At 33.0% G+C, this 1153433-nt stretch overlaps 1 protein-coding gene and 1 pseudogene across 2 annotated transcripts; one reads left to right on the plus strand and one right to left on the minus strand.

Annotated features, from left to right (window-relative positions):
• Positions 1–7162: 7162 nt before the first annotated feature.
• PLXDC2 (plexin domain containing 2) lies at positions 7163–486961 on the minus strand. 2 transcript variants are annotated; one of them, XM_003771887.3, is made up of 14 exons: positions 486818–486961; positions 316371–316582; positions 256549–256695; positions 237559–237628; positions 166582–166704; positions 152901–153019; positions 120821–120920; positions 105644–105739; positions 105327–105408; positions 66572–66632; positions 65163–65313; positions 63009–63047; positions 34859–35019; positions 7163–17574 (listed from the first exon to the last, which is right to left on the minus strand). In XM_003771887.3, exons 1-14 carry the CDS (start codon positions 486927–486929, stop codon positions 17458–17460), a joined length of 1590 nt encoding a protein of 529 aa, XP_003771935.1. In that variant the 5' UTR covers positions 486930–486961; the 3' UTR covers positions 7163–17457. The 2 variants fall into 2 exon arrangements, with proteins under 2 accessions (XP_003771935.1, XP_031795752.1); XM_031939892.1 differs by lacking the exon at positions 63009–63047.
• A 244663-nt stretch (positions 486962–731624) lies between these two features.
• LOC100923366 lies at positions 731625–733476 on the plus strand (annotated as a pseudogene).
• The last annotated feature ends 419957 nt before the right edge of the window (positions 733477–1153433 follow it).

The raw sequence follows: 1153433 nt of genomic DNA on the forward strand, positions 1-1153433 counted from the left end.
ACATTTGGGAAGTTCTCTTTGATGATTTCCTGTAAAATAGTGTCTAGGCTCTTTTTTTCATCATAATTTTCAAGAAGTCCAATAATACTCAGATTATCTCTCCTAGATCTATTTTCCAGGTCTGCTATTTTTCCAAATATATATTTAACTTTTTTTTATATTTTTTGGTTTTGCTTGATTGCTTCTTGATGTCTCAATGAATCGTTCATTTCTTTTTGTTCAGTTCTGATTTTAATGAGTTATTTTCTTCAATAGCTTTTTTTTTAATTTCCTTTTTTATATGTCCAATTGAGTTTTAAATGAGTTGTTTTGTTCTATGGAATTTTTTTCCCATTTCACTAATTTTTTTTTACTGAGTTATTTTCTTTTTCCAATTCACAAATCCTACTTTCCTGCGAGGTCTTTATCTTTTCCAGTTCACAAATTCTGTTTCCCTGGGACTTCTTTACCTTTTCCAATTCACGTTTCAGGAAATTGTTTTCTTTTTCCACTTTATCAAATTTTTCTTTTAGTGAGTTATATGCCTTTTCCATATGCTCTTACAGAGCTTCTCTTTCCTTTCCCCATTTTTCTTCTAGTTCTCTTTTAAGATTTTTTTATAGTTTCTTCTAGGAGAGCTTTGTGTGATGGGGACCAGGTTACATCCCCCTTTGGGGTTTTGTCTGGAATTGTTTGCTATTAGTCTCCTCAGGTTTGAAAACCTGCTCTCTTTTTGTATAGAAGCTATCAATAATTACAGTTCTCTTGGGTTTTTTACTAATTTTTAAAAAGCCCTTAAGGTCTGCCTTCAGGGCAAGGAGGTTCTTAGCTTCCTCTATAGACAGGGATAGATGGGCACTAGCCACCCTGCCAATGGGATGCAAAGAGTGGCTGAGTTGCGGAACTGTCCTGGTAAGAGTCCTGCAGTGGAAGTGTCTCTACCCTGGGAAGGATGGCACTGCTGTGGAAGTTCCACTGCCCCAGGGAAGGGCCCCTTCCTGTGCAAAAGTGTGGCTGCACCTGGCAGAGCCTTTCCCCCCTCCCAATACCCCACTGTGCATATATGGCTGCCCCAGGCAAAAGCCCCACACTGCAGAATGAAGCTGCTCAGCTGTGCTATAGTAATGCTGAGTCACTTCTAGTGCTGGGTGGGTGTATTTAGGTCCTGTTAAATTCTGGTGTTTAGGGGGGTACACTCTACCTTTGGCCTTTTTGTAACTTCTCTGCTTCTCTACTGCTTTGCAACCAAAGCAGAGCAGCCAACCTGTGGTAGAGTACTCCCTGCAAATTCCGACCTCCCCACGCCCTGTCTACTCAGTGTGCTACCCTCCATGTTCTGCCTCCCTGCCTGTGCTGGCCTACTCCTCCTGATCAGGACAAATTTATGGTCAATCTGGTGATCTTCCAGGTTATTTTTGGCTGGTAATTTGTTGTAATCCCAATATTCGTGGATTTTACCAAACATTATTTCTGAGGCTGAATTTGGTAATCAGTAGTGAGGGTGGAAGGGGACCTTAGAATGACACGTGTCTTCTCTGCCATCTTGGCTCTGCCCCCATATTGACTTAGTTTTAAAATGCAAGGCCAATATGCTTTATTATATATTTTGCTCCTGTTTGACTGTACTTACATTTGAGAGTATTAAACGTCATGGACACATGTTTGACACTTCTGTCTTACTTGACTAATATGGTGCAAAGAATTCATTATAATAAACCCAAACCTAGATCCTTTGACTTAAAATTCCATACTCTTTATTGGCCAACACAATTTATCTCTTCCTTCCTTTTCTGACAGTATTGGTGTTCTGTCTTCTGATGAGAACTATGGGTTCTCTATATGATTCTTTGAATCTTAACACAATGGTACTCCCTCCAGCAGAGCCTTCACCCTTTATGGATGAGTTTCAGATCTATTATAAAGCTCACCAGTCTCTGTGGTTATTTGTCTTATTTTGCTTCCCTGGTTTACATTCATTTACTTTTAAGGTCCTAAAACTTGTTAGAAATTTCTTCTGCCTTATCATAAATTTTCAGCCTTTGGAGGGTCTACCATTTTTTCAAGCAATACTTTGGTATCCTTCATAACAAAGACATTAAAGAGGACTTTCTGATCTCATATATTTATCTTTAATCCAAAGATCAACATAGTTTTGGGTTTGGGTTGGGAAATATGTGCTAATTGACCTAGCAAAAAAAATATCCACATAATAAATTTTCTGTTGGTCAGAATAAAATTCTTTTTGTGCTTTACATTGGCTAGAGTGAAAATGCTCAGTTTATTGGACTTCAAGCTCTTTGAGATGTTTAATTGCTTTTGAACTTATTTAATTCATTATATGTTGATGATTACTACTGTATAATACAGTTTTCAAATTGTAATACTACACAGTCTAATGTCTGCTTCAATTTTTTTTTCCTTGATAATACCTTTTGATCTTGTTGATAATATTTGTTACTATTTTGTCTGACTGTACAAAGTAAATCCATGATAGTTTGAATGGTATCATACTAAACTACAAATTAATGTGATATCAATTTGTAATATCACCATGGGCAAATCATGATAATCAGTGTCTCTTCATTCTTGTATTGATATACACACAACACATATACACAATATACATTACAAATATATTTCCCCACAGAGAGAATTTTTCAGTTTTGTATTTAAATTCTGAATTTAAGTTGGTTGACTTCAATTTATTTTATATATTTTTGTAGCTATTTTGACTCGAATTCATTTTTTTGTCAAAAGGCTTACTTTTGCCAGTGATATTGAGCAAATCTGTTGATAATATTAGGAGTATGGGAGGATTAAGCCTTGCTACTTTGAAGATATAAATTTCTTTGATTAAGTAAAACATTCTATCATCTGCAAAGAGAGAATTTTTGTCTCAGCTTTGTCTATAGTTCTTTAATTTATTTTTATTCTCTTATTGTTATAGCTAGAATTTGCAGAATATCAGTTGAATAAGGTCACACATACCATTTCACATCTCGCATTTCAAGGATCCATTATTTTTTTTAATAGGAGTATTCTTTTTACTTATCTCAGCTCTTAAATATTAATTAGTAAACTGATCATAATAAGTGGTCACTGGCTTTGTATGACTGAAAAATTCATCAATGTGTAATCAAAATGATGTTCCCTTCTAAACTGAGAAAGGCCAAACCTCAGTTGACAAGTGCATTGTTGGGACCAGAGGTAGAACACTTTCATCAGGCTGGGGTCTGCCAAAGCTTAGACAGCAGTGGTGTAGTTTTCAAGGAGCCAATGTTACTGCCAAGTCGTGAGAAGTCATTAAAATACTTTAATAGAGTTCAAATATCTACTGTTATGGTCCAGAACTCTGAACTTGAAACAAAGGATTCTTACAAGGTACTAAGTCAGTGGAATTGATAGAGAAATTGTTGTCTAATTTAGCATGGTTCAGTATGATTGATTTAATCCTATAAGAAGATGTTATGGGCCAGAACTTGAAACAAGGTACTAAGTGGAATTGAGGAAACAATGGTTAAATGTAGTTTAGCACCAATTTAATCCTACAACATATAATAATTTCTTAGTGATATAATGATTGGTTGGTACTCAGTGTATAGCATCTAAACTAGAAGCTCTTAGGGCCAGAAAGGACAAGTGCACTAGAAGCTCTCGGAGCCTCAGCCAGGAGTCAGTCAAAGAGATTCAGAAGCCAGAGAAGGCAGGTGGGTGCTCAAACTCTCGGGAACCAAGACTACAGAAAGCCTCTAAGAAAGCTAACCAGGCCACAGGAAAGTAGAGAAGACTTGGAAAGAGACAATAAAGATTTAGACTTTAATACCTGGCTACATTTGGGGTGATTATGGAACTGAAATGAAGGCTGAAGGCTGCTTCCAGAGACCCCAAGGAAACCCCAACAAGAGAAGATTACATATTAGAGAGAATATTACAATCTACCATTATAAAAAAATTCAGAAATCCAATATATTTGTATTGTCTTAAAGTTTTTTAAAACTCGTTTTAAACTGAATGCTATTCTTTGGGGGGAAAAAAGATCAACACAGATTATCTGCTCAAGATACTTGGATTTAGGCTTTTCATAGAAGATAAAGCTAGATTTCTAACTAACTGTAACAAAGTTGATGATTCAGAGTAGTTAGTCATAAGGACAAAGTTCCATTATTCAAATTCCAGTTCTGTCACTCTTGAGGTAGTGTACTTTGCAAAACTCACTTAAATTTTATTAGTTTTTGTTTCTTCATCTGCAAAATGGGTATGTTGTTGTGAGAATCAAATGATTAGTATACCTAATTGAAATGATCTGGGATATTTTTTTGGTCAGCATGACTGGCATAAAATTGCTTGTGATAGCATAGGGGTCATAAACTTGGGGTTCATGATGCGTGGGTAGATTTCAGATGGTCTATGAAGTTCAATGGGAAAATGATATATCTTTTTTTTCATTAATCTATAATTGAAATTTGGTGCATCTTGCTTATCTTACATCTTACATCCATCTTACAATGGATAGAGTCCTTGTCTTAGAATCAGGAAGACGCCTTTTCCTGAGTTCAAATCTGGTCTGAGACATGTATAAACAACGTGACTCCAGGCAAGTCATCTAATCCTATTTGTCTCAATTTTCTCATCTATAAAACAAGCTGGAAAAAATGGCAACCAACTCCACTATCTTTGCCAAGAAATTCACAAGTAGGGTCAGGAAGGTTTGGGCAGAATTAAGAATAACTCAACAGTAACAACTGAAAAGGCATTTTTGCCAAGTATTTAAAAATTTTATCTTGAGAAGGGGTTCATAGGCTTTTCTTGTTTGCCAAAGTCTGTTCATTACACATAATGAAGAACTCTCAGTAGATTAGTCCCAAAATGTTTGCTGAGGCACATGGAGGCTAATTGACATGATCAGACTCAAAAAAATCATAAATGACTGGGAAAGAATTTGAAGCCATGCATTTTGGGTAATTTTATATCACATTGCCTTTGTTGTATTGAAAGTGCCATATAAATTTCATCTGATTTTGACTACTATATCTCATTTATAGAATGAGATACAGAGGCTCAGGAAAAAGACAGGGAAAAATAGCATAACTAGGAGAAAAATGAAGCTTAGCTGAAATATTAAAGTAATAAAGGGACAGTTCCAGAGGAAAAAGCTTTGTATTACTAGGTTTTATGTGACTTTAAAAAAACATATTCTTGGAGCAGTTAGGTGACTCAGTGGATAGAACACCCACCTTGAAATCAAGAGAATCTGAGTTCAAATCTTGCCTTAGACACTTAATACTTCCTTGCTGTGTGACAATGGGCAACGATATATTCTTTACTTTCATAGATGAATCTTTTGCTTCCAATTTAATAAGAAGACTGGTCATTGTCAGTTTTCTTTTGCACTCAAGCAAATTCCAGACAATACTCTGGATAATTTCCAATATAGTAGGTCAAACAATATTAGGTAACTATTATTTTTAATCATCTAGTCTTAAGTTTTTTTTCTTTGGATTTTTGTGTGAAGGTGGGAGGAAAATACAATTTTTATTGTTTTTCACCTTTTATTATATGAAGAAAATCCGCACAATTAAAAACAATCACTATGATTTATTGTGAAAAATCAAGGTAAATGGGTACATTGCAAACAACTGATAGTTAGGATAAAAGATCAAAATCAGATTGCCCAGGATACTAAATAAAAGTACTTGGTTAGTTGACTGGTATTCCCAAGAGTTTCATGTTCTGCACTCAAAAATTGCCATTTGTTCATTTTTGCCATTTGTGTATGTAGCGTGTACATGTGCGTGTGCATATGTGAAGTAGCATTGAAGTGGTGATGGATTTTTCAAGGAGGAAGAACAATTGGAATCCAAAACAACTGGTTTCCTGAGGGATTTACACAGTATAGAGATATTAGCATATTGGTGCTTTCAAGACATCCTGTGAGGTAAACTCTTATAATCCTTATCTTTTATTAAAAGGGATGGAAGTGTGGAGGAGCCATAGAGAGCTGTTATTGATCTCTGTCTTTTCAACCAAACAGCTCAACTTAGACAATCTGATGGCTTGAACTTCCTTACAACATTGTCACACAAATATCAATAGAAAAAACTTACAAACAACTCCCTATAAAGTTTGTTGTTCCTTTTGAGCTCAAAAATTAAAAAAAAAATCACCATCAAACTGAATTTGAGCAAGGGGGACATCAAATGAAAACAAATTGCATCTCAATTCACTGTGTAGTGTTGTGTCTTATTCTTTGGCTGTAGCTTCTGCCATTCCATGTTCACTTGACCTTAGTGCTAGCAAGTGATTCCTACTTAACCAGCATTGTTCTCTAAAAGAGATGGAATGATTGTTTAAGAAAAGAACAAGTATACAAAGGCACATAAATAGTTTGAAAAGTAGTGACTTCTTCAGAGGAGCAATGATGAGAGGATTATTTTTCTAAACAAATACATCAAAGTGGAGAGACAAGAGTACTTATGATCAGATAGACTCGGTTTGAAATCTCATTTCTAACACTATTTGTCTGAGGGGTCCTTGGCAAGTCATTTAACCTTTCTCCCCTTCAATTTTGACACCTAAAAATGGTTTAGAATAATGGAAGCATTTTAATATGGTGAAATGAGCATTGATTTTACAGCCAAGTGACTGGATTCAAAATCTGTTTCTAATGTTGGCTACCTCAATGGTCTTAGGCAAATTATTTCACATTCCTGGGCTTCTGTTTCCTCAAGTGTAAAATGAGGGACTAGATTCATAAGAACAACAATACTGCACATTTGTAGCACTTAGGATGTGCCAAGAAGTAAATATATTTTAAATGTTATCTCACTTGATCATCACGATGACTTTCTAAGATAGGTACTTTTATTATCCCCATTTTATAGTTGAGGTAACTGAAGCAAATAGAGGTAAAATGTTTTGCACAATTTGTAAGTGGCTGAGATTGGATATGAATTCAATGCTTCTTCCTCCAAACCAAGTTTACTGTTCACTGCCTGATGTTGCATGGGATCTCTTATACAGTGTAGATTTAATGATGGTGTGATTTAACTAGATTGACTTAAGGTATAAATTAAATGATAAAAATGATATTGTATGATGGTATTTGATGATATTTTGCAATCATTCAAGTGCTGTATAAATGTCAGTTGTTTTATTCCTAAATAAAAGTTCTGACAGACATGGCTAAAGGTGTTTAAAAAATTAAAACAAAACCACTTTTATTGTTTAATATGTAGTCAAACTTGACAGTAGTGTTACAGAAATTGCTCCCTTCTCCCCTTCTAAAATCCCAAATTTGTTGACATCAGCTGAAAGTGAAGAACGAAATTAATTGTGAAAATAGCAATCAACAAAGAAAATAAGAGAAATATTTGATCATCACTAGTTTCTAGGCCTCTGAATATGAATTCTGCCTCCTTCCCAATCAATATGCTGGCTTTCTTATATATTTGCTACCAAGAAATGATTCTCAACATATTGTCAGAATAACCAAAATTAAAAATGCAAAGAAAGTCAGGTCCAAAAAGCTGTATGGGGAAAGAATATAATGAATTATTGCAACAATATGGAAATTCCCAGGGGCGAAAAAAGTGGCAAGTCAATATCTTGTAATGGAATACATTCAAACTTAGATTCATGAAATCTTATAGTTAAAAACAATCAGGAGTTTATAGAAAAAAAAATGTGATATCTGCATATATTCTTGTATTTAAGCAGAGGGGTCCTGTATGTCACACCTCTTTTGCAATCAAACATCATTAGTGCAAATTCAGACACAATGGTTTTACATTTGCAGGCTCAGGTAATTCAAGAATAGCAAAATCAACAATTATATCTGTTACTGAAGAATGTAACCCTAGAATGAAACATTTCCATTTCCAGGACAGGGAAAATGGGAATGATGTCCAAAGTACTGGTACAAGTTCAAATTGTTCATTTCGGCAAGTTTTGTTCTAGAAAGTTTTGAAACCCTTCATTCCCCTGAAAGACAAGGTCCTTGAGATGAGACACAGTGCCTTTGGAAACAGTGAAAAACTCGATGGCCGTGTTTCCATCATCCCCTCTCTGGGTTTCTTCATTTTGATAAACTTTTGACTCAGATTTCCTCTCCCATCCTATTCTCTTTTAGAAGCCATGTCTTGAGTTTATTGTTGTATTTGGCCCATAGGTGCTTTGTTGAACATTAGGTAACCCACTGACTTTCTGATCCAGACAAAAGTAGCACTTATACTTAGAAATACAGTAGGAATATATTCTACCCCAGGACAACTGATATGCAATGACAGGAGTGTTGGAGTTTTATTCCTTTGCACTTAATATTCAAATGCCTACAAACAGAATTACCAGAAACAGTTGTAAATTCCTGGCAGTAAAATTTCCCATGATTCCAATTGGCAAACTAGAAAGTCTGTCTTTTTTTCCCCTCCTCTCTTTTGCCTTGAAAATAGTAGTTTTCCAAGGTGCTAGCCAAGTACTCCCCTCAATTTAGACAAGTGAGAGAGAGTGCTCTGTTTTTCCCCCTTAGAAGTCAGTGAAAAAACTTCTCTCTCTTTAACCAGGCCCCTAGTGCACATGTTCCAGTATACACAAAATGACTGTTAGAAGAGATTCCATTATACTCCCTTGATTGATGGGAATGTATTTTAGCAAGGAAGACCTAATTTCACCTTTTGTCATTTTCAGTGCTGTCAAATAAAAGTACCTGAGAAGACTTGATTTTGAGCTAAAAATATATTAAATTGGATTTTCCCCTATCATTCTCTATGTAAAGATTGCTGCACTATATACTATGTGATCCCCACAAAGACATTTCTGAAGAAAGTCAAAGCCTATAAAATGTGAGTCTTTCCCAGAGTTGCACTCCCCAGAGTAGCATCTCTCCCTTCAGGAAAATTCTTTCTGGCTTACACTCTCCTGTGACATGAAATGAAAGAAAAAAAATCTGTCCTTATTAAATAATAAGCAGTGACAGAGAGGGAGTCCATTCTTGGTTAGCTATCAGACTCAAATAAACTTAATTACATAGTTTGATAGACTTGGGGAATCATCTATATGGGGCCCATGCTGGAGGCCAATCCCTCTGGCTACTCTCTTATTTTGTGGAGACATGGATAAGCTGATATCCTCTGGTCCACACAATTTATGCTTCAGCTTCTCCTAAATTTCCCATACTTTAATGTGGTTCCATCTGCCCCTTTGTCCATTGTACTGAAGTTGGGAAGACTAATGGATAGGGCTTTAGGAGCTTTGTTAATTATTATTAAGATACTGTTACTCACTTACATTTCCCTTTCCTCACATAGAAGGAACAATGATATAGGGTTTATAATGGAACTTAATGGACTAGATAGGAGGTAATTTAGCTGAAATATTAATATAGTAATAAATTAATATCTATCATATAATAAAGTGTTAGAATTTGAGTCAGGAACACCTTAGATCTCACTACTAAATTTTCTTTTTGTGTTTATTTGGGACTTTTATGTCCTCATCTGGAGAATGGGAATAATGATAGCACCTACTTCATAGAATTGTGGGGATCAAAAGAGCCATATAAAGCACTTTGCAGACCTCCAAATCCTATAGAAATATAAAATACTATTATAAATATGGGCTGCATAATTCTTTATTGACACTTCACTCATGGAAAGCTATTGTTTTGCATTCCCAACATATTGCACAGTACATGACACATAGTAGGCACTTAACAAATGCTTCTTGATTTATTCATTAGTTATAAGTACAGTCATTAAAAAGAAGACACCATTTTTTTTTAAATCACTGCTCCAAAGGAATGGTGGGGATCACTGAGGTATTTTTATGTAAGCCAAAATTGGCAAAAATGAATAGATATGATTTTAAAGTCAGAAATTCTTAATGCATTACTCCATTGATTTTTAAAGCCATTGTCCATTGAATAATTCTAGATATTTGAGGAAAGGTAAAGGTAAAGTTTCTAAATGAAAATCAGATAATTTCTTTTTCTTTTGTTTTTATTTTTTTTTGGGCAACTGAGGTTGAAAGATAGTAGGATGAAATGTCTCTGTGTAGAGTTATGTAATGCTACAATCACATGTAGGTAGTTATTTGTCCTTTCACATATTGAATTTTTTATTTCAGAAAATTTCCAAAAGTCCATCATGACATATTTAATAGATTTTCTTTCATTCCCATGTTAGTTGATAATCATCATACTTAATGATAGTAAAAATAGAGAGAGTTGTTGAATGGAGTAGGGGAAAAATCAAACCAAACCATGGATAGTACAGTACACAAATGAAATAAGTATCAATAACACAATGGCCTGCTTAAGCATTCTACACACTGACTGAGGGTCAGTGTTCTTGCTTAAATGATCAAGGCAATTGAAAACACTTCTGGAAAAGGTCAATGTCAAATTACAGTAAACTCCATCTATTCTGACTATCTATCTGCAGAATAATTAACCCAGGGCATTTCTTTCATTAAAAAAGAAGAAAAGCTATAAAGGAACATTTTGAGGGAGAGGTCTGCAATGATTTTTTTCCCTTTGTTCTACTGCTGAATAAAGCCAAACTGGAGTCAACAAGGCTAATCCTAATTTCATACAGATTACAAAATCAGAGGCTAAGGACCAAGTGGAACAATTGATGATGGATATTGAGGAAATCTTCAATGGATATAATGTACAATTGCCCATGAGAAAGGATATGTAAAAATAAGGTCTCTATCAAGGAGAGCAAATCTATATGATGAGAAGTGTTTATGTCTTGATTCAGCCATTACATCAGCAACAACAGACTGCCCTATGGCTTTATCTACTTCAATCTCTGATTTAGCAAGGCAAATCAAGCGCTAGAAAAGTACCTTTAAAGGAAGATCTCCATACCTTTTCAAAAAGGTAACAGTAAAAGCCAGAAGGACATTCCTTCTAAAGCTGTAAGTAAAGAAAAGGTCATGTAGGATCCTACCAGTTTGGATGGGAGGATATAGTAATAATAAAGTGACATATAATAGATAAAGTGTTAAAATCTGAGTCACTATTTTGGAAAGGCAGCATTGGCTGCAATGGTACCTTGAACACCAATAACTTGACTCTATAAAATCTACTAATAAAGGGCCTAGGTTAAAAGTACAAACAGAAATTAGGGAGCGAGTACCTGTGAACCTAAAAGTTTTATTCTTTAGCTACTAGTTCTTTTATTGATCTTCAGAGTATAATTCACATTCCTAAAAAACTACCAAAACTGCTTTATTTCTGGAATTTTTAAAGAAACCTAAAGCTAATAAAATTTGAGAAGCCATGAGAGGAACATTGATGGAAAAAAATGAAAAATGTTCTTTCTCAAAAGACCAAGATTCAAATAAACAGCTATCTAAAACTTCTCTGGCAATTGTGAAAAAACATCAGAAATTAAAAGGAAAATGTGTGTGGAGTGACAAAAAGGTCACTGGAATTAAAGGAAGAATTAAATATTTATTCTGTGACCTCAGTTTTCTTGCTCAAACTAAAGTTGTTGTATTTAATCTTTAAAGTTCCTGCCAGTTCCATATCTCATGATGCTACACTAGTTACAATTAAAATTGACATAGAAAATGTGGTTATTCTATCAGTGGAAATAAAGATGAAATGACAGCCAATCTATGACATTGTATTTTTCATTAAAAATATCCAAATTTATGTTGCAAAATAAACAATAAGTTGCTTAGAGTTGGAAAAAAATTGAGCAACATGTTTGACATTTGGTCAAAGAAGATTGCTTATAATTAAAAGTTGCATACAATTTAAAAGCCTGGCAAAGGATTGTGATTAGAAACAAGGTAAGTAATAAACTACTTGCACCAAGCAGACTAGATTTTTAGAATTCTTTTCAGCAACAGCTGAACAAAACATTTAATAAACTGGACATCATTTGGGCACCAAGAAGTAATTACAATCCAATAACTTGCACCATTGAAAAGAAGAACCCAATGAAGGCTTGAAGTCACTTGGTTGCCACTAATTATAATTATAGATAGAATTAAGTTGAAGGAGAACAATGAGAATTATCTTTATAATGAGAATAAAAATATTGTCATCTCCTCATATATGTGCTACACATTGTTATTCACAGGAAATTTTCATATGCCTTATCCAATTTGAGCTTTATAACAACTCTAGCATTATAAGAATAGAATTGGAAGAGAACTTAGAGTCTTCCAATCAACCAACAAGGAAAAGGAAGCCCAGTTAGGTTGTGCAATTTGCCAAAGGTTATATAGGTAGTACGCAGAAGCAGATTTTGACCTTGGGCCCTCTAACTCCAGACTCTTTGCTCTTTTTTTTCCTACATCACAAACTATTGAGGTAGGAAGATTTTTATAGTCTCCACTGTATAGATGAGGAAACTAAGTTTCCAAGAACTAAGTAATGCCTTGGATCACAGATTTAGTCATTGACCAAGTGAGGTTTAGAAAATAAACTCTGTAGTCATTGCTCTTTCCACGACAGAATTGTTTCTTTACCAAAATAAGCTTATCACAGTGTTTAATACGAGACTCTTATAAATGCAAAGTCCAATCAAGTCATTTTTAGAATCATCTCTGAATAACTTGCATCATTTCCATCAAAGACTACTCTTAGATGTGTAAGTAAAACTATGCTTCAGAAAAGTACAAAGAAATGTTTTGAAGCAGATTATTTCGCCAGATACTTTTAATACTCAGATCTCTAAATGCTTAAATATTGTAGGCAAGGAGGCTCTCTATTATTCCTTTTAAGAGAATTCTTAGGGAGTTAGACAAATCTGTTGGGTATTTCCTCCAAAGTTGTTGAGTACATACCTTTTCAACCTGTGTAGGTCCTGTCTTTGTCCTGTCATATATTTTTGCATAATAGTTACCCATCACATGTCATAGATACCATAAAGGCAATTGGACTGTCTAATTGTTTTTCTTGCACCTTACTTGACAGACTCACTTCCTTTTCTGGACATAACATATTTTCATTATCTTTTATGCTCACTGTCTTAGAATTTTCCAATAGTGATATATTGCATTACCTTCCTTTAAGACTATTATTAGATGTCTAAGTAAAACCAGGCTGCAGAGAAAGTATAAAGTAAAGTGTTTTATAGCAAATTATTTCACCAGATAGCACTATTTTCAATACTCAAATCACTAAATACTCACATATTCTAGGCTAGGAGGCTGTCCATTACTCCTTTTTTTAGAGAATTCTTAGGGAGTTAAATCAATCTGTTAGACATTTCCTCCAAAGTTGTTGATCACAATTGGTTAATATCTTTTTATCCTTTGTAGTTCCTATCTGTGTCCTGCCCTATATTTTTGCATAGGGATCAACTCCTCTCATGTTATAGATACGATAGAAGCAATAGGAGAGTCTAATTGTTTACCTTCTACCTTACTTGACAGACTCACTTCCTTTTATGGACGTACTTATTTCCATTATCTTTTATGCTCATTCCCATGGAATTTTCCATTAGAGATATATTGCTGTCTATCAGAACCATTATGAATTCTACTGTTGCTCACTGAATGATCCATAAGATGACTCCTTCAGGAAATGAGAGATTTCATGACTCATAAGTATATAAGGTATATATCATGACCATAAAAATATCAATGTTAAAATAGATGGATTTTTTTTTCAAATTAAAGCTTCAAGTCACTAAAAACACCTCGAAATTTCCCACATGCAATGCAACTAATTATTCTACTTAAAAAAAAAATTGTGAGTCTAGTTCACCATCCAATGGCAATTCCTGTTCATGATATATGCATGGTTGGGATAGAGGTCAAAGTGAACAAGAACAAAAAGAAAAAAGATGGCAAAAAATTGAGAGTGAATAAAGGGCCTAATATCAAGATAGATTATCACCACTTCCTAAAGAAATTTTTTAAAGTCATTTTCCAAAATGAAGAGATCAAAAAAGCTAAGAAACTACATTAGGCAATATCTGATTATCTTATCAAATAGACAAAAAAAGAATTCATTTGTAAAAATACCATAGAGTAATTGTTGCAAGAGAGTTGTTGCATGATACAATAGAGAATACAATGAAACAAATGCAGTATATTTTGAGATGAATTGTCTGCCTAATGAAATTGGTTTGAGCTTAGCTACTTCAGTACTACTTGGTAGATGGTGAAATGTAATTAAAATGACCAGAACTGGACATCAGAATGCCTGAGTTCTATGCCTTCCTCTATGCCATAGCTAAATATGGGAAAATATTTTTTTTTCTTTTCTGGGCCTTCTCTGTTTCAGTTATAACATGAGGGAACTAGATTGGATAATGAAGAAGAAATCTTAGGTTATACAGAATAGTACAGCATTTTATGTCAATATTTCTGTAAAAATAATGCAAGTAAATTAAAGATTTTATGGAATATGGAAGTTAGTCCTGTTTGATTCCTACTCAGAACATCTATAGAACATCTACAAATTTTTACAAGTCTTAAATTGTAATAATTCACTGATTCAAATGAAAAAGGGGCTGAGAAAGTGTTATATAAGTATTTTTCATCTTATCCACATTTATCTTTTTTATCTATTTTAATAATAAAAAAATGTCAGGTTCTCCATATTCCTTAGGAGGAATCTAATTCCAAAGGAATTAGATAATTAACTTATGGCTTTATAGCAATCCAGAAGCAATTGCTCAGCTTTCACTTGAAAAGTCCTGATGTCAATGGTCAAAGTAATATGCCAGGCTCAGTAGCCCTTAGTTTGAGATCCACAGCATCAACTCTTACTATACCCTATGGTAATACAGTATAGTGAAGTAACATTTCAACTTAATTTTCTTTATTGGTGATTTTTTCTTGATGTTCTTTTCTTTTAATCTACTGTAATTTGCATGGCTATTACATATGTAAGTCAAAATACATATCAAGTTATTAATTCATATTATTTAAACAGTTACACTCTCTAGATAGAAAGCCTAACTTTCATTTTATATTCTAAAACACTAGAGAGTTTTCCTTTGGTTGTATAAGGGAATACAAGTACAGAGTAGGGATACAGAATAGAAAGCAAATTGCATGAAAAAGGAAAGATGTCAGGTAAGGTTGACATAAGAAATCTTCAATCTGACCTGAGAGAAATTCTTCCCCATAGCCTCCTTCAAATTCTGATGTGTTTGTAATCTAAGGTTGCCTTGAATATTTCATATTTAGTCAAACTGAGTAATTCAGATTACAGTTGTGAACATTTTTCATAGAATTATCAATTCTCACAATGCATCCAAAGGATGGTATCTTCTATTTCCTCCACTAACATATGGGAAATTATACTTATATACAGGCATAACAGAATTATTTGTCAATTACTGCCATTGGAAGACAAATTTTACTGTAAAAACCAACCAGAGCACAGCATCTCATCCCAGAAGGAGGTTGTCTACATGATAATTAAATATTCTTAGTGTACCAGTTGCACCAGTTAAATGGCAAGTCATTTGGTTATTGCTACATAACTAAATCTACCCACAAGGCATGTGTTGGAACAGTTCATATAAAATGAGAAGGCATATGGCTGTAAGATGGTCATCTTAACCTTCATTTTAACTTGCTTCTCAATTCTTTAAGGAGACTGTTACATAACTTATGGGGGGAAAAAAGGTTAAATGCCATGTTGGATAACTTTAAAAAAAAAAAAAAAAGCAAAATGTGCTATACAAAAAACAGTACTGGTTTACTTCATGAAGACAGTTATTAAAGAGAATCATCATTTATTAGTGGATTGAAGTCACTGAATTCAGACATTAGAGTCTCTATACATTCTAAAATGTTAGTAAGGTACTACTTACTATATATATATATATATATATATATATATATATATATATATATGCATGCTACTTGAGACCTGAACCTGCAAATGTTGAACACCGTACCTTAACAGGAATCACTTTGTACAGAATGTAAAGGGTTCATAAGTCAAGATGGCAATGGAATTATACACATAGGATTTAAATTTCAACTTTAGAAGTTCAGTGTATATTAACCTTTTCCTCCTCAAAGAATGTTTAAAATTCCTTTTCTAGTGGGGATGTTCACAATCTGGATTGTGGTTAGTCCAACCAGGCCAGCATAACTGGTGACCCCATTTAAAGAGTTTTTAATGTCTTCTTAACCTAATTTGGGAAGGAAAGGGTTGGTGTGAGTGGAAGAGTGGCTCATGTAGGCAGGAAAACGTATGGCACTGCAACTGAATGAACCACTTTCCCCATGGGACATAAAAATATTCTAATATTAAGGATTATTTTACAACTCAATGGAATTATGCAATAATGCAATCCATTTTCTTTGTCCAGATGACAAAATGCAGTCTTAACAGTCACAAGAGCCTGCCTTGTGTTAGCTATAAACAAAAATATATTTATATATATATATATTTATATTTATGCAACTACTATGTGCTTTAAACAAAATTACTGTATGAATCAGCAGGGTTCTGAAACATTTTCCTTTTTTTTTTAATTTCTGGGGATATGTGCTGGAAATTGAATGGCTTCTTAGGCAAGAATCAACAATGAAACAGGCCATTAGTACTGACCTGGCAAAAAAAATTAAATTTAAATCCACACATTTGTTTGAAATCCCTCAATAATTTTGCTTCACAAAATGCCTGAGAAACTCTTCCTGTTTCTTTCTCCTCTTAGTCACGAACATCTTTTGCCTTCATTTCATTTCAAAGGTAGACCATGCAGGCAACATTTTTCAAAAAAAGAAATCCAAATTTGACATTCTGAAATAAAAGTTATTGCCAAAGACACCAAGAAGCAAAGCTTCTGTGCCAAAGGTTAACCTAAAACTGGTGCTGCCTTTATAACCTACAACTCCTAAAAAGTGGGAGACACAGTTTAATCTTTTTGAGAAAATGTTTTACACTTTAGAATAATGAACTTGTTTGAACACTTGAAAGTAGACCTTGAAAACCAAAAGTCTATTGCCATTTTTCATTTTTGAAGATTAGAAATTGCTTATTTTACATGTAATTTTGCCTGCATGAATTGGTTTTGTCCTACCATCTTAAAATATTATTGTCTTTTCCTTAAAAAAACAAAACAAAACAAAGCATTGTCAATTTGCAAAAACTATCACCTTTGAGACCCCAGAATATATATGAACCAAAGGGGATAGAACCCTTGTGAACTAAAGCTTTATTTCTTCCCTTGATTCTTATGCAACCCCACACCTAAGCCAACAGCATGATGCCATGTCAGAGTTGTGACCAGTCCGCTGGGGATGTTCTAAGTGAACTGTATGTCATTTCATTAAAGAAAACTACTGCACAGCATAATCTGGTGTTTTTGCAAATTCCTTTCCCCCAGCTTTCTTGGGCAAGGCTGATCCAGAATCATTCCTTGTTTAGGCTACAGCAGCTTAGGGCGCCTTTATTTTTTTCATTGTTTTTTAATTTTTTTTTAAAGATATAGGCAAAGTTAAAGTCTTACACCTGTAAGCCAGTACTGGTGCTCTGTCCTAGAAATTTTAACACTGCTCTGATACAATAAAACCTTCTTTTTCTCCAACAGGTTCAACTTCAGCATATGCAGGATGTCCAGAGCCTCTTCGAAACTTCATAGCTGGCCATCGACTGGGACGCCGCTGAGGAGAAAAAAAAAAGAACAAAACAACAAAATAAATATAAAGAGTAAGTTCAGATAATCTGAATGTCATGAAGGGGAAAAATCTTCAATTAATTTGTTTTAAATTAATTTACAATAACATTTAATCAACTACTATCTCTTTGAGATAAACAATAAGGTATAAGCATTAGAGACCATGAAAATACAACTGGCCTTGGAGTCAGCTTGAAATGGATTCAAGCCCTTCCTTTGTCTTGATATGCAAAATGACTTACAGCCTCTCAAGCTGCAAAATAGTTTGCAAATCTGCATCAGGTAAAGGGAGTTTGATCTCTCAAACTTCCCAACATTAATAAATTACAACTCAGGACAAAACAAAACAGAAAAATAAAACAAACAAACAAAAATCCACCAACATTATTTTTCAGTCTCCCAGACCTTCTCCCCAGTTTCTTTCACTAAATAGATGACAATTCATTGTAATCTCCTTAATATATCATCTGTTCTACTCGCAAACATAGCAATTTATTATAGGTAGAAAAGGGTAAACAAGAATGTTATGTACTGTGAATACAGAATCAAAAGACCTGATTTTGAATATCAGTTTTATTTAGTATGGGATAACTATATCTTTATTCATAACTAAACATGATTTTAACATTTTGATTCTTTAAAATCTTCATTTAAAATTCTCAGGAAAGACAGTTTGATTTTCAAATAGATATATGTACTCATTTGTAAGCTATGTAAGACATAGGGAAATAAAATGGGGGAAAATAGAGTTTGATATGAAATAGGTATATAAAATCAAACTTTTTTAATATTAAATTTTATTTTTAAATAAACCAACATTTGCCTTTTTTTACCTCCTAACATGTCTTAATAGCCATCTCCTATCTTCTCATTAAAAAAACAAAGGAAATTTTGATATATTTTACTTGAGCAGTATGATAAATATGGAAATATGATTAGAAGCATTGCACATGTTTAAGCTATATCTGATTACTTGCTGTCAAAGGGAAACAGGAAGAAGGAACATCGAGAAAATTTTAGCATACAAGGCTTTGGAAAAGTGAATTGTGAAAACTATCTTTGGATGCATTTGGGGGAAAAGGAGAAATTCATGTGACAAATATATAGAGAATTAAGAGAACATGTTTTGTAAGATGGGGAAAAAAAAGTCTCTTCTCTCAAAAGCCTCATATGCTAATATAGCTCACCTGCATTGATAATTCTGAAAACTCTTATTGTTCAGGCTAAATCTTGAATCAGAAAGGAAAAATGACCTCTTATACTTAGATCAAAATTTCTTTGATAAGCCAGTGTTAAGATGCATCATTTTAATTGTTTCTGCAACTCAAGTAGGTTGTAAAAACTTACTAATACATAAGAAGACTTTTTATACTTAGATTTAAGGTTACAATGTGGTTTTATTTTATTAAAAAAAAACCTTTTTAGCCTAGAAATTGTAGTTATGACAAGGTCTTCCCTGAAATTAGTAAACAATGGGGGCCAGCAAATAGCTATATTATGCATTTCTTAACATTTATCCTCAGAGGATTCTCAAATGATGTTAGCTCTGTGGTTTCCTGACTCAGGGACTTTTTAAAAAATAATTTACCATCTTCAGAGAAGAAAGCTTGTTGAAAGAAAATTCAATATAATTATATATTAAGAGCCTGTTGTTATTTAATCATTTCTGTCATGTCTGATTCTTCAGGACACCATTTTGGGGTTTTCTTGGCAAAGATAATGGACTGATTTGTCATTTCCTTTTTCATCTCATTTAATAGATGAGGAAACTTAGATCACACAACTAGTAAGTGTTGAAGGCTGGATTTGAACTCATGAAGACTGCCTTCCCTTCAGGGGCAGCACTTTATGCACTACAGCACCACTAGCTACCCCATTAAGAGCCTACTATGCATAAAATACGCTGCTTTAGTCCCTGGTGATTAAAAGATAGTTCCAGTGTATCAAATGTTTCTTTTATAAACTGACAAGAGAGCCAGCATAGAAGCATGCAAGCATTCCAGGAGAGAAGCAGTGCCTCATTTTGGGCATCTCTCTTTTATTGGTACATATTTTGGCTTCTTCAGGGGAGGAATGTTGATCTTTAAAATTTCCAGTCTTAACCTCTTTGCCCCACATAATGTGGAAAATGAAGCATGATTTAATCACTGATGATTCTTTCATCTCTAATTGCTAGCTCCTTTATGATAGCATGAATTTCAGATTTATTTATTTATTTATTTGTGAGGTAACTGTCTTTATGCAATTCATAACTTAAATGATCTTTAACACTTTATGATTTTTTAAAGTCTTCTATTACTTAAAATTCTCATGAAAGTTTGATTTTCAAATCAATAGATGCACTCATCTATAAAATGAAGACATTGGGAGATAAAATGGGGGAGAGCTCCTTGCTGATAGTATGCAGTGGGCATTTTATAATTGCAAGTGGGATTGCACTTAACTGGAATTGAATTGGAACATAATATAGAAGTATGTCAAGACAAGGAACTTCATGAGGGGCAGTGGAATTGGAAGTTGTTGTTTGTTCTTCATTTTTAATAGCTTTTTATTTACAAGTTATATGCATGGGTGATTTTACAGCATTGACAATTGCTAAACCATTTGTTCCAATTTTTCCCCTCCTTTCCCCCACCCCCTCCCTTAGATGGCAGGATGACCAGTAGATGTTAAATATCTTAAAGTATAAAGTTTGTCCTTCATTTTTGAAGATGACAGCGAATCAGGGAAGTGATACCATGACATCTGAATGAATTGGATTTAAGTGAGGGAGGGCTATGCAAAATCACCAGCCTCAATTTCTCCCCTGAGCCATCTGGACCCAGTGGCCAGATCTAGATCAGAATGGCTGGAGACAGCTCTGGATGCAATAGATCTTGGCCTTTTTAAGCTAAGGTCTTTACCAAGTGTCTGTTTGACTGAGGCAATTGTGCATTCATTAATTAAGAGTAGGTAAGAAAGGGAATTGGAGGTAGGACTAGCTTTAAGTAGCCACTTTGAAAAATGAACAAAAGATCACAAAATATACTTCCATAATAAAAATGGTATTTTGTCAACTGTATAGGTCAGACATTTCTGTAAGGATCCTGGTAACTAACTTTGACTTTAGTAATGTTAAAACTCAACACTATCCTAAATAATTCTTTTGTCACAGGGAACTCATTTCCCTATGGTAGTTCACTCTGTATTAGGCCCAAAGCCCTTGAGTGATTTGTCTACTTTTCCAAAGTTTGCAAATGTCAGAGAGCCAGGGGATAGAGAATTTGGGTCCGTGCATTTTGGGGTGTAGGGTAGTAGTTTCAAAATTAAATACAAATAGGCCAGGCATTGAACTACATAAAAATACTGGTAGGCCATATATTGACTTAGAAGGCTTCAAGCTACCCAACCTACCCAGTCATCCATCTTAATACTTTAATGTATTAAATCAGATAGAAACTACATTGTCATCTTGTGCAAGCCACACTCAGAAGTGTTATAGTCTCCATGTATCCTGTGGGCCATGTATTTGACACATCTGGAACATAGAAATTTGAAATCTTTCTCCACCATTGAAGCTCAGCACCTTTTCCACTACTTATAGTCTTAGTGAATTGCTAAAATCCCTGACTTGCTCAGGGTTATCTAGACAGACTGTGTCAGAGATGGAATTTTAAACTCTTTTCTTCCTGACTCAAAACAAAGGAGTCGAACTACACTATGCTGTCTATATTCTGTACAATTTTAGGATTTGTGAAAAACAAAAGGGATTTTTGAATTGCTGCTGATTTTTTTTAATAAAATCTGAAAAATGCCAAATAAGTATTTTTCTTTTAAATCTATTTGTCCTATATAGATCACATGTTCTTCCTCTGTTGCTGATTATGAGCCTTGGAAATGATGAGCAAGTATAAATAGCTTTCTTTGCAAAAAAAAAAAATCTGTTTTGCTGTAAGCATCAGGAGAATGTATAAACCAGACATGCATACATTGTTATAAATGACTATATGTAGGCATATATAAACACGTTATATATTTTGTATAGATAGCTACACATATTTATATACACATATTTATAGGTATATATGTGAATATATATATATATATATATATATATATATATACATTATACATTTTATTTTCCTTGTTGTTGTTCTTATTTTTTGTATTGTATCAATTTTTCATATTTAGATTACTGTGTTGTGTCAAGGGGAAAATATGTTAATTATTTGTAACTTGAATCATTTTTCTGTTCCTATTTTGCAGTTGCTTTTTCCTGAACAAAATAGTTTCCTTTTATTCCTTATAAATCAAATTAATGGGGCATTCAGTGCATCTATTAGAATGACTGAATTCCTTGTTTCTCAAAGAAAAGTATGTAGTGGCCATGACCAATTGCACATATCAGTGAAAGGGAGCTTTGACAAGAGGTATTAGAAGAATAAAGAAGACTTCAGCTCACCTTCATCATTTTACTTTTATCATCAGACCTCAAAGAAGCTATTTAGTTTATCTGAACTTCCATTTCCTTAATGGTCAATTGAGCATAATGATATATGCAATGTGCTATTTTCATAGGTGTAAATTACTATATGTGTGAATACCATAGTTATGAGCATAAATCTATCCATATCTATACACAGATATGTACACCCACATTGGATCATATTGCAAAAGTTCTAGTGCATATTTAATGAATTGTTTTTCAGTCATTTTAGTCATGTCTAACTCTCCATGATTCTATTTGGGGTTTTCTTGGCAAAGATACTGAAGTAGTTTGCTTTTTTCTTTTCCAGTTCACTTTATAAATGAGGAACTGAGGCAAGCAGATTAACTAGTCTGTCCAGAATCACACACTCAGTAAGTATTTAAGGCCAGATTTAAATTTAGGAAGGTAAGTCCTACTGATTTCAGGCCAGGCACTCTGCTACCTACTTCCCCTTTAACCTGTTAAAGGACTATTATTTATTGTTACTTTGATCAAAGGAAATAATATATTTAAAACATTTTGAAGTTTATAAAAGGATTATAATAAATTTGGTAGACATAGAACTCTGTGGTATCCAAAACCATTTATATACAGTAAGCTTTTCAATGCAGCCTCCAGAGTGACTTTCCCTATCAGCTCCAGCACCTTAGTCTCTTGATTGATGATTGACAGTTGATGATTGATGATTGAATGATGAGTGACAAAAATGTCTTAGGTCTACATCCTTACAGTAATCTAATCATCACTGTTATCCCTAGAAAGTTTAACCCCCTTGGTAGCCTTCCAGAGAAGAACATCTTTCCTAGGCAGTGGCTCCTTATATAGTTTATTTTCCCAAATTAGAATGCAAGCTTCGAGGGGCAAAAGTAGTTTACTTCTGTATCTGTATTCCAGGGTACAATAAAATGCTTAATATATGCTCATTTGTTCATTTGCAGATAATATAGGGAGTTATTACCTATGTTTTACAGATTAGAAATCTGAGACTCACCAAAAGCAAATGGTTTGCCTATGATCACATGGCTGCTAAATGGCAGGACTTTGATGTAAATTATAATTATTATCATTACCCACTTTGACATAAGTTTTTTTGCTTGTTTTATTATTTACCTTCTAAATTTAGATAGATTGGTGAACATATATGGGATGATTAGAAAGTAAGAATAGTTACCTTCTTCAGTTATTGCCTTGGGACACTGAGAAGGTAAGTGATTTGGTCTGGTCACTCATTAGTATATGTCAAGAGCAAGATTTGAAAGCCATCAGCTTTTTACTTCTGTGGCTGGCTTACTATACCATTCAAGGCTTACTATATCTTAAAGCCTTGTTCCTTACAGAAGCTGAAAGTAATAGAATTAAGAATTTGTAGTGTTAATATTGCAATTTATTAAAATCATTATGTATTTATATCTGATTTCTCCTATTATATTATAAGGTTCTTTATGACAGAGGCGATGTATCATTTTTTTTGTTCCCCATGACAATCTACTATATTTTTATTGTTCATTTTTCATTCTTGAAAAGGACTATGATATCAGGAAAGTGATTCCATGACATGCAAGTGAATTGGATTTTAGTGAGGGAGGGCTATTCAAGATCACCTGCCTTACTTTCCCCTACAGAGCCATCTGGGTCCAGTGACCAGATATAGATCAGGAGGAGTGGAGATGGCTCTGGATGGAATGGAAAACTTGGCCTTTTTAATCTAAGGTCTATATCAGGTCTCAGTTTAACTGTGGCTATACCCAATCAGTGATTAAAGTTAGGTAGTAATGGAGGCAAAGAATCTCCTCTTTTACCTGCCCCCAAAATCTAAATAAATAAATTTGGGAGGGGAAGACCCTCTGGGTTTCTGGCCAAAGCAAAAAATATGGCTATTTACATTCAATCTGAGTCAATCAGGATCTAACAATGACCAAATAAAGTTTGACCAGGAATCTATTAGGGACCAATCACTGAGAATTGGAGTGCTTTTGTTTCAGGCATGGTCCTTAGGACAGAAATCTAAATAGTAAAATCCAAGATATCTTGGGAGGATTCAAAGATTCAAAAGGAAAAAAAAAGGTTTCAAGAGCATCTGTAGATAAGGGAGAAGGGGAAGAAGAGAGAGAGAGAGTTTTCCAACAGACCAGTTTCAGTTTATGGCCCAGCTCTACTCTACACCAATTTATTTAGATTTTTTAAAATTAGGTGAAGGAGGAAATTTTTTGCCTCAATTGCTACATTGCCTTAATTACCTACAATATAGTTACTTGAACATTATCAGTATTACTTCAGAGCTAATTGATTTCTCTTTAGGTATACTTTAATGACATCATCTTTCTTTGGTCTTATGACTTGTTTCAAGTCTTGTACTGATATGGAAAATCATCCATGATCTTCTTAACCAGAACACCAACTTTGACTTACTTTCTGCTAAAGGAATTATAATCTGCTTATTTGTCTAACAAATGTAGGCATCCAGCACCTATTACAGTAATCATCCCACTTTTAAAATGAGGTTTATAAGCCTCTCTGTAAATGAGCCAATTCACTGTTGCATAGTGATGTGGTTAAAATAATAAGGGAAGGATGCCTTGAGTTGTGAATATTCCAGTAAATGTCTAATGTGAGTTAGAGCTGCCTGGAAATGCAATAAACCTGGCTGAATTCCTCATAAGGGGGGGATTCCTATAAAACTGGTACTGTTGAGTACACCAGCACTTCTGAATTAAGGCAAAGGAAAGTTTCTTCTGAAGATAGAAAACAGCTAACTCTTCCAACTGCTCTGACATTTGGAGCAAGAGATTTGTGTATGTGGAAATATTTACTGTCACAATAGCAGGGTGTTTTCTTTAGCATGTAATTACAGAAAAATTAAAAATATAAATTAAAGTGACCTGGGTCTCTTCCAATTCTAAAAAGTGATTTTAATTCAATTGTGGGATGAAGATAATGTCAGCAAAGGTTTATAGATAGCCACAGATCTAAAACTGATTCCCGACTAGAAGGCCAGTTCATTTTTCATCAATTAGATGCACACATAGACACTTATTTTTTGGTTATTACTTTAAAAAAAGGTACCAAATCTAAGTCAAAATAGCCTCTCTCCATCTTCCTCTTAAAGCACATTTAATTATAAAAAATAGGCATTTATAAAATTACTAGTTACTTGATATATTAATTTTGGCCATACACTGTTCTTTGTCGTTGTGACCAAGTTTTGAAAATTGCTAGGAAAAGCAATGATCTGTGAAGAGGGAAGGGAGGAGGCAAAACATCACTGCATTTGTTAGACAAAATAAGTGATGGAGAAGATTGATTACACAAACTCCAAGCAGATGCACTCACCATCATCTCTACAACAGCCTTTAATTGGTTAGTATCAGCCTTTAATCATTTCTTTTTCCAGACACTTCAAAAGTGAACTGCACATTGTGATCTTTTACAAAGATTCGTGTAATTTCTATGAAAGCTAGGGCCATAATGCCATAAATTTCTTCTGTGATAGGAAAGCACTGATGGCCATTACAAGTGTCACTATATAAGCCATCATTCCTATACAAGTACACTTGGAGCTAATATCCCAGGAAATGACTTTTACAAGAGGAGCATCACAAAAGTAGTCAGTGGTTTTTAGTATGGTTGTTAGTTCCGATGCAAAAAGTTGGTTTCATTGTGTGATCAGCTCCATGATATCCTTGGCCTGGTCGCTGGTGCAGGGATTACTCAGATTTCTTACTTTGCCCCCTTTTGACTTTTTAGCTGCCTCTTCTCATTAATGGTCTTTGACAGTGGTCTAGAAGAAAACAGCTGAAGCTCTCTAGTCATTTCTGCATCCTATAAAATTTACTATGAAAATAGTTTTTATGTTGTGTGATTTTTGTTTATGATCGTGTCTATCCCTGTTCCCATTAGCGGAGAGAGAAATATAGCCTGAAGAGAAAGGAATTTGATTTGAAAAAAAAATAGGAGTTTACTTGCTGAGATTTGATACATATCTTTTGTAAAACTCTCTAACTTAGAAGAATCCATACTTGTGCTTATTCAATCATTTAATAATCCTTATGGGACAGAACTAATATTAATGTCCATAGTTTCAGTCTTGGAGGACCCATGATTTCATAAATGTTTGTACCTTTTTTACTAATGTAATGTAGAAAGCCTTGTGGTTTCATGAGCAATATTGGCATCTGATAGCCAATACTGTAAAATAAACCTTTCAAATTCTACCTAAACCTGTTCACAGGTGGCAGAGCTATATTCCACATCTGTAGGTTCGAAACTATTTTGATTCAGTAAGAATAGAATGGTTTGGGGACTATGGCAAAAGACTTGGAATCTAGAAGAGCTGGATTCAAATTCCACCTCAGACATTCAGTAGCTATTCAACTATGGTTTATTCAGATTTCTCCAATGAAAAATGAGGGTGCTCTCACTCTGAATCTATAATTCTATAACCTAATAAGGCTTGTGTTCTAGGAGAGATTTTGTTTGTACATAGTTGTTTGGAAATTGTCTTCCTCCATTAAATTGGAAGCTTTGCAACGGCAATAACAGTTTTTAGTTTTTTTTTTTTTTTGAATGTCTAGCACAGAGTAGGCAATGGATGAGTTGACTGAGTTATTGCTAAGTTACTTTCTATAAACAAATTTTATCCCTTTCCATTTAATTTAATCTCATTCTCTTAACAGTGTTGTGAAATCTACATTTAGATCTGTCACTATCTATATGTTTCTAACCCAAGCTTTCACTTAATTTATTTTTAATCGGTGTTCTAAATATTTTTCTAGTTCTAGTTATTGAGTTCATTTGCTTCTATCGTTTTCATGTACAAGAGAATTTGCTGCAATTTTCATTTTTTAACTTAAAAACCAATCAAAAAGGGCAGTTTTCTGGATCAAAAAGCAATCCAATATTTTATTTTACATTATTGTTATAAACTTACCGTGTGGCTTTGTATCCACTAGATGGTGACTATTTCCTATACTAATAGCTTCATTTTGAAATTTAGAGTTCTTTCCTCTTATTTTATGAGCAAAACAACATCATGGTTACTATAAAACCTTAGTCAATCAGCCATTTAATTTGAATGCAAAGCTGAGTAGAAATACTTTAGTAGCAGATCCAACCTTTCACAGGGAAAGAGGAAAAAGTGGATGTGATTAGTGTGCAGGGAACAATTCAAAACCTAAAGAAGTAATAGGTCATTTCTATTCAAGAAAGAAGGTGGATACAATTCTTCTCCTTTTGATTCCAGAGGGAAGGATGATCAGAAAACAATGCTATTTAATGAATAGAGACATGTAGGGAGAAGAATAGACTAGCTGTTGCTTTCCTTTTAGCTCCTTCAGGTCACGACTGATAAATCTCCCTCCTGAGGCTAATGGAAGGAAACAAGTGCTTTCTGTGTCTTGGATGTGACTCAGCTACTTTCCTATCCAGCTCACATGTTTTAGCATGTAAGAAACTGTGTTGACTCTGGTTGGAGTAGGGGAGGAAGATGTATTTTCTCTCTTAGCCCTCCCTATAGTGGAAAGTATATTAATGGTCAAAGATTCAGATGAAATTAGGAATAGAAAAAATGTTAGATCAGATTTTAAGATAAACTTGTTTAAAATGCAGATCTCTAAATGTCTGTGACGCTTATGAAAGAAATGGATTTTTTAGTACCAAAGGTATGAATGTAGTATACCAAATGCCTTAATAGTAATCTTAGAAAAATGAGCCTTAGGAAGGGAACACTTGCTGGTTAAGGAAATGAATATTTGGCTAAGATTGATAAAAAAGCAAGTTGAGTCCACACATGTTTAGTAATACAATATCATGTGCAAGACACAAAATATGGGTGTCATAAAGAAGGAAAGCATTACAGGTATGAGGAACAGTCAATGAAAAATTTAAAGAAATAAATAATACCGATTTTTTGTATTTTGGTGGGAGTAAGAAGAGCACTAATATCATAAGAAGGGATACATATTTCAAGGTAGAAAGGACCTTGGAGACTTTATAGGTAAAAACTGGACCACTACAAAGTGATCATTGATTTGTCTGAAGTCATGGAGGTAGATGGCTGAGCCAATAATGAATATTCATATTCATTAAACTTCAAATCTCAAATATTTTCTACAGCATCATCACTGAGGTCACGATTGGTCTTGGCCAATTGTACAATTCATTAACTGTGTGACTTGAGGCAAGATTGGTTTTTTGTTGTTGTTGTTGTTGTTTTTTCCCCCATACTTCTCTGGAATCTGTTTCCTTCTCTGTAAAATGAGTGGTGTTAGATTAGATTAAAGGTGTCAAACCCTGCAAAATCCCAGAATGCAGCCCAAACCCAATTAAAACAAAACTGAAAAGTGTTTAGCAAAATTACATATATTTATGTCTGTATATCTAGATGTAGACATCTAGATATATCTCTGTCACCTTTCAGATAAGTGGCAATAGAGTTCTTGAGCAATCTCTCAAATCCCTTACTTCTTGCTTTTGAATCACTGAAGCTTGACAGGCCTCCCAAGGTTGCTTCAAATCTGCAGAAACTCTGATTTCTGGTCAATGTTACTTTGTAATTTTAAAATTATTCCCTTATTAAGATAGAATTGCTTGTGAACTTTCTTGTTTTCTGAAGGCTATATGCTAGTATAGCAAAATATGTCAGTGTCCATCTAGATATATTTGAAGGAGCCAATCCCCAGAAGATAACCAGGTACTAAATTTTCTTTGTGCAATAACTCATATCAGTCATTGTTGGTGGTATGACCTACATGGCAAAGGACAGTGTTCCCATGTGCAAAACTTTGAGGATACAAAACTTGCCTAGTAAATTATTATTCTTTTCTGACAGGTTTTCCACACCTACTTGTACAGAATTATATGAGTGTGATGTGGCCTGTCAAGCTTCAGTGATTCAAAAGCAAGAAGTAAGGGATTTGAGAGATTGCTCAAGAACTCTATTGCCACTTAGCTGATTCTAATGTGAATTTTGATGTGAAAAGATTAAGATCTGCTCTGAGGTAGATGGGATAAGTAGATTTGAACAACATTATCATCACTTCAAAGAGTCAGGAAAAAAAACACATCTATGTACTTAGATGATCCATGCCTCCCATTCTCCAAAATGTTCAAATTTACCTAAAATTATAGTTATGAAATTTAGCAAATTTCCATTTTGAAAGCAACATTGTATAGGAAGTGGATGAGGAGATTTGGTATCAGGAAAACCTGGTGAAATACTTACATATTGTGAAAGGTTTTAACCAAGTCAATTAACTTCTTAGCTTCAGATTCCTCATCTATAAGATTAGGGTAATACAACCTTCTGCCTTACAGATCTCAAATGAGATTAAATGAAATATGTAAAGCATGTTGCTATTATGTTAATATTTTTAATAGTTGTCATATCTACAAATTGGGACAGTTTCTCAAGGCAGGAGAAATCATCAATTCTTATGTTTCATTGTCATTTTTAAAGCATCTTATTAGTAATATATCTATGCAGTGGTCACTACTAGTAAAAACTGAACTATCATCCATGCCCTGAATTCACTCCCTGATCATATCATGTTCAGCGCTATGAAAAATAAATTTTGTCTAGATAAACCTCATATCCTAACTTTTCTCATTACTAACTACATCAAAGCTTTCTAAACTATGAATTGGTACTTTATTTGGAGTCCGGTAACTGAATGTGGGTGTTGCAGAATTGATTTATTATCAGTAAATGTTTGTTTATCAATTTTATGCACCTATATATCCAAAGTTGTGAGTGGAAAAAGTTTAAGAAATCCTTAACTAGATAAACCATATTAAAATTCTATCAGCTGATAGTTATGAGGATCATATCCCAATAACAGTCAAAACTAGTCCTCCAAAAATAGATGTTTTAACAAGCACCAACCAAAAGTTGGTTACCATGTAAATTGGCAACAGGGCCATAGCTCTTCAAATATACCGGGTGTTAAACTATCCAAAATACAAGCTGGCATAAAGCATCTCACTGAGGGTATTAGTAATTAAATGGAGTAAGTCATTTAGTTTTCCCCTTTTTGAATCTCATTGTTATTTCCCCCAAGCCATATAGTCCTTAGTTTTGAACCATCTGAAAACAAACTTCATGTAAGTATTTGGGAAGGAAATAGAACAAAGAACTTAGCAAAATAAAAGGCTTGCTATTTGTAATGCTTCCACTAAATGGGAGAAAAATATTTCTTTTAATTGGGGAAATCATTTTGACAATGCTCATTTTGAAGTTTTTCTATAAAAATATGATTACTTTGGAGATTCAATATATATTGGGGTTGATAGCACATTCACCAAACTGCCTGAGCAAGTTTAGAGACCCCAATAAGACAGTACTGGAAATAGTTCATGTATAAGCTACAAAAAATCTCATTTCAGTCTAATTCCCCATGTTTCTGTTTTTATTTCTACAAAGATGTACTCTAATAATGTAGTTCAAGGGGATGAAGCTGACTCCTAGTTACAGTTCTGATCTATTTCCCTCTCTTAGAGTAATTTATTGCTTGCTACTGGTTCCTCCTTTTGCTTCCCTTTAAAAAATGAAAAAATAATCAGGATTCATTTTCCCCTGAACTTTCTAAAACAATGATATGGCTAAGGTAAAAAAGAGGGATTCCTTTATTTATTTAGATTTTTTTGGGGGAAAGAGCAGGTTCTTTGCCTCTGTTTCTACCTAGTTATATCCCTGAATGGATGGTTGCCTCCGTTAAACTGAGACCTGTTGAACACTGTAGTTTAAAGAGGTCACTATCTCCCATCTCCAGTCATCTTGATTTATATCTTGTCACTGGATCTAGACAGGCTCTGGAGGGGAAATGAGGCAGGTGACCTTTCCCAGACTTCCCTCATTTAAATATAATTTGCTCATGTCATGGCATCCTCTCCCCAAAGTCATGATCCTCTTTGAGAAAGAAGGAAAAACACCAAAGGTAATATCCATATACACATGTTTCTGTACACACCTCTCCCTTATAGTCCCTCAAAGAAGTCAAAATAGCTGAAAAAAAATAAAAGACCAAGCTCTAATCATGTTTATCCCCCCAAACCCAACAGCTGTATTTAGGTATGTGGTTCTCCATCTGGATATCCTTTGTCTCCAGCTGCTAGGAAAACTCAAAAGAGCACAACTGCCCCAGGCTCATTTTTCATGGTCCTAGTTAGCAACAGTCACATTTAGTCCAATTAGGGAGGGGAAATACCTTCATATATATGACAAACTAGCCAAACAAAAATCTATTTTAATGACTCAAAGTGCTGGATGCCACCTCTAGAGCCTAAAATATTAAGATCTTATAAATAAAAAAAGCATCAGAACTCAGTCATGATGATCGGAGAAGTACTATATCATCAAGCATCCTGGGGAAATTCAGGATCCACATTTTTAGAAATTAAGAACTACTCCTTTTCCTTTTATAGTATATAGGCTTCATAGTGTTCTAGAGCTCAAAGGGATTTCTAGTTCAATCCCCTGATTTTTTAGGTAAGGAAACTGAGTCCACTAAAATAACATTTGAACCCAGGTTCTCTGTTTACCGAGAAAGTACTTTTATCAGTGAATTTTTCAATTGAAGAGACAAAAGCTTTTTTTGTTTTGTTTTTCTGTCATGGAAGATATGCTGTATTTTCTTTGCTAAGATGTTCAAGGTTAAATTGAAATTCATTGCAAAGTGATTGAAATAGAAGCTTATTGCCCTATTGACTCAAAAGATATTACTTTTTCTTAAATACCAAGAGATCACCTTGGACAAGTCAGTAAACTTCACTGGGCTTCAATTTCATCGTTTGTAAATGAAGGGGGTAACATCAGAAGGCTTCTGAAGTCCTTTCTAGTTCTATGGCATTAAGCTGACTATATATCATTATTTTACTTTTCATCTAGATGAAAAAAAATAGGAGGTGGCATTTTCCAAAACAGCGCTAATGCTCTGGTCTTTGGCCATGAGTTGCCCCCCTCCTTTGCTGGAATGCTTGTCCTCATCTCTCAGTGCCTTGGATCTGATCCCTTCCTTAATCTTGAAAAATCATGAAAGATTTTTCTCCATTTGTGCTTTCCCCACTGTGTCTTACCATTCTCTTCTTACTTGTTTCTTCCCTTTTGCTTTTTGGCATGAATACAGGTATTCCCCTTATTAATTTTTTATCTTGTGCCTATTTCCAAGAAAGATTTGGAATGTATATGATCTAATGTTAGAGTCTTTGATTGCATTTTCTCAGCATGCATTATCTGTTGAGTCCCTTACTAATTCTCCTCTTCATAGTCAACAGATTGACTTGTACTTTATCTAAAGCAGAAGAGATAGAAGAAAATAAGAGCGAACTAATAGCTTAGTACTTTCATCATCATGACTGAAAAGGTTCTCTTTATTGTTTCATACACTAAAATCTTATACAGGACAGAAGACTCTCTGTCCTGTGTGGGTATATGCACTCATACATGACACGTTTTTCTGCATATTAATGATTTAAGGAAAATAATAATCATAATACTATGGGGAAACTACAATACTTTTAAGAGAGGCAAAAGACACATATATAATCTATCTATCTATGTATGTATAAATAATTGTATTCTTTCAATTCCTTGTTTGTTTCTTTGAGGAAATACAATAATAATTAGTATTTTTTCAATTTTTTGTAATAAACACCCATAACTTATTCAGCAATTCTCTACATTAATGTTCTTGTCCTTTACTGGAAATTTTCCCATTTTCCCACACCCTTTCTAAAATAAATGACCAAACTAGAACAGGACATAGGCTGCTTATTTCTAAAGGGCTATACTTACTATTAGTTTATATTAGAGATTTTATACTAGGGATTATCACCAACATCAAAGGTATAACTATGCACCTCATGATCAAGTGTGGAATGAACCATTTGCATTCCAAAATTTTGCATTTTTCAAGGGCAATTTTAAGTGAGAGAATAATTACTAATGCTAATTATGTGACTAGTCAAAAGCATTAGACTCTAGTGGAATTACATGACTATTTCAAAGCCAAAGGCTCCTGGACAATCTTCATCCTTGGGGGTTGTGAGTGAGAAAGTAGAGGACAATTGCTTTCATCACAGTTGGGATTAACTTGGGGCCAAGACTTATTAAATCATGATTTACAGTAAATGGGATCTTTAGTTTTCTTTCTGAAATATCAATTCTAACAATTAGCACAAAAGCTTTTATTCTGATAAAAGAAAAAAAAAGGAGTTAAGTGGGGTTTTGGTCCTAATTTGTCTTAGCAGTTCAACATACCATCCTTGATATGGACTCTTCTAATAATTTTACAAAGCTAAACCAACTATTAACCATTGCAATTGGTTAATGTGAGAGATTTCAATTATTTTATTAGGTTAGGAAGCTGTCAGTATGATATCAGAAAGTGCTGGACCATAAAAAGGGTTATAGTACTGACAGCAATGAGACATCTGGCTAATCTCTGACTCTGCTATATGTTAGCTTTTTATAGAATGCATAAATGACCTTGGTAAACATATAAGTTTTCTACTTCCACCCATGAAAAAAAAAAGCACATTAACAAAATTAATAACAGCTTGCCAAACAAATTTCTCAATTATCATCACATTTTCTAAGAACACTACTTATGGAAATACCTAACTAGAATGTTTATGATATTTGGGAACATGTTTCTTCTGGTCCTTATGAAGTTTTTTTTTTTTTTACCACAATGCACACAATTGGCAGAACAAAGTAATTTTCTAATGGCTAGCATATTATTATATTTTAAAGTTATGATTTGTATAACACAAACCCCAAACCCCTATTTCTAATAGAACAAAATGTCAAAAGACCACGATAGGCTTTTTTAGTTCAACTTCCTAAGAAGAAATTTTGAACATATGACAATATCATATAATTATAAAGACTTTTAGATAAAGTTGTTGCTTATTTTGTAAATTAGTTAATTGTATTTATTCATTGTTATATCCAGTGCTAAGCACTTAAACATGCTTGATGATAGACTTTCATACCATACTTTCTAATCTATGTGGGAGAATCATCACTCGAATGGTTATGGGATGATGAATTTTTCAGCCAAATTAACTTAAAGTCATAGAATGGTTGTAGAAATTTTCCCATAGGAAAGTCTCCATATGAAAGAAAATATCAATTCTTGAAAATATGGAAGAATGATATGTTCCAAATGAATAATATAGGCAATAAAACATTGAAGAAGTCTTTCCTGACAATCTTCATATGTATGTATTTTTATTTTACCTACCATCTGTCTAATCTATACATATAGATAAATTAAAAATGTCATAAATACTACAGATGCAGTTAATATATAACCTTATTTACATGTTATTTTGATATACACACATTATATATATATATATATATGTATATGTATGCATTTTCTTCAGATCATATTCTTTAAAGATAGGGATCATATTTTATGCCTTATTATTCTCCCCTTTTTACCCTCCTTACACAGCTTCTAATAAATTGGTTTGCCCATAGAAGGCAGAGATAGGAATTGATATCTTCTATATCCCTTATGTTGAGGTTTTTTTTTTTTTTTACTCATTTCAACTTTAGAGATGGAGAACAGATGGTTACTGTGTATTGTAGAACAGGAAAGACAAATATGGTCTCAATTTTCCTTAGGCCTATGAAGGAAGGGGTAGTTTGAAGATTAAAGGCAATTTATCACCCATTTCCTATGAATTCTGACTACTCTGAGATGTAAAATGTTTACTCAGTAAAATCAAGACAGATGGTAAGATCAGCCACTGGGGTTAAGTCAAAGAACTAACATTATATCCATGGCCCTCTACTCACCTCAATGAAGAATATGCTGGCTGCTGATGTTGGATGGTTATACATGTAGACTGTCACAAGGATGGCTGTTGCTATGATGAGGACAAGGATGAGGATCCCTACAATTAGACCAGCATGAAGAGCTCCATCTTTTTTCTCTGCTGCACTGTCATCAGTAGAGGCTACAAGAACAGCAGACTTATTAGTAGAATGTTCCTAAATTTGTGTTTCATTTGGGGAATTTAAAACTTTTTGTGAACAGTAATATATTTCATTCTGTTTTTCTAAATATCATTTCCCATAACATATTTTCAGCGATACTGACTCTAGAATGAGATCAGATCTTCTTTGTTCATGCAACTGAACATTTTTACTGTTAAAGAGGTTTCTTGGTGTTTTATTATTTTTAGTTCACTAAAATTAATTTATTGCAAATGTAATTTGGATCTTAAATATTCTTGAGTATATAATGAATCTACCTTTAATTTCTTCAAGGAACTACTAGAATTGTGTTATGAACAAATTACTGAATAAATATATTTCAAAAACCTGGCTGATATTTTTTAAAAATTAAACTATGGCATAAATCTTTCTAGGACATGTATGTAAAAGCTAATCTACTATTTTTCCAAATTCTCATCTAATTCAATTGGTTGAAATTATTTTTTAAAAGTGTAACAGTTGGATGCCAAATGACCCACAAATAGTTTCATCAGAGTTCAAAGATTATGTTTAGCCAAGTGGAAATATTCCATTGTGCTGTTATTGACATGTTTTACTAACACACTTTCAGAGAGTGCAACATTAAATTATCTAATAATTTTAACCCAAAAATCAATCAGAAGAAAATTATAAATACATTATAAATTATAAATAAAGAAGAAAATTTAAATTCATAAAATACTAAAGTGTGAAGAGGTAGCAATGGAGTGATCATTGCACCGCTTCATGGAGAGTTAATATTTTGCTTTTTGTATACTTATTAAAAATCCACAGAGGGTTGAGAGCTTCCAAGTTCAAACCAAACTCACCTATTTTTGCTTATGGTAGAAGAAGAAAGGAAAGAGAGATATTTGAGAGACTCTAGAGCAAAATAATCAGGCAACTGCACATTAGCATATGACCCATCAAGTACAAAAGATGTCCTTCAGGAGGTGTTGGAGGATTTTAAATTATTACCAGGTACTTAAAAGTTAGTTTTAATCTTCTCAAAATATTTCTTCTATAAAAAATTAAATAATCTATAATATTATGTAATCATCTACTTCATGCTATTCTTTAAATCAAAACTCTGCAATTGCCTACAGAATTGAAAGTTAACTTTACACATCAATATTGCCAACATCTCCAATCTGATTTCACTCACTTTTTTTCACTCTTTCCTAAATGGTACCTGCTGGTTCAGTTAGGTTGTGTTCTTAATTCTCCTTGAAGCATATCACACTCAATTCTTTAATCTATCATATTAGACCCTGGAATGTTGGGCCCTTCTTTGGGCATTCAAATCCTATTGAACATTTTAATTGGATTTCCTGTCCCATATTCTTTAGGAATTGTTATAATATAATATCATTGTGTCCTTCTCAACATCTGGAATTACTGGTCTTCCTTACTCTACATACCATAGTTTTACTCATCCAAAATTTAACAGTGATCAGGTTTATACAAACAAGAAACATTTTTAATTTATTATAGTGGAAAGAGAAATGGACTTGGTGCGAACAGATCTCAAAAGACAATGCAAATTATTAATGATAACTCAAAAATGCTTAACTTCACTAATAAAGAGATGTGAATTAAAACCATTTTTACAAACACCAAATTGGTTAAAAAAAAATCTAGTACTATGAAACGCATTGGTGCGGTTGGGGAGAAACATATGGACTAATTCACTGCTGATAAAATTGCAAACTTATAGTTGGAGATCAATATGCCAGAACACTTAAAAAGTTACTAAAATAATCGTACCTTTTTACCTGTTAGTTGAATTTCACTGGGCATAGTATTACTTGAAAATGTTCTTGTGAAGAATTAGGTAGCCATTCAAAGATTGGGTCTTTGGGCCCAGGATCACAAGAAATTGAAAAAAAAAAAAAAACCCAAAGCTCTCAACTGTTTAAATAAATTTTAGTGTACTAACAGAATACTATGATGCTATTTAAATCTGAGAAATATAAATAAATCTGAGAAGAGACTTCTAAAATCATGCAAAGCATAAATTGTGTCCAATTATGACTATATAAAATTGAATGGACAAAGAATCATCAGAGATTTAGAGGGAATAAAAAAGTTGCATTTTACACTTTGAAACTTTTGTAAAAGTAAATCAATTTAATTATATTCAATATCATATTTTAAATGAGCCATTCAGCAATAATTAAAAGATGACTTGGAAACCAACATTTAATAGCGCTGTAATCATGTATAAGTCACAGAATCTCTATAACTGTTTCTTATCTGCAAAATGGGCATAATATGTGATCTATTAAAATGTGAAAATGAATATTATTTTTGTCATGAACATGTAAAAATAGTCAGTTGTTTTATTATTTAGAAGCCCAATCATTAGTTGGATGAATATAGTATTAAAAGTAGAAGAAAGAGAATGATCAACACTAATTTTCTAATTTCATCATACTTTATCATACTGATAGATGAAAAAGTACATTTCTAATAGAAATCAAGGTGAGTCTCTGTTGCTAAAGAGAACAGAGATTTTTATCCTTATCTCTATGTACAGTGATCTCTTCCTGTTCAAGGGCATGGTAATTAGCTAAACTAATGTTATCAGACAGTGATTGCTAGTGGGGGGAAATGTAGGATAAAAGAAAAAAAATTTTCATTTTAAATATGAATCTTATGGTAGTATAAAGTTAGTAAATATTAACTTCAAAATGCTAAATTTCTATGCATTATCATGTATTTTCTGGTAAAATGAATTATATCCTGATGTGAATTGAGTTAGGAAAATAGAGTACTGGGATTTCTGGTAGCATATTTTTACTTTTCTTCTCATTTGTAATTTGTTTTGGATATAGTCATTACTATTACAGACACTGAGCAACAATGCTACTATTTTAAAGGTCATGATGAAACAAATTTACATACGCAAAACTTATGTTACTTTCTTTTTTGTAAAATAGAACTCTTTTCTATAGGAAGAGCCCAATGGGAAATTATACACATAAATATGTATGTGTATACATATATATATATACATATGTATATATATATACACATATGTATATACACATGCATATATGTATACACACACAGAGTTAGGTCCCTGAAGTTTTACAACAAAAATAGTTATGGTTAGAGGGGCTATGGGAAGATGGCACACTAAGCATTCTTGATAAAGCAGTATCAATTGGTCTAAATATTCTGGAAAGCAATTAGGAATAATAAAAGAAAGTTATATTTTTTGAAATATTTAGCAAAGCCCTTTTTAATTAGCAAAAAAAAAAAAACAAACAAAATTAGAAACACTTGAGTAGTTCTTCAAATCTTCCACACTTGGGATTTCTTGTGAGCACTCACAAGGTGGTTAGCAAAAGTGATACAAGGACACTTTCAAACTATGTTTTAAGAATTGTAGAATTTTTTATATGGGAGACACAGGACCACCCAGCATGGCGGGCTCTCATCAGAGAAGATGTTGTGCTCTAAGAGCAGAAATTAATATAAAAACACAAAATAAGAGAAGCTACCCCAAATGTTCATATGGACTATTTGTATCCAACCTATGGCAGAGTATTCAAGCTCATGTTGGTCTGATCAGCTATAATCAGCCACACTGTAATTACTGTCATTTTGGGTCTTTGTCATACTCTTACACATACATGAATTCTGTAGGTCAAAGTGGAGAGTATCCTATGTGCCTTAAAATAATGTTATAAACTGAATTAAGGAAAACTCAATGGCTTCAAAAATATAAATGTGACTGAACAACCACTACACAACCAAGTTGAATTTTTAAAATTATAAACAAGATGTTTGGCCCCAAAGAAGAGATATAGGAACACAGTTCTTCCTGCTCCTTTACAGAGGCTGGCATTGTCATATAAGGAACAGTACATGTTAAATAAGACTTTATTTTGCTTTGATTGATCTTAAGGAATTTTTGTTTTATATTCCTCTTTTTTTGGATTAAATTCTCTTAGAAGGGACAGCTCCCTGGGAATGGGTAAAGGAAGTAATTGGGGAAAATGTAAGATATATAAAATCTATTAAAGTCTATCAAAATAAATCATAAACACTTCAAATAGTATATTAAAATATAAAATCATTTCCTGCCTAATTTTTAGAAGTGTAACAAATGTAAATAACTATAAATTTCTACAGTAGAAATTTAGTTTGTTGACCCTGAGGCAAGAGGAGTCATAATAAATTAATTTAATTCAGTTTTCAGAAGCAACAAATAAATTTGCCAACATTGGCAATAACTTTTACTGACGCTACAGGAATTTAGATGGTTTAGTTTAGAGGGTTGAAAGAGACCTCTGAACAGCTTTCAGGTTGAAAATCATGATTACACTCAATATATCATGATAACAGTTTTGAGAAAGTTCAAAATAACTAGGGAGTTGTGTCATGACCAATCACTTCTTTTTGGAGAATCTTTAGATGTTCACTTTTTTTCTAATTGCTTTAGCAACTACTCAAACCAAATTATTATTTTTTATTCTTTATTCCTAATCTTTCCCATACTCCATCAAGGTAGGAGAGTCTACATGTCCAGCTTTTTGCTTCTCATTAATGATTGATAAGAAATTTCTAGTCATATGAAAAGATGCTCCAAGTCATTATTAATCAGAGAAATGCAAATTAAGACAACTCTAAGATACCACTACACACCTGTCAGATTGGCTAAGATGACAGGAAAAAATAATGATGATTGTTGGAGGGGATGTGGGAAAACTGGGACATTGATGCATTGTTGGTGGAGTTGTGAACGAATCCAACCATTTTGGAGAGTAGTTTGGAACTATGCTCAAAAAGTTATCAAACTGTGTGTACCCTTTGATCCCGCAGTGTTACTACTGGGCTTATATCCCAAAGAGATTATAAAGAAGGGAAAGGGACCTGTATGTGCATGAATGTTTGTGGCAGCTCTTTTTGTAGTGGCTAGAAACTGGAAACTGAATGGATGTCCATCAGTTGGAGAATGGCTGAATAAATTGTGGTATATGAATATTATGGAATATTACTGTTCTGTAAGAAATGACCAACAGGATGATTTCAGAAAGGCCTGGAGAGACTTACACGAACTGATGCTGAGTGAAATGAGCAGGACCAGGAGATCATTATATACTTCAACAACAATACTATATGATGACCAGTTCTGATGGACCTGGCCATCCTCAGCAACGAGATCAACCAAATCATTTCCAGTGGAGCAGTAATGACTGAACCAGCTACGCCCGGAGAAAGAACTCTGGGAGATGACTAAAAACCATTACATTGAATTCCCAATCCCTATATTTATGCCCACCTGCATTTTTTATTTCCTTCACAAGCTAATTGTACAATATTTCAGAGTCTGATTCTTTTTGTACAGCAAAATAACGTTTTGGTCATGTATACTTATTGTGTATCTAATTTATATTTTAATGTATTTAACATCTACTAGTCATCCTGCCATCTAGGGGAGGGGGTGGGGGGTAAGACGTGAAAAATTGGAACAAGAGGTTTGGCAAGTGTTAATGCTGTAAAGTTACCCATGCATATAACCTGTAAATAAAAGGCTATTAAATAAAAAAAAAGATTGATAGGAAATAAAATATAGGCAACTTTACATTCAGGAATAAAAGGAGCTTTCCTTATTAAAACACACATATATGTGCACACATCTATACTTCATATATGACAAATATCTCCTTTGCCTCTACAATTTTCAGAACATTTAAAAATATACAAAGCATCAAGGATGATCATTGGTATATTACAGTGACCTATGCATGTTCTTTGATTTTTTTTAACTATTGTGAAACATAAAGTGATACTTAAATGCAGAGAAGGCATCAAGGGCCATCAAATCAATGATATATGTATATGTATGTATATATATATATATATATATATATATATACACACACACACACACACACACACACACACATATATATATATATATATATATATATATTAATAAATCTTCCTTGGCACCACACTACCAGAGATTGACTAGATGGGAAAGTCTGACAAAGAGAGGAATCATTCAGGATCTTATGGATATAGTTCATTGACTACTTTTATAACAATACATGTCCACAAAGAAACCAAAGAATTGTTTGCATTCTGTTTTTTTTTTCCTGGAAAATCATTTTGTTTTAAAGCCATCTAGCTTTTTCTTTAATCACATTTAGCTACTTTTATCACATAACGAGATTTTTAGGTTTCTATGTATTTTGTATTGATAGCTAAAATTTAGAGTCAGCATCCAGCACTATAATGTGCTAAAATGTTTTAAAGGCACTAGAAAAATCTGTTCTTTATTTAGTTTAATTCTGCTATGTCACAGAGATGAGCTAAGGCTGCCATTAAATAACTGCTATAATTAAATACAAGGAAAGAAACATAGCTATCATAAAAGAAGTAGTCTTCACCTGAAACCTAAATTTCCCATTAGCCTAACTCTGTCCAGGGACAGAAAACTGAGGATCTGTAAAGATGAAGGACAATATAAAAACTGGCAGAAATTGTTCCAAATTTATAAATCTTGGAGAGTCAATGCTGAAATGTTTTCTTCCAATAAAGAAATAAGCATGTACTTAGGGAAGATTAAAGATTAGTTTTCCAACTTATGACTATAAAAATGTAAGGAAAAAAGATCCCTTTGGAATCTTATCTGAAACATTTATGGATTTTGAGCCAAGTACATGGTTTTATGAAGACTGACAGAATGTCAACTTAGTTTCCTGTGCAAATTTTCCCATGTGCATCAATAGATTTCATTCTTTAGCACCTCTTTTCAATTAGTAAGAGTCCTAACCTTCCGTGTTTCCTCAATTAAACCTCTACTGAATGACCATTTTAAAAATCACTCTTTCCATTCATTCTTTTGGAGAATGATTATATTACTCTTTTTTTCCATCTCTTCAAGTATATTAATGACATTCTCATAGGATACCTACAAATTTTTACGGAAAACAGTCATGTCATCTATAAATATATACCACAGTGTAAATACATTAATGGTTCATACTGTAATATTATCGTAGAAGATATTGGGATAAATGCAGGGAACAGACATCGACAATGGCAGGCAAAACCATGCTAAGTTCATTAAGCATGGCAGAAGTGTCTCTGTCATGGACTTGCCTGTCAATATAGCTCCATGGTTACAGGCTGTGCTCTTAAAGGGGAAAATTGATGTTTAAAGACTATAGAAAATATTCTTGCCAAAGAAAACTTTGTATATGACAATGCTTTTTTAAAAATTATAATCCTTTCATTTCCTAAAACAGAGGAGAAATAAAACTTGTCAAATAATGAAGAGAAGCTTAATTCTATAATAACCAGAATGTTTACAAAAGAATCATCACCTCATCTGCTTCTAATCATGCTCTGTGATTTAGCAGCATAGCATAACATGATATAATATAATATATATGATATGATATGATATAACAATATAATATAGTATAGTAATATTTATGTGTGTATATATATATATATTCCAGATAGCATCCTGCAGTGTTGTAGGGTTCCACAAGGTAAAAAGCAATAAAATCCTCAAATCTATGTAATAGCACATTCTCTTTTCCTCTCATCTTATGCCCCACTGGCAATTGTCTATGATTTTGAACATATAATTTCTGTACATTTTTCAGGATATGAGTTGTAAGTATATATTTTTAAAAATCTTCCTTTCAGGGATAGTTATTTATTTGTTGCTTGATTTTTTTTTAAGATCAAAGACTGAGACCTTTTCCAGCTATCTGGAAATCCCCCATCACTTAATAAATAAGGATACATACAGTGAGAAGAGAGAGGATTCAAAAGTTCCATAGATAGTAATTGGCAGAATTAGGACTCAAAGCCAGATCTTTCATGGCAGATCTAGTAAAATGTTCTCTCTACTGTATCATGCTAGTCACATTTCATATACTACTCAAGTAATAAATAATATTCCCCTAAAACATTACCTATTTTTCAATCTAAAAATAAATTAAATTAATATATTCTCTATAGATGAGGTATTTTTCCTTTAGTCAGTGTCAAACTAAGGCATACTAACTAATATAAAGATCTGAAGGACAGGGATGCTAATACACTGATGATCTAACTTTGAATGAAACCAATTGTTCTACATACCAGTTGGAGGTATGATTTAAATAAAATAGCTCCAATGTTTACAGCATTTGACCCATAGATCCCACTCCTAAACATATACTCTGAGAACAACAAGGATAGAAAAAATGATCCAATGTGAACCACAACATTTAGAATAGCACCATAGATGGCATGAATTAGAGATAACACATATACACATATTATATATACCCACAGATGTAGGTGTATACATGCATATATGTATATAATATATGTCAGCACTTTTTTATCATCAAAGAACTCAACAAAATAGGCATTTGAATATAATGGAAAACTTTTATCTATTTCATAAGGAGGAAAAAGGAACTAAGGAAACATTAAATAACTTGTACAAAAAAAGGTGCCAAATAAAGAAATCAGAAATGAGGAAATGATACACAAAATAGTTATAATAAAGAAAGTGAAATAAATAAAGAAATAGCAGCAACAGCAAAAGGGTGTGTTGTTAAATGCTGTATGATTATAATGACCAAATGTGGTCCTAAAGAAAAAAAAAAAAAAAAAGAGAGAAAATCCATCACTTTCTCTTTCACTGGAGAGAGAGGGGTCTGTAAATGTGGAATATTGGATATACTGTCAGACTCAATAAATGAGAGCATTAGTCTTGTGGAAATGGGGTTTAAGAAAAAACAACAACAATAATTTTATTACAAGGTAATATTAATTACAGGAAAATGGAGGGTAATATTTGTAAACAAAGGTAATATATAAAGATATCAATATATTTTTCTGGTTATAAAAAGTTTTTAAAAGCATAAAAATAGTTAAACTTTTTTTTTAGAAAATAACATTCATTCACATGACTATATTCAAGGGAAGAAGGAAAGATTTCTATTTCAAGCACTACAGGGAATAAATAATGGAAGTATTCTCCTCTGGTTCCACTGTTTATTCTATCATGGAGCATAAGGAGGAAAAAGTAAAAGACCATCAAGGTTTCTTAATTGTCTAGACTTGCTGGGAAAGGAGATAGCTTATATTTATTTCCAAAAACATGAATAAGCACAGATAGAATGGACAGGTCTCTATATAGTACAATTTGAGGAACTTCAAAAGAAATATGATTACCAAATTAGCTTTCCCTTCTTACTTCCATGCTATCCAAAGTACCTAATGTTCCCACAGTTGGAAATAATATTTTAGATAATGGATTAAAGATTCTTGTTCATGTATGTTCCTCATGTTATGAGGAAATGATAGTAATTACTACACTATTAGAAAAAATTTATCCGTCAGTAATAATCTTTTAATATGAATTAATGTTATCGAAGTGATTACTTTTTAACAAAGAATTGATTTCCTTTTATCAATAAAGACAACAAAGTGAAATTTCAATATTTATGCAAACTAAAAAAAATATAGATGGGTACCATCAATCAACAAATATTTTTAAGCACTTACCATGGACTTGGAACTGTTGATACAAACAGAACAAAACAAAAACAAACAAAAACCCAGCCTCAGCTCTCAAGAAGATTACACATCATTATACAAATCACTAAATACACACTATTAAACAGAGTGGCTAGTTGGAAGATTGATGATGTGTGGAAGTGGGGGGGGGGAATGTTGGGCTACCATTTAGGATAGCTAGGTTATTGGATTAATTTTCTATGATATATCAGAAAAAGTTTACTTGGGCAACAGGGTGTAGTTTATTGGTTTTTATGCAATTTTTACAATGAAATCTGAAAATATTTGGAACATGTGGCATTGTCCAAAGATTTTAAGTTCTAGGCAAACTTTAAAAGAAATGAAAGCCTCAACCATCTAGAAACCATGACAAAAAATGAGAGTTTTCCAAAAGACATTAGAAGAATCCTCAAGTCAATCACATCTTCTTCCTAATTTATCCTTGTAGTGACAGTCATGGAAACTTCAGTCATCTCAGTTGTGCTATTTGAGCAATATCTGAGCATTTATTTTCCAAATGGTTCATAGAATTGATGTGTGATTCTCCCACTCTATGTAAATGCATGCTGAGAAGATAAAGGGTTCTCAGTGGGGAAGGAAGTAAGCACTAATTGGACTCACAATATAGAAAATAATACTTGGCTAATATTTACTAAGGTCACTAATTCCATTTAAGATAAGAATCAAACTGTATAAAACTCTACCAGATAGTCACAGTCAGATATGAATGGTAAATTGGTCTCTTTAGACGGGACAATTTAACCTTCAAAGCAAAGTTTCAAATCCTTAAAAAAGAATGAATTCTTCCTTAGATTGATACAATCAACCACCCAATCAGTCAGAAGGCAATTATTAAATAGCTACCAAAAACTAGCCCTGTACTAAATACTAGGAATATAAAGATGACAACATGAGCATTTCTATACTTAAATACCATATATTCTCTGGTAGAGATAGAATATGAATTTGTAAGCATATGGAGAATGAATGCAAAATAAATAAAGTAGTTCTATTAGGGTATTAGCAGTTGGGGATGTGATAGTTCTATAAGCATAAAATGAAAAGATTGTTAAGGAAAGGAAGGGCACATTTATTAAGTTTCAGTAACATTCTTGAAATGTAATGATCACATTTTGGTGATACCATTATATGGCATTTATTAAAAGTGACCATCTTAAATGATGTTATCTCAGTCCCATTCCCATGGACTTTGGTATCAGATGTAAGATTTGTGAAGATTAATGAGAGTCTTTTACGCTTCTACCTTAAATAGCCTATTTACGATTACATGTATGTATATGCCCATGGGAAATGGTCTTTATTTAGACCCTGGAAACAAAACCAACCTATATCAGCCTAAGCACTGAGACATCCTTTTTATTCCTGGAACTTCATGCAAACGATAACATTTCTTAGATATTTTCTTCTAGTGGAATTGATGTTACAACCCCACAAGAAGGTGAGGAAGAAGGACTCCATGGCTATACAGTGCATCTTAATGATATAGTCATGATAGTGATATTTTAAATAAACCAGGTTCTGAAACTTAAATATGAATTTGGTTACAGAGGAAGATAAAAGGCACACCATACATCAATATCACAAATGAAAAATGAAAGCATGGAGAGCCAATTGTGCAAAGATATCAAATTTTCATGGCTTAAAAGAAATGGTAGCAAATTGTGGTTGGATATAATATCTCAGGAGGACAGAAAGAAGGAAGCTGAATAAGAAAGCATGGCTACCAGGTAGAATTGACTGTGGAACCTGTTATGGAACTTATCACAGGCTTTTATATACTCTACCTCAATGATGGCACAAGGATTTAGAAACCTAAATCTCTCTAGAGTAAAAGACTAATATAACATGGTAAACAAAGATAAGACAGTCCTTTCCCTCTATATCTGCACTAGAAAGTATTTCATAATATTTGCTATTTGAATAATCAACATGTGAGTCCTATGATAATAGTATCTAAATCGATAGTTATTTGATGAATTACTTCTTTCCTAAAGGGTAAGTAGATTATCCTAAATTCCCCTTTGATTGATTCTATAATTTTATATAAAGCCAGTATTTGGTTGTACTGGTCTAATTTTCAATGGTGGGTGGGTGGGTGTTGTGGGGGGGAAGGGATAGCAGTGAAGCAAGGGTTTGTGTGGGGGTGAAGAAGGAGAATGAATGAGAATATGAGTTGAATGTTCTCAAGAAATATTTAGATGACTACCTTGGGAGTATTTTTAATAAGGAATTCCTCTTCAGGTATGGGGATGCATGAAGTTCGGAAGTTCCTTCTAAATAGGAAAACCAGTAATTCTAATTGTATTACTTGCTTTGTCATTTTAATCTTTCCAATGGTTTTACTTAACTGGTGAGTATATTAACTTGTAAGGATTATAAATAAAATAAGATTTAAAGAACTTTATTTTATATATAATCCTTAGAAGTTAATATACTAAAGTTAATGTTAAAGAAGTACAAAGTAATGACCACCCTCTTTCTCCTTTCCCTTCTTTCCTTCTGGCCCTAAATTCAATTTTTGAAGGTTAAATGATAAAACCAAAATTACTTTGAAATTTAAGGGGAAAAAACAGTCTCAACATGCATGTTATAGAAGAGACATGAGTTAATTATTCTTTTGCTGAAAAATTTTGTGGTTGGTTTTGATCCAACAAGTAATTAGGATCAGTGGAATAACATTCTGCCACATTAGCATACAGCCATGTTTCTAGTCAGTAGTTATTCTTTGACACCATTGTAATTAACTCCTGTCTTTATGGGTCAGGACACTTTCAATATCTCATATAATTTTATATGAACATTGAAGAGTGCGAACTGAATTAAAATTTAGTACAAGTATGACATGATGCTATCTAGAGCAGACCTACAAGACTTAAAAGAGGCTAATTTCATATGAAGTCTGAGAAAGTATTTGAACTCAGATCTTTCTGACTCATGTTCAATGCTCTCTCCACTAGTACCAGCTAATATAATCAGAGAGGAGGCAATGGTTTGTAATAGAACTCAGGAGCATGAAAGGGATAAAAAATGTTAGTAGAAAAAGAATCTCAGAACTGAACATCAGCAAAAGCTGTCCTCAAGACTAAGAATGGCAAACAGTAGGAGCATATGTAAACAGAGGGCACGAGTATTTGAATATAAAGGAATAATATTTTTAAATGATGAAATTTAAGAGGTAAGAGAGGAATATACTGGGAGAAAGAGAAAGGGAGAAGTAAAATGGTACAAATTATCTGCCATAAAAAAGAGGTAAGAAAAAGCTTTTACATTGCAGAAGAAGGGGGAGAAGAGAGACAGTGAGTAAACCTAATTCTCATCAGAATTGGATCAAATAGGAAATGGCATACATACTCAGTAGGGGAATAGAAATCTATCTTATGCTGCAGGAAAAAAAGGAGGGGAATGGAATATGGGAAAGGGGGAGGATGATAAAATAGCATATTGGGGAAGGGAGTGGTCAGTAGCAAAATACTTTTGAGAAGAGATAGGGTGAAAGGATAGAGAGAATAAATGGAGGGGGGATACAATTAGCAATAGTAATTGTAAAAAAAAAATCAAAGCAAGTTTCTCTGATGGAATATTATTGTTCTCTAGAAAATGATAAACAGGAAATTTTCAGGAAAAAAATTGTAGAAACTCTTCCATGGACAAAGTGAAATATATTGTATACAAAGTAATATCACTGTTCTAGGTTGACTACTTGTTAATGACTGTGTTACTCTCAGTAGTAGAATCATGAACACCTACTCTGAAGATCTTATGATGAAAAATCCTATCTGTATCCAGATAGGAACCGATCAAGTCTGAATATAGATCAAAACATTCTCTATAACAATCTATCTTTCTCTTTATTTTTAATTTATTTTTTCTTGAAAGTTTTTATTTTCCTTAGAGTAGGAGATCTATGGAAATGTTTTGCATCAACTTCACATGTGATTTCTTAATTGTGAGTCAGAAACTCAAAAATCTTAAAAAAAAATGTAAAAAAAAAAAAAGGTTTGAATGTAACTGGGGAAAATATTAAATAATTTTTTATGTTCAGAGATATTTTATGATGTTCCCTGTGTCTTTATTTATTTTATCACAAATATAAGCAACTGATATTTTATTTTTTAATGATCAGATTGGAATTTGATGTATTATCTTGATTTACTCTGGAAATAAACAAAGGAAAAACATATATATTTAAAAAAAAAACAATCTTTTCTCTCTAATGATTCCACCTTATTCACACTATCAAAACACAAGTTATTTAATTCATTGTCACTGGAAATACAGAGCTATCTACAATCAAAAGAAAGTATGCTTTCAATGCATTCATTCTGGCACATATATTTGAAATGAGTTAATAAATCATATCACTGGGGTGGCCAGTGTATAAAGTATTAGACCTGCAGTTAGGAAGATCTGAGTTAAAATCCTACCTCAGAAACTTACTAGTTGTGTGATTCTGGGCAAGTCACATGAACTGTCTAAATCTTAGCTTTCTCAGCTATAAAATGATGAGAATGCTATCATGAGTATCAAGTAAGATAAAATATATAAGCCACTTTGATAATTTTAAAGTTAAATAAATGTTATCAATAATGATTTAAAATATTTTTAAATTCAGTACTAATAGACAGTCTGTGACACAAAACCTCTCATTCTTGCTTTATAATTCAATTTTCTATTCTAAAACTTTGGAAAAGTAGATAATTCATTTGCCTTTGGAAATCATAATATACAGATTGTGTCTTTGGAATCACCCATTTAATATCTATACACACACACACACACCAACTACTTTGTGAACACAGGCAGAAAAAAATAGAAAAAATTCTAGAATGGGTAGAGAAAGGGGGTCTTTTTTTTTCCTTCCCATTTCAGATGGAAAAATGTGTCCTCAACATCATTTGAATCATTTGTTTTCAGTGCATTTTTCTCCCCCATATCCAAGCTTGGGCTTCTGTGAAAACTAGCCAGATAAAGCATAAGATCAAATTTAACTCTGACAATTTTTACAATTCCGTGAACTGAAAGTGATAGATGTTTAACAACCTGTCAAAAAAGAAGTTATGAGTCTATGATCTAAGGAAAGACAAGATAAAAAGTCCAGGGGAGGTAGAAAAAATGCCAAAAGATATATTACTTTGATGATATATATTTGAAAGGAAAAATAATAATTTGACTGAATGATATATGTAACCTTAAGACACTTGATCTGTCACTATAGACAACAAGGCAATAAAAATAAACCTTAGAATTATGCCCCTGAAAAAGTCCAAGTAATGCTCTCATATTTTATAACTGGATAAAAAGTTTGATATGAACAGAAGAAATTTGGAGCATAACCTTAGAAAATCTGAATTAGCCCAGTTATTCTCAAGGGCTTATTAAAAGTGCACCTACATTAGAATGTTGAAATGAATCACTTTGTAGAGTGTGTCTTTGAATTAACTTTTCCCCTCATCTATGTTACACTAGTTTGACCAATAAATTCTGTAAAATTCCTCAACAAAAGTTTTATTCAGGCATCTCAACATAACATGAAGGTTATTCTCGGTTCTCAAGGTTTGTGGAATCAGATTTAATGTCTAGCAGTGTCTGACAAGTTGAAAAAGACCTTGAATATGAGTTCTGGTAGCAAATCCTCTATAATTCATGGAACAAACATTATGAAGTATGAAAAGACTATTAACTGGACTATATTTTCTATTGTTCATGAAACAAATATTATGAACTATGAAAAGCCTATTAACTAGATTATATAAATATGATCCAAAGATGCTTCCAGACTTAAAAAAAAGATAAAATGCATTTCATTCTTCAGTTTTCAATTGCTGTCAATCCAATTAAATAACTCAAACTAATATCAAATAGTTAAGGCATGTAATATGTCACATGAGAAGATAAAAATACCAAAATAATCGCTTTGAATTTCATGCTGATAAAAGTAAGTTTTAAAAAAAAACAGGCAGCAGGACATAATCAAAAGATTAATTTTAGACTTCCTACTATTTATTTGTAGTACCCTTATTAAACAATCTATATCCAACAACCATTCATCTTAACAGTCAGTGAAATAGATCAATTAACATATCTCCTTAGAAAGATAAATAAAGGAATCAATTTGATCGTGTACTCAAAAACAATAGAAAATATAATTTAAAATGATGCTTGGTCATACTTGTAGGATTTGGTAAGCTTAGAAGCAAAGTGACTACCCTGAGTTATTTGGAGATGCTGAAATACTGTCAGTTATAAAAGTAACTGGCAAGAGTATCCAACTTAACCTATACCTTGATTCTTGCTTGGTATTCATAAATACAAAAGCTAAAGGCCTGTTTTTCTTCCTGCAACACAATGTTTTCTCCAAGAAGAGAGTTAGAAGTACTGGATTAAGAACCAAAAATCATCCAATTTTCTAGGATAAATAAGGACTAATTCCAGTAAATCAGAATGAGCTGTATAAGTAACCAGAATGTGAACAAGATTAGAGCAAAAGTCAAATTTAATATCAAATTCAAAGAAAGAACAAGTAGTAGAAGATAGTCCAAAACTTAACTTCAAGCAGTTCAAAAAGTAACTATTTAACTGTTTAATACAAAAAATCATAAGTGGAAAAAAAATCAAGAAATTAAATATAGCCCTATGTTTAGAGGAGTCTATTATAAAACATGTTTCAAATGGAGACCAAGAGTTTCCAGAAAAAGAGCAGTAACAAGAGCTAGCATTTATTTTGCATTTTAACATCTGCAAATCACTTTACCTCAATTATTGCATTATCTCTTCAAAATAACATTATGAGCTAAGTATTAATATTCTTCTCCTTTTACAGATATGGAAACTGAGGCTAGTTTAAGTGACTAGTCCAGGGTCACAGAGTTAAGTGAATGTCTGAAGAAGTATTTGATCTCAACTTTCCATCTCCAAGTCTAGTGTTCTCTTCACTTGGCCAAAATGAAGCCTCTAACAGTCTCAGGAAGTACCTCAATCAGCAAAGGCTACATTTATCGGTCAAAAAGAGACATGAGAGCTTCTACAAAAGTTTATAGTAAAAGATAGTTTGTAAAACATTATGGAAGAGTTATAGAAAATTACAAAAAATATTACAGTGTTACAGGGGTCCTCAAACTATGGCCTGCAGGCCAGATGCAGTAGCTGAGGACGATTATTCCCCTCACCCAGGGCTATGAAGTTTCTTTATTTAAAGGCCCACAAAACAAAGTTTTTGTTTTTATAGTCCGACCCTCCAACAGTCTGAGGGACAGTGAACTGGCCCCCCTATTTAAAAAGTTTGAGGACCCCTGAATTGTATAACATCAAAAATATTTGAAAAAAAAAAGGAAAAAAAAGTCCTATGTACAAGACAAGGGAAATTGTCTAAAGAGATAATACATACACACAGGAATAAATCAGTAAGAGTCCTAGCCTACTAGGTAGGACACAATATCTGAAACTCTGAATCATTTGACCATTCAGAAAAGCAATTCTGAATAATGCTAAAAAAAAATGGGGCAAATGCTAAGACATCCAGATTCTTTGATCTAGGGAGCCTAGTATAAAGCAAATACAGGAAAAAGATCAAATATAAGAAAGAAAATACTTCCATACACAAAAATTCATAACAACACTTTTAGGTCACAAAATCCCAAAGAAAAGAGATATGTGCTTATTGAGAAGAAAATGAATAAATATACTATGGTTTATTAATGTAATAGAATGTTACTATGTCATAACAAATATAATTAATTCATAAGATGTTAAATCTCATATGAACTAACAATGTGAAGAAAGGCAAACCATGAAAAGACTATATATAGTGATTAAAATATTTTAAAAAATGAAAGAATAATATCTCTCCCCCAACAATAACAAAATGTGATTGCTCTTTAATTACAGTTACAAAACTGGACCCTGGAGAAGAAAAAAATATATTTCTCTTCTCTATTTACAGAAAAAAGGGACAATAAGTGCAAACATTTTACATACTGTCAGAAATTACTGATGTGCTGGCTAGTTTTGTTCAACTGCCACTTTTTTTCTTTCTTTTAAAAAAAGTATTTATTACAAAGATGAATGGGAAGAAGAATGATAAAGCATTTATTAAGTATTTATTATTTGTTAAAGCTTGCTGGTAAGAGAAATGAGGGATAAACATCTTCAAAAATGAATGTGACAGATAATAACAGTATAATAATTAACCATTAATTTTTAAAGGTATGTAAAGAAGATTGAAATTATACAATTAATGGAGTTTGAACATGGAAAAAATGACACAAACCTTAAAAAGAATGTCAGGGGCATTAAAGGTTAAAATGAGCTGAGAATAGTAAGGAAAGCTAAAGGCAAAAACATGAAATTATTTAACCATATGGGCAAAAGAGGAAGATAAAAGAAGGGATGGAATGGAACCTCTGTTTGAGGAAGACGAGTTAATTCTGTTCAATTCAATTGCTTATTGTGTGTCTAAAGACAAAAAAAGAGCAATTTCTTTCCTCAGGGAGCTTACTTTGTATTGGGTGATGTTAGAAAATATATAGGAAAAAAAAAGATGGTCAACTGTTATTTTGCTGTTTTTATCTTTGCTTGAGAGAATGCTTGGCCTAGAAATAAGAGATCAAAAATAGAAAATATTGCCAACAAAATCTAAGGATACAGGAAAAGAACCTTGATGGATTTAAAAGAACAAATCTTAATGAATTGCATTATAGGGTCCTGACTGTATTGACAAATATGATTGCTAAAATAATATCAGCACTATCATTGAAAGATCTGAAAAATGCCAGCTTGAGAAGGGCAAACATGCTGATAAAAAAATAGATTGAAAATACAGTCTGTATTCTATTAGGCAGATGACTATCGGACACCTAAAATAATAATGAGAAAAAGTCCCCCAAACCTTCATTCAAAAGAAGTCAGGAAAAACTAAAATCATTTCTTTTTATTCCCCTTTCAGGATATGAGGCAGGTAGATGAGAGGAATGCAATATATGTACTCTACCAAAATTTTAGCCAAGTGTTTGATAATCTCTCATGCTTAAAATTTGTAGATGCTAACAAAATGATAATTTTGTTGGAAGGATTTGGAAATGATTGAATGACGAAATACAACAAAATAGTCATTAATGATAAAATGTTAACTTAAAAGTTACTTTCTCATGGAGGCTCCTATGCTTAGTCTGTTCTGTTTAACAGTTTTAGCAACAATTTTAGTTTTATCTAGATAAAAGCAATGATGGTATGTATGCTTCTCCAAATTGCAGATTTCAGGAAGGAGATAAGAATTTTTATAGCAACTAATATGTGCCAGGCATTGTATTGAGCACTTTACAAATATTATTTTATAATATCCAAATTTTATAAAATCTAAAAATAATTTTTACAATGAAAGTGTTATTAAGTATCTTGATTACATAATTGAGGCAAACTATGGTTAAATAACTTGTCCAAGACCACACAATTAGGAAATTTAAACTCAGTTCTTCCTAACTCCAAGCTCACTTTCCATCTACTATTCTACCTAGCTGCCTCTAATTATAGCTAACACAGTTATCGGAGTTAAAATATTGCATGACAGAATAAGATTCTGGGAGGTCCAGACAGACTAGAACATTGGGGAAAATATTATATGACAGAAATTTAATAGGCAGAAATGTGAAATCTTGCCCTTATACTAAAAAAAATCAATCTAAATAACTAGATAGCAGATTGTCTGAAAAAGATTTAGGAAAGAGAGGCTATGGGTTACAGCTTAATATGTAACAACAGCCAAAAAGTATAATTAAATTTTAGGTTATATTAAGAGGATTACTTATAGGACTAGGAAGGGAATTTTCCTCTTGCACTCTGGTTTAGTGAGCTCTCATCTGGAATTTTGGAATACTCTGTTCACCTCTGAGCACTTACTGTAGGCTGTTGCTTGCTGTTCAGTTGTGGCCAATACTTTGTGGCCTCATTTGGGGTTTTCTTGGCAAAATTCTTGGAGTGATTTGCCATTTCTATCTCCAGCTCATTTTTTAAATGAGGAAACTGAGGCAAGCAGGGTTAAGTGATTTTTCCCAGAGTCACATAGCTAATAAGTATCTGTGGCCAGAAGTGAACTCAGGAAAAAGAGTTTTTCTGACACTGGGCCCAACACTCTATCTACTGCATCACTTAGTTGCCCCATATTTTAGATGGGTCATAAATGAACTGGAGAGTATCCAGAATAGCAAGATTTTTATGTCATTTATAGAAATCCAACTGTCATTTAATTACATGAATATAAATAGTATCTTAGAAAGTTAGATTTTAAAGCATTCTGAGACATAAGGTATAAATCCTTTCACTTCTCAATTGAAAACAATTGACCTACTAATTCAATTTATACTTTTTTTCAACTTCCAAAAATATTATTATAAATCATTTACAAAATACACAAAGTTCAGGGACCTAGTTAAGTTGTTGTAAAATCATTAATTTTATTCTTTTTAAATATAAAATTTTAATGCTGGAAAATAATCAAGACAACCACTAAGACAGAAAATGTAATATTGATACCAGCTACAAAACCATAAAATCAAGTCCTCACTTAAAGGTTGAACATGGTATTGATTTAGGGCAGAAAAGAGACCAACCCTTCATTTTGCTGAGGAAATGGGTCCAAGGATATGAAGTCATAAGAATTTGAGCTCATCTTCTGGCTAAAAATCTAATTTTTTTAAAAAATCAACTGTACCATACAGTACAGTTTTTATTTTTCTTAAGAAAATGGGCATAATCTTATGAAAAGGAAAAATCATAAATACCTTATAATGGCCATCATTAAAATGTAAATGGTAACATTTATTAAGCACTTATTAAATATCATATAATGGTTAAATTAATCCCACATTTCTGGAAAGTGTAAAAATTTAAAGAAACTTTAATTAGAAATCTTGAATATAATCTTGATTTGGCTAGTTCTTATAAACTGCTTTTACGATGTAAAAAAGAAATCATTACTTTTGACAACACTCAGTGGTATTGCATAAATTTTACAGTTATATATTCATATTATACCATTAAAAGACTCACATAAGAATATTTAGCATAGGGCACATAAGATCATAGATTTGGAGCTGAAAAGGGTATTAAATGTCTTATAATCCAATCCACTCATTTTATAACTGAAGAAACTGAAGCTAAATGTCCTTTCCAAGGTCATAAAAGTGAATGGCAGAACCATATTCAAACTTAGATCTTCTGACTCAAAAGTCAGCCCTTGACACATTTACCAGTATAATTATTTTTTCTTCAAAAGAAAACTGAAAGCAGAGGAATAATTTGCTTTGTAGATATAACATCATTTTGAATTTTAATTTACCTAAAATTAATTCAGCAAGCAATTAACTTTCATAGTTCCAGATGGCAAAAAATTCAGAATTTATATAGAATTCTTTTATTATAACTTCACAAAATTTTGATTGCCCCATCTTGCAATGTACCACAGAGATGAACACCTGCCTCACTTTTTTTTTTACATTACAAGTTATTTTAAATTACAATTCTGTAGGTTCTTACTTTTAAAGATTAAGACTTCTTAAGGACCACGAAGATCTATCTAAATCTTTGAATTAAAGATTAGACCTGTAGCTTCAGAGATATTTTCTGTACTTAATCAAAGAATTATCATAAAATCTAATGCATGATCAGAACTTTGTCGAAAGTGGCTAAGGAGATACCCAAGACTGAATGAGAACATATTGTGTAACTTTGCTGCTTTGGAACTTTGTGCTTCATGTCAATCATACATTAAAAGCTCTGGGCAAGTGAATCAGTAATCACATCAGTCACTGGTTCTGTAACTGAATTCAAATGCCTTTGTTTATGGAAAATATCCCTAATTGCTTATCTTTCCTCTTAAATCCACTGAAGTGGCAAAGTCTGCAAAAGTAAAATATAAGTTCCCACTCCTGACATGAAAAATACTTTGCTGATTTTTAAATTGAGTCTTCTTTACTCTTACTACTTTCTATGCATTTCGAATATTTGTAAAAATAACACATCCTTTTTTTCAATATATTAGGGTTAGGGTTAGGGTTCGCACTTCCTTTTAAATCATGGGTCAATAGGGGGGGGTCTAAATGAAGCATTGGTACTTTCAATCAACCAGTAATTCTTTATAAAGCACTTAATGTGTGCTAAGTGCTTTGTGAGATCCTGGAGATACAAATATAGAGAATGTAATAATCTTTACCTTTCTCTTCTCTGACTTCATCTGGAACATGTGTGACTGTAAGCTTTTTGAGAACAGGTAGCATCCTTTCCTCTCTTTGTATCCTTCATGTTTAACACAATGCTCCAAACATAGGAAGTCAGTGATAAGTGCTAATTAACTTGATTGTATTTTCCCAATGTTGATTTTTAAGATACTTCCTTCTTTCTTGAGCTCTTTTCCATTTGAGCATTCCTAATCAATTAATTCTAACTTTCATCTCAAAATATTGAAATCTGCTTTTCTAAAGTCTACTGTAAATGTATGCCTATTCCAAGAATTTTTCCTTTGTTTATATTTCATTTGAATTCTCTTCAATGTAAAAACAAGTGTGTTAAGTGATTATTAAATATGAGACAATCCAAAGAATATGGACAATTCTCAGACGAAGAAATTGAAACTATTTCTAGCCATATGAAAAGATGCTCCAAGTCATTATTAATCAGAGAAATGCAAATTAAGACAACTCTGAGATACCACTACACACCTGTCAGATTGGCTAGATTGACAGGGAAAGATAATGCGGAATGTTGGAGGGGATGTGGGAAAACAGGGACACTAATACATTGTTGGTGGAATTGTGAATCCATCCAGCCATTCTGGAGAGCAATTTGGAACTATGCTCAAAAAGTTATCAAACTGTGCATACCCTTTAATTCATTAGTGTTTCTACTGGACTTATGTCCCAAAGAGATGCTAAAGAAAGGAAAGGAACCCGTATGTGCAAGAATGTTTCTGGCAGGTCTCTTTGTAATGGCCAGAAACTGGAAAGTGAGGAATTGGAGAATGGCTGAATAAATTGTGGTATATGAATATTATGGAATATTATTGTTCAGTAAGAAATGACCAGCAGGATGCTTTCAGAAAGGCCTGAGAAACTTACATGAACTGATGTTGAGTGAAATGAGCAGGACCAGGACATCATCATATACTTCAACAACAATACTATATGATGATCAATTCTGATGGACGTGGCCAAATATGAGATGAACCAAATCAGTTCCAATAGAGCAGTAATGAATCAAACCAGCTACAACCAGCGAAAGAACTCTGGGAGATGACTATGAATCATTACATAGAATTCCCAATCCCTATATTTTTGTCCACCTGCATTTTTTATTTCCTTCACAGGCTAATAGTACACTATTTCAAAGTATTTGTACAGCAAAATAGCTGTTTGCACATGTATATTTATATTATATTTAATTTATACTTTAACATATTTAACATGTATTGGTCAACCTGCCATCTGGGGGAGAAGATGGGAGGAAGGAAGGGAAAATTGGAATAAAAGGTTTGGCAATTGTCAATGATGTAAAATTACCCATGCATACAACTTGTAAATAAAAAGCTATAAAAAAAATGAGACAATCGACAAACAACTATTAATCATCTATTATTGACACACCTGGGACTACACTTGCCATTAAAGATGCAAATATAAAAATGAAATACACTTTGTCAAGAATTTCATATTTTATTAGGAAAGACTATGTTATATGCTCAGGATATACCATATTTTATTTTCTGCTTTCAATAACTTTCCATACTTCAGGGTTTTAGTTGTATATTTCAATGAATAAAATATAATATAAATCTCAACTTATCCTCATCCAACTCTATGTAAATGGTTGTTTACATAATTTATTGTGTTTATAGTAAGGCCACAACTTCCGCCACAAACAGGAACAAGTAAGATCTTGTTTGCTATATTGGTACTTTTTTATTTTTAAAGACATATTCTTTAAAATCCCCAAATGAAATTTATTCATATGTTTTTGTTTTGCCCTTTCTGGCTTAATTTTCTGTTGTTCATTTAATGCTTTTTCTTATTTATCATACATGATATTAGTGCTGTTAATTTAAATACACAGGGTTGTCACTGTCAATATATGAGAGTAGATCACTACAGAAATGCTGCCAATATGTATAAGATTGACCATTAGATTTGCTCCTTGAGAATAGGAACTACTTTTTTTTCTTTATCCCCAGTATTCAGATCAGTACCTCTACACAGTAAGCAGTTAAGTGTTTGTTGACCTCTTCATTTAATTTTGTGTGTTTTCTTCTCTGAAGATGTATCTAAAAATGTTCTTGTAATAATTTGAGTAAGCCATGTTAGGCTTCCTCTAGTTCTGCTTGTTGCTTCTTCTATTATATATTTTTTTCTGTTTTATACATAGATTATCATTTCTCTCATATATTGCAGGTAAACCCATCCTCTAAACTACTATTTCCTTTGGCTGACATCTTGACTTCATGAGCTGTTTTGTTCACTAAGGCAACTTCTTGGTTGTTTAAGTTTTTTCATTGGGGTAACTATAACATGAGTTAAATTTCCCTAAGAAATGGTGTTAATTACTTATTGCTTTTCCTTTTATCCACTTCCTATTGTTCAATATAAATATCTTTTTAAATAGATTAGACAGGCACTATTGTGTATATAATATGTTTTGATATTTAGCCTTATCCCCAAATTTTGGAATTAGTTTTGATACATTATCTAATTAGTCTACAACTTGTCTTACACACTGACAACTTATTTTTATATCATACTTCCTTTGATAGCTTGAGTTTCTACACAAATTGCATTTATCAATACATCCCTACCATTTCCATTTTCAGGGAGTTCTCTTCGATGAAAAAAATGATTTCAATAAAACTAATGAACATACTAATTCCATTTCCAACTTTATGTTCAATTTTGAGATAACTAGTCTCCATTTGCAAAAAAGTGAGAGAGATAGTTTTGGGTCTAGCTTTGGACATAATACATTTGTATTGTCTAATCTAAATAATTTGTTAGTGTTTTTCTGTATATGTTATCATAGTCAAGATGCATACTGCTTTCTTGCATTTATTATAGATTTACTTCTTATGACGTAATATTAATACATGATATTCTTATATCAAAATTTGCTTAAACAATCCTTAGTCATTAAACATCTACTACATTTCTAGTTATTTGATGCTTTTAAAAATTGGCAATTTATTTTGATAATTTATACATCAGTATCTCCTTGTTTGTTTTCTATCATTTAAAATTAAGTCAATTTCAATTTTTAATCATGTTATTTGATATTCATCAGGACAGCAGATAGAGCACTGGGGTTACAGAGAGGATTTGAATTCAAATCTGACCTCAAATATTTACTGCGTGGCTCCTAAGAAAGTTACTTAACCCTATTGTCTCAGTGTCCTCATCTATAAAATGAGCTAGAGAAGGAAATGGCAACCACTCCACTATTTTTGCCAAGACAACTCCCAAATAGAATCAGAGAGTTGAATATGACTGAAACAACTCAGCAATAACAGATTATCCTTTACCTTGGGCCTTTTCTTAAAGTAATAGCCTATTGCATCTAAGTAGGATGGTACTGAGTAAAGTTTCTGGTATCATTTATTTTTAATTATCAAACATACACCTGTGTGTATACATGCATACATACATATACTCTATATATGTATGTATGAATGTGTGTATGTGTGTGTGTGTGTATATATATATATATATATATATATATATATATATATATATATATATCCCACAAGCAGATATTGTTCCCTAAAGCTGCAGTTTGTTGTTTTCTTATACTCATTATAATCACTTAAGACGAAGTGATCAGTATTTCCATCAAGTTCATTATTTGCTCCTTTGAGGAGAATACTTATGTGATGTGGTTTGATCCTTTTGGCGATATATCAATTCATTGGTGAAGAATAAATGTTCCATTCGGACAGTCTGAAACTATACTTCCCAAAATCTTTTTTGCCCTCTTTTCCATTATTACTATTCTTCTAGCCTTAGAGAAGTGGATAAAGTCTGTAAAAACTGAAGGGCCATACTACTACCATTTATTCTTTAAATAGAGCAGTTTGTTTTCAGTCAACATAGTATATTTCCAGACCTATCACAGAAACATTTTTCTTATGGAATCCTGTAAACAATCCAATGGGGTCTGAAAAACTAAAGTATTTAATTTACAAAAATGATCAATTTGTTAACAATGAAAATTAAAATGATTATGAACATAACAATGGCTCATGAAGCTGTTTCTATAATTTCATGGAGTAAAATTTAATTTAGGATGCATTAAAAGTGAATAGCTGAGAGTATTTCATCATTAGCCAATCAATTTTTGTTTACACATACTTTTATTAAATAAACTTCCTTTTGAATTTGAATTTCAACCTAATATGCTAGCTAGAAAATTAAAATGTAATATATAGATTTATATACATACATACATATATATATATATATATATGAGTTGACTTACATTTTGAAATTCTTTGCTACTGTCTTACATTTAAATTTTAATGTAGAGCCTTTTGTTTGTTTGTAACTTAGGTAAGATAAAAATTTTAATTCAACATGAATGTGAAATCTGATTTATGGGGAATATATATAATACAATATAACATATATTTTTAAAGTTCTGGAATACAATTTGAAAGCGTATGTGGGATCAAGCAAAGTAGGATAAAATAAATACAACATGTAGGATATACTTCTTGCTGAGGAAAATAGAAAAATCCTAATGGAAGCTGTGACACTTGAGCTTTAACATCAAGGAAAGGAAGGAGTTTTAGAAAAGGTGGAGTTATATTATGTGTACACTTGGGGCTGGAAGTGATGGGGAGAGATAGACAGTATGTAGAATTCTTTAGCAATATAAGTGGCTGCTAAAAATGGGAGTAGATATAATATAGCCATGGGTTAATTTCCAGAGGAACTAGTAAGACAAGCATAAACACAACGATTGGATATGATGCATGAGGAATAGGAAAGATCAGTCTGATATTTATGAAAGCTAAAATGATATTTTTACCCTTCCTAAACGTTTACATTATTTTTACGTCACTAAGCAATATTCCTTATTGATGAGTATTCAATCAAGATCATCTTTTTAAAAATCTTGTGCAAGATACAGTTGAAATGGAAAAAGTGCTTTGTAAAAGATACATATATATATATATATATATATATATATATATATAAACAAAATTGAATCTCTAAGGATAGAGATCAGGATAGATCAGGAGATAAGGATAGAATCAAATCTATGATTCTATTTTTCTCTAAACAGAATTTTACCCATTATCACCATGCACAAAATTATATATCATCTGTTTGTACAAAAATCTGTAATAAATGAATCGATAAATTATATGTCATAAGCCTTTTCCATACAAACTAATATAAATATAAAAATAGAAGAAAACAATAGAGATTTCATTAACCTGTCTTTTATGGTCCAACAAAGAATTACTGTATATAAAAATTTCCCATTATTGGTGGCAAGTTTCTCTTTCAGTATTTCTACTAATTTACACACACACACACACAGAGAAAGAGAGAGACAGTGAGAATTTCTGTCTGAATAGGAATTCAAGTAGCTGGGACTACAAAAATAAAACCTTGTCTAGATTAATGGCACAGCATGATCCTATTTATACAACAGATAATGGTGTAATGAAAAAACCTTGTCCTGAGTTATATAAACAATAGTGTCTATATAAATTATTTTATGAGGATCCATCACACTTACAAAGTTACATGCAGATTATCTTTGAAATAATATTGCATCAAATATAAAGTATATATCTAAAAAATAAACATTTTTACATAAAAATTCCTTCACACTTTGTCTTATATAAAACGGAATTTTTCTCAAATTGCAAGTTCTGACATAAATAGTACTAAAATATGTAATGGAAAATGTTTCATGGTTGCAATTAATTAAAAATTCTTCAATCTTTTTTTTTTTTATCTTTTGGACCCCTCCCTCCAAAGAAATGAGTAACTGGGACTTTAAAAAACTATATTCTAGATAACTTTATACTTAAGAGAAAATTTATTTAACATAATTATTTATGGAAGTATAAACCTTGACAAATCTACATAATTATTGGGATTGAATATTGGAATATTCAATTTAATTGTGCATTTTTGGTCATAGGGCACAGTACAAAAATTCATCTACCTTGATAGAACACCTTACCCTTGCTGTCTATTGCCATATGGCTCTGAAGCAAAGTTGTAGAGCATAAAAGCAAACACTATGATCTGCATTTTGTAAATCCTGTTCAATTTCTTGATTAGAATGAATGAAATTGATTAGTATATATTTAAGTAACCTATTAACATTGCTTATGAAGAAAAGTATTAGTTCCTACCTCCATTATCTCTTAAATGTAGAGCTATCTTGGTATCATCTGGAAAAGAAATTCAAAGTTATTACAACAGGAAGCTTCCCTTAATAATATCATAAATCTCATTAGCAGGATTATTCTACTATCTGTCTTAGCTATAACATAATTATGATTCACAATTTATTGAGAAGTCACTTTCCAAATCAATAAGATTGTCCCTAACTGGGGACAAGATGATGTGATGGACATTTTTAAGATTGTGCCTTATAGTTAACTATAAGAAATAGCATTCTGAGTAAGAATTTCAAGACAAAGATTTTAGTGCACATAATGTATAATGAAGTACATAGAACATTGCATGGAGGGAATGTTAAAAGAACAGCATACTGAGAGTTAGAGTAGGGTTATTGTTGTTGTTGCTATTACTTTGTTATGTCAGCTGTGCCCCAGTTTAACTGTGTGTTATTGACTAAGACACTTCATTTCTTCCAGATTTAGTTTACTAAGTTGTAAGACACAAAAATGTTGGAATAAATGACCTTCAAGGTTCCTTTCAGATAAAAAAGTTCAGTGACTTTATACAAATTATATATATATATATATATATATATATATATATATATATATATATATATATCCTCTAAGCCTAATAAGGCCTGTCATCACTGATAACCTGTATCGGCTATAATGATCTTGCAGTCATGGCAATTAGAGTTGGAATATGCCTTAGAAGTCATATATTTCAACATTTTCATTTTTTAAATAAGAAAACACCTCACAGAGGGGAAAGGAATTGTCCAAAACTGCACACATATGTATATGGGAAAGCCAGCATTCCATTTATTTTTAATTTATATTCATAAATTTATAAATATTAAATTTATAAATTTATTAATATTAAATGCTACTAAGGAAAAGCAGAATTTGAATCCAAGTTCAATTTCAAATCCAGTGATCTTTCCACTATCGCCTAATCAATTGTTACATATATTTTCTTCAGATTCTCTACAATTAATAACTGTGGTGACATTTTACTATTCAAGTATAGCTTTGTTTTTTCTTAAAATCTTGACAGAAAAGTTATCAACTTAATTTAGATAATAAGTTTGACCTTAGTGACAGATTTATATTAAACCATTGAACACTGGGATGTATAACATAGTGACTCTTACTAAGGTATCCCTGACCTTTTTCTTTCTTACAGAATCAGACAGGATATTTTGCTATCAGTAACAGCTAACTTAGTAATCTATTGATTCTTTTTTTTTTTTTTAACACTGATATGAGTAGCTGCGTCAATTTAGATTCTCCATGCTGTCAATATACAAAAACCAACATGTAACTTGATCTTAGAAAAAAAGCATATACATAATTCATAATTGTGAATCAATTCTCTTTGTTCTAATTATTTTCATGCCCAGTTGAAGCTCTATGCAGGGAAATAAGATAGAATCTTAATACCATCTTCAAATAAGAACATATCAATTACTCTAAAGGTAAGAGTACAAAGGAAAGAAATTCTTAACTTTCTTATAATCATTGTATTTTGTCTTCCACTTTATCACTCAAGTATAAATTTTCTAATCTAATTGCAGTAAACAAGGAAATTCACAAGTGGATAATATTGTATGTACCCCATTTATTTCCATGCTCTTAATTTTCATTAAGGTCATTTTGTCTTCTTTAGAGCAGAATCTATATCTTTCATGAATTTTGTGACCCACACAAAGCATCATATATGATACTAAGTGTGAGATAAGGTAATTAATCCTTTTGACTGACGGACAATAGAATAATTATCTCAACTATTAGATTTAGGTTCTTTTAGATTATAATTTTTTTTTTGTTTTCAAAATACAAATTTATTGGATATTTAACAGATATAGGGTCGTTTTATCATATAACAACAAAATCCTGTCCTAGCCCTAGAGACTCAAGGAAAACATTAATTTTGTAATTCATTTTTAGAAAAGACAATTAGCTGTTGTGTAATGGAGAAATGAATGGTCCAACTAGCTGAAGATATATTAAAGGAACCCAAAAGACATGTCATTCTTTTGATATTATTTTTGTATTCCAAAGAAACACTAGAAAACATGATTTACCAAGAACTCTCCCTTTAAAATTATACTTCAACAATTATTACTGGGATAAGAAAAAAAATCAGATGTTTACCACCTTCTGTGGGGAGGCTGGTTGGTAATTGTGGTGAAGTTATTCTTCTGGTGGTGGTTAAAACTTTGAATTGTGTAGTTGTTGATTGCACAGTTGTGGTTGTCTGGGAAGATGTTTCACCTGACTCTATGCTGTCACACATCTTCTCTTTGGACTGATGACAAAGACAAAAAATAAAATCAGAATTAATAGAGAACACATTTTTTAAATCAGGTAAAATGATTTCATTATAAAAATAATATGAATCAAGAACCTAAGAAAATAGATCTAAGAACAAGATTCTAAGGCCAAATTATGAAGAATATAATTTTGGAATGGACTACATTTATACATTATATTAACTAAAACTATAAAAAAATTAGGGTAAAAAGAAATGCCATATCAGTCTCATAGATGATACTGCATTTGCCATGCTATAACTGAGATGGATATATATGCATTTATATATGTATACACACACAAATAGATGTCAGAAAATGATTTGTTTGAATATTTTTATTTGTTGTAGTTAGCTCAGTATATGACATATATAGGCATTTAACAAATATTTGTTTAATTGAATTTACTATTACAATCAAGCATCCATTTAGAATAATGCTATAGTTTTATTGTTATTTATTTCTATGCCTTTACTGTTATTATTTTAATTTATCCCTGTGCTATCTTCATTGATAGGAACAATGCAGAGGAAAGAATAATTTTTTTTACCTCTTCCACCAGTTGATCTTTTGGCACATTTTTTTTTGGATAGTTGTCAATGGTAAATAAAAGAATCTAGGACTCTTCAAATGACAGTCACCACTTTTGTTTACCAACTCTTCTTTAAAATTTGATGGAAAATGTGAAAACATGGAATTATTTTCTTCATGTCACAGCAGGATATCTACAAGATCATTGGATACTGGATGGAGAGTAGAGTCCATTCTTAGAATGCTCTACTCAGCTCTATCTAATGACTTCCCTAAAGGAATCCTAAAGGAAATGATTTATTCCTTTAAATCCTAACTAAAATCCTAGCTTTTCCAGAAATCTTTTCCCAATCTCTTTTAATTCTAATACCTTCCATCTGTCAAATATTTTCTATGTATCCTGTATACATTTGTTTGCACATTGTCTCCCCAATTATATTTTCAGTTCTTTGAGGGCAAAGATGATCTATTGTCTGGAACATAATGGGTGCTGAAAAGATGTTTATTAATTAGTCCTCTTCAAAAATGGAGGCAGAGAATTTCTTCCTAGAATCTATGAACAATAATCTTTATATGACATAGGTAAAAGTAAGGATTGGCATTATTTTTACTTTAATTTTATGAACTAAAGATTAAAAGGAAAATGTTAGTTTTAGTGGTTATCTAGAATAAAGTTCACTATGCAACAACATATGAGCTTGTGATATTAAGGGATTTACATACCTCTTCAGGGCAACCACTGTCTACCCAGTCTTGCCGATGTCGATCAAATCCACTAGAGCATCTTGATATAAAAGTCAAATTATAGTCCATCGAAGAAAGATACAAAACACAGAAGAGAACAAGAGGGAGAAAGGAGAAAGAGAAATGGTAAATCATCTATTTTAAAATTTTCCCACTTCAGCATATTAGATTTGTTCTAGAGAATATGCAATTAAAAAAGTCTAGAATTGTTTAAGTTTTTCAGAGTGGTTGGTCACTCTCTTGATGGATCCATTATAATTAACACTCATCAGTAAATTCTTGGTCTAAATAACACTACCATGCTTTAAGTCTGATTTCTAATACTTATTTAAATTCCATTTATGGTAAATAAGATGTGATATTCTCCTATTTACATACTAAGTTTCCCTGTCCCTTGAAATGAATATAGGCATATTTCCACTAAATAATCCATACTATGATGATCTCATTTTTGGGATTTAGATCTGTATTAAATGAAATGCATCCATTTCACAGATTAAAAACATTCTTACTGATACAGGAATTAATTTTTTTGGGTCAATACTTTGGCATATTAGCCATTTAAAATATGATCTATGTGTTTTAGTTGCTCTCCTGGTGGGCTTCTCTGATACTTCATTATGGTGTGAAAGTGATCCTAGGTTCTTAAAATCTATATGCTGGCAGAAAACAAAAGTCTTACAGGTCCTGTCTAACCAAAAGACCTAGAAACATTAGTTATCAAACATATCCTAACTATTCTCAGAGACACTGGTCATCAAGAGACTAATCAGCCCCTGAGTAAAGATCTTTGATTTTGGCCACAAAAATTCTTAAAATCTACCCTAAGAGATATCAAATGTTTTTTTTATTTTTTTTACATGTAATCTGGGTGGAAAGAATGCTTTCATCAATGAACAAGAAGACTTTTCAAGTTATTATTCATCAAAGAACTCAATTTGTTTAATTTGAAGCCTTTTTCTTTTCAATTGTTTTTTCCTTCTCATCATCCTTCTAGTACTTAAGCACAGTGCTTGGCACACAGCATGCATTTAAGAAATATGTATTTAATGACTCACTTTCTCCTTAGGGAAAAGTACTTTTGAATAATAGGAAGGTGGCAATTGTCCAGGAAAATGTATCTTGGGGGGAAAGTGATGGCAGCTATTTTTACAAAGCACCTAAGCTTTACTTTCTGAACTCTTGAAGCATGCCAATTTAGTGGAGAAGGTGATTTTCTGTTTCACCTTTTAACAAGATACTTCAAATCTGGAATGGTATAAAGGGCCTAATTTAGTGATCTAGTGGCAATGATTGACCATGACATGAGGAGCAGTTAATGAGTTTTTAAAATGTATCAGTGGTACTTAACAAAGAAATCTACTTAGAAGAGCATAAATTCCCAATCTGATACTATCAGGAATTTTGAAAGACAGTATAGTGGAAAATCATAGGCTTTGGAAATACAGGAAAAAGGTTCATGGTTCATCCACAGATGCTTAAAATTTATGTGGCCTTGGCAAGTCATTTAAACTTCCTGGCCCTTGTTTCCTCATCAAGGGAAAAAAAATAAGGTAATTAGATTTACTAGATCAAGGGGTTCATGAACTCTGGCTTCATGAACATTTAAAATTATATTTTGATAACTGCATTTTATTATAATTTTTTTTGCAGTCTTTTGTATTTGACTTTATACATTTAAAGCCATGCTAAAAAGAGTTCCATAGGATTTCTCAGGCTACCAGAGGTGTCCAAGACATGACAAAAGTAAAGACTATCTGTAGTATATGGACGCAAAAATTACTTTTCCAGATTTAGACCTAGGATTCTATATAACTTCAAAGAGAAGAGAAGATAAACAGAATAACTGTTTCTCTGTAAAGTAACTGTAAAGTTACTGTAAAGTAACTGTAAAGTAAGGTTAAGACAGTCATCACCAAAAAAGCTGCTATTCTAACCATATATTGTTGATCAAAAGATTTATAATTAGAATACCAAACCATTCCAGTTTTATGCCAAGAAAAACCCAATGGAATCACAAAAAGTGGGGCATGACAGAACCAACTGAATAAATTGTTATAATGAGAGTCTGATTTATAATTCAAAGTTAAAAAACAGGTAGGATGCCTGTTATTTTGTTTGTATGAAATCAGAAGTATAAGAGCATTATGGCAGTGTGATGATGCTAAAGTCAGACAGGTGACTATAAACCTATCAGGTTCTCCCTTAGTCAGATGCATAAGGCAACTAGTGACAGTGAACTCTAGGAAGGAAATGTAAGAATAATAATAAAAAAAAGAAATATTCTCTGTATCTCCAACGTATCCTCTTAAAGCATCATACAGCAGGGAAAGCAGGTTTCCATCCATCAACAAATAGATTGGCAGAATAAAATTTTATCCTAGATAGGTTAGTCTGTTAATAGTTTGAAAGATTTTTCTGGGCAAATTGCAGAAGTTTGCACCAAGCTCTGGTATTATCACAATTTTAATTGTGCCCCAGGCCAACTGGTGTAAGGTAACTTCAATTGTTCAGTTTAAACACTTGTAAAACATAGATTCATCTGGTTAGTGTGCCCTAAAAGTCTGTTGAGGGGCAACTAGGTAATGCAGTGGATGGAGTGCTGGGCCTCAATCCACTTCATGAGCTCAAATTTGAATTCAGACCCTTCTAGCTTTGTGAACATGGGTTAAAAATTTAATCTTGTTTTCCTCAGTTTCCTCATTTGTGAAATGAGTTGGAGAAGGAAATAACAAATCACTCAAGTATCTTTGCCAAAAAAAACAAAAATAAAAACAAACAAAACCACCCAAATCTTGTCAGAAAGAGTTGGACACATTTGAAAATAAATGAACAATAAAAAACCAAACTTTAGACTCCATCTTGACCATTCAGCAGTTTTTGAGGACATACTACTGAATTAATATATGATTTGAAAGCATCTCTAAGAGAAAGTTGTTTGATTCTAAGCAAATCGATCTAGAAAACACATAGGAGATATACAGAAATACAAAGACACATTGACTTAGAGAGGACATGTCTATTTCAATTAATGAAGGTGAATCTTTAAGTTATTGCCTTCAGGGATTTACTTGGGTTTCAGACTCAGCCTTTACTATGACTTTCATGAATAATTCTTCTATAACATGAGAATGATAAAACAGTCTTATTTGATTAAATCTTGTAATAAATGAGAACATAACACAAAGTGCCATTCCCAACTGGAATTCAAAGTTGGACGCCATAAGAGATAATTGAAATTACTTAACCTGCAGGTGGGATGCCGGCTTTGTGTAGAACTCATGGGGAAAAACTAATAACGCACACACACACACACATATATATATATATATATATATATATATATATATATATATACATATATATATACACATACATATATATGTATATATGTAATAGTAAAATCTATGTCTATATGTCTCTAGCTATAATTTTATAATAGGTTGATTCCTAATTTTAGGTTCCAGAATGGATTTTTTTATACGTAAAAATGTATACCTCATATATAGTACAGAGTCTTAAATGAGCTGTATCCTTCTCCACTCTAAGACCACATTAAGTTATTACCATTATATTTTGTTAATATACCATAATCTATTGGATGACATGCTCAAAAGAAAATTCAGCACCTTTTCCACAACTTCAACTGACCCTCCTTTAAATATTCTTGTTTCTATCAAGGATATCAGCCCTATCTTAGTCACCCAGTTTCTTAGGGTTATATTTGACCCTTCATTCTTTCTCATACCTTATATCCAATATGAAACTATATCTTAACCATTTCACCTCCACAGGATCATAATTATCTTCCTGTATATTTACTCCTTTACTCTTCCTCTTATATCAGGCCCATACCAACTCTAACCTGGACTAGTTTTATTATGGATTTCCAATATTCCAGTCTACTTTTTATCCAAATCATTTCACACAGAGCTGCCAAAATAATCATCCTAACACACATGTAAAAATCTTCAGTGGCTTCCTGTTACTGCTAAGATAAAATACAGACTCCTCACACTAGCATTTAATATCACCCACAATCCAATCTAGCTGTAACCTACCTTCCAGACATTTCATATTGACTCCTCCCTTGCTTTTATGTATTCTACATCCCAGCCAAACTGGACCGACTTCTAGACATTCTCCAAACTCAGCATTTCATATCGTACCTCCATGATTTTGAACAAGTTATTTCCCAGTCCTGGAATGTATACTTTCTTAATCTGTAAGTCTAAGTGCTCATTCTCTTATAAATTTCAGCCCAGGTGCTGCCGTCAGTATAAACCTTTCCCTTATCCAACCATCTAGATGGTACAAAGGGATAGAATACTAGAAATAGAGAGAGTTGAAAACATCTAAATTCAAAACTAGGTTCAGGCACTTGCTAGTTGTGTGAACCTGGACACTAAACTTCTGTTGGTTTCAATTTTCCTATAAATAATATAAAAAGACTTCTCATGATTATTGTAAGGATCAAATGAGATATTAATAAAATATTTAGCAAATCTTAAGATTCTATATAAATTTGTTATTATAATTGTTAATCTTTTATCTCTTGTCAAATAATTTTATATTTATTGTTCAGTTCATAGATTGTATTCCTACTAGTCCTTCAATCTTGACAATGTCAGCTCCTGGAGAACAGGGAGACCATAATACAGGGCTTTTTGTTAACATCAGGTCTTTAATAAGCACATGAGTTGAATTGATTGATGTTATTGGATGGATATTTAAAAAAAAAAACTTCAGAAACAGTTCTATTTATCAAAGAAAATGTGATTTACAAGGGGAATTCAGAAATTATACCTTCTTCTCTCTTTCAATCTCTTTCTCCTCTTGCTTTTCCATTTTTCCTCCCCCTGCCTCTCTCTGTCTCTTTTTCTTTCTCTCTGTCTCTCTTATTGGTACATGTTTATATATGCACACATATTTATACTTATATATGTATATAAATTTATCTGCCTTTTAATGGAAATGTAGAAGTCCAGGGAAGGAAAATCTTCCTACCAAAGCTGATGTATGGATGAGCAGCTATTGTACATCTTTGTCTTAGAGAGTTTCCTAGAGCCCTGAATTGATAAGAGATTTGTTCAGAATCACACAGTAATATTGTGTGACAGGGATAACTCTTGAATCCAAATCTTCCTAATTTTTAGGTGCCTTTTCTACTCATGCCTCTTTACAACAATCCCTCTCATGAAGAAATTAACATGGATAAAAAGGATAAATCTTATTTTCCTTAGTTTAAAATGAGTTAACATATGTTAATGAAACTTATGAGTAAATACTATTACTATGTCTTTAAAAAAAACCCACATAGACACAGATGTACAGACATATACAAAAACTTCACAGTTGTAGAGAACCAGTTCAAGAATGCTTTTCTGAATTACTATCTAAAGTTAATGATCTGCAAAATTCCAAAAACTCAAGACAAATATCTTAGCAGATGATCTGATGGTTGATGTTGCCCAAATAGTCACATGGGGAATTTGTACATGTATTATGACATCTTTATGGAGGAAAAAACAATTACATATTGGGTATAAAATATTCTTGAAGTAGTATAAAATGAAAGGGGAAAAATGTGTTTCCAGCAGGTATGAAATGGAAAATGGCTTAGAAAACTGACTATATTTTATACCAGAATTTATAAAAAAGAGGTGAAGATATATAGAGCAGATATAGTATAAAATAGTATGGATTCTTATATAGCACATGCACAGAACCAACAAGGAAATTATTCTTGTTTAACATCTACAAGGATATTAAATCTTAAAAATTAAAAAAAAGTAAAACAATTAGTTAAGAATTCCTTTTTAAATGGCCTCTGGAATTAGTATAGAGTCTGGTTACCTTGAGGAAGTCACGTTAGGTTAGTCTTTTCTCTACTAAAATAGATTTAATTGCTACAAATAACCTGAATTTTCATGAAGATGAGATTGGCAGATTTCTGGAGGTGGAGCCAAGCAAAGAGTAGAGAAAGCAGTCAGTACTTCCCTCCAACTTCAAAATAAGGCCTCAAACCAAATTCTGGAGGGGCAGAGCCAACAAAAGTTCAGAGTGAGATGCTCTTACAGAACAATTTAGTAGGTTGGAAAGTGAGAACAGTGACAGAGTGAACGATAGCAGAGAGCCTACCTGGACGAAAAAATGGCATTGGGAAAACAAAAGAAGTAGCAATTTTGGATGCTTTTAAGTCAGAGATGTTGAGAGGACCTGGAAACTTGTCAGAAAAAAAGGGTACCTCTTCTGCTAGCAATGGATGCAGAACATGAAGCTGTTTGGCAATTCATTGCCTACTTTCACTTCTGGGTCATAATTCAAAGACACAGATTAATTAATGCTTTTGAGAAAGATGGAGTAGGAGCCCTGAGATTAAATATTGGGCAGTTTCATTGCCTATATCTACTTCTGGATCACAGCTCAAAAGTGGAGAGAAATACATTCAGTGAGGGAGTGGATAACTTTACGGGAAGTATCTGACCCCAAGGGATCACTTCTGACCTCTTGAATAACAACATTATTACCTCTCCTAAAGGCAAAGTAGTCTTGAAAAACAGTATCAATTGCAATTCTGAAATATCAAATAATTACAATTCTGTAGTATCAAAGACTCTTCCTCAGTAAGGAGCAGAGTACAGTGCATCTCTCCCTATATCACACCAAATGTGAAGCACCAAAAGTTTTTAAATACCAAGAACTAACTTTGAAAATATTAGTACAAAAAAGTGTGAAGCTTAAAATAATAGCCACCATTCCACTGCCATGTTGAAAAAAGAGCCCAATATGAACATAAAATCTGTAAATCAAGAAATGAGTTAAAAAAAAAAAAACGAACAGTTAAAAAAAAAAATCCTGACCATAAAAATCTACTATGATATCAAGATATATACTCAGAAGAAAACAAGGAAGTGAAAACAACTACAAAAGTCAAAAAAAAAAAAAAAGAGGCAGTTCAACAACTAGAAAAAGAACAACAAAAACCAAGATAGAAATCATGAATATTAGAGAAATTAATGAAATTTATAGTAAATTTTAAAAAAACTAATAAATAAAACTAAGATGATTTTATGAAAGAATAATATATATATTAACTATTAATTTGATTTTTAAAAAAGAAAGAAGAAAAGCAAATTATTGGTATAAAAAATGAAGGCAACATGAATGAAGATGAAAATTGAACAAATAATTTTGAATTATTTTGCCCAAATATATGCTGACAATCTAAATGAAAGGAATGAATCTCTCTCTCATTCTCTCTCTCTCTCTCTCTCTCTCTCTCTCTCTCTCTCCATACACACACACACACACACACACACACACACACACACACACACACATATATATACACATGCAACATATACATATACACACACACAATCCAGATTAATAGAAGAGAAAGACTACTGAAATAACTCTATCTTAGAAAAAGAATTTGAACAAGACATCAATGAAATGCCTAAAAAAATTTCTCCAGTTACAGATGGATTTATAAGTGAATTCTACCAAACTTTTATTTTTTGTTAAAAGCTTTTTATTAAAGCTTTTTTATTTTCAAAACAGATGCATAGTTTTCAACATTCACCCTTGCAAAACCTTGTGTTAATTTTTTCCTCCCTTTCTCCCCAGCCCTTCTTCTAAATGGCAAATAGTTCATTACATATTAAACATATAAAATTCTTAATTCCAATATTAAAAAAAAACTATTTTGAGACAATAAGTAAAGAAAAAATCCAATGAAATTCATTTTATGATACAAATATAGTTTTGATACATCAACCAGGGACAGCTAAATAGAAAAAAAAAACCTAGAGCCCAATTTTATTAATGAATATTATTTTAAAATTTTGAAATAAAAATTCAAATAAAATACCATGCAAGGAAATTATAGAAATATATCACAAATATCATACATAATCATTCGAGATTTATAACATGAATATGGTTCTGCTTCCATACAGTAAAATTATCAGCATAATTGACAATATCAACAACAAAATTTAAAGCAATAAAAAGAGCATGATTGTGTAAATTGATGCAGAAAAGTAATTTGACAAAATTCCTATTAAAAACTCAATAAAACAAAAGAATTAATGAAATTTTTCTTAAAATTATAATATCAATCAAAAACCAAGACCAAACATTATCTGTAATGTAGGGAACAATTAGGAGTGAATAATATTAGGAGTGAAGCAAGATCCATCATCATCACTATTTTTCAATCACTATTATCATCAACTTGAAATTCTAGCTATAGCAAAAAGATAAGAAAAAGAAATTGATATTAAACTTACATAAATCATTAGTATTTTTATATACTACCAACAAAACACATCAAGAGAATAAGAAATTCCACTTAAAGTAATGATAGACAATACAAAATATTTGGGAGGATACAAGCCAAAACAAATCCAGAGAATAAAGACAAATCTAAAAAATTAAATCCATTGCTCATAGATAGCCTAAGTCAATATAATTTTTAGAAAAGGATAATCCTGCCTAAGTTACCTTACTTACTTAATGCCATACCAATCAAGCCACCAAAGAATTATTTTATAGAACTAGAAAAAATAGTAATACAATTAATTTGGAAGAACAAAAGACTGAGAATATAAAAGGAAATATTGAAAAAAATTCAAAGAATGCAGCCTGAGTCCAGCATTCAAAATATTTTATTAAGTGATAATCACCCAAACAATCTGATATTGCCTAAGAAATAGAGTGAATTTATTTCAGTAAATCAGTGGTAGAGTTCAGGTAAACAGTATACAATAGTAAATGACCATTGCAATATTGTACTTAATAACCCTAAAGATACAAGCTTTTGGAGTAAGAATTTACCATTTGATAAAAATTTCTGGAAAATGGAAAAGCAAATTGACAGAAATGAGGAAGAGACACATTTCTAACTCCATTTACCAAGATGAAGTCCAAATGTATAAATGAATTCTAAAGTGTAATAATATAAGTAAATTAGGAGCATATACCTGTCACATCCATGGAAAAGGGAAGAGTTTGTGCAAACAAGAGATAGAGATCATTACAGCATAAAAAATGAAGAATTTTAGTTACATGAAAGTTTAAAAAAAATTACACAAATGAAATGCATGTGGATAAAATTACAAGGAAAGCAAGAAACTATGTAAATAATAATTTGGTTTCAACTTGTTTTTTCAGGTTTTGTTTAGTAATAATAAGTTGCAGAATCGATGAATATTCAAAGATGAAATTAAGATAGTATAACATAAATTAAGATAATACAACTAAACTATCACCATCATCAAGTGAGTTGGTTTCTACAACACATCATACACAAAGAATTTTTAACCTTCTCCAAGGAAATTAAAAAAAACAAACCAAAAAAGTATTTGTACAAAAATATTTATAGGAGCTTTTTGGTGGTGGCAAAGAATTTAAAATCGAGGGAATGATCATCAATTGGGAATGACTGAACAAGCTGTGATATATTATTTTGATGAAATATAATTAAGGTATGAGAAATGACAAGCAGAACAGTTTCAGAAAAACCTGAGAAGATTTAAGTGAAGAGATGCAAAGTGAAGTGATTGGAACCAGAAGAATATTATCCACATTAATAATAGCAATATTGCAAGGATAATCAACTGTGAAAGAATGCTACTGTGATTGAGGGAATGATTCAAGACAATTAAAAAATCCACAATAAAAAATTCACATTCAAAGAGAATTGATGAACTTTATGTTTTATCATTTTGCATTTTCTCCTGCAACTTGGCTAATGGAAATATGTTTTGTTAGCTTCACATGTATAATCTCTATTATATAAACTTGTTTGCCTTCTCAAGGAGGGAGAAAGAAATGAATTTGGAATATAATATGTTTTAAAATGATTATTAAAAAGCTTACTTTTAAGTAGAAAATTAAAAAAAATTAAGATTGACTTGCAATTTGATACACATGATGTTTGTAAAACAAGCACCTTTCAAAGCAAACAACAGGTTGCTGAATCTTTCTATAAAAGGATGGAAAGATACAGATGGTATCTTGCCCAATAATAATAATACTTGCTTTCAACTTGTTTTTTCAGGTTTTGTTTAGTAATAATAAGTTAAAGAAACAATGAATATCGGGAAAACTGGGACATTGATGCATTGTTGGTGGAGTTGTGAACGAATCCAACCATTCTGGAGAGTAGTTTGGAACTATGCTCAAAAAGTTATCAAACTGTGCATACCCTTTGATCCAGCAGTGTTACTACTGGGCTTCTATCCCAAAGAGATCATAAGAAGGGAAAGAGACCTGTATGTGCACAAATGTTTATGGCAGCCCTCTTTGTAGTGGCTAGAAACTGGAAACTGAGTGGATGCCCATCAGTTGGAGAATGGCTGAATAAATTGTGGTATATGAATATTATGGAATATTACTGTTCTGTAAGAAATGACCAACAGGATGATTTCAGAAAGGCCTGGAGAGACTTACACGAACTGATGCTGAGTGAAATGAGCAGGACCAGGAGATCATTATATACTTCAACAACAATATTATATGATGACCAGTTCTGATGGACCTGGCCATCCTCAGCAAGGAGATCAACCAAATCATTTCCAATGGACCAGTAATGAACTGAACCAGCTACACCCAGAGAAAGAACTCTGGGAGATGACTAAAAACCATTACATTGAATTCCCAATCCCTATATTTATGCCCACCTGCATTTTTTATTTCCTTCACAAGCTAATTGTACAATATTTCAGAGTCTGATTCTTTTTGTACAGCAAAATAACGGTTTGGTCATATATACTTATTGTGTATCTAATTTATATTTTAATATATTTAACATCTACTGGTCATCCTGCCATCTGGGGGAGGGGGTGGGGGGTAAGAGGTGAAAAATTGGAACAAGAGGTTTGGCAATTGTTAATGCTGTAAAGTTACCCACACATATAACCTGTAAATAAAAGGCTATTTTAAAAAAAGAATCAATGAATATTCAAGAGATGAGATTAAGATAATATAACATACCCTTATAACATACCATCATCAAGTGGGTTGGTTTTTACAACACATCATAAATAAAGAATTTTTAACTTTCAATGATCAAATTTTGTTATAATTCTTGTATTGTTATTTTCATATTTTATTTTATCTTTATTGTGAACTTAGATATTATTAGTAAATACAAACATCAAAATGAAAAAGATGATTTTAAAAAAGAAAATATTAATTTCTATTATATATCTACATTTATAAACCTATATATGTTTTAAGGTGTATTTATCTATATATTATTAATAATAATGATATGGACAAGAATTTACACAGTGCTACTCTGTTTGCAAAGTACCATAGAGATATTATCTCATTTTATCCTTCCAACAACCCTGAGAAATAAGTAATATCACTACTTTAATTTTATATATGAAGAATCTGATACAAAGAGAGATTAAATGACTTATCTAGGATCACATATATAGATAAATATTTTCTTAGGTCATATTTGAACTTATATCTTACTGACTCCAGGTCCAGCACTCTACTTACAGTGCCACTTAACTGCTTAGATATAAAACACATCAATATCTCTATTATGTATATATATCTAGTAATAAAAATAAAATTTAAGAAAACAAGAAATTTAACAAAGCACTTCTAAATCTTTATTATTCCTTTCTTTTCATTGCTTGCTATCCTCTTCTAAATTTTTGCAATTTATTTTTCAGACAATGTTTGGCCTTCTTCTTCCTGGGGAGGTTTCTTCTGAAACCTTGTTTTTTTTTCATTTGAAAATTCTATTATTGGAAATAGTAAAAATAGAAAGATTTATACTAAACTTATTGAATGCATTTTTCAATGTCTGGCTCAGATATTTTCTGAGCACTGGCAAGATATTTTTAAAGCATGTATTTTTATGAGCAAAGTGACAAACAACACTTAAAAATACTCAAATTGATTGTAGAAATACATTTTTAGATTAATATAGAGCTAATGAATGAAAAAAAAAAAGAAGAAAACATAAGACTGAGAATTATCCTCCTGCCATACATTTCCACATAAGTTTAGAGTAAAACTTTAGTCAAGCAAATGCTAATGATCCTACTTTTCCAAGTTAACCTGATGAAAATTTTAACCTGTGTGATGGTAAATGTCCCTGGCATGTTAGAGTAGACCTTAGCTCAGCATATAATTTACACCTACATAAAAATTTCTTAAAAAAATATTTGAAAAGAAGCCCAAGAAGTGTTGATCAGATATTCTGAAGTTTGAAAAGACCATTTGACTCACAAGAGTTGCCTCCTTTGGTTTATGTAATTATATCTTTAAGAGCAAGCCAATTTCATGGAGACATGAAGGTTCAATAATGAAATTCTTATTTTGGGATAATTTGCTAAATAATCTGACTCCTCATATAACTAGCTTTGGAAATTTCTGTGGTTTAGGATTTTAAAAAAAAAACAGTATTCTTCATTCAATACTTTCTATATATTTTAAATTTGTATTTAAATTTTATTTGTGGAATAAAACAAGAATTTTCATAACATAGTATAATAAAAAGATTACATGCCAAAATGTAAACCTCTTACATACAACATGCTATTCATTTTAAATATTTAATAAATTTATCATGTAAATTTCTTTTTTTGTCCATTTTCTCCTTCTTTCCCCCATTCTAGAAATGGTTACCATCATAAACAAATATTTTGTACATATGTTTATATATACATATACATAAACATATGTACATATATAAATATATGTGTATATGTAAAATCATTCTTTACATTCTTTCTCTGGATGCCATAGCATTTTTCTTCATAAGTCCTTTATATTGTATTTACTAGTAGTGTACTAGTCACCCAAATCAAATAACCACAGTTTTCACTAAAATAGAATCTCCATGAATGAACTAGTATCTGTGAATCTCTAGGTTTTGTCACCTGTGTTTAGCAAAATTGGAAAGTTGCTTTGGGAAAATAGTGATACTCTGTAAGAATCCAATTTCTACTGTGAAAATTTTGGATTTTCATGCTTGATTAAACCTATTTGATTACTTCCTTTAAGCCAGTAAAGTTTGAGTTTTGTATTCCTTCTATTGTTTTGGCATTTTATTTTCATTAGATAGTTGTGAAATCATTTGGTGCCAAACACTTTTTTTTTTGTCTTTTCTAGTCCTTTAAGAAACTTTCATAACTGATGTGTTTCCTGCCATAAGTCAAAGGGAAAGAGGCAAAGGTCTAAATGCTATTCTACATACTATATGTGTGTGTGTGTGTGTGTGTGTGTGTGTGTGTGTGTGTGTGCGTGTATTAATCAGTTGCTCTGCTAGTAACACTCAGATCATTGTATCAAACCTGAAATGGATCTGTGATGTCACTGAATGACGCAACTATTCCCTCCAAAGATGTCTATGCTGGCAGCTCTCATCTATGTCTTCCACTAAATTCACACTATTTTGGTCTACTCAACATGCTGGCTCAGTTAATTGCACTCTCCTAAAATCTCAAAATTTACAAAAGAAGCTTATGAGTTATCTACCAGCTTGCTCTTGTTTTGGTACAGGAGTGATCCCAATTTTTTTTTCAATCATAATTTTTTTTGATGATAGATTTTTATACAACTTATCCATATTCCTTTTAGTGTTATTATTATTGGAGCTATGGTCACAATCAATAAATTTTCATGGTTTCAGTTGCCTCTAAGACCAAATAAACTGTTTTTGATATTTAAAACTCTTTATGACCTTTCTCTTTTTACCTTTTTAGTCTCCTATTTATTCCCTTTATGCACTTTAACCCTATTGGTCAATTACATTCACCCACATATATAACATTTCATCTCTACCCTCTGAAGCTTTGCACTGGCTTCAAGAATTGGCTTAAACAAAATTTTCTATATGAAATCTTTTTTTTGTTTTGTTTTAACTCCTTTCCCAGAACCTCCTCAGCAACTAGGTGAAATGTCCCAAAGTACCATATTAATTTGATATACTGTTTATACTCTTATATGTATATTTTTCATCTCCATTAGAATGCCAGCTCTTACTTGTACAAACTTATGCAGAGAAAAATCTCTCTGTTTCTATACATAACACTGTAAAGATAAGTACCTTTGACAGATTTAAGAACTCTGATCAATGTGGAGATCAAACATGATTTTAGAAGTTTGGTAATAAAGCACATTACCTACCTCATGACAGAGAAATAAGGTACAATATTTAGACAAGATCAGAGCAAGAATTTATTTTGTTTTACAATGCATATCAAATATCAATGAAGGAATAATAACACTAAACAAATATATACCAAATGGCATAGAATCTAAATTTTTAAAGAAAAAGTTAAATGAATTATAGGAAGAAATAGTAAAACCATAAAAGTGGGGGACCACAATTTTCCTCTCTCAGATCTAGGTAAATTTAATTATAAAAAGAATAAGAAAGAAGTTAAGAAAATGAATAAAATCTTAGAAAAGTTAGATGTAGTAGATTTGGGGATAGGGGGACTAAATGGGAATAGAAAAAAAAAGTAGCTTTTTTCTCATATTTATAGGACACTTTCACAAAAATTGACCATGCATGATGGATAAAAATCTCATAACCAAATGCATTAAGGCAGAAATATTAAATTTGCCTCTTTTAGACTGTAATGTAATAAAATTATATTTAAGAAGGGCTATGGAAGCATATATTGAAAATTAATTGGAACTAATCTAACCATAAAGAATGAATGGGTCAAAGAACACATAATAGAAACAATAACTTCAATAAATAGAATGACAACCATAAGAAAACATTTCAAAATTAGTGGGGCATAACCAAAGAAGTACTTAGAGGAAAATATATATCTCTAAATGTATACATCAATAAAAGAAAAAAAAAAAGATCAATGAATTGGGTATATATATATATATATATATATATATATATATATATATTTCTTTAAAGTATAAAAAAATTAAAACCCTCAATTAAACATCAAAGTGGAAATCCTGAAAACCAAAGGATTAAAAAATTTAAAAGAAAAACCACTACACTAGCACTACTTGTAGCTGGTTTTATGGGGAAAAAATAAATAAAACAGATGAATGGATAGTTAATGTTATATAAAAATGTAGTAAAAGTAAGAATGGTGATACAACTTTTTTTAAAGAACCTAGCATTTCTGGTGGATTTCTGGTTTAATATGAGCCAATAATATGATATGGTACATAAAAGGACTAATGTGATGTTAGGTTGTGTTAATAGAAAAATGGTGATTTAAGGATAAGGAGGTGATATGTCTATCCATTCCCTGCTCATATCCCATGTTAGGAAAACATTTAAGGAAAAGTGATAGAATTCAGAAGAGGAAAATGAGGATTGCTAAGGTTTGTTTTTTTTTAATTTATTCTATATGTAGATTTGTTGGAGCAACTGGGGATGTTTAGCTTGGAGAAGCCTTGAGTGGGGGACATGGATATTTAGCTTGAAGAAGAGAAGTCCTGAGTGGAAGGAATTGTATTGTTAAGTTTTTAAAGATTACCAAGAGAAACCCCTGACCATCAGTTTATTGGTGATTGGCTTACCTATTCATTATAAATTACCAAAAAGCTATCTCTTACATTTTTCATTCATTAAACTGGGAAAGCAATTCTACCAATAAATGTCTGCATCTGCTCTAAATTTTAGTCATTGAAAGTTGCCTGAATATTGGGAAATGAAATGACTTGGACGAAGTCATGAGTCAGTGTACATCAGGAGGTTGAACTTCATCTCAATATACATAGGTGTATATATTCACTTATTTGTATATTTTTATAGGTTTAGTAGTTACAGATTTGTATTCATCTAAGCCTACTGTTTTCATCTCTGATATTATTGATAATATTATTAGAAGCAGCTTAGAATAGGTGATTGAAAATAAAGTTCATATATGTAAATAATCATCAGGCTTCAAATTTTCTCAATAACAAAATTCTTATAATCTAAAATAAAACAACACCCACTTTATAATCAGCCCAGTTTATCCACTGCAGAATTGCCTGGAGTTAATGGTTTCAGAGTTCTATCCCCTCCATGATATTTTTCCAAATCTCTTTCCAGATTATTATGCTGAATGATTGTTCAATTTGTGACATATTTACTGGAATGGCTCCTTGTTCCAGAATTAATTCTGTATTTTCAAATTGAGCTGCATTTGCTGACCCATTCACCCAAGAAAATCAAAACATTTTGAAAATATCTATATACTTTCCTGACTTGGTTTGTCTTTATTTTTAGCATCTTAGAACAATAACTTTGCTAAACTGTATTTTTATTTCCTTTATTGAATGGGATTTTATTTGACATAGAGACAACAAAATCATTAGACAGTTCAAGGTGAGGACAAATGACAGGAATTTAATATTCCTATTTGAAAAGCATGAACACAAGTAATCATATTATAATCATTATAGTATCTAGAAGACTGGTTAAAATCTTAGATAAAGTCAAATATGGCAATATCCTAGACAAACTCATTTTTAGCATTTTTATGAGGTGAAAATAATTTTAGTAATTGATTTCAATATAAATTTTGCTCAATTTTATCCATACATGAATTTGTCAAAACATTACACACACAAACATCAAATATATGCATGTGTAGGTATGATATTGATCACCTACGGTTGTTCATCATCTAATTTTTTTAGCATTCATTTTCCCTATCTTAGAGAAATGTTATTTTTGAAAGACCTGCTTCCTAACAAAAGTAATTATTAGTTTTCAGATGAATTATTGCCACAAGATAGAATACTGCATTGAATGCTTGACCTGAAGATATAATCATTCAAGTTCAAAAGATAACTTAGATAATTAGAACTATTTAGTCTATGCAAGTAACAGTCTCTTAAAGTGTTGCCTCATTTTAAAAATGGGAATAAAAATAGCATATACTTCACAAAATTATTTTGAGAATCAAATGTGATCTCATATATAATGTGCTTTGGAAACCTTAAAGTGCTATATAAATGCTAACTCCTGTTATTTTTTTAAAAAATTTGTTGAGATTCTAAAGCAACTCCAACTTCAATTATTTAGACAATTTTTGGTATATCTGATACTGCATGTTTGTAAACTTCATGGATTGTAAAATTAAATGATTTTAAGTGTCATCAAAGCATAAAAATATTGATGGGCACAAATTTATTAGATCTGAAAACTCTTTGGAGTATTAGAAAGTGTAATTAATTAGAAGGGTGGAGCCAAGATGGCAGACACAATACACATGAATCTCTGACCTTCTCTATAACCCTCAAAATAATTACAAAATCCAGCCTCTGAATTAGCTCTGGACCAGCAGAACCCACATGTATTGGGACTGCAACAAATTATCAGCAGAAGATAATTTCAAAGATTTCCATAAAATGTCTATTTAAATTGGAAATGGGAGGATAGTTTAAGCAAGTTAAGTGGAAGCAGGCTGAGCACAGATGCCAGTTCAGTCAGTTCAGAGCTCAGGGGCAGTGCAATCTCAGGGTGGCAGTGCAGACTCTGAGGAAACAGACCAGAAAAGGTCTGTTTCAATCAGAAATGGGAGGGAAGCAGCTAACACAAATACCTGACCACAAATGCCAGTGCAAGCAATGCAGAGTTCTGGGGCATTGCTGTCTCCCCTGGCATTGCAGATATCATGTGGCAGAGTATCTATGAGGAGGAATCCACAGGAATCTACAGCAGTGTTGGCCACTCTGCCCTGGTTGCAAGCTAGTAGATCAGCAGAGATGTTATAAAGCACCCAACACAAACACAAAAAATCAATAGTGAACCCCAAAACATCAGAATCTCAGGGGACCTGGACACCTACCCAGAACCAGGAATGAATCAGCACCAACCCAGCACAGCTACAGTTACTTGGAAAATTTTCCCTGACTTAATGGCAGATCTTAACTTTAAAAAAAAATGAGTAAAAGAGTAAAGAGGATTCTAATAATTGACAGCTTTTATGGTGAAAGAGAACAGATTTCAAACCTTGAGGATACTAAAGGCAGATTGTCTCCAGATGAAGCCCCAAAAGGCAATATAACCTGATCCCCATCACACAAAGCTCTCCTAGAAGAAATTAAAAAGAATCTTAAAAGACAGCTAGAAGAAAAATGGGGAAAGGAAATGAAAAATTTGCAAGAGGATTTGGAAAAGGCAACACAGAAACTATCTGAAGAAAAAAAAAAATTTACACAGTTGTAATAAGAGCCAGGATTTGGGAACTGAGAGATTTTCAAAGAGACAGCCCAACTGACACATTGTGTGGCTCCTCCACTAAGGCCAATATACCATTATAATTTTTAGAATAAGCAAGTTTTACCTTCTCAAACAAGGGGAATCTTTCTTTTAGAGAGAGATGTCTTTTCTCAATTAAAGCTTTCACCCAGTGAAATGAGGTGGGGATTCATGATTAAAGTGGAATCCAAGGAAAGCAGAACTCAGAAACTGAAATCTCAATTAATTTATCAAGTTAAGAGTGTGATGAACCAAAAAAGGTGGAAACATCCAAAGATTGATGATGTTCAGAAAACAGCAGTAACATTGGCTTAAAAGCTAGGGGGAAGAATTATGTTTCTTATCTGTATTTTTCCTAGTGCAAAATGAAATCAATACAGCTGAATCATAAATTGGTTAAACAAGTAAGCAGTGTCACAGCACAGAAGAATTAGGGGACAATTAACACTCATGAGGAGCCTCATTATACATATGCACAGTTATAATGATTGTGATTTGGAAAATAAAATCTAAACATATAATTATTGCCTTGACAATTCTAACCAAAAATTAGAAACACAGGTGAATTTTTCTTAGTAAGATGAGATATGGAAGATATCAATTAAGCTGTAAAGTGCAATTTTCCAAGGTGTACCTAAAATCCCATTTATTAGCTATAAATTTCCCTTTGAGGCTCACAAAGTACTTCCATACTGACAGCAATGTGAGGTAAATAGTGTTCTGGAAATCTAATTATTTCATTTGATAGAACTGAGTCTCAAAGAGATTGGGTAAGTAGTAGAGCACAGATCTGGTGCCATGTGTTTGAGGAGTGTTGACTAAACCACATTTTGGCGTGAGCTGAAATTGTGATTGGTGTTTAATGAGATGGAATAGTCAATAAGTGTTTCTTGGCCTCCAAAATCATCAGACAATACAATGGATATTTAATTTAAAAACTAGTGATTATTCATTTCTCACTGATCCCTCAAGTTAGAAGTTGTCTGTCCTTTATCCTTACATAAGATTTTCTCCTGCTCTTATTAAATTCTATTCTGAACTGTAGTTATTGGATATGTATCAAATAATCCCATGTGTCTAAAAAAATGTATTGTTATACAACTGAAGGGAAGAGGCAGGGAGAGAAGGAGAGAGAAAGAGAAGGGGGGGGGGTCACGTAAAACAGAGAAAGGAGTAAGAAGATGGAGAGAGAAAGGGAGAATATGTGAAAGAGAAGGTTGTAAGGAGAAAATTTTTCTGTTGGTGGGGAGTAAGGATATTTCTTGTGGTCCAGAAGCTAAGGAAAAGGAAGTGGCTAAATTTTAAAGAATAGATATGAGAGAGCTTATATGTTGGAATACCTTATTTTTAAGTAAAGTAAAAATAGCAAGTTAACTCCTGAAAATATGGATCATGGGAGTGGCTTGAGAGGGAGTGAAGAGGAGAGTTGATGTAACTGGGAAGGAAATAGTCAAGTAAGATTAAAGAATTCCAAAGTACCAGACAAGATGGGTAGGGTAACTCTGAGACAAGAGAATCAAAAGTATGGCTAATATAAGGGTATTGAGTACAGTAAGGATATTGAGAAATTGGGATGATAGAATATGAATTCTGAAGGCCTTGAGGATGAAGGCAAGGAATAGGATAGAAAAGAGCACAATTAGTCAGGTGCCAAACCAACTAGGAATTGTGGAAGTGACAACTTTTGGCATAGAGCAGTGATGACATAAAAGCATTGTTCTAGTCTACTTGTAAGGAACTCAAATGGAAAGGTCAATAAGCAAAGATAAAAATGGTGAACTCCAAACTTCTTGCTCTTTGAGTGTAATGAGAGAGAGAGAGATGTGGACATCATTAGAATGGGCTAAATGAACATAGAATCTTCAAGGACGAACTAATTTTCATTTAGATAAACCAAATAGAAGGCATTTCATTTTTTTTAAAATAAGAATTTAGGAAAACTTTTTAATAAGGTGATTTTAGAAGTAATATAGTAGAATGCTCAAAAAGGAAATGGATGAGTGTTTGGAGGGTAATGGGAATCATTAGAATGAAGATTCATATTGGAGAAGAGATAGTGAGTATCACTGTGATTCACCTACTATGCTGAAAGTATACATATTCATTATATTTTTAATTTCTGCCAGTGACAAAGAAAGCTATTTGCATAAAGTCAGTGTTTAATAAATTGTAAAATAAATGAGTGAATTCCTGGATTGCTCTTGAAGATCTCACATATGGGGAAGCACAGGACCTGAGAATTAAGATTATAGTCAGAGGAGGTGGCTTCACAGTCCTAGGAAAAAATAAGACTATGGAAAACTGACCTTATCAATCCCCTACTCCATTCCCCTTTGACTTTTTTCTCTAATTTTTATCTTAATTTATCTCACTTTTTTTCTCTTCTTCTAACTCTCATCCAAGGCTATTCAATTTCACCTTATCTTCTTCCTCGGACTCTACAGATTTTACCTTTATGAAAAGTACTCTCTGCTCTCAAAATACCTCTTCCCCTTCCTGCCTCATAATCAAATCTACTCCTTTAGTAAATATGAATAAGGCCTTGATCTTAAGCCAGTGGCAGGTAGGGCTAAAACTGACTCACGTTTGTCATCCCTCATACTGGATCACTGATACATTTGAGCCAAGAGCTACACTTTCAATTTAAGTATTTGAGTCAAAGGGTCATGATTTAATCTACTTTATATCTTTCACAGTACCTAGAATTTGACCAATAATAACAATGACTGATCATTACCTTGTATTTCAAAATTTGCATTGTACTTTTACAAACATTATCTTATTTGTACTTCCCAAATACTCTGCAGGATATTTTCAGTAGGTATTATTCTTTTCATTTTATAGATAAAGATTCAGGTAAAAATAAAAAGTTATATGACTTGCCCAGGATCATACAACTGTTATCACATGCAGAATTTGAACAAACTTTTCTTTGTTCTTTTTAGTCCAGCCCTTTAGCCACTCTATGACTAGAAGCATTATTCAAAAAGCAGGCTAAATAAATTCTAAAACTAATTAACTTTGAACATTATCCAAATCAATGGACATAGACCCTTTCAACTTCTGCAGGTATAAAAAATGGGATCACAAAATAGAAAGCTGACATTAACTTTGATAAGATTTTTTTTTTCTTTCATGAAACACAGTTTCCTTGCCAGCAGTCAGTTTTGCTATAATAACAGAGCATAGAAGAGATTGGTTCACCTGAGTGTTGGAGGGACAGGAAGGAGTGAAGCAAAAGAAAATCTCTCTGATATCTCTCAATCATGAGTTATAGACCTGGCACTCCAGAATTAGGAAACCACTGGCCCACAAAACTGTAACAAAGGCTGGCAGCTCTACCTTTGGACATGGTAAAGAAAAATTATGCATATACAGATATATGTATATGTGTAGACATATAAACATATATTTATAGATATATTTTATTTATTGTTTATTTACTTATTTGAATTTCCACAAAGTGCCATAATGCAAGGTGCCTCCAAAGCTCATGGGAAGTGAAGAAGGAATGGAATGCTACGTTTTGGTTTTCTTTGAAATAAGAAGGATGAAGCTATGTGTCAGTAGGTGTGCTGTATAAGTACAAGAGACTGTTGGGTCTGCTATGACTTATTTTTTTTCCCCTCCAGAGTACCTACTTTAATGGCTCATGGCCAATGTTAGAGTTTTATCTTCCCAGAAGAATCAACAATACGTGAATCAGGTCTCACCTATGTTCTTGTCAGATTGCAATGTTGACTGCTGGCAGAGAAATTACAGATCCTGAAAAAAAAAAAACCTGGCTCTTCAAAGAGAGGCATTATGAGAATTTATTCTATTATCATTCACGATTCTTAGAAACATGCTGTGTGAGTAAGGAGCATTGCAGAAGATGCAAATATCATAAAGAAAGGATTTCCCATTTCTCAGAGAGCCAGAAGAGAGACAATTTCTAGAAGAAAATATAATAGAGGACATTTTTATCATTCTTTTTTTTACATAAACATTTTTTATTCAAAATTAAATGTAATTGAAACCAAAATTTATGTGCAGAGTTAAGTATTATTTTGCCTCTTTACCTATTGAGGCCTATGCCTTAAGCAGCCAACACAATTGATATTTTTAAAAAAATTATTTAAGATAAAAAATGATAGTACCAACTCTGTTATAGTCTAACTTTTGTCAAGAAAAGATGCAAAAACAAACAAAAAACATAACAAAAAAAACAACCCTCAGATAATTTGAAGAAGTCAAGATTGGAAGGACTAAATTAAGTAGAGAGCTTAGATGCAACAGGACAAGGAAATTTGTCACTAAATCACAATTTTCAAAATAAAGTTGACCAATAATGCTTTTAGGTAGAAAACGTATTAATTGAAGTAATACGTGCAACACTCCAAGGTTAATAACAAAGCTGTTTGGACAGGGGAAAGAAGCAGTCATAACTGCAAGAGTCAAAGTTGACAAATGGGAAAGAAGTCAGGTGTTGCTGAAATCAAAGTAGTAGCTATGAGAAAAATTCCTTTTTCAAAAGAACACTGGTTTCATCAGCAAAGGAGCCTTGGACAAAGGAATTTCTATTATGTACAAAGGAGCTTGGGCTTCTAGTATAAATCACCACTTCTGAAATTAATTTTGTCATTTGTCTTGAGACACTGAGAGTCAAATAACTTACACATATCCCTGTGTACTCAAATTAGAACTTGAACCCAAATCTTTTGGCAACTAGAATATCCTTAACCATTAAATCACATAGTCTCAACATGCTAAAAGGCTTAGTTATACATAAGTAATTTTCTCTTTTATAAGGAAGGGTACAATAGGGAATAAGGTAGGGATTAAGGGGAAATGATTGTGTTGAAAAAACCAAAGATACCATATAAAAACTTAAATTAAAAAAACCCCAAAATGATAAAGTACAACACCAATGGACTCATAGAGCATGGGCTAGCCCATTATAGTGTTCATGCAACTATCAAGATGGTGTAAACTTTTGTAAAATATTTTAACAAAAACTACTGAGTTAACGAAGCTCCTTATACCCACTGACTCTGAGCTCATTACTGAAATTAAATCAAAAGGATTTTACTAAAAAGGGAAAAATGTTCCTTTTTGTACAAAAATTTATAGTTGCTTTACTTGCACTAGTAAAAAATTGGCAAGAACCCACATATGTCTAAAGTATGGGAGAATATTTGCATTTTTTCACATTGAAAAAGAAAAAAAAACTAAATTCATAACATGGAGGTCAGAGGTGAAGAATTCTAACATTTGCTTTAAAATTTGGGGAAAGGGTGACTCTTTCTAGATAGCTTTTTAGAATGAAATCTTTACAAGAATAATTGATATTTATGTAATGCCTTCATGATTGGAAAAGCATTATAAAGAATGCTGTTGTAAAATGCCACACTAAATCTGCTGTATGTTTGAATCCTGTCTTTAGTTTGTGTTTGCTTCTATGTTGCAATTATATTTTCAGTCAATCTTATTAAATTTGTTTGCACACTTGATCAGTGAACAATCCAATGTGATCAATGTGACTTATTGAACAGAACAGTGGATTTAGAGTCATGATGACCTGACTAAGATGTTTGTTGTATGATCTGGGCAACTTTAGCCTCATTGAGCCTCAATTTTTTCATCTGTAAAATGAAGGGATTGGGGCCTTTTACTTCCATGTTCTCTTCTAGCTCTAAATCTACAATCCTATAATCCTATAATATGAATTATCCTCTTCTATGTAAATTAGTTATTCACTTTTTTGGGGGGGTCTAAAAGACAAAACTTATTTTATATAGTAAGTATATAAAGGAAAAGTATTATATTATTCTTAAGGTCTTATATCTTTATATTAACAGATCTTTGGTTGATGGTGTTTAAACTCCATATCAGGCACTCTCCTAAGAAATATTTTATTTAATCCTTACAAGAATCACTGAAGGAGGTAAGTACTATATTGTTCTGAGTTTATAATTGAGGAAACTGAGAAAGACAAAGCTTAGTGGCTTGGCCAGAATCATACAGCTACTCAGTGTTGAAGGGTTGATTTGCAATCACAGTGCTCTACTCATTGTGCCACTTAGTTAATATTTAATGTTTTCCTTAAGGTATATAACACACTATAATCTTTCATCTTACAACAATACTCTGAAGTATATACTTCAGGTCTTGTCATCTGGAGTATATCAAATGACTTTAACATGGTCATGATTTTACTCCAAACATGAAGATACTTCTCTGATCACTAAGCTTCACTTCTTTGCTATTCTTCCATGATCCTGTACTACAGGTTTGTTGGGCAGCCAGACCCATCAATTACCAAATGTTGATTCTCTTAGAGTTTTATGTAATTGGTGTGTTCAAACTGTCTATGTTTTGTGAAATTTGACCCAGAAAAGGTTTTAAAAAGTTTAAGAAGAATTTAAGAAGGTTTAAGAAGTTTTAAGAAATTATGAAGCAATTTTCTGCTCTACAAGATTGAACTAATATTTCATATTACCAACAGCTCATGCATGTATGCTATTTTTTCCCTTCTTGACAAATTTGGAATTTATTTGGATTGGCTGACTGAGTCTACTTCAATCCTGAGAGAAAAAGCCATTTAATTCAAAAGTTGTGTTCACAGAAACAACTTAAATGAAAGTCTCTATTCTGCTCCTCTCTTCACTTTTATCCTCCTGATCCTTTATAAAACTTGTTTTTTTTAAGGTTGTCACTATTTTACTATCCTCTTCCATCTAAAGCCATTTTATTTTCTAGATCTCTTTACCTAAAATGGCTGGGCTTTCCCAGGATCCCACAATCCTGATTTGGAGGCTGCAAAGGATATCCAAAATTATCTGGCCCTCAAAAACTGAAGAGTAGAGTAACAATATGTCCTGGATCCCATATATATGGCAAAACCAGAATTTGGACTACAAAGTCTGCATTCTTTCTACTACATTTTTTAAAATACATAGTTCCTGTTATTCTTAGAACTTCAATAAATTTTACCATCATATACTCTGCCCTTTTCTCAAACATTTTTTCATCATAATTCTCTCATTAATCTTAGTTCCATTTACTTTGATATATTCTCCTTCTTAAAATCAGTTTTATTTTTTCTAAAAGATTTGTGTTAAAAAACAAAAAATCAATCATATTTTTCTACTAATTAAGCCATTTGTCCTCTATTTGTTACTTTTGCAAAGAAATCAAAACCAGCAAATAACTAGATATTGACCTAGAGAAGCTAACTTTATTCTACCCCAAGAATAACGAAAAATACTTTCTTCTTCTTGGATAAAGAAGTCTAGATAAGTTTAGAGAGTATTAACAAATCAGCTGAAAATAAAGTCATAACCCAAAGTCTGGAAAGAATAACCTATATGTATTTAAAAGAGAATACTCTTTCTACAAGTCAACAGATCAAGACTGGTTATTGCCATATTGGCTTTTTTGCTGGTTTATCAGTTAGATAGGATGTATCTGTGGAGCAGGTCTGGAGAGTGTTCTACTCTCTTATTCTTCCTAAACTCTGCATCACCCTTAGCTCTCTGGTTACCAGAACAAATATGTGATATATGCAATTTACAGAGAAAAATATATTGGTCACTACATGGGAACTATGAGAAGAACTAGTTCATTCCTTCATTATACCCAGATCTACAGGAAAATAAACAGCATATAGATGATGAGAAAAGAAAGAAAATGGTATGAAACGGAAGTCAATTTTATCTTCAGTTAAGCCAAAATCAATTAATAATATGATAAATTATTGTGAATTTACCTCTGTATATGTTAATTCCCTCAATAAATTTTAAGCTGCTGGGGGACACATATGGTTTAAGTTCTGTTTGTGTGTCCACAATGCTTCTCACACAGAATATACTCATAAAATTGAATTATACATTCACAAACTTCCAATCTTTTATTGTCTTATCCCGGAAGAAAACAATAAAACTCCAAATTTAGCTTTAGCAATTAATCTTTTTTTTTCTTTTGGAATGTATTTATTTCTCTCATTTTATGTCAGAATTCTCTATTTGTTTTTTCTGTTTTTTTCCCTCCAATGACTTTGATGGAAACACCTCCATATCCCAGGCCTTTGAGAGTCATTTGAGATTCAATTGAGATTCCTTTCTTGAAGCCAAGTTGATGGCAATACCTAACCATATCTGTAGTGGTCTCTGAATATCTGATACACGCAATCTATTACCAAGCTTTTAATCAAATGTTTTTCATCCTTGTGGATATGTCATTATGAAATATAACTATGTCTTTAGTGGATTGTTGTATATCTAAAAGTTTTAGTGACTATGAATATTCTTTTCCTGGTTTCCAGTATTCTCCAACTGTGATACAAGTAAATGATCTATGTGATTGCGATATTATTGAAAATTTGAATATGACAGTTATTTTATTATTATATTATTGTAGTCTAAGTAGTACTTTGATGAACATTTGGATCGATAATGGACCTATGACTTCACTGGCATGGGAACTACTAGTTAAAGTAACCCCCTAACCAAGAAAGACTGGATTCTTCTCTGTAAAATATAATCTTAAAAGTTTTTTCTGGAGACCAAGTCACTCAATGACTTCCCTACCCTCAAACAGCCAGTATGTCAGAGGTATTTGAACCCAGGTCTTCCTCAATACGAAGCAATTGCTTCAGTGTGTTTGTAGGGACTTTGGTAACCTTTGTAGGTCAAATAATTGTCAGCAGAATACTCACTGAGTGGATATTCTATGGAAGATTTATGAAAAGCTTTTTTAAAAAAAATTGCTCAGGAAGGGAAGATGTACAGAAGTAGTTATCTATCCAGTGGAAAGAAATGTTATGGCAGTGAGATCCCAGAGCCACTAAATAATTCACCTCCATTTAAATCCCATTCTGAGACTGCCCCATGTCATGGAGACAACTCTGGGTGCTCCAAAGCTATGCAGACAGAGGATATAGATTAATAATTCTTGAAGACTATCTAATATGTCATAAAGAGATCATCATTTGCTTCAGTGAAGGGAACATAAACACTGAAAAAAATCAAAGGGATTTTGAAATATTGAATGGATATTAATAATTATATTACAGCTAATGTCTCAAATTCCAGATGCTGTTGTCTGGAGTTTTTTACTTGTAAATATTCTCTATAGCAGTGACAGACATAATAAGAAAGCAATCTCTTTGGCTGGATGTTGACATGTAAAACCACAGTTCAAAATTATCTTTGTTGTATTGTATTTTTAATTATTTTGGTAAATATTCCCAATTACTTATTGTTTAGGCCACTCTAGGGATTTTGCAGGCAGTTGGTGGCCCTCTGGCCTGGACTTTGACATCTCTAACTACAGCATTGCTTCCCATGACATCTTTTGCCAGATTATCTTAATAGGAAGGGTATATTTAAAAATCAAACACCCTGAAAGAAAAATTGGGATGTTCATGTCAAATATTATGGAGCACTGTAACCCTTTCCCTTTTTTAATTCATAGGAACAGGTATTATCGCAATTATGAAAAACAGAGAATATTTTAATGATGCTTTATTGCACAAACTTTGAAAGTACTGTTCCTGTCAGGAAAACATTTTTCATTACTTCCTCATTTTGAAGGCTGAATACCTATAACTAAAACCTGCTCTTCCTTCTATCATATGTTCTCCTTTTACAACTTCTTATTATATAGTCTATATATTATTTGAATGTTACTCAAAAAAATCAACATTATAATCACATTGATTGTAAGTCTAGACTGTCCTAATATGCCCCACACAAGTTAAAATTTCCAGTGCCCGAGCAGACAGCAAATTTTGTTTTTATGCAATTTTTGTTCCCTTGCCATTTCCACACCATATTTCCCATGCTAATTTAATGCCTACTGTTCTTAAATTGAACAAATGCAATTTCATTCTTGGGCAATTAACTCTTAATTATTTTCAGGAGAACTCATTATTTTATTAGTGCAAACAAGTAGAGGGAATGGATCATGCAATCTACCACCAAAATCGCACTTTTAATTTTTCCCCTCCAACTTCCTAAAACATAGCAATCTAAAGAAAGGGTATCACATCTGGATAATGAATAAAGAAACTTTCAGAATCACTTGGATAACCTGAAAGAGAGGACATAAACAGATGTGATGTTAATTAATTCTTGTGATTTTTTCAAGTAAGTTTGCCAAATGATGTACGGATTTAAAACAAACATGATTTTCTGGCTCAAAAATCAAAGAAAACTTGAAGGAAAATCTCAATATTTCAGGTGGGAACTGCTGCCATCATTACCCAGAGACTATGTCCAAATATATTTAACATTCAGAAAATAATAACCAGGCTTCTAAATTCCATTTATGTCTATCTTCAAAACTGGCCCATTGCCAAGAAACCAATTGATTACAACACTTAGGGAAGCTAACACCCAAAAAAGAAAAATAATAAATAGAAATATGCTCTTCAACTGTTATTTGGAATGGAAGAATTATATTCTTATAGGATATATGGAACCAGAAAGCCAAATTACATCCTTCCAGAGAAATAAATGGAGCCTAGAAGTTTAGCAATGATTATTTTCCGCTCCTAAGAAACCTTTTAAACTTCTATATTTTTTCTCTTTAGTAATACTGAATCCATCCTCAACAGCCAGCCCTAATGATAGTCTTTTGAAACCCTACTTCTGGTAATAGGAAAAGTGACATCAGGTATTGTTGTACCACAATAAATATCTATATCATAAAAGGACTGTTGTATATTTCATGCAAACTTATTATTTTCCCTTCGTTTACAAAATCCTGGTCCTAAGCAAATACACCATGATGTCAACTAGCATTCCACAAAGAGGAGCCTTCTTAATCCCAAAGCACTTTGAGTACCAAATCAAGGGCTACCCCTTCTATGAGGAGCTGGGGTTCATCCCAAAGAATAGTCAGTGTGCTTTCAGAGTACTGCAAAAGACTTTTTCTTAATTTTGTATAAGTTTCATATTTACCAATATTTTAAATTCAAATCCTAGAATAATCTTTACTAAATCTATGACTTCACATATGTCACTACTCTACCTTATGTTTCTCATTTGTAAAACGGGTATCATCATAACACTTACTTTCCAGCGGGGTTGTGGGGTTCAAATAAGATATTTGTGAAGCTTTATCAAACCCTTAAAGAAATATATACATATAAGTTATTGTTAATATTAACATAATACTCTCTATTTTAATCACCCAAAAGAATGCAATTTTCTTGAAGCAGAGACTAGAACAATTTCAGTTTTGTCTTTGTTTCTAGCATTTTGTATGTTGTGTAGCAATAGTAGGCAATTAACAAATGTTTAAGAAATTGAACTGTATTGTATAATATGATGATCATTGAAAACAGTCAAGCTATACATTATTTAAAATTAATTTCCAATTTTTAAGTAATATACATCTGCCTTTTTTTTCTGACTTCTTACCCCAACTCAATAGGAAAAATATAAAAGAAGGATATATATGTGTGTGTGTGTGTGTGTGTGTGTGTGTGTGTGTGTGTGTGCATTTATGGGTATATATATATACACATCTATCAAAACATGTATGTGTATATAAAATACATATATATCATATGTATATATGTAGACATAGATATAACTACATATATATATTTGTATTTTTCAATCTGAACTGAATCTTTTATTTATCTTATGATAAGATAGATAGCATGTTACCATGAATCCTTATAGTTGCTTCTTGTATTGATCAGATTGGTTGTCTTTAAAATAGAGTTGCTATTATATGCTTTATTTTCCTGGCTCTGTTCACTTTACTCTGTTTCAGCTCATCTAAGTCTTCTCGAGTATCTCTAAAACCATGTTTCTTTTTTCACAATTTTTTATGTTACAATAGAACTATAATAGTACAATCACTTTTGTATACTATAACTTGTCTGGTTAGTCCTATACAAAGGATACCCTCAATTTCTAATTTTTTTGTTATCACACAAAAAGGTTGCATAAATGTTTGGTAATATGGGTCCTTTAATAGTATTGCTGGGTCAAAGGTTAAACACTTTAATAATTTTTAATAATATTTAACAGTTCCAAACTGTTTCCCAGAATTGTTGGACCTCTTTATAGTTCCACTAACACTAGAATTTACTTGTTTTCTCACAGTCTACCCCAAATTGATCATTTTTGGTCAATTTTATGAATCTAATAGGTCTGAGGTAAATTCTCAAAATGATTTTAATTTGTATTTCTCCATTTATTAATTACTTGGAGCATTTTTCTCATATATCTATAGACAGCTTAGATTTATTTTACTGAAAAAAATGCATTTCTATCATTTAACTATTATCCCTTGAGGAATTTGAAGACCATTTAGCACTTGAAGAATATGCTTTTCAGTTTGAGTCAGTTGCTTATATATCTTAGAAATGAGACATCAAGAAATGTACTGCAAAGTTTTTTTCCCATTTACCTCACTCATTATATTTTAAAAAAGACTACTTCTAAAGTTATGTGCAGTAAAACAAACATCATATGATACAAATTCAAATATAGAATTTTTACATAAAAAGTTACTTAAAAGCATTGTTCTTCTGAAAACTCCCCAAATCATTGATATTATTTGGATAATATTGAAACAAACAGATTATATGAAACTTCAAAATTAAATAATTTTTATAACTTGATATAGCTACCACATCTCCAAAATTGTATGATTTTATTTTTTAACTTAGGGAAGATAAATTGAGGAAATGAATTACTTTGTTATCACTTTATAATCCATAATCTTCTATTCTGACAACAACCTATTTGCATTTTTAGGAACATACTTTTTTTATAATAATTTGATACATCAAATGGAGATAAAGTTTTAAATAAAGTTTTAGTGTATAAATGAAATAGGAGTAGTCTTGAAATGATATTGAAACACAAATCACCAAGGGGTTCCTAGACACTTAATTTTTGTGTTTGTGATTATGACATTTTCAGAACCACCCAAGTTTTTGATACTCTTCTGCAAGGATTTGTCACCTAATTGTAATACTTGACACTTACAATTCATAGGTTATGTATATAATTTTGTTTTACTATCAATCTAATGAAAAGGCAGATATTACAATTATTATAATCATCTATATTTTTACAGATGAAAAAAACCAAGAGGTAAAAATCATAGACAGAATCGAAAAGGATCTTAAAAAATATTTAACATACTTCCTTCATTTTAGAGATAGGAATCTTAGGATTCCTAAGAGAGATAGGAAGAGGAAAAACAATTGGCAAAATGTCACATGTAATGAACTTTATGCCAGTTAGTTGCTACTAAGTGGAAAAAATGGAAAGGAGGGATGCCATTAGAGAGGGTGGAGAAGTGGCTTACTTAAGAACTTTTTCATAATTGACAATGATTTTTGAAGTCTGCTCTGTTTTCTCACTTATGCTGACTAAAAAAAAAACAAAACTAAAAATTGTATTTGTTTGCTATTAAAAAGTAGCATCAGCTGTTTTTTCTCACTTTGTCCCTCATAACTGGGCACTGCAATGCTAAAGTATTCCAAATCATCACATCAAATAAAATATATCTATATTTTTGTGGGCTTGATCTTGAAGGAATGGCATAAAATCTAATTTTTTGTTAAGGACATAAGTTCACATTTTTAAGATTCATAACTCATCTGAACTTTATAATTTGGTCTTTCCAATGCAAAGGGTCATTAATGACCTTATTTATCTATTAGATAACCTCTATTCATAGCCCTACCCTATCACTCTGTCTTGCCAATATTTAATTTTTCCCATCTGATTGTTTCCTATAAATGCATGTATATTTCTCTCATCCTAAAAAAATAAAAAAAACAAAAACAATAATCCCTTTAATTTTATCATCACCTTTAGCTGTCGTCCTCTATCTTTCCTTTTCCCAGCTAAATTCCTTGAGAAAGCCCCCTATACTTGGTGCCTCCATTTCTTCTCACATTGGATTTTAAATCTTCTGAACAAATGAAAATTCAATCTAATATTACAAATGATTTTTTATTGTGAAATCTGATGGGAGAGTATGTAACAGACTTTTGGGGGAAGAGAAGATTGTATTAGTTATTATTACCATGCCACTTTAGTAAATACACTCTATTAAATTCTAAGTCTGCTTCATTAATTGATTTCAACTGATAATCATGGAGAAAAGCACAAAAATGTGAATTCATGAGAAACAACATTAGAGAAAGCAACTCCTACCTCCCTTCAGGGTCCCTCAGAATTGTGGGGGGGAGGGGGGGAATAATGTAGCGTTTGCACTCTGGGGACCCACCAGTGTAAGTGTAACTTAGAAGAATAGTTCCAAAGTCTGAAATATATCAAAAAAAAAAAAAAAAAAACTCTCCCTTCTGGATCCTATTATTCCCTCAAACTATTGTCATATATCTTATCTCCTCAGCCAAATTTCTTGAAAAACCTAATCCCATTCACTGATTGAACTGTTTTTTTTTTTTTTTTTTTTTGCTCCTCAATCCTTATTATGAAACTAGTTAACTTGCCCATTGTTTAACAGCTCAATCCATTTCAATTCTCCTTTGCTTTATTTATATCATTATTTACATTTTATTTAGATTTTATACAATACCTCCTAACTATGGGTCATAACACAGATTCTTTTTTAGGACCCTCTTCTCTTCTCCATCTCTTTTTCTCTTTGATAATCACATCACTTGCTGGACAGTTAATTAACACCTCCGTGTTAATGACTACAATTCCAAATCTCTATTTGTCTATTGATCACATAAATCAGATGTTTTAGAAACATCTTAATATCTACATATTCAAATATGAATTCTTGTCTTTTCCCCATAAAACTTCCTCTCAATTCTAAGGCTCCAGTCAAGTCTATACAATGCTAGTAAATAAATGTTCCTTAAGCACAGGTCAAATGGCTTCTCTACTCAATTAACTATAGTACTCTATTGCCTCTAGAATATTCTTTTCAACTTCTAAATCCCTACTAAATTAGCAAACAATCTCCCTTGTATACTGCTTCCCCTCTAATATTCTGTCTAGTAAAATTGGCATTTTCTCTGTTCTTCACATGTTCCACTCTATCTCCTCTGCCTGTAAGTTAATATTGGCTATCTTATACACCTGGGAAAGCAATGTACTTCCTCTTTGAGTCCATCTCAAACCATTCATCTCTTCCTTTAAGATTCTGCCTAAACACCATCTTCTGCTTGAATAGTTCTAGATACTCTAACTACTCCTGTTCTTTTTTCCAAACTACTTTGTATTAACTACTTTGTATATTTTTGTATTTTACCTTAATATTAATGCTGCATATATTTACATATGTACTTGTCTCATCATTACAACATAAGTTCCTAGAAAATTTGGGTTGTTTTATTCTTTGTATATTTGTTTCTCATGTCTAGAACAGTTGCTGACATAGTAGGTGCTTAGTAAGCACTTGTTTATGGATTCATTCAACACATAATAGATAGTCTGAACAGTTTTCTATTTGTAAGAAAGGGACTAATTCTTTGAAAATCAGACTGCTCTAGGAAATTTAGAATATATGACTATCATATTTAATAATGAAAGTAGGATAAGAAATCCAAGTTTTTCTTTTATTTTTTCAAATTTAGTTTGGATGTAACATCTGCAAAATTGATCATATCTACCTAAGAAGCAATATTTTCTCTAGGGATATTTCAAATGCTGTTTTATATCACTTGTATGTTATATAATCATTTACTATATCTTTGACATAGTTTGAAAGGTTTTTACTAATCAAAGCAACATCAGATGAACTATATTAATGAAAAGGGACATTAAAATCCCCAAAATGAATTATCTGGTAGGCCAGACAATAGAGAAAAATGAACAAAAATAAGTTAGAAAGTATGATAAAGCAGACATGCTAAAGGGGATTTTGACTTTTGAACCATTACAACTTTTTTAAAAAGCAATTTTTTGATGTTAGTAAGGTTATCACATATATTTACTGCTATCATAGATGTTTCAATTATGGAATTTTCTATATTTTGAATATTTAATTATTGTCATCATTTAATATTTATTAGACCAAATTATGAAAATATGCAAAAACTGTCCCCACTAATGTCTAGGATATACATAAACATAGTTATAGAATACATATACCATATAAAGCTGCTAAATGGTACAGTATATAGATCATCCAGCTTGGAATCAAGAAGACCCAAGTTCTAACCTAGCCATGGATGCTCACTAGCTTGTTAACCCTGGGGAGGTTATTTAACTCAGTTTCCTCATCTCAGTTTCATCAAAATGAACTGGAGAAGGAAATAGCAAAAAAACAAAACAAAACACTCCAATATCTTTGCTAGGAAACCCCCAAGTGAGGTCACAAAGAGTTGGATACCACTGAACCAACAATAAAAACATCCTTACATATCCACCATATATATCATATACATAGATACACATATCCTCATACATATATACATATACAAACATAATTCAATGGTACTTTTCAATCTCTATTTCCTATACATAATAGTGTCATTTACATGGGTAAACTCTAGAGGGATGCTAAGAAATTATGCAGTGAATGAAAAAAAAAAATATAATGGGTAATTTAGCCCTTCCTTTTTGGGTGATTGTTGTTTTACTTTGTTTTGTTTCTCTCAATTATTTGCATAACTGCTTCATTTTCCCATTTTACTTTGTTTATACACAGACAGAATATATTATCAGTCTCATCAGTATGAACATTTCTAAAGATATAGACTTCAGAAGGAGAGAAAAAAGTTAAACTTTTCTTTATTGGTGGAGCTGTCAATGAAGAAAGAATACATTTTTTCCATCTTGTAGAAAGTGTGCATTGGAAAAATAAGTATTTTTCTTTAGAAAAAATAAATGTTTTATAAATTATAAATATAAACTATAGGAAAATGTTTATTTCATGTTTCTATATTCTTAGTTCATTTCAAAGCATGATTTCATTAATGCAGGGAATTCTAAGTGTGAAAATACCTTCCAACAATGTAGATCACTACAAATCCTCCTTGATTTTTAGAATGTTGCCTTAAATTTGACATGTGAAGTGAATTCTCCAGAATCCTGTAGCTAGGGAATATGACAGAAACAGAATGCATTGCCAGGTATTTCTGGCTCTCAAATCTGGCAATTTGCCTCTCATGCTCACGGTTATTTGCATTTTTTCCATTTAATCTTTACTAATTTTACCAAGCATGACTCATTTTTACTTTTAAGATAATTTTGAAAATACAATGAAAATGGAACATCCTTAAAGGGAACTTCAATTTATCACTAAAAAAAATAAAAGGAATATCATAATTTAGAGAATTGTGTCTAGTGTTTTAAGCCTAGTTTTAAAATGAATTCAGGTATTTTAGTTTTAAATCACTAAAAGTTCTTATTATGAGTTTGTGTGGGTAGAGCTCTATACAAGCAGAATACAATTATTTTCTTTTCCCTGATAACTGATCAAAATGCCTTTTCTCCCAGAGAACGTAACTTCACCTTATGATAATCACCACTAACTGATCTTCATCCACAGAAAAACACAGGAAAAGAAGAAACTTCCAAAAAGAAGAATGTGAGGACACAAAATTTGAACCACTTAGGCTAATACGTCTTTCATTTTATTGATTTTTCTAAGAAATATATTAAATTCATGGAAATGCTTTTTGGCATTAAACAATTCTTTAAGCCCCAAGTCTAAGAAGAAATTAATAAAATGCAGTAGGAAATTAAGAAGAACAAAAGTGCAATGAGCCACAGATAAACCAATTAATTAACACGATTCAATACATATGTAATTAGCCTCCTAAAGATTTCTATTTTTTCTAGTTGAACTTTTAATTTTGTATTTGTATCTTCATAAGATTTCATGTGACAAAATACTGAAAAATCATGTTAAAAATTACTAATGAAATTTAATTCCTTCCATCACTACTTCCTATTACTTGAGAAAATAATTTCTGAAAAATATAGCTTCCTTAAATTCTAGTTCTTCATTTTATACAATAATTTCATGATAATTATAAAGCCAGTAGAGCTTGATATTTTTCTCTAGGATCATGTATTAAAATACTTTTATTTAAGAATGAATAGAAAATGCAAAATATTGAGCTTCTTTTTCTTATAACACGTGTGCGTCATTTCTTTTTCTTGCCTGAGAAAACATATTTCCAAAAACAAAACAATCGAAAAATACTGTACACAGAATCATTCAGAAAGTTTGTGAAATTAGTTTGTCACACAAGTGTTATATTTAACCATTAATGCTTATAAGTCCATTGTGCTATTTTAAGCTGAATATTTAGGGCACCATTCATATTATGAAAAATTACTTCCTAAAAGATATTCTGTGGTGCTACATCTTAACATAGAAGTAACAATAAGCTTTCAAAGGCTTGGCTGACAGCAGTCCTGATAGTTTCCAAGAACAAGGTTAACTATATGTGGAGACTTATCATGCTAAAATTATCCATTAAAGAAGATTTTTGGAGAGCTTTTGGCATAGCGACCCACAAAACATCATTACAACACAGATATTAAGGTAATGCAATATTTAGCTCTCTTTGGTAATCAAATAAATGAATGAAGTTAGTTTGTAATGAACTAGAAAATTAAGGAAAATCAGGAGGCAATTCAAGAAAATAAAAATATAAATAATCCCAAAACCTTAATTTCATACTAGCTCCCCAAACTATTTGTCAAACATAGTTAAACTATATTAAATCAAACTGCACTTTTAAAAAGGCTAATGAGCTATTATTTCAGAATTGTTTCCAAAAACAAAATTACTGATCATAATCTAAAGGACAGAAAATATAATTGTAGTTTGAATTGTGGTCAATACAGTTTTGCTCAGAATGTTACACTGGGCCAGGAAATGAAGAATGCTTCATAAATCTTGGAGAGCACAGCTGTCGCTGCATTAGCTGATGAACTGGACTTGCCTTCATTCCCCATTTGTCCTTGCTGCAAATGCAGCAGCAAAATCATATTGAACTCACAATGATCATAATGGAAAAATCCAAAGTCTCCTTAATTAGCTGCTTAATGTATCTGCCCTATTCCTCTTTGGAGGATAAGCAGATTTTATAGTTCCTTCTCTTTTCATTCATTGCTGACAGTGAAATTCTCTCTGACACGAGTGAGTTGTATAATTTAAGTCTCAGCCCTGTAGGTCAGTTGTGTAGAACATGGAGTCAATGAGGCCAATATTTGATTCCTAACTGGGTCAGTAGCTTTCAGTCTGCTACAGAGAGCCCCTCTAACCCTGGACAGTCATTTCTCTAATATGTCACAAAGCAATGAAAGTTAAAAAAAATGTCAAGTGAAATATCTCAAGCCAATTTTTTTTTACAGAAAAGGAAGTGAAAATATTAACAGACCATAATAATAATATCCAGTAATAACAATAACTAGCATTTGAATGGCACCTTAATATTTGCAAAGCATTTCACAAATATGATCTTATTTTCACAACATGTCCTGGGTTTTAAGTGTGATTATTATTCTTAATGTACATAGGGGAAACTGAGTCAGCAGACATTAAATGACTTTCCTAGAATCACATAGCTAGTGTCTGATGTTAGATTTGAATAAGTACTTCCTTATTACAAGTCCAGCACTGTCTCTATTGTGGCAGTCCGATAAAGGATAATAACAATTATTATTGTTGTTGTTGTTATAATTATTATTGTTCTTAGTAATTAAAATTTATCATAATTGTAATTTTAAAATAGATTTTTCTTTTCTGTGTTGTTTGAAAAAAAAAAGTCTAGTAACAGAAGCCAATAAATATGTGAAAGTCACACTGGTATAAACAAAAATGATGAACTTCTTTAATTTCTACAAAAAGGAAAAAAAAATAACCCCAACAAACTGAAACCTTATTCGACAAATTCTTGGATGTCATCCACAAATTCATTCAACAAGGAAAAATCTTACTGTTAATATAGTTCTCTTTAGAATGCTACATGATTCTACAAGGTCAGCAGGTGAAAAATCCTTTGTAAAGAGCACAGTTGCCATGTTCCTCTTTACACATGGGAAGCTCTTGAACTGTTCATGGACAGTTCCTTTGAGGACAGTAGCAAATTCCTGAATTGTGTTCTCTCTTTCCAGAGTGTTCTTTTTTTTAATTTAATGAATACAACATATATTTTATGAATATTTTAGCTTCAAATTTAACAAAAGAGAACCAACTTTTCTGTAGTTTAATGATAGCAATAAAAATTGGCTTATTTCAGCTGTATCTTAAGAAGATGCTTAGGTAACTCTCTAAGACTATAAGTTTAAGAGTAGGTGGTAATCAACATTGGTAAGGGGGGGGATTTCCACAGGGTATTCACTATACTAATATACTTTTCTTAGATGACTCCAGAGGTAGGAAAGTAATTAGTTAAATTGTTTGTTAATTTAAATTGCAGATTTTTCTTTCCTCACTATATTTGGTCTTTCAACATAGTGTTTTACCATATGTACAAATGCTTAAACATAAAATTCAGTGCTGTAACATACATTTAAATTCTCACAGGAATGCAGAAACCAGATTTGTTTATTTTGTTACCTTTGGAGTTTGCTACACCAGCTACAGTTGAACCCAATCTGAGAAGAAACACAAGGTCCACAGCTATTAAACTGGAGGCAAGCTAAAAATAAAATACAAGAGGGGAAATTGTCAAAAACACATTTGTGTATTTTAATAACAACTACTTCTTATAGGAAAAAATACCACTTGAATATATTCAATAGGTCAAAATATCTCTGGAACTCTGGTATAGGATTAGAAGGTGTTAATTTGATTTCTCAAAGAATCCTGAGAAATGTCAGAACTTTATATTTAACAATCTTTGCACCATTCATTCCCTTATTTAGGCAACTTACTGGGTAGTGGGGTCATCTCCACAGCTGAAATATTAGTAATCTTCCCCATTTGGAGTTCTACCCGGTGGTATTCATAAATTGTTCTCCTTCGAACATCTACCACAAAAAAAAAAAAAAAAAAAATACAGGGAATTGTGAAAAGGAAAACAAAACAAAATATACAAATGTTTTTTCTAAGCAAATTATGTCTCACAAAAGTCAAGGAATATAGAAATTGCACTAATTTCCATCTGTTATACATTTAAGTCAAATTCTTTATCTATTTGGTCTCTTAAAGATTATTTTAGGAGCCTTTTTCCAGTAAGAAATTTGTGAAAATTCTGATCAGACTCTCCAGTAGCTCACTAATTTATTTAGATAGAATACTAATAGTTTATTTTCCTCAATCATATCATATATCAGATGCTTCCTTTCCTATATTTGTCTCCTGAAGATTTTGACAACTAAAGCTAAAATATAATGGCAATAGTTCTTCCAAGCTACAGTGATTCTTCTTTTTAATGTTTTTTTTTCCTAAATTTCATTTAAAGACAAATTTTTAGATTAGTTTAAAATTTTTGAGTTCCAAATTTTCCTCCCTCTCTCATTCTTTTCCTAAGATGGTAAGCAATTTGATATAGATTATATAAGTGGAACCATGCAAAACATATTTCCACATAAGTTGTGTTGTGGGAAAAAACAGAACAAAAAAGCTCACAAAAATAAAGAAAATGAAAATGGTATGATTCAATCTATATATTCAGATTTCAAATGTTCTTTGTGAATAGAAATTTTCTTTCAATATTGTTTTGGACCACTGTATAGCTGAGAATTTCTGTCATTAATAGTGGATCATCATACAATGTTGCCATTAGTATGTACAATATTCTCCTGGTTCTGCTCACTTCACTCTGCATCAGTTCATGTAAACCTTGCCAAATTTTCTATATACCTACTCATCTTTCTAGCAGTATTCCATTATATTCAAATACCATAACTTAATCATTCCTGAGTTCCTAAATTTTCAGTTCATTGCCACCACAAAAAGAGCTGCTATAAATATTTTTGTACAAGAATCACTTTTCCTAAAGTGTTGATGGTGATTATAAACATTTATATAATTTTAAGGCTAACAAAGCACTTTATATATATTATCACATTTGAGTCCCAACATATCCCATGAGGTAGGTGCTGCTATTATACCCATTTTGCAGATAAGGAAGCAACCTGATAAATGTTAAATAACCTCTTCATAGTCACACAAGCGAGTAAGTGCCCAAGGCAGGATTTGAATCTAAGCTTTCCCAGTATCAGTTCTAGCAATGAATTCATTATTTCATTTAGCTGCCCCCACTATGGGGAAATCAAGACTTTTCCCCCCGCTTAAAGTTTGAACAAACTTGGGGTTAGGTTAAATAGCATGACATTTGCTTCAAAGTATTACTATAATAAATAATTATAATTGTATTATCATAATTTATCTAAGTATATAATAAATGCAATACAACAAAATAATATAATTATAAATACACATTATATTTGCTATAGTTATAATTTATATTATTTATTCATATTATTATGTATTGTTATACTATTTTATATATTATATTTATTATATTATATAATTTAAATATAAATAACATAATAGAAAACTTTAAAAAGTTTAATTTCTCTATGGAACATATGATTTTTTAAAATAAAATAATAATAATAATAATAAATTAGGGAAGGCAAGTAGCATAGTAGGAATAACACTATCTTTACAATCTCAGAACTTGAATGTGGATCTAGGTACACAAAATATTCACCCAGTCAGCAGGTATTAAAAATATTGAGTGAAACTGGGTAAGTTTTTTATCCTATCTAAGAGTTAGTTTCCTCATATGTTAAATTATAGGGTTATATTAAATCACCTTTAAAACTCCCTTCAGGTCTAAGTAGATGATTTTAGGAATTCACCATTGAAATTCATTCTCTTAGACCAAACTCAAGTTATTGGTGACAGCATGCAAACTACCTTAGCAGACTACTTATTCTTTTGGCCCCAGATTTCAGAAGATCTTTCAAATCCTAATCTAGGTAGTCTCCTAGGCTATACCAACTTCCTACCACATCTGAACTTTTACTTCCCACTTGAATCAATTGTATGTGAGATAACTTCCATCCATAGATGTCCCAGAAAGTATACCCTGCTTTCTGAGAGGGTGAATCCAATTTGAACTTCCAATTCTAGAGCCCAAGTCAGTTAATTAGTGAATAAATATATGCAAACTAATGTACTTCTCTCACTTTATCGCCTAGCCCTAGATATTAGATATTTGAATTTCATATTGCATCCATGGACGTCATACTTCCAGACTATTGACATATTCCACTCATTTTCTACTTTCTCAGAACAAAATTCCCTGTCATGATTACTTCTGTTCTATAAGTGTTGTTTTCCCATATTAGAAAGGAGACTCCTTGAAGGGAAGGGATATCTCAGGAAGAGATACCTTTATTTTATTTTGTTTAAAAACACTTATACTCCACTCTTAGGAAATTTCCTGGAACATAGTAAGTGTTAATAAATACTGAACATAGTAAGTGTTAATAAATACTTTTCTGTTTATTGATTCAAAAGATTTATAGATGATCATACTTACACAATTACTTTTGTGCAAATGCATTCACCACAATTTGTAAATTAATTTAAACAATAGCTCCAATGAAGAAGACAAACTGTTACAAAGCAATAGAAAGTATTGGAAAGAGAAAAACTAAACTTGAAATTTTATATTTTATCTGAATTACTAATATTAATTTCTTACAAAGAAGTTAACATTCTTAAAAAGATGCTGATAGTAATGAGAAGTTAATTGCTTTGCTGAGAGTCATCCTGTTAGTTCAATAGGAAAATCTGAACTTTGGTATATACCTCACTATAACTTTAGACTCAAATAAATATTTTCACTCTGGCCATGTTACTAGATGTATACCAACCACTATTACAAGAAATATGATAACCTTCTTTCAAGAGACTTTCAATCTAGTTGGGGAGATGATTATATCAAATGTAGAAAGGACTCTGTAAGTGATAAATTCTTCTTTAAATGTCAGCTGTAGCTATATATAAAATAACTTAACATTCCCACACATGGTACAAATGTGGTTTATATAGAGACTGTTCCAAAAGTCTTAATGAAGTGTTAAGCACTCAAAGCAGTTAAGGAAAGATTCTAATCTCAGACACTTAGCCCATGGGCAACTGAGTTTTTGATAACACCTCCAATTGCCATCCTTAGTGACATGTCCAGTTCACCAGGAGAAGGAACTCCCATTTAGAGGAATTCCCTCTAGTAAAGCTGATTACAAAATATTCTACAATTTTCAATTTTTAAAAAAGTTTCCCAGATTATTCAGGAGTTATGGGATTGAAAGCTGTGACCTATGGCCATACAACCATTATGTGTCAGAAGTCAGTTCAGCTTGTCTCCAAGGAGAGTTTTATCTCAATTAAGTCGAATTCAAATTCTGAAGAAGATCATTGGAGTCAGTGGTAAATGGTAGGAAGAGGAGAGTATAACTGTAGTCTGGAGGCCTGAGTTAAAAGTCTTAGCTGTATAACTTTGAGTAAATCAGTTTATTCATTTAGTTCTCAGTTTAAATATCTGCAAAATGATTTCCAATAATCTATGAATACATACTTTAAAAAAACTCCATTCAGACACTAATATTTTTGAAGGGCATATTCAGCTGAATAAAATAGAAGAGACATGAGTACACTTGTACTTGGTATACATAAAATTTAGACATATGTATCAGAAAATCTATTTTTCTTTTTAAGCATTTGTCTTGAGAGAAAAAGACAAAAATTGATTAGCATCATTAGATTTCTCAGCTCAATAAATTCCTACATGTTGCTTCTCCATTTCTTTTGATAAACAAGAAAATTAGATGTTAGAAATTAATAGACTGTATGGATCTATAATGGGGATCATATAATGATGAATTTAAAGAATTTAATCTCTGACCACCAAAAATTAATTAATAATTATAGTGAATAATATGAAGGCTGTTTGTGTTAGGATCAGTGAATGGAATGAAACATGTCTTTTCCTTTTTTAGATATGATACTTGTTAGTTATTTCTAGAATGGTGGCAGCCTGGGTGAAGGGACAGTATTTGCACAAAGCAAAATTAACATAATGAGTTTTTGCTTAGCTAGAGAATCCAAATGGTAAATTCTGTTATATTTCAAATATGTATCTGCCAACTAATAGTTATTAATAGTGAGAAAACTCTAAGCCAAAATAGTAAACTTTCATTTATTTATGCACACATACATATATACATATGTATATGATGAATGCATATATATATATATATACATATAGAAATATATTTTGCTTAAAATTAGACTCAACTAATTTAAAACCAGAAAAGCTTTGGCTCTAGTACTTCAAATGAACCCAGCTAAAGTACTGTTTTCTTTCTTGTCAGAGGTTATAGTATTTGGACTGTTTTTGTAGCACCTCATTGAATCAGGACATGCTCCAATACCTAGCAATTAGGGATCTGTTCAAAAGCAAAATTTCCTTGTAACACAATCAAACATATAAAATCTAATTAATTAACCAAAAAATCCTAAAGCTATGTGCTACAAAATGCTAATTTTAAATCACAGATTTGTGACCAGCATATATTACTGAATCAATTATAAGGTATAATTAACAAATTCAGGAGATACTGTCAATAGCAATCATTTTCTATGTGCTCATATGGGAATACATGCAATCCAATTTAAGCAATATACCCTATCCCTTATAATTATTCTTTGCAATAACATGTAAAATAATACTTAAATGAGAATTATTAGCATTTACTCCAGTTCTTTTGGCTACTATGATTTCACTGGCTTGGTTATTTCTTCTATGGACTCAGATTGTAATCTCTCCATAATATGTTCTTTAACAGTTCCCATGGTCAACATCATATCACCTTGAAGCTATAGTAGTGATGAACCTTCCAAAGGAGATTCTCAGGCAACAGTCCTTTACCAGTTCCACCTTTTGAATTTGCAGGAGAGACAGACAGGCCAGAAATTGTCCTCCATTGCTTTCAAGAACTCATAGTCACTTTCCTATCAATGATGAGGCAACACAATAGGATTTTCCTGGCAGTGACTTATCAGTATTAATAAATATTTAAATCACATTGCTACATGATAATCCATATATCATTCCGTCCACACCATTCTTCACCTACCTGGGAGGCTAATATCTAAATATGCGCTTATTTATTCAGATCATTTTTTCCCTCTTGTTCTCCAAACTTTGATACTAGCTTGGGAATGCATAAACATATAGTAATGTTCTGTGACTGAGGTAGTGCTGAGCAGTGAAATAAATTACTTGCTAATAATTCTTTATTTACATAATTCCTCTTGCTTAATGATGAACTCCAAATGGTCACCACATTTTTCCGGTTCATTCTTCAACAGTATTTACAGAGTACTTATCATGTAAAAAGAATCATATCATGCAACCACACAATCCACCTAATTTTCAAATATGAAAAGAAATTTCTCTTAAGAGTATTCCATAGTACATCTTGATCTTCCAAAAATATAGTCCAAGTTTCCCAAAAGACTTTTGAAATAGCTCTTTTGCGAAAGAAAACAAAGTATCAGTAAAGAAAAAGCCCAAGGTACTGGTCTGATTGAAATGCTTTCTCCCCAGAGCATAGAACTATGTCTGGCATGTCTTAAGTGCTTAATAAAAGCCTATCAATTGCTTGATTTTCTATATAACACTCAGAGGTGAGAGAGAGTTTCTCCCTTCCTCCAAGTTTTCTTCTTAAAGCAAGGAACTAGATAAATCTGAGGTCTTATTTTAACAATTTACAAGGAAGATCCAACCAGAGATTCATTTTTTTTCTTCCTGCATATCTTATGAAATTAATATACTGCTCTATCCCTCGATTTATGTAAACTTTCTCTTTCCTTCAACATAGAAAAAATATGGTTAAATGAACCAACACCCAATTGCCCCAGTATACTATCTAGAACAACCACAGAATATTCTTTATAAAGTCCTTTAAACATTTATCAGTATCAAAATACTAAAAGTTCAATTTGGGCAAAATGCTATCTACCTCTGAAGTGTTTTATGATATGTCAAGGGAACATATTTTATGGAATAACTTTATAATCTCCATTTATTTGTCCTTATAGACAGCCTTCAGTGGTTAATGAGGTCTCTAAGAGCCTTAGTGACCAAAGGAATTCTGCTGGTGCCCTGAATTAAATGTAGAGCTTCATTTTTCATTTCATTGGTCCTTGATCCTCTTATTTATTTCAATTTATTCACTTTGATTTAAAAACTAGAACTGCTCTATCTCCAAAACATCAAAACAAAAACTATTGTGATTATCTTCTCTTCTGTGAGTCACAATTTAACAGATTTTTATTCTTAACATACTTAGCAATGATAAAGGACTAAGAAATATAAATCATAACTTCTAATATTCAATCAATTCAATAAATTTAATTTAATCTGGAAACAACACTACCATAAAAGTCTTCTAAACAGCTTTTTTTTTCAAGGTGGGAAATGAGCTTTAAAATTGCAAATTACAAAATCTCTTGCAGAATTTTCAGGTCTAATTAAACATGACAAAATTGCAGAGAACTAGCATCTTTTGGCATAAAATTAAGTAAATTTCTTTTGGCAGTGACTGACATGAATCACATTAAATATCAAATCTAAGTTTTAAAAAATCCTTCCAAAATTTGAGAACAGCTCTTAAAAATTTTCACTTATGATGAAGTTATTTTGCTAAATCTACTAAGTAGCTTTAATTAAAAAAAAATACCTCTAATTCCATATCAGGTTTTGTTGGGATATTTTCAATGAAATGAAACTAGTTGATTTAGGACATGCAGTCACTTTTTTATCATCTTGAAAAAACAAAAGCAGTTTGAAGATCCTAAAATGCTATGTAAATGTGAGCACTTACACATACATTTTGGAAGTATTCATTTTAAATTTAAAGCTATTTCACCCAAACTAATCTTTTCCACTGTGTAATAATATAATGTATTTCTGTTATGGATATGAATGATGAAATTATTTGATTTTGTCCATTACAAAAAAAAATATGAACATGCTTTTGGTTTAGGCTGCCAATTAATGTGTTAATAATAACACTACAATATAAATTGACAGTTACGTAGCCAGCCTTAGAGTGGTCAAGGAGGTCAAGGTTGGAAATCTTTGTTCTACAAAATTTTTTAAACTTTATTTTTAAAAGGCCAAATTTTTGTATTCATTTGTCAATCATAATGTTGCACATCAAATCACATTGCCTCATGAAGGATGGATTATCATGTATTGGTTAATATATATCTACCAGTAAGTAGTCTCCAGTTCTCAAAATGCTTGTGAATTCATGGATAAAAGATAACAATTTAAGGAAGTGTTAAACTTAAATGAATGTCACCTGGGTTAAAATGCAGTGAATTCTGGCATTATTTTTGAATGATTTTGTTAGAATGACTTTTGTCTCAATGTTTTGAAATCTTAAAACTAGCAACTTAACATGAATTTGTCACATCTTGCTGTGTAGTGGAGGACTAGTATTAGAGGGACTTCCAAGCCTCAGTTTGTTATGATATATTTTGAGATAGGTGTTATCTAAAGAAATGAATCAAGGTAAGTCCCTTGACTTTATCTCCTATCCATAGGCTTATTTTACACTTTTTTCCTAAATAATGCCTATATTCTGACATTTGTTCATTTCTCACTGCTATTCTTACATTTCTTCTTGTCCCCTTCCCACTTTGGTGTATTAACATATAATATGATCTAAGGAATGGAGCAGATTCTTTCTACACCTTTGCCTCCTGGAATTCTTCATACCTTTCAAGCTTTCTACTATACAAGTTTACTCTAAATCTCTAAGATTAGTCTGGGATCTCCTACATGTTCATTCCTATAATTATTTGCATTTGAGTTGTTTAATAAATTTTATTCTCTCCTCTGGTTTCTCTGGCTGCCATAAACAAATACACACACATACACACACACACACACATACACACACACACACTCACTCACATGACAATATATTCTGTGAGAGTAGAGATGTGGTTTTTTCTCCTTGTATCACATGTTAGGTATTAAATAAATGTATGCAGATAGCTATAAGTACAATTTTGGTACTTGTATAAGGAAGTCTTTGAGTGAGTAAATCATATAATTTAAAACTCTTTTATCCAATCAATATTTCAATCAATTTGGCTTTCTTGCTATTCCTCACATATGACATGGCATCTTCTGTTTTTGTCTTTGTACAGATGTTTTGTCTTTTATCCCTGGAATATACTTATTCTGCAACTCTGCCTCCTCAAATTCCTAGCTTTCCAGTTCACATAACAACTTCTCCATTAGGCCTTTCCTGAGAACCTGTTTTTTCCAACTGTTAACTGCTTTCTCATTTTCTGCAATGAATTTTTATAGACACTGTACAAGTTTTGTGTATAACTATAAATGCACATATTGTTTGCCAATGGCCTACTAGGAGGAAGTAAATTCCTTATGAGAAGGGACTGTTCTATCTTTATATTTTCATTCCCAGTACCTAGGACAGCATCTTTATGTTTAATACAGAGACTTCCTTAGACCTTGTTTATTTTGGTTTCTTCCTTCTGAGACTATTCTGTTTATCCTCTATATATCTTATTTGTATAATAGTTATTGTATATTGTCTCTCTATTAAATCACGAGTTCCTTGAGAACAATGACTGTTTTTGCCTTTCTCTGCACCATAAGTGCTTAGCTTAGGACATGAAGAATAAGGAGAAGTTAATAAATACTTATTAACTGATTGCCATATAATACTAACACATAAATGATTGTTAATTTATTGATTAATGCTATTTTTCTACTAATAAGTCACAAATTATATTTTCTCTATGATAATGTTATTATATAAGAACCATAACAAATGGATCTTGACAGGTTCCAGGTAAAGTAGACCTGACGTATTTTAGATAAGACTTTGGTTCCACTAATGTGCACTTGGAAATTTCTGAAAACAAAATGTTTTCTGGAATTATGAGAAATGCTACATTAATTAATCCCAGGGATAGAGATTTTCAAAAGTGTAATGGAGGAATGTAAGTCTACTAAAGAATAATAATGAAATTGAAAATGATAAATTGGAGAGTAAGATTAATGGAATGAGCACTTATATAAATGAGCATCTTATATTTATTGAGGAAAAAACAATGCATTAAATAAAAATAAATCCCATAGGGAATGATCTGAAAAGTAAAATGCTAAGTAAGCTAGTTAATGTTTTCTTAAAAGCAACAATGATGTTAAGATGCAAAAATGAAATAATGGAATGTAGGAATAAACATCTTCCCTCACAAGAAGTATCTAAATCCAAATTCCTGTCCTGTCTTTTGCCATTTGTAAGACATTGGACATGTCATTTAACTTTTGTGAATCTTAGTTACTTCATTTAAAAATGAGGAAATTAGCTTAGATGCCTCAAAGGCCCCTTCTGCAATAAATTTATTACTACCTTATTGATTAATTTGAAATGTGATAAAGAGTAACATTTTTGGGAAGTGATAGCAGGACAAAGACTAAGAAATAAACTGAGTATCAACTCAGGTGTAATTTGAAAGAGAAAAAAGTGGGGTAAAATACAGGAAATTAATTAATGACCATCTACCTTTCTCTACACACTTTATCTTGATGATGAGTACCCATGTAGTCATCTATAAAGTCTATGGAGAAGGCATCAAAAAGCAAGCCATTCATCTCTCTCCTAAGATGTAGTCCCATATTTCCAATTGCCAGCTAGAATTATCCATCTAGAAGAATCATCATAAATATTTATTACCTTTCTGCCTAACTTCACCCTTCATCCTAAATACCTATTATTGTCGAGGTCAGAGTCAGCTTTCTAGCCAGTCAGCTATGTTGGAGTCTTCCTCAACTCTTCACTCTAATTTTGTCCTACATATTCAATCAATCATCAAATCCTAATTGTGGTGTTCTCTTCTTTGAAATAATAATGGTTCTCTCTGGGAGAAGGTTTTTTGGGGAGGTTTTCTGGAGGCAGCCTTAGTTTCAGTTAAAAGTAATAATCATCTCAAAACGCAACCAGATGATAAAAGTTCAGATCTTTTATTGCTTCCTCTAAAATAGCCCAGTTAGTTTTCTTGGTGGCCTATCTCTCTCTGCTTGGTTCCAAGAGCTCCCTCTGAATGTCTCCAAATCCAAAGGTTTATCCTTCAGCCTCCAGCCAGAACAAAGGTGAAAATTGGAATGGATCTGACTCCTCTAGCTCAACTCCAAATGTCTCCAGCCAGCACCAGGGTGAAAGTTGGAATGAATCTGTCTTGCCTCTGAGAGAGGGCTTCTGGCTCTCCCAGAGTGCTCTGTGTCTGTCCCAGAGTGCTCTCTGGCCCTGAGAGTTTCTTGCTTATATGAGCTCTCTAAAGGTGTGAACACAAGCATTGTTTCTATCATTTCTACTTAGTACCTTGTTTCAAGTTCTGGCCCGTAACATCTCCTTGTAAGATCAGATCAATCATACTGAACCATGCTAAATTAGATAATTATTGTCTCTATCAACTCTAATGAGTTAACACTTTGTAAGGATTCCAACACTAATGATGCCATTTCTTTACCATTTCTCTCATCATTTTCTTTTTCTCTACTCACAACTATCACTATGCTAAACCAGGCCCTTAGAATTTGGATTATTGCAATAGCTTCCTAATTGATCTTTTCCCATGTGTTCTCTTTCTTCACTAATCTTTTTTTTCCCACAACTAACAAATTATTCCTATAGAATCAGTATAACCATTTTCTTCCACTGGCTCTGGAAATTTATATGACTTTCCATTGACTTTAGGATATATGTCAACCTATCTTCCTAGACTGATTGTACGTTACAATTCTTCATATAACAACCTTGTTTACTTGCTCATTCTTTGTAGACCATATTTTCTTTCTTTTGTCATAGTCTATATTTCAATCCAAATGCTGTCTCTTTCTTTACCTCTGCCCCTTGAACTTCCTAAAACCCTATGAGGCTCAATTCAAATATCACTTCGTTCATGAGGCCCTAACTTTTGTAATCTTAACAATCCCTCAGCAAATCATCATTTTGACTTTGTACACAAAAATAGAGGAGTCCTCAATGATTAATAAAAATGATTATTTTGGAGTGTTAAAAATAATTTAGAAATTTTTGTTCTTGTGTGTTTGGGTTGAGAGAGAAGCAGGGAGAGAAACATAAATTTACAAATGTTAGCTACTTTAAAGATCATCTATGCTAATCTTCCTATTTTTCAGATGAGATTGGAGAAGCTATATAGTGATGGAACTTGTAGAGGGCTGAAACTCTGAATCAGACAAAAGAGCACTTAAGGCTACCTATTTGATGTGAGACAATGGCTCCATTAATATATATTTGGATGACGGCTCTCTTCACCATTGTTGCTTGCTGAATGTTTGGTAGTAAGATAATCGAAGAAAGGATTGGAGGGTGGAGGGAGAAGAGTCAGAGTCATTTGGCGACAGGACAAGGAGGCTGGAGACTCCAGATTCCAGAATCCAGGAAGAGATCTTTGGCAAGCTGTGGGGCAGCTTGCCTGCTTCCTTCACTTCTCTCCCTAAAGACCAAGGACTTTGATTTATCCTGACTCTGGCCCCCAGGGAGCTAGCCCCTACTTTACAGGAACCTCTGTTTTTATGTATATTTTCATATCAAAAGTAAAACAGTATTCACCATTCTTCAATTGTTTCAATAAATCTTTGGCAGCTTGATTTTGAATAGCATATAAGTTTCATGACATCAAGAAAATAAATTTTTCTCTACACTGTATTTGATATCTTTATATGTGGTGGGCCAGATTAACATGAGAGTATTCTTGGATTTATCACCAATCTGCTTATGTCTAACCCCCATAATGAATATTAATAAGAACCGAAAGAAGGTCTCACTAATAGGATAAAAAAAAAGTTGTATAATAGACCTTATGGGAGATGGTTAAGAAACAAGAATAATGTGCCCCCCACAAAGAGAATTATTTGAGCAGGGCAAGGACAGAGGAAGGCTTAGACAATTAGGTGATATAATGGAGAGTATGTTAATTTGAGTGGTAGTGAGACCTTCAGGATTCAGACCCTTCTTCAGACATTGTCTAGCTATGGGTCCAAGAGCAATTGATTTATCTATCTGAGCCTAATTTTCTTCACATATTAAATGAGGACGTTTGGCTTAATGAATGGCATTTAAATTTCTTCCATTGTTAAATCTATGGTCCTGTGATCTTTAAATGCAGTTTTCCCTCTTGTATTTCATTCAGTTGGCTACAATGGAAGCAAAAGAGAGCATAAACTTTGATTTGATAGAGAGATGGATTTCCTAATGATAGTCAGTGCTATACATTGGAAAGGAAGGAAACCATGAAACTCCTGCCCATGGACAATTGAACACAGGATACATTCAAATTTCTTAGGGCTGATCAAATGTATTGCCAGCTAAATACAAGGGGACAAACTAGAGGATTTCTCAGAATCCCTTCAAAATTCACAATCCTACAATTTCAGTAGTCCACCAATCACAAAAGCAGCTGAAACACTTGGTCAAATATTGAGGCTGACATCATGAAGACATATAAGATGCAGGAGAATTCTTCCCCATTTATACATTCATCACAAGGTAAATTGTGTTCTTTGATTAATACAGAAAACTAAAGTATACATCTAAGTTATTATGTATGCGGATGTGACAGAGATAGACAGAAAGAGGGAGAATGAATATAAAATGACTGACTGGCATGATTAAATCTGCATGCAAATTCATATACATCCTATCAACAAATATAATCAAAATTGATCCTTTAGAATGAGATTTTTTTTCTTCCCTAACATAACTTATATACCTCTAAAGCTCTTTTAAAAACACAAATTATACACAGAAATACAAATAGACAGAAGAGGATTAGAAAATAGGGACCAAAAGATAGAATGATAGATAATAGACAATGAAACATAGAGATGCAGAGACAGCAAACCAGTTATGATCTGTATACAAATCCATTATGAGGCATAAAATAAAAATGACACTGGTATTAGAAAATATATCTGTATTTCTTTTCAGTTTGCAACAAAATGAGTCAAAACAACAAAAGACTCACTAAAGCTCATCTTTTATAAAATAAATGCAACAGATAATTGTCTTCTTGAAAAAGACTTATAAAGAGCTAAATTTATTCCAAAGGCTCATCAGTTCTCTTAAAAATGACTAGACACAAATTTATAATCTAGCTATCAGATCTTTGAGGTGCCTTCTTAGAAGACAAAGCAAGTTGCAATTGAAATTCTTTCTGTGTCTTAAAGAACCAACAAATAAACTGAAACAACTAGTCTTTCATTTCACTTTTGCTGTAATTGACTGAAGCCATGGTTGATTTAACACCCCGAAAGACAAGAATGGAAGAACATGCATATTGAAAAGGAAGCTAACATTGGCTCTCCATGGGCTAACATTATTTAACAGCTCTGTCAGGATGCTATTATATTTCCTACACATACTAATATATTCCTGCTTTGTTGAAAGGACAATTTAGTTTCTCGAGAATCCGCCTCAATTTAGCAATTCCCTTGAATAATATTACCTCCCACAAATTGTGAGCTAACAAGGAGAAAACCCTTTGAGGATTCCCACCCTATACCAAATAGAGCTCTGTCTAGTGTAGATATTGAATCCTGAAAGAGTACAGTAAGGAGTTACATGAGGCTAGCCACTCTAAAGACTGCAATGCTTCTATTGCTTGGGAAATCTCTAAATAATTTCCACTCCATTTACCTGCCACATTCCGGAGATGACATAATGAGGCAGAATAAGCTTCAGACAGGACCACACAGCCTATGCTTGTGACAAATTATACCTACCATTAAGAAGAAAAAGTCAGAAAAAAAGGATGTGCATGGTTGAAAGGAAAGAAATGTTTTAATCATGAGTTGAGTTTCATCACTATCATTTATTGCTCAAATCAAAGGCATCAAGGGAGAAAAGGACTCAGTGAATGTTCTCAAAAAAGAATAGGTTTAAGGAATTCCATCATCTATAGGATAGTTGCCTATATTATTATATCTAGTGTACAATATAGGTGCACAAAAAATTCAGTTATGTCTGCATGGTACAACAGATATTGTCAAACGGACTGATAAACTCCACCAAGTTTGAGAAGCAGTACCACCACTTAGTTCTGACCATACAAGACATTTACTTTCTCTAAAAGTAGACTGCCTTGCCTCTTCCATTTTCCAAATCTTTACTGAATGATTCATTAAGAAACCATACATTAGGTATGAGGAACAATCATATTAAAATAAATCACTGTCCATGTTACCCCCTACCAACATATACACACTCAATAAACTCAAGTAAGCTCCCTATTGACTTGAAATAGGGAATGCTCTGTTTGGTATTTCTTTGTAACCTAGCCTCCTTCTGCCTTTCCATTTTTCTTACATTTTGCATCCTGAAACGTACTCTTCTATCCAGTGATACTTGTATGACTCTTCCATGAAAAAGATATTCCACTTCTCTGTCTCAGTCCTAGACAGTTTCCTCAGCTCTCTCTCATGTTTGGAACATTCTTCCTCCTCTTTTTTGACTTTTCTGGCTTCCCTTAAGTCCCAGCCAAAGTCTTCTCCAACCCTTCTAAATTCCAGTGCCTTCTTCCTGTTCATTATTTCATGTATATTATATATATATATATATATGTGTGTGTGTGTGTGTGTGTGTGTATCCCCAGTTCTAAGCACAATGTCTAACACAAAGGAGGTGCTTATTCAATGTTTGTTGATTGATTATTTTAGCAGTTTAAAAAATACCCAGAAAATCAAGATGGACTATCATGTAAAGTAATATATATGTTGACTTGTCTGCTCTGCTTAATTTCAACTTTACCTAAATTATTAGTTCAAGAGAAACAATGAGATGGAAAATCACAATGGGAGTTATAAACCAAATACAATTACTTTTTAATTAACAAGCTCAAATTAGCTAAGTGATTTGTTGTTCAAACAGCTAAAGCAGTCTTGAGTTAATTTACTTGTTCCAAACACCCCTACAAAAGATCCGAACTACGTTATTACTTTTCTCCAACATACATACTGGGAATCTGTTGGATCCTGTGGACAACTACAAATGCATCAGACAATCCCACTTTCACTGGATGGTTTGTTGTACTTATCTGGGTCACCAACACAGGAATCTAGAAGGAAAAAAAAAGATAAAAAGAAAAGCAAATAGATTTTAGTTTTAAACATGTTCTCAAAGGAAAAAAAAACATAACAAAATAACCAAATGTGATCCATGCTGATTATATGTTTGATGACTGAATTCAAGTAATTGAGAGGGAATGAAAAGTATTGAAAACTAAAGATACAAGGATAAGAATAGGACTGAAACTGTGATTTCACTGGTGTTTAAACTCACAGTAAAGAATTACCATATGGAAGATTAACACCATTACTGAGACATCATCTTACAGAGTTCCTAATAGCAATTATAGAATAATTTGCCCAGGATCACATACAGTATGTTAAAATGGGTGGGGGATTAGAACACAGGTGTTTTTTGGTTTTTAGCTTCACTCTAATTTTGTCATAATTGATATAAATTATATCTTCTGTGATGAAATTAATATATGTTTATGTAATACATATGTAATAGGTATATAAACACACACAACAATACATATATGATGTAATACATATTAATAAATGTACACATGTATACACATATAATCCATATACATACAAGACAAAACATGCCTTATTAAAAATTTTGTAATTGAAAATGAAGGTCTCTATAAGAGTCTTTCAGTTTAGATTTGTTTGAAATATTGAGAAGCAACATGTTTTAGTGGAAAGAGCTCCAGATGCATAAGAAGAGGACCTATCTCAGACACTCACTAGCTACATGGCTTTAAACAGGTCAAAATCTCTCATTCCCAGTTTTCTCATCTGTAAAATGCTTTTGACATTTCTGTCAGCTAAGTCACAGAGCTGTTGTGTGCAAAGCACATTAAAACCTTAAAGTACAATATACAAGGAAGCTGTTATCAAGAATGAAATGAAAACATAAAAGCAGCTTCTTGACCTGTTGAGGGTTAGCATTTACAGAGATGGAACTTCAAGGTTCATCAAGTGAACTTTATCTCATTTGTTAAACACATATATTTGATAATAAAGTTCTTAATAAGAACCAGGAAAATTGAACCTGTGTTGTTCAGTTGACAAATAGCTCTATATACACATATGGACACTATAAATGTTTGCTGATGCTAGCCAATTAAAATATACATTTTAAAAAAAAAAACTTTTTTCTTGGAAACTGAGTGGATGCCCATCAGTTGGAGAATGGCTGAATAAATTATGGTATATGAATATTATGGAATATTATTGTTCTGTAAGAAATGACCAATAGGATGATTTCAGAAAGACCTGGAGAGACTTACACGAGCTGATGCTGAGTTAAATAAGCAGGGCCAAGAGATCATTATATACTTCAACAATAATACTAGATGATGACCAATTCTGATGGACTTGGCCATCCTCAGCAATGAGATCAACCAAATCATTTCCAATGGAGCAGTAATGAACTGAACCAGCTACGCCCAGGGAAGGAACTCTGGGAGATGACTAAAAACCATTACATTGAATTCCCAATCCCGATAATTTTGCCCATCTGCATTTTTTATTTCCTTCACAGGCTAATTGTACAATATTTCAGAGTCTGATTCTTTTTGTACAGCAAAATAACGGTTTGGTCATGTATACTTATTGTGTATCTAATTTATATTTTAATATATTTAACATCCACTGGTCATCCTGCCATCTGGGGGAGAGGGTGGGTGGAAAGAGGGGAAAAATTGAAACAAGAGGTTTGGCAATTGTCAATGCTGTAAAGTTACCCATACATATAACCTGTAAACAAAAGGCTATTAAATAAAAAGAAAAGAAAAAGAAAAAATAAATAAATAAATAACTTTTTTCTGAGTCTGGAATCTAAACATATTTAGATTTTAATTCAAATGAGAACACAGAAGAAACATATGAAACAATTTTATTAAGAGGAAAGTGCTATATAAGTTAGTATTATCAACTTTTGTGGGAGGGAGAAAGGGGCAGTTTCTAGGTTTTTGAGTTCACTGATGTAGGAAACTTACTCTACCAGTGTAGGCTAGCACATTTAAAATTTTTAAACCATTTGTTTGTTCATCTGGTTGTCTACCAATTTATCTTTTTAGGGCAAATTATAGTCTTAGATAGTTACCCAAAATCTATGGTTATACACATGTGTCTAGGGAAGAATTTTCACTCAAGTCTTTCTGACTTTAAGGTTGTTCCTTAATTCATTCCATATTGTTGTCTTTCACTGACTTATTATGTTATAATGGATGATTCTTTGAAGGTCTGTTGATGTAGAGCAAGCTATTTGCGTCCCTTTTCAATTTATATGTCATCACTGTAAGCTGTCACTGGAAAAGTTATCCTAACTAAAAGTTAAGTATTCCTTTTCCCTCTTCTATGCTACCTTTCATAATTACTTGTAAAAAGAGAGAATTGAATTAAATGCCTTTTAAGATCTTATTCACTTTTAAATCTGTGATCCTTATGTTATTATAATCATCATCATCATTACTTTTTATTCTTTTTCTTATGATCTTTATTTTAGAGAAAACTCTTAAGAATGACAGATAATGCTACTAGTGAACAAACATTTACCCAGTAGCCTGAAACAACCCCAAAGATTTTTGCTTTCTATCTGGGTAGATTTAACAATTTAAAAGTGGCAACATTTCTCAGAATACATTGCAACAAGCCTACATGTTGAACTTTAAAATTCTTGACTGAAACTTCCACCAAACACCATGAAGATTGACATCCCAAGAGCATATTTTGTTTTCTCTTTTCAATTCCAAATTTTAAAAAAAAATTGCATCTTGGAACATCTAATGCTTTTAAAAACATATCTGGGAAAACTTGGGAATACATGAACAAAGAATGTATTATTATAGGAAAGGCATAAAAAGGCCAACTGCTGAAACCAAACTGACTTAGTTTGGGAAAGACTCAGTGGGAGGTATAATTACTTTAATACAAATAAAAATAGAAAATAGTCTTTCTCCAAGAGATACAAGGACAAGAAATAAAAAAAAGGTTTAACTTTGAGGAAAAATGTCTTGTGGAAAGGTAATCACATTATAGGAGAAAAGATTCACTACTATATTAAAGAGCATTGGCTTTTCCTTCCCTCAGATTTTCCATTCAATTAAAAAAAAGGTTATTTTATTAATATTGATAGATAAGGAGAAATCAAACCAGGCTTCAAGCATCATTATTCATCACACAAAAGAGAGCCTGAAACATTTCCTATAGATGGGTTCCTTTAACAAATGCATTTTAAATTGGATGGCCAGTCAATAAGCATTTATTAAGCAAAATGTATGTCTAAATGATAGAGATACAAAGAAGCAAAAACCATTCTTGATTTAAAGAAACTCATTCCAGTGGGGGTGAAAACATAAATAATCACAGAAACAAAAGGCTTGTAAAACATTTATTAAGTACTTATTATGTGTTGGGTATTGTGCTAAGTTCTTGACATGCAAATATCATCAATTAACATAGACTTGTCATCAAGAAACTGAGAAAATTAAATTGATTCTGTATCATTTTTACAAATCCTATATACACTCAACTGATTTTGTCCAATAATGGCTTAAGTCACGGTTCTTTGTTTTTGAACTCAGTTCGTAATTTAGTTTTTTGTTTTTTTTTTTTTTTTAAGAAATCCAGTTATTCAGCTAATCACTATTATATTCTTTCTCAGGGAAATCTGTCATTATTGGAGGATGTAAGTAATGTAGGGGGATACTATGGAGTCTAGTCTAATAACTTTAAATCACCAAGCTATCCTCTGGGATGTCTGGTTTATTGTCCAAATAAATCTCTTTCACTATCTCTAACCTTGCAGATAGATTCAAACAGAGAACATTTCTTAGTCAAAGATGAAAGGAAGGATATTGTTACTAGCCCACCTTTTCCAAACTCCAAAAAATCATATTGTCCTTCATGCATCAGCCATGAAACCAATAATGTATATGTCAATCCCATGATGTCACCAACTTTACACCAATTGTATTATTTCCTCTCCTACCCTGTTGTGCTTCTTGTTCTTGCTTATGAGAAGGTCTCCATCTCCATCTCAGAGTCTTTGGTTTAAACCAAAGCAGTCATCAACCTGTTCTATTTTTAGAGTGAGGCCTTATTAACAAAATGTTATATTTCTTGGAGAAAACATGCCTTAGTCTATCTTTGTTGAATTTCATTGATAATACAACTTAAATTACAGGGTAATTTATACATGAAGGGGAACTGGAAAAAAAAAAAAAGATGGTACATAACATCATTATGTAAAGATGTTGGGAAAGTGGCCAGAACACCTGGTTAAAGACAATCAAAGGCAAAGCTCACACCAGAAAGACTAGTTTCCAAGGGTCAAAAAAACTACTGAAACTCAAATGACTTTAAGGCTGCTACACACAAATAATCAACAATGATAGACTTAGCTCTTCTCAGAAATACACTCATTCAAGATAATTCCAATAGACTTTGGATGGAAAATATTATCTGCATCCAGAGAAAGAACTATGGTGATTGAATGTGGATCAAAGCATACTATTTTCACTTTTTTTGCTGTTCTTTTCTTGTGGTTTTCCCCTTTTATTCTGATTTTTCTTTCCCAACATGACTCATGGAAATGTGTTAAAATTGATTACACATGTATAATCTATATTAGTTTGGATGCTGTTCTTGGCAGAGAGATTGTTAAAGAGGAAAACTGACGATCAATATCTTACAAAATTAATGTTGAAAGCCAGTTTTACTTGTAATTGGAAAAATAATATGCTGGTATGATAAAAAGATAAAGAAAAAAAGACTGATCCATACATAGCTGTCAGAAATTTAAAAATAAAAAATCTGAAAAAGTAAAGGAAATAAAATTTCAAAAATAAAAAATAAATGAGGTAAATTCATGACAAAAAATGAAATAGGAAATAGAAATAATTTTGCTAAATTATAGGTTGAGAGTTCTAAGAATTCAAAGCAATTGAATGCCTTTGTAAATAGAATATGCTCCCAACTAACAGAAATAAAGATTTTAATTTAATCTCAGAAACAAACTGACCAGACCATAAATGAAGTGTCAAAGGTAAGTGAGGAGAAAATAATGATCTAAATTTACAAGCAAAATCTGTCATTTAAAAGCCACAAAAATGATTCCTAGAAATATTCATATACTTTATGACACAAATGTGATCCTACTATAAGGAGGGCCAAACAAAAAGAACTATAGAAAAATATTACTAAAGGATAGTAGTACAAACATTTTTCATAATTTCTATGTGATGAGACCTCAGCATTATTCCAGTAAATAATCCAGTAAATTTATAGAAGATTGTAAAAATGGTTCAACATTAGGAAAATTACCATTATTAATTATATGATCAATCAATTACAAAATAATTTCAATAGATCTGAGGAAAAGTTTTTGATAAAACATGAAACTCATTTATGATTAAAAAAAATTAAAAAAAATAGGTAAGATTGAGCTCTTTTTTGTTCTGATGAAAAGTATATTTCTAAAACCTAGATATATTGCCGTTTACAATGGAGAAACACTAAATTCTTTCTAAGTACCAAAAAAATAGGTTAAGCAAGGACATCATGTATTCTCACTGTTATTTAACATCTTTAGAAATTTTAATTATTGTAACAATAGAGAAAAATTAGAAGCATCAATGTCTGCAAAGAAGAAACAAAATTATCCATCCTTTGCACTTGACAAGACAGTATATTTAGCTGTCAAAACACTCCATTTGTACTTCACTTAAGAAGGGGAGAATTATTACTGTAGCCCTCTGCCTTTTACTTAATTCACTATCTATAATGTCTAATCCAAGATATATGGACTAAAGAGCTGGTAAAATGGGTTGGTTATGGAACTGAATTTCATAATATGCATGATAAACATCCTTTAGCCCCTTCATTATATTTTTGTGAACTATTTTGACTGACTATAGTTCTCACTTGGAGACTCTGTAACATTATGGAATTTGACAATAGAACAATTTCACAACAGAAACATCTGGAGAAACTCACTGTCCATAAAGAAGGAATTTTTCATGTGTTCTCAATAATACAACTCCTCTTTTAGAGAAATGGGAAGCACCTTTTGTAAATTCCTCTTCCTTTTATATGTCTTATTTGATATGAATAATCCAACAAAGTTATTTCATGTTATATTTATCAAAGAATATGGCCTAAGACACTTGTTGTAGGCAAGTCTTTCAGAATGCATTTGCTTCTTTAAATTGTAAGGATTTCCAAAAAAAAAAACAAAACAAAAAAAAAAACCATTTCTCTACAGCTTTAAGTCGGTAATGTGCCTGAGCTGAAGTGGTCTACAGAACATTATTTGTGAAATTCTGTCCCCTTATCAGATTTTTATTAACAGTATGCAATATAATAATCCATCACATTAAAGAGCATTGTAAGAATCAGTTTGTTTTGAAATAGCACTGGTTTTGTCAGAGGACTTTAGTATAAATCTGTGTGCGTGTGTGTGTGCATGTGTGTGTAAGTAAAAGCATAAGGATGTGTAAGTAAAAGCATAAGGATCTGGGTCTTTAGTTATGTCATTGATTATCTTTTTAAAGTAGAAATAACTTTTGCAATTCCTTCTTCAATAATTCAAATTCTTTATTTCTTTGAACATATCATAGAAAAGAATCTTAATAATCTCAAAATTGTGACACTTCCTACACAGACTTCCTGTATATATATGTAATTTACTCCAGCTGTCATTCTCATCTTTGTCTTCTTTGGTACTTTCACCACTTCCTCCTTTAGCACAGCATGGTCTCTACCATTGAAGTCCAAATGTGGTAGTTGTATTATCATTGATGACGAAAATCATCATAGGAAAGTCAACATGACTTTGCATTTTTGTCTTGTTTGTTGTTGTTTGTTTCATTTGTTTGAGGACATTGGTGAAATTCTTGATCTATATTTGTCTTATGCTTGGACAAACAAGTTCTCACATAAAACTTCCCAGGGAAACATTTTTTCCTTCTGAAGTGTGTATTTCTTCTGTCACAAACAGGATGGATGGAGTCTAAAATTTTATGCAAAAATTTTAGAGAACTCTTAAGAAACTCCTTAAGTATCCATCAGTACTGGAGTAGTCATGATTCCATGAATTATAGTGTTAAATCTTCAGTTTTCTGAAGCAGAAATTGTTAAAAAATAAGGTCATCACAATAAACTTTCCTTGTCTATAAAAACAATTTCTTATTATATAAGCTAAAGGTGTAAGGTCCAGGCTAGCTTCCTGGAGGCCTCAGGATCAGTCAAAGTCAGGATAAACAAAAGTCTTTGGTCTTTAGAGGGAGAAGTGAAGTTAGATGGACAAAACTGCCAGGAGTTTTGGCAAGGATCCCTCCTTGATTCTAGAGTTTAGAATTTCCACACTTTTCTCCTCCTCATCCTGTGACCAAGTGAAGTTCTCTGGCCTTTCTCACCCCATCCTCTAATCCTTACCTACAATTCTCTTAACCCCAAACATTGAGCCAGCCTTAACTGTGAGAAGAGCAATTCCAATATATGCTAATAGTCATTGTTGAACAGCTAATTGGGCTTAAGTGCTCTGTAATCTGATTCAAGAGCACCTATTCAAAGTTTCAGCTCTTTACATAAAGGAGTCTAGAGAATAATTTCTCAATCTTATCCTATATTCAGCTACTATTGTTCAAGCAATTAGATAACCCCACATGAATAAAAGGTAAACCCTCCCTCATTTCTTTCACTTGAAATCTTTCTAAGAAGTTATATCCTCCACAAAATCCTTTTTGATTCCTCAAGATGATATCACTTCTTCCTCTTCACATTTTCTTGGAGAATTCCCTGTTTGGATTTCTTTAACCATATCATATTCTACCTTTAATAGGATTAATTATAATGATGATAAGTCTTTGGAGGACCATGCATCTTAAAGGCCAAGACCATGTTCTTTCTGTCTTTTTTATACCCAGTATTTATCATTGTAGTTTTCAGAGATAGTTAATAAAATAAAATTGAATTGATATAAATGTATCTTTTCACACTCAGTTAGTTTGTCCTAAGATGAATTTCCTTTACCAACCAAACTCCCTCATTTCCAAATATAGTGTACCTAATGTACATTTCTGTCTGTATTTATTTGTTTGTTTATTACCTTGGTAGGACATACACCAGCTTTGGATAATCAGATATAAGCCTTAACAAAATAGAGTTTGTTTCCAAACTAGGTTGAGAGATTTCAGAAGAATTTTTAATCAATGTTCCCTCAGGAAGCATTTATAAATTTAGCATGAACTGTGCCAGGCACTTGGCAAACAAAATAAAAAACAATAATTCTTGTTCTCAAGGAGCTTGTATTTTATCAGAAAATGTTTATTTTTGAGTATATATAAAATGCAAATAAATAAAAGAGAAAGAAGTATAAAATAAATAGTAGGAAGCAATGTACTAGCAGCAAGTGAAAAACTGAAGTGATTAAGACAGCAAGTGTTAATTGTGGGAACTGAGTGAACCACACTAATTCCATTTTGTGACTCATTTCTGGAGGTAGCTCAGCTCCCTTTCTATTCAGTTGTGAGTTTGTTTCAATGTCTGTCTTGTATGAAAACTTTATTCAATTGTGGGAATTGGTAAAAAAAAAAAAAATGTATTATATTGTTTGAATGTCTCCCTAAGTGATTGGGAAGCTGGACCATCTCCACCTGCTGTTTAGAGACTCTTCACTAAAGACCCAATCTGAACCTATTATTGATGCAAGTAGTTTACCCATAACTGTTGGAATCCTTACAAAGTGTTAGCTCATTAGAATGGATAGAGACAATAATTATCTAATTTAGCATGGTTCAGTATGATTGATCTGATCTTACAAGGAGATGTTATGGGCCAGAACTTGAAACAAGGTACTAAGTGGAACTGATAGAAACAATGCTTGTGTTCACACCTTTAGAGAGCTCATATAAGCAAGAAGCTCTTAGGGCCAGAGGCACTCTGGGACAGACACAGAGGCACTCTGGGAAGAAGCCCACAAGCCCACTCTCAGAGGTGGAGTCAGATTCATTCACTTCATCTCACACCACTGTGGTGGCTGGCCTCCTGCACTTCCCCCACTGAGACCAAGGCTGGTCTGAAACCCTAACCCTAAATTCGTCCAGCCCCAGGCAAGGAGACAAGAGATTCATTCCAACTTTCATCTTGGTGCTGACTGGAAATATTTGGAAGAAGAGAAGCCAAAGCTGGCAGAGGCAAAAGATTAGTGGCAAGAGCTCTTGGAACCAAGGAGAGATAGGCCTCTAAGAAAGCTAACCGAGCCCCAGGAAGAAGATTCAGAAACTGGAGATAGTAAAGGATTTGAACTTTCAACACCTGGCTGTATTTGAAATGATTATTACTTTGAACTGAAACTAAGGCTGCCTCCAGAAACCTCCCCAAGAAACCTGCTCCCAGAGAGAACCATTATATTTTAAAGTTTATGTTCTTTGGTTGGAGGAAGGTGAAACATAACTACATCTCAAGAAACAAAATAACTTTTCTGAAAACTTGCTCTACACTGATCAACCAGTCCCTTATTGTTTCTATGCTCCCTTCCTGTACACAGGGAGAGGAAGACACCTCTTTTTCTAATTTCAAGAAATTGCAACTGTTTTATCCTCCAACTTCCAACTTGGACAGTGCCTAATTTTTCTTCCAATTAGAAATCAAATTACTTAATATTGTATCCTGCTGTTTTCTTTTAATTAATAATTAACTACTTCAAATCTATAAAAATCTGTCTCCCCTTGTAGTCAGGATCACGTCCTAAGATGAGGAAGGAGCGTGGTCTGGCACGTATTGCTGAATAAATAAAAATGCTCAGAAGCTTGAACTTTTTTCCTCAGCTGTTTCTTCTTTCACTTACCACAAAAAGGAAAACATTTATTCAGAAACAGGTGCTTGAAGGTTTGCTTGAATTATCAGAGACATTATCTTACTCAAAGTTAAGGAGGGAATATATTCTGGTACCAATTTATAATGATGGATAATGATTGAGGTGTGTGTGTATGTGTATATGTATGTGTGTGTGTGTGTGTGTTTGCATTGGTGTGTACATGTACAACAAAGAAATGGGCAGTCTAGCTAGATCACAGAATATGAGAAGAGGAATGATTAACATAATAAAACTAGGAAGACAGGTGAAGGACTAATTATGAAGGGCTTAAAAAGGGAAATGGAAGAAATTACATTTCATCTGAGAGGCACAGGAATTTATCAAGCAAGGAAGTGACATGATTAGATCTAAGCTTAAGAAAATCCACTTTGGTAACACTATGGAGGATGCACTGGTATGGTGAAAGATTTTAGGTAGGATGAACAATTACAAGACCCCAAAATCATATTTTCTAACTATGAACTAAATTAAAATAAAGATAGGCAAATATCCTAATAAATAATATCAAATGGATAATAAAAAGTAATGAGACTATAACAACAATTTAGCAAAGATCCTGCCTTAAATTCATCTTTACTGTTCACTTCTTGACATGGTGAATTTTTTTTGCATTTTAGCACATAGGTACACACACATATATATATATATATATATAGATAGATAGATAGATAGATAGATATAGATATATATAGATATAGATATAGATATATATAGATATAGATATATAGATAGATATAGATATAGATATAGATAGATAGATATAGATAGATATACATATATACACATTTGAGTACATGCTATACCAAAATATAAGAAATATGATGTATATGTATATACCTACACATATGTATGTTTGTGTGTATATAGTATATGCATAGATAGATGTAGATATACATAACCACAAACATATATATGTATACATATATATATAAACATATATGTAATTATACATCTAGGGTATTCCCTTTGAACCAAAATAAATGAGAATATTTTTGAATAGAAGCAGAAAGACTCAGATAACTAGAAGAGATAATCAAATCAACACAGAGAGATGATCAAAAGAAAGAGAGAAAAATATATATATGACATTTTCTGATGATGCAAATTCAAGGTCACAACAAATATTTCCCCCCCCCTTTTTTTTTACTTCAGCTGAAGCATAATAAATTATTTTCTAGCTTTTTACCTTTACTCTGTATGTATTTTTCTATGTTTCTTGTAAACAACTATGGTGGGATTCTGTTTTTTAATCTACTCTGCTATTTGCTTCCATTTTATGGGAAAATTCATTCCATTCACATTCAAAGTTATGATTACCAGCTCTGTATTTCTCTCCAACCTGTTTTCTCTCTTAGATATATTTTTGTTCTCTTTCCAACCTATCCTTTGAATTTTTTTTTTGTATCCACTCCACTCATCATTTTATCTCCTATCACCCTTACCCCTTCTCTAGTATTATTTTTTCTAACCCATTTCACCCACTACTTTATCTTCTATCACCCTTTCATCTTCTGGTACTTTTTCCCTTAGTGTTTCTGCCCTCCATTTTAGCCCCTCCCTTTTCTTTCCTCTTTCTTCTCCTACTTCTTTATAAGGTTAGCTAAATTTCTACAGCCATCTGAATGATTACATTATTTCTTCTTAAAACTAAAACCATTGAAATTAAGCTTCAGACAATGCTTATTCCCCTCTCTTTTCTCCCACATTATAATAGTCTCTTGCACTATAATTGAACCATTATATATTGTACCTTTCCTCTTTTTCATGTACTGACCTTTTCCCACCCCTTAATGTATTTTTCTTTGATGTCATCACATCAGACTCTTTTCAAAATCACTCCCTCCCACTGTTCATGTGGTGCCCCTCTCTGTCTACTTCAGTGACAGTTTTCTAGAGTTACAGATATCATTTTTCCATCTAGGGATATAAAGAGTTTAACCTTTAAATAATATATATTTTTCTTGTTTACCTTTCTATGCTTCTCTTGATGCCTATGTTTGGAGATTTTTGTTTAGTTCTGATTTTTTCAATAGAAATTATTGAAAATCTCTTACTTCATTAAAGCTATATCATTTCCCTGAAATATGACACTGAATTTCACTGGGTAGTTAGTTCTTGGTTGTAACCCTAGGTCTTGGCCTCCAGGAATATGGTATTCCAAGCCCTCCAATCATTATTGTAGAAGCTGTCAGATCCTGGGTAATCTTGACTGTTTCTCCTTGATATTTGAATTACTTTTTTTTTCTGGCAGCTCATGCATTTTTTCCTTGAGGTTTTAGTTCTGGAGTTTTGCAACAACGTTCCTTGGGGTTATCCTTGTGGAATCTTTTTTTGAAAGTGATTGATGCATTCTTTTGATGAGTATTTACCCTTCTGTTTTTTTTTTTTTTTTTTTTTACTTTTGGGGCAGTTTTCCTGAAACATCTCTTGAAGAATGTTATCCAGGTGATTTTTTTGGTCATGGTCTTCAGATAGGCCAATAATTTAAAATTGTCTCTTATACATCTATTTTCCAGGTTGGCCAATGAGTTATTTTACATTTTCTTCCATTTTTTCATTCTTTTTAGTTTGTTTGACTGATTCTTGCTGTTTCACAAAGTCATTATTTTTCATCCCCTGTTCTGTTTTTTTTAATTTATTATTTTCTTCAGTTCGTCTTGTGTCTCTTTTTCCATTTGATTATTTCTACTTTTTAAGGACTTGTTTTCTTCAGAAAAGTTTTTCTTTCTTTTTCCAAGCTGTTGATTCCCTCGTGCATATCTCTTGTTTCCTTCTCATTGTTTTCCTCTCTCTCTTATTTGCCTTTTAAGTTTTTTATGACCACTTGCAAGAAGCCTCTTTGGCTTTGAGAACAATTCATATCACTCTGAGATTTTTTCTATGCATATTTTGTCCTCAGATATCTGAGTTTGTTTTTTGGTCTTCCTTGTCACAATAGTAGCTTTCTTTGGTCAAGTTTCTTTTCTGTTTCTTGTTCATTTTCTTTCCTTTTCTTTGGGTATTTCTTCTTCTTCTTCTTCTTTTTAACTTTTTTACTTTTATGATTGAGCTTTGCTTCTGGGCAAAGGGAATGTTGTCCCAAGCTTCTTGTGTAGCTCTGAGCCTTGGCTTTAAGGGACTCCTGAGTGTTTGCAGGGGATAGCTTTGCCTGCCCTTTTCAGGAAATAGCCCATTTTCCCAGAGTTTTCCTTCTGAGCTGGAGATGGAACCTGCCCCACTCCTACTGAGCCAGGATTGAGAGTCTTATTTGCTGCTTTGCTGTGATTAACATCCTCTCACTGGCTTTCCCTGAGTCTATCTGAGCTCAGCAACCTTTTCACCTCAATGGGACTGACTTTTCTTGAAATTTCCCCACTCTATCTTAAACTGGAGAGTGGTTTTCTTCCATTAGCCTCTGTTTAGAGGCTTGGTTTCATGTGATTTTCAAGGGAAACTGGGAGATCCCAAACAGCTCCCCAGAAAAAACTTCATTCAATTCTACTTTTGAAGGAATGTTTTTCTTCGGTTGGTTTTTTGTCCATTTTTGGCCAATTCTACTCTTTAAGAAGGTTTTGTTTTTTTGGCAAATTGTTTGCCCCTTTTTCCATTTGGTTAATTCGGCTTTGTAAGCACTGTTTTTTCATACTTCTTTTACCATTTGGCCTATTCTTTTTTTCAGTATTTTTTGAGTATCTTCTATACCAAGCTGTTGAAATTTCCCCCGCCCCCCCACAGTTCCTTACATTGATCTAATTTCTCTTTTGAATTTTTCTTCTCTCTCTTACTTCATTTTCAAAATCTTTTTTGAGTCCTTCTATGACCCAAAAACAATTCATATTTTTATTGGAAACTTTGGATCTATATCAAAAGCTCTTATAAGCTTTGACTTTGGCATCTTCTGAATGTGTTTTGATGTTTCCTGTTACTATGATAACTTTCTATGGTCAGAACATTTTTCTGTTTTTTTTTTATATAGTTTCCCAGTCTATTACTTGAGTTTTAACTCTTTGTTAAAGTAGGACTTTACTTCCAAGGTGTAGTGTGAACTGTGCCAAACTTCAGGATTTTTGTGCAGCTATTTTCAGAGATTCATCTAGGAAGTGAATTTGTTTAGAATCACTATTCAAGGACTTTGGAGAGGATTACAGGAGAGCTTGGGCAAGTTCCTACCTTACTCCACCATTTTGGCTCTGCTTTCCTGACAAAAACTTTTTATACAAATAAATCCATATTTAAACTCCAATATAATGAAAATGACAATTCATGCATTCCCTTCGATTTAGCAGTGTCACTCCTGAGTCTACATTCCAAAAAGATCATAAAAGAGAAAAAAGAATGTATGCCAAAAAAAAAAAATTACAGCAACTTTTTTTGTAGTAGCAAAAATTTGGAAACTGAATGGATTCCCATCAATTGGGGAGTGGCTGAATAAGTTATAATATGTGAAAGTAATGGAATATTATTGTTTTATAAGAAATAATGAGTAGGCTGATTTAGAAACACTTGGAAAGACTTAGATGAAGTGATGCTAAATGAAGTGAACAGAACCCAGAGGACATTGTACACAGCAATAGCAAAATTATGTGAGGATCAACTATGATAGATTTAGTTGTTCTCAGAAATGTGGTGATCCAAAACAATTCTAATAAACTTAGGATGGAACATTTCATTTGCATGTAGAGGGAAAAGTATGGAGACTGGATTAAAGCACAGTATTTACAACATTTTTGTTTGTTTTTCCTTCACATGGATTTTCCCTGTTTGCTCTGTTTTTCTTTTTGTTTTAAGATTTTTATTTTCACATTCTGGAGAGTAGTTTGGAACTATGCTCAAAAAGTTATCAAACTGTGCATACCCTTTGATTCAGCAGTATTACTACTGGACTTATATCCCAAAGAGATCATAAAGAAGGGAAAGGGACCTGTATGTGCACGAATGTTTGTGGCAGCCCTCTTTGTAGTGTCTAGAAACTGGAAACTGAGTGGATGCCCATCAGTTGGAGAATGGCTGAATAAATTGTGGTATATGAATACTATGGAATAGTATTGTTCTGTAAGAAATGACCAACAGGAAGATTTCAGAAAGGCCTGGAGAGACTTACACGAACTGATGCTGAGTGAAATGAGCAGGGCCAGGAGATCATTATATACTTCAAGAAAATTCTATATGATGACCAGTTCTGATGGACCTGGCCATCCTCAGCAAGGAGATCAACAAAATCATTTCCAATGGAGCAGTAATGAACTGAACCAGCTACGTCCAGAGAAAGAACTCTGGGAGATGACTAAAAACCATTACATTGAATTCCCAATCCCTATATTCATTCCCACCTGCATTTTTGATTTCCTTCACAAGCTAATTGTACAATATTTCAGAGTCTGATTATTTTTGTACAGCAAAACAACAGTTTGGTCATGTATACTTATTGTGTATCTAATTTATATTTTAATATATTTAACATCTACTGGTCATCCTGCCATCTGGGGGAGGGGGGGGTAAGAGGTGAAAAATTGGAACAAGAGGTTTGGCAATTGTTAATGCTGTAAAGTTACCCATACATATAACCTGTAAATAAAAAGCTATTAAATAAAAAAAAAAAGAAAAAAGAAAAAAAAAAGATTTTTATTTTCAAAATATATATATGGATAATTTTTCAACATTGAGCCTTGCATAGCGTTGTGCTTCAGATTTTCCCCTCCCCTATTTGGGAAGCAATCCAATATATGCTATCGCATGGTAAATATATGTAAAAATCTAATAGTGTAAACATATTTATGCAATTCTCTTGTTGCCCAAGAAAAATCAGATCAAAAGAGAAAGAAAATGAGTAAGAAAACAAAATGCAAGCAAAAAAAGTGAGAATGCTATGCTCTGATCCACACTCAGTTCCCACAGTCCTCTCTTCTGGGTGTAGATGGCTTTCTTCATCGCAAGATCATGGGAACAGGCATCATTCACCTTATTGTTAGAAAGAGTCACGTTCATCAGAGTTGATCATCATATAATCAATATGATGTTGCCATGTACAATGATCTCCTGGTTTGCTCATTTCATTACATAAGTAAGTGTCTCCAGACCTCTCTCAAATAATCCTCCTGATCATTTCTTATAGAATAGTAATATTCCATAACACTCATATACCATAACTTATTCAGCCATTCTCCAACTGATGGGCTTCCTCTCAGTTTCCAGTTTCTTACCACTGCAAAAAGGACTCCCCAAATATTTTTGCACATGTGGGTCCCTTTCCCTCCTTTAAGATCTCTTTGGGATATAAGCCCAGTAGAAACACTGATGGATCAAAGGGTATCCAAAGTTTGATAACTTTTCATTCTGTTATTTTTGTACAACATGACGAATATGGAAATATTTTTAAAAGGATTGTATATGTATAATCTATATCAGATTGCTTATTCTCTTGGTGAGGGGAAAGATAAGAAGAAAAGATATGGAACAAAAAAATCTTGCAAAAATGATTGTTGAAAATTACCCTTATATGTATTTGAGAAAATAATATACTATAGAGGAAAAAAAAATCACAAAACAAAAACAAAAATGACAAATCTACCTAAATCAATTTATTTGAATATATTCAGTGCTGTATCAATCAAATTATCAAAAATTACTTTATATAGCTAGAAAAACAATAAAATTCCTCTGGAAAAACAAAAGTCAATAATATCAAAGGAATTAATGAAAAAGTGTGAAGGAGAATAATCTGTTTCAAACTACATCTTGTTGTTAATTAGTCATTTTTCAATTGTGTCTAGTTTTTTTGGCCCCATTCAAAGTTTTCTTAGCAAAGATTTAGGAGTGATTTGCCAATTATTTCTCCATCTAATTATACAAGCCAAAAACTGAGTAAAATGAGGTAAAGCAAATTGTTTAGGATCACATAGATAGTAATTATCTGAGGCTAGATTTAAACTCATAGAGATAAATTCCAGGCTCAGAATTCTCTGCAGGCTATCCCAGTCTAATATATAAACTTTTCAGGGATAATTTTAATCTCAGTCAAGTTAGAAGGACATATTCTGAGATGAAAGGGAAAGGGAAATGAGTTGTAGTTTTAGATAGGGAAGATAAAGTTAAAAACAATTTTGTAAGGAATGAAGATGAGCTAATGAAAGAGATTCAATGATATCATTACATGGATAACACAAATTTCTAGTCGACAAAGGCATCATTATTTCTGTGATTATTTCTAGGAACATAATCACTTGAAAGGAAGAAGCAGCTCATAAAATTTACTCACAACTGAGGGCTGACAGGTAGTAATTTTGGAAGAGTCAGAAGTAAATGGGATAAGATTTCATTATTTCGGTGGTCAAGACTGGATACGGAAATGTGACTATGAGAGAGTTATCAATATATGTGAAGAATAGTTTAAAAAAATAAAAGCTCAAAGGTCAAAATAAGGGAAAATAATGGGTACTGAGTTATTCAGGCAGCAAGAGAGATAGAAGAATATAATATTTACTTCAATGAATGGAATGTCAGAGTTCAGGATCTTGTATGCAAAAGTGATTTGAGTGATAGTGAGTAACAATCTGAGTGATTTAAGAGATGGTAAAAGAGCATGGGTAGCTAAGTGGCACAGCAGATTGAGTGCTGGACTTAAAGTCACCTTCTTCAGTTCAAATCTGGCTTCAGACATTTTCCAGCTATGTGACAATGAACAAGTGACTTTACCCTATTTGCTTCAGTTTTCTCATCAATAAAATTAGCAGGAAATGGAAATGGTAAATAAAACACTACGATGTCTTTGCTAAGAAAATCTAATGGGGTCATGAAAAGATGGGCATGACTGAAAAATACTGAACAATGATGAAATATATGATACAATCATCTTGATTAAAAAAAATAGTGTCTGTATCTCTGGATACATATTCAAAGAGTAAAATGTTGGAATGGAACAATGTGATATAGAACAGAAATTGATAGTGTGTATATATCTATCTATCCATTCATCCATCTATCTGTGTCTCTGTGTGTAGTGATATGGTATAGAAAGAGTAATAGAGAGAAAGCAAGAGGATCAGTGTTTAATTCTTTTCTCTGGCACTTACTATTTTAGGGACCTCAGGCCAATGAGTCATTCTGGGTTTCATTTTCTTCATTGTAACAAGAGAGGAATGGATTTATTGTCCTTTAAGTACCTTTCATCTCTAAATCCATATGTCTATGACTGAAAGTAAAATAGATTGACAAATGGATGAATATATAGGTATGCTATATATATACACACACTAACAAACTTCGGACAATATTTATCACTACAGATGAATAACAAGAATAATCCACATATGGACAGATACAGAAACAGAAAGATACAGACATATACACTTAGGCATGTGTGTATATATGTATGTGTATGTGTATGTATATATGTGTATATATACATACATATATGTATGTATATATACACATACATACATATGTATTATTAAGTTATCTCAATGTAATTTAGGATACATGCATATATCTATGTATATGTAACAGATACGCAAAGCTTCTCTAAACACTTAGTTTGATAGCTGGTTGTGATGTGGACATCACTGTGGTTCTTTCATGGAATACACAGTAGAGTGCAAGCTCTGGATAGTTCTTCCAAATTGGCCACACTTCAGTATCACTTGGTACCAGAGGACATCTCACTAACTAGAATCAGCATAGCTAAACACAAATCAGCTCATCATAAGATCTACAATAGATTATATTGGCCATAGTAAGACATGGAGATCAAATGTTGCAGGTAAAACTGAAGGATGTGCTCTGTGTTTGTAGTCTGTGGATCATATTGTCCAAAGGCCTTTCTTGTCAAAGATACTAGTCTGCCATTTTTTTCCAGTAACAAATAGAAGTTATATTGTGTATCTAATTTATATTTTAATATATTTAACATCTACTGGTCATCCTGCCATCTGGGGGAGGGGGTGGGGGGTAAGAGGTGAAAAATTGGAACAAGAGGTTTGGCGATTGTAAATGCTGTAAAGTTACCCATGCATATAACCTGTAAATAAAAGGCTATTAAATAAAAAAAAAAAAACAAAACAAAACAACCACAAAAAAAAAAAAACAAATAGAAGTTAGATGAGTTAGAAATGCTGACATAGCTGGAAAGTGTCTGAAATCAAATTTGAACTCAGGTCTTTCTGACTCTAGTTAGGCTCAGTGCTCTATCCCCTGAGGCACCTAGCTACCTAAGGCTAATTACATCAATAAAATCATGCAACTTCACTAAAGAAGACCTATTTAAAACATTTAAAGACAACCGTTAAGTCTTTTTTTTTTTGTATCTTTTAATTGCACTTTCCTTATGAAAACTCTGTTGGCTAAGATATTCTGAGGTTTGTACATGTCTGATTTTATAATACTTTCTGGACGATTACATGAGATAAAGGGTCATTATAATATGATAAAGAGAAAGTGTCATCAAGTCAATGAAACTTTAAAAAAAGTCCAAATCAATTAAAGATATTATAGATAACTAGAGTTATTTGGCAAAGATCATTTATTAATTATGTATTCTTCAACAGATACTGCATGTTAGATTAAGGAACATTAGGCTTAAGTACTAAATAGTAAAAGAGATTAAAAAGCAATTTTCTTTAACAAATCACAACATTTTTTCAATATGACCTCCTTAAAGATTTGGCATTGAAATAGATAGTATCCATTATGAGAAAAAATAGAGACTAACTCCCTTTGCAATGAAAGAAGTTGATAACCTTTTTTCTATTACTTTTCCCTGTTGATCACAGAGTAACATCATACAATTTTTCTGTATCTTTTTAATTTTATCAGCTTCATCTTTCCAAATAATCCATGAATTAGAAAGGAAAGGCAGGCTAATGATGATTATAGAGTAAGAACTAACTCTTTCCCTTTAAAAAAAAAAAAAAGATAAATCTTTAGGAGAAGGGAGAAGAGTTATAATTACAGTGCTATTGGATTTTTTTTTATTATAGCTTTTTATTTACAAGATATATGCATGGGTAATTTTTCAGCAATGACAATTGCAAAACCTTTTGTTCCAACTTTTCCCCTCCTTCCCCCCATTCCCTCCCCCAATGGGAGGTTGACTAATATACGTTACATATGTTAAAGTATAAATTAAATACAATATAAGCATACATGTCCTAACAGTTATTTTGCTGTACAAAAAGAATTGGACTTTGAAATAATGTACAATTAGCTTGTGAAGGAAATCAAAAATGCTAGCATGTAAAAATATAGGGATTGGGAATTCTATGTAGTGGTTCGTACTCATCTCCCAGAGTTCTTTTGCTGGGTGTAGCTGGTTCAATTACTGCTCCATTGGAACATCAATAAAATCATGCAACTTCACTAAAGAAGACCTATTAAAAACATCTAAAGACAATCTTTAAGTCTTTTTTTTGTATCTTTTAACTGTACTTTCCTTATGAAAACTCTGTTGGCTAAGATATTCTGAGGTTTGTACATGTCTGACTTTTATTTGGTTCATCTCATTGTTGAAGAGGGCCAGGTCCATCAGAATTGATCATCATATAGTATTGTTGTTGAAGTATATAATGATCTCCTGGTCCTGCTCATTTCATTCAGCATCAGTTCATGTAAGTCTCTCCAGGCCTTTCTGAAATCACCCTGTTGGTCATTTCTTACAGAGCAATAATATTCCATAATATCCATATTTATTCAGCCATTCTCCAATTGATGGGCATCTACTCAGTTTCCAGTTTCTAGCCACTACAAACAGGGCTGCCACAAACATTCCTGCACATGCAGGTCCCTTTCCCTTCTTTAAGATCTCTTTGGGATATAGGCCCAGTAGTAACACTGCTGGATCAAAGGGTATGCACAGTTTGATACCTTTTTGAGCATAGTTCCAAAACGTTCTCCAGAATGGATGGATGTATTCACAATTCCACCAACAATATATCAGTGTCCCAGTTTTCCCACATCCCCTCCAACATTCCACATTATCTTTCCCGGACAAGTGTATAGTAGTATCTCAGAATTGTTTTAATTTGTAATTTTCTGATTAATAATGACTTGGAGCATCTTTTCATATGGTTAGAAATAGTTTCAATTTCTTCATCTGAGGATTTTTTGTTCATATCCTTTGACCATTTATCAATTGGAGAATGACTTGATTTCTTATAAATTAGAGTCAATTCTCTATATATTTTGGAAATGAGTCCTTTATCAGAACGTTTGATTGTAAAAAATAATTTCCCAGTTTAATGCTTCCCTTCTAATCTTGTCTGCATTAGTTTTGTCTGTACAAAAGTTTTTCCAATTTGATATAATCAAATTTTTCTATTTTGTGATCAATAATGATCTCTAGTTCTTCTTTGGTTATAAATTCCTTCCTCTTCCACAGGTCTGAGAGGTAAACTATTCTATGTTCTTCTAATTTATTTATAATCTCATTCTTTATGTCTAGGTCATGAACCCATTTTGACCTTATCTTGGTGTACGGTATTAAGTATGTGTCAATGCCTAGTTTCTGCCATACTAATTTCCAATTTTCCCAGCAATTTTTGTCAAACAGTGAGTTCTTATCCCCAAAGCTGGGGTCTTTGGGTTTGACAAACACTAGATTATTAAAGTTATTGACTGTTTTGTCCTTTGAACCTAACCTATTCCACTGATCAACTAATCAATATATTTCTTAGCCAATACCAAATGGTTTTGGTAACCGCTGCTTTATAATTTTAGATCTGATACAGCTAGGCCGCCTTCCTTTGATTTTTTTTTCATTAATTCCCTTGAAATTCTTGACCTTTATTTTTTCTATATGAACTGCTATTGAATTTCTATTAGAATATTTATATAAAGATTTAAGAGAGAAGTGGGGATTACAAATAAAAAGTAGTTTTACAAAGGGAAAACACTCCACAAATTCCATTTTAGTACTCTAACTTGGTTTAGGAATACAGACAACTCCAGAAATACTCAATGCCATACTCGATGCCTTCTCATTGCAGAAAAGGATCAAAACCATCTCTGGACCTACTTTTTAGAATTCCAGTTATTTTGCTGAAGCATGGGACCTGCAAGAAATATTTAATATATCTATTTCAGTTTTCTCATTTGCAAATGAATAAAACTCAAGAATTACAGAGATTCCATGACTCATCATAAGCTCATACAAACTTGATAGCTTAAGTTAAGTATCCACTTTCCTCAGACACTCAGGTACCATGTTCTTTGTATCTTCTTATAATATCAGCATCCAAGATGAATACAGAAAACAGCAACAACCACTTTTTCTTTTTATTATACTTTACAACTATGAAATTCAAATATAGACATTTGAATGTACATGAAACTCCCTATATTTTCACATTAAATTGTAAGCTCTTTAAGGGCAAGGCACAGTGCCTGGAAAATAATAGTTGCTTAATACTTATTTATTGGTTGATTAGTTTAGGGTTCATCCCATAAAGACAGTTAAGAGAACCTGACTGTGAGGGGAAGCATATTTGACAAAGGAATCTGCTTGAATGGTTTCAGTTAACTCAAGAAACACATGGCCCACATAAACCACACCATACTATTTTTTATACATAAGCAAAAAAGTGTCTAAAATCTACTGTTCAAGTACCAGACACCAGATAGCAATGAATATTTACTTCATTATCATAATTATAGTAATCCCATGTCACTTGAAGCAAAGGTGAACATAGAGATTAGAAGTTTTATTCCCAAAGCAGCAATCCTTTCCTTGATATTAAATGTTTTATTCTCCTTTTGTCTCTTCTGAATGTATATACTTCAATCTCTCTTATTTCTTTTAACTTTCTAGTTGTCTTTTTTGTTTCTTCGCAAATCAAATTTAAACAACCACTTATTAAGCACCACCTACTTTTGTAGAGGCAAGATACATCCTCTGACTTCATGGAGCTTACATTCTATCAAAAGAAGGTCAGTAAGTCATTTATTAAGCAAAAATGTTACATGCTTACTATGTGTCAAGCACTATGTCAAGCATGAGGGAATACAAAAATGTCAAACAAAAAAAAAATAGTGTCTACTTTCAAGGAGCTCACGTTGAATAAGAAAGACAACATGTAAATGATCAGTTATAAACAAAGTATATGCTGGACACATTGGAGAAAATCAAGAGAGGAAGACATGAGGATTAAGAGAGAATGGGAACTGCTTCCTATAGATGGTCAGGTTAGGCATGGTCAAAGTTATGACATACATGAGAAATGAAATACAAAGTGATACATAATAATTGAATCACAGGTACAAGTTAAGGGCGATAAGATGTCCCAAAGAGCTAAGCTCTTTACTAATTCAGAGGAGTAAGGAAGGATTCATAACAAAGTGGCACTGGAATTTGACTATAAAGGGTGGTAGGAATTCAAAATAAAGAAGGGCAAAGGAAGCCATTGTAGGCACTAAAAAAATCCCCATATAAAAGAAAACCAGAATGTTAAGGATACAACAAATAGTAGTCTGACTAAGGCACATCATATATGATAGAGTCCCCTGTATGTGTTCAAGCTTATTCTGGGTAGCACCAGCTTTGCGGCTGGTCCTGAATACAAAGTTAAGGATCCTGAAAAGTCTCATAGTTTCTTCTTTCTTAGATCCTTTCTTGTAACCCAAGGCCATCAAATTCTGGGGTGCCTAAATATGTCAAAATGCAAAGTAGCTGTGTGAAATGGCCATGGCAATTACCTACATTTGCTAAGGCTTATAAATCTTTCTTTGTCCTTACCTTAAAAATCAGTTGGTCTAAATGAAAAGATGGAGATCTTAAAATCAAGAAACCCTACCTTCAAGTCCCATCTCTGACAAATTGACAACCCCCTTAAATTTTTAGTGTTCTCCCTCCACATACAAGTTTTTTAGTCATGTTCCTATCCACATTGCTGGAAGGAAATTCCTTGTACTAAGAAGAACACAGTAGATTGATAGCTGACAAAGATTTTATCTCTCCATACTTGGGTTATTCATCACTTGATTTGAGGGAATATTCTTATCAGCCTAGAGCTAACATTGTTCTTCAAAATTACCTGACCAGAGAGCAATAGGCTTGCGCCTAAAAAGTGCTATGTATTTACAGTTGTCAATATGATCTATTCTTTTATACATACATATATATTTTTTGGAAGAGCTAGTCATGATAAAGTCCAAGATGCAGACACTTCCTCCATTACTGTAAATCCTCAAGCAAAGAACAGATGATGGTATTAGAAAATTGCCTGTGGCATTGATTGCCTATAATCAAACTGATCTGTTCTTCCCTTGACAAGGACTTTTATCTACTAAGGCATATTTGTTTATTATAGCCACTCCAGATCAATAATCTGCGACATGGAGATTGTGATTTACAATCTAAGGCCACATAGGTTTTAAGTTATGTGGTCAGGAATTAAACCCAAATCTTCTCATTATGATGCCTATATTGTCCACATAATGTACACACTTGAATCTTCAGATATAAAAACTTTCTACACTCAAATGAAATCATTACAGATAACTGAATTTTCCTCTTCAAAAATGTACTATCATTAATTTTTCATCTTTGAGATTCCTTTTAAATAACATCAGTCTATACATCAAATATTAAATGAACATGCCAGAAACTGCATATAGTAAATGAATGAATTGAAGTTTATAGATAAGCCTCAATTTAGATCAATTGTCTAAGACTACTTTGCTATTTTCTTTCTGACAAAATAAATCAGCACAGTAATGGCTGACAAAGCTTCATATGCTCTAAGTAATCAGGATGGAAAGAACAATAACAGCAGTTCTGGAAGGAAGTCCCTGGTTTTCCCATCTAGGACCTGGTAGGATACAGCCCATCATAAGTAAAGGAAGTGGGTGGAAACATGTATCAGCAATAGAGCATGAGAGTCTTGGTGACACTGAGAAACCAACATGCAAAATGGTAAAAACATACTGTAGCCTGCTGAAGTAAACCACATAAAATTTTAAAAAAACAAACAAATTTGCATTAATAAATAAAATTTTGTCTAATTATCTGTGACTTGGTCTGGGTCTCTCCAGATTAATGTTCCATTCAATTTCAAAATTCAATAATCTTTCATTATTAATTTATCATTATTATTATAATTACCACCAGCAAACTGGTTAATATTGTTCTAAAGCAGAACATTTTTTCTTACTAATGTTCTGATGCAAAGAACTCTTAGTTAAGTAGCCAGAAAAAGAAAATATTTTCTTCACAATGATACTCTAAAATAGGGAACAACTATGATCACTAGCCTATTTTATGGTTGAAGAAACTGAGACTTAAAGTCAAGGGCTTGCCCAAAGTTTCACAAAGAATTTGTGTCAGACCTGAGATCGGAAGACAGACCTGATGCTGAAATTATCATTTTAACCATCACACCATGGTACTCTTTTTTTCATGTGCTTTCTTAAATTCATACTGAGAAAGAAATGAGAGGTATAAAGACAAAAAAAATGGGATTGCTTTGTAGGCATGAGTTCATTTTCCAAAAGAACTTAAATATCCTCCAAAACCCAATGGAAGACATTAATATGTAAAATTGTAATAAAATACACAGAATACTCGGATCAGAGTGGTATGAGAGACTTGAAGAAGGAAATAATTTCTGACTGAGGCTATCAGAGAAAGCTTCATGAAAAAGGTTGAACATTAACATTCTTGAAGGAAGAAAAAGTCTTAATAGGGGAAAAGGAGAGATTATAGGTCAAGTGAATCATAAATTTGGATCTAGTGAGGACTATAGAGGCCATCATTCCCAACTCCTCATTTTGAAGAAGTGAAAATTAAGACATATGAAAAATTGATAATGGATTGTATATCAACATCCTCAAAGAAAAGAATGAGAAAGGTAATATTAGAGAATAGAGTTTAAAGATTTACATCAATGGAAGAAGTGTCTCCTTTCTGAACTAATCAGAAGTCATTCAATCTAACTTTACTTGAAGCAGCAATGTCCTCCACATTATGTTTACATTGCAAGTCATCTAGTCTCTAGAGATGCTTTACTTCTCAAGGAAGCCTATTGCATTTAGGAATAATTAAAATTATTAAGATCTTTTTATAGAAAATTTTTATCCCTCTTGTTTTCTTTCTGCCCTCCGAAAGCAACTAAAATGATTCTAAATCCTTTCATTTTATGATATATTTTCACATATTTGAAGAGGCTATGATGTACTTTTTGTAAGTGAGACTTTTTCTAATGTAAACACCCCTATTTCTTATAGGAACTGTCTTCTCATAGTCCTTATCATTCTGGTTCCCCTATTCTTGATATGCTTGCAAATATCTCTCTTAAATAAAACAACTACAATCACACTCTATGAGTAGTCTGACCAGATCTCAAACATATCAAGACATGATATTAACAATAATATACCCAGAAATCACACTAGCTTTAGAGGTACTCATAATCTGGTAACTCAACTTGAGTCTACGGTCTACTACTAGGTATACAAAGTCCTTTTTTTTTTTTTTTTTTTTTTTAACAGATGTGAGTTACATATGAAAGTATTCCAGATCACTACTGAACAGAGAAATGCAAATTCAGACAACTCTGAGATACCACTACACACCTGTCAGATTGGCTAAGATGACAGGGAAAAAACAATGATGAATGTTGGAGGGGATGCGGGAAAACTGGGATACCGATGCATTGTTTGTGGAATTGTGAACAAATCCAACCATTCTGAAGAGCAATCTGGAATTATGCCCCAAAAGTTATCAAACTGTGCATACCCTTTGATCTAGCAGTGCTACTACTGGGCTAATACCCCAAAGAGATACTAAAGAAGGGAAAGGGACCTGTATGTGCACAAATGTTTGTGGCAGCCCTCTTTGTAGTGGCCAGAAACTGGAAACTGAGTGGATGCCCATCAATTGGAGAATGGTTGGGTAAATTGTGATATATGAATGTTATGGAATATGTTCTGTAAGAAATATGTTCTGTAAGAAATGGCCAGCAAGATGAATAGAGAGCCTTGGAGAGACTTACATGAACTGATGCTGAGTGAAATGAGCAGAACCAGGAGATCATTATTTACTTCAACAACAATACTGTATGAGGATGTATTCTGAAGGAAGTGGATTTTTTCGGCAAAGAAAAGATCTAACTTAGTTTCAATTGATCAATGATGGACAGAAGCAGCTACACCCAAAGAAAGAACACTGGGAAATGAATGTAAACTGTTTGCATTTTTGTTTTTCTTCCCGGCTTATTTTTACCTTCTGAATCCAATTCTTCCTGTGAAACAAGAGAACTGTTTGGTTCTGCACACATATATTGTATCTAGGATATACTGCGACATATTTAACATGTATAGGACTGCTTGCCATCTGTGGGAGGGGATGAAGGAAGGGAGGGGAAAAATAAGAACAGAAGTGAATGCAAGGTATAATGTTGTAAAAAATTACCCAGGCATGGGCTCTGTCAAAAAAAAAAAGTTATAATTATCTTAAAAAAATAAAATAAAATAAAAGATGTGAGTTACAATTTAACCTAGTCTCTTCTAGTACTGTTGTCTATTAAAATTTACCTTATTTAGTTCATCATTCTAGTCTATCCATATTAGATGCATGAATGAAACTTGGCTTGAAAAAAAACTTTGATATCATATTTTCCCAAATCTTTTGTAAAGTCAACAATAAGCAAAGTGAAATTTTGCACACTCCACTGATATCCTGCAAATCCAAACTAAATAACTCCATCATGCTTTCCATTTATCCTCCTCTCACTAAAAATCTTTACCTAACAAAACATTTAATTCTTCATTCATTTTATCTGATTTATTGGTACTTGGGTATCTTTCCTTGGCAAGACTATAAGCTTCATGAGACAAGAGACCATGTTTTAACTAACTTTTAGGGTTGCCAAAATCTAGAACAATGTTCTACAAACCAAATATTCTTAGTAAAGTTTGAGGAATCCACAAAATTGATGAGTTCAGATATATCTCTATCAAAATCACTGAAGGACTTGTTGGGTAAAGCAGGGCAAAGTACAGGCATCTCTGGCATACCACTGAAGAACTTCCTCCAGGTTAAACACAATTACTTTTGGCATTTTTTCATTCAAGTTTCTTTTTAATCCTAATGAACTTCATATTGATTTTTAAGATTATATTATTTAGGATGAAAAGTGAAAATAGATATAGGCAAAGTTGTTCATGCATTTACCTCTCTTATTTGAGGGGACTGAAAGATGGTCAAGGAGAGAAATAGTAACAAATTCTGATCCACATAGGGGCCCCAGCAAGCATACTCACCATGATAATTGCATTTACACTTTATTTAACACAATTATTTAGTCACAACAATAATTATGATTGCAGAGCTTCTCCAGGTCGAAACTATGCCTGAGTACTATATCCTCCAGCTCATTCATCTTTACCCTGTACATAGGTCATAATGAAAGATTTCACCAAAAAAACATGTTTAATTCAGGATATAATATATTTTACAACGCTGTGGTGCAGTAATTAGCAGGCTGGGATGATAAGTTATTCAAAAAAAGGAAATCATGTTACTCTTTTAAACCTTTTTTAATGAATATATTTTGGCCCCAAATAATAAAGTTTGTTTTTAACAATTCAATCTGATGGGTGCAAAGTAAAGAATACTTTGATCTTATCTTTATCTTGCTACCATATTTCTCCTTTACTCACCAAATTAAGAGCAATAATTGTGTCTACATATCCAAAATCATCAAACTTCTTTAGTAGCCAGAGTTCCAAATATAAACTTATCTTCCCCCCCAAAAAAAAAAGTATCTATGTAGAATTTTCAAATAAAAGGAAATCATTAATCCCTGGTAACAACACATAGATCAACTGAAGATGAAACATTCTTTTTGTTCAAATTAAGTTAAGGCATATGAGATGAAAGACATAATCAAATTACTTCTGTAGGGACTTTGAGTGCAAAGGGGAGATATACAGTAAGACAAGAGAGAGAAAAAAAACCTCAAGAAAATAGCCTCTCTGCACATTCACTTAATACCATATGACAAAATACAGGAAAACCACAATGGAAAATTGCTTTTGATAAAAGCAGACTAGCATTTTACTTGGAGAATGTCATACCCACAACAAAGGGCAAACAGAAATACTAAACTATTAATCTGCCATGAGAAAAGCTTATTGGGAACAGAGTAAATAAACCTGACAATATTTTGATAACAGAAATCAGAGGAAGGCAATAGTTATAATATGAAACTACCTTTTTTTACAAAGCTTGAAGTTATGTTTTAAAACTTTAGACCATGTTGACCCTGGATGAAGATGCCAAGAGTCTTACCACTGAAGTTAAAAACTAAAGAAAAATAATAGTATACATTTCAAATTGATCCTGTCATTTTCTAGTCTCTCTATGAAAAAAATAGTAGATTGTTTTCAAATGCTGATAGATGAATTGACTCTGCTGATATTCCATTTGCATTCTAGTTTTTTATTTCATCTTTTGCAAGAGATGCCATTTTGAATTAATATAAGGAACTTAAATTGTCAAAACTGCTTAAACCAATACAGAAGAGCAACATGTTTATAATTTCCAGTCTTAGTTGACTGGGACACTGAAGGGATACCTAACTTGTCTGTGGTCACAGGGATAGTATATGTAAGAGGCAGAATTTACCCTACATTTTATTGGCTCCAAAACAGATACTTTTTTCACAATGTCACACTTCCTCCCATCCCAAACGAAGATGGGAAAGATCTTAAGAAATAATTATTACTTAAGCATTACTATGTGTTATGCACTATGTCAGGTATTCTGCCAATATTGTTTCATGTGTTCCTTACACCTTCCAAGTAAATACCCCATTTTACTCCCATTTTACAGTTGAAGCAACTAAGGCAATCAGAGGTTTGCCCAGAGTTATACAATTAGCAAGTATCTGAGACCAAAACTGAAAAAAGTCTTCTTGACTATGCTGTCTACTGTGCTACTTAACTAACTAAGATAATCCCTAAGCTAATTATATGTTTGGATGAAAATGAGATTGAAGTTATATTCCCTTTATAAAATAAAAGATTACAGGATCAAAGATTTAGACTGGGAAAGAAGCTCAGATATGATCATGCTTAATTCTCTATATTACAGATGAGGAATCTGAGTCCCAGAGATGTGGCTTTCCTGAAATTGTTAATAGCTAGCAAAACCAACCAACCAAACAAACAAACAAAAAACAAAACAAACACACAGCAAAAAACACAAAAAACAAAACTATGATGAAATTTGACCTCAGGTCTCTTTGATTAAGCAGTGTTTTCTTTTTCTATTGTAATATCCCCCACTTGTTAGATGAGTAATGTGCCATATATATTTAAAAGTTACAAAATGGATTTTGCCATGGAAATAACTCAGTCCTATATTTGACATTTTCAAAGCATGGAAGATGGCTCCTACAAATTATAAATCTCTCCAAAATTTATCATTTTCAACTTAAAATATTTCTCTTCTTTTATCCACTATATGCAGTCTAGACAAATTGGTCTGTAATTAAATTTTGTTGTCTCACTGAGTATAGAATTTTAGAATTTTCAGGGACAGAAGAAATCATGGATTCTCCTTACAGAATTCACAAAAAGTAATCACTTAAGGAATTCAAATGACAAGGGACTTCCTCTCAGCTCAGACACAGCACTTTACTTTATAGTTTCTGATTTTTCTTTATGTTTAGCTCATATTTTCACACCTGCAATTTCCAATTACTAGACAAGTTTTTCCCACCTAATGCCAAATAAAATGACTCTCCCATATAGGAATCTTTCCAAAATGAAATTAGAGAAAGCATTCCATTGCCCAGGGGTCCTCAAACTACAGGCCCACAGGCCAGATGCAGCAGCTGAGGATAATTATCCCCCTCACCCAAGGCTATGAAGTTTCTTTATTTAAAGGCCCACAAAATAAAGTTTTTGTTTTTACCATAGTCCGGCCCTCCAGCAGTCTGAGGGACAATGAACTGGCCCCCCCATTTAAAAAGTTTGAGGACCTCTGCCATAGAGGGTGAATAATTTTTTGTCAGATTGAGTTGAAAATTTTGGGCAAGGAAAATTTTGGAAAGCAGTCACTATAGTAGGATGATGATGGTTATCCTGTACTAGTAATATTCTTCCACCTGAGTTTTGTGGTCCTGGAATTTAATTCTCTGTTATTATTATTTCCAATTTCTATTGGAGATCATTCATAGTATGGGACAAAATTGACATTGCTATGTCATAGTCAAGTTACAGTGTGTCTGACTATGGTTGATCAGACCAGTATGATGTTGGAAAACTCTACCACAGGTTGGACACAAATAGTCTATATGAACATTTGGGGTAACTTCTCTTATTTTGTGCAACTCATATTGCCTTTGGGCTAATTTAGTTCTGCTTTACTAAATTCAGGGTCATTTCTATTGGCCTAGGATAAGAAATAGTCAATTCTGTAGTTGTTTGTTTTATTAACGAATCAAGTCTAATCTATTATTGTGAAGGATGGACTTATGATAGCCAATATTCTGTTTCCTATCTCATCACATAGTCTCATCTATTACCTCTTCTTAACACAGAGACATCTAAAAATGCACATATTAAATGTTTTTCCTTAAGTTTAATTAAAACAGTCAATGAAGGCTTGTACACATGACTACTATAAAGTTTATGACCATAAACTTTCTTTTGTACTTTGAGGACAGAATTTCATAAGAACTCAGTACAAAAAAAAAAAATTGACCTTTTGGTAATGAAAAAACAAAATGACAAACATATTCCTGTGTTAAATATTTCAATCAGCAATGTGGACAAGGATAAGTCAGTAACCCCTTTTCTTTTACAGGAAATTGATGAAATACTGACAGTCATTAAAGACCAGTTAAGTTCATGAGATATAACCAAAGAGCTAGTAAGTGATTTCTACATCATAGTTTCCAAAGCTATCATACAAAAAACAGGTATTTCATTATTTATCATAATATAGAAAAGAAAAAAAAAGCATAGTTTGTATTTAGTGTCAGAAAGCTTTAATTTTATGGACTTTAAGGAAGGAAAAATAGCCAAAAGAAAGCTAGGAAAAATTCTGAAACACAATTGTTTTCATATATGTATCGATATCCAGAGATATATCTATATTTACATATAGACATTGATATAATTTGATGAGGGGAAGAAGGAGAAGGATTCTTTTTATTCCACTTACTTCTTTGTATCCGAAAATGATCCGCCCATCACTGAGGAGAGTAGCCTGGAAAGTGAAACTGCCTAGGTTGTAATTATCTTGAAGATGTACATGGTCCCACTGGACGACGAGGGCTGTGCCTACAAACCCCAAAGAAGGAATGATATAAGAACAACATACTAACCAATGATCTGGGAAGAATTCATTCATTTGAAAAAAAATAGCTCTCCTTCAAGCTATTTGATTTTATTCAGTTAATTGGCATGCTAGTGTTGAAAAAGAAAATTTGACTTTCTTTTAAAGAAAAGGATTCACTATTATCTATTTAACTATTCAGCAAAACCATATCTTCAGAAAGAGATTAATATTGAGCCCAAAGTGAGAAAGTTTGCCTTAGGAGCCCATTAATGTTAATAGATGCTGCCTCTCTAAATTTCCCAGAGCCACTTTCATAATACAGTCCAAGTGCATTGGAGGGACTTCAAATACATCTGACAAATGCAGAAAGAACAAGAAACACATTAAATGGCTAAAACCATTCAAGAAAAAGAAAAATGAAAACTAAAACATTCTTTTACATTTAGCTTTATGCTATGCCATTATGCAGATATTACTTTACTACTAATGAGAATTATATATTTTGATTCCCAATGTCTGAATTTTTGTGTTTATTGCAGTGCTTGGAGGCTGCTAGAAGGTGGCTCAAAGGGCCTCTGGACTGAGATTTCAATGGCATCCTTGAAGTGTACCAATATAAGCCTTCAGCATCAAACCTTAGATTTTGAGATACTGGCAGCGTTTACTAGACAACTATAAACATACAAATCTGAGTTGGGAAATATTTTAATGAGTCCATATAGTCACTAAGAATTTTATACTCTCATTTTAACTAATATTATGCACATTTTATAAAAAAAAAGGTAGATGAGAGATTTCCCCCTTAAAGTTGCATTCTTATAGTTATAAAAGACAATTTTCAAGGAACTTAAAAAGTCATGCCAAAAATGTAGCTTACAAAAGCCTTAAAAGAGCAAAACACATTCTTGCATTCAGGAAAAATGTGATACAAAAAACAAATTAGTGTAATTCTTTTAAAGTTCCCATTTTCTTCTATTAGTAAAAGTTCTCTGAAGCAAATTTAGATTTTGAAGTATAATGACAGTTTAGACATTCTAGATGCCTGACACTCCTAAAGAGTGTGAAATCTTAGAAATATTTCTTATTAACATATGTCAAAGCAATACTTTCTTGGTTACTCTCTCTATGCATGTATCGTAGCATCTCTGAACTGGAAAAAACCACAGGAGCCATTTTGTCCAACCCACACTTGTATAAACATCCTCTCTATGAAATATCCAACTAATGGACATCAAATTTTGCTTAGAGATCTTTAGAAAGAATGAAATTATAACTTGTAACATAAGATAGCAAGGTGGAATATTTTACTGTTGGATAATTATAATTGTCAGGAAATTCCTATATATTTGCTTTTTCTTACATCTTCCTCCTATTATCATAAATCACATCCTACTTGAAACCATCAGGTTCCCAATATGTCTGCCCTTCTCTAGGATAAAAATCCCCAATTCCTTTAGCTGCATCTCTCACTCTAATTAATATAGGTTCCCTCACTCTTCTGGTTGTTCTCGGGATATTTTGCAATTGATCAATGTCTTAACCTAAACTGAAACCAATCCTAGTACCTCTGCCAAGAAAACTTCATGAACATTATGGTCCTTGGGATCACTAAGAGTAGAACATAACTGAATGACTCAACAAAAAATGTATGTATGCACACACACAAAAAGAGAGAAAATATATAAATAAATATCTATTTTTATATATATGTATATTTTTATACATATATATCTGTGTGTATAGTATATGTGTGTATAGACTGAATCTATCTATCTATATATATATATATACACATATGTACACACATATTTGTTTATTCAAGCTTCTCTTACAGAAAGAAAAGTTAAATAAAAAGATTTTATCTTCAATGAGATGTTTCTCTTCATTTTAGTTGCAATGACTTTATATATATATACATACACATATATATTTGCATATGTGAATATTTATACATATATACATATATGGCTCTGAATTTGACTCAGTTCTCTATATGTTTGCTGTAAAAAAAAAATCCCTAGTTTGGCTTTTCTTCTAATCTTGGTTGCATTGGTTTTGTTTATGCAACTCTTTTTAAATTTAATATTATCAAAGTTATCTATTTTATATTTTGTAAGGCTATCCTTTATTTGGTTGTTAATTCTCCCTTTGTTCCTATATACAACACATACATTCTTCATGTTCTCCTAATTAACTTATCGTAGTAAGCTTAATGATTTCTGACAGATTATTTTTCAATTTATTCAGTAGTTGCTGTTAAATAGTGAATCCTTATCCTAGCTTGGTTTTAATAATTTCAATGCTTTTCAGTTATTTTGGTTCTGAGTTTTGTTTTCTTAAGTTTTTTTACTATTTAAACTTATATATATTAACTACACCAAATAGTTATTGTTCTTATGATGGTGATGATGATGATGAGGAGGAGGAGGAGGAAGAGGAGGAGGAGGAAGATGAGGAGGATGATGATGTCAGAGTATGGTTTAAGACCAGGCACTACAATGTCTCTTTCCCTACCATTTTTAAACAATTTTTATTTTGCAAACCTTGACCTTTTGTTTCCCCCACTTTAGATTATACCTCTAAGTGGACATATATTTATACATAATGTATATATGTAAATAATCAAGTCTTTGATAATTTGATATGATAAGTAAATTAATTTCATTAGCATTGTCATTTTATAATAATGTTCCAATAGCAAAGAATTAATAAGTATTATTCCTATAAAGAGCATTTTGGAGTTAGATTCATAGAGTTCTTCTGGACGTTTTCAAACATAGATTTCAAAATATTTTACATATTCTATAGCTATTTTCTGTAAAATGTATTCTTTCTATCCTTTATAATATACAGAAATCTAAAAGGTGTAGGTTAATTTTATATTCTGCTTTGTTAATGATAGAACTTAATAAAATTATTAGTTAGAAATTATTATAATTGAATATTTAATGTTCTTTAATTTTATTAGCTACAAAAATCAATATTTTAGTTTCCATCTTAACTTCCGCATCTCCTTATATTTTTTCTTTTCAATTCTATGGCCAAAATTTCCAAAATTCTGAAAAAAAATATGCCAATAATGGAAATACCTAACTCCTTATTTTATTATAGCTTTTTATTTACAAGATATATGCATGGGTAATTTATCAGCATTAACAATTGCAAAACCTTTTGTTCCAATTTTTCCCCTCCTTCTCCCTCTCCCCTCCCCCAGATGGAAGGTAGACCAATACATGTTAAATATGTTAAAGTATATGTTAAATACAATATATGTATACATATCCATACAGTTATTAAAGAATCGGACTTTGAAATAATGTACAATTAACCTGTGAAGGAAATAAAAAATGCAGGCAGACAAAAACAGAGAGATTGGAAATGCTATGTAGTGGTTCACACTCATTTCCCAGAGTTCTTTTGCTGGGTATAGCAGGTACTATCGATTATTGAACAAATGGAATTGATTTGGTTCATCTCATTGTTGAAGAAAGCCATGCCCACCAGAATTAATCATCATATATTATTCTTGTTGAAGTATATAATGATCTCCTGTCTTGCTCATTTCATTCAGCTTCAGTTCATGTAAGTCTCTACAGGCTTACTCCTTATTTTATTGGAAACATCTCTAATATTTCTCTAAAACAGATATCACTGCTTTCAGTTTTGGATACTCACTATAATATTAAGGAGAGACCTATTTCTGTTTTTAATTTTTATTTTTTTGCTAAAAAAAGATGTTTTGTTAAATGCTTTTCTTCCATAATGCATGGATACAAGCTTGTGATTTTTTGTTTTTGTTGATAAGATGGTCTCTTGTGTTTAATACTTTCTTAATATAAACCACTCTACTATTTTTCATATAAATATAACATTCTTGTTTATTAAATTTGATAACATTACATTCCCCTCAATATTTTAGCCTTTCAAAATATTTAAATTTAGACTGATTCATTGTGCAACTTTTTTGTTATCCTTCAAACTGATGAGAATGTCATACATATTTTATGTCACTGAGAAAAGTGCTAATTAGCCTACAGTTAAATATAGATTTATATGCCACTCTGCTATGAACACTATTCTATATTTTCATTGAATCATGTCTGAGTAGTCAATCTAGATTAATTTTAAGAATTTTTATTTTCTACATAGAAAATTGACTCAAATTTATAAAAATATAAGCTATTCTCCAATTGATAAATTATCAAAGAACAGACAAAACAAAAACAATTTTCAGATGAGGAAATTAAAACTATTTTTAATCTTATGAAAAAAATGCTCTAAATCACTGTTGATCAGAAAAATGCAAATAAAGACAACTATACACCTCTCAAATTGGCTAATATGTCAGGAAAAGATAATGATAAATGTTGGAGGGAATTTGGAAAAAACTAGGACACTAAAATATTGTTGGTGGAGTTGTGAAGTGATCCAACCATTCTGGATAGCAATTCAAAACTATGCCCAAAGGGCTATCAAAATGTACATACCCTTTGATCTTGCAGTGTCTCTACTGGGATTCATATCCCAAAGAGACCATAAAAGAGAAAAAAGGACTCATGTGTGCAAAAATGTTTTTAGCAGCCTTTTTTGTGGTAGCAAGGAATTTTAAACTGAGTGGATGCCCATCAGCGGAATAGTTGAATAAATTATGGAATATGAATGTTATGGAATATTATTTTTCTTTAAGAAACAATCATCAGAACAAGTTCAGGAAGGGCTGGAGAGATTTGTGTGAACTGATGTTTAATGAAGTGAGTAGAAGCTTGTACAGGGCAACAAGAATATGTGATGATCAATTCTGATGAACATGGCTCTTTTCAACAATGAAGTGATTTAGACTAATTCCATTGGACTTGTGATGAAGAAAGCCATTTGCACCCAGAGAAAAGACTGTAGTGACTGAATGTGGATCACAATATAGAATTTTCACCATTTTGTTGTTATTTGCTTGCTTTTTATTTTCTTTCTCATTTTTCCCTTTTTGATTTGATTTTTCTTTTGTAGCATGATAATTGGAATTGCACATGTTTAATATATATTAGATTACTTGCCATCTAGGGAGGGGGTGGGGGGAAAAGAGGTAGAAAAAATTTGGAATATAAGGTTTAGCAAGGTGAATGCTGAAAATTACCTTTGCAAATATTTTGAAAATTAAAAAGCTATTGAAAAAATTGAAAATTTTTATTATTGAAAAAATATTTTTTATTTTCTTCTTGGCACAGATATTGGTTATTTTTTTCTTACTTGTTCTAACAATTATAGCAGGAGCTGAAGATGAAGCAAATAAAATTTGCAATGGAACATTTTCTGGTGTAACAGGGTCAATAAGTCCCAAAAAATCCTGTATCTCTTTTCCCTCACTTTCATACTCACCTGTAAAAATTGAACCATTTTAAAAATTCTTATATACAAATTTCTATTATATGCTGTACTGAATTTATAATTTTACTAAATATACTGTTAAATTTCAAGAGGGAAATGAGCAAATACACTCTGTATACACTATTTCTCCAAAGAGTATTTTTATACACCCTTAGAAGCAATATAATATACTAATTCACTAGAAGTCAAATTCTAATACAATGTCTTTTTATGATGTGTATGTGCTACTGACTGTTACTATGTCTGAGAAATTAAACATCTATAAAAATGAGCTCTATGAAATTGAAAAAGGCTTCTAGTATACTTTTCTTGCCTATCATCAAGGAATCAGCTTAGGGAGTTTGGAGACACTCATTTCTAGAACAGATAAAAATGATTAGCCACAAGAATGCATAAATATTGTTTATTAAAAAAATCAAGGATTCATTTTCTGAATATATGGATAGATCACTCATAATAGTAACGGTGGCCCCTGGGAATGTATAAACATGGTATATATTTATTATCCATAAATAAATAATAAGAATGACAGAAGCACAAAATCATGAAATATTAAATTAATCTAAAATTTTTGATGTTAATATGGCAGGGATTATTTAATGGCATTCCATGTTAATTGACCTTCATTAAAATTCCAAAACTTTTTATTTTAGCTCTCTTGACTCATGTGCCTCCCCAGAGGAAATAAGATGACTGAAACATGGCATACACAATCATTTGGCTATTTGGTTCACTTATTGATTGGTTTTCCTTTTTAATTTTTTTTCTAATTTTTTTCTTTATTCTTTCTTATTCTTTATTGTAAGGGATAGTCTTTTAGATAGAGGAGCAAGAATGATGTACAAGAATGAGACAGTGACATAAAAACAAGTTATTTCATTAAAAATTAAAAAAATAATTCAATATACCATGGAAACTCCTCAGAAGCTCATTTTTAAATATTATTAGCTATTTCTTTCCTGAATATAAGAATTAAGTATGGAATAGTTTGTCCTACCCAATCACACCACTGGTTTTTCTACCATTTAAGGAGCACATATGGTTACACCAAAACTGTCAATGAATTATGCCAAAGTTTTATTGAGTGCTCAATATTTAAAAGAAGGGTTGTAGCAGATACTGAAATATTTTATAATATAGCCTTATCTTGTGAAGATATATGCTTTACACATACACACACACTCCTAGAATCACATGAATGCAGAATATTTAAAACATTTAAGTGTTATCTTAGCAATTACAATTTTTTTTCCCTTGCCCCTTTACCTTCTCCCTCCCTAAGATAGCAAACAACATGATATAAATATATGCAATCCTTTTAAACATATTTTTCATGTTGGGAAAAAACAGACACACACATACACATACATATGTATCTTTCTTTCCTATGGCAGGGTTATGTTGTGTTCTGTGTTTTAATCTCATCCCTTTCTTCTTCCTTTACAAACATGCCCATGGTTTTGTCAAACACAAATAACCTTTTTCAAAATTCTCTTAGATTCAACTGCTAAATATACCAAATGTTCTCCACCATGTCAATTAGTCAAAGACTAAGACATAGTGTGGACAGAAGAGAGTCACCTGTTCAATATTCTACCACATATTTGCATATAAACACATGATCTTATATATAGGTTTTTTTGTTGTAATGTTGTAACATTAATTTTGTCCCAAAGCCTGGTCTACTTTATTTTTTTTTCTTAATCTTGAATATACTTTTATTACAGTATTAAAATCTCATATTCTATTCCATTTAGACTTACATAGATAAGTATCCTGAATTTTTTTCTTTATATTAAAAACTCCTTTGCTTAAGCAAGTTGGAGCTGCCCCACTTGACAGATGAAATTGGTGGCATGATACATAGGTCTTGCTCTCTTTTAAGCCTTTCCACTGTTTTCAAAAATCTACCTACATATTAAATTAATTTGATATAAATAAATCATATGGGTCCATCAAAGTCAATGTAAGAGTTTTTAATATGTCCTAGTAATCAATCTTAATACAAGTTGAAGTCCCAAATGCTACTATATTTTGCTTGAGTGACATTGCTGAAAAATCATATTAGGAAACCATTCTATAGTATTTTTGCATTTGTGCAGGTCATAGTCTATCAACCCACAATATTACATCTTTTTTCCTGTTTTTAGCTCTATCTAAAAATTCTGTTATTTTTTTCTCATGAGACTTAAATTTTTTTAAATAGAGGTTAAACAATATATATATATATACACATGTGTATATACATATGTGTAGAAATTTACTCATGTTTATATATATGTACATTTATATGCATAAGGATTCAGAAAGAGATGTGTGTATGATATATGCATGGGGGGGGGTATGATGCATCCAAAAATTGCATCTTCTAAGAGCATTAACTGGGAAAGTCTATTGAGGCCCTCATGCTAAAATTTAAATAAAACTTTTTATCTCAATTCCTTTACCTTGTTATGTAAGACAAAGGAGTCAATGCCATTCTGGATATTTTCCCCCCATAGGAATCTTAATGTATGCCTTCTCTGTAATAGAGATTTTTTAGTTGTCCTTTTGGTCCTCTTCTCTATATAATTTTAAAATTTTAAATGTGAATGCCCTTCCCCATTATGATTTAAATCTAATGTTTTTTCAATTACCTTAGTCTCCTGTCCAGTATACTTTTTCTTATTTTCATAGACATGCTTTCTCTTTTTTTGCTAAAATCTTGGTATTCTATTATCAGATGATTGAGAAAACAAAATGATGTTCTTTAGTACCACTCAGGAACTATAATTTTTAACTTATTATACCATGTTTTTGTCATAAGCTGTATCTCCGAATTGAAGTCAGAGATGAAAACTTTACCTGTACTACCAATTATTTCAATTCTCTATTCATGACTTCATCATCCCTAGAGTTACATTTGACTTCTATTCAATTCTATTTCTACTTTAGCAAAAAAGAAAAATGATGTTAATTTGTTTGATGATTCCTGTAATGTTCTCTTATACATGCTGAATATTCAATTAAATATAATCCAATGAAGATGTATTAGGCAACCAACCATGGACATTGTGCTAGACACTGGGGGTATTTAAACTTTTCAAATTAAGTTTCTGTCCTCAGATTAATAACATTCTTATGAAATCAACAAAAATGAGCATAACACATTTAGGATATATTTTCATATGAGAAATAAAAGAGATGAGAGAATGATTTTGGAAGAGAATAATCACTTATAATTTGGAAAGATTGGGAAAAGTATCAGATAAAGTAAAATAAGAAATTAGCTTTGAAATAAAAGAGCAATTTTGATAGAAAAAGTTTACTTCATATTGAGATGCATTCATGTAGGGAAAAGTAGGATGAAAGGGTTGAATATATAATACAGTTTTGCTGAGATATGGAATGCATGCATGAGAAGTATAAAATCAAGCTGAAAAAGTAGGTTTGGGACAAGACTGCAGAGAATCCTGAAAGCTAAAATAAGATGTTTACATTTTGTTTTCCAGGATATAGAGCATCAGTGAAGAGTGCTGAGAAGAGTCAAAGTATTCACATGCCATCATGTATGTATAACTCTATAAACAGGAACATAAAATATAAATGTTAACTGTGACATGGACAGCAGAGAGGAGACTAGATTGGAAAAGAAAGGAACTAGACAACAATGCAACCTTCTGGATTTCAAGCCTGAATAACTGGGAAAATGTTAGTATGTCAACATAAATAAGGAATTCAAGAATATTTCCAATTTTCCCTGGGAATATTTATTTTAATATGTTAAATAATTGTTTAAGCATATTGACTTTGAAACATGAAAGTTATGTAGTGGTAGATGTTAAACAACCAACAGTTGAAAATGTAAGACAAGATCTTGGGGACAAGTTGGTGTTAGAAATAGAGGATTGGAATTCATCTGCATAGATATGATCAATGAAATGCTGAAAGTAAGGAAAAAAATTCTTCTAATGAAAAGGACAATTACACTTAGAGAGAGGAAGAAAAGGAACATGTAAGGGCAGTGAAAAAGTGGCATTCATATTTTGTAAGCTAAAGATGTAGATAACAGGAAAACGCAATTGAAAAGCAAGTTCAAATAGCATAAGAATGTCATGGAATAAAGACTAAGAAAAATTGAATTTGGCAATTATGTCACTAAGGACTTTGGAAATAGCAGTCCTAGTAGAGATCTAAATACAAAGGATTGAGCAGGGATGGAGTGATAAAGTGTGAGCAATGAGTAAAGCTGATTCCTAATAAATGTTTCATAGAAAAGGAGAACAACTATGTGAACCAAAGTAGTGAGTGAATGTGTGCATGTGTGTGTGTGTGAATATACATGTAATTTTATTTTGTGAGGTAGGAAAAATTGGAAAATTTTTTCAAAGGAGATGGAAAGAGGTCAATAGAAAAAGCGAGACAGAAAGAGCAGGAAAGAAGTAGAATGACCTACAAATCAAGATTCTAGAGAGCTATAATTCTGGAGAAGCATACTTGAAACAAGGTGTTAACTCAGGAATTGATAAGACAATGGTTATCTAGTTTAGCATGGTGATTAATAGCTCTCCTATGATGATGTAATAATAATAGAGTATTTAAGAGCCAACAAGGACTGGACAAATGATATTCCATTTTTGATCAGGTTCCTGATGATTCTCCTTCATTTCTCCACTGAAGGCCCTCCAGAAAGCTAGCCAGACCCCAAGTGAAGGAGACAGACTGTGAAGGAGATAATAAAGAATTTGGCCTTTATCCCTGGCTATTCTCATGGTAATTACTTAGCTGAAATGAAGGCTGGTCCAAAGACCTCCAGAAAGCTAACCAGAACATTACACAAGATGATGAAAAAGACAAGAAGGGAATGTCATGAACTACCTAAGCAACAGAAAGTTTGACTTTGACAAGAAAGTAAACTAACCTTTCCTTTGAAACTTGAAGGGCAGCTAGATAGCACAATGGATAGAGTATCAATCCTATAGTCAGGAGGACCTGAGTTCAAATCTGCTCTCAGATACTTAACATGTCTTGGCTGTGTGACCCTAGACAAGTCACTTAACCCCAATTGCATCAACAAAAAGAAAAAAAAAAAGGAAAAAAAATAAGCTTGGAAAAAAATTGGAGAAGATTCCGACAAGTTTTAAGCTATAATATCCAATAGGCAAATAAGTTCATTTTGAATGACCTTATTCTCTCTCTCCCTTCTCCTTACCCTGCTCCCAAAAAAAAGGTAGAAAGTAAGCTCCTCTTCTGAGAATGAATATGGTATGAGATAAGGAAGAGAATTATAAGAATAGTCAATATGGGGAATACAAATGAGATTAATAAGTGGTGAATAAAAGACTGCTAGACAGCCATAAGGGGCCAGTTAAAGTAAAGCTTGAATGTGTCTTTTACTTAAATCTCAATATCCAACTTCCTTCATTAACTTGGGAAGGAGAATAGAAAAGGAAGAGACTAAGCTGTTATGTGGAATTCCCAAGAAATGCCAGGTTTGTGGATTAGTAGAACAGAAGTAGCAGAAGTCAAAAGGGCCAATGGATTGATCATAAGATTATGGGTGTTAGGCTGGAAAAGACCACAGAGAACTTCTAATTCAACTCAGACATTTTATAGATGAAGAAACCAAGGTCCATAAAGTTTAAATGACTCACTGAATTGTTAAGTAGCAGAAGCAGGGTGCTGTTATTGTCATAATCATCAAGATTGCACTATGCTGCCTCTTTGAGATTAAAATACGGTAGAAAGTACAGCATTGGAACATTAGAATAACTAACACCAAAGTCAGAATTGGCTACCATCTGGAAGTAATGAGTGCTTCCAAGTAGACTCTTCAAGGACAAGTTGGGTTATCTTTTATTGCACAAACTATGATTATCAGTCAGATTGATGGCATAATGAAGAGAATTACAGATTAGGAGATAAGGAGACCTGAGTGCAAATAGTTCTTTAGATATTTATTATTGGTGTGACCATAGTTAAGTTACTTAAGTTTTCGTTATTAATTTCTCTCAGCCCAGATTTCCTTATTGTTAATGGGGGGAAATATATAGTCTTACAGGGTTCTTGTAAGAATAAAATTTAAAAAAAAATATGCAATTGGGAAGAAATAAAATAGTATTTCAAAAAGTAAATAGAATAGGATAAACATATAAAGGGGTTAAATAAAACTTTATCAAACTGCAATATAGATGCTAGATGAAATTAGCATCATTGATTTTTTAAAATGAGCATGGGGCTAAAATGAGCTTCTGAAATCCCTTCTAGTTCTTAGTTTTTTTTTTTCTTCTACATTTTTTAACTCAATTAAAAAATGCTTAGTAAGGGCTTGCCATATCTCAAATACAATGCTAGGCAACAGGAACATAATTTAGAAATTAGAAAAAAATTTTTCCTCAGAAAGTTTATTTTATCAGAATGATGATTTGAAAGTATCAGGAAGGCTCCAGAAGAATACCGATTCCTGCTCTGTTTTTTTTTTTTTTTTTTAAAGGAAGGAACTATCAAGGAAGGGATAGCCATATGAGAAAGAGCTCTGAAAATGAAATCAGGGACACAAGTTCAAATCTTTCCTCAGATACTTTCTAGTTTTGTGACCCTGGGTCAGTCAGTTAACCTCTGTCACTTTCAGTGTCCTCAGCTATAACACAGTGCTAATAATAATATCTACCACCAAGGATTATGGTGAAGATAAAAGTAGATATTTGTGAAATACTTTGCAAACCTTTAAAGTGTTATGTAAATGCTAATTATTATAATAATTATTTTATTATTATAGCTATTATTGCTACTACTAATTATTTTTAGTATTATTTCTTCAGAAGGAAATCATCTCTGAACTTATCAATGTGAGGTAGAGAAGAATAAAAAGAACAAAAATACAAAAGGCACCTTATTCAATCTAGAGCATAGATTCTAAATTCTCTAGCTGGTGGCAGGACAGGTAAAATTGACAAATGGACATGACTAAATAGGAAGGAGAAGGTGAGAAGAGGTATATGAAAAAGAAGCATGTGCCTTGTTAAATAAGGATACCAAATGGCAGACATCAAGGGGCAAATTGGCAAGATATACTGGTCATGGTGGAAAGGAATACTGCAAAGATAGAACTTTAGCAAAAGAACTGGGGTGGGGATTGGTCCTGGGATTCTATGGGTATAATGAAATCTGATATGAGGAAACTCTCCGGTTTGATCCATCTGTGCCATTTATATTCTTATAGGATTGACCAGAGCTCAGAGATGTTAAGGGTTTTATCTTAAAGCACACAAGCCAATAAATGTCAGAAGTGGAACTTGATAATACTTAGCTCTTAAGTGAATTGTCTGTGAATCACCATGTAACCTTTCAGGAAGAAGCTCACAGGATTATAGCCAATAAGGTTCAAATTAGAATTTCAGGGTGATAGGGTTTTCACAAAATCATGCATAGCAATTATAGGAGGGCTTTTTGTTTTTAGAAATTTTTTACCAATTGGAGTGCTCTTGGTTCTATGGGTGAATATGTAAGCACATGGATATATAGATCTATATGGGATATAGATGGAGAAACAGATAAATATTCTCTCCATATATTCACACACATATGTATATGTAGGTGTGTGTATAAATATATATGCACACATACACATGAATGTTTGTATATGTGTATATACAGACACACACACACATACACACACATACCCACATATAATGTGTGTATATTTCATATGGAGGTTTTCTATACTTAACAGAGATTTTCCATACCCTGTCTTGAATTGGGAGTCAGTTAACTCAAAATAACATTATTTACCTTCAATTTCCTATTGAGGCTTATTACAAATGCTGAAGCTTTATTGAATTTCTCTTTGCTATACAATTTTATGTATCATACAACATGGAGCTCATTCTAAACTCCATTAAAAGAGGATGTTCTCTATAATTTCCCATAGAGATGAAAATGGCATTCAACATCTATAGGGTACTCAATAATGTTACTATTGATGAGCAAAATAAAAAACAAAAACAAGCAAAATACCCAAACAATATTATGTTCTTCAGTGTGAGATTTAAGAACTTCAAATGCTGAACATACAGCATATATGCTTTCTATGAAATCTTTATTATAGATACAATAACAAAAATATTTTCAGATTAGTCCAATGTTTGGGTAAATTTGTTGTTCAAATTCACCAAATAAGTGATAAAATTAAGATGATACATACCATTATCAAAGTATCTGATGGTTGAATTTCTGGACACACTAGGGTCAAAATTTGCCATTAAAGGAGCTATGTACTGTGTGGCTGTTAGCATTCGGTGTACAATTTCCCCTGTATATATAAAACCTGCAAGAATAAAAATAGAAACAGAGGTAAATAATTCTGTAGACCTATAGGCATCACAACTAAGAAGAGTCATTTCTGGAAAATAAATTATATCAAAGGACTGGAAATAAGTGAAGACTTGCTTGACTATATTATATTGGAGTTAATACATCAAATTAGAGGCCAAAGATTGAATTTGATTTATTATTATTTTATTATCATACTACATATGGTATAATAATGCAATTAGATTTTATAGAATATATGCAAATATACTGATATAAGATGAATATGTTTACATATAATCATATACAATATAATTATTTTCATAAATTTTATGTAATATATTAATTATTGATGCCATTAATTATTAATTAAAATACATATGGAATTTATGTTTATTGATTGTTAATATTCATACATATTATTAATATTATTAAGTAAACATACTCAAAATTTAAAATAAACAATACAAATAGGAAACAAAGTTTTTAGAGAGGTGGTAGTATGATTTTCCTAAAAAATTTACTTGATTGATGCTTACATAGTGCTAAAACCAATTATGGGCTATATTTTTATTGTAAACATTGGAATTATTGACCATATTTCATTATTATTCATATTACTTTATTAGTAAGATCAATAATTAATATGTTATACATTTGTTAATATTAATATCAAACAGCACTCAATACATCTATTCATTTAAGGTACATCATGAACTATATAGCTACAGCTATATAGTTTATACAAACAATTTATAATTCACAATTAAAAAGTTTGAAAGAACAGTACTTGAGCCTAACTAGTACTTTCCTCAAATTACTTAAACATCATTAGCACTAAGATATATCTGTAGATAAGATTAAAAAATCACTTCTAGGTCACATAAGCAAGTAGACTTGACTTTCTATTTCCAAACATCCTATACTACTCCAAAACAAAATTTTAACATGAAAAATAAAGCAACATCAATTGTTTCTAAAATCTAGGACACCTAGAATCCAAAAGAAAGTAGTAGTAGTAATAATAACAATAATAATAATAATAATCCCCTAAATACTGGAACTGATACTTAGCTAAAGGCAATGAGGCCATGCTAGCAAACCCAAACACAGGGCTACAAAACCTATCTTAGGATCCCGTTGCCTTCTCACTCTTTCCTGTACTTTAGAGACCCTGGCTCCAGGATACAAAAGTTTGCTTGAGCCTCAACAGCCAGATTGGCCAAGACCCTTCAGAAACAGATCCAGGAAAACATTAATAGCAGAATGAAATATGGTTTCTAGATTCAGCAAATGAGTCCAAGTCTCTGTGAATAAATACTGTAAAATAAAAGCAAATGACAACACCTGAGTCAAAAGGTCCTCTGAAAATTGAAAAGAAGCTGGAAAGGAATTTGGACCTATACAAATAAGGTGACTATATTTCCCATATATACTTTGAACCAGAGACTCCATTACTGAATATAATCCCAAGGAAGCCGTTGATAAAGATAGAGTGCTCATATATTTTAAAATATCTAAACTCATTTTTGTGAGGGTTAAAAATGGAAAACAAAGTAAATATCCACCAACTGAGGGATGGTTGAACAAATTAAGATACTTGAAAGCAACCAAATATCACTGTGCTATAAGAAATGATATGGGACAAATATATGAATATATATAACATGGAAACAAATACAAAGTGACGTAATCAGAAGCAAGAAAACAATATACTCCATAGCAAATCTAACAAAATTATCAAGACCACATCAGGCGCAAAAGAAGAGATTTGAGAAGATACCACCAACATATCCCTTCATGAAGGTAGGAAATCTACAGGTATTACACAGACATTTTCAGATATTTTTTCAATGCATTCATTAGCTTTTTTTGACATTTTTCTAAAACATTATTTGTCAAACAGGATGGTCCATATGTAAAAGATACTGTGGCAATGCAAGAAATAGGAAATAATAAGAAATTTTATTTTTAAAATGTAATATATATATATATATATATATATATATATATATGTATGTATGTATATATGTTCTGGTTAAAAAATTAGCAGTGCTTCCCTAATCTGGATAAATGTGAGCTTAATGAAGATTAACTTGCCTATAAAGTATTTTGAGCATCTTTTCCATAGAAATTCCAGCCAACAATCAATTATTCACTTTGTGGATTACCTGTAACAAATGTTTAATTTAAAATTGGCTTTTTGCCATCATCTTTTGGGTTACCTATAACAAAATTTGCTGAGTTATCAGTCTAAACTCTAATTAGGAAGCCTATGTATTATTATTGTCTACATGTATGTCTTTAATATATGTAATGTATATATATCTATAAACATAACTGCAATTTAACTACATGTACACACATAGATATTGAACTTTTAATTGAACATTTAATTTTCAGCTTAGATCTTCGATTTCAAACTGTGTTGAAAGCATATTCCCTTCATTGACATGGATCAGTAACTTGTCAATAATTTGTCTTCACAATGTCAGACTTTAGCCCAGGTTTCATGAATTCAAAACTGGTTCTCTATACACAAATCCATTTTGCCTCAGTGTAATGTAAATGGGTGTTAATTCTCTGAGTGCACAAAATACACATTTCAGATTTCATAATAATCAACTCACCTCTTTTACCTACATTATTGCTACTGATGATTAAAATATTTGTAGAATGTACTGACCTACTTTATTAGATGATCAGTTCCTCATAACTATGCATATTTAAATAGAGATTAGATAACCATATTTCAGGGATCTTACATAGAAGAACTGATATTTTCAGAATGGATAAAACCAGATGATTTTAGAGGATTTTCTCCAATGTGGTGATTCTGTATTTTTTTTTTTTTAATGAAAATAGGTTCTTACATCTGGAGGGTATTTAAAAGTTATATAACTTGACATCTGTTATTTTATTTTGCTCTTCTAAACAAAATCATGGCCTGTAATCTGATTTTTATGTATGTATATCACAGACTTCAAGGTGAGTTATTTTTGAATAAATTACTTCAAAAGTAGATTATATTTTGTTCATTTCTTAGTTCCTTTTCCATTTGTGGCAAAATCTTTTTCCTTAATTTCTATTAAGAATTATTTTCCTAATAATTAATAAAGAGGCAATCTAAGGCAATGTTTTTGAATCCATGATATGAGCAATTAGTATGAATTTTAAAGATATTTTAATTTTTTTTCTCCCTTAACATCTTTAGAAGGAAGAATTTTGGGGGCTTACATTGAATTTCTGTATATTTACTATTACGTATGCATGATTGCTTTGAAAGTTCTTTCATGGCAGAAGCATCTTTGCTTTTTTAATATCTCCCTAGAGGCTTATATTTCCAGAGTCACACCCCAAATGTTCAAAGAACAGAATCAAATCTTCAAAATGACATTCATGAAAAATAACTACCCTGAGTATCTCTGGGTCATGAATTTTCCTCCTGTTAATAGCATGCATTTTTAATTTCACATGAAAATGAATGCTACTGAAAGCTAGATATCACATTTATAGATGGGAAGTTTAGAATGAAACTTAGTTCCATTCTAAATAATCCGAGGTAGTTACCTAGCCTAATGTGAATTTCTAATTGGCTGTCAAATTAATTTTTGCAAAAGGTATGAAGCTTAATTGATGGGAACTTCATCAGAAATAGGGATTGAATGAATTTTCTCCCTTCCCCCCTCAGTGGAAATAATTCATGCTTCTAAATTATGTGATACAAACACAAAATCATCTTACAGCATCCCTGCTTTGAAGAAGCATGGCCATTGCTGAGTCCAGATATTTAATTATCAGTGCTAATATTTAAAAATAAATGGTAAGAGCAAAATTAACTTCTCCTTGAATTGCTTTCTGTATAAATTTGGCAAGACGGGACTCACTACTGTCTGTGACCTACTTTCTGGATTGTAGTCATCATTTATTGCTGTGTCCTTTCGCCAGGCAAGAATTTTCCAGACATACAATTTCCTGAACTACTTATTCCTTCCTTAGTGGGAGGGGTCTGGAAAATTTTCCAAAGTCAGGAAAGAAAGATTCAATGAAATGTAATAATGCCTGTTATGCTGGGTTTTGTCCCTTTGTTTATTGTTGGGTATAAATAAGCTTTAAATTATGTCTTACCAATAATTTTGTTGTTATTGTTTTTTGTTTCTAAGAGTCCAAGATAAAAAAAAAAGTACAAAATCCCATGATGACTTTAATGTTATTTTCACAAGACATCAATTTTTTTCTTTTATCCTTGCTTATAAAAAAGAAAACATACCTATCAAAAATCAGGTGAATTTTTAATGGCTGAAAAGTAAAAGCTTTATTGAGGCACTGAACACTTTAACCTAATTGGACTTATATTTCAATTTAAAAACAAAAAAGGCAGAGGAGAAAACTTAAATGCAGTAGTTAAGCCCTGCTTAATCTGATGAATCAGATCCACTTAGAGAATTGGAAGCAGCCCTGGGAACAATGAAAAAATTTTCAAGCTTCAGAGATCCTTGGAGACATTAATAGCCCATTCAAATGTTTACCACTTTCATATAGGTATGCTGGGCAAATATACTTTTGCTGAAATACCAGGACTTTTCCAGAGTTACATAATTTCAACTAATTTAAATATGAAATTTATTTTTTCAAATTTTTAGGCAGAATCCAAAACTTTATCAGACACATATATCAACAAACTTCTTGGTAATTTCTTCTAAGTATCTTGAGCTTTTATTCATAATAAATTGAATTATGCAATAGAAATAATACTGGATTTACAGTGTTAATACCTGGGTTCTAATTCTCATTCTGTCACCAAGTTTCTGTGATTTTGGGCAAGATGTTTTACTTTTTAAAGACCCAGGTTGCTTATCCATAAAAAGAGACTGCAGGAGATGATCTGTTAGTGGTTTTTCAGCTGTATAATTATTTAAACAACAACAGGCCGTCTCTTATCTAAGAAAAAAATGTACATTTTTAAAAAGACATGATTATTCAGGAATGTTTCAACAGGAAGTTACCAGAAAATTAAGGTAAAAGTGTTTATTCTTTTTTGTTCACAAATTGTTCAATATAAGATTTTTTACTTAGTGTTTGAAAAAACCAAGTTGTCAGTAAATTTAGAAACACATTCAGGACCTATCAATAACTATTAGTTGATTTTAGGCAATTGATAATTGATGAAAAGATAATTAGTCATATATTCTTAGCTAGAGTTTTGTGAATTTATTCTATACAATTCATTTGTATAGAATACAATAGAATGTATAGAATACAAGTAAAAAACAATTCTATGTTTTTTATTTTCTACATTTAAAAGTTTTCATCTGAGCTGTCCACAAGCTTCACCAGACTGGGTCTATTATACCAAAAAAAAAAAAAAAATTACAAATCCTTATTGGTATATCTTTGACCTTATACAGGTGCCCACTAAGGGCTATGCCCATGGCTGAGTGTGTGAACCCAAAGATTGATATATAAGCATTTATTAAGTACCTCCTACATACTAAACATTGTATTAGGTTTTCACAAAGTGAAACAGACCCCTTGAAAACTATATAATAAGGGGCAGCTAGCTAGATAGAGCATCAATCTGGGGGAAGGGAGGGAGGAAGGAGGCGGGAGGAAAGCAGGATTTCATTTATAACAGTTTCTCTCTTGCCTCTATAGACTATTAAATTTTGTTTCCTGAATCATATAGACCTCTAAGCCTTATTGTTTTTTTTTTTTTTTTTTTGCCAGATACTGGCATCATACCTGTGACCTCCCATTTTTAACACTTGAACCTGGCAGCCATGTTTGACCCTAAACAAAAATGTTGTGATGGTTGTTAATCTATTCCAAAGGAGATATATCACACTTCTGCTTGCATCTCATCTTGATTTCTGCTGCTAATGACAACTGTTAAGGCTTGGCAATTAGCCAAACAACCAATACAACTCACAGGGAAACTTCCTTTCCATCTGTTCTGCCAAAGTACCTATACTTGGAATTCTTGATTTAATAAAACCCTCCTCACTAGTTTGAGAGAATAATGAGTTTATAAAACATCATCCTCTGTTTATTACAAACAGTTGCTTCATTTTATAGCAAGTGTCATGCTGTAAAGGGTAAGCATGTAGAGCCTGTAATTGGCTGTGAACTATCCTGTGAAGTTTTAATGTTGAAGTTGCTAAAAAAAAATATGCACTGAATCATCTTTCACTTAAGGTTCTGACCCAGGAGGAAAGAGGGAAGAGCTGACCAATTTTACTGGCATGATGTTAAATGCTGAAAACCAGATGAAGTGCCTGTGTTGTAAAGCACAAGAAAATATCTCATTTTTTATTTCTTTATATCTATGAACCCTGAAACAAACGTCATAGATCTGCAAAGGTGTCTTCTTCTACCTACCACAATTTAGGGGAAAAAATATCTTCCTCATCTTGTTGTTGGGTCTACTGTTGATTAGATGTGAGAATGAGAAAATGTTTCACTTATAAGGAAAGGAAGCATTTTATGGATTTTAAATCCTTTCTTCAAAATTAGTGGCAGAAAAACTTCAGGGATCTTACAGATAAGACTTTTTTGTCTTGCTGTATTTTACACAGATACAATTTCAGGAAGCAATTAAGATCAGGAACAAACACACACATACATGCACACACACACATACACACACACACACACACACACACACATACACACACATACACACAGTGCAAACTATGAGCCAAATGCTTACTGTTTATAATTTAGTCAGTCTGCTAAGCAAAACCATATGTTGCAATGATTGCTAATTTGAAAATTAAAATGCTTTGGTAAGTTGTCTGGCAAAGTAACTGTCTGCCAGTAGCGACTATACAATGAGAGGTTTCACATAACAGAGGTTTCCACTGGGCAGAGTTTTGTTGTCAGTGGAATGCACAGCTCATTGGGAAATTCGCTGGATGTATTGTAATATATAAACTGTTAGTTTAAAACACACACACACACACACACACACACACACACACACATACACAGAAAGGGTTTCTGAAGCCAATAAGACCAAGACAGGGACTGTATTTTTGTGGGGAAAGGAAGAGGAGAACTATTGATGGTAATGGTGGTGGTGATGGAAATTCAATACAATTTCATTAACTATATTTGTTGGCCTTCATATTTCAAATGTACAAATAAATACAAATACTGTATAGGAATATATAAATTCCTATACAGTATTATAGGAATTATATTTGTGAAAAACCCCACCTGGAATTCATTTAATTAATATCTTCGTTGTGCATAGATGACCAAAATTAAATCAACAATATTAAGAAGATATTATTTACTATTTTAAGAGGATGGCTTTTCCCCTTAAACTCCTAACTTTCTTCTAGGAATGATAGAGGAGTTAATTTTCAGATATGATCTATAAAATACATAGTATTACTTTTTTCAGAAAGATAAATAGAAAAGTTCTCCCCTTCTTATGCAGGAGTACCCTTATAATGTACTTAAAGAATTTGACATGCAGAATTTCATTCTACTGAATTCAATTCACTCTACCCTTATTCCAGTTTAGGTTCCCATCCTTTTGCAGGAGTTCAGAACTCATGTATATTCTCCCCTTCTTTCCATTAGTGTATTGAAAATCCTGGATAAGATTTATATTCAGCCACATATCCCCAACTATTTTCTGTGGGTCTTGTATACATCTAATAAATGCACCATAATCTCCCTTGACAGATTATAAGATTCTTTGATAGCATGCTTAATGAGGTATCCTCAACACTTAACACAGAGCTTAGAATATAATAGGTATTTTAAAGTGTTTACTTCTTAACAGGGAAGAAATACAAATCATACCTATAATTTTCTAATAATCAATCAGCATTTATTAAATACTAACTCTGGGTCACTGTACTACCTGCTGGGAATAAAACCAAAAAGAAACCTTCTTCAACAGGTATAGCTGGTAGACATACATATATACACACACACTATCTGTATATATATACACATAAATAAATTTATTTTCTTTGTATGTGTAGGTATATTCATATGCACATAGATGTATATATGCATTTATATGCACATGCATACTTATACATATATACAGACACACATATAGAATAAATACAAAGTATTTTGTTAGGGAGAGACAGTAGCACCTTAATTAATGAGAAAAAGTTATATGTCATACAGATAAATTCAACTTTCAAGGAAACAGGATTGCAAAAGAAAAGAAGAAAAGAAAGAGACCAGACATATAAAAAGATTAGGAAAAGGCAAAAAAGTGGGAAACTCAGAGGCACATATGCTGAACAGTAAAAATAGTTTGGCTAGAATGAAGACTCCACAAAAATTAATAATCAGGTAAGAGAGATAGATTAAATCCAGGGATAATGGGTTTTAAAAGATAAAAAAAAAAGTTTAGATATAATCAGAGAAGTAATAGAGAATGGAATTTATTGAGGAGAGAGTTATGTCTAAAGCATTTTAGCAACTAAGTGAGAGGTGGATCAGATAGAGGAGAAACTTGAGAAAGGAAGAATAATGAGAAGGCTATTCCAGTTGCTTAGATGAAAGGGGTGAAATCTTAATATAAGTTGGCAGCCACATGAACAAGATAGAAACAGGTACCAGAAACTTTGTGATAAGATTAAGCAACACATTAGATGTATGGGATGAAGAAAGTAGAAGTCAAGGACAACTCCAAAGTTGCCTACATGATGACTGGAGAGATGATGTTGACTTTAACAAAGATAAGAAATTAGAAGTTAAGAGAATGTCAGGCAAAACATTGAGTTCTAACTCACCAACATGAACAGAGTACAGATCCATTGAATAGTTGCTTATTATTATAAGGAAAACCCAAAAAGGGATAAAGTGTAGAATGATCTGAAATAAATGAGTAAAGTTTGTATCCTTTGTGATTATATAAGAGATGGCACTTATTGGGTATGACAGAATAACATATGGGGAAAGACAGAATTATTCAATTCCTTTTTTTTTTCTTTGCAGGGAGGGTAAAGAATAGAGAGACTGGAGAGGAGAGAATAAAAGTGACTAGGGAAGAGTTGTAAATCTTTTTTAGTATAGAGATTAAAGGGAAGACTTGGATATATTTAATCAAAGTTACCAGTTCTATATGTATATGTATCACTTCTTCAGGTACTGAATGCACTAGCAGATTGAATGGATGAGTAATCTGTCAAAGATCTTTAAAAGATCAGAGACTGGAGATATATAGCAGGATTACAGAAAAACAGGCAAATATTCAAAGTTTCACAAAAAGGAAAATATTGGAATCTACGACTCAAAAGCCATTAAGCTTGAATTAAATTCTTGCCAAAATTCTAGACCATACCATTAAAGTTATGGTTAATGAACATTTATTTAGAAAGGAAAATTGTCATCAGTAAGATTGACAGGGCTATAAAAATGTAGATCAGGGAAATATAGTACATATTTTCTGCTTAGTTTTAACAACAGATTGAATAAAGTCAATCAATCTATTCTTATGGGGGGGACGAGAATGTTGAGCTATGGATAGCATCTTAGCAACTATAAATAGTTCCTGGAGGCAGCAGTACAGTGATGCAGAGATGAAATCTATTGAATAGCTAGTTTAAAGAGGAGTCATTAATGACTCATTGTCAGCTTTTGTGGAAGTGTCTAGTAAAGCACATCAGGGACTTAGGCTTCAAGTTGTGATTTTTAGCATTTTTTTTCAATGACTTGGGTAAAAGTATAGTTGACACGTCAAGTCATGTATTTATTTTTTTACTTTATAATATTAATTTTTAAATATCATATATATGTCATATATTATAATATAAATTTTGTGATATTACATTTAAAATATTATTAATAATTATTATTGCAAAAAAAAAAGGAAAGAAAAGAAACTCTACTGGATAAATGAGCAAATGGCCCAAAAAAAAGCCCAGAACCTACATTTAGTCACCTTTCCAGAATAAGCAAGGATAATATGTTGAATACAAACTCATTAACAAAATATAAAAGAAAGATATTAGAGAAGATTGTTATTAATTTCATTCTTCCAAATTAATAATAAAAAAAAACAGTCAATGGGGAAAAAGAAATCTGAAGATAGTTTGGTAGAAGACTAAATCAAGTCAGATTATCTCTTATCCAAAGGCATTGAAAGATTAAATGGAAGTACAGGAAAACAGTAACAACAACAATTCACAAGGAAATGGAATAGATCTTCCTGTACATTTGTAATTATCTAGTTTCTTCACTGGTAATCACAGAACTACCACTTTTAGACACCTAAGAAATGACAGCAAAAAAGAAGAAAAATCAACAACACCTGGACAAAGTATCTGGACCTGACTAAATCCATATCTAGAAATTGTAGGCTTGGAAAGCATTCAGAGAATTATTTTTAAGATATCTGAAAGAAGCTGATATTTCAAAAGTTTAAAAAAGTGAAACTGTATTAATATTAAAAAAAGGGTGAACAAGATAGTATTTATAGCTACCCACCCACAGACCAAATTTCTCATTTCTATAAAATCTGCAAGAGAAAGATCTTTGAATGTAATGAGTTTATCCTTTACACAAATATGAGAGAAACTAGTTGACATTTCACATTTTTTTCTCTTAGCAAACCCTATCTTCATATGAACAAAACTGAAGAGCTATAAAGTAGATAGAAAAGATTATGTTTTGCTTATATTGGTTGATTAATAAACAGCCAACGACGTTTGATTCAAGAGAAGAAAATTGAGCCCTAAAAAGCTTTTTCTCTGGCTCGGTGTTTCCCATGTACATAGTTAGATCATGTAGATTCTTTGATGAATAAAACTACAATAATAATAATTTTGTTCAATGATTCTCTACCAATATTAAATGGGGCAAAAAATAGGGAGATAACTGCTTTCCAAATGTGATTGTCACTGTCATGGAGGATTGCCTAAGCAGATTTCAAGTGGAAGAAAGATTTCCCATAGAAAACAAACTCCTCAGATGCTATAAATTATGAGTAGTATTTTATTTTCTGTTTAAAAAAGGACTCTAAGGGACCTCTTCATTGAGATTTGTTGCAATATGTCAGATATATTTTGCAATTCTCATAGGAAAAACTCAAGGCATAATTCATATTGCCATACAGTTGAATGGAATGACTGAGTATATCAACATATCACCTTTGGACAGATATTAGAGACAGAAAATGAGCTGAGACCAGATTCAAATACTAGGAGAATAGTTGAGATCATATTTAAGAAATAATCTCAGCTTTCAATACTGCCTTGCTTAAATTTGAAGCTTGCTTCAGTTTTATAGTGACAAAGAATTAGAAATCGAGGGGAATGCCTCTTCATTGGGAAATGACCAAATTGTGGTATCTGAATATAATGGAATAATTTTGCTCCAAAAACATGATAAGCAGACAGATTTGTATTGTATTAATACTACATTATATAAAAAAAAAAAAGTTGGAAAGACTTAGATGAACTGATGATAAGAGAAGTGCATAGAACCAAAAGAATATTGTACCCAGTATGAACAACATTGTGCGATGATCAACTTTGATAGATTCTTCTCAGTCACACAATAATCTAAGACAATTCCAAATATGATGGAAAATGCTATACATATCCAGAGAAAGAATTATGGAATCTGAATGCAGATCAAAGCATACTATTTTCACATTTTTTGTCTAATATAGAAATATGTTTAATATGATTGCACATTGTGAAAAAGAAACCCCAACTTTTTCCTTTCCACCAAAGACTACTGTGTGGATGCATATCTTTTCCCAAAAATATACATCAGTGAAAGAAATCATTAAGTCTATCCTTTATATTTAAAATAAGTTTCTTCCTTCTCAATTTTCATTCATTGAATATTTATTAATTAACTATGTGATATAAATAGGACTAAGGAAATTGACAGCAATGTGTAAAATCTTAATATTCTTCAGCAAAGATTTTTTTTAAATTGACAAATGATTTGAAATTGAACAGCTTTAAGTTGTGATTTGTTCATTTCACCATTGAAATTTCATTATCTCAAATGAATAGGGCTGTTGTAAACTAGAAATACATGAATGTGAATATTAATTTAACTCTTTATCCTCTTGTAATAAACAGATTCATCTATTATAATTTTTTCCCTTTATGAGATGTTTGACATTGTATTCCCTTGATTTTGAAAGATGCTTTAATTAAACAAATATTCAACAAGATCACTTTATGATATACATAATACGGTATTATTTTGAAAATATTATACATAGTTATATCTATTTTTCATCCTTTGTATGGTCAGATTTTAATATTATCATAACTACATAAATTTCTTTTCAGGTTTTATGGCTTTAATGTCTTTCTTTCCCTAAGGAAAAAGTATATTTCTTTCCTGTTCAAAATATGAACATGATTTACAAAAGGACATGATGTTAGAGATTTATGGAAAAGGATTGTAGGTAGATAAATAGGTAGATATATAAATAGGTATTTCTACCATTTTAAATCCCTAATTTTCTATAAAGCACAAGCATTACTTTTCCTTCACCTCCAATTTAATTTTTATACATCTAGTAAATACACATTGTTTGCAATGTGGTTCTCTTATTAGATTTTGAGTTCCCTGAGAGCAACTGATTTTTGTTTGTTTTATTTGTTGTTATTTTTTTGTTTGTTTTTGCTTTGTTTTGTTCCTCATTTGTTTTGCCTTTATTCTTATGCTTAGCACAAAGCATAGTACCTGGTATCTAGTAACTACTTAATAAGTGGCTGTAAACAGGATTACTGCTTACCTTCCTGACCCCTCAAATGGTTATGACTGATTTTACCCTTAAGAACAAAGCCAAACCAAACCTGTGTAAGTTTTATGTGCATTTTTGTTTTATATATGTGTGTGTAATTTTTTTCAGTCCTGACTCTTGTGTTGTGTTGTAACTATTGTGCATAGTTTATTATGTGTAGAGTTTAATAATCTACCCAATTACTCTCCTCTAGACTTTTGTTTGTAATTTTATTTGATTCTTTGTGGCCTCATTTGACATTATCTTGGCAAAGATATTGGACTAGTTTGCCATTTGCTTCTTCAGGTCATTTTATAGATGAGAAAAGTGAGGTAAACAGAGTTAAATGCCCAGGTCATAAAGCCAGTAAGTATCTGATGCCAGATTTGAACTTAGGAAGATGAGTCTTCTTGATTACAGGTCTGATATTGTATTCACTTGACCATCTTGTTGCCCTGCCCTTTTATATGCAGATAGGTATACATATATATATACACATGTACATGTAAATAGGTATCTGTCTAACCACATATACATTTTATTTCCTGATTTCAGACAAATTCTGTCAGGCTAGTTGCTATTTAATTTCTGCCTTTTTTATCCCCAGACACTAGCACAATGCCAGCCATACAGTAGGAGCTTAATAAATACTATTTAAAAAAATATTGATCTGAAAAAGAATCAATATGGCAGGTGCTCCAAAAGACAATGTAGAGAAGAGTTCTAAGAATAGATTTAAATGTATTGATCAGTGGATCACAACTCATTATGTAAGGACTCTTCCCTTTGTATACATGACCAGGAAAGGATATGAGTTAGTAATATAATAAGAATGAGGGAGAGTAGTCACAATATTAGCCATTGAATACTAAGATACCAATAAGAAGGACTTTGGCAAGTTATAAATATTTTGTCTTGAGGACATGGATGAGAATAATAAAGATATAGGTTGTTATTTGCTCTAGGGAAGGGGAGAACATATTCCCAAAGAATATCAGGGATCATCTAAGTGCTGAATTAAATACCACCATGGTGAAAATATGATACTTTGGAGGTAAAGGGTCAGATCATTATTCCCAACTTTGCTCCTTATTCTGCTTTTGAAGATGATCAAGTTATTTAACCCTTAACAACCTTAGTTTCCTTAACAATAAAAATGGGTTTTGGATTTATGTGATGCCTAATATTCCTTTTGACTTTGAATTTTAGGTTATTTATGCCCATTTTTCTTAAAACAAAAAAAAAACTGTTTCAAAGTGATTTCTTTTTATTTATTTAGAGAAGATTTAGGTAGCATATAAATGCTTCTATCATTGTTAGTAAATAGGATTGAATATACTTATTTTGGGCATCGACAGTGAGGCAGAGAAATAGAGGAGTATTTGACTAGCATTTAATTAGATTAAATTTCAAACATTTCATGTTGGATGTTGACCAGGGCTTCTTAAAACATATTCCACTAACAAATCCCTTTTTGCCAAGAAATTTTTACATGACCCCGGATAAATAGGTATATAAATCAAATATTAACTGATAACATAATGTCATGACCCTCACATTTACTTATGGGATGATAAATACATAGTTACATATGGGGTGATGAAGCTTTGTCATAGACTATACTCTTATATGGTATAAAATACTGAACAAAGCTTTTCAGACTAATAAAACACTGGGGCAATGTCTATTACCATAAAGTAACTTGAATTGGACATTAGTGGAGAAACTATCAACTTAAATTTGAATCCTATTCCTAAAAAATGTTGTCTTTCTCTATGCAGAAACACATGTATTTAAGGTAGGTGTTGTGCCTGGTTTTAATTTAAAATATATATATACACATACAAAATCAACAAACATGCTTTGCTTCTCCATAAACACGTTTGAGAAAACATTTAAATGTATAAAATTTGAATGAAAAACTGAATGGTGCAGACACTCTAACAGGAATTATTATGGAATAATTTGTTTCATGAATTAGAGCTAGGAGGGATTTTGGAAATTATCCAGTCCAGTCCTCTGATGTTGGAGATGAGGAAACTGAGACCAAGAATAATTAAGTTACTTGCCCAGGTGATGAAGTTAGGAAGTGAGAGAGCTAGTATTTTTAACTTCAAATCTAGAAATTCATTAGTTTCATTAAGCTTGGTGGGACTGAGGAGAAGATAGATGGTTTACAGATAGTACAGAAAAGGTCTTTACATTAGAGGTTATAGAATAAGCAATCAAAAGACCACACACACATTCATTCATTCATTCTCTCTCTCTCTCTCTCTCTCTCTCTCTCTCTCTCTCTCTCTCTCTCTCTCTCTCTCTCTTTCACATACACACACACACACACACACACACACTCATTCTCTAACTCTCTCCCTCTCTAGATCTCTCTCTTTCTCTGACTCACTCTCTTGCTTACTCGCTGGCTCACTCACTCTCTCTTCTTTCTCTAAAACAAAATTCCATACAACTATAAAGATGGAGGAAGAATAGCACAGCAGCAATGTTAGGTGACATCCTAGAATTTAGTCTCATATTCTCTCTTAAAAGAAGCTTGATTTTTCCACTGCCTCAGGTTTTTAGCTCCAATTAAATCTTGAATACTTTACCAGCTCACCAAAACAAAATAATTAGGGAAACAAAAATAAAACAAAAAATTTTCCTCACTAGAATGACTCATTTTGCAGCTCAATGAGATGTGCATTTGGCCTAGTTCCAAAACCATTCAGTTGCAAGGGGAAAAAAAGCATGTAAAAAAACAACAAAAAGGTAGTATAATAATTCCATGTGCCCAAGACAACCAGATGGAGCTGAAAGGATCATTAATTTAAGCCTTCTTTTTTATTTAGAGAAGAAATGAATCATAGGGCTACCTTGCATTATCTTCTTTAGAATCCAAATTTTTAAGTAGCAAGAGAATTTACAGATTACCTAATTCAACTTACTTATGTGGCAGAAGAAAACGAGGTCCACATAGGCTATAGAATATTTAAATTTAGAATACTGAAATTAAAAGTTTATAAGTAAATAAGAAAAGAACATATTTTTCCTACAATGATTTCTGTTGTCTTCTAAAAAAAACATGAAGTTACCAAGTCTTTTACAAAAATGTGTATAAATGTCAGAGTTTTAAGGTAAATTTTCTTTTATTTTTAAAGTAACACAAAAAAAGGCAGTACCAAAATCTATTTAAAGCTCTAGTTAGTCAAGTATGATGGCCTTTGGATGGATACCTTATACAGAAGTTTGGCACAATGCCAAGTTTTGCATATTGGCCTTTTATGGGAAAGAAGAGTTTATCTATGTATTGCCTTGTCAAGACAGGAGAATGAAATTCTCAACTTAACTGAAAAGAATTTTTCCCATAAATGTGAACCATGATCCTCCCCAAAATCAAGTCAATAAGAGTTTACTGATCTCATACTAATAGCCAAGGACTAAGAGGGTGAAGAAAGGCAGAAATGGTTTCTCTTTGGGAGGAGCAAACATAAGAATTGCATGTGCGCATAATAAAGCATGGAGGATAGAGCACTGAGGCTGGAGTCAGAAAGACCGATGTTCAAATCCTGCTTCAAATATTTGCCAGTTGTGTGAATTAGGGCAAGACAATCTTTGCTTATCTCAGTTTCTCCAACTGTAATATGAAAGTAATTATAATGCTTAGCTCCCAGGATCAAATTAGGTAATATTGTCAAATACCTGGCACATAGTAAGGGCTATAGAAATGCTATTATTAGCATACATGTATACATACATATATAGATAATGGTAGCTAAATACAGAAATATATATACACATATTGACACTGCACACACATAATGACACATCATACACAAATATGTGTGTGCGCATGTGTATAATCTCATATGTAAGGCACAAGAAAAAGCAATACTAGGGTAATCATTAAAAGATTTTTATGGGTAATCTTCAACATAAAAAAACTAATGTGCCCAAAGTCCCTTGCCTAAAAAAGTGAATTTTTTTAGGCAAGGAAAAATATCAATTAATAATTAGAATAACAATACATAGTATACAACTGTCTCTCCTCATTGCTTTTATAATCCTATTTTTTTATAAAAAATTATTGAATTCATTCATCATCCCTTTCCAAACTTTGGGGTAGGTGTAAGGGCAAGACCTATATTAAGCAAAATGGTGAAATAAGAAAAACATATCCTGGGACCCAAATTATCATTCTCATTTCTCCTCATCTCACCTGCCCCCAACTAAACTTTGAAATTCATGTATTTAAAAATATAAAATACAAGGACTCTAAATAAAAATTATACTTTCCCATCAGAATGATAAGATTTTCCTTTCTCCTCCATTTAAAATAGTTAAAGGATATTATCTAAGAAGGGATTTTGTTTTGTTTTGATTACAATCCCACAGCAAAGTATGAAGAATAGTTGCAAAAAAGTTAAGATATTGTGCTCCAAGCCCTTTTTCATTATGTCAGAGGGGAGTCTACATCCCTGGGGGCCTTGCTTTATTAAACTTTAAGGACTTTAAGGGAGTAGAGTCTTGGAAGTATTCTGAGGAAATGAATCTCAAGAGGGAGGCTAGAAGGTAGGAGGCTATTTCTCTACCCTTTTCATTCTCTCTTCCTCTATCAGGTATGGCATCTTGTTGTGACTTCTTTAAAGAAAATATCTCTTTAATTAGTTCAATGAAATAATCTGTTCAAGTGTTTCAAGTCAAAACAGAGGGAGCAGACACACATTTCAAATAAATAAAAATCTAAAAAAGACCGTTAAGGGAAGAAGTAACTTGAGGGAATTGCAAGTCTAACAGTACAGAACCGAACCAACCATAGACTCTACTAAAAGCTAGACCTAGTAATCAAGAGGAGGAGAAATAGACTCAAAAAGAGACCCTTCAGAGGCACTAGACCAAGTAGAAACTCTTAGGCCTCTATAAAGAGAGAAAAGAAATTTAGCTACTGAAGTATCAAGAACTTTTAGTTGTCTTGCCTTTAAATAAATGCTCTATATGTATCTCATTGTCATTGTGCACTCTCTTATATATATATATATATATATATATATGCTCCGTCTTCCCATACATGCTGTTTTATTTATTTATTTATTTTAGTAGACTACATTTTGTTTTTTTGGGTTTTTTTAGTGGAGAAGAGAATGAAGGAAGTTTGCTATGTGGTTACTTTTTTAAATTTGCCAACTTAGGAAATGCCTTTAGTAAAAGCTAATTGTGTTTATTAGCTAATTGTTAACAAGAAGCACATTGGCAAAATCTCAAGGGCTGTAGTGCCAGGAACAGCACTCCAGAGATACTCTTAGAATCTAAGAATAGTAGCCACTTACTGGAAAGCTTTACCAGACAAAGTAATACACACTCAAATAATCAGTCTCTTTACTCTCCACACAAATAAAACAATAACAATAACAATGAGGAAAAGGAAAAGGAAGAGAAGAAAGAAATGATAAGGAAATTAACAGTTGTAATTTAGTTGCATGCCTAATTGACAGGATATACCTGGAGTCAGTAATAAATTCATTTATACAATCAGTCACAAATCATATAGGTATGACATAAACAACATCCCTTATGAATATGAAATGGAAGTGAAATATAGATTTAAGAAATGAGATCTCGATACAGTGTCTGAAGAACTATGAACATTTCTAATATTGTATAAGTGACAACAGTAGCAACAGCAGCAACAACGAAACAATCAATCTAAAGAAACAGAAGAGCAAGAAAGCAAAATTATTATCTGATGACATTTTACAAATAGCTGAGGAAAGAAGGAAAGTGAAAGATATAAGATAAGGGAAGAGATATACCTAAATGAATGAGAATTCCAGAGAAGAGCAAGCAGAAATAATTTATTTAATGAGGAATGTGAAGAAATAGAAGAAAACAGAATAGGAAAGAAAAGAAATCTTTTCAAGAAAATTAAGATATATGAAGGGAATATTTCATACAAAAATAAATATTTTTATTGTATGCAAAAGACAAGAAAACATTAGGTATTTAACTCAAAGAAAAGAGATTAGGAATATGCAGAACAGTACAAGAAAAATCATAAAATCAGTGCAAATCAGAATGGTATTGGCTGCTGATAAAAGACCAGACATCCTGGAGAATGAAATAAAATGACCTTAGGAAGTATTGATAATAATAAGGTTAGCAGAAATTATGGAACTCCCGCTGATCTGGAATTTAAAACTCTAAAAAGATTATGCTGTTAAAGTGCTATACTCTTATGTACCAGCAAACTTGGAAAACTCCAGTGGCTGTACTGGGAAAGATAAGCTTAAGTCTCAATTCTATAGAAGGTTAATAGTAGGAATATCCAAATTACTGAACAATTATGGTCATTTAACTTCCCAAGAAGTTTATACTTCAGATTCTGAAGCTAGGCATCAGCAATATATGAATTGAGAATTAGCAGAAAGGTTTTCAAAGAGCAGAGGAGCTATAGACCAAATTGTCAACATTCACTAGATTTTGGAGAAAGTAAGGGAGTTCCAGAAAATAAAACAAAAACATCCAATTCTTCATTGACTTCACTAATGCCTTTGAGTGGATCACAACAAGATGTAACAAGTAGGAGGAGTTCCAGAGGTTGAGCCAAGAGGGAAGAATAACATCAGGAAGCTGCTTGAGCTCTCCCATTATCCTTGAAAACCACATGAAACTATTATGCCACAGTTCCCTTTTATTGTCCTGACCCAGTTTCCCTAATTGTCCTACCTCAGTCATTCTGCCTCAGGCTATAATCATTCCCTCTTAATCATTAGAATGTTTGATAGGATAAATGTTTTATATCTTAGACATCATTAGAAAATTAAAAAATCTTCCCATTATGTCATCGCTTTTGTTACCCTATAAAAGAATCTTTGTATCTGACGTTCACTGCTGGATTCTTGGAGATGATAGTCTCATTCAGCCTTAGGACCAAACTGTAGATCCACTTGGTCCCAGTAAATCTCTCCCATTCAAATAAATTATTAAAAACTCTCTAATCTCTATCTTGCCTCAGTTTCTCCAGCATTACAAAACCAAGCCTCTGAACAGTCTGATGGAAGGAAGCCACTCTCCAGCTCAAGAAAGACTGAAAAAACTTCAAGATCAGTCTCATTGGGGTAAAAGAGTGTTCATCCCAGATCAGATAGATTCTGGGAAAGGTAGGGGCTTAATTACAACAAATCAGCAACTAAGACCCTCAGTCCTGACTCAGCAGAGGAATAAATCAGTGGGGCAGCTTCCAGGCCAGCTCAGAAAGCAAACTCTGAGAAACCAAGCTATTTCCTGATAAGAGCAAGCAAAGCTATCTCCTGCAAACACAGGGGGCCCTGTGCTCAAAGCCAAAGCTTAAAACTACCCAGGAAGCTTGGGACAGTGCCCCCATTACTATAGAAGCAGAGCTCTATCTTAAAAGTTAAAAAATTTTAAAAAGAGCAAATACCAAAAGAAAAGGAAAGAAAATGAGCAAGAAACAGAAAAGAACCTTGACAATAGAAAACTACTGTGGTGACAGGGCAGACAAAATGTCTACAGAAGAAATCTCCAAGAGTATGATAAATTGGTCTTAAGCCCAAAGAGGCTTCTTGGAAGTGCTCATAAAAGTCTTTAAAAGGCAAATAAGAGAGGTAGAATCAAAAATGAGAAAAGAAATGAGAGGTAGGCATGAGAGAGTCAACAGGTTGGAAAAGGAAGGGAAAAAATTTCAGAAGAAAAATATTCCTTAAACAGTAGAATAAACCAAATGGAAAAAGAGATACAAAAGATAAACGAAGAAAATCATACATTAAAAACTAGAACAGGACAAATATCTTTGTGAGACAGCAGGAATCAGTCAAACTAAAAAATAAATAAATAGAGGACAATGTGAAATACCTCTTTGGCAAATAGCCTACCTGGAAAATAGATCCAGAAGAGACAATTTCAAAATTATTGATCTACCTGAAAGCCATGATCAGTAAAAAAGGTAGGATAGTATTCTTCAAGAGATCATTAAGAAAACTGCCCCAATATTCTAGAAAAAGAGAGGGGAATGCTGATCAAAAGAATTCAATCATCACCATCAAAAAGTAATCCCATAAGGAAAACCTCAAGGAACACTGTTAAACTCCCAAACTAAAATCTCAAGGAAAAAAAAAATACTGCAACTAATAGACAAAAACAACTCAAATATTAAGGAACAACAATCAGGATTACCCAGAATCTGGCAGCTTCTATAATAAAGGGTCAGAGGGCCTAGAATACCATATTCCAGAAATCAAAGTGTTATGCCATAGTTCCCTTTAATGTCCTGATGCAGTTTCTCCAATTGTCCTATTTAGTTACTCTGCCTCAGGTTATAACCTTTCCCTCTTAATGATTGATGAGATAAAAGTTTTACATGTTTAAGCTATAATTATTCCTTCTTAATGTTTGACAAGATAAAGGTTTATCCATTTTAGATGTCATTAGAATATCAGTAACCTCTTCAGTACCTCCCTCCATTGTGTCATCCCAGGTGCCTCCCCCCATTAGGTTATCCCTATCCAGGTACCTTCCCCATTATGTCATTTATTCTTCTTATCCTATAAAAATTTTGCTATCCTGATACTCAGGGCTGGATTCTTTGAAACAATAGTCTCCTTCAGCTCTGGGACCAACCATGGATCCATTTGGTCCCAGTAAATCTCTCCATTTAATAAACTATTAAATTGTTCTCTTATCTCTGCCTTGCTCAGTTTCTCCGACATTACAAAAGGATCTGAGTTTACAACCAAGAATTTACTACCTAGAGAGATTCAGTATTATCTTTCAGTGGAGGAGATGGAGCTTCAATGAAGTAAGAGACTTAATTTCTATTGAGAAAAAAAAAAAATAAAAAAAAAAGACCTAAACAGAAAATTGAAGCTATAAACACAGGATGCAAAAGAAACATAAAAAGTTAACCAGGGAGGAAATATATATTTAAAGGTTAAACTGTTTACATCCCTAGATAGGAAAACAATATATATAATGATTGAGAACTGAATCTGTCACTGGGACAAACAGGGGAACATCACATGGTCTGAGGATGTAGTTATCAAAGATCCTTGATGTGTTGTCATCAAAGAAAAAGACATTGGGGGGTAGGGGGAAAGGTCTGTACTGAAAAAAGAGGAAGGGGGAGTTATAATGGGACAATTTGTTCATTTTAAGAGATGTAAAAGACCTATTACAACCAGAAGGGAGGGGGATGAGCATTGTCTGAAGTTTGATCTCATCAGTTTTGGTTTTAAAAGGGAATAATTTAATCAATCAGTTGAATATAGAAATGTATCTAACCCTATAAAGAAGTGGGAGGAGAAAGAGGAAAAGGAAAAGGAGTGACAGGATAGAAGGGAGGGCAGAAACACCAAAGATAAGGTCAGAAAGGTTGATAAAAGATAGGTGGAGTGGGTTAAAAAAAAATATTATTAAGAGGAGGGGGAGGAGTAATAAAAGATAAGAAAGAGTAGGTGGGGTGAGTGAAAAATCCTAGTAGATAAAGGGGGAGGAGGGGATAGGAAATAAAGTAGTGGGTGGGGTGGGTAAAACAACAACAACACAAGACAAAAGAGGGGATGGAAAGAGAGGGACAAAATATATTTAAGGGAGAAAATAAGATGAGGGGAAATAAAGAGTTGGTAATCATAACTGTTAATGTGAAGGGGATGAACTCTCCTATAGAATAGAAGCGAATAGCAGAGTGGATTAAAAAACAGAATCCTACAATATGATGCTTAAAAAAAAAAAATGCATTTGACACAGAAAGACACATACAGGGTAAAAGTAAAAGCCTGAAACAGAATTTATTATGCTTCAGCTGAAGTAAAAAAAAAAAAAAAAAAAAAAAAAAAAAGGGGGGGGGGAGTTGACAATTCTTATCTATCTCAGATAAAGCAAAAGTAAAAAATAGATCTCATTAAAAAGATAAGAAGAGAAAGTACATCTTGATAAAGGGTACAATAAATAAATAAAGGGTTAGTAACAATACTAAATGTGTATGCACCAAGGTAGAGCATGCAAATTACTAGAAAACATTTTTAAGTCAGTTACAGGAAGAAATAGATACCAAAACTATTCTAGTGGGGGATCTCAACTTTACTCTCGCAGATTCTGACAAATCTAACCCCAAAATAAACAAGAAAGAAGTTAGGGAGGCTAATAGAATCCTAGAAAAGCAATATAGGACAGACCTCTGGAGAAAACTGAATAGAGACAGAAAGGAATATACCCTTTTCTCAGCATTATATGACATCTGCACGAAAATTGACCATGTATTAGGGCATAAAAACCTTAAAATCAAATGCAAAAAGGCAGAAATAGTAAATGTTTCCTTTTCAAACCAATGCAATAAAAATTATATTCATTAAAGGGTCAGTGAAAGATAGACTAAAAACTATTTGAAAATTGAATAATCTAATTCTAAAGAATGAGTGGGTTAAACAAAAAAATCTCAGAAACAATCCATAATTTCATCCAAGAAAATGACAATAATGAGACAACATACCAAAACCTATGGGATGCAGTCAAAGCAATTCTTAGGGGAAATTTTATATCTCTAAATAGCGACATAAATAAAAGAAAAAGATCAATGAATTAGGTATGCAACTAAAAAAAAAAAAAAACAGAAAAAGAACAAATTAAAAACCCTCAATTAAAAACTAAATTAGAAATTTTGAAACTCAAAGGAGAGGTTAGTAAAAAAAAGAAACTAATAAAACTATTGGACTAATAAACAAAACTAAGAGTTGGTTTTATGAAAAAAATTAACAAAATAGATAAATCTTTGATTAATTTGATCAGAAAAAGGAAGGGAAAAAAAACAAATCACCACTATCAAAAATGAAATGAGTGAACTTACCACTAATGAAAAAGAAATTAAAGCAATAATTAGGAGCTATTTTGCCCAATTATGTGACAACAAGTCTGACAATCTAACTGAAATGGACAAATATTTTTTAAAAAATTTAAATTGTCCAGGTTAACAGAAGAGGAAATAAAATATTTAAATTGTCCTATATTAAAAAAAGAAATTGAATAAGCTATTAATGAACTCCCTATGGGGAAAAGTCTCCATGGCCAGATGGATTCACAAGTGAAGTCTATCAAACGTTGAAAGAACAACTAATTTCAATTCTATGTGAACTATTTGGGAAAATAAACAAAGAAGGAGTATTACCAAATTCCTTTTATGACACAAATGTGGCACTGATACCTAAATCAGGAAGAGCCAAAACAGAGAAAGAAAATTACAGACCAATCTCCCCAATGAATATGGATGCAAAAACTTTTTAAATAAAATATTAGCAAAGAGAGTACAGCAACATATTGACAGGAAAATACAATATGACCAAGTGGAATTTATACCAAGAATGCAGGGTTTGTTCAATATCAGGAAAACTATTACCAATATTGACCATATCAATAACAAAACCAACAGAAATCATATGATAATCTCAAGAGATGCAACAAAAGCTTTTAACAAAATACAGCACCCACTCCTAATAAAAACACTAGAGAGCACAGGAATAAAGAGGATCTTTCCTTTAAATAATAAGCAGTATCTAAAACCTATAGCAAGCATTATTTGTAATGGAGAGAAGCTGGATGCATTCCCACAAAGATTGGGGAGAAACATGGATGCCCATTATCACCACTATTATTCACCATTGTACTAAAAATGTTGGCTTTAGCAATTAAAAAAAAAAAAAAAGAAATTAAAGGAATTAGAATAGGTAATGAGGAAATAAAACTATCATTCTTTGCAGATGATATGATATACTTAGAGAATCCTAGAAAATCATCCAAAAATATTTTCAAAACAATTAACAGCTTTAGAAAAGTTTCAGAATACAAAATAAACCCACACAAATCATTAGCACTTGTATGTATTACTGACAAAGCCCATCAGCAAGAGATAGAGAAATTCCATTTAAAATTATTGTAGACAAAATAAAACACTTGGGGGTCTGCCTGCCAAGACAAACCCAAGAACTATATGAACACAATTACAAAACACTTCTCACAAAAAAGAGAATTTTTTTTTTCCACTCGATAGAGGTTCTTAAATCCAACCACACTAATAATAGTCATTTGTACACTGTACAGAATTATTCAATAAGAGGAAAAAATTATAGATTTGCAATCCAAAGATCTGCTGCACGATATTTGCTGCACGACCTGAAGAAGACATTTATGCTCTCTTATCTTCTATTTTTGATATATATGATAGAATAACATTTTAGTATTTTTTTTTCAATTTTAGTATTGATATGACAGAGATAACACTTAATTAATTGGAAGGAATTGATTTGTATTAACGGTAACTGTGAAGACTGAGTTAGCACCCTGGATACCTTAGAATCAGCCGGAGTCAGGATAAGCAAAAGTCCTTGGTCTTTATTCTTAGTCTTTAAGGATAGAAGTGAATTGAATGAATGCAGGCTCTCCATGACCTCTTCTCTTTGTCTCCAGCCCAAAAGTAACCCTGGCTAGTCTTACTCCACCCCCTGGTCCCTTCTACAATTCTCTGTATACACCAATTATCGAACCAGCACAGAATAGTAGGAAAGGCCATTTTCCAAGCATATGCTTATAGAGTATTGTCCAATTGGTAATTAGCCTTAAGTGCTGGGTTGTCCAACCTCAGTGCATCAACTCAAGAGTTTCAGCCCTTTATAGGTAACAATTAAGACCTCTCCTTTAATTTAGTCTCATAGGTCAGAAGGACTCAAGGGTTGACAGTGGGAAGATATCAAAGTTAGATTACCAAATGACTATCAAACTGTGCACATTCTTTGATCTAGCAGTGTCTCTTATATCCCAAAGAGATCACAAAGGAGGGAAAGGACCCACATGTGCAAATATGTTTGTGGCAGCCCTTTTTGTGATGGCAAGAAACTGGAAACTGAGTAGATGCCCATCAGTTGGAGAATGGCTGAATCAGTTATGGCAGTAGTCCTCAAAATATAGTCCAAAGAATTGTTGGGGTCTCTGAAAGCCTTTCAGAGGGTCTACAAATTCAAAATTATTTTTTATTTCTAATATAGTAAATAGCTATAAATATAACCCATGTGAACAAAAACTCTTTGAACAGATCCTCAATAGTTTTTTGACAACATGCAGATACCGAAAACAAAAGTATGAGAACCACTGAATTTGGTATATGAATATTATGGAATATTATTGTACTTACATGAACTGATGCTAAGTGAAATGAGCAGAACTAGAGACCATTGTACATGGCAACAACAAGATTAAGTGATGATCGATTCTGATGGAAGTGGGCTCTTTTCAACAGTGAGGTGATTCAGGCCAGTTCTAATGGTTTTGTGATGAAAAGAGCTATCTGCTTGGCTAAGATGACAGGAAAAAATAATGATGATTGTTGGAGGGGATGCGGGAAAACTGGGACATTGATGTATTATTGGTGGAATTGTGAACGAATCCAACAATTCTGGAGAGCAATTTGGAACTATGCTCAAAAAGTTATCAAACTGTGCATACCCTTTGATCCAGCAGTGTTACTACTGGGCTTATATCCCAAAGAGATCATAAAGAAGGGAAAGGGACCTGTATGTGCACGAATGTTTGTGGCAGCCCTTTTTGTAGTGGCTAGAAACTGGAAACTGAATGGATGTCCATCAGTTGGAGAATTGCTGAATAAATTGTGGTATATGAATATTATGGAATATTACTGTTCTGTAAGAAATGACCAACAGGATGATTTCAGAAAGGCCTGGAGAGACTTACATGAACTGATGTTGAGTGAAATGAGCTGGACCAGGAGATCATTATATACTTCAACAATACTATATGATGACCAGTTCTAATAGACCTGGCCATCCTCAGCAATGAGATCAACCAAATCATTTCCAATGGAACAGTAATGAACTGAACCAGCTACGCCCAGAGAAAGAACTCTTGGTGATGACTAAAAACCATTACATTGAATTCCCAATCCCTATATTTATGCACACCTGCATTTTTGATTTCCTTCACAAGCTAATTGTACAATATTTCAGAGTCTGATTCTTTTTGTACAGCAAAATAACGGTTTGGTCATGTATACTTATTGTGTATCTAATTTATATTTTAATATATTTAACATCTACTGGTCATCCTGCCATCTGGGGGAGGGGGTGGGAGGGTAAGAGGTGAAAAATTGGAACAAGAGGTTTGGCAATTGTTAATGCTGTAAAGTTACCCATACATATAACCTGCAAATAAAAGGCTATTAAAAAGAAAAGAAAAGAAAAGAAAAGAGTTATTTGCACCCAGAGAGAGGACTGTGGGAACTGAGTGTAGATCACAATGTAGCATTTTCACTATTTTTGTTGTTGTTTGCTTGTATTTTATTTTCTTTCATTTTTTTATCTGATTTTTTTCTTTTGCAGCATGATAAATGTGGAAATATATTGAGAAGAATTGCACATGTTTAACATATATTGGATTACTTGCCATCTAGGGGAGGAGGCAAGGAGAAAGGAGGGAAAAAACTTGGAATACAAGATTTTGCAAGGGTGAATGTTGAAAATTATCTGTGCATATGTTTTTGAAAATAAAAATGCTTTCATTAAAAAAAGATATCAAAGTTAGGCAATTTCATTCACATTGTAACTTATTCTGTCACTATACATAGCCACATGTTCTAATAAATCCTAATAAATGAAATTCAAGAATTGCTACCAATAGAAGGAAAAAAAAAAACTAATCAGAAAATGGCCATACATTAATCTTTGTATGCTTGGATAAGTTGAATCTCAACAATGAAGAAATATGTCTATGCTTCTCCTTGAAGGCTTTGAAACTTGGATGGATTTGCCAGAAATTCATCCTTGCTTCCCCAATCTTTCAGAGATTAGGTTCCCTAAAATGAGATATATGAAAAGATCTTAAGGAAGTGTCTACTATGAGTTTAAGAGCAAGAAAATGGCTTATTAACACTACCTTCAGAGCAAAATAGAACAAAGGAGATGCAAACTATACGACTTTAGCAGAATGATAGAATAACTAAACTCTGATTTTTGCTTTAGAACCCTCTAAAGCTTTTCAAGGAAAATGATCTTTCCACTCTAAATGATAAAAACAAAACATCTAAGAGGAATTGAAGGTCAATATGATGAGATGATATGACAAGAAAATTCATTTTGCTTCCAGTGAATACCACTTGGACTACATGAATTACCACCATGGTACCAATACAAAAAACAAACAAACCAACCTCAACAGATATTTATTGTTGCATTATTTTTTAGCATTAAGGACCTGAAAGTAGGTTGGGATGGGAAATCAGAGGAGTACAGGCACAAGTCTTCATGTTTAAAACTCAAGAAAAATGATAGATTCCCAAACCACAAGAAAGCAAAACTGATTTTGATACTAGGCAAATTTATAGAAAAGATTTAAAATAGGTAGAAATGAAGAGGTATATAGGTAAATATCTGTTTTAAATTTTATTTTAAAATGTTTTTAAAAAAAGCAACAGTAGAGAATGTGCCCCTTCTAATTATATGGGACTTTTTATGATTTCATATATTGGTTGGAGAAGATTTTAAAAATGATCTAATTATTTGAAATTCTATGGTTATTTACTTTGGTATTTTGTCCTAATTATAGACATGACTATTAGAAAAATAACTTGGAAAAATATAGCAATATGGGAGAGACTTGGGGTTTTGATTGACTTTATATCTAGTATCATTCAAGAGAAAGAATTAAAAACTGCAGAGGGCAAAAGCTAGCTATATTATGGTGACAGGAGGGATTCTTAATGTTATTTTGCATCAGGGACCCCCTCAGTTTTGTGGTGGATCCTATATATCCTTTCTCAGAATTTTTTTTAACATAAAACAAAATATATGGAATTAAAATGGAAACTGGTTATATTGAAATGCAATTATAAAAACATGAGCAACAACAATAACAAAACAATCTATGTTCACGGGCATCAGGTTAAGAAGTCCTGTAGTGTAGAGATAAAATAAAGAGAAATCGAGCATCTAGATGGTGCAGTAGATACAGCACCAGCCCTAAAGTCAGGAGGACCTGAGTTCAAATCTGACATTTAATGCTTCCTAGCTGTGTGACCCTAGGCAAGTTACTTAACCCCAATTGCCTCAGCAAAAAATAAATAAATAATAAAATAAAATAAGAGAGCTCTATGACCCACAAATGGGTTACATTTTAAATGTCAGTCAGTAAGATTTTATTAAGTACTTATTATATATCACTATTATGCGAAGCACTGGAAATGGAAGTAGAAGCAGTATCCACCCTTAAGAAGTTTATACTCTAGTGGGCAACTAGGAGGTTCAGTGGATGAAGACAGGATGACTTGACTTCAAATCCAAACTCAGATATCTACTAGCTGTGTAATCTTGATCATGTCATATAACTTCTGCCCACTTAAGTTTACTTATCTTTTAAAAGGGGATAACAGAGTATCTACCTTGAAGGGTTGTTATGAAAATCTGTTGAGATGGTAATTTTAATGCACTTAATACAGTGACTGGCACATAATAGGTGCTATATAAATGATAATTATTTTTATGTTATTTATTATGGGGGGAATAATATAAAAAAGAGAATGGAAAAGAGAGAATAGAAGCATGTATGGAGAAGGTAAAAAAAAAAAAAAAATTCATGTGAAGATTACTGAGCAATGCAACCTTGAGAGAGATGAAAACATCTGTAGCCTGGTCCTCTAAGAAAGAAGTAGTGAAACAGAAAGTGAAGCATGAGAAATGTTCCAGTACTGGCAAGATGACCACCATTAGGAAGGCTGTTAAGAAAGTTTTTGCATCTGGATGGAGTTAGATGAGATGACCTCAAAATCCCCCTTCAAATCTATGATTCTAATTCAATGATTCACTGGCATATTCTCGACTCGGTCATATTTGGTATATCCTAGTTGAAATCCTTCACTGAATAAATACAATTGCATGGAATTTTAGTACCCAAGGGATTCTGTGCTAAAGAAAGCATGAAACTAGATTTTTTATCTCTGCACTTTGGTGAGAGAAGGCCACATTGGGGGAAAAAAAAATTGTTAAACAACTCAGTGGGGTACCCTGCTGCTCTGAGCAATCTAGAACTAATATAGATCACCCAAATAAAAGAAATGCAAAAGACTTATAACATGAAAGCATCACAAGGAAAATCATTGACTAAAAGAAGATGAGAGAGGAAATGGAGGAAAATATGAATTTGTATATTTATGTAGAAATATGCACATACACACATATGTATACATGTATATAGTATAGGATCCCATAAAGCAATGCATCAAGAATAAATGTGAAGATTTAGTGATATCAGAAGAAAAGAATAAAGAGGAAGAAATAATGGGAGAAATGAAATATCTCTGTTAATATTTTAAAAAATCAAGAAATATATTGGCATCTTTGTGAAATTTGTTTCAAAAATCATTTATTAAGCAGATACTATATACAAGGTATTATAAAGGTACTAGGGATATAATAATGAAAAAAATTATAATGTCTCTGATATTAAGAAGAAAGAAAACAAGTGAACAGGATTTAAGGAACTACTAAATGCTAGATACTGTGCTAAACACTGAGCATACAAAAGCAATAAGAAAATAGTCTGTATCCTCAAGAACCATACATTTCAATATTGTAGACTATATATGTATATATAGAACACTGGTACCAGAAAATGAAGTTTTAAATCACAAACAGTAAGTGCAACAGTAAGGCAGTCAATGACATATCCTTCTCAGGACCATTTTGCATTGTTTTGACTACAATAATAAATTTGGAAAGGAGGGATAAGGCAACTATGGAAGGAAATGTTCAGAGTAAAGATTAGAATGCACTGAGCAAGAGAAGACAAGAAAAGAAAGTTGCATGGAAGTTGGGAACCGCTACTGCTTTAAAATGAAAAGATTGCAATGCTCTCATTTAAAAACTTTCTATGAGTCAGAGTACAGGGAGGCAATAATAGGTCAAATCACGAAACTTCCTGGATTTTGAGTTAAGATGCTTGGGTTCAAGTTCTGAGTGGATACTTTCTAACTTCTGAATTTAACAAAGACATTCTGACTACTCAAGTCCTCAGTATTCTTACCTGCAGGCTAAATGATTTAGCTTTCATCTGATTCTAAAACTTCTATGAATTAAAATACTAATTCAAGGAAGCCTACAGATAGAGATAAAGGGCTGGCCTCGGACCCAGGAAAACCTGAGTTCTAATCCTGCCTCTTGTATGCTGTGTAATTCTTGGCAAGTCACCATCTTGGAAATTCTTTAAAGCTATGATGGAAGCTGATGATTTTGTTTGGAGAAGGTGTTTGCTAATCCTGGAATTCCCTGTACCATGGAAATCACAGGTCTAGTCATCATTCTTTTTATTTTACTTTATTTTACCATTTAACTTTGCAATTTAAAGGGAGGTATTATCATGTAAAGAAAGAATCTTATAAGTAGTATCCCCAATCATGTGTATTCAGTTCCTGCTTTTATCAATTACAATATGTGAAACCCAGAATATGTCTCAACCTTACTGAGCTGGTTTTCTCAACTGTAAAATGGGTATGAAAATCTTGCAGCCAGTACCTACTTATAAGATTTTTAAAAAGATTAAGTGAGATCATTTATAGGAAGCATTTTGTAAAACATAAGAAGTAAAATAAATCAGTAATTACTATCACTGGAACAGTTAGGTGGTAGAGTGGATAGAATGACAATTCTGGATTAAGGATAACGAGTTCAAATTTAGACCCAGATACTTATTGACTATATGAGCCTAGGCAAGTCATTTAACCTTGCTTGCATCAGCTTCTCATTTGTAAAACTATTGGAGAAGGACATGACAAACTACTCCAGTGTCTTTGCCAAGAAAGTCCTAAATTAGATCACGGAAAGTTAGACACAATAAAAATGCCTCAACAATAGCAATCATTATTACTATGATTGATCATTTTTTCCTTTTTTATTTTCAAAACATATGCATAATTTTCAACATTTACTCTTGCAAAACCTTGTGTTCTAATTTTTCCCCTCTTCCTCCCACCCCGTTCCCTAGACAGCAAGTAATCCAATATATGTTAAACATGTGCAATTCTTCTATATATATTTCCACAATTATCATGTTGTACAAGAAAAGTCAAACAAGGAAAAAAAAAGAGAAAGAAAACAAAATGCAAGCAATCAGAATTGATCATCATATAATCTTCTTGTTACTGTGGACAATGTTCTTCTAGTTTTACTCATTTCACATTCAAGTCTCTCTAGATCTTTCTGAAATATGATTCATCTTTGATGTATTTATTTCATGGAATAGAGGCAACAAAGGGTTAAGTTGATGTTCTACACTAAGAATGTGACAAATATGCTAAATTTTCTCAAGCTCCAAATAACTTTGAAAAGATTTCAAAGGTTTGGTCCTGAGGGCATTCTTGGATTACAATGTTTATTATAAGCAGCAGGAGTTTTGAGTGGCAGAAGAATAATATTTAAGATGACTGCAGTGATTCCTTATTGAAAATAATAATGTATTGCAAAGAAAGCAGAGCATTCACTAATTCATTAATAAGGAATTTTAACTATATGAATAAGTTGCTAGGACTATAAGATGTTTTCAGCCAAGTATTTCCAAATGAATTAGATATTGTATGGGACACCAGTGGTAAAGTTAGAAAGGAGGAGGACAATAAAAACAAGATTAAGTAATAGAAACATAGTTATGCAGGATTTTGTTGCACAATGAAATGAAGGAAATCAGAAACATAATAAGTTCCCTGAGCCATAAATTTTTATTTTAATGGCTCTGTGCCTTTGGGAATAGAATGTTGTTGTTGTTGGTTTCCTAACAAATATAAACTTCAAGACATATCCATCTGGGGTGTGTTATTTGTCAATTCCTACATTGGTATGACTCACCTTCCTCAGGCCCTCCAGTCCTCATTCTTATAAAAGTCAAACCAGACTTTCAAATTATAGAACGTTTGTAGTTAACTTTAATAGGAAAAACTGTTTTTCCACAAAAGATATAGAATGTCTTAGACATAGATAGTGGGCTATGTGCTCAAATTTCTTCAGCTTTGGTATTCCAGGAACTTGTTCTTTTTAGTTTGTATAGGACCATTTTGAACTGAACAAGAGTTCTTCTAATTCCATTTTCTTTGGTCCTTTTATTTCTCTAGTTCTATCTTAGCACCAAGTGGCCATTTTTCTATGTCAGGAAACAAGAATAATGTTTACACCATTCTTTGAAATAAAGGACACTTTTGTTATTATTCTTACAAATTGAGTATTTCTATTGATGGGGGTGGGGGAGGAAAGATATTCTTTGATAATTAGTTAAGCAAATTCTAAGTAAAATCTAATCTATCTCAGATTTTTTTTTTTCCTTCAAGAATGCCCAAGAAAAGACCGCAATACTTGTTCTGCCTCTTACTCCACTGATCAAATAGAAAGTAAAATCTTGGATAATTTAAACAGTTTATATTACTAGTACCTAGCATAATATCTTGTGCTAAAATATCCTTATGAGGGAGTTGATAACTTAGTTGCTGTTGTTACCCCATTTATTTTATTCTATAAGCAAAAAGAAATAATAATAAGATTGAAAAGATTGGAAACCTCCATGTTCCATTCAATCTTGGAAATCTCACTGGAGGAATGTAGCACCAGCCCAATTAAATTCTTTATGAAGAGTAGGGTTTGAAAGAATCTTGGGGAAAGAGTTGCTATGAATATGGTAATTCAGTTGATCATTGGATTTAGGAGGTAGACAAAGTAGGTTAAAAACACTTGCAAAGGATCTTACCAGCGATACTAACATGATGATGGTATTCTGCTAAAGTTGACTGCAAGAAGAAAAAGTAATTGCCTTTAACTCTATATTTAGGCAAATTTTGTTGCTTTGGGGAATTTTTCTGTTATGAATAATGTACCCAGGTAAAATCTATATATAAAGGAGAAATGCAAATATGATCGTCTGGGTAATCTGGGTTTTTTCTTGTCTCTTCTGTCATATGTGTTTTGCTGGTATCCTAATCTACAAGGAAGGTAAGCTGAGAAACAACCATCCTATTTCTTTGGTTCTTATTCTCTTCATATATCTCCTGCACTGTTGCTGTGCTTGTATTATGACATTTATGTCATGGTCAACAATACCACAATGGTGAATCTCATAAAAAATGCTATTCAGCAAGCTGATTAAAAAAGTACTTTTAGACTCCACTTTTCCTGGAAAGGGAACCAAATAGAACTTCAGATTATCAATGGTACCACCACCATGGAAATCACACTTTTTTTTTCTCTGTTACCATTGAGGACTGAAGACTGATCATTCAAAGACTCCGGGGAGTCATTTGAAGAGTTCGTTTCCAATAAAGTCAATTAGTGGAAATAATATAGTTTTGGGAGTTACATGGCCTTAGAGTCTAAGCTTTCCTTTTCTGATAAATTTTGATTAAATGCTACTCTAATATATATCCAGCGGCCTCTATCACCATAGGAAAAGAGACAAAGAGATACAGAAACAGAGAGATATCTGATGTCTCCAGTAAAGGAATGAGGATAAATGCATTCTTTATGGTCCATAAACCTTTTCCTATTCCACTATCCAGTGGCTGGAAAGGGATATATATATATATATATATATATATATATGTAAGTAGGAACCCTTTCTTTTCTTTCTTTAAGAACCTTTCTTTAAGAACCAGCTGAGGGATTCAGTCAACTATAAATGAACCAGAATAAATCACCTACGGAAATGAAACAATGTTATTAAGTAGTCAAAGCAAGATGTTGATTGGGAAATCTAGTCACATATGACTTGTACTTATCCTGCCAGTTTTCTGACCCTGAGAGAAATCCTAATTTATTTAAAAGTTCAGATGAACAGTTTCTATTGGAATAAGGGAATATTAGAATATCATTAAAATGTGCAAGTGAAGTTAAAGAGACCACTGAGTGACTGTTTTGTTCCAATTAAATTTAAAATACCACAAGCCTGGCCTGAGGCAGGCCCAACCCAGAAAAAAGGTAAAATAGAATTCACCCAGAAGAAAGGAAATGAACAGGACAATGACTGAGATCTGAAGGTGGAAAGAGTTTTTCAAGAAATGAGTAGTCATGATTACTTGGTACCATATATCAAAATTAAAGACAATGAATGTCAAAAAAAAAAAAAATGACCACTATATATAATAAGGTGATCATTGATATTTAAGGATCTAATTGTGGCAGAGTAGTAATGATAGAAATCAGATTGCAGAGGTTGAATCTGAGACTTTGTAGTGAGAAAATGGAGATTTCAGTTAGAGAATACTCATTGAGAAGTTAGAATGTGATAAAAATGGTAGTGATGAGGTCTTCAGTTTTAGGTATGGTTGGCAGAGGCACTGATCCCTGAGACAGGAAGGGAGAAGGCTCTGATAGAAATCAGTTTGATTCATGGTCCCACTCTCTAGGCAGGTATACCAGTCTGAAATCCAAGTTGTGTCAAACACCTGAAACCCACCTGAAACCTCTGTAGAGATCTTGGCAGTCTCACCTTGCCATGTCCTGTCAGAAACCCTGACATATCTCTGAGGTTAAATTTTCCCTATAAGATCTACTTATGGGCCTTTCCATGACAGCTGTCTTCCTCTGAGTCAGTTCACCATGGCAGATACTCTGCCTCATGGTGTCTTTTCCCTTCCCCAATGCCATCTCCCTTATCTTTACCATGCTTTTCAACTCCTTTTCTTTTCCTTACAGCTATTTTAGGGTGCTAAGTCTCTTTTAGGATTTAAATTGTCTGCCAGCTAAGGACATTCCCTTACCTCATGGGATGCTCCCTTTCTCCAGGGTAATTGAGAGTCCAACTGAGGAACTTGTCTTTTATATGTTTTCCCACTCTGTTTCATATTTACATTCCTGGTGATATTGTATCCCTTCATTTTGTCTGTAAACTTTTTGCTAAATAAATCTATCTTTTGCCAAAGAGAATGGCCATTGTGAATTTGTTAATGACTGAACCCCCAACTTTTGGTTCCAAATACCACATCATTTTTTTTTTAATGATAGCTTTTTATTTACAAGTTATATGCAAGGGTAATTTTACAGCATTGACAACTTTTGTTCCAATTTTTCCCCTCCTTCCCTCCATCCCCTCTCCCAGATGGCAGTTGACCAATACATGTTAAATATTTTAAAGTATAAGTTAAATACAATACAAGTATACATGTCCAAACAGTTATTTTGCTATACAAAAAGAATCAGACTTTGAAAAAGGGTACTATTAGCTTGTGAAGGAAATCAAAAATGCAGGCAAACAAAAATATAGGGATTGGGAATTCTATGTAATGATTCATAGTCATCTCCCAGAGTTCTTTCACTGAGTGTAGCTGGTTCAATTCATTACTGCTCTATTGGAACTGATTTGGTTCATTGCTGGAGATGGCCACGTCCCTCAGAATTGATCATCATATAGTGTTGTTCAAACACCACATCTTTAACAGAAAATAAAATAATGAGTAAAGTTACTCATTAATGGAAGAGAATAGAACATTTTTGAAACCATAAGACAAGGCAGCAATGGAGAGCAAGAGAATAAAAGAGTGCTTAAGTGTGGATTGGTATTTAGGTCCTTTTGGAGAGGAAAGCAGGAGCAGAAAGAATAGAAAAGAAAAAGTGGAGAAAGAGGGCAGAGAAAAGGAGAGGATCTAAGAGAGGGAAGGAAAGGGCAGAGAAAAGAAGAGAGGGAAAAGGAACAAATTGAGCTACGATTAGACTTATGTGTGTTTGTGTGTCTTTTTAATTTAACACTAATCTTTTGATAAGGGCATTAAGCTGAAACTAGGACTAGATATATGTGTTTAGAATAGATACCAAGTGAGGTTGGATCCAAGCTTCTGGTGCTTCTGCCATCTTTTCATGTAAATTGATGCTCACCAAGAAAAGAAAGTCTTCTCTGGGAGAGTCACTTTCCTTAATAATAAACTGACATTAATGTGTTCCTACCTCAGAAAGTCTACACATTCTGACACATGCTCCAATTTGGTGCCTGTCACTGTATCAGAGAAAGAAAGAGAGATCTGGCAATTAATGTCAGTTGCCAAGTGACAATCTCAAATCTTGATGATAACAAAGTTCAGTAGAATGACTGAGCTGGCAGGTATATAAGCAATCTAGAAGCAAATACAGTTCTAGATCTGGCTGCTGACATGCATTTTTTGAAAAGACTTCATACTTGTTAAGATGATTTTCTCTTGCAGTGCAGATAGAGGAACAAAGCACACCCTTCTGTGTCTCTGTCCAGGTAAGCACTCAGTAAAATCTACCTTTTTGAGATGAATACTTTTTTTTTTTTTAAATCAACCTGATTTCCTACAGAGCCCAAATACACAAAGGATCACATCATTAGTACATCAGCAAAACTGTTTAAAGAACCAAACCATCATGCTGTGCACACAAGATCCACCCCCTCTTCATTTTTGTCACCTGGAAGCCTAAGCCCTTATCAATTATTCTACAGGCTAAGGCAATTTCAATCTTAAATTATATGCTGAGGGAAAAAGAAGGGATGTCCTGCCCCTCCTGAGCCATAGGCATCCATGAATTAAATTAAGTGGCTGCTGAATTACACAAACTGTCTGCACTTTGCTGATAACTATACATTTTTTATGCTCATTCCAAACTTTACCAGGAGGTGGGATTGGGGTGGGGGGAGAAGAGAAGAGAAACTGTTTATATCACTTTGCTTCTGTTATCGAGTTTCTGTTATGTTGCTATGGTAACTCACCAGCAATCTTTTTCTACCCCCAAACCTAGCCCTCACATAGGATTCAAAGCCAACACTGCATTACAAACTTAATACACACTGCAATATAAACTCATGCATGCAGCCTGAACATTCTGCTGGCTGATATCAAGGGAAGAAAAAACAGTTCTGCTCACATCGAAAGTGTTTTTGTATTAATGAGTCAGCTAACTAGGATTGATACCCAGGGTCCTATTTAGTGTTTCCCTTTCTTGTTATTTAATAGCTTTTCATTTTCAGGGAGATTTCTATGGATCTCCATTAGCTTATATAATAGAATTTTTCTCTATTTGATGTATCCCCAAAGGTCTTCTCTAGTGCACAACAATAAGACATTCTTTTGTTTCTGCTTTCAGTCTATTACCTGAAAATCACCATTCTCAAGTCTTTCTCTAAGTCTTTATAACTCAAAATTAGGTCCAGACCTTGAGTTTTCAAAGAGTTACTGGACTTCCAGTTGAAAGTAAGATGACGATATCTTCATCGCTTTTGTTTTGACCAAGACATACATTAAAACATGTCAAGTTTGGGTGGATTTGGGGGTGGAACTAGTGGCCTTTGGAATCACTACTATGTTGAGTGTTGAAAATATTCCACTTTAACATTAATGTTTTATAAGGAAGGATAAGCAGATAGATTTGAGAAAACCTGGAAAGATTTACATGAATCGATCCTAAGTAAAGTGAGCAGGACCAGAAGAAAAATGTACACAATAAGAATCATGTTGTGCAGTGAGCAACTATAATACTTAATTCTTTTCAGCAATACAGTGGTCCAAGACAATTCCATAACCTTTGACCCAGAGGTATCTCTACTGGGTCTGTATCCTAAAGAAATCATAAAAGATGGAAAAAGACCCACATGTGCTAAAATGTATGTAGCAGTTCTTTTTATGATAGCAAAGAATTTTAAAATGAGTAGACGTCAATCAACTGAGGAATGATTGGATAATTATGATATATGAAAATAATGGAATATTATTGTTCTTTAAAAATGATAAACAAGCTTATTTTAGAAAGGCCTGGAAAGATTTATATAAACTGAAGCTGAGCAAAACAAGCAGAAGGAATACATTGCACAGTAACAGCAAGATTTTGGAATGATCAACTATCAAAAACTTGGTCCTTCTTAGTGCTTTAATGTTCCAAGGCAATCCCAATAAACTTTAAATAAAAAACACCATCTGCATCCAGAAAGACAACTATGGAGATTGAATGTAAATCAACACACGCTATGTGCACATTTTTTTCTTTTTTTTTTTCCCTTCTGCTTTTCCCTTTTTGTTCTGATTTTTCTCTCCCAATATGATTCATAAAGAAATGTGTATTTAAAAAGCTAATATACATGTATATCCAGAAAAAATGAATATATTTAATAATATAAATATCTAGTCTTGAATGGTTGAGAAGCTAAGCCATCTCTACCTGTTGTTTCAAGACCATTAACTAAAGATCTAGGTTATGCTGATCAGAACCTCAGTTTGAGCAAAGATTGATGCAAGGAATTTTCTTACAATTGTATATCTGAAGCAATATGTGTCTTATGTGTCATATAGGTCACTGGAAAAGTTCCAGTATACTGGCCAGGTACTGTTCCCATTTCTCTTTGATTGTATACAGAGAAGGGAAATTGGATGTCTCATTTTGATTTCAGGAAACTTCAATTCTTTTTTTTTTTTGTTGTTGTTGTTCCTATTCTTTCTTAAAGGAACAGAATTTACTACCTTCTCTAGAGCCAAATGTAAAAGGATTGAGGATGAGAGAGACTCAAATTCATCTTCTCATCTCAAAAAGAGTTTATGATATAAAAAGGCAAGAATAACAAAGGGAACAGTTTAGCCATCACTTCATCCCAGCCTTCCTGTCAGCCTAATATCAGAACAGAATAGCTCATTTCCAGAGAAATAGCATGACTATCATAAAATAAAAACAAACAAATCATCAAAAACTTATGCCTGTTTTTTTCCTCTTCTGGGCTTCATAGCATAGTGTCAAAGTGTCAAAGAATACTTTAAATCTCCATTAGTTAGAGAAGCCTTGTGCCTTGCTCTTTACAGGGACCGTAAAGATTGTACGACTAGAAATATTATTATAATAATTATGACAATATCTTCTCTTCCTTTTTCTTCTTTATCATCTCTTGTGTCTACCATTCTTATTTTTAGGTAAAGGAGTACTGATCAAAAGTATAAATATTTGAAGGCTTAAAAATCAGAATGGTAGGTCATCATAAGTCTGGGAGTCAGTGTCTGTTCCAGATGTTGCATGTAGCTCAGTCCAATGGCAAGGCCATAAATAAAGACTTGAAAGAAATAAACTAGTAAATTCAGGAAATCATTCAAGTGCTAAGGAACATTTGGGAGGGAATGTCATGGGGCCATGTTGCTTTAAGCTTGAGTCCACTCTCCCAAGGGAGAGCTGGGGTATAAGGGAAGAATGAGATCCCAGGTATTGCGGGAATGTTTATATTTTTATTCTCGTTATGTCTTTGCTGAAAATATCTCTTTGTAATTGTTTATAAAGCTCCCAAAGATAACTTCCCAACATTCTGTTGCCTTTGATTCAGGATTTCCCTTTTAAATATGACCTCAAAATTGGTTAGAGCAATCAGAAGTAAAAATAAATAAATCAGTTTTTGAGCCTCAAAGCATAATTGTAGCCATTTAAAGGAATAAATCACAGAACTGGGAAAAAAAAAAAAAAAAAAAAAAAACTGGCTTTCAAACTTCCTTGAGAAACAAGTTTAAAATAAGTCTTTCTAATCTTCCATAGCAAATAAATGAGGGATGACAGAACATCAGTAACCACTTCAAAGTAAGTTATTAAATATTACTTTTTCCCCCTCCAGAACTCAACTTGACAGTGCTTTTTTCTAGCCTAAGACCGCTTTCATCAAAGTCAATAAGTGGTTGCTGTGAAGCCCACCTGTTCCATATAATTATGCCAAGTACACACACTTCATCATCTGACACAAAATATAAACATACTTCTCAGTAAAACAGTCTTCTTGACTCTTTTTATTTCTTTTTTTTTTCCTTTTTCTTATGTAAAACATACTCAATCCTAAATTACTTGTTTAAAGGAGACATGTTTCCAATGATCAATATAAGGCAACAGCCTACCATTCTCTCATATTTCTACAACTAAGATATTATAATTTATAAAACAAACAAATAAGATAAAACAAAGAGAAACACACGAAGATATGAACAACAGACATGAACAACCTACTACTAAGGATCACACCTATAAAAATTCACATAAATTGTTCCTCACCTAAAATGCCCTCCCAGGCAAACAAATGTCTAAGTTAAAAGGAAAAATGGAATATGATGTGGCCTTGGTGATTCTGGGAATGGGATAAGGAGGCAATCTCACTGACACTGGCAGCTGCAAAGTGGAAGCCTAGCCTGGAATTTCTACTCTGGACTACCTTTCCCTTCTCATGATTTCTCCTTTTTCTCACACACATATTCCAAAGTCTGTTGTTATGCTTTTGTGTGGGCTTTCTCCTGATTTTTAAAAGGCCACCCTTTTTCTCTCCACATCTTAGGATGCCTGATTTCCTTAAGGATTCCATTTAAGCACCACTTTTTACTTGAAATACTTCCCGATCCATCTATTGTCTCAATCTCAGGATTTAATCAATCTTCCAGTTTCAAAGTCCAGTTCTCTATCTACAACTCCACCTTCCTAATTGTATTTACTAAGCTGATGATCATAAATCTACTTTTAGGAAAAGCTTTACTTTTAGAATTCTCACTATGGTCTTTAGTCACAAAATAAAATTAAGGTAAGTAATTGACCAACACAGAATTCAAAATAGGTATGTTCTCTAGTACTATATTGCAATTGTTGAACTAATCAACTGCAGGCTAATTACTATATGGAACCTTGTGGGAGTACAAAGAAAGATCAGAAATGAACTTTGCTCTCACAGACTTTGTAGACTGAAAGAGAGCAAACATTTCCCCAAAGTGAAAAAACTATCAGGAAATTTGATTAGAATGTAGATGATTCTTTTTTATTTCTTTTGAAAAATAATCAAATATACTTGTCCCATAGGATTTTAAATCTCCAAGTTGTGTACTTCTTTTCAGTGCGTGATGCCTTCAACTTCAAATGTTGTAGCAGTTCCTTCTGGGACAGTAGTATAAGGGAATAATCAATATCCATCTTTCTGCATACATTTTGATATTACACTATTCCTTTAATTTGGTCAATTTCAATACTTATTCGCTTTCCCCTTGTTCCAACAATACCAATGACCCCATATTTTGACAATGGCCAACAAAAACTGTGCAATATTGACAGACTGTTGAAAAATTTTACTCTCCATTTTCCCCTATATTTTCTTATGTTAAACCACTTTGAGTGCATAGTCCTTAATAAAAAGGTCTTAAAGACTAAGGATTAGTCAGAAAATTAAGCACTTATAATTTCAGTTTTATTCTTTCTCCTTAAGCAAATGACTAGGCCTCTGTTCCTCAGGATATGATAGTGTTAAGAAATATTTTTGAATAGTTTAGAGTAAGGTGATTGGTGATTGATGAAGCATCAAAATAGGATTTAATTTATAGTACAGTTACTAAAGCATAAAAATAGAATTCTAAGTATTTTAAAATGACACATCTAAAAACACTGAAAGATAGAAACATATTAAAATAATTTAAGTGAGACTGATTTTGATTATTAGTTATGCTAATCTCTAGAAAATTCTACTCTCCATTATTTTAACTCTATAGAAACTTTTCCTGTCCAGACAAAAGGTACGTCAAAATGACAAAGATTTTTTTCTTATTTCTGTTCAGTTCATTTTTTAATAGAATTTTCTTCCTCGTATAGTTTGCCATTTCAGAGGAGAGGGAGTAAGGGATTTGCCCAGGATCACATAGTAAGTGTCTGAAGCTGGATTTGAACTCAGGTCTTCTTGATTTCCTGACAATAAGCCATCTAGCAAACAGCCCATGATGAGGGCAAGTAGGATTTAGGAAATTTTTTTCTCAATAATTAATATATAACTTGGGGATACATCTTCCTTTTTACTGATCTCTTCTTACCCTGTTATATTTTTTCCTCTCTACAAGACTCAATTCCTTGTGTCTTTGTTACTGTGGAATCTCACATAGGGCTGTTCTACACTGATTTGCCCCATACCTGCATTTCTGCTTCCTTTCTCTTTGTCATTATCAAAATTTACTGTCCATTTCCTAAAAATACTCATTTCTGTTGGATGAAGTCTAGGTAATCTGAGAAACATATTTTCTAATGGTTTAATATGCTACTGTTGAAGAATAGTAATTTTATCTAAGTCTACTGGGAATACTCTATTAACTTCAGATAAGGATTATCATAGTGGAAATCCTAGTTTGATGGGGGAGATAATTTTGAACAGACAAGTCAATGATGCAAATATAAATGATATACCACTGAGTCATGATTACAGGATGGGGAAGTGGAGTTGGGAAAGTTGACCCATGTCTAAGGATAAGAGACAGAGGGACAGACAGAGACAGTGAGACACAGAGATACAAAAAGACAGAGACACAGAGTCACAGAGATATAGATACAGAGATCCAGAGGCACAAAGAAAAAGAAAAAGAAAAGAAAAAGAATCCCAAAACCCATATGCACTCTGCATTGATTGCAGTCTAATACTAAATATCAGACAGGACTGTGGGTAAACAAGCCACCATAAGAGTACTTAATAAGGACCAGGAATAACAGTGTGTCAGAGAGAGGGCAGGCAGAAGGCACTGGAAGAACAGAAAAGTAAGGGAGTAAGGAAGATGTGAAGTCAACAGTCAGGATCAAGGAACTGTGGCAGGTATTAAGATTTTTGATCTAAAGATTTTAATTATTTGAAAGAAGAAAGGAAAGAAGGAAAGAGGTATTAAATACCTATCACATGTCAGGCATTATACTATGTACTTTACAAATGTTATCACAATTGATCCTTGGGAAATATGTTATTATTATCTATCACCATTTTACACATGAAAAAACTAAGGCAGGCAGAAGTTAATTGATTTGCCCAAAGTTTCACAGCTAACATAAATATTTGAAGTTGAGTTTGAACACAGGCCCAAAGCTCTAACCATTGCACCATTTAACTGCATTTACCTGATACTACATAAGACTTCACATTTTTATAATGTTTTGATAAAGGATGATGTTCTTTCTTCATAATACCCCAGGGAGGAAAAGGCGTAGGTATGGCATCAATCAATAAAGGTTTTATCAATTGACTACTGTTTGCCAGGCATTGTGCTAGCTGATGGGGACTTGAAAAGAGGCAAAACATAGTCTATGTCCTCAAGGAGCTAACAATCTAGTGGATCATTCATATTATTATGCCCATTTTACAGATGGTGAAGGATAAGGTTAATACCTGCTCATAATCACACAACTAATGAATGCTGGAGTCACATTCCAAATCTTTTAATTTCATATTGTGCCCCTCCCTTAAAAAGTATGAAGAGGAAGGAGAATTAACAGTGTTGGAACTCTAAAAGGGAAATGGAAGGGAATTAATGAATTGAGTTTCCTGCTTCATTTTACCCAGAGTTTATCCTTTTGAAAGGAAATATCTTCAATATATTTCACAACTATTCTCATTTCTTCTATCAGACAATTACCTGATATAAAGGAGAGAAGGAAGAAATAGTGACATATCCATTATCTTAATACACTTCCAGAAATAAAGCCCCCCCCCCCCCACACACACACACATATTAGGTAACCACCTGCTCTCCCAGCTATATTTATGTTTTAATAACACAGGACAACAAACTAATGTCCATTATGGAGAAACACAAAATTGTTAACACATGGGCATTAAACTCAAGGCTTTGATCATTTCTTTTTTTAAAAAAAAACCTGTGTGGTTCTCCCAGTCATCAATTACTTAGTGATGCTTTTGAAGAATTAGATTGAAAAAATAGTCTAAGCAATAATATGCTTCCAAGGCTTCCCAACAGTACCTCATCTTTGAACTTTAATGACAGTACATCTATTCTATACAAAGCACTCATCCAGGCACATGGGGAGAGGTAGTTTACATAAGACATGATCTCTCTCCTAAAGAAGATCCTAGTTCCATTTTTTACTGATGTTTATGGGAGTCTTTTAATCCTTATAATCATCCATTTATCTATTATGGATAATTATATCCATTTTATAAATGAAAAAGAAGAATGAGGTTCAAAGAGATATTTGACAAAGAGCGTCAGACATAGATTTGGGAGCCCAAGTTCAAAGTCATTTAGCCTGTTCTTCACTTTCTCATACCCCTGCACTTTACCATTGGTACTGACTTTTAAAATTTTAACCCTGACACTAAAAACTCAGCCTTTCATTCACACGTTCCTGAGTCTCTATAGAGCATGGATTTGTATCTCAAAGTCACCCTAGTCATTTAAAAAAGGCTCATAGGAGTTTCTTTCAAATTATGCAGATGTTCCCTGCTTAGCTTCAGAAAATATAAGTGGGGTAAATAAAATGGTTGCCACATGGTTTCAAGGTTAGGCATAAATTTGGCCATGATACTGGAAAATCTCAGTGAGAGAAGTGGCCATTAAAATTAAAATTTAGATTTTTTCAAATACAAGGAGTATGGAACAATGGGTGGAGACCTGACTTTGGAGACAGGACAATTTGGATTCAAATCCCACTTCTAACACATCCCCCTTCTATGAAATCCTAGGGAAGTCACAACCTCTGAGTGCTCCAAGTAATTCTATGCTATGAAAAGTCACAGAATAGGTACATATTTCTATTAGTTCAAAATGAAAGGAAGAATCCCAAACCTATAACCAATTGCAAAATTTAACCCAAGCAGCATCATTAAACACCTAAAAGAAATGCAAGATATTGTGTTAGATGTTGGTAATACAAGGACAAAAAAAGAAAACAGTCACCATAGTTGAGAGACTGAGAGACTTACATTCCACTGAGATGAGGAGTGTGATATAATCCAAAAATAGAAAATAATATAGATTATTGCAAAGTACTGGCAACTAAAGGAATTTGCAAAGACTTCTTGAAGGAGATGGCATATCTAGACAAAAGTCAGAAATCGTAAGGAGATGAGATAAGAATGAATTTCATCCCAAGTATAGGGCTAGCCAGCAAGAAATCAAAGAGGTTTCTAATTTGGGCAACAGAACATAAGTTAATATAGTTTCAATTTTGATATTTAGAGGTACATAATGTTTAATAAGCCTGAAAATTTTTCCTGGAGGCAGATTTTGAAAGGCTTTATATACCAAGCTATAAAATTGTATATTTTTTCTTAAAGGCAAAAGGAAATCACTGAAATGTATTGAGCAGGGAACTGATATCATATATTTGCACTTTAGGAAGATTATATTTGGAGATCTGTGAAGAATAAATTGAAGGAGATAAGATCATCATATGATTTCAGATATGTAACATGAATTTATAATAATGACAAACAAAATATATTTCCATTTTTCTATTTTCCCCTCACAAGTACTTTTTAAAAACCTTTTTGTATTTTAAATCTGTATTTAATTCTTCGTCTATGTATTATAAAAATAAGTTTAAAATGGCTTAGATATATTGATTTTACCATATAGTCCAAATTTTAAGTCAGTCTAGTATTCTATTATGTTATAATGGGCATGCTCCCTAATTACTTAGACATCTGTTTATTTGTTGTTTATGTTGGTTCATGTGGTCCACTGATTTCACCAAGTTAGAGAACTCTTGATTACTAATATTGTCAGAGATGTATTGCCTGTCCAATAGAACAAAACAACACAGAACAAAAAAAATTAATATCTATAAGGAATTTAGTACTTATAGGCAAAATCTCTATCCTTTTAAAAAATTTCCCTATTATTTGTCTCAGTAAGCTCTCATGTATTTATAATTTCTAAATTTTAATTTTATATTCTTTGACATGTCTTCACATTAAATGAGAGGAGAAGTTACATAATTATCTGATTAATATATATTGCAATCGAAGCAAAAAGAAAGTAAAATTCAAATATTTTTATACTCTCCTTCAGAGTACGGGGAGATAATCCATCTCTATAAACATCTTCTCCTCCTCTTCTTCAAATGTCCCAGGAGGACAGAGCTATGATAGTAGAATAAAGTTGCCATTTTTGACCCGCTCTACCAACTTTTTCCCTCTTTAGTAACATTTAAAAAAAAATACACCAACTGAATTGTGAGCAGAAAAGCCAACAAAAAAGTAACATCGAGTCATTTTTACAGTCTACAGAAACTTAGAAAGATATAAAAAAAAGTTCTACAGATCTGGGGGTGAGTTCATTGAACTCACAGTGATGGCAATACCTGGTTTGGCAGTGGCAGCCACAGCCAGAAACAAGCCATCTCCCAGGCCATTAAGAGATATGAACACATGGACAAAAAGAGGTCCCTGGGGACAGTGCTGGCACAACACTGGGTGCCACTGAACAGCTCTTTACCTATTATTGAGTTCTGGGTAACAGTTATAAGGCAGGGAGGAATGGTCATAGTCACAAGGCAGCTGAGGCTCCACTTATCTAAGAATCAGAAAATGGAACAGGAGAATGAATACATAGACCTATTCCCAAATCACATCATGTTAGAAGCACCAAAAATTTAAAAGCACTCTGTGAACTGAGAAAACAGTAGAAGAATACTAAAGACAGAAGCTCAGATTATACATTCCCAAAGACCCTAAGAGAGAGCAGTACCCAACTCTAACAAAATCCAAAGTCAAAAAATAAGCTAGAAAAAATGAGCAAACAGGAAAAAAAGAGCCTGACCATTAAAAACAAACAAACAAACAAAAAACTCAAGACACAAACTCAAAAGAAGGCAATGATGTGAAAATATCTACAAAGCCTCAAAGAAAATGCAGATTTTACACAAGCACCCACAAATTCCCAAGAGATAAAGGAAGCCGTCTTAAAAAGAAGAAAAGATGATATTTAAATGAAAAGTAGAAAAAATTGGGAAAATAAATAAAAGCTAAGCATGAAAACTATAAAGATAATTAAGTTGGGTCAAAGATGCACAAAAAAATACTATAGAAAATAACTCCTTAAACTAATAATTCAGCAAAGGTAGTGTCAGTGATATGTGTTATTTGGAAAGTTGACTCTCTATAAAAGTTCAAATTTTATTAGCAAAGAACAATATAACTACATGTCTGAGCTTCCCTTATTGAAAAGCACAGATTGCTTCTTGTTCAAGAGAATGATGGTTATCACTTAAAAAAAGTCAAATGCCCATAATCTTTTCATGGCATTCATGTCTGCTTCCCATTTCCTTAACTCACAGTTCTGCCACAGAATGGCAAAGGATCAAGATGTTAACCACTATGCCCTTATGTGGGAATGCCAGATCCTGCATTTACGTCCACTGGTTTACCAGATGGCAAAGGATCAATCCCATTTGTGGTGAGCCAATTTCACAGCAGGTCAGCTCTGCCTTGGCAAAGTCTGCCAGCACTACAAGCATTATGCCATTTGAGCTTTACAACACGCAAATGAGGCAGGTACAAGGAGATAGCATTATCTCCCTTTTAAAGATAAGTATGTAGAGATTCAAAGTGTTTAAGTCATTGCCTGTGGCTAAAGAGCTAATAAGTGACAAAGGTGGGATTTGAATCCAGCTTGTTTCACTCCAAGTCTATCATCTTTCCATGTATCAAATTATTATCTATGGAGAGGAGTGGGAAGCCAGAAGAAAAACAAAAGAAATTATGGATTCATCCTAAAACTGTTGTGACTCTTAGAAAATATTTATTGAGAACTACTTGGCCTTTGAATGCAAGAACTTATTCTTCAGTCATTTTCAATCATATTTGACTCTGTGACCCCATTTGGGACTTTCATGGCAAAAACACAGGTGTAGTTTGCCATTTCCTTCTCCAGCTATTTTACAAATGAGGAAACTTAAATGACTTGCCCAGGATCACACAGTTAGTTTGTGTCTGAAGCCAGAGTTGAATTCAAGAAGATGAGTTTTCTTGACTCCAGGTCTGGAATCCTAGCCACTGTGCTATCTCTCTGCACTGAGTATAAAAAAACCATTCTCCTGGGATAAAGCAGCTTTAAAACTAACAGACTACTTGGGCTCCCTGTGTTTTGGGCTGTTCTTAGCATATCTAAATAGGAATCATATGCAAATGTTTGCTCAATATGGAAATGTCCTATGTCTTTAATACCATTTTTGAAATAAGGATGTTTTTCTTTGACATAACATTTCAATAAAATTAAGTTAAATCTGTAGCAACTTTTGAGTAACATTATTATGGGATTTAAATGGAATTATATGTGTGTATGTATATATCTATATCTATCTACATATAATCTACATCTCTATATATCTATACATATGCATTATGTGTGTGTGTGTGTGTGTGTGTGTGTGTGTGTGTGTATGGGGGCACTGTTCAATTAGGCCAAGGCTGGGCCCTCATGGGCCACTTACCATTCCTTATTACATAAAAGAAGAATTTTGTAAATTCTAAAGCATTCTATATTATTATCATTATAGAGAAGGATCTGAGATCACAGATAGGAGAAAATAGTCATGGATGTCAAGAGGGAGATAACTAAGGAAACAGAAATAATTAATCATATTGGATGGTACTAAAAGGATGAGAAGAAGGAGATGGGAGACTAGTCCTTTGATTCAATCATCAGTAGAGTCATTCCCTATGCTCATCTGAAAGGAGTAAAGAATTCAATGGGATTATAGGAAGTGGCTACAATGGGTATCTTTTATTCTTTCTAGGCATTCAGTGGTGAATAACAGGAGATGTCTATGTTATGAATAGTAGAGTAAATTTTAAAAAAAAGGTCAGTTTTTTTTGGTTTGTTTGTTTGTTTTTAGGAATATATTCCAGACATGGGAAATGGCCAGTATTAAATGCAGAGAGATGGGGAAGTACAAACTGAGTTCAAGGAAAAGCTTAAAGCTTAGTTTGGCTGGAATGTAAATGGAGTGAACGATAGCAACTAGAAGACCTTAAATGTCCCTGTGTATTTGATGCTATATGCAACAGAAATCATTGGGAATTTCTAAGAAGCAGAATGACATACTGCAATCTGAGTTGTAGGAAGATTATTTTGGCAGCTGTATAAGAGATGATGTGCAAGGATAAAGGCAAAAGGCAAGAAAACAAGTTAAGGATATTTTTAGAGAGTTCAACAGAGAGAAAATTAAAGATCTGAACCACAGTGGATGTAAGCATGGCAAGGAGTGAACAGATATAGGAAAAAATAACAATGAGATATAAGATATAAGAAAATCTGATTTGGTAACAGATTGTATTTAGAAGGGGAGTTAGAGCAAAATGTCATTGATAATTCTTGACATGTAAAGACAGGATTCTAAAAGGATGGTAAAATAAAATCTATAGGAGGAATAGATTTAGAGGAAAAAGATGGTAAGTTCAAGGTCAGTTATTTTCAGTACTGACTTTGTGATCCTATTTGGGAAAAGATATTGGAGTAGCTTGCCAGTTCCTATTCCAGCTCATTTGACAGATGAGGAAACAGGGTTAAGTGACTTGCTCAAAATCACACCGCTAATTAGTACCTGAAGCCAAACCTGAATTCAGAACACGATCTACTGTGCCACCTAGTTGCCCTATGAAAAAGACTACCAGTAGATATATCTTCTTTTGCTTTATTTGCTCATATACTACTAGCTAATAATATTCAGTTGGCAACTAGGAAAATGAAATCATTAAAAATAAAAAATAAGATTTTGAAAAGGATTGTTTGATTTTTGTTCACTTTAGTTAGCATGAACATATATTTGTTAATTATCTTCACTATCAGAATGAAAGCTTCTCAGTACCTAGCAATTGTTTCATTCTTTATATGTCTAGCATTGAACACAGTAACTAGCACATAATAGGTACTTTTTAGAAATTCTTGTTGAATGATTTGTATCACCAGCACAATGGCTAAAATAAACACTGAGGAAATGTTTATTGCAACATATATTTTGGCCAGCAAAATAAATGAGAATTGACCAAAGGTGTCTTACATCCTAAATGTCTTATTTGGGGAAAATGAGTTCCCTAGACAAAGTCTATTCTCCATAAATGACAAATGATACAAAAAGCTTTGAATATCATAAGGTCCCTTTTAGTTCTTGAAGTCTATGGATCAATGAAACATGCTAATCACTGCTAAATTGAGAACTGAAGAACTTCAGAATACAGACAATCAATTTTTCTTTCTTTTATTATTGGATATATTTAATGAATATGGAAATACATTTTATATGAATAAGTGTGCATGTGTCTATGTTTTGTTTTTCTTGCCTTGTCATGAGTAGGGAAGGGAATATGAAAATTAAAATAAAAAAGAATTAAGAGAAATCTTTTGTTTTAAAAATTAAAATAAAGTCTATGAGTCTAAATCTAAAGTAATGATAACTCCTCCACAATGTATCCAAAGGATACAGATGCATTTTGAGGTGGACTCTGTAAATGTTCAGAGCAGAGAATCAAACTGCCTTGAAGGAAAGCATTTGCAGAGCTTCCACTATATAAATCTATCACTGCATCTGTTCACCATCATTTCTAACTGTTTTGTTATTAGATTAAATTGCTTTATGCCCCTTGAAGGTGTTGTAAAGAGACAACTAAAAATGGACGCATCTGTTTCTTGCTTGATCACAAACAGAAAAACAAAGTGTCCATAGTAGAAATTGACAAAATGCTGAATTCCAATTCCTGAGTAGTTCAGGATACATTAGCCATTGAGATCTAAGAGGCGACAGTCACAAGGAGAAGGTCTCTCTAGCAGCACATTTAGTGGACAATATTTCAGACTAACAGTTTCTTGTCAATACTTTGAGCTACAAGAATTCTGTGCTAACTACTAGCTGTCATTTACTTACCACACCTATTTTCCTTCCCAAGCACAAGACTACAAGTTCTCCCCAGTCTGGGGACACTGTGGTGAAAAATCAATTTTAGATACTTTGGAGGGCTTTCTCTGCAAGTACTATAAATCAGTGTTGGCACAAAAGCATTGGTATTTAGGAAAAAAAATTAAGCCTCCACTTTCAGGGCTATACATCAGAATTATAGATGAGGGGAAACAAACAAACTAAAACAACAACAACAACAAACCCTTAAATCCCCCGAGTTCCCAGCATAAAAAAAAATCAAAAACAAAACCAAACAAAAAAAAAAATCTTTCCAAATTTTCCCAAAATTTCCATTTAATAATGGAATCAGGGGCTAGAAAGTTTTTGCCCTGAGAATCTATATATTATATGTGCCTATTCTATACAAGCATTTTATTACAAGTATTTCCAGAGGAAATACATAATTATTAGTAAAATAATTAGTAAAATAACTCTTATGAGATAATGCATAGAGAGAGAATATGAGAAATATCATTAGATGAACACATTTTATGCTTCTTTATGCTTTTATTTTTTTATTCAATTTCAGATTAATTTCTGGTTCTGAGGAGAGGCCACATAGTATAGTAGGTTGTGAATTCAAATCTTGTTTCTGATACTAGGTGATAAGGGCCAATCCAGAGCTTCAGTTTCCTCACTTGTAATATTACGTAGTAGTATGTATGCCATAAAAGTAGTGTGATGCTCGACTGAGATAGTTTATATAAATGTTTAAACAAATGTCAATTATTATTATGGGAAAAGAACACAGTATTCAGATCTTTGTTCAAATATTAGCTTTACCACTTATTATCACATTAATCAAGTTCTTTTACCTAGCTGAGCCTATTTCTTCAATTTAAAATTTCAACAATTGCTCAATTTAAAAAAAAAATCATTAAATGTCTATGCACTAGGTACTATGCTGAAATGACACAAAAATAGTAGGCTATCATTGTGTGTAGGGAGACAATATTTGTGTTTCTCCTTGTGTATGTGTGTGTGTGTGTATGTGTGTGTGTATACAAACACAATAAATATGAGGCAAGATTTCTGGGGGCAAGGAAGGAGAAAAGGAATAAATATTTATATAGCACTTACTACCTACCAAATAGTGCATATGTAAAATGCATATCATTTGAATCTTACAACTCTGTCAAGAGATGCTCTTATTTTCCCCATTTTACAGTAGAAGAAACTGAGACAAACACAAGTTAAGTGATTTGCCCAAGATTACACAGGTAAGTATATGAGGTATATGAGTTATGACCAGTAGTTGAGGGAATTAGGAAAGTTCTGTAGAAAATGACAAATAAACTGTGTTTTCAAGGAAATAAGCAAAACTAAGAGATAAAGATGATGGGAAGAGATAGAGAGATGAGATGAGATGCCTTCCAAGATTAAACAAAGGTAAAGAATATCCTGTATGAGGAGTAACAAGAAAGCAAGTTTTGCTCAACTGATATGTGTATAGCAAGGAGTAATATATAATAAAACTAGGAAGACATATCAGCCCCAGATTGGAAAGTGTTTGAAATGCCATACATAGAAGTTTGCATTTGATCTTAAGAACATTTTTGGGGGGATAGTAATATCTGTATGTCCTAGCTGATGAAATTGGTGAGTTTCAAATGAGAGACAAAATTGTCTATAAATGTCAATTCTTTAAAATTACCCAATTCATTAGGAGAGACAATTGCTTTAAATAAATGATACTCATATAGGAAGGGTGAATTCATTTGCCATATTTTCTAAAAAGGTAAAGTTCAAAATGCATGATAACCTATAGAAGGAAAAAAAAAAAAAAGCTAAGACTAGATGTTTCTCCTGAGATTATAAAGGTTTCTCATTATGGAAGCAGTTTACAATTGAACTTATAAACAAATTCAGAGCATACATAACCTATCCCAACAAATAAATCACAGAAAATCAACAAAATTCAGCCCATGAAATAGTCTACAAGTATTCAATATATAGCCCTAAAATGGATGGAATTAATCTATGGGGATATCAACTATATTATTTTAAAAAACTTAGTTGAAGTTTGCTTTTTGCTTTTCACAATACAAATATTTCAATTCCAAACTCTCAGGCTATTAGTTTAGTGTTAACAAATTCCTTTAAATGAAACGGAGTATCAGAGACCAAGTATTTGGCATATTTCCTTTTTTATGAGAAGTTGTGCTGGAGATCAAAAGGTCATCAGATCACAAGATAAGAAAAGAAAGCAACATCAAAGGCTATCTAGTCCAACCTGTTCATTTTATAGATGAGAAACCAAGGTCTAGAGAGGTACATTTAGATTTAGAGTTATTCCTCCAAGGTCAGCAGTTCCTAAGGGACAAAGCAAGGATTTACCCTCTAATCCTTTGATAACTTGTTCAGTTCATTTCTACTGCATCACACTACTTTTGTTAACCATTGATTATTTGTGAGTGTGAAGGTCATGTTTTATTCTTTTCTTTTGGATTTTGCCTAAATTTCAAAGAGGCTATGATCTGTAGTCATCATTATGGTTGTCAGTTGTCATGGAACATGCTGCCATGATATAAAGTATGGCTACTGGTGCATTATCATTATAGATAAACCATAGTATATTCATAATAAATTCCTGTCCAAAAGAGGATAATCAATTGAGGATAGATATCATGGAAAGTCCATATGTTGAAAAGCAGAATGATTCTGGTTCAGCTTAATACATCTTAACCAAATAACCTATTATTCTAATTATCAAAATAAATGAATCAAAGGATAGAGAATATTTGAGCTGGTGATAGACCACCTATTTTTATTCACTTAGTGTTTAGGCAGAATATCTTTGACGATACAAAATGTTTCCATTTTGGTTTTTAATTCTGCCTTAGGGGCAGCTGGGTTCAGGATAATAGTCAATATGTATGTATTTATTTATTTTTTTTTTTACTTATTTATGATTTCTTTTTTTTTTTTTAATTTAATAGCCTTTTATTTACAGGATATATGCATGGGTAACTTTACAGCATTAACAATTTCCAAACCTCTTTTTCCAATTTTTTACCTCTTACCCCCCCACCCCCTCCCCTAGATGGCAGGAACCAGTAGATGTTAAATACATTAAAATATAAATTAGATACACAATAAGTATACATGACCAAAACGTTATTTTGCTGTACAAAAAGAATCAGACTCTGAACTATTTAAATTATGGAAAAATCAAAAATGCAGGTGTGCTAAATATGGGATTGAATTCAATTAATAGTTTTGTCATCTCCCAAGGGTTCTTTTCTGGGCATAGCTTTATTCACTTCTGAACCATTGGAAATGTTCCTTCTCCATTGAAAGATTTGGTTGATCTGGTTGCTGAGGTGGCCGTCCATGGGAACTGTCATCATATAGTATTTTGTTGAATATAATGATCTCCCTGGTCCTCTCATTTCCTCGCATCATTATTAAGTCTCTCCAGGCCTTTCTGAAATCATCCTTTGGTCATTTCTTACAGAAACAGTATATTATAATATTCATATACCACAATTTTTAGCCATTCTCAATATGGACTCCATTCAGTTTCAGTTTTAACCCTACAAAAGGGTTGCCACAAACATTCATTGCAATAGGTCCCTTTCCCTTCTTTATAATCTCTTTGGGATATAATCCCAGTAGTAACTGCTGGATCAAAAGGGTATCAGTTTGATAACTTTTTGAGCATGTTCAAACTATCTCCAAAATGGTTGGATTGTTACAACTCCACCAACAATTCATCAATGCCCATTTTCCGCATCCCCTCCAACAATCATCATTAATTTTCCTGTATCTTGCAAATCCAGGTGTGGTATATCTTAGGTTTTTAATTTTTTGATTAATAATGACTTGGGCATCTTTATATGACGAAATGTTTCCATTTCTTCATCTGAAATTTCTTTCAACACCATTTTCAATTGGAAATCGATTTTAAAATTAGAGTTAATTCTTATATATTTTGGAAATGGGGCCTTTATAGAACTTTGACTGTAAAATATTTTCCCAGTTTATTGCTTCCCTTCTAATCTTGTCCATTAGTTTGTTTGTAAAAAAACTTTTCAGTTTAGTATAATCGAAATTTTCTATTTTTGATAATGATCCTGTTCTTTTGGTCATAAAAGACCTTCCCCTTACAGGTCTGAGGGGTAAACTATCCTGTGTTCCTTTAATTTATTAATAATTTCATTCTTTATCCTAGGTCATGAACCCATTTTGACCTTATCTTGGGTATCAATTTAAGTATGGATCAATGCCTAGTTTCTATATTGCTTCAATTTTCCCAGCAATTTTTCGGTAAGTTCTTTCCCAAAATGGGATCTTTGGGGTTTAATCAAAATTAGTTTTCTTATTTGTTGCTTTTTATCCCTTGAAATAATCTATTCCACTGATCAACTTCTATTCCCTTGTCTGTTTTTAACTGCTGCTCTATAATATAATTTTAGATCTGGTACAGCTAACCACCTTCATTTGATTTTTTTTCATTAATTCCTTGGGAACTTGACCTTTTGTTTTCCATTGAACTTTTTTTTTTTCTGGTCATTAAAATAGTTTTTGGGACTCTGTTTTTGGCTTAAATGGATTAGTTTTGGGAAATTGTCTTTTTTTATTTGCTCTTTTCCAAAAGGCTTTAATATTTTCGATTGGTTAGATCAGACTTAATTTGTGTGAAAAGTGGTCTTAATTTTGTATAAAGTTCTGTTTTCCCTTGGCAGATGATTCCTAAATATTTTATATTATCAGTAGTTACTTTAAATGGAATTTCTCTTTTAACTCTGACTGTTGGGTTTTTTAGTGATTATAAAATTGATGACTTATGTGGGTTTATTTTTAAACAACTTTCAAAGTTGTGGATTTTTCAATAACTTTTTAGTAGAATCTGGGATCTCTAAGTATACCATCATGTCTCCAAATGAAATTTGGTTTTCCTCATTGCCTATTCTTATCCCTTTAATCTTTTCCCATCATTCTTGGCGTTTCTAATACAATTTAAATTTTTTGTGTGGGAACCTTGTTTCCTCCAGATCTTTTAGGGAATTTGTTTTGTCTTTACATTATCTTTATGGTTTTAAATGTCTGGTTATTTTAAGGAAAGTCCATTTCATTCCTAATAGGTTTTTTAATGGAATGGATTTGGATTTTATCAAATGCTTTTTCATCTATTGAGGATGATCTATGGTTTTTTAAATTTGGTTATTAAAGAATTTATTGATCGTTTTCCTAATATTGACCACCCTGCATTCTGGTATAAATCCTCTTGATCATGGTTATTATCTTGGAGATTTTTTGTCTTTTTGCTAATATCTTAAGATTTTTAGCATCAATATTATTAGGAATTATCTTTTTTCTTTCTCTGTTTTCAAATACCTGGTTTAAATCAATTAATGACTGTGTCATAGAAGAATTTTGGACTCCTTCATTCCCTATTTTATCAAATAATTTATATGCATTGGCCCATTTTCTTTAAATGTTTGGTAAAATTCACATTAAATCCATCTGGTCCTGGGGATTTTTCTTAGGGAGTTGTTTAATTGCCTTTCATTTCTTTTTTTAAATGGGACTTTTAAACAATTTACTTCCTCCTCTTTGTCTGGAAGTCTATATTTTTGGGTGTCATCCATTTCCTAGGTTATCAAATTTATTGGCATAAGGGACAAAATAACATTATTTCTCAATTTCCCTTATTGGTGGAAAGTTCTCCCTTTTCATTTTAAGACTACTAATTTCATTTTCCTCCCTCCTTTTTTTTGGTTTCCAAAGGCTTATTATTTTTGGCTTTTTCTTGAACCAACTCTTAGTTTTTTAATTGTTAATGGTTTTTTACTTTCAATTTTTAATTTCTCCTTTTTTTTAAATTTCAATTTAGTATTTGATTGGGGGTTTTTTAATTTTTTTTGTTTTTTGTTTAAAAATTCATTTCTTTTCTTTCTCTGTTTTTTCAAATAAGCCTCTAAGGATTAAAATTCCCCTCTTATTGCTTTGGCTGCATCAAAATTTTGGTATGATGTCTCATCATTTTGTCATTATCAGGTTATTTTGTTGTATAATTTGCCTTCACCCAAATATTTCTTTAAAGATGGATTTTTAGTTTCCAATTACTTTTTGGTCTATTTCCCCTAACTTTTTTGAATTAGTTTTTTATTGCATCATATCTGAAAAAAGCATTTCTTTCTGTTTTGCATTTTAATTTAAAGTCTTTATGTCCTAATGTAGGTAAAGTTTTAAATAGGTTCATGACTGCTGGGAAGAAACTATTTCCTTTCTATCTCCATTAGTTTTCCCAAGATAACAACCTAATTTTTTCCCTAATATTCCATTTATTTTTAATTTCTTTCTTATTTGTTTTGTGGTTTATTTGTCTAATTCAGGGTGAAGGTTGAGATCTCCCTTTCAGTTTTGTTTTTTTCTTCTTAAAGGCTCCTTAACCTCCTTTAGGAAGTTGGATGCCCTACACTTGGTGCATATATGTTTAATTTATTTTTGATTGTTTATTCCCTTTGGGATGGTTTCCTTCCTTATCCTTTTGTCAATTTTGCTTTTATGATCTGAGATAAGGATGGCCCCTCTTCTTTGCCACCTGAAGCATAATGTTTTGCTCCACCTTTTACCTTTACTCTTATGTTCTCCCTGCTTTTGTGTTTCTTGTAAACAACATATTGTAGGGTTCTGACTTTACCAGTCTATTCCTCCTCTTTTGGGGGAGTTCATCCCATTCCATTCGGTTAGAATTCTTCTGTATTTCCTGCCATCTTAACCCCAGTTTGCCATTCTTGCCTCCCCAACCCTCTTTCCCCAAACTTATGTCCCTCTTGTATCATGATGCTTACCCTCTTTATAATCCTCCCTCCCCCCTTTGGGTCTTTCCCCTTCCCTTTTCTCTTTTCTTTTCCCTTTTCCTCTCCCTGTTTTTTAATGGGAGGAATTTTTCTCAAAAAAATTCAATTATTTTTTCTTTGGGCCAACTCTGATGAGGTAAAGTCCTAATTTCCTCCCCCTCTAAATTCCCTCAGATGGATAAGTTTCCTTTTCTTTTTTGGGATGTGGTTTCCCTCTTTTTTGTCCCTCCTTCCCACCTTATTCTGCCATCATCCCTTTTCCATATCTCTTCCCTTTTTTGTTTATGTCAATCAAATTAACCCTGTATTCTTTTTTGTATATCCACAATGAAATCAGTTCTCAAGGTTTTTTACCTTTTCATCTCTTGGGTTCTTGCTTGGATCAAATTTTTTGTTTAGTTCTGGTTTTTTCTTCAGAAACAAAGGAATTTTTGTTTTAAATCCATCTTCTTCCTGGAAGAAAATGCTCACAAGCTGGGTAGTTTATTCTTGGCCATCCCAAGTTCTTGGCTTTTCAGATTCATTTCAGGCCTTCTTTCCTTTAATGCAGGGCAGGATCTTGGGTGATCCTTTTGTGGCCCTGGTATTTAAATGGTGTTTTTTTTTTGCTGTTTAAAAATTTTTTCCCCTTAATCGTAGTTTTGAAATTTTGCCACAATTTCCGGGGTTTTTATTTTAGGGTTTCTTTCCAGAAGGTGTTAGGGTTTCTTTCCAATCCTATTTTCTTCATTCCTAACATCTGGCAGTTTCTTTGATGATTTCTTGAAAATGTATCTGGTCTTTTTTTTTATCATAGTTTTGGAAAGTCAATAATCCTCAGATTATCTCTCCTAGATCTATTTTCCAAGTCTTTGTTTTAAGTAGATAATTCATGGTTTTCAGTTTGTCATTTTTGTTTTGCTTGACATTCTTCTGTCTCAATGAATCATTAGTTTCTATTTGTTCAGTTCTAATTTTTAAAAATTATTTTTCTTTTAGCTTTTCTTCTTTTTATATGTCCAATTGGTTTTAAATGTATTTTTTGGTCTGTGGAATTTTTCCATTTCACTAATTTTTTTTTTTTTTTTTGTAATTATTTTCTTTTTCAATTGATCCTACTTTCTTCGAGTTCTTTGTCTTTTCAATTCCAAATCCTACCTTGCAGTTCTTTATTTTTCAATTCACCAATTTTGTTTTCTACTTCCCGAATTTTTCTTTTTCAATTATTTCAATTTTGCTCTCTTTAGGCTTCTCTTTCCCCCATTTATCTTTTAACCTCTTTTAGGCTTTTTTGGTCTCTTCTTTAAAGGGCTCATTAAAAGGAGGACAGTCGTGCATTTTTGCTGTTTGGGTCTCTTGGTTTGTGCCTGCTCTTTTTCTCTGAAGCGTCGTTTTCTTTTTCATCTTTTATTCATGTTTAAAAAGCCTTTAGGGTGGGTTCCCTAGGCAAGGGGTTACCAGCTTCCTCTGCAGGCAGGGAGGATGTAAAACCAATTTCCCTCTGGGGTATGGGGTGCTCTGGTGAGGTCTTCCCTTCCCCAACAGGGGTGGATTCAGCCTGGCCGGGAGCTATCCGGGTGCCCAGTTGGGCTTGTGGGTTAGCGAGCCCTAGCTAAGTAAGGGGTGAAAGTGTCCTGCCCAGGCGGAGCCCTCTTGTGGGACTTCAGGGAAGCGGCGCGGACCGGACCGCCTGGACTCTGCCCCCAGCGTCTCTCCGTCCGTCGGCCCTGGAAAAGCTCTATGGAAGCCGGGCTCCCCACTGGGCGAGGGCTAACCGCTCCGTCCTCCTGCTGTGGGAACCACTCCCAAGGAGAATCCCGTACTGGGTTGGGGCTTGGCGTGCTGGATCTTGCCTTCACCCTGGGTTTGGTCTCCTGGACCTAATTTCTCTCCCTGTCTCGCCAATCCCCCCTGGCCCCAGACCAAACCTTTTTGGGGAATGCGATTTTTCTTGACGGTGGTTGTTCCCTTATCTTCTAAATTGTGATCAAGACTATTTTGGGCTCGTATAATATTGATAAAGAGGTAAGAAAGGCTTAGAAAGTGTGTGTGTGTCTTCTCCATCTTGGCTCCCCCCCCTAATAGTCTTTTTGACTTCTTTATTTTTACCTTTCCCCCCAAAGCCCCAAAAGTTTAACACATTATCTCATTTGATGAAGTTATACAAGGGAAGATGATTTTTTTTTAATTAGATGTCAAAGCTACAAAAATAATTCATCATGTTTTAAGGGCCCAAGCAATTGTCTTAAGAGAAGATTAATTCTGAGCATGTAAAGTGTGTTGAGGTTAGTCAGGATCTCTAGTAAAGAAGTTACATTCTCTGAAATTCATATCACTTCCCTGAAATTCACCTAAGCATATGATGGACTTGAATTTGACGGAGTTACTATAAATGTTATTCAGGAGTAGTTTCCTTGATGGAGATGGTCGCGACAGATACTGTCTCATTTAATCCAGCTTTCTAAAATATCTCTTTCTTCCTTCCTTCTTTCTGTGAACTTCTCCAGCTAGCACATAATTAAGAGTGTCAGCTGAAAAAGGTCTAGTATTCAACATTTTGGTCACTCTTTTAAATTAAAAAAGCTGACAGAAGAAGGCCAACAAAAGCACTTAGCTGTGGGAAAGCTGATAAGAGTAGGCAGAATTGTCTTTCTTCTTTAAAGAAAGAGTAGAGAATAGAAATTCAGAATAAAGGAAAAATATAAATAAAAAGGATGGTTATAGGAAATAAAGCAAATGATGGAACTAAGTTTTTAAAGACTGATGGATTATACAAAATAGACTTTGTGTTGGACTCTATAATACAGTTTCATTTTTTCCATAAAAAAAGATTAACAATTTGCTTTTATTAAAAGAAAAGTAAAGGGATAGAGAAACAGAATGTAATCTTTATAAAATTTTTCAAGATTTTAACTATATATTTGGAATGGCCCTTAAAGGCCATTGAGTCTGATCTCCTTCATTCTATGGATGAAGAACCTGAGCCTTAGAAATATTAAATAACTTAGCCAGAATTTCAAGTTTAATAATATGTGGCTACACTCAATTTTGAGTTTGGGTGTTCAGATCAAATTTTATATAAAGTTTTTTAAAGTCAGTTTTACCCTATAGAGATCTGAATTCATGCTTGTAGTGAAGATATGAATATTTTCAAAGTTATTCCATTACCTAGAATGAAAACTGAAAAAAAAATGTCCACTGTTTTAGAATCCTCATGGCATAGACAATCTAGGTGTGCAGTAGACAAAGAGGTAGGCCTGGAAATGAGATAAATTGAGATCAAATCCACCTTGAGACACTTCCTAGATGTGTGACTATAGGAAAGAGACTTAGTTTCTGTTTGCACATTTTTGTTTCTGTAAAATGGGGATCATGATAGCAATCATTGTTGTTTTGGGGTTGAAATGATATAATGGTAAAGTCCATAGCATAGTGCCTGGCACAGTTTAATGTGACACAGTTTATGTGTCAGCTATAATAATCAGAACTATTACTCTCCTATAGCAGGAAAATATTTTAGAACAGCTCTCATGTTTAGAGAATAAAGATTGAAGATTTTCCCTTAACCTGAATTCCTGACTCCGGCTGATTTTAAAATACGCGGCATCACTATACTTCTTCTCTGGAAGGCTAAAAATGGCCACAAATGGAAGGCTTAAAAAATTTAAATGAATTTTCCAGATCCACAATATGGAAGGGATAACCAGGGGGCAGGGAAGAAATATATATGCCTGTGTGGACATATATATATATATATATATATATATATATATATATATATATATATAATATTGATGTCAATTATTGATGACAAATTATACAAATTTAATACATATATTCACATATTTATTGGTACTTTTAATATTGTGTGTGTGTGGAGAGGGGAACAGACAGAGAGAGACAGAGAAAAACAGAGAGAGAGAGAGAGAGAGAGAGAAAGGGAGGGAGAGAGAGAAAAATGAAGGGAGAGAAGGAGGTAGGAAGAGAACATTAACTTTTTCAATAGTTTGGGAAGATTCTATAAGCTTAATATGAACTTTCTTGTTCTTTGGTATTCTTTATTGGTTTTCATAATAATGAAATGCAAGTTAAGCCAACTTGACAAACCCCAAAACTCCAGATCAGCAATGAGAAAACGAACTAATCTACTTAGGAATAATGCCTGGGCACATGCGTGTGTGCAGTTGTGTGCGCACATACATACACTAATTTTTAAAATTTCCGAGTTTTAAAAAAATATTAAATTGGTAAAAATAGTAAATCACTTAATGTGTTCCCTCTTTTAGAGGACAAAGATCTTTGACATCAACTGGGTCAATTACAAAATGACAAAACTCTTTTTATTAATTTCTATTTGCCTTTGGTCTGCAGAGAATTTCCTGGGGCACAAAATTTGTCTGAAAAAGTTTGAATTTAAACCTAGGAGAATGGTTTTCTGCTACTATTTCTCACTGACTTTCATTAATTAATAATTCTTCACCTTAAGAAGGTGAAGTAACCTGCTGAAAAAAACCTGAAGTAAATATATCTCTAGCTCCAACATCATCCTTTTTTTTTTTTTTTTTTTTTTTTTAATTTTCAATTCTCTTGGCCATAGGTAAGGATGTTTTCTTGTTTTATCTTATTTTTTTTCTAAGAGGCTGTGGAAATTGATAATAACCTAATTTAAAAGACAAGGCTCCTCAAACCACTTTGCCACTAGCAAAAATGGCAAATTTGAATAATCACTGTAATAGATTAAGCCAAAGCTTCATTGTGGCCTTCAGGCTATATCAGACCCACAGACTAATCAGGGCTTACCATAACCTCATTAGAGTCTAGCAAACAAAATAATTAAGCCCATCACATAATTGCTGAATTTACTTTCCCTAAGATGCTTTGTTACAGTACCAAATGTTCCTTCATGATTAAAACTGAAAATGTGGTTTTCTTAAACTTTGAAATAATAGAGAAATAAGGAAAGACTCCGGAAAAAAACTATAGCTTGGAATAACAGGTATACTTGAGAAGGTAACTCACTATCGTCTTCCAATTCAAACTAAGACATCATATAAAAAAATGAAATCAAAAGTATATAGCATGGAATTCATTGGAAAAGGAAATAAGCAAGCATATATTTATACTGGAAGCCAAGAGCTATATATACTCCATCTTTTAGTGGACAGGTAACATATATAAATGAATCTGGGATGAATAGAAAGGCAATCCAGATCTCCCAACAATAGCAACAACAAAATATTCTTAATCCATGATATAACTATGCATTTCAAAGGCGTAGCCTTATGGTTCTATTTATTTCACAAAAACTAAAACTTATGATAATGCCTTATATGTTCTGATAGATATAGTAATGACAGTTTCCTAGCTGTGCCATGGGCTACTGCAAAGAGAAAAAAACAACAACAAAAAAAAAAAAACAAAAATAAAAACTTAATGGATCAACCCTGCTACATGAGTAACCTCAGATTATTTAAAAAATGGGAAGTCTTCCAGACATTTGGACTTAAGTTTGGAAAGACAGTCAAAATCAGCAAATGAAGAAATCCCAAATTACAGATATCCATCTCATGATAAATAGAACATGACTTATCATGTTAATAATTATTTTTATCATAAGCTCTAAGCCATACCCAAAATATACATCAGCAGTCATTTTTTAAGAGAATGTATACATATCAAAATTCCAATTTATCTTTATTTCCTGCTTCACAAATTCAGACAAATGTGCAACAAATCATTTAATGGGAGGAAGTCAAGTTCTTAAACAAATGAATAGACAGGAATCTTTACAAATAAAAAGTTTTGACAAAGTAGGGAAAAAGAAACGAAAATCCTATTCTAGAAAGAAAGAAAATGAACATTTATTAAGATTAGAGAACAGGGAACTATTCAGTTGCCTCTGATCACCTTCTTCCTGTTTAAGCCTTTCTATGTAAAAAACACATTACTATATTGCAGATTTACACACACACACACACACACACACATACACCTTTTAGAAAGAAGTAATGGAAGGCACAGGTTAAAAAATCTTGGTGAGAAAAGTTTATATAGGGGGAATTGTAGCACTCAGAATGGGAGGACTGAATATTTTCAGGATGAAAACTGAGTGGAAATTCAGATGGGCAGTAGATAATTATCAATAAATCATAAATATCCTTACATTGATTATAATTCCCATTGCCAGTATTTCAGTACTGCAGAAGAGGAAAATAGTTAGAATATGGTTCTGACAAAGACTTGGGTAATCTGCACTGACGTTTGACATACATTTTTCCTGCTCCCAACACATGGGGTTTTATTTTTATTTATTTATTTATTTTTCATTTTGGCACTGAAATCTTTTTGTTTCACTTTTGTCTCTGCATGAATTCCTGCTAAGGCTTTTGTGTTTGTTTTAGAGATGAAACTTTTAGAAGTCTTTCACTTTTACCCCTTAAGGGCATTCTCCCCACAGAAGCTTTTCTCATAGCTGGAAGCCATTCACTTTCATGCCCTGAGGATGTGAATCATATTTACTATTTATCTAAGAGGTGAGTTGTTTAAGGAACCAGCTCTGAGGTGAGATAGAACTAAATTTTCCCGTTTTCTTCTTTCCACCTTCTTGGCCCAGTGATTATCTAGCTTTTAATGAACAAAGAATATGGCCAAGTTGATAAACAGAACTGAGTTTAAATAATTCTAGAAGAATTTCTTTTTCTTTTGAAATTTCAAGTTAGTCAATTGACTATCACAGAGAGAGGAAATGATTTCAAGAAAAGGGCCAACAATGGCATAGTCCTAGAATATAGGAAGGGTTATGTCTAGAGATATCTAATTTAGATCCCTCGTTGGTCATGAATATTATACTCCAAACAAAGCACTTACTTTCTTCTCCATTTGTATTATATATTCTAAGTACATATGCAGGGGCAAAAATCATTCCTTCTCATGATATTATTAGTGAAATATTCCCTTATAGGAAGCTTCCTGATGTTCCTTTTTGTCCTATATTCTATCAACATCTCAGATTTGGAAGAATCAGTAATTACAGAAAGCACATTTATAAGAGAACAAACAAGTTATCATCATAAACATTTACTGAAGTCTGTCAATGAGCAGGAACTCAGAACAACTGAAAGCAGACCAGTAACTTGTTTTCTTGTAAAGTGCTCATTTCAGGAAGGAATTCTTTGCTTAAAATCAAGTTTCCATTTGTCTTTTTCTCAATTTTATCCCACTGATCCTAAACTGATCCTCTGAGGACAAACAGTATAGAACTAATTCCTTCTATGAGAAAAATAGCTATCACATTCTTTGAATCTTTTCTGTTCTAAGATCAATAAGTCCTTAAACTAATTTTGCTATGTCATCAAGTTAATGTCCTTTCACATTCTGTATGTCTTCCCTGGATGTTCTTGGGAAAATATAGCACCCTAAACTGATTATAATGCCAGATGTGGCTTGAAAATGGCTAAGTATCACATGGTCTCCATTCCTGGAGATCACGAATCTCCATAAAATACACTAAGATTTAGGTTATTTCCTTACCCACTAGACTAGAGAAATTATTCATTTTGATTTTAAAAAATCACTAAAACAACAGATCTTTTTCAAGCAAATTATACATAGATTTCTCACCTACATATAATGGCTAGAATGCATTTTCCTCATCTCCTCCCACTCCATCATTGCTTTAATGAGGTCATTTTTAAGGGTTATACTCTCCTAGGAGCTCAAAAAGTACTTTGATCATTCCTTTGTGCTTAATACATATTTACTGAATGAATCAATCATTAGTTGCTACACAAAATTAGGCATCAACAAACTCTGTGGAAAATTAAACCATTGAAGATTTGTAATGATCCTTGATGCTATCATGACAGATTTAACAAATGCCTAAGATCTTTATTTAACCTCCTTATTTTGAACAATAATAACAAAAGTTTTAGAGTGAACCAGTTACATAATGAACACGGTAAATGTGAAAAAGAAATAATCTAGGCAATTTGAGTCCCATACACATTTTGCTTGAATTATCTGATTATCTCAAGGATCTTTTCATCTTCTCTTTTTCTCACATGCATGTAGAAAAAATTAAGTGTTTTCCACACTTCAACTCATTACTACAATTGGTGGAAGAGATGAACCATATTCAAATAGTCTTCTAAGAATTTCATAATGCTTTAACATCTCTAATACAGATTTAATGCTTAGCCTGTATTATTAGAAGACTTAAAATGCTGTATTTTTGAAGGCTTCTACAGGCAGTTTACAGGCACTGTGGATAGAACAGCAGGCCTGGAGTTGGGAAGGCTCATCTTCCCAACTTTTAATCTGACCTCAGACACTATTAACTGTGTGACCCTGGACAAATCACTTAAATCTGTTTGCCTTAGTTCTCCATGAGTTGGAAAATGAAATGGCAACCCACTCCATTAAGTAAATCCTAAATGAGTTCATAAAGAGTTGAACATAGTTTTAAATTTCTGAACAATAACAACAATAAGATCATAATAAAATCATTTTGAAGTAGAGGTGAAGATATATTTTTTTAATGAGGAAAATTAAGGTTAGTCATTATTTTAACTATAAAAAGTTACAACAAATGTAGTTCTTTATGTAAAATTAACATCTTCTTGAGCTACCTTTCTTTATATTAATACATAGAAATTATATTTATGGGAGGCTCAGAAGAATCTTTGGTTTGTTTTTTTAATATATGAAAAAAGGATTTATTTTTCTTTTTAAAAAAACAAATGAATACTTCCATATTCTACTATCAGTGGACCAGAAAATGAGATGGTGAATATTTACAATTCATTTTGCACATAATTTATGTGGAATGAAGATTGTGAATACTATAATGCCTAACAAGTAAGTATTCATTTTGAAAGTCTATAAATAACTGACCTGACATTTATCTTTGATTTCATACTTTTAACTAGACTTGGACTTAACTGTTAAAGAAAGACACTCTTTTAGAAAAATGTTACTGAATGAATGAATCTGAAATTCAAATAAACTATCATTAAATGACATGATTTTATAATTTTAACTGTCACCTTTCATATGAAGATGAGATTCAGTGGCAATAAATCATTGCACTTTTGTAATTTATATATAACTTTAAATTATTGTGTTAAAAATAGACAAAGTAGACATGTGAAATAAATGAAAGATTAGTAGGTATAAAAAAACCTTTCTACTGATGTTGAGGAATAGGAGAAGAAGACTGGGATGTAAATTTTCCAAAATGCTCATCAACATAGCCCATATTCATCAGAGAATTATTTTCAATTTCCATTTGACCTATATATTATTCAAAAAGAATATATGAATAAAGTATGGAAATAATTCTAATCCCATAAGATTCTTCCACTCTTTTTTGTTAGTTGCCCCAGGAACCTACAGATTGGTGCGAGAACAAAAATTTCCCTGCTTCTTTCCTCACAAGGCTCTGTTCTGAACTCTGAACTGATTTCTCCAATGTGATCCAAGGAAGTTACCTTCCTCCTCCACCACTATCTTTTTACTTCCCTTTAATATATGTTATGTTCTTCCTCAACTAAAAGGTAACTTTCCTGAGGGGAGAAATAATCTATCTTTTTGCTTGCATTTAAATTCCTGACACTTAATCTCACATTTGGCTCCCAGTAAAAACTTTAATAAAGTAATTTTCTGGAGGTTCCAGCCACAAGGGAAATAATTCATATTGAATGCAAAGTCAGAAGCTATCAAACTGTTACATTCCAAGAGAGCCGTCCTAATACCATTACATTGCCCAACCCCTTCTGCAAAGGCTTCCTAACCAACAGTTAATGAGGGTGATTTTATGTTTCTCCCAGAAAGACTAAGCTACTTAGGACATGTAGTACACAAAATAAGCACCAGATTTGGAGTCAGGGGACCTCCATTCAAATAATGACTGAGTTACATGTGACCTGTATAATTGTGTTTTTTTTTTTTTTTCAGGAGTTTTATGAGTCAATTGGGGTTAATTAAGTGACTTAACCAGGGTGGCACAACTAGTGAATATGAAGTGTCTGAGGACAGATTTGAACTAAGGTCCTCCTGACCACAAGGCAAGTGCTTTATCCACTGTAAATCTAGCTACTTATCCCTTTGTAAACTTTATAAAGCACCTAACTTCTCTATAAAAGGAAGGGCTAGACTAGACAACTTTAGAGAGATTTCTTCTGGTTCTAAATTTATGGTTTGATGATCAATTGGTTTATTCATATTTGAAGATACTTTCAAGAGAGAATAGTTATTTAAAACAATGACATTGTTGTCAAGATTAATTTGAAACAGTTCTACCATAGAAATTTAGGGGCAACTATCTTCTTTGGGAGAAGACTTTTAATTTCATATAAATTGCATAAAGAACAGGAAGGGCTTCAAAGGGCTAATACCCATATTTACTCTAAAGGACATATGGAGAAAAATACCATCTGCATCCTCAGAAAGAATTGATAAATAGAAGTATGTATGGAATAATTTTGCACACAAACACACGTTTATTTGTATCTAATTGTAGCCATTTCTAGGGCAGGAGAGAAGGGAGGGAAGAAAAAAAAAGAACTTTACATAATTTTGATGTGCATTTGAAAGAAATACTAAGTTGTACAGAGTAGATATACAATTACATGTACAATCATCATTTTATTGTACTATTATGGGAATGCTTGATATTTTGTTCCATAAATTACAAATAAAATTTCAAAAATTATTGCTTTTATGTATAATAATAATTAGTGATAATAATAAAATATTATTTTAAAAATTCTTAGCTCTTAGGACTTAGCACAGTACCTGGAAAATAATAGACATTATTTAAATATTTACTTCCCTCCTTTCCCTTTAAGAATAACAACAACAACACAGAACTAGTTGATAGAATATAGTGTGACTAATCTTTGGAGAAAAAGTAAAGTAGAGACCACACAATTACACAGACATTATTTTCCCATTTATAGATTAAAGAATGAGGACTCAGTAAAATTAGGTGGCTTTTCTGAGGTCATATTCTGACTCAGTGAGAGTAAAGTCCGGTCTTGCACTCAAGCTTTCTGACTATTATTCTATGCCTCCCTTTACTAAACTCTGTTGCTTCCTATTATGTTTAGCTTGTACTAGAAAGGGTCTTTCCTTTTTGTTTCTTCCTTATTTGGTTCATGAGCAAAAGAACATTGAATACATGACTTCCAAATTTTTGAATGATGATGTGAGGGATAAAGCCAATGGTACAGGCAAATCATATTAACTTCAGATTTTTAAAGATGGATAATGTAAGATGTCTTGTCTGTTTGTTTGTTTTTTTGAAGTGAGGAAGATGGAATATTTCTTCATCTCTATGTGTATATACACACATATATGTATGTATATAAAGACATACATGTATACACACATATACACATATGTTAATTCATGTGACCATAAGATATAAGGCAATAGATTTTCTGTTTTTGTAGCCCTAACCAATTATAAGCCAAAGTTCAGAGTCCCAGATTCATACAATTCCAGAATATGAGGGGAATTAGAAGGGACTTCAGTAACCAACTATTTCAACTCATATCAGATAGAAATCTCTACTAATACATTACTAATAAGTGGTCATTGTTTTATAGTGTATTCCTTTTAGTTTTTGGAAGAAGATCTAAGAGATGAAACCTACAGCCTCTTCAAGTAGTCCATTACACGTTTAGACAGATCTAATTGTTAGTTGTTTTTTTTTTTTTTATCATAAGCCTAAATTTCTCTCTTCATGATTTTTATCCATTGTTCCAAAGTCCTATGAATGTTCACATTAAGATGTACCAAAAATGAACAAAATGAGTCTGACAAGATGGCGAGCTCACCTTCTGAAAAGGGAAACTATTCAAAATAATGGCTATTTAGAATATAATACTTGTTCTTGTGACAAAAAGAAAAAATAGTGCTCTTGTTAATATCCTATCATTAACTAAATTCTAATTTCATTTTATTTCCTTCCCATTTTCCCTTATTTTTATTTTTCTCTTCTTTTCTTTTTTCATCTTTTTTTTCCTCTCTGACTTACCAGTAGCAATTCATGGGCATTTTGTTTAGCTCTCCTAGTAATACTCAGGAATGAAAAGAATGTTGGCTTCTTGGCCAATTCATAGGAAATGATAATTGCCTTGGCATGGTTCTTTCAAGTTTTATACTGGTCTCCAAGTTTGGGAAAGTGTATAATTAGGGAAGCTGACTCCAATCTTTTAGGTTTACTTTCAAGTGAACATCACAACTGAGTTGTCGGCCAGCATATGGGCATTCAAAGTGGAAGAGTGGAGGGAATTTTTAAAAGATCAACACATTTATACAGGGAATGAACTCAAAAAGTATAATGTCACCAGCTTCCTCAGACTATTTTACTTAATGGTTTCATTCCAATTTCCATCAATCAGGAAGTCTTACTATTCTAGCCAGAAAAGGAATTAAAACTTGGAAGGAAAGAAAGAAAAGACTGAACTGAAAATTATTAATGCTGTCACTTTTTTCTATTACAAAGTTTTTCTTGTAGTTCAATCTTCTTCTGCATTAATTTGTCCTTGCCTTTATAATAGAAAACATAGGATTTTTTTTCAACAAGTACTATACTTTTTCTTTTTAAATTACTGTAGTAAGATTTGGGAGAGTGGTTCAAAGCAAATGGGCAGAAATCTACTTACCCCCAGTTGCCACAGTGATTTCACGTAGAAAATGGCCATAAAATGGAAAATCGAAGGACAGATTCACTCTCTGCAAGGAACAACACCAGAAAAGAAAAAATCAATAATCTGCAGAATAGCAAATATAAGGTGAAAAGCTTTTAGAAATGTGATGTTCCAAAAGAGTTGAGAAAATGGACCTCTATCTTTCTTGTGGAGGTAGGACAATAAGGATGCAGAATAATGCATATGTTGTTGGATATGAATGATGTGATGGTTGGTTCTATTGAACTCCTACCATACACACACTTTTTTTATTTTTCATTATTTATTATAGGGGATGATCAGAGAGTAGTGTAGAAGAGAGGGATATATTTGGTAATGAAGGTGACATACATTTATATATATATATATATATATGTATATATATATGTGTGTGTACGAATATACACATATATATATGTACACACACACATACACACATACACACACACACACACACACACACTCCATTTTATTTCCTTTAAATGATGTCTTCTTCATTGGTGTTTGAAAAGTGGAATACTCCTTGCTAAAGTACAAAGTGGGCTTAGAAGTGGCTTATTTTTTCTCATAGATAGGCAAAGCAATCACAAAGTTTCAAGTCCTGTTCTTTACCAGTATCCCTACTGTTGTGTAAACTTCTGCTTATATATGCATATTCAGGGCCATCAGTTACTTGATGGAGGATAATGAGGGAAAAAAGTAGTTTTAAAAAAAAATTATTTTTACAGCTTCAACCATCAATAGATGGGTTTTCTAGATATTTAATTAAAGGCAATTAGAGTTTATAGTGCCTTATTTTCTTTCTCTGCATCTTGTGATGAAAAACAGGCTTTTTGTCAAGGTATCTCAAAGGATAAGGCAAGTGGAACAGACCAGTCCTAGACCTATGTGTGAATAGTGTTGATCCCTTTTTTGTAATCCAATGGCTATACCCCTTTTGCTATCTTTGTAAAACAAATGTGCTTTCAGTATGGTAGACTGATTGTGATAGAATAATATCATTTCTAAAGAAACTGAAAATCACTTTTGAATCAACAGAAAAGCATATGACAAGTATGAACAAGTTACAATCCATTACAAACAACTATCTAGGAGAAATTATGTAAAGGATATTAAAATCTATATGAACCAAAAAAGAAGATGAATTAGTCACAAAGCAAAAATGAAGGATAAGTGGGGTTGGACAGCCTGTGGGAAACATGCATCCTCTTAATGTCACAGGAAAACAACATTAGCATATTGTACATTCCCTCTGTTCAATCCTGACCAGGGAGAATTGGGGAAGGATTTGGAGAAGAGTCACACTAATTGGGGTGGTGACATTTAAATTGTTGAAAGAGCCATGTAAGCTTTCTCCATGAGCTTGCGATTCATTTGAATTAAGAATGGTAACCCCGGTGACACTCCTAAAGAAGAAGTTTTTTTAAAAAAAAAGCATGTCCACTTTAAGGAAAGTTCTCTATCAGAATTATGCAATTCTTAACAATTCAATGCACCAAATATTCACTGAAACATCTATTATTTGCAAGACCCAATCCTTATAAAATGATACTGTCCAAGTAAGTGAAAATATGGAAGGCCGGAGGATGAAATCTCAGCTTCTGTATCTTGAAAGAATTATTAAAAGAACAATCTTCTTTTTCCCCAAAGAGAAGACTGAGCCCCATGGATATCTATATTTACATTATCTAGTTTGAAAAATCTAGTTAAATTAGTTGCATTTTAAAAGAAATGGCCTAGTTAAAACCCAGGATATTTCTTGCTATTAATGGAGAAAGAAAGTAAGAGAAAGGAGTAAGTAAAGTAAGAAAGGAGAAAGAAAGGGCCTCATGTTGAATAACATATGACTTTTTAAGTGGAAGGCTTCATAGAATATATGTGGTTATTCAGATTTATAAATAAGTAGTGATTACAACCTGTCCACCAAAAGCAGCAGTAATATGAAAATCAATGGCTACTAAAGCTTTCATATTGTGCGTGTGTATGTGTGTGTGTGTGTATGCATAAAATAACAAAAAAATGGAAAGGACAAGTTTTTAGATTGAATCTAGCCTTTTAAGTATTCAATCAATGATTGGTTTCTACAGCCATTTGAGTTTTTTAATGACTTATTTGGCATGAAATAGATCATTTATGAATTACGGCAACTTTCAATTAGGTTTTCTTTCCTACATAATGAAAGCTCCACTTTGTACAAGAATTTATTACCCTTTTTTAGTTTTCTAATGAAACAAAAAAACCCTACATTTTCCACTATGCTCTCTAAAAAGAATATATTTTTTAAAACCAATTAAAAAATAAAATTACATCTAAGTCAGCGAGGTGAAACAGAAAGAATATTGTCCTCGGAATCAGGAAGACCTGAAATCAAAGTCCATACCAAGACATTTAGTAGTTATGTGTCTCTTAAAATGTATCAGCTTCAGGTCCATCATTTATGTGATGGAGAAAATAACTTTACCTATCTACTATGGTTGTTGTGAGAATCATATGTTAAAACTTATACAGAATGTGCTACAAATATTAAAACAATGTGAAGATGTTGGGTATTGTTATTAGAGCATATAACTGAAATTGAATTAAATAATTTTATAAAAGTTTTAGATGCAGTATAAAGATATTAGATTCTGGATTCCTAAAGGCTATATAAAAAGATTTCACATTTTGGTATCTTTACTAAGCTGCAAAGAATTAAAGGCCCAGCAAAAAAATGTATTAATTGTGCAAGGATCCACTGCTGCCTCATCAAGAAAATCCATTTCTTCCAAGACTTGGCCATGAGATGTTTGTTGTCTTTTGTCTTTCCTAAGGCAACATATAAAATTGATAAAAATAGAAAATAGTCTTACTAATTTGTGCTTTACTTTTTGCTTCTTCAAATGAAGATGCACTAGCAGAAAAAAACAGAAGATGCTAAGAATTACATGATTTTAGTTAAGCTATTTAAAAAATTCATTTGGTGTACTTAAGGTACCATCTTTGTCCAAAGACCAATAATGGAATTACAATGAAATAGATCAAGTCATTAGTGTTGTGAAGGTATTCTCTAACAAATAAGACAAAAGAGAAATGGAACAACCATGTTCAAAGAAGAAACAACAAAAGAAAAAGAGCCCAAGTTCCACGATAGTATCCCCATGTTTTTAAAATAATGACAGGAAGATCATTTAACATATTAAAGAAATACTCATATGGGGAGATTTATGGAAAGCAATATGAAATAAACATTCAAGGATAAAAGCCTAGACTTTTATGTGGGGGGACTTTAATTTTGTTCCAATGGGAGAAATCATACCTCTGTCAAAGTATGAGAAATTTCCTCCTAAATACAAAGTTTTAACAGTGCAATTCTAAATATGACAAATAGTGCCATGTAAGATTACAAAGATATCTTTATGGGCATTATACAAGTGTAAAAGTAGGAAAAGTACTTGTTGACCATGTAGTAGGATGCTTTTATTGATTCTTTTTAATAATTTTACAGATAAGACAATTAAAGCTCAGAATTGTTAAAAAGTTGCTAAAGTTCATCACTTTCTGAAATTTTTTCCTCCAACGATCATTATGTCAATTAATAAGTTTCCTTGTTTGTTTTATCTTGATTGGTAATTTTCAATTAAAGTTTTGATATCTGAAAACAGAGAAAGAAAATTATAGACCAATCTCCCTAATGAATATTGATGCTAAAATCTTAAATAAGATATTAGCAAAAAGACTACAGAAAATCATCTCCAAGATAATACACTATGATCAAGTAGGATTTATACCAGGAATGCAGGGCTGGTTCAATATTAGGAAAACGATCAATATAATTGGCCATGTTAATAACCAAATTAACAAAAACCATATGATCATCTCAATAGATGCAGAAAAAGCATTTGATAAAATCCAACATCCATTCCTATTAAAAACACTTGAGAGTATAGGAATAAATGGACTTTTCCTTAAAATAATCAGCAGCATCTATTTAAAACCATCAGTAAGCATCATATGTAATGGAGACAAACTGCAACCATTCCCAATAAGATCTGGAGTGAAACAAGGTTGCCCACTATCACCGTTACTATTTAATATTGTATTAGAAACGGTAGCTATAGCAATAAGAGCTGAGAAAGAGATTAAAGGGAATAAGAATAGGCAATGAGGAAGCCAAATTATCACTCTTTGCCGATGACATGATGGTATACTTAGAGAACCCCAGAGATTCTGCTAAAAAGTTATTAGAAATAATCCACAACTTTAGCAAAGTTGCTGGTTATAAAATAAACCCACATAAGTCATCAGCATTCTTATATATCACTAACAAAATCCAACAGTCAGAGTTACAAAGAGAAATTCCATTTAAAGTAACTACTGATAATATAAAATATTTAGGAATCTATCTGCCAAGGGAAAATCAGAAACTTTATGAGCAAAATTACAGACCACTTTTCACACAAATTAAGTCTGATCTAACCAATTGGAAAAATATTAAATGCTCTTGGATAGGGCGAGCAAATATAATAAAGATGACAATATTACCTAAACTAATCTATTTATTTAGCGCTATACCAATCAGACTCCCAAAAAACTATTTTAATGACCTAGAAAAAATAACAACAAAGTTCATATGGAAAAACAAAAGGTCAAGAATTTCAAGGGAATTAATGAAAAAAAAATCAAATGATGGTGGCTTAGCTGTACCAGATCTAAAATTATATTATAGAGCAGCAGTTACCAAAACTATTTGGTATTGGCTAAGGAATAGATTAGTTGATCAGTGGAATAGATTAGGTTCAAGGGATAAAACAGTCAACAAATATAGCAACCTAGTCTTTGACAAACCCAAAGATCCCAGCTTTTGGGATAAGAACTTACTGTTTGATAAAAATTGCTGGGAAAATTGGAAACTAATATGGCAGAAACTAGGCATTGATCCATACTTAACGCCGTACACCAAGATAAGGTCAAAATGGGTTCATGACCTAGGCATAAAGAATGAAATTATTAATAAATTAGAGGAACATAGGATAGTTTACCTCTCAGACCTGTGGAAGGGGAAGGTCTTTATGACCAAAGCAGAACTAGAGATCATTACTGATCACAAAATAGAAAATTTCGATTATACCAAACTGAAAAGTTTTTGTACAAACAAAACTAATGCAGACAAGATTAGAAGGGAAGCAATAAACTGGGAAAATATTTTTACAGTCAAAGGTTCTGATAAAGGCCTCATTTCCAAAATATATAGAGAATTAACTCTAATTTATAAAAAATCAAGCCATTCTCCAATTGAAAAATGGTCAAAGGATATGAACAGACAATTCTCAGATGAAGAAATTGAAACTATTTCTAGTCATATGAAAAGATGCTCCAAGTCATTATTAATCAGAGAAATGCAAATTAAGACAACTCTAAGATACCACTACACACCTGTCAGATTGGCTAAGATGACAGGAAAAAATAATGATGATTGTTGGAGGGGATGTGGGAAAACTGGGACATTGATTCATTGTTGGTGGAGTTGTGAACGAATCCAACCATTTTGGAGAGTAGTTTGGAACTATGCTCAAAAAGTTATCAAACTGTGCATACCCTTTGATCCAGCAGTGTTACTACTGGGATTATATCCCAAAGAGATTATAAAGAAGGGAAAGGGACCTGTATGTGCACGAATGTTTGTGGCAGCCCTTTTTGTAGTGGCTAGAAACTGGAAACTGAATGGATGTCCATCAGTTGGAGAATGGCTGAATAAATTGTGGTATATGAATATTATGGAATATTACTGTTCTGTAAGAAATGACCAACAGGATGATTTCAGAAAGGCCTGGAGAGACTTACACGAACTGATGCTGAGTGAAATGAGCAGGACCAGGAGATCATTATATACTTCAACAACAATACTATATGATGACCAGTTCTGATGGACCAGGCCATCCTCAGCAACGAGATCAACCAAATCATTTCTAATGGAGCAGTAATGAACTGAACTAGCTATGCCCAGAAAAAGAACTCTGGGAGATGACTAAAAACCATTACATTGAATTCCCAATCCCTATATTTATGCACACCTGCATTTTTGATTTCCTTCACAAGCTAATTGTACAATATTTCAGAGTCTGATTCTTTTTGTACAGCAAAATAACGTTTTGGTCATGTATACTTATTGTGTATCTAATTTATATTTTAATATATTTAACATCTACTGGTCATCCTGCCATCTAGGGGAGGGGGTGGGGGGGTAAGAGGTGAAAAATTGGAACAAGAGGTTTGGCAATTGTTAATGCTGTAAAGTTACCCATGTATATATCCTGTAAATAAAAGGCTATTAAATAAAAAAAAAAGTAAAGTTTTGATATCAAAGTTAAATGAGATATAATTGTATTTTTACAAAAACTTTTTATCTGAATTCTTTCTTGATAATCCTAAGCACATGTGCCCTTCTCAAATAAATTTCCAGTTAATTATTGTGTCTTTCTGGCTGCTCTCCTCATTTTTGATATATTAATATAACATATTTATCAGTATCTATTTCCATGTTAGTTATGTATCTAAGATTATTCATGGGCAGCATGTAAAGTAGAAAATAGGCTTCATATTTCCTGATCTATTATATTTTAATATCTTACTGTACCTTAATGTCATCAATGATGGCTAGAATTTTTATAATTAGCTATGTTTACAGTGATTTAAGTTTGCACAGTACTTCATGTTATTTTATTTAATCATTGTGAGCATTAGTCATAAGTAAATCCTGTGAGCATTAGTCATAAATCTGAGCAGAGTCAGTTGTTACTATTCTCTTTCATAGACTTTTTTCTTTGTTATTGTATACATATAAAAGAGAAATTGTATTGTTCATTACAATGGTTTCCCCAGGATTTTGGGGGGGGGTGTTTTACTCAATAAATGGAGTGGTAGCCCTTAGAGTGGACCTTATGGTATCTCTGCTGGTATCTCAATCAAGACTGAATCATTATAAATTTTCATAGCAAAACAATCTCCAGAATTTAAATAAGAAAATTTGCTACACACTGGGCTACTATACTTCTAACACAGACACTTGAGTAAATTTCGTGAAGAAACCAATGGCAATTTATTTTCTATCTTATAGGGTACACAATTGGATTCTTTTTAAAAAAAAAAAAACAAAAAAAAACTTTTGTTCTCATTAAGATGAAACTCACTTAAAAATAATCTATTTGACAAAAGTCATTTTTCCAAGAGGAATCACATGATTCATTCATTGGAATTGAGAAACTATGTAGATCTATAAAGGGAAAAATCCTTTGGCAAGGTTGTATATCAAAGAATCTTAAAATAAATAAATAAAATCATGGGATTTAGGTTTATTAATAAATTGTTCTTAAACAAAGCTAAGATACTTAACCTTTCATGTCAATGACAGAAAAGAGCATAATCCTCCCTGGAACAGTTACATTTTCTGTACACTACAGAATGTTCGACAATTGCAGCTATTTAACTTTGTCAATCTTTTATAACTAATCAATATGATCTACTTTAATTCCTTTAAATACTTCTTAATTCTATGTTCTCTGTTTTATTTCAAATTCTGTGTCAATTTCTATTAACATAAAGTAATTAACTCATAAAATCTTAATTTGTAAAAGCTCTAACAGCTAAATATTTGAATGTAGCAATTTTCTAATCCAGATTTTTTTTCTTCTTAATCACATCCTATTAGTCTAAAACAGCCTTCTATTTTTAGAGATATGGTTAGATCCCCTGAGGTCTCCTTCTTTGATCTTTTTATCACATTTTCTACTGAAGGCAGTCTAGTCACATAATTATGTTCACCTTTTCTAACCTTTAAAATGTTGCTTAATCATACTTCTTTGTGTATAAAAGAAAACCATAGGAAGACCTGAAGAGCATTTAGTATAACTTTGGCTGTGATACATTATCCTTAATCACCAAGGACCTGGTGTATATGTTAATATTTTACTGATGTAGTTTCAAGGGTTGACACTGACCCTGCCCCCAACTTCTGGGAGTCAGGAAGGCCTGGCTTAAAACATGGCCTCAGAAATCTATTCTGCTATGTGGCTCTGGGCAAATCCTAATCTCTTAATGCCAAAGTCAAATATATTTTTTCTTTTCTACTTTAATTTTTATGTCTTATAATCAAAGATTTTTTTTTAATATGAGGAAGGTCTTTGAGAATACAGAGTTAGATTCCCTCATTGTGCAGGTGAAAATATTAAACACTACACTGCTGACTCATTTTCATAGGAATTTATTTTGCCATAGAAATCTCTTCACTCCCAGAAGATCACTCAATCCCTGGATTACTTCTTACTTTGGAAATTCTTCCTTAGCCAACAAGGCAGAGTAGATAGAGTGCCAAGTTTGGAGTCTGAAAAACTCATCTTCCTGAGTTCAAATCTGACAGCAGAGACTTAACTAGATATGTAATTCTGGGTAAGTCACTTAACTTTTTGCCTCAGTTTCCTCATTTGTAAAATTAAGCTGGAGAAGAAAATGGCAAACCACTCAAAGATCTTTGCCAAAGAAAATCTTTAATGGGGTCAGGATGAATCGGATATGACTGGAGTGACTCAACAACAATGAAACCTCAACTTCAGATTGTTTAGTTCCTCTTAGAATCTCCAATTTAAGGAAGAAGCCCAGGTCAACCATTTCTTATTCTTTTCTAGGCTGAATGGCTTATTCATTCTTATAGGTCAATCTCTACCATACCCTTCTCCAATTAAGACTCCTTCACTTTTTTCAGATTCTTGTCATATCTTCCTCAATTAGAAGAGTAGAATTAACTCAATAGAACCAGAAATTGTTTCTTTCTACTTGTATTTGTATTTCTAGTACTCAGCACAGTAGCTGGCAAATAATTTGTGCTTAATACATGTCTAATAATTGGCCTAGAGTAGTGAAGAGGCATTCCCCAGTTTGCACAAGTCATAAATGGCAATATGAAGATTGAAAATATAGTTCTCTGATTCCAAACCTAGATTTTTTTCCATTATATATGCATTGACTAGCACAGGCAGATAAAAAAGAATTGCAGTCTTCACTGCTGGATATACCTCTTCCCCTTTATAATTATTTTGCATGTTTTGTATATGATAGATAGCCTTTTTCTGCTTTAATCAAGAGAAAGTTTCCTATAAAGAAATGGAGACCAGTCAGAATAAACCAGGACACTGTCCTCTATCTCTCAGTATCTAATTTGTCGGTTATGAGGATTTAAGAAATATTTAGAACTGACTTGTACTTATGAAATAATTGCCTTTTGCTTAATTGTGACTTGACTCAGAGGATTTTTGATTGATGACCTAAAGATAAGTCATTTCCTACGACATATCTCACCTCAGTTAAAAGCAGACTTTCAGGTGAGTCAGAAAAGACTTCTGAGATTTATTTGAAAAGACTTCTCAAAGATGAAATGAGGAGAGATCTCTGTAGAGAACAGACCTCTTTAGATAATCTTTGCTGCCACGTGCTACTTGAGAGAATCTGAACTCTGCCTTTCCTCCCAGTATAGCCGCTTATTGGTTAGAGTTAGAATCCTCTCAGAGTCCTGCCAAGGGATCACACCTGATGAAGCTAAGAGTTTTTGGCTTTGACACAGACAGATGCACAATATTATAGGATACTAGGCCTAAAGTCAGGAAAACCCGAGTTCAATCTGGCCCCAGATACTTACTAGCAAAATGACTGAGCAAATCTACCTCAGCTTCTTCATTTATAAAATGGGAGTGATTTTGACACTTCACAAGGTTGTTGTTAGAATCAAATGACATATTTATATAATGTTTGGCTTATGCTAGGCACTCAGTCAATATTTTCTTTTGACTAAAAGACTGCAAGATTGCCTCACACTCAAGTCAAAATTTGAATTTGGGTCATAATCAAATCATTGCCCTTCTCTTTGGCTTCATTTTCATAGTAAAAAACCAAGTGCCTACTGGATAATCTCTAACGTTACTTCCATCTCTAAAATGATGCTTTGAGGTTTGATTTCTTTTTTTGAGGAAAGGAGAAAAAGGTGGTTTTAATCCAGGTTTCAGCCTCGTCCCCCAAAGCATTTTTTGTTGTAAGGATTATCACTCTACTCCCATCAATCAGTAATCAGGATTTTTGTTTGCCAAAAGAAAACAATTGACCTTATGACCCAGTTATCGAGAAAAATTAGTTTAAGTAGGAAATTACCTATTGCCTGGGGAGCAGGGAATGACAGTAGTGGTCAGTCTTTTCATCAAAGACAGCACTGTACTCTAGGTTTCTCTGTGTCTCTCTGAAAGGATGGTACCTATCCAGACCTAACACAAATGAAAGCACTTTTCATACCACTTGTTCTAGGCACATTGCAGAGCTTATTCCAGGTGCAAAAATGCCTACTGACAGCTGTCAGTGATCTAAATTCTATCATTTCTTATCTCCAAAAGGAGATTTCTGAGGTACTATCTAAACTTTTATAGGACTTAACAATATAAAAATATGAAATTTTAATTGTTCAATCAGTTAATTACATCTGTGGATAAAACTATTGGTAAGCAAAGTGAGTGAGGAAACATGTATTAAAGCCAAAACAAAATGCCCAAGGAAAGTATCAGGAAGGGAGAAAACAAATCTTTAGAAAATAAATGCAAAATTCAAGTTTGTTTGTTTTTTTTAAAGAAGTCTTGCATTGTAAATGTATCAGAAGAGGAAATGTGAGATAACATTGGTATAGAATGTGTAAAATATGTCCCAGAAATGAGATAATAAGAATGTGTCTGGGTGATTTTTTTTTTTTTTTTCTGCATACTATATCCAAAAAATGTCATGTTATTCCCTTTAGCTAAATTTTTACTCTCTGGGAGGAGTTCAACAAGACAGAAGTCATTAATTCAGTGGTTCAAAACAGTGGAAACCTAATTAGAAGATCAAAATGTTTAGGGTAGGGGGATAATCAATATGCAATTTTGTTGTTGGGGATTTATCACTCTTTTCAGATAAAAGTAGTGTTCATTGAATTGTTTCCTGAGAAATCCCAGCCTTTTCAGCATTCATTCCTGACTGCATGTAGTATTAATTAAGTCTATATGATCACTAGATGATGCTTTTGACAGGAATAATAATGAAAAAGAGTAATTTTGACAATTGTATGAAACTTGGAGAGTGTGTGAAATAATATATATTTAATACATATCTAATCAACATTTTATCTGGAGTACTATCTAAATAATTGCTATTTCCTCTAAACTTGCAAATGAGGAATAATGGCTAAATGTGCTTTACCTTTAGTGCTATTTATCTTTTAACAGATGAAGATAGTAGTGCTTTAACTCAAAATAACAAACCTTTCATGGTAGATTTCCATGAAATCTATTTTTTTTAAATTCTATTTTATTCTATTCTATTTTTTTTAAAGATGGAAGCTATTTTAAAAATATATTTTATACATTATTCATTAATCTACCTGTGGTGAGCTTGTTTCTTCTGAGTCTATCAATGAAAAAATGTGAAAAATTTTTAAAAAACCTAATAACTAGAATTTCATAGTACTTAAATCTTTTAAGGCACTTTACATGTCATCTCATTTGGTGCTTATAACAATTCTAGGAGGTAGAAACCATTTGTCTAGGAGTAAATTAAGAGGGATTCAGCGAATTGCTCAGGAAAACATAGCTAATAAGTTTTTTATTCTAAATTTGAACTCATCTTTGTGACTCTAGGACTAGTACTATTCTATTCATTACACCACTTGTGCATATAAAAAACTCAAATATATTAACATATTAACTTATCTCAATACATCTGAATCTCAACTAAAAAATAGAAAACAACTCAACCTTTATGACGCAAAACTTTGAACAAGAACATACCATGTTCTTTCTCTGTTATATCAGTTATTCAGAAAATATTTTTTCACAAAAATAACACGATTTTTATTTTGTGAAATTCTGTTAGAAATTTTTCCCCTGCAAAATATTCATGTAAAATTGATATCATTTAATAACTTCCAGATGAGAACACTTCTCACAGACATGTTATCTAAAATTAGATTTGTTACAAATCCTGATCGGCCCACAGAGAGGACTCAGAGGAGAAGAATGAAAATAGGTTTGAAAATAGCATGGACTATCAGAGGCTGGAGTAACTGTCATTACCTAGACCACCAAGGAGAAGGCGGAGGGGTCACTTATTAACAGTCTTTAAAAAGATGAAAGGTTATCAGAAAAATTGTAACACATTACTAAAGAGATTTAGAAAATTTTCTCTGGTATTTTTCACAATAAAGCTGGATAATCATCTACCTGGCTTGTTTTGCAGTCAGCCCAGGAAGTAGGAGGTTCACCACCTATTGTGGCCTCTTCTACCTACTATATAACCTCTATATAATCATAGTATAGTCATCATCTCTGCACTCAGGGCTCAATAAAAGGGAATAAGTTTAAATGATATCTACAGCAGTAGGGTGATGGGGTTTGATTTAACTTTAAGGAAGAAGGTAAACATTCTTGCTTCTGAGGTTAACTCTCAAATAGATTACTTTGGGGACATCTTCCCTGGAAACCTTTGAGCCTTGCCCCAGACCCAATTTCTTCATTTTTAGATGAAGCCAAATAGCTCAAATTTTCTTCAGTGTTCTTGTTATCCACATAATAGTTTAACTACAATCATTTTTATGAGGTTTCATGACTCCAGAGAAGATAGAATATTCTCTATATGACCTCTTCAAGAACTCTTCAACTAACTTTTTCCTCCCTCTTTCCCTCTCTCTTCTTTCTTTCCTCCTTTCTTCCTTCCTTCCCTCTCTCTTTCTGACCCCCTTCTCATCATCAAATGTTCTGAGGTAGAGCATAAGACCACAACACTGTATATAGTCCCTCTATTTTCTATAATTTAATGACCGAAAGGGAAAAATCAAGTTATTGATAAGTAATTTGATGTTTTACCTAGGTTGAGAAGGATAATTAAAACATGTGCTAGAATCTTTATAGCTCCCATTTAAGAAGAATTGACTGTTTTTTATTTCATTGTATGTGCTAGAGTGATTCTCAAATGTGGATCAAGGACCTTTTAATAATAGACCATTGAGCCTATCTCAATAAATGATTTAAGATGATAAATAAGCAAGTAGTGGTTGAGCAACTGATATTCCTGAAGCATGGCTGAGACTACATCTATTCTTTGCTCAAAAAGCTTCAGTATCAATTATGATGGATTTGGTTAAAAATAGAAACATTAATAGATGACCATTGTTATGAAAACAAACTGGGGGTTGCAGGGGGACTGCAAGTTCAATATGAGTCAGTAATATGATATGGTAGTGAAAAAAAGCTGCTTTAAGAGGGGTACATTGCTTTGTTTTGTTTTTTTTTTCCCAGTTGTTTCATTGATAACTAACTCTTTGCAACTCTATTTTTTTTTTCTTGGTAGAGATTCTATAGTGGTTTGTCACTCAAGGTTGCTTTGCAGATGAGGGAAATGAGGTAAATGGGAATTAAATAACTTGCCAAGGGTCACAAGGTTTTAAGCCCAATTTGAACTCAGGAAGATGAGTTTTCTTGCCTCCAATCCTCCACCTCTATCTACCCTGCCACCTAGTTGAATTATTGCCATGTAATGCTGGTGATGGGAAACTTTTAAAAAGATATTAATAAATAGCATTTATTATTAGTAGTATTAGCTAAATGAAAATGAAAAGTGAAAATAAAAATATCCTTAATTCTCACAGGCTTTCTCTGATTTCAGATAATGTTGGGTTTTTGAAAGCAATCCCAGTGGCTAGGGTGCTATGACAGTGGCTAAGGAGTTGAAAACATTAGCTGTTGACCCTTTAAGGGCTGGTGTATTTCTTGCCATAGAGGCAGCATAACTAGATTTGGTGACTGCTAGATTATTTTAGGAGCAGTAGTAAATAGGAGGAAGAGGAAGAGTAGTTGAAGTAGGAAGAATGATGATACTAGCAATGATAGTATGGTGGTGGTAGCAGTAGTAGTAGCATTAACACAGGAACTTTGAGTAGATAGGTTGTTAGCAATGTAAGCACCAATATCACATATCTTTCAAATATGGAAGTAACTAGTTAATAATAATTTCTCTTAAAGGACCAGAAAATGAATTGAAAATCTCAGATATGGTTAGCACAATCCCTGGATTCAAATCTTTGACCATTTATGACAGATAATAATCAAGCAGGACAGGTAGAAGCTTCCAAACTGAGGAAATGTAGATTTTATATAAAATCAAGAAAATCATGGGGCTTATTTTATACGCCTTTATATATTATATATATAAATTTTAATAACAATTTGTAATTTGATGTTTTATTCATTTAATATTCATTTAATAAGCCATTTAAAACTACCTACTAAATATAAATCCCTATGTTAGTTTCTAGGGTTACGAGGACAGTTTGTTTTTAAGTCCCTGTCTTCCAGGAGCTTATATTCTTTCATTTTCCATAGTGATTTTTTAATTGGAGAGACTACATCTGAATTGTTTTAATATTGGTATTATTTTTAATTCAAGTCTTTGCAGTTTAATTCAATTCATGAGTTTTTTTCTTCTTGCAGAAAGCATAACATTCCTCCTCATGTTATGCTTGAGGAACATAAAAATAATACTTTATTTATGGAGAGAAAAACAGGGTTTCTCTGCCCATATTATTTTATTTCACTGAAGACAGTCATTACTTGATTGATCATCATGCTTATATATAATGGTTCGGAGTATACACACATATTTTCATGTGATATGTACGTGAGAGAGAGAAAGGGGGAGAAAGAGGGAGAAGAGTAGAGAAGGGGAGAGGGAGTGAGAGAATGTGTGTGTATGTCTATGTGTCCTGGTTGTAATCATCTTTATAGAAGGTCACAGTGATGTTGGAGAGCATGTCCTAAATACACACAAATTAAAATCCCTTCCTGCCTCATGTTCCTTCTCTTATTTTAAGACCATTTTTAGTGTCCTAAAGACAATGTGAATTGAAATGACATAGTCACATTCCACATCAGCATGACATCTGTGCCATGCTCTTTGGCCTTTTGAAAAGAAATAGGAAAACTAAATACAAAAAGCCTTCCACATCTGTATAAACCAGATGTTCTGCTTCTAAAAGTCTTCCCTAATAAAAATTAAGAGTATGACATTTCATATTAACTTGATTTTCTTTCTTGATCAAAACTCCTTTTAATTTCCTTACTATTTTACCTTTTTTTTTTTAAAGAAATGGATAGAAAGAAGTACAAAAGACTCATTTCACAGAGCTATGAAGCATAATTAATAGCAATTATTATAAACTACTTCGGGAAATATTAAGTGACATGTAAATAATGACAATAATGATTATCTATGTAGAAAGTGTTCTGACACTACTTGTAGAAATTGCTTCTTTGTGATGTTTTCTTCCTAGTCCACTAGGGCTTTATTTGCTTCCTAATAAACAGTGAGCTATGGAACAGTAAGTCCAGTTGGTGAATGGTGGAATAGGCTTAGATTTTTCAGTCACATTTTCATTTTCAAGTAACAATGCAATCAAAAAATGGAAAAATATCTAAAGTGAACTTGGAACAAAATTAAATTCATGTTTTCATACAAAACAATGATTACTTTTTGGAAAGTCATTAGTACCTTAATCACTGAACCAGTGAAATTGTGGGATGTCTGTTTTCAATGTAACGGACTTATCTTTGTTTAAGAAACTGAAAGTTACTGCCAACTAGTGTCAATTAAACATATTATCAGGATTTTTAAGGATTATTTTTTAATGTCTTAAAAATGTTTCTAAAGCATTTAAAAATATAAGAATTCAATGTTCTCCAGGGAATGTATGATTTACTCTTTGTATATAGATAATGTACATGCAAAATGGCCTCCATTTATCACAGGCAGATATTTAAAATTAAAAGTTGCTGCTCTTTGAATAAAAATCCTATTCCTTAGACTGGTTAGGAAAACCTGAAATAATTCCAAAGGTAACATTCGCAGTTTAACATTGTAGAATCTGTTTCCAGCCCATAGTCTGTGATTTCCCACAAAGCAGCTTAAGTAGGTGCCTATTTATGCTAACTGCCTTTCCAGATCACCCTCCAAGGACAGTTCATATGTTATTTGCATGAAATTAAAAGTGGTAAATGTAGACACATGGTATGGGTATCTATCTCTCTGCTAAGTAGTTATCATAATGCATGCTGAAGGCATCTTCCAGTAGACATGGCAACATAGGCCACAGGTTTCCCCAGGGTAGCTAAAAATAAATAAATAAAATAAAAAGGAATAATTTCAATAGCTAGTTAAATATAAGAATAATGTTCTATTGCTGTTTACTATGGTGAATATCCCTATCATTTAATCTGTCATTTACAGCTCAGAGGTCTTCTTTGGAGTTTCCTGGAGGAGCTACAAGAAGAAGAAATAAACCCTTTCATAACATTTATTCATATCTGGGAATGGCCCTGAAAGTTCCTGTCCAAATACTCATCACATATCAAAAGCTAGTGTTTCTATGAAGTTTTGCCTCTGATTATAAACATCCAATGGGTATTGTTGCTCTGGACTGAAACATTCTCTAACAAAGGCCAGTCTGTAACAGGATTTTCTAGAATCCTCACACCTCCATTCACTCATCTACTCTCAAGCTGGCTTGTTTTTTGCTCTTGGGATCTGGGAAATAGCTGCAAGCTGTGAGAACACCTGCTGGACATCAGTCTAATCTACAGATTTTCTTCCTTTCTCTCTCTTTTTGAGAATCTGACCAAAATTCCACAGTAAAATATTTTAGAACTTGTCATCTTGTGATGGGTTTATTGTCCCTAGAGAGGAAAAAAAAAAAAAAAAAAAAAACTGGAGCCTATCGGAGAGGAGATACCTTACTTAGTTTTCCATTCAGCTTTAGAAAATACTGTTGATATTTAATATCTAACAATTGCTCAAGGATTTTTAACTTTTTAAAAAATCTGTTACAACCTAGGTTCATAGACATCCATACTTATATATATAAATGAACAATGAATACATAATTGATATATACAAATAATGCTTAGTATTAGATATATAACTAGTGCTTCTTAAATGAGATTTTAAAAAGATATAGTCCCATTGTTTTCTTTTTTTTTTTTAGATTAAAGCTAGGAATAATAATGGAAAGTCAATAAAGAATGAGTTTTGCTATTTTAAGAGTGTGAACCATTATTAATCATCATGGCCTATGCAATGCCTAGAATATTCCTACTATCTATTATATAGGTGGTATTCAAGCAATTGGGATTTTTAAAATATAAATATGTGTTTCTGATCTAACCATTCTGGAGAGTAATAAGCAGCTATGTATGCCCAAAGGTCTATAAAATTGTGCAAACCCTTTGATCTAGCAATCTCACTACTGGGTTTGTATCTCAAAAAGAGCATAAAAAAATGGGAAAGAACTCACATGTACAAAAAATTTTGTAGTAGTTCTTTTGTGGTGGCAAGAAATTGGAAAATGAGTTTTCCCCATCAACTGGGGAATGGTTAAATAATTTGTGGTATCTCAATATAATGGAATAATATTGTTCCATGACAAATGACCGGCAGGCTGATTTCAGAAAAGCCTGGAAAGACATACATGAACTGATACTGAGTGAATTGAGCAGGATCGAAATATTATACACAGTAAGAGTAAAATATATATGATCAAGTACGATATACTTGTAATACATTGGTCAAAAACAATACTAATAGACTTGGGGTGGAAAAACATCATCTGCATCTAGCGAGAAAACTTTGGAGACTAAATGTAGATCAAAGTATAGTATTTTCATCTTTTGGGGTTTATTTTTCTTTCTCATGATTTTCCCTTTTATTCTGCTGGTTTTTTTCACAAATGACTAATATATGGGAACATATTAAAATGATTGTACATTTATAATTTATATCAGATTGCTTGCTTCTTTGAAGAAAGAGAAGGGAGGAAGAAAAACATATAGAACTCAAAATCTTACAAAAATGAATGTTGAAAGATATCTATATATGACATTTAAAAAATAAAATATTACTGAATTAAAAAATAAACATGTTTCTTATAATTTAGTAATCATTGTATCAAAGGGTATTTGATATAAATACCAAGTATTTCCAGAAGAAAACTGATGTATAATACAGTGCTTTAAACATAATAAGCATTCATTAAATATGCCATATAAAAGAAGAAACAGATGTATTGAGGGATATGTAATCAGCTACTCTATATGTTTCAATTCATCTCATACATTATATCTTCTTTTACCTTTCAATTCAGAGTTCTAACTTTGTCCTTAGAATCAACTGGTTTGAAGTAATTTTTTCCCATGTTGATTGAGAAATCAGAGAACCTGGGTTCTAAATTTGGCTCTTTACCTTATTATTTTTGTGAACTGGGACACTTTCCTAATTTGCATAACTGAAGGACAGGGCAACATGGCCTTTAAAAATTCTTTCTATCCCAATTCCATGTTCCCAACAAGGACTCATAGGATTCTCTTTTATGAAAGTGACTCCAAATATAGGTATCTGCCAAATAAAAGATAAACAATATGACTATAGGGAAAAGGGAATTGATTGTGGGAAGTACCTATATACAAACAGAAGAATATCCCAACTGATTCAATTTTATTCCATGGTTATGAATTAACAACATATACACATGGAAATGGTAGAATTGATGACTTCTATGGATTCAAGTTGGTCATAACTGAAGAAAACAGAGTTTTAAAATGTTTCTGTGGAATAGGACTGTGAGCTAAAGAGATTCTCAAAAACATTTAAAATACATCGCAAAGTTAAAATATTCTGTTCTTTCTGTAGCATCTCATGAGAGGAAAATTGCTAAACAAATGCAGGTTATCTTAAATAACTTCATTTCTTTATTTTCCATAAAAGCCTTCAGACAATTTTAAAGTTGACTTTCCCTGAGTAGTTTTCTCAATAAATGTTACAATTATAGCAATTAAAATAATAGCTTTTCAGGGGAAAAAAATGAGTATATGTCAAATCTCTTACTGCAGCTTGCCGATGGGTATTGGACAAAATCCCATGAATCTTCACTTTATCTTTTTCCTTTTGGTCCATATTCACCCACAAATCCCGGCTGGCAGAGTCAAATGGCCCATATATCCTGGAAATATAGTAATTATGATCTGTATCCTCCTGTAACAATATAGAAAGAGAGAAAAAACAACACAAATGTATTATAAACAGAAACAATTCCCAGACAATTAGTTCAAATGCCTTTGAGTTTAGAAGGCTTGTTATACTACAATGGGGATTCATTTATTTCAAAGGCAAGTGAACTAAGATGAACAATATATAAACTAGAAATCCTTTATGGGAAATATTTGAAAATGAACAATAAATGGATGCAAATATGTTCTCTGTGTCCAAAAAAACTTTAAACAAATATTGTGTACCATCATTGACTCTCTAAACATAAGAATAGTTCTTGGGGAAAGTGGTGAAATCCGAACACAATTAGTGTTAACTTCCAGGTGAGTGAAAATCAGAGGATGCTTAATGGCAGCTTCTCTGCTTTAATAATAGCAATATGTAGTCAGCTCTTAGCTAATGGGTTTGGTAATGAAGGGATTCTCAAGATTTCTTGTCTCTCATTTTGTTTATTAAGTATAATTTTTTTTCTGAATGTACTTTAGCAATAGTTATGGCATCCAGCATCATGTTTGGCAAGGAATTCCTCCATTGTATACAAACTACTTAATGCAAAGCTCTGAATATTAAAAGAAATATCTCTGCTGAGAAGCAGTTTGTCAGTATTATAGGAGTTAACTAATTTCCTTGTCAATTATTCTGCAAATTTTAAATTTCTTTTTTAAATGCAATTTTAAAAATCATGTATTAAATATTTACTATAATCTAGGTATATAGGTACCTATACACTAAAAATACAAAGAGAAAAATGAAAAAGTTCCTGTTTTAAAGGAAATGATTCAGGATGAGACATGGGAGAGGGCACTATCTCCTCTACATCTTGTCATCATCTTTGCCAGAATATCTATAATCTAAAACATATATATATATATATATATACACACACAGAGGGGGGGGTCTAAACTTTAAATATATATATATATATATATATATATATATATATATATATATATATATATATATATATATATATATTCAATTACATACATAGTCAAAAAAAAAAATATATATATATATAGTCTAACCAGGGGTCCTCAAACTTCCGCCCATGGGCCAGATGTGGCAGCTGAGGACGTTTATCCCCTTCACCCAGGGCTATGAAGTTTTTTTATTTAAAGGCCCACAAAACAAAGTTTTTGTTTTTACTATAGTCTGGCCCTCCAACAGTCTGAGGGACAGTGAGCTGGCCCCCTATTTAAAAAGTTTTAGATTCTAAATTATATATATAGAGAGAGTTAAATATATATATACATACGGAGAGAGAGAGAGCGCAAGAGAGCAAGCGTGTGTGTGCTTGTGTGTGTGTGTGTGTGTGTGTGTCTAAACCTTAGGAACCAGATTCACATATATAATGTTGGCATTTAAAACTATCCCCAATCTTTATCCATTCTTTCCCCAGCTTTATTAAACATTATTCTCCTTCATTTGTTTTTATATTAGAGTCAACTGGCCTTATTTTTCCTTATATGACAGACACTATTCCCCAATGGCTTTGTGATGCCTATCCCCAATATCTAGAATGCACCACCACATCACCTGTTCCTCTTAAAAATCCTAGTTTATTTCAAGACAGTTGTGTGGTAAAAGACAACTGGAGATAGCAGATGGAAGCAGATCAGAGCAGCATGATATTTTCCCCATTCCCCCTATATCTTCTAGGTACTTATCCTGTTAATGGGGCTTCAAAAAGTTTTCTTTTGCATTTTAATCTTATAAAGACCCATTCATTCTAAACTCATAGATTTATTAAAATAAAATTTTCATTAAGAACTTCACTTTTACAGCAAGAAATTCTGGCTATTTGATGGTATGAAAATCAGAATAATGGTAGAAAAGGACACCAAAGTCAATTAACATTAATTGATATTTATTAATAAGAGACATTCACATAATGTATGAAGCATATTATGTAGTCTGTTATTTCCTTTATAACGTTATTAATGACTGGCACATCATTGATGTTTAATAATTGATTATTTCTTGATTGAGATCTGATTGATCAGAAATCATAGCAACAAATCTCATACCTCCATATTATCTTCCATAAATTTCCAAAATAATTTTACATAAAAGGCTGATTAAGTTTCAAATGCCTCTCTATTTTCTTTAGGATAAATTTCAAGTACTTTAGTATAATAATTAGAATTTTTATAGTCTGGAACTTATCCAAATTTATTCAGAGAATTCTCATTCATGTTCTCTTTATTTTATCCATTATGTACTGTTCATCTTCTACTTCTATGTATTTTCAACAACAATCCCCTCTCCCTGGTATGCATTTCCTTTTCCTTACTGTTTTGTAGAATACTCAGATATCTCCAAGGATCTTAATATAATTTTGTTAACTCATAATCTTCTCTATCTTCTCAAATAATTCTTTATCTATTTCTATGCATGTTATATCCATTCTACACTCACATCTCAGTAGAACTTAAGCTTCATGAGTTTAGGTATAGCTTAGTTTTTTTTTTTTTTCCCTACAGTGTCTTGCAGTGTCAATTCAATTGGTTTTTAATAAATGTTAGTGAATTCTGATGAGCCATTGACTGTATAGTTGTTCTGCATGGAAATTTCAACTGCTAAATGTTGCTTATCTAGTGAATTTTGTACCTCTTTAAAATAGACTTTGAAATTTCAGCATTTCAATTAAATAATTAGAAATATAATGGTTACTATTGCTCACAAACACCTTTCATTTAGATTTGAGAGTCATGTTTTCTTATAGAAGTTTACTAAGATAGGATTTCAGTACTTCCAACCACAGACTTCTTTCATGTCCTCCTTCATATGGGAACCTAAGAGAACATTTTTATCTTTGAAAAAATGAAATTATAGATGAGAAATGCATTTTCCTCCTCTATATAATTATATACATTATTATATAATAATTGACCCTGAAAATGAAGGTCATCTTAAATTAAAAAAAAAAAAAAACACAGAAAAGATCCTCCTATTGGATACCTATCATTTAATCTTAATTATTAGCCAGTCAGTCAAGTGCAAATGAGAGCCTGGTTGAGTCAAATCTCATTGAGTATTTTAAACTTCTCAAATCATTCTTGCTGAATAAATACAAACAAAAAGATTCAGTTAATTTAGTAGATAATAAAATTTGAACAGTTGAACCAGAAGAGTTTTCAAGTTACTGTTGTACAACTAAACTGAATAAAATTTTTAAAAATTTTACATAGATGTTTTGGCTATTATGCTCAAGGAATGCTGATGATAACATATTTTAGAGACCTTCATTGATATTATCTGTGATTTTCATTCTCAGATATCTATCAGTGCACTGAGCATACTTATTTATTTTAATATATATATATATATATATATATATATATATATATATATGACAGGTATTCCTTTTAAAACTCAAAACTTACTTCAACATTGCATTTATTATAACAGTTTAATCCAACCTTTCTGGAAGTTTACTGAATACTTCCATACACTGAAAACCTTGAGACTACACACAACATAAATGATAGCTCATCTTCACAGTTACATATTTCCCCCAGTGTTACTAATAAAAACAATTAAAATACTCAAACATTTAAATGAAGTTTACCTCATTCATGTGTGTATCTCATCTATCTTCAAAGACTAAAATTCACATTTATGTTGTATAATTCTTGATCACAATCATTTGCAGATCCTCTGGGATCTATCCAGGGTGCTGATTTATATTTTGTTCTCATTCTATTACCTACTCATGCAATAATATGGATACTCTACTTCCTTTTCTAATTACATATCTTCTTAGTGATATGCTTCATAACAATTCTTGAATATAGGCCATTTTCAAAAATATTCTGCAGTCATGTGTATTTGAATTGTGTTTTAGATCATCCACCATTTTTCTTGGTCCAAAGATTGTAGAATTTCATCATATTCATCAATGAAAACATAATCAAAGAAAAATTATTATTGCTGTTTAAAAAAATTCTCTCATTGTCAGTCTCTCTCATTTCCACCCCTCCCCCTCCCCATCATCATTAAATTTTGGCCCAATTCATTATCTTCATGTATTGTGTCTCATTTCACAGTAGTAATCAGAAGATATTTAACAATGTTAATAAATACATTTCTATTTATCAAACAATCTCTTAAAATCTATTATATATGTGTGTGTATGTGTGTGTTTAACTCAAGAAGGTCTTATAAGGGGAAAAGCCTTTAAGGATGTGTTTCATCAAGTGTCAAATGCATTTTTGAGACAGAAATATTTTTCTTAAAAATTATTTGTATTTTTCACTTAAATGAGTGACTATAAGGATATAAACTACCATAGAAAGTGATTTTCTGAACTCTTCCTCTTTTGTTCTTCTAATATTCTCAAAGATTTTATCAAAAGAAAATAATAAAACAAAAATGGTGGTCTAATATACAGAAATCTTTCTTTGCAAGGAAGATATGAATTCATGTCAAATTTCTGTCATATTCTAGCCACATAGTATGTGGATGACCATGGCAAAGCCCGTTACTTTCTCTATCTCCAATCCATTTAACTTTAAGTCTTTGAGTTGCCTATATGCATGTGCTGTCCTTAATATGAAACTTTGGAGAACATTTCCACAAGGAGGCATAAATGTCAATAATTTAGCTTCAAGAACCCAATGCTACTAGAGTGCTACTCTCTGGAAAACTAATTGTTTGTGGGCATTTATAGGAATAAAATTTTGTTTCCCTTCTACCCACAATCTAAATACTTTAGATATTTAGTTGGGAGAAAATAATTTTGAGGTTGAAGAAACTTACATGTATCAAAATATAAATATTGCTTTGTATTTTGTTTTACTTTTACTCAAGAGGAATTAGAAGAAATTACTGGTTCTATGTAATATGCTAAAGGCCAGAAGTAGTCTTTAATTTACATAAGTGCAGCCTTTGAATGTTCATTCTAAACCAGGTGGATTTTTTAAAACCATATTCCTTCCTTGGGCCACATTTTGTTAAATAGAAAAATAACAGAGACTTAAAAGAGGACTATGAAAAAACATTCAAAGCAGAGAGATTTCAAAAGTTGAAACATCTCTAACATAATCAATGAAAAAAATAGCACAATTGTGATGCATCTATTTCAGTTAGAAATCCAAGTATGTATATATATATATATATATATGTTGGCTAAAAATCCATTTTGTTCAAGCATGCTGAGAAATGTTATGTAGTTGTGGTCACGCTAAAAGGATAAGATTACACAGATTAAAGCAGGGAAGTAAGGTAATGGTTCTTCTCTTATCACATTGAATATCCCCTCGATGACTAAGCTATAGTATGTTGAGTATTGTATACAATGTTAAAATTAATTGATGTTAAGTTTCTTTAGTTCTAGACTGCTCAGGCTTTCCTTGATATTCCTCTCTTTCCATTACAACTCTTAATAATTTCATTCACCTGCCTTTTAAAATTAATTTTTATGAAATATTTTGTCTTACATCATCTTCATTTCTTAATAAATCTCTCTCCATCTCTCAACCACAGAAGTATCCCCCTCAATAACAAATAATAGACAAAGAAAATACAGTTTAGCTAAATTTAAAATATTTGAAACCACTACAACAATGATGAATGATGATGATGATATTTTTCTAATGCCTGTTATGTATCTGAAATTGTGCATACTGGATAGGTACTACTATTATGCCACTTTTACAAATGAAAAAACTGAGACAAACAAAAAGGTTAAAGGCCTCTTTTAAACACAGACAGTTGGTAAGTCTCTGGAGTTGGATCCAAACTCTGTTTTTTATGACTCCAAGCTTGGCATTTTATTCCTAATTTATGTTCTGTTAAAATCCATAGTAACATAGCTCCTCAAAAACATAGAAATGTATTTTTATACCCTTATCTATCCTTTAAAGTTCACATGGAATTTTTCTTTCTCCATGAGGTTTTACAACATATGGTCAATAACTTTCTATCTCCTTTTGTACACCATGAAATTCCTGATTTTGTAATTCATGAGAGACCATTTTATATTTTATTATGATACTGATATATAGATGGATGAATAAACTGATAGATTTCACATACCATTTTTAGATCTATGCTTCATGAAATCTCTCTATATTCCCTAAATGATCAGTCTATATCCCTCATCTCCTAGAATAATGCTCTGTACATAATAGTTACATATTTATGGATATTTGCTGAATTTTCTTTAAAATTCCACTAGACAGCAATACAATCATGGATATAGGATATTATCATCAATGGTTTCTTAAAACTATTAAAAAAATAAATACTTATATTAAACTATTGCTAAGTAATTATAAAAAAATCAAATAATGTTTAATGGCAACCATTTAAAATTTTTGAAGTACATTTTAAGTTTTGTTTGGACACTGTTTGCTACTTTCAAAAGGGAGAAAAATAGATATGAAGAAAAGACTAGCAATTTAAACAATAGAAATAGTTGAATCACAAAAATAGATGGGCTTTGTAATGCAATGTTTGTTAAACTGAAGGACATAAATCTTTTGAGAAAAACTCTGTATTTGACAAGAATTGCTAAGAAAAATAGAAAACAATCTAGCAAACCACCATTCATATGATTATGTCATAGTTATCTAATAAATGACCATAAATTGAAAATTGTTATGTGACTTAAATAGTAAGGTCATCATTAAAAAAGATTATAGCTCAGTTCCTTGCACAGTTATATTAGAGAGAGAATATTACAGTAGTAATAATGGTTACCATTTAAGAGAAAAGAGATTGATGACATGAAATTGAAAATTTTCACTAAAATTTACACAACAAAACTTTAATATAATTTAATAAAATAAAAACCAAAGATGTTTATTGAGAAAAAAATCTTTGAATAAAATATCTCTAATAAGGGTAAGAAATTCAAGATCTAGAGGAAACATATATATACAAGACTTTGAAAAGTAAGCCTTCCAATACATATGATGAAAGGCTATAAATACCATGCTATCAAATCAAGAATTTCAAATTAAACTACATGAAAAATGCTCCAAATCCCTACTAATAATGCAATCCCCGACAAAGTTTCATATAAGTTTTTACTTAACACTCAGCAAGTTGAAAAAAATAAGATAAAATATAGAAATGGTTGATTTTGGATTTGGGTTGTAATTTTTGCAATGTTGATTAATAAGAAAATAAACTCTAAACATGCAGTGCAGAATGCATTTTTTTCTTGCTAACTTTACTTATTTCTCAAAGGAACTTGTAGGGGATAAAAAAATGAATATATAACAGGTTAATAAGAGAATATATGTCTAGATCTTTGGAGGTATATATCTTCCTGTTATTTCATTTCCATATGTTAGCTTAGAGTTTGGAATCTTTAAACATGATGAAAACCTACTTCTGATAAGTGTTCTGATGTATATCAGTAGTTTCTTTGGTGAATTATGAATACCATTGCAATGGTTATATTGTTAATATGGGCAGGCATATGTTATATGTTTAAAAGAACTCTTGTCCAGTGAAAAATAACGTACCAAAAAACCCATTCTGAAGAAAAAAATATATATACATTATGTGGTTCATTTTATATATTGATTTTTTTTACCAGTAAAGTATCAAGTATTCATATTTTATAAAAATTGAGAACAAAGTAATAAGAGTAACATATTCCTAAAATTCCTGCCATTACTGTATGAATCAGGGCTCAGGCCCATAATGGTAAATTCATTTGACTTTTTTATGGCACTGTTTTTACTAGTACCTTGATCGTTACGTAATAAAATGCTTTTTACTTCCCATAAATCAAACCCTTTCAATATAGCTTTGAGTTTATTTGCATTAAAGTGCATAGAATACCTGTTATATGAAATCTTATTAAAATTTTCTTTATAATATTATTTTAGTGATTCTTTAAAGTCCAGTTAGCCCTCCAATCTATTTATTTTACTTTTATTGTAAAAGAAACTTACATTAATAGAAAATTTTGGATATGAATATTGATTAAAATATTTTCATGAGAGAAAATTTGGTCTGGGAAATTTGATGTGGGTGAGTTCCCTGGGACTGAAAATGTTTTTTGTTTAGCGACACAGACAACATGCATCAAAGACTCCTTCTGACTCTTAAGTTGACCCTATATACATTGCACCATTATCTCTCATTAATTGTTAATACTTAGAATTTATAAAACTCATCAAACTTCAGAAATCATTCAAGTGAATCCATATATGTGCAGAAATTCTTTCTATGCCATTCCTGACAAGAGGTAATTTTCATGTCAATAAATTAAAAAGGTTTTCCACAAAATCAATGCAGCTAATTTTAGAAAGAAAGCAGGAAACTGGAAAGTGGGGATTTATAACAAGTTTGTCTGATAGAGTTCTCATTTCTCAAAAATATAGATGACTGAGTCAAATTTATAAAAATACTAGTCATTAACCAAATGATAAGTTATCAAAGGAAAGGAACAGGAAGTTTTCAAAAGAAGAAATCAAGGCTATCTCTAGTCATATAAAAATACTCTAAACCAGTGTTGTTTGGAGAAATACAAATTAAAACAATTCTGAAAGAACATCCCAAACATATTGAATTGGCTTATATTACAGAAAAAAATGACAAATTTTGGAAGGCTGTAGAAAAAAATTAAGACATTAATGCAATGTTTGTGGAGTTGAGAACTGATCACATCATTCTGTAAAGCAATTTGGAACTATTATCAAAGGTTATAAAATTGTGCTTGACCTTTTTACCCAGTAATATCACTACTAGGTCTTTATCCCAAAGAAATAAAAAAGAAAAGGATCCTTATGTACAAACAATAGTAGCTCTTTTTGTTGTGGCAAATTAGAAACTGAAGAGATACCCACCAATTAGTGTAGGCTGAACAAGATATAGTTAGTTTACGATAGACTACAATTGTACTATAAGAAATGATGTGCAGGATAGTTTCAAAATTATCTAGAAATTCATATATGAACTGATACATACTGAATTGAGCAGAATCAGGAGAAAATTGTACACAGTAACAACAATATTGAATGACAATCAACTGTAAATGATAGCTATTCTCAGCAATACAATAATTAAATACGGTTCTGAAGGACTAATGATGGAATTACTATACATCTCCATAGAAAAAAAAGTTAAGAGTCTGAGTGCAGAGACAAGTACACATTTTAGGCCTAACGTTTTATTTTAAAAAATGAAGCATATTTTACTTTTGTGTGTGTGTGTCCAGGGTAAAGTCTGTATTTTCTTTTCTAAGATGTCTAATATAGAAATGTTTTTGCATGAGTTCACTTGTATAATCTATATCAGATTACTTGCTTTCTCAAGAGACAGTGGAGGATGAAGAGAAAAAAATTGGAAATCAAAATTTTAAAAATGTTAAAAATTTACAAGTAATTGAGACAAATAAAATAGAAACAACATATAATAAGACATAATGTCTTGTAACCATATAACTTGTATGGGTTTTATGTGTTAAAGTAGAAGAAAAAGGGAAGCATGTGTATTATAATAATAAAAATTAGAGATTGACACCAAAGGAGATATCCAAACAGATCTTCAGGTATATTTTACACCTCCATTTATGTTTGAAGAATTCAGAGAACTCTCAAAATCTAATTTTAACAAATATATGTTGTTAAATATATCATTAAGTGAAGAACTGAATATTTAAGAAAAGAATAAAAAAAGATGATTAGAAAAACAGCTATAAAAAACTTGATTGACTTTGTCATTTTAAAAAATGCAGAAACATTTTTAATCAATCTCTGTTCCCAGTTACTCTCCAGAGCAAGATGAAAATTTTAAACTTACAATATTCTTAATCTAGGAACATTTATTAGAGCATAAATTCTCTGATGTCAGGAGAGTGTTTCTCATGAATCACAATTAGCAAACGATCCAATGCACTGAAGACTGAAAAATTGGGAAACGCTTTTCATAAATAAGTATCATGCTGAAAACCATAAAGTTATCCTTACATTGCATCCAATGGGGAAAAATTTCCTTTCTTTTAATAAATATATGGATGCCTTATTGGACTTTTCCAAACCCTAACAGGTGAAAAGAAAAAGAAAATAGAACAATTCCTGATGCATCTTTACCCATTAATAATAGATTTCATTTTCTCCTAGTAAATACTGTATTCAAAATACCTTTTTGCATACTTTATAACTTCATAGAAATACTGTTTATTGAAGAATAAAAACAGATTTCAATTGTCTTTGTTAATTAACTAAAGTTATCGTTGATTTTTTTCTGCAATGAAAAGCCATTTGTGTGAGTGAATGGCCAAATGGAACTACACAATAAGCAGAATACATGAAAGAAGAACAGTATTATTACCGGTAGGGGGAAAATGTCCTCTAATAGATAAGAAATCTAAATGTCAATTGATGGATTAAAAATCTATCAATATTTTTTCAAAATCTCACTTTAAATATCATCCTTTATCCCAAAATTTATCTTGAGGTCAAACCAATACAACTATGGGATGGGTTAAGTATCTCAAGTGTAAGATCATGGTTTGGGTAACTCTTCAGTATCCACAGAATTTATGAAGTTGGAGATAATATATAGAATGTAGACAGTACAGAAAATACCCTATGATCAAAGATAAATCATATATTTTCAATATTTCAATGTATATATATTAAATGAATATATAGGCAATAGAAAAAAATAGCTACCTTTATGTCATACTTTACAAATATCTCATTTGATCCTCACAACAACCCCAAGAGATCTTTGTTGTGGATGAAGGAACAGAGACAAAAGGAAGTTAAATGACTTGAACAGGGTCACACAGTTAGTAAACGTCTGAGGTTGGATATAAACTCAGTTTTTTTCTGATCCTAAAACCAGTATACAATCCATACTTTCACCTAAATCTTGATGCAACACCATATATGTAAAACATCATTTTTTTTCAAGTCAAGTGGGAAATAAAAAGGGATAAACACAATTTTCTCTCAATATCCATATACCATATATAGTTGGAATACTCAGATTGAAAAGGAAACCTTTTGTATTCCATCCTACTTTCAAGAATTGTTTTACTCAGACAAAAATTTAACATAAGATGATGAACTGACATAAGACTATGATTTAGAAGGCCACTCAATTCAAGTAAAAGAAAGGAACCTCAGAGGCAATACTTACTTGGAATACTTAAAAAATGTAGAGAGGAGTTTCTTAAAGGATAGACATATCCTTTCTGCTATTCAATTCACTATGTAAATAACAATTACAATAATATAGTACTAACAGACAGAATTTGTAGATCAATTGAAATTTTTTAAAGCACTTAATATGTTTCTCATTTAAGACCTTGTGTTAGGTGTCATTATTGTCCCCATTTTGCAGAAAAGGAAACTGAGATTGAGACAGATTATTGTCTTTGTTAATTAATTAAAGCTATCATTAATTTTCTCTGCAATGAAACTTTCTTGAGGTCACATACTTATTTAGTGCCCAATGTGGAATTAGAACTTGGGTCTTCTTGATACTTAAGTCTAGCTCTATCTAAAATATATTATAATTGAGGTTTGGAAAAAATAGAATAAAATCCTTGCAGTCAGTGAGATTTCTGAATCATCTGAGGATTTCTTTGTGCTTTTAAAATAAAGTAAGATTCACTTCTGATGATAAATCTTTTTTCCACCTTTTCCTGGGAACTCAGTTTAGAGATAAGAAAAACTTTTCTAGCCACTTTCTTTGAGAGATCAGGCAGAGAAGTTAGAATTAGAGGGAGTCAGTGGAAAACAGGCTTAACAATTTCATGAATCAATGACAAACAAGTGAATGGAAAGTGGAAAATTGAAGTGGTTTTCTTTTTAAATGAGCAAAGTTTTTTGGGTAACATTCTTTTGTTGATGTTACTGGACACAGTTCTTAAAATTTATAAAGCTGCTATTTATGTTTCAAAATAAAATCACAAACAGATTAATAGTATAATTTTACTTCAGTTCTAGCTAAAAAGTACATTTTATTTCTTTCCTTTTTTTTTTAGTTGTGCTGATAATAGTGGCTCTGCATGGCAATCTTGTAAATAAGGATGATTGGTTCTTAATTTTTCAGAAGGAAGAACTGAGGTATTTAAGTAAAATTGAAGTGTTTAAAATGCCTGGTGAAAAGTCAGGGTATTCAAAGATTGGGGCAGCCAGGTGATACAGTGGTTAGAGCACAAAAGACCAGACCTAAGACACTTCCTAACTATGTGATCTTGGGTAAGTCACTTAACCTGTACCTGTATAAAACTGGAGAAAGAAATGGCAAACTACTTTTCTATATTTGTTAAGAAAACCCTATGATCTACAAGACCATGAAGAGTTGGATATGACTAAGTGACTGGATATTATTTAAGATTAATTTGAGAGGACTTTATAGAAATAATTTTATTTTTTACCATTTATTTTTTTCAGAGACATTCTAATCATCCATTCATTCATTCAATAATTAATCTGAAAAACAAATTTAAGTTCAGACCTTTGTATAAAAATTGTTCAAGAGCTAGGTGAGATGAGATACATAAATCCTATGTCATACTCTTTTAGAGCCTTCAAGTCTAATAGAAAAATTGCAAAGTCTTTGCAACACAAATGAGAAGAGGACAATACCATCCTAGGATACAAATGTAAAGTAAGCCACTCTCTAACCTTCAAAGCCAACATTCTGCTACAAAAATACAATAGGTTCATAGAAAAGTCAATAGATAGAATAGAAAACAGATGCAAAATAATGAGGGAGAATAAGAAACTGGGGGAAATAGTATATAGGAAGGTGAAATGTTAACTGAAACTTGAAGTCAGGGTATTCAAAGATTGGGGCAGCCAGGTGATACAGTGGTTAGAGCACAAAAAGACCAGACCTAAGACACTTCCTAACTATGTGATCTTGGGTAAGTACGGGGGTAAGTCCCCCCGTACCTGTATAAAACTGGACAAAGAAATGGCAAACTACTTTTCTATATTTGTTAAGAAAACCCTATGATCTACAAGACCATGAAGAGTTGGATATGACTAAGTGACTGGACATTATTTAAGATTAATTTGAGAGGGCTTTATAGAAATAATTTTATTTTTTACCATTTATTTTTTTCAGAGATACATTCTAATCATCCATTCATTCATTCAATAATTAATCTGAAAAACAAATTTAAGTTCAGACCTTTGTATAAAAATTGTTCAAGAGCTAGGTGAGATGAGATACATAAATCCTATGTCATACTCTTTTAGAGCCTTCAAGTCTAATAGAAAAATTGCAAAATCTTTGCAACACAAATGAGAAGAGGACAATACCATCCTAGGATACAAATGTAAAGTAAGCCACTCTCTAACCTTCAAAGCCAACATTCTGCTACAAAAATACAATAGGTTCATAGAAAAGTCAATAGATAGAATAGAAAACAGATGTAAAATAATGAGGGAGAATAAGAAACTGGGGGAAATAGTATATAGGAAGGTGAAATGTTAACTGAAACTTGAAGTCAGGGTATTCAAAGATTGGGGCAGCCAGGTGATACAGTGGTTAGAGCACAAAAAGACCAGACCTAAGACACTTCCTAACTATGTGATCTTGGGTAAGTACGGGGGTAAGTCCCCCCGTACCTGTATAAAACTGGAGAAAGAAATGGCAAACTACTTTTCTATATTTGTTAAGAAAACCCTATGATCTACAAGACCATGAAGAGTTGGATATGACTAAGTGACTGGACATTATTTAAGATTAATTTGAGAGGGCTTTATAGAAATAATTTTATTTTTTACCATTTATTTTTTTCAGAGATACATTCTAATCATCCATTCATTCATTCAATAATTAATCTGAAAAACAAATTTAAGTTCAGACCTTTGTATAAAAATTGTTCAAGAGCTAGGTGAGATGAGATACATAAATCCTATGTCATACTCTTTTAGAGCCTTCTAATCTAATAGAAAAATTGCAAAGTCTTTGCAACACAAAAGAGAAGAGGACACCATGATCCTAGGATACAAATGTAAAATAAGCCAACTCTCTAACCTTCAAAGCCAATATTCTGCTACAAAAATACAATAGGTTCATGGAAAAGTCAATAGATGGAATAGAAAACAGATGCAAAATAATGAGGGAGAATAAGAAACTGGGGGAAATAGTATATAGGAAGGTGAAATGTTAACTGAAACTTGAATGATGCTAAAGATCATGAAGTAGAGGAGAGGACAGATGGAATTTTAAGAAGGGGAAAAAAAGACATGAGCTGGTATGCTTGGAAATAACAAGAAGGCCATAGGGATCCTCAAACTTTTTAAATAGGGGGACAGTTCACTGTCCCTCAGACTGTTGGAGGGCCACACTACAGTAAAAACAAAAACTGTTTTGTGGGCCTTTAAATAAAAAAACTTCATAGCCCTGGGTGAGGGGGATAATTGTCCTCAGCTGCCGCATCTGGCCCGCTGGCTGTTGTTTGATGACCTCTGCATAGAGTATATGAAGGGGAGTCTAGGAAGGCAGACAGGAGTCAGCCTGTGAGTCAAATCCTTTGAGTATTGGTAACCAAGATTATCATTATGCCATTAACATAAATAGGGACATAAAGAGGAGTAGCTAGAATAGGTTACTATCATTGGTCACCAATGTTTGACATTTCAAAATAAAAAAGTAGCATATATGCCAAGAATAGTGTAATAGAAGATAAGACCCTTACTACTATATCCAAATATTTCAAATGCATAGAGATTCAGTATTGGGAACATCCAGAATTTCTTCAAAAGAATTCTGAGTTGTAAATACTGATTCTAATTATTCCTTTTTTGTTATTACAATTATCTCTTCCACATTATAACTTTTCCCATCAAGTTTTGATATATCATAAATCAGTATAAGAAATCACATGAAAATTTGGGAGTTTTGTGGAAGCTCAGACATGAAGGTCTGCAAATGTCACAGAAAAAGTTTAGAAATTCAGAAATGCTATATGTACACATGTGTACATATACATTATATATATACATATACACATGCACAGATATATATGTATGCATATATATGTATGTATATGTTGTATATTATTATATAACTTAAAGATAATTTATCTTTCAATACAATGGTAATTTAAACTTCTCTGGTTTGAAGGGAAGACCAAAACTGGATTTTCCAGATTGTGGGGGTAATTTACCCCTTACTCGCATTACATGGAAGGGATAACTGTGCTGTTTTATTTATTTAAAAAGAAGTAAAAATGAGACATTTTCATAAACTGTTAAAGGATCCTGATTTGTACAAGATCACACAGTTATTAGAATCAAAGATGTGATTTTTATCTAAGCTCTGCATACAAAGCTCATGTTTTCTTATTCTATATCATGTTCTTTCCTCAAAACATCATTCTTTATTTTCTCATATAGGGCACATTCTGCCAATTAGCTGAGACTTGCATACTGGCTTGGAACATTCTAGTATATTCTTTATTTTATAAAAGGTGAAGTTCATATAATGTCTTCAATAATCTGCATTTAAGTATTCCATTCCATTGTCATCCTGTGGCAGATGCTTAAAGCCCTTTTTTGAGGAACTGAGCTTATTCAATTTGGAACCTAGATGTAATGAGTTTTTTCAAAGAATAGTTTCATTTAAGGCAAAGACAGTACTCCATAAAGGTAAAATATAGCAATCCCTTAAACTGAAAGTCTTCATTTATCTTTGGAATGACTACTTTGAAACGTCTAAGTGTCAGGAAATATACCTCAGAAGAAAATAATATAATCATATTTAGGCTTTCTTTTTTGAGGTTCTAATTTTTTTTACTTTCATAATAGCTTTTTATTTTAAAAATATATGGAAAGATATTGCTCAAAATTCACCCCCACAAAACTTTGTGTTCCACATCCTTTTCCATCCCTTCCTTTCACCACCCCCCTCCTAAGAGCAAGCAATCCAATATGGGTTAAAGATGTTCAATTCTTCTAAACATATTTCCACATTTATTATACTGCACAAGAAAAATATGAACAATAAGAGAAAAAAAAAAAAAAACAAGAGAAAAAAAGCAAACAACAACCAAAAAAGTGAAAATGCCATGTTGTGATCCATATTCAGTCCCTATAGTTCTCTCTAGACATAGATGGCTCCCTCCATCACAAGCCTATTGGAACTGACCTGAATCATCTCATTGTTGAAAAGAGCCACATCTATCTGAATTGATCATCATATAATTATGCTGCTGCCATGTGCAATGTTCTCCTTGTTCTACTCACTTCACTTAGCATTAGTTCATGTCAGTCTCTCCAGGCCTTTCTGAAATTATCCTGCTCAGATATAGGCTTTCTTAATACTGGGATTTATTTAAAGGACTAATGTACAGGCACACAATTTCACCAACATTTCATCCATACTTAACATAAATGATATAAAGCTTGTAGCACAATCTCCAATGTCTTCACTTTTTATCCCCCACACAATCTAATATTATTTAGAAACAACACCAACATTTCATCAAAATGTCAGGATGTTAGTGACTTCAAAAGCTCCATGAATAGGTTGTTGTTAAGGGGCAGGTCAGTTCTCCAAGATCCTCCACAGATGTGGAGTTGCAAGGCAGCCTCTGCTGACACAGGTGTTGCGGACTGGAAACAAGATAAATTGGAGACAGAGGGAAGAGGAGAGAGGTCAGACAAAGGGCAATGGCCTTCAGAGAACAGCAACTGCCTCTTAGTCTCCTCATATCATTCTCTCACAAGAGGAGATTCATTCTGCAGGTCTAGGTTGGATCTCCGGCACCCACTGTCAGGTGGCTCTTGCATATTCCAACAGGCTGAATAATTTTCAGACAGAAAATTTTAAAGCTCATTACATAGTGTATGAGCATGATCATTATTCTTTTCATAAACATGCAGGGAAGAACATTAAATGGAAGGAAATTATTTTCTGTTCTGTGACTAATAAAAAATTGTATTTCTTGTAAATGAGCAAGATAAAGCTTTGAGAAGTCTGACTCTTGATCCTGCTAAACACAGGCTTAATCTACTTAAGCCTAAATTTCCAATGATTTTGAAGGAATTGCTGAATCAGGAGGACTTCCGGCCAAGATGGCGGCAAGGAGGCACACAGCTGTGTAAGCTCCGCATTTTCTCTCAGAATCCATCTCATTACAAGCCTCTGAATTAATGCCTGACTGAGAAAAAAAAAAAAAAAAAAACCCTCAAACAGTTACCAAGAGAAGACATCCTTGAGATTCGCCAGGAAAGGTCTGTTTTTGCTCGAGGGCAGGACGGTTTTAGATCCGGTGCAGGCTGAGGGCAGGCAGCGGCAGCAGAACCTCAGCAGGCAGCTCACAGCCGAGCAAGACCGGAGGGGGTTGGGTTGTGATCTCAGCCGTCTCTGCAGGAGCTTCACTACAGGATTGGATACTTTGCCCTGACAGCAAGTCAGTAGTCCAGCAGAGAAGCTAAAAACACCGGGAGTGAAGAATACAACCCCAAACAGCTGGAGTTCCTTGGACCGCCACCCCTCCCCACAGCGCCTCAACACCTCTCAGAACTCTCAGAGCAGCGAGAACAGTCCTGCTAGTGCCTCACTGCTGCCCCTCATCTGTAGAGAGTCAGTATCGCCACTCCAGCCCCTCCCCAAAAAAAGCAGTTCCATTTGTTTTTTTTTTCCTTTTTCTTTGCTAGTTTGTTCTGATTCTTCTCTGACAAAATGAGCAAAAAGTTAAAAAGGACTTTAACGATTGACACTTTTATACAGAGAACAGACTCTAAACCCTGAGGAGACTAAAACAGATTATCTTCAGGTGAAGCCCCAAGGAGGAGATTCTGTTCCTCACACAGATGAATCTCAGAAGAAATTAAAAGGCTCTTAAAGCGAGAGAAAAAAAATGGGAAAAGGAGAGGAAGCTTGCAAGAGAGACTGAGAAGTCATTCCACCATTTAAAAGACAGAGTGATAAAGAAAACAAATCCTTGAAAAATAGGATTAGTGAACTGAAACAGAAAAGCTCGCTAAAGAAAAATGGGAAATGGAAAAACATTCCATAGAACAAATTGGACAATTAAAAAAGATATTAAAAAGTGAGTGAAGAAAACACTTCATTGAAAATAAGAATAGAACAAATGGAACTGAAGACTTGAGGAACAAGAAAATCAGTAAGCAAGACCAAAAAAACCAAATAATGGAGAAAATGGAAATTCCTTCTGGGAAAACAAGAACCTGAAACAGGTCTAGAGAGACAATCTTAGAATCATGGACCCCAGAAAAATACAAAAAGAGCCTGGACACTATTTTCCGAAAATTATCAAAGAGAACTGCTCAATCATAGAAACAGAGGTAAAATAGACATTGAAAGGATTCACCGATCACCACTGAAGAGATCCTAAAAATCAAAACACCAAAAATATATGGCAAATGCCAGAACCCTCAAACAAAGGAAAAATACCCAAGTGCAGAAAACCCAATTCAAATATAAAGGAGCCACAAAAGGATCACCAAGATCTAGACATCCACATTAAAAGATCAAGGCCTGAATATGATATTCAAAAGGCTAAGACCTAAGGTATGCAATCAAAATAACTTACCTGAACCAGAATGAGCATCTTTTTCCAGAAGAAGATGGTCATTCAACAAATAAGTAATTTACTATTTTTGGTGAAAAACCAGAACAACAAGAAGTTTGATCTGCAAATAAGAACTCAAGAAAAACCTAAAAGGTAAAAGAAATCTTGGGACTATATTTATGCTCTAAAGATGTATAAAAAACATGTATACCTTGTTCAGAAATCAGAGGTGGAAAAGGACATGGTATCAGAAAAGGGTAAATGGGTACTATATCTCACAAAGAGCAAAGGAAACCTATTATATCTAGAGAAAAATGGAGGGGATGAATATACTGGTATTTACTCCATAAAATTGACTTAAGAGAAAAAATTTTAGACACATTCAATATTCGTGAAACTTCTCCATCCTCATTGAAAAGTGAGAGGAAAAGTGAAAGGAAAATAAGCAGAAGGAATACAGAAACCAGAGGAAAGAATAAATAGGAGGAGGAACTCAAGGTGGAGGAGGGATACTAAAGGGAGGCTGTGAGAAGCAAGGTGCTCAAGTTTAATAGGAAGGGGGGAAAGAAGGGAGAAAAGCAAAATAGGGGTAACAAGATGGCAAGTAATACAGATGGGTAATTTAACCATAAATGTGAATGGGTAAACTCCCATAAAAAGGAAGGATTAGGAATGGATTAAAAGCCAGAATCCTACAATATGTTGTTTACAGGAAACAACATGAAGCAGGAGATACATGCAGAATAAAGGTAAAATGATGGAGCAAAATCTACTATGCTTCAGGTGAAGTCAAAAAGCAGGGGTAGATCTGATCTCAGATCAAGCAAGAACAAAAATTGATCTAATTAAAGAGATAAGGAAGGGCACATATCTTGCTAAAAGACACCATAAATAATGAAGCAATATCAATATTAAACATATATGCACCAAGTGGTGTAATCTAAATTCAAAAAGAAATTAAAGAATCCAAAAAGAAATAGCAAAACTATTTTGGGAATCTCAACTTTATCTCAAATTAGTAAATCAAAAAAATAAAGAAAGAATAAAATAAATAGAATACTAGAAAAGAATGATAGAACCTGGAAAAGAAATGGAAAAAGAAAGGGTATTTTCTTTTCGCAGTTCAGGAACCTATACAAAAATAGACCCATATTTGGGACAAAAACCTCAAACTAAATCGTAACAGAAATAGGAATCATCCTTTTTCAACCCGTGCAAAAAACCACACTCAACAAAAAGCCAGGAAAGTAGACCAAAAAATAATTGGAAACTAAATAATCTATACTAAAGAAGATTGGGTGAAACAAAATCCTGACATAATTAATAATTTCACCAAGAAAATGACAATAAGGAGCATCATATCAAAATGTTGGGATGCAGCCAAAGGGGAAAAGGGGTTTAATCTCTAGGATTACTTGCATAAAAGAGAAAGAAAGGTCAACGTTGGGCTTACAACTAAAATGCTGAAAAGGAACAAATTAAAAGCCCCAGTCAAACACTAAACGAAATTTAAAAATAAAAAGGGATATCAATAAAATTGAAAGTAAAAAAAAACTATTGAATTAATTAATAAAATTAAAGTTTTTGGTTCTGTGAAAAAAAAACAAAACAAAATAAAAAAACCCCACTAATAAAAAATTAAAAAATTAGATTTTCCAACTTTAGGCAATAAATTACAACAAATGAAATAAGCCCAAAATATAAACGAATTAAAGGAAGAAGTAAAAATCCAAAAGTCCATCTTGAAAAAGAAATGAACAATATTAAAACTCCCCTAAAAAAAATCCCCAGGACCAGATGATTTTTGAATTCTACCAAACATTTAAAGAACAAAATTAACTAATGCTATAAACTTTTGAAAAAATAGGGACTGAAGGGTCTCCAAACTCCTTTTTACACAAGACATGGTCGATACCTAAACCAGGTAGGTTGAAACAAGAAAGAAAAGTATAGAAATCTCCCTTTAATGAATTTGATCTAAAATCTTAAATAAATATTAGAAAAAAGTTGAAAATCATCCACAGGATAAACATATGTCAATAGGATTTAGGGAATGAGGGCGGTTCAATTGGGAAAAACTTTGCAAATTGATATATCAAAACAAAATAACAAAAATAGTCATCTCATTGCAGAATAAGCATTGATAAAATCCCAACATCCATTCTTTAAAAAACAATTAAAGTATGGAATAAATGGTTTTTCAAATAGTCAGGCATATATTTAAAACCAGGGCATCATATGCAAGGGGAAAAACTGGAATCTTTCCCAGTAAGATCTGGGGGAAGCAAGGGCCCACTGTCACCATTATTATTCAATATTTTATTTGAAACCACTAGCCCGGAAAGAGTTGAAAAGGAATTAAAAACAGAATGGCGTGAGGAAACCAAACTATCCTTTTGCAGATGATATGATGGTAATTTGAGAACCCTAAGTTCTAAAAAACTAAAGAAATAATCCATAATTTACAAGTTGGGTTATAAAATAAATCCCATAAACCTCACATTTTTATAATCCCAACAAAATCCAAAGCAAGAGATAAAGAAATTCCATTCAGAATAACTGTTGACAGTATAAAATATTTGGAATCTATCTAAAGGAAAGTCGGAATTATTGAGCTAAATTACAAAAAACTTTCCACAAAATAAAGTCAGACTTAAACAATTGGAAAAATATAATGCTCCTGGATAGGTTTGACAAATATAATAAAGATGAAATACTCCTAAACAATCTATTTAAATGCTATACCAATCAGATTCAAGAAAAATATTTTAATGATCTAGAAAAATAACAACAAAATTTATGGAATAATAAAAGGTCAAGAATCTAAAAAGAAAATGAAAAAAATCAAATGGGTGGCCTATGTACCTGATCTAAAACATATTTAAAGGCAGTCACCAAACCATTTGGTATTTTAAAAGAAATGAATTGATCATGAACAGGTTGGGTTCACAAGACAGAATAGTCAATGTGGCAATTTAGTGTTTGACAAACCCAAAGATACCATTTTTGGGATAAAATTATTTTGACAAAACTGCTGGATAATGGAAATTTATGGCAGAAATTGGGCATGGAAAACTTCCAGTCCAAATAAATCAAAATTCCAAATTTAGACATAAAAGAATGAGATTATAAACAAATTGGAGGAACATAGGAAGTTATCTCTCAGACTTGGGAGGAAGAAATTTGTGACTAAAACAAACAAGACCAATTTGATCACAAAATGAAAATTTTGATTCATCAAATTAAAAGCTCTTAAAACAAACTAATTAAAAAGGGAAGAAAAAACTGGGAAAACTCTTCACGTTAAGATTCTGATAAAGGCCTCATTTCAAAATATTAAAGAACGATTAATTTTAAAAAACCAAGCCATTCTCAATTGATAAATGGTCAAAGGATATGAACCAAACAATTTTCAGATAGGTAAATCTTACCAACCAATGAAAAATGTTCCAAATCATTATTCATCAGAGAAATGAAATTAAGACAACTCTGAGATAACCACACCTGTCAATTTAATGACAGGAAAAATAATGATAGTGTTGGAGGGATGTGGAAAACTGGGACACTGATACATTGTTGGTGGAGCTGCAAACAATCCAACCATTCGGAGGCAATCTGGAATTGCCAAAAAGTTATCAAACTGTGCATACCCTTTGATCCAGCAGTGTTTCTCTGGGCTTACCCCAGGAATATAAAGAAGGGAAAGGTATAGTAGTTAATATATTTGTGGCAGCCCTGTCGTAGTGGCTGAAGCTGGAAACTGGGGATGCCCACTTGAGAATGGTTGGGTTTGTGGAATGGTTTGGAATTTATTGTTCAAAAACCAAAGATGAATAAAGAAGCTTGGAAAAAGAACATTAAGTAAATAGCAGAACCAAGGATCATTATTTTCAAAACAATCGTTGAAGTGTCGATGGGTGTTTCTTCAACAAAGAACCTAATTCAGTTTCAAATCAAAATTGGAAAAACCCCAAGGAAAAAAAAAACACTGGGAAATTGGGAAATGGTTTTGTTTTTCTTCCGGTTACTACCTTCAATCTTCCCTTGCAAAAAAAACTTTTTGGATCCATTTATCAGGTATTGGGACATATTCAACAAATAGGACTGTTGCCATCTAGGGGAGGGTGGAGGGTGGGAGGGAAAATCGGAACAGAAGTGAGTACAAGGGAAATGGTTTAAAAAAAAAAAAAAAAAAATACCCTGGTTCTTAATAAAAAGCTATAATAAAAAAAAAACAAAAAACAAAAAAAAAAAAAAAAAAAAAGGAATTGCTGAATCAGTAAAATAGATTCACTTGAATATTTTCACATTAGGTCAATTAAATCATCTTAATTTGGCAGGGTGTGTATATGGTTTCAAAGTAAGCTATGAGCTTCTTCAATTTGCCTGGAAGCTAAGTTTCCCTTAATACTATGACTACCTGATTGCATAAATATTTCTTTTCATTGCTATGATTTTTTTTCCCTTCCCTCTTTTTTCTTTTTTGATTTTTCTCCCAACGGATTCAAAAGAACTATTTTTAAAGTTAAAACATGTATAAAAAAATTTTTGAAAACCCAAAATGAAGATTTTCTTTATTAATGTCATAATTTGTCTAATGATATAATATGGCTAAGAATTTCTTCAGAGAAATGAAGCTGAAAATCTTTTAAAGAACAATGGGAGGAGTTGGTAAGAATAGATTTTACATAGAAATATATTTTTGGAAAGGATATAATTCAATAAATTTCATTTAAATTTTTTAAAGGTGCTTCAAAAAATTAAAGAGGTACAAATTCTTGGAAATAATTAAAGGAAACCTGCCTTCCCTTTTAAATAAACTTTAAAAATGGGTATTAGTTTTTTTTTTGCCTTTAAAATAATAAAAAGTCTTCCCACCTATTTCATTATACCAATTAAAGGTTGGAGTTTAGGTTGAGCTTTTAGTTCTTTTTTTGTCTTTAAAATGAAGATTGCAACAGCTACCTGAGTCACCTATATCAAATAAACTATCATTTAATTTTAGTGGTAGTGGTGGTGGTGAGGGCAATGGCATTAGTGATAATGGGTACTGATACAGTTTCACTGGTATATAGAAACTGAGGAGTTTCCTATAATTAAAATTAATACTACTTTGCATCTTCCAGTATGAGGGAATAGTTTTGGGGACAATGATAAGTTAAGTAACTTGCCCAAGCCCATATGTATGTTTCAAAATCCTTTCCCAACAGCATTGTTCATTCTGTTTACACAATTCATGAAAAATCTTAGAAATTGATTTAGGTCCACAGCAGAAAACACCAGCAGTTTTCCCTCTGCTATATTTGGCCATTTCAGCAAATAGAAGTTTCCATTGAGGTCTTCTGATAAAGTCCAGAATTCAGTACCTTTTACCAATTATTTTCTATATTCCATGTGCTTGACTGAAGCAGGATTTTCATTGAAGTCTTCCTGAATCTGAGATCAGCTCTCTAGCCACTTCTCAATTCTGCCAATCTGAATTATTGCAGAATTTGGAGTCATCTTAAGTAGTCTCATTGTTTACAGTGTCTTCTGCTACACTTTAAGGGCTGACATCAGCTCGTGTATAGGGAAAATTTATACTAAAGTACAAAGCTTTTCAAAGCACAAAGCTATGAAGTCAACAGGATAATGGGGAATTAGGAAAAAATCTAAGGGACACAAGTACAACACAGTGAGAGTCCTTTGTAAATTTTATATAATTAAGAGTTCAATGAAGGCCCTAGTCAATTACAATTAGTCAGCTTGATAGATAAGATAATTTCCCCCCAAAATATAATTCATATTTCCCAGTGCTTTATTCAAGCACAGTTCTGTAATTTTTAGGTTATGAATAATACTGAAAATTGTTAAGGTGATGTGAATAAATACTATGTCTTTTTCTAAGTCATGTGAAAAATCCCATTTAGTCACCTGAATGAAAGTCATGTGAAAAAAAATCTCACCCACAATACTTTATATAGTCACTATACTCTGCATTTCCCTATATTATTTTGCTACTGATTATTTCATTTTAATTTGGCATGTAAAAAAATTGTTCAAGTCCACACATTGAAAAAATATTTCTTGTCATTGATACATTTTATACAAGGATTAAAAAAACCCAACTCGGCTTGCAAACTATATATATAAGGACCATAATCACTAACTGTGTAGCTAAGTGTCACAGTGCATATGGCACCAGGTTAGAAGTCAGAAAGATTTAATTTCAAATATGACTTAAGACATTTACTCGCCATGTGAACCTGAGCAAAATCACTTAGCCTTGTTTGCCTTAGTTTCTTCATATATAAATGAGCTAGAGAAAGAAATGGCAACTCATTCCTGTATTTTTGCCAAGAAAATTCAAATGTGATCACAAAGAGTCAGAAATAAAAGTCAGAGGACCTTGAAAAGTGTCCTCCTTTCAGGATACAGAGGAGAGTTTGCAGAGAAAAAATGAAGATCATACAGAAACACATATATCGCCATCCTACTATATCCTACAATTATATTAAAAAAAAATAGAGCTATCTATTTCCACTCATACCATTTGTTTAACCATTATATATGGAAATAATGAGATTCATATTGTATAGAATTTATATTGATAAACATATCAATGAAAAAACTTATCATCTCCTTCCAGAAACAAGAGAAATAACAATACTCCACACAGTAGCTTTTAAAAATCCTGAAATTCTAAGGGTTTATCATCAAACTACCAAGGTGATAAGAAGGCATATTTCCCCAAATAATTCTTACTGAAGCAGGATGTGATAAAAAAAAAAAAAAAAGAACTCAGATTCATACAATAGATAGAATTGCTGACTTGAAGGAAGATTCAATTTCAAATTTAGCCACTGACTATTACTAGCTAGATGGCTCTGGGTAATTAAAAAAAGAAAATCAATCTGTCAGTTTCTTTCTGTCTAAAATACATAATTAAGTTCTCTTTCCCATGTAGTGGAGATATAATGAGACATGTAAAGTGTTTTGCAAGCATTAAAGCACTATGTTTATACCAGTTATTATTATTATTATTTTATAGGGTTTAATTAATTCTTGAAGTTTTTCTGTGATCTTTAAGTATCACAATCATCTTGTTGAGCCAATTAAATGGATATCTGATGCCTTTAACCAAATTTAAGATCACTCAGAAATGAGGCTGCAATTCAGGAAGAGTGCCCATGATACAAAATCCCACTCTATCTTCAATCAAAAGAAGGAAAAAAAAAAAAAGGCTTGGATGTACATATGTGTCCAACTGACCAAAAATCATCATATCTTAATACCACAAGTTTACATTTTTCATTGAGATTTCTGCAATATTGCCTAATAAAAACCATCTTAGAGAAAACAATTCTTAAAAAGGTTTAACCTTCAAGAAGAATATTGATAAACAAAAAAAAATTCCATGGATTAATTGTAACAACATTCATAAAAAATTGTTTAATTTATAGAATTAAATCTACACACACACCCCCATTCTGAGGAAGAATTATATGAAATTCCTATGCTGTCCTCTCTACTAAATTCGTCTGCTTCTTCATTTTCTCTGCTTTTAAAGTATGTTTAATCTTTATTGTAAGCTCCCAATAAGAAAGACCATCAACAGATTAGTTTTTCTAGCCTCAGGTCAGCATTAATCTACATGATTTTTTGCATACAAAAGCAATATAATTCAGTTGTTTAAAAAGAAAAAAAAAAGGGAGAAAAGGCATAAAAATGTGTACTGTGAAATTAACTATGTATCAAAGACAATTTTACTTTTTTAGAGAATAATTTATTTAATGGCATCATTATAAATGGTTGATACAGAGATACTATTGAAAAATACAGTAGGATTCTGAGTTGATCACCTATCAGGTAATCAACAAACATTTCATACAATCTTCCAAGTGTCAGACATTAAGCTAAGTGCTGGAAATACAAATACTAGTAGAACTAAGCTCCTTTTCAATGGAAAAGATAACACAAAAGGAAGCTGAAAACAATGGCCTTGAGATTAAGGAATAGATCAGAAAAAAAAAAGGGGGGGGGGGGAAGAAATGTATCAGGAGTGGGAAGGTAGAGGGAAACTGTAGGGAGCAGCTTCAAAAGGAATGAAATCTGGCTGGCTGGGGCACCCCACTTAAGGGGGCATGTTCTGGGAAGCAACATCCTTTCAGAAGGAGAGGCTGCAGGGATGAAGGATCCTTTCAGTGTATGAATTCCAGTGCTGAGTGAAATAAAACAGTTGACTATCAGTTGACTATAGAAGTTTAGTAAATTTGACTTTCTTTTTCTCTTGGTCCAAATCTCTGAAGCATTCATAAAATCATGGCAGCAATCTGAAAGAGACTATGAGGTTTCCATATAATTTCATAGAAGATGACAGAAAAAGATGCAGGAAAACAAGTATTTGTATGGGTAGCTTCATCCCACACTTTCAGGGACAAGTATATAGGTACTAGAATGAAACCAATATGAAAGAACCCTAAAATCAGGATTTAGACAAATTTAAACTCAATGAAAAAAAAAATACCCAAATTTGGACAATTAACTATAGTTCCCAAGTCAAATATGTTCTAGAATCCCAAACCACTAATTAATGAAACACACACACACACACACACACATACACACAAAATCAAACCCAAAAAACAAACAACAATAAAAAAGCAGACTTTTAGACTATAACTAATATGGAGGTTTTGTGCTGTCCTTTTGAACCTATGCTATTGTATTATTGGGTACCTCCCCATTCTAAATATTCTTTCACTTCTAAGAACTGCTGGACATGGAACCTTGGGAAAAGGAAGCCGCAAGCACAGTTTAAAAAAAAAAAAAAAAAAACATGTCACATGAGGACTAGTCTTGTATTGAAGCAATTGATTGTGATTAACTAACCTTGAAAAATGAACAACAAAGAAAATTAGGTAAACAAGGTGATTAGCAAAAAAAAAAAAAAAAAAAAAAAAGATTCAGTATTGAAGAAAATATACTTATTTTGTTTAGAAGAAAACAGCTGTAAAGGCCAAAAGTCAGTCTAATGTAGGGAAGAATTTTCTAAGATGAAATGTTCCAAAATGGACATGTAATGGAAAGTATCAATCTTCTCATTCCCAGCATTATTCAGAGACCACCTGAAATTGCTATAAGTATTACTCTGTTGTGGGGATCCTTACACCGAGTATACAATAAGCTTAGATGATATCTTCTTCCCTTATTATTTCTTGTTCCTTTAAGAACAGAGAAAGAGACCAAGAACTACTACACATCAGAGTCTAGCTTCACAACAGTAGTTGTTACCAGTGGCATTCAGGTTTTTTTCAAGTTTCCTTATTCAAGGCCACTCAGGAACTCCCGTCTCTTGTTAATTCTTGATATGACACTATTTTATGAAGGAGAAGAACAAATTCACATACTAAGGCATGTAGGTAGAAGAATTCCAGGAGCTAGAAAAGGTGAATTTGTTATTCAAGTGTTTCTACTCTAAATAAAAAGCATAAAATGTTGGCCCAAGAATCAGGAAATCTTGGGTTTGAATCTTATCACCAAAACTTATTAGATGTGTGTCAGTGGGGGGAAGTTACTTAACCTCTTTAAAGGATGAAAAATACAAAAGTACTAGATTTGGAACAAAAGCAAATCCAAGGATTTGGGTTCAAATACTGGATGCTATTTATTACCTGTATAATTTTAAAACAAATCACAGATGCCTCACTTATTCAATGCTAACATGAGAGGATTAGATTAATATTGTGGGACTCTAAATCCAAGACTCTAATCACTTTCTTTTCCCTGAGAAATATATATAGAAAATAAAATTATACTGGATTTTAGACAAAAAATACTTTGTGTTGTTTCAAATGTACCAACACAATCTTATTTTCCAGGAAATCTAAAATTACTCAATATTTGAGAGCTAAAAATGACTTGGAGAAATGTCATTGTTTATATTATGAAGTTCCCATGTCATTAACACATCCTGTGAAAATATCACCCATCATTTCTGTAAACATTTTCCTTATCTTGACAGAATGGATTTGATTATGGTGAAATCTTACATAGCTATAACTGGAAATGTAGAAATATTCAAAAAGAAAAAAAATCACTGAAGAGTTTACAAAATGTTAATTAAAATAAAAACTTTTATAGCCATTTTCTGCTTTTATATTTTATATGATCTGTTTATTTTCTTTTTTTATTTCTATATTTTTCCATCATTAATTTTTCTCTTATGACTATGATTAATGATAGATCAATTCTCTAATTTTAAGTAATTTTGAATATGAATATGAATGAAAAATGAATTTTGAACTTTATAAGTAATTAAGGCCTTAAAGATAAAATGAATGGATATTAAGATCAATGAATTATTGCTTTCTCTTGTGTAAAGACTCTTTTAATTGACCTTTTGTGGCTATTATGTTCAGTAATAAGTATTCATATTAAGTCAACAAAATTCAATTCAATAACCATGTCATGTGCTTATTCTATTAAAAGACAGCATTAGGCAAAAAGTATATAAAGAAAAACAACTAGTCCTGACCTCTGATTTCAATGAGTTTAAATTCTGTTGGGAAAATATAGCACATATCAAAATGAATAATCAAATAATCATTTGAAAATGGAGGAACTTCTAACAAATGGCATCAGGAAAGGCTTCACAAAGGAAGTAGAATCTGAGATGGGCTTTAACATAAGAAAGAATGCCATGAAATAAAGCAACAAGAGAGAATCCCAGACATGAAAAAGCTGGGGAGGGAATGATTTGAATGTTTCAATATTGAAGTGGTACTGTTGAGTATCTAGGATAGCTAGATTTTTGTTGAGTTCTCAAGAATTATAATTTATTTTTATTACATATATAAAAATAGAATAATTAAAATCAAATCAAATTAGGTTTGTCTCTGGATCAATCATCCTGGACAACATTAGTTACTTATCATTATACAAAAGAGCTATTATTTTTCCCACTTAACATTAGCAGCAATTATTTTTAAAAGATATGGTATAATACTGGAGCAAGATAGAGATTAGAGAACAATTTAATAGTTTATTTAAAAGGCAGAGATTTACTAGGACCAAATGGATCCATGGTTTGGTCCCAGGACTGAATGAGACTATTCTCAAAAAATCCAGCATAGACTGTGGGATACAAGATTCTTTTATAGGGTAACAAGAACAATGACATAATAGGGGAGGTATCTGGATGGGGATGACCTAATGGGAGGAGGCACCTAGGATGACATAGTGGGAGATACTGGAGAGGCTCCTGATATTCTAATGATGTCTAAAATGGATAAAGACCTTTATCCCATTAAACATTAAGAGGGAATAAGTATAGCCTAAGGTCTAAGTTATAAGACTTTTATCCTATCAAACATTAAGAAGGAATGGTTATAACCTGAGGCAGAGTTACTAAATAGCACAATTAGGGAAACTGGGTCAGGACATTAAAAGAGAACTGTGGCACAACAATGGTAATATGATATAGTGGTTAGAAGAAATTGGGTATTCAGACCTACATTTTGTTACAACTTTGGTCATTAATTTGATTTTAATGAACACTTTTAGGTTACATTACAATCGTATTGCTATAATAATAGCATCCATCTTTTTACTGACTCATGAGGATTTTGGGTAGATTAAGATATAATATATAAAATGATATGACTTCTTCAGTGACAGATGATATAGCAAGGATGTCATCATATTCAATTAGCAAAAAGACCACCAGAATAACCTAAAGGTCATAATAGGTCTTTAGCAAAACTGGTTTCACATCCATAGTTAGTTTCCAGGCTTACAAATATGAAAGAGATACTGTGATAAGTCTAAGAAATAAAGGCAGAAACATTTTAAGTCACAAATTCTTTCCTTTTAATTTGAGTTAGTCATTTTGTCCTAGAAATTCACCAAGCTTGCCTTGAAAAAGAATGAACTTGATTTCTTCATATTTTGAAGGGCATACAAATTCAAGTATATGGAATTATATGCAGTACAAGCAAAATTCAAAGCCCCTGGGCACCTACACTAAAAGTGACTTACTTCTCCTGACATTTACTCTAAATTTCATCATATGTACTGCAGTGTGTTCATAAGTCCATAAGGGTAATAGTCAACATTTGTTATAACTTTAGTACCATCTGAAAAATTTATTTGCAAGTATGTGCAAAGGTGCTTTGAATTCACTCACTGTCAAGTGTAATGGGGTTAAGCCATTATTATGTATAGTAAACTTTTGATTAATTCTGTAGAATATAGTGACTTACTTAAATCCCCAATACTTTCAAAGCATTTACTGCCCTCCAAAATTTGAAAAGACACGAATTCATATCATAACTATCACCCTACATTTTCATTTCACTTTAGTGTTTAATATTTCTGAGTACAAAAATCATTAACCTATTGCTGTCTTAGCCTTGTAAGTCTTCATGGGAACTGTCTCCTTCCCAGGTGCTGTCACCTTTCTCAGTGATCTTTTGGTAGCATAACCCCATGATTATAGGAGAGGGAGAAAGAAGAGTTCGTTTTGGGGGGCAACAAAATCAATCAAAAAAGGCAGGGACACATAGAAATGACTATATAATAAAACACATCACGAAACCAAGAAGCAGAGTAGTCATCTGTGAGTCAAAGGTATAAATTCTAAGATATTAACAAAGCTATCTAAAAGAATGTATCCAGAATCATTTGGAAGATCAATTTGCTGTGTTCATTTAGTTGAGAGTGTCTTCAGACTTTTAGGTCAGGTAAGTAGAGCTAGTTCCCTGATGGATCACTATTAAGGACAGTAACTGCTTTACAAAACCTTGGAAATGGGACGTTACTTAGTCATTAATGTTTGAGGGGTGAGGGGCTAGGGACTAGACCATACAAGACCCTACTGATTAAGAAGTAGTACTATTATTAAAGTTTAAATATCTTTTCTCCCAATGCTAAAACTATTACTTTTATGCTACATAGAGATCAAAGAAAAAGGAAAAAGACTAATATATACATATATATATATATATATATATATATACACACGTGCATATATATAAAATTCACACACATATATACATACTTATATATAAGCATATGTACATAACATATATATATTTATATATTATATATATACATGTGTGTATATACACATATACATTTATATTTAATTCATGGATATGTATGAATACACACTCATTTTTGAAACAGCAAGAAATTGAAAATTAAACGAGTATAATCAAATGAGAAATGACTAAACATATAATGCTTTGAAAAGGATAATTGAATATCATGTCGTATGAAATGATGAAAGAGACAGTTTCAGAGAAACCTGTGGAGAATTGTGTGAACTAACAAAATGAATTGGAAATATTATTGGCCATATATTATCTTCTATAAATCTCAAAACAACCTTATGAGATAGGTGCTGCTAGCTTTATGGATGATGAAACTAAGGAAGGTCAAATAACTTGCTCAGTTACACATTTAGCAAGTGAATGAGACAAGATTTTTACTGAAGTTTCTCAAATAACAATTCCAGTACTCAAACTTTCTGGTCTACGTTAATATTAATATCTGGAATAAAAAAAGGAAGAGAGGAAAGAAAAAAAATGATTGGGAATAGGACTATGACAATCTCCTCTGAACCTTCCAAATATTTGAAATTATGATAGTAATGATATTCTAGAGAATTGCAGTACTATTAGAAATCATAAAGAGGTATAACAGGTGCTGCTGCAAATAACAAAATGGGTCATGGTATTCCACAATTTTTTGTGTAATAATAGTTCAAATGATATAATTTTATTTCATTTTTGGAATGAATTATCCATCAACTGATAAAAGTCCACCATGAAGCAATCTATTCTAGTTGGAAAGATGGTTTAAAAAAAAAAAACACACACACATTTGTATGTATTATGTCATATAGTTAGGGGCAGCTCTTCACTTCAGATATAATTTCTGTCATGTTGTACATCTATTCCTAAAGAAATTTTGTTACTCCAACATTTATTTATGATTTTGATTGGTTTCATAGGCCTCCATACTGAGTGCTACACAAAAATTTTAACCCAAACCATTTCTTTAAAGGGTCTAACAATCTCATCTGTGATGATCCACTGATATACCTTTACAGTACTATTTCCTTGAAGCCTATCTGACAATTCTCCTAATAACCCCACCCTCGACCTTCAGATTATATCAAAAGTTTTTCTATGAACTTGTATATAGGCTGATAAGCGAGAAGGGGTGAGGTATATAGGGGTTTATTGATTATAGAACAGGCTCCTCTAGGAGGGTCTAGGGCACCGCCAAGTCCTTTGAGTTTTAAGCAGTGGCTAGTAGTTCTCTGGCGAGTAATTTTTGTTATTTAATTACCTCGGTTTACGGCTAAGCCTTTTAAATATATGGGGAATCCTTTTGCTAGGAATATGTTAAATGTTACACAAGCAATAGATATTTACATTTTTCAAATGTTCAATCAAATTTCATGTGAAAGCTATTTCTGTTCCTTAATTACCATTCTTAAATATCATATAGTTTCCTTGTACTTATTTTTTAGCAACATGTTCCAGAATTATAGAATTTACACCCAATAATAAAGTAGGAATCCCTCCTTTTCAGTTCTTGAAAATATACTGTGATGTTTGGAGTTGAAAGAGGAAAAATTCCCTCTTCTCTCCTTGTCTCACACACACACACACACATATGTGTATACATGTACACTATTAAAGATATACTGTAAACTTCAATGGAAAAATGAATAGCTACAATATTGCATTCTGTTCTGGGTTCCACAGTTTAACTTGGGATATTACAGAGTGTTGTATCTGATCAAGATGGTAAAAGGTTTTTAATGAGGAATAATTGAAAGAACTGGCAATATTGAGACTAGAGAATAGAAAACTTAAGCATAACCTGATAGCTGTCTTCATATACATCAAGAGATTTCATTTGAAAGAAGAATAATACTTTTTTCTATTCTTTATAACTCCAAAGAATAGGATCAGCATGATAAAACAGAACCAATGTGATATGAGGAGTGAGAAGACTTAAATTTCATCAATGGTTCTACCATTAATATGTGCTGTGCCTGAATTTGAAAAATAAAAAAGTGGTGAAAATAAATATGAATGGAAAGGAGGGAGACATAGCCAAAATTAACAGCGAAAAAGACCACTTTATCATCATGTCTCAATTATTATTTCCTTATAAGGCTGATATTAACATTTATATCTGGGGAACACACACATATAAATAAATATATTTTACTATCACATTTAATATCCTGGAAAACTGATGTCCAATGACCTTTCCCATAATCACACCATTGGCTAATTATTAGAACTTTTAGCTAACATTACCTAATATTTGGATCAGATCTAGGATTTGGAACAAAATCTCAGTCCAATATTCTTAATTTAATTTTATTTGTTTGGTCTGAACAAGTGATTCCACTGGAGTGGACAGATCTATGTGAGGTGATACACCTAGGCCGAAGATCAGAATGTTTTATGCAGTTTTCTATTACATGGCTAGATTTACCATGTAGCAATTCAGGTCAGTTGCTAAGATGGCAGAACAAAGGAGATTGATATCAACTGATATCATCATGGTTATATACTCTGAAAGCAATACAGACAGAGACATTATATCTTTACATAACTCTCTTCAATTTTGAATTTCAGATCAATTACTTTTTATGTAATAGATTTTTCCCTTTCATTTCCCAAATTCCAGCCCAAGAAATTGTCACATATTTCCAAATCAACCATAGAAAAATACATTGCATTAATGTCTTTCATTCCACTTTCACTACTATTACACTATTCCAGGAAACCTAGACTAAGGTAATAACTTTTCATCCACTTGCCTCCAGTCATCAAGTCTGCAGTTTTGTTTACACAGAATGGATCCAGATTTGAGTTAAGGTGGTTCTGAATATGTTAGTTCTCTCTCCATTATGTAGCAATATCATATTGTTATGATATGGGAAATAAATATTATTACATTCCCTTTTATAGTAAACTGAGGAAACGAGAGATGAAATAAATTGTTTAGCATGCTATAATCAGGGATTTTTAAAATTTATTCTGCTTACAACTCCTTTTCACTGGAGAAATTTTTACATGATCCTGGCTATACAGGTATATAAAATAAACAAATAAAACTGTTATTGATATTAAATCAAAATGTCATACTCATATGAGAGTATAAACCACAGATTAAGAAAATCACACACACACACACACACACACACACACACACACACACATATTGAAGCCATTGAAGGATGTAGACCTTTCTTCTCCAAATCCAAATCTTTTGATATGGCTATAGTAACAATGCCATAATGTGCGAACTTCTTCCACTTTACTTTCTACCAGATGCCCTGCTATCATTTAGCCAACCCAACTAAAGCTGCTGTATTACTGGCCATTTTCAAGTAGCTTAGCACTTATCAATATTAAACAGGAAGTGAAAACTAGGTAGGGACAGGATGGAACCCATTCTCATCAAGATAGACAGGATTCAGGACTATGGTACCTGATTTCTCTGTTCCTTTCCTTGCTCTCAGTTGTTGAATTAACTTTAGTTTTGCAAAGTCATGGGCATTTCCAAAGTTCAGAAATGGAAAAAAGAGAGAGCAGAGTGGGTATAACCAACAACAGCTTTGGTGTTAGGGAGAGCCAAGTTGAGGTAACAGCAACAGAGGAAGTAGCCTGCTGGAGCCAAAGGGTACTTTTTTTTTTTTTTTTTTTTTTTTTAGGTCACCCTGGCTTTTGCAAACTGTTTCTGGCCTCTCATAGAATGGTTGTTTTTTGTTCTGAGTCTGAATTTAAGCAGCTTCAAAGCCTATCATTTGGCCAAAAAATAAATCTAGTTTATTTAAGATATAAAAGGAGACTGAAAGGATGGAAAAAAACATCAAGTACTGCAATTGGGGTAGTTGCAAATGTTATACAAATAAACACATAGGTCAGAGTATCATTTAAAAAGTTGATCAGTAGGAGAGAATCTTGCTTCAGCTACAACTTAAGGCATTGACATTTTCCCCTCTAAAGATGGTACTTTGGGAGTCATGACCATTTTGTGTAAATCTATTTTTGTTCAATAAGATCTACTGTCATTGGGATTCAGTTTTCTCATCTGCACAATGAAGAAGCTAGATAAATGTTTTCTAAGGTATCTTCCAGCTCTAATATAGTCACTCTAGAGAGGATTTTGTGTTGTCCCAACTTTCATTCTTTCACCATTTGCCATAGAATTCATTAAATCCTGACATTGGGAGATATTCAATGTAGCCTACCTACATGTTTCCTCATCTCTCCTGACCATCTTCCTTTAAGGAAGGACACTGAGATATGTAAGAATTCCTTTGTCATTGTACTGCTGCTCATTTACACCAAAAAGAAGAATTGATTAGGAAAGTCATTTCCAAAGTAAGTAGAATCTCCATCCTTGAGCCTACTCTGAACACATCCCTTAAGGGACTATCAAAAACAGGTAGAGTGGTATTCTTAATCATTTTGTGTCCTGGACACCTTTGAAAGGTTTGTGAAGCCTTTCTGAGAATTATGGTTTTAAACACATAAGATCAAATACATAAAGTTATCAAAGAAACCAATTTTGTTGAAATAATTATACACACACACACACACACACACACACACACAAAACATGTTTATCCATTCAAAGCCCCATCAGCTGTGAATGCCAGGCAATTAGAATTATGAGAACAAATGAGAATTATGTAAAACATTTTAAAGCTTTGCAGCAAAATGAAAATTTGAGTTTATATGTATATATGTATATGTGTGTGTATATGTGGTGTATATATATATACACCCACACATATATAATTGCATGATAAAATTTGAGATAAAATTTATTGAGAGACAACTTGTTATAGTTGTGTAGTGAGGCTATGTATCAGAAAGTCCTGATTTCAAGTATTACCAAAAGCATATTCTGGCTTTGAGAACTTAAGCAGATCACTGAAGCTCTCAGTGCCCTACCACTATATGAGATCTTAAGTTAGAGAGAATATATTATTGGTAGATGAGGAGTCCCCTCCATCAATGAAGTTGTAATGGGCTGAGGCTTGAGTTGATGCACTAAGGTCCCAAGCAAATGAGGCTAAATAGTAATTGGACTATTCTCTATTAATATACATGATTGGATAAAGAATGGTCCCTACCCACTCTCTGTGCAAGTCCTAATGTGTTGTATAGGAAATGACGATTTTGGTGGGCGGAGGCTGGGAGACAGGAAGAGAAGCTGGTAGAGATTGGGCCTGGGTTCCATGCTTGTAGCTGCTGGTCGTGTGGCTGTTGGTCTAGCTAGCTTCTTGACTCACTTGTACACATTGCTATCGCCGATTCTCTTCCACCTCCGAAGTTTCTTCACTGAGAATAAAGACTGACGATTTTCCCCTAACCTGAATTCCTGACTCCGGCTGATTTTAAAATACACAGTCTTCACATGAAGTCACAAATCCAGACCAAAAAATATTGTTATAATGCAGTAGCATGATATTAACAAGACTTAAAATAGTTCTACCTAAAATATATTACTTCTTTTTTTAATTTACCATCTTGCAACTGCAGCACAATGGAGAAACATGATATATAAATGTGCTGGCTAGTAGGCAGACATGAGATCACTGGTGGAAAACTCTGTTGGACTAAAACAGGAACACAAGTGTGAAAATTAATATTTATCCCAGATTCTGATGTTATAATGTCATCTTATAAAGGATAAAACAGCAGTAAATGAACTGAAGGAATGATGTTTAGGAGACTTTTTTTAGAGCTAGACCTCATTCCTTCAGTTCATTTACTGCTATTTTATCCTTTATAATTAGGCCATAAAAGAAAATCAATAAAGATCTGTAAAGAAGAGTCATTTGCTAGAATTTGAATTCATTGGTGATAATCATCTAAAAAAATCAGCACCCTATTGAAAAAGGTTTTTAATACTTTCCTTAAAATGATAAGGAAAATGATATTTTTATCAATTGCCAGATTCATATGAAAGGATTTTGATTTGTACAAAATGCATTACATCTCAGGTTTAATAAAGTAAGACGTATGATATCAAATTTGAATCAAAGTTCTTTGAACATTCATCATTGTTTCTTAGTAAAACTGTTTCAACAACAAGAACAAAAAATGTTCAATTCATGTCTAGTCTTTTGGGGATATAATAGGGAAGCTGTTTGTTCAAAAAATACTGCTCTTTTTGCTATTCAATTTTGTCTTAGAAATTGTGTCAGACTGATTTTGGTTTTCAGTCAAGCTCTTTATCAACCAATTAGTATCTTAGGTCACTTGATAATTCCTTGAAAGAAAAAGTTTTTAGTTAATGAGCAGGAACTAAAAATGGAATTGGATCAATAGAAAAAGAAAGATGCCAAGAAAGAACTGTATAAGAAGCAATTTTTTGGTGTTTTTCTCCAGTTTTTTTGTTGGAGAAATGTAACCTATTCAAATAATGCCTTACAACTTCAGAAACAATTTACAAACATTACTATATTTGAAGAATCTTGAAAAACAGAATAATAATCAGGCAAAACCTCTTCCCTTCATCAGAACTTGGATGCTTTTTTTTTTTTTTTTTTTTTTTGGATCAATGTATAGATGCCTAGTGAATCAATTTCTAATGAGATTTTGTAAGTTCCGGCATATTTGGGCAAATAATTGTGCATTGAATGTATTCAGCTAAATTTTTGTATCAATATCACTACTCTGCAGCTAATGAAAGAGTGTTCAAATAAAGCAAGGGAAGCATCCCAGTTCTACTAACTAATTTTTCCATGATTTTCTTCTTTGTGATGTTATTAACTGTTAATAAAAAGCCAATGATGTTACATTGATTAAAGTGCACTGTTCTTGAGAACAGAATCTGTCTTGTTTTTATATTTATATGGATGATGTTTGGCACAAAACAGGGACTTAATAGATGCTTTTTAAAATTCATTCATTTATTTTTCCCTTGTCTTCTCCAAGCAAGAGAGATGAATTAAGATACAGAAAAACATTATGTGGGACCACTAAGTAAGTGAATCTGTAATTGTTTTCAAAACATGAATTTTGATTCACATAAATATAATACTGGAAAAAGAAAACACTGGGATTAAGGTCTAGACTCCTTCCTTCACTGTTGTCCTCCACCAGTGTCTGCTCTGATTCTTCTTTTATCTTTTCTCTGGGAATTAAGTCAAAGAGTTTCAGACAAAGTTAGAAAGATTTTAAGTATAAACCTGAATAGGAATCAATCAGAAGGACACAAATCTTGAGCTGGAAGAGACCCCTCCTGTTACAAATTCTACTTAATCTCACCTTCCTCATTTTATAAATGAAGAAATTAAATATCAGTGAGTTAAAGTGTGTAATGGAGAGCCACACAGATAGTGGTGGACATAGAATTTAAACCCAGATCCATTCCCTCTGGAATAAAGGGAGTCTAGTTGATAGGGTACTGGTCTACAGTCAGGAAGACCGATCCTGAGTTCAAATCTGGTTTCAGATACTTTATTAGCTATGTGACCCTAGGCAAGTCATTTAACCCTGTTAGCCTCATCTGTAAAGTATGTTGTAGAAAGAAATGGCAAACTACTCTCATATCTTTGCCAAAAAAATCCCAATCACAAAGGGTCAGACATGTCTGAAATTATTGAATAACAAGAACCATTCACTCTAGAACTAGTATTCTTTTCTTTCTACTAAACTGTCTTATAGCTTTCCTCCAATGACAATTTAAGTTAAATTCAGAAAGACTTCTTCGTGGATAATTGGCATTATGAGGCTAAATCATTTTACTATTATAGTTATTGTTATTTTAGCCACTCTAACATCCCACTCTAACAACCATTCTAAAAGTAAAGACTATTCTGCTGAGTTATAGAGGGACTCTGAACCTCACTGTAAAGTTCTTCAGAAATATAGATAACTTACAAATTATTATTACTCTTAATAAATGTACAAAAATATAGTTTAACATAAGTTATTTGTAAAGGCATCAAATGTCATAAAACTCACAAAACAACCTAAATTTTCATATTATAAAGTAGGAAATTCCATTAAGCTAAACTGCAACTTCAATAAAAACAAAATTTAGCTTCAGGATCAAATATTTTAGGGTTAGAAAAGAATTAAGAATACTCACTTAATAAAAATGCAATTTAAAAAGATTTTCTTCACCTAGTTATAGAACACCATCTTCCTCTCAACTTCAAAGATTTTTTTTTTTGTTATAGTGGGGGATGGTTACTGGGGATGGTTGTATTTTCCTTGAACAACTTCTATAGCAGAACACTAATCCCAGCTACTTTTAATTCATTCATTTAGTTCAGCACATTGCAATCCAAAGCATTATTTCTATTTAGTTTTCTAGCCTTGGAACAGTGCGTAGCAAAGTGTATTCTAAAGCTCATTGCTTCTAGTTCCCAATGATTGTTCCCAAATCCCAAGGGCTGCAAAGTTCAATCCTTTTCTCGTGGTTACCAGACAGATCCAGACATCCAAACATCAGTGACTGACTGGGGCAAGAAAATGAAAAAAAAAAAAAAAAAAAAGAAATAAAGTAATATAAAAAGCTTTCTTTCAGGGATAAACTAGACAAAAAGAAAATTAAGGCAATCTGTTTCTTTTGTGAATGTCACTACAAATTCCCATTAAGACCTGGCAATTTTCTGTCTCCCTTTTCATCTGATAGAGCTGTACTTCAGCCAAACTTGTAACCAACCTATGCAAAAGTAAAGAACTAGAAAAATAAGCATGAATCTTTCTGGGTCGGAAAGATTCATCTTGGAAGAAGGACAGTAATTTACAAGCAAAAGTTCTTTCTTCTTATAGAAGTAGTACAGTAATCTTACATTTAGGTATAACTCTTTTCTATACAGATTCAAATAAGATTCTATACAGTCAAATATCCACACTGAAATTGGACCTTATACTTATAAATTGAAAAAATGTTTTAATCATCATGTTTACTATATGTAACAATGCAATATAAGTTATTTTTCTCAGAAGTGTAAAAATTGGTTGAAGGAACTCAAGCCACATTGAACCCCATACTCAAAAATAAAAGTAGACTTTGTTAATTTTTCTTAATTCTAGTTCTTTCCCTTTATTGATTATTCCCAAGTTATTCTGTATATATGCATATATTTATGTTTATATTAGGTTGCATGCAATCAGCTGTTTACATTTTGTCTATATCAATGAACTGTGAGGTCCTAGTGAACAGGAACTTTCACCCTTTGTATGCTCAGCACTCAATACAATGCCTCACACTTAGGAAGCATGTAATAAATATTTGTTGATTGACAGGAACTGAGGATATTTTTTGTTAGGGAGAGATGTGCCAACTATTTTATAATATATGAAGGACTCATATGAAAAAGAGATTAGATTTGTTCTACTTTGTCTCAGTTGGGAGAGATAGGAACAATGGAGAGGAGTTGCAAAGAAGTTGATTTGAACCCTTGATGTAGGGAGGAAATCCTAATATTTAGGGTTTTTCAGAAGTAGAGCATTCTTGTTCAGAAAGTAGTGATCTTCATCTGTACCCGCATGAGAAGCCTTGCAGCAGAGGCTGGCTGTGTTCACATGTTAAAGATGAGAAAGAAAGGAAGATTTTTCAGGTAAAGGTTGAACTTAATTCAATCAAAGGATCCTTCCAATGCTGAGATTCTACAATTTTGTGATTTTAGACTTAGACCTGTCCACATTATTAGCTTGCCACAGCATTGAAGAAGACCAGATTATTTTATTTTATAGTGAGCAGATGCTAAACTGTAGAAAGTCCACAAGCAACCTGGAATAGGAGATTCCATTGGCTATAAATGTTGCTAGTGATTTATTAGGTCCAAAAGACAATTGTGTTACTGAAAATTAAATTATCTCCTATCTTATGGGTTCCCTGATTTATCATATTATAAATTACAGTAGGAAAAAATCACACATGAATCCTAATGTGCTTCTCATATGCAGTCATAAAAATCAGTAAAAAAAATAATTAAGCTATGTAACCTGACCACTGATTATATCTGAGCTATAGGCATTTCATTATCCAGCTTCTGATTGTGGAAATTACTGACAAGCACAAGCTCTTTTATACAAAGCTTAGATGCATTCTCAATTCCTAAATGAATTTAGAATGGTTTATGATACTTGGTAATGGCTAAACAGCAATAACAATTGATGGCTGGTTTAAAAAAAAATCAAAATAAAGCCAACATAAAATGGCTGCAAGACCAAACAAACCAAATCAACCCCCAAAACCTTTTATTAATCGCCAATAGTAGACTATAAAATGAGAGTTTGTGGCACAGAATATAAAGAGCTTGGCTTCAAGTCAATAAAGATCTAGCCTAAAGTCTTAGTTTTAATGGATGCTGGATGAACTAAGGTAGGCAATATGGGTGCTGATCTTCAATGGTAGTTTGCTTACAAATGAAATTCTCCCTCTCAGTGAAATCACAGGTCCAAGATATGTCTGTGGGGAGGGGAATATCCACTCCCCAAAGTACAAAACATAATTGTCTAAAAAAAAAAGAAAAATAATTCTCGGTCTTTGGTAGAGTAGGCAAAAAAGAGAGAACAGAGAGACAGACAGACAGACACATACAGAGAAACAGACAGTGAGACAGATAGATGGATAATTAGATAGATAGACTCAACATATATCAATTAAGTAGTTATTATATTCCAAGAATTATATTAGAGAAGGACAATAATAATACAAGCAACCATCTCCTGCCCTCAAGAAACATATACTATTTTACTTTTTCTATCAACTGCCATAACATCTGAATCTTTCCAAAGAGTATCTGTGTAAGAACACATTTTAATGTCCATTTGGAAATTAGTTCTTTGTAAAAACGTGAAAAAAATGTGTACTGGAAAATTAGATTTTTCTGAGACCCCCCCAAAAAAAACCCTCAATTGGAAGCAAATCTTCATTACTAATCAATACAATGGTAAGCAGAGATGATACTAATGAATACCGAATTGTTTTGTAGCTAAGAAATGGGGAAAAAAGAAAAAATTGTAAAATCATTTTACAAAAATTTAAAGGCGCTGGCCAGGGAAGTACAAAAGATTTTTATTACATTTAGGATTTCACTTTTATGAACAAAATAAGAGAATATGCCTTTTAATTACAATCTGAAAACAAATTATGCTGCCATCCTTTTCAATATTAATAATCTGTATGCCTCATCCAGGGGGGTGGGGGGAAACAAAACATACCTCTCTCATTATTTTAAGTAAAATCAATGAATTAAGAGAAATGTAGAACTATGGAGAAAATTCACTTCTTCTTTTTAGGTCTCTTTGAAGGACACTTATACTTCTGTCCCGATTTTCTAGTCAATGAGGAGCTGATCTGCCAAGCTAAGAATAATCTCTAATTGAGTAAGTAATGTGACATTCTATTTTTCACCCTCATTATCTTTTTAAAGGATGAACAATAATTGCAGCTATAACTTCTGCCTGATTTACTGCTTCTGCTCCATTTTATTTATTTTTTTATTTTTTGAAAATTAAAAACTACTACTGTCTGATTTTCTGAGAAGAAGTAAATAGGGTTAACCAAGAGCACAGAACCATGAAATTTTTCCGAATAAGCAAAATAGCAAGATTAGAAATAGAATCTGTAGTCTATTGATGAATAAATTTGAATGATGCAGGACTAAGGAAGATTTCCCACTTCTGCTTAATTATCAACAGTAGGAGGAAAGATGGGATCAAAACCAAATAATATAGATGCAAAAACATTGGCTCCTGTTCAGGAATGAATCCTGCAAAGATCAGCAGCAGGTTTTGGTTCTCTTCAACATTCTAATTATAAACATTATTAAGTACCTATAGCAAATAAACAAACATAATTCTATAAATGAAAGACAATGTAAGAAATCAAACATCATTTTGATGAAGAAATTGAGACATAAAAAATGACATTACTTTCCTTATGTCACTTGGTTAATACTAAGGCTATAAAGCTATATTCTTTGACCCTTAGTTTAGTTTTCTCTCTACACATCCATGCTGTTATAAAACTTAAAGGCCTTGAGCTGGAAATTTGATCCTCCCCATGTGACCCTGGATGATAATAGCTCTCAGACAAAAAGAAATGTGTGTGTGTATGTGCATATGTAAATAGCTATGCTTTTTCATGTGTGTATGTAAGTCTGTGTATACACATATGTGTCTAAGTGTATATGTATACATATGTATATATGAAATCTCTTTATTTCACAAAAAAATTGTGACCTAGGTGATGTTATTATTCCTTTCAAATAGATGGGGAAACTGAGTTTCAAGGAAGAATGACCACAAGTCCAGTATCACAAGTCTAATAATTTCTAGGATAAGATTCAAACCCACTTTCCAACTTTCTGCCTTCAATCCCAAGGCTTGATTCTGTAGGCCTTAATGACAAATCTTTTAATCATCTCAACTTTAGTTACCTCATCTATAAAACAGTCTAATTATAAGCTCTTAAACCCTCAAGCCTAAGATAAGTGTTGTATAAACACATACCATCATATGACCTTTGTACTCACAGGCAATAATGATCATTCAGGAGGAGAAAGAACTGAGGCAAAACCACAAAAGAAGGGACCAAAGGAAACTATTCACCCTAAATTTTATTCATTCTTGTGCTAAATCAATCAATGATTTAGAGGAGGAAAAGTGATGGGAAAGGGAATATGATACAAAATTCTGTATTTTAGTTTGTAATTAAAATTTCTTATAGGCCCTTGGTCTCTTCTATTTTTTAAATGAGTGGTTTCCCAACATTTTCCCCTTCTTTCTATGTGTCTCCAGCCTCAATGAAGTAACTTAGAACAGAAGCATATGTTGTTTTGGTTTGGAGAACATGAGTTGTTTTAATAATTCCTTTAATTCATTAACCTCTGAAGCAGATGTTTGTGTCTAAACAGCAAACTTCATGGTGAAATGCAATGGGTTGTGAATGAACTCAGCAAGAACACTACAAACCAATTATTTTCCCCCATTTTATTCCCATAAAATGGTGATCTTCCTTTCTTTGGGTACACAATAAAGCCTTTTCCATCAATTCCTATGCTTTTTAAGGAAAGTCTGTGAACCACTGTTATATGAAGCTACGAATTCATCTTGTTTTATAGCTAAGTATATTACAAAAATGGTATTATTGATAGTTTCAGTGCTTAGAGTATACTAATATGTTGGATACTGCACAAACAGCTTATATTTTAAGTGAAGACAATTAAATTTCTTGTGAAAGAATGCCAAAAATTATAGTAATCTTAGTAATTTTTACTAATCTCTGCTACTATATATATATATATATATATATATATATATATATACACACACATATATATTTATATATACCTACATATTTACACGTATGTATGTATGTATGTACATGTGTGCATAACTACCATGGTGGAAGTGAAGGTTGGCTTTACCAAAAGGAGGACCATTTTTTTCTTTGCTTCTTGCATTTTGGTTATATCACTTAGCTATCTGTGTACAGTAAGAACATCAACTATTTAGAGCAAAGGTCATAAGCAATGCTCTTTTGGAAAGAATAAAAGCAATGTATAATTGCAAGAACTGTCAATACCCCTTTTCAAAGAAAAATAGCTAAGAGACTGAGCATAATTTTCACTATTTCATTCAAAAGTTTAACTAGAAAAAAAGTAGCACAAGGATTAGGCCCACAAAAATTTTCCACAACATTTTACTTCCTGGCCAAACAGGATAATGCCAGTTTTGAATAAATATTAATTTTAAAATAGTTCATAGGGGAACATCACATCAAAAAATAGTAAAAATTGTATAATAAAGAGACAGAGATGAGGATGAGTATAGAAACAGCTTGGTATAAGACCCACAGAGTCAGATCATCGCAAGTACAATCATGAATAAAACTGGCAGGAAGACAACAAAAAGACATCCAAAAAGAAGGAACAGATTTGTTAGTATTTACATAGAACATTACTTCCATGATCAGTGACAATGGAATTAACTTATCTGGACTCTAATGTTTTAATCCCTAAAATATGAAAGTAAAAATGACATTTGAGAAGACATAGTAAAGTGATCTGACCCTGTCCACAATAAAAAAAAAAAAAAAATCCATGCTAGAAATAAAACAATCTTAAGAACACAGGATCATAGGATTATAGACTGAGAGCCAGCAGGGACTTAATGTCTAGTATCTAGTATCAGTTTATGAAAACTGAACACCCTCCCGCAGGAGGTTGCTATTTGCATGAAGTTACACAGGAGCTAGCAGCAGAATTATATGAAACCAGTCCTCTGGTCCAGACTTCATGATCTTTCTGGTATCGTAAGCTTCGTAAACTTTAACATTAAACATTTTAAGAAAATTTTAAAATAACATAAAAAAAATGAACAAGCATGAAGTGATGCTAAATGAAGTCAACAGAACCAGAATACCAATTTTTAAAATAATAAGTATATTATCAAGACCAGGAAAATTTGAAAAACTCATGAACTCTGATCAACACAATAAGCATAAAATTCTAGAAGACAATATAAAGCAAGCTACCTGTTTTTGAAGAACTCAGGAAGAAATATAAAACAAGATATTGAATTTGAATAGTGTAGAAATATATTTTATTTGACTACCCACATTTGTTACAAGGATATTTTTCTCTAATAAAAAAGTTGTGGGAGAGAAGATAAATTTTATTTATTAAAAATAATTATAAAAATACAAATTACATAAAGAATTGGAAAATATCAAAGGAAGTAAAAAAAAAAAATACCACTACTCCCCAAAATAATCAGGAAAACATGAACAATCCCTATAGGCAAAAAAACTCAATTATGATCTCTACTAATGGAGAAAACATCTTAATTCCACTGGGAGTGGCATCAATAACCCTTTTATAATTCTAAACTCCCAGAACCTCATGAAATCTAATCTCATTCTTAAGCTTGGAAAAATGCTCTTGTCTGGGGCCTTACATATATTACACCTAAACCTATGGATTCTTAGTTCTAGACCTGTAAAGGACCTCAAGGGAAATCCAATCCAATCTTTTAATTGGATGCAATATATGCATATTGGATGCAATCTTGTTATGTGATTTACATTTTATAGGTCTTAGTCATGGATTTTGCATCCAGTTCCTCTAAATCCAAAGTCAGTTTATCCCTTCCATTACACCACATTATGTGTCAGGCACTTTGCTAGATGTTGGGGATGAAAGATGAAAGCAAATATTTCATGTCTTCAAGAATCTGTTCTGATTGGGGAAAGCAACATGTACATGAAAACTTAAAGTTTTATACAAACACACATGAATAATTTTATTTGTAAAGGGAATTCTCCCCATGCTAGTAAGCACCTACCTGAAATTTATTATCTCAGAAATTCAAGAGATTAAATGACTTGCCTCAGGTCCTATACCTTAATATGTATCAAAGGCACAGCTGGAAACCTGATCTTTCTGATAATGAAGCTACATTTCCTTCTACTATACTATATTGTCTTTTCATGAAGTAAAAAATGTAAATAGTCAATGTTTTCAAAAAGTGCAATTATAAAATTTTACATAGAATATATATAAATATACATATATATAATTATACATAGAATATATACAGAGTGATTTAAAGAGAAATGGCATATTAAATGAAGGGAAAAAAGTTAAAAAGAGAACTCAGATTCTAGACACAACTAAAGATTAGAGTAGTATGCAAAGAACAGGGATGTCTTGTATAGTCACCAGGGAAAGAACTGCTAACTAGGCAGCCCCAAACTCAGAATCTCTGATGTAAGGGAAGCTAAAATGTAGTAGAATGAAAGTCCTTGAAAAATAAACAGTGTTAATGGTAATTCAATTATTAATGCAAGAACAATATATGGGATGAGGCAAAAGATAAGTCAGTGGTCTTGCTTAGAATTCAAAGTGTGGGTAGTTAGAGTTATGGGACCTTTTACTCTTGGACTGGTGACCAGTGTAGGTATTATTGAACAACTGAGAAAAGTTACCTAACTACCAAATAACACATACCAATATGTGCTTGTGTTTTTCAATGATGGAAACATGAAAACCAAATTGTTTTTACTTATATATTAACCAAGCTTGACCATGCGTATCTTAAGGCACAGCCAGGGTAATTTACCTAGAAAAATGACTGAATTACTATTTTGCATATAAGCAGAATTTATTTTAGAAATTATTTATTTTTCACATCTGCATAGACAAATATACTTGCCCGCATGTCTTATTCATGAGTAACAGAAACATTGTACTCCAATTTTCTGAAATAAATATTAAGGGAAAGTTACATCTTTTACATCTTTTGAGAGAAGTGATAGAGCCAGCAGGAAGACTCTTTCCAACCTGTTCATCTGAAAAACACAGAATGTGCTTACTTTTTAAAAAAATAGGCAGAAAGGAAAGACAGTTTTAGGGCTTTCTGCACAAACTACACTGGAGTTTAGACAGTTCTTTAAATAATTTGACCAAAACAGATACCCAAACAAACCCATCTATACTTTGATATTTACAATATATGTGACTTTGGACAAGTAAATAACCTTAATTCAAATGCCTCAGTTTTCCCATTTGTAAAATGAGGGAGATAGATTAGATGGTCATTTTGTTTTCTTTCAAATCTGTGAAATTCTTCCTCTTCTCATCCCCATGTTATACTTAAATGCTTCCTCTTCAATAGCCCAATTTCCTGGGTGGTAATAGAGAAAGATATTTAAATAGCTACTATTATTGTATAGCATGTGTGAGAGTAATTTTCTCCCTGCTTCCTCAGTGACTCTCCAAGTGTCCTTGCTATGCTTGTGTCTGCTTCTAAAAGCTCAGCTCTCCTCTACCCCTATAACTGTTTGCAGCTTTTAATTTTTTCTGAACTAAAAAGCCAGATATCCCAACTTATGAAAAACTGAATATTAACTAAGCATTGCCAGTGCTATGATTTAGAACTGACAATACTGGAGGGGAAAGGAGAGAAGAGAAGACAGAGCTTGAGTGTAGGGACTGTCATAGCTATGCTCAAAGGACTTTTTCTTAATTATGTTCCATTCAGAGTATTGCTCTGAAGGTGAGAGGTTGCTGGAAATTTCCACACAAATTTGGCTATTACCATAATTCAGGCACTCTGAGGTGATATTTTCCCCTTTCCTTTGTTTTAAATTACCCAGTGTGGATACTGACTTTGATCAAATTAACAGGATAATTGCTCAATCCCCACTTTACTTTGTTTTGTACAAACAGAATCTTGGGCTAAAAGCCCAGGCTAAATGCATTATAGACTTGATTTGGCTTTTCTCTAGAGGAACTCTTTTGAAATGCTGAGGTTTTTAGGACTCTACCAGCAGAGATTTCATATCCGTATTTCACAAGTATTCATTTGAGAGTATGTGGGAATGGGAGTGGTAATGGAGGAGAAATTTAGAATGAATTAAATAAACCATGTTGCTTGTCAAATCTACTGGCCACTCATTCTATCCATTTTACCACTTAACTCTGAGCCTTACTCAGAGACTTCCCAGGACGTCTAAAGAATAGCATGTTACCTACAAATAATATCTGAAGTGTGAAGAAGTGTCAAGAATCAAGTATACAGTAATATGATTTATATGAGTATTATAATAACACTTTCTAGCATCCTTCACCAGACAAAAAGGGTTAGTGGTAGCTTTCCAAGACAAACAAAACAAATTAAAAAAAAATTCCTGAAAGTGACTTTTACCGAGAAGTAGGATCTACTTATTCTCATTATATATTGTCAGATTCATGGATCAACACAAAATAGAGAATTGACCCTCTTATCTGAAATAATACAGTTATGAAGAGCAAGGTAAAGCTATATAGACAGCTCATACCCCAGAATTCTCCACACAGGAAGTACTGAGCTCAAATAAGACTTTCATTTTTGTATCTCTACAATCTTGCCTACAAAAGATATTTATGAACATCTGTATGATTAAACTGGATATGATTTCTTTGTCACAAAACATAGAAACAAGGGCAACAAACCTAAAGATCCCTGTGGGTGCCTCTTAGAATTATAACATTGACATTATCTATGTTTCATTTTTTTTTTTTTTTTTATTTAATAGCCTTTAATTTACAGGATATATACATGGGTAACTTTACAGCATTAACAATTGCCACACCTCTTATTCCAATTTTTCACCTCTTACCCCCCCCCCCCCCTCCCCTAAATGGCAGGATGACCAGTAGATGTTAAATATATTAAAATATAACTTAGATACACAATAAGTATACATGACCAAAACATTATTTTGCTGTACAAAAAGAATCAGACTCTGAACTATTGTACAATTAGCTTGTGAAGGAAATCAAAGATGCAGGTGTGCATAAATATAGGGACTGGAATTCAATGTAATGGTTTTTAGTCATCTCCCAGAGTTCTTTTCTGGGTATAGCTAGTTCAGTTCATTACTGCTCCATTAGAAATGATTTGGTTGATCTAAGTTGCTGAGGATGGCCTGATCCATCAGGACTGGTCATCATCTAGTATTGTTGTTGAAGTATATAATGATCTCCTGGTCCTGCTCATTTCACTTAGCATCCAGTTCGTGTAAGTCTCTCCAGGCCTTTCTGAAATCATGCTGTTGGTCATTTCTTACAGAACAGTAATATTCCATAATTTTCATATACCACAATTTATTCAGCCATTCTCCAACTGATGGACATCCATTCAGTTTCAGTTTCTAGCCACTACAAAAGGGCTGCCACAAACATTCGTGCACATACAGGTCCCTTTCCCTTCTTTATAATCTCTTTGGGATATAATCCCAGTAGTAACACTGCTGGATCAAAGGTATGCACAGTTTGATAACTTTTGAGCATAGTTCCAAACTACTCTCCAAAATGGTTGGATTAGTTCACAACTCCACCAACAATGAATCAATGTCCCAGTTTTCCCACATCCCTCCAACAATCATCATTATTTTTCCCTGTCATCTTAGCCAATCGACAGGTGTGTAGTGAGTATCTTAGAGTTGTCTTAATTTGCATTTCTTGATTAATAATGACTTGGAGCATCTTTTCATATGACTAGAAATAGTTTCAATTTCTTCATCTGAGAATGTCTGTTCATATCCTTTGACCATTTTTCAATTGGAGAATGGCTTGATTTTTTATAAATTAGGTTAATTCTCTATATATTTTGGAAATGAGGCCTTTATCAGAACCTTTGACTGTAAAATATTTTCCCAGTTTATTGCTTCCCTTCTAATCTTGTCTGCATTAGTTTTGTTTGTACAAAAACTTTTCAGTTTAGTATAATCGAAATTTTCTATTTTGTGATCAGTAATGATCTCTAGTTCTGCTTTGGTCATAAAACCTTCCCCTTCCACAGGTCTGAGGTAAACTATCCTATGTTCCTCTAATTTATTAATAATTTCATTCTTTATGCCTAGGTCATGAACCCATTTTGACCTTATCTTGGTGTCGGGCGTTAAGTATGGATCAATGCTAGTTTCTGCCATATTAGTTTCAATTTTCCTGAGCAATTTTATCAAACAGTAAGTTCTTATCCCAAAAGCTGGGATCTTTGGGTTTAATCAAAGACTAGGTTGCTATATTTGTTGACTGTTTTATCCCTTGACCTAATCTATTCCACTGATCAACTAATCTATTCCTTAGCCAATACAAATAGTTTTGGTAACTGCTACTCTATAGTATAGTTTTAGATCTGGTACAGCTAAGCCACCATCATTTGATTTTTTTTATTAATTCCTTGAAATTCTTGACCTTTGTTTTCCATATGAACTTTGTTGTTATTTTTCTAGGTCATTAAAATAGTTTTTGGGAGTCTGATTGGTATAGCGCTAAATAAATAGATTAGTTTAGGTAATATGTCATCTTTATTATATTTGCTAGCCCTATCCAAGAGCATTTAATATTTTCAATTGGTTAGATCAGACTTAATTTGTGTGAAAAGTGGTCTGTAATTTTGCTCATAAAGTTTCTGATTTTCCCTTCAGATAGATTCCTAAATATTTTATATTATCAGTAGTTACTTTAAATGGAATTTCTCTTTGTAACTCTGACTGTTGGATTTTGTTAGTGATATATAAGAATGCTTGATGACTTATGTGGGTTTATTTTATAACCAGCAACTTTGCTAAAGTTGTGGATTATTTCTAATAACTTTTAGCAGAATCTCTAGGGTTCTCTAGTATACCATCATGTCATCGAAAGAGTGATAATTTGGCTTCCTCATTACCTATTCTTATTCCTTTAATCTCTTTCTCAGCTCTTATTGCTATAGCTAGCGTTTCTAATACAATATTAAATAGTACTGGTGATTAGTGGGCAACCTTGTTTCCTCAGATCTTATTAGGAATGGTTGCAGTTTGTCTCCATTACATATGATGCTTACTGATGGTTTTAAATAGATGCTGCTGATTATTTTAAGGAAAAGTCCATTTATTCCTATATTCTCAAGTGTTTTTAATAGGAATGGATGTTGGATTTTATCAAATGCTTTTTCTGCATCTATTGAGATGATCATATGGTTTTGTTAATTTGGTTATTGACATAGCCAATTATATTGATAGTTTTCCTAATATTGAACCAGCCCGATTTCCTGGTATAAATCCTACTTGATCATAGTGTATTATCTTGGAGATGATTTTCTGTAGTCTTTTGCTAATATCTTATTTAAGATTTTAGCATCAATATTCATCAGGGAGATTGGTCTATAATTTTCTTTCTCTGTTTTCAGCCTACCTGGTTTAGGTAGCAGTACCATGTCTGTCATAGAAGGAATTTGGTAGGACTCCTTCATTCCCTATTTTATCAAATAATTTATATAGCATTGAGGCAATTGTTCTTAAATGTTTGGTAAAATTCACATGTATATCCATCTGGTCCTGGGGATTTTTCTTAGGGAGTTGTTTAATTGCCTGTTCTATTTCTTTTTCTGAAATGGGACTATTCAAACAATTACTTCTTCCTCTGTTAGTCTGGAAGTCTGTATTTTTGGAGGTAGTCATCCATTTCATTAGGTTATCAAATTTATTGGCATAAGTTGAGCAAAATAACTCCTTATTATTTCTCTAATTTCCTCTTCATTGGTGGAAAGTTCTCCTTTTCATTTTAAGACTACTAATTTCATTTTCCTCCCTCCTTTTTCTAATCAGATTTACCAAGGCTTATCTATTTTATTGGCTTTTCATAGAACCAACTCTTAGTTTTATTAATTAGTTCAATAGTTTTTTTACTTTCAATATTTTAATTTCTCCTTTAATTTTAAATTTCAATTTAGTATTTGATTAGGGGTTTTAATTTGGTCTTTTTTAGTTTTTAGTTGCAAGCCAATTCATTAATCTTTTCTTTCTCTGTTTTATTCAAGTAAGCCTCTAAGGATATAAATTCCTCTTATTACCGCTTTGGCTGCATCCCACAAATTTTGGTATGATGTCTCATCATTGTCATTATCTTGAGTGAAATTATTAATTGTATCTATAATTTGCTGCTTCACCCAATCATTCTTTAAGATGAGATTGTTTAGTTTCCAATTACTTTTGGTCTATTTCCCCTAACTTTTTGTTGAATGTAGTTTTATTGCATCATGATCTGAAAGAAAGCATTTACTATTTCTGCTTTCTTGCATTTAATTTGAGGTCTTTATGTCCTAATATATGGTCAATTTTGAATAGGTTCCATGAACTGCTGGAGAGAAAGTATATTCCTTCTATCTCCATTCAATTTTCTCCAAAGATCCAACATACCTAATTTTTCTAATATTATATTTACTTCTTTAATTTCTTTCTTATTTGTTTTGTGGTTTGATTTGTCTAATTCTGAGAGTGCAAGGTTGAGATCTCCTACTATTACAGTGTTGTTGTTTATTTCTTCTTGCAACTCTCTTAACTTCTCCTTTAGGAAGTTGAGTGCCATACCACTTGGTGCATATATGTTTAATATTGATATGCTTACGTTGTTTATGCTACCTTTAGCAGGATGTAGTTACCTTCCTTATCTCTTTTAATTAGATCAATTATTACTTTTGCTTGATCTGAGATAAGGATGGCTACCCCTGCTTTTTTGACTTCACCTGAAGCATAATAGATTTTGCTCCAGCCTTTTACTTTTACTCTATATGCATCCCCCTGCTTTAAATGTGTTTCTTGTAAACAACATATTGTAGGGTTCTGACTTTGATCCAGTCTGCTATCTGCCTCCTCTTTATGGGGAGTTCATCCCATTTACATTTACAGGTTAGAATTACTAAATCTGTGTTCCTGCCATCCTAATAACCCCAGATTGTGCTTTACTTATTCTTGCCTCCCCAACCCTCTTTCCCCTTTTAAGCTTATTACCCCTCTTGTATCACGATACTTATCCTCTTTATAATCCCTCCCTCCCCCCCTTTGAGTCTTTCCCCCTTCCTTCCCTTATTACTCTTTTTCTTTTCCCTTTTCCTCTCCCGTTTTAATGAGGCGAGAGAGAATTTTCTCTAAAACAAATGTCAATTATTTTTCTTTGGCTAACTCTGATGAGAGTAAGATTCACACAATGTTCCTCCCTCTCTAAATTCCCTCAGATATGATAAGTTTCCTTAGCCTCTTTGTGGGATGTGGTTTCCCTCTTTTATCCCTCCTTCCCACCTTGTTCTGCCATCATCCCTTTCCATATCTACTTCCCTTTTTATGTTATATCAGTACAATCAAATTATACATGTATTCTTTTGTATATCCACAACAAAATACAATTCTCAAGAGATTTTTTACCTTTTCTGCATCTCTTGAGTTCTATTCTTGGAGATCAAATTTTTTGTTTAGTTCTGGTTTTCTTCAGAAACAAATGGAATTCATTTGTTTCATTAAATTCCATCTTCTTCCTGGAAGAAAATGCTCAACTTAGCTGGTAGTTTATTCTTAGCTGCATCTCAAGTTCTTGTGCCTTCGAGATATCATATTCCAGGCCCTCTTCCTTTAATGTAGAGGCAGCCAGATCTTGGGTGATCCTTATTGTGGCACTCGGTGTTTAAATGGTTTTTGGCTGCTTGTAAAATTTTTTCCTTAATCTTATAGTTCTGAAATTTTGCCACAATATTCCTTGGGTTTTATTTTAGGGTTTCTTTCAGAAGGTGTTCGATGAATTCTTTCAATGCCTATTTACCTTCTGATTCTATTACATCTGGCAGTTCTCTTTGATGATTTCTTGTAAAATAGTATCTAGGCTCTTTTTTTTTCATCATAGTTTTCAGAAAGTCCAATAATCCTCAGATTATCTCTCCTAGATCTATTTTCCAAGTCTGTCGTTTTGCAAGTAGATAATTGTGGTTTTTCAGTTTGTCATTTTTGTTTTGTTGACTGATTCTTGCTGTCTCAATGAATCATTAGTTTCAATTTGTTCAGTTCTAATTTTTAAAGAATTATTTTCTTCAATAGCTTTTTTTACTTCTTTCTGTATATGTCCAATTGAGTTTTTGAATGTATTGTTTTGGTCTGTGGAATTTTTCCATTTCACTAATTTTTTTTAGTGAATTATTTTTCTTTCAATTCACAGATCCTACTTTCTTGCAGTGTTCTTTGTCTTTTCAATTCACGGATCCTACTTTCTTAGAGTTCTTTATTTTTTCCAATTCACAATTTTGTTTCCCTGCACTTCCTGAGAATTTTTAACTTTTCACAGTATTTCAGGAAGTTGTTTGCTCTTGTAAGGCTTTCTTTCCTTTCCCCATTTATCTTCTAACCTCTTTTGAGACTTTTAATGGTCTCTTCTATGAGAGCATTATGTAAAGAGGACAGTCTGATGCATTTTTGCTGTTTGAGGTCTCTTCAGGTTTGCTGACCTGTCTTTTCTGCATAGAAGCTGTCGATTGTTCTTTTCATCTTTTATTCATGTTTGAAAGCCTTTAGGGTAGGTCTCCTAACAGGGGTTACCAGCTTCCTCTGCAGAGCAGGGAAAGATGAAACCGATTTCCGCTCAGTTGAGTGCTCTGGTGAGAGTTTTCCTTCCCCAACAGGAAGTGGATTCAGCACTGGCCGAGCTATCAAACTGCTTAGTAGGGCTGAGTGGATTATCAATTGCCCTTGGCTAGAGACTAAGTGGTGAAAGTGTCACTGCCCAGGCTGGAGCCTCTTGTGGGACTGTGATTATTAGCAGACCGCTGCAAACTCTGCCCAGTGTCTCTGCCTGATGCAAATCGGCCCTGGAAAAGCTCTATGGCCCCAAGCCGAGCTCCCCACTGGGCAGATTGGAGGCTAACCGGGCTGAGTCCTCCTGCCGTGCAGGATCACAACTGCCCCAAGGAAAAGCCCCTTACTGCGGGTTGGGGCTGCGCGCTTGTGCTGAGATCTGTGCCTTCACCCTGGGTTTGAGACTCTCCTCGGAACCTAATTTCTCTCCCAGTCTGCGCCGATCTCCCCCCTGGCCCCGGAACCAACCTTTTTTGGCGAGACTGCAGATTTTTTTCGGCTGGTGAGTTGTTCTACTTCTTATCTTTACTATTGTAGCAGTCAAGACTATTTTTGAGGCTCGATATAATATTGATAAAGAGGGTAAGAGAAGAGCTTAGAAAGACGCGTGTGTCTTCTCCGCCATCTTGGCTCCGCCCCCATCTATGTTTCATTTTTATTCAATGTTGTATCTTTATATATTTTGTTATGTTTCCACATTACATTTTCATCTGGTCCTCACCACATTAATATTACTACCACATATTCCCAAGTTTGGAAACTCCCAAGTTCTGCAAATTCTAGTTCCAGGTAGTTCTAATTTATACTCATAAGAGACAGCAGCATCATTTTTAATGACAAGACTTAGAGGATAAGATAAAATAATTGTCCTTAAAGTCAAGAAAGCCCAGATTAGAGGCTAAGACTCAAACTTGGGCATTCTTGAATTTAAGGACAATTATTTTTCTTGTTTTGGTATAAATTGTTCTGGTTCTGCTCACTTCACTCCACATCAGTATTTACTATTCTTCATAGGCTGACATGATTTTTTTTAAATAACTAATCAGAAGGTAGCTTGCTTCCCTTTCTTATTGAGTAGTCACACAAAAATGCAAATAGATGGAGCACAAGAAACAGCATACCATAAATCAACATTCAGGTCAAGAGTGATATTTGCCAACTGCTAGTTTCTTGTTTATTCAACAGAAAATACAATTAGCTTTAAATTTAAAAAGACACCAAAAATGTTATCTTTGATGACAGAAGGGAGGGGGAATCCATCTGTTCTGTTATTTAGCTGAATCCTTCTTATTTGGACAAAAGGCTTTAAAAATCCTCCATTATCTGGGGTTATGTAGCATCATAGAGATGCACTGCTCTGAAAGGAAGAAAAATAATAGCCTCATTTGAGCCAGAATTACTTCCTGCCAAAGTGGGAAGCATCTTTTCCATTGACCCCTTGCTGTTGTTGTTTAGTGGACATGGGCTATGAAGTCTAGATTGTGGTAGAATCAGGGAGAATATACATTTGAATATTATTCTGGCCTAGACCTCATAACTAGATAAATGAGTCTGAATGTAAGGCAGTCCACATTCTTAGACTAAGTAATTCCCATTCTTATCATTAGCAGTGGAAGCATTTGGAGGAGAGAACACATGGAATCTAGGATACCCACTGTTTCTATTAAGCCCCTGCAATCAAAATGCACATCCATTTCTTTCCACTTGTGAAGTCAAATCAGGCAGAAAGAAATGTGTACAACAAAAGAGGCAGCTCTCTTCAAAGAGAGACAGTAAGATAGAAGCAGGTGACAAATATACTCTATCAAACCCTTCCATAGGACAACATTTTTTACTTCTTGCCAAAAAAAATCACAAAATGCATGTGTTGTTATTTTTTTCAAAATTTATACCATCACATGGTTTATCACTGACAACAGGATGAAAAGAAAAATCTAATCATATGAATCATACCATGGATTTAGCAGTGATTAAATTTTAGCTAGTTATCCTATTTCCTAAGGCAATGGAGTCAACTATTTTCAAATTTGTGTAAATCTACCCCACTCTACAATGGTGAATTCCAAGCTATAATGGGTTCTATATTTCCCCTTTACTGTTAGCAGGATCGTAGTGAAGAGAAACTATACTTTTAGATTTGCGAAACTATATTTTAGGTATTTGCTCAGAGTAGAGTTTTGCTATTTACTTGATATAACAATATTCTACACAGCAGATGGGAGAAGAACTGCCTACATGCTCTTGGCTCTTTCCCCAATGCTTCCTTTTTTTTTTCAATTTACAATTCAACAAACATGTATTAAAGCATTAGGGGCACAACAAAAAAAGAAATAAAACTAATCTATAACTAATGGAAAAGTTTCTCAGAGAATGTGGTCCATGAGCTAAATCTTAAATGAAACTAGAGATTCTAAGAAGAATAAATGAAGTGTGTGTGGGTCATTCTAGGCATATGAAGCATCCCAGGAAATGGTACAGTGGCCGGAGATAGCATCCTAAATACAGCAGTGGAGCTAGAAGGCAGCTTGTAAAAAGGAGTAATATGAAATAATCCTAGAAAATTAGGCTGCAGTTAGATTCAAAAGGAAGAAAGAGGAAGAAAAGAATGGAGAAATGGAGGAGAAAGGGAGAGAGAGTGATATAGAAAGAGGGAGAAAGAAAAAAAAAGAAAAGAGAGGAAAAAAGACAGGGGGGAGGGAAAGATTGAGAGAGAGAAAGAATGAGAGGAAGAGGGAGACAGTCAGTAAAAGGGAAAAAATGAGGTAGAAAGAGATAGGGAAAGAGAGGAAGAAAGAGAGATGGAGACTGGGCAGAGAGACAGAGACAAAGAGAGAGACAAAGACAAAGAGGCAAGAGACAGACACACAGAGAGACACAGAGGCACACGTAGAGAAACAGAGACAGAATAACTGAGAGTGGAAAATAAAAACAATGAAGTGGTGTTAGCAACACTTATGAGAGATAGAAAGGAAAATATGAAAGGCAAGAAGAAAACAATGTCTGATATACCCATAGTTAGCAGGTATGACAGATAAGCAAACAAGGATACAGAGACTTGGTCAGACAGGTAAGAAAGTCAGGAGAGAGCAGTGTGAAGAAAAAAGGACAGAGTATCCAGGAAGACAGAGTAATCAATAGAGAAAGTTAAGAAGGATGAGGATTAAGAAAAAGCCATTAGATCTGGCAAACTTTTTAAGCAGAGAAATGCACGTTATCCTAGAGTCAATAGGAAGCTACCAAATATTTTCAAATAAGGAAAACAAATAGTCAGTCTGGCACCTATGGAAGATTATCTTGGCAGCTATGTTTAGGATGACCAGTTTCTGGCCTCTGTTCAATTAGAAGGGTGCGGACATGGGGCTAGCACTAGGGGAGATGAAGAGTGTGTATAACCAAGGACCAGCTGATAAACCCAAGTGAGTTGCACAAGGATTTGGGAAAATCCACCAACCGATTTTCCTTACAAGAATTCCCAATTCTTCTGTCTGGGGGAAAAAGCGAGATGGAAGGTTTTACCAATCGACAGAGGAAAACAAAGTTGCAGAGCTCTTTGCAGTATTTGTATTTTATCTGCTTCCTGCTACAGAAACCCTTTGCCAACAAAAACAGTATCACAGACATAATAGGTCACACATGAGAAAAGGCTGACATTTCTCTAAAATTTAGAAGCCTTTCCCATAGCCATACAGGCAGAATGAATAAACTAATCTTCAAATTCATGAGGCAGATAATTTAGTTATTTGTTCCATTTCTGAGGCCTGCTGAGTTTTACAAAATGAAGGGATTGGACAGCAAAGTATAACAAAGAAAACTTGGTTTTTAGCCTTACCTCAGCTCAGAACTAGCCATGTGTCATAGAAAGTCATTTATCCTCTCTGGATAAAATGACAGGTTGGAGCTACATTAAATATTCTCTAAGGTTTATTTTAGCTCAATGATCCCTTGATTAATCTTGAAAATAAATAAGCTAATCCATTCCTTCTAAGTGATTAAGGTGTAATATAGGTATTTTGTTTGAGGGACAAAAGCTGAATGTCCTGATGAATATCTTGTAAGTTCATTAAAATAGGAACTTTGGCATGTCAATACTCTCCAATGCTAATTGGACAAGAGACAGACACATAGAGGTACACATAGAGAAACAGAGACAGAATAACTGAGGTAGCAATGATTCCCAACACCCAATAGATGACCAACTATTACTTGTTTAGTTAGAATGGCATAGACTGAATTTCAAATACTAAAAATATCGTTCTACCTCAATCTGTGTGTTGTTGTCATGTCCATCATCAAGGAGCAGATCTGTGAAGCCTCTGGGTTCTGATGAATCTTGACCCATACTTGCTCGATTGCTGTCGATTGACTTGAGTGGCTCAGAGTTCCTTTTCCACCTGTGGCTGTGCACATTTGAGTCTATATCTACTTCCTCTTCTCCATGAGAAAAGCCATGGCCAACTTCATAAAGCACATCTGTTTGAGGGAAAAACAGAATTTTTTTTTCCAGTGACAAAGAATTCATAATAGTTGTATGGGAGAAATCAATCAAAATAACCATTCAGGTATTATGTGGTAGTCATTAGCCCAAGAGAGTATATAATTCTCTAAATGAAGTGGCTTCATTTTGCTAGTCATGAAAAAAAAAATGGCAACCCATCTTCTAACAATGAAAAACAAATGTATAAAGATCATTTTTGTACTTGTGCATTGCTATATCTATGTGAAATAATAATAACACTACTAATAATAGTTTAAAATATCAACAAGTAATATTTATATAGCACAATATATTCCAGGTTTTTAAAAATTATCTTATTTGTTCTTTACAACAATCCTGAGGGGTAGGTGCTATTATTATCCCCATTTCTATATAAGAAGAAAATGAATAAACAGATATTAAGCAGAATGCTTAAGGGCCTACAACTAGTAAGTGAATTTGAAATCAAATCCTATTCATTCCATTTCTAGTATTCCCCCAGTGAACCACCTAGCTATGATGTATATAGAAGTCATGGATCTCAAATATATCATTGACTAGAGAGTCCCCCAAACAGTTTGCATCCATAAAGCAATATATAGTCCCCTTCTTCCAAAACTTGGTAAATAAGTGTCCTGTTCTATTGATCCCAACTCATAAAAACAGAAACATTCAACTAAGTTGTATTTGATTCAGTGGAAAACAGAATCCTTATAAAATTCACTTATATGTCCCATTTGATGTCTTTGAATTGTAATAAGTGAACAAGGATTTTTTAAAAGATGCATTTGGAAGAAATTACACGTATTATCACTAGCATTGATTTACAAATTTATCTTGTAAATTCTGATTCCCTACCTGCTAAAATTAGTGAAACACTTCTGAGATGCCCCAGAAATGTGCACGCTCTCCCTTTTTGTTATATCACTTAGAATTACTATCAGAACAGTTAAGTATGACAGTGATGGGCATCTATATAGAAATGGACAGGAAGGCAAGAAGATCAATCAATACGGTATTTCAAAGCCATCAACAGGGACTAGCCCTGCTGACCTGGTTCATCTTGTACTGAAGATGGGAAAATTAGATTCAATTGCTGCTCCCAGTCTTTCATTTCAATAGGTCAGGGTATGCACTTTCTTATAGAGAGGGACAAGCTCACTCTCCCCAGTGATGTCCTCTTCACCTTTCCAAAATATGATTTGATAGGCTTTACAACTGGTAGGTTGTAGGATCAAAAAGGGCTAAGAGAAAAGTGATTTAATTACATCTGCTATTTTCCCCTAAGGCAAAAACATTCTCAGAGATCAAAATGTGTTTAATACAGCCTATAATATCATTAGAATTGCTGTTTGAAGCCCCATTAATCAATCTAAGCCTACATTCATGGTCACAGGCTTAATGGATCTCATTTTCTCCTTTGGAGAGAGGAAAGTATTAATGCTGTTCCTCCTTTTGCCTGAAGAGCCGATATTCTCTTATACCCTAGGAAATCAAATGGAATTTCATTTGATTGCTGAGTGTTCTGGTGACCACAGTCAGAGGAAAAAAAGCATCCTAGCCAAGCAATTCTAGCTATATCATTGACATGACCTAGGCCACATGATTGGTGAAAGACCCATTTGAAGCTGCTTGTTTGTACATCTATCAATTAAATGGTTATTTATTTGGTGAGTCTTTACCTAGCCAGGTAGACCATTAGTGCTAGGTGGGAAGTCCTATCTGCATTAGACTATACAGAGAATACAACGATAACAACAAATAATCAAGGCCATCTATAAACTTTTAATGTCATTAGGGAGGCAAATGGGGCAGCTAGAGTACTGGGGATGTAGTATGGGGTTCTAGAGTCAGAAGGATCTGAGTTCAAATCTAACTTCAGGCCCTTCTTAGATGTGTGACTCTAGGCAAATCATTTAATCCTCATTGCCTCAATTTTCTCATCTGTAAAATGAGTTGGAGAAAGAAATGGCAAACTCTATTCTACTCCAGTATCTTTACTAAGCAAATCTCAAATGAAGAGTCAGAAAGGATTGAACAAATACAAAATATTCATAGAAAACCTCTGGGGGTCAAAGGTAAGAGCATTACAAAGTAATTCAAAGGGCAAAGGTACAACTGGCATCGGATAAATGGAGTTTTGATCCAAGACACTTGCATTTCAGGTAGGATGGGTCAAGTTCCTTTTTGGGGGTAACTAACATTTCTAGATGTCACCATCTAGACCCTACACCATCATTATTACAATCATTTCTTGGGTCACCACCTCTAGGATTTCTTTGTCATGACAACCTTGTCCAGACCCTGCTTCCTCCCTGCCTCTCTTTTGTAAAATGGAATTGAAAGAGGAAGGGGAAATATACCCTATGAGACCAGTCACCATGGAGAAGAACATATAACCTGTATCTCAGTAATGAAAGACAGCCGCATTGCTGCACATTGTTCATCCTCTGTGTCCTGACTCATAAAAGCACCTGAATTCAACTTTTCCAAGTAACTAGCTGTCAGAGACAGCTCTGCCAGTGAAAGAGCACTTGCTCTTAATCCCTTCTCTGACTTAGTAGTAAATCTGTAAAATACTCTCTTCTACATAAGCTTGTGAGACAGTTACAATTAAAAGGAAATGTTGCCTTCCAGAAAACAGACAAGTATGGCACTGCTAATAGATCAGATATCTGGTGTGTTTGCCACATGTAGCAAAGATCTTTCAAATTTACATCAAACACTAGAGGATCCATTCTTTTTTTTAAAATTTGATAAAGACTAGGGCAACTGCCAGAGATTTTCAAAACATATTGCTCCTTTCCATATTTTTAGTGACTATGTATATATATACACACATATAATTTATAATCAGTTACCAATATATAAATGCATACATATATGTATGTTGACACATTCATAAGTACAGTTCTATATCTGTATGTGTATACAGATGTATGTGTGTGTATATATATATGTATATACATAAGATTATAAATATATCTGCATGCAGACACAAAGTCATGTATCTGATATCTATATCTGATACCTACCTATGAATATCTGAATATAGCAATATATATCCATTTATTTATGAGTAAACAATTATATATATATATATATTATGCACATACATATATGTGAATATATATGTAGATAAGTCTATAGTATAGATATATGTACGCTAAATATCTATATGTAGCTATTGAGATTTATAAATAGCTATAATAATGCTATACATGGATATAGATGCACAAATACACATGCAGGCAGCTAGGTGGTGTGGTGGGCAGAATCCTAGACTTGAAGTCTAGAAGATCTGAGTTCAAATCCAGCATCAGACATTTACTGTGTATGCGTGTCACAACCTCTGTGTACTTTAATTGCTTATGTAAAATGGACATAATGATTCCACCTACTTGCCACAGTTGTTATGCGAATAAAAGTAAATAAATTAGGGTTTTTTTTGGAAATTGCTAATATGCAAACTGGCATGAATTCATGTGTATAACAAATTGCTTCAAGAAGGGAGATAGAAGGGAGGGAGATAATTTGGATCTCAAATGGAATGTAGATTAGATAAATATAAATATATAATTGCCTGCATCTATATAACATATAAATAATTTTATAGTATTTTAAAATGAATAAAGTGCTTTATACATAGTGTTTCACTTGAACCATTTCACAACCCTATATGGTAGTTACATTGTTATCCCAATTATAAGAAAGAGGAAATGGAGGTTCCAAGTGATTATGGATAAAACAGTGAGTGTCTGAGCAGGGATTTCAGACCCAGGCCTTCTTAACTCCAAGCCTGCCACCTTGAGACACATTTGGTTTGTCCCCAGTATTTTTTTAAGCAGATAAGGAAAACAAAAGCTGCATTTAAAGAGTTGTAAGCTTGGAGCAGAATGAACATAATTACATTATGCACATAATTTGGGGAAAAGAAAATTTAAGATATTCTCTGCCTTTATAGTCACAATTCATGCTTTTTAGAAAAAAGAATCTCGATGACATGTTTGGAGATGTTGAAAGCTGATAATTCAAGTCCCTTCCTTGTCAACATTCCTCCTTGAATTTTGAATTCAGATCCAAAAAATCATTTTGACAAATGCTCTAATATTATAGGAGAAAGCAGAAGCTCAGAGTGTTAAAGCCTGAGGTTACCAAACTGGCTTCTGACAGAAACCAGATTTGAAATGAGTTCTATTGCCATTTTTTTCAACTAAACCCTGATTTTCTTCTAAGCGAGGTTTGAAAAAAAATGCTTATTGGACTCTTCTATCATGTATTCCATGGTTTTTAATAGTTATAGATATTAAATAAATTTACACTGAATGAGCTAACATCAGAAAGTGGCAATTAATGCTTAGCCAATTAGATGATGAAAGGACCTCCACCTCCTCTTTGTTGAATGTAAATGTGAAATAAAACATTAGTCCTTTGCTTGGATTATGGACAAATTAATATTTAGTGGAAATCTTACAGAAAAAAAAATCTGTATTAAGCCTACAATAAATTCTCTGATTCTCTGAACATATCCTTCTGGAATGTGGGGTTGTCCAGTGAGAAGTAAAAGAAAGATGATAATAAAAATAAGTGAAAGAGACAGAGAGAGGCAGAGACAAGAGAGAGAAAGATGTGGAGAGGCAGAGACAGAGAGAGAGAAAGACAAAAAGAGACACACAGAAAGTTAAAAATATATGCATATATACACACACAGACACAAATACTGACACAAAATGGAGAGTGACTGTGTCTTAGAAATTTGGAGTCTTTTACTTTGCTTTTACACTATATTTATCATAGCATTCTTGCCGATGCAAAATTTGATAAAAAGCTGGGAGACCTAGAAAGCAGTTGATAGAAATTAGACATAAATGGGCGTTTCATACCATACACCAAAAGAATGTCAAAATGGATAAATGATTTAGACATGAAAGATGATATCATAAATAAAACTGAAATGGAGAAAAAATGTACCTGTCAGATCTATGGAGAAGGCAAGTGTTCATGACCAAACAAGAGTCAGAAAAAATGAAGGAAATAAAATAGATAAGTTTGGGATTACATGAAATAAAAAAAAGTTTTATACAAACAAAGCTAATAACTTTTTACATATAATTGAAAATGTTTAATTAAATATATTAAATATTTGTTATAAGAGAAGACTATCTAGGACAGAGAGGGGGAGAATACAGGAGAAATTAAGGTAATATAAAACAAAAGATAATAATTGTATTGGAGAAAAGCTTTATGTGAGAAACATGAAGAATCTCCTTATATTTAAAAGCACTCACTCAAAGGCCTGTTCTGATGTCTTTTTAGTTGTGTTTGTTGTATATGTTTTATATGTGAATTATGTTTCCTGTTGGTGAGTATGCTAGACAACTGACTTCTAGATAAAAAAAAAAGTTGTTACTATTATGGTAAGTTTTTTTTGGGGGGGGGATTGCTTATTTTGGGTGAGGGAATTGGGGTTGAGTGACTTGACATGGGTCACACAACTAGGAAGTGTTGTGTCTGAAGCAGGATTTGAACTGAGGTCCTCCTGACTCCAGGGCCAGTGCTCTATCCACTGTACTACCTTGTTGCCCCAGTTGTTACTATTCTGTCCACATGATGCCAGTTGGCTGGTCATCAATATGAAGACAGGTGTCATATTATTAGACATGGATAATGCCAAATTTTACAACATGAACTCAACCTTTTTTCATGTATCATGGACCCTCTGCATGAACTCCTTCACAAGTATGTTTTTCAATGCATAAAATATATTACTACTATTATAGGATTATAAAGAAAACTGATTGCATTGAAATATAGTTATCAAAATATTTGTAATTCTATGGACTTCATATTAAAGCCCCTATTAAATTTTGAGAGATTATGTGCAAATGTGAGATTAAAAACCTAGCCTAGAAAAATGTGACAGAACATCTCAACATCCCTGCACTCACGTTATTATGCTGTGATCTTAGAACTTCATTTTTTAAAAAATCAAACTGCATTTAAAAAATGACCACCAAACATTATACTTTGGAAAAAGAAAGAACGATCATGTACAGAATTAATGATCATATCCTGACATTCAGCTGTGGCACAAACAAAAGCCACCCCATCCTTTCCTTTTACCAGACTAATTGAACAAATAATTTGTTTGTTTTCTATCTACTGTAATTAAATCCATGATGGAATGTTCCGATTAGTTTCATGATAATTTCCTCCAATTTATTTTGATGTAGTCTGGTTAATCAAAAAGCCCAGAGAAAAGCATCAGTCACATCTGAATTACTGATAGTAGCAAAGAAGTCTTTAAAAGTTGATACCAAAATTTTTTTTTTTTTTCCTGCTCTTATCACATTGTTCAGTTTATATCCATTTAACATAGTTCCTTCAGTTAAAATGTCAGTGGAGCTGTTATTGAAGCAGGTTCTAATTTATTCCATATGACAAAATGAGAATTAAACTTCCAATTCCCAGTCTCCCAGCCAGTCTGAGATTAGAAAAAGACTTGGTATTCTTCCTCAAAGATTTTGTAATTGTCACTGGGTCAAACTTGCAAGTGCTTCCAAAGTATAAGGAAGTAAATTAAAAAGAAGGACAATCTCTACTATTCAGGATCTCTCTATACAAAAAAGAAGCTACCACTATCACCATTATCACCACAATCTTCAACAACATCATTATAATCATTAAGAAACTACCATTTATCTGGTGCTTACTACATACCCGGCAGCATTGTGCTTAAATTTCTTATAATTATCTCATTTGATCTTAACAATTCTGGGACATAGGTGCTTTTATTATAATCTTTTTTCAGATAAGAAACTGAAGCAACAAGAGATTAAGTAACTGCAAATAGATAAAAGATAAAATAGAGATATTGAACAACAATCAAGTTGTATAGGAAATTGAGTCCTATAAAAGGTAGGATTTTAGCAAGAACTAGAAAGAAACTAGGCAAACCAGGAAATAAAAATGAGTAAGGAGAGGATTTCAAAGCCAGTGACAATTCTAGAACCAAGTGGTAAAGTATCTTCTGTGGGGATAGCAAAGTGACCAGCATCACAAGACTTCCATAGATTAGGGTATGGGTGAGGGAGTTGTAAGAGGATTGGACAGGATTCAATAATGAAGGAAGTGTGTAGAGAGTGTTATGAAGGTCTGTGAATACCAAATAGAGGATATAATATCTTATACTCAAGGTAATAGGAAAATATTAAAATATATTGAGGGTGTGTATGTGTGATATGATCACAGCTACTCTGTAAAAATACCACTTTGGCAGCAGAGAAGAACATGGAATAGAGAGAGATGTATGTTAAAAAAAAAGTTTTAAAAAGAAATACAGAAGGAAGATTTATGGTAGATATGATTAAATGTCTTGCCTAAATTATTTCATTTTTAAACTCTACAGAGGAATTAATGGATCTGGGTTTTCTTTTTCTGTTTTATGTGAGTTAATGATCAAAAATAAAAATAACAATAATCTCAAGTATCAAAAATATCAACTAATTACACACGAAACATATGCTATATGAAAATAACATTATGTAGTATATGGCACCACCACACCAAGGACAAGGATTGCAGGCTACATGATATAAATAATAGAAATTTCAAATAATACTATTAATTTATTCCCAAACAAAAATGAGACTACTTGTTGAAATGTTGGTGACTAAACAAGGCCCTTGGGTACTTTGGTGAAAATGAGATGGACGGACAGTACCAAACACAGTTCACATTTTTATAGAATCTGAGAAAAAATGCTTATAAAATTTATCATCTTCTCCCTATATCCCCTCTGTCATCCATCGAGAAAACAAGAAACACAATATTCGTCATACATATAGGATCATACAAAACAGATTCTCACATTAATCATTCTGCAAGAATTTAGTAAGCATTTACTATTAAACCAAATTGTTCACATGACCACGAGGATATAGAAATAAAATTGAAATAGATGTTGCTTTCAAGTCTCTTACCCTTTTTTGTTTGAGTCTCAATATACTGATTGGTAAAATGAGAGGCTCCAAAATGAATGGGTTCTAAGAACAATTTCAGATCTACTTTCATGCCTTCACTTCCAATAAGCTATAGTTGTAATTAAATTGGGTTTATTCTTGTCCCTCATATTTATGGCATTTAATCTCCTATCTCCTTATATTTGAATTGGTCCTTCCCCATACATGCCCTCCCTATTGACACAACAGAAACTTTACTTTCTTAAAGAAAATAGTTCTTAAGCACTACCTTCTACATAATACTTTCCTTGAACTTCCTTATCCTCCCCACCTGACTGCTTTGTACTGGTAACACTGTCCTCTAAATTCCCTTTGATTTTTGTTCTATATATCAATATATGAAAATGACTCCATATATTTATACATAATATATATATATATGTATATATATATATATATACTTACATGCTCCATATATTGATATATGAAAATTATTCCATTCACACACATGCACATATACATATATATTCCATATATTTATATATAAAAATACATTTTCAAATATATTTTTGAGAGCAAAAACTTTCCATTTTTATCAAATACCTACCATAGTAACTTGTTAGATAATAGACCCTTGATAAATAACTGTTTTTTGACTGATAAGATTTTAAGTGATCTAGCTATGTCACTATACGGACATTATAACTCATAGGTTTTAAATTGGTCTGTCTTGCTTTGGCATTGAAGCAGCCATCTTTACTCCTTAATATTTTAATCATACTTCTGGGTACTGGGGGAAAGTGAGTTGAAAAAAGGAAGGAGCAAGGCCAGCAACAGCATGACAAATCTACATTTTTTTTTTAATCCATTCTTCCAAGATGAGCTGGACTCAATAAATAGTTCATACTCCAACAGTTCAGGAACATTTATAGCTGTAGTTGATTATCACTGCTCACTTCACTCAATGAAATCATGAAGAAACACTATAAGTGGGATCAAAAAATTAAATGCCCCAAACAGCCAAATTGTTGAAATATGAAGTAAAATATTTTAAGTTAAAAATAGAAAATAAGGAGAATGACTATCAGAGTCTGTGCCTCTGTAGAATACAGTGTATCTGAAGCAATTATGTTAAGAGTACCCTATACAAATCAGCAGGCCTAATCTTAGTGGTGAGGGAGGAATATAGCCCCTTCACTCACATTTCTATTACAAAAGCTCTTTCAGAAGATTAAAATAGAATGAATAGAGGTCATCTCAGGTACTTCTGCAGGTCCTCTACTAGTCTCTTCTCTCCTCTTGCCTCCTATATTTACGCAAATAATCTTCTACTGGACATCCCTCCAAGCATATAGAAATATCCAAAAAGTCTCTATCTTTAAAATTTTATAATTTAGTTTAATTTAATGGTTTATAATAATAAATGGTTTCTAATAATAAAAATAATATTTCAGCTTTAAACTTTAAGATCATGCATATATGCATATATGTTATTATACACACGCATATATATATATATATATATGTATGTACACAAATATTTCTCTTTCCTTATGGTTTTTGCCATCTGTGGAGATCTATTTACCTTAAGGTCATTCAAGTTTAGTAAATCATTATGCTTTCTAGTCCTATCTTTTAGGAAATCACTGGTCCAATACATATGGTAAGGTATTTTTTTCCCTTAAGTCAAGGTACTATGAAAGCACTTTTTTTTTTTTGAAGAGAGGGAAAGCATTTTAGCCAGAGGTTAAGACTTTGAACTAAAGTCTTAAATTATGCATTGCAATCCCATATGAAGCCTGGTATGTAAATATGGTAGTTACAAATTATGATTTATTATCAGTAAATGTTCATTTGTATACCTATTTTATATACCAATATGCCCAGGTTACATGAAAATTTCTCAAGCAAATAGAGGTTACAAGTGGAAAAAATTTAAGAAGCCCTGTTCCAGTCTAACTTCATTTGCTCATAAGGAAATGAAGTCTAAGAAGATGAAGTCAGAAACCAGAATTCTAGATTTACAGCTGGAATGGATTTTATGGACTCCCACATCCTAATTTCACAGATGAAAAAAAATGGAGGCTCAAAGGAGGTTAAGGAACTTGTTCAGAATCACACAGGCAAAATTCAGATGAAGGTTTTCCTGACTGATCCATTTATCCATTATTCTACCTAGATATTAAGTCAGTTGTACCACTTCTTACTAAACTGTAATCGTTCTTGTTTTCTTAAGTATGTTTTTGCAAGTGGACTTCTGTTGGAGAAATATACATACTTTTTAATTAAAGCAAAATAAAATCACTAGACATTTATAAGAATATATCAAATAATAAGATACCAGGATGGTTTTCTGTTTCCTTCTCCAATCCATTTTACAGATGAGGAAACTGAGGAAAATAGGGTTAAATGATTTGCTCAGGGTCACTTAGTTAATTAGTGTCTAAGTCCAAATTTAAACTTGACTACAGGCCCACTGTCCAACCGACTATGCCATCAAGCTGCCCACACAACACAAAATAATGGGAAGAATAATTGGTTACCTTTAGATACTGTCATCAACAGACATTATGAAATATGTTATGAATGTAAACATGTCCTAGATTATAGGGAAGGATATTTTAGGTGAAAAATAAGTTTGCAATATAAGACAAGCCCAGTGATCAACAGAGTGAACTCTGCTAGTCTGGGATACACAGGAATTACCAAAGGGAAATGCCTAGCATGGAAAATATTTTGCCTTGAGAAAATATGATGCTGTTAGCCACAGTTTTTACCAGAAGTTCTAAATTCTTGGTAGTGTGGTATCAAAGAGAATCTCAAAAATTTTGCAGACTCTAAAGCAGTCAGAACTTATAATAAATTAAACTTGTTCTAGGTATCACATATGCAAGAATGTCTTCAGTATTTGTGACTCATCTACTTATCAACTGCACCATACTGTAGTATTATCCCTTGTTCAAACCTAATCAGGCATGACCTGCATGATACTGTTTTTTTTTTTTTTTCATTATTTCAATAGTATTTTATTTTTCCAAATCCATGTAAAGATAGTTTTTGGCATTCATTTTTGTAAAACTTTTTTATTACAAAATTTTCTCCCACCTTCCCTTATCTTCACCTCCCCAAGACAGCAAGCAATCTGATATAGATTAAATATGTGCAATTCTTTTTTACAGAGGCAATTGGTATTAAACGACTTGCCTAGAGTCACACAGGTAGGAAGTGTTAAGTATCTGAGGTCAGATTTAAACTCAGATCTTCCTGACTTCAGGACTAGTGCTCCATCTACTGCAGCAACTAGCTGCCCCATGTGCAATTCTTTTTTTTTTTTTTTTTAATAACTTTTTATTGACAGTACATTTGCATGGGTAATTTTTTATAAGATTATCACTTGCACTCATTCTGTTCCAACTTTTCCCTTCTCTCCCTCCACCCCCTTCCCTAGATGGCAGGCAGTCTTATACATATTACATATGTTTTAGTACATCTTAGATACAATATATGTGTATAGAACTGAACAGTTCTCTTATTGCACAGGAAGAATTGGATTCAGAAGGTAAAAATAACCTGGGGGAAAAAATAAGAATGCAAACAGTTAACACTCATTTCCCAGTGTTCCTTTTCTGGGTGTAGCTGATTCTATCCATCATTGATCAAATGGAACTGAATTAGATCTTCTCTTTGTTGAAGAAATCCACTTCCATCAGAATATATCCTCATACAATATTGTTGTTGAGGTATATAATGATCTGGTTCTGCTCATTTCACTCAGCATTAGTTCATGTAAGTCTTTCCAGGCTTTTCTGAAATCACCCTGCTCATCATTTCTTATGAAACAGTAATATTTTACCTGTAACATAACTTAGTCAGCCATTCTCCAACTGATGGGCATCCATCCAGTTTCTAGTTTCTTGCCACTACAAAGAGGGTTGCCACAAACATCTTTGAATATGTGGGTCCCTTTCCTCCTCTATAATCTCTTTGGGATACAAGCCTAGTAGAGATACAACTGGATCGAAAGGTATGCACAGTTTGATAGCCCTTTGGGCAAAGTTCCAAACTGCTCTCCAGATTGGCTGGATCACATCACAACTCCACCAATGCATTAATATCCCAGTTTTCCCACATCCCCTCCAATATATATCATTATCTTTTCTTATCATTTTGGCCATTCTGAGTTGTGGGGTAGTAACTCAGAGTTGTCTTAACTTATATTTCTCTAATAAATAGTGATTTGTAGCAGTTTTTTTTTTTTATATGAGCAAAAATATATGGTACTCATTCTTACAAATCCAATCTCAAGTTTTATTTTCCAATTTATAAATGAATATCAACATTAATTAAAATTTTATTAAAATTTTCTAGGGTCAGAAAACATCTATAATATTGCACATATTAGAAAGGATAGTGAAAAGTCAGAACAGTTCCAAAAGAGAAAAAATTTATAAGATGAAATATCTTAAAACCACACTGAAGTAACTAATCCTCTCAGTTGCTCCTAATGTGGCTATTTGACCAGGCAAAGGCTTGAAGTTACATATGAAACAATCATTCTCTAAGAACAAGATGGGAACTAATTTTGTTTTTTAGTATTTTATTAGAGAACCAAAAATGGCATCCCTCTAATATAAGAGTCAAAGTTTGTTCGCCTGTAACCGTGATTAGACCAATAAGCTTTGATTACTCTGACACAGGTTGGGCACAATATCCATGGGGGGTCACATTTGGTATGAATTCTCTAATTTTATGTATTATACATTTCTTTTGAGCTACTTCAATTCTGCTTTGCTCATAGGGCACAGCACCTTCCCTAATGAAGGCATGCCATGATGGGTGGTCCTATGTCAGTGTCTCCCATGTCAAATAATCAATTCCAAAGTACTTTAAAAAGAATTGCATGTCCTTGTATCCCTTTTTCTGACCATCACTGAGTGCTTGCTCTATGTGAGTTCTCCATCAAACCTTTTGGCAAGTATACATTTGGCATTTGAATAATGGGGCCAGTCCAATGGAATTGTACTCTCTGCAGCAGAGTTGTAATGCTTAGCAGTTTATTTTTGAAAGGACCTCAGTGTCTGCTATCTTATCCTGCTAGATGATCTTCAGAATCTTCCTAAGACTACTCAAATGGAAGCAATTCAGTTTCCTGCTACAGTACTAGTATACTGTCCAGATTTCACGAACATACAACAATGAGGTTAGCACAAGGGCTCTGTAGATCTTCGGTACAACAGTCAGTCAAATACCTTTCTTCAATGTTTTTCTTTGGAATCTTCCAAACACCGAACTAGCTCTGGCAATGCACATATCAACCTCGTTATCATTGTGAACATCTCTGAAAAGTATGCTGCCAAAATAAAAGGACAGCCACAACATTCATAGCTTTTTCCTTTGCCATAATTGATGATTCCACATATGGATGCTGCCGTATCAGCTAATGTTGACCTGAAATCAAGAGACTTTCTTTGTTAATTACTATATCATCCCCTTCATTTACATAATGTAATTCTCAATACAATACAATACAAATACAATATATAAAACTTGTAGTAGATGAGGAGGAGGCATTATTTCTAGCATGTACTATACTAAATCTATAAAATGAATATTATTTTAAACTTTCTGAAGGCCTTTTTCAGACACAAGAAGTAATTTTAAGCTATTCAATTTCTTAATTTTTCAAGAGAAATTAAGTAAATTCTTTTAAGAACCTGAGAATTACCAAGTAATATAGCAACATGCTTCATTCCAATTTCCTACTGCATAATTTGAGATAGGCTATAATCAGATAATCAGAGGCTAAGATTACTGTTAATGAATACTGAGGCCAACTGAGGAGCAAGGATGCCAAAAAATATTACAAGATGCAGAATAGGATGACAATCTCCACACTGTGATTCAATAAACTGTCTTTTATATAATTCACTCTCAAGAAAAGAAAAAAAATAAATTTTGCAGTAGTACTATAAAGTGTGCATCCATCCATCCAAAGTTTCTTAGCCTAAGAGTTAACTACAATGAGGAGAGAAAATTATATTCAATTCACTGTGATCTCCTTCTTGCTCTCAAATCCGCTCTTCGCAAAATGATTGAATTCCTACCATGTGCAACACACTGTGTTAAGCACAGGGGAATACAAAGTCAAAAAGGAAATAGTTCCTGTCTTCAGGGACCAAATTCCTACTTGGGAGACATGAAACAGAAATAAATAAATAAATAAATAGAAGGTAATTTGTGAGAGAAACTGAGAAGCTATTTCAGAAGGGATCACACATTAATGAAAATTATGGTTTCATTTTGTCATATGTAATTAATCTTACAGCTCTAGTATTGTTTGGCCATCATCTGAGTTAATTTAGGAATGTAAACTTGCATAACATCTTTCATAAGATTCCTTCCTACAAATCTATAAACTCATCAGCCTTTATATGATGATAGAATCCAAGAGTTAGAGTTCCAAGTCATTCTTCCTATGAAGAATAGGTGCTTCTTTTTATGAAGTTAAGAAATAATGTGTTTGTCTTTGATGGTATTAAGGGGAAAACAAAAGAAGAAAAAGAGAAACATTTCTTGTGACAATTGGTTTTGCTATTCTGTCATAAAGCAACATTCTTACAAAAACTCTATGAAAATTCATGAGGAAATTAGAAGTTTTCAGAAAGGGCTTTCCTGTGATGACTAAAAAGAGGAACAACAAAAATATTGAATATAAGTATTTCCTTAGAAATTTTTAAGTTTTATTTTGATGTGAAATGAGAAAAAGTTTCTTAAGAGACCTTAATCTAAGGATTCTTTAAATGAAGGACATAAATTATTTTCACAAATATCTTTTGCTAAATTAATTTCAATATAACTAATTTCCTTTATAATCATTATTTTCATTTATTTTGTCATAAAAATTTAAAGGATTTATTATATTGAAATGTGAGTATTATTGGGGAAGAAAGTTTTTCATTTACTAAATAAATAATACTAAATTTACTGTGATAAGGGTTTGAGCTAACTTAATATTTTAGGTAAAATTAATTAGCAAGACAATACCAGAAATATGCATAGGTAATCCAAGAGCACAGAAGGGCAAAATAAAAAGTAGATATGAAGCAAGGAGTAATTTGCAAATGCATGTAGTCTACCCTATCACTCTAGTTATATTTCAGAAAATTGAAAGATAAAATTAGCATTTTAGTTTTCTGGAGCTTCTTTTTAGATTCTAGACATCGAATTTCGTCACTTTGAAATGGACAAGAATGCCATTTTCTTAAAGTGGAAAGAAATGTCTTATTAAATTTAAACATTAGTATTAAATATAGATACATCTACATAACTAGAGTCTTAAGTGAAGTTGACTAAAGAATTTCAAATGTTATGTAATATCTGAATTCTAGTTTTACTCTCCTAGGCAGCATTCTTTAATTAAATTGCATGATTGCATATATTTAAGCTGATTACATAATTTGACTAACTTTGTAAATAAACCACAATCAACAAAATTACTTTAAAAAACCCAACACACATACAAGAAAATTAAGACTCTAAAAACTTACCAAAATTAGTTTTCGTTTCCTGAATGTATTACCCAAATCACATGACTTCAGCAATGTAATAAGTAATCTCTGGATTACAAAACCAGCATGATTTGGAATTTTAAGTGATTTTCTAGCTTTTGAACATGTTTAAAAATTGAAAATTACTTTTATTCTTAGGATACCATTTTGTGAGTTTTTTTTCTTTTTTATTCTTTCTATGAAATAATCCCCATGTTAATATATCAGTTCATGAACTCAGCATATTCTGACATTAACAAGTGACTGATAATAATGATGAGAAGGTTAGCTAACATTTATATAGTACTCTAATGTTTGCAACAACCTTAACCACCCCGGGAGGTAAGTGCTATTATCTCCATTTTACAGACAGAAAGACAAAAGTAAAGAGGGCCTAAGTCACTTGCTCATTTTAAGACAACTAGTAATTGTCTGAAGGAAGATTTGAATTCACATCTTACTCCAAACCCAGAGTTCTAATCATTGTATTACCTAATTGTCTCACACTTTAGGGTTTGTCTCACTTTTAGGTAGAAATACAAACATATACATATCACTGAGTAAAGAATAGAATCCAAGAAAAGAGCTGACAAAAAAAGAAGAAAGAAAGAAAGAAAGAAAGAAAGAAAGAAAGAAAGAAAGAAAGAAAGAAAGAAAGAAAGAAAGAAAGAAAGAAAGAAGAAAGAATAGATGGGCTAGCTTTGAGAAAGAATGGGGTAGAGTCAAAGAAAAAATTGTTGGGTACATTGAGGAAAACTTTGGGACAGGAGTCTGACAGAATGGATAAATATGGAGAAGATATAATCCACAGCACTGATAGAGGAACAAACATGGAAATAGTATCACAAAAACTTTGCAGCCTCTGATTATAACCATTTGAATTTAAGTTCCAACCCACCAAAAGGTAGGTGAGTGTTTTTTTGTTTATCCTTAATTCTTGAAGATGACCATGACATGGGGGAGGTGATGTTATAACATGCAAGTGAAGTGGATTTAAGTGAGGGAGGATATTCAGAAGACATCAGGCATTTGATTTCATAGATGACATTGGGGATGATGTTCATTTATGTGGAATCTCGATGCATCTTGTTTATGAAAATGCACTCAAAGAGATATCATCTTCCAGGTTCTGGTTGGCAATCTCCCTATATGAAGTTCTTTAAGATAAAGTCTGGGCTGACAGACTCATCTGCCTGGCTGTGGAATAGCAAACAAATGGACAATAAAAATGCTCTTTAGGAGAACCTACATGTCTTATACATTCCATTGCCTTGTTCTGATGATGCTATCTCTGGAGAATCTCTTAACTCTGTCAGACTACTCTCTAATCTCCCTCCTTGGGCTCAAGTGGCTGCCCCTCAAGTAGAACTGATTTCAACCCCTTACCTCTAGCTGGGAAATTTCTTACATAAAACCAACAACTTGAACTAACTGCAGAATTGGATTGTCACATACCTCTATATATTAGAAGATGACAAGTGTATAACATTCTAAAAAACAATTTCTTTGACAATACCTAGAAATAGTTGCTGTCATTAGGAAAAAAAAAAGACCCATAGGAATTGTCATGATATAGGTCAACCGTTTTTTTTTTTTAGTTTTATAACAAAGATTAAATTGCTTTGGCGAATCTCCATGTTTTGTGGAAAAAATATAAACCTACATTTATTTGTTAGGTGTGATGGTGTATATCTTATCTCTTGTTACTGAGCAAGCTGAAATTAAAAAAACACAAGCTCAGGAGTTTGGAACTGCAACATTTCTCATTTATGATCCGATGGTTGCATCATGTTTGGCTCCTGGAAGAGTGAGAGAGATAGGGAGGAAGAAAGGCAAGGGAAGGCAGAGAGACAGAGAGAGACAGACAGACAGAGAGAAAAAGGAGGGAAGGAGGAGAAAGAGAGACAGAGACAGAGAAAGACAGAGATAGAGATATGGCAAAAGGAAGGCCGGGGGAGGGAGAGAGAGGAAGAAAGAGAAGAAAAAAGAGAGCAAATCAGAGACAAAGTCACACCCACACACACAGAGAAAGAAAGAGAGACAGAGACACAGAGCCAGAGATAGACAGAGAACAAGTCAAATAATTTCTCATTTATGATCCGATGGTTGCATCATGTTTGGCTCCTGGGAGAATGAGAGAGATAGGGAGGAAGAAAGGCAAGGGAAGGCAGAGAGACAGAGAGAGACAGACAAAGAGAAAAAGGAGGGAAGGAGGAGAAAGAGAGACAGAAAGAGACAGAAACAGAGAAAGACCGAGATAGAGATATGCCAAAAGGAAGGCAGGGGAGGGAGAGAGTGAGGAAGAAAGAGAAGAAAAAAGAGAGCAAAACAGAGACAAAGTCACACACCCACACCGAGAGAAAGAAAAAGAGACAGACAGAGACACAGAGCCAGAGACAGACAGAGAACAAGTCAAATAACAGAAAAAAATAAAAAGGTTTCATGCCAATCAGTAATATGATCCGGCCTATGAGTGTTCACTCTCCTTCCAACTTGGAAAAGCAGCTTAACAAATATAATAAATACAACTTTAATTTAACTTTTTTTTACAACCTTAAAATTTCCTACCAGTCTGATGGTATTTCATTAAGTCATAATTCTTGTTCAGACAAAATTGGCTTTCTATATTGCCAAACATCTCTACTTTCAATGCCACACTTGGGAGAGAGAGGACAGAGTTCTACATCTATGACTTCATCACTGTAGGCATTTCTCTAGTGGAAAAAAACTACCTTTTATAAATGTAGCTCACCAGCCATTTCATAATTTAAAAGTTTTAATGTCTTGCCTATGCCCTAAAAGGCTAAGTGACTTAGGATAACAGAGGATCACATCAGTGGTTTATATGATACCCTGCAACTTTGTACCCTGTCTCACTGCTCTCCAAATATAGTTTTCTGAAAATAACACTAATTTTGACATTTGCCAAAAATAATTCGACCTTTGCTGTAACACTTAAAAGTGTTGCTTTACATCATGGCAATTCAAGCAGGTCTTTTGTGTTTTGCTAATGATAGCAAATATTCAAATGTATTACCAAACCGTGAGTTGAATTTGTTTATTTTGTACTTCTCTCTTAATATACTATGGATTGTAAACTATGTTAAGCATATCATGTTATGCATTCACTTCAAATATAGTCACTTTAAAATCCACTGACAACTAGATATTTATAATAGCAAGTTCAGGCAAAATTCCTAGCCAAGAGTCTTCCTCATCACTTATAGCTGTGGTTCATGGTGCATATATAATGATGGATTATCTCTAGGGACTTTCCATCCAACAAAGGATTTTTCATAAACTCATTTTTTTCCTGTATAAATTGTTAGTCTGATAACTTTTAGTTCTCAATAGTCTCTATAGGTATCCATGTATATTTCATACCTAAAAAAATAATTTAACAATTGAGTGGCTATATAGTGTATAGATATACTAACACACATTTAAACACTATACTGCAGCCTCTCCTTCTTCCCAGTAACAGTTTATTATGTTTGAAAAGCAAAGGATCACAGACGCAGAGCTGGTTATCTAGTCCAATGCTCTACTCTCCAATACTCTGATATTCTCTAGTCCAATTTTACAGATGAGTAAAAGTGAGGTCCATAGACTTGAAAAGGCTTTGCCCAAGGTCACCCAGATGATTAATAAATGACATCTCAGGATTTAAACCCTGATAATCCAGTTATTATTCTTTTTTTGGTACCATAATATCATGTTGAGAAAGGAGAGATTTTCCCTAGCTGGAAAAGGATTGCAGAAAGATGATCCTGCTCAACAAACTACAGAGACTTTTTTCAATATATCAAGTATTTTAGCTTTCTCAGATAATCACATGGAAAATAATATCAAACAAATAAAATCAGATCTACACAATTGGAAAAATATCAATTGTTCATGACTAGGCCAAACTAATATAATAAAATGACAATTCTGCCTAAATTGATCTACTTGTTCAGTGTCATATCAAACTGCCAAAACATTATTTTATAGAACTAGAAAAAAATAATAATATAAAATTCATCTAGAAGAACAAAAGGTCAAGAATATCAAGGGAATTAGTGAAAAAAATATAAAAGATGGTTAACAGCTCCAACCCTAAAACTACATTATAAAGCAGCAGTAATCAAAACCATTTGGTACTGGCAAAGAAAGACTGGTAGATCAATAGAAGAGATTAGAAACATACAACATAAAAATCAAGATCTATAGAAATCTATATTTTGATAAAGCCCCCAACTCCAACTTCTGAATAAGAACTCACTATTTGATGAAAACTACTGGGAAAACAACATGTCAGAAATTCGGAATGGATCTACACCTTATATCCCATACCAAAAAAGAGGTCAAAATGGACACATGATTTGGGTCTAAAGGATGATGCAATAAACAAATTAGGAGAACAAGGAATGATTTACCTATCAGATTTTTGAAGAAGGAAGGAATTAATGACCAAAGAAAAACTAGAGAACATTATGAAAGGCACAATGGACACCTTTGATAACATTAACTTTTAAAAAATTGCACCAACAAAACTTACAGAATCAAGATTAAAAGGGGAATACAAAGCTGGGAAAAAAAAATCTTTACAGTCATTATTTCTGATAAAGGTCACATCTCTAAAATATATAAAGAACTGTGTCAAACTTATAAGAATACAAGTTATTCTCCAGTTTATAAATGGTGAAAAGATATGAACAGACAATTTTCAGATGATGGAATTAAAGCCATTTATAGTTACATGAAAATATGCTCTAAATCAATTTTGATAAGAGAAATGCAATTAAAACAAATATGAGGTACCACCTCACACCTCTCAGATTGGCTAAGATGACAGGAAAAGATAGTGATGAATGTTGGAGGGGTTGTGGGAAACTTGGGATATTAATACATTGTTGGTGGAGTTGTGAAATGATCCAACCATTCTAGAGGGAAATTTGGAACTATATCAAAAGGGCTATAAAATTGTACATACCCTTTGACCTAGAATTGCCATTACTGGGTCTGTATCCCAAGGAAATCATAAAGAAGAGAAAATGTTGGTAGCAGCTCTTTCTGTGGTAACAAAGGACTAGAAAATGAGTAGATGTCCATCAAGTGGAGAATGGCTGAACAAGTTGTTGTACATGGAAAATTAAAGTTCTATAAAAAATGATAAGCTGATTATAGAAAAGCCTGGAAATATTTACAAGAACTGATGCTGAGTGAAACACACAGAACCAGAAATTGTACAAAATAACAGCAAAAATGTGTGATGATCAACTATGAAAGATTTGTTTCTTCTCAGTGGTTCAGTAATCCAAAGCAATCCCAATAGGCTTTGGATAGAAAATGGCATCTGCATCCAAAAGAAGAACCAAGTAAACTAAATGTAAATCAACACATACTATGTTCACTTTTTTTTTCTATTTTTTTAAATCTCTCCCATGGTTTTTCCTTTTTGCTGTGATTTTTCTCTCCCAACATGATTTATAAAGCAATGTGTATTAAAATACATAATTTACTACAATAAAAAGAAATTAATCTGAAAAAATAATATCAATATCTTATTTCTAGAAAAACAATTTCTAATCATTGAGGTGACAGAAGAATTATATATACAATGCAGTAGTACACAGCCAGGGTCATTGTTGATGGGATAAAGGTATGGTGACTGGAAATTATGGCAGCCACCATCTATAGAACTGAAAAGTTCTATCACTGTCTTCAAAGTCCTCCAAGAAAGGAAATATGATTAGGATTGTCTAATCTCACTCACAGGTGGAGAGTTTCCCTTTCAAGCTGGAGTGACTACTCTACTTCCCATCATATTCTTATTTTTGCAGCAAAATTCTAAAAAAATCCGTATTCCCCAGCTGACATAGTCATCCTAATCCTGGATATAGTGATATATGCCAGCTGACAGCCTATAAAGGCTTCTTTGTTAACCATTAGAAGACAAACTTCTTTTCCCCTTCATTGGATTTGAGCCTGAATAGAAGGACTGGGGGCAAAGAGACTCTCACTCCTTGCTTCACTGTTAATAAGAACATTTCTGATGCCCTGTAGATTAAAAAATCAAAATTAAATTTCCTGTTTTCTTTTACTCCTCCCCATTTCCCTTTAAAATGTATCACCATAAAAACAATGTTCAACTCAGTCAACCCAACCTAGTATATAAAGGACTTAAGAAAAATGCCTTAATTTGTTTCAGTCAATTACACATTGTTTATTGAAGTTATGTTTAGTGATGTCTGGAAATGTAGAACCTGATTATGATGATTTCATTTGATCATAAATTCCTTTTCTGAGTTTTCTTTTTTATTTTTCCTACCAGAAGAACATCACCCCTTAGAGATACAAATAGTTAGTCTGTGTGACTCTGGGCTTTGAATACTGTGTCAGACAGTTGTGTTATTGCAGCAAGAAAATTTCAGCCTATTGAGATGCTGCTGCTGGACAGATATTTTTTTATATTTAGCACAAAAAGTAAAATTGAGGATTATTGTTATCTCCAGCAAGCAGTTAAATGCCTGACACATAATAGCTACCCAGCATCATGTTTGGCACCTGGTAAGTCCTTAGTAAATGCTTGTTGATTTATTAACAAATGTTTGTCAATTTAATCAGGTCCAGTAAGAAATATAGCATGTCATCAGCATGTTATTAAAAGGATAAAATTGAGATTAAGATACATCAGAGCTAAAGTTTGAACACAGGCCCAAGTCTCTAATTCAGTGTCTTACTGACTCAGTCATATTACAGAAACTCATATTATATCTATTCTACTCCTATCATATCACTCCTGTGATAAAACAAAGTATCTTAGAAATACGTTGCTAAAAAGGTTAATCATCAAGGTTCAATGTTTACAAGGAAATAAATTATTAGTTATCTGGAAAATGATCATTCAGAATACTGAATAACACAAAATTCTTGGAAAATTGAGATTTTGTTGAATAAGTCTAACTAAAATCAACTAGAGTTACACAGAAACTAATGACAATACCAAGATAAAGGTGTTTTTTTGTATTTCACATTAATGCAAAACTCTATATCACATTGTGATTGTTTAAGGATAAATGAAAAAGACTTTATCTTTTAAAAATTCTTATAATGTAAACTGTTCTCAACTTCTTCTATGCATTGGGATGTTTATTCAATGAGCCTCCAAATTAGTAAATGATGTTACCACTCAATGCACAATTTGCCTTTACAGGAAGGAACTTTCAAATATTATTTTATTCTCAATAATAAATATTCCATAAAATACATTTCCCCATCCTACAACAAATGCTGTGGGCTATTCCTGTGAAAAAAAAGTATTGAAAAGCAGATAAGATAATGGAAAGATAATTCAACTCAAATATATGACACATCAATACTTGTACTGGCTCTGCTAGATGTTTACCCCTTTGACCATAGACAATTGATTTATCTTTCCTGGCCATTTGTTTATTTATTTGCAGAATGAAAACTGGAATAAATGATCTCTAAGTGCCATTCTATTTAGAAAATACCAAGTGTCTATTATCTATAATACTAAAGATCTCTAATGTCCCTTAAAATCTTAAATTCATAATCCTACATACAAAACAAAGTTTGCCACCTTTTGCCTTAAATCTAACATGATTTTTTTTTTCTATTTATAACACAATATGTGTGTTAGCTGGTTAAATATCTTAAATATCTGACTGTCAATCTGAAAATTCAATATAAATAGTTTTTCCACTTTTGACTTCATGCTTTCTACAGTTTTAATAGAATTTATACTCTAGAGTAGTGAAGGTTTTAGAGATCAAGTTCAACCCTCCCTACTACACAAATAAGTAAGTCCTGATTCAACACTTAATATAATGCCTGATACATAGTAAGTCCTTAATAAATTTTTATTGAATTGAATTTTAAAAGTAAGGTGACTTACTTATATTCAATATTCTTTTTTTCCCAAAATGTAACAAATCAAAGGATAAGGAAAAATTCCCTGAATTGGAATATTCACATGGGGAACTTCATGTAGAAAGGCCAGAACAGGGCTTAGAGATAAGAAAAAGTTGACAGACAGTGGAATATATGGTATATTGCTACAAAAATGTGGAAATACTGACCTCCATTTCCTAGAACTCCAGCACTTTTCACATACAATCACATAATTTTTATCTTTTCATTTTTTTTTCCAGAAACACTCATGCTAAGCTCAAGAAAGAAACTGCAAGAATTTCCAGAACAGAGTATAAAGACTGCAGATTTCCACTATTTTCCAGACAACTGAGAACTCACAAGAGATAATTTGATTATTTACTTGATACTCCTTCAGTTTCAGGGGTCTCTATCCTTAGGGTTCAAACCTACTAGACATTTGCTTATAATCTTTCCAGGTTAACCTGGTCACCCTCTCCTACAGATAGACCAAACCAAGGTCATATTTGTGCCTAGTTTAGCTTTCAGAGAAACCATCTTGCTTTAAAAGCTTACCTTGTATAGAACCAAGTAACAGAATATTTAAAGACAGAAAAAAAAAAAAAAAAAAGATGAGACAAAACATAAGTCCAAATTGCCACTTTTCTCCCAGGAAAGCATTTGTCCCAAGTGGATCCCATGTTCATAGAGTACAACCACCATTTAAATCATATTTGATTTCCCATAATCTCAGCACTCAGGATCTGCCCTAGAATATGATTAGCATATATTAACATTTCTAAAGTCTACAGAGATCATTTTCTTATGCACTTCCCCAGTGGTCTAGCAAAATTCTCAGATATAATCCAAACACCCTTCCAAGTGTATCACTTATGAAGAATAATATTTGAATAGAAGAAAAGAAAATACACTAGTGATGTTCTCATTTTAATTTTATGTAATGTCTTGCTCTTCTATACACAGCCCTCCAGATTGAGGGAAATGTCTTAAACCTATCTTTTGTTATGAATTAGGCAGGCACTACCATAACAGACAACAGCCAAACTTTTTTTAAAGTCCATCAATACACTCCAACATTATTTTGAATCCAAAAGATGTCCCTTCCTTCTTTTGGATCTATCAATCAAGCCCTTCATAAAGTTTAATTAAAATTAAGTCAAAAAGACTTGCCCTGTGTGCTTGTCTAAACCTGAAGATTTTTGTATATGTCACAAAAGATTCATTTTTTCCCTCATAAAAAAGACTTGCTAAGAAAAAAAATTAGATGGATACTCTATTTATATGCAAATTCTCAGTTCTGCATGGATTCAGTTTTTTCATGAGAGTGCTAATACTAACTTTATCTTATTTGAACTCATTGTAGATACATTAAGAAAGATCTTTCTCTCCACAGATATTGGATTATGCTACATCTAACAAGACCAGAAACTACCATTTAATTGTGCTCTCCACAAAATGGCCACACCAGGGCTTCCAAAGTAATATTGCTTTATTTTTCCCCCTATCGATGATCATAAAACTAAAATGCTCACCCAAGAAGAGGTCAATCTACTCTCAGTTTTGAATTAACATAACTGTGGGCTCAAAGAAGAAAATTCAGCACTTCATTAATACCTGATGCTTCAGTGTTTATGATTAGAGTATTAATGCTACATTCATTCAGGCAACAAAACAAAGGGGGAAGTGACAGTTTTCCACATGACATTGGGCATTATGTTTTTCATCACAGAATGAGGACTTTCAGTAAAACCTGTCAGTGACATATACTTTTTTGTATCAATGTAAGAGTTAAAAGTGGCAAAAGAAAATCCATTCTTAACCACATCTTGTAAAGCAGTTTCATTCCATTCTTCTCTCCATTAAACTAAATCAGCAATTTCTTGAGAGAAAATTGAAAGCTAAAAGAGTTTCAAATATACAAATTGCTAAAGAAGATAGCCATGAGATTTGTTATCTTGATTTTTACATATATAGAGATTTCTGGTGCATAAGATTATACATATGCAGTATATGTGTGTGTAAATAGGTATATAAATGCAGCTATCTGCATATATGTATTATAATACACGGATAAGTATGCATATATATGTACATTTTACGCACACACACACACACACATATACATATATATATATATATATATATATATATATATATATATACACAGATTGATACTTTGTTTAAAAAAAAAAAAAGGAATGGGAAGGCAATAAAATGGAGAAGGAAAGGGAAAAAATATTTTTTTGTTATCCTAAGTTAAATAGAAAGACTTCTTTTTTAAGGCTGTTTAGTTTAAACAATGAAATGAAATCCAGCAATTACCCCACTGCCTGCTTAAGTGCTATTGAACCAGCTACTAATGGTTTTAAGTATCTGTTGATTCAATTCAATGAAAAGAAAAAGGTTTAGAACTTGAAGAGATTTTCATTATTTATCTGGCAAGCTGTTATCTGAAGAGTCATACTGTCAAATCAAGATTAATATCTTCATGTCAGAGTCACATCCCAAAATGTGAGAAAAATATAGTGGGATTTTTTTATGTAGCTGCATACAACATGATTAAGTTACCAACAAATGGATAGCCAAAGATGTTCCATTACTATTAATATTGCATGTTATCATAGAAAACATGGCTGTTTTCCATTACAGGTACTAAAATTCATTTTGATCACTTATTTGAAAAGTGGTTAAGAGTGGCAATAAATTAGCTCTCAGACACTGTTTTCTTTATCCTTGAAGTAGCAGCTGCTTACTACTCTTTCATTTTTCCCTCAGAAATTTAAATCACCAACTTTATGTAATGAAGAATACTTAGTCTGCACCCTTACAATCTATATGTGATCTTCTACAATTCAAAACAATGAAATTGATTGTGTCAGCAAATTTGATCAGTGAACATGAGTCTACTAGAGACTGAATGGACAGATGATAAGTGAAAGTCCTCAAAGATTTCAACAAGTGACTGAACTTTCTATCTATCTTTCTAGCTATTCTTCAGATGACCAACTACCAGAGAAAAACAGATTTCAAACCCTGAGGAGACTAAAAGCAGATCATCTCCAGATGAAGCCTCCAAAGGTGGCATAATCTAGTCCCCATCACACAAGGCTCTCTTAGAAGAAATTAAAAAGGATCTTAAAAAGGAGCTAGAAGAAAAATAGAGAAAGGAAATGAAAAATTTACAAGATGGTTTGGAAAAGGTATATAACTCACTGAAAGATAGATTTTATAAAATGGGAAAGAAAGCAACTCCCAGAAAATCAGAATTGGTGAAAAAGAAAATAATTCCTTAAAAAATAAAACTTGTAAAATGGAAAAAAAATTCCACAGAACAAAACAATTCATTTAAAAATTCAATTGGTGTGGTATATGAATATTATGGGATATTATTGTTCGATAAGAAAGGACCAACAGGATGATTTCAGAAAGGCTTGGAGAGATTTACGTGAACTGATGCTGAGTGAAATGAGCAGGACCAGGAGATCATTATATACTTCAACAACAATACTATATGATGACCAATTCTGATGGACCTGGCCATCCTCAGCAATGAGATCAACCAAATCAGTTCCAATAGAGCAGTAATGAACTGAACCAACTATGCCCAGTGAAAGGACTCTGGGAGATGACTAAAAACCATTACATTGAATTCCCAATCCCTATATTTTTGCCCACCTGCATTTTGGATTTCCTTCACAGGCCAATTGTACAATATTTCAAAGTCCGATTCTTTTTGTACAGCAAAATAACGTTTGGTCATGTATACTTATTGTGTATCTAATTTACATTTTAATATAGTTAACATCTACTGGTCATCCTGCCATCTGGGGGAGAGGAAGGGGGGAAGGAGGAGGAAAATTGGAGCAAGAGGTTTGGCAATTGTCAGTGCTGTAAAGTTAGCCATAATATAACCTGTAAATAAAAGGCTATTAAAATAAAATTAAAAAATAAAAATAAATAAATAAAAATTCAATTGGACAAATACAAAAAGAGGTTAAAAAGTAAATGAAGAAAATAATTTATTAAAATTCAGAAATGAACATATGGAAATGAATGACTCAATGAGACAACAAGAATCAGTCAAGCAAAACCAAAAAAAATTTAAAAATTTAAAAATGTAAAATACCTAATTGGGAAAACAACCGACTTGGAAAATAGATTGAAGAGAGACAGTCTAAGGATTATTGGACTCCCTGAAATCCATGATAAAAAAAAAAAAAAACAGCCTAGACATTATTTTTCAGAAAATTATCAAAGAAAACTGCCCAGATGTTACAGAATCAGAAGGTAAAATGACCATTGAAAGAATTCACTGAATGCCTCCTGAAAAAGACCCCAAAATTAAAACCCCAACCAACAGTTTGTCTAAATTCTAGAACTATCGGACCAAGGAAAAATATTACAAGCAGCCAGAAAGAAACAATTCAAATACTAAGGAACCACAATAAGGATTACTGAGGACCTAGCTGCTTCCACTTTAAAGAATAGAAAGGCCTGGAATCTGGTATTTCAGAAAGATGAAAGAATTTGGAATGCAGCCAAGAATAATGTACCCTGCTAAACTGAGCATTTTCTTTCAGAGAAGAAGATGAATATTTAATGAAACTGGTGAATTCTATTAATTTTGATGAAAAGACCAGGGGTAACAAAAAATTTCACCTGTGAACTCAATAGAAGTATAAAAAGGTAAAAAGAAAAAAAAAACTCTTAAGAACTATTTTTGTTATGGGTATACATAGAGAATACATGTATAATTTGATTTTACAGTTATAATATAAAAAAGAAACCAGAGGTGGAAAGGGGATCGTAACAGAAAAAAGGGAAAGTGGAGGTAAAATGAGGAAAATTACATCTCATGAAGAGGCAATGGAAACCTATTATAATTGAGGAAAGAAGGGAGGGTGACAAATATTGTGTGAATCTTACTCTCATCAGATTTGGCTCAAAAAAGAATATTAGATATATTTGGTTTGACTGAGAAACTTCTTTGGCAATTGTCAATGGTTTAAAGTTAGCCATACATATAACCTGTAAATAAAGGGGGGAATAATAGGAGAGAAAACAGAAATAGTAGGGAAACGGGTATAAAAAAAGGGGGGAGGACTTCTTGAAGCAAGTAGTGCTAATAAGTAAAATATTGGGGAGGAGGGAAAGGGGAAAAGTAAAGAGAAAAGTACAATTTGGGATTAATAAAATAGCAGGAAATACAGAATTAGTAGTTTTAACTGTAAATGCGAATGGGATGAACTCTCCCATAAAAGCAGAGGTGGATAGAAGACTGGATCAAAAGCCAGAATCCTACAATATATTGTTTGCAGGAAACACATATAAAGCAGAATGATCCATATAGAATAAAGGTAAAATGCTAGAGCAGAATCTATTATGATTCAGGTAAAGGCAAAAAAGCAGTGGTAGCCATCCTTATCTCAGATCAAGCAAAAGTAAAAATTGATCAAATTAAAAGAGATAAGGAAGGAAACTATATCTTGCTAAAGGGTAGCATAGACAATGAAGCAATATCAGTATTAAACATATATGCACCAAATGGGTTGCATCTAAATTTCTAAAGGAGAAGCTAAGAAAGTTGCAAGAAGAAAAAGATAGCAAAACTATAATAATGGAAGAGCTCAAGATTGCTTTCTCAGAACTAGATAAATCAAACCACAAAATAAATAGGAAAGAAGTTAAATAGGTAAACAGAATACTAGAAAAGCTAGATATGATACATCTTTGGAGAAAATTTAATGGAGAAAAAAAGGAGTACACTTTCGGCAGTTTATGGAACCTATACAAAAATTGACCATATATTAGAACATAAAGACCTCTAAATCAAATGCAGAAAGACAGAAATAATAAATGCATTTTTTTCAGATCATGATGCAATAAAAATTACATTCAATAAAAGGCCAGGGGAAAATAGATCGAAAAGTAATTAGAAACTAAATAATCTTGCCCTAAAGAATGAATGGGTGAAACAACAAGTTATAGACACAATCAGTAATTTCATCTAAGAGAATGACAATAATGAGACAACATACCAACATTTGGGGGATGAAGCCAAAGTAGTAATAAGGGGAAATTTTATATCTCCAGATGCTTACTTGTATAAAATAGAGAAAGAGAAGATCAATGAATTGGACTGGCACCTAAAAAAGCTGGAAAAAGAACAAATTAAAAATCTCCAATCAAATACCAAACTTGAAATTTTAAAAATAAAAGGAGAGATCAATAAAATTGAAACTAAAAAAAAAACTATTGAATTAATAAATAAAACTAAGAGTTGGTTTTATGAAAAAAACCAACAAAATAAACCATTAGTTTATTTGATTAGAAAAAGGAAAGATGAAAATGAAATTGATAGTCTCAAAAATGAAAAGGGAGAACTATCCACCAATGAAGAGGAAATTAGAGCAATTATTAAGTTATATTGCACAATTTTATGCCAATAAATTTGACAACCTAAGTGAAATGGAGGAATAGCTACAAAAATATAGATTGTCCAGATTAACAAAAGAGTAATTAAATTACTTAAATAGTCCCATTTTAGAGAAATAATTAGAACAAGCCATTAATTAAGTCCCTTAAAAAAATACCTAGGACCAGATGGGTTACATGTGAATTCTACCAAACATTTAAAGAGCAATTAACTCCAATATTATATAAACTATTTGAAAAAATAGGGAATGCAGGAACTCCTACTAAATTCTTTTTATAACAGACATGATAAAAATACCTAAACAGATAGGATGAAAACAAAGAAAAAAATTATAGATAATTCCCTGATGAATATTGATGCAAAAATTTTAAACAAAATATTAGCAAAGAGATTTCAGAAAATCATCCCCTGGATAATATACCACAACCAAGTAGGATTTATACCAGGAATGCAGGGCTGGTTCAATATTAGGAAAACTATTAGCATAATTGATTATATCAATAACCAAATTAATGTCTGCATCTCAATAGATGCAGAAAAAGCATTTGATAAAATTCAACACCCATTCCTAATAAAAACACTAGAGAGTATAGGAATAAATGGACTTTTCCTTAAAACAGTCAGTACCATCTATTTAAAACTATTAGCAAGCATCATATGTAACTGGAACCATTCCCAATAAGATCAGGGATGAACAAAAGTTGCCCACTATCACCATTACTATTCAATATTGTATTTAAAATGATAGCTTTGGCAATAAGAGAAGAAAAAGAGATTAAAGGAATTAGAGGTAATGAGGAAACCAAATTATCACTCTTTGCAGATGATATGATGAAATACTTAGAGAACCCTTGAGAATCAACTAAAAAACTATTAGAAATAATCCACAGCTTTAGCAAAGTTGCAGGATACCAAATAAATCCACATAAATCATTAGGATTTTTATATATTACTAACAAAATCCAACAGCAAGAGATACAAAAATTCCATTTAAAGTAAATAGCTGGCAATAGTATAAAATATTTGGGAACCTTTCTGCCAAGAGAAAATCAGGAACTATATGAGCAAAACTACAAGACACGTTCCATACAAATAAAGTCAGATCTAAGCAATTGGAAAAATATCAAATGCTTTTGAATTGGTTGGGAGAAAATAAGAAAGATGACAATACTTCCTAAACTAATCTATTTGTTTAGTGTTATACCAATCAAATTCACAAGAAACTATTTTAGTGATCTAGAAAAAATAACAACAAAATTCATCTGGAAGAACAAAAGGTCAAGAATTTCAAAGGAATTAATAAAGAGAAAAGCAAATGAAGGTGGCCTAGCTGTCCCAGATCTAAAACTATATTATAAAGCAGTGGTCATCAATACCATTTGGTACTGGCTAAGAAATAGAGAAACTGGTCAGTGGAATAGGTTAGGTTCACAGAACAAAATAGCTGACTATAGCAATGACTATATCAATCTAGTATTTGACAAGCCTAAAGGCTCCAGATTTTGGGATAAGAATTCACTATTTGACAAAAACTTCTGGGAAAATTGGAAACTAGTATGGCAGAAAGTAGGTATAGACTCACACCTAACACCATATACTAAGACAAGGTTGAAATGGGTTCATGAACTAGACATAAAGAATGATCTTATAAACAAATTAGAAGAACATAGTATAGTTTACCTTTCAGATTTGTGGATGAGGAAGGAATTTGTGACCAGAGAAGTAGAGATCATTATTGATCATAAAATAGATAAGTTTGATTGTATTAATTTAAAAACTTTGGTACAAACAAAACTAATGCAGACAAGATTAGAAGGAAATCAATGAAGTGGAAAACATTTATATTCAAAGGTTCTGATAAAGGCTTCATTTCTAAAATATATAGAGAATTAACTCAAATTTATAAGAAATCAAGTCATTCTTCAATGATAAATGGTCAAAAAAAATGAACAGACACTTTTCATTTGTGAAACCATTTGTAGTCATATGAAAAGGTGCCCCAAACCACTATTGATCAGAGAAATAAAAATTAAGACAACTCTGAGATGCCACTATACACCTCTCAGATTGGCTAAGATGACAGGAAAAGATAATGCCAAATGTGGGTGGGGATGTGGGAAAACTGGGACACTGATGCATTGTTGGTAGAACTGTGAAAGGATCCAACCATTCTGGAGAGCAGTTTGGAACTATGCTCAAAAAGTTATCAAACTGTGCAAAGCTTTGATCCAGAAGTGTTTCTGGGAGTACTAGGAGTACGTCCCAAAAAGATACTAAAGGAAGGAAAGGGTCCCACATTTACAAAAATGTTTGTGGCAGCTCTTTATAGAGGCAAGAAACTGGAAACTGAGTGGATGCCCATCAATTGGATAATGGTTGAATAAATTGTGGTATATGAATGTTATAAAGTATTATTGTTCTGTAAGAAATTATCAAAACGATGATTTCAGAAAGGCTTGGAGAGACTTACATGAACTGATGCTGAGTGAAATGACCAGAACCAGGAGATCATTATACATGGCAACAAGAAGAGTATATGATAATCAATTCTGATGGACAAGATCCTCTTCAACAATAAGAGGATTCAAACTAGTTGCACTTGTTCAGTGACAAAGAGAACCATCTACACCCAGAGAGAGAACTGTGGAAACAGAGTGTGGAATACAACATAATACTCTCACTCTCTGTGTTATTATTTGCTTGAATATTTTTTCTCAGTTTTTCTTTTCCTTCCTTTTTGATCTGATTTTTCTGGTGCAGGAAGACAATTATATGAATATGTATACATATATTCGATTTAACATGTATTAGACTACCTGCTAGGGGAGAGGTCTGGGGGAAGGAAGGGAAAATTTGGAACAAAAAGTTTTACAAGGGTCAATATTGGAAAAATAACTCATGCATATGCTTTGTAAATAAAAAAAAAATTTAAAGTATAAAAAAAGGAACCTAAATACAAGTAATGACAGTCCAAGACACTTTTGGTCAATTTCATATTCTCTCATCCATTAACTGCATTACAAAAATTAGTCCAGAATTCAAGTAGTGTGATTATGATTTTCAAGTAGTAAATGCCATTGGAAATATTAAAAAGAGTGTAAGAAAAAAGTGACACAAGTGGGACACAATGGAATAAATATAGAGAGAATGTGCTATATAACATATCCACCATTAATCAGACTGAGACCCCTCAGACTCCCCACTTAAGATTTGGATCTCACACCTGTTAGTTACAATTGTCTAGTAAATGAGGAGGAAAGACATTTCAGTTCTAGTCCCACTTTTAATCTCAGAATAATGACAAAGAGAATCACTGATAAGGATCATATCATCTCTGGGGAATTTTAGTAATGAAGACATTTTGACAGGTGCATAAAGTGTATTGCATCTCTTGGGGAGAATAATCCTTTCAGTGAAAAATTGGGGAGGAAAAATTATTCTATATTGGAATTAGGTAAGTAATGGGACATGATGAAAAATGTTCGTGTGGCCTCAAAGTAGGGCAATAAAATTGTATAATTGATCTTAAAAATAAGTTTGGATGAAAGATGCCTTCTTTCATTCCTTGCAATTCAACATTAATCACTATCAAAACATTTTTATTGAATAGCTCCATGTGACATATAGATATCTGCCAATAAGTTTACTAAATACTAGGCACAGTGATAAGTAATTGAACTCCTTACCTCATTTTGTAGAAAACATCCTTGTCTTCAGTGAAGTATCTTTTTAATAGAAAGGCTACTATACTTGTTATTATTATTATTATTTGTCATCTAGGAACTAGCAACAGAAGATGCAATGAGACAAGCTACCTCATGTACTTTTTATCACAAGTATAGCAAATACTTTTATGCAAGTTACTTAAGTGTCAGTTTGCCTTGCTTTCCCCTCAACTGTAAAGTGGGAATAATAGAATCTAGTAGAATTTTTGTGAGGATGAAATGATAAAATATTTGTAAATTGCTCAGCATAATGCTTGACACATAGCAGACACTATTTAAGTAACCACTAGGCATATAAACAAAAGTGGTAAAATGAATGAGCATGGGATTGGAAGAGATGCAGGGGAACAAAAATATTAATAAAGATATATCTTTTAAAATAATGAGGAAATATTAACGTACTGAGTACTATGTTAGGCGCTCCAAGGACTAAAAAGGATTGTTTCCACCCTGCTCAGAAGTTCTTTGCTTAATCAGAACACAACACAGTAGAATGCTACAATTAACCGGGTTTTTTCTCCTTGAATTTTCCCTTAAGAACAAAAAGAGCAAAAAACCCATGCATGCTAGCTAGATCCTACAAACAAAAAACTTTGCAGTGTATTTAGCTTGGTGCACATACAATCAACTCTTCTATACCCCGAATGGCTTGAATATAGCACAAACATAATTGATATTCATAATAACGACCTTGAAGCACTGAACAATTCTTAATCATTTGAGAAAGATTAAATTATGCTCACTATACTTTGTATGTCAGGAAAGGAAATTAATACATTTTAGAAAGATTTTCAACTAACCAATAGTTCAAATAAAATAAAAATGAATTAACTTAGAACTTCTCATTTTCAAAACAAGAGTTCGCTAAAGTTTAATTATATTTCTATTATGAATAAATAAAAGGGGTAAGTGCAATTTCTGTGTATGGTTTATAACAAAGGGAGTCTAGCATCCATTACTCTCAGAGAATGTATATAGTTTGTTGTGGAAGAAGATAGAGTAAGGTAAGCTGTCCAAGTGATTATTTTAATAAGTGAGACAAAGTCAGAGTTGGAAAAGACTTCAGAATAAATTTAGTCCAGGAGTTTTAATTTTTTTTTCCCCAAAGATCTGTCTTCTTTCCTTCCCCAGTGTCCCTGCTATAAAGAAAAACAAAATCCTCTCTTACAAGTGAGTATAGTGAAGCAAAATAAATTTCAGCAATGCTCATGTATGAAAAAATAAATCTATCCCAAAATGTACTGTGAGTCTATCACTTCTCAGTCACATTAGTTAACAATTTCTTTTTTCCCCTGAGGCAATTGGGGTTAAGTGACTTGCCCAGGGTCACACAGGTAGGAAGTGTTAAATGTCTGAGGCCAGATTTGAACTCAGGCCCTCCTAATATTAGGGTTGGTGCTCTATCCATTGCACCATCCAGCTGACTAATTAAGAAATTGGTCAATAATTTCTTAACCAATGGACTCCAAACTTCCAAGAGATCTACTTATGAACTGCAGAAGTCTCTAAGCTTGCATGAGGAAAAAAAAAAAAAAAAAAGCTGCATCTTTATTAAGCACAGTTGGCTTTCTTTGTACTTCTATGTAGTCTATTTCTTTTTTTATTTAAAAGTACTCAAAAAGTTATCCATAAGCTTTACCAGACCCAAAATATTCCAGAACACAAAACATGGCTAAAAACCCCTTTAATATTGCAACTCAATTTGGAAAAAACTTAACATTTCTGAAACAAAGTTGAAAGATTTTTTTAAGGACTTTCAGTTAAGAGAAATTATGGAAGTAGAAAAAAGTACAATTCACTTTAAACTTTATATTAGCACCTAAATTTGGTGATCTGATTCTCCTTAATAATCATTACAATTAAGAAAGTCACAGAGGGTCAGGTAGATGACACAGTAGATAGAGCACCAGCCCTGGACTCAGAGGGACCTGTATTCAAATCTGACCTCAGATACTTAACAATTGTGTGACCTTGGGCAAGTCACTTAATCTCAATTGCCTCATAAAAGGAAAAAAAATGAAGCAACAAAAGAAAGTCACAGACCTTTTCCCCTCAGTCACTTGTAAATGTACAATGTCAAGGTAAATTATTTTTATTTGAGTTCACAAAAAATCCATTTTAACTGATTTTAAAATAAGTCTTTTACTTTTTTCACCTCTAGGTTCTATTTTTTTTTCTTTTTATAATTTTAACAAATTTGCATAAATGCAACTATTTTATCAACACTTGTCACCAGTAGCTTTCTTTTTGCCTTTAACATCAATGGAAATATAGGAGTAACTATCACACAAAACATGCTGGTTCTTTATGCTACTCTATCCTTCTATGGGAACAGTACCCTTATGCCAAGTTGTCAAGCCATAGACTGGCTGACAGCCCACCCAGAGCCACAGAAACCACAGACTGGTTTTCAAACAAATATTTTACAGCTTGCGGTACAATCCAGAACCAATAATAATCTGATTTTGTTGAGGACTGTGGAATTTGGATGAGATATTGGTTACTTACCTATTTCCTGAAAGGAATGTGACACTGGAAATTATATGTAAAGGGAAATCCTTATAATGTGTACATTTTGAACTATTTCCTTTGCTTTTAGGAACAAACTACATAAACCAAAATTACTTATTTCCTCGATCATTTTTGATTTGTTCTTTTGCCAACTTTTAAAAATTTACTATTATAAAATGATGACTGATTTTTACATTTATAAAATGAATCAAATATATTTTAAGTTAGTACATGGAATCAACTATATCAGTACCTACACTTAGTTCTATCCATTAAATTATACTAACAAGGGATTAGATGGTATATAGTGTATGTGTGGTTAAGTACATAAAAAATTCTCAATCTATAAGTACTTAAATCTTCATCATTTTGAAACATTTTCTTATTCCCACATTCTTTTTCCTACTGAAAGCAATATGCTTTTTATTGAGGGTAGTTTTCATAACATTTTTTTCCCCCAGAGAGTTCAGCCTTCTTAATAATAGGTGTTTTAACAAACAGCATAACTTTTCTTTGGGTACTGGGGTTAGTGGACTTCCATGCTCTCATCATTTTTATTAGGCTGTTGAGCCATTAAGAGAAGGAGAAATTCCATTATCATAACTCTGTCCTTTATAATGGAAAACTTTTGTTTCTCTAAAGGTAAAGCGGTGCCATTGACCTATATAGTTATATATTAACAAAGTTCTCGTTATCTGCTTATTTTAAAATCTTTATAAAATAAAATCATATCATCATTTAGTGAAGCTAAGATAACCTCCCAAGAAAATATAGGCATTATTTACCCTCTGCCTCTTTTCATAAATAACTATTAAAAGGCAATAAAAACATTCCCTTTAAGTTCCATAGACAAAGAATATAAAAGATCACTAGCAAAATTGCTTCCACAGGACAAAAATGTTTCTTTGGAAAGATAAGTTATTTTGCATGATCAGAAGCTTAACAATGACATTTTCTGAAATACATATTTCAAATATTCAATTATGAGATGAAGAAGAATAAGGAAAATATACAACTTGCCAAATGGATAATACTTTTGGACCAATCACAAATTTAATTAAATAATTTAGCCTTGATAAACTTTTTTTAAATACAAATTAATGATGCTAAATGACATAAAAAGAACCAAGAGAACATTGTATATAGTAACAGCAACACTGTGTGATGATCAACTATGATGCAAGATGAGTTTAAAAGTTTCATGATGGAAAATACTAACCACATTCATAGAAAGAATTAATAAGAGACAATGCAGATTAAAGAACAGATTTTCTCTTCCTATGTTTTCCCATAATTTTTTCCTTTTGTTCTGATTTTCTTTCAAAATATGACTAATGGGGAAATATGTTTAACATGATTGCCCATATATAATCTATATCAGATTACCTATCATTTTGTGAAGGAGAAGGAGAACGGTAGAAAATTTTGAACTCAAAATCTTATATAAAATGATGCTGAAAACTATCTTCATATGTAAAGACATAAAAAAGACACTACTTACAAAATTACAGAAAATATTATTTACATAAAAATAAAGTGGGAAAATAACTTTCAAAATTCACCAATGTTTAAAAAAGTTTAAAATGAGGGAGGAAATTCCATTGATTTAGAGAGATGTCAATATTTTAAAATTCAGTTATGATAGTATTTTCAATGTGTGATTACCTGCAAACCTACTGGTACTTTGACACAAGTTCAAAACCAGATTTCTCACTGGAAAGCTGTGGTTATAGTCTCTAGCTTTACACCTAGGACAGATCCCACAGTCCTTTTTTTTGTTTTAGATGAAACTATTCAATACTATCACTAGAGCAAAACAACTTAACTCTAACATATCACTTAATTTGTGAAGCTGATGTAACTTACAAGATGCTCTTCAACATAGCTTTGGGCTTTACGCCCAAGTGTTCCTTCATCAAAAGCCCAGAAGAATCCTTGGGACCTCTTAAACCAACAGGATTCAAAAAACTCTCTGGAAATCTCAAATTGACAGGATCTCAAATAGTCGATTAAAAATATGATTGCCTGATACAAAATCATTGGATATTTCCCTATCTACCTTTGCTCTCTTTCTATAAGAAACCATCCAAAAAGTCAGGCTATAAACCATAAATTTGAGAAAGCCTCTACTCCCAGTTCTCTGGGTAGCAGTTTTGATGACATCTGGTATTTATCCATTATAATTCAATTCTGCATTCATGACAAACTGAAGCCACAAGCTCTCACTACAATTTTGAGCAAAACAAGTATAAATTCAACTCTCAGGCTTTTGTTCCATTTTCCTCATATGGGTCCATTATCTATGTTGAAGATGTTAGCCCAACTCAGACAGCTTGTTTTTAAATTAAAAAAAAAAAAAAATTCAGCCCCTATCCCCAACCTCCTTTGGCTTCTGCTACCAGTGGAAGAGCCCAGCTAATTAAAGTACTGGAGCCAGCTTTTTCTCAAACAACTAATCTGTCATAGCCTGAAGAAACAATTAACATAAAAGGCAGTTGATTGACCAAAACCAACAACATATAGTGTGTCTTTCTATTTGGAATAATACTCCAGTGCTCATTGAAAAAAAAAATTGCTGATCAAGATGTGAAGGGGAAAAAAATAAGTTTTGTGGCTAGTACTTAATAATATTAACCAGATTAGAACTCTGTTCTTGTATTTGACTTTAGATACAATAATTCATCCACTCTGATCTTTTGAAATTCAAGAAAGACAGTGATGACTCATGTATGTATACTTAGGGTTCCTCATTGCTTTATATCATTATTTTCACAATCTAGTTAGATTTCTGCATTTTGTTATTCTCTCCTGTATTATAATTGTGTTTTGGGGCAGCTAGGTGGTGCAGTAGATAGAGCACCAATCCTGAAATCAGGAGGACCTGAATTCACATGTGACCTCAGTCAATTAACAAGTCCTAGTTGTGTGACCTTGGGCAAGTCACTTAACCCCGATTGCCTCTGGAGAAAAAAATAATAATGATTGTGTTTTGTGATCAATTTCAGTTTTTGAAAGCACAGATATTTTCTGTTTTGAAACACCAAATGCTTTTCTTATAAAAATATCCAAATAAAATCAGAGGGGAAATGATATTAACTAACAGCATCTTTAAGTTCACCAGAATTCTCCTATGGTATATGTTTGCAAAGGACTTGGAGTTACACTCTGTTTTTCAAATTGAACTACTAGTCTTTTCTTTCTACTCAATTCTAGTTTTCTTTAAAGATGTTTTGAGGTCTTAGAGGCAAAACTAGGAAGTGTCAACTGGGGACAACATTATTTTTATCCAATCCCCTATTGAGAAATTTCTCCATTAAGAAAATTCTAAGCCTTTTCCATATTCCCAATGAAAACAGAAAGATAAGGTCAGGAAGGCTAGTACCATACTTAAAAGATGAGCAATGTTTAGCTCAAAACCACTGTTTGGTTTTGTGGCATTTAATTTCCACTGGGAAGAAACCAAATACATATGTGTTTGATTTCTTTTTAAGGGTTGGTTATGGATGAATAGGAAAAACTAAAGAAAGTACAACAGAGAGACAGTAGGTCTGTAGAAATGGACAGAGAGATTTTCTTCTAGCAGATTTCTACAATCTTTGGAAAGTTATTTCACTAAAATAAATCATTATGTCACAATACACACTAACAAAGTAGAAGAATATCAAGCATTGTCAAAGGTCATGATCTATATCTAAATTGTATATTACAATTTTAATTAAATACAACTGTATATACCTTTAAAAATTAAAATTGTCATCAGCAATGAAGCTAATTTGTATTTTGACCAGGGTTTTTACAGTAAGTGATTACTTACAGATGCCAAGTACTCAAATGAAATTTTTACAACCTGTTTTCAATTTGTGGATTGGCAGCCTCTCTCTGACAAAGCTTACTGGTCAAACATCGGACAATGCCATCTGCTATTTTAATGTCGGGACTTTATCAATATCATTAGCAGCATGGCAGCTAGATTACTGCAATGGTTCAATGACTTCTCTCTATCACTTCTAAAACTTGTAATAATTCTTAAGATGTATCTTGCACAATCCTATGAGCTTCACTCTTAAGGAACTAAGACTAAATCTCTACATGGCAGATCAACTATGTCAAAATGAAATTACAATGAAAAAGTGATTAGCAGAATCCCTGGTCCTTTTAATTAAATATGATTTAAATGATGGTTGTTACTACTACCATGGCCATCACCAACATCCCTTCTCCTTCACATCTATATAAAATACAACAAAATAAAGTCTAAATCACCCTTTTCATCACAAAAATAATAGAATTAATAACAATGAGTTACGTCTAAAGATCCACATAAAAAATTCCATTGAGTAATCATACTGTCACCAAAGACTGGTTAAAGATAAAACCTTCTTCCCTTTAAGTTCCATAAGCAATTATCCCAAGTTTAAAGACAGAATAGTATTTGTAGGAACAAACTAATTCATTTGAAAGAAATATTAATAATAATAACAGAATTTATATACCAATCTAATTTTAAAACTAAGTTACCACATTAGAGCCTTAACATATATTATCTCATTTTATCCTCACAACAATTTACAGATGAGGAATGTGAATCTGAAAGCATTTAAATGAATTTCTTCTGGTCATACAGTTAATAAATGTTCAAAAATAATTTAAATTCAAGTCTTACAATTCCAAGTTCAGTTTGCTAACCACCATGCTACCTAGCTGCTTATTTACATAAAGCAATTGTACTTTATGCATTATTTTGCAGATTTAATATAATGGCCTCAATTCATTTTATACAAACTTCTTTATACAAATTGACTTTAAGAACAGCACCAGCACTATTAAAGAAGACTTTTTATGAGTCATATGTCAATAATGACAAAGATAGATTTTGATTTGTCCCAGAACAGGCTGTTCCAAAGTGGTGATTACCATGATTATTGATTACCCCCACAATATCCAAACTACATGTCTTCTTTGTTCCCTTTTCCCTCCAGTTTCCTCATTTCAATCATTATGTGGTAACGATAGCAAAGAAAATAACTAAAGAAAATTATGTTGTCAATCCTTGCTGTTCTAGGGATCCCATGGAGTATTTTACCTTCTGAATTCTGGATGAAACCAAACTAAAAGTCAAAGCCTTTTTCTGAAAGTAGAATGAATTAAGCCTATGAAAGTTATCTGTATTTTCAAAAACATCATTTTATAACCTGAAGCAATTCACTTAGGGGATTAGAGTTAGGGTATATTTCAATTTCAAGGGGTTAAGTACATATGTGTCTGAAAAGAGGTCAGATTCCAAATTTGGTTACCCCATCCCTAAAAGGGAAAGTTTACTTTGCAAGCAAGTACTGACCATGTGTTGTTAGGGTGTAAATATACAAGGACGATCTTCCTCAAAATGCATCTTCTTCAATTCACATCAAACAGACATTTTCTTAGAGAGGAAATAACTAACTCTCGGTCAGTTGTCAGCAGATAGCTTGGTTCAAATTCTGACTTTTTCAGTAGGTATATGAATATGACAGATTGCTTTCCCACCATTTTCCTCATCTGTGAAATGAGGGTGGAAAATAAAAGCTGTGGCACTGATTTCAAAAGGCTCTTGAATGAGGATCAAAGGAAATCACTTATATAATATACTTTTCAACTTTTCATGTCAAATAAATGCTAATTACTTCCTTGATTAAATATTAAATAACAATGTGTAAATCTTATATGATTCTGATATTGCATGAGATTTGGAGAGAACATACAAAAGACTGGGGCTTTTATTCTTTGTTTCCCATATTTGTCACAATATTGCCCACAATATAATCATCAGTTAACCTCCTGCACTATGTATTGTAATATCATCCTAGATAAGAAATCTATTGCAGATGGGGCAACTTTGAAAATGACCCAGTATGGACAATAACATCTAGGTTGGTTACCTTTGGAAAACCACCAGGTTAGTTGAGGAGGGAATAGTATTACTATTATTTTCTCTCTAGAAATTCATCAGATCATCTATTAAATTGCTGAGCGGTTATAATTTATCCTATCCAAGGAGTTGGTTCAGAGGATACTCAAATAAGGGGAATCATATATTCTTTAAGTTAAAAATTAGTTGTTCATCTACTGAATTTGCTAAGTTTACTATAAAGCTGCCTAAAACGAAAACTAACAACATTCCATTATCATAGACCTATGCCTCAATTAAAACAATCAGCTCATTGAAGTGGTATCTTACATTGTCAACTGGATTTAGGACTTGTACAGGCTGAAACTCTGAAAAGGTGTACTTGAATCAAACAGCAGAGCACTTAAAGCTAATTATCTATTCGATGTGAGATAAAGGTTCTATATACATATATTTAGATGATATGGTAATGTGATGGCTCTCCTCCCTATTGGTGCTTTGCTGAATGTGTGGTGGTGAGGTAATTGTAAGCAAGAATTGTAGGGCTGACAAAGAGGGTCAGACTTGCTGTGTGGCTGGACGAAGAAGAGAGAGGTTTCAGACTCCAGACTCCAGAGTCTAGGATTAATCTTTGGCAAGCCTCGTGGCAGCTTGCCTGCCTCCTTTACTCCTCCTCCTAAAGACCTTTGACTGATCCTGAGTCTGACCGATCCTGAGGCCCTCCGGAGACTTAGCCCTGACATTAAAGAGTAAGCCCGGACATTATAAGAACTCACATATCCAAGTTCTTCTGTGACCTAGAAGAAGTCACTCATTCTTAATTTCTCCATGTGTAAAAAAATAAAGGCATTCAAGTAGATAACTTTTTAGGTTTCTTCCTATTCTAAATTTATGAATATTATTATAGAAAGTACCATTATAAATTTCTTAATCACCAGGTTCCACTTATTTAACCCTATAATATATCATTCAGTTTTCCAAAAGACATATATTTTAGGGCAGCTAGATGGTACAGTGGCTAGCACACTGGGCCTGGAGTCAGGAAGATTCATCTTCATGAGTTCAAATCTAGTCTCAGACCCTTACTAGCTATATAACCCTGGCCAATTCACTTAACCTTGTTTGTGTCAGTTTCCTCATGGGTAAACTGATCTGGAGAAGGAAATGGCAAACTACTCTGACATCCCTGCACAGGAAACCCCAAATGGGGTCACAAAGATTCAGAAATGACTGAAAAAATATGCTTTTAGTATTATCTTTATTTAACTCTAATGTGAATCAACCACTTTCTCTCTCTCTCAAACACACACACACACACACACACACACACACACACACACACAAATTACTATCTGCAGCATTTGAAACTTTTGGTTATTTCCCAGAGAAACTGCTTTTCTGACTTAAGCCATGCCCTAGAAGTTGAGACAAGCTATAATTATAAGAACTCTTCAGGCATTTCCCATTATAGTTCTCACAATGACACAATTGCAAGTCTCATTTCCTTGAAAAGATTTTATTAGAATTGTCATATTTCAGATGTCACATAAGAAAACAACAGAAATAAAAAGTGATAATATCCATTCGGGTTCATCTGAATTTGCATCTCCTCCTTCACAATAATCAGTTATGCATAGGCTTGAGAAATTTGTTTCTGGGGGGTGGAATGCCTCACAAAATTAGAGAGTATTGGGGGTGAAGAGAGGAAGAAAGATATATATTCATAAACCATGTACAAAGAATGGGGGCTGAAGTGAAAAGAGAGATAGATGGAGAACATTTTTTCTATTGATTCCTATACTTACTCCCCCCTATTACTATAGCTGGTACTTTCTTCTCTGAAATTACCTTTTATTTATTCTCTCGGTATATTATTATTTATTAACTTGTAGTCTCCTTAATTTTAACATGAGATCTTTGAAAACAGTGTTGATTTTTGTTAGTTGTCAAGTGATAAAGCATTTTTAAATGTCAATTAGGTGCCAGGCTCTTTTGTCAACCTCCTAGTGCTTAGAACATTGCCTATCACACAGTTAGTATCTAAGAAATGCTTGACCCATTCACTGACATCTATCAAGGAGCATGTATAAAGTGATTACAAGTTGTGAGGCATCATGACCAGAAATGGGATATAAAGATAGGAAAAAACAAAATCAAAACCATTTTTCCTTTATTCTTTAATATTACAGTGTGATCATTAAGAAACTATAAACAGTGAAGGAGGTTATAACTATTACATGTTTCTTTTCTATACTCCATAAAAAATGCTAAAGGTGAAGCTTCTATGAAATAGTAAAGCTATGGCTATTATTATTATCACTAATCCTCACTATATGTAAATTGAAGACAGGTAGAATTAACTCTACTCAAGAATTAAAATAATACTTTGTGTCTTCTGAGAAATCAATGTGTAATATATTAAATGGATATGGTTCAACTTAGCTTTCTTCCTATATCACTCTCCCTTTCTAGCAGGCTTAAGATTACTATCCATTTAAGATAAATAATGTCATTGGGAGCACTATTCCAAAAACACATCCTTAAAATACACATGTGGAAGGAAAATAAAGATTTTTAGTCTAAATTTGGAAGATCTATATTATAGACATCTTAGTAATCAAATATAAGACAAGTGTAAATATGGAGAATGAGGAAAGCTGAGAGAATATGGGCAAAAGGATGAGAATGTATCTGTGTTTCATCAACATAGGCAGGTCCTTGCCACTGAAGACTTGGTGAATAGATGATAGGAGGAGATTAAGGAATTTGTCCTTGTAGAATTAGAAAAAAAGAAATTTCAGAGTAATCCACAAATAAGGTTGACAAAAAGGGAAAAGATTATTATCTATAATTTATGATTTTGGGACTTGTGCAATATTAATATGTATATGCCATTTGCATTCCTGTTCACTATTTCATGAGTATGAGCAGTTTCATTATCCATTTATGGAATGAAATCATCAAAGAGTAGGGTATTCTGTGCTAATTTTTTTCTGGCTGTGCCTCTGGGTGTGTGCAAATAAAGTGTGCAAATAAGATAGTATAATACACCATGTGTCATGGATTCATGAAGACCATCCAGCCCTATGGCCAGTATCTGCTACTTTTGTGACCATAGTCAAGACATTCACTTTCAGTGCTTCTGGCAATTTTCCAAGAACACCAGTTATTGTGATACTTTTTTGATCTGCATGGGGAAGAGAATTTGTAAGCCAGGAAATTCCCTCACTCCAACAAAATTGATCTCATCCCCACAAAAACTGGCATACTGACAGCTTATATGGCTTCTGATATTTGATACAAGTGCTAACTGGAAAAATCATGTAAATTGAGTTGTTAAAAGTTATAAAACACTATTCATCAATAGTTCATCAGTGCATGGCCCAAATAAATGCTATCTGTAAATTGAATAAGATCTCATATTTATATTTTGTTTTATACAAGAGGAATGTTTCTGAAGGCTGTTAGTAGAGGGTACATAATTGAATTTTGATTCAATGAATCATATTTTAAACTCACAGAAAGGATTCACTTTTAAATGGAACCTTGCAGAGACTTGCAGAGACTACTTCCATCAAGTACAGACCCCTTTGTAAAAATCAAAGATCACCTATTAACATGCCAGCTTTGGTAGTTCAAGTTTTAAAAGAGAATCAATAAAATTAAATAAAATATAACTTCAAGCCAGCTTATCTGAAAGGAAATGTTCAAAAGGTCACCACATGCTCTGTAAAATCAAGAATAAGGATGGGGACCATGCATGAATTCTATGTGGTTATTGCTGAGAGAGAAAGAAAATAAGCTGAAAACTACAAAAGTATCACTGGGCATGGGGCATTTTTTGTCTTTAAAAATTTTTTTTAAATGACTGTCATATTCAAATAGAGCACTTGAAAAATAAAGTTGACTTATTTCCAACCTACTATTTCTGGAAAGTTATGATTTGTTTCACCTACTTCTCCCAAAATTTTCTTGTTTCCTCCCTTTTCTCTCACAATAGAGACCCCAAATGCTTAAAAGGAAAAATACCAGATTCCTGCTTTCAGAACACTTAAAGAATAAAAATCAACCCCTTTCAAACTCATAGACTTTTCCTACTGAGATAGTTTCAATCAGCAACATAAATATATTTGCAGAAGGAAAAAAGAAAGAATCAAGAATCTTACTTTACAAATGCTGCTTATATGTATGTATACATGTGTGTGCATATATGTATATATGTATATAAACATAAGTTATCCCATACACATGAGAGGTGTTAGGAGCACAGCATCTCTGTGCTCTGGAATATCTACATAGTTTTTTTTTTTTGGCTTGCCCTTTGTACCAGAAAAGAAATGTGAATTATCATGATTTTAAAATACAAAATATGTTGATATTATATAATATGGTATCTATATTTTATATATTTTTGTGTTTCTAAAATTTCTGTGTCCTCTACTGGCCTTGACAAATTATCTATGGCTTCTGCAATACTCCCAGAAATTCCAATTTAATTTCATATGCCAATCTGCAATATATAGTAACAACAATGGAGAAAGTCATGATGTAGAAGGGATAACTTTTTTCATAGAAAGCAAAAGTTCAATCTATTGAAATATTTGAGGATTAATGATATGAAACAAAAGATCATATAAGATGATCTTCTCATTTTATAGATGACATGAATTAATATGAATTAAAATGTATTTGCAAATGTTAAAATTTCATATAAATGCCAAATACTCTTATCTTAGTAGTAGTAGTCATTGTAGTCATAACAGTTCCAAGAGTACCAAATGGGATAATATAAAAAAAAAAAAAAGGCACAATCCCTGACACATCATAAGTACTTTATAAATGCTTATTCCCTTCCCTTTCCTTTGCTTCCCCTAGAATACATGAGGAAAGTCGTAAGAACGGGTTATGAATCCTTATCCCTAACTTAAGAGAAAATGTTCTTTCAAATAGAGCTACAAAGTTGTTTTATATTTTAGTTGATAGATTTTAGCACTATTTTATTCTAAAATAACAAAAAAAATTATACTAGACTAAAGATTTTGTAACTCATTTTAACGAGTAGCACACAATAACAGTCCATCAACCAAAAATTTTAATGAAGATAAAAGAAAAATCCAAGACCAAAGAAGTGATAAAGAGAATTATAGAAAGTAAATTTGATAACTTTGATTAAAAATTCTTTTTAATCTGCACAAACAAAACCAATGAATTTAAAATTATAGAAGAAGTAGTTAATTTGGGGGGAAATTTAAAAAAAATTCTATGTCCAAGATATGTTAGGAATTAATCCAATTTTTTTTCTTCTTTTTTATTTTTATTTTTTATAATTATAACTTTTTATTAACAGAACCCATGCCTGGGTAATTTTTTACATTATCCCTTGCCCTCACTTCTGTTCTGACTTTTCCCCTCCCTTCCTCCACCCTCTCCCCCAGATGGCAAGCAGTACTATACATGTTACAAACATCACAGTATGTCCTAGATACAATATATGTGTGCAGAACCAAACAGTTCTCTTGTTGCACAGGAAGAATTGGATTCAGAAGGTAAAAATAACCCAGGAAGAAAAACAAAAATACAAACAGTTTACACCCATTTCCCAGTGTTCCTTCTCTGGATGTATATAGCTGCTTCTGTCCATCTATCTATCATCTATGAATTCTACAAACTTTTGCATCTTTCCCTGACCTTCACTACCTCTCTACCTCCTATATTTTATTGAGTGATCATATCATAAGCATGTGATAGGATCTTGAACAGCTGGGAGCAAACCTGTAGAAACTACAAAAGACAGACCAAAATACTTACTAAGACTTAGAAACCAGACTCATAAGTGATCGGCTTACAATCCTCTAACAACAGAGTAAATTGGGGAATAATCAAGATATTTTACTAGTTTCTATACAGATGAAAATGAATCCCTTGTGACTGGGATAGCCAAATCTTGTCAAATTAGGCTTTTACTTCCTGACAATTAATTAGATCCTTCACTCTGCAAAGTAGAGAATCACTGAGCTCTTCCTTACTGATATATTAATAACAACAAGATTATATGAGTTCTAAACAAAGTGCTACAGGAGAATTTCCTCCTCTAGTGGAATCACCTCTTTTATCTATAGATCAATGACTTCTACTAGCACATTTACTTACCTGGGACTGGAGTTACATGTAGGACCTTGGGGACTCAATTTTTACTTAGATTTTCAAATAAGGGAAGCACCAACACTTGTACCAGATATAAAAATGGAAACCAATATCAATTTTCTTATTTATTCAGTTTTCAGGGACCAAAAAGGAATCTCCTTGAACACACAAAGACATACCTCCCTAGCTCTCCATCAAACAAAGATATGAAGAGGGAATTCTTGCCAAAACTAGAAAACTTTTTGCAAGATCATTCTTTTCTCTTGGTAGAAGAAGAGATTGGTTGATGAAAAGGAGAAATGTAGTTTGGGAAGTAAGATTTGTAAAGTTTCCAGGTTGCTTTTTAGTGGCTAAACACCACTTTTGAAAATAACCTAACCAGCTCTATTCTGCTTAAAAAATAAGGTGTAAGTTGACCTAATATGGGTGGTGGTAGTAAGGTTTATCCCCCAGCTTCTTAAACTGTAGTCCACGAGGTCTTATAACTAGGGTTATGAAAATTATGATTTATTCTCAAAGAATGTTTGATTTGTATACCTATCTTACATACCTTACTTAGTCATATAAAAATTTTTCAGACAAAAAAGGATGATGAGTGAGAAATATTTATGAAGCCCTGATTTGTACCACATGTGGCAAAAGCTTCAGCTATTCATTGGCACTTATCCTTGAGAAGATATCCTAAATATTAGGACAAATATATTTCCTACATAAATAAAATAAAATAAAGACTTTAAAAGTAGGAACCTTAATTCTTAGAATAGCTAGACACTTTGGGTACTTCATTGAGGTGTCACAGGTCAAACAGATTCTCTCAGTTCTCAACCACACTTTTGTTATTACCACATAAGCACCATAGGGAAATCTTAGGGATATAAACAAAAAGCAAAACAAACAAAACATATCGCCCTTGAGAAGTTTATATTCTAAAGAAGGAGACAGGATTCCATAAATTGGGGCATAAAAGCTTTTTAAATAAGGAATATATTGCTCCTTGTCAAAGCAAAAATTTTAGGAAGTTTTTATGTTATCGTAAAGAGAATCCCTCAGTCAATAGCAACAATTTTGAATTCCTTATTATTATCATTCCTCATTCACTCAACAAAGGAACTGCTCTTAGGGAGTATATCCTATTTAAGTTCTCCAATACTCACCCTACACAGAATAATAAGAAAAGGGCCTAAGCTCCTGTGGGGATAGAATTAGAAATCATGATCTAAATAATAAAAACTGCAGCTTATAAACAGTAGCTTTTTGTCTCTGAACTTAAGCCTATGAGGTGAAAATACAAGATTACTGATCTCATCAACTCTTCTCAACAAGAAATATTAGCCACATACAATAGTAGCAGCAGATTCCATTTAAGAAAAACTAGGTATTGTCCAACAATGTGAAATTAATTCTTGGTGAAAACCAGCTAAGGACTCTAGTTCTATTTTCAGTTCACATAACATTTCTATTGTCTCTCCCTAAAAACCTGTCTTTACTGACAACTTTCCAATGTCTGTTGTTGGTACCACCATACATTAAAAATTAGCCTTGACTCTTCCCTCTCCCTTATATAGACATCTAAATAATTGAAAAGCTCTGTTGATTCTATCTTCACAATATATCCCTCCATTTAGGTCACCTTATTTCATGAATTCATCTCCTTAACTATACTATTTTTATAAGTTTTTCATTCAGCTCTCTTTTTCAGTCCATCTTTCACAGAGTAAGGATCTCTTTTCACGTCATCTAAGTTGTTCTACCTTCTTCAGGAGGCAATCAATACCTTTTACCTGGTCTGCTGTGCTCTCCTGCCAGCTAGCTTTCCAAAGTACTCATGTGTCCCTGAATGAACTCGCTCTTGAAGCACCTAAGGAGGCACAAGTCTAGCTATATCACTTACCTGCAAAACATCAATAGTTTCATATTATCTATAACAGTGCTTTCCAAAGTGGAACCCACTTACAAGGGGAAGAGATGGGTTATCACTCTCCCTGAAATAACCAGAGGAATTGTCTCCAACACAATCGCACTCCCTCTTCCTTGCCAGACTATCCTACACTAGCCTATGCTATGCAGACCTTCAACATATTCTCAACCTTTAAGCAAATGTTGACTTCTAAAATCAGTTATAATCTAAATATTTATTCCTCGGCACCCAGGAAGAAATGTCATTCACCAAATTGTGTCCAATCGCTCATACGCAATTCATATTCCCAAGATCAGAGATGTCAAATATATAGTCCACAATCTTCCTCAACATACTCAAAACAAATTAAAGTATAACGAGGAAATATTTAATAAAATTTTAATTTTATTTATGTATTTAATCAAATAAAACACAATAGAATATAGATAGATGTGATTTTTGAAGACTATATGTGACCCAGAGGGATCCTTATTTATGATGTAATGGCCCAATTTCTATTTGAATTTGACTACATTTGTTTTGGAAGTTACTTCTCAAAGAACAGACTACATTTCACAGTACTAAACTAGAGTACAAGTGCACTTAGCCTTTTTTGTTTCAGATGGGAATGAGTAACTCACTTGAGAAAATGAGATATAGATTGGTTGTGTTCTACATCAAAGATAAACATCGCACAAATTTCCTCTGGGAGAAAAAAGACAATAACTCTTCTGTACTTCCATTTCTGTTGAAGGCTACACCATTCTTTCCATCATCAAGGCTCACAACTCAGGAGTCATCTTCCATTTCTCATTCTCACTTTTCCCTGCATATCTAGTCACTTGCCAAATATATATTTTTTATTCCCACAACTTTGCGATATGTCCTTGTGACTCTACTCATACAGCCTGAACTTTTAGTTCAGGCCTTCCTTACCTTTCCACTGGACTGCTGTAATAGAATTTCAGTTGTTGCTCTTGCCAAAGTGTTTTCCCCCTAAAGTATAAATCTGATTATGGCATATTTGCTGATTCATAAACTATAGTGGCCTCATCCCTGGATCAATATTATTATTATTTTTATCTTATCACTTTTAATTTATTTTTTTCATTGTATACAATAAGCATTAATACAGCTGCAAATATATATGATTAATAAATAAATACTCATTGAGAGTATGCTAATTTTTATTTTTATGGATTGGAGTAATGATCCAAAGTATACTTACTCTTCTAGGCCAGGGATCTGGAACTCCTCAACCTAAAATTTGTAATCAATCCACTGTTACAGTCTTATTTCAGTTTGCTCTGCTTAACACACTATAGACATCTTTTCTAGCCGGAATTAGCTCTCCTCTCTTATCCTTCATTCTCCTGATCTACACAACTCATTTCCATGTCTAAAAGGTTCTTCTTTCTTAGATACTTTTCTTCCTTTAAGGTTCAGGCCAGCTGACATTTATTCCATTGAGAGCTTTCAGCTTCACTACCAATTGCCAGAAGTAATTGTCTCAGTGTCTCTGTGTGTATGTATGTGTGTATCTGTCTGTCTCTGTCTCTGCCTCTCTCCCACCCTCTGCCTTTCCATCTCTCTCTCTCTCTCTCTCTCTCTCTCTCTCTCTCTCTCTCTCTCTAATTTCCCTATAAATTGCTTTGGCTCTCTCCTTTATCTCTTATTACGTTTTAGCATTTATTAAAACTTTATGCTCATCTGTGTATGTCCTATCACTCAGTAAAATAGTAATTCCCTTCCATATTTGTAAATAAATATAGAAATATATGCTTACATACTCATACCTAAGTGTGTATATATATATATATATATATATATGTGTGTGTGTGTGTGTGTGTGTGTATATATAAAGGTGTGTATCATGTTATGTGCATCTGTGTCATATTTATATGTAATATTATATACTATATCAAGAGAGGAGATTGATTTCGTAAGTATTAAATACAGTGCCTTGCATAAAGTAGAGACTAAATAAGTAGAATTCATTGTCTGAAATGGTAATGTCTCTCTGAAGGTTGAAAACCTTTTATGGTTTGTTTTTGTTGTTATTCAGTTGTGTCTGACACTATGTAAGTTGGGTTTTCTTGGCAAAGATATTGAAATGGTTTGCCATTTTCTTCTTCAGTGGATTAAGGCAAACAGAGGTTTTATGACATTTCCCAGACTTAGAGCCAATGAGGTCTGAGGCAGGGTGAAAACTTGGGTCTCTCTGATTTCAGATCCAGCACTCTATGAACCAAAAGCCAATTCCATATCTCAATAAATGGCTCATATTTTACTCCATTATTTTTGCAAAGAAACCCCCAATATAAGGTCACTGAAATTTGAACATGATTGAACATCGTTTACAACAAATTTCCAACTAAATACTCTTCAAGCTCTTTAGTTTTGAAGGCAAATTGGGAAACTTAGAAAAATATTGGGGTTCACACCTCCCCTATTTTAATCTTGCTATGTTGCCACATATATGTTGGTCTGTCTGAAACAGTTATAGTTATAAGATAGGGATAACAATATTTGTAATATTTATCTTACATAAATGTTATTGCAAGACATTTCTTGTAGATCACTTCAACCACTAAAATGATATGTAAATGTCAAATATATTTATTATTCAAGGTCCCTAAAAATTAGAGCCTTATCTCTGAATATTTTTACTTCATATGACTGACACTCCAGATAAATGGTATTACTGTTCCTCAAAGAGGCCTTAGGTTTTTCTAATTCCATACCACTGTACATGCCATTGCCTATGTTTTGCATGTTCCCCCTCTACCTTAGTCTCTAAGACTATATCCATTCTTCATGACCTAACTCAAATGCCCCCTCTTTTATGAATCCTTGCCTGTGACCACCAATCAGAAAAATGTTTTCCTTCATTACAATTCCCCAAGAATCTCTAGGATAACCATCACTCTATTTTAATGCAGTTCAGCTGCATTAAAGGGAAAGCTAAGGCTCAGGGGACTGATCTTGCCTAAGGTCACACAGGATATGATCTTTAAAAGTGGGAAGCCAGTTCCTTTAATTCCACTGATATGTGGGAGTGATAAGGAGGGAAAGCTTGGAAAATACAGCAATAATACAAACTACTTGACAGCAAGCACCATATTTTAAACTTACTCTCCCAATTTCGGGAAATTGAGATGCCTCCTGAAGAACTTGGGAAAATAATGCAAATCAGGAAGACACTCTGAATTACAGACAAGATTGGATTAAACCATCTGGATGGTTTATTAGATAACATGTCAGATCTTGAGTCCAGAAGACTTTAGTACAAATTCACCCTCAGAGATTTATTAGTTGTGTAATCTTGGTAGAGACATTTAACTCCATTCTTTCTATTTGTACTTCACTGATTCCTCTTTTAAAACACTAATGATATAAATATAAAGGTCTAATATTATTCCATCATAATTATATTTATATTAATATAATTATGCTATTGAACATTATAGAAATTTTAACAAATATAAAATCATCCAATTAGGAATATGATCATTTAGTCATTTCTTAATGCTTAGAATTGTGCTAAGTTCTGAATGTTTCAAAGGAAAATAAAATCATAGTTCCTACCCTCAAATTGTTCATCTTTTCATGAAGAATACAGCATGCCCAATAACTACATATAAATGTGCCATATTAACTGCAGGAATTAAACATTTCCTTCAAATGTTTTATAACATTACTCTGAGAAGGGGAGAGAGAGAGAGAGAGAGAGAGAGAGAGAGAGAGAGAGAGAGAATGAACAAATTCCTAACTATGTTTTTATGGAATTCTAGTCTTTTACTCCTGTACATTTCATTAACTTCCTCCATAGTTACAAGGAAAAAGAATCTAGTCTGATGTGAACATGTGCTAATACACCAAATTCTATTAACTTTCACCTTTAGTTCTATCACTTCAATAAAAGTTTGAAGTAAAACATCAAGCTTGAGATGTATAAAGGAAACAATAAAAATAAAGTAGGAGTGTTATGCAGGGAAATGCAGCAATGCTACAAACTACTTGGCACCAAGCATCCCATTTAAGATTCGCTCTCCCAATTCTAAGAAACTGAGATGCCCCCTGAAGAGTTCAGGAAAATAACACATCAGGAAAAGATGCTGAATTACAGATGAAATTGAATTAAGCCAGCTGGATGGCTTAATGGATAGCATGACAGATTTCAAGGAAGACCTTAGTACAAACTCTTCCTCAGAGATTTACTAGTTCTATGACTGTGGTTGAGACATTTACCCTCCAGCAGTCTCAGGTTCTTGATGGATATATGCAACAATAATTGCACCTAAGTTAGATTATTGTCATGAGAATCAAATGAAATGGTATACATGAAATATTTTGGAAACCTTAAAGTACTAATTAAAATGTTAGCTTTAATATAAACACTTAAATTGATTCTTCATATTTAATGCTTAAATCCAAATAAGTCACAGAAATTGTTCCCTTAAGATTAAGATATGTTACATCCATAACAATAACCACAAAAATAAAAATAAGAGAAACAAAGAGTTGTTTGGGGTTTTCTTTTTTCAACTTTTTTAAAAAAAATAAAAAAAAAAACTTTGAGTTCCAAATTCTAATCCTCTTTCCCCTCCTTCCTCCTTGAGATTTGGTAAGCATTCAGATATGTTACACATGTGCAGTTATGTAAAACATTTTCATATTAGTCATTTTGTAAAAGAAGACAAACAAAAGAAAAACATTTTTTAAAAGAAAGTAAAAATTGCATGCTTCAGTCTGTACTCAAATAACATCAGGTCTTTCTCTAAATGCAGATAGTATGCTGCATTATTAATCCTTTGGAACTGTCTTTGAATCATTTGTATTGCTGATAACGAATAAGTCATTCATAGTTCAATCGAACAATATTGGGGTTATTGTGTACAATGTTCTCCTGATTCTGTTCACTTCATTATGCATCATCACATAAGTCTTTCCAAGTTTTTCTGAGAGTATGCTTCTCATTTCTTACAGCACAATGATATATCATCACAATCATATACCACAGGCATCTTTTCAATTTCCAATTCTTGGCCACCACAAAAAGAGCTGTTATAAATATTTTTGTGCAAAAATGTCCTTTTATGTTTGGGGCTTTCAAATTTTCAAAACACATATATACACATTTGATCCAAAAGAAGTCTACTGCCTTTAAGAAACATATACATACACACACATATATTTGTGCATCTGTATATACACATATGTATGTATAACAAACTAATGAAATTGAATATAGTTTAGAAGAGCTATTTTAAGGTCACAACATAATAGAGCAAGAGAACAAAAGAATCTCAGAAGCCAAGTAATACAGTATCTTCCCATTTTATGCAGATGATAAAACTGAGGCTGAGGTAAATTAATTTGTTACAAATTATACAGTTCAAAACAACCAAAGGCAGCATTTGAACCCAAGTTCTCTGACTCCAGAACTATGCCTTTTCCCATTCTATCACAAGGGTCATATCTGAAAACCTACTTTTTTTGCAGAAAAGAACACATTGAAGTTTAATATTCATTGACTGATTAATTATATTATCTCTCTATATTAATGAATACATACAATTATATATAATTGTCATATATAACATAGTTGCTATATAATAGCATTGATTCAAAAGAGCAAACTAGACAAAGAGAGAATTAGACTTATGTAATCGAGTCAGAGGAGCAAGTTAGGACCATTCAGAGATATTCCAGTCATTCATTTTGAACCTTAGTTTGAGTAAATAAGAATAACAGACCCTCCTCAATTCAAAAGTAATTTCCCTGACCTTTGTTGGCTTTAATGGTTCCTTAAATTTAGATTTAAGTCTAAATTATTAATGTAATTTTCTTCACTCTGAGCATCCAGCCCACATCATTGATAAAGTACACCTCCATTGTAAAACCTATTTCTTTCCCTCCCACTTCATGTCCTCATTTATTATTTTCCTAATTCTAAGGGGCATTGTGTATAGAATGAATATAAGATAAACATACCCAAATCTATGTGGATCTGTTTTAACTACTTACAGCCTTTTATACCTTACTTCTCATACTACCTTCTCTATATTAGCCATACTCTTCTCATCTTGACTTCTTGGTGAACCAACTCAACTCTATATCATCCCTCCTTTCTTGAATCCCTAAGACCCCTTATCATGTCACTGATTAAACCCAGCCAAGCCTCTGCCTAAGGTCACTCCAATATAAATATGTATGTATATGCATGTATACATACATATAACTGAAGGAAATATATATATATATATATATATATGTATATATACACACAATATAATTCATCAATTAATTAATGCCATTATATAGCATTATATAGTAACTATATTATATGGAAATTATATGTACTCATACATATATTCACATTATATATACACACACAATTAATGAATGCTTATTAACCTTCTACATTCTCATACTGAGGATGCAAAAAGAGATAAAAGAGTTCCTGTTGTCAAAGAATTTATAGTCTATTGTGAGACAACATGCAAACTAGATAAATCTATATAGCATATAATTTTATATATTTTATATATATAATGCATGTATAGGCAGGGAACATTTATGTCTATATCTATAGATGTGTATCATGTTACATATTATGGATAGATAGATGATAGATAAGCTATAGATATACATATATACACACATAGAATAAATAGGATATAATTAACAGAGAGAAGGCATTGGAAATATGAGTGCTTGAAGAAGAATATTTATTAAATAGGCATCATGCACCAGGAATATAACTTAGTTTGGCGGTTTAAAAAAATAGTCCTTTTCCCTAGAGGAGTATACATTCTAATAGAAGGAGACATTTAATGGGAGCTGTATGGCTGTATTTGAAGAATTATGCAGAAGGCGGGTTGTTCTATAAGACAGTTCATTGACATACTCTAAGCATTGTTTCTTTCATAGGAGGGTCATTCATTAATAAACCAATATATAGGTGTATATATGTGCACTGAAAAATACCTATATGTGTACATATATACACATGTTCATGTATATAAATGTGTAGATGTATGTAAATATATACATATATACACAGTAGACTGAAGGAAAACATAAATTATATGGACATGGATGTCTACTAAAATCCATTTTGAAATATCTGAAAAAGTTGGATGTGCAAAATCGTGTTTCTTTGTATGCATGCATATATGTGTTATATGTCTGTATGTATATATATATATATACATTTATATGTTTGTATACATATAAATTAGATTCAACACAAAGACTAAATTATTAAATTCTAAAACTATAGTGAATGTTCTGTGTTGGAGGGAATGGAAAACAAAACTATGTGGTTTTAGTCAGCAAGTTGGTCAGATAAAATGGTCATTTTGTGATTCATCAAATCTATTCATCAAAAAGCCACAAAAAATATATCCCTTAAAAGAAGAACAAAAAAAAATGCAACAAAGAATTCTCTTCAAGAAGAAGTTATTCATAAGATATTTCAAATGGGAATGGATTATGTATCCATTCTTAAAAGTACCAGAAATGAGCAAATCTCAAAACATTTTAAATGCATATTGCTATGCATAAAAGTGATGAAATATGGAACTAATGGAGAGAATAACAATGTAATCATCTCATATTTTAAAATTACCTATAATTGTAGAGAAATAAAAATGAAACAAGAAAAAAGAAACATATATATGTATATGTATATATATATATATATGGTGAATAATCTTTATATATTATTTAGATACTTTGCTAGCATGGTGAACAAAATGGTAGATCTGAAATCAGGAAGATATGCCTCTAAATCTGTTCTTTAACACTTATTGACTATGAAAACTAATTTTCATCAATCTCTTAATTTCTCTGCTTCAGTTTATTCACCTATAAAAGGGCATACTGATAGCAACTATCTTCCAGAGTTGTGAGGACAAAATGAGATATTTGTATAAAAATTAGCAAACTTTAAAGAGTAGTATAAATCTTAGTTATTATAATTAACTACTGTACTAACTATTCCTCAAGAGACATTGTGACTTTAGAGGTTATCATTTATTCTTTCTCTCTTACTAACCCAGCAAAATTAACATATGGAAACTATGTGCATGATAGTTGTGCAGTTGTTTTTCAATCACATCCAACTTTTTGTGACCCGCCTTGGTGTTTTCTTGGCAAAGGTAATTTTCCTTCTTGAGGTCATTTTGCAAATGAGGAAACTGAGAGTTACCTGAGGTAAAATGACTTGCCCAGCATCACACAACTAGTAAGTGAATTAGGCCAGATTTGAGCTCAGAAAAATGAGTCTGATTCCATGTAGAACTCTATCCACTGTACTTAGTTGCTGGTATACATGACAACACAGTCTAACTTATGATCTATAATTCAAGTGAAAATACTTTTTATGTTTGTGTACATACAAGTACATATCAAATACCCATATGTATACAAATCAACAACCTTCTGATGTCTATTAACAATAAACAAGTTAGTATAATGTCACATTATTATAATCCTTTTGTTTTAAGATGATCACCCCTTACAATGATTATATCAAGGGCATTTTAAATAAACTTTAAAAGTGCCACAAAAATGTGACTAATTATTCTTATTACTATTTCATAATTTATTCAAAGGGTTAAATGGGCTTATTGACTCTTTAATGAATGAATTCCTAGTTTCCAGTCCTATCTCTGATACCTAAGAACTGTGTGAACATAAGTAGATTAATTTTTCTGAATCTTAAAAGATCAGTCTCAGACTTATAGGAAAAAAATAAATCATTGTAAGACAAAAGAGTTCCCAAGAATTTCACAGATCCTCTATCCGTGAGATTTCCTCCATTGATTTATTTGAAAGATCTCTTAGATGGAAGCTATTATCACATTTAAATAGTACTTCTGGAATCAATTAAAGTAATAAATTATGTCAGGATTTACTTTTGTTCCCAAAGGACTTTCATTTTCATTGGTTTACTTTAAGGTAAATTATCATAATAGCCATATTTAAGAAGTAATGAGGTCAACTTAACAGTAGACATTTGGGTTTTAATTAGATATCATGTTTTTTGAGAATGCTAAGTAATGGCAGAACTATATAAAAGGAAAATATTCAAAATCAATATTTATGTAATTCCTTGATCCTATCAGGTTAGAAATCTGAAAATTATAAACCTTCATTAATAAGATTCCAATACCATAGTTTCCTGAAATATATTTTTATTATGCTTTATTAGTAAATTCAAAAGTAAAATGTTAGGTAAGAAAGATGCCTGTAGAATTAAATGCCTATGAATTGGAGAATAATTGAATAAGTTATATGATATATGAATATAATGGAATACTATTGTTTTATAAAAACTGACAAGCAGGATGATTTCAGAAAAGCCTGGATTTACATGAATTGATGTTGAGTAAAGCAAACAGAACCAAGAGAAAATTGTACACAGTAATATACAGGAGTCCTCAAACTATGGCCCACAGGCCAGATGCAGCAGCTGAGGACATTTATCCCCCTCACCCAGGGCTGTGAAGTTTCTTTATTTAAAGGCCCACAAAACAAAGTTTTTTGTTTTTACTATAGTCCGGCCCTCCAACAGTCTGAGGGATAGTGAACTGGCCTCCTATTTAAAAAGTTTGAGGACCCCGGACTAGGCTCTTCTGAACAATAAGGTGATTCAAATCAATTCCATTAGACTTGGAATGGAAAATGCCATTCTCATGCCAAGAGAGAAAGATGGAGACCAAATATGGATAGAAACATAGAAATAAACCAAAAAAAGGCAAAATTATTATCATGGTTTTTTTTTTCTTTTTTGGTGTGATTTTTTCTTGTATAACATGAAAATTTGAAAATATGTTTAAACAAATTGCACATAGTTAACCTATATCAGATTACTTGCTGTGCTAGGGAGGGGGGTTAAGGAAAGAAGGGAGAAAAAATTAGAACACAAAGTTTTACAAAAACAAACATTGAAAACTATTTTTATATCTACTTGGGAAAATAAAATATTATTGAAAATTTAGAAAGAAAAAAGAAGATTCCTGTTGTTAAATTTCTGAAATACTCTATCAGATTTGTGATCTTATCAATATGGACACAGTCATATGATTAAGGAAAAATAATGAATTCCATGAAATGGTCTCATCATTCAAACTTAAAATCATATTTCTACTGAATTTGAACCAATTACCCAGTTTTAAACACTTTAAACTTCAAATAGTAACAATTCATATAATTGCAAACTCTTCATAGGGATTACTATTGGCACTAATTGAGACCTTGCAATATTCACTCTAAAAATGTATAGACAGTCTTTATAATACCTATCCCATCCTGTGAAACACTTTCCTAGGTCCTGTGATAAATCTAACATAGGGGGTTACCACACTAACAGAGGGGTGGGGTACCACTACCATTTTCATTTACTTCATTCGGTATCTACTGAATGCCAACAAAGCACCGATTGATTATCAGCATTCCTTGCCCACAGTTGTTAATCTGTTAAAAGAAAACTAAATATTGGATTTTACACAAATATACAAAAGCAGATGATCAAGAAAGTTCACCAATTTTTAGAATACACTATGAACATCTTTTTCATTTCTACTAATAAAAATTATTATAAAATATTTTTTAAAAAATCAATTGCTTCCACTACCTTAAGCCTATGGTGAACAGTTATTCTTAATTTTCATCAATTATAATTCAGCCCAAATTTATATCTCTATAAATTGCTAAAGATTTGTAACATAATCAGATGACTGAAATACATTTTTCAAATATCTGTTCCACTAATCATTCCTCCCCCCACTAAAGAATAAAAGAAAAAATTATCAGCTCTCACTTTTTTTCATGGTTTCTTTTACATTAGAACATGATCAGAGCAGCTTTGAGGAAGATTGTTTCATCTGAAAGAGAGTGTATTTGATGTCACATTTAAAAGAAAATATAATAGCCAATTTTCCTTTTACTGTACTTCAAAGATGATTCATAATAAAAGACAGGAAATCACTCTCATTGATCACTTATATTATGATGATTATGAACTACCTTAAGGGGGAGTAGGGTATACATAAGAAACACAGTGGATTTATAACCTTGAGGACAGATGCCTTCTTATTATCCTAGAAATTTTTAAGCTAGCTTGTTCATTCCAATCTTTGCACATTGAATTATAATAAGTACCCAAAAATTGTGTTTTGTGACTAACTGCCCTCAGTTTTTTCAATGTTGGAAGGTTTTTATTTTTACTATAAATAAGATTATGTGTATATATATATATATATATATATATATATTTACCATTTATATATTCTTCTTTTGCTTATTCTGAATTCTGATTAAAATCAAGCCCTGGTAATCTATGTCAAGTATGTCTAATTTATCCGTTTGAAGTAGTTTTCTGCATACTTTATAGATTAACAAAATTCATAGCATTTGAAATTTGTTGTATTTAAAATTATTTTTGGAATATATGTAATTTTCAATTTTTAAAAAAAAGGTCATGGTTGGGCTGCAAATTGGAAGACACAAAGCAAATGAAATTTCATCTTCTGGGAAAGGCTAATTACCTGGACTTAACACATATGGCTTTGCTAGACAGACAAAGGTTAAATACTTCCAATTTGTTTTTTGTTGCTTAAATTCTTATATATAATACTGATCAATTTCTGGGGACTAATTTGGGGTTTGCATACCTTTAAAAAGTTATATTCTTTCTCTTTCATTTATAATGAATGACTTTATTTGATTTGCCAAAATTACTAATATCTGGATAATTAAAAATTGGGATCAATCCCAGAATGCAAATTTTATATCAAATTAAAATAAGTGCACCTCATTTTTACTGTTTAGAGAATCATTATCATAGATAAATGAAAAATTATAACAAACATTATAGGAATGTTTGAATCTTGAAAAGATGAAGCATGTAAAGTTTAGGTATCTAAATGTAAGCCCCTTTCCTACAAAAAAGAAAAACAGAGGTCTCCCACAGTTTATAACTGAGTTACACCAAGAAATGGCATTGTAATAAAAATTTCAAAACCTGTTCTTTGTACTTGAGTCTTAGACTCAGTATTTAATTCCTAACCCAGATTACTGGTATTAAGAACTGGAATCAGTCATATGACTATCAAAAAAAAAATAAAAAAGAATAAAACATTCATTTGGTTTCCAATGTATCTAAGTTGAGTGATTAAAAAATAATAATATTGAGGCTTAGAATTGGCACACCTACATTATCAGAACAGATGCCTTTTACAAAGCCAAAATAAAGCATAAAGATTGAGAATTTTAGCAAAGAGAATAGTATAACTGTTGAGGTTAGGAACCAAATGGTGAGGTGTAGACCACATGTTGAGGTCTACATTTGGGGTACCTAAATGAAATTAGGGTTTAGTTAAGGTCTAGTGGCAGGTTTGGGATACAGGGAGTCAAACAGAGTTCCCCTGCAACCCCCTTAGATTTGGCGCAAGGATACGGCTGTATATGAGGTCTAGTAGCGGCGCGGATTCCCAATAAAAGCATTTATTGGCCCAGAGAGCTAGATTAATAAAAGAGGTTTATTATTGAGTTTAGAAGTAGGAGATAGGTGAAGGTAGAGATAAGGAGGGCACTGGACAGAGGGTCCAGTGGACAGAGGGTCCTCACATGGCGACCATGTTTGGGATCTCTGCAAAGCGGGGTTCCCAGTGTGGTCCTTTTAAGTCGGAGACTTAGCTCGAGGGGCTTTGGGGTGTAGCCCCAGAGTTGGCTCAGATCCGGGTGGGGCTGGGATAGGTCCAGATCTTCTATTGGAATTCAAAGGGACCAGGATTTGTGAGTCAAAGGATAATTTACATTAGCTAGGGGGGTTGGGAATCAAAGATTGGAATCTTTCCCGCATCATAACTACACTTAACAGTATAACTCCTCTAGCACTTTCATTGAGAAGCCATACAACTTCTCTCCAATACCTAATATTTTCTGAAATATAATTTTCTTTTCTGAAAAAAGATATTTTTCTATAAAGTCACAAATCTAATCAAAAGATTCACAAGATAAAAAGAAAAAAAAAACCTTCAACTACTAGAATATGGATGTATGCTAGCATATTTGCCCAGATTGTAGCTCTGTGGCCCCAGAGGATTGATTGCTGTGCCTGTGGTCAGAAAAATCTAAACACAAAGCCAGCCTCAAACACTTACTAGCTTCAGGACTCTGGTTAAGACACTTAATTTGTCTGGCCAGTTCCCTCAACTTTAAAAAGAGGGAAATTATAGCATCTACATCACAAAGTAGGTGTATTTATAATATGTATAAAGTGCCTAAGTAGGCAGTTAATAAATGCTTATTTGTTCCCTCTCTATTGAATTAGCCAACACTGAGTAAGAGCCTTTATCTGTATAGACTAAGAGCATTGACACAATTATCTCCCACATTTTTCTTCTAAAGTATAAAGTAATAATATTTTTCTGTTATTTGTTGCTGAAATCCCCATAGTATTTAGGGAGTATTTCATAGTTTCTACTTCATTACACCTTACAAAATTGTTATTTATTCCAATGCCATGGTACTAGCTTACAAAAATTGCCAAGGACCATATCTTATTTATATTTTTCTCCACAATAGGAACTAAAACAATGTCTGGAAAATAAAAGTATAATTGGAGGAGATAAAATATAGTATGAATATAAAGAGGCAACAAGCACATGTGTTAATGAATTGAAAGGAAAGAAAGAAAAGTATTAGATAAGGACAAATACACTAGAGTACAAACTATAACTTGTACTTTCTGTGTTTGAATTCTCAGAACCTGGAACAATGCCCTATCCATTTTTCTTTTCTTTTCATCTTGGATCTGTTTTCTCCTCCCCACTGGCACAAGATAATTTTTTATTCAAATTAAAAGAGAAACAAATTGTCTGTCATTTAGATTCCTAGAGGGTTGGTTGGACTCGTGATAGGTTAAGTTACTTGCCAAGGCTTACAAAACCCATCCATGCAATTATTGGCCATGAAGTTGAAACCATGCATCAAGTTACTTTTAATGTAGTAGATAGGTAATTAATAAATATTAAATTCACTTAATTAAATTTGTCAAGGTTTTATTTTTATTTGTTGTTTTGTTGCCATCTATTGTTTTACTGTTTTACTTTTATTAACAAATGAAAGAATAAGCTACAGAAATGTAGAAAGATTGTATCAGAAGAATTCAATTGTATATTTCCCAAGGTTTATTTAGACCTTCTGGTTAGTGATCTGTATTAGAAAATTCAAAGCATATGTCCTCCTATCAAAAAAAAAAAAAAAAAAAAAAAAAAAAAAAAAAAAAAAAAAAAGGAAAAAACTATAATTTCCTCTTCAACTACCAAATCAGAACATTTTATGAAAAGAATACGATTTTTATATCCTGATAAAAACAATCAGACCCATTTTAGTCTTCTGAAATGTTAATTTCATTCACTCCATTTCAGTTGGGGTTAAAGGTACATCTTGGATTTAACCCTCCCCACTGTTCTTCTTAACTGTTTTAGTTTTGTAACCCCATGTACTCCCAGAAGATATTGAGAAATGCCTACTGTGACAAAGACTAAAAATGTGTTTAAAAGCTATTAATTCTGCCATTTCTGTTCAAAAAGAATTTTTTCTCTAAATTTGACTATTGAAAATAATTTTTCCTTTGAAAAATAAATGTTACTAATTTATTTTAATTTTTTTTTAATTTCGAGTTCAAAATTAGCTCTTTTACTTTCTTTTCTCCCCCACCTGCTGAGAAAGTGAGCAGATAATATATTGTTATATTTATGAAATCATGAAAAACTTTTCCATGTTTGTTATTGTTGTTATTCAGTTATTTTTCAATTATGTCCAACTCTTGATGAACCCATTTGGGGTCTTCTTGGCAAATATACTATTAGTATTTCCTTCTCCATCTTATAGTTGAAGAAATGAAGCAAAAGGGTTAAGTGATTTGCTTAGACTCACACAACTAGTACATGTTTGAGGCCACATTTGAACACAGGAATATGAGTAATCCTGACTTCAGGCCCAACACTCTATCCACTAGAGATCTCAAATGACCTTTTTTGCTATTAATGACTTCAAAAGGAAGCAAGCAATAATACAAAATAAGAAAATTATACTTCATTTTATAGTTCATTTGGTTCTCTCTCTGCAGGTGACTAGCATTTGTTCATCATGGATCTTTTGAAAATGCCTTAGATCATTATATTAATCAGAGTAGCCAAGTCTTTCATAGTTGATCACCATTAAAATATTGCTTTTACTATGCACAGTGATCTAGTTTGTCTTCATTTACTTTTCTTTAGTTCATATAATTCTTGCCATGTTTGTTTATTTTTTTCTGAAACTACCTCTTTGTCATTGCTTATGGCATGATGGTACTTCATCCTAATCACATACTAGAACTTGTTCATTCATTTCCTAATTGATGAACATGCCCCATGTCCAATTTTTACACCATGAAAAGATAATGTTTCAGCTATAACTTTATCTTGGTTTCATTTCAATTTGCTACTCTACACAGGGTAACTATTAGAAGGAACCCAGAATTAACCAATGTCAGATACCATTTACTTATCAGCCATAAGTAGAGCTCAGAGAACAGAGAAATATAATTCCCATAAATCCTGTGGAAGTAAATAAGTTGGGCCCAATTCTTCAAAGATGAAAAATAACTCTAAAATATTTTTTCAATTAATTTGAGAAGTTTTTTTTTGGAATTTTTTGTCTTTTCTGTTCTAGGAACTGAAATAACAAGATACCTTGGATCTCAAACCTAGTGAAATAAAAGCAAGTTTTTTTCTGTTCCTTTCCTTTTGTCACCTACAGGCCTGAGAAAAATATGTTGAGTGGTTTCATTCTTTACCTCACAACACAAGGCAACTAGATGCTGCTTTAGAATTTATATTCATTAGCTTTGAATTCTGCTTCCTGGAGCCAACCAAAAAAAAACAATTTCTCCTACAGATGATACCACTTTAAGTACCTGAACACAGACATCATGATGTCTCTAAATGTCCTTGACTCCAGTATCCTTCTGCCCAGTTCCTTTATCCATCATGAACTCAAGCTCTTCACCACTTCAGGTTCTCCTACTCTGGACATTGCAGCTTTTCCCACAGTGATATGAAAGTACTGAACTAAATGGCCTTCAAGGTTCCTTCTCGCTCCAGTTTTTCAGTCATAGGAATTGAAGTTCTGGTTAGAAACAGAGCAGACCTATTCAGTAAGGACTAACTGATTTACAAAAATGAAAAGGGAGTTCTATCAGGGAAAGATTATGGTTGCCTCCAAAAGAGCTGGTGACAATTTGAGTCACAGATTACTCTGCAGAGAGCGAGTGATTGTCACCATTAACACAGTGACAAAAGTAATCAATAAATTTGATTTATCTAGAATAGTGTAAAATGGATTATATATCCCCAAAGAAAAATCAAATGGAAAATAGCACTTTCTCGGACAAACTGATAGATGGATTATATTGTAGAGTAGTCATCATTTCTATTCTCCTGGGTAATTACAAGACAAAATCACGCCAAGTCAAAGGTTTGGAAAAACATTTCATCAGTATCACACATAAACCATATTAAAAGTAAAGTAGAAAGACAAAATGCCCAAAATTAAAACAGGCACTATATATTCTAGAGATGATCATGGAAAATTTTCCTTGGAACACAGTTTTCTACCTGTAGATAAAGTATATCAGTAGTTTTATGATACCAGCTTGTTCAGCTGAATTGAGGTGATTTTAAAAGCAAGGTACATGGGGAGGTATGGAGAGCATGCTAATGCACAGTACCAAATGAGGCAACATAAACGCAGAGCATTTGGAAACAACATGAAGGCACAGTTGAGTCTGGCAGGCACCAATCAGAAACATGCTCTCTCTTTTTGATAACAAGAATCAGAGAAAGAGAAATAAACTTTCCAAATGTTTGCCTTCTAGTGCATATATGCACATGTACGTATGTGTGTATGTATATGTAAGCACATGTGTTTTATATCAAAGGACAGAAATTAGAAAACATTCTGTGGTCCTGACTTCCATCTGCTAACCATCCTTCCAACTGCAGATACAAGGGCCAGATGGTATATGAGGGTAACTTAACAGGATTACATTGCAAATTTCTCTAGTCCATAAGGGATGTTTATTGTCACCAAGCAAAAGGAAAATTCTGAGTTTGTATTTTGGCTTTCCCTAATGCCTTGCTGAGGTACACATGAAACTATGTTCAATTTTATTGGAATCTTTTTGGTTGGTTATCATAGAGCTTGAGACTTCAAGTCCCTATCAAATTTATTATACAGTCTGCCTTTGGGTTTCCTCAATAGAATAGCTACTAGTAGGTGGAAAATAGCTGGAAAGCTTCTAAAGAAAGTGATAACAGTTAATAGGCAGCTACTATAAAGGTGCAAAGGCTTAGTTTCATCAAAGGCTGTAAATGATTATGGCAATGAGAAGTTCATAACAAAAATTTCTCTTTTCCACAAGCACAAATTACCTATATTACCACCTGATCCTTCAAGTACACAAGTCACTGAAATAACCTTTTTTTTTTTAAAGTATAAACTAGTTAGTTTTAACACATCAAAAAAGGCAGGCATTTTGTTTTTATTGTTGGTTTTGGGGATTTTTTTTGCTTTAGAGAATTTCTTCAGTTGCTAGGGAAATGAAGGGGGAAAAACAAAAGATCAATTAGACCTATGTTCTAGTTAATTATCACTTCAGCAAAGCAAATGACATAAACCAACAATTCATTTGACTGGCTTAATCTTTTAGTTGATCATATATATTTAACAGTTCTTTACTAGCAAACTAAAACTATGCCAATAGTTGGTTTTCTAAAGACATAGGTAAATAACGGACATTTGAAAGGCATGGTGGATAGAATGCCAGTCCTAAAGTTAGAAAGACTCATCTTCTTGAATTCAAGTATGGCTCAGATACTTATTAGCTGTATGACCCTGGACAAGACATTTAACATTGCTTGCCTCAGCTTACTCATCTATAAAATGAGTGGAGAAGGAAATGGCAAGTCACTCCAGTATCCTTACCAAGAAAAACCCCAAATCAGTTCATGAAAAGTTGCACAAGTCTGAAAAAATTGAACAGCAACAATACCACAAATAACTGTGTTAGTGATAGATGACTGGTGGATTGATCAATAAAGAATGAATAGACATTGTTATTCACTTCTAGATGTTAAATATAATGTATGAATAAATATATTCATATCAATTCAGAGCTTTATGAGAAGCACTGTGCTTCAAAATGAGAGTAAGAAAAACTTGACTACTTGACCTTGCATAAGTCCCTGAATATCTCAGTGTTCTAAGCAGCTGTCAAAGACTGGTTCAGAGAATGGGTAAACTGATTTGGTGGCAGGAGTGTACTCTCCAGAAGTTTCCTTGATCACTTAAATCCTAAAGCCTGTTGGTATTTGAATATATCTATCTATATGATATGGAGGCATATATATGTACAGATACATGTATATGTGTGTACATTTGCATATACAGGTAGCTATGTATGTACCCATATGTATGTATGTGCATATATAACAAGAATATTTGTATTTTACATTTAGCACATGTGTTCTTTATAGAATACATGTGTGTATAACTAGAAGTAGATATAAGTATATGTGCATATCAATATCTATGTATATTATCTCCTCAGCACATAATTCTGGAACATTATAATCTGTGTTTAAATTTTCTACCAAAAAAGGGGGGAGAGGTAAAAAGTTAGCATAGATATTCTTCTTAAAGGAATTTTCTATATTTCCATTTTTTTTTTTTGGAGATGGGTTGGGGGGCTACATAGAAGCTTCATAGAAAGGTAATCTCTTTGACAGAGATGATCAAGGGTACAAATTCCTTGCAAAGCATGATCTCATCTATACAGCTAAATCCCAAAGTAACTTAGACAGTGAATAAAAGTTATTTTCCCATTTAGGACCCCAGGAGCAAGATTTAATGTGAGAAGTCTTAAGGCTATAAACTACTTACAGGCAAAAAAAGTAGAACCAGTTACACAAGAAGAATGGATCATTTAATAAATAAAGAATAAAGCCTGTTCTTCCCAACTCATTTTTTTCTCAATGGCTCAGAGCCCAATTTTGGATCATTCATAAGATGATTAGACAATTTACGATTATCCATTCCCTCTTCTTCTCTTTTGGACTACTAATCTCTGGGTTATCCCCTTGCTCTTTAAACATTCTTAAAATAGAATCAACATTGGCAGAAAAAGGAAAGGATGCTCAATGAGTAAATTATTTTATATAGCACTAATTTTCTGATAATAGTTTTGGCGAAAAATGAGTGATACCATTAACAAAAGGTCTGAACTCTGAAAAGGGAGAAAGTTGATGAAATTTCAATTTGTATCATGTGATATGTATTAGATATCTAAATGTAGGTAGATGACTATAGAGACAATTGTTTTAGAAGGGAATAACGTTCAGGTGTAGAATGTTGATTCAAAAAGTATCTGTATGGGCATGGTAATTCTGGAAATGAAAAAAGGAACAAACTTTGGAAAACAACTACATAAAGAAATTTTGAAGAGAAACAGGGTCTTGCAAAGAATACAGAGGACTAGTTAGAAAAGTAAAAATAAGATAAGATAATAACACGATTAAATGAAGAAAGAGTATTGAAGCCAAAGAAAATGGGGTAAATAATGCTGGGATTTAGTGATTGGTGACCTCTAAGATATCAGATTTAGGACAGAAGGCACATAACTTGAAAGAAAAAGAAAGCATATGGTAAAGTTAAAACACCACATGTTAATATCTTCTTGAAGAATTTTTATCAATGAAAAGGTACTGAAACAGACATCAACATTTAATGTTTTTCACTGTGTCTAGTCCACAGTAGCCTTGATGAGTTTATTGATCGATTATTGATCTCATGTAAGTATTTTGGGGAAAACCAGCAGCTCTATAAGCATATTTTCAGCAAGTTCAAATGAGTCAATACAAAGGGATAGACTGAAGGTCCATAAGAAAGAGGGAATTTATTTCTGGAAGATAAGAAAATAGGATCAAGGACAAAGTTTGATTACCAGGATGAATCGTGAAAAAATCAAATCTATATTGTCTGGAAAAAAGCATATGGAATATTCTTGAATTTGATTGTTTTGTCTGGCTTCAAAATCATTTTCATTCCCAAGTATATCTTTACTCACCTCCTCTGCCTTTCAAATTTTCCTTTGGTGGAAAAATAACAATAGTCAAGCCAAAATAATGATCTTTTAAACTGTATTCAATAGTATAGGCAACATCCAATGACCAAGAAGGAAGAAGAATATGTTATGTTTCTCTGAGGCCAAACTTGTTTCTCAAAACTACACAAAATTAATTTTCCTTGTATCATTCTTTGATTTTTTTGTTAAACTTAAAACTTTAATTGTTGAAATTTACAAGGACTTCATTTTCTTTTTTTCTACATACTTCATTATGTATTTATTCATAGATATTACCCATGTTCCCCTAATTTCCCAAGTCTTACTTTTTTAAAGAAGCAAAAATATTTCTTTATATTTTGCACCATAATTTGAGCCATTTTCCACCTTATGGGAAGGCCCTTGATTGATGCATTACTCCCACAAATAAAAGGAAACTCTGAAAACCTTATTGCATATAGGAGGCTTTTTATGTTTTGCTCACCTTTGAACATTTTGTTCAGCAATTCAGTCTCTGGGTAAAAGAATATTAAAGTTTTAGTCACTTCATTTTGAACTCTGAACTTTCTCCTATACCACATTAATTCTAGAACATCATTTCACATCCCCCCCAAACATCTTTGTGGCCAAGTGGACTGGAACTATCCACCATGGATGTGTACTCTAATAATAAGCAGTTTGATTCCTTTCATTGATTTAACTTAAATAACTAGTTAGGCAGACCACAATGTCACCTCCTCCCTTCAAATTTGTTCCTTATTTGACTTGATTATTTAACTTTCTAATTGGTTTATGTCGGAAATATATTAAACTAAAAGCAACACATATTTTTGTGAGGCCATGTCTACCTTTCAAACATACTTATTGTAATGAAATTTCTGTTTCCTATCTAGCTGAAACTCTACATACCTGTCAAACTTGATTGAAATCTTCCTTCACTGTCAGAAGCTTTAGGGGGAGAAACAATAAGCTATTACTTTATTTCTCCAGTAAAGCAGGCTTGAAAACATAATAAAACAAACAGTATAAAAGACTTTTATTAAGTGAAATGTCCTTGGGGTCAGAAAATGTGAAAAGTGAGATCCATTAAACAAATTAAAAAGCTGAAAACTTGATTAATTACAGAAAATTAATTCAAGTGGAAAATAGAGGGAAAGTAGAAACTCGATGCTACCTACAGAGATCCTTTCCAAGAGTGGAATTTAAAGTCCTCTGTAATTATGATGATAAGAAAACACTTCTTTTTCCTTAGGTAAAACTTGACAAAAATAAGTGACAAATTGATTTGCCTCAAATCAACTCAATTTGGTTCAAACATTTATTTAAAAAATACTACGTAAAGAACATTTCTAGGGAATGGGGTTGTTTTAAATATTTCATTAAATACACTTTTATAACAGACACATGCTCCAGAACAGGGTTTTGTAACCTAGGAAACCCTGAGGGAGTCTGTGAATGGATTCCAAGGGGACCATGAACTTAGATGGGGGAAAACAGACATGTATATCAATTTTAGTATTATCCTATATTTGAGTGTAGTTAACAAACATCATTCTAAGGAGGAGTCTAGAGTCTTCATGAGACTGTCAAAGATACCTGACATAAAAAAAAAAAAATGAAGATCCTTCCAGCAGGTGACACAGAGGAACATCACAATACTCTATTGACTTAATGGATAAATTCTGGAAACTTGCCTGACATACATAGTTTCAGTACATAATTTTCAGTAAGTTTCAACAATATCTAATAAGCCAAGTAACTTCTACATAACCATAAATTATATACTATATATCCTATCAGACTTTATTCTTCATGCTTATAAAGTATAACAAAGTATCACATAAAGTATCAAAGAAGGACAAGGATACTATAAAGCTACCATCTGCAACAGTTCTTCTTATGGAAGTTAAGAACCTGGTACAAATTCTGTTTCAGTTCTAGAATTTTATGAGCTTTGAGATAAATTACTTAGAGTTCCATTGCTCTTAGTGAATAGGGACCCTGTGAGTTGCTTCTTGCAAAGTTCTTTTTGCTGTGTGTATTTCTTTGAACTTTTTTGCTCTGCCTGGTAGAGCGCCTATCTTGCATTGTAGGATGCAAACTAAAGCTTTTCTCCACCTGTGTGCAAAGCTGTTGTACAATGTTGAAGCCAAAGAAAGTACAGCTTAATTTTGTATTCATTCCACATCAAAGGGCGGAAAACTTTCATGGAGGATTATGAGAAAGACCCTAATATTCAATCATATGATTTTTCTTTACTGGATTGTCAAACATACAACATATATAATTATGTTTCAAAAAGTTGAATATATAAATATATATATTACATGTATATAACTATATGTTGTATGTCTATAGATACACATGCATAGACATATATAATATACATGTATGTTTATGCATTATATACTTGTATGGTTATATACTTGAACATGTGTGCATATGAACATGAAATGTGTGTCCCACACACATTTCCAAACTCTCAAGCTTTTTTCTATTAAAAACACACCTTTCTATTTATTTTTAAACTTACCTTTCCCCAAAAGTGGTTTAGTAGACAAAGCTTTAGGTATTATGGTCTAAGTGAAAATACATGCATTCACTACATATATATATATATATATATATATATATATATATATATATATATATATATATATATATTGAAATATATATATATTGCCATCCAGAACTCGCTTCTTTCCACACCATGATACTGTCCCTCCCTTTCCGATGTGATGGTCAGGTTATAAAGGCAAAGATAACTGAGCATAGGAAGGTCCTATTTGGGGCTATTCTGGCCATATTTCAAATTAATCACTGAGAGACTAATAAATATAGTGATTAGTTCTTGAAGGAAAAGTTAAAAATTGTTAATTTTAAGTTGTCTGAATAGATTAGGCAAAGCAGGATATTAAATAAAGATACTTTCTCCCTGCCTCCACCCCCAAAAGATTCTACAGGCAAGAAAAAATTGTTGAAATATTGGAGATAAGACCTGGAAATGTATTTAAAGCTTAACTAAAGGACTCCCAGTCAATTGTGTTTTGGCCAGAAAAGCCTTGGCCATCCACTATTTGGCTTCCACAAGTTGACTAAAACCCAAAATTATGTCTTTTCTCTCAAGCATTGTTACTGGGTCACAGATTGTCGGGCCAGCACATGGCTGGGCAACTGACCAAACCACAGAGAAGATGACAGAGAAGAATATGACAATAACAGTTAGCTTTCCTTCTCTTCCTTTTCCACTTTCCATCCTTACTCCTTCCCTCCTTTCTTTTCTTTTCTCTTTTCCATTTCCTTTCTTTCTCTTTTTAAAGATAGCTTCAACAGATACTAAGTGTTTAATATTAAAGCCCTTTATATTCACTAATACTTTTATTAATGAATATAAAATACAACTACATTTTTAATCCAAAAAATGTGTATGAAATAACGTAAAGTAAAAAAAAATAATTGAAGGAATGAGGCAAATAGTAACTAATACTATGTAAGAAGAAAACAACAAATGAATAGACAAATAATTCTGAGGGGCACATAGAAAAATGATTCAAGTTGTTAAACTATACTATATTTTGAAGTTAACTGATTTTAATATAGTTGTTGAATGTGTTTAATTCATCCAAAATCAACTCTAATTTTTAAATAGCATAATTAATTATTCAAATCAATTTATATCCTTGGTAAGGTAACACACCTGCAATTCGATGCCAAAGATTCTCAAACTGGTGGATCATGAGTTCAGGAGTTCTGAATTACAATGAGTTTTGAACCCAATGATTCAATCAATTGGATATCTACATTTAGTTCTACAGTATCCTGATGAACACTACTGGCAAATAAGAGCCACCAGTTTACCTAAGGAAGAATTAAGAAGCCAAGGTAAGAAAAAATGGATGTTAAACTCCCAGACATGCAGGAGTGGGAATAAATCCTGTGAATGCCCTCTGCACTTCCTGGACTAGAGAGTCACAATCTCTTTTCTCACATTCCACAAAAACATCTATAATAAAAACTAAGTTCATATTCACTTGTTTTTGGCAGGAAAACAGCACATTATTTTATGCTATTCTAGGCATTGATTCACAGCAAAACAATCCAAAAAAGCTAGTTTTCCATTTTCAGAGAATCGTATTCCATTGTCCTCCACAATGTTTCCATGGATGTAAAGGGAAGGTATGATACCAAATCAGCTTTTGCACAGAGAGAAAAGTGTCAGACAATGAACAGAATTCAGAGAGTCCCAGGCTACTACTGAATCAGTATAACTCCAATGGCAAACACACTCTGAACCTGAAGAAGTCCAAAGTCCTAAAGATCTACAATTTCAGGGACAAAGAAAAGCCTAAGAACAAATCCTTCAAAAGCAGAACAGACTTGTCAAAAATCCTGCTGGTTTTATCAATGAACAAATGAAAGAAAATTATTAGTACAAACACGTATTGTATTTTTCAAGTCATAAAATGTGTGTCATAATAAATGACAATCTAATATTATTATTAATAATAATTATGTTGACATCCACTTCAAGATCTAATATTAATAACAATAATAATAGCCCTATCCACCTTTAAAAACCAGGCAATCTAAAGTGCAGACCCCCCAAACTTCCTTTACTTTGTTTTAAGAACATGAGTTCCAAGGTGCTACTGTGAGATATCACTTCCAGAGGTAAATTTACAACCTCTGTTTGTCAATAATGAAAACATCCTTTTTTATCAAAGCAAAAGCAGGAGGACATTGTGTCTTCCAGCAGATTAAAGCAGGATGATGTGCCCGCCTCCTCATTCCTCAGTTACAGTAAGAAGCCATTTCTGTCATGAAGCTAATGTATATGTAGCTTGCCAATGCTTCCCCTCTGAGGCTTTGTACTAGTATTCTTAGCATCTTTACTACCCTAGCAGATTTGTCATGGTCAGAGCCAATTCTGAATCCATTTTTGAAGCTGCTTTTCTCAATATTAATGCCTTTGGAATTCCATTGTAGTTCTTCGTTTCTCAGTTCTATGCACTTGCTTGAGGATGGAGGCTTTTTATTGACATTCTGACATTAGGAACAGAGCTTAAAATTGATGACAGTCAGACTAGTTCTAGCATAGGGACTTGACAGAGAAAGAATTGCTTTTCTTAGCACTGAGCATCGGTTGCAGCAGTCCAGCTGTGCCCTTTGTAGGTGTAAGTAGTCCATAGTGATACTGCATTATTCTGCAGTAATAAAAGAAAAGATCCTAGCTCCTCACCTCCCATGGCATAAATTCACTTTTCAGCTGATATATAAAGAGCCACCGCTTGATAGCGATCTAGACTTCTTCCTGAATACTGTATGTGGGGTGACAGACTGGCTCTTGCCCAGAGCCAGAGAGGAAACTCTTTCAGCTCTTCCAGCTGAACCACCTGTCAGCTGTCAGGCCTGCGCATTATCCTGGCTCTGGTAGCTGGCTAGCTTGTCAACTAATGGGCGATGCAATGAACCATACAGACAGATACTGGTCAAGTGGTTGGCAAGACAGTTGGCCCTGTCAAAGGACATTAGCCTGCCAGTGTCAGTAGTTGATCACCCATTGACTCAAAGAGCTTTGCCAACAGAGAGGGTAGAGAGCAACAACAATGGACAGTCGACAGTTTCCTCAAAAATGAATTCTCTAATTATCTATTGAAACTTTTCAAGTGGTTGAATTTGCCATTTTGTGGCAAAGAGGAAAAAGTCTGCTGCCTCACAAGGAACTAAAGTCACATAGATCACAGTATCAAAATATTTTTAATTCATCCAGTCAATAAACTTTCTATGTTCTCCCTTAAACATTTATTAGAACACATTTTGACTGAGAGACTAAGATATTCTGAATTGCCTTTATAAGTGAATCACAAAAGCTTAAAAAAAATAAGTGAATCACAAAAGGTTCAGAATGAACTTAGATTTAGATAAAACCCTCAAATCACAAAAACGTAAGTGGCTACTTTCTAAAATGAAGATGTCTTGAGTTCAAGATCTGTCAAGTTTTCTGGTGGCTTGGATAGAAAAAAAAATTAATGTTGCTGAAGCAACACATTCTGATTACTTGGGATTTTCAATTTGTTTTTTCTTTTTTCTAATGATAGATAAGTAGGGAAGAGATAGGATAAGAGGAAATTGTATTCCTCACCCCCTTTTTCTAACAAGACAAAATAAAATAAAACAAAGAAAACAATGGAGACTGTTCAACTGATACAATCAAACAGGGAAGACTTGGATCTTGGGGAAATATGGCAGAGTTTGGGGTGATTTGAAATGAATAGTATCATGGATGTTTAAATAGCCAAGGAAGTTAATACAATTGGACTGTATTAGGCAGCCATGACATGATACTCAGAGCTTGTTTTGAAATCAGGAACACCTCATATTTATATGATCTCAACAAGTAATGTAACCATTTGTTATTCTGTGTGATTTTCTAAAACTAAAAGTTTCAGAACTATGTTAGTAGAAGAAATTTTTCTATTTGTGATGTCCCAAATAAGTGTAATCACAAACCCAGTCCATACCTCTATTTTGCAGTAAAAATAATATTAACAAATAACCTTAATGAATTTCTCTATTTTTGAAGAAAAAGCTCTGGGTGTTATTAATTCGATTTCCATCACTGTAGTCAGAGGTCGCCAAGTGCTGTCCATTTTGATGAATCAACTATGTTGGAGTTAAAAGTATTTTTTGCCTGGAGGTGGGGGAGAGGAGGGGAAGAAATGTGGAAAACAATGAAGAGGCTTCGTGACTGCTCTTGTCCTGACTTCTTCCCAAACGCTTTTAACTTCAGCTTTCTGTCAGATGGCCACAAGGTTAATGGAGAATTAGTAGAGATCAGAAAAGAGTTACACAGCTTCCCTAGGGAATATCTGGCTAAAAATACAGACTTATCCTATTTTAATACAAGATGGATAAAATTTTAAATTAACCAAACTGATAAAACTACTCCTAGTTTTGGCAGTTACATGCATGACTAAAGGGTTCTTCTCTTTTACAAAAGTATTTCTTTATATGACAAGTTCCCTGGAGGTGCTTACTATGAAATTTTCATAAATATGATTTCCATTGAACTTTTAACATAACTGTTGTCTGAAATGGGATTTGCTTTAAAATGGTTCAACTTGGGATGAACCTTATGAATTTTCATAAAAACCTGTTTGGGTTTGGGATTATCAACTCCTACTAATATTATGGCATGATGGGAAAGATAAGGAATTCAGAAGGTAAAAGGAGGGGGAAAATGAAAAGAAAAATAGGAAATCTAAGATCTTTCAGGATCTTCTTGCCCTTCCTAAAATTTCATGTATCATGTTGAACAGATTCATTTCCCTTTCTACACTCCATTCCTGATCACTTGATGCCCACAGTAGCACTAGTGTACAGGAGAAAGAATCCTGGTTGTAGAATCTGAGGACCTCAATTTTAAACTTGATTCTAACCTGTGTGATCATGGGAAAGCCACTAAATCTTTCTGAGCTGCAGATCCTCACTTCCAAAATGAAAGCTAGACTAAAAGAATTAGTAGGTCCCTTCTAGGTGTCAATACTATGATCTTATGAACTATAAGTTTTCCTGACACAGTAACCCCAAAGTATAGGCTTGACTTAATTCCAAACATCCAGTAATTAGAGTAATGCTAATATTATCCCATAATTTCTTTGGGGGGAAAAAAAGGAAACTCATTTTGATTCCATAGTATCACTTTTTAAAATTATCATATACTTTGATTTAACCATACAACATTAAAAAAGGCAATTCTCTAACTCCTAGAATTATCTGGTGGGCATGAAAAACCACAAACATCAGTCTTATTACATTTCACTAATACCAGTCACCACAGCCTTTAAGTTAGCAAATATTCCTCTTGACAACCATGAATTACGCTGTTGCTCACAGTGCTAAAGACCTGATTAGAGGTTTGCAGAGAGCTGAAGTGGAAAAAAAAAATCCCAGCTGTTTTCCAAGGAGAAGTTCCCATCCCTCCATAAATCAGCAAATGTTTGCTACCAATTCTTTTCTGATTTCCAACTGAGTTATATCAACCTAATCATAAAAGTAATTTCACTTTGCCTCCTAATGAGGCAATCTACTGAAAGAGAGATTTGGAAGATAAGCTTAGAGAATAGCCTAATACCTTGGGTTTACAAGGCATTAAGGGTATTTTAGCAAGTTAAAATACTCACAGAGGAGCACACACACACAGACACACACTCTATAAAAAGGAAGTTTTCTGAGGTGAAGGGGAAAATGGAAATCAGTCCTTTTCTTTGTGCACAGATGGTCCTGTTTCTGGAAAATAGAGGAGAAATCATTCCCCCCTTCAAAAATCTGCCAAGTCTCCAGAAGGTTCCCTTACTCAGAGTGAGCAAAACATTTTCATCTTCATGCTCACATATGAGAATGTAATACTCAGCTATTCTTTAGGATTGAAAATAGCCTGAAGGTATTCTCAGTAAAAATACTTCTTATCTTCTTCTCAACCAAGGGAAGAAATTAGAGCAACTCTACTAAGACTTAAGGCAAGTCCCTCTTCTCACCATAATAGCACTGAATTAGCTGCTACACATCACTTAAAAATTTTCAGCTATTAAGTTTTTTTTTTTTTGGATCATGTTAAAAATAAATGGAAGAGGAGAGGAATGCATTTGAATTCATTGAGCTTTGGGTCTTGACTTATTTCTATTTTATAAGTTAGTCTGACTTTTCACGGACCACAGCATGCTAATACTGTGCATCGGGTTTTCTTGGGCAAAGCTATTGTTGTGATTTGCCACTTCCTTCTTCTGTGGATTAAGGCAACCAGTGGTTAAGTGACTTGCTCAACAGACAACAGTATCTAAGGATGAGCTGAACTTGGATCTTCCTGATTCCAGATTGAGAGCACTAGCCACTGAGATATCTAGCCATCTCTTATAGATTAGCTACAATCCATAAAATTGCCAAATATTTTGGGGGAAGAATCTATACAAATATATTCCAAAATCCACTTGTACAAATGTTCTAATTACTATTGGATTGGGGAATGCATTGTTTATCTGAAAAACTTTACAAAGTATAAATCAACATTGAAATTTCTTTCAGATCAAAAAGGAAGAAATGCTATAATTTTCCAAAGTGAATTCTTAGAGAGGATGATGGCTAGTCATGAACTTACCCAGAAGAATAAAACACTGAAAGATATAGCATTACTCCAAAGTTAACCATCCTCAGTTCAGTTTTCATCTTAAAGTAATAATTTAGAAAAAAACTAAAAAAACAATTTCGGCAATAGGAAATTCTACATGAAACTATAATTTTCTTAAATGCATACATACACACAAACCCACATACACATCTTATGTAACTATATGTCCTAATGTAATCTTTCTTCCTCCCCTTCTCAGAGAATATTAGTCTTTATAAGCATAAAAAATTAGGGGGAGCAATTTAGCAAAATTAATCAACTTACTGGAAAATGGAATAATATATGCCATATTCTACATTCACAATCCGCTACATTTTTAAAGAGGGAAGCAAGATGTTAATTTTTATGTCTTCTTTGGGGACAAATTTCATTATTATAATGTCACAACCTTAAATTTTAGTGTTTTGTTCTTTCCTTTTATATTTTTATAGTCATTATACATAATCATTCTATAAGGAGTTCAACATATTTCTATTATCTGGATGGCCAATGTTTTGATTAACACTCCAAAGTTCAAGTCCTTTACATGCATTAATTCATGGAAGTCTCATTACAACATAGGTATGTATGCTCAGCTACCTCAGCTTAGAAATTAGAAATGACATTTATTTGGTATTTTTTAAGGATTACAAAAGACCTTTACAAATGTTACTTCATTTACTTCTCTCAGTTACCTTAAGATATGTGTTATTATTGTCTTGTTTTCTGCAGAAAAGGAAACCAAGCCTTTGGGAGAACTGGGCTGAAATAGGTAAAATGTATGTTTTAGTTTCAAAAATGCCTTTCTGGTAGTGGAGGTTTACTGAGATTATACCTGATTGAAATTTTAACCAAAGTTGTATTTTTCCTGGAATATGGTCAATGGAAAAATCCATTCCTATAAAATATCTTCACCCTCAGTCACCAAGGTCAAGGAAGTGTTTTAACAACATGAATTCTCTTCAGTGCTAAAACTGTTTGACTTTCTGATTCAAAGAAAAGGCATATTAAGTAACATATACTCCTCAAAAGATTTCTTGGAGATCAATCATTCCTAGCCAAATTGCTTCAGAATGTGTTAAACGTAAATAAATCTAAAATAACTAAACAGATTCATTCTGAAACAAATTTCAAAACTGAGGGGAAATATGCTTAGAATTTCAGATCAATGAAAAGATATTTTGAGGGAGCAAAATGTTGGGTGTTTGTTCATCTTTAAATATTTCTTTTTAGACCATCATGAAAAGATCATCACATATAAGGGATCTTTTTTTTTTTTTATGTTCCCTTTCTGTTGCCAAACACAAATAAGAGTTCATAACATTATAAAGCGTTTTTAAATTAACTTTTAAGAAGGCTTTTTTAAATTTTTGAATCACTAAACTTCATTTTGTCAACACTAAACAAAGCATTCAAATTAGTGGGCAAAGCTTCTCTCTCAAATTCATATGTATGGTGTGTTTGTTCTTTACTTCAATTATTAGGTTAGCCCCTGTTGGAATCCTAGTGTCAACTCAACTTGAAACAAGGTGAAAACTCAAGGGCTCAAGGGTGATGTCAGAATCCTGGTGTTAACTCAATAGAATTGATACAGTGCTTATTGGTTCACACCTTAGAGTGAATAATTACAAGGTGATAAGTTGCTAATACTGATGGAAACAATGCTTGTGTTCACACCTTTAGAGAGCTCTAAGAACTCAATGGAGTTCACAGTTTGGGAGATTCAGGGTCTAGAAAGAGATATCTGAATTCACACCTTCCTTAGGACCAGAGAGCACTCTGGGAGATAACCCAGCATCCCTCTCCCTCCAGAAGGTGGAGTTAACCTTTGGGAGATGATATATATGGAGGGAGCTCTTGGAGCTAGGAAGAATTTCTCTGGAACATCGACAGGGCTCTGAGACAGAACACTCTGGAAGAAAAGCCTACAAGCCCTATCTTCGAGGCAAGAGAGATCCATCGTATCTTCTACCTGGGTGCTGGCTGGAGGCTGAAGAAAGCAGAGGCAGAAGCCAAGGACAAAGCTGCAAGATCTCTTGGAGCCAGGCAGAGAGATAGACCTCAACTAGCCGGGCTAATTTGTAAGGAGGAATAAAAGCTTGCATTTTTACCAGCTGGCTGTGATTTTGGAGTAATTATTTATTTCAACTGAGACTAAGGCTGCCTCCAAGAAAACCACCACAAGCCTGCATGGATTAAAACTATAAACCAGATATAGCAGACTCTAACCACTACTCTCTCTTACAAAGACATAAAACCATTAGCACCTAATCACTTTCCAGGGAAAATAGTTTACCCTTAGACTCAATTCCAGTTGGGGCTACTACAGGATGAAATTGGAAAAAAAAAAAAAAAAAAAAAAAAAAAAACTTGTACCCACTTCATTAACCTCATAAATAATTGCCACTTGATATTTTCCCTAAGAAAACATTTATCCCTCCTTTTGAAACACTGTCCTTTTTCTGAATACCTCTTCCCATCACACACAAGTCTCACACTTTCATGTCATACTTTTTTCTATCAATCACTTCTTTCCATGATACTTCAGTGAGGTCTAGATTATAACCATCTTCTGTGTCCTCTCTCTCCACTTCCTCCCTCAAAAGTTTATGCTCTACCATTCTATTGTGGATAATGCTGCTTTTTTATCTGAAGAGAAAAAAAAAATTCATTGAGACATGAACTCATATATTTAACCCTTCCTGTTCCTGACCTAAACACTAGAAAGGGATGTATCCAAAAGATACTGATAGATAACAACACTATCAAAAGGAACTTCTTGTGTAGGGAAGGTAAGCATTTTTGGACAGGCTGACACTTCAGTATCTTGCAAATCACATCATGCAGATAAATATATAGCTATAATCTTTCCCAGACCCTTAAAACTCAAAGTGTGACTGAAGAGGAGGAGAAAGGGTAGAAACACTGCAGAGAGAAATGGAGCCAGCCATAAAATGAGACAACACATTACACTATGCATCTGGTGCCAAAGATGTGATACTAGTTTACATGAGCTTAGGTACAGTTGATATCTCAAAATGAAATCTCTATAAATGAAACATATTTTTTTTTTTGCAGGGAGTGGGATAGAGAATACATAACAATATTTGGAGTGAATTTAGTGCATCAAGGTTTGCAGATTTCTTTGCACAAATGATAACATCTAATTCTCTTTAGTATCATTCTCTATAGATTAGATACTACAAGTGTCATAATCATGGGATAATTCATCTAGAACTGGAAGAGATTTGGGGTATCATTTTACAATTAAAAAAATACTCAGAGCAATAAATGTATTTCCCTTGGTTACGTGGCTAAGAAGCATCGGAAGCAAGTGTTGAACCTATTATTCCTATTAATTTCCAAGTCAAACACATATTCTACCATATTTCCTACCATATCATACCACCACTCATTTCCCCCTGCAATCATATGCCTATAGGAGGGTTTCTAAAAATTATCAAATAAAAAAATAAAACAATTGAACCATATTTTTATTCTTCTGAAAACTGCATTTATTTGAAAGAAACTTTTGATGCTTTGTGAGTGCAAGATGATAATCTTAAAGATAGTAAACAAAGAAAAAGATGATTTTCTAAAAATCCTGCCCAACCTTCAATAGTCTTCATATAACTAGAGCCTACAAAATTCCTTCAATATTGTACAATTATGTAAGCAAAAGAAAAAGAGATGGGGGGGGGCTGTCTAAACACAGTGAAAAAAAGCAAATATGGCACTTTTTAATCAATTGGAATCATAGGATCTTACAGATGTGAGAGATTTTCTTAAAGCTAATTTAGTAAAATATCCCATAATATATATAGCAGCAATCCAGCTCTTTCCTGATCAGATATGTTATCAGAAACTTTGAATAGTTAAGTGGAAATCTACTAGCTTATAAATTTCATTTTGATAAGAAATCAATTCTCTGGAGCTCTGAATAAGAAATTCATTTGCTCTTTTCTGTAAAGCCCCAAATGTGGCATAGCATCATAGATTTAGAATAAGAAGAGTCTTCAAAAGTTATTTTTTGCCCTAAAAAAGGAATAGATTCAGAAGAGAGCGGCTTATTCAAGGTTAGACAAGTAATGATAGAATTAAAATTTGAACTCAGATCTTCTGACTCCAAACATTACTTGTTACTATGAGCTTTCCTTGTTCTGGCTGCTCTCTTCTGGAGGGCCTCCAGTTTGTCAACATATTCCTTAAAACATGATGCACAGGATTAAACACTAGTTGTGGCCACAGGTACATGGCTGAGGTACAGGTATAAATCCCAGAAGACAGAAAAAAAGGGAACAAACTAGTTCTGATGCTCCAAATCAGCAATGAAATATAACCAGCAGCCCACTTCTAGACCAGCATGGATACTAGAAAGAAAATTATTTCAAGCAGAGACAACAGAGAAAGTAATGAATGTGTTTAGCTTCCCTGCTCTGAACACTTAATATTTCTCGTTTATTTAAATGGGCACTTTAAAATTGTTTGTTAAATTTTATTTAAAACAATTAACACTAATTATTTTCACTGCTATTCACTTTTTCCCTTTCTTCCAAGCTGCAGACATGTTTACTGAAGACACCCAATCAGATATATGGCTTAGAATATTCTCTGTTAACATTTTTTCCTTTAAGTTAAGTGTCTACATGCAAATAAAGTTCTTTTAAATACATTTTTTTTCTTTTGCAAATGTACATAAGTACAGTACTATGAATGCACATGCAAAGCAAATTAAAGCTGAAATGTCCCTTAGGTGACCTTTTAGTTCCACTTTGGAGGCAAGCATCCCAAATATATAAATATTTCATATTTTCCTATAATTATGACTTATACCAATTTCCCCCTTGTCCATCTTCCCACTTCATTGAGATATAATTACCCCAATAAGTAATTTGTTCTTTATTTCTATACAAGGTGCTCCGCTTACCCATAAAGCTCTGTGAAAGAGGGACTCTGTTTCAGATTTCCAAATTTTCTATCAAATGCTAGATGTATATGTGTGTGTATATAAATACATACATATATATATATATATATATATATATATATATAGAGAGAGAGAGAGAGAGAGAGAGAGAGAGAGAGAGAGAGAGAGAGAGAGAGAGAGAGGGAGAGAGAGAGAAAGAGAAAGAAATGATTTTCTTAAGGACAGGGATGCTTGGTAAATCACTGAATTGAATCAATTCTTGAAAGTCCTGAAGAGTGCTTTTCAATCCATCAACAATTATTAAATGCCTACACTAGTTCAGGTACTATGAGGATATATATTAGATATTTAATATATTTTTGTTGAATTTTACTTAGAAGACTATATTGTAGCTGTAACAACTTAAGTCCCTGAACATCAGAACCTGAATTCAACCCTTTGATATACTCCCTCCTCATTTTTTCTCTTCCACAGTTCAGCCTTTATGTTACTTTCAAGCCATTCCCAAGCCATATTGTCTCATATGGCCTTTTCTAATTCCTCTTTTATGTTTTGTCTTTCCCCGTTAGAAAATGTTTTAAGGATGGAGCTTGACTTGACTATTCCAATTTGAATCATTCTTGCTTAACATTGGGTCTAAAACAAAACGCACACTTAATAAATGCTTTTTGATTCATTCAGTCCAATTTCTTTTATTTTCTTTTTATTATGACTCTCGTACTTTAGAACTAAGGACTTCCTTTTCTGGCCATATATGCCATTGAAGACATTAGTTGCATTGACCTTAGTCTAAGTTGTTTATCATAAACTCCCTCTCTATCCCTTATACACCATATCCTCCGGAGTCTTTCTGATTATTATGGTCTTGACCTAAAATGCCTTCCACTTATATATCTTACTCATTCTCAAGATTCTTTTGTTCCATTTCCTCAATAAATCTTCCTATTATTATGACTTTTACTAGTTTCTCTTCATGTTCCCACTGTTCTGAGATATGATTATTCCATTTAATAACTTGTTCTTTATTTCTGTCCAAAGTGTTAGTTTTGTCCCAATGGCCTGATTATATATATAAGCTCTATAAAAGAGGAATCCTGTTTCATATTTCCAAATTTTCCACCAAGTGCTAAGTATTTATTTTGCTCTCAATATACATCCATTAATTAGCTAATTGAAATGGAGGGAATTAATGACTTGTGAAAATATTGAAGTTCAGAACAGAAAGAACTCCAATTCAAAAGGCAGAATCTCTGAGTTGTATTAATTTACTGAGTTACTTTGGACAAGACATATACTCTCTCTGAGCCTAGTTTCCTCATCTGTAAAATTCTCATTCTAAAGGACTAAATTTCTCTTTAATGTCTCTTTTAGCTATAAAAATTCAACTTTGTTGTTGTTGAACAACAAAAGGAATGAAAAAAATATTAGTTCTTGAAACAGGGAACTGAGATAGGCTGGATAGGCTGAACTTATTCAGTAATTTGTCCTTCATCATTTCCCTTATATACATTTTAATATAATTTAATTTAATTCATTTAATTTTAATTTAACAAGAAGTTTGCTCAATAAATTTCCTTCTTTACCTCCTAACACCCAATTTATTTTTTTCTTACTTTGAGACAATAATCTTTCTCCTTTTCAATTTTGAGGTGTGCTCACTATCTACTTGCAGCATCTATCTAAAATATATGCTGATTATTAGTGGTCTAAATTCATGGTCTGTTCGTATTCCTACATGTTATCAATCTGAGCAATATACTTTCTCACTACAACCCAGGAAGAATCAAAATGACAAATTACACACAGGCCAATTGGGAAGAACTTGGTGATATAAAAAGTGCAAAATATCTTCAATGCCATATATGGTTAAAAAATGAAATAGATAATAGATGCACAATGTAATAACATTGAACTTCCACCCACAGAATCTTAAAACAGACCAAGCAAGACCTCACTGGAAAATAGAAGTACAGGTTTAGAGTTAGAAGGAATAAGGCAATCAAGTCCAACTTTTAAGAGGAAACTGAAGCACAGAATAGTAAAAATGACTTGGTCATAGTTGCTTTTGCCCCTATTCAATAACTGTTGTCCATGTTTAATAACGTCTCTATGGAAGATTTGTAAAAGAATACAGAAAATATTTTAACAGCACTAAAATGCATGGAAGGATTCCAATATTTTCTAGTGAAGAGATGGTTTGCATACAAATGAGATAAAAACATCCATTTATTCAAAGCTACCACTGACTGTTAATCAAAATCTCAAGGTGTAGTAATAGGTGATAAATGCAATAGAGAGAAATACCAGAATGGGGAAGTACAGTTTACTATCATCAGGAATAAATCATGGAATACTTCACAGATGAAATCAGACTAGAAATGGGCTCTAAACGATGGGTACGAATTAAAAAGAAAAAACAGTAGATTCTGAGATTATAGCCACAGAAAAATAACTTTAAGAATTCATATAAGGAAGAAAGAACAGATGTTTGGATGACAGCATACTGCAAATTGACTAGAATAAGAAGTTTATAATAAGAGAAAATCATAAGAGCAGTCTTCAAAATTATACATTACAGACTTTGTATGCCTTGTAAAGAATTCCAATTTTACTCAATAGGTAATAGGAAGCCACTGAGTATTTTTTTATGAGCAGTGAAATCATAAACAGATCTGTACATAAGAAAAGTTGGCCAGGTAGTGGAATGAAGAATCAATCATAGCATAAATTTGAAGTTGTTGAGTTTATGAAGTAATTTCCTCACAACCAAGATTTGAAGAACTAAGAGATAATTGCATCTTGGGGTGAAAGGACTGGAAGCTGATGTGATTTTTCTGATTTAGGGAACTACTCCAAAACATAAAAATAGCTTTCTCTGAACCTTCTACCTTAGAATGATTGTCTAAAGGGGCAATAAAAGTTACTGGAGAAGTTTAAGTTTGTATGTCAAAGGTGAGACAAACGCGTATCAATGTGGTTCTAATTATCTCTTTATCCATTGTACTTCATTTTATGCATGAGGAAATCAAGACTCAGAAAGGTTAATTTATTTGGTTGAGGTCACAACTAATTATTACATGTAGTTTTGAACCTAAGGGTTTCCAAGGCTCTAGGTTAAGTAAGTTTTCCTGGAAACCACAATAGATTATACAGAAAATAATATGGAGGCAGAATGAGCCATTAGGAATCCATTGCCTTGAACTGGCAAAGTCTGCAGATTTTTGAGAGTAGTGACATTTTTCTACTGGTCATAGATGATCAATCATATTGATCATTCACATATGTTGTGGTATGGGAGCCACCAGCCAGTGACTGTTGGAGATCTAACTCAGACCTGTAGAATGGTCTTGTGTTTCTTATGCCCCACATTGGGTGCCAACATTCACTGCTGATATACCTGAAATTGATTGTGGAAATGCAAAAGGAAGTCAGGGCTGCCATCATTTCTCGTCTCATGCATTGGATGAAATGGGGCCTAAGCTCACAGATAAAGGAAATTCTGATACATAACTAACAGATTTAAGTTATTTTCACGTGATTAGCATGCAAGAGGTAGTTGGCACAATGGATAGAGCCCTGGATTTGGAAAAAGGAAGACTCATCTTCATGAGTTCAAATCCAGCCCCAGACACTTACTAACTATGTCACTTAATTCTGTTTCCCTCAATTTCTTCATTTATAAAATGAGCTAGAAAGAGGGATGGAAAGCTACTTCAGTATCTCTACAAATAAAATCCCAAATGGGATCATGAAAATTTGGACATGAAACAACAACAATAATAATAATAATTAGTGTTTAATAAATACTTGCTGACTAAATGACTCTTACTCATGCATAAACACAAATGGATATGAGTTAAGTTGCCTTTTCAGTGGTTAACTGCATGAGGCATCATTCAATGAAGACAGAAGTGGTAGATTTCAATTGTCTTTACCTCTCATTGGGTTGTGCCTCTAGGGGAAGTCACTTTATGTTATTTTTAAAATCTAAATGAGAATCTTAATGATGAAATAAAGTACAGTTGGCCAGGGATCAGACACTTACATAATTTCTGTGCTCATTCCCTGGTTTAGAATAAAAATATTCTAGAACTGAGAAAGGGAAAGAGCAAAGTAGATAAATATAGTGATATTATTACAATTTAATATTTCACGAAAGCTTGCAAAAGAGATGAAAATATCATGCAGGGCATCTCATTTTGTTTCTTCAGTCTTGATGTTTTATGCTATTTCCTGTAAGGATTTCTTTTAGCATTTTGTTATCTAGACTTTTTTTTTTTTTTTTTTGGGGAGCAGTGGTATAAACAATTGCCATCTCCAGTCTAGGGAAATTTTTTTCATCCGCTTCCTTTAAAAAAATAAACATCTCAAAATTTTACCTTAAATATATTTTCCATATATTATCTAACACTTAAATTTCACAACTGGATGGTAAAGAAAAAAAAAATGATTACCTCCAATTTAGTGATTCTTCTTATATTTTTTTCAAAATTTAAAAGTAAAATTGAAAAAATATATTTTCTAGTAGGTAGAACCCAAGAAAATATTCATTTTACCAACAAAGAATCAAAACATGAAAAAGAAAAATATAAAGAATAAGCTTAAGCATGAACAACCTATATAACAGGGAGTAGCATTTAAATGTAGCTTTTAAGATTGGCAAAGTACTTTATATGTGTTATCTCAATTCATCCTCCCAATAATGTTGTGGATATATAGTTGCTATTATTATTTCCATTTTACAAATACAGAGATTGAGTCTTAGAGATGTTGAAAGAAACTCAGCAGAAAACATAAATGATATAATTGGAAGTACCATAAGCCTTTTCTAGAATTAAAATAAAAATCATTCAACAACAAGTATGAAGTTCTGTGCTCTTTTTTTCTTTCTTTCCCGAAAGGAAATATAATTGGAAACAATTTTTGAAATCTATGCTAAGCAGTCACTTCTTTCAGAAACATTAAAAAAATAGATACTTAAAAGATCTTGGTTACCAGAGCCTAAAATTAAAATGTCATGTTATCTTAATATAAAACTTAAGGAACTCAGCATTTGAAAATGAATTTTAGTATATTATTTTACAAAAGTTTCTTAATCATATAATTCTATATTACTAAATATATAGAAGAAATCCAGCCATGAAAAGATCTGGGAAAAGCATACTGCATACCTCAAGAAGACAAGGAGAAGAGACATTGATTCTGGCCCTAAATAACTGCCTCATTCATTTTATTTTTCCATGTGTCATTCATTTGATATTCCCAACTTTCAGAAAAGATCAGAAATGGATTAAATATTTAAACTATGCAAAATAGCATAATTAAAGACAAAATAAAACATGGGCAAAGGTCATTTTAATGAAGTAGAGTATGTAGACACAGGCAGTTGAGATGGCCCAAACAGTGTGGCTCTGAGGACCCTAGCAAATATCCAAAGAATAGAAACTCTCTTCAAGACAGATGCTACTTCACCCTTGGTGAATTTCTTGAGGTCCAGAGCTTAAAGGATTTACTCAGTGTCATACAAATATAATAAAGATCAGGAGCTGGATTTGAACATCCTTTTCTGACCCCAAGACCACCATTTTATTCAATATAATGGTTTCTATCCCAAGTATCTTGATATGTCAATTTTACCATTTAACTGAAGGAAAACTATGACCTCATTTGCCTAGATAAATATTTTCTTAGAATTAATTTCAAAAAGAAATACATGATGCTATTTAGCGATGAGGTAGATTAGGTAAAATTGTAGCCATCACTCTACAAAATACATGAAAATGACCAAGTTAAACTTTAAAAGCTGAAGGAATAAAATTAAATTTACTTAGAGAAGGTATTTTCCTGAATAAGATAATATAACTCAAGTACTTTGGTTTTTGGTGATGTAACAATACATGGTCAGAGCTTACAGAGTCTTGAATAATAGTTAATTTATCTATTCGATTGTTTTCTGTCATCAATATAAATATATCAAGTCAATTCAACCAAATATTATTAAATGTCTACTATGTTTTGGGCTATACCCTGGTGAATATGGGAGACAAGAAGACAATAAATCCACAGACTTTTAGAAAGAAGCATAAACCTAATGAATAAAATGTACAAAAAATAAATGAGCACAAAATAATTTGAGGAAGGAATGAACATTGATAATTAAAAGAATCATTGGAGCTTACTATAGAAGTTTCACAAGTTTCACCCAGGCTGAGCATTGCAACAAGCTCGGAACTCTGAAAACTGGCAGGGGGAAGGAATGTGGTCCAAGCAAGTGGGGCAGTCTTTGGCCAGTGAAGAATCATTGAAGTCACAGAGAACTTCAGCCAAAATGTCTCATTATACAAATTAGGAAACTCAAGTATAGAGAAGTGAAGTGTTTGTCAAAGGTCACAGGAGTAATAAGTAACAAACCCAAGGTCTCTGGCTCTAAATCTGCTATAATTTCTCACAAATGCCTGGAGGGAAGTTTTTCTCTTGGTTCCAGTGAGAAGAGCATGGTTTTGATATAAGACCTAAAAGAAGCAGGACAACATTCTTCCTTTCAACTCTGAAAATATGCCTTTTAAAAATCCCTGTCTCTCTGGGGGTGGAGTTGGAGTGGGGAAGAACCAACCCACCTCAGCACAGGTGTCCCTAAGGAGTGTAGATAATATTCACAAGATGTGGGGTTGGGGTTAGGTGGAGAGGAGGATCCTTCTGAAATACTTATATCAAAACATGATGAAAATTTCAGTTCTACAATACGACATATAGAAAACTCTTTGTCTCTACCACATAGTAGGCATTTAATAAATGTTTATTCCCTTCCCATCCCTTCCACAATATGGCATATAAAGGTTTCTGATATGTGTACAATTTACTTTCCATATTACCAATGTATTATGTACTTCTGTGAAATATAATATTCTGACTCTTTATATCCATATATATTTATCAATGTAGAAAAAAGAAAGAAGTTAAAAATCTAGATTTTGAATACAGCAGGTCTAATTTCCAACAAAATACTCTTTCCATCCGTCACACCACCTCCTACAGGTCAAACAAGGAATACATTTGTAACACATAAAATACTACAGAAATAAAAATAGTTTAGTTATAGGGTAAACTGCTTCTCACCTAATCCCACAAACATTTATATCATTATTGTCTTATTACACAAAACAGACCCCTAAAGATGTAAAGATTTAACCCAATGAATGGTGGTATTGCAGATTGTTCATACAAAATTTTGCTTATTTTTAAGACCCCATCTTTATCTTAAGTAACAATAATAATTGACGTTAATTAATTAATAGAAAATTCCACTTTCTTCATGTCCAGCTCTCTAGATAGGTAGTATACATATTATTATATGCTTTTAAAATATGGCTTTAAAATATGACTAATGATATGTCTTATAAATGGACTTTTAAAAATCCAGTGGCACGTAATTCCATGACTCACACAAAGTCGCCAGATAATAAGTGTCAGTGATGGTCACTATCCAATATCAGACTTCTAAATTTAGAATATATAACTCAAAATATGTCTAATGCCCTTTATTGCTATATTATATATTTCTCACAGTGCCTCTAGTTGATGCCACATACAGTGCCATTGTCAATTATTTATTTAAATAAAATCTACTTTAAAAGTATAATTGTAGATCAGATGTTCTTAACATGGGTCTATGAACTTTTGAAGTATATATTTATGGACATATACATATATATATATATGAAAACACATATGAATGTAGATAAACAATTACAATTCAATGTAATTAATTTCCTTCATAACCCCATATATTTTATGTTACCTTTTTGAAAAACATTATTTTGAGAAGGGGTCCATAGACTTTTCCAAGCTGCTAAAGAGGTTCTGACCTTACTATGACATAAAACAAGCCAATGACACCTGCTTTATGTTCTCTAAACTTCTCAAATATAAGCAACCCTATATTTGTGTTTGATACATGACTCCATTAGGTAAAACAGGGCCTAAAAGCCCTGTTGCTTAGTAAATAAATCCAAGAAATTCACTTGAGGCAGAGAGAGATTAAGTGAATTATATCCCTATCTTCTAGATTTCAAGCACTGCTGTCTAACCATCATACCACATTGCCTTCTTAGCATTTCAACATGAATACTTGCTGCACCTCAGCTAGCCTGAGTTGATTTCTGCCCACTGCCTTTCAAATTTGGCCTTTGAGAATCCCAAGTTTTTGCCTTTCTGAGAAAGCATTTATCTAAATCGACTCACGGGCAGAAATGGAGAACCTAAGGTAGGAAATTCTCATATCAAAGAGCTGACATTGACCAGTGAATCTGACTGCTGCAGAGAAAATCCCTGCAGACTACCGAATAGGAAAACTGCTAGAGAGGCATTCATCCAAATTCTGGAGGTGCTCTGATGTGAAACCAGTTTGAAAAATAAACTAAGTTGAGACATAATGGTATGAGTAATAAACGAAGACACTGGAGACTTTGGAAAAGTGAGAAGTGAATTTTAGTGACAGGTGTGATTTACATAGTACTATTATAGACATTCTTACATGTTCTCTATATAATTATACATGCTTATCTAAAATAATTATTAATAATAGTTATGGAATCTTAGTTTCAGAAGGGACCACAGATAATTCCTAGTTCATCCCTTAACTAAATAAGCATCCTTATTGCAAAAAATTGTCATCCAACATTTCTTGAGAATTTCATTTAAAATGGAACCTAATACATACATCTGGAGATGAATTACTTTATGTAGTTCTTTTTGTCCTTTGCCAAGAAAACCCCAAACGGGGTCACAAAGAATCAGACATGACTGAAATAGGTAACAATAATTGTTGAGATTTGTCCACACATCAAACTGAAATATGCATCTCTGCAATTTCTACCAATTACCTGGATTTCTACCCACTGATGCTGATTAGTACAAAGATAACTTCTTATTCATGTGACAGGCAGAGATATTTAAGGACAGCTACCATGTCTTTGAAAATCCCAGTCCTATCTTCAATATTTCATTGATCTCAACATAAACTCACTTATCAATGATGCCCTTAGGAGCCCATCCATGTTTTCTTACCTATGAGATCCCTTTCCAATGTTCTCCCCTAGATTCCCCAGAGAGAGTCTACTCAATATGAAGGACTTCCAATATGTCTTAATATTATATGGGTAGAAGTGCAGCAGCTGGGCAACACAGATGTTATGCCAGGTTTTTACTACTTGACCCACCTTCTCTAGCAATATCTCTCTTTAATGATATCATTTACTATGCCTCTAGTGCTCAATTCATTTTTGTTATCCCATAGCCTATTTATGTCCACCACATGTCTCTCTGTGCCCTTTAGATGATCCATTTTTCTTGTACCTTCTTAATTAACATAGTAGTGAGTACCTATACTTGTTCAAAAAGAAAAGTGGCCTTGAATTCCTTTAAAAAAGGGAAAATTCAGATTTGAAAGTCTAGAAAGCTTAGTTGATAGAAAATCAAACGTTTAATGAAGGGCCTACAGTTCAAGTCCTTATTTAGGGATAGTTTGGGATAGTTTTATGTAACAGCAGTCTATATGTAACTAAAAATGTATTATGACATTTTATTTTTAATATACTTTATTCTTTAATATAGGAGAATTAATGATAGGAGTCACTATGTATAATGAACTTCCTACAATGATATATGATAACAGAAAGTCTGAGGGTAGAATCCAGAAGACCTGTTTTTTTAGTTCCAAATCACTTACTGTGTTATTATGGGCTCTTTATTATTCATTGCAGCTTTAGGGTTTCACTCCAATTAACTGTTTAAAATGGGAAAGATAGGCTGATCATTTCAAGATCACCTATAATTTTAACTTTCTAAGATTCTAGAATATCCCAAGGCCATAGGTGTTCACATGTTCTAATCCTGAAATTGTCTGCTGCCAAAAACTAGTCCTCCCTTTCTCAGATTAATGTGAATGTAGAACAAAAGAAAGGAATTTTTGAAAGGGAAAAAAAGCATGAAACTTGAAAACCACAAATTATTTTAAATTATTAAAAACTATTTCTCTTGAAATTATGCCAGAAGAAAAAAATTCAAGAGATAAAAAGATACCTACTTGGAGTTGAAGAATCAGAGAGAAATGTATTCACATCAATTGTTTTATTAATAATCAATAACATATATATTATGGATTTTGATGAATGAAGAATTCATCACCAAGTGGCCAGCCCCTTGTTAAAATCCTCTCTAAACTTAAAAGGCAAGTCCTTGGAATGCAAGAACAATTTGCTAATAGGGAACTACAAAAATCTTGTATCATATCTCCTTCCAATAATCCAAGGTTTAGTATCCCATCATTAAACTCTATTAGCGTGAATTTGCATGTTCCCCCAACTCATTCTGCAAGTATCAGACTCATGTTCTTGTGTCCCAATTATTCATGGCACCATTCTGATGAAATAATGCCATACTCAGCTAATGGAATCCTCTACTTACATCAAGCACTATTGTGGTCATATGGACATATTATTTGTCTATTTCCAAATTGATGCCATTTTTGATCCAAGAATCTTAGGAGATAGGACATTTTTCAATGGTGTTTTCTAATTTCTTGTTATTAATTCATGACTGGTTCTATAATGCTAAAATATGAGTAAACAGGTTAGAATAATATAATTCATAAATCTTAGAGTTCTGGCTTGGGTGAAAGAAGTATATGCCTCAATATCAGAAAATTAGTTTGATTTAGGTTAACAAAGTAACTATTGGGTATGTTGTATTTTTTAAGAAAATGGAATTTTTTACAAAAGCATTTTTGCAACATATTAATCACACACATACTCCAAATAAAGCCTTTGACACCAGCTATGACACCTTGACTAAATCATTTAATCTCTGTTTGCCTCATTTTCCTCATCTCTAAAGTGGGGATAATAATAGCACTGATTTGTCAGAATTGCTGTGAGGATTTAATGGGATATTTGTAAAGAAATAAAGAATTTAAAGAATTGTTACCAATTATTATTTAATGGATTGAGGTTAAGTGACTTGCCAAGAGTTAAATAGCTTGTATGCTTTAAAGGGATGATGATCTTGGTGATGATGAAGATGATATTTGCAGAAATGTTTTAGCTAATATCTAATAATGCCCCTATTCCTGTGGTTTTCATTTTTCTAGTGAAACCCTGGTTGTTGAAGTCTCTTTAATAATTATAGTATTAAATTTCTAACTTTTAAAACATTTTCAAAGTTCAGTTACCAGAGTGAACCTGACCCTTATGACAAGGAGGAAGGAAATTCTCTTAAAGTTGAATAGAAAAGGAAAAAAGATAGGAAGAAAGGAAATGAAGCAGTACTGAAAGACAATCACAGTGATAATGAAAAGCAATGGGAATAAATAAAATTTTAAGCTTCCTTATGGTTTGTAAACTTATAAATTATCATTTTTGCTAAGACCCTACTAAGAACAGTAATAGTAACAAAAGTAAGCATTAGATATCAGTCTGGTATTATTAATGATATCAATAGTGTTATCAATTATGTAATGTATGATAATTATCTGTTATTAATTAATAATAATATTCACACTAACAACAGGCTGATATAAAAATGTATAATATTAATAATGGGAGATTTATATCACAATTTGTTATTTATATATGACAGCTCATGAGTTTTAGAATTATGTCACACACTCCAAACCATTTCAAGTTATAGCTGAAGAAACTAAAGCCCCCAAAGTGACTTGTCCAAAATAATCCAGGTAATAATAATCAAAGAAATCTAGGTATAAGGAGTAAAAGTAGGATTTTAACCAAGAGTCTTTTTTCACTTGATAATATATTATGTCCCTCGACTGGCATTTTGGGTCAGTTACTTATCATTTTTGAATGATGTTTCTTAATTTGTATGAGTTTCTCTCTATCTCTATCTATATACATATACACACACAGACAAATATGCTATACATATATACACAGAGAGTAATAATATAGTGTAACAAAATAATAAATAGGGACAAGAATATCTGAATGATACAGAATTGTGAGAATCAAAAATGAGCTAATGTGTATAACACACTTTGTAAACCTTAAGGCATTATGTAAATTCAGTTATCATCATCAAAGATGCAATATTCCTTTTATACTGACTTTCTACACATCCTACTTGGGTCAACTTTTTCAGATATAATTTTCAATAATTAGGGAATAAGAAGCCACAGAGAAAATTTTCCATTCTCCAGTTGTATTTGATAATATATATATATATATATATATATATATATATATATATATATACACACACACACACACACACACACACAGGCCTTATCTCACTGTTAAAATTAAGCAGTGACAATTTCACTGTAGAAGAGTAGTTTCCTTAAATTGTACTTTTCAACTTCCTGGAGCAAACATCACATTATCAGACTTTTCTAATGAACAGTCTTGAAAGTGCACAGTAGGTTTATACATTAAAGGGAACAGCTTTTGTTCACAGGAATCACACGAAAATTTAAATCATAATAACAACAGGCTTCTTGGGAAATAAGTACTAGACACAGGCATTGTTTTTTGGTGATTTGACACCAAATAAATTCTTCATACCCAATATATCCTCATAACCCTGAATAAACAGGGTTAATGAGATTTAATTGTATTGATCAGGCATGACAGAGAAAGGATTATTACCTTTAAATCAATTCAATTAATCGATGAACAAGCATTTATTAAACACCTTTGTGTGACAGGCATTGTATATACAAATATGAAGAATAAAACAATCTCCACTCTCAAAAAGTCACAAAGATGGTCTCCAATTTTGACTAGTGTCACCAACATGATTTAACATGAGTAATTTCATACTAAATTGTATTTTAACATAAATATAGCCAAGATGAGATTTATCAGTTATATTTCGTTACTGTAGAAGCAGACTGTCTTTCTGCTGCTATATGAGATGATAATTATTAGGGAGTAAGTTACAAAGGAAAAAAGAGGAAGGATAAATCAAAGAATGATGGAAATATTTTTGTGGTATTTAATCTTGTGCAAATTTAATGGAGTCTACTTTTCTTTGAAACAAAATACCCTTATTTAGAACCATAGTAGTTTTCTTAGGAATTGTATGGGATAGGAAACATGACAGGTACCCTGTGGCTACAAAAACAGTTTACTCCTTGATCTCTAAATATAGTTTCTATAAACCTTGCCCCAGATTATACAGGTGACCTCATTCTAAAACTGAATCCAATCTTACTGGAATTATTCACAAATTACCATTATTTGGCAGTTAATTTCTTGGTCAGGCCATAGAGCAGAAAGGGAAGCCTAACTTTAAGTACAACCTGACAAGTTCCTTTTTAAAAATTACTCCGGAATAGCTTCTGAAATCCTAAAACTCTTTGTTATGCATTTATGGAAAGCCAGATTCAGATTTCAATGAATGTTTTATGTTCAAAAAACTGGTGAGACAAGCAAATTCTCTAAGAGCAACCATCAAGCATACGTGAGATCTACTATTTTTTTCCCTTGTTTTCAAAGACGTCCCTTAATGTAGTGTGAGAAAATGAAGATTCAGTTCTTTAAATCAAAGAAACAATTTCAAATATAATAAATATTACTTGGTATTGAGTTTGTTCAGCAGGTGTTAGACCTTGAATGTGAAAATAATTCTTTGACGTATTGGATATGTTTTACTTGATAACTGAATGGAAATAGTTTAGGGACAAAAATCAGTGTACTTAATCAAATCTAGTTTTATCCTCATTCAGTAAGCTATTGAAATTCCAAGAGAGTGGGCCTGAAATTATACTTTTTTTAATTAGGACTGACCTTGGGAAGCAGAAAAACTTCAGGAGAAGAAAAACAAACTACTTTTGCCCTTAGTGTAATTGGTCTGGCATTTGGGGCTTATGGAAGAATAAATTATAGTCCATAAACCAATAAAATGCACTCCCTCCTACTCCCAGTGCTACCTTAATCACATAAGAATCTATTTGTTGAAGAGCTAAAAAATTAGGTTGATAAGGGTGGTCAGGTGTATAAACATGAAAGAACAAAAAAATTGGAAAGGGAGATGGGATGAGAAAAGGAGTTTATTAGTATAGCATAAAAATAGAATCACCATAGTGATTTTATATAAATATATTGGTTGTGTAGAAATATGGTGTTAGGGGACTTGGGTCCAAGTCTTAGCATATGCTATCTGTAGAGTTAATTGAATACAAATTCAGAAAAATAAATTTATGAGGGATACTATAGGAGAATATATAGTAATGTATTACACACTTTAGTATCTAGATTCTTAAAGTGTAGTTTGTGACCAATTGTGAGGTCTCATAAATGAAGGTAAATAAGAGTCACAAAATTATGAGGTTTTTATTGTTGTTGTTGTTGTTTTCCCTGAGGCAACTGGAGTCAAGTGACTTGCCCAGGATCACACAGACAGCAAGTGTTAAGTGTCTGAGATCAGATTTGAACTAAGGTCCTCCTGACTTCAGGGCTGGTGCTCTATCTATTGCACCATCTAGCTGTCCTGCAATCATCTTTTTATTAGAGTGTTATAAAAAAAAACTTATTTTATTCTAAAAATTAAAAATTAGATAAAATTAAAATTTTTAAAATTTTACTCCATCAAGTTAACCTTGCATTTTCAAGGACTATGTCAGAAGACCAGAAGTCCTGTTAATTTCTACCAAATTTGAAAGGATTCACATATAGGCCTAGGAACAGATTATGTCTGTCATCCTAGGACTGGCAATGCTGATTTAGCTGATAGTAATCATTTGAAAACAGACTATCAGATAATAATTTTTTTTTTCATAGCACCTCATTAAAACTGAGATCTGGAAGGACTGCAATCGTTCTTGGTGAAAGGACTCTTTACACCATAGAAATCATGGGTCTTTTGAAATACTGAGTATTACAAAGGTATTTTAATATAAATTTCCCCAAGGGATTTCCCTTACGTAATCTCATTTATGATCACAACTCTGAAGAAAGACCAAAAGAAAAGAAAATGTTTCCCTAATTTTATAAATGAGAAAAAAGGAGTTTATTTTATTTATATATAAAATTACTAAATGGAGACTGGTAAAGGTTTTGTTGTTGTTGTTGTTTTGGGGGGAAGGGGAATTAGTACAAAATGATGCCCTTTGCTTATAATGTAGTTCCTCATCCTTAAGATAGATATGGCTTGAAGTGAAATACCACTAAGTCCCTTTTTTATAATTTTCAGGCTAACTGAGCAAGAAATGAAATATCTAAGAGAAGTCATCCCCTGATATCAGCAGCAAACCACTAAAAATATTTTTAAGAGGTATGTGTTTTGGAAAAAAAAAAAAAACAGATTACTCAAATGACAGGTTACTAAGATGTATCTCTTCCATGCTTTCAATATGCCAGGATCAAATAGGCTAAATAGTAAATTCTGAATATGAAGTACCTTTAATACATGTAAAGGATTTGACATTGTAAGTTTTCTGCCCAAATCTTTGGGGGAATGACACAACATCCTTAATTAGCAATAACTTTTTAAAATTTCTATGAAAATCATGCAGGAGAAGGTGGAAATAAGAAAGGAAGTAGGTTCACTGATATAGGGTCCACTTTGATAAAGAACTTCACTCCCCCAATATAAGTTGGCATTTTCTCCAAAATTTATAAATTTTATAAATATTTTTAAATATTAAATAGATTATGTTATATTGTATTAATTAAATTAAAATTAAATATATTAAATAAATGTAAATATTTATAAATTTTAGAGTTTTCTGGGTTCAATGAGAGGCTAAGTGACTTGTTCAGTAACATTAAAGAGAATATTCAAACTCAGGTTTTCCTAGTGTAAAAGCCAATACTCTCTTCACTATGCAAAACTAATTAGGAGAAGCAAGGGTGGAGGGGAAGAGAAAATCAATCCACTTTATTTCCAAAAAAAAGTATTTGTCAAAGTCTCATACATGCAGTCATATACTGAATTTTCTAGTGCTTGGTGGTACATTTTCCACGTTATTGGGACCTATCAAGTGGTACTATAGCAGCAGTATATCAACTGAAACTTTGTGCTTTCAAAATAATGATTTTTTAGTTAGCAGATTTTGGTTCAGTACAGTCAGATGAGCTTCAAAGTCCAAATGAGGTAATATGTTTTCCTGAGTACCATGGAGTGACAAAGGCGGAACAAATTAAGAGATTGTATTTGATTTTTATGATAAAAGACAAGGAAAAACTAGTCTTTAATGGCAAACAGGAGCATTATATGTCCTTCAAATCCAGAACAATCCCTGGAAAATAAGAGATAGTTTAAAAATACTTGTTGTGACATAGACATGTGTATATGTATGTACACATATATGCATTGTGTATGTATGTACTTATCCATATATGTGTATATATATATATATTTATGATTTAAAAAATCCTCAGATTTGAGGAAAGAGAATCTATCCCCTACAACTCTTTTTCAAATTGACAACTTAGAGTGCTAAAACTACTGGTTTTAGTCCCAATGTCAGAAATGAACAACAACAACAAAAAAGATCAAAAGAGATGATTGTCTCCTTTTTGGTGAGCATATGAACGAGTTCTGAATAAGTGGCAAAATCCAGTGAGCACCAAATTTGATTATGCTATTTAGGCCAGAATAATGTCAAATTTCTTCTAGGTGTCTACAAAACTTACTATAATAAAGCAATTCAACTTCAGAGAATGTGGGGGCCATGTTTTCTTCTTTCTTTCAGCTGGCTCAGATATAATGTCATCTCTGAATGATTTATACCATGCTGACAGTGACTAAGTGAGATTATAAAAAGCTGTCTTGCCCATTGTACATAATTGTTTCATTTTCTTTCATGTTTACACCGAGTGCTATGGAATATTTCCATTATTAACCCTTTTACTTAAAAGACTTAAAAGAAAAGATACTTGAGAATTTTTGAGGTCTCTGTTATGAAATTTTTCCATTAGAAAACAGGAGAAAACTTGGAAAAGAAAAAGCAAAAACTTAATACACAATTTTATCAGAGAATTTTGGAACTGGGAGAGGGGCATGAAATCACTTGATTCAAATTTTGGCTCTAGTACTTAGAAGTTGTATGAACTGGGCAAGTTATATAACTTCTTAGCTTTAATTTCCACATCTCATAATTGGGAATAATGATAACCGCATTGTATGTATTTAGATTTAAAACTGAAATGGAGGTAATGTACAAATCATAAAGAATTATAGAAATGTGTGAGAAAATAAAGCAGAAAAGGATATTGATTAAAGAGAAAGTTCAAATTTAGTATGCTTATGAATTTGGGGAGTTAGAGTGGGAAAAGTGGTATTATGGGCATTTTGGATGCCAAAGAAATGTTATTTAAAATGTTACCAAGTAACATACTCAAGAACAAAATAAAAGCTGAACTTAATACCTTCAGTTTTTTTTATTCAATTCATAGATATGATTGTGATAAATAAAAACATGAGAACAGGGTTCATGATATATGCCCACGTGGTATGTACAGAATGGTTCTTGATAAATATCTATTAAATAAATAAATGAAGATAATGGCAAAAAAAAAAATAGAATCCAGGAGACAGAAATTATTATGTTGGCCTAATTGAAAAGGGAGGAAGAATACTCTCCATATCCCAGATCCATCTAAGCCTTATCACCTGGAGATGCCTTTCTTGGGGTCCTCTCTGCTGATTGGTGAGTTTCTGCCTGAGGCTATCAATTCATCAGCTCCTCAGATCATGCTTACTTCACTCCTGTCACTAGTTATTTTCAAGAAATTTTGATTTGCAACTCTGATGGCCTTGATTCCTTTTAACAACATGGTGATTCAAGGTAATTCCAATAGACTTGGGATGGAAAATGTCATCCACATCCAGAGAGAGAACTATGGAGACTGGATATGATCAAAGCATAATAATGTTTTTTGTTTCATGTTTTTTTTTTTTTTTTTCCACTTGGCCTGATTTTTCTTACACAACATGACAAATATGGAAATATGCTTAAAAGAATTGCACATTTAACCTATATCAAATTACTTGTTGTCTTAGGAAGAGAGAAGGTAAGGAAAGGAGGGAAAAAATTTGGAACACAAAATCTTACAAAAATGAATATTAACCTGAATTCAAACCTACCTTCAGACACTTAATACTTACTAGATATGTGATCCTGGGCAAGCCACTTAATCCCCATGGCCTCATAAAAAAAGAATGTTAAAAAATGTCTTTACATGTATTTGGAAAAACACTATTGAAATTTTTTTTAAAAAATTAAAAAAAGAATTTTGATCTCCTCTCCATCAGCTCTATCACTGTAGATGAAACACATAATTTTCATAGCCCTTTTCTATGGTATCTTTCTGCCATTAGAATGTAATCTCATTCAGGATAGGAACTGTCTATTGTTCTTATATTTACATTCCTAGTGAACAATACAATACCTTAAGGATTCATATTCTCTTTCTCTGGGGAAGTAAAATACATAACACTTGGGGGGGAAAAAAAAAACTTGCTTTTAGAGGGATTTGGGATGGCAGGAGAGGGACAGGCTTAAGTGATTAGGATAATGGTAATACATTAATACAAAGAGATAACTTGAAAAGAGCTCAGGTTTATATAGGTATGAACATTAAGTATTCTCAAAACTACAATACATGTCATTTGGTGGCAAAGGGAAAGATTTGAAGATACCTTAAACTTAATATGGATCAAACTAAAATAACTCATTCTCCCAAATTCTGCTTCTGACAAAGCACTGAAATTCTGTGTGAGGATCAAAGATACAGCATGTACCTGGAAAATCAAACCATCATCACCACAGTGACTACCATCTCCCCTCAGATCCTAATAGTGTTAGCCAAGGATGCTGAATCCAACACCTTTAGGTATAGCAGTGCCAATCTGCCAACATAGCAGATATCGTTGAATACAAACATTCATATATACATATATATATATATATATACATATATGTATATATATACACGTATATATGTATATATATACACACACATACCATATAGACAGACACACTACACACACATACATATGTATAGACACATAGACATAAATACATATGTGTATGTGCATATATACATGTGTGTTATGTATCTGTGTCTAATGGTAGCCATTTGTGAGAGGAAAAGAAGAAAAAAATAAATTTAAATGATAATTTTGTTAGTTATTTGAATGGAATAACAAGTTTTGCATAGGGAATTTGCAGTTTTATGTACAATCATGTTTTTATTGTGGCATATTATAGAGATGCTTGTCTTATTTCATGAATTAAAAATAATTTTTTAAATGAGGGGCACCAGATTAATAATAGAGATTTTTAAACCAAGATGACATCAGGGCATTTGTTTTTCTGACCATGGAAGCTCATAATTAGCATGGCAAAATTGTGTCAATTACAAAATGCTTAAGGCCAGATATGACATTAACACAGTATTAAGGATTTAAGTCCCTGGATCATGTTTTATATAACAACTTAAGGTGTGTTCCTCCCTGCTGTAGAATAAGATCTATCATGAAAGAAACATATGAGTCAGTAAACAGGCCTACTCAGCACTACCCAACCAACTCTCTGTGTTCCTTTTTTCTTTTATAGTTTATTTATCATTGTGATTCATTAGATATTTCACATCACCCTTGCAGCCATGGACTAGAAAAAGAAAAGATATTTCATTGATCCAAATGTGCAATGCACAAAATAAAACCTTTACTTCAAATGAGAAAATATTATAGACATCTCTATTATCTGAAGTACACAGAGACCTTAATTATCAATTTTGTGAACTTACTCCTCTATCTCATCCACATGGAAATCAATTTTTTTTTGGGTAAATCCTCTCCCTTTTACTCTGCAATCCATTTCTACCCATAGATGGTTATTCAGGAAGGAATAATTTCTCTATCATCGGCTATTAATTGCCTGCTAAAAATTATTTTTTTGACTTTGGCCCCAATGGAGTATATTTTTGCCTTGATAATTATGCTTTTTCTTAAAATGTACATTTCTTTGAATTATATCTATCCATTCTCCAGCTTTTTTAATGCTAACATGAGCACCCTGTTAATAGCCAATGAGGTCATGCTGGGTCTGTCACCCTTATCATTGTTTTCTTGTTTTGCTTATATAATAGTTGGTTAAATTCTTGATTCTCCCAAATCCCCACTTTAGAATGATGGATAAGAATAGATCACTATAAAAAATTATGGCAAACTGAACAAAAAATAAAATGTAATATTTTCTCAAAAAAAGAAAGAAAGCAACACAAATCATGGCAGGTTTTAGGCTATAAAGTAATAAAAAAAAATTCAGTATTAACTAGTAACCTATTGTTATCCATGAAGGAAAGAAGAAAGAGAGAGAAGAAGGAAAGAAGAGAGAGAGGAAGGAAGGGATGATGAAAGGGAGAAAGAAGGGAGGAAGGGAGGAAAAAAGGAAGAAACGGAAAAAGAGAGGGAGGGAGAGGGAGGAAAGGAAGGAGAGAGAGTTTGGGAAGGAGAAGGAAAGGAAAAAGGAAGAGAGGGAAACAAGGAGGAAAGGAGGGAGGGAAAAGAGAGGGAGGAAAGAAAGAAAGAAAAGAAGGAAAAATGAGCAAAAGAGGAAAAGAAAAAAATCTATTTCATCTGATCAGTCAACTATTCATAGAATCCTAGCATCAGAGGCTTAGAACTGTTAGAGATTCTAGAGATCAAATACTACAACCCACTCCTTTTACAGATAAAAAAACAAAGACCCAGAAACATAAAATCACTTGAAGACAAGTCAGGTTTTAAACTCAGACTTTCACATATCCAAATTCATTATTCTTTCCATTATACTATATAATTTAAAGCATGTTAAAATATATTAAAATAAGTTATCCAAAAATTATAGAAGCAAACTGAACCAAATAGCTTGAAGAAGCAGCTGAAAAACTGAACAGATAGAAGTAGATATTTCTACATTATTGTTCTTGTTTCAGTCCAATCATATGGACATTACTGGGGATTTGTAGAGTGCTACTACTTATATATGGAAGCTATGTAATATTAAAATGCATGAAATATGATACAGTAATCTAAAATTGTCTATAAGTCACAAAGCATTTTAGAAGGAACTAGAGAAGCAATCTTATCTCCAGATTTATAAGATGTAGCATCAGTTGAGAGATATGCATAATTTAATAAACTACTGTTAATAACTATTTTAAAAAAAGCTTTCACCCCTTTTATGAGTCTGAATAATGGATCTTTCAAGTGATTCTCATTTGTACTTCTGCTTTTATAGTAAAGTACTTTAGCAGATTCATTTACAGGTATCTTCCTGAATATCAAAGCGACCTGCAGGAAAAGTGAAATTTACTTTTCTCATTGAGCATTGTGCTGTCTAAAAAAGGTCATTTAAATCTAACTAGTTGTTTTGCTGATTTTTCTATTGATTTGTTTTTGCTGAAACTAATTAAACTAGGTTGAGTGTTGTAGAAATAGCCTATAACATCCAAAGTCTGATGAATTCTAAGCAAGTGTAGGTCAGCCAGAGGAGGTAGAAAAGGAGCAAATCTAAAAGCATTTATTAAGCAGCCACTGAATGCCAGATATGCCAATATGTTGGGGATACAAAGAAAAGAGAAAAAAAGGGAACCTGGTCTAAAAGAACCCAAAGTCTAATAAGGAAGGCAACATGCAACAATCTGAATAAACATAATATAAATAAGATAAAATGGACCTAATCAACTGATGTAAGGCACTGTCATTAAGAGGAATTAGGAAAGACTTTTTGGAGATGGTGGAATTTTAACTAGTATGGGAATGAAGTGAGAAAATTCTAGACATGGTAGTAATCAGTTAAAACTCAAGACAATCGAGAGAGAGCACTGTATTCAAGAGAAAAATTCAGTATATTTAAAAAATGAATAGAAAGAAGATAAAAACAAAGAAGAGGAATGGAAATAAAAGCATAGGAAGTCACTTCAGGAATAGACAGTTTCTGGTAAGAAGGCTAATTCATCAGAGAAAGAAATAATCTAAAGCAAGGGTTCTTCATCTTTTTATGTGTGTCATGAACCCCCACTCTGATGAAATCGATGGAACCCTTCTCAGAATAATATTTTTAAATACATAAAATATGCAAGATTATAAACAAACCAGAAGGAGAGTAAAAATGTATTTTAATTTTTCCTCATTCAATTTCAAAGATATCCCCTACCTTCTATTCATGGATCCTAATTTTAAAACTTGACATTCTAGAAATCTGTACTAAAACCAGCTAAAACAAGGCTCAGTTATATTTCTGGTTCTGATTTCCAAGCAGTAAATGATTAATTAGCTTTATTTTTAGAGGGGAATTATTTCACTTTATCCTCTTTGACTATTCCCATATTTCAGCATACATCCCACAATAATTAGTGGGTTCTCTACTAGCAACACATATTTACAACAGAGTGAGTAAAAACCAGATCATCTATGCAATATCATTAAACCTCTAACCTAATTTGAGACAAGTTGCAGATGCTGTAAGGAATATCAGTAACTTTAATGTCATCTTTAAGACTTAAGACATGGAAATAAACATAAAAATAGTCCACATAATGTAGGAATCAAGTATTTTACTTTTGTATTCATTCAACAAATAATAGGAAAACTTGATTATTTTTAAAAGAAATTATAAACTTTATCTTCCAAACAAGGAAAAATGAAAGACATTATATCCAGTTTAATGAATAAAGCCTTTCAAAAGACTGACCACCTCCAACTAAAAAAAAAAAGGGGGGGGGGAAGTAACTACTTTTCTTCAATGCTTTTGGTATCATCCAGTCTTTAAAAGGCCCTAAACAGAAGGTGGAATGATGAAAGTTAGAGGACAACCATTGAAATGGAATATCTTGAATATTCAAAAGTGGTCAGTGTCAACAAATTAAGGCCCCATAAACAAAACCTCAAGCTGGTTTAGTCATGGCCCACTCCATTTAATAGTATCCCAGAGAAACTCACTAAACCATTACTATGTCTACATATAATGAAACATCTGAATGACAATTAGGGTAAAAATTGCCAAGCTCTATGAAAATGGTTGAAAAAACACTGGCTTCGGAATCAGACAACCATTTCTTTTTGAAACTTTTTCTGGCTAATTTTTTTTAACTTTGCCAGGTCACCTTCCTTCCATGGGCCACAGCTTCCTAAGCTTTAAAATGAGGGCATCGGACTCAATGCTTTCTGGTGCCCTTCCCAGAGGGAGTTCTATGTTCCTAGGATCTAGATATTCAGAAGTATTTGAATGGTTGGAGATACAAATTCAGAGTATTCATGCAATAAAGATTTTCTGAATGAATGAGAGACTGTGGTATAAGTGAACAGCAATGAATTTGAGTAAGCTTGATCTTTTTTGTATGACTTTGGACAAGTTAACCTCAATATCTTTCAGTGTCCTTCTTGAAAAAAATGGGGTCAGACTACCTGATTCTAAAGTGTCTTTCAGTCTAGTCTTTGGTGCTGCTACTTAGTATGAGCAGAGAGTTAAAAGAGACTTCTGTCTTTGTGGTTGTTCAGTTGTTTTACTCATGTCCAACTCTTCCTGACCCCATTTGTGCTTTTCTTTGCAAAGGTACTGACTGGGATAGCTTGCCATTTCCTTCTCCAACTCATTTTACAGATGACGAATAAATGCAAACAGAGTTAAAAATGAGTCTTCAATTATTTTATTCTTTTTGTCATCAAATAAAACCATAGATAAATTATGTCAGATGAATAAAATATTCTATCAAGGATGCAGCATGATAAAAATGTCTTGAGTGTTGCTTTTAGAATCCAAAGAACTGAATGTAAATCCTGCCTTGGATATGTACCTCCTGTGACCATAGGAAAAGACATTTTATCTTCCTGACCCTCAATTTCCTCAATTAAAGGGGTTTGACTTTCTGGCTTCCAGAGTCCCTTCCCACTTTAGATTCATGATCTTAAATATTTAATGAGCTGGATCACATATATAACTCTGTATTATGAACAATTAACCTTACAAGAATTGTCTCCTTTAAAACTGCTTATGAAAACAGCATCTAGGAAGCCCTTAAAATTCACTAAGTCAAGAGAAGCAAATTTTTTATGGGTGGGGATGAGAACTTCTCATCCTTAAGAATCAAAGTTTAGTGCCCTAATGCTATCTAGCTATGCCATACTGGGCACTCCCATTTTAATGATATTCAAAAAGTTTGCCATTCTTAGCTTTTCAATCAGCTATTCCCCAGCACTTTTAAATTTTACCCTACTGAAAGTATTTCGACATTGTCTCACCATAGCTGGTCAAAATATTTGAAAGCACAGTGATTTTGAAGTAATTTACTTGTGAATTATAAGGGCAATAACTTGCTCCAATCAAGTGGCCTCTTTTCAAGTTGACAAACTGAGCCTGGGGCCAGAGGTTCAATGAAAACTGAGTAGACAGCAGATTATCTATGAAGATAAAAAGAAAATGAAAAACATTCCATATGGGTGTGGAGGTGACTCTCCTGATCCGGAGAACTTGTTTTCAAATTTCATAACTCCTGTAGACAGTCAGCTGAGAGGAAGTAGCAGCTGTAATCAGTTGTTTCAAAAATAATCCTTCAGAAGGAGAAGGGGGCTTATTTAGATAGAGAAAATTAACTGTGGAGAGAACTGACTCAGCAATTGAGAGGAAGAAATTGGTTTTGCAGTAAAGAGCAACGAAAGAATTATTTTGGCCAAAGAAGTAAATTATCTTTTAAACAATTACATTAACATGCAAGAGTTAGAAATACTTTAATTTCATTAGCTATTTGCAGTAAGACATTTCTTCTCGTTGGGTGAACTCTTCAATTACTGCCAAAGGTATATTTGTCCAAAAAAAAATCTGACTTGTTAGAGGTAGAAAAAGTTAAATTCTTTAACTGTCTTATTCTAACCTTAACACTACTCCCACTGAATCACCAAGCAAAAGCATTATTCTAACGGGAAAGGGGAGATGTTTCCTGGAACAACAGTAGCAATAATTCCCATTTATATACAGCTTTAAGTTTACAAAGAACTTTACAGATTTTATATCATTGGGAGGTCTCAGAAAAGCCAAGTAACTGACACTATTATCTCCATTTTACAGATGAAGAACTTGAAACTAAGACAGAGTAATTGACTTGTCCAGGTCTCTCATTAGAGACTTGTTAGCAAGTACTTGGGTTGAATTCAAACTCAGTTCTTTCTATCTCCAAGTCCCAAATTTTATCCACTGTACCATGAAACTGCATTTAGAAAGAATAATGAACTGAGAATCATCAATCATAAGTTATGAAGTGGAATCCTTTGGTCTGCACTTCCTTAATGAATTTGCTCACTCTAGGCTTGGACTTCCCACATTAGAAGTCCCTTTTGCCCTTATGGCTCAAGCCTCTTTTAGACTGCTGGTTTCTCTCAGAACCTGCATTTTTTAAACCTTTCTTTGAATCCCCAGAACTTAGAACAGTAGGTATTTAATAAATGTCTTACTTGATTTGATTATTAAAAGCAATCAACTCAAGACAATAGTCCTTAAATGTCCTTTTGTCACTCTTTTGTCAATTCTGATCGATAAATACACATTATGGAATTCATTCTTTCCTGGATGCTAAACATAAGAAGGTCAAGTAAAGGACAACATGTCAATAAACTCAGAGAATAGGAATAAACTATAGGAATTGGGTCAGTACAAATCACTAACTACCACTTGATATTAAGGTTATTTTAGACATTTAAGTTCCCTACAAAGTCTGAAAGGACATTAAAAGGGTATATATCCCAATCTCTTAACCTTTTATAGATGAGAAAACTGAGGAATAAAGAAATCATATGACTTGCTAATGTTGAATCAGATTATTAGTGGAAGAGACAGGAAAAAAAAAAAAAAAAAAAAAAAACTCAGATCTTCTGATTACGGACCCAAATCTCTTTGTATTGAATCATGATAGTTTCCTCTTTTCTCGACATTCTTGCAATCTGTTGTGGAATTTGGAATAAAAGAGCCCGGTCTGTTCTTTTGGATTCTTTGCAATCTGTGGAGTTCTTGTGACAAATAAGAAGAGAACAAATCATGTCTTTGTATTTGTATGGCCCAGGTTTCAATATTTGTCTTCAAGGAAGTGAATGCTAATGAATGAAACATCTGAACAGCAGATCTAAAAATTCTAAGGTTCCCTAACACAGAGAAAAAGGGAACTTGATGACAGCTCTCCATCCACAGTGGATAATGCTGCCACCTGTCTACTGTCAGACAATCCTAAAAATGGAAAAAATCGGGATATTTAATTAAAAGGAAAAACAACCAGAGCTCATGTTTTATGCCTCTTTAAAGTTTCCAAAATACATTTCTTACATTATATTATTTCATTTGACTCTTATTGCAGTCTTGTAAGGTAGGAACTGTATTTTCATCCCTATTTAACAGCTTTAAAGAATAAGGTTCAGTGATTATCCATGGTCCCATCATTACTCAATATTAGAAGTAGATTGGGGAGGCCAGATTTTCCTGATTCTAATTATAACTACTAGGGTGTGGTTAATATTTGAGACTGCTAAGAATTTCACAAATTCAAAGTAGTTTGGGAATTTCAATTTAAAATGTGTTCCTACATTAGTTAGAATAAGCTGTTTTGTTTATTTGCTGCACTGCTCAGTTTCAACTCTGCAAAACAAGACACCCCCATGACTATGTGGTGTTCCCTCGTTTGCCTCCTATTGCAAATAATATCCCTACTCTACCCCCCATTAGATTATAAATATAGTGAGAGCAGGATCTTTCTTTTTCTTAATTTTATGTCCAGGGTATAACTCAGTGTCTGTCACACAGTAGGCATTTTATTGAAGTACTGTACTTTTTAAATTTTATTATGATTGCATTATATATTTTATGTGTAACATATGTATGCATGCATTTGTGTATTTACATATACACATATTTATAAATATATCTATAGAAACATATATATGTATATATATTATATATAGTGTTAATACACACACATACACACACAGTTGATGACCTCTTTGGAAAATAGAAAGCAAAACAGTCATAATTGAAAAAAAAAATTCCAAAGCCTTTTACTCACAATTGAGTTAAACAGAGCTTCCTTTCTTCCTCCCTTTTTCCCTCTCTTCCTCCCTCAGTCAAAATTTTATGGAACTGAAAATATAGATGTGCATCAGTTTTTTTTAAATAGATAAATGATGGCACATAGATATGTGAACAAGTCTGTGCTTTAAAAAATGTGAATATAATGAATACAGAGAATCATGGAGAAAATTAGAGGAAATGATAATAGAGAAAAGTAAATAAAGCCAAAAAGTATACAATACCTCCAACAATAGCAATGGAGAAAACAAGCACAAAACAATTGAAAATGAATACTGCAAATTTACAGAGTACAAACATTTTCCCCAAGAAGAGTTAGGAGAAAATGCCTCCCCCCAATTCCTATGCAGACTTCAAGTAAACAGATGTGCAACAATGAGTATATTTTCAGATTTTTCAAATGTATTTATTTTTGCTCCATTTTTCTATTTTCTCTTTTCTTTCTTTAAATTTGTTTTTTTTGTTATATAGGATGGCTCTTTGGGAAAAAAAAACATAAGAAAAAGTGTGGGGAAAATGTAGATAATGTTCAAACAAAAAACACTGAGGGAGCAGTTTGATGGCCCAATGGATAGAGTACTGGCCCTGAGGTTAGGAGGAACTGCGTTCAAATCTGAATTCAGACACTTAATACTAGTTGTATGACCCTGGACAACTCACTTAATCCCAATGGACTAAAAAACAAAACAAAGAAAAACAAAAAACATGTATAATTTTTTATAAAATTATATTTCATTGATTATAATGAATTTTATTCTTTAAAAGAAACAAATCATAATTTTTAAAAGTATTATTGAATCACTTACAATTCCCTATCTAAGAAATGTATTAGTAATCACATGTTCTTGAATGTATGTTATTACAAAGCCAACAAAGAAAATGTATAGTTAAGCAGGCTTTATATTATGTGCTAACAAATATTTAATAGGGTCAAATCCTAAATTCTAAATATTAAAATTCAATGAATAGTTAAACTGGACTAATGTAAATGCTTACTGAATTATTCTTTAAAATGTTGTCATACATGCAGGCTAGAGAATGAAGAAAAATGTCCCCAATATTCAAACCCAACAAATGTATTAAATTGGATATAATACAAGAAGAAGAAGAATTCAAATACATATAATTTGTTGTTGTTGTAGCATCTACTAAATAAATATTAGATTCCTTTCTAGTCTCTAAGGATATAAGGGGAAACAAAACATTCTGAGGTAACATTTTGCTACAGTGTGGAACAAATGGCATGTATGTTTGGAAATACATATAAAATAAAAACAAGTAATATTGTTTGAGGAGTAAACATTTACTGAGGACTGTAGTAAAGTACTCTGGTGGACAGTTTAACACAATTTGTTCTATGAAGGAAGCAAGAGATTTTACAAGGTATAGGTGATGCAGGAAGGCATTCTAGGCATAAGATATAACTGGGCAAAGCTCTAGAGGTGAGAGATAGAATGTCATATATGGGGTGTAGCAAAGGGGGATGATTTTACTAGAACAAGCAGAATATGAAAAGAAATTATGTCAAATCAGTGATAAATGTAGATTGGGACCTAAACTGCATGGCTTTAAATGTCAAATGGGTCAGTTTGTATTTTATCATAGCAAAAATGGAAAGTCACTAAAGCTTTGTGAGCAGAGGCATATGGATTTTAGGAACATCAATTTTAGAGAAGAGAGATACTGGAGATGGAGATCAATTAGGAATATAAATCATCACAGTTTTATAATTGTCTTAAATATATAGAAGTAAGATGCTACTTAGAATGCTATTGGAAAATGAAAAGACACATAACCCTTTTAGTTGTAGTTATTCTGATTTAAAATGGAAATGTTAAAAAAAAATAGAATCTGAACTGGCTCAAAAAGGAGAAAATGGTTGTTTATATTAAAAGTATATAGAATTCTGATTTCCTATAATATATAGTAAAATATCACCTCTTTCCCTTTATTTTATTAAAATAAATAAATAATATTTAAATTAATTAAATTTGTAGTTAATCATGCTATTATAATTCTAGAAAACCATCTGGTTTCTATATATCAAATATATTATCAATATAAAAGTGGAATTCTAATAATGTTGTAAGGAAAACTGGAAAACAAAATATTCATTCCTCCCTCCACATATTATAACAAATGTTATATTTTCCATTGATTCAATAGAAAAAAAAAAGGAAAATTATACTTATCCAAATTCTTGAAGGGACACAATTCTTTTCCATTGAACAAAAGGGACAAACTTATTGCTAAAAATACTTGACATTTATTATATTTTAAATTTTTTATGGTAAAAATTAGAACTAAAACTAAAAAGAAAAGCAAAAGATTGGGGGAAATTCTGTTTGAATGTCAGATGAGAATGTAACAGTTAATATTTATAATGGATTAAGACATTTACAATAGCAATGTGATATCATACACATATATAGACATAGATATAAACATAGCCATACATGCATATGTGTGTATCTGAGTGAAGGAGAGGGACAAGAAATTCATTAAAGAATAAACACAACTTGTATGTAAACACTTGGAAAGTATTCAACCTCATTGAAAATAATCCAAACAGTTATTACTAATAATAATAGCCAGCACTTATTTAGCATTTTAAGGTTTGCAAATGGCTTTACATTCACTATCTTATTTTATGCTCAAAAAATCCGATGAAAAACTGATTTTTACAGATGAGGAAACTGAGTCACAAAGATTCAGTGATTTGTTTGCTCAAGATCACACAGCTAATACATATGAGGCAGGATTCCAATTCATGTCTCACATTCTTATCCACTGTACCAATGATAAAGTAAAGAATGCAACTTAAAACTGTAAGGTACCATCTCAATCCTATATAATTCGCAAAAAATAAATAAAAACAATCAAAACTGGTAAAACTATAGGGAACCAGATTCCTTTATGCTTTTCTGCCATCAACTCAAATGAGCACAAATTAAAAACTACAGATTATTAGCAAAAATGTGATATTTCTTTTAATCTTGTCACTATTTCCACCAGATTTTTATCTACTTACCATTAGTTCTATGAATATCCTTTCAATGAATAAACAAATTCATTGTCTCTCCTATTTGTCTCTCCTATTTGATTTTTATATTAGGAAATTATTGCTGACATATAGAGAAAACAACAACAAATAAACATGTTTGAAGTTCATTTACAACGTGATAATTAAAATTCCAGTACTTACTATGGTCTGACACGGGATCACTTTGGAGAGCTGACTTGAGGAGAAGATATTTGTCTTTTCTATATTTATTTACTTCAAAAAGATTCCTGTGATATTTTTTCCGCTTATTCTTTATTACCTACAGAATTGCTAAAATGTTCTATTCTATTTATATCCCTCTTGCTAGGGCTTTGAAATTAGTAAACAGAGACATACATATATAAATACATTGGGATAGATATATTTATATAAATATATATTATATATATGTACATATATCATAATGAAAATGAAGGACAAGACATTGAGAAATTGAAAGAAAAGACATTGTAAGTTAGAGAAGAGACTTTGATTCTTTGAAGCTTCGATTGCTGGTGTATTATAAATCATGATTACCTCAATAGTTTTAGGAGAGTAGAGCTGAATCAGGTCATAGAAATGAAGGGATTCATGAAACTGGAAGAACTGGGCAATAAGGAAGATAAAGCACTAATATTTCTGGCAGTATCACATAGCTCAGCAGCATGTCATATCCCTTCTATGCTAAATAAAATGAACTATCAAAATATCTCTTAATTCAACTTTTATTAAATTTAATTGATTTACATTTAATTAATTTGAATTTAATAATAGAAGCAACAGGTATTTGTTATTTATTCTGCACTACTGTAATGATGGATATAACAAGATAGATATAACAGAAGTCTTTCTCTCAAGAAAAGGCACTTCCATAAATTACTATGAAAGAAGAAATATTAAATTAAGTATAAAGGAGAGTTCTGGATAAAATACTATTAGAAGAGCGAGATAGAAGAGATTAGTTTCAATTGTAGGGCAGAAAAGGAATTAGATGGACTAAAAACAAAATTTCTGCATTAGACCTTTGAGAAAGGGAGAGATGAAAATCATGGATCAGTGTTAGTAAATGATCCATAAATTCATTCCAGAAAGTGAAGTGAGCAAAACTATAGGCACAAAAAGGCAGAGTAAAAAGGAGGGTAGTCTGTTTGGATTAAAAAAACAAAGTGAGTGAATGGAAGTAATATGAAATGAAGCTTTAAAAAGACATCTGGGGTCAGGGTACAGAGGCTCAAGAAAAACAAAAACAGTTGATAAAACAAGTGAAATAGAAATATGGAACTCCCAAAGCATTGACCAATTGCTAACACTTAGGTATAACGCATACACACACACACACACACACACACACACACACACACACACACATGCATACATAATGCAACAAGGTGATCTCAAAACTTGACATTTTTGAAATGAGTTTTATTTGGAAATGTAAATTAATTACAAAATAAATGGAGACAGGTATATTCTCTTTTCTCCCAAATTAAAATTATCACATAAATATCCAATATTAATCAAAGAGCAGGCATGAATTAAATACATTATCATAAATGCAGGACAGGAAAAAAAATTTTTTAAATCGATGCAGAACAGATTTGACTGTTGAGGAATTTTCAGGACAGATCATTTTGGAGGTCAATAGACTACTTTGTCAAGCTCCATTTTCAAGAACATGACAGTATTTTTACTAAAAAAGCCTGAAGACATTCTCAGTGAAACATTATTGTCTTAGTTTTCAAAAAGGATATCTTAATAGAATTTTTCTGATTCTGCATCTAAATACTCCTATCTGTCCTGAGCAGCCTTGAAGGTAATTCAGGACCTTTAGATGTCAATCTTCTTTTACTCATAAAAATGTTGATTGAATTTTTTGTGGATGTCTTTTGTTTTTTACTTTCCATCCACTTCCAAATGTAACTCTGCCTAACCAAGAAAGCTTTTTCCTGGTTGCAAAGGTGTAAAAAGAAAAACGAAAAGTACTTTAGCAAAAGTAATATGATGACTGCATATGACAATATATGCCACATTAAAAATAATTTGAATTGATTACTTTTGTTTTTATATCACATATATTTCTAGAAATATACCTCACCTCTACTTCCAGATACAAATATTAACTTTTAAGAATGAGACTTCAACATCCAGGCAGGCAGTTGGCCATATTTTAAACCTATATTCACTCTTTCATTTATTGAATTTTAAAAGCAATTCATTACCATTCTACTAGGGTATATGTCCTTGATCATAACCTCCCCTGTGTACTCTGTACCTCTTCATTTTCAGAGGATTTTCCCCAGGTAGCTTTGAAACATGAACACAATAGGTTTTGTAATTCATCTTTTCTTCTGGAGTAGCCCAGCTGTAACAGTCACTTTAACACACATCATTATTCTCTCACACTCTAGCATTTTCCTGGCAAAGGGAGATTGTGATCTCTACACCCAATGTCATTCAGGCAGTTTCCCTCAATTCTTTGGATCTTAATCAATCTAAAGATCTCAGAAACTACAAAGCCAAGGAAAGCAGATTGTTAGATTTGGCTGCTTTTAGTGGCTCCTTCGCTGAACTTTAGGAAGTAAGCAAAGGAAAATGAAGAGAAGGCTCCAAGTGAATCTCATGATTAGAAACAGTCTCTGTCTGACTGAAATCACAGTAACTATGAGGCCTGTAAGAGATGTGAGATACCTATTAGAAGAGCAGGAAAAACTTGAAAGCATCAAAATGCAACAAGAAATTCAAGCTGTGTTGCCCTGGAGAAAAAACTTCCAGAATCCTGCTAAATAACTGTGTGATTGGAGGATGGGAGTAAAAAAAATGAGGGAGGAGGTTGTTTTCTGCTTACTGTGGTCATCAGTATTTATCTTCTCAAAAAAAAAAAAAAAAACTTCCATTGCAAAATATCAATCCTCTGCAGAATTTGCTAAGATGCTGTAAAAACTCCTGTTCCAATTTCTGTAGAGATGTGCAAGAATATAGTAGAAATAACAGAACTCTCTCTTTCTTTTTAAACTCTCCATTTTAATCTAGGATGGTAAGTAGCAAAGGATTGTTAAAGTAATAAAGAAATCAGGATATAAGAATGTCCTTAAAATCATGGAACCAAAGAGCATGCTTTTCAGTGGAAAGATTCAAAAGTTACTAATCTTTTAAGAGCACACCCCCCACATCTGGTTGCTAAATATTCAAAATGAAATAAAATTAAACATTAAATTTTCTCCTATGCATTCGAAAATATGAATCCTTAAAGTGGAGGCAATATTAAAGCTTTAGCTCCTATGCTGAGGAAATGGTAGAATTCGGTCTTTGCTAGGAGACATTGCCTTGGCTATACAGTGTTTAGTTGAAGGTACATCATGGGGAGGGGGTGTGTCAGCAAAAGCTTTGCCATTAGATCCAGATGAATCAAATATCCCAGAAAAGGCTAACATCTTCTCTCCCTTTAGCATTCCCAGGCCCTTTGCCAAGGTTGAGTATTTTTACTACCTACTTTCACACTCCCCTATTTCACTTCAAAATATTAGAGAAAAAATGTCAAATTTCCTACTTGCCTTTATCATCTAAATTTTACTATTGGAAATTTTTAAAAAATGTTTAGTTGTGTTCTATATAAAGACAAAAGGATAAAAGGTAGTGACCAAAAAAGTGACAGAAGGTCGTAACAAAATCTGCTCATGAGAAAGAATGGATCTGAAGGGAAACAAAACCAGAGACAAGAAGATGAGGTAGAAGGATATTGTAGAAGCAGAATAACACATATGATTAATGGTTTTCAGAAAAACATGAAAAGACATGGACTCATGATGGAAAATGCTATCCACAACCACAGAAAGAACCATAGAGTCTGAACACAGATCAAAACATACAAATTTCACTTTATTTTTCCATATTTTCCCCTTTTGTTCTATTTTTCTTTCACAACATGACTAAGATGAAAATGTTTTATATTATTGAACATATGTAGCCTATGTTATATTCTCCCTTTTTCTCTCTCCCTTCTTCCCTCTCTCTTGCTCTCTCTCCCTCCCCCCTCTCTCTCTCACAAGAGATGGTTAAAAAGTACCCATAATATTAGTCAGATGATAAAAACTTACTTCATTTTTCCCTTTATTATCCACCACCCATATTTTTCTTGAATATTTTATTATTTTCTTTATTGGAGGGAATTTAACAGGAAAAATTCTATCATGAGTTTTTCTCCCAATAATATTATTCCCTAAGACTAAAAAGTTGGTGTCAACTGGTACCACTCACTTTTGGTGGCTGTTTGAGTGTCATACTCTTTTTAAAGCACTGAGATGAATCTAGATAAAGATATTGGTTGGTGATAAACCAACAAGGATGTGATAATATATTGGTTATCCTCTATGGCCATCTTAAACTATACACAAAAGTCCATATGGCCATTTATAACTCCTGCTTGAATTATTTTTTAATGCAACACCCAGAAAGAAGGCAATCATTTAATATTAAAATAATGAAAATGTATATGAATGAACTATTTTTTCCTCAATGTGCATTAATATAAGGCAAAGATTTTTTTTTAAACCAGCACTTAGCTAAGTACAGACAATCCAGTTTGACACCAACATTTATGGACAGCTATAGAATGAAAGCTTTTTGCTACTGATTTTTACCTAAGCTTGCGCTGGAGGCACTTTGTCTATTATCAGAGAATGAATAAAATCAAGGGAGATCAGCAAGACACTTCTCCTTTCATTTAAACAGTTGAACAGGAATGGCCAGTTTATAACTTAAGTGGAGCATTCCTTCCCAAAGCAATTCATGTATTAGGTAATCTTCCCTAGTGAATGAAAATGAAGAGTTCATTACTCATAAGTAATTAGTATTTATAGGCCAGATTCTCATCATATACAGTGTGTTTTCCCACAGTTATATGAGATAACTCTCCAGCCTAAAATTCTTTCTGGATTTTTTTTAAAGGCAAATACACTATTTCAGTATTCTCTTAAAATAACATCACAGTTTCACTTTTGCTCTCATGCAAAACAGCTGTCATCTTAGCAGAAAATGAAAACCTTTATTAGGGAACTCAATTGCAATGTCTATGAAAACTTATTGTTCTCTGTATCCATTAAGTGAAACTGATGAAGTGCTGCTGTTTGTCCTTCATTCTAGAAGATGACCATGAAATCAGGAGGGGAGGCCATGACATGCAAGGAAATTTGATTGAAATGAGCAAGGGCTGGGCAGGGTCACCTGCCTCATTTTCCCTTCTAGAGTCATCTGGGTCCAGTGGCAAGTTAGATCCAGATGATTAGATGAAATGTATTGAAGACCAATTGCCACACATAACAAGTCTGTGGTATTCTGAAAAAGCATGCTGGATTTTGAATCAGGCATTGATTCCAATTCTGACTCTGTCATTTAAGACTCATATAATCTTTTTTTTTTTAAATTAAATAACTTTTTATTGACAGAACCCATGCCAGGGTAATTTTTTACAACATTATTCCTTGTACTCACTTCTGTTCCGATTTTTCCCCTCCCTCCCTCCCCCCTCTCCCCAAAGATGGAAAGCAGTCCTATACATGTTAAATAGATTACAGTAGATCTTGGATACAATATATGTGTGCAGAACCGAACAGTTTTCTTGTTGCTCAGGGAGAATTGGATTTAGAAGGTATAAATAACCTGGGAAGAAGAACAAAAATTCAAGCAGTTTATATTCATTTCCTAGTGTTCTTTCTTTGGGGGTAGCTGCTTCTGTCCATCCTTGATCAATTGAAACTAAGTTAGATCTTGTCTTTGTTGAAGAAATCCACTTCCATCAGAATACATCCTCATACAGTATTGCTGTTGAAGTATATAATGATTTCCTGGTTCTGCTCATTTCACTCAGCATCAGTTCATGTAAGTCTCTCCAATCCTCTCTGTATTCGTCCTGCTGGTCATTTCTTACAGAACAATAATATTCCATAACATTCATATACCACAATTTACTCAACCATTCTCCAATTGATGGGCATCCATTCATTTTCCAGCTTCTGCCCACTACAAACAGGGCTGCCACAAACATTTTGGCACATACAGGGCCCTTTCCCTTGTTTAGTATCTCTTTGGGGTATAAGCCCAGTAGAGACACTGCTGGATGAAAGGGTATTCACAGTTTGATAACTTTTTGGGCATAGTTCCAAATTGCTCTCCAGAGTGGCTGGATGTATTCACAATTCCACCAACAATGTATCAGTGTCCCTGTTTTCCCACATCCCCTCCAACATTCTGCATTATTTTTCCCTGTCATTCTGGCCAATCTGACAAGTGTATAGTGGTATCTCAGAGTTGTCTTAATTTGCATTTCTCTGATCAATAGTGATTTGGAACACTCTTTCATATGAGTAGTAATAGTTTTAATTTCATCATCTGAAAATTGTCTTTTCATATCCTTTGACCATTTATCAATTGGAGAATAGCTTGATTTCTTATAAATTAGAGTCAATTCTCCAAATATTTTGGAAATGAGTCCTTTATCAGAACCTTTGACTGTAAAACGTTTTCCCAGTTTATTGTTTCCCTTCTAATCTTGCCTGCATTAGTTTTGTTTGTACAAAAACTTTTCAATTTGATATAATCAAAATTTTCAATTTTGTAGTCAATAGTGATCTCTAGTTCTTCTTTGGTCATAAATTCCTTCCTTTTCCACAGGTCTGAGAGGTAAACTATCCTATGCTTTTCCAATTTATTTGTGATCTCATTCTTTATGCCAAGATCATGAACCCATTTTGACCTTATCTTGGTGTACGGTGTTAAGTGTGGGTCAATGCGTAGTTTCTGCCATACTAATTTCCAATTTTCCCAGCAATTTTTGTCAAATAATGCATTCTTATCCCAAAAACTGGGGTCTTTGGGTTTGTCAAACACTAGATAATTAAGGTTATTGGCTGTTTTGTCCTTTGAATCTAACCTATTCCACTGATCAACTAGTCTATTTCTTAGCCAATACCAGATAGTTTTAGTAACCGCTACCTTATAATATAATTTTAGATCTGGTACAGCTAAGCCACCTTCATTTGATTTTTTTTTTTCATTAATTCCCTTGAAATTCTTGACCTTTTGTTTTTCCATATGAACTTTGTTGTTATTTTTTCTAGGTCATTAAAATAGTTTTTGGGAAGTCTGATTGGTATAGCGCTAAATAAATAGATTACTTTAGGTAGTATTGTCATCTTTATTATATCTGCTCGCCCAATCCAAGAGCATTTAATATTTTTCCAGTTAGTTAGATCAGACTTAATTTGTGTGGAAAGTGTTTTGTAGTTTTGCTCATAAAGTTTCTGATTTTCCCTTGGCAGATAGATTCTTAAATATTTTATACTATCAGTAGTAACTTTAAATGGGATTTCTCTTTGTAACTCTGACTGTTGGATTTTGTTAGTGATATATAAGAATGCTGATGACTTATGTGGGTTTATTTTATAACCAGCAACTTCGCTAAAATTGTGGATTATTTATAATAACTTTTTAATAGAATCTCTGGGGTTTTCTAAGTATACCATCATATCATCAGCAAAGAGTGATAATTTGATTTCCTCATTGCCTATTCTTATTCCTTTAATATCTTTCTCAGCTCTTATTGCCATAGCTAGCATTTCTAATGCAATATTAAATAGTAGCGTGATGTGGAGCAACCTTGTTTCACTCCTGATCTTATTGGGAATGGTTGCAGTTTGTCCCCATTACATATGATGCTTACTGCTGGTTTTAAATAGATGCTACTGATTATTTTAAGGAAAAGTCCATTTATTCCTATACTCTCAAGTGTTTTTAATAGGAATGGATGTTGGATTTTGTCAAATGCTTTTTCTGCATCTATTGAGATCATCATATGGTTTTTGTTAATTTGGTTATTAATATGGCCAATTATATTGATCGTTTTCCTAATATTGAACCAGCCCTGCATTCCTGGTATAAATCCTACTTGATCATAGTTTATTATCCTGGGGATGATTTTCTGTAGTCTTTTTGCTAATATCTTATTTTAGATTTTAGCATCAATATTCATTAGTGAGACTGGTCTATAATTTTCTTTCTCTGTTTTCAGCCTACCTGGTTTAGGTATCAGTACCATGTCTATGTCATATAAGGAATTTGGTAGGACTCCTTCATTCCCTATTTTATCAAATAATTTATATAGCATTGGGGCCAATTGTTCTTTAAATGTTTGGTAGAATTCACATGTAAATCCATCTGGTCCTGGGATTTTTTCTTAGGAGTTTTTAATTGACTGTTCTATTTCTTTTTTCTGAAATGGGACTATTCAAACAATTTACTTCCTCCTCTGTTAGTCTGGAAGTCTATATTTTTTGGAGGTAGTCATCCATTTCACTTAGGTTATCAAATTTATTGGCATAAAGTTGAGCAAAATAACTCATTATTTCTCTAATTTCCTCTTCATTGGTGGAAAGTTCTCCCTTTTCCATTTTTAAGACTACTAATTTCATTTTCCTCCCTCCTTTTTCTAATCAGATTTACTAAAGGTTTATCAATTTTATTGGTTTTTTCATAAAACCAACTCTTAGTTTTATTTATTAGTTCAATAGTTTTTTTTTAGTTTCAATATTATTAATTTCTCCTTTTAATTTTAGAATTTCAAGCATAGTAATTGATTGGGGGTTTTTAATTTGGTCTTTTTCTAGCTTTTTAAGTTGCAAGCCCAATTCACTGACCTTCTCTTTCTCTATTTTGTTCAAGTAAGCCTCTAAGGATATAAAGTTTCCCCTTATTACCGCTTTGGCTGCATCCCACAAATTTTGGTATGATGTCTCACCGTTGTCATTATCTTGAGTGAAGTTATTAATTGTGTCTATAATTTGCTGTTTCACCCAATCATTCTTTAAGATGAGATTATTTAGTTTCCAAATACTTTTGATTTATTTACACCTAACTTTTTGTTGAATGTAGTTTTTCTTGCATTGTGATCTGAAAAGAAAGCATTTATTATTTTTGCCTTCCTGCATTTAATTTTGAGGTCTTTATATCCTAATATATGGTCAATTTTTGTTAAGGTTCCATGAGCTGCTGAGAAGAAAGTATACTCTTTTCTATCACCATTCAGTTTTCTCCAGAGATCTATCATACCTAGTCTTTCTAATATTCTATTTACCTCTTTAATTTCTTTCTTATTTGTTTTGTGATTTGGTTTATCTAAATCTGAGAGCGCAAGATTGAGGTCTCCCACTATTATAGTTTTGCTGTCTATTTCTTCTTGTAACTCTCTTAACTTCTCCTTTAGGAAGTTAGATGCTATACCACTTGGTGCATATATGTTTAATACTGATATTGCTTCAGTGTCTATAATACCTTTTAGCAAGATATAGTTTCCTTCCTTATCTCTTTTAATTATATAAATTTTTGCTTTTACTTGATCTGAGATAAGGATGGCTACCTACTTTTGACTTCACTGAACATAATAGATTCTGCTCCAGCCTTTTACCTTTACTCTGTATATATCTCCCTGTTTTAAATGTGTTTCTTGTAAACAACATATTGTAGGGTTCTGACTTTTGATCCAGTCTGCTATCCACCTCCTCTTTATGGGGGAGTTCATCCCATTCACATTTATGGTTAAGATTACTAATTTTGTATTTCCTGCCATCCTAATATCCCCAGATTATGCTTTTTTTTTCTTGCCCTCCTTCCCCACTTCCTTAGTATTAAACTTATTGGTCCCACTTGCGTCACCCAGCTCTCCCTCTTTAGTATCCCTCTCTCCTCCCTTTGAATCCCTTCCCCCTTCTTGTACCCTTCCCTTATTACTCTTTTTCCTTTTCCCTTTTCCTCTCCCACTTTTTAATGAGGTGAAAGAAGATTCTCTGTAAAACTAATGTGTCAATTATTTCCTTTTTGAGCCAACTCTGATGAGAGTAAGATTCACACAATGTTCCTCCCCCTCTCTAAGTTCCCTCAGATATGATAGGTTTCCTTTGCCTCATCGACACATGAAGTTTCCCTCTTTTTGTCTCCCCTTTCCTCTTTTTCTGATACTATCCCCTTTCCATTTCTACTTCCCTTTTTTATGCTATATCAGTAAAATCAAATTATACATGTGATTTTTATATATATCCACAACAGAAATATAGTTCTCAAGAGTTCCTTTTACTTTTTTCTACTTAAGACCCATATAATCTTGGACAAATAACTTAACCTCAATTTTCTCATCTTTAATATGAGGAATTGAATCAGATAATCTAGCTTGAAATGTATAGTCTTAAAATCTAAAGAAACCAAATATACACTTTACTCTAGTGAATGGATGAATTGTTAACTCATTCATACTCTTGAGGCACATGATTTATTTTTCTTTTTGTTTTTTTTAGTATTAAAATGGTTCATTTATTTTAAGCATACCATGATTTCATTTAGCTACATTACTAGGTAATTTTCCTACATGAATAATAAGCACATAATTTATTTTTCATCAATAACTCCTACTTTGGGTTACAATTCACAATGTTGTCATATCACATTAAGGTAACTTTTTATTCCATATAGGACACACTGAAAATTGGTTCAGATGAGGTAGTAATGTTTAATCTGCATTCTAGCATACCTAGTATGTTATTTTGCTCCCCATGATATTAAATTTATTTTTTTAAGCAAAATAATGTTTGTGTAGAATTGTCAATATAATTTGTGCAAAAATACAATCCATAAAAACAGGGATTCCTGAACATAGGACCTGACTCTGACCTTATATGATAATGTCAATGACTAAAATATTATGAGGCTTTCAGAAGAAATCAAAAAGATGGTTAACTTTTTTTTTTCCCTGAGGCAACTGGGGCTAGGTGATTTTCCCGGGGTCACACATCTAGGAAGTGTTAAATGTCTAAGGTCAGATTTGAACTTGGGTCTTCCTGACTTCGGGGCTGCTGTTCTAGCCACTGTACCATCTAGCCTGTACCACCAGATGGTTAACTTCTTAAAAAAATTATTTATAAATTCTTCTTTTAAAGAAAATTATCAGTTTTCTTCTGTACTAAAAAATTTGAAAACAAGAATCCCATTTATTCCTTTGTTCACAGCAAAGGAAGAAGAGATTGAGCACTAGATACCACTTGAAGGGGTTTTCTGAAGTTACTACAGAAATCTGATTGAAGTTGCCCTAATCCACATGTGTAACTCACACTGTTTTTTTGTCATTTTTCAAGACAGGTTTAGAAAGTTTTGGATCTCACCATGCCTTAAGTCTATATATCCTTGATGCTACAGTATTGAGGTCATAGCCAAAGGGAAGAGAGTCAAGAGAAATACAAAGCAAAATGAAATTATTAATTCAATATAAAGAACCAATATTTATACTTAGCTGTAAAAATTAATTTCTCCCAAACACAACATGAGGAAAGTTTGATTAGACAGCAGTTTGTTTGAAAAAGGTTTGAGAGGTTTAGCAGATGGCATAGGATTCATTAGGGATGGCCAAAAAAAAAAAAAAAAAAAAAAAAAAAAACAAGCTAATGCAATTTGAGGCTTCATTAACTGAATTATGGTTTCCAAGAATAAAGCAGTCTCAGTCCCATTGGCAGATATCAGCGAGCTGCTAAATGTCCAGAAAATGGCAACCAGTATGTTGAAGAGCCTTGGGTCCATGTCATAAAAGGAGGTGCAATAACAGAAGTTAACAAATGCTCAAATGTGTGGTACTATAATGTATAGGAGGGATTCACATTGTTCTGTGTGAATTTCAGATGGCAGAACGGGGGACAGTGTGTAGAAGGTGCAGAGAGGAAAACTGAAGTTTGAATTCAGGGGAAAAAGCAAAATAGGGCAACCAACAAAGTAAAACAACTCTCTCAGTATTAAAGCTATCCCAGAGTAGGATGGGCAAATACAGTGATTCAATATGACTTGTCTTCAATATGTTTCACACACATGATACTCCATCTCCCATGTCTAGGCAGTTATACTAGTTATTATACAGGTTTGGAATTCATTCACTTTCATCTTTTAAGACTCAATTCAAATATATTTTTCATAAAGTCTTTCCTAATTCCTCTCAATTGTTGGTGCTCTCCTTTCCAAAGTACATCATACTGTCCTGAACTATTTCATACAAGAATTCCGAAAAGACTTAGTTCAAATTTAAAATATTAAATCCTAAAACAATTCTGAGGCTTTTGAGAATATATATATACACATATAAATATATATGCACACATATATGCATGTAAATATAAATATATGTGAGTGTATACATACATGTATATTATAAGCAATGTGTGCAAGTGTAGGCTGTACACATGCATATATGCATGCTGGCATTTATATACATTCAATACATATATGAATATGCATACATTTTTATTTTAATTTATTTTGTTCTGAACTTAAGAAATAAAACAAGCATTTCCATAATACGAAAAAGATGACTACATAGGAAAACTGAAAATTTGCTATCCCTTTAAAAGACATAATAATGTTAACATCTAACTTTATTTTTTCTTCCTTCCCCCACCCACTATATGTATATATTTGTATTTATTAACTTTATATATGTGTGCTATATATGACCTATGTATATGTAGATATAAAATGTATGCTTTTAAAATGTATATAAAATGTCACCTCCCCCATTAAGTGGAAAATCCTCATGAGAAGCAATTATTTCATTCTTGTGCTTTTATCCCTAGAAAATATCACAGTGGCTGCTTAATTAATATTTGCTTATAGATTAATTGATCTTCCTCTCCTCTGATACCCTCTAAGTCTTTTTTCATCAGAACTATATAGAGAGCCACTCTTGTTCTAGATTTGTGAGTATGATTATGAACTCAAATGTAAGACTTACTTTATATTTATTCTTTATAAATCTTATGGCTTGGTAAATAGAGTCAATTTCTAATTCAAAAAAACATAGGTTTAATTTCTTCCTCTTCACATACTAGCTATGTTATATTGGGAATAATACTTAATCATTGACCAAGGAATGCTCTGCTGTTTCAAATAATAGGATGGTTTACAATCTGTACAAGTAAATAGAGTTAGCTCACTGAGATTTCTCTGCGAAAACAGAAACCATTTCCCTGAACAGTTCAAACCCTTCAATAACTCATCTTATTAAATTTAGTACAGTATGTTAAAATGATTTTAGAATCTGGGTCTATCATACAGTGAGTTTAGATATCCCTCTCACTGCTGAATACTGTGCAAATTTGATAAAGGCATTTTCTATAGCTTTGTCAAAACTATCATTGAACTTCAGAGGGCCAAAGACAGATATCAAGGACAAATTAGTTCAATCTTGCTTCCAGGTCAACATTCTAGGAGCATTCATATAACCCTTTTCAAATGCACCTTCATTATTTTGATCCTGCCCATGTCTCATCTATTCCACAAAGATATCATGAGCTAATTTGTCTGTAATTACTGTATTCTCCTGATCTCATTTATGACAGCAAAATGTTAGCCTATTACACCAAGGGTTTGTGATTCCATCAGCATATAGAGATCCCAATGTGATGATTCTCTGCTGGGGAGATGTTGGAAGCACATAATGTTTAAATGACTTGCTCAGAGTCACATAATAAGTTTCAGGAACAAAATATGAACTCGGGTGAATTGAAGCAAGTTCAGGTGTTATAGTAGAAAGTTTATTGAATTTGGACTCACAGCACCAGAGGTCACAACCTAGCTCTGCTATTTATTATGTGTGACCTTGAACCAGTCATTTAAACTTTCTGTTTTTCCATTCCATCACTTGTAAAATACAGGTGTTGGACCTTTCCACTCTAGTTCCAGTTCACAGGATCTTTCCATCTAATGCATTCTCTTGCCTTGATGCTCAGTAGTTAAAGGATTAAAAATTCAATTCAGCACACCCACTTGAAAAGTCCCCACATCATTCATATCTATGATCTGATTATCATATAGGACTCACATAGGAGAAAAAATCTTTCCTCTAACCCCTTTTCCCTTAACATTCACCCACCTCTTCCATTACAATCACTCTAGCTGTCAACCATTAGTCTTTCCATATTATTTACTGTGGCACAACACATGGCCATTTCATGTAATTTTTGACTGTTATAACATTTTATTTATGAGACTGATAATGTCAATTATAAATTAGATATATCTTTAATCTGTAGAAAACTTTTCAACTTAATGGGCTTTCACTTTAATATATATGCAACATTAAACACACTGACTTCTGAAATTAGAAAAGGGGCTGTTTTTCAATACCACCGTCCCCATGACTCACACCTCTTAGGGATGACTTAAAGTGAAAGGCACCAGTCAGCTTCAATGAACCTCCGCTCCAATTTCCTGAAGTCAAGCCAGGCCTGTCATTATGCTAAAAGCCTTGCCACAGTGAGTTACCCTAAAGACAAGTTGTTATTTGCAACAGCATTCAACATTTTCCTTGTCCTAATAGTTAAGAGAAATGGATCAGCACTTCTTTAAGTCAAATTAATTCCACAGATTGACCACTTGAAGCAGCCCAGGATGAATAAAGTAAAGGACATCAGAAGGGAGATTCACTGATTCTAGAAGTTTTCAGCATGGGCCTGCCCAGCAGCCATCAGTTAGTATTCAAATAAAATAGCATATTGAGTAATAGTGATTGGTTAATAGGTTATTGCATTTAGCTATGACACTGTTACTGTTTCAGAGAAAAAGTTGAATTTGTCTTTTCTTTTATACTTTATCACAAATATGAGATAATGTTGCAATTTTTTTAAATGGAGTCCCTCAATGGAATGGGTGAAGAAGGTATACATAGTAGATTACTCTTTGTTGGATATTTCCTCACAAAATCAGGATATATTCAATAGAGTTTGGATTTAAAAATATAAAAGGGGGGGTAGCAGATAAAGGTTAAAGACAACCTGATTTCCCTGTATCTCTGTCTCTCTCTCCTTTGCACACACATGCATGCAAACCCCACTTACAGTTATACCACATTCTTTCACTTGCATGAAGAAAACACACGTACCTTTCAATCTTAAAATTCACAATGCTTATTGTCAGAAATCATTGCACAGCAAGAGAAATGAGAAATGGAGTTTGCATTATTTGGGAAATTTCTTCATGGGTTTGTATCATTCTTATTGGTTTTCCTGTTAAACATATATTTTGAAGACTGAATCACAATAGAAAACTTTTTCCAAGTTATTATAACTTGGGCTTGACAAAGTGATCTGAAAGTGAAGCAGGTCATACATTCCTTTATAGATTTTTTTCTGTTTAATATGACAAATAAAAGATCAAATTTGGTAAGCCGATGTATGCTCAAAATTAACTTTCTAGTATTACTGTCATATGGCTCATTAATTTTGAGATGAAGAACAAGGTACATGTATATCAGTAAGGGGAAACAATTATAAATATGCAAAAATGATTTCCAATGAACAACACAGACACACACACACACTCCTGACTTGGCCATGGCTATGGATGTCAGCTTACTATACTATTCTAACTCAATGAAGTTATTTCCTGATCTTTTCATTCTTTTATCTTTATGACTCTACAGATATGCAACTTGTGGCATTTCTAACAATCATAACTTACTAAAGGATAGCAATTTCTGACTTTTTATAGGATTTCTGACCATTTGTAGGACATGAATGGGAATGAAACAAAGTGACCAGGTTTGTTAATTTCCTCTAGGAATAACATCCCCTGTGGTGTTGTGTCATAAAGCAATAATATTTTTGTAAATGTATTTCACTGAATTATCTTTAATGATAAGAGCCATTATGTTGAAATATAATTTTAAATTGCATTTGGATTATATTTTGCACATATCAGATATTGCTTTATAGTTTAATAGCTTGTTTGTATAGAACTTTTTAGGAGAGCAAAGTGATTTACAAAAATTATCATATTTTAATCCCCATAATAATCATGAAATGTAGGTTATTATTAACCTCATTTTACAGATAAGGAAACTAAGCTACAGAGTAATTAAATTGATTTACTCAAGGTTACAAAGCTAGCATACCAGATTCAAATGAAATCTATCTGACTAAGTTCTATCTGACTGTACTGTTTCCATATTCTGGTAATAAACCAAAATCTCCTTCAGTTCAGGAACTTCATCTTACAACTTTGTACCTCATTTAGTGGTTGCACACATTAAGAACTTAATGTTTTGGACTATTTGTATACCTTAAAGTTATAATAGTAAAACAAATATCACTATAATCCTAAAACTAAAACTCTTCCTCAATTCTACTCCCTATGATCAGAAAAAAAGGCAATACACTAGTGGGAGAGGGCAGTGAGGAGAAGGAAGGAATCGTTTGAAATGTCATATTGAATTGTCAACACTGTAGAAGAAACAGGGAAGGAGAAATATTAAACATACACTGAGACTCAGACAAAATTCTCCTCTGAGATCTCTATGAATAGCAAAAGGGCAGAAAGTGAAAAATTTTGTTGTCAAATCTGTCAATTAATTCATAACCCTACAGTATGGATTTAAGCTACTAGCTTTAGACTTAAAAGATGGACTTTTGAAATCAGATTCTTAATTGTTTTTATTTTCCTTCAATCAAATCACTTCTAATATCATCTCCAACCTGTCAATTCCACAACTTGATTATTTTTTCATTGATTTGAATTAGCTGATGATATTTTGCTCTTTTACAGCCATCCTGTTTCAGGGTCACCCCCCTTATTTTTTAAAAGATGCTTTTATTTTTACTAAATCAATCTATGACAGGTAACATTTTAAAATCTCTTGCAATATATTTAGTATTTTTAAATACAAAGAACTCATTTGTTAAGTTTTTTAAGTATAGTGAGAGTGAGTTCTTCAATTTGAATATTTCAATGAAATAAGGAAAGTAGGTCACTAGCATTATTGCTACTGCTGAAATATGGCATATAACTTTAGAACAAAAGTAATGCACTAATCAGCCAAAGAGTTGATGTTTCAGCTAATGAAAAAGTCTACATTTCATCCTTTGCCCATTCTACCTTTGTAGATGCTTTGGCAAATTATATAGATTCAGACTACTTGTGTCATTATTCTTTCATAGAATAAACGCAAGTATGCAACAGAACTAATTAGCTACAGTAATCCATTGAAGGGACCTTTTACACTATTATGAGTCTTTATCTGCATGCTTTTTTGCTCAAAATGAAAACTGATAAATTAGCCATTGAAAGAACAAATCTAAGTTAGATAGTTTGCTCAAAGTAGTTAAATTAATGGCCTTCTTGAATAACATCCAAGACTGAAATTATTCTGATTAGTTCACTTTTTATGAAATTAATGAAATGTATTTTTGCTGCCGATCTTGTAACTCTTGCTTTACACTGAAGTATTGTGGAAAGGGAACAAGATGGGAAGAAGCCAGGGTGCTGAATGTCCATACAAATCTTGTAACTAATGAGCCCCAGTTACATAGGGCAAACCATATGGCCCATTAATCTTAGTTTATTAATTTGAAAAAGGAAGGATGCCGGACTTCTGTGGTCCCTTTGAACACTAACATTTTTTGCAGGACATTAGAGACAAGCAGATATTAAGTTTACAGGCAGATATTGAATTCACAGTATAAATGTCTGGAGCTGTGGGAACTCGGGTATCTGCATATTGAGGGAGAAAGATCCTTCTCTTTATCTTATATGGAAGGTGAGCAGAAACTTCAGGAGACAGAGAGGTAAGCAAGCCTGAGTTCACTGAGGTTGGAAGACATACACAGAGAAAGATAGAAGCAGGCAGATAGACAGAAAATGGGAGGAAAAAGTAAGGGGAAGCAGATAAGAGGAGAAAAAGGGAGGAGGAGGAAAGAGGGGAGGGGGAGAGAGACAGACAGACGACAGACAAAGAGAGAATGAGAGAGGGAGAATGAGAGAAAAGGTAAGAAAGGTAGGAAAAGAGAGAGGGAAAGCCAGCAGCTTAAAAAAATAGCAGTTGCTATTTTTTTAAATAATATTTTCCCCAATTATCTGTCAAGAAAATTTTTAGCATTTCTTTTTATAAATTTTTGAGTACCATATTTTTCTCCTCCTTTCCCTTTCCTATTTTCCTAAAATGGTAGGTGATTTAATATAGGCTATCATGTAAAACATTTTAATATTAGTCACTGTTGTGAAACAAGAAACATCAAAAGGGGGAAAACATAAGAATCTACATTCTGAGTTCACAAGTTTTTACCTGGTTATGGATAACATTTTCTTTCCTGAGTCCTTTGTACTTATCTTAGATCACTGTATTGCTGAAAAGAGCCAAGTAATTCACAGCTGATCATCACACTACTGTATATAATGTTTTCCTGATGCTGCTCATTTCACTTTGCATCAGTTCATACAAATCTTTTCCTAAAATCTGCTTATTCATTATTTCTTAATTACATAATAGTATTTCATTATATTCATATATAAGATCTTATTCACTCATTCCCCAATTGAAGGGCATCCCCTCAATTTCCAGTGTTTTACCAGCACAAAAATGACTTCTAGATATATATTTGTACAGGAGTATCCCCCTTTTATGATTTTTTGGGGGGATACAAATCTAGGGATGGTATTGTTGGATCAAATGGTATTCCTAGTTTGGTTATCCTTTGGACATAATTCCAAATAGCTCTCCAAAATGGCTGTCAATTTACGACTGCAACAATAAAGCATTAGTGTGCTAATTTATCCCATTCTCCAAAATTTATCATTTTCCTTTTCTGTCATATTAGCCAGTATCTTTCTCTGTTTTAACTTTTCTTAGTTCAGGTATCAGCACCATATTTGTGTTATTAAAGGAGTTTGATGGGACTACTTCTTCATCTAGTTTTCCAAATCATTTATATAGTGTTGGGATTAATTATTCTTTGAGAGTTTAGTATAATTCACTTGTCAACCCAGCTGAGGCTACAGATTTTTTTTCTTAAGGAGTTCATTAATGACTTGTTCAATTTCTTTTTCCAAGATCTAGTGCTATATAAACTGGAACATTTAGATATTTCTGGAGATATGGGGTGTTTACTCATCTGGGAATTCTGCATGCATAAATTATATATTTATATATACATATGTGCATACATGCATGCATATATGCATACATACACACAAATATGGGCACACACTTATTTCCATGTAGTAAAAGCTGAATCCCCAACATTAAACTTCAACCTTTTCTTACATTATTACCAAAATCATGGCAATAGATTTAAATTATTTTATTTGAAGGCTCTTTCATTAAGCAATAATACTAACCAGGCTCATTTTCTGGTCTGCTATCTCCTAAATAAAGACCCTACAGGCAAGTAATCACATACTTAAAAAAAAAAAAAAAAAAAAAAAAAACAGGCTCAGCTTGAACATGGATTTTAAGAGAGAAAAGAAGATTATGGATATTGGAATTAAAGGAGCAGCATGTGCAAAGGCAGAGCTATGAGACTGAACTGTGAGCATAATGGGAGAGCCCAAGGAGAGGGGCTCTGGGTACAGTAGAAAGAGTGTTGGTTTGGCTAGTTGGAAATCATTATTTCAAATTCCAGATATGCAGTCTGCTCTCATTTTGACTTAGAGAAAGACACTTAACTTCTCAGTTAAGTTAAGCCTTCTTCATGAAAACATTGGAAAATTATTTTCAGTAAGAACAGAGATATTCAGAAATTCAAATTAAAAACAATAAAAGGCCAAATGCCTTCTTTCAGATTGGATTCTTGCTCTCTCTCTCCTTTTAAGTCAGCCTTCAAAAATTAGTCTTCTTACACTATAAATGGATTTTTTAAAATATATTCACTTGCTTTAACAATCATTAATTGAGTTGAATATTTGAATTTCTACTGTTTTTTCCTTTATCCCTTCAATGGATTACTGTAGCTAATTAGTTCTGTTGCATACTTGCGTTTATTCTATGAAAGAATAATGACACAAGTAGTCTGAATCTATATAATTTGCCAAAGCATCTACAAAGGTAGAGTATTGTTTGGTCCCAAATGTTTTTTTAACCTTTCATCTATATGACTTATAGAGTGCTATACAGTAGAAAGAATTAATTTCAGATCTAAAGTCTAAGAGCTAAGGTTAAATCTTAGCTGTGCATCCAAGTAACCATGTAACAAGCTTGGGTAAATCATTTAATGTTGCTAAATCTTTCTTTTGTGGACAGAATACTGTACTTGGAATTAAGGAAGATCTGTATTTGAGCCTGTAATCCTTTCTAGCAATGGGATCATAGGTAAGACACTCAAACTCCATGAGCCTCATTTTTTAATTTGTAAAATGTAAAATATTACAGAATATAAGACATAATGTTGATAACATATAATTAATTATAATGAAGTTAGATTAGAATTCTTGGAATCAACAAATATATGTTAACAGAGTTGCTGACCAAATCAAATGAATTTAAACATACTGGAAGTCAATGCCCATAAAGTATGTTTGGGGCCTTAGATCTTAACATTTGTATACATACACACGAGTGAGAGGAAATATAAAGTAGTCATAAAAAGCTTAAAGTCAGGAAAACCTGGGTTCCAATCCTAAATTAAACATTTATGAGCTTATGTGACACAATAGAAATTACTTATACATTCTGGATCAGTTTCCTCATCTGTAAAATGAGGGTATTAGACTTCCTGCCAAAATAGTGGTCTAAAAGGAAAGCAGACTGAATATCTCCCCTCACAAGTGCTCTGGCAAAGCCCTGACGTTCATATCAGATTGAAAACTGGTCAGGCAAATCCATAAGAAACTACAGTAATTATCACCTTTTATTCTAAATCTGTACAAAAAGTCACCTAGAAGCCCATGGGTGATAGGAAAGAGGACCACTATTGCTAAGTTGTGTGAGGGGGTTCAATTGTAGTAACTTTATTTATTTAAATTAAAACACATTGTTTTATTAATCATATTGGGAGAGAAAAATCAAAGCAAAAGGGAAAACCATGGAAAGATAAAAGAACAGAAAAAAGAAGAGAACATAGCATTATACTGATTTGCATTCAGTCTCTTTATATCTTTTCCTAGAAGAAGATGGCATTTTCTGTCCAAAGTCTAATGAGATTGCTTTGGATCACTGAACCACTGAGAAGAACCAAGTGTTGCATAGTTGATCATCACAAATTTTTGCTGTTATTGTATACAATGTATTCCTGGTTCTGCTTGTTTCATTCAGCATCAGTTCATATAAATTTTTCTAGGTCTTTCTATAATCAACTTATTCATCATTTTTTATAGAACAATAATATTACACTACATTCATGTACCATAACTTGTTCAATCATTCCTCAACTGATGAGCATTCACTCCTTTTCTAATTCTTTGCTACTACAAAAAGGGCTACCACAAACATTTTTGTACATGTGGGTCCTTTTCCTTGTTTTATGATCTCTTTGGGATACAAGCCCAGTAGAGACACCGCTGGATCAAGGGTTATGCCGAGTTTGATAACCTTTTAGTCATAGTTCCACATTGCCCTCCAGGATAGTTGGATCATTTCACAATTCCACCAACAATGTTTTAGTGTCCAGTTTTCTCACATCTCCTTCAACATTTATCATTATCTTTTCCTGTCATTTTAGTCTGAGAGGTGTGAGGGGGCACCTCAGAGTTGTTTTAATTTGCATTTCTCTAATCAATAATGATTTAGACCATTTTTTTCCTATAATCATAAATGGCTTTAATTTCATCATCTGAAAATTGCAAATTCATGTCCTTTGATCATTCCTATTCCCAAAGTTAACTACTTTTTGTTCTTTGACCTATTAATCATCTCTTCTGAACAGGTCCCATATTTACAAACATGTCTGTGGCAGCCCTTTCTGTAGTGGCAAGAAACTAGAAACTGAGTGGATGTCCGTCAGCTGGAGAATTGCTGAATAAGTTATGGTATATGAATGTTATGTAATGTTATTGTTCTATAAGAAACAACCAACAGGATGATTTCAGAGAGGCCTGGAGAGACTCACATGAACTGATGCTGAGTGAAACGAGCAGAACCAGGAGATCATTGTACACAGCAACAGCAAGATTATATGATGATCAATTTTGATGGACATGGTTCTTTTCAACAGTAATGTGATTCAGGCTGGTGCCAAAGATCTTGTGATAAAGAGAGTCATCTGCACCCAGAGAGAGGACTGCAAGGACTGAGGGTGGATCACAATATAACATTTTCCCTTTTTTTGTTATTTGTTTACATTTTGTTTTCTTTCTCATTTTTCCCTTTTTTGATCTGATTTTTCTTGGGCAGCAAGAGAATTGTATAATTGTATAATATATATATATATATATATATATATATATACATATATTAGATTTAACATATATTTTAATATGTTTAACACATATTGGATTGCTTGCCATCTAGGGGAAGGTATAAGGGAGGGGAAAATGTGGAACACAAGATTTTGCATGGTCAGTGCAAAATTATCCATGGGTGTGTTTTGAAAATAAAAAGCTGTATTAAAAAAGTCATCTCCCTTATCTCTTTACTTTTAAACAAGCTTGTAATAGACTCTACCTCCATCCTTATCTCCACCAACTGACAAACTTCTTTTCTTTTGAGAATGAACTTAGCTTTGATTTCCTCCATAAAGCATTACCTAATCCAACTAGAAGTGATCCTTTCTTTCCTGAAACTTTCAACCACCTCTTCACCTTCTATGGCCTCAATCATTTATAATTTGTAAGGAGTCTAGACCTGTGATTCTATTAATGTGGGATGTTACTGGATCAAAACTGCCTCCACCAATGCAGAAGAGCAATTTCACAGCTTCTGTTCTGTCTGGAGCACTGAAAGAATGAGGAACTTGTCCAGGGTTCTAAAGATAGGATATGTTACAGTAGTTATTAGATAAGTTGCTTAAGCTTTGCCTCCCTTTGATTACTCCCCTGTAAAATGGGGATAATAGAAAAACACCCACCTTTCTGATTCCTGGCTGGCTTGTTATTTGTGTACAAGTCTCAATTTTCCTTATTAGATTGTAACTTATCTGAGGATAGAGATTGATTTAGTTGTTATTATATCCCTGCACATATCATAGTTTTTATTTATTTTATTTTAAATCAAACTTGTGCTTTCATTGCTATAGGGAATTGTGAATGAAGAAATTCCCTTTATCTCTGAAGACCACTCTGCAGTCTGTAACTTGAGAAAACTGTCATAGTCAGTATATGTCAAAGGTTGGATTTGAAGGCAGGTCTTCCAGATTCTGAAGGAGGCTCTCAATTTATTCTGCCTCACATATAGCAAGTATATCTAAAAAAAAATTTTCCTCCAACTGAACCATGGCTATCCAAAAAATAAAATGTCTGATCTATAATTCAAATAAGTAAAAAAAAAATCATGATATTGCATTATAACTCCTCTGCCTTACTTACCTATACTTTCTCAGCTCACTATCCTTTCACTAGGAAGACTTTAAAACTAATGAAACAAAAACAATAGCAAGAAAATCCCCAGATCCAGATATTCTACTGACAGGTGTAGAACTATGAGGTGAGCATATTTTGGTAATAGTGGTCAGAAAATTTACACTAAGGTCTTTACCTTTTGAATAGGGTGAGTTCTCAGTAGAAATATTGAATCTTTACAAATCAAGAATAGATGTGATCTGTTTCTCAGGGGGAGAGAGATGATTAATATGATTTAGGAGAAACCCATTTCTTCACTAGATTTTGTATGACATGTTTTGACTTCACAAAATCACAAACTCTCAGAATAGAAAGGCATCTCAGAAGTGATCTAGTCTAATCAGAAATTAATCAGAAATTGTCCCTATACCATCTAAAAGAATTTCCCAGCCCACATATTCTTGGAAACCTGTAGTGAAGGTGCCTCTATTCTATTTCTAGGTACACCAATCTATTTTAGACACACTTCATTTTTAGAAAAAAAAATTAATGCTATCCACTTCCAGAGAAAGAACAGATCAAGTACAAATGCAAACCAAAGCATATTATCTTTCACTGTATTGTTTTCCATAAGTTTTTTGTTTATGTTTTTTCTACAACGTGACTAATGTAGAAATATGTTTTAGCATGATTGTGCATGTAAGACATCTATGAAATCACTATTGCAGAGGGAAGGGAAGTGAGAAAGGGAAAGGGAGAATCCAGAACTCCAAATTTTTAAAAACAAATGTTAAAAGTTATTTTTACATGAAATTGAGAAAAAATAAAACATTACTCTAATTTTTTTTTCCTTATGTTGGACTGAAAAATGTTACCAAGCACATTCTATTCATATCGCCTTAGTTCCCAAGGAAATAAGGAATACAAAGCTAATCAGTCTTTCCAACTAAGAGCCACTGGAGTATGTAAATTGCACTACCACCAGGAACAGCTTCCTGTTGACTTGGAAAACCATATATTAATATTTTGTATATTTTATTGTATTTTTATTTTGTTAAACATTTCCTTTTCACATTTTAGTCTGTTTAAGTAGTACTCTGAAGGATACATTAAAAAAAACTTTATAGGAAGATCTATTATTTCTAGCTATATCTGATTTTTTGTTGATAAATCTTGATAGATCAAAATAGGATAACCTAAGTCTGGATCAACATGATCACAGTTCTTTAAATGTCACTCTATGAGTAATTCAGGACTGACTAACTTTTTAAAAGATATAAAATAATGTGTACATTGATCTTTACAAAGAGCTATGCATGCCACTCACTGTCACCTCTCCTTACCAAAATTGATCATTTACAATCAACCAAAATACCAAACTAAACATTAACTCCTCTTAACTAATATGTATAAGCTAAAAAATAATTTCCCATAGTGACCATATTCAATAAGGAATAATAATGACTTTTGAGCATGAAATACCATGCTGAAAGATGAGAAATACCATAGTCTCTTTGAACAATCTCCTCAAAAAATCTGTTTCAATATATATATTTAATCATTTGTACCAGAGATTCAATGCAGACATTATTTAGGGATGACATCCTGGATGTTTCAAGTCTACAAATGCTGGTAGATACAGACGTGGCATCAGAGAGGATAGCCATCTAACAATCTCAGAGTAACAAATAATAGTTCAGAACTGATATCTGAAGCACATTTGTGATTATTCTGGAAAGTATTTTAAATCATATTGATGAGCTGATCACAAGTAGGAAATTCTTCAATGATTTTCTTCTACTGTAAAGGGTACTTTTTTTTCTTGCATCCAAGTAAACTGTTATGTCCCATATTTTAGGGTCACACAACTTCAGAGAGCACTCTGGAGAATATGATGACAACTTCTTGTTATCAGGTTATTCTAATAGATTTTGTATACTGGTTTCTAGTGGCATAAGGAAGATGGAGGGTACATTTGAAATACTTTCCAACAATACGATTTTCACAGTTAGAAAATTTCAAAAAACACATAATGCCCCCAGTACCTCCAACAATAGATCTATTCTAAAAAAAAAGAATAAAGATATTGCTATGCCATACTCACAGTCAACTGTCTTTTATAGCTTTAAAATCTAATGATACTATTAATATTATTGCTGAAAATATGGTAATCCAAAGCATCCTGTCTACAATTGACCCTTTGGATACAGGACGATTAGTAGTAAGGGTTACTATTACATGAAGAATTAATGTTATATAATGAAAAGTGATAGGAATTGTTGATAGTTCCCGGAGGGTAGAGGAAAAGACCGAATGAGTTTCAAAAGGCATTTTCTCTTAAGATGGATCTTCTTGCTAAATCTGTACATCATATCACTTAATTATAATTTTGCCTATGCAATCCTCTGAAGATTTAGTAAAGATCTTAAGTGATTTTCAGATAGCATAGACATGATTTCCTATATTTTGCTAACTCCATTAAAATTATTTTTCTACCTGCATTTGGCAGAAAGGAGCTGAATTAGGAGTTGGCCATTTAATTTCTGTGACATTCAGTGATGGAATCTTGCTGGAAATGGTTTTATCTAAATTCATTACAAATGCCAAATTTCAATTTATTTAAAAGGAGCTATTGATGGGTGCATGAACTCCAACCATATATTTCTGTAATATGTGATGGAAGATGTCCCTTAAATTGCAATGCCAAGGAAGATAGCAGAACTGTGTGATACAAGCAGCAATGCCCTCACTAGACTGTTGGGTCTGTTAGTAAAATTTAAATCTCTGAACAATGCCAGTGACTGACAGTGTTGGAGAGAAACTGAGTTTCACCAGTCCCAGAAGTTCCTCAAATGCTTGAAGCTTAGGTGAAAGAGAGTTGGTGAGACTTCTCAATATGACATATGTTAAGCCTCTGAAGACTATAAGGAGCACAGAATGTTTTCTTTCAGGACCATCAATGTTGGTTGCTTGGAAATAAAAGAATTATAGTCTACAGAAAATTCCCAGGACACACTTGCTGACTGATAGCAGACTGCTAAATATTCCATAAAGCAATTATTTAAAATAAAAATATCTGTTTATATTCCAGTTAGCTTGTTTGAGAATAAATAGCATATACAGTCAAACAAACTCAATATTTCATATACATATACATGTATACATATATATACATTAGATAGATGAATTAATCTATAAGATTGTGTACATAGCCTACCAAAAAAGTTCACTCTCCCTCCTTGCTCTCTCACCTCCTTCCTAATTTGGCCATCTAGCCTAAGATCATATCTTTATTGTGATGGAATGGATTTCCTTAAAACAAACTCAAAATATGTATGAATATGTATGTGGGACCACATATATTATATGAAATTTCTTCTTTTATTTTTTTCTGAGGCAATTGGAGTCAAGTGATTTTCCCAGGGGACACAGCTAGGAACTGTGAAGTGTTAAGTGTCTGAGCTCATATTTGAATTCAGGTCCTTTTGACTTCAGGGCTGATACTCTATCCATTATGCCACCTATTATATGAAATTTCTTAACTGCATTCAGCCTAATTATGAGGAAACAAGTGTTCCTACAGCAAACAAGCTTTTACATTAATATCACCATGGTTTAAATACCTAAAAACTAAGAACCTAACCTTTGGTCCTCAGTTCATTAAACGTCTCATCAAGGCCAATATTTATTTTAATGAAGGTGATGCAAATTCAGCAACTTCTCCTATGCATAAATATTTTATTTGACAGTTATTATACTATTAAAGCAAAAAAGCTCTTTTTTATTTATCTTCTGCTTTCAAAACAAATGGGTGTTTTATACATGTTATATTTATCTTTATACACACTTATGGATATGGTCTCCCTCCCAATATCCTCCCATAATTTCTTCCCAAAGTAAATTAATGCAAAATCTACAGAGGATAAAGTAAGAAGTGGTAATTATTTAATCCAAAACTAAAATAAAATGCATTTTCCTCAATTACACACATCAAAAGATAATTGCAGATGGAATTTCTTCACAATGAAAATGAAGGGAAAGTTCAGCCTTGCTACAGCATGCTAACATCCTTTGGTAAATCTTCTAACTATATTATTATATGCATCATTTTAGGGTTTTTACAGGCACTACTGTAGTCACTCTAGAAGCATTACTATCTACATTATGGGAATAATGATGAAAATGACAAAGAATCACTACTTCAGACATTTCTAAGATTAGTATTACATAAGAACAGTATGTAGGATGCAGATCATGCATTTAACATTATTGCAGCTATAAACTCATTGGAATGAGGGTGGGGTTGGAAATGGAGCAGGCTGCCAATAAGTTGCAAATAAGATTTTTTGATAGTAGCAGGAGACACTTTTCATTTTTTCTCTTTCTCTTTTTTTCTCTGCTTTCCCCCCTTTTCTTCTCCTATTCCAATTCTTTTCTATATCCTTACATGTAATCACAGAACTTTAGAGTTAGAAAGGACTCAGCAATTATATGGCCCAACCTTTGGCCCCAAATTAATCCCTATACTATATTTCTGACAAGTCATCATTCAGCTTCGGCTCAAAGGCTTCCACTGGGACAATTACTAAAATATCTCCCAAAATAACCCATGCTCCTTTTTGATAGCTCTACTTATTAGAATCTTTTGCTGATACCAATCATTAGTTTGCCTTTCGGCAATTTTCACTTCTGCCTTCTGAGATGGAAATAGATCAAAGCTTCTTAAAACTATGAATTGTGATCTCATATGAAGTTGTGTAAATGAATGTGTGGGTCAGGAAGTAATGATTTATTATCAGTAAATGTTTGATTTTATGCCCATTTTATATACCTATACACTAGTGTTACATAACAATTTCTTGGATGAAAAGGCGTCACAATTGGAAAAAAGTTTAAGAAGCCCTGATCTAGATCACATAAACATGCATATATATATATATATATATATATATATATATATATGTATATATATGTAGACATATACACTAATAAACCTGCTTTAATAAACCTGAAGACAAATATCATGACCTCTCCCTTTCCCCAATTCTTTTCTTCTCCAGATTAAACACACCTATCATTCCAACTCATCCTTATATAGTACAGACTCAAACACACCACCTCCTTTAATCACTCTGTAGTTTATCAATATATTTATCTACAACCACAATTTCTAGCACTTCCCAGACTGGGTATGATTAGCGGGACTGTCATGTCCTTATTACTGAAAATCCTGCCTCACTTCAATAAGTTCTGTTATTGTTTGTTTGCTTTATTCTGTTTTTTTTTTTTTTAATGTTTTGGCTATCACAGCATACCACTGATTCATATTTAGTTTGCAGCAGACTACTAAAACTCTGCTCTCTAACCCTGTCTCTTCTATCTTGTATAACTCAGCATACATACAATTTAACAAGGATCCCTACTAATCTTCAGCTTCTTAAATTCAAACCAATACTGTGATTTGTCATCATTGTTTTAGATCCTTAATCTGTTATTCAGGGAGATAGTTATGTGTATCAGCAGGGTCACTGGTAAATTTGACAAATGTGTTGTCTGTCCCTTTATCTAAGTAACTGACAAAAATGTAAAATTGAACAAGCCAAGAACTCCTTAGCCAACTCCAACTTCTCATCAAATTGATATATATTCATTTAAAATTTCTATTTAAGATTGGCCATTTATTTTTTCATCTAACGTGAGATCATCCAACCTACATGAATCTATTTCTCCACCCACAAAAACAGCATGAGGCTTTTAAATCAAATGCTTCTTAAATAATAAGTAAGCCATATATTAACCCTGTTTTTAAAAATAAAATAAACTAAGTGACACTTTGTTCTTTTTTTCTTATTCTCTTACTGTTTCCTTCTTCTTGGACCAGTGCATTCAATATAAAAACGTTGCCCAATGTTGCCACAGACAATTTGACTGGTGCTACAAAGGGTTCAGTCAATATATTTTTGTGTTTCTTATTGTATTTTATCTTATTTATACATATATTAACTTTTTAAATACATATTTCTTCATGAATCATGTTGGGAGAGAAAAATCAGAACAAAAGAGAAAACCACGGGAGAGAAAAAAAAAAAAAGAAGTGAAAATAGTGTGTTGATTTACCTTCAATCTCCATAGTTCTTTTTCTTGATGCAGATGGCATTTTCTATCCAAAATTTATTGGGATTTCCTTGGATCAATCAATATATTTTGCAAATAATGTGTTTTTTATTACTTCAAGGATCCATGATTTATTAATATAAATCCTCCCTCAATCAAGACAGATTACAGCCTCTCCATAACTCAAGGTAGTCTTCAGGAAATGCGGTCCAAAATTTGATTACTCTGTGGCTAAAATGGCAATGAATTAGTAAATGTGACTCTCAGACAACAGACATAGACTCTCTCACCAGATTCATTCATGTTTATTTAAATTGAAATGGTCTTCCCAGCTATATGAACTTGGAAGAAGTGGTGAGCTTCTCCAAGTCTCAATTTCCTCACCTAGAAAAATGAGAATCATTAGGCTGCATTATTCCTATTCCTCTAAAATCAAATGGAAAATTCAGTGACACTGGCCTACTTGCTGTTCCACAACAAACCCCCCTATCTCTTGGCTCTGGGCATTTTTTCTGGCTGTCTTCCATGATTAAAATAGTCTCCTTCTTTATCTCAATCTACTAGCTTCCCTGCATTCCTTTAAGTCTCCACTTAAATCCTATTTTTAAAATAGAAGCCTTCATCAGTTCTCTTAATTCTAAGATCTTCTCTCCATTAGTTAATTTCTACATATTCTATATATAGTTTGCTTCATATATATTTATTTGTACACTCCATCTTTAAATTTTACACTTTTTGAGGACAGGGATGATTTTTTTTTTTTTTTGCTTCATTTTGTATCCCCAGCACTTAACACACTGACTTTCACAAAAAAAGAGTCTAAAAATTGGGTTGATGGATTGACTGATTGCCTCAGATCTTTTCTAGCTCTAATAATCTACCATTCCATATTAATATGTAAAATTCACATATTTGTGCTTCTCAATATGTGGTAAACAAAATAATATTGCAGCTACACTATGTTTACTATGTGAAAATTATGTCAACAGGAAATGATCTTTAATACACAAAATACAAAAATTTCAATTAAAAATTCACTTCCAACTTCCATTTTCAACATGTCAGTAACAAGAATGATTTATTAAGTTTCTGTATAAATAAACTACTCTTCCTCATGATATATTTCTACCATATTTGCAAGGTAGTGGTGGTGATGATGGTGATGATATATTAAACTATTATTGAGAAGCAACACCTTTAAACAATTTTATTTAGAGGGAAAATATACGCCACCAATGTATAGTCTTTTTTATACAAACATACAGTTTTCCCCTGAACTTCAAAGTTTATTTAACAAAGTTCTATTGGGGTCATAAACTTGATGTTCAAATCTGAAGGTACTATGGAAGTCAGTGGAATGCATTAAAACTCAAGTTTTTTTTTTTTTTTTAACAAGTCCTTAGGTGCCTGAAATTTAATATTAAGAAGCAGGAAGATGATAATATTTAATGTAACATACACAATGTTTAGAGGACTCATTAATGAACTGCAAACAGGTAAAAGGGAAGACTAAAATTCATTAAAGATGAATCTGTGGAAAATTCAGGGAATTCAGGTACATGCAGAGAAAATATTTAGAAATTTAAGGAGGGCAAATGAAAGGGGTAAATAGATTTTCATTCATTTTTTCTCTCAGGGAAATATAATTTCTGGAAGTTTAAGGATTTCTTCTGGTGGGTAAATGTAGATTATTTCTACATTTAGAAATGGTTTTACCTGGTTTTACCTCTACCTCTCAAGTTGAATCCAAGCCTCTTTAGACACTTAGAGGCTGTATCTTTGTTTCAGACTCTGGGACATCTTTTCTGTACTTTTGACTTATTTCCTTCAAATGCACAAGGGAAAGAAACATACCTCTTTTTTTCTTTTTATTGGAATAATTTTTTTCCTGTTTTCATTTTCTTCCCCCAAATGGATTGACAATAATGGATTTGTAACTAAAATTTTATATGCAAAAATAGTCCCTCTATATAGAAAGGAGATAAATGCTGTTGGAGATTGAAAAAAGAAACTATACCAATAATTAATTGGTATTAAAGGGATCATCAGAAAAAAAAACTAGGAAAAATGATATATAAAATAATAATTGAGATTATTAATAATGTTGAGGATCTATATATGGTTGCTACAAAGATAAAGGTTTAAGACAAGGGCAATATAAGTTCTGAACTGGTTAAAAGATGCAAATTAGAATCAGAATAATATATCAATAAAAAAAGGCAGTATTACACATTAGAGAGAGAGGGCAAATTTTGGAGTGAATGAAATCTAGACTTATGTATTGATGTGCCACCTCTGACACTACTAATTGGGTATACACAGACAATTCATTTGAGCTTTCAGTTTCCAAGGAAACTCTAAGAATATTAATTCATTGGTATGCTGTGAATAAGTCTTGGTAGAGGGTTTACCGCACTAGGAGTTTCCCACAATGATGAAATCACATGCTACTGTTCAGAAGACTTTAAGAAATCTTGCCAAGCAGTAACATCAGGTGGAATTGTGCAGGCTGTGCCCAAACCAAGGCTTTAAAAAGAGGAAATCTAAATTACAGAGATAAAGTTCAGATCACTCTGCAAAACTATGTGAGAACTTCCTCTAATAGAATAAAGTTCTGTAGTTGTTGTTGTTGTTTTTTTTTTTTTTTTTTTTTTTTTTTTTTCCACAAGAGCCAGAAATGGAAACTACATAAGAATTCTAACTGGAAGAGAGATCCTCAGACTTTCTGCACAGTATTTCATATACTATGAAATTTCTTTATTTATATCATTTCCTTATATCAATTTCCTATATATTTCCTTATTATATCAGTTTTTTCTTCAGAAGAATATTGGCTGGGTTAAACATAAAACAATGAATGGGATTTAAATTGCAGGAAAAACATAAAATTTATCAGATAATCGAATTCTGTATTCTGTAATATAATGCAAAATAGTATTAAATATTATTTTATATTAGCATAGATATACTGTTAAGTATAGTCAGTCAAACACCAGTTCAGAAACACAAGACTTAAAAACTTGTATTTTTTAGTTAAATACTAAATAGGGATAACATTAAATTACTTGGGAAATGATTCTCATGTTAGATATAAAATACTCTGGTCAATATTGTTATCTCTCTTATTAGGAATAATATTTAGCAATATGTATGCATGTATGTACCCTAAGTTTAAAAAAAAAGAATGAAATGAATAATCAATATTTTAAAAGACTAATTAAGGAATCATAAGATTATTTTTTCTTCTCAGATATTTTTACAGGATTCTAGGATTAAATTGGTGGCTGCATTTAAATCATTATTAGTTTATTGGCTTTCTGACATCTGTTATCCTGTCATAATTAGTTCTTAGGTGATAGTAATGACATGAACAGGTTATAACTAATCAGAAGCATGCAGTATTCTGACAACAAAAGAAATTATATTTTTGAAATACCTAAATTATTATATATAATAAACCTTTCATTTAATTTTCTATATTTGATTTGATATTGCTTAAATATTATCTCTAGGGGAGAAAGACATTACAGAAAATTTTAAAAAGATCTATATATATATATATATATATATATATATATATATTCTTATCCATACAATATATTTTATATCTAATTAAATAGATATCATATATTAACTACAACAAGGATAAGGGAGCATTATAGAAATAAAAAATTATATACCTATAACAAAATACATTACATATGTAATATATATCCATATATCTTTGAATTTTTAATGCTTCTTCTTCCTTGTTATTATAAAGACAATATCTTAGCAACAGCAATTCATATGCATCACATGTATGAGTATATGTGCTTAAAACAAGCTCATATGCAGAATCATAAAGCCCAAATAGTGGACTGGGAGGGTTCCCATGATCATTCCTATTATATATGCACATATACATAAAGACTTATTAATGTCCAATTTTTTTTTAAATTGGCTCATGTACAAACTTTCTGTTTACAATTCTGTTGCCAAAGCTAGTTATTTAAATAACATAATCTGACCCTTTTAACATGAAAACATAACAAGTCCTTTCTAAAATTCACTCCTCATATGAAATTCTAGCTGTGAAATGCAAATGCACATTCTTTTATTAATCTTATTATAGTAGTCTCCTATATATAATTAGTTTTTCCAATTCAAAGTATAATTGAACATAATTCACTGATTTGTCATGTGTGCTTCCTGTCTATGAATAGAAATTAGCTGGAGTTTAGGATTTAAATTTTGGTATATAAAAATTACAAACCTACAGGTTTGAAGATTACTTGCAGGGAAGCCTAAAAAAAATAAAATAATGATGAGAATTTTGGTGAAAATCATTTGACAGAAGAAAAATAACAAGAGTCTTTAAGACTACCAACCAAATCAAAGCTGCATAGGGTAGCAATCTGTGAGAATATATATATGTGTGTATATATATATATGTGTGTGTGTGTGTGTGTGTGTGTGTGTGTGTGTGTATATATATATATATATATATATATATATATATATGAGATATATTCTAATTTATTCTGAATTTGAGAGGTAAAATGACCTTATTAAAAGACTGAGCTCCAAAACCTAGGATCTCAACTTCTGGTCTTTTCTGCCTTGCTTAATCTCTCTAACTCAAGAGTTTATTCAACTCTGACATAAAGGGATATCTAATGTACTTTCCAAATTTAAGTCTAAAATTTTATGAAAAGTATGCTTATTTAGCCATAGAGCAATTTAATTCCACAATAGTTCTTTTCTAACCTCTTGTATCCAAATCCACCATTTTTTTTCCACCAAAGTTGCAATAAATTACATGACTTCCACCCCTTTTAAAGTGAGACAGACATTATGCTGGTGAAAGCTTCAGATTTTGGAACTATTTACAGACAGAAGCCATCACCCCAATAAAGTTTTCTACACCAAGAGATCTCTCAAGACAAGGAAAATGTTCTACAGGGAACTGAGAGTGTCAGGAGGATGAAAAGCATGCCCTAAGCAAATATTTCCTGGGCTTAACTACATGATTATGCAGTACTTCAGTTTACAGAGCAAGGGACAACCTAGTTTTGTTTTAGGATTTGATTAATCTATACCAAGTGACTTTCAATAAAGTAATTCTCCTAGTTAACTCAGATTCCTAAAGCTTTTAAGGGCCTAAATTATCCCTTCTCTGATAAAGAAAGGCAAGTTAGAAAAAAGAAACCATTCAGATTTTGCTGTGTCATAAAACTTAAGAACTTTTCAGGCCACTAAGGTAATTTCTGCATTGTGGAAGTTCTAATATATGACCTATTTCTAATTTATCTTTCTACCTCTAAGATTATAAGACAAGTGAATAAGATTCTTTTTTTTTAATACAGTAAATAAAATAATAAAGACAATCCCAATGGAAAAGGTCAGAGAACTTTTAAGAATAAAATATTAAGCCTGAGCATCTACTAACAACTTTGGATTCGGAAGCATGTGGGTGCAAAGCACCAATGAAGCAAATAGTAGATCTACAATTCAAGGTCTAGGTTATTTTTCCTTTTCTTCAAGGAATGAACTAAGGAAGTCCTTATACACCAACCTGCCCCATTTAAGCAGTAATAATTAGCTATGTGAATTTTTCTAGTTCTTTTTACATTAAAAAAAAAAATGACCAAAAATCAAATCAAATCCATGTTAACAAATGGTCAAAAAAAAAAAAAAAAAAGAAAAAAAGAAAGAAAGAAAAAAGAGAAAAAGAAAGAAAGAAAAAGAAATCTAATTTTTGCTTCCCTTTTCTTCTTTCACTGTAAGCCCCATCCAAGACCAAAGTTGAATTATGCAGAGTCCCATTCCTGCTACTAGCAAACTGTGTAAGACAGGGCAGGCCACTTAACTCTTCTGACCTTGGGTCCCTCATTTGTAAACTGAGGGAGTCCACTGAAATGAACTCAGAACCCATTACACTATAGTTCTATTTATGAGCTAAGGTTTGCAATTTTGTTTTAAAAGATTATCTACTTGATAATACTCCAGTTTAAACTCCTTAGAGCAGAGGGCAGCACCCACAAACTAATTAAGATCCACTCTCAGCTTAAACTTGACAGCACAGGTTTCCAACAGCATGCATACTGTTGGGGTCAGGAGATGCTGTTAAAAACAGAAAATCATCAGGATATGTACAAAGAGATCTCAGGGCAACCCATTAAAAACAATTCCAATTTTAACTTGAACTCGAGTCTGAAGGAGCCTGTTTTCAGTGGCCAAAAAGTCTCCTCATCTCCAAACCCCAGGAACACTAGAATCAGTCTCACATAAAATTCCAAAACTTTAAATCAATGTTTTTTAGGACACTGGGAAGATACAGTTGGATGAAGTATTTTGTCCTTCCCTGACATTCATCTGTTCTTTACAATCCTGACCAGATATAAAAGGGAATCAATGCTATTTCAAGGAGGACACTAAACTTATCAAGGAAAGTACATTATAGGCGATAGAGAATTCTTTTCATCTGTTGATTTATACTGAACACCATGCCCAAGACAATTGGTGTCATTGTCAAAGAATTCTCAGCTGATGACCTAATTAAAGCTCTTCATCAGTTAGCTATTCTTCAGACCCCAAATATCCAAGACCATGCATTTAATTTATAGAAGGCCTTAAAGTAAATGATACAAGCCATTAATTTCACACTGAAAATGATCTATAAATTAAACAGGAATGTTAGATAGTATATAAGTACACAAGAAAATTAAAAACTTACTGATGGCTGTTATTGTCATTGATTCTCCAGAAGTAATTCTTCCGTAATTTAGCATCACTTTATCACAGTAGTTTCAATACATAAATTATTAAAGCACAAGTCATTTCTTAAATTGTTAAATATTTATTCTGTATTTATTGATCATCCACATCACATCAGATATTGTACAAAACACAAAGTGGGAAGACTCGACTCTATCTTACCTTAGAGGCAATAAATTACAAACAGGTACTACAATATATAATATGTATGTCTCCACCAAAGTTTTCCTGTGTCTCACCCTGGCTTTTAAGTTTTTGAAAGTGAACAAAAAGTCCATAAGAGCCTGCCAAATTGAGAAGCCTTCAAATAGATTTCAATATTATGTGATAAACATATATGTATAGTATACCTACAGTATGGTCATCTGAGAATCAGTCCAGTTGAGTTCCAAGAGACATCTCATTTCATTAGCTGCTGAATAATCAAAATTTTGGCCATAGTAGTTCTGCAAATCCATCTGCTAAGTGCAAATCATTTGTGATGAGGAAATTGGGTGAGACAAGCCTAGGGTCCTAAGTTTGGAATCAGGAATATTTGAATTCCAATCCAGCCCCATACTTTTACTAATTGTTGAACCTAGATAAATGATTTGTTCTATTTCTGGCTCAATTTCCCCATTTGTAAAATGTGAGGATAATACAGTACTTACCTCTAGCATTGCTGTAAGGGTCAAAATGAAATAATATATGTAAAGTGCTTGCAAACTTTCCCATGCTATATACATCCTTCATCTGAGTAGCTGGAGTATGCTTACTAATAAAGCATAGCTATTTTCATTTTTGAAATATATTATCAATACAGTATGGCAGCTGGATGGTATAGTGGACAGATCACTGGTGCTGAAATCAGGAAGACCTGAGTTCAACTTTTATTTCAGACACTTACTAGCAATGTGAGCTTGGCCAAGTCACTTAACTTTGTTTGCCTCAGCTTCCTCATCTATAAAATAATTTGGAGAAGAAAATGGCAAACATTCCAGTATCTTTGCCAAGAAAAACCCAAATGGGGTCATGAAGAGTCAGACAGGATTGAATAACAAAAATATTTGTAAAAACTCTGGAAACCCTAAAGTTTAAATATCAGCATCAGTACCATTATTCACATGGATTATAGATCCATAACTAAAAGTTAAATGTAAAGAAAACAATAAGACTAAGGAAGTTTAAGTGAGCTACGCAAAGTGACACAACTAACTTCAGACATGCAATTTTACCCAGATCCTTGGACTCCAGAGTTAGTGGGTTTTTATTATACATAATAATCATTCATTCTTGCATCTTTTTCAGTGCTATTTTTTAATTAGCTTACAGGATTTGATATATAAGAAATGTTGCTCAACAAGAGATTTGGGTTAGAGCCTGAGGTGAAGGTTTTACAAAGCAATTTAACCTTTATTGTTAATCAAAATGTCAATTCAATCTAACTGACATTTATCAAGTACCTACCATATGTAAATCCTTACACTAGAAGTCCAGGGAAATAATGATGGCAAACAAACAGTCCCAATCATCAAGTAGCTTCCATTCTACTAGATATAAAAAATAAAATTAGAAACTAATATTTTCAATTCCCTTATTCCTCTTAAACAAAGTTCAATTTAACTTGATGTTAGAATCTCCATAAATCATTGGTAATATGGAAATACAGTATATTCTTGGAAAACTGAAATTACAGAAGACCCTATTATGGAAGTGAAATAATTCAATTCTCCATTGACCTATAATCAAAGCAGTTCTCATTAAGTGACAAGAAATTCCTTAGAAAATCATTTTTTAAAGGATCACTATTTTCAAGCATTCCATGACATTAGGCTATTTTTGGTGGTCAAACCTACATGCCTGACAAAGTGGAATGAAGGATTATCTGTCTTTTATAGACAAGATCTGAAACTACTTAAATCTGGAAAGATATAATAGAAGCTTATGATATTTTGCAACTGAGTATCCTGGCTTTAAAACTTTCTTTGATGACAATCAAAAATACTAAAACAAAGAAATGGTCACTTACTGCTGTTAAGTCCTTCCCTACATTACAGACATTTTAATCTATGCAATAAATAAGAAGAACGAAATAATCATATCTTTTATATCAAAAAAACATTATTGCTCACTATCAGCTGTTTGCTAAATTTGATCAGTGCCGCTTCCCTACTCAAAATCCTTCAATTACTCCCTATTTCTTACTTAATGAAGTTCAGATTCCTCTGATTGGCAATTAAAAACCATCGGCAATCTTGGGTTACCCTACTTCTCCAATTTCATTTTTATTACTCCCCAAATTGCTCTCTCCCCTAAATATGGACTATACTTTCATAGCTCTATGCATTTGCTCTTATTGTACAATGCTTAGGATTCTCTCTCCTAATCTGTGTCTGTTGAATTCCAGCCCATTGTTTAAAGGTCAATGTAAATACTACTTCCCAGAAGAAAGGTCCTTAACCTTTTCATGTGTCATCAACCTTTTAGGAAGCTTATGAACACCATCTCATCATAATATTTTTAAAAGAAGTATAATATCTCTCCTCTCATATAGACAGAGATAGATAAATATACACACATAAACATATTTTATATATGTGTGTGTGTATGTGTGTGTATGTATACACACATGTATATATAAGGGACAGTTAGGTAGTACAATGGATAGAATGGTGGACCTCAAGTTAGGAAAACTCATCTCCCTGAATTCAAGTCTGGCCTAAGACACTTACTACCTAGATGACCATGGCCAACTTACTTAATGCGCAGTTTGCTTCAGTTTCCTCACTTGTAAAATAAGTTGGAGAAAAAGATGGCAAATTGCTCCAGTGTCTTTGCCAAGAAAAGCCCAAATGTGATCACTAAGAGTTGGACAAAACTGAAAAACTACTGAATGGTAACAATGCACAGACACACACCTCTTTCTTGCAGGAAGTCTTTTTTGAATCCCAACACAGTAATAACCCTCTCCCTCAAGCAGAAATAGTGTTTTACTTTTTCTCTGTCTGAAGAATCTATATAATGTGCAGCTAAATAGTGCACCGGATAGAGTACTGGCCCTAAAGTCAGGAGGACTCAAGTTCAAATAAATATATATATATATATATATATATATATATATATATATATATATATAAAATTTAATAAAATTATATTATTATATAATATATATTATATATATATTTTATATATTATATATAATATAATAATATATATTATTATATTATATATATATATATTATATGTAATATATATTATATAATAATAAAATTATATAAATAAAATTTAATAAAATATATAATTTAATAAAATATATATATATATATATATATATATATATAATTTTTCATTACCAAAGTCCAAGTTGCCATTATCTCTTTACTTAACTACGAGCTCTTTGAGGAGAGAGAAGGTTTTGCCAGCATCCAGAACAAATCTAAGCACTTAATATAAGCATTTCCTTGTTCTTACTTAGGCTATTGTTACACTGCATTGTGGATACCTGAATGTGGGCTCTTTAGAAAACTAATCCGAGTAATTCCAATAAAAATACTATAATTGAAAGTTATATAAAATAAATCATAGCTTTTATGCAATATGAATGCTTTTATAAATACTTAGGACTTCATTCTTCCCTCTCCTTTCCTGTTCATATAAGCATATAGAAAATCTACCTAAAATAGAAAATGGTGCTTTTGTTTCCTAGAATCCTGTTTTCATGTTTCATCTTAGTCTGACATTGACCCTAGATTTTTCATAATTATTAGTGGAGCTCAAGCTCTGTGAGATGCTTTCCCAATAGATAAGCTTAAAAATCCCAGCTAGGAACTGACCAGAGAAGATTATTACCAAAAAAAGTCATTCATTAGGTTCATATTTTTCTTTTTTTAATTTAATTTAATTTTTTGGTTAGAAAAAACTCTTGAGATCATGTACTAAGGTATGAAGAGTCACATGCTTCACTGATACAGCAATCATAAGATCACAGATCTAAAGGTAAAAGGGAATTCAGAGATAATCTAGTCTAACCTCCTCATTTTCTGGATTAGAAAACTAAGATCTAGTGATTTTATGTAAATTAAAGGAGGTCACAGGCTTTAAAAAGAAAAACAAGTATTTAAATCTAGATCTTCTGACTACAAATTTAGAACTCAATCTACCATGAAGGGAAAAAAAATTATTCACCATGACAAAACCATGGTCTTTAGGCAAAAGCATTGTAATTATGTTTTAACCTGTCTTATATCCCTATAAGTTATATATAATGTATGTTATATCCTATAACATAAAAGAGGGAGCTGGGGGGTAGTAGATAGAACACTGGCCTTAGAATCAGGAAGACTCATCTTTATGAGTTCAAATCCAACCTCAAATACTTACTATCTGTGCAACCCTTAATCCTATTTATCTCAGTTTCCTCATCTGTTAAAAGAGTTGGAAATGGCAAAGAATGCCAGTAGCTTTGCCAACTAACCCCAAAAATGGATTCAAGAAAAGTCAACAACAACAAAGGATTGTAAAAATTTTAAGGGCAAACACTTTGACTCATTTCTTTCTACAAAGATCAGATTTGTACATTTTGGAGAAGGAAGAAAGAAGAGGAAGAGGAGGAAGGAGACTAATATTTATATAACAATGAAAGTTTTATAAAAGGCTATATATCTTATCTCCATTTCTCTTCACGATAACCCTGTGAAGTTTCTCCATTTTACAGGAAAGGAAATTAAAGGTGAGAAATTAAATGACTTGCATAGGGTGACTCTTAGTAAGTGGTTGAGGAAGAAATTTCAACATCAGTTTTACTTCCGATATTTTTACCTAATGTACCATCTAGTTTCTAAGAACAATGGGAAGAAGGTACAAAGAATTTGATTCAGGTATGATGTAAGGAAAAGCATTCATAATGTTGTGATCTCTCTAATAAACCTTTAAACAAAAGCTTAGAGCATTTATCAGTTAGGTTGAAGGAGAAATTCTTAATTCAATATGGATTAGACTGGATAGCCTTTAAGGTTATAACCCAACTCCGAAATTTTGTGTTTCTATAACTTGTACTTCTTAAATCAACTAGTTTACAACAATAACAACAAAATGTGGATTAGAGTTATTTTATTATATTCTGTAAATCTACAAATCATGGGATGACTATAAAAATATGGTCTAATATAGCACAATTATTGTGAGAACCTTGATATTACTGTGGAAAGCATTACAGAGTTGGAATTTGTCAATAAATCTTAAACATTCACTCAATTGTAGACTTGCCAAAGTTTATAGAAAAAATGAATTTCTACAGGGAAGCCATGAAAAGTCACTTTAGTTATGATAAAGGGATTTTTCAGATCCCTTTTTGAAGTACATAATAGCATGTTTGCTTGATACACTAGTTTTGACATAATTCCTCTACTAAAATTCACCATTTCGGGTGTGTTTCCAAATTATTCTTTTTAATTTTATCATATTTAAAAGAAGTCCTGAGTTTATCTATGCTCTAAAGAGATAAAGAACAAGGAATAGGACTAATATGTACAAAAATATTTATAGCAGCTCTTTTCATGTTGGGAAAGAATTAGAAACTGAAAGAGTCCATCAATGGCTAAGCAAATTATGGTATAAAAAGTTGATACAATACTATTTTTCCCATAAGAAATGATAAATGGGATTATTTCAGAAAACCTTATAATATTTATATGAACTGATGCAAATCAAAGAGAGAAGAATCAAGAAAATATACAATGACAATAATGCTGTAAAGATAAACAACTCTGAGAAAGATTTAGGAATAAAACTGTCAAAATAATGACCAACCACTTGCTAGAGGACTCATGCATGATTAACCTACTATTCACTTTCAAATGGAAAGCTGATGGACCTAGAGTGAAAACTAAAGCATATTTTCTTCTCTCTCTTTTTCTGGTATGATTAATAAGATAATTTGTTTTGTTTGACTATATATGCATCTATATTTATAAAAAGTTTTGTTTTTCTTGCCTTTTCAATATGAGGGAGAAGGAAGATGAAAGGGAGAGAATTCAGAATAGATGAAATAAAATTGAATTATAAAATTTACAATGATAGAGAAGGCCATTATCATCAAATTATTGATATTTATGTTCTTCCTAAGGTATAAATTTGGAAAATCCTTTCTGGAAAGAAAGAGAAAGGTGAGGCAGATCAGGATCAAAAATTATTTTAAAATAAAATTAAAACTTTGAGATATTGAACAAAACACTAAAAGAAGTTCATTAAAATAATGGTTGTTTTTTCATCACTGGATGTGATTATTCTTTGTATTCTTTCTTTCTTTCTTTTTTTTTAAAGTTGAGACAAATTTGTTTCACTGATTTTTCTGCTAATATCCCTGGAGGTTAAATATTAAATGTCTTACTAGAATAAGAAATAAGTTAAACATCCATAAATGAAAGACCATGCTTGAACATTCCTGTGAAAGCATGTGGCAAAGTCATTTACATAGACAAACAATGATAAATGACCCAAGCAGTTCAGTCACAATTGGAACAACTTCAGATGGATGCACATTTATTGGATTCATTAAAATTTCAACATGTTTTATAAAAACAAATGCATTCATTTTGAATGTTGTTGTATTGGTTTTTGCAACAAATTATAGAGCTAAAAGTGCAAAAGAATAGTTTATCAAAATACAGAGTAAGCCACTATCCTGCATTACACTAGTCAGTATTTTAAAATTACCATATACCCAAAAAAGTTGGCCCAAATTAATTCATTGTTCTTTCTCTCAAAGAAGCCCCTCTACATAGTCTCAGGCACACAATACTCTCACAGGAGAACACACACACACACACACACACACACACACACACACACATACACAATGTATAACACCATGTACTAGGGACTGAAAGAAGTCAAATTCACTTTTCAATTATTATTTCAATCCTGGCTGAAACAGATGCTAAGTATTTTTTTAAATCCACTTACTCAGGAATATTTTACATTAGAAGGCAACCTGACACAAGTGCTCACAATCAGTCATTTCAATCCTCTTCACAATTTCACAAAACAATCATTGATAGAAACTGTGAATTACCTGGCAGGCAGCAAGCACAGGTAGAGATGAAATAAAGCCTTCTTTGCCAGCTCACAGTTTCCATACTAAAAAAGGAAATTCCAGTGTTCCTTAAAAACTCTGAGGAGGGGAATTTAATCATTCTTTCTTTGAATTCCTATTATTTCTACTATTGAGGAATGTTTTACTACTGTTTTTACAAAGAAAAGTCTGAGTATTTTACAAGCTCATCATAAATCAATGATCATCTCATTTATAGCGTATTTTGAGCTTACCATATTTCATTATAGATTTTTCCAAAACCACGAGAAGGGCAGTATTAGAAAATCCAGTAGCATGGTAGAGGTGCCACCAACATAATACTAGGAAGTCTCCACAGCATTTGATATTACAGATGTGAGAGAAGTCCCCAGGGGACAGATCAATTTAGCATAATCAAGCTTTGCAAAATATGAAAACTACTGTTCAATAACTCTATGTTAAATGCTAAAAAATGCTTTCTCTTAAAAATATTTGTATCAGAAGAACAGAAGAAAGCCGAATGATGTAGAGAATAGTGAACAGGCCTCAGAGTCAAGAAGGCCTGGGGTGACATGAGATCCTGGATATTTAGTCTCTATTCTCGGCAGTTCTCACAGAGAAGGTGCTGACATGTATTGACAGAGAGATTTTCCTCACTGGGGAGTTTCTTCTACCAATAAAAGGTAGAATTCCTATATGTTCAGGTGACTACAGAAAAGAAAAATACCTTAATTCATTTCTCATATAGGGTCTACTTTGAATTCAATAAAAAACTAGGGAATACATCAACATCCTTCTTCTCCCAAAATGCAATAACTTTGGTTGTGAAATGTTAATTTGTGAAACTGGTCAAAATACTTTTAAATATCCTTTTCCTCTAAACTTTAGAGTCTAAGGTGTCTATTGTTTCTTGCTTGAGTAGCATTCCAATGCAAACAAATTCCATCTAAATCTAACCTAGTACCTTCTCCATCTTAGGGTTAGATCCTCTACTGGTATAACTCTATGAATTGTCATTCTTCAGACTAACCTAAGGTTGAAAAAGGTACCATTTAAAAGCTCAGGCATTTAGTTAGATACCACAAGGGCTTCCATGCACATAGCAAAATAAAATCTACCTCCCCCTTAAAAAATTTAAGTTACTTTGGGGATCTACTAGATCTACCTTTCCAGAGTCAAATAATTCAATCAACCTAGCTTTTTTTCATTTTTAGCATATAATTGCCCACAAAATGCTGGGGAATAATATTAACTACTCTTCCCATTTTTTCAGGGAACTAAGTCTAAATGCTGCCCCCCCCAATAAAAGTATTGCATTTTCAATCAGAATCCCCTCACTCAGGAAGGTCAGATGTGACCAATCATTATCATTTAAGGACTTCAATTTTCTTATGTACAGAATGAGGGCTTTAGACATCATAGTGAAAGAGCTAAAAGAAACCCAAAGATCATTTAGTTCTCTCCCCTCATTTTGCACATGAGGAAACTGAGACCCTCAGAGGTTAAATGGCTTTTCCAGTGAGCATTGGCAATGGAATCCAGGTATTCTGAGTTCAAATGTAATGTTCTTCACTGAAACAAGTCTTCCAACTCCTTAAGATTCTTTTTAGCTCTAAAATTTACATACTGTATCCTCTTTCCTTTAACACTTCTTTCTGCCACCTGAAATATAGACATATACTGGCAGACAGCATCCTAGAAGCCTTTGCTCTCCAAGAAGTACTTCAGTGCTAGATCTCCTAGCCCAGTGGTTCTCAAAGTATGGTCTAGAGAATCCTGGGGATCTCTGAAACTCTTTTAGAGGGTCTACAAATTCAAAAATAGTTTTTATTTCCAATATGGTAAATGTCTATAAATATAATCCAGATAAACAAAAAACGCTTTGGAGAGATCCTCAATAATTTTTAATAGGATAAAGATACTGAAAACAAAAGTTTGAGAACCACTGTACCTAGCCTCTCCTCTCCACTTATCGGCCAGATTCCGTTACTGATGATGGAAGTTACTGGGTTTCCCTTTTCTGACCCAAAGTACTTTACCCCTCCTTTCAGAGGGTCACAATACCCAAGTAAGAACATATTCTAAAATATTTTTGATTTTTCCTCTTTATCTGATTCTTAGTTTATATATCTCTCTGTCTCTGTGTATGTATATATATATATAGCTACTGGCCTGCCTATCTATCTATATGTATGTGTATTATGTATGTGTGTGTGTGTGTGTGTGTGTGTGTGTGTATAGCTACTGACCTATACTAGATAAAATGGGATATTCGTATTGTCCCATTTCTAAAGTAGATCAACTAGAGAGATCTGTGTACCATTACTTAATAAAACTCATTACCTAGAAAAAATTACTTGGTATAGAGTAGATGATAAAGTGGTTCATTCACCTGGGATTATCAGGTCAATGGGTCATTCTCCTACTTACATCAACTTTGGATAGTAACACAGAATGAAATTTTGGATCCCCAGCCAATAGCAAGGAGAGAAAAGTGTTTCAAGGAGATTCTTTTCCTTTGGAGAACATGAGCTGCTTAATAATACAGTCACTTAGGGCTTGTAAAAATATACATTTTATTGGTCCAAAGAAAAGATTGCTATTGGCTATGGTCTTGCTGATTGAAGTGGAAGATTTCTGGAAGGGGAAAATGCTTTGCATTCCAACATGAAAGAGCATAAGTCAGAACTTGTTGGTGATGCTGCCCAAACAGATTAAGTGAGAGTAATTTAGTGTTTAAATGGAAGGGAAGAGCTATTCTTCTCTTTAAATTGATAAAGCAATGGAGGCATTTAGGCAGCACAGTGGACAGAGTGCCAGGATTAGATTTTAAAACTCAAGTGCATATGTGGACTCAGGCACTAGGGAGGTCACTTGATCTCTGTTTACTTAGTTTCCTTATCTGTAAAAATGATCTGAGAAGGAAATGGCAAACCATTCTAAATATTTTTGCCAAGAAAACCCCAAATGGGCTCAGGAAGAGGGGAACATTACTGCAAATTACTCAACAACAACAACAACAACAAAAGGAAGAAATCCATACATGTCACAACAGGCAAGAGTATATTAATGATATCTAGCCAAACTTTTGCCACCTTAGTTTTTCCAATTAATTCCTTTTTTTTTTTTTCTCTTGCTAGTTGAACACTAGCATTTTCTCTAGAGAAATCAATTTAATGAATGGTCTTATTATTATCAGACAATACTACTTATTGGATTATAAATCACTGTGTAGAATTAAATCTATTTTTTTGTTTTATGCCCTTTGAAATATTATTCTAATTTACAGAACTCCAAAAATAAAAGTGAGAGCACATTTTTCCCCACTGGTTTTATAAAGTTAGTTAGTTATAACTAAACTAAACTAAAGTTATAAATAAAGTTAGTCTTTATTTTTGAGGGTTTTTTTTTTTATTTGTCACCGGAAACTTCCCATTCTTGACATCTTACAAGTTTACATTAAACCCAAGCCCTTTAGAGAGTTGGCAATCTCCCACATCTCCCATCTCTAATATGATTATACTGTTAAGTGATCAAGATTTAATGCAAAAGAAGACTCTAGAGTATGTATGAGTTCATGGAATGAACAAAGAAACTGGATCAATAGAGTAGAGGAAATAATGGGTCTATCCTAAATTCCATATTTTTCTTTTAGTGGGGCAAATCCATTTCTGTAACCTTATCAAAACAGCAATACAGTAAGATTTAAGATGGAACTACATAGTGTAGTTAACAAATGTGGTTCCTTTATTTTACAAATCTCTGAAATAAAAGCATTCCTGCAAACCAATGATTGAGCTAATCTTGCCATCTTCTTGTAAGTGACTGCTCTCTCTAGAAAATGATGCACAATGACTGTAGAATCATTTTTGTTTTTTTGCTAAATGTTAGGAATTAGCAACAGATGTTTAAAAGATAATGATTGCTAGATAACAAAGATTAAGAAAGAAAACAGACTGAGTTTATTTTATATGAACGATACACAGGTTAGATCAGCACATAAGTAAGAGTTGAATATGTAGAAATCAGTCATAAATTGTGTTAATATTGAGGTCAATAGGGACTTTGAAATAAACTACATTTTAAGCCACCAGGAGAAAAAATGCATAAATCTTTCTCTTTTAAGGGACTAGACTCTGTAAAGATAAGTACATTTTGAAAAAATCAGCTTTCCTTCTTGAAGTTGATAGTAATTATCTAAGTAGCAAACCTTAATGAGAATCCTAAATCCAGGAGGCTTAACTCTGTCCCCAGCAACCCAAAGCTGTTCTTAGAACATGTTTTTAATGAGGCCAAATGACATTTTCTGTTTGTCTTTTAAATTAAGTTTCACCAGGGACTACTACTACTAGGTGAAGTACAACTACACATTTATTACGAACCGGAAGACACAGACAAAACATATCATCACATTTACAAGACTTTTACTCTTCCTCATCTGTGGGCATTCCTAATATGTTTTAAAATAATATTAGAATGACATCCCTTTGTATCCTTCATTTTTAGCCAGCAGTCACTAATATTTCTAAGGTCACCTTCTCCCATTAGAATGTAAGCTCCTTCTATTTGCTTGTATTTGTCTCTCCAGAGCTTTGCATTGTGTCTGGCAAAGAATAAGCACTTAAGAATTGCTTGTGACCTTCCTCGATTTATCCCCTGGACAGAACAGAACAATAAATTCTAAGTTAGTAGTTTTCATAGTACATCATTCTTTTGGAAGGGCCAATTCAGAATTATCATTTTCAAAAAACACATCCAGCACCTGAGTCTGTAATCCAAGTCTTGAATCATGTAGACAAAAAAAAAAAAAAAAAAAAAAAAGACATTCTCAGGTCACCAGCTCCTTACATTTTAATGAGGGAGATAAGATAAACATTGACATACACATCACTATTAAAGACCAACTATTAGCAAATGTCAACAGCAGAATATATTGCTGCTTCTCAACATGACCTCTCATATTAGTGAAGCATATCAGAATTTCTGCTTGTGGTTACTGTATTTAATATCATTACAATCAAGCTAAGCAGCAATAAATGTAAAGTATATTTAGTAAATATTTAGCTAAATAAGAAACAAAACACTCTAAGTATCTGAAATATAAATTTGAAGTACGACAGAATCAAAACAGATAGATACAAATCTAGATCTAGGATCTTGCCATTATACAATATTCCAGTATAAGTAATAAAATACAAAACAAAATCTTTCACAATCCATGATATAATAAAACAGGGTGAATTTTAAGAATTTTTAAAGACATTGGATTGGAATGCAATAATAGAATGCCTCTGTTATCTAACCTTACCTCCGACTGTGCTCATAGAGATCGGGAGTTGTCAAATGTGTCCAAGTTGACAATGTTCATTAAAGTTTATTAGGTAACAAGATCAATTTAAACAAAAGGGCAACTGACAAAGTAGAAACATCTAGGGCTAGGAGAACCTCAGTGAATACATTGAGATAATGACTGATTTTAGAGTGAGAGGACCTGGATTTGAGTCCCAGTTATGCTATTTATTAACTTTATGACCTTGGGGGAAAATGGTTTAATAATTCTTGGCTTTGATAAGTTAACTTCTTTATGTTGTCTTCCTTTCCCTTATTCTCATTCCCTTTTTGCCTCTCCCCCCCCCCCCTCCTTTCTCTTTGGCTCTTTTTTCTGTTTCTGTGTCTTTGTATCTGTCTCTCTGTCTCTGTCTCTCTCTCTCTCTCTCTTTCTCTCTACCTCTATCTCTGTCTCTCTCTCAGTTCCTTACCTCCTCTTTTACCCTTCCTTCCTCCCTCTTCCTCCCCTTCATCCTCTTCTTCCCTCCATCCTGCCACTTTCTCTCTCTACACTCTCCCTTCTTCCCCCAACAGTCCTTTCAACGAAGTCTTAGAAAAGTCTTAGGAAATCATACCCCAGAGGTTAGAACAAAACATTTCAAGTTAAGATGTTAACATTGAACCAACTGGGGGATTTTAATTTGGCAATCTAATTTCATTGACATAGGGAACTACCAATGCCATTGACACAGTCAGAGTCAGAGGAGGACCCTCAGGACAACTGAAGGGAGGTCTTCTTGTTTCTAACAGAGGTTCTCTACCCACTGTGCAAAGCACCCTTTCATTAGGAAATTTAGTTTTGTAAATTAGTAACTTTATAAATTAGTAAATAAATTTAAATATTTGATGACCCTGTCTTTGTAACTCAGGGACAAAGAATGGCTAAATTACAATGGTATACTTTTAAAGGATGCCAACTTTCTCCCAAAAGTACTAATGAACCAGAGCCAGTATAGGGACAAATATGGTCATTATAAGAGGAGATTGCAGATCAGTGTGAACATGAAGTCAAGTGAAAGAATACCTCCTTTATAATCCCTCCCCCATGTGTCAAGGGGAGAGCAGGACATCCACACCTAGGATTTCATCAGTCTAAGAAACTGCATTGGAGAAAAGACTCTCTGAAGATCAGCAACTGTTCTGCAAGTGAAGATCCCTGAAGGTACTGAAAAAGTAAATGACTTGTCCAGAATTCTAGTAACAGAACATGTAAGAGATGATATTTGCACTGAGGCTGGCTGTCTTTCCAGTTCAAGTTGCCTTTCTTGGTGAAGTTTATATGCTTAAATCTTAGTTTATAAAATTATCCAATCAGTGAAGCATGGAACAAGGTATGCAATCATATCTCCTTAGTATTAGTGGACAAGTACCAATGAAGTGTCAGATATGAGACTAGCACTCCAATCTTTTCACTATAAATCCAGTAGGCTATATTTTGTTGTTGTTGTTTTGTTTTGTTTGCTTGTTTTGTTTTCTTTAGGGGCAAAATATTCTGGACAAAATAACAAAAAGCCTATAATTAAGCAATATAGTTGCCTGTTTTTGGCTAAAAAATAAAACAAAACAACAAAACAAAAACTTTTGTTATGCTTCTAAGTACGATCCCAAATACAGCTTTGGAACACAGGAACTCAACTACTTTGAAAGTCATCAGTCTAATCCCTAGGAAAAGAAAGTAAGAATATTCGAGATAAAAAGAGAGATTATCAAAAGGAAAGATGTGAAGAGAAAGAGGGGGAGAGAGAAAAAAGGAGGAAGGGAGGGAAAGAAGGAGGGAGGGAGAGAGAAAGAGAGAGTAAGAGGGGGGAGAGAGGGAGGGAGAAGAAAGAGAATATATCCTTTGCCCCCCCCCCCGAAAATATTCTTCTGCTCTTATTAAATAAAAACAAATGATACAAGACGACCAAAGGGAAAAATCTTCTATATAAAAGTACCACTCCTTAGTATAACTATCATTTTTATACTGACGGCTTCATTCACACAAAATCTCCACTGTGGAGCCTGAGAGATTCCTCCTCTTGGGAAATTCCAAAGGAAGTAAAGATTCACCTCTAATGCAATTCAGCATACATTTATTTAGCACTCCCTATGTTCAATGCATTGCTAGGCACTTAGGGATACAAAAACATAAATCAAAGTTCTTGTCCTTGGGGATCTTAAGTTCTATTGGTATCATACAATCTTCCTATGGAAAATTGAGCCAAAAGAGACCTAAAGGCTTGCAAAAGGCTATCTATAAAGAAATAGTAATGTATTCAGATTAGTCAGAGGCCTGGAGATAAACATATTAATAATACTCAGGTATTTTAGAGGAATTTAACACAGAGATAGTATTTTCCCTGGAAATAAAACAGGAGAATATAAGGCCAAGTTTCATTTCGAATAATGACACACTTCCTGGCAATAAACACCAGAACAAGGAATGTATTCTCAGGGGTTCTCCATAACAAGCTGTATATCCATTTGTCTGGAATGGTAACCACAACTAGTTACTTAATTTAGTTTTCTAGATGACTTCTGTAGCCTTCTTATTTTGGGTTTTAAAGCACTTGGGACTATTTATTCCTAAACTATTCCCTGCTTTAAAAAATAGTCTATGACGTAACTTTTTAGATGAAAACTTAATATCATATAGTATACACTATTGTATGTTATTCAAAATGTTTTCACATATATTATCACATTTGAAAATAGATAAAAATAACATCAAGTAAATCACTTAAGGTAACATTAAGAGCAGGGCAGGAATTAGATTCTATGCCCACAAATCGTAATTTTTTTACTTAAGAAACTTGTCACCTCTAAAAAGTGAAACACTTTTTGTGCAGAGTAAATATTTTAAGCTCTAAATTTAATTTTTTAAAAATTTAAACCTGTAGAAAATTAAAATTTTTTAATCCTGTTATAAGGCCAATTTCCCCAAAGCAAAATATCTCTCCCTTCTGCATTCTCCTTACCTAATTAATTGGGTATTTTCCCTTCTTATGCTGCATACAAACATGCTTCACCCTGTCAGAATTTCTGAAGATAAAACTTAACAGAAATGTAGTTTTCCTTAAAAACATTTAGTTTCTAATCTAGCCTCACATAAGCTCCAACCTAATTTTATCTCTTCCTTAAATAAAATAAGATCCTTTATCTCTGAGTCTCAAATCAGTAAGAAGATCTTTATGTGTTGCTATGTCACAAATCATTTAAATTAATTAACCTGTCATTCAATAACTAACAATCATGAATTTAGCCATTAATTCACTAGATATTCTTTTTATATCACCTTTCCTCCCCCCAAAAAACATCCCTCAAAGCCTTTCTCCAGGTCTTGGTACATAAGGAGTTAAAAGTTTGTAACACTTTTAGCATGTGTCAGCTGGGGTGCTCTCAAAACAAATACTCCACCAGTGAGGAATCTTTCAAACCACATATTTACTTCAAATGAAAATAGAAATAAAAGAGCAAGGGGGAGGGGGAAGGAAGAACAGAATTGACTTAAGAGAAATGGGGATCAGAGCAGTACAAATAAGCATGAATGCTTTGCTGATGAAGGTTGCTAGGTACAGCACTTAAAACCAGAAGATGGCCTTGATGTGAAGTTTTCTATTACCATGGCCTCTGATCCCTCATCAGTTTTGTTGTCAGTATTTTTGATGGGACTGAAATATACTGCTCATAGCAAAATGTACAATGAATAGCAAATATTTGACAAGCTATTCAGTATTCTTATTATATCTCACTTCTGCATTTAATATAAGGCTTCCTCTGAGTTATCAAATCATGCCTTTATACTTAATAAGATCACTTTAAGCTTCACATAGACATGCCTCCTTATCAGTTCAAGTAGTAGCCACCAGGCAGAAATAAGAGCGATCCATCTATAAGGTAAAAACTTAAATAAGCATTCAGAGTGGAAATTAATCTGACTCCTTTCTGTAAATATCAGCATTCAGGAATTGTTTTGATTCTGAGACATACAAAAATAATTTTAGATTTGTATGCATATACTTTACAAATACTCAGCCCAAGAAAAATTTGTACAATAAGTCTCTAAATAACAATGTGATTTTATAAAGGAATGTTTTAAGATATATTATTCAAGTGATGCAATTAATAAACCTCCTTGGCCACCAGAGAACTTTAATTGTCCTATTAGCTGCTGAGGAAGAAATTATTTTAGTTTACTCAGTGTATTTCACACATTTTTAGTCAAATGATTAATATATAAAATTCTGAAAAATGGATAACTCCTCCTCCCATTCATAGATATTCTTTTATAGGTGGCAAGAAATCCATACAACTAAATGCAGAGAAAACATTGTAGGATAATGAATCTGGAAGATTTTGAAAAGAACAAGGTTCTCGTATCACAGAAATTAAAAACTTCTCTGCCCTCTAGTGGCTACAAAACTGAATACAATAATAAGTATGTGTTAAAATGTCTATATAAGAAACCAGGTATTCTCCCCGCCTCCCCTTATCAAAAATAAATTAAAAAAAAAAAAAGATTATCTCTTTGTTCTTCATAAAATGTCCAAAAGTATTGGACAAATAGCTGTCATTTCCAAAACTAAACTTTGAAATGAGTGAATTTCTAAATTTGGCCTAAACTTTTTAAAAATCCTAGTTCCTCTTGCTCTGTGTATGTGTGTGTTTTTCTGGGGATGGGAGTGGGTATACTAATTTTACTGAGTAAAAATCTGTTTCCTTTCATTTGAGATACCATTAAATATATTGTACTATAGCATTATTTAATATACTATTCGAATTGCCATACATGTGATGAATATGCATTATTTAATGAATTACTTCAAAGATTTCCTTGAATTAACAGAAGGGATGACAAGGGAATAGCAAAGATGCCTTTGTATACAACAGAACATTCCGGTAGTTCTTATATCTTAATTTTAAGAAACAGGCTGGGCAAATCTAGCTTTATTTTTTCAAAGCACCCTCACTTTAATCTACATTCTTGGAAGTTATTGAGACTCTCACTCACCCCACCCCCAATTAAACTTGGAGGTCTTCTTCTGGCAGCTATATATTCTTTATATTCTCAAAAGGAACATTCTTCTAATTTGTTCTCTGCCCAGACAAGATGGAATGAATTGTACCCTCAGTTTGGAACTTAGACTAAATATTTTCAAATTGCATCATACACATGATTTTCAGAAGCAAAATATTTGTGAAAATAAGAATTATCAACAAGGGGAAAAAAAACTAAATAGCTGCTGTCATATTTTCTATTTCGACTTATTTATTTATTAACTTCTAAGTGTTTTTCTTCATCTAAGGCTAAGGAAATTCTTAAAGTTAAGCAACTCAGAAAATATTACTTTATCTGTAAAGGATGAATCTTACTACAAGTGCTTTAGCATTGGATAAATTATTTCCTTAAGTGTTAAATACACACATAATACATTCTTGAACTACTTTAACCAAAATGGAAATCATTATAGAATTGTGAACTGTTATCTTAGAAACGATCCCACCTTACCTCCTTACTTTTACTAATGAGGAAAGTGAGATCAAAGAAGTGACACACAGTGGCAAAGGCAAAAATTAAACCCATGCCCAAGGTCACACCCAATGGCAGAGTTCCCTCAACTCCTAGTCCACTGTTCTTTCCATTATTCTACTCTTTTTCCAATTTACCATGAGTAGATACCAAGTTTATTGAAATGATTAATTTCTTACCAGGGAATTATGGATCAGCAGCGGAGAAGTGTTTAAAAATTTAACGTATAAGTCAAGAAACAACCACCTGTGTGTTTGGAAAGTACAGATCTATAATATAGTGAACTATCTACTCCATAGAATAAAGGCCCACTTTAAAGTGTCCATCAATAAACATTTATTAAATGTCTTCTAAGAACAGACATGGTACCCAGAAATGTCCTTTTTAATTTTCAGCAAAATGATGAAGTCAAATGATATGAGAGGGGTCCCAGGTCAAGATCTGCACATCCGTTTTAAAATTAAAGTGATAGAAATAGACATAATTTACTATAAAGGTGCAGGTGACTAACAAAGCTTTCAGAAATCTTTCAGGGTGCAACTGGCATCTGCCATGGAACAGACTCTCTATTAGGCAGCCATAGCTCTTCCACGCCTCACCAAACCAAATCACCCTCAAATAGGCATTTTAATTCCTCAAGATGTGAAACAACAAGAAGGAGAACTGAGAGTTCTTCAACATGCACCAACTTCCCCCCTGTGATTCCAGGCAGCAATATTGTCACGGCATGCTGTTCTGAGGCAGTTTCTTGTTGCTTTGCTCTACTGCACTTCTCAGATGATCTTGGCTTCACAAATACCGACACATCCTTTAACCAAGAGATCCCTTTTCCCCTGTGTGACCAGAAGGCACCATTTTTCTGAAATCTGGTTGGGTACCCGTGTTCCTAAGCAACTGCTCAGTGACTGAGGACCTAGATTCCAGTCTACCCTAAAAATCACAGGTGCCCGGAGTAGTCTAGAACAGCTAACAGTGTCAGGAAGGAACCAAGTCAGGCTGGTCCAGTTTGATCTGGTGGATCAGCTGGTGGTACAGGTTTGCCTTAGCTGGCAGGAGGTCACCCTCTGAAAGCTTTGCCAGTAAGAAAAGTAGCATCAGGAGGAGGAAGGTGTAGAAACACCTAAGAGATAAGGGTAGGGATGGCAGGTGGAGTTAATCAGTCAGTCACGGAGCCAATCTGGAGGCACGGGAGGAAACCTCAACAAGTTCGTGCTCGCAGGTAAATTAATCAGGGCTGGACAAGAGGTTAAAGAGGTTTGTCTCTCCAGACACAATCGCCCTCTACCTCTTCCCGGCCCAGACTTTCATCCTGGGCAGGGTGCGACAGACCAGAGGAGAGCCAGGGAGGATAAAATGCCAGACCTGACAAGACCAGTGGGACCTGTTTCTTTTTGAAAATCTCCGAGTGGAGATCTACACATCCTGCCTTCCCACCCCCGCTCAAAGTCTCTCAGGTGGTAGTAAGAAAACGAGGCTGGCGTCCGTGGTAGTAGTAAACGTTAGGGAGAGAGCAGAGAAAGAAAGGGGCCCGACCCATTTGCCCCGAGCTCCTGCGAATTGTTCCCCACCCTCACCCCCAGGTATAGTCTCCGTGGCATTTCCAAAAACAGTCAGCCCGGCCCCCTCCCCATCTACCCTTTCCCAACTACTCCCCCTTTCAGTCTGGAGCTGAAGTTTGCCCCCAGAAGCTTGAACCTCAACTTTCCTACTAGGAAAAAAAGAGAGAAAAAAAAAAAAAAAAAAAAAAGAGGTCCGCATCCCACATGCACAATGGAGAAGTAAAAACGCAGCTTACCATTGGTTTGATTTACGGTCTCCCCTTCCGCATACCGAAACCGGTCCATTAAAAAGTGGCAAAGTAATACAACTCCAGCTGTGGCCAGCTCGGCTTTCCTTAACCTCGCCATAGCGCGGACACCTCCCCCTTCGCCCTCCCCCCGAATTTATTCTTCCAGAGCTTCTTCCTTCGGGCTGCAGGACTGACTGAGGAAGGAGAGCTAGGAAGAAGGGGGGGCAAGAAAGGAGAAGTGCTGCAGACCACAATCACAGCGGAATTAAGTCGCCTTTTTATTTGGATCTGATTTCATGTACCGGGGAAAGAAGAGGAAGATGGGGGGAGGAGGAGAAATGGGAGGAGATGGGGAGGGGGCAGCGCAGTGTTCCCAGTATCGGTCCGGAGCTCTTCCTTGGCTGCCGGGCCAAGCAGATCTTAGTCCAAAACCAAGGCAAAACTGGAAAGAATCAAATCGCTTGCACCTCGAGCTGCAAAGTGCGTTGCAAAGTCCTGAGCTCCTGGTCAAATTGTGAAGGGCTCGGGGGGCACGGGGGTCTTCTTCGCTGTTAGGTAGAGCCCCCTCCGGAGACTTGCTGATGGTGATTTCCCAGCGCGTAGGGACCCCTCTCCTAGCAGGATTCAAAACAATTCCCACTTCCGAGTGAGCAAAACCACTGCACCTCCTCCAAACCCGAGACAACAACAGTAGGAGGAACTTTTCCCTCCCCGACCTTGTTATTGCCACCGCTGTGAAGAGGCAGCCCCCACTAGGTGCCCGAGGTCTCCGGAGACCGGATGGAGGGGGTCTCTGGCCGCCGATACTGCAAGTTTCTCTTCTTCCCTTTGCCCAGAACACGACCCCTGGCTGCCAATGCTCCCTGCTGCCAAGCAGACGGCAGCCCCCACACCGACAGTCGAGCTGTTTGCAAGATTCAGGCTGCAGCAGAATCAGAGATCCGACGCCAGGAGGCAAAAGGAGCGGGGGAGGGGAGGGGAGGAGAGAGAAAAAAAGTCAGGTTGGAACCTATCCGGAGACAGTTTCTATTTGCTCAAGAGGAAAGCGAGCAGAAATCCGATGGTAGCAAGGGACGGAATAGTTTGGTGACTGCCAGAGAGCCCGCCAGCCGCGGCTCCCTGCCTCTCCGACACTTTGGGGAGTGAAGGCAGCGCTAGCAATTTGCTAGAGCTAATGGAGCTGCCCTCCTCCTTCCCTCCCTCTCTCCTTCCCTCCCTCCGCCTTTCTGCTCCAGGCTTCTCCCACCTTCCTCCTCTCTAACAGGCTGCCGGAAGCGACCTGGCCAATGGCAGCGCTTTCCCCCTGGGGTCTGTGAGGAGTCGGAAGGAGTTGAAGGCTGAAGGAGAAAGAAAGGGAGAGCTTGGAGACTGACTGGAAAGAGGACGGCGGCGGGGGCCTGAGAAAAGGAAGCAGGACCGGAATGCGGCTCGGAGCCTGCTGGATGGAGCGGGCTCAGCCCCGGGCTCTTTTCCCGGCTGGATGCTTCGCACCCGCTTCTAGAAGCGGCGGGGACACCGCTGGCACCAGGTACCTGGACTCTCGGCAAGGCGCGGGAGGCTGGAGATTCCCGAGAGGAGCACGCGGCCGCCACGAAAGGATAATGGACAGTTCTTACCCCGTGAATACCCCACCTCCCCAGGCGGGCTAACTGGGATCATCTCTGTGACCGGGACTTGAAGATATAATGGGGTATTTGGGTGGCGGAGCGGGCGACAGTGCCTTTGGAGAAGCCCGGACACAATTCGATTTCTCCTGGTATTTGCTCTGGGGTACAGCTACTGCCGCTGCTGCGGCGGCGGCTACTGCTTTGTAAAGTCTCCGGGAAGAGCGAAGCGTGAGTTTAAAAGAGCAACACCCCCCCCCCCTCACCCCCACCCCGATCCTCTTCGTTACTGTGGATCGAAAATACCGTCATTTCTACAAGCCGCAGATCCCTTCTCTCGCCACCTCCCAGCCTTCGCCTTCACAAGAGTTGGAGCTACCCATCATCAACCTGTGCAGCTTTGAATAGACTTAGCACATATTCATAAGTCAATCGCCAAACGGAATTTCACTCCTATATCTGATTCCATTTAGCATCCCTTGTGGATGTGGGAACTGAAGTCTCCCCAATACTCCAAAATGTTGAGTCTGAGTGCAACTATTCTGCCAAACTGTCTTCCCAACAAATACACACACACACAGTCCTTAATGATGTTCTCAGTGGTTCATTCTTTTCTCTCTGCCATCCTCCTGCCCACCCCCTTCTCTCCCCCCCCCCACCAATCCCTTCTTTTCTTCCTGTTTCTCCTTTCTCTTTCCCAGCTGTCACTATAGGTAAAAGAATGGGCATGCTCAGTACCCAAGGCAGGACTCTATAGGGAGCTGGAAGCTTTCACTGCACAGCACAGCGAGCTACCTGGACAGCAGCCTCTGAACAGCTGCAAGTTGCAAAACTCCAATGCGGGATGAGATCAAATCTTGACTTAGCTTGTTGACTTAGCTTCCTAGGGAAGCTTCACACTGAAGAGAGGATAAGCTATTCCTGCCTCCTCTCCAGTCTCTCGTTTTTTTTTCCCTCTTCCTATCCCATCCCACTCTCTCTCTTTCTCTGGCTGTCTCCCTTCTTTTTCTCCTCTTTTTTCTCCCTCTTCGTCTCCTCCTCTCCAGTCCTGTCCAATCCCATCCTCTTCATCCTATCCCCCCTTTCTCTCTATTCCTGTCTGTCTGTGCCTGTCTGCTCTCTGTTCTCTGTCTCTGTCTGGGTTTCTCTATCTCTTTCGGTCTCTGTCTCTTTCATTCTTCTCTCTGTCCCCTTCCTTCTCTCCCTCCCTTCCTCTCTCCCTACTTTCTTATCCCTTTGCTTCTATCTCTCACCAAACTTGTCTCGCTCTCTCCCACTGCTTTCTCTCTCCTTGTCTCTCATCCCTCTCTGTCTATCTCACTTTCTTCTCTCTCTTATTGCATCAGCTTTTAAAAGTTACAAAATTCTGGGGGTCAGTTAACATGATACAAAGAATAGAACAGAATTATAAAGGTTTTCTTTCTCATTTCCAAAAGTCTAATGAAATTATAGATTTTAGTTATCATAAAAGTTAGCAATGTACCTCCTAAACAATACTAAGCAGTTATAATGTGAAATGGACATATTTAGCAAGTGGAACTTTTACTTTGAAGTTTCAAGGCTGACAATGTAATTTAAATTATATTGTAATCTATGTAAATTATGACAATATAACAGGGACAAAGCAATTTCCAGGTATGATTTTTAGTCATTCTTCTATTTCAATATCTTGATTCGGCATTAAAAATTGTTTTTTTTTCTGTTGTTATTATGTTAATATCAGTCTTCTTTTTTATTAGGAAAAAAAAAGTCAATGATATTAAAAGTTGCAAAATAAACCAGAATGGAAGACAACAGACAGGTACCTATAAACTAGATCAATGCCCAGTAGTAAGTGTGAAGACCTCACCCCTTCACTTCTCATTTACTTTGGGTTATTCTGACAAAAGTTACTCTTAGCACAACTGTGATAAATTATTTAACCATTGTCACAGGGGAACATAGCACACAACACAGGAGAACAGAACAACTACCAATTGAGATGGAGACAGAGGTTACATAAATAATGCAGGAAAATGGCAACATCAACAAAATCTCAAATTACTGTTGTAATTTTCTTTGATTGTTAAATTACTTTTTACTGATGGAGACAGACTAACTATAAGTAATAATGTCTCTTGAATAGCAAAAAAGTCTTATCTTTCATCAGTGACAACAGTGGCTAGAACTGCAAGGGTTGACTCACTGATTCCTGCTAAATACATGGATACAGGACAAGGTTAACTCAACTAGGTCTGGTACTCTTCCAGCTTTCCAGGTACTATACTCATAAAATTTACAGTTGTATAGTGAAAAGAGCAATGGGCATGAGTATTGTCTTTGACATTCCTCAGAGTAAGTGAGTCATATCTCTCTGGGTTTGTTTACTAACTGATTTTATCTAACTCACAGAAGAGGAAGTTGTCTTTAAAGTTTAAAACCCTATGAGTTATTGAAATTGGGGAACTTTTGAGAGAATCTGAGTTGCAGTATTATCTATATAATAGTCTTCATCCAGTGTTTTTTACTTCTATCTCTAAGTACCTAGCTTGAGACTTTGCTGACAGATCATAGCAAGCTCAAAAGAAATCCACTTCTAATGTAAAACAATGCAAAATATTCCATGGAAAAAAACATCTGTGTAGAATGAGATGCCATTTTGTCTCTAGAAATGTTTCTAAAACCTCTGAGCTACTTCTTAATCCTTAAATTGTTTCTAGCTCATCCCCTACCTTCTAAGTCAACAAACATTTCTTTCCTTTCCTCAGATGTCCAGGTTAATTCTTTGATTTTGGTTTACAATGACAAGTTTCATGTGATCAACCTGGAAAATTATATTTTTAAATTCTGGAGAGATTTTATATTTGTCACAATAAAAATCTGTGAATAAGGGAAATTTGGGCAAAAAGCTCCCAATATGATCAACCTCGTAGCAAGGCTTAGCAAGTGCCAATAAATGAGGTTAGTGACTCCTCTGCAGTCAGAAACCCAGAACAAAGTTTATAGAGAGGTATAGAGAGAAACTTATTGGTTGGAGTATTTTGAGACTTTCCATTGTTTTCATGTAAAACTATCCTGTATCAAGAATAGGGAACTTCCACAGGCATGGGGAACTTTGACAGGTAAACAACATTCATAGGATGGAGATTTTCCAGTCCCAAATGACCCATAGTCATTATGATATGTAAGGTACAGCTTTGTTTTTAATAGAAATGAAGACTTAGCTGAGCCCTGCTGTAGTTCATCCATGCAAAAAATAGGGAGGTTAGCTAACAGACAGGCTGACTGGAGCCAGTGTCCTGCCAACCTCCACAGAATCTCATATACACTTCTTAACCTACTATGATTTATGAGGACTAAAGCAGATATGTAATTAAAAAAACATAATTAAAATGGATAATCAAAAATTGATTAATATTTTACATATTTTGTACATAATGATTTATAAATCACCTTTTTGTTATTTTTTATACCACAGACCTTGGTGGAAAATGATATTTAAAACCTACCCATCTACAATGAATTAAAAAGAAAGTATGTCACAATTATTGTCATATCTAACACTATTCTTCTGACAAATAATAACCTAGTTTAATAGCTACCATTCTCTTGGATACTCCTCTACAAAAAAAGTACTGGAAAAAAACTTGATCTTGATTCCTATCAGTTCTATTGTTAGTATGACCTAGGCCAAGGCCCTTAATCTTAAAAGCCCTCATTTAAAAAAAAAAATGGATTGGTCTAAAAATGATCTTTTATAGGGCTAGGTCTATGGTCCTAAGATATAATAATGACATTTCACATATTTATAATGAAAAAATGAATAGGAGAGAGCCAGTATGTTGTCCTAGAGAGAAACCTAGTCTAGACTCCCAGAAAATAGTAGTATGATTTCTGTCTCTGATACTTATTAGTTATTGATGAATAAGTCATTTAATGATCTTGGACTTCAGTTTAAATATCTATTTAATGGGTATAATAATAGGTGCTCTGCATACTTAACAGAAAGTCAAAGAGGCAATAAGTATTCCAAAGGTTGTAGACTTTAAAAGGGACTTCAGAGATCATCTGGTCCAGTTCTGAAATTTTACAGATAAAGGTGTAGAGATGTCAAGATTTTCCCAAGTTTCAAAGTTACTAATCAGTAGAAGAATGGTCTAAACCTACATCTTCTGCCTCTAAAACCAGAGCCTTTTCTCAGAATGGGAAGTACTTTATATTCATATGTAAAGCACTCTTATTATTAATGAAATAGTGAAATTTACCTTTTTTTTGGAGGGGAACAACAAAAGCTAAGTATAAAATGTGGCTCAGTAAGAAAATAAGAATATATCAAACTAAAATACAAACTTTAAAGGATTTCTGCCAGCTTTACATTTCTTTTATAATCAACCTCATTGATGAAATCAATATTAGACAGCAAGTAGGATTTTCTCATTTCAAAGCTGGAAGTAAACTTAGTGATCAGGCTGATCAATTATTTCCATTTGCCAATATGCTGAAATGTTCATGGAATTAATGATTTAAATATGTTGAAATAATAGACTAATGTGTATAACAGTATTGAGCACAGTATTGAATGCACAGCAGGACTCAGAGAGTTTATTAAATATAATATGTGTATGTCTTAGTGCCACTTTAGTTTCTGATTAAGTGGCTAATAAAATTAGGAGCCAGTCTACTTAAATGTGTCACATGCATGGACAATCTCTATGATATAGAAATGATTGCATATCTAATTCTGTTACAACAATGAAAGTGTTTTAATTAACTGGATACAAAATTCAGGTGAGCAGAATCAGTAATGAAACAAAATTGTTATAATCTGCTTATATAAAGAAGCACTGGTATACATGATTTCAAAGCTGAATTATCTTTATGAAAAATCTTTTACCCTAATTTCTTAAAATCATGCATCCATCATAACCTCATATCTTTCACTGGCAACTTGGTTCATTGGAAAAATTTTATAATTTGGAATTGGAACTTTGATTCTTGTAATGTTTGGGCTACTTTGTGGAGATCCAATGGAAGGGCCTTGGTCTCATCGGGATAGACACCACGAGAATGGACGAGAATAGAGTCCAAAGTCTTTTTTGTCTCTTACACAGTCTCTGTCTGCCACAGTCTGACCCAGTCTCAGTCTGACATCTGTCAGTCTCAACCAGTCTCCCCTGAGTCTGACTTTGTCCCTAATTTACCCTATCACAATCACATCATTACAGCATATTGAATATGTGTGAGAACCATTACACATCACCAGGCTAAGTACTAAGTATATGTGATCTAAAGAATCATCATCTCATCAATTCCACTGAGTTAGCACTTTATTGTAAGAATCTTTGTTTCAAGTATACTTGGCCTACTACAGGTTCTAATCTCACCGCTCTCCCTTACTTCCTGTGTGACTATAGGTAATCCATTTACATTCTTCCAGTTTCCACAGTGGCAAAATAAGGGAATTAAACTCGATGTGGTGTAATATTTCTATTAGATTTAAAGCTCTGATCTTATGAACTTCAAGCATTTCCTTTACCTATAACTTTTATATCATGCTTATGAATAGTGCAGAATAAGCATGATCATTTGGCTACTTATTCAGCTACCACTCACGTTTAATGGGATGTTCATTCAAATAATTAATAAACTTTAATCTAGACAACAAAGAAAAGCCACAGGAATGAAATCCAACTGCTTTCAGAGAAATTTTTATTGATAATTCAAAAGATGCCAGCAATTTTATTTCTACCATCGTGGGTTGCTTTTGTTGGTTACTCTCAAAGTGGCTCCAGAAGTATAATTAAATAAGATATCATTAATCAGTCTAATTACTATGTGTAAATATGAGAAAATAGCATGCTGTGGCCTGTTGAACTTTCCCTTTATACAAGAAATAGAATTGTTTTGAAAGGCATTTCTTCCAGATTGTTGAGTAATTGAAATGTTCAATAAAATACCAAAGTATATAAGAAAGTAAATAGTTCAAGACTAGATAACCCTGACTTTAGCACCCACCTACTTTTCTTTATGTTATGTGCCATTGGAATGTGATTTCACCTTAGTATAAAAAAGCCCTAATCACATAGTACATAAGCCTCCCAGAAGTTGATGTTAAAGATCTTATGGCCTCTCAAGAGGAAGAACAGAACAATGCTACGAATTATGTAAATTTGCCTACATAAGAATCAATTTGAACAAAGAAAAATAGCATTTCTTTTTTTTTTAATTTATTTGAAAAAAAACAGAAAAGAAATACAAAACAAAAAAACATTGTCATGTGCCTAGCAGAATATCAGCGAGGATTCTAAATACAGATATATATGCATATATATATATATGTTAGTAGAATAAATTATATTCATGAATATCAATTCTTTCTTCCTTGTAAATTGATTTTTGGTTCCCTACTGCACACCTTATTTACGTTATTGTTTTTCCCTTTCATCTCCTCCCTACCCACAGACAAGCTGCCATTAAATATAAAGATATATTTATGTGTATATATGTATATATACAAGTGTATGTATATTTACATACAAACATACACACACACACCACATACACATCCTTGCTGACGCTAATTAAATTCTGCTCCATAACTTGCCTTGCTGTTATTTAATCTCCCTCCACCCAAGGATCCCTCCCTTGTCTTCTTCTCTTATCCTTTGCTTCCCCATCCATCCATACTTCCCCTCGTTTTTTTTCATAGATTTTGGAAGTGCTATACCCTTCATGGTATATATGTAGTGTTACCAATTGAACCCATTCCTGAAAGGAAAGCCCTCCTTTCCCCTCTAATGCCTCTATGTTGATTCTTCCTCTCTACCTTATTTATGTATTACTATTTTTACCTTAATTCTGCCAATCTTTCTTTTGAACAGATATAGATACTAAACTTATATATTTCCCGTGTAAAAAAATAAAAAAAAATTGTCCATGTTTAAATAGTTTGTCCATGTTGAGTTCCTTAAAATTGATTTTTGATATTGGTTTTTATATTTTAAATTTTCTGTTAAGTTCAGGTTTGATTGATAGAAAGTATTGAAAATCCAGGAGTTCATTGAAGATTCATTTTTTCTCCTTAAAATTATAGATAATTGTGTTAGATATGATATTTTAATTCTTTTAAATTTTGGTAGATATGATTTTAGGACCTGCATTCTTTTATAATAGTTGCTAATAAGTCTTGTATAATTCTAATTGTAGTTCCAGCATATTTAAATTTTTTTTCCTATTTCTTGCAAAATTTGCTCTTTAATCTGGGGGTTTCAAAATTTGGCAACAATAATCCTCTGTGTTTTCCACAAAGGATTTCTTTGAGGTGGTAATTGGTGGATTTTTTCTATTTCTACTACTTTCCCATTATGTTCTATCATTCCAAGATAGTTTTCTTGATTATTTCTTGCATTATTGTGTCAAAATTCTCTTTTTGATCACAACTTTCTGACATTCTAAATATTTTTATATTTTCTTTTCTCGATCTGTTCTCCAGATCAGTCATTTTTCTTATTCTTTATGTTCTGTTCTATTTTCTCATTCTTTATAATTTATTTTGTTATTTCTTGGTCTCTCATAGCTTCACTGGCTTCCCCTTGCCCAAATTTAATTTTCAAAGAATTAGTTTCATCTTTGAGTCTCTGTACCTCCTTTTCTAGTTGATTAACTCTTTTTTCTTAATCTTCTTGTTTTTCTTTGATGTTTGTTTGTTTGTTTTTAGTTTTCCTTCAATATCTATCACTTAATTATTAAATTATTTTTTGAGTTCTATAAATTCTCCCTGTACAAGGAGCCATTTCCCATTAGTCTTTGGGATAGAAACTTTCTTTTTTTAATACTAAAATGCCCTCCTTTGAAGATGAACCTGAGTCTTTTCTGCTCCCATAATGCATTTCAATAGTGGGGTTCTTCCTTGTTGGTTCTTTTTTTCAAATGAGAGGTATTAGTGTAAATGGCACCAATTAAGGGATTGGGAGATGGCCCTTCAAACATCCCTTTAGCTCTCCACTCTCACCAGGAACTCCAAACCAAGAGCTCCCCACTCTTGCAAGTGCCCACAGTCAGCAGTTTCCCTGCCCATTGCCTCTGCCATTACAAGGTGCTGGTCCTTTTTGCCCAAGGAATAAGGAATATCATGAGTAAGGAGCAGCAAGTGGGCCATGAGAAGACAGGATGTTTTAAGGAAAGGAATATAAAATATAAAATTGGATCACCGACATTGTGGTAGATCAATAAAACTATGAGCTATGGCATGCAAGGTAACCCCAAATGGGAAGGTCAGGGTGAAGATTCTGAAAAAGATGATCGACTGGAGAAGGAAATTGCAAATCACTTCAGTATCTTTGCCAAAAAAAAAAACAAAAAAACAAAAAAACAAAACAAAACAAAACAAAAAAAAACATATAATAGTGAAGGGCAGAAGGTCCTGGCATGCTATGATCCATGGGATCAGGAAGTGAGAACAAGTGAACAACAATATGAAGTCTGGAAGGCAAACTGAAAGTGGCTATAAATACCAAATAGTATATAGCTATCAATTTGCTGTCAGAAGAAACTTTAGAGGTCAAAAAGTACAATTTCCTCACTTTACAGGTGAGATAACTGAGGTCCAGAGAACTTAAATGACAAAACAAACAAAAAAACAGAAGTAGAGATCCTGACCTCAGATCAAACAAAAGCAAAAATAGATCTATTTAAAAGAGATAAAGAAGGAAACTACATTTTGCTAAAGATTACCACAAATAATGAAGCAATATCAATACTAACTATATATGCACCAAGTGGTGTAGCATCCATATTTCTAGAGGAGAAGTTAAGAGAGCTGCAAGAAGAATTAGACAGCAAAACCATACTAGTGGGGGATCTCAATCTTGCTCTCTCAGAACTAGATAAATTGAACCACAAAAAAAATAAGAAAGAAATTAAACAGGTAAGTAGAAAAGTTAGGTATGATATATCTTTGGAAAAATTTGAATGGAGACAGAAAGGAATACACTCTTTTTTCTCAGCAGCACATGAAACCTATAAAAAATTAACCCATGTATTAGGGCATAAAAACCTCAAAATCAAATATAGAAAGGCAGAAATAGTAAATGTATTTTTTTCAGATCATGATACAATAACAATTACATGCCATAAAAGTCCAGGGTAAAAAAAGACCAAAAATTTAATCCTAAAGAATGACAACAACAAATCATAGACACAATCGATAATTTTATCAAAGAGAATTACAATAATGAGACAACATACCAAAATATATGGGATGCAGCCAAAGCAGTTCCTAGGGGAAGTTTCATATCTCTAGGTGCTTACTTGCATAAAATAGAGAAAGAGAAGATCCACGAATCAGGCATGCAACTAAAAAAGCTAGGAAAAGAACAAATTAAAAACCCCAAGTAAATATCACATTTGAAATTCTGAAAATAAAAGGGGAGATTAATAAAATGAAAGCAAAAAAATACTATTGAACTAATAAACAAAACTAAAACCTGGTTTTATGAAAAACCAACACAATAGATAAAACTTATGTTAATTTGATCAGAAAAAGGAAAGAAGAAAATCAAATTGTTAGTATCAAAACTGAAAAGGGTAAACTTTCCACCAATGAAGAGGAAAATGGAACAATAATTAGGAGGTATTTTGCTCAACTGTATGCCAATAAATATGATAATCTAAGTGAAATGAATGAATATTTACAAAAATATAGACTGCCCAGATTAGCAGAGGAGGAAAGGAAGAAATAAATTATTTAAATAGTCCCATTTTAGAAAAATAAATTGAAGAAGCTATTAATCAACTCCCTAAGAAGAAATCTCCAGGGCTAGATGGATTTACATTTGAATTCGACCAAACATTTAAATAACAATTCATTCCAATATTATGCAAACTATTTGGAAAATGGGGAAAAAAGGAATCCTACCAAATTCTTTTTATGACACAGACATGTTGCTGATACCTAAAAACAGGTACGGTCAAAAAAAATTATAGATCAATTTCCCTAATGAATATTGATACAAAAATCTTAAATAAAATATTATCAAAGAAACTACAGCAAGTTATGACCAAGTAGCATTTATACCAGGAATGCAGGGCTGGTTCAATATTAGGAAAATGATTAGTATAATTGGCTATATCAATATCCAAACTAACAAAAATCATGTGATTATCTCAATAGATGCAGAAAAAACATTTGATAAAATGCAACACCCATTCCTATTAAAAATACTAGAGAGTATAAGAATAAATGGAGTTTTCCTTAAAATGATCACTAGCATCCATTTAAAAACATAGCAAGCATCATATGTAATGGGGACAAACTAGAACCATTCCCAATAAGATCAGGGGTGAACAAGGGTGCCTATTATCACCATTACTGTTTAATAAAGTATTAAAAATATTAGCTTTGGCAATAAGAGAAGAAAAAGAGTAGGTAATGAGGAAACCAAATTATCACTCTTTGCAAATGATATAGCGGTATACTTAGAGAATCTTAGACAACCATCTAAAAAAAACTACTAGAAACAATTCACAACTTTAGCAAAGTTGCAGGATACAAAATAAATCCACATAAATCATTAGCATTTTTATATATGACCAACTAAGTCCAGCAGCAAGAGATGCAAATAGAAATTCCATTTAAAATCACTGTAGATAATATAAAATATTTGGGAGTCTACCTGCCAAGGCAAAATCAGGAACTTTATGAACAAAATTACAAAATACTTTCCACATAAATATAGTAAGATCTATTCAACTGGAAAAATATCAAGTACTCATGGGTAGGCTGAGCTAATATACTAAAAATGACAATACTACCTAAATTAATTTAATTATTCAATTAAATAATTACAGTATCTAGTGTCTGACAAACCCAAATGCCCCAGCTTTTGTGATAAAAATATATAAAATAAAATATTTATATTTATTATATTAAAAAATTAATATTATTAAATTATTATATACTTAAATATAATTAAATATATATTAATGTAATATGGGGCATTTGGGGCCCCATTCAATTCTTGTTCATATCAAAAACAAATTTACTTTACTTCTCATAGAAATTTGAATTAGACCTATATATTTTTTAAATATTCTTAAATGTTAGAAGTATAATGCTATTCTTCTTCCTCTATAAAATTTTGAAAGACATGTAACTTACTAAAATAAATAGTTTTTCTCAACCAAGGAACAATCTTCAATTAGCTTTTTGAACATATGTGAAAGATATATTTGTCAGAACATTAAGGAATGAGAACAGATATATATATATTTGTGGTATAAAAGTATGTATTCATTTATACATATTCACATACACACACATACCTATCCCTTCTCCTGTGGATTAAAACAGAGGTTAAATGACTTAGTTAGGGTCACAAAGCCAGTAAGTGTATGAGACTAGATTTAAACAGATACTCCTTGCTCCAGGCCTAGCACTCTATCCACTGAGTAGGTATCCATAGAGTCACATATGTGCACATTTCATTGTACATGTGTGCATACATATTCATGGACTATATATCTATATCTAGATATAGATATAGATAAACACATGTGTAATGGTAAATTAAGGTATATAGGAAAATACCTATATATACATACATATATATATATATATATATATATACACACACACATATATCAATGTGATATATATATATATATATATATATAAACATAGATATATAGATACAGATATACTTCTTGGCAGTGTTTAGAAGTGAACTGCTATTTAAATCCACATAAATATCATTCCCTTGGGTACTATAAATTTAGTCGGTATTAGAGCATTTATTATAACATTCATTGAACAGAAAAAGATCCACCAGTATCGATTATTCTATTTATTGATTTATTCTTTGCCTGATCATCAATATTGTTCACATAAAAGTTTAGAATTACTGTTACTCCAGGATGATGCTCATTTCATTCAACCATTCATTAATCCATGATATGTGTGTGTTTACAATGTTCAAAGCAAAGAGGTGCTATGAAAGTTACAATGATGACTGAAAAAAGGGCCCCTAACTTAAGGAACCCATTTTACTCTGGGATGAAAAGGAAGGGAGTGATATAACTTAACAAGTAACAATAGCAGCAAAAATAATATTGGAATTGTATTTTATGAGGGTTCAAAGAAAATTGAGATTATAACTATTTGAGATCAAGGAAGGCTTTATAAAATATGCTACATGTAGGTTGGACTTGAAGAATGTAGTATTCCAATAATACAAAGAAGTATACAAAGGAGGCAAAGAAGTGGGGACAGAGTGAATATTACAAATAGTTGAAATAACAGTGATAGCAGAAGGACTGGAAATCATAAGGCCTATATGAAGAATACTGAGTTATCCATATTGGCTAAAATAAAGGGCCTGTGCAATTCAGTAATGAGAGTTATGAATGGCAATGCAGGAGGAAAATAAAGAGGGCTGCCAAAATAAGAATTAAAAAGAAAAACTAAATTCCGCAAGCAATGTGTAGTCTGAGCAATTTGATCTGACCTATTGGAAAGAGAGATCAATCTGGCAGTGATTAGTAAAATGAAATTACAGTGATGAAGAGAAAATAGGTAGGGACTTCAGGTAGGAGGCTATTGAAGTAGTTCAGCTTAAAGGTAATGAGTTTCTGTATCAGAGAGGCAGTAATAAGAATAAAAAAAGGAGTAGATAGTTAAGAGAAATTTTAAAGAGGTAGAATTCATTGTCCTAATAACCACTGAGAGCTTAAAAGAGTCTTAAACACTTGAAAAATGAAAGAATAAAACCCTATGGGATAAATTATCAATTTACAAATGGATAGTGATGGGGTGGGAATTGGAGAGGGTACAATAGGTTTCTGTTCATTCAAATAAATTTAAGTAATGTGTGTCTAACGAGGGCCTCAGGGACAAAATAAAATAAAATAAAATAAAAAGAATCTTCTTTCCATTACAGGGAGAAAACAAAAGATGCTGACTCAAAAAGTTGTTATCTAAGAAGGATGTTTGGAATTCTCAACATATTTCTTCATAGAAATGTTGCAAATGATAGATTATTTCCTATAATAGGCTATAAAATGGTATTTTATACCAAATGTGGTTGAAATAATGCTATATTTCAGAAGATTAGGACCCAGGCATCACATAGGCCTTCTTGATGTATGTTTTTGTGTGCATGCGCACACACCTACAGTAACTAATGCTAGTTCCTTATCATTTTTACCAGCTTCTAAAGTAATTTTCATAGGATAGCAAAAGAAAAAATATTTCAGTAAAATTCACAGGAAAATATATTTTGATTAATAGTGCTAAGAATAAAATAATCTAGAGGCAACAAAAGGCACTTTCAGTCATAAATTATTGGCCATTTAGTGCTTTCCCACTGGGTTCTCCTGCTGTGCTTGTCATGGCTAGGTACTTGTGACAGAGCCAAATTTTCCCACTTTTGTGCTTTTTTTGCACTTAAATATTATTTAAATGTGCCTGATTAATTGAGCTACCACAAAAGATGAAGGGGTACTGTTTAAGCCCAGATGCTACGATCTATTTAAGATGACAGAGATTCATATCTCACCATTATTTGTGAATTAAAAAAAGGCAAATAAAAGCTTAAATTCTATTAGAAATTCCCAATAAAAAAATTTAAGCAACATCAATGTAACACACTATTTTTAAAATGTCTTTTAAAGAACTGAAAGCCATAGTTTATGAAGTGTTTGGTTTTTATACTTTAAATTTTTTACTTGGTTTTTTAAAAGATCCATTCTCTCAATACTGTCTTTTTAACTTTATACTTTTCCTAATTCCTGTCCTACATCAAATATTTTACTAGCTGGATATGTTCTTTCTGTTCTAATTCTAGGATTTCTGATTAAATTAGCAATCATTTGGTGCCAGATTTTTTTTCCTTATGTATTTGGAGGTGATGGGTTCATCAATGTTAGACCACCCCACTTTCAATTATTTTCTACTTCCTCTTCCTGTTATGCCAAATTTCTATTTTTCAGCCAAAATTTTATTGGCTAAAGTTTCTAACTCCAGTTCAGTTTTCGGTTCATTGTTTTATTTCTCTTCTTTGGAAATTATCTTTTTCCTCTGTATTGTACTGAAAACCTAGTAACTTATAGATCCTAAATAATGCACTTACTAAAAAAATGTTCATAACAAATACTACTTTCAAAAAGTAGCAAAAAAGCAGATAAATAGGAACCATTCCAGTGATAAAATAGAGCTCATTATTACTTTGTAGTTTTAAAGAACTGCAAATAACATAGATGTCCATCTACTTTAGGAAATGTAAGAAGCTATGATACATGAATATAATGGAATATTACAGCACTGTAAGAAATAATTAATATAGAGAATGAGGAATATAGAGAAAAAAGTAAAGATATATAAGATTAGAAACAGTAACATAAGTAGTACTAGAAAACAGTAAGCACAACAATTTAAATGATATGAATGAAAAAGCAACTAAAAAAAATCTAAACTAAATTTTATGGCATTATTGTAATGTGATGTCTGGCTTCTTACTCTTTGGAAAAGGAGAGATCTGTATTTCAGGGTGGGGAGAAAGAAAGGAAGAAAGAAAGAAAGAAGGATCTGAGGGTGGGAAGGAAAAAAGGAAGGAAGGAAGGAAGGAAGGAAGGAAGGAAGGAAGGAAGGAAGGAAGGAAGGAAGGAAGAAAGGAAAGAGGGAAGGAAGGAGGGAAGAAGGGAAGGAGGGAAGAAAGGAAGGAGGGAAGAAAGGAAGGAGGGAAGGAGGGAGGGAAGGAGGGAAGGAGGGAAAGAGGAAAAGGAGGAAGGAAGAAGGGAAGGAAGGAAAGGAAAGAAGGGAAGGAAGGAAAGGAGGGAAGGGAAGGAAGGAAAGCAGGGAAGGAAAGGAGGGAAGGAGCAAAAGAGGGAAGAAGGAAGGGAGGGAAGGAGGGAAGAAAGGAAGAAACAGAAACATCAAAAATCTAATAAAATTATTTTTAAAATAGAGAACTTACATTCCCTTTCTAAAATCTTCAAAAATTCTGTGCAGAAGATAATTGGATTTATCGTCTATTAGAATCTTTTTGTTGCTAAGGTCTACTAGGCAAAATGCTATCTATGGTAATCTAAAAACCCTTTCTCCAAAATCATTGTTCTCTGCCTCTTGGCATTGTGGAATTCACCAGAAACACTCTAAGTCTCCAAATTTTCAGTATATTTAGCCTTCAGCCAAGATTCACCGCCTAAGTTGGATGATGGAACTTGCCTTTTAGTTGCAAATTTTAACTAACAGTAAACTCAGTTCAAGATGATTAAGCACCCACTATGAAGAAGTATAATATATAAGAAACTTTTTTGTGATTCCTGGAGACTGGTGAATGTTTTACTATGATAATTTTTGCTGTGCTTAATGAATACCAATTACTAATTATTAAACTTCATTCTTTTTTATTCAAACCTCTTAAAAAAAAACAAATCTTTTTAAAGACAGACCCTGCTATTTATAAGTAGTATAGATCTCAACTCGTTTGGTCTCCCCATCTAAGAAATTAGGAGGTTGAACTAGTTGGTACAAGGAAAGAATAAGCACTTATATAATACCTACTATGTGCCAAGCAGCATGCTAAGTGCTTTCACAAATGATATTTCATTTAATCCTCACAACAATCCTGCTAGATACATACTATTATTATTATCATCCCCATTTTATAGATGAGGAAACAGCCCAGGATAGGTTAACGGATTTGCCTTGTTCATCCTGGCACCAGGGTCAGCACTTTGTCCACTGAGCCATTGGCTAACGAGGTGATTTCTAAGGTCTCTTCTAGTTCTACATCTATGATCCCATGACCTGTGTTTAAGGATTTTTTTTTGCCAATATTTGTAGAATATTCTGAATTACTATTATGAAAGTTAATATTCTGGAAACTGAAAATGGAAACTTTCTAGATATTATTTAACAATATGCAAGTTCTCTATCATTTTCCTGTTGCACTAGCTACACATTTCTGGCAGTTCTCTACCCTATGGTACTGGATTTCTAGTTAGGGCAAAGGAATAGAGATTTAGAGTTGTAGAACCATTTAGAGGTCAATTTATTTAGAGGTCATTTTAAATATGAGTAAATTGGCACAAAGAGATTAAGTGACTTGCTAAAGGGGATAAAGGTTATTGTTATTTAGTTGTTTTTAGTGGTTTCCAACCCCTTATTTGGGGTTTTCTTGGCAAAGATACTAAAGTGGTTTGCCATTTCCTTTTTCAGCTCATTTTACAGATAAGGAAACTGAGGCAAGCAGGATTAAGTACTTGGTCCACTTCCCATAGGTAATAAGTGTCTGAGGTTAGATTTGAACTCAGAAAGACTCATCTTCCTGATTCTAGATCTCATATTTCAGGTAGCTACTAGCTACCCTGAAAGGGATACCATATTGGTAAATGAAGTCCTGCACACTAAATGCTTTGTACTGCATTACTGTACATCTCTAATAAGGATTTTTGCTATTTACAAAAGAGGGATGGATACATCAGGAAGTAAAGAGACATATACAAATGACCAAGTGCCTAAACTGAATTCACAGGGAATTTTGTATATTTATCAATGGTTAAAAATATTCTTGGTCCGGTTCTACCAAAGCCTGGGGGCATGGAAGTGATTAAGAACAGAATGGGCACATAGCAGGAATTTGATGATAGAAAAAAAATTAATGGATGGGCAGAAGTCATGAGGTTGATAATTTCAAAGACAATTAGAATATTTGAAGAGTATAGAAACAGAGCTTAGTAATTATTGAGCAGTTTGGCTGATAGGAAGATTTTCATTCTTAATCTATAAGTCTATGGTCAACTTTGCACAATAAGGACACGTTATGCAATTCCAAATTTAGATTTGCTGAGCTGAGCAAGACACGTATATAAGGAAGAACAGTGGTATTAAATAGCAATGGTACATAAACTTAATTGTACATAAGAATCTTGATGGCTGTATATTGACTTAAGAAATCAAATATTAATATTATCTATGTTTTATTGTATTTGTATTTACTTTGTTAAATATTTTACAATTTCATATTAATCTGGTGTGGGCAGGACCTAGGAGTTTTTGACTCCTCTGTTTTAGAGGCTTGAAAAATGAAGATAAAGAATGGTACAGTTTGAAGATACGGTCAAAATAAGTCATTTAATTTGCAAGCAGAAGATAATGAGAAAGTGGCAGAACTATGAGGGCAAAACCATACTTTAGGGAGTAAGAATGAGAGAAGGAAAATGATTTGTAAAGTCAGTCTTCAAAAACACAAAGAGATAATTGCAGGTAGCTACTAGCAAGCTCATTGGGTGAAGTAGCTCAGAGAATAATATGCATAAATAATGAAAATGTAAATGTGAGAAGCAAAATATACTAAAAGAAACATAGCAGAAACTCCTGAAGGAGCTCTCAGAAGAATTCTCACAGATCCTAAGAGAGATGAAGGGTAGGAAAGTCCTGAAAACAGACAGCAGGGTACCACTTAATTATCTCTTTCTTTGTACTAAGAAATATCCCAGAGGGAGGGAATAATTAGCTCACCTCATGAACTGTGTATCCAACCTTTTGAACTATACAAGCATGTCCAAAGTCAACATCAGTGACCTGAATTAAAAGTCAAATTTCCATTCTAAGCATAATAGTAAAAAATAAAAAAGAAAATGCAAAATTCTATTGATATGCCCTGTATTATAAGGCAATAAGCACTTAGCTAGGTATTACTACACATGTAAAATCAGCATTTTAAGTAGTTTTCATATGTCTTAGCATTTTATCAGCAATGAGGCTAATTTAGTGATCTTTGGTGGCCCATAATTATATTCCATCTGTATGTTTGATATACTAATAGTATATCATCATTCAGCAATTCAAGTAAAAGTTTAAAGATATCACAAAACATATTATGCTTATTCTTTACGTGGAAGGAAACACAATAAACTGCTTCACACTTCCCCCTCTCATAAAGCACTCTATAGCTAATTGATATTTTGGAAAATATTTATAAATATCTAAAGCTCTTAAATTTAGAATGTAAAAGGATCTTAGAACTAAATTCCTAAGAACTATCCTAAATACCTATTTCCATGTTTTCTGTTATCACTAAAGTCATGCTTATACATGTGAATTATTCTTGATCACTCCTTCCCATTATAAGAAGTAAGAACAGAAGGATAATTAATGTACATTTTTAAATATCTTTAGCTATTACATTTTAAAAGTTAAATCCAGCTGAAATATAAAATTTTAAAAATGTGTGTTTCTGTGGTAGTTAAAAAAAACAACTATAAACAAGTAGATGCCCATTGATTGGACAATGCCAAAAATAAATTGTGGGAAAATGTTTGTTTCACTTCTTAAGTTCAGAATAAAATAAATTTAAAACAAATTGTGATTCATAATTGCAACAGAATATTACCATGTTGTAAAAATTTGAATGTATATGAAGAATCAAAAGATCTAGGGGAAAACTTAATGACGTAAAAAGAAGCAGGAAAACAATATATTTTTTATTTGTCACAGATCCTTTTAGCAGTTTGATAAAGTTTATCTATCTCTTCTCAAAACAATGTTTGTAAATAATTGAAGGAAATAGTAAATTCAATTAGAAGTTAGTGAAAATAAAAATGTGGGTTTTTGGGTTTTTTTTATCCATTTGAGTTCATGATTCTGATAAAATCTATTTATGAACACAGTGGGAGACAGTCTGTGGACTCTAGGTTAAGAATCGCTAATATAAATAATCACTACAGGACTGTAAATGGAAAGAAAAAACAAACAAAATACTTATACCATGTAATTATAGTGATCCAGCTTGCTTTGGGAAAGAGAGAGAGAGAGAGAGAGAGAGAGAGAGAGAGAGAGAGAGAGAGAGAGAGAGAGAGAGAAAATATGCCTTCTCTTTGTTTGCCTAAATGTGGGGAAGGAGCTAGGAGATTTTAGATAGCATCAGACTTGTTTTTATTTGTTAATGACAGTTTGTTTAAACTGTCCCACCCCTTTCTCTTATATGCTTTGTTACTGTTCCAAGGGGTGACTCATTGTGTATAGAATGGGGGGAAGGATAAATTTCAAAATTCAAGGGATATGAAAACAAAGTACATCAATAAAATAACAAAACTTAAAAAAAAAAGTTAAATGCAAAGCAAATATTCCTAGGACTATAATTTGCTTGCACCATCAAGACAAAAATAAACAAACGCTGCAATGACAAAGCAAAGGACCATGGATGTTTTATTAGATAGTATTTCATTAATTAGTGTACAATCTACCAGTTGAAATTTAAACATTAGTTTCCAAAATGGTAGCTTCATTTGCAGAATTTTGTTTGTTTGTTTGTTTAATTCTTCTCTTCTGTCTCTGTCTGTGTCTCTCTGCGGCCTTGTAGTATTAAGGTGGAAAAAGGTTAGTACAATAGATAGGAAGAAACATATGTTTATATCTATATCTATATCTCTCTATATATACATATAGATATGTTTATATCTATATGTAATATTTATAGATTGTAATAGTCACAAATAAACATATATAGACATATGTTTGTGTCTATAGTACTAACCTTTGTACATGTATTGATATTTTAGGATACTCTTCATTATAAGGCAGACATTATTATTGATGGAATCATATATGTTTAGAGTTGGAAATGGCCATGGAAACTATAAATTGCATTTTAGAGAGGAAGAACCTGAGTACAAGAGATAGTCTACATCATTATATGTTTATCCCACAGTCATCTCAAACTCAACATGCACAAAACAGAACTCATTATCTCTCCCCCCAAATCCTCACCTTTTAAGTTTCTCATTTTTGTTCAGGACATGGCACAATCATCCTAGTTACATGAGTTTATGACCCTTTTCATCCTCCCTTTCATCCCTGGTTTGCAAACTAGCTGATTATCATTTTACAACACTTTTCAGATCCATCCTTTCCTCTCTGATAGTATTCTAGTTCAGAGCTTCTATCACCTCTTGCCTGAATTATCTGGTCTCCCCACTTCAAGTCTCTTCCAACTCTAATTCCTCCTCCATATACCTGCCAAAAGAATATTCCCCAAGCCCAGGTTATTACCTTGTACAAAAAGTCAGCAGTGGCTCTGTATTGCCTCTGGGATAAAATACAAACTCCTGGTAGCTATCTTTCCTTAGCTTTCTGTGTTTATTTCCTTGTTTTCATCTATCTTCAAACTCTATAATCCATCCAAATGGGTCCACATAACATGTTATGCACAGAAAATCAGATCGAAAGTGAAAAAAAAAAAGGAGAAAGAAAAAAAAAAAACAAGCAAATAAACAACAAAGGGAAAATACTCTGCTTTTATCCACATTCAGTCTCTATAGTTCTCTCTCTGGATGCAAATGGCACTTTCCATCTCAAGTCTATTGGAATTGTTTTGGATCACCTATTGTTGAAAAGAGCCAAGTGTGGATCATATTTCTTAGGGGGTTTCTTGCAAAAAATACTAAAGTGGTTTGACATTTCCTTCTCCTCCAGATTAAGGCAAAGAGAGGTGAAGTGAGACTTGCCCAGAATCACATAGATGGTAAATGTGTAAAGCTAGGTTTGAACCAGGTCTTTTTGCTTCTAGGTTTAGTGCTCTATTGAAGCACCTAACTGCCTCACACATGGAATACAGAAGGAACTAAGCAAATGTTCCTAAGAGGCTGAATGAATAAACATATGAATAACTTGACCAAGGTCTCAAAAACAGAGAAGGAGCTAGAATCAAACTCGAAATTGTCCTCTTTCTATTATATCACACTGTCTCATACCTTTCATCATTTTGAAGAATAATTATTTCCACGTAAGAAATAAAATTAATTCCCAATTTCTGATACAATCATTTCTTATTTATGAAGTGGAACATTTTCCTCCATTTAGCGTAAGGTTTATTATTTATAACTTTTGTCAAAGTTTGAAGCCAACAGAGCTCACAGTATGAGTAAAACATTGTCTTTGCACTGAATTTAACACAAATTACACTTGTGTTTGGAGCAGCAGTTCCCAGCATGGGGGTTGTGCCCCCCTGTGGAGCTCCAGGCTTATTTTAAAGTATCCTTGAACTGATATGTGCAGCAAAGACTCATTTTGATTCTTGTTTACCACCAACAATTCAGTGTAACAGGTAAGCAAGCGTACTGTATATCTTTGGAGGATTGAATAGTCACATCTCCCTATGTATTTTAAGTTTTAATTATATTTAGATGTAATGAATAATCAGCACATTAATAGCATTATTAATTTCTAGTAGGTTTTTGTTTTTTATTTTTTCAATTAATGAATACTAACAACAAAGTCACTATCATGCCACTATTGTAAAATATTTTGCTAAAAAGCATCTTTACACTTAGGAACTTCAGTAACAAACTACTCTACTCTACAGTATCATTTACTATAAATTTTGAATTAATTCAATGCCTTTCCCATTCTATTTTTCTCTGCATTTAGCACAAAAGTATATAAAAAAAGAACTTGATTTTAAATTAACTTCAAAGGATTACATATCAAGTTAATTCTTATAAATGCATAAGGAATAAAGGAAAAATTTGTCTATTCTGGAAATTTAAGTTAATCTTTCTCAACATTTTGAAAAACATTTTAAATATTTATTTTATAAATATAAATGCCAAGTGAATAAAATTAAAATAACTTGCTAAAAACCTATATATTTTTCTCTATAAAAAAGGAATTTTGAAAATATTCAGACTAAGCAGTATTTTACATCAGACTAATTCATCCATAAATTCTGTATACTGCTTTTGTAATGAATCCTTTTAAAGAGAGATAGCACCATATTCACATTTTTAAAAGTTAATTTATATAGTTCCAAAATAAATCCTAATTTTAATTCCAGACACTTACATATTTGACATATCATTAAAAAAATCTAAACCTAGTTTTGTTTTATTCTACAAAAGGGAAACATCCCTACTCTCATATCCAAAACAGCTTCAAATCAAATGGAACTCTTACTCAGAATCTGATAATGATGGAGCTTGATAAAGGAACCTATTCTTAAGTTGAGTTGCTAAGTCATTCTGCTGCTACTCTGACAAAACAGTAGAGTTACAGTATGGGAAACAATATCCTTTTTATTGCCATTACTTCACAGGACAGAGCAATGAATACACTGATGCCAGATTGGCAGATTTGAGAACTGTGATCACATTAGTTATGCATCTTAAATTAATAGTTGGGACATTATATACATTTTAATTGCATCATTTAATTCCTGGGGGAGGGGGATTCTCAATATAGAGAGGTTTCAACCCTAGCGTTTTTCTTTTCTTCATTCTACTTTTCTTCTTTTCTAAAAAATGAAAAACCTAGCTCTTTAAAGCCAGAATAACTTGTTTCCAACAAGAATCTCTGGGTTAAGAAGTGAGTGTAAGTGATAATGTTGTAAAAAATTACACATGCATATGTTCTGTCAATAAAAAGTTATAATAATTTTTCTAAAGAATCTCTGATTTAAAATCCTGTCAATATTTTTAACAGAAAGTATTTTTGAATTTTACAGAAGCATCAGTCTAATATATTACAAATTGTTGAAAACTGAACATATATTATATATTTTTAGATTTGTAATCTACATTGATATTTAAAAATAAATATCCTTAGTAAATTGGTCAATCAACAAACTTTGGTTAAGTTCTCACTCTGTACCAAGTGTGATGGTAGGGTCTAGGGATATAAAATTTGTTGGGAGAAAAAAGTAATTCCTGCTCTCAGAGTTCTTGTAGTCTGTTGGGCAAATTAGCATGTCTACACAAAGTAAATGTAAATAATATATGAAGAAAATAAGAACCTGTTTGGGAAGTATCAGGAGTTACCATAAGCTAAGGAATTAAGAAATTTCTTTTGTAGGAGATGGGTTTTAGAGCTGAACTCAGAGGGTAACTAGGAATTTTATGGGACAAAAATACCTGCTGACCTTTTGGAATAGCCAATGACAAAACAAACGAATCAACATGAGGATGGGAATTGGAATTGCGTATATGAGAAACTGGAAGCAGGTCAGTTTAGGTGAACAGTAGTGTATGGATGTAAACACAATAATATACAATTAATCTTGAAAGATAGGGGAAATTCAGAGAGCAGAGAGCTTTATATAATAACAGAATCAATTTCATCTTGGAAGCTATAGGGAGCCACTTGAACTTTTGTAGAAGATGAATAACATGATCATATCTATGCCTTTGGAATACACTTAAGCACTATGTATATGGAGGATGGATTTGAGGAGAGAAAGTTTTGAGAGAATGAGGCTAATTTATGTGGTCATTATACATCTGGTGCTGGTAGGAACTTCAGAGATCATACATTGCTTTTTTTTCATTATAGTTAAACATACTGAACTCATCTAAAGGACTAAGGTCACACAAGTGAAAGAAAAGATCAACACATTCAATGTTTATTTTCTCTTATAATTATAATCCTTAATTTGCATTAAGACAACAAGGGAAATGGTTATTATTTACTCCTCTTGAATAAAAAATAGTAATGAAATTTCAATGAAATTTTCATATGACAACCAATATCTCAGAATAAGGGATGGTCCTAAATAAAGGCATGAATCAGGAAATGTGTGTTTGTGCTTTCCTCCTTGCCTTTAGGTAATACGCCCTGATTCCTCAATGCTTCACACTCCTTGGCTCCACCTAAGCTTGCTTTAAAAAATTAAGTAGAATAGCAGATGTAATTGGAGGAAAAATATCTGCTGAACAAAAATGTCAACTCCTCCACTCATCATTACCTCATTACAGCTACTTTTTTTTTTCTTGATGTTGCTTCTGTGTTCATAGAATTTCACAATCTCCAAGTGAAAAGGATTTCAGAAGTCTATTCTACTCTTCATCTGAAGAAGAGTCTTTTTCTATGGCAGCCCAGAAAAGAGTTCAAACAGAAGGCTGATTGTCTCTCTATTCTGAATATGTCTGTATTGAGTCTTCTGGCTTGCAGACTCAAAATTTCCAGTTGGTTCAACTGATAATGATATAGAATGGTATGGACCTATGCCTGACACTGATAGCTCTGGAATGTCCCTCACAAGGTGCTTTTCCATAAATGTCATCTTTAAAAGCTAAATGAACACAAGAATGGGACCCAGACATACAGTTCAAAAAAAGAATATTAAAATATCAATAATCATATAAAAGATTGTTTAATTGACTATTAATAAGGGAATACAAAACAATGTTTTTTCAACTCACATTCATACAATTGGCAAAAGAGATGAAAATGTTTAATGTTGGCTCAAAGAAAACAAGTACACTAATAAATTATTGGTGGAACTGTGAATTTGTCCAATACCTTTGGAAAGCAATTTAGAATTATATGATAAAAGTCATATTGTTCATACTCTTTAATATAGTAATACTTTAAGAAAGTCAAAGACAAAAGAAAAAGTCCACATGTTTGCAAACAGACGTGAAAGTATTTTCAATTAGCAAAAATAAAGAAATACATTGGGTGCCCATTCATTGGGAAATGATTAAACAGACAGCAATATATAAATGTAATTAGAATATGACTGTACTTTAAGCAATGGCAAAATAAAAGAACTCAGGGAAACTTTGTAAGACTTCATAAACTAAAACAAAATGAAATAAACAGAATTGAGAGAAAGGTATCTACAATTATGATAATATCATAGATTAAAATAACACTAACATGAAGGAGAACTCAACAATAATTACCAATGTTCAACATGGAAAAAAAAAAACATAATGAACTGTACTTCTTCCCTTTGAGAACAGACATATATGTATGTGTGTGTATTGGAAGAAGGGATAGTGGGAGCAAGATAAATATTCTGAAATATTAAAATAAAAGACACCAATACAACATTTTTAAAAAGGAGGCACAAAAAGAAATCACTATCCAGTCAGAGGTAGGGAAGTTAAACTTGTAGTTGGGGGGGACAAAGGATAACTATACTTATTCTTTCTTTCCTTCCATTCTTCCTTCCTTCCTTCCTTTCTTTTTTTTCTTTTCTTCTTTCCTCTTTCCCACCTTCCTTCCTTCTCACCCTCCCTCCCTTACTTCCTTCTTTTCTTCCTCCCTCCCTTTTTTTTCTTTCTTGACAAGTAAAAAGAATCATAAGTTTATTTGTACTTTAGTACTATGAAAAGAAGCAATTAGAAACAGATTTAGTCTTTATAGGCAGAAAAATGATGAAAGTTTGCTTGCATGTTAGTTTATATATATTTCCCTTTCAGTGTTACATAATTGTTATTCCCTCCTTCCCAACAATATATAAATCTCTTGAATCTGATTTTTTTCAAAATTCTGATCTCTAACAGTCTAAAACCTAGTCATTGTGTGATCCAGCCCCTATCTGAAGGTTAATGGGCACTTTTTCTCAACTCAAAGGCTTGATCCCAGTTCTGTAAGTTCTAGGCACTATTCCTATTTCACTAGTTCCAGTTGGCCTACTTTCCTTTTGGCCTTCCCAGAATCTGTGCAACTCCAGAAGGGTGTAACTGTCAGTAGATTTGAATGAGAAAGTGAGCAGCAGAACAGAAATATAGTAATATGCCTTGATTCTTTGCTTTTCATCTCCACCCTTACCACTCCTATGCATTTGCATCAATTACTGGGTGTTTACCTGAGTTTGGGGACACAATACTTGGCTGGGTGTAGTTAGTTGTCACTAGGGTGATGTATAGGAAAGAAAGATGATTTACTCAAAAGTTATGTAGTCAGTGAGTCAATAGGAAATTCAGAATGTGGAACTTTCCATTCTTGGGTGGACCTCTTCATTAATGTGTTCTAGCAGAGTTTGCAAAAACACAAAATGGCCTATAATAAACTCAATTTTTCCCCATTGGCTATCATTTTAAAACAGGATATGTTGGACTTGTAAACTTGGGACAGGTTACAGATCATTGTAACTCAGAATGAGTACCTACATTCTCTATTAAAGTTCTTGCTGCCCTGTACCTGATCTAATCAGCTTTCTCCTTCCCCAGTGGGGGGCATAAATAGACTTATATGTTATCCAGCCAGGTGAGTTTTAAATAGATTGCCTGTTTTAGCAATTCTATAGTCATGCAATTCATTATAACAGGTGCCGCCATATACTAGAAGAAGCATAACCAGAGTGCTATTTGCAGTCATCTAGTGCCTTGAATTTGCAAGGCTAACACTTCAGGAGCTGTGGGTTTCCTCCTAGTTGCTTGAGTGGGAGGAAGAGAACACATTAAATTGTTCTTGGGAAGATGCACAATGCTTTCAATGATCCCAGACTACTTCTAGCTACAAAAATCTATCACTTTGACCTTGATAATCTCTTGGAGATGCAATATAGCTGCAAATTCCAGAATTCCACATTTCTCAAAAACAAACAAACAAAAACCAAATCAAAAATTATTAGAACTGAAAGGCTAGTGAAAAGAAGCAAAATGAGGACAAAAACAAACTGCAATATTGTGTCAATGGATGCAAAAGGTAGAACAAAAAGACAATGAGAAAAAGGTGTTATGCCATTTAAATGATCATACATCTAATGCCCAAAAGGATCCCCTTCATAAGCTATCCAATTCAGCTATCCCTTTTTACAGAAGAATAAACTGAGGCTAACAGAGATTAAGAGACCAAGGTTACATAGACAATGATTTGAACCCAGGTCCTCTTACTCCAAAGCAAGGATTGTTTCTACTGTCCCTTCCTTCAGGAAATAATCTTGATGGATAGATAAATGGAATGGTAAATTGATGCCATTCTGATATTATAAGATCAAGAGGAAGGCTCCCAGTGTTTTAGATAAATCTTCTAATTGGGATTTATGGAAGACAGATATATCAGGCATGACAGCACACATCTGTAATCTCTACTGTTCTTTAGGGGGAGGCTAGCAAATCACTTGAAGTGAGAGGGCGATCAGAGCTAAAGTAAGCTGAGACAATTGTGCGTCTATTATAAATTTGGCTATTATATGGTAAGAACTGGGACCTGTAAGGGTGATATCAGCAGGTTGCCAAAGAGGGTGAACTGGTCCATGTCAAAAAAAAAAAGAGGATGAAAGCATCCATGCTGATCAGTAGTAGGATTTGGCCCATGTAGGAAGAGAGACAGAGAGGGCTAGAGATTGAGAAAGAGGATCACAGAGTATGAGAAGATATGGACCCATTGTGATCTCTATCAATGAAGGAGTGACAAGACCGATGGAAATACACTTCCAACAAATTCAAAGTTCAATTTCCTTAAATTAAGATGTGTTTCCACCATGTAGGTACTGCTACCTTGGTTATGTTTTTGATAGTTTAATTGGTTGGCTTCCTATAGATATAATTAGGAGAGAGAGAGAGAGAGAAAGAGAGAGAGAGAGAAAGAGAGAGAGGAGAGAGAGAGAGAGAGAGAGAGAGAGAGAGAGAGAGAGAGAGAGAGAGAGACAGTGTTTAGGGAAATTTTCCATTTAAAATTTTTTAATGGAAATAAATATATGCTACTAAACAAAATTTAAAGAACACCATGTTGAAAAGATATATACATAGAGCACAATTTTTTAAAAAATCAATTCTTGCTCACCATTAGCTAAATTTCCTTATAGAGAGAGAGCTTCCCTATAGCATTTATTTTCTCTCTAGAGACTTCTAAAATACATCAGTCTCAGTTTTCCTTTATTTTCACTCACTGAAGTTACTTAGGTATCATAAAGAGACATATGAGCAAATGTACTATTTTTTCCGCATCAGGAAATGATTCCAACTTCCACAATTAGATAATACTTGTTCTGTGTAAAACAACTTGAAACTGTAAAATCTTTGTTACACCTGAAATGAAATACTTCAATGGGCCTAGGATTTCACATATATAAGTTTTCCCTCTAGATATTCAGATCTCTAATCATCTAAGTTTACATGCCCTATGCATCATCCACCTACCACAGGACAGCTATCAACATTGGCAGAAGCTGAATGGATACTGAAAGGATACAGTGAAGCACTTAAATAAACCTTTTTTCTTGGTCAGACATTTCTCTGATGACATCCTTTATGTCATCACACACGAACATCATTTTTTAAATCCATTTAAAACAGAATAGAGAGGTAATTTCTCTGTGGAGGCAGACCACAAAATCATTCTGTTTGATTGTGGATGTTCCACATGTGTAATGAAATGGAAGATTTGATACACAGAGGACAGTGATTATTTTGCTTACAATTAAAATTATTATTTTTCTCAATTGAGAGAATTTTATTGAAATGCTTTTTAGGTTTCAGCTACATAATTTTTGCTCTCCCTATCATGTCACCATCCATTTTTATTCAGTCTTTGTTTCTAGTTTATTGAAACATTTCTTTGCATCCCTAATTCACCAATACAGTTTGAAATCTGTACCATTCTTTTGTACAGTTTTATCAGCTAATTCATTCCTGTCATTCCCATCAACTGGAAAAACCAACAATAATTTGATTCTATCTGCTTAAATGCAAAACCAAGATTCTCATTTTACAAAGTAAAGTGTAATCTAGGTTTTGATTTGATAGTCTTTAAATATGCTTAAAGGATAAACTAGAAATGCCAACTTATTAGATTTTATATCATTTGACCATCTGTTAATAATGTAGTGATTAACTTTTAGTTTTTAAATACTGACTGAACAGAGAATTTGACATATTATATAATGGAATGGATGATTAAGGATAGTTCAGGTAAAAAGAAAATACCAACAAAACAAACTGGAAATTCCTAGTTGAAAAAGATATCATCTAATTAAGTAAAATATTTTGTTTTCTCCCTCACTTTCTCCATTTTGAGTTAAAATTCATTCAAATCATTTCTTCTTGAATCTACTTTGTCCTATCATTTCTGGATCTAAATTCTAAACAAAACAATAATAGCATTAAAAACAGGATGTTTATATTCTGTCTCTGACTTTCTCTGTCTGATAAGAGGTAGCATGAGACAGAGTTCTAGAATTAGAATCAGGAAGATGTTGATTCACATCCTGCCTCCACTTCTCTTCTGTGTGAACATCATAAAATTACTTAACCTCTCTGAAACTGTTTTCTCAGTTTAAAATACTAAAAGCCAAAAACTATATAGCATTTTAAAATGGGCAAAGTACTTAAATGTATTAACTCATATGAAGCTCTGATTATGAAGCAAGAAGGTAAACGTACCTTAGGGTAGGGGTCTTAAACTGGTGTATTTGAACTTCTGCTTTTAAATATTTTGATAAGCACACTTCAAAATAATTTATTTCATTCATAATTTAGAGCATTTTAGCTTAGATGTTTCAAAACATATTTCTCAGATAAACATAAATTTCAACAGAGGAGCTAGAGGATCCATCTCACACACACTCATATATACTTTAGGAAGCCCTATCTTATAACTACAAGCAACACTTACTCTGTGTATCTTTCTGTCTCTTCCCAAACACGTACATAACACATACATATGCATTTATATACACACATGCATGTTGCATGTATATAGTATAAATATATATGTATAGAACATATATACATATACATACATGAATGTTTGAAGGAAAAGGAAAAAAAATTATTAAGCACATCCCAAACATATTAGTGTCTCTCCTGATCACATATAAACTCCCTGAGAGAAACTGTTCTCTTTGTCTTTACATCCTCATTGCATGGTAAAAATTTAATCAATTCTTGGTGATTGATAAACCTATGTGTTGTCCATATACACAGTGTCCCTAAATTTTAATAATTAATACTGTACTTAGGCTTTTGACACACCCTTTAGATAGATAGATAGATACACACATATACATAGATGTGGATTTGTAATTACTCATAATTTGGTTAATTCTATTTCAATTAAATCACATATATAATATAACATTTAGGTTTATCTTCTCTTGTTTTCTCTTTCAGATATCATTATAAAACAAATAAAGTCTATACAGGGGTGATGGCATCAGAGAAAGTATTTGAAAATGTCAAGGAGGAGCAAGGATTAGGCTGACTCTTCTTCCAGGAACAGGGCCATTTCATTTTTATCTTAATGTATTCAGTGTCTCTCCCACAGTACACACAAGAAATGCTTGTTCTACTGTTGTGGAATTCAGTGCTTGTGAGATTCAGCATTGGAAATGGTGATAGGAGTTGCAGAGGCTTAGAGAGAAAGCTGGGTTTGAATGTAGAGGGAAGCAAGGTAGAGGGAAGTATTCAATATGGAAGTTGAATAAAATCCAGAAAACGCAATGGAAGAAATGGAGAAAGAAAACTGAGGAGTCATAGTGAGGTGGGTGGCGCTGTTGTTTAGTCAATCCAGTTGTGTCTGATTCTTCATGATCCTATTTGGAGTTTTTTTGGCAGAGATACTGCAGTAGTTGCCATTTCCTTCTCCAGCTCATTTTACATGTGAGGAAACGGAGGCAGATGGGATTGAGTGACTTGCCTAGGGAGATACAGCTGTTTAGTGTCTATGGCAAGTTTTGAGCTCAGGAAGATGAGCTACAAAAAGAAAACAGGGTTGTGCTGGAAGTGCCTTTAAATGGCAGAGGTTTAGAATAGTACATTAAGAAATAAAATGGAATGATTTTCTAGCTCTATGGCAGAAAAATATTGAATAGCCAGAACTTTGCAGAAGAGAACCATCTAAAACACAAATATTAAATCAATCATCTTAAGGACCTGTAATAATAGTTTCATAATACCTTCAGGTTTATACAACTTGATTATCCCCATTGTACAGAACACACCATGAGAAAATTCATCATAGGGCAGAAATAACTGGACTCTCAATATTTGGGCCAGGTGAGTAAGAATTGAGAGACCTTACCAAACTAAGGGTAGTTGAGTATGGGCTTGGTGATGGACTGACTGCTGTCTGTTACCTGAGGACCAGCTTAGCTCAGCCTAGAAAACTCTTCAGTGGGTTGAAGAAAGAAGTGATGTGGTATTGTTGTTTTTGTTTGTTTGTTTGTTTTGCCATGCTTTTGTCAACCATAGCAACTCTCCAAAATGATATATTAAATTGTGGATAAATTATGATCCATCCTGGCACACATGCACATCAAATGAAACAAAAAAATACAGATGAGGACAAGTTCAGAGTTGACATGATTAAGTTGACATTATTAAACCAGGACGAAAGAGCTAGTAAATTGAGAAACTGAGAACCAAACCCAACACCTTCTTGCTTTCACAAGACTATCAATACATATTTATTAAACGACTTGTTGGAAAACAGCATGCCTTCTTTCAATGGAAAAAGTATTGGAATTCCAAGTCAGAAAATCTTGGACCAATTCTTGAATCTTTTACTTATTTGTGTGACTTTAGGTAAGTCACTTTAGGTTTCATGGCCTCAGTTCCTCCTCTGTGAAATGAGGAGATATGACTACATGACCTCTATGATACTTTAATTTTAAAAACTTGATCCTCTTATTCCTAAACATCATCTTCTTCAGAAGGAATAATTCAAAAGTCTTTGACTATCTTCTTTGTTTTTTTGTTTGTTTGCTTTTTGTTTTTTTCTAGAGGGGTGACTATTTTTGTTCTTTGCAAATACCTTCTCCAAGTTCTTCATAAATAATTAATTGTTTAACCAAGAGTCACTCCAGGTATTTCAGAACTATTAGAATATTTAGAGATCATTGAATTGAACTCATTTTACAAGTGGAGAAAATGCCAAAGAAAGAGAGAATAATATGGTGGAGGATGTAAGGACTAAGGAGAGAGTAGAAGGATGCAAGGAAATGAAAGTACAGTGACAATCTATAGAGGATGATTAGTAATGAAAAAGCAAAATGACTTTTCTAAATTAAATCCAGTACTCATCCTCCCATAATTCCCATGTATCCGCCTACCCTAGCAGCCACCACCAATAGAAATTCCTTGTATGTAGGGTCAGTCTGTGCTTCATAGCAGTTTCTAATGATGGATACTTAGAAAGAACCAAACATTCAGCACTGTTTAAATAAATGCATTTGGGGATTAGAGTTAAATGCTTAGTTTTGCCTTCCCAGGAGTTAGTGGTGTTTGTTTTACTAATTCAGTATAATGAGAGTGGCCATGAGTCATGATTCTTTGACATCTTTGTGCTTTAAGTAATCCCAATGAAAGTCATGTGGTATGTGTTGATGAGCATAATGATGATTTAACACTACTGTGAGATTATTAGATTATTCATTAGCTTGATTATCTACCTCTTCCACAATACTTCCTGCTGCTTTTTTCTTTTTTGGGGGAGGTGGGGGAGGCTATTTCAGGGATTATTCATATGTTTATAAGTGAATGAAAAGAAATAGGGCAAAGAATGAAACAAATCACTCATGCTGGTGGTTCTTTGGGAGAAAAGGTAAAATGAGGAATAAGATTTACACTAACTTGAAAACAGGCTGTTCAGTTATCTATTGGTTCATTGAACTATAGCTATAATTTTTAAACCACATTCCCAGCACCTCATCATTCTGGAAAACAGCTATAATATTTTCTGGGGGAAAAAATATAATCATTATTGACATCCGTGTCCATTTCATATCCTTTAGGCTTTGTTCCAGTCTGGTACCAATGAATCAGTCCAATATAAAAGTTATTGTATAAAGCTTTAAGAAGAAAAATACCAAAAGAAAAAGAGTCTCTGCTTTTGTAGAGCTTACATTCTACTATCCTTTTTGGAATATTGATATTCTGATTGATATTCTGTGCTGCTAGCACCATGACTTGCCTATTATGTCCTGAATCTATACTGATCCTTTTAGTCTTGCTCTGTCCCTCTTCCTTCCTTTCATTCTACCTCTTCTATATCTTCTCTGTTCATCTCCCTGCCTGGTTTTTCTCCCCCTCCCCTCCATCCCTTTCCCCTCTCTCTCCTTCTCATTCCTTTTCTCCTACCTTGCCCCTTTCTTTCCCTTTCTCTCCCTCCCTCTCCTTCCCTTCTATCTCCTTTTCTCTCTCTTCTCCCCCTCTTCTTCTCTTTCCTTCCCCAAACCTGGTTAACTGCCAGCACTTATCCATAAGCCTGTTATGTGAAAAAGGCATATATACATATACACATATGCATATAAATATTTAATACATACACATATGTACATATGATTTTTGTGTGTTTATAGATGTACATATAACACATTATATATACATATATTTGTATATGTGCATGTATATAATATACATATATATACATATATACATATAATATACATATATATATATATATACAATATACAGTATTATATACATATACTTGTTGAATATCTAATATGTGATTATCATTTTCCTTGATAAGCTCTGAGAAGATATGATAAGCAATGCAAATGGTCTCTGTCTTCATTGAGCTCATATTCTAGTCACAATTTAAACCATGAAATATACATACGTGTTGGCTCCAATACTAATTGTGTGATCTTGGCAAATTACTTACCTCCTTTTATAAAACCTCAGAGTTTCTGTAAATTATGTAAAATAAAGTTATAACCACAAAGATGTCATTCAGTCATAAATCTTTGAGTATCATGGCAAACCTTGAGCACTCTTACGAGGTATCAAGGATCATAGAAGTGATTAATTCACAACAAATAGATTTAGAGAAACATTTGAATACTACTTGATTTAAGTCATATTCTGCATGTATCATGGCAGCATGAAGTAGAGAAAATAGTGCTGGATCTGAGATCATTTTCTTCATGCCTAAAATGAAAAAGCTTAATTAGTTCATCTGGATAGTCCCTTTTAGCTTCTAATCAATGATCCTTTGTAAAATGAGGCTTAAGTAGCCAATCACATATTGTGTAGATTCTACTTGAATCATTTAAGATAAATTTTAGGTAAATATGTTAAATGCCCACTTTCTTTTTTTCTTTTTTTTTTTTTTTTTCATACATCCAGTTCATCTTTAATGTTTTTGGAGTCTTCCACTTGTTCTTCTTTAGGTTTTCTTTTTAGGTTTTCTACTAAAAGTTGCTTTTCCCTGGAGCTGTTATTCACCAAATCAGATTAATCAGCATACGTTATGCTTGGTAGGTACATTCCCTGGAGCAAAGGAAAAGCACCATTGGTTTAGTCCAGGCAATGGAAAAGTATTTTCCAAATACTTTGGCTGCAGCAGCCTACACAGTTGGATAATTCCCACCAGGATTTTTGTTTAGGAGAGAAAGAGAAAGAAAAATGTAAAACAGCCATCAGCCTCCAAGAAAGATGATACTTTAAATAGTTTTGATTAGTGTAGTCACAATAAAGATAAAGATTTCCTATATTATGGAAAGAAGCAAAATAGAACCAACTTTTATATTTCATTTCTGACATTTTGCATATTGTCTGCACAACTAAACATGTCTCTGTTCTCAATATATAATCAATAAAGTCAGCAAAGAAAATCTACATACATACTACTGGTATAGTAATACATACCAGAATTATAAGTATGATTGTGCAGTTTTTTTCCATAAAGTGCCGGACTTAAATAGTGCTAATGGCACTTTTAATTCTTCAGTAGCATAGAAATAACAGAAATTAATTCTCCATTTACAATAATGAATATTTGACCTTACTAACCCAGGCTATTCATTCTCTCTGAGAAAGTATAGAGTGTTAAATCACCATAGCTACTCTAAGCTAGACTTACTTAATCCTCTCCTGATTATACTGTCGCATAATATTTCCCCTTAGAGATAACAATTCAGGCATTATTCCTCAGTAAATTAAAAAAAATCTGAGCTATCATCTGCTATTAAAGGTTAAAAAAAAAACTTTTCTAATTCTTATACCTCAACAATAATCTCAAAAATAAAGTATAAAGCATCTCAACTGCTTATATATGAATCCTTATTTAAATAACCTCAATTCAATCAGTTTTTGTTGGTTTTTTGTTATTTGGTCATTTCAGTTGTGTCAGTTTGGGCTTTTCTGGGCAAAGATACTGGAAAGAAACTTTGCCATTTCCTTCTCTGGTTCATTTTCTAGATGAGGAAACTCAGGCAAACAGGGTTAAGTGATTGGTCCAGGGTGAACACAGTTAATAAGTGTCTGAGGCCAGATTTGAACTCGCATAGGTAACTCTTCCTAACTCCTGCTCCAGTGTGCAATTTAGTTTTTTTATGTTGTATGTCTTTACTTTCAGTATTTACAGGGCTTGTTTGAACAGAGTGATTTGTACCTTTTCTCTCAACTGGACCCATTTGAGATTCTCTCAATGTGGAAGTGATTTTAACTACTTTCCCCATCTCAGGCTCTATGGTGAATGACCATTACCAAATTTTTCAAGCCCAGATAAATCTGTGCCACATTCCAGTGCCCAGATTCACTCCCTTTTTGATACCTAGCTATGGCACAGGTCTTCTATCCCATTCATCCTTTCCTATGTCTCTTGCATAATATATTGAAAAGTGTTCTGAATTTGAAGTCAGATGTCATATGGCCTTAGGTAAACCCCTGAAACTCTCTTATTTTCTTTAAGTTCCTAATTTATAAATGGGGATAACTGATGATGATGGTCACAATGATGATGATGAGAAAGAGGAGACAAAAAAAGAGGAAGACTAGCATTTACAAGTGCTTTGAGTTTTGCAAAGCACTTAATAAATTGTCTTATTTAAGGCTCACAATCCTGTGAAGTAGATGCTTTCATTATCCCCATTTTACAGTGGAAGAAACTAAAGCTTCAAAAAAAGTAAAATCCCTTGACCAGCGTCCCATAGCTGGGAATTACCTCAGATTAGTTAACAATCAGTCTTCCTGACTCCAAGTCTAGCATTCTATCCACTATATCACATAGTAAAGATAATTTCTCTGTCCACTTGGATGCATTGTCCATTGTGCCTCCTCTTTCAAAATGTTGTAAGCAAAGAAGAGCCTAAAAGATAAAATGCTCCTTAACCAGACGCAGATATGGAAGTAGAGGTGGATACCCTTCATGCAGAGCCCTATGTCTTTTATGACATGATCTGTTCTTAATTCTTAATTAAGTTCTGACTCTATTTGGACTTCTACTTATGTTCTCATTGGGTTCTAAGCTCATCAAGTTCGTTGCTTTTAAAGAAACACTAATTGGCTTGCATATATACTCATAGAATTTTTCTCTCTGAAACGGACTTTAGATTATACCTAATCTAAATTCATCCTGTGATCGATGACAAGCTGGTCAGATCCATGGAGAAATTCACTTAATGTAAATTAAATTAATTAATGTAAATTAAACAATTACAAGTACAAAAAGATTTAATACAAGTAAAATTCAATGAAATAATTTCACCTACCAGTGAGGACAGAATTCATCAATTTAATGACAGGATCAAGGACAGAGACTGAGATTTCACTGATTTATGGAATTCCTAAGTGAAGAAATTATCTCTACCAATGAAATTTAAGAAGTAGCTCAAAATGAAATTATCAGTAGAGAGATCATCATTTCATTACTAATAATTTATTAATTCTTGTCAACAAATTTTGGCCATCTATTCATATAATATTTATTTTCTTCCTTATGTGAAAGTGTCAATTATTACTGAATGATGCTTTTTACTTCCTAGAAGACAGGGTGTGTGTGTGTGTATACATGTGTGAATCCATATAGATACACATACACATTTGTGTATGTGTATCTATATGGATTCACACATGTATATACACATGTGTATATACATATATTGCATATGAATTCATAATGCATACATAATATAGATACACATATGTATACACAGACTGTGTATGTGTGTGTATATATATATATATATATATATATATAATTTTTTCAACTTAAACATTCGTTACACTTGTGGGATGCAAAGTTTTTTGGAATGCTAATGACTATAAAATATGATTTTATATTTTATATTATGGTACCCTGAGCACCAAGATAATAATTGACACAAAGTCCAGGTATACTTTTCCCCCATTAAAAAGGAATGGAGCCAACATTATGTACAGAGCCTGTGGACTTAGCATTTTTTTTAAACACAAATATTTTGTTATCACTAACAATCTTCTATTCTGCCCAGGATAATAAATGTCAAAAAAGACCTCTTAGAAAAGGAAAATAGAAACAAAATTCATCTAGAAAATAAGGAGAATGTGAGTTGTTTTTGTGTTTGATCACCTAGAACTTTACATTTCAGTAGTCTCTGAGGTCATGACCCTGTATAACAGTCATTATATGTGAGGATCCTAAATTATCATGAAAAGATTAAACTACGATCTGTATATTGTGTTCATTAAGGCCAGGACATTTATAATACACTTTAGGAAGACTTTATAAGAATAAGAGATGAGATCAAGAAGGAACCCTATGGGTCATGGAATAAAAAACAAAAACAAAAACATTTTATATATGAGTAAACTGAGTAAAGAGATTACATTGCCTTAAAAAAGTTATTTTTTTTTCTTAAAGTTAAAGTGCTTAAAGACATTAACTTCAAATTTCCTCAGATTATACTTCTTTAGAATCCTTTATCCCCTTTAGGTGGCAGATAAATGAAGTGTTACTATAATTCTTTTTGAGTAACGTTTACTTATCTATGTGCACTTAGGTTACTAAATGACGCTTATGATAAAAAAGCAAAATGACTTAGTATTAAATTCTAGAAATTTAATGCTGCAATGTTAGACAATAGGAAAAAGTCAACTCCTTAGAAATGGGGGAGAATGAGAAAGATAGAAACACACAACAGAAAGGTTAATTAATTTCACTGAAAAATTGTTGCATTAAGATTTTCAACTTCACAATGAAAACAAATTGTATGTTTCAGAATCTTAAAACAACATATGGAAATGCTAAATTCTTTCATTTGTTGTATGTCTCTAGAAAAATTTGAACTTTGCTCTAATAATCACTAAACATAAAAAAGAAACCACACTAGAACATTTCAAAGTTGATGAAATATTAAAACATGAAAGTACAGCACAGCAAGAAAAGTTTTCTAATAGTGTACTTTCTGCAGTGTGAAGGAAGGGGAATGATGTTCAAAGGGAAAAGGCAAAGGAATTTTGTGTTTTTATTCTCCCTTTCTCTATAATTAAATTTCATGTTCTGTACTGTCAGGGGGGAAATGGATTCCCTTCTGAGTTGTAAGATTGTAGGAGAAATACATTTTCTCATACTTACTTTCTACTTTCAAGTCAGCAAAAATCATAGTAACTTTCTCTTAAAACTCATCTTTAAAATACTGACTAATAAGTATAATTGAGAAATACCACAAGAGTGGGACTCCTAACCCTTACTAACCTAATCATACAAAGGTGTCATTATTCATGATGGACCTATCAAGAGAACGGGGTGATTTAATACAGAACATATATCTACCACAAGACAAACAAAAAACATGAATATAACTTAATACTAAAATGTAAAATGACCTGAAGAAGAAAATGGCAGATCACTTCATTATCTTTACCAAGAAAACCCCAATGGGATCATAAGGAGTCAGATATGGCTGTAAACAGCTAAATAACAGCTTGTAAGAGAGGGAGACAAGAGAAACAGACACACAGAGAAAAAAAGAGAGACTAATTAATATTTTAATCTTATTGGGACATGAACAGTTTCTGCAAGATTTTTAATTGTCCAGTTCCTATCTCCTCTATACTGAGCATGAGCACACTGTACTCAAAGGCCTAATATGATACAAATTTGACACTATAACCCAAACTAATGGTATGTCTCTGTATGAATATATGTGTATATATGCATGTATATGTTTTTTTCTAGGTATGAAGATTCAGCTTATAAATTCTCTCTATTTTTATGTATATCTCTCCTTGTTCACCATCTCAGGCTAGCTGAGAGAATAGTTGTCAGAAATCGCACCAGGTTTAGGAGTTATTGAGAAGATCTTAATGTTCCACAATTTCTCTGCCTGGTACCTGCCTCCATAATATGGCCAGCATGAGTCTATTGAATTATTTTAGGCTCTGTGTGGTTACCAATTATTATAGCTCACCTAATAGAACAGAAATGATGGGCAGTGGTCTTGCTCATATTATATGTCACCAGAGTAAACAATGGCAAAGGAATCGGCAGAAACTTCAGGAATGTTACTAGGGGTCTGAGTTGACTGGGTATCTCCAGATACTACCAGAGAGTTAACTGTTTCTGCTCAAAGAAAATTTAGGGCAGCCATCTTCATCCTGACTCATATTCATGGGAGGGGAACGTTGCATTCATGCTAACAGAGGTCATCTCACCTAACCTGATCTTTGAGGCTGAGGTCATAATCATTTTTGTCTCACTTCAGTTAATAGAAGTGGCCCGCTTAATGTAGTAAAAGCTGTTTCTTTCTGATTAGAGATTAGAGAAACACAAATTAGATGCTAACTACTTGACTCTACAAAGTCTGTGGCCCTCTGGACTGGTTTTGACTTGTCAGTCCCATGATAGATTGGGTTTAACCTCAGAATGAAATAAGGTATTCTTAGATCATTGAATATTTAATAAAAAGAAGATTTATGTAATGGAAGGAGGCAGATAATCGATAAGGATATGCAGTGAGGTACGCTTTAAGTTGATTTAGCTACCTGAAGATCTTTTGACTGAGATGCCCATTGTCATCTCCCAGCCAAGAATCAAAGAATACCTAGAATTTCTTGTGACAGTTTCTGGTCTCTTGATACCAGGAAATGATGTCAACAATTTGTGCCTGTAGTCCCCTAAAATAATCTAATCTGAAGCATAGCTTCCATCCTTTTTAAGTAAAAAAGTCAAATGAATAGTCTATCTTACACAGGGGCAGGGATTTTAGGATTGTCATACCCGGGTTGGGCTTTCCTCATTCTTCATCAAATATGTCACTCAAAAAACTCTGAGATGATCCCCAAGTCTTCACAAAATTCATAAGCAGAGGAGGTGATTTAATTCTGGAAACACATCTGAATTTCTATAACTGTCCAGATGCATGGTTAGATTGTTACTAAACATGTAGGTCTACAAAGGGTTCTTTTCACAACTCCTCTGTGAGATAGGTAACACAAGTAATTAGTATGTCTTCCTACATGGTGAGAATTTGCAAGCTCAGAAAGATATGGCCACTTTGTTGTAGTCACACAGCTAGTAGGAGCAAAGACTAATATTTGACCATAGGTTTCTTCTAGTTCTAGGGCCATTGCTCTTTATGTTATACCACATTGTCTCCCCCACTAAGGTAGCTTCCCACCATGAAGCAGGTACAGGGATTGAGCCAACATCCAAGCTCCAGGCAAAACAGGAGTGGTACTTTCTAAGCTCTTGAAACTTAGATATTCCCAGTAAGTTCATGCATTTTGACCATCATGAAAGTCAATTCAACAAATAGATTCCCTTCCTATCATGTATGTGGGATAGTTTCCCATCATACCCATCTTACTTTAATAGTGGCTACTTATGGCCAGCCTTCAATTTACAGAAGCATGTCTTATTTTACTTAGGACTAGGGCAATATAATTCCTCAAGGATACAGAATCATTCAGAGCTTATGTATGTCTGATCTGCTTGGCAAGCACTCCTAAATTATAACTCTGGAACTCTTTCTCTGTCTCTGCTAGATTTTTTTCCTTCCACCTCCCAATCCTTTGTGATTGTACAACTGGCAACTTAGAACCTCTATTTTTTATGACAAACTGAATTGAAAATATTTGATTAAGCATTCATTAGGTGCCAAGCAATGTAACACAAATAGAAAAAGCTAGAAAGAAACACTAATTATGAATACAATAGGAGAAATAAGAGAGGAGAAAAAAAAAGAAAATTTAGTTGTAAAACAGATGCAAACATCTAGACGTTTTAAGAGTACAGTAAAGAGAAAAATCAAAAGGCCATGAGGGCCGTATATTCCTTCAAGTGGTTCAGCTGACTGTTCTTGATTCATCAGGGCAGAGACACTGAGCAGATGTTAAGGGTTAGTGTAGTGATGTCAAACTCAAATATAAATGGATCCTTAGCTCCATATTGACTTAGAAAAACAGATAATAACATTACTTAAGTTGTATAGGATTTTTTGTTTATTTTGCTAAACACTTCTCTGTTATATTTTAATCTGGTTTGGGAGAGGGGGATTCAGAAATTTAGCTAGTAATACAAAGCTAGAGAGTGTCTGAGGTCAAACGTGAATTCAGGTATCCCTGATTCCTGGCCTAGGATTCTATCCACAACACCAGCTAGCTACTTGTGCAGAGAAATGCTATAGACATCTCTCCAGAGAAGAGAGAGACAGTGTAGATTGGGCTCATCCAGAGACAGCTTCATGGAAAAGATTGGTCTTGATTTCACTTTAAAACATGGTTGGGATTTAAGTTGAGAGAGGAAAAGATGGTAGGTCATTTGAAGCTGGAGAAGTTGGTAACTAAAAGGAGAGATGAAGCAGTAAGCCAGGCCTATTCATGGGTTTAAGGGATAGGAGTTGTTTCTAGCAATTGAGAAGTAAAGGCTCGGCAAGTTGTAAAGATAGGCTAAGTCTGTGCTGTAGAGATATGAAAAAATATGATTGATCTTCATTGAAGATTCTCTGTGTGTCAAAACCCCAGTGAAGTTCCATTATAAATATTTCTTTATGAAGAATCATAATATACTTTTACAAGAGCATTTATTATAAAGATATTCCGCACTAGGGAAATCTCAACTGTCAGTTTCCAGGATTACTGCTCAAAATTATCATCAGTAAAAGACCTACTATGTGCTTAGTAAATGATATTTCATTCATTTTCATATATTCATTTATTTGCTCTCCTGATTGATTTCTGTGCTCATGAGAACAAAACAATTTTTATCAGCTTGCCTTCAAGTTAATTATATAATTCAGAACTGTCAATAAACAAAATATTTTCTTCTAAAGATATAAGAATATGTGGATTCATGCACTCATACACATGTATACATACATACACACACACACACACACACACACACAACTTTTTAGTTTATGGCTTAAAGCAGAGCACTAATAAACCTGAAAGTTATGAGGGTTTTGAGTTTTACTTTTAAATTAACAATAAGCTTTATTAATGTTTTATTCAATGTTGATTCAGTTTGGTGATTCAATTCACTCTTTGCTCTTTTAATCTCTTGTCAGTTGGCTTTTGTATTTAATTATTTTATTTATCTACCTATATAGATATATATCATCTATCCATAAACATTGCCCATTATAATATCATGGGTTTTTTCTTTTTTTTTTTTTTTTTTCTTTTCCTTATAATAAGTAACAGGCAAGATTTAGTTACAGAGCAATCATTTTCCTTAGGGATTTTAAATATATATATATATCATTTCATTTTAATGTGTATGACTTCAGAAGCTCTTCATTGTCTTTGGTAAAGCATATTAGAATTCCCAGAGCCAAGCTGCTTTATCTGCCTTAAGATTCCAGATGCACAGTATCAAAGTGTTCCTGGATAATTTAAGGGATTAGATTTATCTCTTTTCTACTGCTATCAGGTTCAAGTTCCCATTGGGTATATTCTCACCCAATCCCAACCCCACCCCCTGTTGTCAGGGCCCAGGAATTAATGACAATTCCATTTTATTACTTAACATTAGTTGCCTTTTACAAAGGGATATTTATTTCAAGATTTAATGAGACAAAACATAAAACACATGCTGTTTAGGAGCATGCTTCTTTCTACGAAACCTTGGTTTCTGAAAATGGAAGAGGAGAAAGAATAAGTAGACTCAACTTAGCTAAGTTCCTATATACCAAGGGTCCCACCATTGTTGCTGGATGAGTCCTCCTCTCTGGCCATCACTGAGATGGGATCCTGCTGATGTTGTTCCCTGCTCTTCAGGTCATAAGTAATGCACTTACTTTGGAACCCAGACTCTGGAATCCAGAATTCTGGAGCTCCTTTGGACTTTTCAAACTCATAAAGTGACATTACTCCAACTTTCTTCATCCAGAAGGGAAAATAATAAACTCAGTGATCAAGAAACAAGGGCTTTTCCATGGGAACACACAGCTACAGAAGGAAGAAGACCCTGTGGCCCCTTCTTTTACAGTATTAGACACCGTGAATGATGGGCTCACCAAATAAAGAAAAGAAGTTAGGATCCCCATTAGGTATTTGGTATGTGGAGCCACTAATGCTAATTCCATTTTTTTGTTTGTTTGTTTGTTTAGCACCTACCATTACTTGCCTATTATTAGTTGCCTAAAGGGATATTTACTTCGAATTTAGTGAGATAAAAAATACTAATGCTTCCCCCAATACTTCAGGAGCATTTTTCTTCCTATATAATCTTGTTCTCTGAATGGGGAAAGAGAATAGACTCAATTCAGTTAAATTCTTATATACCATTGATTCCACCAAATTCACTGCAAAAATGGCAATGTTGTTTTAATAAGTGTTATTCATTTAACAAAAATTATATGAAATGTGAAGGGAACAATTTGCATTATTTGGATTAATTCTTTGATCATTATGTAGTGAAGCAATTCCCAACCTACTTTTGGAGAATATTGTTACCTTACCACAGGAAATACAGGAGTGCCGATATCCTTTACCTGCTTCTGGTTATGAATGACTCATTGTCAGGTTTAGTCTTCTGCCACCATCTACCAAATAGGTATTGAACAAGAGCTTCCTGGATAGATGAAAAACCTTCACCATGTACTGTTTTTTATATGCATATTGTCCTACATACATTTAATTCTGTTTTATTTTATTATATATATCTTTTTTATTTATTTGTTATTTATCAGATAAATTTTTTATTATATGTTTTATTTATTTTTTTAAATAAAATGTTTTATTTATTATATATCGGATAAATGTATATCTTTTAAAAATTAATATGAGTGTTCATTGCACAGCTATTGCTTGGAAGGAAGTCAAGCTTGGGGTCCTCCTTTCCTCAGGGCAGTAAAGTGGTACAATAGAGTGCGGGGCTTGGATATGGAAGATTCATCTTCCTGAGTTTAAATATGGCTGCAGACATTTACTAGCCATGTGACCCTAGGCAAGTCACTTAATCCCATTTGCTCAGTTTCCTCATCTGTAAAATGAATTGAAGAAGAAAATGACAAACTGCTTCAAAATCTCTGCCAAGAAGACCCCAAAAGAAATCATAAAAAAATTATGAAACAAATGTAAAACAACAAGAAAACCTCTTTTCCTCATTAAAAAACAAAACAAAACAATTATCTTGAACCTGAAAAACACATCATCTAGTTTGGGATTCAATAGATATAATTTTTATTTAATACTCGCTCCCTCTGAGGAGAGCAGAGTGGAAAAGCTTCTGGACCCATTTACCTGCTTTACCTCCTGGCAAAAATTAAAGACTCACTTGGAGAAAGGTGGGAGGAGGAGAAGCTAGAGCAATCTCTTCTGCCTCCCTTCAAGCTGCATAAGAGTCATCCCCCTCCATGCTAGATGTGAGGGACAGCTTCTTTACATTCTTTCCCAGCTTTGAATTATGATGATTATTTGGAAACGTGTCTGAAGCAAGGATAGTAGAAGGATTAGCAGAATACTGATCTGTTACCAGCCCCACTGAACACATCTTACTCAAGCAAAAGTCTGTCTGGTATGGCATAACTATTTTGTTTGTTTGCTTCTGTAACTGGGTGACTAAGCCACATCCTCAAGATAGATGAGGCCAGGTGACCTCATGAATTTTAAAAGGTCATGAGTTTCCCTTAAAGAATATCAATGCAAAATGTTAAATAAAAAGCTAGCAAGGAGATTACACCAATGTTTATTCTGTGTACCTGTGATCAAGTGCGTTTTATATCAAGAATTCAGAGTTGGTTTAATATTAAGAAAATTGCCAGCATAATTGATCATGTAAAAAAACCAAAAAGCAAAAATCATATGATTATGTCAATAGATGCTAGAAAAAGCTTTTGACAAAATATGTGCTCATTTTGATTAAAAACACTAGAAAGCATAGGAATAAAGTAAGCTTTTCTTAAAATGATAAGTAGTAGCTATCTAAAACCAAAAAGGATTATCTGTAACAGGGTTAAACTTGAAGTCTCTCAAAAAAGATCAGGAATGAAACAATCATGTCCTTTATCTCTACTATTATTCAATATTGTATGGGAAATACTAGTTATAATAATAAAACAAGAAAAAGAAATTAAATGAGCAAAAAAGGCTAAAAAGATATAAAACTATCTCTCTTTCTAGTTGATATGATAGTACACTGATAGACCCTAAAGAATCAACTAAATAGTTGAAACAATTAACACCTTTAGCAAAGTTGCAGTCTATCTATTATGAAAAAAAGCCCAGGAGGAAGAGATTGAAAAAGAAATTTCATGTAAAATAATTGTAGACAGTATAAAATACTTGGGTGTCTGTCTGCCAAGACAAACCCAGAAATTATATGAACACAATTAGAAAATACTCTTCACACAAATAAAGACAGATCTAAATAAATAGAGAAATAATAATTGCATGTGGGTAGGCCAGACTATTATATTAAAAATTACAATTATTCCTAAGTTAATTTATTTAGTGTCATTACAGACTATAAAAGAATCATTTTATAGAGCTAGGAAAATAATAACAAAATTCATCTGGAAGAACAAAAGGTCAAGAATATCAAGGACATCAATGAAGAAAATTGTGAACAAAGACAGTCTAGCAGTTACAAATTACAAGGTATGATACAAAGTTGTAATCATGAAAACAATCTGATATTGGCTAAGAAATACAGTGACACATCAGTGAAATAAAGTATATAACACAGAAATAAATGACTATAATATTCTAGTGTTTGATAAACTCAAAGATACAAGCTTTTGGAGTAAGAAGTCACTATTTCACAAAATAGCTGGGAATATTGAAAAACAGCTTGGGGAAAAAAACAAAAACTAGACATAGAAGAATATCCCATACTGTATACCAAGATAAGGTGAAAATGGATACATGATTTCATTAAAAAGTATGATAGATTAAGTAAATTAGAGGAATATGGAAACATTTACCTGTTAGGATAAGGGAATATATGTATAAAGGAAATGATTATGATTAAACAAAAGATAAAAAGGATCATGGAAAGTAAAAGAGACAATTTTGATTTAAAAAATTAAAAAGCTTTTGTGTGAAAATGGATAATTTTAATTATATTAAATTAAAAAGTGTACAAACAAAACCAATGCAGAAAACACGAGAAGGGAAGCAGTAAACTGGGGGAAGGGGGCGGGAATCTATACATCCAAGGGTTCAAATAAAGGCCTCATTTCTAAAATATATAGAGAATTGACTCAAATTTATAAAAATAAAAGCTATTCATTCTCCACTTGATAAATGGTCAAAGAATATGAACAGGCAATTTTCATATGAATTTAAAACGATTTCTAGTCATATGAAAAGGTGCTCCAAATCACTATTGATCAGACAACTCAATTTAAGACAACTCTGAGGTACCACTACATACCTTTCAGATTGATTGATGACAGGAAAAGATGATGATGAATGTGGGAGGAAATGTGGGAAAACTAGGACAAAATTAAGACAACTCATGGAGTTGTGAACTGATCCACACATTCTAGAGAGTAATAGGGAACTCTGCCCAAAGAGCTATCAAACTGCATATCCTTTGATGCAGCAGTGTCTTTACTGGGCCTGTGTCCCAAAGACATTTTAAAGGAGGGAAAGGGATCCACATGTGCAAAAATATTTGTAACTCTTTTCAACAATGAGATAATTCAGACCAGTTCCAATGGTCTTGTGATGGAGAAAGCCATCTACATCCAAAGAGAGAACTGTGGGGACTGAGTGTGGATCATTACATCATATGTTTTACTTTTTTTTGTTCCCTTGTATTTTGCTTCGTTTCTCATTTTTTTCTTTTTGACATAATTTTTCTTGTGCAGCAAAACACTTTTGGAAATATGTGTAGAAGAATTGCATATGTCTAACATATATTGGATTACTTGCCATCTGGGGGGGGTAGGGAGTAGGCAAGAAAAAGAATTTGGAACATAAGATTTTGCAAGGGTGAATGTTAAAAACTATGCATGTGTTTTGAAAATTTAAAAGCTCTATAAAAATAAATTAATTAATTAAAAAAGTTTTGCACAAATAAAACACAGGTAGCCAAAATTAGAAGGAAAAGAATGAATTAGGGGAAAGATTTTATAGGCAGCTTTTTAAAGAATGTCTTCATTTCTCAAATATATAGAGAACTGAACCAGATTTATAAGAATAAAAATCATTCCCCAGTTGATAAATTCTCAAAATATATGAACAGGGAACTTTAAGAGAAAGAAATCAAAGTTATTAATAGTCACATGAAAAAATGCTCTAAATCACTATTGATTAAAGCCATGCACATTGAAACAACTTTAAGATTCCAGCTCAAACCTCTTATGTTGACTAAACGCACAGAAAGTGAAAATGACATATGCTTAAGTGGATGTGAAAAAAATTGGAGCACAAATGCTTTGTTGGTAGATTAGAGCTTGTGAACTAGTCCAATCATTTTTGAAAATAATTTGAAACTATGTCCAAAGGGCTATCAAACTACTTTTCCTTTGAACCAGAAATACCACTACTAAGTCTGTATCCTGAAGAGATTAAAAAAAAAAAATGAGAAAAAGATCTATTTGTACAAAAAGTATGTGTAGATATTCTTTTTGTGTTGGTAAAGATTTAGAAATTGAGGGGATGCCTATCAACTGGGGAATGCCCAAAGAAGATGTGGTATGCCATTGTGATGGAATATTATTATGTTATATGGAATAATGAATAGGATGCAATCAGAAAATGTTGGGAATACTCATATTAACTCATGCAAAGTGAAGTGAACAGAATTAGAAAAACATTGTACAGAATAATAGCAATGTTGCAAAGATCATCACCTGTGAAAAACTTAGCTCTTTTGATCAAAATAAGGATCCAAAACAGTTGCAAAGGACCCATGATGAAAAATGTTTTCTGCATCCAGAGAGAACTGATGAACTCTAAATGTAGATTGAACCACATTTATTTTTACTTTCTTGTTTTGTTTGTGTGTATACACGTTTGTGTGTGTGTGTGTGTGTGTGTGTGTGTGTGTGTGTATTTTCTTTTCCAACATGGCTATTATGGAGATGTGTTTTGTATCATTTCATATATTCTTTGCCTTCTCAATGGGTATTGGGAGGCATGAGGGGAAAAGAGAACTTGGAGCACAAAAATCTCAAAAGTAAATGTTAAATTTTTAGATGTAATTGGGAAATATTAAAAGAAATAATTTAAAAAAGTAAAGAAAAGAAAAAGGTCACAAGATCTTGGGAAGCCAGAAAAGAAAGATTACAATGTCTAAAGAAGCAGTCAATCACGATTATTGCAGCATTAAAAGTAGGCTGATGCCAAAGGATAAGTTTCATGGAGAAAGATGTTCACCATAAAATAAGATAACCCTTGAGTTTTGTTCAACCATTAAAAATGAAATGTGAACTGGTTACTAAATATCTATGAAAACCCTGTTTATGCCCCCCCCCAATAATTCCTGAATATTAACCTCCCAACTAATAGTGATAACTTATTGGTTTCTGTTCTAATTATTTGATGATTTTTTTGTTATGTTCTCCCTCCCTCCTTATCTTCTCCTGCAAATAAAGGTTTTTCTTTTTAATATTTCTACAGATATTGTACTATGGGAGCAAAACCTGAAATATAGTATTTCTGTAGAATTAAATATGAATAACACAGAGAGAATAACAAAGAAATATGGAAAGTATGAGAAAGTTGTAACCCATAGTACATGAATAAGTAAGAAGATGAGCACAAATAAAAGATATCATAATAAGAAAGAAATATGGTCTTGTCAAATATCAAGAGAGAACAACGATGGTTGGGCAACCAGAGCACTTCTTGGTACTTAGTACTACTTGGTACATAGCAGGGAAAAAAAAAAAAAAAGAGCAAGGCTTTCAGCATACTGGTAGATAGCCCTGTGGGGAATGCATTGAAAGGCATGGGTTAACTGGAGGAATACAGATTCTTACAATATGTGAATTTGTATGGGATTTTCAGAGTACTGAGATTCTGCATCCGTTTGAGTATTGAAATTTACCATCAATCTATGACTGATTAGTTTTGTGAAGTAGCTATAAGAAAAGAGGTAACTTTTCAGTTTTAATGATGAGGGAAAATGTACCATTAAATTCTAGATAAACCACATAGAAATGAATGTTACCAATTTTATAGACCTGACACTATGAGATCTCAATTTGTTTTTGTGTTATAAGCCTATAGGATATTTCTCCAAATGATGTATTTAAGTTAATGAAATAAAATACATAGCCACACAAATAAAAACAATTGTTTTCAGATATGTATAAAAACATTTAAATAAAATCTTATAGACTTTAGGTTAAGAACCCTTGTGTATAAGTAGAACTAGAGCTTTGAGCAGAAGCTAAAAGGAGACAAATTTAGCATTGGTATAAAGAATTGTCTCCTAAGAATCAGAATTACTAGAAAATGGAAGTTGCTGTCTTGGGAGGTCATGTGTTTCTCTTCTGAGTAGATGCTGAATGTTTACTTCTCAGGCATATTATAAGGATATGAGGAATACGGATGGGGTAAGGATTTTTGTTTTTATATCTGTTTGGTCCACATAGATCCTGGGATCTCTTCAAATTCTGAGATTCTGGGATCCTATGACCTGCTTAGTTAAATTCCAAGAAGTTTATCACAAAGTGTAGAAGACCAAGTATTGACTTTTTAGTTTTACAACTAATGAATGGAAAGATTTAGGGTACAGAAGATATTTTGTATTCCTGTGCAGGAGACACCTTTTCCAAATATATCCCAGATTGTTTGAATTGTGTAGTAATCAAATGGTGATTCCATTTGCAATAGATATGACTGCAAAAATAATCAAATTAATGGGAGAGGGAAGCTGAAACCTTTCAAATGAATAAAAAAAAGCTTCATAATCAACAACATATCTATGCTTTATTGAGTATCATTTTAAATATAGACCAACTTGTCATTTTGTCACACTGCTTAGGATTTACCTCTAAATGATAGACTGATGTGTCTTAGTGGAAGAAATTTCCACATCAGAAATTGCTTATGCTAAAAAAATCACACCTTCTGCACACATTTGCATATGAATGAAAAATATTGGCTAATGAAGTAAAACTAATCTAGTTTGATCAATATCATGGAGTAGGTGAATATGGGAGAATACCAGGAATGAAAATATTGTGAGAGCTTTTACTCTTTATAGGGCCAAAGGAAAATGTAATTGTATATTCTCCTCTTTCCTCCTCCAAAGAAAAGAGCCCTAATAACTGTTTTCTTTTCCATCATTTACTTTCAATTATATTTCTTGGAACACATAAAGAAATAAGTGTTTGTTGATAGATTGATGATGATTTGAGAAAGCGTGATGGAGATCATAGAATCATAAGATTTAAACACAAAGTTACTTTAGACTTTGGAAATCATCTTGTACGGAGGAGGAGCTAGATAGAGCCGTAGTACATATGTACTATATATATAGTACATATGTACACATAGTGCCAAATCCAGAGTCAGGAAAAGAGACTTCCTGAATTCAAATCTGGTCTCAAATATTTATTAGTTGTGTGACCCTGGGAAAGTCATTAATGCAGCTTGCCTCAGTTTGTTCATCTATAAAAATGGGCTAGAGAAGGAAATGACAAACCACTCTAGTATCTTTGCCAAGAAAAACCCAAATGGGGTCATGAACAGTCAGACAAAAGTAAATAACAACAATGAGACCAGAATGTGCCATTAATTCCCTTTAGAATGGATGCTTCCTAAGAGTAAGACCTTTTTCATTTCTCATATTTGTAATTCTGGTGCTTATTATTGTGCCTGGAAGATACTTAAAAGTACTCTTTGATCATTTGAAATAGGACATATTTATTTTGGTAGGTATGGGAAACACTAATATGTCTACATTATCATAAACTTTTGCTTATTTTTCTTTGAATTCTGGAATGTTAGATGAATGGTGTTATTTCTGGCAAGCTAAGAGTAAAATACTGAAGATTCTAATGGGTTTCCTCCCATCTAAATCAATTCAGTAGCAACAGCCTGCTCCATATTTTATTCAGTTTCCAGAAAGCCCCAACCAATCTGTGTTCCTCTAATAGAAGGGTCCATCTGCTTCTTTGCTTATAGAAAATGCCTCATGCTCATTTTTCCTAACCATGCTTATATGTGTCCATTCTTGATTGATCACCACCGTGATTCAGAGGTAGAACATAAACTGGGTCATTGACCATGGGATTATTTCTTCTAGATGGCTATGGAATTTATTGCTGTTACTTTCTATGGCATTAGCAGGTAGTGCACCTGAGAAGAATTCCCTCCCCATAACCAGTGTCCCAGAAATTACCTAAGATGTACAAGTAACAGGGAAAATTAATTAAAATTAATCTCCTTTGTGAATTGCATTATGCAAAGATAACTTGAAATGCTTGGATGAAAGAAAAGGCAGAAATGCTTATTTTGGCAATCAAGAATGAAAACCTCCTATTTTACAGATGTTAAAAATGAGGCATTCCAATCACAGAGAAATTAATAATTGGAAATGTGATTTAATAAGTATTTATTAGATGCTACTACATGTCACCCTGTAAGTACTTACAGAGTAAGGCTGTTGACTTTGCATAGCCCTACCTCACTTTAATCCAATTCATTTGCAAGTCAAGACATCAACTTCATGATGTCCTTGGTCCTTGTCAAGAACAGAAGAGGAACAACAAAAAAGAGCTAAAGGAAATGATTCTCATTAACCTTCTGTTCCCCACCCACATGAAACATTTACTATCCTTTTTTTTTCTTTGTTTTCTTTCTCATGTTTATTTTTCTTTTTGTTCTGATTTTTCTTTCCAATTCCAAGAAAATTCCATAACAAATATAGAAAAATACTTAAAATTATTGTACACGTGTAACCTAAATCAGATTGCTTACTGTCTTGGAGGAGGGTGAAGGGAAGGGAAGGGGGACGTTTGGAACTTAAAATCTTTTTTTTTTTCTTCTTTGCTTTTTTTTTTTTTTTTTTCCTGAGGCAATTGGGGTCGGAGTGACTTGCCCAGACTCACACAGCTAGGGAGTGTTGTGTCTGAGGTCAGATTTGAACTCAGATTCTCTTGACTTCAAGATTGGTGGTCTATCCATTGTGCCACCCAGCTGCCCCATGGAACTTAAAATCTTACAAAAAAGAGTGCTAAAACCTATCTTTATATATAATTAGAAAAATAAAATACTAATGAGAAAAATAGGTGAGTATATTGATATTTATTTAAAACAGAAAAATTAGTTGGTATTTATATAAATTGGAAAATGTTTAAATTTATAGGAAAAGTGGAAAGTGAAAAAATATATGTATAAGAAATATATCTTGAGAACTGAAGAACAAAGGTAGATATTAAATAGAATCTTACATTACATAATATTGAATATATCATATATTATAGACCTAAATAATCATACAGAAATCATTTTATATGGTAGATTCCATCAGTTTTAAGTAACTAAATTGAACTTTCTTGGTTGTGCTATGAAAATATTTTAGAAAATTAGGAAATATATTATCAAAGGAAAGCAAAACTTATCAAGGAAGCCTTCATACAACTTAAAAATAAGCATTCTGGTTTCCATTGGTTATGCTAAAGTTAGACTGTAACTCATGGTGGAAAATGCTGTCCACATCCAAAGAAAAAACTGATGGAATCTGAATACAGATCAAAGCAAACTATTTTCACTTTCTTTTTCTTTTTTTTTAAATGTGTGGCTTTTTTTTTCCCTTTTATTCTGTTTCTTCTTTCACAACATGACTAATGTGGAAACATGTTTTCCATGATTGCGCATGTTTAACCTATATCAGATTGCTTACCATCTTGGGGAAGTGGCAAAAGGAGAGAGGGAGGGAGAAACATTTGAAACTCAAAATCTTATAAAATAAGGAATTTTGAAAATTATCTTTACATGTAATTGAAAAAAATAGTACTTAAAAATTTAGTCTTCAGTTGCAGTATTTTTATCTGGGGTATTCTGTTTCAATGTTTTATTTTTAAGTTCGCTTTTTATCCTGATTCAATACTGTCCATCATCAGGAAAGATAGTGTGATATAAATGGAGAGATCTAACTTCAGATTGAGGAAAACCTGGTTTCAAGTCGTGCCTCTTACAATTATTGGCTGTTTGAACCCAAATTGCAACTTCTTTGTCCTGGTAAACTCTTTAAGACTTTAAAGGACAGAGAAGAATTCTGCATATTGAGGAAACCACAAATCCTATACCTCTATCTCCCATTATGAAGATACAGAGCAGAACTGTTTTTGTTCTTATATGTAAAGTTACCATGGAATCCTCTGGCTTGCATTTACTCATTTTGGCATGGAAACTATTTAGACTTACATGCAAAGTCAATCATCACTCCTCAGGCAAGTATAGTTCAGAAATACTAAGGACATTCAAAAAGCTTCTTCCACACAAAGCACATATTATCAACAGATATTTTAATGGGGGTCCAAATCCACTTCTATATTAACCTTAAAAAATAAGGATTTAATAAGTTTAACATTAAACATCAAAGTAGACCTTTACATATTTAAATTAATTTGAATGAATACCTTAAGATTTTTTCAGTGCCTCCCTCTAAGTTCTCTTTCACCTTTCCCTTCTGATTTTAAAAACTAAGAAGCTCCTTTGATGTTTTCTTCAGTCTTGGTAGAGAATTTTAAAAGTGGGGAATGAATAAGCATTTATTTTTAAGTTTTGCTTCTTGTGTATGTGTTTCTGTATTTGAAGGATACTGGAAATTGACAAATAACCAAAATGATTTCTCTGTACCTCAGCAAAGACATATTCTCTTTGGTGTCAGTGTCTGCACTGCCTGTTTTCCATTTTTGGACTGCACTAGTTACTTAACCAGTTCTCAGAGAATCCCTCTTTCCCTTCACAACCTTAGCTCATGAAGTATTTTTTACTGAGAAGCTTTTTTCCTGGATTGCCCAACAGCTACTTCTCTTCCATCCAGTCTATTTTGCATTGAATTATCTTGTATTTATTGTCTTTTAAGTCATTCAGTATATACCAATATATCTTTATCTCCCCTGATAGAATATAAGTTTTTTAATAGTAGAGATTGTTTTATTTATACTTTTTTCTCACAGCATCTGACATAGTGCCTATTATTGTCCAATTGTTTCAGTCATTTCCAGCTTTTCATAACCTCATTTGAGGTTTTCTCGGGAGGAAATTTGGAAGAGCTTCAATGAGTCCCTAACCTTTTCTCTGTCATCTTGGATTCATGCCTCAATTTAGGGTTTTCTTGACAAAGATATTAGTTTGCCATTTCCTTCTCCAGCTCATTTTACAGATGAAAAAAAAAAAAAAAAAAAAAAAAAAAACTTAGGCATACAGGATTAAGTATCTTGTCCAGGATCAAATAGTTAACACCTGTGGAAGGCTAGGTTTGAACTCAAGAAAATGAATCTATCTGGAGCATTTTATCTTTGGCTTGAAGATATTTTGATGTAATAAATGGGAGTGATCCTCATCTAGACTAACTTCCTGAAATGAGGTCTGCCCTTCTTTCCTTTCCCTTCTTCCCTTTCTTTGTTTCTTCTCCTGTCTTTTCTTGATGGTTTTCACTCTAGATATTGCAGAAGGATGAAAGCCTCTGGATGGGAGCTGCTCCCAGGAGCTCACTGATTTTCATGTCATGGTGTGATACGCGGTGACGATGAGGAAAAGGAATGTTGAGAAAAGCTACAATACTATCCATTATACATCTGTCATTGCAAGGCTGGGTGAATTGTATGCAATTGGTTTCTGCCTGGAGTGGAAAACTGACTATGGTACATCAAATGAAAATTATCAACATTTGCAGAAGGACTGACACTCTTACTTGCTTGTCCTTTTTTTTTCCCCAGTGTGGAAAAAAAAGGGGGGTTAATTTAAGATACATCAAAGCAGTGAGTGATTCAATACCCATGAAATGGTTCTAATTACTGTGGCAACATAATACGACCAGTCTTTGAAATATAAAATGGTGACCAAAAAATGCTTCTTTTGAATTAGAAATCATCTATTTTTGTATTATCTGCCTTCCAAACACCTTGAATTGGACACAGTCCAATCAGCCCTTAGGGATATGCCAAACAGGTACATGTCAAGAGCGAGCTTCCTTGTGCTCATTTAGATTTCTGCAATTTGTTTTCTCCCAAAACATTAGTTTGTTCCACTCTTTTTAGGCTTACATCAATTTTGTCTCTACTTTGTACCTGGCTGACAGGTTGTTTTCCACTTAATATGTGCCACTGACAGATTGGTAGGCTGTTAAAGTGATTTGCAGAAATACTATCTGAGGTGAATGTTACTTAGTTATTTTGGAGACTAAAGAGAAGGTCATGGGTTATAGCGTTTTATCCCTGACTTTTCAGTCAATTATCCTTCCAAAGAAAAGCTTCCAAGATACATGTTGATGAATGCTTTTTGTGGAAAGCTATTTTGGATTTGTGAAAAGTCAGCCAGTCAATAAGTATTTTTAAGCACTATTTGCTAAGCACAGGATATTCAAAGAAAGCAAAAGCATTATCCTTGTTGTACATAATAGCCAAAATTATGCTGGTAAATATTTAACAATCAGGTGTCTGAAAAAGAAGTATATGTGTGATATGCTTTTAAATTTAATCATCATTGCATTGTTGGTGGAGTTGTGAACAAATCCAACCATTCTGGAGAGTAATCTGGAATTATGCCCCAAAAGTTATCAAACTGTGCATATCCTTTGATCCAGCAGTGGTACTACTGGGGTTATATCCCAAAGAAATACTAAAGAAAGGAAAGGAACCTGTATGTGACAAAATGTTTGTGGAGGCCCTGTTTGTAGTGGCTAGAAACTGGAAAATGAATGGATGCCCATTAAATGGAGAATGGCTGGGTAAATTGTGGTATATGAATGTTATGGAATATTATTATTCTGTAAGAAATGACCAACAGAATGAATACAGAAAGGCCTGGAGAGACTTACATGAACTGATGCTGAGTGAAATGAGCAGAACCAGGAGATCATTATACACTTCAACAATGATACTGTATGAGGATGTATTCTGACAGAAGTGGATTTCTTTGACAAAGAGAAGATCTAATTCAATTCCAGTTGATCAATGATGGACAGAAAAGAAAGAATACTGGGAAATGAATGAAACTGTTTGCATTTTTGTTTTTCTTCCTGGGTTATTTTTAACTTTCTGAATCCAATTCTTCCTGTGCAACAAGAGAACTGTTCGGTTCTGCACACATATATTGTACCTAGGATATACTATAACATATTTAAGTTAAGATGTATAAGACTTCTTTCCATCTAGGGGAGGGGGTGGAGGGAGGGAAGGGAAAAGATGGAACAGAAGTGAATGCAAGGGATGTTATAAAATGTTACCCAGGCATATGTTCTGTCAATAAAAAGTTACAATAAAAAAATTTAATTATCATTAATGACATTTTCTTCATCCCTTCATTAACTCTAGAAATCAATAAAATAGTAAATCAGGCCCCGATATATAGTTCTAAATTCTAAAGGCTCATACTGACAATTTATGACCAGTTCTTCTGAATTTTTATTAGCTGGCCTTAGCACACCACTCATTGATAACCAGATATTTTGTGGGAACTTCTACTTTATTTGTTACATTCTAGATACAGCAGGTGAGCCCCTAGCATCATTTGAGTAATGCTACTTCACTGGCCTAAAAATATTCTTTGAGTCCCAAGAGTGATGACTGGGGAGAAACTAGAGAACTTTTATATGTCTTAAACAAAGGGAATTATTTACTCATTTGTTAGATACCACACCCAGGTATCTGAGGGATTGTTGGGAGCCATGAATAATTGAAAGAGGAAGCAGGTACTGAGAACTGAGGCTGCCTGTGACTGTGGGGAACTCCATGGAGATTCCTTGGAGGATTTGAGGTTCATAGATCTCAAGCTAGAAGGGACCTTAGAAACCATCAAGGCAAATCCTCTCATTTTTACAACTGAGCAAATTAATGTCTGGGGAAGTAAATGAAATGCCCAGGATCACAGAGAAGGTATCTGAGTCAAGATTTGACTCTAGACCTCCCTCAGTCCAAGCTGGACCTCGATGTGTGGTTTCTCCTTTTCTGTTTTCCTTTCTCTTTTCTACCTCCCTTAATCTTTATCTTTTTTTTTTAAAGATAGCATAACTAATTAAAAAGCACAGCATAATATATGAAAAAAGATTAACCTCCATTTATATTTGAGTTTAGTCTCCCATGAGTTACCATACCATCACTAATGGTGGGAGTGGGGAGAGTCACACTTCAGAAACATGTATGTACATGATCAACCCTGGAGGACCATACATGAAGATAGGAAGGAGGAACAATTTAGACATCTTGGACTTTCAAAACTATAAAGCCACATTTTCTAGTGATGCTATCCAAGAATTCTTAGCTTTTTTATTTGGGTGTGTCCACATTCCACTGGGCATTTAAACTTGGCTGCTACTGCACTCTGCTGGTTTTCTGTTACATTGGCTTTTTGCCCAAGAAGGGGTATTTTCTTTTTTTTGTTCTTTTGAAAATGTTTTAAATATTTTTTTTTTTATTTTATGTTTTAAGTTCCAAAAGCTATATCCCTCCTATTTCCTTACTGTCCTCCCCGCTCCCTGAAACAATAAGCGATCCATTTTCAGAGTTCTGTTATGTCTTTTATTTTTAGTTTGTTTTTTAGATAAAATATCATTTAATAACAATATGAACTGCATGCCTTTAAGTGGGGAGTTGGTATCAGCATGTTATGGAAAAAAGAAACCATGTATGGTATTTTTTCCCTATGGTACTGTGGGTTTGGGGGTTGTGTAACAATACAGCTAGAAAATATTATAAAGTATGTCTTGAACATAATCCAAAGAGGTAAAAGACAGAGGGAAAGGCCCCCTCTGTGAAAATCTGCATATATATAATAAATAAGAATGTCATAACAAAAATAAGAATTAAAAAATACAAATAAGCTATTATAGGAACACTTGTAATTAAAAAAAACAACAGGAAAAAAGTGAATGTCTTTCATTTAGAGAATGGCTGAACACAATCTGCTATATAAATGGAGTGGAATATTATTGTATCTAAAATAAATATTGAGAACTCAGTAAATCTCATAAGACTTTTGTCAAATTATAAAGAATGAAATGAGCAGGCCTAGGAAAAGAAATTGCATGAGTACAGTAATAAATATAAAGGAAAACTACTCTGGAAGACTTCTGAAATCTGATCAATGCAATGACCAGTCCTCATTTCTGAAGACTAATGATGACATATTTACTTACGTATTGACAAGGAAATGAGAGACTAGAGCTACAGAACCAAATGGACATTTTCAGATGTGGCCAATGACATGCTGTCTTTTGATTAACTAGACTTATTTGTACAAGGGAGGTCTTCTACTTAGGTAATTTGATGTGTAGTGATAGAAGTGGGAAAATGAAAAAAAGAAAAGGGCATCAAGAAAATATTCAAATTACAATGAAGAAAAAAATCATAAGGAAACACAAAAAGGCAATTTTTGAAATGTTAAATGCATTTTATAAATTATTTATTCCAAAAATTGGTTTCATATATTTTGAAAGATCGTGTTTGAGTATGAATAATTTCACAATAAAAAATATAAATATGCCTGAGTATTTCAATCATGAGAAATTTTCTGACATGGGGATCAGTCCCATTTCTGTCAGCTAGGTAGCCAAAAAGTATTTTGTTAAACTCCTACTAGATATCAGTCCATCTTCTACATTTGTTTTTAAAATTTTGAGTTTCAGATTTTCCCTTTCTCCCTCATCAAGAAGACCCAGGTGAAATTGTGCAAAACATTTCCATGAAAGGCATATTACAAAATAAAACATAGATTATCCTCCCAAAAAAAAAAAAAAAAAAAAAAAAACTCAAGTAATAAAAAAAGAAAGTTAAAAAAAAAAAGTTTGTTTCAGTCAATCAGTCTATCTCCTGAAGATGGGGAAAGAAAGATTAAGAACCAGATGGTTTCCTGATCTATGAATATCACCATAATTTCTCCCCTAAGCCTGTCATGTATCATCAATTGTGTTTAGGATATGATGAACAAAATAGATGTCCTAGAGGTAACTCAAGCTTACAATATTCCAAGAGGAAAAAAGAATTTATCTTTACTGCTAAAGTGTCTTTTCTGCTGAACTTTCCATTTTTAGAGCATTCTCTAAGTTAGTTAGACTCCTAACTTTCCTTTCACTCTACCTAGCTAAACTATGTCCAAATCTTAGAGTTTCTAGCTTCACAACATGTTGAGAATGTATTTCCTTCTCTTTATCCATATGGCCACCACCCTGGTTTAGACCCTTATCATCTCTTGCTAGGACTCTTGCAAAAGACTGTCTGGTGGCCCTATGCCAAATCTTCTCACCTCAATTCATCTTCCATTTACCTGCTAAGATGATTTTTCTAAAGGGTACTTTTGCCCCATATTACCCACATTCTTCAGTGAGTTCCAACGATTCCCTCCTTATAACTTCTAGGATCATTTATAAAATCCACTGCTAGGTATATAAAGCTCTTCCCATAATAACCCTTTTCTTTGTTTCTACTCATATACTTTACTCCTCATTGTGTGCTCTATGATTCAGCTATCATGGCTATTTCTCATTTACAATATTTCATCTTTTATCTCTATCACTTTGAACTGGTTGTTTTCCTTGGCATATAGTCCCTCGTCACCTTAACCTCCCAGTTTCCTTGGTTTGCAGTAAGACTTACTCAAATCTCATCTTTTATTAGATGAGCCAGCTCTTGCCTTTACCTCTGTGATTACCTTCTACCAACTTTGTATATAACTCATACTTACCTAATTTTTAAAATATTTTCTCTCCCTTTGGAATGTAATTTCATTGAGAGTACAGAATATTTTTGTCTTTTTTTTTAATTATTTCTCAGCACTTAGCCGAGTATCTGGCACACAGTAGTCCTTAATGTTTACTGTTTGCCTGTTTGATGGTTCACAAAGGAAAGAACTTAGTAAACTTTCAATCATTATAGAAATATGATTCATTGTTAGTGGCAGCAATATATTATATCTAAAGAGATTCTGAGTTTCCCATCTAAGTTGACCCATCTAAATTAAAGAGTTCCTGGAAATTCTAAAATTTAAAAAGTTATATTTATACAGTATCTAAAAATGTTGTTCTTCCTTTATTTTTGAAGTGGACCAATGACATCACAGATGATATCTTGATTCGTGCATGAATTGGATTTAAATGAGGCAAATTGAATAAAGTCATCAATCTCACTCTTTCTACCTAGAGCTTGTTAAGACATAGAAGATGTCAAAATCTAAAAATGATCTTTTTAGGCAATAGCAAACTCTATAATATTTACTCTGTCCCTGAGATTAAAGTTCTTAATACTTTCTTATATATTAAGGCAAATCCTATATATGGTTTCAGGGTTATACTTGGCTATGAGTTTGCTGTGTCCCTCCTTGGGAAGAATGTCACTAAATGTCATTTAAGTGAACACATTTCCTTTTTTTAATCCTATCTAGAAAAATTATTACTAATTAATAGGCAGTCTGATAAATTCTGAGAAATTATAACATTAAGAGTTATCATGTTCAATTCTATAATGTTTTATTTTAATTTGTGAGTAAATGCCTTCAATTTATTGAAAATTATTGTTTTTCACATTTTACTAGTTTTGAAGTCCTTGTTTTTATTTTTTCCTAGCCTTGAAGATCTTCCTTTTGTTCTCCATTTTAACCACAGCAAAATAATACAGTTCTGGGTCTTTACTTCTTAGGAACATAAGATAATAATACAGAGGCTTCATCAGAACAGTATTGTTGAGTAATCCCAGGTAAAGCAGAAATTGCCTTGAAAACAAGATTGTATTCTGTAGAGGAGTAATTACTTGGTACATTTAAAGGTTTTTTTCACCAGAATTCTACTTACTCCAACATTTAAAATATCAAAAAAAAAAAAAAAAAAAAAAAAAAAAAACTATCAACCCACTGTGATTTACTCATTTTGTTTTCTAAATTTCCATAACATTGCTAATTGGGTACTCATTAGAGATACATGAGGCTTGTTACGGACATGAAGTGAAGCTTAATACTTCACCCAACATTCATCTATCTGGTACTGATCTGCTTCCTATTCAGTTCTCTCATGGTTCTCTGCCGTCTGAACACTTAGGAGAGACTATCAATGCCTTCATGTGCTATAGTACCTCTTTTCCTCCCTCAACTTATATTCCTTTGATAATAAATACATACAAAGTAATTTAAGTGTAAGGCACAGGGGTAAGCTGGAAAGTGAGAGAATTAGGAATTAATTAATGTAGGAAGTATTCCTGGAAGTGAGCCTTGAAGAAAGGCAGATGTTCTAAGAGGCAGAGGTGAAGAAGCAGTACAATCTAGGCAATGGGGTACATCATTTGCTGGTATTATCAAAACCCTGTGGGGACAGAATGGTTCTTTGCACAGATTGAGAGTGCATTCCTTCACTTCTGAGTTTAGTCTCTAAATTCTTTTAAATTTCAGGTCAACGGCCATCCACTATAGGAAGACTTTCCTGCTCAGTTGTTAGATGTTCTCTTCCCTTGGGTTTTGATGGCTCAGAGTGAATGTAAATAACAATTATTTCAGTTCTGGCCAGAAATCCTGAGGGTCTTCCCCTCCCAGATTGATTCCTTTGTGAAAGCAAACTAGATCGTTTTTGATGATCTTTGCCTAACTTTGCCTCACTTCTTACCCAATTTTTAATAAACTGAATGAGTGTTGTTTCAGACAAACTGACATTCCTAGGAAAGACCTTGGCTTAAAAGGCCCAGATCTCCCACTGCATCCAGGGCCATCTTCAGTCATCCTGATCTATATCTTGCCATTAGACCCAGGTGTCTCCTGAAGAGAAAATGAGCCTAATGACTTTATAAATATCTGCCTCACTAAGTTTTTTGATTTAAATCCTTTTGCAAGTAAAGACATCACCCTCCTGATATCATGTACTTGCTATACAAAGAGGATGCAGATTTCTTGAGAGGAGGTACTTTTTTGTTTGTTGCTTGTTTTTGTGCCACCACAATCCAAGACAATAACTTCTGGTAAGTACTTAATAAATATTTGTTGAAATTGAATTTGAATGGACAATTAGTAGTCATCATTTTCTATTTCTATTTTCATTTGTATAGATTATTTTGTACTCATGAATTTTGTGATAATAGTAGGAATGGTGTTTCCTCTGCCAATGCATAGAACTACTTTCCTATACTCTAGTAGGTAGGAAGGAGAGTGTGTGTGTGTGTGTGTGTGTGTGTGTGTGTATGTGTGTGTGTGTGATGTTAATTTCTGTTATTTAAACAAAACAAAATTATCAATAGCCAGTAACTAAATTTTTGGTGTGAGTCCCTGCACCATCATCCTCCAAAGACAGATGCACAATCTATTGCTAAGACTGCACTCAAAATTTTTCTAGCCAGGCATATAGTACTAGAGTTTGATATCTATCCACTGGATCAATCTTTTAAAATGCTAAGTTACCTTTGAAACAAGATGAGGAACTAGATTAGTCCTTTTGTGGAGTCTTATTAATTATACATTCATACATTCTTTCCATTTTTGTTGTTATTATTCAGTCATGTCCAGCTCTTTGTAATGTGGTTAGGGGTTTTCTTGGCAAAAATACTGAAGTTGTTTGACATTTCCTTTTCTAGATCATTTTACAGATGAGGAAATTGAGGAAAACAGAGTTAAGTGAAGTGCCCATGGAAAAAACAATAAGTGTCTGAGATCAGCTTGGAGCTCAGGAAGATCTATCCACTAGATACCATATATATATATATATTTTTTTTTTTTGCAATAGCACAATGAAATCTGTAAGTATGACTTTTCCAGCAAGAGCCATCAGGCTGTGTAAGTCAAATCTCCACCAAATAGATTGCCTCACAGAATTGTAAAAAGGAAGCAGGAAAAAAAAAACCTCTCCTTTTACTGAAACCAGGTAGAAGAATTCCGCTAGAACCTTTAAGCCATGAATGAGATGTAGATGGGCATGAGAAATGGATGGGCATTTGCATTCATCAGTGAGTCAGTGAAGTTCTTGGCATATCATGTTTCTTACAAAGGGGAAGTATGCAATCAGAATTCAATAAGATTTTATACTATAATGTTGTTCAATTATGTCCATCTCTTTGGGATCACATGGACTAAAGCTTGTCCATGCTGTTCATGTCGTTTTCTTGGCAAAGATACTGGAATGATTTGCCATTTTGTTCTCCAGTGTTTTAAGGCAAACAGATGTTAAATGGCTTGTGCAGGGTTATATAAACTAGTCAGAGTCTGAGGCTGAATTTGAACTTGTCTTCCTGACTCCAGTCTGGCACTCTAATTATTGGGCCAGCTAACTGCCTCTCTTATAATATAACATCTCCATTCCAAACATGAAAATTCAAGGCTCTCTATGTGTTTATATACGCTTAGGATCCCATCTATTAATCAGGAAGTCTCATTATTTTTGGCAAATTTTTTTCTTCACTTCAATAAAGCAGCATGTATTAACTGCTTCCTCCAGCATGTATTAGATATTGGATACACTCAAAATACTTAAATGGATCCTTGATTCCTTTGATCTGAATGTTCCCTTCAATAGTACAGCTCTTACCCTGAATAGGTCAGCAAATCCTATGTGGAATCCTGCAGGTTTCCTTTTATAAATTTGCCACAGGGTCACTCTAATGGGCTTGGGTGCTTCCCCATTTTCTAGTAACATAACAAAGACAGCAATGGAGCACCATCACAGACTTTCTTTTTTTTCAGCTGCACATCTCCAATAAGTCTTTCACTCTTGTTTTTTCCAAGTTCCTCTTTTGTACTTTTTTCGGGAGCAGCCTCTTCACACCCGCCTTTCAGTTTTTCCATTTCTCCTTGTTTCATACTAATTTTCAGTGTTTTGGAGATTGTTATAATCTGTGTCTCATATATACTAAACATTACTGTTAGACTATAGGTTTTTATTTCTTCTAGAAGTCTGGAATTATTAAAAGAGTTTTCCAAATCCCCTAAAGGCAATGGAGCCATTACCCCTTCTATTTAACTCCAGGACAAACTGTATCATTTGAAATGTCTATCTGAGATTCACATAAATATATACACACATAACAGATGCACACACAATACAAATAGACATACAATAAATATATGTAAATATATAACATGTAACAAATTTGAGCATATTTTTTGTAACACATTGCATTAAACTTCAAAATACACATAGATGTGTTGAATAAACTGCAAATGTAACTATATCATGTAAATAATAATCAAGGCTATGGTGATAAATGAAACTAGTTTCAAAAATGCGTGACAGACTTCAAGGTTTAATTAGCATTATTAATGATTTCTCCAACTCTTAAGCCTAGACAATCAACAAAGCAGTAAATTAAATCTTGATTTGTAGTACTTACCAATTTCTGAACTGAAAATGTTCATGCCAAAAATTTAGCAATTGGCTGTCATAAACTGGTAGAAAGTAGCTCCAACATTGGCACTATGGCAAATGCCATAGATATACAAAGATAAATATATACAAATGGAAAGGTTCTATTCATTGTTTGTACAACTACATATCATAATCTAGGCAATGATATTTTTCATTCCCTTTGTGTGTGTGTGTGTGTGGATCAGGCAAAAAATTTTTGAGTGGTTCTGGATCTCTTCCAGGAGACAGTTCCATGTTCTAAGAGATAAAGCAATCAACAAAACCTCATCAAAAGAAGGAGATTGTAGAGGTCTTTCCCCTCCAAAAGGAATTCCCCTTAAACTTAAACTCTAAGCCAGATTCTTTTCATAATAGTAGCATGTACTTCTATTATCCATACAGCGTACCTCTGCATTTATGCCTTGTGTAATGTTTATTATCAGAGGATTATTAGTCACTATTATCTTTTCAACAAGTTTGATTGATTGCAATCTTTAGATGGAAATAACTTGTTAGAAGACAGCCCGTAAAATAGATTCATAATTTGGGAATAACAGCTATGGGATTCTATGAACTTGGATGTGAAAAACAACAAAAAATTGCATATTTTTGCTAATGTCTAAATGAAATTAAGGATTTCCTTCAAATATTTAAAAACATTATTTTGAGGTGTCCTTTTTACTCTTTACAATGGCGAAGGGGGTTTATGATATGCAAAAGAGGTTGAGAATGTCTGATGTTGGATCTAGCTAATCAGATACACATTCATAACTAACAAACAGACATAATTGAATCTTGCTTTCTCTTCATCTTAACCTACATCAGTTATAGGATGACAATGAAATGATCCATTCTGGAATTTTGCTAGCAAACACGTATCTATTTTTTACTGATACCATCATCAAAGATATTCTCAATGTATCCAAGGATGATTTTTATATTTAAAAATGCAAATATGGATTTTTAAATATGTGAGTTGGCAGCTTCAATTTCTTGGTTGTATTTATTTTTAAACTAATAAAACTGAAATGTTCCCCATGCTTTGATATCTTCTCCTTTTTCAGATAATCTTGTAACTCACACTATCAATGATATCACAACTATGCTGTTTCTAATGTTCTACTGAATACTTTAATCTCATTTGTTCCCCTTAGTGCAATTACTATCTCTTATACAATCAAGTAAAGGACAGAAGTTCATTCTACTAATTCTGATCATCAATTGCTTTCTTACTTAAGGATTTAGAAAATTACTTGGAGCACCAAGAATTCATGGCACAAAAACACTGAGTTCCTATATAACAGAGGGAAGATTTGAATCCAAATCTTCCTGATTCCAAGACCATCACCCTATCTACTATATCGCCCTGCTTTGCACAGTGTTTTATAGAAGTTTGAAAATAAAGACTATTAGTAGGACTGAACCAATGTGTTCTCAAAGGAAGAATTCATATACACGCAAATAAACATATATTCATAATTCTCATGTATGTCCATGCACATATCTATATCTATATATGCTTATATATGTGTATCTACTATATATGTGCATATATGTATATATGTGTATCTATATCTATATCTATACATACACACGCCTAATTTGTGCTTCAAAATGACATTGTAGTCTTCTAGTTGGAAATCATCTTGGGCTGAATACAGTAGCAGATCTGTCCACAAAGCCTGACCAGTCATGTTGTGCCCAGCAAAAAGCAGCTATCATTTATGGGATATAAATGAATCTTTTGTTCATGATGCAACTAATGTGAAAAATGATGGAAGGTCAAGGAGATGAAAAGGCAAAAACCAGCTTTTACATATTCCTTTAAAATACCATCTAAAAGTAAAAAAGGTATTTGTAATGAAGATGTCAACTACAGTTGAAAGAAATAGCCAGAGAGAAGGAAGTATAACTTATTTTATGTGACAAGAAAGCATTATTAAAACGATTCTCTGAACTTTGAATTACTTCTAGCTTATTTACAAGTAAGACTATATTCTTTCAAATTTGTATGCTAAGCTAAAATTGGCTGACTCTTGTAAACAAACCATAATGGGAAAGGATTTTTGAGGTTAATTTCTTACAGATTTACATATAGTTACTCTAGTATTTATAGCAGTGAAATTTTGGAAGGTATTATTTATAGGCTTACATCATGTGGAGCATTACTATATTCTATAACTTAAATGCATTTGAAGAATTAGGAGGTTAATTGCATAATTACATATTAACCCTATAACAGAGTTTAAGAAATTAGTCTTCAAGTGATAAAAACACTTGCTTTTCAAAATAAAGCTGATCCTGGAAATTCAGAATAATTAGTCGTTGCTTACCCATCTTCCTAGCATTTCCATCTTGTTCTATTTACAACTTCACTATTGCTTGTAAAGAGAATTCTATGCTCAATGGAAAATTTACAAAGGAAAAATTGAGCCAAAGTTGTGTTCCAGAATATCCATATGAACTTGCTTCTTTTTATGTCCCCTTCTCATTTTTGCTTAATGTATTTTGTTTAATATAAATAGTAATCTATCTTTAATTCATTGCTTAGTAGGATAATCTTAGGCTTAGAGAAGTCAAGCAACTTCATAATCTTATAGATAATAAAGAGACCTGCATTCAAATCCTACTGTGTTTGGACACTGTCTGACACTGTGTTTGGACAAATCGCTTCATTTTTCTGAGCCTCAGTTTCATTATTATATGAAAGTATCTGACTAGAAGGCCTATAAGGCTCCTTCTAGTTATAGGTCTATGATCCATTGTGCCTTAATAATTAGGCTTAAATAATAATAATAATAAATATTATGTGATATATAGCATTATATAATAATAATAATAATAATTCTGAAGTAGCATAAGGAATAGAATACTGAGCCTAGAGGCAGGAAGACCTGAGTTCAATTTTAACTTCTAACATTTGCTAGTTGTATCCTGGGCAAGTCACTTATGCTCTGTCAATTTCAGTTTCCTGTTCTGTAAAAAAAGATAATAATAGCACCTACCTCCCAGGATTTTAGGGAGTAAAAAATGAAAAAACATTTATAAATTACTTTGAAAACCTTAAATTAGTTGTCATATAACTATCATATTACATCATATAATCATCTCTATACCATATAAATTATTATTGTCATAATATAAAATAATTATTATAGTTTTTATTATTCCCATAGCTAACAATATTCATCACAGAAAACACAGAGATAATTGTTCACCTTCAGGAGTACTTTACACTTTCCAAGGAGGAAGGAACAGCAGATTTATGATTACTAGGGCTAAATTGTGTCACTCTGAAGATAGAATTGTTTCATTTTATTTCACTATATCTATTTGTTATAAGAAGAAGGTCCTTTGATTTGGTAGGCAAGAAGGTAATAAACATTTATTAATTGCCTACTATGCATCAGACATTGTGTTATGTGTTTTGCATACATAATATCATTTGATCTTCATAGTAACCATGTGTGATAAGTGCTTTTAACAGCTCCATTTTACAAACGAGCAAACTGAGACAAACAGAAATTTAATGATTTGTTAAGATTCACACAGGTAGTAAATATCTGAGGTCAGATTTGAATTCATCTCCTCCTAACTCTAGGCCAATCATCATGCTATATCATGCAGCAGTATAAGAAAAGGGAAGAGCATCAAAAAGACATTTTTTTAATAATAAAATAAAATGTGTTCCACAATTTGAAAGTTAATTTGATTTTAAAATTTTGTGAAGCATGAGGTAAATTTAAATTTTAAGGAGAAATTTAAATGAATACTGAATTGTTGCCTAATTCTCACTTTTTGCTGATCATTTTCAATTATCACTTCAAGGGATTTCATAATGAGAAAGTATATGCCTCATAGATCACCCAAATTCCTGCAAAGGAAACAGGACCGGTATCAATGAGCTAAGCAGTCTTTTCTCTATTGTAAAACACTTTTGTATATCCCCTTCAAATTGTTTCAAGGTGATTTATTAATTTCTTTGAGGAAACCACTTCCAAATCAGAATAAAAGCAACTTTTAAAGATACACAGGATCTACAAGACTGAAGTCTAAGTTATGAGAGAGGTCAATCCATTCAAATATTAGTATAATAAAAGCTAGTTATGCTATTTCTTCCCCCATCCCCATTTCTACTCTACCACCTGCTTATTTTCTTTACATGAAAATTTCTCCAAGATCAGAAGTTTTGGATATGATGGATAGCAACCAGCTGGGAGAAACATATCTAGAATTTTTGTCAAATTTATGCATTAACTTTTCTGTCTTTAAGAAGGTAAGCACAGAATATTAACTCACTCCATCCGTGTCCAATATGCAATTCCAAAAACACTTTTAATTTCCCCTTAAAATTTCTCTGATCTGGTTGGTTTTGCTTATTCGGATGCTTTGTCAGTTCATCCTTTGCTTCTGATCTTTTAAACATCAAATAAGCATTTTAAAATCTCTGTATAGCTCAGGGTTTGAAAAGATTTAAGTTCTCATTTTTTTAAATGATAGCAACAAAGTCAAAATGCCAGGAAAATGAGAAAGATGGCTTTTATTAAGTGAAATATTTTTATTAATACACTGGAATGTATGCTGTTTGCATAATGAAAATATAGTTACCCATCTGACCCTACACTGGCATGAAGATCAGAACAATAGTTTTAGAAAATGTGATTCTCAATAAAAAGATTTTTAACACTGCAGCTCACATGAGCAATCTTATTCATTTTTGCTCATTACCGTTATATGCAATATCATTTCTACTAGATTTCAGAAAGTGGGATTTTCTATCAACTTGAACAACTGAATTAATTGTGCTTTATTTGACTATTGAAAATGATTAGAAATATTCTACTAGTTTCTTGAAGTAATGCCATACAAAGAATTGGCAAAGGAATATATAGAGTTCTAAAGGGAGAAAAAAATACACTTAAAGAGTTAGAATTTCAAGCAGTAAAAACAAGCCCCATCTCGAAGATTCAAGCCAGAATGTAACTGGCTTCCTAAGAGATTTTACTTTGGGAAAATAACGTGTGGCCCAAGCAAAATATCTTTTGGGCTTAAAGGAATCTTACAGAGAAAGATGAGCCTTACGGATAAGGGTCAAACAAAGGCACTGTGATCTATATGAGATGTGTTAAGTAACCGAGCTAAAATTACTCTAATGAAGTTCACAACAGTCCTCACAGCTGTATCCTAGTCAGTGGGCTTATTGTGTTGCTCTGTTTGTGAAAGGGAGAGGAAGTGGATAAGGGGATTGGAGAGGGGGAAGGAGGTGGAGGAAGTCGGGAAGAAGGAAGGAATTAGCAGAAAGCAGTTGGCAATGAATAATTTCTATTCTTAAAAAGAGATTGCACTGGAAGCACCTACAGTGTCTGCCATCCATTTGGATACGGAGGAAGTTGTGTATAGAGAAAGCAAACAACTTCAGACATTCCTGTGAAGTTAGGTGCTGTTAACTTTGATGTGCAGATAGGGGAGCTGAGGTGCTGGGAAATGAGGAGCAGTACACAGACAAAACTTTTGTTGTCACTTTCCAGTTCGAATCATTAGGATATCTTTGCAAAATGGCCCAGTATATATTAATCCTGTATGATGGGAGAACCTAGTTTTCTCTCTAGAGTACTAGTTCTCAAACTTTTGTTCTCTATATTTTTATACTATTTAAAAACTATTGAGGATCTGTTCAAAAAAAAATTTATGTGGATTATATTTATAGATATTTACCACATTAGGAATAAAAACTAATTTTGAATTTGTCATACCTCAGAAAGAATTTCAGAGATCTGAGGGTTGTTCTGGAACATACTTTGAGAACCACTGGTAGAGCCCAGCTTCTTAAACTGTGGAATTTTATAACTGAATGGGGGTATTTTGAAATTATGATTTATTATTAGTGTTTTGTTTGTATACCTATTTTATATACCTATATGCCCAGAGTCACATAAAAATTTCTTGGACAAAAAGGGGTTGTGAATGGAAAAAGTTTAAAAAGTCTGGTGTAGAGAACTGCTTATTCCTGCTTATATGCTCCCAGGTCATCACTGAAACAAGTCCATATTCCCTGCTGTGGACTTATTTTTTTTTCCTTCTACAGCTTGCTGGCAGTTACATAGAGTAAAGACCCAAAGAAGATGAATGAGAATCACTTTTTTTTTTTCCCTGAGGCTCACAGATGACCCTTTCTGAATGAATATATTTATTTGCCCACATGATGTTTAGGTCAGGTACATTAGTGGAACTGGGAAGGTTTGAGTTAATTGCTATATTCCCATACAACTGATTCTGGTTGGTGTGAGCCCAAGTAATGAATTGGACTTGCAGTTTTAGTTAATTTTACCTGGGTCTCAGCTATAGGTCCTTTGGGCAAGGAAGAAGCTGTAGAACTCTAAGGGACATTCTTGAAAGTCTTGTTTTCATCTGCTTTTATCTCTAAATCAATTATGATACTTGGAGAATGATGAATTTGTTTTTATAAAGAAAGTCCATATCTTAACCTTCCAGCTTTGAGTGATTCATGATAGGAACTGACAGTAACTCATGAGGAATATCAAGAGTATAGACATTCATTGCAATTTTTTATATATTAAATGAGGGATTTGTTTTTATAAGCATGAAAATGAAATTCCATTACCATTTACAACACAAAAAGTAAATTTGAAGGAAGTCTTTTCTGAATTAATGTGATGGAAAAAGATGGGGATGTTAAGACCTATGGTTTCATTCTATCCTCTTATCTATAATTTATACTTAATGAGTAGCCTAGGATAGATAAAATTAAGTGGCTTGTCTGGGGGCAAAAAGCCATTTTGTATCAGAGATAGCATTGGATTTTAGAGAGAACAGCTTGGAATCTAGAACACCTGAGTTTGCATTCTATCTCATGGAGTTACTAGCTATGTGAACCTGTGTGATATCATTAATCTCATCATGCTACAATTTATTAAAATGAAGGGGCCAGATTTTACAGCTACTAAAAATCCCTTCTAGCTTGAAATCAATAACCCTAGATTTTCTTTGTTTTAAGATAAGGATTCTTATCACCCCATGATATTGGACATGATATCAACCAGTTAATTCAATATGCAGGTGAAGAGTAAGTAGCCTTAGTTTTTAAATTATATAACAACAACATTTTCTTTTGTTATTTTAAGCTAATAAGACTTTCATTAAAAAATATACATTGAAGTAGTCATTTTTTTCCTGTCTTAGGGACACAAAGGGAAAGAAATGAGGAAATGTGTTCTTTCTTCTAAAAACCAAAACATAATAGATCCAGATCCATACAAAATGCAAGAAAGCAAATTATTTGATGACAGGTAGAATTATCTTGTTTCAATTAATACAAATTATTTTTTAATGATGCAATTTAATCTAGAAACAAAATTCAGGGAGACAGAGATAGGAACTCTTGCCATTTTTAAGGAAAGGAATGAGGGCAATGGAAGATAGTTGGAATTCTTTTAGCTGGCCAGGAAAGTAAAATAAATTGTGTCTGCTCTTCCTTTCACAGTCTTTAAATAGACTGCTGTGTGTACACATTAGGATAGCATCTTGAAAAGCATTCTTGGTACATATCTTTGCGTGTTCTTGCCAAGGAAAGACACTGATTTGTACCCTTGGGAAGACAGCACTCCTTATAGCCTATAAAAAATGAGCATCAGCATAACCTCCACATTTTTAACCAGGGACTACTTTTTAGATATTATCTCAGAGAACACAATACCAGCTAAGAAAGACCCTGATTGGATTCAACATAACATTTGTACTTTTCAGATGGTGAAAGTTAAGCCAATCTAAAGATGAAATACTATTAAATTTTCTCCTTTTTCCTCAATCAGGATAAAAATGCTAATACTAGATCTCTCAGCTCAATAATGAAAGTACATCCAAGTTAGTTTCTAAAATATTTATCTTTTGTTTTTCATCTCTAGGCTGGGGATCCACTTACAGTTTTACCATATGTCCTGATTGGCAGCATGAATCACCCAAAGTTAATTTACTTCATGCTCTGGGAAATATCTTACCCTTTGTTTTCACTTCTACAAAAAGAATTATTGAAAGCTATAGCATCTCCTTCTTGAAAGGAGCAAAGGCGAAAAAAAAAATCGGGACTTGCTCTGGATTTCAATAGCAGTGCCTAAGGCTCTGCAAACTGCCTAGAAAAAAAAAAAAAAGCCTAATCCATCACATTTCTTCTTAATTTCAATCTCTCTATATAAGCAAAGAGTATAAGGATTTACTATTCCTGAAATGGACAGCTAGGTGGTGCATCAGATAAAGCACGCACTGAGCTTGAGTTCAAATCCAGCCTCAGACACTTATTAGTTGTGTGACCCTAAGCAGGTCAATTTACTCTTTTTGCCTCAGTTCCTCATCTATAAAATAAGTGAAGAAGGCGATGGCAAGCCACTCCAGAATCTTTGACAAGAAAACCGCAGATGGGGTTATGAAGAATGAGACATGACTGAAAAATAAGTCAAAATCCCCCCAACAAACCCACCCAAATATACACAAGGCCTATCAACCTGAGAAAAATGGATACAAATTCATACTTCGGTTTTCTAAAGGCCCCAGTTTGTAAGAGAAGGAAGCTGATCTAGTGTCTAAAATCGTATGTGAAGAAACTTTTTATGGAAAGTAAGTGATGTGTCACAGCTAATCCTATTTAATGCTCAAGTGGAATCTCAAATTAATTGCTTGAGGAAGGGATAAGAAATTTTCTTTGCCATTGCTTTCTCTCCTAATTCTTATCACACTGATAAGACATAAGACATAGCCTCAAATGAGACTAGGTAGATATTACACACTTTAATTTCCTTTTCTACCCCTTCAGAGCTATCTCTGTAATAGACCCCTTCTATATAGTTGAACTTTTAGGAGAGTGGAATATCTGTTGAACACATTTCCCCCCTTTATTACTGTGGGGGATAGGGAAAAAACTGGAGGAAACCCAATGGACATTTGCTGTGAATAGCTGACTAATACTCTGTGGCTTAAACTGATATTTTCCAGATTTGTCAGCACTGTTTGAATTTGAACAGTAACCACAGAGAGTCATTTAACACTGAGCTGACTTTACTAGTATATTGAGAATATACTTGAGCCAAAAAAATGTCCCATTGGGAATTCAGAGAAATTGAAATCTTCATTTTCCTTATTCAAATAATTTCACAAAAGAACTTTGTTTATTTGTGATGTGAAAAGGTATAAGAACAATATTGTGGTTTTAGATTTTCCAGCACTGAAACAAGGCAGGTCTCATGGCCACCTACCTCTGTTTTCTCTGAAGGATTCCCATTTTTATGCATAGGATTGGCAAATTCACAAGCTGTTTCTTCAGGTTTCCTTTAAAACACAGTGTCACATAGAATGGTAGGAATTAAAAGAGGCTTTTAAGTATATTTTCGACTTACATATTGTAGAAAACACGGAGAGAGACACCTTGTCTAGCCAACAAGTGCTTACTTTTAATGAATATATTACTATAAGTAAAAATGATTCAAAGATTCCAAAAGTAACCACATTCCTGAAGACAAATGTAATTTGAACTCTGAACCCTAACTTCCAAATAACTTCTTGAGTTAAAATGAGAAAAGTATATTTTTAAAAAATCTCCAAGTGTATGCATGTGATTTTAAGATCTGTGTTTTTTTAACCAAAGAGAATTCAGAGGAATCATTTACCAATCTGTGAACTCACAGTGTCCAGGGCAAAGTTTAACTATGAAAGGTTCTTACTTCGTAGAAGCAATAAATAAAAAGCTGGGCTACTACCCTTTTTCCTCATTCCATTGTTTTTCTTATCTCCTTTTTCTTCTACATTTTCTTTTTTCATAATCTCAACTGTCTCTTTCTTCTATTTTTCTTATTTTCTTCTTTTTCTCCCTTTTCTCTTCCATCTCTTCTTGTCTCTTTTGCTTTTCTTACTTCCACTCTCTACCCTTTCCCTTTATTCTCTTCTCTATGTCCTGCTCCTCCCATTTTAGTCTCCTTTCTGTGTCTTTACTGGTCCTTGATAAGACAAGTTACCTATTGGTCTACCATATAGTTTTGGTTGGGAAGAATACCTGTTAAAAGGGACTGACTTACTAAGATCTAGCCTCATGGCAAGGACCTTTCAGAAAGATTACATCAAATAAGTATCTCATGTTTTCTTAGGAGTTCTGAAGTATCATTAAAAACTTTAATGGTGTTTTAAAGACTTTTCTTTGAATCTCATCTTCCATCCGCATTGAAACCTATCATCAACATATTTATTTCTGAATCTCAAATAATTACGTATCAGTATTTTAGGTGTCAGAAGAAAATGTATTAATTGGCAGAAAGCAGCCCCATTATTAGCCCCAATTTATAGTAGATAAAATTGAATCAGAATGTGTTAAATGTTTTGACCAACTGCTTACAACTGCTAAATGCCTGAAGCCTAATTTGAACTTAAATTTTCCTGAATCATAAACTAACATTGTCACCTACTTCTACCAGTTCTCTACCAATCCTAGGTGATCTGACTTAAAACACAGTTCTTATTCCAGAAATTAGGGCTATAACTCCAGTATTTTCATGATGTCAAGTCTTTGGATATTTCTCCAACACTTATGGCAACTAGAGAAATTCTGTGGTTCCTCTATTATTTAAATTCTTTAGGAACCATGAAGCAAACAAGATCTTGATCTATTATCGATACATTGAGAACAATGGAGGAACTGAGATGGTAAAACAGAAAAAAAAAATCATGATGTTTTACTTTGGATAGAATGCTCCAAATTTTCTTCACTCAGTGAGATTGTGCTTAGTGGACATTAAATTATCCATATGGATTAAATGGTTATAATCAGTTCTCTTGCTTCTAAATCTCTATGGTTTTAAGGTAATTTTCTATATAAACAGATACACAATTTTATCTTAAACAGGACTGAATTCTATGATTATAGGTCCCTATTTAGCTCTTTAATCATATTCAAGGAACTCTGCTGGCCTTTTTATGATTTTGAACTTACTTCTGCTGCAAAAGAGTTTGATTTTATCACAAATAATCTCACTGTGATACACTACAGGTACAAATTACAAAATGCAAAGAACAGATAATGGATGAATTAATACTGCAGATAACCAAAAGGCATATGGAAAAATACATGGTGACTATAAAGCTAATGGCACTAGTAATGGGGAAGTACTTGAAGAGGAGAAGTATTGAAATATTATCTTCAAGTACATATATGAATGGAAAGGGAAACAAAATAACCCTATTTAATAATAAGAGGTAGGGACAAGAGATATCGTACAAGTTGTGCTGGCATTGCCCAAATGCTAAAAAAAGAGAAACAGCTATATTATTTTGGATAGATCTTCTATAGGATCTATGGAAGAACAGGAACATGGATGATCTCAATTAAAAAAAGACATGGAGAGACTGAAGGAAGCATTAAAACTGGCTGGGTTATAGATTTTTTAAAGCATTTATAATAGTGAAAACTAATAGTCTAAAATATAATAGTTGTTGATAATAATTATGAGATCCAGCCTAGAGTCGCCATAGGTTGATATTTCCATTTTATGAAATGAGTTATTGCTCTGATTCAAACCAGTTTAACCAAACTAAGACAGCTAATGAGTAAGAAGACCCATCTTCTTCATTTCAGGTACTCATTTCTCCATTTTCCAGTCCTAGCCTTTTGTTTGTCCCAAAACCCATCTAGTTTATTGACTGCTAATATGTCTTGGTTATTTGTGTTTGTCCTTTGTTGGAGAAGACCAGGACGTCAGGGAGGGGAAGCTATGACTTACAAATGAATTGGATTTTAGTAAGGGAGGGCTGGACAAGGTCACCTGCTCTCACTTTCTCTTCTAGAACTGGCTGTGTCCAATGGCTAAATATAGATAAGGATCATTGGAGATGGTTAAATATAGATAAGGATCATTGGAGATGGTCTTGGATGTAACTGGAGGCCTTGGTCTTTTTAAGGTAAGGTCTTCAATAGGTCTCAGTTTGACTGAGGCAACACCTATTTAGTGATTAAGGCTGGATGAAATGGAATTTACCAACCCATCTTCATCCAGTGAGATGGAAGACCACTGCATTTTAAAATCTGGCTACAGGTCTTATGATCTTCCCTGCTTCTACATTCTCTTTCATTTCCCAGATTCAACCATTCTCTCCCCTAATCCCTGTCTGCTACCACCTGTGTTATAACTATAAATAGGATTTTTTTTTCCCCTCTTAGGCAATTGGGGATAAATATTTTGCCCAGGATCACATAGCTAGGAAGTATTAAGTGTCTGAGGGCAGATTTGAACTCAAGTCCTCCTGGCTACAGGGCTGGTGATCTATCCACTGCACCACCAAGCTGCCCTATAAATAGGATTTTGAAATCATAGGTTCTTCTGCCCTATAGCTGTACTTGCTCTTGTGTTCATTCCCCCAATAAGAACATGAGCTCTTTGAAAACATGGGCTGTTTAGCTTTTTTTCAATTTACAGTTTTTGCCATATAGTAATCACTTAAATGGTTTTTTATTCCCTCATCCTTTTAATTCAAGATATTTTTGTCGAAAACTTAATATAACCAATATAAGAATCCAAAATTAGAAGATAAAACATGAACCATTTGGAGAACTTAAAATTTCACAGAGAGGGGTAATTGAAGTGGAAGATAGAATGTGGTAAGCATAAAAGAGAAGTCTAGGAAGTGTGGGTATTGTATTTTGAACCCCATATTTCCAAGGAAAAATAATTACTTACATATTATGCATAAGTGGTTTGAATTTTTTTTTGTAAATTTTGCTAAATAATGATGAGCTAAACAAGATGATATCTACAAATTCTACTGATTTGAAAACTTTTGACTCTACCCAAATTTGTATTAAATGTGAAATATTGCACTATATGTGTAACACTATGAACATATTGGGCTTTTATATATTGTCACCTTTTGGAATATATGAGTGGGTGGTTGAAGCAGAGGAAAAGTAATTTTGATGGTGACTGGAAAGAGATAAATCAGCTTTTACCAAGCCTGTGAGAGAAACATCAATATTGATAGAGTGATGGTAATTCTGACCTGGATGTGCCAATTTTAATTTGGAGGGAGCATGTGTACCCCTAAAGTAATTCACTTAAAGGGAAAACTAAGAAAATCATTTCAATCTTATTGGGTATAGCTAACAGGAAGAGGGATACTGCTACTAAAGAATATTGCAAGATGGATCTGAGAGGAAAATGACATTAGTTTCAAGAAGGACAACTTTGAAGTAAAGGCTGATTCAAGAAGGAGGGGGAGAGATGGAAAGTATCTCTGGCATAGTTAAGCTAGGAATACCAAGTGAAAAATAAGAATTTATTTCAGAAATAATTGAGTAATATCAGCATAGACAACTGTGGTTCAGCATGTGATGTAAGTAAAAGGGATAATAGGTTCCTAGTAAGGTTTAAATGGCAGCAGAGCATCATCAAACATAAGTAATTCTCTATAACTTATTAAAACCATCTCAAACACAAAATAAAAAAGAGTTATAATGACAAAGCATGTGAAACTAACAAAGTAGGCATAGATAACAATAATTATAAACCAGTGTTAATATTATTTTTCTGGGCTACCCTCAGTATTGCAGCAACAAAACTATGGACTATTATGCTAATATAATTTGATAATTAGTGCCAATTTAGAAATAAATTTATTAACTTTTGTTTTTAAAATTGTACTTTTATGTTAGTTTTATACATTTAATTCAGAAATAGAAATGGTTAGGCTATTTACTTACAGCTACCAAAGCATCCACAAGCTTCTTATAATTAGGGAATTATACAAGCATCTTACCAGTCATAAAAGTGAAATCAAATGGTCTTCAAAAAATGGCCACTGACATATCTATATGTATCCACATGTGTAAATTGTGCTAATTATTCTTGTACCCATTCATTTGAAAGTGTGTAGAATCACTTAGGGACATTCAGGAAATATCAACATATTTTGAAAACAGATGATCAGAATCCAAATGGCTGGTAAACTTGCATTTGAATTAATTAATTTAGTAGGAAGAAATTATGAGAATTATGAGGTTATAAAAACTTTTGTAATGATTCAATGTTAGGATTCTTACAAGGTGCTAAGTAAGTAGAATTGAGGAGACAGTGGTTAAATCTAGTTTAGCATTGATTTAATCCTACAACAAATAATGGTTCCCTAGTGATATAATGACTGGTGTGTACTCAATGTACACCATATAAGCAAGAAGCTCTCAGGGCCAGACACAGAAGCCCACTAGAAGCTCTCAGATCCCTCAGCCAGGATTCATTCGAGGAAACTCACAAGCCAGAAAAGGCACCTTAAGCTCTTGAAACAAAGACTACAGATAGGCCTCTAAGAAAAACTTAGCTGGGCCCCACGTGAAGGAGATAAGACTGAAGGAGACAATAAAGAATTTGGACTTTAACTCCTGGCTGCATTTGGGGTGATACTCTGAACTGAAAAGAAACCTGCTACCAGAGAATATTATATTTTAGAGAAGAATATTATATTTTGGTGCCCAACATGGGGCCAAGAATCTTCATCTGTGACCGAGAAATTAGGGTGAGTACAAGAAGGAAACTTTGTTAAGGGCTAAAATAGTATTTCAGCTAAAATGGGACAGATGTTTAGAAAACAGCCTTCTTTTCCAATTCAAGGAAAATGTGTAGAGAACGTTGTCAGACTTATGAAAAGACAAAGTTTGATTATAATTTGGGAGCAGATCACTAAACTTTTAGAAACCGTACAGTACACATCTCCTTGGTTCTTTATGGGGAAAAAATTGGATCTAGAAAAATGGAAATTAGTAGGAGAGCAACTATGTCAATTCTACAATGAAAATGGACCTGACTCAATTTCCAAAGACACACTTAATACATATAATTGAATACAACTGGATTTAGGAAATTATATAAGTTATAAGAAGAAAGAGCAGGAGGGGGAGCAGCCAAATAAACTAGGTGAAAAGGATGAAGAATCAGATAACAATGGAGTTAAGTACAATTCTGAGTATGGTGCTTCACAGCAAGAGACATTATTTGATTCCTCATCCCCTGACCTACTTCCCTCAATTAACCCTTCATAGGTAGAGGGAGAAGGAGGAGGGAGAGAGGCAGTAATACATTCAGCACCACTATGAACAAGATTACAAAAAACACTGGTTAAGGCAAAAATTGAAGGACAGGATATACTTGATTTAAAAATAAATGCATACCCTGTGATTGAAGAGCTTGACTCTTCAGTCAAAAAAGGAGAAGATACAGTCGTTTTGATCTGGAAAAAATTAAGGATTTGAAAAAAGATTGCACTCTTTATGGGGCTACATCATCTTGTGTTAAAATGTTACGAGATAATTTGGCTTATGAAATCCTAACCCCTAGTGATTGGAAATCCATAGCAAGGACATGTTTAGAACCTGGGCAAAACTTATCATGAATTATGTAGGATTCAAGCCCAATGCAATAGGCAAACAGGAGTTAATATATAGCAGTGGTTCTCAAACTTTTGTTTTCAATATCTTTATCCTATTAAAAATTATTGAGGATCTCTCCAAAGCGTGTTTGTTTATCTGGATTATATTTATAGACATTTACCATATTGGAAATAAAAACTATTTTTGTATTTGTAGACTCCCTAAAAAGGTTTCAGAGATCTTCAGGATTCTCTAGACCATACTTTGAGAACCACTGATATACAGTCACCTTTGACCAACTAGCAGGTGAAAGTCAATATGCAGAGAATTCAGCACAGATTAATAATCCCATAACAGTGTATTAGCAAATTGCTACTGCAGCAATAAAAGCTTGGGATTCCCTCCCAGGGAAAGATGAAGGTAAAGCCTTCACAAAAATAGAGCAAGGTGCCAATGAACCCTTTGCAGATTTTGTGGGACGTTTGCAAACAGCTGTCACAAGAACCGTTGGAGAAAATGCAGCTACAAGAATTATGATAAGACAACAGGCTAAGGAAAATGTCAATGAGGTTTGCAAAAGAATTATATGGGGACTATGCAAAGATGCTCCTTTAGAGGAGATCATAAGATGTGCCACAGTGGGCACAAATGCTTATTATACCCAGACTATGATGAACATGGGAAGACAGGGTCCCTCTTGGCAAGGGACTTCGAGAGAAACTCATTGATGTTTTCAGTGTGGAAAAATAGGACATCTAAAAGCTTAGTGTAGGCAAAGAGATAAAGTGAGAGGACAGGGTGAGAGAATAAAACCCAAAACCCCATGTCCAAAATGCCACAAGGGCTTCCACTGGGCCTCAGAATGTAGATTGACCCAGGGAAATGAGAGGTGGGGCCCAGCTCCAAGATATCATACAAAAGACAGGTGGGGCATGATGGCAGAAAGGGATTAGATGATCAATCATCAGAAAAGCAATCAAATAGCAGAAAGGGATTACAATTGGGGAAAATACAGGCTTTTTAACCCAACAGAAAGGCAGTGTCCAGTGCAAGCAACTTCAATGTAATTGCCAGGTGATGAGAAGAGATTTAGAAAGTGGTAAACAGAAGGGACTAGATAGGTTAACTGCTTGGGAGAAAGGGTTTGCTTGTATTTCTACAGATGGAGAAAGAATCAGATGGGTGCCAACAAGCCGTATTTGCCTTGTCCATTGGAGAGAGACAGAAAAAGAGAAAAACCTCAAAACAAAGGAGAAGACTTAAGAACAAAACCAGCAGGAATCATTGGACTCCTTGAGATGAAAAATTGCTGATGAGAGTATTGCATGAGTTCAAAACTTGTAGGAATTATTGGATTCCTGGCACATGAACTAATTGACAACAGATTGATTTTGGACTATTTCTAGGACTTATGGACATGTATAATTCCTCATGTTGATTCATGTTATTTGTTACATCACTTCTAGCCTGTGTTACTATGTGTTTATGTAATTTATGTAATTATGTGTAATACCTCCAATATTGATGGATTTATGTACACCTGTTTAAAGTGAGCCCCTTCAGGAACCCACTAATCTGATTCGATTTCCCATTTCCTTTGCTGTTTTCATCTTCCTTCCTGAGATGTCAGGATGGGCATGATCACCTCCTTTTTATGGTGTTTTCACTCCTTTTTTGAGCAGTCAAGGAGGTCATGATACCTATGTTCAAAAAACAAAAGAAAACAGATGTTAGGATTCTTACAAAGTGCTAAGTAGGTGGAATTGAGGAGACAGTGGTTAAATCTAGTTTAGCATTGATTTACTCCTACAACAAATAATGGTTCGCTAGTGATATAATGATTGTTGTACACCATATAAGCAAGAAGCTCTCAGGGCCAGACACAGAAGCCCACTAGAAGCTCTCGGAGCCTCAGCCAGGATTCAATCGAGTTGATTCACTAGCCAGAGAAGGCAGCTTAAGTTCTCTAAACAAAGACTAAAAAAGACCTCTAAGAAAAACTAGCTGGGCCCCAAGTGAAGGAGATAAAACTTTTGAAGGAGACAATAAAGAATTTGGACTTTAACTCCTGGCTGCATTTGGGGTGATTACTCTGAACTGAAAAGAAACCTGCTCCCAGAGAACATTATATTTTAGAGAAGAATATTACAATTCTATCAATTGGAAACTCCTAGATCAGATATAGATTTTTAGCTGGGAGGGAGAGATCTTCCAGGCCATCTAATGAAACTCCTATTTCACTTTTATTTTACTGATGAGCAAGTTGAAGAATGAAGTGACTGATTGGTTTAGCATGATTCAGATATCAGATTTGGAACTTGAATGAGTGTCCTTTGAATCCAAATCCAGATCTCTTTTTACTGTAGCATACTACATCTTGCTTATAAGAAATGCTGAATATCCTAAATCATTAGACATAAAAGTTCCCTAACCCCAAACTTTCAACAAAGCAGACAACTCACTCTGGATGTTTAATAACTTATCAAAGATGTTTTTAAAATGCAGCATTCAGAACTAAACAAAATCCAGTTATCTGTGCATTTATGGAGTAGCATTCAGTGACTAGGACTATCAGTTCCTTTTTCAAGGACAGTATAACTCTCTTAATGGAGCCTGACACTGTTCCGATTTTGGGGATTGCAATACCATGCTGTTGACTCATATTAACCTTATACAATTAAAAATAAAAAAAGTTGTGCCCTGCCCAAAATACAATAGACAGTGAGTAATTGAATTCAGAATTATTTCTCTTTTCATTTTAGCAGATTTGTGTTTCTGGAAAACTTTTAAATCTTTTTTTGAAACTCTGGAGAAGTATACTTGAAACAAGGATACTTACAACAAGGTATTAACTCTGAAATTTATGAGGTGATGCTTCACTCGTTCACATATACAGTTAGTACTTAGTATGGTGATATAATGGGTCTCTAATTCACATATATTTAGTGTGCTGTAATGATGTAATAATACTGAGGTATTTAAGGGCTGAGAAAACTGGAATGAAACATTTCATCTTTGATCATCCTCCTGGTGGCTCTCCTGCCTCCTGCATTTCTCCACTAAGATCAAGGCTGATCCCAAGGGACTCCAGAAAGCTAGCTTGGACATTTCAGTCTCATATTCTAAAACTGAAGATTTTTTTTCCCTTAATCTCTTCCCTTCCTTTTTCTATATTTCTTTTAAAATTTCTCTTTTCCCTTTACTTGTCACCTCAAGTTTTTGTGTGTTTTTAATGTATTTCTATAGTGCACACATGTCCATTCAACTTTTCCTTTTTTGGTTCAGATAAGTGGATGAGATGCTTGTTTTCCCTCTCATGTATTGTATTTATGCAAAATCATAAGTTTTTTCCATTTATTCCTTCTTTGTTGGGCACTGCATTTTTTTTAACTCTCCTTACTTTATTAAAACTAACAAAAGTAAACAAAATCAAGACCAATCCTTGGCCTTTCAACACCACTGTGATCCTGGAAGACAATGTAATTCGAAAGAGAAATTTGTCTTTTTTTTCCTATTGGAAATATAATGATTTCAATATGATATAGTCTCTTTCAAATGCTTAAATGTTATAACTTTTCTAGTTTTTTCTTCTGTGCTTACCCTTTAAAGATGATATACAGGTCTTTCATTTCCATCCGGAGTACTTAAAAGTCCTTATTCTAAAACATTCTAAAACTGTGGTTCACACCCCCAAATGGAATTGCAAAACTGAATGGAGAGTTGTGAAATTATAATTTATTTTTCAGCAAATGTTTGATTCATATACACATTTTTATATACTTATATATGTGGGACTTCATAAAAATTTCTTGGGTGAAAAAGGATTATGAGTAGAAAATAGTTTAAGTCCTGCTCTATTCTACCAATGGTATGTGTGTGTATGTGTATGTGTGTGTGTGTATGCATATATATATATATATATATATATATATATATATATACCTATAGAATTACACTCACTCCTTAAGGGTAAATTATTTGTGATTATAAGCCTTTATATTTTGGGCTCCCAAGATTTTCTTTTCTTTATAGTAGTATGATTCTGATTGACTTTCCTTTGTATTTGAACTGCTTTTTGGCTACTTGCAATATTTAGATTTTAGCTTGAATATTCCTGATTGTTTTCAATTGGGGGAGGGGTTGGGAAAATTTTATTTTTTAAATTCTACTTTGCCATGAATTTCTTTTCTTTTTTTTTACTATAGTAACTTTTTATTGACAGAACCAATGCCAGGGTAATTTTTTTTTTTACAGCATTATCCCTTGCACTCACTTCTGTTCCGATTTTTCCCTCCCACCCTCCACCCCCTCCCCTAGATAGCAAGCAGTCCTATATATGTTGAATATGTCTTAGTATATCCTAGATACAATGTATGTGTGCAGATCCAAACAGTTTTCTTCTTGCACAGGGAGAATTGGATTCCGAAGGTAAAAATAACCCGCTTTGCCATGAATTTCTAAAAGTTCTAGACACTTTAATATGTTATCCAGGCTTTTTGTTTGGTCTTAGTTTTCAGGGATTCTTGATTTATCTTTACCCAATCCCTGTAGGGGATCTGATTTCCAGATCAGTTGCTTACAAAATCAAGTACCTTGCATAGTCATTTATCTTTTGTTCTTTCTGTAGAATCATTTAGTTTTTATTTCTAGCCATATGACAAGATGCTCCAAGTCATCATTAATCAGAGAAATGCAAATTAAAACAACTCTGAGATACCACTACACACCTGTCAGATTGGCTAGAATGACAGGGAAAGATAATGCGGAATGTTGGAGGGGATGTGGGAAAACAGGGACACTAATACATTGTTGGTGGAATTGTGAATACATCCAACCATTCTGGAGAGCAATTTGGAACTATGCTCAAAAAATTATCAAACTGTGCATACCCTTTGATCCAGCAGTGCTACTACTGGGCTTATATCCCAAAGAGATCATAAAGAAGGGAAAGGGTCCTGTATGTGCATGAATGTTTGTGGCAGCCCTCTTTGTAGTGGCCAGAAACTGGAAACTGAGTGGATGTCCATCAATTGGAGAATGGCTGAATAAATTATGGTATATGAATATTATGGAATATTATTGTATCATTATATATCTTCTATATATATTATATATAACTTCAACAACAATACTATATGATGATCAATTCTGATGGACCTGGCCATCTTCAGCAATGAGATGAATTAAATCAATTCCAATGGAGCAGTAATGAACTGAACCAGCTACACCCAGCGAAAGAACTCTGGGAGATGACTAAGAACCATTACATAGAATTCCAAATCTCTATATTTTTGCCTGCCTGAATTTTTGATTTCCTTCACAGGCTAATTGTATAATATTTCAGAGTCTGATTCTCTTTGTACAGCAAAATAACGGCTTGGACATGTATACTTATTTTGTATTTAATTTATACTTTAACACATTTAACATGTATTGGTCATCCTGCCATCTAGGGGAGGGAGTGGGGGGAAGGAGGGGAAAAATTGGAACAAAAGGTTTGGTAATTGTCAATGCTATAAAATTACCCATGCATATAACTTGTAAATAAAAAGCTATTAAAATTAAAAAAAAATCATTGAGTTTTACTCAGTTTTATCTTCATGAGGTCTACTTCTTGGGTAAGGTTTTCAGCTTTCCGTTCTAAGCTATCTAATTACCTTTCCTTCCCTCCTTCTAATTTCATTGTTTAATCTCTTTCTTAGTCATTTTGGCAGGGATGTCTGGGAGCATATCTTATCCTCTATCGGATCTCTGATTTCTTTTATCTCTCCTGCTAACTCAATTCAGAGATTGACCTCTGTCCTTTTCTTCTTTAGCCTTCTCCCCATTTCCTCTTCTCTTTCTATAATACTCAACTAGAACTCTAGATATTCAAAGGCTATAGCAATGGAGTAAAAATTCTACAATCCTCCAGGATATTTTGCACATATTCCTAATGAAATACAATGACTACTATGTGAGTAGTATCCACCTCACTAGAAACATCCTGGCCATAGTAATGAATTTGTTTGTTAAGTTGACCCATGAAAGAGATCCCTCAATCTCTAATGGCTATCTTCTACCTACTTCTTCAATTATAGTGATACAGGGACAGAAAATGGGAGTGGGACAAAGGGATCTATGAATCATTCAGTTCTCATGCCTTCTATCAACATTTAACTGTTCCCTTGCTAATCAGCTCATTAGTACTTGTGGGACTGATAGGATTGCTTTATTTATTCAGCTTAATTCAAGTGATAAATGACTGAACATTTTCATTAGATTCTTCCTTATTTCAGATGCATCCAAAGGATAATGAAACATCATGCCTGGTGTTGGTCTAGGATGCCTGATGATTTAGTTTGAATGCTCAGGACAGGCATAAGCAAAATGACCACTGTGAATATAATTATAGCTCAGATAACCACAGCTGGCAGAGAGGATAAAGAGGTAGAGAAATTGCATGAAAAACTTGATAAGATCCGTCAAACCAGGTAAATAGACCACTTGATGATATATGTTGTAGTATAGGGGAACAGCTTGGTGAAAAATTCAGCACTGGTAGGTAAGAATAGAGAAATAACCATGAAGTTATGAATTGTCACCATGTTTGAGAAAGATTTATAAATATATTCATACCTTTTGATTCAATTATTTCTTTATTTGGAACAATATTCCAACACTATCAGTGGATAAGTAGTACAGATTTATTTTTGTTTTTGTTGTTATTGTTTGTTTGAAATAATGAGAATATAGTTGAACAGTCAAGGATTATAAACAATCTATATGTCTGATGATCAGGACAGAGTAAATTAAGTCATGGCAAATGAATGCAATAGAACATTATGAGCACTAATGATAAATATCAAGTATAAAGTAAATACAAAGTATTACAGAATGAAAAAAAAGTAGAATCAAATAGAATTGATGCTATGAAGCCTTTCCACATTAAATATATTCAGAGACATATTAAGTATCCAGAGCCAGAGCCAGAGACAAAGAGACAGAGATAGAGTGACAGAGACAGAGAGAAATAAGACACACACACACACACACACACACAGAGTTAGGCAAGTTACAATTAGGCTTGAGTGAAACATGACTATGAACTTTGCTGTTGCTGCTACTAGTCCTACTGGTGTTAAAAGCCAACTTAACAAAGAAGCAAAACAAACAAAACAAGTCTAAACAAGTATAGTTCCAGAAATGAAGACCCAATTAAGGAGGAGAAATTCTAAGGATAAAACTGGGCCGTTCCAAATACTTAAGAAACCAGATGAACCATATGTTTGGGTGAAACCGATTCAGATAATTGGGTTTTCTAATATAACAACAACAACAACAAAAAATACCACAGAGAGGAAAGGAAAGGATTAATCATTCAGGGTCACAAAGCCAGATCACATGGATAACCAGTTAGTTTTGCTAAATTCATTCACATGATGCAGAATTGCTCCAGGAGTTTCCCACTTTCACCCTTGCCAAATGGCCCCCCTAATCCTCTCCCATAGGAGAAAGAATAACATCATTAACCACAAAACCAGGCAACATTAAAGGGAATAGCTATTTATATTACCTTTTTTTTCAGGGGGGAGGGGAGGCCAGCAATGCATGAATATGGTTGTAATTAATGTAGATGGCAGGAAATGAGGTTCTTGTAATGTAATCTTAAGACAAAACCAAATGTTATCCAATTTATCCAGTTTGCTCTGACAAAGAGATGTTATCACTCTGTATGGGGGAAAATAGCTTGGCTAGCTCCGATATTTAAGTCATGACAGACTAAGGCCTAGAAGTTACAATGAATTAGTAAGATCAATTTGACCTTTGAAATAAGTAATTTTCGAAATTCTGAATCCAGATTTCAAAAGAAACCGAAATATTTTCTCCAATACTATTTATTGTTCTACAAATCATTTTTAAAAGGGGAGGGGCTACCTTTAAAGCACTTCTAACTTCTTTCTAAATTCTTTTCTCCAATCTACATATCTCTTTTATAGCTCACTTCTTCCCCATACTATTGAAAAAGCTGCTTATTATGCTTTCCATTTCCAGTAACCATTGACTCCAAACTACCCTTCCTGTAGATGTAAAGTTCATATCCCTAAACTACTATTAGGTCTCTCCCTTATTCATTTCCTATTTCTTCAAGAATAAAATTCTTTCAAGGATAGTCTGGCATTTTAAAAACTTCACAATCTGTTTTCAATTTACCTTCCTGAGCTGATTTCATCTTCTATTCTCTCTATTTTTGCCACATGGTATATTAGCTATTTCTGGAATTCAAGATGTCATCATCTGCATATATATATATATATATATATATTTAAATAAGCTGTCCCCTATGTCTTCACAACCTTCAGTCTTAATATTAGTCTCCTATCTTAGGATATTTTTAAAGTTTCCTGAGTCCATAGTAATTCTGCCATTGGAAGTAAAGTTATGAAATACCTTTTGATTAAATTGTAGTAAGGGAAGGAGAGAGATTTCCTCATTTTGTGCTAGAAAAAGGTTCCCAGAGCTGTTCCTTGTGATCATGGGAACATAAGGCCAACATCAAATATAGGTATTTTGAGAAGTACAATTAGATGCACCAATTGTGATTTTTAAACATTGTTGAAATTTTTATAATTAAAAGTTTCTCTCCATTTCCCACAGTTGAAGAGAAGACAAGGATTGGACCAAAGACAACCATTTCCTTTTGGCTGGTTTTCTTTCAGGACTCTAGCTATTACAAAGCAAACAGCGGTGTTTAAAAACACAAAAATCACTTTGCTTGTTGTTTTACAGATCACCTTTCATGATTTGCCACTGAGACTTGGAATATATGAAGGGTACTACCAGCCCCTTGTTGTGGGGCTGCTCAATGTTGGGGCATTCCTTCTTCTCCACTTCTTGTTCCCATATGGGGGAAAAGCCCAGCCTCCATTTCTGATATCACATTGTCTTTCCTTCTTCCCAAGGTGAGAAAAAAATACAAGGTCTTTAATCCTGTCCCTAACTCTTGCTTAAAGCTTCCTTCACCTACAAACCCTCCTTATTCCTTAGAATTCCTAACTCTGAGACCTTTCCTAAACTTTCTAATTATTACTGCTCTCAATTTCCTGAAATTACTTTATATTTAGTTCTCTATCCCCATTACATGCCTCTAGTTGAACATAAGCTACTTGAGGATTGGGAATATTTGCTTTTTATTCTTATATTCCCAATGACTTGGATATAGAAAGCCTTAATAAATTCTTATTAAATTAAATATGTTTGCTCAATGTAAATAAATATTAAACAAACTTAACAGAAAAATTTTCTAATGCCTTTTCAAATGAACTAATAATGGTATGCTAGAACAATTAATTATTTTTTCCTTCTTAACTGTTGTCATTGTTATCCTGGTGCTTGAAGATAAAGATGGAAAGAAAGCTCCATTTCTTCAATTATTTGCCTTATTTTTTTTTTCCTTTTCACAAAAGTCCTCCTAGCAATTTGTCTTCTTATCCTTTGCCCTTTAGGTTTGTTTGGTTTGAAAGACTTTTCATTTTATGTATTAGTTAAAAGATTTTTTTTCTTTTTTTTTCAGTTATCAGTAAAGATCAACTGTTAAGAAAGAAGGAAAAGCTGCAAAATCTTGGATCTTTTTCAACTTCTTTTTTCTAACTTCCTTTTAAAATTTCTTTTTTTTCTTCAAAAGAAAATCATACAATCTCTGATGGAAAATATAAAAAGATAAGTTCTATTCTTCTCTCATAACAAAGATGTATTTTTTTCTAGGCAGCTTGATCTTTGGGATAACCCATTTTGACTCTTTTAAACTTTCTTCTCATTGGATTCACTTTTTAGACATACCTTTTATTATGATTAAATTTAAAAAAAACATTATTTTATTGTGACCTTTATTTTTACAACACTTTCATTTCCAAATATGTTTTTGGATTTTTCCTATGTGAGTCTTACTTTGTACAATTTAAAAAAAAAAGATGAAAAAGAAAGATTTAGAAAGAGGCAAGAAAAAAGCACAGCAACAAAAGCCATCGACCTATCAACAATCTTTGCAATATTCTATGTCACAATCCCCAAATTAGGTTTAAAAAAATAATGGAAGGACCATATAACATACAATTTCTTTGAGAAACTTAAGGATGGGGAGGATTCTGGGAAGACGGTGAGAGTAGATCATAAAATTTCAAGCAATATAGACTTCCACCACAAATAGAACAAATTTGGGCCTCAGCATGAACATAGATTGGTGAAAAATAAAAATTTGAGGCAGAACAGGAATTCTCCTGGAATAACATAAGACTAGAAGAAAGACTCCAGGATGGGAATTAACCAATGTTAATCTTTACAGCTTTACAGAAATGGCAAGTCCTGAGGAAAGCTGGTGAGGCTAGAACCTTGGCTGCAACCACAGGAACTCACACTTTCAGTGTAGGGAATGGGGGATGGGGGGGTCTAAATCCAGGCAGATTGAGGTAACTTCTGTGATTAGGAATACCATACACAGTTGTGCTACTGAAACAGATCTGAGCAAAAAGAAATCAGAACACCTGAGGAGTACAGAAGTAGTGGGGCAGGGAGTGGACACCTGCAGGAGAGTGGAGCTTTTGGTTTGGAGTTCAGAAGGGAGAGCTGAAGTGAAGCTAGAGGCAACATCCTCCCTCTCTCCAATGTAGAGATGTTTACACTCATTGTTCTCATTTTAAAAAATGGAAAAAAAGAACAAGCAAAGAGGGAGGAACCCAAATACAGAAACATAGTATGGGAATAGTGAAGACCAGGGTTCATCTTCAGTGGACAATGAAGTAAAAAAAAAAAAAAACCTCTTTTACTCCAAAGATTAATATTAAATGGCTATCTACCCAGAAAGAATTTAGAGAAATCAAAAAAGAATTTTAAAATAAAATAAAGGACACTGAGGAAAAGCAAGCAAAAAAACAAAAAGGATCTCTTTGAGGAGGTGATTAATAATTTTTTTGGTTTTTTTTGTTTTTACTTTACCTTGTATTCTATCACTCCAGAACATCTTTCTTTGATTATTTCTTTCATTATTGAATCAATGTTCTTTTTTTTGGTCACAACTTTCAGGTGGTCCAATTATTCTTATATATTCTATTTTTTATCTGTTCTTTAGATCTGTAGTTATGTTTCACATATTGTTCTATTTTTTCATTAGTTATATTTTCTTTTATTATTTCTTGGTCTCTTATAGTTTCACTGACTTCCCCTTGCACAGTTCTAATTTTCAAAGAATTAGTTTCTTTTTAAAGACTCTATACTTTCTTTTCTAGTTGGTTAACTTTCCCACCCATAATTTTCTGTTTATTGGATGGTTCTTTTTTGCTTGCTTTAAAAAAAGGGAGAATGGAAATAATTTTTACCAATTAGCTCAGTTCTGGGAATTTAGTTGGAATTTACTAACTTATTAAATACTTGTTGAGTTCTCTAAATTGAAGTTGTCATTATAATTATAAAATAAAAGAATTCCCCTTTTTAACTGTCTTTTTGATTGTTATTTTTTTTCCATTTACATTATTGTAGTCAATGTATATATTGTTTTCCTTGGTCTGCTTACTTTAGTTTACAATGGTTTATCCATCTTTCCATGATTCTCTAATTATTTTATCTTTTTGCTGTTGCTGCTGTTGTTTTGCAAGGCAATCAGAGTTAAATGACTTGCAGGGTAACATAGCTTGTGTCAACTAAAGTGTTTGAATATAAGTCCTGATTCTATCAACTCTAACTACTGAAAAATCTAGCTACCCATAATCATTATTTCTTACAAAACAACAATATACAAATACATTTTGTCAGCTAGTTAATAAGCATTTATTAAGTGCTAATTATGTGCCAAACATTGTGCTAATTGATAGGAATACAAGGCCAGGAAAGATATTAGTGATATAATCTATATTAATCTATCTGGAATATCTCTGGAAATATATTTAATTCTAAATCTACTGTATTGGAAAGTGTGTTTTTTGAGTGAATGATGAAATTACCAGTTACATTATAAAAGCTTTTAGAAGAGAGGAGGAGGAAAGAAAACAGAAATATCTATTAGAAATAGCTTCTCAAGTATTTTAGCCAAAGTCATCTCTAGAGAGAGAATTGATGAACTCTGAGAGCATATTATTTTTCATTTTATTTTTATTTATTTAATTTTGGCAACATGGCTAATATGGAAATGTTTTGTATGATTTTATATGTATAAGATATTAATGATATAATCCATATTTGTATGTATATCTAGCTATACATCTAATTTATATTTATATTTCTGTGTGCTCTTTTCCCTTGTCCTTTTCTTTTTCTTTTCCTTTCTATCCTCCTTTCCTCTCCCCTTTTTTCCTTCTCCTCCCCTTTCTTCCCTTTTCCTCACCTTCCCACTCTTTTCTCCTCTCCTCTCTTCACCTCTCCTTTTCTCTTCTCTCTTCTATTCTCCTTTCCTTTTCTTTCTCCTCTCCTCCCCCCTTTTCTCTCTCCTCCCTCTCCTTTCCTTTCCTCCCTTCCCCTTTCTTCTCCTCTCTTCTCTCTACTCCTCTCCTCCTGTCTCTCTTCTCTTCTTTTTTCCATTTCTTTCCTCTTTCTTCTTTCTCTCTCTCTCCATGTGATACACACACATATGTATATGTTATTTATGTGTCTATATTAAATATTTACATAGTGATGATAATTAAGCCTAAGACAATTTATCATATTATCAGATAGACAATTTAGACAAAGAAAAGAACTCAGGACAGAGTCTTTGGCGACATGCAATCACCAAAAATCTAGCTTTAGAGATAATAGCTACTTTTATTTTTTAAAACTTTTCCAAAACATATGCATAGTTTTCAACATTCACCCTTGCAAAACGTGGTATTCCAATTTTTTTCTCCCTCCCTTTCCCTACCCCCTCTCCTAGATAACAAATATATGTTGAACACATATGATTTTCTATACACATTTCTACAATTATCATGTTGCACAATAACACTCAGATCAAAAAGGAAAAAATGAGAAAGAAAACAAAATGCAAGTAAACAACAACAAAAAATTTAAGAATACTATGTTGGGATCCACACTCAGTCCTCACAGTCCTCTGACAGGATACAAATGGCTCTCTCAATCAGAAGACGACTGCTACTGCCCTTAATCACTAAAATCTACCATTAGAGAGAGAATTGGTAAACTCTGAGTGAAATTGAAGAAAATTATTTTTCATTTTATTTTATTTTTGGCAACATCGCTAATGTGGAATTGTTTTGCAAGGCTTTACATGTATAATGAATACTGTACTGCTTGCCTTCTTAAAGGAGGGGAGGATTGGAGGAAGAAAAAGAATATGAAACTCAAAATTTTAAAAAAGAATGATTATTAAAAAGAAAATATATAAAATGAAATAAATAAAAAATAATTTTTTTTATTTTTTTATTGTATAATTAGCTTGTGAAGGAAATCAAAAATGCATGTGTGCATAAATATAGGGATTGGGAATTCAATGTAATGGTTTTTAGTCATCACCCAGAGTTCTTTTTCTGGGCATAGCTGGTTCAGTTCATTACTGCTCCATTGGAAATGATTTGGTTGATCTCGTTGCTGAGGATGGCCTGGTCCATCAGAACTGGTCATCATATAGTATTGTTGTTGAAGTATATAATGATCTCCTGGTCCTGCTCATTTCACTCAGCATCAGTTCGTGTAAGTCTCTCCAGGCCTTTCTGAAATCATCCTGTTGGTCATTTCTTACAGAACAGTAATATTCTATAATATTCATATACCACAATTTATTCAGCCATTCTCCAACTGATGGACATCCATTCAGTTTCCAGTAAAAAATAAAAATTAGGAACAAAACAAAACAAAAAATCTTCTCCAAGGAGAGGTTGAGAAAGAAAGGTAGTAGAGTTTGTTTTTTTTTTTTAATGGAGATGACATAGCAGAGAAAGAAAGAGATAAGGAGAGATTGAATAGAGAGAATGTGGTAGAAGGGAAACATGTGCTGGATAAGATGAGAGGGGATGGAATCAAGGGCAAATATAGAAGACAGTAACTGTTTTTATTATTGTCTATTACTTTTCACTTTATTTTTACTTATTTAATTTTGTCATTAGTCCTCTCTGAAAGTGTAAATTTGGATTCCAGTGGGATAGAGTTGCCCAAAATCATCAGTCTCATTCTCTCTTCCAGTTTCATCCCAATCTAGTGACAAGACAAAACTCACAATGATTGCTGATGACTTGGGATGCAATGGATGTCCTTGAGATCTTTATGTATGACCAAGCTCTAAGTTTTCCACAAAATAGTCATCAGCCACCTTCATGGACATTGGAACAAAATGTTCTCATCAGCTCATTCCAATGGTGACATCTTCCTATACTTGGGGAAGATATACTCCTCTCCAACTCACCAACAGTTTGAGGTCCTTAAATTTTTTCCCCCAGTTATCCTCTTAACTATCTGACAATTTCTTGTGAGTTTTCTTTGCTTTTGTTTTTTATTTTTTGTTTTTTTTTTTTTTTTTTTTTTTTTTTTTTTTTTTTTTTTTTTTTTTTTACTGTGGGGTGTTCCCCAAAGATCTGACCTGAGTGGGTTTTTTTTTTTTTTTCTCCTTATAAACTACTATCACTTTCTTTGGTTTCAATTATCCTCTCTGTGCTGATGATTCTCAGAACTTCTTTCTCTTCTTTCCTCTAATACAGACACCACTCTCATGCAAGTTTTAGCACTTTATTCTGAAACTATTTTCACAGTTTACTAATTAGGCCCTCCACCTAGAACTTTTCTATACCCTAGACTAAAGCTTCTTAACTGTGATTCACAGATTCTATATTGGGGAGGATCACAAAACTGAATGTGAAAGTCATGAAATTAGGATTTATTATGAATAAACGTTTGATTTGTATACCTGTTGGATATAGGCAGGGTTATGTAAAAAATTCTAGGGTGAAAAAGGGTCAAGAGTAGAAAAAGATTAAGAAGTCCCTTGTGGCGTTCTCTTCTTTTGTATAATGTATGATCGTTCTTTCTGGGAGCAGGTTTCTTGGGGAGGTTTTCTGGAGGCAGCCTTAGTTTCAGCTCAGAGCAATAATTACTTCAAATGCAGCCAGCTGATAAAATCCAAACGTTTATTTTCTCCTTCCAAGTCTTTTCTCTTTCCTTGGGCCCAGTTAGCTTTTCCGACTCCTGGCAATCATTTGAACTGACTCTCACTCTGTCAGTCTTCCAAAGTGACTTCTGGCTCTAGCTCAACTCCGACTAGTGGCTTCTTCTGTACTGAATCCCCTCCCTCTGAATCTTTTCAACTGAACTCTGCTGACTGAGCTCAGCTGTTTTTATGCTCTCTCAAAGGTTGACTCCTCCTCCAAGAGGGGGATTATGGGAGGTGTGCATTCACAAAGTTACGAAGTTAACTTTGTGAATCTCCTATACTTCTGGACTCCAATGTATGAGCTAATCTGTGAATTCTTAAAAGTGCAAACACAAACATTGTTTCTATAAATATTAGTGATTTAACATCTTGTAAGGATTTGCTCTAATGCGTGAACCAATAAGCATTGTATCAATTCCATTGAGTTAACACTGGATTTTAACATCTCCCTTTAGTTATAACCTTGTTTCAAATTCTGGCTCATAACAGTCCCTCTTTAGACTATTCCCCATTGTGTTGTCCTTCCTAAAGTCTGTATCTGGCCAGTTCATTACCCTAATTCAATAAACTCTAGGAACTCCTAATTCCCTCTTAGCTTATTAGGACTTCCCAAATCTGACCCACTGATCTTTTCATCTAGCATTCTTATCTCTTGACTCAGGACATTTTTAAGGGTTCTTCCATAGGTTTGAAATTTTCTCCATCTTAGCTTTCTTGGTTTCTTTCTGATCTCAGCTAAAGTCTGATACTCTATCATAAACCGTTTTCTCGTTCTATTTAATCTTAACGCCTTCCCTATGATATGGTCCACAATTTACCCTGTATATAATCTGTTTCTACATAGTTATTTTCATGTTGTTTTCTTCCAAAGACTGGGAGCATCATGAATAAGGGGACTGTTTTTCATGTTGTTTTTCCCTTTTTTTTTTTTTTTATATATTCCATTGTCTTAGCACAGTATTCAGAGTATGGATAGCATTAAGTTGATAACTTATTTATGGACTAAATAGTCCCACAAACAATCCCAACAAAAATAATCTTCATTGAGAGGAATCTCTTTTAAAGTTGTTCTTTGCTATAAGAAGTACTGTTATGAATAGTTTGATGAATATAGGACTTTTATTTTTATCTTTTTCCTCCGAGTATATGCTGACAAAAGGTATGGAAATTTTATGTGTTTTTTTTAATGAGTCCAGATTGTTTTTCAGAATTGTTGAGACAATTCACAATTATAAATTATGTTTATACAATTATAATGAATTATATTGTACAATTCAATTATAAATATTAGTCTGCCTATATTTCCACAGGCCCTTCAATGTTAACCATATCTATCTTTTGTCTTTGCCAATTTTCTAGATATAAGGTGAAACCTCAGAGTTTTTTTAATTTAGATGTCTCTTTCCTATTAATAATTTGGAACAATCTTTCATATGATCATTCGAAATTTGCCATTCTTTTTTGTTTACATTTATTTAGCTTTATCTACATAGTATAATGATTGATGATGATGCTTCCATTGTTGATTTCTCTTTGGAGGCCTTTAACAAAAGGATTTATCATAAATGACTTCAGAAAGTTTATGTGACTAGAAAGTAATCATATGTCTTATAACAGACCAGAACATTTTATACCTCAGATTAAAAGAAAGCATGTATAATTATAATTCCCATATAACTCTAATTCCCCTTAAATTAAACCCATACTGCAGATCTAAACATTGGGTAAAAACTTTCTTGAATGTATATTTTCAACCTGTGCCAACAGTTGGGAAAATAAATTCCATTAGTGCTATTTCTGACAATTCCTTTTATGTAGTCTGAACTTTTTTATTTTCAAATTTAGCATAAAAGAATTAACATTTCTTTTATTTCTTTTTATTTTTAAGAAATAGACTGTTCCCATTACTACATTTATTACTGTGGTTATGTGATTATATGAATCCCCCTCAATCTCTTAGGTCTTAAGTGATTTCTCTGAAAAATAAGAATAACAATAAGAATAATATCAATAACATTAAATACACAGTTTTGTTATCAAGATTACATAAATCTAAAATCCTTCATAAAACTTAATATGCTATGTAATCTATTTGACTTTTACTATGAAAATATTATTCACTGAATACACATGAATAGAATGTTGGAACACAATTTTTTAGAATTTTTTTGGGGGGTGAGAAAATTGGAATTAAGTGAATTATTCAGGGTCACATAGTTAGTGTCAAGTACCTGGGACTGGATCTAAACTCAGAGATTCCTGACTCTAGGGTTATTTCTTTATCCACTGTGGCACCACCTATGTGCCCTTCAAATTTATTTATTAAGGGGTAGAAGAACAAGCTAATTTTTAGGAGTGAATTCTATTTTATGCCTTTTCATTAATGAGTTTGAAATTCTATGACAACAAATAGTTGTACAAGTTACAAATGTAGCCCTAAGGAATGTTTTAAGATAAAAATGATATGAAAGTAAATTTTAATGTAAAAAAGAGTATATCAGGATGATAACAAAATAATTCCAGAAAAACAGAATCAAGAAGCAATCCTTTGCCCCCACTCTATACACACATACACATACACTCACTACCTTCCTCTAGTTACAACCACTTAAAATGATGACTCCTTAGTAGAAAATAAATTGTGGCCTTTTTTGTGGAAGTACTGTCATCTACCAATAATCTGTATCTTGTCTTTCTTTGGGAGTTTCTATTCTTCTTTACTGCAGATATAATTGCTACATCCCAGGGTTTCTCTATCTCTCTTCTGGTTCTCTCCCCCCAGAATTTCTTTTCTTTCTTTTGATTATCTGGGGATAAGGAAGACAACATAATCCAGCAATATTACTGAATGCTGCCTTCCATTCAGTAAACACTTCATAATAAACCTAGGGGAAGAAGACTAAGAAAAATAAATATCAGGAAGTTAACAATTTTAAATACCAATTTGTTAGACTAGAAAAAATGAAACAGAATTGAATATGATGATAATTGTGTATATTAAGAGAGGCAGTAAAATAGATTTCATATTTTTCAATTAAAATTTATTTCCTTAGAAGAAATTTATTTCCTTAATGAATCTGTCCAATGGTCATACAAATTAGAAAGGCAATATGACATGGTAAGGAAAAGGAAAAGTGAGTGGGATAATAGACCTATGTTCAAAATCTTGACTTTTCCTTTATTATATAACTTTGAGTAAACATTTTAACTGTGTTAGACTCTTCAGTAAAATGAGGATAATTCTGGCAGCTTGACAGCTATGTTATGAGGAAAGAACTTTATCAATCTTAAAGCACCAAGTGAATATATTATATTATTATTTATATTTGTGGGCATCTTGTCTTACTACTCTTGTCAATAAATATGTTTTTCAAAATTTGTGCATGAATTCTTGCCATTAAAATCATGCTTTAAACTGTATGGGTAAAATGGTGGTTAAGGTAAAACTAGGAAAATCCCATAAATAATGTGTGCTTCTCTCTCTCTCTCTCTCTCTCTCTCTCTCTCTCTCTCTCTATATATATATATATATATATATATATATATATATATAAATTTACAATTCACATACACATATAAGCCTACAGGAAAGATGAATGAGGCATAAACACACACATTAGTATTAGGAAACCTGGTTCAAGCAACATTTAAGAAAGATTGAAAAGGGGCCAAAGTGTAAAAGGTTGCACTTTTCAGCAATGGCACTGGAGGACATAGAACACAATATTTCTATTTCTATATTAGAGTATTTCTTTCTTTTTTTTTTTTTTGTTTGGAAAGTTCTATTTAATTGGGTTTTATTTTTTTTATTTAATAGCCTTTTATTTACACGATATATGCATGGGTAACTTTACAGCATTAACAATTGCCAAACCTCTTGTTCCAATTTTTCACCTCTTACCCCTCACCCCCTCCCCCAGATGGCAGGATGACCAGTAGATGTTAAGTACATTAAAATATAAATTAGATACACAATAAGTATACGTGACCAAAATGTTATTTTGCTGTACAAAAAGAATCAGACTCTGAAATATTGTACAATTAGCTTGTGAAGGAAATCAAAAATGCATGTGTGCATAAATATAGGATTGAATTCAATGTAATGGTTTTTAGTCATCTCCCAGAGTTCTTTCTCTGGGCATAGCTGGTTTAGTTCATTACTGCTCCATTGGAAATGATTTGGTTGATCTCATTGCTGAGGATGGCCAGGTCCATCAGAACTGGTCATCATACAGTATTGTTGTTGAAGTATATAATGATCTCTTGGTCCTGCTCATTTCACTCAGCATCAGTTATTAAGTCTCTCCAAGCCTTTCTGAAATCATCCTGTTGGTCATTTTTCTTATAGAACAGTAATATTCCATATATTCATATACCACAATTTATTCAGCCATTCTCCAACTGATGGGCATCCATTCAGTTTCAGTTTCTAGCCACTACAAAAGGGCTGCCACAAACATTCATGCACATAGAGGTCCCTTTCCCTTCTTTATAATCCTTTGGGATATAATCCAGTAGTAACACTGCTGGATCAAAGGTATGCACAGTTTGATAACTTTTGAGCTTAGTTCCAAACTACCTCCAAAATGGTTTGGATTGTTCACAACTCCACCAACTGCATCAATGTCCCAGTTTTCCCGCATCCCTCCAACAATCATCATTATTTTTCCTGTCATCTTAGCCAATCTGACAGATGTGTAGTGATATCTTAGAGTTGTCTTAATTTGCATTTCTGATTAATACTTGGAGCATCTTTTCAATGACTAGAAATAGTTTCAATTTCTTCATCTGAAATTGTCTGTTCATATCCTTTGACCATTTTTCAATTGGAGAATGGCGATTTTTATAAATTAGAGTTAATTCTCTATATTTTTGGAAATGAGGCCTTTATCAGAACCTTTGACTGTAAAAATATTTTCCCAGTTTATTGCTTCCCTTCTAATCTTGTCTGCATTAGTTTGTTTGTACAAAACTTTTCAGTTTATTATAATCGAAATTTTCTATTTTGTGATCAGTAATGATCTCTAGTTCTCTTTGGTCATAAAGACCTTCCCCTTCCACAGGTCTGAGAGGTAAACTATCCTGTGTTTCTAATTTATTAATAATTTCATTCTTTTATGCTAGGTCATGAACCCATTTTTGACCTTATCTTGGTGTACGGTGTTAAGTATGGATAAATGCCTAGTTTCTGCCATATTAGTTTCCAATTTTCCCAGCAATTTTTATCAAACAGTAAGTTCTTATCCCAAAAGCTGTGGTCTTTGGGTTTGTCAAAGACTAGGTTGCTGTATTTGTTGACTGTTTTATCCCTTGAACCTAACCTATTCCACTGATCAACTAATCTATTCCTTAGCCAAATAGTTTTGGTAACTGCTGCTCTATAATATAATTTTAGATCTGGTACAGCTAAGCCACCTTCATTTGATTTTTTTTTTCATTAATTCCCTTGAAATTCTTGACCTTTTGTTTTTCCATGTGAATTTTGTTGTTATTTTTTCTAGGTCATTAAAATAGCTTTTTGGGAGTCTGATTGGTATAGCGCTAAATAAATAGATTAGTTTAGGTAATATTGTTATCTTTATTATATTTGCTCGCCCTATCCAAGAGCATTTAATATTTTTCCAATTGGTTAGATCAGACTTAATTTGTGGAAAAGTGGTCTGTAATTTTTCTCATAAAGTTTCTGATTTTCCCTTGGCAGATAGATTCCTAAATATTTTATATTATCAGTAGTTACTTTAAATGGAATTTCTCTTTGTAACTCTGACTGTTGGATTTTGTTAGTGATATATAAGAATGCTGATGACTTGTGTGGGTTTATTTTATAACCATTAACTTTGCTAAAGTTGTGGATTATTTCTAATAACTTTTTAGTAGAATCTCTGGGGTTCTCTAAGTATACCATCATGTCATCGGCAAAGAGTGATAATTTGGTTATATTAGAGTATTTCTATGCCTTCAATGATGGGCAATGTGTGAATGACTGTGGCCCAAGCAATAATTTTGAAATTGTTTCATTTGGTAATAGCAATGGTCATGAATATATAGTTCAACTGATTGTATATTACTTCAAAACATGTAGATTTAAACGGATGAAACCTATTTGTTCTGGCTTCCCCATCTTTAGTCAGTCCTTTATAGTTCAGTGCATGGATTTCAAAGAAATAAGTTTCCTTGATCTTTATTGCTCACTTTTGAATTCTGTGATTTTTGAGACTGATGTAACTCCAAGAGAATATACAAAAATCATAGGTAAGGCACTGTGGCTGTATGAGCAAAGAAGAATTAAAGAATCTGCCCTAAATGTTCATAGGGACTATTTGTGTCCCACCTGTGACAGAGCATTCCGAGGTCATATTGGTCTAATCAACCAGTTGGACACATTGTAACTCAACTCTACTACAGTGTTTTCATTTTGGTCCTCTCTGGGTACAAAGGACAACAACCAAGCAACCTCATCTGCAAAATAGGAACGATAACCACCTACCTCCCAGAGTTGTTAGGATTATTAAATCAGGCAAAAGAATAGCACAGTATCTGGAACTTTGTAAGCTGACTTCGTAAAAAAAGTGAATAAACAGATTGAGTAAGCTATGATTATGTTATTACTCGTGATAGTAATGATGATGAAGCTCAATTATTCTGAAATTATGGAAAATTTTAAAAGGAGCTAGAATGCTGCAACATGACCTTGTGATGTGACATATATCATTAATAATTAGCAAATTTATTCAAGAAGCAGAGATTAAAGTGCTTCATTGGCTTGGGAATTCACATGATTTAAAAATCTATTGAAAACTTCTGGCTAATAATCTAGGCTAGACTTGGAATTATTAATCAATGGAATATTTAATATCCAGTGCAATGAAAGCATTGTTTCATGATAAGGAATTAAAAAGAATATCTGTCATAATCTTGCACACTCAAAGACAAATCATATAAAATAAGTGAGTGCACCAAAATGAAGATATAAAATATTTCTTAAGAAGTGAAAAGGTGTAAGGATTGTTATATAAAAATAAATGTTTCATTTGTCCCAAATAATTTACATTCCATATCATTAAATGTATGCAGTAAGTCCAAATTATATATATATATATGTATATGCTTTATAATTATTATATTTCATATGTATAACCATGTATTGTATATATATATCAGCACATATAATTATATACACATAATTATAAATAGTTAGATAAGCATGTATATGTGTCATAAATAAGGTCGAACATGAACATATATGTAATGTATAATATATATATATATATATATATATATATATATATATATATATGCATGTGTGTAAAACCACAGAACACTTCTAAAAAGAACACTTCCCCCAATTATCTCAAAGTCGAAAGCAGTAGATTTTGAAGACTGTATCCTCTGTAATAAACATAGTAGTACAAAAAGTGTCATTTTAGGAGGGGAAAATCTCATTTAAAAAAAAGGCAGTTAGACAAGTGTTTTGTGTTCCTGCATCCCCTCTCCCAAGCCCCCAGGATGGTGAGCAGTTTTGAATTTCTTCCAAATGCCTACAAGAATCGGAAGAGAGCCAAGTGTTTTGGCAGGTATGCCTAGTAACTACCCTTTCTGCTGTAGGAAACAGCTGAGGGAATTCTCTAATAGAAGTCTCGAGTCTAGGAGGACTTCTATCCAGAAAAATATAGTACTTTAAAATGCAAAATGTTTGTTCAACTTCAAAAAATCAATATTATCCTATAGACACCTTAAGTTTGTTTCACTGTTTCCTGATTCGTTATTAGGGTAAAATAGGAGGTCATCATCATATACCCTGGTGACTTTGCCAACTACCCTTGTATTAGTAATGACTCCAGAAACTACTATTAAACTATGTGGAAAGGACATTTTTTATGTCATTCATTCTATATGGGATCAATTAGAAGGGATGCAGAGAGACAAGAAGAGGGTAATTTGGCACAAATACGGATCTCAAATGGGCCCTCAGATTTAAAAAGCAAATTGGCCAAGAATGTTTGAATTGTTTCAATAGCCTTCATGTTAATTTTGCTATTTCAGGAAACCTTGATTCTTATCCTCTTCTAATACTCAGTGAATTTTCATAAAATAAAGGAGTAGTATAACACATTAATTAAAAAAATAAAATTATGTCTTTTCATTATTCTATTGTTTTTTTTTTCCTTTTTACCTTCCTTAGCACATGGAAGGATCTAAAAAATCTGGAAATGATCTGATTCTTTCTTGAATTATGTAAGAAATCTTAGTCATATGGTTTAGGTACATTTAGTTCACATAGTCTATAAAGTAGTTCCAATATGTAGATATACATATCTTCATATGATATATTAAGAGACTAATTAGGTGTGTGTGTGGGTATGTAAATTAGGTATTTAATTACAAGCCACAAAACATGCTAGAAAGATAATTGGAGGGGCCTCTATCTTATCTATGTTTATAGAAAGAGGACATTGCCTTTAAGATCCATTAATTTGATATTGATATTGAGATACATTCCCCTTGAACTGAAATATATGTCCTTAAGGTAAGTGCCTTCAGGGCAAAAAAATCGCTCATTTAATTTATTTATTATTTTGCAAGTAGGATACTATTTCCATTTATACTTAGCACAGTGCCTGGCACATAGAAAGCACCTAAAATATACTTATCCATCTATTTGTTCATTGGTTCATTGTACTTAAGATTGCTATAATTCCCTGAAAGAGTTAATTCATGTTCCCAAGATAGATATTTTACAAGCCATTTAAAACTAGGGAATCTGACTCAATATTCTGCAAGGAGATCTGACTCAGTACTCTATATGCATTACCATACCTGAGACCCAGAAGAGAACTTAAGAAGCTTTAGTCCAACTACTCAGGATAGTGACTGAACAAAACTCACATCACCCTTTTTGGGGACAGAACTAGGATTAAAACCAAACCCCCTATTTTCTAATCAGAGCTTTCTACATGACACAGTACTATATTCCTGATATGCTACTGAGCTATTTCAGAGATATTTAATCTCAAACATTTTGAGAAGACTCTTAGATACACTTTATTCTTTACTTATTTGCAGGTCAGGTTGTTGTTATAGTTACTAGAGTGTTAAATTTGGAGTAAAAAAAGACTCAGGTTCACATTCTGACTTAAACAGTTCTTAGCTCTGTGACTCTAGGTAAATCATTTAATCATTTTCTGCCTTAGTTTCCTCATCTGTAAAGTGGCGCTTATGGTGATATCTTCTTTCCAGAGATATTGTGAGAATCAAATGGTATATGTAAATAATTTCTTAACTAAAAGACTTTGTAATGTTAGCTTTTACACTTTTACCTTGCTGATTTTATTAATAAATGAGGACAGTTCTATTTTATAGCTGAGACAAATTGCTATATCAGTTTTGTAAAATATTGTCCATGCACTGATTGACTCATTAATCAATTAATTGATGATAGTGACTACTACTTTCTAAGAACTGAGCTGGGGGCTGGAAGGGAAATGCAAAGAATAAAACAATCTCTAAGCAAGGAACCTACAATGATCCTGTGACATGTTTTATTCTTATGACCATTTCATAGATGAAGAAACTGAGGTTTTCAGCCTTGTTTAAGACCCACACCTAATAAGTGTTAGAGAAAGAAGTCCAACTCTATTTTCCCCTGCCTCAGAGTCATGCATTCTTGACATTGTATTTGAGGGCTCAATGTTACTCAGGAGAGTGACTGAGATATTTAATTTTCCCTTTGGAAAACAGTATAGAATCTACAGTAGCAGAGGGGAAAAAGGTGTAATTGTAAAAGAAAAGTAAGAATAAGGTTTTCCCCTGTCCTTCTAGTCTTTCAATCTTTATCTCCAGGCATAGTTTTGCTTTGATAAGAAACTGCCTCATAAGCTTTGTCCAGATGATTCTACTTCATTTTTTTTTTTAAAGGAAGCCTACTTCTAGAGCTCATTTGCCCTTGGCAACATTTTAGGACAAAATCTCTTGGATTTTGAAGCATGCTTTTGAAGGACCAATTGTAAATGTTTAATTAATCCCTGGTTTCAAAGAAAGTATGAGAGAGGCTAAGAAACCCCACCCACACAAAACCCATCTCCTCCTGGAGGCCAGCACTGTCTGAGGACAATAATAGAGAATAATGGTTTGCATGGATGTTTTACTTTAAATACTGATACAAAATATTGACTCTAGAAGCTATTAAAAGATCTCTTTTGCTATACATCCTCCCTCCCTCCCAGCCACAGCCTTGCAATTTCTTTTTTTTAAATTTCCAATTTGAAGTATTTTCATAATTTAATAACATATATAGTTTTCAACATTTACTTTTACAAGATTTTGATTTTCATTTTCCCTCCCTTCCCAAGGAGGCAAGCTGTCTGATGTAGGTTATACATGTACAATCATATTAAACATATTTTCACATTAGTCATATTGTATAAGAAGAATTAGAAAAAAGAGAAAAACTATGAGGAAGGGAAAAAAAAACAAAATAAAAATAATATGCTTTGATCTGCATTCAGAGTCCATAGGTCTTTCTCTGGATATGGACAGACAGCATTTTTTATCATGAGTCTTTTGGAAATTGCCTTACTGAGAAGAGCTAAATCTATCAAAGTGGATCATCACTCAATATTGCTGTTATTGTATATAATGTTCTCCTGGTTCTGTTCGTTTCACTCAGTATCAGTTCATATAAGTGTTTCCCATGGTTTTCTTGTTTTGTTTTGTTTTGTTTTTTTCTGAAATATTTCTGATCATTTCTTATAGCACAATAGTATTCCATCACATCCCTACATGACAATTTGTTCGGCCATTCCCCAACTGATGGGCATCCCCTTAATTTCCAATTGTTGCAATTTCTATAGCATTGCCTTTGGAACCTGATTGTGTACTAGCAGATTATATTCTGGAAAACAAAAACAAAAACAAAAAAAACCTTATTTCTTAACCTTAGTTGTCAGCATTAACTTTCAAAATTTGGTATTTTTATGATATTGTTGATAATTATGAAATAATAATTATAATCATCATGAAAGAAATGGTTGCCATAAATGCTATTCTTTCCCCTTTAATGCATCATTGTTTAGTGAGAAATTCATTGAAAATCAGAGAACTTCTTGCTACTAGCTATTTCATTGAGCTAATTAACTTAGTGGACCTCAGTTTCTCTATCTATAAATCTAAAGTGTCTTCTATCTTTGGCATTCCATTTGTTCTATGATTTAGTTTTTACAGATAATTTTTCTGAAGATATTGGTAAACCATTACTTTAACCTCTAGTGGTAACTAGTGGGGATAAATAATACTAACTCCTTAGGTAGAAATGATCAGCCTAAAGAATAGAAAAAATGAAAATGAAAAAAAAAAGAAAGGAAGAAAAATAATGGAGGGGGGAAGAGGAAAAGGAAGAAGAAAAAGGTGGAGGAATGAAAAGAATATGGAGCCAAATATATGGGAAGAAATATACACACCAATTATCGAGTAACAACAAACAACTCTCAATGACTCAAGCACTAAAGATTGCCAAATCTTGTGCTAGAGAATCCATAAGGATCCAAATCTTCCTTCAAGCTCTCTCATTAGTTCTATTCCTACCACCTAGAAAATTTTGTTCAATATCACAAGCACTGACAAGTTTAATCTCTACCATTTAGGATCCAAAAACTTCTGTAATAACTTTTTCAGGTTTCATAGTTCCCAGTTTGGGGTCCATTACAGTCAGTTGGCTCTTTAATTCCAGGTTTTATTTTATGGCTTGGTATTTGAGAAGAAGGGAAGTCAAGGGAAGTTGTTATTTGAAACCAAAGAAGCTAGGCAATTATCCAATCCTTTGTGCCACAGTGGAATATTTTGTTTACCACATGATAAAGATATCACTCACTTTCTTGGCCATTTTCTGTTGAAAAACGTAACTGAACACAGCAACTTCTAGGCAAGTTGTCAGGAAAGTCACTCTGATGTTTAATGTGATCCACATACCTCTAATTCCAAATCAGTCAAACACCAATAATCAAAGTAAAAGAGACTAAGAATTTTTTTTTTTAAATCAATAGCTAAATAATTTATCTGGATTCAATGGCACCTACCATTCTGGGTAAACATGATACCTGGTGATGAAGGAAGGTTTATCTGGATGTAGCATCAATGATTTTCTCTTAATTCTTTTTCACATTTGGAAATAAGATGAAAATCATGGATGAAAGAAGTTACTGGGAACATCTTCAAATAAGGCTGTTTGAAAATCAAAAGAAAGATCCCTGTAAACACCATCTGTAAAAACAAAATACTATTCAGTTGATTTTGTAAAAGATGCTCAAAAAATGGCAACCATTTCTTTCATGATGATTATAATAATTATTTCATAATTATCAACAATATCTTATAAAAATACAAACAAAAAACAATATCAAAAGATATACTCAAATATTTCAATTTGCCCATGATTCCCCCCCCCATTGATACTATTGATTCCCCCCAGTATAGCAGAAGAGTTCAGATAAAATTAAATATAAAATAAAAATTTCAAGAAAATTTTAAAAATTATCATGTACATATCTACTATGTATCAACAATGTGCTAAGTTCTGAGTAGACACAGATAAAAAGGAAACACTTCCTGTCCTCAAGAAGCCTACATAATTTTGGGGAGATAACATGTAGCCATATTTTTATAGGGAGAGTAAATATTTGGCAATTTTTGAGAGAAGACCATTAGCAAATTGAAGGAGATGAAAAAAAAAGACTTCATGTAGAAATCAGTGCCTTAGATAAGCCTTCAAATAACGATGGTTTCTAAAAGGTAGAGATAAAGAGCAAGTGCATTCTAGGCACAGAATATAGTCACTGCAAAAGTTTGGAGATATAATATGGAATTACATGGATAAGGAATATTTATTTGATGTCACTTAATACTAATTGTTCTGCTGAGTGTGCTTCAAGTACATTGAGGATTTGAGACTTCATCTATATGGGCAATTGTAATGTTCTCTCTAAAATGTAATGTTCTCTGTTAAGGTTTCCTTGGAGTCTCTGGGAGCAGCCTTCCTTTCAGTTTAGTAATCCTCACAAGTGCAGCCAGGTGTTAAAGTCCAAACTTTTATTGTCTCCTTCAAACTCTTATCTCCTTCACTTGGGATTCGGCTAGTTTTCTGGGAGCCTTCTGGAGTCTTGGTTTCAGTGGACAAGCAAAGGAGGAGAGCCTGACACCAAGGTGGTGTGAGATGGGATTAATCTGTCTGAGTCCAAGGGTTTGTGCTCCAGTCTTCAGCCTCCAGCCTTCTGTACATTTGTCTCTGAATCTCTCTGGCTGAGGTTTCTAGCTTACATGCCCCACAGTGAGTACAAACCAATCATTCTATCACTAGGAAACCATTATTTGTTGTAGGATTAAATCAGTGCTAAACTAGATTTAATCATTGTCTCCTCAATTCCACTTAGTACCTTGTTTCAAGTTCTGGCCCATAACATCTCCTTGTAGAATTAAATCAGTCATACTGAACCATGCTAAATTAGATAACTATCGTCTCTATCAATTCCACTGACTTGGTACCTTGTAAGAATCCTTTGTTTCAAGTTCAGAGTTCTGGCTCATAACAAGCTTTATCAAGCTACATTGTAACTCCACTGTGACTTAAATGGTCTTTATGAATTTCTACAAGCACAACACAACAACAATTCACTTGGCAGACTATTTGAACTTTGCTGGTCTTGACCATCCTCAGGCCTCTACTCAAAAGTTTTTTCACTAGTGTAGTACCTACCAGAACTCATATTTTGTGGTCACAACCTTTAACAACCTTAAGTCAGTCTCCCCTTCCTACCCCCTACTCCCCTCCTCACAACATAAGAAAGTATCAGAGGAAGATTCTGTTGAATAATATTCACTATAAAATTTTATTAGTCAGTAGAAAGACAATGTTATATTTTCAAAATTAATTGTTCTTTAAATGTTTGGTAGAATTTATATGTAAATACATCAGGCCCTGGAGATTTTTTCTTAGGAAGTTGATTAATAGTTTGTTCTATTTCTTTTTCTAAGATGGGGCTATTTAAATAATTTATTTCCTCTTCTGTTAACCTGGGAAATCTATATTTTTGTAAATATTCCTCCATTTTACTTAGATTATTAAATTTATTGACGTATAGTTGGACAAAATAACTCCTAATAATTGCTCAAATTTCTTCTTCTTTGGTGAAAGTTTCTCCCTTTTCATTTTTGAGAATAACAATTTTATTTTCTTATTTCCCTTTTCTAATTAAGTTAACTAAAAGTTATCTATTTTGTTGGTTTTTTCATAAAACCAATTCTTAGTTTTATTTATTAATTCAATGGTTTTCTTATTTTCAATTTTATTAATCTCCCATTTTATTTTCAGAATTTCAAATTTGGTGACAATGTTATATTTTCATTATTACACATTACTTTGCAACATGACTGACATAAGACAATTTTCTCTATATATTTTTTCATCTTTAATTTTATCCTGAAGAGAAATGTTCTAGGTGAGTCAACTAGCTACATCCTTAAGCTCATCCTTAAACTCATATGATGAAGATTGCTACCCACTTCTTGATAGAAAGATGAGGTAAACAAGATGCATAATGAGACATTTGCTTTCCTTTCCCCCACTTACTCTCCACTCAGCAACTGTTCTTAAAGATTATCTACCAACATCCATGGGGCTCTGATCTGTATGTATTATTAAAGGGAAAGTTTACATTGAAGACGCCACAGGACTGTGTACCACTAAATTGTTATTTTTATTTTGATACAAAATCAACTAGTCCTTTATAAAAGGAGAAAATTTTGTAGTTTAAAGTTTTTTAAAGCAAAGTAACTCCAGAGACTAACATTGATATATTTAACACTCAAAATAAGTTTGGTTAGAATTCTGAATGTCATATTTTTTCCTGATCCAAATCTCTCTTATTATCATTTCCTTTTTGGCTTCTTTCTTGGTTTATTTCTGGTAGCAAAAGAAAAAAAAATGCTGCATAATGGAGTAGTGAGGAAGTTGGTTATTTCTCCTATATTTAGAATAACAGTCTTACTAACTACAAGAGGATAAGCTACTTAATCACACTAATAATTTATTTCATCCATCTGTAAAATGGAAGCAGGATAGAGTCGGGTTGGGATTGAGAAAGGCCTAGATTCAAATCCCTCCATTAACAGAATTATTTCTAAGAGACTTCATCAATAACCTACTCTAATTCATACTTAAAAGGAAGCCCCAGTATAATGAATCTAATAAATAATCATGTAGTCTATGCTTGAAAATAAGTGAAGAGATGGAATCTATTATTTCCAAAATGAGCCTCTTCCATATTTGAATGATTTTTTAAAATAAATATAGATGTTTTTCTTTGCTTGCTTTTCATGACATTAATTAATTGCATATTATCCCTTTGCAACATTGATACATTATTTTCTTGCTTCTTATTCTGGCCTCTGCAGCCAAATAAAACAAGTTTAGTCCTTTAATATTATAAACATCAAATATGTAATAATACCTGTTAAAGTCCCTCTGTGAATTTTCTTTTCTTTTAGTAAATCCTCATATATCATGGTATCAAACATCGTCACCATCCTTCTTACATTCTTCTTGATGCTCTCTAGTTTATTAATCTTCTTTTAGTCTCTACTTGCCTTAGGTGACTTTCTAGCCTATATCTGCTATGCTACATTCGATAAAGGGAGCTTCTCTTTGTTCTATAATCTATTTGGATTGTAGGTGAAATTAAAAAAAATAAATATGAAATCATTTTGCTATTCTGTGAGAACTTATATTACATCTATCTTTCAATCTATGGTCCTTAGGTTATTTTTTTAATAATAGCTTTTTACTTTGTAAAATACATGCAAAGAGTTTTCAACACTCATTCTTGCAAAACCTTGTGTTCCACATTTTTCTCTCTCCTTCTCTTTCTCCTCCCCTGGAAAGCAAATAATCCAATATAGTTTAAACATATGCAGTTTTTCTAAACATATTTCTGCATTCATCATGCTGCATAAGAAAAATCAGATAAAAAGGGGAAAAAGGGAAAAAAGCAACCAAGCAAACAATAACAATAAAAACGACAAAAAATACCCAGTGAAGATACTATATTGTGAACTCAATACTATATTGGGAACTCAATTCCCACACTCCTCTTTCAGTATGCAGATAGTTCTCTCCATCACAAATCTATTAGAATTGGCCTGAATCGTCTTATTCTTGAAAAGAGCCAAGTCCATCACAGTTAATCATCATATAATCTTGTTGTTTCTGTATCTCTAGATTATTGTACATTATTTTGTCATTTGTAAGTGGCTGCCTTATTTCTCATTCATAGACATCCAAGAACATGGACCATAATATTTGTGAGCTTGAATGAATTCTTTAAAATGAGTATATAGTCTTTTCCATTCTCAGTTTAATTGGGTCCATTTCAATTTTTAAATTGATATTTTACTAGTACTAGGTTCACAGTAATTTCAATCTTTGGTAATTTTCTTTTTACTATTATTATTCTGAAATGTCTATGCAGAAAAGTTTTGTTGAAAAGAATCTGAGAAGTATTGCTCAAGAAATACCCAATGAAAAAGAAAAAATGGAAGCAATATGAATGTGATGAATAGAATCCAGCATAAATCTAATGGAACCTCCCAAATCGAAAGCTAGTAACAAAGATAATTTTATTCAATGATCTTTGGATCAATAATATACTATTTAAATTTTATGGGAGCAACAAGGAACTATTCTCATCGAAAGGACTTTTCACAATAAGAAAGGAAGTTCAGCACAAACACCAGGGCAAAAAAGAATGCATCCCCAAGATGGTGATGTTCTCCAGATTTATCTGTTTATAGATGATATTGTACTGATTGAACATTATCAAATAACTGCAGCATCTCCACAATGAAGCCCATAAGTTCTCAAAGTTTGACTTAAATATACATATATATGTATGTATATACATACATATATATGTATATACATGAAAAAACAAATAGATGATGAAGTCCTGATACTCTAGTTATGACTAGAACACTGCACAGAACTATATTATGTAGATCAATAGATAAATAAGTATCTGTAAATATGAAAATTCTAAAACATTTGATAATTGATTGATTAGAAAAAGCAGAAGAAGATAGCATACACTTCCTAGACAAATAAGTAACAGGATCATTTCCATGAGAATTCAGAGAAAAGAAAGATAGGGTAGGCAGGGAAAGAGAAAAGAAATTCATCTATCACTGAATGAACCCAGGAGTTTCCCATTTTGAAGGAATGCTAGGAGTTTCTTTTTTTTTTCAATTTATTTGATTTTTTTTTATTATAACTTTTTATTGACAGAGCCCATGCCTGGGTAGTTTACAATATTATCCCTTGCACTCACTTCTATTCCGACTTCTTCCCTCCCTCCCTTCATCCCCTCCCCCAGATGGCAAGCAGTCCTATACAAGTTAAAGATGTCACAGTGTATCCTAGATATAATATATGTGTGCAGAACTGAACAGTTTACTTGTTGTACAGGAAGAATTGGATTCAGAAGGTAAAAAATAACCTGAAAGAAAGACAAAAATGCAAGCAGTTTACATTCATTTCCCAGTGTTCTTTCTTTGGGTGTAGCTGCTTCTGTCCATCCTTGATCAGTTGAAACTGAGTTAGATCTTCTCTTTGTTGAAGAAATTCACTTCCATCAGAATACGTCCTCATACGGTATTGTTGTTGAGGTATATAATGATCTTCTGGTTCTGCTCATTTCACTTAGTGTCAATTCATGTAAGTCTTGCCAAACCTCTCTGTATTCATCCTGCTGGTCATTTCTTACAGAACAATAATATTCCATAACATTCATATACCACAATTTACCCAACATTCTCCAATTGATGGGCATCCATTCATTTTCCAGCTTCTAGCCACTGCAAACAGGGCTGCCACAAACCTTTTGGCACATACAGGTCCCTTTCCCTTCTTTAGTATCTCTTTGGGGTATAAGCCCAATAGAAACACTGCTGGATTAAAGGGTATGCACAGTGTGATAACTTTTTGAGCATAGTTCCAAATTGCTCTCCAGAATGACTGGATGTGTTCGCAATTCCACCAACAATGTATCGGTGTCCCTGTTTTCCCACATCCCTTCCAATATTGCACATTATCTTTCCCTGTTATTCTAGCCAATCTGACAGGTGTGTAGTGGTATCTCAGAGTTGTCTTAATTTGCATTTCTCTGATTAATAATGATTTGGAATGCTAGGAGTTTCACAGAGCTGTCCAAAATTTAAACTTATGCAGATGATCAAAGGCAATGAAGTTAGTCCCAAATGCTATTTAGAAATATCACAGTTAAATCTTAGTTCTCATTAGGAAGAGTTATTCTATTGGATGCCACTGTTCTTCAATGGGTTGATATCTGCCAGCTCTGAATCACCAAGATAAGCAAAATTTGGGCTGTGTGTTAGTTCTGAATCATCACTATCTTTATGTAAATAATTCTGGAGCTTGCAAAAACAAACAGAAATTTTCTTCTAAAGTGTACTCTTTTAAAAGGTTGTATCTTTCTGATATTTGTTGTTTTTATGATTAGGTAACAATTTAGAATTGTATTTTTAATGGAAAGAAAAATATTAATAGAAATTCAGGATCATTTGTTCAACTAATTAATTGATTCAACAAATATTAAGTAAGTTCTTACTAAGTTTTAAGCACTATTTTGGGAATATAAAGTTAAAAATAGTTTTGCCCCTTAGGATATAACGTTTTACTGAGGGAGGAGTTAGGTGGAAAAGATGGAGAAAAATGGAGATAAACAAATACAAAACATATGCAAAATAAATACAAAGTATTTTGGGTGGTGTAGGACAATAACAACTTGGAAGAAATCAGGAGAGGCCCACTGAAAGAAAATACTTGATCCAAACCTTTAGGGAATAAAGGATTCCAAGAAAAAGAAGAACATTTTGATTTATATTCAGCAATCTTTAGATGGTGCATGGAGATGTGATATGGAATGTCACAAGGAAAAGCAAATAGGCCAGTTTGGGGAAACATGGTGTTTTTGAGTTCAGAAATCTCATCTGCTCCTGTTGACTGTGCCTCTTCCTCCCCTCTGGAAGTTTATTCTCCTCTCTTTTCTGTGAGTTTACCTTCTGGTCCTAGAAAGGCATCCTCCTCCATCTGCTTCTTGCCACTTGCTCTTCAGAAGTGCTCTACTATGAATTATCCTGCTCCCTAGTCCTAGCTGTCACCTTGGTGCTCCTGCTTCATAGAGGAGCTGGAAAGAGTATGGCAAAGATGTGACTAACTAAGTAATTGAATGCAGAATTGAAAAATTTAAATGTGATAGTGGCAAGACCAATCAAAATTCTAATTCAAGTTTTGACTTGTGATCTTGGGACAACCACTAAACCTCCTCCAAAGAAAACAGATTCTGCACATGTTGGTTTTGACTTATGTGATGCCTTAGATGATAGAAATGATGGATTCAATGGTGGGACCATTATAAAGATAAATATAAATATAAGAATTCAAACCCAATAAGAGAAAATATGAACTAGGACCAGAACCAGAACAATAGCAGAAACGGTTATAATTGTCAGCATAGCCAATGCCCTTGAAAGCCATTCATTGAAGCAGTTTCCAGTTATGAGTCCTAGCCACAAAAAATTTTCTTTTACCATTCAACAAGATATCAAAACAGACTATGAAAAAGGACACATCCTTGAATGTGTGAGAACTGAAGAACCTTAAGTTAAATATTCAACACTGCAAATCCAATCTGCAGAGAAACCCTCTCAAGAAACTCCAAAGATCTAAATTCATAGCAAATGCACACATGTATATTTTAAATTCTTGCAATTTTGTTTAATTTATTATTGAAGGCTGTTCTACAGCTCTATGAAATAACTGGCCTTTTGTTGGCCTAAGACTTTTTGGGGGGTGGGAAGAATTTGATTACTTATAGTGGGTTGAAAAAACTCAGAGTTAATAAAAGTGATTAGGATTGGAAAAGGGCAATTCACTGAGATCTGCTGTGAGATTACTGGTTCAGACCCTCATGGAGCAGAAGTGTTTAAAATCAAGGTGATAAAAACTCAGGGCAAGATTTATTCTACCTCCTAGGGACCACTGAATCCCTTATACTCATAGACAACAATTCTCCTAAGGAATTCGAGGACTGTGCCTCTTTCATATAGCTGGAAAATGCAAAAAAAGATAAAATTAGGAATTTAGTAGTCAGGGGTGATACAGTAATAAAATAAGGGAAAAACAGAAACTAAGCATGAGAAAAAGGATGCAAATGAATAACAAGGTCACTAAGCAGAGTTAGAAAAATCCAAATTTACTACTACATATATTTAAGGGTACATAAGCCTGGTATTTTTTTCCCCTGAAACTTTGACTGAAGAAATGCTCTTTAGTATGTATAACTTGCCCCCTTCTAAGCTTTCTCAAAGTCAGAAGTACATGCTTTTTATATTCATACTCTAGAAAAATCAGTTACAGAAAACAGTGTCTGTATTCTTAATTTTTATTTTTTTTTACTTATATTATTATCATGTGACAAGAATCTGTGACAAAAATAAAGATATTTGTCAATATGTGGAAACATATTTATATATGTAAAAGAGCATGACTGAAAACATATGTGGCTACAATACAGTTTGATATGTGGCCTAAAGGACACAGAAACCACCATGACTTTTGATCACTCCTTATTTATTTTCAGAAAAAAATGACTTTTTTTTAATTGCAAAAGAAAACGGAATACCTTGTGTAATATTGGAGTTAAAAAAAAATCAATCCTATATCCTGAGCACATATTCAAGGGGCAAGATGTAAAAAATCTTTTCTATTTGTTTATCTAGTTGGAAGAAATTTGGTGCTATCAATGGCCAAAGACCATTTGTGATTCTAGTTCCCACTGGACTTGAGACTTGGGCTAAGAGTCATTGTTTGAGTTACCTTCTTTACAAAATGTGAGATTTGACCCAATCAATAAGCATTCTTTGCCACTCAAAATCTGAGACCTACACAGAATAGGAAAAAGGTAGCTTAAAACTGAAACATCAAGAGCTATTTCAGAAGTAAAGATTAAAAAAATTATAGGACAAATAGAATTTTATTTTAATAGAATCTTTCAACTGCATTCTAGTTATGCTTGCCTGCATTGCCATATTCATAATCTCCACACAAGTCTTTACTACTCTGCTTTCCTGTAAATATTTCTAAACTAGTCTAACCACAGTACTTTCTTTTAAGAAATATGAAACTTTTTGGAACTAATTTCCTTGCTTTAATGTTGTATTAAAGAACACTACACTAATAAACACTAAGAAACAAGTTATGCAAAAACAAAAACATAGTTTTCTTGAAAGAAGGTGATATATCATCATTTTGAAAAGATGGGCTAAAGTCAGATTATGGTGGATTTCAGATGCCAAAAAAGGAATTAATATGTTATTCTAGATGAATAAAGGAGCCCCTGAAGCTCTCCATTTTAAGTTCTAAATATGTGCTTAGATCCACAATTAAAACCGAAATCCCCTGACCAAAAAGCTGAGATTCCATTTGCTATATCATACTATGTCTGGCTTCAACGACTTAGAAAGAAGACAGTTTCTCATGTAACCAACATTTTGATATAATATTGGGTTTGTGGATAACATAAGGATTGTTGAATGTTTTTAAAATGACTATCTACATTTCAATCACTGAGAAGTAAACTTTCCAGTGATGTGATGTGATGTTCCTGTTATTGAAACATAGCCTCTCAGTGTCACAAGAGACATTTAAGATAATATAGTTCCCCTTTCTTATTTTCAGTTAAGGAAACTGAAAATCAGTGATTTGCCCATGGATAGGAAGCTAATTAGTGTGAGAGTCTGGTCTGAAACTCATGTCTGTTGCCTTCAGGGATCTTTTTTACTATTATATGCTGCTTCTAGATTTGGTTTGTCTGCCCATATGTTTTTGAGAGTAGACAATAATGAGCTTCAATCTACACATGATAATTTAGTAAACATTTTTCTACTATACTTGGATAAAATATGGTCATTTTTGTTAGTCAGTCCCCTTGAAACAAGATACATGAGAATGATTTCCATTCTATTTTACTTTAATTCATCTGTCACATCACATACAATTACCAAAGAAATGCCACTATGTAGTCTCTATAGCCTGGCAGAAATAATCATTTGCTTTCTCTTACAATGTAGGGCAAATACTACGCTCATTTTTAAAGCTATTTGTTCTTCCATGAGGCCCAGTAGCTCTGACAAGTGGAAGATACAATGGAGGGTCTAGTGAGTGTAGAGCTGGTCTTTGAACTAGAAAGCTTTAGAGTCAAGTCCTGCCTTTGGAATGAACTGATTGTGTGATCATGGGCAAGAATAGTTTAATTACTCATTTCCTAAACAACTCTCTTACACTGTCAGTTGCAGAACATGATCTGATCTTTTTTTGGTAGAAAAAGTTACTCAGGTAAGGTTCAATGAAACAATGAAATTGCAGGTCTAGACAAAACGAATGAAAAAGAATCATCCATCTAGAAACTAGGGGTAAGATTTTCATTTCTCCACCACTTCTTTTGCAATGACTTGTCTCAACCTGCTAGCAGTGATTTAGGGAGCAAGGAAAAACCATTATATGTCAAGTAATCTACTCTCCCTCCTCTCCCAATAAGTCTTGGTTTTGATAATTTATAATTTGTGCCATTTAAAATTAAAGCTATAATGTCCAATCAAGACTTGAGAAGCCTCATTTCCAAAATATATAGAGAATTGACTCAAATTTATAAGAATTCAAGGCATCCTCCAATTGATAAATGGTCAAAGGACAATTTTCAGATGAAAAATTAAAACTCTTTCTAATCATATGAAAAGGTGTTCCAAATCACTATTCATCAAAGAACTGCAAATTAAGACAACTCTGAGATATCACTATATGCCTTTCAGATTGGTTAAGATGACAGGAAAAGATAATGACAAATGTCGGAGGGGATGTGGGAAAACTGGAACACTGATACATTGTTGGTGAAGTTGTGAATGAATACAACCATTCTGGAGAGCAATTTGGAACTGTGCCCAAAGAGTTATCAAACTGTACATACCCTTTGATACAGCAGTGTTACTATAAGCACTACTGGGCTTATACCCCAAAGAGATCTTAAAGAAGGGAAAGGGACCCATATGTGCAAAAATGTTTGTGGCAGCCCTTTGTGTAATGACTAGAAACTGTTGGAGAATAGCTCAATCAATTATGGTATCTGAATGTTAAGGATATTCTTGTTCTGTAAGAAATGACCAGCAAGATGATTTCAGAGAGGCCTGGAGAAACTTATATGAACTGATGCTAAGTGAAATGAGCAGAACCAGGAGATCATTATACAACAAGAATTTAGGATGATCAATTCTGTTAGACATGGCTATCTTCAACAATGAGATGATTCAGACCAATTCCAACTGTTCAGTAATGAAGAGAATCAGCTACACCCAAATGAGTGTGGACCATAACATAGCATTTCCATTTTTTCTGGTATTGTTTGCTTGCATTTTTGTTTTCCTTCTTTCTTTCTTTTTCTTTCTTTCTAGATCTGATTTTTCTTGTGCAGCAAGATAACTGTATTAATATGTGTACATATATTGGATTTAACTTATCCTTTAACATATTTAACGTGTATTGGTCTACCTGCCATCTAGGGGAGGGGATAGGGGAAAGGAGGGGAAAATTTGGAACAGAAGGTTTTGCAAGGGTCAATGTTGAAAGATTACCCATGCATATGTTTTGTAAATAAAAAGCTATAATAAAATAAAATAAAAAAGGACTTGAGAAGCCTAATGAAGAAGCATTCTTTCTACATCTCAGCTGAGAAGGGAAATTACAGAAGTAATGCATAGGTACAGATTAGATATTTTCAGATATAATTAACCTTTGTTTTGCATACCACTACTTAATTATTCTAAGGAAAGATTTTTTTGGGGGGAGGTATTATAAGGGAGTACTCTCTCTATGGGGTATTGATATGTCAGAAAAAAAGACTATTAATGAAACATTGAAATTTACATAGAAGAAAGCAGAAGAAAGTTCAGTAGACATAAACAAGCAGAGGACTACTATGTGAAATTTACTATATAATTTAAAACTCCAATATTTCATGTAGAACTTTTCTTTTTAAAGAGACATAGTCATGTTCCATTTTTGGCAATAGCATCAGAAAAGAGATTTTTTAAACTTCTTTTTTTTCCTTTTGGAAACATGACTAAAGTCTCTTGATCAAATGTCATCTGGAAGTTAAGAAAATATTCAACAAATGCTTCTTGACCACTATCTATGTTCTATTCTTACACTTCTGAAGTGAAATTGCTAAGTGATTTTTCAGGAGTCTACAGTGAGGTAGTAAACTTTGGCTTATTGACTGAATGACTATTTTCCCAGCACTGACAGGAACAAGACCAGAAGCCAAAAACCAAGATCAAATGGAGCATTTGGACTAAGGGTTTAGACCCTATCATCAGGAAGAAGAATAAAAAGTTGTGAGACAATCCTTTAATGAGTTGTTTCTTTTATTTTTCTTTCTTTCTTTCTTTCTTTCTTTCTTTCTTTCTTTCTTTCTTTCTTTCTTTCTTTCTTTCTTTCTTTCTTCCTTCCTTCCTTCCTTCCTTCCTTCCTTCCTTCTTTCCCTCCTTTCTTCCTTTCTTTCTCCTTCCTTCCTTCCTTCCTTCCTTCCTTCCTTCCTTCCTTCCTTCCTAACGTCCTCCTTTTTTCTTTCTTTCTTTCTTTCTTTCTTTCTTTCTTTCTTTCTTTCTTTCTTTCTTTCTTTCCTTCCTTCCCTCCTTTCTTCCTTTCTTTCTCCTTCCTTCCTTCCTTCCTTCCTTCCTTCCTTCCTTCCTTCCTTCCTTCCTTCCTTCCTTCCTTCCTTTTTTCCTTCCTCCTTCTTTCTTTCTTTCTTTCTTTCTTTCTTTCTTTCTTTCTTTCTTTCTTTCTTTCTTTCTTTCTTTCTTTCTTTTTTATTTTGCCATGGATCAGTTCATTTTATTTCAAGATGAGAAGTCAGGAAAAGTCATGAAATAATCCCCTGAGTTAAAAGGTTCTAAAATTCCATATTAAGTACAAGCAATTAATTTGCTTGGACTAATTGCTCCTTGACTAATTAGTAGCAGCATATTTTTCATTGTTTATAAAAGCCATGTAGAACCCATCTGAAACAGAAAGTTAACCATTCCTGCCCATTGATGCAAGGGAACCTGTTTTCTGAACACAAACAGGAAGAAGGAGAAAAAAAAGCATAATAAATTGTGACTATTTTCCATCCTACCAAAGCACATAGTCTTATTTATTCTGAATCTTAACATGTTTTCTCCTCTCAGCAGCTTAAAACTAGAGAATTAGCTGCATTATGACTCCTAATGGCTAAAGATTGGGAACATCTATTTTCAACCCATTAATATTCACAAACAGAAAAGTATAAAAGAGTATTTGATAATTTTTTTCATATATTTATGATTCATGGAGGTATGTTGGAAGGAGAACTAATCTAAGAATCAAAACAGATTAGTTTGACTTTGGAATCACGTAACCAAGATACAGCACTAGATATTATCTCCAATGATCAAAAGGTCTCAAAACTCTCCAAAATAGAATTTATTTTCAAGGAAAAAAAGCATTTTTAATCTCCATGATCTAAGACACCAAGAACCCAAACAAAAGTTTGGTATTAATGAATTTACATCAGAGAAAGCAAATTACTAGCTCACTCAGGAACTGGTTAACTACTGCCTACCAGGCTCCAATAACAGGGCTGGATAAAGTGCCCCAAAGACCTGCAACAGAAATTGACTAATCCAGGTTCCTTTTTCTGATGCTAAGGATAAACTTTCTCTGGAGATTACATTACCATAAATATTTCTGTGGATTAAAAGATAAATAAGAATTGTGAAACTGAAATTTATGACCTGAGCAAAAGAAATTATTGGAATAGAAGATACAAATAAAAAATTTTTAAAAAGTTTTGCACAAACAAAACTAATACAGACAAGATTAGAAAAGAAGCAGAAAAATGGGGGGAAAATTTAAATCCAAGGATAAAGGCCTCATTTCTAAAATGCATAGAAATTTGAGTCAAATTTATAAGAATACAAGCCATTCTCCAGTTGATAAATGATCAAAGGATATAACAGACAATTTTCAGATGAAGAAATTAAAACCTCTAGTCATATGAAAAATGCTTTAAATCACTAATGATCAGTGAAATGCAAATTAAGACAACTCTGAGGTATCCTTATACACCTCTCTGATTGCCTAAGATAACAGGAAAAGATAATAAATGTTGGAGGGGCTTAGGGAAAAGTGGGACTCTCATATATTGTTGTAGAGTTGTGACTATATCCAAAGGGCTATCAAACTGTGCATATTCTTTGATCCAGCAGTGTCTCTATAGGCCTTGTATCCCAAAGAGATAATAAAAAAGAGAAAAAGACTCACTTGTTCAAAAGTGTTGGTGGCAGCTTTTTTGTAGTAGCAAGGAACAGGAAACTAAGTGAATGCCTATCAATTGGGGAACGGCTGAATAAGGTACAGTATATGAATGTTATGGAATATTATTCTGTAAGAAATGATCAGCAGGAAGACTTTAGAGAGGTCGGGAGAGACTTACATGAACTGATGCTGAGTGAAGTGAGTAGAATTAAGAGAATGTTTGCCAGGGCAACAGCAAGATTATGTATGTAATGATCAATGAGGTGATTCAAATAAAGTTTAATAGACTTGTGGAGGAGAGGGATATCTGCCTCCAGAAAGAAGAGTATCAGGATTGACTATGGATCACAATAGAGTTATTTTCTCCTTTTTTTTTTGCTGCATTCTTGCTTTTAGTTTTTTTCTCATTTTTTACCTTTTTCATCTGGTTTTTCTTGTTTAACATGATAATGTGGAAATTAAATTTCTATATATGTTTATCTATATATGCATGTCTATATCTATATCTATATATCTACATCTCTCTCTTTATATATATACATATATATGTATATATATGAATTGCACATTTAACATATACTGGATTACTTGCTGTCTAGGGGAGGAGGTGAGGAAAAGAGTGAGAGAAAGATTTGGAACACAGTATTTTGCAAGGTGTTGAAATGTTGAAAGCTATCTTTGCATATTTTTTGAAAATAAAAAGTTATTATTTTTTGAAAATAAAAAGTTATTATTAAAAAAATGAATCCACAATTCAGGTCTCACCAAGACAGAAAAAAAGAATAACTTATTGGGAATGAAAATATATGGCAGTGAAACACATTCTGGAAGAAGAGAAATCAAAATGCAATAAAATGAAAACCTTATCTCCACAGAAATAAAACATTACTCTCAAGAAAGGATGTAAAGAAACATTCTAGGTATTTGTAGGATTCTTAGGGAAAAAAATAAAGAAAGCAAATCATGAAAAAAACATGAATAGCATAAGTAGAAAACATTACAAGAAAACCGTACAAAATAAATGACCACAGAAAACATACTGAACATTGCTTTCTGATAAAATTCTAGTAAAAACATTGTTCATAAGTATGTTTCTTTAATGCCAATGTTATGTTCAGTTCCTGTAAGCAATAATAGGTCCCTCTGAAAACAATATTGCAAGCAATATTGAAAATGGTTCAATTATATAGTTTATTCCTATATTCCTTCAGGATGTTTCAAGGTCTATCACTATAAAATAAGGATTTCTCATCTATCAGTCACAGAAGATATTAAGCTTTTAATATAAAATTCTATCCACTAGTAATATCTTGCTAAGTATTTTGTAGGCGCTAATTTTTTATAGTCATCGGTGATTCCTGATATAATTCTTATAGTTCCCTTGCAGAATTTATATAACCTTAATGGAAACCAGAAAACTTTCAATTCTACAAATATGATTTAGTAATTTGTTTGTTTCTTTGTCAATGTATTTATATGTATGTTATGTAGGGAGGGCCATTTGATTCCATTTGTAGGTTTCAGATATTTCCTATTAACTGGAGTTTAATGATTTGGGTAATGATAAAAATTCACTGGGGTGCAACTATTATTAGTTTGACTATTGATTGGTGAAATAATATCTATTTGTTCCAAAAAGTATTTCTGAATATTTTAAGAACTGTTTATCAAGCAAGCACTCTAAGAATATCTATTAATCCTCTTCCTCTATTTTGGCAAGAAAGCTCCCTTAGGACAATGGTCTTTGTTCTACCTTATGTGGGTTTTTGTAAGGATACTTCACTATAAATTATAGTCCTTTTTAGCAATCAGAAACATAAATTAAGCCTCATGTTTTATAGATTTTAGTTACTTTAAATGCTGTCTTCTCATTCAGATTTGATTTTGGGGTCCAACAAATCCCTTAATACTTTCGGTATCAACCTTCTTGTTGATATCTTGATGCTTCATTTATGTTGCCTGGAAGAAACCAAAGTACAGTTAGTAAATTGTTTTTCCCCTTCTGGTTCAATCTAACTCTTATTTTAAGCTAAAACTCTATAGGATTTATCTTTTCTTGGTAGGTATTAAAAAGTTTATACTTATCAAGTCCATATGACATGCTAATATTCAATAAATAAGTTGAAATTATTTTATCTCTTGCACATTATTCTGAGGAGTTTTTAGAGGACATGAGAATTAAAGAATTTCATATCCTCCATCTTGTTGGACACACATCTGGGAAACTGAGTAGAATTTTTAAGGAATACAAACTTATTTCTGAAACAAACATCAATGTATTTCCAGTAAGTAATAGAACATTATGACATCTGAAGACATAATATTGCTGATGAATCAAAGAACAATAGAACAATGGGGATATGGCAGACAAGAAAAGAATGAAATACAATATTAGCAAAAAATAGAGATAGGTGGGACAAGGGGAATAAGGGATATTAAAAGAAAAGCATATGTCCAGAAAAGGCAATGGGACACACATCCTCAATAAAAAATTCTCATGTCTCACTTGTGTACTGTTATAATAGCTCGAGGTTTTTATGACCTGATTTACTCCTGACACCCCACCTAACTGTTTGAGTGACCCTTCTGTTTCCTTTGTTGAATTTTCATCTAGCTCATACCCTCTGAGAATAGGTGTCCCTGGAAGAGTCTGTTCTCGAACCTTTTCTCTTCTCTCTCTACACAATGTAGTTTGATAACATTATTACCTATGGGTTTAACTCATCTTTTCCCCTGAAATATTTACTTAACTTTCTTTAAATAAAAGCTGATGGATAAGGGGCAGCTAGTTGGTGCAGTGGATAGATCACTGAAGTCAGGAGAACCTGAGTTCAAATCTGGCCTCAGATACTTAATAATTCCTAGCTGTGTGACCTTGGACAAGTCACTTACCCCTAATTGCCTCAGCAAAAAAAAAAAAAAAAAAGTGATGGGTACTGACATATCACTAGTGATATTGATTTGTTATCCTAATTCTTTACTCTTTATCTCTTAAAGTATCTAAATTAATGACAAATTTTGCCATTTTTACCCTTACAAAGTACATTGTGTACATTACATTCTTTCCATTTACAAAATCACCCACATAACTGAAGCCTATACCATCTCCTACTTACAAAATTACAATGGCCTTTCAGTTCCTTTCCTTGCCTCAAGTCTCTTTACATTTCAATATAGCCTCTATTCAACTGTCATGGTGATTTTTCTGATGTATAATTTTGAATAAACTCCCATGCCTCCAAATTTCTTCTAGGACCAAATATAAAATATATTGTTTGATATCTAAGGCTCTTTACAACCCATCTGCTTATATCTGATTATTCCAATCTTCTTATATTTGATTTACTCCAACTCAGTTGTTTCAATCATAATTCCATCTGGGGTTTTCTTGGCAAAGATACCAGGGTGATTTGCTACTTTCTTGTCCAGCACATTTTATAAACTAAGAAACTTAAAACTGTAAATAGGGTGAAGTAATTTGCCAAGGATTACATAGCTAGAAAATGCCCAAGACTGGATCTGAAATTAAATCTTCCTGACTTGAGGCTAAGTGCTTTATACATTTGTACCATCTAGTTCCTATGTACTCTATAATCTAACCACAATGACCTACTTTTTTTTCTTCACTCACAATTCTCCATTTTCCACTTCTGAACCTTTACTTTGACTTACATCCTTTCCCAAAAACACATCTACCTTTTAGTTTCCTTGACTTTTTTCAAGAATCCTCAAATTCCATTTTCTGTAGGAGACCCTTCTTGCTAGTATTAACTGCTAGTATTTTCCTCTGAGACTATTTTTCCCTTCATTCTCTATAACGTGAATGTCCCTAGTTATTTACATGCTCTCTCCCTTAGTAGAATTTGAGACCCTTGAGGGCAGAACTGTTTTTGCCTTTCTTTGTATCCATAGAACTTAGCATAATGTCTGGTACATTGGAAGTCCATAACAAATTCTCGTTGACAAACTAACAATGTGTTGTAGGAGAACATAGCAAAATATCTAGCAATATAAGGAAGAATGGATTATTATGGATAAGAATTAATCACATCAATGAAATCATATATTCATGGAGGTATATCTTTTATCTCTATCTGCAGAGCATTTGTCTACCTTATGTCATTGAATTCTCAGAGTTCCTTTAAAGTAGAGAGAAAAGGTTTCATCATTTCTGTTTTGTGGATGTAGAAATTGAGGCTGAGGTAGAAAGAGGTCAAGGTATTTCCCAAGTAGAGGAACACTGGTGCTTGCATAATATACTCCAAATTGCCAGTAAGAAGACTATCTTCCAGGAATCTCAAGGAGTCTTCTCATCAGACTTCAGGACACTTCAACTGCCCCATTCCAATGAAAGCTTATTTTCTTTTTAAAAGCATTTAGAGAGTTCCTTGGGGTTTAATTCAGGCGCCTACTGCAGTGGCAAGATATTCTTCCTCTTTTGGTCCCAAATACTTCCCACATGGTTATGTTGACTTTGAATTTATATCAGATTCCATCCTTAGTGGATGACAAATTACAGAATGAATAAATAAAATATCACTGTATGGTCTTCATTGACATTTCCATTTGAACCACTAGTTGAGCTGCATAGAATTGCAAATAAAGAAAACAAACACTTTCATAAATTATTTTTTTCATCAGAATCATTTTTTATTTAACAAGGAAAAAAGCATAAGGAAATAGAAATGAACAGATATGTTACCATGATTGAATAATCTGTGTACCTGTTTTAATGTGATAATTTTAAAAGTGTGATTTAATTTTTAAAGCTTTTTTTTTATTTTCAAAATATATGCATAGTTTTCAAGTCACTCTTGCAAAACCTTGTACTTCAATTTTTTTCTCCCTCTCAAAGACCCCAAGTAATATATGTTAATAATGTACAATTCTTCTATACATATTTCCACAAATTATCATGCTCCACAAGAAAAATTAGATCAAAAAGGAAAAAAATGTGAAAGAAAACAAAATGCAAACAAACAATAACAAAAAGAGTAAGAATGCTATGTTGTGATCTACATTCAGTTCCCACAGTCCTCTCTCTGGGTGTAGATGGCTCTCTTTATCACAAGACCATAGGAACTGGAATCAGTCATCTCATTGTTGAAAAGAGCCATGTCCATCAGAAATGATCATTGTATAATCTTGTTGCTATGTAAAATGATTTCATTGTTCTGCTCATTTTACTTAGCATCAGTTCATTTAAGTCTCTCCAGGCTTCTCTCAAATCATCCTGCTGATCATTTCTATAGAACAGCAACAATCCATTAACATTCATATACCATAACTTGTTCAGCCATTGCCCAACTGATGGGCATCCATTCAATTTCCAGTTTCTAGGGCTGCCACAAACATTTTTGCACATGGGTTCTTTTTCCCTTTTTATGATCTCTTTGGGATATAAGTCTAGTAGAGACACAGCTGGATCAAGGACTATACAGAGGTTGATAGACCTTTGGTCATAGTTCCACATTGTTCTCCAGAATGGTTGGATCAGTTCACAACTTCACCAACAATATATCAGTGTCACAGTTTTCCCACATTCCCTCCAACATTCGTTATTATCTTTTCTTGTCATCTTAGCCAATCAGAGAGGTATGTAGTGGTACCTCAGAGTTGTCTTAATTTACATTTCTCTGATCAGCAGTGATTTAGAGCATTTTTTTCATATGACAAGAAATGGTTTTAATTTCATCATCTGAAAATTGTCTGTTTATATCCTTTGACCATTTATCAACTGGAGAATGACTTGGATTTTTATAAATTTGAGCCAATTCTCTAATATATTAGAAATGAAGCCTACATCAGAACCCTTAAGTATAAAAAACATCACCAATTTTACTTCTTCCCTTGTATACTTGCATTGGTTTTTTGCATAAAAACTTAATATAATAAAAAAATTAACCATTTTGCATTCTATAATATACCTTAGTTCTTCTTTGGCCACAAATTTCTTGCTGCTCCACAGATGTGAGAGGAAGCCTATCCTTTGTTCTTCTAATTTGCTTATAGTATTACTCTTTATATCTAAATCATGACTCTATATCAACCTTTAATCTTGGTATAGTGTATTAGATCTGGGTTAATGCCTAGTTTTGACCATACAAATTCCAATTTTCCCAGCAATTTTTGTCAAATAGTGAGTTCTTGTCCCATAAGCTGGGGTTTTTGAGTTTATCAAATACTAGATTATTATAGTCATTAACTACTGTGTCTTTTGAACCTAACCTATTCCGTTGACTGACTGGTCTGTGTCTTAGTACCAAGTGGTTTTGATGACTGCTGCTTTGTAATATAGTTCTAGTTCTGGGCCTAACACTAGGCTGGGACCACATTCATTTGCATATTTTTCATTGGTTCCCTTGAAATTTTTGTTCTTTTATACTTCCAGATGAACTTTATTATTTTTTCTAGGTCTGTAAAATAATTTCTTGGGAGTTTGAGTGGTATGACACTGAATAAGTAGATTAATTTAGGTAGAATTGTCATTTTTATTACATTAGCTTGGCCTATCCATGAGCACTTGATATTCTTCCAATTGAGTAGCTCTGTGTGTAAAGTGTTTTATAATTGTATTCATATGGTTCCTGACTTTATCTTGGCAGGTAGACTTCCAAATATTTTATATTATCTACAGTTATTTGAAATGGAATTTCTCTTTGTGTTTCTTCCTGCTAGACTTGGTTGGTAACATATAGAAATGCTAATGATTTATTTTATATGGATTTATTTTGTATCCTGCAACTCTGCTAAAGTTGTAAATTGCTTCTAGTAGTTTTTTAATTGATTCTGTAGGATTCTCTAAGTATAGCATAACATCATTTGCAAAGAGCAATAAGTTGATTTCCTCATTATCTACGCATTCTTTTAATATCTTTTTCTTCCCTTATTGCTAAAGCTAATAGTTCTAGTACAATGTTGAATAGTAATGATGATAGTGGGCAACATTGTTTCACCCCTAATCTTATTGGGAAGGTTTCATTGATCTTCTCTGTATCTATTTTATTTCAGTAAGCATATAGAGATACAAAAATTGCCCTAAGAACTGTTTGGGCTGCATTCCATAAAATTTGGAGTTTATTGTTTTCTTATTTTTGCCATTCCCTTGGATGAAATTATTGATTGTGTCTATGATTGGTTGTTTCACGCACTCATCCTTTAGAACGAGATCATTTAGTTTTCAGTTAATTTTTGCTCTATTTTATCTTGGTCCTTTATTACCTGTAATTTTTATTGCATCATGATTGTAAAAAGATGCATTTACTATTTCTGCCTTTCTGCATTGGATTTTAAGGGTTTTGTACCCTAATACATGGTCAGTTTTTGTGTAGGTTCCATGTACTGCCAAGAAAAAAGTATATTCATTTCTGTCTCCATTCAAATTTCTCTAAAGGTCTTTTGTAGAGGGCTGAAACTCTTGAGTCGATGCACTGAGGTCAGGACAGCTGAGCACTTGAGGCTAACTACGGATTGAACAATACTCTATGGGCATATGCTTGGAAAATGGCCCTTCCCACTATCCTGTGCTGGCTCGATAATTGGTGTATACAGAGGATTGTAGGAGGGACTAGGGGATAGAGTCAGACTAGCCAGGGTCACTTTGGCAGTGGATGAGGAAGAAGGAGGTTGTGGAGATCCTGCTTCCATCCCCTTCACTTCTACCCCTAAAGACCAAGAATAAAGACTAAGGACTTTTGCTTATCCTGACTTCAGCTGATTCTAAGGTATTGTGGGTGTTAGTGCAGTCGTCACATTCTCTCATACCTAATTTTTTCTAAAATTCTATTTCCCTCAACTTATTTTTTATCTGTTTTGTGGTTTGAATTATCTAGTTCTGGTAAAGCAAAGTTGAGATCCCTCCCTTGTATAGGTTTACTATCTATTTCTTCTTGCAGCTCTCTTTACATTTCCTTTAGGAGTTTGGATGCTATGCCACTTGGTGCGTATGTGTTTAGAATTGATATTACTTCCTTGTCTATAGTACCTTTTAGCAAGATGTAGTTTCCTTTCTTATCTCTTTTACTTAGATCTAATTTTTGCTTTTGCTTTACCTGAGATCAGGATTGCTATACCTGTTTTTTTTTTTAATTCAGCTGAAGCATAAGAGATTTTGCACCAATGTTTTACATTTATTCTTTATGTACCACTCTACTTTATATGTGTTTATTGTAAACAATATATTGTAAAATTTTGGCTTTTAATCCAGAATGTTATCCACTTCTAGCTTTATGGGAGAGTTCATAGCATTCACATTCATAGTTAAAATTACTCACTTTGTATTTATTTCCATCTTATTTTTCCCAAGTTATACTTTATGTTTCCTTTTCCCCCCTTTACTCTCACCAATATTTTGCTTCTGACTACTACCTCCCTCAGTCTGCCCTCTTTTTTTTTACATTCTCCCATTTCTTATCCTTTTCCTTTTCTACTTCTGTTCTCCCTTGTATTACCTCCTCCTTTCCTTTCTTCTTTCTTCTTTTACTTCCCTATAGGATGAGACAAGATTGTATATTAAATTAAATATGTCTGATATTTTCTTTGGGCTAAATCTGATGAGATTAAGGTTCACACAATCCCCTTCCCTTCTTTCCCTCAACTGCAATAGGTATTTTTTGCCTCTTCATGTGATATAATTTACATCATTTTATTTCCCCATGCCTTTTCTTCCAGTAAATCCCTTTTCCACACTTGTTTCTTTTTTAGACTAACAAATTATATTTACACCCTCTAAGTATATCCCTAACAAAGACTCAGTTCCCAAGAGTTAAAAATGTCATCTTCCTGTAGAGGGATGTAAACATTTTAACATTTAAAAACATTTTCCCCTTATTTTTTAATGATTCCTTGAATTTTGTATTTGAAGATCAAATTTTATGTTCAGCTCTGGTATTTTCATAAAAAATAAATGAAAATTCCCTATTTCATTGAATGTCCATTTCTTTTTCTGAAAGATAATACTTAATTTTGCTGGACAGTTGATTCTCGGCTATCATCCAACCTTCTTTGCACTCCAGAATATCATATTCTAGGCCCTTTGATCCTTTATAGTGGAAGCTGCTAAGTCCTGGGTAATCCTAACTGTGGCTCCTAGATGTGTGAATTGTTTCTTTCTGAAATATTTTCTCCTTGATCGGATAATTCTGAAATTTAGCTATGATATTTCTTTTGGAAATTTTTGAGTTTTGATAGCTGAGACTCACATTAACGGTTAACCCCACACCTTATTCTTTAGATCCAGTAGACAAAAAGGATTCATTTCATTTTGGGTTATCTTTCAGGAGTGGTCGAATGGCTATTTTATCCTCTGGTCATAGGACATCAGATCAGTTTTCCTTGATCATTTCCTGAAAGATGTTGTCTAGATTCTTTTTTTTTTTTTTTTACATCATGGTTTTCAGGTATTACAATAATTTTTAGATTACCTCTTCTGGATCTGTTTTCTAGATGAGTTGTTTTTCTGATGAGATGTTTCACCTTTTCTTCTATTTTTTCACTTTTTTTGGTTTTGTTTGACTGATTCTTGATATGTAATTTAGTCATTTGTTTCCATTTGTTCAATTCTAATTTTTAGTAAATTATTTTCTTCAGTAAGTTTTTTTTTTATTTCCTTATACATTTGGCCAATTGAACTTTAAAATGAGTTGTTTTGTTCATTGGATTTTTTTTTTCCATTTCAAAAATTCTGTTTTTAAAGGAGTTGTTTTTTTTTCCATTTCATCAAAACTATTTTTTAAGGAAAAATTTTCTTCAGACAATTTGTTTCCTTTTCCAGAACTCTCATTTCCTTTCTCCATTTTTTTCTAATTCTCTTTTAATATCTAATTTGAATTCTTCCAAGAAAGCTTTGTGAGCTGAAGTCCAACTCCTATCACCCTTTGAGGCTTCATCTGAAGATGTTTTGCCTTTAGTGTTCTCAAGGTTTAAAGTCTCTTCTCCTCTGTCTTCATAAAAGCTATCTATGGTCAGAGCTCTTTTTGCTTTTATGCTCATTATTAAAGATTTAAGTCTGCTCTTAAGGCAAAAGGAGAGATTATCCTAAACTTCCTCTACAAGTGACAGCAGCTTCCCCCCTCCCTGGGCCTGCACTATTTGCTTCCTTCCTATGCTGGGTAGGCATGGCCAAGTCTTGAGTTATGCTGGAGTTCAGGGGCTCCCTATTTGCCTTTTGTAGTTGTATTGGAGGTCTGGCAACTAGTCTGCTGATCTACTGGCTTCTGAACCAGGATAGTTGTGCCACCTCTACTCTGTTTTCCTAAGAGCCTCCCTCTAGATTCCGGTTGTGGACCTTTCCATCCTGGGTCTCCCTGCACTGCACTGCTGCACTGTGCCAGCACAGGTCTGCAACCCCTTCTCACTGCCTGATTGAGACAGATCTTTCCTGAATTCTAAAATATCTTCTGCTAAAAATTTGTTAAACTCCAAATATTTCTGGGTGCCGTCACTCCAAAACCTGTTTAGAGGCTTGATCTAGTGTTGATCTGAAGGAAGCCAGGAAGATCTGAGATAAAGACCTATCAACTCTCTCCTCTTGGTTTCACCCCATTTCATAAATTATTAAAAACAAAACAAAACGAAAAAAAAGTCTTCTTCAGCAGAGAAAGAAGTATTTCAATTACTACAATGAAGAAACCCAATAGAAAGAATAGATTCCTTTTTGTCTACTGGATCTAAAAAATATGGTGTGGGGTTAACCGTTAATGTGAGTCTCAGGTATCAAAACTCAAGATAACATTTTACATTTTTTGTCTATCTTGACTGACTTTTGATTTAAGACAATACCTGAAGCAATATCTTCAGAAAATTGAGTCAGAACAAAAAAAAGGCAAATTGGATTATTAAATGTTGGTAATAATTTCAAAAGAACCTTTCTGATAAAAATTACCTTTTTTTTTTCCAGACGCAATTGGAGTCAAGTGATCCGCCCAGGGTCACACAGCTAGGAAGTATTAAGTGTCTGAGGCCAGATTTGAACTTAGGTCCTCCTGACTTCAGGGCTGGTCACCTACTGCACTACTTATAACACTTTAATTTGCAGAAATCACTTCATACATTATCTCATTCACAATCTATTTGTAAGGTAGATGCTGTTATATGTACTTTACAAATGAGCAAACTAAAGCTGAAAAGCTAAATGAATTGTCCTATGTGTTAAAGCAATAAGTGTCTTAGTCAAAAATTGAACCAAATGGTTTTATTAATTAATATTCATTTATTAATCTCCTTATTAGTATTTAAATCTTTTGTAAATCTTTTCCATTACGCGATGGAATATATGTTTGCTATACAAGACAGAGTTTCTGTCCACATGGAGTTTATATTCTAATGGTAGAAGACAACACTAGGAAAGTGGTATCCTTAGAAGGATGAGATCACAGGAACAGTTGAGCTACAGGGAAATAAAAGGATATACCCTTTCCAGAAAAATAGATGTAATGATTTGATTACTTTTCTAAGAGTAAGAGGTGAAAGGGATCACAGTTGCAGAGAGACTTGTGTGATTTTTTCATTGGTTAATGAAATAATTGAGTGCCTGAGGCTCATTAGATTAAAAAGAAAACAAATTAAGAAGAGACCTTCTAATGTGGTGTTAGATGCCAGTGAGAACCTGAGTTTAGGAACCTTTCTTTTACTCACAAAGAACTGAATGAAGTATTTCAACTTAAAATTATCTTGATGAATTCTGTTACCAGTGTTCCAATCCTACTCAACAGTTATATAAATTCAAGATATTTATCTCTCAGGTTGTTATTGACTCCATTATCAGAAGTCTTTCATATTATAGATAATATGGGAATAAAACAATGAGGTCATTTTGGATGGATATACTTACACTAAAGAGAAGAATATCTTTCCCAAGATAACTTTAGTTTCAATTATGTCTGAGAGGCAGTGTTGATAAATGGAGAGACTAGGAAGATGTTAGAATTAGGAAGTGCTGAAATCTAGAACTATCTCTGACACATATTAGCAGTGTAACCCTAGGTAAACCATTGGCAATTCCCTGAGTTATTAGTGGTATAATAATTAAGAATTCTGATGAATGCAAAAACAAATTATGTATCTAAAAGAGCTATGATAAAGCTTAGTATCCTGTCAGAGAGAGAATGGAAATTAAGTGTAATTCAATACATTTTCAGATTTGACAGTTGTATGGATTTGATTTGCTTGATTATAATTATTTATTAGAAAGTTTAGCCTGTTTTTTTTCCTTTAAGTTAATGGTTTGGGATAGAGGAGTTAGGAAGCAATGCCCTCCCCCCACCAAAAGAGCAACAATAAAAAAAGAGATAGCAACTGAAACATTTTCATCAGATAGAAATTCAGATGGAAATACATACGAACAGCAAAATTTATATATTATTTTTAAAAAGCACCACCATTATGAAATGGAAATTCACAGTTTCATATAGAATATTTTTGCATTATAATATCAAAATGGAAATGGTCTCTTTTTGACATTTAACTTCAGAATAAAAAAAATTAAATGGAGTGGAAAAATGATAAAGTTGAAATAGATGACATCAAAAGGTCCTGCAATTTCTACATCTCTCTTCCTACATGAAATTCAAGTTTCTTTAAAACTGTGAAAGGCATACTTCTTTAATGATAAAAGGAATGTGTGTGTGTGTGTGTGTTTGTACACAATATGTGTACATGGCATGAGCTATGTAGGAAAAACAAAAGCAAGAGAAGGAGAAAGAGGACAGGAATAAAGAGAAGAGAGCAAATAAAACCAGATTTAACTCATTCTGGCTAATGAGCCAGTGGACATGTTGAATTCTTAGGAAAACATTGCATGTACAAAATTAAATTATTATTCTTACTCTTCCAAATAATATTAAAGGTCTGTTTGTATCCTTAAAAACAAGGCTTTCTACTCACAATTCCTTTTTGCCTGAGAAGTATGTATAGAACCCTAAGTATAAGGGTATATGAAATAGGTTTACAAATCAAACATTTACTGATAATGAATCATACTTCTGTGACCCCCACATTCAGTCAGAAAATCTCATACGGGGAAAGATTCAAAGTTCACAATGCTGGGCCCTAAAAAACAATAAACTCTAAACTCCACCACATTTGTAAAAGGAAGAAGTTGAATTGAAGATCTTTAAGACCCAACTGTCCAGCTTACAAACTGTTAAATGTTGCTTCTGATCATCAGAGATTTAGTAAAATAGGAAAGGATGGATTTGACAGATTTACAAGGGGCCACAATTTCTGATCAAGTTCCAGTACCTTAAGAGCAAGTTTGACTTGCTGATATCTGATCTAATTTCTGAGCAGTCTTGCTTACCCAAACTTCTCTGAAACATAGAAAAAAGCATTGGAGTCTTTAACAAAACACTTGGGCTGAAACACTGACGCTGGCACTTACTATGTCACCATGGACCATTCACTTGAAATGTCAGAGCCTGTTTCCTTATCAATAAAATGGGGATAAAAGCAATGACATTAAGTTATTTATCATGATTATTGTGAATAAAATGTTACATACAAATAAATTAGTAGTAGTAGTATCTTCAATAATGACTTGACATATATCCACTTAGTATTAAAGATAGTACTACCTTTTATTGTTAATTATTTAGTCCCATGGCTATGTCTGGCTTTTCTTGATCTCACCAACTGTGTCCATAGACTATTTTGGGCAAATACATTAGAATGGTTAACCCTTTACTTTTCCAGTGTATCTCCATCTTACAAATGATGAACTGAGGCAAATAGGGATTAAGTAATTTGCCCATGATTACCAATTAGTAAGTGTCTCAGCCTAGATTTGAATTCAGATCTGTTCGACTACAAACCCAGTGCTCTAGCAACTATGCCATCTATTTAACCAATAGTGATAATTTAAGAATTTCATTAATCCATCATAGAAGTGCCAGTTATTTTGGAAGTTACCATCAGGGGAGGCAGGAAGGTACTGTGGAAGAGACATCGCATTAGGAGTCATACAAAATGACTTGCAATTATAAATCTTCCAAATATTAATGATGTGAACTTTGACAAGATTATTCTCCTTTCTGTACCTCAGTTTCCTTATCTGTAAAGTGAGGAGGATTGAATAGATGATCTCTATTGTCCCTTCGAATTCTTTTTTTATCCAAAAGAATATGCCAACCTGGTTAAATTATATTTAAATTTTTATTTAAATTTAAATAAAAATATTTATTTAAAAAAAACAACAGGCACAACTTTCTAATAAATAATTACAATCAAGAAAATCAAACCCATACAGCTGCCAAATCTGAAAATGTATTGAATAAACTTAATGTCCATTCTTTCTCTGACAGGAGCTAAGCTTTATCACAGCTCTTCTAGATATATAATTTGTTTCTAAATAAATAAAATCTTAAATAATTTTTTAAAATTTAAATTTAAATAAATTTTAAAAATTTATTAAAATTTAATGAGATTATAAATAAATTGGAAGAGCATAGGATAGTTTACCTCTTCGACCTGTGGAAGAGGAAGGAATTATGACCAAAGAAGAACTAGAGGTCATTATTGATTACAAAATAGAAAATTTCAATTATATCAAATTGAAAAGTTTTTGTACAAGCAAAATTAATACAGACAAGATTAGAAGGGAAGCAATAAACTGGGAAAACATTTTTACAGTTAAAGGTTCTGATGAAGGCCTCATTTCCAAAGTACATAGAGAATTGACTCTAATTTATAAGAATTCAAGCTATTCTCCAATTGATAAATGGTCAAAGGATATGAACAGACAATTCTCAGATGAAGAAATTGAAACTATTTCTAGCCATATGAAAAGATGCTTCAAGTCATATATTAATCAGAGAAATGCAAATTAAGACAACTCTAAGATACCACTACACATCTGTCAGACTGGCTAGAATGACAGAAAAAGATAATGTGGAATGTTGGAGGGGATGTGGGAAAACAGGGACACTAATACACTGTTGGTGGAATTGTGAATACATCTAGATATTATGGAGAGCAACTTGGAATTATGCTCAAAAAGTTATCAAACTGTGCATACCCTTTGATCCAGCAGTGTTTCTACTGGGCTTATACCTCAAAGAGATACTAAAGAATGGAAAGGGACCTGTATGTGCAAGAATGTTTGTGGCAGCCCTGTTTGTAGTGGCTAGAAACTGGAAAATGAATGGATGCCCATCAATTGGAGAATGGTTGGGTAAATTGTGGTATATAAATGTTATGGAATATGATTGTTCTGTGGAAATGACCAGCAGGATGAATACAGAGAGGCTTGGAGAAACTTACATGAACTGAAGCTGAGTGAAATGAGCAGAACCAGGAGATCATTATATATCTCAACAACGATACTGTATGAGAATGTATTCTGATGGAAGTGGATTTCTTCAACAAAGAGAAGATCTAACTCAGTTTCAATTGATCAATGATAGACAGAAGCAGCTACACCCAAAGAAAGAACACTGGGAAATGAATGTAAACTGTTTGAATTTTTGTCTTTCTTCCCAGGTTATTTTACCAAATAGATTGAAGAATCCAATTCTTCCTATGCAACAAGAGAACTGTTCAGTTCTTCACACATATATTGTATCTAGAATATACTGTGACATATTTAGCATGTATAGGACTGCTTGACATCTGGGGGAGGGGGTGGAAGGAGGGAGGGGAAAAGTCGGAACAGAAATGAGTGCAAGGGATAATGTTGTAAAAAATTACCCAGGCATGGGTTCTGTCAATAAAAAGTTATAATTATGAAAAAAATTTAAAAATTATTAAAATTTTAAAATACATTTTTTATTCAACTTATCAATTCTAAGCCAGCAGTTCTTGCATGTCCCTATATCAGAGTCAAATCAACAGGCCTCAATATAGCACTACTAGTAACGGTAAATGAGGATATTTATCAGTATTGATTTTCTGAGACTGCCTATTTTAATATTAATCTTATCATTTGTTGTTTTTTATAAACATAAAATCTTTAAGAGTATTAAGATAGATGACACTGCAGACATGGAAAAGTCTGTTGTCTTTATAAGCATGCAAAATAATCAACTCACATTACCAAAAGAACCTCTGGAAAGTACATTCCTGTTTAATAAGCAAACTGGGATAATAAACCAGATTTTATGGCTCTATAATCACTGTAACTAATTGGGTGCTTTCTCCTTTTTATAGGATGAAAGGGATTCATAATGTTGTCAAAATTCACTTCAACTATTAGAGTTTTGATAAAACATAATTTTATTTCTATTACTGGAATGAAAGCTAGCTATTAGTAAGAATGTAGGGTTGCACAGTATATATGTTTAGCTATTGTTTCATAGGGCTAGAAACATTTTTTATTAGTACAAAATTAGGTAAATGTATAGTATATGAGAGCATAATGTTGACATTTTCAGATAATATAATACTGTAAAAAGTATAGAGGAATCCAACTTTCTTATTTCTTATTTCAGTAATGGTATTAGCTCCTTCATGTAGCCCATTGTCAGGTCAAAATACAACCAGAAGCTGCAGACACTACAAGAAGTTCTTTCTTTCTTTTTAAATTTTAATATCTTTTTATTTACAAGTTATATGCATGTGTAATTTTACAGCATTGACAATTATCAAGCCTTTTGTACGGATTTTTCTCCTCCTTTCCCCCACTGCCTCCCCTAGATGGCAGGATGACCAACACATGTTAAATATCTTAAAGTATAAATTAAATACAAAATAAGTATACATGTCCAAACCATTATTTTGCTGTACAAAGAGAATCAGACTCTGAAATAGTGTACAATTAGCCTATGAAGGAAATAAAAAATGCAGGCAGGCAAAAATATAGGGATTGGGAATGCTATGTAATGTTTCTTTGTCATCTCCAGAGTTCTTTTGCTGGGTGTAGCTGGTTCAGTTCATTACTGCTCCACTGGAACTGATTTGATTCATCTCATTGCTGAAGATGGCCAGATCCATCAGAATTGATCATCATATAGTATTGTTGTTGAAGTATATAATGATTTCCTAGTCCTGCTCATTTCACTCAGTATCAGTTCATGTAAGTCTCTCCAGGCCTTTCTGAAATCATCCTGATGGTCATTTCTTACAGAACAATAATATTTCATAATATTCATATACTACAATTTATTCAGCCATTCTCCAATTGAAGGACATCTACTCAGTTTCCAGTTTCTGGACACTACAAAGAGGGCTGCCACAAACATTCTTGCACATACAAGTCCCTTTCCCTTCTTTAAGATCTCTTTGGGGTATAAGGCCAGTAGAAACACTGCGGGATCAAAGGGTATGCACAGTTTGATAACTTTTAGAGCATAGTTCCAAATTGCTCTCCAGAATGGCTGGATGTATTCACAATTCCATCAACAATGAATTAGTGTCCCTGTTTTCCTACATCCCCTCCAACATTCCATATTATCTTTTTCTGTCATTCTAGCCAGTCTGACAGGTGTGTAATGGTATCTCAGAGTTGTCTTAATTTGCATTTCTCTGATTAATAATGACTTGGAGCATCTTTTCATATGACTAGAAATAGTTTCAATTTCTTCATCTGAGAATTGTTTGTTCATATCCTTTGACCATTTATCAACCGGAGAAGGGCTTAATTTCTTATAAATTAGAGTCAGTTCTCTATATATTTTGGAAATGAGGCCTTCGTCAGAACCTTTGACTGTAAAAAATGTTTTCCCAGTTTATTGCTTCCCTTCTAATCTTGTCTGCATTAGTTTTGTTTGTACAAAACTTTTCAATTTGATATAACCAAAATTTTCTATTTTGTGATCAGTAATGATCTCTAATTCTTCTTTGGTCATAAAATCCTTCCTCTTCCACAGGTGTGAGAGGTAAACTATCCTGTGTTCCTCTTATTTATAATCTTATTCTTTATGCTTAGGTCATGAACCCATTTTGACCTTATCTTGGTGTATGGTGTTAAGTGTGGGTCAATGCCTAGTTTCTGCCATACTAGCTTCCAATTTTCCAAGCAATTTTTGTTAAACAGTGAGTTTTTATCCCAAAAGCTGGGGTCTTTGGGTTTTTCAAACACTAGAGTATTAAAGTTATTGACTGTTTTGTCCTTTGAACCTAACTTATTCCACTGATCAACTAATATATTTCTTAGCCAATACCAAATGGTTTTGGTAACTGCTGCTTTACAATATAATTTTAGATGGGGTATAGCTAGACCACCTTCATTTTATTTTTTTTTCATTAATTCCCTTGAAATTCTTGACCTTTTGTTTTTCCATATGAACTTTGTTGTTATTTTCTCTAGGTCATTAAACAGTTTTTTGGGAGTCTGATTGGTATAGCAAGAGGTTCTTTGTAATGAATTCAGAACAAAGGTAAGTAAAAAACCCCAAAATGTTATAAATTCAAGAATACCCCAAAGTACTTTTACAGAGAAAACTCCAAGGAGTTAATACCTTATTTTGACCTTACTAAAAATTGATAAATGGTCAAAGGATATGAACAGGCAATTTTCAGAGAAAGTAATCAAAGCTATCTATAGTCATATGGGAAAAAGGCTCTAAATCATTATTGATGAAAGAAATTCAACTCAAAACAACTTTGATCTACTATCTCATATATGTCATACTGGCTACATGATAGAAAAGCAAAATGACAAATGTTGGAGGAAATATGGGAAAATTAAAACACTAATGTACTACTGGTGAAATTGTATACCGATTCAATCATTCTGGAGAGTAATTTAAAACTATACCGAGAGAGAGAGAGAGAGAGAGAGAGAGAGAGAGAGAGAGAGAGAGAGAAATTATCTGAAAAATCTGAATAGATTTCTCAGAAATCAATGTCCCCAGAGATAAACTTTTTAGTCAAAATAGTGGAGTAGAAAAGTAGTCAGCTGAGCTCTCTCAATATTGCCTTTCTTTTTTATTGTGGTAAATTTACTTAGTTTTAATACACATTGCTTTATGAGTCATGTTGGGAGAGAAAAATCAGAGCAAAAGGGAAAAACCATGGGAGAGATTAAATAAACACAGAAAAAAGTGAACATAGCATGTGTTGAATTACATTCAGTCTCTTTAGTTCTTTTTTCCTCTGGATACATATGGCATTTTCTGTCCAAAGTTTATTGGGATTGTTTTGGATCACTGAACCACTGAGAAGTACCAAGCCTTTTATAGTTGATCATCACACATTCTTGCTGTCATTGTGTACAATGTATATTCCTGGTTCTGCTTGTTTGCTCAACATCAGTTCATGGAAATCTTTTCAGGTCTTTCTATAATTAGCATGTTCATCATTTTTTTTGTAAAATAATAATATTCCATTACCTTCATTTACCTCAACTTATGCAGCCATTCCCAATTGATGGGCACCCACTCATTCCTTTTCAAATATCTTTAAACTAATACTTCTAATCAAATTCTGGGAATGGCAGAGCCAAAACAAGGTCAGAGACATTCTTGTAGTCCAAGGCAACACAAGATGTCAAAAAGAAAAATGTGACATGAGGAGGAGACTGTACTGGGGCCCATATAAATGATCCACCACTTGTGAGGCCAAGTGGTGGTGAGAGAAGCAGCAGCAGCTTCTTAGCCAAAGATTGTAAGGTATCTTGGCAATCAGAAAAGGACTCCTGTGTGCAAAAATGTATGTAGTAGTGTTTTTTTATTTGTTTTTTGGGGTTTTTTGGGGGGGGCAGTGTTTGTTTGTTTGTTTGTTTTGATAACAAAGAATTAGAAAAGGGGATGACCATTAATTTGGGAATGACTGAAGAAGCTGCGATATATGCTGGTAATGGAATATTATTCTTCTATAAAACATGATCAACAAGCTGGTTTTAGAAAGACCTAGAAAGATTTACATGAACTGATGCTGACTGAAATAATCAAAACCAGAAATACATTGTCCATAAAAACAGTAAGAATGTGCAATAATCAACTTTGAAGGACTTGATTCTTTTCATTGGGTCAGCAATCCAAAGCAATACTAATAGACTTTGGAGAGAAAGTTCCATTTGCATGCAGAAAAAGAACTGTGGAAACTGCATGTAAATGAACATATGCTATGTTTACTTCTTTTTTCTACTTTTTTCCCCCTCTTCCATGGTTTTTGCTTTTTGCTCTGATTTTTCTCTCAATAGGATTCATAAGACAATGTGTATTAAAATAAATAAAATTTTAAAAATACAAAAAATCTCAAATCTCATATAAAAAGGTGAAAATATTACATGTATTTTTCAGATCATAATGCAATAAAAATCACATTTAACAAATGCCAGTAGAAAGATAGATAAAAAATTAATTGGAAAAGACACAATCTAATTCTAAAGAATAAGTGGGTCAAAGGCCAAATCAGAGAAACAATCAAATATTTCATTAGAGACAATGACAACCATCAGATAACATAACATTTATGGGTTTCAGCCAAAGCAATACTTGGAGAAAATTTCATTTCTTTAAAATCTTAAATCAATAAAATGGAAAAGAACAGATTAAAGAATTGAACGGGCAGCTAAAAAATTTGAAAAAGCACAAATTGAAATTCCCCAACTCAAAACCAAATAAAGACTTGAAAATCAAGGTGAGTTTAATAACATTTAAATAAAGATATATGAATAAATTTAGGAGCAGGTTTTATGGAAGAAAACATTAAGATAGATAAGTTATTGGATAATTTGATTAAGAAAAGAAAAAAGATAATCAAATATACAGTATTGAAAACAAAAAGGGTGAAATCAACACCAATGAAGAAGAAATTAAAGCAATAGTTAGGAAATATTTTGCCCAATTACAGTCACATGAATCTGGCAATTTTAGAAGTATTTCTGAATATTTACAAAATATAAATTGTTTTGATTAACAGATTAGGAAATCAAAAACCTAAATTACCTCATCTTAGGGAATGAAATTGAGCAAGTCATTAATGAACTCCCTAAGAAAAATCCCCAGATGAGTTCACCAATGAATTCTACCAAACAGTTAAAGAACAATTCATTGCAGTACTATATAGATTATTTGGAAAAATAGTGGAGTCCCATGAAGCTCCTTTTATAAAATAAATACTGTGTTAATACCTTAACTAGAAAGAGTTGAAACAGAAAAATAATATTATAGACAAATTTCCCTAATGAATATTGATGCAAAAATTTTGAACACAATAACAAGGTGACTAAAGTAATTTGTCACATGGATTATGTGCTCTGACCAGATGGGGTTCATACCAGGAATGACAAAAACTATCAACATAATTGACCATATTGATAACAAAATCAACAGAAATCTTGATTATTTTAATAAATACTGCAAAAGCTTTTGACAAAACAGTGCATTTATTCCTATTAAAAACACTAGAGGGCACAGAAATAAAAGGAGCATTCCTTAAAATGAAAAGCAGTATCTATCTAAAACCATAACTAGGATTATTTTAATGGGGTAAACTAGAAGCCTTCCTAATAAGGTTAGAGGGATGTCCATTATAACTACTATTATTCAATACTACACTAGAAGTGTTAGTTTTAGAAAAAAGAGAAAAAAGGAATTAGAATAGGCAATGAGGAAAACAAAACGTTCAATCTTGGCACATGGGATAATAATATACTTAGAAAATCATAGAGCATCAATTAACAAATAATTTACAACGTTAGAAAAATTGCAGGATGTAAGATAAATTCACATAAATCATTAGTATTTCTGCGTGTGACCAACAAAAGCTAGTAGCAAGACATAGAAGGAGAAATTTTATTTATGATAATAGTAAACAATATAAAGTACTTGGGAGTCTACCTGCCAAGAAAAAAACAGGAAATATATGAAAAAATATTTTTGTAAAAAAAAAAAAAAGAGAGAGAGGGAGAGAGAGAGAGAGAGAAAGAGGGAAAGAGAGAGAGAGAGAGAGAGAGAGAGAGAGAGAGAGAGAGATAAGCTCTTTTCTGTCCTGGAGCTGTGAGGAGTGTCCCTGCAGTACTGTAGCTCTAAGTTCTAGTGTGCTAAAGGAACAATGTCCTTCCTCAGCACTAGTAAAGACATTTCCTGTGAGCTGAGACCTCAGGAAGCTGGCTTCAGCACTACCACCCATCCCCCTGGCTTACTGGTTTTCCAAGGCCATCTCACCATGCTGGCAAACTTTTCCTGCTGAACTCCCAAGATATCTTTGTTGTTTCTGAGCTAAGAGCTCTGGGAAACTTCCAGTACTGCTACTAATTCAAAGGCCCCATGGCCCAATTCTGCTTTGTTGGCATCTGGACCAAGGCTGGGCCTGTATCAGGACTGCTTATTGGATACCCAACTGGGTGCCATAAAGCCTTCCTGCTCACCTTCTAAGTTGTCTTCATCTGGAAATTTGTTCCACTCCACCTTTTTTGCATGTTCTAATGCTCTAATTTTTTTTGAGTCTTTATTAAAGGAATTTGGAGAGGTTAGTGGAGAGCTTTATGAGTCCCTGCCTTTACTCTGCCATCTTGGCTCTGCCTCTAATGTAAAAAGTTTAACCTTTGAATAATATATTGTTTTCTTTCATGAAGGCCCATCTTTTACCTTGAAATATAATGCTCAGTTTTTTGGGTTCTTGAATGTAGTCCTCCAGGATATCATATTCCAGGCTCTCTGATGTTTTAATGTGGAAGCTGCTAAATCCTGGATAATCCTGATTGTGATTCCTCAATATTTTAATTGTTCTTTTCTGGCTGCTTGCAGTTGTTTCTCCTTATCTTGACAGTTTTGGAATTTATCTACAACATTCTTAGATTTTTCATTTTGGGGTCTCTTTCAGAATTATTTTTTCAATGACTATATTAGCCTCTGGTTATAGGTTAGCAGGATAGTTTTCCTTGATGATATCTTGAAAGATTTTTTGATCATGGCTTTCAGGTAGTCCTATAATTCTTAAATTCTCTCACCTAGATCTATTCTTCTAGGTCAATTGTTTTTTCAGTGAATTATTTTACATTTCTTTGTATTTCTTCCATTTTAAAAATTTTATTTCATTGATTCTTGATGTCTTCTCGAGTCATTCATTTCAACTTATTCAATTCTAACTTTTAGTTATTTTTTTCCTTTGGTAAGCTTTTTAAAATCTCCTTTTCCATTTGGCTACTTTTTTAAGGACTTGTTTTGTTCAGTGGATTTTTTCCCATTTAACCAATTCTATTTTTAAGGAGTTGTTTTCTTTAGTTAATTTTTGTGCTTCCTTTTCCAAGCTGCTGACTTTTCCCCTATAATTCTCCTTCATAGCTCTCATTTCTTTTCTCATTTTTTTCTGTGTTTCTTACTTGATTTTTAAAATACTTTTTGAGCTCTTCTAAAAGAACATTTTGAGCTTGAATCAGATCATATATCCCTTTGAGGCTTCACATGTAGGTATTTTCTGTCTTCTTCTGAGTTGATATTCTTATCTTCCCTGTCACCATAGTAGCTTTTAATGGTCAAGGTGCTTTTTTTGTTTTTTTACTCAATTTTTAAAAATTTCAGCTCTGTTCCCAGGACACTGGGGAAACATTCCCAAGCTTTATTAACAGGGCAACAGGAACCTCTCACTGGCTTTCCATGTGGGGGCCAGTGGTGCTGCTGGCTTTCCTACTGTGCTAAGTTGGTATGACCTAGTTCCAGCTGTTGTTCCAGAGTACAAGGAATGGTAGTTTGCTTTCTGTACTTGTGTTAGAGTTCAGCTGTTGAGCTAAGCCACTGGCCTGCTGAGTCAGGAATCAGGACTTTCAGCTGCTGATCTGTGCTGTTTGCTAAAAGACTTGCACTGGATTTCCATACACAATGTGACTATGCTGTCCCTCACTGCACTCCCCTTTTACCTAAGTGAGGCAGACCTTTCCTAAAGTCCTTCCAAGATAACTTAAACTGGAAAAGTGATTTACTCTGAATTTTTGTGGGTTCTGTCACTCCAGATTCCCTTTAGAGGCTTGGCTTTAAGATTGTTTCCAAGGGAAATTGAGGAGAGCTCAGGCAACTTCCTGGCTTTTTCTCCATCATCTTGGCTCTGTCACTCAAACTGATAGAGATTTTGAAAGCAGATTGATGCATATTCTTTTTACTGTCTTTTTCTTTTTATGCTTTCCCCCCTTTGATCTGTTCATCTTTTCACAATTGAGATTAATATGGAATATGACAACACATGTGTAACCTGTATCAAATAATCTACCATTTTTGAAAGGGGTAAGGGGAGGAAGAAAAATTTGGAACTCACAATCCTGTAAAAATGAATCCTAAAAATTGTCTTGACATGTAATTGCAGAAAAATAAAATACTATTAGAATTTTAAAAATAATAAAACAGAAAGATCGTCTGTGGTAAATTCTCTAAACAGACTTGTTACCACTCAGCCAAATAAAACATTAACAGAACAACACTTAGGAGATTTATCTTCCAAAGGAAATATTGTTTCAAGGGTGTGTTTTCTTTCTTTCTTTCTAATCCATGATTGTTATTAATGGCATGCTTCTGGATAAAATCAACTCCATAAGCTGATGGCATTCAGAGGTCAAACCAACTATTGAAGACCTACTGTTTTATCTCAATCATTGCCAACAGTGAAGTACAAAGTAAATGAGAAGAAAAAATTAGGAGACATCTTAAGCAGCATGCTAGACATATGGAAGAGAATCAGAAGTATGTGAACAATTTCTCTACTCCAGTTAGGTTTGCTGGTCCCTGAACATTCTATCTTTTTCCTTCATGGTTTTGCAGAAAGTCTTTTTCATGCTTATAATTCCTTTTTTCCTCACCTTCTCCTCTAAAGATCTTCAGGTTTCTTCTTATAAGCCCTTTTTTCCCCATCAGTAATGCTAACATCTTATTTAAATTATATTTGTTTTTGTTTTCAATGCTGCACCATCACTCCATAAAATATAAACTCCTTGAGAGGTAAAAATTTCCTTTTTTTCTTTGTATTTCTAGGAATTTCCATACTACTTTTCATAGTGGTTAATCGTTAATAAGTAGTTAATCATTTTTTTGTTTTGTTTTGTTTTGTTTTTTTTTTGCCTTGGGCTTAGTAGGCCATCTCTCTCATGGACTTGCAACATCAAATGATTTGCCCAAAGTCACAAAACTCTAACATAAGTTAGAAACCGAGACAGAATAAGAAATCAGGAAATCCAGAGCTCTTTAAATTAAATTATTATATCACATTCTTTAGATTTGGAGTTTTTAATCTAGGGTCTACTGATAGTTTTCAGGAACTCCATTGACTTGGATGAGAATAAATTTCATATTTATTTTAATATGATTGACATTCCTTGTAATCCTCCACATTTTATTTTATGAATATAAAATATTATTGTAAGAATGATCTCTGGGTTTCACATATTGCCTAAGAGGCTGGAGAGAAAGAAAGCAAACAACATGCTTATTAAGCAAATAATATGTGAAAGGCATTTTGGTAAGTCCTTTATAATTATTTTCTCAAAAGTGTCTATGACCAAAAAAAAGGTTAAGAACCTCTGACTTAGATAGATGTACATTATAAGAAAATGTAGTCCAACAAGATATTTGGACTTTAAATGAATATAATTTTTTTGACCTTTTTCAAGTTAATTCTGCCTCTTGTGCCTAAAATAGACATCATCATCATTATTATCATCCTTATCCACAAATATTTAATAAGAATCTAGTATATGCTTATGCATATATTTTATAATATGTAATAAAGTTATTTGCTGGTCTAATTTATCCTTGGCAGGTAGGTGGTACAGTAGATAAAATGCCAGTCCTGATATCAGGAGAAGCTGAATTTAAATCTGATCTTGAACACTTACCAGTTGACTTATAGGCAAGTCATTTAATTATTTCTATTTCAGTTTCTTCATTCATAAAATAAGCTGGAGAAGAAGGAAATGGCCCATTATCTTTGCCAAAAAAAGACAAACAAATAAACAACAAACATTTGAGGGGTTATGAAGAGTCAGGCATGACTGAAATAACTGAACAACAAACACAACCGATTTCCCCAATTAGAATTCTACCTAGTGGTTAATGTTAGTCTCTAAACAAGAAAAGAGGCAAAAGGGCAGCGGGGTGGAAGGGGCAGTCTTCTTTTTTACATATAGCATCTGTGTTGTCTTGGGAAAGTCATTTAATATCTTTGTATGTACTCAAATCTAGGCAAGTCTTTCTCACTGTAAATTGTGGAGAACTTTATCTGCATTTGCAAGAAAGAGCTTCCTCATTCAAATGTACTTTATGCCAATGCAGTCACCTGGTTAGTACTATCATTTCCCTTATTTTTTATGTCTAACACAGTGCTCTGTATATCATAAGCACTTATTGCTTCTTGAATTTTGAAAATATGCCATATAGTCATAAGCTACATAATAAATTAAAATTAATGTACATATAACTTCATTAGATTCAATCCCCACAAAAACTCCTTGAGATAGTACTGATTGATATGGCCATTAACCTCATTTTATATCTGAAAAAACTAACATTTCACATAGTTAGGAAAAATAACAAATTAAGGTAAAGGCTACATTTCTCTTTTGTATATCTATGTCAAGTATTTGTAGAATTCATAAAGCAGAAAATAGGCAGTAAATATTCAAAAACCCTGATACAGTACACACAGAATAGCTATACTTTATACCTTTCTTATCATTATCTTTTTTATTTCTTATTCTCCTGATAACTTTCTCAAATTCTTTTCTGTATTTGGCTATTTTTAGCTATACTTTTCCATGCTCTCCTTCCCTCCCATATATTTAGTTTTCAGTACCAACAGATGCTTCTTTCTTTTTTTTTTCTGTCCCAGTCTTTTATTGATTTAAGATATTTGAAATTTCAAGTCAATTGAAAGCCAGTCATCTACAAGAGAGAGTTTGGAGAAATGCAGAAATTGGGCCACTTGCTAGAACAGGTTGAATCAGTATCCAAAGGCATCAGAATACCAAAACCATTCTACTGGGTAAATTCTGAGGTCTCTCCTGAAAGCAGTCATTTGTCCCAGTCTAAGTTGAACTGTAGCTCTGGTTTTCTGGTCTGTTTGCTCATAAATATCTTTCAAACTTTTGAATCTGCAAAGTGGTGATAAAATTAATCAAATCTTCATTGAAACACTTGTGTTATGACCATTCTTCACTAGATGCAGGATGCCACACAACTTGTTAAGAAAAAAATACAATCACAAAAACATTCTATTACAAAATTCTCTTATTTCATAATCTTAGTTTGGCGTTTTTATTCAACAAAATGATCTACTCCCACCTGAGCCTGCCAGGAAAAGACATTACTCCTGTCAGATAGATGGCAGCACATATGGAAGATTATAAATCATTTTGTCATTCTGAGACAATCATAAATACATTGGCTCCCAAAGGAGATGACATTATATTATAAAACCTAACGTTGCTTCTTCATAATGTGTCTACTGTCAGGAAGTCGTAGTATGTATTGTTGGTAATACTTATCATTCTCATAGTACTTTATTTAAAAATTTACATTAGCAATTCTTTTTTATCATTGGAATTGCAATTAAATTGAAGTATGTTAAAACTGAAAGAACATTAGAAGTCATCCATTTATTTGTTTATTTTCTTATTCATTCATTTGTTCATTCAGTATCTAATGTGTGTCCCATGTAAAATTATAGAGAATAAAATCAACACAAATTCCGGCTCTTGAGAAGCTTATGTTCTGTGGCTTACAGTCTATACTCTTCTTCAAGGAATTTATATTCTATTAGCTAATTAATCTCTCTATTATATTGAATGAAGTTATAAGAATAATAAAGCACATTTATATCTTACTTTAAGGTTTACTTTTTCAGATTATCCTTTGGAAATGGAAAGCTAAGTTTTGTTCCTACAATATAGAGAGAAAACAGAGAATCAGAGAAGAGGATAACCCATACAGATACATGGATAGATTATTACACATTTTATATACATATACATATATATATATATATATATATATATATATATATATATATATGTGTGTGTGTGCGCGTGTATATATGTTAAGAAGCATTCCTAGGTGAAGGGGCAGGTCAGTTCTCTGAGAGCCTCCACAGCTGTGGATCATAAACTTGAAGGGGTTGCAAAGCAGCTTCTGCTGACACAGGTGTTCCTTGTGGATTGCATATAATATGCATACACATTATTTTTAAACACACACACACACATATATATCCATACATGTTATGTGTTTGTGTCTTTCTGTGTTTGTGTAAGATATGTAGGATGTGTGTAGGATGCATTAAGGGAAGACAATTAACTCTTCTGCTTTTACTAATTTTGGCTTAGCAATAAACCCCATGAAGACAGAGATTCTCCACCAATCAGCATCACATCATCCATGTGTAAAACTATCAGACAGCAAATGGAGAATTTTTGAATATTGTCGATTAGTTCACTTACCTTGGTGGTACACATGGATGGTGAGATTGACAACACTTGACCAGAATTTACAGTGTTTGGGAGGGTCCAAAGGAAAATGTGGGAGAAAAAAAAGTATTAGCCTATCAAACTAAATGTCTACAGACCTGCTGTGCCGACCTCATTGCTACATGCATATGAAATCCGGATAGCATAGAAGCCACAGCAGGAAACTGAACTGTTTCCATCTAAATTGTCTTAAGGACTTGAAAATCACCTGAAAAGATAAGGCACTAGATACCATGATCCTTTCTTGAACTAAATCACCAAGCATATTCAAACTCTACTGCAGAGATTGCAACATTGATGGGGTGACCATATTTTTCAGATGCCAAAAGTATATTTGTCTAAAAACTATTTATGGAGAATTCACACAAAGTAAGCACTCACATGTTACTCAGAATACCAAAACAAAACCCTCAAGATCGATCTGAAGAACTTTGGAATCAACTGTGTGACATGAAAGACAGTGACAAAGGACCACCCAGCTGGTTTTGCCTACATCAAATAAGGCATTCTGCTCTAAATGTAACAGAATTAACCTGGTTCAAAAGTAATTTATGGTGTGAAAATTTAGAGAGATTTTCAAACCAAATGATTTTATGGATTATTTGTGACCAAACTGTGATAGTCTTCCATCTGATCTGATCGGACTCCAATATAATGGATTTTCTTTGAGAACAAAGGGCAACAATTAACCAATATATGTATACACACATATATTAATATATAAACATGATGCATATATACACATCTATACATTTGTAAATTTACTGACATAAAATATAGTTTTTATCTAAACTTGAAGTTTAGGAAATAAAGTTTTTGATGTTTATATTTCTTTTTTCTTTTCTTTCTTTCTTTCTTTCTTTCTTTCTTTCTTTTTTTCTTTCTTTCTTTCTTTCTTTCTTTCTTTTTTTGTAGAGGCAATTGCAATTGGGGTTATGTGACTTGCCCAGGGTCACACAGCTAGGAAGTATTAAGTGTCTGAGGGAAGATTTGAACGCAGGTCTTCCTGACTTCAGGGCTGGTGCTCTGCAACACCTAGCTGCCCCAGATGTTTATATTTCAATGTAATCATTTTCCTTTCTTTTTATTATTTTTTACCAGTTCATAGATTTTGTAAGATTGTTCAAGGAGTTCATGCTACAGAAAAGTTTGAGAACTCCTGTCTAAAATTAACAACAACAACAAAAAAAAAACTTTTAGTTATAGCTTAGGTTCCTACTAAAATATCTCCTAAGGACATATTTTAGATCTAATATCTAGTCCCAGGTCTAGGACTATCATGTAATTAAACAAAGAATGTTTGCAATCTCTGAATGTAGGAGTAATCATATATTAGGGAAATTAGAGATGATTTTATTAAGTATCTAGAATCAATAAAAAATCCATAAGCATTCATTATGCAAATCCTATGGACACTTGTGTTAGATATTGAGGATTCAAAGATAAGTGCCATTTTTTTAAGGACATCTCTAACTTCTTATATTTTTTTGTATTTCCAGTGGCTTTCACTGAACATGATAAGTCACAGAATAAATAGTCACTTAATAAATAAATCTTGAACTGGAATTATTTTTAAATACCTGCTAAAGAGAATATAATTTGTAGCTTTCTACTCTTTATACTTTGAAATTTTAGTGCAAAGACTTTATTTTATCTTAGTATTTGTTATCCTTAGCTAACATTAGCATGAACATCTATGGTTTCTATTAATCATAAATGCCACAAAGGGGAGGATGATATTACTCAGAAAGAACCTCAGCCAGAAAATGCTTCATCTCCTTGCCAAGTAGAGGGACATGGTAGCCAAGGGCAACATGAGTTTGTACTCAAAACTCATTTCAAAATCATCATAGAGTAGGATTTTGGAAAATTGAGGTTTATGGTCTGGCTACTTTATTGAAGGCTTAGGAGTCTTAAGCATTTTCTAAAAATACATAATAGAAAATAAAACTAATGCAATCCTGCATATTTAAATGAGAGCTCTGGAAGTAAGATGCCAATCCATATATCCCATTCCAGGACATAATTTCACTTGTCAGCCTGACTTCAGTTACTATAGTTACCATAGTTATAAAATACAAATTATGAATTCGCTAAGACTACTTAATTCACACTACTATTACATTTGCTTTGACAGTCTCTGTCTTGTTACTATAGGAAATGTTCTGTTATTAGTTGAATACTCCATGCATATAAGTATAATCCCAGGGGCAAAAGATGCTAAGAATGAAAGCATCCCTAGGACATTTATGAACATTATTTAATAGTTGATCCTCTTAATGTGCAATCTTGGTTCAATGACCCATGAGTGGATATATTACTGAAGGAAATAAAACACATCAATATTGCCATTTTCCCTATAAATTTAAGCAGGGGAAATAAAGAAATTAAAGATAAATTAAAATATGGCTCAGATGTTCTCCTTGGAGTAGGTAGGGGGTATAAAAGGATCAGTGAAATTAGTTGCATGTTGTGACCCAAAGAAATTGAAAGCATCATTTCAAGGAAACCTTTTCATTTCTCCTTATAATGTTAATGATAAGAATAAAAAAATTATCTTGAAAACAGTAATATTTTATGCACCAATATCTATTTTATTGGTGAAGAAAAAATTTCCATGAAAAAGTAGACAGGATCCTCAAAAACTGTTGAACACATAACTTGACAAGCAATGACTTCAGTGAGAAAGTGGGTATAGAGAAGGACAAAGAAATCTATATTTGAAAACAGAGCTCAGGATCAGGAAGTGAAAGAGACCAAACTCTTGTGGATTGCTCATGAATTTAACCCCTGTAATTCGGAAATATATATTTTTTATATCATCAATCATTAGGTCAATAGTCAAAAGCAACCTCAAATTAGATAAAGAATGAAAGTAAGCAGAAGATACTGCAGGCAGTTTTAGATGACTTGTTTAAATGAAATGTCAACTATAAAATTAAATGAGAAATGGACAAAAGACAACATTTATCATAATTTCTTAGTAGAGATTTAACTGATATAAAACAGTTACCACATGAGGAGGCTGACATTATACAGAGATGATCTCAGTCAGTAAACACAATCTTCTAGCTAAGCAGAGGAACATGGTAGCCATGGGTAACAAGTGAGTGTAATTGCATATAAAAATCATTGTGGAGGAGGATCTATAAAGCTAGAGACAGTATCACTTCCCAATAAACTAATAGGCATCTGAGGGCAAACAAAATCTGTAGAGTCAGTTTAGTAAAAGACCCAAAAAAAAAACCCAGATGATCCTAAGAGAAGTAATGGAGGAAACTAGAAACATTATTACTAGATGGTAAATCCAAAGCAATTCGACAAATACTTATTAAATATTAATGACATACCAGGCATAGTGAGTGCAACATATTCTGCTGTGTATTGGTGAAACAAAAACAAAAATATCTATGAAATGAATGTGTCAACAAAAATTGCCAAAAGAATAAAAAATAAAAATGAGTAAGAAGACATTCGCAGCGACTGACCCAATATACCTACAATGCCATCCCTATAAAAATCTTTAAAAGAATGATGTGTGCTCACTGTAAGATCATTGTTGATAATATAAACAATGATTAGGAAAGTTTTTGAGATTTTCTAGAAAATGTCATATTATCCTAGTCATTTAACTACTTTCATTCTTTATCTAACTTGAAGTTACTTTTGACTATTGACATAATGATTGATGATATAAAAAAATACATTTCTGAATTACAGGGGTTAAATTCATGAGCAATCCACAAGACTTTGGTCTCTTTCACTTCCTGATTGAATTGTGCAGAGAATATAAAATGTTGTACCTAACCATTCTTGATTATTTTAAAATAATATTTGATTCAATAAAACCAAATGCATTTACAAATTCTATTCAAACTCAATGTCTTTCATACATATGTTAAAGACACAAAATATTCAAATTCTAGGTATCTAACTTAAGAAATAAAAAAGAGACAAAACAGATGACAAAATGCCTATTGTCTGGATTCTGATAGAGTTAAACCATTGTGTCAATCTATGAGAACATAGATACTGGGAAGTTTCAGAGGATAGCACATAAACTGAACCCAGAACACATTAAGAGGAAAACATCTAAACTTAACTAATGGGACTTTTGGAAAACTTCCATCCAGATTACTGAAGGGCCCACCCTTAAAACATTTCCAATTTGTTTGAACTATTCACAATTTACACTCCATTGCCATAACTTTTTGCACCCAACACTATTTTCTTTCTATGATAATACACTGTAATATCAAATAGGTGTTGATGGAAAACACACAAACATGTATGCATATGTACATACATATGTGTATAAACATATGCATTTATATGTATATAGTTGTATACACACATTACTTCTATACGTGTGTGTATATATATATATATATATATATATATATATATATACATATATATGTGTGTGTGTGTGTATGTGTATACATACAGCCAGATTGCCAAGGATTAAGAAGGGAAGAAGGAGTTAAGACAACTTTTTCAAACATTTGATGGATATATACCTTAAGAGGTAAGGTTTAATGAAGGTAATTTATTTTTTAATTTAGTAAAGCTATTTTTTATGTATGAATGCGACTTGACATGGTAAAATGCAACAGGGTAGGAACTACTGAAGATGAGTTGGGGGAAGAGGGAGGAAATGATTAAGAAAGCTATATTCTGGAGAAAATAGGATTAAGTGCACATGTAGGAGCAGCTTAGTCAAGAACAACCATCATTCTATCAGATACAGAAGAAAAGAAGTAAGTAGGAGATGATATAAAGGAATTTTGCAAAGAAGAAAATTAAATTGGATGGAGCTTACTTTGAAAGGTCACTTTTATTTTTCACTAAAAAGATTTCTAGCAGGGAGGATGGAGCATAGAAGGCATGGAAAAGCTTAAGGTAAAAAAGTGAATGTTTGGAATAGTTTCCACAGCTGTAATGACATTGATACTTAAATTGCATTCAAAAATTTCCAATTTGGTTTGCCAATGTCTTCTTTGCTCAGAAAGTACAGTTACAGTTTCTGACAAGGGCTTTTTATATAAAACTCAGTTCTTCTTTTTTTAATTTAATAGCCTTTTATTTACAGGTTATATGCATGGGTAACTTTACAGCATTAACATCAGTTCTTCTTTTAACTGTAGTCCAAACCCTCTGATTTGTTAACACTGTTTCTAAAATAAGGTTTTAGAAAATGATGTGTAATTCATTAGTCAATGCTTCTATATGTACAAAGAGTTTTTTCCCCTATTTTTGATGAGAGCCTGGGAAAGTTTTCATTATACATATGAATTCCATAGGAATAGTCCTAGATTTTGTTAGAGGTTTTAATTCAAAGTTTAAAATCCATATTTAAAAAATATGGATTTTAAATTATATTAGAATCTTGATTTCTGAGTAATGGTCAACTATTGTATGGAAAGTATATACTAGATAATCTGGAGAAACCAGTTAAGTAGATGATCCTATTTGAGATCTTAGATGACAGCTTCATGCTTGTGTTCTAGACAATAAGCCAATGGAAAAAGATATTGTCATACTTGACATTTTTTCCAGAGGATATTTCTTAAATACAAAAAAAGTCTGATTGAAAAAGAAAAATTCTTTTCAAAACATTGCTTCACTAAAATAATTCATTTGTTTATATGCGCTGTCAAACTTTTATGTACTGAGATGAGATGAAGTAAAACAAATATTGTCTTAAGAAAGAAGAAAAGAACAGATATTGCTAAGCTTATAATAGATAAGCTTTATTCTAATCCATTTCTTAGAATTTGAGTAAAGTCATCATTGTTTGGGATTTCATAGAACATGTCTAGCCTTTTAAGTATCTTTGAAAATAATTGCCTGATTACTTGACTGGGATTAGCAACAATTCATGATTTGGTCCATTCTGCGTTCTAATCAAAAGATAATTGCTCACCTGCCATATTATGCTCTCATTCAATCTCAGAGGATATACTAGCTTCATTAAATAAGGCACACAAATAAGTGCTTCATATTTAAAGCAAAGAATATCAATATAGTGACTCCTCTATCTGGTCTGAAATAATGTCTCATTCTAAGTCAAAGATGGTTAATTCAATTATTTAGGTTCAGTTCAATTTATTTCAGCAGAATTGACCATGTTCAATAAGAGATATTATGCAACGTTGGTCATAGGCTCTTGTTCAGGTATAATTTCACCCTGTAAAATAGGGTTTTTTTTTAATTTTATTTTTTTATTATAATTTTTTATTGACAGAGCCTATGCCTGGGTAGTTTTTTTTTTTTTTTTTTACAACATTATCCCTTGCACTACTGTTCCAACTTTTCGCCTCCCTTCCTTTACCCCCTCCCCCAGATGGAAAGCAGTCCTATACAAGTTAAATATGTCACAGTGTATCCTATATACAATATATGTATGCAGAACCGAACAGTACTCTTGTTGCACAGGGAGAATTGGATTCAAAAGGTAAAAATAACCCGGGAAGAAAGACAAAAATGCAAGCAGTTTACATTCATTTCCTAGTGTTCCTTCTCTGGGTGTAGCGGCTTCTGTCCATCCTTGATCAATTGAAACTGAGTTAGATCTTCTCTTTGTCGAAGAAATCCACTTCCATCAGAATATGTCTTCATACAGTATCGTTGTTGAGGTATATAATGATCTCCTGGTTCTGCTCATTTCACTTAGCATCAGCTCATGTAAGTCTCTCCAAGTCTCTCTGTATTCATCCTGCTGGTCATTTCTTACAGAACAATCATATTCCATAACATTCATATACCACAGTTTACTCAACCATTCTCCAATTGATGGGCATCCATTCATTTTCCAGTTTCTAGCCACTACAAACAGGGCTGCCACAAACATTTTGGCACATATGGGTCCCTTTCCCTTCTTTAGTATCTCTTTGGGGTATAAGCCCAGTAGTAGCACTGCTGGATCAAAGGGTATGCATAGTTGGATAACTTTTTGAGCATAGTTCCAAATTGCTCTCCAGAATGGCTGGATGTATTCACAATTCCACCAGCAATGTATCAGTGTCCCTGTTTTCCCACATCCCCTCCAACATTCTGCATTATCTTTCCCTGTCATTCTAGCCAGTCTGACAGATTTGTAGTGGTAACTCAGAGTTGTCTTAAATTGCATTTCTCTGATTAATGATGACTTGGAACATCTTGTCATATGGCTAGAAATAGTTTCAATTTCTTTGTCTGAGAATTGTCTGTTCATATACCTTGACTATTTATCAATTGGAGAATGGCTTGATTTCTTATAAATTAGAGTCAATCCTTTATATATTTTGGAAATGTAAAAATGTTTTCCTAGTTTGTAAAATAGAGGTTCTTAACCTTTTTTATTTATAGTCTGGTAAAGCTTAAAACCTTGTTTTTAGAATAATGGAGGTTTTTTTTTAACTGTATAATTTTTAAAAAGCTAAATTTCAGTGAAAGGTTAGAGACAATGAAGATGTAATTTCTCCTTCATTCTTCTTCATATATTCTCTGAAATCTATTGTTGGAGACCAATTGATTCCAGATTAAGGACTTGTATACTGGAGTGCTTTTTTAGTGTATAAGTCCATCCTCTCCTATTCAACCAGCATATAAATACTAATATTCAAATGTGAATAAACTATTACATTACTGGCTTTAATTTAAATCTGAGGACAGAATCATGTGCATGCAGCACCAGAATTTGAGACATGAGACATGAAAACCTAAATTTGAATCTTTAAGATATATACCTCGCTGTATTGAATATAGGAAAATCTATTAACAATGATGAGCCTAAGAACTGTAATATATAAAATAGTATTGATTAATGACATCCCTAGGTCAAATTAGATTTTATATATATATACATATATATATGTATATATATATATATATATATATAAAGTATTACATAAGTGACTGATATTATTATATCACGAAAATTATTTATGATATGTTCATACTTTACCCTGAGTTTGCTCTTAACAGACAATAAGTAACTGCTTACATTAAATTTGTAAGATAAAATATGCCTTTTAAAAATATCATCCTAACTGGGTGTAGCATTGAATGTCTATAGTCCCTGATACCTAGGAAGACTGAAATTGGTGGATTACTTTGATGAAGTTCTGGGTGGGTATGGTGGGCAGAGAGAAACTGAATCATTGCTAAAATTATTCCCTGGGCAGACAGAAAGAAGATTCTTATAATCAAGATCAAGGGTGAGCCCCACCTCTGTGGAGGCAATCCAGTCAGAAATCCAAGTTGTATCAAACCCCTGAGGTTAAATTTTCCCTATAAATTTGCTTATGGCCCATGCCAGATTTGATCCTCTCATTAGGGTCAGTCAGGCACTTTGCCTCTTGGCAAAGTCTTCCCTTACCCCTCTCCAATGTTGCATAGTATTGCAACTATGCAATACTTCTCCCAAATTACCTACCTTTTGCAAAAGACAATGGCCATGTGTGAATTTTTCACATGAAAAAACCTCAAACATTTGCTCCTCCTCCTAAAGCGCATCACTTGGTACCATATCGATCATTTGCTCCATCAGGCACATCAGAAGCTGTAAGCTGAAGTAAAAGAAAAGTTGATTGGGTATCTATACTAAATATAGTACCAATATGGTGAGGGCTGTGGAACAGAGGGATAACAGTGTGCCTTAGGAAAAGAAAAATATGTCCTGATAAGAAATAACAAATCAAAGTTTTACATTAATGATAAATGGAATCAGGCCAATGCCCAGCCACTCTACTTCCAACCTGAGAGAAAGGAGAGACAATCTAAGGGAGGAGAAGGAAAAAATATGTAAAAGGAGGAAAGGAAGAAAGGGAATGAAGAATTGAAAGAGGAGGGGAAAAGGAAGGAAGGAAGGAAGGAAGGAAGGAAAAAGGAAGGAAGAAAGGAAGGAAAAAGGAAGCAAGAAAGGAAGAAAGGGAGGGAGGAAGAAGGAAGGAAAGAAGGAAGGAAGGAATGAAAAAGGAGGAAGGAAGGAAGGAAGAAAGAAAAGGAGGAAGGGAGGGAAGAATAGATGTCATTTTTGTCCAATTGAGAACAAAAGCTGCAAGAAATTAAAGAAAGAAAAAATAAATTATTATTTTGATTTCCTCAGTGGACAAAGATTGGATGAATTATTGTAAATAAATAAAGGTGTGTGAATGTATGTGTGTATATTCTTCTTTTTTAGTTCTCTCAAAGGGGATCATTTTTTCTAACCCTCATGAGCAGAGATACTATTATATTGAACAAGGAAAAAAGTGCAATTAATATATGTAATACATGCAACATATAAAAATGCATAAGAATACCACTATTATTGCCTAAAAATTAACTTCAGGTAATATAATCATGTAACAAGTATTCAAGTTCTGTTGAGTTGGGAGAAAAAAATCATCAAATCTGAAAACTTATTAATATTCATATTATTTAGGTTTGCTTATCAATCATGATTAGAAACTTAAAAAAAAAAAAGAAACCTCCTAAAGATCTAGGCAGAGGTAACATCTGCAACTTCAAATCTCTGCTAATGAAATATATTCACTGTAGAAACTAATGAAAGTCTCTTGTTGCAAGTAACTTTTATTTTTCACAGGATTGCTCCAATTTCTCCTTCACTTTTAAGTTGTTTTTGGCCTGTGGAGAACTCTATTTAGCTAGAATACAGAACAAGAAAATTATGTGAAATTTAGCATTTCAGTGGATATAATCTGCAATTATTCATTGCAAAGATGAACAAAGACATGCCTCTGTCAAGGTGAATTTCTTTAGTCCTAAATCTAAGGTAAAAGACCTGCATTCATCATCAACTACCACTCCATGCCTCAGGCCTTTTGTGTATTTCATACTGAATTCTTTTTCCTTTGTGTGTTCCTTACCTCAGCTTCTATTTGCAGATCAAAGAAAAGCAATAAGAGTCCATATAATTACTGATTGATTCTTCTAAGTGTGCAATGTAGTTCTTGGTTTCTCTATTATTTATTGTATAATTCATAAAATTTCAAGTTGAAATGAGTTTTTAGATATTGCTTCCAGAAATGAAACTATTTATCATTTACTATACATTTGAGAGTAGAAAATCCCCCCAAAGAAAAACTTATAAGATTGGTTAGTCTAGTAGAAAAAATATAACTCATATGAGAGAGATGATATATTCTTAGTCTTATATGAACATTTATAAGTTTTTGTAACTGGTCTTTTAATTTTACATGTATTGTCACTTCTTGGGATAAAGACTTGGCTGTGATTTCAGTGATTTAGGAAATAGTCAGATACAGAAATTCCCATCATCAATGCATGTTAGCATATTTTCTGCAATTTCTATGTAGTCTTTGAGAGTTACATAGGGTGAGAAGTTAAATAACCAACCAAGGGTCATATAGCCAGTAAGAATCAGAGGAGACTTGAAGGCATATATTCCTGGGTCAGAAGCTAGCTCTCGTCATTATACCAGGTTCTCCAGGAACACTAATAAAATTCAGAGTTTTCAAGATAAATATATAAAAGTCTCTATTATACAAGTCATGAGGCCAGAAAAGTTTTGTTAGCTTATTTCCAGTTGGACTGTAGAAGTACAGTAAAAACAGTGTCTTTATTTTCAACAAAGAGCCCAGCAAAGCCCTAAAATTACAACTAATTCTTCTCCCAACCAAAATATTGTTGACATTGGAAGAATGGATAATTCATTGCTACTGGTTCCATGTGAATTCTTTGACAATAACAAAATGTTTAACACAGAGTAAGTCACTGAAAAAAGTCCGATATACATTTCTCATATCAGTGATGATGAAAATTGAATATTATTAAAATATATTTATCATATATTTATTTCTCTCTATTATATATCTGTCTTTATATATATATATATGTGCACACACACACACACACACACACACACACACACACATATATATATATATATTTCTAATTGGGAAAATAATTTATTTATTAAGAATGTGAAATAATCAGTGACAACCTGGGGGGTAGAATATAAAACATCATCATTATCATCTAGTAGAGTTCTTTTTCCATATTCTCCACAGTATCTGTAGCATTTTCCCTTCAAAGCTGTATGGAAAAGTCCTACATGGAAAAGTGGGGCAATGGGAAGGGAAAAGGGGTCAACTTAAAAAAAAACACATTGTTCTATGTGAGAAATTTTTTTGATTGCCAAGAAATATATATATATATATATATATATATATATGTATATATACACATACATATACATATGTATATAAAGTTAATAGACAAATACTTTTTGTTGTTTTTCTTTCAGTAGTGGCTGACTCTTCATGACCATATTTGAGGCTTTCTTGGCAAAGAAACTGGAGTAATTTGCTATTTCATTCTCCAGTTCAATTTATACTTGAAAAAATTAAGGCAAAGAGTGTTAAATGACTTGCCTACAGTCACACAACTAGTAGGTAGCTAAGGTCATATTTGAACTCAGGAAAAGGAGTCTTTTTGATTTTAGGCCTGATGCTCTATCCACTGCTTTACCTAATTGCCCCAACCTGACTTCATTTCTAGGTGAAAGGTAGAAAAAGAGAAAATAAAAAATTGTAAGTGGTATCTTTCAAGGCTTTACTCAGGCTTAATGACACTTGCTGAATTCATAGAAGTCAATCACTCTAGACTTAGTCTTATTTATTTAGACTTAAAGTAACAGTGAATAGTAACATGACTCTCTGAAGATAAAATGATTTCATATATGCCAATTTTTGTGTGTCTGTGGTGAGGGTAGGGGAGCAAAGAACTGAAAACTTTGAGGAGTGTATAAACAAATTGTAGCATATAGAGAAGGAATATCACTGTGCCCTAAAAATCATAATTGTGAGGAATGCAGAGAAGTATGGGAAGACTTATATGAAGTGAATAAAGAAAATGAAATATACAAATGTTTACAAGAAAATAATCATACTAGAATCACAAAATGAAGCTTTGACAGAAGACATCTATGTTCCTTCTTTCATTGGAATAGTGAGGTATGCACTGTGCAGCCAGAAAATTGCCTGTAGTCAAATATAACTCATCACATAGTTTAAGTAATTTCATCCTCTTTGTTTAAATGGAAAAGCTATAGAGGAAAGAACATATAAAGAAATACCTTTGATATAAAAATAAAAGGTGTCAGCTAAATACAAATAAAAATAGACAGTCTTCTTTGCTATTATAGGAAAAAGTCTATGCATATACACTAAGAATAAATTACATTAGTTTGGTATAAAGGAGAAAAATTTGGAGAAAGATATGACTACCTGATTTTACTATATTTATTTGATGTACTTTTATTATTTTGAACCAGCTAGATTGCACAATGGATGGAGCTCTATATCTATAGTCAGGAAAACCTGAGTTCTAATGCAGCCTCAGATACTTATGGCTATAATACCCTGTGTAAGTTCTTTAAATATTTCTTGTCTTAGTTTTCATCATCTGTGAAATGATGTAAATTATTTAAAATGAGGATATCACCTACATCACTGGGTTGACATAAAGATAAAATGAGACATTTTGTAAAGCACTTTGAAAACTCTGTTATATAAATTTTAGAAAATATTTATTGATATTATTATTACCACTAATTAATTTTATTATTTAGTTCTTTATGTAATGACACATAACCAATATTAGTTATTTCCTACATTAATTACATGGAGGAAGATTATCATTATCTATAGTTTAATTTTTATTTGCTTTCTGTTTCTGTTTTTAGGAAGAACAAACTCAAAGAAACTCTGACTTATTTGTCTAAGGATCCAAATGAAGAGGAATTTGGGGATTCTAGTTCATTATTTATCCATCCCACTGAGACAAGTTACATGTACTGGAAAGTTATCAGATAAATGTCTTGGCTGTCTACAGATGGTAGACAGAGCACATTAGGTCATGTTTATGTCAACCATCACTGCAAGCTGCTTGGTATGGTGGAAAGAATGTTGGTCTAGCCACTAGCATTCAAACTACCAGGGCTGAAATCCCAACTCTGCTATTTAGGAGCTTTGTGTGATCTCAGTACAAGGTAACTTATCTAATCATCACTTGCCTCATCTATCAAATGGGAACAGCAATTAGTAATAACAATACCAGACACTTAAGATATATTGATTTTTCTGGTATCAACATCAATCATTAGGAATTCTAGGATTATAAACTTAGAAGGGAATTCAGAAATTTTTTTTTACCTAAGAACAGGTTGTCTTGGTCATTTTGAAGACAGATCACAGGTAACAACAATATCATTCCTTCACTGTGTCAGTCTTGTTTTTCATTAATTATATAAACTTTATATCCAGAATAATTTTATTAATCATTGATTTCCACAGCAGAAATTTTCCTGGTTTTCACATTTAGATTTTCACAACTTCCAATATTTATTCAAAAGCTGTCAGAACAAAATGTTTTTATTTTTTTCTATTTCTCTATCCAATTTTTTTTCCTGTGATACAAAGATTTTTTCCATTACAAACAAATTATGTTCATTGTTGGCACTTCTTCTGCCTCCTTCCTGCTACCTCAGCTTTCCTTCCACCCTTGTTTCATTGCCCTTCTCAACTCTGACCTTTATGAGCAAGTTCTTCTATGCTTAGAGTTAACCTTGGATCTGGAACTTTTTTCCCCTCCCCAATTAAAGCAAATTTTGAGAACTGACTTTGCATGAGGTTTCAATAAAAACCAGACTTCCTGTTGCTCTGGTCACCCACATGGCAAAAAGGAAGTTAAACTGTTTGCTGACATGTCTCTTATGGTTTGGGCTTGGGCCTTCGTTCACAAGGCCGTTGCCAAACTCCCCGCTTCCACAGACAATACTTTGTGGGTGGTGACTTCACTGGAATCTGAGAGCTGGGCCTGAGAAATATGCTGTAGCCACTGGAGACAAACCAGCCAAGGACTGTCAGTCCACGTTCTTAAAGTGACAGCAGATGGAGTCATTGTAGGGCATTGCTAAAGAAGGAAAAAATAACAGCTCTTTTCCTATTCTTGAGTAGAATATTCTCCCTTTGGCATTAACAAAACACCAGTCCTCTAAACTCCTAGCATGGATAGATTGTCTATCTTTAATAACTCTTCCCTTTCACCCACCACATCTCATGAGTTCCCATAGAATCACAGAAATATGGACCTAGAAGGGATCTTGAAGATCATCATTTAATGTTTTATGGGAAGGAAACTGAGCCAAGAAAGTAACAGGTTTTGTTTGAAGCTTCATTTAAAATCTGTGATAGAAATAGAAACAGAGTGTAAGATAGCTTGATTAGGCAATGGATGGAGTGCTAGGCTTGGAGTCAGGAAGACCCAAGTTTAAAACCTGCCTCTCCCATTTATTAGCTACAAGGCCCTGGGCAAGTAATTTAACCTTTGCATGCCTCAGTTGCCAATTATCCTATGATTCATGCCTCTTGACTTGGTACAGGCCAAGTTCTTTCAAAAATGTATCATTCTACATCCAGCCATTCTGGAGAGCAATTTGGAACTATGCTCAAAAAGTTATCAAACTGTGCATACCCTTTGATCTAGCAGTGTTTCTACTGGGCTTATATCCCAAAGAGAAAATAAAGAAGGGAAAGGGACCTGTATGTACCAAAATGTTTGTGGCAGCCCTCTTTGTAGTGGCCAAAAACTGGAAATTGAGTGGATGCCCATCAATTGGAGAATGGTTGAGTAAACTGTGGTATATGAATGTTATGGAATATTATTGTTCTGTAAGAAATGACCAGTAGGATGATTTTAGAGAGGTCTGGAGAGACTTACATGAACTGATGCTGAGTGAAATGAGCAGAACCAGGAGATCATTATATATGTCAACAACAATACTGTATGAGGATGTATTCTGATGGAAGTGGATTTCTTCGACAAAGAGAAGATCTAACTCAGTTTCAATTGATCAAGGATGGACAAAAGCAGCTACACCCAAACAAAGAACACTGGGAAATGAATGTAAACTGTTTGCATTTGTGTTTTCTTCCCAGGTTACTTTTACCTTCTGAATCCAATTCTTCCTGTGCAACAAGAGAACTATTCGGTTCTGCACACGTATATTGTATATAGGATATACTGCGACATATTTAACTTGTATAGGATTGCTTGCCATCTGGGAGAGGGGGTGGAGGGAAGGAGGGAGGGAGAGAAAAAATTGGAACAGAAGTGAGTGCAAGGGATAATGTTGTAAAAAAATTACCCAGGCATGGGCTCTGTCAATAAAAAGTTATAATAAAAAATGTATAATTTTGTTTTTGTCACTTTTTCCCTTCACAATCACTTACCTGTCTGTGCTTTCCTATAACCCATGAGGCCATATTTAGAAATTTGGTACTATTTGGATCCTAGAAATACTTGCAGAGAGCTTAAATAATACATGGGTGAAAATGGAGCTGAGGTGGAGATGAGAATGACAGGAGTGCTTAAGAGAATAAATATATGAGGGTCCACACTAAAGGTAAGAAAAATAAAAAGGAAACCCTACTAACTATGAATATGTATACAGAGACTGCTGTGGATTCACACCAGGCTTAGCAAAAGAAGGAAGACATATTGTAGTGAATGTAGCCATAGAGCATGGGAGTTACCAGGTCATCTTTTTACTGAGGAAGTAAAAGGAACACCTCCCAAGGCTGATCCATGCTAAGTTCTTATGTCCTTATTGACAAACCCACCCTCCACATACCCTTGATACAACATGAACCTTCTGGTCCAGTAAGCAAGAAAATCCCCTCTCATCAACTTGATTTGTTGTGTGAAGTCTCATCTCTTTTTTATCAACCCTGACTCTCCACACTCACCTAGAATTCATTCCTCTTTTATTTACAACAATTAAATTTTACAAACTTAATTCAACAAGTATTTATTGAACACCTATTATATGGAAGTCAATAACCCAGATCCTGGGCAGGAAGAGATAAGGATGAAACACCTTTTAAGAAGTTTATGTTTTACTACTTATCTTTTAAATCCCACTTCAAGATCCATCTCTATGACAATGAGTTTTTAAAACAGTTTGAACCATCCTCAACTTATTACACTTAACATTCATACAGATTATTTGGTACTTAACAACATATTGCCTGCTATTTTTGTTCTCCTTTTCACTTGTGAATATTTCTCCAACTGGATTTTAGCCTCAGGTGCCATCCCCTCTGTGTAACTTTGCCTAAGCTCTCCAACCTCAAGATTTTTTCCCTCCTCAAAAATTTTAGCGTATGTGAGATCTCTGCTTGATCACTCCTTATGTTGTATTATACGTCAATCAATCATTTGAAAATCACATAGAAGGGCCTCCTAGATGTCATGTTACAATGGCATATTCACACATAAACATAGCCATAATATATACATACAAAAATGTGTATATTTATGCACATAAACATATATATTTATGTGTGTAGATATATATGGCTATACATATATACATACATGCATGTGTTTATATATAAACATGTATGTATATATGCTTATTATACTGTATCTGTATATATGTGCATATAATAATACAGTGTATGTATTTATATGTCTACACATATAGGTGTATATATATGCATGTATATGTATGTACAAACATATGTATGCATGTAAACGCATATACACATACATATGCTTATGCACATTCATTATTAAGACAGACTACGTCAGGATCAGTAAGTGTTCCTTTTACTTTTATCTTAAACAGAGAATGATTAGATGCTCTATGGCTGCATCCACTGTGTGTGTGAATATGTGTGTACACACACATGGAGGCAACTAGGTTGGTGTAGTAGATAGACTTCCTGGCTTGCTTGGAATCAAGGAGACTCATCCTCCTAAGTTTACATCCAGCCATCCTGGGCAGATCACTTCACCCTATTTACCTGTTTCCCCATCTGTAAAATGAGCTGAAGAAGGAAATTGTAAAACCACCATTGTATCTTTGACAATAAAACCCTGAAGGGGGTCACTAAGAGTAAGACATAACCGAAAAATGGTTGAACAATAACATACATACACACATATATATTCACATATGTCTGTGTACACACAGGTATATGTGCATGTAGTTATGTGTATATTTATGTGCAAACATGTGTGCATGTATAATCTATGTGTAGTATATACTTGTATATATTTATGTGCATATGTATGCACTAAAGACCTCAGCACTTAGCATAATACATGACTCCTAGAAGCTACTTCCTCAATGATTATAGAGGTTGAGCTAAGCCTTAAAATAAATGAGGGACTCTCAGAACTGGAGATGAGATGAGAGAATATTAGACACACAGTGAACAGTCAGTGCCAAAGTGCAGCTATTAGGAGATGCAACCCAAGAATACTAATCTGACTGGACCATAGAATGCATTCTCCCCAGCCCACCCATCACCAATAGAGTGGAAAGTATTTGAGGACAGTCTGTTCTTTTTAGCTTTGCATCCCCAAATTCCTTAAATATAGTGCTTTGTTAGTGTGTTTTATTGGTGTTGCACAAGATAGGTCTCAAATTTCTTATTCCCTATAGTACCGTAGGTTGATCCTGTATATATTTCATTACAAATTCAGTAGTATTTCTGTGATGAACGCGTGTTTTAAAATCAGCCGGAATTAGGAATTTAGGTTAAGGGAAAATCTTCAATCTTTATTCTCAGTAGAGGTGAAGAAGGATCGGAGGTGAAGGGGGATCAGAGCTGAAGGGAGGTTCATGATCTCAATGTGTGCAGCTGAGTCAAGAAACCAGCCAGACCAGAAGACAGCCAGCAGCGTCTCTCTGCTTCTCTTTGCCCCTCTGCCTCCACCCACCAAAATCGTCATTTCCTATACAACACATCAGTAATTGCACAGAGAGTGGGCGGGGGCCATTCTTTCTCCAAGCACATATATTAATAGAGTATGGTCCAATTACTATTTAGCCTCACGTGCTTGGGACCTCAGTGCATCAACTCGAGCTTCAGCCCACTACATATTTCCTAAATGAAAAGCTGTATTACTGAGTGCCCCCAACAAAATATATAACTATTAATGTCCTGATTACTTTTTTATAAGCAGTGCTAGTCTTTTAAAAAGAAAACATCTAAAAAGCTACTCAGTTACTTATAATACAAATATTTGCACCTCAAGAGAACTCATTTCAGTTAATTAGCCAACTATTCATATAAAAGTCAGTGTGTCCAGGACTGAAGTGATTTTACTCCCAACCACTCAATCATCCAAACCCATGCCTCCTCACCCCAGAGAAAGCTTAAAAGAAAAACATTTTTGACTGAATAACATTTCCAAACCTTATTTTCCATTGTTCCAGTCCCCAAAGTAAGCCAAACCACCCACTTTTATTCTGGCACTCTAGGCAGAAATCTGTGGTTTCCCCTTGTGAGCTAAAAGCAATAAACCCAGTTGCTAGAATAAAATAGAGAAGCATGAGATTCGAACTCTCCCCTATGCAATCGGAGAGTATGTGAAGCTCATCTCAATGTTGATATAAGGTCAGTGGTATCTATCACAAGGTAAAAATGTTCCCTCTGAAGTAGTGGAATGAGTTCACATGTTGAACCCACAAAAAAGAAAAAAGACAGAATTGGAAATTTGGCCCTACCTTTGCTATTTTTTTTAAATAAAAAAGAGAGGGTTCTCTCCTTTCAAGTTCCTCCTTCTGATTCCAGGACTGCTGGGTACTTATTTGTATGAATACTCCTATCTACCCTTTTAAGTGTTGGCTTTAGTCAAAGGTTCTCAGTTCACTTCACTAGATCCATCTGACATTTGCTGCTTGGTGATGTTGGAGAGAATCGTTTAGCTTCCTTTAAATTCTGTTTTCCCAATTATGGAATAAAGGGCTTGGATTAGATGGTCTCCAATATCTCTTCCAGATCCATATCTGTCATCTTACATATGAAAGAAACTCACTAGTCAAGTGGAAAATTTGATTTTTACAATGATTATTATTTCAAGCAAACTGATCGTTTTAACCCAGTTCCAGTTTCAAGATCCTAGTGAAACACTTCTATTTTATGCCCATATACAAGAGAGGAAGTTTTTTTTTAATTTTTTTAATGAATTATGGACAGACTGGACTGTTCTTGGATGTATTGAGCCATACCACATTAATCCAACAGTCTAGAAAACTAAAAAAAAATCTGTCTTAGAAGATAAAGAAAATGGCCATCTGTAAAGTTCACTTAAGATGGATAGCTGATTAGGGCAAAGCAGACTTTTTTCTAAAGTGCTATCAGAGGAGAAGAAAAGTCCCACAGGGGTTTTTAGAGAATTAAAATGCAGGAGTTATGTGGATCTGTCAACATTTCAATAGCAAGCAGCTGGAGTTCAAAAAGTTCTTCATTTGCTTGATGTTGCTTCTCTACAGCTGGGCATCAACCACCTAGCAACAGCACAAAGGGATTCGACTCAGAAACAGTTAAATTCATGCTGTCTGAGCAGGAAGCAAAGCAGAGCAGAGCCACTAGTTTAGGGAGGTGAAAAAATGAAGTGTCATCTATAACTTTGCCTCCATCTTCTTCCAAGTTTGAGTCATCTAAGCTACCTCAGCTCCACTGGGAATCCTTCCTCTCACCAGACACATTAAGACAGACAAAATCCTACGTTGCTGTTTGGATCAACTGCTCCATGTCCAGCATCAAAATGTTGATCCTAGAGCTGATAAATGAGGCACAGCTCTGCAAAGAGGCAAAACATTTCCTTGTCCAGTTAAGTTGGATTTAGCTCAGCCATTAGGTCTTTGAAGTTTCTAAAGATTAAATTACTGGATGCTTATCACTCTTTTAAAAAGTCTCTTAGAAGCCCTAAACAAGATATAAAATATTCTATTCCTTTTCTAGTATGATGAGAAAAGGACTCACTGTCACAGAAGATGAATGAACTCATCCTGGGCCATTTCCTTTACTTCCATAAAGAATGCCTTTCCTAGATGAGGCAATGGGATAATCATGAGGCACTTACATCAGATGGTCAGAGCAGGGCAGTTCTCAGTTGAGAAAGCAGTCTATTGGCACAAGAAACTTAAAAACAACCCAACAGCCCAGTGAACAAACGCTCCATGAACTTAACAGAAATAAGTAGTGCTAGTACAGAAATGTCCATGTAAAAGAATGGACTCTTGATCTTTTTACTTTTATGAATTCCTTTACATTTTTGGATATGAACAGAAATTCATGTTTGAGGAAAGAGTGAGGGAGGACAGCAAAAATGGAGGAATGGCCATTTGCTCCATCTTTTCCTAAGTCAAGGACAGATTTTCCTTGTTTGCTATATCTATACTAGGCCAAATGGAGGTAACATTTTTTGGCATCAGAGAAAAGGAAATTGTGGAAAGCTCATTTATCCTAAAGATATAATGTGAAAAGAAGCCAATTCATTTCATCTTGCTCCTGGAGCTGACTTTAAACTATCAATAAACAACACAACAATAATAAGGAAATGAAAAAAATCCCATGTGTCTTTTCAAGTTTAAAAAATATAATAAAATATTTGGGGGAATACCCCAATACTGATCTTCAACCATTTGAAAAGCTTTTAAGTTAGAAAAAATGTATGAGATTATATAATTTCATTTTTAGCATATGATTATTATATTTGCATGAGGAAAATAGAAGGTTCTGAGAGATTCGTGCTTCCATTTATTTTACTTTCCTCCATGACTTTAGCAATGTGAGCATTTAATAAGTACTTGTTAGATTGGGTTTGAGTGATGAAGGGGTGATTCAGTTGATTCCAGAAAAAAAAACATAATAATAAGAGCAAACATTTATGTAGAGCTTTAAATTTTGGAAAGCACTTTAGATTCCAACAACCATGGAAGGTCTTTGCTATTTCCATTTTATAGAAGAGAAAAACAAAGCTGAGAGAATTTAAATAACTTGCCCAGAGTTATAAAAGAAATGATTGTCTGAGGCAGAATTTGAACTACAATTTTCCTGACTCCAAAGTCCCAAGTTGTATCTATTGGGCAATCTATTTCTTTACTCATTATTCTTAAATAGAGGTTTTGTTTTATGGAGAGAAGGGGAAGAGGGAGAGAAGGATGGAGGGAGGGTATGAGAGTGTATTTGCATCTTACCTTTCCTTCTCTTCCCCCACAATTATTCTACATACTTTCAAAAATAGTCTGAAAATATGTTAGGTATGTTTATGTGTGTGTATGTATATGTATGCACATGCATGTATGTATATGTAGATATATGTGTAATCATTATCTTTTAGTATTTTTCACATTTTCTTATTGCCATTCTCTCTCGCCTACATTTTTAACCTTATGTTAAAAAAAAGTTATGGTTCAATAACTGTGTGTCTCATATATTCATAATATGCTATGCTCCATGCTAAACACTTATAAGACAGTACAAAAAATTGAAATAGTTCCTACCTCCAAGAAGTATATGTACTAGAAAAAAGAAGTCACTAGGGTTCATTTGAAGTATAAGGATTTGTTAGAAGATCAGAAGTGGTTATGTCAAGTTAAGAAGTAAAAATAAAGAATATCTACTTGTAAAGATAACATTAAATATGAGCAAATTCAAATATGCAAAATGGTAGATTTTATAAGCAATGAATTTGATGCTTATAGAGATGCTAACATTTGAGAAAGTGGTGCAAGTCCTCCGAAAATGGGTGACTAAAAGAACAAATAGGAACAGAAATGAACATTATTTAATAATTTATTTAATAGTACTCTGTATTCAATAACTGTTTAATAAACAGACAAAATCAATCATTGAAGGGAAGAATACATAAGAAAGTAGGGAAAAACTGACTAAATCTGTTAACCAATCATGAACTTTTACTTGATAATCATGGAAGGCCAACATTTCCATTAAGATAATAGTTTCAGAAAAAGAGGTGTTCCTCCATCATGTGCTTAAATAAAAGTTTCCATTGAAAAAAGATCTTGATCAAAAAATCTTTGAACTGACAAAACTAATAAACCTTTTCTTTAATAGAAATAATATATTTTGCACTGTAGAATTCTTATATAATTCTTAAATTGGAATTATTTATCTCGTGGAAAAGAAGTGGGGATGCTCTCATTTCACTATCTAAAACAATACAGAATGAGTAAAGGATGAGATTTCTTCTTAACATTTAAAAGGGCATTGACCAACAACAGAGTCAGCAATATTAACATGAATAAAAGAAAAAAAAATCATTTAAGTACTTACTTTGTGCCCAAGAAGTCTGCTTTTTTTTGGTGGATACAAATTAAAAAAAAAAAACAAAACAGAAGGTAGTCCTTGTATTCAAGGAAATTACATTATAATCAGGGGAAGAGAATACATAAATGAAAATGGTTACCAAAGGATATTTTGGTTTACAAAGTTAGAGGATAGCAGGTGGAGATTGACACTCTTTTTCCAGGAGGAATGACAGCACTGATTTGATTACAGTTGTATAAATGGAAAGGTGGGTGTGTGGGGGCAGCAAAATAGGGGAAAATGCAGAGTCTTAACTACTAGTAAGATAATTGGGGAATGGTGTAGGTAACTGATGTAGAGGGTAAGGTAAGGTCAACAGGTTACAGTTCTAGGAATAAAAGGCTTCACCATTTGTAAATCATTCCATAAGCATTATCTCATTTAAACTTGATAAAAGTAAATGTGGAAGCCTGTTGACTTAATATTGAATGCTATAATTAAGCAGAATTAAGTTAAAATCTCATTCCACTGTATCCTAAGTGTAAGTCCAGCAGTGGGCCTGAAGTTAGAAAAATCTGAGTTCACAAATCATTTCCAATGGAGCAGTAATGAACTAAACCAGCTACACCCAGCAAAAGAATTCTGGGAGATGACTGAAAACCATTACATTGAATTCCCAATCCCTATATTTTTGCCCACCTGCATTTTGGATTTCCTTCACAGGCTAATTGTACAATATTTCAGAGTCCGATTCTTTTTGTACAGCAAAATAACGGTTTGGTCATGTATACTTATTGTGTATCTAATTTATATTTTAATATATTTAATATCTACTGGTCATCCTGCCATCTGGGGGAGGGGGTGGGGGGAAAGAGGGGAAAAATTGGAACAAGAGGTTTGGCAATTGTCAATGCTGTAAAGTTACCCATACGTATAACCTGTAAATAAAAAGCTATTAAAAAAAAAAGAAAAAAGAAAAATCTGAGTTCAAATCTGACCTCAGACACTTATTAGTTGTATGACCAATGTAATGTAACAATGCAAGCAATGTAACTTGTTTCTGCCTCATCTTCTCCAACTGTAAATGAGGATAATATTAGCATTTATCTTCCAGGGTTATTGAAAGGATCAAATAGGATAATACAGTAAAGTAGCTAAAGATAATGTCTGGCACATTGTAGGCTCTCAGTGAATGCCTATATTCTTTCCTCTCTTTTTCTCTGATCCTTCCTCTCCTCCCCTGAGAAAAGATAAAGCCAGAGCAAACTTTAGAAAGGAGCCACTTTGTGGACTGAAACATGACTTTTTATTGGTAAGTAGGCAGTATTGATCTTCATTGGTCACAAGGACCTCTCTGAGGTTAAAATAACCTTAGAATTAAGTAAATAAGCCTCGAGGTATGGGAGCAAAAAAGAAAAGAAGCCCACACTAAATGTAATCCCTCAAGGAGGAGGTGAGAAAATAAAGAAGACAAAAAGAGTGGGGAAAAAATATTTGTCATCTAATTAATATGATCACTCAGATATGAATAAACTATGGGGTCCAGAGTCAGGAAAACCTATATTCAAATCAGGCATCTGACACTTACTAGCTCTGTGACCTTCTTAGTTAAATCATTGCTCCTCTTCTATAAAATGAGCAGAATGGGACCTACTTCCTAGAATTGTTATGAGGATCAAATAAGAAAATAATTGTAAAGGAATTACAGTGTAAATTAGTGTTAAGGTAGGACAGTATAAAGTTAGTACAAAGTAACTATTAATTTTTGATAATGATAATGATGATGATGATATTCCCTTAACCATTTAACTTAAAAGAGAGAGAGAAGGTATGGAAATTTTACTGCTTGACCCCATTGGCCTCTCACAAAATGAAATGGAAGAAACACTTGTGTTCTTTCATTATGAGATATAAAGTATTAGAAGTGTAGAGTTGGAGAAAAGGGATGGGGACACTATTTTTCAATTTTTTTTCATATATCTTCAGAGAGGAAGGATTTTACACTTCAATTAAAAAACATCACTTGATTTGTACAAAATGGGTAGCCATGAATAGATAGTCTCTGTGGGAGAAGGGAGCATACTGGCTCTCTTCAAGTATTGAAAAGAATAATATGCAGTGGGGGGCGGGGGGCATATTAAGTTTATAAGGTTTAGTTCCAGAAGACAGAATAAGAAGCATGGATAGACAGACAATATCCTGAAAAAAAAATCTGAATATTTTGATAGATTGCAATTCTAATATGTTAACAGAGTTATGTGCAGTCAAAAAAGGTTTCAGAAGGCTATGTTAAAAGAAGTATATGTTTCAGGAATTGCCAGTTGTTTCAGTCATGCCTGAAATTCCTGTGTATGGATGGATACTTAAGAAAGCCATTGATTCAAATATGTATATATTTCTAAATAAATAAGAAAACCCAAGAAACTCAATACATTTACTCAATACATGAAATTTCTGAAACTTCAAGTTCCTCTCTTAAAATTGGTACACTAGACTGAAAAAAGGAAAAGGTATCGATTCATTACTGTACTAGTTAGACAGATATCCAAACATCCTGTAAGTAGACTTATGCTAGTAAGTGTACTCTTGCAATTAACTAGACTCATGTCATAAGTGAAGATTGTTTGTAAATATGCACAATAACAGCACAAAAGGTGATAATTTAAGAGGTGGCTTATAAGCTTTAGTTTTAAAATTCTTTACTCAATGAGTCACAGACATTCATAGAGAGCTACGAAGCATCATTTTTGTTTTAAATAGTCCTAAGCTGTTAATTTTCAGTAGAAATACTTCATTTGAAGAATTCAAGTATGAAGAAGAACAAAATATACAACATGTTATGCTGAAGAAGAGATAAAATATAACTCGGAAGAATTAGCGTTATTACTCTTTTCCAATCTCCAAACACTCAAAGCTTTGATCATTCAACCTTACATCTTGAAAGACCTTGTAATACAACAAAATCTTTGGAAGAAAATACAATTCAAATTAATTTTACAAAAATGTAGTGAATGGTTGGAAAAATATTATAATGCCATTCTTGGGAAAGGGAGCTGGATTCAGAGTCAAAGGGTATCAATACCACTCCCAACTCTGCTTCTTTGCCCTAACTGACCTTGGACAAATTACTTAATCCTTTTAGACTTCACATTCTACATCTTCAAAATGGATTAGATAACTACTAATGTCCTTCTAGTTCTCCACCAGTGATTTTGCATTTTAAATTGGTTATGTGATACAATTTTTCCATTCTCTAATGACAGCATTGCATTCTACTGTTGATAGCTAGTCCAAAGACGCATTAACAGTGTAGATAGGACAAATTCCAAAAGAGACATAATTATCTGTGTAGCTGATAAATGAAGTCATTTGATGTTGAAAAGGTTACTTATCATGACAATAAAAATAATATTTAGAGGAGGAAATTTTCCCTTTAGTGGATTCCTTTCAATATTTTATCCCTATTAGTTTTCTTCTTTATGTCTTAATTCTCTTTGCCCCACCTTTAACGGAGATCAGAAAACTGGGGGCCATAACCTTTGAATGTCATTTAAGAAATTCCTATTTGAGCCCGAGAGGACACAGTCAAGAATGGTAATATATTATTAAGATTAAGTTGGATTAAGTAAACTATTTTAGTTTTCTAAAACTTTGTTGGCATAAAGCAGAAAAGTTGAAAGGGTGAAGCTAAAACTTCAATCTTGTCTCCACAAAATAAACAACTGACATTCCAGAAGAATCTACTTTAATTTCTGTCAGAAGGGTTTATAAATCAAATTTAGGTATCTTGTCAATCCATCAAGCTACATGTTGTAATAAAAATAATTTTCATGGAATATTACATAACAAAATTGTATTTTTAAACTATCATTAAGATTCTAAGAATCTTTCTATTTCAGAGAGACAGAAAATTACATAATGAATTTGAAGGAAGATTTCTTTGAAAAAAATCCATAATTTTAAGGATTTTAACTAAATCAAATCAAATGACTACCTCACATTTAATTCACACTTGAAAAAGGGTTTTAAAAGTTAATTTTGTAAATGTGTATATCATTTGAATCACATAACAACTCTGTGAAGTAGATGCTACAGAAGTTGGTGTTCCCGTTTTACAGATGAAGAAACTGCAGTTCAGAGTAATTAAAAGAATTGTCTTGGTTACACAGAGAAATATTAGAGTTTAGATTTGGTCTACTCTCCACTATGGGGCATTGCTTTTCATAATATCCAAATATAATATAAATATATTTATCTGCATGAAGTTGTGACTAGAATGCCGAAACTGAGATTTTCAAAAGACCTAGGGGTTCAAACACATCCTCTGAGAGTTATTGTGAACACAACCAAGCCACTTTATCTCTAAATCTTTGCTCTTCTGAAAAACGGGGACAAGAATAGCTACATATTGGCTTCACATAGTTGTGGACTTAAATAAGATTATATACGTGAGACATTTTGTAAACTCAAAAGACTATAAAAATGTTGGTAGTTATTCTTCTTACTGTTATGATATACTTATCTTGCTAGACTTTCTTGTTTGAAGGATAATGGCATCCTGTGAAAAATGATTAGATATTCACACAGATATGCCAGTTTCAATACTGTCAGAAGACTATGACAAATAGAACACTGTATTCTGGAAATTGTATGATTGATTTAACTGAGAAAGTTACACCAGAAGCCAATCTGCAATCGATTCTCTAATAATTGATGAATGAATTTTTTGGGAAAATCTGGTAGATTATAGTAATCACAGGAAAAAATCCTAAATATGTATTATTAGTTCATGAAACTTTTATACAATTCCCTAAAAGTTCAGAAAAAAGATGTGAAACACCTTTGCTAAGCAGTATAATTTCCAAAGAAAATCCAAGTTCTGTTTTGTTTGTTCTCTTATTGTACATGCAAATTCTCTCTATATTTGCATATTAACTTTAACTGATAATCAACAGCTATTGCACAAACAAAAATTTTTTTAATTAATTTTACCTGTTATTGACAGAAACTGGAGGTTGAAAGGTGAAGTAAAAAAAAAAAAAAAACCTTCATTCTGAATAAGAAATGGAGATTTTTGTTAAATCTTGTTTCTAAATCGTATTAACACAATATTTTTTCATGAGGATGCACATTAAAACATCATAAATAATACAAAATACAAGAAATGATAAATATTAATATACAGTTCCACTTTCTACTCGACTCTTGAAAGTTGAGGAAAAAGTAATTGATCAATAGTTGATTGTTTTAAAACATTCATATCTTATTTTGTATTCTAATCAACAGAGTACAAGTAAGAATCAACATATAGGAGGGTACTATGTATAAAGTCATATATATAGATATTCTAACTTTAGTCTACTGAAAGTAGGCAAACTCTACAATTATAAGTAAATAATTTTAAAATGATTCTTTCTGACAGATAATTCTCAATAATGCAGGTGCCACCATTTCTGCAATATCCTATTGGGCATCCCAAAAAGAAAACTCACAGAGATATAGTTAATTATAAACATTTTTAAGAACAAGAAGAAAGCATTAACATTATTCTGTATTACTGGGCTAATCCTATGATGAAAACAAGAAAAGGGCTCCCTCAAAGTGAACTATTCCTTTACAGTAAAATGTGAAAGAATTCTCCTAGGCTACCCTTTAATGTCCTGAAAAAAATTTACTCAATGGTCCCCTGCTGTCCTAGAAGAGTTCATTCACTTCATATGCCTGAATGGATAACTATAAGAGGGTAGTCTTTCTACCAGAGGATTATGTCCAAAGTGCTTATTTAGAACATGTCTATATGACATATTGGGACTCTACATTATTCTTTGGGGCAAAGCATTTCTTTTCTGCACTCTACATGGTACTGACTGTAGGAAAGCAGAGCAATGCTTATGTGGGGGTGACTCTGTCACAGAAAACTTGGCTTACTTATACACTCCTGCTCATTTAACTTCTGCTATTGTTAGAGGTTAAAGGAGCTGCTAGAAATACCTAATATAACTACACCTTTAACTATTTCAAAGGACTTTCATATTTTCTACCTAATTTTATAAGCATAATATTCTATTTAACTTTCCAAATTGAAACTTCAGCATTAGCAACCTTCTCTTATTGATCCTGTGCTTTGTTCCCAGTTTACCTCCTCCCCTAACTAGCAAAACTCTATTGGCAGCAGAGCTGGCAATTTACTTTCAGATACTGAAACAACGAATGTTGATGGCACTTGCTCTTCAGTGGAAACCACTTTATCACACAGTTTAGCACACAGCAAGAATGAAATAATAAACTGAAGCAAGAGGCTACCTCCCAAGTGAAGTGGTTAGTCTACATACTCCCAGGCCACACCCTAAGTAAATTCCTCAGCTGCTTGCTTAACTGACTTCCTTCACTCACAGACCACTCTGAGTCAGGTGAGAAAGAATATAGTGAGGAACCCACCAACCATATCTATAACTAGCAATTGCCAAAATTCTTTCTCACCTGACTAAAACATCTGTTATCTCACCAAACTCCAAAACAATCCAAAAGCTATCTCCATTGCTGTAGAAACGGACTCTGCAATCTTCCTGCCAAATTATCAGGTATGGACAATTCACTATTGATAATACATTGTTCTAAGGCCCATACATTAATTTGGATGCATGTTAACATAGTCAATGGCTCAGCACTTGATGTGCTAAGGACTTCTCCGTGAAGTTAAAGGCAAAAAATAAGTCTATCTTCAAGACTCTCACTCTCTAATAGGGGAAAGAATATGCAAACAACTATAACAAGTCTTAGTGGGAACTACAAATGGTACACAGCAAGGAAACAGAAGACATTCTAGGAGCCAAATTGAATTGTGACAGCTTCCCTCTATTTCAAAAGTTTTCTTTTCTTTTGTACAAATTTGAAATAACTATTCTCTTCCAATGTACTCCTGTTAGGTGAATCAGAATAAATTTAAAGAGGACCAGAGGGAATAAAAACAGGAGGGATTAATTGTTCAGCAGATGAAGACTAAGTCAAAGGAAATCAAATCAAAAACCTGGACATGAATGATCACATACACAATGAAGATCATTGGGAATTTTCATGAACTGGAAGCTGTTGTTTTAGTGAAAAATATCTGTATATACAAAGTACACAAAGGGTTCCTAGGCCGTATTTGTTATGTTGCTACCACTTTTCTTACTGAAACATATTATTCCTCTTTAAACAGGTGCTTAATTTTAAATGGAAACCAGCAGGATTTAGCCATACTTATCAGGCTTCCTACAACATGTGCAGGTAGCTAACTACTAACCAGATTTAGTTACAATGATAAACATCAATTTTGGCGGGGCCTTGTGTGCTTGTTTTATATATGCTTCTGTTGAAGTGCGGAATATAAAAAGTAGCATTTTCTATATTCTATATAATATTTTCCTATCTTTTTTTAGTTTTCCTAAAGAGTTCTTAACCTCTGATTTGTGAATTTTAAAAGAAGCATCTGTTGATGACTGCATTTGAAAAGAAATTGGTTTTCTTTGTAATCTTATGTATGGCATAATTTAAATTTTGTGATTTTAAAATTGTGATTTTGAGAAAATGTTTCACCAATCTATCAAGGATAGATAGAACACATACACAAATGGCTAATATCCTCTATTCTAATCCTATTCTTTTGATATCTTTTAAAAATGTCCATTGTTTTACTACCCCTTTTGACATCTGTAAAAATGAATGTTTCTATTTTTGTTTTCTGGTCCTCTTTACCTAATACTATTTGGTTGAACAGATCAAAGAAAAGTGTTTGTAACTGTGAATTCAAATTCACTGATATGGAGAATATCCCTTAAGGAAACTCCCTCTGCTGGTCCAGCTCAGCATTTTTAGGTAATTTTTAAATTGCCTGGGACACTGAAAATTTAAATATTTTGATCAACTTCACTATCCCAACCAATGTCAATTAGAGTGGTTTGAAAATCAATCCAATTGAATTCCTTGAATTCATGGGAGTAACATAATTTACTTACTTAAAGACACTTAAAGGAAACCATAATTCTAGCTGACTACAATGCAATTTAATTTTAAATAAAACCTGGTCAATGCATTGTATTTATATTTTGTTTATAAATGATGCAATCCTAAATTATATTTTACTAATACTATTCAGAAGGGGAAAACATTTAAAATATATTCAATGTGCAACATTTATTCAGTGTGCCTGTTTGATACTCCTGTTAATAGTGTAAATATAGAGGTGAAGTGAGACCAGATGTTCACCATCTGTTTTGTGACCACTGTTGCAATTGTTGGCTGCTATAAGATATAGACTCATAAAATTCATGGAAAAATGACCTTAACACTGTTTGATATTTTAAGAGGAAAGACACATTCAGTCACTTGATGTAACTTGTATTGATATATCAGCAATATTTGACAAGTTTCAAACCACTGTTCCTAATATAAGCTCTCACTTTAATGTGTCAGTCTTTTAAGTCACATTCTGCTATTTTATCTGCCACAGATAACTTGCATGATCATGTCATCTTAAAAAAAAAAGATGAAATAAAAAAGCAGAGTTCTTTGTTTTCCTCAGACTCAAAACTGGATCTAGTATTCTTTGAGAAGCAGTAATACTTTGTGGATGATGGCAAAATGAAGCAGAATTGCATTTAGGGTGACCAAAAAGCTGAATGAAGGTGAAGGTTTGAATCAAAGGAATACAAAATGAAGAAGATATTTAAGAGCACTTTTGGTTTTTCACCAATGTAGGGAAAAAAAACAGAGCTTGATATCTACTTAGCAAAATTAATTAGACAAAATGGGAAATTACTAGCTGATAAATTGGAATAAGCTCTTCCCTATCATCATGTATATCAATGGTTTTTTCCTCTGCCTCACACTTTCTGCCTCCAGTGTCTTAAATGAGACCCTCATCAACTGATGGCACTTTCTGTTCCCTTTATTCTACATTCAAATAAAACTAGTCATAGTTTTTTATCAGTACAAAATATTAAAGCTACCTGATTATATCCAGATTATCTCCTTGTGACTAATAGACAAAATCAATGACATAAAATGAAAACTGATCTTGGTTTAGAGTCAGAAGTCCTCATTTCAAGTTTCCAATCTAGTGTAGGCGGTTTGTTATTGTTGTTGTTTTTGGTTTAAAGCTTAAAACTCTGGCAGTCATGAAGTTGATACCTAAAAGCAGAGAAGAGAGGATAAAAGGGCAGTTAATTGTCCTAGACAAATTTAAGTCCCCTGAATCTGATGAACTACAATCCATAGTCCTGAAAGAACTAGAAATAATTTCTGAGTCACTTTCCTTGGCCTTTGTTAGGTCATGAAGAATGAGAGAAATGTTGCCTGATATTAAAAAATGATGACACTATTTCTACTCATATGAAAAGGTACTCCAAATCATTACTGATCAGAAAAATACAAATTAAGACAACTCTGAGATACCACTACACATATGTCAGGTTGGCTAACATGACAGGAAAAGATAATGATGAATGTTGGAGGGGATGTGGGAAAACTGGGACACTGATACATTGTTGGTGGAGTTGTGAACGAATCCAACTACTCTGGAGAGCAGTTTGGAACTATGCTCAAAAAGCTATCAAATTGTGCATACCCTTTGATCCAGCATTGTTTCTACTGGGCTTATATCCCAAAGACATATTAAAGAAGGGAAAGGGACCTGTATGTGCAAAAATGTTTGTGGCAGCCCTTTTCATAGTGGCCAGAAACTGGAAATTGAATGGATGCCCATTAATTGGAGAATTGTTGGATACATCGTGGTATAGGAGTGTTATGAAATATTATTGTTCTATAAGAAATGACCAGCAGGATGAATACAGAGAAGCTTGGAGAGACTTACATGAACTGATGCTGAGTGAAATGAGCAAAACCAGGAGATGATAGTACACGGCAACAACAATACTATATGAAGATGGATGTGAATATCTTCAGCAATGAGAGGATCCAAATCAGTTCCAATTGATCAGTGATGAACAGAACCAGCTACACCCAGTGAAAGAACACTGGGAAATGAGTGTGAACCACAACATAGCATTTGCACTCTTTGTGTTGTAGTTTGCTTGCATTTTTTTTCTTCCCAGATTATTTTTACCTTCTTTCTAAATCTGATTTTTTTTTTTGTGCAACAAGATAACTGTATAAATATGTTTACATATATTGTATTTAACATATACTTCAACATGTTTAACATGAATGGGAGTGCTTGCCATCTAGGGGAGGGGGTGGAGGGAAGGAGGGGAAAAGTTGGAACAGAAGTTTTTGCAAGGATCAATGTTGAAAAATTACCCATGCATATGTTTTGTCAATAAAAAGCTATAATAATAAAAAAGAGGAGAGAATAGTTCTTCTAAACTCAGACAGTTTTTACCTCCCTAGGAAAATATAAGCCCTTTGAAAACAGGGATCATTTTTGGCTAGCATAGTGACTTGGACATAGAAAGTTCATCACTAAACAGTGTCTAGAACATAGTGAATACATAATCAATATCTATCATCTATCTATGTATCTCTGTGTTTGTATGTATAATATTTCACTTCTGTTGTTGCCTTTAGATACATGATAACTTGAAATAAAATACTAAAATCAAGTGCCAAACTTTATAGTATATGAAAAATTTATACATATTTTTGTCCATCCAGCAATATCAGAAAGACTGGTTATGTTAACTCTTAAGTTGCTAAGATATGGCAAATATATTTTATGAAAGATGCATGGACAGTTTACTGGATTGGAATAAAATAAATTCCAGAGAATGTAATTTGTTGAATAAAACCTTAATTTAGTGATTTGTCTATTGTATTCCCCTGCATATCAAAAATATATACCCTTGGGTTAGTCACCTAAGTTTTCCACCTCACTTATTCATAAAAAGGTGAACTAAAATATATTTTAGTAATTTTTTATATTATCTTGGTTGTCTCAAACTATAGCCCCAGTTCTGTTGATGATTTGACATACACTCCACAACATAATCTAATTTGGATTATCAGGATTGTTACAGTAGACATCACATAGACCTAGAGAATAACTTCAATCACCATTTTTCACATAGAAGGAGCTCAAGCAACTGAAAAGGTCATCTCCCTTATGAAGAAAAATAGATAAGAAATGTGGCAGTTTTTATCCCTGCTATATTAGATTTTCTGTTGTAAAGTAAGGTAGCATGGTGCTATAATTGGAATGCCTCCTAGTTTGGGAGTCTGAAAGTCTTGGGAGAAAATGTCTTCTTCTATTGTTATATGTTAATTGTGTCATCATGGGGGAAATTCTACCACCACCACTCCTTCTAATTCTCAGTGTTTTGATCTGTAAAATTAAGATAAGAAAACTATAGTCCTAATTGTAAATCACTATATAAATATGGATTTGTCTTTATAATAAAGAATTTCCTTGTTACTCTTCATGTGTATTTTATTAAATAAAAGAGGATGAGCAACTTACCTGTTCTTATTTTTGTATTTAATAAATGCTGAACAGGAGTAAGATAAGTTTTTAAGTCCTATTTCTACCACCATTAACTGTATAATCTTGGGTAAGTAATTCAGTATCTCTGGGACTTATTTTCCTTAGCTTTAACATGAAGGCATTTGGAATGATTACCTTCTGAAGTCCTTTATAGTTTTAAATGTACGTGATGGCAGCAAGAAGTGCTACCTTTCCTCCTGCTACCTCCAAATTCATCATGGCAGTTCCTGTTCCACTGCAGACACACTCAAAATATCACATTTTATTTTATTTACTCTACAGATTTAATAAAAATCACTCTGGGTTTATATTGTAAATGGGTTTTTAATGAAAAGTGGAGTACCTGAGCAGTTGGATTCATTGAATTGGGAATCAGTGCAGTCAAGAAAGCCATCACTATGTTGGAATTCTGGGATGCATCTGTAGTTGATGAATATATCAGAGAGCTATCCAAGCAATGTCTACTGACTGAAAAAAGCAATGATTGTAATTATCAACATTTTTCATATTCATTGAGTTTCCACAAAGATATCCATTTAATATAGCAAAACATGGAACTTAAAGTTAAAAGAACAGTTTGAATCTGATTTGGCCAACTTTCTAGTTTGTGTGATACTGAGTGGGACACTTTTACATCGGTATTAACTAGCAATCAAACTCTCTAAGACTCAGTTTCCACACCTATAAAATGGTGATTGTTATTAATAACTTTTCTCCTACCTCTGTTTTAAAGATCAAGATGTGATATGCCATTTAAAACAATGAAGCATTACATAGGTAGCAATGATAATTATTATTATTGTGTCAATTATTATTACTGCAATAAATCTGGAATTCTAAACTAGGCACAGTGAACCTTTTTTATTATTTTGATAAGGGCATTCCAAGATGATGCTTTTCCTTTGCATTCTTCTATATTTCATTTTACACACTGAAAAACACTATTCTATGGAATGAATTCTCCCATAAAATGGAAGCGGATAGTAGACTGAATTAAAAGCCAGAATTCTACAATACATGGTTATAAAAACACATTTAAAGCAGTGATACATACGAAGGTAAAAGGCTGAAGCAAAATCTATTATGCTTCAGGTGAAATTTTAAAAAAAAGCAGCGATAGCAATCCTGATTTCAGATCAAGTAAAACAAAGATAGATCTAATTAAAAGAGATAAGGAAAGAAACCATATCTTGCTAAAGGGGACCATAGATAATGAAGCACTATCAATACTAAATATATATTTATCAAGTGGTATAGCATTCAAATTTCCTAGAGGAGAAGTTAAGAGAGATGCAAGAAGAAATAGATAGCAAAAATATACTAGTGGGGGATCTCAAGCTTGCTCTCTCAGGACTAGATAAATCAATCCACAAAATAAATAAGAAAGAGGGTAAGGAGGTAAACAGAATATTTAAAAAGTGAGGTGTGATAGATCTTTGGAGAAAATTGAATGGAGACAGAAAGAAGTTTACTTTTTTTTCTCTGCAATTTATAGAACCTACACAAAACATGACTATGTATTAGGATACAAAAACCTCAAAATCAAATGTAGAAGGGCAGAAATTGCAAATGCATTTTTTCAGATAATGATGCAATCACATGCAATATAAGGTCAGAAGAAAATAGACCCCAAATTAATTGGAAATTAAATAATCTAATCCTAAAGAATGAATGGTAAAGCAACAAATTATAAACACAATCAACAAATTCATCCAAGAAAATGATGATAATGAGACAACATATCAGAATTTGTGGGATGCAGCCAAAGCGATTCTGAGGGGAAATTTTATATTTCTTGATGCGTACTTGCATAAAATAAAGAGAAGTTCAATTAATTGGGCTTACAACTAAAAAAAAAGCTAGGAAAAGAATAAATTAAAAAACCTCAATTAAATACCAAATTTGAAATTCTGAAAATAAAGGAGGAGATTAATAAAATTGAAAGTAAGAAAACTATTGAATTACTAAATAAAACTAAAAGTTCATTTTACGAAAAAAATCAACAAAATAGGTAAACCTTTAGTTAATTTAATTAGAAAAAGGAAAGAAGAAAATCAAATTGTTAGTCTCAAAAATGAAAAGGGAGAACTTTCTACCAATGAAGAGGAAATTAGAGCAATAATTAGGGGTTATTTTGTCAATAAATTTAATAATCTAAATGAAATGGAAGAATAACTACAAAAATATAGATTGCCCAGGTTAACAGAAAAGGAAATAATTTATTTAAATAGTCTCATTTAAGAAAAAGGAATAGAACAAGCTATTAATTAACTCCCTAAGAAAAAATCTCCAGGGCCAGATGGATTTACATATGAATTCTACCAAACATTTAAAGAACAATTAACTCCAATATTATAGAAACTATTTGAAGAAAATAAGGAAAGAAAGAGTCCTATCCAATTCCTTTTATGACACAGATATGGTGCTGATACCCATTGTGACCTGCTTTCTAGAGCCTCCAAGTTAGGGTGTCAAAATGTACCGTTGCTTTCTAGAGTGCCCACACCTTTGTGATTAAAATATCCTGCTTTTGAAAATCCCCAAGTTGGGGTGACAAAACATACTATTGCTTTCTAGAGCCTTCACACCCGGATGATTAAAATATCCCTTCCTAGTGGAGAAGTGATGAGGCAGGACTCCTGAGAATGGTGGAAAAATGGAGTCTGTTTATTTCAAGAACTTTCTCCTTTATATAATTTAACAAAAACAACACTGTGCACGTGGGACCACATAAACAACTTGCTATTATACATAGTTTGCCACCTGGTATCATATCCACCTGCTATCACTCTGCTTCGATCACAACACAGGTTGTCACAGCCTTCTGACTTCTCAGGAAGGCAGAGATACCTTAGGGGAGATGGGGAGCCAAACCAGACATTGTTAGCAGGTTCCCTCTGGGCTGAAGGGTCTTATACCTCTCCCAGAGTTATTCACTGACTGTGAACCTCTACAAATACCTAAACCAGGTAGGGTGAAAACAGAGAAAGAAAATTACAGAGCAATTTCCCTAATGAATATTGATGCAAAAATCTTAAATAAAATATTAGCAAAAAGATTATAGAAAGTCATCCCCAGGATAAAAACACTATGACCAAGTATTATTTATATCAATAATGCAGGGCTGCTTCAATATTAGGAAAACTATTAGCATAACCAATATATCAATAATCAAACTAACAAACATCATAATTATCTCAAAAGATGTAGAAAAACATTTGATAAAATCTAGCACCTATTCCTATTAAAATACTATAAATATAGGATAAATGGACTTTTCTTTAAAATGATCAGTAGCATCTATTTAAAATCATTAGCAAGCATCATATGTAATGGGAACAAACTGGAACCATTCCCAGTAAAATCAGGAGTGAAACAAGACTGATCACTATCACTATTACTATTCAATATTGTATTAGAAATGTTAGCTTTGACAATAAAAGAAGAAAAAGAGCTTAAAGAAATTAGAGTAAGTCATCTGGAAACCAAATTATCACTCTGCAAATGATATGATGATATATAACCCTAGAGAATACACTAAAAACCTACTAAAAACAATTCACAACTTTAGCAAAATTGCAGGATACAAAATAAATCCACATAAATCATCAGCATTTTTATATATTACCTACAAAGTTCAGCAGCAAAAGATACAAATAGAAATTCCATTCAAAATAACTGTCAATAGTATAGATTATTTGGGAATCTATCTGCCAAGGGAAAATCAGGAACTATATGAACACAACTACAACACACTTTCCACGCAAATAAAGTCAATCTAACAACTGGAAAATTATCAAATGTTCATGGGTAGGCTGAGCTAATATAATAAAAATGACAATACTACCTAAACTAATTTACTTATTTAGGGCCATACCAATCAAACTCCCAAGAAATTATTTTACAGACCTAGGCAAAAATAGTAACAAAGTTCATCTGGAAGAACAAAAGGTCAAGAATTTCAATGAGAACTAATGAAAAAAGTGTCAATGAAGGTGGCCTAGCTATGTCAGATCTAAAACTCTATTATAAAGCAGAGGTCATCAAAACCATTTGGTCTGGCTAAGAAATAGAGTAGTCAATCAGTGGAATAGGTTAGGCTCACAGGACAAAATAGTCAATAACTATAATAATCTAGTGTTTGCCATACTCAAAGACCCTAGCTTTTAGAATAAGAACTCTCTATTTGACAAAAACTTCTGGGAAAATTGGAAACTAATATGGAAGAAACTAGACATTGACCCACACTTAACACCACATACCAACATAAGGTCAAAATGGGTTCATGATTTAGATATAAAGAGTGATATTATAAGTAAATTAGAAGAATAGGATAGTTTACCTCTCTGTTCTGTGAAGAAGAAAGGAATTTGTGTTCAAGGAGGTACTGGAACTCATAATTGAACACCAAATAGATAATTTTGATTATATTAAGTTTAAAAGTTTTTGTACAACAGAACTAATGCAGACAATAGAAGGGAAGCAATAAACTAGTAAAACATTTTTACATTCAAAGGTTCTGATAAAGACCTCGATTCTAAAATAAAAAATCGACTCAGATTTATAAGAATTCAAGACATTCTCCAATTGATAAATAGTCAAAGGATATAGAAAGACAATTTTCAGATGAAGAAATTAAAACCATATCTAATTATTTGAAAAGATGCTCTAAATCACTACTGATCAGAGAAATGAAATTAAGACAACTCTGGGATACCACTACACACCTCTCAGATTGGCTAAGACAACAGGAAGAGATGATGCCAAATGTTGGAGGAGAAGTGGGAAAACTGGGACGGTAATACATTGTTGGTGGAGTTGTGATTAGATCTAGCCATTCTGGAGAACAATTTGGAACTATGTTCAAAAATTTATCAAACTGTGCATACCCTTTGACCCAGCAATGTTTCTACTGGGCTTATATTCCAAAGAGATATTAAAGAAGGGAAAGGGACCCACATGTGCAAAAATATTTGTGGCAGCCCTTTTGCAGTGGCTAGAAACTGGAAATTGAAGGGATGCCCATCATTTGGAGAATGATTGAATAAGTTACGGTATATGGATGTTGTGTTCTTTTTTTTTTTTTAATAGCCTTTTATTTACAGGATATATGCATGGGTAACTTTACAGCATTAACAATTGCCAAACCTCTTGTTCCAATTTTTCACCTCTTACCCCCCCACCCCCTCCCCTAGATGGCAGGATGACCAGTAGATGTTAAATATATTAAAATATAAATTAGATACACAATAAGTATACATGACCAAAACGCTATTTTGCTGTACAAAAAGAATCAGACTCTGAAATATTGTACAATTAGCTTGTGAAGGAAATCAAAAATGCAGGTGGGCATAAATATAGGGATTGGTAATTCAATGTAATGGTTTTTAGTCATCTCCCAGAGTTCTTTTTCTGTGCATAGCTGGTTCAGTTCATTACTGCTCCTTTGGAAATGATTTGGTTGATCTCGTTGCTGAGGATGGCCTGGTCCATCAGAACTGGTCATCATATAGTATTGTTGTTGAAGTATATAATAATCTCCTGGTCCTGCTCATTTCACTCAGCATCAGTTTGTGTAAGTCTCTCCAGGCCTTTCTGAAATTATCCTGTTGGTCATTTCTTACAGAACAGTAATATCTCATAATATTCATATACCATAATTTATTCAGCCATTCTCCAACTGATGGACATCCATTCAGTTTCCAGTTTTTAGCCACTACAAAAAGGGCTGCCACAAGCATTCGCGCACATACAGGTCCCTTTCCCTTCTTTATAATCTCTTTGGGATATAATCCCAGTAGTAACACTGCTGGATCACAGGGTATGCACAATTTGATAACTTTTTGAGCATAGTTCCAAACTACTCTCCAAAATGGTTGGATTCGTTCACAACTCCACCAACAATGCATCAATGTCCCAGTTTTCCCGCATCCCCTCCAACAATCATCATTATTTTTTCCTGTCATCTTAGCCAATCTGACAGGTGTGTAGTGGTATCTTAGAGTTGTCTTAATTTGCATTTCTCTGATAAATAATGACTTGGAGCATCTTTTCATATGACTAGAAATAGTTTCAATTTCTTCATCTGAGAATTGTCTGTTCATATCCTTTGACCATTTTTCAATTGGAGAATGGCTTGATTTTTTATAAATTAGAGTTAATTCTCTATATATTTTAGGATGTTGTGTTCTATAAGAAATGTTCAGCAGGATGATTTCAGAGAGGCCTGGTGAGACTTACATGAACTCATGCTAAGTGAAGTGAGCAGAACCAGGAGATCCTTGTACATGATAACAAGATTATATGATGATCAATTCTGATGAACATGACTATTTTCAACAATTAGATGATTGATACCAGTTCCAGTGATCCTGTGATGAAGAGAGTTATCTACACCCAGAGAAAGAACTGTGGGAACTCAATGTGGATCATAACATAACATTCTCACTCTTTTTGTTGTTGCTTGTTTGCATTTTGTTTTCTTACTCATTTACTTTCCTTTTTTATCTGATTTTTCTTGTCCAGCAAGTGAACTGTATAAATGTTTACACATATTGGATTTAACTTATATTTTAACATGTATAACATATACTGGATTCCTTTCCATCTAGGAGTGGGGGTGAAGAGGAGGGGAAAATCTGAACACAAGGCTATGTAAGAGTTATTGTTGAACAATTATCCAAGCATATGTTTAAAAAGTAAAAAGCTTTAAAAATATTACAAAAAAAAAAAGAAAGAAAAACACTATTCCAAAAAGTTCTTCCACCAAAGAAGTCCATGACTAAAAAGAAGGTTAAAAACTCTAGGTACTGGAGGGTCTTTCTTGCGTCTTTCTTATTTATGTTTGCTTTTGTATTTGCATTTTTAATGGACTATCTTAATTATTGGGTCATAAGGAACATGGAAATTTAGTTAAATTGTAGTAAATAGAGTGAGGTGATTTTTTTCAGGATACACACTAATGTATGCTCCTCTCAGGATTTTCTAGAGGCCAGAGTCACCTTTTATATTTCTTCATATCTTAGTAAGTATATGAATTCTGCTATTATCTTAGCTGTTCTTTTATGATTCCTGCTTTTATGTGCCTCTGAATAGACAGTGAGGGAAGACTTGATCAATTATTAAATCTTCAACTTGAATTGGACCTTAAGTCATTTATGATTATAAAGTACTTACTTATAAGATTTAATTTGACAATTATTTATCATGTTGATTTTTTAAAAAAATATTTATTAAAAGGGTAGTTTGTTCACAATTATGTGCTGAGAGCCATGTTAATAATTTATTTTTGGAAAATGTTAATAACTGGACATCCAAGATGTCTTTATTTTTGTAAATTTTAATAAACCAGTTAAAAAGTTGCTGCTTCCATTTGAGTTTTTTGTGGAGATGCTTTTGTCCCCCTGCAGCATTGGTCTTCTTTTTTGTTCCTATTCTTGTTTGTCACATTGTGAGTGTCATAGTATAGCACTCCAATCTTTTTGGCTCTATTCTGGCAGTATGCTCACTTTTGTCCCTTTGATGTATTCTTTTCCCACTCATTCTCAGGCTCCTCTTCATGAGCCTTTCTCTTCTTTCCCTTCTTGGTATGTCCTTTTTCTTCTACACCATCTTGTTCTTGGGATTTGGAAAACATCTTTTCATTAAGTCCTTTGGGAATTCTGATTGTTGAAAAATTTCTGGCTTTAGCTTTGTTTAAGAACTTCTTGTATTAGGCAATTTTTTCACCCAGAGCTTTAATAACTGCTTTGCTGCTAATTTCTACATTTCCTTGGGATGCCTTGTTTAATTCTTCATGATCTTCTTTAGGCTGTTGTTATTCCTCTTCCTTCTCCTCCTCTTCTCCAAAGGAGATATCAAATTTACCATCACTATCTGAGATCTCCATAGGGAACAGATTTCCTGTAAATTGAGACGCAAGATTGATCTGGCCAAAGTTCTGTCAAACACATGCCAGGGGCTCTCTTTTCAGCATTTGTGTGACTGCTCTCTTTCTCCTCCTCTTTCCTTTCAGGCACAAGTGACATCTAGAATGGTGACACCTAAGCTATGTTTTAAAGGAGCTAGGGATTCCATGAGGTATAGGTGAATAGACATGATTCTAGACATGAAAGCCCGCTTATGCAAAAAAGATAGGGTGAAAGATGAAATGTTATGTAAGAGCCTGGGTGCAGAAAATCCCATCAGAAAAGTAGCCCCCTGGTTCCAGCTTCTGACCAAGAAGGTGTAGTAAGCAATGAATTGCTAAAATGCTCCCAGGTTCACTTCTGGGCAACCATAAAATAGCAGCAAAGACAGATCCTGGAGCAGTGAAACCAACATGGAGATGGGGTGAAACAATCTTTTAGCCCAGGAATCTTGGAGAATTATTAAGAGGGATTCTCCTCACTTGAGTAAAGGGAGGATGCGGTAAAAGACAAGACATTCCCCAGTGAACCAGCAGCAAATCTCACCTCAGCAAAACAGTGGGGGATCCTAAGCTCCAGGGGGTAGTGCAAGTGACTGTCTTCCATGTGCCTTGGCAAAACCAGCTCTAGGAATCAACACATGCTATGAGATAGCCCTGGTCAAACAGGCATCCTGCAGTGGCCAGACTTCCACATGCCTCAGCACAACCCTGGGAAATTGGTCATCTTCTCTAAACAAGACTTAAACTTGCTACAACATCTCCCCAGGCAAGCAGGAGGGATCCAGAGGACAAACTACTGTGTGCTTCAGTTTAGCCCATGGTGAATATAGAAATACCCTACCTGGTCACAGTCCACGCCAGACACAACTATTAAGACCCCAGTTCAACACCAGGTAAGCTATCAGACCTATACGCTCCAGCAGTGCCAGACATCCCTCACACCACCTCCCTAGGCAGAACCAGACAGGGAGGTCCATCATGGATCTTAAGGCAAAATCAACACAGCACCAGGTAAATCAAAAGCTTTGATTTCTTCATCTGAAAAAAAAAGTACCTTTTCATACCTTTTGACAATTTATTAATTGGGGAATGGTTTGTGTTCTCATAAATTTGACTTCTTTGATTTCTATAGCTATAATTTTAATACTATATTGAATAATTATGGTGATAATGAACATCCTTGCTTCACCCTGACTTTATCTGGAAGACTTCCAACTTATCCCCATTACAAATAATGCCTCCTGATGGTTTTAGGTAGATACTGCTTATGATTTTAAGCAATGTTATCTTCATTTATGCTCTTTAATGTTTATAATAGGATTAGAGGCTGTATGTTGTCAAAAATAAAGTCATAGAATATTTGGGATGAATGGGAAATCAATTATTATTTAACCAGCACTGAAAAGGAATTCTCTCTACATTCTGTACTAATAGTCATCTATCTTTCCTCTCTCTTTATATTCTACACCAAAGGTTATCGAGATTTGTTTAAAGATTTTCATTGATGAAAAAACATAATATTTTAAGGAAGCCCAAATTCACTTTCAGGGAGTTTTTTAATTGTTAGGATGTTTCTTTTACAAAAAGGTGAAATCTGCTTCTCTTCTAGAAATAAAAAAAGAGTCTTGTTCAGCTTCAAGGTTGATAGTACAGCACAGTGTTGTAAAATAAGGCTCAAAAAGCAAACTGGAACCAGATTGTGGAGGCTTATGAATTCAGGTTAAGATTGCATTTTGTTTAATAAACAACAGGAAACCACTGAACATTTTTGAGCAGGGGAATGAGAGGTCAAACCATTACTTTTAGAAGAACACTTTTATAGTTGTAAATGGAAAGAAGCATCAAGGTAGGAAGAGCAGTTCAGAATCAATTACAATAAATTCAACTCTATAAATCAAGGTTGGTAGCAGCAATAACAACAGTAGTACTTGACAAATGATTGGGAAGGAGGGACCTATTGGACAATGATTCTATTAGCATATGTTTGGAAAAATGGCCCTTCTCACTATTCTGTGCTGGCTCAATGTTTGGTGTATACACATAATCCTAGGAAGGATTAGAGGGTGGGGTGAGATAAGCTAGACTCACTTTTCAGCAGGACACCAGGAGGAAAAAGTTGGTGATAAGCCATTGGCAGTTTGTCTCCTTCACTTCTTCCCCTAAAGACCAAGAACTTTTACTTATCCTGACTCTGGCTGTTCTTGAGGCCTCCAGGGAGCTAGCCCAGACTTTACATACCACCTTCAAGCAGTCTATAGTTAAGAAATGAAATAAATGATATATTTATATATACAAATGTAAAGATAGATAGATAGATACACATACATACAAACACATAGACACAGACATAACTCCCTTTCACCCCTCCTCCAGTTAAGAAAAGATACATTTGTATACACAATTGGGGATAAGTACATACGCACACTCATACACACACATATCCCACATACATACATCTTTCCTATTCCTGTTAACTCTTTCATTAAATTCTGCTCCATAACGACTTACTATTTATTACTTAACCTCCCCACACCCAGGGATCCCTTCCTTGTCTTCTTCCCTTACCTTTTGCTTCCCCATCCCTTTCTCATTATTTCTTTATAGATTTTGGAAGATGCTATACCCTTCATGGTAGTGTTGCCTATCGAACCCATTTGGTTTTCAGAACTACAAGCTCCCATACCCCCTCCAAGCTATTGTGTCCATATCTTCCTCTATACTTCCTTTGTATAACATGATCACTATTTTTATCTTTATTCTTCCAATCTTTCTTGTGAGCTTACCCTATTGTTGATATAAATCTTAAACATAAATTATACATTTCCCATGTAGAAAAAAAATAATTTGTCCATGTTTAAGCAGTTTGTCCGTGTAGTGTTCCTTAAAATTGCACTTTGATATTGGCTCTTATATGTTAAATTTTCTGTTAAGTTCATTGAATGTGTAGATTGTCCATTATTTCTCATTGAAAAGTATAGATAATTTTGATATATTTAGACTCAGGCCTACTTCTTTTGCTTCTCTGTAAATATCATTCCAAGACCTGTGGTCTTTTATTGTAGCTACTGCTAAGTTTTGCACAATTCTAATTGTAACTCTAGAATATTTAAATTATTTTTTCTTGATTTTTGTAAAATTTTCTCTTTGATCTGGGAGTTTTGAAATTTGTCAATAAAATCCTGTGTGTTTTCCATAAAGTATGTGTTTGAGGTGGTGATCGATGGATTTTTTTCTATTTCTACTTTTCCCTCATATTCAGTGACAATTTTCTAGGATTATTTCCTGCTTTGTGTCAAGGTTTTCTTTTGGTCACAAATTTCTGGCAGTCCAATTATTCTTATATTTTCTCTTCTTGAACTGTTTCTCCAAATATGTTGGGGCTTTTTAATTGAGTTGTTTCACATTCTGTTCTATTTTCTCATTCTTTAAAATCTGTTTCCCCTTGACTAATTCTAATTTCCAAACAGTTATTTTCATCTTTGAGACATTGTACCTTCTTTTATAATTGGTTAACTTTTTTCATAATCTTATTTTTCTTGGATGGGTTTAATTTTTTACTTGAGTTTTTCCTCAGATTCTCTCATTTTTTTTTAATTCTTTGCATTGAATTTTTGAATTTGAATTGAACCTATAAATTCTCTCTGGTCAGGAAGCCATTTCACATTATTCTTTGGGGTAGAAGATTTTTTTTTTTTTTAACTAAAGTATCCTCCTCTGAAAATGAATCCCGTTCCCTGTTCCCATAATATGTTTCAATAATGGAGTTCTTGCTGGTTTATTTATTTTTTTTTAAATAAGAGATATTAGTATAAGCACTTCTAATTGTGGGGTAGAGAAATGGTGCTGCAAGCTTTCCTTCAACTCTCCACTCTGGCCAGAAACCCCAAACTAAGAACTTCTCCCCTTGTAAGTGACCACAGCCAGGAGTGTCCCTGTCTCTTTTTCTTTGCACTCACCAGGTTCTGGTGCCTTCTCATTTAGGCCTGAATCTCAGCAGCACAGCTGGGCCTAGCATTTCCAATCAGCTGTAATTCATCCTGTCTTCCCAGATTCAAATCCCCAGCCAACAAACAGTCCAGGGGGTGGAAATCTCTGTAATTCCTCAGCCACATCCAGCTAGCTCCAAGAGTTCCCCACTTGATATTTCTGAGGAGCTAACTCAAATGTATTTGCATTTCAGACAAATTAATCACAGCCTGGCATCTTTCTTAAGATATTCTCAGGTTGTATCAGGAGAAACTTTGTTCTGCCCCAAGTCTTCTTGGTTTTTCATCAGTATATGTTCATCTTTAGGCACAAATTTGTTCTATATGTTTGGGAAATTGGGGGAGCTTGAAATTTATCAAACTACTTCGCCATCTTCACAGAATCGTCCTTAATGATTTTAAATAACTGAAAATGGTGGAGTTTTTAAGACAAAAATGAATGAGGAGAGGTTGGTCTTGGGAAGAGATTTTGATTTTGAACATATTAAATTTAAGATGTTGTAGGCCACCACAGATGAAAACATTCTGGAAACATTCGAATAGGTAAATATTCAACTAAAGTACTTTGAATAAAGCTTTTGAAAAAGGTTGACACTAAATAAAGTTGTGGGAGTTATTTGAAAAGAGATGATAATTAATGCCTTGAAAGTCAATGAAATCACCAATCTGTGAATAAGCAATTATCAAGACTAACTTCCGGGCATTGTGCTAAAGTGGTAACAATACAAAGAATAAATGAAACAATATCTACTATCAAGATACTTCCTTTCTATACGCAATTTAACTGACAGAGAAAGTGAAGAGAGAATGGAGGGCCAAAGACAGAACCTACACTTAAAAGCCATTATTAAAAAGGAGAGCTAAAAAAGCAGATCAAAATTCAGTGGTTAAGAGAAAGAAGATCCAGAATGATTAGTTCTGTAAGTCTAAGAAACTGATAGGATCAAGATGGAGGATATAGTTAGCAGTGTCAAACAGAGCAGAAAATTCAAGAAAGATGAGGACTTGGAAAAGATTAATTAAATGTGGTGATCAAGGAGACATCAGCAACTTTAAAGAGTAGTTTCATAAGAACTGAAACCAGATTGCAGGGAGATAAGGAGCGAATAAGGCATTGAACCCATATTGAATAAGTGTCAGCGAGTATAACTCCTTCCAGAAGTTTGGCCATATGTATGGAGAGAGAAATAGAGTCATAGTTTTGGAGAGGATGGATAACAGGAACAAAGGAAACTTTTGAAGCCTGGACATGTTTATATGGACAAAGAGACATTGAACATGCATAAGAGACAAATGATACTGGTCACATAACTAAGTGTGTGAGCCAAGAGTAAAATCTAAGTGACTCTACACCCACTATATCCCATTTTTTTCAGTACAAAATGCTAGTAATGAATAATGGGATCCTTATGTACCAATGAAGATTCGTATAGGCCTCAACAGATTAAAATTATATTTCAGTAATTGCATTATATTTTATGTATAATTAATTTCATTTACAGTTTTAGCAACTGAAAAGTAGAACAGAGAAGGTGGGGATTATCTAACCTTGAGGAAATTACTTGGCTGAAGTGACTGACAGACTGTAGAGCGTAATGATAGTTCACATTTAAATGGGGCATTTTATGGTTCCACAATGCTTATATTCTCACTCTTGATGGGAGTGGGAAAAGAGCAAAATAATACTAAAGATATTATTATTGTTATTATTATACTTTTTCAACAGCAACTATAATTTTCTTGGTATAGGAAACTTCTTTTGAGGAAACTCCCTCTACCAATGTAGATCTGAAACTTCTCTGCAGCTACATTCTTAGAGATTTACTGGGGTCACTGAGGGGTACATCAGAGATTGAAAGGAATCCTAGGACTTCAGTCCTAAGGCTGGCTCTTTAACAGTTAACCAATAATGCCACTTATACATTATTTCTCTTTTTCAAGGTACATATAGGTTTAATGACCTGTCTTCTTTTACATAGTGACTGTGTTAGAGACAAGATAAAATTCCACATCTTCTTTACTCCAAGTTTAGTAATCTATCTTCTATAATATTGCCTTTTATGGTAATCAATCCATTTTTCCTCATCCTATGTAAAATATCTTGCCATAAACACTGCATTCTTAAGCTTCCTTGATGCCCTTTCTGTTTCCTGCCACATTTTTGAAGTCAGAAGTTGGGCTATTCATCTGTAATCCCTCATTCACACAACATGACTGATTAATCATCTTAAGTTATAAATGCTTTCAGTGTTGTTTATGACACTTCTCACATTGCAAGACATAATTGGAATTATGCTGCACCCTATTTAAATCCAATGTGAATCTTTTGATTGCCCTTTGGTTACTGGATATACTGATTCTTATGAAGTCACAGTGTCCTATGATTCATGGCCATATTGCATCACCAGAAGAATATCTGTGTTTGAAATCTAACAGTGATAATTGATACTTACAGGCATTTGGAAAGTTTAAAATGTGCTTTAAATATATTCAGTCACTTGAGCCACACAACCCTCTGAAATAGTATAAGTCTTGATATTCCTTTTGACAAATGAGGAAACTAAGATTCAGAAAAGTTAAATATTTTGTCTGTGTTTATATAATTTGTAGTGTCAGAAGTGGAATTTAGACCCAAGGCTTACTGAACTTTCTGTAATAGGAAGAAGTTAGAATCATTAAAAATACTGCAGAATTCTGCATATTAAATAGATTCTTGTTGCATTATAATTATTTGTGTGTCTGGCCTATGAGTAACAAGTCTTAGCTAAGCTCTATATTTTTTTCCAGAGCAGCTAAGTAGCACCATGAATAGATCCTTCAGTCTGAAGTCCAGAAGACCTGAGTTCAAATTTGACCTCAGATACTAGTTGTATGATCCTGGGCAAGTCAATTTATCCTGTTTGCCACAGTTTCCCCATCAATAAAATAAAATGCAAAAAGAAATGCCAAACCAGTCTAATATCTTTGCCAGAAAGCCCCAGATGAGGTCACAGAGACCTGGATATGACTGAAATGACTGACTTAACAACAATATTTTTCCATTGTTTAGTAGAGCGTTCTGTATATAACATGCACTTAATAAATGTTTGTTATGCTACATTCTTCTTTGCACATTATTGTTGATTTTTATTATTATTCTCAATTATCCAATCACTAGCATTTATTATGTCATATATGCTGTATTTAACTGTTGAAAACCCTTCACCTGAATACTCTCTCCCCCGAATACTCTCTCCCCTCTTGCTTTTTAAAAATGGTATTTTATTTTTTCCAAATACATGAAAATATAATTTTCAACATTCACTTTAGTAAAACTTTGTGAATGAAATTTTTTCCCTCCCTTCACTCCCTCCTCCCTTCATAAAAAGTAAGCAATAAGCAATATGATTTAGGTTCAATATGTGCAATCCTTTTAAATATATTTCCAAATTTGTCATGTTGTGTGAAAAAAATCATATCCAAGAAGGGGGGGAACAAGAAAGAAAAAACAAATAAACAAAAACGTGAAAATACTAGGCTCTATTCACATCCAGTTTCCATAGTTTTTGTGGGTATAAGTGGAATTTTCCATCCCAAGTCTATTGGAATTGTCTTGAATCATCAAAGTGTTGAGAAGAGCCAAGTTCATTACAGCATCACAATTGATCATCACATAATCTTATTGCTACTATGTTGAATATTCTCCTGGTACTGCTCTCTTCATTCAGCATCAGTTGATATAAGTCTTTCCAGGCTTTTCTGAAATCAGTCTATTCATTATTTCTTTTAGAACAATAATATTCCATTACGTTCATATGCTCAACTTATTCAGCCATTTTCTAACTGAGGAGCATCAATTCGATTTCCAATTCCTTCCCACTACAAAAAGAGCTGCTACAAATATTTTTTTGTGCAGATGGGTCCTACTCCTTTTTTTATTATGTGTTTGGAACACAGACCCAATAATGAGACTGCTGGATCAAATGGTATGCCCAGTTTTATAGCCCTTTGGCCAAAGCTCCAAATTGTTCTCCAGAATAGTTGAATCATTTCACACCTTCACCAACAATATATACTAGTGTTTTCCCTCATCCTCTCCAATATTAATCATTATCATTATCTTTTCCTGTCATATTAGTCATTCTAATAGGTATGAGGTGGTACCTTAGACTTCTCTTAATTTTCATTTCTCTTGTCAATAGTGATTTAGAGTATTTTATGATTGGAAATGGCTTTAATTTCTGAAAATTATTCATATCCTTTGATTATTTATCAATCGTCCCCTTTTGTTTATAAAATATAACTTTTTCCCTATTTGCCTCATACCTATCTGACCACTACTATTTCATTTCCTTTGCTAGATCATCATTTATTCATTCCTCTAACTCAAGAGGTTTATCCAAGTACTAGCCTAGTACTGAATCTAGGCCTTCTTCTCTATAATCTCAGTAATGATAAAGGGGGAGGGAAACTCCCCTGTTCCCTTTACTGAAACTGTATTCCCTTTTGATTTGTGATCCCTTTTGGAGTCTCAGCCCCTCCTGGGTAAGGCATATCCCCCCAGATAAATTATCTTTCGGGGATGCCAGACCCTTTGATTCAATTAGACATCCTGGTCAAAAAGCATCCCTTTGAAGTGTTGTTAATTCCAGTAGGAGATCTGGATACTGATATGCATCTAAACCTGTGAACCTTGGCTTCCTGAAGTCTCAAGACTCCTTTCAAAGGGCAGTTTCTAAACTCACTTCTTGCAGAGGCCCAAAGCAACAACATGCCATGCCAAGGAACCTTTCTTTCTCCTTGGCATAGCTGCCTGTGAGGACCCTCTGCCCTCTGAGAAGGCATTTTCTTCTTAGTGTCAACCTCCATTTCCCTAATAGGATCTTGCCACTAAAGAAGTCATTCTCTTAGCAGAACTGGCTTCCTGTCCAACAATAAACTTTCATTTTTGCCAATTAATAATTCAGGGTTTCATGAATTTTTTCATGAAAAATCTGCACTGACTAAAAAGGGATTTTAACAACTCTCTGACTGCCATTAGCTTCAATATCAACAGCTCCCAAAGGTTTATTTGTCATCATTATGTAGGTAACTCCCAGATCTCTTTGTCTATCAATCTGTCTCTGTTATTCTTTCCCTTCCTCCCTCTTTTCCTCTCTCCCCCTTTCTCCTTCCTTTCCTCCCCCTCTCCCTCTCTTTCTCCTCCTTTTCCTACTCCTTCTTCTCTTTCTCTCTCTCTTTCCTGCTCTCTGTTTCTGTCTCTCTGTCTGTCTCTGTCTCTCTGTCTCTCTCTGTCTCTGTCTCTCTCTCTCTCTTTCTCTCTCTCTGTCTCTCTCTCTCTCTCCCCCCCCCACAGACATTACCTTGTCATTATCGCCTGTAGCAAATATAATTCTAATAGTTTTTCAATTAGTCTCTCACTTTATTGTCTAACTAGTTCTTTCCATTCTACACATCACTGAAAAGTAATTTTCCTAAAACAAAGAGCTAATATATAACTCCACATTGAGCCAACTTCAGTAATTCATATTGCATATATGATTAAATATAAAGTTCTCTTTAACATCACATACAGCCTCTCCCCAACCCATCTCTCTAATCTTATTGGACATTATGCCCCTTTTCACACTTTGTGATCCAATTAGCTTTTTCTTTTCTACAAAGTGATTTCATGAACTCCTTTTTCATTGACTATCTCCAGTGTCTGAAATGCATTCTCTACTTACTCCCATATAATAGAAAACTTCTTTTCATTTAACATGCAAATTAAACAGCATCTTTTGCATGAAACTTTCCCACCTCCACCCCCCACCATGCTTTACTTCCCAAACTAATTTACTAATTCAATTAATATGTAAACACAAAAATTTTATATCTGTAAATTATAAATGCAATTATATGCAAATTACAATTACTTACATATACATATAGGTACTCTATATTTTAAATACAAATTAAATACATGCATATGTAATGCATATATTTTAATGTATATTAATGTAATCCCAAAGCTTGGATTTAATAATGCTGATGTCAGTAAATTGAAAGGTGATTTTTGAAATGATAGGTCACCTATAGATTATATACTGTATATTAAAGAACCTCAATAATTCTACTTAGGACTTTTTTTTACATCTTCAAATAGCTTTAGAACCATTAGCTAATTATTTCTCACAACACCCTTGAGCAATAGGTAAGCGATTAAGTGTTATTATCTTCCCTTCAGAGCTGAGTAAACTTAAAGATTCAGTAAAATCTAAATGACCTTACAAAGTCACTAAGAGGAGTAGAAGAAAATTCTTGTTCGAAAAATAGGTGTCCCCAATTAGCAAGTAGCCTGTAGCTGGTGACCTCAAGCACAAGTCCCTAATATGGGCTGGATTTCTAGACTAGGGCCCTTCATCTGGAGAGAGAAGAGAAAGTGACAGTAATACTAGTAAATGACCCATGAGTCCATGAGTGTTGACCCTAAAAGCAAACATTTTTAAAGATTTATCTTTATCTCACCCACTTATGATTAATATATTTGAAAGGGCCTCAGGTCTGAATAAGAACTGAGTCTTTGTTCTTATCCTAGCTTAGTGAATTTGGAAAAAGCTCTCTCTGAGTCTATAACAGAGCTAATCTCTGCCACATAATGAAATATATCTACACACGCATACATGTACACATATATGTATATACATGCATATAGACATATAGATACATATATAGCCTTATGAACTCAAACTAGAATAAGATGGAGATCTGGTGTGACAATAAAGTAAAACTCATGACTTTGTTTATGAGTTTTTTGCATGTTTAAGTGTTCTAATAAAAGTTACTATGCTCTTACTGAATGTTATGGACATTTTGGGGAAGCTAGGTGGCTCAGTGGATAGATTGTCAGGTCTGGAGTCAGGAAGACAAATTTTCTGAGTTCAGATCTAGACTCGGATACTTGCTTACTTTGTGACCCTGGGCAAGTCATTTAACCTTGTTTCTCTAAATACTTTTCACTGTACTACAAAGGGTACCAAAATCTTTTTGGGCTTAATTCATAGGTTCTTGAGTAAAGAAGATGACTGATTATCACTTTATCTGCTACTACTCTGACTACTATAATTCATTCTCAGCTCTGTATCACATTTTCATGGGCAGCCAAGGAGGCACCATGGAAATAATGCTACACATAGAGGCAGGAGTACCTAACTCAAATCCTGTCTGACACTTTTTTAACTATGTGACTTTGGGCAAATCCTTTAAACTATGCCTATTTTAATTTCTTCTTTTGAAAAATGGAAGTAAAATAACACTTTTCAGAGTTGCTGTGAGAATAAAATGAAATATAAAATGCCATGTAAATTTTAAGATACTTTACAAATGCTAGATTTTTTTCCTGTTTTACAAATTCCTTCCTTCCTTCCTTCTTTCCTTCCTTCCTTCCTTCCTTCCTTCCTTCCTTCCTTCCTTCCTTCCTTCCTTCCTTCCTTCCTTCCTTCCTTCCTTCCTTCCTTTCTTCCTTCCTTCCTTCCTTCGTTCCTTCCTTCCTTCTTTCCTTCCTTCCTTCTTTCCTTCCTTCCTTCCTTCTATGAGGGATGTAGAAGACCCTTACCGAAAATGACTACTCAGAGATCATTCAGTAAAAAAAGCAGAAAAGTTGTTTTTTGAAAACCTCCCCAGGATGAGCCATCCCATCAAGAGATAAGAAAGAGAAAGCTTGTGGTAGGAGGGCTAAAGAAGTAATAGAGATACATAGCTTTTATACAAGAGATTACATCACAAGTAAGAGAGCATTGAGAAGGGGAGAGGGAGACATCTAATTGGTTGTTGCTATTTGGAGAGATTGGAATGGCAGATTTCTGTTTCCCTGAAATCTCCTGATTTCTAGGAAACAGAAAACCAGGCCTTCAGGCTTAATCAAGTAGATAGTGGTTCAGCTAATAGACTAAATATCGATAAATGTCAGATAGTGATAAATGTCATCAGCTCAGGTTAAGTAAATATGTTTATACCTGGCCAAGGCTTAAGTAAATATGAGCCTGCACATATACAGGTAATAGGGGAAACACAGAAATAATGAAAAGAAAATACAGAAAAAGAATTCATATATTCCTGTAAATTCTTCACCTTATCTCTATTCCACACACTTCCTTCCTTCCTTCCTTCCTTCCTTCCTTCCTTCCTTCCTTCCTTCCTTCCTTCCTTCCTTCCTTCCTTCCTTCCTTCCTTCTTTCCTTCCTTTCTTTCTTCTATCCAGACCTCAGCTCAAACTTCTTCATTGAATATAAGGATATTTTCAACTTGCATAAAAAAAAAAGGGACTGGAGATATCCCAGGCCAAGTATCTATCTGCCACCCTGCTGATATTCTTTGTGCTCTGTAGGTATACTTAATTGATTTTGACCATAAGAACCACCTAAGGGGATGAATATTTATTAAAAGCATAACCTTATATCCTGAATGAATGAATTGAAAAATATTACAATTCATCATAGCTCAGGGAATGTTGCTTATAATTTATTTGAATTCTTTTTCAGAAAAACAGTGAAAATTAGCAAATGGAGTAGGAAAAAACAAACAAACATAGAAGCAATTTAATCCTAAAATGCCTTCCTCATGATAGCTCTGTTCTTATCTCCTCATGTTGGAATTTCAGAAATAAAAGAAAAATAAAATTAAAATAGAATATATTTGGAACCAATGATTTACCATTCCCTTCCTGGAAACCAACACATTTTGATTTGACAATTTCATGGAATACCAAACACTTCTGAGTATTAGCTCCCTGAGAGAAAAAACATTGGGGAGTGCTCTAATTATTCTAATTGATTGGATAGCATAAAACCAAAACAACCCTTAGGCTTGAATATGGAAATTATCTGTTTATCTCTACAATTAGGAACATAATAGTGCCATTGAGGTGTAATCAGGAGCCCATGCCCCTCTCAGATGAGTTCCCTCCTGGGAAAGCTCATATGTTTAACACATGTTCCTCTATTTGCACAAAATAATGTAGAAGGCATTTTGGTTTTCACAAAAGAGCAAAAAGGTAAGCTTTTTAAGAATTAACACTCACTAAATCCATCAATACCAAAGACACAAACACAAAAATTCTTATGCAATTCTGTATGGTTATTAAACATAGATTCGCCTCAGAGTTGGAAGGCACAAGTGAGAACATCTGGTCTTAAAGTAATCTCCTGTACAACCTCTCACAAAAGAGGTCATCTAACCTCTGTTTGAATCTGTATGATTAAAAGGAAACTTAATCAATGAAAATATATTCGGCACTTACTATATGCCAGACACTAAACTAAATGCTAAAAATATAAGTTCAAAGAATGAAAAAAAATCTCTACTTCTAGTAACATTATATACTACTAGGGGATACAAGTATATTTAAAAATATATGCAGCATAAATATAAAGTCAATCCATACATATTTCCATATTCATGTATATACAACATTGATTTGTCAATCAAAAAATCTCCTTCATTCATTTTTTTAAATCGTGATTTCATCAGTGTAAAGACACTCCAAAGGAAGAGAGGGAAGGAGGGAGAAGTGGAGGGAGGGAGGAAGGGAGAAAAGGAAGAAGAGAAGGAGGGAAGGAGGGAGGGAGGGAGAGAGGAGGAAAGAGAGGGAGAGAAAGAGAGAGAGAGAGAGAGAGAATGAGAGAGAGAATAATTATATAAAAAGTAGAATGCTCTAATATCTTGGGAGATTAGGAATTATAAATTAAAGATGGTACTTGAGGTGCAGCTTCAAGAAAGACATCCTATAACTAAACACAATAAGCTGTCTTGGGAAACAGCTGGTTCTACTTTTGAACCTATTAAGAAGATTCTCCTTATATTGAGCTAGAATCTACCTCAGATAAAATAAAATTTCTCTTTATTCCATATGGTAGTTCTTTAAAAAATTGAAATAAATAACTGTATCCCCACATTCACTTCAAATCTTCTCCTACCTTAAATCCAATTAGCTGGATTAATTCATAGATTTGATTGATTCTCCTATAAAATGCTTGGAATTCTGATACCATTGCACTCATCCTTCTTTTAGGCAGAGTATAAATGATTATTTTAAAACATGGTACCTGGAAGTAAACCCATCATTTCCGATGTCATTTGATAAGGCCTGACCATAGTAGCATATCACCTTTCTACTTCTCTTTTAATGACACCCATTTGGATTGGTTCTAAGGAATTGGTGATAGTGGCTAGAATGCCAAAAAGCTTTGGTTTCAAGACCAATCTCTAATATTTACTGGCTATGTGGTATAGGAAAAATCATCTAATCTCTCAATGTCTCTGGTAACTTATTGTTTTTCCCTTTTCCTTTTGATAAGTCCTAAGTAAATAAGTACAATTGACAGAGAGGCACTGGAGTATCGATGGAATTGCTCCCTGGGGCAGACAAGAAGTTCAATGAAGAGGATCAGTTTAACCTCATACTCCTACCTTTTGTGGAGTTTGTAGGCAGTCCCACCTTGCTATTTATGGTCAGAAATCTAACTTAGGTCCAACCTCTGAGATTATATTTCCCCAATAATTTTGCCCATGGTTTATGGCATTTTTTTTAACCCCTTTGGGCTCTACACTCTGCCTTGTGATGTTTTTCCCCTCTATCTTCCATGTTACATGGTGTCTCTCTTCTCATTCCCCCAGTATGCTTCTTTTTGATTTTTTTTCTTCTCATCACTAACTAACTTTTTCAGGAAGCTGAACTCCTCTATAGGTTTAGCCTGCTAGAGAAGGGCACTCTCCAACCTTATGAGGTGTTCTTTTTCTCCTTGCTAATTATATATTCTCCCAACTCTATTTCATATTTATCATTCTTAATTGCATCTATTCATTTTGCTGTAAACTTTTCTCCTAAATAAATTTACCTTTTGCCAAAGAGAACAGCAGTTATGAATTCTTCACATGACCAAACCCCAACATTTGGAGCCTGAACCATCATTTGTAACTAGGAATGGCTCTCCTAAACCATATTACGTTCAGTCTCAGCCCAAATCCAATCTTTATGAGAAGCTTCTCCATATCCCTCTTAATGCTACCACACAGATCATTTGTACATAGTTGTTTGCAGATTGTTTCTTCTATCAGAGTGTAGACTCCTTAAAGGGTTATCTTTTACCTTTCTTTGCAACCCCAGCCTTTACCTCAGTATTTTGTACAGAGTTATTAGCACAATAAGTATTGACTGATCTATCTGTATTGGCACATTACTTACCAAGGCAAGAAAGTTCTACTATGTGATATCTGTACGTTAATGAATTTATGATAACCTCAACCATAAGGAGAAAAAAAAGGTTAAAGTAGTTTTTAAAATATTTTGATATTTAGTTTATATATTTATTAATATTATTTTATATTTATTTTTTATATTTATATTTCCATATTTTTATAATTCATATTGCTATCACTCACTAAGACTCTTTAAAATGTTACTTGTTAAACTGTTGTCTAGCCAAATCTCCCTCGCATTTAAATCATATATTTTTTGAAACTGACATATAGGACTCCGTATTTATCTCTGTTAAATTTCATCCTATTTAATTAAGTCCATTATTCTGGCTATCAAGAGTTTTGAAAGTCTGAGATCTGTCATCCAGCATGCCAATTTCCTTTCCTAGTATCATATTGTCTACCAGTTTGATATACATGGGATTATATGCTGTTGAAGACTACAGAATAAAACAATGTATAGAAAGATGGACATGCAATCATAAAAATTTGTATAGTCCTCAGATGTTTACTGGTTGTGTTGTCCTAGAAAATCACTTAACTTCTATCTATCTCATTTTTCTCAGTTTTAGTCAATAAATATAAATTCCTTTTTTTGTTCCTTGAACACATATTTTCTTTTTATCGCCTCCTTCCTTTACCTTCTTTTTCCCTATACATGTTTATTTCATATATGATAAATTATACATCTAAATGAAAAAGGGAACTATTTCTTTTTTGTGTTTGTATGTTCAGTACCTAGCATAATTCCTCATATAGAGTAGGCATTTAATATATGTGTTCTTTGATTGACATGAGTCAAAAGTACAACACTAATTGTTGTGGAGAGGATACAAAGATGAATAAAGCACAATACCGAGACTAAAAGGTTGTTTGTTTTGTTTTTGGTGGGGAAGAGGAGGTGAGCATTAGAATGCATAAGAAAATCCAAAATAACATTTAAAATATGATTGGGTTACACAATACATCTTCTAAGCAATATATATATATATATATATATATATATATATATATATATATATATATATATATAAAATCAATTGTACAGAGCAAAATTATCTGGAATTCTTTTTTCATCCACTGAATGTTAGTTTAGTGACTTCTAACATCCTATTAATCACGAAAGAAACATCTTCATTAATCTTTCATATTTATTTGAAAAAAACAATATTACAAAAATTGTAAGCTACTTGAAGGCTATGTTACTGATTTATATCACAGACATGCAAGTTCTTCAGCAGAAAGGTCAATGTGTAAAACCTTTTGAATGGATTTTAGAGGAATTAGATAATTGTGACATTGATCCAGTAGTGAAGATTACAATTAAAGAAAATGCTTTGCAAATTAAGCTGATAACTTGGAGAAGCAGAAGCCATAAGGGACTTCCTGATAAATTAGTTTTCATTGTTATAAGTAAAATCATTTTTATTCATAAAGATCATTGCTTTTGATGAATCAAAGTTACATATTCTTTACTCAAGAGTTGTTTTTAAGGCCTTTTTCTCATAGGCCTAATCAGTATCTTTCCCCTAAATTTATTGCATATTGAGTAAAATTAAGAAGGACTTATTGAGTACATACCACATGAAAACATATAAAGAAAGTTGAGAATCAATTAGCTTTGCAGTTTAGTTTATCAGATTTTAATATTTAAATGACTAATTTCTTTACTGTCCCATTAACATACAGTGTGCTTTTCTACCTCCATGTATTTTTCCATGCCATCCCACAATGCCATATTTCTTCTTTGACTTTTCAAAGCTAGTTGATCACTTGGACATTTATTTACAAATGAGAAAATTAAGATCTTAAGAGATAAATGACTTGTCCAAGACCACACAGGTATTTGAATCCAAGCTGTCTGATTCTGAATCTTATGCTTTCATCATTATCATATACATTTAGGACAACTCATTAAATAAGTCTTGTTCATCCATTTGGGCGGGGGGAGAGGAAACAGAGAGAGAGAGAAAGAGAGAGAGAGAGGAGAAATAGGGAAGGAGAGAAGAAGAAAAAGGGAGGGAGGAAGAGAAAGAGAGGAAAGATGTCTCATTAGTCATCAATAAAGGATGGTGATAATAAGTCAAAAGCTATTGAGAAGAGGTTTTCATAACCAAGATGTCTTTATTTTGAAGAGAATGAGATTATATTTAAATCTTGAAGGCATGATAAAAATCAGAGAGGAGGGGAAGTAGTTGTTCTAATGGCATAACAAATGGGCAAAGGAAAGAAAACACAAGGTGCACTGAAAGTACAGTAAAGGCATTCTTTAGGCTAAGGGAGAACATTTTTGTAGAAACCCTTGTACTTACTACCAGGATCAGATAACTATGGACAAGCAAAGGAACTGAGCAATTATTTCAGAAATTCAAATGTTAGACTGAACTGCTGACACATAACATCCACACACAACTTGCTTTTTATTTTTTTTTATTTTTATTTTTTGGCATGTTGTACGTCTTAGCTCTGGAGGACCAAAACTCAGACTCAGAGATACTCAAGGACCAAAACATACCATATAAGCTCCAGATAACCACTCCACTAGGTATGTACACTCAAAAGGGAACACATTTCCTTTCAATAATTCTTGTTTGATTTATAAGATTGATTATTATACTTTCACTTGCCTCTTTTTTCCTGAAAATATTCCACAGAATATATTGTCTAATATGTCATCTTCTCTGATTAACTGGCCTTCAGAGGTGCTGCTTTCTTTCAGCACTAATTCTGTTTATTAAAATACTTTTGTCTCTAAATACATCCACTGCAGCATTTGTGAATCTCACAAAATATACCTGGACCAGGAAGCACAAAATAGTTATTCAAATGTTTTAAGACAAATTCAGTTAAGTGGAAGACTGGGATACAGCTGGGATCACTACTGTAATGGAGCTCATTTGGGTCTCCTTCCTGGAGGTTTTGGGGTGGGTGGGGGTGGCAGTCAATGTCAATGTGTTCTGATTTAACCAATTATTCTTGATAACTAGTTGTTAGGCTCAGATGTTTCATTGATGCTAGAATAATGTAGAAGTCATCAGCACCCTTTAAATTTTGGTTTCCTTGGCCAAAGTTCACTTGTCCTGTCTTAGCTAAAGGTCTTCTTAGTTCTAGTCCAAGCGCAAGAAGAAAATTCTGATTTTCCACTTTAATTCACAAATACAGTTGCATATTTCCACTCTAATATTCCTAGCTTTGTATTAATAGAAGATAAGATGAAAAGGTATATTGGAGTCCGGTTGTGGAGAAAGGGTAAGATATATGAGATACAAGAAATCTCATTCACTTATAACAATACTCTATTTACAAAAAGACTCAATAGTTCCAATCTATAAATCGACAGAAGAAAAACTAATTAAGTTTAAAGCTAATTAAGTCTGGAATATAATAATTACAAAACCCTTATAAAGATTTGAGGAGGCATACTGAAATAAAAGCATTCCAATACTATTTGCTTTACAGTTGATTCTATTAATTTATTTTGCTGCTACTCACCATGGTTGTTCTCTTTTCCTTTGACCTTAGTCCAATACAAGTGTACATGTTAGTTATTCTTGAGATCACTAAAAATAGTTTAAAAGGGGCATGTACTCAGCTATTTATTGGTTAAAACAATATATAAAACTACCTTATAAATATATGGCTTAACAAAAATCCAGACATTTAAATTTGACATTAGAATGCATTATTTAGTGATTCTTAAATATATATATTTATATACATTTTTTTCAATAGGTTTTCTGTAAGGCTACTATTAGCATTTGTGATCTTTACATATATTCCAAAGCATGAATGAGAAGATGGAGTGGGGAGAGGAAATGAAATGATATAAAACAGAAAGCCTAATGAATGGCACAGCAAAACCAAACTGTGATAATAAACTTATGTTTTATGTATAAATATGTATATATACACACATACATATATAACCATCACATGCACACATATGTACACAGATATACATATATATGTATGCATGTAAAAGATGTATATACATATATCTATATGTTGTGTTTATACATATACTGTATATATATACATATATACACATATAGTGAATAACAAACATTTATGAATTCTTTTTAAATAATAGTATTCAAAATAGTATTTGGAGTTATTTGAGAAAACTTAATATTAATATTATTTGACTCATTTCTGGGCATATGTCCCAGAAGATCAAAGATAAAATTTCTCCATAGATACCAAATTAATCTTAGCAATAACTTTTGTGATAGTGAAAGACTGGGAAAAAATTCATACCAATTCAACAGGGAATGGATGAATAAACTGCTGTACATGAATGCAATGGAACAGTAGTGTGGGATAAAGAAAGCATTCCTGGGAATTCAGCATAAGAAAGAAGACCTCTATTTATCCTCTACCCTCTTCATACCCTCTAAACAGATATCTCTAAGACATGGGCTTGCCCATGTTGATTTCCTGCTTGAAAATTTCCAGTGGTTCTCTCTTGCTCTGAGAAAACATATAAACTCTTATCTTTTCTTTTTAAGAGTTTCATAATCTGGCTTCCCCTTTCTAGATAAAGTTTCCTAATGGTCATCATATTATATATATATATATATATATATATGTGTGTGTGTGTGTGTGTGTGTGTGTGTGTGTGTTTGTGTGTGCGTGTGTGTATGTGTATTTATATATGTATACATACATATGTATATAGGTATGTCTGTATATTTGCATGTTATGTATATGGTACTGTATCTTCCATTCAAAAGTCTCTGCTCTGTTTGTTTCTCATGCTTAGAATTCAATTCCCTTCAACTATTTTCCCATTTCCTTTTCATATCAACTGCCACCAGACAAGAGAGGGTAAAGGGGGAAAGTTCTGTTATATCCAGGAAATGACTGTGATATAAAAATCAAAGGCATTAATTTGACTTATTTTAAAACAAAACAACTGGTTGATGCCAGGTTAACTTGACACAAAATTGACACATTTTGTCCACCTCAGACTCCTACCAGCATTGGGACAATTTAGTAGTGGGTTTGATCCAAACCTCTTGATTTTTTATAAAAAGAGCTGAGATTCTGACCTGAGAAAATTCTTTAGACATTATATTTTTGGTGAAATAAAAATATATAAGCATAATTACTTATATGTGAAGATTTTCTTAACTGACAAATCTCTATGCACAAAGTCTTTAATTTTAAAAATTAATTCTGCTTTCTCAAAGTGGTTTAGAGATCAATTTTCATACATCATCCCCCAGTGTCACTGTTGCAGGAATTTTAGAGCAGTCTGCTTGGTCTAATTTTTAAAAGATATGCTGACTCAACAGTTTCTCTTGACTGTTTATTCTATTAATTATTATTTTACATCTCTCTACTTCTCTTTAAAAATTTTTAATGTTCTTATTCTTATGTAGAATTCATTCACAAAATCTATATGTTTTATATACATCCACTTATAATAATTATTAAATATATCAATTGTCATTTTAAGTACTTTTCAAACTGTTGTTGCATCTGGAAAATCAGTAATGTCGAAATATTCATTAAATACCACTTATAAGAAAATAAAAATGAAATAAGTTATATATAATTAATTTATATCAAATAATAAAACAGGTCACTTAAATGTCATCAAGTGGCAATAGTTTTGGCAGATAATTCATATTTATTATTACAATGGGTTATCATTAAAGAATAAATTTATAAAGAAAAGAAAAATCCATAATTCCAGAGGTAAATCTCTATATGTGACATTATTTTTAATCCTTTTTTGAGTTTATGAGGAGTCTATACGTGTTTACCCACAATTCTATAGAGACTGTTAACACTGACATGTTGAGAGAAACAGAAAATAGGGAAAAAACTAGGTAATTTATTTTCTGAGAAATTCTTTTAATTCTCATCTTATAAATCAAATGAGAATTATTGAAAGGAAAACTTAATTGCTATCCTGGGAAAGATGAATGTTTGGTCTTTGTTTCCAGGATAGAAAAGTAATGAATTGGAGTGATAGTTAAAGGTGACTTTGACTGTGACCCTTCTCACAAATAATATATTATAAATAATGATTTGTCTTTTGTTTACTTTGTTACACTAGAAATTGTATATTCTGCAATCTCTCATGGTTATTTAAGCCTAGAATATTAGAGAATTGCTCTGTTTCAAGAAATATGAGTGGAAACCTTGAGAAAAGAAGTTTCTCCATTTTATTTAATAAATAATATTTAATAAACTAGGATAGGAACTCAGCCATGATGACTAATGAAGAAATATCAAAACATAACCTTTTGTGCCCTTAGAACTCAAGTTTAAAATTAAGGTTGATAATTGCCTAATGTCTCCTGAACAGTCGAAACAAATAAACAAAAAACACAATTGTCTTCAACCCTTGAGCTTTGTCTATATCTTTGCCCATGTAGATACAGCAACAGTGAGAGCTAGGGCAAGGTATAGGTATATCTTATGAAAAACTAAAATTGTTATTGTGTGTATTACTGCCTTTGTTTATCACTATCACAAGTGCAACTTGACTTCTCACAAAATAAGTAACTACATGTCAAATGGAAGCAAATGTTCTCTAATAAAACCTTGTTCATTCTTTCTTATTATGGAATCTGTTTACCACAACCTTCCTGCCTTGGTCACTTCTAGTAGCACCTCTAATAACAAATTATTTCTACACCTTAGACAAATACAATACAATTGGTAAAATTAAATAGAATTGAAGTTTTCCTACTTGGAATAGAGATTTTAAGGGCTTGCTCATAGCCTAATTATTTTTATTCTATAAACAATTTTTTAAAACTTAAAATTGTTTTAGAAAATTCTACTTATCATTTTAGGAAAACACCATTTATTCCTTAAAACTTAAGTTTTTCAACCTTCTATTTGCTACAAATGAAAAAGAAGTTATCTACTATTGTCAGGAATTCAACTAATTATAAACAATATTATTGAGAACATATCATGCACAAGACTTTGCACTAGGTTCTAGAAATATAAAATTTAAAATGTTTTCCTCTTATTCAGAATGGGACTGTCTCTATAATTCAAGCAGATCCTCATCCTTTGTTACCTGTTTCAATGAATTCCATAACTATTTTTTTTACTTCTAGTCTCTGAACTCAATCAACCCTCAACTCAATTACCCAAATGATCATCCCCCTGTGGCACTGGTGTAACCACATTGGCCCCTTGGTCAAGGGCTCCAGGTGTTCCCTATTGCCTCCAGGATCAAGTAAACTGTCTTGGCTTTTAAAGTACATCATAACATGACACCTTCCAACATTTTTAGTTTTTTTTTTTTTAATGCAGTATTCTTGTATATAAAGTCTGCAATTCCAGCTAAGCTAGTCCAATTCCTCTCAAGTTCGTTCTATCACTATGTCTTTGCACTGATTGTACGCTACTACAGGAATTCTCTAGAGTCCCTTTAACTCCATCTGTGGTTTTCTTGTCTTCCTTAAAGATTCATTTCATATTCCATTTTTTTCAGGAGACCTTTCCTAGTTTCCCTAGTTATCAGTGCCTTCTCTTTGGAAATTATTTTTCACATATTCAATATATATCCCAGTACATACCTAGTTGTTTATTTCTTGTCTCTCTACTTAGAATGCAAGAGCATGAAAGACAGAAGCTCTTTTTTTTGACTTTGTATTGCTAGAGCTGAGCATGGACAAAAAAGACGAAGTGCTAAATAAATACTTATTAACTTGATATATGTAGGAATATGCAGTGTTACATTTTTTTTAAAATCCCCTATGGGAGTTATCCAAAAAGAGTGCTATTGAAATACATTCAGGAAAGTAAAGCAAGGAAGGAAACAAGCATTGGTTTCCTACATACTATTGTACCAGGCCATAGGCTAAATATTTTATAAATGTTATCTCATTTGATCTTTCCAATAACTACAAAATAAGTGCTATTGTTATCATCATTTTGTACTTGAAGAAACTGAGAAAGATGGGAAGGGACATAGTGTCGCATAGCTAGTAAGTAAAAGTCTAAATTTGAACTCAAATCAATAACAAAACGAAGATAAATCACATAATAATCTCAATAGATGCAGAAAGAGTTTTTGATAAAATACAACACCCATTTCTATCAAAAACACTAAAGAGCATAGGGATAAAGGGAACTTTCACTACAATAATGAGCAATATCTATCTAAAACCTATAGCAAGCATTATTTGTAATGGAGAAAAGCTGGATGCATTCCCAGTAAGATCAGGGGTGAAACAAGAATGCTTTTTATTACCAATATTTGTCAACATTGTACTAGAAATGCTGGCTTTAGCAATAAGAAAAGAAAAAGAAATGAAAGGAATTACAATAGACAATGAGGAAATAACAGTATTACTATTTGAAGATGATATGATGATATACTTAGAGAAACCTAGAAAATTATGTAAACCTACTGGAAAAAGTCACAGCTTTAGCAAAGTTCAGGATATAAAATAAACACATACAAATCATCATCATTTCTATATATTACTGACAAACCAATAAGCAAGTGATAGAAAAAAAATCCATTTAAAATTACTTTAGACAAAATAAAATATTTGAGGGTTTGCCTGCCAAGACAAACCCAAGAACTATTTGGACACAATTACAAAACACTTCTTATACAAATAAAATCAGATGTAAACAATTGGAAAAATATAAATTGTTCATGGCTAGGCTGAGCTAATATAATAAAAATGACAATTCTGCCTAAATTAGTCTACTTGTTCAGTACCAGAGCAATCAAACTGCCAAAACATTATTTTATGTAACTAGAAAAAATAATAACAAAATTCATCTGGAAGAAAAAAATGTCAAGAATACCAAGGGAATTAATGGGGAAAAAATTACAAAGATGGTGGCTTAGCAATAGCAAATCTAAAACAATTTTATAAAGCAGTAGTAATCAAAACCATTTGGTATTGGCTACGAAATAGAGTGATAGATCAGTGGAATAGGTTGGGATTATAGGACAAAATAGTCAATAACTATAGCCATCTAAAATTTGATAAACCCCCCAAAACCCAGCTTCTGGAATAAGAAATCAGTATCTGACAAAAATTGCTTGGAAAAACTGGAAAATAGTATGTTAGAAACTCAGCATAGACTTATATCTTCCACCCCATATTAAAATAAGGTCATGATTTGGGCATATAGGATGATACCATAAACAAATTAGGAAAACAAGGGATAATTTACCTATCAGATTTTTGAAGAAGGGAGGAATTTATGACCAAAGAAGAACTACAGAACATTATGAAAGGCAAAATGGACAACTTTGATCCCATTAAATTAAAAAAAAGATTTTGCACAAATAAAACCAATAGAAACAAGATTAAAAGGGAAAAATAAAGTTGGCAAAAAAACAAAAAAAAAAACAACTTTGCAGCCAGTATTTCTGATAAAGGTTTCATTTCTAAAATATGTAAAAAAAACTGTATCAAATTTAGAGGAATATAAGTCATTCCCAATTGATAAATGGTAAAAAGATAATTGTTAGATGATTAAATGAAAACCATTTATAGTTATACAAAAATGCTCTAAATCACTATTGATTAGAGAAATACAGATTAAAACAATTCTGAAGCAGCACCTCATTCCTCTCAGATTGGCTAAGATCACAGGAAAGCATAATCATAAGTTTTGGACGGGATATAGGGAAACCTGGAACACTAATCCACTGTTGGTGGAGTTGTGAAATGATCCAATCATTCTGCAGAGCAATCTGGAATTATGTGCAAAGTGCTTTAAAACAGTGCATACCCTTTGACACAGCAGTGCCATTTCTATATCCCAAGGCAATCATAAAGGGGAAAGTACCCACATGTGCAAAAATGTTTATGGCAGCCCTTTTTATGGCACTAAAGAATTGGAAAAAGAGTAGATGTCCATCAAATGGGGAAGTGGCTGATCAAGCTGTGGTACATGAAGGTAATACAATTTTATTGTTCTACACAAATCCTGAACAAGCTGATTATAGAAAGACCTAAAAAGATTTACATGAACTGATGCTAAGAGTGGAGCAAGCAGAATCAGGAATGCATTATACAAAATAACACCAAGGATGTGCAATGATCAACTATGAAAGGCTTGGTTCTTCTCAGTGGTTTAGTGATCAAAGCCAATCCCAATAGACTTTGGACAAAAAATATGGCATTTGCATCCAGGAAGAGATCTAAGGAGACTGAATGTAAATCAATATAAGCTATGTTCACTTCTTTTTTTTTTTTAATCTCTCCCATGGTTTTTCCCTTTTGCTCTGATTTTTCTCTATCAACATGATTCATAAAGAAATCTGTATTAAAAATAAATAAATGTACTAAAATAAAAAAAATTGAACTCAAGACTTTCAGAGACCTATCCCTCTATTCAGTGTGCTAGCTATTTGCATTTTTGGCAACTTCAGTGTTATATAGAGCATTTCAGCTTTTCCATGACCATTTGGAAAACTCTATGTTGGTTCTTTATCTTTCATTTTCTGCATTCTAAAATTCCTTGTAATCTAAGGACCCAAAACCCAGAAACATTTTTGTTCTCCAAATCTTGCAAGAGGAAACATGTGAAGACTGTGGCTAGCCTCCTGTCTACTTCTTAGAGCATCTCAAACTTTTAAAACAAAAACTTTTGATGGGTTTTGACAGTGCTATATGATTTCCTTCAGGCATGCTATGTATTATATTTTCTATATGATGATGCTATTGATGAACCAATGGTTCATTCGCAATGAGCAGGTCCTGTATTTACTCCCTGAGTGACCATGGAAAATTCAACTTTCATTAAGCATTTACTATTTGTAACTCATTTGACTCTGTAGCCCTTAATTTCTTCATATGTAAAAGAAGACAGTTTGATCAGATGATCTCTAAGATTCTTTCCAACTTTGTATCCTATGAAATGTTTTGACTAATAAAAAAATTAGCATCCTGACCTATTTGTAAATATAAATGCTACTTACAAGCAAAATATTACTCTCTTCTAATCCTATCAATTTAATTTTTAGCTTTCTCAGTGTAAAAATACCACTAAAATAATGTGCATACCAAAATATATTTAATAAAATAACAAAAATATCATTCATGATATGTTTTATAGCTATAACAACTTTGGGTCCAAATAATGATGTCTTAAGCTATTATATATATATATATATATATATATATATATATATATATATAATAGCTTAAGACATCATTATTTGGACCCAAAGTTGTTATAGCTATAAAACATATCATGAATGATATTTTTGTTATTTTATTAAATATATTTTGGTATGCACATTATTTTAGTGGTATTTTTACACTGAGAAAGCTAAAAATTAAATTGATAGGATTAGAAGAGAGTAATATTTTGCTTGTAAGTAGCATTTATATTTACAAATAGGTCTGATATACTATCTCTTTTCCTGTCTTCTGTTTTTATTCATTATCATTTGCGTACATACTCAATGTAAAAATACAGCCAGATAAAAATGATTACCCACATTCTAAAATAGCATTCATAGATCATAGATAACAAAATATTAAAGCTAGAAGGAACTTTAGAGCCAATTTATTTTGACTCTCTCAAATAATAGTTGAACAAACTGAATCCCAGATCAATAAAAATATAACTTTTTTAAAAGTTACAGTCAGTTTATATTGAAACTAGAACCAGAAAGGAAAAGAACCTATATAATCCAAAATGTATATAGAACTTCGATCTGTGGTTGTAAAAAAAAGTAGAAATTTAAGGAATGATCATCAATTAGAGAATGGCTAAATAAGTTAGAATATTGTTGGCCCTTCATTCTTGAAAAGAACCATGACATTATATAGGTGATGCCATGATATGCAAGTGAGTTGAATTTAATTGAGGGTGGATTGTACAAAGTTATCAGCCTTTCTTTCTCCATCAGAGCCATCTGGGTTCAGTGGGAGAATGTGGATCAGGATGCCTGAATGCATTGGAAGACTTTGGTCTTTTTAAGCTAATGCCTTTAACATATCTCAGTCAATGATTAATTGGGTCAAAGAATGACCTTTTTGAAGTAGTAAAAATCAGTTTTAAGAAGCCACGGCCTTCAAGGTTTCTAGCCAATACACTAACAACTGCTATTTACTTTCACCCTGAGTTAATCAGCACCCAAATAATGACCAATTAGGATTTGGCCTGGGACTTATTATTGTTGGACAATCAGGAACAGCCAATATGATTTGGTTTTAGGGTGTGGTCCTTAAGAAAGAACTCTAACCAGTAAACCACAAGATACCCTAGGAAGTGTCAGTGATCCAAATTTTACACACACATACACACACACACACACCTCTCTCACACACACACACACATACACACACATACATGTTGTGCACAAAGAAAAGCATCAGTGTATAAATTTATGATGCATACAGATAGATGGATGTATGGACAGATAGATAGGAAATTCATTTGGGCAGAGCATTCAAAAGTAAGGATATAATATCATATATGGAAGAAAAAAGAAAGGAAGGAAGAAGGAATGAAAGAAGAAAAACGAAAAGAAAAGAGAAAATTGTGGCAATATTGTTTTAAAAACAACTTTGAGTGAATAAGGTATTTTGACCATAAAAAAACTTAAGTTACCTGTCAAGATCATATAAGGAAAAACACTATCTGCATCCAGAGAAAGAACTGATTAATAGAAATATGTCTAGAATATTTTATAAACATACATATATAAGTGGGTGTTGGATATATGTAAATATATATATATGTGTGTGTGTGTGTGTGTGTGTGTGTGTGTTTACATCTGTGTATTTGTGTTTAATGATAGTCATTTTAAGGTGGTGGTAGGGAAAGAAAAAAGGGGGAAAATGAAATTAACATGATAATTTTGCTAAATATTTGAAAGGAATAGCAAGTTTTGCATAACAGTTTTTCAGTTTCATGTGCATTCATCTTTTTTTAAAAATTATACCATGGTATGAAAATGCTTGCTTTATTATATAAATTAAAAATATTTTAAAAGAAGAACTTGTATCAGAGCAAATTGTTATGGGGGATGGAAGGGGTTGGAAGCAATAAACCAGATTTTTGAAACATAAATCTTTCCTGCCATAAACATTTTCAAATTTCAACATCAGGACCACTTTTCAATTTGGAATCAATGGATCTGAACTCTCATTTAATTTCCAACCTATGGGTGTCATCTCTTTCACTAGAGGAAAATAGGACTTGTATTTACTTATCTCTGTCACTTACAAAAATCTTGACACACAGTAAGCACTTAATGCATGCTGTTCATTGTTTCCTTATCTAGGACTCATTTCTTATATCTATAAAAAGAAAAGGGGTTGTAATAGAGAGCCCCTAAAACTCCATCCATTCAAATTATGAAGCTCTGGGGCAGGGCTAAGATGGCAGGGAGAACAGACGTTTCTTTTTGACCTTCTCCCATGATCCCCACAGTAATGACCAAATCCAGCTTCTGAATTAGCTCTGGACTGGCAGAATCCACAAATAATGGAAGTGTAAAAAATTACCAACAGGAGACAATTTCAAAGATCACCAGAAAAGGTCTGTTTCAATCCAGCATGGAGGGAGGAGGCCAGGCTCAAGCAGGCCGAGCACAGACGCCAGTGCAGATGGCCCAATCCTGGAGCAATGTGGGGTTCACACACTGGAGAATCTACAAGGAAGAATCTAGAGCAGTGTAGGCTACTCTACCCTGGATGCAATCCAGTAGATCAGCAGAAAAGTTAGAAAACATCCAATACAAACATAAAAGATAACTAGCAAACTCCAAAATGCCAGAATCTCATGGGACCTGGCCACACCCACCCAGCACCAGAAGTCAGTCAGCACTGACCCAGTGAAGCCACTGCTGCTTGTAGAAAAAGCTTGGACTAACTCCCTTGCCTTAAAAGCAGATTTCAACTTAAAAAAAAATCAAAAAGGACTCTGACCATACATAGTTTTTATGGTGAAAGAGAAGAACCGATTTCAAATTCTGAGGTCACTAAAAGCACATCATCTCCAGATAAAGCCCCAAAGGATGATATAAATTGGTTCCCATCACACTCGGCTCTTTTAGAAGACATTTTAAAAAATCTTAAAAGAGAGCTAGAAGAAAAATGGGGGGGGAATGAGAACTTTGAAAGAAGGTTTGGAAAAGGAAACATAGAAATCATTTGAAAAAATATCCTTACAAAATATATTTAGTGAAATGAAAAAAACAGCTTATAAAATAGATATGATGATTACAAATGGAAATGGCAAAAGAAAGCAACTCTCTGAAAAACAGTAATTGTGAAATGGAAAAAAATTCACAGAATAAAACAACTCATCTAAAAATTCAATTGACTAAATGCAAAAAGAAATAAAAAAGAAAATAATTCACTAAAAATCAGAATTGAACAAATGGAAATGAATGACTCAATGAGACATTGGGAATTTGTCAAGCAAAACCAAAAAAAAGAAAAAAAGAAAAAAATAGAAAAAATGTAAAACACCTACTTGGTAAAACAACTGACCTGGAAAATAGATCTAGAAGAGACAATCTAAGAATTATTGGACTTCCTGAAAACTATGATGAAAAAAAGAACTTGGGCATTAGAGACATAGAGAATTGCCTCAATATTTTAGAATCAGAAGGTAAAATAACCTTCTAGAAAGAATTCACTGCTCACCTCTTGAGAGACCCCAAAATGAAAACTCCAAGAAATATTTTGGCTAAATTTCATAACTATAGAACCAAGATAAAAATATTACAAGTAGCCAGAAGGAAACAATTCACATACCAAGGAGACACAATAAGGATTACCCAGGAACTAGTAACTTCCATCTTAAAGGATAGAAGGGCCTGAAATCTGATATTCTAAAAGGCAAAGGAACTTGAAATGAAGCCAAGAATAAAGTATCATGCTAAACTGAGCATTTTTCTTTAAGGAAGAAGATGGACATTCAAAGAAACAGATGAATTTAATTTATTTCTAATGAAAAGACAAGAGCTGAACAAAAAATTTGACTTCCAAATTCAGAATTAAAGAGAAACATAAAAAAGGTTAAAAAAAGAACTCTTGAGAACTATATCTCTGTTATAGGAATACATAGAGTACATATATAATTTGATTTTACTGTTATAATATTAAAAAAACTATAAATATAAAGGGTATTATACTGGAAAAAGGGAAAGTGGAGGTAAAATGAAGGAAATTACATTTCCTAAAGAGGCAAAGGGAGGATGAACATTGTGGAAATCTTACTCTTATCAGATTTGGCTCAAGAGAAAATATTGGACATATTTGGTTTCAAACCAATTGGGGAAAGATATAAGAAAGGAAAGGAGGTTTAAAGGGGGAGAGCTCCTTGAGGTAAGTGGAGCTCATAAGCAAAATACTGGGGAGGAGGGAAAGGAGGAAAGGAAAGAGAAAAGCATAATTTGGGGTAAATAAAATGGTGGGAAATAGAGAATTAGTAATTTTAATTTTAAATGTGAATGGAGTGAACGTTCCCATAAAATGGAAGCAGCCAGCAGACTGGATTAAAAGCCAGAGTCTTACAATTTGATGTTTACAAGAAATTCATTTAAAGTAGAATGATACTTCTAGAGTAAAGGTAAAAGGCTGGGGCAGAATTTATTATGCTTCAGCTGAAGTAAAAAAAGGCAGGGGTAGCAATCCTGATCTCAGATCAAGCAAAAGCAAAAATAGATCTGATTAAAAGAGAAAAGGAAGGAAACTACATCCTGCTTAAAGATTCCATAGGTAATGAAGAAATATCAACACTAAACATATATGCACCAAGGGTATAGCATCTAAATTCCTAAAGGAAAAGTTAAGAGAGTTGCAAAAAGAAATAAACAGCAAAACTATAATACTGGGGAATTTCAACCTTCCTCTCAGAACTAGATAAATCAAACCACAAAATAAATAAGAAAGAAGTTATGGAGATAAATTGAATACTAGAAAAGATAGGTATGATAGATCTTTAGAGAAAATTGAATAAGACAGAAAGGAGTACACTTTTTTTCTCAGCAGTTCAGCAGTCCTGTCCAAAACTTGACCAGATAGTAGGGGATAAAGACCTCAAAATAAAATGCAGAAAGGCAGAAATAGTAAATGCATTTTTTTCAGATCACGATGAAATAAAAATTACATTCAATGAAAGGCCAGGAAAATAGACCAAAGAGTAATTGGAACCTAAATAATCTCATCCTAAAGAATGAATGGGTAAAACAGCAAATTATAGACACAATCAATAATTTCATCCAAGAGAATGACAACAATAAGACAACATACCAGAATTAAAATGTTAGCAAAAAGATTACAGAAAGTCATCCCCAGGATAATATACCATGACCAAGTAGGATCTATACCAGGAATGCAGAGCTTATTCAATATTAGGAAATATATTAGCATAATTGACTATATTAATAATCAAACCAAGAAAAACCATATGATTATTTCAATTGATGCAAAAAAGGGTAAAATCCAAAACCCAGTCCTATTAAAAACATGAGAAATATAGGAATAAATGGACTTTTCCTTAAAATAATCAGTAGCATCTATTTAAAACTATCAGCATGCATCATATTTCATGGAGATAAACTAGAACCATTCCTAATAAGATCAGTGGTAAAACAATGTTGCCCATTTATCACCATTACTATTCAATATTGTATTAGAAATGTTAGCTTTGTCAATAAGACAAGAAAGATAAAAGGAATTAGAGTAGATAATGAGGAAACCAAATAAGCACTCCTTCCAAATGATATAATGGTATATGTTGAGAACCCTAAAGAATCAATGAAAAATCTACTAGAAACAATCCATATCTTTAATAACTTTGCAGGATAAAAAATAAATGCACATAAATCATTAGTATTTTTATACATCACCAACAAAATCCAACAGTAAGAGATACAAAGAGAAATTCCAGTTAAAATAACTGTCAATAGTATAAAATATTTGGGAATCTACCTACCAAGGAAAGGTCAGTAACTATATGAACACAACTATAAAACACTTTTCATACAAATAAAGTCAGATCTAAGAACTGGAAAATTATCAAATGCTCTCAGATAGGTCAAGCAAATATAACAAAAATAACAATACTACCTAAATTAATGTACTTATTTAGTGTTATACCAATCAAACTCCCAAGAAATTAATTTACAGACATAGAAAAAATAGCAAAATTCATCTGGAAGAACAAAAGGTCAAGAATTTCAAGGGAATTAATGAAAAAATTGCAAATGAAGGTGACTTAGCTATACCAGATCTAAAATTATATTATAAATCAGTGATCATCACAACTATTTGGTACTGGTTAGTGGAATAAGTTAGGTTCACAGGACAAAATAGTAAATGAGTATAGTAATTTAGTGTTTGATAAACCCAAAGACTTCAGCTGGGGGATAGGAACTCACTATTTTAGAAAAAAAACTGCTGGGAAAATTGGAAACTAGTATGGCAGAAACTAGGCATTGACCCACACCTAACACCATATACCAAGATAAGATCGAAATGGGTTCAAGATCTAGACATAAAGAATAATATCTAAACAAATTAGAAGAACATAGGATAGTTTACCTCTCAGATCTGTGGAAGAGGAAAAAAAAATTGTGACCAAAGAACTGGAGATCACTATTGATCACAACATAGATAATTTTGATTATGTTGTTAAAAATATTTTATACATACAAAACTAATGCAAACAAGATTAGAAGGGAAACCATAAAATGGGAAAACATTTTTACATTTGAGGATTCTGATAAAGACCTCATTTCTAAAATATATAAAGAATTGACCCAAATTTATAAGAATTCAAGCCATTCTCCAACTGATAAATGGTCAAAGGATATGAAGAGATAATTCTTAGAAGAAGAAATTGAAACCATCTCTAATCATATGAAAAGGTGCTCTAAATAATTATTGATGAAAGAAATGCAAATTAAGACATACCACTGAGATACCACTATGCAGCTCTCAGATTGACTAAGATGACAGGAAAAGATAATGACAAATATCTGAGAGGATGTGGAAAAACTGGGATACTGATACATTGTTGATGGAACTGTGAATAGATACAGGCATTCCGGAGAGCAATTTGGAACTACAGCCAAAGAGTTATAAAACTGTAAATACCCTTTTTTACCCAACAGTGTCTCTACTGGGCCTGTATCTCAAAGAGATCTTAAAGGAGGGAAAGGAACCCATATGTGCAAAAATGTTTGTGGCAGCCCTTTTTGTAAGCTAGATATTGGAAACTGAATGGATGCCCATCAGTTGGAGAATGGCTGAATAAATTATGGTATATGAATGCTGTAAAGGGCTAAAACTTTGAATAGGTACATTGGAATCAGACAACCGAGCAGGTAAGACTAATTACCTATTGGACAATACTCTATTAGCATATTCTTGGGAAAATGGCCCTTCTCACTATTCTGTGCTGGCTTGATCTTTTGGTGTATATAGATAATCATAGGAGGGATTAGGGGGTGGAGTGAGACAAGCCAGAGTCACTTTGGAGGAGAATAAGAAGGGAGGTTGATTGGTGGAGAGTGTGTGGCAGTTTTGTTGATCCCCTTCACTTCTCCCCCTAAAGATCAAGGACTTTTGCTTATCCTGACTCCGGCTGATTCTGAGGCTTCCAGGTAGCTAACCCAGACTTCACAGAATGCTATGGGTAACTATTTTTCTGTAAGAAAAGACCAACACAGAGAGGGCTGGAGAGATTTACATGAACTGATGCTAAATGAAATGAGTAGAACCAGTAAATCCTTGTACATGGCAACAGCAATATTATATGACGATCAATTCTGATGGACATGGTTAACTTCAACAATGAGATAATTGAAACCAGTTCCAATGGTCTTGTGATCAAAAGCCATATAAACCCAGAGAAAAGACTATGGGAATTGAGTATGGTTCACAACCTAGCTTTCTCACTCTTTTTTTGTTGTTTGCTTGCATTTTATTTTTTTCATCATTTTCTTTTCTGGTTTGATTTGATTTTTCTTGCATAGCAAGGTAATTGTATAATTATGTATGCATATGTTGTATTTAACATATATTGGACTACTTACCATCTAGGGGAGTGGGAGAAGGGGTAAAAAACTGGAACACAAGGTTTTGCAAAGACTAATATTGCAGAATTATCTATGGATATGTTTTAAAAAATAAAAACTTTAATAAAAATAAATTATGAAGCTCTGACTTTTAGGAAAAGAAGAGAACACTAGTGAAAAAAATTAGGTGACTTGGAATCAAAGACCTACACATTAGTTACTATCTTTTAATGTCTCATTCTTTCACCTATAAAAAGAAAACTGTATTAAATTATGATAATTTAAAAAAATTCCTTCCTGTTTTTAATATTTCTACAAATACTCCTCATGGTCCACTAGGAACTGTTACTTATATTTAAGGATTAGATTGGGTCTGAGTTTTTAGGAAGTCTATGTAAACTATAAAAATTTTACTGCAGAAAAAAATAAACCATATAATATGAATTCATTTTAAAGAAATGTAGGTTTATGCCATAAAGTCTAAAAGCTGAAAATTTATTTTGTGCATAATAAAAGGCTTTTAAAATATGAGGAAGGGCCTTTTTATAACTGTTATGTAACCTTGAGTTCATTCTCTGCCCTATTGGCCCCTTCCCTGATCAAGAAGAACTGCTGACTATTTTTATATATAGAAAGACAGTTACTCTCTTCACCATTTGAGGATCTTTTTGCTCTATCATTCTATATTATTAAGTGCCTATAACTGTCTTTTACACAGTGTTCCCTGTAGACAATATAGCATGACACTATTTCTCATTACTAAAATACCTCCCACCTCACCATAACAACTATGCTGAACAAGTATTTATTCTTTCTTCAGCTTATCCAGAAATTAGTCAGTTTCTATAGAATGGTTATGGTATTCATCTTGGTGTGTGACAATAATAAGTTTCCTATGCTTTATAAAGAGCCTCTGTTTTGTCCATAATATGCTATTCTTCTTGAAATGTGATTGAAATGATGCCTATCACTAGCTAAGCCAAATTCAAGTACTGGTTGGATCAGAGTAAACTTAGTGACTAGCAGATGTTTCATTCTTCCTCTCCACCAGACTGCTGCCTTTTAAAATATCTGTCTATATTAAAATATCATAAAATCTTACAAAACTAAATGTATATGGGAAAAACAAATTTATGATACATCTAAGAAGATATACTCATTCTTTTTTAAATCAATATTGTATACTGGATACCATTACTAAAGATAAAGACCTCAAGGAAACTAAGGACTCTATTTTCCTGGACAATTCTTGAGGAATTCAAGATCTTCAATTTCCATTCAGCTAACATTTATTCTTCCAATACCTCTTTCCCTATGTTCCTTGTCTTCAGGTTTCCACTCATTAGGCTCCTCAAAAGAACTAAATACACTTCTTCCATATAACAGGTATTTAATGAATGCTTATTGTTTAAATGATTGAATAATCTTACACATACTTTGTTTTGATGCACTTTATTTTATTGTTCTTTGCAGCTATTGCATTTTTACAAATGGAATGTTTGTGGCAACTTTGCAATGATTAAGATTATTGGCTCAATTTTACAAAAATTTCTGTTCACATCATGGCACTGTTTCACATTTTGAAAATTCATTAAATATTTAAAATTTTTTCATTATTATACCAATTATGATGTTCTGTGATCAGTGATCTTCAATGTAACTGTTTGGGGGCAACACAAACTGCACATGTATAATACATCACCTCTCCACTGACCTGTCAATCCTTATCTTTATCCCTCTTCTTGTGAGATGAAATAATATTGGCATTAAGTCAATTGATAACCCTAAAATGTTCTCTATGTATTCATTCAAGTGAAAGGAAGAGTCAAATAATGCAGCAAAATTGATTGTTGTCTTATCTGAAGAATTTTCCACAGCTACCCAAACCTTCAACAATCACCAACTTGATTAGTCAGCAGCCATGAACATCAAGGCAAGGCCTTCCACCAACAAAAAGATTATTATGACTCATTGAAAGTTTAGATTATGGTTAGGATGATTTTTTAAAGCAATAAATCATTTGTGAATAAAGCATGTGCATTTTTAGACAATAATATTGCACATTTAATAGACAACAGTATAGTATATAATTTTTGAATGCACTGAGAAACTTAAAAATATCATTTCACTCACTTTATTGTGGTAGTCTAGAACTGAACCTGGAAAATCTCCATTATTTTTTATTCCTTTCAATGGTTTCACGAAAATTCTTCTCATTTTAACTTCTTTGCCCTTTTGTTCTCATTATTTCATATATATGTACACACACAAACTTGTATACAAACATACATAAATTTAGTCTCATAAATATATACATATATACACATATTTATATGTATGAATACATACATACATACATATATCTCACAGGTCCTTTCTTGAACTAAACTGCCAAGCATTTTAAGTGTAATGAAGAGAGCACAACTCCACTGAGCTAGCCACATTGTTCAAATGCTAAATGTATGCTTGCCAAAAAGTTTATTTTATGGAGAACTCACACAGGACAAGTGCTCCCAAGCTGGTCAGACACTCCCAAGGTCTCTCTTAAGGATTTTAAAGTTGATTGTATGACCTAGAAGACATTGATAGAGGACCACCCAACACGGTGAGCTGTCATCACAGAAGGTGCCATGCTCTATGAGCCGAATCAGAATTGAATTAGCCCAAAGGAAATGTAAAATATACAACATTAGAGAAGCCACCCCAAATGCTCACATAGATTGTTTGTGTCCAATCTGTGGCAGAGCATTCTGAGCTCGTATTGTTCTGATCAGTCACCATCAGCATGCTGTAACTCGTTTCTAACATGGTAATGTCATTTTCATCCTCTTTGAAAATGGACAAGAATATGTATGTGTGCATGCTATAGAGATGTTATTTCATTTGATTCTCACAACAATCCAACAAGACACATACTATTATTATACATATTTTGCAACTGGGCAAATGAGGCAGATGGAGATCAAAGGCCATGCTCAGGGACACACAATTAAATTGGATTCGATTCCTAGCTTGCAAATCAAGTGCTTCAGTCTACTCTTTCTTAATCAAATTATCATGATCTTTCCTATCCTTCATTCTTTTCCCTCCATTCTAACCTACACATATATAATATTACTAAATTCCCATGAGAATATGATTTAACATGATAGTTTCTCCTTCAACCTAGCACTTTCCTAGCTTAGTGTTGAGTTATTTTATATTAAAGGTCCAGATCTTTCAACTTTTTCCATATATTCATTACTCTGTCTTTGTTCCCAAACAGGGTAACTATTGTTTATGGCCCACTGTAATTGAGGCAGAAAGCATGAAACAATTATTTCCTTAACCTATTAACCTAACTAGACAATCTGAAAATCATCACATCTGTCCACAATCTTAAAAATAAACAAAATCTCCCCAAGGGTATTTTCCCAATTTTAATAAATAAATAATGATTAGGTTTTAAGAGCCCGATAGACTTATCGAATGACAAAGGATAAAAATTCCTTAGAGTAGTTATGTATGTTATATACCCTTTCCCTAGGGAAATATAAGTGTTAATATATATGCATACACATAAATATATAAACACACATACATGTATACAATTATAAATAGACATAATACATGTATATATGTATATTGTATACATACAATTGTATATTCATATATGTGTATGTAGATGTATAGATATATATATATATATATATATATACAAGACAGGTCCATATACATGTAGATACTTGATAATTCATTCATGGAAGACCATTGGAATATTTTTCGTATTATTTCATCTGTCAATGTTTCTTTATCTTTCTGTAGTAGTGGAACAGTGGGATAGAGAAAGTGACTTAGAACAGGTAGATTCATCTTCATTAAATTGGCAGCAGGGTTCTCCATCACAAAGCAAGAAGGATGGAATGCATTCATTTACTGAACAGTTTTGAGGTTTGACAGGTTTGAGGAGGAAACCTGGTAGGACAACGTTCCTCATCAATTCCATCCATGCAATATTCATGCCCATTACCTTTTCCAAATAGCAGCACACCCTGGAGTGTGTAATGCAGTAGAACTGGTCAACCTCACAGAGTATTGGCAGTGTTGTGACAGCATCTAAGATAAAGAAGGAAAACAAAACTAACAAAGAAACATATGGCAATGATTAAGATACCTATTATTAAAACACTACAGTATATTTTTGTTCCTGCATTAATGAATGGAAACATAAAGACAGCTGTTAGGAAGACCTGGATTCAAACCCAGCTTCTGATGCATACTGACTAGATGGTCCCAAGTAAAATATTTAACCATCTAGTGCTCCAGGAAAAAAGTCTTTCTTTAAGACTATAAGTAATAAAGTGGCCAAAGCATATGAACAGGCAGTTTACAAAGGAAGGAATCAAAGCTATTTATAAGTGTATGAATAAGTGATGTAAATCAAACCTGCTTGGAAAAAATGCAAATTAAAACAATTCTAAGGTACCACCTCCCATCTTTCAGATTAACTGACAGAAAAGGAAAATGACAAATATTGAAGGGGATATGAAAAAACTGAGACACTAATGCATTGTTGGATAGAGTTGTGAATTGATTCAACCCCTCCAGAGAGCAATTTGGAAATATTTACAAAGGATTTTAAAGTTTTGCAAAATATTTTTAAAGTTTTAAAAATCTTTTGATCCAGCCTACTAGATCTCTATCTCAAACAGATAAAAAGGAAAAAGGGAAAAAATCTATGTGTAAAAAAATATTCATAGCACCTCCCTTAGCAGTTGCAAAGAATTGGATAATGAGGGGATGCCAATGAATCTGGGAATTGGGACCAAATTATGGCAAGTGATTGTGATATAATACTATTGTGCTATTATGAAAATGCAGAGCATGATGCTCTCAGAAAAAAAAAACTATAAAGACTACAGGAAGTGGTAGGGAGTGAAATGAACAGACTGGGAGAAAACTGTACCTAGAAATGACAATATTGAATGATCATAAACTGTGAATGATTTAGCTCTACTCAGCAATACCATGATCCAAGACAATCCCAAAGGATTACTGATGAAACATACTATCCACTTCCAGAGAAAGAACTGATAGTTTTAATGAAGATCAAAGCATATGTTTCTTTAATTTTTTCCTTATCTTTTTTTTTTTCTTTTGCTCAGTGTTTTTTTGTTTTAACAACATGACTAATAAGGAAATATGTTTTTCATGACTGCATATGTATAACCTATATCCAATGTTGTGACCAGCACAACACAAATGGGCTAGTGGCGACTGAAAATAAAGGGACAAGTTGCTGATAATTCAAGAGAGCTATTATTACAATAAATCATGCTGCTTATATACTTTAAAACCATGTTATTATGAAAAGCATTGTTCTGTGACCAACCCTGGTTTCTGTTTTCTATGATCTAACTCTGAATCATGTTGTTTGTTTCTGGAGACTCAATCTTATGTAAAGTTCAAAAGCCCCCTTAATTGTGCCAGTACTTTATGTTTTTTTTATGATTTCAAGCTTAAATGCATCCTTGATTAATCTTAGGAGGAGAGGAACATCTCAATTACAAAAGTTTCTAGCTTCTTGGGAGTTCTCTACATCTCTTCTTTTTTGTTTATTGAGATGCTCTCAAGTCTTGAAGTCTGAGATCCTGCCTGTGGACATTCTCTATAATTCTTTTAACTATGGTCAGAAAACAGCCTATCAGAGTAGGTCCACAGATACAGATACATATAAGTAAAATTACAGCAAATGCTGAGTATAATTTTATATGCAATGGCACTAACTATTCTTTGTGCTCTCTTAATCCAATCAGCAATTATTTGAGAAGTCTGGTCAGGTTCCAGATTTTCATGTGATTCATTATCTAACATATCAGCAATCTTTTGAAGATCTTCAATATCCAATGTAACATTTGAATTTCCCCATAATCCATTAAGGTGATTTCTAATTTTATCCCATTCCCATTCTGACTCATTATATTCCTTGTTAATCATACAGAAATTAGTGAATCTATAAGAACACACCAATCTTTGTCTGATCCTCAATATTTCTATTTCTTGTCCTATTTCAAAGAGGTAGAGAACTCCCAGGAAGCTAGATTATTTGGTAACTGGGGAACAGGAGGGGCACATCTTCCCCAGTTACTGAAGTCTCTACTTCATGAGAGTTCTCTCCAATACAATTGCTTGCCTTCTCAATGAAAGGGACAGGAGTGAGAGGAGAGAACTCTACAATTATTTTTTCATGTAACTGAGGAAAAAAGAAATTATTATATAAAATAAAAAACAATAAATTACAATATATGTATGTACATGTATATTATGCATACACACACACACTATAAGTTAGGGAATAACTGCTAAATCCACACTGACAGAGTTCCTTACTGCCATTTTTGATATCCAGTCTTATTAAGTGAGGATTTCATGTTCATTTTAAAAGGTATAAATAAGATTTTAAAATAAGCATCAATAGAGGATATTGATTCAAATCCTGATTCTACCCCATGCTTAGATGACCTTAGGTAAACCACTTAGATTCTCATCTACAAAATGATCTAGTTGTCTTCTAAGGTCCTTTCATCTCTAAAACTATTACCTTTTGAGTATTTTTGTTTGGATCAAATCTTTGATACAGGTTTTCGAAGTCTATAAAAGTACTATCCTATCTATAATCACTGCCCCCCTGGCTTCAAGGGAATGATTTGCTAAATTAGTATATCAATGTGCTAAATGAAAAGCCAATGATTTGACATGACTTGTGTAGTTCTAAAGCGTCTGATTCATTCTCCAGGAGGATTAGACTCTTAAAATTTTTGACAAGATTGGACCATTGCACTCTTGGCATGAATGTGATTTTATCAGTTTGTAAGTTACCATTGGGTTTGAATGATCTGTTACGAATTCACTCCTGTATCTCTGTACAACAGTAGTGGTGTCTGAGCTGCCTCACAACATAGTCCAATAATTACTTTTGGTCAAGCTGCCAAAGTCATTCTAGCTATGAAGCAGTAGGATTGGAATGAAGTGATCTGTTTGAAAGTCACTACTTCAATATTTTTTTTGGCTTTCAGGTTCATATGTAGACACAACCACTGATCTAATGGTACAATGGTACCATTGGTACAGGCAAGGAAGAGGTTACAGGGCAAGCCATAAAGATATCCTGGAGTGCCCTTCTATTAGTTTTATTTCAGTATTCCATTTAAAATGTAATGTAATTTTTTAAAAAAAGATGTCTAGTTCTATATCTAAGGCTCAGGAGATGTCATGTAGTTTAGAAGATTCATCTTTCTAAGTTCACATCTGGCCTCAGACACTTATTTTCTCTGGAACCTTCAAAAAATCATTTAATCCTGTTTGCCTAAGTTTTCTTATCTATAAAATATAAGCAAGAGAAGAAAATGGCAAACTACCCTAGAATCTTTGTCAGGAAAATCCTAAATTGGATTTTTAAAAATTAGACATGACTGAAATGACTAAACCACAATTAATCTCTATACCTACCTCTATAACTAAATAATTTATATTCTATACATATATTATCTGTATTTATACTATTTATACAATTATATTTGTTCACACATGTGTATCTTTATCATTTATATCTACATTTATTTGTATGTATGCATCTACACTGATATCTTAGTTCTGTGAGTTCTTGCTAGCCTCAATAGTAGTCACAAATTTTCACTAATGCATACAGACTCTTTTGTCTTACAGTAAAACCAGAGCAGAATCACAGAGTTGGAAAAACACTTCAAAATGTAGTCCAACCTATATCTGAACAAGAATTTTCCCTACAATATAAATGATTATCAAGCCTATCTTGAAAATATACAGTTAATGAAGATACACTATCACTGGAAGCATGACACTTTTGTAGAGTTCTATGCAAATATTTCTTTGCATAAAGACTAATTTTTCCTATCAATAATCACCTATTGCTCCAAGCTCTTTGCTATGGAGCTAATTGGAAAAATCTAATCCTAATTTCCCATGAGAATTCTTCAAGTTCTTGAAAAAGACCAGCATATGCTGCCACATGGTCTTTTCTCCACATTAAACATCCCTAGTTCCTTCCATCAATCCTTACATATCTAATCTCATTCTCATTGCTTTCTTATGGGTAGTCTTTTTCATGGGTGTAATAATGTTCTTCCTAAAATATGTTTCTCTAGGGGAGAACAAAATACTCCCAAGATATAAAGCAAATGTATGATGAGATCATATTACACATTTGCTGAATGTGGATAACACATAGTCAGAAAACACAGTCTAATTAGTTGGTACACTTAGAGATTGAACTCAATATCTTGGTGCCTTTACCATCATTGTACTACCAACTTGACTAATTACTATTGATAGGAAACAATATAATGTTTCTATATATAGTATTCTAGAATACATATGTATTATAAATTTAATCTTGGTAAATATATTCCACTTTTGATTTATCTCAAATGACTCTTATGAATGACCTTTGATTGACTGGCTTTAAGTTTAATTCTACCATGTTAATTGTGTATGGTGTGTGAGCATGTGCACTCATCTATATTTTAAAGTTCTCTTATGAAATTACTATCTATACTTAATAACAATAGTTAGCATTTATATTGCACGTACTATGGGCCAGTTATTATACTAAGAGCTTTACAAATATCATCTCATTTTAAGAATATAACAACAATTAAAGAGGCTTGATAGACCTTGTTCACAACATATTTTCATTTCCAGGTATAGTTGAAAATGAAAATAAAAGAATTGAATCACCTTAATACAATATGTCTATTTTGCTGGGCTTTAAAACGTTAAGATTTTGCTAACAAAGAGAATTCTCTGTGTTTCAACTAAATCTGACTACTCTTCAAAATTTTGTAAAAAACAAACAAACAAAAAAAAAACAACAAAAAAGGCCAGTTACTTTAATAATGTTCCACAACTAAAATTCCCCTTCAAGGGATTCCAGAAAAGGGAATAACCTTTGTTTATAGGGATAACTTTCATAGAATTACATCAACAAATTTCTGGAGGAGACTAGCAAAAGATCAACTATTTGTACTTAGGGAGCAGTGTGTATAAAATATATTGACATCCAAATTGAACTAAAATTTAAAAACTTCCAGAAAGATAAATGTTATTGTTTGATTTAATATTCTACATAATTCAATCATCTTTTTTGGTACAGATCTTTCTTATTTCTAACAAATGTAAGACCATTTTTCCTTGTTTGTCTCCTATCGAGTTGAAGAACAATTGGTAACTTCCTTCTACTGCTCTTTGCAAATTTGAAAACTGTTAAGTCTTTTCTTTTATATACTAAACAACATCAATTATCAAAAATAATTCACTTTCCTCAGGATTTATTTTTCATCTTTTAAATATTTTATTATTTTTTCTTGTTTTTTCCCCAGTTTTCCCACTTTTTTTAAATGAAGAAACAAGGATGATAATATTTTATTAATATCCAATTAATGAAAGTGAAGTGATCTAACTAACCACTCTCTTGTTTTTTATGTTACAGCATTCCTTGTCAAACATATTCAAATTGTAGTATACTATGAAACCCAAGTCTCTGCCTTCACATTATGTGGGATCATCCTTATCACTAATATTTACACTCTTTGTGGTCATGGATAAATTTAAGCTCCTAGGGCTCCAGGATCCTCATCTATGTAATGAGGGAATTGAAGAAGTCTCTGTTGTCCCTTACAGTCCTAAATGCATGATCCTATTAAGTCTAAAATTTGGCATCAACAGGGAAAAATCCAAGTATTTAAAACATTTATAGCCCAATATTTGGCATCATGAGGAACTGAGGAGAATGGCTTACCATCTGAAAACCTAGATGGAATGTGGAAATATCTGGGAAGAGATTTACAACTCTATAACCATTTTTTCTTCTCCTCCTCTTCCTTCTTTTCATTTCTTCTTTATTCTCCTCCTCTTCTTTCTCTTTCTTCTCCTCCCAAAGCTACATAGGTAATAATTAATGGTGCTTGGATTTAAATTTAGGTCATCTAAATCCAAATCCAGAACTCTTCTATGATTATTGGAAGTTATTTTCATTTTTCTCAATGAACACTGAGAAATATGAATAAACATTATTAAATCCTTTCATCACATGGATTTTACAAACAAGGTTCCATTTGTATAAGTTTGGGGTTTTTGCCCCTCTATTTACATACAGATCTCAAAAGGAAAGATAATTATTTCTCTAAATAGGAAGCTATCCTGGGATAATATAGAATAGGAGTTAATTAGAACTCTCGACAAACACATTATTTTAATTATCCAATATGCCAAACAACAGAGTTTTCACTATAGTTCCCACATCCCAATTTTATATTGTGCTGTGAAGATGGATACAGTGTTTCAAACGTTATATGTTTCTCTTTTTTTCCACAGAAAGTTGCATACTTTTGTTCATCTATATTTTAAGAGTATTTGGAATTACCTTACCAAAGAAATAAAAATGATTATTTCATGATGTTACCTTATAAGGGAATCCAATGAAACATTTTCATGAATTACATATAAGTTTAGACAGTGTCTAACATGCCTTAGGATGCAGTGAATGATGCATTTATCTTTATGAATAATATGTTTAATATAAACAAAACTGATCTCATTTCAAAATGGAAAAATAAACAAGAAAATTCAGGTTTGGAAAACTAAAAATTAAGATATAAATATTCAATATTGCTCTTTGTGAAAAACTGGTGAGATGATGATAGGATAACCTTTTAATTCATTCAGAAGGAGGCACATAAATAAGTCCATCTCTAGAAGATATATTCACTAAAAACACATATACAAAGCAAAAATACTGTGAATTATATAAGTGATATTCAAATTCATCAGAGAATTAACTTAGTTACAAAGAAGATTCTTTTGGATTAGCAGATTTTGAGTCAATAGCTAATCTTTTTCCTCATTTCTATTGTGGGTATCTTCATATTGAAAATCTAACATATCTTTCTCTTTAAAAAAATATCAATCATCAAGTTGGAGAGATTAATCACAAGTTTACATTATTTCATGCGATTTAGGGGATTTGTGAACCAGAGAAGCAGAGATTTGAACTAATTCAAGAGAGACTATTTGAAGATTTCTTATGGGGCAGCATAGTTAGCAGTTTGCAATGCCATCTTCTTGCCTTGTATCATTAGAGTAGCTCTTCCTAAGTGTAAAAACTATCTCTTTCACATATGATCACTTTAATTGTTGAAAAGGCCGGAAAAAATGAATTGTTTTGCAAAGAAAGTTGGGAAGAATGTAAAGGACTATCTCTTTGCAACAAGGAGAGTTTGGTTACTACAATGGACATGAAAGGAACATTTAGAATAAAAACTGATAAAACTAAATATGAGGAAACATTTTTTCCTGTAAAAATATGGGAGACATAAATAATTAGGAGGACTGAATAGAGAACTGGCTCTTAGATTAATGAGAAGACCTGCTAATTTAAAACAGAAAAAGTAATGGTCACTGTGATCCCTTAGGTAATTTGCATTTGACTGTTTTTAGAGTTTATGAATTTGAAGTTGATAAAGTGAAAAATTTTCTAATTGTTAATATAATAGGAAAATAAAACTAGGGCTATTGTCTTTATAGGTAAAAGAAAAGATTTGAGTTTTACTTCATATGAAAAAGGTACATCTTACATCTATCAAATTGGTTAAATTGACAAAAAAAGAAAAAAAAAGAAATTGATTACAGTATCTTTATGTCGACAGATCTTTATAGCAGTTCTGTTTTAATAGTAATTAAAAACAAATCTAAAGGCATGTCGAAATCTAAAGGTATGTTTAACATATTTAAACAAATTATGGAATATAAATATAATGGCATATCATTATAACATAAGAAATGATTAAATTAATAATTTCAGAGAAAAAGAACATTAATTTTATGAATTCATGAAGGGTTAAATGAACAGGACAAGGAGGACAATATATACAATACCAGTGACATTATTGCAGGGGAAACCTTGAAAGACATAAGAATTTTGAACAATGTTATTTACAAATCACTATTCCAAAGAATTGAAGATGACACATACTAGCCAACTCCTAAAAGAAAGGTCAGTGGACTCAAAGATGCAGAATGAGAGCAATGTAGAAATTTGCTTCGCTTGATGATACATATTTGTTATAAGGATTTCCTTTATCATACTTTCCTATTTTCTACCCACTCTAATTCCTTCCTTCCTTCCTTCCTTCCTTCCTTCCTTCCTTCCTTCCTTCCTTCCTTCCTTCCTTCCTTCCTTCCTCTCTCTTTTCCTTTTCCCCTTCTTTTCTACTATGAAATAAAAAAGATAAAATTTTATAAAGTAATTCCCAGTGTTGGGCTCACAAAAACATTTTATAAATGTTGCTTGAATGACAAAGAGATAACAATTCAACCAATCAATCAGTCTCACAGATGACCTGAAATCATTTAGTGTTGAGAGGAAAAAAGAGCACAATGAGTATGTGACATCAGGGGGATGGCAGGTTATTTCTTTCTAGTCATAAATATTGAAACTCCAGAAAGACTCTGGTGGATTGCAGATTAATTCCTACTTTATCATATCCAGATGGTACTCTGGTCACTGACCTCATATGTCTCTATCAGTGTGGCCTCTATCATGTGGGATTTTGGACTGGTTATGTATTTGGCCTAGTAAAATCACCATTGCTCATTGGTAGCTCTATCCAATATTAAATAGTGACCTTAGCTTACATTTAACAAATCTTAAAATGCTGAACTCCTGACTCCTATTTAATGGGCCAGTATTATTGACTAAATCTATCCTCCCAACTTACATTATTCCAACAGAAATATTTGGTGTGTCACATACTAATAAGTTCAAGAACCAGTAGTTCTTAGTTGCAATTTTTCCTAAATAAGAACAGTTTTACTCTGAGGTATGGTGAGGTGGAATATTTACCTAGGATTTTATTTAATTTTGTTTTGCTTAATGCTAACATCAATATTCAAAAATAAGAATACAGTTCAGAAATATTTACTAGTTCGTTGTGGTTTATTGTTCATTTTATGTTTTCCTGAGTGGAGAATTAATGTGAATCAGACACAATGGGAGGTACTGAAGGTTCAAAGACAAAAAACCCAAAGTATTCCCAAAATTTTCTGGTCTTATGATAAAACTGAAATAAATAAAGAAAATCAAAACAACACAACACAAAAAACCCCAACATGATCATTAAGTTTCCAATTAATTGCTGTAAGATATGAGGTATAGGACTATAAGATGAAGACATGAAAGATGCACCAGAGATGATGTAATTTAAGCTTTTTGTTTTACAGAGAAACTGACTTCTAAAGTGTTATCAAACTCAAGGTCATACAAGGTAGTATGTAGCAAAATTTAGATTTGACGTCTGGTCTTCTCTTATTCCATGTAAAGTATCCATTTCCTTCATCAAAAGTATTCATAACCATTTATGATTATTCATCTAGCAACCATCTCTGGGTGCAGCCTGTCCACCTGAACAAATAAATTAAGTTCAACAAACATACATGGTGATATAAGCTTTGCTATATGACTCTATATAAAATCTGTTTACAAATAAGTACTGTAAATATGACGTTAGAACTAGAATGGATAGGAATGAAAACACGAGACATCTTAGAGGGATTTTAGGACCATATATGGCATACTGACTCAACTTTTCATGCATGCAGAGAGGAGCCGGTTGTCTGACTTCTTTGCTTTAGGGACCCATTCCCCCAAAGACCTATTATTTTTGTAACTTTTAAGTGATTTTATATTTTTATAATGGAAATTTATTTAGGAAATTTTATAACTGATATTTATTGTAATTATAGGGAAACAGATGATGAGCTTGCCATTAAAGTATAGTACAGCACTGATCAGGAACTTCAGTTATCTGGACACCTGCTACAATATTCTGTCAAAAGTTGAGTCTATAAGAATTTGTAAAGTTATTTTAGTGATAATTTCTCCTTTAAAAGGGGAAAAAAGCAAAAAGCTATTTGGTACTAATTCTTACCTATGTTGAAGAACTAAATACTTAAGTAAGGAATAGCAGAACTTTACAAGGAAGCTAAGCATTGTTGGTGGAATTGTTAAATGATCCAACCATTCTGGTGAGCAATGTGGACCTAAGTCCAAAGGGCTATCAAATTGTTCATACCTCTTGATCCAGCAGTGCTATTATTGTCTGTATCCCAAGGAAATCATAAAGGAGGGAAAAGGAGCCACATATGCAAAAATGTTTATGGCAGCTCTTTTTGTGGTAGTAAAGAATTGGAAAAAGAGTAGATGCCTATCATGGGGATGGCTGAACAAGAGTAGTGCATGAAAATAATGGAATATTATTGCTCTATAAAAATCATGAACAAGATGATTTTAGAAGGGTCTGGAAAGATTTACATGAACTGATGATGAGTGAAACAAGCAGAACCAGGAATACATAGTACACGATAAGACAAAGAATGTGTGATGATCAACTATGAAAGGCTTGATTCTTGACAGTACAGTGATTCAAAGCCATCCCAATAGACTTTGAACAGAAAATGCTATCTGCATACAGAAAGAAAGATCTAAGGATACTGAATGTAAATTAACACATACTATGTTCACTTCTTTTTTCTGTTTATCTCTCCCAAGGTTTTTCACTTTTGCTCTGATTTTTCTCTCCCAACATGTTTCATAAAGCAATATGTATTAAAAATAAATAAATTTACTATGATGAAAAAGAAAACAAAATGATGGATCCAGGATAAGGTGGTTCCCCTTTGTTTCAAATTATATTTTACAGCTTGCATCTTTGGAAACTTATTTGATCAGTAAAATTGAAATACCATTTATAAACAAATAAAACACAGCTGACTCAGAGTGGCTGGTGATTGCTCAGAGCTCTTAACCAACTGTGCTCCAATTGCTTCCACTTAAAACATGTTGCCTTGGGAAACCTAAAGTAATTAAAGTGAGGATCTAAAAGTAATAATGCAGAAAATAAAAGAGAGAGCCTGAAGTCATGAGCCAGTCTTCTAAATAGGAAGAATATTACATGTAAATGTTAACAGAAAGTCCTGTTGTTATACAATTCCTTGATTCCCCATGGGAACTGATAGTCAAAAATATGGCTTGGAATGGGTGAATAGAGGATTCAAATCAGCTGCTTGTAATCCCCAAGTGATGAAAGAACATGAATCTGGAAGTAAGATTTCAAAGCTAGGTCTTGTTATTTTGATAATTTGTTACAACCCTCATAGTAAGTCACATGAATTCATTTTACTGCCTACATTTCTTCATGTTCCAATTGGATGAAGCAAGAACTGAATAAATAAAGTGAGTCAAGTTTACAAATCACACTTTAGTAATGAAGGCCTTTTCTATGATTTTCAAAATTTTTTACAGAAGTTGTCAAGGGGAACAAACAGTGGTTCTGGAGTCTAAAAATTTAGATTCAAATTCCACCCCTGATATTTATTTGATACATAACTTTGGACAAATCATTTAATGTCCCAGCATCTCAGGTTTATAATGTGTTAAATGGGGACAGAGAGTTCTATTATATGCCCTGTGAGATCCCTGAGTTCTAGAGCTTTATAGAGAAGGATAATAATTAATGATGATGATAAAGATAAAAATGCTTTAAAAGACTATTCAAGCTTAAAATAAAAATTTGGAGCTAGTAGAAATATAACATTCTATTGTTTTATTTTAGAGAAGAGGAAACTAAGGTAATAAAAATAGTATATTGATATATGTTGATATTATTGATATAAAATTTATATTTCTAGTTATTGGAAGAGCTGGGATGTCAATCAAATTACCTATTTTTATAAATGAGAAATTTAAAAAAAACCTACAAAAGTAAAATGACTTTTCCAAATTCACTATGGAACAAGTTACACAGCTTGATTATGAACCCTGGTACTTAGTTCCAAGTTCAATGCCTTGTCCACTTCAACATGATGCTTACTAGAAAATAACTGAACTTTGTTGCTGTTGGCATTGTAAAGGGTGATACAGTAGATGAAGTTCTTGACCTGGAGTCAGGAAGACTCATCATCCTGACTTCAAATCTGACTTCAGACATTTATTGGCTGTGTGACCCTAGGCAAGTCACTTAACTTTGTTTGCTTCAGTTTTCTCATCTCTAAAATGATCTAGAAAAGAAAATGGTAAATCTTTCCAGTATCTTTGCCAAGAAAACCTCAAATGACGTAATGAGGAGTCAAGCATGACTGAAAAATAACTGAAAAAACAATTCATTGTAGTCTGAAACCCTATGATACTTATGCTATGATACAATGATGTCTTTGGGGATAGTCTAGTCTGTATGCGTGTTTCCCTGAGATTCAAACACTGCCCCTTCTATCTTTTTTCTAGTTGTTGTGATTCCCTTTTTACTTTCAGGGTATGCCTACTGAAACTTTTTATTTGCTTTTAGGAGCTGTGAATCCTTGTAATTTAATGTCAATTTAATAAAGTCAGTCACCAAACATTAAGTGCCTCCTATTGGCTTGAAAATTACCCTTGTTAGAAGTATGTACGAATTAAGGGTATAGTCTTTGAGTTAAATCTTGGGAAACTCGAAAATACTTGGATTTGCTTTACTATATTGACTATATCAAAATCAGCTGCTTTGTTCAGAGATCAGTTTTTCCACAGATAGACAAGGTTGCTAGAAGTCTGACACACATATAAGTAGAATATATGACAGGAGACTTCAAGGTTTCAACATTTTAAGATCCAGGTTGTAGGTACTCCATCCAAAAATTGCAAACCAAAAGTCAAAAGTTGTTCTGCCCCCAAAGAATTTACTCTCTCGTGTGAAGGCAAACTGATAATGAGTCTCAATGACAGCTTAGTTAAGCTGTTCTGCAGATAAAAAAAGTTTATCCCAGAATCCATTCTCAGCTTTGTCATACAGTGAGTATATGTCATTCATGTAAAACTTTAAAATTTCCTAAGTGCGTTACTCATATGATCTCATCTAAGTCTCCTCATACTCATGTGGCAGGTTTACAAGTGACATCATCATTTTGTAGAAGAGGCTTTGTGAATAAATAAACTACTAACTACTTACTACTTAACTAATAAATGTCAGAGGTGGAATTGGATTTAGGTTTTCCTAATTCCCTTTCCAGTTCCATGTTGCCTCTTTAATAGTATGTGACAGCATCCTGAGACCTCAATAGAGGGTGTTAATTATTATCGGTAATTTCATATGCATATGCATAGATGCATAGATAATTAGATATTTATATATAAGATGCAAATAAATCTTCATCCCTATATCTACTCTGAAAAAAAGAGTCTCAGGAGCCAGAACAAGGATACCTCACCTCACACTTCTAGGGGTACCTTGGAGGAATCAAGGGTAATTTTCTAATATTCTTGTGCTTCCCCACAAAATTATCGGTTAAGAATTATTTTAGTCAATCATCCTCAAATAGTTATTGAAAGAGTTGACTCATATAGAAGTGAAAAAAAATCTGTGATAACCTCCACCCAACCGATACACAGAGTAAAGAACAAAGGGGCAATTCACAGCCCCCGGCTTGAGGATACCCACGTTTCTTGACCAGCCCACATGATCAGGTTAAGTCTGAAACTCAACTTCTCAAAAGGAGTTTTCTTACCCTGTTCTTGACTCGAAATCTATTCAGATTGATTTTGTAGTATCAGGGTCCCACTGGAGGATTTGGATGCTCCTGTATTTTAAAAAGGATGCCCCCTTCTCCCCAAAAGCAGTGGCTGGTCTCAGGGTCAAGGTTCCACGGGCCGGGCTCAAATGGAGGGTGTGAGAGGACAAAGGGATTGGAGGGGAGCAGTGAAAAGAAGGAATGTCTCACTCCGTAGCCTTGAGGGGCTCTTCTTTACCAGGATTGCTTCTTAGTCACCTGCAGGACATACCAGCTCTCTTCAGAGAGACAACTTCATAACTATATAATGTGACAATAAGGTGAGCAGAGGACATCAGGTAAGCAGAAAAGCAAGATGAATGTTTCCTGCAGGTAGCTGCGGTAGTCCCAATCCTGCTGAAGCAGGCAGAGACTTTTAAAGACCTCTGAGTAAAATAGAAAGCTTACTGAGACAAAGAGTTAACACGCTTTACAGATCAAAGTAACCAAGCTGAAACAGGAATCGATTTTAGATGCATAAAGATTGGAAGCTTGTTGTGGTGGTGGTTTTGTTTTATTTTGGTTTTGGTTCATTGTTTTGTTTTGTTTTTATTTATTTAATTTTTTCCCTAAAAAAATCAACAATTGGGAGAGTGACAGCCATTCATGACAACATTAAACTTTTGGAAGATCAATTAAAAACAGGGTTATGTGAGAGTTGCACAGTGACTGAAGAACACGTGAGGAAAAAAAAACAGGAATTTCAAAATATCTGGCAACAAAATCTTTAACTTATTACTTAACTTATGACTAACAAGAATGCTTTACAACAAAAATACTTTCAGAGCAATTACAAATGAAAATTGAAAAGAAACAGCATAAAGCTTCAGGAAAGAAGTTATCCCTGATTCTTCTACATGTACATTTCTCATTTTCTGGACTACAAAGAAAGGAGAACCTACATGGCCGATATATAGAGCAAACATACAGATTTGGAGGATGCTCTATGTGCAAATGATTAGCAAAAAATCTAGTCTTCAATTCAACTACAACAAACCCATTATGAAAATGAAATTCTTGTAGCAGATTCTTGTGATCAAACATCATCTCCTATGATCAGTATCCAAGATACCAACAGTTATCCCCTTGAGAAATCTTCCTTTAACTTAGCTGCAGTTGTACGTAGCTGAAACAGTTGGACTTGGGGATGGAGAGACTGAGTCAAGTGTTTTGAATCCCCTCGATAAAGAACTGCACTCTCAAAAGGAAGCAAAGCCAATTAAAGAATTCTTTTAGGAATCCACAAAAACAGCAAAGATGGTTTGAGATTTTCAGATTTCTCTCTAAAAACTACCAGAAGTTAACTGGGCTGTTCAGACATCTTTTCTTGTTTTGGGGGCTACATCTAATGTGAAAAATGGATTAGAATTGAATCCAAGCTTGTTCCCTTTTCTTTTAGAGGCTGGGAAAAAGTCTCATCTCAAAACAAATTCCCTCAAATTCTAATTCTAGACTCCAGAAAATTAGCTCAAAATCTGAAGATACTAGGCTTTTGTTACATGTCTTCATTTTGGTTCTCAACCAAGCACTGTCATTGATCATTCTTTCATTAAGCAAATACTTGTGAAAAAGAACATAAATAAATCAGTAAGTATATAGGTTGAGACTGATAATCCAAAAGATGAAGCTCCTGAAAATATATCTTCTTGTGCCACTGAAACCACTGAGAAGCAGAGGAACAGAAAGGAAGAACACTGAAAAAGACAGTGAACATTGCTCCAAAATTCCTGATAAAGAAACTGTTTTTTTTTCCTTTGTGAGGGCATATTCATCATTCTATCAATCGAGAGTTTCTAATAGATAAGCCCCTGGATCTATCTGATTGATTTTCAGCTATTCACTGACAAGGAAAAAAGCCAGGGAAATGAGGTTACTAGTGATGATGAGTCAATAAAAATGAAAGACTGGATAGGACATGGAGATTGTGAATTTTCCTCAGTTCTTCAGTTAAATCTCTGTAGACTAACTAAAGCACAAGCTCTACAAGATAATCAAGATAAATCATTCTTAGAAAACATCCAGTGGAATATATATCCAGCATTAGATCTTTCTCAATATAAAATGGATATTACTATAATAGATATAGAGGATGATAGTCAATCAATATTAGGAGGCAAGACTGTGAACATAGATTGCAACAGTCATGATGATATACCTGATAAAGTAAAATAAAGAGCATTTATGGAGCCTTATTTTAAAGATGATGAAAGAAAGACCACATTATAAAATTTCTCTCACATTTAGGTGGTGTGGAAAAAAGAGAGGAGAAAATTACTTAGACAACATATAAAGAATGTGAAATTTATTAGGCAGATATTCCAGAAGAAGAAAGAGAAAAGAAATTAACCTCCTGGTCAATACATTTCATTTCAGCTATATTCCTTCTAACACATCTAAAATTTCTGGGAAATAGGGTTTCCTTCAACTCAAACTTGTGTGAACAGAAGATACATTAAGGAAGATCTTGATCCTTATCCACATCCCAAAAGGCTTCTGCCATTACACTGCAATGTTTTCTCTAAAGGGCAAAGAACAGAAGACATAGATATTGAGGAAATTTGCCAGAAAAATGTCCTCTCTTTTATTTATAGTTAAAGTTGAAATAAAAATTAATTTCTTTACCTCTATCTTCTATAATCTGATTTATAGAACACCTAAATAAAGTGTATCAGGAATTATTATTTAATTAATTTTGACTACATTTGTTATGCTTATGCATTTTTCTTGATTTCACACCTTTGAAACAATGTGTTTCCATTTTTCACTGTGTAACTCAAAAGGGTAGATTTTATCCTTTTTGTGACATCTAAATATGATTAAAATTGTGATAGATTTCATTTGAAAAAAAAAAGAGGATCTCTTGAGGCTTTTTCTGAAGTTCAGTTGAATTACTTCTGAATTTTAAGAATCCTTGGAGATCATTTGGGTTGTCTATGTAGCTTGATAGTACAGTGGATAGATCACTGGGCCTGGAATTAGGAGAACCTGACTTCATATTTGTCCTCAGACACTAACACACTACTCTCTGAGAAGTAACTTTAAAAAATTGCCTTAATTTTCTCATCTGTAAAACAAGGATCATCACAATAGCACTTCACAGCATTTCAAAGTTCAAATTAGTTAATAATTGGAAATCACTCACAGCACCTGTCCGGCACATACTAAAGTCTATACAAATGTCAGCTGTAATATATTATCTATGTTTTATGTATTTTTATTTTTGTTAAATATTTCATCATTACATTTTAACCTTATTTAATCTTGAAAAGATCTGGGGCCTTATGCAAATTTGACAACCCTGTTTTGCAGCATTAAATCTGCTCTATGAGTGTGGATCTAGAGTTTATATGTGTGGGAGGAGAAAGTACCTAGCAGAAGAGGAAGAAAATGAAGGGCACCATCTCCCCTGGTCACATGGTCTGGTGTGGTCTCATCCAAGGGTGAGGGAATGATTCACAATATCCTAGACTCCTTTGGGAAGAGCTCCATTTGATATGGAAAGTACTGAAAGAACAAGGTTTTCTTCAAAAATTAAAAAAAAAAAGGCAATTTTCTTTTTCTTCTTTTTTTATTATCTTTACTTGGAGGAAAGCCATTTACGGCACCAAGACAGGCTCTAGTTAAGGACTAAGCAAGAAGCAATTTTTGCCACCCCAAAGAGAGTTGCTATAGATATTTTATAACATGTAAATTCTTTGCCTATTTTTCCAAATCCCCTTGGGAAATAGATCTAATAGTGTTATTGCTGGGTCAAAGAGTATACACACTTTGGACATAATTCCAGATTGCTCTCCAAAATGATTGAATAAGTTCGTAGTTCTATCAATAGTATATGTTGATAAATATAAATATGAATGGTATAGTTTTACATATATTTAAAATGTGTCAAAAGTTAGCCTTCCTAAAATTAAAAATGTAACAAAATTAATTTGTTTCAAACAGTAATACTTAGCAAACTTTATTAAATATTCTTTATTTGTCAAATCTTCATAACTTTATTTGGGGATAACTGTGATTTTCATGTGTACATGTGTGGCTGTATTAGATTGTGACACAAATTATTTTTGTGATTCTTTTCTGAAGGCACTGCAGAAGCAAATGGAAAGAAGATATTTGGAACCTTGGTGGACACTATGACATTAAAGACTTAGGTTCAAAACATATTAACCAATTTGTCAAGGACAGAAAATTCTTCAATAAGGGAAGAATGTAGTAAAAGTCTGGGGCTGGGGTCATGTTCTATGTGATCATTTGATGATATTGCCACACACAAGAGACCAAGGAGTCCTAGTATATGAAGACATTTTAATCTGTAGGAACAGGGGATAAGTCTGTATTTGAAGCATTTACAGAGATTCTGTAACTTATTCCAGTCAGGCAAGCAGGGGATAAAGAAATGATCCATAGCTAAGAACTGTCAGAAGTCCCTGACTGGCCAAAAGGAGAACTTATCCCTCCTCATGTCTACCTGGCTACTTGTGAATGAGAGAGGTAATGGGAGGGAGCTTCTGGGTGGGGAAGTACTTTGAGTGCTGTTTGCCTTGGGTACCATGTGACCTGTATGTTTGGTCTCTTTTCTTTGATTCTTTATATTTATTCTATCTGCATTTAGAGAAAAGAATATTGGAATTAATTTTGATCTTGCTTGCTGCTAAAGGTCAGGAGAATGGGTCCCCCAAATTCTACATGTCTTCTCCACTGAGGAATTCCTTTCATTCTTCATTACTGGCTCTCACATCTGGAATTCTCAATCTACCTTATCTCTCCCTCTTCATTCCCCTAGTTTACTTCAAGATTCAATGGAAATTTTACCTCTTATAAAATGTATTTTTTTTGGTTCCCACCTTGAACCTTCCTTCTCAGAGTAACTCCCTTCTACTGGGCACAATGGATAGAGCACTGGAATTGCAGGGAGCAAGACTCCTCTTTCTGAGTTTACATCTAACTTCAGATACTTAGTAGCTGTGTGATCTTGGGCAAGTCACATAATCCTATTTGCCTCAGTTTTCTCATCTGTAAAATGAGCTGGAAAAGGAAATAAGAAATCACTCCAGGAGTTTTGTAATGGGCCAGAACTCTGGAGAAATATATTTAAACAAGGATTCTTTAAAAGGTGTTAACCCAGTGGACTTGATAAGACAATGGTTATCTAGTTTAAGGTGGGGATTAATAGTTCCCTAGTTCAGTACATGTACTTAGTACTTAATATAGTTCTACAAGATTCACACCTACAATGATGTAATTATAATAGAGTATATTAGCTAGAACAAACTCAGCCAGAAACATTCATTCCATCTCCCATCTTTGTGGTGGCTGGAGCTTGGAGCACAAGCCCTCGGACTCAGACATTCATTCCATCTCCCAACACCTTTTGTGGCTGGCCTGTTCTCCTACTTCCTCCATTGAGTCAAGGCCAGTCTGAAGGGCCTCCAGAAAGCTAGCCAAGCCCCAGGAAAGGAGACAATAAAGAATATGGATTTTATCCCTGGCTATATCCATGGTGATTATTCTGCTGAAACAGAGGCTGGTCCAAGGACCTCCAGAAAATTAACCAGAACACTACAGAGTTTTGCAAAGAAAATCTTGAAAGAAATCATGAAGAGTGAGATATGAATAAAGAACCTCTAGATAACAACAACACTCTCTATATAGGCTTTACATTTTTACTTATTTACATGTTGTCTCCTCCATAACATGGTAAGCTCCTTGAAGGCAGGGGATCATCTTTTCATTTTTCAACATACATCAAGCACTTTACAGAATGTCTGACACAGAGTATGTGCTGAATACCTGATTTCAAAATCATAACACTGGGACAGAAATTCTAGCAATACTTAACTTTAAGATTTCTAACCCTAGAAACATGGCCACTAGGCAAGGATGATGATGATGATGATGATAATGATGGGGATGATGATGATGATGATGATGAGTATGTGAAAGAGACAGAGACAGACAGACAGACAAACAGAGAGAGACAGACAAACACAGAGAAAGGAGGTGGGACAAGAGGAGTTGGCATCTCATCAAGAGGTTATGCAGATGTGAAAGGGTTGTGATCTGCATTGTAGGAATGAGTACCAGCATTGAAAAAAACTATGGGTTCTCTGGAAATGGCATATGTGTGTGTGTGTGTGTGTGTGTGTGTATGTGTATATATATATATATATATATATATATGTGTGTGTGTGTATATATATGTATAAATATATATGTGTATGTATGTATGTATTATAAATATATGCAAAGGCACAAGTTATAATAAATGGTTATCATTTATAAGGTTCTTTAAGGATTATTGTCACAGCAACCTTCAAGGTATTTATTATCCCAAATTTTTGAAGAAGAAATTAAGGCTGAGAGAAATAAAGTTACTTGTTCAGAGTCATTCAGCTAATAAGTATCTTAGGCAGGATTTGAATTTAGGTTTTCCTGAGTTGAAATCCAGCCTAATAACCACTAATACACTAACTCCTACACCTACCACCTAACCATGTGCATACATACATACATACACACACACTCACAGAGGAAGCTCTATAGAAGACTGGAGAGTATGCTGGATCAGGATTTAAGAAATCCTAGGTTTATTCTGGAGAGTAATTTGGAAGTATGCACAAAGTATGTGTATTCCCTTTGACTCAACAGTGCCATGTCCCAAAGAAATCATAAAGGAGGGAAAAGGACCAACATGAGCAAAAATGTTTGCAGCAGCTTTTTTTGTGGTAGCAAAGAATTGGAAAAGAAGTAAATGCCCATCAATTGCAGAGTGGCTAAACAAGTTGTAGTATATGAAGGTAATGCAATATTGTCGTTCCATAAAAATGATATATAAGCTGATCATAGAAAGGCCTGGAAAGATTTATATAAACTGATGCTGAGTGAAACAAGCAGAAGCAGAAATACATTGGACACAATAATAGCAAGAATGTGCAATGATCGACAATGAAAGACTTGATTCTTCTCAGTAGAGTTCAGTGACCAAAACAATACTAATATACTTTGGACAAAAAATGCCATTTTGCATTCAGAAAAAAAGTACTATGGAGATTGAATATAAATCAACACAAGCTATGTTCATTTCTTGTTTCTGTTTTTTTCTTCTGTGTTTTTTCCCTTTTGTTCTGATTTTTCTCTCCAAATATGATTCATAAAGCAGTGTGTATTAAAATTAATAAATACATTTAAAGAAACAAAAGAAATCCTTTGTTTAAATCTAATTCTAATTTTAGACATTTACTAGTAACCCAGAGAAAGTCACTTAAACCTCTGTGTCTTCATCTGTAATATAGGGATCCCATAATACGCCTACTTCCCAGAATTATTTTGGGGAACAATGAGACAATATTTTAAAAGCACTTAGCAAACCATAAAGTACTATGTGAATGCTAACTATTATGAGAATGATGATAATGTATCCTGAAATAAAATGGAGATCCTCAATTTAGTATTTCAAATCCTACTGTTGAAACTTGCTATTTCTGTGACATTAAGAAGTCATTTAACCCATTTGAGACTCATTTTTTTTTCAAATATAAAATGAGATTGAATGAGATGTCTCTAATATACCTTACAACTTGAATCTCGTGACTGTGTGTATATATATGTATTTGTGTTTATGTGGAGATGGATATATATGCATGCAAACATACATACATATGTAAATATGCACTTACATATAAATATGGATATATGCATATATGCATATTTGTATATAGATATGTTTATATGTGCACATATACCTGCATATATGTATTTATATTTGTATGTGTGATTAGGACTATACATATAATTCTATAATAAAAGGGTCAGAGACTTAGAATTGTAAGGGACCTCAAAGGACATCCCCTTATAAACACACACACACACACACACACACACACACACACACACTCCCCTCATGAAAATATTTTTAACCAGTCATTTCTCTCCAGAACACAATGAATTATAAATCCAATAGATATACTTAGTGAAATTATACTGGTTTTTTTTCATCATGCTGCTTTTTCAAATTGAACCCACAATAAACTCTGAACTCTTTTTCAAAATATCATCTCAAATGATTTTCTTGTGGCTAGTGTACCTCAAATTATTTTCCAGTAATCAACTGGCTTCCCTATTTATTTGAATAAAATTAACCAACATATCCTCCATATTGCAACATCAATAAATTTCAACTAAAGACATGTCAGTCCATTATGAGAAAAATTTTTTTGCGTGTAAATAAGTTAATAATGGTGGAAAAGAAACTGATGATAACATGAGTAATCAACAACCCAACTGACAGCATTCTAAAATAATTTACTGACATCATTAATAGAAGTCATTTAAAAGAAACTATTTAGAAGCCCTCTGGACTTCAAAATCCTTTGAAGACAAAAAAAATCTATAATGACAAGGCAGGTCATGGTCTGATCCCCCCATTCTTACCTCTGGCTTCATCATCTCTGACAGTAGAGCCAGTTCTCTGCATTCAGTGAGAGACAACCAATTCACACATAAATTATATGTTAGAGGTATTGCCCACACATTCATATGTCTGATTTTCTTAAGAATGATAAAGATAGCTTTTCAACCTAATTTCCTCATTTTAACCTTGACTCCAGTTAGAAGGTGACAAGAGTAATTACTTTCCACTGTTCTATTGAGTGTGGAATGAGTTGGTGAACTCACTTGGGCAGCTGGGACAGAGGCTCTTAAAATAACAAGGACAAGTTAAGATAAAGTACCTTTATACAAATAACTTACCATCAATACTAAATGCCAAAACTTTTCTGTGAACAAGGGAATCTGCTGAGTAACCGAAGTCAGGGTGTTTTTATAAGAAAGAAACAACAATGCTATTATTAAAACATATATTAAAATACCAGGATAAAATATGGTATCGAGGAACAATTATAGATGTCTAAAATTTCTAGAACTCAAGAGGGTTAGAGAGGATAAATAGAAAAAGACTAAGATGCTAATTATGTTGACAAATTCGAGTTTCATAATGGAGTTGAAGTAGATACCTGATTTTTTTTTTTTTACCATTTCATTTTTCACCTTACATAAGATTCACAAAACAAAAACAAAGTGATACAAGGAATAAAGTTGGGGTTATTTTGAATGGTTAAAATGCTTTTATAGTACAGTCAACAGCAATTATTAAAAAGATGGTTAAAATTACCCATTGTCCTTTTCCAATTATAAAGAATTGATCTATTTTTGGTTCTCGTGAGAGTTTAGTGTCTTGGATTTGAAACTATCAAGAAAAAATGTAGTTATGGAAGTTGTAAGTTAAAAATATTTCCTTCTGCTTGCATGTTTCATTTTTCAATCAATATATTCCTTCTTTACAAACATTTATTTATTACATAGGCGACAACCAATTGGTTCTAAGTATGAAATGCCCAAAACAAAACTAGGTAACCTCCCGGATACCTTGAATCCTCAAATAATCACTTTTGTTGTTGTTCAATACCCCTACCCAAATATTCACTAAGACTTGCTTTACTGAAGCATATGGCCTCATGTTCCACATTTATCCTTTCTTTGTGAACTTTCCCAACAAGTCAAAATGCCTATTCTTTCAGTCAGCCATTGTAGCCAGTGAGGAAAAATTGGCCAAATAAGGTAATTCACACTATTTTAAATGAAAGCTGTACTCACTTAGGAACATTTCCCAGGAAATAGATGTTTGCCAATTAAATGAATGGATCTCTACCAGCTGTAAAACAAAATAAAGACAAAAATTTAGGCATGTGTAGTCTCATAGTATATAACATCTACTCCACCTGTGTGTGTAAATATCCTTAGCCACAAAAGGCATTAGCAGATTGTATTTACAACTCTAGAGAAAAGGAAACCAACAGCCAACATTAATAGGAAACAGGATTCATTTTAAATTATTGATCTTCAGATGTACATTCTAGGGTGAAAGAGATATCATGAAGAACAATAAAAATGGAATCTTCTCTCCCAAGATCAGCTTCAAAGACCACCTTGAAAGGGCCATTACAGGAAAGAGGGACATTTCCATATATCCATCCCCAGCTTTTGTTTCTAATCATAGACCATACTAGTATATCCATTCCAGATTCTTCTACATTGAAAGGAAAACCAGAGGAAAAATACCTCTTTGGAATCTGAGGTTTAAAGAACAATATTAGAAACTTGAGACATCTCTCTTTCTCTTTTCCTCTCCTTCTTTTATTCCTCCCCCCAAACTCTTCTCTCTCTCACATCTTCCTTTGTACTTTCATATAATCTTCCAAATAAGATTATAATCTCCTTGCATACAGGTGCTATTTTTATTTTCCTTTCTTTGTCCTCAAGCATTTAGCACTTTATGTATCCAAGAATAGGTGCTTAAAAATGCTTGTCAATTGACTGATTATTACTGACTTCATACATCCTTCTAATGCAGCTAAAAGAGAATTTGATTTGTTAACCTAAGAGCTGGGTACAAATATGGAAACATCTATATAATCTTCTGTGATTTAGTTTCTCTAATTATAAGAAATTTAAATTATAACCACAGGATCTCAATAGTCTATTCCAACTCTAACTCCTAAAAGAACCAGTGATTAGAGCTACCTCAAGAGGACTAAACTTTCTCAGTAACAAGTCAGTTCCTCATCATTGGGTGATTAAAGTAAAGGATGGATGACTAATTTTTGAGGTACTACAGGCAGGGTTTATCATATGGTAATAGTTGGACCAGATGTTTCCTGAAATCCCTATTTTTGTAGAACACATTTTTCTTTATAAATTATCTTATATGCAGAATGCAACATGTAAAATGAGGGTCTGGATTATTCAAAAGCTGAGATTAATATCAGATATACAGACCATATCATTCTGATAATAGAAAATTTAAACAAAATTAAGAAGCCTCTTGATGAAGGTGAAAAAGGAGAGTGTAAAAACTGGTTTGAAGCTTATTTTTTTAAATCTTCATTTATCTTCATTATTATCATTACAAATTATCTTCATAATGACAACTGGTCCCATAACTTCCTGGCAAATATAAGGAGGGAAAATGGAAGCTGTTTCAGATTTTATATTCTTGAACTCAAAGATCACTGCATATGGTGACTTGCAGCCATGAAATTAAAAGATGCTTACTCCTTAGAAGGAATGCTGTGGCAAATTTGGATAACATGCCAAAAAGCAAAGAAATTACCTTGCTAACAAACATCTGTACAGTCAAAACTCTGATTTTTTTTCTTGTAGTAATATATGGCAGTGAGACTCGGATATATTGGAAGCTAAATATCGCAGAATCAATACTTTCAAATAATGGTGCTGGAGAAGATTTTTGAGAGATCTTTGGTCAGCAAGGAGATTAAATCAATACTTAAAGAAATCAATTCATACTATTCATTGGAAGGACAAGTATTGAATCTGAAGCTTAAATACTTTGGCCATGTAATAAAAAGCCAGTACTCACTGGAAAAGAACTTGATATTGGGAAAGAGTGAAGATAAAAAGACAAAGGGAAAACAGAGGAAGAGATGAATCAATAATTTAACTGAAACAAGAAACATGAGCTTGGACAAACTTTGAGAGATAGGGGAGTATAGGGAAAGCTGGTGTGCTAGAATCTATGGGATCATAAGTTAGATACAACTTTAATGAATAAACAACAAGCCATTAATGGGTTATGATGTATTCTCAGAGATGTACACCATTTGAGAAAATTATTGACTCAACAAAGCTTCATAGTTTTGTCATACTAATATTAGGGGAACAAAAATGTACTCTGTCAACATTATTATCTCCACAGAATGTCAAGATACAAATAAACATGAGGCTAGAATTTCCAATGGCTAAGGATAGTATTTGATATTTGATAAGAATGTCTATAATACATATGAAAGCACATAAATTTGTTTTGTTTTATCACAATCCAAATTAGTTCACTCTAGAAATATTTAATTTAATTTTAAATAAACTATTTGACATAAATATAGTTATCAATATTCCATTTTTAAAATAAAAAGAAAAAGTATTTTGAAGTAGAGATGGATTTTAATTTGAAAACAACCTGTGAGGTTAAATGTAAGGTAAACTGATTTTCTTGGACAGTTTAGTCATGCTGTTTGAAATATAATAGAAATAAAAACAGTTCTGAGTTCTCCCAGTGTTTTTTAGGAAATCCTTGGCAAATTAAAAAATAAAGAAACTTCATATGATTTACATGCTTTGTCAGGTTTTTTTTTTTCTGTTTTTGTTAGGGTTTTCTTAGTGGGTTAAATATGAGTACAATTTTTCCCATCTTAGAGCAAAACATTTGATCATCAGATTTCTTCCTATGGTCCCACAGTCATTACTCATTCTTCAGTCAATCTTAATTCCCATACATAATAATTTCATGTGTTCCAAAACAGCAAAGGGATGATCATGATATAGCATGACATGTGAACAGTAAAGGAGCATATTTGGACATTTCAGGCCTCTTATAGAATACCAAGAATATTCCAGAAAACCAGAAATGAAATGGGCCTCCATTTTTGTGTTCCCAGTGTTTACTAGTAGAGAAATTCTATTTCCAAGTCTGAAGCTCTAAATGATTATGAGGTTTCAATAAAAATGCAAAATACTGGAAGTCAGGAAATCTTGAACTTGGATAGAATTTAATGACCTATATAATCCCAAAAATATAGAACTGTGTGTGTGAGAATAAAATCTAACTGAACATTCTAGAAGAATATATGCTATGTTTATTTCCTAAATTTCCATTGTTTTCAATGACCCCTAAGCTTATGTTTTTTTTTTCTTAAGACCAGAGCTTATCAGCTTATATTTTTAAAATAATTAGTCCAATTCTAATCAAGTAACATTTCTTATATGTCAATTATGTTCAGAGCACTAGGGAAATAACTAAGAAAAGAATATATTTAGTCCATGTTTCAACTGAGGGCACAAAACAGGGTTCACTCTTGAGTAGTGATCGATAATTAATATTCTATATAGCTCACATCTTCCCAGTTAGAATTTCCCTTGGGATCATCATGTATTGACTTTCATCAAAGTATCCATTAAAAAGAAAAAAGAATCCTTACTACTCATGCAAACACTGAGACTAAGTCATCAAATCTAGAAAAAGCCTCATTTAATCTGAAAGTAAATGCTAAAGACACCACCCCCAAACCATTACTTAATTAAACAACACTCAGTAAAGAAAACAGTCTTTTCCCTTTCTGGTGTGCTTTTACCCTGCACAGTAATATAAAGGCACAAACTCTAGATTTATAAAACTATGTTTGGGGTCAAATTCCTTCTAAAACAGGAAAGTCTTAATTAGATCCCCCAGTTAATAATAATACAGTTTAAAGCACCAATAGTCTGAAAATTATACTTTGGGATTCAAGTGTTATAGGGGATCTATAAGTGCTTAATTATCCAATTAACCAAACTAAATGAAGAAGCAATTGGGGAAGCTCAAGTCCTGTATGTCATTATACTAAAGAATGGTCAAAAAACCTTTTTCCCACCATGGAGAGCCTGAATATCAACTAACTTCCAATTTCCTAGATGTTCCTCTTCCTTTCTCCCAATTCCTGGTACTATTTAACCTAGATAGTTAAAACCCACCATATTTTAAAATCTCCTTCCATACCCAATAGCACCAAACTGTTTAGATCTCTCCTTCACGTTATATTAAAGGAACAATGAGATAGTAGCCATTCCTGGTTATAAAATTGTCTATTGTGAGCTTTCAAGAGGAGAAGATTATAGATTAAGGACAAGAAGATATCTCAGTGGCCATTTAAAACAATACATTCATTTAATGGTCAACCAAAGGCTAAGTCACAATAAGATGAAGTCCATTTGAACATGCTTAATGTTATCATATAACCATCACAGCCATAAGTATTTCACTAAAAGATCAACTCCTATGACTCTCATTCTGTAGAGAGTGATGACAATATTTTAAGTGGAAAATAAAAATTCAGAGAGAAATGTTTAAAAGGAATTCAACTTTTGTTAAACCAATCACTTATTCTATTGGCAAAAAATGAACTGAAAGTGCAATGCAATTAATTCTAATTCCCTGAGACCAGTGAAACTTTTCAAGAATTGGTCTGTTATAGAGATACCATAACTTACTTTTTTATTTCTATATTCACAATTTTAAGGCCATAGAAATACTAGAATCAAAATAGGAGCTAATACCCTAAGAATTAAAATCAATTTTAAAGTAATTCCAATGGCTATATCAGCATTTCTGAGATTGTGCACAAGGTATTTAGTTGTAAAAGCTGAGCCACAGAGTACACAAATGGTGAGTGAGCAGAGCCTGGAATTTTATTTGATCTTTGACTTCACATATATTGTTCTGTCCTCTGTCTCACTTACCTAGCTGATGGCTTGCACTGTGTTTCTATGCTCTTCTGCCTCAGTTTTCCTACTTGTAATAATAGTTTACATTTAAAAACTAGATAGTATTATCTCTAAAGCACATAACTTGTCACATTTGCCTTTCTATAATGCCAAATGTTTACAGGGATATGAGCATTCAAAAGATATTTGAAAAAGAACCATCCATAAAGACAGAATAAAGAGAAGGAAGTGAAATTATATCGACTTCCTTATTCTGTTTAACTTCTTTACTCAAAACATTTTGGTTTTTTTTTTTTTTTTCATACTAAGAAACAGTAAAATACTTGGTATTCTGTCAATGAAGCTTAGTAGGTGTCCTATTCTGGCTTGTACCACCATACACACACACAAACACACAAAAGGTGGTGAATTTGGTAGGATTCTATAGAGTTGACTTAACAAAATCTCACAATCTATTTTAAATGTGTTTTAATAACAGTGGACTATAGTCCAGAACAGAGGAAGAACTGGAAAAATTTGAGTTGTTTTTTCCCACCTTGGATCTCATGCTGACTCTAGATAATTCATATAGTTAACTTTATTTAACTCTTCCTTTATCATCATTAAAATGGACATGGTGCCAGTCACAATGAAGCCCATTCTTGGTCAGATCATGTCAAGGTTTTTCACATAACAATGTCAAGAAATAGTATTCTAAAATTATCACTGTCAATCATAGCATCTTCAGTATTAACTGGAGTTATTTGTTGTTTATAGTGAGTCAGTGAAAACCAAGAATGATCAAATCAATTAAAGTATCCAGAGAACAATGTGGAGTTGGAAGGAGCTTCAGGGATCAACTATTTTAACCTCATAAATCAGTAATACACATCTTTAGAACAAATCTAAAAATTCTCAGACCTTCAAAACCAAAAGGACTAGTTTCAGAATTAACTAAAGAGCTAGGGTAGTGGAACAGGATCTGTTGTTTGGGGTGGGCTGAGGGAATCACATAATTACTTATTTAGAGCTAGTATAAATTTTAGTGATCATCAAATTTAATTATCTTATACTACAATATGGAAACTGAGGGCACACAGGTTATATAGCTCAATCAGGGTGACCTACATAGTAAATATTTGAGATGGGATTAGATCCCAAATATTCTTGACTTCAAATCCAGGACTTTATGTACTATAGGAAGCTACCTCATAATCATCCACACTCCTGTTGCTGTTTTGTTAGCAACCTCTATACAGGGCATCATAGATTCATAGATTTAGAGCTGAAAGAAAACATAGGAATTATTGATTGTAACTTTCTCATTTTATGGATGGAGAAACTGAAGCCCAGAAAACTGAAATGACTTACAAGTCACTTAAATAATACAAGGAGAAAGAGGGAAAATTGCGATTTGAACCTAAGATTTGTCATTCCAAATCCAGTTCCCTTAGATATCAGACTGAAAATAGGATCATAAATCTAACACTTATAGATACTTTAGAGATCTTCTCCATACTCTTCTTTTATAAATGAAATAATTAAGACCTACAGAAGAAAAGTGTTTTGCCCAAGGTTATACAGGGAGGGTCTTAGTGCTGTATTTGGATATTTCAGGACATCTAAATCTACTCTAGAGAACAGGGACTTAAAATATTTTTTACCATATCTTTCAACATTGGTTTTTAAGGAAAAGTGTTGCCTCTATAACTTAATGAATACATAAAAATATCTATTCAGTACTTACTATGTGCCAAGCCAAGTGTTCTCAGTCACATCAAAATAATATTTTCTTAATTTTTCCAAGAATACAGCTACTATAACTGAAATCATACATGCTCAAACTGCTTGGCATGCAAATGGAAAATGGAGGCTATATTGAAGGGATCTACAACAACATTTTTCTGTATTGAATTTGAGAACTTGGCTTCAATACAAATGGCTTCAGTATTATCCATGAATCTATGTTTTATGGGTAAGTAGTGCAATAAACAACCTCTGGTTGTTTATCTGCTTTCAAACTAGACAGAAAGACAAAGCTTTGCTCACTTTTTTTCTCCCCAATTCATTAAATTTCTGAAATTCTCTCTCTCTCTCTCTCTCTCTCTCTTCTTTTTCTGTCTCTGTCTGTCTCTCTTGTTTCTCTCTCTCAATCTCTGTCTCTCAATATCACTATCTCTTTCAAAACGGATCTCTCTCTTTCTTGCTATCTCTGTCTCTTTGTCTTTCTGTTTTTCTTTCTCTTTTTATGTCTCTTTCTTTTAAATCCTTTAGGGATAGAAAAAAATTGACTCTTTTTCCCCCACCTACTTAGTTAAGGAACTATACCATCATATACCTATCTAATCTTCCTAAGGACAGTAACATTACTTTAAGAGAATACACTCCAGTCCCCACAATACACCAATTTTACTGTCTTTACAAAGCATATTTCGGTTCAACCAGAGGAAACATAAAGCCATTTTCAGTTTTAAAAAAGAAGTAAAGCCCTTCAGTGGCCTTGCAGTAGTTTAAACAAATACTATACTTAGGTTTTTAACTAAACTGAGAAAAGTTGTCTGGGCAATGGTACCTTATGCAATGATAGATCATTTTGCATTTTTAAAATGTTTTCACAATTTTGTCTCATTTGACTACTCAATTAAGCATTTATTAAGCAAAATCTATATTTTGCTTTGGACACAATGCTTTGGATTGAGGATATTTAAGATCCTGCCCTTCTATTTCCATCTATCCTTCCTTCTCCAGTAAAAAGTAGCATGCCCATGTAATAGTCATAGAAATCGAGAAAAAGGAAAATTAAATCACTGTGCCTTAATGACCAAGCTAGAACAAGATCCAAAGGTTTCTGTTACCTACTACAATGCTCTTCCTACTCTTCTCTCCTTTTATACTTCACTGCTTCTTTATAATTGAAAAAATATATATTTCTTTATCAATATTTTGATCTATATACAAAACATTATATATTTTTTCTTTTGCAGTACATTACAGCATGCATGATGAAAAATGATGGTTCTATGCCAGTAAACTTTGTATATATATTGTATATTTCTAACTTGAAGCTAAAACCTAATGTAAAGGAATAATTTATATTTTGACCACTTTATTTTCACCATTAATTTTCCTTGTCCTTATTACAAAATGCCTTTCTTTTGCTTTTTTCCTTTTCTTCCTTTTCCTCCCTTCCCCACCCCAAATTCCTCTTAGCAATAAGAGTCACATCTTGTTAGTCACTTTAAGATTGATGGCATGATGATGCATTGAGTATTCTGTACCTGAAGCAGGTTTGGTTCTCTTTTTTATTGTAGCTAGTGTTACTAATTTTAAAATTATATGCTATATAAGAACCTATTGTTCATTTTCCTTGGCTCCTAAACTAATTAAAACTGGAGTTTTCTGTCTTTTTTTCTTCCTTTTTTTTTTTTTGGAGGTGGGGGGGGGGGTTAAGAAGATTAGAGCACCAGTAAACATAAGAAGGGAAATGAAAAAAGATATTTTTGACAAATTGGATTTTAGGATTTCCTAGTTATTTGAAAGTCAGGATACATATCTCTTTATGCATTACCAGTAGCAATCCCAGTGCATAACTATAGTTCTTAGAACCTAAATGATTCACCTCAATGAGCAATCCAGCTCTACTGTGAACTCAAGGGCAAAAATCCCACCTCACTTTCATATTCTACTGGGTCAGCTTTTTCTGAAATTGGCTCTATTACAGGGCAATGGGCACTTAAGAACTCTATCAGAGGAAGCAGTGCCTCTTAGAAGAGTTCTCTTCACATACAGTTTAGCAAAGCAAAGCTTTTAAGGAAGAGCTTAGAAATCAGAGTGTAAAGATAAGAAAGGAATTTAGGGATTGTAGATAGTATAGCTTTTCGTTGAAAGAAAATGAGGAAACTGAGAGTCAGAGTGGGGACAAGATTTGGCTGAGGTTACAAAGAAAAATGATAACAATAAGATCTAATTCAATGCAATGGCTCTTTCCCTTTAAACCATATTCATATTGTCATTCGAAATTGAGGCGGGGGGGGGGGGTTACTTGCTCAAAAGCTTGTTATTTAAAGTTATGTTTGGGATCAGAAACTAATTCTAATTTTCATGATTAAAAATGAGCAGTCTCACCTTAGACAAACATAGTTTTTTTTTTTTTTTTTTTTTTTTTTTTTTCTGGCTTTATATGACCTCAAATTTAAAAATCAGGAAGCTCCAAAGTCGTTCTGTAATGAGATCACCTTAAGCAAATTGGAGAACAGGCGATCAGGAAAGGACTAATTCAGAACAATTAGAATTTTTAAGTCAAATTGAGCTCAACTTTTTAAGGTCAAATAGTAAGAACTTTCAGCTTCTTCTACCTCTTTTTCCACTATTAATGGAATAAAAATCAGACCAGTTTAAAATCCAGGTTCAAATCCTAGTATTGTTAGCTACTTATTAGACACAACATCTGTCTCTTAGCATGTTTTCTTATCCGTAACATAAAAGGGTTGCACCAAGATGACCTCTAACTAATGTTCATTCTATCTCACTGATTCTGTGATTCATAACTTTTTGCAAGGTAGAATGCCATGCATATAACAGACCTAATAAAAGTTGTTTAAATTGAATTAAACTGAAAGAATTTTACAGTCTGCTTCCATGCCCTTCAAAACAAAGAGTTTTTTCTATAGCTTGAGATTTCATGATAGCTTTAAGAATCTATGAAGTGTGCAAAAATTTATCAACAAACAAGGATATCTCCACTGTTTGTAAAGATGAAGCAAAATGTAGATAAATGAAGAGAAAACTTTAAAATATATATTTTTTCATTCTTTAGAGAAGGTGCGATAGGAAGGTTTGATGAGTATTGAACCTAAAATGAAGTACATTCAAATTTATGGTTCCTTTAGGCATGTCAGTGGCTGCTGATAGCAGTGGATGCTAAACATGTTAGCAATAAATTTTTTGGAACTCATTATTTTGTAAATGAAAAAGTATTTTTGAGAGAGGTGAAATAACTTGCTCAAGGTCACATAAGCAGTTTGGGAAAGATCTGGAACTAGAATTTAGGACTCTCAACTTCTTTTTTGTGAGTACCCTAACCCTTTTTGGGAGCATCAATGACAAGCCATATAAAACATGCTTCAGGATAAAGGATAGGTGGAATAGAAGTCAGTTAGGATGGTAGCGTTTGTAATTTTAAGTATTCATTCTTACTGCCTAGCACCAGACTCCAATAATTATTCTTTCAGAAGGACTTAAATGGTGCCAGTAACTTCTGAATATGGTGCTCTGGGTCAAGTTAATTGCCCCAGAATCTCAATTCAGTACTCCAATCATTTTCTTTCTTTCAACATTGACCTTTGCAAAGCCTTCTGTTCCAAATTATCCCCTCCTTTCCCCACCTCCTCCCCCAGATGACAGGTAGTCCAATAAATATCAAATATGTTAAAATGTAAGTTAAATTCATTATAGGTATACATATTTATAGTTATCTTGATACACAAGAAAAAATGGATCAAGAAGGAAGAAAAAAACTGAGAAAGAAAACAACATGCAAGAAAATTACAACATCCCACCATTTTTCTTTAGAAAAATAATTCTTAACTTGGGGTCTAGGGATTTGTTTTTAGATAATATAATAAGTATGATTCAATATAATTAGTTTCCTTTGTGCATTTAAAAATATTCTAAGATGGATTCCCTGACACAAAAGAGATTGAAGATACTTATTTTCGAACAACAAAGAGAACTATATAGCCATTCAGCATTTTGATGTAGGAAAGAACCTCTTCAAGTTCAATGTGGTAATCTCACATATACCTTATGTGAAAAGGACATGTTTAGGAACAATTACCATTCAAGCTGCAGCAAAATAGCAGAAGTCAACAATGGAAAGACTCTCATAATGTTTAATGTTTATTTGATCCTTATAAGATATTTTTTCTGAAAAAAATGGCCATAAAATAGCTAAATTAAAGTAAATCAAACTGTAAAAAACAGATAACAGTATCTGAAGCAGAATTTATATTTCATTTGCAATATTTTATAATCTTCATTTTTAAATATAAGGAATTGGAAAGGTTGTGTCAAAACCATTCCTAACTTTGAATAAGCTACATAGATTTTTTTTTAAAGCTTCCACATTTAGTCTGGTGACATAGACATACTTTTAAGAGGAACTATTTTAGTTAATGTTTGATCTTTCTTCAAGGTGCCTTTGCACCCAGTTAATTTGTAGTCAGCTGGGAGGAAGGCATTCTTGAGTAAATTCCATTTTATAAATCTTTTTATAAATTGTGACAACTGAGTTCAGATGCTCAACAGTACAACTGGACTACATGGGATCATCTTTGATTACATTTCAAGAGGAAGTCATGTATTTTTGAAGGTCAGAAGATGATCAATTGTTATTCATATCTGCATCTTTTTCCTTGTACTTTCATCTTGTACTGCTTCTGGGTTTTTGCCATTTAAGAGCAGTGATTTTTCAAGGAAACATGATTTTCTTAGCTTTTACTGACTTAGACAATACTCATGATAAAGGAGATTTTCTCTGTACCTAAAAGAATATGAGTTAAGTTTTTTCTCAGGCTGTGGTGCCAAATCATTTGTTTCCTGGTAGAACCTGTACTCTCACCTGGATAAAAAGAGTTACTGAACATCTTAACTCCCACAATACCGCCATTAGTTAGAGGCCTCAGAGGCTTTATTCTACAAGTAGATTTCAGCATTTTTGCAATGAGTTTAGGTAACACATGGTTACTAAATGTGTAGCCATGCAGGTCATAATTCTCAGGGTAATGATGCATAACTTCCTCATCCATAATAATCTTCATAGATAAAGAAAACCCTATAAGAGGAATTAAGGGCCACCAGGAGCTACTCCACAGCTCCTCCCAAAGTATTGCTAATGTATTAAACATGAATATTCTGATGAAGTACAGTTTTCAGACACATGAAAAAGAAGTGACAAAATTTGCGCAAGTGAGCAACTATTTAGAAATTGTAAAATCTTGACACCATTACTTTGCATTAAGTAATAGACTTGAAATTTTTTATAGTTTTTCAGTTCTCAGTGAAGAACTCTCTCTTATAAAGTAGGCTTGGAACCTCTATGCAAATTATAGTCTTTGATATTCAGAATTCTAAGAACTTAAGGTAATATCATAAAAATGTGATTTTGATGAAAGTATTAACTGATACCAATAGGAAAATGATATTTTAATAATAAAAATGACCCTAAAGTTCATTATTTATGAAGAATAGTACTTTTATGACTTTGAACTCAAAGGGAAACTTTTAAATGAATCCATTCAATCCAATAAACATTTGATAAGTAGGAGACTATGCTGTGCCCTAAGAGGACAGAAGTAAGGGCTGGTTGATTTCACGAGGCAAAGTCCAATCTAATAATCCATATGTGTTGACTCTTAATTGTTTGTATTTCTGTAAGGATTTGGTTTTCTTTCTGGATTACAAATCTGATTTTCTTTTCCTTTCAAATTTAGCTTATGAGTAAGCCCAGCCTAAATGTGTAAGTTTAGTATGATTGTCACTGTAGTGGGAAAGAAAGATGGTAAAGTATCCTAGTCCATCAATTAGACAATGGGCCCAATTTGTGTGTCTAACCAAACATACTTGGTGTTTTTCTGAGCCCAGAACAGAAGAGTGCCTTCATGAAAGAATAAAGTGAATCTCATTGAAGACAAAGAGCCAGTGTTGCTACCAACTGATGTAGTTGTCAGTAGTTGGGTGCAGTTGGCATAGAAAAAACTGGAGCATGGATAGAATTGTTCCCTAGGGTAGGCAGGAAAAGGCTCTAATAGATATCACATTAGCTTTGCGGTCCTACTCTGTGGAAGTCATCTCATTAGAAATCCAAGTTATGTCAAAGCCTTAAGACCAATCCTCCATGGAGGTCATAGTCAGTCCCATTTTACTGTGTTCAGCTAAGAAATATCAATCATGTCCCTGAAGTTAATTTTCCCTATAAATCTGCCTATGGCCCATATCATTTTTGTAGCACCCCTTTGGATTTATCTACCATGACATTCTGCCTCATAGTATCTTCCTTTCACCCTTCTCCCATGCCATTTGGTGTCAAATTCCATTATGTCTTACAGTGATTTTCTCTCCGAAGATAGCTAACTCTTTCAGGGTGCTAAATTCCTTTTAAGAATATTAGCTTGTTAGCTAATGTCATGCCCCAACCTCATGGAGTATTCTTTTTTTTTTCTGGATAATTATGAGTTCCACTAAGGAACTTGTCTTTTCTATCATTAATTGTTAAAACTCCTTTCCTTGTCATGTGTTCTCCCAATTTCATAGTTACCATTCCAGGTGTCTATTATATTTCTTCATTTTATTTTCTGTAACCTCTTCTCCTAAATAAACCTAACTTTTGCCAAATAGAATGGCCATTGTGAATTCTTCCTATGATTGAACCCCTACATTTGGTGCTTATAACAACCTTATCATTTGTTACATCAGCCACATCACAGTATTAAGCAAACCATTTTGTTTTTTTACCTGAAAGATGAACAAGCGATTTCCAGTCAATTCTAGGTCCCTAATCATTGTAGGGAGAATTGGCATGCTCAAGGAACTTTAAAAAGGATTAAGTTGTCTCTTTGAGACAAAGATTGAATTTTCCTTTTCTTTTGCCATTCTTTATTGTGTTTGTTTATTTTGCAGGGGGATGAGCTATTTTAGCAAATACTATAACAGGCATCAATGTATTAGAATTTTATAAAAAATGTTTGTAAAATTTTATTACCATTAATCTAGAAGTGATGAAGGTTGGAAAGGCAATTCCTGATTCAAAAGCTGAGCATGTGCAAAATCACTATGGCATTCTCTTTGCCAAAATGCAACTTTATTTACAAGAAAAGATCAGGGACAAAATCCAAAGATGATTTTGTAACATGATTTTGAAGAGGGGAATCTTTATAGCTCTGAAGCAAATGTGGGTGATAAAAGGTAGGATCTTTGCAGTGACAGGGATGTGTATTGAAATGTTGGGACTGTCTTAAAGATGCTAACAAGACAGTCTGGGAAATCCTGGGCTCCCATAAAGACTGAAGTACTAACAATAAAAAGCCAAAGGAACTCCAGCATCTCATTCTATGTAAACATAACAGTCTGGGAAACTGACCTGATCAGAGTTTACAAAGGAGCAATATGGGATACTTACAGTAGTTCACAATAAGTGAAGAAAACAATCTGGATTAATGGCTGCCATCAAAAGTGCAAGAATTTACCCACTTTATTTAAGTATAAACTGTGCCTCAGATTTTCCCTGAGCCTGTATAGAGCCCTTAGGGAGTTATTGAAAAAAAAATGGCTCTCCAAGTTATTAAAGATCTATCCAGGAATTTGGACTAAGGATTTGGCTAAGAAAACTCCAATAGATTTGCTGGGAATAACAAATATAAAAAATATTGGTACAACTTAAGAGCAAAGTAAACTATATTAATCATCTAAATTACCTCATCTCAGCAAATATTTCCTTAAACAGATAGGGAGACAGGTTAGTTGAACTAATTCAACCAAAAACATTCCATCTAAGTACAAAAAGGCTAATAAGCCAGTGGCAGTATTTCTCATATGAGTAATATAACCCCATCCATTTAGGGCTATGCTGAGAGCCCTGGCAGGGTGAAGAGCTACAATCTAAAGAATTCAATGCATCAGAGAGAGGGGACTTTAGAAAGTTATTTCCAAGTATCTATTTAACAAGAAAAATTGAAAAACAATAATCATTATACAAATGCAACATATTGGTCATGAAGAGAAGCTATGCAAAGATGACTCAAAAAAATCAAGTGATCATCAATGGAAACTTCTAAGCTCTCATATGTGAGCTCTCCAAGGTTATCCTCGAAACAGGACAGGAAAAGTATAAGCAGCTCTCAGGGGAATCAATGACCAATGTTGTAAGGATCAGAAGAATGAACCAGAGCACATACTTTCCATATATTGCTAAATTGTAAGAAGCTATGATTTATTTTGATAAATGACTTTTTCACTTTTTAATTTGGTGTTTGTTTAAAAGGGATGGTAGGGAAGTTGTACCTCAAGTCTTTACCTTCTAGGAATACATTCTACTTGGAGAATGGGGAGAGTCTGGGAGTAGGAAATGCCTTCTGTCAATAAAGTATTAAAAAGGAAGTATACACAAGTAACTAGGAAAAAGATCTGGACAAGATGTAACACATGAGCTGAGTCTTATTGTAAGCTAAGAAGTTTAAGAGATGGAGCATAGAGCCCATTCCAGGCATGGGAAGAGAGTTAAAGAGAATGGGATAGAAACCTGGGCAAAGGTACAGTAAGGAGGAAATGGAATACTGTGTTTGGCAAACAGTGAAAAGACCAAGATGGCTGGGAAACTAGGTAAATGGAAATAACATGTAATAAATCTGAAAAGGTAGAATGGAGCCTGACTGTGAAGAGTTTAAAATGTCAAACTGAGAAGTAAATGTGTCTTTTTTATGCTGTTCAATTTGGAGGCTTGCAATTTTCCTCATTTCTAGCTTTCCTTAAAATGTGTTATTATTTAAATGAACTGCTCTGCACAATAACACAGATTATTGTATGATGAACCTGATTCTTTCAGTGGCAAAATCTTCTCAGAATAGATACAATCCCTTTGAGAGGCTCACTAACACATCCAGACCTCAAGGTTATCATTTGGCAAACTAGTGCTTCAGTGTACAAAATGATAATGTGGTGGTCTGAAAAAAAAAAAAAAAAAAAAAAACAAGTATAAATCCAGACAGTTCTTTGAGTACCAAGAATTCATTTTCTCAGAAATAATGTGGATAGATGCATTTCAAAGTAAAGAAAAAAATTATTATGATACAATTGCCCAGAATGTCTATGTATGTATGTACAAATAAATATGAATTCATGTATATTGATGTTTGTGGGTGTGAGGGATGGATAGTAAAATTCAAAGTATTTTAGTTATATTATATACTTGTTATCTTCATTTCCAGTATAGCTCCTATATCAAATGCTCACCATTTACTTGTAATAAAAATTTTTAAAATGAAAACCAATAGTCTAGAAAAATTATCAATATTTTCACAGCATATCAATATATGAAAAGAATGTGCTCTAATCTCATTCTCTGCATCCCCACTCATATTGGTGAACTGAATCCCCAAAAGTGGCTGCTACTTTTCCTCTTAGGGTTTAGGAAACCCTGAAGAGCTAGGGACTATTTTTCATCCTTGAGTTGTCTCTGCATAGCCTCTCTTCAGGGTCATTGTGTTTTTTTTATATAGAAAAGTTCTGTCTGTTTAATACTATCAATTGTGGCTTTTTTTCTATTAGATTATCCACATCAGTATGTTTGTATTCTCAACATTTTATTTCCTTTTTTTGATTTTTCAGAATCTTGACATTGGGGATTCATTGCTTTGTTTTATTGTTGTTATTAATTTTTTTTTATTCTGATAATTATTTCTGATCTTAGAAGTACAGAATCTGAATATTAGAAAAGTTCACAATGGCTATCTAGTCCCATCTATACACTAAAGGAATCACTGTTCTAATGTAATTGAAAAGTCATTTTCCAATCTCTGCAGGAAAACTTCCATGGAACAGAATCCTAAGGCAATCCATTCCACTTTTAGATAGGTCTAATTTTTAAGCAAAGTTTCTTAACATCAAACTTAAATTTTATTTTTCTTAACTTGCTAGTTCTCTGAACTAGGACCTGCTAGAACAAACTTAATTCAGACTTCAAAGGACAGGTTCAAATACTTGAAATAATAGCAATCATGTTGCTATTTTCTTCTATGTTTTTCTTTTTTCTTCCTTTTCTTCTCCTTCTCTGCTTTCTCTTTTTCTTCTTCCCCTTCCTCTTCTTCTTTCTCCTCATCTTTCTCCTTTCTTGTTTTTCCTTAAAGATTAAAGATATGCAGATTCTGCAACTAATCTGTCTATGTTCTAGACTGAAGGGCTCTCCCTGTTCTGTTTTCTTTCTCCTGCGTATTAATGTTCTGGGGTACTCCAAAGTACCAGATTAGGCCTAACAAAAGTAGGTTTGTTGTTGTTGATGTAATTAGACCAGATTTCACTCAGAAAAATGAGGACTTCAGTCCAGGTCCAGAATTCTATCAACTGCTCTACTTAGCTGCTCCAAAGAAGATTATAGTAACACAATTATCACTTTCTTTTTCAAAGCTATGGTCTTCAAGGCAGCTCAAGATGTTATTAACCTTAAAGCTGCTAAATCACACTGCTAATCCATACTGAGTTGATGATTCACTAAAATCACAAAATCTTTTTTTTAGAACAAATGTAATCTATCTGTACCTACCCTGTTTTAAATACACATAAATTCATGGTGTTTTATTAATCCATTATAATTTATTATTAATCCATTATTAATTAATCTTATAGATTCTGTCCAATACTCTATACTGAAAATTCTTTTGGATGTTAACTCTGCCATCCATTATGTCAACTTTTCATCAGAGTTCAGTCTAAGAAAGATAAAACAATATTAAGCTGTAGATGTGCTTTATTTCTCTCGAGCGGATAAGCATATGGAGTTGCAAATTGAACTGAGTTCACAAAAGGGTTAGGTAAGGGGAATTATAAAGCTATAAAGCAAAGAAGTGACCTTGACTCAGGATGTCTGCCCTATTTTCAATCAATATTATAGTATCCTTAAACAAGGAAGTGTCCCTGACTCAGGATGCCTGTTCAAATTTAATCCTGTCCTATGGTTGGCGACAAAGCAGAAGATTTGAGGTTCGCTCAGAGAGGGTCTCAGAGAATCATTGGTATATCAGCTCAGATGGACTCCAATCATCTTCTCTGACTCTCAAGTCCAGGTTTTTTGGTGTTCTTCAGGGGATGAAGATGGTCCCTCAGCTTTATCATTTTCATATTTGATTAGCATAGACTCTATGTATTTGGGTATTGTTAAGAAGCACAGTACCATGTACAGATTACTGGGTACTACATTAGAGAAATCTTGCTAAACTGACAATGAACCTTTAACAATAATTCTTTAATTTTGGCCATGCAACCAACAAATTCTGCTTTCACCTAATTGCGTTATGATTTAATCTGTATCTCTCTTACTAACTGAGCTTATTAAAATTTATTCATATCTTTTCAACCTTTGAGACTGTGTCCAGTCTATTGGAGGACTTCATTAAGTTTACTTGACATTATGTGGGTACCAAAATAGTATGTTTTCTTTCCATCTGGAATCCCTTGTTGCTACTGTGTCTAGTTTGCTCTTTGTGTTGTCATATATCTCCTAAGTCATTATCTTTCAAACTTCTTTTATGCAAGCTATTCACAACTTACCGAAGTCTAGTTACTCGGATCATACAAACACTCCTCCAATGCCTTCTTGATTGGTAATTTTGATTCTTTGGAAATCATAATAATTTAATATTCACAATTCTATTGTATCTCCAGAAGACTACTAAAATTAATTTTTTGTTTCCTTAGGAAGTTTGGGGGTCATTGAAAGCACTGTACAATTTCCTCAATGGAATCCTAGTTTTTTCTACCACCTGTTTAATTCTAGACTCAGGTAATTGGGATGAGCAGCATCTCCAAGATATATGTGCAATTGTTATTTCTGTCTAAGATATCTTTGTGGAATAACCAGTTGGATTGTTCATCCTATTGAACTTAAGTACTCAGTGAATTTAACTTAAAGTTTTATCTAGTTCTTAGGAGAATTCTCTTACTCTTCATTCTTTGCATCAGAAGTTAATGCAAACACTCTAAGATTCCTTCCAGTTCTCAAAGTGTGGATCATCGCAATGACCTTTTTGATTATTCTCATTTGTTCACTAGAAAGTGAAATTGTAAAGTGTATAAGGTGTTGCAAGGACCCCACAGCCCATCCTATCCAACATTGCCTAAGCAAAATTTCCATTAACATCAATCCCACCAAATTGTCATTCAACCTATGACTCAATTTGTCTTGTTAGAGGACATCTATTACTTCTTGAGGCAACCCATTCTAATTTTAGTTAGCTCTAATTGTTAAAAAAGTGTTTGTTTTCTTTCAACCAAATGTAATTCTTTTCAATTGCCTTATTATAAATTCTATCATCTGGGGTCAAGCAGAATAAAAGTAATTCATTTTTCATAAGACAGCTCTTTAAAAATTAGAAAGCACTTTCCTTTTTCTTTTTGGTCAAGTTAAATGTGTATTTCTAATATTTGCTCATAATATATGTACATAATATATGTAACCTAAATGCATTAGCCATTCAAATGTATATCATAAAGAAGACAATACAGAGTCTTTATTTATTTGTCTTTTTTTTTCTCTTGTGTGCATTACAGGGAAATTTCTTTTGACTGGATATGCATCTTGTTGAGGAGATAGGTTCCTAAAGCACGAGGACATAAAGTAGGATTGACAGCCATTTTGTATCTTTATATTAGATAATGAGTATCCATGGTCAATGGATTTTTCACCAGTGGTCAAGGTGCTACTGCTGAGTCTCTCAGTAGTTATTAACTACTCTGATGGCAGACATAATTTTTCACTGAGAAAAAGTAGAAAACACATTTTAGAAACAAAGTTTTTAATATTATTTATTTTGGACCATACCATTAGATTTTACAATCAATGGTAAAAGTAGAAGAAAGTGTTGGACAATCACATGCCTACTTTAAAATGTTTGATTCCACATATAGGTTTTTTTCTTTTGAATTCCTTATGCTTTACAGTTATTAAAAATATCACTGTCCTTCCCCAAATTGTCTGTTTTCCTCAATATAATATTAAATGGCAAATGTCAAGAATAATCACATCTTAATTATTTTTATGATGAAGAATTGCCAAAAGGCAATGTCTAATTTCACAATAGCAGACACATTTGGTTTTGCTGGTGCATTCGTTACTTCTACAGAAAGTTGTATGGATTAATTCATTTGATGTTTTAAAAAAATATAGGAAACGTTTTTATATTTTACACAACATCATGACCATGGAAGGGATATTACATGTATGTACACACACATATTATTTTGTAGATAATACTATCTATACCACAAAATAACAATAAAAATATTATTTTAGAGATCCTCTCAATAGTCATGTTATTAAATACATATAATATTTCAATTAATTCATACTCTCATCTCATTGGAACAGACTTTAGATTTTTCATCCAGTTTTTTAAATCTGTTCTTTCTATTCTGTTTTGGGTCATCTTATCACTTATTTTGCAGCAGCTATCCAAAATATATGAACTAATAGATTCAATTAATTGACTTTCATTCAAATTCAAATCACATACTATTCAAAATAATAATATTTAATATTTATATACTTGCTATATGCCAATCAAAAGAAATTTTTATTGTTTTTTTTCTGTTGCATAGATTATTAGGCTAATTTATTGTAGCAACTATGAACCAACTAAGTATCAACATAAATATAATAGACATAGGAATTAAGTTTAGGAATTTAAATTCAAATCTTACTTTTAACATATAACAACTTTATCAATATAGGCAACCTAATTAACTTCTCAGTAGTGTAAGCATCTCTCTAAGATAATAGTCTATAGATAAATTGCTATTCTGCATCAGTGAAAACACACCCTACCTTTTGAGTATCCAGTATCTATCAAATGACAACCATAGACCAAAAAAAATCTCAGTGTTGAAGTCCTTCCGCATTCTGGGGCCTGAGGCAAATATTACAACCCTTCAAATATCTGAGGATAGACATAATGTAATACTTAACTTGTCTCTTCTCTAGTTTAAACATCTCTACTTCCTTCAAGTGCTGCATATATCATGGGTTATTTCCACTTTATCAACATCCTTTTTTAAATGTTATAAACAGAAATGAATAAAGTGAAGAGATTTTTAAAAAGTGAAATATCATTACACCAATTTCAACAGACTAGAAGAATAAAACTTACATTGGCAAAGTTGTATATGAAATATATGAGATATTGACTCAAAATGAATAGATACTAGCTTCCACATTTTACTGGTTTCTATGTGGTTATTTTGATGATAAAACAGAAATCTCCCACATTCTTTAAAAAAAAGTCTCTCCTATTTCTGCACTACTGTATTTATATTTCTTTAATTTAATTCAGGACTAGAATTGGAAAGGACTTTAGAGATTATCTAGTCCAACAATGGTTTTTTAAATTAGTTTACTTCTTTTATAGGGGCCAAAAAAATGTCCCTTTCAAAGATAGTTACTGAAAATCAAGCAGTTATGATAAGGCAAAGATCTGACTAGAATCTATATCCTTCAATTCCATAATCAGAACACGTTCAAATTTGTCATAAAAGCTCTTCTGAAAAAATAGAGCTAATTCAGCAATTAAACTATTGGACATTTCAGAACAAAAACAAAACATCCTCATCATAGATAGTTTTATAACAAGTCAATATTCACTATTTCTCTAAAAGATGGCTCATTTCCCTTGGAAACATCCCAATCCTAATCTCTATGAGATTAAGGTGAAAAATCAGTTTCACATTGATCCAGCAGAATCCACAGTCAAATGATTCAGGAGGCAGTCATAGGATAATATGATACTGTTAGATATTAAAAGGTCACCTTTTAATATCTAACAGTATCATATTATCCTATGAAAATTATTATCTTTGTACTAGAAATAATGCAACCTGTCCCTCAATTATAATCACTAAAAACTGTCACAATTTCCATTTCTAGAATACATTTCCTCATTGGTGTTCTTCATCTCTCTTCCTGTTCACAATAGTTGGTCATTAGCTAGAACCTTCTTGTGCCTAGACTGAAGAGGTTATGTAAAGCTGTAGCTTTTAAGTGAAATAATTATACCCTATGTAGGTCAGAAAGCTTCAGTCTCAGGACAACTTTGAATAGGTGTCATTAGTACTTTCTTATTTAAAAATTGTTTGCATGATTAAAATATTTTCAGAGAAATGAAAGGGCAGGAATTGTTGCATCAAATGAAGCTAATCCTCCTATCTGGTAGAAAATCTTAGTCTTCCCTGAATTTTCATTCTAGATGCTATAATCAAGAGGGCTCAGATGGAAGATACCCTCTAAATTTTGGTGCCATTTGCATGTCTTTAAATGGCATTTGTATGATTTCATGAGCATATTTTTATGTCCCCAAAATCATTTATAACTGAAAATTTCTAATCCTTTACTCTTGCCATTGTTCTGGCATTCATTTAGGTATGTCTCTTTGTGACCTCTTGGATTTTATTGTTCATGAGATTTTTTTGGCCTAGATACTGAAATGATTGGTTTGCCCTTTCCTTTTCTAGTAGATAAGGTAAACAGACATTAAATGGCTAGTCCAGGGTCACACACTATCTGAAGAACAATTTGAATTCAAGTCTTCTTGTCTAAGGTCCCATTTTTTATCTGCCGATCCACTAGCTGCCTCACTATTATTTCTCTTAGCTAATAACTGTTAACATAGCCAGTACATACTAAGGATCTACTTTCTTAAAGGGGAACTCAGAATTTAAGGGCTATTTTTTGTACTCAACATATAAAATGATTCACCTCTTGAACCAGTTTGTCCTAACTGAGATAAAGCTAGTAGGATTTATCTTGCCAGTTAATAAAATTGACTTTTTTCTATTTTGGTGGGTGTCATTTTAAACATTGATGGGCACCTTGGACTTCAGAGGTTTAAGTCATTAATCAAAGGATCATATTCACTTGTGCTCAGGGTGAAAAGGATTTGGTGTTTCATTGGTTAGTAAAACCTTTTCAAGAACAATTATATAGTTATATTCCACATGACAATACATTCTACCACCACTACTACTACTATGAACAAGAAAGCTGCTAGTCAAACATTAACCAACAAAATCCTTTTTTGCAGCATATGTCGATAAATATTTTAAGACATTCTATGTGCTTGAATCAAAGAATATTTTCAACTTCTCAAGTTGCAGGGTATTTTCGGGGGGCAATTAAAAAACAAAAATTATCTACCCTTATCAATAACATACATGGCTATGATCAAGCATTCTGCAGCAGAAAATCAACAGCAAGAGCTGTTACACAGCTAAAAATACAAAGACTTATTATCATAATAATTGTACTGAGAGGGAAAATAGATATAGGTATAAGCAGCTGCACATGCACTTTGGTTTGTCTTTTTTGCTGATAATATACATGGTTTTCTCCTTGATCATTCAATATTCCATAATTTGGAAGACATCTTTTAAAAAAAGTTCTCATTTTAAAAATTCTGTTTTTCCAAAGTAGATATTTTTACTGTGAATTTGATTTGGACCATTGTTTTTCCTAACTGGAGCTGTTTTCTCATCAGATTTGGCTCAAAGAAAGAATATCAGACATAATTACCTTCACAGAGAAACTTGTCTCACCCTATAGGGAAGTAGGAGGGGAAAGGGAAAAGGAAAGGGTGAGGATAATAGAAGGGAAAACAGAAGTAATAGGGGAAAGGTATTGAAAGGGAAAGGGATGGTAAAAGGGAAGGAATATTTGAGGGAGGTGATGATCAAAAGCAAAATACCAAGGAGGAGGGAAAGGGGGAAAGAAAACAGAAAAATATAACTTGTAGAAAATAAGAGGGCAGGAAATACAGAATCAGTCATTTTAACTGTGACCATGAATGGGATGAACTCTCCCATAACATGGAAGCAGACTGGATTAAAAGCTAGAATCCTATAATATGTTGTTTACAAGAAGCACATCTAAAGCAGAATTATGCATACAGAAAAATGGTAAAAGGCTGGAACAGAATCAATTATGCTTCTGGTGAAGTAAAAAAAAAAAAAGTAGGGGTAGCAATTCTGATCTGAGATCAAGCAAAAACAAAAATAGATTTAATTAAATGAGATAAGAAAGAAACTATATCTTGCTAAAGGTAGCATAGATTATGAGGTAATATCAATACTAAACATATATGCCCCAAGTAGTATTGCATGCAAATTCCTAAAGGAGAGTAGACAGCAAAAGTATACTAGCAGGGGATCTCAACCTTGCTCTCTTAGAACTAGATAAGTCAAACCACAAAATAAATAAGAAAGAAGTTAAGGAGGTAAATAGAAGTTTGGAAAAGTTAGGTATGATATACCTTTGGAGATAATTGAATAGGGACACAAATGAGTAAACTTGTTTCTTGGCTATTCCTGGAACCCACATAAAAATTGACTATATATTATTAGGTCACCAAAACCTGAAAATCAAATGCAGAAAGACAAAAGTCATAAATGCATTTTTTCCAGATCATGATGCAATAAAAATCACATGCAATAAAAGTCCAAGGGAAAATATGCCAAAAATTAATTGGAAATGAAATAATCTAATCCTAAAGAATGAAAGGGAAAAACAACAAATCATAGACACAATCAATAACTTCATCCAAGAGAATAACAGTAATGAGACAAAATATCAAAATGTATGGGATGCAGCCAAGGCAGGTCTTAGAGATAATTTTAAATCTCTAGATTCTTACTTGCATAAAATAAATAAAGAGAAGATCAATGAATTGGGCATGCAACTAAAAAAAAGCTAGAAAAAGAACTAAATAAAAAACCCCAAATAAATTCCAAATTTGAAATTCTGAAATAAGAGGGGAAATCAATAAAAATGAAAGAAAAAAATCTATTGCAATAATAAACAAAACTAAGAGCTGGTTTTATGAAAAAATCAACAAAATGGATAAACTTTTAGTTAATTTAATTAGAAAAAGGAAAAAAAAGAAAATCAATTTGTTAGTATCAAAAATGAAAAGGGTGAAATTTCCATCAATGAAAAGGAAATTAGAACAACAATTAGGAGCTATTTTGCCCAACTGTATGCAAATAAATTTGATCATCTAAGTGAAATGGATGAATAGTTACCAAAAATATATAGATTGCCTGGATTAACAAAGGAGGAAATAAATTACTTAAATAGTCCCACTTTAGGAAAAGAAGTTGAACCAGATATTAATCAACTCCCCAGGAAAAAAACATCTCCAGGGCCAGATGGATTTACATGTGAATTCTACTAAACATTTAAAGAAAATTAATTCCAATATTATGAAAAGTATTTGGGAAAATAGGGGAAAAACACAAATTCTTTTTATGACACAGATATGTTGCTGATAGCTAAACCAGGTATGGAGAAAACAGAGAAAGAAAACTATAGACTAAATTCCCTAATGAATATTGATGCAAAAATCTTAAATAAAACATAAGCAAAGAGATTTCCACAAGTTGTACCCAGGATCAAAACCATAGCCAAGTAGGATTTATACTAAATTCAGGACTGGTTCAATACTAGGAAAACTATTAACATAATTGACTGTATGAATAATCTAACAAAAATAATATGCTTATCTCAAGAAATGCAGAAAAAGCATTTTTTACATTGAAGGGTTTTGATAAAGGCCTCATTTCTAAAATATATAAAGAATTGACTCAAATTTAAAAGAATTCAAGGTATTCTCCAATTGATAAATGGTTAAAGATTATGAACACATACTACTGGGGTTATATCCCAAAGAGATCATAAAGAAGGGAAAGGGAACTGTATGTGCATGAATGTTTGTGGCAGCCCTCTTTGTAGTGGCCAGAAACTGGAAACTGAGTGGATGCCCATCAATTGGAGAATGGTTGAATAAATTGTGGTATATGAATATTATGGAATATTATTGTTTGTAAGAAATGACCAACAGGATGATTTCAGAAAGGCCTGGAGAGAATTACACGAAATGATGCTGAGTGAAATAAGCAGGGCCAAGAGATCATTATATACTTCAACAACAATGCTATATGATCACCAATTCTGGTGGACTTGGCCATCTTCAGCAATGAGATCACCAAATCAGTTCCAATGGAGCAGTACTGAACTGAACCAGCTATGCCCAGCGAAAGAATTCTGGGAGATGACTAAAACCTATTACATTGAATTCCCAATCCCTATATTTTTGCCCACCTGCATTTTGGATTTCCTTCACAGGCTAATTGCACAATATTTCAGAGTCCGATTCTTTTTGTACAGCAAAATAATGGTTTGGTCATTTATACTACTGGTGTATCTAATTTATATTTTAATATATTTAACATCTACTGGTCATCCTGCCATCTGGGGGAGGGGATGGGGGGAAGGAGGGGAAAAATTGGAACAAGAGGTTTGGCAGTTGTCAATGCTGGAAAGTTACCCATACATATAACCTGTAAATAAAAGGCTATTAATTTTTTTAAAAAAGATTATGAACACAGTTTTCAGATGAAAAAATAGAAACCATTTCTAATCATATAAAAAGGGCTCTAAATCGGTATTCAGAAAAATTCAAATTAAAACAACTCTGTGGTACCACTATTTACCTTTCACATTGGCTAAGATGACAGGGAAAGATAATGATGAATGTTGGAGGGGGTTCAAGAAAAGTGGCACACTTATACATGGTTGGTGGAGTTGTGAACTGATTCAACCATTCTGGAGAACAATTTGAAACTCATTCCAAGGGCTATCAAACTCTGCATACTCTTTGATCCATCAGTGTTTCTACTGGGCTTATATCCCAAAGAGATCATAAAAAAGGGAAAAGGACCCATATGTGCTAACGTGTGGCAACTCTTCTGGTAGTTCAAGAATCTGGAAACTGAGTGGATAACCATCAGATGGAGAATGGCTGAATAAGATATAGTATATGAATATTGTGGAATTTTATTGTTCTATAAGAAATGACCAGCAGGATGATTTTAGAGAGGCCTGGCAAGACTTACATGAAGTGATGCTAAATGAAAGGCGCAGACCCAGGACATGTACATGGCAACAAGATTATATGATGATCAAGTCTGATGGACATGGATCTTCTCAACAATGAAATAATTCAGGCCAGTTCCAATGATCTTGTGATGAAGAGAACCATTTGTATCCAGAGAGAGGACTGTGGGGACTGACTGTGAACCACAATGTAGTAATTTCTCTTTTTTCTTGTTGTTTGCTTGCATTTTATTTTCTTTCTCATTTTTTTTCTTTTTGATCTGATATTTCTTGTGCAGCATGATAATTGTAGAAATATGAATTGAAGAATTGCTCATGTTTAATATACAATTAATTACTTGCCATCTAGAGGAGGAGGAAAGGGGAAGGAAGGAAAAATTGGAACACAAGATTTTGCAAGGGTGAATATTGAAAATTATCCATGCATGTGTTTTTAAAATAAAAAACTTACTAAAAATACGATTTATAAACTTTATATAAAAAGTTTATAAACTTTTGTTCACTTTTTTTAAATTCTACAAGTTATTTTTATTGTATCCTCCTGTATACATTTTTGCAATTTAGTCATCAGAGGAAAAATATATATATTGATTGGCCTTTGAGGAGATCATCGCATTCTACAAAAGATTTTGATATCTATTTGTACTATTTCACATATATTTACGTAAAAAAGAAATTATCTGCATGATAAAATTTTTTGGCTTATATTCATCATGAACATGGTAACTTAAAATATCTAAGTGCCCATAAAACCAGGGGGCAGAAGATATGATATAGTGAATATAGTATTAAATTTTGAATCAGGAAGTAGCATAGTTATTTTTATCTCTGATAATTTTCTTGACCATAAACTAATTTCTTAATTTTTCTGGTCTCAGTTATCTCTTTTTAATTGTCTTACCTTCTTTGGCACTCGCCCAACAAGATTATGATAAAGCTGAAATGAGTTAATGTATGCAAAGTACTCAGACATTTAAATGTCTCTTGAGATTCTGGCTTATTTTTCTTTAATGCCAACATCTGAATTCTAAGGATAACCTGACAATTATGTTAGCATGTAGTTACAATTTTCTATTCTTTTCTGTTTTTGTTACTTTTTGGTTGTATAAAATGATAGTACCAATAGTGATATAGCTTAGCTCCTTCAATAGAAGTAATATTATTGGGTAACTGACTTCCAAGGGCCAAGTTTCTTGAAATGCTCATACAATTCATACACTTATATTCTTTGCCAGGTTCTAATGCAACTTGTGAAAACTTGGTGAGTCTATGTCTATCCTTTAGAGATTAGGAGTAATTCTGTGTGGTGGCAAGGAGTCCTCTGATCTTAGACAGAGGAGCCAATGAATCAGAAACAGATAAAAGTGAGCATGCAAACAAAATATCAGTTGCCCAGTGGCTTTCTCTCTCCCTCAAGTGTTTTCTCCAGAATTTGAAATTTTCCATTCAATTCTGGTCTTTTCATCATGAATGCTTGAAAATTCTCTATTTCATTGAATGATCATCTTTTCCTCTGAAAGATTATATTCATTTTGCTGCATAGGTGCTTCTTGATGGTAATCCTAGTTCCATTGCTTTCTGGAATATATCATACTCTGAGTTCTCCAGTCCATTAAATGTAGAACCAGTTAAATCTTGTGTTGTCTTGACTGTGGCTCCACTATATTTGAATTGTTCCTTTCTGAATATTTGGAATATTTTGTGTTGGAATTTTGGAGAAGTATACTTAAAACAAGGTGTTAACTCAGTGGAACTGATGAGATAATGTTCACATATATCTATCATGATATAATGATATAATCATTTTAGATTGGCTTATACTCAGTATATTGTAATGATGTAATTGTAATAGGGTATTTAAACTGGGGACAAAGTCAGACTCAGAGGGAGACTGGTTGAGACTGGCAGACTGGCAGACTGCTGGAGGAGACTGGGTCAGAGAGAGACTGGGTCAAACTATGACAGAAGGATAGCTCGAACATTACAATGTTGTCCTTGACCAGGAAGTTCTGGAATTTGGCTACAATATTCCTGGGAGTTTTCATTTTCAATTCTCTTTCAGGAAGTGACTGGTGGATTCTTTCCATTTCTATTTTTCCCTATGGTTCTAGATTACCCTTGATAATTCCTTGAAATATGATATCCAGTATTGTTTTTTGATTATGACTTTTATATTTACCAATAATTTCAAAATTTTCTCTCCTGAGTCTATTTTCCAGATTAGTTGTTTTTTCTTCAATGAGATATTTCACATTTTTCTTTTTTTCCCATTTTTGGCTTTGCTTTACTATATCTTAATTTCTCATAAGAGCCATTAGCTTCCATTTGCTCAATTTCTATTTTTTATGGAATTTTTTCTTCAGTGTGCTTTTGCACCTCCTTTTCCAATTGGCCAATTTTGCTTTTTAAGGCACTCTTCTCCTCACTACCTTTTTGTATTTCCTTTTGCACCATTTTCAGTTCTTTCCTATTTTTTCCTCTAACACTCTTACTTGATTTTCAAAATCCCTTTACAGCTCTTCCATAGCCTGAGTCCAATTCTTACTTTTCTTGGAGGCTTTGGATATAGGAGCTTTGGTTTGTTATCATCTGAATATATATTTTGCTGCTCTTGTCACCATAGCAACTTTCAATGGTCAGAAACATTTTTCTATTATCTGCTCATTTTCTTAGTCTATTACTTGCCTTTTAACTCTTTGTTAAAATAGAGCTGTATTCACATGATGGAAGGTGCATTGTCTCAAGATTCAAGAGTTTTCTGAAACTGTTTTCAAAGATTCTTCTAGACCTTGACTTTAAGTCCTTTGTTTTTCCCTGGAATTGTTAGGAGTGTCCCTGCTCCACTGTGATTTAGTGTGCTAAAGCAACAGATTCCTGATTTTCTGATGCTGGATGAGTGGTGGGGCTGGAGCTTCAATAGAATCATTTGAGCTGGGACCCCTTTGCCATAGACCCTCTCCACTGACCTTCCAGTCCTCCCTGGTGTCCCTGAGCTGAGAGGTCCAGAAGCCTCCAGCATTGCTGATCCAAAAGTTCTACACACTGATTCTGGGACCAGGGATGCTTGGCTGTGGTGGCCATCCTATTTGTCACCCAGCTGCCCTATGGCAAGAACACATGCTGAATCTGTTTCTCTTGTGTTTATTCTTTCTTTAACATTAGGTTAACAACTATCCAGAGATGGAATTGACCAAGTTACCTAGTGAACTACAAACAATGGAAAGAACCTACCTCTGGCCCCCAGAGTGAATAGCAGAGTTCACAGAGAATATCATAAAAATAGCAATTGGATCCATTGAGAAATTAATTCAGTAATAAAGAGATCTACCTTATTTAGCCCAGCAATGGTTGCCCCATAAGCAAAAACATCTTGTTCTGAAACGAGGCAGTCCACATGATGAAGGGAAATAGATTTCCCACCAGTGATAGCATGTACAGAAGTAAACTTGATGGCATCTTCACAAGAGCAAAAATAGAAAAGCTTCCATGGTCTTAAGTCATGAAATCTTTCTCAGGCCCACATAGTCCTTTCATATGTTCCTTATTACCTTTGCAAATTGAATTAAATTTGAGTCCCTTGTGCATGCCAGGAAAGAAAGTTATCTTACCTCTAACAGTGTGGGAGTCATTTTGTTGTTACAACAAAAGAAATCCAAATGGATGCAAAAACACTAATAAAAGCTAATCTAAAAGCTAGAACTTTCCATCATGGCCACCATCATGCTTCAGACATTAAAGAACTCTATGAGCCTGGGAAACTATACAATTTTTGCTAGTCTTTTTTTCTTTATTTGTAAAATAGAAATCATCTTAACATTTCCCTTCATAAAGATTGTAATGAGGTTCAAATGATAACTCATATGTATATATGTGAAATGCTTTGAAAACACTATATAAATGTTGAACATAAATGTTGCATAAGTATGAAGAGATTGCAGTTAATTTTTGTGAAGAGAGTATTCACATTTATAGAATTATCAAAATAAAACTAGTCTTTGTCAGCTATTCTCTAGGAGGAAAATATGGAAACTGACAATTCTTCCTTAAATATAGATAATGAAAAATCTTTTAAACTATGGGTCTAATAATGAGATTTAGGCCTAAAAATTAAAATATTCATGATTTCAGTAATTATAGGAAAAATAGAAATTACTCTTAGGGGATATCCTACTCAGAAAAATAGCCAGAAACATTAAATAAAGGAGTTGGCATTCTGATTATTAATTGTGATAATTAAATGATAAAATTGCTTAATCTGTAGATGATAAAAATCTCAATATTCTGATAATGGCTGCAAAAATGTCCTTTCCCTTTTGTTATGTTTAATATTCCAATATCACTAAGACCACTGACATAAACTATACATGCCAAGACTTCCTGGAAAGAAGTAGAAGGTAGTAATTCTTGGTATACGGTTTTTTCTGGAGCCAGATGAGTTGGCATAGAGAAAATAATGTCCATTGCTTGAAATATATAAATAAAGTGTTCTTATAGTGCATTGCAATATTTTAAATAATAATACAGTATTTCTTTATTTCATATATCATTGATAAATGTTCAGGAAATACTTCTATTCTTGCAAGAAATAACAGCTGAAAATTTGGTACTTCATCTTACCAAGCAAGAGAGAGTCACCCTGATAATGAAATCCCTTGGGAAGCTTGAATCAACTTTGCAGCTAACAAAAATATAGAAGCTTACTTCTCTATTCAACTTTCATGAGTCCAGTATTTCAATCTTTTTAAATCAACCAATTCATCATGTCCTAGACCACAGCAATATTTCAATCCAATAACATTATATCTAAGAGATTATCTTTAAAAGTTTTTTTCTCAATTTTCTGCATCCTTTCTATTCTTGGATACATAGGTTTTTAGTTATATGAGAAACTTGTACTTTAAAATCAAAATTATCAATTTTTAAGGTCTGAGACTACTGAATCTGTTTCCTTTACACCTTCTTTGAAGTTCCTGACATTTTGTTCTTCTAAATGAACTTTATTATTTTTTCTAACAATAATTTTTAGCAATTTAATTGCCATTATATAAATAATTAAGTGAAATTGTCATTTTTATTATATCGAGTTTATCTTATCTATTCAGATTTTCTAACATAATTGTAGACAATTCCTATGTGAAAATTTCCAGGAAAAAAATTAAACAGTTTGATTGAGTTAGTCATATTATTGACCAAGTAACTGACATTTGTAATTCCTGTGACAAATTTTAAACTAAAAAATATAATAATTAGCAAAAGTACCTGGATAGTGAAGAATTAAACCTCCCCACACTATTTGTTTTAAATACTTCTGTGGCTTTTTAGAAGTCTTATTCAAATAAGGAAATTAGGAAACAAAACAGAATTTAAGAATATCTTGAGGGATCAAGACCGTTTTTGTACTGATTTGCCTAATCCTTTCTAGCATTAATAAATGAAAGAAAGATGCTTGTATTAATACACAGTTGTACTCAATCTACTGAGGACACTGAATCCACGATCATAAGAAGTGACTCCTGAGGAACAAAATCACTTTCCTATGACTAACAGGTTACCTAAAAAACTTCCACCATATGCAAATTATTTTAATTATTATTTTTTTTTGGGGGGGCAAGCTTCATCTAATCTCTTTGTGGTCAATCTTGGGCCTGAAAACACACTGATTTACTTCTCATGTTTCTAAATCAACTTCTTTCTGGTAAAAAAATGGGCATCTATGAAATTAGATGGTATGTGACTATTCTGAGTTATATCGTTTTTGCTCTTTAAATGGCCAGTAAGTTGTATTAACAGTTCTAGTCCTAGTCTCCTGAACCAATAAAGTCTTAGTATCAGTCTCCCTGATTTTTAGTAAATAATCAAACAAAACCAATAACAATTCAAAACAAATAAGCAAAAAGCTTACCCTTTTCTACATGACACAATATCACTTCTGCCTCAATATTTCTTGATAGGAAGGAATTAGGAACTTAATGTTAGTTACTCTAATGTAAACAAAAATTACTGTTATCCTGGTAAATACCCAGAAGAAGATTTTACCTTATTATTTTTAAATAACATTAAAATAAAAATATGCAGATGACTTTTTAAAGGAAGTATGTAGTTCATGTGTACCATGGTCATTTATCATAAATGATTATATATACATGTTTGTTTTCCCCTTGTGATTGTTATATTTAGCACTTATCTTTCAAATCTAGTTTAAATATGGAATCCGTCTTATGAGCTCTCTTTTTGCCTCAGTGCATTTGGAAAGAAAACAAGATAATTCTAAATGCTATAACACACTAGACTTTTATTTAAACTCATACTTTTTCATTAAAGATAATAAATTTAGTAGTTGCAGATATAATATGAGGGCATATAAACTAATTGAGAGATTTTCTAAATTAATGTCAGCATGTTTATATTAAAATATTTCATGCTACAGAACCAGTAAATGAATGTGTGATATTTTAAAAAATATACCCAGTAAAATATAGTTATCCAATCTCAGTAAAATACCATAATTCTACTAAAAACATGGATCTAATTCTATGTAGCAGACTTGAGAAGCGAATGTTGGAAATGGATGGGAAAGAATTATTTGATGCTCATTGAATTTTTAAGAAAGTGCAATAAACTTTATAGAGTTTTGCATTTATGAAGAACATTATATTTGAAAATCATGTTTTAAAAATTAAACAAAGATACCTACCCAATTTAACTTCACCTATTCAGAATAAGTTATAGGCTCATATACTTGGAGATTAAGAGATTTTAAAGAACAAAATTAGGGGAATATTCAGGAAAGAAGATGAAGAAAATTGGTAAATTTCAAGCTTTTTAGATTCCTCCCACAAATAGAACACATTTGTACCTCTAGGCAAACACAGACTGGTGAAAAATCAAGAAGACTTAAGGCAGAACAGGAGTCCTACAGACATAACTCCAGAATACAGCAATTAACCCATGTGAAGGACCTCCCTACTTGGGCTAACTGGCTGTAGCTTGACCCTCATCAGGAAGCCAGAAACTTTCACCTCCTGCATTGTCTGTGGAGTTAAGATCCGAATCTAGGAAAACTGAGGGAACCTCTGCTGATTAGAACATCAGGCCTAACTGTGCTAATGCAACATGGTCCTGGGTGAAAAGGAGTCAGAACCAGGTGAGTGAAAAGACATCAGAGCACTTGCGGAAGCAGGAAGGTCTTGGTAGGAGGTTCCAGGTCATTGGGGAGAGTTGAAGTGAAGATAGAGGCACCACCCACCAACCCCATGATTAGAAGTGCTTATATTAACACCTTTTATTAAAAAAAAAAAAAAAAGCAAAGAACCCCACTATAGTAACATACTATGGGAACAGGGAAGACAGGGGTCATCTTCTGAAGAAGACACTGAAATAAAAAGAACTTCTTCTATTCCAAAGAGTATTGTAAAATGGTTCTCCATACAGAGAGAATTTATAGAACTCCAAAAAAGAATTTAAAAATGAAATGAGAGATATTGAGGATAAACTAAAAAAAAAAACACCTAAAAACCATCCTAGAAAAACAACATTATGAAAAGAAAATCAACCAACTAGAAAAGAAGATACAGAGCCTTAAAAACAGAAATAACACTTTGAAAATTAGAATTAGGCAAGAGGAAGACACTGAAGCTATGAGAGAGCAAGAAATAACAAAATATATTTGAAAGAATGAAAAAATAGAACAGAAAGTGAAACATTTTATAAAAAAAATGACAAATCTGGAGAACAGATCAAGAAGAGAAACTAGAAGAATAATTGAACTACCTGAAAATTATGAACAAAAAAAGAACCATGACACAATAATACAAGAAACAATCAAAGAAAATTGTCATGGAATGATAGAACAAACATGAGGGAAAGTAGAAACAGAAAAAAGTCCACCAATCACTATCTCAATGAGATCCTTTGTAGAAAAGACAGAGGAATATTATTGCCAAATTTCAAAAACCCTAGATAAAATTTTGTAGGAAGCAAGGAAAAAAAGATAATTCTAATATGCTAGAGCTATGATTAGAATTATAAAGGACTTATCAATAGCCATAATAAAGATCTAAAGGTCCTTAAATCATATTTACCAACAATCAAGAGAACTAGGACTACAGCCAAAAATATCATATCCAACAAAATTATCTATAACATTGAATGAGAAAAAAAATGGGCATTCAATGACCTTGCAAATTTTCAGGACTTTCTATCAATCCAACCTGAATTTATAGAAAATTTAACACATAACAGCCAATATCAAAGACCAAATTCAAGGAACTCATCACGGACAGATTATGTGTTTTGTTTGTTTGGTTGTTTTTCATAACAAAAATATATATGTTTGAGATTGATATCAACAATAGGGTATCTCAAAAGAAAGACTAGAGCAGAGTTAAAGTAAAAGTAGTAATTATATTATACAAATGAGTGCAGTGGAAGAATAGACACAGAAGCACTAGAGGGGAAGGAGGGCTCATAGTTCTGAAAACCTACTCATTGGGGATGAGTTAAATAGTCAACACTACATATATTCTATGAAGGGTATAACCCCCTCCATAATCTATGAAGAAATATGGATGGAGGAATGGGTGTATGAGGAAGCAATGGGTGAGGAAAGAAGATAAGGGAGGGATCCATGGGTGGGGGGAGGTTAAGTAATAACGAGGCAAGTTAAGGAAAAGATTTAAAGCAGATTCAACAGGTATGGGAAAGATATATGTGTGTCTATTTGGGAGAAAGGGTGTGTGTATGTATGTATATACATATATCTACATGTGTACACATAAACATAAAAAAAAATAAAAATAATGAAAAGAACAAATTCTGCCAAACCCTCTTATTTTATAAGTAAGAGAAGACCCAGAGAGGTCCAAGTTGGGCAAGGGCATTCAAGTATATATTACCACAGACACCATTTGGAACTATGGCTTTTGATTCCAAGTTTAAGGCTCTTTATACTATAACCATATAGCCTCTTTAGCAGAAAAATCTACATTTTTTGAAGTATATATGTGTGTATGTGAATGAATGTATGTGTATATGCACCTATATATTCATACATATATGTCTTTTTACATATCCATATGTACATTTATATAAGCTTTTTATTATATATGAACTGGAGAGTGGATAATTACATACACACACACACACACATATATATATATAACTTAAAAAAAATTAATTAGGGGCAGCTAGGTGTTGCAGTGGATAGAGCACCAACCCTGAGGTGAAGAGGACCCGAGTTCAAATCTAGCCTCAGACACTTAACAATTCCTAGCTGTGTGACTCTGGGCAAGTCACTTAACCCCAATAGCCTCAGGAAAACACCAACAACAACTAATTAAGGCAGATTGTGTGTATTTATGTGGATTATGTGTGTGTGCATATATATATACACATATATAATATGTATATATGTGTGTATGTGTGTGTGTGTGTGTGTGTGTAACTGAGGGAGTAATTAAGCTTTCGTAGACATGAACTGTATTCATGTATAAATATATATCTACATATCTATATGTGAAAATAATTATATGTACATATATATTTTGAAAATACTGAATATATATGAATAATGTTGTTGCCATTAAGGAATTATAACAAATGAAGCTCTAAGAAACTTTCTCTGATGAACAGATTTTAAAGGAATTATAACGAAAGTTTCAAGTGTTTGCATGTAAATAAGTTTTATGAAGTACTTGAAAATTATAATTTTATGTAATTCAAATATTGACAGTAATGCTACTCACTTTTCCAGTTTATGTGAAAGAAAATCGAGGCCAGAGGAATGTATGCTAGAGCTTCTGTTTAGAAAAGGATAATCAATCATGCTGCAATTAAAACAAAAGATGTGAGCCCTAGATCTGAAGTGACAAATCCAAGAAGGTAGCATGGGTTCTGGGAGAAGAGAAGGAATGTATGACCTGAAAACCTGGAAGCAAGAGGCATGAAGTGTAGCAATAGTATATCTGCTGTATACAGTAAATGAATTTTAATTTTTTTTTACTTTAATTGGCATAATTCAATTGAAATAACTTTTAAAATGCCTATTATTCTCAAGGGGTCAGCTAAGTTGCAGAGCAGATAGAGCATTATGTCTGAAATCTTCTACATTCTTTCTACATTCAAATGTGATGATCTCAGATACTATTGTGGGACCAAGGACAAGTCACTTAATCTTGTTTACCTCAGTTTCTTTATCTGTAAAATGAGCTGAAGAAGCAAAGAGCAAAGCACTCTAGTATTTGTCAATAAAAACCCTTAATGGGGCCATAAAAAATCAAAACCTATTGAAAAAAAAACTGCCCAAAATTATGTCTAAGGCCCAGAATATACAAAGATTAAAAACTAAGTTTTTTTTTTAATTCATGAAACTTTCAGTCTAATATGGTATTACATATAACCCCATATCTTCTCTTGTTCTATATATTTTATATGTTACACATGTATCTATATATGTATATATAAATTTATGTAAATATATATATAATATTTATATATGAGTATATATACATATGCACATGTATTTCATTCTGTAAAGTCTCTACTCTATATGTTACAGTCTATTATAAACTCTCTTGATCTTTGAAGTAAAGTTTTTTTTTACTAAATCTTTTTATTTATAAAACATACACATGGATAATTTTTTCAACATTGACTTTTGCAAAACTTTTTGTTCCAAATTTTTCTCTCCTTCCCTTACTCCTTTCCCTAGCTGACAGGTAGTCCAATACATGTCAAATATGTTAAAATACATGTTAAATCCAATATATGCATACACATTTATACAGTTATCTTGCGACACAAGAAAAATCAGACCAAGAAGGAAGATAAAGAAAAACAAAAAGAAAAGAAAACACAAGGAAACAACACAGAGAGTGAGAATGCTATGTTGTGTTCCACACTCTGTTCCCACAGTTCTTTCTCTGGGTGTGGATGATTTTCTTCATCACTGAACAAGTGGAACTGGTTTGAATCCTTTTATTGTTGAAGAGAGCCACATCCATCAGAATTGATAATTGATTAGTCTTGTTGTTGCAGTGTACAATGATGTCCTCGTTCTGCTCACTTCACTCAGCTCAGTTAACTCAGCATGAGTCTCTCCAGGCTTCTCTGAAATCATCCTGCTGCTTGTTTCTTACAGAGCAATAATATTCCATAACATTTATATACCATAATTTATTTAGCTATTCTCCAATTGATGGGTATTCACGCAGGCATCCACCTGCAAAATTGCAGGATACAAAATAAATCCACATAAATTATCAGCATTTTTATACATCACTAACAAAATCCAACAGCAATAGAGGTACAGAGAAATCCCATTTAAAATAACTTTTGAAAGGATAAAATATGTGGGAATCTATCTGCCAAGGGAGGGTCAGGAATTATGTAAACACAACTACAAAACACTTTCCACACAAATAAAATCAGATCTAATATGTTAGAAAAATATCAAGTGCTCATTGGTACATAGAGCAAATATAATAAAGATGACAATACTACCTAAACTAATCTATTTATTTAGTGCTATACCAATCAAATTCCCAAAAAAACTATTTTACTGACTTAGAAAAAATAACAACAAAATTCATTTGGAAGAACACAAGGTCAAGAATTTCAAAGGAATTAATGAAAAGAAAAGAAAATGAAGGTGGCTTAGCTGTATCAGATCTAAAACTATATTATAAAGCAGAAGTCTTCAAAACCATTTGGTACTGGCTAAGAAACAGAGAAGCTGATCAGCAGAATAGGATAGGTTCACAGAACAAAATAGTCAATGATTATAGCAATCTAGTATTCAACAAACCCAAAGACCGCAGCTTTTGGGATAAGAATTCACTATTTGGCAAAAACTGTTAGGAAAATTGGAACTAGTATGACAGAAACTAGGCACAGATCCACATCTAATACTGTATATTAAGATAAGGTCAAAATTGGTTCATGATTTAGACATAAATAATGAGATTATAAGTAAATTAGAAGAACATAGGATAGTTTACCTCTCAGATCTGTGAAGGAAGGAATTTGTGACCAAAGAGGAAGTGGAGATCATTATTGATCACAAAATAGAAAATTCTGATTATATTAAGTTAAACAGTTTTTGTACAAAAAAAAACTAATGCAGACAAGATTAGAAGGGAAGCAATAAACTGGGAAAATATTTTTATATCCAACGATTCTGATAAAGGTCTCATTTCTAAAATATATAATGAATTGACTCAAATTTATAATAGTCCAAGCCATTCTCCAATTGATAAATGGTCAAAGGATATGAATAGACATTTTTCAGATGAAGAAATTGAAACTATTTGTAGTCACATGAAAAGTTGTTCCAAATCATTATTGATCAGAGAAACGGAAATTAAGACAACTCTGAGATACCACTACACATCTCTCAGATTGGCTAAGATGACAGAAAAAGATAATGACCAATGTTGGAGGGGATGTGGGAAAACTGGGACACTGATACATTGCAGGTGGAATTGTGAATGGATGTAACCATTCTGGAGAGCAGTTTGGAACTATGCTCAAAAAAGTTATTAAACTGTATAAACCCTTTGATCCAGAAGTGTTTCTACTGGGAGTGTGTCCCAAAAAGATACTAAAGGAAGGAAAGGGACCCACATTTACAAAAATATCTGTGGCAGCTCTCTTTGTAATGGCAAGAAACTGGAAACTGAGTGGATGCCCATCAATCGAAATAAAGCATTTTGAATACATTCTTAATATCACCTCTTTTACTGAATTTTCATCAAATTAATTGTAAAAAAGGTCTATCCCTTGCATTATCACAAATACAAGTTGTTGAATTCTTAATTCTTTATACATATCAATGTATATTGATATGCACTCTCTGTATATACATATGTATATGATATATGTCTCTATGTATATTTACATGTGTATACTCTGTATATCAGTAATGCAATTAGACATGTGCAATAATATTGTAGGGAAAACTAAAGAAAAAGCTTAATTAAAAAAACAGATTTATTAATAGAGGTGAAAAGTTGTTTCATTTCAAGTAGTTTGGCAGAAATTTAATTTAGACTAATAATTATATCATATACCATTATAAACTCCCAAGTGAATAAGTAGCCTTAATATAAATATCATGTGATTTTAAAGGCCAATCTGAGGAGATTAGAAGGAAGAACATTTATTGTATCTGGTTTTTGTGAAATATATGTATATGTATATATATATATATATATATATATAAAATGAAAAGCAGAGATCGTTAAAAGAGAATAATATATATATATATATATATATATATATATATATATATATATATATATATATATATATATATATATATATATACTTGCAGGAACAAAATCTAGGACTGTTGAAAAAAATTTGTTGAGTGGAAAATATTGAATACAACTGATAATAATTTGTTATCCAAAATATATAGACAATTCAGAAATTTATTGAATAAGAAATGGCTTCTTATTAGTAAGTTCATTTCAAATCATTTCAAGAAGGTGACTCTCCATGGGAACTTAGCCTTTCCTTAACCCTATGAGACCGGGAATATGCCACATGTGTTTAGCTTCACCTTTACAATCCCAGGAACTAGCCACTCTTTGGGACACTATAGGTGTCTGGGAGGGTTGGCCCCCTCCCTGACATCTACATTTATCAAGTCATATCTTGGAAGCCCATCTGGCATTTCCTTCTCCTATACTTGCATTTCTATAGATAAGCGGGTTAGCTCTTTTTCCTATAAAATCAGTCCAGGTTTCTTCTTCATTAGGCTTCACCCATGGGGAGACTATTAATATATACGCCTGGGACTAACACTTTTCCCAATTGAGCTGCAACGGGGCCCCCAGCTGTGCTCCTAGATCGGTGATGTATACTATCTCTCTCTCTCCTATCTTAGTCATAGTTTTCCTTATTCTTTGTCTTTTATGTATTATTTGCCATATTGGTTGTTATTGTAGGCAATCTATTCCGTGTATTGTATAATTAAACTTTATGTCCACTTTAATTGAGTTATAATTTTATTTTCATTTTAATTGAATTAAAAAAGGCTATTCAAAGGAGCATTCTGAACCTATTCTTAAATTAACAGAACATTTATATAAGATAAAGATGCCTTTTATAATTGGTCTATTTAGAAGAAAACAATAATTTTCAAAAAAAATAAATCAAAACTATTAATAACAATTTAAAATGGCCCTAAATTATTAATAATAGGGCAAATAAATTGGACATATATGAAATTCAAGCTGGGAATAGAAATCTATCCCTACCAAGAAAGCTGGAGGAGAGAGGCTAATAGAAGAACAGCACACTAGGGCAGGTAATAGAAGCAAAACATCCCTTTTTTTTCTGGATGGAAAGGCTGAAAAGAGAAAGAGAATGTAATAAATAGAAATTTATCTAACCCTATAAAGAAACAAGAGGAGAAAGAAGACAAGAAAAGGGAGGGCAAGATAGAAAGGAGGGCAGACATACTAGGGGAAAGGTAACAGAAGGGGGGAAGGGTTAATTGAAGATAAGTAGTATGTGGAGTGTGTTAAAAAACATTACTAAGAAAAGAGGTAAGGGTTATGGGAAATAAGATAGTGGGTGGGGTGGGTAAAAAAAGCACCACCAATGAGAACAGGGTGGAAAGAGAGAATGTAAGTATATACAGAGGAGAGACTAGGATGGGAGAAAATACAGAGCTGGTAATCATAATTGTGAATGGGAATGGGATGAACTCTCCCACAAAACAGAAGGGAATATAAGAGCTGATTTCAAAAAAAAAAAAAGAGAATCCTACATTATATTGTTTATAAGTAACACATGTGACACAGAGAGACATATACAGATTAAAAATGACTGGAGATTTATTATTTATTATGCTTCACCTAAAGTTAAAAAAAAAAGCAGGGACAGCCATTCTGATCTCAAATAAAGCAAAAATAAAAATAGAATTTAATAAAAGAGATAAGGAGGGAAAGTTCATCTTAAATAATGAAGTAGTAATAATGAATTATGCACCAAGGGTAGACAGGCAAATTCCTAGAGAAGATTCTAAGATAATTGCAGGATGAAATAGACAGCAAAACTATTCTAGTGGGGCACCTCAAACATCCCCTCATAATCTCAGACAAATCTAACCACAAAATAAACAAGAAGGAACCTAGGGAAGTTAATAAGATCCTAGAAAACCTAGATATAACAGACTTCTGCAGAAAATTTAACAGTGACAGAAAGGAATCTAACTTCTTCTCAGCAGTATATGGTATCTACACAAAAAAACTGAAGATGTATTAGGGTACAAAAACTTCATAATCAAATGCAGAAATAGTAAATGCTTCCTTTTTAGACCACAATGCTATAAAAATTATGTTCAATAAATAGCCATTGGGAATTAAATGATCTAATTGTAAAAAATAAATGGGTCAGACAACAAATTATAGAAACAATCCATAATTTCATCGAAGAATATATCAATAATGAGACAACATACCAAAACCTTTAGGATGCAGCCAAAGCAGTTGTTAGGGAAATTTTATCTCTCTAAATAGCTACATAAATAAAATAGAGAAAGGGGAGATCAATGAATTAGGCATGCAGCTAAAAAAAGCTAGAAAAAGAACAAATTAAAAATCCAATTAAATACCAAATTAGAAAATTTTAAATTCAATGGAGAGATTATAAAAAAAGAAACTTAGAAAAGTATTGAACTAATAAATAAAACTAAGATTTGGTTTTATGAAGAAACTAACAAATAGATAAACTTCTGGTTAATTTTTATCAGAAAAAGGAAAAAAAAAAACAACAACCAACATCAAAAATGAAAGGAGTGAATTTATCGCCAATGAAACAGACATTAAAACAATAATTAGGAGCTATTTTGCTGAATTTATGGAAGTAAGTCTGAAAATGTATATGAAATGGCTGAATATTTCCAAAAATATAAATTGCCCACATTAATAGAAGAAAAAATATAATATTTAAGTAGACCCATTAAAAAAATGAACAAGTTATTAATGAACTCTCTAAGAAAAAGTCTCCAGGGCTAGATGGATTCACAAGCTGTCTACCAAACATTTAGAAAACAATTAATTCCAATCTTATGTAAACTATTTGCAAAAATAGGTAAAGAAAGAGTACTATCAAATTCCTTCTATGACACAAATATGGTACTGATATCTAAATCAAGAAGAACAAAATAGAGGAAGAAAATTATAGATCAATCTCCCTAATGAACATTGATACAAAAAAAATAGATAAAATATTAGTAAAGAGTAAAGAGTAAAAATTACAGCAATTTATCGGCAGATAATACATATGACCAAGGAGGATTATACCAGGAGTGCAGAGCTGGTTTAATATCAGGAAAATTATTGCCATAACAGACTATATCAATAACAAAACCAACAAAAATCATATGATAATCTCAATAGCTGCAAAAACAAGTTTTTGACAAAATATGGCACCCCATTCCTATTAAAAATACTAGGGAACATGGGAATAAAAGGAGCTATTCTCAAAACAATAAGTAGTTTCTATTTTAAAACCTACAGCAAGCATTATTTGTAACGAGAGAAGCTGGACACATTCCCAATAAAATAAAGAATGAAACAAGAATGGCCATTATCACCACTATTATTCAACAGTGTACTAGAAATGTTGGCTTTATCAATAAGAAAAGAAAAAGACATTAAAGGAATTAGAATAGACAATGAAGAAATAAATCTATCACTTTTTGCAAATGATATGATGATATATTCAGAGAATTCTAGCAAATCATCCAAAAATCTACTGGAAATAATTACAGCTTTAGCAAAGTTGCAGATATAAAATAAACCCACACAAAGCATCAGCATTTCTATATAATACTGAGAAAGCCCATCAGCAAGAGATAGAAAGAGAAATTCCTTTTAAAATTACTGTAGACAAAATAAAATACTTGGGCATCTACCTTCCAAGACAAACTCATGAACTATATGAACACAATTTCAAAACACTTCTCTTTTTTTTTTTTCAAAACACTTCTCACACAAATAAAATCAGATCTAAACAACTGGAAAAATATCAATTGTTCATGGCTAGATTGAGCTAACTAATACAAATAACAATTATACTTGCACTAGTCTTCTTATTTAGTTCCATACCAATCAAACTGCCAAAACATAATTCTATAGAAATAAAAAAAATAATAAAATTCATCTGGAAGAACAAAAGTTCAAGAATATCAAGGGAATTAATGAAAAAAAATATAAAGGATGGTGGCTTAGTAGTACCAAAGCTAAAACTATTTTATAAAACAGCAGTAATCAAAACCATTTGGCTAAGATACGGGCTAAGAAATAGAGTGGTGGATCAATGGAATAAATTAGATACACATGACACAATAATCAAGGCCTTTAGCAATCTAGTATTTGATAACTTCCCACACTCCAACTTGTGGAATAAAAATTCACTATTTGACAAAAATTGCTGGAAAAATGGAAAATAATATATTAGAAACTTGGCTAAGCTTATATCTCACACCACATATCAAAAAAAGGGTCAAAATAGATACATGATTTAGGCATAAAGGATGGCACCATAAACAAATTAGGAGAACAAGGGATAATTTACCTATCAGATCTCTGGAGAAGGGAGGAATTTCTGACCAAAGAAGAATTATAGAACATTATGAAAGGCAACATTGATTGCATTAAATAAAAAAGGTTTTACACAAACAAAACAAACAGAAACAATATTAAAAGGGAAGTACAAAAATGGAGAAAATCTTTACAGCCAGTATTTCTGATAAAGGTTACATTTCTAAAACATATAAAGAACTGTCTCAAATATATAAGAATACAAGTCATTCCCCAATTGATAAAAGGACAAAGGATATGAACAGACAATATACAGAGAGTTATATGAAATATGCTCTAAATCATTATTGATTAGAGAAATGCAAATTAAAACAACTTTGAGGTATCACTTCACACTTCTCAGATTAGCTAAGATGACAGAAAAAGGTAATGATAACATTTGGGGGAATGTGCAAAAACTGGCAAATTTATGCATTGTTGGTGGAGTTGTGAGATGATCCAACCATTCTGGAGAGTAATTTGGAATTGTGCCCAGAAGTCTTTAAAACTGTGCATACCCTTTGACTCAGCAGTGCCACTACTTGGTCTGTATCCTAAGGAAATCATAAAAGAGGGAAAAGGACCCACATGTGCAAAAATGTTTGTAGGAGCCCTTTTTGAGAGACAAAGAATTGGAAAAGGAGTGGATGCCCAACAATTATAAAATGGCTAAATAAGTTGTGGCATATGAGGGTAATGGAATATTATTGTTCTATAAGAAAATGATGAACAAGCTGATTATACAAATGCTTGGAAAGATTTACATAAACTGATGCTGAACAAAAAAAAAAGCAGAACTAGGAATACATTGTACATATTAACAGCTAGAATGTCTGATGATCAACTATCAAAGGCTTGGTTATTATGAATACTTCAGTGATCTAAAGTAATCCCAATAGACTTTGATCAGAAAATATCATCTCCATCCATAAAAAGAACTAAGAGACTGAATGTAAATCAACATATGCTATATTTACTTCTTTTTTCTCTTTTTTTATCTCTTCCATGATTTTTCCCTTTTGCTGTGATTTTTCTCTCCTAACATGATTTATAAAGCAATGTGTATTAAAAATAAACTTACTACAATAAAAATAAAACTGTTCTTACATGTAGATTAAGGAAAGACAAAATATTAACTAAATATACTTTTTTAAAAAAGAAAAGATTATGCTTGGTGAATTAGCAATTATGCCTTCATATACAAGCTAGGATAACTATTTTGTTCTCAGGAACTGGGTTTGGGAATAGTCAAGAATATGAAGCGAACAAGACTGGACTATCCCAAAAGAAGTCTTTTTAGTTCTCCAACAGAAGAGTTTATTCCTTTATGAAAGATTTGTCAATAAAACAAAACTAAAACAAACAAACAAACAAAAAACTGTCACAAGATAAAAGAGCAAAGAAAATGCCAGTGTAAAATCTTTCCTTAAGGAAGAAACTGAGCCAAGGATTTCAACTCAACTAAAAATTGGAGGCTACAGAGCAGCATAGAGACTAGTAGAAATAATAAAAAATAATACAGTAAGACCACTGGAAGTCTTCAGTAACTCTGAAGAACTCCCAATAATACATAATTTCTGTAGACATATCCCAGTCTTCTGCTCCATTCATATGCACCTCTCAATATGTTTATCTTTGTCAGTTATGCTTCCTTTATTTGTGACATAACTCCTCACTCTATTCCTTAGCAATGAACACATCTCCTAGATGTCTTTATTATTTCTATAGAATAGTATGTCCAAGTGAATGGATGAATTATATAATTACTACTTTTCTTGGGATGCTATTCCATTGAATGTCTTTGCTAATTTCAACTAATTTTACTTTCAACTAATTATTTCCTCTATCACAGGCCATTAAAATACACATAACTAGTAAGCTTTGGAACGATGTTTTCAAGATATAAATATTAAGAGACCACTTGAAGAAGTCCCTGCGACTTGGAAATTACACTACATTAAAAATGGAACTAGGAATTATACAATGAAGATTTTAATTTGAGGTGATAAAATAACTACCACCAAGGAGCACTAGCAATATATTTTAAAACAATTAATTTAATTCTCCACATTTTATTTAAAAGGACTTTTAAAGGCATGAACTACCATTATTCCAAATATATTTTCAGTATTTTTACAAGTTGGTGGTTTATCATATAAGTAAAAATCTTGTGTCTATCCACCATAGCAATTCAACCTTTTATATTAATTTTTGCAGCAATTGCAGCAATTATTTTATTAGATTATTTTAGATTAGATTTTTATTTAGATTAGATATCAGATTATATTAGAGTAAATTTGCTAGATTGTAAGTCCTAATGATTATTAGTTTGGGGAGCCCAGGGCAAATTTTCAAATAACATTCTACCTAGTGTCTTATGACTTACATAATCCCATTTAGGTTCATGAAATCATACACTTGAGCACAAAAATCAGTATAGTGGTTGTAATTTTCCTGAATAGAGCTGCCTTTGAGCTCAACTTTACACAAATGTGAAACTTTATGGCCTTTAAAATATGACTGAAAAATGAATCCTGATAGTTCAGAAGTGGATACTAGAAACTTGACTCTTTAGGATTCTAAATTCTAGAAAATGAGCAATACTTAGAGTTTGACTCTATTGAAGATGAGGGGGATGCTATGGCAAAGACATTCTTTTCAAAAAGAAGAGAAAGAAAGCTGAAAAGTTGCTAATAGTTAGAATTTATTTATAGCTGTATATGAATTATCCAGCATTCTATGCAGTGTAATACATAGATAGAAGACATTACATTGAGCTGGGATTTCAGAATCAACCCCTCATTCTTTATCTAGCAAATTCAGACTAGACTTATTTTCCAAGTGTTTATAAACTGTTCTTTGCTTCAGCAAGAGCTACCTATTTTTATCTGTCAGAAACCTTGAGGGAAGGTTAAGATCAATCTAGCCTGCAGGATAAAGTTCAGAATTTTTCAAACCATAGAATGCATCTCAGTAGCCTCAGCTACTACAATATATTTAGACTCACAATAGGGATTTGTCATTAAAAAGCCTCTTCTTATTCCTGGATAACTTCAGTGTTAGTTTGCAATCTGTGATTTTAGAAATACCATTAGCAATTGGCTAAGCAACTAAAACATAAGCATATGAAGTTTTCAAAGCGTTCAAGACAGAGTTTTCTGCATCTAGAGTTTGGGGTCTGTTTAATCTTTGACTTATGGATTTCAATTAAACAAACACCACTAGGCAAAACATCGTGTCTCCTTGTCTCTGTCTCTCTCTCTCTCACATACAAGTATGCATGTGTGTATGTATGCATGTATATATACATAAGTATGTGTCTGTGTATGTATATATATATATATATATATATATATATATATATATATATATAAAGAGGGAGAGTGAGAGAGAGAAGAAGAAGAAGAAGGAGGAGGAGGAGGAGGAGGAGGGGAAGAGAAAAAGTGAGAGACAGAGAGATGGAGACAGACACACAGAGACAGAGAAAGAGGGAGAGAGAGATCCATAGTTGCATATTTAGATTTATTTTTATAAAAAAAAAATCTTGTTTGGTAGTATTTAACTGGAGACTACATTTTTCTATAAGTTTATTTATGTATCAAAATGTGTGTGTGTGTGTGTGTGTGTGTGAGAGAGAGAGAGAGAGAGAGAGAGAGAGAGAGGACCTAGAGAGAGAAATAGAGAGGCAGACAGACAGATAATAGAGATTATCAGACACAGACCTTTCCTAATCTGGTCCAGATTTCAGGAAGGCAATGAAAGTTGAGCTGAACTTTGAAGCAAGGGAAGGGCTTGAAAAAATGGATAAATAAAAGATGGGGGCAATTGAGAATGGATCAGAATTCTGCCCTTAGAGGACAGAATGAGGGAGACCATGAATATGATAGATGATGGAATGTTGCTCAGGTAATTCAGTTTATTGATAGAGAAAGAGATCTGAATTAAGAGTGGAGCTAGATTATGTATCCCTAGTATATTACAGTCAAGGGCTGACATTTTGGGTGGGTGACTTGGAGTTTCTGAGTTAAGTAATGTAATTCCACTTGCATTTGAGAAATTTAGTTTGGAGAAAGACTAGAGGAGAGATTAGAGATAGGATCCATTAATGACAGGAAAAACACCTAGGAAGTTACTACCATATTCTAGGTGATATAGATAAGTTCCTTAACTAATCTTCTTATGGTAAAAGTGGAAAGCAAAGGAAGAATGTGAGAGACACTAAGAAATAGAATAAAATAAAATAAAGGACAAGACATTCCAACTATTTGAATATAGAGTGTAAGAGAGAAGATTGAGAGATGACTTCAAAATAATAGTTCTGGATAACAAAGACCATGGTAATGCCATTGAAAGAAGTAGAAAGTAGTAGCATGTTTGTGGCATTAATGTGGTATTAAGTTAGAAATATACAGCAGGTTGTTGGAAATATTCAAGTGGAACTCTAGAGAGAAGTTAAGAATAGAAATAATATAGATTTAGGAGTCATAATTAGAGATATACTAAATGAAGGATGATTTAAGGAACAAAAAGAGCACCAAGGTCAGCACCATGAGGAATGATTACATTTAATTGTTAGGAGAAGGAGACAGGCAAATCTCAAAAGGCAGGAGGAGAACCCTGGAAGAGATTGATACTAACAATGAAGTCAAGGGAAAAGAGTATTTTATGAAGTATAAAATAGAAAATATTCATATGCTTTAGGAAGGCCAAGAAAAACAGGACAAAATACTTTCAGATTTGGTGAAAAACAATATTATTGACTGTGGGGAATTTTATGTGTAAATTGGCATGATGGAAGTCAGATCTTGAAGAGCTAAGGATTAGATAATTAGGAGGAAGTAGAGATAGAAAGCTGAGACTATTCTTCCTAGTATTTTGACAAGGAAAGGAGATGTTTAATGGTGAATGTATTAAAGAACTTTTCCTCAAAGTACCTAAAATCTTACTCACATTTCAAAAATATTTGAATCTTTGCAAAAATGTGTAGATATGAAAGAAAACAGAAACTGTTGTGCTAATTATTTATAGCACATGTAATTATTTATATCAGGCCTTTATAAGGCTCAACAATAATACCAAAGATATAGTACAGTTGATCTGATTTTTTTTTACTTTAAAGTCAGACAGCTATCTTCTTTCTGCTTCCTTGCTTTAAGAAGGGTCATATTCATTTGCAGCATATTCATTTGCACTAGAGTAAAAATATAAAAGATCATTTCCCACTTGAAGTGATCTGAATTAAATTCCTACCTTTTCCTATAGAGAATTTAGTCCTTTTCTATGACCACTCATCATATAAAGACCTGATGATTTTCAAAATTCACAGCAATATTCTACTCTTCAAAAATCTTGAATGCTTCTCGAATCTGATAAGACTTATTTACTTTCTTGTACTCTAAATCTTCTGTCAGCTTTGACTGGACTTCAAGCTGAAATATGAGGTTTTTAGTGACTTTCAGTTAAAATGCCCTTGATCTTCTAATTTTGTTTTTTTTTGTTTTTGCTATTCATGTGTCTATAGTATTAAAAGGGTACAAAATATAAGTATGCAAAATTTTAAAAAAGCATCATTCTTTAAAGCTATTAAGATGATAATCAGAGATGAAACACAATGCCAAATTGAATTTTTAAAGTGCATTCCTAATCTTTTCTCCTCTTGATTTACTCCTATGATTTCATTAGTGGAGAAATCTTTATGTTCAATTTTTTCCACTTCCGTAGACAAGCAACTCATCTGAAATTTATAATATTAGTTTTCAGTGGCATAGGGAGTTTAAGTAAATTGCATATAGTCAAATAATTTTCACGAGTTAAAGACAAGAATTGAATCTACATCTATACAGCCAATTTTCATCTGTCTTCTGAGCTCTATTATGAATTGCCTATTCATGATTATGAACAATTATGAAGTTCCTATTGGGACATTTTGACCAGTATATATTAAAGGCATCTCAACCTTAATATGTTCATAATAGAACTTATCTAATTCCATCCACCTGGAACCCATCCCTCTTTTGAACCACTGCTTTCATCAAGGGCATCACTATTTTTCTAGTCATCAGGGTTTACAAGGTCTTTATTTTTACACTCTTTCACCATTTGACTAATAACATTTATTAAACCCTGTATGGCTTAAAAATACCTTTTAAACTGCACTATCCTTTGAGATACCCCATAATATTTCATTTTCTTATCATAGCAACTCTAATCAATAGATGCTATTATTCTCCATTCAATACATAATGAAATTGAAGATAGAGGCTAAGTAACTAGCCTCCTACACAGGTTTTGAGAACAGATTCAAACTCAGTTTTCCTTGACTTGTAGTCCAGCACTCAGTTCATTATATCATGCAGTTATCTCTACTCTATTTTATTCCATTGATAATTCATCCTATATATAGCTGCCAGAGTGATGACATAAGTTTGATCAAGTTGCTGTCTAACTCAATAAACTCTACTGTTTCCTTCTGGAATAAAAGATGGACCCTTTTGTGTAACATTTAATACCTTTCACAAACTGGCTCCAATCAATATTTTACAATTATTATATATTACTTCTTTTCTAGCATGCCATGATCTAGTCAAACTTGTTCTTCCTCTGTATTAGAACTCTAATCTGTCTGTACATGTGGAATTCATTCCTTTCTCACACCTCCCTCTTTAAAACCCCAGTTTCCTGTTCCATGAACCTTGAGTCATCTCCTATATGACAATTTTTTCTGATTCTCTCACATGCTGATACCTCCCGCACAAATTGCTTGGTAATTAAAATTTTTTTTTTTTATGTGAAAGACTGTCTAGAATAGTGATAATCAGTTTTTGAATCAAGAATATCTAGATTCAAGTATTTCTTCTAAAATGTATTTGATCTTAATCTAGACAATTCACCATTAAACACCCCAGGCAAATAAATCTCAGACAATAAATTGCAGAGCAAATGTTGATGTCAGTTAGATGAGGGAGGTTTTTCAAAGAGAGTTTGCAATATCAGTGAAATCCAATCCAGTCTCTCTCTATAAATCTAATGTGTACTTATTACATATGGACATGTTTCTATCTGCAGAGTATAAGTCCTTTGAAGGTAGGGACTATTTCATATATGTCTTTAGATACTAGTACCTGGCACAGAGTTTGGCACACAGTAGGCCCTTAATATGTGATGATTTACTGATGGATTGATTCTTGACTCTAACATATACTGACACAAACTGTCCACTTTGATGTAAGCTACCTCTCTTGGTAATACTATATACCTTGTATTTGATTTCAGAAGAACCACATTCAACAAGAATAAGATGCCTTATATCTGTTTGGTCTGTCTTTTCAAAGGCATAACTCCCAGATGAAACATTTCTCATTGATTGTGGCTTTGTTGTCAATAACAGCATTTGGACAGCCAAATGTTCCTCTTGAGCCCTGTGTTTGATTTGAGAGCGTGACTTTCCCAGTGTACTGCTGTGCCATGAAAACTAGGGAGCTCAAGTTGTGACATGTCACTTCAAAATAAGTTTGAGGCATTTTGTCGACTCCATTTCCTTAGCACCAAGGGCATTTCAATCACACAGAGATAGAAGAATGGGACAAGTTGTCGTGCCTTGGCAAATTTTGGCCACAGATGAAGGCTCCGACCTCCAAAGACTCTCCCTGGCTTTTAGAATGATTGACAAGAGATGCTGGAAATTCTGCACTGGTGACGTATGTATATAAGGGAGATTTATATGTCATTGTATTGTCAAACTGACAACTTATGAATAGTATTTTAGTGTAAAGGCATATGACAGGAAGAAATGAACAGGCTTTTTCACAAAATTTATATGACTCCTCTTCAAGTGGAGAATTCAAATAAAATTTGACTTTTTGGGATAACTGTTAGGAAAAATAACCTAATGAAACTGGGTTTAACTGAAAGTGAAGGTTAAAAATACCTTCATGTTTTATGAATTACAGAAATATTTTAAAATTCAGGTAGTAACATACATGTTTCTTTTGCGTGTTCTATAAATCATTGCTCTAATTAAATGTAATGACACAAGTGATCACATCTTTATATGACATTTATTTTCAGTAGATTCTTCCATTCAAAAGTCAGGGTTTTGTTTGGAAAAAAAGATAAAATGCAAAATACTTTACCAATTCTATCAAGCTATATAAATATCCATTATTATTATCCAGGAGATGGTTCAAGTCATCAAAGAATGGAAAAAATGCTGGTTTATCTAGCTCTGATTGTTGGTTTAAAAAGCTCCAGTAACAGTGGCCTCATTGCTGTTCCATGAACAAGGCACTTAATCTCTCAGTGCTGAGCATATTCTTTCATTGTCCCCATGTCTAGAACTCTCTTCCTACTCATCGCTAACTACTGGCTTTCCTGTATTTCTACCAGTCCCAGATACAATCCCACCTTCTACAGAATTTCTAATTCTCATACATATAATTTATTTGTATCTATTTGTGAGATTGTCAGTTCCCTTAGTGCAGGGACTTTTACATTTTTTATATCCCCAGTGCTTAAGAAAGAGAAGGGAAAACACATTTGCATTATACCTAATCATGCAAGGTAGATGCTACTAATATTCTTATTTGAAAGTGAATAAACTGAGGAAATCACAGGTTAAATGACTTAACCAAGATTATACAGCTAGTAAATTTATAAAACTATTCTTGAACTCAAGCCTTCCTGATGCTAGGCCTATATGCCAGCAGATTAGCATATAGTAGATGCCTCATACATGGTTTTGTTTTTTTGACTGACATAAAATAAAGTGAATTTTTTTATATCTAGTATATATTTGTCTTTCTGTTGAACTCCAGTGTTTTATTTAAAAAATTCTAAGATGGCTGTATATATATCTATTTTGTCCTTGAATTATAACCAAACTTCTTTGTCCTTTGTGATAAAAAGGAGCAGCACCAATAGAAAAAAAAATGCATACATTTCTGGAGTGCCATGAAATTCAGTTTTCAGAGGCATAATTGTAAAATCAGCTTCAGTTTGTCTGAACATATATGCTTGAAATATCAAGTAGACTATGGTTTTTGAAGAGAAATATTTCATACCAACTATTGTTCATGGAAGATTTCCTGGATGCATCAAGTTTCCCTCTTGTGAGTGCTTTGAGAAAGCATACATAGAAAATATCAAATATATCCACCAGAATTAAAGAAGATCACTTCATGATGAATCACATACTTTATGAGTCTGCCCATTGGGTACTCTGTTTTAAGTTTAAGTTAAATACTGCAGATAAATTTCATTTGTAAGAATCAGCAAATGCAGTGAGAATGAAATATTTATTTCTTGTAATTCAAATACGTTAGGAGGTTTTACTGTTTCATTCAATGAAAAAATATTGATTAAATATTTGTTATATGCAAAAAAAATTGTGTAGAGTAAGAGGTCTTATTTCAAGGACCCTGAAGAAGTAATACTTGACAAGAAGTGATCTAGCCTTCTATGGAAGACTTTTCAAGAAGTAGAACCTATTACTTCCTGAGGGAGCCCATTTCATTTTTGGATAACTGATTATAGGGCAATTTTTCTTTATAACAGAATCAATTGGCCCCTTTGAAGCTTCAGTTCACTGCTTTTAGTAACCACACATTTAGGCAAGAAGAATAAAATGGAATATATATATATATATATATATATATATATATATATATATATATATCCCCAACAGTTAACAAAAGAGAATTATTTAGACATCCTATAGAGAGGATATTTTTAACAAGGAAAGACCAAACTTAGCCTGCATGTATGTAATCCTTAGAAATGTGTATGATCAGAAGGACAGGATGTGGTAGCTGGTGATCTTGGGACATCCTAGAATTCTGAAGGGCCCCAGTTGTGTATTTGATATGAGCTTAAGGGACCAGAAACAATATTAATATGACCAAATGTTAACTAGGAATCTGATTTAAAGGAGGGAAAGACAAAATCTTAGCCTCTAGAGTCAATCAGTTCCTGTGTACAACTTTTGTCTCTTTTCAGAAAAAAAAATAGTCTATATTACTTAAGGAAAAGTTTATGATATTCCTCTTACTGGAGAACTTTTTTTTTCAAGCAGACTGATATCATTTGAGCTTTGCAAACTACCATATAATAATGTTTAGTAAAAATTGCCCAGAGGTTCAAAGTGAATTTCAAAGATGTGGGATGAAGGCTAATGCTGGGACCCAGAGAAAAAGGGTGAGATTGAGTAGGACTAACCACACATAAATATATACAATGGGGTGGAGTCTACTCCTGTCTAAACACACACAGACACACACACACACACACACACACACACACACACAAAATATAGAACTAAATCCAAACGTTATTGAGAATTATTGCAAATCTAGAGATCCTGCCAAGGGAGCAAGCAATCCCATAACAGCAAGCAGTGCCTCAAAGGGAAAAAAATGGATTGTATAAGATTTGTATTAATAGAACAAAAGAAATGTATTAATAGATTAAAAATGAAGGTGTTTTTGAGAAAATGGATTAGAAGAAACATTCATAGTTTAGAAGAGAAATGGAAACCTTTAACCAAGTTACAGACTCCATGAAAACTGGAATAGACCAAACAGAAATAAAATTTAAGAGAGCAACAAATATTAAAATGAAATCAAAAGTTAAAGGAAAATAAAAAATAAAAGATGAAAGAAAAGAAAAGAGAATATAAGTTATCCAATAACAAAACAATTGACCTGGAAAGAAGTTAAGGAGAAAAAAATCAACAATCACAGAGCCTGGGAACAATATTTTTTAAAAATTGCTAAATAAAACTCCCCAGGTATGTTAGAACTAGAGACAAAGTTAATAGAATGGATCTACTGAAGAAAAAAAAATGAAACAGTCAAAAAAAATTCTCATGCTAAGAGACAGCAAGGTTCAATAAGACTTAATTACTTCCACATATCATTTAAAGATGAAGTTGAAAATTAAGTCCTCACAAAGTTGAAATATTTCCAAATGAAGGGAGGGTATAGTGAGGAGATGAAAATTTTCAATAGAAGATAGAGGTTATCTTTTGGGATTATCAATAAGGGGAAAATTTTCATATAGACTAATGGAATAAGTTGAACAGTTTTCTTTGAAAGAGATAATTAAGAATGGCGATGGACAACTGTCTATACTAGATAAGTAACTTGCCCATCAGCCAATGAACAAGGGATTATTAGAAAGATGACATTTTAAAATCCCATTCATCTCTTCACAAAATATATTATTTGTGAAAATATTTTGAAATCAACACCATGCATATGTAAAGTGGCAATGCTTTAATAATTTAGAAGAACTTGAATTTTAATAGCAAAAATCCTACTGAGAAAATCCATTATATTTATTTTATTAGTATAGAAATTTTTCTAGATATAAGACGTGACTGATATATAAATGAAATACTTTCAAAATAGCTACCAAAATATGTAAATCTAACTAGGTTTCTGATTTAATATTGATGTTTTCCATTTTCAATGCTTTATCTAATTCATACTCTATTTTAATAACTTCTACAATTTTCCTAATACAAATCATATCAGGAAGTTTCACAGTTTTAACAAAAAGCATATTTTCTGCCATAATATTATTTGTTTCTTGGTCATCATGGTTCCATCCTGGACATCATTTGTTCCTATAAGAAATGGGTATTTTTTTTGATATTTTATAGCATAGTGGTTTCTTTTCATACTTCAAACTTCAATTTACTTTTAACATTAGAATTTCAACTCAAATAATGGAAAAAAGTCAAATATATCAAATGACAGGAACTAAAGGCCATTTCATTGAAACTCGGGGGAAATATTTTTTTTTTTATTCTACTTTTAAAATCTCTAATTTGAAGTAACACTTGATAATGAATATTGTTATAACTGTTAACCATAGATCAAACTTATATGTTTTGCTCCCATTTTTCATTCTAACACCATAGTTCATGAGAAGCTGTTTGTTTCCCAAACTATTAGAGATTGTGTGCTATCAAAAGCTCTTGAGGGGGCAGAGCCAAGATGAGAGAGAGTAGACAAGTCTTTGTCTTCCTGGCTTTTTTCAGAATCAACACCAGATCAAGCCTTTGAACAGATTTTGGACAGAACTGATGGATATTTGGAGTGTAACAAATTTCCAGCAGAAGACATTTTTGAAAGAAGTTGGGAAAGATCTGTCTTAATCAGCAGTGGCAGGAAGTGGGAGGATTGCAGGCCAGTGCAGGTACAGAACAGCAATACAGTGCAAGGAGATTCAGGGCATAAAGACTCCTGTGAGTTGGGAGAATCTAGTAGGAGGTTTGTAGCCAAAATACAGAAGCGTTTACTATTCTGTCCAGTGGATGAGCAGACTAGCTGTGAGATGTTCAATGCAACTTCAGAAGGTAAATAGGGAGCTGCTAAACCCCAGCATAATGTGGGACTTGGTCATGCCCACCCAGCACAGGAACCTTAATCTCATCATTTTTGGCTCAAAAAGAAGGTGTTAGAAATTAGTTTAATATAGAAATTTCTCTTATAAGTAGGAGGGGGAAGAGAAGAGGAGGAGTTAATAGAAGGGAAAACAGAAGTAAAAGGGGAAAAATGATAAGAAAGGGGGAGGGACTGCAAAAAGGAGAGGGCAGATTAAGGGAAGTGGTGCTCAGAAGGGAAACAGTAAAGAGTTAATAAAATAAAAATGACAGTTGTACATAAATTAATCTACTCCAGTGCCATACCAATCAAATTCCCAAGAAATTATTTTACAGGACTAGAAATAATAATAATAATAATAATAATAAAAGTTCATCTGGAAGAATAAAAGGTCAAAAATTTCAAGGGAATTAATGAAAAAATGTAAATGAAGTTTCACTAGCTATACCAGACCTAAAATTATATTATAAAGCAGTGGTCATCAAAATCATTTGGTACTAGCTAAGAAATACAGTAGTCAATCTATGGAATAGGTTAGGTTCACAAGACGCAATAGTCAATGGTTATAATAATCTAGTGTTTGATAAACACAAAGATCCCAGTTTCTAGGATAAGAATTCATTATTTGACAAAAACAGATGGGAAAATTGGAAAATTGGGTTTTTTATCTCATTATTTTCTTTTTTGCTCTGATATTTTTTCCAACATGATTCATAAAGCAATGTCATTAAAAATAAAGTTAAAACATATTTCAGCTGAAGCAAATAAAAAGCAGAGCTAACAATTCTGATCTCAAATAAAGCAAAAGTAAAAATAGATGTAATTAAAAGAAAAAAAGATGTAGTTTCCGTTCCTGTAAACAAAATAAAATATCTGGTTGTCTATTTAGAGAAATATGGGAACTATATGGACACAATTACAGAACACTTTACATAAAAATAAATTCAGATCTAAACAATTAGAAAAATATCAAATTTTCTTGGATAGGTCAAGGTAATGTGATAAAAATTACGTTTAGTGCAATATCAATCAAACTGCCAAAATCATTTTATAGAACTAGAAAAAGTAACATAATTAATTTGAAAGAACAAATGTTAAGAATATGAAAAAGTACAAAGGAGAGTGGGCTAGCAATACCAGACCTAAGACTATATTATAAAACAATAGCCATCAAAAACCATCGGTCAGATAATCAAGGACCATAGCAATCTAATATTTAATAAACCTCAAAACTCAGTCTTCCAGTATAAGAACTCTATTTCACAAAAATTGCTGGGAAAGCTGGAAAATAATGTCAGAAACTCAACATAGAACTACATCTCATACTCCTTACCAAAATAAGGTCCAAATGAGTTCATGATCTGTACATGAAGGGTGATACTATAAGCAAATTAGGAGAGTAAGGGGCAATTTACCTATCAGATCTTTGAAGAAGGAAGGAATTTATAACCAAAGAAGAACTAGAGAATATTATGAAAAGCAAAATGTACAACTTTTGTTATAGTAAATTACAAAGATTTTGCACAAACAAACCCAACACAAACAAGATGACAAGGATAGCACAAAGCTGGGAACAATTTTTTACAGCCAATGTTTCTCTTAAAAGTCTCATTTCAAACTTTATGGAGTTTGTCCTATGTCAAATTGGCTATGTCCTAACCAATTGACTATGTCAAATTTATAAGAATACAATTGTCAAAGGATAGGAATAGACATCTTTTATATGACGAAATTAAATCCACCTATAGTCATATGAAAAAAATGTTCAAAGTCACTATTGGTTAGAGGAATGAAAATTAAAACAACTGAGTTAGCACCTCACATCTCTTAGTCTGGCTAAGATGACAAGCAAACTTAATGACAAATATTGGAAGGGATGTGGGAAAATAGGGACACTAAGGCATTGTTGGTGAAGTTGAGAAATGATCCAACCATTCTGGAGAACAATCAGGAACTATGCCCAAAGGGCTGTAAAACTGTGTATACTCTTTGACCCAGCAATGCCATTAACTGGATCTGTATCCAAAGAAATCTTAAACTAGGGAAAAGGAACCACATGTACAAAAAATGTTTGGAATAGGTCTTTTTGTGTGAGCAAATAATTGGAAAATGAATTAGATGCCCATCAATTGGGGAATGGGTGAATAAGTTGTGGTATATGAAGGTGATGGAATATCATTGTTGTATAAAATAATGAATATGCTGATTTTAAAAAGCCTGGAAAGATTTACATAAACTGATGCTGAGTGAAACAAGCAGAACCAGGAATATATTCTACACAATAAGAGCAAGAATAGAAGATGGTCAGCAATGAAAGACTTTATTCTCAGTGGTTCAGTGAATAGGGAGATGGAGTGATTATCTCCAAAGTTTGTATAGACTATATGATTTATTACATATTTACAATTCCTGACATAGAGTAGGTACCTAAGCAATTCTTGAATTGAATTGAAATCTCTATGATTTGTTATTGGATTAGATGCTTTGGAAATATCAAAGAATGAATGAATGAAAATAATTTATTTTGTACTTACTATATACTATTTATTGGGGAAATAAATAGAAAAAGGTCAATAGTCCCCGATTTCAGGAAATTTTTATTATAAATGAGAAAAACATAACAAATATAAGCAGGTTCAGAGTCAGATGAGATGGCAAAACCCTGCCATTTTTATGGACAAGTGAGAGTATGACTGGCATGCCTATATGTCTAGATATTATGCCTAAATATCACAGTGTAGAACTATGTCTGGTATATGTGAAGTATGAAGCATATGATGCTTACATTTCAGGTGTCTTCCTAGGATTGGAGGAGAGTACAAAATGCCAATTAAACAAAATTAAATATAGTAGGGGAGGACTAAAGAAAAAGAAAAGCACTCTTGGGCATAATACTATTCATACTGCCCAAATGTCATTTTCATAAATGAATATGCTTAGTTAGGTATTGCATTCTCATGAAGTTGAGAGATGCGTATTTGTAGCCATTCTGCAAAACCAGAGTAATCACTTGGCAAAGCCCTGCAGAAAAATCTGTGATTGGCATTTAGAGTATTCTTCCTCAGAATCTAATTTATCATCTTTTTTTTCAGGCTAAGTGAAGGAGGTCTATAAATAAAGTTTAATTAACAACAATGTTGCAGATGTGCAAAGATGTGTCCTAAATTTATTTAATCTGCCATCCTTATAAAGAAGTTTGTTTTTCCCAAGGGGGGTCAAAATTAATTAGTATCCTTACAATTTATTTAGCAGCCCATTGTCTACAAGATGCCTAAACAAGTACATTGAGACATAGTGGTGTATCAAGAATGATATAATCAGAGCTCCTTTGAAAAGAGCAATCTATAAAATTACATTGTCTCTGACTCAACTAATGATTAAAATAGATGATAATAAGCTATTCTTTCAAACTATTTTTATTTGTCTGCAGAACTGCCTTGTTTATTATAGCAACAAGTATTACTGTATAGTGATGAAAAGATTCATTCACTTTGTCCATTTTATGGAATTTTTGCTTTTTTGATCTCAGTATTAAAGTTTAGTTTAAGTTTTAGCTTTTGAAAACATTTATTTAGGTTTGCTAAGTATTTTACATACATTATCTCCCTTGATTCTCAAAACAGACTTCTAAGGAAGGTGCTATTGTGTCTTCCTTTAGTATGCAAAGAAAAGAGATGGATTCCTTTAAAAAAGTAAGGTATTCTCAAAATTGACTCCAGAAAAGAATCACTTGAGTATGTCTATCTAAAAAATAACATATAATTAAGATCTTTTCCCCCTTAGGAGCAAAAGTCTGGAAACCTCATCAAATGGGCATTGACAAAATAAAATTGTAGAATGGGAACTTAACCATACCGTAAGATAATATATATGGGAAGAATTCAGGAAAAGGAGAATGGGAAGAATGGAATCACCTGCCACTAGTGAAGTAAAAGAATAAATGAATGAATAGAAAAATAATTTACTAAGTATTTACTGTGTGCCAAGAAATTTACTAAACCCAAGGGGTGTGTGTGTGTATGTGTGTGTGTGTGTGTGTGTGTCTATGAGTCTGTGTGTGTAACAGTAACTGCTGTAAAGAAGCTAGCACACTATGAGGGAAAAAAAAAAAAAACTTTTATAGGCTTCAGCCACATGTAAGATAAGAAAGGGCCAGTGGTCTTTAAAATATATTATTGAAGCAAATGATAGTACATTTTCTTAAAAGTCATTTCCAGTGATAAAATCATCTCTCTGATTCATTTGAAAGTGCCAGAACTTGTCAAGAGATACAAAAAGCCTTTAGCGCTGGTGTGTGTGTGTGTGTGTGTGTGTATGTGTGTGTGTGCATGTGTGTGTGTGCATGTGTAAGTGAAATTAGCTCTGAGATCTATACAGACATCAGAAGGCTGATGCTAAAGCAAGATAATGCAAGATAAAGCAAGATGATGCTCTGCAGCAAGATAATGTAATATATGTGCAGAATGAGGAAAAGAGATTCTTAAATAGCCAATGTGAGCAGCTGAATTCATTAATCAATCAACAAACACTCTTACAGCTAATTGGCTCAATAGATAAGAGGATGGGGGCTTGAAATTAAAGACCTGAAGCACAATTTATGTATCTATATAACCATAGACTAACCACACTATCCATCAGTTTCAATTTAATTGCCTAAAATATTAAAATGTTGGTCTCTAAAATAATGGCCTCAGCTCTAACTATCTGGATCTATGATCATTATGTAAACATCTCCTAAGTACCAGACAAAGTGATATAAAGTGGAGATATAAGCATAAGAATGGAATAATGAGGAATCTTCTTGGATAGGTGTAGGACAAGATGGCTACTGAGGACTCTTTCAAATCACAAATTCTGTGATTTTATGACAACCTCTGCTCTCAAACAGATTATAATGTAATTGGAAAAGACAAGATGAACACACATATGTATAGGCAAAATTAACAGAAGATGAGTTGGGGAAATGAGAAAAACCTTCACTTAAAATATGTGCATCCATTTCAAGGAAGAGTTCTTTCAAAGCAGAGATGGAAAGAAGGGAAACAAATGTGATGAGAAAACATCAGTAAAATATTTTTAAAAAGAATGAAAATTATCTCACACCTATCATCAGTTTTATTATATTTTAATTCAATAAACATCCATTAGTTATTAACTGTGTGTGAGGCACTAGATCAAACATTAGGAATACAAAAGGTACAGACAAAATTGTTCTGGAGCATGAAACTTATATTCTATATTATCTTTATCCTTTTTCCTTTTTTTTTTTTTTTTTTTTTTTGGTGAGGCTATTGGAATTAAGTGACATGCCCATGGTCACACATCTAATATTAAGTACCTGAAGCTGGATTTAAATTCAGGCCCTCCTGATTACAGGGCCAGTGCTTTACCCCCAGCATCATCTAGCTGCCCTAAAGTCCAGTTTACTTGAACTGATATTGCCATAGGTTTAATTTTTATTTGTAAATTCAGCCCTCTACATAATAGGGATCAATGCTTTAATCAATTCATATGGTTTTCCATCTGCCAAAACAAGATATATCTTCCTTATACTTTAGTAGATTTTCTTCAGAATTTGATACAGCATCTCATGCCCTGTTAATCATACATTTAGTACTGAACTTCCCTAATGGGTCAAGCAGCATGAATATCCTCTTTGTTTCTAGAAATATGTTAGAAGCTGTGTCAGTGACACAGGATTTGCCAGAGCTTGTATGAGCATCAGATTCTAGATTACTTCCATGCTGTCAAAAGGTATTGGAGAAAGACTTCATCAGTTGCTTATTCTCTGGTTAATATATATATATATATATATATATATATATATATATATATAAATGTGTATACATATATGTGAAAAGAAAGAAGAAAGGAAAAGGGGAGGTAGAAGATATATCTGTAGATATGGACATTAATATACATATGGGTAAAATATATAGCTATCAATTTATCAAGAGATAGTGAGACAGAGCAGAGAGATAGCAGGCCTTGGAGGCAAGATGTGTAAGGTTCAAGGCTCAACTCTACTATGACTTCTCTATATACTTGTGAACAAATTATTCAATCTTCTTAATGGTCATAAGTACCTGACTCAAATTTTACAAGTTGCATCAATTTAATTATCAAATGCATTAAGATACATTTGAATCTTGATAAAGGGAGTTCCTTACTGGAAACTTTCTAACCCAGCAAAATCCTAGGCTAAGTGTGGGGGAAAGAAAATGAGAAAATATAATAAGATCAAAAATGTAGAATTGAACATGAACTGAAAAGATTTTTTAGGCCAATTCCTTCATTTTACAAAAGAGGGAAACTGAGTCCAAGAGGCTAGATGATTTGTCCATGATCACGTAAGCAGGAAATGAAAGAGAAAGGATTTGTCTTTTGATTTCCAATCTGTTACTCTTTTCTCTGTACCTCAATGTCTGCTTCAATATCTCTCTCCCTTTCTCTTTATTTTTGCTGGGTACCTCAGGTTCTAAATTTGCCATTCTATCACCTGAACTTTAACACCCTCTCTGAACTACATTTTATTCATTTATCAAACATCAAATTTAACGGAAAGACTTAAAAGTCTTCTGAGAAGCCTTCCACTTCTTTCAAACAGGATGAATTTTGCCACCAGATCAGCCCAATAATGTTCAAAATGCTTTGCAAAACATATTAAGGATTACCTTAATAATATTTTTGGTAGAAGGCATTGCATAATCAAAATTTGGATAATAAGTGTTTTATAAATTGCCTTAAAGTTTGGATATAAGTTTTTATGCAAAGAGCTAGAAGTAGTTTAGGATTTATTATTATTTTTATTCCCATATAATTTCTGTAAAATATTAGCATTTTAATAGCAGAAAATTAAATTAGAGTTTAACTAAACTTTCTAATATAAAAAATGAGAAAAATGTGGCAATTTACTACAAAACCATAGTACTTATACTGGTGTTAAGGAAGAGAAAAACAAAAAGTGTTTGGGTCTCAGTCTTTTCATCTGCACAATAGTAGAGTTAGACAGTTAATCTGGTTTCTCCCTGATCAAACCATGAGGGGAAAAAATAAACATATACATTCCCTGCCAAGGAGAGAAGGTCAAATTGAGAATCATGAAATGAATTCACTTATGCAATTATGGTTTAAGCTGGCCAGTTAGCTGAGCAAAGATAACTTCAAAGTCTCCTTACCTGAAATGGGATCACAATCAAGACTTTTGTCTTTTGGAAGGAATTCCATTGCCAATGCTCCAATTTAAATTGTATCTCTAATAAAGTGACAGGGTGAGGTCCAGTTGTTGGAGCATTTTCAAAATTACAGTTTCCTGGGATTCTGATATATTGACCTAAAAGCAAAAGAATACTGAGCTGAGTCCTTTAGAGAAAATGATTTCCTGGGAGTTTTAGAGAACAGAAATATATCTGCCTCTTCACAATGGAGGAGGAGGGATCGTTAGGGTAGAACTGTCAAATATTGGATACATGGTAGATACAGTCTCTACATAAGATGGTTTTTCTTCATTCTTCATTAAAAAGAATGGGGGTATTTCTAGAAATGAATGTGATGCAAAAACATATACCTGTATATAATTACATGTAACAATACAGGTAGAAATACCTACATACACACATGTTACATATGCAGTGTGTGTGTGTGTGTGTGTGTGTGTGTGTGTGTGTGTATTGATAGATGTTTCCTACCCAGATCCTCTTCTGGATTTTATATTTTCCGGAAACTGATCAAACCCTTAGTCCTGTGAGATCTTTTTCCCCTCTTATTGAAGAGGATAATAGGTAACCTTCCATAAGTTTGTCCCAGTTCCTTCATTTGAAAAGTTTGCCCAGGATATGCTTGTCATTTTCCATCTGTCTGCAAGATTTCCTCATGCCCCTCCTTTTAAGCAGCTTGAGAACTGGCTTTTGTTTTGTTTTGTTTTTGCCTTTGTTTTACTCAGTTTTTAGTGCAGCATTTGGCATGCCAGTGGATGTTTAATTAATGTTAATTGACAGGTTCCAGAAACACAGATATATATGTATATATTACTTTGTTACTATGCAGAGAAAATGAAAAGCTAAAAGTAATATCTGAAAAAAGTATAAAATTCCAAATCATCATAAACTACAGACTTGAAAGGACTTTTATTCTTTAGTAATCATAAAGACATAATTTTACTTTCATTTTTATGTCAAGACTTCTTTTTAAAAAGTCTTACACAAGGTCTTCCAAGAATCTTTAGTAACTTTAAACTTTTGGGACATTCTATGTATATATGTGTTTTTATCTATGTGTATGTGTAAACTTCTAGGGCTTTGGATAAAATGTATTAAAACATATATTAAGAGAGACAGACACACCAATAGATAGATGATGGACATGTAGTAATTTTATCCTACATCCTTTCTGTGTATTATAGGGATGAATAAATAATAATAAAATTATATTAATTTTGACAAATGGATAAGGCACAGCTGGCTTTAACCACATAAAATCAAAACAGGACAATTATATAAGCCATTCAAACCAAAAAAATACCTTTTTTCCCCTAAAGGAATCCAGGACACTTATGCAACAATACTGATTTTTGGGACAGTGACTTGTCTAGATTAGGGCTTGTTAAACTTTTTTCCACTCATGACCCCTTTTTCTCCCAAGAAATTTTAACATGACCCTAGGTATATAGATATATAAAAAGATATTCAAATAAAATATTTACTGATAACAAATTATAAAAAAATAATTTTAAATAATTATTTTTCCAAGCGTAGAAATTCCTTTCAGGAAGTGTTCTATTTATTAAAAATGAAAGCAAATGTGCATACTATTGAGATCAGTGTGCTCATTTATTTTTATATAAAAATTAAATCTTGGCAAAATGTTTGATACCTTTTACTGCTGACAAATTTTTTATCACCCCCTGTAGAGATTCACAGATAGTGGGGAAACTCTGGATGAGGTATAAAAGATCCTTCAACCCACAAGAAATCTGCTGACTATGGCTGGTTTGACTCCCTATCAACTCTTGGGGCATCTCATCCTTTCTGAGAAGTCAAGGGGGGTGGGGTATGACCACTTGTGTTCTATTTGGAGCAAGGGATACTTAAAGAGGCATTTACATATCAATATGCTAGCCCTTATGGGATTGTGACACAGTTTAAGAGGATTTGAATTAGATAATTACTTCTAGCACTCTACACTAAATGTTTAGATATAGTCAGTAGCATACCAAAAACAATTAATTTAGGATCATGAGACAATGACAGGAACAGAACAAAATGTGAACCCTCTTAATACTCATACTAGTCATTAAGACATGACAGTAATGTCATTTCACCTCTGAAATTTAAAAAATGAAATAAAAAATAAAAAGTTGAACAATTCTCAGTACTTGGAAGAGATCATTGACAATGCAGTAGATGCATGAATATTTACAACAACAACAACAACAAACTAATAGCTTACTAGAAACTTCATGTTAACAGGCTAGTCACAAGGTAAGGGGAAAAATATTTCACCCTGATTTTAGAGTATTCATATTTCTTTAGGATACTATTTTGAGACAGCTATTATTCATGAATCCCTGCTTACTAAGTAGCTTAGACAAAATAACTTGTTTTATTAATTCATCAACATAAATCAATAGACATTACCCTTGTTTTTCCTACATTTAGAAAATATTTGATTTTGTTTGATTGCTCCCCCACACCCTCTGGACAGAAATAGAATAGAAATTTTTGCACCTTGAGCAAATCATAGCGAGGGTCTCAAAAGTATGGGTAGTATAGAGAGATTGGGACAACTCATGTTTATAGCTAAGTAGAGTTAAGAGAGTGGGACTTGGAAGCCAAGATATTCAAGGAAGGAAGTATTTGGAGAGGAAAAAATGACTGAGTTAGGCAGGGGAGGTGGAGCCAAGAAGACAGAATGAAGGATTTTTATGTGGGAGAGAAAGTTATACAGTAGTAAGAATCAAGAAAGAGTGAACATGAAAGGAGGTGAGACTTTTGCTGAGTGATGGTGCCACTATGAGAGTGAGCAAATGACTTGAGAGGTGAATTTTGACTCTACCTCTTGTCCTTCATTATGGGGGCATAAAAGAAAGGAATTTCTATCCTTGGAAAAGATTTCAAGAGACATAGCAGCATCAAGATTTTGTCAAGTTCCAGTGTCATGAGAAAGAGAAAATGTGATAAATGTATTAGAAATGCCATTAGATTTAGAAGTAGAGAACAGAGGTTTAAATTCTGTCTTTAGCTCTTAATAGATAAATAATCTTGGATCAATATATCTTAAAATACTTTGACTCTCCATCATTCCACCCAAAAAATGAGGATCTTGGATCAAAGAACCTTGAAATTCACATTTAACTCTCAGTCTCTGACTCAATGATCTCACAAGGCTGATATGGGAAAAATATTGAATCTCTTATGATTTCAATGGCCTAATCCTTTAAATGAGAGGATTAGATTCAGCTCTAAATCTAATTTTCCATAATTATGGGGCCCTGACCTTATAACTCAGAGATAGTCATAGAACCTGTCTGGATCTCAACTTCTTCATGTGTAAAATGCACACAAAGAGGGGAAAGTCCCTTATTGCCCTGAATTCATGATCATAAATTTAAAAATGGAAGATACTTTGGAGGTCATTTAATTTAACTCTAGAATTTTAAATTTGAGGAAATAGTACTCAATCTAGGTCATAAAGTTAGCAAGTGATAAACACAGGATTTCAATATATATCATCTTATATAAATCTAGATCTTTTCACTATGGTACAGTCAAGAGTTTTCTCAGAGAAGTACAAAGAAAGTAAGGGCAGAGTAGTAAGGAATGGGAAAGAACTAGGAACAGTAAGAATATTTTCTCTGAAGGGAGGGAAGGCAGAAAAGAAAGAAAAGGGGGAAGGAAGTAAAGGAGCAAAAGGAAGAAAGGAAGGAAAGAAGGAAGGAAGGAAGGAGGGTAAAAGAGGGAAGGAGGCTAGAGAAACTAAAGAAAGGAAAGAGGAAAGGAGGGAAAGAAAGGATGAAGGGAAAGAAGGAAGGAAGAAAGCAGGGAAAGAGGGAAGAAAGAAAAGAGGGAAGGAAGGAAAAAAGAAAGTAGGCAGAGTTGGAGAGAGAAAGAGGAGCGAAAGTGCAAGGGAAGAAGCAAAAAAAAAAAAAAAGAAGAAGGAAAAAAGTACTTTATACATTTATTGTGTATTTATCTCTATACTAAGTACTACGATCTGGATTTTAAAACTTGGGAACACATAGAATCAAGGGAGGGGAAGCCAATTCCAGCACGATAGGAGCAATGTCCAAAGAAAGCTGGACTGGTATGGGAATTTAGTCAGTGACAAGTTAGGGCAAGATACCAGAATAATCAATGACCAGAGCCAGAGGGTAATGAAGGGAAGTCTGCTTCCTCAGAAAATGATATCATCGGGGATACAGGTCCAGTCACTACAATCTAGGTTTAAGTCTGCAGATATTTCCTAAATACCAGTTCTGATTACCACAAGGAGATTGTCAATCACTAAGAAAAAGGAAGGTATATGAGATGTATAGAAATTTATTTCTTCACTGTTATTATTATAAAAATAAATGAAGCAGTTTCAATACCAAGATGGTAAATGAGTAACAGTATCTGAATCCACTAGAGAAACATTTTTATAAGATATGCATTTCACCTCTCAAATGGGATTTCATCTTATCTTGAAAACCTAGAAACCTTTTGGACTACATGTAAATGAATTACATTTATTCACTATGCAGGATGTAAATATCTCGCTGATTTATATACCTATTTATGGGTTTCTAAGTCTTTTTCTATGCCCGTCTATGTCAATGTTATATGATTTAGGGTGCATTTACATTAGGCCTAAACATTTGGATGAAAAGTGAAAAATTCAATCATGCAGATGTTCTGCCTCCCCATCAAACATTTAAAGGTTTCCAATCACAAGAAAGGCACCGTGACTTAAAAATATAGAAACACATTCCCACCTGCATATTTGGAAAATATTTTTATTTATTGCCTGCACTGCAGAGCTTTTAAAAGAGTAATGGGTTTGGGTTCAGAGCATCTAGTTGAGAATCCTTGTTCAGGCCAAGATCAAGATGTGTAAGTATGGAGAAAGTCTGGTGACCTCTGAGCCTCAATTCCCTGAGATGTATCTAAAAAGGTGCACTAGATATTCTTTGAAATCCCTTCCACCTATAGATTTATAATTCTATGGCTAGGGGTAACTGGATTTCTCAGCAGATAAAGCACTGGGATTGCAATCAGGAAGACTCTAGGGTTCAAATCCAGCCTCAGAAAATTATTAGCTGTGTGACCCTGGAGAAGTCATTATATCTCAGTTTCCTCATCTATAAAATGAACTGGAGAAGGAATGACAAACAATTCTAGCATATTTGCCAAAAAGACACCAAATATGGGGTTTTCAGACATGACTGAAATGTTTGAACAAGACTGAGTGATCTCTGCGTTGTTACCCAGTTCTTTTTTGTTTGTTTGTTTTTAATGAACAGTTTAGGTTTTTCTTATTATTGTTCTAAGTACATTTAATTATTTTTCTCTAACTGATCTATATAGTTAAAGAAGATTTATAATCTTCTATAATATATAACTTAAAAATATCAAAATATGAAGGTCAATATGTTAATTTATATTTTCAGGTTAAACAACCAATTTATTACAGATATTGTAAGTTGTATAATTAGATCTGTGATAACTGGAATGATAAGAATTAAATGAAAAAGTAGACATATTTTCTGATGCCTCCAAAGCTATGATAGGTATACCACAAAGGAAACATATGGAAAGGACTCCTTTCAGAGCTTATGGTGAAAACACCATTCAAAAGGGGACATATGGAAAAGCATACTTTCCAGACAGCTGTCTTTGAGAAGATTAGATGTCTCCAAAGCAACTGTATCATGTTACAATTATCTTGAAGTTAGAAAATGGCTCCTTTTATGTCAGAAGAAGAGGAAAGAAAGAGAAGGAAATAACCATTTATACAGTATCTACTATGCACCAGGCACTTCCTTTTTTACCCTAGGGGTATTAATGGTGCCTATAAGGAAACTTTTCATTTACAAGTTTTCTCTTCTGCTGTTAATATGGCATTGTGTTTATCCAGTTATTTTATTTTAACATTTTCAAAGTATCCCTATCCCCACTGCTTTATCTTCACTTCCGTCCTCTCTTCTCCTTTTGATATTTCCTTTTCCTCTACTCCCCATCAATCCTGTTCAATAATTTTTAAAATTCCATTTTAAGCCCTTTTTCAAGAGATTTCTCTCACTTTTTCATTATCCATTTTTTCCTTTTCCCTTTACTTCATTCTCAAGATTTATGAACCCTATAAATTACGGGTCTCTCTTTTTGCATTTTTCATGCAATGAAAGTTTCCAAAGCTTTGATACCTTGGTCTTGAGATTTAGGTTTTCTTTCGAGGGACTTTTTGCCACTTTCTTATAGATTTGCCTCGTCTATTTTCCTTTTCTGGTGTGCCTCACTTCCAGAACAGTATCAATTATTGTAGGTAATAGGGGATATTTTCCTATGGAAGGAAATCTCCAAGTGAGATCAACCTTGATTATGCAGTCCACCCTCTCTTCTTGATCTTTTTACCCCTATATTTTGTCTGGAAATTTCCTCCCTGTGTCAATGTTCTCTCATTCTTCCAGTTTCCATTTGTGCCCAGAGGGTTCATTTCTTAGAACAAGTAGAGTTTTTAAGCACTGAATTGCCCAGGTCTAATCCTACACCTTTCTTCACTGACCATCTCTCTTTACCCAGAAGAAGATTTATCAATGGAATCGTTTTCACTTCCAAAATGAGATCCCTTTCCTTTCAACCCCCTTTTAATCCCTTCTTTCTTCATCCACTCTGCTATAGATTTTAATCTTCCTGAGACCTCAGAAGTCACCTCCTCATTGTTTGATTTTACCTTGGCAGATCACTCTCTCCTTGCTATTCCCATGTTCTCCCCAAAAATTCATACTGTGTTCTTCAAAATGTATTGTATTTACAATATAGTTCTTCAAAAGAAGCAGTCACTTTCAGTTATGGTGCTGCCAGATTCTGTCTGTAATGCTTAGTGTCTGCCTCTTCACTATTGTAATCTCTACCAATTTTCCACCTTCATCCTGTCTCCTTTTGTCCATTTAGAAAGCAGTCTCTTCCTAGACTCTCTAATGTTGCTCTGTGGCTAACATTGCTTTTGCCTACTGCATTTATTTAACTCTTGCATTTCTGTTTGGGACATTCAAGAGGAAAATAATTTCTTCAGTTCTGTTTTGCTGCCTAGTAATCTTTCAAACTCTTCTTTATTTTTCAACATCAATCTCATGCCTTGTATCCTTAGGATTAGATTTAACCCTGGGCTATCAACTAAGCTCCATTGCTCTTTGTAACTCATCATTACTCCCCTTTTTTTCCTAGCAGGTGAAAATAATTTTACTTTATTAGAATGTCTTTTCTTTGTATTTAAAAGTGTTTCTCCTAATGGCTAAAAGAACTTGTTTCTGAAGTGAATTGTTAAATTTAACCATCAAGTGTCTTGGAGTTTGCAATCAGATATATTTTTGGAGGCAATCTGTGAATTCTTTCAATTATAATTTCATTCTCTATGTTTAGAAGTTCTGAGAATTCTCTTCTATTATTTTCTTTATTCTGGTGATCAAGTTTTATTTTTTTAACCTTTCACGTTCTTCTAAGAAAACTATAATGCCTAGGTTTTACTGGTTTCTACTTCTCTTTTACTAGGTTGTTCTTAATTTCTATTCCTTTTTTGTTTCCCTGGTGAGACTTGCCACTGAAAATTCAAGTTTTTCTATTTTGTTCAAAATTTATTTTTGATGTGAAGGTCATTAATTCTGTTCTTATAATTTCCCCTAAGAATCATTTTGACTGTAAACCATAGTATATTTTAATATTATTGTCATTCTCTTGGAGGAAATTATGAATTGTTTCTGTGATTTGTTGTTTAACCCACTCATTCATTATAATTAGATTATTTAATTTCCCATTGGTTTTTAGTCTCTCTTGCCCTGGTAGTTTATTGAATATAATTTTTATTCTATCATGATCTGAAAAGAAAGCATTTTAAATTTCTGCATTTCTGCATTTATGAGGATTGATTTTCTAATATATGGCCAGTTATTTGTGGAGGTGACATGCATTATTGAGAAAAAAAGGTGTATTTCTTTCTATCTCTATTCATTTTTTTCTCCAGAGATCTATCATATCTAAGTATTTTTTAAGATTCTATTAACCTCCCTAATTTCTTTCTTGTTTTTTATTAGATTTCTATAATTTTGGTTGAGGTACCCCACTAATATAGTTTTGATGTCTATTTCTTCCTGTAACTGGCTTAAAATCTTCTCTAGGATTTTACCTGCTTCATCACTTAGTACATACACATTTAACATCATTACTGCTTCATTATTTATTTTATACTTTATCAAGATGTACTTTTCCTCCTTATCTCTTTTAATAAGATTTATTTTTACTTTTGCATTATCTGAGATCAGAATTACTACCTCTGCTTTTTTTTTTTTTTTTCAGCTGAAGCATAATAAATAAATAACAAAGGTAAAAGCCTTTTACTCTTACTCTGTATTTATCTCTCTATTTCAAATGTGTTTCTTGTTAAGAACATAATTGTAAGATTTTGTTTTTTAATCCACTTTGATATTTGTTTCCATTTTATGGGAGATTTCATCCCATTCACATTCACAGTAATGATTACCAGCTCTGCATTTTCCTCCATTCTATTTTCTCCCTGATATGTACTTTTGTCCTCTCTGTCCATCCTGTCCTTCCTTAGTAAAATTGTGTTTCTAACCCTCCCTACTCTTTACCTATCCTACCTTCCATCCCCTTCTTTCTTTATCTTACTCATTCTCCTAGTGTTTCTGCCCTTTCTTCTATCCAACCCCTCAATTTTATTTCCCCTTTTTCCTCCTACTTCTTTATAGGGTAATATAAAATAAAAAAGTAAAAATTAAACAAACTAGTGATTATATTAGTCTCTCTTTGAGCTAAAACTTGAGATTAACCTTCAGTCAAAGCTCATCCACATTCCTTCTTTCCCTCTATTGTAATAGATCTTTTGTACCTCTTCATGTAATCTAATTTGTCCCATTACACCTTCTCTTTCCTCTTTTCTCATTTCAATCCTTTTTTCCATCCCTTAATGTGTTTTTCTTTGATATCACATCAGAGTCCATTCACAACCATACCCTCTGTCCATGTATGCCCAGTTTACTTGCCCTAATAACAGATATGGTTCTCAAGAGTTACAGAAATCATTTTCCCATCTAGGGATGTAAACAGTTTAAACTTTAAGCAGAAATATATATTTATATATATTCTCTTTTTCTACCTGTTTACCTTTCTATGCTTCTCTTGATTCCTGTTTTTTTGAAGATCAAATTTTCTGTTCAGTTCTGTTTTTTTCCAATATAATGAATTGAAAGTCTCTCACTTCAGTGAAGAGTCATCTCCTCTCATGCTCAGTTTCACTGGGTAGTTCATTCTTGGTTGTAACTCCAGAACCTTTGCCTTCCAGAATATGGTATTCCAGGCCCTATGATCCTTGTAGAAACTGTCAGATCCTAAGTAATCCTGACTGTGGCTCCTTATATTTGAATTGTTTTTGTCTGATAGCTTGCAGTATTATTTCCTTGAGATTATAGTTCAGGAGTTTTGCAACAATGTTGCTTGTATTTTTTTATGGAATCTTTTTTATGGACTTCATCAATGGATTCTTTCAACAACTATCTTCCACCTCTGGTTCTGGTATATCTTGTATATGAGAGACATTTTCTTTGATGACTTATTGAAGAATGTTATTCATGCTATTCTTTTGGTCAAGGCCTTCAGGCAGAACAATAATTTTTAAATTGTATCTCCTGGATCTATTTTCCAAGGTGACTGTTTTTCCAATTAAGTATTTTACATTCTCTTAAATTTTGTCATTCTTTTTAGTTTGTTTGACTAATTTTTGATGTCTCATAGAATCATTGGCTTCAGTTCTTATTTAGTTCTAACACTGTAATCCCTGGCATTTATTTGTCTTTCTTTTCTTTGGTCTATTTGAAGCATTTTCAATAATAGTCAAGCTGAAATTTCCTCTATTATCTTCAAGCAAGTGGCTTTATAGTTCTTTCTTCATTCTGAAATGATTTTGCCTCTAAATTGTTTTGAGGAAATGAGGGTCATTGGCTACTAATTTATTTTCCACCTTTTCCCTCTCACAGTATCTGTTCCTTATTCATAAGATAATATGATCTGATGGAATGATCCTAAATTGTCATCTGAGAGATTTCTTTTTTACCCCTTTTATTTGAATGTGATCTTCCCTTTTTCTTATCATTTTTAACCCCAATAATTTATCACTTCTATCCAGCTAACTTCTAAATACACATTTTCAATCTATTCTCTTTTGTTTCCAGAATCTACAATCAGTGAACATATGTCTTCTCTGTTCCATCTCTTTTGAATTTCTGTAGTTTGGCTTCCAACTTTCCCAAATATTCTTAAAATTTATACTACCCCATGCACTCTGCAATTCAGTAACAATAGCTTCCCTGCTTTTCCTAAAAAGACACTTCATTCCTTCTAGTTTCATCTAGAATTCCACCTTCTATGGGAAGCCTTTCTCAACCCTCCTTAATCATTTCCAATTTATCCTGGATTTGGTTGTTTAGTTATTTGATTGATTTCTGTCCCCAATTGGAACTTATGTTTTTTTTGAGAATGGGGACAGTGTTTTAAATTCTGTGGGTCCCCATGCTTAGCACAACAGCTGAAACAAAGTAGGCACTTAATAAATATTTATTGCTTGCCTGCCTAAGTATAAAAGCCTGCTAATTAATCTCCCTGTTTCCAGTCACTTCAGTTTACAAATATCTACTCTATAAATAGATGCCACTTTGACGTTGCTAAATCAAGAACTTTAGCATGGTACTCTCTTAATCAAAAAACCTTCAGATTCAAGTATATGAGAGATCAAGTGCAAAAGTTTTAGCAAATCAGTTAAGACCCTCATTAATGGGATATCAATGTGCTTTTTAAGGTTGGTCTCTCATTTTTCCAGTATATAAATTATCCATCCCTTTAATACTCCTTGAAACTTCTTGTAACAAATGATTGTACATAATATTCCTTTTTCCTGAAACATCATTTTTTATCTTTTCTCTCCTCCATTTCTTCTCGCCAAGTTAGCTCATGCTGTACTTTGTCATGATGCCTGTAGCCTTCAGGGACCTCTCCTTCAACTCATCTCAAAGCACTTATAGAATATTTATACCATGCTTTTCTAAATTAACTATGTACTGTCTCCCTGGTGGTATCTCTTATATTGAACAGTTTATATATATTTAAATGTGTGCTTAAAGTAGATAATCATTAAAGATAAAAATAGTGCTATAAATAATCTGTTGATTTACCTCCCCCCAGAGTAAAAAAAAAATACAGGCAGAGTTCCCAAGTCGGTGATTAATAAATAACTACTAAATTATGAAACTTAACATATTGGTGATTCATCTATTATATTTTTCTCTTGTTTTTTTTTTGATTGATTTTTTTGATGATATTATTACTTGATGACAACCCTCATAGTACTTATCTAGCATAAATCCTTGTTTGTAATGTGTGACAAGCCTTTTCTTATCCACCATCAATCTCTTCATAGGCCTTTGAATGATATTCACCTTCAATTACTTGGAGCCTACTCTTTGAAGATTTCATTTGGCAAGTATTCTTCCTCCTTCAGAAATTATCTTCCAGCTAAATTTGTGTTTATCTTGGTTATCTGAGGCCTTATCATAGTTTAAGCTTATGGTAAGTGTATCTGACTTCTGAACCTATTATTACTGCCTAGAAACCACTTTGTAAGGAGGATGGAATGGCAGAAATCTTGCATAAAATCTCATGAAATGCTACAGAATTTTGGTAACATAGGAATGTGAAAGATGGAACTTTTGCACTTGATCTCCCATGACTCAGCAATGGTCATAGAAAGATGACATTATGGTTAGTGTTCAAGACCTAGGGTCAGGAAGTCCTGAATTCAAATTTTCCATCATGTCACCTGGGCATGTAACTTCCTTCTCAGCTCATATATAAAACGAGGATACTTATGGCACCTATCTCATATGGTTACTGTGAAGATCAAATGAGATAGTGCATACAAAGCACATTATAAACTTTTAATATGTAATATATATTTTATATATACATCTATATTATACACACACACACACACACACAATTGTTGTTGTTGTTGTTAATTTAAAAGATAGCAGGAAAGAAAATTATCTCAACTTAGGAAAGTAGAACTATATCCCTATTCTCCATTTCTTGCATTCAATATATATTCCTCTAACACTTTCCCCTGAATGGTATGTTTCATTGATAAGAAATATCTTTGTATTTATTTATTTGTGAAATGGATAACTATTTTAAGAATTTGGCACTCTTAAGTTATCAATAATAAATATCATAATGGATAAACACAAGAAAACACAAAACTTTTGTTATAATATTTCTACTTTTTTGAAAGTGAAACATTTATATGAGATATAGGTATACGGTGTTTTATAACTTAGTTCAAACAATTTGTTTTTATTTTGTGTGACAACAATGGCTATATGTTTATGTTTCTACTATTCTATAATAACTCAACATACTTAAAATTAACCAGATGAAAGTAAACTGAGCTAATTTTCCTCCTTAAGTTAGTTCTCTGCCTGTTGAGATCTGCTTTTGTTTTCTTTTTATCAAAAACATGTTTTGTTGACACTCTTTCCTGTGTTTTCAATATAGTATTTTAATATTGTAATTTTAGAATGGTAATATTCCAAGAAAATGTTCAAAAACTGCAGCTGCAGCTTTTTTCAAAAGGACACTACTGGCCGTTAGAAATATTGTAAGGTATTGGAGTGCCTGTTGGAGCAGGGAATTCAGATATTTTAATGATCAAATGAGACCATATGAGATTAGGAACACCTAAGTGAAACAGAAAGTGTGATAAAAGATAAACAAAAGCTCCACTAAGAACCAGCAAATTTTTTGCCACAAAATAAATCAGTTGATCTTCAGAATAAAAGTAAAGAATGGCAGAGGGTTTTGTCAGGTATGATTCTCTGCAGTATGTTACAGACTTTTTGAAGTTAAAAAAATGAAATCTTTTTTTCAAGATACAACCATTTCAATTAAAAAAAAAATGCTTACCATGGCAAGACAATACAAAAATACTGAAGAATGAGACAAAATTAAATTTTCCTGAAAAGATTCACTTTTTAATTCAAATTTACTACTGAAATTATTGCCAGAAGAAGTCCAGGTAAGTCTACAGGGTCTGAGCATCTTCATTAGACCATAAGATATCCACTATCAAAAATAAAAATATGTTTAGGGCATTTTTCTACTTTCAGTAGGCCTGAAAATTTTATATCACTGATGAAATTATGATCATTGATAAAATATATTAAAATATCAAAACTTTTTGTATTTAAACTAATAAAGTTTATAATTGTACTAAAACTCTTGGAACAATTCTATATAATACACAGAAAAAATAAGGACTGTTTATGAATTAGTAAAAAAAATACCCAAATGGAGATAGAATGTGAAATATCATCTTAATCAATGCTGAACATCACAAAATGTTGAGAAATTTAGATGATACAGAGATAATACGTGTCCCATGAACTTAAATTATTTAAATCCTGTTGAAAAATTATGTGATATAATTAAGGCTAGACTTTGAAAAATAGATTTTTCTAACAAAGGCAGACTTATTCAATGAATTAAAGCTTAAAGATGTTTCAAAATATTTTGAACTTAGGCAAAATCATATAATTACCTGGCATTGGATAGAGGGCTGGGCCTGAAGTCAGGAGGACCTGAATTCAAATTCCACATTAATTGTGCGATCATGGCATGTCACTAAAATTTTGTTTGCCTCATTTTATGCATCTGTAAAATGATGATAATCATAATACCTAACTTCCAGTATTGTTGTGAGGATCATATAATATAATAACTATAAAGTGCCTGGTATACAGCAATTACTATATGCATATTAATTATTATTACTATCAATAATCACTGTCACTCCTACACATACTTATACACATGTAAATGTAAAGTTCTTACATGTAAAAAGTTGAAAGATTTATTGTCAATAAATCTATTTTATTTTGGCCCAAGTAATTTGAAAAGCACATGTTAAGTCAAACTGGTAGAGCACTTGAGGAAATACTAACATTGATGAGGTCATAGATACGGTGATATATGTTTCATGTGATAGTAGCATAATGGTATTGAAAACTTCTTCCTCAATTGGAATTCAGCTAGAGAGGAATTGATTTCAATCTGAAATGGTCAATGACTTTAGCATTGATTTTTTCAGCCATGTCAAACACCTTCAATGAGAACAATATGGCCACAACTTTGATGATAAAATTCTTCACTTCAAAAGGGTAAAGTGGAAGGAGTGTTGGTTTATGATTTTTTAAATTTGTAGATTATGTCAAATGAATGCTTGCCCAAAAGACTTTCAAGGAGAACTCACATAGGGAAAGTGTTAAGTATTTGTAAGTACAAAGTGGTAAGAAAAAGCAATACTAGCACACTCTCAATGTCTGTCATAACAACTTTAGAATTGTTTGTATGACATGGGAGCCACTGGCACAGAACCGCCTAGCATGGGTTACCTTCATCAGAAAAACTGTTTGCTCTATGAGCAAAGCAGAATTGAGTTAATTCAAAAGAAACACAATATTTACAAAGTTAGAGAAGTCATCCCAAATATCAATCCATTTGTATCTGACCTGTGATATAGCATTCTGCACTGATGATCCTTAGCTGGGCACACTAGAACGTAACTCTAACACAATGAAGTCATTTGGGTCTTTGAGAATGGACAAACAACCAACAAATCACGTAATGTGTTTTTGATGAACTTATTTCTACATTGTCCAAAGAAAACACTATCCTAAAAGGCAATTTTTTTTCTTTGTACAAAAACTAAATCTCTTACATTAATTTTTATTAAAGCTTTTTATTTTCAAAACATTTGCAAACTAAATCTCTTACATTAAGTTTTATTAAAGCTTTTTATTTTCAAAACATTTGCATGAATAAATTTTCAACATTAACCCTTGCAAAACCTTGTGTTCCAATTTCCTTCCCCTTCCCCCTTGCCTAGATGCCTCTCCTAGATGGCAAGTAGTTCAATATATGTTAAACATGGTAGAAATATATGTTAAATCCAATATATACATACATATTTATACAATTATCTTAATACACAAGAAAAATCAAATCAAACCAGAAAAAAATGAGAAAGAATGTAAAATGCATGCAAACTATAACAAAGAGTGAAAATGCTATGTTGGGAACCACACTCAGTTCCCACAGTCCTCTCTCTGCATGTATCACTGAACAACTGAAACTAGTTTGAATCATCCCAGTGTTGAAGAGAGCCATGTCCATCAGAAGTGATCATCATATAATCTTCTTGTTGCTGTGTACAATGATCTCCTGGTTCTGCACATTTCATTTAGCATCAGTACATGTGGGTCTTTCCAGGCCTCTCTGAAATCATCCTGCTGGTTGTTTCTTACAGAAAAATAATTTTCCATAAAATTCATATACTGTATCCTATTCAGCCATTCTCCAACTGATGAGCATCCACTCAGTTTCCAGTTTCTTGTCACTACAGAGAGGGCTGCCACAAACATTTTTGTAAATGTGGGTCCTTTTCCTTCCTTTAAGATCTCTTTGGGATGTAAGCCCAGTAGAAACACTGCTGGATGAAAGTGTATGTATGCACAATTTGATAACTCTTTGTGCAGAATTCCAAATTGCTGTCCAGAATGGTTGGATCTGTTCACAATTCCATCAACAATGTATCAGTATCCCAGTTTCCTGCATCCTCTCCAACATTCATGATTATCTGTTCCTGTCACCTTAGCCAATCTGAGAGGTGTGTAGTGGCACCTCAGAGTTGTCTTATTGCATTTCTCTGATCAATAGTGAATTAGAGCACCATTTCATATGACTAGAAATGGTTTCAATTTCTTCATCTGAAAATTGTGTTTATATACTTTGACTATTTATCAATTGGAGAATGACTTGAATTCTTATAAATTTGAGTCAATTCTATATATATTTTAGAAATTATGCCTTTATCAGAACCTTTGAATGTAAAATGTTTTCCCAGTTTATTGCTTCCCTTCTAATCTTCTCTGCATTAGTTTTGTTTGTACAAAAACTTTTTAACTTAATATAATCACAATTTTCTATTTGTGATCAATAATGATCTTCAATTCTTCTTTGGTCACAAGTTCTTTCCTCCTCCACAGTTCTGAGAGGCAAATTATTCTATATTCTTCTCTTTTGCTTATAATGTCACTCTTTATGTCTAAATCATGAACCCATTTCAACCTTATCTTGGTATATGGTGTTGTGTGGGTTAATGCCTAGTTTCTCTCATACTAGTTTCCAATTTTCTCAGCAGTTTTTGTCAAATAGTGAGTTTTTTATTTCAAAAACTGGGGTTTGGGGTTTGCATTACACTGGATTACTATAGTCATAGACTATTTTGTCTTATGAGCCTAACCTATTCCACTGATGGACTATTCTATTTCTTAGCCAGTACCAAATAGTTTTGATGAGCTCTAAATTAATTTTTATTAGGATTTTAATGGAATTTTAAAAAGACCTACAATGGATCCAAAATAATGCTAACCTTCCTCTTTCAAAATATTATTGTTATTGTGATCTGATTTAAGGATATGCTTTGTGAATCCCTTGGTATTTATATTTCCTTTTACTCCATTTGGATCCATCTCTTGAAAGATTTTGAGCTTTTTGGAATGAAGGGAACCATGTGTACATCTCTCCCTACACCAATATTACTAAAAATATAATATAATCTCAAAAATAAAATCTGACTCTCATGATATTCCTCCCTTTGCAAGGAAAAACTAATTTTCTTCTTTATGTCTTAAAAAGCAGACTAAATATTAAAAACTAGAGACATGAAAAAATTATTACAATACTGATTCAGACTGTTCACACATAGTACTCCCTTTAAGAACATCTGTTTTTCTTCTTAAATTAGTAAAAATAGACAGGTAAGTGAAAACCAAATCTCAAGAGAAAGTACAACTGACTTGAATTATTTTTAAAAAGATCAAAGACCAAATGAAGCAGAAATGTATCCACTATTCATGATAAATTATCTAAATGTGGAAATTCATCTTTAGTACCTTCTTAATGCATTCAGAACACTGTAAATAATAAATATTTATGATGTGCATTTGTAGAACTAATGAAATCACCTGCATGTCTACACACGCTATGCATTTCTTTTGATGTAAATAGAATCTATTTAATAGTTGTAAGGAAATTACTATTCCCTTAGTCAGCAAAAGAAACTTTCACTTTAATACTTCAAATATTATTTGATGTGGCTCACCATTTATGCTGGACACTAATCAAATCTAGTTAGATAATTTATTTTGGTTCATGAAAAGTAAAACTATTTATATTTCTCTCTCTTTTTTAACATCAGTATCTTCAGTGGCATTGGAAGGAATAACTTATGTAATAAGGAGACAATGGCCTGTATGGTTTATTCCTTAAAAGATTCATTTTTTTGCCTACTAGTTTCTGTCCCATTTTTCATGGTAGCAGGAAATGGAGACATATACACATGACTAAGAGGTGAGCATTATGTGATGATCGGCTGTTTGCTTTTAATTACTTAGAGAGTTAGAAGAACTGATGGCTTAGGTTGCTGATCCAGAAATGGTTTTGTACATAATAAAGGTGTATTTCAATTTCATTATTCTATTTTTTTCTTCTGAGGTTGTAAGAGAGGTCTATATTGTGGTCCTGAGAGGAGGGAGGTGAGCAGCTACTGGATTTGAACCCTGTCTTCCACCACACCATGCTAGCTGGTAGCACAAAATTGCTTTTGTTTCTTTGATTCTGTCCTTTTCTCATCTTAAGTTAATGTCTCTGTCTGGGATGAAAGTACCTAGATGACTTTATGAATTTGAGAGATTCAGAGCTTCTCCAAAGCCCATAGCTATAATGAAAGATTTGCGATGGTCACCAGAGAGAAAATGGAAACTGGCCTAGTCAGCAGAGAAAGCATTGAACTCAGAAGCAAGTAGGATGGCTGGCAGTGGCCCCAGTTAGTTCCAGCTAAGCAGCAGAGGGACTTGATCATTCCCTCTATGCCCCAGCATAAACTTCTTGAAGAATCCACCAGCATGCTTAAAGTTAGAGCTTACTACTTTTATTAAAGCTGAAAGTATTGGTAGGAAAGCATATTCTTGTTTTGTTTTGTTTTTGGTGATGGTGTTTTGTGCTGATTGTTTCTGATTCGATATCTTCCTAGTATATCCACTTTCTAAAAGCAAAATATCTACTGCTTGATTGTTAACAAGTACAGTGGTGAAGTACCAGGAGCAATATTACTAGGAATAACATCCCTTAGGATTACCAGTAAAACTCTAAATACTAAGAAGCAGCTGCTTTTTGGAGCAATAATTTCTGAGTTTGAATGTAATTTTGAAAGAATGAGATAGAGTACTATACTCAAAATCATGAGGCGCAGACAATTTGATAGTAAAGAATTACTGAACCAAAGGAATCAATATGTACTTTAAAAACCCCAAAAATCAATAAAATAATATCATACTTCTTATGTGTTTATTAGCATTACTTTTCTAGTAGAATATAAGTGTTCTGAGGGCAGGGATATTTTTTTAATGTTTTTTGGGGTAGCCAGTTCTTCACTTATAGTATATGTTTGATGATAATATTCAAAGTGGTACAGAATTGAAATAGTATGTAGATATACATGATTACATCATTTAATAAAATAAATATAGGCATAACGATAAGTAGCAAGTTCTTAGTGATAGTACTTCTAGGTAATACTATATTAGATATATAAATGTTCTGTCCTTCAATTTTTAAAGAAGCTCTGACTATTGGCTTCAAAAGATTAAAGTCTTTAGATCTTGTTCTAAATTGTTACAATTTTAGAAAGCAAATATACATTCTTCTTTACCTATCATTTTTCTCATATACTTAAGTATATGAGACTTAAGTACAATGGATGTCTATATTAAACCATTTTTTCATCACATCATAGAAGATTTAGAGCTAGAGGGAAAACCAAAGGCCATAGAGCTAATCTACTTCATTTTAAAGATGAGTGAAATGAGGCCCAGAAAAGTGAGATTCTAGCTGTGAATAGCCTGCAAGGATCCACATGGATTTTCTTGTCTCCTCCTTCTATAAAACCTTACTCGATGAACTCTCCAGGTCCTATAGGCTTAATGAACATTTTTATATGAATGATTCCAGATATGTATTTCCAGTCCTTATCTCTCTATTGAGTTCTACTCTGTGTCACCAACAATGTTTTAAACAGCTCAAATTAGATGTCCAAGTATCTTGACTCTGATATAGCCAGAACATCTCATCTTTCCCTAATCTCAGTCTGCCCACCAAATTTCCTAATACCACAAAGATGATGACACTCAGGATTACACTCTCTGTGTCATGTTCAACTCCTCACTCTCACTCATCCATAATATAATATCTTATCAAGTCTTGTAGATTCTACCTCTAAAACATCTCTCACATGTATCTCCTTCAGCCACTATACAAATCTGGGTAGCATATACTTATATCACTGCAGAGTAGAATAATTTCAATTACCTGGTTCTTCCCCTTGCCTTAATTTTCTTCCTACTCTATTCCAACCTCCATTAAATTGTCAAAATGATTCCTCTTTTTATTCTTTAATTTTATTTAATTTTTAATTTATTGAATGAGGCAAACATTTCCATAACATAATATGACAAAATGATTTACAGTATAATAAAAAGATTAAACTGTAAATCAATCACATTCAATTATGTGCAACTTGCTATTCCTCTTAAATATATAATAGTTATCATGTAAATCTCTTTTTTATCTTTTCCTTCCCCCATAATGCCTGCCTTAATGATGGCTACAATTAGATACATACAAACACAAAGACAAACAAAATCATTCTATATATAGTTATTGATGCAGATAGCATTTGCCTTGATAGATGTTTTACAGTTTATTTGGATATTTATAATCATAAACATGCTTTACTGTATATAAGGTTGTCTTGGTTCTGCTCGTTTTACTCATCATTATTTCATACAAGTCTTTCTATGTTTTTTTCTAAAATCACTGAGCTCATTATTTCTTTTATATTGTAGTATTCAATCATTGTCATATCCCACAGCTTGTTCAGCCAATCCCCAATTGACAGGTATTCCCTAAATTTCCAGTTGTTTTAAAGTGATTGTTTTTAAAGCACAAGTGTAATCATGTCCCTCTTCTCTTACTAAACTTAAATGGCTCCCTTATTTACCTCCATCCAATAGCAATATAAAAAAACTCAGTTTATCATTTAAAGTGCTTCAGTCCCTTCTGATCTTATTCATATTACTCTCCTCTGGTTATCTATGATCCTGCCTGCTTGTTAATCCTTGCATACAGCACCTTACCTTCAGATTCTATGACTTTTCCAATGTTGTCCCCATACCTGGATTGTTCTTCCTCCTCATTTCTGCATCATGGATTCCTTAGGTCCTGACAAGATAACGCAAATCCTACCTTTGAATAAAGTCCTTTCCAATCCTTTTCACTATAGTGATTTTCCTTTGGCCTTATTTTCCATTTCCTATATTAAATGTAAAAAGTTGTTAACTTGATATCTTACCCATTAGTCATTATGAATTTCTTGAAGTCAGGAATCATGTTTCACTTTTCTTTGCATCCTTAGTACTTTGCACAATGACTAGCATATAATAAGTACTTTTTCAGTTTATTTTTAAAAAGCTGTCTTTTCACTATACTAGCTTATCTCTTTATCTGCATGTACAAAAGCAGGATTTCATATATGTATCATGTAGCATTTATTCAAATTTGGAAATTTGGAAACTTCAATGCCATAAGGTTAGATTGAGCAGAACATTCTATCTAATGGTATGAGCACAAAGCTGAGATTCAAGTGCCTTTTGTTCTGTACTTGAGCTTGCTGTCATAACCTCATTACACCTCAATTTATAATATTAGCATAATATCACTGGTCACAGGGGAAATTATGAGGCTGCTTGGTATTTCAGCAATTAATATTTGATATCTGAGGAAAAATCAGGTAGAGAAAGTGAAGAAAAGATTAAATACCCTGGATCCAACTCCTATTTCCTCAGTACCATCAAGAATGATATGAATTTGGTTCATTATTGTCATCAACTCACTTCCAAAGAGAGAAAACAATGGTATAGGCAATTTAATTAGATGATTTTCAAGAGGAAATATACTGTAATGCATAAGAGCTTTGATTGAAAGTCAGAACAACTAGGATTCAAATTCCGCCTCTAAAACTTACTAGCTGTATGACTCTTGGCCTCAGTTTCTTGATCTGTAAAATGGGGATTATTGACCTCGCAATATTAATGTGAGGCTCAAATGAACAAATTAACATAAAGTGGTTGGAAGACATGGAAATCCTATATAACTGGTCATTGCTATGCCTCATTAGCCCTCAGTATCCTGGTCTATAAAAGGAAAGGAAGTGGGCCACATGGCCTTTGAAGTGTCTTCTAGCTCTATGATTTTATTATATTGAGGAGAGCATAATGCAGGACAACATAATTACAATTATATATTTATCAAATTTCTCAATAGCATGCTAAGGTAAAAGGGGTGCCCTATTCATAAATTCCTTTGTATAAATATGAAAATAAAATTCTCTATGATTATCTATGATAAACCTAAATATAAAATTCACCAATCTAAGCAATTGGTTTTTTTTGGTGGGGAAATGGGCTATAAAATATTAACTATAGTTAATATTCTTTACCACCTATGCTAAAAATCTTAAATTATATATGCATATACAGTTTTAATATGGACATATAATATTAATATATATGTGAATACATACATGTAGATATATTGTTAGTTTCAGATATACAGATCTGCTTGTAAATATGTGTCTACATGTCCATCTATATACACATTCATTCTTTTTCATTTATAAGTACAAAACCTAAGCAAGTATGGAGCATCATGTTGCATTCTAAGTACCTCATTTTAGAAAGGACATTGACAGATTGGAACATATTCAAGGCAAGACCAGACTGGTTAAGAGGACTGGAAGCAATGCCAAATGCAAATCATTTGAAGGAACTAGAAATTGTTTAGGCTGAATTGAAGTATTAGGGGAAACATGATATGCTGTAGAGGACTGAACTAGGAGCAATTTAAAGTAGAGTGGCAGATGGAAAATTGAAATAAGGCAAAATTTCAGATGATCTGGGCCAGAAAAAAGCAAAATTGAATGCATTGTAAAACAGTGAATTCCTCATTAGTGTTAGGCTTCAATTAGAGGCTTGATTACCACTAGTCAAGGACAGTGAGGATATCACTGGTCAGTTATTAGTTGGACTTTTGGGGTCTTTTTCAACTATAAGATAGTATAATCATTCAAATAGGACCATTTAGTTACTAAGATACTTATTTTAAATATTAAATGTATAATAATTAGATTTGTTTTTTGACAGAGACAAAAAAGATTCTTGAAAAGCAAAGGAAGAAAATTTTAAAAGATTAATAAGCTTGTTGGATCTTGAGTACAGCCATTGTCTTTAAGATATTATTGCCTAATTTGGAACTATGCCCAAAAAGGTAGCAAACTGGGCATACCCTTTGATCCAGGAGTGTTTCTACTGTGCTTATACCCCAAAGAAATACTAAAGAAGGGAAAGAGACCTGTATGTGCCAAAATGTTTGTGGCAGCCCTGTTTGTAGTGGCTAGAAGCTGGAAGATGAATGGATGCCCATCAATTGGAGAATGGTTGAGCAAATTGTGGTATATGAATGTTATGGAATATTTTTGTTCTGTAAGAAATGACCAGCAGGATGAATACAGAGAGGATTGGTGAGACTTACATGAACTGATGCTAAGTGAAATGAGCAGAACCAGGAAATCATTATATACTTCAACAATGATACTGTATGAGGATATATTCTGATGGAAGTGGATTTCTTCGACAAAGAGAAGATCTAACTCAGTTTCAGTTGATCAAGGATGGACAGAAGCAGTTACACCCAAAGAAAGAACAAAATCGGAACAGAAGTGAGGGCAAGGGATAATGTTGTAAAAAATTACCCTGGCATGGGTTCTGGCAATAAAAAGTTATTTAAAAAAAGATATTATTGCCTGAAGGATTCTGGGAAGATGACAGAGTATAATGGTAAATTTCAAGCTCTCCCAATTTCCCCCACAACTAGAAAAAAAAATGTGCCTCAGAGTGGACATAGATTGGTGAAAAAAATCAAGAAGACCTGAGGCAGAACAGGAGTCTTTCCAATACAATCCAAGAAGACCTGAAGAAAGACCTTGGACTGGGGATTAACTTGTCTGAAGTGCAAACACCTCTGTGCTGACTGCAAAGAAATATCAAGTGTGGATCCTGCACACTATCTGGTTGTGACAGGAGTTTCAGCAGAAACCATAGAGACTTTCACCTCTAGGACTGTGTCCAGTGAGGGTTTTATTCTGGGAAGACAGAGTGAACTCCCAATGATCAGTAACACCTGCTGACACGTGGCCTTCTATGGGAAAGAACCTAGTGAGTGCAAAACAGGGAGTGGGGCAAGGACTATGCAGGCTATGGGCACTTGCAGGAAGGTAAAGCTCTTGATTTGGGGTTCTGGGTTAAAAGAGAGAGTTGAAGTGAAGAAAGAGGTACCATCCACCTACTTTATGAGTAGTGGTGCTTATAATAATACCTCTTGTTAAAAAAAAAAAAGAACTAGCAAGGAAGAAATAACCCCACCATTGAAACAAATTATGGGAACAGAGAAGACCAGAGTTCATCTTTAGGGATGGACACTTTACTAAAAAATTTTTTAAAAAGCTTTTACCCTAATGAGTTACTTGAAATGGCTCTCTGGCCAGAGAGAATTTATAGAAAACTCAAAAAAAAAAATAATTCAAAAATCAAATGAGAAATATTGAGGGAAAACTAAGGAAAAAAATTAAAGCCATCTAAGAAAAACAAGATTATGAAAAAGAGTTAACCAATTATCAAGGAGGTGCAGAGTGTCAAAGGTGAAAACAACTTTCTGAAACTTAGAATTGGTCAAGGGAAAGCCAGAAGCTGTGAGAGAGTTAGAAATAGCCATTGGGGCTAATTGTTCTTTAAATGTTTGGTAGAATTCACATGTAAATCCATCTGGTCCTGGGGATTTTTTCTTAGGGAGTTAATACCTTGTTCTAATTTTTTTTTTTCTGAAATGGGACTATTTAGGCAATTTACTTCCTCCTCTGTTAATCTGGGAAGCATATATATTTTTGAAGGTCGTCATTCATTTCACTTAGGTTATCAAATTTATTGGAATAAAGTTGGGCAAAGTAACTCCTTATTATTGCTCTAATGTCCTCTTCATGGTGGAAAGTTCTCCCTTTTCATTTTTAAGACTAACAATTTGATTTTCCTCTTTGCTTTTTCTAATCAGTTATACCAATGGTTAATCTATTTTATTGGTTTTTTCATCAAACCAACTCAGTTTTATTTATTAATTCAATAGTTTTTTACTTTAAATATTATTAATTTATCCTTTTAATTTTAAAATTTCAAGTTTAGTATTTGATGGGGGGGTTAATTTGGTCTTTTTCTAGCTTTTTAAGTTGCAAGCCCAATTCACTGATCTTCTCTTTCTCTATTTTGTTCAAGTAAGCCTCCAAAGATATAAAATTTCCCCTTATTACCACTTTGGCTGAATCCCAGCCAAATTTTGGTATACTGTCTCATTGTTGTCATTATCTTGAATGAAATTATTAATTGTGTCTATAATTTGCTATTTCACCCAATCATTCATTAAGATGAGATTACTTAGTTTCCAATTACTTTTTGGTCTATTTACCCCTAACGTTTTGTTGAATGTAGTTTTTATTGCATCATGATCTGAAAAGAAAGCATTTACTATTTATGCCTTTCTGCATTTAATTTCAAGGTCTTTATGTCCTAATATACATGGTCAATTTTTGTATCGGTGCCATGAACTGCTGAGAAGAAAGTATACTCCTTTCTATCATTATTCTGTTTTCTCCAAACATGTATCACATCTAATTTTTCTAATATTCTATATACCTCTTAAATTTCTTTTTTATTTGTTTTGTGGTTTGATTTATCTAATTCTGAAAGTGCAAGGTTGAGATCTACTATTGTAGTTTTGCTGTATATTTCTTCTTGTAACTATTTAACTTCTCCTTTAGGAAGTTAGATGCTATACCACTTGGTGCATATATGTTTTGTATTGATTTTGCTTCATTGTCTATGCTACCCTTTAGCAAGATATAGTTTCCTTCCTTATCTCTTTTAATTTGATCAATTTTTGCTTTTGCTTTATCTGAGATAAGGATGGCTCCCCTTGCTTTTTTTCTGCTCCAGCCTTTTACTTTTACTATGTATGCATCTCCCTGCTTAAAATGTGTTTCCTGTAAACAACATATTGTAGGGTTCTGACTTTTGATCCAGTTTGCTATCCACCTCCTCTTTATGGGAGAGTTTATCCCATTCACATTTACGGTTAAAATTACTGATTCTGTATTTCCTGCCATCTTATTATCCCCAGATTATGCTTTTCTTTTTCCTTGCTCCCCTTACCCCCTTTCCCAGTATTAAACTTATGGGCCCCATTTGCGTCACACAGCTCTCCCTCTTTAGGATCCCTCCCTCTCCCCTTTGAATCCCTTCCCCTATTTTGTACCCTTCCCTTATTACTCTTTTCCTTTTCCCTTTTCCTCTCCCACTTTTTAGTGACATGAGATAAGTTTCTCTGAAAAACAAATGTGTCAATTATTTTCTCTTTGAGCCAACTATGATGAGAGTAAGAGTCACACAATGTGCCTCCCCCTTTCTAAATTCCCTCAGATATTATAGATTTCCTTTGCCTCTTTATGGGATATAGTTTCCCTCTTTTAATCCCCCTTTTCCCTTTTCCTGACACTCTCCCCTTTCCATTTCTACTTCCCTTTTTATGTTATATCAAGTAAAATCAAATTATACATGTAATCTTTATGTACATCCACAACAGAAATACAGTTCTCAAGGGTTCCTTTTACCTTTTTCTGCTTCTCTTGAGTCCTATGGTTGAAGTTCATTTTTTTTTTTTTTTTTGTTTAGATCTGCTTTTTGCCCTTAGTAACAAATGGAATTCATGTGTTTCATTGAATGTCTATCTTCTTCCATGGAAGAAAATTCTTGCCTGCATTCCAAGTTCTTTTGCCTTTCGGAATATCAGATCCTAGGCCCTTTGATCCTTTAATGTGGAGGCAGCCAGATCCTGAGTGATCCTTATTGTGGCACCTCAGTATTTGAATTGTTTTTTTCTGGCTGCTTGTAATATTTTTTCCTTAGTCTGGTAGTTCTGAAATTTGGCCACAATATTCCATCGAGTTTTTATTTCAGGGTCTTTTTCAGAAGGTGTTTGATGAATTTTTTCAATGCCTATTTTACCTTCTGATTCTATTATATCTGGGCAGTTCTCTTTGATGATTTCCTGTAAAATAGTATCTAAGATCTTTTTTTAATCATAGTTTTCAGGAAGTCCAATAATCCTTAGATTATCTCTCCTAGATCTATTTTCCAGCTCTGTTGTTTTTCCAAGTAGATATTTAGCATTTTTTTCTAATTTTTCATTTTTTTTGTTTTGCTTGAGTTATTCTTGATGTCTCAAACTTTCATTTCTATTTCATCAGTTCTGATTTTTAATGAGTTATTTTCTTCATTACCTTTTTTTTTTTTTACTTCTTTTTGTATATGTCCAATTTAGTTTTTAAATGAGTTGTTTTGCTCTATGGATTTTTTTTTCCATTTCACTAATTTTTTTTTTTTAGTGAGTTATTTTCTTTTTCCAATTCACAAATCCTATCTTGGGAGTCCTTATCTTTTCCAATTCACAAATCCTACTTTCCTGGGAACTCTTTACCTTTTCCAACTCACAAATTCTGTTTCCCTGCACTTCCAATTCACATTTCAGGAAGTAGTTACTCTCTTGCATAGCTTTCCTTTCCTTTCCTCATTTTTCTTCTAGCTCTCTTTTAAGATTTTTAATAGCCTCTTCTAAGAGAGATTTGTGTGATGGGGGCCAGGTTAGATCCCCCTTTGGGGTATTGTCTGGAGACTGTTTGCTATTAGTCTCCTAAGGGGTGAAAACCTGTGTTCTTTCTGTATAGAAGCTATTGATTGTCCTTATGATTTTTTTCTTCATTTTTTAAAGCTTGTAGGTTATGCCTTCAGGGCAAGGAGGTCACCAGCTTCCTCTGCAGATCAGGGATAAATATATGGACAGTAGCTATCCTGGAAACGGGCTGCAAAGAGCAGTGAGATATGGGAGTTCTCTGGGAAAGTTTTCTACCAGAAATGATTCAGGCCTGGGGTGGGGGTGGGGGTGGGGAGAGCTGCAGAAGTGCCCAGTGAAGAACCCTGCTATGGGGATTAGTGTCAACCCTGAGGCTAGAGGCTGAGCAGTGAAAGTGTCATTACCCCAAACCAAAGCCCATCATGGGGGTGTGGGTATTAGCAGCTGACCAGGAATAGCTCCACACTGACTGGAAGTGTCTCTGTCCCAGGAAGAGCAGTTGGGCTCCAGAAGTTCTATTGCCCCAGGCTGACCCCCCTCCCACTGTGCAGATTAGAGGCTGCCCCAAGCTGCACCCTCCCTGCTGTGCAGATTTGTGACTGCCCCAGTCTGTGCTACAGAATGCAGCTGCACAGCTATGTTGTGGTCTGTGCTGAGTCACTTCCAATTTTGGGTGGGTATAGCCAGTTCTTGTTAGATTCTAGCATTTCTTAGAGTACCCTCTACCTTTGGCTTTAATTTCTCTGCTGGTCTACTGCTTTTCAACCAAGGCAGAGCAGTCAGACTATGGCAGAGTCGTCTCTGTAAATTTTCTAACCACAGAGGCCACCCCCAGGTCTGCTCAATATGCTAGCCTCTGGTGCTATATCTGCCTGCACTGGTCTTTCCCACCCCTCAGGACAAACCTTTTCTGGTGAACTTCCAGGTTATCTTCAGCTGGTAACTTGTACTTCTGATCTTTGTGAATTTTACCAGTCAAGTGCTATTTTTGAGGCTGAATTTAATAATTGGTCATGAGGGTATGAGAGGAGCTTAGAAAGTTGCATGTGTCTTCTCTGCCAATTTAATTAATCTTACAATAAATAATGGTTCCCTAGTGACATAATGATTGGCTTATACTCAATATGATGAGTGGATTTAATTGTAATAGAGTATTTAAGAGGTCAGAGTCAGACCTACTGGAGGAATTGAACAAGACCTAGAGACAGCCTTTTTGAAGACAAAGGACTGGAGGCTGAAGGTGGCTGGCCTGTCCTCCTGCTTCCCCCACTGAGACCAAGGCCAATGTAAAGGCCTCCAGAAAGCTAGCTGAACCCCAGGCAAGGAGACAGACTATGAAGGAGACAATAAAGACTTTTGGACTTTAACTATTCTCCTTACTCAGCTGAAATGAAGGTTGGCCCAAAGACCTCCAGAAAGATAACCAGAACACTATAGAGAAGTACTTGTAGTTCTGAACACCTACTCACATAAAAAATGGGCTCAACTAGCAACACTACATATATGTGTGTGTGTGTGTGTGTGTGTATACATATATATATATATATATATGTATATATGTATGTATGTATATACCATGAAATATATAGCACCCTTCAAAATATATAAAAAAATAACGAGGGAGAGATAGTTGGATGGGCAAGTAAAGGGTAAAGAAAGAAGATAAGGAAGGGATCCCTGGGTGAGGAGAAGTTAAGTAATAGTAAGCCAAGTTAATGGGGCAGAATTTAATGAAAACCTCATCAGGGATAGAAAAGACACATTTGTGTATCTGGGGGCAGGTGGATCTGTGAGTGTGTGGGGATATGTATATGATTTTGGGGTGGTAGAGGGATGAAAAGGAGATGTATGTGTGTGTATTTATATCTATATATGTAGATATATATGTATATATATATATATATATATATATATATTCTTTCTTAATTATAGCCTCGTTGGAAGTGGTGTTGTGATAAAAGAGGGAAAAAATGAAGTAAAAAAGGTGTGCAACAGAGAACAAAAGAATAATTTACAAGAAAGTAAAGAAAAGATGGACACTGATGAATATAATTTCTTCTACACACATATGTGTGTGTATCTATTTTTTCTTAAATTGGTATTGGTTTTTATATATTTTGAATCCTCCTTGATGTTCTGCTGGACATATGACAATGTTCTCTTTTGTTTTTTTTTTTTACTTTTTTGTACTGCTTTTCTGTCATTATTTTCTCTTATTCTGTTTTTTTCAAATAAAATAAATTTGATTAAAAAGACATTTCTGCCCTTTTCCTTTTCCCCTTTAATATGATGTTGCCCTTTGGCAATTTTTTTTGTAACTAGTAACAGAGACCTCTTCAATATGAGGTTTAGAAATGCGAAGCTCAGTCTCCTCAATCCTCCCATTAGTCAGATATGGGATAAAGTTTACTATTTCAGTTGAAAATTATAAAAATCTCTTCTTTGACAGTGAGTGATTATTTTATTTTTAAAGAACAGTGCTATTAAATAAAAAATAGGTAAATATCATCTATGTCAAAAGTTAGTGCTTTTTAAAATTTGTTTTAAGAAAGTAATAGGTAAGCTTTTGGTTTTGTAACTTTGAAAATGAATTTACAAAGTTTATAGTAATCAAATGAATAAGAACCAAAAGCATTTTTAAATCATGGACTATTTTCATTAGCCTGAAAAAGCAGACTTTGAAAGTTAATGTATTGAGATAAGAAAATAGCTTAGAAAGGGAACTGGACAACAAATCCTTAAAGAATTCTAAGTTTTTCCTATTGTGGCTGATGATGTTGCAATATGCCCAGAAATTCTTTCTGGTTCCAATCAAATACATAGACCTTGGAAACCTATTTACAGCCACATGTGACTGAGTACCCACTATATAGTGTCACTGTATAATAGTAATACTGTGTGGTTACAAAAAAGTCTTCTATTTGGCTGAAGAATTAGAAGAATTGATGACTCAGGAGGTGCTGGGCCAGAAATGAGTACTTGTGTAATGGAGGGCTCATTTTTCATTCTCCTGTTCTGAAAGCAAATGAGGAAAGGATAGCTGTGAGCTGCTGATTAGGGGAAATAACAATTGCTTCCTGCCCCATTCAGCTCCTCTCTATTTGTTCTGTTTATTTTTTTCTTAATTGACTCAGTATTCTAAGAGGTAGTATTACTAGGAAACTTTTAATTTTGGAGAGAAATGATCAGAATAGGCAGTGATAGCTAAGATAATAAACTGGAAAAAAATCAAAGGAAGAGTGAATCATGGTAAGGAAGTCATCTGATGATGACATTGTCATCAGAGATTATAAGTCTTTATAAATGTGAGAAATATCAGCTGCAGATTCTGAAATGGAACTGATCCTTTAACCTCACACAGAAGTGAACTTCCCGAAGCTCTACAACTGAAGAAAAAAATTTCAAGAGCCCAAAATAAGAAGGTATTCCTCAGACACAAAAGTTTTCAACACCATCTGCCTCAGTTCTACAGCATTTTTTGCTTAAGTTAATTACACTTTAGTACCTTAATGGGCAAGGAAATGATTTGGGGGAACATTATTTTTTTAAAAAAAGCTCACTATAACTTTTCAAGAAATCATTCTTCTAAAGGCCAATAGAATTCAACTGGCCAAATAATCACATTTGTGGGGGCTCATGAACAACAGTAATAGAATGAGACATACCTTCGGGTTATTCCTAGATAATGGCTATTGCCTTCTAGGGACCTCAAGCAACTATTTTAAGTATGAGTTGAGCGAATGAGCCCAAAGGAGATACTAAAATAGCACCAAGATCTTGAGGGGAAAGGATTCTCGGAAAATGAGAGAATAGGTCAGAAAATTTCAAGCTCTACAAATTTCCTTCACAAACCAGACAAAATAGCATCTCAGGGAAAAAGTAGAACAGTAAAAATAAACAAGAGTTGGGGAGAAATGGTGGTATTCCTATAACAACAAGAAAAGATCCAGGAAAAGATACTAGGATAGAAGTTTACCCTCTGTGAAGTGTCGACACCTCCAGGCTAGTTCTGCTGAAAAGCAATAATGAACCTTGAAGCTAGATGGTTGGGGAGGTAGCCTCAATCCCAGCCACAGGAATTTTCATCTCAGGGCATCTGAGTAGAGGAAGTTTGAGGGAACCTTTGCTGATAAGGGATATTGGAGAACAAATGTGCTGTGGAGACGAAATCCTGGGCAAAAAACAAAAAACAAAACAAAAAAAAAAAACACTTATAGACACATAGTGAGTACAGAAGCAGTGGAACATGGATGCTGCTGGCTGAATTACTTACAGGAGAATGGATTTCTTGATTTCAGTTTCAGGCTAGAAGAAAGAATTGGAAGAGGACCTGAGACCAGAGAAACCATTTCCTACACCTCAGAAATGGATGTGATTACCCTAACAAGCTATTATATTTTTTAAATGAGCAGGCAAAGAAAAAATACAACCACAGAAAATTACTATAGGGATAGAAAAGACTAGGATTTATCTTTAGAAGAGGAGATTAAAGCAAAAAGCCTCTTGTCCGTTAGATACTAACAATTAATGATCACTTGCCCCAAAATAATTCACAGAAGAACTCAAAAAAGACTTTACAAATCCAATGATAGAAAATAAGGAGAAATTTAAAAAATAATTTAATATTAAAAAAATAATTAGGGAAAGTGTTGGAATCCTTACAAGCTGTTAAGTCATTAGAGTTGATAGAGACAATAATTATCTAATTTAGCATGGTTCAGTATGATTGATCTGATCATACGAGGAGATGTTATGAGACAGAACTTGAAACAAGGTACTAAGTAGAACTGATAGAAACAATGCTTGTGTTCACACCTTTAGAGAGCTCATATAAGTAAGAAGCTCTTAGGGCCAGAGAACACTCTGGAAGGAAGCCCATATAATCCCACTCTCGGATTCCACAAGCCCACTCTTGGAGGTGGAGTCAGATTAATTCTATCTTCCACCCTTGTGCTGACTGGAGGCTGAAGGGAGCAGAGGCAAAGGACTAGCGATGAGAGCTCTTGGAACCAAGGAGGAGAGAGGCCTCTAAGAAAATTAACCAGGCTATTTTGGAGGAAACAATAAAAGACTGTACTTTAATCCCTGGCTGCATTTGCGGTGATTATTGATCTGAATTGATACTAGGGCTACCTCCCCATGAAACCTGCTCCCAGAGAACCATTATATTAAAAAAGAAGAACACCACAGGAAAGAATATCAACCAACTAGAAAAGGAGACACAGAATCTTAAGGAAGAAAATGACTCCTTGAAACCTAGAACTGGGCAAGAGAAAGCCAGCAAAGTTATAAGCCATCAAGAAATAATGAAACAAAATATAAAAAATGAAAATATAGAAGAGAATGTGAAACATCTCAGAAGAGAAACAACTGATCTGGAGAGCACATTATTAAGAAGAAATAAAATAATAATTGGATCACCTAAAATCTAAAATTGAAAATAATAAATCACAATACAATAATGGAAGAAATAGTTAAAGACAACAAGGTGATCAACTCTGATGGATGGGGCTTGTTTAAACAATGAAGTGATTTGGCCAATTCCAATAGGTTTATGATGGAGAGAGCCATTTACATCCAGAAAGATGATTGTGGGCACTGAATATAGATTGTAACAGAGTATTTTTACTTTTTGTTGTTGTATGCTTGCTTTTTTCCCCTTTCTCATTTTCCCATTTTTGATCTAATTTTTATTGTGCAATATGATAAATATGGAAATATGTATAGAAGAATTGTACATGCTTAACACATATTGGATTACTTGTTGTCTCAGGGAAGGGGTGGTAGAAGGGAAGGAGAAAAATTTGAAACAAGGTTTTGTAAGAGTGAATGTTCCAAACTCACTTTGCATGGATTCTAAAAATTAAAAAAAAAAACATTATTTAAAAAAAAACTTTAAAAAGCCATTACAAATTTAAAAAAAAAGAAATAAAGACATTTATCCTGAGATTTTAGAACAAAAGGAGAAAGTAGAAATAGAAAATAAAATTCACAGATAATGACTTTAAATAGATCTTGAAAATAGAAAATGTGTTCAGCAAAATTAAACATAATCCTGAATGAAAAAAAGGATATTCACTGACTTGTTAAACTTTCAGAATTTTTTTGTAAAAAGATTGGCTGATAGAAAATTTGGCATGTAAGATGCAAGAGAAATATAATGTAATTGACAAAGTAATTATAAGGGACAGTAAGAACAAACTATTTTTTGTATTATATGTGTAAATGTAAACTGTATGTCTGAGGTAGTAACTGGGTAGTTCAAAGAAAGACTGGAGTAGAGTTGCATATGATGTGATTATAAAAAGCAAAATCATGTATAAAAATGTAGAAAAGAGTTATTATCTTACACAAATGAAGTGTGAGAGAAAGAATTGACACAGAGGAAGTAGATGGGGGAGAAGGATTTCTAGAATGGGCTAAAAATATGAGCTAAAAAACGGAATATGTACATATCTATAAGAGAATAAAAATCTGCTAAATCAAAAAGAAATAAGAAGATAAGGGGATTGGAGAGGAGGAGAAGATAAGGGAGGGACTTTTAGAAGAAACCCTACTCATATTAGGTCAATGTTAAAAAGTGAATCATCTCTACATTTAGAGGAGAATAAAATATAAATTCATAAAGAAACAATAGAGGGAGGGAATAGGATGAAAGAGTGCATGTGTAGATTAACAGGAATGAAGTAAGATTATGCATATTAACAGAAATAGGATAAAGAGAGGTAGGGTGACAGAACAGGATAAGGGAGGTATACTTGCCAAGATGGGTAGGTTAAGTAATAGTAAGGCAAGATAGAGAGTAGAAGTCAAGTAAAGGAATCAGTAGGAATAGAAAATAAGAGATATAAACAAACACAAAATAAAGATCAGGAGTAGAATTGCTTGGTTATAAAAGCAGGAGTAGCGATCATTAACTTAGCCAAGTTAAAGCTAAAATAAATTTAATCAAAGAGAAAAATAGGGAAATTATATTATATATATGTATGATTTCACACTATTTAAAATAACTAGAAACTATAGAGTAGGAATATTTCTATGGTATAGGAAATGATAAGTAGATAGGGTCAGAAAAATTTGGAAAGACTTGGATTTATGAAAAAAGAAGCTATCCACAGTCAGAGAAACAGGACAGAAAAACCTAATATGGTCTTATATAGATGCATATGAATGTATATGTGTACATATATACACATGATTATAGATATCTATGTATATGGAGGCATGTATATATGTAAAACATGTGCATACATATATGTCTGCATATGTATATATACATGCATTTAGTTGTAGCGTTCTTGGGTGGAGGAAGGGAAAAACAGAATAAAGCCAAAAGTACATAGCAAAAAACAAAAGAAACCTACAAAGAAGCAAAGAAAAAATGGACATCTCTGAACACAATGTTTTGTATTTATTATATAAGCTTTTTGATATAGAAACTTATTCCTTTATATTTTAAATCCTCTCATGTCTTCCTGCACACATGGCAATTTTTTTCCTTTTCCTATTTTCTATAAATTTAAATTGTATTTTTGGTACAATAAACTTTATTTTATTTTTAGCTCTTTATTTTCAAATTATATAGACATAATTTTCAACATTCATCTTTGCAAAACCTCATGTTCCAAATGTTTTCTCTCTCTTTCCCTTACCCTCTCCCTTTGACAGCAAATAATCTGTTAAACATGTGCAATTCTTCTATACATTAAATTAAATTTTTTAAAAAAAAGTTTACTCACCCTCCCATAAAAGACCTTTAGGTTACTCAGAGGCTCTCTATCCAACTCCCTTTTCCTTACATGTAAGGAGTCTAAAGTACAAGAAGATGAAGGGATGACTGAGGTCATTTAAGGAATTATATAACACAAGTCAATTTTGAGGCCAGTTCTTTAACTACAGAGCCAGTGAAGTGCATACCACAATTTCTGTAACCAGTCCTTCTCTGAAATTCTGCCTAAAGGGGAAAAAAGGTATAATGTGTATACATTATTCTTCCTAGCCTCCTTTTGAAGGAATGGGAATTTAGGTCATTACTTCTTCCAAGGTCAAAATTAGCAAATGTGATTTACTTTGCTTCTTTTTCAGTATAATATACATAAATTTTTCAGAGCTGTTTGGTCTAGACTCATGATACCATTGGTTTAAGGAATTCACAATTAGAAGACATTATCTACATCTCTATCTGATGTTTGACCATTAAAGTTGTAGAGATTTGTGTGACATCCCTAAGAGCTTAAGACACTTACCCAAGGAAACACAGCTAGTACACATCAGAGTTGGTATGAAATTTGGATCTTTCTGATTGAGGTTAGTTGTTTATCACCTGATATACTTACTCTTATAAAATGTCAGCAAAAATAAGTTTATATTACTTATGTATGTTATTCTCTCTCCTTACCTCACATAATGATTCATAAAAATCTTTGATGTTCAGTTACTAGCAAACATTATAGTGGATTTCTGGGACTGAATATCCATCCTCAATGAATTTTAAACTAATTATCAGTTATTTTAAAAATTTCAATTATTTAATCCTAATTATCTCTAAAATATGCTTCACATTGTCATATTGATTATATTAGTTAAAACATGCTCTTTATATATATATATATATATATATATATATATATATATTTGTTTTTCTAATTTTTTTGTATATACTTGTAATGGAAGAAGAAATGCCCCCAGTGATATGACTGATAAAGAAGCAAGGTGTTCCAGGAGATGTGTACTTTTTAGCAGTAAAATAGAAGAATAAATTAAAAAAGAATAATTAAAAAAGAAGAATAAACTGACAGTGATCAGTTCCTCTGAGTACTTTTCAGGCTGGTTTCTCATGACTTTTTGAATGGTAAATGGAAATCTGCTCAAATTCCACTGCTAGGCAAGTTTTCATAAATTCTCCTCAGGTTTTCACTTCTTCATTGCTGTTTGTCAAAGTGGTGCACAATATGAATTATTACCTATGTTCGTGTCTTGATAGAACTAATGTTTTTGTCATTTCCAAAATTCTGGGGAAGTCTTTTATGACCTAGTGCTAATTAAAGCTAGGTGCCAATTAATCCAAGTAATGATTCTCTCCAAGTGGTCAGATTCATATTGCATTTTCCATTGAGCTGGAATAAATTACTACATTTTAATTATAAATATATTTTAAATAAAGTAAAATTAAATAACATGACCTCTTCTTCATATTTAGCATTAACACCAATTATGATCTAGATGTAATATGTCAATTTCAGTGCTCATTGAAGAAATAGTTGTTCAAATACTACTGCATGGTAATTTTTTCTATGGTGGTAAAGTCAATGTATGTCTTCAGTATTTCTTGGGGTCCCAAGATTCTTGTAAGACTGTTCCAATGTCACCTCCTAAAAGATACTGCTCCTAATATTCCATATTCTTAGTACTCCTCTAGACATATATACACACACATGCTTGCATAATTACTTTGCATTTATTTTGTATGATTTTTTTTATATCTACCTATTTTTCAATAGTGGCTTAAATCCTCTTTCCCCTTCTGAAAATACAAGCATCTTGAAGAGAAGGACTAATTTTCCACTGCCTGGGTATCTTTAATATGTATCACAATGCTCAGCACACAGTAGGACTTAATAAGCAATTGTGTCAAATTAAATGTATAGCTGGAAGTGGAAGGACACTTTTACTCTCAAATATTGACGATGTCAGAGAACATTAAATTTTAGATTTTCCCAATTAGGTATCAAATTTTGGAATTAACAGGATGAAACCAAGGAAGAAATAGAAGCTGGAGGTAGGAGGTTGAGAAAGGAGGACAGCATACCAAGTGGTCTAAGGAAGGGAAAATAGTCCAGGGTTGATGTGGAGCTAAGCAAAGATCCTGTACCAATCAGTAGTGAGATCAAGCCATAAGTAGTCCCTGTGCTTTGAAGAAAGAGATTCACTTCCTTTTGAATTGTCTTGGGAAGATTCTGCAGATCACCTGTCAGGATAAGATACATACACTAAGGTCCTTTGTGTAAACTAAACTCTCCTGCAGAGATCACAACTCTGTTAATCTGGACATGTTGGGCAAAGTACACTTGCCAAAAAGATTATTTTATGGAGAACTTATACAGAGCAAGTACTCACAAGGTAATCTGAAAAAGAAATAAAAGGACAGTCACAAGGTCTCTCTTAAAAATTTAGAATTGAATGTATAATTTAGAAATGATTGTACGAGAGACATCATTATACTGCCCAGCATGACATGCCTTTATCAGAGAAGGTGCTGCTCTATGATCAAAGCAGAATTGAATTCAAAAGAAACAAGAAATGTGCAAAATTAGAGAATCCACCCTAAATGTTCATAGGGACGACTGCTGTCCAACCTATGGCAGAGAATCCCAAGCTCATATTGTTGATCAGCCACAGTTGGACACCTAACATGACTCTAACATAATTATGTCATTTTAGTCCTCTTTAAGAATGAAGGACAACTAAAATTAGCCTTTGTGCTTCCATATTGGATGTGATGGGGAAAAAACCAGATTTTTTTAAAAAGGATGCATAACATTTTTGTTAAAAACTTTAAATGCTCTAAGAAAACTCAAACCATTGCTTATAGATTCAAAAATTAGGAGATTAATCTGTAAAACAGGGTATATTAAATTTTTGTGTTGTAGATCTCTTTGACACTCTTAAGAAGACTGTGAAATTTTTCTAAAAATGATTTAAATGAATAAATAAAAAGAAAAATAAACAAAAGTCTAAATAAAAATTAAAAGGAAAAACAATTATATTAAAATACACTTGTTAAAATTAAAGATAAAAGTTCATGGACCTCAGGTTGAAGAACCCTACTTGAATTAAAGAATGTTAGGTTCTTTTGAAATATATTTCTCATAAGGACTGAAAATCTAGAGATAAATGGGCAATCTGTTATCACTGGTCTGAGTGAAAATAGGTCAATATGACCTGAAAGGAAGGAAGCTTTTGGGAATCATAGTATCATAGATCTAGAGTTGGAAGGGATCTAAACAGAATTCTAATCTAAACATCTCATTTAATGGAAGAAATGATTAAAGTTCAAATAGAATAAGTTGCAATCTGAAAAACTCTAAGCCTTAAAGAGCCTAAGTTATCTGAAACTAGATGCAATGCTATTTCTACTTTTTATGAATATCTAAATATGCTTTTTACTTTGTTGTTTTTTTTATTTAACTTGCTCCTTTGTGCATTAAATTAAACATGAGTTTCTAAGAAATCATTTAAGATGATGATATATTTAGTTATATTTGAGTCTTCATTACCCCATTTGGTGCTTTTTTTGGCAGAAACAATGGTGGGGTTTGCCATTTCCTTCTCTGACTTATTTTACAGATAAGGAAACTGAGGCAAACAGGCTTAAGTGACTTTCCCAGGATCATGTAGCTATTAATTGTCTGAGGCCAGATTTGCCTTAAACACAGGAAGATGAATTTTCCTACTTTAGGGTCTATCATCTATCCATTGAGATGATTTAAGTATAGTCAGCAATAAATATTATGGGATTTTAAGTAGATGTTTTTTTGACTTTCTGACAAGACATAGTAACCTATTTAATAAGACATACCAACTATCATGTCACTTAGCCAATCTCTCAAACTTCCATTCCTGTTAAAAACATTCTGTTGAGAATATATAAATATAAATAATGAAAAAAAAAGTAAAAAAAGAAAAATGTAGTGATACAGCACTTTTCAGGCTTTATTTTACTACCATAATTTAAACAGTTAAGATTTGGTAACAATCTAACACATCTAGTGTTCATTACATGGTAAATAACTGAAGGTGATACACAGGAAGGTAATGGAAAATCTTGTGTTCTAAGTCCATGAGGAAGCTACGAAATTATGTTATAGTTGTTGTCCGTCCTTTGTTCTCAGAGAGGACCAAAATGATATCATTACTTCAGTGTCAAGTTACAATGTGTCTGACAGTGGCTGAAGACCTATATAAGTTCAGAATGCTCTGCCACAGGTCAGACACAAATTGTCCCTAGGAACATTCAGGGTGAACTCTCTAACTTTGCGTATCTTGTGTTTCTTCTGAGCTAATTCAATTCTTCTTTGCTCATACAGCACAGCACCTTTTCTGATCAGGGCTTGCCATCTGTGCAGTCCTGTGCCAGGGTCTTCCATTTCATACAATCAATTATAAAGTTCTTAAGAGACCTTAAGAGTGTTCTTGCACAGCTTTTTCTGACCAACTTGTGAGCACTTTTTGGCAAGGGCACATTTGACATTCAAACACTGTGGCCAGCCTAACAGAGTTGCACCCTGTATAGAGCTGAAATGCAGTTTAGTTTGAGGAAGGACTTAAGCATCCTATACCTAATCTTGCCAGCTGATTTTCATCATGTTCCTACGACAATTCAGATGGGAGAGATTCAAATTCCTGGCATGATGCTGGTATTCTGCCCAGGTTTCACAGGGATGCAACAATGAGATCAGCACAGTGGCTCTGTAGAACTTCACTTTGGTAGTCTAATATTTCTCCTCTCCTAAGGTTTCCTTTGGAGCCACAAACACTGAGTTAGCTCTGGCAGTGAATGTGCTGATGTCATTATCCATGTGTTTATCCCTGAAAAGTGTACTTATCCACAACATTCAAAACTTCTCCATTTGTTGCAATGTTCCACATCTGGCTGATGTAAATCGTGTTTTCTAGCTGTTAATTATAAAACCAAAATTAATACAAATCCCAAAGAATCTATCGATACTTTGTTGTGTCCCTGCTTTGGAGGCTACATTGAGTGTACAATCATCTGCAAACAAAAAAAAATATCACTCACCATTACTCCCATCACTTTAGTTTTGGCTTGTAGCTTTTTCAAGTTGAAGAATTCACCACTAGTGCAGTAGTTGACTTTGACCTATTGAAGGAATTTGACATCATGGCTGACATTGCGCTCAGTGGCAGAGTGCATGCTTTGCATATATGGGGTCCCAGATTCATTCCCCAGCAACTTCAGGGCATTTGCAAGGTAATGACTATAGGAATCCCTTCATATTGTTGCTTATTATTGGGATCATATATTTCATATAAGTGATTATGTTTATCTGCAGAGAAGTATTTTCTGCAATCAGCTTCATCAGAACTATACAGTCAGATTTGTAGTCACAAACCAGAGATATTCAATACATTTTCGGTTTTGATACATGAAATCTGTAGTTTTGGGGCATGTCTCAGAATTCTCTCCCAATGAAATCAATAGGATATTCAAGTCCAGAGGATAGAGATGGAATAAGGGTATAGGGATAAAGAAAGGATTCAGGATTTCATCAGTATGTGGAAATTCTGTTTAAGTTTGAAGAACTATATTCTTTTTTGATTCAGGTATATACTTTATTATCTTAGAGCATTGTCCAAAGAAATGAGTAGTGAAGTAGTTTTCTCAAAACCATATTAACATGAGAGGGAGAGAAAGAGAGAGAGATGAAATATGTACCTCATTCTTTTTGTCTCAGAGGCCAATTCTCTATATTTGGCTGTATCTGACAATTTTTTTCTTTTTCTGAGGCAATTGGGGTTAAGTGGCTTGTCCAGGATCACACAGCTAGGAAGTATTAAGTGTGTATCTGACATTTTTTTGAAGTCAAGACTTTTTCTCATGGGATCATAGTACCATAGACAGATCTATAAGATCCATAAGCACTTATATAGTACCTACTGTGTCCCAGACAATATGCTAAGTGCTTTCTAAATATAATTTCATTTGATCTTCACTACAATCTTATGAAGTAGGTACTGTTATTATCCCCCTTTTGAAACTGAGGAAACTGAGGCAAAGAGGATACATAGTTGCTCAGGATGACAAAGCTAGTAAATGTCTAAGAGTAAATTTGAAGTCACATCTCCTTGACTCTGAGTCTACTATACTACCTAGGGATATTTGAATTCATTTAGCCTAACCCTCTCATTTACAGAGGAAACTCAAAACCCGGGAAATTTAAGTGACTATCCAAATTTAAGTGATTTATCTAGGTTAACACAGGTACAAAGGAACACAGATGGTATTCAAACCTAGGTTTTCTGACTTATTTCATTTCAACATTTTGATTTTGGTTGAATACATATTATATCCAAATACTAAAAGAAACTAACATGAGTGACAGAGGTTATTCCATCCCATTCTATTTTTCCTAATTCCTCCTTGCTACTACATTGATCGTGATCAAGCTAATATATGTTACAAATGATTTTATTACTGTCTCTATGCTTTTTACATAACTAAAAGTTACCATTATCCCTCCTTCCTGGAGAACCATCTCATATAATAAGTGGAATTTTTAAAGACAAAAGAAAGGAGGGAAAAATCCACAGAAGTAATCAATATGTTGAACAAGTTTGAAAATATGTAAAATAATCACAATCGTCACACCTTTACCAAGGGTTTGGTCAACATGTTTTCTCATATCAGTTAACATTAGTGTAAGATGACTACCACTATTCTACTTTGTCAGTCAGACAGATATGTATACTCAATCATGTAGTTAAAAACAAAGACAGAGTGCTAATCTGGGCCTTTCATACTACTACCTTTCTTCCTGAATCTCTGATAATCCACATCACACAAGCCTAATTCAATGCCATTAATGATATTTCTATTGTAGATCAAAATCTTCCTCATTATTTCATCATGACCCTATGTTTCATGGTGGAATTCTATTGGTTCTACTCATCTTTGTTCTTCTTCTATGCAGTTATGTATTGATTATATAGGGACAACAGCAATTAATAAATTATTGAGTTCTATACCATGAAAAAGAGAGGATGGTTAAAAAACACTCCAATAAAAGTTCATAGACTTGATTAACTAAAAGGGCAGGACTTTCCTGCAATCCTTATTAAAAATCATGTAGTGGATAGAGTTTTGGACTGGGTATCAAGAGGCCTGGGCTTTACTTTTAGTTCTTCAATGTCTAAAAATGGATTGATTTTTAACAAATCCCTTTACTTCTCTGAGTCTCTCCTTGCTTGTTTGCAAAAATGAAAGGTAAAATGAAAGGGGTAAACTGTGTTGGAAAAGTCAAGATCTAAAAGATCTTTAGAGGCCAGAATATCGTGCCAAATTTAATGATGTGGAAATTTAATAATAAAAAATGTATTTTTACATCTGGATCGATAAAATTGTCTTCCATGAACAAAATATAATTATTGTGCTATAGTTTACAACAAAAATATCTGAAGATTTTTAGGGAAAGTGAATACATTATGACTCAAAAGTTATGATATGACAGCCAAAATATCTAGTGTGATTGCGGGTTGCACTGAGAGAAGTAATACTTCTAAGAATAATGAATCCATAGTCCTGTTGAACTATTTAACTTATCCTGGAGAGACTGAAACCAGGATATGGTATTCAATTGTGATCACCGCATTTTAGGACAGAGATTGATAAGCTTGAGAATACCTGGAGGAAGGTGAGGAGAATGGTGGAAATCAAGGTCATGGCAAATGAAGACTAGCTTTAGAAAATGACAGTGTTCAATCTGGAGAAGAGAAGAGAAGACATAACAAGGTATGAATGAGGACTTAGCACTTGGCACAGTACCAGGAACAGAGTAAGTGACCAACACATAGTCTTCAAGGATCCTAAGAACAGCTGTAGGAAAAAAAGCATTAATTTGAATTTACCCAGAATGTAGCAATAAGTGAACATAGCAAAGGATAAAAAATTAGGCCCAATAAAATGAACAACATTATACATATACATACATATATACAAACATTATACATATAAAATATAACAATAAGAATTACTGAAAAAAGGGATGGGAAATAGTACTTTGGGAAGTGCTGGACTCTTACACTAGAGGTCTTTAAGCAAATAGTTTATGAACCATGTTGAATATAATGCAGGCAATTTTACTTATCGGGTCTAGGTCGGTCTTACAGGTCTCCGTTAAAACCTGTTGTATTTATTTGGTGATGGTGAGTATATATTTTCCAACCTCCTTCCTATCCAACATCACTAAATGGGTGTTGATTCTAAAAACCTGCAAGTCTGCTAAAGTGCCAACTTATTTAGGTCTTACTATGATTATAATGAAAATGAAATAATGTTCTCATATATATGAATACTATTGTGATGATTCCAGTGACTTGATAGTCCCCACGGATAAGAAAAAGTCTTTATGTAATAGGAATTATTACTAAAATGATTTTTCTTCTTACATAAAAACCAACTTTTTCAACAGTCTTAGGACTTAAGATATTCTGTAATAGGTATGATGAATTATCCTGAGCTATCTATCATGACACTGATATTGGTGATCCTGTTTTGAATGGTTGGCTGCTAAAATTGACTAAATGGGTTACAAATGGACCTTTTTCTTTCTAAAATAGATTTTATAATCTTTTTTTTTCTTTTTATGCTCTTTATAAAGCACAGTAATATTATCATTTCCATATTGCAGATAATGGAACTGGGTCAAAGAAAAGTAAAAGGATATGAAAGGTCATAAAGTGAAAGTAAGTCTTCTAACAAAGTACAAGCAACTCACAAAACTAACAAATACCTCATAGTTTCAAAGTGACTTCCATTTAAAATATGTGCTTTGTTAACTTCAACAAATTAATGAAGTCCAGCAATACTTCCCTCATATTAGTAATCATTATACCAAAATGGAAAGGCCTGGGGCAAAGACAGCTTTGGCCAAGTTTTCACAAGGTGCAAAGTGTTCATTTGTTAAAAGACTTGATGACTGAATGTGTATTTGCCTAAATACTGGATTCATTCCCAGGATATATTAAGGAAAACAGTCCAGTTCCCAGAAATCCCCTGCAAATAGTGTTTCATTTAAATAAGGAAGCACAAGGCATGGCAACTGAAGCGTCACCAAGAATTCAACCTGGGAGCACCATGAAAATAATGTGTTCATTTAGGATTCCTGCCATATACTTTATAATTAACACCAATGTGCAATGTGCAAGTTAATTCAGGGTAGCAAGGTGACCTTATTTTATATGAACATCTCTGTATTTGTATTTTTCTATGCTCCAGGAAGGAAAGTCACATAATTACCCTAGGGGTGGAAATTGAGGTCAATTGGATTAGTCTCTTCTAAGGCTCTTTTAAATATATCTAATGTAAAATATTTCACTATTGTTGCTCAAAGTAAATCTCTCCAGTAAATGTGGAACGAAAAGGACACGGAAAGATTTGAAAGAGCTATGATGCTAATGAACTGAAGCAAGAAATATTTTCTACTGAAAATATCTTGATAGAAAATCTTGAGTAAGGAAATGCCAAAAAAACAATTCAGGGCAGCTATCTGGTGTGGTGGATAGAGCATTATAGCCACAGGCAGGAAGACCTGAGTTCAAATTCAGATTTGGATACTTATCATCTGGGTAACACTGAGCAAGCCATTTAAGCTCTGACTGTTTCTTCCTCTTGAAAATGGGGATAATAATAGCACCTGTCCCTCAGGATTATTATGAGGATCAATGAAGTAATGTTAATGTATTGTGCACTATTCCGGTCATATAGTAGGTACCATATAAATATATGTATTATTATTTAGATCCAAATAGTTCTCTAAAGCCTGGAGTGTAAGACACACCCAGGGTTACACAGGAGATATGTGTCAAAGATAGGATTTGTCCTTAAGGTGGTCTCTATCCACTATGCTATCTTGCCTTTCCCAGTATATATGGCTCCAGGGATTTACTTTTCTAAGGCAGTCCTTTAGGATTCAGACTTCTTATCTAGACTTCAAATAAGGGTAAGGGCGGGGAATCTTTCCCCTTTCCCCACTTTTCCACAGCATCTATGCCGACTATCTATCTCCACAAGGCTACAAGTCCATCAAATACCAGTGTCTGGATTGACAAATTCTTAGGTTTTCTAATATTTCTGGTGTGTGTTTCATTCTCTGAGTAAAAATGATCAGTGTGTAAAAACATTTTTGCATTTATCAAATTTTGTATTATAGTTATTCATGTTATTTTGATTTCAAGAGAGATAGAGAAAAGCCTTCTGAAGACCAGAATGTGTAACAGAGATGGCTAAGAATGCAATCTGTAAACACTCAATCATTTTTGTCGAATAAATAGATTATTCCAGGGAGGAAATAGGGAAAGAAAAAAGCAAGAACAGTTTACAGGTCAATTATATTAGGGAAAGGCTGGAAGTAGAGCTACCAGTTCATAAATTGGTACAATAATTCAGGCAGACTCTAATTCAAACCTGGCCAATCAGGTTGGCTCAGAAAGGTAGTAGATAAATTGTCATTAGGACTTGGTAGAATTTTGTCATTTCTTGGATGTGATTCCTTTGCTACTTCCCCAAAGACATTGAACTAGGTCTGGGTCTCATCACTTTTTTTCCTGGAATATTGCAATAGTCTCCTAATTGACAACCCTGTTTCACATCCTTTCCATATAGCTGCCAAAAAGAATTTTCCCAAAGCACAAGTCAAATAATGACACTTTTCTATTCAGTGACTTTTAATGGTTCCTTAATATCTCTCAGATAAAACACAAACTCATTATTTTGTCATTTAAACCTTCCATAAATAAAAGAAAACATAAATAACCTGATTCCCAGAATTCTTACACATTTCTCTTATACATTTTGATGTTTTAATGGTTCCTTAATATCTCTCAAATAAAACATAAACTCATCATTTTGTCATTTAAAACCTTGCATAATAAGACCCAAACCCTATTTCCATCATTCTTATACATTTCTCTTACACACAAATATTTTTAACTCAGATAAAACATAAACTCATCATTTTGTCCTTCCATAGAAATATGGATCAAACCCTATTTCCAGCATCTTATACATTTCTTAAGCATTTCTCCTTTTCACTCATTCTAAGTCCAGATGACCTCCTTTCTGTAGTTCCTCAAATGTACCATTCCCTCTTTCATCTCCATGGCTTTGAACTAGCTGAGATGCTTTCTTTGCCTCCACTTATGAGTACCTCAGTATTCCTGAACTCAAGCATCACCTTCTATAAGAAACCTTTCCTGATCTACCAACTACTAGTGCTCCTTCCAAAACTTACTTATCTGATAACAGTTTCATACAAACACATTGTGATAGGACTAGGAGTCTCCTGACGTCTTTTCCTGATCCTGACACAAATTCCTCATCTCAAACACAACTTGAGTGACCTGAGCTTTCCTAATGTAGCTTCCTCCAGGTAAATGTAGACAGGATCTCTCAAATGTGGTATATTCTTGAGACTCTGTGAATGACTTTACCTTGATGACAGACTGATGAGTAAGATGAGGTTTCCAGATGAAAATCAGGGAGTCCAAGGCCAGTGAAGCTAAGTATCATTGTACATTTTTTGCATATTCTGGATGTGTTAAATCAAAGTAAAATATCTCATTTATGAATGTCCCATTTTGCCCCAACATCAAGCCTGAATTAAGAGTGTACTAAACTATACAGCCACACCTACAAAACACACTTACACAGACACACACATAAATACAGTGTATCACCTTTCTTAAATTATATTCTCTAAAAGAACAAGGATTTATTTACTTTTGTATCTATCAGAAATTTGCACAGTTCCTAGCACATAGTAGGTGCTTTAAAAATGTCTGTTGATTGACTGAATGTACAATATATAGAGTCAAACTCAAAGATTACAAATCTAGCTATCATATTCTACTCACCAGAAACCCATATTGATCTTCACTTTAGAGTTCCTCACTTAGGACAGGTGCCTCCGGTTAGCTGACTCATAAACACTAACCCAACCCAGATGATTGCTGGCTTCTGCTACTGAAAAAATTAGAAGCAGATATAAGAAGCTGTTTTAATGGCCCTCATTGTTTTGTAAGCATGGTCAAGGCTGATTCTCCATTTTTTTGTGCTTAATAGTGATTTATGGAATAAACAAAGGGAATCACCTCAAAACTGGACAGATTAAAAGTAATACCACATTTCTTGATTTCCTCTAGTTTCTCTTTGACATGAAGACTTTTCTTATCTCCTTGTCTGCTAATACCTTCCCCCATCCTTATGTACTGGTATATTTCCAGGTCAAGGGCTGTTTTGCCTTTTGATGCTTAGTACCCAAGACAATGTCTGGGGCATAGTAGGAACTTACTATAAGATTTCTGATTGGTTAATTCCCTGGTCTGTGAAGATCCACCATGGTCATTAGAATTGCTGATCCCCTAAGAGAATCCCATCTTTTAGATTATCTGATATTCCACTGCCCCTGGTTTTATTCTCCAGTACTGTGCCTGGACCTACACAGGATTTCTAATGGTTCTGTGGATCTTTTTGCCACATTGTTGATTCTGTGACTGACCCATGAATGGGCTCTTTCTTTCAGAGAAATATGATTTCTCTATTTTCTGTTCCTTCATTTCATTCCTAATCCTTGGCATTTGTCAGTTTCTTTAGTCCCCAGCTTCTTATACTTTTATTCCAGGGAGGCAGCCTGATAATGATGAAAAATATGCCTTCAAATCCAAACTCTGGAACTTCTTATATGATAATGATCATATCACTTAACATCACCCAGCCTCATTTTTCTCAACCACAAAATGGGGACAACAAAACCCTATGTACAAAACAAAGGTAAGGAATAATTAAATAAAAACCACTCTTTGTTTTAGGAAGGACTTGGATCAATTCTTGCCTCTGATTCATACAACCAATATAATTTTAGATGATCATTTAACCTTTCAGTGGCCTTCACAACTTTCTAAGATGGGAAGTTATATATAATTTAGTGACTTGCATTGGAGGGAGTTTCCATACCAGAGAGTTCCCAAATCAGATACCATTAAGGTGCATAACTCAGATCTGTGGCATCAATCTCATACAGGTGGAATTGTATAAAAAAAACAAAAATGTATATGGATACTTTTATAAACTTTAAAATGTTGTATGCATGGCAACTGCTATCCTTTTATACTTTGTATTTTGAATGAAATTTTTATAATTTGTAATTACTCATCAGAATTTGGAGATAAGAGTATTTGTAAAATTTGGTGGGAACATAGAGGAAAGGCTAGAGTTGGACTTTGGTCTTATATGATATATGTAAATAAATAAAAAAGAGTTGAATTCAAAAATTTCAGGAGGCACCAATAGCACTTGCTTAATTGCTGAATTTGGTTTATAGAGGAGAAGATGTAAAAACCTCTGATCTTTGCAACCAAGTAATTAAGATTTTTATCAATCAACAGATATTAATTAAGTACCTATACTGTGCTAGGCACTAGGGATATGAAGACAAAAAAAAAAAATGAAGCATTCCTGCTTCTTAAGGAACTTACATTTTATCTGGGGAGACCACATGTACATGTATAATAAATAGAAAAAACACATTATTTCCACTTGTATATGAGCTCAAGTATTTGGATTCAAGTGTGTCAGATAGTCATTGATAAAATAGCAATAAGACAAGATAACTTCTACATATATATAGACTCATCTTTATAATGAATATCAGTGTAATCAGAGGTTCTATTTTCTAGTCTCCAAATAATCAGTATAACTTAGAGGAACAATCTGGATTATTCTGGGCCAATGACAGAGCTAATGCCTTTCATTCCTAGTAATACATTTAATATTTTTATATACTCTTTGACAGAGTTCGCCATTCCACTGAGTTTTAGCCACTAGCTAGTATGTAGTAAGATGGAAAGTTAATAAGGCAAACTTTTTTTTATAGAAAAGTTTTTATTTTTAAAACACTTGCATAGTTTCAAATATTTATCCTTGTAAAACCTTATGTTCCACATATTATTTTCTCTCCCTTGCCCTCCTCCCTCCCCTAGCAGGCAAGTAATTCAATATGTTAAACATGTGCAATTTCTTTGGTAAATCTGATTAGAAAAAGGAGGGAGGAAAATGAAATTAGTAGTCTTAAAAATGAAAAGGGAGAACTTTCCACCAATGAAGAGGAAATTAGAGAAATAATGAGTTATTTTGCTCAACTTTATGCCAATAAATTTGATAACCTAAGTGAAATGGATGACTACCTCCAAAAATATAGTTCCCAGACTAACAGAGGAGGAAGTAAATTGCTTGAATAGTCCCATTTCAGAAAAAGAAATAGAACAGGCAATTAAACAACTCCCTAAGAAAAAATCCCCAGGACCAGATGGATTTACATGTGAATTTTACCAAACATTTAAAGAACAATTGGCCCCAATGCTATATAAATTATTTGATAAAATAGGGAATGAAGGAGTCCTACCAAATTCCTTCTATGACACAGACATGGTACTGATACCTAAACCAGGTAGGCTGAAAACAGAGAAAGAAAATTATAGACCAATCTCCCTAATGAATATTGATGCTAAAATCTTAAATAAGATATTAGCAAAAAGACTACAGAAAATCATCTCCAAGATAATACACTATGATCAAGTAGGATTTATACCAGGAATGCAGGGCTGGTTCAATATTAGGAAAACTATCAATATAATTGGCCATGTTAATAACCAAATTAACAAAAACCATATGATCATCTCAATAGATGCAGAAAAAGCATTTGATAAAATCCAACATCCATTCCTATTAAAAACACTTGAGAGTATAGGAATAAATGGACTTTTCCTTAAAATAATCAGCAGCATCTATTTAAAACCATCAGTAAGCATCATATGTAATGGAGACAAACTGCAACCATTCCCAATAAGATCTGGAGTGAAACAAGGTTGCCCACTATCACCGTTACTATTTAATATTGTATTAGAAACGCTAGCTATAGCAATAAGAGCTGAGAAAGAGATTAAAGGAATAAGAATAGGCAATGAGGAAGCCAAATTATCACTCTTTGCCGATGACATGATGGTATACTTAGAGAACCCCAGAGATTCTGCTAAAAAGTTATTAGAAATAATCCACAACTTTAGCAAAGTTGCTGGTTATAAAATAAACCCACATAAGTCATCAGCATTCTTATATATCACTAACAAAATCCAACAGTCAGAGTTACAAAGAGAAATTCCATTTAAAGTAACTACTGATAATATAAAATATTTAGGAATCTATCTGCCAAGGGAAAATCAGAAACTTTATGAGCAAAATTACAGACCACTTTTCACACAAATTAAGTCTGATCTAACCAATTGGAAAAATATTAAATGCTCTTGGATAGGGCGAGCAAATATAATAAAGATGACAATATTACCTAAACTAATCTATTTATTTAGCGCTATACCAATCAGACTCCCAAAAAACTATTTTAATGACCTAGAAAAAATAACAACAAAGTTCATATGGAAAAACAAAAGGTCAAGAATTTCAAGGGAATTAATGAAAAAAAAATCAAATGATGGTGGCTTAGCTGTACCAGATCTAAAATTATATTATAGAGCAGCAGTTACCAAAACTATTTGGTATTGGCTAAGGAATAGATTAGTTGATCAGTGGAATAGATTAGGTTCAAGGGATAAAACAGTCAACAAATATAGCAACCTAGTCTTTGACAAACCCAAAGATCCCAGCTTTTGGGATAAGAACTTACTGTTTGATAAAAATTGCTGGGAAAATTGGAAACTAATATGGCAGAAACTAGGCATTGATCCATACTTAACGCCGTACACCAAGATAAGGTCAAAATGGGTTCATGACCTAGGCATAAAGAATGAAATTATTAATAAATTAGAGGAACATAGGATAGTTTACCTCTCAGACCTGTGGAAGGGGAAGGTCTTTATGACCAAAGCAGAACTAGAGATCATTACTGATCACAAAATAGAAAATTTCGATTATACCAAACTGAAAAGTTTTTGTACAAACAAAACTAATGCAGACAAGATTAGAAGGGAAGCAATAAACTGGGAAAATATTTTTACAGTCAAAGGTTCTGATAAAGGCCTCATTTCCAAAATATATAGAGAATTAACTCTAATTTATAAAAAATCAAGCCATTCTCCAATTGAAAAATGGTCAAAGGATATGAACAGACAATTCTCAGATGAAGAAATTGAAACTATTTCTAGTCATATGAAAAGATGCTCCAAGTCATTATTAATCAGAGAAATGCAAATTAAGACAACTCTAAGATACCACTACACACCTGTCAGATTGGCTAAGATGACAGGAAAAAATAATGATGATTGTTGGAGGGGATGCGGGAAAACTGGGACATTGATGCATTGTTGGTGGAGTTGTGAACGAATCCAACCATTTTGGAGAGTAGTTTGGAACTATGCTCAAAAAGTTATCAAACTGTGCATACCCTTTGATCCAGCAGTGTTACTACTGGGATTATATCCCAAAGAGATTATAAAGAAGGGAAAGGGACCTGTATGTGCACGAATGTTTGTGGCAGCCCTTTTTGTAGTGGCTAGAAACTGGAAACTGAATGGATGTCCATCAGTTGGAGAATGGCTGAATAAATTGTGGTATATGAAAATTATGGAATATTACTGTTCTGTAAGAAATGACCAACAGGATGATTTCAGAAAGGCCTGGAGAGACTTACACGAACTGATGCTGAGTGAAATGAGCAGGACCAGGAGATCATTATATACTTCAACAACAATACTATATGATGACCAGTTCTGATGGACCAGGCCATCCTCAGCAATGAGATCAACCAAATCATTTCTAATGGAGCAGTAATGAATTGAACTAGCTATGCCCAGAAAAAGAACTCTGGGAGATGACTAAAAACCATTACATTGAATTCCCAATCCCTATATTTATGCCCACCTGCATTTTTGATTTCCTTCACAAGCTAATTGTACAATATTTCAGAGTCTGATTCTTTTTGTACAGCAAAATAACGTTTTGGTCATGTATACTTATTGTGTATCTAATTTATATTTTAATGTATTTAACATCTACTGGTCATCCTGCCATCTGGGGGAGGGGGTGGGTGGTAAGAGGTGAAAAATTGGAACAAGAGGTTTGGCAATTGTTAATGCTGTAAAGTTACCCATGCATATATCCTGTAAATAAAAGGATATTAAATAAAAAAAAATAAACATGCAATTTTTCTATACATATTTCAAAAATAATCATGATGCACAAAAAAGTCAGATCAAAAATAAAAAATGAGAAAGAAAGCAAAATGTAAGCAAACAAGAAAAATAGTGAAAATATTATGCTGTGAACCACACTCATTTCCCACAGTCTACTCTCTAGGTATAGTTGGGTGTCTCCAGCACAAGACCATTGGAAATGGCCTCAATTACTTCAACGTTGAATAGAGCCACTTCCATCAGAATAGATTATCATATAATATTTTTGTTGTGTACAGTGTTCTCTTGTTTCTACTTACTAAATCTCTCAAGGCCTTTCTGAAATTATACTGCTGATTGATTCTTATAAAAAAATAATATTCCATAATATTCATATACCATAACTTATTCAGCCATTCTCCAAATGATGGGTATCCATTCACTTTCCAGTTCCTTGCCACTACATAAAGGGCAAAGGCAAACTATTAATAGAGCACATTCAGCCTTCCTTTATCCAAAATCCATAAATGTGATCAGAGACAGTACAGAATAGTCCTTTGGAAATTAAAGGGACCACTGGGGTCATTTTGTCCAAATCCATTTTATATTTTAAGAAACTGAAACCAAGAGAAGTCAAATAATTCGAAACAGGAAAGAACTCAAAGTGCTAAGATTTGAAGCCAGGTATTGTGACTTCAATTTCTGTACTCTTCACTGTACTACACTTTTATTGACACAATGATTATCAGCACAACTACAGAAGGCAAACTGTAAGCCCCCAAATTCCAGTGTAAGAGGTGGGACTTAAGTCAGGTACACACGAACACATTGGCAAAGCCTACAGCACCACCAGCCCCCACCTAGAAAAGTCAGTTAGAAGCCCTTGTTTTCCTGCAAAAAAAAGCTGGGGCAATTATCCCTCTGCCTTAGGAGAAAAGGTCATTTTTTTTTAATGAGCACAAGAGCACAAAGAATCTTAGAATAGAAAGCTATTATGGAGACAGAGAATATAAAAACACAAACCCAGAAAAGGAGAGCAAAGGATAAATGCCTTCAGGTGAAGTCTCAAAAAGAAATATGAATTGATCTTCAACTAAAAGACTCTCTTGAAGAGTTCAAAAGGGATTTAAAAAAGAGATAGAAGAAAAATGGAGAAAAGAAATGAGAGGTAGGAAAAAGAATCATGAAAGTTTGGAGGAAAAAGCCATAAGCTGGAAAACAATTCCTTAAAAAATAAATTTGGCGAAATGCAATATATATCTGTATCTATATCTATCTTACATAGAAAAAAACTACATATATATATATATATATATATATATATATATATCAAAGGAAAAAACTTCTAAAAAATAAGTTTTTTGAAATGGAAAAAGAAAACAACTCCTTTAAAAAACAGAACTGGCAAAATGGAAAATTGGAAACAATACCTTAAACAACAGAATTGGCAAAATGGGAAGAAAATCTACTAAACAAAACAACTCCTTTAAAAATACAATTGGTCAAATGAAACGGAGGTTCAAAAAGCTAACTGAAGTAAATAATTCAATAAAAATTAGAATTGGACAAATGGAAATGAAGGACTGAATGAGATATCAAGAATCAGTCAAACAAAACCAGAAAAATGAAAAAAAATAAAAAGAAGAAAATGTAAAAAACACCTGACCTGAAAGAGATTCAACAGACACAATGTAAAATTTGTTGGACTATCTAAAAGTTATGATGATTAAAAAAAGATGATAAAAAAGACAAAATCTTTCAAGAAATCATCAAGAAAATGGACCTAATATTCTAGAAAAAGAAGGCAAAATAGTAGTTGAAGGAATCCACTGATCTCAAAAAGAAAACTTCAAGCATCATTGTTGCTAAATTTCAGAATTATCAAATCAAGGAAAAAGTATTGTGAACAGCCAGAAAGAAACAAATATTGAGGAGCCACAATCAGGACTATCCAGGACCTAGCAGCTTACACTCTAAAGGATCAAAGAGCCTGGAATATGATATTCTAGAAAGCAAAGGAAGGCAAGAATCAACTACTCAGCAAAAATAAGTTTTATCTTTCAGGAGAAAAGACGGACATTTAATGCAATAGGGATTTTCAATAATTTTTGATAAAAAAGACCAGCATTGAACAAAAAAAATTGCTCTTCAAATAAAAAACTCAAGAGAAGTATAAAAAGATAAAGTAAAAAAATTACAGGTTAAAATGTTTACAGCCCCACGTGGGGATATGATGTATGTAATTCTTGAGAATTATATCTTTGTCAAAGCAGCTAGAAGGGGTATATTTAGGGGTGTGTAAGTGTAAGATGACATAAATATGATGATATAAAAAGTAATTAAGGATGGAAAAAATACTGGACTGGGAAAAGAAGAAAGGGGAGGTAAAATGGCATAAATTATAAAACATGAAGAGGCACAACCAACCTATTATAGTTGAGGAGGAAAAGGGAGAGGATGAGCATTATTTGAACTATTATTTCATTAGATTTGGCTCAAACAAGGAATAACATGCGTACTTACTGATATACACACATACATACATACATAGTTTATAACAAAATTTATTTCACCATTTAGACTAGTAGGAAAGGAAAAGGAAAAGGACATAAAAAATAGAAGGAAAAGCAGTAGAAGAGGAAAAGGATAAGAAAGAGGGTGCTGAAAAAATGAAGGACAAATTGAGGGAGGTCGTGGTCAGAAACAAATCTCTGAAGATGATGGAAAGAGTGAAAGGAGACAAGAAAGTATAAATGGCCAGAAAAATGGGATGGCAGGTCATACACTGTTAACTGTGAATGTGAATGCAATGAACTTTCCAGTAAAGGGCCACAGTTAGTGAGGAACTCTGGGTGAGGGAAACCTTCACCCCAGAGGGAACCTGCTAACAATGTCTGGTTTGGCTCCCCATCTTCCCTAAGGGCTCTCGGCCTTCCTGAGGAGTCAGGGGGTGGGGATAACCTGTATTGTAATTAAAGCAGTGTGATACCAAGTGTCAAAGAGTCATCTACATACAATAGCAAGTTGTTTATATGGTCCCACATGTGCAGTATATAGTTAGTGCTATAGTTATATAAAGGTATTAGGATATATACAGGTTAGAAAATTTGGAATAAATGGACTCCATGTTGTTACCATCCATGGAAGTCTTGCCTCATCACTTCTCTACTAATACCAAGGACTAGGTTGGTACTGAGATCCTCTAGAGAGCAAGTCTGGAACAGTGCATTTTGGCACCCCAACTTGGGGATTCTAAAAAGCACACAACACTCTCCCATAAAATGGAAGCAGATAGCAAACTGGATTAAAAGCCATAATGCTACTATATGTTGTTTAAAAGAAACACATTTGAAGCAAAAAGATACATACAGATTAAAGGTAAAAGCTGGTGCAGAATCTATTGTGCTTCAGCTGAAATAAAATCAGGAGTAAACAATTATAGATCTAATTAAAATAAATAAAGAAGGAAAGTAATCTTGCTACAGGGTATCATAGATAATAAAGTAATATCAATACTAAATATATATGCACCAAATGGTATAGTATCCAAATTCTTAGAGAAGTTTAAATGACTTGCATGAAAAATTATATTAGTGGGGGATCTCAACCTTGTCTTTATCTGACCACAATATGAACAAAAAAGAAATTAAGGAAGTGTATAAAATTTTAGAAATGTTAGGTATGATAGACCTTTGAAGAAAATTGAATGGGGATAGAAAGGAATATATTATTTTACCTCACTGGTGCATGACCATGGCACAAAAATCTCACAATCAAATGCAGAAAGGCAAAAATTGTAAATAGACCCTTTTTAAAAATAGTGATGCAATAAAATAATGTGTAATAAAGGACCAAAGAAAAATAGACCAAAATAAATGGGAAATTAAATAATCTAATCCTAAAGAATGAGTGTGTCAAACAACAAATCATAGAAACAATCAATAATTTCATCTAAGAGAATGACAGACCAACAACTCCTGATTTCAAGGGATCCACCAATCTCAGTCTTCTTGACAGTTGAGATCACAGACTGGAACACTACTATCTTTTTTCCCTTTCCCTTTTCAATTCCTTTCCATCTTTTCTTTACCTGTTTGCAACATTATAAATTGTTGGAAGTTTCAAGTTCTCAAGATTTTACCTTAAACTCCCAGATAGTTATAATTTCTGATTTTGCTATTGTACTCCACAAATCCACAAGGGTCAGAAGGAATTCTGGGAGATAATTATCTTGAAATCTTTACAAGGCTGAACACCCATTAATATGATACCTTGCCCCTGTCATAGAGAACATGGACTTTACCACTGAAGACCACTTTCATTATCTTTTGTAATCAAAACCAATAATATGTGTGTATGTAATTCACACAAAAAAATTGAAAACCTTAACAAAGAATCCAAACAGATTTGTCTTTGTTTTCCAATCATTATTTAAAAATACATTTAGTAGCCTAGTAGAATTAATATCAACATGAGAGAAAAGGCACTTCTTTCTTTTTTCAATAACACACACATATCACTGAACCAGGAATCAATAGCCACTCTAAGTGGAGAATGAGGTAAGGCTCCAAGATAAGAGAATGACCAGATCAACAGACACCAAAAGTAATTCTATACACAGACTTTATCAATTTCACCAAGGAGATAATTTGAAATCTCATCCTAGCATAGCAGTAGTGTTTTCTACTAGACAGAACTAAAAAAGGAAGGTTCATATTGACATGTCTGAGTATAAAAGAAAAAAATAAAGAATTCTTTCTGTGCAATTTCCCCTTTTCTGTACTCTTTTCAACTACCCACCATCTGAGTGCTGCCCCTGCAAATGCAACTGAAATCATTATCACAGAAGCAAAAGATGACATATTAATTGCTAAAGCAAATAGACTTTTTAAAAATGACTAATTACAAAATGAAATTAGTAGAACCAGGAGAATGTAACTGCAATATTGTAAAATAACCAACTGTGAGTGACTTAGCTATTCTCAACAAAACAATGCACCAAGACAACTCTGAAGGACTCACAATAAATATATGATTTATCCCCAGACAAAGAATCAATAAAAGTTTAATGCAGTTTGAAGCACACTTTTTTACTTTCTTTTTCTTTTTTTTGTCTGTTTTCTTTTACATCAAGGTTAATATGGATATTTTTTGCACAATTACACATATATAGCCTATATTAAATTGCTTGCACTCTCAATGAGGGAGAGTAAAGGAGGGAGAGAATTTAGAATGTAAAATTTTTAAAATGAATATTGAAGATTGTTTTTACATATAATTGGAAAAATAGGATACTATATAAATAATATAAAGTCTCTTTCCTTATTAAAATCTAGGCACCATTTAACACTGATGATCCCCTTCCTTTTTGGGGGAAGAGAGTATCTTGTTCTCAAGTTAGCTGGATAACAAAGCAGATACAAGGCCAGATTTGGAGGCAACAATAAGAAATCCTGTTTCAAATACTTATAGGCTATGTGATCAAATACTGTTTCACTTACAGGTTAAGTGGTCTTACCTTAGGCTAAAGTCTTACCTACAGGCTGAGGTCTATTACCTTCATTTTCTCCATTAACAAAATGGGATTAACCTAATTTATAGCTTATGAGAATCAAATGAAAGAATATATGGAAATCATTGTACAAACATTAAAGTGCTATATAAGTGGGAATTATTGTGATTATTCTTATTACTAATTTCACAGATGCATTCTTCTAATTCACTAACCAATCCTTCTGTCTCTCTTTTGAAGAATCTTACTCTAATTTAGATGTTTTCATGACTTCTCTTCTACATGGTCTTCTTTGGCTATCATTCAGTCCCATGATTCAAAATATTAACTATGTCCAATTAACAACAGCAATAGTAAGCACTTATATTTTAGTAGTATATATTTGCAATACGATTTTATATTTATACAGATATTTTCATGGTACTTAAAAGATTTTATGTCATTTGGTTCTCACATAGACTTTGGAAGATAGTCTATGATTATCTCCATTGTATGGATGGGAACCTAAACAAGAGTGATTTGCCAAGGGTGACAAAACTAATAACTGTCTAAGGATACATTTGAATCCAGGTACTCCAGAATTCAGGTCTAATGCCCCTACTTCATTAAAAAATTATCTTTTTTCTGTTACCATTTTGGTGTTTCAGGACTACACCTTCACTAAAGGGAGGGAAGGAAGGATGAAAAAAGGAAAGAAGAAAGGAAGGAAGGAAGGAAGGAAGGAAGGAGGGAGGAGGAAAAGAGGGAGGGATGAAAAGAAAGAAGGAAAAAAGAGAGGGAGAAAGGCAGGAAAGGAGGGAGGAAGGGAGGGAGGAAGGAAAGGAAGGGAGAATGGAAGAAGGAAAGAAAGGAGAGAAGGAGGGAAGAAGAGAGGAAGGGAAGGAAGAAAGGAGGGAGTGAGGGAAAGAGGAAGGGAGGAGGAAAGGAAAGAAGGAAAGGTGGTAGGAAGGAGGGGAGAGAGGATGGAGAAAGTGAAGAAAGGAGGAAAGGAATACAGAGGAAGGGGCAGAGGGAAAGGAAGAGAAATGAAGAATGGATGGGGGAAGGATATTTATTACATGTTATTCCATGTCAGTAATTCATGCACATATAAAAACGAAATAGTCCTTGAGCTTTATGAAACTAAAATTTTAAGAGGAGGAAGATAACACATTCAGGTAAGTGGTAAGAAGTCATGAGTGAAACAAGAAGGCAGGATATTTATATATATTTTTTTCTAAAAATAATGACAATGCTGACATGACTGTAACTCCTAAACTAAAACTTGGAAAGCGAGAGAAGAATATCATGTTTGTGTAGTGGAAATAAGGCTAGGATTAAGAAGATTGGTCGGTTCTTGATCCAATCTGCTTTAGAGTTACAGAAGCAACAAGACTATATCCCACTAGTACCTTAAACTAAGCCTTTAAAAAAACAATTTTTTTTATCTTTTCTTCAAAATTTGCTCCTTCTTACTTTACTATTTCTGTCAATGAAGTCACTGCCTACTTAGTTTCCCAAATATGAAAGCTGGGTCATTTTAATCCTCTTCCTAATCTTACACATCCAATTAGTTTGCAAATCTTTTCTATTTCCAGAATATTAACCTTTTTTATCTCATCCTTCTGATTTTCTTGACTTTCTCTAAGTTCCAGCTAAAATCTTATCTTCTAAAAAAAGGCTTTACCAGATCTCCCTTAATGCTTGTGCATTGCTATTGATGATCATCTTCAATTTATTCTCCATGTATGTATATATCTATATCTCTATCTATCTATCTATCTATCTATATGTATATTATTGATTTTCACATTTTTCTGTCACTAGTCTCAGCTCCCCTTAAGAGTAAGGACCATCTTTTTCATTTATTTGTACCTCCCCAGCAATTTTCATAAAGCTTTAAACATACTAGGTGCTTAATAAATTCTCACTGACTGAATTTGATTCTCAAAGTTTCTTTTCATTGCATTCTCTCTTTTCAGCTCTCATTACTGTTACCCTATTAGAAATCTCCATTGCCTCTAGCCTCACCTATTTAAATAGCAGCCAAAGATTTATATTTCCATTCTTTCTCCTCTTCCTTCTTTCTTTATAACTACAAATTTATTTTCCTTACGTATGAATCCATCATCACCAAGTATATATTAAGCAACTATTATATGCTGTGCATCATGTCAGGAACTGAGAATACAGAAAAAATTAGATGCATCCTGCTTTAAAGCAGTTTATGATCTTTTTTTTTTTTTTTGGTTATCTTTTTCTTATTTTGAAAAAAAAAATTCTTTACATTATCCCTTGCACTCACTTCTGTTCCGACTTTTTCCCTCACTCCCTCCACCCCCTCCCCAGAGGGCAAGCAGTCCTATATATGTTAAATATGTCACAGTATATCCTAGATACAATATATGTGTGCAGAACTGAACAGTTCTCTTGTTGCACAGTAAGAATTGGATTCAGAAGGTAAAAATAACCCGGGAAGAAAAACAAAAATGCAAACAGTTTACATTCATTTCCCAGTGTTCTTTCTTTGGGTGTAGCTGCTTCTGTCCATCACTGATCAATTGAAACTGAGTTAGATCTTCTCTTTGCCGAAGAAATTCACTTCTGTCCGAATATATCCTCAGACAGTATCATTGTTGACATATATAATGATCTCCTGGTTCTGCTCATTTTACTTAGCATCAGTTCATGTAAGTCTCTCCAAGCCTCTCTGTATTCATCCTGCTGGTCGTTTCTTACAGAACAATAATATTCCATAACATTCATATACCACAATTTACTCAACCATTCTCCAATTGATGGACATCCATTCATTTTCCAGCTTCTAGCCACTATAAACAAGGCTGCCACAAACATTTTGGCACATACAGGTCCCTTTCCCTTCTTTAGTATCTCTTTGGGTATAAGCACAGTAGTAGCACTGCTGGATCAAAGGTTATGCACAGTTTGATAACTTTTTGGACATAATTCCAGATTGCTCTCCAGAATGGTTGGATTCATTCACAACTCCACCAACAATGTATCAGTGTCCCAGTTTTCCCACATCCCCTCCAATATTCATTATTTTTTCCTGTCATCTTAGCCAATCTGACAGGTGTGTTGTGGTATCTCAGAGTTGTCTTAATTTGCATTTCTCTGAAAAATAGTAATTTGGAGCACTCTTTCATATGAATGGAAATAGTTTCAATTTCATCATGAGAATTGTCTATTCATATCCTTTGACCATTTATCAGTTGGAGAAGGGTTTGATTTCTTATAAATTAGAGTCAGTTCTCTATATATTTTGGAAATGAGGCCTTTATCAGAACCTTTAAGTGTGAAAATGTTTTCCCAGTCAGTAAGCAGTTTATGATCTATCTAGGAAGACAAAACTTACACAAATAGCTATATATAAAATTAGTACAAGATAAGTCTGATGATGCTCACAGGACCATTCATGAAAGAAGTGGGAACAACTTTACATAGAAAGTGGCAGCTGAATTGTATGTTGAAGGAAACAGTTTCTTCATTCAGAACCTTTCATGTGTCCCTTAATTATTTAATGATTGAAGTTTAGATGTTATAGTTCCCATCCATTCTTTCTAAAATTAACTTATACTGCTCTGCTGTACATACATCTTGCTCACTAATTTTTGTTCCCCATAATTATTTCAAATCTAGGCTTACATGGTTCCCTTAGCCTATATAGGCTGTTCTCTTCGCCTTTTGAAATCTTTCTCAACTTTTAAAATGTAGGTTAAATGGCATCTTCCCCATGAAACCCCTCTTGATCTTCCTAGGTCCTTTGACAACAATTGGTTTGGACCTATGGATTAATGTTAATTATGTACATATTATCTCTCTCTACTAAACTGGAATCTATGTGGAAAGTAATGGCATTGCATCTAAATTTCATATATAACTAGCACTACATAATTTTGTTTAATTAAACACAACCTAATACATCACAATAGATAAATTCCAAACATTCCTTTTAGACACAGTGGATGATAAATCAGTGAATTAAATAGTGTAGGGAATACTGGCAATAGCCCTAGTTTTGTTTTGAGAGGATTTCAGTTTAAAGATTGGTTTTGCTTCTAAATGTCTATATGAACATGAATAAGTCACTTAATCTCCCAGCTTCCTCACTTTTAAAATGAGGGTATAGGAATAGACAACCTTAAAAGTTCCATCTAGCTCTAGCTTTATATTCTGATCAATCTCTGTTATATTTATTTCACATGAAATATATCTGAAGGTAAAGTATTCTCTATGGCTTTGTTCATTTCTAATTAATCATCACCCTCAAAAGGACATATTACACAACCAGCTAGAACCAATCTATTTCTCCAGATAAATTTTTCACTTGAAACATGAGCAAATGTAGAAATTATTTGTCATCTTATTGTATTTCTAAATTTCCTTGTATTTATGAATAATACCTTCTAGTCCAAGCAGTGAAATAAATGTGTGCTCTAAGTAGTTCATCAAATACAATAAAAGCAATTTATCATTAATATCACTTTAGAAAAGATACATTGTAAAGCAAAAGTAAGCATGGAAAAATGTTAACTTTTAAATCATTTTGAAATTATATTTTTCTATTTAAATTCTCACCTTAACAATGGTAGAGTATTGACCCCTGAATAACATGTTAAATTCCGTGTGCATGTGAGTGTGTGTGTGCGTGTGTGTAATATACTATGTAGTGTATTTGGGAAGGGAGAGGATTTGTGTTTATATTATATTTGTTTGTAATATATATGTTTTTTGATATAAATAATTTAAAATTATTGATATTCTTCAATCATTTTTCAGTTATGTCTAAGTTTTCATGACTCCATTTGGGATTTTCTTGATAATTTCTCATTTCCTTCTGCAACTAATTTTACCAATGAAGAAACTGAGGCACACAAAATTAAATGATATGCCCAATATCACACAGCTACTACATGCTACATGTCTAATGCCAGATTTCTACTCAGGAAGATTCCTGACTCCCGGTCTCTCTCTCTTGCTATTGTGCCACCACAATGGTTACCCCATTTTAAGAACAGCTTTCTTAAAAATCAGCAAGATAACATAAAAGGAAAAATATAGCAATGATTCAAAATCTAAGTAAACCAATAAATTATCTTTCCACTTACCAATAATCCAAAGAAAATCAAGAAAGAATCTTTGAGTGACCAGTCTTATACTTTGAGTGATTACCCACTCTCTCCTGTGATCTTCTCTCTTGGCTCTCTCTATATGCTCTTTTTGGTGATCTTCTCTATTCTGATGTTCAATTGTCATTTCTGCACAGATATCCTATTAGTTCTTTGAGAAGGGCTTTCTTTTAACCCTTTTTGTATCTTCAAATTTTAGCATAGTGCCTGACACAAAGTAAAAGCTTAATAAATGTTTACTGATTGACTATACACATTCATTTCCAGACCCAATCTTTTCCTTTAATTCCAATCCTACACAGCCAAATATCTATAGGTCAATTTTGTGTAAATGTTGAAGATATCTCAAATTCAGAATGCCACAAATTGTTCTCAGCATTTCTCTCTATAAATTATCCTTTCTTTGAAAGGCCCCTATTTCTCTCAAAGACACTCCCCCTAGCCAGCTTCTAGTCACCCATTTTCAAGACATCAGAGTAATTTTTTTCTCCCTCACAATTCACATCTAATCCATTATGTAGATTCTATTTCCACAGCTTCTCTCAAAATCATCTCCTTCTTGGCATTTACATTATGTCACCTGCCCAGGTTCTGATCCCATTGTCTCTAGTTAAAATTTAACTTTTTCTCTTCCTTTTTCCATTGCTACCCATAAAGCTGAGAAAATTTTCTTCCTGAGGCACAAGTATGAATTATATATCCCTCATCTCTTCCTCTAATTTTTCAGAAATTCTCTGTTGCTTCTAAGGCAAACTAGAAACACAATAGCCAGGAATTTCCAGCTTCCCTCCACCTTTCTAATCTTACTTTACATTATTATTCCCCTTCAAGTACTCTACCTTCCAGTCAAAATGGATGACTAATGTTTCTTACACTTGTCATTCTATTCTATGGTTCAAGCTATTACCCAGAATTTGATTGCACTCTCCTCAAAATTCTTATTTTCTTTTCTATATCAATTCAGGTACTGCTCATTCTACACATAGGCTTTATCAATTGTCTCAGAAAATAGCATTTTATATTTTCTCAAGTTTTCCAGGAAATTCTATGTGAATCCCTTGCTTTTCCCTTTTATTTCCCTCTTTTTCTTTTATATCTGTATCTCCATCTCCTCTCTCCATTTCTATAACTATTGGAGTGAATTCTTTTTCAGAGCAAAGATAGTCACTTCATAGAGTATAGTAGTAGTAATGGTAGTATTATTTATAGTAGTAGTAGTGGTGGTGGTGGTAGTGGTGGTAGTGATGTTAGTAGTAATAGTGGTAATAATTGTAGAAGTAGAAGTAGTAATAGGTACTAGTGGTAGTTATATATGTATCAGTGATAGTGTAGCAGTGGTAGTGTAGCAGTGGTAATGTAGTAGTAGTAGTAGTAGTAGTAGTAGTAGTAATAGCAGCAGCAATTGCTGTGGCAGTAATAAATGTTGTAGTCATAGATAGGGTGCTAAGCCTGAAATCAGTGAACCCTTATTTACTCAAGATTTCTCATTTGTTTAAAAAAAATTGAAGATAATATCTCCTACCTCCCAGGATCAAATGAGATAATCTGTGCAAATGATCAAATTAGTGCAAAGTTCAATGCATGGCATATAATAAACACTACAAAAATGTTAGCTATTACTATTCTCATTATTTTTATAGATATAACAGTAAAAGGAGGCAGAAAAGAAGAAAGAGAAGAGAATAAAAAGGAGAAGGATGAAAAGAGGAAGAAGAAAGAGAAAGAGAAGATATTTTATAGCACTATAAAATTTGCAACTAGCTTTACAAATATTATATCATTTATAACCAACAATAATCCTATGAATTAAATTCTATTATCCCCATTTTACAGAAAAGTTTGAAACTAAAATAGAGTAAGTGACATGCTCAATCACAAAGTTTAAACACATAAAAGAGAGGTTTAGAACTGAGGTATAATTATTTCCAAATCAAATATTCTATCCACTACCCTACCTAGATGCATCTCACCATGATGTATGCTCTCAGAAAGCTAACATGCAAATAATTTATCTCTGTTTTACCCAATCAAACTATGGAGGCTCTCCTAAGACCCATTAGAATTTTCTCAAAAGCCTTTCACTATCAGAACTCTTTAGGCAAGTATTTTTCCCCTCTTTCTTTCTCAAAGAAGCTGCTCCGAGATCTGAAAAGATTTACCCTGCTGATTTCCACTTTTCTGTTGCTAACTCTGCACAAGTTAAGCATCAAAAGCCTTAATCAGAATAAGGTTTCAAGAATTTCTCCTTAACTTTGGGTTAATTGCCTCTAATTAGCTTTGTCAGGATTATGATTTGCAAAGACAGCCTCTCACTGTGGCTTCTTCCACTCCATAGCCTTTTAAAATTATTCCTTGCCTTTTGTTTTTCCTGTTTCCTCCTGAGTCCAAAGTAGGGAAAGGAAGAGAAAAATCTTCTATTTCTTGTCAATGCCTTCATTTCTTGCCTAACTCCATGATCTTAGTATCCAATTAGAATATAGTTGTTACCTGGGTAACCAATTCTCTGGTCTTCTAAGTAACTCTCCCGGCCACACCTTGTGCCATTTAATGTCTATACAATGAGGATTTAAGTAGTAACTCCTTGTAAAGGTGAACTCTGTAGTGGGAGGCAGTCAAGGAGACAACACTTCATGGTTTCATCCAAAGGAATAAAAGATATAAACAAAAAATCATTTCCTTACTCAAGCCTGTCCAAAGTTTCCAAGCATCTCTTTACCAAAGACCATTTCATCCTTCCAAATTTTGAGTTTTTAATGTCATCTGGCCATTTTTCTTTCTGTATAATTTAAACACCTTTGAATAACTATAGTAAAAGAAGTTTCAAACAATGACAAATGGTTTCCTCACAGCTGCAATGTCAAAATCAATGGAGGAAACTTTAATGTGATTTTATTCTTTGTCTTTACAGGTAGAAAAAATGAAAGAGTAGGCTGATCCAATTCCATAGCAGCTGGTGATTGGAAATGGCTTCTATGGATGATTCCCAGAACAGATTGGGGGAAGTCTTTTTAGAATATTTTTTTAAATGAATAGCTCATAGTCTATTTCCCTAAATCATAAATTTCAAAATTAATTAATCAATTAATTACTACCCTCCCAAACATATGCACTGTATTTCAGAAATTCACTCCTTCCTTCCCAACATAAATTCTGTTATCAAAAGAACTTTATTCTGCCTAGTCTGAAACAGTGCTATAAAGAATTGGAAATTAACATATTTGCTGCCCTTTTCCTTGAGTTTACTTAAGAGAATATCCTGTAGATTCAATCTGATTATGTCATCTTAGTCGTATTTTTAAAAAGACATTTATAGCTCTACATATATACATATGTGTAGTATATAATTATAAATATATAGGTACACACAGTTATATTTATATGTACATATACAAGATATCATCATACATTATTGCCCTATTTATAGTCACACACACTATAAAGACAAATAATACTATAACTATAAAGACAAATACACATTCACATGAATGAAACATCCCTTATGTATTGGGGATAGACAAAAACAAATTTTCTATAAATAAACTTTTTAAAAATACTTTTATGGATTTTTTTTACATCTGCCCAAACCCTGCTACTTCTGCTCTAGGTAAATATTTTTTAAGCTAATAATAGACAACTCTTATTCAAGAGCAAGCCATCTACCTTCTGATTCTTAGTTTTTCCATTTGTAAAATGGAGATAATAAGACTATTTCTACTTTTGAGTTATTCTGAGGATCAAATGAGACAAATTGTGAAATGATTTAAAGCTTAAAATATCATGTAAATGTACTACCTTCAACTGTAGCATAACTCTTGGCACAGAGTAACCAGTACTTAATAAATGTTTGCTAATTGACTGATTGATCAATCATCCTCACCATCATCTTATTATCATACTATCCTACAGGATGATAGCATCCAAAGAGTTTTGGCTTTTGAGTTAGAAAGAATGGATTTAGAAAGGTGGAGCCAAGATGGCACAGAGGACACACGCTTCTTTCTGAGTCTCCTACTACCCACACACTAATTACAAAATTCATCCTCTGAAACACTGCTAGATTGGTAGAATCCATGAATATTAGGAGTGCAGCAAATTACCAACTAAAGATAATTTCAAAGATCACCACAAAATGTCTGTTTTGATTGGGCATAAGCACAGGAGGAGGCTACGCACAGACATGGAGGCCAGTACATGCTGAGCAGACTGGGTGGGGGGTGCAGTCTTCGCAGGATAGAGAATCTACAGGGAGGATTCTATCACAGTGTGGGCTATTCTGCCCTAGTTGCAAGCCAGTAGATCAGCAGAGAAGTTATAAAACATACAAGGCAAACATAAAAGGTAAAGAGTGAACCCCAAAGACCCAAGGCCTCACAGAACTTGGCCATACCCACCCAGCACCAGGATTGATTCAGTTCAATCCCAGCACAGCTGCTGTTGCTTCTTGGTCTATAGAGGAAGCTTAAAATCTCCTTGCCCTAAAAGCAGATCCCAAACTTTAAAAAAAAAATGAGTAAAAAGGAAAAGTGAGCTCTAACTATAGACAGCTTCTATACTGAAAGAGAAAAGATTTCAAACCCTGAGGAGACTAAAAGCAGATTGTCTCCAGATGAAGCCCCAAAGAGTGATATAATCTGGTCCTCACCACACAAGGCTCTCCTAGAAGAAATTTAAAAAGATTCTTAAATGAGAGTTAGAAGAAAAATGGGGTAAGGAAAGGGATTGTTAAGAGGGTGTGGAAAAGACATATAATTCATTAAAAGAAGGATTTAACAAAGTGGAAAAAGAAAAAAGAAACTACCTGAAATGTGAAATGGAAAAGGTAAAGAACTCCCAGGAAAACAGAATTTGTGAATTGGAAAAATAAAATAATTCTTTTAAAAATTTTGTGAAATGAGAAAAAAATTCCATAGAACAAAACAACTCATTTAAAAACTCAATTGAGCAAATATAAAAAGAAGTTTAAAAAAGTAAATGAAGAAAATAATTCATTAAAAATCAGAACTGAACAAATGGAAATGAATGACTCAAAGAATCAGTTAAGCAGAATTTTTAAAAAATTGAAAACATAGAAAAAAATGTTAAATACCTACTTGGGAAAACAACCAGACTTGGAAAATAGATCTAGGAGTGATAATCTAAGGTTTATTGGACTCCCTGAAAATCATGATTAAAAAAAAAAGAACCTACACGTATGCCCAGATGTCATAGAATCAGAAGGTAAAATAGAAGCAATTCATTGAACACCAATTTCAGAACTATGGGACGAAGGAAAAAATATTACGAGCAGTCAGGGGAAAAAAAAACAATTCAAATACTGAGGAGCCACAATAAGGATTACTTGGGATCTAGTAGCTTCACATTAAAGGTTCAAGGATTGATATTCCAAAAGGCAAAGGAACTTGGAAGGCAGCCAAGAGCAAAATACCCAGCATTTTCTTTCAGGGAAGAACATGGACATTCAATGAAATAGGTGAATTCCATTTATTTCTGATGAAAAAACCAGAGCTAAACAAAAAATTTGACCTCCAAATCTAGGACTCATCAGAAACATAAAAAGGTAAAAAGAACTCTTGAGAACTATATTTTTGTTATGTGCATACATAAAGAGTGCATGTATAATTTGATTTTACTATTATAATATGAAAAAGGAACTAAAGGTGGAAAGGGGATTGTACCAGAAAAATGGAAAAATGGAGGTAAAAAGAGGGAAACTGTCTCTTAATAGACACAAAGGAAACCTATTGTATCTGAGGGAAAGAAGCAAGGGGGATGAACATTCTTCAAAGAGAAAATATTAGACATATTTGGTTTACAGAGAAACTTCTCTCACCTCATTGAAAAGTGGAAGGGGAAAAGCAAAAAGGGAAGGGGTAGACTAAACAGAAGGGAAACAGGGAATACAGAAATAGTAGGCAAAAGGTATAAGAAAGGGGGAGAAAATCTAAAAGGTAGGGATTCCAAAGAGGGAGAGCTATTTGAGGCAAGTGGTACCCCTAAATTAAATACTAGGGAGGGGAGTGAGGGGGAAAGAAAAGAGAAAAGTATAATCTGGGGATAATAAGATGGCAGGAAATACAGAATTAGTAGCTTTAACCATAAATGTGAGAGGGATAAGCTCTCCCAAAAGCAGGGGGCAGATAGTAGAGTGGATTAAAAGACAAAATCCTACAATATGTTGTTTAGAGGAAACACATTTAAAGCAGGATGATACATACAGAGTAAAGGTAAAAGATTAGAGCAGAATCTATTATGCTTTAGGTGAAGTAAAAAAAGCAGGGGTAACCATGCTGTTCTCAAACCAAGCAAAGGCAAAAATTGATCTAATAAAAAGAGATAAGGAAGGAAACTATATCTTGCTAAAGGGTAACATAGATAATGAAGCAATATCAATACTAAACATATATGGGCCAAGTGGTATAGCATCTAAAGGATCTTAAAGGAGAAGTTAAGAGAGTTGCAAGAAGAGACCACAGCAAAACTATAATAGTTGTAGATCTCAAACTTGCACTCTCAGAATTAGATAAATCAAGTCACAAAATAAATAAGAAAGAAATTAAAGAGGTAAATAGAATACTAGAAAAGTTAGGTATGATAGATCTTTGAAAGACACTTACATGAATTGACATTAAATGAAATGAGCAGAACCAAGAGGTCATTATACACTTCAAAAACAATACCATATGATGATCAATTCTGATGGACATGACTCTCTTCAACAATGAAATGATTAAAATCAGTTGCAATTGTTCAGTAATGAAGAAAATCAGCTACACCCAGAGAGACAACTATGGGAATTGAGTGTGGACCACAGCATAGAATTTCCACTCTTTCTGTTATTGTTTGCTTGCCTTTTTTTCCTTCTTGGTCTTTTTTTAACCTTTCTAGATCTGATTTTTTCTTGTGCAGTAAGATAACTATAAATATATACACATATATTGTAGTTAACATATACTATAACATATTTAGCATGTATTGGACTCCCTGCACATAAATGGCACATAAATATTTCATCCAAGAGAATGACAATAATGAGACAACATACTAAAATTTGTGGGATGCAGGCAAAATGGTAATAAGGGGAAATTTTATCTCTCTAGAGACTTACCTGTATAAAATAGACAATAGAAGATCAATGAATTGGGCTTGCAACTAAAAATACTAGAAAAAAGAGCAAACTAAAACCCCCAATCAAATCCTAGATTTGAAATTCTAAAAATAACAGGAGAAATTAATAAAATTGAAGGTAAAAAACTATTGAATTAATAAATAAATCTGAGTTCTTTATAAAAACCAACAATATAGATAAACCTTTGATAAATTTGATTAGAAAAAGGAAAGAGGAAAATCAAATTGTTAGTTTTAAAAATGAAAAGGGAGACCTTTCCACTAATGAAGAGGAAATTAGAGCAATAATTAGGGGTTACTTTGCCCAATTTTATGTCAAAAATTTTGATATTTTACATGAAATGGATGATGACCTTCAAAAATATAGGCTGCCCAGATTAACAGAGGAGGAAGTAAATTGCTTAAATAATCCCATTGTAGAAAAAGAAATAGAACAAGCTATTAAACAACTACCTAAGAAAAAAATTCCCAGGACCAGATGGAGTTACATATGAATTCTATCAAACATTTAAAGAACAATTAACTCCAATGCTATATAAATTATTTGAAATTATGACACAGACATGGTACTGATACCTAAACCAGGTAGGACTAAAACAGAGAAAGAAAATTATGCACCAATCTCCCTAATGAATATCGATGTAAAAATCTTAAATAAAATATTATTAAAGAGATTATAGAAAATCATCCCCAGGATAGTACACCACAACCAAGTAGGATTTATCCTAGGAATGCAGGGCTAGTTCAATATTAGGGAAATCATTAGCATAATTGATCATATTGATAACCAAATTAATAAAAAACATATGATCATCTCAATAGATGTAGAAAAAGCATTTGATAAAATCCAACATCCATTCATATTAAAAATACTAGAGAATATAGGAATAAATGGAATTTTCCTTAAAATAACCAGGAGAATCTATTTAAAACTATCAGTAAACATCATATGTAATGGGGATAAACTGGAACCATTCTCAATAAGATCAGGAGTTCAACAAGGTTGCCCACCATCACCATTACTATTCAATATTTTATTAGAAATGCTAGCTTGGCAATAAGAGATGAAAAAGAGATTAAAGGAATTAATGTAGATAATGAGGAATCCAAATTATGACTCTTTGCAGATGATATGATGGTATACTTAGAAAAGCCCAGAGAATTTACTAAAAAGCTATTAGAAATAATCCACAACGTTAGCAAAGATGCAAGATACAAAATAAATCCACATAAATCCTCAGCATTTTTATATAACACTAACAAAATCCAACAGCAAGAGATACAAAAGAAATTCCATTTAAAATAACTGTTGATACTATAAAATATTTGGGAATTGACCTGCCAAGGGAAAGTTAGGAACTATATGAGCAAAACAACAAAACACTTTCCACACAAATAAAGTCTGATCTAAACAACTGGAAAAATGTCAAATGGTTTTAGACAGGTCAAGAAAATATAATAAAGATGACAATACTCCCTAAACTAATCTATTTATTTAGTGCTATACCAATCAAACTTCCAAGAAACTTCTACTGAACTCAAAAAAAAAAAAATAGCAAAATTCATCTGGAAATACAAAAGGAGAAGAATTTCAAGGGAACTAATGAAAAAAAAATCAAATGTAAGTGGGCTAGCCATACCAGATCTAAAATTATATTATAAAGCAGAGATCATTTAAAAGCATTTGGTACTGGCTAAGAAATAGAATAGTTGATTAGGGAAATAGGTAAGGTTCACAGGATACAATAGACAATAACTATACCAATCTAGTGTTTGACAAACCTGAAGACCCCAGCTTTGGGGATAAGAATTTACTATTTGGGGGGTGGAGCCAAGATGGCGGAGAAGGCACACTTGACTTTCTAAGCTCTTCTCTTACCCTCTTTATCAATATTATATTGAGCCTCAAAAATAGTCTTGACTGCTACAATTCATAAAGATAAAAAGTATAACAACTCACCACCGAAGAAAATCTGCAGTCTCCCCAAAAAAGGTTTGTTCCGAAGCCAGGGGGGAGATCAGAGTAGACTGGGAGAGAAATTAGTTTCTGAGAAGAGTCGCAAACCAAAAGTGAGAGCACAGATCTCAGCACAAGCTCTCAGCCCCAACCTGCAATACGGGGCTTTTCTTTGGGGCAGTTGTGAACCTGCACGACAGGAGGGCACAGCCCAGGTTAGCCTCTAATCTGTGCAGTGGGGGGCTCGGCTTGGGGCCACAGAGCTTTCGCAGGGCCAATTTGCATTGGGCAGAGACGTTGGGGCAGAGTTCTGGGCAGACTTCTGATAGAATTGGTGGGTTTGTGGTCAGCTGCTAATACCCACAGCCCCATAAGAGGCTTTGGCCTGGGGCAGTGACACTTTCACCCCTTAGTCTCTAGCCTAGGGCAATTGCTAACCCACACAGCCTAACTGAACACTTTGATAGCTGGGCCAGTGCTGAATCCACCTCTTGTTGGGGGAAAGGAAAACTCCCACTCAGAGCATTCCCATACCTCAGAGCCGGAAACCGGTTTACATCTCTCCTGTTCTGCAGAGAAAGCTGGTAACCCCCTTGCCTAGGAGACATACCCTAAAGGCTTTAAAACATTAATAAAAAGATGAAAAGAATGATCAACAGCTTCTATGCAGAAAAAGAGCAGGTCAGCAAACATGAAGAGACTAATAGCAAACATGCACCAGACAATACCCCAAAGGGGAATGTTACCTGTCCTCTTTTACATGATGCTCTCATAGAAGAGACCATTAAAAGTCTCAAAAGAGAGTTAGAAGATAAATGGGGAAAGGAAAGAGAAGCCTTACAAGAGAGCAACAACTTCCTGAAATACGCATTGGAAAAGATAAAAAATTCCCAGGAAGTGCAGGGAAACAAAATTTGTGAATGGAAAAAGTAAAAAAATCTCAGGAAAGTAAGAATTGTGAATTGGAAAAAATAAAGAATTCACTAGAAAGTAGGATTTGTGAATTGGAAAAGACAAAGAACTTGCAAGAAAGTAGGATCTGTGAATTGGAAAAAGAAAATAATTCACTAAAAAAAAAAAAATTAGTGAAATGGAAAAAAAATTCCACAGAGCAAAACAATACATTTAAAAACTCAATTGGACATATACAGAAAGAAGTAAAAAAAGCTAATGAAGAAAATAATTCTTTAAAAATTAGAACTGAACAAATAGAATCTAATGATTTATTGAGACAGCAAGAATCAGTCAAGCAAAACCAAAAAAATGACAAACTGGAAACAAACCATGAATTATCTACTTGCAAAATGACAGACTTGGAAAATAGATCTAGGAGAGATAATCCAAGGATTATTGGACTTTCTGAAAATTATGATGAAAAAAAGAGCCTAGATACTATTTTATAAGAAATCATCAAAGAGAACTGCCCAGATGTAATAGAATCAGAAGGTAAAATAGGCATTGAAAGAATTCATCGAACACCTTCTGAAAGAAACCCTAAAAAAACCCCAAGGAATATTGTAGCCAAATTTCAGAACTATCAGATCAAGGAAAAAATTTTACAAGCACCCAAAAAAAAAAAAAAAAGAAACAATTTAAATACCGAGGTGCCACAATAAGGATCACTCAAGATCTGGCTGCCTCCACATTAAAGGATCGAAGGGCCTGGAATCTGATATTCTGAAAGGCAAAAGAACTTGGGATGCAGCCAAGAATAAACTACCCAGCTAAGGTGAGCATTTTCTTCCAGGGAAAAAGATGGACATTTAATGAAACAAATGAATTCCATTTATTTCTAAGGAAAAAAACAGAACTAAACAAAAAATTTGATCTCCAACCATAGAACTCAAGAGATGCAGAAAAGGTAAAAATAAACTCTTGAAAATTGTATTTCTGTTGTGGATATACAAAAAGAATACATGCATAATTTGATTTTACTGATATAACATAAAAAAGGGAAGTAGAAATGGAAAAGGGATGATGGCAGAATAAGGTGGGAAGGAGGGATAAAAAGAGGGAAACCACATCCCACAAAGAGCCAAAGGAAACTTATCATATCTGAGGGAATTTAGAGAGGGGGAGGAACATTGTGTGAATCTTACTCTCATCAGAGTTGGCTCAAAGAGAAAATAATTGACATTTGTTTTAGAGAAAATTCTCTCTTGCCTCATTAAAAAAGGGGGAGAGGAAAAGGGAAAAGAAAAAGAGTAATAAGGGAAGGAAGGGGAAAAGATTCAAAAGGGGGAAGGGAGGGATCCTAAAGAGGGTAAGCATCGTGATACAAGTGGGTTACATAAGTTCAAAAAGGGGAAAGAGGGTTGGGGGAGGCAAGAAAAAGTAAAGCATAATCTGGGGTTATTAGGATGGCAGGAAATACAGAATTAGTGATTCTAACCATAAATGTGAATGGGATGAACTCCCCCATAAAGAGGAGGCAGATAGCAGACTGGATCAAAAGTCAGAACCGTACAATATGTTGTTTACGAGAAACACATTTACAGCAGGGAGATACATAAAGGTAAAAGGCTGGAGCAAAATCTATTATGCTTCAGGTGCAGTCAAAAAAGCAGGGGTAGTCATCCTTATCTCAGATCAAGCAAAAGCAAAAATTGATCTAATTAAAAGAGATAAGGAAGGAAACTACATCCTGCTAAAGGGTAGCATAAACAACAAAGCAATATCAATATTAAATATATATGCACCAAGTGGTATGGCATCCAACTTCCTAAAGGAGAAGTTAAGAGAGTTGCAAGAAGAAATAGACAACAAAACTGTAATAGTGGGAGATTTCAACCTTGCACTCTCAGAATTAGACAAGTCAAACCACAAAACAAATAAGAAAAAAATTAAAGAAGTAAATAGAATATTAGAAAAATTAGGTATGTTAGATCTTTGGAGAAAAATGAATGGAGATAGAAAGGAATGTACTTTCTTCTCAGCAGTTCATGGAATCTATTAAAAAATTGACCATATATTAGGACATAAAGACCTCAAAATTAAATGCAAGAAAGCAGAAATAGTAAATGCTTCCTTTCAGATCACAATGCAATAAAAACTATATTCTACAAAAAGTTAGGGGTAAATAGACCAAAAAGTAATTGGAGACTAAACAATCTCATCTTAAAGAATGATTGGGTGAAGCAGCAAATTATAGTACAATTAATAATTTTACTCAAGATAATGACAATGATGAGAGGTCATACCAAAATTTGTGGGATGCAGCCAAAGCGGTAATAAGAGGGAATTTTATATCCTTAGAGGCTTACTTGAATAAAACAGAGAAAGTAAAGATTAATGAATTGGGCTTGCAACTAAAAAAACTAAAAAAAAAAAAAAAACAAATTAAAAACCCCCAATCAAATACTAAATTTGAAATTCTAAAATTAAAAGGAGAAATTAAAAATATTGAAAGGAAAAAAATACTATTGAACTAATTAATAAAACTAAGAGTTGGTTCTATGAAAAAGCCAATAAATAGATAAGACTTTGGTAAATCTGATTAGAAAAAGGAGGGAGGAAAATGAAATTAGTAGTCTTAAAAATGAAAAGGGAGAACTTTCCACCAATGAAGAGGAAATTAGAGAAATAATGAGTTATTTTGCTCAACTTTATGCCAATAAATTTGATAACCTAAGTGAAATGGATGACTACCTCCAAAAATATAGACTTCCCAGACTAACAGAGGAGGAAGTAAATTGCTTGAATAGTCCCATTTCAGAAAAAGAAATAGAACAGGCAATAAAACAACTTCCTAAGAAAAAATCCCCAGGACCAGATGGATTTACATGTGAATTTTACCAAACATTTAAAGAACAATTGGCCCCAATTCTATATAAATTATTTGATAAAATAAGGAATGAAGGAGTCCTACCAAATTCCTTCTATGACACAGACATGGTACTGATACCTAAACCAGGTAGGTTGAAAACAGAGAAAGAAAATTATAGACCAATCTCCCTAATGAATATTGACCCAGCAGTGTTACTACTGGGCTTATATCCCAAAGAGATAGATCATAAAGAAGGGAAAGGGGCCTGTATGTGCACGAATGTTTGTGGCAGCCCTCTTTGTAGTGGCTAGAAAGAATGGATTTGGTGACTCTGGGGAAAAAAAATCACTTAATATTTTGTTTCATTGGTAAAATAGGAATTTGAGGAAAGAGGATGCTATATGATCTTTGACAATTTTTACAACTCTGAACCTATGATACTGAGTTAGGTAATACTAGTTAAATAGTGAATTAGGAAGAACCAAAATAATCATCCCCATCTTAGAGATGAAACAATGAAATCTCAGAGAGTTTGAGTGGCTTATCCAGGGTTACAAATCTAGTAAACTTTACTTTAAACTCAGGTTTTCTTGGTTCCCACTGCAGTTTCCATTAAAACATGCTCTATCACTCTTCCAGATTACTAAAATATTCTCTAGAGCAGTGATAGCTAAGAAGATTCCTAGGAAACCTATCTTTGTTTCTGTAAAAGTTATCATCCTATTTCTAGATCTGAACGGATTCATGGGAAATATCAGTCAGCTTGTGCAGTTGATGACAGACCTCTGAGAAGTCTCAAAGGCATTTTGCTTAGGAAAAATAATACATTCAATAATTCCCTTCAACAGAACCCCTAACACAGTTGGGGGTAGTTTTGTTTAACAAGAAAGAAGGCCAAATAATTATTATCAAATAAGTTTGGAGGGCTCAGGCACATTTTGCTAGAGCATAGCTCATACATATTTGCATACAGATGCAACCATATGGGATAATAAAAGGGAAAATATCCAACGGACAAAATGGTTAGGAAGACATAGTACACACAAGCCTTTTATTCACAGATGGCTTGCCATTCTCATGCAGGCCTATGTTAATTCTGGAGAATAAATGTCAGAGGCAGAAGATGCAAATAATGAAAATGAAAATAAAAGCCCTTAGCTGTAAACTAGAGAAAACTTTGGTTTTTTGAAATTTTCTGAAAACTGAGCTTTTTGAATGTGCTCTGTTTGACCAATAAAATTGATCATGCACTCAAAAGATAAGTTAGATCTGAAGAGGGGACAAAACACATCAAACCAATTGTTGCCAATACTTGCAAAATTGTGCCTCTAAGAATATAAAGCAAAAGAAGAATGAATGAATGTCAGTGAGTTCAATGGAAAATGATTTACAGAGATTAGTTACCCCAAACAGCAGAAATTAAAAATAGATATTGGAGATTTAATTGTGATTATGGTTCACAAAATCAAAAGTAATATGGAAGGGTGCCTTGTTATCTGAAGAACTTTAAATAAGTAAGAAAAAATGATCAGAATGAACTTTTGATAATTGGTCCTAGATCTGTATTTTAGAGAGATAGTTAATTGCCCTCAGATGTGCATGGTAGACTCATTTGTAAGGGATGTGTGATTTTGTGAAGAGACTATTAGAACTAACTTCAAGGATACATAGGTTCCATCTGTATGTGCCAAAATGTTTGTGGCAGCCTTGTTTGTAGTGGCTAGAAACTGGAAAATGAATGGATGCCCATCAATTGGAGAATGGTTGGGTAAATTGTGGTATATGAAGGTTATGGAACGTTATTGTTCTGTAAGAAATGAACCAGCAGGATGAATACAGAGAGGCTTGGAGAGACTTACATGAACTGATGCTAAGTGAAATGAGCAGAACCAAGAGATCATTATATACATCAACAACGATACTGTATGAAGATGTACTCTGATGGAAGTGGATTTCTTTGACAAAGAGACCTAATTCAGTTTCAATTGATCAATGATGGACAGAAACAGCTACACCCAGAGAAAAAACACTGGGAAATGAAAGTAAACTGTTTGCATTTTTGTTTTTCTTCCCAGGTTATTTTTACCTTCTGAATCCAATTCTCCCTGTGCAACAAGAAAACTGTTTGGTTCTGCACACATATATTTTATCTAGGATATACTACGACATATTCAACATATGTAGGACTGCTTGCCATCTAGGGGAGGGGGTGGAGGGTGGGAGGGAAAAATCGGAACAAAAGTGAGTGCAAGGGATAATGTAAAAAAAATTACCCTGGCATGGATTCTGTCAATAAAAAGTTATCATAATAAAAATTAAAAAAAGGATACATAGGTTCCAAACTTTCTCAGATTCTTACTAGCTGTGTTACCCTGGCCAACTCACCTAATTCACTGGATTTGAATTTCCTCATCCTTAAAATAAGGGTCTGGATTGATGACTCTATAATGGAAACTATATTAGATATGAATTTTGAACACCTGAACTCAAATTCCATTTCTATAACTTATTAGCTGACACCTTATTGCAATAGCAGCTGGTATCTTTGCTTGTTTCAAGTCTTTCCCAACTCTAATCCATCCTTCATTTACCAACTGAAGTTATTTTTCTAAAGCACAAATTCAATCATATTCTCATTTCTTGCACCTTAACTCCATTGGCTTCCTTTTACTTCCAGGACAAAATACAAACCTCTGGCATTTAATGCCCTTCAAAACTTAATCCCCTCTTACTTTTCCAGTCTTTTCACTTCCCAACACATATTCTTTGATTTAGTTCCATGGGCCTACAGGCTGTCCCACTAACAAGAGACTCTATCTTTCAACTCCAAACATTTTTTTTCTGGCAGTTTCTCCTATGTGGAATATTCTCCCTTCTTGGCTGTAACTATCGACCTCCGTGGCTGACAACCAGGGAGTCTGGTCTCAACTAAAGTCTTATCTTTTATGAGACTTCTCAGTCCTTCTTAATTCTAGTGTCATCACTCTTTTAATTATTTCCTCTTTCTATATTGGATTACTTGCCATCTAGGAGAAGAGGTAGGGGAAAGTAGGGGAAAATTTGGAACACAAGGCTATGCAAGGTCAATGTTGAGAAATTATCCATGCATATGTTTTGAAAATAAAAAGCTTTAATAATAATAATAATAAATTATTTCCTGTTTCTCCAGTAGATAGTTTATTTTACAAATAGTTATTTGCATGCAGTGAGCTCCTTGAGGTCAAGAACAAGAACTATCTTTTTTTTTTTTTTTAATCTCTAGCATTTAGCACAGTGCCTGCACATAATAGGTATTTTATAACTGGTTGTTAATTGCTTAAGTTGATTAAGTTATTCTTTCTGGGACTTATATGTAAAATAATTGAGTTGAACTAGAAGGCTTTTACATTCCCTTCAACATTTATAACTGTGCTCATATGACCTTTCTCATTCTAGATCCCATGATCCTTTCTATTTCTAATTAATCATCTAAAGATTCAAGACCGCTTTGCATATGTAATGCTGTTTTGTAGGTTCCTCTTCCAATATAAAACAAAACAAAACAAACAAAAAAGCAGCCTAGACTGCTGAATCAAATTCTCCTATATAACTAGAGACTTTATCTCTAAGAATCCAATAACTCAAAGATTTTGATCAAAACAAGTTTTTGCTATTTGGTACTCATCAGTAGGGCAACAAAAATGTACACTTGGGCAAATGGATATGAAAATTAACTCAGTTTGTGTGTATATGTATGTTAGAATGTGTATGTATATATTTGTATGCATTATATATGCCTGTATATATGTATATGTATGTGGTGGTGGATAGAGGTGGGGGTAGGGATAGTTAGGTTTAAATCTTGAAGTTATAATCAACATGGCCTCCTTGTTTTAGGAAGAGACTGAGAGGCCAGAGAAGTGGCCTGTGAAAGAACAGATGACTGCTTAGAACACAGGACAAATGCTGAGCCTGGCTGAACAGTGAATCAAATTAATTTTAAATATATTGGAGAAATTCATTACTTGAAACCTTCTCATTAATAGTTGTGAGAATTAGTCTCAAACATCCCAAAATAATTTAAGAATACATGGATTTATGTATTTGCCAAGAACTGGTACAAATTTGAGGGAGAAAAGATTCAGTTTCTGAGATTTCTTGTCAAAAAAGGCAGATAGCAAAAAGAAACATTAGACTTGGTACTAAAGCTTACTGGGCACAGGGGTGAGGAATAGTTTAAGGAAGGACATTGTGGAAAGATTGCCTGGACCAAGTATATGGCATAGGGACAAAACCATCATCTTTAATCTCCTTGTAATTGACTAAACTGATATGAATTTAAATTTATGCAATGAATTCATTTTATTGATGAATCCTTGTTAACTAGGATAAGAAGTTATTTTTTCCTACACTTGTTTCCAGCCAAAATAACCTGCTTGTTATTTCACTTTGAAAGGTCACTTCTATCACTGGCAACCTTCATGATTTGAAAAAATCATAAGTGAAAAAAATATTAAATGCTTACTGTGTATAAGGTAATAGTACCACAAATATAAAAGTGATACAGTCTCTCCTCACAAGAAAATTACATTCTAGTAGAGTAGAGGTTTTTGCCTTTGGTTTGTAAACATTTAAAATAGACATAGATACAGATAGAGATATAGACACAGACATAGATAAATAGATAGATAGATGGAAAGATATAGATAAATGCATGTCAATATAATTAGTTTCCACAGTACACTTTTTTCCCTAGGTGGCACATAAGAAGACTTGAGTTCCAAATTGGCCTCAGATATTAATTAGCTGTGTAACCCTGGGCACATAATTTTATCTATGTTTGCCTCAGTTTTCTCACTTATAAAAAAAGGATGATAATAACAACAGCCTCACAGGATTGTTGCAAAAATTAAATGTAATACTGTTTATGATGCATTTAGATAGTACCTGCATAATGGAGAAGCTGAATAAATACTTGCCCCTTTCTCCTTTCCTTCCCCCTGAAGGGGGGCAATATATATATATATAATTAGAAAGGGGGAAGGAAAGGAGAAAGGGACAAGTATTTATTATATACACACACACATACATATATATTTGAAATGAAAAATGTTATTCTGAGTATACAAATTTCATTAGGTTGGCAAAAGGATTCATGATAAAAAATTTAGGTTAAGAATTTCTGTAGTAGGAAGACAGGACAAGTTCACAGCTAAAAATACAAAAGATTGAGGAAATAAAATCAATGTGTGCACACATATATACATATACACATGGGTATACATGTTTGTGTGTATATATATACACATACGCATGTGTATATTCACATATATGCATACACGTGCATATATACACAAACATATATATATATATATATATATATTTGTGTGTGTGTGTAAATATTCTATCAATAGGGGTGAAGATAAAAGGTTGCTAGTGATAGAAGTGACCTTTTAAAGTGAAATAACAAGCAGGTTATTTTGGCTGGAGAATATAGCAATTTACCCCAAAAAAGCCAAAATAGGTAAAGAATCAGATTATGTTAAGACCCAACTAACAACTTTGTATTTGATACAAGAGTAAGTAACTCAGGTTTTTTAAGCAAAGGAATGACACAAGCAGAAGTATATTTTTACAAATAGTAATTTGGTAAAAGTGGAGAAAATTGGCAATAGGAAACCAAATAGAAAGTTATTAGAATTTGAAATATGAGCCCTTGCACTAGGATTGCTATGGTATGAGTGAAGATAAAGCATCAGAAGCAATAGATATTAAGTGAATAAAACCCCAAATGCTGAGTAAACACAAAAATATTAAGATATGAGGATCAGACTTAGATTGATAGCCTTATTGAGTGGAAGAAGAGTATAGCTAAGGACAAAAAGAAAGAAGTTTGAAGTAGTGTTTTCCATTGTTAGTCATTTTATGTTTGACATTTCACTGAGATAGCCAGTTGAAAATTCCTATCAGTGAAGAAGAAATGCTGAACTGGAGCTCAGGCCTGAAAAAAGGACTAGATGTGCATCTTTGGGGGTTAGTTGAATAGAGGTGACAGTTGAATCCATGAAGCAGATAATTCATTCATTCATTCAGTAAACATTTGTTAAGCACTTAATACGTGCCAACGGCTATATATAAAAAAAGAGGCAAAAGACAGTTCCTGTCTTCTAGGTGCTTACAACGTGCAAACAAATATGAACAAAATAAGCTATATACAGGATAAATGGGAAATCATTAACAGAAGAAAAGTATTGGAATTAAGAGATGTTTGTACATGTTTTCTGTAAGGGTGGAATTTTAATTAGGCCACAAAGAAATCCAGAGAGTTCAGTATTTTTAGTGGAGATGAAAGATTGTTCTAGGTATATGGTTTAAGCAGATAGAATCTTTAGAGGTGAGAAATAGAGTATATTGTTCCTGGAACAGCTAGGAGATCACTGCCCCTGGATTGAAGACTACACCTTGGGAAGTAAGCCATTAAAATTTTTGGAAATGTAGGAAGGAACTTTTCCCCTTCTTGGGGGGAAGAACAGCCCCCAGATGAAGGGCTTTGAATGCCAATTTTTTATTTATTACATTATATATGTTATATATATATATATATAAATATATATATATATATATATATTATATAGTTATATAGAGAGAATTTCATATTTCCTCCTGGAGACAACAGCAAGATATTGTAGTTTTTGACAAACAAGGTGATAAAATTATAATTTTAGTTTAGGAAAATCACTTTTGTGTCTTAATGGAGAATTTAGTAGAGAGACTTGAAACACACAAACTCACCAGCAAAATGTTATAGTAATAGAGATGTAAGGTGATGAAACCCTGTACTATAGTTCTGGCAGTGTCACAGAAGAGAAGGGAACTATTCAACAGATGAAATCAGCAGATTGTGGCAATATATTGCATATTAGAATGAAGCATAATGAAGAGTCAAGAATGACAAGATTGCAGACCTGTGAGATTAGCATGATGGTGTTACTTTCTAGTAAGAAATGAGGGATAAGAGTTTGGCAATAAAGATAATGAGTTCTATTTTGTACATATTGAGTTTAAGATTTTACTGGACATCCAGTTTGAGGTGTTTAAAAGTCAGTTGAAGATGTGAGATTGAAGATCAGCAGAGAAACTAGGGCTTTTCTCGTCTGAGAAAAGATGGTCATTAAATCCAAAGAAGATGGTGAGATCACCAAGTACTATAGAGAGAAAAGAGACTGGGACCTACCTTAGAATCCTGAAGGACACCTGTGATTAGAGAGTATTATATGTAAAGCATCTAGCAAAGAAGAAATCAAATCAGTAGAAGAAAAAAACAGGTGAGACAGGTATCCTGAAACCCTAAAGAGAAGAAACTATCAAGAAGAAGAGAATGGTCAACAGTGGCAAAAGCTACCTAGAGGTCAAGGAGAATGAGGATTATGGAAAGAACATTGGATTTACCAATTAAAAATGATTAGTAGTTTTGGGGAGAACTGTTTTGATGGAATGATGAAATCAGAAGCCAGAATATGGATGCATACATAGATACATGTATGCATTCATAGATAGCAAGTGCTATGTATGTAGCATGAGGGTCTCAAAAGAAGGCAGAATAGATATCTCTAGCCTTTTCTTTCCTAACTCTTCTCCAAGGAAGACTTTGACTCTTTCTATGTAAGGAAGCAGGAGGTTGGGCTTTTCCATTCTGTTCTCCTAAGAAAGAGGGATTCCTGGGCTAGAACACATAAAAATATGTGTGTGTTTACACACATATGAATATAACTGTATATAAATATATGTGTGATATATGAATATATGTATAGATAGGTGTAGTATTGAATATATCGTTTATACTTAAATACATGCATACATATAATATGGCTTTCAAGTTCAAGATAAACTTTGTTAATTATGGTAGAAAGACCAAGTTTTATATCGAAGATTTGACTTAATTTCTACCAAATACTAGTTGCACAATGAATACACATAGCAATTAGTAAAGAAAGCCCTTTTATAAGCAAGTCATCAGCAAAACAGAAATCAGAAGAAATTACGCCTATGAGAATAATTACTAGACAATAGAAAGGGAAGAAGTTCTCCAACTGGGAGTGTGGTAACTCAGCTTAAATAAAGGAAAGTCTTAGATACCACCCAATAGGAATTTCTCTAGTCTCAAATGTAGAAAACTGAAAATCAAGACATGATAAAGACATTAATTTCTTTCCTGCAGACATTTCCCACAGACTTTTCTTTCAGCAACCTGAAGTAGGATTGACATCTTCCATATCCTCTTTCAAAGCTGGAAGCCCAAAGTACCCTAAGTGATTTTAGAACCCAACATTACTGAAGAGTCCATAGAAAAGGAAAAGAACTGAAGAAACCCAATGAGAGGGATGCTCTCCTATAGTTGCTAAATTGATTCCCACCTCTCATTCAGATGCAGAGTATTTATCTCCACCAGAGAGATACAGTCTCCAATAAATGGTCTTTGTAATATATTAATATATGTATATATTCCATGTGATGCATGCATGTGTGTGTATGAGAAAGAGAGAGAGAAAGAAAGAAAGAGAGAGAGAGAGAGAGAGAGAGAGAGAGAGAGAGAGAGAGAGAGAGAAAGAGAGAGAGAGAGAGAGAGAGAGAGAGAGAGAGAAAGAGAAAGAGAGAGAGAGAGAGAAGCAGGCAGAAACAAGGAGAAGGGGAGAGAAAAAAGCAAAGGAGAACAAGGAAGCTAGATCAGTTCTTAAGGCATATACATATATAATTTAGTGAGATCTAAGTAGTTATCCAGCAAAGGAACTGGAAAAGTCATGGGAGAAAGAAAATCCAGAAAATGGAGTTAAATGCTTCAGAAGTGTCAAGAAAGGTGAGGACTGGAAAAATATTGGATTATCAATAAAGATACTCTTAATGGCCCCTGAGAGAATTATTTCAGCAGAGTAATTGGAAAAGAAGCAAAGTTGCAAGGTATTAAGGAAGGAATAGTAGGTGAGAAAGTAGAGACAAAGATAAAGATAACTTTTTTTTTCCCTTAAAAGTGCAAAGAGATATTTCTGTGGCATATGAATAGGCACAACCCATGACTAATGAATAAGTCAGGGTGTTTGGGTAGGAATGAGGAGTCCAGGACTCTGGTGAAAAAAATTCAGGTTAATGTGAACCATGTCAAGTTTTACTTGTAATGTAAAGATCATTTTACCTTTAAATGAAGGTAATATTTTGAAAAGAATGGTCAATGTTTTGAAGGTGGAAGGGAATGTTATGGAGCCATAACAAGAGTGTTTTCTTGAGAAACTGAGGGGATGAAGGAACTGGAGGATTTCACCTGGAGCAAAAGAATAATCTGTGGAGGCTTGAGGTATATACAGCAAGAGAAGAAAGGCCTGGAGGTGACATTTTGGGAGAGGAATTTCTGACAAACATTGTGAAGGTGAAAAAGTTAGTGATAATGATCTAAATGTCTATCTATAGATTCAAGGGACAAAAGAATGTTAGTGAACTAAGAAGGGTGTGCATTTGATCGGACATCAGTATGGAAACTGAAGACCCCAAATATAAGGTCAAAAGTTTGGGAAGAGAAGATTGTGTCAAAAACAACATTAATTAAGATATAAGGGGAGTAAACTGGTGGGGTTAATAAAGAATTGCCTCTAGGATATCAATAGTGATATGTCTTAATGAGGTCATTCTCAAAGAAGAAGAGCTAGCTAACTGACTAAGGGGGAAACTAGATCGGGTTTTATGCCAAGAAAAGAATAACAGCCTTCCATGCCCCCACACATACCCCTGAAATAATAATTTAACTATGAAAAAATGAGAGCATCTCTGCTAGTATAGTCGGGGACACATTCTAGTAGTAAGAAGAAAAATCCACACTTCAGTGTTATCAAAAATATCAATTATGTTTTATAAAAGAAAAAAAATTATCAACATGATTTAAAATGTGTCAAAATTAGACAATGCCCTAGAAGCATCAGACTGATAATGAAATTACAAGACCTTTATAAAGAATTAGAGATTATCAGACATTGCCATATGATTTTATATCTTTTTATATGTCCTTTTGGCCTTCTGTTTATATATTTTGTTCACAGAAGGTCTTGGTTACATGGTTTTCAATTTATGTGCAAATTTTAGGGTTAATCAGTGGTCAAGTTGTATTTTTCTGGACAAAAATGAATACAAACAAGCCTGATCACAGTATAACATTATCTCTACCCCTTCCTTTTAACCTTCTGGCAACTATGAGAATATTCAAAAATCAAATCAGAGGCTCTTGGATTTTAGAATTCCAGTTTAATCTTTCCAGAACTCAAAGGAATAAGCCTAGATTTATGACAATTACTAAATTTAGGATAAGACACTGCATTTATATACATTATATATTTATGTATATACATTAAGAGATATACATATACACAAAATATAATACTTTAGTGATATTTTTAATGCTGTAAGAAGGAAATTTATGCATTTTAAGGAATTTGTACAAAATTCTTTATATTTCTCTGAGTGGATAATTTTCAGAGACCAATACAGAATCACATAATTCATCCTATAATGCTATGCTAATTTTTTTCCTTTGCACTTTTTAAAACTTATAACCTTAAATATGTCTGCTAATACATGTACTCATTCTTTAAAATATTTAACCTCTGTTTATACTTTATATAGCATAATATTTCTATTTTTATTTCTAATTTCACTCAATCCCTTCAATGTCATTTTCGGAATGAGAATTTCTAGGTGTTCAATACAGAGAAGGTCTTTGCTTGGATTTGCTTCTACATATAACTTCTTTAATTTCTCTTCCTCACATAGTGTAATTGTTTCTCTTATCATTTTAATATCACATAGATTCTGTTACTTCTTCTTGAATCACCTTCTCACTTTTATTTCTTAGAACCCTAAGGTTCCATCCAAGTTTAGATCACATATCACACATACCTGTGTAAATTTACTTAGCTCTAAGAGACTCTTTTCCTTCATAATTACCACATATTTATTTTGTATTTTTTTAAAAAAATATTTATATGTGTACATGTTGCTTCTCCTGGTTGAATATAAATTTGCCTTTGAGGCAAAGGCTCTAACCATCATCATCATCATCATCATCATCATCATCATCATCATCGATAATCATCATCATAGTATTTCCATAAAACTTACTATGTATTGGGTACTGTGTTAAATGTTCCACAACACTGAGAGTTAAGTATTGCTATTATCCCCATTTTACAGTAAACTGAGGTAAACAGAGTTTAAGTGACTTTCCCAGGACCACATGGGGAGCAATTGCCTAAGGCTGGATTTAAAATCAGATTTTCCAGATTTGAAGGCCAGGATGATATCCATTTTATTACCCAGCTTTCATAGTGCAGTAATGTATTCTGTGTCTTTCACCTGAGAACTATCATACTTAAGTTCTAGCAAGAACATCACCAGGATGAATACAGAAAGATAATTGATTTTGTTTATTTTTTTAACCAGCATAATTTAAAGAGACCTCCTGCTAAAATATATAGAGGTTCTGTTCTTTGTTTGTGAAGGAAGTACCCAACATAATAAAAAGATAAATCTCTGAAATAAGATCACATTATTAACTCTTTTTGAATTTGCAGTCCACTGAAAATTCAGCTGCTTTTTACTTGGACTCTTATGTAGCTGCCATTTCTTAGCATATACTTATATAATTAAAATTTGAAGAAAAGCATCTGGGACTTTTAATTTATTTTTATTAAGTACAATATTTGATTTCTCATTCTAATCTATTAAGATATTGTTTTTTCTACCTCAAATATGTCATCCACTAACTATCCCTCCAAATTTCATGTTACCCCTACATTTATACACCCACATGCACACACACACACACACACACACACACACACATATAGTATCTATGCCTTCATTCAAGTCACTAATAGCAATGTAGAATACAAGAGAATTATGTCACAATTTTATTAGTGGAAGAGTCTCCTTTCTAATCTTTCTCTATACAATTCCTAAGGTAATTTTCTAAAAGCCTGTCTGACTATACCTCTTCCCTATTCAATAAATTGTAGTAACTCCACTCTGCAAATAACTTTCCTGATTCCATCCACTTTCTCAATATTTTCTATGTCCCTAGTTTTCAAGATGTTGCATTCTACATAAGAATGTGTGATTCTTGAGGAAATGGGCAGTTTTTGCCTGTCTTTATGTGTAGAGTTTAACAAAGAGCTTGTTCTATAATAGCCATTTCATAAATGGTTATTGACTTACAATAATGACCCAATGGTATTTATCAAGTGTGAAGGTAGGCGGTAAGGGAGGGTGACATGGTCAGACTTACACTGTAAGAAAAGTTGATTGCTGTATGAAGGATAGATTACAGAGAAGGACACGAAGCAAGGGGGTTATTTAGAAGATTGGAGAGATACAGTTGAGAGGTAATGAAATCATGGACTGGGATTGTTGGCTATGTGGGTATAGAGAATAATATGAGAAATGTCTTGAAGGTAGAAACCAAAAACTGTTTATTTTTAAACAGCCTGAGGTCAAATAGATCTTTGTTGTACTCCATTGAAAGCAACCTGCAATGCTATCATTAACAACTAAATGTTGAGGCTAACCATCCAGTCAACTCTAAACCCAATTGTCATCTAGTCCATGTTTTCCAACTTCTCTGAATAGCAGTGTGAAACATTATATCAAAAGCCTTGATATACACCTATGTAAAATATACCCATAGTATTCCTTTTATAAAAAGTAAAGTAAACCAATCAAAAGAGTAAAGGAGGCTACTCTGACATGACTTGCTCTTGCTACAGCCACTCTTGCTCCTGTAATCACAACTTTTCTTTTCAAATGTTCACCAATCATTTCTTTAATGAGTCCCTCTAGAATGTTCCTAGTAATTGAAGTCAAGGTTCACAAACTTATCATTTGAGCATTTACACTCATCCCTACTTTTAAAATTGGGGCATTTGTCATTCTCTATTCTTGCAAGATATACTGTATTTCATAATCTTTCAAATATCACCAACAATAGCTCAACAATCAAATAAACTGATGATTTCAGTATCATTGAATGCAGTCCAATTGGGATCAGGGATAACAGATGAAAAACTATTATCCGTTGATAGCATCTTTCTTAGGTGCTCTCAATATCTTTTTACTTATTTTGAATATCAATTCCCTGTCTGCCATTTTTCTTCTGTGATTTCTTGTGATGATCACATTAGCACCCTGGATACTTTAAAATCAACTGGAGTCAGGATAAGCAAAAGTCCTTGATCTTTATTCTTTATCGAAGGGAGAGGAGAGAGAGTGGACACAGGAATCTCCTCTTTCTTTTACCTCAGGGAGTCATCCTTGCTCGTTCTACTTCACCCTTTTTCCTTCCCCCAAATCTCCCTATACACCAACCAATCGAGCCAGCACAGAATGGTGAGGCAGGCCATTTTCCAGCAAATGCTAATAGAGTATTGTCCAATTGGTAATTAGCCTTAGGTGCTTGCTTATCTGAACCTTAGAGCATGAACTCAAGAGTTTCAGCCCTCTACAATTTCTAGTGGAAAACTAGTGATCATTTGCCTTGATAGGGAAAATAGAATCAAAATGGAAATCCCTCTGCTTTCTTTCTGTTGTAAATTATCTTTGTCCCATCCACCACAAGGAAAGGTCCTAGCCCTTCTTTGATCACTTTTTTTTTTCTGCCAATGTAAGTAAAGACACAAATACTTTTAACCTGTCAACTCAAACAATATTTAGCATCCAGCTTCAGTTCAAAGTAAGAAATATGGTTTATTGTTTATTACTAAAAGCTTTTATTCAAAAATTCAAATTATTATGGAATTATTTTAAATAAGAAAAACCTGGCCTACTTAAAATTTTCTAGTCCAAAGAAATTAAAAACATCAGCTGATGCTGGGTTTTTTTTTAATTTCTTTTGAAAACAATTTCTAACATCTACTTTCCTAATTATTTCAGTTGAATCATCTTACTTTAATACTGTTTTTAAAATATTTTATTACATTGAATATTTTTAAAGCAGTTAAGAAAATGAAAACATCTTGAAGCCAAAGGAATTCCTATGAGCCTTTGATAATCAGGATAATCACTTAATTCCACATTTCAGTTTCCACTAATGTGGGACAATTAAGAGAATTCAAATTAACCATTAAGAAATAAATAATCAAATCTAAATTCAGGATCTCCAATGATACAATGCATGCACACACACACACACACACACACACACACACACACAAAGAGAAAAAGAATGAAAATGTATACTTTTGTTTCTAAGAATATAAATTGCTATAGGCTAGGGAATAGGGAGGTAGAGATATGGACCTTTCTGCTGTGTGAAATTTTGAAAACTTTTTGGTTCACTCGATTCCTATGTTAACATTCACATGTATGAACATGATTTTTGTTCCCATCAAAACTGACAAATGATTCTGCAGGACAGTAAAAATGTGGCCAGGCTATGCAAAGGAAAAGAAGGCAGGAAGAGTAAGGGATTGTATTTAGAACTAGAAAGAAACTTAAAATCTTTTATAGTCACTTCATCTTAAAGCTTAAGGAGCTAAAACTAAGAACATTAAAAACTCTTAAAGTCAGGTAGGTAAGTAAGTAGCAGGTATGATGATATTGGGGTGCTGAGTAAATATTGGAGGACTTACAAAGCATAAATATGTTTTAATCTAACTATAAATCTTATGAAAATGAAGATGACTTAGTACACATTATTCTTAATTTTAACAAACTGCTCACAGAAAAGAAAAAGAGAAAATCCATTTAATATCACTAAACAAGTTTGATAATTAAAGTTCCTTTTCTGTAATGTTGTATGGCTGTTTTTATTAATTTGCTAATCACTTACTCATGTCTTTCAGAATTTCTTCTTCTTCCTCATGCTTTCTAATTATTTTTTTTTCCAGATAAGAAGACAAGAATATGAAGTAGATTAACAGAAAATATTTGAACAAATTATGGGATATGAATGTAGCATAATAGTATTATGCCCCAATAAATTAAAAATGTAAAGAATATGAATGTATACATATGAAAGATCAGTAATTCAGCATTAAGAAATTAGCATGGCAGTAACTATATATGTGGAAATTATAATTATATAAATAATAACAACAATGACCATCAATCTCAAATTGATACATAAAATGGGACAAAAGGAGTATATAAAATGGAATGAATTGGATATTTGTTTAATTTATTTTATATTTTGTGTTAAATCACAATTAATAGATGTTCATAATGATATGCATATTTTTTCTGTTCTTTTTGTTTGTGTAATTAAAGCTTTCTTATTCCCAGATAGAATGACTCAGCTTAAGAACCTTAAAATGTTTTGAGATTTTGCTGCCATATCATGCTATAGGCTCATCGCACCTTATATAAGAATAATAATAATAATAAAGTAAACAAAAGCTAAGTGACTTGCCCAACATCTGTTAAGGATTGTTAAGGGGTCCTCTGAACTTATCTTTTTGAATTGCCACATTTTCTAGAAACATTGAATGTGGAGCATACAGGAGGCCCTGAATGTATCAAGGATAAAGTCTCTTCTGCAACTGCTGACATAATTTGTTCTTTGCACTCCAAGCCGAAGCCACTGTGTGTCCTTGGGAATCAAGATAGGTGTCAGCCAGTCTGTGCCAGGCTGGAGAAATTGCTTGTGCAGCTGGGGTCCTTTGCAGATAAGCAGATTGTCAAATATTCCTAGACTAGAAGTTCCCAAGTCATAGACTTGCTTCTCCCCTTTGGGAGTAGTTTTGTCTTTTTTAGCACCTTTCCTCTCCCATGTCATGTCCCTTCTTATTTTCTTTTCCTCCTTTTGTTGTACTATCATATTCATGTGAATTTCTGTAACAACTGTGAACTCTTTAGGATCTATATACATGCTCATTTCTCTTACAATAAACCAGGTTGCCATGTAAGTTTTGTGATGTGGTTGCCTGTTTATACAACCAATACATGGTAAATTGGAGAACTGGGAATTGAACCCAGCTCCTATGACTTCAAGAATAGAAACTGTTTCTTCCAATGTGAGAAGTAATGCAAAATTCTTTTGATTATGTTGTTGAAATTCTTTTTATTAATGGGTAGAGAACAGTCAAAAAAGACTATTATTGTGCTTCCCTGAGCTTTTCTCTTCCCTTCTTTCTACTTTTTCTCCATTATCAATCCACTTTCTATTCCTGCCCTCCCCAAATTCCAAAGCCAGGATCTATGAGAGTCTAAATATTTGACCAAAATCACAGAGGTCAAAAGACTTGGAATCTAACAAAAGGGATTCATCTGACTCCATCTCCAGTTCTTTTAAAAAAAATTTATTTTAATTTTATTTATTTTTAATATACATTGCTTTCTGAATCATGTTGGGAAAGAAAATCAGAGCAAAAGGGAAAAAACATGGGAGAGATAAAAAAACAGAAAAAGTATCCCCTTCTTCATTAGGATTATAGCATTTTAGATGTTAAAGTAATATAAGACAATTATCTAGATTTAAAGAATCTAAAGTTAGATTCTATAGTTAGATGAGTCAGTGCATAGAGTTTTGGGTCTGAAGTCAAGAAAATTCATCTTCCTGAATGCAAATCTGGCATCAAACAATAGTTATGTTAATCTGTATAGGTCGTTTAACTCTGTTTTCCTCAGTTTCCTCAATTGCAAAATGAGCTGGGAAAGGAAACGGCAAGCTACTCCAGTATCTTTGTTAAGAAAACCCCAAATGGTATCATGAAGGTCACGTGAGACATGGCTGACACAGTTGAATAATAAAGTGCTCAAAGAGAACTTCTGTAATTCTTCCAACCCCTTCATTTTACATAGGAGGAAACTGCTATTGGGAAAGGTGAAAGGGATGTTTCAGGGTAACATAGCAAATAAATCACAAATCAGAGATTTGAAGTCAGGTCAAATTCAATGCTCTTTTCACTAAATCTTGCTGTACATGCCATAAACTAAAGATGTTAAAGAAGAAAGAAACCTTTGAATTCAACTTGAATTACTTTACAGAAGAAGGGAAGGAAGGCCCAAAGAAATTAAGCAACAATCAAGTGTATACAGTTGATCTTTGTGTGAGTGCTCTGTAGACAGAAAATTAGAATCTAGATTTTTAATACAATATTCTGTTAATTATACCATACATTTATTTGCAGCTATACCATGATTTCTTCCTTGGATATCTTCCCTTTACAATAGAGATAGGTAAATCTTTGAGCATTACCTTTTTAGTTAATAAACTAGCAAACTAGTCACTGTTTCTGGCTATGAACAGACTCAGCAAAATGAATTCACTATTTTCAGTGAATACTATTTACTTTGTGCCAGACCAAAAAGAACCAATCCAGAGAAAAACATTGATTTCCAAAGGACCATTTGAAGGGATTCAAGATTACTTTGAACACAAATTTGAGTACAAATGCCTTAAGTGCAGCATCTTGCAGTTTCTACTCTTTAATAACTTTTCTTTTTCTATTAGCTAAGAAAGCAGACTGAAGGGCATACTTAAATTATAGCCATCTTTAGAATAGAGAACTTTAGCTCTAGCTAACTAATTTCAATTGTGGTGACCAGAGAGCAGGTCTACTTCCAAAGAGAATCTCTCAGGTTATGGATGTTTGTGCCCTCACTCCTCAACCCGCCCAAAGAGAAAGAAAATGTATCATAAGTTCATGATGGTTATAGATTTATGCAAGTGAGTTTGCTAATCTTTCCTCTTGAGCGTTAAAATCTGCTGTTCAGTTGTTCAGTTATATCCAACTCTTCATGACCCCATGGATATGGCAGACTATTTTATCCTCCACTATCCTCCTTAAATTTTGTTTAAACTCATGTTCTTTGTTTCTGTGATACAACTGCTCCATTTCATGCGTCAACATTTCTTTTCCTTTTGTCTTTTAATCTTTCCCATATCCAACATTTTTTTCAATGAGTCCTATGACTCTATAGAGAAGAACTAATTTCAGTTCTAATTGAGCAATGATGGACAGAATCAGCTACACCCAGAGAAGGAACATTGGGAAATGAGTGTGAACTGTTTACATTTTTGTTTTTCTTTCCAGGTTATTTTTACCTTGTGAATCCAATTCTTCTTGTGCAACAAGAGAACTGTACGGTTCTGCACACATATATTGTATCTAGGATATACTATAATATATTTAACATGTATAAGACTGCCTGCCATCTAGGGGAGGGAAGGGAAAAGTTGGAACAGAAATGAGGGTAAAGAATAATGTTTAAAAAAATTACTCATGCATATGTTCTGTCAATAAAAATTTATTATAATAAAAAATAAACATATGTTTTCTTCCTTTATGATTTCCTTGGGATATAGTCCCAGTAGTGGCACTGCTGGGTCAAAGGATATGTACAATTTTACAGTCCTTTGGGCAAAGTTCCAAATTGCTCTCCAGAATAGTTAGATTATGTTACAATTTCAACAGTAATGTGTCCCAGTATTCCCACATCACCTCCAACATTTGTCATTATGTTTTTCTGTCATCTGAGAGGTGTGAGATGGTACCTCAAGTTGTTTTGATAAGAATTTCTCTAATCAATAGTGATTCAGAGCATTTTTCATATGATTATAGATAGCTTTAATTTCTTCCTCTGAAAATTATATATTCATAACTTTTGCCCATTTATCAATTGGGGAATAACTTGCATTCTTATAAATTTGATACATTTCTTTATATATCTTAGAATTAGAGACAATAATTATAAAAATTTTCCCTCAACATTTTGCTTCCCTTTTAATCTTGTTTGTATCAGTCTTGTTTGTGCAAAAAAAATTTAATTTAATGTAATCAAAGTTTTCAATTTTTAATTTCATAATGTTCTCTAGTCCTTCTTTGGTCTCAAATATAGATTGCAGAATCTTAAGCATAACCCTACTGGCATGTGAACTGAGTGCAATTATTCAATAATTTGACCATTCTTTGACATTCCTTTCTTTAGGATTAGCATGCCAACTGTTGTTTCCCAATTCTGTGGATGTTGTTGACTCTTCTGAATTTGTTGTCATATTGAATAAAGCAATTTAATTGCATAATATTTTAGTATTTTAAATATCTCAGTTGGAATTCCTTCACTCCACTAGCCTTATTTCTAGCAATGACTTCATCATCCAGGATGTCTGGCTTTAAATCATAAGCTACTCCATTTTGTTTGTTAGTGATATTAAGATCTTTTTTTGTATAGTTCTCTGTATTTTTTGCCACTTTTCCTAATCTCTTCTATTTATGTTATGTCCCTACAATTTTTGCCTTTTATCATATCTCTTTTTTCATGTAGTGTTATCTTGATATTTCTAATTTCCTTGAAGAGATCTCTTGTCTTTCCCATTCTGTTGTTTTCTTCTATTTCATTGTTATTGCTCATTTAAGAAAACTTTCTTATCATTTCTTGCTATTCCTTTTTTTCTTAATAGTATTTTTTTACATTTATAGTTTTCAACATTCATTTTTATGCCATTTTTGGTTCCAGATTTTTTTTCTCCTTCCTTTCCTGCCTACTCTCCTCATCCCAAACAGTGAAAGCAATCTGATATAAGCTATATGTATATAATCATGTTAAACATATTTCCACAATAGTCATGTTGTGAAATAAGAATCAGAACAAAAGGAAAAGACTATGAGAAAGGGTGGGAGAGTACAATCAGACTCCATAATTCTTTCTCAGGATGTGGACACTCTTTCCATTATGACTCTTTCTGAAATTTCTTGAATCATTGCATTGCTAAGAATAGCTAAGTATATCATAGCTGATCAATGCATGACTTTGTTACTATGTTCAGTGTTCTCCAGGTTCTGTTCACTTCACTCAATTTATGAGTTTATGTAAATTTTTGTATTTCCTTGCTATTCTTTAGAATTGTACATTCAGTTGGATATATTTTTTCTCTTTCTATTTTCTCTTTCACTTCTTCAATCAACTATCTGAAAAGTCTCACGAGTCACCCATTTTGCATTCTTGCTCTTCATTGTCTTTGGGATTTTTTTGTTTTTTATTACTGCCTTCTATACAATATTGTGAACCTCTGTCCATATTTTTAATGTACTCTATGTACCAAGTCTAATTCCACAAATCTATTAATCACTTCTACTTAATGTTCCTAAGGGATGGTATTTAGATCATATTTATATAATATGATGGCTTCCTATATTATCTTTAATTTAAGTCTGATTTTGCAATAAGAAGCTCATGATATGTCTCCCAGTCAGCTTCAGGTCTTGTCTTAATTTACTATGTAGAGATCGTCCATCTTTGACTGTAAAGTTTATAATCAATGTGATTTCAGTATTGAGCAATTGGTGATATTTATTTGCAGACTTGTTGAAAAAGAGAGTTTGCTATGGGCAGCAAATGATCTTGACAAACTCTATTAGTCTCTGCCTTACTTCATTTTGTATTTTAAGGTAAATTGTCTGTTATTCCAATTATCTTTTGATTTCCCACTTTGGCATTCAAATCCCCTATGAAGAATGATGTCTTTTTGTGAGTTATTTCTAGAAGATGTTGTCAGCATTTATCAAACTAATTAACTGGCTTCCTTCAGCATTTATAATTGGAGCACAGACTTGTTTTACTATGATATTGAATGGATTGCCTTTAATTCAAACAGATATTCTATCTTTTTAAAAAAAATCAAAGCCAGATACTGCTTTGCTCTTTGTTTTATTAACTTAAAATAGTTACTCAATTTCTTCTAAGGAATTTTTGTTCACAATAGTATATTAATATAGTAGTATAGTGATCTCCTAAATGAAGTTCGCTTGTTTCATCTATTTAAGTTCCCTGACACTCAAGATGTCAAAGTACTCTCCGAATTTCAATCTCCTACCAATACTTCTCTACCTCCTTAACTGCCAGGCTAGACTATTCTCTGACCCTGAACATGTGTTGATTATTCCCATGTGTCCCAGCTTGTTTATCATCCTGAATAAAATATGCACTGTGCTACCACAATGCTGTTCTACTCTTAGAATTAAAGCTAACCTATTTTCCTTTCTTCTTTTAGATCCCTTGCAATTTACAGTGATCTCTTCTTCCTCTAAAATCCCATGGTGCATGTTATTTAGACTACCCATTCAGAAGTTCTTATAAATTAGGATCAGAGCATTATGGATTTAGAACCAGAAGATAACTTAGAGACTATATAGTATTTTATGGATTATAATAATAACAATAGCTAGTTTTATATAATGCTAATTTGAGACAAGCACTAGTTAAGAGCTTTACAATTATCTCATTTCATCCCATTATCAGAATTCTCAGAATTATTAGAATTATGCTAGGTAGGGACTATAATAATCCCCATTTTGCAGTGAGGAAACTAATGCCAACAGGGTTGTGACTTGCTGAGGTCAAACAGCCAGGAAGTTATCTGAGGTCACATTTGAACTCAGATCTTCCTGACTCCAGACCAGCACTCTATTTACTGTACCCACAGAGGTGATACGAAATTGTCCAAAGTCAGACAGGTATGACTTTACAAAGACATTTAGGTTATCTATCTTCCAAACCAGTGCTCTTTTCACTATACCACACTTTCTGTTTCCGCCCTTCAAATCCACCTTCCTTAAGAAAGGAAACCATTTCTTAGAATGTTTTTCTTTTAAAAAATAATAGATTTTTATTTTTAAAATACATGCAAAGATAGTTTTCAACCTTCATCCTTGTAAAACCTTATGTTCCAGTTTTTTCTCCCTCCCTTTCCCCAACCCCTTCCCTTAGACAACAAGAAAACCAATATATGCTAAACATGTGCAACTCTTCTATACATATTTCCACAATTAGTGGGTGTCTTTCTATTCGGTGTAGTACCTGACCATAAAAAAAAATAAATAAAATGAGAGAACAATGGTTCTCAAGTCAGAGAACCTATCTTCAAATCTTGCTTGCTAAATACTTGGGTGATACTGGTCAAGTAACAACTTCCCTAACTCTCAATGTCCTTGTCCATAAAATGACTTAATTTTCAGCTTTGGAAGAATGATTTCATGATTAAAAGCTATCATATCAATTAAGTAGCTTCAGGGTATTATCATATTGAAATCAAACTTGTGAAATTGGAAGTAATAAATATTAATCAAATAACTTCTTTCTATGACAGATGAGTTATTTTACAAGTGTTTACAATTCCTTACATAGCTCAAAGTAAGTAACTACTTGTCTCATTATCTATGAAAGTCTTAGATAGAACTAGGATTATAGCCATTTTATTCTAAAGTAGTGTGAAAAGAAGAGCCTTCAATTCTTGTATTTATATATATGAAACAACTGCCTGGAAATGAGAATCACATAAACTAGAGTCTACCTAAAAGAGATCGTGAGATCTACTTGATATCTTTGACTTGAACAATTCTTACTTTTCACAAAGAAAATATCCTTTCACTTTTACAATTAGAAGAGATTTTATTGGCCTTTTGAGTCAAGCTTCTCATTTTACAGATGAGAAAACTGAGGCTAGAAGATATCAATATTATCTACCTGTGACAACTTGGGTAACCAAAAATGTGAGTGAATTATCATTATCTTTTGGAATTCTGAATTCTGCTGGTATAAACATGCTTTGAATTTATCAGGCATTCAAGAAATACTTTGTAATTTGATTCATCAGTCAGTAAGACTTCTTTTCATTCCAAATGGTTTCTTGTCTATCTATACCTGTGAATTTGAGCTGTTACTATAACTCATCTCATAGATTGTTGTACTGTTTCATAGTGTCCTGGACTATTATTAAGTTCTTCTATCAGTTTTAATATTCATGTTTTTACTACAACTGAACTCTTTACCAAGGAACATGTAAGCTTCTTGCAGCACCTTCTCGTCTGAATATGCATACAGATACATACATATACACATATAGTTTGTGAAATAATAAATTCTCACTAAGTTACTTTCCAACATCATGAAAATATGGAACCAAATCAGGCAAGTCGATAAGAACATTGTCTTCATGAAACTCTTATAAACAAATTAATGGCTCTTAAAAATATTTTAGATTTGTTTGCTTTTTCTATTTTTCCAAGGATTTTCACAAAGGTTGGGCTCTCCCACCAGTTAGAATAGGTGAATCACAACCTCACTGCAATCCATTTCCCTCATTTGTAAAAATGAGTGGTTTTGACTAGATTATCACAAAGTTCCCTTTCTAGTTCTAAAGTTCCACTGTGCAATTATCTCCTTTGCTTAGCCATATTTTCTCTCAGAAAATTCAAAACATCATATTCTACTACCATCAGTTTTTCAGTGATACATATTTTAAAATTGATTTTAAGCAAGTAGAAGCTCTGAACTTAAACATTTATGATATACCTTTTGAAAGCTGATAACAGGTAAAATCTTAATGTAAAAGACCTCCTAGGGATAGACCCCAATCTCTTCATGATGTAATATTCCTTCTTTACCAAATTATCTTTTTTTTCTATATGCTTTATATATTGATGCATTCTGTTTTAACAGCAACAATAATCATCACACTCATATAACTTTAATGTTTGCAAAGTACTTTACATATTTTTTGTTTGATCTTTACAAAACTCTTTTAGATGTTATTTTTGCCTATATTTTAGGAATAAGAAATCTGAAACTGAGGTTAACTAATGTGTTCAGAGTTAATCAGCTAGGAAGTGCCTGGGTTAGAATTTTAATTCAAGACGTCTTAACTTCAAATTAAACTGTTGATCAACTAGACCAACTCACTACTTCCAATACTACTAACTAGCCCTCACACTCAATTCAATGACTTTTAAATTCCAGTCAGTACATTATTATCAAGGGACAATTGGATGTTCATCCCAGTTCTAGGCAATGTGAGGTTTAAAAGAAATAGGTAAGAAATCAGATAATTGTTGACTTCATGGAGCATGTACTACTGTTGAAGAGAAAATTCTCATAGATATGAAAACAATGTAACACTTATATAACACTTCTGGATTAAAATTAACATTAGGAATGATCGCTTTACTTTATAAAGTGGAGAAACTAAGATAAGAAATGGTAGGTGTGACTTCCTCAAGGTCACAGTGATAGTTAATAATGAAGCTACTTCTAGAATTCAGGTGTTCAGATCATCACTACATTATACTTTATACAACAATCTTTGTTTTTGCAATTTAAAGTAAAAAAAGTTAGCTAAAATATAACAGAAGAGAACAAAATTTCATTTATGCATATTCACATAGTTTGAGTGGATTTAAATAAAGATCACTTAGGGAAATAATATTCTGAACTTTGGCCCAAAATACAATCATCCATCTATTTTTTTAAGGACAGAATAGTTAAAATTCAGGATGGGATATTCTTTGATAGAGGAATTGTGATTGTAAATTGAAATAGAAATAGAGGTTGTATGAAAGCTGAAAAAGGGCAGAGTTCTTTCTATGAAATAATAGGGAAGGAATATTTCCTCTAACTGTATTTCTGTAAAAAAAAAAAATGAATCTCCCTTCCTTGGTATAAAATATCTGACCATTCATGGGTATTTATTCACAGTCATTTGGTATGTTATTAATTAAGCATTTAAAAATTATTCTGTAATAGTGACATTGAAAATGATGAATATTCAGAAAATGAAAAGCTGAATATTCAGGAGGTAACGAGACAAGAAAGTGCAAAATCAAGTGTTTCCATGTATAGCTCAGATTGGTAGTATTACAGAAGTTTTGATAGAGAAGATAATAGCATTCAGTTGAGTAGGTAGGAAAGGCTACAATGAAGATCGTATATTGTAGAGTATGAATTTCCTTGTTGTCTTTTTTATCCCCTATGATTCTTACTCTTTCACCATGAACATTCTTCATAATCATTAGTGCACTTATTATTTCTGTTTAAACCCTTTTAGATCTAAATTTCAATGTCAGGGTGTTTCAAAGGTTATCAAGGGATCTTAATACAAGGGAGAGTCTATAAACCTGGATCAAAAAATTATATTTTAATTTCAAAACAATTGATTTACTTTGCAATCATATTTCTTTATGCATTTAATTTGTTTGTACTAAGAATGAGGACATAGATTTCAATGGACTTCCAAACAGATCCATGACACAGAATATTAGGAATTCCTGTTCTATACAGCTGATACTCAATTCAGTTATGAATAACTGATATTTACATAATGTTTTAAAAAACATTGTATTCGTAATATCTCATTTAATCTTCACACAAATTTCTTAACCACTTCTTTACTTGAGTTTTCTTGTGTGGATGGTTAGCTCAAACCCTTTTTTTGTGATGTTGAAATAGGTGTATGTCAAGCATCTTACCATACATAGGAAATCCTTCTTCATCTTGGACTTTCAGCTAATGTTTTCTATCACAGTCATAAACAATTTTCCACATATATGTCTTCTGTTTTGTGTATCTCCTGAGACCAAAAATTAGAGACTTTTTGAACAATGTTAGCTCAATTATGTCATTCAAAGAATATTAAGTAGCATTAACATGTACACACCTTATTTGAAGAGAGTATTTGAGCTGGCATTTTGCTCTAATGACTTCAATTTTTCAAAAAGAAATAAAAAGCAACAAGTTCAGTAAAATGTTGAATTCTTTACATCTTTCTAAACATTAAATAGAAAGATATACTTGGGGAAAATTACGAGTAACATTATCTCATGAAGTTGAGATACTTGGTTTTCAAATTCCCCCTCTGAGGATTGCTGGCTCTGTGACAAAGACAAATTTATCATCTCTCTGAATCTCAGTTTTCTTATCTGTAAAATGAGAGGTTGTATTTGGTAACATCTAAGATCTCTTCCAGAGTTAAATTTATGAACTTATGTGAAGATATGTTTCATAGGACTTCTTCTAGGGGAAGAGCCAAGATGGCTGAGATGATACATGTTTCTCTCTGATCTTCTCTACAACCCTCACATTAATTACAAAATCCATCCTCCAAATTAGGTCTGACCAGCAGAACTCACAAATATTGGGAGTGCAACAAATTATCAGCAAAAGATAATTTTGGAGATTGCCAGAAAAAAAAATTCTGTTTCAATTGGAAATGGGAGGGAAGCAGCCAGTGTAACCAGCTGAGTATAAATGCCAGTACAAATAGCACAGAGTCCCAAGGTGGTGCAGATTCCATGTGGCTGAGCATCTCTGGGACAAAATAGATCAGAAAAGGTATAAAGGAGAAGTTAAGAGAGTTGCAAGAAGAAATAAACAGCAAAACTATAATAGTGGGAGATCTCAACCTTGCTCTCTAAGAAATAGTTAAATCAAACCACAAAATAAATAAGAAAGAAGTTAAAGAGGTAAATAAGATACTAGAAAAACTACATGTGATAGATCTTTGGAGAAAACTGAATGGAGACAGAAAGGAGTACTCTTTCTTCTTGACAGTTCATGGAACCTATACACAAATTGACCATATATTAGGACATAAAGACTTCAAAATCAAATGTAGAAAGGCAGAAATAATAAATGCATTTTTTTCAAATCATGATGCAATAAAAATTACATTCAATAAAGGGCCAGGGGAAAATAAACCCAAAAGAAATTGGAAACTAAATAATCTCATCCTAAAAAATGAATGAGGGAAACAGCAAATCATAAACACAATCAATAATTTCATCCAAGAGACTGACAATAATGAGACAACATACCAAAATTTGTGGGATGCAGCCAAATAGGTAAAAAGGGGAGATTTTTATAACTCTAGTTGCTTACTTGAATAAAATAGAGAAAGATAAGTTCAATGAATTGGACTTGCAACTAAAAAAGCTAGAAAAAGAACAAATAAAAAAACCCCAATCAAATACCAAACTTGGAATTTTAAAAATAAAAGGAACAATCAATAAAATTGAAACTAAAAAAAAAACATTGAATTAATAAATCAAACTTGTAATGTTCTTTTTGGTGGTTTTCTGGAGGTCTTGGGACCAGCCTTTCTTTCAGTTCCACCACCACAAGAATAGCAAGGTGTTAAAGTCCAAAGTCCAAATTCTTTATTGCCTCCTTGCCTGGGACTTGGCTAGCTTTCTTGAAGACCTCCAGAATCTTGGTTTCAGTGAAGAAACAAAGGATGAGAGCCTGCCACCAGATGTGAAATGCAGTGAATGAATCTGGCTCTCTTTGGCTCTCAGAGCTTGAGCCCCTGTCTCCAGTCCTCTTGTCTTCTCTGACTCTGAATGAATCTGACTCTGCTTCCCAACTTATCTGCTCTACACTGAGTATAAACCAATCATTATATCACTAGGAAACCATTATTTGTTGTAAGATTAAATCAATCATACTGAACATAGAAAACTATTAATCACCATGCTAAACTAGATAATCATTGTCTCATCAGTTCTACTGACTTAAACCTTGTAAGAATCCTTGTTCTAGAGTTCTGGCCCATAACAAAAACTAAGAGTTGGTTTTATGGAAAAAAAAACAAATAGATAAACTTTAGTTAATTTGATTAGAAAAAGAGGAAATTCAAATTGTTTCAAAAATGAAAAGGGAGAACTATCCACCAATGAAGAGGTAACTAGAGCAATTATGAGGAGTTACTTTGCCCAACTTTATGCCAATCAATTTGCCAACCTAAGTGAAATGGAGAATACCTACAGAAATATAGATTGCCCAGATTAACAGAAGAGGAAATAAATTACTTAAATAGTCCCATTTTATAAAAAAGAAATAGAACAAGCTATTAATCAACTCCCTAAGAAAAAATCCCCAGGACCAGATGGATTTATATGTGAATTCTAGCAAACATTTAAAGAACAATTAACTCCAATAAACTATTTGAAAAAATAGGGAATGAAGGAATCCTACCAAATTCCTTTTGTGATATATAATATTGATACCTAAACCAGTTAGGAAAGAAAACAGAGAAAGAAAATTATAGACCAATCTCCCTAATGAATATTGATGCAAAAATCATAAAAAATATATTAGCACAATTACTCATTGCCAGAATAATACTCCATGACCAAGCAGGATTTATACCAGGAATGAAGGGCTGGTTCAATATTAGGAAAACTATTAGCATAATTAACTATATCAATAACCAAATTAACAAAAAACATCTCAATAGATGCAGAAAAAGCATTTGATAAAGTCCAACACCCATTCCTATTAAAAACACCAGAAAGCATAGGAATAATGAACTTTTCCTTAAAATAGTCAGTAGCATCTGTTTAAAACTATCAACAAGTATCATGTAATGGGGATAAACTAGAACAATTCCCAATAAGATCAGGGGTGAAACAAGATTGCCAACTATCACCATTGCTATTCAATATTGTATTAGAGATGCTAGTCTTGGAAATAAGAGAAGAAAGAGATTAAAGGAATTAGAGTAGGTAATGAGGAAACCAAATTATCACTCTTTGCAGATGATATGATGGTATACTTAAAGAACCCCAGAGAATCTACTAAAAAGCTACTAGAAATAATCCACAACTTTACCAAAGTTGTGGGATACAAAATAAATCCATATAAATCATCAGCATTCATATACATCACTAACAAAATCCAACAGCAAGAGATACAAAGAGAAATTCCATTTTAAATGACTGTTAATAATATAAAATATTTGGGAATTTATCTGCCAAGGGAAAGTCAGGAACTATATAAACAAAACTACAAAACACTTTCCACACAAATAAAGTCAGATCTAAGCAATTGGAAAAATATCAAGTGATCATGCATAGGTTGAGGTAATATAATAAAGATGACAATGCTCCCTAACCTAATCTATTTTTTTAGTGCTATACTAATCAAGCTTCCAAGAAATTATTTTACTGACTTAGAAAAATTAACAAAATTCCTCTGAAAGAACAAAAGGTCAAGAATTTCAAAGGAATAAATAAAAAGAAAAGCAAATGAAGATGACCTAACTGTACCAGATCTAAAACTATATTGTAAAGGACCAGTTATCAAAACCATTTGATACTGGCTAAGAAACAAAGAAGTTAATCAGTGGAATGGGTTAAATACACAGAACAAAATAGCTAATGACTGTAACAATCTAGTATTTGAAAAACCCAAAGGCCCCACCTTTTAAGATAAGAATTCATTATTTGACAAAAACTGCTGGGAAAATTGGAAACTAGTATGGCAGAAAGTAGTTATAGACTCACACCTAACACCGTATACCAAGAGAAGGTTGAAATGGGTTCATAATCTAGACATAAAGAATGATAATATAAACAGATTAGAAGAACATAAGATAGTTTAGCTCTCAGCTTTGTGGAAGTTGTAGGAATTTGTGACCAAAGAAGAACTAGAGATCATTATTGAACATAAAATAGATAATTTTGACTATATTAAATTAAAAATTTTTGTACAAACAAAACTAATGCAGACAAGATTAGAAGGGAAGCAATATACTGGGAAAACATTTTACATCCAAAACATCTAATAAAGGCCTCATTTCTAAAATATATATAGAATTAACTCAAATTTGTAAGAAATCAATAAATAATTTTCATAAAATTTTATATAGATATGAATCTAGGCTTAGAACTCAATAGCTATTGATGTTCTCTCAATCTGCTCTTTTCAGTATCTCTACTTCATGAGATAATGTTACTCATAATTTTCCATTTTCCTTCGAAGGATTTTATAAGTATTTAAATATTCTTAGCAGATATTGCCTTTGACCACAGTTTCCATACAGTATGTAAGTAAGTATTTGCTGACCCAGGCAATTTTCAGATTGTTTTGGTCTTCTTGCTATTGCAAATCATTTGTAATGGTTAAATTTTTATATAACAGTATTATGCCTATAGTCTCTTCTTCTGAACAACACTTTTTTTTTCTTATTAATAACTTGTTTGAATAATTCAAGATTGAGTAGTTTTTATTGTTTGCCCAAAAATATAAATTTTATACTGTATACCATATATGTACACATGTACATCCATACATGTGTATTGAATGCATTCATACACATGTACTATGATTTATACATGTATAAATATAATTTTATTGTAAGTTTAAACTAATTTGGTTATATGCTCTAGCAAGTTTGAAGTTTAACTGCACATAGATAGCTCATAGTTTTCTTCCTACTTCTCTACTTCTTTTTTATGCTTGTATCTTCTACATATTTGGTGGACAAAACCTCTATATTATCATCTGAGTTAGTGAGAAAACTGTAAAGACGGAAGGCTTGAGGACAGGGCTATAGTTTATATGCTTAGAGTCATTTACTTTCTGTTAAAACACAATCAAAATTTAGAGAATGTTGTTTACTGTTCATCATATCTAGTACCTTTTGATCCTTTCTACTAGATTATAAGCTTCTTGAGGGCAGGAAATATATTTTGCTACTTTTTGCTGCATCAGCTTTTAGAAGAGTTCCTGAATTAATAAATGTTTATTGTTTTATTTATTTTTCTTATACAAAATTCATGATGCATAATTGGGGTGTCCCTTTATTGTCTTTAAATCTTTAGTCCTTCTTTCCGCACACATCTGATCTGTATTTTTCTAACATAATTATCACCTCCCTTGCCTACTACCATCTGTATACTGAAGTCACCAAATGTTGATATAAAAGATAGGAAGGAAGGTACTGGACCATTGACTTCATTAGTAAAAGTGATAAAACTCCCTCTCCTCTAGACTAGCATCTTTACAGAAATCTGTTGTCTGACAGTGCTTCCTAGAAACACAGAAGTTAAGCAACTTGCCTACCATCACAAAGCCCAAGTACCAGGTCTTCCCAACATCAAGATCAGCATTTGATTGCCTACACTTTAACTCTGTTGATTTAAGTTTTCACAATTCACTGTTATCTCTTTAAACTTGCTCCATTTTCTCTTTTTTTCAATAGATGTTAATAAAGAATCTATAGTAATTTTCATGAAAGTCTTCTGCCAAATTTTTATTAATAGCAGTCTAATGTGAGATAAACTGATGTTTCAATAAAAGCTGTTACTTGTGAATTTTGGGTGCAATGGAAAACAATTCTATCAACTACCAATTGCCATTTATTTATCTCTTCCAGGAGAATCTTTCAGTTTTCTTAGATATAGTCATCCTTTTTCTTTTATTTATTTATTTTTATTTTTAATATATTTAATTTAATTTTATTTATATTTACACTATTATATATTAAATATTAATACATTATTATAAATTTATATGTAAATATAAATATATAAAAAATGCATAAATATATTGTTATTAAATATGTTACACCTATATTATTTATTTTATTTATGTTTATTATATTTATTTTTAATTTATTTATAATAGCACTGTTGATTGCTAATATTCACATGCCTCCAATCATAAGACTATGAGGTTGTGATCTATTTGAGGGGAGGAATTGTGTTTCTTTTCCTTATTTGTATCCCAGGTATTTGGCACTTTGCTGAATGCATAGTGGATGTCAAATAAAGGTTTATTGACTATGACAGTAACTAGGATTGTCCACTGGACAGAGTCCCACAGGTATAGAACAGTTAAGTTGAAATTAATAGACTGTCTAAACACCTTTGAGTTTTAACATGTTTTGCTGTTCCTCTGCTATTTTTCAATGATATGGCCAGAGAAGTGTTCCCTTTCACAGAAGGGATGGTTTTATTATTTTTTTCTTTTTTATGAAAAAATATGAACACAGCCCACTGGTGATGAGCTTTCACTCAACTAAGCTGAGATTCCAAAGTACATTCATTACATTTTTAGTAATACTTAACCAGATACTGCTTGCATTAATTTATCATCCACTTTCAAAATTCACAGTAACCTCTACGCTTTGATGAATGGGATTTTGTGGAGAATATATATTTTTTCTAATGCTTAAAATGCCATATTTTTAAATCACTAATTATTCAAGTTGTGACTCAGTTTTTGTTGTACACTGACATACCTGGCACGTTATTAATGTACATAAACATTAAAAAAGAAAATATTAACATTGGTGGTGAAGTAGTCGTAATTATTTACTTGTTTTGAATATACAGTTTCATAAAAGTGGGCAATGATATCTTCATTTATAACACAAAAGTATTGTAGTAGAAACACTGCATGATTCTTCCCAGTTCTATATCTGCTATCCTATTCTAGAAGCATATATAGTTTTCTTCTTTTCTTTTTTGTGCTTGTATCTTTTACATATTTGGTAGGCAAAACCTCTATATTATTATCTGAATAAGTGAGAAAACTGTAAATATGGAAGACCTGAGGACAGGGTTATTATTTATATTCTTAGAGACATTCCTCCAGATTGGAATCTATCCGATCTATGGACAACATAAGAATTTTTCAGGACGGTATATTAATTGTACCCTCTGCTCACATGATCGATAATTGATGATATAACTCTTATATTTCACAATATAAAAATCAAGAACCATATCTGACATAACAATGACATATTTAAAATATCAGCATTCACCTCAAATATTACTTATTAAAATATACTTCAATCAGTAACTAAAATTCCATATTGTCACAAAGAGTCGGTGTAGTAGCCCTCTTAACCCATATCACAAGCATGTAAATATTTATTATAAATGAACCAAATCTCACATAGAAATTACAAGAACTATGTATTATATTAGCATTTAAATTTGTAGGAGTCCTCCAATGCACTTAGTCCTCATAAGCCATTTAAAACTTACTCAAAATTCTTCTTAGGTAATTATTACCCCTGAATATTGTGAATGAAGAGAGTCATATCCTCTGATTGGGTTGTAATTACTTATAACCACATACATTTCAAATTTGAGTTAAGTTTCATGATTAAAATTATATCCTGAACATGAACCTCTTTGACATGACAGACTCATTTGTCCATACTTTTCCAGACCAAAAAAAAAAGTGTCCAAGATTTTTTAATATATGTGACAAACGTTTCTCTTGCAATGTCAAAATAATTTGATTCTGTCATGGCTCTGAATTTCTGTATTTGAAAGAGATGCATTAGATAAAGTCCTACTTTAATCCTGACAGTTGACTTCAGTTACTTAAAACACAAGCCAGATGCTGAGATACAAAAAAATGGGTATAAATTGCCATTTTCATAAAATTACCTTGCAGCCGACTTCTAAACTGGTCAATTCTTTATTGCATTATAAAATTTAGGATAAGGAGGCAAAGAACTTCTGGTCACTTAATGGCCTTTTGAGATATTAGTAAAATTAAGTAAGGCAATTTAGTCAACAGTGCCATCATTGGAATGAAATAAACCTATGACCTCATTTTTCTATGACATTATAAGTGTATTCATAAATATGCATATACATATGCTTAGTTTACAGTAAGATCAATATAGAAACACAGATGTGGATATTTTATATACCATACAGATAGGTACTTAAGTAATAATGCTGAATTACATATATTAGTGTAGGGAAGGAAATAAGCAGTGTGACAACCCTGAGAAATAGATAATTGGTCTTTTAGCAAGGAAGACCAGAATTCTAGTCAAGGCTCTGACACACAATATTTGATCTTGGATAAGTCAAAGAATCCCTTAATGCTTCAGGTACCTCTTGATGATCTTGATTTTAAGGTGAGGTATCAATCTAATTGAGAGGGGAATGTTCCTCTCAGAGATTCTTATACCAATGAAATTGCAGGTACAGTGCCTTTTCCTATGTCAGTAGAGGGGAATGAGCATTGAATTTTGAAACCCTAGGTTCAGCTTTTGAAACTGCTCCTTCCTACTTCTATAAGTTTCCTTATACTTCTCTCCACCTCAGTATTCTCATGTGCAAAGTGATATACTTGGACTAAGTCACTGCTAAAATTTCTTAGAACTTGAAATTCAGTGTGTCAACACATTTGAGCAAAAACAGTTGATAGCATTTGCATATGAATCATAGAAATATATATATGTAAAAGTAAACAACACAATTAAGTCACTATAAGAGGTTCATGTCTATTTTCATATAAAGAAATGTGTAGGAAATGTAAATTCCTACAATATTGCCTTTATATAAAACTAAAGCAGGAAAAAGTTCATTTGCCAATATTCTGTTTTGTCTTCTTCCTACATCAATCTTCTTCATTCCAACCTTAGGCACAAATGCCCAGAGTCAATACTGATGTTATGAATGTTCCAGACTTGCTCCCCTCCCTTAGTAAGGTATCCTTCACAGACCTATATACCCAAATCAGCTGCTAATGTGTTTCTCTCCTTCCTCCCATTTCAAGAGTCACATTTCCTTGAACTCTGCTAGTAATCTAATAAACTCATGTATATTTTGGTGACTAAAAGCTTACCTCCCAATGTGGGAAGTTTAACTTTTCAGATCTGTAAGAAAATCATTAGCATAATTTACTATATTAATAACCAAACTAACAAAAATCAAATGATTATCTCAATAGATGCAGAAAAAGCTTTGACAAAATCCAACATAGTTTGCTGTTAAAACCATGAGAGTGTATGGAATAAAGGGAGTTTTTCTTAAACTTACCTGTAGCATCTATTTAAAACCAACAACATCATATATAATTGGGATAAACAAGAATCATTCCCAGTAAGACTATCACCATTACTTTTAAATATTGTAAAGTTTTTTACTTTTTAAAAGTAATTACTTTTAAATATTGTAAAGCTATTTTATTTAGCTTTAGCAATAAGAGAAGAAAAAGAGATTAAAGGAATTAGAGTAGTTCTTGAGGAAATCAAATTATCACTCTTTGCAGATGATATGATGATATACTTAGAGAATCCTAGAGAATCAACTAAAAAACTATTATAAACAATTCACAACTTTAGCAACATTGCAGGATACCAAATGAATCCACATAAATAATCGGCATTTATATATATATATATATATATATATATATATATATATATATATATATTACTAACAAAATCCAAGAGCAAGAGATACGAAGAGAAATTCCATTTAAAATAACTGTAGAAATATCAAATATTTGGGATTGTATCTGCCAAGGGAAAGCTAAGAACTATATGAACACAATTGCTAAATACTTTTCACACAAATAAAATCAGATCTGACCAATTGCAAAAATATAAAGTGCTCATGGGTAGGCCAAGCAAATACAGTAAAAATGACAATATTATCAAAACTAATCTATTTAGTGCCATACCAAATAAATGACCAAGAGATTATTTTATAGATCTAGAAAAAAATAATAACAAAGTTCATCTGGAAGAACAAAAGGTCAAGAATTGCAAGGAAATTCATGAAAAAAAGGTGCCAATGAAGGTGGTCCAGATGTGCCAGACAAGACTATTTTATAAAGCAGTGGTTATCAAAACCATTTGGTACTGGCAAAGAAATAGAATAGTCGATCAGTGGAATGGGTTAGTTTCACAGGACATGACTATAGTAAACTATAGTTTGACAAACCCAAGATCCCAGCTTTTGGGATAAGAACTCATTATTTGTTAATAACTACTGGAAAAATTGCAAATTAGTATGGCAAAAACTAGGCATGACTTCCTCTATACTTTATACTTTATATCAAGGTATACATTGATATAACCTTATACCAAGATAAGGTCAAAATGGATTCTTGATTTAGACATAAAGAGTGATATTATAAGCAAATTAGACAAAAGATAATTTAGCTCTCAGATTTGTGGAGAAGGAAGGAATTTGTGGCCAAATAACACCTCAAGTTTATTTTTGAATACAAAATAGAGAATTTTGATTATATTAAATTAAAGGTTTTGTACAAAGAAACCCAATGCAGAACGATTTGAAGGAAAACAATAAACTGGATTTTTTTTTTATACCCAATGGTTCTGATAAAGGCTTCATTTGTAAAATATATAGAGAATTGACTCAAATTTATAAGAACTCAAGCCATTCTCCAATTGATAAATGATCAAAGGATATGAACAGACAATTTTCAAATCTATTTCTACTCATATGGAAAGGTGCTCTAAATCACTATTGAGCAGATAAATGCAAATAAAGAGAACTCTAAGATATCACTACACATCTCTCAGATTAACTAAAATAACATGAAAAGATAATGAACTATATTGGAGGAGATATGAGAAAATACTAACACTTTATTTGTGGAACTATGAACTGATTCAACCATTCTGGAGAGCAGTTTGGAACTATGCTCAAAAAGTTATCAAACTGTGTATATACTTTGATTCAGCAGTGTTTCTACTGGGCTTACATCCCAAAGAGATATTAAAGGAAGGAAAGGTATACACTTGTTCAAAAATATTTGTGGCTGCCATTTTTGTTATGGCAAGAAACTGGAAACTGAATGGATGCCCATCAGTTGGGGAATGGCTGAATAAGTTATGGTATATGAATGTTATGGAATATTATTGTTCTGCAAGAAAAAATCAGCAGGATGATTTCAGAAAGGCCTGGAGAGATTACATGACTGATGCTGAGTGAAGAGAGCAGAACCAGAAGATCATGATATACAGCAATAGCAAGATTATACGATGATTAATTCTGATAAACATAGCTTTTTCCAACACTGAATTGATTCAGGTCAAAAGAGTGAAAATAATATGTTTTTGTCTTTTTTCTTTCTCATTTTTTCTTTTTGATCTGATTTTTCTTGTGCAGCATGATATTTGTGGAAATATGTATAGAAGAATTGTACATGTTTAACATATATTTGATTACTGAACATCTAGGGGAGGGAGTAGGAGGAAAGCAGGGAAAAATTGGGAAATACAAGGGTTTGCAAACGTGAACGTTGAACATTAATTCTTCATATGTTTTGAAAATAAAAAAGGCTTTAATAAAAAGAAAGAAAATTCTTTTTTGACGCTAGGAAAGGAAACAAAGTGATTGAGTTAAGATTTCTTGAAAAAAGAAATATTTTTTCCTAAATCCCTAGCAATTAGTTCTTTTCCCTTACTACCACCATTCCTTCAATGAAAAATTGCTTCATATTTGCTTTAGATAATAATAATAAAATATTCACATTTATGTAGCACTTCATATTTTTCAATGGACCTGATAAACACCATCTCATTTTATCCTCACAACAATTATGGTAGGTGTTATTATTATCTCTTTTTTATACCTGTAGAAACTGAGGCAGAAAGAAGTTAAATGATTATCTCAAAATGACATAGTTAATAGTATCAAAGGCATCTCTCTAATGATCTAATGATAGAGATCAAAAACAGACATATATAGAAGAAGTATGTACGAAATAAATTAGAAATCATTGACAGAAGAAAAGCACTGGACTTGGGGGGGAGTAGGAAAGGCTTCCTATAGTATAGTGAATTTTAGTTCATAATTGAAAGAAGCTAATAGAGGCATTTATAGATTACTTTAGGATTTGAAATAAATACTTCACAATTATTACTCTACTTTATTCTCATAAAAATACGGGGAAGGATATGCAATTATTATATCTATTTTACATATGGTTTACAGTTAAGAAAAATGAGGCATATCAATGTTAATGATCTTGCCCAGGATCACAGAGATAGTGCCTGAAGTGGTTTGAACTTAAGTCTTCCTGATATTCTCTGTCCCTTCCTCTGTCTTTCTTCATCTCTCTGTCTCTGTTTCTGCCTCTGTCTGTCTCTTTCTATATATTTCCCCTCTCTCTCTCTCTCTCTCTCTCTCTCTCTCTCTCTCTCTGCATATATAAAACCTTTTTGCATATTTTGTCTCCCCAAAGAGAAGTTTTGGATATATCTAGCACTTGCCATATAGCAGGCACTCTATAGTGATTGAAAAAGAAATAGGAAAAGTGTTCTAATTTTTGCGTTTTATTAAATTATAGGCTATATGGACCATGTGTAAGCCAAATCACATACTGTTCTGAAAGAGGTGGGAGAAGCAGTTGAGTTCTACTTATGAGTGGAAAGAGGTAGTTGAAACTAAGGAGTTATGAGGCACAAAGAGAAGGTAAATGTCTATCAGTACAAAAATCTGGAGTATACAATAGCATGATGAAAGAGGGAAATAGCTACTTTGTATGTGATTTCTATGTGATTCTGTTTGATCCTGTGTGATCAGCCTTGTAATTGAGTAGCTATTGTTTGATCATAGTAACTTTAATGACCTTTCTTAAAATATAACTTATCTTCCTAGATAATACCATTATAATCTGGTTATACTGGATATTAATCAAAGTAATAAATAGTATCTCAGAAGTTGTTATGGTTACAAATAGCAACTCAGGGTAATTTAATACAAATTATGTTTCTCTATGCAAAATATTAAAATGTCAGTAATATATGAAAAAACATGTGTTATTAGACAGAGACCTGTGAGTACATGAATAGTCAGTTCTACTGTTTCATTTTCAAACAAGCCAATAATCACTTAACTTTTTTGAGACTTATTTGAAGGTCATAATGGTCACTTTCATACACAGAAACATCATCAGAGCATTGATTCAATGAAGAGAAAATAGAATATTATATTAGCAACATATATCATAACATTTTCAAATATGACCTTGGCCGTTTTTTCCCCTGCAAGGATAGGTAGATAAGATATGTGCCAAAATGTATAGTCAATATCATTTCAAATGAGGCTTTCTTTCAGTTAAGAAGCATTTGGGAATTTCATCCAACCAATATGTCACATGAAGGGCCAGATATAATTTGAAGATATGCATTGACTTTCACATAAATGGTAAATTTAACAAATTATATCAATTCCTGGCAGATATTTTCATTTCAAGGTACAAAAGGTGTGCTGTAGTTTGCAAGAAGGCTCCCAAAAAGAGCAACCACACAAACAGCTAAACAAATCAAACAAGCAGCTGCCCCAGTGCCAGAAATAGACTAGAAATATTTCAAGTTCTTTAGAATTTTACTTAAGAATTTCTTAAATCTCCAAAGTGCCTAGATAAAAAAATCAATTATTAACCTTGTGTCTTGGGTGAATGCAAAAGAGCAGAGAAAAACTAACAAGTTAAAAAAAGATTTTTTAAAATATCATGTTAAATAGCATGAATTATATGGACATATACATGGATATAAAAAACTACAGGCAAGCGCTCATAAATGAATATCTTATAAGACCTTACCAATCTTGTCTATCATTACTTCCTCCTACCTGTTTTATGCTCCATTCAACTGAACAACCTCTAGCCATCTCCCACAGATATGCACCTTGCTCTCACGTCTCTGTGTATTCAAACTGTTCCTTATCCACTCACTCTTCTGCTTGTCCTCCCTTTTTTCACATAGTGAGATAATCAGATGTGGACACTAGTCTTTGAAAGACCTGTCACAAACTTCTAAGATCCCCATCATTTTAAATTCAGCAACATGTTTGTTTTTCAGAAAGAGTCCAAAGTAGCAGTTTCTATCGCTCCTTCTATTCTAATATGGATAAATTATCATTAAAACTAGCCAAGAATTGCTTAGTTGCTACAACTTTTGGAGGGATGGAGTTGTAGGAAAGGAGAGAGAAAGGGTAGAGAAAAGGGAAAGAGGGGAAAGGAAAGACAAAAAGGATGGGGGTAGAAGAAGAGAAGAAAGAGAGAGAGAAACAGAGAGACAGAGACAGAGGGAGGGGGGTTACTGACTTGCAGAGAGATGAAATTTGCCATCACTAATATATTAAGCTTTCAAGTTAAGTTTGTGATCCATTTCTCAAACTGCTCATTTATTTGTTCCTTCAGCACGAGTGGTTTATAATATATACTCAAAATAATAGCCTATCTCTATGTTGACTAGTTTTCTTCCCAAGGTTCTCTACCAAGTTTTCTCTTTCTTCTTATCAGAAAATATACGATACAGTCACTTCTTTCTAAGAATCCTATTTTATTTCATAAATCTGTACCTGATTTTGTATTATGTATACCAGCCTTGTCCCTAAACTGAGCCAAGGATAAGCTCCAACAATGAATGAGCCTGAGTAGGCTCTATGACATAGACTGTCTATATAATTTACAGAGAATTAGTTGTCAGACTCTCAATGGAAAATCCTAGGGTAAGTGGTTAAAATATAAATTCAAAACTGAAAATCCAAAGGTAATCATTCAGTTATTCAACAACCAAAGGAGGAGAGTTAATCAATGTTTAAGGGAAGCAAGTGAAGAGGAAATTTCTAAAGTCAGGATATAGTAGGTGAATGATGAATATTTAATTAGCCCCCAAAAAGTCCTGGTTCAAGATTTTTTTTACCTTCATAAATTCCATATTTGTCAGGCATAGATTTTCATCCTGGTCCTGCCATTTACTTAGCTTTTCTAAATTTGCTGCAGCTGAACAAATCCTAGTATTATCTATATTATTCTCCATGACAAGAGTTATGTTTAAATGACTATAAGCAAGTTTTAGACCTACTAGTCTATAATAAGCTAAAGGATCATATATTCTTTTCTCTCTCTTTTTTCTCTATTACACGTAAAAAACAAATTTAAAAATTAAAAGAAAGTTAGTTCCATATTCTTTCCTTCCTTCCCTCTTCAACTCCTTCTTGAGAAACCAAGTAATTTGACATAGATTACACATGTGTAGGCATGTAAAATATATTTCCATATTAGCCATAGTGCAAAAGAAAATATAGACAAAAAAACAAAACAAGAAAAAAAAACAAGAAAAATAATAGTGTAAAGAATTTAAGGCATTTAGAAAAAGTATACAAAGAGACAATGGGAGTAAGTCAATTTTGTTGGGATGATATTTTTTAAAGTAGCTAAGTGAGAATAAGGTATATCTTGGGAGTAAGGAGAGAGTGAAAGAAAATGGGAAATAATTATGTCACATTGAAGAGGCATGCAAGGAAGAGCACAATGGAGTGGAAAATGGTAAGGGTAGATGAGGAGCAATGCTTTAGTCTCATTCATATTTAAACTGGTTCAAAAAGGGAAAACACATACATATTCAATTGGCAATAGAAATCTATCTTACTCAACAGAGTAAGTGAATATGAATAGAAAGAATTATACCCCTTTTTCAGCTGCATAAGGTACCTTTACAAAAACTGATCATGCATTGAAGCATAAAACATCACAACCAAATACAGAAAAGCAGAAATATCAAATGCATCATTTTCAGGTCATAATGCAAGAGAAATTGCATTACACAAAGGGCAATGGAAGTAGATTAAAAGTTAATGGAAGACAAAATAATCTAATCAGAAAGAAAAAGTGAGTCAAGGATAAATCATATAAATAATAATTTTATCACAATTCTTTAGGATTCTCTAAGTATATCATGATATCATCAGCAGAAAGTAAATTGCTTTCCTCATTCTACTCTATTTACTTTAATATCTTTTACTTCTTAGTGTTAAAGTTAACAAACCATACTGAATAGTAATGGTGACGGTAGATAACCTTGTTTCAACTCTGATTTTACTTGGAGTGCTTCTATTTCATTGTCATTACATATAATGTTTGCTGATTGTAGATAAATGCTACTGGTCATTTTAAGGAAAACTCCATTTATTCCTATACTTTCTCATTTTTTCAATAGGAATAGGTGTTGGATTTTGTCAAATGTTTTTTCTGCATCTGTTGAGATAAACATTATTTCTGTAAGTTTGGTCATTGACATAATCAATTATACTAATAGGTTTCCTAATAGTGTAGCTGTTGGAAATTGGGATAAACATTAAGTTGACCCTGTTCTTTAAATAGAGGCCTTGAAGCCCAATGCCCTGTGCTTTAAATTATGATCAGAGCATGAAACAGGAAACGGGATTTCTAAAAAGTGGCAATCCATGATTTTAAAAAATAGCATCACCCCTATAGAATCATAATCTAGGATATTAGAAGTTATCCTCTAGACCTGGGAGTCTTCATTGCTCTTCATTATTGAGTTATTGTTGACAATTGTATGTAATTTTAGAGAAATATTTTAAATGACATACAAACAGAAAACTAGGGCATTTGGGAAGAGAGTTTGGAAAATTAGAAGCAAAGTTGCTAGATCTTACTCTACCATATTGACTACCTCCTCCTCATTTCCTTGTATTTAATATGTGTGTATATGTAACATATTTTTATATATCTTTCTCCAAAAGTAATAAAATTCTCTCCTGGAAAGTGTGTGGGGTGAGGGACATTTTAAAAAATCATTATATTCTGAGATCCTGGTCTATTTGTTTCTTCATCTTACCCCTTTTGAAATGGATCTGTGATTTCAGTTGTAAAGAGAACTTATCAAGGAAACTCCTTTTATCAGTGAGGATTTGTGCCTAGCCTTCATTTTTTACTCAAATTTTCACCTGCTACATTGAGATATTATGACTTGCCCACAAATATTATATATGTGAGACATACTGCTTCTTTATTATTCATTTTACCATGGTGATTCTCATGACTGGGTATAGAGCAAATATCTAATGAATGTTTTTAGATTGATTATATTAAACAGAAAGGGTGCTCTATAAATATTGGTTGAATTGTACTCCATGAATGCCAACCTAAGAAATTATCGTTTATTTGGTGAATATTAAGGATTTGTCCTTGAATTTTGAGCAGAGGATATGATTAGATCTGTTTATAAAGAGAACTCATCTGGCAACAATTCAATTAATAAAAAGAGGAAATAAACAGTAAAAGTGTACTAAAGAGGAAACCCTCAACTTCATTTTCTCTGAGCAAGATAAATCTCGCTGAAAAAATGTATGGAATCTTAGAAAAGTTAGATAAGATGGATCTCTGAAAGAACTGAACAAAATAAAAAGAAGTACACTTTTGTCTCAGCTATACAAGACACCATCACAAAAATTGACCATAGATTAAAAATAAAAATCTCACAACCAAACACAGAAAAGCAGAAATATTAAATTCATATTTTTAGAATAAAATTGGATTCAATAAAAAGCCTTGTAACATACAGTTAATTGGAAACTAAATATCCTAATTCTAGAGATTGACTAGTTCAAGAAAGAAAATAAAAATAATTTCATTATAATTAAAGAGAATGGCATCAATGAGATTGGTGTATAATTTTCTTTTTTAATCCTGGTTTAGGTATCAGTATCATATTTGTGTCATAAAAGGATTGTGGCTATACCCTTTCTTATCTATTTTTCCAAATAGTTTACATAATGTTGAAATTAAATGTTCTTTCTATATTTGATTAATAGATAAAGATACTTTAAACCAGTGTTTCTGATAAAAGTCTTGTGACTAAAATATATGAAGAAATGTGTCAAATTCATACATATACAAGACATTCCCCGAGTAATGAATGATGAAAGGATATGAACAGACAATTTTTAGATGATGAAATTAAAACCATCCATAGATATATGAAAAAATATTCTAAATCAGTATTGATTGGAGTAATGCAGATTAAAACAACTCTGAGGTACCACTTGAAATCTCTCATGTTGCCTAAGATGACAAGAAAAGTCAGTGATAAATGTTGGAAGGGATGTGGGAAAACTGGCACACTAATGCATTATTGATGGAGTTGTGAAATGATCCAACCATTCTGGAGAGCAATTTGGAACTATGCCCAAATAGCTATCAAACTGTGCATACTCTTGACCTAGCAGTGTCACTGCTGAGTCTGTATCCCAAAGAAATCATAAAGGAGGGAAAGGTCCCATATGTACAAAAATGTTTATAGCAGCTCTTTTAGTGATAACCTATAATTGGAAAATTAATAAATGCTCTTCAATTGGGGATTGGCTGAATAAGTTGTAGTATATAAAGGTAATGGAATATTGTTGTTCTATAAAAAATGATGAAGAAGCAAATTTTAGAAAGGCCTGGAAAGATTTACAGGAACTAGAGCTGAGCAAAAAAGCAGAACCAACAATATTGTGTATAACCATAATAACATCAAGAATGTATGATGATCAACTATGGAAGGCTTACTTCTTCTCTTTGGTACTGTGATCCAAGGCAATCCCAATATACTTCAGTCAGAAAATACCATCTGTATACAGAAAAAGAACTATGGAAATTGAATATAAATCAACACATGTTATGTTCACTTCTTTTTTCTGTTTTTTTCCCCGCTTCCATTGTTTTTCCCTTTTGTTCTGATTTTTCTCTCCCAATATGATTCATAAAGCAATGTGTACTAAAAAACATTAATTCATTTCTAAAAATCATCATGAAACATACATTTATGTTGATTGAAATTAACAGGGTTTTATGAATCTGAATATCTCATGTCAAGAAGCTTGATTTAATTATGGAAAATTATTATCTCAATAGCCATATAAATTAGTTAAGTAGATATGATTTGTGAGATACTGATAATGAGCTTTTTCTATAAAGCAGTGAGAACTTGGAATTCTTGATTTATTGAGTCATAGCAACTGCCCTACAAAAATAAGAGAGAATGTTTTCAAAAAATACTGTCTCTTTTTTTGTATCTGAATTCTGGAAGTATGCTACATTCTAATTTATGAGGTATTGGAGAGAATACAGAAAGCTTTAGGATAAGCCATAGAGAGTGACTCAGAATGATTTTTTTAAAAAGTAGAAAAGTTTCTCTTATTCAGATCTAGATGGGGAAGAAAACTGGTAGAAGATATCCTACAGTGCATGATGTTTGCATTAGATTTTAAATTTGTACTTCATTCCTTAGGAATAATAATGAAAAAAAGGAGCAAAAAGGACCCACATGTGCAAAAATGTTTGTAGCAGTTCTTTTTGTGGTAGCAAAGAATTGGAAAATGAATAAATGCTCATCAATTGGGGAATGACTAAAGAAGTTATGTCATATGAAGATAATGAAATATTATTGTTCTATTAAAAATGTTGAACAAATTGATTTTAAAAAGACTTGGAAAAATTTACAAGAACTGATGTTGACTGAAAAAAGTAGAACCAGGAATACATTGTACACAATAACAATAAGAATATGTAATAATCAACTATGAAAGACTTGGTTCTTCTTGATGGTTTAGTGATTCAAAGCAATTCCAATTGACTTTGGACAGAAAATGTCATTTGTATACAGAAAAAGAACTAAGGAGACTGAGTGAAAATCAACACATATTATATTCACTTCTGTTTTTCTGTTTTTAGTTGTCTCTCCCATGTTTTTTCCCTTTTGGTCTGATTTTTCTTTCCCATTTCATAAAGCAATGTCTATTAAAAATAAATAAGTGGGGGAAAAATGAATAACAATGAAAGTGATTAATGCCCTTTATAGCCTTACAGTTTAATCAGGCAACATGCATTTATTAATCACTTAGTAAATACCAGGCACTATGCTAGTTGCTGGATATATAAATATAAAAAATAAAAACAGTCCTACTCACAAGGTACCTCAGATTCAGAAAAATAATTAATGATCCAAAAAAAGTAGATAGTCAATCTACTGGAAAATAATAAAAAATAATCATCATATATTAATGTAATGAAATATTTCTGTGCTGCAAAAAATGAACAAAATAAATATGTATCAAAGTGACGCAAAATGAATTGAGCAGAACCAAGGAAACAACATGCTTAATTAGTACAGCCATCTAAATGAGGAAAATAACACAATAATTGAAACAGAATGATGTACAAAGGTAATGCATCTTGATCTAAGAAGAAAATGGACTCTCTCACCATACTTTACAGAATAAGCTGCTACATATTTGGAACACTGCATATAATGTTAGATTTAGGTAATAAACTGGTTAGTTTTAATGAATTTGTTAGGGGTTTTTAATGACCATTTATGATTTTTTGTTTAAATGGATGACTCTGTAAGAAATAGAATAGATAATCTATTTGGAAATGAAGGTGTGTGTTGTTGTTCAATCCTTGTTCTAGAAGTGGACAGATGTAATCACAAGGGTGAAGTCTTTTCCCCCCATTTTATAGCATTTTATTTTATAGGGAAATATGACCCAATAGCCAGAGATAATCCCAGAAAAATTGCAGTTCATTAATAATATGTTCCCTTGATCACATTTTCTCTGGAGGATCATTTCTTCAGGCTGTAGTTCACAAGAATTAATGAATAACAGTTCTGCACCCATGGGATGTTTTTTGGGTCCATTGAATTGCTGATCCTTAACTCCCACTTTTCTCACAAAACAGCCATGGAGTGAGTAATTTCTCTGCTTGCCTTCTTTCTCTTGCAAATCTATTTAATGATTCTTGAAAATAGAAAAAAGTTCATCCACTATGTGAACAGGAAGTTCCATTCTCAATACAATATAAGACTGCTTGTTCCAGTTCTTACAGGGTCCTTATATGACTCTCCCCAGAAGCCTTGGCTCTTTCAGTAAAGTAGGTTCTGTACTTAAACTTATAGCTGTCTCCAAACCTAGATTTATTTATTTACTTTAAATTTTTTTATTAAAGCTCTTTATTTTCAAAACATATGCATAGATAATTTTCAGTATACAAAGGTGATGTCTTTCTTTGCATATAAATTGCATTTAAGTGAAGCAGAGCTATGCAAAGTCCTAATGTCACTCTCTCCTCCAGAGTCAATGGAGTCAGTGGCAAGACTTAAGTCAAGATAACTGCCAATAGCCCAGGAAAAAAATGAAGGTAATATAAAAAAGAAAAACATAGACCAAAATTTTAGTTAATAGTCATAGGAACCATTTGATTCAGTATCTTACCATGAAAATCCTCTCCACAAAATATCAATGTGAAAACAACTAAGTTGTAATAATCAATTGTTAATGAACACCTAATTGAAGAGTTACTCTGTTCCAGGTTTTGTGCTAAGAACTTTACAAATATTATCTCATTAAATCTTCATAATAATCCTGGAAAACAGATAATATCATTACCCTCATTTTACAGGTGAAGAAACTGAAGCAAATAGCCCAAGGTCACAATGCTAGTAAATATCTAAGGTTGTATTTGAACCCAGGTCTCACTGAGTCCAAGTTCAATGGTTTATACAATAAACCACCTAGCTATGACATTAACTCAGGAGTATCATCATTTTCCAATTTAAATAGTTAATATCTAGTGCTAAAAGCTTTACAAATAGTATCTCATTTGAACACAACAACTCCGGGAGCTCAACTTTAATCATTATCACTATTTTATATTTAAAGAAACTGAAGCAATTACAAATCATGTGACTTGCCAAAGGAAGTCATCAGTACCAATAGAAAAGTAGACATACTGTCTCTGGAATATACCGCCCTTCCAATTCTCACTGAAGTATCAGCACTGTACCTTCTGAATCCAATTCTCCCTGTGCAACAAGAAAACTGTTTGGTTCTGCACACATATATTGTATCTAGGATATACTACGACATATTCAACATATATAGGACTGCTTGCCATCTAGGGGAGGGGGTGGAGGGTGGGAGGGAAAAATTGGAACAGAAGTGAGTGCAAGGGATAATGTTGTAAAAAAAACCCTGGCTTGGGTTTTGTCAATAAAAAGTTATTATAATAAAAAAAAATTTAAAAAAAGAAGAAAAAATAAAAACAAAGCTTTTCTAAAATAAAAAAGGAAGTGTCAGCACTGATTGGAATTAATTCTAATCTTTTCATAGTCTTTTTATAATTCTAGCAGGATATTTCAAGAGACAAGTTGTGACCCAATATCTGTAATCCATGAAGATTGTACAGAAGCTTACAAAAGAAGGAAGGAGGTTCCAGTGAACACAGGAATATAAACTGTTCATCTTCCACAATAAATTCTGAGGTATTCAATCTTGGGGATGAAAATTCAGCAAGAGGATAAATATGTACTCATTATCTGAGTGAATTGGGGGTGTTCGACCCACAGAATTCAGCTCACAGATTCCTAATAATTCAGAAAAAGATCTTAGAATATTTCTCTGTCTGTGATGGAAGATCTCAGAAAATGTCTCAAAGAAATTCTGGTGAATGGTTCATCATAGAATCTAGCAGGCTTTATGCATTACCCATGGTAGTAAAGACAAATAAAACGGAAAGATGAAAATATGTATATTCATTAGTGAATTTTGAAAAAAAATGGGCTAAAGTATGACAGTACACTATACGACAAGTAGAAGATGTTCTGGATTGTCAGAAAGGCAACTTTTTATTCCTAAATTTGTGTAGTGGATACTACCGGATTCCTATATCTGAGGAAGACGTGGAAAGACTATTTTCATATGATTGGCTGGATTTTACTAGTTTGACCAAACAACTTGTCTATTTACAAAACAGCCCTTGAAAATCAAGGGAACACAAGAACAACTATTCACTGCAATGGCCTCCCACTTATAAGAGTTCATTGGACTTTCAAGAAAACATGGAGAGAAAATTAATGGGCAACTCAGACAAAGGCTAAAGAAAACAGACTGTTCCCAGTTGTACAAAGACATTCTGACCCAGATATGGAAACTAAAAATGATGCAATCAGTGAAGGAAGGAAGTAGTGTTATTACTGAATAAGAGAACTAAACCCAGAGGCAACTCCTCCCCTGCTCAAACTTCTATAGAGACTCAGAGGGTAGAAATTCAATCCACAGAGCTTAAATGTACTAATAATCAACATGCTATAACTGCTATCACAAGTATACAAATGTATAATGATTCTAATGGTCAGTTCATAATAACTATTAACTCTATTATATGACAAAGACAACAATCACTGAGGCAATGATACTGAACATCACCCATGTGAATATCCTCATAGATGTAATTGCATATGTTTACTATTATACATGCATATTACTTCCTGATTGCATATGTTTGTCTCTTGGGCTTCTTTTGCTGTTGCATTCATTTGCTTTTTATATTATAGGCAAATGTTTTAAGTTATATTTTATGTAACTATCTAGGTGTGATTTGTTAGTAATTCTTATTGTTTGTGATTGTTTGCTATGTATTTATAGAGTATACTTTTACAATATGCAGATATTATGTCTTGTATCTAGCAAACTTGTTATTGTAGTATTCTTGTAAATGATACTCTTTTTGCAAATTCCATGTCTTTTGTTCATGTACATTAGTTTCATTTAAGTTTCAATGGTACTAAAAGTTGATAACATGGGATGCCACAAAAATTTTTCTTGTTGTTTTAAAGCACTGATGCTTTTTTTTATAGTTACCGATTTTGCACATACATCAGCCAATTTTTCGAAGGATAGAACTCTTTCTTCATTGGTGAGGATTTATTCCCTTGCTTGGGGTAAGGCAGAATTGAAGGAAGTGGAATCAAGGAGAGAGCATCAGTTTTTTTTTTTTCAAGTCACCAGTCAATTTCTTTGGAACTTAGGTACTTTGGGCTTCCAGCTTCAAGATAGAAGATGAAAAATACCATCTTCACTTCAGGTTGCTGAAATAAAAGATTCTATATAGAATCAGACAGGAGAATAGTCTCTTTCTTCAGGTTGCAACATGACAGACTTCAGAGAACCTTCCCTTGGATGAATCTAGGACTCTCTCAGTTAAGCAAATGACCCAACTTGTCATGGGAGAGATTCTTTACCTTCTATTGCCTAGTATATATTCTCCTCTATACATGCTCTCTGGTGTTGTTTGCTATGGAACAAGATAAGTGAATTTCTTTGATTCAAAAAAGAAAAAAATCATTCAGTTTTTACTCAAAGATCATGCCACGTAGAACCAGGTAGAATATATTATCTGTGAACCAGCCATTAATGGGGATCTTTTAAAGTGAGAGCTAATGAGCACATGAAGTATGGGAAGTGGCTGGACTCCCAAATGCAGATACAAGCTTTTATGGAAAGAAAAAGGAATAAAAAAAGGAAATGAACACAGCAACTCAGTTAACAGTAAAGAAAAACACAAACCAAATCTGGGATTAAAATTCTATTCCCATTTTTTTGCTGTGAATTCCATTCTCTCTCTCTTTTTTTCTAATACATAGGAGAATTTGTTTAATGAATTTTTTTTCTGTTAAAGAATTTTTTTCCATTTAGGTTGCCAAGAATGGAGATTCAATTACTGACCACAAGAGTAATAGAATCAGAATGATGTTACCAGGAAAAAATTTGAGATTCATTTATGACGTCATATTTGCTATGTGGTATTCTGCTTTATATTTCCATTTTCTTCTAGCAACAGACTGAAGTCACACCCATTCTCTCTGGAGACAATCCTCTTTCTACCAATTGACCTGTGTACTTTGAGTTTCTTGTTGTTCTATAAATCATCTGAAGTTCATGAAGTCTGGTTTTCTGTGATTTATTCAGTATGGCTAGGAATGTCTTGTGGGAGAAATGAAGGAGGAAAACATAATTGAGGTTTGCTCCTAGGCAGAACCATCTGAAACAGTGCTACGCATAAAAAGGAAGATACTATAATATCACTGAAAGCTCAAACTATATTTTAAAATGGCCTCATTATAATAGTATTTTAATAGAAGGATCACAGTTTTAAAATTAATATTTGTGTTCAATGTTTCCATCAAAGAAGATAATCTCCAAGCCACCAAAAGTAGAAGTCCATAAAGGAGGTATGCTTATTCTGGACTGCATGAACTTAAAATATATTTTTATTAAATACATTTCACTATAATTTGTTTTCTTTGTAATTCTTTATTGTGCATTTAAAAACAATCTTGGGAGTTGTCCATAGGCTTTTCTTGACTAGCAAAGGGATTTTATTCATATATATATATATATATATATATATATATATATATATATATAAAACTGTATAAATATATTTATTTATATGTGGACACACATATGCATATATACATATAGATGTGTATACACACAGTTAAGAATGTCTGACATAGAGTATGTTACTGAGAGATTAGTTGATTTGATTTTCAAAGGCTAATATTTGGATAAAGGTCTAATAAAGATTTTATCTTAAAATTATGAATTAGCTAAAATTATTGATATGGATTTAGGGCTTACCTTTTGTGCCTAAGAAGCTAAATCAGAAAATTAATATGATATACTTAAAGGTCCTTATAGATTAGTTTATATCATTTAAGCCAGAAATTCTATTTGGCCAAGAGAGTTTGAACAGGTCAAATACCCATGTGTAAATGTCACCCATTCCTAGCTAACTTCCTACTTCCATTTTCCTGGTATTCATTTTACTGATATAAATTTAATAAATTCCAACTAATGAAATTTAATTTATTACACTGAACAGGCCTTCACTAAAATGTTTCCAAATGAAGAGCAACATGTCCAAATGTTAGAACTAGGAGAAATTCAAGAGTGAGAATGGGAGAGGGGATTACTTGTGGGAAGTAGTGTATAGAAATAATATTTTCCAGTAAAGTAACATATCCATCCAAGTTTGCACAAATATTTGTCTGGATTTTGAGTGGATGGCAGTTATAACACAGTTTGTAAATCTATGCTTTAAAATAGCAAGACAATAACTGATTCTAGTGGAAATCCTTGCCTTGGACTTACTTGTACTATAATTCCTAAATTCAATATAATCAATTAGGACTTTTTCTCTCAGATCCTATTCTATGGTGCCTTCAAATATAACTTCAATATATCTTACCTTTTCTGGAAGAACTTCTGCCTTCTTCCAATAATTGGCAGGATTCTCTGCTTCTGTATATATCTTTTAACATCTTCCCTGTCTGAAATTTTAATATTTCCAGAAGAAAGTGATTAATTATAAAAAGAGGAAACAAAGGACCTTCCATAAATTTATCCTTGAAGAGTATTGAACCATAACTACATTGAGGATCACTGGAAATAGAGCTGGAACTTTAGAGATCATCTATTCTAACACTTATTTTTGGAGAAAATATAATCCTGAAAATGACAAACCAAGAATTAGGTAAGAGAAGGCACAGAAATGTGGTACTGGAGATATGTATGATTACAAAAGATATCGGTCCATTCATGAGATGGACAGATAACTGAGAGCCAGATTGCATTCTCTTCTAGTCTCTACCTGATGATATCAAAGGTCCTAATGGAAAGTCCAAAACATTTACTGTAAAAGTAACCTCCTGTAAATGATGTATGGTAAGGTTTAGTTAATAGAAATTAAAAAATAATAATAAAAAGGCATGGACATGGGGAAACCTACCAATTTGAAGAATACTTGTACAAATGCTGGCAATAAGAGCTGAGAAAGAGATCAAAGGAATAAGAATAGGTAATGAGGAAACCAAATTATCACTCTTTGCCGACGATATGATGGTATATTTAGAGAACCCCAGAGATTCTACTAAAAAGTTATTAGAAATAATCCACAACTTTAGCAAAGTTGCTAGTTATAAAATAAACCCACATAGGTCATCAGCATTCTTATATATCACTAACAAAATGCAACAGTCAGAGTTACAAAGAGAAATTCCATTTAAAGTAACTACTGATAATATAAAATATTTAGGAATCTATCTGCCAAGGGAAAATCAAAACTTTATGAGCAAAAATTACAGACCACTTTTCACACAAATTGTCATCTAACCAATTGAAAAAAATTAAATGTTTGGATAGGGAAAAAATATAAAGATGAAATATTACATAAACTAATCTATTTATTTAGCCATACCAATCAGACTAAAAAAATTTTAATGACCTAGAAAAAATAACAACAAAGTTCATATGGAAAAACAAAAGGTCAAGAATTTCAAGGGAATTAATGGAAAAAAAAATCAAATGAAGGTGGCTTAGCTGTACCAGATCTAAAATTATACAGCAGCAGTTACCAAAACCATTTGGTATTGGTTAAGGGATAGATTAGTTGACGTGGAATGGTTGGTTAAGGGACAAAAAGTCAAAAACTATAGAACCTAGTCTTTGACAAAACCCAAAGACCCCAACGGGATAAGAACTTATTGTTTGATAAAAATTGTGGGGAAATTGGAAACAATGGCAGAAACTAGGATTGATCCACACTTAACACTGTAACCAAGATAAGGTCAAATGGGTTGACCTAGGAAAAGAATGAAAAAAAAATTAGAGGAACACAGGATAGTTTACCTCCAGACCTATGGAAGGGAAAGGACTTTATGACCAAAGAAGAACTAGAATCATTACTGATCACAAAATAGAAAATTTAACTATACAAATAAAAGTTTTTGTACAAAAAACTAAGCAGAAATAAGAAGGAAGCAATAAATGGGAAAAATATTTTTACAGTCAAAGGTTCTATAAAGGCCCACAAAATATAAAGAGAATTAACCTAATTTATAAAAAATAAAGCCATTCTCCAACTGAAAAAAGGTCAAAGGATATGAATAGACAACTCAGATGAAGAAATGGAAACTATTTCTAGTCATAGAAAAGGCTCCAAGTCATTATTAATCAGAGAAATACAAATTAAGACAACCTAAGATAACCATACAATCAGATTTAAGATGACAGGAAAAATAATGATGATTGTTGGAGGGGATGGGAAAACTGGGACATTGATACATTGTTGATGGGTTGTGAACAAATCCAACCATTCTGGAGAGGTTTGGAACTATGCTTAAAAGTTATCAAACTGTATAACCTTTGATCCAGCAGGTTACTACTGGGCTTATATCCCAAAGAGACTAAAGAAGGAAAGGACCTGTATTGCAAAATGTTTGTGGCAGCCCTCTTTGTAGTGGTAGAAACTGGAAACTGGTGGATGCCCATCAGTTGGAGAAATGGCTGAATAAATTGTGGTATAGAATATTATGGTTTATTGTTCTGTAAGAAATGACCAACAGGATAATTTCAGAAAGGCCTGAGAGATTCAAAACTGATGCTGAGGAAATGAGCAGGACCAGGAGATCATTATATACTTCAACAATACTATATGATGACCAGTTCATGGACCTGGGATCCCAGAAACGATCAACCAAATATTTCCAATGGAAGTAATGAACTGAAAGCCACACCCAGAGAAAGAACCTGGGTGATGACTAAAACCATTACATTGAATTCAATCCCTAATTATTTATGCCCACCGATTTTTGATTTCCTTCACAAGCTAATTGTACAATATTTCAGAGTCTGATTCTTTTTGTACAGCAAAATAACGGTTTGGTTATGTATACTTATTGTGTATCTAATTTATATTTTAATATATTTAACATCTACTGGTCATCCTGCCATCTGGGGGAAGGGGTGGGGAGTAAGAGGTGAAAAATTGGAACAAGAGGTCTGGCAATTGTTAATGCTGTAAAGTTACCCATACATATAACCTGTAAATAAAAGGCTATTAAATAAGAAAAAAAATACTTGTACAAATGTGATTACAGATCACTGAAGCACAGAGTCGTTCCTTAAAATAATGAAGTCACCCAACTCTGTTATTGAGATTATATATTTATTTTGCTTATGCTGACTCTTCCAATAGAAAAATATGCTTTACCCTCCTTCAATGGTATTCAGTAACTCAAAATGGAAAAATTATATCATTAAATTCTGTTGATATTTCCCTTCAATAGTCCCATTTTCAAATGCTCAATTGGATAAATTATCTCAAAGAAGTATTCACTCTCATGAGGCAGATTGCAACTCATCCATACTTGAGTAGCCAAAGAGACTCATCCATATTCTCCCATGCTTGCCAAAGGGAGACTAGCCAATATCTTATGATAGAAGAGGGATTCTTATTTGCTTTCTTCTCATAATACAAGTATAACAGGGCAACATAATTCATATTTATCATTATTCTTTTCAAGTTCAAGTGACCAGCTCTCCTTCAAATTCAGAATTTCATTAGAATATAGATGGCAAAAACAAATATCATTTTGATGCTTTTTCAGTCACTATGACTCAAGATTAATTTTTGCTCTTCTGAATCCAGTTGTATTTTTAGTTCCTAAAATTCATTGATTCTAGTACAATTAGAGCAATGCACAGCATTTTTGCAGCAGATATTGCTGATTGTAAGGCAAAAAATCAAAAGTGCAGGCTCATTAAAGAAATTACTTTCAAGTCTACAATTTAATGAATATAAATCCAAGTCAAACTAGTAATATCATTTGAATTACAGCCCAACTGCAACATGAGGTGGAAGTTATTTATAATCAAAAGAGTAGAGATCTATCACCTCATGTAACTCACTTGAGTGATAAAGAAATGAAGCTTCTATTCCTCTTAAGGATATAGCGTAAGTCTGTATATTATACTGTGCCATTCAATTCCTACAACCTTGTGAAAGTATATATATATATATATATATATATATATATATATATATATATATATATATATATTTCCAGAGTCACAAAAAAACATGAGAAAATGAAAAACTTTAATGAGGAGACTATGAAAGTTTTCACTTTATTATTGACAACACTTAGCATATAAATACTATTTTAAGATTGAAAACATGCTGCATATACATTCTCAATTGGCCTTCACAATAATGCTATATGACAGGATCTACTGGCATTAATAGATATTTTTAACAAATTCTGGAACTGAAGCTTTGAAAGGGAAAGTGACATTCATTCAAAGATTTCAAGATGGAAGGGACATTCAAACTCATTTCTTTCAACCGTCTCACTGTACATGAAAAAACTGAGGTTCATAGAAGTTGTTATTTATTTTCAATTTAGTAGTAGGACTACAAAACCCATTCCTCTCTCAACCACATCATTTTTCTTGGAGGCTACTTATACTAATATGGTAGGCCTCTAACTTGTCTAGTTAAAGAAAGCAATGGGCTGGTAGAGAGGAAATAAAGCCAAAGTAGGCAGGTACAAGATTTGTCAGCCATCTATTACTTTATAGATGTATTTGCCAACTACTTTTCCAAAATAAGATAGTTCCATATATAGACACAGCATGAACTAGGCTTCAGTAAGTGATAATATTGATCATGTCTCAGAGCTAAAGTGGATGAAACATTTACAACTAATTAATTGAACTTTAGGTATTAACCTGAAAACAAAAAACCCTCTGTATCCAAGAAATTACCTGTATTAACTGTAGGGAAGCCCTAAACTATCAAATAAATTTCTTCAGTTGATTGAAAGATTTAGGTGGCAATTTTTAAAAATGCCTTTATAATATTATAATGTCTTCCTCAATTTGTGAACTAGTTCTACTAAGTCAATTGTAAGCCATCTGGTACTTGGTAGATACTAAATCTTATAGAAGATCTTGAGGCACTGAGCAATTAAATAACTTGTCCAGAGTTGCACAGATATTAAGTGTCAGATGCTGGACCTGAATCCTGATTCCAAAGCCAGCACAGCCCACAATTCTAGGATACTTCCCATTGCATTAATATTCATACATGATGATAGCTATTATATAGGTTGACCAAAAGACAGAATTACTCTTCAAAGTTAGTCTTCAGTTCCTTTATTAACATCTTACTAGTTTAAAACAATAGAATAATTAGTTTAAATTAAAGCTATAAGCAGATGAATTCTGTCTGATGTTCAGCAATATAAATTATGTGGGTATTGATAAAAATCAATTCTAATTTTCATAACTCATTTGTCTGGGCTATAGTTCTGAAGATTTCTATTAATCAGCCTGCTTCTTACAGACCTGTTCATTAAGTATGCCAAATCCCAAAACAGTTTTTAAATAATTTCATTAAAGGAAGGTAATTCTTTTAATCTACAAAATTTAGATCACTTCTTCAGTCTTCTTTGAGTTACTTATGATAAGAGATTTTTGTTCACATTTTGTTATTTCTTACTTACATTAGGTAATGAGGACAGAGAAAAAATTCTCTTGAAAAACTAAATACTACAATAAAATAGAGAATCCTAATTGCACACACATTTTCAAAGTGATCTGTAATCTCATCGCTTCAAAGCTTCCCACCAGTGATGCAAACCCCTATATGCATTTTCATCTGGTCTGATTCTTGTACATTTTCCCCAAAAAAGTGTCATTACAGAATACCTAACCAACATGCTAGAAGTCTTCCTCAGTTTCTTCCAGCATCATGAGGGTAACCTTTTTTTTTTTGCCATCCATCTGCTATTTCTCATTCTCATTACCTGACCAACTATCTTCTTTTTCTAGCACACAATTCACCCCTTACTCCTCTTTAAGAGTTCCCCATTAATTATATATTGCAGCATGATAACATCCACCATTAATCATCTCCCTGACTAGATCTTTCTGACTTAGAGCAAGTCAGGAACAATATTCAGATTAAAAACATGGCCCTTCATTGTTATATGATGTATGGGGTCAGACTTGCATATCACATGCATAAAAAATGTGCCCATTATACATACTAGATACTTTTCCCCACTAAAAACAAAACAAAATCAAAGCCCCACAATACTGAATAGTTTTTGTGGTTAAAGCTATTAATCCATCTCCCCTCATTTGTAAAGCAACTTCAAGAGGCTCTCTGGCAGGCAATCAGTAGATGTCTCTCTCCATTTTGCTTGTCACCATTGTGTTGAATTGAATATTGCTTGATTAACACCCAGGTCTTACTTCTCAGACTTTATACATTCAATCATTGCTTTCTTTAAAAAAATAAATGGTATAATGGCTGTCAGAGAAGATGCATTTAAGTATAGGATGATCTTTTGCTTTTCTTTGTTACCTTGGCACTGGCACTTATCAAGGTCCCTAGCATGTTTAATAAATGCTTATTGTCTGAATGACTAGCATTTTGCTTGCCTTAGGCAATTTTCTAGTGACAAATTTATTTGAGCCCCTCTTTAAAATTCAATTAGATGGCTCAATGGATAGGACACTAGTCCTAAAGTCAGGAGAATATGAGTTCAAATCTGGCCTCACATGATTGACATGTACTTTCTGTGTGACCCTCAAAGAGTCCCTTAACAATGGAAATTACTTTGCAGTCGTTTGTATGATTTTCCCAAAATAAACTATGACATGTCAATAATGTATCCAGTATTATTAGTGACAGCAAGAATTATTTGAATGTTTCTACACAAGGTCTAATATAGGCTTCAGTACATAGTATGCATTCACATTGTAGAGATACTTCATTCTAATATTAAGAAATTAAGTTACTATATATATATAGATATATATCTATATATAGATATATATCATGCTATAGAAAAAAGTCAAAGAATCCAGACTTTGAGTTCAACATTTGAGCTCAAATCTTGCCTCTGACAACTGTGTGACAAGATATTTAAGATCCCTGAGCCTTAGTTCCCTATAGAATGAGGAGATTGGATTAGATGATCAATTATGCTCTCCTAGCTCTGATGCTATGATATCTTTATCATTCTAAACATGCTATAAGTATTGTCAGTTATCTGCTTTTTTCCATTATTTTAATTTATAAAAGAGGGGAAGAGAATGATAAAGGAGGGTTCCAGAAGTTGAGTTTGGTTTCTTGGAGGATCATTAAGCAGAACATGTTTTGTAGAGGACTTGGGCTCTGACCTTCCCTGACAGGGCAAACCGAAAAAAATAACTATATTGGCAAAATTGTCTGTGGAAGAATAAGAAGGGTGGGGATAAATGATTTCACAGCACTTGATGTTCCCTAGTAACATTTCTTCAAAATTACTAGGCACAGCTTCACTTGCAGATTGAAAAAAGTAGAAATAAACTGATGAAAAGACATTAAATCTGATACATGCCAGAAACCGTGCTAAGCACTGACAACAAAAATTCAAGTAAAGATTATACTTGACCTCAAGGAGTTTATATACCAGTGTAGAAATATAAAACATAAAGAGATTGTCTAGTTTGGAAAATCCCAAGAAGTGAAATGGAAGTCTTTTTTCCAGCAAGATAGTGAGAATGGTCATCTTTTAGAGCTCCGAGATCTTAAGAAGCAGAATCCAGGTTGCAGTGGAAAAAATTGAAAAAGGTAATGAAACACACAGGTACCATTCTTTGCAAGTGACTGAACAGTGAGAATGGATTTAGAGGTAAGAAATGTTGGATGACTTTTGAAAAATGATTTTCATTAAGATAAACATTTCTACAACAACAATTTGTTGAGTACTTACTACTATCATTCAATTCTAAGGTCACTGGACTGATTTAGTAAATCATCGTTCACAAAAAAGAAATTTATTAGAAGAAAATGTTTTCAATTCAGATTTCAAAGAACTCTAGCCAAATGACAAGAAAGATTTTAGAGATTATCTAGAATTTATATAAAAGAAGCCTGAATTGTAGATTACATAACACATTTGTCCAAGGTCACAGAAGTAGTAAACAGCAGAACTGGAATGTGAAAGCAATTCTTCCAACCCCAAAAAAATTCTCAGGATATTCTACCACAATGCCTCTGCACTCAACTTCATTGGAGAACATTTTAAGAAGTAGTTAATTCATATTATTCTCCTAGAAAAAAATGTAAAATAAAATCATCTTATAACAAAATTAATACCTTGTCTGAGTTTCCATCATGATTTTATTATTTTTAAGCAACATAAACCTCCTCTGAGATTCAACATTGATGTTTCTTCATGGAATTTAGGCAGACTGAATTTCTGAGTCTACTTTTAGAATACAGTTTTTACTAAGTCTTATTGAGCTAGAAAAACTAAGATTAATTAGCTAAAAAGGAATGAATGCAACTTTTCTTAAAATGATAAACAGTATCTTTTCAAAAGCAAAAACAAGCATTTGTAACAGGGGATAAATTAGATAACTTCCCAATGAAATCTGAAGTGAAGCAAGAATGTCCATTATTGTAACTATTATTTAATACTGTACTAGAAATGCTAACTATAGAACTAAGACAGAAAAAGAAATTGAAGGAATAAAATTAGGCTATGATGAAACAAAACTATCATTCTTTGCAGATGATATGATGGCATACTTATAGAACCTTAATGAATCAACTAAACAACTAGTTGAAATAACTAACTACTATAGCAAAGTTTCAGGATATAAAATAAACACATAAATTATCAACAAAATGCCTCAAGAAGAGATAAAAAGATAAATCCTGCTTAAAATTACTGCAGATAATATAAAATACTTGAGAGTCTATCTGCCAAGACAAATCATGAATTACATAAAAACAGTTATAAAACACTTCATGCAAATAGACATATCTAAATAATAGGAAAACATGCATTGCTACTGCATAGGTCAAATCAATATAATTGAAGTAATAATAGTACTCAAGTTAATTTATTATTCAATGCCATTCCAATCAAATCAATGAAGAATTACAGACCTAGAAAGGTATATGTATATATGTGTATATTTGTGTGTGTTTGTGTATTAGATTCATTTTTAATCATGAAATACTGAGCATGTATTCAACTTTAATCAATTCTAAGTACTTCAAAACATTATCTCCTGACTAAATGAAAAGAACCATTCATTTTTCAGAGTACTATTTTGGATTCAATATAAAAATGATCTTATAAATATATTATTCATATATAGTAAAAGACATGAAGTAGAGCATAGATTTACCCCCCCCAAAAAAAAAGATGAAAGAGAGGTAGAAAAATGAAGTAGAGATATTGTTAATTTGTATTTTTTTGGACCCACTAGCTACAATGGACTTACATATATATATATATATATATGTGTGTGTGTGTGTGTGTGTGTGTGTAGAGAGAGAATTATATAGTGTTATATATATATATATATATACAAGAAATATATAGTTATTAATATAGAAATTTATATATAGTATTCTAGAGATATGTAGTTATATATAAGTAACATATAGTTATTAATATAAAATATATTACATGTCAGTCATTTAAATTGAATGTAAGGGCTATTTCAACTAAAATAAAGAAGAGATCAATACTCAAAATCTTTCTAACTAAATAGTCATCTGGAAGAACAAAAATTCAAGTATATCAAAGGAATCGATGAAAACATGTGAAGGAAATCAGCCTAGAAATTCTAGATTTAAAACTATATTACAAAGTAATAATCATGAAAACAATCTGGTACTAAGATATAGAAAAGTGGATGAGTAGATTATATATCATATAATAGATATGAAACAATCCATTATTTAATAATATATTATGTATATAATATACAATAGCAAATTATTGTAATAATCTCAGCTTTTGCTGTATAGATATTTAAGGGATATCTAACTCTTTATGGCCTCATTTGGGGTTTTCTTGGCAAAGGTGTTGGAGTGATTTGCCCTTTCCTTCTCAAACTCATTTTACAGATGAGGAAACTGAGACAAATGGAACTAAGTGACTTGAACAGAGTCAAAGATGCAAGGGTTGGGAAAGAACTTGCTGCTGACAAAAATTGTTGAAAAAACTAGAATGCATTTTGGCAAAAACTAGATATTGACTAGCATCTCACATTGCATTTCAAAACAAGATCAAAATTAAAATGATTTAGCCATAAAGGTGATATCACAAGCAAATTAGGGAAAGATGGGAAAATTTACTTGTAAGACATATGGATAAAGGAAAAGGTTTGGCCAATTAAAAGATTGAGATATCATGAGAAATATAATTAATAACTTTGACTACATAAATTTTTTAAAAAAAGATTTTGCACAAACAAAACATGCAGCCAAATTTAGAAGGAAATTTCTTCTGAAGAGAGAAGAAAAATCTTCTCTGATAAAGGCCTTATTTTTCATATAGATGGAAACCTTAGCCAAACTTATAAAAATACAAGTTATTCTCCAATTGATAGTCAGAGAATATGAAGAGGCTGTTTTCAGAAGAATAAAATCAAAGCTAACAAAAATCAAATGAAAAAATTTGAAATGACTACTGATTACAAAAATACATATTAAAAAATCTGATGTATAACCTCACATTATCAGATTGATTAACTTGATCAGAAGAAAATGACAAATGTGGACAGGCTGTGGAAAAGCTAGTCACACTAATCCACTATTGGTAGAATTATGAACCAGTCCAATCATTCTGGAGAACAATTTGCAACTATGCCCAAGAGGCTATAAATTTTCAACTTACCCTTTGACTCAGCAATAGTACTACTGAGGCTGTATCCCAAAAGGATCAAAAAAAAGAATTATAGAAGTTATTTTTTGTGATGGCAAAAAATTGGAAATTTGAGGGATACCCATCAATTAGCAAATGGCCTCATGAATTGTGGCATATGATTTTGATGGAGTACTATTGTGCTAAAATAAATTATGAGCAGCATGCTTTCAGAAAAACTTAGGAAATCTTACATGCAAAGTGAAGAGAGCAGAATCAAAAGAGTCTGTACAACAACAGCAATATTATAAGGATTATTGTGAATTGGTTGCTCTGATGAATACAATGATTCAATTCAATTCCAAAACATAATTTTTATACTTTCTTTTTCTTTTATGTAACTGTGTTTTCTTTTGCCACATGGCTAACATGAACATACAGTTTGCATGACTTCACCTGTATAATTGATATCATACTGCTTTCTTTCTCAAGAAACAGGGGAGTGGCAGAAGAGAGAGAACAGGAATTTGAAGTATTTTTAAATGAATGAGAAAAAGTTTTAATGTTATTGGGAAATAATTAACAAAGCAAATAAAATATAGGTTTAACAAATAATGTGGAAATTAGGAATTAGAAACTTTAAGAAAAAATATACTTTTCTTAATATTAGTTAGTATAGTTCATTTTTATGTATTTTCTAAAAGTACATTCATTATACATTTTTGGTTGCTTACAATTCTAAGACTCTTCAATTCTGCCAATACTTTTTGAGGTTCTTGCTTAAACTGATTCAATTTTCAATATATAATTAAAAGGAAATAAATTGAGAAAGTTTCTACATATAGGATAGCTGCATGATGCACAGTATGGTTTCTTAAGCAGCATCTGGTAATGAGCTACTATGCTTGGCATTACTTGGAAGTCAAAATCCTTTTATGTTTATAAGAACATTTTTGGTATTTAGGGAATATTTTCTCAAAATGGCTCTTTTTTATTGAGCCAGTTAGTGACTTAATTTCCCAGGGTTTTATTTTTCTTTAACTAAGAAAGACAGACAGAAAGAAAGAAACTCAAAAGATAAGATTCTACCATGTCCCTTACAACAAGAAAAAAATTTCAATCACTTCTAAATACAGTATATGTATATAAGGCAGATAGAAAGGGAAAGAGGGGATAGGAGAAATAAAGGGTGAGGAGGGAGAGAGAGATGCTTTAATAGGTTTCCCATTTTTCAATCTATTTAAAAACTTTTGATAATCTGTAAAATACACATATTTTCATTTTTTAAAAATTAAATATTTCTTATAGCTTAAGGAAATTTAATAAAGGTAGACTGAGGTACAAACTCCCAGTGAGATCAGTTTGTTAATGATGTGGATAATTTTTAATGAAATGGATCAGACTGGCAACCCCAGTAAAGCCAGTGAGGAGGGAACACTATTTTTAGAAGAAAAAAGGGTTATTTTTAGTCACAGAACATTATAATTGACTAAGACAAGTGGGTTGGCATTCAAGTGAGAGTAACCATACCCATCTCTGAAAATTAAGGAATGTTAATTGTTTTATGGGACTCATTTGCATCTTCTTTTCTTGGTTAGGGAATCAAAACTTCCACTCCTTGAAAGAGATAAAAACAAATTACATAAGAACAAATAAGAACAGAAAAGATTTCTTTTGGGGATGTTCCCAAGGTTATTTGTGGTACTTAAAGATATTAAAAGATATCCTGGAAGTATACTAGGTGTTTATCTATATGAACAGAATAACATCTTTTAATTGTAACTTTAAACTAACTCAGAAGGAAAACTGAATTCCTGAACTGAACTCAAGGCCATTGGAATGTAGCTTTAGACAACTATAAACTCGCTTCTAAAAGTCAGTATAGCATAAAATCAATCACATTGTAGAATCAACAAAGTAGAAATCAATACTGTAGAAATTCAAGGTATTTTTTTTCTACACAGGATCAAAGATTTAAAACTGCAAGAGACCACCTAAACCATCTAATTGAATCCTCTCATTTTACAAATGCAGAAAATAAAATTCAGAAAAGGTAAATGAATTGTCCATACTGGCATTAAATAATGGAGGAGACTTCCACTATATTAAACCACTATCTTTTTGTAGTTTATATAAATATGAATTGTTATTACTAGTTTCACTGGTCTGCTTGAAAGTCGTAGCTGCTATATTTTTCTAAAGCTCCCACTATTTTTTATATGTAGAATATCAGTGACCTGACTTAGCTTCACAAAGTAGTGACATTCGAGTTGATTTTCCCATATAGGGATTGTTGTCAGACAGCTTCTCTCTTCCAAACTGCATGTAGTAACATTCTAAGAATGTTCCTCCTGAATGAGGGAGGGAAATGAGATGGTTGACCACAAAAGAAGACTTAAAAAATAGAATTGAAGACTCCTTAGGATGCAGTTGACAGAAAGAATAATGAAAGCAAGCAGCAAGGTCATGAAGAAGATGTCAGTTAGGAGTGAATGTTTCTGTCCCTTGGCACACTGTCATTCATGAGAGTTGATAACAATTCAATACAAACAGCTCAACAGCATTTTATGACAAAATTATTGGCGATAACTCAGCTCATCTGTTTTCTCAAGGGGCTGGGAGGAATAAGAATGGGAACAAAGCAATGGTTTGTTGATCCAATAAATGCAGTAAGTGGAACTGCAGCTTTTGCTACCACTAATCTTCAAAAATTTCTCCACAAAGCAGCTGGTGTTGACATGGGGTTATATTATTAATAAAATGTGTTTATCATCAGGGTTGTACAATTAGACATTTCAGTGATTGGCCAATAGTAAAATGGTTTTAATTACCTGAAAATGGAATCCAATTCATCAGACAACCAAAATATTTCCTGTACAAGTCTAAAAATCTCAGAAGTATTAATGCAATTTATGTTCAAAAAGTAGGGAAAGGCTGGAATAAGTGAAATATTCGTTTCACTAAATAGAAAATTACAATAAATTTTATGATTCAAATTCTGTCTCAATAGGCAATCAAAGAAAGTTGTAAGTATGAACAAAATAAAAGTCTTAAGGCTATATATATTTAGGTTTACCAAACTAAACAATGAGTATGAAGGGGGGAAATGAACAGGAAAAAAGCATAGAGAAACCGTAAATTCTGAATAGTTAAAGGGGAGGGTTTGCATCTTATTTAAATCTAGTAAGCATTTAACAGGAAAGAAACAGGATAAAAGATCAGGTTGTCCCTATAGCCTACAATTTCTTGATGGGGTAAAATATTTTATAAATAGTAGTAATGTTGAAATGTGTACAAATAAACTTAAATGGTGTTCATCACTGAATTTTTTTCTAATACATAAATACAAATAGCCAACAAATATTTTGACAAAATCAAATACAGAGGTAATTTATAAAGAAGTTTTCATCCAAGATTTCATTTATAAGATTTGTAATTAAGAACACATTTTTCTATAATACAATAATACAATAGTAAATATTGTCCTTTCTGTGCCCCCAGAGACCAGAGACTCTCCAAAGACCAATGTAGTTCTGGATATCTGATTTTGTGATTAGTTTTTCCTAATTTTTTGGTACAGATAAATTAAATTTTCTTTTCCCTCATTCTTCACTTTTTAAATAATTCATTCAAGGTCTTATTTTCTTCTCAACAATGAAAACATTGACACCATAGTAGAATGTTTTCATACATTGCTAGGTCAAAGAATCAAAAACCAACAAAACCCCAACAACCCCCAAAAATGTTTCCTGGTGGCCAAATTTTTAATGATCAAAATTCGCTGGCTTAACTAAGTGGATAATCCAATTCCAAAAATACGTCATATTGCCAGTCATAGAAGAATTAGTTCTGCTTGACAGAATTTATCAGAGCTTGCCCTCAAACAGTGTACTCACAAAGAAATTAAGTGCTCTTTACCCTAAAAGGAGGCATCCTATCAATAATCTTCTTAAATCACATTCTCATCTTTTTTTTCTCCCTATTTCTCATGTATTTATTTCCTGTGCCCCAAAAATGTATGTCCTAACCATAATGTCACCCAATTTGCCATCTTACTTTGAAGGCTACTAATTAATTCTTCACAGTCAAACTGAGGTTACTTCTTCATTCCCTAAAGGGTGGGCATCACTAATGATGGAAGCATGAAGAAGTGGGTGATTCAGAAATTACTTAAGAAATCAGATTGATTTTCTCATAATGGTGATAAAATGTCAAATAAAAAGCCACTATCATATGATTTAGGTTATAGGAAAGAAAAAGGAGAACATAAAAAAGTTCATAAAATTGGGCTTCTTATTTTTTTTTTCCTTCGCATCATCATTAACAGATTTCTAAATAGCAAATGCACATTGCCTTGGAAAGCAACCTGGTTCTGGCACAACAATAGGGGAAGGGATGAAGAAGAAGTGATTCTAAAAGCTTTTTTTAACTATGTCATTAAATGTACATGACTAATCTGAATATTAGTTATTTTCACACTCCCTTTTTCCCCTCTCTTACATATCCTTTTATACAGAATTCCCCTGACATTTACTTTTAAATAGTTAGAATTCTGTGACATCTGATATTAGCTCTGCAAATGATGAATGGAATTAACCAAAATCAGGTCAGAACTAGATGACTCTTGTCTAGAGGCTGCAGGAAGATTTGAAGAGTGGGGACTATGTATGATGTGACTTTTAAAATACTTGGTTTACAGATCTAAAATTATATTATAGAGCAGCAGTTACCAAAACCATTTGGTATTGGCTAAGGAATAGCTTAGTTGATCAGTGGAATAGGTTAGGTTCAAGGGACAAAACAGTCAACAACTATAGCAACCTAGTCTTTGACAAACCTAAAGACCCCAGCTTTTGGGATAAGAACTTACTGTTTGACAAAAATTGCTGGGAAAATTGGAAACTAATATGGCAGAAACTAGGCATTGATCCATACTTAACACCGTACACCAAGATAAGGTCAAAATGGGTTCATGACCTAGGCATAAAGAATGAAATTATTAATAAATTAGAGGAACACAGGATAGTTTACCTCTCAGACCTGTGAAAGGGGAAGGAATTTATGACCAAAGAAGAACGAGAGATCATTACTGATCACAAAACAGAAAATTTTGACTATACCAAACTGAAACGTTTTTGTACAAACAAAACTAATGCAGACAATATTAGAAGGGAAGCAATAAACTGGGAAAATATTTTTACAGTCAAAGGTTCTGATAAAGGCCTCATTTCCAAAATATAGAGAGAATTAACTCTAATTTATAAAAAATCAAGCCATTCTCCAATTGAAAAATGGTCAAAGGATATGAACAGACAATTCTCAGATGAAGAAATGGAAACTATTTCTAGTCAAATGAAAAAGATACTCCAAGTCATTATTAATCAGAGAAATGCAAATTAAGACAACTCTAAGATACCACTATACACCTGTCAGATTGGCTAAGATGGCAGGAAAAAATAATGATGACTGTTGGAGGGGATGCGGGAAAACTAGGACATTGATGCATTGTTGGTGGAGTTGTGAACGAATCCAACCATTCTGGAGAGTAGTTTGGAACTATGCTCAAAAAGTTATCAAACTGTGCATACCCTTTGATCCAGCAGTGTTACTACTGGGCTTATATCCCAAAGAGATTATAAAGAAGGGAAAGGGACCTGTATGTGCACGAATGTTTGTGGCAGCCCTTTTTGTAGTGGCTAGAAACTGGAAACTGAATGGATGTCCATCAGTTGGAGAATGGCTGAATAAATTGTGGTATATGAATATTATGGAATATTACTGTTCTGTAAGAAATGACCAACAGGATGATTTCAGAAAGGCCTGGAGAGACTTACATGAACTGATGCTGAGTGAAATGAGCAGGACCAGGAGATCATTATATACTTCAACAACAATACTATATGATGACCAGTTCTGATGGACCTGGCCATCCTCAGCAACGAGATCAACCAAATCATTTCCAATGGAGCAGTAATGAACTGAACCAGCTACACCCAGAGAAAGAACTCTGAGTGATGACTAAAAACCATTACATTGAATTCCCAATCCCTATATTTATGCCCACCTGCATTTTTGATTTCCTTCACAAGCTAATTGTACAATATTTCAGAGTCTGATTCTTTTTGTGCAGCAAAATAACGGTTTGGTCATGTATACTTATTGTGTATCTAATTTATATTTTAATGTATTTAACATCTACTGGTCATCCTGCCATCTGGGGGAGGGAGTGGCAGGTAAGAGGTGAAAAATTGGAACAAGAGGTTTGGCAATTGTTAATGCTGTAAAGTTACCCATACATATAACCTGTAAATAAAAGACTATTAAATAAAAAAAAAAAAGAAACACATATTGCTTCTAAAAAATAAATAAATAAATAAAAATAAAATACTTGGTTTAACAAGTTAACCAGAGCACAGTGAGGTTGAGTTCATGATTATAAAAAAATGTAATATATTTAAACAGATTGTTTTTTTTTTCAAATTTAGATCAATTGATTACTGTTATTTCAATTGAAGTGTTGAAAACATTTGATTCTGATTTTGAAAGTGACTTGTGAAAATGAAAATTTCATTATGATTATATGCATAGTGATACAGTAGCTTATCTGAGCTGGTGGGGCCAATAAGATTAGGCTAGTTAAAATGATCTCTAAGACTTCTGGGATAATTTTATGTAAGTGTATGTAAAAGCATGCAAACTTTTGTCTGAGTCGATTTGGAATAAATAGGTAAAAACTGAAAGCTGATGGTATTATGAACTGTTTACATTTTCATTGTTCAGTTTTAGGGTTCTCTTAATTACATATAGATTTAAAATCTAAACATTCTTCTGTATAATTTGTTCTTTAAAATTTAGCACCCTTGGATTCACTTTTATTCAAGCATCAAAATACATGTTTTCATTTAGTACAGAAAGTCTGCTTATAGGATGTAGGCTTGAAATTGCTGCCTTAATATTTGACTTATTGATGAATTGTGATTTCATCCATTTAGGACCCTCCAGTGGTACAAATTGCAATCCAGTCATACCTTTTCAATCTGTTCAATTTTTGCTTAATCTTTGAATGAATATTCCACATCACAAGCAACCCAAATAGTAATGGTCTTACTTTATATCCCTTGTTTTCATAAGCAGTCTAATGAACATGCAGGCTAGACAATGGTCATCTTTAATTCATTAAATGAACAGCCAGTTTCTTTTCTGTTTATATACTTCTCTTTTGATTCCCTCTACATTACTTTTCTTAAAGCAGTCTTCACTGGTATTGTGTTCAGTCTTATTGAGTTGTAAGATGATTAGTGTAGGCTACTTAGATCAGGCCCCTTCACTAAGAAGAGCAGGGTTATGTTCATAGAGACAACTAGAGGAATTGATGAATATACATGAATGCACTCTCTCACTCTAAGGGAATTCTGCCAACTTCTTCATTTAGCCTTATCTGCTTAACCTAAGATTGATCCATTTTTAAAAGGCTTCAACTCCCTTTGTCCTAATTCTATATAAAATCCCATAGTCCTCTCTATCCATTAAATTGGTTGCTGATATTTAACTTATTTTCTCATATTAAGCTACTATTCATTCCACTTCTTTGCCCACATCAGGGCAAAGTAAAAATCAAGGGAAGAAAATGAGGAAGAATATGGAAAGGACATATACCCTGTGTCTTTTTATATGAAAAAAATATCCACTAAATCTATTAGTATCCTATCAATAAACACCACAGTTACATCCATTAACACAATGAGAAAATGAAGATATTATAGCAAATCTCTCTCTATTTAGCATACATGTCAAAATTCTTTCACATTGTAATTTTTCCTAATCTAAATGCAAATTATTTGAATTTAGGATTTTTGAAGATTTACCACATCTAGATGTGGATACTATTTATTGAGAATTATATTTTTAATATTAAAACATTAGTTTTTGACATTTTGAGCTTTCCTATAACTTGTTATTTCCTTTGTCCTTCAAGTCAAATGGCAAACCCTAAATCAGTCTTATAGTGGTCATTTCTCATTCATTAATCTTGATTACAGCATTATTTGGCAACATTATTTCGTTCTATGGAAATTATACATAAGAACATAGTATTGGACTTTCCTATTTCAAGAATGATCAATTAAATGATTTTTGACAGATATTATTACTGTTTTATCAAACCATCTTCAAAATCCATGCCAATTATATTATAATGACTTTAGGGGAAAATACTATTTAAAGTTCTGATATCATACATAGTGTTTTCATGTTCCAACAATAAAATTAGATCTTCTAAATGTTAACTATTAAGGGAAGTGGGCATTTAAAATTTTGCCAAGGCAAGACAAAATCCATTTTCTAGTTAAGGAATGACTTTGCATGAACATTTTTCAGAAGCAGTATTATTACTATATGGTGGATTACACAAGTCTTGTGGGAAATCTTTTTACATATGCATACTACAGATGGATATCAATATGCTTTAGTTTATATTACATTCATATTCAACGCAAAAAGCATGTTCTAAACTGTCAGACATAATGTTGTCAAGTGGTTCTCTAGCCTAAAAATGTTAGTCATATAAGAGAGCTAATCTAGTCAGTTAGATGTTAAAAACATTAAATAGATGGAAACATGAAAGGAAAGGCAAAAACTTGTTACCTTTAAGTGGACTATATATCATATGGTATCTAAAAATTATATAGATTTTAGTTATAAATAAAAATTGTATCTTGATTCATATATAGTTGACCTTCAAGTCACTAGTCTTAAGTGCTTTCTTGTATTGTAATATAATGCATACATATACTATACATATATTTTATGTAATTTCATAGTTTTTTATAAGTGATGTAAGTTCCTCTGTATTCTTAGAGCACTAATCTGAATAAGTTTACTTGTGATGGTGTCAATGGCTTGCTTTTTCTAGACATGAAAAAGAAGAGAACCAAAGCATGTATATTTCTAGACATGGAAAAAGAAGAGAACTAAAGCATATAATTTTACACAATTGCCTGGGTATTTCAAACAAAATATTAATTTCATTTGAAATTTTCATTTTATACTTGTGATTGGTTGGTTGTTGTCCATAATATGCAAAGAGGATCAAAATGACATCATAAAAAATTTAAAAAAATAAAAACAAAACAAAAACAAAATGACATCACCAGTTACAGTGCATCCAACTGCAACTGATTAGACTAATATGATCTTGGAATACTCTACCACAGGTTGGACACAAATAATCGTTATGGACATTTGGGATAGCTTCTTTAATTTTGCATATCTCAAGTTTCTTTTGGGCTAATTCAATTCACCTTCCCTGATGAGGGCATGCCATACTGAGCAGTTCTTTGTCAGTGTATTCCGTGTTATATGGTGGATATTAAAGTTCTTAAGAAATACCTTATGAGTGTTCTATATTGCTTTTTCTGACCATCTTGTGAACACTTGCCCTGGGGGGCAAGCTACATTTAGTATCTGAACAGTGTGGCCAGCCCAATGGAGTTGTATTCTCTGCAGTAGAATTGGAATGCTTGGCAGTTTAATTCCAGAAAAGATATCTGCGTTTGGTACCTTATTCTGCCAAGGGATCTTCAAAATCTCCCTAAGACAATTCAAATGGAACCAATGGTTTCCTGTCATGGTGCTAGTAGACTGTCCAGGTTTCACAGGTATACAACAATGAGGTTAGCAACAATGGCTCTGACCTTCAGGCTGGTAGTCAAATACTTCTCCTTTCCCACACTTTCCCTCAGAGCCTCCCAAACACTGAGCAAGCTGTGACAATATGTGGGTTAAGCTGGGGCACAGGGAGTGTTGAGGAAAGACCAGTACCTGTGGTATGCAGGCTGTTGATCCCTTTACAAGGCTGCTTTCCACCTTTGGTGGCCACTTGATCCATCTAACTCTCACCTGTGACTCCTAGAAGCTGTAGCATGCACACTGGACATACCTCAGCAAAGCATTTCAGTAGATAGACTAAACCAGGTTGAGAGTTTCAAATCCTATGGTGAGTTAGGAATATCTACCTCAGCTATGTAAAGGCATCTCCTGGTGGAATGGACTTTGTCTAACTCTGCTTCACTTAAATTCAATTTATGCATGAATAAATATTGTTAAGCAATAAATAAATATAAATTAAAAAATTAAAAATTTTAACCAGTTTAGATATGTTTCAAACACATCAGATTGTTTGACAGGTTTTGAAGAAATACTTTCAAAAGAGGAACTCAGGCTCACATTTGAGTTTCCATAGGGGAAACAAAATAATATGTATATAGTCCAGAAGAGTACTAAATTGAATTCCACAGAGCATATGATTAGAGTAAAAATAGAAGGATGAAGTTAGATGCCCTATTTGTTACATTCTGTGAAAGAGTTAAAGACCCACATTTCCTTCTAGTTGACAGTTCATCTTTAGCTGGGTAGAATTTAGCTATATGGAGAGAATAAGGTACAGATAAGTAGATGGTTGTCATGTGCTTTCCTCTAAGTTTCTATCCTGTGGAGTCCCAGTTCTGCCACTTACTAGCACTGTGACCATGATGAAATCAATTCACCACTCTGAGTTCAAGCTTCCTTAATGGGACCCAACTGAACATTAAGAAAAAAAAGAACTATTTCTAGATCAATAGCTATCTTTGCAAATGAATTTATGTAAAATACTTCTTACTGCTTAGGTTCCAAGAATATCAAGACAACTTGACATGAGTTAGTTCAAACAGCAAAATAGGGGGAAAAAACAGTTGAGTAATTCATTTGGAAGCAATGTAGACAAAGATTAAACAGCCATATAAACTACAGATCAAAACAAGGCTAATAAGTGTAGATGTAAATGGCCAGAAGACATTTAAGGCATAAATGAAAATATGAGGCATCAGTTGAAATTATAGATAATTCAAAAATGATTAATTGTTTTCTTTCATTTCTTTCTTCTTATATATCTGTATAGTGTTTAAGTTTGTTAATCAAACCAGTGGTTTAAGAGAGCTTGCTTGGCTGGACAAAAAAGTCTTAGTAATAATACCATTGTCTCAGGGGTCCTCTGGTGCCTTGAGAGACATTTGTCCAGAAGGGCTCTGCTACTTAATACTTCCATCTAGTGACAACAAACTCAAATTGCAGTTAAATCTCAGGGAATGTGCCTAACCATTCAACTCTGTATGGTTAGGTATGCTGTACTTTCATGACCTTTTCATGAGAAGGTGTTGTTAATATAAAAAACAAAATCATTTTTGTGTAATAGACAGTATTTGCATTGGCTGTGAAGTGAAATGGAGCATTACCACTTTCATGGCAGTATATGTTGATAGCTAATATTTTTTTAAAAAAATAAGAAATTTTAATATTCACTGCTTAAAATATATGTGAAAAAACTGGAAAGGAAAAACGTCTGTGGTATGGATTTGAAAGGTTAGATTTGTCAAAAGGTCAAGTGTTTTCTGTTTTTATAGGAACAGTTTAATTTTATAAGGAGTCAGAAAAAGACAGTTTATTTATTAAATGATAGAGAAATAAGACTGAAGAGAAACAAAATTTCAAAGGCCCCAAAGAGAGGAGAGGGTCAGTTGGAGACTTTAGAACTGAAGCATGATGGGAACTTCTACTGAGAAAATGAGAAATTTTATATATGGAAACTAAGGTGTGACTGAAAAAGTACTATTGATTTGATTGGGGAAATTAGAGTAGCTTTTATGGTTCAAGGATGTAATAAGTAACTCTTTTTTAAGGGCTTTGACAATGAGAGTTACAAATTCATGAAGAGCAAAGGGCCTCAATGAAGAAAAGAACAGAGAGGGGAAAACTGCAGGGAAATTCAGTATCTGGGCTTAAAAAAAGAAACTGCTCCTCGGAATTGTAGCAATTATAAAGTGGACCATTACTGGTCATTTTGGCTTTTGTCTTGTCACTGGACTACCTAACTGGAGGAAAGAATGAAGCTAATAGTCCCCGCCATCCAGATTGCCATTTCAACTCAACAAATATTTATTAAACAATATTACATTCAAGACACTGTGCTAAGTACAGGGGATAAAAAGGGAAAAGCTAACAATCCTAACTTACTGGAGTTTACAATCTAGTGAGAAGTACACTATGAACACAAGTAAGTAAACACAAAGCATGTATAAAGAAAATCAATACAAAGAAATTTCAAGAGGGAAAGAATTCTAATAACTAGAAGATGGGAGAAGGTAAAAAATGGTTCTGTATCATAGTTGGCACCTCTACTGTGCCCTATCTGTGATAATTAATTAAATTAATAATTTATTTGATGAAATTAGTCAGAAGACAAAAACATCTTTCTCTTCAAAAAAACAAAGTAACTACTCTGAAATTCAATTAACCAGTATTTCCTATCCCATTGGGTAGAAAGAATAAGATCAAAGAATATTTCTATCTTATTAATAGAGCTGATAGAAGAAACACAATGAAAAAATAGCATTAATAGGAAAAATCAGGACATTCTTGCAAAATGATTACATCTAGTCCATATCTTATTCCCCAAGGTTGCTGCTCAATTGGGCATTTAAACACTGTTTGTGATGGCACAAGTGAAATGATTATACACTAGGTATTGTTGTTGATAATATTCACATTTAACCATGTCCAGATAAAGGGATTACATTTTGACTGAATGCAGCCAGGCTCAGAATGGTGAACAAAGGCAATAATTGCCTAAGAAATTACAGGAGATTATTTTGATTTGATTCAAACTAAAAATGTTAAAGCTGTTTTTTGTAAAAGCAAGCTATTGAGAAAGAATCTAGACAGTTATAAATGTTTCAGGAATCAAAGGGAGGAAAATAACTTTCATGTATTTTAGTGATACTTATGCACTCACTTTATATGTGAACATACCTTCTTCAATCTAGACTTATCAAGAGTTACTTAGTATTTCTGAAAAGTCACATTGTGAGTTCTTAGCAAGACACCTCTTATGGGTATATACTAGGCGTAATCTATTTTTACACCTATTTTAAGTCTCCTGACTGTGAGACCTTTTAGCTTTTACAATACTGTATTTTGATAAATTGTACTCTCAACTGACACACAGGCTTTCCTTTGAAAATAGAAGCTTAAATTTGTAAAGCAAAAACAATATATTTAATATATATGTCTGTGTGTAGATATGTATATACTCATATTTATATGTATATACTCATATATACATTTCTATTTGCATATATATACATATAATATATATATATATAAATATATACATATATAATATTGGAGAAATTTTAGCTCATAGAAAAGCATTTAGCTAACTTCAACAAAACGTAATAAAGTCAGTCAGACAATTAGTTTGAATTAGGAGTTTAGTTTAACTCCTAGAATACACACCACATTTAGGAAAAAAAAAAGAAGTTAACAGGGATAAGTTCCATGAAGTGAAGTTGTACATAGGTACAAAATAACATTAGGGACAAAAGTGAAGGATAAAACTTTTCATGAACAGAGCACAAAGAAGTTATAAAAGCAATAAAGCTACATTTTCAAGGAATAAAGTGGAATTGTGTATTTGGAAGAAAAATCAAGAAGATTTTTAAGTCAACCATTAGAAACAACGTTAACGCCTGGAGAGACTTACATGAACTGATGCTGAGTGAAATGAGGAGGACCAGGAGATCATTATATACTTCAACAACAATACTATATGGTGATCAATTCTGATGGACGTGGCTCTCCTCAACAATGAGATTAACCAAATCAGTTCCAATTGTGCAATAATGAATAGAACCAGCTACACCCAGCAAAAGAACTCTGGGAAATGAGTGTGAACTACTACATAGAATTCCTAATCCCTCTATTTTTGTCCACTTGCATTTTGATTTCCTTCTCAGGCTAATTGTACATTATTTTAAAGTCGAATTCTTCTTGTGCAGCAAAATAACTGTATGGAAATATATATACATATATATATATATATATATATATATATATATATATATATATATATAATTTAACATATACTTTAACCTACTTAACATGTATTGGTCTACCTGCCATCTGGGGGAGAGGGTGGGGGAAAGGAGGGGAAAAATCGGAACAAAAGGTTTTGCAATTGTCAATGCTGAAAAATTACCCCTGCATATATCTTGTAAATAAAAAGCTATAATAATAATAAAGAAACAGCATTAATGAGAGGGAGGAAGGATGAGAAGAAAAAGAAAGGAAAAGGATAACAAAATAAATCACCTTTTTGAAAACAAAAATAAAAATAGACTCCCACACTAATAAAACAATCTCTCTCTCTCTCTCTCTCTCTCTCTCTCTCTCTCTCTCTCTCTCTCTCTATCTATCTCTATCTCTCTCCTTTTATTTCTCTCTCTCTCCACATATACACATACACACACACACACACACACACACACCTGGGTGTATTTCAAATACATACATATGCAGAAACTACACATATAATTTGTATTCACTTCTTTAAATATGGTAGGGATATATAGAAGTATTCTTCCATGTTTCTTTTTTATTCCAGTTTGGTCCTGCAAGCAAATTACTTCTCCACATTAATAAGTAGAGAAGAGTACAAAAGAACTAATAGAATATGAATCTTCTGCAAAGACTTGCCAAATTTACTGTGAAGAAGGTGAATGAGGAAGAGGAACATTAGTGCTCATGTACCTTGACAAGTTTGATTTTGGAAAATAAAATTTTATATAACAACAATGTTGGTGTTACATAACTGCTACTCAAAGTGCTATATAACTGCAACTCAAAGAAGATCAGAATCTTTGAATAATTACATTTACAGTTAACTAAAGGAAAAATGTAGAGACCCATAGGTAATATCAGGCTTTAGTATATTATTACAGTGATAACTGGAATACTGAAGTAGGATAAAGGATATCCTCCATAACATAGAATAATAAGAAAAAATGACATTTAGAAAGTTCTTTAGTTTATAAAGGATTTTACTTTACATTTTCTAATTTGATAATCAGAAAATAGATAGGATGATCATGTGAGAGTAATAGAAAACAGATGTCTATCTTAAGGCCTGAATTGGTCCCCATAATATATTAAAAGAAATGGAGGAAGTCCTCCAATGCTTTTGAATGATTAGATCAATTATCTTTGGAGCAATTTTTAAAATCCATTAAAACAAATAGCATGTGATCAAGAGATTTGGATAAATTATGATCTACTCAGGTCAAGGCTATATCCACAGCAATGAAATCAATAATATATGAAAATAACAAATAAGTTTTGTAAGGTACCTTTAAAACTATTTTCCATCTCCTAAAGTCCTTCAGTTACTAGTGGTTGGAGATTACGATGTACTGATTGCTCACAATATTTTGAAACCTCTGAATTTATATCCATAATCTCAAAAATCATTAGCCAAACAGGATAAAAGAAAGAGTAAATGAAAAATTCTTATCATGTTAGATGTGACATACAGTTAAGTGGACATCCCATAAAACAAGTACATCTGAATGTCCATACATTTACATGTGTGTGCATGATTGTGGATGTGTGCATACATGTATGTTCATGCATGGAACACATGCATCTACACTGTAATGCATATACATAAACACATACTGATGGACATGTTATATACATTAAACACAAGTACACATCCATGAATATAATATGCATATTACTATTAGACAAATATATGTCTATCTTCCATATGAAGATGATAGTAATATTTATAGTGCCTACAATGTGCTAGGAAGTATAAGTGCTTTAAGAAGATCTCATTTGATTCATATATATATATATATAAACATAGATAGACATATGGATATGCTTATATATGTATACAAACATATACATATAACCATGTGCATGCACACATGCATGTACATGTATGTAAACATATGTATAAATACATCCATGTCTCATGTATGCAGATATCAAGTGAGATTAATCCATATATGGTTATAATACATAGGTGTTCATGTCATTTGATATCTGTGTACATGGCAGATAAGGATATATAAATATGTCTTTTGTATATAAGTATGAATATTTATGTATATAGTGTGTATGTGAGTACATATATATATATATATATATATATATATATATATAAAATACACACATTCATATATACCACATATGCTTATGTGATAAAACATACATGACAGATCCTGAAGTTTTCATCATTATTTGGGCTGAGTTAAAGAGGAAGAGAGTAGATGATCGATAGGTGAACCCTTAATATTTATAAGAATACACAGGCAAGAATTACTCAGGAATAAATGTGATCTTTACAATTTAAGAATTTACCCTTATTTATGAGACCATGCATCCTTTGAAGCACTGAAATACAGTTTGGGTTTAATTTGCATATTATCTTTAGTTTTTATGCAAACAAAAGGCTGAGGCAGAAACAGCCTTAAATGTTGTCTTCTGTTCACTTAAAAAAATGAAATCTTAACTTTGAGACCTTAAACATCACCCAGAACAAAGTACCTTGTGCTATAGTGCCTTCTAAAGAAAGGATATTCAGTCTGAATTTGTATTTTTATGAAAAACTCATTTTTATGTCCATTTTAAAACTCAAATTAGTAGATATATTTCCTTACATGGAATGGAAATCTCTGATAGCATTTTATAGTCAATAATTCATACATAGCAAAAGATACTATATCTGGGTGGTTTGGATATGCCATTTTGAACTTCTGCCTTAGGATTACAGAGAATTAGGCTATGGAGCGTTTTACAGTCTGGGATGGACCTTGTAGTCCCTCTTCAGAAAACATGATTTTTATCTCTTTTTATAACTTCAGTCTTGGCTACTGGACTTCTACTAAGTTTTATTTTTTTGCCACTTGTTAAGGCCTGTACTCCAGGCCCATAGTTTCCCTCACATTTCCTGGCTAAGTGTGTTTGCCCTTAGAAGCATCATCATTATTTGCAAAAGATTTTCTTTGTTCAAGTAATTCTCTTTTGTGAGCTCATTGATAAAGTATGCTTGAATCACAGGATCAGGAAGCCTTTTTGTCAATAGATATGATAGTCCCTTTGGGGAGGAGGTCTGATATTTATAAAATCTTTTATAAAATCTTTCTCAGTTAAAATGATTTCTATATGTCTACCACATTTTTCATTCATCTGACTAATTGAGTGACAAACAACATCACACAGTAACTATGAAAGGCAGAATTTGACCTGGGATCTTCATGACTTTTTCTAATATAACATCTGGTTGTGTCAGATTGGCTAAGATGACAGGAAAAGATAATGATGAATGTTGGAGAAGATGTGGGGAAACTGGGACATGATACATTGTTGGTGGAACAGTGAACGGATCCAACCGTTCTGGAGAGCAATTTGGAACTATGCTCAAAAAGTTATCAAACTGTCCATACCTTTATGAATGTTATGGAATATTATTGTTCTGTAAGAAATGACCAGCAGGATGAATATAGAGAGGCTTGGAGAGACTTACATGAATTGATGCTAAGTGAAATAAGCAGAACCAAGAGATCATTATATACATCAACAACGATACTGTATGAAGATGTATTCTTATCTGATGGATGGATTCCTTTGACAAAGAGACCTAATTCAGTTTCAATTGATCAATGATGGACAGAAGTAGCTACACCCAAAGAAAAAACACTGGGAAATGAATGTAAACTGTTTGCATTTTTGTTTTTCTTCCTGGGTTATTTTTACCTTCTGAATCCAATTCTCCCTGTGCAACAAGAAAACTGGTTCTGCACACATATATTGTATCTAGGATATACTATGACATATTCAACATATATAGGTCTGCTTTCCATCTAGGGGAGGGGGTAGAGGGTGGGAGGGAAAAATCGGAGCAGAAGTGAGTACAAGGGATAATGTTGTAAAAAAATTATCCTGGCATGGGTTATGTCAATAAAAAGTTATTATAATAAAAAAAAAACTGTCCATGCCCTTTGATTCAACAGTGTTTTATTGGGCTTGTATCCCAAAGAAATTTTAAAGAAGGGAAAGGGACCCACATGTGCAAAAATAGTTGTGGCAGTCCTTTTTGTAGTGGCAAGAAACTGGAAACTGAGTGGATGCACATCAGTTGGGTAATGGCTGAATAAGTTGTGGTATAGTAATGTATGGAATATTTTTGTTCTATAAGAAATGACCAACAGGATGATTTCAGAGAGACCTGGAGAGGCTTACATGAACTGATGCTAAGTGAAATGAGCAGGACCAGAAGATCATTGTACATGGCAACAACAAAGATGATTAATTGTGATGGACATGGCTCTCTTCAAGAATGAGATGATTCAAACCAGTTCCAATTGTTCAGTGACGAAGAAAGCCATCTATACCAGAGAAAGAACTATGGGAACTGAGTATGAACCACAACATAGCATTTTTCTTTTTTTTGTTAGCATTTTATTGTTGTTGTTTTGTTTATTTACTGACCATTTCAAATGATTAAAAAAAAGAAAATTATACATAGATATTCCTCATCATTAATTGACAGAATCAAGGAACTTTTAAGAGTTGAAAAGCAGCTTAATGGGTATCTAAAATAACTCAAAACTAAAATGAATTCCCACTACAAGATACTTGATAAATTCATACATTCTCTCCTTGAAGACCTGCAATAAAGGGAAAAACACTCAAGGCAATCAATTTCATTTTGGGCAGCATCATTATGAAGTTGTTCCCTACATTAAAGCTAAGTATTTATTTCTCAAACTTTGGCACTGTGGATCATGTGTCAGACATGGAGTTAGAAAGACTGTGTTAAAATCTGATCTCACATACGAGCATTGTAAGTCTGGGCAAGTCACTTATTCTCTTTGCCTAAATCCACTGGAGAAGGAAATGGCAAACCATTCCATTATTTTTCCCAAGAAAATCTCAAGTTCATTATTGGAGTGCTATGATCCATGAGGACAAGACTGAACAACAAAAATAGTAACATGCTAAGAGGATTATTATTATTATTGTTATTATCTTCTTTCTGACCATAAACCCAGGGCTCTACCATCCATCTGCCTCCAGCTATTAAATGGCTAGATACACTATGAGTTTCTTTTTTTAATTTTTTATTATAACTTTTTATTTACAAGATATATGCTTGGGCAATTTTTCAGCATTGACCCTTGCAAAACCTTCTGTTCCAACTTTTCCCCTCCTTTCCCCCACCCCCTCCCCTAGATGACAGGTAGACCAATACATGTTAAACATGTTAAAGTATATGTTAAACACATATAAAAACGGGTATACATACCCATTCAGTTATTTTGCTGCACAAGAAAAATCAGACTTAGAAATAAGGTAAAAATAACCTGAGAAGGAAATCAAAAATGCAAGCGGACAAAAACAGGAGTGGAAATGCTAGACCACAACCTAGCATTTTTTCACACTTTCTGTTGATGTTTCCTTGCATTTTATTTTCCTTCTCAGGTTTTTTTTTCTTTCTAGATCCAATTTTTCTTGTGAAGCAAGATAATTGTATAAATATGTATACATATATTGGATTTAACATGTATTTTAATATACTTAACATGTATTGGACTACCTGCCATCTAGGGGAGGGGTTGCAGGGAAGGAGGGAAAAATCTGGAACAGAAAGGTTTGGAAGAGTCAATGTTGAAAAATTGCCCATGCATATGTTTTGTAAATAAAAATCTTTAAGTTTAAAAAGGGGAAAAAACCTACCTGGCTGCAAAGAATGTGTGTAGCTCTGAATCAGTATTAAGTAGGAAGGGGTAACCATTGTCAATTGGTTCACTGCCAGAGAAAACAGAATAGTGATGAAGAACCAGTCTATTTATTTTGGGGGTTTACTTCAAGCTCTGATTAAATATCAATAGTCAGTAGAACATTTTCATTTGCTCTCCACTATTTATTCATAATGGAAATTGGATGATATATTACTGAGACTTCATAAATTTTATTCATAGCTTCAAGTGAATCTATTTGAAAAGAAAACAAATACCCCAACAAATTATTCCTAGAAAAAAGTTTGGACAAATTAAATTCTGGCTTATAAGATTACATAATTTTGTTATAATTATTAATATTATTCTAGTAATATTTAGACCTAGTATATTCAACTTCTCACCATCCCTTAGCAAAATACAAACCCATTTGTTACATTTTATTCCAAATCTGTTTCTGTGAAGCCAGAACTTCCACAAATGCCAGGAGGTATTAATTATCTTGCTACTATGCTGAAGCCCTCAAAAATGTTGTCATTTTTATAGGAGTTTTCAGTTCTTTGTCTTTTTATTTCTTCAATTAACATCAGAATACTATTACTATTCTTTATTATACTACACTCTGTTGTACAATTATTTGCCTAGTTTCTCTATTTTTAAATCTAGGAAACATTGATCTCATTGATAACTTTAGCAAATGTAACAAAATTTACAATTGTAAGTTTAAAATTACATTTTGTCAAAGATTAAGTATTCACATTTATAGTTTAAATTAAATTTATATCTTAAATTTCATTTCCTGGTTGTATTTAGAAAACAGCAATAATGCAAGATCTGGAAGTTAGATATTAAAAGACAATATGTAAGCTCCAGATCTTGCATTATTAGTTTTGAACACCTGTATATTATGGGCCACAGTAGGCTCTAAAGAACAGAAAAGTGAATATCACATAAAAAGTCTTAGAGATGCAAAATGGAAAAGGTAAGCAATGATAAACTTGGAAAGAGAATAAATATAAATGTTGGCATTAGGCAAATCAATGATAGAAAGAGAAGATGGGCTGGTTACAAACCAAGAATAAAAGGCAGGTAAAGCAGTTTGAGAGGTCCACTGGTATTCTCCCAAGAGAGAGATTTATACTAATTTATACTAAGAAAAGGCTCTAGCACATTTGATGGACTCCCTTTGATAAACATAGGGGAGAACATATACAAGATTCATAAGGAATGGATAGATCTAGATAGATGCCTTAAATCTTCATCATTGAAAGGAAATTGCAGATCAACAAGAGCATAGATTCATTTGATTAAATGAGAAATAAAATCAATATTATATTTAACAGCACATAATGTTACTTTAATGAGAAAAGTCAACTTGGGGATGGGATCACAATAAGTGGAAGTTATTGCAAGGGAGATTTTTGCTCCATATGAGCAAAACAAAAATTGATGCTATCCATCAGTTATACAGTGGAAAGGGCTGTCTCAGAGATAGTGGGTTTCATGTGTCTAGAGACTTTGTCCAGCAGAAGCTGGAGGATTGCTAATTGTAGATATCATAAATGGGATTTTGGTAGAAATAGGACATAGTAGATATTCTATGACAGTTTGAATCAAGAATTTCTGGTCTCCACTAATTCTGAAATTCAGTAATACTAAAATATATGATAGCATACTAAAATATTTTGGTAAATTATTTTCCTTTACAAAATATTCTCCTCTGAAGAGTTTTCTACACCAATATTTGTAATAGTGTTGCAGTAATTTTCCATGTCTAATAGACCATTCTTGTAGTCCTTTGTATCTTAAAAATTTTGAGCTATCATCAAAACAAAATTATTACAGACAGGTTTGTTAATATTCTCCTTCTTCATCTCTTCCTCGCTAAAAATGCTATACCTTTGATTAAAGTATCTTGTGATCCTGATAATCAAGTCAATTCAATGTATATGTATGTATAGATAATCATATTTTATAATATATGTATGTATATTAGGTATGTACATATGTGTGTACATGCATATATATCCATGCTTAACAAATTATCACATAATATATATGTTATTACCACTATAAGATGAATCATAGTGATGAAAGATCATAAATGTTCCTTTAATATATTGCTCATATCACCATCATAATACTTGGCAGTAATTTAAAGGCAAAAAAGTGAGGGAACTAATAAGCAGAACTTCTTTTCTAAATTTAATTTTGACAAAGAAATGATTAATTGTTAGGGTAGAAATATTGGGAACTTGGGGGGGAGCAGTGAATCCTAAATGATCATTCAAAAATAGATGATTTAAACTGTTCTCCTTTTTAAAAATTTAACTTTAGCTTAGAATTTCAACTGATGAGAAGAAACCTTGACATCATCTAATATGCACCTTAAATATATATATATATATATATATATATATATATATATATATATATATATATATATATATTTCTAAGAGTTCAAAGAGAAAATGAATAGGAATTCACAGGTTAAAATGCTAGAGGGGATATCAATCCAAGAATGAAAAGAAACTAGAGTTTACTAAATACATTTATTAAAAGTGAGACTGCAATAACAGCAAGAAAGTGTGATGATCACCTGTGAAAGTTTTTGTTCTTCTCAATGGTTCAGGGATCCAATGCAATCAAAATAGACTTTGGACAGAAAATGCCATTTGCATCCAGAAAAGAACTATGGAGATTGAATGTAAATCAACACATACTAAGTTTACATCTTTTTTCTGTCTTTTTTTTCCCTCTCCCATAGGTTTTTTCCTTTTGTTCTAATTTTTTTTTCTAACATGATTCATAAAGTAATTTGTATCAAAAATAATTAAATTTTAAAAATAAAATACAATAAAAGTGTGACAGGCACTTTATAGTTATAAAAAGTATTAAAATATCACATTTTATCTTCACAACAATCCTAGGAGGTTGGTGCTATTATAATCTCCATTTTACTTCTGTGGCAAACAGATGTTTTAACTTTACAAGAATCCCAGAACTAATAAGCATGGAGGCTGGATTTGCACCCAGATCTTCCTGACATGAGTTCCAGTGCTCTATCCACTGTACCACACAGCTAACTTTAAGCTCCCTCAGTCCAAGACAGAAAAGGAATTCTTAAGACTCTAATTCTGGGATTTTTCTAAGAAACGGCTATGGCTATATACAAAGAACTTCTTAACCAATTTAGATAGTAATAGACTGTGGAAATAGAGAAAATGATTTTTTTTTAAAAGAGCATTATATAATCTAAGAAAAATATTAATAAAAAGTAAGGGTTAAAATTGTTATTGGATATGTTGAAGAACAGAGGAGGACTTAGAAAAGCATAGTACTGCTAGTTGGGTAGATAGAATAATAACAGATGAGAGAGAGAAAACAGTTTTGCGTAATTACGCGAATTTATTTTTCTTTTTTTTTTAACCAAGGAAAATGGCCTTTGTACTGGAAAATACAGGACAACAATATCTCTGAGAGTATTAATGCTCATAGTAAGGAGGGAAAGAATAAGAAAGCACTGAGTTTTCTTTCACAAGTTCAAATCAGTAGGTCCAGATAGACTATAAGGAGAGCCAGGCATGAAGTCAGAAAGAACTGAAACTTACTAGCTTTATGATCCTGAACAAGTCATATAATCCTGGTTGCTTTAGCCTCCTCATCTATAAAATGGGGTGAAGACCTAAAGGACAAAATGCTTCAGTATATTTTTCAGTATCAAGAAAATTGTGAATGGGGTCATGAAGTGTTAGGTGTGTCTAAAAATGACTAAATAAAAACACGGATTATATCATAAGTGTATTTGATGAAGAATTGTTATTGACCTTTGAAAGATCATAGAGCATGAGGGAGTTATTGTAGGGTTTTAATCCTGTCATTTTTAAGGGAAGAGAATAGAATTTATAATCTGTATGTCAGTGAGTTTGACTTCATTTCTTACTAATTGTATAATGTACTATCAAAGGGATTGTTAACAAATTAGTGAATATACAAATGTGTGATTATGAAGAGTCAACATGATTTCATCAAAGCAAGGTCATCTAGACTAAATTTCCCCCCCTCCACCTCCTCAGGGCTACTAGTTTGGTAGGTTAGGGGAACTGTATAGCTACAAATCATGTAGAATTTTCTTTTAGTTGTTCAGTTGTCTTAATTGAATCTGACTCTTCATGATCTCATTTGGGGGCTTTCTTGGCAAAAATCATGAGTGATTTTCCATTTCTTTCTCCAGTTCATGAATAATATTAAAAGAATATAATGGTATATAGGATAATTTTTAAAATATTAGTACAGCTTACTACACAGGGAGCATATGGGATTTTCTAGAATGTCTTCAAAGGTATGGATCATAGAGATCATTATCAAAGTAATAATTCCTTAGATTTCTAATAGCAGTAGGACATAATCTAGAAATATTTGCCTATTAAGGTGAGTGTGTCATCTCATTGTGGGAACTCATGGCACAAATAATTTACAGAAAGAGGGGGACTACATAAATATCTATTCTTTAATTTAAAAATATTAAAAGTCCATGGTTGTGAGTCAACTTAATTCATGAAATAAGATAAGAAACAGAGTGAAGGGATGGAGATAGCAACTTCCCTAAAACCTACAGTTAGAATTATCAGAACAAATGAGACATTAAGTGACCTTTCCCAGGGTCACATAGGATCATGTCAGAGGCATGAGTTAAACCAGCCCTTTCTGGTTGGGAAAGCAAAATTCTACTGGGGGAAATAACAGTACAAATGTCTTTCTTATCTTTCTGTTCAATAAGAAAAAGATGAATCTTTTCACTATTTTATATACATTGGAGACCCTAATTCAATGAAGACCAGAGGCTCTGTGATAATTCATTTTTTATACTTCCACTCACTGACTTATTTGTAAGCCATGGGAATTGAATGTTTGCCTCTTGTTTCTTTTAATCATTGATGTTATCTAGGTATCCAGGAGAGAGAGAGAGAGAGAGAGAGAGAGAGAGAGAGAGGGAGAAGGAAACCAAGTGATCCTTTTTGGTGTATATCCAATCATTTAGTTAAAAACAAATAACTTATATAACTCTTTTGCAAACAAATCTGAAACAGAAATTCTTTTCTTTTTTCTACTTCTGTGGGGTAATTTTTCTTTGTTTTTCCTGAACTATCTTCTGTTTGTTCTGTGGTAGTCAATTTATTTACCTGGATAGTAGGTAAATGGATAGGTAGATCTAGATGGATGTAGATCTAGGTGGGACTTTAGAAGCCATCTAGCCCAGCCTCTTCATTTGTAAAATGAAGAAACTGATTTTCAGAAAGGTTAAATTACTCCCCTTTGATTATACACAATTAGTGAGTGTCTATATGTCTCTGTGTATATTTTATATGCACATACATTTGTATATAGTAAAAATATATATGTATATGTACATAAGTATCAGAGGTAGAATTTGTACCCAAGTATGACTCTAAGATACCACAGTAGCTCTCTTCTGCTTCCCACACAAATATTAGAACTAGTTCCAAGAACAAATATTCCTTTTCTATTCTATAAGCAAAATCTCGGCTCTCCAGCATTAAATTAGAGGAATTGACTTAACTTTTTCTATATTTCTTTTTGAATTAAAGTCTCATCATTCTTCTCACCATCCCTCTTTAAAGATTTTGAAAAGTTGGTTATCATTTGCACCAGGACTTTGGACTTCATCATAGCACCACATCAGGTACTTTACATTTTCTCTGACCTTTCCTCATTGGATGATAAGCTCCTTGAAGGCATGAATTTCTTTTCTGCTTTGTATTTATATCCTCAGCTCTTAACATAATGTCTGACATCCAGTGATCATTTAATTAGTCATCATTGACTGACTGAAAGTCAGGATATTATAGATCCATATTTTCAACCCAACTACCCTATGTTGTTATGTGTGGTAGGAGGAAATTTTATTTTTAACCTTATCTTGCACAAAGTTAAGATAAGAGCATGAGACTCTCAATTTAAATAATTATTTCTAAATATTTCAGGCCCTACTTACAAAATTTTATCAAAGGCTTGAAGGACAATTTAAAATCCTTCATCATGCAAAAAATAATCAATACTGATTGATTGATGGAATAATGACATACATATTCAGATTGATGAATGGAGGAAAAATATTTCATTTAAAGGCCCAGAAAAGTGTCATTTTTATTACCTATTTTCCTTTGTGCAGATTTTAGCTGACGAATAACAATTTCATAAATGTAAAGAATTCTGAGACAACTTCCCATGTACAAATGATCTTATCTAACTAAATGACATTCTCTCTTTATATCTGGCAAGGAAGACTCTCTAGATACACAATAATAAAGAAGTCTATTTCATTTACAAAGCTGATGAATTGGCAATTTTTGCCAATAAAATGACTCATCTTTTTATGAATGGCAAAACTAACACAATAAGTAACAAACATTTCTCTATAGGATGATAGGAAAATTGGCATGTTGCATTCTCAAAGATTCACTATTATAAATGCATTGAGCATTATAAACTCTGCTATAAATACCTTGCCCCTGATTATAACTTCTTGCCTAACCTATGAGGAATCAATCACTGAGATGCTATTAAGTTAATCTATTTTGCTATATGTTGTACTAGGTGCTAGAGAAACAAACACAAAAGGAATATGGGTTCTGCCCTCAAAAAGCTTATATTTTATTTTAGAGAAAAATAAAATCATATCTATTTATCTAGTTATAATATATTCAAGGTGATTAGAATGGAGGTGACTAGCAACTGGGTAACTAAGAAACAGCTTCATATTTGTGATGGAATCCATGAGCTTGATGACCTTAGAAAAATGTGGATAGACTTGCATGAAATAATGAAGAGGGAAACCAAGAGAACTTTGCAAAGAGTAACAGCAATATTGTTTTAAGCACAACTTTTGAGAATATAAATAATTTTGAATATTATAAATACCCAAATTAACTGCAATGTACATATGAAAGAAGAAATTATCTGTATCCAGAGAAAGAAGTAATAAATAGAAGTTTGCAAAGAATGATTTTATATACATATATGTGTGTGTGACTGTGTCTGTGTGTGCATACACACACACACACACACACACACACACATATTTGTGTCTAATGGTGGCCAACTCTAGGGCAGAGGAATGGAAAAAAGGGGAAAAAAGAAATTTACATGATAACTTTATCATAAATTTAAAAGTAATGCCAAATTGTACATAATACATTTGCTGTTTCAGGTGCAACTTTTATATTATAAAAATGCTTGTTTTATTATATGCATTAAAATAAAATAAATCAAAATTTAAGAAAAGAGAAAAGAAAAAATTTCACATAGAAGGTGCAACTTCAGCTGAATCTTAAAGAAACCAATGATTCTCAGAGACGAAAGAGAGAAGAAAGGGAATTTTTGATATGGGAAAAAGTCAGTAGAGAGGCAGAGAGAAAAGAGCAACAGTAAAAAGATTAGGGTGATGGGACCACAGAATGTGAAAGGTCAGTTGGGGCTATTCTGTGAAGGAGTAAAGGAATTTATATTTGATCTTAGAAATCTTTGGTAACCATGTGGTAGATAGGATGAAGTGGAGTGAAATCTGAAGCAAGGAGAATATCTGCAGTAACTCTGGTAATCATCCAGGTGAGAAGTGAAGAGTGCCTACAAAAGGGTGATAGCTGAGTAGGAAAAATAAAATGTTCAAAGCATTGTACACATTGAAGACTTTTATAATCTTACTAAAGACTATGTATAAATATGTATATATCATTTTGATGGCTATAGATATTCAGATTGATCTAGAAATTTCTCTGATAATTCATATGTTTGGTAGTATCCATTCTTCCTCCCTCCCATATATATATTTTTTCCTTCTCTCTCCTAATCTAGAGAATAATTGTTTATTTATGGGTTTCAGCTTATCAAATTTCTCCAAGGCAATTGCCAAAGAAGAAACTAAGAACACCAGCCTTCAACATATTGGGAAATTATTGTAAACAATCACCCACACTTCCCTATTTCATTTCAGAATGAAAACCCTAACCCTAACCCTAACCCTAAACTCTAACCCTAACCCTGTGTGGGACATTGCATACAATGTCATATTTTCTAACATATTGATAGTTTTTTACTAATTTTTCCTCTTCTTTTTCTTCTTTCTTTAAAAATGGTCTTCTAAATAATTCTCTCTACAAGGAGTGAACAGAGATATAGGAGGAAATAGACTAGGTAAAAACAAAGGCATCAATAAAAATGTATTTCGAAAAAAAAAACAGTTTTCTTCACTTTTGAAAAAGTTTCATGATATATTATGATAACGATTTCCAACTGACTGCTTTATTTATTCTCAGATAAATGCATTAATTTCCTACATGAGAGAAATGCATGAGCATAGAAAAGGGCAATTTTTCTTGTTTGGTCCCTTTTTACTTTGACAGTTTAATGGTTCTGTTATTTCAATAATATAGAATTCCCTCCACAAGTTCACAACCCCTCCATAGCTTCTCATGTCATCCACATCTTTCCAGAAATTCTCTCCAGAACATCCATCTGCAGAGTGAAGATTTTTTTTTCTAATTTCCTTAATATGTCACCCATAAACTATCTCTTAACCTAAACATTTGTTGTTTCTCATTTTAAGTACATGGACAGTAGATAACTAGTTTAAAGAGAATGTCTAAATTCCAAAGGTTCCTTTTCAGTTATAAAGTGAAATCTCTTTCCTCATTCTGGTCAAGGTGAAGTAGCCTTAATGTAATGAAAAATTAACAATTAAGAACTGTTTATTTAAGACAAAGCTTAGGAGGTGATATAGCATTAATTTGAGGTTTTTAAGCTTAGATTAGATGACCACTTGTCAAGGGTATCAATTATATCAACTAATTGTTAGTCAATGAAGTTTGGGCTAGATAACTCCTGAAGGCTTATGTTCTGAACTTCTGAAAATATTAAATGAAGGAAAGGAAACAAGCAATTATTAAGTGCCTACTCTATGTCAGACACTATACTAAGTACTTTACAAATATTATTTTATTTGAATATAATAACTAGACACAAAAATAACTATCTGGTCTTACATTTTTTCTTCAATTTTCTTATGAAGTACAGAGGATCTTCCAGCTTATTATTATCATTCCAAAAAGCTTCATTAAAATTGCAAATCTATCTTTGTTTTTCAAAATGTCCTCATTGTTACCTTAATAGTTTGCCTTCTTGATTTCCCAGAGACCAATTAAACTGATGAGACTTAAGTTCTTCATTCTTAATGATTGCTCACCATTAGAATAAAGGAGATGACTAATTTTTCCTTATTAGTTAAACCTTTTCTATCCTTGCCCACCACACTTGTTTCTTAGCCTAAAGAAATCTGAATTGATGGCACCACTCCAATGCTTTACTTCTTTCTTTGGAGCATAATTGTTACCCTTTAACTACAATTTGATTTTATGTCTTTATAAGGCATCATAGTGAAAAGCTGTAGCTATGGTTTTTAATCAAAGATGCCATCATAACTTAGATTTTAGAAAAATGGGGCTTGGTCTAGATGGCCTTGACAATCCTTTCTAGCCCTGGATTTGGGATGCTATGATCCCAAAGCTATCACTACCAGTGTGACTTTTGGCAAGTCATTTGTCTTTCCTAGACCTTGATTTCCTGTTCTACAAAATGAGTGTATTGGACTAAATAATTTTTAGAATTATATCCAGTTCTAAGTTTGTGATCCCATGCTCTACAGTTCACTGAACATGGAAAGAAAGGAATTAAAATCCCAATTACCTAGTATTGTAACATATGCGGGTTAGGTGACTGATGACTATTCATCAGGTGTATAATACTACTTGTGGAACACTTCATCCTTTTTATAAGGTTCCCTTGATTTAACTAGTTTCTTAGGATAAAGAAAACGCATGTGGAAAAATACATCACCTGTTTTTATACTTGTGCATTTCAGATTGTTTATGATTATTCTAAAAAGATTTACTTCCACCAAAACTAAAAATAATTGATTGAGTCAGTTATGGATCCTGGACAAGTATTATAAATATATATCTTAGTATTATAAATATATCTATATATAAGTATATAATATTTTATATATTATGTAAGTTATATTATATGTAATATAATATTGCATATATTACACTATAGGTAATATATTATACTATATAACATAAGTATATAATATATAATATATGTATAATATACTTATTTAATTTACATAAGTATATATAAATATATATCTTAGTATTATAAATACTATCAAGCCTAAAACAAGAATTATGGCATCTATAAAATAGATAGAATGGGAGGAGAATCTCACAGGCCATCAAATCAGAGGATTGGAAGATCTTAGAGCTTAAGTCAGAAAGGACTTCTCAGATGAATAAACTGAGGCTGAGAGGAATTAAGTGGCTTGCCCAAGAACACAAAAGTAATGGGTGGCAGAATTGGGACCTAAAACAGATTCATCAACTAAAAAATCCTTGCTGGCTTAGAATGAGTGTAAATAACATTTGCTTTCTGTTTTGGCCAAAATATTTGAGGTCCTTTCTCTCCCAGATTGATATTAAATTAGACCACCTTTTGTCCTAATTCCTACTTAGCCCTTAGCCATTGCTTGGGAAATGCCTTAGACAAACTAAGGTTTCGAAAAGACTTTAATGTAGATAGACCAAGGTCATCAACTGCATCTTAGGTTATTGTCAGTCATCTTGACTTTTGTTTTGCCACTGGATTTTGATAACTCTTGAGGAGAGATCAAGCCTGACAACTTTATATAGCTTTGCCTCATTTCAATATAACCAATGTGTAAGTCATGACATCACCCTCATGATGTCATTGGTATTCTGAAAATGAACAACTAGAAAATGCTAACTAGTTTTGATACTTTAAACTGACCTGCCAGTAAATAAATTCTTTGTATAAATCTTTACCAAAAATAATGTCCATAAAAATATGATTTCTTGTTCAATGAAAACGTATGTGCATAACTAAATTTACAGAAAAAGCAGTTCTCATCATCAAAAGAGCAACAGTCAGCTTCATTTGAAATTGTTTCTTTTCAAACATGGCAAGAGATATTTTTGTAGTTATACTCATAATAATATACTCTTCCATATGAAATGTTTATTTTATTTTTTCTTTGGCTTCCGATGACTTTTTAGTACAGGAAGACTAATATTAAAATATAATAATCCATTTTCCTTTGAGTAACTGTCAATTTGAAGATTAAGAAACAAAGATATTGTAAACCTAAGAAAGAAAGATATTGTAAACTTTTCAATTATTTTTGGCTAAAAATATGTGGTCTGCTATAGAAAGTAATTTTGTTAAGATTATCATAACATATTAATCAAATATATAAGCATAGGCTTTAAAGAATCAGAATTTATATACATGAGAAAATATTAACATATAACTTCTTAATCACCTTTTCCTTCTGTGACAAAATATTTTATGCATATTTCCTGGCAGGGTCTCTTCTATTTTCTCAGTTATGCTGAAAATCTAATCCTTAATTCTTTCAGAATTCCTTCACTTCCAGTACAAATTAATTTGTATGTCTATGCTTGGTCTGAAACACAAATGTTTCCAAATTTCATTTTGCTAAGTATCTTATTTTATAACAAGTTCCCCAGTGGCTATGAATAATGGAATTTTACAAGCTCCAAAGATTTGAAATTTCCCAAATGGATATAAGATGCATGGTAAAAATAAATACTCTGTAAAATAACTAGTGAAAACTAACATGCAAAAATGGCATACAAGAAACATGATTAGCCAAGGAGATGAGTTTATCACAGAACAAATGTAAAACTTGATAGGATAGACCTAGTGAAGCGTTAGTACTTAGCAAATGTTTGAAACTGAATATATTAAATTCTCTACCAGAAAGTGTAGACCTTCTAAAGAGGTCTTATGGGAAAACATGGAGAAGAATCAAACAAGATGGGAAGACATAGATGGATTGTAATTGCATAAGTCTCCACATAATAAAATCCTATATACACTGAAGTACTGAGACTAAAATAAACTAAAGATATTTATTAACTTACTAGCACAATGTAACATAACAGCATTAGCTACCAAGTGATTTTCCAGTGATATAAATTGCTTAAGGCTATCATATACATTTGAGGACTTGATGTATTGATAAAGTTGTGATCTTTTAGTAGAAGTATCCCCAAATGCATCTATAAATACAGGTCATTTAAAGATTTGTGAGTATTGCCATATAATCTTTTATTTTCACAATCTCAACATTCTAGTATTATGGTTTTTACTGAATTCTTTGTAGAGATATAATTCAGGAAGAATATGGTATTATGACATTTAGGTACAATTCCCAGTGGTTAATGAGAAACTAAGAGAGTTATGACACCAAGATAGAGCCAAGAGAGTAAAGATTTTCATCAATCATAAGATGACACAGGAGAACCATAGTAACTACTGATATATAGTTCTCTATTATTGCACAGGGAACTCATCAATCAAAGTAGTTTTTTTTTTTAAGACATGTAAAGAATATGGAAAGAGAGAGATAAAAGAGGATGAATATACAAGCATGGTATGGTCCTTAAAGAGTAATATCAGATTGTCTGAACCCCAGATTGAGTTGGGGTTGACAAGAAATTCTATGGAAAATTAAAAGGAATTTAGAGTTATATTGGAGATTAAAGGAAAATCAGAGATAGTACTATGAGTCAATTTTCTTCTCTTTTCTCTGGCATGAAGAATGCTTTTTTGGATTAGAAGAAACTAAATCGACAGATATGTAAAAAGAAAGATATATAGAAAGAAAGAAGCATGCAAGGAAGGAAGGAAGGAAGGAAGGGGGAAAGTAGGGAAGAAAGGGAGAAAAGAAGAGAGGAAGGAAAAAAGGAAGGAAGGAAGGAAGGAAGAAATAGAAAGAAAGAAAGAAAGAAAGAAAGAAAGAAAGAAAGAAAGAAAGAAAGAAAGAAAGAAAGGAAGGAAGGAAGGAAGGAAGGAAGGAAGGAAGGAAGGAAGGAAGGAAGAAAGAAAGAAAGAAAGAAAGAAAAGAAGGAAAGGAAGATATATAGATAGATATGCTTAAACTTAACTGCATTTGAATTTGGGCCACCAAGCTCACATGTGTTATATGAATGAACTGTTATACATAGGTTATTGATAACCAGTTTTCAGTGATGTTTGAAAGATTATGGAGAGCAGGAGAGAGGTCACGGTAAAGAAGGAAAAATTGCAAGAGTTTACAAACTGGCATAAAATATTTGGCAAACTATATAGGTCAATAAAATTGATTTCAATTACTGACAAAACTCTAGAATATATTTTGGCTAATGAATATTTAAAATAAATGGTAATCACAAAAATTAACCATGCTTTCAACTACAACAGGCTGTCTAATGAATTTCTTCTGGGATAGAGTTATGAGATTGGCACATCAGAGGAATGACATGAGAATAATATACCTAGCTGTTTTTAAAGCTATTTTTTTTAAAACAAAGAAACATATGTTATTTATACAAACAAATTGGAAAGATATAGCTTAGATGATAAATCTGTAAATATTTATTAAGCACTTACTATGTATCAGGTACTATGCTAAGTACTAAATAGTTGTATTTCAAACTAATTGAATTATTGGACCAAAGTAGTTCAATATTAACTTGAAAGACCACTCCTGGGAAGCACCTCAGAGATCTATGTTTAGTTTGTTTTTGATGGCTTAGACAAAGTTCTCTATTAAATACTTATCAAATTTACAGAGAACACAAAACTAGGAATGATATATGAACATAGATGACATTAAAAATATATTCTAGAAAGTTGGGCTAATTTAATAACATAACATTAAGGGATTTATACATAAAGTTACACTTTGATTTGAAGATAATTTTCACAAAGAATAGTATGAATAAGTTTGGTTACAGAGTTCTCAGGAAAAAAAAATCCCCCAGGATTTTATGGATTTTATGCTTAAATTATGTCAAATGTCTGAAAGATTGTTAATAAGCCCAATTAGTGGTTTTTAAATTTCATGAGGATTGTGACCATTCTAATTTTTTTAAATAATGGTTTACGATCCCAATTGTTCAGTCGTGAACAGAGCCTTCTATACCCAGAGAGAAGACGGTGGGAACTGAGTATGGTTCATAATAGAATTTTCGCTCTTTTTGTTGTTTGCTTGTATTTTATTTTCTTTCTGATTTTTCTGGTTGAATTTGATTTTTCTTGTGCAAGATAATTATATAAATATTTATGCATGTATTAGATTTAACACATATTTCTACCATGTTTAATATGTATTGGACTACTTGATATTTAGGGGATGATGTGGAGGAAGGTGGGGAATTTGGAACACTAGGTTTTGCAAAGGCTAATGATGAAGAATTGTTTATAATATGTTTTGAAAAATAAAAAGCTTTAATAAAAAATAAAATAAAATAAAGTGATGGTTTAAACAATTGTTAAAAAACTGTCCAGTTATGCTACAAACACATTTTTGAATTACAAGCACGTGCATATTTGAAGCATTATACTTTTTATTTCTGTAGCTATTCAAAATTGTCATGATCAAATACACAATGATTATGATGTTAGTGCCATAATTTCAACAGACAGTGACCATACCTGAATAAGTACAACATGTTTTTAGAATTTTTGATCTACCATCAAATTGTTTCCAAATAGCAGGCAAGTAATTGACAAGAAAGCAAAATCTGATTTCCAGGAAAGGTCAGATATTGGCCTTTAGTGCTATTGGCATTTTCTGTCCTATAGTTGAGTAGCCCTTTTAATTCAATCTTTTACCCAGTAACATATTATTACCTATCCAATCATGTGACCAAGATGTCATGAATGCATATGTTCTTAAAGCAAAAACATTCTGACACTAAAATATGATCGCAGGGCATAAACATTATAAACCATCCTAAAGCCAACGTGGACCGTCACAAACATTCAGCAGAAACAAATTTTATATTGACTCTCATTGGGGTAATAAACTGTTCAAATGTAAACTTATTCTTCACTTATGTTGCTATTTTTTTCTCCAGGAAATGAAATGTTAGTCAACATCAGCCGGTTGTTCATTAGTTTCTACAAAAATATAGTTGGTTTGTCAAGTCTAGTTGGCACAGTGGCAGAAAAGAAAGTCACATACTTTTCCTAGAAAGTTTGGATTATATAAGAAAATTGCTAAAAACGAAACATATTTATCATTTACTATAGTATTTGTCATTTTTCAGTAAAAAGTAAATGTTTTATATCTAAAATGGCTGTTCATTTTCATGAATTAATCAAATGATTGATTTTATTAAAAAGTGGCTATAATTTTTAAAATTATTCCATCACATATTTCTATGACTGAAAAGTATATCTTTGTATTTAAGATAAGAATACAGAAATAAATTTAATATCAAATCACATCAAAAACTTTTTCTTATACTGAGCCATATATTTCAAAACTTTGCTCAAATTAAAAAAAATACAATAAGAAATCTCATATCCTTATGTAAAATTAACTTTGTTATATTATGCTAAACATCTTCTAGTTTGTAATTTAATTAATTCATAATGCTAATGTTTAAGACATTTTAAATATTGACATTTAATATGAAATCTTATAGATGAATAAGTATATGAGATCTTATTAATTATAAAATCTTCCATAAAGTATATGCAACTTTTTTAAGTAGTTAACAAAGAAATTTCAAAGAATATTATGAATAGCCTATCATATTATCCTGTGGGTTTACAAATATTTTGTTGTTATTGTTGAAAAGGTTCACTGGAGAATGAGCCAAAGCATTTGGGAACCACTGAACTACATTTAAAAATGAAATACTATCCAAGACTAAAAACTTGCTTCCTTTGGCATTCTTACTTGTCTTAAGTGACTAATTTTTAAAAAATTAAATCCCAAATATTAGTCATTACAATTTACTATAAATATATAAAAAACATTACATGTATTGAGACTTAAAGCTACTAATTAAGGTGAACAACTATTTTATCAATGCAGACATATTTTTGTGAATTATTACATTCATTAAGACATTAAGTGAATTATATGATACACTGTCATGTTATTGTCTTCCTTTCTTTGAGATATAATGACCATGTGGACATTCATCATATAGAGAAAAAGGAAAAGGTCTTTGTATCTCTACATTTCCACAAATCTTAATGTCCTTCATTTACTTTGGAAATAAACAATTTGCTCTGACTTGAGTATTTGTTTTGCATGAATAAGTGGGCTTCTGGACAACAATCTGCTTTTTTCTAACCTAAATGACTGGCACTCTTAGGCAGGTGATATAAAACAAATAGGAAGAGCTCGGTCAGTCTTTTTGAAGTAGAACAGAATGTCATCATGGTTCTGCTATGGGAGTATTGTCTTTATCTACCTATTCGAACAAACATTATGTAAACATATACAGTTTCAGGGCTCAAGATGGAGGGTTGATGAAATGAGAAGACAAAGGATGGAACTCTTTGTTGAAGCCATTTCTCTCTTATTTTGTCAATCTTTCTTCCAATTCTTTAAACATAGATTGTATTTTTCCCCAATTACATGTTAAAACAAATTTTAAGGTTTATTTTCTTTAAAGTTTTGAGTTTCAAATTTTATCCTTCCCTCATTAATTCCCTTCTCCTTTCTCAGATGGTAAGCAAGCAGATATAGGTTATACATTTGCAATCACATAAAATTTTTTCCTTTTTGTCATTTTGTACAAAAAGACTCAAATAAAAGAAGAAAGAAACAAAGAAAGTGGAAAAATAGCATGCTTCAGTTTATATTCAAGCAATATCAGTTCTTTCTCTGGAGATAGATAATATGCTTTTTAATTAGTCCTTTGAGATTTTCTTAGATCATTGTATTGCTGAGAACAGTTAAGTCATTCACAATTCTTCATTGAAAAATATTCCTGTTACTGTGTATAATATTCTACTGGTTCTGCTCACTTCACTCCTCATGAGTTAATGTAAGCCTTTCCAGGTTTTTTTTTCTGAAAATATTCTTGTTTGTGATTTCTTATAGCATAATAATATTCTATTAAAATCATATACTATAACTTTTTTAGCTATTACCCAATTGATAGGCGTTCTTTCAATTTCTAATTCTTAGTTATCATGAAAAGAGCTAATATAAATATTTTTGTATAAATAGGTCATTTCACCACCACTACCCCCACATACTTTTTTATGTCTGGAATATAAATTACTAATGCTATCATTGGATCAAAGGAATTGTACAATTTTATTTCCTTTTGGATAGTTTCAAACTGCTTTCCACCAACAGTGCATTAGTGTCCCAATGTTCCTCTTTCTCCTCCAACATCCAACATTTTCCTTTTTGAAATCATATTAGCCAATCTGTGAGGTGGTACCTCAGAGTTGTTTTTTTTTTAAGCTTGAATTTTTTTAATCAATAGTGATTTATAACATTTTTTCACATGATTATATATTTGTAATTTCTTTCTCTAAAAACTACCATTAATATCCTTTGACAATTTATGAACTAGGGAATGACTTGCATTTTTATAAATTTGACTCGGTTCTCTATATATTTGAGAAATGAGGCTTTTATCAGAGATACTTGTTGCAAAATTTCCCCCATTTTTTTCTTTCTTTAAAATTATGGTTGCATTGTTTTGTTTATACAAAACCTTTTTTATGTTAACAAAAGTAATGTTTGCTACCTCCAATTTATTCATGAATTTCACTCATAATAAATCTGACAGATAAACTATTCTATGCTCTCTTAATTTGTTTGATATCAACCTTTATTTATAAATCATGTGCCCATTTTAACTTTATCTTAATATCTTTGGGTTTACTGGTAGATTGCTATGGTCATTTATTAAAATGTAATTTGTAACTAATCTATTCAATTGTTCCATCATTCTATTGTTAGTCCCAGATTATTTTGGTAATGATAATTTTATAATACAGTTTTAGATCTGGCGTGGATAGACCATCTTTCTTCACTTTTTATAAATTGATTCTCCTTATATTCTTGACCTTTTATTCCTCCAGATGAATTTTGGTTTTGTAAAATATTTTTGATAGTTTGATTAGTATGGCACTGAATACATTGCTTAATTTAGGTATCATTTTTATTATATTGACTCAGTATAGCCATGAGTAATTGAAATTTTATAATTTGTTTAGATCTGGCTATTTGTGGTAAAAGTATTTTATAGTTGTGTTCATATAGTTCCTGGATTTGTCTTGGCATATAGATTCCCAAACATTTTATATTTTCTATAAGCATTTTAAATAGAATGTCTCTTTGTACCTCTTGCTGCTGCATTTGTTAATAATATACAGAAATGCTGATAATATATGAGGGTTTATTACATATTCTGTTATTTTACTAAAGTTGGTAATTATTTCAAATAGTTTTTTAGTTGATTCTCTAAGTATACCATCATATCAAATGCAAAGAGGGGTAATTTTGTTTCTTTATTGTCTATTCTAATTCCTTCAAGGATTTTTCTTCTATATTGTAATAGCTGATATTTATAATATAATATTTAATAATAAAGTTTAATAATAGAGGTGATAATGAACATCTTTCTTTCACTCTGATTGCATTGAGAAGGCTTCTAATTTATCACCATTACAGATAATGCTTGCTAATGTCTATAGATAAATATTGCTTATTATTTTAAGGTAAGCTACATTTAATCATTTGCTCTAACATGTTGTTAATAGAGTATGAATTTTATTTTGTCAAAAGCTTTTTCTGCATCTATGAGCTAGTCAAATCTTTTCTTTTGGTTTTGTTACTGTTATGATCAATTATGACAAAAGTTTTTCTAATATTGAGTCAGCCATGGATTCCTGGTATAAATCCTACCTGGTCACAGTCTATGATCCTTATGATATATTGCAGCAATCTATTTGCTAGTATTTTATTTTAAAATTTAAGCAATATTTATTAGGAAAATTGGTGTATAATTTTCCTTCTCTGTTTTGGCTCTTCCTTTTTTAAGTATCAGCGCCAGATTTGTGTCATAAAAGGAATTTGGCAGAACTCCTTCTTTGGCAATTTTCCCCCTAAATAACTTACACAGTATTGAAATTTCTTGTTTTTTAAATGTTTGGTAAAATTTGCTTTTGTATTTATTTACTCCTGGATATTTTTTTCTTACAAGCTCACTGATAGCTTTTTCAATTTATTTTTGTAAGACTGAGTTAAGTATTTTATTTCTTCTTCTGTTGATCTGGAGACTTTATATTTTTATAGATATTCATCCATTTAATTTAAATTGTCAAATTTATAAAACACTAACATATTGATGGTGGAGTTGTGAACTGATACAACCATTCTGGAAAACAATTTTGAATTATGCCCAAGGGCTATAAAACTGAGCATACTCTGAGCTAGCAATACTACTATTTGGTCTATGTTCCAAAGATATTTTATACAAGAAAAAAAAAGTACTTACATGTATAAAAATGTTTATATCTGTTCTTTGCTCTCTTTTTTGATGGCAAAGAACTGGAAATTGAGGGGAATGAATGCCCATCAACTAAGGAATGACTGAATAAATTGTGATATGTACATATAAGGGAATAATATTATTCTATAAGAAATGATGTGCAGATGGATTTCAAAAAGACCTGGAAAAACCTACATAAACTAATGCTTAGTGAAGTCAGCAGAACAGGAGACCATATTAATTTTAATTATTGTGTTATTATTAATATTATTAATATTAATATTGTGTGATGATAAACTTTGGTAGACTTAGCTCTTCTTGGCAATACAATGATTTAAGACAATTCTAAACAACTCATGATAGAAAATGCTATCCATTTACAAAGAAAGAACATATAATTTTAATGCCAATTGAAGCACACTATTTTCACTTTTTATTGCTGTTTTATTTCTTATGGTTTTCCTCTTTTGTTCTGATTCTTATACACTAATGTAGAAATATATTTAATTTGATTCTACATATATGCAATCTATATAAAATTCTTGCCATCTTGCAGAATGGAGGAGAAGAAGGGACAGAGAAAAATGGAGATAAAAATATCATCAAAATAAATATTGAAAAGTAAAAATCAAATAAAAATTCAATTAGGAGATGTTTAAGAAAATTAAAATACAAAACAAAAAATAAATTATCAAACTTATTGGCATAAACTTGACCAAAATAGCTCCTTATAATTGTTTTAATATATTCTTTATTGGTGCTCAATTCGTCCCTTTAATTTTTCATACTAATAATTTCCTTTTTAAATCAAATTAGTCAATGGTTTATCAATTTTGTTGATTTTTTTCTATAACATCAGCTTCCAATTATTTTTAAACTTTCAATTTTATTAATCCCTTTTTAGATTTTCAGAATTTCCAATTTGGTATATAATCTGGGGGAGGTTAATTTGCTATTTTTCTAATTTTTCATTTGCTTTCCCAATTCATCTTCACTTCTTTTAAACTGAAGTTAGCTAGTGTTTTTTTTTTTCATCATACTGTGGTGATGAGGAATTCAAATTTAATTTCCAAAATCATTGATTGAGACCTTCTAATAAATGAAGTTAGATCATTTTTAATCAACTATCTAATACTTTCTTCTAATGCTGGCATTTTGCATTTTCATCAAACCAATAGATCAAAGCTAACAAGTTTTATTTCCAGAATCTTTTGTTACTCAGACTTTTCTCCTAGTCCCATGTCCTATGTCATAGAAAGCATAGAAAGCAAAAGATCAAGCATTAGATTTCAGGCCCTTTTATTCCAGAGGAATTCCTCTATTACAGGAGGTTGCCTGATTATGAAAATGTTTTGTCATTACAAGTAGACACTATAGGCAGCAATTTACTTAGTGTAATGTCACATTTTGAAGGGGTCCCTGTGTCCCAAAATAAATCTATCTCCTTTCCAAATTCCAAATTCCAAAAATTTCTATAAATTTTTCATTGAGAAATTAATTTATCTATTGAGTTAATTCAAAAGGAAACCTACTCTAAAAATGTAAATTTCAAGAAAAGAGTCTCATTAATCATTTCTATTCTGTTGTAATTAAATGAGAGAAGTGATACATGGTAAATGCAAATTCAAAAAGGCTTCTATACAGCTTGAGAACCTGAAAAACAGGTATGGTACAGGGCAAAACGTGATGAATTTTATATTAGAATATTTGAGTTCCAAACCTAACTTTTCTCCTTACTTTTTCTCAATATCTTTGTTTCCTCATCTATAAAATTAAGGCAATTTTCTTTTTCAGTTTGAAATATATCATCTTATGTCCCTTAAGAAGAGTAAAATGTGCCATCATATCAATGTATGACAAAAAGAACATTTGCTCATATGTTGGTAATTCATGTGCTACACAAATATACTTATAATGGCATAAAGAAGTAAAGAAAGTTAAGAGCAGATTGGGAGGACCCTTTAAAAAGTGAATTGGTGAGAGCAAAAGAGCAAGAGTTTCATAGTATGGCAGGTACTGATAGATTGTATTGTGCCTCTCCAAATCAAAGAAATCAAATCCAAAAGAGTATGTGATAAATCAGAGAATCAAATGCAAATGGGATTAGTTTTTGTTAGGATTAAAGTTGCATAGTAGACCTTCCCCTTTAAAACATTGATTCAATTGGAACAAGAGGTTTGGCAATTGTTAATCCTGTAAAGTTACCCATGTATATATCCTGTAAATAAAAGGCTATTAAATTAAAAAATATATATATATTTTTTTCCAGGAAAATCAATTTTAACAATTTGAATTTTTTTTAAATAACCTATTTTAAATATTGGTGAATTCTCTCACAATCAAAAGAAGCAGAGATTGGAATATCACTTTTTAGGTATGGGATAATGTATATTCATTCTTTGTACATATTTGGTGAAGTTAAGTTTGAGAACTTTTCAAAAACTATTATATGACTAAAATTAAAATATCCTATAATTATTTTTTTACTATCTGTTCCTTTTCTAAAATTGATTTTAATTTCTCCTGCACCAATTTAGATGTTATACCGATGGATTTAAATGCAATCACTAATGATACAATTTCATTATCTAGTTTACGTTTCAGTACAATATAGTTTCCTTGTTTAAGTATTAAAAAAAAAAAACATTGATTCAATTTAAAATGATCTCATAATTTTAGTGCATCTGCGTATGGAGAGGTAAATTAATTTAGTGAATAAAATTCTGATTTTGATACTATGAAGACCTGAGTTCAAATCCTGAATATTATAGTTTCTCATTGTGTAACCATAGTCAAGTCACAACCTCTATGAATCTTGATTTATTTTTGTATAAAACTGGATGATAATAACTATAATTAATACCTCATGGGATTATTTAAGGCTCAAAAGACATAAAAACGCTAATTAAATGTTATATAGTAAAATGTACAAAAGATGGGCATTGAAAAGTTAGATAACTGAAGAAAACAAACTTTTGCATACTATATGACATTCATTCTCACAAAATCCCAGAATAAAAGGATCTTAAGAGACTATTCTTGGTTTCAATCTGAAGTATGAACTATTTTACAGTACTCTTACAAGTCAACCATCATTTTACCATTTCTTCTATCTTCCTTCAGGGAAAAAAAGAAAAAGATCAGTTGCCAAATTTTTACCTAGATTTGGCAATGCTCAAGAAAAGAAAAACAAGAAAATGAAACAGGATCCATAAATTTGGGTTAATATAGTTTTCACATAATTAGGCTTTTATTAATTTAATTCTTTGACATTTGTTCTTATAGCAAATAAGTAATTTACTAACATGAAGAAACATAATATAGAATTTGGAGAAAAGAGAATAATTAACTAGTCCATTTCCAGATTGGTAAAAGCCATATAAGGGAAGCTGAAAGTGAGCTGATTGGAAGCTAGCTACATATGTTCATATGCTAATGTTAGCAATATCATAATTTTAATAATTGCAATTAAAAAGTTAATGCTGATTGATTATATTATGTCAATATGATTAAATAAATAATAAACATGATCAAATAATTTTGTTGATAATTTTAATGTATTAGATGACTAATATAACAATGACATTCATAATTAAATAATATCTAACAACTATTAATAGTTATTATTTCAGAATTGTATCTATTAATGATAATAATTAGCAGTAGTAGTAAAAGAAAAGTGAGTAGTAGTATTCAAGTTTCAAAGTGAAAATAACAGGATACAATCAAGGTCTTACAGATTCAGAATCATTACTCATAATTCTATATGGCTCCTTTGTGATTTAATTCACTCTTATTCAATAATCTTTTATAAGCGTTTATTAATCATATACTATATACCATACACTTGGGTAAATACCTGGGATAAAACAGCAAAAAGATCACAGTTCTTCCCTCAAGGATGTCACATTACAAGAGGGAGAAAGTATGCAAATAATTATGTACATATTAGCTAGATGCAATGTCTATGGCATATAAGACAATAGTGGGATGAGGAAAAATCTCCCGAAGAAAGTATGTATGGAATAAAATCTTACTGGGAGACGAAGATACTACAAGCTAATGGTGAAGGATGGGGCAGAAAGCATTTCAGGCATGCATTTCAGCAAGTGAAAAGACATAACATTTGCGAAAGGAGAAAAGACCTTTCAGTCACAAAGCATTTTTTTGTTTGATCCTTGAGGCCTTAGAAAGTCCCTGGATTAGGGTCTGGGGAAGAGTGTCATTGTCTTAACATACTTTAGGGAAATTATATTGATAGTTAAGTGAGGGATGAATTAGGAAGAAATTTGAGACAAAAATGAAATAGAAATATTTTGCAATAATCAAAATTTTGTTTTTAAGAAGTGATAAAATCTTTGTAGTTGGTAATGTCACAGAGAGTGAAAATAGAAACTCCAAGGTCTACAACATATGGGGCACAGGAGATAAATGTGAATGAGTATTTGTGGATGGATATTGAGATAAAAATAATAGGTTTGGGAGGATTATGGCTGAAACAGTAATAGGAAAGTTGGGAGGAAAGAACCTTTTGTTTGTTTTCTTGTTTGGTAGAAGGGAAAGTAATAGAGTTTGAAATATCTAAAATGTAATTGATAGGGTATAGCTTCTGCTCAGGAGAGATACTAGAATTGGATTTACAGACCTAAGAGCTAGATAGTGCAGTGGACAGAGTACTAGACTGAAGTCAGGAAGAGATCTTCCTGAGTTCAAATGTAACCTCAGATTCCTACTAGTTGAGTAAGTCACTTAACCCTATTCATCTCAGTTCCTCTTCTATAAAATGATCAGGAGCAGGAAATGACAATGCTTTCCAATATCTTTGCTAAGAAAGCACAAATGGTCATGAAAAATCAGGTGTGATTAAAATGACTGAACAACAATTACAATATAAATCTGGGAATAATCTATATTGACATGGTTCTTGAAATAGGATATTTACTTTAATATTAACCTTTACTTTTTCCCCATTCCAGTATTCTCTTCTCTAGGTTAAACAGTCCCATTTATTTCAATATATTTGCATATGGTCTGATTCCAAGGCCATTTCTTTGTTCACCAAATAATTCTATAGTCATAAGAAAGTAAATTTTCAGACATAAGTGCCTAACCCAGAACTTGAGACATATTAAATCCTTAATAAATACTTGACTGATTTACTGACCAGAAATGAAATACAGAAAGAGTAGATATGCTCAGAGACTTAGAGGATACTGGCAATATATAGTTATATAAATAAGAGAATCACATGCTGATAGTTGGAAGGAGTCTTAAAGGCCAGATGGCCCAATACCCTCATTTTACAGATGAGGAAACTGGGAATTAAGGAGAGGAAGTGAGTTGCACAGGGTTACATAACTAGTAAGAATCAGGGAAGGGAAGGGAAATTAAATACAATGATTAAGCACTGACTCGGTTCCATATTAACTTCTGCAGTAATATATGCACTCAAAGGCTGAAATTCCCCTAACAATCTGACTGCCTTTAATATCCCTTCCAAAAGACCACTTACTTACATATCTCTTAAGAACTTGGCAAAAAAAAAGTCTCAAGGAATTTTAGAATATTCCAATATTCCAAAGTAAGGAAATTCTATGGTAAGCTACAAGCACTTTACAAAATTAACCCAAGATAAATTGCCTGGAGCTCCCATACAGCACTATGCTTCCAATTATTTGGCAAGGGGTGAATGTTTTTCCTAAGCACTGAAAGATCTGTTTGCAATTATTCTTTCAATTCATCCAAATTATATTTTATATTGAGCAATTAAACTAGATGTAAATTTAAATAACATAAATGCTAAAACAAAACAATTCACAACCCTGATAGCAACCATTTCTAGGAAAACAAAGGATTTGACAATTTCCCAACTTACTTGTCTTAGTAAATGTAATGTTGAACCAGTTTTATTCATGCCTTTATGTTTTAGCAACTCAAATGTGAAAACCATTTCAAAGAGAAAAAAAGCCCTTTGATTGTCATAGTTCTTTTCCTCTTATTTGTTTCCTGCTTAAATTATATGTTATAAACAATTTTTTTAAAGAAATAAAATAATTCTGTAAAAACTAAGCTAATTTGGGGTCAACTAGAGATTTGTTTTTTCCTTCCCAATTTGATGATAGTTTTTTTTTTTTTTTCATTCAGCCATATATCCCCCTGATGATAAAGGAAAATTCAAATCCAACTTGTGTGTGTGTGTGTGTGTGTGTGTGTGCATGCACACACACACGGGCGTGCACATTGGAATATTACCGTATCAAAAATTTTAAAAGGAAAAATATTAAGCTTTAATTATGAATAATAAATGTTTCAAACAAGTTTTTGAAGGTGTTTGCACACAATTAGAGGGGATAAAGAGGGCCTGGATCTGCTTAGACTTCTGGGATTTAAAGACTTTTGTTGATATCCTGATTCAATACAAGACAGTTAATAGAATGTGAGCTTTTTGAAAGCAGGAACTGTCTTCCATATTTATATTCATAAGGCTTAGCAAATTGCTTATTATATAATAGGAGTTAAATAAATGCTTGACTGACTGACAAGGAAATATTACATGATTTGAGACTGAGACAGTAAGGAATTATCATAAAACTGCTGTCAGATGCTAAATTTCATGCACCATCTTTGTTGTTCATTTTATTAGAATTTATTTGCTATATCTAAAGAGAAATATAATGAAATAATGGCTGCAGACCTAGCAATAAAGCCAGAAAAACTTGCATTCAAGTCTCATACATGCTATGTTTCATGGGCAAATATGCTTATTTTCTTAATGCTCTTAGACAAATTTCTAAGCCTGTTGTTGAGAAGGTGTCAATCTACATCAGTAGAGTGAGTTTCTCCACCATGGAACAAAAGAAATTAAATAATTCACAGATTCTGGCTTTATTCCTTTGCCTGTAAGGAAAGATTTCAAAAGATTCTCCAACCTCCCACTCTCACCCCTGACACGTGTAGCAAAATTATGGCAGGACATGGACTCCATGATTGCCTAGAATATGTTGTGAGCTACCAAACTTCTAAGATTAAAGATCCTTTAGTTAATTGGACTATGACTATTAACAGGTTAATCCATTAAAAATGCAATAGCCAAAATTCTTCAGCTTTTTCAGAGCTCATAAATGAATGAATGAAAAATTATTTAATAAGTAATTAGCACATACTATGCTAAGTATTAAAAATACAAATAGAAAAGAAAGATAATCCCTGTTTTCAAGTAGCTAACAATCTTCTAAATAGTCCAATAGTAGGGAGGGTTCTGAGAAGATGGGAGTAGGTTGGTAAATTTCATGCTCTCCTGATTTCTCCCACAAACAGAACAAATTTGTGTCTTAGGGCAAACAGACTGGTGAAAAATCAAGAAGACTCGGGATAGAACAGGAGTTCTCCTGATACAACTTGAGAATATCTGAAGAAAGACAACAGGCTGGGGATTAATTAGTCTGAAGTGCAAACACCTCCAGGCAAACTGCAGAAACATTAAGTGGGGATCTCTCCAGTTAGCTAGATGTGGCTGGAGCCTCAGCAGTAACAGCAGAGAATTTCCGGACCTAGTTGAACTAGGATCTGTGTCCAGGAGAACTGATTGAACCTCAACTGATTGGGGAATGTCAGGCCCAACAGTGATGCTGAGAGGTAGCGTTGGGCAAGAAGGAACCAGCACCCGGTGAGTGCAGAGGCAGTTGGACAGGGGTGCTGCTGGTTGTGGGCACGTGCAGGAGGGGGAAGCTCTCAATTTGGCATTTCTAGTCAGAAGAGAGAGCTGAAAGAAAGCTTGAAATTCCATACCCCTGCCCTATAATTAGAGATTCTTACACTAATTCCTCTTATTTAAAAAAAGTGAATCAGCAAAAAATTCCACCATTGAAACAAATTATGGGAATGGGGAAGATCAGGATTCATCTTCAGAGAAGGACATCTTAGTGTAAAAAAAAAAAAAGTGAAATGGACAAAGGAATAAAAGTTATTTCAAGAAAAGAAAATTAATAAATGTGATATTGAATTACTAGAATTGTGCTTTGAAGTAGGCTCAGAATTCTTTGAGGCTGAGATGAAAAGACCAACTTGTACAAAGGCATGAAGGTAAACAAAGTATTTTCTCTGACTTGGACTTATGTTCTTCTCACTGAAAATGTCCTTTCCTATTTCTCTTCTGTCCATATCCCATACATCTTGTTAAAAAAACAAGTCAGTTTTCTCTTTACTCTTTACACAATTCTTTGGATGATAACATTTATTGCTAACACTATTCACATATATCCTTGTGACATTTATTTTATTATTTTATTGAATGACTATGTGTTACACCTCATTTTCATAGATTTTGGCATTTTTATTCAACTAGATCTTGAAGTAGTGGGGATTTTGAGGGACTACACATTCACAGATTTTCAGATGGAAGAGAGCCCAGAAATCATTTAATTTTGCTTTCCTCATTTTATAAGTTGAGAAAAAAAATTGAGAAGTAAAGTATTTTTCCATGATTTGCAATAAATAACAAATACTAGAAGAATATGAACCCAAATTTTTTCTGTAATTATCCACTATGGCATGCTGCCTCTCATGTATGGGGGAGGAGATACAAATAAAAGTTACAAAGGGTGGTTAGGTATGAATATATTGTGATCAGCTTCTGAGAAGCCAATGAGATCACAGATCCCTATGAGTCTTTTGGAGTACTTATTGGTTCCTGTGGTTTCTTCTCAGTAAAACAAAAGCTCCTTGAGGGTAAAAATAATAATAAAACATTTTCCCCTTTAGATCCTCTAAGTCTTATACCCTATTTAGCATACAGTAGGCATTAAATAAATGCTTATTGAATCAATATATGACTAAGTATTACCAACTCTCCATTCCTTAACATCAATATTTCTACCATAAGCAGTGCTCTTAAGGAAAAGATCTTTTATTTTTTTTTTTCCTGTTGCCAGTCTGGCAAAAGAGCCAAAAAATATACTTAATATATTTATAATATACTTAACAAGTATATTAAAGTATACTTACTGTTGAGTGCTAGTATTATTCTTCTGACCTTTATTTCAAAACAACATTCTTATACACTAGTGCCAATCTTGTAATTATTCTCAGATAAGTGCCTTAAAAAAAAGAATATAAGTTAAAGGCAAGTCCACCTGGAAAACTCCTACTTCTTATCCATGTATGACTCAAATTTAATGGTACAAATACCATCATTACTATTAACAAGGAATATGGAATGATGAAGATCACATCTTTATAAGGAATATTACCTGCCAAAATAACAAAGAACTGGTTTCATAACTTTACAGACTTTCAGATGAATTCCATTTTTAAAAGATAAAAAGACTGAAGGGAATGTATGTTTCTAATAAGAATGGTATTTTAAATAGAAAAAAAATGATATTTTTAAGAGAAATAAGTAGTTAACAAATTAACCAGCACTTAGTAAACTGATGGACTTTTACACAACAATATTGTATAAAAATTTCCTATATAATTAAAAGCCCATTTAAACATATTAATTGGTGAAATCTATAGACAGGCAAATCACAGTTTAACATATTTTTCCTCTCTGTCTTTGTCCCATACTTGTCTGGATGTCAATACTTATGCCCACACATGACATTTGCGAAAAAGCTCCCTAAATTCAGGTGACAAATCCTCCAAATACATTAATCTACTAACAGCCAGTTCGGCAATTTGCTGGTTCCAGATGGCCATGGGCCTACAGCTGAGTCTGTCTGGGATAGCTCAGCACTATGGCAGTATCCAAGACTGCTTCTGCTTAGGCTGCTCTGAACTTGGCTCTGATTGCAATAGCATTATGTTTCCAATCATTAGTGCCTAGAGGAATTCGTTCAATGTGGTTCACTTCAGACCTGAAATTCCTATAGAGATATTCACAATTCTTGATTTTTCTTACTATCTGGAAAAAATAATACACATGTCATTTGCTCTTATGAAACTGATGATTTGGCACTCTTCAGTTAAAAATAATAGATTTATCCCAAAACACTTGGGAACAAGAGAAATCCAGTTTATTATCTGTGAGATCTCTGTATTAATGATCTCGGCAAAAGTGTACTTGTGAAAATGTAGGCCTCTTGGGAACACAGGCCCAAAAATATCCTATTAGACTATATTGTTCCAATGTCAGGATCAGCTTTCCATTTTGAATGATCATCTTATCTAGTTCATTATTATATTAAATTTAACATTAATAATTTTATAAACATAAATATTTATTTGTTCTGGGACACCCTTCCCCATGAGCATTCAAAATCACATGCAATATATTGAGAAAAGAGTTTGTCTTTAGCAGTGTAAAGTTTCTTAAATAAATATAGCCTCTATACCATGGATATTCATAATGTAGTCCAGAATAACACAATGAAATTGTAAATGTAAGATTTGTCCAGCCAGAAGACCTGGATTAAAATTCCATATGTGCACCTTATAATATAAGTGAGACTCTGTATATATTATTTAGCCTTCTCAGTCTTCAGTTTCTAATTGACTAAGTGCATTGCCAAAAATTATGATCCTATAAATAAGGCTATAATGTAATATGGAAAACCAAGCAGTATGAGCTCTGCTCCATCAGTAAACCCAAATGGAAGCTATGGGAAGCAGGTAGACAGAACACAATTTGACAAAAGGTGCTATTTTTCCACTGAGTGAAGAGATAGCTTTTAACTGGAAGCATATTTTTAAAAATGGTGTTGCCTTTGTTCATGGATTATAAAACTGGCCACAAAACTATGTTATCTTGGAGAGAACTATCTTTTTAGAAAGATAAGAATTGACCTAGATAAGCCTTTGGAGCTCAAAAAATTTGAACAAGAACAAATAGGGGAAATAGATGATAGTGTGTCTATATCCTAATCCTAGTCACCCAGGTTATGTTGGCTGTCTACCTGAACATCAGAGGTCAATCTCTCAGACTACCTAGTTTAGAACCAGTTTTAGGAGCTTATCTGATGAAGCCATCATTTTGATACCCACACTATCATGCTTAGGAGTCATTGAAAAGATCTAGTAATAACATGTAAGACCTAGGATATGAACAGACAATTTTCAGACAAAGAAATTCAAGCCATTTCTAGTCATATGAAAAAAAATGCTCTAAATCACTGTTGATTAGAGAAATGCAAATTAAGACAACTCTGAGGTACTACCTCACACCTCTCAGATTGGCTACGATGACAGGAAAGGATGATAAATGTTGGAGTATTTGTGGGAAAACTGGGACACATACATTGTTGATAGAGTTGTGAACTAATCCAACCTTTCTGAAGAGCAACTATTTCCAAAGGGTTCTCAAATTATGCATACCCATTGATTCAGCAATGTCTCTACTGAGTCTGTATCCCAAAGAGATCATAAAAAGAGGAAAATTGCATATGTGCATAAGTGTTTGTAGTGTCCATGAACTGGAAACTGAGTGAATATCCATCAGTTGGGGAATGACTGAACAAGTTATAGTACATGAATGTTATGAAATATTATTGTAAGAAATAATCAGCAGGATGATTTCAGAGATACTTACAGGAACTGATGCTAAGTGAAGTGAACAGAATCAAGAGATCATTATAACAAGCAACAACAAGATTATATGGTGATCAACTGTGATGGACATGTCTCTTTTCAACAATGAGATGATCCAAGCCAATTTAAATAGACTTGTGATGGAGAAAGCCCTTTGCATCCAGAAAGAGGACTTATGGGAACTTAATGTGGATCACAACATAGTATTTTCACTTTGTTGTTGCTGTTAGTTTGCTTTTGTTTTTTTCATGTGCAGTATGCAACATAATAAATGTATACATTTAGAAGAATTGCACATGTTTAATCTATATTGAATCAAAAGCTATCTAGGGGAGGGAGTGGAGATAAGGGAAGGAGAAAAAATTGAAACACAAGATACTGCAAGGATGAATGTTGAAAACTATTTTTACATGTATTTTGAAAATAAAAAGCTATTATCAAAATAAAAAATGACACTCGGACCTATAATAGATAAAATAGGGTTAATTTAAGAATCATCAGACTAGCTGAAATCTACCACAAAACAAGACTAGATATCATATTTCAAGAAATTATGAAGGTGAATTATTCAGATCTTTTAGAATTAGAGGGCATTTCCCAACTGGTTTCCCTGCTCTACTACATGGCTATCTTCTTAAACTTACTGGAATCTCCTTATCTTGAAAGAGTGAATTGACTTTGAAAACTCATGCTGCCTCAATATTCATTGCCCCTGGGGCTTCTCTCTCTAAATGGAGAAAGTAGAGTAGATAGTGGCTAGATCCTTCCAGATTCTGAAAGTTGGTCTAGATTAATGACTTCATGATCTATATGAGGAAATTGAGATCCAAAGAGGTTGTGATTGATCCAGTTTATTAGTGGTAGCTTTAAGTAGTACTTCTCCCACTATCCCATCCTCATTTGTATAGATGCCTACTTTTGTCATTGAATTATGAGCCTCATAATCCCTCCTTTCTTTCCTTACTGTACCCTTTCCCTTCTCCATTTCCCTTTTTCTTTTACGATCATCAAAGCATAAATAGAATCAATTCCAAATCATCCAAATCATCAACTGACATGACAGTTCTTAGAGAAGGGCTTGTATCCACCCATTCTCTACCCCAAGAATGCATAGGACAAACATTACATCATTTCTCACCCAGCAGCACTCCTTATTTCATCATGTTAACCTGTGCCAGGTTAACTACCACCCTATGCCACTTTGTAGTTGTTTTTTTTTTTTTAATGTCTCTCTCATTCCATTAGATTGGAAACTTCTTGTCAGCAGGGATTGTTTTATGTCTATCTTTAAATCCTCAGTATCTAGGACAGTGTGTAGCACATAGTAGACACTTAATAAATGTTTACTGACTTAAATAGAAAAAATATCTAGTGGCCACATCTCGAAAGAAGCCTCAAGAAATGAAAATTCTTAGGAATATTATAACCCAAATTCAAAGCTTCTGGGTCAAAGAAAAAGTTATTCAAGGAATCAAAAAGAGAGAGTTCAAATACTGATATACTACAGTCAAAATTATAAAAGACTATCAACTGCCACTATTAAAGATTAGAGAATATATACTATGACATTTAAAAAACCAAAAGATATAGGCTTACAATCAAGGCTTGCCCAACACAATTCTGTAATCGAGCAGTGGCTAAATAAAGATAGATTATTTTTAATAAAACCTTCTAAGCATTTTTGATAAAAAGGCCTGAGCTTAATAGAAAAATTAAAATACAAATATTAGAGTATAGAAAAAATATAAAAATAATATATGTAGAAATTTTTCAAAGACCTTAAAGATGAAGCAATTTCATTCTTGGGGTAGAGAGTGGAGGGATACAAGCCCTTCCCTAAGCACTGTCATGTAAGTATAGATGATTTGGAACTAATTTTATTTATGCTTTGATGATCTTAAAAGAAAAAGGGAAATGGAAAAGGGACAGGGTACAGTAAGGAAAGAAAGAGGAGGAATGAGCCTCATAATTCAATGACAAAAGTAGACATCTATATAAATGAGGATGGGAGAGTGGGAGAAGAACTGCTTAAAGCTACCACTAACAAGCTGTGGATTAATCACTTAACCTCTCTGGACCTCAATTTCCCACATGGATCATGAAATCATTGATCTAGACCACCTTTCAGATCTTAGCTATGTCCAAAATTCCAAAATCTATATAAGACAAAATGAGACTAATTATTGTCTTTCAACAGAACTAGTGTTTTTAAATGAGTGCTATTTCTCCAAAAATATTTAGATTTCCTGTCCATTTTGGTCTATAATACATGGACTTTGTATCAGAATTGAAAAATAGATAGGTTTGATTTTTTTCCATAATCCAAAAGCATAAAGTCAGACTGACTATTTAAAATTAATTAGAGCATATTTTAGAGGGAAGTGTTTCTGAAATAGCATAAAATTCTTCAGGTAGCAGATGTTAGTGCTTGTCACTCATTCAAAAATTTGTCTTAAAAGATACAAATATCTTTTGTTTCAAGATGAGACGGGAAAGATATCTCATTTCAAAAACAATTTGTCCAGTACAATGAAAGGATTATGGTTCCTCCCCCAAATACCATTTGTTCATATAATTAAAAATTTTGCCAATATGGTGTAGATGGGATTCTTTTCAAATTCAAGTTGGATTAGATTACTCACTCATAAGTTCCCTTCAAATCCATAATTTCATTTGCAATTACCTTAATAGTTTTGTTTGGAGGATTCATCTGAACTTTTTGGCATCAATACTGTATTGGAACTGAGATAAACTACTCCCCCAGAGACTGAAGCCATGTGGGGGAGATTTTGTCCCAAAAGTATGTAGAGGGAAGTATTTGCGTGTTTGTTCTTGTTATAACTTCAAAATAAATACCCGTTTGTGAAACTCAAAATAAAAAATACACCACTGCAAAAATGCTATCTCCAGGATACAACAGTGATGGAGGGAAGGAAAGGCAAGTCGTTTATCCTTTGGCATGAAACATGAGATTTGCTCGTACAATAGGCACTACAGGAAGGGGGTAGCCAGAAGAGTCCCATAGAAATGAAGAATTATCAGAGTATTGATCAAGATAGCTAGAGAATGAAGTGGGACACTGATAGACAAAACAGAATAATTCTTGTGAGGGAACCACTCCAAATGGAGTTTCAACCAAGTATTTCAAGGAAATATGATGATGATGATGATGATGATGATGATGATAATGATGATAATGATGATGATATATCACAGATCTAAACTTGATTTTTGAGTGAAACTTGTAGATTGTCAATGATACAACTATCCTAAAATAAATTCTGGGAGAAAGACGCAGCTTGCTAAATATTAGCAGGATTTGTGTACATTATGAAATACTTATAAAACCCATGACTCTGTTACATTGCTTCTTCTATTTGATATGAATAGAATTGTCCAGAATAAACATTATATATATATCAAAATTTCATCTATACATTTTAAATTGATATTTACTGCTATTTTGCTATTTCTATTATTTGTAACTAAATTCCAAAGTAAAGTGATGATTATTCAAATTTTCAATTATTTTTAAGCATTCAACTGTCTCAGCAATTGCATTTATCTAAAAAGCAGTAATTATATTTGTTCCAACTGTCTTTTCAGAAGAACCACCTGTTTTATGATTAATAGAAATCCAATTATTAGGGACCAAAAATTATTCAATATGCAAAATCAAAACACCACCTCCATACACATTCAACAGATCTACCTACTTAGCTTTAGATTATTTAACTTCAATGATTTTTCCTAAATCCATTATTAAAACAAATTCCTAGGAATTTTATATTCCAATATTCAAACAAATGAAAGAGCTTATAATGTGAAGGTTAACTGAAATAATATTATCACAGTCTAAGCCTAGCTATACTATTAAATATTTTTCTGTTTTGTTTTGTTTTGTTGTGTTGTGTTTTGTTTTTACAGATACATTCACCATTTGGAGGCAACCCCATGTGCAATGAAGCCTTTGGTTTATTTTGATTTCAAGAAGATATTAGTCTCCACTAGTAACCCCTACTCTAGCTACATAATTATCCTATCTTTATTGTTTTATCCTATATATCTGATAACATCTTTTACAAGTTTCTTCAAAGTTTTCCTTGTCCTACTCATTTAATTTTACATCAATTTGTAAAAGTCTTTCCAGATTTTTTTGGAAATCTGCCTGTTCATCATTTCTTATTGAACAATAGCATTCTTCTACCTTCCTGTACCACAACTTGTTCAGTCAATCCCCGTTTTACAATATTTTGTCACCATGAAAAAGACTGCTACAAATATTTTTGTACATGTAGGTCCTTTCCTCATGTTTTATATCTTTGGGATTCAGACATAGTTGTAGTATTTATTGCTAGATCAAAAGATATGCAACATTTGGTTACTATTTGGGTATAGTATCAAATTGCTTTCTAGAATAACTGGATCAATTCACAACTTCAGCAACAATGCATTAGTATTCCAATTTCTCTAACATTTATCATTTTACTTTTTCATACTACCCAATTAGATAGTTGCAGAGTGTTATCTTAGAATTGTTTCAATTTGTATTTCTCTAATCAAAAGTGACTTAGAGTACTTCTTAATATGCCAATAGATAGCTTTGAGTTCTTCATCTAAAAACTGTCCGTATCCTTTGACCATTTATCAGTCAGAGAATGGCTTGTAGTCTTATAAATTTGATTCTCCATATATTTAGCTTTTGGATTCTAGTCCCACTTCATTCTCTATCTTGATTAATACTCTGACAATTCTTCATTTCTATGGGACTCTTCTGGCTACCCCCTTCCTGTAGTGCCTATTGTATAAGCAAATCTCATGTTTCATGGCAAAGGATAAACAACTTGCCTTTCCTTCCCTTCATCTTGTCCACCTTTATATCCTGGAGGTAGCATTTTTGCACTGGTGTATTTTTTTGAGTTTCACAAATGGATATTTATTTTGAAGTTATAACAAGAACAAACACACAAATACTTCCCTCTACATACTTTTGGGGCATAATCTCTCTCACATGGCTTCAATCTCTGAGGAAGCAGTTTATCTGTTCCAACACTGTATTGATGCCAATAAGTTCAGATGAATCCTCCACACAGAACTATTAAGATAAGTTCAAATGAAATTATGGATTTTAAGGGAATTTGAGTGAGTAATCTAGTCCAACCTGAATTGCATTCTCCATATATTTAATTTATTTGATTGATTTTTGAAGTCTTATTGAGTCATTCATTGCCATTTGTCCAATTCTAGTTTTTAGTGAAATATTTTCTTCAACTGGCTTTTTAACCTCCTTTGCATTTGGTCAGTTGTAGTTTTTTTTTTAATAACTTTTTATTGACAGTACATGGGCAATTTTTTATCACATTATCCCTTGCACTCACTTCTGTTCCAACATTTTCCTTCTCTCCCTTCACCCCCTACCCTAGATGGCAGGAAGTCTTATACATGTTAAATATGTTATAATATATCCTAGATAAAATATATGTGTGCAGAACCGAACAGTTCTCTTGTTGCACAGGAAGAATTGGATGCAGAAGGTAAAAATAACCTGGGAAGAAAAACAAAAAATGCAAACAGTTTACACTCATTTCCCAGTGTTCCTTTTCTGTGTGTAGCTGCTTCTGTTTATCACTGATCAATTGGAACTGAATTAGATATTCTCTTTGTTGAGAAGAGCTCAACTTCTGAAAAAAAAAACAGAAATAAAACTGACCATAGAAGCTATCATCCAACAGAGATGATCAGAGAACAAATCCAGAAGTGGATGGCAAGTGAAATCTCAAAGAGAGATATGAATTGATGGAAAAACTTAAAAGGATCTTAAAAGAAAGATGGAAGGAAAATGGGGAAAAGTAATAAGAACTATGCATGTGAATTATGAAAGCGTTCTGGGAAAAAAAGGCTAACAGCTTATAAAAGGAAGCACAGAAATTTGATTTAAAAAAAAACTGGGACACTGATGCATTGTTGGTGGAGTTGTGAACGAATCCAACCATTCTGGAGAGCAATCTGGAATTATGTCCAAAAAGTTATCAATCTGCGCATACCCTTTGATCCAACAGTGTTACTACTGGGCTTATATCCCAAAGAGATACTAAAGAAGAGAAAGGGACCCATATTTGCCAAAATGTTTGTGGCAGCGCTTTTTGTGGTGTCTAGAAACTGGAAAATGAATGGATGCCCATCAATTGGAGAATGGTTGAATAAATTGTGGTATATGAATGTTATGGAATATTATTGTTCTGTAAGAAATGACCAACAAGATGAATACAGAGAGACTTGAAAAGATTTACATGAATGATGCTGAGTGAAATGAGCAGAATCAGGAGATCATTATACACTTCAACAACAATACTGTATGAGGATGTATTTGGATGGAAGTGAACTTCAACATTTTTTAAATCAAATTTCTGTGCTTCCTTTTACAAGCTGTTAGCCTTTTTTCCCACAACACTTTCATAATTGACATGCATAGTTCTCATTACTTTCCCCCATTTTTCTTCCATCTTTCTTTTAAGATCTTTTTAAGTTTTTCCATCAATTCATATCTCTCTTTGAGATTTCACTTGCCATCCCCTTCTGGATTTGTTCTCTGATCTTCTCTGTCACATAATAGCTTTCTATGGTCAATTTTCTTTCTGTTTTTTTTTCAGAAGTTGAGCTCTTCTGTGTAACAAGATGTTTGTTCCAAGCTTTATTATTTTAAGGAGGACAACAACCTTTTACTTGCTTTCCCTTGTACTGAGGCCAGCTGGGCTGCAGGATTTTCCACTGTTCTTGGTTGACCCCTGGTCTAGTTACACCTGTTATTCTGGGGTTTGGAGGCTCGTAATTTGCCTTCTGTGATTGCACTGAAGATCTCACAACTGACTGTTGAACCATTGACTATCTGAACCAGAACAGAGTAGCAATACTTTGGGTAAGAACCTCTCACCAGATTCCCTGCACCACACCTGTTCCGAGTCATGTTCCTCCCTGCCCAAATCAGATTGACTATTCCTGAAGTTCTTCCAAGATATCTCAAGCTGGAAAATTATTATCCTTCAAATGTGTGTGAGTTCTGTCACTCCAAAATCTATTCAGAGGCTTGATCTAGTGTTGATTCTGAGGGAAGATGGGAAGACCTCAGATAAAGTCCAGGCTTCCCTATGCTATCATGGCTCCACCCTTTCCATATATTTGAGAACTGAGGCCTTTATCAGAAATACTTGCTGGAAAGATTCTTTCCCAGTATTCTGCTTTCTTTCTAATCTGAATTGCATTGTCTTTGTTAGCACAAACTTTTTTAATTTTATATAATGAAAATTATCTATTTTACATTTCATAATGATCACTAGCTCTTGTTTAGCCATGAATCTATAAATCTCTTCGATGCTATACCACTTGGCATATGTGCATGTATATTATATATAATATATTATATATATATATATATATATATATATATAAAATTTTTACTTCTTCATTGTCTATGGTACCTTTTAGCAAGATGTAGTGTCTTTCCTTATCTTTTTAATTAAAACTAGATAAGGATTGTTACATTTATGTTTTTTAACCTCAGATAAAGCATAATAGATTCTGCTCTGATCACTTATCTTTATCCCATATGCTTCTCTGTTTCAAGTATGTTTCTTGTAAACATGATATTGTTGAATTCTGCTTTTTGATCCACTTTGCTATCTGCTTCCATTTTATGGGAGAGATCATCTTCACATTCACTGTTACTGTGATGACTAACTGTACTATTTCCCACTATGCTATTTTTCCTCTTGATTATCTTTTCTGTCTTTTTACTCTTTCCTTCTTCACTAGAATTTTGTTTCTTTCTACTATCTCCCCCAGTTTTCCTCTCATCTTTTTATTTCTCTCCCCTCTGTTTGATCTTCTCTCCTTCTACTTCTTTCTTAAATGAAACAGATTTCTATTTCATCCACCCTCCCATCTTTTTCTCCATTGTAATATGTTCTCCACAGCTCTTCATGTGAAAAAAAATGTATCCCATTCTACAATTTCTTTCTTCTGCATCTATTGTACACCTCTTTCTTATCACTAACATTTTTGTCATTTATATATTCTTTCTGTCTATACTATGTACTCTATATGTGTCTTTAGTCTGCCTACTTTTCTACATTGTGTCTTCCCCATTAAAATGTGATGGTAAGGACTTTGTGGAGGAATTTTTCACGTTAAGAGTTCCCTTACAGTGATGAAATTTCAGATGGTATTTGGACGCATATAAAGAAGTAATCAAAAAAAAAATTCCCACGAGGATCTTATCTTTACATTGTTACTGTCCTACATCTTTCACCACAAGTTATATCCTTGTGGTAAAGTCGGTTACATTTATGATTGCATCACTCGGTCTTACTGTATGACATTACACATAGTTATGGAAAAGATATACTCAAATGAGTCTCTGAGTGTTTAGCTAAAATAAAAATTTGATCAACATTAGCTCTTCACAATTGTTAAAGTGTTTGTTATTCAGATCAGATATCTCGTAAAAGTTACAGCACTTACTGCCCAGCAGTGTTCCTGAGTAATATAGCAATAGTAGCCTATAAAGCATCTTTAAAAAGAATATATTCCTGGAATTTCAGCTAAAAACTTGCGACACACACACACATATACCCCCACACACATTCACCTTATGGTTTTGTTAAACACAGCTCTCTTCTTTAATTCCATTTTACCCTTCTAAAAATAAAGAAATATGAAGCCGGAGGCATTAGAATTGTGCTTTCCTTTTGTTATTTTTCTCAGAAGAATTGTTCCTAAGACTGAATTAGATTCCCTGAAGAAACAATTAAGTCCTCAGTAAAAATATATTCATATTTAGTGTTTTCCTAAATATTGAAATACGGAAATAATTCTTTGCTAGTTTTCCAAATGCCTTTCTACTATGAATGCTTATACTCTTAATGCCTATCATTAGTTCCCTTTATAAATAGCCAAAAGAGAAATCACATGTATGTATTTATTCTTTGGGAGACAAACCAAATACTGGAAAAGTAAAACAAACAAATGATTTTGATTATAACAATGGTGATGATGAAATAGCTAACATTAAAATAACACTTTCACATTTCAAAGCAACTTTTATATATACACACACACACACCAGTTGTTGATCCATTGTCACCTATGGACAAGAAGGCAAAGAGTTCATAATAACAGGGCTCTTCTGACCCTGCATCCAACCCAGCCCCTAAATCCATTATTCAATAGAGCAATTCCTGAAAAGATGGGCCATCTTTAGTAAAAGCAACTTAACCTAGGTAAAGCTGCAAGACTCTCAGAATGAAAGACAGGACGCAACATTTACTTAGCAAATTGAGCTACCAACTTAGCTACTTTCTCATTGCTCATCCTGGTAAGGCATACTCCTGGCCCCTAAACCCAAGAGCCATAGGAATAGCCAGCTGTAGCTACTGAATATTGAGTGAATCAAGTCTTGCCATCTAGCCACTGTTGTATGGTTTAATATTAGCAAGGGATAGTTTTACCAATTGAAATAATATAAGACAAGATGCATTACCATTGGCTTCACTCCTGAACTCTAGAGACCATAGGGCCTTCTCATCTGACTTGCAGCTCCTTTTTTATGTGCTTTTTTTATGTGTTGTCTCCTTTTTATGTGTTGTCTCCTATGATGAAGGCTCTTTGATAGCAGGATTTCTACTTGTATCCCCAAGATTTTGCTCATAGTATGTGCTTAATGTATGAATTCTCTTTCAGGCATTCATACAAATGGCTGAGAGAGAATAAATGATGTGTCTATAAGCACATTAATAAATGTCTGTGATGGGATTCTCCCTCAAAGCTACCTGATTACCAAGTTTGCCATTCTGTGCAAGATATTCCTTAGCTGTCTCTTGCATAGGTATAGAAAGTTGTGAACATTTAAAAGGAACAACCTGACTGTCAACAAACAAGGCTCTGTATGTATGCATACATGATAAGGTTCTAGGTGCCTACTGTGGCACTCAAAGACATAGAATTCACTCCCTTCTCTACTTTTCTCTAGCAGTTTCATCTCCATCTTACACTGACCACAAGCAGCAATTCTAGCATAGAACTTTCTTAAAAAAAAAAAAAAAAAAAAAAAAAAAAAAAAAAAAAAAAAACATTTTCCCCACTTTTGGTTTAAATCTCCTTGGATGGTGCTGTCTTTAAGATGGTTCAGGAGACACCTTAAAATACTAAAAGTTTTGAGCCATACTTGAATGAGATTCTGAATGGATCCTTTTGCTTTTGTGGATATGTACTAGCAGAAAATCCTGGTATAAGATGTACTGGATTCTTGCCACTGAGAGCTGTTCAAATGGGCTTTCTTACCTTTAGAACCTACTGAATGGCCTCCAGTTCTAAGAAGTACTCTGAGAGAACCAGGAGTAGTCGGTTGAAATGATGGTAAGACAAATATTTGGGGCTTCAATTTTTTGTTAGTACTTTTAATTAAATTTCATATATTCTGAACTGCCAAAGGCATTTCCATTTAAAACAGAAAGGAAGCCTAACAGCAGAGCCTCCAGCACATTTACCAAACAATTTCCAACAGACTATGCTTTAGAAATGTACTTTGCTGTACTTACTGTGAGCATTCATTGATCTGAGGGGGATATTTATGCCACTAATTCAGCCAGGCAACTATCAGACAATTTAATCAACTCACAACTTCTCTATGAGTCTCCTCCAATCCAGAGAGGACTCAAATAGGAATGTAGTTCAAGCCAGATCTACCCTATTTGTAAAATTATCCCATTGCAATGCATGGCTGCTCAGTAGATGCTCCAAGTTCATGAAAGAGAATGGACAGCCTTTGTGAAACAGATGTGGTATACTTCTTCACCATGATTAAATGCAATCAAATCACTATGTGAGATATAAACAATGAAACAGAGCCAGCTTTCACATATCATCATATGTTGACTGTGCAAATAAGAGAGCTGGCATTCTCATATCCATAATTGCAACATAAGCAACACATGGTCACCCAAAATGCGATAAGCGAATTGCTTTGGTTTTGTATTTGAATCCAAGATCTGAATCTGGGGCAGTGTAGCTCTTTATAACAGACTCTTTAAATATTCCTCTGGCTCAAGCTCGGGTTGAATCTGAATTTACCAGAAAGGATTAGCCTATTAGGCTCCCTTCATATTCCAATCCAATGAATGGATTAATTGCCTATTGTATATTTGAGATGATTAATAGATAGAAGTGAAATGAAGCTCTTACTCTGAAGGAGTTTAAATTCTAACTTTAATATAGGCTTGAGGACTTCTGGCATATGGATGCTAGATTTACTTAAAAGTCAATTCCCTGCTTCCTTTTTGACTGAAATTTCCCTCTTGAACCAATTTGTACAAGCATCATAGGATCAGACAGCGACAAACAGAAGCCATTTAGTCTAACTCCTTCATTGACAGAAAAGGGAACTGACAGCCATTAGTTAAGGGACCTGCCCAGAGTCACATAGGTAGTAAGTGACAAAGCTGGGATTGAAATTCACATCCTGATTCTAAAGTCAGCATTCTCTCCCCCTAGCTCAATTCAGTAAGAAATGATCTTCCACAAGTGTAACAAAGGGATCTCCCTGCACTTCAGTTATACTTCATACCCTGGATAAGCATAGAATCTCTCTGTTCAGCATTTCTAAGTTTCCAACACACATTCACAAACAAACCTCATTTGATCCTCACCATGGGGTCAGTAGATCTGACTTTTGGATGGAGAGACAAAGTTAGGTGAGAGAAGTTAATGCGTTTTCTATATATTATATTATTATGAGTGGCAGAATCACCTCCTTGCCACTGTTTCTCACAACCTATATCACCTCAAGCACTTAACAACTTCTGTGAGTGTCAGTTTCCTCATATGTTAAATGAGTTTGCACTAGATGAGTTCAACATTCATCCCAAGCTCTAAATCTATATTTCTATGAATCTATCTGTTAGAACTTAAATACATTTCTTCTCTTAATACTTCTTTTCATTCCACATCTCTAATAGTATTTCCAAATAAAAATTGTCTAATTCACATCTAAAATAAAGTCAATTTGTGGAACCTTCTATTTCTCTCATCTAAAGACATTATAGCAGTTGTAATTAATATTAGATTCTGATTACTTGCTAAATATTGCTTTTATGTGCAACAGCATTATAATTACTTCTCTAGACCTCTCCAGCTCCCTCTCAGGGAAGGCAATGTGATGAGCATGGTGAACGTGATTAGGTCCCCAATAATAAGCTAATAACTTACTGTTGCATTTGGTCTCTGGGAGGGCTCAGAAGCAGAGGCAAGCCAACTCTCAGAACCAGGTCATAATTGTCAACCAGGGAATTTTGCCAACCACAATTGCCATTTTCAAAGGTACAGGACGTTTCACATTCATTCTCATCAGTATTATCTCCACAGTCAATTATAGAATCGCAGCTCTGTTCTGGTTGAAAATATTTGCCATTCTAAAGTTTTCTAAAGCCATATGGGCAGGAATCTGAAAGGAAAAGAATGAGAGAGTCATTGATGATTCATATTCCTAAACTCAACAGGGTTTTAGAAAGTTAGAACTAATATAATCTTTATAAAAATGGGAGGCCCAAAGTACTTTAAGTAAATATTATCATTATATTATCATTTTGTTAATTTTTTATACAATATAAATAGTTTTACATTATAAACTTTATTTTTCCCTTGGAAACCATTTTAAAAAAATTCCAGCTTTGCATTCTTCCCATCATAACATTCCTTTTTGCTCTGACTTATTTAGTGGCATTTTCCTTTTGTGTACTATAGAATTCAAACATTTCAATTTACCTGTAGTGTTAAAATTAGTTGTAGCATTCTCAGTACAAGAATACCTTTAAAGTTTCAGTTACAGAGCCTGGCTTTCTCAAAGAGACATTGAACAAAAAATTAGTCAAAGTAGTATTACCGCCTTCTTTGTGAATTACTTCTGGTATAGCTGTTGGAAAACAAGAAAATACGTGGATTATTTTGTTTTATACACTTTTGAGTTTTAAATTGATTCCATCAATTCCTACTTGTTCTACTTGGTGGAGATGGAAGAACTAATACTAAGAGCTGGTTACTGCAAAGAGACAAATAATTGAGTAAAATGGAAAGAAATAGTTTCTAACAATCAGATACATGCCAGAATAGAATAGACTACCTGAGAGGTAGTAGATACCCCTTTAATAGTAAAATAAAGGTAGAAGTGAATAGAATAAATCAAATTACGCCACCTCCCCTATACTAAGTGATAACATAATATGACATGTGAACTTAAATAGCTGAAAACAAAAAACAGTTTTCAAGGAGCTTATAATCTGATGGTAATGACAATACAAACAAATATATTCAAACAATTAATAGAAAAAAAAGTAACAGAATTAAGAGGGGTTGGAAAAGGCTTCCTGTCAAAGATGATATCAATACCTTTTGTTTATATAGTGAGCTTAAAAGAATAATTTTAATTTACTACTTCAGAACCTTAGTGCTGTTATTTCTAAATTTTGCTTAAATAATTTTATTACAAAAAAGTTGCTTTTTTTCCCATTTAGAAGAGCATTTTCTGAGGATCTTTGTAAGAGGGAAATTATAAAAGCTGTAGATTGGTAGGGGTAATATCTGATAGGAAAAGGAGGACACTATATTTGTTATAATGTATTACCTTCTATAAGGAACATTCTGAAAAGGATGTCTGACCAGCATGTGAGTTGCTGAATTAGATGAGACCTAAAAGTCTCTTTAAACTCTTAAGTTTATGATTCTATTAAATGTTTCAAATAAAATTTGACAGGGTAGATTTTGGGAAGGAGAAGCATTCTCTTTCAAGGAAGAATGGGAAAATACTTCTATTTGATTAAAGGAAAAAATGTATAGTCAGGTTTCATGTTATCATATTGATGCCTGGTGATTTTATATGGCTGTAATTTTTCTGAGAAGTAGTATGGCATGGTAGATAAAGAGTTCAAGGTCAGAAAGGACTGTATTCAAATCCTGTTTTAGACACATTTTGCCTGTGGTATCCTGGGTAAGTTACTTAAAAGTTCAACAATATATGTGAGAGAAATTGCCTATTTACAACAATATAAGTGTCTTTAACAGAAACTTCCCATATCAGTGAAACTGCAGCTCTGTGCAGAAAACAAAACAAAATACAATAAAACATCTCTGCCTAGAGAAAGGGACCTGTATGTGCATGAATGTTTGTGGCAGCCCTTTTTGTAGTGGCTAGAAACTGGAAACTGAATGGATGCTCATCAGTTGGAGAATGGCTGAATAAATTGTGGTATATGAATATTATGGAATATTATTGTTCTGTAAGAAATGACCAACAGGATGATTTCAGAAAGGCCTGGAGAGACTTACACGAACTGATGCTGAGTGAAATGAGCAGGACCAGGAGATCATTATATACTTCAACAACAATACTATATGATGACTAGTTCTGATGGACCTGGCCATCCTCAGCAACGAGATCAACTAAATCATTTCCAATGGGGCAGTATTGAACTGAACCAGCTACGCCCAGAGAAAGAACTCTGGGTGATGACTAGAAACCATTACATTGAATTCCCAATCCCTATATTTATGCCCACCTGCATTTTTGACTTCCTTCACAAGCTAATTGTATAATATTTCAGAGTCTGATTCTTTTTGTACAGCAAAATAACGGTTTGGTCATGTATACTTATTGTGTATCTAATTTATATTTTAATATATTTAACATCTACTGGTCATCCTGCCATCTGGGGGAGGGGGTGGGGAATAAGAGGTAAAAAATTGGAACAAGAGTTTTGGCAATTGTTAATGCTGTAAAGTTACCCATACATATAACCTGTAAATAAAAGGCTACTAAAAAAAAACCATCTCTGCCTTAACTATGTGAAAAACATGCAGATGATTTAAAATGGTAGGGAGCATAGAAGGACAAACTACAACTTTTCTTTAGCTTAATTAATTCAGATAGTATAAAATGAATAAATCACTTGTGGGTATAGCCCCATAAAATCTGCTATCAACTTTTTAGAAGTTGTTGAAGCTTTTGATGCAAAAAAATATCCTGGAGTTAAAATTGTAGAAGTATTTATCAGTTTTGGAAGAATTTTCATGTCAATACAAGAACATAGAATGAGCAAGAAAGAAATACTTAAAAAAGAAAAAAAGAAAGAAACCTAGATCTAGCTACAGTTCTAGTGAAGAGCTATATGGAAACCATGGATTTGACTGTTGTGTCTTTAAATACAAAATTTTCAACGGTACAGGACTTAGCTGTTTTAATAAAGCTTTGTTTTAATTTAACAAAAAGGTATATCTTTATATCATCCCCAAATTGCTTGGATCACAGATAATGCAGCCACATTTGTAGCACTTCCATCTTCCTTGTGGAGTTCATCAAGATCAAAATTGGAGGCAGTTTTTATACGGAAAAGATCTCTTTAAACTTGAATAGATAAACACTGAAATGTCAAATTAGCTAAACCTATGGTACATTATATATGTGAGAACCTAATAATTTTTTTAAAAGACACCTTATTTTCTTTATATGTGACTATATCTTCTATCTTGCAGATACTTCCTAAGAGTGAACAGAGTAAAGGTATGCAGGATAACATATGCTCCATTTTCTTTTCACTACTTTCTCTCCATACTCCAAGAACATGGGAACACACACACATACACACACAAACATTTTTAATGGGAGTCTGGCACATGCAGACCCAAACACCCTAGGATAGTGTCTCCACATGAAGGTGAACTAAATGTAAGGTTGGCATTTGAAACCATAAATTCTTGAGTCTGAGTCTGACCCTCTATCCATCATGTCACCTGGCTCTTTCCCAATCACTATTGTTATTTGGGCATTTTTCAGTCATGCCTCATTCTTTGTGACTCTATTAGGGGATTTCTTGGCAAAAATACTGGAGTAGTTTGCCATTTCTTTTACAGCTTATTTGATATATCAGAACATTGAGGCAAACAGAAGTATATGACTTGAACAGGGTCACATAGTTATTAAGTGTCAGAGCCCAAAGCACCTCTTTTGACCCAGCAGTGTTTCTACTGGGCTTATATCCCAAAGGGATCTTAAAGAAGGGAAAGGAACCAATATATGCAAAAATGTTTGTGGCAGCCCTTTTCATAGTGGCAAGAACCTGGAAAATGAGTGGATGTCCATCAGTTGGGGATTGGCTGAATAAGTTATGGTTTATGAATCTTATGGGATATTATTGTTCTATAAGAAATGATCAGGGGTCATGCTAGATGATGCAGCGAGTAGAGCACCAGACCTGAAGTCAGGAGAACCTGAGTTCAAATGTGGGCTCAGACACTTAACATGGCCTAGTGACCCTGGAAAAGTGACAACCCCAATTGGAAAGAAAGAAAGAAAAAAGGAAGGAAGAAAGGAAGGGAGGGAGAAAGGGTTAGGGTTCGCTGGAAAAGTGACAACCCCAATTTCAAAGAAAGAAAGAAAAAAGGAAGGGAGGGAGGAAGGAAGGAAGGAGGAAAGGAAGGGAGAGAGGAAGGAAGGAAGGAAGGAAGGAAGGAAGGAAGGAAGGAAGGAAGGAAGGAAGGAAGGAAGGAAGGAAGAAAGAAAAAGAAAGAAAAAAAAGAAAGAAAGAAAGAAAGAAAGAAAGAAAGAAAGAAAGAAAGAAAGAAAGAAAGAAAGAAAGAAAGAAAGAAAGAAAAATGAGACTTACAGGAACTCATGCTAAGTGAAATGATCAGAATCAGGAGATCATTGTATGCAGCAATAAGAAGACTATAAGATCATCAATTCTGATGGCTATAGCTCTTCTCAACAATGAAATGATTCAGACCATTTCCAATGATCTTGTGATGGAGAGAGCTATCTACACCTAGAGAGAGGACAGTGTAAATTGAATGTGGACCACAGCTAATATTTTCACTCTCTTTTGTCATTGTTTGCTTGCATTTTATTTTCTTTCTCATTTTTTTTTCCTTTTTGATTTGATTTTTCTTGTGCATCAAGATAATTTTATAAATATGTATGTATATATTGGATTTAACATATATTTTTACTATGTTTAACATATATTGGATTGCTTGACATCTAAAGGAGGTTGGGGAAACGGGGGTAAATTGGAACACAAGGTTTTGCAAGGGTTAATATTGAAAAATTATTCATGTATATGTTTTGAAAATAAAAAGCTTTAATAAAAAGTGTCAGAGCCCAGATATGAACTCAGGAAAAAAAGTCTTCCTAATTCCAATCCCAGAGCTCTAATAAATTGTGCTGCTTCTTTCCAATAACATATAGATGCAAATGTAAATTTTAAATATAACAAAAGGTATTTGTACATGGTGGGGATTTAGTTGTGTTCTGTGTTTTCTTTTTTAGTAGAAAATAATATCCTAGAAGGTTTTTATAAAATCTTAGAGATGGAAATGTGCTTAGAGGATTCTGACAAACCTCTATCCCTTTTATGAATCTTTACTATTGTATATATTGGATCATCTAGCTTCTACTTAAATACTTCCACTGACTACAACAATCTTGCAGTCTTCCTCCCCATAGCTTCTGCCTAGTTTTATGCATTACTAATTCTTAAACTAACATCCCTACAGACTTTCCCCGACAACTGATCTTTATCTCCCATCCAAAATCTCTGTGAAAGACAAAAGTGCATTTTACTTATTTATCCACTGAATGTCTATCTGAATTTCTTGCCATCATCCCAGACTTAATATGCCAGACTCATTATCTTTCCCCAAAAACCTGCTTCTCCTTCTGAATTCCTTATTTCTTTTAAATAGCAATACTATTGTTCCAAGAACAGTTCAAAACCTTATTGCAATCTTTGACTATTCTCAATCCCCTGCATCTAAAATATATTAATTTCAGTGTCTGGAATATATTAATTGCAAAGTCTATTATATTTTAGTAATATATTTTGCATCTATTTCCTCTTTTCTGTTTTCACTACAATAACAGTAATTTATGCCCTTATTGCTACCCATCTAGAGGTAATGTAGAGGAAGATGTGCAGCTCAGGTTTCATCTCATCATTTAAATAGAGTTAAGATAAGGCTTAAATTGTGTTTTCTTTACTAAAAATAATTGTTCAGAAGATTCAAACCTACATAGCCTGAATATTATTTTCAAAACCAGTCAGAAGACATTAGATATGGTAGATGCAAACAATTCCTTAAGGGAAGTGAAGCCATTCTAAACATAAACAGCAAACAATTTCTTATACCTATGTCACTTTAGAATCAATGACCTCTGTGCCATCAGCAAGTAGGAACAAATGCCAAAGGCAATAGCAAATTTAAAAAGGCAAAAGTGAGAATATATTAATATAATAGTTGTTCTTAACAGACTTGCTGGAATAAGTTCTTAACTCTGAAAAATGGGAAATGGTGAAAAATTAAGATAATAGCTCTCTTGCCACTTTTAAGAAATATCTATAATAATAATATTACAGTCACCACAGTGAAGATGGTTAAGAAATAACATAACTGACATGATATTTGATCATTTTGATTCATAGGAAAATATGATAGCCAAAGCTAATATTAGTTTAGGATGTGAGCTTATTTGAAAGCATTTGATGGAGGTACCCTCAATGGTACCGATAGATAAACTGTTGATTCAGATGGAATTTATAATCAGTCCCCTTAGGATTCACATGTGAAAAAACAATGAATCAAATTTCTCTCAGCCAATTGTACTGTTGTTAGTGACAATAAACAACAAGCCAACTTACCGTCATCAAATATGTCAACCCAATGGTTCTGTTTTTTGTAATTTTTCAAAAATAGTAATTCTGCAATCCAATATTTTCCCATAAGATTTGGGAAGATTTGTTTCACCCATATGTTTGAGGGTGGGGATAGGTATATGGCTTTATTTCTTTATCAAGTCATTGCTGGTGGGGGTGGGGGATGTAAGATTGCACCAGACTTGATTAGTTAGAGAAACTTGTAACCTACAGATGTCTCCTAGGAGGTATAGATTTATCAATTAATACTTTTGGGGAAAGGGAAAGGAAGGAAAAAGAAAGCAAGAAAAAAGAACAGGGAAAGGTGGATCCTGATCTTGTCTTAGTTAGTATGGTATGTTAGTAGTTAGTATGTTGGACACAACTGGAAAAAACCAAAAACTATTGTGATACAATTGTTATATCTATAATCTCTGGATATTTTTTTTCCATGCTGGAGTCTTGAAAATTAAAAATGATGTCTACGAATATATTATTGGCTTAGGAAACATCCAGATGAGGAAATTTCCTCTTCCAAAGCAAGGGGGCATCTTCTTTACATATTCTTCGAAAGGTGTCTGGTCCCTAAGAGATTATGAGACACAGTCAATGTGTGTCTGATGTAGAAACTAAACTGAGATCTTCCGGGTTCCAAAGCTAGCTATCCACCAAACAGAATCTCTGTGGAGTACTTGTTGAGTATCTGTTAACTTATGCTCTAAAATAGTTTTTTGAAACCTGCAACTCAACATAATTGATTATCTCTAATTTTCTTCATTTTATTTTGTGAATTTGAGAGGCCTCTTAGATTCATCAGATTTCCAAAGGGCTCCATGACTCATCATATAAGATTAAAAATACCTGCTCTTGAGTAACCAACTTCTTTATAATAGAGTGTTAACTAAGTATTAATTGAATATTTTCCTGTCTTTTTTTTTTTTTTTTTGCTGAGGCAATTGGGGTTCAGTGACTTGCCCAGGGTCAAAAATCCTGAGGCCAGATTTGAACTCTGATCCTACTGACTAAAGGGCTGGTGCTCTATCCACTGAGCCACCTATTTTCCTGTTCTTAATCAGAGTGATAACTTCAAATGAATTATCTTGCCCGACCTAGAGTCATGTCCCTCTGATTCCTGCTATGGGGGGAGGCTGAGATTGGAGGATTGGTTGAGTTCAGTAGTTTTGAGATGCAGGAAGGCTATTGCTGATCTGGTGTCCATATTGAGTACTACATCAACATCAGTATGGAGAATACTTAAGAACAGGGTGCCACAGGTTTCTTAAGAAGGAGCAAAATGACTCAGTTTAGAAATTAACCAGGTCAAAGTTTACATAATCACAGCACAGACTGGCTCTGTTCCTGGTGCATACATGTTAAAGGGAGGAGAGGGGAAGGGGGAAGGGGAGGGAGGGAAGGAGAGAGAGAGAGAGAGAGAGAGAGAGAGAGAGAGAGAGAGAGAGAGAGAGAGAGAGAGAGAGAGAGAAGAGAGAATGAATGAGTATTAGATAAAGGTGGAAATAAATATGTGGAGGTTCTGGTTTTTGTGTTGTTTTCAACTGGGTGAACTATTCTTAGTGTAAGAAAACTCTTCTTTAATATAGATTATAAGAAAACTGTTTTGGGGGGATGAGGGTGAGGGGTAAATTATAGAGTATTTCATGGCACCCTTAGAGTTTAAATAATTTCTCCATAGTCAAACAGATGGTTATGTGTCAGAGGCAAGATTGGACTGCAAGATCAACTCTTTCCTTTTTCATTGTCTCAAACTTAAAGAATATTTAAATGTCAAAACATGATCAAGCCACTGTAGCTTATTTTCTCACATTTCTAGAGTAGCAAATTTATAATAGTTGAGATTTCAGAAATTCTTTTTTTTTTTCCTGACCTAACCCTAATTTCAATTCTGTACTGAAAACCCCTATGAATAAGGGAACTCAAGTGTGGAATTCTAGGTTTCTGCAAAAGAAAATAGCTTTTTAATAGTTCTGATTTCAAAAGAATTGTTGAAGCTAATTGTGTTTATGTGTCTTTTTTCAAGATGAAATGCAGCATACTCATTATATAGCTTAACTTTCAGAGATAAAAATCTAGCTATATATGGTATATAATGAAGGAATTCCAGTGAGTACATTTAGCTTTTATATATATATATATATATATATATATATATATATATATATACAATATATATATGTATATATATATATATAAATTTAGCAGTTTCTTGTGGTTTCAGTGGCTCCATGAATATTAATAGCATGTAAAGATAGTAAATTAATTATCAGCAGGCAAAATACTGTAGGCAGCTATCAGCCATTATGTTGCATATTACCTTTATTCAGGATTTGCAACTATTTTCTGCTGTTTGCTAGTATTGGTCTTTGGGTACTGATCTTATGCCCTATAATGGAAGCAAAGAAATTAAAAGTGGCTTTCATATTGACAATATGCAAAATAAAGAATTATATAAAAGGATAATGACTACTCTAAACTCCATTCAACTAGAAACAGTAAATCCATTCAGGTGAAATTGTAATGCTGGAGAAACTGAGGCAAGATAGAGATTAGAGAGTATTTAATAATTTATTTAAAAGGCAGAGATTTACTGGAACCAAATGAATTTGTCCCCAGGGCTGAATGACACTATTGTCTCCAAGAATCCAAGGAACAATGTGAGTTCTCAATGACATATATACATGTGGCTCAGACTTAGGGGGAGACTGAGGCAGGGGCAGAGTCCAGATGCTGAGAATTGGAACAGGACTCTGACAGGGTGGGGAGAGGGGGATGACATAATGGGGGAGGCACCCTGAAGATGGGGAGAGGCATCTTGATAAGACAGTATCTGATATTCTGATTGCTTGGGATGGGGAGAGGCATTCCAATATTCTAAAATATAAGATCTTTTATCCTTATCAAATATTCTGATTAAGAGGGAGGAGTGATTTTTGCAGGATTGAACAGAGCAATTATAAACTCAGGTAAAATAATTAGGGAAACTGAGTCAGGATAATTAGAGAAACTGAGTCAGGACAATAAAAGAGAACTGTGGCGTAACAAAATAATACACTAAATTAAGAAAAAATTATTTTCTTACCATCAAAAATTTCCAAGTAGATCTAGATTGACAATTGGAAATTTTGAGAGCTGTCTAAAAATATTTTGTATGCCAATTACTTACTGAACATTTATTCCTTATAAAGCACTGGTCTTGGCAATTTCAAGAGTATAAGAAGGAGTACACAATGGTCGAGCTGGGAAGGCAAGAGGCAAACAACATAAACCCAGAGGAAGCTAAAATATTAAGGCAGAATATGAACAAAAATTGAATGATAAGACCCCCTACTTTCATCTAGTCCTTAAACTATAGGCCCTTTATTCTGAATCTAAACATTTTAATCATATGTAGCTACATTCAACAATCCCTGAATCAGAAGGAAAGAAAGAAATAAAGGTCCTCTGCAGATTTAAATGAGCAATTATTGTACTTTTCTATGCTTAAGCTTCCTTTCCCACAAAAATATATTTCTCGTTTAATTATTTCGGTATTTTACTTTACTTTAGTCAATGAATAGAAGACAAGTAATGGGCTATTCTCAAAAAAGGTAATTATTTTCTCCCAATGGTAATCATAGCAATCCCACTCAAATATCAGCCCCCCCAGAAACTACTCATTAATAATAGTAGCTATTTTATGACCAAAATGTTAGCCACACTGGAGCATCTGCTCAATCCCATTATACATTTTATAAATACTGAATTGTCCTAATTTGAGTTCCTGTTAATTCTTCAACAAAGCAATGGAGGAATACCAAAAAAGTTCTTGGGAACGGCTACTTTGGCATAGTTGATAGACTTTGATTTAAGTCAGAGACATCTGAGATGAAACCCTACTTCTAACACTCACTAAAGAGTTAACCAGAATAATTTTTCTAATTTGTAAACATGAAAATAATAGCAGCATCTTCCTTAACAGGGCAGTTATGGGAGGTGCAATAAGTTAAAATCTACTAACACATCACTCATCTTAAGAAACTATATTAATGCTGACTATTCTTATTACCTTATTATGTTGTCTTCCCCTGACAAATGACAAGCTACTATGGTTAAAAGAAAGATCAAAACACAAACCCAAAAGGCAGCAAAGACAAAAAAGCTATATCTAAAGCCTCAAAGAAAAGTGTGAATTAATCTCAGCCCCCTCTACTGCCTCTCCTCCCACCCAAAAATCCCTGACAACCTCTTTGACAAATGTAGGTGACTTCCAATTAGTTTTGATGCCCAACCTCTTTCTCTCAAAATGCCAGTTCAGTACCAAAGACCTTACTGAAACTCTTGGATATGCTATCCTATCCCAACTCACTCAACAGATCCAATCTATTCAATATATGAATTTCCCTGGGGCAAGGACAGCCTAAGATTGGGGATGAATACCTTGAATTGAGTCTCACATCTCTAAAAACCAGACTGACCCAAAGAGTCCATTAACTCCCATTTCTATCACGAGGCATGATCATAAACTTGGCAACACCCCTTTTTCAAAGATTGACAATCGTATCACAAATCATGGCAATCCGCTTTTCAATGATTCTATCACATTTCTTTTTTTTAATTATAACTTATTATTTACAAGATAAATGGGGTGGAGGGAGAGAGGGGAAAAATTGGAACAGAAGTGAGTGCAAGGGATAATGTTGTAAAAAATTACCCTGGCATAGGTTCTGTCAATAAAAAGTTATTATAATTAAAAAAAAAATACTTCCCTGGTTTCCAATGTGAGCACCAGCTGAGGCAGTAGGGAAAAAAATCCAATATGTAAGAAGAGTAAAAATTTGGGGGCACTCTTATAGAGGGTACTGGACATCCTGAAAACGAATAAGAAAGGAATTCTGTATACTGAGAAGAGGATGTCAAGAGTTTCTGAAAAGGTTCCCATGTCCCTGGACATAAGAACAATAGTTTGAAAAAAGTAGACACTGAGCCAAGGAAGGCAGCAATTTATGAATTGTTAAATGATAATGGCCTCTGAACTTATTCTTAAAAAAAGGGATACTTACATGTTTTTGATTAGTGATTAGTACAGGAAAATGTGGTAATTCTATTAAGCAATCTGGCTAAATAATCTCCCTAATAGCTATCAGCACACTAAAACAGAAATAGAAAAAGAAAAGCCATAATAGCTAGTGACTTCAGGTCAAGCCATGAACTATGGTTCTAGTTGAGCAAAGCCATTACATAAACTCAGGGAGAACAGTAATAAAGGACCATTTGACTCTAGCTAGATCTATTCCGAGGATATTTTTATTGATAGAGTATAAATGTTAGCAGAAATCTGCAATGGTGTTGAGGGAAAATGATTTATGACTTGTATCTTTTGTAAATCACACTAAAATAAATGCCAATTGCAAGTGTCTTATCATTATGTGTGCTGAGAATGAGAACAAAAAGACAGGAAGCATATTCTGGCCCAGGCTTGATTAAACTTTGCCCTCAGGGACCATTAAGTGGATAAAACACACTGGGTCTCAAGTCAGAGGAATCTGAGTTCAAATGTGAACTCAGATACTTATTGATGAGGTAATGCTGGGTAAACCACTTATGCCCCCCTTTACCTCAGTTTCTTCAACCACAAAATGGCAATTAAAAAAAAAAAACAATCCATACCTCACAGTATTGTTTAAGGATGAAATGGGTTAACATTTGTCAAGTACTTGGCATAGGTCCTGGCACAACTAGGTTCTATATAGATATTTAATTCCATTCCTTTCCTTTCTTCAGTGTTTTACAATATCCTATATGTTTTATTATAAGTTAACATGTAAAGATCATCACTTACCCAGTTACTTGTAATATGTCCATGGTATTTTTAGCATCCCAATGGTTATATAAATGCTTTCCATTTTGCCCATGCTTGTGGGTGACATTCAATTCTACACAATGTCCCATATATTAATACTTAGGTGATTATTATTGAACCAAATATGTGTGTACATGTACTTACACATAAACACAGAGAGACACATATTATGATTGCCCATTTTTACTGGCTCCTTGGAAGCAGGAATTATTTTTTAGCTTTCTATTCCTAGTGTTTAGCACTTACTCCACCATCTAGAACAATTTTATGGTTAATAAATTTTAATTGGAGCAACTAGATGGTGCAGTGCATAAAGAGTCTGTCCTGGAATCAAAAAGAGTCTTCTTTCTAAATTCTAATCTGGATTCAGGCATTATTAACTGTGTGATCATAGGAAGGTGGCTCAACTTTCTTTGCCTCATGTTCCTTCTTTATCAATTGAGCTGAAGAAGGAAATGGCAAGTGCTCTGGTATCTTAGCCAAAACAACAACAACAACAACAATAAATGGGGTCATGAAGAGTCAGGCATGACTGTAATAGCTAAACAACAATAAATATTAAGACTAACTGAATATAATCTACTGAACATTTGAGAGAAACTGAAAAGGAGCATTTATTTTTTGATTCTTGATATTTTGATTTTCCCCAATTAAATGTAAAAATAATTTTAAGGTTCATTTTTAAAAGTATATTTCAAATTGTCTCTCTTCTCCGTTCACATCTCCTCATTGTGAAGGCAAGCAATTTGATATAGCTTATACATATATAGTCATGTAAAACATTTTCATTTTAGACATATTGTGGAAGAAAACAATGAAAAAACTCAATTAAAAATAATTGCAAAAAAATGTACATCTAAATCTGTATTCAGACACCATCAGTTCTTTCTCTAGGGATGTATAGCATTTTTCAATTTAAATCCTTCAGTGTAAAATCTTGAATCATTGTATTTCTGACAATAGCTGTCATTAACAACTGATCATCTTACAATCTTTATAAGCAGTAGATTTCACTTTGCATTATCTCATGTAAGTTTTTTTTTTCTGAGAGCATCCTGCTCATCCTCTCTTAGAATACAACAATATTCCATCACAATTAAACTGTATAATTTGTTCAGACATTCCCTAATTCATGGGCATCCCTCCAATTTCCAAATCCTGGGCACCAGAAAAAGAGTTTTTTCTTTACATATACTTTTTTTATTCTCCTTTGTTTTTATTTCTTTTCAGATACAGAACTAGTAGTGGGACTGCTAGGTCAAAGGGTAGTCCTTTGGGCATTGTTCCAAATTATACCAAATAGTTGAACCAGTTCACAATGATACCAACAATGCATTAATATCTTCTTTGTCCCACATCTCCTCCAATACTTTCATTTTTCCTATTCTATGATATTAGCCAGTCTAATAGGTATGAAGTATCCCCTCAAAATTGTTTCCATTAGCATTCCTCCAATCAAGAATGATTTAGAGCATGTTCTCATGTGGCTATAGATAGCTTTGATTACTTCATCTAAAACTGTTCATATCTTTTGATTATTCATTAATTGGGGAACAGGTTCTATTTTTATAAATTTGATTTGGTGCTCTATATAAACTTGCTTCAATTTTTTTTCACAATTATAATTTTTAAATGTATTTTCCTCCATCCTATCTCTTCTTCCCCATTTATTCTATTATCTCTTTTACCCTATGTCTACTTAAAAGGATTTTGCTTCTGAATACAAACTTCCCTAAATTGTTCTCCCTTCTATCATCCTCCCTCCCATTATCTCATCCACTTTGTCTCCTATTTTCTTGTACAATAAGATAGATTTAGTATCCAACTGAGTATAATGTTACTCCCTCTTTGAGCCAATTCTGATGAGTATAGGGTTTACTCACTACTTATCATATCTCCTCCACTTTTCCCTCCTATGTAAAACTTTTTCTTACCTCTCTTATGTGAAATCATTTATTTCATTGTACCCCTCTCCCTTTCTCCCAGTGCATTCCTTTTTCAACATTTCAGTTTCTTTTTTAGATATCCACCCCCTCATTTTAAATTCATATAAATGCCATATATATGAATATATATATATATATATATATATATATACACATACAGATTCCTAAGTGTTCTAATAATGAGAAAGTTTTTGAATTATAAATATTGTCTTCCCAGGTAGGAATATAAACAATTTAATCATATGAAGTCCCTCATGACTTCTCTTTCTTGTTTACCTTTTTGTGCTCTTCTAGAGTCTTGTGTTTGAAAGTCAGATTTTTTCTATTCAGATCTGAACTTTTCATCAAGAATGCTCAAAAGTCTTTTATTTTATTGAATATCTATTTTCCCCCTGCAGGATTAAATTCAGTTTTGCTAGGTAAATCATTCTTGGTTGAATTCCTAGTCCCTTTGCCTTCTGGAACATCATAATTTAAGACCTCCAATCTTTTAATACAGAAGCCACTATCAGGGGTCCTCAAACTTTTTAAATAGGGGGCCAGTTCACTGTCCCTCAGACTGTTGGAGGGCCTGACTATAGTAAAAACAAAAACTTTGTTTTGTGGGCCTTTAAATAAAGAAACTTCATAGCCCTAGGTGAGGGGGTTAAACGTCCTCAGTTGCTGTATCTGGCCCGCAGGCCTTAGTTTGAGGACCCCTGCTGATTAAGTCTTTTGTTATTTTGACTGTGGCTTCACTATTCTTGACTTTTTTCTTTATGGATGCTTGTAATATTTTCTCCTTGACCTGAGAACTCTGGATTTGGGCTACAATATTCCTGGCCTAAGCAATAGACACCTGCTCTCATTCCAGCAAAAAGATCCCTGTTATGTCCTTCTGATCAACAGTTTGAACATCATATGTGAGCTGAGAGCTATGAAAGCAGCTGTTGATACTTCTGACTTAGTGATTCCCAAGAACTGTTCCTGGCATTTGCTAAGGCCTTTTCTCTGCTGGCATGACCCATGCTACAAAATACTCTTCTCTCACCCTGGAGCAATGGAACTTTCTTGTCAACCTTTTAAGCTATCTTTGACTAGAAAATTATTTCCCCCTATCCTGTTGCTCCAGGAATTGTTTTATGACATTATTTAAAGTTGTTGTTCAGAGGAGGTTAGGAAAGAGCTTAGATGAGCTGCTGCCTTTTCACCACCATCTTGGCTCTACGTCAATAGGAGAACTTTTATAGAACATTTCAAAAACCTAGGGTCAACATGAATATCAAAATGTCAATCAGTTTTATACTATTTCCTTAGATGGACATTTTTTTAAATTATAGTTAGTGCCTGGATCACATGGTTCTATATAGTGGCATAAACCTAATATAAGCAAAATAATACTTGCAAAGTAGCTAGTAACTCCCCCCAAAAAATTCCTTCTAATGCATAGTAGATTTTATGTGGAATTATTCATTCATTGAACTAATATTGATTAAGCATATATGAGTAAGGCTTAATTGTATCCCAATGGGAAGGATTGTTAAAATTGATTATTTGAAATAAAAAGAAAACTGAGGACAAAATTACTGAGCCCTAATCTATTTTGTGAAGTTAGCATTTATATTTTAAACCAGGTTAACTCCTCAGAGGTCAGAGACAAGGAGTGATGTAGAAAGATTTTTATTGCAAAAAAAAAGAATTGGAAAAATGATAGAAAATTGTTTTGAACATAAATCAAATGGACAAGGTCAAGGTCTGACTAGTTTGCTTCTCCCAGTTTGTGAATCCTATACCAGACATCCTTTCTTCCAGGTGTATCTTTTGTAATCAGATAATATTCTTGGAAAGAGGAATTTGTGATCTCAGTTGATTGATTGTTGTCTTTCATTTTTGCAGAGGACCAAAATAATCAAATAATCAAAATATCAATTTACAGTGATCTGACTATGACTATCAGACCATTATGACCTTGGAATGCTCTGTCAGAGGTTGGATACAATCAGTCCCCCAAACATTTGCAGTGGCTTCTCTAACTATGTACATCTAATATTTCTTCTGAGATAATTCAGTTCTATGTTGCATATAGAACATAGTCCCTTCTCTGATGAGCACCAAGCTGCATGATCTTGTACCATCATCTTCCATATCATACAATCAATTCTAAAGTTCTTAAGAATTATCTTAAGAATGTCCTTGTATCACTTTTTCTGACCATCTTGTGAACACTTGCCATGCGTGAGTTTCTCTATTAAATAATCTTTTTGGCAAGACTACATGTGGCATTCAATCAATGTGGCCAGCCCAATGGAGTTGTGCTCTCTGCAGGAGAGTTGGAATGTTTGACAGTTTTGTTTAAAAAAAAAAAAAAAAAAAAAAAAAAAAAAAAAAAAAAGGACCTCAGTGTCAGCTATTTTATGCTGCCAGGTGATCGTCAGTACCTTACTAAGAAAATTTAAATGGAGGTGATTCAGTTTCCTGACACAGCACTGGTGTACTCTCCAGGATTCACAAGCATACAACAATGAAATCATCACAATGGCTCTCTTTCGTAGTTGTTTAATACCTTTTCTCTCCCATACTTTCCTTCAGAGCCTCCCAAACACTGAGCTGGCTCTGGCAATTTGTGTCAACCTCATTATCAATGTGGACATCCCTAGAAAATATACGGCCAAAGTAAGGGAACGTATCCATGGCATTCAAAACTTCACCATTTGCTGTAACTGATGATTCCATATATGGATGACATAGTACTGGCTAATGAAGTGGCGTTAATTGTTAGGCCAAAATTAGCACAAGCAGCAGAGAATTGATTTGTGCTTTTTTCATATCATCTTTAGAGGCTTCATTGAGTGTATAGTTATCTGCAAACAAAAAATCATGCACTAGCACTCCTTCCACTTTAGTTTTGGCTTGTAGCCTTTTCAAGTTGATGAATTTACCTTCAGTGCGGCAGCTTGTTTGTCTTCATTGAGAGTATTTGATAACATGACTGAAAACATATGGTAAAAAAGCATGGTAGAAAGTACACAGCCTTGTTTCACTCCACTGATGACTGACAAAGCTAGAGAGCATTATACATTGTCCAGAATCCAGGCAAGCGATTCATCATGAAAGTGATGTACTGTGCCAATAAATTTTTCTGGACAGCCAAATTCTGACATAATTTTTCACAAACCCTCATGACTGACAGTATCAAAGGCCTTAGTCAGATCTACAGATGTTGTATACAGACTTCTGTTCTGCTCCTGGAGTTTTTCCTGGAGTTGTGGGGCAATAAACACTATGTCAACCGGTCCTTGGTCCTTTCTGAAGCCACACTGGCTCTCAGGTAAATGATCTTTTTCCATGTGTAGGGTCAGCCATTTAAGGGAGACTCTGGCAAGCATCTTGCCAACAAAAACTAGGAGAGAGATATCCCCATACTTGTCACAGAACAATCTATTTCTTTTATCTTTTTAAAGATGGACAATGGAGGCATCCTTGGGTTCCTCGGGAATAATCCCCTCTTATCCTATAATCTGGAATTTTTTAGTTAGTTTTTATATGAGAAATGGATACTTCCCACCTTATAAATTTAGCTGCAATAGAATCATCATCTGGTACCACACTAAGGTAGATTATAGCTTTCAAAGTCTCTTCTTCAGTTAGAATTTCAGCTAGGGACTGACTGATTTCAACTTGAGGTAATGGTCGATAGCTTCAGCATCGATAATGGTCTGTTGAGAACATTATGAAAGTGTTCAGCACATCTTTCTATGATCATGTACTAATCAGTATGGCACTATCAGCATTGAGTAGTTGAGATGCACCATAGGTTTTGGCCCATAAACAGCCTTCAGTGCATCATGAAAACATGCTTTGGATTGTTACTATCAGCATTCAACTGAATTTTATCTGCCTTTTTACTGAGCCAAGAAATCTGCATCTCGTAAGTTTTGATTGTACATTACTTTTGATGGAATTGAATGCTACCTTCTTAGAGACAGATGAATTATCCTGCTGGTACACCCTGTGGAATTGCCATTTTTCATTTAGCAGTTTCTGGATTTGTCCATCATTTTCACCAAACCGGTCTTGATGTTTGCAATGGTTCTGATCAAGATGAGAAAATACAGTGTTATACACCACGTCTCTGAAAACTGCTCACTCTTCTTCGGCTCCATTGTTGCCAACTGTGTGTGGGCTCAGCTTACCCTGCACATTGACAACAAACTGTTCCCTCCAAGAGAAGCACTCTAATCTGCTGACAATTCTTCTGGTAGTCTTTTTGCCTTGGGGCAACCACTTTTGTTGAATGCAAACATTCATCTTAGAAAGGATGCCTTTGATCAGTCCTGTATGCTGCACTCATATTGCTTTGGTCACTCTCCCTCCTGTCTGTCTCTTGTCCTTGCAATCACATAGCCTACCAAATAGCAATGTTTGCTGTGAAGGTACATCCACGAAGTTTTGCTGCCTTCAAGGATCCTCAAACTTTTTAAAAGTCCCTCAGACTGTTGGAGGGCCGGACTATAGTAAAAACAAAACCTTTGTTTTATAGACCTTTAAATAAAGAAACTTTATAGCCCTGGGTGAGGGGGATAAACGTCCTCAGCTGCCGCGTCTGGCCCGCGGGCAGTAGTTTGAGGACCCCTGCAAGTAAATGGAATACAGTATTGGTGATGATGTGATGCACGTCTTTATTAGTATATGATCATTGCTGTTTCCAATTCCATTTCTCTCAAGGACTCCTTGCCCTGTCTGGTAGTCTGAGCCTACTCTAGAATCAAAGTTACCCAAAATTATAAGCTTGTTCTCTTTTGGAATATTGATGATAAGGGTCTCTAGGTCTTCATAAAGGTTTTCTTTGACCTCATCAGAGTTTGTCATGGCAGGAACATAGGTACTTATGATGGTAACATGGCATTTTCCTGACTGAGACAATTGTATGGTCATGAGCACTGTCATTCACTCCTTTTAGAAGACAAGCAAGCTAGCTTAATAGATTAGTTTCGATTGCAAAACCTACACCAGCTTCATGGTTCTCCCTTTCACTGCAGCCACTCCAGAAAAACATGTATCCAGCTCCTACTTCAGTAAGCTGGCCTTCATTTGCCAGCCTTGTTTCACTCAGGATTGCTATTTGGCTATGATACCTGTTGAGGTTTCTTACAATAACAGCTTTTTTTTCAAGCCTATGGGATATTTGTATTGTCTATAATTATATACACATTCCATATACCAATGGTGAACAGAATCAACTTTTCATAAGTTTTTGTGCCTTTTTTAGTGTCTTGATAATCAGAGTAGTATCCTCATCTGCCATGGTAATCAGACCAGGCTGGGTAAGCAGACAATTTTCAGGGCACTTTTAAGGCCCTTCCTCATAGAGGCAGGCAGTGAAATCCTTAAAAGCCTACTCAGACACCCAGGGAGCGGCCAAATCCTACTGCTGCTTTTGGTGAAAAGATGTTCCTATGGCCTGAGCTGCCTGTGTTCAGGGTTACTACAGCTCCCAGAAAATTTGATTCCTCCTTTTTCTTCACTCACCCATCATCTCAGGACTTTGAGGGTAGAAAGGGTAAAATGATGTGGTGATATCTTTAGATTTCCATGTAAGTTGGATTTAAGTGAGGCAGAGATGGGTGAAGTCATCAGCCTCACTCTCTCTTCTGGAGGAGAGTCAAGATGACTGGTGATGATTTAAGATGCAGTGGATGACTTTGATGGATTTGATGTCTAACCAAGTTCTAAGCACTTACAGCATCTGCTTCAGCTGAAGCAAACACACGTGGGGAGTCAAGTGTCTGAAACAGGAAAGATTGGGGAAACCTCTTTTGATAAGGAATGACAGGTCCAGTTGTGCTGCTGAGATGGGACCTTAAGTTCAAAAGAAACAGCACGTGACTTATGGATGCAAAAGCATGGAGCAGGGACACAGGGCTGTTGGGTGTGTGCACTTAGAGGTGGGGAAGTTCTTGGCTTTGGCTTTCAGACTTTGAGGAGAACTAAATGAGGACCTGAAGCCAGAGGTGCCATTCCCCTCCCCCTCCCAGTTCTAGAGGTGATTACACTAATAACATATTTTTTTATGAGCAGGTAAAAGAGAAAGAATTCAAGGACAGAAAGTTACTCTGGGAATAAGGTAGACCAGTGTTCCTCTTCAGAAGAGGATACTGAAGTAAATAAAGTCTCCTACCCCAAAGAGTAACATTAAATGGTCATCTTCCCAAAAAGAATTCATGAAATAACTCAAAAAAGACTTTAAAATAAAATGGCAGAGTTTTCCAAAAGACAAAAATAAATAAATAAGAACAATCCAAGAATAACAGGAATAATATGAAAAGAAAGTCATCCAACTAGACAAGGGGATCCAGAATTTATTAGTTTTTTTTTTTTATTTTCAAAACATATGCATAGATAATTTTCAAGATTTATCCTTGCAAAACTTTGTGTTCCAAAATGTTTCCCTCTCTTCCCCCCTGACTCTCCCCTAGATGACAAGTAATCCAATATATGTTAAATATGAGCTATTCTTTTATACACATTTTCATAATTACCATGGTGCATAAGAAAAATCAAATCAAAAAAGAAAAGCCAGAGAAAGAAAAAAATGCAAGGAAACAACAATAAAAAGTGAAAATGCTATGTTGTTATCCACACTCAGTTCCCACAATCCCCTCTCTGAGTGCAGATAGCTCTCTTCATCACAAAACCACTGGAACTGGCCTGAATCATCTCACAGTTCAAAAGACCCATGTCCATAAGAATTAATCATTGTATAATCTTGCTGTTGCTGTGTATAATGTTCTACTGGTTCTACTAACTTCACTCAGCATTAGTTCATGTAATTCCCCAAGCTTCTCTGAAATCACTCTGCCAATCATTTCTTATAGAACAATAATGTTCCATAACATTCATTTATCTTAGCTTATTCAGCCATTTTTCAACTGATGGCATTCACTCAACTTCCAGTTCCTTGTCACTATAAAAGGGCTGCTACAAACATTTTTGCACACATAGTTCCTTTTCCCTTTTTTTATGTTCTCTTTGGGATACAAGCCCCATAAAAACACTGCTGAGAACCTCAGAATCTTAAGGAAGAGAATGAATTTTTGAAAACTAGAATTAGGCAAAGGGAAGCCAGTGAAGAGACAAATAAATAATAAAACAGAATATAAAGAATAAAAAAGAGAATGTGAGATATTTCACTAGAAAAACAACAGATCTGCAGAGTAGATCAAGAAGAAAAAAAAAGGATGATTGAACTACAAGAAAGCTACACTCAAAAAGAATTGATATAATATTAGATATTATTAAAGAAAATTATCCTGCAGTATTAGAAAAAGAGGAGAATCTAGAAATAGAAAATATCCACTCATCTCATTTGAAAGAGATCAAAGGAGGAAACATCATTACTAAATTCCAAAAAACTCAGAATAAATGGAAAATTTTATAAGCAACAGGAAAAAAACACAAATATGATGGAAACACAATTAAAATCATACAAGATCTAGAAGCAGCTATAGTAAAAGCCTGCAGATCTTTTGGGTTGCCACTGAAAATATATACTCAGCAAGATCCGGCAGAATCCTGAATGGAAAAAAAAATAATATTCAATGAATTGTCATACTTTCAGGATTTTGTTGAAAAAAAAGCCTGAACTTAATAGAAAATTTGACATACAAGATCTAAGAGAATATACAGCAAACACTAATATCAAGGGACTCAATTAGGACAAACTTTTATACATAGAAATGTAAATTATATGTTTAAGATTGTCATCAGTAATTCGGTAGTTTGAAAGAAAGATTATGAAAGAGTATGATGTGATTCTGAACAGCAAAACCATGTAGAAAAAGGTAAAAACAGTAATTATGTTATACATAAGAGGAGCCAGAGAAAGAATTGACACAAAGGAATTGTATGAGGATTAAGGAATCCTACTGATAGTGGAAATGGGTTAAAGAAGAACAGTGCTATGCCATTTGATACATATCTGTTTAATATTAATATTACTCATTGGCTACGGTGTCCTTTAGTAAGATGTAGTTTCTCGTCTTAGTCCTTTTAGTCAGGTCTATTTTTCCTTTTATATTTTCTAAAGGAATGAATGTGACCATTGACTTTTTTTCATATCAGCTGAAATATAGAAGATTCTGCTCTAGCCTCTTATTTTAATTCTGGGCGTCTGTTTCAAGTTTATTTCTTGTTCTCAATATATTGTTCATTTTTAGTTTCTAATCTATTCTACTATCCACTTCTGTTTAATGAGTTAGGTGAGTTCATCTCATTCACACTCATAGTTATGATTATTAATTCTATTTTCCTTCATCCTATTTTCTTCTGTTTGTCCTTCTCTCTCACTTTTTATCCTGTCCCTCCTATTTTGTCATTCATTGCCTTCTTCTCTAACTGGTTAGATTGATTTAGTTTCCCAGTTAAATATGTTTATATATTTTCCCTTTTTGAAAAGTTTTAGATGTGAGGTTCAAGTACTGCCCATTCAATGATCATTTCCCCTTCACTATAAAACCTTTTTCCTATGCATGTCTTTTATGTGAGATAATTCTCCCATTTTTTTCTCCTTCTTTCTCACTTATCCATTCTTTAACATCGTTCCAACAAAATCAACTGTTTTCTTCTTCCTCCTTTTGATTTTTAATTTGATTTAATTATTTATTTTAATACTCATTGCTTTAGGAATCATGCTGAGAGAGAAAAATCAGAACAAAAGGGAAAAACCATAGGAAAGAAAAAAGTGAACATAACATGTGTTGATTTACATTCAATATCCATAGTTCTGTTTTGCATGCAGATGGCATTTTCTACCCAGAGTATATTTGGATTGCCTTGGATCACTGAATAAAGCCAAGTCTTTCATAGTCCATCATTGCACATTATTGCTGTTATTGTGTACAATGTATTCCTAATTCTGCTTATTTCACTCAGAATCAGTTCATGTAGATCTGTCTAGGTCTTTCTAAAATTCACTTGACATTTTCATAGAACAATAATATTCCATTACCTTCATATATCGCAGCTTATTCAACCATTCCCTAATTGATGGTTTTCACTCCTTTTTCAGTTCTTTGCAACACAAAGAATTGAAGAAAATCCCAAAAGAGCTGCCACAAACATTTTTGCACATGTGGGTCTTTTTTCCCTCCTTTATGAGCTCTTTGAGATATAGACCTAGTAGAAACAGAGCTATATCAAAGGATATGCACAATTTGATAGTCCTTTGGGCATAGTTCAAAATTGCTCTGCAAAATGGTTGAATCAATCCACAAATCCTCAACCAATATATTAGTGTTCCAGTTTCTCCACATCTGCCCCAACATTAGTCGTTATCCTTTCCTGTCATCAGAGAGTTATCAGACAGGTACCTCAGTGTTGTCTGAATTTGCATTTCTGTAATCACTAGTGATTTAGAGCATTTTTTTCATATGACTAGAAATAGTTTCAATTTCTTCATCTTAAAATGGTCTGTTCATATCCTTTGAGCATTTATCAATTGGGGAATGACAAAACAAGCAGAATCAGAAATAAATTAAACACAGTAACATCAGGATTGTGCAATGAGCAACTATGAAAGACTCATTTTCCCCCACAATAGTTCAATGATCCAAAGTAATATCAATAGAAGTCCCACTATTTTTGTTTCATGCACATGTGCTTTAAACTAACCTCTATCCTCATGCCATAGATTTCTCTTTTTGATCTCCTAGATTGTCTTGAGCTGGAAGAATGTATCACTTTGTCATTTTGTTAGCTGACCATTCCAGATTTTGATTTGAAGTGTTATGTTAAAAGGTTTTTAAAAGATAATTTTCAGAGCTCAATTGAGTGTTTTACTTTTCCATCTTGATTCTACCCTCAACCTTCAGTATATTACACACATTAACACAAACATTTTTCTGGTGATGATACATGATTATGAATCACTGGGACAGCACAATTAGTAATAATTCTAATTGCAGATGCAATGGAAGGCAAATGAATCATGTGTGAGGGATTAAGCACCATAAGAACAGTGATGATTTGTGGGGAAGGGATGGTTAAAAATGATATCCTTACATATATTGCTAGAAAAGAAGGAGAACTATTGAAATAGACAACATGCAAAAAAACCTGTGTTAAAGTAGTGCCCTGAGAGAGCAAAAGAAACAGAACAAGACCTAAATCATGTTGAATTAATCCTATATGGAAAATCAATAGAAAGATTCAGATGAGGAAATGAGGGACTGGAGTATGTGCCACTGGAAGAACGATGAACATCCAAGAGACTATAGAAGCATTGAAGAATTTTCAATATACAGGTGATAAATATTGAATATGTATATCATTGCTATGGTTCCCGATTCCCTGGTATCCTCTTCTAAGTTATAGATCTGTATCTCTGACTCCCTAAAGAGCATTCTGCATAGGCAGCACTACAAATTCTATAGTCTTAAAAAATAGTACTCCCCTGAATCCATTCCTTGTTTTAAATTCACTCTTTTACCTAGTCTGTCATACACATAACTTTAGAATAACTTAGGATTCTTTCCTCTCCATTGCTTCTGAAATCAAATGATTCATTAAATTTTGTCAATTCCCTCTTTGTTACATCTTCTGCATTTTTTCTACTGCCTGTAGCCTGAAGGTGTTTTTCATTAATACTCAGCATGAGCATTACAATATTTACTTCACAGATCTTCTTCCTTCAATTCTCTAACTTCTTATCTTTTCTAAAAATGCATTTTCCATATTACTAAAAGAACCATCTTTCTTACAGATGAGTATATCTTTTTTTTTTTTACAATTTAAGTGGTTTCCTAATACAAAATTCACACACTTTTGTCCCCCAGTACAATTCCCAGCCCAGAGGAATTATTAAATTTTATGTGATGATTGATTTTTTGACCCACAAGATCTTCCATAACGTTGAGCTACCATATCTTTCCAACAATATCTTGTTACTTTCCAGTGTAGAGTCCATGTTCTCCCAAATAAGATAGCCTCCAGAACCCACTGTGTACTGTATCCTTCCTTTTGTTTAACCAGTTCTCTTGACCTAGAATGTTCTTTCTCCCCCTAATTTATTTCCACCCACCTTTTAATATCAAACTCAAGTATTCCTTTGTCTTTTTATTCTTTTTTAATGTATTTATTTGTTTAAAGTAAATAGGGGGAAAATATTGCCCTGTGCATAGTAGAGCATAAGAGAAGATTTTTCAATATGTAACAATATATTGCCATTTCAAGAAAGCCTTCATAATAATAAAACATTGTATTCAGAGTGTCCATCTTCTTTTGCTTCCTTGCAGGTATTCTTTTGTTGTCTGCTGTGTACTTATTACTTTGTTTTTGGCCAATTTCTTTGCCCTTACCTTCTCCAAGCAGACAACAGTTAAGCCTGAATAGATTTAAGTGTATACATATGTATACAACATACACACATACATACATATATACGTGTCTATGCATAGATACATACATATATATGCACATATATATGTATGCACACATATATACATACATATTCAAAAAATCTATGTAAGGTTGTACTATGCTTGTTTGTTCTCTATTTCTCTGAAGATGTATAACATCATCCTTGTATAACATCAAGTCTTTCTTATTGTTATTTTATTTATATTAGCTTAACCTGTGCATAAGCAATTGATATTTTTCCAGTTATTTACATCTGACTTTATTTAAGTGAAAACTTTTATAATTGTTTATATACTTCCTGGGTTTGTCTTGTCAAGGAGACCCTGAAGTATTTTATCTCTTTTTCTGTCTCTTGCTTCTGGGCTTTCTTGGTAATATACAAAAATGCTAATACTTTATTTGGATTTTTTATATCCTGCAACTTTGCTGAAGATGTTAATTATTTCTTTGTTTTTAGTTGATTCTCTAGGATTCTCTATGTATACCATGTTATCATTTGTAAAGAGTGTTAGTTTTCCTTCCTCATTTCCTATTCTAATTCCTTTAATTGATTTTTCTTCTTTTATTATTTTAGTAATATTTCTAGTACAATATTGGATAATAGAGGTAATAATGGGCATTCTTGTTTCACTACTGGGAAGGTTTTTAGCTTCTCCTTATAAATAATGTTTGCTTATAGTTTTATGTAGATACTGCTCATCCTTTTAAGAAAATTCTATGTAGTCTTATATTCGCTAGTATTTTAATAGGAATGGGTGCTGCATTCTGTCAAAAGCTTTTTTTCTGAATCTATTGAGATAATTATATGATTTGTCTTAGGTTTTCTTATTGTTATGGCCAATTATGCTGATAGCTTTCCTACTATCAAACACCCCTAGCTTCCTAGTATAAAACCCACCTAGACATATCTTTATGATACATATACAAGTGATACCTTCATGATAAATTGCAGTAATTTCTTTGCTAATGTTTTATTAAATTTTTACATGAACATTCATTAACCAAATTGATCTATAATTTTCTTTGTTTTGGTTCTTGTTGATTTAGGTATCGGCACCATATTTGTGTCATAAATGGAATTTGGTATTGTTCCAAATACTTTATATGTTATTGGAATTAATTGTTCTTTAAATGTTTGATTGAATTCACTTGTAATTCATCTGATCCTAGGGCTTTTTTTATGGAGTTCATTGATGACTTCTTCAATTTCTTTTTATAAAATGGGTTTATTTAAGAATTGTATTTCTTTTTCTGTTAATATGAGCGATATAAATTGACAAATGATAAAAAATTTTGAACAGAGTTTTCAGATAAAAGCTATCTATACTCATAAAATGCTCTAAATCACTATTGATTAGAGAAATGTAAATTAAAACAACTTTTAGGTACCACCTCACACATAAAAGATTGGCTAATATGACAGAAAAGGAAAGTGATAAATGTTGGAAATGATGTGCAAAAATGGGTCACTACTGCATTGTTGGTGGAGTTGTGGCCTGATCCAATTATTGTGGAGAACAATTTGGAATGACCAAACTTTGCAAACCCTTTCATCTAACAACACCATTATTAGGTCTGTATCTCAAAGATATCATTCAAAAGATCCTACATGTATAAAACTATTTATTGCAGCTTTTTTGTAGCAAAGAATTGGACATTGAAGGGATGTTTATCAATTGGAGAATGGCTAAACAAGTTGTGGTATATGAATGTTATGGAATACCTGTGTGATATAAGAAGTGATGAGCAAATGTATTTCATAAAAATCTGGAAAGTCTTACATAAACTAATTCTATGTGAAGTATGCAGAACTAGGAAAATATTGTATATAGTAGCTAACAGCAGCATTATGCAACAATCAATATGATTGACTTAGTTCTTTTTGGCAAAGCAATGATGAAGACAGTTCCAAAAGACTCATGATAGAAAATGTTATCCACAACTAAAAAATAATTTTGGAGTTTAAATGCTGTTGAAACATACTATTTTTACCTTTTATTTATTTGGTTATTTTCATTTTTGTTTTGGGAACCCTTTCCCTTCTATTCTGTTTCTTCTTTTATAATATAACTAATGTGGAAATATGTTTACATGATTGCACATGTGTAACCTATAACAGATTGTTTGTTTTCTTAGAGAAGAGAAAGATTTGGAAGTCAAAATCTTATAAAAATGAATGTTGAAAAATATCTATGCATCTAATTGAAAAAATAAATATTAGTTACAAAAAGATGATTAGACTAATTGGTTTCTGAACTCTTATTCACCTCTAGACTCATGAATCTTTGTGACAGAAAGCATTGCAGAGCATTGCAACTGTGACTCTCCCAGATTTGAGCTGCTGCATGTTTTTTCCCTAAAGCACTATGGAAGAATTTTCAGAAAGGATTGGTTTTGGTTTAGAACTTGAGCAATGCCAACATACCATTTTTTTCTATAGAAAAACAAACCCCCATAAAGCCCACTGCTAATCTTTTTCAAGAAACATATATTGAGAGTAATAGGAATATCTGTCCATCTAGACAGAGAACAGGGATTTGGGACAGAGAATGCCACATAAAGAGGAAAAAAACAACAATTTCACAACAGCAAATCTTGGGGAATAAAAACCAGAGGTGAATAAGAGTCTGTCCCAATCCATTATTGGAAATAGTCATATAATCTATTTGCTTTTGTCGGTTGAAAGATGAGAACATTTAATGAGTGAATGGCACATGAAAATGAATAATCTGAAGGGGAAATATATGTTATTGCCATCAAACTGAAAAAATAATGAACTGACTAGCAAGACATGTGGATCTGAAGGTATTTTACTAAGGGTATCTTTACTAAGGGTATCTTAGTAAAGAGTAGCCTTTACTAAGGGTAACTGGGAGAAGCCTATTTTAAGCCTGTATGCTAATTAACAAAGATTTTCCTTCACTAGAAGTGCTAGTAGAACTATAAGTATGGTTTAGGGAAAATGTACCTGTTGGCACTACTTTTCTCAGGCTATAAAAGACTACTTTTGATGACTTTTGAGTCTATGAGTATTTTATACACACACACACACACACACACACACACGCACACACACAAGTTGTATTTACTTAACTGTGTGAACTACTATGAACAAATCTTGTTGTAGTACAATTTTAAGGAAAATCTAAGTAAGGTGATTCATCTTAGGGAAAGTGGGTAAATATTGGGAATACTAAATAAAATTGCCGAGATAGGCTCAATTCTTGCCATTCATTGTACAATAATGGAAGAGAATACAGAACACATGACCACCAAGGTAAAGGATTATATACTTTTCCCAAACTACAATGTTTCTCAAATCTTTTCAGAATCAGAGTTATGGTATGAAATAAAACCATTTCAATTATCTCCATGGTTTAAAATATATAGAGCATGAAGGAGATAAAACCTGATAAAGTAATACATATTATAGAAGGCTAATCTCTAATGTCAAATCTAATCACTTAATATATCTGCACATACAAACCCTAACCTTTGAGCAGAAATGCACAAGTTGATTCTTGCAAACCAAATTGCAATAGAACTTAATTGCTTCTCTTTCCTTCTAAAAAGTCAAAAGCCAGAAGATTTTTGTGGCTAGGAAAACAGCTTATAAATATTTTCTGTTTCAATAGTATCCAAAGAGAGAGCTGCTGAACAGAGGGAACTGGAGTAGTATTCTAGCTTTGCTTGGAGGTCCACTGGGCCTGCAACCAAGGGATATGTTATTCAACGGGTTCCTATTCATCCAAAATTCATGTGAAAAAACCAAAGCCAGTGATAATAATGGCATAGTGTAGGAGGATATTGAAACAACTTTAAAATTGTAGTATTGTGAGATCCTCCATCAAAGGAGGAGTAAGAAAGTGAACTAATGGGTAATATGAAGCATGGGAAAAGACTGAAATTGCCACAGATCTCAGGAAGGAAAAAAAAACTCGGTAAAAAACCTTCAATACAAACAAGTCAATAGGAAAGAAATTGACAATAGAAGGGGTTATTACCTCTAAATAATCTAAATGAGTCCAGATATGTAGGAATAATTATCACAAGACAAAGGAAAATGAACTCATGATTGGTAAAGGACTTTTACGTTCCTAAAAGAACATGGGACCACACTGAAACAAGAAATAAAGACTAATTTGAAAGAAGAATTTGTAGTCAGCAAAGCAGAAAGAGTTGGTAAAATCAAAAATATTTGACTCCATGGTGCAGAAATTTACCAAATAGATAAATGATTTGGAATCCAAATATACAAAAGTAAAGGAAAATCCAGAAGAAGAGGGCAAAAAAAAACTGATAGTATTAAGAGAAAAAATATTGTTAAGGCAAAATATATTTACCTTTTAGGGAAAATGTTTAGATATAAATTAATTATTATAGATCTTCCAAAAGAACACAATCAAAATGTATCAACATGGAAGGAAAAAATGCCCAGAACATCTGAACAGAGAAAACAAAGTTTTCTTGAAAAAATCCACATATGAGTTAAAAGAGATGTGTTATCTGAAAGTCAAAAATTCTGAATTTTTTTCTGATTAATATTTCTATGTCCTATAATCTTGGGCAAGTTAGTTACCTCTCTAAATTTAACTTTCTTCTTCTGTAAATAGATGAAAGTAAAACAAATTATGTTTAAAACACATTAATTTTTTTTAAATTATGGGCATTAGTGAAAATAAAATCATCCAAAGAATGTCAATCTACTTCTGATAATTTTTAATTAAATGTTTTTCAAAGAAGTAATATAATAAATGTGTTACTATGCTTTTAAAAATTATTTAAGTTCTTATTTAAGTTTGTGAACAAATTCATTGCTATGTTCTCCACATGTTCAAAAATATCCGAAAACATAATGAATTCTTTAGATGTGATACACTATCCTTGCTCTGAACATTAAACAAACAAGATAGTCTTTGAAAAATCCCAATCTTAAAGGAAAATTGGGCATGTCTTTATATTAAATAATTTATAAATATGTGTTATATGTATGCAAATTTGATCAAAAGAAGAACTAGAAAATTAAACGGCACTGTTTGAGGTTTTAAAAATGGTAATTTAAATCATATACAAATGACCATTTAGAAACTTTTTTGTTTCAGGTCCTGAAGTTTTATGGAGAAATCATCTACCATGGCCCTAATTCTTTAACTGGCTTGGCTACAGATGAAAAATTTCGAAAAATTCTTAGGAATAAGCAAACCCACAGAGGTAAGATGATGAGATCTGCTCTAGATTTTGATACATTTATATTGATATGTTGTTATTGTTGTTGGTGTTGTAATCTTTTGTTTTCAAAGAGCACTAATTATATCATAATGTAATGGGTGATATTTAGACTTGTATATGAGTAGGATTCAAGTGAGGCAGGGTTACACAAATTCCTCCTCTTCATTCTTTCTTCCTGATATGTCAAGGTTCAGGGGTAGGAAAAAAATCATGATGTTTTTGTGCATGACCTTTGTGCAGATCTTTGATATCTGATCAAGTACCTTCATGTCACCTTCGTGGCCATTGGGAAGAAAAAAATCAGTGTTCCTATCCATTCATTCAGCCAAAAGTCTTCACACAATTGGAAAAACATTCCCCTACGTGATTGTTGAGTTTGAGACCTGTTGGTTACCCTACACTTGGTTTAGTCCATCAGCTGAAATGATTTACATACTGTGGCTGCTGTCCATGCCAAAGTTTCTTGGAGGTATAAATGGCAGTTGGACGAAGGTGGATACTGAAGGAAGGTAGATAAGCAGCTCTGAAAAGGCTCAACAAGCCCTCACATCAAAGCTGCTAGTCCTCCTGAACATCACATATATTTACATACTTACATGTGTATCCCCTGATAGAACGTAGACTCCTTAAGGGCAGGAAAATTTTGCTTTTTTATTTCTGTATATCCACTATCTAAAAAGTGATTGACACAAAGTAGGTGTTAATAAATATTAGTTGCAGAATTTATTGAGTGAGGGGAAAACATTCTGTTAGCACTTTTGTTTCCTCTCCTACCTGAAAAATTTTCTCAGCTTTCAGGACTAATGAAGGATAACTTTTTTCATTCTCTAAAGATAAAGGATGAACTAGCACTATCAATTAGCATATATAAAGTACTTTATAAAACATTAAAATACTTTTAAATTCTAGTCATTATTATTTTACTTTCCCTTTAAAAGCAGACACAAGGATTAATGGTAGCTTCTGTGTCTTAAAAGGTTTATTTGAAAACAACATACTGCCATATAATTTTGTCTGCTTCAACCCCACCCCCCCTACTTCCTATTTGTCAACCATTTGCCATTATTTAGACAGTTATCTTTACTTCACTAGTCTGAAATTCACTCCAAACGTTCACTGACCTTTCTTTCTGGCCTGGCTGACCTGATGCTGCCTCTGACATTCAGAACCTATCACTCTTATACTTTAATAAGATTTGTGTTGTGTATTTTTTTCCTCATTGGCTCCTAGACATATAATATTAACTGGAAGAGAAGGTCCCTTTTCTGTGCTATATAATCCAGAAATAGCTATCTTTGCAGTGATTGAAATACCAAGTCACATATGAAGACAAGCTAGTAGGTAGCTCTTCAAAGAAAATGGAACAGGTGGTCAACTATTTTACTTATGTTCAAAGCTTAATTATTTATCTTACAGAATTGTTAGGCTCAAGTGTTGACTGTGACTTAAATCACCATATATATATATATATTTTTTTTTTCTGGCTGTCCTCCTGAATTTAGAGTGAAGCCCAAGTGGTATATCAACAGTTTAAGTTTCTCCTAGTTGAAATGTATTCTTTCCATGTAAGAAGAGTTGGACACTGGACTGAAAAGAAAAGTAGTCACATATAAATAAACACAACTGTAATAGACCAGATGAGGTAAGGATCTTATCTGGCCCATTAGAAGTGAATATGATGGTTATGAGACAGAGAAGAAAGCCACTGATTCTAATGTCAGTGAAACAAGTTAATCTTTTACTGCACACAGGTATAAACTTTAACTCACCTAGGAGGTTCTTTTGGAACTAATCCTAAAAGCTTACTCTCTACGTTCTTATGAAGTGGTCTATTCTCTCTGTGTCTGTGTTTCTCTGTCTCTCTCTGTGTCTCCTTCCCTCCCTCCCATCCTTCCTTTCTCTCTTCCTCTTTCCCTCCCTCCTTTTTCATTTCCTCCCTCTTTCCTTCCCTCCCTCTCTTTCTCTTTCCAATTCCCTTCCTCCCTCCTCCTCCCTCTTCCCTCCTCTCTCTCTTCTCTGTGTCTGTGTCTGTGTCTCTCTGTCTCTATCTCTCTTTGTCTCTTTCTCTTTCTCTCTCATTATTAATCATCATGGCCTAAGAAATGTATCAACATTTCCTATATGCTGTCTTTTCTCCACTATATCACATCATTTTCGCTCAGTCCTGATATCACTAAGCTTTCTAATCGGATGATTACATACATGTTGTTAGGTTGTTTGTTTTTTTTTTCCCTTCATGCCATTCATCAGAAAATGTTGTTTTCAAATTCCCTCACTGATATCATCCAAGGACACAGCTTCCCAAGTAAAGGGTTTTCCTCATCATTTATAATGTGGAAAGGTAATGACATGTCAAGCAGAGGAATATGAATAATGTATCTCATTTTGGAAGCATCGCCTAAAAATTGCAATAACTTAAAGGATTCTAAAATTTCAAGTGTTTAAAATGAAGAGAATGATTTCAAAAGTTACTGTTTGCTCTGCCACAAAAGACACTTGTTTTTCTTACATATGCAAGGTAAAGAGATGAGAGTATTGAGTCCCAGGTATTACTCCCAAGTGATGGAAAAAGTATAAAACAGGGAAAGAGAATGTGTTTCTACATTTTTGGTATGAAAAAAGGACTTCTAGCTGAGAATAGCAATAATGCCATTCTATCAAACAATTTTACACTTCCATTTACATGGCTGAGCTTAGTTTCAGATTTTCACATGTTTTACCATAAGAAAGATAATGCTGAAAATTTATGAATTCAAAATAAGTAGCCCAGATATATAGAAGTGTGGCAGGATTTATAAAGGGGAAAAGAAAGGTGAAATCTTGGATTACAGAATAAAATGGAGATTTAAAAATTCAATCAAAGTGCTTAAGAAAATAAAGAATAGAGGTGAGAACTGATCATGTCTTTCAAGTTTTTCTGAGAAATAACAGAAGAAAATCTTATTTATAATATACAGATTAAAAACCAATATAAAGAAATATCTTGTCATTTAAAAAACCTGATTTTGAAGGAATTGAGTTAAAGAGACAAATATTTGGAATATATTTATAAAAGTACAGATAGATTTTATACCTAGCATAATATTTTAGAAGGATATGGCAAATTAAGGAAAAGAAAGATTTTCTAAAAATACAGGTCAACATAATTAAAACAAGGTTCAGTCATTCACTGACATGGATTATCAAATTCTATAACTTCCTATTTTGAGAATATTTATTTCTTCCCTCACCATGAAGAACTTAGCCTTTATCTACATCATTTACTGATTAACTCTTTAGTACCTAGGGCCAAACAGCACAAAGATATCTGTCCTCACCTAATACTCAACTTTAGTCTTCCTTTTTTATTTTCTTTAGTTTTTCTTCTTTTCTGATCTTTTTGATTAATCATTTTTTCTCACATCCCTAAGATTTTTTTAAATTCCCTTTTATTTTTCAAACCATTTAACTACTCCCTATGCTCCCTCATTCCTCCTGTAACTTCTTCCAAAATAACCCCTACCTAGTCACATTAAAGGTTTAAACTTTTTATTGATGACCTGTTCTGTAAGTAACATTTGTATAAGAGCCTCTAGAGAATTTTTAAATTGTAAATATAAAATTGATGACTTTAAAATGGTAATAACCATAGAGTGGACAGACACAAGATTTCATATTACATATATATATATATATATATATATATATATGTATGTATATACATACATATTTATACATATATATAGCTATGTACAAATATAATATACTTTTTTTCTAATTCTATCTTTTTCTATCTTGTTCTTGTACCTAAAGTACATAAAGCTATAAGAACTGAGCTAAATAGATTCATGAATAGATAAAAGGAAGGAAAAATAGAAGGGGAGATAGATAGATAGATAGATAGATGGATAGACAAATGGATCAAAAGATAGAAAGAAGGATAGATAGACAAAGACAGACATATTTAGATAGATGGAATATGTTATGTGAAGTAAAAATAAGCATTGAAACATGAGTCAAGAAATTGAGTTTCTCATTCCAGCTTTGCCAATGACCAATTTTTGACCTTGTTCAAGTTTTTACCTTCTTTCTAGGTCTGTGTTTAACCTATACAAGCAAAGGAATAGACTAGATTACCACTAGTGTGCTTCTAAAGCTACTGATCTATGTTGCTACTATTTTTTCGTTTATAAAAACAAGGCTATTGCCATTTACCTAATACATAGAAGTAAATGGATAATTTTAAAGTGAAATCAAATGTGTAAATGATAATAGTTTATAAGTGAAATAAGGCAACCATATACTTTATAAAATGAATAAATCAGCAAACATGTGTTTTTTGCCTTTTTTGTGCTCCTCCAAACCCTTTCATTTTTTTTTCAAACTTACTGTAGATAAGCCTTGCTGCCAGATTGTAAGAAAACTTTGCCCCATATTTAATAAAAAAGAAAATAAAGCTATTTGACATGAACTCCCTTTCCTCCTCTTCCTCAGCACATTATGGCTAAGATGCCTTCATCCCTATCTCTCACGAACAGGTTGGCCATACACTTTACTATAGCCCAACCCTCCACCAACAGAAGTGATTCCATTTGATTGGTTTTCTCCAACAAATTGCCCCTTCTTTCATTCTCACTCAATCACTTATCTTGAATTTCTCCCTGTTTACTGGCTTTTTATCAAAAAGCACATCTTCCCTATCATAAAAAAAATCAACATTTGATTTTATTATCCTATATCTCAACTGTCTTTGGTGGCTATGCTCCTTGAAAAAAGCTGTTTACAATAAGTGCCTCTACTTTATATAAGTCCTCAGACTCTCTAGGTAACCTTTTACTATCTAACTTATGATATCATTCCAGCAAAACTCCTTCTCCCAATTTACCAATGATATCTTAATTGTCACATCAAATGGCTTTTCTTAAGCCTCATTCTCCTTGATCTCTATGAATCCTTTGACATTGATTATCACACTCTTCCTTGATAATCCTTTTTCTCTAGGTTTTCGGAATATCATTCTCTTCTTGATTTTCTCCTACCTATCCAACCACACTTTCTCAGTCCCCTTTGCTGTATCCTCATTTAAGCCACAAGCTCTAACCAGTGATATTCCACAAGGTTTTATTCTGGGATCTTTTATTTTCTTCCTTTATATTACCTTATTTGATGATCTCATCAGCTCCCATTTAATCACCATTTCTACAATGATGATTCTCACATATAACAATCCTACCCTAATTTCTCTGCTGATTTCCAATCTAATTTCCCCATTGCCTTTCAAATATCAGTAAATATTTTACATTTAACATGTCCAAAATGATACTTATCTTTCCTTCTGAACTCTCTCCCTGTTCTAACATCTTTTTTTTTTCCTATAGAAGGCAATAGCAACTTTCCAGTCCCTCAATCTCACTACCTAGAAGTCATTCTTTACTTCTCACTGTCACCCTTAATCAATAATCTGTTGCTAAGGCCTATAGATTTAAACACCCACTTCTCTCTTCTGATACTGTCACCACTTGGGTGCAGGCCCTCATCATTTCATGCTTGGACTATTATAATACTGTACTGTTGGTTCCGCTAGTCTCAAATCTCTCCCCTTTCCAATCTATCTTCCATTCAGTCACCAAGTGATTTTTGAAAGCACAAGTATAATCCTCCTACAATAAATTTCAATAGTTCCCCATAACTTCAAGAATAAGATATAAAATACTCTCACATTCAAAGACCTTTACTGTCTAGCTTCTCTGTCTTATTTTTCCAGTCTTCTTATTGTCTTATATCTTGCTCCCAACATTATATATTTTGACTTAGTGATACTGGACTTCTTGCTGTTCCCAAAACAAGATGCACCATCCCTCAGCTCTAGGCAGTTTCTTTGGCTCTCTTCCACACGTGGAATGGTTTCTCTCCTCATATTTAACTACTGACTTCCATGGTTTTCTTCAAATTCCAAAGAAAATTCTATCTTCTATAAGAAGATTATGCTAATCCCTCTTTACTTAAGTGACTTCCCTCTTTTAATTATTTCTCATTTATTATATAGAGAGTATATTTGTAAATATCTTTTTTCTTGCTTATTGTTTCCTCCATTAGACTTTAAGCTTCTTGCAGACAGGAACTATTTAACCCCTTTTTGTATCTCCATCACTTAGCCTATAGTTCCTAATAAAAAGGAAGCATTTAATTCATATTTATTGACTGCCTACCTCTCTGAAATAGCATGGCATTATGGGGAAAACCCTTAGATTTGGAATCAAAGCATTACGTTTAAGTTACTTAGATGGGTAGGCCTAGCTAATATAATAAAAATGACAATATTACCTAAATTAATCTATTTATTCAGTGTTATACCAAACTTCCATATAGAATTTTACAAAGCTAAAAATAATAACAAAGTTCATCTGGAAGAACAAAAGGTCAAGAAATTTAAGGGAATGAATGAAAAAAATGCAAATGAAGGTAGCCTAGCTGTATATTCTAAATCTGTGGTCATCAAAACCATTTGGGACTGGCTAAGAAATAGAATAGTCATTAGTGAAATAGGTTAGGTACACAAAACACAGTAGTCAATAACTATAGTAATCAAGTGTTTGATAAACTTAAAGAACCTAGATTCTATGATAAGAACTCATGATTCGACAGAAATTTCTAGGAAATTGGAAAGAGTAAGTTGGAAACTAGGCATTGACCCATACGTAACACCCCATACCAAAATAAGATTGAAATGGGTTCATGAATTAGACATAAAGAGTGATATTATGAGCAAATTAGAAGAACAAACAAAGGAGAGTCTACCTCTCAGATCTGTGGAGATGGAAGAAATATGTGGTCAAAGAAGAACTGGAGGGCATTATGAAATGCAAAATGGATAATTTTGATTATATTAAGTTAAAAGCTTTTATATAAATAAAATCAATTCAAACAAGATTAGAAGGGAAGCAAAAAACTGAAAAAACGTTTTTACATACAAAGGGTCTGATAAAGGCCTCATTTCTAAACTATATAGACAAGTGACTCAAATTTATAAGAATCCAAGCCATTTGCCAATTGATAAATGGTCAAATGGTATGAACAGACAATTTTCAGATGAAAAAATTAAGTGATATGAAAAAATGCTCTAAATCATTATTGATGAGAGAAATGCCAATTAAGATAATTCTGAGGTACCACTACACACTTGTCAGATTGGTTAAGATAACAAGAAAAGATAATGTTGAATATTGGAGGGGATGTGGGAAAACTGAGACACTAATACATTGTTGGTGGACTTATGAACAGACTCAGCCATTCTGGAAAACAATTTGGAACTATGCACAAAGGGCTATCAAACTGCACATCCTTTGATCTATCTAGCAATATTTCTGCTGGGCTTATATCCCAAAGAGATCTCAAAGAAGGGAAAAGGACCGACACGTACAAAAATGTTTGTGGCAGCCCTTTTTGTAGTGGCAAGAAACTGGAAATTGAGTGAATGCCCATCAGTTGGAGAATGGCTGAATAAGTTATGGTATATGAATCTTATGGAATATTATTCTTCTATAAGAAACAATCAGCAGGATGGTTTCAGAGAGGTCTGGAGAGACTTACATGAACTGATGCTAAATGAAATGAGTAGAACCAGGAGAACAATGTACACAGCAACAGCAAGATTATATTATAATCAATTGTGATGGACTTGGCTCTTTTCAACCAAGAGGTGATTCAGGCCAGTTACAATGATCCTTTGATGAAGAGTCATATGCACCCAGAGAGAGGATTGTGGGACTGAATATGGATCACAACATAGTATTTTTACTTTTTATTGTTGTTTGCTTACATTATGTTTTCTTTCTCATTTTTTTTTCCTTTTTCATCTGATTTTTTTTTTGTGCACCATGATAAATCTAGAAATATATATAGAAAAATGGCACATGTTTCACATATTGGAATACTTGCCTTCTGGGGGAGGGAGTAAGAAGGAAGGGAAAAATTTGAAATGCCAGGTTTTGCCAAGGTGAATACTGAAAATTATCTACACATGTGTTTTGAAAATAAACAGCGTTAAACCAAAAAATAATAATAATAATAAAGTTAATGGAAGTAAGCTGTCAAAAAAAACCCTTTTATTGTTTTTCTAGGAACCAGCTGAGGGGAAGAGACTTTTTTGATTAATTATAAGTTGAGGGGGAAAAGAGGTTCATTCTACTTTTTTAAGCTTATTGTCCTCCAAGTTTGAGAGAAAGGAAACATCTCTAGTTTGAGAGAAGGAAAATCTATTAGGATTATCTAATTCATCTCCTTTCTGCTTTGAAGGATAGAAATAGAGTGGGAAAGACTGGATTTATAAATATATTTCTGTGAAGTTACCTTTGCTACAAAAGACAGTTTTACTATCCAGGAGCTGATTGTGCAAAGCAGGTTCTTGTTGAGTAAAAAGTTTGCTAAACTTATTTAAATTTCCCAGTGAGTCAAACTGAGAAGCTTTGCAGATTGCTGGTTAAAGGAACTCTGTGTCACTGAAAGCACAACATTTTCACAATATCTTGCTAAATGTTTAAAAGTCAATTAAAAAAAAAAAACTTGTGCTGCTTTATCAGCTTGAGAGAAGAAAAGAAAGAATTTGCCCAGGAAGGTAAGCGTTTAGTAAGCAAGGTGAATACCAGAAAGAACGGAGTTAGCAAAGAAATGTTACCAATTTTTCTTAGAGAATAAGAATAACAATACCTGCAATAGCAGAGAAATTGTATCTAAGGTTTATTGACACATTGTTTTGTTTTGATTATTTTTAAATTTGTTTAATGTGATTGTTCTTGCTAGTAAATGATATATTAGAGACTGACTTTGTCTAAATGGGGAAAAACAAACTAATGGGGAAATAGGAACTACAGTGGTTAGGAGAAGGAAGAGTGTATGTACCATGCACATACCAACACACACACAAATGCATTCACTTACTAACATACAATAAGATCAGTTCTTGGATTCTGAGAAAATGTGAGTTGTATATCATCTTGGGGACCCTTTTTTGAGAACCCCAGAACAAATTGTAATAAATAATTCAATACAAACAGAAAGAACAGAAATTTGTGTAATACCCTAGGTTATAAAAAATATATGTTATATTCAACTGGACTATTTTGGAAGGAGTAAATAGTTTGCATAAGAAAGCAAGAGAAGAAGAAACACTGGGAACATTTGGGCTGAATCCATAAAAAGTTAGGATTGGAAAGCTGGGCTGCATTCTATAGGTAATGGAAATCTATTACAAAATTTTGAGTAAGGAGATGACATGCTCAAAATATTCTTATAATAAGATGTGTGGGCAAGAGATCTATTATGAAAGCAGAATATTACACTATAGTATTATAGTATCATAGTAGCCTATGCAGGCAGTTGCTTAACTCAATACTCTCATTTTACATTGAGAAAAAAGCATAGTGGAGATAATTGACGCATTCATGGTTTTAAGATCAGAAAGGAAATGCAAAATCCAGTTCAAATCAAGTCTATCTCCTCAATAGTAATTGGTTTCTTTTACTAACAATTACTTTTATCTTGGCTTCTTTGTGATTTAAGGCATTAACCAAATATTATTTTGTACAGCAGAGGAGCACTAGCACCTATTGCTAAAGAAGCGCACAGGCTTTAGTCACAGTTCTATGGCCAAGAAGCATGCTTGTGGTCACTAAAAGACAACAGAATCCCTAGTACCAGTTCCAAGGGAGAAAAGAGCATTAGCATTTGTAGCTGCAGGAAAGCACAAAAACTGGTTAGTTACCAAACTGAGAGACGTAATTGTAGGTGAGCAAAAGCCTTTTCTGGGTAAAAACTAGAGGATAGGCCACAAAAATAGTGACATATCTACTTGGATTTCACCTTGGAAGCACTGAAAATTTACAGATTCAGAACTAGTTCTGAAAATAGAAACAGATAGTGCTTTGCCATTGCCAGCCTAGGAAGAGAGGCTGACTTTTTTTTAATATTATAGATTTAATTTTTCTTATTATCTATCTATTTATTTATTTATTACAGCTTTTTATTTTTAAAACGAAGGCATGGACAATTTTTCAACTTTGATCCTTTCAAAACCTTGTGCTCCAAATTTTTCTATCCCTTTCTCCCACACTCCCCAGATGGAAAATAATCCAATATGTTAAACATGTTAGAAAAATGTAATTAAATCCAATATATATTTACACACCCACACATATTTATAGACTTATCTTGCTGCACAAAAAAAAATCAAATAAAAAGGGAAAAAATAAGAAAGAAAACAAAATATTAGCAAACAACAATAAGAGTGAGAATACTATGTTGTGATCCACACTCAGTTCATACCTCTCTCTGGGTATAAATGTTTCTCTTCTTTGCAAGATCATTGGAACTTGCCTGAATCATCTCATTTTTGAAAAGAGCCACGTCCATCAGAATTGATCATCATAGAATCATATTGCCATGTATAATGATTTCTTTGTTCTGCTCATTTCACTTAGCATCAGTTCATGTAAGTCTCTCCAGGCCTCTCTGAAATCATCCCACCAATTAGTTCTTATGCAACAATAATATTCCATAACATTTGTATACCATAACTTATTCAGTCATTCTTCAACTGATGGGCATCCACTCAGTTTCCAGTTTCTTGCCACTACAAAAAGGACTGCCACAAACATTTTTTGCACATGCAGGATGCTTTCTCTCCTTTATGATATTTTTGAGATATAAGTCCAGTAGAAACAATGCTGGATCAAATGGTATACACAGTTTGATAGTCCTTTGGCCATAATTCCAAATTAAAGTAACCAAATTTTTCAAAAATTAAAAATATGAAAAAGGCTGTAAAATGAAGAAATGAAGGGGAAAAACATGAACAAAAAAGCTACAAAGATGAGAAGGTAGATTAAGACACTAATTGAGAAAAAGAAAACACTATCAAAATAACTACAAGCAATGCCTCAAAAGGGAGGAAGTTAATTGGATACAAGACTACAAAATTTCCCAGAAAATCTTAAGATGGATTTAAATATAAAATAAAGGTAGTACAGGGAAAAATGGGAAAAGAAATGAGAGTGATGCAAAAAAATTATGAAGTAGAAAAAAGCATAAAAATACTGAGGAAAAATATCACTTAAAAGATAGAATTAAGCAAATCATAAAAAGGGGCACAAAAATACACTAAAGAGAAGATCTTCCTTAAAAAATATTGGCCAAGTTGAAAAGCATGGGGAAATTTATTACAGAAAGAAAATCTGTAAAAAGTAGAATTGAGGGCAGCTAGATGGTACAATGACTAGAGCACCAGTCCTGAAGTCAGGAACACCTGAATTCAAATCTGGCTTCAGTCACTTAATACTTCCTAGATGTGTGACCTTGGGCAAGTCACTTAACCCCAATTACCTCAGCAAAAAAAAAAAAAAAAAAAAAAAGGCAGAATTGACTAAATGGAAAGAGATGTACAAAAGCTCACTGGAAAAAAAAATTATATATGAATTAGAATTGGGCAACTGGAAGCTAAAGACTCCATGAGACATTAAGAAGCAATCAAAGTCAAAAGAATATAGGGAATAACAAAAATGTGAACTATCTCATCAGAAAAAAACAAGTAACCTGGAAAATAAATCAAGAAGAGATAATATAAGAATTACTAGACTACCTGAAAGCTATGATCAAATAAAAAAAGTTTAGCATCATCTTTCAAGAAATTGTCAAGAAAAACTGCCCAGATATCCAAGAAGAGGGTATAATAGAAATTGAAAGAATATACTGAGAAGATATTAGAGAGGAGACATGTCTTTTTCTGAGCTCTCCCCATGTCCCTCAAATTAATAGCGAATCAAGCCTCTGAATTGGTTTTGGAGTGACAGAATCCACAAATATTTGGAGTGTAACAAATTTCCACCAGAAGAAAATTTGGAAGAACTTCAGAAAATGTCTGTTCAAATGGGCATAGAGGGTGGCAGACCAGGCATAGGCACCTGAATTCAGGCAGCACAGAGACCCAGGGCAGTGTGGGCTAAATGTAGCCAAGGAATCTACCAAGATGAATCTACAGCAGTGTTGGCTACTCTGCCTGCTTGCCAGCCAGTAGATGAGCAGATTAGCTGTAAGACATCCAGCACAGAAAGGGACCACATGTGCAAAAATGGTTGTGGCAGCCCTTTTTTGTAGTGGTAATAAACTGGAAACTGAGTGAATGCCCATTAGTTGGAGAATGGCTGAATAAATTATGGTATATGAATGTTATAGAATATTATTGTTGTATAAGAAATGATCAGCAGAATGATTTTAGAAAGGCTTGGACAGACTTTCATGAACTGATACTAACTGAAATGAACAGAACCAGATTATTGTACACAGCAACAATAATATTATACGATGATCATTTTTGATGGATGTGGCTCTGTCCAATAGATGCTTCGGAGGAGTTCCAATGGTCTTGTAATGAAGAAAGCCATCTACACCCAGAGAGAGGACTGTGGAAACTGAGTGTGGACTACAACATAGCATTTTCACTTTTTTATTGTTGTTTGCTTACATTTGTTTTCCTTCTAATATCTTTTCCTTCTTAATCTGATTTTTCTTGTGCAACAAGATGACTATATGAATATGTATACATATATTGGATTTAACATATATTTTGACATATTTAACATGTGTTGAATTACCTGCCATCTAGGGGAGGGGGTGAGAGCAAGGAGTGGAAAATTTGGAATGAAAGGTTTTGCAAGGGTCAATGTTGAAAAATTATACATGTATATGTTTTATATGTAAAAAGCTTTAATTAAAAAACAAAATATATTAAAATAAATAAATAAATAGATGGATAAGGGTATATGGCACAAATACAAATGGCAAATAGTGACCCCTAAAGCACAGATTATCATGAAACCTGGCCATGCCCACCCAGCACCAGAAGTTAGTCAGCACTGACACAGCTCAACTACTGTTGCCTGTAGAAGAAGCTTGGACCTCCGCTTTGCCCTAAAAGCAGACCTCAACCTTTTAAAAATATGAGCAAAAAAGCAAAAACAAATAGATACTTTTATGGAGAAGGAGAAGAACATATTTCAAACCCAGAGGACACTAAGAGTATTGTCTCCTGATGAAGCCCCAAAGGGTAACATGAATTGGCCCCTGTCTCACAAGGCTCTATTGGAAGAATTCAAAAAGGACCTTAAAAGAGGATTAGAAGAAAAATGAGAAAAGGAAATGAAAAGTTTGCAAGAAGGTTTGGAAAAGGGAAAAAAAGAAATAATCTGAAGAAAACTCTTTACAGAAAAGAGGAAAATAAAGGCAAAATGAGAGCAATTACATCTCATGAAGAGGCAAAGACCTATTATAATTGAGGGAAAGAAAGTAATGGGATGGACACTGTGTGAATTTTACTCTCATCAGAGTTGGCTTAAAGAGAGAATATCAGACATATCTGGTTTCACAGAAAAACTTCTTTCACCTTATAGTGAAGTGGGAGGGAAAGGGGAAAGGTTAGTAGAAGGGAAGACAGAAGTAGAAGTAGTAGGGGAAAAGTATAAGAAAGTGAAAGAGCTGTTTGAGGGACATGGTGGTCAGAAGCAAAATACTGGGGGATCTCATACTTACTTTCTCAGAACTAGATAAATTAGGGCAGCTAGATTGCACATGCATAGAGCACCAGACCCTGGGCAAATCACTTAACCCTAATTGCCTCAGCAATAAAAAAAAACAAAACTAAATAAATTGAACCAAAAAATAAATAATAAAAAAGTGAAGGAGTTATATAGAATTGTAGAAAAGTTAAGCATGCTAGATCTTGGAAGAAAATTGAAAGAAGACAGAAAGGAATACATTTTTTTCTTGGTGGTTCATGGAACCTTTACAAAAAACTGACCGTGCATTAGAGCATAAAAACCTCACAATCAAACACAGAAAGGCAGAAAATAGTCAAATTACATGCAATGAAAGGCCAAGGAAAATAGACCAAAAATTAATTGGAAACTAAATAATCTCATCTTAAAAATGAATGGGTGAAACAACAAATTATACACAGAATCAATAATTTCATCTAAGAGAATGATAATGAAACAACTTACCAAAATCTGTGGGATGCAGCCAAAGCAGGTATTTGGGGAAATTTTATATCACTAGATGCTTACTTGATTAAAATAGAGAAAGAGAAGTTCAGTCAATTGGGCTTGCAACTAAAAAAAGCTAGAAAAAGAACAAATTAAAAATCCCCAATTAAATGCCAAATTTGAAATTCTGAAAATATTATTAATCTCAATAATATTGAAAGTAAGAAAACTATTGAATTAATAATCAAAACTTAGATTTGGTTTTGTGGGGAAAAAAACAAAACAGATAAACCTTTAGTTAATTTGATTAGAAAAATGAAAGAAGAAAATCAAGTTGTTAGCCTCAAAAATGAAAATGGAGAAGTTTCTCCCAATGAAGAGGAAATTATTGCAATAATTAGGAGTCATTTTGCCCAACTTTATGTCAATACATTTGATTATCTAAGTGAAATGGAGGATAACCTACAAAAATATAGATTGCCCAGATTAACAGAAGAGGAAATAAATTAGTTAACTAGTCCCATTTTAGAAAAAGAAATTTAAAAACCTATTAATTAACTCCCTAAGAAAAAATCTCCAGTGCCAGATAGATTTGCATTGTGAATTCTACCAAACATTTGAAAGAATAATTAATTCCTATAACATGCAAACTATTTGAAGAAATAGGGAAAGAAAGATTCCTGCCAAATTCCTTTTATGACACTGATATGGTGCTGATACCATGTAGGATGAAAACAGAGAAAAAAAAATATAGACCAATCTCCCTAATGAATATTGATGCAAAAATTTTAAATAAAATATTAGCAAAAAGATTACAGAAAGTCATCTCCAGGATAATAAGCCATGACCAAGTAGGATTTATACCAAGAATGCAGGGATGATTCAATATTAGGAAAACCATTAGCATAATTTACTACATCAATAACTAAACTAACAAAAATCATATGATTATCTCAATAGATGCATAAAAACTATTTGATAAAATCCAACATCCATTTCTATTAAAAACACTAGAGAGTATCGCAATAAATGGAGTTTTCCTTAAAATGATCAATAGCATTTATTTAAAACCATCAGAAAGCATCATATGTAATGGGGACAAACTAAAACCATTCCCAATAACATCAGGGGTGAAAAAGGTTCACCACTATCACCATTTATATTCTATATTGTAATAGAAATGTATACTCCTCTTGTATTCCAAAAGAATTTTAAAGGAGGGAAAAGGATCCACATGTGCAAAAATGTTTGTGGCAGTCCTTTTTGAGTCGATTCCCATCAGTTTAAGAATGGCTGCATAAGTTATGATATATGAATGTCATGGAATATTGTTGTTCTATAAGAAATAATCAGCAGGATGATTTCAGAGAGGCCTGGAGAGACTTACAGAAACTGATGAGAAGTGAAATGCACAGAAACAGAGAATCATTGTATATGGCAACAACAAGATTATATAATGATCAATTCTGTTAGACATGGCTCTTTTCAACAATGAGATGATTCAGGCTGGTTCCAATGTTCTTGTGATAAAGAGAGCCATCTAGATAAGATAGAGGACTGTGGGAACTGAGTGTGGACCACAACACAGCATTTTCACTCTTTTTGTTTTGATTTGCTTTAATTTTATTTTCTTTCTCATTTTTTTTCCTTTTTGACCTGATTTTTATTATGCAACAAGATAATTGTATAAATATGTATGCCTATATTGGATTTAGCATATATTTTACCATGGTTAACATATATTGGATTACTTACTATCAGGAGGTGGGGAGAGGAAGAAAAATTGGAACACAAGGTTTTCAAGGATCAGTATTGAAAAATCATACTTGCATAAGTTTTGAAAATTAAAAAAAAAACTTCAATAAAAAAGAATACACTGATCACCTCCTAAAAGAAATCTCAAAATGAAAATTCTGAGGAATATTGTAGCCAAATTACAGAGCTCCCTGATGAGGGAGAAAATACTGCAAGCATTAACAAACAATTCAAATATCATTTAACCACAATCAGGATCATTCAAGAGTTAGCAGTTTCCATTTTAAAAAAGGGAAACACTTGGAATACAATATTTGGGGAGTCAAAAAATAGTATCACAACCAAGAATAACCTATCCAAAAAAAATAGAATAATCCCTTGTAAAGGCAAGAACCAAGGTAGAGAATATATAGACTAGGAAATAGAAGACTTTAAATCATTTCTGATGAAAAGACCAGAGCTGAATAGAAAAATCTGACATTTAAACAGAAGCTCGAGAAAAGTACAAAAAGGTAAATATGAAAAAGGAATCATAAGGGACTTAATATGGTTAAACTGTCAAGACAACAACTATAAATTCTAAGAATTTTGTAATTATTAGAGTACTTAGGACTATTTATAGACAGAGGATGTAGATTCAGTAGACTATGAGAGGATGATCTAAAAAATTTCTATTCCCAATTGATGATCGTTAGCCAATTTTGATGACAGTAAGATTCTCTATGCCTCATTTCCCCCCCTCCCTCCAATGTAAAAGTTTTTACTTACCTCTTTTATGTATGATAATTAAGCTCATTTTACCTCTCCCTTTCTCATTCTCCCAGTATATTCCTCTCTCACCCTTTGATTTTATTTTATTTTTTAGATATCATACCTTCACGGTCAACTAATACCTATTTCCTTTATTTATAGATTCCTTCTAACTGCACTAATAATGAGAAAGTTCCTAGGATTTACAAATATCATTTCCCATGTAAGAATATGAAAAGTTTATCTTTATTAAGTCTCTTATTTCTCTTTCTTATATGCATTTTTATGCTTCTCTAGTCTTGTATTTGAAAGTCAAATTTTCCATTCAAGTCTGGTCTTTTCTTCAAGAATCCTTAAAAGTTCTTTATTTCATAGAACATTCATTTTGCCCTAAAGAATTATACTCAGTTTTGCTGGGTAGGTGATTCTTGCTTATAATCAGTTATTTTGCCCTCAAGAATATCATATTTCATGCTCTTCAATACTTTAATATAGAAGCTGCTAAATTTTTTGTTATACTTACTGTGACTCCAATTTACTTGAATTGTTTATTTCTGGCTGCTTGCAACATTTTATTTTTGACCTGGGAGTTCTAGAATTTGTCTATAATATTTCTGAGAGTTTTCATTTTGGATTTCTTATTGAAGGTGGTCAGTGTATTATTTAAATTTTTATTTTACCTTCTGGTTGTAGATTAAAAGAGCAATTTACCCTGATAATTTCTTGAAAGATGATATCTAAGCTCTTTATGATCACAGCTTTCAGATAGTCTAACAATTTGAAAATTACCTCTCCTGGATCCATTTTCCAGGGTAGTTGTTTTTCTAATGAAATATTTAACATCTATTTGTTAATTCTTTTGGTATTTATTGTTTTCTGATTTTTCATAAAGTTATTAGCTCCCATTTGCTCAATTTTAACTTTTAAGCGACTATTTTCTTCAATGAGCTTTTGTACCTCCTTTTTCATTTGTTTAGTTCTACACTGTGCTGGTCACTAGTGATACAAAGAATAAACGAGATAAAACCTAGCCCTGAAGAATACTACAACTCAGCACAATAATATTAGGCTACAGGTTTCATAGAAATCACATTGTCATGTCATTTATCTTTTTATCATATTATTTGTATATTTTCTTTTGACACAGCACAATCTTCCTACACTTCCAAAAGAAAAATTCTTATGCAAAATATATTTTCTGAAAAGAGTAAATAAAAATTTCTTTATCGTTTGATTACAATAAATTATATGGAACTTTCCAATTTTGTGGAACAACAACTCTTAAATCAGAAGTGCATGTTAATATTTGCTTTGTTATTTAAAAATTGACATCCTTCACTTCAGCCAATTTTTATCGCCTTTATTTACATTGTTTTTGCCATTAAGGATTTGGTTTGTTTGTCTCTCACCCATGGCATATTACTTGATACAAATACAATGTTTTTTTTTTCATTCATTCACATAAATAGGCACCTTGGTGAATATAGTACTGCACCTGGAGTCCAGAAGATCTGACTTCAAATTCAGCCTCAGATACTTTTAATCCTGGACAAATCACTTAATTCTTGATTGTTTCGGTTTTGTCATCTGTCTACCGGGCATGATAATAGCATCTAACTCCTAAGTTTTTGTGAGGATCAAATGAGGTGACATTTATAAAAAAACTTTATCATTCTTAAAGTACTTTTAAAAACCTTCTCTATGAAATGAAGTGATTGCTAGGCCACTGTGTGAAAGCTCTGGATATATCAGTATAAAAGCAAAGACAGGTTTTGCCCACAAGTAGTTTACAATTTAGCTAGAAAACAACAAATGTAGGTGATATCTAGAGAGGGACATATAAGTAGTACCTTAGGAGAAAAAATTGACATTCTCAATCCAGAAAGTAGTGCAGTACTGATTTGAACATAGTTTCTTGTTAGAATCTAGAATTTATGGGTGAAAGAAGATACTTTCTCAGTTGACAAGAAGACTATTGAAGAAGCATTTAATAAATTTACACAGGTTAAATTTCACTTTGTTTTTATGAGACTTCCTATATCCATCTAAATTCTCCTTATTCTTCATTCTTCCAAGTACAATATAACATTATATTTATACAGCATAAATCACTTAGCCAGTTCCCAGTAGTTGGGCATATATTGTCTTTTCGAATGAGTCTTTACAGCTTTATATTTTTGTGGTTTAGTCAAGGAAGGGAATGTGTCCCCTCTAAATTCCATGGAAGGCAGTGATTATTTTCTATATCTGTTTATCTGCCTCTTTATTTAACAAAAATATTTTAAAGAGACAGAATAAATGTTTATTGAATTTGCTGAGTTAAGAATACATCCTCTCATCCCACAAGAGGAAATGAAAATGGGGTAAGATAAATGAAATCACTTATTGGGCTCCCTGTCTACTTCTAGGAAGCCCTTCATGCTCTCTTTTATATTCTGAGTTCTTACAATCTCCCTTTCTCTTCTTTCCCTTCCTTTCTTCCCTTTCTTCATTCTTTTCTTCTTCCCTCCCTCCTTCCCTTCCTTCTTTTATTCCTTCTTTTTATCACCAATTAATTGTCTCTTTGACTTTGGGCAATTCAGTTCTTTTTTATTATTTGTAAAATAAGAGGTTGAGTTTAAGTAATGTCTAAAATCAACCCATTAGAGTTTTAACTTTAAGCCAATTTCTGATGTCTCTCTTTTTAACTAGATAGTTATAATACCACTTGCTGAGGAAGTTATAAAATAGTAAGTCTCCTGGCCTCATGGATCCTACATATCTAATAAAGGAAATCATGTTATCTTAATATGTACACATATGTAGATATACATGCACCCAGTAACTACATCTACACACATACAGCTCTGTGTGATCTATATACATATGTATATGTCTATATTTATATATACACTGGTATTTACACATGCATAAGAGAGAGGCTATGTTATAATGGTTAGAGATTTTGCCTAGGAGAAAGGAGAACCTGAGATCAAGTTCTGTGACTCATACTAATGTGAGACTCTGAAAATGTCAGTTTCTCAGTGTTCCAAGCAAATTTTTCAAATTATAAATTTTAAAGCAAGTTTACTGATGGATGGAGTTTCATTACCTAAAGTTACCTACCCCAGTTAAGTCACAAGCCCATCCCCAAAAGTATATGCATAAATATATATGTATAATATATATATGTTTGTTTATACATACCCACATACTTGTGTATATATATATATATACAATATGTATATATATTAGCACATAAAGCATACAACAATACATAATACACAGACATATGATATCTAATGTTAAAGCTGGAAGAGCCTTTAACCATCATCTAAGAATCACAGCCCATAAGTATTTTTTCACCCCCAGAGGAGAAAACCAAGATCGAAAGAAATTAGGTGACTTCATCAGTTTCATGCAGCTAGTTCTTCCAACTCTTCATCCAGAACTGTTTGCATCATACAAATTTGCAAAGCAGTTTAGCCTCATAGTTTACTTTTCAACTTGATTATACTCAAAAGATTTTTGTACAAACTTAATGCCCCAAAGATTCTGGGTTCTTTGATACTAAAGACAGGTGCATATCATTCTGATTGAAAAAATATATTGCTGAGTATGTTGCTGACTCTTTTCTCTATCTCTTTGTCATTATAGGTAACCAGGAAGGGATCACACAGCCATATTGTAAGTTTACTGATGATCTGAAAAGGTTGAATGAAAGTTGCTTTTTTTAGCAAGCTCAAGACATTGGATATAAATATCACTTTCCCTTCCTCTGTTTTTAAATCCTGCTAACATTTAAAAGAAATGATAGCATCTCAAAATTCAAAGTTGTGGCTAAGAAATGTTATTTTCAAGGTTAAGGCATTTCAAGGCATATGTGCACACACACATACAGACAGACACACAAATCCCTGCTTGGACAAGTTGAAAAACATTTCTGGTATTTCAAACAAACTACTGTTTTTAACTGATAGTAGAAAACTCAGATAACAGCTCATCCAATTGGAAAACATCTTCCCTCTACATTCTTGTATTGTTTTCTGTTCCATAACATTAACAATAACTCCTTTAAAATGAAGTAATAAAGAAAATGCTGGAGAATGCAACATTCAACATATCTGTAAAGATAGCTATTAAAAGTAAGACATTTGGTTAATGTGTCTGCAACAGACCTAGCACTTTAATTCACTCTTATGGAATAAAATTGATTGCAAACATTTGCTCAGCATTCTCTCTGTCATTCTAGGTGCATTCTGTTCTTTGAAAAAGGATATAAATGGTATTTTCCATGCCTTCAAGCTTATTGTAATACCATGAAAGCAATAATGTCATGTCACTTTCTCTCTTGGCATTTCATGAATATCTTCATTAATATGAGAAAAGCTGCATTGCTGCAGGTACAGCTGTGATAAAAACAGCTGGAATGGTTTACTTGCATGATGTAGCTTCATTTTTTTCATTACTATCAATTTCATGTGCATTCATCCTTGGAGGTCTAGAGGGGAGGAGTAGGGATGAGAATCTAAAGCATTTGCTTAAAACAAAGATAGCTAGCAAGTGGAGTTTTGAAGGATTCATTTTTTTGGGAGGTTCTAATTCTTATTTTTGAAATTATTTGGTAAAGAACACATCATGGAGCAAATTCAATCTCATAATCCCACCTAACAAAAAAAGAGATGAAAAAAATTTTATAAATTACATCTTTATGTTCTTTCCATTTATCCCCTCCAAAATATAAAACTTTTTATAATCCCAGATATAATATCAAAACAATTTAAATGTGACTTATTTAAAATATTTGTGAATGTAAAAAATTAATAACTAAATTGAGGAAATGCTAGTCAAACCCAATAAAACAATTTCACATAGAAAGCTAACCAATATAAATCAATTACTATAACATGGAGATTACCAAAAGAACTTAAAAACCACATTTGGCAGTACAACTTATTTGCCAAGTGGAAAAATACATATTTCAAGGATTTAACCGGTTTACATTATAAATTTGTACATTTTTAAGAAGGTGGACATGGAAAATTATGAGCAGTAGTATCTCTCAAATTATGGAAAGGGTTAAAAGTAAATTTATAAAGTTTAAAAGTTTGAAGAAAACACCCCACTATGAGGAAGAAACATCATCACCTTGATCTTAAAGATTAAAATTAAAAGGAAGATGAAAGATGGAAAAGATCTGCAAAATAATTGAAATAAATGTTCCCCATCAAAAACAGTGAAGCCAGTACATCTGGACACTAACAGATATGATTATGAGAGAAAAAATGGCTCAAATTAAAACAATCATAAGAAAAGTAGCTAGATAAAGCAATTATTAGCATTTATTGTAAATGATGCAATTTTGAAGGGACTAGGTCTTTAAATATCTATAAGTAAAATAAAAGCATGAAATAAACTTGGAGCTTATTAATGGAAAATAGAAAAAATATAAGAAAACATCAATAATTAGTAACCTATTTGTGTGCCATTCTAACTATAGGAGAAACTTGGGCATAAAACATAGAAGAGTGGCTTTTGAGTCAGGAAGGACTGATTCCATGTCTCACCTCCGAGACATACAGACTATTGGTCCAAAGGAAGTCCCACTATCACTCGGTGCTCACACAACTTTCTGAAGCTGATTAGAGAGAGGTGTCAACTTCTACCAGCAAAGGAAATTTCCTCACTGCAGAGTTCTAAATTCCATTGAAATCACAAGTTTCATTTTTATTCCTACAAATTTTCATAGCAATAATCTATATATTTTGGATGTCATCATTGATAAGATAATTCAGAGGGAGGAATTAGCTACATATGCACAGATAGAATGCCAGGTCTAAAGTCAGGAAGAGTTTAGTTCAAATCTAGCCTCTGAAATTTACTAGTTACACAGCCCTAAGCAAGTCACTAAACCCCATTTGCCTCAGTTTCTTTATCTATGAAAGGAGCTGGAGAAGGAAATGGCAAATAACTCCAGGATGTTTGCCAAGAAAACCCTAAATGGCATCACAAAAAGACAAACTGATCAAAATGACTAAACAATGAAGATTTCAGAAAAACTATAAAAATGTTACAAGAGATCCCATATTGTATCACACATTTTCCTTTACACAAATGAATGAAAGATAGGGAGATCTCATAATCTCACTGGCATCATTTGGCAGATTCCTGCCTTAAAACTTACTCTGAGAGGGTCTGTTTCATGAACTATTGAAAATTACATAATATTCTTTAAACTATATCAGAGACAGTACCAATTGACAATATTCTTAGTAACATAAAGAAAAGTATTCAACTATGCATTGAAACTATGCATTGCTGTCATGAAAAATATCCCATGCAGAGTGCAAGCTGAATTTCTGATGGACAGTTAAGTCCTTCAGATACTATTATAAGCTTTTGATATTGAGATTATTCATTAAGTTCCAGAACATTACAATACCTCCAAAATGATATGAATAATCATTCACAGAGTTTGGATTAAGGAGCCATGCAGAAAAAAAATCAACAAAAGTGCCTCAGATTTCTGACATAAAGAACATATTCTTCCCTGTATGTATTTGCAAATGTATGAAGATGTTAATTAAAAAAAAACTTGGAATGACATTGCAAATGAAATGGATTAATAACTTAGTAATAGGAGGAGAATGGACTGGATTGACTATAGGGAATTTCAAAATTATTTAAATAATCCCATGCTTTCTCCTTAAACAAAGATTCATATTTATTATTATTATTATGTTCAAAATATATGCAGAGATAATTTTCAACATTCACCCTTGTAAAACCTTCCAAAATTTCCCCTTTCTTCCCTCTACTCACTCCCCTAGATAGCAAGTAATCCAATATATGTTAACCATGTGCAATTCTTCTATACATATTTCCACATTTATGCTGCACAAGAAAAATCAGATCAAAAAAGAAAAATTGAGAAAAAACACAATGCAAGTAAACAACAGCAGAAAGAGGGAAAATACGTTTCTGTGATCCACACTCAGTTCCACAATCCTGTCTCTGGGTACAAATCACTCTCTTTATCACAAGATCATTGGAACTGGTCTGAATCATCTCATTGTTGAAACAAGTTCATCAGAATTGTTATCTTGATGTTGCTGTGTATAATTATTTTCTGGTTCTATTCACTTCATTTTATATCAGTTCATGTAATTCCCTCCAGGCCTTTCTGAAATCATCCTGCTGATTGTTTCTCTTAGGACAATAATATTCCATAACATTCATATACCATAACTAAGCCATTCTCCAATTGATGGGCATCCACTCAGTTTCCTGTTCTTTGCCACTACAAAAAGGGCTGTCACAAACATTTTTGCACATGTGGGTCCCTTTCCCTCATTTAAGATTTCTGTGGAGACTTCCAGCCAAGATGGTGGAGAGGACACACACTTAAGCTCTGTCTTTTCTCTCAGAATAATTTATTTCATGACAAGCCTCAGAATTAGTGCTTGACTGAAAAAAAAAAAAAAACACAAATGATTACCAAGAAAAGATATCCTTGAAATTTGCCAGGAAAGAGCTGTTTTTGCTTGCCAGTGGGGACAGCTAGATGGGTCAAACTGAAAGCAGACAGTGGTAGCACAGCAGATAGAGTAAGGCAGGCAGCTCACAGCTGAGCAGACTGGAACAGGGTGGGATGTGATCTCAGCCATCTCTGCTGGGAGAGCAGTATTGGATACTTTGCCCTGGCAGCAAGCCAGTAGACAAGCAGAAAAGCTAAAAACAAAGGGGGTGAAAACCATAACCCCAAAAAGCTAGCATCTCTCGGGACCTGGCCATACCCACATAAGAGTGTCTCAGCACACTCTCAGAGTCTCAGAGCGCAGACTCAGCACAGCCATTGCTGTCCTGCTAGTGTCTCACTGCTGCCCTCTGCAGTCTGTAGAGGAAGCTCAGTAACACCATCCAACCCCCCCAACCCAATAAAAGCAGACTGCATTTGTTTTTCTTGTTAGTTTGTTTTCTTTAATTCTTCTTTGACAAAATGAGCAAAAAATTAAAACAAAGTCTAACTATTGATAGTTTCTATATGGATAAAGAGCAGACTTTAAACCCTGAGGAGAATAAAAACAGACTATCTCCAGATAAATCCCCAAAGGGGAATACAATCTGGTCCTCAACACACAAAACTCTCATAGAAGAAATTAAAAAGGCTCTCATAAGAGAGCTAGAAGAAAAATGGGAAAAGGAAAGGGAAGCTTGGCAAGAGAGTCTGGATAAGTCATCCCATCCACTTAAAGATAGAGTGGATAAAGAAATCAAATCCTTGAAAAACAGAATTAATGAGTTGGAAAAAGAAAGTAGCTCTTTAAAAAATAAAATTGGCAAAATGGAAAAAAAATTCCATAGAACAAAACAGTTCACTTAAAAACTCAATTGGACAATTATAAAAAGATATAAAAAGTGAGTGAAGAAAAAATCATAAATAATCTGAGAATTATTGGACTTCATGAAAAATATGATTAAAAAAAAGAGCCTAGACATTATTTTCCAGGAAATTATCAAAGAGAACTGCCCAGATGTTATAGAAACAGAGGGCAAAATAGACATTGAAAGAATTCATCAATCATCTACTGAAAGACCCTAAAATCAAAACTCCAAGAAATATAGTGGCCAAATTCCAGAACTAACAGATGAAGGAAAAAATACTGCAAACTGCTAGAAAAAATCAATTCAAATATAGAGGAGCCAAAATAAGGATTACTCAGGATCTAGCAGCATCCACATTAAAGGATCGAAGGGCCTGGAATATGATATTACAAAAAGCTAAGGAACTTGGCATACAGCCAAAAATAACTCACCCGGCCAAAATGAGCATCTTTTTCCAGGGAAGAAGATGGACATTCAATGAAATAAGTGAATTACATCTATTTTTGATGAAAAAACTGAAACTAAACAAAAAGTTTGATCTACAAATATGGAACTCAAGAAAAAAAAGTAAACAGAAATCTTGGGAACTATATTTCTGCTATAAAGATATATAAAGAATACATGTATACTTTGTTTTAGAAACTAGAGGTGGATACTGGAAAAAAGGTAAAGTGGGAGTCCTACATCTCACAAAGAGGAAAAGGAAACCTATTATATCTGAGAGAAGGAATGGAGGAAGATGAACATAGTGTGTAGCTTTACTGCCATCAGAATTGGCTTAAAGAGAAAAGTATTAGACATCTTCGATTTATGGTGAAACTTCTCCCACCTCATTGAAAAGCAAGAGTGGAAAAGTGAAAAGGGAAAAAGTAAGCTAAGCAGAAGAGAATACAGAAATTGTAAGGAAAAGGGCTAAGAGGGGAAGGAACTCTAAGATGGCGGGAGGGATACTAAAAAGGAGGGCTGTGAGAAGCAAGTGGTGCTCACAAGTTTAATACTGGGGAGGGAGGTAAGGGAAAGCAAAGGACAAAAGCATAAGCAAGGGTTGACAAGATGGCAAGTAATACAGAATTGTTAATTTTAACCATAAATGTGAATGCAGTAAACTCCCCCATAAAGAGGAAGTGAGTTAGCAGACTGGATTAAAAGTCAGAATCCTACAATATGTTGTTTACAGAAAACACATTTGAAGCAGAGTGACACATACAGAGTAAAGGTAAAAGGCTGGAGCAGAATTTGCTATGCTTCAGGTGAAGTCAAAAAAGCAGGGATAGCCATCCTGATCTCAGATCAAGCAAATGCAAAAATTGATCTAATTAAAAGAGACAAGGAAGGGCACTATATCTTGCTAAAGGGTAACATAGATAATGAATCAATATCAATATTAAACATATATGCACCAAGTGGTGTAGCATCTAAATTCTTAAAAAGAGAAATTAATAGAGCTGCAAGAAGAAATAGACAGTAAAACTATAATAGTGGGAGATCTAAACCTTTCACTCTCAGAATTAGATAAATCAAACCACAAAATAAATAAGAAAGAAGCAAAAGAGGTAAATAGAATACTAGAAAAGTTAGATATGCTAGAGCTTTGGAGAAAATTAAATGGAGACAGAAAGGAGTACAGTTTCTTTTCAGCAGTTCATGGAACCTATACAAAAAATGACCATATATTAGGACATAAAAACCCCAAATTCAAATGCAGTAAGGCAGAAATAGTAAATGCATCCTTTTCAGAACACGATGCAATGAAAATTACATTCAATAAAAAGTTAGGGGAAAATAGACCAAAAAATATTTGGAAATTAAATAATCTCATACTAAAGAATGATTGGGTGAAACAGTAAATCATAGATGTAATAACTTCACCCAGGAAAATGACAACAATGAGACATCATACCAAAATGTGTGGGATGCAGCCAAAGCAGTAATAAGGGGAAATTTTATATCTCTACAATCCTACTTGCATAAACTAGAGAAAGAGAAGGTCAATGAATTGGGCTTACAACTAAAAATGCTAGAAAAGCAACAAATTAAAAACCCCAGTCAAACACTAAACTTGAAATTCTAAAACTAAAAGGAGAGATTAATAAAATTGAAAGTTAAAAAAAACTATTGAATTAATTAATAAAATCAAGAGTTGGTTCTATGAAAAAAACCAACAAAATAGATAAACCCTTAGTAAATCTGATTTAAAAAAGGAAAGAGGAAAATCAAATTGTTAGTCTTAAAAATGAAAAGGGAGAACTCACCACTAATGAAGAGGAAATTAGAACAATAATTAGAAATTACTTTGCCCAGATTTATGCCAATAAATTCAATAACTTAAATGAAATGGAAAAATACCTTCAAAACTATACCTTACCCAGATTAACAGGGAAAGAAGTAAATTGGTTAAACAGTCCCATCTTAGAAAAAGAAATAGAACAAGCTATTAATCAACTCCCTAAGGAAAAATCCCCAGGACCAGATGGATTTACATGTGAATTCTACCAAACATATAAAAAACAATTAACTGCAATGCTATATAAACTATTTGAAAAAATATGGATTGAAGGAGTCCATCAATGATGGACAGAATCAGCTACATCCAGAGAAAAAACATTGGGAAATGAGTGTGAACTGTTTGCATTCTTGTTTTTCTTTCCAGGTTATTTTTACCTTCTAAATCCAATCCTTCCTGTGCAACAAGAGAACTGTTAGGTTCTACACACATATATTGTATCTAGGATATACCATGACATATTTAAGCTGTATAAGACTGCCTGCCATCTAGGGGAAAGGGTGAAGGAAGGGAAGGGAAAAGTTGAACAGAAGTGAATGCAAGGGATAATGTTGTAAAAAAAAAAATTACCCATGCATATGTACTGTCAATAAAAAGTTATTTTAAAAAAATCTCTTTGGGACACAAGTCCAGTAGAGACACTGCTGGATCAAAGAGTATGCACATTCTGATAGCCCTTTGGAAATAGTTCCAAATTCCTCTCCAGAATGGTTGAATCAGTTCACAACTGCACCAACAATGTATTTGTGTCCCACTTTTCCTTCATCCACTCCAACATTTGCCATTCCCCCCTGTCATTTTAAGCAATCTGAGAGACATGTAATGGTATCTCAGTTGTCTTAATTGGCTTTTTCTGATCAATAGTGATTTAGAGAAAAAGGTTTGTCTTTTTAAAACCATAATTCTTTCAGTGACACTGTATAAAGATAAGTCTTCAAACAACTTTCAAAAAATTGAAAATGAGTGCCTCCAAAAGAGAAGTATATTGTAATCAGACAAAGACTGAAATGCAGCACAAACAATAAATTATCCATGATCCATAAAGATGATAGAATAATCACATAGATGATGGGAATAATTTATGAACAATCTATATCTTCCACTGAGATCCTTGAAATGTAGATACCTTAAAAACAAAATCAAAAATAAAACTCTAACCCCAAAAAGCAGAATTCTGTTGTTAGCTTATAAAAAGTCAAGAACAATTCACACAGATTGAGCAGGCATAGGTGGATTATAATCTATCCTTTTTGGATGGGATCGTTAAATAATTTGGAATATTATAAAACTATACTGGGATATTCATCCATATTTTCATATGTAAAAGTATTTATAAGTCCATAAGCACGTATAAGTATTTGTTTTTTTTCCAGAAATGTTTAGTAAATATGTGTATTCCTTTATTTTGTTGGAAAATCACTAAAGACATGAATAAATTAATTTGTAATGCCCATTATTTAGTGTGATGACCACATTTAGCACCCAGAGTATATTAAAATCAGCCAGAGTCAGAATAAGGGAAAATCCTTGATCTTTATTCTTTGCAGAGGTGAAGAAGAATGGCGATAAGAAGTGAGAGCAGTCACTACACAAATCCAGCCAGCATTGCCTCTGCCTCTCTCACCCCATCCACCAAATTGTCTCTACATCATCTCCTATACAACACATCAAAACTTGCACAGAGGTGGGTGGGGCCATTCTTTCTCCAAGCATATATTAATATTGTCCAATTGCTATTTAGCCTCACGTGCTTGGAATCTCAGTGCAATGACTCAAGAGCTTCAGCCCATTACAATTCAGACCCTTACAGAGAGAGAGAGAGAGAGAGAGAGAGAGAGAGAGAGAAAGAGAGAGAGAGAGAGACAAAGACAGAGAAACAGATCACCTTACAGTAACTCTATAAATTGAAATTATTTTCTAAATCTAGTACTTTGATTCTTTTGAGAAAATCCTCATGAGAACAGAGATTGAGAGATATGAAAGTCTTTAGTGTAACAATTTCACTAGCACCCCAGATACCTTAGAATCAGCCGGAGTCAGGATAAGCAAAAGTCCTTAGTCTTTATTCTTGGTCTTAGACGCAGGATTGAATAGGAAGGAAGCAGAATCTCCGCAACTGCCTTCTCCCTCACCTACCACCAAAGAGTGACCCTGACTAGTCTTACTCCACCCTCTAGTCCCTCCTACAGTCCTCTGTATACACCAATCATTGAGCCAGCATGGATAGAGGAAAGGACCATTTTCCAAGTACATACCCATAGAGTATTGTCCAATCGGTAGTTAGCCTCAAGTGCTCAGCAGTCCTGACCTCAGTGCGTCAACTCAATAGTTTCAGCCCTCTACACCTTAGAGACTATCCATCCAGTCAATCACCCTAAATTTATGGATGAGGAAACCAAGAAAGAAATTATTGAAGTAATTTACCCCAAGATCATGCAAAGAATAGCTATCTTAGGTAGGAGTAGAAACTAATATTTTCATTACTCTGAAACCAAGCAATCTATACACTCTATAAAACCTCTCTTTAGCTAATAACAGAATGGTATAGAAAGAAGACTAATGATCTTAGTATCAGAAAACCTGAGATCTGAATTTTGTGGTAACACTTACCAATTGTATTACCATGAGCAAGTCCTTTTAGTTTTCTATGTCTCTATTTTCATCTGGAAAATGAATACACTAATTTTTTAAATTGTAATTTAAGATTTTCAAAGTTCTTTCGTCATGATTATGTGAGGAAGATAATGCAAATATTATTATAATAATTTTACTTTTTGAAGAAAAATAGTTTTGGGCTGTATTAAAAGTAAAATTTAGATTTCATTTGACTTTTCTTCAAATATCAAATGACAACTATGGAAAATATATTCAGAAAAATAGTCCATATTGCTCTACTTTAAAAGCATATCAATGTATTCTTTAACATTATATATATATATGTGTGTGTGTGTGTGTGTGTGTGTGTGTGTGTACATATATATACACACATATACATACATACCTTTCTGCATATATATGTAATTCTCTATACATATACATGTGTGTACTTATGCACATGCACATGTATACATTTATATGGGCATGACTGTGTATGGATATGCAATTATATTTATATACATGTGTATATATGTGTTTGTGTATATATACACACATGCACAATTTCCCAATTATATTTCTACAACTAGGCAAATATTCCACAGTGATTTCTAGATTTCAAGATTTTGGGAAAAAGACAAGTTTTAATCTTTGGCATTTCCTCCAATATATTTCTTCTCGATTGCTTCATCACTATGTAGAAATGACCCAAGATTTAGTAAGGCTATGCCAAGAGGGTCCAAGTTCTCTCAGGCCCTATAAATGGCAAGACCTCTCGTACAGGATAAAAATGATCTCTGTGTCTATTGTCAGAAGAGCGAGTAAGCTAAATCTGAAAATGTTCATCATCAGATAATCATTTCATTTTTCTAGACAGCAACTATTAAACACTTTTACTAAGACATTCATAGAGGGTTATTATTTGCAGTAATAGAGTAGTCACATAGTTAAGGGGATAGACACCGGGCAAAGTCTTAGTAGTAGTTTAGCCTCCTACTTTGTACTTCTAGTACAGGGTAGGCACTGAAATAATAACAATAAGTGAAATTTTATAACATTTTAAGGATTGCAAAGCACTCTACATAAAATTAATTCATTTGAAGCTCATAATAAGTCTGTGAAGTAAGTACAAAATGTGCCATTTTATAGATCAGGAAGCTGATGCTCAGGAAGTTTAAGTAACTCACCTATGAAGACACAATTTCTATGTGGTTGAATAAAGATTTAAATCTAGAACTTCTTGGCTTTTACTCAAGCCTTTTATCCATTATTCCATGCTGTCTCATCTCAAAGAGATGAAAGGAAGACATAAAAATAAAAGGTACAACAGCCCAAAGAAAAATTTGCACACACAATGCATGCACACGTGCACATACACTGGTCTGCTTAACAGAATATTCAATCTCACACCTCTAAGGGTCAAAGGTCCAAAACTGCTTAACCTACAGCTACTGGGTGGCAGAGCCCAGATACAAAGAGACTGTGGATCCAGGCCTTTGTACAATACATCATTCCACCTGTAAAAGATATTTTAAATGTCATCCTTTCTGCTCTCCACTTGAGTTATTAATAATGGCTCATGTTTATAAAGCACTTTTCTCTGTTCTTTCCAGTAATTTCAATAAGAGTATGACTACAGAAAAGGCCTAAATTTCTCATGATGAATTGGTCTTTAGGAAATTAGAATTGAAATGCTAAGCATATTTTTTCTTTCAAAATCTTCTCTTTTTCTCCCCTATGGCACAATATACCCTAGAGTAGAGCCCAAGAGGTAGTAAGAAATTGTACCATTCAACATTAATTGAAATTGATCCTCAAGAGCTTTAGAATATATGTGAGAATGTTTAGAATAGCCAATTTCCCTGCCAAGGTGCAGAAAATGATCTGGAGTGAAGACAATTGACCTGGATAGATCTTAATGTAAGTTTTGGAATAAAGCATTTACCACTGTTGTGCATTGATATTATTGTGGTTTTGGGGGGGGAGGGAATCTTTTTATGCCAAATGTTTGTTATTTGATCACACTGGTTACCTCCCATGAATAAAGAGAAAGCATTAAAAGAGTTCTTCAAAGAGACACTCTGATTTTTTCCATTGTCATCTATTATAGGATGAAATTAATCAAGGATATAATGTCCTTCTACTCTGAAAATACACGATTAAGTTCACAATTTGGAGATCATGAAAAATAAATTAGTTTGTCTTTTCCTTTATTCATCAATTGTTTACTGAGTGCCTACTCAACATATCTCAAATTTTCTTATATTCTATCAGTGATATAAAAAAGTATAAGAGATGGTAGTCATCCATCAAGGCTCATAGCTGTAGCTTGGGGTAAGCAAAATAAAAAAATAATGTATGGGAAACTAAATAAAATAGGAAGAAGTAGACTGTCATGTTTCACTTAAGATGACAGGATATGGATTGAAGATATAAATATTTGGAAAGAGTGAAAGGAAAAAATCTTTTACACCTATAAATCATATATCCAGCATGGCACAAAAGAAATAATTTGCTTCAGATTCAACAGGACCCAGATTCAAGTTCCCCCTCTGACATATACTAGCTACGTGACCCTACATGGGTCTCTGAACTTCTTTATCAGTTCTCAGTTCTCTGGAAAACTCTGTAATATTCTAATTGCAGAGAAGATGCTTATCTGCATTGATAGGGGAAGTTTGGAATTACTCATCAAGAGTTCTTTACACTGATGAAAATATGTGTGATTAAAAAAAAACATAAACAACGCTATAAAATAAAATCCTCTAGTACTGGCAAAAATAAGCTAATAAGTAATATGCTTTAAAATATCCTAGTAATAAAATATTTTGTTCACACATTTACTTTAAATGAATACCACCACATAATAACCAATAAATTTCTGTTAACCATATTTTGTTTTGCTTTTCTAACACATAAGAACTAGTATCCTTTCAATAGTGGCAGTTCTAAGCCTCAAAATATTAAGATAGGTATCACATCTTGAAGGAGGGAAGAGATGGGAGATGTGCAATGAACCATTCTGTTTGGCAATATTGTCCTGTATGCTGCAATTCTCCAAATGAACTGTGGCAATGTTGGGACTTCTTCTAAAAATGCTGATTGAAACTCAGCCATGCCTTCTCAGACTATACTAGTCTTGTCAATGTCTTCTGACAAGCTTATCACAAATGTTCCACCCAACATACTAATAACCTCTTGCCAGATTTTTTAATAAAACACAGCTTTGATTGCAAAGTAATCAAAGATCAAATAATTTTTGGGGAGAAAAATAATATTAACAAAATAATCATTCATTTAGTTTCAATTTGATATTATGACCATAAAACTTTTGCATGGCTTTTCTTGTTTTATTTGATCCCTTTCTTTATAAGCTTTATGAAAAATATCTATTTGAACTTATACAGTAGAGTTCAATCCTGAAGTATTTTGTTACTATTTTGTTATTATTTGTTACTATTTGTTATTATTAAGTTTTTTCCCAAAATCACTTCAATCTATCTCCAAGTTCAAGGTACTTATATAAGTTCATATCCTGTACTCACAGATCTTCCAGAATTAAGAGAAGCCAAATAGTCACTATATTTTTTTAAAAAATTGTGATTATTTGGAAGAAATGATAACCCTTCACTTCTCAGCTTCTTATTCATAACTTTCATTCCAAAAATTGGGAAATCAATATGGGAATGAACTACAAATCACTTGTAAGCCACAGCCATTCTATGAACTTTCTCAGACAATCTTTTCTTTTTGAATCAAAATAGATGTGACTTTAATAATTATACTCCTAAAGGAAAATGTACAACTTTCCCTGATAAGAAATAAACTATAATGCTGTATACTTTCAGAAGACTCCTATGCAACCTTGAAATATTTCCCTATTATTAAACAGCAAATATTAATATCCCTTTTGTCATTGTTTTAAGAAGTTAATAAAATACAAACATTGTTGCCTGACAAAAATTACCCTTCAGCTATTAATGCCTATTTATTCACACTTTCTTGATCCAGATACTAGCCCTCCATCCCTCTTAAAATTATTCTGTCTTGCTTTGTATCTACTTTGCATTTATTTGTGTACTTATTTTATCCTCCCAGTAGAATTTAAGGACATATAAGAGTGGGGCTGGGTTTTGCATCCATATTGCCTAGAATAGAGCAATGTATATTGTAGGTATTTTGTTGTTGTTGTTGTTATTCAATTGTTTCAGTCATATGTACTTTTTGTAACCCCACTTGGGACGTTTTTGACTAAGATACTGAACTGATTTGCTATTTCTTCCCTAGCTCATTTTATAGATGAAGAAGCCAAGGCAAATGGGATTAGGTGGCTTTCTCAGGGTCACCCAATCAGTAAGTATCTGAAGCCAGAATTGAACTCAAAAAGATAAGTCTTCTTGACACCAGCCTGGCCCTCTATCTGTTGTGCTACCTAGTTGCTTGGATATTTAATATAAATATGTATTTAATAAATGTTTATTGAACAGATTAGCAAGCATAAATGAGAAATAAAAGGGGATTGGCAGGTACGTTTTGATGGGTTAGAGGGGGGAAAGTCCTCTTTATTGGTATCTTTGAAGAGTGAGAGACCATAAAGAGATGTAAGAACTGCGCTTGTAAACATTTGATTCTCTAACATTAATACTAAAAGGAAGAAAAACAGTTTGGAAAGAATTAAGAATTTCAATCATTGCAAAGACCTATGATGGTTTCATAGGACCAGTGATAAATAATGGTACCTGCCTTCTAACTAAGAGGTTGTGATCTAATATACAGAACTAGAAGTGCATTTTAGGACTTATTGTGGGAATCTGTATTATTTGATGCTGCTTATTTTCTAGAAGGATTTTTTTTTATTTTTTATAGGGAAACATGAGAGGGGAACAAAAACTCTTGATAATTCAAAATTAAAGCAAATAAAACAAGAAGAGCTTCAATAATTCCAATTTTCAGTGGATACTAGTAACCTATATCTCCTAAACAGGAACACATTTCTTCCTCACTCAGAGAGTGGTATCATTGTCAGGTGACAAGGCCTTAAGGACTCTGGTTTTCTTCAAGAAGGATGAGTATAATGAAAAAAAAAATTCTGGCTAACTTTTTAAACTATTTTGAATAGAGCCTGGCTTAGGAAGTCTACAGAATGTATTGGATTTTGGAGTAAGGGACCTGGGTTTGATTCTTAACTCTAAAATTGCTACTTCTTTTACCTCAAAATGCAGTGCAAGTACCACCTTTTATTTGGAGTCTGGTCTCCTCAAATGCTAATACATTCCCTTTCAAACCTTGTATTTGATTATTACAGATTTATTCTTTTCGTATGCATTTTGGAAATGCTTATATAAATGATTGTCTTTTCCCCCAAAATGTTAGCATTGTCCAGTAGGAACTGTTTCATTTTACTGTATTTGTATCCCCAATATAATATAAAGCATGTAGTAGGTGCTTAATAAATATTTGATGGTTGATTGATATCTTGAGAAAGTTACCAAAATTGTCTGGATTATACTACTTCAGTTGGAAAATGAAGAGTTTTTATATAAACCTCTGAAGTAACTTCCAGTTCCAAATCTAGCACTCTATATCTTCTGGACATGTGCTTTTGCAATATCATACTTTATTATTATTTGCAAAAAGCTGTCAGCTTCAGGAATGCTAATCACCATTGCATGAATCTTCGGTTTCTTAATGTGATCATTTAAGATGAAGAGTATTCTATAGAATTAGTAATTCATGTGAAAGGACCAGTCATTGGCATTAATATATTTTATTTCTAAATCTAAATGCTCCATCTGCACTAATGCTGACCTACTTGTCATTTAAAGAAACTACCTGAGCTTCCATTCCAAGTAAAGAGCTCTGACATTCAAATTCCCAACATGCATTTGTAGAGAGTTTATTCATGCAGGAGTTCCACAAAAGCTGTCAATACAGTTCTAAGTCAGAAGTAAGGAAATTGTTGTTATTCAATTGTTTTTCAATAACATTTAACTCTTCATGACCCTACTTGCCATTTTCTTGCCAAAGATATGAGTAGTTCATTTTATAGATTAATAAACGAAGGCAAACAGTCTTAAGATGACTCCAAGATGACACAGCGAGGAAGTGTTTAAGGAAAGATTCGAACATAGAATAATGAGTCTTTATCTGCTATGACATATAGATGATGGAGTCACAAAGATCAGATTCAAATCCTGCCTTAAATAGTAGCTGTGTGACCTTGGACAAATAATCAAACTTGTTTCAGTTTCCTCAACAGTAAAATGAGGCTAAACCTTTCTCCTCTGGTGTGGTAAGGATTCAATCAGATGATATTCATAAATGTTCTTAGCACAGTGTCTGACTTTGAGTAGGTGCCTAATAAATGTTTGTTTCCTTCCTTCTCTCATCAATGAAACAAAAGCCACATACTTAGTCCTTTCATTGCAAATAACAATGTTGATAAACATATGGAGGTGATAGGACTCAAGACAACTCTCAGAAAACTGTTAGAATTAGAATAATGCATTTGAAACAACAGGAACTACATTCAAATCCCATGATGTTTGGGCTTTAGGCAAGGACAAATAGAAAACTCAGAATCTCTTGGTGGGTTGGAAATTTCAAAGTTATTTTTAAGTTCTGTAGGCCAAAGTTTAGGAATGAAGATGAAAAGAGTTAAGAGTCATGGGCCAAGGAAGACAAAATCTCTCACAAAAGTAGGAGGAGGATCCTCACTCACTTTGAAAGTAGCTTTCTCTTCTAAAATTCTAAAAATTTGAAAAGTGTTCATTGCTTCAAAGGGTCATCAATTAAAAACTATAAATGTTCAGTTTCAGTATTCCTATTTCTTGTGTTTTACTCCATAATTCCTTCTTTCTTTTTTATTTAATCTCTGCATAAATGGAAGAATCAAATCGTATTTTCTTTGTTTCTTATTGCTTAGGTTTCAAATGTGAACACAAAAGTATGTTTGGGCAATGAATGCATTTTTTTAAGTAGAAAAATCAATGTATTCTATGCACATCTAGTCTTTAAAGATTTAATTATGTATATACATATGACTAGGGTATTGTCACTTACATAGATAGCTGCTTCTCATTACCATGCAAGCATGCAAATCAATTGTTATGAGTTTTGTGATATTAGAGTGCAACTACAAAGACTGTCAGGTCATTTTCTGTGGGATTTGTACAGTCAAGCAGTTCTAATTATATCCTGATTGTCTATTCATTTTTAGAATTCCCATTGACCCTCTGTCCCAGACCATTTTCAAAGGCAGAGACAGAAAGAATTGGGCCAAAACTTGCATATGTATACACAAAGGTAGTAATTGCAAGTACATGGTGTATAATTGTAATTATAAGTGTATAATTTACATGTCCTCTAAATTCTAGGTCTATGGTAAATAGTACTGTTATAGATATAATAGGCTATATTCAATTCAGCAGGCTAATCTTGGCTTTTGGAATTTAAGCAATCTTGATAAGATCATTATCATGTCATCAAATTACAAAAAACAAAGTATTATATAAAAATTATCTCATCTTATCTTTACAACAATCTTGGCGGGGGGGGGGGGGGAATAAGTGCTATTATTATTAGCATTTTGTAAATAAGGAAATTGAGACAGACAGAGATTAAGTGACTTGTTCGGGATGCCACAATTAGTCTAAATCTGAGGCAGATTTGAAGAAAGGTATTCCTGACTAAGCACTTGCATGATTCTATCCACTTTCACCTCCTTGAATGGTTGTAGCTATCTTCTAAGTCTCTATCCTATTTGTATATCAGGAAAACTTCTATTATTACAATAGCTTTCCTATATTTAGCTTTATTTCTATTCACATAGCCATTATAGTTTTCATCACCTCACTAGTTGTATTATTGCAAAAGCCTTCTTCTTTTAAATTACAGATTTTTATTTTCAAAATATACACATGGATAATTTTTATATTTGTCCCAACCATGTGTTCTAATTTTTCCCTTCATTTCTCCTCCCCCAGTCAGCAAATGATATAATGTATGTTAAATACATGCAATTCCTCTTTACATACTTCCATAAATATCATGCTGTACAAGAAAAATCATATCCAAAAGGAATAATAAAGAAAATAAAATACAAGCAAACAATAACAAAAAAAATGAAAATACTATGTTGTGGTCCACATTCAGTTCCCACTGTCCTTTCATTGGATGCAGAAGGCTTTCTTCATCACAAGACCATTGGAAGTAGTCTGAATCACAGCGTTGTTGAAGAGAGCCATTTCCATCAGAATGGATCATCATATAATCTTACTGTTGTGGTATATATTGATCTTCTGGTTCTGTACATTTCACTTAGTATTAGTTTATGTAAGTCTCTCCAGGCCTTTCTGATATCATCCTGCTAATCATTTCTTATACAATTATAATATCTATAACATTCATATACCCATAATTTGTTCAGCCATTCTCCAATTAATGGGCATCAACTAAATTATCAGTTTCTTGCCACTACAAATTCTTGTCACAAACATTTTTACACATGTGGGTCCTTTTCCCTTCTTTATGATTTCTATAGGATACAAGGCCAGTAGAAACATAGCTGGATTAAAGAATATTCATAGTTTGATAGCCCCTTGGGCATAGTTTCAAATTGCTCTCTGAAATAAATGAAGGAGTTCACAATTCCATCTACATTGTATTCAGTTTTCCCACATCCCCTCCAACATTCATCATTATCTTTTCCTGTCATTTCAATCTGGAAGGTGTGTAGTGATATCACAGAATTATCTTAATCTGCATTTCTCTGATCAATATAATGATTTAGAACATCTTTTCATACAACTAGAAATGGCTTTCATTTCTTCATCTGAAAATTACCTGTTCATAGCCTTTGCCCATTTATCAATTGGACAATGGCTTGAATTCTTGTAAATTTGAGTGAGTTCTTTATATATTTTAGAAATGAGGTCTTTATCAGAAGCCTTGAAGGTAAAAAAAAAGTTTTTCCCAATTTATTGCTTTCCTTCTAATTTTGTCTTCATTGTTTTTGTTTGTACAAAAACTTTTTAATGCAATATAATCAAAATAATCTATTTTGTATTCAATAATGTGCTCAAGTTCTTTGACAACAAATCCTTTCTTCTCCAGAGATGTGAGAGGTAAATTACCCTTTGTTCTAATTTTCTTATAATATCACTCTTTATGTCTAAATCATGAACCCATTTTGATCTAATCTTGGCATACAGGGTTAGGTATGGGCCAATGCCCAATTTCTGTTTTCATTTTCCCCAGCAGTTTTTGTCAAATAGTGAGTTCTTATCTCAAAAGCTGGGGTCTCTAGGTTTCTCAAACACTAAATTACTATAGTCATTGACAATTTGGTCCTGTGAACCTAATGTATTCCACTGATCAACTATGCTACTTCTTATCCAGTATCAAATGGTTTTGATGACTGCTACTTTATAATATAGTTTTAGTTCTGCTACACCTAGGTCACCTTCATTTGCATTTTTTCATTAACTCCCTTGAATTCTTACCTCTTGTTCTTCCAAAAGAATTTTGTTATTATTTTTTCTAGCTCTGTAAAGTAATTTCTTGGGAGTTTGATTGGTATGGAACCAGATAACTAGATTAATTTAGGTAGTATTGTCATTTTTTTATATTAGCTTAGCCAACCCATGATCACATTATGATATTTTCCAAGAGATAAGATCTCATTTTATTTGTGCGGAAAATGCTTTGTAATTATGTTCATATACTTCTTGACTTTGCCTTAGTGGGTAGACTCCCAAGTATTTTATATTTTTGAAAGTTATTTTAAATGGAATTTTTTCTTTCTATCTCTTGCTTCTGAAATTTGTTGGTAATATGTAAAAATGCTGATGATTTATATGGATTTATTTTGTATCCTTTAATTTTGTTAAAGTTGTGAATTGTTTCTAGTAGTTTTTTACTTGATTTTCTAGGATTTCCTAAGTATACAATCATATCATCTGCAGAGTGATATTTTGGTTTCCTCATTACCTACTCTAATTCCTTTAGTCTCTCTCTTTTTTCTCTTCTTGTCAAAGCTAACATTTCTAATACAATATTGAATAGTAATAGTGATAGAGGGCAACCTTGTTTCACCCCTGATCTTATTGGGAATAGTTCTAGTTTATTCCCATTACCCCTGATGCTTGCTGATGGCTTTAAATAGATGCTACTTATCATTTTAAGAAAAACTCCATTTATTCCTATACTTTCTAGTGTTTTAATAGGTATGGCTGTTGCATTTTGTCAAATACTTTTTCTGCATTTATTGAGATAATCATTTGATTTGTGTTAGTCTGGTTATTGATACAGTTAACTATGCTAATAGTTTTTCTAATATTGAACCAGCCCTGCATTCCTAGTATGAATCCTACTTGGTTGTACTGTATTATCCTGGGGATGATTTTCTGTAATATTTTTGCTAATGTTTTATTTAAGATTTTTGCATCAATATTCATTATGGAGATTGGTCTTTAGATTTTTTTTTCTGTTTTCATTCTACTTGGTTTAAGTATCACTAACAAGTCTGTGTCATAAAAGGAATTGGTAGGAGTCCTTCATTTCCTATTTCTTCAAATAGTTTATATCGTATTGGAGTTCATTGTTCTTTAAATGTTTGTAGATCCATCTGGTCCTGGGTATTTTTTCTTAGGGAGTTGATTAATAGCATATTATATTTGGGACTATTTAAATAATTTATTTCCTGTTTTGTTAATTTGGACAATCTATATTTTTGTAGATATTACTCCATTTCACTTAGGTTGTCAAATTTATTGGCATAAAATTGGACAAAGTACCTCCTGATAGTTATTCTAGTTTCCTTTTCATTGCTGGAAAGTTCTCCCTTTTCATTTTTGAGACTAACAATTTGATTTTCTTCTTTCTTTTTTCTAATCAAATTAACTAAAGGTTTTTCTATTTTTTGTTTTTTTTTATAAGACCAACTCTTAATTTTAATTATTAATTCATTTTTTTTTACTGTAGACAAAATAAAAAACTTGAGGAAAAAATGGAAAAATATCAACTGTTCATGGCTAAGCTGAACTAATATAATAAAAGTGACAATTCTGCTTAAATTGGTCTACTTGTTCAGTGCCATATCAAACTTTCAAAACATAATTTCATAGAACTAGAAAAAAATAACAAAATTCATCTGGAAGAACAAAGAGAATATAAGGGAATTAATTTTAAAAAATACAAAAACTGGTGGCTTAGCAGTACCAAACCTGAAACTATATGGTAAAATGCCAATAATCTAAAACATTTGATACTGGCTAAGAAACAGGTCAGTAAAATAGATTAGATGTACAAAACACAAAAATTAATGCCTATAGCAATGTAGTATTTGATAAAATCCCAAACAACAACTTATGGTGAACAAAAATTGCTGTGAAAGTTGGAAAATAATATGTCAGAATCTCAACACAGATCTATATGTCATACCACATACTAAAGTAAGTTCAAAAAGAAAACATAATTTGCATATAAAGGAGGATACCACAAACAAATTAGGAGAACAAGGAATAATTTATCTATCATATCTTTGGAGAAGGGAGGAATTTATGACCAAAGAAGAACTAAGGAACATTATTAAAAGCAAAATGGAAAACTTTGATTACATTAAATGAAAAAGTTTTTGCATAAATAAAACCAATTGAGACAATATTAAAAGGGAAGTACAAAGCTGAGAAAAAATCTTTACGGCCAGTATTTCTGATAAAGATCTCATTTCTAAAATATAAAAGCAGGGGAGGAACCAAGATGGTGGAGACAATACACATTTCTTACTGACCTTCTCTACAACCCTCACACTACTTATGAAATCCACGCTCTGAATTAACTCTGTACTGGAAGAACCCACAAATATTGGGAATGCAACAAATTATCAGCAGAAGATAATTTCAAAGATCACCAGAAAAGATCTGTGTCCCAAGCATATGTTAATAGAATATTGTCCAATAAGTAATTAGCCTTAAGTGTTTGGCTGTCTAAGTGCATCTGCTCAGTTTCAGCCCATTACAGGAAACTGGAGGGAGGTAGCCAGCACAAGCAGCTGAGTAGAAATTCCAGCACAGACAGTGGAGATTCTTGAGGCTGTGCAGATTCTGCAGGGTGGTGCAGACTCTGCAGGCAGTTTAGACTCAGCATGGCAGAGAATCTATGGGGAGGAATCTAGAGGAATCTAGACTAGGTTGGCCTCTCTGCCGTGGGTGCAAGCCAGTAGATCAGCAAAGAACTTATAAAACATCCAACACAAACCCAAAAGGTAAATAGTGAACCCCTAAACACTAAAATCCCATGGAATGTGGCCAAGCTCCCCCAACACAGGGTGGCCCAGCCCAGCTGTGGCCATTTAGAAAACTTCTTCCGCCTTAAAGGCAGACCTTAACCTTTTTTTTTAAGTGAGTAAAAATGTAAAGAGGACTCTGATGGATAGACAGCTTCTATGGTGAAAGAGAAGAACAGATTTTAAACCCTGAGGAGACTAAAAGCAGATTGTCTCCAGATGAAGGTCCAAAAGATGATAAAATCTGGAACCCATCTCATAAGGCCCTCCTAGGAGAAATTTAAAAGGATTTCAAAAAAGAACTAGAAGAAAAATGGGGAAAGGAAATGAAAAATTTGCAAGGAGGTTTGGAAAAGGCATATAACTCATTGAAAGATGGATTTGACAAAATGGAAAAAGAAAGCAAATCCCAGAAAAAAAGAATTTGTAAACAGAAAAAGAAAATAACTCCTTAAAAAACAGAACTTGTGAAATTGAAAAAAGTTCCATAGAACAAAACAACTAATTTAAAAATTCAATTGGACAAAAAAAAAAAGAAGTAAAAAAAGTAAATGAAAATAATTCACTAAAATTCAGAATTAAACAAATGGAAATGAATGACCCAATGAGACAATAAGAATCAGTCAAGCAATACCAAAAAAATGAAAAAACAGGAAAAAAATGTAAAATAATTGGGAAAACAAATGACCTGGAAAATAGATCTAGGAGAAACAATCTAAGGATTATTGGACTCCCTGAAATATATGATGAAAAAAAGAGCCTAGACATTATCTTTCAGGAAATCATCAAAGAAAACTGCTCGGATATCATAGAATCATAAGGTAAAATGACCATTGAAAGAATTCACTGAATGCCTCCTGAAAGAGACCCCAAAATTAAAACCCCAAGGAATATTGTGGCTAAACTATTGGACTATCAGACCAAGTAAAAAATATTACAAGAAGCCAAAAAGAAACAATTCAAATACTAAGGAGCCACAATAAGAACTACTCAGCATCTGGCAGATTCCAATTTAAAGGATCAAATAGCCTGAAATCTGATATTCCAAAAGGTGATGGAACTTGGAATGCAGCCAAAAATAAATTACCTTGCTAAACTGAGCATATTCTTTCAGGGAAGAAAATGGATATTCAATAAAAGTGGTGAATTCCATTTATTTTTAATGAAAAGACTAGAGCTAAACAAAAAAATTGACCTCCAAATACAGAACTCAAGAGAAGCATAAAAAGGGTAAAAGGAAAAAAAAAGACTCTTGAGAACTGTATACCTGTTATGGGTATACATTGAGAGTACATGTATAATCTGATTTTATTGTTATAATATAAAAAAGAAACTAGAAATGAAAAGATTATAACAGAAAAAAGGTAGAAAGTGGATGTAAAATGAGGGAAATTACACCTCAGGAAGAGGCAAAGAAAACATTATAATTAAGGGAAAGAAGGAAGGGTGACAAATATTGTGTGAATCTTCAGATTTGGCCCAAAGAAAGAATATTAGATATAATTAGTTTCACCAAGAAACATCTCTCATTTTATAGGAAAATTGGAGGGGAAAGGGGGCAAAAAGGAAAGGGAAGGGGTAGGCTAAATAGAATGGAAAAAAGAAATAGTAGGGGAAATTTATAAGAAAGAGTGAAGGTTTCTAAAGGGGAGAACTACTTGAGGCATGTAGTGCTAATAAGTAAAATACTGGGGAGGAGGGAAAGGGGAAAAGGAAAAAAATGTATAATTAGGGTTTAAGAATTAGTCATTTTAACTGTAAATGTGAATGGGGTGAACATTCTCATAAAATGTAAGCAGATAGCACACTGGATTAAAAGTCAGAATCCTACAATATGTTGTTTATAAGAAACACATTTAAAGCAGAGCAATACACACAGGGTAAATGTAAAAAACTGGAGCAGAATCTATTATGCTTCAGGTGAAATAAAAAAGGCAGGGGTAGTCATCCTGATCTCAGATTGAACAAAAGCAAAAATTGATCTAATTAAAAGAAATAAGGAAGGAAACTATATCTTTTCTAAAGGGTAGCATAGACAATGAAGCAATACCAATACTAAACATATATGCACCAAGCGGTATAGCATCTAACTTCCTAAAGGAGAAGTTAAGAGTTGGAAGAAGAAATAGACAGCAAAACTATAATAATGGGAGATCTCAACCTTGCACTCTCAGAATTAGATAAATCAAATCACAAAATAAATAAGAAAGAAGTCAAAGAGGTAAATAGAATATTAGAAAAGTTAGATATGATAGATCATTGGAGAAAATTAAATGGAGACAGAAAGGAGTACACTTTCTTCTCAGCAGTTCATGGAACCTATATAAAAATTGACCATATATTAGGACATAAAAACCTCAAACTCAAATGCACTAAGGCAGAAATAGTAAATGCATCCTTTTCAGACCATGATGCAATGAAAGTTACATTCAATAAAAAGTTAGGGGAAAAATAGACCAAAAAATAATTGGAAATTAAATGATCTCATGCTAAAGAATGATTGTGTGAAACAGCAAATCATAATTAATAACTTCACCCAAGAAAATGATAATAATGAGAAATCATACCAAAATTTGTGGGATGCCACCAAATAGGGAAAAAGGGGAAATTTTTATAACTCTAGTTGCTTACTTGAATAAAATAGAGAAAGAAAAGATCAATTAATTGGGCTTGCAACTAAAAAAGCTAGAAAAAGAACAAATTAAAAACACCCAATCAAATACCAAACTTGAAATTCTAAAACTAAAAGGGAAGATCAAAAAAAAATTGAAAGTAACAAAACTATTGAACTAGTAAATAAAACTAAGAGTTGTTTTTTATGAAAAAAACAACAAAATTAACAAGTAGTTAATTTGATTAGAAAAAGGAAAGAGGAAAATAAATTGTTAGTCTCAAAAATGAAAGGGAAAACTATCCACCAATGAAGAGGAAACTAGAGCAATTATCAGGAGTTACTTTGCCCAATTTTATGCTAATAAAATTAAACAACCTATGTGAAATGAAGGAATACCTACAAAAATATAGATTGCCAATATTAACAAAACAGGAAATAAATTACTTAAATAGTCCCATTTTAGAAAAATAAGTAGAACAAACAATTAATCAACTTTCTAAGAAAATATTCCCAGGACCAGATGGATTTACATGTGAATTCTACCAAACATTTAAAGAAGAATTAATTCCAATACTATATAAACTATTTGAAAAAATAGGGATTGAAGGAGTCCAACCAAATTCCTTTTATGACACAGACATGGTACTAAACCAGGTAGGATGAAAACATAGAAAGAAAATTATAAACCAATCTCCCTAATGGATCTTGATGCAAAAATCTTAAATAAATTGTTATCAAAGAGATTACAGATAATCATCCCCAGGATAATACAGTACAACCAAGTAGGATTTATACTAGGAATTCAGGGCTGGTTCAATATTAGGAAAACTATTAGCATAATTAACTATATTAATAACCAAATTAACAAAAAACCACATGATTATCTCAATAGATGCAGAAAAAGCATTTGATAGAATAAAACACTTTTTTCTATTAAAAACACTAGAGAGTATAGGAATGAGTGGACTTTTCCTTAAAATAGTCAGTAACATCTATTTAAAACCATCAGCAAGCATCATATGTAATGCAGATAAACTAGAACCATTCCCAATAAGATTAGGGCTATTCAATATTGTTTTAGAAATGCTAGCTGGGCAATAAAAGAAAAAAAAGAGATTAAAGGAATTAGAGTAGGTAATGAGGAAACCAAATTATCACTCTTTGCATATGATATGATGGTATACTTAAAGAACGCCATAGAATCACCTAAAAAGCTATTAGAAATAACCCATAACTTTAATAAAGTTGGAGGATACAAAATCAATCCACATATATCATCAGCATTCTTATACATCACTAACAAGATCCAACAATAAGAGATACAGAGAGAAATTCCATTTAAAATAACTGTTGATAATATAAACTATTTGGTAGTTTTTCTGCTAAGAAAAAGTTAGGAACTATATAAGTAAAATTACAAAACACTTTCCACACAAATAAAGTCAGATCTAAGCAATTGAAAAAAATATCAAGTGCTTGTGGATAGGTCAAGCAAATATAATAAAGATGACAATACTCCCTAAACTAATCTATTTATTTAATGCTATACCAATCAAACTCCCAACAAACTATTTTTCTGACCTAGAAAAAATAACAAGAATATTTATCTGGAAGAACAAAAGGTCAAGAATTTCAAAGGAATTAATGAAGGTGGCTTAACTGTACCAGATCTAAAACTATATTATAAAGCAGTGGTCATCAAAACCATTTGCTACTGGGTAAGGAATAGAAAAGTTGATCAGTGGAAGAAGTTAGATTTTTAGGACTCAACAGCCAATAACTATAACAATCAAATATTTGAAACCCAAAGGCCCCAGTTCTGGGGATAAGAATTCACTATTTGACAAAAACTGCTGTGAAAATTGGAAACTAGTGTGGCAGAAAGTAGACATAGACCCATACCTAATAATGTATACCAAGATAAGGTCAAAATGGGTTCATGATCTAGAGATAAAGAATTATGCTATAAACAAATTAGAAGAACACAGCATAGTTTACCTCTCAGATCTGTGAAGGAAGAAGGAATTTGTGACCAAAGAAGAAAGAGAGATTATTAATCATAATAAATAATTTTGATTATATTAAGTTAAAACCTTTTTGTACAAACAAAACCAATGCAGACAGGATTAGAAGGGAAGCAATAAACTGGGAAAACATTTTTACATCCAAAAGATTGGATTAAGGCCTCATTTCTAAAATATATAGAGAACTGACTCAAATTTATGAGTTCAAGCCATTATCCAATTGATAAATGGTCAAAGGATATGAACAGACAATTTTCAGATGAAGAAATTTAAGCTATTTGTAGCCCCATGAAAAGAAGCTCTAAATCACTACTGATAAGAGAAATGCAAATCAAGACCACTCTGAGATACCACTACATTTGCCAGATTGGTTAAGATGACAGGAAAAGATAAAGACAAATGTTGGAGGGGATATGGTGAAAATGGGATCATGATACATTGGTTGAGTTGTGAGAGTCCAACCATTCTGGAGAGCAGTTTGGAACTATGCTCAAAAAGTTATCAAATTGTGCATACCCTTTGATGTAGCAATGTTTCTACTGGGGTTATATCCCAAAGAGATCTTAAAGAAGGGAAAGGAACCCACTTGTGTAAAAATATTTGTGGCAGCCCTCTTTGTAGTGGTAAGAAACTGGAAACTGAGTGGATGCCCATCAATTGGAGAATGGCTAAATAAATTATGGTATATGAATCCTATGGAATACTATTGTTCTATAACAAACGACCAGCAGGATGATTTCAGAGAGGCTTGGAGAGACCTACATGAACTGATGCTAAGTGAAATTAGCAGAACCAGGAGATAATTGTACATGGCAACAAACAAAACTATATGATGATCAATTCTGATGAACATGGCTCTCTTAAACATTGAAATGATTCAAATCAGTTCCACTTGTGCAGTGATCAAGAGAGCCATCTATACTCACAGAGAGAGGACTGTGGTAACAGAGTGTGGAACACAACATAGTATTTTCACTCTCTCTCTCTGTTGTTATTTCCTTGCATTTTATTTTCTTTTTCAGTTTTTCTTTTTCTTCTTTCTTGATCTAATTTTTCTTGTGCAACGCGTAATAAATATGTATACATACATTGGATCAAACATGTATTTCAACATATTTAATATGTATTGGACTACCTGCCAGCTAGGAAAGGGGATGGGGGGAAAGAAGGAAAAATTTAGAATAAAAGGTTATGCAAGGTTCAATGTTGGAAAATTTGCTCATGCATATGATTTGTAAATAAAAAGCTTTAATAAAAAAATAAAAATAAAATCTATAAAGAACTTTGTCAAATTTGTAAGAATACAAGTCATTACCTAATTGATAAATGGTCTAAGAATGTGAACAAAAAATTTCAGATGAAAAAATTAAAGCTCCAAATAACTATCAATTAGAGAAATGCAAATTAAAACAATCCTGAGGTGCCACCTCACACCTCTCAGATTATCAAAAAAGACAGGAGAAGATAATGATGAATGTTGGAGTGGACATGGGGAAACTGGGACGCTAATGCAATATTAGTTGAGTTTTGAAATGATCCAATCATTCTGGGGAGCAATCTAGAACTATACCCAAAGGGCTATAAAAACTGTGCTTACTCTTTGACCTAGCAGTGCCATTATTGGGTCTATATCCCAAAGAAATAATAAAGGAGAGAGAAGGACTCATATGTAAAAAAAAAAAAAAGTTTGTTACAAATCTTTCTGTGGTAATAAAGAATTGCAAAATTAGTAGATTCCCATCAACTGGGGAATGGCTGAAGAAATTGTGGTACATGAAGGTAATGAAAGATTACAAAGGCCTGGAAAGATTTACATGAACTTGTGTTGAGCAAAACAAGCAGAACCTGAAATACATAGTGCATAATAACAACAGGAATATGTGATGATCATTTATGAAAGGCTTGCTTCTTCTCAGTAGTTCAGTGATCCAAAGCAATCCCAATAGACTTTAAACAGAAAAATGCCATCTGCATCCAGAAAAAGACCTAAGAAGACAATGTAAATCAATAAATGCTATACTCACTTTTTTTCTGTTTTTTTTCTCTTCTACTCTTTTTTTCTCTTTTACTCTGATTTTTCTCTCCCAGCATGATTCATAAAGCAATGTGTATTAAAAATAAATAAACTCACAAAAATGCAAAAACAAAATAACAGGACTTGGATATACTGATTCCAAGCGTTCTCCCCCACAGAATGAAAGACCCATTATATATTGAAATAATTCCCAATTATAGAAAGTATATTTCTGTAACAATGTTTTAAATTCAAAAGTACATTTGTAACTTAGCATCTCACCACATTTACATAATTATGTGAAAGCTAAATACAATTTTGAAGTGAACTCTAACTGCCACATATTTTCAGTCCATTGGAACATGAGTCATGTCACTAATAATCTTTCCCTTTCCCTTGTGATCCTGATTTTTGTGAAACATGTTTTCTGTTGTTTTAAATAATATTCAGTTATTCAAATTATCATATTTTTTATTGCCTAAGATGACTTTCAGCACAGTACATATTAGTTAAATTTAGTGAGTTCTAAGGAGCACTTTGTCTTTTATCCAGAAAGGTTTTTTGGACCAGAATATGTGTTGATATAACCTTTTAAGCAACCAAAGTGGTAATTAATAATTACATTTATATTTTTAACAGTGATGATGATTTGAATAAAACTATAAATATCAAGGATGCCTCATTGAGTATCAGAGCATAGTCATGCTGATTAAAAAAGATACAATTACAAAAACTGAAAATTCATCATCTTGTTCCCCAAACATGTTTCCATTGTCTTCCCAGATTGTTTCTGTTGCAGCAGAAGCCACAATCATGGCGTAAGAAGTTGTAAATATTCAGATAAGTAAAATTAAACTGATAAATCACTTTTGGGAAAAGTTAGGGCCAAATTGTTTTTTTTTTCTTTCGGGATGCAATAATTCCAGAGACTAAGAAGTTCACCGACAGCAACATAATCAAGAATTTGTAGTTTTAAGGATTAAAATATGGACAGTCTCATAAGATCTAAAGGATCAAATGTGGAAATGTGGAAATCATTATGTGACCTCTAAGATGCTGCACAAATATCAGCTATTATTAGATATAGACAAAAGTTTTTTCTATATATTAACATCAATTTAATTACATATGCATTTACTGACGTTAATAGCATATATTTTCTATAATGATTTTAATTTATAGTATATCTCTGATCAAATTCACTTGTCATTTGAGTTTTCAGAATCACTCCTGTCAACATAGACATTTGTTTACTATTTTTATCAGCATTCATATCCCTAATCATTACTCAATATGAAATAAGATCTTTTAACCCTTCTTGGGGTAATTCTTTATCATTTATTCATTAAGCTAAAACAATGTCATATATTTTCCACTTGTTCCCTGCAAATATGTTGTTGGTGGGTTTTCAAATTACATTATATAATCCAAATTTCTTAATCTGACATTCAAGATTCCTAAAATTATCTATGTCCTCTGCACATATTTCATCCCCATACAGCTTTCTGTATTTTTCTCTGTATTCTATTTCTGTATTTTTACTATTGTTTTTCTCCCCACCTGCCATGCCCTTTCTTGCTCTTCTCTGCTTATCCAAATCCTGTCAATTCTTTATGACCTAATTAAATTCTATTTCTTCCACAATACTTTTTTGTATATCCTAGCATAAAGTGATCTCTTCCTCGTCTAAATAACTCATTTACTAAGTCTTTGTAGCTATTATTTTTATCATACACTTATTAATTTCACTATTGTAGTTTTCATCATCTGGATCTCTATTCATCTCTCATATCCATGTTTTTGCACTGTGACTGTCCCCCTTGCTGTTAATATGCTAACCTCATCTTTTTTTTTTCTTAAAATTGCTCTTTCTTCAAGGTGCAGCTCATACAAACTTCTTATATGAATCTTTTCCTGATACTCTCAGCTGCTAGTACTGTCTCTCCTCAAATACTATGTATTGGACTACTTTGCATTTATTTAAATTTATTATGTTTATGTTTCTTCTGTAAATACTTTTATATATATTTCTTTCTCACATTAAACTATAAGCTTCTTGAGTAGGGATTGTTGCATAGTTTCTACCATATAAAATACATATAAGGATTATCAATTATTATTTCATTGTTATAATTATCTATATTTTGGATATTTTGTCAGTAAAGCAAACTCCTTCATAACTTACCTTTAAAAGATATATCTGAACAAAATAAATTTAAGTGACTTCTGAATAGTTACAAGATCAATCAACAAGAATCTGTTAATCATCTCCATGTCATTCACTATGCTGGTCACAAGAATAGTGCTGACTAGACAGAACTTATCCAAGGTCTCCCTAACTCCCATGCCTACCCTCCTTCCTACCTATGCACTATGTCACTGTGCCTCTCCAATTATATTTATTTTTTCAGATGGTTAGCTCTCTGAGGATAAAGACAAAGTCTCAGTCTTATTATCCTCTATAGATACATACAAAGTTCTTTGGATATTGGAGCTTAGAAATTATTTTTTGTTCATTTGTTTAAAGCCTCCAAATTATCCTTGCTCCATTTTTAATGTAATTAGTTCATTTTACATAAAATCCCATTTCATTATAAGAAATTATTGATTTTTACAAACACATTATCATTTACAAAAATTATGCATTATCTCATTTGAATCTTACAATAACCCTATGAATTAGTAAGTATGGTTATAATTATCATTCTTTATTTGACTGATGAAGAAACTGAGATTCTTTCAGTCTATATAACTTGCCCATGGACATGCAACTAAGAGGATATATAGGCAAAATTTGCACTCACTTTCCTATTGCCTACAGAACCAAGACAAGATTCATTCTTCTTGCTGCCTCTATTAAAAAAGAAAAAAATCTTAGTGTATATGAGGATTTTTTAAAAAACATAAATTGATACTGAGAAATATACAGTATAGCTATCACATAAATAGCCCTTATTATAATACTTAGGGATTATGAAAAGAACTGAGTTCTGAGGAACTGTGGCAGAGGACTTTCTGATGTAGAAAATTGTGATCAGATTTCAGGGGTTTTTTGGTTTGTTGGTCTTTTGAGCTGGGAATTTACATATCCTCTGATACATTTCAAAGTGTAACATCCCTTATAATATTCATTCAAAATAGAGCAGTAGGAGTTGCTAAAATTAAGGCAAGCTCATTGACTATCAAATGAGAAAATATTCTCTAGGAATCTTCCTGTGACATAATTTAAACAAACATTTTGAAACAAAAGGAGAAAAATAACCTGCCCCTCTGTTGACCGAGTTTAGTGTAAAGAAAACCCACTAGTTTATTCTTTATTCAAAGCTCTTTTGCTTCTACAATGATACATGAATATATGAGAGAATGGAAGGAAGGAAGGAAGGAAGGAAGGAAGGAAGGAAGGAAGGAAGGAAGGAAGGAAGGAAGGAAGGAAGGAAGAGAAAGAAAGAAAGAAAGAAAGAAAGAAAGAAAGAAAGAAAGAAAGAAAGAAAGAAAGAAAGAAAGAAAGAAAGAAAGAAAGAAAGAAAGAAAGAAAGAAAGAAAGAAAGAAAGAAAGAAAGAAATGGAGGGAAGAAGGGACTTATGTGCCAAGCATTGTGCTAAGTGCTAGGAATACAAAGAGAAAAGGTGACATAGCCCCTGTTACTCAAGGATCTCACATCCTACATTGGAAACACTACACATAAAAAAAAATTATCTTCTAGTTATATGAAAAGTTGTAGAAGTCCTAATGGTTCAGTATATAGCTTACTTACCATCAAAGCATATGTCTCCTAACCACCTCTTCATCAACACTGTTTTCCATTTACCTAATACAATATAACTTCATGGTTGAACCCTAACAGCAAATATTAACATTTAATAGGGTATATCATTAATAGAGTATATCAGGATGTGAGAGTGATGAAAGAGATGTGTGACACAAGAGTGCTGGACTGATCATAGACTTATCCTTTCCAAGATAGACTCAGTCAAAAGTGGCAGCCTCAAAGCAAGATGACTATCAGAAGACAATATCAACAGATTAAAATAATTTTAAAAGTATGAAAAGTATGTCACTAACTTGAAGAGAAAGCCAAACCAATACATAGTTGGCAACAAAGGAGCAGAAAAGGAATGGGCAAATTTCAGTGATCTGATATATAGCATTGCTTTTACCTATCTGAGACAGAAAATTTTCAATCAAACACTAAATGATAGGGGAATTTTTGACAAAAATGATGGGAAACTTCAGATGTTAATAAATTAAAAAGAATTACACAGCATTTACCAGCAGTATAATTCATCCTTCTTTTAGAAGCTAGTATTTAATTCCATCAAGAGTAAAGTGCAAGTGAAGCTTGGAAAGATCAAGGATTCTTGGTTCAGTAAGAAGACAGATGAAATTCAGTTTTACATAGATAGTAACAATCTAAAAGACTTTTATGATGCTCTGACAGCTATTTAATAGGCTATAGGACTATAGTGTATCTCAACTATTAAGTGCTCATAGAATCATATCATTTAGTAATAAATGATCCTGTAGAGATGTGTTGAACATTCCCATAGCATTCTCAACAGACCACCATCAATCAATGTTGAAGACTTTGAGTGTATACAAATTGAAGTTAATTCCTTCCTTGTCTAAAGTTCCAACTAAAGATGAGATTATTGAATGCTATTAGGCTCCTCTCGTGTAGCTAAGATCCTGGTACTGGTCCCATTCCACCTGAAACTTACACAGCAAGGGGTCTATTGCTTATACAAAAAATTAAATGAATTTTTCCTGGTTGTATGGCAAGAGGAAGTTATCGCTTTGGAGTTCAAGGATGCCTCCATTCTCCATATCTGTAAAGGAAGAGGAAATAGGTCATTCTGTGATGATCACAGGAGAATCTCTCCCTGAATTTTTGCTAGTAGATTCCTGTGAGAGCCCTTAATAAGCTTATTCTTTATCTAGAAGATAGTCATCTATCTGGGAGTCAGTGTGGCTTTAGAAAGGATCAAGAATTGATTGATATAGTGTTTGTTGCCCAACAAATCCAAGGGAAATTCCAGGAGCAAAACATAAGTCTATATATAACATCCATTGACCTGACCAATGCCTTTGATACTGTCAGTCATGAGGGCTTGTGGAAGATGATGGCCAAATTTGGCTGCCTGGAGAAGTTCATTAATATTGTACATCAATTTCGTGATGGCCTGTTTTTATGATTTTTGGATGATGGACAATGATCTTACATTTTTTCCAATCATCAGTGAGGTGAAACAGGGTTATGTGCTTGCTCCCATGCTTTTTTATCATGATGTTTTCAGTGATGTGGCCAGACACTTTCCCCTAGGATGAAAATGGCATAAAGATCAGCTACAATATTTTATGGTAAAGTATTCAATTTGAAAAGGTTAAAAACAAGAATAAAGTAAAGCAAGAATTGGTACATAACTTTTTGTTTGCAGATGGCTATGTACTCAATATAATCTCTAAGTCTGAGATGCAACAGAGCATGGATCGATTATCTGCCACTTCTGCAAATTTTAGCTTAACAATTAACAGTAAAAAAGAAAAAAAAACCCTCAAAATTCTCTACCAGCCAGAATGGCACCATCTATATATAGAAATATTAGTTACAATAAATGGATAAATTTTTAGTGCTATGGACATAAGTTCACTTATGTCCCTATGAATATGAGAATAATACACGTTGCCAGAGCTAGCTCAGTATTTAGGAGTTTCCAAAGACAAGTGTGGGAGAGAAGAGGTTTTAGGCTGACTACCAAAGTGACCATCTACAGACCCATTGTGCTAACCTTATTGTATGTTTATGAAACCTGGATGGCATACTAGTGCCATGATGGGAAACTGAATTGCTTCCATTTGAATTGCCTTAGCAAGATTCTGAAGATAACCTAGCAAGATAACATATTAGACACTGAGGTCATTTCCTGAGTTGAATGAGAAACAACTCTGATAGACTGGCCCCATTGTTCAAATGCCAAACATACCTTTGTCTAAACACTATTTCTTGGAGAACACACACAAGGCAAGAACTCACATGGAAGTAAGAAGTAATACAGATATGCTCTTAAAGTCTCTCTGAAGAACTTTGGGGGCATGGGATACAATGGTACTGTACTGCCCAGCAATATATCTTCTCTTTAAAGAAGGTACTACATTATATGAGCAAAGCAGACTTGCAGTAGCTCCAAAAAATGTAAGATGCACAAATTTTAAAGACGCTTCCACTCCAAATATATATTTCAAATGGACTATTTGTGCCCAGTCTGTAGCAGTGTCTTCCAAGCTCATATAATTTTGGTCAGCCAATCAGACATACTGTACCATGACCCCAGCATAGTGATGTTGTTTGAGTCATCTTCAAGCCTTAAAGACAACAACCAAATAGGGTATATCTCAAGTCCTACAGATTATATTAATAAATCAGATGACAGTGATGAGAGTCTAGAAGACATAAATTAGGGTCAAGTTATAGTCCCAGTAATCCTTCTTCCTGGAAGGAATAGATTCAGTGACTCCTATTAAATTCAAGATATATAAGTAGTCAAGCAACACACATGGATTCTTAGCAGCCTAGGGCCAAAATGGCAAAGCTCTCCCTAAGGTGAAAGATAATCTTATTTCCCATTTTCTGAATTGATTCTGGATGACAGTTTATAGTGACTGCTTGTTTCTGAAGTATGAATATTCACACTGAAATTTTTACAATTTATTCTTTTGGGAACTTGTTATAATCTGCTCTACCTACAATGCTATCTAGGCAGCAAAACCCAACAATAACAACAGAGAATGAGAAGAAAAGTGGGCATAATTGGATATTATTACACTGTAGGAATTGATGAATATGATGAATTCAGAGAAAAATTAACCCAATTTTGTTGAATAAAAACTTGATATCTGAGCACTCTAAATAATTTACAGATCTTTCTCTTCTCTTGCTCTCTTACTGTCTCTATCCCCTTCTCTCCCTTTCTCTCTACACCTCTTTCTCCAGATGCATTATAAGATATAGATTTATATATTAATTAATGTGATTGTTTTGTTAATGGTAATGCATTATTTTTGAGTGCAAAAACTTCAAATATATATTAAATATTTCCCCCAAAGATGAATGGTCAAAAGATAAAGACAAAACATTTCTCAAAATAAGAACTGAACACTATTAACAAACATGTGAAAAATACTTCAAATGCCTACTAACCATGGAAAGGCAAATCAAAATAATCTGAGCTTTTAACATCAAAGACAAGAAAATGAAAAAATGATGAAATATGGGAATAGTCAACAGAAGAGCCGTGGAAATATATTTCATTATTGGTAAGACTGAAAATTAGTACAATTATTTTGGAAAGCAATGTAAATTTATTCAAATAAAGTGGCTAAAAACTCATACCCCTTGACTCAGCAATTTCACTGCTAGATGTATAGCCAAAAAAGGTGAAAGCAAGAAGAAATACAATATGAACATCAAAATATTTAAAGCTGTACATTTTTGACAAAGTAAAAGTTCATTGATTGTATAAAGGTTGAACAATACGTATATTATAGGGATATATATTAAAAATGTGCTGAATACAAGGAAGCATGGAAAGATGCAAACTGATTCAAAGTAAAAAAGCAGAACCAAGAAAGCAATGTATACAATGACTATAGTGTAAATCAAAATCACACATATGCACACAAATGGAAAATGAATGTTACAAAATTAGAACAAATAACCTTAGCCTTAAAAGAAGTATTAGAAAATACTAATTTTACTCCTTTAAAAATAAAGGGAAAGGGGAGTGGAATATTAGATATGTTGGCTATTTTATTCAATATATTGACAAGTTTTCAATTTTTTCTTCTCTTTATCTTTTTTGTTTTCAAAAATAAATACTTATAAAAATGACATTGGGGAAGGAAACAGGGAGTAATAAAATGGGAATTGGGGAGATATATTTTAAAATTTACCTATCATTAGTGGTGTTAGAGATTCCTCCACAATGAGTGATAGGAGGAGAAATAGCCCTTTGACAACCCAATATTATCAAATAGAATATATCCCCTGTAACTCTTCTCAACTCAACCTTAAAAGCTGACTTGGAAATCCTTATTATTGAACAGAATCAGTTCTTCTCCTTTCAGTAATTGCCTTGTTCTTAAGTAGGACAGACTAAGACCTTTGTCTTATTTGTTATTGATCCCTAATAAACAATAATCAATGTCCTTTCCATACATGTGATGATAAAAATATCTTTTTAATGGCATTTAATGTGGTTTTATTCATTTTCCTCATCTTCAATGATTTCATGTCATACATATACACTTTTATCTATAATGCCTAGAAGCTAGTAGTGATATTTAAGCACTTTTGCCCTTTTCAAATTCAATTGTACACATAATAACCCACAGGAGAGTTGCAATAAAAAGAAATTATTAAATGGAACCATTCAAAATTCTAGTTCGTCTGGTAGCACCTATCAGGAGGTATACTTCCCTGACATAGTTTCTGAAAAATCAAGTAATTTCTATGTCCTGAGGAGTCATCAGAGAAATATTTATTCCTAGATACCACCCTAGTTCATTTCACCTGATCACATATCTACATTCACATATCATAAGTCTACAGTCTCTCAAAAGTATCAAATTCAAAAAAACAATCATCTAAGGTGCTCATTTTGCAGATGATGTAGCTGATGCCCAATGAGATGAAAAATGACTTATCCAAGGAGACAGGTAGTAAGTGACAGAAATAGAATTCAATTCCCTTGTACTCTGTTTTGAAATCGAAGACAGTGGTTCTCCAAAGTTCTAATTACCATTTGTTTAATAAAATAAAAATGTAGTTTCAAATAAATGCAATTTTCATCCAGGGCTAATAGATTTACTAGAAGCTATGTGCAAATTAGGGTAGCTAAGTGAAGTGGTAGATGAAGTGCCCAGAGTCAGTAAAACCTGAGTTCAAATCTGGCTTCAGACACTTACTAGCTTTGTGGGCAAGTCTCTTACCCCAATTTACCTCAATTTCTTCATCTGCAAAATGAGCTTGAGAAGGAAATGGCAAACCACTACACTGTCTTTGCAAAGAAAATCCCAAATGTGGTCATGAATAGTTAGATACAACTAAAACAGGAGAAAAACAATATACGCATTAGATGATGTCCATAATGAACTGTTTTAGAATTGATCATCTACTTAATGGAGAAAGAAACAACTATTTTGGTAACATGAGAATGAAATGTGGAAAACTGTTGAGATTATAATAACTGATCAATCCTGGGCTAAAATCAACTATAGAGCATTCCATGATGAAAATTTGTAATTGTTTTGCCTTTGGCTACATAAATGGTACAATGTGAAAAAAAAATTCTGATTTTAGTAGTCAACTTAGACATTAGGCTTATGACCAGTGTGTCATTATCCACTTTTCCATTCTCTTGTACCATTTCATCACACCCACATGCAAAAATGAAATTACTTTCCATTGATAATATTTCATATTTCCTTCTCTAGATAATGGGAACATTCCTGCTGAGGGCCATATAAGCTAATCACCAGGATAACATCAGCACATAAAAAAATATGCTTCAAATTTTACTCCCTCTAAGGAGTTGTTATGTTCAGTGGAAATTTCAAGATGACTTAGTTTAAACAATGTAAAAATGCTGCTTTAGGGTGTTTCATAAGGTCAAGTATAAAAGGTGTTTTTCTTTGGAATTGGCAGGTAACTCTGCTTACCTGATAAACATATTTTATACATGAAAGAACCAATCATTACCAGCATTGACCTTTCACTTACTCCTCTGTATTCAATACATATCATAAATATTCATACAAAAAACTAGTCATCATTAATTTTTCTACATTTCTTCCAGGCATGCTTTATTATTCTCACACAGATACTTATAACAGTGGGGACTATGGTTCTGGGGATAGGGAAAAAAAGAGGGAAAAGTTCTACTCAGCTGAAAAAAGGTCCTTTAAAAATCATAGAGTTATTGAAGTAAAAAGAATTTAAACAAACCTTTGAGGAAAAAAATAGCATTTTAATTGTTACCAAATTAGAAATTTGTCTATTTTATGACTATGTTAATGCCTCTTCTAACGATTAGATTGTTTTTCCTGGTATTCATTGAACAAATAATTTTAATTCTTTAGTGACTTTTTTAAAGTATTGAATATTATAGGAAGATAAAAAGAATAATATTTATTTAAACTTTGAAATTCCTAGACAATTGTTATAAATTATAATACTATAGAAAGGGAGAGGGAAAGGAACATAAGAGAAAGGGGAGAGGGAAGGAAGGAGGGATAAAAAGAGAAGAGAAATAGAATAGTATAAGAAAAATTCACAATCTTATTCTCATCTCAAAAAGTCTATGACTTAAGTATTATCATCCTAGTTTTACAGTTGAGAAAATTTAGTATCATAGAGGTTAAATGACTTGTCCAGAGCACACAGAAAGTAAATGTTAGAGTCAGGATTTGATTCTAAATTTCTCCTGTTTCAAAGTTTGCTACTCTTTTCATTATATGAAGATGATTTCCAGATCAAATAGAATTTAAATGACTAAATACTTTAAATATCAGACAGCAGGGATGGAAGGTTCTTTGCTCTTGAAGTAATTATGAAGAGACTAATTTCTTCTACAAAGTAGATCAATCAGAAGTCTTTGAAAACTCTACTCTAAAAGAATTAGATCCTATCCTCATATGTTAACAATGATTAAACTAACATTACTTTTCCATTTCCAGCTGTGTGACTTTTACAAAGATATTTATTATTAAATCTATATTGCTCAGAATACTGAAATTTTATTGAATTATTGTATAATTTGGCCTAAAGAATATCTACTGAATTCCTAGAAATTGCTAAGCATATTTTCATTAATAAGAGAAACCTCTTCTATGGTAGCCTCTAGCAACTGTTAAGTATCAAAATGACTTGATAAAATGAAATGAATACCAATTTTGCCAACATTTTGTAGCCATTGAATTATCCTTTTCTTAATTCTGACAATCTCTGAATCTCATTTTATTATAAAAATCCTCAACTACCATTGACTATCTTTCTCAATCTGATTCTTTCAAAATCTCATAATCTCTTCACACATTTCCTTTTCCGTCTAACTGACTTCATAATTATTCTCTTTTTATGAATTTGCCTCTTATATCTGTGAACTTTGTTACAAGTGGTGCCTAATGTGAGGAATATATCCCCTTCTTAACTTCACTTGCCACCTCTCTCTATCTCACAGTTGTTAGTATTATCTCTGGACTGAAATTATTTAGTTTAGTATTTCTGTATTGTAGTCTTTATACTACAAATATATATTTCACATATATGTGTGTGTGTACTTGTACACATAAACATATGTATCTATAGAGATGTATAAATATATAGATATAGATATTCCATATATGTATACACACATATCTCACTCCCCTTTCTCCCTCTTTCCCTCCCTTCATTCCTTCTATTTGATATATTCACATCATCTACATATCATTTTGCTTCAGTGGAATGTAAGATCACTGAAGGCAGAGATTGTCATTTTTGTCTTTATCTCCCCAGAGTATATCACTGTGCCTAATACATATTACATACCTAATGTTTGTTGAGTGGATTTGAATTCCCATATGTATGTATGTTTTTATGTGTATTGTGTATGTATGTATTGTATATATGCATATTTTCTTGGTCTTCTGGCATTTCAGAAAATACTCTTTACTGTACCAAACTAATTTTGAATGAAAAAACTTATGCAATGAGTATTGGCAATAGCTCTGAATTTATAGTCTTACGAGAGTTGCCTGAAGCAATAAAAGATTAAGTGATTTGTGCTGGGTTATATAGACAGCATATATCAGAGGTAGGACATGAAATCAGCTCTTTCTAACTCCAAAGTCAGTCTTCTATTTGCCAGAAAATATTCCATAGTCCTTGGCCTGTCTTAAGAAAAAAAAAATTTTTCCACCTTCATTTCTTCCACAATGCAAGACTTATATATGAAGTTTTATTGATTTTTGGCTTTTGAAACAGGTTAGAAAAAGTAACAAAGCATATTCTGAGTATGTATATACACATTTAAATATATACATATACATGCATATTTGAATAGTGTGTTAAACATTTGTAAATTACGGACAAAGAGATGATTTAGATAATTATAAATTATATAAATTATAAATAAACTCCCTAAACAGCCCTATTCTCCATCCTTCTTTACTTCAATGTGAAGTCTATTCTAGAAAGGCTAGTGTCCTCACTTGCTTGACAAACATTTCATGTTTATTATTACTACTATTCTTTATGCTATTTCCCCAATCCCCAGAAATGGTTTTCTTACTTTCTATATTCCTGTAACTAGTTGAAATCCTCTCCATTCTTCAGAGTACAATTCAAAACTCTCAATAATCTCTAGGGCTCCTTCTAGCTCTAATGAAACAACAAATCTCTTCCATAAAGTTATTTCTCATTAGTCCAACCCTATTCTGATCTCATTACAGGTTTTACCAATTAATCAGGTATTATTTTCCAATGTCATTTATTTTTGCAAAAGTATACATTTTGTCTAAGAGAGGAATATTATACTTAGTTTTTAATCTCCCACACATCTTTTAACTATAGGAAAGATCTTCTTTCCTGTACCCCTTTTTCTTTTACTCCCACCATACTTTACTCTTCACCATACTCAATAATGTTCCAAGGTGAATACAATCCAGACTATACTTTTATTCAATTTGCCAAAATTGACTGTATTGGTAAGCAAATTTCCACTAAGTTTTCTTTCCTTTTCTATACCTTGCAGTTTTTTCCCCTTCTTATCATTGGGCTAGAAGTGTGAACTTCTCTAATTGACTATGAGGAAAAAAAACTTTACAAAATTGTAACGACCAGCTGGGTCTTGAACTGTGTGATCAGAAACTGGCTCAATGCCGGTAGTTGGGATAATGCCAGCTTTTAGATTACAGTCCAACTCATCATTTTGATCATGTTCCCCAAAACAAAGATCAAATTCAGAATCAGAGCCCAATGGATGGTATGTACCCAAACAAAAAATTGCATGTAAAAGGAAAAAAAAAACAAGGAAAAGACCTTGACTTAAAGCTAATAATTCAAAAAAGGAGTAATCTTTATATATTAGAGACTGAAGGTTTTTTAACTATAACTTTTCATTAAAGAAAAACCGTAAAATAATTAGGGCTTTTGGTAGGGAAATGTACAGATCCAAATTCATTATTCTTACAAAGTTCACATCAAAATACATTTTCAAGACCATTAATATATACATATCAAATGTGTAGCTTTTATACATGAAAATGCTATGATTTAGTTACTATATGCAAATATTTACAAATTTTAATAACTTGCTAACCAAGACTTATATGTGAAATCAGATTGTAAAAAGACATAAACATTAAAGTTAAATTAGAAGAAATGTTAAAGGTAATCATATACAATTACAACAACTCCAACTCTGTCCATTCAAAAAGAAGATACTGACACCTAAAAATGGAAAAAAAGAGGAAAGGAAAAGGAAAGAACTACAACATAAAAAAAATACTGACACTATTACCCTTACCTAAGAAGGTTTCATGAAATTAAATCAATTGCCATGAGAAAAAACTAAATAAATCTAAAAACTATCTATGTCCAGAGATATTAGCCAATACAACAATAGTTTGGGATATGGGAAGTATCCTATATGCTCATATCACTTGGATGGGCTGGAACACTTTCTTATATATGTAAATTCTTTTATATGTGTATTAGCATGTAGCATACTGCAATATTTTAAAACAAATTCTAATAACTTTTTTCCAAATATTAACAAACAAAAGTTATTAAAATTCATTTTAAATTCTTGTGAAGTATGTTTTATGGAAACATAAAATGAAAACACTATTTGGGTATTAATATTACTCCAGTTTTCCATCTATTAGCTTTCTCTTTCACTGTATGAATTCACCTGTTCCCTTTGCCATCAACCCTCCCTCCCCCAGATATCTTTTATGCACATCCTCCAGCTATCACAGATTTCTCCACTGATCTTTGGCTCATCCATAATTTTGATTATTTGGAGACTGTGAAGTTCTCACATTAATAATTATGCAAGAGGAATATTGCTGTTAAAACAGAAGGTTATTGCTTCACAGTGAAGATTTATGTTGATAAAAGAAGTACATAATGTCCCAAAAGCAATCTAGCTCACTTCTTTTTTATTCTTTTAAATTATGGGGCCAGTTCATTGACGACATGCAGTGTCTACATTATATATAAATGCTGATAGATAGCTGTTATGGGCTATCCATTCAACTGTCTCAAAATACAAACTGTTGGCCTTTCTATCCAATTTTTTCACATGAATTTTTAATTCCAATATAGGTGGATTTATTTTAATGTTTCTGAATCTCAGTTAGAATCATTATAGTGAGCCAATACTTAATGCAATTAAGAAAATGTAATGAGCCAAAATGTAAAAGCCATATGAAAGAACTCATCATCTATAGAAAATTACCATTTCTCTTCTTGAACTAAACTAAATATCTTCCCCACAGTTATAAACATCATCCATGAAAGAAATTTCCTTATTTCAAGAATAATGGGTGTGTGTGTGTGTGTGTGTGTGTGTACACACATACATGCATATATAAATATATATCATATATATGTATACATATATATCTATCATCACTAAATTATATGACTACAAATATATGGTCTGCTAGAAATTTGGGGAAGTCTGTTACCCTTTCATATTTTTATTACACTTTTCTTTAAGACATGTATAGATTTCTTAGAAGTATTTATCTTTCATTAAAAAGGAAAACAATAGGGAGAAGATAAACATCATTTTAAAAGCCCAGATGTCCTATGTAATCTCCAAAAGTAGAAACAAATTTACCAACATAACATAAAAGCAAAATTCTCAAAAGAAAATGGCTATACAAAAGGCAAAAGAAAAAATTATAAAAATGTTATGAAAATAAAGTAATGCATCTACTAATGCCTGTTAGGGAACATGAAGTGAATAAGCAAAAGAAGATTAAAAAAAAAAAAACAATTGAAATGTCAATGAATCTATCACAAGATTAACCATGTTTTGTTTTGGTTTTTTTATAAAAAAAAAAACTGAGGGCAGCAAATTGGTGTAGTGGATAGAGTACCAGCCCTGAAACCAGGAAGACCTGCATTCAAATCTGGCCTCAGACACTTAACACTTCCGGGCTATGGGATCCTGGGCAAGTCACTTAATCCCAATTACCTCAGCAAATAAATAAATGGAAGACTGAAAAGCTTCCCTTAGCATATTGAGTGGGGCCTGAATGAAGTATTTTGGAAACAGAAATAAGAGTAGAATAGGATAATATAATAAGAATAAGTATATGAAGGGAATATCTATTATACTTACTTAGAATGTGGTTGAATGACATTATTTGCCTATTTTAACCCCTGTATGAAATGGATACTTGCTTGAGGATGGGAAAATATCATTTAAATGCATATATTACCATCTCTTATTCAGTTCATTGTATATGATAGAAAAAAGTATCATTAATCATTTGCTGAATGATTGAATAAATTAATTTTTTTATATTTTGTAAATGTTTATAATCAATTCATATACATGAAAATAAAAGGTGACATTAGAATACAACAAAAATAAATAGTGAAAATGCATAATTACACTTTTACAATCCCTAGTACTACTTTGATTATTAAAACAGAAAAATAAAAATGATATATGTTAATTTTGTACAAATGCAAAATAACTTCAAAAGAATATAAATTGAAGCACATAAATCATTATGCATAGACATTCTTCTCACATATACTCTGAGTAATTACTCAGCTATTTCCCAAAGTACTATTATTTCACTGAATATAAGAAGTCATGGAAATTTAAAATATGTAATATCCCTTTATTGATTACTATCAGAAGTTCTTATTGTCAGAATATGGGTTAGAATCCAGTTTACAGGAGCAGACCCCAATATACTATTTCAACATCCAAACTGCTCTCTAAAGCACCATTCATATGATTAGAGAAATGCATCCTGGGAAATTATCATAGCAATTCCCAATTGAATAACCTAAGTAGTAACTTGATACTCCATTTAGAAGTGAAAATTATAATATTACAAATTTTACCTAGATTGAAAAATCTTTATTGATATAGTCTTACTCTCATGGCATAGCATGTGTTCTGCTAGAATATAAAACTCCAAAAATGAGCATAACTTCCTTGGTTCAAAAGATGTAAAAAATATAAAAAGTATTTTAGTGTCTTTCTTGGTAATATGAAGGTACAGTCTTAAAGGCAGATGATTCCAATCACATATTTCAACAGGGAGATTGTTCTGACAGTACAAAGTAGAGATAAAACTATCTGGCAGCATTTAAGGCACTAAACTTGAAAGTTAAATGTTATGCTATGAAAAGAATATTTTTAATTTTATATTCATTTTAACCTTAATTTCTACTGTTTGCAGAAAAAGTCTTTCATTCTTATTTCTACCATCAAGTCATTAAGCTAGCTAATTTCCTTATGAATACCAATTCATTTTTTGCACTTGTTTCAAACTTTGTTTTCCCTTTGCTAATAGATTGCAGTGGCAATAGATTCCTTTGTAGATCACAATGAAAGACTAAATTTTTTTCCTTCTGGAAGACCTTTCACGTGGATAGAAGATAAATCTAATTAAAAGATAGAGTAATCCCAACTGTTCAACCAAGTTCAAAGAAAATTTAAACTTTTTCTATTACTTAGGAAATATATGATTACTTAATGTGAAAGTATGGATGGGTGTATGTGAGACAATAAAAGAAAGACAGAGAGAGAGATGGGGGAAAGAGACAGAGACAGAAACAGAGGAGAAAAGAGAGAGAGAGAGAGGAGAGAGAAAGAGAAAGGGAGAGAGATAAAAAGAGAGAGAGAAAGGGAGAGGGAGAAGGAGGGATATAAGGAAGAGGAAGAGAGAGACACTTGAAAATTTTGGAGTCACTTCTATACCTTGAGTTCAAAAGAGTCATTTTTTTTTTCTCTCTTCAGTTCATTTTGTCCACCTGGAGTCACTCAGAAAATCTTCTAATATATTTCTAATATTCCCCACATGGAGTTATAGAGTGTTCAGCATATAATAAGACAAATATAAATTGAATCCATGATAATATATTTTCCCCCTTCACAAAAAATGCATACTAGCCAATAAGTCCAATGAGTTCCTTTGCTAATAGTCCACCATGCTATAACTGATTTGCTTCTGTAAAAGGAAAAATACTTTGAGGATTACTGAACAAAATAATCTTCTAATTAGACCTGTGTAGGTAACTTTATGACTTTACTGACCAAGTAATATGTTATACAGGGAAAATATAGACAAAAATATTTTTTCTCCAAAAGCAAATGCCATTAATCTATCTTCTCCTTTGTAGAAGATTCAATACATGACTTTTCAAATTCTTGAAATTGTAGCGAAGAAAAATAGTTCTGAGAAAATATAAAAACAACTCATATGGTAGACTCTCTTGAGTAAGCACTGCCCTAAAATTTCTCTTCTCTAGTTAGAAAGTTAGATTCTGAGAGCATATTTTTCTATCAACCAGTTAAATAACCAATCTACTCAAAAGTTTGGAGCTTTTAAATGTTAACTATGAATTAACTTCCTAGGATACATGCAAGTATCTAACACTGTCATGTGTTAAATCTATCTAACACGTGCCAAGTGGCAAGACTCAAGCATGCCTCTTGAGATTTTATAAAGCACAGGGAAAAGTGACTCCCCTAAACAGACTTCCTACCCAGATCTCAGTTAAATAATTACTTTTGTTAATAGTGTCCCATCAGCACCATTCTCAAAGTATTCAAAAATTAATGGAGAGCAATCTCAGATAACATATATAAATGCTAATGATTTTTGTAGGTTTATTTCACATCTTGTAACTTTGCTAAAGTTGTGAATTGCTCTAGAAGCTTTTTAGTTGATTCTCTAGGATTGTCTAAGTAGACCATCATATCAGAGTGATAATTGGTTTCCTCATCACCTACTCTAATCCCTTTAATTTTTTCTTCTCTTATTGCTAAAGCTAACATTTCTAATACAATATTGAATAGTCATGGTCATAATGGACAACCATATTTCACCCCTGGTCTTACTGAGACTGTTTCTAATTTATCCTCAATACATATGATGCTTGCTGGTAGTTTTTAATAGATGCTACTGATCATTTTAAGGAAAATTCCATTTATTACTGTGCTCTCTCGTGTTTTTAATAGGAATAGGTGTTGGATTTTGTCAAATATTTTTTTCTGCATCTGTTGAGGTAATCATATGATATCTATTAGTTTGGTTATGGATATAGTCAATTATGCTAAGAGTTTTCTTAATATTGAACCAGCCCCACATTTCTGATATAACTCCTACTTGATCATGGTGTATTATCATGCTGATAATATGCTGTAATCTCTTTTCTAATATTTTATTTAAGACTTTTGCATCAATATTCATTAGGGAAAGTAGTCTATAATTATCTTTCTCTATATTGACCTACCTGGTTTAGGTATCATCATCATTCTGTGTCACAAAAGAAATTTGGTAGTACACCTTCTTGCCCTAAATTTCCAAATAATTTACATAGCATTGGAATTAATTGTTCTTAAATGTTGGTAGAATTCACTTATAAATCCATCTGGACTTAGAGATTTTTTCTTAGGAAGTTGGTTAATAGCTTATTTAATTTCTTTTTTCTTAAATGGAACTATTTAACTGTTTTTTTCTTTCTCTGTTATTCTGTGCACTCTGTATTTTTGTAAATATTCATCTAATTCATTTAGATTATCAGATTTATTGGTATATAGTTGGGCAAAATAGCTCCTACTTATTGCTTTAATTTCCATTTCATTGATGGAGAGTTAACACTTTTCATCTTTTGATACTGACAATTTGGTTTTCTTCTTTCCTTTGTCTAATTAAATTAACTTAAGATTTATCTATTTAGTTGATTTTTCATAAAAACCAACTCTTAGTTTTGTTTATTAATTCAATAGTTTCATTACTTTCAATTTTATTAATCTCCACTTTTATTTTCAGAATTTGAAGTTTGGTATTTAATTGGGATTTTAATTTGTTATTTCTCTAGCTTTTTGAGTTGCATGCTTAATTCATTGGCTTTCTCTTTCTCTATTTTATGCAAGTAGTAATCTACATACATAATTTCCCTTAAGAACTACTTTGGCTGCATCCCATAAATTTTGGTATGTTGTCTCATAATTGTCATTCAGTTGGATGAAATTAACAATTGTGTATATGATTTGTTGTTTTAGCCACTTATTCTTTAGAATTTCATTATTTAGTTTTCAATTAATTTTTGTTTATTTTTCTTTGTCCCTTTATGACATGTAATTTTCATTGCATAATGATCTTAAAATATGCATTTATTACTTCTGCCTTTCTGCATTTGATTTTGAGGGTTTTATGGTTTAATACATGTGAATTTTTGTGTCAGTTCCATGTACCACCAAGAAAAAAGTATATTTCTTTCTCTTCTCATTCAATTTTCTCCATAGGGATATCATACCTAATTTTTCTAAAATTCTATTTACCTCCTTAACTTCTTTCTTATTTGTTTTGTGGTTCAATTTATCTAGTTCTGATAGAGCAAGACTGAGATCCCCTGTTAGTATTGTCTTGCTGTCTTTTTCTTCTTGCAATTCTCTGAATTTCTCCTTTAGGTATCTGGATACAATACCACTTGGTGCATATAAGTTTAGTATTGATATTACTTCATTATGTATGGTACCTTTTGACAAGATGTAATTTCCTTCCTTCTCTCTTTTATTTAGATCTTTTTGCTTTTGCTTGATCTGAGATCAGAATTGCTACCTTTTTTTAAAAACTTCACCTGAAGCATAATAGATTCTGCTCCAGTCTTTTACCTTTACTCTGTACTCTGCTTTAAATGCATTTCTTGTAAACAACTTATTGTAGGATCTGGCTTTTAATCCAGTCTGCTAATTACTTTTGTTTTATGGAAGAATTTATTCCATTCATATTCACAATTAAAATTACTAAGTATTTCCTACTATCTTATTTTCCCCAAGTTATAATTTTCTCGTTCCTTTTCCCCTTTCCCTATCCCCAGTATTTTCTTTCTGATCATGACATACTTCAATTAGCCTTCCTCTTTTACAGTGCCTCCCTCCTTTCTAATACCATTCCCCTTCTCTTCTTCCTTTATTAGCCTTCCCCTTCTATTCTCCCTTTATTAGCCTTCCCCTTTCCTTTCCCTGTTCCTCTCCTACTTTCCTATAAGGTAAGTTCCTCTATCAAACTAAATTCTATCTGATGAAATTAAAGTTCACACAATGCTCACCCTCCTCCCTTCTTTCCTGCAATTGCAGTAGGTCTTTTTGCCTCTTCATATAATGTAATTTACCCCATTTTATTTGTGGGTTTTGTCAATCTATAACCAGTTCACCAGTTAAGAGGCTTAATGTGGCATTGATTTGGGAGAAGCTAGGAAGAGCTCAGGCAAAGACCTGTCTACTCTCTGCCATCTTGGCCCCACCCCCTACCTCCTTCCTCCCACAATGTAAATTTGTTTTAATAAAGAGAAAGTGATCCTAGAGTAAAGGATATGGACCTTCCAGATGAGGTTGTTAAGATTGGGTAAGCAAATCAAAGTGTTTGTAGCTTGATGAGTATAACCTCAATTTAAATAAGCATACACTGTTTACTTCACATAATAAAAAAAAAAAAACTTGAAAAACTGTTTATAAAACAAAATTTGGTCAAGTAAAACATTTCCTGTTGATTTTAAATTCACATATGAAAATATGCTTTCAGAGTTATTTTGACACTAAATAATCAGTGGGAAATGAAGAAATACAATCATTAATTATTTGATGCTACCTGACTACAATGAGATGTGAACCCATTGAAACTCATTTTCTTTGGTTTTAATCTTGTGGCATGATGGGGAGAAAGGAATAATTGGAGTAGTTGCCTGTTCTTAAAATTTTAATTTTCACTTAATTCAACAAATATATATGAAGCTTCCCAGGTTATTTATAAGATACTGTGGTAGGAATTGAAGATGTAATGATAAAATAGAAACAATCCTTATCTTCAAGATGCTTTTACTAGAGGAAATGATAAGTATGTAGAGGAGTAGTCAATAATGGCTTTGAATTAAGAGATCTTGGATTCATATCCCACCTCTTCTGTCATTCTGAACAAGTTTTTTAACTTCTTTGGGCTTGAGTTTCCATATATGTGAAATAAAGATATTGGAGTCAAGGACCTCTTAAGTTCTTTCCAGTTTTAAATTCATCAAGTACAAATTTTATGGCAGATCAGAAATAGGAAACCTTTCTAGGAACAGGGAAAAGAAAGTATGAACAGGAAGTCAAATATAGCTTTGGTGTTAATTGCTCTTTGTGATGAATGGTGATTACATCATCAAGAGAACTATCAGCTCTGACCATATCTGTCACTTTTATTCCCTATTCTTCTAAAACAGGTGCAGCCATTTTTCATTCACTTAATGATTTAAGGAAGTGAACTTGTTTCTGCTCGATTGTAAATCAGGCAAATGTGAAATAACATATATATATCTATATATAAACATGCATCTATATGCATCTTTATACATACATATATAGGATATCTTGGTTTATGAAAAGTAAGCGATTGCAATTCTGAAAATTTGATACATTTTTAAATATGTTAATTCTAATGTCTATTCCAAATGTTTGCCATATCTACCATCTACTTCTGTATACTCATTTGTATGGCACTTCTACAAGATACTAAAGAGAAACAAAAAGAACATTTATCAGAAAAATGGAGCAAGCACAGATTTTCAACTTTATGTTGTGCCCTTTTTCTATCCACATTTCTTCCTTTATTCATTGACTTTAAACAAAGTCATTATGTGATCTGTTTATATATAATTGAGCATGGAGGGTAGTAAAGATGGCCCTACCAGCAACAGAATAAGATATAAAAGTAATTGGTTGAAACCAGAGCATTTTGCCCAGAAAACCTTGGGGAAGCTAATCTAATCTAGCTGACAAGTCAAGAGGCTAAGGCTATTGACTCTTTCTTTGAATTCAGAAGTATGTCAGTCAGTATTATGTTTGCCATAATCTTAAAGATCAAATTTTGGAGTGAGAACAAAAAGGAATCACTGAGAGGAAAAGCCATCAGTCACTTAACAAGTATTTACCCATGGTCCAAAGAGTGTATAGCCCAGTTCTATTTGCTTTGAATATATTTTAAAAGTTTTAATTTTTAAGCGTCTCTCTTTTCTAAATTCTTGAATTTAGAGGGGGTAATGGCAGCATTACAAACTGAATGGAAACATTTTATTCTTATGTACACATGGCAGAATTGTTAGCAGAATAAATCAGCAATGTATTTTAGAGAGCTGTAAGTTCTATGCTGTGATGTGATTTTTGTTTAAACAAAATTTCAAGACAAAAAAACAGCCTCCTACAAAGCATACTTTATCTGCCTTAGCTATGTAAAAAAGGACCATGGCAACAAGCATTATTATAGAATAATAGAATAAAAGTTTCCCTTCTAAAGCTAAAATCCCCAACTTTTGATACAGGGAAAACTTCTTCCCAATTAATCTTCAGAGATCACTAGTTTATGGCGGACATTATGAAATGTGTGGGATCTGTCAAGTTAAATTTCATTACCAGACAAACAAGAAAATGGCTAGTCAAATACATTTTCCAAATAAAACAAACAAAAATTCTAAGGAGCTAAATTCATTAAGGAGTGATAAATGCATACTCTGGCATTTGGACTTTTTTTTTCAAAGATATTACATGAATGAAAGATTAGAGCACTTGGTTTAATGGATGTTGGTTTAAGATCTGGAGTTTTTCTTAGCTTTCAGATCAATATTCATCAACTTTGCTAGATAGCAGCTGGAAAAGATGCTGCAGTAATGGCTTTTAATTGTAAAAGTATAGAGAGTATAGATCAGAGAATTGGTTTAGTGAAGTTAACAGAAAACCATCCTCGGAGTCAAGAAGATATGGGTTCATAGCTGTCTGCCTCTAAGTAGGTACTCAGCACTCTCGCAATCCCAACTCTCTTACGGATATCAATTAGAGAAAAGGTACAGTGGGAAAGGGAATTTCTCTTTGGGATTTTCCTTCTCCAGTAGAATCACAGCCTCAGTCCAAAAAAGAAAAAAACATATTCTGATGGCATTCCAGATCAAATGCTTTGTGTGTGAGAGAGAGATAGAGACAAAGAGAGACAGGCAGAGAGAAATAGACAGAGTCAGAGACAGAGATGGAGGGAGGGAAAGAAGGGAAAATAACTGGAAAATAAGGGATGAGAAACGCCATCATGTCACATAACTAAGGATGCTACCAGCATTTGGACTTGAGGGGGAAAAAAGTTAGGGGGATGAAGAGGAGGAGAATAACGAAGGATCATAGATTTAGACTGATAATAGAACAATCTCTTCACTTCACATAAAAAGAAATAGAGGCTCATGTGAAATGAATTGTCCATTGATGCACGCATAATTATAAAATAGAGCTAAATTTCAAATTCAGTTCTTTTGTTTCCAAATTTAATACTTGTGCCTACAGATAAGATAATGAGTAGTCTACCAATATTTGATGGGCAAAAATTACAGGGAAATGAAATTTACTTTATTTTTTAAAAAATCCTCAATAATTAAAGCTGTTTGACAATAACAGAATTCTTGATAAAGTATTGAGTTTCCTCATATCACAAGTCTTCAATTTTTCAGTCAGGTAGATTGGAGAGGAAATTCAATCAGAGAATAAACAGCAATTTGTACTAGAAGACTTCTAAAGTTTTTCTAATTCTTAGAGTCCATTATTTTTACTATTCTAAGGGCTAAATCTCTATTTCCATGTATATATCCAGTGCTTAATTTCTTTGAAAAATAGTGTTTTTCAGGGGAAGCTAATTGGTATGGTGGATAAAGGACTAGATCTGAAGTCAGGAGAACCTGAGTTCAAATCTAGCCTCAGACACTTAACACTTCCTAGCTGTGTCATCCTGGGTGAGCCACTTAACCTCAATTTCCTTAGCAAAAAAAAAAAAAGAAGAAGAAGAAAGAAAGAAAGAAAGAAAAGAAAAGAAAAATAGTGTTTTCCCTTTCAACAATTTTTCTTATTTAAATAAAAAAGCTACTCAAGCAATAGATCATTCTCTATTTTAACCTGTACTTTTTCTTTCAAATAAATAGCATTCCTAAAATAGGGCAATGGTTGACACCACTATTACTCCATGAAAGAATAATTTCCTTCACTGTTCCATTATCAGAACAGAACTAACTATATATATTCTAAAAATCTCTATAGAAGACAACTAGAACAAATTCACTCAGCTGGACAGGAGACTACTGTTGATTGTTTTGGAGACCTAATAAAAAAGCTTTTGAGCTTCAATCACTTTGTTACAGTCTGAAATAATGAATCCCAGGGGTTCAAAACAGCTGATCCATCCTAGTGAAGTCCGGGCCTATTAACATTTAAGATGCCTGACCCACTTTCTAACTAAATCTTCCAAAGTAAAACAAAAGCCATTCAAATACATTCAATAAAGTCACAGAAAACACTGCCTACTTTTTAGTGACCCATTTCTTTGGAAGAGTAAGGCCCCATTTCTTAGATTATATTGAGGGTAATAACAGCTCACATTTCTATAATGCTTTAAGAATTTTTAAATGTTTTATACATAAAAATCTTTATAAAGTTTGAGAATACATGTATTATGATATCTATTATAAAGATGAGAAAATTTAGACTTATAAGTTCAGTGATTTATCTAGGATCATATATTAATTATCATACTTGTATTTGAACTCTAATATCTTCTTACTTCTATTATATCATGTGGTCACTTGTGTGCTGATAAAAATAATAGACCCGTAGTAAATAATATGTGTTAATGTTCAGTAATTTTCAATTATACCTTACTCTGTGACTACATTTGGGGTCAAAATTCTGTACTAGTTTGCCATTTACTTCTCTAGTTCATGTGGACACAGGAACAGTCTTCCTGATTCCAAGTCCGACACTCTACCAACATTGCCCCATATAGCTGCCCCCAAATAATACACGTGAGTACAAACACACACACACACACACACATATATATATATATATATATATATATATATATATATATATATATATATAGAGAGAGAGAGAGAGAGAGAGAGAGAGAGAGAGAGAAAGAGAGAGAGAGAGAGAATTTGATTTGTATGGCCTTGTGATTGGTAAATGAATGATAAAGCATTCATTAAGCTTACTGTAGTACAAGATACTAAGGTTACGGTACAGAGTAAGCACTTACTAATTGCTTCATTTATCTAGCTATTTAAAAACAAGAAATAATAATCATCTCTTTCCTCTAAGAGCTTATGGAAAAGGACAAAATAGAAAGAGAAGCAGGAGGGTTCCAGCATTCCTAAGAAGGATTGAAAAAAGCTTGGAATGGGGAGGAGTTATGATTCATTTGGAGGCTATTATAATAATCTAAATGAGATATGGATAGGACTGGAAGCTTAAGAAAAAATGTATATTTTTAAAGTAAATTGTACAAGCCTTTTCAAACTAACAGTATGAGAGATAAGGGACTTTGAGAAATGTAAAATTACTCTGAAATATCACATCTGAGTAATTCAGAGAATGATTTTTACCTATTTAAAATACATCAGCAAAAAGAGGATTTGGGGCTAAGATAATGAATTTAATTTTCATTATGATGGATTCGAAAGTTACAGTGAGATAGAAAGGTTGAAATATTATAAAGGTAGTTGAAAATGTAGATCATGTCTTCAAAAGAAACAAAGTTTGGAGATTGAGACTTAGGAGCATCCATAGGAATGTTTCTTGAAATTATGGATGTGGATAAGGATATAGCAAAAAAGAATTTGAGAATATGAAAAGAGAACTGAGGGCATTGCTTCCTTCCTTTTGGTTAGGGTAAAGGAATTGTCTAAATAAAGATTTTTTTTTTGTTTGTTTTTATTGAAGTTATTTGGAAGGGACAGGAAGAAGAGAAAGCCTGTGATTTTGCCGATGTGAGGAACTCACATCCACCAGTGTTAATAAATGATAATAATACTATAGTATTATTAGCAAATTATCAATAATCATTATTGGTCATTAACAATAATATTATTATTATCCAGATAGAGACTGGATTAAAATTATAGGAGAAAATGGAGAGACTCCTTTTGATTCAAGCTGTCACCTTAGCCAGAAAGAGACTTAGAAAGTTGCTTGAGTTAGTGGGATTCTCCCTACAACTTTAAGCCTGGATTCACAAACTGAGGAAATCTCAGAGGCAAGACTTCATTCCTGCTGTTCTTAACTATGAGCCTCTCTCCATCAATTTAAAACGCCTCCAAAAATTTTTGGCTGCTAATATTGCTCCTTGTGTAAATTAACTATAATTTCACATAATATTTTTATCTAATGTTCTTAATAGTAATGTTTTTATGATTATAAATAACCTATTCATTCTGTTCAATGTAATTAAATCATAAATATATGAATGAATTAACCTCACATATTCTATGACCCAGGTAAACCAAATTGATTGTCACTTTTTTAAAACCACATCATCTTTCTATTTTTTGTATATATGTTCGCATTGCTTCCTACATTTACAATGCCTCCCATCCCCATCATCATTTCCATCTGCTAAAATTATATATATATATATATATATATATATATATATATATATATATATATATATCTCATACTATGGTCCTTGCTGAAATAAGAAGCCACAAGTGAAAGAGTCCCTTCCTTCAAGGAGTTTATGTTTTAAAAATATGAAAATATTCCTCAAATGATAAATGATCAAAGGACATGAACAGGTAATTTTCAGATAACAAAATTAAATCTACCTAGAGTCATATGAAAAAATATTTTAAATATCTATTGATTAGAGACATGCAAGTTAAGACATCTCTTCACTTCATATAAAAGTTCAATTGGCCAAATGCAAAAGGAAATTAAAAATCAAAGAAAATCATTCACTAAAAATGAGAATTGAACAAATGGAAGGGAATGAATTAATGAGACTTCAATAATCAGTCAAATAAAAGCAAAAAAAAAAAAGAAAAGAAAAGAAAAAATAGAAGAAATTTAAAATACTTTATTGGAAAACAACTGACCTGGAAAATAGATGTAGGAGAGATAATCTAAGAATTATTGGACTTCCTAAAAACTATGATTAAAAAAGAGTCTTGATATTATCTTTCAGGAAATCATCAAGCAAAACTGCCTTGGAACCAGAAGGTAAAATAGTCATTGAAAGAATTCACCCATCACCTCCTGAAAGAGACCCCAAAATGAAAACTCCAAGGAACATCATAGCCAAATTTCAGAATTATCAAATCAAGGAGAAAATATTGCTTTTTTAAATAAAGCTTTTTATTTTCAAAACATATGCATACGATAATTTGACAATATTGGCACTTTCATAGCCTTGTGTTTCAAATTTTCTCCTCCTCCCCACTCCCTCCCCTAGATGGCAAGCAATCCAATATATGTTAAACATGTTAAAATATATGTTAAATTGTCTTGCTGCACAAGAAAATTCAGATCAAAAAAAGAAAGTAAACAAGTAAGAAAAAATGCAAGCGAACAACAACAAAAGGAGTGAGAATGTTGTTTTGTGATCCACATTCAGTTCCCACAGTCTTCTCTCTGGGTGTAGATGGCTCTCTTCATCACAAGATCATTAGAATTGGCATCAATCATCTAATTGTTGGAAAGAATTGTGTTCATCAGAATTGATCATCATATAATATTGATGTTGTTATGTACAATGATCTCCTGGTTTTGCTCATTTCACTTAGCATCAGTTCATGTAAGTCTCTCCAGGCCTCTCTAAAATCATCCTCCTGATCATTTTTTATAGAACAATAATATTCCATAACATTTATAAGGAGAAAATATTGCAAGCAGCCAGAAGGAAACAACTAAAATATCGAGGAGCCACAAACAGGATCGTCCAGGATTTAGCAGCTTCCACTTTAAAAGATCAAGGGGCATGGAATGTGATATTCTGAAAGGCAAAGGCACTTGGATTGCTGTCAACAATCAACAAAATGAGCATCATCTTTCCGGGAAAAAGATGGACATTCAATGAAACAGATGGATTTCATCTATTTCTGATGAAAAGACCATAGCTGAATAGAAAATTTGATCTTCAAATACAGAACTCAAAAGAAGCATAAAAAGGTAAAAAGGAAAGATAAAATAACTTTCTGGGCTTATATCCCAAAGAGATATTAAAGAAGGGAAAGGGACCTGTATGTGCCAAAATGTTTATGGCAGCCCTTTTTGTAGCGGCTAGAAACTGGAAATTGAATGGATGCCCATCAATTGGAGAATGGTTGGGTAAACTGTGGTATATGAATGTTATGGAATATTATTGCTCTGTAAGAAATGACCAGCAAGATGATTACAGAGAAGGCTGGAAAGACTTACATGAACTCATGCTGAATGAGCAGAACCAGGAGATCATTATCTGCTACAACAACAATACTGTATGAGGATGTATTCTTATGGAAGTGGATATCTTTGACAAAGAAAAGATCAAATTCAGTTCCAATTGATCAATGATGGACAGAATCAGCTACACCCAGAGAAGGAAAGTGGGAAATGACTGTGGACTACTTGCATTTTTGTTTTTCTTCCCAGGTTATTTTTATCTTCTGAATCCAATTTTTCTTGTACAACAAGAGAACTGTATGGATCTGCACACATATATTGTATCTATGATATACTTTAACATGTTTAACATGTATGAGATATGAGACTGCCTGCCATCTAGGTGAGGGGGTGGAAGGAGGGATGTGAAAAGTTGGAACAGAAGTGAGTGCAAGGAACAATGTTGTAAAAATTACCCATGCATATGTTATGTCAATAAAAAGCTATAATTAAAAAAAATATTAGCAAAGAGATTACAGGAAGTCACTCCAGGGATAATACATTATGACTAAGTAAGATTTACACTAGAGATGCAGGTTCAATATTAGGAAAACTATTACCATAATTGACTATATCAATAACCAAACTAACAAAAATCTTATGATTATCTCAATAGATGCAGCAAAAGCATTTGGTAAAATCCAGCACCCATATCTATTAAAAACCCTAGAGGATAAAGGAATAAATGGAGTTTTCCTTAAAATGATCAGTAACGTTTATCTAAAACCATCAGCAAGCACCCTATATATTGGGGACAAACTAGAATCATTCCCATTAAAATCAAGTGTGAAACAAGGTTGTCCACTATCATCATTACTATTCAATATTGTAGTAGAAATGATAGCATTGGCAATAAGAGAAGAAAAAGAAATTAAAGGAATTAGAGTAGATAATGAGGAAACCAAATTATCACTCTCTGCAGATGATATGATGGTATTCTTAGAGAATCCTAGAATCAACTAAAAAATTACTAGAAACAATTCACAATTTTAGCAAAGTTGCAGGATACAAAATAAATCCGCATAAATCATCAGCATTTTTATATATTAGTAACAAAATTCAAGAGCAAGATAGAGAAAGAGAAATTCCATTTAAAATAACTGATGATAATATAAAATATGTGTAAGTCTTTCTGTCAAGGCAAAGTTAGGAACTATATAAACACAACTACAAAGCACTTTCCCCACAAATAAAGTTAGACCTAATCAACTGAAAAACTATCAAGTGCTCATGGGTAGGCTGAGTTAATATAATAAAAATGACAATATACTTAAATTAATATACTTATTTAGTGCCATACCAATAAAACCCCCCAAGAAATTATTTTACAGATCTAGAAAAAGTAATATTAAAGTTTGTCTCAAATAAAAAAAGGTCAAGAATTTCAAGGGAATTAATGAAAAAATGCAAATGTAGGTGGCCTTTCTCAGTCAGACCTAATACAATTATAAAGCAGCAGTCATCAAAACCATTTGGTATTGACTGAAACTGAGTTGATGCACTGAGGTCCAAGCACTTAAGGCTAATTACCAATTGGACAATATTCTATTAACATTTACTTGGAAAATGGCCCACCCCACTATTCTGTGTTGTCTCCATCTGTTGGTGTATAGAGAGATTTGGAAAAGGGATTAGAGGGTGGAATAGGACAAGAGAGTGTGATTCTGGGCGGTAGAGAAAGAGGAGACTCCTGTGTCCATTCCTCTCCCTTCAACAAAGAATAAAGATTCAAGGACTTCTGCTTATCCTGACTCCAGCTGATTCTAAGGTATCCAGGGTGCTAACTCAGTCTTCACAATATGGACTAAGAAATACATCAATTAATCAGTGGAATAGGTTCACAGGACAAAATAGTCAATGGCTATTGAAATCTAGTGTTTGACAAACCCAAAGACCCTAACTCCCAGTTTTTGGGGAAGAACTTACCATTTGACAAAAATTGCTGGAAAATTGGAAACTAGTATGGCAGAAACTAGTCATTGACCCACACCTAACACCATATACCAACATAAGGTTGAAATGAGTTAATAATTTAGACATTGGGAATGATCAAATTAGAAGAACATAAAATAATTTACCTCTCAGATCTGTGGAGAATGCAGGGATTTGTGACCAAAGAAGAACTAGAGCTCATTATTGAACAAAAAAATAGATAATTTTGATTATATTAAGTTAAAAAGTTTTTGTACAAACAAAACTAATGCAGACAAATTTAGAAGAGAAGCAATAAATTAGGAAAACATTTTTACATTCCAGGATTTATTATAGGACTCATTTCTAAAATTTATAGAAAACTGACTCAAATTGTAAGAATTCAAGCCATTTTCCAATTGATAAATGTTCAAAGGATATGAACGGGCATTTTTCAGATGAAGAAATTGAAACCATCTCTAGTCATATGAAAAGTGCTCTAAATTACCCTTGATCAGAGAAATGTAAATTAAGACAACTCTGAGATACCACTACACATCTCTCAGATTGGCTAAAATAACAGGAAAAGATAATGACAAATGTTGGAGGGTATGTGGGAAATTGGGACACATACATTCTTGGTGGAATTGTGAATGGATCCAACCTTTCTGGAGAGCAAATTGAAACTATGCCTAAAGGGCTATCAAACTGTGCATATTCTTTGATACAGCAGTGTCTCTACTGGGCTTATATCCCAGAGAGATCTTACAAGAGGGAAAGGGATCCACATGGACAAAAATGTTTGTGGCAGCCCTTTGATAGGCCTGAAGAGACTTACAGGATTTGACACTAAGAGAAATAAGTAGAACCAAGAGACCATGTTATACAGTAACAGCAAGATTATATGATCTATGCACATAGACGTGGCTCTTCTCAGAAGTGACATGATTCAGTCCAGTACCTGTGAGAATTCTTATAATGTGCTAAGTCAGTGAATTGAGGAGACAATGGTTAAATCTAATTTAGCATTGATTTAATCCTACAACAAATAATAGTTTCCTAGTGATGTAATGATTGGAGTATACTCAGTGTGCAGCATATAAGCAAGAAGCTCTCAGGGCCAAAGAGCACTCTGGGAGATTGAGAAGCTAGGATTCAACTGGGCAGAATGAAGGAAGACAGAGAAGAGGTGGCAGGCTGTCCTGTGGAGAACACTGAAACCAAGATCCAGAAGGCCTCCAGAAAGCTAGCCGAGCTCCAAGTAAAGGAAAGAGAAAACAAAGGATCTGGACTTTAATAGCTGGCTGCATTTAAGGTGATTATTGAACTGAACTGAAACTAAGGCTGTCTCCAGAAGCCCTGCAAGAAATCTGCTCTCAGAGAATGATCATATTTTAGAGAAGAAAACACTACAAGTATCAATGATCTTGTGATGATGAGAGCCATCTATACCCCAAGAGAGGAATGAGAGAACTGAGTGTTGATCACAATAGAGCATTTTCATTTATTTTGTTGTTTGCTTATTTTTTTATTTCTCATTTTTTCCCTTTTTGATCAGATTTTTCTTGTGTAACAAGATAATTGTACAACTATGTATACCTACATTCTATTTACATATATTTTTTCCATGTTTAACATATATTTGATTGTTTGCCATCTAGGGAAAGGAGTAAGGGGAAGGGAGGAATAATTGGAACACAAGGTTTTTCAAGGGTAATGTTGAAAAATTGTACTTGCATATGTTTTGAAAATAAAAAGCTTCAATTAATTTTAAAAAAAGAATATGTAATGATCAATGAAGAAAGATTTGGTTCTTCTCAGTAATTAAGTGATCCAAAGCAATCTCAATAGAGCTTGGACAAAAAAAAATGCCATGTACAACCAAAAAAGAATTATGAAGATTGAATGTAAATCTGTGTAAATCCACAGATATTATGTTCACTTTTTTCTGTTTTTTTTCTCTCATGTTTTTTTTCTTTTTGTTCTGATTTTTCTCTCCAAATATGATTCATAAAGCAATGTGTTTTAAAGTAAATTAGTTTTTAAAATATGAGAATAGTAGTTGTTTAAAATTCTCCTACAATTTAGATTTTCCACTAAGTAAAATGGCACCAAGGGATCTAAGCCAAAGAACTTTGAGGTATGTTAGTTATAATGGCAATCATTGAGATAAGTAAGCCTGTGATTAGATTTGCATTACCAGTTTCTGCAACATTTCTACCACAGTGTGGTCTGGTCCTTGATATCAAACATAAAAATCTCTGGGAACTGAACTATTTGAAAATGCCAAATGCTTCTCTAATACAAATCTAACACTGAAGTGTTGGAAATGGACTTCCAATGCTCTTGAGCCTTTTCCAGTATGTAATCAGATGGAAAATACAATGCTTATCTATGGCAAGTCTATGTTTAAATAAAAAGCCTAAATTTCTCATTTTCTCAAATTTATTTTCATTGTTTTTCTTCTTTGAAGAAAATCTACATATTACAGAGATCAAGTAAAGAACATTAAGCATCAGAAAGTTTGACTTCTAGTTCAGTTCTTCCATTGACCAAGTGTGCAATTTTAAGAGATTCACTGAACGTTTTGTATCTCAGTTTAATTTTTTTATGGAAAAAGTTTTTTGACTGTTCAGTTTGATCAGTTAACTATATATTAAGTACCTACTCTTTGCAATGCACTCTGCTATATGCTAAGGATATAAGACAAAAATTAGAATAGTCTTTATCATCAAGTGTTGGAATCTTTACAAACTGTTAAGTCATTAAGTCATACCTTATTTTTTAACTGTACAGGAAGTATTTAAGGTATAAAAAATCAAAAAAGGTTAATTTTACCATAATATGTTATGTTAGACTTTGATTCCATATCCAACATAACTTTCCAACATTTTTAGAAAGTTTTTAGAGGATTCAAATTAATATAATCATTTACTATTTTTACCTCTGTGATGTTGGACACTAAACTACTCTGAGGCCAAAATAGCTTGGATAGAAAATGAATAGGTGTTGGATTGGACAAAATGCTTTCCAAGGTCCTTTTCATAGCTAAATCTATGAAACTGTGATAATTTCTCATACAATGATAATAATAGCATAGGGTCACAAATTTTATACTTCCAAGGATTTGGAGAGATCTATCTGAAATAGTTGTTTTTTTTTAACATTAAATCCATTTCCAAATATACTCCTTTATATCTGTTCACCTATTTAGCCTGAAAATTGTGCCATGTTTTTATTGTTTCTAACAGCTAAGAAATATTTCATTATTTTCAGGTAACAAAATTTATTTATCTATCTTCTACTCAATTGATTTTCAATTTCCTTCTAGATCTTTATTGCTATATTCACAGGAATACTATGAATATTTTGGCATACAAGCAAATAATCACGTAAAAACTTATTTATTACTTACTTGATGTCAGAAACTATATTAGTTGCTAGGGGTACAAGAAAGAAATGAACTAATCCTTGAGCTTGAAGAACTTACCTTTTACCAGAAGAAATGAGAGAGAGAGAGAGAGAGAGAGAGAGAGAGAGAGAGAGAGATGAAATATTTCTGTTTGTCCTTGGACTTTTCTGTGTATATCCCTAACATATGTCTTGTGTTATGGATATTTTAGTTACTTTTTCCTCATAATTGCCTACTGGTTTCCAGAATATGTTGACCAAATCACAGGAAATGATCTCATATTTGTTTTCATGTACATTTCTCTTATTATTGGTGATTTGGAGCAATCTTTTAATGAATATGAGATTCTCCCTCTGAGAAACTTGTTTACAAACATTGACTACTTTTATCAGTGGGAATGGCTTGTTTGTACATAAATGTATTAATCCCCTAATGATTTAGATCAAAAGCAGAGATGTTTGATGGAAAGATCCTTCTTCTCATTTCATTGATGTTGTTGAAACAAAAAAACATAGCTGAAAATCTAGTTTATCTTTTGTAATCATCTCTATCCCTTGTGTTACTGAAAATTCTCCTAGATATAGTTGTAAGAAATACCTCATTCCCTTTTCTCCCTGTTCTTAAAAGAACTATGATACATAGAGGATCAGCATAGAATTTATTGTGGTATATGATGCTAGTATAAGATCCTGATCTAAAACAATTTTTTAAGCCAGAAAACTTTTTAGTTGATTTTTTTTCTAATTGTCCTTATCAACTAAGAAGTTGCTCCCCCAAGTTATTTATGATTGAGTTTATGGAATCCAACCAAGCTTCTAATTTTCAAATGAAGGAACTGAGATTAATGGGATCAAATATCTTATTCAAATATTCACAGTCAGGAAGTAATAGTGCCAGGATATGAATACAGGTCCTTGAACTCTTAACTCAAGAAGAAAAAGGACCCTATATCTTCCATTCCTCTCGGTTTTGAAACAGATTGTGCTATTATGTTTTACCTGTTCATCACCTGCCAGAGATTTTACAATATTACTGCCTTTTTTTATTTAGCTTTCTGACTAAAAATGAGTTTGTCATTTGGTCTAACAATCGGTTGAGTTTCAGCCAAACACCTGAATACAATTTCAGTGATACTGCTTTTCCTTCTTTTCTGTTCCCCTGAGATTTTAGAGCATTGCCAAAGGCAGCATATTATGGGATAACAACAACATTCATAGTTCAGCGGGTGGCCATGAGCCACACAAAGATTGTAATACATACTCAAAAACAAGCAGAGAAAATATATAATGAAAATAAGCAATATAGAGTCAAAAGCCACTATCTTTGATTATCATAAATATTTGTGAAATAAGAACCTAATTCAAACATGAATTCCTCTTAAACTTTATTCTAAAGTTTAGTGTGTTAGGGATTTTCAAGGGCTGAAAAGTTTTGTTTCTTTTCCCTATACAACATCAGGAATTCATTCAGCTCTTTCACCCCAATGTTAATTATGCAAGGGGCCACCCATGTACATTAAACCAAAGAACTTTAGTCATTTAAAGGGCCAGAATCTCTTCTTTGCTGTGGTCTCTGAGTGGTGTGCCTTACATCCTTTCAAGTATTGATTCCAAAAGAACTTCCAGGGGTAAGATGTACGGATGAAATGCATTTTTCCCTGTTTTCCAGGCATGAGTCTACCTCTGTAAGCTAGGACACGTTGGCATACTTTGCTGTTCCTCAAAATTGGTCAATTTTTCAGAGGGAGGGGAAAGACTTTTGATAGCTTTTTGATCCTCAGCTCAAGCTGCTCCAACAACATAAGTCCAGGGACTGCATTTAAACTTCAAAAACTGAGATACTTGCTTTAAGTTACATCTTTGGGTGTGGGGGAAGAAACCTTAGTGAAATTACCAGTAAAAATCAAAAGCATAGCACCTGCCCTACTTACCAGAAAGGGTTGTTGTTAAGATCAAAAGAAAAAAGCATAGAAAGAAAAGTGGGCAAGTTACAGATGCAGAAAATGACTGAAAAAATAAAGTTTAAAAAGGTTGAGGGGGGAAGCTTGTTAGGCACAGATGAAAAACCAATTCTATTGGGCAGGAATTTCAAAGCTGAAAAGGTCATCTGGTTCAACCCCATTATTTTATAGATGAGGAAACTGAGAAATGGAAAAGTTAGTGACCTACCTAATGTTGGGTTATTTCTGTCATTCAACCTTCTCTTTTCTTTCCCATGTGCTGTAAATTTATACTGAAGGAACTGCAAGCCCTTCTAAAAAGATCCTAAAGATTTATATTAGCCAATCTCAAAGTGGGACTGCCTACTATATGGTAAACTTCTTGGTCTTCTGTAATTAACTCTCTATCTTACTCCTCCACAAAGGCTATTCTAAGCCTTCTCCTTTCTGAAAGCATTCTATTGCATACATTCTGGCAGTTCTTTCACCCAAGGAATTTGACTTATTTTAATAAGAAAACACAAGCTATTCATCACTAACTATCTCTTTTCTTCCAATTTATACTTTTAAGCCCTTTGACATTTATCCTCCCTCCCTTCTCCTTTGCTCCTTATCCCTACTAAACCCATTCTTCTACTTGTTGCCTTAACCCTACCCTCTTCCATGTTCTAAAGCTCTTTACCCTTTATATCATCACTGCCCTCCCTCTACTATCTTCACCTTCTTTTGACATATTAGTTGCTGGTCTTGATTTCTTTCAAATACATTGAGGACCCTCTTCTATCCTGCAGGTACCTTGGTTTGACCCTAGTAAATACTATAGAAAAATTAAAGTATCCAACATTAGTCTTTCCGTTTACTGACAGAATTTTAGAAGCAGCCATATAGAATTTTCTTCTATTTTTCTCCTCTTAATTTCTCAATCTTTGATTTTTGACTCCATCACTTACCCAGAACTGCTAACTCCAAGAAGACCAATGACCTCTTGATCAATAAATACAGTTACAACAGCCTTTCATGTGTTCAGTCCTTATTGACCTCCAGTACTGGAGTCAGAGGACATAAAATGAAATTCTGGTTCCACTACTTTCTGTGTGTGTGGCTCTGAAAAGCTTGCTTCAACTCTCTGGATTTGATTCCTTATGTGTAAAATGACATAGTTAGCTCAATAACCTCAAAGGTCCCATTCAGATCTTATGACATGATCATTTCTTCTTCCTGAATTATTTTTCCTTCCTCAATTGTCAAAAGTACTACATTCTTCTTGTTGAACTTCTATAGGTCCTATACCTCATCTTAATCTCTTTCAATGGATTATCATATATGTTCAAAAACCTAATCATGGGTATCTTCCAATGATCACTCCTGGGTGATATTTTCTAGCTACACCCTCTCTTAGTGATCATACTTTCAAAAGATTTAATTAACATTTCTAGCCAGATAATACCCAAATATACATATAAAATTTGCAGGAATATAGGGTAATGCTGGAATTTCATTGATCACATCTATGTCACTCTCTTGCTCAAGAAGTTCCTTTAAGTCCCTCTTGTCTTTGGAATTAAAATACTTTACTCAACCTTTAAAACCCTTCACTATCTAGATCCCCAGACTACTTTTTCCGGCTATTTCACGTTAATTTCCTACTCTTTAGTCAAATTGGCCTGAAGGCTATTTCCTATACAAAATATTCCAACTCCCATTTATGTGGATTATCAAAGGCTGTCTACTTAGAAAGTACTTAGTCACTCAGCCCATTTGAAGTAAAACTCAGCTCAAGTGATAATTTTTTTATGTGGGTTCCCCAGTTGCTTTCCCAGAATTTTCCTCCAGAAATGTCTTTGCATTAATATTGTGTGTGTATTGTGTGTGTGTGTGTGTGTGTTTGTGTGTATAATTAAAGTTTAATATATGTAGATTGGACTGGCCTATGGGGGTTGGGGTGGGAAGAGATTGGTAGAGTCATTATTGGAAAATGTGCAGATATTCCCCATCTGGTTCAAGTAATAATGAGAAAACTTATGAAAGGTCAGTTTTCAGTCATATGTGATTGAGCAATGGAATGCTATTAGGGATGGACTGGCCTTTAGGAAACAAGTCCTTACATCAGGCACAGGCATTTCCTTTCTAGTCTCAGTACAAGAAAATTTTTGGAAGCCTTGAGTGCATTTGCATCTGGTCATGATGATTCAGGGGTATGTACCGTGTAAAGATGAATAGCTTTCTAATTGGCTACGAATTTGGAAGAACTGACTCTTCAGAGGATGCTAAATCAGAATTCAGCTGGACAGACAGTTCTGCTGCTGGACTGATACTGCTCACCTGGGCTTGGTATATCTTTCAGTTTTGGGGTTCTTCACAGGGTATGGCAATTCCACCAAATGAGGCAATATACTTGAATACTTAGCCTTCTTCTTTGATGGTAAGCCACAGTCTTCAGTATTTTAATCTCTTGCTTATCTGTGTATTACAGAGATCACACAGATATCTTTTCTGTGAGAATACTAAAGTCCTTTTCTCTCCTCCAAGAGCAATGACATTTATCCTAGGAATAACAGAATCCTTTACTCTTTGACTTCCATCAGAGCCTGGGCTAGAAGGTACATCAATCATCTCCCAGTACTTGAAAGAAAAGGTCTATTCTCTTATATTTGATGAATTTTTTTTTCGGGTTCAGAGTCAATGCAGAGAGTGAGAGTCTCTATCTTTACTTTCTGTGATTACCAAGTTACACTTTGGATATTCCTACAGAGCTTTACATAGATGAATAGTTGGGAGCAAAGGGATGGTAATAGTCAATGCCTAAGATTAATGTATGCACTTCCTATATTCATATGTCAGATTCTTTGTAAGATTTTTATTATTTTTTAAAATTATAGCTTTTTATTTTCAAAATATAAACATGGATAATTTTTGACATTTACTCCTACAAAACCCTGTGTTCTAATTTTCCTCTACCTTCCTCCCTACCCCTCCCTAAATTAGCAAATGATCCAATATGTTAAACAAGTGTATTTCTTCTATACATATTTCCACAAATATCATGTTGCACAAGAAAAATCAGATCAAAAAGAGAAAAAATGAGAAAGAAAGCAAAAAGCAAGCAAACAACAACAAAAATAGTGAAAATATTATGTTATGGTCCACATTCAGTTCCCACTGTCCTTTCTCTGGGATGTCTTTCTTCATCACAAGACCATTGGCACTGGTCTGAATTACCTCATATTGAGCCATGTCCATCAGGATAAGATGTGAAATGCTTTATTTGTTAAATGTTTTCTTCTTGATTTTGACAACATCCCTATTTCTGTGCCTTCTCACTTTCTGCTAAAGGGTTCAGGGCTATATACTATATATGTAGTTTTCCATCTATATATTATTTTCCCAATAAAATATATTTCCCAATGGTAGAAATTACTTCTATTCCTGACTTTGTATTGCCAGGCCCCATAATAGTACCCAGCATACAGCTGATATTTAGAGACAGTTTAGATACATTAGCTGGTACTGTTTGCTGAATGAATAGATTATTGGGCTGACTGGAAGAGAGTATATATGTTTAAAAGGGTACTTCTCTTTGATATGATTTGATATTTCAAAGAAGTTTTATACTGTTGATATAATTTTAAAGGGTCCCTTTATCCAGAATAGGAATTGGGCCTTGGACCAAATTCATCAACTGCCCATATTTGTAAATAGAATTTCATTGCATTTAAAAATAGAAGAACAATTTTTAGCTTGAGAACTATACCAAAAAAGAAAAATTAGATTCAGATTTCACTTATGCTTCACTAACCAAAGTAGCAACTCAGAGGTTTTTAATATGGGTATATAGGTATTATGAGATTAGATAGAAGTGAGAAAACATCTTTGTTTTCACTACCCCAAAACTGAAATGTAGCATCATTTCTATAATGGATATAAGCAAGAATCTCTCCTTATTCTGAGTAGGGGTTTACAAGACTTGCCAGCTTGCCAAAGTGATCTATGACACTCACACAAAGATAAAGAATCTCTAATCTATACTTTAGAAATTCTCAGAGAATCCATTTTTGTTTTATAATAATTGAACATTCATCAGATGATTTGTTTAAAGATGGGAAAATCCTCAAAGTATATCAAGCAGGAAGGCATTATAAAAATTTTGGTAGAGTTCTTGTTTATAGATTTTCATATTTTTCCTATGGAAAAGACTGATAATTGAATTCTCAGTCTTCAAAGATTTTCTCAATTGTCCTCCCTATTTATTTCATAACAGAAAATCTATCAACACTTTCAAAATGAATCATTATTTAGAATTAAGCATGGAGGGGATAAAATAACCTTGCATTTAAATGGTTGATTTCATTTGGATTACTTCAAATACTTGTTTACATTTTGTGTATTAGCTATTCAAAAGTAGAAGGAAAACCTAGAGAAGGTACTGGCTAAACACTAAGAGAATTACTTATCACAAATGAAAGGGTTCTCATCAGAATTGTCAACACAATCATCCATAAAATCATATAGATTATCCTTTAGGATGCAATACTTTTTAGCACACAGGATTTCCTGAGTAGTGCATTTTTCCCTGAGATGATTAGAGGGGAACAATCTTGAAAGGCTGTCTCATCCAGTGCTACATCTCCAAAGTAATTGACACCACATTTTGCCCTGAAGACAATTTGAAATTTGTCATAACATATTTAGGGACCAAATATTGGCCAACGTTGAGATAGTTACCATCTAGCAGGCTGACTCAATAAAGTCAGAAATCTTGTTAGCTAGTTTATTTCTAGATAGAGGGAAGTCTGGAAGCAAGTGGCTAGCAAGGGTGGAAGTCAATACACCATTACTAGGATTTCTTCCAGTGAAGAGAATCAGAGATATCTTTTTCCTATCTCATAACTTTATCATATCTGAAAGTGACAATCATGAAGAGTTGAGATGGCCAGTCAATCAATATACATTCAGCAAATCTCTCTTATAAACTAGACAATGTGCTAACTACTGGCTATATTCATAGTTCATTGAAAAAAGAGAATTCATAAAAAGACAGCTTTAGAACTAGATGGGATTGTCAAAGCAACATGGTTCACTCTCCCTCAATTTTGCACATAATGAAATTAAGGTTTAAACAAAGAAAGTCTTTTAGGGTCTACTTGCCTAAAGTCACACAGATAGCAAGTGATGTGTGTTCTTGATTGCACAGCCATCAGTGTTCCATTGCACAATACTGCATTCCAAACAACTGCTTTCCTCTTTCACCTTTGTTCTCATCTGCCTCCAAACATACTTCTTCAGATGAGCAAAAGGTACCAAAACTCAAAACCATTTTTATTTTTTATTTTGAGTATACATATTTTGTCATATTTACCAATCTATTCAATGCAAAATGATTTTGTTTCCCTTGATCCATTTGTGTGGCAAATAGCATCTCAATATTTCATTTTATTTGAAAGAAATGTACCTACTCTAGAAACTAAAAGCCTTAAAAAATGATAATGAGAAAGTCATAATAAGAATCAACACTGTATTTTCAGAGATCATAACCTGAGTTTGAAGCAAACAAACAAACCTAGGTGATTTGATAATTATGAAAACATTATTTTAACAATACAAAAATTCTCTTGTTTTTTATATCCCAACTTTTAAAGTAAGGTTACTAGATGGGTTCCTCTGACACTCCATTATACCCCCTAGGCATAAATATATTCACAACACAGGAATTTGTCATTTTTGTGATTTTAGAACAATTGTCTGTGAGCTCTAAAGAATAATGGACAGGCAAGGTTGCTTTGAGTCTTACAATTTATTTTGTGCATAAACTTTGTTCTTTTATTCACAAATAGAATGACATTCCAACTTTAACCCAGTTATCATTAGGCCTCCCAAATTCACTTTCAGCATATATTTTCTGGTGTTAAGAGAGAGATGTACCAAATTCTTTGTTCTATTTTGTGCTTGCAACTGACATATTGGTATTTCACGTGCATGACTAATGGAATAGTATTAGTGCCATTAGATCTCTCCTATATCAAGGAGATGAAGTAAACAGGTTTCCAATCATTTCAAATTTCAGAAATTTGTAAAGAAGAAACACAACACATTATTTTCTTTTAGAGCAGTTATCCACTAAAAACAACAATAGTGACAAAAATATGACACAAGAGCATAATCATAATCTATGGCAGGAAAAAATTAGGAAAGCTGTAAAGTATGTGTGCTCAGGACAAGTATCTGGAGAAAAAATAATAAGTTATATAATTTTCTTCTATAATGTTTCATCTGAGTCTTTGTTTTGAAAAAAAGCAATGAACATCTCTCTGTGCAATATTTTTAATATGCCTGCTTTATTAATCATAATTTCTGAAATTAATATTAAAATCCATTTAAGAAGGACATGATGGAGTCTGAATGAAAATCAAAGTATACTTGACTTTATTTTTCTTGGACAGGGATATGTCCATGTTTTCTTTCACAACGTGAACAATATGGAAATATGTTTTGTATGACTACATATGTATAACCTATATCAAATCACTTGCCTTCTCAGGTCCCCCGACTCCAGGACTGGTATTCTAACCATTAAGCCATCTAAATTCCCCAATTTTGCCTTTTAAATGAAGGTGGAGGGAAGGGAGGGAATTTGGAATTCAGTTTTTAATATGAATGTCAAAAAATTTAATGTAATTGGAAAAAAAAGAAAAATATAAATTTATAAGTCATGAGAATATACAAATTCTCCAGTAGGAGACGATAACCAAGAAACAGAAGGTAAGCTATCTCAGAGTTGTGACTGTTTTGTTTCTTACTTTCTACACCCATCATCTCATACTGTGCCTGGTCCTAAGTATTCATTTAATACAGGTTTGCAGGGTATCAGGAGAAAGAAAGATAATGAGATTGGAAGAGAAGAGGCAGAGGGAGAAGAAGAGCAAGAAGAAGGGAAAGAGAGGGAGAAGAAAGGAGAGGATTTACACACCAGATAGGGGAAGATAAGGTGAATGAAAACTATTAATGGACTTTAATTAATTCAGAAAAAAATACTAGGAAATAAGTTTAAGAAGAAAATCATTTCTTTAACAATAAACATTCACAGTGAAAACAAATTGGATTACAAGCCTGCACATTAGAATGATTGCCTGAAAACACCTCTACTCTTTTCCACAGGTCACCTTACTGGCCAGTCTGAACCCTTGAAGTTTGGATGTCATATCACCATTCTTAATGTATACCTAGAAAAAATATTGACTATCAATAATGTGCTCTAGTACTTAGCTTTAATATGCTTAAAGTATACTTTTAAAACCTCATTACCAAAGCTCCTTATAGAAAAAACCAGAGTTTATGCTCCCTTATACAAAGCTATACAAGCTAGCACTATTCAATAAGAATAGCAATAATAATAAGCAATCATAATAATTATTATTAGGAAATGCTTTCATATTAGGTAGGGCCATTATAAATATTATTTTATTTTATATTCCCACACAACAAACCTGAGAGACAGATTTTCTTATTGTCTTCTTTTGCAAGTAAGGAAAAGAGATATGAAGTCCAGGATCATATAATTAGGAAGTGGCTAAGGACAAATTTGAATTCTGGAATTCCTAAGTCCATGACCGATATTCTTTCTATTTTGTCACCTCACTTTCTCAATATGAATATTTAATAAATGTCATCTGAAAAGAATAAACACAGAGGAATATGTGAGTGCAGATTATAAAATAATCTACATAAAAGCTTATTTTATCAACACTCCATAAAACATGAAATCTTTTTTCAATGAAATTTTTTGATAATTTTAGAATAGAAGTCACTTCGTGGGACTGAAATGACCACAGAAATTAGATATCAATTAGGTTAACCCCTTTGTCTTAAAAGTGATGAAATTGAAGCTCAAAAGGTTAGATGCCTTCTTGATCTTGTTAACAATTCAATTATTAAATGAATGAAATGTGTTAAATTATGGGTTTGTTTGTTTCTTTCTTTTGTTTTTCCCAAAAGGAGAATTCAGATAAGTCTCAGCAGGTACAAGAATAATATTAGTGTATTGGCTCAAAGTGATAATAGACATTTCTCTTTACTATGGCAAGAAAAAAGAACTACTGACAATCATGGGAAAGAGTAAGAGAAGTTAATGGCTCAAAATAATTGACATAAGGGATCTTTAATTTATTCCTTTGGAACATTACATGTTTAATATCCAAAGAATCATTTTTAAATGGTTTATGGCATTTTGGATTTATGAGAATAAAGTTAATTTTTATGGTTGCCACTATTATCTTTACTTTTTAGAATAATTTTCAAGATGTTTTTCACAAAGCCAAACTTTCTGATCTTCATGCAAAATATCATCTCTTCAAACTTAACTGTCATAAAACACTTGGTCCATAAAATTCAAGTTAATTTGACATATTATCAAAGTCAGCAAAAGTACAATTTCTAACCAAAAAAATAAAAAGCTTTTGTAAAAAGTCATTATTAGGAATGGAACATTAAAGCATCTGTCTGCCTTCATCTGATTTCCTCATTTTAAAGAAAGCACTCAAGTGAAAAATATCAGAATTTACAAGAACTTAATATCCCATTATTCATACACAAAAATGATGCTATTGTTGCTTACAGAATTAGCATTTTCATTATTTTCCATACTTGTTTCCAAATTTCTGATGTAGGTTGACACATTGCCTTCTATTAATATGACATTTTTTTCTCAGAGGAAATAAGAGAACATGGAAAATGGTACTGATTAATCTCATAATATCTACTGTTTGTATAGTAAACAGTTCAAACCATCATCACTTTACAAAAATGGAACCTGCAGCTGAAATATTCAAGGTGGATTCAATGCCAGTTTAAAAAGGAAATAATAAAGCCCACCTTTCCACCCACAAGACTGCGTTTTCTCTATTTTAGTTTAAAATTCTTAGTTTACTTTTTTTCTTTTTATGAAATTAGGAAGGCCAGGACAGATAGGTGTCACAGTGGATAGAGCACTGGTTCTGGTGTCAGGAGAACCTGAGTTCAAATTTGCTTTGACACATTTGACATTTACTAGCTGTTGTCACCCTAAGTCAAAATCCCAAACAACTCACAAAATATTTTTTTAAATGAGGAACATCTTAGAAATTAAATTTTCAATCTCAATATGATTGAGTTAGAAAATTAAAGGGGAAACTTCCTTAGATTTGGAATCAGAGGACCTAGTTTTCTCTCCTGGCTCTGCTACTTACTACCTAATCGTTTTAGGCAAGCCATTTGACCTCTCTTGTCCCGAGTTTGCTCACAAGTAAAAGTAGATTGGAAGTATACCTTCTAAGTTCTTCTCTGACCTTAAATCTACAATTAGATCCTAGAAATGACATCCATTTTGCTTTCTGTAATTCATTTGTCAATGCTCCAAGTGAAGTCAAAGATAAGATGAAGGAAAACAAAAGAAGAAAAAGAGGATGTTGTGGTAAGAATAAAAGGAAGAGAAGGAAGGGAAGGAAAAGAAAGAACAAAAAGAGGAACTATCTGTGTGTGGCGGGGGGAGGTATTTTAAAAGAAAAGAATGTTTTAAAACTTTAACAATCTCTTGAATGGTATTCTTTCCTATTCTTGATGTTTATGATGTTTCTTATTGTTCATGACCATTGAGTTTACAGTAAAAAAGAAAATTAACTTTTATGAAGATCCAGTGTTATCTCTTTGCTAAAAACATCTTTTTAATTATAAAGATACAAATGAATATTAGCTATTATTTTTATATTAGCTCACATCAATTAGTCTTATTAGTCAGTCCATTGACACTCATTTTCAGATTCTATCTATACATTTATTTGTCTATATATGTTATATTGATATTTCATATAGAGATTTTGTTTTCATATGAACAGATACGTAGATATAAATAATAAATAGATATTGAATGTTGATGGGGCTATAAAGAACAAAGAAAGGAAAAGCATGAATAAAATTTTGTAGTACAAGGCCCTTAATCTCCACTGGGGTACCACACTGGAGATGAAGAAGGAAATGGATAGTGGAACCCTTAATAAAATAATTAGATTGACAACAATTATAGAATTTTAAGGGTTATACTGGTACCAGACTGGTCTTGACTCTCCATACTTTCTTGGCATTAAGACTTGACTCTTCTTTCAAATACAAAGGTGGCTTTAACAGAATTTCTGTTTCAGTGATTCACTTTTTTAAGAAAAATAAAAACTGGGAGATTTTCTTTTTGGAAGACTGCCTACACAGACAACTGGGGAAAAGAATAGATTTAGGTTAGATGGAAAATCTTTTACCATGATGAAATGTTACATTTGGCTTGTGAAAAGTTAGTAATATGTTAAACTACCAAGTGAAATCAGCATTCCCCAGGGCCTATAAGAAAAGTGTGATGAGCCTAAAGGATATTATGTAGTAGTCCTAAAGAAAGAATTATAATCTGCCATTAAAAAAAAAAAAACTTTTCATGAGAATGTGTTTGTCTGATGAGTCTAACAACCGGATAAAGTCCTGTGATAGAATCAATATTTACCAGGATTGCCCTGGTCTTCTGTAGGTTAAGCTAGTTGATTCCCTAAAAAGCAAGGAAGCTGTCTCCATGATATATCTTGCAACAGGCACTTTAGGCATAATTGGCAGCTTCCTAGTAATATCAGACAGTTTTTCAGCTTCCTAGTCAACTAAAAACATAAAAGGTTTGCCCATGGGAGGCTGGACCACTTGTATTTGAAATATATCCAAAGTTCCCCAGTGTCAATGTACTATGCCTTCCTGGTTGTTTTCTGGTATAATGTGGACTGCAGCTAAGTGTTAGATCCTTGCTTAATAACCTGTAAAATCTATGGCTGTCAAGCTTATTTAACTGATGAACTGGAATGTGTAATTTTGCATCTAAACTACCAGGGGCCTAATTTGAGAAAAGTATATGCATTCTGGTTATATAGGAAACAATTAAATCATGTGGTTTGACCTCAGAACTATATGGTACTATTGAAATAGCATTACATTTCTAAAAACAGAATCTGTTCAAATCCTGGATTTTTACTTTTCACCAGTGTGACCTTGAAAAAGTCAATCAATTTCTTGGGGTCTTGTTTCACTCCTGTATAAAGTGAGGGGGTTATACCAGATCAGTACAAGGCCCACAGTACTCTTGAGAGTGCCTAAATTAGAATAAAATATAATTGAGAGATATGTAACAAAATAAACAAAAATACTCTGCAATGTGTTGATATGTATGTTGATATGCAGTTTTACATATAGAGCCTGCAGAGGTCTTTATATTGGTCCCTGTTGAAATTTGAGTGTGACTTTACTGCAGGAGATGATAATAGTACATTTAAATTCTAAATCTATGATCTCAAGGTTGGGAAAACTATAGAATCTTAAAATACTAGAAATTATCTACTCTAATCTCATTTTCTGAAAAGAGGAAGAGGAAACTAAGAAAGCTTAATGAGCTATCCAGCCCTATGTTATTCTCAACAGCAGCCTTTGATAGTTCTACTCTTGTGTTGTAGATGTGCTTTAGATGGAGAAAGTTGTACAATCAGGCTAATTGAATTCATGACATATTTAGGTTATAAAGCAAATTAGCTGAAATCAAACAGCGTCAGCTACGGCAAGCACAGAATGAAGTCATGTCTTTCTTTTCTAAGCCTGTAGTATTTTATTCCAGCACCCTGATACCCAAGAGCAAGTGAAATTAATAAAGATTGGGGACATCAGCTTACATAATATATTGGAAATTTTGTGTGCATGTGCATGTTTCAAAGTAATTGAGGGCTGCTATTTGTCTAAACAGGACTAGAAAGAGCATTGGAGAGCAGCACATTGTTGTATAATTTAAACTAAGCTCATGTGTGGTTATGGTTTTGTATAGATTCATTTGACCACATTGAATTTAAAATATTGATTTTGAAAACTGACACATTCCTGAATTGACTTGCATGAGACCGTAACTTCTGAGAGGTAATAAAGGTCATAATTTGTGTAGATAAATTTACCTCTTCAGGTCTTACTCTTGCTAATACTTTTCTCAATCATACCATATTGGAAGCAGTGAAGTGTTGATAATTGTTCATTTTCATTTATTAGCAGGCTAGATTTTAATAACACTAAATTACAAGGTATGAATTTTCATAGAGCAATTTTGGAAAATTCAAATCCTGAAATAGTACCTAAGGAGAGCTGACTGGCTGCTTTCATGTGATTTTAAGATATTATTCTAGATTTTGACCCTGTGAGTGAAATAACTGGAGTGATGATGTCACCAGTGTTACCAAATTCCATTTGAATTGTCACATCCATATTTGGAATAAGGGATGTAGATGATGATCCAGGTAATAAGACTGAGGAGAGAACCAAGAAGTTCTTTCACTACACAGATGAATCCAAGATTTGTGTATGAAACTAAGTATATTAGTCCAAGCACTAGGCTAAACCTTGGGAATACAAGAATAAAGAACAAAACAATCACACATTGTGCATTTATAATCACCATAGCATATCCTTGTTGATTGATATCTTGATTCATTCACCTCTCTGAAGCAAAGATATGACCTTTGTCAGGTGGGACATCACCAGTAATTTTGGAGAGAGCATTTTCAGTTGACCAATGAGGCTAGAAGGAAGATTGAAAAGAATTTAGGAGTGAATGAGAAGAGAGGAAGGGGAGGCAGGAAATATAGAGAGTTTATGTGTATGTGTACATATTGGAGGGAGGGAAGGAGGGAAGGAGAAAGAAAGGAAGGGAGGGAGGAAGGAAGGGAGGGAAGGAGGGAGGGAAAAACACACAAAGAGAGAGACAGAGAAACAGAGAGAGATTAAAGCAGAGATAGACCAATAGAGACAGAGAGAAGCAGACAGAAAGACAGTCATTAAGACCAAGACAGAGAAATAGAGAAAGAGTCACAGAGACAGAGAGAGACAGAGACCAAGACAGAGACAGACCAACAAAGGCAGAGAGAAGCAGAGAAACAGAGACAGAGAGACAGAGAGCAAGACAGACAGACAGATGATAGAGAAATAGAGAGACAGAGACAGAGAGAGACAAAGAGAGAGAGAGGAGGGGGAGGGAAGGAGGGAGGGAAGGAAGAAGGGAAGGTGGGAGAGAGGGGGGGAGAAGAGAAGGGAGGGAGGAAACAGGAAGGATGAGGGTGAGGAGGACAAGGAGGAGGTGAAGGGAAGAAGGGAGAGGGAGAGAGCACATTTCACAGTGTAAGCAATGTTCCACCTTAGTAGTCTCAACCCTTTTCTCCCTCACCTATTTATTGTTGTTTTTTATTAATAAATAGAAATATTAATAAATAGAAATATATCTTCTTTCCCTTCTATTGAAGAAAAAAGAGTAAATAAAAGAAAATAAAAAACTAATTCCCTCACTGACTTTGTGTTTCTGTGTGTGTGTGTGCCCACACCCAGGGACACGCACATACACACACACACACACACACACACACACAAATCTCTCTTTAAAATCATGGATAGTCATTGTTCTGATAAAGTATCCAAAGTTTGTTATCCTTCTATATTGTAATAATATAAATTGTACTGACTTTACTCATTTCTTTCTTTATCAGTTTATAAAGTCTTTGAAATTGTTTTCTAATGTTGATATTATATATAACTTGTTTTTCTTATGCAGTTTATTAAACTCTGTCTTTATTCATAAAAGTCTTTCCATATTTCTGAAATAATCTATTTCCCTTATTTCTTATGGGTCAATAAAGTTCTATCACATTCAAATATCACGACGTATTTAGCCATTCATCATGCTTTTAGTTTCTGGGTTTCTTTTTTCTACAATAAAAAAGAGCTGCTTAAATAATTTTGTCTACAAGGAAACTTTTCATATTCTTTTGATTTGGTGGGGACAAATACCTAGAAATGGGATATGTGTTATTTACTAAAGTTCAGGATTATAACTCTAGATGGTTTTCCAGCATGGTTGAATTGTGCCCATTCACAAGTCTACCAAATGTACATCAATATGCCATAGGATCTCCAACATTCAAGTTTTTTTTTTCTTTTTTGTCACCTTTGTCAGGATGATGTGAATGAAATAGAATTTCAGAAGTGATTAAGTAGCTATGTTTCTATTTAGTAGTGGTTTGGACCATTTTTTAAAAATATAGCTATAGATAAGCAAAAGAATCTCAAGGAAATTGATAGAAAAGATATGTAGGGGGAAGAACAAAAAGGTCTGAGTAATGCCATATTTCAAGTCTACTATAAAGTAGTGATCCTCTAAAAAATTTGGTATTGGTTTTAAAATTGAAGGATTAATCAATGGAACAGATTAAGTGTATAACCTACAGAAATAAATTATCTAAGAGCTTTGTATTTGATAAACACAAAACTTCAGTTTCTAAGATATGGACTCCCATTTTTTAAGTGCTGGGAAAACTACTAGGTCTGTATTACAAAGAAATCATAAAAGAAGAGAAAGGATCCACATGTACAAAAATACTTGTAGCATCTTTTCTATGGTGGCAAAGAATTGGAAAATCAATTGGGAAATGACTGAAGAAGTTATGGTATGTGAAAGTAATGGAATGTTATTGTTCTATAAAAAATAATGAACAAGATAATTTTAGAAAGGCCTGGAAAGATTTATATGAACTGATGCTGTGTGAAACAAGCAGAACCAGAGAATGAAGAGGAAGATAATAATGAATAATCCTATTCAGCTCAGAAGAATGAAAGTCAAGACCAGGAAGAGTGGAGAGAGACATTATTTGAGGAAGCCTGAGTGGAGAAGAGAAGTTTTAAAGAATCGCTGAAGTGAGTGACAACTAATTAGTGAAGGGTCAGCTGAAATTACATAACATAAATATACACTCAGAAGATGACAAAAACCAAAAAATACACACTTAGAAGATGATACATACAAAGCTTCTGTGAAAAATAAGGATTGATTTGAGGTTATGGAAGAGGTCAAAAAGGATTTTGAAAACCAAGAGAGATAGAAGAAAACTTGCTAAGAGAAATTAGAGTGATGCAGAAGGAAATACCAAAAGTTAATGAGGAAAAGGATGCCTTAAAAAAGCAAAATTGGCCAAAAAGGAAAGGAAATTCAAAAGCTCACTGAAGAAAAGAATTCCTCAAAAATTAGAATTGAACAAATGGAAATTTTTTGAGACTTTTTGAGAAATCGTTATAATAAAACAGATCCAAAATAATGAAAAAAAAATCAAATTGGAAAATAACTGAGCTGGATAATATATCTAGGAGAAGTAATTTAAAATTTATTGGTCTACTTGAAAACCATGATAGAAAAGAGCTAGAGATAACAACAAGATGTCAAATTATCAAGAAAAACTGTCTTGACATAGTAAAACCAGAGGGTAAAATAGAAACTGAAAAAAATCACAGATTACTTGCTAAAAGAAATCTAAAAATGAAAACTTTTGGGAATATTATAGTCAAATTCCAGAATTCTCAGATTAAATAGAAAATATTGCCAGAATCCAGGGGAAAAAATCAAGTATTTTGGAGCCATAGTCGGCATATCATAAGATTTAGCAGCTTTTACACTAAAGAATCAAAGGACATGGAATTTGATATTCTATAGAGCAGTGGAGCAGGATTATAACCAAGAATCACCTACCTAACAAAACTAATATAATCCTTCAGGAGAAAATGTGGATATTCCATGAAATAGAAGATTTTCAAAGATGCATAATGAAAAGAAAAGAGATGAATAGAAAATTTGTTTTTCAAATACAGGATTCAGGAGAAACATAAGGAGATAATCAGGAAAGTGATATCATAAGGGACTTAACAAGGTTTATTGTTATATTCCTACAAGGAAAGGTGATATTTGTAATTCATAAGAACTTCCTCATTATTATGGCAGTTAGGGTATATATAGACAGAAGGAACTGATGTGAGTTGAATATAAAGGAATAATATGTAAGAAATAAAATAAAATAAAGGGTTGAAAGAGGAATGTACTTGAAGAAAAGGAAAAACAGTTGGAATAGTGTAAATCATCTGCCATATAAGAGGCAAAAAAAAAAAGCTTTTGAAAGAGGGAAGGAGGAAAGGGGAAAGAGAGGACTGAACTTACTCTAATCAGAATAATATATACACTCAATATAGGTCTCACCTTATCTTTATCTTATTCTGCAAAGAGAAAGAATTGGTTTTGCCTGGATAGTCACTAAAGTATACTTTTTTTAACTTTCTATTTTTGAAAGTTTTTTTGGGAGGGAGGGAGGAGATCTATGCTTTCTTTTACAACATAACTTTTATGGCAATCTTTTATGCAACTATACATGGGGCTTCTCAATAAGTGGCAGTTGTGGGGGAGAAAGGCAAGAATCTAGAACCAAAAATTTTTAAAAAATGTAAAAGAACGTGTTTTGCACATAACTGGGGAAAATTAAAAGAAGGAGGATGACAATGATGATAACAATGACTACTTTCTTCAGGGTCTAACAAAGTTAGAGGTCATTTAATACTTGCTTATTGAATAGCACATGAAACAGGAAAAAAATAGGTCCATTTCTGAAAAGTGTTGTAAATCAACCTTGGTCCGGTCAAATGATTTAACATCAAAAGGTGCTATCATCTTGCCAGTGGAAATGATATTTAAAAAGAGATATTATTCTGGGTAATGAGAATAACAGCCTAGTGGCCAAGACATATCTCTGATCCCCATATCCTCTTGAATTTTTCCAAAACAAATTATGCCCCAAAAAGAAAAGCAACGCTAAAACTGTTTCCATGGTCTAAGAATACCCAGTATCCAAAAGAAGTTAAGGGGAAAAAAAACAAGAACCACCTCTCACTGATCTTGAATTCAATAAGTAACCCTCCTTTACCTTCCATAATAACAGCAGTGGGGAAACTCACCAGCAGACCCCAAAACAAAACACATTTCTAAAGTCCAATATCTCCCTCTCTCTTCACAGTGTCATAGGGACCCTATCTTCAGAATATAGAAGTTTCATTGTTTCTCATTAGTCCCTCTTTGAGTAGCTGGCCACAAGTGTTATACATCACACATTTCCAAACTTTTTCAGTTGTGCTTTTTTTTTCTAAAACAATTTTTCTTTGGCATATGGTGTGTCTCTCTCAGAGGCTGAGGAAAAGATACTTATCAAATTGTGGTGTTTAAAAAAAAAACAGAAAATATCAATGAAAATTTATTTTTTAAAAATAACAAAAAAAAAAATCAGTCATCACCATTTGTTTTGTTACTATAGCCTAAGATCACAGGTCCTTTGCACCCAAATTCAGCTGAAATCTTCTATTGTATGCTCCTTGAGAGAAGAGATTATTTAGCTTTTCTATTGTTATCTATAGTAATTATAACAGCAATTGGCACACAAGTAAGTACATAAAAATTTGTTCCTGCTTCCTTCCCCCTTCCCCTCCTTTCTTCCTCCTTCCCTTGTTTCATTTCATTCCTTACTTCTTCCTTCCTATTCTTTTTAAGTTTAGCTTCTCTTTTCCCTAATTACTACAAATGATTCAAGTTTAATTCTGCATAGTTTTAATATAGTGGGTAAAACTGCATATTTTCCTCAGACCAAAACATAAAAACATCTAGAAACCAAACAATTCTGAATTTCCCGCTATCCCTACCCTGTATAAAGCTATCTTCCTGTCCTTGCTTTAAACATCACATCACTCAGGTTATAGCTTTTATAGCCATATCAAAGAGCTTCTTTTAAAAGGAAGCTTTTGTTTGAAGCAGTAAATAAAAGAGGAACCTGAACCACTTCTGGAGTGATGTTCCTTTTCTAATACCTTCTCTCCAAAATTAAAGTATCATGTAGATAACAATCTACCTATTCACACATGTAATTTATGCAGGTATGCATATGTATATGTATACATGTACATATGTGTACATATATATGTGAAATTTATATTTTTAAGTTAAAATTAATTAAGAGCAATTGTGTTTTGAGAATTTTTCTGCACCCTTTGGAATGACTAGGAACATGTTGGGGTGTTAAAAAACCAGACTGACAAACATAAACTAAGCTGTAAAATCAGAAGATTAAAGTAAAATGACCCCTACAAATCCCTTTTAGCTCTGAAATTCTATGATTCTATGATCTAAAACTCAGTGATTTTAGCTCACTTCCAATTTATGAGTTCTCCTCAGTACCTGGAGCATGGTCAAATAAAAGACATTATTATCTGCTAATCTAGGAGTGTTTTTAATTAGATTCAACTGAACATGCCTTTGTCAAATGTCTGTCATAAATGAGGAATCCTGGCTAGTGCTAAACTAGAGAACATTTCTCTAAGAAATTTTCCATCTTTGTAAATGCCTTGTATTGTATTAGAGGAATAATTGTTTACTTCTTAACAGTCATTTAAAGTTTACAAAGTACTTTCTTCACAAGGCTATGAAGAAAAAGCTCAAATAGTCCTCTATTCCTTTAGCATTAAAACATATTATCAGGAATACATTTTAAAAAGAGGATTTTGAAAACTACTCTTCTGAAGACAGGCAGTCTGGAACAGCAGAAATGGTGTTAGGTTTAGAATAAGAAACATAGAATTTGAATTCTGACACTTAACTCAGTTGTGTGACCTTGGACAATTTGCTTAATCTCTTCTGGCTTCATGTTCTTGATAATATAACCAGGGTTTGATACAAAGGGTCTAATATCCTTTTTGGTTCTAAATCTATAGTGACATGATTCTATGTTTTTTTCTGAATCCAAAATAAGTGGATTTCCCTTATTCTAATGTATAATCCCTATAAAGATTCTGTTTTCTGTAGAATTAACTGATTTCACACATAGAACCAGAAGACATTGAGCATGGAAGGAGGGTAATCTTATAGTTTAATTTAGTCTAACCCACTCATTTTTCAAATAAAGACAGGGGAGGGAAAAGGGGAGAGAGAAAGAAGAAGGGAGAGGGAAAGTAGCAGAGATAGAGGGAGAGGGGGGGAGGCACAAAAAAGGAAGCGAGAAGGGAAGAGGGGGAAGTGAGAGAGCAGAGTCAGAGACAGAGAGAGCATCTTAAGAGAGAATGAAATGCACTTGAAGTAATAATGGGGGGGAAAATTACAAATCTCATTTAAGTAAACTGTCAAAATTGCTAAATGTGATATTATGATCTATTAGAATTGAGTCAACATAACCCAAAGGACAAGGAGTGACCTTAGAGTAGGAGTTTTTACACTGAGATCAGTCAACTTATCATTAGAATTATTTTTCACTATACTTCAATATGATGGAATGCTTTTAGAATCCTATGTGTTTTATTTTACACATTTTAAAACATTATTCTTAGAAGGGGTCAAAGACTTTACTAGACTGCCATTGGTATCTATGCCATGGTGAAAAAAATGATTAAAACCTCCTTGCTTTTGAGTATTGAATACTATAGTTTAAATTATTTGGCATATATACTGGTTGTGATCCAAAATTATTTACTTATCTCTCAGTGTCCCAGGCAAATTGACATTGCTAGAGAGAATTTCCACAAATTAAGAATGTCATGGGCCCTCATTCATCCTCCCCCAAAGTTTGAAAAATACAAGGTAATGACTGAGTGGATGCCCATCAGTTGGGGAAATTGCTGAATAAATTATGGTATATGAATGTTATGGAATATTATTGTTCTTTAAAGAAACAATCAGCAGGATGATTTCAAAAAGGCCTGGAGAGACTTATATGAACTGATGCTAAGTGAAATGAGTAGAACCAAAAGAACATCACACACAGCATCAAGAAGATTATGTGATGATCAACTGTGATGGACATGACTCTTTTCAATAATGAGGTGATTTGGGCCAATTCCAATAGACCTGTGATGGAAAGAGCCATCTCCATCTAGAGACAGGACAGTGGGAACTGAGTATGGATCACAACATAGTATTTTTACCTTTTTTGAAGTTTGCTTTCTTTTATTTCTTTCTCATTTTTCCCTTTTTGATCCCTTTTCATTTGATTCTTCTTGTACAGAATGATAAATGTGGAAATATGTTTAGAAAAATTGCACATCTAACCTATATTGGATTACTTGCTGTCTAGGGAAGAAGGTAGGAAGAAGGAAGGGAGAAAAATTTGGAACACAAGGTTTTTCAGAGGTAAATGTTGAAAATTATCCTTGAATGTATTTTGAAAATAAAAAATTCTTATTAAAAATTTTAAAGATATGAGTTTTTTATACATGTACATATATACATATTCATTTTAAACACAATTTTTCAGGAAAAATGTATGGTGCATAAAACTTATGATGGTGGTTGTTGTTGCTGTTTACAACAACCACTAAATAGATGAAGGAATAATGCACTGATACTCAGAAAAGGACTAGTAAAATTGATTGGAAAACATGGAGAACATGAGTAATAATACTAAATTATTACTATAGTTATTTCCCATAGCTTATTAATTTGTTTTTTTTAATAAATTTTTATTGACAGAACCCATGCCACGGTAATTTTTTACAACATTATCCCTTGTACTCACTTCTGTTCCGATTTTTCCCCTCCCTCCCTCCACCCCCTCCCCCAGATAGCAAGCAGTCCTATACATGTTAAATAGATCACAGTATATCCTAGATACAGTATATGTGTGCAGAACCGAACAGTTCTCTTGTTGCACAGGGAGAATTGGATTCAGAAGGTAGAGAAAACCCGGGAAGAAAAATAAAAATGCAAACAGTTTACATTCATTTCCCAGTATTCTTTCTTTGGGTGTAGCCGCTTCTGTCCATCATTGATCAATTGAAACTGAGTTAGATATTCTCTTTGTCTAAGAAATCCACTTCCATCAGAATACATCCTCATACAGTATCATTGTTGAAGTATATAATGATCTCCTGGTTCTGTTCATTTCACTTAGCATCAGTTCATGTAAGTCTCTCCAAGCCTCTCTGTATTCATCCTGCTGGTCATTGCTTACAGAACAATAATATTCCATAACATTCATATACCACAATTTACCCAACCATTCTCCAATTGATGGGCATCCATTCATTTTCAAGTTTCTCATAGCTTATTGATTTGATTGAAAAGACTTCACTTCAGTGTTCTTCTGTTTAAGAGTAATCTAAATCAATTTCTTCAGAAATTAAAGAAACATCACTCTTTAGATATGAGACCCACACTAAGAAAAATGAAATTTCTGCCAAAGTAGACACTGCCCTCATTGGCTCATGTAAGAAGAAATTGACCAAAATACTATATCTTTCACATATCAACCTCAGTACCTGTCCTTCCTGTTATATCTTCATTCCTTTGAGTTTGGGGAACTATTTAGTCTTTAAAAATCCATGGATGAAATGAATATTTCTGAGATGTTATGCTTCATTAACTAAATAATTAGTTATGAGTTAATATGAGAAATTGTCAATCACCTAAGAGCAAGGTCCCACAGAAAGGGAACAAGTATTGATACTTGGTTGATAAACAGTCTGTAAAGGAAGGCCTGCCAAAAAGGAGGAAAGGGCATTTAAATTATGCAGTGGATAAAACTCTGAGCTTGGAATCAGCAAGACTGGGGTTTCTCTCCTTCTTCAGATACTTCCTAGTTATGTGACCCTGAATAAATCACTTAATCCTTGTTTGACTCAATTTTACGATCTATAAAATAGGGCAAATAATAGTACCTATGTGACAGGGTTGCTGTGAGAATAAAGGAATATAACATATTAAATGCTTTCAGAAATTTAAAGTAGTTTGAAAATGCTATTATTCTGATTTTTATTATTAATATGAATATGTGAAGTAAGATGCCACTAAAAGCAAAGACAGTCTTGTTGCATGCAAACATGCTTTCAATGTGCTTTCAAAACTGTACAGAATAAAATAAAAAATGAAATATTTTCTCCAAAACAATACAATCCTAATAGTTAAAGTCACTATGTCAAACAACATAAATTGCTGAGTAAATTCCCAAGAAATACACATCCCTTAAATGTCTTTTAAGAAAACACTTTCAGGGAAGGGGGATGAAAGGCATGTAAGGCCAACAAATAAATTTTTCAAGCCAACAACAAGCAAGATACATTTGCATTTTAAACTTAGGCAATGAATGCTGGACCAGGCTAACAATATGATGTGGAGCTAGTAGTCACAGAGGCATTAATTGGGGTATATGACGGATATGTAATTCCTAATGGAAAAATGAAGAATTACATAAACACTCACCAGGGCAAGGGATGGGTTTATTCAAGCATGTAGTTCTGGAAGAAATCAGCAACAGTAACGATCACAGATAACATTTCTGTCACCCATAAAATAGGAGCAGCTCCTATTTTTCTTATACAGGAAGAGAAGCATAATATTTTATAGTAATATATTTTATAAAATACAATATCAATAACTCACAATTCTTTAGGACTTTAAGGTTTGCAAGTCCAGTTGTTATAAAAAAATGAAAATAAAACCTTCCCAAACAGGTAGTATAAGCATCATGGTGCCTATTCTAAACATGAAAAAAAAAAAAACCTGAGGCTTAATGAATTAAATTACTTGCTCAAAATCATACTGTTAGTACATTTCAAGAGTCTTTCCTAACTTTAAAACTAGCACTCTTTTCATTCTACCACAATATATTTCTCCCAAAGGATATTTGAAAAAACACATAATATCAGTAGCATTTAAATATCTGAGCTATAGCTTAAAATATAATGATGACAAGAAAATAAAAACTAGGATTTATACAGTGCTTTGAGGTTTATAAAAAGTTTTACTTGTGTTATCTTATTTGATCCTAGTAACAACCTTGTAATATAGGTGCTATTATTAACCCCATTTTACAGATGAGGAAATCAAGACTCACAGAAATTAAATGGATTTTCCATGTCATAGTAAATGTCTAGAGTAGGGTTTGAACTCAATTCTTCCCAACTACAAATTTACTGGCTATTGTGTCATCTCGCTACCTGCAGCCAGGAATGGAGTGCCTGTAAAATGAGCAAGTTAAATTTCATTTGATATGATTCTTGTAAATCGAATAATAGGACTTCAAACCAGAAAGGGAAAGGGAGAAAGTTATTTCTATTTTCTAATCTAGCTACCATATAGTTAGAGGGGGGAAGCAATTATGACACCTAGAAATGCAAAGGAAACAAAATAATCAACACAAAACACAATCTTAAATGTTTCCATTTAAATGTATCCTGTAAAGGGAACAAGCAAGATGAACTAGAGATTCTATGATAATGAAGCAAAATGGAATTTATCAGAATCATCCAGACTTAAGGGAATATAATCCAAGACTTGAATATAACTCTTGAAATATTGCCTTATTAAAAGGATCAGGAAAAGTAGAAGTGGATGGTGCATTTGTGAATAGGAGTATGTGCTTCATAGGGATTTCATTGAACAATTTCAATTTAAAATGAAAAGAACAAGACTAGCTAAGAAGATGATGAATTTTTAAAATGGCATGGTCCTCTGGTGTCAGGAGTACTAAAACTCAGAAGGAACTAAAGCTAGCAAAGGAAGTGAAGGACAATCTTTAAAGGACTGTTCAGCTTTATCAGAAAAAAAAAAAAGAATAGTCCAAGAAGGGATAGGCCTGTTGTGGATAATAGAAGGAATAATAATAACCAAAGAAAGAAAAAGATGAGGATGCTCTTATTTTGTATATTTTCTCTTCTGAAAATGATCCATAGGCTGAAAATGAGAGAACAAAAATGGTTGAGAGTTGGCAACTAAAACAAATGGGAAAATAAAAAGCATTTAACTTTCTTTGAGGATTCAAGTTACATGATCCAGAAAAACTAGAGTGATGGTTACACAAGATAACTAGCTAATATAATTTTTGAGGCACTGCCAGTAGACTGGTAGATAAGAAGAAAGCAGGAAAAGTAGTTAAACAAAATTTTAGTAAAGCATTTCTGAAGTATTTTACACAAAATTGGACAGATGTTCAGTGGAAGACAATGCAGTTTGACAAATTCACAACTACTTGGATGAGCAGAAAAAAAGGGTAGTTATTTATAGTTCATTATCATCATGGAAGAAGACATCCCCAAGGATCCTTTTCTTTGGACCTATAAGGTTAATCATTTTATTAAGGACTTGAATAAATGGATGGATTTCCTCGTTATTCAAATTCCAGGATCACTGGATCTCATAATCAGGACTCTTACAAATCTTGGCACCATTTTGAAATGTAACAGTTCAATGTAAAGTTTTACATTTGGTTTAAAAAAAAAATTGCCCATGTGTGAGATGATAAAGGTATAGTTTCATCTTATTTATCTGAAAAAGAATTCAGATTGTTAGGGGACCTCAAGCTCAATGTATATTGATGTGTATGATGTGGCAGCTGAGAAAACTAACATGACCCAACATGTATTAAGAACTGAATTGTGTGTGCCCCATGAAAATGATATTCTTTCTATATTCTATCATGAATGATTACACCATATTTGGAATATTATATTCATTTCTGGGTATCAAATTTTAGGAAAGGCATCAAAGAACTGGAAAGGTATGGAAGCTGGCAATGACAAAAAGTCTCAAATTCAAATCATATGAGGAACGTGAGGATGTGGGACAGGTATTAGACTATCTTTCCCAAATTAATTAATCAGAGACATCTTCAGGTACAAAGAGAAAGCATTTGTTTAATCCCGGCAGAGAGAGGCCCAGACACACACCTGGGAGCCATCCCACTCCTGTCATGTGCCTCTTGAACCTAACCAGCTCCAGCTTCTCAAGTTTAAATAACAAAAGACTCAAGCCTTTTCATCCGATAGACTAAAAGGAAGTAACCCTCCTTGACCAATGGTCACCAATGTTATCTGTTTCCTGTGGGTCACGTCACTTCCTGTCACTTTGATCTGACCTTTAGAGACCTTGTTCCAGAGATTATGTGACTATCTGAAATCTGAGGTCCAAGACCTCATCTTCTAGCTCTGGATATAGGGATTATGTGACTTAGGTCTAGTCTCAATATTGAGAAAGCTTCATCCAATCAGTCCCATTCATAAGGAATTGTGTGTGTTAGAAAGAGAAAATCTAATCAGAGTGAAAGGTACCTTCCAGTATTTGAAGAACTGCCAAGCGGAAGAAGAATTGAGTTTTTTGGTTCATATCCAGAAGATAATAGTAGGAATAAAAGTTGAGAGTTGCCAAGTGGCATATTGAAGCTTGAAGGAGGAGAAAATATCTTATTCATCATCTTCTAAAAATTAAGTGAATTGTTTCAGGAGCTGGTAGTTTTTGCCTCAATGGAAACTAGGTTCTTGCCTTCAAGTCTAACAACTCTTCCAATGGACTATTGAGTCTTGCTACCACAAAAAAAAAAAATTCACAAAATACAATTAGTAAAATTTTCAATAAGGTGCAAAGGTGAAAGCATGTAAGGAATTCTTAAAATAAGTAAACCAGCACACATTCTGTATTATCTGATGGGCAATCTACTTTACCTCAAGCAACATAATGAGATCACAAAAACCTTTAGAAACATTACTCAAGCTATATAAACTAAAAACCATTGTATATTAAAAAGAGATTTTTGTAAAGAATAAAAAAAAATTAAGGAAACCAATCAATATTTTTAAAAATATGACAGTCTTCAATGTTTCATACTTATGGACCTTCTCTGCAAGTCTTCTTCTGCAAAAGAATGGAAGTAGATCTCTTTTCATTATCACCTCTTTGGGGTGAAGCTTATTCTATGTAATTTTACAATGGAATTTAATTGTTTAATCCTTTGTTTTATTTGGTGACTTGAAGATAAGACAAGAACCCCTAGAAACCCTGGGTCTGACACCAAAAGAATAGTCTGTACTGAATTGTCAAGATTCTCAATTAGTCAAATTTTTAGAAGAAAGAAATGGACATCTTTTCTCTTTCTTAAGTCTTTCAAAATAATGAAATATCTTATTTCTAAAAAGACTCCTATGCATTTTTTTTTTTTTTTGCTGAAGCAATTGGGGTTAAGTGACTTGCCCAGGATCACACCACTAGGAAATGTTTAGTGTCTGAGATCAATTTGAACTCAGTTCCTTCTGACTTCAGGACTAATATACATTCAATCTATGCAGATTCGAACAAAGCAATATGGAGAATTTAATGACTTTTTTATTAAACCCTTATCTTTTATTTAAAGCTTTATTAATCCTTATTATTTAAACCATAATTACACCAAAAACACCATTAAGGAAAAGCAATTAAAATTACTTCATCTGAAAATTTATGTAACACTTTGCTTCAATATTTCTGTACTTTTCTCTAGTAAGAGGAAAAGAATGAATTTCACCTTTTCCCCTCTCCAATAACAAGATGTGTGGTTGCAATGAAACTTTTAGTGTAATTTTTTAAAAAAATTTCAATTACTATACTCATGCATTAAGTATCATTGGAAAGCATACCTTGTATGAAATCTCTGCATGAAAGGGAATGAATGTTTTAAGAACTTCAAATTATTCCAAATTTGTTTTCAGAAAAGTTGGATCAATTTGTGCCTTCACCAATGTTATTATTTCTATTTTCCCATAGTACCTCCAACAAACATCAGAGTTGGGTACATTTTTTAATTGATAATGATTTGGAGGACTTGTTAGTTTGCAATTGATTTGTAAAATATTCTTTGCTCCATTTTTGCCCATTTATCCATTAGAGAATGGCTCTTGGTTTTATATTTTTATCTAAATCCCCTATTTTTCTTGGCAATTGGATTCATATAAGATATCTGATATACCTCTTTTTCTTTTCTCTTGCAAATACTCCTAAATTTTATGCAAATTAGACTGAAAGTTTTCTCTGTTCTAGTTCTCTCTATTCTACTCCTACCCCCACTTATTACCTTCTCTGATGCTATAGCATTGTTTTAATGAAGTAGTCTTTTCTATTTAGATCAAGTAGATCCAGTTGTTTCACTAAGGAAATTAAATCCCATAGAGTTTGTAACTTCCTCAAGGTCATAATACGGTGTAATGGCAGAGACTGAAATAGATGCTCTCTAGATTTTCCATTCATGGTTTTGTGAACTGTTTTTCTACACTAAACTTCAACAACCACAAAAATACTTGACCTTGAAATAGCAACTATTTCCGATTTTCATGAAGTGGTTTTGGATGTAAATGGTATGTTGGACTTGGGAAATAGAAATGAACTAATGAATATCATTTGTGGATATTTTATAAAAACCTAGAGGGCTTTACTAACTTACCATCCAATAACAAAGCTAGAGATGCCAAGTGCTTCAATTAGGAACACACAGTTTCCATTTCAAAGTTTTATGACCCTCGTTGATGAACAACAATTTAAGGCTAGAAAAAAATTATTTTAAGAAAAATAAACATTGACAAATAGAAAAGTGTGCAAACAGTATCTAAATGAAATGTGTGGCTTTGCTAAAGAGCTTTTGTGCCAAAAAAGAACACTATCTTCAGTGATTTGTAAACCACTGAAGGTTGAGGCGCTTGGATGAACATTAAACTCTGGCAGTACTGAGTCCCTCAGGACTGCCCACACAACTCCTACTTGCCAAAGCAGTATGTCAAGCTCCCAGAAGTGGATGGGGATTTTCCACTTCTCCAACATGTACCCAAGTTCCAACTTGTGAAAATACAGTCTTGTGTGATAAAGGAACTTTTATTTCTGATCTGAACCAGAACCCAGTAAAGGAAGAATTATGCAGAGATGTTTAAGCCTAGTGCTAAACTATCCAATTTTAAAATCTTTTAATTCTAACAGGTTTGTATAGCTTTTCTTGTTTCACAAAATACTCCATAACCAACTGGCAATCTGTACCAAAGTTGTTCATCCTAAATACATCAAACACAATCAAGGTAATAATCTGCTATGACTAAAATAATGAAATGATGAAACATCTCACCTTTATGTCAGACAGAAACTTAAATATACCTAGAACTATATGTGTTTAAGTAGGCTTTGCAACCATATTGCAAATATGGGTTCTGAGTAAATATTCACTGAATGAATAAACAACAAACAAATAAATAAATGATTTGCCCAAGGTTTGATGATCAGGGATTTGGACTCCAATATTTAGATTTGTTTTCTGTGTTAAGAAATTTCATACTCCTGCATTGGTACCTGCAGGGTTTTGCTGACAGATTTGGTCTTTCCCATCTAATTTTTTCTTTTTTATTTTAGGAATGATTTTTCTTCTTGGAATGAGCATGAAAATCATTTAAATGACAGTAACATGCAATTCCCATCACAGAAATTTCAGAAGTTGCATTTAAGAGCATGTATATTTTAAATTTGTAGTTTTAAAATTCATTTAAGCACATTTGATCAGCTCATAAGTAACTATTTACTTCTTAAATACTTCCCAAACCTTTAGGAACTGTTAAAATGATTCTAAGGCTACCTTAAATTTAGCTCTGTATGTGCTAAAAAATATTCAAAAAATTCAAGAACAAGATGTAAATGATTCATACAATACTGAGTTTTTAAACAATCTTATACTATTGTGTTTTCATAGAATACTTTAAATTTTTATATACTCATACAAGATAGACCAGGATAGCGTCCTATTTTGAATTACCTGGTCAAACATTTATTAAATGTCTATCATGTGCCAGACACCACATGCAAAAAAGGGACAAACGATCATCTTGTCCTCAAAGAACTTATTATCTCATAGGAGAGACAACATGCAAACACATGTATACAAAGCAACCTGTATTCAAGAGAAATAGGAAATAATTTGCAAATGATTTAGAATTAAGGATTAAGTTGAAAGTAGGATTTCAATTGGGATTTAAAAGAAACCAGGGGGTCAGTAGTCAGAACAGAGGAAGAAGAATATTTCAGTTATAAAGGAAAACCACAGAAATTTCCAGGAGAATAGGCATGGAGGATCTTGTTCCAGAAATAGCTAGGAGGTTAGAATTGCAGGATTGAAGAATATATGTTAGAGAGTAAGGTGCAAAAAAGACTGGAAAAATAGGGGAGGCTGGGAATGTCAAACAACATTCTGTATTTGTTCCTGATGACAACAGAAAATCAGGAGTTCATTGAGTAAAGAGTGATGTAATTGGGCCTGTGCTTTAGGAAAATCACTTTTATGACCAAGTCAAGAATGGATTAGAGTGAGGAGAGACTTGATGAAGGCAGATCTGCCATCAGCTCTTGCAATGATCAAGGTTTGAGATAATGAGGACTTGTTCTAGAATGATGGCAGCATAAGAGAAGGGGGGCATATTTGAGAGAGGTTGTGAAGAAGAAATTGAAAAGCCTTTGCAACAGCTTGGCTTTAGGGGATGAAGGGAAAAATAATTAAGAGTTCAGCGAATTTCCTAGGTTGCAACCTGAGGTACAGGAAGGATGGTGATGACCTCTGCAGTAAGAGGGAATATAGTGGGGATAGAACTATGTGAATGGAGGAAAGGGGTTAGGGAAACAGATAATGAGCTCTGATTTGGACCTACTTACTATTTCTTTTGGATGATCAGTTTGAGATATCTGAAAAACAGCTGGAAATGTGAGACTGGAGGCCAGCAGAGAGACTGGGACAGGAAAGGTAGGATTTGAAAATCAGCAGCATAGAACTAGTAAAGTAAATCCATAGGAGTTGATGAGGTCACCATGTAAAATAGTATATAGGTAGCAGAGAAGAGGGCCCAAGACAGGAAACTAAGGAATATCTACAGTTAGAAGGGGTGATCTGCAGGAGAAAACAAGAGAGGTGGAGGAATGGTTAGATAAAAAGAAGGGGAACATGACCTAGAAAAAATAACAACAAAATTCATATGGAAGAACAAAAGGTCAAGAATTTCAAGGGAACTAATGAAAAAAAAATCAAATGAAGGTGGTCTACTTGTACCTGACCTAAAACTATATTATAAAGCAGCAGTCACTAAAATCATTTGATACTAAGAAATAGACTAATTGATCAATGGAATAGATTAAGTTCACAGGAAATAGTCAATAACTATAGCAATCTAGTGTTTGACAAACCCAAAGACCACAACTTTTGAGATAAGAATTCACTATTTGACAAAACCTGCTGTAAAACTGGAAATTAGTATGGCAGAAACTAGGCATTGACCCACACTTAATACCATATAACAAAATAAGGTCAAAATGAGTTCATGATTTAGGCATAAAGAACAAGATTATAAATAAATTAGAAAAATATAGGATAGTTTACTTCTCAGACTTATGGAGAAGGAAGGAATTTGGGACCAAAGAAGAACTAGAGATCATTATTGATCACAAAAGAGAAAATATTAATTATATTAAGTTAAAAAGCTTTTGTACAAATAAAACTAATGCACACAAGATTAGAAGGGAAGCAATAAACTAGGAAAACATTTTTACAGTTAAAGTCCTGATAAAGGCCTCATTTCCAAAATATCTAGAGAATTGACTCTAATTTATAAAAAATCAAGCCATTCTCTAATTGATAAATAGTCAAAGGATATGAACAGGAAATTTTCAGATGACGAAATTGAAACTATTTCTACTCATCTGAAAGGGTGTTCCAAATCACTATTAATCAGAAAAATGCAAATTAAGACAAGTCTGAGATAACACTATACACATGTCAGATTGGCTAAGATGACAGGAAAAGATAATGAAGAATGTTGGAGAGAATGTGGGAAAACTGGGACACTGATGCATTGTTGGTGGAGTTGTAAATGGATCCAACCATTCTGGAGAGCAATCCGGAGTTATGCTCAAAAAGTTATCAATCTGTGCATACCCTTTGATCCAGCAGTGTTTCTACTGGGCTTATACCCCAAAGAGATATCAAAAACAATAAGGATTGAGGAAAGGTGAGAACTTTATTTGGCAACTGAGAGACCAAGATAATATAGTTATAACTCTTTGTGTGATGGTAAAAAAATAAGAAAATAAGTACATACGCATTGATTGTGAACAACTGAATAAGTTTTTTTTCTAACAATTTTTAAGGTCCATTTTGAAGTCTTCCAAGAGTGCCTTGTGAAATGGGTACCAACTCATATCAACCTTTGGTGGGTCATCTGAAGACAATTGAGATCTGTTCTTCTCTATCTTCATAAAAGCTTTTTATGGTAAGAGTTCTTTGTGTTTTTTGCTCATTTTTTAAAGGTTGAGGACTGCTCTTAAGGCAAAAGGAAGATGGTCCTAAGCTTCCTAAATAGGTGTCAAGGGCTTTATGTTGCCATGGGATGGTGCTGCTGACTTTCTTCCTGTGCTGGGTAGACATGTTCAAGTCCCACATTATTCTGGGGTTCAGAGGCTCACTATTTGCATTTTATATTTGCATTGGATATCTCACAGCTAGTCTGCTGATCCACCTGCTTGTAACCAGGACAGAGTAGCCTATGAGGCTGTATTTTAGCTAAGAGCTTACTGGTAGATTTCTCTGGTGGGCAGATGCCACACTGCCCTGGGTCACTGTGTTACACCTGCATTCAGCTGCCTCCCACCTTCCCACTTAAGCCACCCCCCTCATTGAAACAAATGCTTTCTTAATTTCTTCAAAAATATCTTCTGAAAATTTGTTACACTCTAAATATTTGTGGATTCTGTTCAGAGGCTTGATCTGGTATTGATCTGAGAAATGTCAGAAAGAGCTCTGATAAAGATGTCTCCTCTCTATCATCTTGGCTCTGCTCTACCTCAACCTTTCTTTATCACCTTAATAGTACTTGGAATAATGATTCCGTAGAAAGTTGAACTTGTCATTCCTCCCCAGACACTCCACAAAAGAAGATTTGATTCTTCCTATTAAGATATGAGATCCTGAGTCTCTTCAATTTATGAACACATTTAGTAATTACTCTTAAGTAAATCATAAGAAACTAGTAATGGCATCAAAATTACTACTCAACAAAATGTATAAGCCATTTCAGAAATGGAATATAACTTTAACATATTTAACATGTATTGGTCTACCTGCCATGTAGGGGAGGAAGTGGAGGGAAGGAGGAAAAAAGTTGGAACAGAAAGTTTTCCAAGAGTCAATGCTGAAAATATAATAAAGATGACAATACTACCTACACTAATCTATTTATTTAGCGCTATACCAATCAGACTCCCAAAAAACTATTTTAGTGACATAGAAAAAAAATAACAAAGTTCATATGAAAAAAACAAAAGGTCAAGAATTTCAAGGGAATTAATGAAAAAAAAATCAAATGAAGGTGGCCTAGCTGTACCAGATCTAAAATTATATTATAAAGCAGTGGTTACCAAAACCATTTGCTATTGGCTAAGAAATAGACTAGTTGATCAATGGAATAGGTTAGGTTCAAAATACAAAACAGCCAATAACTTTAATAGTCTAGTGTTTGACCAAACCCAAAGACCCCAGCTTTGGGGATAAGAACTCACTGTTTGACAAAAATTGCTGGTAAAATTGGAAATTAGTATGGCAGAAACTAGGCATCGACGCACACTTAATACCATACACCAAGATAAGGTCAAAATGGGTTCATGACCTTTGCATAAAGAATGAGATTATAAATAAATTGGAAGAGCATATGACAGTTTACCTCTCAGACCTGTGGAAGAGGAAGGAATTTATGACCAAAGAAGAACTAGAGATCATTTATTGATCACAAAATAGAAAATTTTGATTATATCAAATTGAAAAGTTTTTGTACAAACAAAACCAATGCAAACAAGATTAGAAGGGAAGCAATAAACTGGGAAAACATTTTTACAGTCAAAGGTTCTGATAAAGGCCTCATCTCCAAAATATATAGATAATTGACTCTAATTTATAAGAAATCAAGCCATTTTCCAATTGATAAATGGTCAAAGGATATGAACGGACAATTCTCAGACAAAGATATTGAAACTGTTTCTAGCCATATGAAAAGATGCTCCAACTCACTATTAATCAGAGAAATGCAAATTAAGACAATTCTGAGATACCACTATATACCTGTCATATTGGTTAGAATGACAGGGAAAGATAATGTGGAATGCTGAAGGGGATGTGGGAAAACTGGGACACTGATACATTGTTGGTGGAATTGTGAATACGTCCAGCCATTCTGGAAAGCAATTTGGAACTATGCTCAAAAAGCTATCAAACTGTGCATACCCTTTGACCCAGCAGTGTTACTACTGGGCTTATATCCTAAAGAGTTTTTAAAGAAGGGAAAGGAGCCTGTATGTGCAAGAATGTTTATGGCAGCCCTCTTTATAGGGGCCAGAAACTGGAAACTGAGTGGATGCCCATCAATTGGAGAATGGCTGAATAAATTGTGGTTTATGAATATTATGGAATATTATTGTTCGGTAAGAAATGACCAGCAGGATGATTTCAGAGAGGCCTGGAGAGACTTACATAAACTGATGCTGAGTGAAATGAGCAGGACCAGTAGATCATTATATATTTCAACAACAATACTATATGATGATCAATTCTGATGGCCATGGCCATCTCCAGCAATGAGATGAACCAAATCAGTTCCAATGGAGCAGTAATGAAGTGAACCAGCTACACCCAGGGAAAGAACTCTGGGAGATGATTATGAACCATTACATAGAATTCCCAATCCCTCTATTTTTATCTGCCTACATTTTTGATTTCCTTCACATGTTAATTGTACCCTATTTCAAAGTCCGACTCTTTTTATACAGCAAATTAACTGTTTGGACATGTATACATTTATTGCATTTAACTTATACTTTAACATATTTAACATGTATTGATCAACCTGCCATCTGGGGGAAGGGGTGAGGGGAAGGAGGGAAAAAGTTGGAACAAAAGGATTTGCAACTGTCAATGCTGAAAAATTACGTATGCATATATCTTGCAAATAAAAAGTTATAATAAAAAAAGTCTTACTTTTAAAAGCCAGAGTCAATGCTGAAAAATTACCTATGCATATATCTTGTAAATAAAAAGCTATAATAAATTTTTAAAAAATCACAACAGAAATGGGATATAACTTAAAATCACATAATTAGCTACTGGCTTTCAAGTTTCAAAATAAGGTGACAACATCTTATAAATTGTAGAATTCAAGAAAAATCAGACATAA

The sequence above is a fragment of the Sarcophilus harrisii genome, chromosome 5 (assembly GCF_902635505.1).
Source record: "Sarcophilus harrisii chromosome 5, mSarHar1.11, whole genome shotgun sequence".
NCBI classification, from domain to species: domain Eukaryota; kingdom Metazoa; phylum Chordata; class Mammalia; order Dasyuromorphia; family Dasyuridae; genus Sarcophilus; species Sarcophilus harrisii.

Bases quoted from the DNA above. Each gene is read 5' to 3' on its own strand.
- PLXDC2 (XM_003771887.3), bottom strand. From the start codon at position 486,929: ATGGCGAGGTTAAGGAAAGCCGAGCTGGCCACAGCTGGAGTTGTATTA. The intron at 256,696-316,370 runs GTAGAACGATAT...ATATTGTTACAG, and splicing joins ACAACAACACACAGATTGAG to GAGGATACAGATCATAATTA. The intron at 166,705-237,558 runs GTAAGTAGATTT...TTATTCTTGCAG, and splicing joins AATCACTGTGGCAACTGGGG to GTTTTATATATACAGGGGAA.